The sequence below is a fragment of the Felis catus genome, chromosome B2 (genome assembly GCF_018350175.1).
Source record: "Felis catus isolate Fca126 chromosome B2, F.catus_Fca126_mat1.0, whole genome shotgun sequence".
Taxonomy (NCBI): Eukaryota; Metazoa; Chordata; class Mammalia; order Carnivora; family Felidae; genus Felis; species Felis catus.
In genome coordinates this window covers 4698204-5741998 of record NC_058372.1, presented here as the reverse complement: position 1 = coordinate 5741998, position 1043795 = coordinate 4698204, and the positions used below count along the sequence as shown (strand labels likewise).

Genomic DNA, 1043795 nt, shown 5'->3' with positions numbered 1-1043795 from the left:
TGTCAGCACAAGGAAATTTGGGGAAGCTTCCATTTTTAAAAGAGATATTAAGGAAGCACATGTTCCGTTTGTCTTTGTTACATCCTTTTGTGGCACCATTTCATTCAGTTGGATTAAAGACTGCATTCACTATTGAAGAGTCAGGACTTGAAAGTCCTGTTGGTTTTCTGCTTTCTCTTCATTACCAACATCCCTCAGACTAATCTTTGACAAGACTGGTCACTATGTTATTTCAGAAATGCAGAAAATGAGAATTCTGAATCTCCACAGCCATGCACAGTGCTTTGCACAACTAGGCAATCTATAAGAATTGGTTGAAATAAAACGAGACAGAGACAGAAACCACCCTTCAGAAATTCACTGTTCAGGTATTAGAATAAAATTGACAAGGGGCATCTGGGTGGCTCAGTCGGTTAAGCGTCTGACTTCGGCTCAGGTCATGATCTCACAGTTCATGGGTTTGAGCATCGGGCTCTGTGCTGACAGCTCGGAGCCTGGAGCCTGCTTCAGATTCTGTGTCTCCCTCTCTCTCTGCCCCTCCCCTGCTCACACTCTGTCTCTCTGTCTCACAAAAATAAATAAAATGTTAAAAAATTTTTTTAAGTTGACAGAAAGTGCCATGATGTATTTAGGATGGGGGAGTTCTAGCTCATGATGCAAGAATACCATTTATCTCCTGGCACTATGACGGCCACACTGTTGTGTCCTTTGGACTGAAAAAGGTAGATATGTTCAAACTCTGGAATTACATAAATTACAGCCCAGATAGAAAAAAAGAAAGAGAGAAGGCAACACTGGTCTATTTCACTTCAAAGCTGCACACTTTCAAAGCCACCTGACACATGTTGAATTTGTCCGTGTTATGATATGTCATTCTTTGGCCTCACAGGAAATTTGAGCCACCACATTGAGCAATCAATAAAAATCCTCTTTCTTTTCACAACGCCCAAGTAATATTTCCTAACTTTGTTTTGAGTCACTCAAAGCAAGCTTTTTACAATTCCTTTGATATGTGCTTCTTTAAAGAAACACCCTTGTGTTTCTGTTTCAAAAATCGAATGCCATTTTCAAATAGACTTCTAAAATTATGTTCTGGTGATCCTGGATTATAAGAAAAAGTATGCCGAGGTTCATGCAAGCTTCAGAAAAGATGGCATTTGGAAGATCACCAGGGTTTCATCCCAGTTAAGGTAACAGAACACTGGTTTGGGGGAACCGGGAGAGGAATGTTCAATGTGTAAATCTAATCACAGTCTCTAGTAATAACTGCAGTCTGGCTTTCCTAGACCTAGATGCTAACACGCACTGAAACTGTGGTGGACAGTGGAAAATGATACTTTAAAAAATAATAATAATAAAGACTTGACATTATCAGCTGTGTCACTGAGCTGATAATGTCGATATCTCTTCTTTGTAATTTTTTTTGAAAAAATTTTCCAGAATCTTAACAAAGCCGATAATAAATGGACGTGTACCCACCACTTAGACTTACTATGAACATTTGATTCAGACCTTCGTTTTGTGAAAGATCAAAAGTACTATGGGTAGAACTGATCTCTTCTCTGACCCCTCCCCCATCCTATACCTCTCCCTCTATCCCCAGCATCAGTCACTAGCCCATATTGGTTGAGTATACAATCCGTATTTGTATGTATTTGTAACTAATACATATTTGAAAACAATGGACAAATCATACATACAGTGTTGTTTTTCATTTACAGAAATGTTAACACATTTTATGCAACTTTCTACAATCTGCTTTTATTTTTACTCAACCTCAGGTATTCTGAAATCCATCCGTATACATTATTCATATAGTTTATTCACTTTGCTGTATTATATCCTGAATAAAGAGTTTCTTTAATCCCTTTCCCAGCTTATGAGAATTTGAGGATTTTTTTTTCCTTTTATAAATAATGCTGTCGTTTTCACAGTTATGTACCCTAGAGCTTTCTAGGACAAATATCCAGAAGCGGAGTAGTTGGGTCATGGTATCCATGCATTTTCAACTATAACAGACGTTGCCATGATGCTCTACAAAGTGTTTGTTCCATTTACACAATCACTAGCATTGTATGAGGCTTCCCACGTTTTCTCCAGCACTTGATTTTCTGTACCTTTGCAATGTTGTACTGATTGGGTTTAAAATAAAATCTCCTTTCATTTTGCTTCCATACGTTATGAATGAAGTCAACCATCGTTTCATGTTTGTTGACTTTCCATGTCCTCTTCTATGGCTACCTGTTCATATATTCCGTCCATTTTCCTATTGGGTTGCTTATCTTTCCTTTCAGATTTGTAGCACATATTTATACATTCCTGGCTTCTGATTATTCATCCGTTGTATATATTACAAATATCTACTGTTGCTCATCTTTTAACTTTGTGGCATACTTTTTGAGCATAAGTTTTTAATGTTTATAAAATGTATCAAATTTTGTCTTTAGAACTTCTCCAGCTATCTGGTTTAAAAAATTCTTTCCTACCCGCTGGTTGTAAATATATTTACTATATTTTATTCTAACATTTTTAATGTTTAGGACTTCAATGTATATTTAGGACCTTTATAAATTTTGTAAAATGTATTAATTTATATAAGTTTTAAATATGCATATTTAAAATTTTTTTTTCAACGTTTATTTATTTTTGGGACAGAGAGACACAGAGCATACAGAGCATGAATGGGGGAGGGGCAGAGAGAGAGGGAGACACAGAATCAGAAACAGGCTCCAGGCTCTGAGCCATCAGCCCAGAGCCTGACGCGGGGCTCGAACTCACGGGCCGTGAGATCGTGACCTGGCTGAAGTCGGACGCTTAACCGACTGTGCCACCCAGGCGCCCCAAATATGCATATTTTAAAAAACAGTATATACTAATGTGTTTTACATTCAAATATTAATATATTTTTCAATGTTTGGGATTTTTATGTGTGTTAAAGTATTAAATGTATAATTAGACCACAAAGTTTATAGATTTTCTTCTTTCTTTATAACTTCTTGATCGTATCTGGTTAAACAAAATTTTTCCTAGCCTGTGGTCATGATATTTTACTACATTTTATTCTAACATTTAAAAAGCTTTTTCATTTGAATATAGTTGACCCACCATGTTACATTCGTTTCAGATGTACAACATAGGAATTCAACTTCTCTGAGCTACCGTCTGTCACCACACAACGATATTCCAAATGCCACTGACTATATTCAGTCAAAAAAAGGCTGTGCCTTTTACTCCTATGACTTACTTAGTCCATAACTGGGATCCTATATCCCCCTCTCCTGTTCACCCATTTTGTCTAGCCCCCTACCCACCCCCTGGCCAGCAACTATGAGTTTGTTCTCTGTATTTATGAATTTGTTTTTGCTTTGTGTTTGTTTATTCATTTGTTTTGATTTTTAGCTTCCACATGTGAGTGAAATCATATGGTATTTGTCTTTCTCAGCCTGATTTATTTCACTTAGCATAATACCCTCTAGGTCCATCCATGATTAAAAAATTAAAAGTAGAAATACCACAGGATCCAATAATCCCACTACTGGGTATTTACCCAAAGAAAATAAAAGCACTAATTCAAAAAGATATATGCACCCTATGCTTATTGCCGCATTAATCAAACATTTTTAATGTTATTTTATTTTTCTTTTTATCACGGAGAATCAAGTAGCTCAAATCCATTTATTGAAATGACAATGGTCCCTTATAGGCTTGGGTCTATCTGAAGGCTCTTCATCTGTTCTTTTTTCTGGGAATAAAATATTAATGTAGATTCACTAACAGTCTTCTTCTACCATGATATTATGGCAGAAATATTTAACCATGCTCCTGAATGTAATAGGAATGCTTCTAAAGTTTTCCCATTAAACATGAAGCCGCTGCTTTCTGAACATCCCTTCTAATCCGAATTTGTACAAAACATTACTGTAAACATGCTGACTTGTATTACCAGCTTTAGAAAACTGCTGTGTGGCTTTTTCCTTTAACCTATAAATTGGGTGGATTAGATTAATAAATTTGGGTGGGGAGATGTTAACTAGCCTTCCATTCCTAGTAGAAATCCTATTTTACTTTTTTCTTCTTTCTTTTAAACCTCTATATTTTGTGGTTGGTATTTTATTTAGGATTTCTGCATCTATCCATAAGTCATACGGTATGATGATTTTCTTTTATACATTGTCCTTAATCAATATTGTTATAAAATTTGTAATAACCTAAAAACAATAAGCTAGATATTTCTTCACTCTTCTTCCCTTTTCCAAGACAGGAAATATCTATTTCTTTAAAAATTCACCTACAAAACTTCCTGGGCCAGAACTCTTTCATGGGGGAGATTTTTAACTGGTAAATTAGTTTTTTTGCCATGGATTATTTCATTATTCTATTTCTTCTAGGGTTTCTTTTGATATGTATTTCACTTATAAATGCCCATTTATCCAAATTTTCGATTTGTTCATATATTACATACTCATAGTACTTTCTTCTGATTTGCATATTCTCTTTTCTAGTCTCTTTTCAACCAGGAGACACAGATTCAGGCTAGGCTTTTTTTGAGGTCAGCATTTACATCCAGACAACCATTATTTCATCAAATATACATGGATTTGGAGAGGTCCAAAAAACGCAGCTAATACAACCACCTAAGCCCAGAAATCAAAATCAGAGTTAGTTTAAGTAGAGTTTAATTTTTTAATGAAAAATACTTTTCTATTATAGTTGTTGGTCTTTAGTTATATCATAATCTATATATTATCTATTTGCATAATATTTATATCAATATAAGCTTTTATAGGTAAACATATTTCAATAAAGTATTCTTATTTATAAGAAAAACAACCACTGAAAATATGTAGTATTTAATTTTCTCTCCCAATATCAACATCAGGCATGAAGAAATAACCAAAACACTACCTCTATCTGGAGGAAGTTTATGGTAATTCCAGAACACAGGGACGCAACAGCCTTTAGAACAGCAATATGTAAAACCTAAGCCTATAGTACCATGCATATAAAAGTCACCAGTAATTTGTTTTCAAATGAGAAGAAAACAAGCTACTTTTTCTACAGAATTAAACGGAGCACCTCAAATTGGAATTATTCAGCTGACTTGTTTTATAAAAACATTTCCTGAAGAGACAACTCACAGACAATGACTTCTAAAGAAATTCTGTTAGGGGTATGAGGATAGATTGCTTAGATCAAAAATATTTTTTAAAACTGCACATAATTCCCTCCTCTTAGAGACTTAAAATGCAAATAAACATAAAAATATGTTTGAGTAATTTAGCAATAAAGAAATCTGTTCAATTTCATTAACCCACTTTTTGGAGAGTATTTAATCACAGACTCTTTTCTTCCCACATGGCATCTATTTTGGGTCATGGAATATGCTTTGGAAAATACTACTGAGGTAGCATTTAATAAGAATGGAACTTAAGGGAAAATAGAAAACACACATACAAATCAATGTGATAATTTATAGACAGGTTCGTAATTCATATATAGAATATAACCAAAGTCCAAAGCACTAGCCCTTTAGACTAGCTAAGTTAACAGGACTCTCATTCAAAAAAACACAGAGTTAAAATTCTTACCCATCTGCAATTCTAAAATACTGCTTCCCCTTCTTCACAGCAAAGGAAACAATCAGCAAAACTAAAAGGCAACTGACAGAATGGGAGAAGCTATTTGCACATGACATATCAGATAAAGGGTTAGTATCCAAAATCCATAAAGAACTTATCAAACTCAACACCCAAAAAACAAATAATCCAGTGAAGAAATGGGCAAAAGACATGAATAGACACTTCTCCAAAGAAGACAACCAGATGGCCAACCGACATATGAAAAAATGCTCAACTTCACTCATCATCAGGGAAAGACAAATCAAAAACCACAATGAGATACCACCTGACACCTGCCAGAATGGCAAACATTAACAACTGAGGCAACAACAGATGTTGGCGAGGATGGGGAGAAAGACGATCTCTTTTGCCTGCTGGTGGGAATGCAAACTGGTGCAGCCGCTCTGGAAAACAAACTAAAAACTAAAAAACTAAAAATAAAAAACAAAAAACAAAAATAGAACTACCCTACAACCCAGCAGTTGCACTACTAGGCATTTATCCATGGAATACAGGTGTGCTGTTTCGAGGGGACACATGCACCCCCATGGTTATAGCAGCACTAACAACAATAGCCAAAGTATGGAAAGAGCCCACATGTCCATCAATGGATGAACAGATAAAGAAGACGTGGTATATATATACACAACAGAGTATTACTCGGCAATCAAAAAGAATGAAATCTTGCCATTTGCAACTATGTGGATGGAACTGGAGGGTATTATGCTAAGCGAAATTAGTCAGAGAAAGACAAAAATCATATGACTTCACTCATATGAGGACTTTAAGAGACACACAGATGAACATAAGGGAAGGAAAACAAAAATAATATAAAAGCAGCGAGGGGGACAAAACGTAAGAGACTCTTAAATACAGAGAACAAACAGAGTTAGTAAGTTACTGGAGAGGGTGTGGGAGGGGGGATGGGCTAAATGGGTAAGGGGCATTAAGGAATCTACTCCTGAAATCATTGTTGCACTAGATGCTAACTAATTTGGATGCAAATTAAAAAAATTAAATTAAAAAAAGAAAAGAAAAAATAATAATAAAATAAAATACTGCTTCCCAAAAACAGTGTGGCTAATGCCCTATCCATGTAAGAAAAGAATCATACAAGAATCATCTCCTTACACACACACACACACACACACACACACACACACACACACACACACAATCTGGGGTAGGGTATGAGGAGTGTACCATTACTCTTCTTCTAGAACACAAAAAGGCAAAATATTAAGCCATCCCTGACACTGGCCACATTTAGGTACCCATCAATACAACCAAATTCCTGTATTAGGTCTGTCAATGTGACTCTCCTTTTTTATTGAATTTACTTAGAGAACTAACTAAATAGACTTTTATTTATTTAAGTACTGCTGGAGATATGAGAAAAAAAGGAAAAACCACAGTCTTACCAGGATCTACAGAATGCTGACCTGTCTGAATGTCTCTTTCCTTTCTCTTGATCATCTATCTTTACACTCTGGAGGACCAAAAGTAACTGAATAAACATTATCTTGTCCTTGGCCTTCACCAAGCAAAATTGTTTGTATCAGAGACCATTTCCCTTTAGAGCCGGAGATCATTATTTTAAAGTAAATTGTCAAATGCTCCACAGTTGATCTCAGTTCAGTTCTGCCATTTGCTGCTCTATGAACCAAGTCCAGGGCATGACATTAAGCCTGTGACTACATAACATGAGAAAAATGTTTTAAGGCAGAATAAAATATCACGTACAGTTCCTGGCAGTGAATCTTAACAATTGAAACATCCTTGTCCAAGCAAACACTTCAAGACACTGTTTCAGAAATATGACAATCATGCCTACCACACATGCTGTTGTAAGAACTTAATGAAATAATGGAGAGAAAGAGCATGATGCTGTAACATGTACAGTAGATTTTCTTTAAAAAAAATTTTTTTTTCAACGTTTGTTTATTTTTGGGACAGAGAGAGACAGAGCATGAACGGGGAAGGGGCAGAGAGAGAGGGAGACACAGAATTAGAAACAGGTTCCAGGCTCTGAGCCATCAGCCCAGAGCCTGACGCGGGGCTCGAACTCACAGACCATAAGATCGTGACCTGGCTGAAGTCGGACGCTTAACCGACTGCGCCCCCCAGGCGCCCCAACAGTAGATTTTCAATAAACATTATTTGAATCAGAATTTATTGAAATGTATTATGACCCATAATGGAGGAAGGTAAAATTTAACCAAATTAAGCAGCATCCATTTCAGGAAATATGTTAGCCATGAAAGGGAGCAGAGTATGTGACCCCAAGGTATGCTTCCCTGGTATGTGGATTATTTTGAGCTGAAGGCAGTTAAGACCAAGCAGACTCAAAAAAAAAACAGCCTTTACTTCTATTTTAACTGTCTAAAATAATTTAGAAAGGGCATCTGGCTAAGAGAGCTCTTACCAGAGATAACTTTTGTCTAAGTTATCTGTATGGCAGGGCAAACCTCTAATTACCAAACAACCACTTTTCTTATCTTCCTGTGAATTGCCCCCCTCTCCTTTGAAGCCCTAGGCCCTTATCCCATTCCTTAGCTCAGGAGGGCACATAAGCCTCAACTGCCCAACTTGTCTGTGGATCTCATATCCATACATACATAATTCACTTTTTTCCTCCTGTCAATATATCTTATATCAATCTACCAGCCACAGAATTTAGAAAGGTGGAGGACAATTTTTTCCTCCCCAACAGCCATCTGGCTGTTTTCTCCTTTAACCACCAAACAGACCTTCAAAATATCTGAATGGCAGAATAAAAAAGGTAGGCCCAGCACAGTCTCCATGAAGTCTTTTGTACTGAACAGCTCTACCCAGATCTTTCTCTCACCTGATAGCACCCTGTTTCTGACACTTCAGTTGCCAATAGGCAGCTTACTTCTTCATTCTTGTCCTCTTAAAAATCTCAATATTTCTGAATCTCTGCTCAAATTACATGTCCTTATTTACTCTTCTCATTTCCCCTAGTGCCCAGAATGAATTTGGCCTCCCTGCCCTAAACCTCATCTTCCTTTGAAGACAGAGTTTCCAGTAGGCTTTTTAAACACTGAAGGGGGTAGAAGTATGTGGTGAGTGTCTTGCCCAAAGTTACATTTCTTTTTTGCAGCGAAGTTGAGATTGAGAATCAAAACCAACATAGTTTCTAATTCTGAGACAAAGCATAGTTTCCTGTCCCTGTATGAAACAATTCTGGGGCCAAACATTATTTCTAATTTCCTAAGAGTCCTAATTTCTTAAACAATTTCCTATTTCCAGTTTTCTAAACAATAAAGGGGCTCTGGCAAAAATAACAGCTATTTCATCTAGGATATACTTAGTCTGGGTGATCAGACTGTATAACTAAAATAGTTAACTTGTCAAAATTAACAGCTCACACATTAATGCTTACTTCAAGACTGTTACTTTACTGTGCCCACCATAAATGTCTAAATTCTGTCCAGTCTCAACTGGTAAAAGTACCCAGCCCAGGTCCCCAAAACCCTAATAAATATCCTTCTCCGACTTGCTCCTACTGTAATATTACTAAGACACAGTCTTACATTGTGTCCCCCTTACTACAGTAAGTCTAATAATCTTAGCATTGGTTGATCAATAGTTTTTCTGGTGGGTTTCCATAGCCGAGAAACACAAAGTGATCCCCAATTCGGTGTTTATCTTTTCTACTACCCTAAGCCATTATAATACGGTCTTTTCTATTCAAAAATAAAAGTTTCCCTTTAAAATGCAAACCTTATGTGTTGCTGTTAACATATAACCTAAGTCTACTTATATGCAATATATACTTCACTGAATGACACATGCACAGATTTTATTAATAACAGCACTAACAACAATATCTTTTATGTGTCTTCCAAGTTCTAGACACTTTATATGCATTATCTCATTTATTCCTAACATCCTGTAAGCAAGGCAAGTTATCTTCCCCATTTCACGTGATGGAGTTGAGTTTCAAAGAGGTGAAATAACTATCTTAAGCCCACACAGCTGGTAAGTACCAGAGTTTGAATTCAAATCCATGCAACCAGCTTCCAGAGCACAGGTTCTTAAATGGGCTGTACTGTTTAGAATCTTAGAATAGCTCTGATTTCAAAAACCACTCCTTTTCTACTACATAAAAATATCTTAAAGGGGTGCAAATATCAGGAAATACATAGAATTTCTGAGTAAAATTTGTTGTGTAAGGATTAGGTGGAGGCTTGCTAGTGAGGGAAAAACAAAGGCAAGAATGATTATCCTGGCCAGCTGAGCAGTAATACAAATTTGGCAAGGAGAAGGCAAAATAGCAACTTTCATACTGAAGTATTATAAATTGGTGAAGACTCTATGGCATGTGCTTTGGCAACGTCTAACAAAATTATACACATAAAATACAGCTCAAAAATACATTAAAAAGAAAACACAGGAGACTGGAGAAAGGGATCGTGAAGGACATCTTTTCACTGTATAACTTTTCCAAGTTTTGAATGTTAAACTATGTGAATGTTTCCTTATTAAAATATAAATGTAATTTAAAATCAACAAACAAACAAAAATAATGACTGTTTCAAAATACTTCTACTCTAACCAGTTCAGGTTCAAAAGAAATTGGTGGTATTATACCCACACTCCCCACCTGCTCAATCCTCTTCCCAAACCCTGACTGGTACATATTTGATGGCTAAATTTCTTATAAATATAAAAACAATATAATTTCATTAATCTTCAAATGTCTGCAAACCCCGCTGGGACTTTAATCCATATGTATGTTACACCTACACAGCCTATTCAATTTTTATTTTGGTATCAGTATTTTTTAAGAAATATTTTAATCTAGGGGAGCCTGGGTGGCCCAGTCCATTAAGTGGTGACTCTTGATTTTGGCTCAGGTCATGATCTCATGGTCATGAGATTGAGCCCCACATCAGGTTCTACACCGACAACATGAAGCCTCCTTGGGATTCTTTCTCTCCCTCTCTTTCTCTGCCTCTCCCCAAACTCACTCACTCTCTCTCTCTCAAAATAAACATTTAAAAAATAAATATTTTAATCTACTGCCTTATCAGATGCCCTCAACATCTGCAAAGAGCATGAGGTGGTGAAGGAGCCTGTTCTTTCAGTAGTTGAGCAGTCTTACTTAAGAAGTGAACTTTTGGGGCACCTGGGTGGCTCAGTCGGTTGAGCGTCCGATTTCGCTCAGGTCACGATCTCACAGTCCGTGAGTTCAAGCCCCACATCAGGCTCTGTGCTGACAGCTCAGAGCCTGGAGCCTGCTTCAGATTCTGTGTCTCCCTCTCTCTCTGGCCCTCCCCCCGTTCATGCTCTGTCTCTCTCTGTCTCAAAAATAAATAAATGTTAAAAAAAAATTTTTTTTTAAAAGAAGTGAACTTTTAATAGACGTGAAATACAAAATATTTTTTTTCTTGAAGGGAAATAATTTTCAAAGCCTGTGGAGACTCTGAATGTGTGTGTGCGAATTAACATGACTCAACTTCAGAGAAAAATGGGGCGGGATCTCCTTCAGCTCTGGACTTGGGGTATGGGAAGCAGCCACCCATGAAGCAGCTACCTATGACTACCTCTTCCTCATTGTGTGAGATGCTGTGGAAGATTTAGACAAGTGTGAGGAAACTTTAACATTTCCTCTCAGACGTGGGTATGTGCCCTCTAAATAGCTGAACCAGAGCCTAAGTTAGAAAGAGGCAGGAGAGTGCCACTGGGCAACAACTGAATGCCCACCAGCTTTGCCGTTCAGAGGCCATGGGCCCACCATGTGACACAAAAGGGGAAGTGCATGTGGGACTCTGATACTGAGGTACTTCTAATACATGGGACCCATGATTCTTTGTGAGAGAGCACATTTCATTAACTTAGAGTCTGCTGCTTTAGAAAAATAGACCATCATCAATAGCCTTATATTACTCACTTGATGGCATTATTATTATCTCCATTGTCATCATTCTTGACCATTTACTGTGTGCCTCTATTTGCCAACTACATCAGTAGGCATTTTGCGTACATTTTCTCTAACCATCACAGTGACCTGAGATGGCAAATACAATCTCTTCTTTTTAATGAGGAGAAACTGAGGCTCAGAAAGATTAAGTGACCTACCAAGATTACCTGGTAGAGCCAGATGGGAGCTCAGGTCATCCTGACTCCTTGAACTACAAGATAGCCTTTTAACTACTTAGATGGAATTATTTACAAAAAGATCAGCCAACCAAAGCAGCATCAAACATACTTGAGGTCTACAAATGGTGTCAATGGGTCATGCAATCTCTCAGCCTCTCACCATGAACATCACCCCAGATTACTCAGAGTCTCCTGGCAAAGAACAAGAGTTCTCTGCCCTATCACCCTCCCTCTCATGTCTCCAAAAATTCATCACTCTCCATTCTCAGAGTGGGATGAAGAGCTTTCTTGTAGCCAATTGGCTTTCACACACCCTCAGTTCCTCTGAAGCCCAACCTCCTTCAAAGCAGGTATGTCTCCCTAGCAGAAGCCTTCTCAAAGACCTCTATTTTAGGGAAGCAAGAAGGGCAGAAAGTCTACTACCCAGAACATTTATTTTCTCCTGATGTGGACTTTTCCTTGGCCACAAGTCCATCTCAAGTAGAACTGCTCTATATGGCATTTCAAGTTTTTATATCTTGGGTATCTGTCTCTCCTCCTTTTCACAACACACCTTCTGAACATCAGGCTTTCTCTAAGGACAATAATATGTCTCACAACTCATTAGGAATTCCTCTTTTTCACCACTATTGGCTATGATGGTTTATCAAGAACTGATAGGAAGAACATATGTGTGTTAATGAAGGAGATGGCCTCCTCCCCCCTGTTCAGCCATGAACACCAATAGGGAAGCCAGCAGAAGAACCATGGCATTGAGCAACTCAGCTCCCTCATCATCCAGAAAGACACATGGCTTGTGCTCTCTATAGCCATAAGGAAGAGTTCCTCTCTCTCTCTCTCTCTCTCTCTCTCTCTCTCTCTCTCTGTCTCTCTCTCCCTCTCTCTCTCTCTCTCTCTCTCCCACACACACACACCCCAACTCTCACCCATTCTTTAGCTTACGAGTCAAATTGTATCCTCATTTTTTAGAGGACCTTCCTCTGACTTACCTATCCCTAAGCTGGACTTTCTATCCTCTGAACAAATGACAGCATTTGTTATTGATGCTTGTTGGCACTTGACATATACAACATTATTTTCATAAAACCAATTATTAGCTCCTTAAATTACACTATAAGTCCCTTGGAAATAGCAACTAAATTTTGTCCATGACAAAATGTCCCAGAGTGTCCCATGTCCCAGAGTGATGCTTTCTTTGCCCAGAGCAGACATTCATGAAGAAAAAGTTTAAACATAAAATGATATTTTAAACTAAAATTTTTAAATGCAAGCATTACCATGAATATTGTACCCCTTCAAGGTAACATTTGAGTGTTATACACTTACTCAAAGATATTTCTATTAACTCAATACATGCATAATAACCCTCTTGTTTCATTCCCTCATATTATTTTAAATTTGTTTAAAAAATAATTGTCATAAGTTACCACGAGCCAGGAATTTTGATAGATACCAAAGACTTAATGTAGAACAAAACACCAAACAATAAGAAACCTATAAATTATATGAAGAATGAAGCCATATGTGAAGATGTACTACAAGAGACAGTGGGAAAGTTGAGTTGTGAATCACTTGCTGTAGCAGCACAAAGAAGACCCCAGACAGTCCTCACTAGAAAGTTCTAGAACAAGTAAGGCTTTTACAGAGAGAGAAGGGGACAGGCATTTCAGAAAACACAACAGCCTATCCAAAGGTACAAACATTGGTAGCAGGCAATACCTGTGGTGTACTTGAGAAAGGCAAGAGGCTGGAGCTAATCTTCATCCTTTGAGGATCGACATGATTTTGTTTTAGAACTTGTCAAAGTCCTCTCAAAGCCAAGACTGATGGACAAAATAGTCAATAAAATCTTGGTAAAACCACTGGGCCTATGGATCATGAACTTCGTCTGGGGGAGTATCTAAGATAGAATTAACAGATTTGAACAACAATACAAATTACTTCAGGGTATAAAGCTCTCTTCAGTGCATACATTTTGGTAAGTCTGTTTGAAAATTAATCTTAACTTCTTTCAATCCAAAGCTCCTATTTATTATTTAACAAAAGAATCAGTGATTTATGAAGAGTAGAAGTTAATAAAATCCTGACTTCAAATTATGTTTGACATTATTGGCCCAATTACTGTGAAGAGATAATTCTGTGTCATTGGATTAGACAATTGGAAACTATTAGAAATAAGACCACATTTTTTTCTTTTGGTCTCAAACTGTTTATTACTTGCAGCTTACAGACAAAGAAATAAAATGTTTTCAACTTTTTCTAGGATCATTTATAAGGTTTTGTCTCATGCTATATTCTTAGTGATTTTACCAGATCTTGCCATAAGAATAAGCACATTATTGTCAAAAGCTTGCCAAAAAAGCCAAATTACTCTTAGCCTTTTGGTTATCAAACAACTGAATGTTTATGGTAGAAGGTGTGGAAAATACTGGAAAGTCAAAATAAGAATGAAAATTACCCATGACCCTTACCACAGTCATTATTTTAGTAAATGTCCCTCCAGTTCATTTTTCTATTCATTTGTATTTTTTTCAAAACAATAATCATTAAACAGATGTTTTGTATCATAATCATTTTTGCTTACTCATATACTATGAATATTGACTACTAGAAATTTAGATTGTTTTTTCCAAGTCAGAAAGCCAAAGAAAAAAGTGATCAATTTGGCATAGAGTACCATTTTCTTTTTCAGTACTGAGGAATAATCAACATGGCTTCATTTAACCATGATGTCCTGCGTGGCAAACACTCGCTGTGGGGACAGCTTACTTGGCAAGATGCACCACAGACTTAAGATAACTAACTCCAAATGGATCCTTTGTTTTATTCCGTAAAAACAAACGATTTTTACTTTTAGTGGTATGCAGATTTAATTTCTTCCATACTGCCTTTCACCAGAATACCATCCAGTACAATGGTCACAAAGACCATAGCTCACGTTTGGCCTTTGTTTAGGCAAGGCCCGCTTTGTTGCTGATAGGTAATTTTCCCTGTAAATTCTGTTTTATACCACTGGAATGAAAAAAAAAATGCAAACAGATATTAAAGCATTTAATGGGAAAAAATTATTTCCATGGTATTAAGCAACATTTGAAGAATTTTCAAGAAAGAAAAAAAAATCAGGACTGAAGTCTGAAGTCACTGAACAGAAAAATGAACTAAGGCGCTGAATGAAGTGTACTAATGTCAAATCACGGCTTATGTTAGAAGATGTGGAAGACACTGGAAGGCCCAAATAAAAAGAACAGAACTCAACCATGGCTCTTGCAGCTATGATTTTGGCCACTGTCTCCCCTAGTCTGAGATGTCTGTGTTCTACCCAACTATCACACAGGGTAGAATCCATTTTCCATGACTGGTTTAGGGCAGTGATTTTCACATTGCCAATTACAACCCTTAGGTACATGGTAAAATCAATTTAGTGTATCACAACTAGTATTTTAAAACTTGAAATAGAATAAAATAGAAAATATATGAGTGAATTGCACAACATAAGAGCAAATATAATTTCTAAAACATTGAAAGCCAGTGGGTAGGTCCAGAATAGGTCTGATTTTAAATGTTCAAAAGCCCCAGCTCAGAGCACAGCTTTCCAAGTGCCATCCTATTGATGGGTTCACAATGGATTACATTTAATCAGGAGAGGCTGATTTCACCAGCTCTCAGGGTAGCCAGCCAGGGCCGAAATTTGTGGGAACCCCCAGACCAGTTCCTTGAAGGGGTGAAACATTATCTGGGGTTCTCAGAAGGCACCCTGAGTGCAAAAAGGACTGTTGATCATGTGGCAGTCCTTGTGGTCACACGCACAATAAGGGCCACCCAGAACATGCTGTTCACCCCACAAGGTCCTGGCTCTGGCCAAGATGTCCATCTGGACATCTAGTTCTGTAACCAGCTGAGATCACACTGCTGCCATTGTGAACAGGGAGCCCTGATGGAGTTCATTTTCTAGGCTCCCAAGAGTCAGAAAATGTGGCTCAAAATAAGGTAGTTGTACAATTGGGGCAGGATGTCCATGAAGGTCCAGGAAAGATCCCCAAATCTCTGCATTTATATATATTAAGCCTATCTATCCTTCTGTAATGGATATGACCTTTAGTGACATCCAAGCCAGCTGAATGTGACTGCTTTAACAATCACATGGGTCATCTGCAAATTAGGCTTGATCTATATTTTGGGAAACTTATTATAAAAATTCTATGATAAAATTCAAAACTCATTCACATTATCACAAGAAATTTCATCCTTACCTACACTAGTGAAATAGGAAGAATGTTGGGCTCTTTACATAAAATGTCAAATGTTATACATTTTTGAATGGTTGTAAAAATGGCTTTAAATTTTATATCACCTACTTGTGCAAAATAATTCTCATAAGAATGCAAAAAGAATTCTTAAGAACTCAGAGAGATCACCATTAAAGAGGTTTAATCAAAAGTTTCATTAGCCATTTCAAACTGATATGAAATGGTAATGTTCACAGATGCAAACTCCGTTCATCATTAAAATTTGTGAGCAGAAATTATTCGGAAATTTTATATAAATTCACTAACTAGCATTTTTGGTTTTGTTTTTACAACATAATAACCTATAATATAAAGGAAATGCAATGAACTTTTTAAACCCAACCTCATCAAAAATCAAATCAAAATACTTAAAATATATAAAATATCTAATGAGATATATGTGTATGTATATATATATGTGTGTGTATATATATATATGTATATATATATATATATGTATATATATATATAGTGTGTGTGTGTGTGTGTGATTTTTTTTTAAGAAAAATGATATCACCTAACAGAAGACTAACCGGACTAATTCACTGCTGCCCAGCCCTGCTGTTCTTTTTACCATGCTGAAGATCGGTGCCCTATCACTTGAACAAGACTCAGCATATCACTGATAATATATTACAGGTGCTGCACAGGGAGAGGATTAAATTGAAGGGGGCTAGTCTTTCACAAAGAATCGCAAATGAGCACTGTTGCCAGCCATCAATGCCATGGTATAAATGATTCTTGTAGCTTATTCAGAATGACCTTTTACAACAACGTTTTGGTTAATTTTACATGCCAACTTGACTGGGCTCATGGATGTCCAGAAAGCAGGTAAAACGTTATTTCTGGGTGTGTCTGTGGGTGATTCTGGAAGAGATTAACACTTGAATCCAGAAACTAGGTCCAGAAGATCACCCTCACCAATGTGGGTGAAACATCACCTCATCTGCTAATGGTCTGAACAGAATTAAAAAGATGGAAGAGGTGCCTGGGTAGCTTGGTCGGTTGTGCATCCGACTTTAGCTCATGATCTTGCAGTTTCTGAGTTCAAGCACCGCATCAGGCTCTGTGCTGACAGCTCGGAGCCTGGAGCCTGCTTCAGATTCTGTGTCTCCCTCTCTCTCTGCCCCTCCCCTGCTCATGCAAGCTCATGCATGTGCGCTCTCTCTCTCTCTCTCTCTCCTTCAAATATAAACATTTTTTTTATTTTTTTTAATAAAAAATTAAGATTAAAAAAAAGACGTTAAGAGGTCTCATTCGCTTTTCTCCACCTAAGCTGGGATGTCCGTCTTATCCTTCGGACTCAGACCAGGACCTGCACCATTGGTTCCCTCGGCTCTCAGGCCTTCGGGTATTGGCTAGAAACCTATCATGGTTTTTCTGAGCCCCCATCTTGCAGGTGGTGGACTGTGGGACTTCTCGCCTCTGTAATTCATGAGCCAATCCCTCATAATAAATATATTTCTGTATGTCTACATACGTCGTATTGGCTCTGTCTCTCTGGAGAGCCCAGCTCAAGTTCTGTAATTGATGTGGCTCACCTGGTGGACCCACTGGGGCACCAGACAAGGTAGAGTTGACTATAATCAGAGTGTCTACAATACTTGGGGACATCCTTCACTAGAGACTTCATGAATAAGATAAAAAGTGCTCATTAAGAAAAGCAGTCTTGGGGCGCCTGGGTGGCGCAGTCGGTTAAGCGTCCGACTTCAGCCAGGTCACGATCTCGCGGTCCATGAGTTCGAGCCCCGCGTCAGGCTCTGGGCTGATGGCTCAGAGCCTGGAGCCTGTTTCCGATTCTGTGTCTCCCTCTCTCTCTGCCCCTCCTCCGTTCATGCTCTGTCTCTCTCTGTCCCAAAAATAAAATAAAAAAAAAAACGTTGAAAAAAAAGAAAAGCAGTCTTTTATATTTATTTTACAATAGAAATACCTCAAGCAGGACTATAGACCACCATCTCTGAATACTCCGTATGGTTGGATTCTCTGAATATCCATAAACCACTTACTTAAAAGAACAGCCTCTGATATGATCTGCTTTCATTCCCTTTTTTGCAGGACCACCTCATCCTCTTCTGTACCCCACATCAGTCTCAAGTTACGTTTTCTTCACAAAATTTGGGACCTTGTTATTTGACAACCTGTCTGACTTGTTAATGCAATAGCTTAGAGCTCACTGTGGAAAAACAGACTGATCCCAGGCATGGGATTTTAAAATCAGGCTTTTCCATGTGTAAGGTTGAAGGCGAGTAAGAGAGAGAAGAGGGCTTCCCAGCCAGAGGCTGGAGGCCACTACAGACTCTCCCTTGACATATCAAAATGACACATTTTCCTCTACATGTAGGTATAACCCAAGGCCCTGCTAAGAATTGCTTTGTGGTCTGCCTGAGAAACAGGACTGTGTGGTCACAAGGGAGAAAGATCTACAAAGGTTATTTGAAAGGCTATGATAACATACCTTTGAAAGAGCCCATAGTATATCTCTAATAAATGGCATGGGTCCACAAAGCTACTGCAGTGCTAGGTCAGGGAGACACTGGAAATGTATGAAGAAGCCACACTGTTTGTACAGAGAAGTAGAACACTGAAGTTCCTGTTGCTAATTGAGATTTTAACTTTCGTAACACGTGACATGGGTTTCTGTTGAGACAACCTTCCTCTTCTGTACCAAGACGGCACTGATTCACGTGTACAGAAACCTATCCCTTCCCACACACACTATGCAGAGTAGACACCCGCCATTTTGCTTATGGCCCGGGAGTGGTTTCCCTCTCATTGTACACGCGTGTCCTTCGTCATCAGTCATGTTCTGTGTATTCAGACCATAAGCTCCAGGAGAAGGAGCTATTTCACCTAGTTCCCCAAGTAGCCTAACAGCTTACAGGTGCAGAATAAACAGATAAATGGGAAGATACATTTTATCCATTCTAGCACAAAGAGTGACTCCCTAACTGGCATCCAAGCTGGAAATTAATTCCTCTCCCATCCCAGGCAGAAACATGAAAACTTTAACAAACTCCTGTGAAGAAACACCAATCTGCCATAGCGTTAGTGGTGTTCCTAACTAAACCACTCATGCGTTACATTGTAGGCACCACCACAATAACCATTATTGCCATGGGTAGCAAATAATCGAAAGTGAGGAGACAAGTTCTCTTCTTTATTTCACCCTGACTGCAAACTCTGAACTCCCAATCTCCCTTTTCTCTTCCACTCACAATAGTTCTGGGTAAACAACTACACACCAGGTAAGAAAAACAGCCAGTATCATTTGCAAACTTTGGGCCTCGGTGTTTCTTAACTAAGAGACCTACGTCATTAGTTTACTGAAGACTTCCTTTTTAAAAAAAAATGTGTGTGTAATGGCTTCTATTTTTTTATTTATTCCCCCCACCCCATTAGTACCTAATAAAATATAGATGAAGAAAGGACACTCAAAATATGTCGTGGAGTCTGGGGTGCCTGGTGGCTCAGTCGGTTAAGTGTCCGACTTCAGCTCAGGTCATGATTTCACGGTTCGTGGGTTTGAGCCCCACGTCGGGCTGTGTGCTGACAGCTCAGAGCCCGGAGCCTGCTTCGGATTCTGTGTCTCCCTCTCTCTGCCCCTTCCCCACTCACACTGTCTCTCTCTCTCTCAAAAATAAACATTAAAAATTTTTAAAAAATATGGTGGAGTCATACTACACTTCTACAAAAAGTACGGGAACCAAACACCAGTTCAATCGCCAGGAAATTCGAGGAGGCTGTCCTTGCACTGTGACAAGTGGAGAGAGGCAGCCCCCATTCTCCCAGGGGGCCCACAGACTGAAGATGCTTCAAAGCAAACTCCCCAAACTCTGTCTTACAGGGTAATGCCTTTTAAAGGAGACAAAAGTCACCCCCTCCCCCTCTGCTCTTTATACCTTTTTACAGTATTTTGGAAACAGCACGGGAAGTGACTTGTAGCTGAAAAGCCATTTGCAGCATCACTGAGCCACTAATGGCAGCCCCCTCCCAGCAGGCTTATTTGTAAAAATACGACTTTCCGTTAACCTGGTGAGCTGCATGCTTCTAATAACATCCGGCAGTCCAGAGCCGATTGTGAATATACCCCAGGTTCCAAGTGGATCATGGAACTAAATCATCTCTTATTCCAGCCTGCTCATTTTGAACCGACTCATTTTACAGTGTGGTTAGCATAGCCTTTCCAGTTAAGGATGATTGCTCAAAGCACTTAGGGCAATGTTGTCTTAGCACAGCATCTAGAGTGAGGCAGTTGACACAAATTGCATCGTATGCTGCTTGAGATTTAATGTTGTTACTGCCAGGAGAATATTTTTGCAAAGGTTACTGATGTATAACAAAATAAAACATGCACCAACACCAAACCCTCAATCAGACTTCTTCTTTACTCTGAGATTCCAATTATATCACTTTTCTTAAATGGAGGCTATTAACCAAGAAGACAGTCAACAAAAATCTGTATTTCTCAATTAATATCAAAAGCCTTTGGTATAATAACCACATGACAGAAAATACTGTCCATTGTACAAATCCTTTGTTTCCAAAATAAATGCAACGGCTGCTTCTAAGATTTCACACCGTAAGTGCTACATGTTTACTTTAACCTTCTTACTCTATGCTAAACCTTGCAACATTTCATTTCTTCTCTCTGTATTCTGTATTGAAGGAAAAGAAGGATAACGTAAGAAAGTCACTAGAAATATATGGAGGATATACCAAGTACACTGTAAAATGACTCTGAGTAACAGAACATCCTTCTTTCATTTCCCGGAAGCATATTGTGCCAGAGGTCATAAACTTTAAAACTGCCCAATTAGATTTTATACCAAGCAATACAATTTAGCCTTCTGTGGATCCATGAACTCTGGCTCCCCGTGAATTAAATGGGCCCACAAATCACTACATACAAGATAACTTGCACAGCGTGTATATATGCCTATTAATTATTTCTCCAACGCTAATATAATTAAGAACTGGCCCTAATATGTTGGGTCCTTATTTTAATTGTTCTACATCCTGTAATAATTTCAAAGAAAGCTTTTTCTGTGCTTACCTGGCTTCATGATCAGAATTTTCCATTTCTCTGATTTCCATTTTAATTGGCCTGCTCTTAACAGGTCTAATTTTAGATTTAGCTATAGTTAGGTGTGGCTTTGGTCAGAGATATTTTTTCCTCTTCTATAAAGTTCTACCTATTCACTGTTCGTCTCAGTGGGTACATGGGAAGGACAGAAATAAAAACAGATACAACTAAGAATAAATAGATTGCATTTGTTCTCATAAACTATCAGCATTGGTATGTTGGTTACCCATCATCTATAGCCATTTAATCACACTGCTGGATATAACATAATAGTCTTCCAAAACTGGTAAGAGGATCAGAAAGGCAATGTCCCAAACATCTTAGGTCTTTCTTCGAGGTCTGGGGTCATCAAGATTATCATGTCTTCCATGTACCATGGCCATCCTTCAGGTGAGGGATAACCACAAAAAGAAAACTATGCCACAGGGCACTTGGGCGGCTCAGTCAGGTAAGTGACCGACTACTGACATCAGCTCACAGTTCATGAGTTCAAGCCTCACATCGGGTTCTGTACTGACAGCTCAGAGCCCGCGTGGGATTGTCTCTCTCCCTCTCTCTCTGCCCCTCCTCTGCACTCACTCCCTCTCTCTCTCTCTCTCAAAATAAATAAACATTAAAACAAATTTAAGAAAAGAAAAATATTCCACTAGAAAGGGAAATTTTCTCATCTCCAAACCATTTACTTGCTTTGAAGGAAAAAGCCTCCAAAACTTCCAGATGAGTGGGCTTAAATGGGTCAGCGGGCATGTTCTGTTGAGATATAACCTCTCCAAAGTTGGAAAACTATTCAATTTAACCTAAATCACTGAAGCCTCTAAAGTAACCTAAGCATACAAATACTCCTCTGGGAAGGTAAGTGTTTCTAATTCAAATTGCAGCCTTAAAAAGAATATAGACAAATGTAAAAGAAAAAAACCTGAAAATTGGGAAATTAATCCACAGAAATTTTTAGAAGATGATTATTTTGGTATTAAATAAATAAGGGTAATTCTGGGACCAGTCTGATACTTTCTTTAAATCTTATTTTCAAATCTTTCAAGATAACATTATGAAACATTTTTAAAAGAGCTAAAAAAAAAAAAAACCTTAGAGAGGGGTGAAATAGACAGGATTATGTATGTGTGATTATATGAAACCAGAAACTCAACATGAATATTCAAGGTGATCCTGTGAAACTTAAAGGAAAGGTATAAATACATACTACAAAGTTGGTGAACCTGAAGACATTATACCACGTGAAAGAAGTCAGCCACAAAAGACAACACTTTAGGTAACTCCATCTGTAGAAAAATCCAGAAGAGACAAAGGCATAGGGATATAAAGTGAACCAGTGTTTCAGGAGCTGGGGTGGGTGGTGGGATGGCAATGAGGAGTAACTGTGAACAGGAACAGGGCTCCTCCTCGGCGCGATGAAAACATTCTGAAATTAATGATAGTGGGGGGTGCACAACTCTGCAAATACACTAAGCCACTAAAGGCACACCTAAAATGGGCAAAGTGCACGGTACATAGAATATGTCAGTGAAGCTGTGATATAAAAAACAACACACAAAAGTCAGCATGCTAATGTCCACATAAATAAGGATAAAAATCACCTTGTATCAGGACTCTTAATAATAATGGCCAGTGAATTTTCTCCTGAAACATTCCTAGATTAGTCACACAGATCAGAATTACCAACATTCAGAATGTGTTTTGTTTTTAAGAGAGGTGAACATCTTATGCACCGTCTCAGGAAAGGCTGAGGTTTGAAGAGTAGGAACAATCACATATATCATGGGGGGCAAATTCCTTCCTATTCCACGGAAAAGGGCTACGGATCCATTGCCACAAAGGGAGAAGGGCTACTCAGCATCCATGTTGGACAGATTATCCACCTGATCCATCCATCCACTTCAATGGACCAAACCACTAGACTACTGGTCGCCTCTCTGGCTGGCTCTCTGACCTTCAATACCAATTTGTTGTAGGTCCTCAGACACTTACAGTGTACCCACGTATCCTAACAACTGTTGTGTGGACATCCCTCTGCCCATCTCACTGGTTTTATTTTTATTTTTATTTTTCTTAATTTATCGAGAGAGAGAGAGAGTGCGCATGGGAGAGGGGCAGAGGCAGGGAGAGAGTGAGAATCCCAAGCAGGCTCCACACGGCACAGAGCCCGATGTGGGACTCAAATTCACAAATTGCAAGATCACAGCCTGAGCCGAAACGAAGAGTCTGATGCTCAATGGACCAAGCCACCCAGGCACCTCTCACATGTTTATAAAAACAAAGATTTACAACTCAACACCCAACTGAAATAAAGCTCAAGAACTCTAAGTGACCAATTTTTCACTTATGGCAAAGAAGTGTCTCTAAAACTATAAAACGAAATTAAATAAAACACTCGTGAACAGAGACGGGAGTTGGTTTTACCAGCTGGCCCTCAACCCAACGTAGGCCACAAGTGACAAGAAAGAACTCACAGAAGCCAGTTTCACTCCTCCTGACAAATTCTGCAGGCATCGCCCATTTCACATATAAGCTCAGGAAGCCAGGTCACAGAGGGTCTGAGCAATGAATTTACAGTTTTATGAAACTAGAAATTAAAGCTCCTATTTCAACCTTACTTAACAAAAATGACAATTTTTAAGGCATTCAGATCATGCCTACATGTTTACCAATACTTTCATTTTGGGGGTGAATTTATATAAATCCAATAGTGGATTTAAAAATAGATGAAGAGGGGCACCTGGCTGGCTCAGTCGGTTGGGCGTCCGACTTTGGCTCAGGTCATGAGCTCACACACCGTGAGTTTGAGCCCCGCGTCTGACAGCTCGGAGCCTGGAGCCTGCTTCGGATTCTGTGTCTCCCTCTCTCTCTGCCCCTCCCCCACTCATGCTCACTCTCTCTGTCAAAAATAAATAAACATTAAAAAAATTTTTTTGAAATAGATGAAGAGGCAGATGAGATGAATAGATAGACAATAGACAGATGGATGAGAAAGAAAGAAAGAAAGAAAGAAAGAAAGAAAGAAAGAAAGAAAGAAAGAAAGAAAGAAAGAAAGAAAAAGAAAGAGAGAGAGACTTGGAAAAAAGCACATTCAGGGTGAACTGCAAGATCAGTTGAAAGTCAACCATCCAAACCCAGGGCTGCTCATGCCTCTGACTCTTGAGGAGAAGAGATATGTGTCAAAGACCATACATGTCAAATATACTAGGGCCCATCAAACCTCTCTTAGCAATCAGGGAATATTCACCGGTGACTTAGACTAAGTCACTTGTCTGGTGATCCTGGCAGCAAATGTCAGAAAATGTTGCCCTTCACTTTATCTGTCACTGACACTTAACCAGAGTGCTTTTCTTTCTTCACCAGAGAAAAGAGAAAGTCAACTTAGTGGAGGAGGTATGGCTGTCAGGGTGATGACGGGAAATGCACACACATTTTGAAAATGATGGAGTGTCCCCACTGAGTCCATACTGTTCAGAACATTTGGGACAGTTGATTATTACCCTAGCATGATTCACAGAGAGCTCACTCCTTCTGCTGGCATGGAAACAAGAGGAAAGGCTAAGACATCCCATCCAGGAGAGATATATCTGGCACTGCCCACACAGGGGCCTCGCTGATGTCTGGGAGAGCATCCCTTCATGCCCTTGGCCTGAAAGATGCAACTAGCAAGCTTTTTGTAGAGGAAAGAGAGCACGAGTTTTGACCATCATTGAGTTGGGTTAATTGTTGCAGCTGTCCCCGTGGTATGGAGTGGGGACAGAACAGAGATTCCACCCCACTCCAATGCAGTCTTTGGGAATTTTGGAAGATGGGGAAAATATGTAGAGGATGCATGATTTTCCATGGAGAAAGACAGGGTCAATGCCCACACATCCTGAATTGTATTTCCCCCAGCAAACATCAGTGTCAAATAAGTAGCAGAGAGAGCATTTGCTACTGGAGCTCAGAGAGTGCATGGCCTGGTGGGAGCAAGAGCAGGAAGTATCACGTAGTCTTGAAGGCTGTGAAAGCTTCCATTAGATAAACAAGCGTACCCCAGTCGGTAGGCACAAGCTGAGCAAAATGTGCACCTGGAAAAGAGCGAGCCGATCGGTCTGGCCCCACAAGAGAGAGAGGCTGTGTTCTCAGACTACACTTTGTCCTCTTGGCTGGAAGGAAGAGAGGCAGGCAGAGGAAAGTGAGGGAACACATAAGACACTGGTGTTCGGGATTAGCAATGGAGTGTGCTCACTCTGAGACCAGCAGTAATGGCGCCACGTCCCTGTAATGCACTCAAGCCACGAGCATCCTTTCTGTAAGAGACCCCTTCGGGTCATACGTTGCGGAAAGCCACCCCCATGACCACACACCCTGCCTGCCACGTCTCTGGGCATTCTGAAAAGGACATAAAAGACTTAGCTGAAAAAAAGCTACAATTATTCCAGACATTTTAGAACACACCTCTGCCACGTTCAGAATGTCCCATCATAGGCTTTAACGTGTGAACTCATATAGGAGAAAGTCTGGACTGAAGTCTCCTCTTAAAATGAAAGCGTACCTGTATCCAACTTTACCTCAAATTGAAACAGACTTTGGCAACTAATTGGAAGGTCTTCATCTTACCCAAGCGAAAAGTATCAGTAACTCCTTTTGGCTTTATGCTGGTTAATTTTTTATTATGAAGTGAAATTTGGAAATATGGATTTCGTTGTTGTTGTTAAGAGGCTAGGAGGAAATGTGTCGCTCAGGCAAGTTCTAGGTGCAAGTTTATTAATGATATATTTTCTTCTTTATACTTATCTGCATTCTCCAGTTTTTCTTTAAAAGGCCCATGTTATAAGGCACCTAGATGGCTCAGTCAGTTAAGTGTCCGACTTCAGCTCAGGTCATGATCTCACAGTTCCATGTGTTCGAGCCCCACGTCGGACTCTGTGCTGACAGCCCAGAGTCGGGAGCCAGCTTGAGATTCTGTGACTCCCTCTCTCTCTCTTTTTCTCTCTCTCTCTCTCTCTCTCTCTCTCTCTCTCTCTCTCTCTCTCTCCCCCTCCCCCACTCAGGCTCTGTCTCTCTCTCAAAAAACAAATAGACATAAAAAAATTTTTTTTAATAAAAGGCACGTTTTTATATTCAGAAAAAAATGTCAAAAAAAAGAAAAAGAACAATATTACCATTAATCTTTAAGTTGGCAAAGCAATGAAAATAAAACAAAGCCAAAATGCCTACATGTTACCAGCGATTGGTTTCAACAAGAAAGTGAGTGACACCTTCTTCTTTCAACTCTTCTGCATTCTTCAAATTTTCTACCAAGAGTAAGTATTTTTAATTAATAAATAATTTGAGGAACAAAGAAAAATTGGAAAGAAAATGTTGCCTTATTTAGTTTTTAATTGCCTGGAAGTTTAAATGACAGTAATTATTTAACTGGAAGAAAGCTGAGTGGCCAGGTCCCACAAAGCTCACCGGAGATCGAGATAAGGACTCACCAAGCGTGTGCAGCAGAAGGCTTCCGAAAGCCTGGTCTCCAGAATAGCGGTTCTTTTCGAAAAGAGCATCCACACCAACCTGCTAGTGTCTCTCACACTGTTGCTGTTGCATCATTTCTTCAGCTTCTAGAATACCAATGTCCTTGGGAAGGGGACTAGCAGCCAGAAGCAAATCAGACAAGTTGAAGGTGCCATGAAGGGAACGCAGACCTGGGGCGCCTGGCTGGCTCTGTCGGTCAAGTGCCCAACTCCTGACTTCGGCTCAGTCATGATCCCACGGTTCATGAGTTCAAGCCCCGCACTGGGCTCTGTACTGATGGCGCAGAGCCTGCTTGGGATTCTGTCTCCCTCTCTCTCTGCCCCTCCCCTGCTCGCTCACTCTCTTTCTCTCTCTCTCTCCCTCTCTCTTAAATAAATAAGAGAGAGAGGGAGAGAGAGAGAGAACACAGACCTGAACCCAGGCTTCAGTGTCAAGGTTTTCTCTAAGTAGCAGTGAAATCTTGCACACCATCTTTAACTTCTTTTGCAATTGATTCTCTTTTCTATAAAATGAAGGGGTGGACTTAGAACCCCTGGTGAGTCTTTCTGGATCTAAATTCTGTTAGCGTAACTTCTCAGCTTAGATGGCTGTCACCTTGAAAAACAAAGACCAGTGCTGACGGCACAGAGAGAAAGATGGGTATGTGTTCAAGGCAGACATGGAGGGAAAAGGAAAAATCCAGGAACCTGGGATATTTCTGAGGTGCCCGGTCAGCACAAGAGAACTAGCCACAACCACATGCCCCCAAAGGAGATCATCTCCACAAAGAAAAACTCTATTCACTGGACACATTTTTTTTTTCTGAGTGGGTCTTAATTGTGAGTCAAGAGCCTCAGTTTAATTTTTAATGTCAAGACACCATAATATTATATGAGGTTTTTATTTAATTATCTTCTAACATTTATTTATTTTGAGAGACAGAGAGAATGAGTGAGCATGAGCATGAGTGGGGCAAGAACAGAGAAAGAGGGAGAAAGAGAATCCCACTGCACTGACCGCAAAGAACCCAATGCAGGGCTTGAACTCACAAACTGTGAGATCATGACCTGAGCTGAAATCAAGAGTCAGACACTTAACTGACTGAGCCGCCCAGGCTCCCCTATATGAGGTGTTTTTAAGTGACTTATTTTCTGGAGGAACTGCTGACAGTGCTCACTCTATCGGGATCCCTATAAAGCAGAGGTATTAAAACTTGGGTGGCGGGGCGCCTGGGTGGCGCAGTCGGCTAAGCGTCCGACTTCAGCCAGGTCACGATCTCGCGGTCCGTGAGTTCGAGCCCCGCGTCGGGCTCTGGGCTGATGGCTCAGAGCCTGGAGCCTGTTTCCGATTCTGTGTCTCCCTCTCTCTCTGCCCCTCCCCCGTTCATGCTCTGTCTCTCTCTGTCCCAAAAATAAATAAATGTTGAAAAAAAAAAAAATTAAAAAAAAAAAAAAAAAAAAAAAAAACTTGGGTGGCCACGCTCCCAGATGCTCACACGAGTGAGCTCCCAGCTCCCTTTCAGCTGATTGACAGAAGACAGTAATGCGGGGTTCTTTCTGCTCGTGAATTCATCAGAAATGAGAGTGAGTGGAAAACACACACATACATAGTAGGCTTTTCTGTGGGCAGAAAGGAAGGGTTTATTTATTCTCCTCTGTAGGAAACAAAGAGATTTATTAACGAGGAAGGAGAAAGGCAGTACCAGTTTAAAGAGAAATGAATCAAGGACAGGAGGAAAAAAAAAAAAAACAAGTGTTTCCCTAGCAAATGACCTTATTATTTTAGAAGAAAAATATGTTCATGTTTGAATGCATTTTATGCTGCTACACAATTATCTTCCTAGAGAACCGATTCAGATCACATTAAATGCATCAGCATGGCATAAAATAAATCCTGCAGCTTTTAGTGATGGACCACTCTCTCTCTTAAATTTCTGCCCTGCCACTCACTGCATGAATGGCCACAAGTTAAGCCCAACAATGAAAGCTGAGCTTGTTCCTAAAATTTAAAAATTTGCTTTTACCAAGCCCTCCTTTTCATCATCAAGTTTCTGACCCTGATTCATCACAGCCCCACTGGCTAGACTTCTCCCCAACTAGACGAACTGAATTGTAAAAGTTGCTCAGTAGAAACTGAAAGCCTAAAATAAATGGGGATGATTCATTCTGGAGCCCTTTGCTATTTTCGGGCTTTTGGACAGAATCGCTGGCGTTCAGAAGTCATAAATGAGCCTGACTTTACACCATGATTTGTTAACTCAGAGAGGTCCACAGCCAAGTCTCAGACTGGATTCATGTGGAGGTCAACGATGCAAAGGTGATGAAGAGGGAAAAGTTTGCCACATCACTTTTAAAGTTTTATGAGTCAATCTATCATGCGTTTTTTGACATAGGTAGCCCAGCAATATTCTTAAAGGAATTCCAAAGCAGATGGCTAAGACTAACAGAATCAGTAACTCATATGGCTGGAAATCTTTAATTTTTTTAATTAAAAAAAAAAAAGCAAGCAACCATTCCTCTGGAGTACCTGACCAGTTTGACTTTAAGCTACAAAGTCACAGGCAATCTCTAAAAGGTAAACAACGACGACTGACCATTTACAGGATATACTTTGAGTAGCTTTTCTGGCAGTGTTGGTGAATTGAGAGTCTTCCGTCCGCACTGTCTTTACTGTCTTCCCCTGCCCAAGCTAAATACTTGTGAGATGGTCCAACAATGGCCAGTGTAAGGTGGTAGGCACCATCATCTGATTGACAGAAGCACCAATCCAAGAGCATGGCGTGTCAGACCATAGATGTGATTCTAAGCCCTCAGTGATTCATCAAGGTACCCCAAACCTGTAAGCTCAAACCTCAAATTTCACTCTTTAAATGCTAGACTATGCCAATGGAACAGCCATCAGAAGAGAACAGTGCTGGGAAAAAAAAATTTTAACTTTTCCTTTCTTAAGCTATCTCTGGTTTTTGGAAGTGTACCCAAAATACACTAGGAACCAAAACCTAGGTTGAACTCCTCAATGTTAATCACAGCACGTGCAGCTAACACCTACAGATTGCCTACATATGCCAGATACTCTTCCTAATGGTTTGTGTGCATTAACTCATTTAACCCAAGCCAACTACATCTGTCTTATTTCAACCAGAATCTAGTAGTAGGGCGACTGTCAAGAGAAGTAGATAAAAGGATCCCAACTCGGGGCTTTGGCCTTTAAAGGGCCTTAGACTGTTCCTCTCCCAGCCATGTCCCACCCCACATAGGCTACTGGATCCAAGAACCAAGAAAATATGCCCACCTGGAGCCCACACTCCCTGTCTAGACCACACCCTGGGTCCCAAGATTATAGACTCTGCCCAGGCAGCACGGAGCCTGCTTCCCAAAACAGAACTTCCTCTTCCCTGGGAGCTGAAAGGTGTCGAATGGATGGGTTGAAATAGATGTAAAGACATTAATTATTTAATTGATCCATTAGTACACAAATCCTAGTACATGGGTTTTCTGGAATCTCTTCTGATTATCAGAATTTATTTCTACCTCCTTGTTCTACATCTGTTTCCTGGAAAGGTGAAGGGGTTAGTTACCTGGACACAGGTAACCAGGTTAGAACCTGGACACAGGTTTGTGATGGTGGCACTTTCTTTGATGAGGGTAGAAAAAGAGTCTAAATTCTCACACACGTGGCTTCTTTCAGAAAAACATGCCTCTTCCACTAACATTTAATTCTGATTTTAAATACACACACACACACACACACACACACACACACACACACACACACCCAGCATTTTCAGTTCCCAGGTAGAATAATTAACCAAATATCCAAATACCTTTCCATTCTTTGGCCTCCTGCGACAGATGCAATATTTTATGTCTTAGTTATTTAAGCCAGGATCCTTCCTGGTTGTTTTATGACTTAGTGACGATGATTGCATCATGTGCAGAGACTATGCCAGCCCAGTGTGGCACACACTTTGCTATGACACCCTGAATATAAGAAGAATCAATGGAATGTTTGCTGGATGCAAAACCCACTCCTAGGCTGTGACTGTGAAGCAGGAAGCTTTTCCAAGAAACCATATAAAATCATTACTGGGGGCGACTGTGTCTCATACAGCCAGACTGCGTGTCTGCTTTTCAATCTGTAGACTTCAAATAGATCCAACACCTCCCTTCTTCCTCATCCGAAGAAAGCTCGGAGGCCAGCACCCACTGTTTACACTCATTACCGGGACAGGCAGCAGCAATCTAGGGGGACAAAATGCCGGAAGACTCTCATGTAACTAACTGTACTCAAATATAAAAATGGGATTTTTTTTTTCTCTTTCTGAAATCTGCTTCAAACCTTGCAGGCCACCAGCTACTTTCTATGAGCACCAGCCGAGGCCCAGATCCGAGCACAACCCCATCTCAAGTTGCTGGGTTGACCGTCCAAGCATGTTTTTGAGCTGGGCTTCTCAACAGACAATGACTGTACAGCCCAGAGGACGTTTGGCAATGTCTGGGGGCATTTTTGCTCGTCACAGCCCAGGAAAGAAGGAAAGGATGATACTGTTCTCTAGTAAAGAGTGGGCAATGTGAGCAAGAGCTGGTGACAACAATGACCCGTCCATCCCCACATGCCGATAGTCCCAACGCTGAGAATCCTGTCTTAGAGGAACAAAGATAAGACAAAAAATGCTGCTCACATTGAAATTTAAATGGTTTCCCCTCTCGGGCGTCACTACCCGCACACAGCAAGAAACACTTAGATTGTTTATGGAGTCAGGCTGGGACCACAGAAATTAAACTTGTGGGTGGTACAGAACCAAGTATAATTCTGTGTTGCTGTAGAACACCCTTCCCTATGAAGATCAAAACGCTTTTCAGAAACAGTTATTCCCCTGGGAGACAGAGCTGGGCATTAGAGGGATCCTCATTTCACAGATGAGAAAACAGGAATCTAAAACAGGTTGTCATTTGCTCAAGGTTATTCAATGAATCGGGTTTAGAGCTAGGGAAACCAGGAAAGGCCAGACATTGGAGAGAAGAATCCTGAAGGACAGAAACATGCTCTCAGCTGGATACCGTCTTAGTGACACACATCTTTTCCACATCCTGAACCCCTGATGTCAAGAAAAGCAGGGTTTTCCGTGATGGGCAGCTTGTGGTTCTCCCCAGAACCAGCAGCCCCAGAAAAGCCCCATGCCCCCTCCCTGCCAGCAAGAGCCCTCACCTGACAAACCCAATCCCCAGGGCTATTCTCCAGATGTTTATACTGTCAAATGATTTAATGGTCTGCAGAAATGAGTTGGTCTGTTCGTTAAAATAGTCATCATAATGAAAAAGACGGACGACATCTGCCCTTATCCTCTGTCAGTCTGTCACATCTATGTACCTCCTTCCTATCAATCACCATAGTATGCATTATGTAAATACCAAAGATGAAATGTCAGCCTATGTATCTAATTGTCCCTGTGTGCCATATGGGAATATGACTGGTGGACCCTGCTGTTCCCCTTTACAGCCAGCATTAATTGGCATCTCTGTTATCTAGCCATGGAGATTCTGATCGGAATGGTTTTAGGCCCCAGTAACCCTTTCAATGGGAGACATGATTCAGGCTGATTCTTACCCAAAGAAAAAAAATGCAGAGAAATCTCGGAAACCTTATCATCCTACTAATATTTGATCAAAAATGTACAGAGTCATTTGCTATATTTGTTGATAAGAGAGGAATCCAAAAAGCCTGGAGATGAACATTTCTGCATTTCCCCCCCAAAAAATGGGAGACCTGTAGAGAGAGATGAAGTATGTTCACAGATAACTGGGGAAAACAAAATGGAAGGGTCATTTTCTCCTTCCAATTCCTGGGCTACTTTGCAGAACATGCATTTGTCCATCTTCAAGGACTGGATCATGAATGTCAGTGTAAGAACGGGCTTTAGAAGTCCTAGAAATGTAGAATTCTACTGGGCATGAATCCTATGTAAGATATCTCCAACAGCAAGACTTATGTCTCTGCTTTAATACTTTCAATGAAGAGGCATTCACAGCTTTGCAGGGTTCCACTTAGATGAAAGTAATTTAAAAGCATCAAAGAAGCAAATCCTGAAATGTCCTAGTGCACTCACCATAGTGTAGATGGTATTATCAAAAATTTTGTATTCATAAACACAACCTCCCTTGCCCAACTTTCTTAAAATGAAAATGATATTGAAGCTACCTTCAAGTCCCTATAGAAGTAAGCAATCTTCCTGTCTTATTTGCAAATATACACAGTACATAAATTATTTTCATCTCAGAGGACAAGGAAATTTGACATATTCCATGTTGGGAGAAAAGATCTCCCCTACCCCCAAATATGCTGTATCCCGTCCTACCCAAAGGGGAAAAAAAAAAACTATGAATGCAATGGTAAGTGCTACGTTAATTACCAACACACAGCTCAGTCCTGAAAATTCCAAAGTTTTAGTTGATTCCATGTTCAAAATGTTCCACATAAGGTCACCAGGAAAAGCTGGCTGCATACAGTCTCGCAACTAATGAAACGAGATAAATAGCAAATGAGCCCACCAAAGGTATTTGCAATAAAGGTTTATCTTCTTACACAAGATAAACTGGAATCATTGTGTGTACAGCTGGAGGTTCTCTCCTGTTCCACTTACCCACAAGTGCAGACATGAAATCATCTCTCTGTGTTCTGTATTTACTCTAAAGATTAGTGACAAGCTACCATGCTGCCCCTAGGGTTTTCGTCCTTGTTTATCTGAAAAAGTGCAAGGAGACTGCCACCATGGCCATGGAGCCAGCCCCTGGGAGACCCGAGGGTCTGTGAAGGCTGGAGCCCAGTGGGTGAAAGGTCAAGGTCACTTCTGCTCCTCAAAGGTCCTGGCCTCAGTCAGCCTGCAGACGACTGGAGTGAAGTAGGAAATGATGTATGTGTCAACAACCCTCTTGGAAGTCACAGGAGAAGCTATCCTGAAGGTGTCAATGAGGTCGGATGATATTCCAGAATGGGAGACAAGCCAATTTGGGAGCAGACCGGATCTGGCTTCATTCGAAATTATTACCAGTTGATAACAACAGACTCCAACTAGGCACAATTTGTATTGACACATCACGGGAAGGACAACAATTCCTAGGGAAAGATGCCATGTAGAGAAATTGTCTAGCCTCCGTTCCAGAAAACCCAGCACGGCATTGTGGTGCAAGACCATCATCCTGTGCCGGACAGTTGCATCATCAGCATGGTTGTGGGCCAGCTCAAGGTCGGTGGAGACCCCATTGTGGGGTTCCACCACACGTTCCTATTAAAGAACATCAACGATGCTTGGGTTTGCAGCAATGGCATGATCAGGCTTGCCCTGCACAAACTGACCTCCTCCCCCTCCAAGCCAGGCACTCTTGCTGTCTCCTCCCCCTCCTCTTCCTGACACTATTCGCATTCTGCAGATGCTCCAAATCCCAACCCTAAATGAGCCCTGCAGTGGGAGAGGGAGCCGGGCACACTACCCAGGTGTCGTGCGGGATGTCTGCATGCCAGACCAGGTGCATCTGCCAGAGTTTGTGTTGTTCCAGTACATGCCTCGGAAAGACTTAAGTAATGCAAATTTTCTTCTTCCTTTTTTTTTTTTAATCTACTGACAAGTTGCTCTAGTAACCCAAAAAAGTGAAAGATAAAGCAGCTGCCTCATCGCCCAGATATTGATTTGTTCAGATGTTACAATGCCTCGTGATACAATAAAACCATGAAGATTTTCTTTAAAAAAACAAAAAGAGAAGAAGAAGGAAGGAAGAAAAGAAAGAAAGAAAAAGTACAAGCAATCCGTTAAGGTTAAAAAGACAACATTAAGGAATGTGGCTGTACAGTCGTACAGCCGGTGACTCTGGCCTGTGCTTAATCCAGGGCCTTGTTTAAAAGAGCTTTTCGATTTTAATTAAAATAAAATGGGCCCTGGAAGAAAACACATCTCCTCCAGCAAGGATTGTATTCAGCTTGCTGTCTGTAATTTTGCCCATCACACTGCTGGCTGTTGCTTTTTGCACAGCTCTTAAATGGTGTCTAAATTGACCAGCTCTGTTGCCAAGGAAACGGACAGGACAATGCTAATAGAAGCTACTTAGGACACACTGTGAAAAGCTTAGAAATAAAATTGTTTGACATGAAAGGCACCGTGTCAGCAGCCAGGCAACTCTGTTAAAGGCTGCACTGAGCAGAAGGTGGTGCCTTGTCTCCCCCTACTCTTTCCTCTCAAAATCTCTCCTAGAAAATGAATTCTGTCCTAGGAGCTTGGATGGCTTTTCCTATCAGAATCACTTTGTTTTCCTGGCTCAAAGTACAGAAAAATCCTCATGTTGTGGTTCTGAAGCACCCAGCACAGACTTCAATTTCTACCCATGAAAATAGGCTGCTTCCCCCCACACTTTTCTTTCCACCAACAAAGTCCTTTCCCCTCATGAATAAATTGCAAATATTCTGAATTTTCTAAGATTGTTAATTAAAACCCACTTGATTTAAGCTGCTTCTCCCATTTTGCACTCACAAACCATAAATTATGGAGGAGGTCAAAGAATGAATGGCAATTTGACATGAAGAGGTTGATTTATTGCTTCAGAAGGAGTTTTATACCAGATGTGGCAGGAGTCATAAATTAAATGCTAAATGTTATGTACTATTATGCTTTCAGGAATATAAATGTGTCTAAAATGCTATGCAGGTGGAATGATACAAATATGAATCTACTCTCCTGGCAATTTTAAAAGGCCCTTTAAAGCTGTCAAAAAGAAAGTAAGCTGAAAACAACCTAGATGAGCTCCTCAGATGCCTTTTACAGCACACCCATGCTTTATAAAAGTAACCCTTTCCTATGAAATGCGGGACATTGGCTTCTGTTGGTTTGGGTGGGGAGAAGAGAGAAAGAATTCTTTAATCTAAAAGAGAGAGAGAGAGAGAGAGAGAGCATGAGAAAGGAAAAAAAGAGATTCGGGGAGCTCTGTGCTGCTGAGGCATTAGGACATGCATCCAAATCAGCATTCCCCACTCACTCCTCTACACATGACCATAATTTAATTTATCAAACCTCATCAGAAAGCCAATCTGGATGGAACTTGCCTGACTTTACCTAGCAGCTGCAGGGGCTATAATTATTGGGCTTAAAATATAAAATATAGAATAGGACAAGATTCAGATACACGAAAGCTTGGAGCTGCAAAGCCGCAGGAGAAAACTTCACCAGGGGGCAGGAGCTGTAAAGGGAAGGACTCGGTTTTGAGGGCCAGTCCATGCTGACCAGCAGCCAGGTGCTGGAACCAAAGGTAACGGCTGACCATCAACTCACGCCTGGGATGATGGTACTTGGGACACAAATGCGGACAAGGTGGCTCATCTGATCCCTGTTCCCCTTTTCCCAGAACGCTACCCACCCCTCTCTCCTAATTCCCCACCTCTCCGAGGTGTGAACACGCACTGTCTCAATTCAGTCAAGATTTCAACCTCCAGGTTTGAAAATCAAGTCCCTGTATTGTGGATACACTGGCCCCTCGGAGCGTATCCATGTAACCGCCTCTCGGACGTGCCAGTGTTACCCGCCAGTCTCCACAGCGGACACCCTGGCTGTCATGGGAAACACGAGCCAGCTGCATTGGGCAAGAGGCACCTGTGCTAAAGAACACTCTGAAGGAAAGAAAGGGCCTTACAAGCATTTAGTGCTCTCAGGAAGGTAGCCAGATTTAGCAAATAAAAATATACGACACCTAATTAAATTAGAATTTCAGAAAAAAAAATGACTGATTTTTTTATGCAGATTCTGATTCCATAGGATAGAACCTGAGCATCTGCATTTTTACTGTTTATTTTTGAGACAGAGTGCAAGTGGGGGAGGAGCAGAGAAAGAGGGAGACAGAATCCCAAGCAGGCTCCAGGCTCCGAGCTGTCAGCACAGAGCCCGATGCAGGTATCGAACTCACGGACCATGAGATCATGACCTGAGCCGAAGTTGGACGCTTAACCAACTGAGCTACCCAGGTGCCCCAAAATAACTGATTTTTAGTATAAGTATATCCCAAGTACTGCATAGGATATACTTACACTTATACTAAAAAAAAAAAAAAGTGCCCATTGTTTACCTAATAGAAATTTAGCTGAGCGTGTTGTTATTTTATCTGGCAACTCCAGTTCTGATGCAATATCATCTGGCAACTCTAGTTCAGAGGCCATACCAATTACTTTCATCATATCAGTAATAGTTGACAACATCCAAAGTCTCCACTCCGTGGCCATGATGCGGCCATCACACTAGGGTATGTCTTGTTTTCCGAAGACACAGTACTTCTAGTAATTCCCACCACCAAATCAACAGGATCCTGACTCAGGAACAGTGTGGGGAAACTTAACCAGAAACTTAAGAAAAATGCTCCAAGAGTCCAGGAAGAAAAAGAAAAGATACTTAGACCACAAAATTCCCAGACAGCTGTGACATTCTTCTGCCCCTGAACAACACAGCAGCGAATCACCAGACATGAAGGGCATGACGTAAGTGGGGCCAGGAAACACAGAGGCAGCCCCTCTCAGCCTGTGTCCTGGTGTATTTTCCCACCATCTCAAATAGAAGTCGTTGTGATAGACCTTATTCAACTGAGACCTTTTTAGTGATCCCAAAAATAAAAGAGGAAAACAATCCTAATCCATGCATATAATGCCATTTCACCAAGACCCAATAACAACCACTTACCAAGAGAAACCTCTGGAAACTAAGGAATGCTTGCAAACAACTTCACCAAATCTCATCCTTTCAGTATCCCACTAAGAAAAAGATAAACTAGGGGAGCCTGGGTGACTCAGTCAGTTAAGCGTTCAACTTTGGCTCGGGTCTTGATCTTACAGTTCATGAGTTTGAGCCCCCCATGGGGCTCTCTGCTGTCACCACAGAGCCCGCTCCAGACCCTCTGTCCCCCTCTCTCTCTTCCCCTCCCCAGATCATGCGTGCGCTCTCTCTCTCTCTCTCTCTCTCTCTCTGTCAAAAACAAATAAACATTTAGGAAAAGAAAATAAACTTCACTCTTTTTTTTTAAAGGGTATAGCCATTCTTTTTTTCTAAAATTTTTTTAATGTTTTTATTTATTGTTTAGATAGAGAGAGAGCATGAGCAGGGGAGGGGCAGAGAGAGAGGGAGACACAGAATCTGAAGCAGGCTCCAGGCCCTGACCTGTCAGCACAGAGCCCAATGCGGGGCTCAAACTCATGAAAGGTGAGATCATGACCTGAGCCGAAATCTGATGCTTAGCCGACTGAGCCACCCAGGTGCCCCAAAATAAACTTCACTCTTAAAAGCTCTTCTCTGTTCCTCAATGTTTAACAAAGAACTTCCATATGACCTGGCAATTCTACTTTTGGGTAATGTACTCAAACGACAAAAAAAAAAAAAAAAAAAAGAAAGAAAAGAAAAGAAAAGAAAACAGGAACTCAAATATGTGTACCCTAGCATTCACTCCAGCATTAACAACATCCAAGAGGTAGAATCAAGTCAAGGCATCCATCAAGAGATGAACAAACATTGAAAACATTATGTTAACTGAAAAACAGCCAGACACAAAAGGACAAGCGTATGACACCCTTTCTAGAACAGGCAGTTCATAGAAACAGAGAAGCAGAGGTTAACAGGGGCTGGGGGAAGGACAGTATGGGAAGTTTATTGCTCAATGGGTACAGGGTGTCTCTTTGAGATGATGAAATAGTTCTGGAAATAAGTAGTGCTGATGGTTGCCAAAAAAAAGTTTTTTCTAATAAATTATTATTGCTTTTTTTTTTTAAAGTGTCTCTGCCTTTGGCTTCCTCGTCTCCTAAAACCCCTCTTCCTTTCTCTACCTCATATCACACTTAAGGGCTCTGGCCACATCTGACCATCACCACAGCAACTGTGGCCTCCTGACTATCAAAACAGAACAAGACTGAGTTTTAACTCAACTATAACAGCCACACCACAAGCCTCCTTTTCCCACAGCCAAGACCTAGCAACTGAAGTCAGAGGACATCCTTCCAGGGCTGCATGGCATCTGTTCTGTGAACTTGAGCATGTGGTCAATGTAAAGTGCCCATAAGCTGTCCCATTGGTACCTACACGTACCCTTGGCTGTGATGGCATCCCTTGCTCTCAACTGGACGTGCTAGGTTCCATTCCCCATGGTGACACATTGCAGGGGAGCGTCTGTAACTGTTCCACGTATGAAGTAGGGCACTCGGGTCTAAGTCTGCTTTTTCTTGCAGTACTTCTTAAAACAAGGATGGTGCCATTCTGTTTTCTAGAAGCACTATTTCTGCATGACTTCTGGTGTGCAAATTCACTTCCAGAGAGAATAGACTTAATTCTCTCAAATACCATTCCCAAAAGAAGCAGCACCAGATGCTACATCCTGGTCATACAGAACCTTCTTCTGTATGACCAGAGCCATTGTATAGTAATAAAATTTTAATTAAAAAAATTAATGATAAATTCATGAATATGGAGCCAATGAAAATACTGCAAGGACTTTTTCTTGTTTCTCTTTCTAGATGTGTGTGTTTCTCAAGTGTTTTCAGCTGTTGGATCAAAGGAATGTTTCTCACACTTTTCCCCATCAATCTTAACCACAAAGCTATGTTTTCTTCCCCAACAAGAACTGATAGGTAATTTCATCGAATACTTCCATACAAAACAGAGTTGGGGAGCAATATTAGTGCTTTTATTCACTATACATATTCACTCCCTTACTGTCTTACTCTTAACCATTTAAGAGTAACCAGTTAAGATGAGCTGCATACATTTATTGATTGACTCAGGGTGGACAAGTACAAAATGTAACGTGTTATCTCTCCCACGGGGCATCTGTATTTTAAATTCTCACTAAAGAATGAATGATTAGTAGGGACTTATGTAACAAGTAGTAGCACTCAATAAATAGTTCAGTTGCAATGGTGCATATATAAGACACTCCATCTTAAAGACCCAGAAGCCTAGGAGAAAAAAGTAATAGACAGTGGAGCCAATAGGCACAGCTAGCTACTGCTCAGTTCAGTTGCATCCATGACACTGCCTCTTTTTTTTTTTTAATTTTTTTTTCAACGTTTATTTATTTTTTGGGACAGAGAGAGACAGAGCATGAATGGGGAAGGGGCAGAGAGAGAGGGAGACACAGAATCAGAAACAGGCTCCAGGCTCTGAGCCATCAGCCCAGAGCCCGACGCGGGGCTCGAACTCACAGACCGCGAGATCGTGACCTGGCTGAAGTCGGACGCTTAACCGACTGCGCCACCCAGGCGCCCCGACACTGCCTCTTAATTTGAGTAAGAATGCCTAAGCCAAGCTTTCTCATTCATTCCTTGTTCCTCCATCTCTGTACCTAAGGGGCATTTTCAGATGCACAGCTGCCATCATATTTCTTCCCTCTAACCCATTTACTGACCTCTTATAGGCAACTCCTAGTGGCTGCTAACAGCATGAACCAAACACACCCATCCCCACAACTTCATAGTTTAAGTGTACGTTACGGTTGCCACCGCCATCACCTTTGCAAATCCTGATGGTTGTCAGACTGCTTAGAACTTGGGGACAAGGACCTCTTTGGATGCAAAATTATACATGCTTGAAACCGTAAGCATATGTAGACTGTGTTGTTAGAACACAGAAAACCTGTTGGGAGAATTCTGGCGGGAGATAGTGAACACACACATTTAACAGTTCTTCCTGCCAGCTCATACTAAAACAACAGTAAGGGATTAAACATAATAATGATAAGTTCAAGTACAAGTGAAGAGAAGAAAACAGAAACAAAATGTTGGACAATGTAATGTAGAAAGAGGAGGTGTAACTCCTTTATTAGATCCAAGAAAATCTAAGCTGGGCCATCTTGCGTGCTTCACAATCCTAGGGCACTAATTGCATATGGTGCCATTCACACACAGACCACTCACATGGGTGCAATGCACAGCCTTTAGAATGATATGTGAGGCTCCAAAGTTCAATCCTAAATCAGCAGTGGGAAAAGCTGAGAATTAATCTGATTTCAACACAGAATCCTAAAAGAGTAAGAATCAGTGGGACCAGGCAACTCTGGAAGCAGGGACAAAGACGGTACTAAAAATACGAGGACAGCTGAAAATCAATTTAACAATTCATCCCTTTCACTGCTAGAAAGCTGGAGGTTTATCCCAGGGGAAAGGTAGAACAGAGGGTCTGGGGGCTGCATGACACCAAACATAGCTAAGAATGGGGATATGATGCTCAGAGAGATTGTGTGAATGCGTACAGACTGAATGTTGAAATTCCCTGTCTTCTTTTCCAGCTCAGATCCCAGAATTCCGGCAGCTACTTCTGTACTCTCTAGGCAAGAAAGCAGAAGAGCATTCTCTGGGAAATCTGACCATCCCCAAAGGAAAAGTCTTAAAATAATTTAAATATACTAGCATAAGGGATTCAAAAGATTACCCAGGCAGATAACCCTACCCATACAAACATCGCTACTATCCACTTTTTGTTTCTCTGCTCTTAAATATAAGCAAGTAGTAAAAATCCCCTGATGTCTGGAAAAAAACAAAAAACAAAAAACAAAACACCTACAGGTGAAATACAGAGGCAAAATCCAGCAAATAAAAAAATCACTCTGAAGAAGACTACACCCTGGGAAGTAAACTCTAAGGCTTTGGAATGTCCTGCCTGATAAAAGTGTCTTTGTTTACCTGGAGGCCCTAGGCCACACTAGAGACTCAAAGGTGATTTATAATAGGGGCCTGGGTAGTGCGCTAGGAGCTGGACCTCCAGAGGGGCTGGAGACTCAAGTCAGCCATGTGGCAAGTTGACTTGTCTGTGTGACTGAGCTCCGAGAGAAACTCTGGACACTAAGGTCGGGTGAACTTCCTTGGTTGGCAGTACTTTCCGTGACCAATCACATGCTGTTGCCAAGAGCCAGTAACACTGTCCACAAATCTACTTGGAGAAGACAACTGGAAGTTCTGTGTTCAGAATTTTCCTGGACTCCAGCCCATGTGTTTCTGCCCTTGGCTGATTTCAATCTGTAGCCATTCACTGTACTAAACCATAACTATCAGTATAACTGCTTTCTGTGAGCTCTGCGAGTCCTCATAAAGTATCAAATCTGAAGCTGGTCGTGTGAACACCAAATTTGAAGTTGATGTCAGAAGTGAAAAACATCTTGCGTTAGTCCCTAATCTTACACAGGAAGAAGACATTCTCAAGAATCCCTGTTATTAATCCCTCAGAGAGATAAGAAGTTGACATTATGCCCATGAAAGGGGTAAAAGACTATGAAAGGAAATATTCAGAGAACACAAAATATGCTTTTCCACTGGATATTAAAAACAATAGGTGAAAAGTTAAAATTGAAGCTAATGATGTCAAAATTGAAAATCTCAGCAGAAAAGATTAAGTTGTGGAAATGTCCCAGAAAGTAAAGCAAAAACACACGGACTGAAAAAAATATGAGAGACAAAAATAAGAAAAAGATCCAACATCTAAATAAGAATACTAGAAAGAGAGACAGAGAAAAGGGTGGGAAAATAATTATCAAACTTGTAATTAAATAAAATCTCCCAGAACCGAAAGACATACATTTGGGGACTGAAAAGGTCACCTAAGTAAATAAGCAAGTCCAGGAAAAAGAAAGAAAATAGTTCCATCATTATGACATGTTGGAACATCAGAGACAAAGGAAAGATCCCACAAACTTTCAGAGAGAAACAAAGTTCGTTTTACTTAAAGGATTTAAAAAACGGCAATTTTAAAAAGCCAGTGGATCAATGCCTTTAAATCCCTGAGGCAAGAGGCTTCTGCTAGCCAATAGGCAATCTAACCATCAAACACATAATGACAGCAATTGAGTAAAACAAATTAACTATTAAAAAGTCATTGGTTCATAAGGATTTAAAAAAAGATAAAATACATTTGACAATAGAAGAGGCTTCCAAGGCACACTACCCTGAAAGTAATTAAATGGGAAAGATTATCTTATTCCTCTAGTATAAACTGTTCAGCCCTCCTAAATAAGAAAGAGTATTTCAATCAGAAGGCTTCCAAGGGTGCCTGGGTGGCTCAGTTGGGTGACCGTCCGGCTCAGGTCATGATCTCACGAACTGTGAGTTTGAGCCCTCCGTCAGGCTCTGTCCTGACGGCTCAGAGCCTGCTACAGATTCTGCGTCTCCCTCTCTCTCTGTGTCCTTCCCCCACTCTCACTCTCTCTTTCAAAAAGAAATAAACACTGAAACATTTTTTTAAAAATAAGATTTCCAGGGGCGCCTGGGTGGCGCAGTCGGTTAAGCGTCCGACTTCAGCCAGGTCACGATCTCACGGTCTTTGAGTTCGAGCCCCGCGTCAGGCTCTGGGCTGATGGCTCAGAGCCTGGAGCCTGTTTCCGATTCTGTGTCTCCCTCTCTCTCTGCCCCTCCCCCGTTCATGCTCTGTCTCTCTCAATAAACGTTGAAAAAAAAAATTTTTTTAAAAATAAGATTTCCAATAATATATGAATGGAAATGATAGAAATATCATCTTACAACTTCCATAGTAAGATTACTGATTAGATGATCATCATTAACAGATATTAAAATAACATGTGAAAAATTGGTGACCATTACAAAGATGAGATCAGGCTATCACTACTTGAACCACTGTTCTAGCTTAGGATAACTAAAAGTGAGAGGCGCTTACCACCTATGGAGCATTCTTGGGAGACAGCAGAACTAGATAGAAGCTACTCAAGGCTTTAAGCCTATCTTTGGTCCACAAGAAATATGGGAAATAGAAAAACAAGTCAGCCTACTATGAGGAGGCAATCAGCCAAATCCAGAACATGGAGCATTCTTATCACTTCAATAAGTCAAGGGCACTGGGTGGGGAAAGGGTAGGGATATTGTGGAGGAGGAGATTTGGGGCCTTAAGAGAGAAGGAGATTTGGGGGCTTAAAACTTTCAGAAACATAACAACCAAATACAATGAATAGAAATCGTTTGGATCTTGAACCAAACAAAGTATCTATAAAAGTTATTCACAGGCAAATCAGAGAAAGTTGAATACGGATTTGTTTTGGGGGTAATATAAAGGAATTATTGTGAATTTTGTTCCGTGTGATAATGGCACCGTGCTTATGTAAAAAAAAAAAAAAAAAAAAAAAAAAAACGTTCTTTGTTTTATTGTGGAGATTCATTCTGAATCAGCTAGAGGTGAAATGAGATGATGTATGAAATTTGTTCGAAAATGTTCCAGCAAAACAAACCAATAGGTAGTAGGTGGAGGGACGGGTGGAGTAAGTAGGCAAAGTGCTGATGGTTGTTGAGGCCACTAGTTTGGGGATGAGCACACGGAACTTCTCTGAACTCTGCTTTTTTATATGTTCAGAAATGTTTGTAACAAAATGTTTTCTAAAATTCTGAAAGAAAATTATTTCCAACTGAGAATTCTAACCTGGTCCACCTTGAATTAAGTGCAACCATAAAATAAAATCGTTTTCAAACATGCAAGATACCAAATAACTCATTTTTCATATAGTTTTTTTTTTGTTTTTATTTTTGCTTTTCTCAGGAGGCTACTCAGGAGGGTAGACTCCATCAAAATGAGAGAATAAATCAGTACAAGGGAGCTCCCCAATCCAGGGTATTCAATACATGAGAGAGGTAAAGGTGTAAGAGAAGTAACATAAAACAGAGAGAAAGAAACCCAGACAGGAGCCTGTGCAGCAGGCTCTAGGAGATGATTCTTCCAGAAGACAACAGAAGAATACCAGGTAAAAAGAATGGGTCTAGCACACATTTACATACTGGTGTGGGAAAATTTGGGATGAAATTGGTGCTAAATTCAAAGAAAATTGAGCAAAGGTATTTTTTTATTTTTTTTACTTATTTTTTTAATATATGAAATTTATTGTCAAATTGGTTTCCATACAACACCCAGTGCTCATCCCAAAAGATGCCCTCCTCAATATCCATCACCCACCCTCCCCACCCTCCCACCCCCCCATCAACCCTCAGTTTGTTCTCAGTTTTTAAGAACTTCTTATGCTTTGGCTCTCTCCCACTCTAACCTCTTTTTTTTTTCCTTCCCCTCCACCATGGGTTTCTGTTAAGTTTCTCAGGATCCACATAAGAGTGAAAACATATGGTATCTGTCTTTCTCTGTATGGCTTATTTCACTTAGCATAACACTCTCCAGTTCCATCCACGTTGCTACAAAGGGCCATATTTCGTTCTTTCTCATTGCCACGTAGTATACTCCATTGTGTATATAAACCACAATTTCTTTCTCCATTCATCAGTTGATGGACATTTAGGCTCTTTCCATAATTTGGCTGTTGTTGAGAGTGCTGCTATAAACATTGGGGTACAAGTGGCCCTATGCATCAGTACTCCTGTATCCCTTGGGTAAATTCCTAGCAGTGCTATTGCTGGGTCATAGGGTAGGTCTATTTTTTATATTTTAAGGAACCTCCACACTGTTTTGCAGAGCAGCTGCACCAGTTTGCATTCCCACCAACAGTGCAAGAGGTTTCCCGTTTCTCCACATCCTCTCCAGCATCTATAGTCTCCTGACTTGTTCATTTTGGCCACTCTTGACTGGCGTGAGGTGATATCTGAGTGTGGTTTTGATTTGTATTTCCCTGATGAGGAGCAACATTGAGCATCTTTTCATGTGCCTGCTGGCCATCTGGATGTCTTCTTTAGAGAAGTGTCTATTCATGTTTTCTGCCCATTTCTTCACCGGGTTATTTGTTTTTCGGGTGTGGAGTTTGGTGAGCTCTTTATAGATTTTGGATACTAGCCCTTTGTCCGATATGTCATTTGCAAATATCTTTTCCCATTCCGTTGGTTGCCTTTTAGTTTTGTTGGTTGTTTCCTTTGCTGTGCAGAAGCTTTTTATCTTCATGAGGTCCCAATAGTTCATTTGTGCTTTTAATTCCCTTGCCTTTGGGGATGTGTCAAGTAAGAAATTGCTGTGACTGAGGTCAGAGAGGTCTTTTCCTGCTTTCTCCTCTAGGGTTTTGATGGTTTCCTGTCTCACATTCAGGTCCTTTATCCAGTTTGAGTTTATTTTTGTGAATGGTGTGAGAAAGTGGTCTAGTTTCAACCTTCTGCATGTTGCTGTCCAGTTCTCCCAGCACCACTTGTTAGAGACTGTCTTTTTTCCATTGGATGTTCTTTCCTGCTTTGTCAAAGATGAGTTGGCCATACTTTTGTGGGTCTAGTTCTAGGGTTTCTATTCTATTCCATAGGTCTATGTGTCTGTTTTTGTGCCAACACCATGCTGTCTTGATGATTACAGCTTTGTAATAGAGACTAAAATCTGGGATTGTGATGCCTCCTGCTTTGGTCTTCTTCTTCAAAATTACTTTGGCTCTTCGGGGCCTTTTGTGGTTCCATATGAATTTTAGGATTGTTTGTTCTAGCTTCGAGAAGAATGCTGGTGCAGTTTTGATTGGGATTGCATTGAATGTGTAGATAGCTTTGGGTAGTATTGACATTTTGACATTCTTCCAACCCATGAGCACGGAATGTTTTTCCATTTCCTTATATCTTCTTCAATTTCCTTCATAAGCTTTCTATAGTTTTCAGCATACAGATCTTTTACATCTTTGGTTAGATTTATTCCTAGGTATTTTATGCTTCTTGGTGCAACTGTGAATGTCAGTTTCTTTATTTGTCTTTCTGTTGCTTCATTATTAGTGTATAAGAATGCAACTGATTTCTGTACATTGATTTTGTATCCTGCGACTTTGCTGAATTCATGTATCAGTTCTAGCAGACTTTTGGTGGAGTCTGTTGGGTTTTCCATGTATAATATCATGGCATCTGCAAAAAGTGAAAGCTTAACTTCATCTTTGCCAATTTTGATGCCTTTGATTTCCTTTTGTTGTCTGATTGCTGATGCTAGCACTTCCAACACTATGTTAAACAACAGCAGTGAGAGTGGACATCCCTGTCGTGTTCCTGATCTCAGGGAAAAAGCTCTCAGTGTTTCCCCACTGAGGATGATGTTAGCTGTGGGCTTTTCATAAATGGCTTCTATGATGTTTAAGTATGTTCCTTCTATCGTGACTTTCTCAAGGGTTTTTATTAAGAAAGGATGCTGAATTTTGTCAAATGCTTTTTCTGCATCAATTGACAGGATCATATGGTTCTTATCTTTTCTTTTATTAATGTGATGTATCACATTGATTGATTTGTGAATGTTGAACCAGCCCTGCATCCCAGGAATGAATCCCACTTGATCATGGTGAATAATTCTTTTTATATGCTGTTGAATTCGATTTTCTTATTGAGAATTTTTGCATCCATATTCATCAGGGATATTGGCCTGTAGTTCTCTTTTTTTACTGGGTCTCTGTCTGGTTTAGGAATCAAAGTAATGCTGGCTTCATAGAATGAGTCGGGACATTTTCCTTCCCTTTCTATTTCTTGGAATAGCTTGAGAAGGATAGGTATTATCTCTGCTTTAAATGTCTGGTAGAACTCCCCAGGGAAGCCATCTGGTCCTGGACTCTTCTTTGTTGGGAGATTTTTGATAACTGATTCAATTTCTTCTCTGATTATGGGCCTGTTCAAGCTTTCTATTTCTTACTGTTTGAATTTTGGAAGTGTGTGGGTGTTTAGGAATTTGTCCATTTCTTCCAGGTTGTCCAGTTTGTTGGCATATAATTTTTCATAGTATTCCCTGGTAATTGCTTGTATTTCTGAGGGATTGGTTGTAATAATTCCATTTTCATTCATGATTTTATCTATTTCGGTCATCTCCCTTTTCTTTTTGAGAAATCTGGCTAGAAGTTTATCAATTTTGTTTATTTTTTCAAAAAACCAACTCTTGGTTTCATTGATCTGCTCTACAGTTTTTTTAGATTCTATATTGTTTATTTCTGCTCTGATCTTTACTATTTCTCTTCTTCTGCTGGGTTTAGGGTGTCTTTGCTGTTCTGCTTCTGTTTCCTTTAGGTGTGCTGTTATATTTTGTATTTGGGATTTTTCTTGTTTCTGGAGATAGGCCTGGATTGCAATGTATTTTCCTCTCAGGACTGCCTTCACTGCATCCCAAAGCGTTTGGATTGTTGTATTTTCATTTTCGTCTGTTTCCATATATTTTTTAACTTCTTCTCTAATTGCCTGGTTGACCCATTCATTCTTTAGTAGGGTGTTCTTTAACCTCCATACTTTTGGAGGCTTTCCAGACTTTTTCCTGTGGTTGATTTCAAGCTTCACAGCATTGTGGTCTGAAAGTATGCATGGTATGATCTCAATTCTTGTATACTTATGAAGGGCTGTTTTGTGACCCAGTATGTGATCTATCTTGGAGAGTGTTCCATGTGCACTCGAGAAGAAAGTATATTCTGTTGCTTTGGGATACAGACTTCTAAATATATCTGTCAAGTCCATCTGATCCAATGTATCATTCAGGGCCCTTGTTTCTTTATTGACCATGTGTCTAGATGATCTGTCCAATGTTGTAAGTGGGGTATTAAAGTCCCCTGCAATTACCACATTCTTATCAATAAGGTTGCTTATGTTTGTGAGTAATTGTTTTATATATCTGGGGGCTCCCGTATTCGGCGCATAGACATTTATAATTGTTAGCTCTTCCTGATGGATAGACCCTGTAATTATTATATAATGCCCTTCTTCATCCCTTGTTACAGTCTTTAATTTAAAGTCTAGTTTGTCTGATATAAGTATGGCTACTCCAGCTTTCTTTGAGCAAAGGTATTTTTAAATGATAATCTAAAACCATTTAAAAAATGTCTACAGGATAACAAAAAAAAAAACCGTAGTGTGTGACATGGCCCAGCCATGAACACTTTTAATATAGTCATGATAATGTAGATACAGAATAGGGATCTTTCCAGAATTATGGTAAAACTATGTTGGGAGGAGGGAAAATAGGAAGCATGCATGTATTAGGATAGAGCTACTGGCTTATGCATAAAAGAAAACTAAATTTTCATCTTCCCAAGTGCAAAACCAACAGATAATTTTTAAAGATGAAAAATCAAGAAGTAGCAATAATACCATGTTAACTGGAGTTGCATATGTCAAAAAGTGGTTTCCTCTTTCTGTATTCAAAAAACAGAAAAGAATTGTCATATGAGGACTTTAAGAGACAAAACAGATGAACATAAGGGAAGGGACACAAAAATAACACAAAAACAGGGAGGAGGACAAAACAGAAGAGACTCATAAATATGGAGAACAAACTGAGGGTTGCTGGAGGGGTTGTGGGAGGGGGGATGGGCTAAATGGGGAAGGGGCACTAAGGAATCTACTCCTGAAATCATTGTTGCACTATATGCTAACTAATTTGGATGTAAATTTTAAACAATAAAAAAATAAAATTTTAAAATTTTAAAATTAAAAAAAAAAGTGGTTTCCTGTAAGAAGGGGGGAAGAGGGTTAGGTGACATGGTTTTTACTAAGAAGTAATGTAGAAATATTTGATCCTTAAATATATTCATGTATATAATTTTGATTTAAAAAGTTAAAACTTAAAGAACTTATTTAAAAAGAGTAATATAAACCTATCACTTAGACACATGGAGGTAAGTACTAAAATAACCAACCAAAAGACTTAAAAATGATTATCTCAGGGAAATAAGAAATATGCAAGTCCAGCTTTGATTAAAAAATAATAAAAATATGAATAAGTCCTTCTGGAGACACCTTGGTGTGAAAGTGTCAAGTAAAACCGGATCTGATCAGGAGAGAAAGGGTTTTATCTCATTTCAATGTTAAAGCACAAGCTAATTATTCCTACAACCAAAGTAATGTTTTCCCCTTCAGGGAGAGCCTTGTTATTTCAATTAGACATATATGCACTAACAGGCCCATAAATATTTCTAATTAGCTTGTTTGCTTCCATTTTATGAGACCGCTTTCAAATTAGCACCCACATGCTATAGAAATGGAAGGAGAATACACGAAGCTTGTAATTTCCCTCTCAAGGAAGGAAGAAGGACAATAGATCACATGTCCAAAAAGACTACTCATTAGACTCAAGCCATTTATAGTGCATGTTATTTGGAGAAACCTACTTGTCAGACTTGAATAAAAGGCTAAAAGTGAATCGCAGTTTCAACCAATTATTTTCAGGTCTTCAAGCAAACATGATAGAAGGGTGTAGGCAGAGCATTAGGAGAGACAGGCATGATGCTCACAGCTCTTCCTCCTCAAGCTGTGATTTCATCTGGCCTTCCCTATTGAAGAAAAACCACAGGGAGCTCTCGCAGGACCCAAAAATGGTCCCGGAAATCAAGGATTCAGAAGCACATCAGAGCCTCAAAAGGCAGATGAAGTTAGCATGAGCCACCTTAGACCACAAAGGAAATATGCTTCATGTAGAGATGCCTGTAACCTAAAAATTTCTCAGTAAGTTACTGTCATTGTCACCAACATCATTGTCACAATTTTGAAACTTGACTGAGTGGATGTGGCTTAAAAAACAGAAAAAGCAAAATGATAATAACATTTTGATCCTACAGCAGGTGAATGGGGCAAACAATCTGAGGTATGTGTCAAAGTAAAGATGAATAAAAGCTTTGATATGGCATGTGACTGTGTGAAAAATAATCCCTGCATTTCACTGAGTGGTAACTCTGTGCCAGGCACAGTCCTTGGCATTTATACACATTATCTTAAACAACTACAACAATTCTGAAGAGGTTGTATCATTTGCCTGAATGAGACTCTGCGGCTCTGAGAGAGGCAATGGTTTCTCCAAAGTCCCTTGAATGGTGTGTAGGGGTCACTGGGTTAGCCCTCTGTCTGGGTCCAAGGCTCTACTCATTTGTAATTCTGCCTCTCCTCCACTTGGATAACATATGACAAATCATGTCCCTCATGAACTTTTTCAAAAATCATTGTATGATATCCACATGGCCATTTAACATAAGGACCCGTTACTTCCAATCTTTAATTAACAAAATCTTGTGTTGGAAAAGCCAGGCAATTAGCCCAAGACCACAAAGCTAATAAAGAGCAGAGCCAGGACCTCCTCCGACTGGTGGGGTTCCTATCAGTCTTCTCAACCATCACACCATCTACAAAAGATTAGGACCAGCATCTATCCTTCTGTGGAAGTTCTAAAGTGAACCCCCTTTTAGGATTAGAATAAGGTGACCATATACAATTTATCCAAACAGGAAAACTTTTGAGGGTGAAAAGGGGTACATTAGGTATAACGCTGAGCAAAATATATACAGCAGCCTATCCCAGGCAAACTGGGAACCTGTGGTCACTCCATCTAGACAAAGGGCCCTAACCATTACTCCCATGGAATCACTCTTCCTTGACAGAGTAGGGAAAATACATCTACTTCAGTTTTATTGCTGTATTTGCCATCGGGTGGGAAGACCTGTTTTAGAGAAGCGATGCATGCCTCATGCTTTATTTGCCTTTAAGGTTTGGTGGTTCGCCATTTTCTAGAGCAGGGGTCAGCAGACACCAGCACACGAGCCACATTCTATTCATCTACCACCCGTTTTTTTATAAATAAAGTTTTGTTGGAACACAGCCATGTCCATTTGTTTATGTATGGTCTCTGGTTGCTTTTGCACGACAGCAGCAGAGTGGAGTAGCTACAAGAAGGACCATATGGCCCAAAAGCCTAAAATGTTTACTATCCGGCTCTTTTTAGAAAGTACCCCTATTTTAGAAAGTAAAATCCAAAGTCCTCAGCAAACATGTGAGGCCCTCCGTGATCTGCAGCTACTTCTGCCTCAACCTCACCTCTTCAAACGCTCTGCTTTGAACACTGTTCTTGTTCCCGGCACCTGCCAACTTGTTGAACAGCTCCTTGCACACCCTTCTCGCCGTTCTTGGAGTACCCACATTCCCACTACCCATTCTGAAGAGCACTCTTTGGGGTTGTCATGAGGATCTGATTCTTATGTGTTGCAATACAACCTTAAGTCATCCAACTTCTCCTATTTTTTCATTTTGCCATCCATTAAAAAAAAAAGTCTATTGCTGTGTTAAACAGAAAGATTGGCATGTGTTTGTAAACTGTAGAGTGCCAAACAGAGAAGGTTTTAATATTAAAAGACTTAGCTGTTCAGGATCCTCCCCCATCATTTCTTTACCCAACCCAAACCCTGGCTACCCAAATGAGAAGACAATAAATCAAGAAGCTCAAGCCAGGGGCGCCTGGGTGGCTCAGTCGGTTAAGCGTCCGACTTCGGCCCGGGTCACGATCTCGCGGTCCGTGAGTTTGAGCCCCGCGTCGGGCTCTGGGCTGATGGCTCAGAGCCTGGAGCCTGCTTCTGATTCTGTCTCCCTCTCTCTCTGCCCCTCCCCCATTCATGCTCTGTGTCTCTCTGTCTCAAAAATAAATAAACGTTAAAAAAAAAAAATTAAAAAAAAAAAAAAAAAAAAGAAGAAGCTCAAACCAGAGCCTGAATGGCTATTCGGGATTATTTCCCACACTGGTTCTGACAATCTCAAATGGAGCCCATCGTGGCTTAAAAGATGGTGCCCTGAAAACGAGAGTGACTTCCTCTACAAACCATTGTAGCATCTTTGTTCCTTACTGAACCTTAGATTTAGGATTGGTTTTTTCTTACCACCTTGTTTTATACTAATTCCAACTTTTCCTTCTATATCTGTACCACTGGATGGAATGTTAGTCATCGAGTTTATGATAGCAGGGGGAAAAAATACATGTTAAAAACACACTCCACGCACACCAAATGGATCTTTAATTTTAGGCTGCCATTCTTTTCACGGCGCTCTTCTCAAGAGTTTCCTGCCATGTGAATAATAACAGAGTGTCTGGCCCGCTTTCTCCTTACGGATGCCTGAACTGGCACAGGAAGCATTTATCAGAAGGGAAAGGTCTTCTCAAAGGGCTCACTGACTTTTTGTCACATAGGTTTTTTAGCTACAAAAACGTGCAAAGGAAATCCTATCGCACAAATGGTTATACCAAACTGGAATTGAGCATGAAACACTAATACTTAACTTTGTAGTTTTTGACACGAGACCTAACAACACAGAGAGACATATTCAAAACCAAAATCAAGTTTTTATGCCGAGTTCAACTGTCCAATTTCAAATCCAATCTTGGTCAATATGTATTTGGGGCTGGTAGGGAATCTACCTCCTTAATCTCAGAGTTATGCCGGTAAAACTTAATGCCAGAAAATCTCCCCTGCCCATCCACAGCAGGCAGGGTCACCTGCTACAGACTGGGGCTAAGAGCATGAAGAGTTCATTGTAGAAATGTTTCCATGTATGTGTGTGAGTTTCAATATGTACCACCTTCAGGGTACCATGTTCCCAAGTTCAGAATGGAACAAGATAACTAATCCAGTTCCAACAAAGCCCATGGGGTCTTCCCACAGGAGGCAAATGTGAGACTGCCCTATAGAGATACTTCCAGAGTACTTGGACTCTTACTGCAAACAATTATAAATAAAATTGCAATGGCGGAAAGACTTAACTGTAAGAAATAAAACTACACAAGCATAAGAAGAGTGACAAAGGTTTTTCTGAGTATGATACAAAACCCAGAAGCCATAAAAGAATGAATTTGATTTTATAAATATGCATATTTTTTCTTAAAACATAAACACTATAATTAAAGTCAAAAGACAAATGAAAAATTGGGTCGTGGGAACCAAAGTTTCTAAACTTCTTAAGAACGCAACACAGAGGACCTATTTCCTTAATATGTAAAGATCTCCTAAAAACTCCATAAAGAAGTACACAAAGGATGTGAACAAACATTCACGGAAAAGAAAACACAAGTGTTCTGATCATATGGAAAGATGCTAAATAGAAGTCCAAATGAAAATGATGCTATACCATTTTCTATATGTTACATGGTCAGCAATTTAAATGTTTCGTAATATTTGGTGTATTACTCAATACACCTCCCAAGAGGAATTTGACAATAGGCATCAGAAATTTGAGCACAAATGTATATTAGCTTACTTTATAATTTTATTTTATTTGCTAATATTTACTGAGTGCTTACTTCGTGTAAATTAACATATACATTATTGTTATTCTCATTTTTTAAGTGAAGGAAGTGAAATTTTTCCCTAAAATATTAACAACTGTTCGGTGCAGCTCAGGAACTTAGAAAGCACCCAGGCTTCATCACGGAAGCAGATAAAAAATACATTTCAAGAAATAGACACAGAAAGACAAACACTGCACAAACTCACTACTATGTGGAATCTAAAATAGTCAAACCCTGGGCGCCTGGGTGACTCAGTTGGTTCAGTGACCAACTTCAGCTCAGGTCATGATCTCACAGTTCGTGGGTTCGAGTCCCGAGTCGGGCTCTGTGCTGACAGCTCAGAGCCTGGAGCCTGCTTGGGATTCTGTGTCTCCCTCTCTCTGTCCCTCCCCCAACTGCACTCTGTCTTTCTCAAAAATAAATGCATTAAGAAACAAATAAATAAAATAAAATAATCAAACCCACTGAAAGACAAAGTAAAAGGGTGGGTGCCAGGGGCTCAGGGGAGGGGGAAATGGGGAGTTTTTGTTTAACTGGTGTAGGGTTTCAGTTTTGCAAGATGAAAAGAGTTCTGGAGATCTCATGTACAACAATACAGTATAATAATACTGTTTTGTATAATTAATTTTGCTAAGAGAGTAGATGTTAAGCGTTCTCACCACACACACACACACCACACAGAATAAAGGTAACTATGTGAGATGGATAGATTAATTGATTTGGGGTTTATTTCAGGATCGGTATGTGTATACCAAATCATCAAGTTTTATACCTTAAATACATACAATTTTTAATTGTCAACTATATCTCACTACAGCTAGGGGTGGGGGCAGGGGGAAAGAGGAGAAGCCTCTGCCATAGACAGAGATAGGGCTGCTAATGACAAATAGCCTAACGGAGGGAGAGCATTGATAGAAGTGAGAACCACTTACCAGTCAGATACTTTTTTGGTTCCAATTTCTTCATTAAATGTTTACATGCACTATCATGTCCTCCTCTTAAAAACTCCTATGAAGCAGGTGCTATTACCATAAATGTCTGATGAATCAGAATACAGAAGCCTAGAGAGTTAAATGGTTTCAAGCGTGCATGCTCACTAGGTGATAGAGCCAGGATTAGAATCCAGGTGAATCTGATTCCAGAGTCTGAGCACAGAACTGTTACATAGCACTGACCCTGATGGTAATAAGCACTCCAGTGTCACAGAGAATCAGCCAAGGGACATCTGTATGGCCCAGGGTTAAGCAGGAAGACAGATGTATCAGAATATATAATATACCTGCCTTCTCTGGCTTTGAAGTTGGGCCAACCAAAAATGCATTAATTGGAGTAGCCATATGAATGGCTTCTCTGGGCTCATTCCCCAAAGCAGCTGAGCTATTTGAGCGGGTCATAATTTTAGGGACTTCTTCCACCCATACCAATTTTAATCTCATGGTCACTATATGAGGTGGTATTTTCTAATTACAGATAGCAATACAGATACTCAGAGAAATAGGGTAATTCATTCAAAATTATGAAAGTCAGCCAATAATAGGGCACCTGGGTCGCTGGGTAGATTGCGCATCCAACTCTTAAATTCTTTTTAATGTTTATTTATTTTTCAGAGACAGAGAGAGACAGAGTGCAAAGTGAGAGAGGGGCAGAGACAGAGGGAGACACAGAATCCGAAGCAGGCTCCAGGTTCTGAGCTGGCAGCACAGAGCCCGATGTGGGGCTGGAACCCATGAACCATGAGATCCAAGAACTGAGCTGAAGTCAGATGCTCAACCGACTGAGTCCCCCAGGTGCCCCTAGCATCCAACTCTTGATCTCAGCTCAGGTCTTGATCTCTCAGAGTTCAAGCCCTGTGTTGGGCTCTTCATTGGGCATGAAACCAACTTTAAAAAAAATAATAAAAATAGATTTAAAAATTTTTAAAAGAAAGTCAGCCAGTAATTAAGCTCAGGTCTTTTGTAAAATAGATATATACCCTCTGGGATGTCAGCAAGGACGCACCCAGAGATATAAGACCACCTTGAGAACCCACAGCAGCCAGCACTTTGCTTTACTTAAAACATACAACATAGACCTGTCATTTCTCGCTTTAAAAGTTGTGGAGTTCTCTTTTATTTTTTCAACCCGGACATGGTTAACTGATTTATAACCAAATTAACATAAGGCCAAATTGAAACCGAAGAGATTAAATAATACGTATAAACGTCACACAATCAAATCAGGTTTTCTAATTGCCCAGTGTTATTCCGCTCAAGGCACATCCCTGTGTTACAGAGGTTTCCTATGGTTCTCGACGTGCAAAGACAGATGTGTTTGCATGCTCTCACACGCTTAATTGTCCTGCTTTCACCTTGTGTTTCATTTTCCAGCTAAGTATTTTATAAATAAATATCTCCAAGAATTAGAATCACCGAAGTTCTATAAATCTCACCAGCAAAAGGAAAGTCAGCTTGCTGGTGACTCGTTAGGATTTTCTCCTGTTTTCTTTTCTGTTTTTCTCTTTCTTTTTTTTTTATAATGTGGCTTCTGATTGTTCACAAAAGCCACAGCTCGAATCACATTTATAAAAATATCACTGAATTACACCCTCAAGGCAGGAAAATTGGTTTAGTAAGTCATGATCTCAGCCTCTTTCTTTTCAGTGCCTGTTAATTCTATAATTTCATCATATTTTTTTTTCCTTTTCTTCCCTGCATCTGGGAGAGATAAGGAAAGGAAAAAGGGGAGACAGAGAACACAAACCATGCCATGATTTTCTGAGTAAATTGAACAAAAGTAATGTCACAAAACTGGGTTATATCCCATTATCGAGACTATCCAGAGCAATAACACAGCCTATGAAGAAGCTGAAAAGCTCCTTCATAGTGGTCAAAGGGGAAAACAGGTATTGAACTTGATGGGATTTTATCTCTGAAATGGATTCACAGCTACAAGTAGCCAAAAGAGGGTCGGAACAGCCTAAGTGCCAAATCCCGCAATGCTGACAATATAAAACCGCCTTTCATTTCCTGAGTGTCATTTTCTGAGAGATCTCCCTGTCTGTCCTTCTCTCTCTTCCTCCATCACACGCACGCACACACACACACACACACACGCATACACGCTAACTCAAATGTAATGTTGACTCACCAACATCCAAAATTATTCGGATATTATTTTAGCAATGATTCCACAATATTTAGAATGACATAAAAATCCAGTAGGAATATTGTTTTTACCATTTCTTTATGAATAACTGAAAAAGAAATGTGGAAGGTAACAACACAAGCCCCACATCCTTTTCATGTCCTAGATTTCAGGACACAAAATGCCCCATCTTGAGGTAAGAAATAGGACTGAACGTAAGTGTTGGTACCGATCCTGTTCACGACTTTGTTATTATCTACCCATTAGTTACCTGTAAATTACAGTGGTTGACGAGATTTATCAGCTCTCAGGACTGATTATATTTTAGTTGGAGTCAGGGGAATGCTGCCTCACCCAAATCAATCATCTCAATAAAGTATGTTCCAAAGTATAAACACCGAAAAGCTCTTAAGCAAAAATCTCCATGCAAGACCCATGCGTCAGTCAATTCATCTTAATCTACCAAGAGTGGGAATTCTTCCTTTCTCTCTGTTTCTCTCTTTTTCCTACTTCTTCTTCTTCTTTTTTTACTTATTTGTTTTTTGAGAGAGAGAGAGAGAGAGAGACAGAGAGAGAGAGAGAATGTTCCAGTGGGGAGGAGGGGCAGAGAGGGAGAGACAGACAGACAATCTCAAGTAGGCTTCATATCCAGCACAGAGCCTGACTCAGGGCTGGATCCCACACCCCTGGGATCATGACCTGAGCCAAAATCAAGAGCCAGATGCTCAACCGACTGAGCTACCCAGGCATCCCTCTTTTTTTCAATGCGTATTTATTATTCTTTTAGTGTCTACACCATGCTGGGCATTGAGGATACGAATCTGACGAGATCAACACCAAAGAATTGCAGAACCACCCAATGAATGATTTTTGCTTATGTGAGAAAGGTCCTCTACTTAAATTTCTGGTCATTCTGGTATCATTTAAAGACAAACGATTAAACGTTATCAGCCAGCTACTGTAAACAATGACCTAATAGCTGCATGCTAGGAAAAACATGTTTACTTAGTTCTGAAAATAAACTTGATACATTTTTGGTTTTCCCATGAAAAATGGTTTGTGTTACAGATTACAAATTCACGATCCTAACAATTTATCAGCTTTATCAGCAGGTGTTTTATTTTCTTCATTCTTCTTTATACAAAGGCAACCCAGGCCATATCATTCTCTGCAAGTGAGTGACCTGGAAGCAAGGCCTTTCAAATTTCATGCCACCCGCCATTCTGGCTTCACATCTCATGACATCCTTCCCCAGGCCTCCCCCACCTTGCCACCTCACTCTAAACCATCTGTGTTAAAGTCACATAGGACTACCTGTGCAAACAGCTCAAGCACAAGTTCTGCTTCCTGTCTCTTGCCTGTTTACTTTGGGGAAAAAAATGCCAGCTTACCCTTTAAGTTTGAAGTCAAATGTCACTTCTCCATGATACATTCCCTGACACCCCTCCCCCCCATATCCTAGCAGAGTCTCTCACACAAACAGGGTGAGGTACTTGATTTCAGAGAGCATCAGCCGGCATGATCCTGAACTGTCATCCAGAGGTCTCTGCATATTTCTGAACTGCTGGGTGAGATCTGCATGTGGACTTTAAACCAGAGGGGTTTCTTTAACTGTTGTTGTATGTTTTGCTTGTATGTTTTGGTGCAGCGTGTTGTCTGAGGCTTATAAAGGAAGCAAATCTGCACTTATCCCTGAAAGGACATGATGGAGAAAGCATGGAATTAGCAAATACAACTTGGCAGTAACTTGGAGTAACTTCTTCAGTTTTATAAACAGAGCTTGAGAAAATGGTATCAGACCCTACCACAAGAGAAACTGCAGGCAACATCCAAGGCAACAATCCTGAGGGACGTAGGGGCTAAGAGTGCTGGTTCTATAAGCAAGGTAATCACAGCTACCTAAATATGAACCTTACCATACATCTTCCAAAAAAACCAAACTATACAGATAGACAAATACAAATAAATCCACACGTTTCATACTTTCAACATATATGGATTTTAAAAATCACTACAATTTTAAGTTCTCTGTATTTAGAAAAATAGATACCAATTTTCAGCAAAGCTTTCTCTAGAACTCCCACCATGGCCCATTCAAAACAGGGATGGGGGGGGGGGGTTGAGGGGAGGAGAGCAAAAGCGCAAAAGGAAAATATCCAAAAAAAGTGTGCAGGAGATGTGGGGGGGGGGAGTTCATTCAGCTGAAGTCACCCTAAGTGATAAAATACTGATAAAGAGTATGGGAATATCAAGGAAGCGATTTAAAATTGGAATCTGTGCTGAAGGAGACAGGCTTGGAAAGAAACATTCTGGAGAAAAACAGAGTAAAAGGGAAGGAAAGAGGTGCCCACTGGGGACTGGAGGAAGGAAACAATAAAGGTTACTTTACGATCCATCCAGAGGATGTTTTGAAGGGGGAAAAAAAAATGAAAGACACCCTGTTACTTTACTGCCCTTCCTGGCCGCGCCCTCAAGCCTATTAAAGACCCTGCAATCTTCTACTCTGACAGAAGGTGGCAGTCTTGGACAAGAAATCTGGGAAACCACTTTGCTCTACCAAAGCAAACCAACCTATAGATGTGAGCAGTTTCCTTCTATACAAAACTACTGTAAACAAAAACAAAAGAAAGAAAAAAAACAGAAAATGAACATTAAAACTTTCGGCTGGTAAATTTCTCCCAAATAAATAAGCTTGAATTTAAAGAAAACTAACAGAAGCAAAACTGAATCATGTATCCTCAAACACGCTATGGCACATGCGAAAAGATAAAATTCGAAGTTCGAAACTAAGAATCTACATGGAGAACAAAACAAGAAGAAATGAAATAAAAGTTGGTAGGTTTCAGAAAAGAAACAGAGGAAGATAAAGTCATAGCACAGAGTAAGCTCAATTATAGGATACTTAGGTAATTTTCAAAATAGATTTGAATGAAAATTTAATGAGCAGCATTGGAGAAAAGTAGGAAAACAACAAAAAGAATAAAAAATGTTTAAAAAAAAAAAGAAGCAAAAGGAGTCTGAGAGAAATTGGTTGAAATGGAAATTAGGCAACGAAAAGTCAACATAGGTATAAGTGGAGGCTCCAAAGAAGAAAAACAATGCAGTGAAACACAAACGATATTTTGAACTATAATTGAAGCACACGTTCCCTTTCCAAAAATACAAGAAGACCTGAATCTACATATTATAAGAGTCAACTAAGTACTTGGGAAACTGATATAGAAAGATCAATTCTAAAACTTATCCTAGTAAATATTCAAATTTAGAAATTTAAAAAAATCCTCAGGGTCTCCTCCAAAAAATAATTTACAAGGGCAAGAGAATTTGGCATCATATTTCTTCAAAATAAATATGTAAAGCAAGGCAAGAAGGAAGATGCCTTTGTAAGGAGGCCAAGAGAAGATAGTGTAAGCCAGTGGATTTTATATTCAACTGTGCTATCTTTTAAGTATCAGGACTACAGAATTAGAGTTTAAATTTGCAAGAACTCAGTGAAAGCCATATCCATGAGCCCTTCGTACAGATGAGTGTCTTCCAAGAAATAACTAAGGAAACTTAGCCCAAACCTTCACATTTCTGAAGAGTAAGAATAAGTAATATATTACATACCATACTCTGATTACATTTAAAGGAATAATCAGAGGAAAGTCCATAGCCTAAAATACTTCTACAAATAAAACAGTAGATATAAATTAATTATACTGGTAAAAGGACCATGTAGATTTCATTTCAGTTCTAATAAAGATAGGAACAAGGGTGGCAGAGTAATATAAATGACATATGTTCTGACAAAGCAGAATTTAGCAATTATCATTTTTAAAAAGTAAAACTAGAGGGAAATAGAGGAAAGTGGAAATAGGTCATTGGTCCCATCAAAAAGAAGGAGTTAATGGGTACCATTAAAAACTATCAGGCTACATATCAAAGGCTAAGCAAGAAACAGAGGATTTTTTTATTTTAAAAAGTATACATACAAAAATATGAGAAAATGAAGTTTCCTAAATTTCAAATGAAACTTTAGAAAATGAGCAAAGAAAAAAAACCATATAGAGAAAATAAAAGATAATATACATACCAAATTAGATGACATACTCAATAACATTTAATGGTCCGAACTTACCTACTAAAAAAGAATTTTCCACTTAGCTCACAACAACAACAACCACACCAAAAACACCCAAATATATGCTAATTACAAAAGCCACACCCAAAGCAAATTCAGTAAGTCTAAATGTACAGAGATGAACAAAGGTATATCAGGGACAGGGAAATAATAAGAAAGCAAAGGATGTAATACTAATATCAGATAAAGTAGAATTCCATCAAATAGCACTAACATGATCAATCACACTACTGAGTATTTACCCAAAGAATACAAAACACTAATTCAAACGGATACATGCAGCCCTATGTTTATTGCAGCATTACTTACAATAGCCAAATTATGGAAGCAGCCCGTGTCCAGCAACTGATGAATGGATAAAAAAGATGTGTGTGTGTGTGTGTGTGTACACACACACACACACACACACACACACACACACAGTGGAATATTACTCAGCCATAAAAAGGAATGAAATCTTGGGCGCCTGGGCTGCTCAGTTAGTAGCATGCAACTCTTGATTTCAGTCAGGTCATGATCTCACAATTCCTGAGTTTGAGCCCCACATCAGGCTTCGTGCTGACATTTCAGAGCCTGCTTGGGATTGTCTCTCCCTCTCTCTGGCCCTCCCCTGCTCGCTCGCTCTCTCTCTCTCTCTCTCTCTCTCTAAGTAAATAAATAAACTTAAAAGGAATGAAATCTTGCCACTTGCTACAGCATGGATGTAGCTGGAGAGTACACTGCTAAGCGAAATAAGTCAGAGAAAGACAAATACCAAGTGATTTCACTCATATGTGGAAATTAAGAAACAAAACAAATGAGCAAAGGGGGGAAAAAAGGAAAGAAACAGGCTCTTAACTCTAGAGAACAGACTGATGGTTACCAGAGGGGAGGTGGGTAGGGGGATGGATGAAATCAGGGATGGGGAGTAAAAGTACACTTGCCATGATGAGCACTGACTAATGTTGGAACTGTTGAATCACTACATTGTACTTCTGAAACTAATGTAACAGCGTATGTTAACTCTACTGGAATTAAATTTTTTAATTTAGTAAAATTAAAAGGAAAAACAATATTAACATGACCAAGAAGGTCACTTTTTAGTACTAAAAGACACAGTTCATCCTGAAGAAAAACTGTTTATGAATATTTAAAAGCAACCACTTTGGTAAAACAGAAGCTACGAGAAATGTCAGTAGACATGTGAAGAAACATATGAATAATATGAGACTGTATCACATTATTCTCAGATAAATCAAGAAAACAAAAATAAATATGGGTAGAGAAAAACTAAACATAACCAATTACATAGATCTTATGGCTATATATTGAATTTTATACTCTGACAATAGAAAATGAAACTATCTCGAAAGTATACAGGACACTCATAAAAACTGTCATATATTACATGAAAAAATATAAATATTCTGAAAAGGTTACAGTCAAACTGCAATGAAATTAATAACAAAAATTTTTAAAGCTCCATCACCTGGATTTTTTTCTATTAAATAACTTGTGGCTAAAAGAGGAAACAAAAACTAAAGTTACAGAATTTCTAAAGAATACTTTTGTAACAAATAAAGGGATGAAAACAAATGAATTAAATGCATAGCTCAAAGTGAAAAAGAACAAAGTATACCAAAACTAATGAAATTAAAGGAAATAATGAATATGAGAGGAGAAATTAAATAACAAAAGAATATCATACCAAATATGTTTTTTGTAATGTAATAAAATATACAACTATTAGCTACCTCAATCAAGAAAAACAAAAGGAAGAAAACATTAATATACAAGTTAACAAGAAATTTATTTATACAAGAAATAAATAAGCACCAAAACAGCCAACATCTTTTAGTACCATAAAGCACTAATCTGCACACTTCTATGCAAATAAATTCACAAAGCTCAATGAAGTATATTATAGGAAAATACAGTCTAATAGATTAGATCTATTAGATTAGATCTTGATAGATCTCATTAATTAATCATTTTCTCTGTTTCTACTCTGCCAACTGGGATGGTTTATTCTTAACTCCAATTCAGAGACTAAAAGCAGAGAAAATGATCAAGGAAATATCCCATAACAAAGCACCAAATATAGATTGCTTCATAGGGAACTATGTCAAACTTTCTAAGACCCAATGCTGTATTTTTTTTTCACAGAATACAAACTGAGAAGAAGCTTCTGAATTCTATTTATGAAACAGTTACAACACTGACATCTAAATAAACCTAATAAAGATGGAACAAAAGAGAAGTTATAAATATCACTTATGAACATGGGTGAAAATACAAAATGAAATATTAGCCAATCGAAACCTGTCCCACTTTTTTTCCCCAGCTTTATTGAGGTACAACTGACATACCATATTATATAGGTTTAAGATGTATGCATGTTGCTTTCATATATTATGAAATGATCACCACCAGAATATTAGCTAATACCTGCATTCACCTAGTTACTATTTCTTTCTTCTATTGAGAACAGTTAAGATTTCCTCTCATAGCAACTGTCAAGTACTTATTACAATATTATTAACTATAATCCCTATGCTGTACTTTGATCCCCAGAAATTATTCATCTTACCACTAGAAGTTTATACTGTATGACCAATATCTCTTCTTCTTTTCCTTTATCCCTCAGCCTCTGGTAACTACCATTCTAGTCACTTTCTATGAATTTGCCTTTTTACGATTCCACATATTAGTGATGTAACACAGTAACTGTCTTTCTTTGTCGGATTTATTTCACTTAGTACAATGCATTCAAGTCCCATCTATGTTCTTGCAAACAGCCCGATGAACTTCTTATGGCTAAAAAAGATTCAGTTGTGTGTGTGTGTGTGTGTGTGTGTGTGTGTGTGTGTGTGTGAGAGAGAGAGAGAGAGAGAGAGAGAGAGAGAGAGAGAGAGAGAGAGAGAGAGTGTGTTACAATTTCTCTCCCCATCCATCCGTTCATTGATGGACACTTAGATGTTCCAACATTTTGGCTATTATGAAGAATGCTGCCGTGATCATGGGAGGGCATATAGCTCTTCAAGGTCCTGTTTTCACTTCCTTTGGATATATACCCAGACGTGGGATTGCTGGATCATATGGTGTTTCTATTTTTAATTTTTTGAGGAACCTCCACTCTGTCTTCCACAGTGGCTGCATCAATTTACACTCCCACCAGTAGTGCACAAAGGCTCCCTTTTCTCCAAGTGCCAACACTTGTCATTTCATCTTTTTGAAGGTAGCCCTTCTGACAGGTGTAAGCTGATAACCCACTGTGGCTTTGATTTGTGTTTCCCAATGATTAGTGACGTGAAGCACCTTTCCATGTACCAGGTAGCCACCTGTATGTCTTCTTTAGAAAAATGTCTACTCAGTTCCTCCGCCCATTTTTCAACTGGATGGGTTTTTGGTTTTTGGTCTTTTGGGGTTTGTTTTGTTTTGTTTTTGTTTCCAATTTAGTTGTGTAAGTCCCTTGCTTATTTTGGATATTAACCACTTGCCAGATTTCCAAATATTTTCTTCCATTCCATAGGCTGCTTTTGGCTGCTTTTTCATTTTGCTGATCATTTCCCTTGCTGTGCAGAAGCTTTTTCATTTGAGGTACTCCCACTTGTTCATTTTTGCCTTTCTTGCCTTTGCCTTTGTTGTCAAATACTTATTGCCAACACCCATGTCAAGGAGCTTATCCCCTGTGTTTAATTCTAGAACTTACATGGTTGCAGGTCTTATGTTCAAGTCTTTACTCCATTTTGAGTTGATTTCTGTGTATGATATAAGGTAAAGGCCCAATTTCATTCTCTTGCATGTGGCTGTCCAGTTTTCCCAAAACCACTTATTGAAGATGCTATCCTTTCCTGATTGTATATTCTTGGCTCCTTTGTCATAACTGAATTGACCATACATGTATAGGTTTATTTCTGGGCTCCTATTCTATTCCATTAATCTGTGTCCATTTTCATGCCAATACCATACTGTTTTCATTTTTCTTTCTGCTATTTCATTGTTAGTATACAGAAATGCAACTGAATTTGTATGTTGATTTTGCATTCTGTAACTTTCCTGGATTTATTAGTTTTAACATTGCTGATGGAGTCTTTAAGGTTTCCACATATATCAGCAAATACAGACCATTTTATTTCCTTTCTGATTTGGATGGCTTTTATTTCTTTTTCTTGTCTAGTTGTCCTGGCTAGGACTTCAAGTATTATGTTGAATAAAAGTGGTAAGGGTGGGTGTCTTGTCTTGTTCCTGATACGAGAAAAAACTCTCTCATCTACTGAGTGTGATGTTAGCTCTGGTCTTCTCTTACATGCTCTTTATTATGTTGAGGTATATTCCCTCCATACTCACTCTGATAATTTTTATCATTAATAGATGTTGAATTTTTTCAAATGCTTTCCTGCATCTATTGAGATAATCAGATGAATTTACACCTTGTTTTTTTAATGTGGTATATCACATTTATTGATTTGCATATGTTAAACAATCCTTACATCCTGGAATTAATGCTAGTTCTTCATGTTGTACGATCATTTTAATGTGTTGTTGAATTCAATTTGCTAATATTTTGTTGGGCATTTTGCATTTATGTTCATCAGGGATATTAACCTATAATTTTCTTTTCCTATAGTGTCTCTGTCTGATTTTGGTATCAAGTTAATGCTGACTTCATTTAATGCATTTTGAAGGAGTCCCTCCTCTTCTATTTTTGAAATCGTTTGAGAAGAATTGGTTTTAATCTTTCTTTAAGTAATTGGTAGAATTCACCAGTGAAGGCATCTGGTCCTGGACTTCTATTATTGGGGGGTTTTTGATTACTTATTCAATCTCCTTACAAATTTTCTATTTCTTCACAATTCAGGCTTCGTATTTTCTAGGAATTTATCTATTTCTTCTAGGTTGTCCGACTTGTTGGTGTATAATTGTTCAAAGTAGTCTTTTATGATCCTTCATTCTTCTGCGATATCAATTCCAATGTCTCCTGTTTCATTTATAATTTTATTTGTCTACTATTTTTTTCTTGGTTAGTCTAGCTACAGACTTGTCTATTTTGTTTATACTTTCCAAAAACAATTTTTTTCAATGATCTATTACCTCTTTAGTCTCTATTTCACTTACTTCCACTCTGATCTTTATGTTTTTTTCCTTCTGTTAACTTTGGACTTAGTTTATTCTTATTTTCCTAGTTCCCTGAGGTATAAAGTTAGCTTGTTTATTTGAGATACTGATTTTTTTTTCTTAATGTAGGTATTTATTGCTATAAAATCTTCTCTTACAACTGCTTTTGCTATATCTCAGAATTTTTGGTATATCACATTTCTACGTTCATTTGTCTCAAAATATTTTTTCTTTCATTTTATTTCTTCTTTGACCCACTGGTTGTTCAGGAGCATGATATTTAATCACCACATATTTGGGAATCTTCCAGTTTTCTTCTCATAGGTGATTTCCAGTTTCATACCATAAGGATCAGACATGATGCTTGATGTGATTTCAATCTTCCTAAATTTACGGAGACTTGCTTTGTGGCCTAATATGTGATCTAGCCTGATTATGTTCCATGTGCACTTGAGAAAAATACGTATTTTTCTGCTATTGGGTGGAATGTTGTGTGAATGTCTGTTAAGAACATCTGGGTACTGTGTAGTTTGGGCCCAGTGCTTCCGTATTAATTTTCTGTCTATATGATCTATCATTGAAAGTGGAGTTTTAAAGTCCTCTACATCTAATGGAGCGCCTCGGTGGCTCAGTTAAGCCTCCAACTCTTGATCTCGGCTCAGGTCATGATCTCACATTTCGTGAGTTTGAGCTCCGGGTTCATGACTCCGAGCCTCGCATCCAACTCTTCACTGACAGCACAGAGCCTGCTTGGATTCTCTCTCTCGCCTCTCTCCCTGCCTCTACCCTGCTCACACTCTTTCTCAAAATAAATAACTAAACTTAAAGTAAAATTAACTCCTATTTTATTTTACTTTATTTTATTTTAACTACTACTATTATGTTGTTAATTCTCCCTTTAGGTCTGTTAATATCTGCTTTTTATATATTTATGTGCTTCTATGTTGTGTACATAAATATTTCCAAATGTTATCTTCTCTTGATAAACTGATCCCATTATCATTATATAATGCCCTTGTTTACTTTCTTTGCCATCTTTGATTAAAGTCTATTTTGTCTGATTAGTATAGCTACGACTGCTTTCTTTTACCTTCTATTTGCATAGAATATCCTTCCCTATCCCATCCCATTCAATCTGTTTCTGTAAAGCTGAAGTGAGTCTCTTGTATGCAGCATACCCTTGGGTCTGTTTTTTTTCATCCATTCAGCCATTCCATATCTTTTCATTGGAAAAGTTATTACATTTGCATTTAAAGTAATTATTTTTTTTTAATTTTTTTACTGTTTATTTTTGAGACAGAGAGACAGAGCATGAACGGGGGAGGGTCAGAGAGAGAGGGAGACACAGAATCTGAAGCAGGCTCCAGGCTCTGAGCTATCAGCACAGAGCCCGACGCGGGGCTCGAACTCATGGGCTGCGAGATGATGACCTGAGCCGAAGTCGGACACTCAACCGACTGAACCACCCAGGCGCCCCAAAGTAATTATTGATTGGTATGGACTTACTTTGCCATTTTATTATTTTCTGGCAGATATGTAATTCATTTGCTCCTTTCTTTCTCTCTTGTTCTCTTACTTTGTGATTTGATGGTTTTCTACAGTGCTATGTATAGATTTCTTTATCTTGTGTGTATCTACCATAGGTTTGTATTGTATAGTTACCATGGGTCTTACATAAAACAATTTATATTTTCAACAGTCTGTTTTAAGCTGGTAACAACTTAACTTTGAGTGTATGCAAAAGCTTTACATTGACATTACCATGCCCACATTTTATGCTTTTGATGTAATCATTTATATCTTTTTACACTGTGTCTATTAAAAATTGTCTATAGTTATTTTTATTTGTTTTACTTTATTACTATAGTTATAGTTTTTAATATTGTATAGTTATTTTTAATACTTTTGTTTTAACATTCATACTAAAGTTATAAGTGATTTACTCACCACCAGTATGACATTAGACTTTTCTGAATTTATATATCTACCTTCATTGATGATATTTACACTTTCATGTTTCCCTGTTACTAATTACATCTTTTGTTTCAATTTGAAAACATGCCCTTTAACATTTCCAGTGAGGCCAGTCTAGTGGTGATGAACTCCTTCACCTTTTACTTGTCTGGAAAACTATACTTCAATTCTGAAGAACAATTTGCCGGGTAAATTATTCCTTTGGTAGTTGTTGGTTGTTGTTTTCTTTCTCTCTTTCTTTCCTTTCTTTCTTTCTTTCTTTCTTTCTTTCCTTCCTTCCTTCCTTCCTTTTCTTTCCTTCCTTCCTTCCTTCCTTCCTTCCTTCCTTCCTTCCTTCCTTCCTTCCTTCCTTTTTCTTTGAGTACTTTGAATACATCATGTCATTCTCCTCTGGCCTGCAAAGTTTCCACTGAAAAAATCTGCTGGTAGTCTTCGGGGTGATAAATTACTATTTTCTTGCTGCTTTTAAGATTTGTCTTTAACTTTCAACAGCGTAATTAAAACATGGGATGGTGTGGGCCTCTTCGGATTGGTCTTTTTTGGAACTCGTACGCCTCCTAGATCTGGATGTCTATTTCTTTCCCCAAATTAGAAAAGTTTTCAGCCATTTGTTATTTCAAATAAATTTTTGCACCCTTTCTCTCTCTCTTCTCCTTCCCAGACCCATTTAATGTGAATATTGGTCCACTTACTGTTGTCCTTTAAGTCTTCTAAGCTAATGTCACTCTTTTTTAGTCTTTTTTCTTCTGGTTCATCTGACTGGATGAATTTCACTACCTTGTCCTTGAGTTTGCTGATATTTTCTTCCAGATGATCTATCTGCTGTGGAACCCTTCTAATGAATTTTTCAGTTCAGTTATTATATTTTTCAGCTGTGTGATTTCTATTTGGTACTTTTTTGAATTTTCTATGTCTTTGTTAAAATTCTCATTGTATTTGTGCATTGTTCTTCTGACCTTGGTGAGCACATTTATGACCATGACTTTGAATCACTTATCTCCATTTCATTTAGGTGAGTTTCTGAAGCTCTATCTTGTTCTTGTTTGGAACTTATTCCTCTGTTTCTTATTTTCCTTGCCACTCTGTGTTGGTTTCTACACATTAGATAAAACTGCCTCTCCCAGTCTTAGAGTAGTCTTGTGTAGATAAACCCCGTGAATCAGCCTGGCCTGAGCTCTTGGTTTTTTTCTTAAGCCTTTGTGATTTTTCCAATCATCCTCTTTGTTCTTGGTGCCTCCTAGGACTGGAGGGTATGCCAAGACCAGTCAGTTTCCCAAACAAGAGGATGGCAGTCACCACCTAGATGACTGGAAACCACACCCACAGACAACAGTGGAGAACAATGCAGCAGGGACCCTTCCATGGAGAAACTGAAAGGTGTCTTTGCCTGCTCCCTCTGCACTTGGGCTGGGTGAACAGCTGTGGAGTGGTCCTCCTGCACCCTTTAAGAACTGCCTCAAAAGCTGAGACGCCAGACATGTACAAGATATTGGTAACTTAAAACAGGCTAGAGAGAGTAGACGTAGGGCACATCCACTGGCTTCCCTCCCCCACGGAGGATGGAGTTAGCTCCTGGATGCATGCTAAATTTCAAGGAGACCCTCAAGCAGCAACTTTTAATGTATGCAAATAAACCCCTTTCAGGAAAGGACTAGGAGGTAGGTGTTTTTTGTCTCCTCCCACTGAGGACAACAGCCACTGTGAATCTTCTAGAGCCCATTAAGAACGGTTTCTTTGTTGGCTATAGTATTATCAGTCATGTGGACAGGAGCCCTGTTGGCTTTCACAACGAAGTGTTTTGGGGATACATTCCTCAGGTGGGAGCTTTTGGGGCACTAGATGTGGGGTCCAAACCCTTCAGTTCTCAGAGAGAAGCTGGTGCCTCAGTCTTTCCTACCCTTTTCGATGTGGGTAATTTTCTCATTCACCTAATGTTTAAGAGTTGATCTGTTAGTTTCTCTGGTGAGAGTGGCTAACATTCTGTTACAAAATGATTATGAATTATGTTTTCATTGGCTGGGAAAAACTTCATCACTCACTAGTAGTAGAGAAATCCACCTTATAAGTGAAAAACTTAAGCAGTTATGAACAGAATACTAAAACAGAATAGCATTCCCAAACTCTGGGAGAAAAGAACTGATTGATAGTATTTTAAATCAAAACACTCCGAATTTTCAGATAAATTAATCTACTTGGCCTAAATTTTACCCAGAGTCCTAATGATATAAAATCTACATAAAACAAATTCTCATAAACTCTCATAAGTTCTCAAAATTTGTTGCAAAAAAAAAAAAAAACCTGTGAGTCTTATACTCTACTTCTCCACCGACAGACTCCAGATTGTCACATTATGATTAGGTCATGTATACATGGAAATGTATACATGGAAATACATGTACACTTAAGATAGAACAGTGCAGCTTACTGAAAAGCCAACAGAAGCAAATAACATCTAACCCTAGATTTCAGAGATCATAATGATGATATCAGGTATGCATTACTTCTTTCTGAGACTTTTGGATCAAGATTCATAATAGGACAATAGACTTATACCCAGACCTACCACTCATTTGTTTCCTTTTTCTGTGACTGATTGCTATATTCTTTCCATGGGTTTTGTTTGAGGTACTAGACTATTACAAAGGCTAACCCTTCTTGTGTTTCTCTAGACAGACTTTCTTTCCATAAACTTTTAAATTCCTTTATTTGCTATTACCAGACAATGGCAATGGCTGACAAAATTTTCATCTGTTTTCATTTCCTAGATCCCACTATTAGAATGAACCTCAATACATCAATATGTCTCAATTGGACCTACGTCTCAACAATTTTCTCCTTCTATTTATTTGTCACAGAGCCTCAAAGAAACTCAGAGCCTGTCAGTGATATAAAGGAACATGGGACTAATAATATAAACTATCATCTAATTATTTCTCATAAACCTATATATACAGAAACAATTACATTAGTTGTTTAATCACACCCAGGGTGAAACCAATTAAATTTTAATAGCAATTTCTAACAACCTCTGTGTCTGCTCAACGTGCATCCTTATGATTATTCTTCTTAGAGGATCACAGGGCTTTCCCATGATAACCCACACCAATATGTGTCCTAGGCTTTAATGCGGCTCTCCAGCCTTTCCCAGTGCTCAAAATGAACTATTAAAAGTCTGATATAGTTACCACGAGGGATCCAAGACACCAAATTTCATCAGTTCTCATAAGGATTTCTACCCTCCATGAAAACATATAATCTGCAATTAATCTCCAATTTTGCTCCAAATAACAAATAAAACAGTTGAAATTTTAAAGCCAAAAAAACTCAACATAAATTTATGATCTAGGATATTCTAAAGACAATGAAATCACCTTCAACTATGTAATCATCAAGCAAAATGGGAGTTTGGAAAATAACTCATACCTAGAGAAACACGTCAGGAGAAGTGGAATAATCAGTTAATCAATTGAGCAGCCTCTTTGGTTGACCAAACGGAACTCTGCAGCTTCTTCTCACGGTCAGGTCTACACCAGCTAAAGATGTGAACATACTGTGGATTTCAAGTTTGCTTATGATGATTGGGATCACCCTCACCCTTGTGGCCTTCTTTCCTATCTTGTATCTCAGCGCTTCTATATTACAATACTGTCATTATCCTAAGCCAGCCCAAGAGTGAAATTTCTGGGTCACAGTACATGTTTATATACAACAGGTGTAATACCAAACACTCACCTAGGTGATTTTAGGTATGCATTTTCCCACCCGCAATGAGCCTTCCAGTTAGTCATGGTCTTGTTGATATTTAGAAGTGACAGTCTTTAATTTTAGCCATTCTGGTGGATACATAATGGTATAGTGCCATGATTTTAATTCACATTTTCCTGATGAAAAAAATGTTGACAACAAATGTTTGCTCACCCTTTGGGTAGCCTCTTTGCTGAAGTGTCAGTTCAGGTCTCCAAACGTTCCCCCTCCCCCCACCCTCAAGTTACCTTTTCTTATAAATTTGTAGAAGCTCTTTATGTATTCTAATATAAGCCCTTTCCACTTGTTGGTATCATAAATATCCCCTCCCAGTCCGTGACTTGCCTTTCCACTCCCTTAAGGGTATCTTTTGGTGAACAGAAGTTCTTAATTTTAATATAACTTTCTCTTTAGTGATTTTGTGTCCTATTTAAGAAATCTTTGCATATCCCGAAGTGATAAAAATAATCTCTTATTTTTTTCTAAGTACTTTCTTATTTTATATTTCACATTAAGATATGCCTTTCAAATGGTATTAAATTTTGCTGTGATATCAGTGAGGATCAAGTTCCACTTTATTCCCATGTGAATTTCAAATTGGCCCAGCACTATCCAATGCAGAGACCATCCTCTGGAATATCACTTTTATAATAAATCGAGTGTCCATTGCAAATGGGTCTCTTTCTACCAACATAAAATAATAATCACTGTAGCCTCGTAATAAGTTGTGCTGTCTGATAGAGGTGCCCTCCAAAATTGTCTGGGATATTCACAGATGGTCTTTCCATTTCCATAAATATTTTAGGACTAGCTTGTGAACTTCCACAAAGAAACACCTACTGGGGTTCAGACTGAACATATCCTCCAGCTCACTAATCTTGTCTCCTGTCACTTTCAGTCTGTTGTTATACCCATCGGATAAAGTCTCAGTTACAAATACTGCATTTTTATTTTCCAGTTCTAGGATGTTCATTTGTTGTTGTTGTTGTCTATGGGTTCCAATTCTCTGTTGAAAATCTCCATATTTTTAATCTATTTTGTCCACCTTTTTCTTCATATTCTCAAACATATTACTCAGCTATCTTAACTGTATCTGATACCTCTAATCACTTTATCACCCATGTACCATTTTTGCTATCTGTGTTTTACTTCTTGCATTTTTCCCCCTGGTGCTTCAGCATGCCTCATAAATAAGTGTGTATCACCTGCTTGACATTATGGATAAAATCCTGTGTAGGACTTGAGTTCTAGATTCCTCCAAGAAGGCTAGGTTACATTGTGTGTGTGTTTGCTGGGTTTTTGTTTATTCACTTGTTCGCTGTTGTTCTGAGTTGTTCTTGTCTCATTTTGTTTTCCAGGTAGGTAGCATACCAGCATATCCCCTGATCCTGCCAAGCCTTTGTTTTCAGCATGAGAGTGAACTATTTCAGTTTGCCTTTATTACGGGAGTGCAAAAGTCCTAAAACATACGCTGCACTTTTGGAGTGTGGCCATTACTTCCAGAGCCTCTGGAGTCCCAATATTAAGCCCAGAAGACTTACTAAGGTGTTTATCTTGGGGAACATAAACTTCATGCTCTTTCTTCCAAGTGCCTAATTATTGCTGAAATCTCTACTCAGCTATTTTGACTCCCAGCTGTTGTTTTCTGTTGTCTCTTTGAGACTCACTCTGTACAAGTGCAGTGGAGAAGCTGGGTTGACTACTTAGGGGAAGCTGTACACAGATTTTTGGGGCTCCTTATCCATAGCTCCCTTCTCACTGAGATTTTCTCTTCTCTAGCACATTGTCCAGCTGCCTTGAGGCCCTGAACCCCAACCTGTATGCCAGCCTACTAAAACTGCCACCTTCTGACTCATGTCCAAATAGAGGGTTTGTAGATGTGATAAGTTACCATCCCCCAGTTAGACTTAATGAACTGGTTGATTCACAAGCAACACTAACAACCCGTATCGTTTTCGTTCTTCCAGTCATTTTATTAACTGGAACATTGACCTAGAATCATGCAGTGCTAAAACTAGGAAAGATCACACACAGTTTTCATTCCACGACCTTCATTTCAAAATGGGAAAAATAAGCTACACCTAGAGATTAAAAAGTAGGTCAGAAATCTAATATCTTATTAAACCAATAATCTATTTCCAGGACTTTAAATGGACCCTCTTTTATTGGGTTCCATCCATCTAACCGTTTTCTTCTCTCTCCCATTCTAATGAAACTTTTTAAATTGCTCATGAATTTTTCTAGTTACCACCACAAAATGACAATGCTACATTCTCACCGTTCAATCTGGTTATTGCTGAAAGACTTATCTCTATAAGTATGACGGTTACTTCAGCAAATTTTGGTAATGTTATTCTCACTGCTCTCCTTATCCTTGAAACAACAGTAATAAAGATTTCTTCTCCAGCTGAATCCAGGAAAATGTTTGCCTCATTAGCTCAGGAAACACTATCACAAGCTAATTCATTCAGTATTACAGGCAAGAATAGGTAGCATATGGCCTCACTCTGCAAATGTGGTCCCAAGACATTTAAAAAAAAAAAAAAAAAAAAAAGGAACACATTCATCTATGTTTCTGCCACTGTGGAATTAACGTCCGACAAACAAAATCTATACACAGTAACTGTCACACAAAAGTAACTTTCATTTCTTTCTGAAATAAACAACTTAGCTCACAAATTCATTCACTTTCTCATGAAAATTTGGTTATTGTTAGAACTAGAGCCAGAGTCCTGTGGGAGAATTGATACAGAGGCAGCTAGGGCTAAGTTTCTATTCCTTCAAAGCATGCACAGACAATATATTTTTTTCTCCCTGATACCCAGAGATGTCTACCTAATAATGAAACTGTAAGCAGAAGCTACATTAAAAACTGCTACATGTAGATCAAAACTCAATTTCTTTTCCTCCTGGCCGAACAGACAGTCACTGTGTTGCAGTCACTGGAATGTGGTCAATTGCAAGCCTGGCCCATAAAGACCTCCCATCTGTGATCTCACACTCTCTCCCCATCTGTCAGCTGCAAGCAGAAAAAGGCCCTAAAAGGTGGTAAAGCCATACAATGGAAGATACGTACAGCCCAGAGTAATCTGTGGAGAAGGGTTCTCCAACCCTTGTCACTGCCAATCCACATAGGACTATGCTATTTTTTAAATATCCTATATAATAGCACAGTATAGGAATATAATGGATTTTTACTGTTCTTGTATCAAAAAAACTTGCCAAATCAATTAGTGTAAGTAATCTCACTGTAAGTGCTTAGTATTTTCTATTCATAATCATTCATAATTAATGATCATTTTGTTTCTTAATTCTAATGCTTACAACTTCAGTGTCCTTTCCTTGACGTATTAGATTAAGACATTTCCCTTTATTCATATACTGCTAAGAGATTTATTGTGAATAAGTCCTGGATTTTTGTCATATACTTTTCTGCAGCTATTTAATTGACTTCATGGGTTTCTCTTTTATTAAATGTAGTGAGTGAGACTGATTGAGTTAATAATATTAAATGAATTTCACCCTCCTGGAATAAAACGAGCTTAGCCTCCTGGATGGCTCAGTCGGTTGAGTGTCCGACTTCAGCTCAGGTCATGATCTTGGAGTTGACGAGTGCGAGCCCCGTGTCGGGCTCTGTGTGGACAGCTCAGAGCCTGCAGCCTGCTTCGGATTCTGTGTCTCCCTCTCTCTCCACCCCTCCACTGCTCATTCTCTGTCCCTCTCTGTCTCAAAATAAATAAAACATTAAAAAAAAAAAAAGCTTAGCCTAATGTATTCTCATTTTATATTTTTTATCAAATTTGGTGTTCTCTGTGTTTTTCAAGATACTTCTTCCATATTTGTCAAGATTTGCTAGTAATTTCCCTTTCTTATAATGTCCCTATAAGGTTTCAGTAGTAAATTTATGTTAGTTTTATTAAATGAGCTGAATAATGATTCTCTTTTTATTTGTCTGGAAGATTTTCTATTAGTGTTTGACTGAATTCATCTTTAAAGTCATGAGTACCTGTAATATTCCTTGTAAAAACATTTTACATTACAGACTCACTATCTTTAACAGGTAGAAGACTATTCAAATTTCGATACCTTCTTATATCAGTTTTATAAAGTTGAAATTTTCTAGGTATTTGTCCATATTATCTAAATTTTTTATATTATTGGCACAAATAATGTGTTGTTCATCACACCCTTACATTATCATATCTGCAAGATTTGTAGTAATGTCCCCTTTGTTATTTTGACTTTATGACTTCTTTCCTTTTTTGTAAACTCAGTCTCACAAGGAGTTTATCAATTTGACTAGTCCCATCAAAGAACTAGTTTTGGGCTTTGTTGATCTCTAGTGTATGTTTGTTATTTTTATTAATTTATACTGTTAAAATTTTATTTCCTTCCCTCAACTTTCATTGGGTTGATTTTTCTATATTTTCTAAGTTTGTGAAAGAGATGCTTAACTCACTAATATTAAGTCCTTTATCTTCCTTAATCCATGCATTTACACTAAATATATCTAAAACTTCTTTAATACCATCTCCCACATTTGATACATAGTTTTCTTAAATTTGAATCTGATAATACAGATAACTTACAACACTTTTGGTTCTGCTTCTATAGTCCATTGTTTCTGTTGGATTAAGTTTTCTTATCCCCTTATGTAGCTATTTATTTTTTATTGTGTGCTAGTCATTTTGATCTTAAATTTACCTGTAGAAATTATTTTGCTTTGGAAAATTAGGATTAAATAAAGTTCCTCACCCACAAAGAAGTTTTTTATTTCCTCTTAGCAGATTCCTAGGGATATTAGCAAGCTATGAAGATCTTTATCCAATTTTAGAGATTGTGGTTTTTTCTTGAACCACCTAGGTGACTCTAAACTGGGCTGCAGTATATGCAAAAGCTGTTTGAGCTCTAATTTTCTCGTAATCCTGGGGGCAGATCCATCAGGTTCCCACTCCAAACCATGGGGAGTTTACAGAGTGATCTTTGTAAGCCCTTAACTACAACTTAAGACCTCTTAGCCACATGACTATAAAAAGTGTTTCTCAGAATTCACTTGAGTTTCATTCCGTTCTGGATTAACAAATATCCCAAGACTAATAAAAGCCCCTACTGTTAGACTCACTTCTCTGAATTCGTCTTCCCTAAAATATTGCCTTAATATCTCCTTATCTCTCTTTAACCCTCCAGCTCCTTTTTAGAAGATTTTTTTCTTTTTTACATTTTACCCAGCTTTCTAATTGCTGTCAGTGGAAGAAAGAACACACTGTATACACTGCATGTTAGCTAACGTGACAATAAATCATATTAAAAAATAAATAAAAGTAAAGTTAAAATTAAGTTATTTACATATACATATATTTTAGACTCTTAAACAAGTTATATTTCTTACCCCAAATTAACAATATATTAAGTTGAATGTTATCTTCAAAATCAATATAAATAAAAGTTGGGCCCTTGGGGTATCCCATGTTCCTCAGGCTAGATCATAAAAATTGTCAAAGTAAGAAAATAACACTCAATGGTTCCACATTCTGATGTTCCATTTATCCTTTTGTTGGGAGCATTTTATATGCTTGTTGTCGTTAGAATGTAAGCTGTATTATGGAGAATTTAGGACTTTATGTATCTTATTTTGTTGGTATAATCAGAACATATGCTCTCTTATGGACAGCCAGTAAATGATCAGATTATTCCTAGAAATAGAGACAAGGATTGCTTACAGGTGGCTTTAATCTACCCTTGTAATATCTATCAACTCTCTGCTTGCCACCGTCCATCATCCTACATAAAGAAGATCTTAGGGGCACCTGGGTGGCTCCATCGGTTAAGCATCTGACTTTAGTTCAGGTCACGATCTTGTGGTCTGTGAGTTCGAGCCCCACATCAAGCTCTGTACAAACAGCTCAGGACCTGGAGCCTGCTTCGGATTCCATCTCCTTTTCCCTCTGCCCCTCCCCTACTTGCATTCTCTCACTCTCTCAAAAATAAATAAACATTAACAATTTTTAAACATCAGATCTTAGTGCAAAAGTTGTTTTTCTTGACTGCCACCTGGGTGGCTCAGTCAGTTGAGCATCCTACTTTGGCTCAGGTCATGATCTTGCAGTTCATGAGTTCAAGCCCCACATGGGGCTGTTAGCATAGAGAACACTTCAGATTCTCTGTCTCCCTCTCTCTCTGCTCTTCTCCCACTCATGCCCACTTGCACACACTCTCTCTCTCTTTCTCTCTCTCTCCCTCAAAAATAAACATTTAAAAAATTATGTTTCTTATTCAAATTGAACTTCAAAAAAAACTCCCTTGACATAAATTCAAACCATATTATTGTTCTAAACTTTTCTTTTTTTAATTTTTTAATGTTTATTTATTCTTGAGAGAGAAAGAGAGAAAGCATGAGTGGGAGAGGGGTCGGAAAGAGAGGCAGACACAGAATCCAAAGCAGGCTCCAGGTCTGAGCTGTAAGCACAGAGCCTGACTCAGGGCTCAAACTCACAAACCGTGAGATCATGACCTGAGCCAAAGTCAGACACCCAATCGACTGAGCCACCCAGGTGCCCCTGTTCTAAACTCTTCTTAAAAATTAAATTCTAGGGGCGCCTGGGTGGCTCAGTTGGTTAAGTGTCCAACTTCGGTTCAGGTCATGATCTCTCAGTCTATGAGTTCAAGCCCTGCATCAGGCTCTGTGCTGACAGCTTGGAGCCTGGAGCCTGCTTTGGATTCTGTGCCCTACCCCCCGCTCTCCTGCTCACATTCTGTCTCTCTCTCTCTTTCTCAAAGATAAATAAATATTTTTTAAAAATGAAATTCTAGACCATGATTACTATCAGTTCTATGGGGGAACACTTCTACTGTCCATATGTAGCACATTGATTCAGAGCAAATGTCCACTATCATGAAATTTATATCTGACTCAAGTAGAGCTTTTGCATGAGAAACACAAAACTTTTTCAAGTCTTCTGGAACACCTAAACCTAGTTAGGATATAACAAAGGGTATAGAATAAAAAAATTGTCTTGATAGTACTCTGACATTCTATCACCAATTCTAGTCCCTATGTCGAGATATTTTCAAATAAATTTCTTTAAACAAAAAAAGGCACCATAATGATAAACACATCAGTCACTGACAACCCTAGAGATAAAAATTTACAGACAATGCCATCTTTGTTCAACTAGATTGTGTCCTAGAAGAAATAAGGAATAAACATTTAGTAGCAATAGATGTGCTAAACATCTTACATATACTATCTCTAGCCTGGAAACAACCTTGCAAAGTAGCTATTATCATCTTCAGATAAGGAAACTGAGGTTCAAAAGTTCAAAGCATTGTCAAGGCAGGCAGAATTCAAGCCAATTCTCCAAGTCACTTCTCTAAGACCTAAAGTCTGTGACGTCAGAAGATACCACTTCCAGGATACAACTTCATGCTTCTTCTCAACTACTTTTTCATTAATTTTAAAAAATAATTATTGATAATCTACTATGATTCTGAAATATTCTGAGCATGGGGAAAGCTGAAGAAAATGAGAAAACAAGGTTCTTATGCTCATAAAGCTTACATTATGGTGCAGAAGAAAGACAATACTCAAATAAACAAATAATTATTTTGATAAAGATAGATGTTTTGGAGAAGGTGAAATGAGAAGTGAGAGCTAACTGAAATAAAGGACTTAGACAAGACCTTTCTAAAGGGGCAACTTTTAAGCCAGGTCTAAAATGATGAAATAGGATGCAAACAAAGATTTAAGGAAAAAATGTTCCCAGCAGAGAGAACAATAGGTAGGTGCAAAGGCCCTGAGGCAATGCATCCTCCACCCCAGATGCCTACTTTTTTTTCACATTTTCTCCCTCTTTTATTTCTTTTTAATTTAAATTCAAGTTAGTTAACATACGGTATAGTCTTGGCTTCCAGAGTAGAACCCAGTGATTCATCTCTTACATATAACACCCAGTATTCATCCCAGCAAGTGTCCTCCTTAATACCTATCACCTATTTAGCCCATCCCCCCACCCGCCTCCCCTCTAACAACCCTCAATTCTCTGTATTTAAGAGGCTCTTATGGTTTGCCTCCCTCTCTGTTTTTATCCTATTTTTCCTTCCCTTCCCACATGTTCATCTGCTGTGTTTCATAAATTCCACATATGAGTGAAATCATACGGTATTTGTCTTTCTCTGATTTCTTTCACTTAGCATAATACACTCTAGTTCCATCCATGTTGTTGCAAATGGCTAGATTTCATTCTTTTTCATCACCAAGTAGTATTCCATTGTGTGTGTGTATACATATATACATATATACATATATACATATACATACACACACACACACACACACACACACACACACACACACACACATCTTCTTTATCCATTCATCAGTCAATGGACATTTAGGCTTTTGCCATAATTTGGCTATTGTTTACAGCTGTTGCTATAAACACTGGGGTCCATGTGCCCCTTTGAATCAGCACTCCTGCATCCCTTGGATACACTCCTAGCAGGGCTATTGCTGAGTCATAGGGAAGATCTATTTTTAATTTTTTAAGGAACCTCCATACTCTTTTCCAGAATAACCGCACCAATTTGCATTTCCACTAACAGTGCAAAAGGTTCCCCTTTCCCTTCATCCTTGCCAACATCTGTTGTTTCCTGAGTTGTTAATTTTAGCCATTCTGACAGGTGTGAAGAAAAACCTCAGGAAAAAGTAACTAAAAAGATCTGAAAATGTTGCCCCTTTCAGAGGCCCTTATGGTTTACTAAGATACAAAGATAACATACAGGAGAAAACTCCAAAAGTGAAATCCCTACCAGGGAAGCATTTAAGAGGAAGTTAGCATCACTCTGCACCTACCAAAAAAAAAAAATAAAATGTGACATGGGTTATTGCCCACTCAGCCCTACCTGTGCCTCCTCAAGATTCTCAGTGGAAGACACACTTTGCTGCCAATTTTTCACATCTGAAACAGGAACTGAGAACTTCATAGGCACAATATCTTTTCCCAGCACAGGAAGCACCCAAGGTACCAATTTGCCACATTTCAGTGCTTTGTGAGTTGGACGTTTGGAACAGAGACTACTTTTCCCTGCAGTAACAGTATCAGTTGCAAATCAGACTCCTAAGGAAGTCTACCCCAAGTTAAAATGCTGCTGATAATCTACAAATTAGCAGTGGAAAATAGAATTATATCGCACAACTAGGGAATAAACGGGGAAAAAAATATTGAGTGAGAAGTAGTTTATCTTAAATGGCATTGCATAAAGAAAGCCAGGTTTAGGTTTAAGGATAATTAATTGTGAAGAGTCTTTCAGTCAACCTTTCCATTTCTGGCGGATGACGGAATAGGTTGCTTAGTTACATCTAATTTTGCTCCATAAACTTTGGCTTTCCTTATTCCTGGTATAGTTGCCATACTGTTTTGTTTTCTGGTTTGGTTTTTTTTTCTTTTTCTGATGCATAACTACCCATGATTAAAGATGGTTGACTCGGTACTCTTTTCAAGCTTGTGATGGTATTTAGGATTCGTGCAGGTTGCAGAGAAAGTAGGGATAAGAGGAGAGAGCAAGGTGTAAACCAGAAGCCTTCAGAGTTCAGCACAAATCAGCATTCCTGGGAGGAATTCTTGAAACTCTGATTTCTGAGACTCCAGTCAGACCTTCTGATCAGTAGGTGTGGGGTGGGGCAGAGAACTGGCATTTCTAACTACTTCCCAGGTAACACGTGTGCTACTAACCCAGGGATGACACTTTGAAAACCACCATCCAAAACACAAAAGGTTCAAGCTGGAAAGAAAACTGCAATTTGCGGTGGGCACAGCTGCTGACCCTGTGGGTTGAACCTGCTCACCATGTTTAGGGATAGATCACTGACTGGTGGCTAATTCTGTGTGTGAATGGGTTGAGAAGGACCAATATGTCAGGCAGCAGCCTTTTCCAGTGTTTTGAAATGCCTGAGAGCAGGTGAGAGAATTAATAGTTCTTCCCAAATTTTTATGATTCTCCTTCTCCCTGTATATCTTTCGGGGACTATCTGGGGTAATTTTGGCAGCTGATTTAACCCTTTCAGACCCAAAGCACACTACTTGAAGGCTGTGATTTAACAGCTTACTAGCAAACATGTATTAAGTATCTACTGCTTTCAAGACAAGGTAATAAATCAGAAATGGGGGGGAGGATTATTTCATCTAAAGGCAGAGCAGTCCTGTACACGAACAATTGAAGTCACATCCTCAGAGTGATACAGGTAAAATGCGGTGAGAGTTTAAATGTAGGAAGGATGCTTCTACCAGTGAAACAAGTCAAGCACTCGGACGTAAACCTGAGCAAGACATAAGGATACGAATTTTGGCAATTGGGAGCAAAAGAGGGACATGACGGAAGGAAAATACAAATCCAGGAAGAGAGAACAATGTGGAAAAGTGTTAGGCAGGTGAGAGTGGAACATTAGGAAAGCAACCAGGAATTCTGACGGGCTGGAGTGCAGGCCGCTGGAGGAACAGACAAGGAAGATTATCAGGAAGCCCTTAAATATCAGGAGACAAGTTTGAAAGCGACTAGCTATCAGGGGAGCTCTGAAACTTGTTAACCACAGGAGTGATCATGTGGAACTCTATTTTAGGATAACTTACTGGGCAGCAGAAGATGTGGATGTGTGAGAAATCTATTACAGTAGCTAGGACTTCCCCAGGGTGGGAAAGAGCAGTGGCAGATACCGTAGGTAGAATCATCATTACCAGCAACAGATTTGAGGTCAAGAATAAGAGAGAAAGACAGAAAGGAAGACAAAAAGGACACTGATGTTTTAAACCTCGGTAATCAGCCAGTTGGTAGCATCTCCAACAGGAACATGGAACAGTCTAAAAAATATTCTAATACTAAGAGAATTGTTGAACTGCAGGTAACATATCCTCACACCATAAGGGAGTGAGACTTGCCTTGGACTGCAACCCTGAAGTCAATGGTCATCAATTTTTACTTCAATCTGCATATGTGACTATAAATATGTAACTAAAGTAAAATGTCAAGAAGCAGTATTTAACCTTCCCAAATATAAAGCACTCTGATATTTTCTATTCTGTTCCATTTCGCTTTTTACATATACTTGTAGCCACCACCAGCTTGGTTTCCTGGCTCCCAAATGGGCTGTATCCCAGAGTCTGGAAAACACTGTCCTGAGCTGTAAGATTCAGCAATTATGTAGACAGTATAGAAAAGGAATAGCAACCATTATCAGATGTAAGGGGGAAACACATAGAAGCAATGCATTCTTACTCTCTAGAATGTTGTAGATTACTTCTCCAGAAATGAAAGACACCTATACCTATAAATATCAAACTTTATTTTTTTTAAGTTTATTTTGTTTTTTATTTTGAGAGAGAAAGTGAGAGAGAGTGGACATGGAGGGAGCAGAGAGAGGGAGAGAGAATCCCAAGCAGGCTCCACACTGCCAGCATGGAGCCCGATGCGGGCTTGAACTCATGAACCATGAGATCATGACCTGAGCTGAAACCAATAGTTAGATGCTCAACCGACTGAGCCACCCAGGCGCCCCTAAATATCAACTTAAAATAATGGACAACTCCTCCGATAAAGAGGAGAGTACACTCTGTGTCTATTTTAGCAAGATGCTCACAATGCTGGACAGAGTTTGTCAGTGCTCCTTATGAAAACTTAGAACTGTGTAGAAGGACCCATATTTATAACCTCATAAATTGAAATGAAGGAAGCTAAGCATTTACATCTCAAAAGCAACCTTTATGGAAGGATCCTTTCACTAATTTTAAACAGAAAGAATTCTAGTAACAAAATTAACCCCTTGACAGAATCACCTAAAGGGAAAGTAGGTTTAATTGTGAATACCATTGGCAATTTCCTTTCAGTCAAAGATAGAACATTTTAACAGGAAAGATGTTCCAAGGAAAGACATCTCCATTTATAAAACTGTTATTTATACCATACTTTTTTATTTTTTTTAATTTTTTTGAGAGAGTGTGTGAGCCAGGGAGGGGGGACAGAGGGAGAAAGAGACAGACAGACAGAGAGAATCTTAAGCAGGCTCCATGCTCGGCCGGGAACCCAACATGGGGCTCAATCCCACAACCCTGGGATCATGACTTGAGCCAAAATCAAGAGTCAGATGCTCAACCGACTGAGGCACCCAAGCACCCTACACCCAACTTTTTTAAAGTACGGGGACAACGTGAGACTGCTGCAGCCAGCAATGGTACAACATGCCTTGTTCCTCAACTGGGCGTGACTGGAGGGAGAAGAATTGCCCACAGACACGCTGGGGGTACAGTCTGCATGCTCACCAGCTTTTACTAGCCGTAATACATCACTTTAATGAAATAGGTTCCACATGTGCACTTACTTCCCTGAAGAAAGACTTGAGAGAAACAGACAAGTGGATTGGCTTGTCATAACCAACTCCTATACAACTTTATAAGGAGTAGAATAAAACCTGACCCCAAGTAGCCATTAGTATGCTCGGTATTGTGCTAAGTACTTTCACACATGTGATCCTCTAAGAACCCAACAAGGTACACTGCAAGAAGTGAAAATAACTCAGCAGAAGCCAAATATCTGAGAAGTGCAGAGCCGAGATGTAAAGATAAGATTCCTTGCTTTTGTAACCTCCTTCATAAGAAATATAAGGACAGTTGCACAAGAAGCAGGTCAATTGATCTCCAGTGTATCCTTTGTGGAGCTTTATTCAAAAAGGTAACTGGCTTCAGAGAGGATGTTTGAATATACAGTATACACAGCAGGACAGGCAATCAAGACCTTCAACAATAAATCTTCCCAGATGCTTGGCTGGTGAGATTGTTTTCTGCACTTCTTCCACCCCCTAATCTGTCTACCTCCCTCCACCTTTTGGTTTTCATTTCTTTCCATCAGTAGCCATGGCAACATCCAAAGATAAAACACAGGCAGGAGATTCTCACAAGCATCTGAAAACATGGCCCCTCGCCAGCATTTTTCGTCAGTATAATGCCGGCCCAACACACCGCACAAACACAGCAGCACCCTCCTCCTTTCCCTTTCATTTCCCACCCACGTAGCGGCAGCCAAGGCCATTTGTGAGGCTTATGAGCTGACTGGTGCATTTGTATTCATAAACTTGCAGATCAGTCTTTCACTGTTTCAAAAAAAAAAAAAATGTTTGAGCTGGAAACCTGTGGATTCATCTCACTATTCCCATTAACTCTTTCCTAAGAAATAGGCATTCTGTTCATTGTTTGCCTTCATCGGAGGTGAGTGTTTAAACCACAGCACTCTTTCTGGCTTCCCAAATATGCTGCACATGCAATGAAATGTTACCACAAACAGGCTCTTCCGAATTTCTCAGCTAGATTGTGACTACTGAAAGATGGGACAAAACAGGTGTGGTCCAACGTGTTTTACTTAACAAACAGCCTTGATTAGATTCACGAATACCCGGTTCACCCAGCCAGAATACCTGATTTATTATTGACTGCATGGTTATAAATCAGAGGAGATTACAAAACAACGGTTGTCTGTCTGGAACACAGTAGAACATGAAGAGTTTGCAGGAATGAATACAGTGTGGATGAGCACACTGTATGTATGCTTGAGGATATGTGTGAAACTAACAGTCTTGCTTTAGCTTTATTATATTTCTAATTGCCTAATTTGGTACTGATGATTGTTATTTAGACTTTTTTTTTAATTTATTGGCTTTCTTTCCCAAAGTACTAAAGACTGTGTAATGCACAACAACCCTTAAAAACAGTGTACTTCACGAGTGCCTGGGTGGCTCAAACAGTTGAGCATCCGACTTCAGCTCAGGTCTTGATCTCACGGTCCGTGAGTTTGAACCCGCATCGGGCTCTGTGCTGACAGCTCAGAGCCTGGAGCCTGCTTCAGATTCTGTGTCTCCCTCTCTCTCTGCCCCTCCCCCACTTGCGCTCTGTCTCTCTCTCTGCCTCTCAAAAATGAAGAGAAAACTAATCAAAAAAATTTAAAAAAAAAACAGTGTACTTCGTTAAGATGCAAAACACAGTGACCTCACAATTCCCTGACCTCCTTAATTCTAGCAGGAGCTATTTGTGAGTTCTTATTGTTTTTAATTTTTTTTAATCTTTATTTATTTTTGAGAGAGAGACAGAGGGTGAGCAGGGAAGGAGCAGAGAGAGAGGGAGACACAGAATCCGAAGCAGGCTCCAGGCTCCGTGCTATCAGCACAGAGCCCGACGTGGGGCTCAAACTCACGAACCGTGAGATCATGACCTGAGCCGAAGTCAGACACTCAACCGAGACACCCAGGCGCCCACCCAAAATTTTTTTAATGTTTGTTTATTTTTGAGAGAGAGAGAGAGAGAGAGAGAGAGAGAGAGCATGTATTTGTGAGTTCTTATTAAGTCATAGCTTTCAATGCTTTATATACCATATCTCATTCATTCTTCCTGCCATCTTACATGATACTGTTCTGGGTTTGTCTCAGCTCATCAATAGGCAATGCTCTAGTTAGACAAGCCCTGTGTTTCTGATGATAGCAAGATGCCCTTCAGCAATGACCATCAGGAAACTTTGAAAAATAAAACCTGGTGATCCCACAGCACACATAGAGCCACACAGTGAGGGCATGCATAGAGAGCGTGCACACTGGAGTTCTGCTTTTATCGGTGTCCACGATGGAGGTTCAAGGGTGGTGGGCTTACTCTTCATTGGTGTATTTAAAAGATACGAGAGGGAATTTAAAGTGAGGGAGGAGAAAAAACAAATGCCCCAAATGGTCTGTGTATCAATATCAACCAAACTTTCTCAAACAAAGGAGTGTCAGCTGGGGGACATCGCCTGGCTTTTTACTAGTTGTGTGGCCAGGCAATGTGTGTATACACAGCTGTCTTTGAAGGGGATGCCTCTTTGAAATGGATGCCTCAGCAATCAAAGCTGAAATCAGGCACTTACATTGCAAAAAAGAAAAAAAAACTGTCGGGGCTTACACTGATGGACGCATTTTTATGACAGAGGAAACAGAGGCTCAGAGAGATTAAACCACTTGTCTGAGGCCACACAGCAAAGTGGTAGCAAAGTGAGAGGGAGGCCCAGGTCTACCACTGCCCCATACTCTTTCCTCCCATCTTTCTGTCAATTACCCATAACTTCAGTCACCATCAATTGCATAGCTTTTGAAGTATTCCACCAACTGTGAGCCCTCCTTCTGGTGCCATATTTCTTATCTGCATTTCCTCCATTGAGTCCACTGGCCCCTCATCTCCTCTTTTTTCAGAGCCCATCAGCAATATCAGCACAAAATCCTTCCCAGCTCATCCACTTCAACCGTTAGCTCAGCCGCACCCTTGATTCCTACAAATCTGTTTCCAATTCTTCAACTGTACTCATCAACCCTTGAGAGGCCACCAACCAGTGATGAAGAAAGCCAAGAAAGCTTGTGGACTGTTTGCACACAAAGCAAGGCTAATGAACTCAGTTTTGTTCTCACTCTTCCTTGCTAAGCCTTTAATACATCCCAATTTGATTTACAGTCACTTTCCCCAGAATCTGTTCCAAACATTCTGTCCTCAAACTCCTGGGCAAAGCCCTTCCTAGCCTTATCTCAGCAGTAAGCTCACATTACATTTCACCCAAGTGAGGGAAGCCCATTGATGAGACACACACAGCTTTTCCCTCTTCAGCTCAATCATCTTTTCTCTTTCTTCCATCTTAGGGGGAGAAAAATACTTCATGTATCGCCTTTCAACAGATTAAAGGACACAAAAAGGCAATAATCAGTCAAAAGCCAGAATGTGAGACATTCTACAATATAAAGGGCTCAGGAGGTACCTGGGCAACTCAGTCAGTTAAGCGACTCGGTTGGTTAAGTGACTTTTGATCTCAGCTCAGGTCATGATCTCATGGTTCATGGGATCAAGCCCCACATCAGGCTCTCTGTTGACAACATGGAGCCTGCTTGGTATTCTCTGTCCCCCTCCCTCTCTGCCCCTCCCCTGCTCACATTCTGTCTCTCTCTCTCTCTCTCTCAAAATAAGTAAATAAATTAAAAAAGTAAATAAAGGGCTCAGGTTTTTCAACTAATAAAAGGCATGGGAGAAAAGGGTTATTGGGGAAGGACTATTGCAGATTGAAAGAGATTATTAAAGAAATAATAACCAAATGCAGCATATAGACCTCATGTCGATGCCGATTCAAACAACCTATATGTAAAAAGCCATCTGGAGACAACTGGGGACAATTCAATGTAGGCTGGATTTTAGATAACAGTGAGAAGTTGATATTAATTTTGGAAGTCTGATAATAGCCTTACGATTAGGAAAACTAAGGTCTTTATCAGCTTAGAGATGCATACTAAATTATTACCAGTGAAATGATAGATGGTACCTGGAATGAGTTTCAAAATACTTGGACAACGTTTTTTTAAATTCATTTATTTTGAGAGAGAGAGAGAGAGAGTGAAAGAGAGCAAGAGCGAGTGGGGTAGGGGCACAAAGAGAGAGAGAGAAAGAGAATCTCAAGCAGGCTCCTTGCTCAGCACGGAACCTGACACGGGACTCAGTCTCACGATCGTGAGATTATGACCTGAGCCAAAATCAAGAATCAGACACTTAATCAGCTGAGCCACCCAGGCGCCTCTGGCAACATTTTCTTCCCAGTGTCGGAGGATAGATGAAACAAATTTTGGAAAATACTGGTAACTATCCAAAGCTGGGTGATGGGTAATTATAGACTGTCTCTATAGATGAATTATAGATTGGGAAATTATAGATTTGTCTCTGCCCTTATGTATGTTTAAAAATATACACACTAAAATTTTTGAAAGTAACAAGGCAACTGAAAAACTTTTAAAAACTGCTATTTAAAAATTATTCTCTTTCTCTAACATGGTAAGTCTACCTCTGTTTGATCATTCCTCTCTCTGTCTTCAAACAAGCCTCTTCTGTCCTGATCTTCTCCGAACGGCACTGTTTCTGAAAGCTGTAATTATCTACCTCTCTCTCCTGAAACCCTTACATTTCAAGAAAGGAGTCCAGATCACTCTGCCTTTCCAAAATGACATTCACTCCCCTCCCCTCCCTCCCTATCTCCTGTCGCCCCTGGCAATCTGTCCTCACTGTCACTTTTCCAACTCAAGAAAATTGAGGTGCTAAGCCACTATCCAACACAGAAACAGAGGTCTGTCTCTCTCAGCCCGCTCCTTCTGCAACCACCCATCCCTTCTCGTCTAGACCATTCTAAAGACTTGGTTTACATTTATCAACTCACATAATCATCCCAACAGTCCTATGAGGGAGGTACTATTATCATCCTCATTATACAAAAGTGGGAAGTTGAGGCTGAGGTAAGTCAAATAACCTGTCCACGGTCACACAGCTAGTAACTGGTGGGGCTGCAAGCCCGGACAGCCTGACCTTTGGTCCATGACCTTAGCCACCACACAAATCGTCTCTTCCTGGAGGCTAGCACAGGGTTCTTCTGTTCACGAGCCTGTGTGCACTGTGCACAATGCCACAGGTGATAAAAACATTTGGGACCTGAAGGTTCTTCCGCAGTGTTTTGCTTGCCCAGAAGAATGACCTTTTTGCTCTGTTAACGAGACCATCTAATAATTAGCACGGTCAATAAAATCATGACACAGTTCACTTTATTTTTAATAAGGTCATCAGCAAAATGATCCAAACATGACAAGCTAGGAACAAAATAGACAAAACAGCTTGCCAACAGGCAAGTGCTTTATTCCTGACGTTTCCTGAATTCAGTATAAACAATTCCCTCTGAGATAACAGTGAGGTGAAAGTATTTTAGGTAATGATAACGTGGCCTCTACAGATACTATTTGTATAAATGTTGACATTTCAAAAAATTTTTAAAGTTTATGTATTTTTGAGAGAGACAGAGACAGAGAGAGACAGAGACAGAGAGAGAGGGAGAACAGAGGAAAGGCAGAGAGAGGGAGACTCAGAATCCGAAGCAGGCTCCAGGCTCCGAGCCGTCAGCACAGAGCCCGACGCGGGGCTCGAACTCACAAACCGCGAGATCACGACCTGAGCCAAAGATGAATACTTAACTGACTGAGCCACCATTTTATTTCAAATGGAAGTAGATGAACCATCACCTTCCCCTGATGAATCTACTTTTCTTTTATTTCCAGCAGCTCCCCACGGGAATGAAGTCTGGGTTCCTTCAGGAGGCCCCCCGCCTACGGGACCAGCCTCATCGCTACCAGGGCTTCCTGAAGTCTTCCACACACTCTGTTCGCAGTTTCTCTGTGGGCCATCCACGCAGGCTGCTTCCTCACCAGGAGCACCTTAGCCTCCCGTGCCCACCTCTGACCCCATGCTGAATCAGAACCTCCCGGGGCTCTCCCTCTTCACCAGAGCTCTTGCACATGCCCTCACATGCCCTCACTCCGTTGTGACTCTTTGTATCCACACTTGGGGGAGCTCAGCTGAGCTTAACTAGACTGTGGGAATTTTCACAGTGTCTGAGCTCTGTCAGATGTCAGAGCAGCCCACGAAAACAACAAGACAAAAATGAGGGAGTCCAGCCCTCAATCACTTACTGCAACAGAAGTCAAGAGTCTCACACCAGAGGAAACACCAACTCTTCTCATTCCATTTCACCCCAGGGGACAGAGCTACAGACAAGGGGGTCCCTCTGCTGCTTGGACTCCGAAGCGGGATGCAGGGGGCAACAAGGTGGGCTAGAAGTGAAGTAAGTCATAGTGGGGAAAAGTGTCTTCAAGTTCTTCCCCTCATTCCCTATAAGGAGAGCTCAGCAGGGGTGGGAGTCTGCAGAGGGCTCTGTCCAGGCCTCAGTGAAGGGACCAGGAAAGCAGGGATCACAGCCAGGAATGTAAACATGCGAATGATCGTGACTGCAACTCCTTTGAGACTTGAGCGCACCGGCTGGGCCCCAAACCCAGTGTGGCGGGGACAACTTCTCCCTGAGGCTGGTCATGGAAAGCCTTTGTAACTGACTTGAGTGGGGCCTGAAAAATCACACCCAAGCTTTTAGCCTGGAGCTGGACTCCTCACACATCAATCTGTCTGCCCTACTGAATTTTAACTTCTCGAAGGCATCAGCCATGACTTATCTTCCCTTCTCCATACACAGTGGGTGCTTAACCACACGTGAGAGCTTGTGGGTGGAGTGGGCATCTCCATGTGGATCCAATGAGAAAACCACTGGAATACAACATTCTTGGTCTCATTGTGTTATCTATCAAATCTTAAAAGGTACAAATTTAATAAATTTTTAACAATGTTGTTATGCCAAGATCTACCTGATTCAAATCCATCCCAAAAAATCAATTATAGCATTTTTTTGCCACCCTGAAAAAAAAAATTCTTCTCTGGTTTAAGTAGGTCCAGAAATGAACGCACAGAACTGCTACTTACCCTCGCAAGCTCATCTTGTGCTGATTCTGGTGCCTACGACAAAGGTCTCGAAAGGACATCAATCTGGTTTATATTCAGAATGTAAGGTTGACAGTGATAACTGGTTTGTTTTTTTTTTAACCTTCCCTTCATTCATCATTAATGCCAGGCATCTCAGGAATATCTGATTTTGTTTAGCAGACTTGTTTTCAGTATGATTATCCTTGATAATGCAGATTCTAAATGCTTGGAACCTGCGTGCCTTCAAGACATTCTTCCAGGCAATCTACAAGGAAAGCCATGGTTTCAACACATCTAGAGAAGAGCTGGGCTTACGCCCCAATCTACCTCCAGTATATAATCTGGACCCTGGCATATACGAAGGACCCAATTTGTCAGACTGAATTGACCTACACTTCGTCATAAATGTTTGATATTCAAATAATTGTCCGTTTACTTTGCTCTATTTGGAAGAAGAGTATCTTATTTTAGGGAGCATGATCTTGTAGAGATGGGAACATGTTCCTCTCATCCCTTCCAGGTTCTTAGGCCAATAAATTGACACAAACTGATTGACAGTAGAAAAAGCAAAATTAATTGTGTGTATTCAGGATCCCCACAAGGACATGAGACTCAAAGGCAATCTGGCAATTGAACCTTGAATGCCATCCTGGGTAAGGAGAAGGAGGCAGGGTTCTAGAGCCAAAAGGAAGGCAGGCAAGCCACAAGAAAAGCAAATGTTTGGTGAACAAATGCTTGCCACACTGTGCAGTAAGCCTTTCTGATACAAAAATTACCTCTGGTAATAGTTCTCTTCCTTGTACAGGTCCTCATCTGAATTCTTTCAGGCAGGTAAGGAGGAGTTAAAAAGCGCTTCCTGAGTCTGCTGAGCCTTGATTGCCTTCAAGCCAAAATAACCCATAAGCCAAAGTTGTATATTTTGGGGGTCATGTATTCTGCTACCCCCTAGTCTCTGAATTATGACTCCCTGACTTCTCTATTATTACTTCACATATATTATTACATTAATAGCGGCTCAGCAAACCACAGTAACATTTCAGATTTTGTCATCTCACACTATCAGTCTCACTTTTGACAAAATGGGGAGATATTAACTTTCGACCACACATATTTGCAGAACACTAAGCTTCAGTAAAGTTGAAGATAGTATCATTCGGTTTTATTAATCACCTCCAAGCTGGTGTCCCAAATATCCTAAAGAGATTGTTACCACTTCTTTTTTGCCGATTAACTTTAAATCATAGAGTTTTTTCACCCACGTCTGTTTTCTTTTTCATTTGTACATTCCATCAGGTATTAATTATCTTTTGCGGAGACCAGGAAAACAGGGTGTTTGAAAAAGGCTTGAAAAATGTGATATATGTATAAATACACGGCACAAGTAGTAAAAAGTGCCAAATCAAAGTCCTGAACCAAAGCACAAGCCTAGAAACACAATTAATGCCGAGTGAACTATGAAAAAGAGCCAATACACAGCTTTTAAACTTTAATTATTGCCTGTGTCACGCAGAAGGGGAAAAAACTGTCTTTAGCACTTTGTGTACCTGCTAAAGACTCTAAATGGAATCAGATATATAGGTATTTCTCTGGTAGTTACAGAGGTTAGTATCCAAGTACTGTGTGAAGACATTAATTAAATCCCAATTTCAATCTGTACTAAGACACTGCTCTCTTGAAGCTGTAAATAAATGAGACCTATTCCAAATAGATTCAGTGCACTGCACAGCAAGGAAAAACAGGAGTTTGGGCATGTGGACAAACGCCCTGTGAATTAGCTCTTTCAGGAAAAAGAAAAACGAAAAGGTGGAAAAACAAAAGTGAGGTCTTATCACAGTACTAATGAGTCACAGATCACAGTACTAATGGTGTTGGACCTCTCATACACGTATATACATAAATAAATATATGTATATATATATTCATTGTCATATTATTATACATAAATATATATTCATACATAAATATATATATTCATACATATATATATACATTTAAGTTTATTTATTTTAAGAGAGAAAGCATGAGCAGGGGAGAGTGAGAGAGAGAGAGAGAGAGAGAGAGAGAGAGAATCCCAAGCAGACTCCACATAGTCAGTGCATAGCCCTAGGTGGGGCTTGAACTCACAAACCATGAGATCATGGCCTGAGCCTAAGTCAGACACTTAACCTATTGAGCCACCTAGGCGCCCCTCACACATAAATACATGTTAAGCTGCTACTATCTGTGTAGCAGAGAAACATATAGTGTCCAAAGGCCTTCATAATCTGGTTGATGAAAAAACACATAAATTCAGAAAAAGGCATTGTCACAACTGTCTACCTACAAGATCAACATACAAAAATCAATCACGCTTGTATACACTTATCATGACCATGAAGAAACTGAAATTTTTAAAACACAGTATTATTTAAAAATCTCTTCGAAGGAGATTAAATACTTAGGTATAAACCTAACAAAATAAGTACAGGATCTATATGGAAAAAAATTACAAAATGTTAATGGAAGAAACCAAACAAAGCCCACATGAAGAGAAATACTGTTCATGAATTAGTAGACTCAACACAGTAATGATGTCAAGTCTCCCTAACTTGATCTATAGATATAATGTAATTTCCATCTAAATCTCACCAAGATACTTTGTAGACACAGACAAGTCTATTCGAAAATTTACACAGAAAGACCTAGAAGAGTGGAAAAAATCTTGAAAACGAATAAAGTGGGAAGAATCACTTTATATGATGTTAAGGCTTTTACTATATCACTACAGTAATCAAGAGAGCATGGTACTGACAAAGAGATAAATACATGGATCGATGGAGTAGAGAATCCAGAAACAGACCCACATCATGCTTGGCTGATTTTTGGCAAAGGTGCAAAAGCAACTCAACAGAAAAAGGATAGCCTTTTCAACAAATGGTACTGGAGTAACTGGATATCCATCAGTCAAAAATGAATCTCAACTCAAACCTCAGACTTTATGCTAATATTAACTCAAAACCATCACAGACTTAAATGTGAAACAAAAAAAATGTAAATTTTTTAGGAAAAACAGGAAAGGGGCGCCTGGGTGGCGCAGTCGGTTAAGCGTCCGACTTCAGCCAGGTCACGATCTCGTGGTCCGGGAGTTCGAGCCCCGCGTCGGGCTCTGGGCTGATGGCTCAGAGCCTGGAGCCTGTTTCCGATTCTGTGTCTCCCTCTCTCTCTGCCCCTCCCCCGCTCATGCTCTGTCTCTCTCTGTCCCAAAAATAAATAAACGTCGAAAAAAAAATTAAAAAAAAAAAAAAGGAAAAACAGGAGAAAATCCTCAGGACGGAGGGGAGGCAGAGAGAGTTCTTAGACTTGACACCACCAACAAAATTCATAAAAGAAAAAAATGAATTAACTGAACTTCATGAAAAGTTTAAATTATTTGTTTTGTGAAAGACCCTTTTAAATGGATGAAAAGATGAGCAACAACAGACAGGAAGAAAATATGTGCAAATCACATGTCTGACAAAGGACTAGTACTTAGAATATATAAAGAACTCTCAAAATTCAACAACAAAACAAACAATCCAGTTAGAAAAGGGACAAAAGATAATAAAGGAATGTCTTATTATATAGAGAATATACAGATGGCAAATTAGCACATGAAAAAATGTTCAACATCACCAGCCAATAAAGAAATGCAAATTAAGGCCACGATGGGATATCACTATAATCTACTAGCACAGCTAATGAAAAATCATGATAACACCAAATGCTGGCAAGGATACAGAGAAAATCAATCTTCTATACACTGCTGATGGGAATACAAAATTATATTTCTGTAATATTTCTGGAATACATTTGGCAATTTCTTACAACAACTAAATATGCAATTACCATATGACCTAGCAATTGAATTCTTGGGCATCTACCCCAGAGAAGTGAAAACTTATGTTTACACAAGAACACACAAACAAATGTTGACAGCAGCTTAATTTATTATATAGTCAAAGGTTGAGGCAACCCAAATATGCTTCAACTGGTGAATGATCAAACAAATCATGAAAAAAGACAAAAAGTGAGTATGTGAGGTGATGGGTGTGTGTTAATTAACTAGACAGTGGGAATTTTCACAATGTATATGTGTATTAAATCATCAAAGTGTACGCGTTAAGTATATTATAATTTTATTTGTCAATTATATCTCAATAGAGCTAAAAAGAAAACTCTGGTGTATACTTATCTTGGAATACTGCTCAGTCATAATTGGGAAAAACTATCAATATTGACAAAAACTTTCATCACATTCCAACTTCAACAGATGTAAAAGAAAATGGATTCTTCCACTAAGATATACTTTCACTGCTTTAAAGGTTTTGGATATGATGGGCTATTGCCGAGTCAACTTCCTCTTTCAACAGATAGGAAACCTGAACTTTGACAGGTAAGAAACGTACCTGAGGCCACACAGATAGACGGAGGAACAGAGAGCAGATCAGATATGGCCGACCAACTAGTTGGTAAAATGGAAGTGATTGTAACTTTGGGAGAAACCAAACGTATCTTGGAGTCCTTAATGTCCAAAGAGGGGAATTCTGAGCCACATTAGAGACAGACTTGAAATTTTGGAAAAGTTGCCACTCCCCCCAACCCCGAAAAAAAATCAGAAAGGCTATCTAAAAGCAGAGCAAGTAAAGGCCCATATTAGGGGAGAGATGATTACACAGATATATGAAGAGATACTTCTTAAAGACTACATACAACAGATAGAATGAGAAAGACTTCATCAATGTTATACACCAAATGAATGACACAATCCTATCATCCTGTAATGTGAGTAAGGTCAGAAGGACTGGACCCCAGAACCACTTGCAAAATGAAAATAAATCAGCAATAAGAATAATTAAAAATTCAAATACAAATAGCAAAATAAAGCGATTTTTTAAATTGTCCCATGAGAAAAAAGAACAAGGTTTTTATCCATTTCCAAAAGCAGCTGGTTTTATATTAATTTGACCAGAGAAACAAAATAGATGATTATTGACAAAATTGGCAGATAATAAGGTCAAAATAAAAAAAAGAGAGAGAATATCTGCACTCTTTGTTGAAGACATGCATCTTTAGTCATAAAAGCATACAGCAAACATGTTATAAGGGAACAGGGCCCAATATTCATCTATTCTTCACCCCTTCTCCCCCCTAAAAACTATTCAGGCTCACACAATATGCTAGGTGCTTTTCAAAGAGTGAAAAGTGGCATAAGCATGGCACAGAAGACAAAAATGTGACAAGGATCTAAAAGTGACAAAACCAGGTGGCACCTTCTTCCTTAAAAAGTTCACTGATTTAGTGCAGGAGACATATTAACTTCATTGTCGCCCAAACAAACGTAACATCAGATTTCCAAAGTGCTATGGAGGAGAGAAGCATGTGGTGCTCTGACTGCACGCATTGGGAAGATCTGATTGAGAGGAACAAAGGAGTGTGTGAGGAGACGGTTAGGAGAGGCTTCCTTAGACAGGGATGATTGAGCTGAGATCTAAAGTTGACAGTGAGCTACATTAGGAAAGAGCCTGCCTGGCAGGGGGAATTACCAGTGCCAGATCAAGGAAGCAAGGTGCGCGTGCTCAGGGACAAAAAGAAGACCGGTGTGGTCAGTCATGACGATGCAGGCAGGGTGCAACGTAGCTGAAGAGGTGAGCAGAGTCAGCCTGGACTGTGCTTTCCAAGCCACGGTCAAGATTTTAACTCTTATCCCAGAACAAAGGGAATTTTTTGATGGGATAGTATAATCAGATTCATACCTCAGAAGACCACCACACCTATCAGGAGGAGTCCCAGGGGCCCAATTAGGAAGCTACTGCACTGGCCGAGGTGAAAAATGATGTACTTTGAACTGGTGGGAGAGAAGTGGAGCTAATTAGAAGTGGAAAATGTGAAGAGTATTTTTAGAAAATATAATCCATTGAATTTTCTCATGGATTGGAAATGGAGTAAGATGTTCTTGACTGTTTTCTAGTGTCCCGGTTGGCTGAATTGACCAGATGGTGGTGCCCTTCACCAAGCTAAGACACAGCAAAGAAGACCACAGTTGAGTCTGGAAATCAAGAGTTCAACCCAATTTGAATTACATTTGAGACATCCAACTGAAGATGTCAAATTGGCGGCTGGATGTGTGATTCTGGCACCTAGAGGCAAGGTTTCAATCATGGAGGAGATTCTAAGAAAGCCTTTTGCTGATCCCAAGATGTTGGTCTCCTACACACAGATAGAGATTAATACAGAGACAGAGATAGAGAGACATACATAGTATATATTCAGGTGTTAAGAGAAACTGTAGATAGAATCTTGGATCTATGGTTCATAATCGTTTAGGAATCATGCATTAAAGGATTAAGTACCAAAAGAATGGAATGGCCAAAAATTTGAAGGCAGAAAGGTTGATTCCACAAAGATAAACTGGTGAGTTCAAAGATAAGCACCAAAGGACTCTGGAACAGATGAGGAACGGTACAATTTGTGGGCTCTTCAAAAAGAAAACCATAATTGCCAAGTGCCAAAACAGGTCAAAGGTTAGTCAAAGTCATTCTATCTCATTAGCCTAAAATGTTAACGTTAAATTAGCCTAAAATGTTAGCATTAAAAGTTAGCATTAAAATATGTGAGAACTAGGACCTGGATTTCAGCAAGTCACTTGACAAACACTCTCAAAATACCCTTAGGAACAACGTAAGGTGGGTAGTGATAATGTTAGAGGGACTGACAGCTGGCTCCCAAAAGCAGATTTATGGTCCATCAGGAAAAAGGTAATGGTGGTCTGCAGGGCTTTGATGATAGTCCTGTTCTTTTTCTAACATGATTACAACATTCAAATTTTAACATCTGGCTACAGAAAATGATTATTGGTAAAAGTGGCAGATAATAAGATCAAAAGAAAAAAGGATACCTCGAATCCTAATGTTTCCACACAAGTCCATATTTTCTCAACTAGTGATTTGGCACCTCTTCCCAAAGACGTTTTCATAATGTCTGAAGGTATTTTTTCGTTTTCATAACTTGGGGGAAGGGAGGGAGGAGGTGGTGCTACTAAAATCTAGTAGGTAGAGGCCAGAGATGTTGACAAATAACCTATAATACAGAGGAAAGCCCATCCATGCCTCCACCAACCAAGAAAGAATGAGACAATCCAAATGTCACTAGTGAACCGATTAGAACAAAGGGTCAAATACAGCAAAATTTAATAAAGATCTTTATAGTATTCTATATTTACTTCCTCCCAGTATCGACTGTATAAGTCACAGGCAAGGAATTAAGAGTCACTTCCTTCCACTATAGTAGAGCCTGGAAGGAGTCTTCTTATTCCAGATATTCATTTTAAGAATATAGACCCATTCCCACAGGCTGACTTATGTCTCAGTGCTTCTGTTTTTTTCTTTGTATGAAAAAGGAGGTTGAACATGGTCGTGTTTTATTATAGGCTGGAAACCGGTCCCGCCAAGAGATATCCACACCTGAATCCCTGGAGCCATGTTTGGATAAAGGGCTGTTTGCAGATGTGACTAAATTGAGGATAGTGGTGTGGAGGTCACCCCAGATTATCTGGGTAGGTCCTAAGTGCCACCACAAGGGTCTTAATAAGAAAGAAGCAGAGGGAAATGGCACCACAGAAGAGAAGGAGGCACCGTGCTCAGGGAGGGAGAGATTGGAAGGATGTTGTCACAATCCAGGAATTTGAGCAGCCACGAGAGGCCGGAAGACACGAGGAACGGATTCTCCCCTAGAGCCTCTGGAGGGAGCACACAGCCATGCCAGTGCCTTGATTTGGATCCAGGATTACTAATTCCAAACTTACTAACTCCATGCTTCTACAACCATGAGAGAATACACTGTTTGAAGTCATCGAGTTTATGGTGATTTAGGACAGCAGCCATGGGAAACTAACAGTTTGTTAGGAAGGATCTTGAGAAGAGGAACTTATCCTGCATTATCCACGTGGTCTCTAAATGCAATCGCATTCATAAGGAAGATGCAGAGGGATTCTGGAGACAGACCCACAGAGGTTAAGGCAATATAAAGACGAAGCAGAGACGCAGTCACAAGCCAAGGAATGCCAATGGCCCTGGAGGCTGAAAAAGGCCAGGAGTAGACTTCCCCCTCGAGCCTCTGGAGGAGGTGTAGCCCTGGGACTTCTGGCCTCCAGAGCTATAGGAGAATAAATTTCCAGTTGTGTTAATTAGTCACAGCAGCTACAGGAAACTAACACAATATTCTATGATTCTAAAAATAAAATGGGGAGATATGATGTAATAACAGCAAATAACTTACATAACTAAAGTAACTGAGGTCTCAGTTACATGGCTGTCGCCTTCCTTAACAAAAGACACAATATGAGGAAGCTGATGTCCCGTTTTCCCTACAGTGTTCACTCAACAGTGCTATGCCCAGTCCTCCACGGTACAACTTTAAAGACACACTGGCATAATGAAGCTTGTTTAAAGGAAAAAGACCAAGAAGAGAAATCAAGCCTATGACGAAGAGCTGAAAAAACTAAGTACTGTCAGTGAATATCCTGAAAACACTTTATAGGAACATGGTAGCTGTCCTCACACCACACAGAAGACCTTCTTGTGGGAAAGGGAAGAGGTGCTATTCTCTGGCTCTAAAGATGGGGACCTGGACCAACGGAGAGGCTGTGTGGATGCAGATTTGGGCTCCACAAATTAAAAGCCTCAAATTTTTGAGTGCTGCAGCATCGCCTGGCACCTGGGGGGTGAATGAATGGATACCTACTGGGGAATGCTATCTGGGGGATTCCTGAAGAAAGTAACAGATAAGAAGCCCAAGGATCCATTCAAATATCATTCTGTGTAATTCTACCGCCACGAGGAGAGTGGAATGAGGCAAACTCCTATCCTACAACATCGGAAGATGTATTCATTTATTGCTCAACCTCCTCTTTTCCAGACCAATAAACGTTGGCTTCTTTTATCCTTACTGATAGTTTTATTATCTAACATGGCAGCAATCTTGACCTTCTCTGAACCCTCCAAACTCCAACTCTTGACTTCCCCAGTTGTAGGGTGTAGCGCAAAACCCAGCCCTGAATCCGGGTGTGACCAACGATAAGCAGAACTAGATAACAGCAGTGTATACTGTGTCCCCGTTAAAGTGCCTACCAACCCAAACTCGCAATGGCTTTTCTTTCTTGCTTTGTTTGAACATTCTATTTATTTTTAAGATAGAGGGTGTGAGTGGGGGGCATGGGGAGGGCAGAGAGAGACGGGGACAGAGGATCTGAAGTAGGTTCCATACTAACAGCAGAGAGGCCAATGTGGCTCGAACTCACCAACCGTGAGACTGTGATCTGAGCCAAAATGGATGCTCAACTGACTAGACCGCCCAGTCCCTTCACATTTGCTTTTCTAAAATGGTGAAGCAGGGGACCTGAGTGGCTCAGTAGGTTAAGCATCCGACTTTGGCTCAGGTCATGATCTCAAGGTTCGTGGGTTCAAGCCCCACATCGGGATGTGTGCCGACAGCTCAGAGCCTGGAGCCCGCTTCAGATTCTGTGTCTCCCTCTCTCTCTGCCCCTCCCCTAATTACACTCTGTCTCTCTGTCTCTCAATAACTAAATGAACATTTTTAAAAATTTTAATAAGTAAATAAAATGGTGAACTGTTCAACCTTTGCATCTTCCCTGAGTATTTCTGAACTTCATTTCCTAAAGCTTGCTGATCCTTTCCATATGAATAAGATAACACTTGGCAGGAACTGAACTTAGTTCTATTTGTTTCTAACCTCAAATGCTAATCGTATCCTCCAGAGGGCTGGTGTCTTCAGCCAACTTACACTGTACTTTCTGTTCCCTTTCTCATGTTCTCCAACCAACTAGATAAATAAGACAGAACCCAAGGGGTAACTCTCAACCTTCCTCTTTGGCTGTACCTATTAAACAGAAAAGTAATCTGGACATCAAAGAACCAGTTATTTCAGAAACAGAAAATCAAACTACTGGTCGTCTAATATTTTAACTGCTTCTGGACCAGCAGAGTAGTTATCATCTCCTTCTAAGCTGAAAGTGCTTCATCAATGGCCATTTTGTGGGCATGACCTATCATGACCATGGCTCCAGCCTGTGATATAATTACCCAGGAGAAATCAAATCTTTGCCAGTGGTTTCCAAGTATTCCACAGAAGCCTACAATTCTAATATTGGTTCCCTTTTTTAGAAAGAAATTCTTGAGAGGTACCATTAATATGCATTATCACTTACAAGATCCCCATTGTGAAGTTGTGATCTATAATAAAAAATATGTATCTGGTCTTCATCCACATTTCTGGCACACATCTCTTAAAACTCTTAGAATTTGTAGGGGCACCCGGGTGGCTCAGTTGGTTAAGCTTCCAACTTCAGCTTAGTTCATGATCTCATGGTTCGTGAGTTCAAGCCCCACATCGGGTTCTGTGCTGACAGCTCAGAGCCTGGAGCCTGCTTCAGATTCTGTGTCTCCCTCTCTCTCTCTCTGACCCTCCCCTGCTTGCACTCTCTCTCTCAAAAATAAATAAATTTTACGCCTATTCTATATCTATATCTATATCTATACACACACACACACACACACACACACACTCTTAGACTTCACTAAGTGATGAGAGCATTAAAGGTGTCTTCTATTATGTCGATGAAGTGACACTTGGAAAGCCCTTGGGTAACCTAAGGAGAGGGGCTGGCTGGTAGCTAGGAGGGAAAACCATGTGATTAGAAGGCGAGAACTTTGAGTCTCAACTGTGCACCTCAACCTCCAAGGACGGAAGAGGAGCTGCCAGTTGAGTCACAGTCGACGATGTAATCAATTGGGGTGATATAAGGAAGCTTCCATTAAAAAGGACAGGGCTTGAAGCACTTCCAGGTTGGTGAACACATTGGTTGAGATTTGGGGACAGCTGGTACACTCTGAATGGTCACGGAAGCTCCATGCCCTTTCCCTACACCTTGCCTTATGCAGATGTTCTACCTGGCTGTTCCTGGGTCACATCCTTTTATAATAAACTAGTGATCTGACAAGTAAAGTGTTTCTCCAAGTTCTGTGATCCACTCTAACAAATTCATGGAACGCAAGGTTGCTGTAACCTCCAATCTATAAGCAGCGAGTCAAAAGCATAGGTAATAACTTGCACTTATGATAGGTGCCTGCAGTGGGGAAGGGAGTCTTGTAAGTCTGAGCCCTTACCCTGTAGGACCTGAAACCATCTCCAGGTGGGCGGTGTCAAACTTGAGTTGAATTGCAGGATACTCAGCTGGTATCAGAGAATTGCCTGGTGTGGAAGGTGAGGAGGCACAACACACTGGAACAAGGTACAGAATCAGATCCCTCAAAAACACAAAAGTGGGGACTAAAGGGCACACTACCAAAAAAATTAGATAGACAGCTACTTAGACTTACTTCCACTGAATCAAAAGACCTAAGAATTTGTACATGCAATTTTTAGTTCAGTTGTCCTGGAACAAAATTGATAACCCGTTTTAACGATATGTCAAATGTATTTCTGAAACACACAAATAGCAAAGGTTTATTTGAATCTACTGATCGTAGTATGCAAATGAATTATCAAGTCAAGATACTCAACTTAAATCTAACCTTGCACCTAAAAATTGGACATGGAATGTTCTACCCTAAGGTTATTTTCTTTTCTTTTACATAGACAGAGCAATCCACTCATCAACCAACATAAATGCACTGAAATCCCAAACGGTACATGATTGTCACTAATAAAAATGATTAGGATACATTTTACTCATTCATATAAAAATACCATGTAAATGCTGAATAATTATAAGTCATTATTTCAAATCTGATTTGAGAGGCAAAGCATCTATATTTGGCAAGATTTATCCTCTACTCTTAATTACTGAGCAAGCATGAAATTCACTATAAACAATGACTGGCATCTTATTTACAAAAGCTTTCATATTTTCATGCTATAACATTTTATGCTAATATTGACAGTTCTTATTTAGTATATCTCATGGAAGAGTCGTAAAAGTTGAGACAATGAAGGGCAAAAATATTTCCTAGGAAGTAGAAAACCAACTTGGTTTCCATCAGCAAGATAAAGAGCCTGCCTTCAAAAGCATGATCAACTGGTATATTAAAGTGAGTTCACTTAGCCAATTAGGCACAATTTGTTAGCACAGAATACATTAAACTCCAATCTCCCCAAAAGCTAAATGGCTACATCTTTCCTTCATAAAGGAACCCTATATTCCATCAAGTACTCCAGTAGTTTTCGAACTATTTTAAGGGTCCTGAGGAGTCCTGCTCTAGGTCAGAATCTTACACATGATCCTTCCGGTACAAACACAGGTTCTGCCTTGGGGGGGGGGGGGCGCTCACATTGAGAAAGCTGCTCTCCTGGGGCGCCCAGGTGGCTCAGTCAGTTGGGCGTCTGATTTTGGCTCAGGTCATGATCTCACGGTTCATGAGTCCAAGCCTCACATCGGGCTCTGTGCTGACAGCTCAGAGCCTGGAGCCTGCTTCAAATTCTGTGTCTCCCTCTCTCTCTGTCCCTACCGCACTTGCTCTCTGTCTCTCTCAAAAATAAACGTTAAAAAAAATCTAAAAAAAAAGAAAGAGAAAACTGCTCTCCTGAGATTTAGCTTGGAGCAAAGCCAGTGCACCGCAGTCTCCAGAGGGAGTGACTATCAGGGGCCCTGCTTGCCTCGCACTCCTACCCGCCAGCCATACTCATACACATTTGCATTCCCAGCCTAGGCACCTCCATTCAGAAGCCTCCTTGTGTGTGCTGGGGAAAGGGGGTGCTCTCCATTCCCCTAGACCCCCGGTCCATCAAATGGCAGGAGGCTTTAATCTGAGTCTCCCTTAGCAGTGAGACCATCCCCTGATCCCCTGTGTGCTGATCCATCTGACTCATAAACTGGGACATTGGGGAATTAACACTGTTTCTTTTTGGCCTCTTGCTTTTACTATCACAGTAAGTGAATAAAGGCTACACCACTACTTTTCACTGGACCTGTTTTCCAACTGACCACCATGACACCTGGCAGCTCTCCATCAGGCCCAAGAGTTCCAAGCCTGGAGGATGTTGTGAGAGAGAACAGAAAGGGTAGGTAACAACAATCTTCCGGGCAACCCCCTTCCCAGATCACACCTGCTGGTTTCAATGAAATGGTTCTGTGTCCAGCTGTTTTATATGGTCAGCTGAGAAAAGGATTGTTCAAGGCTCACCATCATGCCTGGCACACAGTAAGAGATCAATCGATTAGCTATGAATACTGCAAATTTGAACATCATTACACTAGTAGTTCTAGCTTCCAGATTCTGAATACTCAGGCCATTGTGGAAAGGAAAGAGCCCAGTATAACTAGGCAGATCGTCATTCATTATGATGGAGGCCTCTCCCTCAGACCAAGGAGGGCTCAGCCATCACAGTAAAGGGGATCCCACAGTAAAGGAATTTTCCACTCAGAGAGAGGGAAAAGATGGAAACATGCCTTACATGGACTCAGTGATTAAAAGACACAAGAGTTCTTGCTAACACCATGGTCGTCATCATACCCCAATGGCTACTGTTCAATAAATACCTACAATGCAAATACACACCAGAGAATTTTCATGTTCTCAAAATTAATCCTTTAACAAAACCCTGAAGTATAATCTGCATTTTATACACTAAGAAAGTAAAACTTCAAGGGACTGAATAACATTTCCAAGGCCACATGTAGAGGATGAATTCCAACTATATTCTAACCAGTTTTATTACAAACGCTGTGCACTTAGCTGCTACTTGATAATGCCCTCTTCACCAATGTTCCAACTTGCACAAAGTGAACAGTGTCTGTTCTATGACTTACCCTTGTATAGGGCACCTTAATAACAGACAAACTAATTCTTTCAAACCACCCACAAAAGAATATTTCCAGAGTCGAAGCAAACTAGCCATGATTGGCTCCGACATATGCAGCTAAACAAAGCCAACAAACAAATAAAAACAAAATCTAATGACCTAAAAAATTTTCAGTCATTGGCCCAATCCACGTGTGATGTCTTTTTAATCTTTCTACCTAACAGTCTCCTCTCCAAGAGTGAACGATGAACATGAATCCCATCAGCAAACTGCACAAACATCAGATTTGACTTTTTCCTTAACTCCCATGATCACTTTCAATTGCTCTAGCTACACTGTCTTGCTTGTCCTGTGATCAAAACCTAGGTCTTCCAGGAGCACCTGGGTGGTGCAGTCTGTTAAGTGTCCGACTCTTGATCTCAGCTGGGGTCGTGATCCCACATTCGTGAGTTCGAGCCCCACATCAGGTTCTGCACTGATGGCATGGAACCTGCTTGAGAGTCTGTCTCTCCTTCTCTCTGCCCCTCCCCCACTTGTGTGTGCATGTGCTCTCTCTCTTTCTATCTCAAAATAAATAAATAACTTTAAAAAATTAGGTCTTCTGATTGTGACGACAAAAAAGAAAGATGTTAAACTAGTGTCTGTGGGTCCTGAACACTTTATCTTAATGTTTTTATTGACCTGTGTTTTAATGAATTCACAGTTAAGATCCAAATCCCATAAAGTACTACATATGACTTCACCTGTTTGTCCCCATCACCACCCTACTACCTTGACACCCATTCCTCACTCCCAGCCTATTATAAAATGCATATATTCCAGAAGAGAATGTAAACTTGAGGCAGCATAATACTTTAAAATTAGCCCACTATCCAGCTATTTCTCTCGAGCTAATTTGCATCCGTGAACAATGAAGCCAACAACGAGTACTTCTGTGTCCTCATAAACACCTTGGCTCTCATTCATCAGTATGACTTCATTGTTACCCACTTCCCAGAAAGTAGATTTCTCCCACTTCTCCATGACTTTCAGGGTCAGTTAAAAGCTCTATCTAGCTGCTAATCCATTCAGCTGACATTCAGTGAACTGTCACCGTAAGTGGTATAAATGGCAAATTTGCTATCTCCTAGGACAGGCGTCACACAGTCTCTACACTCAACCAAAATATAGATGCTCAGTGCACGGCAGGGCACAGCTGACTCACCTGGTGATGGATGCAGGTGATTCATCGTGAAAGCCAAAGACACTACCAATGCAGACGACCCTGTCTTGCCATGTGTTTTCAACCTGCTAACTCAGTTTTAAGGTTGGTGGCTTCCTGTGTGGCTCTTGTTTCTGCCTGAAAAGAATAAAGATATCCAAGTCAATTCTAGCCAGACTGGCCTCCATCCTTCCTTATGTTACTCCACGACCATAACAGGCACTGAGTCCAAGCGGGTCCTGCCAGAACCACACACACACCTGGAGCATGGTGACACTCTGTGCTCGTCCCCACCACCTTGTTGAGATGGGATGATAAACGAAAGCACAACCATCTCTGCCCTGTGTCCCCCAGGATCGGAAGGAACACAGGTCAGTGAAGTAAGAAACGGGACTCCAGACAAGGAATATTTGTATTTTAAAGGGGGGGGTCACTAAGATGATGCTGATTGCAGCTCACAAATGTTGGTAACTCTGCAAACTGTGTCACAATTGTTATTATTACTTATGGCGCCCTTACTCTGTGCTAGGCATTACACTCAGTGTTTCATTCACATTATCTCACTTTATCTTACAACCCTCTGCTCCTACGTGTGAGGTGGTAGCACAAAACGGTAAGGAGATGGAACCTGGAGCCAAACTGCTAAGAGGCTCTGTCCCCTATTAGCTCTATCACCTCGGACCTGCTCTATGGAGAGGTTTTTGTGATTCAAGGTGTTGACCTGTAGAAAGCATTCAGCAACATGCAGACTAGCTAGGATTATTGTCACGCCATCGGTGGTTAACTGGGAGCCACAGAGTAGGGACAAGGGAAGCAGCAGGTGATACGATGGCTCCCCTGAGACTGGCCCTGAAGGAGCACTGCTAGTAGGATGGTTACCATTGAGGGGCAGCCCTCATCAGTGGTGTTAACACAGATCCTCAACCTTCATCTGCTTGTTTAGCCATCGACAGACCGGGAAAAGGCAAGAGGAGGAAATTTCTCTAATATCACTAAAACCAGACCCTTGCTTCTGGGAAAAGAATGCACCCACAGCTCCAGTCCTTACATTCAAATTCTGAGGCAGTGGCAACTGTCTCTTCAGGATGAATCTCCCTCAACAAGATAGACATAGTTCTTATTTTATCTAGGGTTCCCTAAAAGCAGAGCCTGAGACAAGGATTTGGTGAACATGATTTATTGAGGGGGTGTTCTTCAGGAAAATCCTGAAAGGGAGAGAGAGAGACAGAGAGAGAGACAGAGAGAGACAGAGAGAGAGAGAGAGAATCAGGCTAGAGAAAGGAAAATAATTGAGCAAGGATGTGGTCTCAGACAAATGGCAATCTCAAACCTGGTCCACAGAGGATTCTAGAATATAAATCATACCACAAAGTTGTCCTTGCCTTGTGGCAAGGGGTCTGGTTGTCTGTACCCTCCTATCAGTGAGCCATTGGCCCTCAGCTACTTCCAGGGTGAATAGCAGCCAAGGGAAGTTCCACAAGAGGGGCAGAGGGGCAGGTGATGAGCCTTGGGCAGCCAATCCCCAGGGCACCTGGGTGATTTGGACATGGCACCAACAACACCTACTGTAGTCCATCATGCAGTAGAACTATACAAACAAAGTAGTTGCCCCTCACACCCTTTACACAAGTAGATGACTCCATAAAGAAAGACTTTAATCCAAGAGATTAAATGGCCAATTTTCCTTCTTATATTTTAAAACAATCAAAATAAAATCTCTGAATCTCACAGATCAACCCACGTCAGGCAGACTCCCCAGGGTTCTTTGTTGTAGCGGGGATGTAATTGGCTGGGGCTGATTTCAACAAGAAGTTCCAGTTAACAGGCTTCTTGCCCACCCCCTGAATAAACCTTTTCTTCTGGCTTAGCTTTGCTGAAATGGACACGGGCAGAAGGAAATCACTTATAACACTTATTGGCAGGCTACCATATTCCCTCCCCCAGAGAAAGTCAGGGTAGGGAAGGGTGGTCCCGACTTTTCTTCTTTGTGGAAATTATAAGAGTGAGACAGTCAGTTACAGGAGTGTAATTAGTGTTATTAAATCACTGTTAGGGGATGATTATGCCTTGAATTTAGAGGTCACCTCCCCATAGGGACTTGCGAAGGAAAAATCCTCACCCTTACATTGTCTTACTCATCCTGACAGCACGTCCTGTGAGACAGGCAGACAATCTGCTGTAGTGTATGTGGTCTTCCTGGGCAAGCACACACTTTTAATTTAGCATCCTCTGCTGTTTCTCCTAGAGGACTTGTCTTCCCGCATCCCTTTCTGGGATGTATGCAGGTCTGGCTTTGTGAACGTGTGACCTACACAGTTGCACAAAGGCAAGTAAGTTGCTTCACACTTAGAAGGGCCTCGGATGCTACTCTCTTAGAACTCAACAATTTCTGAATAAGGAGACACATATTTTCATTTTACACTGGCCCTCATAAATTGTGTAACCATCCATGGGTGTATGTCTTGAGCACAAATTGGGAAGTATGTGATGGTGGGTCACAGCAAACCGACTGTAACCTCCACAGGGATTGTGTACCCCAGGGATACGGTAGTAGTCATGAATACTGCCGATCAAGAATTTTGGGTTTTGCTTCCAGACATAGGTAGGATGGACTGAAACTTTCTGTTGAAAACATGTGAGCAACAATGATGATGTCACAAAGTACCCAGGCCAGTACTCCATTTGCCACATGCCCTTTCCCCTACCTTGGTAGTTAAGATGGAGCTTCCCTGGGTGAGTCCCTGAGAGAGACAGAGCCCCCAGACAACCTGCAATAAACACGTTCCATGAGCAAGATAAACTGTGGATTGAAGCCACTGAGATTGTAGGGTTCTTTTTTCCCATGATGTAGCCTATCGTGATGGGCACAGAAGATCATGCACAGATTATTAAGGCATCCTTTGCTATACTCAGAGACTAAGCTGGGGAAAAGGAGCAAGGTGCAAGGCAACAATGTTCCTGATAATGAAGAGGAAGACTCCCACACAAAGATATGAAGGATTGGCAGAAGCCCACAGGCTATGGTTTAATTTATTTAGTCCAACTAGTCATCATGGAACCACAGAAAACACAACATTTGCAGGGTTCATTTGTAATGGTCTCAACAAGAAGTAAATTTGTATCACAGAAAAAAAAAATCTGATGTAACTTGTATGTTCTTCCATGCCTGTCATTTTGTTTCTCAAATACTCGGCAAGCGCCAATTGCTTCTTTTTGAAGGATCAGGAAAAGAAAGAAAGATAAAATGACCCTCAAAGACCCCAAAAGTTTCCTGGGGCTGACTGGCGAGGCTCAGCAAATAAAAGCATTTTAATAAAATCTTTGAGCTTTGGAGATGTACCACCTTAAAATAAAAGCCCAACCGATTTGATATTTGTCTCTGTCCTAAGCAAGGAATCAAGGTTACTGTGAATGTACAGTGGCCCCTGGAACAACTCTGTAAAGAAGGGTCTGCAAGCTGGAACAGCGGCAGCATTCTCTTATTCATGACCAAATGTTTCCAGAGTGATTAAACTAGCATTGTAAATGTATAGTCTGTATCAGCTGAGTGACAAGGATTAAGTGAGATTCAGATTAAAATGCTAAGTGAGTGAGTCCCAAGATCAAGCCAGATATATAGATAACACTAAGAAAATACATGCTGAAAAAGAAGTGTGAAAACAACCACCTAGAGAAAACCTCAGAATAACAAACTGTACTAGAGAAAGTGTCTTCAATGGCAAGTACGCCAGCGAGGGCTGAAATTACCTTTCTGAAAGTACAACTGTTTAGCAATGTTTAGAAAAAATATGCAGCCAACCAAACAACTTAATCAACATGCATGTTCACAGTGAATTTGGTTCTGAAGGGCATGTGCCACTTTGGCATGTGGATAATTTTAAGCTAAAGACAATCAATGGCCATAAAAGCCAGGAAGAGATTTTAACTTCACTCTCAACTACCTCTGAGAATTTAGATAGAGGGACTGACCCAGGAAGACAGCTGTCATCAGAGACAACCACAGAGAGTCTGGGCCAGGTGTAGTAACCTGTAGGGAGCTTGGAAAGGCCTACATGTTCAAAATACTCTCTGTGTCCTCTTCTCTCCCACTGGCGTGGCAAACATTTGTTTACCAAACATTTGCTTTTCCTATCTTCCTGTGAATTGTCTTCCTTCCTTTTGAAGCCCCACACCCGTATCCTGTTCCTTAGTTTAGGATGGCATATAAGCCAACTTGCCCTGAGTTCCACATCTTTGGGGATCCCATATGTAGGAAATTAAATTTGTTTTTCTCCTGTTGATCTGTCTTGGATGTCAGTTTAATTAACAGACCAGCCAAAAGAACTTGAAAGACTAGAGGAGCCAAAAGAACTTGAAAGAGTAGAGGAAAATTTTTTCTCCCCTACGGTTTAGAAAAAAAGGTATGATAATAAAATTCTATTTCTTTGACCCAATAAACATTGACAAATTTCAGAACAAAATATAAGTTGGAAACCAAAAATTACTATTGGAACCGGTTGATTTGCTACTATAAAGGAATAAAAATGCTTTGAGTCATGTAGAGCTTTTCTCCCAAAAAATCTACAATCAAAATCCAAAATGAAAGTAAATTTATTATTTACTATATACTACGACTATAATAGAATAAAAAATAAAACACCACGAGAAAAAAATCTGCAGCCACCGTATGAATAATGTCTTGCAATTTTTTTTGTATATAATGAATATAGAAATAAAATCACATATCCCTTTGCCTTTAATGATGTTTAAAGTGATCTGAGACACTGATGAATAAATACGGTTTTTGAACTGATACCCTCAAACCTCTCTGTCTGTGACTGTCTCATCTTCTCTAAATCAGCTCACATTCCATGGAACTTAATCCCATTGGTCTGTAGCTCTTTGCTACAACCTGCATTTCCGCCTGGGAAACTTCCCCAGGTGGCTTCACAGAAATAGTCCTCAGAGTCATCATACACTGATATGTGCTCCTGGGGGTGAGTACATACACCCTTCACTCCTGAAGCACCGAACAGGAACAATGGAATGGTGGTGGTTCTCTTTACACACTTGGTGCCAAATGAGAACACAGACGTGCCTGGGATAAAGTAAGTCGCAGCACAGTATTTAAGAACAAGGGCTCTGAGTCCATCCAACCTAAGAGAAAACTGCCTATCGCTCTAGTTTCCATATCTGTGCCATGGGAATGGCAATAACACATATCGCTTCATAAAACAAATAAGCCTTGTACAGAACTTAGGGTTTATCTCGCACATAGGAAGTCAGCAACATATGGTTGCCATTGTGATTACAGTGAATTCTCTTTCTGGGAAAAATTTAGAGACACCCCAAGGCTCTTGGCTCCTCCTACCCGCTTTAAGGAACCACAGATCTCTACTTTTGTGCTAAGGATACTGCTATAAAATAGGTGAACAGATGTAGCTGTCCCAAAATTGGACAGAAAGATAAAATATAGACTGTCGAAGAAAGGTCAGAGAGAGGCAGCTGCACAGGAAGGGTAAGTTGAAAAGAAGACTTAAGGTCCAACCCCCAATGAGGTGTTAAGTGGCCGGTGGGAGTGATCCCTGCTGTAATCCAATTAACATTTAGCACCTAATTATCACTTCTCAGTGGTGTCCAGACTAGATAATTGTGAACTGCAACCTCCCAGCTACACAGGAAATGTTTGGTGCTTAGCCACATATTCAATCATTCAACAGGGCACTGGCTATCTAGGAGCCAGAAACAAGAGATGTAAAATATTACTCTAGTTAACTAGTAAAACATCATCTCTCTTCTGGATCTAGCCTGCAGTTCAGCAGATTCTCACCAAACAAAATGTGGATGATTTAATCCAAGATTTCCTTCTAAACTGTCTTGTATACCAGCAGTCATGAACACTGAAGAAAATACAACCTGAGATTCCAAACCTAGATTTTCCTTCACATGGGGTGCAAAGCCATGCTAGTGATTCACCAACATTTTTTTCTGGGTGGGATGATAAATTCCTCACCCTCCAGTCTTCTGGGAAAAAAATTTTTTTTTCTCAGTATCTAAACGAGACACCTGCTGATGGGGACGTAATGATGACTGAAACAGCTCCTACCCGTGAGAAGCTCTAATATGGAATTCTAACATGGAAGACTAACAGAGAAGGTAAAGATTTTCAATATAAGTTTAACAACAACCAAAAAAAAAAAAAAAAAACATTGTGCAAACACATGAGGCAGAGAAATTAAATCTGCAATGCTATCTATGTCACATCTCAAAAGTAGGAGAAAGAAAAGGAAAGGCATTCTGGGCAGAAAGAAAGGAAAATAGAAGACTTTGAAAGGGCGGACCTACGCCGGCCGACTCCATCTTGTTCTGTGTCCTCCACCTTGAGTGACTATGTCCCCGACATGCCCCCTTTCCGGGAAAATTGCAGAAACCTCAGACCACGCCTCCTCCCCTTGAGTAACCTCCCACTCACCCATTCAAATTTCCCGATCAAAACATGCCCTGCGACCTGCATTAACAGGACTCCAACCCTTCCCCAGCCAATCAGCTGAGGCCACAGCCATTACCTCACCAACTGCCCCCAGACCCCAATAAAACCTTTGTGCTTTTGAAACTCACTCTCTCTCCCCAGCATCTCACCGCTGCATAGGTGCAGGTAGGGGATTGAGCTCGAGCTAGCTCAAATAAAGGCTCTTTGCTTTTGCATCGGACTCGGCTCCCTGGTGGACTTTGGGGATCACGAATTCTGGGCATAACAACTTGGCACGTGTGAGCAAACTGAGGTTTATTGTGTGTGACGTAGAGTTGGGGGTGTGACATTGGAGACATAGGCAAGAGATATTGAGGCAAACATGACATGAGGATTATGATAAAAGAAACCTAGGCGTTTGGATTTAATCCTGTAGTTAATGGGAGCCAATCGTGAGTTTTGTGTTTTTCAATTTTGTTTTTTGTTTTCAGGTCGTTGTTGTTTTTTTTTTTTTACATTTATTTATTTTTGAGAGACAGAGAGAGAGAGAGCATGAGTGGGGGAGGGACAGAGAGAAGGAGACACAGAATCAGAAGCAGGCTCCAGGCTCCGAGCTATCAGCACAGAGCCCAAAGCAGGGCTCAAAGCCACAAACTGCGAGATCATGACCTGAACCGAAGTTGGACGCTCAGCCGACTGAGCCATCCAGGCGCCCCCAGGTATGTTTTCAAGATAAGGAAGTGTACAAAGAGCTGTTCATTTAAAAACATCACAGTAGGTACAGAGAATGTAGTAGGAAGGAAGGGTACGGAGATGGTGAAGCGAAGCAGGATGTGGTTTTGACAGTCCAGGGAGGAAAGGCTGGGCATGTAGGCAGAGGAGAGGGAAGAGAAGACCATTTTAAAAGGCATTTAGGACTTGCAAACCCAAGAAACGAGTGATACTAGAGGTCTAGGATGAGGAAGGGAGTAAGTTAAGAATACATTCGCAGTGATGAGTGGGGGAAAAGCCATCCCGCGGAGCAGGGAGGGATGGAAACAGAAGCCCTCTCAAGTCTTGAGTGAATGCAAGTGAGATGAGGCTTTCCCTCATCTCCTTTATGGCGAAGATGCGTACCCTCAGGATGACAGTGTGCAAGTCATAGAGTAAAATGGAGTCTACTCATAGCATAAAATGAAGCTAAGTGGGTCACTTTGGGTCCGTAATTCACTAGCTTGGCCTCACCTGAACCACCTCAGTCAACCAGCGTCAGGCCAAAAATTTTCAAGTGACACACGTTTACAAAGTGCACATGTTTGTCAGGTAAAGCCAGGAAGCAATTGCTTCCGAGAGCCCTGCCTTAGCCTCAGTTCCCCAGAAAGCAGAGCCTGAGACAGACCCATGTATAAGAAATTTATCAAGTGGGATTCCAAGAGCAGGAAGGGAAAGCAGGGAAGAGGGCCAGTCAGCATGGAGACGTCAGCCACTGCCATGGGCAGCTGGTTGTTCAAACCTCCAAGCATTGGCCCAGGGTGCCAGAGGGCTTCCTTGCCTCTCATTCACCCGTCACCATTATCCCTTTTGATAGTCAATCATTGAGTAATTAAAGGTATGCAAAACACATTGGTAACATGCAAAGTACTGTAAAAATATCCATTGTTATGTGTACCTAGATCAACACATGTTAAAGTAGGTCTTATTCTCCAGGTTCAAGAGAGCCGGTCTAGCTGTGGGTGGCCGTCTTGTCCACCTTCCTCTCATAATTTTGCACTCTACAGGGTTGAATAGTGTCTCCCCAAAATCCATGTCCACCCAGAACCTCAGGATGCAAGCTTACTTGGAAATAGGATCTTCGCAGACACCACCGGTTGTGATGAGGTCATCCTAGGTTAAAATGGGCCCCAAACCCAATGACTGGTGCCTTCATGAGAGGGAGGAGGAGATCCAGGATACACAGGAGAACAGAAGGCAACATGAAGAGAGAGACAGAGATTGTAGTGACACATCCGAAATGCAACACACACCCAGGATTCGTTACAACCGGCAGAAGCCAGGACAGAGCCACGGGCTGGTTCCCCCCTCCCAGCCCCCAGAGACACCAACACCGCTGCTAACGTGACTTCGGATTCCAGGTCTCCTGAACTGTGAGAGCTTGTTTTAGAGCCACCCATTTTGTTATGACAGCCCTGAAACACTGACATGGTTTTCCATGACAATTCCTCGGCCAGGGTATGTGAGTACCTAGGGTCCTGTGCTGGGGCTGCCCAACCAGACCTCAGCATCCACACAACGCACTCAATCAGACCTCCATGTCCATAAAATGCATTCAACCAGCGGGTTGCCGTAAATTTTCCAAAACATTCCACCAATCTGTGACCAAACAGAGAGCACGCATCATCCAAAACACACACACAGGTTTTCACCCTGGAGAGCTGAGTTGAATATTTCTGTGATTGAATGCTACTAACCTTCAGAAAACTTGAAGAAGGACTCACAGACAGTATAACACACACACGCTCCAAAATTGTTCAATTTGTCGGTGTTTTAGAAAAAGAATGGGCATTCAACTTCACATTATAAAACTGTTTGGCTCGGGGCACCTGGGTGGCTCAGTCGGTTAAGCATCCGACTTCAGCTCAGGTCATGATCTCACACTCCATGAGTTCAAGCCCCGCGTCGGGCTCTGTGCTGACAGCTCAGAGCCTGGAGCCTGTTTCAGATTCTGTGTCTCCCTCTCTCTCTGCCGCTTCCCTGCTCATGCTCTCTCTGTGTCTCAAAAATAAATAAAAACATTAAAAAAAATTTTTAGAAAACTGTTTGGTTCATATTAGGGTCCCTGAAGAGAGAGGAGAAATAGGGGTGGTGTATGAGACAATGCAAGGAAAAAGAAAGAAAAAGAACAGCATAAACACCCTATTTTATCATTCCTAAGACAAACATTCTTTCACGGATTGTGCTCTGAAAGCAAGAGGCATCACACAATTGGGCAGGTTTTATGATCGTGGCATAGTTTTCTGGTCCAACTGGCTCTCGGTTCATATAATATACATTGCATTGTCACTGTGGGGGGAAAATGCTGATTATGAGAACTCTCAGCTCAGGGTCACTGCATACCATTCCTGTTCAATCCAGAGTAAACTCAAATAAGAATTCAACAGAACTTTTCCAGAGTTGCAGGATGAGTAGCAACATTCACAAATCTTCCACTGCTCTTCAGAGGCATTAAAAAGCCTCCCTGTAATTACCGTGGCTAACAGCAACCCAGGGCTCAGCCCTAGAAACAGAAGTCTAGCTTCCACTTCAGGGTTTACACCTGAGGCCCAACGCTTTCCTCCACTCCTGTTTCCAGTCTTCTTTCCTGGACCTCCTTCATTAAGCTTCAGGATCAATACCAAGTGAACACATAGTTTCCCATCCCACTTTCATTCTCACTTGAGATCTCTTCAGTTCCCTTTGCTATTAGAGATACCGAGAATCTCTCTGGAAAATACTCAAAAATGATTCCTTGTTTCAGACTGAAGCACTGGTAACTTGTATGAATGTGCACACAGTCAGGAAGGGACGTCTATGAACTGTGCCATTGTCAGCCATGACTCCTGTGGCTTTACTGTTTATCAAGTTGAGCCACCAGTCACTAAACACCGTGCTGATACAGTATCTATACCATGGGTACTCAGAGAAAGCGAGCATGGCTAACCTCAGGGAGCAGGGTTAGAAAATACTAAAGGATGAGCACTGGGTGGTGTATGGAAACCAATTTGACAATAAATTTCACATTAAAAAAAAAGAAAAAAGAAAATACTTAGGCAAATGAAACACAGTCCTAAAAAGGCTCCAGAAAGAAATTTTCCTTAGTTAGCAATGTGCGTTGAGAACTGACCTCTGAAATAATAAGTCCCAATCCTTCCCTTTCTCCCTCTTTCACTCTCATTCTCCCTTACACACACACACACACACACACACACACACACACACACACACACACACACACTCCTACCATTTTAGCTCTGCATTCAGGGAAGAGAAAATATTCCACTTTGTGACACCCATCACTGCTACTGCTATGTGGCTAACAAGCTAATATATGCAAAGCATTTAGAAGTATGCCAGACATATGGTGAGTACTATGTAATTATTACAGAACAATTATTGGCACCACATCCATCCATTTATATATTTCCACACACTATAACAAATTATTGAGAATCCCTTAAATGCCTAGCACTGAAGCAGGTGCTACAGAAATAAAGAGAAACTAAACTGATTGTGAAGCTGTTGGTGTGACAAAAGTACATGAAAACAGGGATGGTGTTCGTTCAAATCCTTCCGTTAATTGTATGAGTTCAGTGTTCTTACCCTCACGACACTCATGAAGAATTCGAGACTCAGAGAAGTGACTTGTGAATCCACAGCTGATAATCCAGGAAGTTAGGACTTGAGACCAGGTCAGTCCAAAGCCAAACCGGTTCTGTATCTCAGAGTGCATGATGCATGCTTGCTACAGCCACAGAAGACGCCTGGCTCAATGCTTTGGAAAAGGAAACATAAGAGCAAGATAGGACTAACTCCACCTGGGAAAACCAGTGGAAGCTTCAGAGAGCAGGTGACCCTGGAGCAGAGGGGGATTCATAAAGAAGGAAGACAGGGGCACAGAGGGCACTTCGGCTTAAGGAGCAATGCCCGCTATCGAGGTTTGGGCGATGGAGGCCAGTGACATCGACAGCTACTTAAATCCAGTACCTCCCATTTTCTTGTTTGGGACTGCTGATCTGCTCCCCTCGGGGAGTATTTATCGGGCATGTACTCTGGAACAGGCACCGTATTAGGCACCGGACTAGGCACGGTTATAGATACAAACAAGATTCCAAAACAGGCTCCAGCTCCAGGGACCTCGAGTAAGAGGCTGAGCAGGCTAGCTCCTCCTTCAGTGCTCAAATCCACGTGGGGCTCTCCTCCTGCCCCAGCCTGGAAAGCAGGTATAAAAGGTTTCTGATCAAAGCATATTTCCTGTTACCCCAAGACTCACTATCGAGGTGCCTGCGTGGCTCAGTCGGTTGAGCATCTGGCTCTTGATTTCGGTTCAGGTCATGATCCCAGGGTCGTGGGATCAAGTCCTACGCTGGGGTCTGCACTGAGCATAGAGCCTGCCTAAGATTCTCTCTCTCCCTCTGCCCCTCTCCCCACTCACACACACTCTCTCTCTAAAATAAAAAAAAAATTATTATAAAACAAAGACTTTACTATCTGGAATACCAGAATACAGGTTACAAAAAATCCTTTTTTTTTTTTTAAGTTTATTTTGAGAGAGAGAGAGCAGGGAGGGACACAGGAACAGGGAGAGAGAGAATCCCAAGCAGGCTCCGAACTGTCAGTGCAGAGCCCAATGCGGGCTCAACCTCATGAACCATGAGCAGAAATCAAGAGTCAGACGCTTAACCTACTGAGCCATCCAGGCAGCTCCAAAAATACTTTTGTTTTCAGAAGAGAGAGACATTTATCAGTGCCCTAAATAACAAATTGAAAAATAATTAGGAATCTAGTGTAATCTAGACTATGTGTACAAAATGTGATCTGAAAGTGAGTTGAGAGAGAGTACAACATTTCCACGGATAGAGCTGACGATGAGAAAAGTCTAAGCTGGAAATAGGAGGTAAGGTCACACCCACCTGCAGGGTAGCAGAGTCAGAACCTAAACACAGGTACAGACCACATGTTAATAAGCCTTTTCCTTTGAGCCTGTTAAACATGATGAAAGGCATCTCCTTGGTTCTGGGGATGGAAGGAAGGTGCCTGGGAAATCTAAGGAGTTTTTAATGAATTTGAAAAACTATTACATCTTCTATGATTCTAGGACACAACATAATTAAACCAATGGCAGCACATGCTACTTGTCCCACAGAAAGGTCCTTGGGTGAACAGGATGTGTCCCTATTCCTGCGGGTTCCACAGTGAAGGCTGATGGGCAAGCATCGAAATAAATGCCATAGTTACTACTGATGACAATAGTAATAGCTAACATTTAAGGACTGCCTTTTACACGGCTGGTACTTGATTTCCTCCAGTCCTTACACATATTCTTGCATCAGGTGTGATTAGCCCCATTTCACAGCGAAGTTGAACAAAACGCCAAGAACTGTAGAAACTTTCCCAAAATGACACCCTCCTAAAAGTCTCAGACTGCTCCAACTTAAGATAAAAGGCATTCGGGGCGCCTGGGTGGTGCAGTCGGTTAAGCGTCCGACTTCAGCCAGGTCACGATCTCGCGGTCCGTGAGTTCGAGCCCCGCGTCGGGCTCTGGGCTGATGGCTCGGAGCCTGGAGCCTGTTTCCGATTCTGTGTCTCCCTCTCTCTCTGCCCCTCCCCCGTTCATGCTCTGTCTCTCTCTGTCCCAAAAATAAATAAACGTTGAAAAAATAAAAAAAATTAAAAAAAAAAAAGGCATTGATCTCAGACCCTGTAACTGGTGGCCAGGCGACATAGCAATGTGCGGGTCCTGGGGTCTTGATTGCACCACCTGCTAACTTTGTGAGTCCTGAGCTAGTCACGAGGCACACGGCCCTTATGTGCGTCATGAAGGTGGTTCTGAAAGAATTCCGTAAGATTACACGACCTGAGCGTGCAGTACGAAGCACACAAATTCTCATTTAAAGCGAGCTGAACTGAAAAACCAAGAAAACCAAAAGTAAGATGACAAAAATCAGAATTTACCAAACTTATGTTTTCATTTGCATCCCAAAGAAAAGGATTCTTCTAGGGTATCATTCACAGAATAATATTCCTAATGCACATAAAATGTAATTTGATTTGCAAATATTAGCTTCATACAACTTCTCAGGCACGTTGATTTCATCAGACAAAGTGTACTGAAGCAAAGTCACGGAGAGACTAAATTTTCCTTGCATCTCCAGATTTTAAAAACTGCTTTTGAAACAAGTCATTAGAAACTTTATAAAATGTAATCACTCTGTTGCTTATTATTCAAATCAACGGTGACTTGCAAAGTACATAGAATGCACTCCGCGTCTATCACGTGTTGGCTTTGTTACGAAAGTGTCACCAGGCAGCTGTACTCACAAGGTTCACAAACACCACGCTCTTGATACTTCCAGACTGTCAATCATCTCAACTCCTGGAGGGATAACTGATCTACCTGCAGAGCTTTCTCTCATCTGTAAGTACAGTGGCCACAGAATGACCTGGGTTTTCCAGCTGATTTCAAATACTCTTTCTTGTCATCAGACCATGTCTTGCAACGCCAAGTTTGGAAAATTTGTTCATGGTATCTTTAATTTAGAGCCAGTTTAAAGCATGGATTTCTCTGAAAGAAGGAAGGAAAAAAGAGAGGAAGGAAGAAGGAAGGGAAAAGAAAGGGGAGGGAAGGGGGTGAGAGGGGGAGGCAAGAGGAAGAGATAGGGGAGGGGAGGGGCTACAAGAGGAGAGGAGAGGAGAGGAGAGGAGAGGAGAGGAGAGGAGAGGAGAGGAGAGGAGACCACACATGAGGCACATGGCACACTCATTTACTCAGGAGACTGATGTGGTAGCCACAAGGGAATCACCTACAAGCGGAAACTTCCAGCCTCAAAGCAGCAAAACACATGAACACATCAAGCATCAAGCACAGCAGCAAAGCTTCATCCGTTTGCAGGCCTATCTCCCCTACCACTCCCCCTCCCCATTTTTCTGCTATTCATGGCCACTTGTAGAACTAATCAACTGCTAGATGCGGTGTGAATCTGAGGTTTCTGCTCATCTCGGGAGAGCCTGCTCCTCCACCCTGACAAATTAATTACCCTTGAATACCTCGCAGCAGCCCCAGACTTTCTCAGATGAAAGAACAGCGGGTACCTGTGCTCACCGTTTCAAAATGCGAGCATAATAAACGGAGAGACGAAAGCATCAGGCTCCACCGTGGGGCCAAGGACAGAAAGCCTGCTGAGGGTTCTTTCCAACACTGTTTTCATCAGCATCACGTACCACAGAGCACAAATCCCAGCACCCGCGGGCACAATGGACTGAGTGTTGCCACGTGGGAGGAAGGAAGAGTCACGGAGGCAAAGGAGCTGAGCAATCAGGAGGCTCAGCCTGGAAAGTTCTCCAGGGGAGGAAGAGCTTTTCAAAGAGGAGGAGGAAGACCCAGGAAGCTGCTGTCACGGAGAAGCGCCCTACCTTTGCTGGGGACCCAGTAACGGGCTGCTGTACCTGCGTGGGGTCAGAGCTGGTTCCGGACGCAGCAGCCCATTCTTGGCAGGGGCTTGCTTCCAGTCACCTTGCAATTTCTCCCTAATTGTTCCACCTGGAACAGCCTGGTTTCAAATGCCTCAAGGGCATGAACCCAGATGGTTGTTTCATTTATAACTTCCTACAGGGCCCAGGAGCAAAACGGCATTTGTATAAAGCTTTAGACTTTACAAACGGTTTCTTGAGCATTGGTCTACCTGTTCTTCACCATGACCTTGAGAATTGGGGACTATTATCATCCTTATTTTACAAGGTCCGACTTTAGTATACACATGGATGTTGCTTTACCTGTGAATGGCTAGTCCATTTTGTTAAAAGGCTAGTATGTTTTTCTTAATACACTGGCTACCTACAACCTAGATATAGGAGAGAAAAGCATACACAATTCTGTGAGTGGCAAACTATATTACAAGTTAAATCCTTGCAGAATTTGGAATATAGGTTTTAGTTTAGAAAACTCTGCAAGAGGGGCGTCTGGGTGGCTCAGTCAGTTGAGCATCCAACTTCAGCTCAGGTCATGATCTTGCAGTCTGTGAGTTCAAGCCCCGTGTCATGCTCTGTGCTGACAGCTTGGAGCCTGGAGCCTGCTTCAGATTCTGTGTCTCCCTCTCTCTCTCTGCCCCTCCTGTGTGTGTGTGTGTGTGTGTGTGTCTTGCTCTCTCTCTCCAGAATAATCATTAAAAAAAAAAAAAACAGAAATCTCTGCAGAAGTATGAAAGGATGTGGCGATAAATGGGATAACATGAAATAGGCTCTTGGTCTTCCAGGAAATCCAGTTGAGAAAGTTCCAGAATGCCCTGGAAGGGAAGCTCCCTACCTTCCAGAATAAGCAGTTCTCCAATCCTTGTGGACGACAAGCACCATCTATCGCTGAAGGAACATGTCTCATCCATATACACCTACTTTGTGAATGATCAAATCACATACAAGAACGACTTCACTGACAGTAGCCTTTTTTTCATCACATGCATTGCTAAACAACAATCACGAGATGAACACCTGCTTTTGTGGGAGAGCCATCACATTGGAAAGGGGCCCTTCTGTGGTAGCTGGTCTCACTCACAGGGTCAGATCTTGAAATGGACCCTGGGTTCCTGAGTCTCATATGATCCTCAAGAAATGTGTGAGCAGAGAGGTGATGCATCAGAGGACATAACATAACATAGCTCACTAAAACTACACCTGAGTGATGTGTGACGTCCTTAGTTAACCGTCTCCTTGGATATTATCTGCGCTGTGTTCTAAGGAGACTTAACTCAGGGAAAAGGTCTCAGCTAAGAAGGAAAAGATTAAACAGAGAAGATGACTCATCACTATCACCATAATCTTTGTTGGTCCCAGCTCATCCTGTTTGGAACTCCAGAGAGCACTCCGGCAGAAATCAGAGAGCGATCCTTGTCACCCGTCACCCCCACGATCGCATACTTATGGTCATTACTTCTCCCAATTAAACCCATGCACTCAATATGACTTCCACCAAAGCCCAATGAGTTTCTTCACAGAACATTCAAACTGATTCTAGAATTCATTTGGAAGAGCTAATGGGCCAGGATGGCCAAGGTAATTTTATAAAAGAACAGAACTGGGACCAGCCCTCCCAGTGCCAAGTCAGACTAAAAATTATAATAATTACATGGCAGCAGTGTAGGAATAGATTACTTGACAACACTTAAAAACTAAAGTTAATTCATATATAGATACGAATTTAATATTTCACAAAGGTGACACTTCAAATCTATGAAGAAAGAGCAGATTGGTGAATAACTGATACTGGGAATAACAGACTTCCCTTTGAAACAAAATAAAATTTGTTCACATGAAGATTCTACATGGATTGAAGACAGAAATATAAATATATATCTATAGGGGTGCCTGGGTGGCTCAGTTGGTTAAGTGTCTGACTTCAGCGCAGGTCACGATCTCACAGTTGGTGAGTTCGAGCCCCAGGTCAGGCTCTGTACTGACAGCTCAGAGCCTGGAGCCTGCTTCAGATTCTGTGTCTCCCTGTCTCTCTGCCCCTCCCCCATTCTCTCTCTCTCTCTCTCTCTCAAAAATAGACATTAAATTTTTTTAAATACAATAAAAAATATATATCTATAAAAGTGCTGAAAGAAAATACTAAAGAATATCTCTGTGACATTGAGGGTAGCAAAAGTTCTCCCTAAACAAGATGCTAAAAAAGCAAAAATGATGAAAAGAATGACAATTTAGCTGTATCAAATCTTAACACTTCTGTTTATCAAAAGACACCATAAACAGAATCAAAACATAAGCAAAAAGGGGATAAAATATTTGCAACATAGAAAACAAAGAATTCTCTACCAATAAGAAAAAGTCACAAAAGCTAGCAGGAAAATGGGCAACTTATATTACCAGGCAATTATCAGAAAAGGAAATATAAATGGCCAATAAACACACAATAAACATACTCAGTCCCACTGGTAATTAGTGCATCAGACCCACAAATTATATACCTTTTCTTTTTTCACACACAAGATTATCCAAAATTTTTCAAGTGCTGACAAGTTTGACAAGAAACTAAGGAAGAGACTCCTCTCACCTGCTGTGGTTGACATTTAAACTGGCATAGCCACGTAGCTGATCATCGTCCAGAACTGGTTGAGGCTAAAAATATATGTACTTCACGATCGTATATATCTCATTCCAGATAGCTTCCCTAGAGAAATACTTGCAAAGTGAGCTGTAAAGGTGTTTGCTGCAACACAGCTTGTGCAAGTGAAAAAGCAGGACTAATGCAAATATCCATCAATAGGAAAATGGATTTTAATAATACGACGCACACATAATATGGTACTCTGCCATAATTAAAATTAATGAGGTTATTCAGACCTATTAACTTGGATAAATCTTGAAAACATAGCGAGCGGGGGGGGGGGGAAGCTGTAGAATAATACTGTACGTATTTTCTAGGGAGAAATATATATATGTACGTATATATATATATATATACGTACATATATATACGTACATACATATACATATACATATACATATACATATACATATACATACACATACACATACACATATACATATACATACATATACATATATATACACATATATATCCAGATAAGAGGCACCTGGGTGGCTCAGTCAGTTGAACGTCTGACTTCAGCTCAGGTCATTATCTCACAGCACGTGGGTTCAAGCCCTGCGCCGGGCTCTGTGCTGACAGCTCAGAGCCAGGAGCCTGCTTCGGATTCTGTACCTCTCTCTCTCTGCCCCTAACCCACTCGCATTCTGTCTCTGTCTCTCTCAAAAATAAATAAACATCAAAAAAAATTGTTTTTAAGTCCAGATAAAATACACATACATGCACCCACAAACTCAAGTAGCAAGAGCAGTTACCTCTCAAAAGTGGGGTAAGAGTCTTAGAATGAAATTGGGGAGGATGAAGAGCTTCAAGGGCACTTTGGCTGTCTATAATATTTCAGTATTTTTGCAGGAATAACATATTTTTATGTAATTAAAATTTAATTTAAAACTAAAACCATGACTTGATGTTTACTGAAAATGTGTGTGTCAAACACTGTGCAAAGACCTTTATGGGCATTATTTCATCTGAAAGTCAAAACAAGCCTCCACATATTATTATTTCCATTTTAGAGATGAGAAAGCTGAGTCCAAGAGATAGGAAGTCATGGGTCTGCCTGGCCTCACTATCTACAGTTTGCTGCCTTGGAGTGAGTTTGAAGGGTGCTTAGAAGTAACACGTCTCGGGACACCTGGGTGGCTCAGTCCATTAAGTGGCCAACTTTGGCTCAGGTCATGATCTCACCGGTTCGTGAGTTCAAGCCCCACATCAGGCTCTGTGCTGATATCAGGAATGAGAATTTCTGGGTCATAAAGTAGGCCAAGATTCAACTTCAACGCATTTGATCAAACTGACCCCCCAGGGTTGCTGCACCATTTACACTAGGCTAACCCTTTCACTTTCCCAAGGATGATGCTCTTGTCCGGGGACTAGAAGACTAGTCTCGACATCCCAGGTCGGTGTGCTCCCCCACGATGCTACATCCTGTCACGGAACTTCATTCCAGTACCAGACTAACGTGTCACAAACGCTGGAGTCAATGGGGCCGTGGTCACACCCATCACGGGACAGTGACAGGCCAAACAGTGCTCATCTTCCATTGAAGGGACCCTGGAGCTACTGGGAGGGGATTTTTAACTGGGTTTTCTATTCAAACAATTTTGTCCTCAGGGACTTATCATAAAGCAATGAAACAATTAAATCTCATTTGGAAAGACTAATGAATTATTTAGCATGGGCCCAGCAAAAAGAAAACACGAGTGCTGCCAGTCTCATCCGAGGTAGAGAAAGAGCGTCTAGAACACATGCTCTAAGACGGATGGAAGAGGGAGCTGGGGTGGAGAGTTGCGGCTCTCCACATAACCTCCTTCATTCCATCCCAATCCATCCTGCCCCAATTCACAAGAAAAATCTTGGCAAATTCCATTTTGGCCAACTTGTCCCTGGTCTTCGCTAGCCCAGGCAACGAGGATAATGTCCCTCAGCCGGGCATCCCTTTCTGGTCTCTACCCTTATTCTCCCACAGAAACAGGATGCGGCTAAATCTCTGAGCTTTTCAGGTATCTTCTTAAAGAGCCTACCCCCGCTGGCACTACGCGTCCCATGACCCCTGCCCAGGAGGCTGAACTGTGGAAACTGGTCTGACCTCACACAACACCAGCCCAGACGTGCCCAGATCTAAAAGCCCAGCACATGCTCCACAGATCTTAACCGAGCCTGGCAGCAGATTCTGACGTGGCCACCTGCCACTAAAACAGCTCTCCCAAAAGAAACAAACAACAGAAGAACAAAACAAAACAAAAAAAACAGCAAAACAAGAAAACAAACAACAAAACAAACAACAAAACAAAAAAACCACAAACCAAACACCAACAACAGGTTTCTGGCATCTGCTAATTTCTGTGGTGTAAAGACTCCTACTGTGGCCAATTGCAAGCTACTGAAAGACTCCAAATTCCTGAACATTTAAATTTTTTTTTAACGTTTATTTATTTTTGAGACAGAGAGAGACAGAGCATGAATGGGGGAGGGTCAGAGAGAGGGAGACACAGAATCTGAAGCAGGCTCCAGGCTCTGAGCTGTCAGCACAGAGCCCGACGCGGGGCTCGAACTCATGGATTGCGAGATCATGACCTGAGCCGAAGCCGGCCGCTTAACCGACTGAGCCACCCAGGCGCCCCTTTAAATACTTATTTTTGAGAGAGACACATATATACACGCGCACACGCACACACACACACACACACACACACACACACACACACACACACACGAAGCGCAAGCTGGGGAGGGTCAGAGAGAGGGAGACACAGAATCCAAAACAGACTCCAGGCTCTGAGCTGTCAGCATGGAGCCTGACACGGGGCTCGAACCCACAGACCGTGAGATCATGACCTGAGCCGAAGTCGGCCGCTTAACCGACTGAGCCACCCAGGCGCTCCTCCTGAACATTTAAAGATCAGCTCTTTCCAGCCAGCCCCGGCAGGCTCCAGCATACAGAGGACTCTAATGGATTCTCCAAATAGGAAAGGTAAGCCCCCAAAGGCAGACAAACAAATAAAAACGAATTCCCTATCTGTTCACTGAAGCTAGCCGCCGGCTCAAGCAACGAAAGCAGGAAGCAGAGGAGTGTGGGGAGAAGAGGCCAATGAGAAGCTCCCGAACAGTGTCCCCTAGAGACTTTTTACAGTCCAACAGGATATGTCCCCTTGATTTAGGTGGTTTGCAATGTTGTACTAGAACTTCCCTCATTAGCTCTGAAGCTTCCATTACAGCGAGGGTCCCTCTCAGTCCCGTGGGGATGGCATTCTTGGGAGCAAGCATTCCCGGACGCATCTAACATGGAATCGTGTCAGGAGAGAGAGCTGCACAGGCTGGGCACCAAGGCTGAGACAATCCCAGGAAACTGGATGATTAGGAGGAAAAGATAAGCAAAGGTGATGAAGGGAAAGAGCCCATTTCACGGCATCTCCCAGAAGTCCCCCAGCGAGACTGGGGGCATGTCACCGCTGGAGGAAAGGTTCATGTGGATTCCAGGTGACCTTCAGAAGCCAGGGTGACTCCAGGGGACATCTGAGTATTACAGACTCAAATTGCTTTCCTTCTTGTTTTGCCTTTACGTATCACGTTTCAGACACACGTGCATCTCACACACACAGGGGCAGACTTGAAGAGTCAAAGTTCCAGAGTTAGACATAAACCCAGCAGAGAATGAAATTCAGCAGCTATCGGAACAACATCAGATCTGAACCAAAGTCCCACAGGGGAGCATACATCAGGGAGAAAGAGAAGAATTTTCCAAATGGGCAAGTAAGGTTCTGTGCCCAGAAGGTTAATACAGTCGAGCTGGACACAAATTGAGTGAGCCAACGACAGAGGGCGACGCCAGCCAGCCAGTAAATGGCTCAGGAGCTAGAGGGCCAGCTCTCCCCAGGGGGCACCTCAGGAGTGGGCTGCGGTCACAAGGACAGCAGCATGCTTGCGGCCAGGCACAGGGGTCCCCTCCTTCACAGGGTGAGCAAACGCCAGGCTGTGGCCATGCCTGCTGGGAAGAGGCAGAGGTCGTGGCCTGTGGCTACAGCTGATAACCTGCTGGTGATTTTAAGGGTCTCTCAGCTCTGCTCTCGGGACACACATCAACACTGCAGGCTACCGACTTTGTTGATTAAACTACAGATGGATAAATTGTGGTTTATATACACAATGGAATACTACTTGGCAATGAGAAAGAATGAAATACGGCCTTTTGTAGCAATGTGGATGGAACTGGTGAGTGTTATGCTGAATGAAATAAGTCACACAGAAAAGACAGATACCGTATGTTTTCACTTTTATGTGGATCCTGAGAAACTTAACAGAAACCCATGGGAGAGGGGAAGGAAAAAAAAAAGTTAGAGAGGGAGGGAACCAAAGCATAAGAGACTCTTAAAAACAGAACAAACTGAGGGTTGATGGGGGTGGGAGGGAGGAGTGGGTGGGTGATGGGCATTGAGGAAGGCACCTGTTGGGATGAGCACTGGCTGTTGTACGGAAACCAATTTGACAATAAGTTTTATATTTAAAAAAAAAACTAAAGATGGATAAGTTATCATCTGTTGTCTCTTTTCCTTCCACAGGAAGCCAGTTTTCCAAGGAAGCTCCTGACGGTTGGTCAGTTTTATTCATCCCTGCACCATGAGCCTGCTGATTGAAACTGGGCGACTGACCCTCGCCTTCAGAAACCATAAAGGAAAGCACAACAAAACAAGTTTGGTGAGAGGAGGAATATTTTAATGGACAATTTGATGACCAGCAAAACAGAAGCAGGAAGCACCAGCGATCACCAGACACCCAAGGAGCCCACTCACTCTCAGCAGCTCCACTGTAGACCAGGAAATATCACCAGGGGGTTCTGGGGGGGGGGTTCTGTTCCCGACACACACAGCAAAATGAACTAGGATGCAACAGACTTAGGAGAAAACGGACTGTTCTGGAACACCGACACATTTTTCTCATAGGGAAAAATTCTGTTGGTCTCTAGCATCAAGGCGCTCAGAAAGGGAACGCGGCAATTAGCATGCCGCCTGCACGCTCAGAGAACTGCACACAGCCAGATACACCCTGGAATTCATCTTGGTGATTTTATCCAGTCTCGCTCGGCTCTGAATTACTGATTCTGAGCTCAGAAATGGCACCACGGTGGGGGGGCTGGAAGAGGTCATCTCTCAAAGCCACCACTTCCTCCCAGCCCCAGGTGCCCCTCTCCCACCAGCTCCTGTAGGGAGTCTTCCTACACCCAGCCTCACCCCTTCCCAACCTCATCCAGCTCACCCCTTCCCAACTTCTACATAGCAACCCAGACAGACTGCTAGAAAACCAGTCTGACTGTACTCACGCTCTGTTGAGAACCACACAACAGGTTCCTAGCGCTCTGACGATGCAGGACACATCATTAGTATGACTCAGAAGGCCCCACGTGCCTTGGCCTCTCCCTCCGTCCCCGGTCCCATCCCTCACCGCTGTCCTGACCACAACGCCCCCACCCCCATGCTCCAGTGACAGCACACTTCATGTCCTGGAGCAACCCCTCTCTCCCTTCTCTCTCCCATCATATCTGCCGTCCCCTCTGGCTGAAACAGTGATCCTCTTGTCCCTTTGCCTAATTCGATCTCATTCACTCATTCCAGGTTGGACGCGGTTTATTCTGGGAAGCCTGTCCTGACCCGAAGCCCTGAGTGAGGAACTCAACGGCTTTGGCCAGCACCTGCCTATCACTCACTCACTGTGACGCTCTGATTGCTTGTCTGTTGGTCACGGCTACACTGTCTGACTTCCTTCTGCAAAGCCAGGCACAGGGGTTGGGTGGTTTACAGATACCCCTGCAGCACCTGGCATAAAGCCTGCCCACAGAAGTAATACCATCGGTAGCTACTGAATAAATGAAAGGAAAGAAGTAGTACTAAGTATAACATACTTCGCATGCGTTATCCCAGGTAAATTAAAGACAGTGACTGTAACGTGTTTCCTCAGTCTCTGATTATTTCTTTTCAAATCTTTGAGCCCCTCCCAACCATCAGATTAGGGGTTTGACAGGTAGATCTTGGTTCACAACCTCAGGGATCTCCCGGGTGAAATCCGAAACTGGATCCTCAGAAAGAGGCAGCTCTCTGCAGGTTTGTGGGTGGTGATTTTAATATGCAAAGGAACCTACATAGGAGGTTCGTCACCAGACGAGTAAACCTCCCCATCAGCCCGCAAGAACCTTAGAAGTTTATACAGACACACGTATAGTCCACATGGTCCCAGCAACACCTGGCTTTCAAGGCTGTGCCCTTGAAAATGGTCACCACTGTGGGAATAGTAGGCAGAAGATACATTCAAGGGCAGGGAAGGGGCTGCAGAGCCTCCGTTTGCCTGGGGCCAGCTTTCTGGTCTACCTGTGGTCACGTCCTCTTCTTGATGACCTCCTCCAACAGGAAGCCATGAAAGCTGGGAGGTCTGCACCTTGTCCCAAGTCCTGACATAAGGTCTTGCCAAAGCCTGCACTACAGAGTCCCGGCTGAGATGCTCTCCACTATGCCAGGCACCCCCCACTACTTTCACGGGGGAAAAAAAGTCTGATTTCTAACAAAGAAAAGAGCTTCGTGGGAGGGATTCTCTGATACAACATTGAGAGAGTGAATGAAGGGATTATGCAATCTGTGACCATCTTCAGAAAAGTTTTACATTACCTGTAGTCTTCTATCTTCTTCAAATTCTTGAAAAAAAAATTCACATTGTGGATAATTTCATTTGTCCATTTCATTTTTTAAATGGGAATATAGTTAGGTCAGAGGACCAAAAAAAACAACCCTCTAAAAATAAAAAAAAAAAAGAACCAGTTTCATGGCACTCTATAGCATCAATCAAGGGGAAAGTGCAGGGAAGAGGCCAACTGAGATAGGAAAGGGAAGCTGACCGATAAGAGATCTCACTCACCTGTTTCTCTGCCTTCTTGAACTTGCTATGGCTGAAGAGCCCTTGACACAGAAAGTTGCCACCTACACCCAGGAGCTACTGAGAAGCCCTGACTAATCACCTGATTGTCAGAGAGAGAGGATGGGACAGGGAGGGGGGAGATTCAGAACCAGTCTCTCCTAAGATACTTGAGAACCGCCTCCAAGGAAACCAACAAGTTGCAAGCATTTGGAAAGCAGTTGGTGGTGTCCGCCCTTCTCATCTGCCTTCCTTACAAAACAGTCTACACGTGTTTCTTAGTAGCAAGAAATCAACCGACAAGAAATTAGGTACCCACTCTGTTCCCTGCCTTGTGTTTGGTGTAGTCCAGAATTTGAGGAACGTATGTTAGGCTGAGCCTCTGCCCTCACAGCCTTTCGAATCTCACTGGAGAGCCAACACACATGGAAAAAGGGAAAGGCACACGGGTACGGACAGAGATCTCACCACGGAAACTGACATTAAATCTCAACTTGCCAAACCACAGGGAGCTACCACTGTGGTAGCTAGAAGGACTAGAATCCCACACCCTCTAGAAGGACTAGAATCAGAAAGGCTCAAAACACCAAGTGGGATTCTCTAACGTTGCAGGTGGGGCTGCAAAATTGGTGGCAGCGCTTCAGAAAACCCGTTGGAAAGATTCCGATGGAACTAGACACACACTTGGCTCAAACGGTCCACTCTAGTACCCAAAATAAATGAAAACACATACCCACCAAAAGACTTGCATGAGAATGTTTACAGCAGCCTTACCCATACTACCCATACAACCCATACTACCCATACTACCCATACAACTGGAAACCACCCAAACATCCCTCAACAAGAGAATGGATAAGTAAATTGTGGCATCCCCCTGCAAAGAAACGCTACTACTCTGTGATTAAAAGGACCAAGATACTGATATAGGCAACAGCATCAATGATTCTCAAATCATGTTGAGTGAAAGGATCCGGACACAAATGAACGTCTATGGTGTGATTCCATTTATAAAAAATCCAAATATAAGAAAAATGAATACATTGTGATCAACCAGAAAGTTCTCCAGGGTATAAAGGGTACAGAGAATTTTCTGAGGGAGACAGAAGCTTTACATATCTTATTTTGGGTGGTAACTACATATAACTGTCATATAACTGCATATAACTGTCAAAATTCATAAAAAATCTGTAAGTTTTCTTTTACGTTAATCAGTTCTCAATTAAAAAAAAAACAGAAAAAGCCTTATTTGCCAATTTAGCAAAAGGAGTTCAACATTCCCAGATCTCAGTGGTCTATGCAAGAGGTTTGTCCTTCTGAAACCCTTCATATGCCACAGACCTCTAAGAAGAGGGACTTCTAAACGTCTCCAGGCTTTGGGGATAGATATGGTACTCAGAGAAGGCAGATATCCCATCTCACAATAAGGAAGCAAAAGCTGACAGAGGTTAAGCAACTCTCCCAAGGTCACCCAGCTGGTAAATGACAGGATCAACACTCAACATCAGACTACTTGTGTCTAAAGTTTCTGCTTTTTCCAAAGTCCCGTGGCATCATTCTGTAGGGTAGATACCTCTCAAAACTTCAGTGCCAAGACTCTGTATCTCCCATGCCAAAAGAAGAAGGGAATCTTATGACCCAAAGAGCTTGTCAGGGAGGGCAGGTTAATACCTATTAACACAAGTATGAGGCAATTTATTCAACAATTCGGAAAGGCAAACCCAGGTAATACACTTCACAAACAAATCTTAACATTCAAAACATCTAGAGACCTCCAGTAATGCAGTGAAGAAAAATACCAACAACACGTAGAAAAATAGCTGATCAGAAAGCAGCAATTTACAGAAGAAATAAAAATGCCAAAGAAGAAACCACGCTCAGTCTTGTTAACAATTAAACACAAAGTAAATAATGAAATATGAACTTTGTCCATAAATCTGTCAAATGTTTTTATAGACCGATAATAGCCTGTGTCGGCAGGAATGTGGAGAACTCCTACATACAGCGTAAGATAGTATAATTTGGTACAACCTTTTTGGAAGATAAATGACAGCATCGGACAAAATATAAAACGTAAATTCCCTCCAACTCATAATCTCACTTGCATCTGACAGAGATACAAACACAAATATGTGTACAAAGATTTTCATTAAAGCCTCATTTTCAATGGGGACAGTCAGAAGCAATACACATACCTAAGACTAGGGGACTGATTAAATACAGGATGCTAAACCATGTAACAAAATACTACGTAACTGTTAAAAAGAATAAAATGGTTTTAGAGTGGCAAAGGAAAGGCTATCCTTGGAAAGGTGTCCTTGAAACACAACTAAGTTGAAAAGGTAAACTGCATAGAATATATAGAAAATTGAAAGTTGAAAAGGTAAACTGCATAGAATATATAGAAAATGTTGCCATTTTTGCTCTAGAGCAAGGCAGGCAGGAGCCGAACTGGGTCCTGGGCACTGATTCGTCATTCAGTGCACTTTCAAGGATTAAGACTGCGTATTTGAGCCTACTAGGAACTCAAATACTATTTGGGTTTGAATTTCAGGAGCTCTAATGTATTGAATTTCAGGAGCTCCTGAAATTCAGGAGCTCTTGCCATCAGTAAGGAGAGTGGATGCTGATTCTTGGCTGGCATCATGGGAGCTGAGACAAGGTCCCATCTTGGTAACACATTAAGATATAAATGAAGCAATGGTTTCTATTGCTTTAGCACTTAGACTTTATGGACTACTTTCACTGTATATTCTCTCATTTAATACTCTCATCTCTTTCTTGAGGTTGGCATTGTCACCTTCAAACCACAAAAAGGGAGTCTTCAGATAGGGTACATGAATAACGCATGTCCTCTCCAGTCTGACCGATTCTCCCAGAGTTCCAGGCTTCTATCCACAGTGCATCACACACCAAGGAAAAAGGGGCCCAAAGATGTATTTAATGAATATGTGAGTGAGTGGGTGGGTGAGTAAGTGACAATGAGCATATTTGGTTCCATTTGTAGACAGAACCTCTTTCCACTCATCTCCACCACTGCCAGAGATAGGCAGGAAGGGGGTGACCCATACGAGACAAGAAGATCTCAAGAATACAAACCAAAACATACAGCAGCCCCATCCCCAATGTCTACAGTCATGGAACTAGAACTTTCTAGGGCAGCAGCAATGGGACCCAGTACAGACGAGCCTCTCTGAGGGCAGACTTACCGGCAGTGCAGCCCAGGAGAGTCCCTGCGAAGGGGCTGTGAGGTCCCTGGGAGGTCTACCCCTCTTACATCAAAATACGGTGGAGTGGTACAGAGACCTGACTTCAGAACTCCGCTCAGCCCCTTACTAGCTTCATGGACTGAGGCCAATCATGTAATTTGTCTAAGCTTCTGTTTCCTCATCTGTAAAGGAAGGATGCTAAGAGTCACTACCTAGCAAGAATATGAAGAATTAATGGGTTCATGTAGATAAAGTCCAGCATCTGATAACCTGGCTGACAGTCAACAGTTTGCTATTAGTTTCTAATTGTCACACAGTGGGACAAACATCAGAAGTATGACCGTGGAATGGTTGCAGAGAACACCTTCAGCAAAGGTGTGTGCATGCAAATGTGTGAGTGTGTGCACGAGGGTGTGCAAGTGTGTTTAAGGACAGTGACAAGCCTGGGTGCTGAGCACAGGCGGTTTCATGTTTTGATTAATAGGGAAGAGGCTACTTCAAGGAAGCGCTGTGAAAAGCAGGGGTTCTCAAACTGCGCTCCTGCCCTTTTGGAAAACCATGAGGACAGCACCCAGACCCAGGCCCATACCAAAGGCTGGAACCCCGCCAGGAATCTCTCCCCTGCCCAAGCAGCCCTGCCAACATCCTTCCACACACACGGGTACCATTGCGGAAGCTGTAAGAACGCATTCTAGTTGGAAGCCTGCTGCTTCAGCATTCAGGCCCCCCAAGAAGTGATGTTTTGCTATGTGATTATTGTGAGGAATGAAAGCGATACCCAGGTTTCTGTGCTTTTGTGTCCCAATCACATTTATTAATCAATAGGCTCTCTTCCAACATGTTACCAAAGTGTTATGCCTCCAAATTGGAGAGGCCTTTAGCAATTTTGCTCAGAATCTGTAACTCCTGGGGAAATGAAAAGAAATAGCTTTTCTGTTGCCATTCTCATCTCCCACCTGAGACCTTTTGCGTTTCTGTTGCTAACAGAGCAGCACCAATACCAGGAACCCAGCCACACTCCTCCTACCGGCCATGTTACCGAGACACTCTATGCAGGCTGCACCAGAGGGCAGAGTCTGGGCTGGGCCATGTTTCCCACCAAAACCATCTAACGCAAGAGCTTAAGAAACATCACTGAGGGGCGTCTGGGTGGCTCAGTCAGTTAAGCATCCAACCCTTGATTTGGGCTCAAATCATGATCTCACAGTCTGTGGGATTGAGACCCACGTCAGGCTCTATGCTGACAGTGCAGAGCCGGCTTGGGATTCTCTCTCTCCCTTTCTCTCTGCCCCTCCTTCTCTCTCTCAGAATAAATAAATAAAACATTAAAAATAAAAATAAATTTTTAAAAAAAGAAACATCACTGAGTGGCACAGGAAACAAAGAGGAAGGGAAGGCTTTTCCAGAACAATCTGGTGTCTCCACAACTCCACACAAACCCCTGCTCAAAAACTGAGCAATCCCCCGGCAAAACTGCCCATGCTGTTTCTTTCCAGAAGAGCAAAGAGGGCAGTTTTGGTATACTCCCCACCCCAGGCTTCCAAAATTCTGGTAAGCTCCCCTGGGGACAGTCTGCACTGATTGGAGGGTGCCCATCCTTTCCCAGGGATGGTCCAGCCTGGATGTGGGGTCAGGTGGCCATTTGCTTGTTTTAAGGATGCCAGAGACCCTGGGACTCAGAACACACAGCAGAAGCACAGAGAGCCAGAAGATGGGGGAGGCAGTGAGGAGGGAGGGAGGGTTGGCTATTAGGTAACAGGAACCCTGGGTGGCCCCTTCCAGTGGTCTCTAGATGAGCTGTCTGCTAACCCAGAGTCTCCCAGGAATATTCAAGAAGGGCCAACAAAGAAGCGTCTGATTAGCTCCACTAACATGTAGATCATCCTAACACAGAGTCGTTAAAAGTGAGCACAGCACAGGTCTGACCCTTGAGGCACTGGCGAGCTAATGTCAGAAGGTCACCTGTATCCCTTCTGCTCACCTGGTTCAAGCTGGGTTCCAAAGGTCACGCTGTGTGCAACATCCAGTGACAAAGAAGCTGCCAGTCTGGACTCTCAGAGCACCCGGAAAGGGGTGGGCAAGGAGCAAACAGAGGTGCTGCCCAGGGCTGGTGGCGCCTATAAAAGGAATCATCTTCAGGCCTAGATGCTCTGACATTGGAGTGGGAATGGACAGGGGGTTACTTACTACTTTGAATAGCTTTCACTCTACTTTCTGGGTAGCTCCGGAGCTGACTGCTCACCCCTCCCCCCACGTCTCCTCTGCTCCACTCAGAGGAAGAACCTAACACACTGAAAGTTAAAATCTGATCCCCTCAGTTGTCCCTTAGTTCCCTTCCAAGGGTTGGTCTGGCCACCAGCCTGAGCTTCCTTTTTGGCAGAGAACAGACTGAATGCAAAATTACTTAGCTTAAATTATGTCCAACGTTTCAAGCACACTTCCTGTTCCAGGACTGTATGATTAACATAAGTACAATAGCTTAGGAACATTAGATATTGCATAATTGCCTGCCTGGGGCTCTTACTATTGTCAAATTCTTGACTGGGCATCCCTGGAATTTAAGGCGGGCCCAACAGGGCAGGACACATCTTCCCTCCATGTGCCTTCCCTCCCTCACCCAAACCCTCTACCCTCAAAACTCCAACACTACAAAGCAGGAATTCATAGGCATGAGACGCTGAAGTCTGCTCTCCTCCCTCAGTCCTCCTCCCCATCAAGAGCAAGCCACAGGCTCTGTCCCTCTCCAGAGGAAGCAAGGCTGGTGATGAGGGGGTAGGGCATGGTCATTTTACAGGAGTCACATTATGACATCAGTCGCTTACTGGGTAACATCAAACCACACACCCTTCTCATATGTAGGGATTTCTGAGTGTAATCTGTAGTTGTAATTTTTCACAAGTAACCTATTATCTGTTTTCAATCTTGAACAAATGATTCTCCAGTGGGACGGTTGTTAAAGCAGCTAAACTAACTCCTCAGGACTGGGTAAATTAGGTTGATAGAATTTCAAAGCATTAAAATAAATAAATAAATCACAATAATCTTTCTTCTCTAACTTCCAAAATTCAGTGTCCAAGTTCTGGGCCTGTGAAAACCAGAGTACCCAAACTAGATCGCGTTATGTATCCACAGTCGTTATTTCTGACAAGCCAAGTTAACAGCACCGTTTCTAACTCGTGCAAATCAAACTGCTCTTCAAATTTGCTGCTTCCAGACAGAGGAAACAGTCCCCCAAAGTTCCATTTCTCCATTATGGGCTTGGTTGTCATATGGGCATCATAATAGTGACACATAAGTCTCCTGTACTGTTTTTATTACATCAGGTTTCAGTCGGCCTTGGGAAAAACATGACTAATGACACCCTCTCCCTCTTCAGTGTGACACAAATGAATCAGACACCACACCAGGAAGCAGTGGAAATAGAACTAGCCTATGAATCAGGAATCGTGGGTCTTAGGTAAAGTTTTCTCTCTAACTAGTGATGAAATCTTACAGATGTCTCTCTAGGCATCACTGATTACCTCCTTTTGAAAATGTGTCCCCATTAAATTTAACAGCCTTGTCTCTTGACTATTCCTCTAAAATCTAATTAAATTGCTATTTATTATGAAATAGGTTTGATATTTTCATTGTCCGAATATTTTGAAGGACCAAGTATTCTATTCAGATATTTGGACACCTGCTTAAAAAAAAAAACCAAACCATCCAGCTTATGCACAAGACTTGTCTCAACAGAAACAATCTAAAGCATTGGCATTGATTCCTCCAGAATTTAGAGAAGCTACTTAGACAAAGTCTGCCATTTTATTAGGTGGGCTTTTTTAAGGCGTGTGTGCGCAGCCAGCAAAGCTGGAGCCCTGAGAAAAAGAAGCTATAGCACACATTTAGTCATTTTAAATGATAAAACTATGTTTCATTTCTCCTGCAAGAGCTCAAAGAATTTATTCATTAGATTGTCAGGTTAATACCGTAAGACAGAACTTAGAAAAAGTCCTTAGTTACTTGTTCCCAAAGAGGTAGGGACATTATCAAGCATTTTGAGCTACACTATTAACACCGTTAAATAGTATAAATAGGATACGGTTGGTACTGACAGTCTTAAATTTACCACAAAAAAAAAGACAGAGGAGTTATCTACCTTTAACCCAAAATTTCTTCTCTGGTCCTGTTGATTTTGTGGCCATTCTCTTCAATGATCCCAGACCCTTTACTGACTAACAGATATAAGTAATTATCAACCACTCTTAGAGAATTTAACATGAAGAAAGCTACATACTAGAAGGAGGATACTTTGGAATATTTGTGAAATTAGGTAGAAGTTGGAGAAAGACTTTTTTGAGCAACGATCTTCCCTAGAGCCCTTGAAATCACAGTATTCCTACATGTCAGCCAATTTTGTGTCCTGTCACATAAAATCCCTTCCAGCAGGCAAGATGCCAAACAGCATCATTTTATGGATCACCAGCAACTTTAAGCATGAACCAGTTACTTATAAGTAAGCTCAGGCCCTGTCAGTTTTTCTTAGGGTTCAAAACTGAACACCTAAGTCTGAAATGATTTTAGAAGCTGCCTAAGGCTGTAGGAGTGAGCCTGAGAGATGTGTACCTGGCTCAGGTTATCCTTCATCATAAATCAGAAGACTGCTTGGTTAGCAAAGGTTCAGAATAAAGGGAATGAACACTTTTCTTCCACCCACGAAGCAATGCTGAGTTGCTTAGCCATGACCTACCCAGAAGGCAACTGAATGGGTTTTAGCTCTTTGAGAATCAACCTACTTACAAAGTAGGGTCCTACTTACAAAGTATCTCTAACATATCCATACCCACATGCTGCTATGCTTAGTCTATCTATCATCTACCTATTTATTAATTTCTGTCTCAAATAATAACCTCATCCTTGACATTGAAGCCAAAGTATGACGACCTCTCTGTAGTGATCACAAAGCACACCTGAAATTAATTTCCACATTTAAAACCTTGAATCCTTGTGTTCGACATGTGTGTATATCACACACACACACACACACACACACACACACACACACACACACACACTCCAGCCCGTTCTCACATCATACCAACTGGTTATAACAGTCTCCAGACGCCTGGGTGGCTCAGTCGGTTGAGTGTCCAATTCTTGAACACTTGATCTCGGCTCAGGTCATAAACTCACAGTCATGGGATAGACCCCTGTGGGCTCTGAGCTGAGACTGGAGCCTGTTTGGGATTCTCTCTCTCTCTCTCTCTCTCCCCCCACCCCACCCCTCCCCAACTCGCACACTCTCTCTCTTTCAAAAAAAAAAAAAAAGATTCTCCCTCCAAATATTAGCCATGACTCAAGATTAAGTCTTGACACATCCTGTCTCCACTTTCACGAAGAACATAAAACTTCAGAAGGCAGCTACTACCATGATCACCAAGCATTTATAGTGTACCAACATGTGCCAGGACCAAGAGTTACAAACACTTCAGAAACTTCAAATCTAATTGGAAAATGAAGTAAAATTTTATTGATTTCTAGACCTACAAGGGGGTCCACACTGGGCATTTTTCCAGTCCCATCTCTGCGTTCCCTCCCTATAGTCACAAGTTTAAAAATCTCACTTGTATTTCAAGATCCAGGTCATTGGACATACTATTTTCAAAGTCTTCTAAGATTTACCTCATTTATCCACACATCAGAAGTAATTTCTCAATTCTTTCAACTCCCACAGCAACTTATATGTTTCTCTCCTAGGATACTTGTATCATAATTATTTACGGGCATGACTTATTTCCAGGGCCAGATTAGATTAGGAAACTCTGGGGGACAGAATCTATGTATTTGTGAATCTCAATAAAACCTAGCACAAGGGGCTGGCGAGTGGAGGAAATAGGGAGATGCTGGTAAAAAGTTCAAAGCTTCCAGTGATAAGACGAATAAGTTCTGGGATCTGGTGCACAGCATGATGTTTATAGCTAATAATACTGTACTATATTGTATATGTATATTGAAAGATGCTAAGAGAATAAATGTTAAATGTTCTCACCAGAAAAAGAAATGGTAATTATGTGAAACGATAGAAGTATTAGCTAATGCTCTGGTGGTAATCATTTTGCAATATGTAAGTGTACAATTTAACACGTTGTACATCTTAAATAATGTAACACGTCAATTATATCTCAGTGAAGTTCTGGGGACGGAACACAGGAAAAAAAATTATGGAAATATATTGCTCTGAGATCTTGGGGCAGCTTTTCAGGCTCTCAATCTGTATTACCAGCGGACCCCTAAAATCAATCTCTTACAGGAAAGGATCTAATTGACTTGTTCACTAATCACTAAAGTAGCAGCTAATATATTTCCCCTTCCAAAAATAAACTTATAAAAAGAAACTATTTCAAATGCCAAATATTATCTTGTACCAATTGGTTTAGAAGATCTGCAGAAGTCTTCGTTTTACTTCTTGCTGGAGGAAAAGAATACAGAAGAACAAACAAATATCCTTACGGAGAGACAGTGCCTGTAACACGCCCCCGCCCACTACCCGTTCCATCTGAGCAAGGCTAGATGAGGCCACCCCTGCCCACCGGGCGCTCAGTCCACATGAATCTGCAAAGATTCCTGCAAAGAAGGAGGCTGGGCCTCAGAACTGGGCTAAACAGGATTTCTCAGCCAAGGCATTTCAGAAAATGTGAAACGGGATCTTGATCATTGGGAACTTGCCATCATCATTAAACAGAAAAAAAGCAGACAGACATCTGCTCTGTCCGGGAACACAGACAGCATACTAATCACAAGCTACTGCCTGGTATGGAACACTCTGGACTCAGCGTGGACAGGCTGCAGTCTTCCCAGGAGCAATGCAGGCCACCACCCCAGTCTCCTGCCGCCCCAGGCTCCGCCCCCCATCCGTGAGTGCACAAATTCTATGGAGCCTCTCCTCCATCGCTGGCCCCTCCTCCTCTTGCAAATCGGGGATTCCAGGGGCAAATCTGGGAAGGGAGACTGCATGCTGGATCTTGTGTTCCTCTTTCCCCCAGCCTGCCACAATACCCCCTGCTCTCCTTTTATCCACATCTCATCTCCAGATCCACATCATTCACTCACCCATGGGTTCATTTACCAAAACTCAGTACTTACTTTATACAAAGTGATGGACTCGGCATTGTGTAGAATTCAAAGTGAATTGTGGGTAGATCCTTCCTTGATGATGTTTACAAGCCTGGAGAGCAAATAAATAGATAAATAATGTCAATACAAGGCCAAAAAAAAAAAAAAAAACCGGTGTTACCGTAAGACAGGTAAGACGAGACGCTGTATGGGTTCAAAATAAAGAATGACTCCTAGTCAAGCATATCAAAGAAGGCTTAATTGAAAAGCTGGTGATGATGTTTGGACTTGAAGAATGCACAGCAGTTGGAGACACAGATATGGGGGAAACAGCACAAAGAAGCACCAAAGGAAATAAAGGGAAAGAAGAACGTGTGAGTTGTGTTTACAGAACACTGGATACATTCGGTGAGATGAGAAATGAACTTAGAAGGGAATCATGAAGTGTCCACAAAGACAGGGTAAGGCCTAATCATAGCATCCCTTCTGGAAAACAACTCGGGCAGCTACGACCTCTCCTGACCCCTTTTCTCTGTGACTTTCCATAATGCTTCTGCCTGCATCTCACCCTTTGTGCTCTGAACGGCAGCCGTTCCACAAATGTGTGCTGAATAATGAATTAAGACATTCCCTGGTAAATGTTTTTATGTAATACAACCCGGGGAAATGGTGCAGCATGGTTTAAGTGAAAATTTAGTTGCTTCTAAATGATCGTCTTTGTTCCCTAATGTTTGCAAGACTAATAAATAAAAGCTATGGACTTGAGAAAGGCAAGATAATTGTGATAATTCACATTTTAAGGGCGTCTGGGGATGTGTAAAGCATCTTACTTTACCTCAAGCTACTTCAGGCTGAGAAGGAACCAAAGGCAGATGTGCTAGAAGAACTTGGAAGACCTGGGTTGCCCCCGGGGCTCCTGAATAGGCATACCCACCCCTGGGTCACTTTATCAGAAATGTCCACAGAGAAGCCAGAGATAGCATCAGTTGGAAATAGGTCTGTTGAGAGGAGATAAAGGGAATGGGGAATGCTTGGGAAATTGAGAAGACTTGAGACGTCCAGCTGAAAATACTCATAAGCTCCCAACATGTTCAACTAAATCACCATCATCATCATTGCTATAATTTATACCATCAGACCTATAATTTATTGAATACTTGATATGCACCATTGTGATACATGCTTTATAATCAGAATTTCAATTAATTCTCCTAAATACCATATGAAGTAGATACTCCTATAATCATTTTAGAGCCGAGGAAAATGAGGTATACAGTGGCAAAGCCACAGGACCAGCTTAAATAGCAGGAGTTGGCAGAGCCAGGACTAAAATCCAGGTCGGTCCAATTCCGAGCCCTCTGAATGTCTAATGGATGATAGATTCCTCATGCATCGCCAAAGGGGACCTGGACACTTAGCAGAAACCAACACCATAGACAACTGGAAGCCAGTCATGCCCTTCCAAAGCCTAAGCTCTGATAGCCATGTAACTGAGAATCCCTGGGTTTTCGTACCTGTGCTGATTCTCACTCACCTTCAAGGAAGGAAAACCCAGCAGCCATGTCACAATCTAAGAATAAACAAATGTTCGCCAAATCTACTCACTGAATATGAGAAAAGCAAGCTAATAAGCAACCTGTCAAATGTCCTGAAAGATGTACTTTCTCAAGACTGGAAAGGGAGAAAGTAAGCAGTGCCTGTCGGTTTGAATAGTGTTGAAAAGTAGCGTTGAAACTTGGGGCAAGAGCTGAGAACCAGAAAAACCGAGGAAACAAGGCCATCCCTGTGGTTGCTTTGCTTCCAAGCATTTGCTCAGCATTTGCTTTGGTCTCTGCTCACCGTTTCATGAAGATGGAATTGCTTCGTAGTGATTTTCAGACACCATGTCACGTATACCCTACGTCCCCTCCAGGAGATAAATCTATAGATTCCAGTCCTATCTCCCACTTAGTCGTTGTGTGACCTGTGACAGGTAATTGTGAGTCTGTGTCATGGCGGGTGCAAGTGGCTTCTCTCTATACCTCGGCCTCCTCTTCTGAAAAATGGGAATAACAAAGAATACGCCTCCCCCGTACATAGAGTTGATGTGATGATTTAACGACTTAATACACATAATTAATATATACCTAATGTGCCTATAGCAATGCCTGCCTGGCACACAGTAAGCACTATATCCATGTAACGTGTTGTTACTGTATGTGCAGAATGGCTGCACAAGTATTAACTATTTCAGCGATCATGTTCATTAAATGCCACTTACCAGTGGTCTGCAGAGTCTCCAGAAGCAGGGGTCATTGTATTTACATGCTAACCCGCCCACACCTACACACATTTCCCGAGCTATTCACAGGTAATTTCTAGCGTGCTCTTGCTTTCCCACATCTGTGTGTGGGGTTTTCCTTGCAGAGCATCACTGAATTCACTCTCTTGACCGTTCTTCCATCTCGCCCCATGACCTTGGGGTCAGGGGACCAGGTGAGGGGCTGAATGTGCCCAGGGGTGACACTGCCAGAAGGTTCTTTCAGAGGGGCTCCTCACCTCATGTCTCACCAAGGACAAAACTCAAGAGTCCGGAGAAGCCTCTGCACACCCCCAAATGTATCCCAAATGGGGCGGCGGCGCAAGACGCACACATTCACTTTAAAAATAAGCGTGCAGTGCACCTGCTGTGGCCAGGCGCTGTGCTGGGCGGGAGAAGGCACCAGGAGGGCAGGAGGGCACAGCATGCTCCGGGTGCTGCGACGCTTCCCTAGGACGCAGCGACACGCCGCCCAGACGGCCAGCCGCCCCGCCCCCGCTCCCTCCCAGAGCGCGACCAGGCGGGGACCGGACGGCGCACGCGCCCGGCGGGGCCCCGCCCACGCGCCGCCGGAGCGCGCCCGGCGGACGCACGTGGCCCTTCCGGCGGCCGCCGCAGCTGCGCGGGCCTCGCGCGCGCGGGCCGCCCAGCTGTCAATCACCAGCGGGCTGAGCTCCGCAAGGCGGGAGCTGCGGCGGCGGCGGCGGCGGCGGCGGCGGCGGCGGCGAAGGAGGCGGCGATGATGGGACCCCAGCGAGAGATCTGCGGCTAGCTGGCTGCACTTGCTCCACGGGTCAGGGGATCGGAGGGGACAGGTAAAGCCTTGCGGACCCCAGGAGCGGTTTTCTACGCTCCATTCGCCTTTCTCCGGTTCTCCCTCTCCTCCCTTTCTCTCTCTCCTTCCTCTCTCCTCGCGCACAAATATTCATGTTCTTTCTGTGTCTGTCACACGCACCTCTTACTCATTCACGTCTATTATTTGTGGACACATCTCTATAAAAAGCATGCACGTTAAAATCCGTGCACACATACAAATTAGGGGTCGCCAACTCCATGCTTTGGTGGTTTGTGGTTTGTGTTACGTAAGAAGTGGGGAGGTATACAGGGAAAACTTTCCCGGGAGAAAAGAAAAGTTATATATTAGGTAAGAGTCAAATGTACGTATTTGGAGTTTGCAAAGCTGGTTTGATTTGTTTTCCGAGCTGAATTTAACCCTCGCTTGCCCTCCCCATTCCTTTGCCATATTCAAAGATACGTGAGTGCTTCGATATAATCTCAGGACCTACTTCTTTGTGTTAATTAGAAAGAGGAGTTGGGTGGGGGTGAGACCAAAGCTGATGACCTCAAAGAAAACAGAGCTGGAGTTAAACAGCTGGTGCCGACTTAATTACTGGCTCCTGGCTCTGTAGCAGAAATGTTTTCAGCACGTTGGAGAGATCCCTGGGCTCCAGACCAGGCCAGCCTTTAGTGAAGGGCATGTGTGGAGTCACTTCCTTCAGAGAAAAGGGGAAGGCGACAGATAAAATGAAAGGACGTTTAAATGAGAGAGACAGGCACTGATGAGAGAAAGAGAAAGAGAGAGAGAGAAGGAGGGAGGGAGGGCAGGGAGTGGGGGAGGGGGGGAGAGGACTTGTTTTCTTTTACTTATCCAGATCCAGGATTCTAATAAAATGTGCCTTTTTCTCACCAAAATCTGCTCACATACCACCTGCAAAACAAAATTTTAGAGCAAAGAAATGAGTCTTGAAGAAGGTTTGACTGTGGTTCGTATCACCTCAAACTGGGAAATACTAAACACAGTTTGTCAGGCCTCACCTAGGTTTGCTCACCTCAAGTCTTTGAGGTTCTCTTGCAAATGGATGGAGAAGTATTCTTCAGAAAGAATTTTTAATGACCTCTTGAAAAACATCACCCAGCTATTATTTTATTTCATGATTAGAGTAATGTAGGAAGCCAATAGTTCTATAGCTGGCAATGGCTTTTTAATTAAATCTTGCATGGGCACCTGCTTTTCTTAGGCAGATGGAAAGTAAAATGATCCTGATAGGAAGAAATGGATATAGGAGTAAAAATCAACCCAATGAGTAAATCATCTAAAGAACCTTAAGAAGTCTAAAATGCATGTAAACAGATCAGAAAATACAATGGCTATAAGGTTAATGTATTTTACAATATAATGGAACAGGCAACGAATCAGTTCTAGAGTACCCAGGGAGCAAACAAACTTTGTATTTAGAATTTTTAAAATACACATGAATTAGTCTAGTTGGTATTATTGAGTAGTGGAATAGAATTGTACCAAAATAAGAATAGCATGTGTATAGTGTGTTATAGTTTACAAAGCCCTTTCATTTATGTTGTCTCATCTACCCTGTAAAAGTCTCATGAGAACCCCCTGAAAAGTTATAAAATATGAATACTTTTGTGAAAACAAGTATCTCCCCACTCTTCAACAAGAAGTCCTTTATCAATATGTTTGTCAACATTAAAATGACTCTCTACAGGTCATAAGAATGGCTTATGAAATTTAGATTTTTATCTGTATCGCATTCTGCAGAGATTTTTTTCCTTAAATAGGTTTGAAGGATGTGCCGTTAAGAAAGAAAGGTCAGAGATTAACAAGGAGAAGGAGAAGAGGAAGAGGAAAACTTCAAAGGTGAGACTCAAACCTTGTCACATGTAAATTCATAAGCACCTGCTGGTTTGCATGTAGATAAGAGGTGTAAGGAGATTATAGGTTTTCTCTTCTCCATTTGGTTTTTGACGTTGTATGCCTTACTTAAAAACACATCTTGAAGAAGTAAAGTAATAAGATTATTGCATATCATTATCCCTTTTTAAAAAATTGTCGAAGTGCTACATATCCCCTGACTTAGAAGGTATTAAAAAGTTCATCATAAGGAGCCTCAATCCCTACCGGTACTGTTCCAAGACAATAAAATACCTCTGAAATGATCTGTTGGTAGAAACACATTTTCAAGTTTTAAGGTCATGCCTATGCAATTCCAGAATGCCTGATTTAAAAATGAAAAACCTGTTAGCAGGCTCTCATGCCTTCCTGCGTCCACACTGAGGCTGAGTCCTTTAAGCAAATTGGCCTTTTGGTTTGGTATTGGATCGATGATCTAAATCAGGTCTGTGCCTATACCTTGCAGCACTGGCTCTGTGGAAAAGTGGCTCTAATGGCAACTTCACTCTCATTATCTCAGAATGATTTTATGGGAGAGAAAAGCAGTATGAAAAATTGAATGATATTTCAAAGAGAATAAATAGAACAGGGCCCGTGCCTGGCCTCACCACTGACTCACACATGGAGCCATGGAAAACACTAATCTCTTTGGCGCCTCAATTTTCTGCCTCTCTTCTCTCAAGGAGACCATGAAGACAAATAATATAAAGTCTGTGGTGTTCTTGGAGTTTCATGAGGCATAAAGACTTATTTCTATTTCCATGGCTATGAACCTTTTCCAAATAAAATAAAAAGTAATTGCATTTACTTGACTGAAATTCAAATTTCCAGCAAATTGGTACTGTAATGTATTGGTAGACATAGAGATCATAATAATACAAATATGGGTTTACTTGCTGACAGAGGAATTGTTCAAGGCATTCTTAGCATTTGCACAGAGAAATCACCAATCACTGCAAATACCTGGTTTTGGTGCCCCCTTTTGTTGCATTTCTTGCTTCAGAAGCGTTTCTCCATCTAATCTAAGTGTCCACTGAGAGCAGACTGCCCCACTCATCTTATTATCCTCTCATGATCTGTCACATAATTAGTGCTGTAAAAACAATGAAGGAAGGGAGGAATGAAAAAGGAAGGACCACTCAGGCCATCATCCGCACCAACCCATGTACAGCTTTGTGCCAAGAAGTTTCAACTCAAAGTGCTTGTCAACAGGACAGGAAAAGCCCCTACCCTCATGAAGCTCACAGTCTATCAAGTACACAGTCTGTCAGACCATTAACAAATAGACCACGTAATGGAGCACCAGATAGTTACAAGCACTATGAAAAGAAAGAAATTTGGACGAGAAGATAAAGAGTAATAGAGGGCTGACACTGAATGTGCTAATTCCAGGAGGCCTCTCAGAAGAGTTGGGGTGGGGAGTGAAGGTCTGATTGTCTCTGCCTGTGGGTCTGGGGGACATGATAGGTGTGCTGTACCGCCAAGAATTGAATGCCCATTTTAATGTATAACTGCATACAGTTGAGACAGATACCACAGACAGGTTATAAAAAGAAGAAAACCAAAGGGGCACCCAAGTGGCTCAGTCAGTTTTGCTGACAGCTCAGAGCCTGGAGCCTGCTTCAGATTCTGTGTCTCCCTCTCTTTCTCTGCCCTTCCCTCACTCGCACTCTGCCTCTGTCTCTTTCAAAAATCAATAAACATTAAAAAAGAAATAAAGAATAAGGAGAAGAAGGAAGAGGAGGAGGAGGAGGAGGAGGAGGAGGAGGAGGAGGAGGAGGAGAAGAAGAAGAAGAAGAAGAAGAAGAAGAAGAAGAAGAAGAAGAAGAAGAAGAAGAAGAAGAAGAAAACAACCATGGATGGATCCTCACCTATTAACACCTAGAACGTCCTTCCTGGAGAATGAAAATAACTCCGTCTTCATAGATGACCAAACAGCCAGATGCTAAGGCTGCCTGTTCTCCATCATGATGGCCATGCTGGCATCCAGGACACAACAGGCTCCCTGGGGTGTTTATAAAAGGAATACTCACATGGACTCATTTAAGTACAACCCTGGAGAAGAGTTCCACTCACCACCCACGCCCCCATTCACGCACCTCCTGGGATGTTAAGGCTTTCTCTGAAGAAAAGAGCCCTCCAGAATCCGTCACTCAACGACAGTCACAGATACGACATTACTGTTTTTGCAGCTGCTACTCTAGCTATCCAGATTGCAAACACCAGATTTCTCATGAAAGCTTGCTCACTAAGTACATGCTGAGCCAAGCTAAAAAGCCTTTGTACATACCTTCCATTCCTTATCAGCCCAAGTTTATTACATACTAATTACCCAGCTTTTCAAGTGACTTTATGAAGTGACACCATATATCCTCTTTATGATAGTAGAGGTGTCAGTCAACCAAGTAGATTCTAAATAGCCGTAGCATTAGGAGCACCTGGGTGGCTCAGTCGGTTAAGTGTCCGACTTCAGTTCAGGTCATGATCTCATGTTCATGAGTTGGAGCCCTGTGTCAGGCTCTGAGGCTCTGTGCTGACAACTCAGAGCCTGGAGCCTGCTTCAGATTCTGTTGTCTTCCTCTCTCTCTCTGCCCCTTCCCGGCTCGTGCTCTGTTTCTGCCTCTCAAAAATGAATAAATGTTTTTTAAAATAATTTTTTTAAATTTAAATACCTATTTAAATAAATAGGTGTAACATTTTCTTTATTGGGACAAAAAGTTACTGGCTTCCTTATGAGGAATGTAAGGTTTTTGTACTAAAATCCTCACTGTAACATGATATCTTTTAAAACTCTTAAAAAAAATTTTTTTTTAATTTAAATACCTATTTAAATAAATAGGTGTAACATTTTCTTTATTGGGACAAAAAGCTACTGGCTTCCTTATGAGGAATGTAAGGTTTTTGTACTAAAATCCTCACTGTAACATGATATCTTTTAAAACTCTTGTTCTTTCTCGTGATCATTCTCCTCTAAGAATGAATCCAATAAGTTACATATTTGGAAAGATGTATGGAACCTCTAAGATCCCCAGGGACTTATGGGCACACCTCATTTCATGCGCGCTTTGCTTAAAGGTGCATCGCAGAGAATGTGTTTTTTTACAAATTGAAGGTTTGTGGTGACCCTGCAGGAAACAAGTCTATCGCCGCCATTTTCCCAACACGTTTGTTCACTCCCTGTCTCTGTGTCACATTTTTGGTGCTTCTTGTCAGATTTAATCAAACTTTTTCATTATCGCTCTATTTGTTACAGTGATCTGCCATCAGTGATCTTTGATGCTACTATTCTAACTGTTTTGGGGCGCCAGGAAGTATCCCCATATAAGGCAGCAACTTAACCAATAAATGTCCTGTGTCTTCTAACTCTTCTACTGACAGCCGTCCCTCCATCTGTCTCCCTCTTTTTGGGCCTCCCTATTCCCTGAGACACAACAATATTGAAAGTAGGCCCATCAACACCTCTGGAGAGGTCACTAGAGTTCAACTCAAAGAAAGAGTCCATTGATGTGGAAAACTTCATTGTTGTCTGATTTTAAGAAATTGCCTCAGCCATCCCCACGTTTAAGCAACCACCACCCTCATCAGTCAGCAGCCACCATCACTGAGGCTGAGACCCTCCACCAGCAAAAAGATTATGGCTCGCTGAAAGTTCAGAGGATGGTTAGCATTTTTTTAGCAATAAAGTTTTTTTTTTTTTTCACTTAAGGTATGTACATGTTTTTAGACATAATGCTATTGCACCCTTAATAGACGACGGGATCATGTAAAAATAACATTTATATGCACCGGGAGACCAAAACCTTCATTTGACTTGTTTTATACGATGTTTGCTTTCTTCTGGGCATCTGGAGCCTAACCTGTAATACCTGCGATCCACCTGTACCATTTAGGCAACATACGCAATACTGAAGTAAGCTGTTAAACAGACAAACAATACACAGCCATTTAGGCTACTTAATACCAAGTCATTGGCCTTACTAATAGCTTATATGCTCTTTTAAACTGAAGCTTCACGTGTACTATAATGGTCAAGAATTGGGGACAGTCTGACAATCCATCAGTGAGAGTATGGGAGGAGGTGGGAAAACAGTAGACCCAGGTGTTTATCCCACAAAAATAATTGACTTATTCTGTAAATGCATGACCAAAGACTCCTGGAAAAGTATCTCAAAGGAATTAGAGGTTATCTGGCTCAACCATCTCATTTTAAGGGGGATAAAACCGTAGCCCAGGGAGGTTAATGAGTTTGCCTGCCATATCATGACCAATACATTGTAGATCAAGAACAAGGATTAGAACCCATTCTGTGTCCTGTGTGGTTAGCACAGCATAGGCCATGTTCTTGTGCTCTGTATGTCTGGAGAAGTAAATAAGGCTCATTGGGATTCCTTTCCTGGAATGTATCTAACATCACTGAAAATCCATTCCGACTTAGAGTAGAGCCTTCCATCACTCAAGCCCAAAGAACATTTGTTTTATGACACTTCCTGTCTCTTTTATGATTTTACCCATATTTTGTTTAACAAAGTTGGATTACTGAGTCTTATCCTATAAAGCAGAAACATTCGACCTCGTGTATCGGAAACAGCTGTGCAGGAAGGACTACAATATGTCACAGCCCTGCTCTGCATCGAAGCTCAACTCTGAGGGAAAAAATGACTTCAGCATCGAAGGAAAATAACTCCTACTATTGCTATGAGGGATTTCTTTTTGCTCCTGTCCTATTTTTGTCCTTTTTCCATGTTAAAGTCTCTGAGGCTTTGTAGGAAACCTGAAAATACATATTTGGATGAGTTGGTCTGATGATGCAAGTACATGATTCAGTCCATACTCCAGCTTTCGGTATTGTCACATTTCGTCTCCTCCCTGACTCATGGTGCGTGACCTTTAGCAGATGACTTTCCTGTGCCTCAGTTTCTTCAATGACCAAGCAGAATTAGTAACATATGGCTCTCATCTCATCCCTTGACCGAAATTTTATTACAATGTCTTAAAAGAAAGTGCCTTTAAAATTATCCTACTTATGTATCATTAGTAATAGGCCCTTATTAATCATCTTCATTGTGTAAGCATCAAGTTAAAAGTACTGAAGAAATCATCCTAACATTTAAAATATGGAAACTAGGTTAACAAAAGAATTAGATCCATAAGGCTTTGCTGCTCTAATCAGGCAAAGTACATTCTAAAATCTTATTTTTTTATGAAATAATATCCTTCTGAAATGTTTAAAAGTTAGAAAAGAAATTTTTTAATCTCCTCCCCTGCCCTCTCTTCCTGGGTGATTTCTCCTGGCTGCCATATCTGAAACAGGGAGAAAGTCACTAAACATAGTGACCAACACTTAAAATTATGAGGTCACCATCAGTAGCATATGTCTGCATCATTTTTCTAAGATCGGGGCCATTTTCTTCATGAATTTGACTACATTTTCTAACCAGAACCTGTTTTTGGCTGACAGCACACCTTACAAGATAATCTTATGGATTCACTTTGTGGCCATGGGACAGGAAAATGCTAACTATCTCTAGCTTCAACTTTGATTTTTGCCCCATAATTCTATCCAACCAAACTAAGTGGCCACACAGGGGCACTTGCCAGACCTTTAGGTTAATTTTTTCCTTGTTGATAGATACATATCACTATGTGGTTTCTTGATAAGTAATTAGAAACATTTAATATGTCTTCTCTTAGCCTGGATTACAAGGCAGGCTCTGAGAGACCCCTTCTACATCATTCCTCACTTTGTTATTTTGAGACTACGTCCACACAGGGAAAACCATCTGGAGGATAACTGGAAAATCTAAACAAGTATTTCACATTTCCAGCTACATATTTATCTGCCTATATGGAGAGAAGGAAACCAAATATCAAACAGAGAATTACTGAGAATTCCCTCACTCACCAAAATTGCTGTCTCTCAACAATTCCTTTTTTTTTTTTCCCCATGAATTAATGACCAAATGCTTCTCTCCAAGGGTATTGATTAGGTCAAATCAGGTAGAAATTACCATCTTTTTTTAATATTTATTTTTGAGAGAGTGAAGGAGGGGCAGAGAGAGAGGCAGACAGAGAATCCAAAGCAGGCTCTGAGCTGTCCGCACAAAGCCTGACGTGGGGCTTGAACTCACAAATCGTGAGATCATGACCTAAGCCAAAGTCAGATGCGCAGCCGGCTGAGCCACACTGGAACCCCAGAAATTGTCATCTTTAAGAAGACAGAGACCCAAACAGCCCACCCAGTATGTACTTTCATTAACAATCCCCTGGCTTCTCGCATATACTAGCCACTTCATGCAACGCAGTGAAAGGCTGGGTCTACCCTGTCCATTATGCTCTATCATCCCACATGGACAGATGTATCCACAAATAACGACTTAAATATCTAGCGTTAGAGTCAGTGAGGTGTAAATTATTGGCTGAGCCATTTGTGATTAATACAGCATGAAGCGTCGCTGCTCAGCAGCTTTCAAACACAGCTTCTGTACAACCTGACCATTAGCTAAGATGTTAGAACACGATCCGTGAGATCTAAAAGCAAAACTGCAAACTGCTAAGAGTAAACTATGTATTTTCCACAAGGGAACATGGTTAAGCATCCGAGAGGACAACCCAAGACAAATTCCATCAGCAGCAAGGGAGAGTACCTGCCTAATTCTTTAACATGTGAGTGTAAAGACGACTGGATTCTAAGGGATTAAAGATTTCTTGTCAACACAGTGAAAAATCTCAGCTTCTTGCCTTCATTCGTGTGCTTCATGCTTAAGTTTCTGCATAATTTAAGCGAGCTGTGCTATTATGTCTCATTTCATTTATGGAGAACCAGTTTCTAGTCATTGAGTGTTTGGGGGTAATTTTGCATTAAGTAGAAAAGCAGAGCAGCTTTTAAGAAAAGCTCAAATAGACTTTCAAGTAGACTAACGTTACTCAGCCTGGTTCGCACCTTTAATATGCCTTTTAATCCTGAAGCCAGAGCTCATAGGGCTGACGGCCGTGGATGTTGTCATTCCAGCTGGGAAGGATGAGTTCTTGCAGCAACATCTGTGGCACCAAGCAAGCACAGGCCGCTCCTGAGGGCGGGCACCAGCGCTACGGAGTCCGGTCCTACCTGCACCAGTTTTACGAGGACTGTACCACCTCAATCTGGGAGTATGAGGATGATTTCCAGATCCAGAGATCACCTAACAGGTGGAGCTCAGTATTCTGGAAGGTAAGGAAAGAGGTTAAACATAAATAAGGTATCACTGTCATCATTGTTAACTATTTTTGCTACTGTTATTCATGTGCCGCTAAATTCATCAACCGTGAGGACCTCCATAGGCAAAACATGATACACTTCCAGCCCCCCCCCCCCACCACCGCATAGGCTTGGTAATTATCATTTAACAATTTACAGCAATTATGAAAAAGGAATCCTTGTGTGCTGTGAGAGAGTTAATGCTGAGCCATAATACAGTGGTCAGTATGCCAGCCCTGCCTCTGCCAGACCCGTGCTCATGAGGCTGTGAGCTCCAGCTTCTTTGAATGAAGGCACCCCACCAGACAGTGCATTCGGTCACTCATCGTGTCATCGGTGAGCACCTGCTCCGTGCCAAGAAGTTGCAAGGTGCTAGAGGTTAAAGGGGTGAACAGAAAGGAAAGCCCTTTGCAACCCATTGTGGGGAATGGACCATAAACAAATAAACCACATGAGAGAATGTCAGGTAGTGACAGCTGCTATGGAGAGAAATAAACTGGGACAAGAGGGCAGGGAGTGACGGAGGCCTGGAACTTAGTGTGCTGATCCTAGACAGCCCTTTGGAGGAGACGGCACTTGAGCAAATAACAGCATGGGTGCAGGGAACAGACCTATTACCTGGCTGAAGGCCCTTCTGGGCCAGGAAAATAGCAAGTCCAAAGCTCTGAAATGCGAACAGATTTGGTGTTTGAAAAGTAACAAAGAGGTGCAGTCTGGCTGGAGTGGATTGAGAGGGGGGACAAGGATCCAGAAAAATAACAGGACACAGATGATTTAGAGCCTTGTGGATGATAATGAAAACCTTGGCTTTCACCTTGAGAGATATGGGAAGCCCACCTGAGCATTTTAAGTGGAGGAGTGACATGATCTGACTGATATTTTAACAGGGTCATTGTAACTACAGTATGGAAAATAGGTTATAGGAGGACAAGGGTATATGGGACACTACGAAAGAATCCAGTCAAGAGATGATGACGGCTTGGATGGTGGTAGTAGTGATGGGGAGAAGTAGTCCGAATTAGCACAAAGTTCGAAGAGCAAGCCATCAGGACGTGCAGTGAAGTAGACGAAAGTAGAAAGAGTCAAGCATGACTCCAAAGCACGCAACCTGAGCCATTTAGAGAACGGTGTTACAATTTTCCAGGATGAGGAACACAGGGAGAGCAGTGGGGACGGTGGGAAACCAAGAGTTTGACCATGGCCATGATACATCAGAGCTTCCTGTGGGGATCACATCAGACACGTGAGTGGGGCTCTCTGGTGGCACATGAAACGCAGCTCACGGATTGGGAATCCCTGACATACAGAACTTATAAGAGGTGCCAGACTAGACAAGATGACCCAGGAAGAGAATATGGACATGGAGGAGAAGAGGGCATTGGGATGTCTGAACACTTAGAAATCAAGAAAAGGGAAAGGATTTAGGAAGTGATGCTGAGAAGACACAGCCGTAAGGGCGGGGCTTCTGGTCCCCTCCAGCTCGGGGATCCCCATCATCTTCAACTTTCTCCCAGGAGATCCCAGAGTGTTTTACCTTGATATTGTCCGACACTTGCAATGTATTGGCAATACAGTTTAATAAGAGGCAGTGTCACATACTGGTTATGAGCACAGACTCTGTCCCCAGATTACATGGGTTCAAACCTCCGCTCTTCCATTTAATTGGCTGTACCTTTGGGCAAGTTATCTGACCTTATTGGGCCCTCATGGTGATGCTACTGGGTAAAGTTGTGAGAGGTAATTAAGATAATACTTACAAAGAGCTCAGCACAATGTCTGGTATGCACTCAAGCATTCGTGTATTAGCTACTATTATCAGATGTCATATGGCACACTGGGTCCTGAAGTGGAAATAAAATTTGAAATCTAGTTAGTAAATAAAGTACTGGGTAACATAGTTGTTAATACGGATTACCCAAGACCTGCGTTAATTTAACATCTCACTACTGTCATGCAGTCTGTATTCAAATTGGTTGAGCCCGCATCCTTGCCCTGTAGAAATGTCATCTCTGATGAATCCTTACTGGCGGGGACAGATGAAATACACAGCCAAGCTTGGCACATCTTGTATTTACCCAGTTAAGTGGGTGGTTGCTTTCCTATGTGTCAAAAAAACAAATATTTGCCTGACAGATCTGTTGTGCCAAGAGCGTAAAATGCCACTGTCATACAGGATATTGAAAGTGTTCTCATGGTTCCAAAGCACTCGCGGTGTGATTGGAGAAGCTGTAAATCTGTCAGACGAGATATAGGTATGGATTTAAAATAAAGAACCTGCAGTAAGTTACCAACCCCAGAACTCGAATTTCAGGACTTTCTCCCTTCTAGTTTACACAAACAAGATTCACGAGTATTTGTCCCCCTGTTGTGCTGGACCTACTTCAGAGTCTAAAAACAGGCAAAAGTCCATGGCCTCCTGGACTTGTGCCGGATGATATTTCAGCATAATCCAAATCCTAGACCCAGATCCTAATCACAAGACACCAGACTGGGCATTCAGAAGCTTGTAGTCAACCTGAATCACCTAAGAATACATGGAATTCACGGTCTTAGAGACTCACCTCTACCAAGGGAATAAACAAACCGGTCTTCTGTTTCCTCCTGGGGAATACAAGTGAATGTATTCCAGCGGGTTTATGAAGTGCTTTGTATCGATATAGAGAAAAGCACCGATTGTGCATGTTTCCATTATGATTCTTTTTTATGGTATTTTTCTTTCATTTCAAACTGCATCTGTAGGTGGTTCAAGTTATGGGCTTCCCATTTCCCCGTTCCCAATGACGTGGGGCTAACGTCTTGTTGGTCTCCTGCCAGGGGCTAAGTCCGCGGTGCCTCAGCAGGACTCTGCCACTAAGCCAGCTCCTTAGGAGGCAGCAGCATGGAGGGGTTAATGAGCATGGAGATTGAGTCACATGGGCCCGAGTTAGAATCTTCGCCCTGTCACGTGGATCTACACAACCTGTATCTCACAATGCTATCCTCCCTCCTCCCTCCCTCCCTCCCTTCCCCTTCCTTCCTTTTCCTTCCTTCCCCTCTCTCCCTCCCTTCCTTCCTCTTCCTTCCTTCCTTCCTTTAGTTTGCTCCTTCCTTCTTTCCTTCCTTCCTTCCTTTTCCTTCTTTCCTTCCTTCCTTAGGCTGTTCCTTCCTTCCTTCTTTCCTTCCTTCCGTCCTTCCTTCTTTCCTTTTCCACGAGTATTTATATGTCCACTATGTATAAGGTTACGTGGTAGGCTCTGGGATTCATTTGTGAATAAGACCCTACTCTTCACTTGTGAGTTAGATACCGCCTTGACCTGAAGGAGTCCACAGACAAATAAGGAAGGTAGACATGTCCACAGACAGTTACGATCCAACATGATAAACATGGCCCTAAAAGCAGTCACGGTACTTACCCAGAGCACAGGGACTTGGGGGCAGGGAGGATCCGATGCAGCCTGGAGAATGGCTCCCCAGAGAGATCACCCGTACACAAGTGGGAACTGGGCATCCTGGTAGGAAGAAATCTATTCCAAAAGCTGTGTCGTGAGAGATGATGGCACGATCAGGAAACCACAGACAGCTCAGTACGCCCGGGGCAAATATTCAGAAGTTGGAGGAGAGGGGTCGAGAGGTGAACAGGGGAATGTGTAACTAGGGCCCGATCACAGACGACTTTGAAAGGCTCTGAAATCGAAATCTCTAAATAAAAAATTAAAAAATAGAAATTTCTCCAGAACCTTCCAGCTTGAGTACAGCAAGGGGGCAAGTTCATAAATCTAGGCTTTCTGGATCACCACATGGTTGCCTCAGCCACAACCAATTTATCCCAGTGCCTGCAACACCTGCCGTCTGCAAAAGCCCCTGTGACCTGGTCCCACCTACTCCCTACCACTCACTGTGCTGCCCAGAAATCCATCAGGCTGTGGTGGCACTTTTCTTTCTTACCCTTGCACTTGACCTTGACTAAGGCTGCTGCCACCTGCTTGTGCAGCCAAGCACCTCAGTAAGGCAGGTGTAAAGGAATGGGAGCTGTCCACTCACCCCTGATCATGCGTTGCTTACTTCAGGGCCATTTCCCTCCTTACCTTCTCCTCAGCCCATGTCAGAAGCCTCTCAAAGGGTGCTCCACTCAGTGTGCAGGTGCAAAATAAGACTGCCACCCCCGCAGCCTCACTGGCCGTGAGGGTGACTCTGGCCCCTCTCTTTTCTCTCAAGACCCTCCTCCCATCTGTCCCAATCACTCCGGTTTCCCCCCTGAGCTAAGTCAGAGTTGAAACTTCTGTCTTAGATTTTTTCTTCAAAGCTTTGCTAGATATTATGGAGTTGGTTTTACACTAGAAATGAGAGAAGGTCAGGGCTCCTAGGTGGCTCAGTCAGTTAAGCGTCCAACTTCAGCTCAGGTCACAATCTCATGGTTCCTGGGTTCGAGCCCCGTGTCGGGGTCTGTGCTGACAGCTCGGAGCCTGGAGCCTGCTTCGGATTCTAGGTCTCCCTCTCTCTCTGCCCCTCCCCCGATCATACTGTGTGTGTGTGTGTGTGTGTGTGTCTCAAAATAAACACTAGAAATAATTTTTTAAAAAATAAATGAGAGAAACTCAGGGAATGGGTGGATGGCAGGAGCATGGAGAGAGTGGGAAGGAAGGAACAGAGGGAAGGAGGGAGGAAGGAAGAAAGAAAAGAAAGTAAGGGGTACCATTTTGAATATTTTGGGTCTGAGGAGCCGTTGGGACATTTTTGTGTCAGTCCTCCTATTGGCTGTCAGAAATACAGGGCTAGTGCCCAGGAAGGGAATCCAGACTAGAGCTAGAGATTGGAAGGCATCAGTGTATCAGTAGGAGTTGAAACTACAGCCAGAGACTCGACCCTAGAGAGATCATCTTGAACAAGAGATGTGGGTCAAGGGGGACCCCTGGGGAATGCCAACAATTTAAAAACATCTGGCAAAACAGTTTGAGAGTGAGTCGTTAAAGATGTAGAAACAGGAGACAGTTGTGTCAGAGAAAATAGGTGAAGGTTTTAAGAAGACCCCAGTGCTTAACATCAATGACCACAGAATATTTAAATGAAGTAAGAAAAGAAAAACCGAATTGGCTTTGACAATGAGGGGACAATTAGTGACTTCGGAGAAACCAGTTTCAGTGGAGTTGTGGGACTGAGCTCGGGTTGGATGAGTTCAAGCAGTAGCTAGAGGGAGACTCAAGGATCCGGAATCGCTTTGGAAGATGGAAACAAGTGACTGTGTTCACGGGCTGGAGGGACAGAGCCTCCATAGGGTAGAAGACCACGTGGGTGGCCAGGTAAAGTGTGAGGAAGGACCTGGACCACAGCCAGGCAGGGGTTGCTGTTCTATAAAGCCCAGGGTCCCCACAAGCAGGTCAGGCCAGGACATCCCTCGGGGTTGACTTCTGTCTTGTTGTACTTCCCCTGAGCGCTACCTGGAGGCCAGCTGGCTCTTTCCACATTCAGCTCTGTCCGGCTCCTCCCCATTCCTCCTGCCCTGCTAGCTCTGGCTTCCAGTGGTCATTACCACGTCCTCTCTGCCCGAACATCTGCGCCCGCCACCCTGGCTGCCAGCCTGCTTTGAGGAGTAAACAGAGGTGTGCTCCGACCTCATTGGCTTGCACAGAGACAGTGACGGGGACGTTGGTCAGAGCTCCAGCAGGCTCTGGCTGGTGGCCTCCAGCAGCAGGATCTTTGGAATCCAGGTCCTCCTCCCTGTCCGTTCCCCCTTTCCAGCCGCAGACACTGGATTTTCACACATCCCCCCACCTCCCCACAGCCAGGAGTCCCTGTCCTTGTGGCCATCTGTGAGGTCTGTCACAGCTGAGAGAGGCCCTTCTCTCTTGGCACTGGGCTGAGCTAACCACCAGGTGCACCAGGCTGCCCCGCCAGGTCCCAGGGTCCCCTCACCCCATGGTGTTCCAGTTCTCTGCATAAAGCCAGGCCCCCAAGAACCTCTGCGCTGCATTTTTAAAACTCTATTTAATAGACCCCCCTTCCCTGTAGACCGAGGACCACCTCAACTTGGAACTGTGTCCGGGACCATTTTTCGGCTCTGTACGGCATCACTCCCCAAATCTTTCTTCCTTCCGATGCATCCCATCATCCCCTGTCACGCTGTCAGACTCTCAGTTAAGACACAGCGTTCTTCAGATCCCATGGCTGCCCCTCCAGTCCTACCATCCCTCGCTCTTCCTGCTGTGTTTTCACAATGTTGAGGGTCCTCTCTGGCCACATGTCTTGAAGATCCCCTTTAGATGTGTGTGGACGGCACCTTCCAGATCCTGGGAGTTGGCTGCTGGCCACCATCGTGCCCCCCTCCACGGAGGGCAGGCCCCTCTCTGACATTCTGACTCAACAGGGAAAAGGGAGAAGGCTCAGGGAGGCCAGCCACTTTCCAGTTCTGCAAGTGATCAGAGCTCTGCCATCTGCAAAGCGTGGCTCGCCTTGTAGCTTCTGAGTGAGCTTCCAGGACTGGATTTTAATCGATAAAGCACTGCTCAGCTGGGGAGCAGCGCTGCTCTGAGAATCAGTCACCTGGCTCTGCAGTCAGCAGCCTGGAGGTTCAAGCCAGTCAGTTAGGAATATTTATAGAGTTCAAGGCGGGAACGCGAGATGCGGTGATCAAGACAGAAATAGAAGACCTGAGCACTGACCTTAGGTGCTCTTCAGAACCCCAGAACCCAAGATGGATACATTCCTGCAGAGTCCTGAGTGTTTGAGAATTAGTGCCAGTTCTCAAGGAGGAAGGTGATTTAGTGACATATGAAGCATGTCACCATGGATATTTAAGTTAGTTTATGCATTCAGAATTTTCCAATGTGACTCATTTTTCAGGTTATAAATAATGGTTAGTCTTTGGAGGTGAATTTGCCTCCATTTTTAGAAAAATGTAGAAAGCCATCCAAAATATTATATTTTACAACCCAACTTTTCCTATAGTGCTTAAATCTTATGTAGAATAGTTTCTGGGTTTTTTCTTTTCAAAAGACATTATATTGACTCTTTTCCAGTTTCTTTACAATCATGGAAATCTGTCCCTATATGGTGACTAAAACTCTGTTGTAATTTTAAAAATAATAATAATAGCAGATAATATACAAAATAGTAACTGGTGAACTATGGTGGGGAGAATAGAAGTGGAGCAGGGGACCTAGGTTCGAGCCCAGTCACACCACCTGCTAGCTATAGGACTTTGACCTCCACTTCTTCGACCCTACAAACCCCAGGGTCTTACAGGTGAGGTGGGAAAAAAATACCTACTTTTTGTAAGATGCTGGCGATGATCAAGTGAAAAACATCAAACACTGTGCCTAGGTCTTCACAGACACCCAATAATACTAGCTAGCTCTCCAACAGATTTGTGAATATGTTTTCCTTCTATTATCCAAAGTAATAAAGAATTACTGATGTATCACCCTGAAACTTAATAAATAAGTTAAATAAATATAGTTTAAATTCAAAGCTCTAGATTAAATGGTGTTATGCATTTGGCTAGGAATAGGAGACAATGAAAATGTGTTTAAAAAATAAGTAACTATATTAGCTCTTCTGGGGTCCAAGTGCCCAGAGATTGTTGTAGCTCTGTGGCCAACATTTCACAAGAATGCATTTCCAAGTAGATACCATAATAGCTACTTACTGCTTAGCCAGGCACTGGGCTAAGTGCCTTTGAGCATGGCCTCACTTAGTCCTCGCTAGAACTCCACGAGGCAGTAGGTATGATTATCATTTATCATTTTGTAGATGGGGAGGTTAACGGTGAGAGTGTTTAAGTAAGTTTCCTCATATGACTCAAGTACCGGTTGGCGGTGCTGGAACCCAAGCCTGGATCTGTTCATTCCCAACCTCCAAGCCACCAAACAGCAAACAATACTCTCCCTCTTCAGTGTGTTCCATTCTATTCCAACCTGAGCTGACGCAGTCTCATCTTCCACCTGCTACTCCTAGAGCTTCTCAACATCTGCAAGGGGAGCCCAAATAACTACATGTGAGAGGAGAAAGGACACTGGCCTGGAGCTCACATCTGTGGCTTCTAGCCCTGACTCCGCAACTTGCTAGCTGTCATCCCTCCCTCCCTCCATCCCTCCCCCACTCCATCCATCCATCCATCCATCCCTCCATCCACTTGCTAGCAGTGACCTACCCTCCTCAAGGCTACATCTCCTGACCTGCAAACTAGCAGTCATGGTTCCTTCCCACTAACTTGGGAAATGGGTGAATAGTTATACGATCGCCAGTGACCTCCATCCAAATCACCAGGAAGATACCTATATGTTGGACGAGTTGAGTTTATCACTCATCACAGTGAGAGAGGTGATACCAGAGGGTCTCCTAGGGTATTTCAGTAAGAGGATGAGGAAGGATGTATTATAGGATGTGGGCCTTGGGTGGGCGATTTGGGGGGAGGGGGTCTACAGGAGCCAGAGTTCCCTCTGGATTGTCAGGGCTGATTCTATGGTTGGATAATAAATAATTAATAAGTATTATCTATAGGGAGGGCAGACCAGGGTGGGACTAAAGCTGTACTTGGTAATGAAGCAGCCGTCATTTATATGAATGGGGGGAAGGGAAGGCATTTGATATTTTGTGGTTTGCACAATGACCTTGTTTTTGTCTGCGCTTAGACAAAATGATGACACAGACTTGTTTTGTGTCACTTCGTCATGGGTACAGAGGGAGCCTGTCTGATGTTGATGTTCTGTGACACAAATCCTGTCAAAGGAGAGCAATGTGGCATCACTGGGAGCTCCCGGCCAGCTTCCCACGGCATCAAGGTCTAGTGGATAGAGTTAGGCTAGTTCCTGGATGTCAGGCCTGCTTTAGTCTTCTTCAAAGACCAAAGGAGAGGGGTGCCTGGGCGGCTCAGTCGGTTAAGTGCCCAACTTCGGCTCACGTCATGATCTCCTAGTTCATGGGTTCAAGCCCCCCGTCAGGCTCTGTGCTGACAGCTCAGACAGAGCCTGGAGGCTGCTTCAGATTCTGTCTCCCCCTCTCTCTGCCCCTCCCCTGCTCACATGCTGTGTGTGTGTCTCTCTCTCAAAAATAAGACCTTAAAAAGAATTTTTTTAACCCAGATATTTCAAAAACAAACAAACAAAGACCGAAGAAGACCACGTAAGCCAAAGGTGGCCTTGTCAGCTGCAAAGCATCGTACGAACAGCTCAGAGGGAAAATCAGGGCAGTGCTGCAGATTCCAGTCGGTATTAAAATCAGAAAGGTCCCTCCTCACCTTCTTTTATAACTAGGAAGTTATGTAGCCTTCTCCTAAAATTTGGGGTGAGTGGGAATGGAATATTAACTTCCCCCCAACAACGGGGCCTGCCCTGGGAGGGCTCAGGAGAGCCCAAGCACCGAGCTCACCCTGTCCTGCTTGGCTGTGTCTTTCTCCAGGTCGGACTCATCTCCGGCACGGTCTTCGTGATCCTTGGACTGACTGTCCTGGCGGCGGGCTTTCTCGTGCCCCCCAAGATCGAAGCCTTCGGCGAAGCCGATTTTGTGGTGGTCGACACCCATGCCGTCCAGTTTAACAGCGCTCTTGACGTGTGCAAGCTGGCGGGGGCCGTTCTCTTCTGCCTCGGGGGCACGTCCATGGCAGGGTGCCTGCTGATGTCGGTGTTCGCCAAGAGCTACTCCCAAGAAGAAAAGTTCCTTCAGCAGAAGTTTAAAGAGCGAATTGCAGACATCAAGGCCCACGCCCAGCCCATCACAAAAGCTCCGGGCCCGGGGGAAACCAAGATTCCGGTCACTTTGTCCAGGGTTCAAAATGTGCAGCCTGTAGCGGCAACCTGAAAGGCGTCCCACCCCGGGCTCCCCTCTCTGGTCACTCGGTGGTCACAGGGGGCGGGGGCGGGCTTTGAGATGATGGGGCTTGGGCTTCACTGGCCCCCCCGCCGGGGCTCGGCCACGGGCGGCCCGGGCGCTGAGCTCACCTGTGCTCCGTGCAGGTGGTTCAGGTGGTTCAGGTGGGGGTGAGGCGACCCGTCTGCTTGCACCAAGCTGCCGAAAGGGTGCTTCCGTGTGTCCCCCGGGCGCCCTCGGGAGCTCCCCCGGTTATCGTGACTCTGTCGTCTCCCGCGTTAGTGATTGTCACCCAAACGTTAGTCCTTTAACGACATCTTAACATGAGGTTACTGAGATCAGATGCGAACGTACTGGAGTTCTCCACAAATCTTTTGCTTGTTTGTTTTCTCCAGTTTTTTTCTTTCTTTTTTTGTCTCCGCACTCGGAAAGCTAAAATTGCCAACTTTAGAATCTTGGGGAAGAAATTAACATTAGGGGTATCTATGCAGTGTCCACGGGCCAGGGAACGAGATGCTATGACTGACTAGCTGTGTGACCTTGGGGGATTTAACCTCCCTGCCTCAGTTTCCCCATCTGTGTGACAGAGATCCCGGACTGCGGTGTCAGAGATTCCCCTTTTCCTGTGTGTCCTCGTGTCTCTCCAAGGACATGTCTGCCATGTCCCCGTGGCTCTCTCCTCAGTGGGACCGTTTCAGATCTGCACTCCCAGAAAACTCTGAGTCAGCACCTACTTACCTGTCAGTATCCAACCCCAGCAGTTTACACAGTGCTGTCGTGTTTTTATAAAGACAAAAGTAAGCCATCCTCAAGGTGAGTCGGTATTAACTTTTAAAAGGGTTTTCTCTCTCAAGTAAGATGTTTCACGCTGCGGCAAGATGCTCATCTCGTCCCTATGCACTTTCACTGGATCTGTGGATCGAAACCGGATGGAGGGACGCACGACCGCGGTATTCTCTCAGAATCTGTGCCACCTTCCAGTTCTGTCTCTCTTTTCTGTCTCCCTTCACTGGATAAATAAAATATGTGAACGAGCGGAATCTGAGGTGCACCTGTCACTCCTTCAGAGTTTCTATCCTGAGGCTGAACAAGCTCAGGTTCCCCCGGCGACATGGAAGAATAAACGAAGCGATTAGCGCTCTGGGGGCACGCTGTTCTTGTGCACAGTCCAGCAGGAAACGCAGGGCGAACCAGATCGTCAACGAGGGGCGCTGGCCAGATAGGGGAGAGATCATCCCGGTTCCTCAGGTTCTCACCTTGCTGTGAACATAGCATTTTACTTTTATTCTTTGAAGCCTTATACGAGCCCCAAGCATCTGTGCAAGGCAACATCATTTGAAGCCTCGTACCGATGATTCTTGGAGACTTGAGTTGTAAAAGCCTCTAGAAAGAAAAATCATGTCGGTGGGGCTTGGGAAGCTGTAGGTACAAGCATGATAAGAGCCATAAAACAGCAGTTCTGCCCCCCCCCCAAAGACCTAAAAGAAACCGGGATACAGAGAGCAGGAGATGAGCCCGAAAACACATGCCCCATCTTTCCTGTCCTGCCCAGGCTTTTGGGGGGCAGGTTCTTGCGAGGCCCCTCACGATGCCCTCGGGAGGGATTGCAGGTGTTCTCGGGAAACAGAAGAGTGAGCAGCACAGTTTTATCTTTGAAAAGAGCGTAGACCATGTGTACTCACGGAGAGCAGCCCGGGTACTTTTTAAAGCCAGAGTGGGCTTAGAGAGCAGAATGGTCTTAGAGCCTTAGTGTGATGCTCTTGCTGGGAGCCAGCCTCTCGTCCCCAGTATTGACATTCCCACAGCAGTGCGTAAGTGCATGGCCGTTGCTGGGGAGGGAAGGCGGGAAGGCCACGCTCACTCTGTAACCAGAGGGACCGAATGGATTCTGGCCCAGACGTGTGCAGTTGGTCCAAGCCCTAGATGATACGGGCCCGCCAGCAAATGCACAGGTGCCCCACTGATGGGCCCTGCGGCCTCGCAGGGCACCCCCCGTGTCTCTACGGTGGCTCTGTGTGGTTAGTAAGCTTACCCTCATTCTTTCGAAAATCTACCTTTCTAAACCTTCCACACATTGGACCAAATCCTGTAATTCAAAGTTACCTACAAGCTGAACCCCTCTTGCAATGGCCCATTAGTCCATTCTGGACCCCAGCCTGGTCCCAGGCCAGGACAATTGTCATTCAACTGTTTCCATCCCATCCCCTCCCACCTTGTTTTCTGAAGGGAGACACGTGCGTATGTTATTGTTCCTATCTTGTCCGTGCCATCTATGGGGTCCCTACAAGTTTTAGAGTGTATGTAGGTTAGAGACCCCCTGACACTCTATGCACACCAAGACCAGCAGAACTGATGGCAGGAGAATGTAGCCGCACCTCGGCCTGCACCGGGGCCTCCCGTGATGCAGTCACGCCCCAGAGCCCCGTACCCCAGCCACAGGGACACCCAAGTGTGCCCTTACTCACTGGGATGACCTTCCCAGCAATAACCATCTGCCCTTTCAGTGGCTATTGAACCCATCAAGGCCACAACAGGAAATAATAGCAATGACAACAGGACCTAATATGCACTGAGTTCAACTATCGTATGTAAGTAATTCATCTAATGCCCACAAAAACCCTGTGAGGTCAGAGCTAGGGTCATATGCCCGTTTTACAGGGGAGGAAGCAGGCAAAGTCCTTGCCCAAGGAGACCCAGGATTCAGATCTCAGCATCCAGCTCCAGGGTCTCATGCTCTCTGCAGCTTTTCCACTCTCCCTGCCCCCACCCCTGGTTCACACTCAATGTCTCTTCCTCAGCACAGCCAGCATTTTGTAGAAACACTTTCTATCGCACTTACCTCTCTTTATTACAGCGATTTGTTTACACACGTGTTATCTGCCATTAGAAGGTAGGCTATTAGCTGCTTGGGTACCGAGACCATATCTTAATGAGGGTGAATCCTCAGGAGTAAATATGTAAAGCTATACAGTGCTATGATATAGTCCTTTAAAACAACCGTTGCATTTTCACTTAGAGCCAGGCATTCACTGCACTTGCCTTATAGAAAACGAAGAGATGATTGATAGGGGCACTGAAGTTCCTGTACACCCATCGTGCGTGTGAGTGTGTGTGTGCACGTGCACACGTGTGTGTACAGGAGGAAATCACAGGTCTTCTGGATGGGACCAAGACTAGAGTATGGATGTGGGTGCCTCAAAACAAAGCTGTCCTCAACTTAACATTTGGGTTGGGGGAGCCCAGTCCAACGGCAAACTTGCCATTACTACATCTAAATGCACAATCTTCCAGCCGAGGAGCCCTACTCACTGACACAGAGCTGCCAGGCACACTTCCCATTCCTGGGGAGACGGATGGAGGAGTAAAATGGCCTGGTCAAGAGCACAGTCACTGTCTCCGACAGTTCGCCACAACCCGGTCCTTCATCCTTAAGTATGAAAGTATAGCCAGAATCATCAGACAGATCAGCACCTTGAAAGAGAATACACACAGAGATAAGAGTCCACGGGAAACATGAGCATTTCAGAAGTCACAGGAGAACTCTAAAAAAAATCCAGTCTTCAAGAAGAAATTGCGCCCATAAGACAAAAACAGAATACTGTAAAAAGGAACATCAAATAGTTTTCATTTTTTTTAATTTATTTTTATTTTATTTTTTATTTTATTATTTATTTTTATTTACTTGTTTTTTTAGTTATTGTTATTTTTTAATGTTTCTTTTTGACGTTTATTTATTTTTGAGACAGAGAGAGACAGAGCATGAACGGGGGAGGGGCAGAGAGAGAGGAAGACACAGAATCGGAAGCAGGCTCCAGGCTCTGAGCCATTAGCCCAGAGCCCGACGCGGGGCTCGAACTCACGGACCGTGAGATCGTGACCTGAGCTGAAGTCAGAGGCTTAACCGACTGAGCCACTCAGGCGCCCCATAATGTTTCTTTTTGAGAGACAGACAGACAGGATGTGAGTGGGGGAGGGGCATAGAGGGAGGGAGACACAGAATCCCTCTGAGCTGTCAGCACAAAGCCCGACACAGGGCTTAGGCCCACGAGCTTTGAGATCATGACCTGAGCCGAAGTCAGGTGCTCAACCGACTGAGCCACCCAGGCTCCCCCTTATGTACTTATTTTAAAATAAAGTCTTAAAATAACAATTTACTACATGAATGATTTGTCTTGTTTTGTTTTTTATATTAACTATAATTTATTGTCAAATTGGTTTCCATACGCACACAGTGCTCATCCCAACAGGTGCCCTCCTCAATGCCCATCACCCACTTTAATTTGAAAGCACTTCCCCAAAAGTAAAATCCCTCCTCATAAAAATTTACAAAGAGATAAAGAGTCAAAGACATAGTCAATCAAAGATTAAAAGGTTATGGGGGGGAAAAAGAGAAAAATATCAATAAAATAATAGAAGATTTTCTCACGGCTCCAGAACACAGAAATCTTCAGATTGGAAGTGTCTGCAGAATATTCAGCACTGTGAATGGTGAAAGAAGGGTCAGACACATTTTTGTGAAAGTTTAGGGCAAAAACGAAAAAGGGATCCAGGAAGCTTCCAAAGAGAACAGCCAGACATCTCCAAAATAATGAAAATTATACTGGGAAGAGAGTAGGGCTGTGATTTCATAGATGGTAAGGTTACTTTTAGTCTACAGATATATGCATTTACTCTTATCAAGGAGAAAAAAAATGACAAGCAATAGAAACCCCCCCAAAAATATTTAAAAACAGGGGTGCTAGCGCCAGTCAGAGTGGCTAAAATGAGACTATAGATGCTGGAGAGGATGTGGAGAAACAGGAACCCTCTTGCACTGTTGGTGGGAATGCAAACTGGTGCAGCTGCTCTGGAAAACAGTGTGGAGGCTCCTCAAAAAATTAAAAATACAACTACCCTACGACCCAGTAATAGCACTACTAGAAATTTATCCAAAGGATACAGGAGTGCTGATGCATAGGGGCACATGTACCCCAATGTTGATAGCGGTGCTATCAACAATAGCCAAATTATGCAAAGGGCCCAAATGTCCATCAACAGATGAATGGATAAAGAAGATGTGGTTTATATACATAATGGAATACTACATGCCAATGAGAAAGAATGAAATATGGCCTTTTGTAGCAACATGGATGGAACTGGAGAGTGTTATGCTAAGTGAAATAAGTCATACAGAGAAAGACAGACACCATATGTTTTCACTCTTATGTGGATCCTGAGAAATTTAACAGAAGACCATGGGGGAGGGAAGGAAAAAAAAAAGTTAGGGAGGGAGCCAAACCATAGGAGACTTTTTTTTTTTGCTTTTTTTTTCAAAATATGAAATTTATTGTCAAATTGGTTTCCATACAACACCCAGTGCTCATCCCAAAAGGTGCCCTCCTCAATACCCATCACCCACCCTCCCCTCCCTCCCACCCCCCATCAATCCTCAGTTTGTTCTCAGTTTTTAACAGTCTCTTATGCTTTGGCTCTCTCCCACTCTCTTTTTTTTTTTTCCTTCCCCTCCCCCATGGGTTTCTGTTAAGTTTCTCAGGATCCACATAAGAGTGAAAACATATGGTATCTGTCTTTCTCTGTATGGTTTATTTCACTTAGCATCACACTCTCCAGTTCCATCCATGTTGCCACAAAGGGCCATATTTCATTCTTTCTCATTGCCACGTAGTATTCCATTGTGTATATAAACCACAATTTCTTTATCCATTCATCAGTTGATGGACATTTAGGCTCTTTCCATAATTTGGCTATTGTTGAGAGTGCTGCTAGAAACATTGGGGTACAAGTGCCCCTATGCATCAGTACTCTTGTATCCCTTGGGTAAATTCCTAGCAGTGCTATTGCTGGGTCATAGGATAGGTCTATTTTTAATTTTTTGAGGAACCTCCACACTGTTTTCCAGAGTGGCTACACCAGTTTGCATTCCCACCAACAGTGCAAGAGGGTTCCCGTTTCTCCACATCCTCTCCAGCGTCTATAGTCTCCTGATTTGTTCATTTTGGCCACTCTTGACTGGCGTGAGGTGATATCTGAGTGTGGTTTTGATTTGTATTTCCCTGATGAGGAGCGACGTTGAGCATCTTTTCATGTGCCTGTTGGCCATCCGGATGTCTTCTTTAGAGAGGTGTCTATTCATGTTTTCTGCCCATTTCTTCACTGGGTTATTTGTTTTTCAGGTGTGGAGTTTGGTGAGCTCTTTATAGATTTTGGATACTAGCCCTTTGTCCGATAGGTCATTTGCAAATATCTTTTCCCATTCTGTTCATTGCCTTTTAGTTTTGTTGGTTGTTTCCTTTGCTGTGCAGAAGCTTTTTATCTTCATAAGGTCCCAGTAATTCATTTTTGCTTTTAATTCCCTTGCCTTTGGGGATGTGTCGAGTAAGAGATTGCTATGGCTGAGGTCAGAGAGGTCTTTTCCTGCTTTCTCCTCTAAGGTTTTGATGGTTTCCTGTCTCACATTCAGGTCCTTTATCCATTTTGAGTTTATTTTTGTGAATGGTGTGAGAAAGTGGTCTAGTTTCAGCCTTCTGCATGTTGCTGTCCAGTTCTCCCAGCACCATTTGTTAAAGAGACTGTCTTTTTTCCATTGGATGTTCTTTCCTGCTTTGTCAAAGATGAGTTGGCCATACATTTGTGGGTCTAGTTCTGGGATTTCTATTCTATTCCATTGGTCTATGTGTCTGTTTTTGTGCCAGTACCATGCTGTCTTGATGATTACAGCTTTGTAGTAGAGGCTAAAGTCTGGGATTGTGATGTCTCCTGCTTTGGTCTTCTTCTTCAAAATTACTTTGGCTATTCAGGGCCTTTTGTGGTTCCATATGAATTTTAGGATTGCTTGTTCTAGCTTTGAGAAGAATGCTGGTGCAATTTTGATTGGGATTGCATTGAATGTGTAGATAGCTTTGGGTAGTATTGACATTTTGACAGTATTTATTCTTCCAATCCATGAGCAGGGAATGTCTTTCCATTTCTTTATATCTTCTTCAATTTCCTTCATAAGCTTTCTATAGTTTTCAGCATACAGATCTTCTACATCTTTGGTTAGATTTATCCCTAGGTATTTTATGCTTCTTGGTGCAATTGTGAATGGGATCAGTTTATTTATTTGTCTTTCTGTTGCTTCATTATTAGTGTATAAGAATGCAACTGATTTCTGTACATTGATTTTGTATCCTGAAACTTTGCTAAATTCCATAGGAGACTCTTAAAAACTGAGAATAAACTGAGGGTTGATGGGGGATGGGAGGGAGGGGAGAGTGGGTGATGGGCATTGAGGAGGGCACCTGTTGGGATGAGCACTGGCTGTTGTATGGAAACCAATTTGACAATAAATTTCATATAAAAAAATAAAATAAAATGATTAAAAAAATAGGGGTGCTGGGCTGGCTGAGTGGGAGGAGTGAGCAATTCTTGATGTCATGGTCATGAGTTTGAGCCCCATGTTGGGCTTAGAGCTTACTTAAAAATAAATAAACAGATAAAAGTTAAAGAAAGAAAGAAAGAAAGAAAGAAAGAAAGAAAGAAAGAAAGAAAGAAAGAAAGAAAGAAAGAAAGAAAGGAACTTTGAAAATAAACTGCACAATGAAATCATGGTCCAAATATTAAGCATGATTCTGGAATCGTGAGGAAGAATCGGTAAGAGTCTAAGAGAAGGCAAACCACGTGAAATCCGACCTTCCCACTGGGCACAGTCTATTGCAGGCAGGACAGGAGCTTGACATGAACCCACGGAGACAGCACCGGACCCTGCACCCCAGGGGTTCTTGCCAGGACTAACATTTACAAAGCCAAAATAATGTGAACTGGTTACTTGTTTCCCACCTTCAGGATCAAACTATAGAGAAAAGAAACGCCTACAATAGGATTATGAAACGGACTATATGTGATGAATCTGACGATGCAGTAATAAAGGTAGAGCTGGCAAGACTGGGAAAGCAGAAGGGAAAAGATAAGGGGAGATAATGGTCGCAGTACTGACAGCATCATCTGATCTAGTGAGGAATGAAGGGTCACTGTCTGTAAAGTTCAGGGAAAGAAGAAATGGGCTATAACATCAAAATTGTAATAAAAATTTTAAAAAGAGGTATAATGGCTTAAGTTTATAACTTGCAGTGATAAAGATAGTCCAACGGAAGAACTAAAAACGAACCATCAACATTAGAAAGAGGAGAGGGAGGGGCACCTGGGTGACTCAGTCATTTAAGCCTCTGACATCGGCTCAGGTCATGATCTCACACTCCATGAGTTCGAGCCCCGCGTGGGGCTCTGTGCTGACAGCTCAGAGCCTGGAGCCTGTTTCCCATTCTGTGTCTCCCTCTCTCTCTGGCCCTCCCCAACTTGTCCTCTGTCTCTCTCTGTCTCAAAAACAAATAAACATTTAAAAAAAAAAAAGAAAGAAAGAAGAGAGGAAATCAAATGAGATCCATAGAAGGTAAATGAAACCCTCATCTTTCAATGATAGGAAATCAGTCATTATTGTGTCAGTTAATAAATCAAGAAATCATAAATGGCGATGTTATTTACCACTGTGGAAGAATCCACTAAGAAGAGCATCAAGCAGGAATTATTAAAAGAGATTTCCTCTCAGAGAGGCATGGGGAAGAGGCCAGAGGTGGAGGCAGGACTATTTTAGGCCACACAGTGAAGACCAGGACAGACAGCGTTCCTGTCCACGTGGCTTTGATAGCCTTTAAGCAAACCACTGTTGTGTTAGAGTTTACCAGAAAGGAGCATCGAGGGATCCTGTTTAAACAAAAGGATCTACCCTAGATTAAGTTCCTGGGATGGCCTCCCTGAGGAAGTCACATTTAATCTGTGCCTTAAAATACGAGAAGTTGACCAGAATGATCATGACCTAAGGAGCACTTTTGTTCTTTTTGGAGGGGGGGGGGGGGGGGCGGGGTTGTGGAGGAGCGGACTTGGGAAGAGAGAAAGAGAACTTTTAAGGCGAGGCAACAGCACACACTATCAGAGCTGAGTGCGGCAGGAGGGGAGACCCATATCAGGTGTGCTCCAGCTCGAGCAGCCCGTGAGCTGGGGGACAGCACCTGGGACAACAAGGCCACCAGGCGGAGTGACTCCAAAGTGACCAGTGCCCTCTAGAGATGTGCAACAGGCCAGACTGGAGGATGAGGCTGAGTACCAAAGGTTTTCCGCAGAAGGCCAGGAAGGGGCCAGAGGAGAAAGGGCAGGTGACAACAGGAGAGCTCAGGGCAGCCACCCGGCGGCCGAGCAGAGGGCGTAGATCAGAGGTGAACACGCGGCCGAGGGCGGCGCACGCTCTGCACCCCGACTCTCCAGGTCCCCGTCTCCGGAGCATCGCCACCCTCGGTCTGGTCCAGGGGAGTCGCTCCCTCGTCCGACTTCTTGTGCCTTCTGAGAAACAGAAAGCGTCAGCAAGAAATGAGGGGCTTGCTACTCCCGAATCTTGCCCTCACCAATTTACTAACCCCTCTGACGGGAAGAAGAAAGACTAATGTAATTGCTGTTTTGCTAGAGCGTCTGGTCAAGAGCACTGCGTGGCCAGGTGGAACCCAGAAACGGAACGATGCCGAGGAGGTAATCAAGCTAGCTGCCTCTGACCGAGCACTTTCTCTGCTGCCCGCGACGTGGTAAGCGCTGTTACACATTTTTGCTTTTAATTAATCCTTGAAGGAATTCTAAGGGTGACTACTTTTATTTCTTCTGTTTTACAGATGAGGAAGTCTAGGCTCAGAGAGAGGAAGGAATTCTCCCAAAAGCATGAAGCCAGAAAGTGATCAAACTAGCATTTACACCCAGGTAGCCTGCCCCAAAGACTGCCCTCCCGGGGAATAGATTCTTCCGGAAAGGATGAGAAAATAGCTTCATCTCATCTCTCTTCAAAATGTCCCAGATTAAACATGTCCTTTACCACAGAGCTTTGTGCTTCTATGGACCATAAAAATATGGGCAGGACGGGTGCTTGGGTGACTCAGTCAGTTAAGCATCTGACTCTTGTTTTCAGCTCAGGTCAAGATCTCATGGTTCATGAGTTCAAGTCCTACCTGCTTAGATTCTCTCTCCCTCTCTCTCTCCGCACCCCGCACTTGTTCTCCCTCTTTATCTCTCTCTCAAAATAAATAAACTTAAAAACATGTGGGCAGGAACTATTATGTACATGTTACCACTACATGGGAATTCAGCCTAAACCAGTACAAGCGATAAAGGCAGGACCCCCTCAGAACTCGAGTGCTGAGTTTACAGAAGATCTGTCCCCACTGCTATTTTTGTGTTTTCCCAGAGATCTTATAAAAGGCAGATCTGCTAACCCGTGGGTGCCTTGAAGGTCAGTACCGTGTCTGACTCCTGTTTCTCCCCAACACCTAACATAGTTTCCAGTTCACAGTAAAAGCTTAGGAAATGTTTGCTCAATCAAGGTATTTTGGTTCAAACACCTGCAATAATTGTTCTTACCAACCCAATCTCCCTGTGACCTCTACCAATCCATATGCTATTGGTAAGAATCACATGCCTTGCATGTTTTGACCTATCCTAAAATGCATTTGCTGGAATTACTGGCAGGTAGAAGTGGCTCAAAACCCATGGGGGTGGGGGAGGGGGGTTGCACATTTTTAACTATACGAACACAACCCAATCCCTGATTGAGCAAGGTATTGACCTCGTGGTCAAGCACACAGACTCTGGAGTCACAACCCATGCGTTCAAATCTTGGCTGTATCACTTTGTAGACTGCAGGACCTTGGCCAAGTCATTACAATTCTCTGTGTCTCAGTTTCCTTATCTATCAAGAATTATAACAGCGTGTACCTACTAGGGTTGCTCTTGAGGATTAAACACATTAATGCATCTAAAGCACTTGAAGCAATGACTTCCACAGAGCCAGCTCTCAATATAAATGCTAATGTCATCGGCTGGGATGTGGCTTGTTTACAACGCACCCGGTGACATCTCCAGTGGTCGGCACCAGACCCCCATGCACCTGTGCACACTTTTGCCTTCACCCCCACAACCACCCCTACTGTCGGGTCTGAAGTGATTTGAAACCCACCAGACAGGGCACTGACCTTTCCAACATCAAGTTTAATGAAGGCTGGTGAGTAGCTAAAGTGTAATGCTTCATGCCTTTCCGTGTAGTTCGGTAAGAAAGATTTACTAACTCATTAAAATGTCTTGTTAGTTATTTTCAGCTGCTCAGAATGACTGCCACTTCCAGCCAGCTACTTATCCCAGAAAACACCAAGAACAGAACCCAACTTTATTGACTTCCTAGATGGGCATCGTGTTGCTCCAACATTAGGATAAAAAGCTTAAACAAGTGTGGTGGTTGATTAAAACTCACCTGCCTCTGGTAACATGCAAAAGGCTGTGGACGTGTCATGAGGCCACATAAGGAGACCCTGCTTCTCCTCCCCATAGAGGGGAGCTGGCCGAGTGGACGGGGCAAGCTACCTCCAAGGAGCTGGGTCTCTCGATGCGCTGACCTTGCCTCCTGCAGACCGACTGCCTGAGCCCACTAACCCTACGCTAACCTACTCCGCTCTCCATTTGGCCCATCAGGCTGTTTTCACTCCTGAAACATAACCTTTCTGCTTCCCCACCTGCCTCCCCCCATCTTTTCAATCGACTTACAAATGTATCGTCTCCTTTTCGGAAGCTGTTTTGAAGAGCAGAAATTCTCCTCAGTATCCGGTTCCCCAAATTTTCTTCTCACCCCCATTCTGCAAAATGTGCTAACCTCTAGCATGCAAGAATAAGTCCACGTTTGCATTTTTGTCCTATATGTACATTCTCTCTATTCTTTCTAGTTTTTTTTTTTCTCTCATTGGATTAAAAGCACTAGGACATAGTCGCTTAATGATGTGAGCTGGGAAGGGGCGAATCCAGACTCTTCGATTGATTAGCTGTGTGACTTTGAGTAAATTATTGACTTTGTGTCTCAGCGCTTCATCAATATAATGGAGTAACACTGCGTTCCTCACATGCCTGTTTTAAGGACATTTTTTAAAAGCCAACTAAGGTTTCTAGAAGAATGTCTATCGATAATTAAGTATCAAATTAATACTGTCACTTTGTTCATATGGTTCTTCATTATTTTTGTTGTTACAAGGTGCTAATGGGCAGAAGCCCAATCACCTATAGTGCCAAGCAGGGATCAATATTTAATACATTTCTTTTGATAATGGGCTATTGATGAGAATAACAATGAGAGGGGAATAAGGTCTAGGTTTTTAATAAATTAAAATAGGCAAGAGTGATTTCCCTAGCAACCAGATTTCTGAATGCATTTCCACCCTCATGTCAGGCTTCCCATTTATTATGACAATTTCCTGCTTTCAAACATTGAACACTAAACAGGAAATTAGTTCAAGGATGATGGGCTCCACCAGAGAGGAAAGCAATATCCGCATCAAGAAACAAGAGACTCTTCCCAGGAAATTCCCTTCAGAAAACGGAGACGATGAACACAGACGTTGAAAAAAATCTGAGCGGACTTAAGAAGTTCACTCCGAGAAATGAAAGGCAAGTTGTACTTCTCATCTGGATAGCCCAAACCATCATCACAATTTTGTTTTGTTTTCTAACTGGAGACTGCCTTCCAGAAATGCATAGAAGGACCAGACATCGCACTGGGAAAACGGGTGGCTCTCCGGTGACTCCTTCATTGTCCCGGGGTCATGTACATGAACAGGAGCGCAGACGGTGGGATGCAGTCTGGAGGCACAGTGCTGTACGTGCAGGGAGCTCCATCAACATTTCATAAATGATGAAGATGATAATTTTTACATTTTTTAATGTTTATTTTTGACAGAGAGAGTGTGTGAGCACAAGCAGGAGAGGGGCAGAGAGAGAGAGGGAGACACAGAATTCGAAGCAGTTTCCAGGCTCTGAGCTGTCAGCACAGAGCCTGACACGGGCTCAAACTCACAAACCGTGAGATCATGACCTAAGCCGAAGTCAGATGCTTAACTGACTGAGCCACCCAGGCGCCCCTATCCATTTCTGTGGGGGAAAAAAATGTCACTAGAGTTTTGATAGGGATTGCACTGAATCTGTAGATTACTGTGGGTAGGATGGACATTTAAACAATATTAATTCATTCCGTCTATGAACACTGGACAGCTTTCACTTATTTGTGTCTTCTTTGATTTCTTTCTTACGCTTTTATAGTCTTATAATTTTCATTGTATGGATCTGTCAGCACAGAGCCTGACGCAGGGCTCAAACACACGAACCACGAGATCATGACCTGAGCTGAAGTCAGACACTTAACCAACCGAGTCACCCAAGGCACCCCTAGGATATTCAATATATAAGGTTAACTGCAAATAGTGACAATTTTACTTCTTTCTCTCTGATACGGATGCCTCTTTTTTTTTCTTTTCTTGTTTAATTAGTCTGGCTAGAACTTCCAGTACTTGGTTGAAAAGTAGTGGCAAATAAACCCCCTTCTCTCATCGCTGATCTTAGAGGAAAAACTTCCAGCTTTTCACCATTATGATGTTAGCTTTGGGCTTGTCATACATGCCTGTTACTATGTTGAGGTGCTTAACTTGAAGTTTTTATCATGAAAGGATGTTGAATTTTGTCAAACGCTTTTTATGTATCTTTTGACATTGATCATGTGCTTCTTATCCTTCCTTCTGTTAATGTGGTGTGTCATGTTTATTGATTTGCAGATATTGGACTATCCTTGTATCACAAAGGTGAGCCCTACTTGATCATGGTGTATGATCCTGTTAATATGTTGTTGAATTCAGTTTGCCAATATTTTGTTGAGGATTTTTGCATATATGTTCACCAGAAATTATTGGCCTATAATTTTCTTTTCTTGTACTATTCTTTTTTTGCTTTTGTGTGAGGGTAATGCTAACCTCATAAAATGAGTTTGGGAGTGCTTCCTTTTATTTTTTGGAGGAGTTTGAGAAGGATTAACATTAATTATTTAAATATTTGGTAGAATCCACCACTGAAGCCATCTGGTTCTGAGCTTTTCTTTGCTTGGAGAGCTTTGATTACTGTTGTAACCTCCTTACTCGTTACTGATCTATTCAACTTTTCTGTTTCTCCATGATTCAGTCTCGATAGATAATATGTGTCTAGGATTATATCTATTTCTTCTAGGTAACCCCATTTGTTGACGCATAATTGTTCAGAGTAGTCTATTATGATCCTTTGCACTTCTGTGATACCATTTGTAATGTCTCCACTTTCACCACCTTATTTGAGTTTTTTTTTCTTGCTTAGTCTAGCAAGGTTTGCCAATTTTGTTTATATTCTCAAAAACCAGTTTTTAGTTTCACTGATCTTCCTATTGTCTTTCTAGTGTATTTCATTTATCTCTATGCTAATCTTTATTATTTCCTTCCTTCTCACTAACTTTTGGGTTATGTTGTTCTTTTTTCTAGTTCCTTGACGTGTAAGCTAGGTTGTTTGAGATCTTTCTTTTCTCTTAATGTAGGCAATTATTACTGTAAAATCCCCCCCCCCCAGAACTGCTTCTGCTAAATTTCATAGTTTTAGAAAGCTGTATTTCCCTTTTGTTTGTCTCAAGGTAATTTTTTTAAGTCGGCTCCATGCCCAATATAGGGCTTGAACTCATGACCCTGAGATCAAGAGTCGTATGCTCCACCAACTGGGCCAGCCAAGTGCCCCTTGTGATACTTTTCGATTTCCTTTTTATTATTTGACCCATTGGTTGTTTATCAGTGTGCTGAATTTCCACGTGCATTTTTATTTTCCAACTTTCCTCCTGTCATTAATTTCTAGTTTTTCATACCATTGTTGTTGGAAAAGATTCTTGATAGGAGTTCAATCTTCTTAAATTTGTTAAGACTTGTTTTGGGGTCTGGGGTACTGGGTGGCTCAGTCAGTTGAGCATCTTACTCTTGATTTTGGCTCAGGTCTTGATCCCACAATTGTGGGGAAAGAGCCCTGCATCGGGCTCTACGCTGAGCATGGAGCCTGCTTACGATTCTCTTTCTCCCTCTGCCCCTTTTCCTCACTTGTGCTCGCTTTTTCTTTCTTTCTCTCTTTCTTTCTTTCTTTCTTTCTTTCTTTCTTTCTTTCTTTCTTTCTTTCTTTCTTTCTTTCTTTCTTTCTTTCTTTCTTTCTTTCTTTCTTTCTTTCTTTCTTTCTTTCTTTCTTTCTTTCTTCTTTCTTTCTCTTTCTCTCTCTCCCTAAAATAAAAAATTTAAAAAAGACTTTTTGTGGCCCAACATATGATCTGAGAAAGTTCCATGCACACTTGAGAAGAATGTGATTTCTGCTACTGCTGAATGGAATGTTCTGTGTATCTGTTAGCTCCATTTGGTCTGAAGTAGGGTTCAAGTCCGCTGTTTTCTTGTTGATTTTTTGGCTGGATGATCTGTCCATTGTTGAAAGTGTGGTATTACAATCCCTTACTGTTGTTTTATTGCTGTATATTTCTCCCTTCAGTCTGTTAATATTTGCTTTGTATATTCATATGCTATGTTGGGTACATGGATCTTAACAACTGCTATAACCATAGTCATTAATCTTAGAAAACAAAATGAAAAAAAAAACCCAGTAGGTTAGATGCTGCTAAAGAAAGATTTGGGGAACTGAACAACTATCTGAACTAATTACTTATAAACCAGCATAAAGATATAAATGAGTAAAAAATAAATAAAGATCATGACTTGGAAAATTAATTAAATGCCAATACATATTTTTTCATTTTTTAATGTTTATTTTTGAGAGAGAGAGAGACAGAGTGCCAGGAGGGGACAGGCAGAGAGAGAGGGAGACACAGAATCTAAAGTGGGTTCCAGGCTCTGAGCTGTCAGCACAGAGCCTGATGATGCAGGTCTCGAACCCACCAACTGCAAGATCATGACCTGAGCTGAAGTCGAACACTCAAACAACTGAGCCACCCAGACACCCCAAATACCAACACATATTTAAAGGAAGTTACAGGACAGAAAAAATAGAATGGGATTAGATATTACTTGAAATAGTAAACCTGAGAATTTTCTAGAAATTCTTTGAGAATTTTCCAGAATTAGAAAAGAGAAAAAGTAAATATGAAACAGAGATCTCATTTTGATACATCTTTTTCATATTTCCTTTTTATGTAAACAATTTTTATTTACATAAAAATACATGTAAATTAAGTAAACTCCCTTTTTGAAACACCAAGATTCATAGACTGAATTTTTAAAATCCAGTTATATGCCATTTACAAGACATAGTTTTATAATGGCACAAACAGGTTGAAAATAAAAAGAATGATATATGAAATGGCCAATCAAATACTAACCAAAAAGAGCTGTGACAGTGGTATGGAGAGCCAAAGATAACACAGGCTTTTAGTAAGACCATGAATGTATACTCTTGTCCGCCCATAGAATGCAAACTGCTTCTGGTTCTCCTTTTTATCCAGCACTGAAAAGAACACATATGCCTGTTCAATAGACCTGCATGTCAGGTACCCGGGGCTGCGGTAATCTTTTCTAATAAAGATAACAGCATTTGACACAAGCTTTTGTAATGGGGGCTATTACTCTGTTAAATGGTGGTACTATACTATTGTTACCATTTGCAGTAGCCAAGCTAGTAAATTAGAAGGGGGACACGATGGGGACTCCCACCCTTACATCCTTTATAATTTTACGAATAACGCTAACGTCTGCCGTTCCCTCAGTATGTGATATCTATTTTCTTGGCCTGGAGGGAAAGTTTCAGGGGCTTGCACTTGGCCTTTCCTACTATAATGGCTCCTATTCTACAGTTCGTAAGTATCAACGTGAGGGCTAAGAATGGTCATTCTAATTATTTATTTGGGACTGAGGATATGACACTGGGTGGGTCTGTGTACCTCCCTGGACCCACTGTGATATGGACCTTGGCCAGGACTCCATGTACTATCTCACTCCCATATGTCTCTACAGTAATAGAGGAGCCATGATATCACTTCAGGTCCCCAATAATCAGTGTCAACTTGGAACCTGTATCCAACAGTGCTCAAAAAACTGGCATATCCCTTTCCTCAGTGTATGGTTATCCAAGTAAATGGCTATAGTTCCTTTTGGGAAAGAATGTGTGGAAATTACTCAAATGCCCATGTCATGTTGTTTCAGGGCCCTTCTTCATGGGCACTTGGCTTCTGTAGTTAATTGGTTTGGGGACTAAAAAAATAGCTCAGGCTGAAAACCAGGGAAAGGATTGTGACCTCTTATTGGGGCAACTGAGTTCAACCTTCTGCTCAATCACTCTTTACTCCATTTGGTAACATATTAAGCAACACCCTTGCAGCTGCCTATGTATCTTGCCTTTAGGAGCACCATATCCTATTGGCCATCCTTACAGATCCTATAAGGCAGGGCCCTGTGGCTGCCAATCCAATACTGGTGTCCATAATAGTAACTACTCCAACTCTGCTTTGGTCAAATGCTATTCTGGGATCCCATCATCTTTACTGTTGCTACAAAGTCCAGTTCTACAAGAGCGTCTCCTACCATCCATTCCAGCCTACAAAATATAGCTACTGCTGAGCTTCTAAAACATTCTGGCACTCACCAGCACATTCATCGCCTTAATAATGGTGTGTCTTCCAAGCTCTCCTAACACTTTCCTGTCTCATGTGGGAGACTTATTCTAGCATGCTCACCTCAAGGTATTTTTTGATCTCTTCCTCCATAGTCGGCCATGACTATCTGACACCTATACTTCATATCACTGGAACCAGTGCTTTTTCCAGTCTCCCAGGAGCCATCCCACTAGCACATTGGAACTGGGCCCTAGGGCCCTTGCTGAGGAATTCAACCTTGTGTCACCAGAGCACGCCTCCACATTGGCAAGCTCTCCCTCGAGCTGTATATTCTTCCTAACCTGATCCAACACCCTTAGGCTCCACTGTGGCCATGCCAACCTGATTCTTGCAGGGTGGGAATCACAATCTAGTAATTAAGTGATTTGCCCTCAATTGAGACCTCTGCATAGTATTCAAGCAAAAGTGGGGGAGGGGGCTCTAATTCCCAATGAGAGGGAGTGAGTGATTTCTTCAGATCCAGATGGTTCAGGAGAAACTAGAGCAGGTTCAAAGTTCTCAACCAGACGGTCCCACACCAGGTCTTGGGGTCCCAGTCCCTCACCCATTTAAGGATCTGGCATTGCCATAAGGGACTTGCCTAGGCTGAGAATTCAGCCTTCTTTGGGTTCTTCCTCCCTTAATTTATCCTAGGTTTGGTCTTCAGCTCTATCTCCTTTGAACAGAGGAGAAAAGAATTCTTTGACTGCCAGTGAGGCCCTCAGAATTTCACACTCTACTTTAAATTGATGATTAATAGACCTGAACCCGTCATTTTCTTTCTTGTGTGTTTAAAGAGCACTTAGCAAGTGCAACCTAATTCCCACAGTCCTCCTTAGCATAACCACTTCCTTCACGTACCTCTCAAATCTCAGTGGCATGGCACCACTGAGGGCACCCCGTCCACCTGTGTGCGGTCCGAGTTTACCAAGGATGATGCAGTACAACAGAGGCTATCAAAGCTCCACCTACATCCAGTGATGGGATGCCCATTGCTGTCTGGCTAATGACTTCTCTACCTCTAAAATTCCACCCGAAAAATCTATTTCCAACGCCCATGCTCTTCTGGTACCCTTGTCTTAGGTTGTATCCTATAGAGGCAGAACCTGAGATGAGGATTGGTGGAGGGAGGGAGGGAGGGGAATAAGATTGAGAGAAATAGGAGAGGGCAGATGGGGAAAATAAAGAATGTAGCCCAGCTTCCAAGCAGCCTGATCCCACAGGGAGGTCTGTAGCACACAGCACACCATCAAGCTGGTGTCATCTTGAGACAAGGGGGCTGACATTATTTGCTCCCAGTCACTGGCTGCCGTCGCTGTGAGAATGGAACCCCCCCAGGCAAGGCAGCTTCCATCCGACTTCTTGAGAGAAAGTCAACACTCATGGCATATTAGTGGATGGGTGCACTGGCCAGGTAAAATGGGATCTGGGTGGGCACGAACAGCATCCCCTGCCCACACCCAATGACCCGTGAGTCAGTGAAGAAATAGAGAAACTTACAAATACTATTCAGAGACAAATGACAATGAAAAATAACCTATATTGGAACTTGCAGCTATAGCTAATATGACACAGATTGGTAAATGGATAGCCTCAGAAGTAGGCTAGAAATGAATTAAAACCAAAATGTAATTAGCAAGTAGTTACATAAAACACACAGAAAACAGAGGGAAGGAAATATTAGTGATAAGAATAATAGAGAAAGAGTAGAGAGGGCCAGAATATTGGGTATTTTTTAAAAATATGAAGGGGCGCCTGGGTGGCTCAGTCAGTTAAGTGGCCAACTTCAGCTCAGGTCATGATCTCACGGGTTGAGAGTTCAAGTGCCAAGTCGGGCTCTGTGCTGACGGCTCAAGAGCTGGAGCCTGCTTCTGATTCTGTGTGTCTCTCTCTCTCTGCCTCTTCCCTGCTTGCACAATGTCTCTCTCCCTCTCAAAAGAATTATAATAATAATAATAATAATAATAATAATAATAATAAAGCATTAAAAATTTAAAAAACAAAAAATATTAATAAAAGCACATATCTGGCAATACTGAACAAGAAAGAGAAAAGTAAATATAAACATGACTAGAAATGAAAAAAAGAACAGACAACATGACTACATGCATTTAGTCAAGAGTTTTTAAATGTCTGGGGCGGCTGGGTGGCTCAGTCGGTTAAGCGACCTACTCTTGATTTTGGCTCAGGTCATGATCTCGCAGTTGGGAGATGAAGTCCTGCATTGGGCTCTGACAATGCCAGCACGGAGCCAGCTTGGGATTCTCTCTCTCCCTCTCTGTCTGCCCCTTCCCTACTCTAAATAAATAAATAAATAAATAAATAAATAAATAAATAAAATGTTTTAAAAGAATACTATAAGTAGCTTTGGCAAACTTGAGAACACAAAGGAACAACTTTCTAGATAACTATAAATTGCTAATTTGATTAAATAAACAGAAAATCTATTACACATGTAACCATTAAAGAAATTAATTTTTTTTAACTACTTCAAACATATACACACACAATACCGGGCCAAGGCAGTTTTATAAGCAATCAAGCCCTTAAGAAAGAGATGATGCATATCTGCAAACTTTCTGGTGAACAGAAAAGGAGGGAAACCTTTCCTTATTTTATGAAAGAAGTATAACCTTGAGAGGAAAACCAGAAAGAGATCATATGAGACTCGATCAAAATAGGTCAATTCCACTTACAAACATAAATATAAAAATCCTAGCAAATCAAGTCCAGCAACATATAAAAATGCAGGTACATATTACTGGTTACTGTTTGTCATAAGCATGCAGTAATAGTTTAACATCAGGAAAAAAAAATAATGTAATTGACAACATAAAAAAACTAAAGGGAAAAAAATAATGAAAATCTTATTAGATGGAGAATTTTATAAAACTCATTCAGAGCTTGCAAATAAAGCTGCCTCTTAGAAAGTACAAGTGAAAGGGAAATGTAACTTGACAAAAGGTATATACCAAAAATACAAACAAACATTACATTTAATATTAAATACTAGAAGCATTCCCTGAATATCCCTGAATATATATTCCCTGAATATGCAAAAATATCTGCTATTGCCCCTTCCATTCAAGATGTGCTGGAGGTTCTAGCTAGTTCATTAAGGATTAGAAACAAACAAACAAATATTTCTAAGGATTGGAACAGAAAAAAACAAGTGTTACTTTTGCACACAGCATGATAGCCTTCATAAAAAATCCTACAGAGAGGTACCTGGGTGGCTCAGTTGGTAAGCATCTGACTCTTGATTTCCTCTCAGGTCGAGATCTCAAGGTTCAGGGAGTTCGAGCCCCACATTGGGCTCTGTGCTGACAGTGCAAAGCCTGCTTGAGATTCTCAGTCTCCCTCTTTCCCTGCCCCTCCCTGCTCACCCCCCTCTCAAAAATAAATAAATACACTTAAAAAAATCCTACAGAGGGGCGCCTGGGTGGCGCAGTCGGTTAAGCATCCGACTTCAGCCAGGTCACGATCTCGCAGTCCGTGAGTTCGAGCCCCGCGTCAGGCTCTGGGCTGATGGCTCAGAGCCTGGAGCCTGTTTCCGATTCTGTGTCTCCCTCTCTCTCTGCCCCTCTCCCGTTCATGCTCTGTCTCTCTCTGTCCCAAAAATAAATAAAAACGTTGAAAAAAAATAAAATAAAAAATCCTACAGAGAGGAGCCTGGGTGGCTGACTTGGTTGAGCACCTGACTCTTGATTTCAGCTCAGGTCATGATCCCAGGGTCATGGGATTGAGCCCCATGTGGGGCTCCATGCTGAGCATGGAGTCTGCTTGAGATTCTCTGCCCCTCCTCTGCTCATGCTCCCTCTCCCTCTCTAAAAATAATCCTGCAGAAACTTATAATCCTACAGAAACTTTTAATGAGGGAGTTCGGCAAAGTGCTAAATACGAAAGCAATTTACAGAAATCAATGACATCTTCAATATAGTGAATAAATCATCGGAAAACATAATTTTAAAAAACTATTCTATTCACAATAGCCATAGGATGACAAGATATCTGGGATTAAATATATTAAAAGATAGTCAAGACTTTCACAATAAAAATTATGCAAATTTTTGGAAAGACTTTTTTTTAAGTCTTTCTTAAGACTTTTCTTAAGACTTTTAAGTCTGGATACATGTAAGTTTCAAATTTATAGAGAGGATATCTCAATATTATAAAGACCTGTGCAGCTTTAATCAAAATCTTTTCACAGATCCTGACAAGTTTAGCCTATAAATATGTATGCAACAGTAAAGAGCCAAGATGGTTTTGAATGGAGTAGGGCATTCATACAACCAAATATCCCTTCTTATTATAAAGCTATAGTAATTTAAAAGTGAAACTTCAGCATAAGGAGCCCTATAAAACAGAATGGAGGCGGAACATGAGGACAATCTATGGACAAACTCTCTTCTTTAGGCCGTTGGTCATGAACAGACTTCCTTCACCTATGAATACAAGAACTTAATATACTACCACAAGGAGAGCCGGGTACCTCCAAGGCTTAGGCCGTTCCTGTCCCAAGAGATCATATCTACAGGTTTTAGGAAAGGAAAGGAATCAAGCATGGACTATAACATGCCTTTCTACGCAGCACATTGTCATGACTATCTCTGCATGCTTGTTCTAATTTTTTTTTTTAGAGAGGAACCCTGTCTTCCGATACCTTAGATAAGACAGGTTTTCCATTGTATCTCACTATTGTCAACCATCCTGGATATAAAAGAAAATAATAGTCACCACATGAATGGAGAAGCAGTGTCCAGATTCTAGCTGAGGAGCTGGACCCTGGGCAAATCTCCTTGGGTCCACTTTTCCACGGAGGCAGTCTCTAATCCTCTTCTAAAGAAGGGGGCTCATTAGCAGGAGACTAGAAAACAAATGTGGATAATGTAGGGTACAAAATTAATGTTATCTTGAGTATAAAATAAAAAGAATTTGTTGGAAAAAAAGACAGTTCTAAACTAGTATCTTCTATATATTCACCGGTTTTAAAAAAAAATTCCTATTACATAATTCAGGACCCAGGAAGAAGGGATTTGTACGCGTCACTCAGCTGCTATAATAAGACACCTCAGACTGGGTGGCTTAAATAGCAGGTATTTATTTTCTCACCGTTCTGGAGGGAGAAGTCCATGATCAAGGTGCTGGTGGGTTTGGTTTCTGGAGAGACCACACCTTCTCTTTCTGGCTTGTAGATGACTGCCTTCTCGTGTGCCCTCACATGGCTTTTCCTCTGTGTATGCATGCAGGGAGGGGAAACTCACATGTCTCTTCCTCTTCTTGTACGGTCACCAGTCCTATAGCATTAGGCCCCACCCTTATGACCTCCCCTCCAAGAAGACCCTATCTCCAAATACAGTCACATTGGGGGTTGGAGATTTCAACATACAAATTTGGGGGCGACATAATTCAGTCTGTTAATAGGATTCTCCCCGATCTTGAGCCAAGAATTTTCCTAAAACGCACGGGAACTTGATATACTTCCTGCTACAAATCGACAGGGTAAACGACAGCTTGTTCAATAAATGGTGCTAATGGGGACTGTAAAGTAGAGCATAGGGAATATAGTCAATATTATTGTAATAATTTCGTATGACAACAGAGGCAACCACTCTTATTGTGCTGGGCATTTTGTAATGTATACAAATATCAAATCACTATGCCATACACTAGAAACTGAGATAATACTATATGTTAAGTATACTTTAATTTAAAAACAAAAAACAATTAAAAAAAACAACTGTTGTTTACCTGGTGATATTGGCTTTGTGATTAAAAGCATCCATTGAGCTGCAATGCAGATTAGCAGACTTCTAGCCCCTCATCATATACAGGCTGACCTTGACCTGTTCCAGTGACCCCTGGTCCCCACCCACACTAGTCTTTCCATACACTGAAGATTTGATTTTCGTGATAAAAATGTTTTTAATAAAAATATAAATAAGAATAAAAGTATCTTTTCCAAAGCAAAATAATAATAATAAATTGTGCTAAGACAATCATCTGTATGAAAAAATAAAATTAAATTCCTAACTCCAAAGCACACAAAATACATTCCTTGTAGATAAAGTCCTAAAAGCAAAAAGCAAAACTTAAAAACCATTATTAGAGAATATAACTGACATCAGGGTTCAGATTTCTTTTTTTTTTATTTTTTTTTTCTCGTTTTTATTTATTTTTGGGACAGAGAAAGACAGAGCATGAACGGGGGAGGGGCAGAGAGAGAGGGAGACACAGAATCAGAAACAGGCTCCAGGCTCTGAGCCATCAGCCCAGAGCCCGACGCGGGGCTCGAACTCACGGACCGCGAGATCGTGACCTGGCTGAAGCCGGACGCTTAACCGACTGCGCCACCCAGGCACCCACAGATTTCTTAAATAAAGCACAAAAAAAAACAAACAATTAAATAAAAAGATTAATATATTTGACTAATATTAAAAACTTCTCTGGCTGATATCATTTTTAGAAAACCAAAAGAGACAAACCATAAGCTGACAGGTGTGTGTGTGTGTGTGTGTGTGTGTATGTGTGTGTGTGTGTATGTATGTATGTATATATACATATACATATACTATACACACACACACATATATACATATGTATGCTGCCATATATATATGGCATACAAACCACCTAAGGTATAAATAATATATAAAATGCCCTTCAAAATAATAACAAAAAGTCCAACACCTAGTAGAAAAAATGAGAGTCAGTGAAGAAGAACCCTCATAGCCAATAAACAAGGTCAAGAAAATGCCTATTAATACACAGTGAACTAACATTTCCAGGCATCAGATAAACAAGCAAACAAAGGAAAAAGGAACTGACTGATACGACAGAGTGACAAAGTAGCAATAATTTACGATGATCCCAGGTTTCTAGTCAGGTGGTGACTGACAGCATTTTCCAAGATGGGAAATACAGGAATATATGGATTCCATACACTCCTCATGATAAGCACTGGGTAATGTTTGGAGGTGTTGAATCACTATATTGTGCACCTGAAACTAATATAACACTGAATGTTAACTATATTGGAATTAAAATTAAAAACTTAATAAAAAAATAGATTAGTTCTGCTCCTCTGACCTGCTGGCCACTCACAAAAGCAATAAAAACTACAATAAAAAATAAATATTTTTTCAATAAAATGAAACATTTGGGTTTGAGGCAACTACAGGGTATCCAATTGAGTGCTGTATGCCCAGGTCTACAGCTCCCCTACAGAAGGTACCTGGCCTGGGGACACAGATTCAGGAGTCAAAGTACATAGGTAGCTATTAAAATCATGACTGTGTGTAAGATTGCTCAGGGCAACACCAAGCATTCAAAGATAAGAAACACCCACAGCTAATATTGTCCTCAACGGGGAGAAACTGAGAGCCTTTCCCCTACAGTTAGGAAAAGACTGGGATGTCTACTCTCACCATGACTATTTAACATAGTACTGGAAGTCCTAGCCTCAGCAATATTTCTCAGACAACAAAGAAAAATAAGAGGCATACAAATCAGCAAAGAAGTCAAACTTTCACTATTTGAAGACAACACGATACTCTATGTAGAAAACTTGAAAGACTGCACCAAAAAAATTGCTAGAACTAGTATATGAATTCAGCGAAACCTTCGGATATAAAATCAATGTGCAGAAAACTGTTGCATTTCTATACACCAATAATGAAGCAGCAGAAAAAGAAATCAAGCAATCAATCCCATTTACAACTGCACCAAAAACAGTAAGATTCCTAGGAATAAACCTAACTAAAGAGGTAAAAGATCTGTACTGTGAAAACTATAGAAGGGCTTAATGAAAGATACTAGACGGGACACAAAGTAACAGAAAACATTCCACTACCCAAAACAATCTATACATTTAATACAATCCCTATCCAAATACCACCAGCATTCTTCACAGAGCTAGATCAAACAATCCTAAAATTTGTATGGAACCACAGAAGACCCCGAATAGCCAAAGCAATCCGGAAAAAGAAAAATAAAACTGGAGGCATCAAGATTCTGGATTTCAAGCTATAATACAAGGTTGTAGTCATCAAGACAGTATGATACTGGCACAAAAACTGACACATAGATCAATGGAACAAATTAGAAAACCCAGAAATGGACCCACAACTATATGGTCAACTGATCTTCCACAAAGCAGGACAGAACATCCAATGGAAAAAAGACAGTCTCTTTAGCAAATGGTGCTGAGAGAACTGGACAGCAACATGCAGAAGAATGAAACTAGACCACTCTCTTACACCATTCACAAAAATAAACTCAAAATGAATGAAAGAACTAAACGTGAGACAGGAAATTGTAAAAATCCTAGAGGAGAACACAGCCACCTCTTTGACCTTGGCCAGAGCAACTTCTTACTAGACAAGTGCCAAAGGCGAGGTAAAAGAAAGCAAACATGAACTATTGGGACTTCATCAAGACAAAAAGCTTTTGCACAATGAAGGAAACAATCAACAAAACTAAAAGGCAGCCTAAGGAATGGGAGAAGATACTTGCAAATGACCTACCTGATCAAGGGTCAGTATCTAAAATCTATAAAGAGCTTATCAAACTCAACACGCAAAAAAAAAAAAACCCACTTAAGAAATAGGCAGAAGACGTGAAAAGACTCTATTCCAAAGAAGACATCCATATGGTTACCAGACACGTGAAAAGATCCTCAATATCACTCATCGGTATGGAAATACAAATCAAAACCATAATGAGATACCACTTCACAACTGTCAGAATGGGTAAAATTAACAACACAAGAAATAACACGTGTTGGCGAGGATGTGGAGAAAGGAGAGCCCTCTTGCGCTGCTGGTGGGAATGCAAACTGGTGCTGCCACTCTGGAGAACAGCATGGGGGATCCTCAAAACACTAAAAATAGAACTACCCTACATCCAGCATTTGCACTCTTAGGTATTCACCCAAAGGATACAAAGATACAGATTCAAAAGGGTGCATTCATTCTGATGTTTACAGCAGCATTATCAACAATAGTCAAACTATGGAGAGAGCCCAAATGCCCAGTGACTGTTGAATGAATAAAGAAGATGTGTACGCACACACACACAATGGAGTATCAGCCATCAAAAAATTGAAATCTTGCCATTTGCAACAACACGAATGGAGCTAGAATATATTAATTATACTAAGCAAAATAAGTCAATCAGAGAATGACAAATATACTATGATTTCACTACTATGTGATGTTTGAGACAAAACAGATGAACATATGGAAAGGGGGAGGCCGTGGGGGAGAGAAGAAAGGGAAACAAACCAGAAGAGACTCTTAACTATAGAGAACAAACTGAGAGTTGCTGGTGGGAGGTGGGTGGGGGATGGGCTAGATGGGATATGGGTACTAAGAAGGGCACTTGTGATGAGCACTGGGTGTTGTGTAAGTGATGAACCACCGAATTCTACTTCTGAAACTAGTATTGCACTGTATGTTAATTAACTAAAATATAAATACAAATTTTAAAAATACAAAAGAGAAAAAAATAAAGGAAGAAAAGCCAATAAATTAGAAGCCAGAGTCAGGGAAAACAGCAATAATCCTCATGCTTCTCTGTATCCACAAAGAATAATAAATACAGTGAAACCAAGAGGTGTTGCCTCATTGAGTTTTGAACTTAATGTGTGTTTTCTTTTTGCATTTTAAGATCATTTTTGTGATGATTAAACCAATAATAAATGGAAAGAGAAGTGCAGGACATCCCTGTGTCATTTGTCTCTTGAATGGGAGACTGAGTTTATGAGGGCATTTGAGAAGCCTGTACAATCACTGAATAGATTAAGGTCCCATTAGCAGGAGGAAAAAACACTTGGAAACCTGCAGAAAGGCTGTATGTTTATTTTCATAAATAAGAATCTCGTAACCACAGCACACTCATCATTTCACAGTGCCTTATAGAAATCAGAGTCCTTGTTGGGCGTGGGAGGTTTCCAAAGAGATTTAACTCTGGCAATCTAGATGCCTTCTTTGTTGGTGAGGTTTGCTTTTTCACTCGTGTGGAGTAACAAATATACGTGGGCCAACTGCACCAGAAGCATTAATGCATTCTCCTCCGTTGTGGGGCCCCGATCCACATCACGTGTTTGTTATCACACACCAAGAAGGCAAAATGCTTGGGCTTAACTGCCTTTGTTTCTCAAACACGAAGGGGAAAACACAAAACGACTTTAATTCATTAGAATGAAGGAAGGCAGTGACTCACCCACAAACTGAAGCAGAATTTTAGCTGATCACTCTGTAAAATTTTTAAGTTTAAAAAGAAATTGTAAGTTTATTCCCATAGTTATATCTACACAAAATATGTGTAATTTGTGCAACTTGTTCCGTTTTTAAAGATATCTTTATTTTATCGTAACAAAAACTCTAGACCTGTGTTTCCCTAAGACTATCTTATAAAAGAAAAAATAATGATTTTTTTAATATACCTGAAAACTATCAACTAAACATGTACATGAAGATGTAAAGAAATTTTTTTTACATAATGAAGCTTAATATCCATGCTAAACAGAAACAGAAGTATCATTTGGTGTGTTGAATTTCCACACAGTTTAAAAAAAATTTCTACTGCCATTTGTGGAAAATGTCATGCAGAGAATTGATACATGCAATATTAGCAACACGACATCATACACAAACAACAAACTGCCCAGACACATGTGGGTTATATGAAACACAGATATATTTACTCAAAAGATACAGTAAACTTTTTTTTAATCTCAGAGTGAGCACTGATATAGAAGTAAAAAAACAAAAAAAAGAATGCTCATAACTTGATCAAAGTACAAATAATTTTCCTTACAAAGAGAAGTTCTAAACATAAATCTACATAAAAATAATAAGCTCAACTTAACCTTTACTTACAACATCAGTAATCACCCATGATCGCTGTACATAGTAAAGATTTAAGGCACAAAAAAAGCAGCAAAGCAAAATCCAGGCTAAGTTTTTCTCTAAATGTCTTCTGAAATTGACTACGGTCACTCCCTCTTCCCACTTGCCATGACAAAGCCAGTGAGTGGCCATACATCACTCAATTAAGCTGTGCTCTGAGCTGATAGAACTACATAGAATTCATTTGATCCCATTTACAGATTGAAGCTATGTCTGCTGTTGGCTTAAGTCAATGGAGCTCCATTACTTACCTCCTGATTTTAGAAATGCTTTATGGTTATCCAGACATTTTTAAATTCTTTCCTAATTCCCATTTTACAGGATGTTCTGCCTCTTCAGAAACAGTGTTTCCTGGGGTGCCTGGCTGGCTCAGTCAGTTAAGCGTCCGACTTCGGCTCAGGTCATGATCTCACAGTTCATGAGTTCGAGCCCCGCGTTGAACTCTGTGCTGACAGCACAGAGCCTGAAGCCTGCTTCAGATTCTGGGTCTTCTCTCTCTCTCTGCCCCTCTCACGGTTGCACTCTGTCTCTCAAAAACTGAATGAGCGTTAAAAAAAAATTTTTTTAAATCGTATTTCCTTCTTCATCAACATGTGGGGGCACACTTTCATTCTCTACCCAAGTCACTTAGACTTCTTGGTAGGAAATACACAAATTTTATGTGGGAAGAACAAAAATCACCTATTTCCAGTCCAGGGTAATTTCTGAAAAGCAAGAATCTTAAGAGTATTTACAAAACTGGTATTTAATAACAAAGAACTTATATGCTCATCACTTTAGAAAAAACAGACTAACCTTAAAAAGAAAAAAAAGAAAGAAAGAATAAAAGAAAGTGGTGCCATTCCAGGACATTATAGTCACCTAAAGAGGCTACAAAGCTCGAGCACTGAACTAGAACATTATAGATAGAGTGGTGAAGTACTAAGTCAGTCTTCTATTCAGTGGACCTGGCTACTTGGTACCAAAAACAGTCCTCTATGCATTCATGTAAATCATACACACACATTCACAAACAGGGACAACTATTTGACAGAGCCTCTGTTAGTATGAAAGATTCTGCACCTAGAGCATATGGTACTTAAGGCTGGTAACAAAGAACTAAGGAACTGTACTCTCTAGTTACTTCAGGAAAACAAGATTATCTATCATCTATCTATCTATCTACCTACCTACCTACCCACGATCCACCCATCCATCCATCTATCTACATATCATCTATCTATCCAGACAGCCATCCAGCTATCACCTATCAATGTATTGTCTATCTATACATCTATCCATCCATCCATCCAGCTATCATCTATGTAGTATCTATCTATCTATCTATCTATCTATCTATCTATCTATCTATCCATCCATCATCTATCACCTATCTTTCTAGGTATTTATCTATCTATATATCATCCACCTGCAATCACCTCTCCCTAGAATAAATTTTTCATTAAAATTCTGGTAGCTTTCTTAGTTTGAAGAATTTAATTCTCTTAAAGCCTTTAGGAAACAAGTTTTAAAGCACCATGATATATATCATTTCTTAGCATTTCCTCTCCACGTGTTTTTAGACATTGCTTCTCTCAGAAGAGCCTTATTCTATTAATAATGCTGTGCCTGAGGAGTCCTTTTCAAGATTTTAAAGTGTGTGAGTGCATCTGTATAAGTATTTGATATGTATATGTGAATATCTATATATATATTCTATTTCTGTTCAGATTGGCAACAGTTCAGATGTGATGCTTTCTCTTTAGCAACTCAATCTTCCTTTAAAAATGTTTCTTTTGATACTTACTGAGCAAAAATAAAAGTACAGAGCTAATTCCTTAGGAGAGTCAGTTAATAACATAAAAAAGCCTTCCCGATGTTCTGTGGCAATTCTGAATACACAGATGTTTCCTAGGAGAATGAACTTCTTCCTTTGTGTATAAGACAGGTCACATAATGAAATGTTTGAGGATGTTGGTGTATGAGTTACAAGTTGGTGTGTGAGCTACAAGCTGAAATTACATGAACAATTTCGCATTAGTACGGCTTCACAATCGTAAACCCACAGAGATATCTGATGGACTCCGAGCCAGATATACGTAGGATGGTCCTGTCTTTACAGACCGCTGTAGGAACCAAAGGTCTCAGAATAAAACAGGAGGCATGAGAGTATCATGCTCTTCCTGTGAGTCTGACATTTGACTATTCCCCCAGAACACATATGGGCAAAAAATGTCTTAGTAAGTGAAAAGTTACTCTATGGCTATGGAGAAAAATAGTGAGTAAAAGGTTACCGTATGGCCATAGTATCATGTTTTATAACTAGTGATCGATGCTCAGTAGCTATTTAACAGATACTACCGCCAGATGAAATCTCCTTAGCATGAAAATGATGTTAGCTAAAATCTGTATTTGCTCTGCGGAACTCTAATGTTCCACTTCAACTGAGAAACAAGTTGTTTATAGATGTCTTAAAACCCAATTAAGTTTGAGAAAAGAGTCCCATACAACTGAAATTATGGAGTCTGTACACACAGCCTCACAAAGAACTGACAGCACAAAGCGTTCCATTGGTAATCACATCAAAGCTCTTGTGAGTATTTCACAGCATCCTCTAGTTCGGAAACAATACCTGACGCCTAACCGAAGCGTCTTCTGCTCACTCACATAAATGGTCCCCAAATCTGTCAGTGAGTCCAGCTTATTAACTTGTGATGACACAGAGGCCACCATTCCCATGGAGAAAATGTCCACGTGTGGGAGGTGAATCAGCTTTTGTCACTTGTGTTGACATCATCTCCAAAATGATGTCCACATTTTCCATTCTCTGTGAATGGTGTCTTCCCTGATCTGACGATGCTATTTCATTCATGGTTTTTTTTAGTAATATATGTTTGCAAAGTATCTTAAAGTGATTAGTTGTGGTTCCTCCCCTCAAGTTAAGTCACAATTACATCTTGTCACCAGGTGGTAACATATGCCCATCCAAGACAAGAATTCTAACCCGACTGTTCAACGTTTTTGCTGCCATTATTATGGCCTATCATCTTCTTCAAGTGTTTGTATACTTTATTCTTCATGTAAGACAACATTGTGTTTCATTGAGATACCTCTTAAAAACTTCCTGAATTCTGTACATTGATTTTATATCCTGCAACTTGGCTGAATTCATGTATCATTTCTAGCAGACTTTTGGTGGAGTCTATCGGATTTTCCATGTATAATATCCTGTCATCTGCAAAAAGCGAAAGCTTAACTTCATCTTTGCCAATTTTGATGCCTTTGATTTCCTTTTGTTGTCTGATTGCTGATGCTAGAACTTCCAGCACTATGTTAAACAACAGCGGTGAGAGTGGACATCCCTGTCGTGTTCCTGATCTCAGGGAAAAAGCTCTCACTTTTTCCCCATTGAGGATGATGTTAGCTGTGGGCTTTTCATAAATGGCTTTTATGATGTTTAAGTGTGTTCCTTCTATCCCGACTTTCTCGAGGGTTTTTATTAAGAAAGGTTGCTGAATTTTGTCAAATGCTTTTTCTGCATCGATTGACAGGATCATATAGATGCTGGAGAGGATGTGGAGAAACGGGAACCCTCTTGCACTGTTGGTGGGAATGCAAACTGGTGCAGCCACTCTGGAAAACAGTGTGGAGGTTCCTCAGAAAATTAAAAATAGACCTACCCTATGACCCAGCAATAGCACTGCTAGGAATTTACCCAAGGGATACAGGAGTACTGATGCATAGGGGCACTTGTACCCCAATGTTTCTAGCAGCACTCTCAACAATAGCCAAATTATGGAAAGAGCCTAAATGTCCATCAACTGATGAATGGAGAAAGAAATTGTGGTTTATATACACAATGGAGTACTACGTGGCAATGAGAAAGAATGAAATATGGCCCTTTGTAGCAACGTGGATGGAACTGGAGAGAGTGATGCTAAGTGAAATAAGCCATACAGAGAAAGACAGATATCATAGCCTTTCACTCTTATGTGGATCCTGAGAAACTTAACAGGAACCCATGGGGGAGGGGAAGGAAAAAAAAAAAGAGGTTAGAGTGGGAGAGAGCCAAAGCATAAGAGACTCTTAAAAACTGAGAACAAACTGAGGGTTGACGGGGGGTGGGAGGGAGGGGAGGGTGGGTGATGGGTATTGAGGAGGGCATCTTTTGGGATGAGCACTGAGTGTTGTATGGAAACCAATTTGACAATAAATTTCCTATATTGAAAAAAAAAACTTCCTGAAAACCTAAGCTTTATAGTATAATGAAGAAAAGAACATGAGAAAGGAAAAAAAGATATTTCTATTAAAGAAGGAAAAGAGAAACAGAAAGAAAAGTGAAAGAATCACCTTGATAACCAGTTATAATTTCTTGTATTCAATACCTGACTTCTATAAACTATTTAAAATCATTAACCCCAGGCCCAGGAGTAGCATGGGAATTTAACATTAAAAAACAGGCTAGTCTATTTCCCTAACAATGCAAGACTGTTGCTTGTAGTATATCACGCTTTGTATCATCCCACTTGAAAAAAAATAAGCCTACTAGTAAAAAGTGCAATCTACATTTTATACCAGAAATACAGAACCCCCATTTACAATTCATCTTCTCAGATTAATATGCCCTTATATCACTCTCTCTTTCCAATACTGTTACATTACAGTCTCTGCTTATGCTTCCTACTTGTAGAAAATATTAAAATAGCTTCTAGGAAAAATACATTCATTTTCTGTAGTATTCTGAAGTGCTTGATACAACTACTTTTATTCTAAATGATTGGTTAGGAAATCTGGAGAGGAAGAAAATCTTTTAAACCTAAGATTAATAATGAATCCTATGAAAGCACTAGAAGTTTACATTTCAAATATATAACATCTACATAACTAATGAAAATAGTCTTTCACGTGAGCAAAATATATTATTTTTATATTTAAGGAAGATCTGTGATCTCCTAAAAATTAAGAAAACTAATACAATTGTCTTTCTCCCCATATACACCCAGCAAGGTCATTGCAAGTTGATTTAATTAGTCCACAAAATTCTAATAAGGAACTGGTTTCATGATGACAATTTAAACATTTTTCAACAATTTCTATCACATGTCTTCTAATTATATAGGGAGGAAGCTGCTTGAAAGTCTAAATATAACTGGCCATTAAAATAGACACTTGCTAATACCCCTTGGGGCAAAAATATGACAAAGCTAATCCTAATAGAAATAATTAAAAATAGAAATCCTAATCCAAAAAGCAAGTCAGATCAAGCAGTGACAAACTCCCCATATAGCCTCCTCCTTTTTTCCTGTTATGCTTTCTTGGGCGTTTTTTGTTTGGCTTTGTGGGGTTTTTTTGTTTGTTTGTTTTTTGGCTTTTTTTTTGTTGTTGTTAAAAAAACTATTTGGAGAGAATTCAATCTTTAGCCAATACTGAGTCTTCTAACATAATCAGAATTTTTAAACCATCCAACCAAGCTTGGTGACATAACTGGGTTATAGCCTTTTTAATTCATGTGAGATGGGATCAGGGACAAGGAGGAAGAAGGAAGGAATGTCAACAAGTCACTGAAACATTTCGATCTACTGCCTAAAACTACACTAAAATTGGTGGTTATTAAAGAGTTTATTGCTTTAAAAAAATAGTACAGGTTTTCCTATTATCATTTCTTTAAAATTCTATGCCTTCCTAGATAAGTGCTTTAGAATAAGCTCCCATCTAATAACCTCACTTCTAAATTTATGGAAAAGTATACAAGAAGTGTGGTCCTACTCTTTTTCATTGCTTACAAAGACAAGTGGCCAATTGTCATCCAGTGCAAATGCCCCTCTATCCCTCTTAATTTTTCTAAATGACTTTTAAAAACACATCCCATGAAAAGAAGCCACTGTCCTTTAGTAGCTACTCAAAATCATCTAATCTTTCCATTAAGCCTCTAATCTTAAAATTCAGTAGGTAGCAGTCAACCATGTTGTCACATTATGTTCCGCAATAACTATATACTTATCATTCAAGTATCAGAACCCTTCATTTTTTCTGATAATGCACTCTCTTTTTAGAAATGATCTATGCTACGACGGCATAGTCCTTGTTTTGTTCATTGTTCTCATTTTCTTGTGGACTGGTGATTTTTACTTCTGGTCTTGGTGGTCTTTGAGGGTCTAAGTCAGCCTGGAAGAAAAGAGATCAAAACAAAGATATTTATCAGCTCTTTAGTTACAAACGTCATAAAGTTCACAAGGAAAAAGAAAATTACTCAGGGGGCGCCTGGGTGGCTCAGTCGGTTGAGCATCCGACTTCAGCTCAGGTCATGGTCTTGCAGTTTGTGAGTTTGAGCCCCGCATTGGGCTCTGTGCTAACAAACAGCTCAGAACCTGGAGCCTGCTTCAGATTCTGTAACTCTCTCTCTCTCTCCCCCCAACCTTGCTCATGCTCTGCCTCTCTCTGTCTCTCAAAAATAAATAAATGTTAAAAAAAATTTTTTAAAAAGAAAAAAATTACTCAGTATTTCATGCAATCATATAAACATTCAACAAAAAATAGTCCTCAGGTTCCTTTTGTTTTTCAGTTGGTCAGTACCCAGTGGACACATCCCTCTCAATACCTTACTTGCACAAAAGCCCTTCCCGATGTGCTTTAAAAGCACAGACTCATTTCTTGTGCTGCAGGCTTTATTTTTCTCAATTTTTTTTCTTGATTTCACTTTAAGTTCTTTTCAACAGCATGTTTATACTCTTCATTTTAACATTTTCGGAGAAAAGGGGAGGAGTCCAATTGCAATACTGCCCTTGTGGCACATTAACCCAGCCCCACCCCAGATGCTCTTCTGTTAGTTTCCTACTAGAGCTCACAAATTCCTCGTGAATATGGTACCACGTAAGACAAGAGCAGGAGAGGAAACCAAGTACAGGGTCGGTGTGTCTCCAACAGCAATGGCATCTGTGCCACTGGGACTTCTTTTATGGTATTAACAATACTGCCTCGTGTACAGTCTTTCTCCCACTAGACTGAAATCCGAGCGGATGAGATTAGAGTCCGTTGGTTTTCCAGCTCTGCTCTATGGACTCCTGGAGGCTCGACAGCCCCCACAGGGGCCACCAGTATGGGAGAGTAGGAAGAGCTCCAGGCCCCTTCCCCTACAGCCATGATACATGCTCTAAAAAAGAAAAAAAAAATTGCCGAGACCGTCTCTTATCTCACGTTACTATGTCATGAAGTGTCTCAAGTAGCACTCTGAATATAATACAAGCTCAATAAAAACGTCAGCTGGAGGGTGCCTGGGTGGCTCAGTCGGCTAAGCATCCAACTCTTGGTTTCAGCTCAGGTCATGGCCTCATGGTTCGTGGGTTCCAGCCCCACATGGGGCTCAGTGCTGGCAGCGTGTAGCCTGCTTGGGATTCTCTCTCTCTCTGTCTCTCTCTCTCTCTCTCTCTCTCTCTCTCTCTCTCTTCCCCCCCCGCCCCTCCCCCACTTGCGCTGTCTCTGTCTCTCTCAAAATAAATAAATAAACTTAAATAAATAAAAACATGTCAGCTGATTGTTGTGTATTTGACATGTGCTTCGCGATGTCTTCCTACAATCACAACACACAGTGCACCTAAGAACCCTTAGGTGGAACGAAATGTTACACAACAAACTGAATCTTTAGTCATCGCAGAAGTAAAGAATCCTTTTGAAAAAGTTAACTTTTAATATGTAATTTATAATTCATATACACCTTGTTATGCATATATTCGATATGCTTAAAACGTACCTGAACTAGCACTTTGGGGAGAAGGAAACAACACGTAACTGCCATTATAAGAGAGATGAGTCAAAAAGGATTAAATCTCTTTGTGGGGAATTGCTTTGCTTTGGCATTTGCATAGTTCTTAAAATCTCTAACTCATCACATATCAGGTACTTGTTCATTTGCAATTCCACAAATTTAGATTCACTGTCAATACATACCAGAACACCTGTACTTCAAATTATGGAAACTTGATCTTGACTGAGGCCCAGTTCTTATAAAAGGCCTATTTTTTTTAATGTTTACTTACTTATTTTGAGAGAGAGAGAGACAGAGACAGAGACAGAGACAGAGACAGAGGAGGGGCAGAGAGAGAGGGAGAGAGAGAATCCCAAGCAGGCTCCACACCGTCAGCATGGAGCCCAATGTGAGACTCAAACTCACAAACTGTGAGATCATGACCTGAGCTGAAATCCAAGAGTCAGGCATTTAGCCAACTGAGCCACCCAGGTGCCCTAAAAGGCCTATTTTTAAAAGTTAAATTTATAGAATGGAAGCACAGGTAATCCATTCATTTCTTTTTTTTTTAAATTTTTTTAAATGTTTATTTTTGAGATAGAGACAGTGTGAGTGGGGGAGGGACAGAGAGAGAGGGAGACACAGGATCCGAAGCAGGCTCCAGGCTCTGAGCCATCAGCACAGAGCCCGATGTAGGGCTCGAACCCACAAACCGTGAGATCATGACCTGAGCCAAAGTCGGACACTTAACTGACTGAGCCACCCAGGTGCCCCTATCCACTCATTTCTGTCAAATCTATGTAGGTTATAACATTGAATGGAAAGCTAGAGCCCTGGAAAAGTGCAGAGTTGGATCTTACTATCTAGGTCTCACACACGATTTACACTTTGATTTCACGCTACGAACTTTCAGCAAAGGCAACTACAACGAAGAGCTTCACGAAGCCTACTATTATAGCTGCCGTATAAACGAGGACACTGTTCTTTCTCTACATTATCATGCTTTCCATAGGATGCCCTCAGATAAACCATCCTGCTCCCCCTGGAGAACGCGTGCACGCGCATGTGTGTGTGTTCGTTCCTTGGGAAGTTCATTTCATTTCCTTACTGAGGGAAAGGAAATCATGTAATTGAATTCTTTGAATGTCAGCTACAAACAACTACAGGACACAAATTTTAGCTAAATTTTAGTAACTCTGTAGAACTGCGGATGGGGGGGTTTCTTCCTGACAACCACTGGGATTCTCTCATCTTGAGGAAAGATGAAACGGGGGACACACTGAATGTTTTCATTTAGATTAAGTTGACAATGTTTTTTGTAGACGCCAGACAACAGATTCCAGTTAACTCTGTCCTGGTTACTGAAACCTGACCTGCATTTTACCATGACTAAATTCTATCCCCCCCCAAGTGAAATAAAACAGATGAGTGAAAATACTAAATCATCAGGAAAAGCCCACTCATCATATGGGGCATCAGGAATAAAGAGAGGGGGTTATAGCTGGAGGGAGGCGGGCCCTGATAAGAAGGACAGACAGGAAGGAAGGGCACAAGAAGGTAGTGAGCCTGCTGTGGGGTTCATCCTTCCTCTTATATGAGGACATTGAACTTTAGCCTGTTTATTAGACTCTAATTTAATCATCCATCCTCTGGTAGAATGCCAGCACTTGAGACTATCCTCCTGCAGGGGCAGTGGGGTGAACACAGGCTGGGAAAGAAGGCCTTACCACATGTTTCCTTACCCTCTCTGTATAATAAATAGAACTATATATTATTAAGTGCCTGGTGCATGGAACACTTAATTCAATTAATCCGTTTAATGTGGAGTAAACAAGCTAAACTTTAACATCCCTGGAGAGCAAAGACGTCACCCATGACAGAGGTGATGTTCTTTCTTTCATGCCTAGGTTTTATAACTTTGATGTTCATTTCTGCCCTGTACCTTCCCCAGTCTTAACTTGTTTGCATTTGTTTATATGTGTTATATACATTCTCAGGAGCCTCTGCAAACTTTGGAGAATGAGATAACGGATGGGTGGATGGCTGGATGAGTGGATGAGTGACTGGATGGGTGGGTGGCTGGGTAGATGAGTGGCTGGCTGGGTGGATGGGTGGGTGGTTGGGTGGATGGGTGGGTGGTTGGATGGATAGGTGCGTGAGTGGATGGATGGATGGATGGATGGATGGATGGATGGATGGATGGATGGACAGGGGGATGGGTAGATGGATGGACAGATGGATGGATGGATGGCTGACTGGGTGGATGGATGAATGGGTTTGTGGATGGATGGATGGATGGATGGATGGATGGATGGATGGATGGATAGATGGATGGACGGACGGATGGCTGACTGGGTGGGTGGATGGATGGATGGATGGATGGATGGATGGATGGGTGGATGACAGAAGAGATGCACGGATTCTCTGGGGATGATTCATCTGGTGGATGACATATTTGTTAACTGACTGAAATAATACAGTCAAGTAAATGGTATTGGGTCATTCCCTGCTCAACAATAAGTGTTTCGATGCAAGTCTCAAGTGCTTGAATAATTCCCTAAGTGCGTGAGCAGGTGTACCAAACACACATTCACGCGTGAACACAAGTGAGCAAAAGCAATAGAAATACCTCATCCTGTCCACTGCCAGCTCCTTCAGACTTTACTTCTTCGTCCACTGTGTCCTGAAGCTCCGTGTTAACCTGATCCAGCTCCTCGCCATTTTCTTCATCGGTGCCTCCATTATTGCGAGTGGGACCCGCCTGCCCCTCGCCGGGATCGGGGACCTCCTCGACTTCCTCGGGGGCGTCTGCAGCCTCCCCACCTCCTCCCTCTTCAACTTGGCCATTCACTCCCGAAAAATCTTCTTTCTGCTCTGCTTCCTTGTTGGCTTTCTCTCCATCTTCTTCCTCACCTACTATTTCTGCTGGCCTCTGGTGGATCAGAACGAGTGACAGGTAAGAGAAGTGTGACAGAGATTTTCCGCTGCACATTATAATGCCGTAGTAATTATTCTGCTACCGTCAAGTGAAACATCCTTTACTTAACACACAGTGTGCTAACCCTTACTGAGTACCTACTGAATGTGACCCTTCCCAAGGACTTCCTCACTTACTCCTCATAACAATTATTATTCCCTTTTTACAGGTGAGGAAATGAAGGTATAAAGAGACCAAATGTGTAGCCCAAGATCCCGCTGTGTATCAGTGGTAGAGCCCGAACTGGAATGAAGCATGTAACTCCAGAACCAGTGCTCTGAAGGCCCGTGGCAGAGAGGAAGCCAGACTGCAGGGCCCTTGGCCGATATCTAGCAGAGCGTCTGGTCCAGAGTCTTTGTGGAGAAATCATCCTCCTCATGGCTACTGCCAGGTGTGTAGTTACATCTCCAAAGGCTAAAAGAGAGCAATGGTGGTGGCACCAGAACGGGAGCCCAGGCTTTCTAACACCAGCTGTGGACCACTTTCCGCACAACGCCTGGGCGCTGACGGCCTATCTCTAAATACAAAAACAGTCACACAGATCCAAGGTCAGAATGTATGTCCTTTCTATAAAAATCGTAAGTGCTCAAGAATGTATAAGCTCAAATGAAGCATTTTACTGTTATTTGGGTACATGTAAATCTGCTTCAAAAGACAGCAGGGGGCCAACGACCAGAGCTAAGACTCTGGAGAAAGACCCAGGTTCAAGCCCTGGCCAGGCACTTACCGTTACCTAACTTCTGTGAGCGCCAGAACCCCCACTGGTAAAATGCGAGTGTAATAAAACCTCCACGGGGAGTCAATGAGAGAAGTTACATGCAGTGCCTACCACATCCACCGCATCACATGCCAAGGAAACATTAGAGTCGCTTTGTTTGCATGATGCGTTCTGTCCTGGAACACTCCTATTTCTTCACTGTCTCCAATAAAATAAGCTTGTTGTTCGGTTTTGTTTTTAAGTATAGACAGGATTTGTTCCAAGTTAGGACCCTAGACCTGTCTCTTTCTGGCTGATACCGGACAGGTCGTGTAGTCCTTCAACAGCTATAATAATATGCAGGTTTGAGGGGCACCTGGGTGGTTCTGTCAGTTAAGCTCAGGTCATGATTTAGGCTCAGGTCGTGACCTCATGGTTCGTGAGATCAAGCCCTGCATTGGGCTCTGTGCTGACAGTGCAGAACCTGCTTGAGGATTCTCCCTGTCCCTCTCTCTCTCTCTCTCTCTCTCTCTGCCCCTCCCTGCCTCTCAAAATAAATAAATAAATAAATAAATAAATAAATAAATAAATAAATAAATAAATAAACTTTTAAAAAAATAAAATGAGGGTTTGAGTTGCTATCAACCCTGATTCTCTCCCCCCACCTTCCAGCTCTGGAAAACCATTCTCAAACCGCCCAAATGCTCGTTACAAGGTCTCGACGGTCTTCTTGCACAAGTTAACGTAACGCTCTCCATTTCTAAAGTAAAGAAGAGATACAGAACAGAGTGGGCTGAAAGTTCAGGGCAAAACTCCACACGCTGTTTTCAAGAGGAAAGAGTTGGAACTGTGAAGTCATAACAACCTGGTCAATCGAGTCTCCGAAAGATGCACTTCAAAAAAAATGAAGGAAAAAAATTAGTTGTTCTTAAGATATCCCCATAACCATGGTGTTCGTCATCACGCAGCTTAAATTACAGTACAGTGAGGCTGTGCCTCTCCTATTTCCATGCAGATGCTTAAAGTCAAACAGCGTGCGGCCCCACGATCCTTGAGCTGCTGTCTGGGGTGAGGCTCTCGGGAAGGCCAAGAGCTGGACAGAAAGGGAACAAAACATGGTGAATCTGCCAGTGGTGCTAAGAGGCACGACAGACACTTATGAAATGGAGACTAAAGGAAGGATGGTGAGAAAAATCTCCCATCTCTGCACAGGAACACACACAGCAAAGCCCCGGGCAAGCGATGAGCAGAGGGAGGGTCCGGTCAACGAGAGGGTGGGCTCTGTCAACACGAAAGCAGAAGAAGAGGAATGTCCCGGGCCAAAGGTGGCACGTCCGCGTCCCTGAAGAGCAAGGGCTTCATGGTGGCCTCCTCAGCAGGACACCAGGATGGAGAGGGGACTCTGGGCTAAAAGAACCAGAACAAGGGGCCAATTCAGAGAAGCACTGTGGGTGGCTTCCCCCTCATTCCCCCTCACACATCACAAGAGACCAAGAAAAGGCCAAGGGGTCTGGAGCACAGAGAGCAAGCTCCCTTCTTAGTGACTCTGAAGGACACGAGTGGTACACACCGTGCGACCCTACGAGACATCTGGAGGAGGGCTCTGTCACCATGACGCGCGTGAGAGGACCCGGAGCGCCCCCCTGGGCTGAGCAGTGCTCTAGACTCTGGGCATTCAGAGACAAATACGACAGACAAATACTCTGCAATCAAGGAGCTCAGAGCAGTGTGGGAACAGGTGGCATTAGCGCGTCAGGACAGGGACCTTTCACGCTAGGTGTGGCGGCCTCTGGTCGCTGTGACTGAAATCCCACGTGAACGCCGTTCACAGATGCGGTTCGTACATGGAGCACTGTCTCCCGTGAGTGCCAAAGGTCACGCTCTGGGCTTATCTGTTCATCCTTCCATGAAATCCTCGTAACAGCCCTGCGGGATCCACTGCTTATTCCCCGTTACACGCGGAAGGAGAACTAGGAACCACTCAACGCCTTTCGCATCTGCATCGCACAGGCGGGAGACAGGCAGGGCCAGGACTTGAACCCAAGGCAATAGCCTGCCCCAGAGTCCCGGTTTTCTTCCTTAGAGAAATAACTCGATAATCCGTTGTCTCACCTGGTCACTAAGGCAAGCACTCTCAAGTGCACTTTCAACGACCAGAGGGCAGGACGCTACAAGGCAAAACTGCTTTTAGTGTCTAAGTAATTACTGACCTGAAAGCACAAACATTTCTGGATTTCTGTTAAAGACTTTTGCTGTGATCTAGGGAGGGAACATGATAAAGACTTTTAGGCAGAGTCCTCAAAGCCATTACATAAACAAGAAGCCACAAACACAACCCGCATAGGCTGCCGGCAGAAACAGACTGCTTTTTCAATTATTTCTGAGAATTGGGTAATTGCATTTCACCCTCCTAGAAACTGTCAGTGTACCTGAACGTGCCCAATTCAGAGCAATGGTTTTGGTTTTAAAGGGAAGTGATACCGATTTTTTTTAATAAAAAAATATTTAATAATAGTAACAAAACAAAACTCAAAATTTACTGTGATCGTGTAGGAATCCGGACCTGTCCCTGGTCTCTGTGGGAATATATTCCAAGAGCTTGATAAAGTCTGTTGAGGTGACTGACTTCTGTGTAAATGGGAAAAGTCTGTTTTCCTCTCCTGAAATTGGGATTTATAACCTAAATGTTGCAAAACGAGTGGGAGTTGGCTTTCAGTTTTTAGTTCTGTGTTTCTCATCTTATCCTTTTTCTTCACTCCCAACTCCCAAACGCATTCACACTTTTCCTTCCCTTTGATACAAGCGGACGGGACAGACTCCCACCTCTCTACAAAGGAGGAGATGCCCAGCCCTGAACTGAGGCCCTGGTCTCCCCTCCCCACCATCAGCATCACCACTCACTCACACTAGTACGCTTCCGTCCCGTTATTTCTATTAGACTTCCCCAACATGGCTGTTTTACAGTCATCGCATGAAGCCGCAACCGGTTAGCTCAACCTTTCGAAATGCAAAAGATTAAGGCGCAATACCATACCAATTTGATCAATTTAAATAAGACAGCAGCATGAGTTAAAAGGTTTATAATCCTTTAAATATCCTGAGTGTAGAACACAATTTATTATTACTACAACACTACAATTCAGCACCCCCCCCCAAAAAAATCCGCCGTGACAGATCTGTAATGAATAAATGAAAAGCAGTGTGCTTTTTGGTGTAATCTCCTTTGAAGCAGGCATTAAATTATTAAAGATGTTTCCAGTGCACACATCAATCAAATCATCCCCAGAAGGAACACTGGGTTTCACACCCATACACACACACACACACACACACACACACACACACACAGACGCGTGCGCACACATAAAATCTATACCATGGTGAGGGCCTGCAGAGAAACAAAAGAACACCCCTTCCACAAGAGGGAGGGGGTTCGCAGTGAGAGCGGTCCTTCCAGGACAGGACAGCCAGGAAGAGAAAAGCAAGGTCAGCAAGATGCACCTTTCCTCCATCCTTTCGCTCCTCCTGCACAGAGACACTCTCTGGGACGACTCTGGTTCCCCACACACAACCCTGACCCGGCGTGCGGCCCTAGCCGTGGGCGCCCACAAAGGAGAGCTGACTCAGCAGAATGCGGTTCTTAGGAGGCCTTGGGATGTCATCTCACAGCTAGGGCGGCACTCCCCTGGGGGGCAGGCTGCTCTATGCACAGCCAGACACAGAAAGTCACATTGTAGGGCTTCATTTCCACAAAACGCTCAGGCCTGACTACAAAGACAGGAAGTGGATTCGTGCTTGCCCGGCTTGGGAAGAAGAGAAAATGGGGAGAGTGTTTAGCAGGCATGAGGTTCCCTTTTGGGGGGATAGGAGACGTCCTGGAACTAGACAGAGGGGACTGTGGCACAACTGCGAGTGTTCTGAAGGCCAAAGAGCTGTGTATCTAAGAACAGTTAACGCTGGGCACCTGGGCGGCTCAGTTGGTTAAGCGTCCGACTCGATTTCAGCTCAGGTCATGATTTCACCATTCATGAATTCGAGCCCTGAGTCAGGCTCTGCGCTGACAATATGGAGCCTGCTTGAGATTCTCCCTCTCTCTCTGCCCCTCCTGCCCCTCCTCTCAAAATAAACAAACTTAAAAAAACAATGGTTAATGGTTAATTTTATGTTATGAGAAACTTGCTTCACTTTTTAAGGAAACTATATGCCCCAACTCCTGACCACCAGGTAGAGCTATGTGGCCACCTCTGTGTGTCTGCTAAGATGTCCCCAGAATGTGCCACCTAAGGGACCAACCTCTGCTTTACTCTGTAACTGCACTCTGGGCAGACACCTCCCTGTCTCAGGTATAAAAATCTTCCCTTCACAGAACATTCGGGGATGCCTGGTAGGTCCTCATTGGCGGCGTTAAATGAATAACAAAGCTGAATGAAGAAACTAACAAACACATCTGAGACCAGCAGCTTACTTAGAATTAAAATATAGAAAGTACTAGAAAAATATCCCTACTCCCCCGACACCCAACAAAAAAAAGTCTTTGGAACTATTTAATTTCTTCAAACTCCCCAAGTTGCTCTCAGCCTCTGCCCACTTGGCTGGACCTGCCTGACTGTGGGCTACGCGGCCCCTGTCACGGCTAGCCAGACACCGGCATGAGGTCACTGAGCATGGCCGCCAGGTGTGTGGAGACCCTGTGCCACCCCCACCTCAAAGAGCCGGACAAAGACCCTGATAACGTCAACAACTCAGATACAGAGAGGTAGACACAGCAGCCAAAGCGAGGGGCTGGGGAGTGTGGGGAGGACGGAGCAGCGATCCCAAAGGAAGAAGTAAGACAAAGAAATAGCAATTCAACTTGAGAGACGGGGAGGAAGGAGGAAGGGAAACAGGAAGGGGAAAGGTCCTTTTCCCCCAGGTCCAATCCCAGGGTCCCTCCTGCAGAGAAGGAAGCGGAACTCCTGTGCGTGACCCCTCACCACTCCACCGGGCAGGAGCCAGTGCTCAGGTGATCCCCAGAGACCGTGTCCATGCCTGAGAAAGATCACAGGGGGTTCCTGCATGAGGTCTACGACTGCTGATGTTTTCTGCAATGCTGGCATCGCCCGGCAACGTGAAATACACACTGTGAGGGGTGAGGCAGCTGTGACTGCTGCTTCAGGCCAGCAAATTCACCTCACCTCGCCTGAGCCCCCTCTGGAATCCGAGGACGATCGCAGCGACCTCACAGGGCTGTGGTAAGGAGGAAACAGGATCATGCACGTAAAAGACCATTGCAAACTTAACAAGCTATCTGTATGTTTATTACTGTTATCCCTCCACTTTTCTGGCCATTGAATGCAGGGAGTTGGAAGGTTGTCCGATGAAACAGTAAAGTACAGGGTCTGCAACTAACAGAAGTGAGTTCGGGTGGGCCCCTGAGGACCGTCTCCCTTCTAAACCTCTGGGGAAGGAAAACAAACAAAACATCAGATCGAGACACTAAGCGACGGTCTTGCCCTTCTCGGTTAGTGCAGTTAAAAGGCAGGCTGATGTGTGCACGTCTGGTCCAGTGAGACTGTCTGGTGTCATTTCCACAAAAAAAGTGATCCCTGCTCTTAGTTACGGCTGGTTACTCTTTGCTTCAGAGTCCCCTGCCTGCCTTTCTCGCAACTAGTTTGCCACCCAGTAGCTCTGTTTCTCAACTGCCGGCCACTCTCTAAAGTCACGCAGACGTGCCCAGCAAGAGGTACCAAGACCCAAAGCTGACCTGCATGAATTAGTATGTACACGCGGGTCGCGTACTTCGCTGTGGGGTGGAGGGCAGGCCGGCAGGAGCCAGTTATGGGGACAAAAATGACAGACAGGCAGGCGGTAGCATCTCAGGCTTCCCAGAGCACTTTCACAAATAGGTTCTCACTGCACCTCCCAAGCAGCAGGCAGGCAGGGTGGGAAACTGAGCCTGAGAAAAAGTCAAGCATCTTGCCAAGGGTTACATGACCAGTGGGTGGTACCTTTCATTTGCACTGAAAAAAAAACAAAAAATGGACAAAGATTCCAGTTGAGGGACATGGCTCCCAGTAGTTTATAAACTGGTCACCGTGGTAACCAGGCACCTGCTCAGTCCCACCCTTACAGTGTGACAAACAAACTGAAAGACAGAGGGACTGGCTGGCTGAGTGGGTTCCAGGTCTCTCCTCAGCTCCAGGCATCTATCTTACAGACACAAGACTTCAAAAGCTGTGTTCCCTGAATATTATCCCTTTGATCTATTAGGCAGCATCAGGCCAGAGACAAACCCCATTGTCCCACTGTTTTGAGCTGAACTGTATCACCTCAAAATTGACATGTGATGGGGCGCCTGGGTGGCTCAGTTAAGCGTCTGACTCTTGATTTGGGCTCAGGTCATGATCTCATGGTTCCTGAGTTCGAGCCCCACATTGGGCTCTGTGCTGATGGCATGGAGCCTGCTTGGGATTCTCTCTCTCTCTCTCTCTCTCTCTCTCTCTCTCTCAGCCCCTCTCCCACTTGTGCTCACTCTCTAAATAAATAAATAAACTTTAAAAAAATTTTACATGTTAAGGTCCTAACCCCCATTACCTTAGAATGTGACTATTTGGAGATGGGGCTTTGAAAGAAGTAATTAAGATAAAATGAAGCCCATAGGGTGGGTTGTAATCCAACATGACTGACATCCTTATAAGATATTGGGACACTTATATTAGATCTAAGTGTCCAACTTCAGCTCAGGTCATGATCTCACAGTTCATGAGGTTCGAGCCCCGTGTCGGGCTCTGTGCTGACAGCTCAGAGCCTGGAGTCTGCTTCAGATTCTGTGTCTCCCCCACTCTCTGCCCCTCCCCTGCTCACCCTCGCTCTCTCTCAAAAATAAACATTGAAAAAAAAGAAGAGATTAGGACACAGACATGCACAGAGTCAAGACTACGTGAAGACACGGGGAGGAGACGTCCATCTACAAGCTAGATAAACTGTACAAAACACGGCGTTGCAAAGGCGATACATGAGGAAGATACTTTTACCTAAAGAGAGAGAGCTCAGAAAATACCAACCTGCCGACACATTGATGGCAGACTTCTAGCCTCCAGAACCATCCACTGTTGAAGCCACCCAGTCAGTGGTACTTTGTTATGGCAGCTGAGACCACTACACTCAGCAAGTACCTCCTGACCTCCCTGCCGCTCCCTCCCCAGCCCCACGTACATCCACGTTCAGATTCATACTCTTCCTTCATTCTCCCTCTCCCTTCCCCTGTTTCCTTAAAAAGCCCATTAGCACACCTTCCCATTAGACCCGCCTTCTCTCCAAGCCTTCCTGGCTCCCTCAGGCAGCCAGCACACCCTACCTGTGCCCTCATGGGGCTGGGACGGGTCAAATGCATCAGTACACTCTGCCATGGTATGTGTGAGACGTGTGAAATGAAAACAGTGGACAGGAGCTGCTATCAAGCGGATGCCTCTGACAATATTTGGAACGAGTATGGAATAATGGGGAAATATCCGCTGTGGCTCTACAGACGCCGTCTGGAAGTTTCTAGAAGCAAGAGCTCTTTCTTATTCATCTTTGTGTCCATCACCACATTTGCCATGGTATTATATGTCCACTGTCTTGACCTAAACACAAATGTGCCTCCCACAGGTAAAAGCCGGCACAGTATGTCCCTTTGGGAAGGCAGAGATGATGGTAACACGGCTCACATTTACTGAGCCTTGTCTAGATACCTGGTCACAATATAGTCACAAATGCACCACTTCAGAAAGGCACTCTAATTGTAAATACTACCTTGAAATAATGCCCCTTTAAAGGAAAATAGTATTTTTATTGTAAAAAATACCAGTGTAAAAAATACCCATTTTATTGAAAGTTGGGAGAATATCTGGGGCGCCTGGGTGGCTCAGCCAGTTGAGCATCTGACTTCGCCTCAGGTCATGATCTCACAGTTTGCGGGTTCAAGCCCCACATCGGGCTCTGTGCTGACAGCTCAGAGCCTGGAGCCTGCTTCCGATTCTGTCTTCCTCTCTCTCTGCTCCTCTCCCGCTCACACTCTGCGTCTCTCTCAAAAATAAATAAACGTTAAAAAACCTTTTTAGAAATTAAAAAAGAGAAAGTTGGGAGAATACAGGATTGACTGTTGACAGAATGATGGTTAGCCATAAAGACAATTCTACAAGGTTTATTCTAATTACATCACCCTGCCATCCTTTATGAGAGTCACGTTATAAAAAGGAAACACAGCACTACAAAGGCAATAAATCAGAAAGCTACTATTACCTATGCTTAAAGTCTTCTCCCTTAAAATTTACCTCAAATTTTACACAACTTGTGACTAAAGTTTCAAGAGAGCCCGTTTTCTGGTAGCAATGGTTTCTCCAGAGTTCATTTATCCTAAAATCTCAGGACTAGCTCATGCCTGCGAGTAGCTGCAGAATCCTTTATCCTGTATAAAGTACAGTTCCTATGTTTCAGCAGAGTCACGAAAGGATTATCCCCTCTCCGTGATACTCACTAAACCGATGTACATGATGGTTCAGGGATCACAGAAGTCATCCAAATGACTCCAGCCCCTCAGCCTCTCTGACATCAAGAACATCCTCAGCGCAGCTAGAATAATAGACATATTGACATATATGCACAATTACACACAATAGGTACCCTCGCACACAGAAATTTTTATAAAAAAGCCGAGATCTCTTACCTTTCAAAAAGCACATTATTTACCGTAAGCAACGGCTCTTAACATTTATTAGAAAAGTCCCACTAGAAAAGTCCTGTGTTTCTCCTTAATAGGACACCAGTGTTGGTACTCCTAGTGCCTTTTGCCTGCACTTGCTCATCTGCACATCTCACTATTCATTTCGTAACGGACATTCTGAGATAATGGTTGATTTGTGTGGCAAGTCAGGAAAGGTCTGTAGTTACGACGGCCATCTGCGTCCTGGCGGGGACGGCTCAGGGGAAACCACAAGTATTCAGGCTTTCTAGAGAATATGCATGCAGTTTACTAAGGTTAACTCAGGATTCCTGAGTGGTAAGAGGAATGAAGATGAAATATGGAAATCATATGGAAATAAGTCACAAAATATCGAAAGCATCAATTACTTGGATGGCGTTCGCACAGACAGACCAGGCAGCTCAAATGATTTGCACTTTAAAACTCACATCACATCTCTGAGAGTCACGGCATCACTAAAAATGATGTGGGGAAGGCATCTAAACAGAGACCTATAGCGAATGTCCCGTCCACTTTAGAAGTAAATGCTGGGGCGCCTGGGTGGCTTAGTCAATTAAGCGTCAGACTTTGGCTCCGGTCATGATCTCATGGTTTGTGAGTTCGAGCCCCTCGCAGGCACTCACTCTGTGCTGGCAGCCTGGGATTCTCTCTCTCTCTCTCTGCCCCTCCTCCACTTTCTCTCTGTCTCTCAAAAAAAATAAACTTAAAAAGAAAAGAAGTAAATTTGATTCTTATATTTACATTGGAATCCCTGAGGAACGTGTGTTAATGTTTAAGACCTCGCTGTCTGAGACAACAGAGCAAGTTAGAACTTTCTAGTCCAGGTATCCTACCTAACCACCATGCATGTCTTTCATTCCCCCTCCCGGAAACACACTCCACCAGGAACCGGGGATCAGAACCAAAAAGAAACAAAAATGACCACCTTAGATATGTCCGCTTCTCAGGTAACACCTGCTACGTTTGCACGTTGGGAAAGAGAGAGGGTTAGTTTCCGGCTCCCGCGTGGACAGATGTTTCTGCAGATTTCACCCACAGAATTCGGACACTGGTGTTAAAAATACAAAAGTCACCTCACTTGCTTTTATTTCCACTGCCATGGAAACTAAAAGTCATCTCCTACCCAAGTTGAATGATGTGTTTTGAAATAATCAGTTTCAATTTTTCATGACAGCAAAGAACAGCTTCCTGTTTTCAGTTTTCACAGAGGGAAAAGGCAAAAAACAAAACAAAAAAACGTTTAGACATCGTTTAAAGTACCATGACCTACAGAAAGGATGCTCATGTTCACAGATGTGACCCCCGTGAGGATATGGCAAAGAGAAGCTCTGGCCAGCCACCAGCTGAGAGCTGGCTCACCCAGCCCCACGATGCTCCCCATGTTTCCACAACACCCATTTGGGAAGGTATAACAAACACACGGAAAACATGTATGGAGGGACACCTGGGTGGCTCCAGTAGGTTAAGCATCAGACTTCGGCTCAGGCCATGATCTCACAGTTCATGAGTTCGAGCCTCATTTCAGACTCTGTGTTGACAGCTCAGAGCCTGGAGCCTGCTTCAGATTCTGTGTCTCCCTCTCTCTCTGCCCCACCTCCTCCTCCTTCTCTCTCTCTCAAAAATAAACATATTTTAAAAAAAGAAAACATCTAGATAGCATGAGAATATTCTAGCCATCATTAGAAAGAAGAAATCCCCATTAAGTTCTCTCCCTTTAGAAGTAAATGTTGATTTTTCTCTTACATCAGAAATCCCTGAAGGCTGTATTTTAATGTTTTATACCATTTCCATCAAGTAAACACAAATCCATAGACAGGATGTCACAAAAACCCTCGTTGGTGATGCACAGGGAAATTAAGAAGCCAGATCATCCCCCTCTAAACTCCTGCAGCTGTGTGCCAGGCTGGTGGCAACATGGAGCAGGACTCGCGGGGAGGACAGGACTCAAAAACGAAGCATGTGGAAATACTGCTGCCTTTCCCTTCAGTGAAGGCAGTGACAGCTGAGGAGCGCTCCACGCAGATGGAACATGTTGCTGTGTGGGATAATCAGAAGTCCGTAATTTCCCCCAATGCCCTTCTGCTAGGTATTCTGAGAAAGAGACAGAGAGACAGAGATCCAGGCTGGAAGCCAGGAGCCTGGGCGCCTGTGTGGACATCAATAGGCTATGCCTTTGTGGGAAAATGGGGCTCGTGTCATTGATGGCAAAACACTTTGCACGAGCTTCTTTCCTGGTTTTCAACATTTTATAATTCTGATTTTAACAAATACATTCCATTGAAGTAGATCTATGGGTCTGGTCAGAAAAAGCAGCCTCCTTCACATGAGTAAGTCACACAGGCAAGCTCTCCACCTAGCTCGCGGTCGCAGGAGAAGCTACAAGTGGCGGCTGACCCCCCACAGGTGGCAGGTTGGGTAAGTGGGGAGACCACACGAGGGCTCAGAGAACAGAACGATGTCAGTGGGCATCGTGGGACTTCAGACCTCCTGTTTCTAGTTACAGCCTCTAGACTACAGTTTGGTTTTTTTTTTAATGGCATTATTTAAAGTTTACTTATTTTGGGGCGCCTGGGTGGTGCAGTCGGTTAAGCGTCCGACTTCAGCCAGGTCACAATCTCGCGGTCCGTGAGTTCGAGCCCCGCGTCAGGCTCTGGGCTGATGGCTCGGAGCCTGGAGCCTGTTTCGGATTCTGTGTCTCCCTCTCTCTCTGCCCCTCCCCCGCTCACGCTTTGTCTCACTCTGTTTCTCAAAAATAAATAAATGTGGGGCGCCTGGGTGGCGCAGTCGGTTAAGTGTCCGACTTCAGCCAGGTCATGATCTCGCGGTCCGTGAGTTCGAGCCCCGCGTCGGGCTCTGGGCTGATGGCTCGGAGCCTGGAGCCTGTTTCTGATTCTGTGTCTCCCTCTCTCTCTGCCCCTCCCCCGTTCATGCTGTCTCTCTCTGTCCCAAAAATAAATAAAAAACGTTGAAAAAAAAATTAAAAAAAAAATAAAGTTTACTTATTTATTCTGAGAGAGGAAGAACAAGCAGGGGTGGGGCAGAGAGATGGAGAGACAGGATCCCAAGCAGGCTTGACACCACCTATGTGGGGCTCGAACTCACAAACCATGAGATCATGACCTGAGCCAAGATCAAGAGTAGGAAGCTTAACGGACTGCGCCGCCTAGGCGCCCCTTAAATGGCATTCGTTCTGAACGTGTAGATCAATGATCACCAGGACAAATGCCCCCAGGGGCTGGGTGAATGACACAGGTGTGCTGCCACCTGGTGGACAGAAGAGTGTCGCGGCTCTGAAGGAGGTGCTGTAAGCCCTGTGCCAGCCAAAGAGGATTCTCTCCCAGGGGATGTGGTCACAGGCCGCCGGTTTCTCATCTAGGGTAGATTCTGTAAAGATGGTTTATTTTCCCCGTGATGAATTAGTGTGGAGGCGATTTCTGGTTAAACACAGCAAACTGAACAAATGTCGGGTTGTTGTTTTTTTTCTCAGCTCCCTTCTAATGCCACTCTAAACTGCCAGTAAAGGCAATTAAAAAAAAAGGAGGGGGGATGAATGTGTAAGGGCACAGAAGCCTGAAAAGAAATCACAGCCACAAAACTTGGGAAACAGTAAAGCCAAAGGATGTGGGGCCAGTAACAGCAGAACTGAGGCAGCTAAAATGTGCTCTTGCGGGAGGGAAAGCCAAGAAACAAACCTGTGCAGGCCGGAAGACCTACAGAAAGCCGAGAGACTGGAGGCACCATCAATCTCTGGAAGAAGGGAAGTGGCTAAAAATAGGGGGGGTTGGTTTAGGGTCTTTAGGAGAAGCAGACAGAGTCCCAAGATCCCCTCCCCGCCCGTGAGAACTGCAGGAGGCTTCCTCTCTAAAGATACTGAACTACAGGGGAGCTGGACCTGAGCCGAGCTGAGAACAAGGGCAGCAAGGGCACAGTCACGGAACCAAGAGGAATAAATCTCTTGGGTTCATGGCAAGGTCCCTGAGCCCCCTTCCCACAGTCAGATCCCCAAATGTGCACCGCCAGGCTTACACCGCCAGGGCAACAGATTGAAAGATTCCATTCAAAGAAAATAGACTGGCCCAAAAGAAGAACACAGATACTGAAAAATGGAAGTCTGCCAATGAAATGGCAAAAACCAATCACCCTACAGTGAAATGCCCCCAACTTGAGGAGCTACGTCTGTGCACGGTTTCCTCAATGCTTCACTCTAAAATCTAATAGGATACACACCTTAAACTCATACAATGGTAGATGTCAGATATATTTCAAATTTTTAAAAAATTTTTTAATGTTTATTTATTTTTGAGAGAGCAAGTGAGCAGGGGACGGGCAGACAAAGGAGGGTGGGGACAGAGATTCCCAAGCAGGCTCTACACTGACAGCACAGAGCCCAATGTGGGGCTCAAACTTCAATTTGTGAGATCATGACCTGAGCCAAAGTCGGACACTTAACCAACTGAGCCCCCAGGCACCTCTATATTTCAATTAAAAAAAGAATCTAACCAGAGAGCCAAGGAAAGCCCCTAACAATGAGACAGAGATAAAAACATAGAAAGAAAGAAAGAAACCCAGAAGAAACAGAGATATTACAGGAAAATAAAGTTTAAAATAATAGATGAATCCTTGGAGATATAAAGGAAGATACCATATCCATAAAACAAGATGCTACAAAAATGTACATTCAGAGAAAATGAAAGAGCTCTTAGAAATTAAAATATGATAACAAAAAAATCAACAGATGGAAGATAAACGCTGAGGCTTTTTGATTTTAAAAGAAGTTGAGAAAACAGAAGAAAAAATTTATAGAGATGGAACAAAGGAGAGGTAAGTGGAGAGTCAGTCTAAGAAGGCCGATATCCAAATATGTGCAGGGGCGCCTGGGTGACTCAGTCAGCTAAGCATCCAATTCTTGATTTCGGCTCAGGTCATGATCTTGAGGTTCATGAGTTCAAGCCCCACATCGGGCTCTGTGCTGACAGAACAGAGCCTGCTTAGGATTCTCTCTCTCTCCCTCTTGCTCTGCCCCTCTTCACTCACACTTACTTTCTCTCTCTCTCTCTCAAAAATAAGTAAACATTAAAAAAAAAAAAATTCCAATTACTTGCAGTTCCAGAAAGAGAGAAGAGGGGAGAAGGAAATCGTCAAAGAGATAGTTCAATAATTTTTTTCCAGACTGAAAAATAAGCATCTCTAAAATTTAAAAGTCCACTGGGTACCCAATCCAATAAGCAAAGGAGCTTCACCAAGGCACATAACTGGAAATTTCCAGAACACCAGGAACAAAAGAGCCTAAAATCTTCCAGAGAGGGGAAAAGGATTATTTACAAAAGTTCAGGAAACAGAATGGCATGAAACTTCCCAACCGGCATTGTGGATGGACAACTAAGCAGTGGTCTAAAAATTCTGAGAGAAATCATTATGTAACCTATAGTTTTATACCTAGCCATACAGTCAAGTTTGAGTAGAAGAAAAGGCACATTCAGACATGCGAAGTCTCAAAAACAATGTTCTTCCCACACAGCTGTTCCCAGGAGGCTACTAGGAGTGAGTTCCATAAAAAATGAAGGTGTGTCCAAGAAAGAGGAAGATGTGGAGGCCAAGGAATAGGAGATCTATCCCCTGGAGAAGTGAAAGAAATTCCCAAAACAATAGTGAGATAACTTGAAAAAGCAGAGCCAGAGGTTACCTACCCAGCTTGAGGCAGATGATGAAGGGTCTGAGAAAAAAATGAAGTTGAAATTTCATCATCATTGCACATGCTTTGAGTACACCAAGAGGAAATCAACCCCTGGCAGTTTAGAGATCACTTGGTAATAGCTACACAGAAAACTATACAACTGGGAAAAAAAAAAAAAAAAAGGTAACTGAAGTGGGAAAGAGGAAAAGAGGGTCGCACAAGAAAGGAAACGGAACCAGAATCCATTCTGTGGCTCAAATAATATAGCAAAGATAATGTACAGATTAAATACTGACTCAGCCAAAAATCATCATGAAATTAACGTGCAGAGAGAAAAGAGGGTCACGTGTGTGTGTGTCTGTACGCCTGTGGCCTTATTGTGGGGTGGGGGATAAGACTAAGACTTCCACGGTCATTAGGGATAAAGTTAATCATACCTAAATTTGAAAAGAACAATCACAAAACTTACTTGATACCAAATTTGAGATAGCACCTAGTAAAAGGATCTCCATTATTTTATGTGCCCTTAAAATTAACAAAAAAAAAAAAAGCCAATTAAACTATGACATACAATCGCCTATAAGACCCAAAGGCCCAAAGATTTCAGAGACATTACCATGGAAGGGAAGGAAGGATGTATGGTTTAGAAATACAGGGGCGCTTGGGTGGCTCAGTCGGTTAAGCAGCCAACTTCAGCTCAGGTCATGATCTCACGGTCCGTGAGTTCAAGCCCCGCGTCGGGCTCTGTGCTGACAGCTCAGAGCCTGGAGCCCGTTTCAGATTCTGTGTCTCCCTCTCTCTCTGACCCTCCCCTGCTCATGCTCTGTCTCTCTCTGTCTCAAAAATAAATAAACGTTAAAAAAAAAAAAAGAAATACAGCAGTGTGTTTGACACCAAAGAGTTCTGAACAAAGTGTTGTGTTCAAACGGGTTACCTGCGTGGAGCAGGAATCCAGCTGGGGAGGGGTGAGGCACGTGGTTGCTACTTCTGTTATAATCTTTGTTAAACTTCAAAAAAATATTATATGTGTAACTTTACTGTTAAGGGTTTAATAAGTTTTAAATAAATAAAGACTGTGTATCACAACCTCCAATTAAAAAAAAAAACGAGAAACGGTTTCACTGCTCTAGTGAAAGAGGTTCAATGATGTTTAATGAAACTACTCAGCATAAAAACATGTTGTAATTCTCATTATTTTACTATTCAACATCAACTGCAAATGGGTGAGGAAAGCTACAAAAGAATCCAAAACCACTCCAAAGCTGCTATCCCTATCTTCTGCCCTCTTCTCTCAAATGGAACAAAATGTAAAATATAACTGCTCGTTGCCTATTTTATACGTATTTATTTGCTTGTGTTCCTGAGACGGTGGGTTCTCCCATCCGGCCTTTACTTACCAGAGGCAGTGGACTTCAGTATAAAGGAGCAGGCTCATTCCTCGCCTCTTTAGCTTGGAAAAGCATCAATTTACAAAGGACACATGAGTCATCGGTGCCAGCGTGTTAACACAGGTATTGGTTAGTCAGGCACTTGCTCTACTGCTTAGGAAAAAAGACTGATTTGGAGTGTGCATACAAAAAAAAATAATAATAATAAATTTTTAAAAGAAAACTTTATTCCTGTTAGACCTAAACTCTGTCCTGAGAAACGATATTTATTCTGGCCTCCCCATTTTTTTTAATGTGCCATTCTTCAGTTTTCCATGGGTTTGGAAGTAGCACTAGATGCAGGATTGTTAACCTGTCTCTAAAAAATGACAAGAGCCTGGACATGGGAACAGAATTCAGTCATGCTTTTAGATGGAATTAGTCCGCAGTTACACACACACACACTTAAGCACACAAACACCATGCACCGTCCAGCAGAGGCTATCAAGGACGACAGGAGGTCTGAAATTTTAAAAGCTTACCCATTAGCCTGTCGTTGGTTTCACAGACGTGGCAGAAGACAGAAGACTTCTGGGTCAGGGACAACGAACTTTATTGCTCACAACAGCAGAGGATCCCCGTTTGCACCCACTCCCCAAGGCCTCACCCCCACAGGGCAATGGGAAGGGGGGCTGGTGATACACATAGCGGCTCACCTTCCAGGGAAAGAACTCCCAGCTTAGGGAACCCAAATCTTTTTCTGAATACTTTCATCGTGCTCAAATATACATCCCATAAAATTTACTGTTTTAGCTAGTTTTGAACGTCCAGTTCAATGGCACCGTGTCTTTTATGATAGATAGCAAACCTGCCTGCCCTTTGCACCACAGGAAGACATAACTTTTACTATACCGGACAATAAACAAACCAGGCCTTTGCCCCAAGGCAGGCGTTCTCCATCTCACTACTATTAACATTCTGGACTGAACAGGTTTTTGTTGTGAGGGCTGCATTGCAAGATAATTCAGCAGCCGCCCTGGCCACTTCCCAGCAGATGCCAGTAGTCCCTCAGCTGTCACAATCAAATGTCCCCAGAAACTGCCAAACAGCCCTTAGAGGCAAGACTGCCTCCAACTGAGAATGACTGTTCCAGAGGAAGTCACTAGGTCTTTCAAGGTTGTTCAAACACCCCTGAAAAGATAGTCCAGAACAAAGGCACTCTGTGCCTCTGCTCGTAATGTAGGCCCAAACACAGGAGACCCATGGAGAATTGGCTTCCAGCAGAGGCCTCAATATTTACTTCTAGAACTTGATCTACTTTTCAGGCACAGACAAATTACTTGGCCGATTACGGATGATAATTATACACCCCCCCCCACACACACACACACGTGCACACATGCACACCTTTGTTCATGGCCCTCTGACTAAAGCTTTAATAGGAACCACTTAGATGATAGGAAATCAGTCCAAAGAAGTTAATAGCTATGGCCCAAAAGAGAGTGTATGTTAGTGTCACTCACAGCTGAACCAAGTAGTATATACAATGACTACATTTCCTTTCTTACGAAGGAATTTTTTCTTTCTTTAAGCCAATAATTGACTTTTTTTTTTTTTTTTGCATTTAATACTCTTCCCCCAGATTACTCAGATGCTTTGAAATTGGACAGACCTGTATTCAACTATCAACTCCCGGGGCACCTGGGTGGCTCAGTCGGTTCAGCGTCCGACTTCAGCTCAGGTCATGATCTCGCAGTTCGTGGGTTTGAGCCCCGCATCGGGCTCTGTGCTGACAGTTGGGAGCCTGGAGCCCGCTTCGGATTCTGTGTCTCCCTCTCTCTCTGCCCCTCCCCTGCTCGCGCTCTGTCTCTCTATCTCTCAAAAATAAGTAAACATTAACAAGTTGTGTTTTTTTTTTTTCAAATACCAACTCCTCTGCATAGCGGTACAACCCTAGACAAGCAATCCCATCTACATGAGCTCATTTTCTTTCTACATATAAAGTAGGTGGGATGAGACCGATGTTTCAGGGTTGTCATCACAGTTGTATGAATGCAAAAGCACCTAGTACAGTGCCTGGCACACCACAAGGGTGCATCCTCAGAGTTGTTCTTACTGTAACGGTCTCCACACCCTCGTTTGGCCCTTCACAGTATTTATAACACAGCCGCTTAGGATATGGAGCAAGAGGTCTCCGGGCCGTGGAGAGAATGACTCTATGACCCGACCCCGTAAGTATCTCTCGCCAACCACGTGTGCTAGCTAAGTCCAGCTCTATTATTAACAAGGTCAAAGAAGAAAGTAAGCCTGACCTTCTGTTACCCGGTTTTTATTTCCTTCAAACCGACATCAGTGTGTGGACGGTGCCCAGCTTTTACCAACCTGTTTACTCAGTCTCTCTGCACACTTCTATTTCAATAGGCTAGCCCTCTCCAGTCGAATGAGAAATCAAGCTCTGTGGACACTAATCCAAGGCCGTTCAGGTAGTTTCAGAGACCAGCTCCCTCTGTTGGCTCCTTGCGATACCAAACTTACAAAGAAAGAAATACCAGGGCGCCTGGGTGGCTCAGTGGGCTACCTGTCAGCCTCCTCATTTCGGCTCAGGTCATGATCTCATGATTCGTGAGTCTGAGATCCACGTCAGGCTCTGTGCTAACAGAGCTGTGCTGTTAGCACAGAGCCTGCTTGGGATTCTCTGTCTCCCTCTCTCTCTGCCCCTCCCCTGTTGGCGCTCACTCGCTCTCGCTCTCTCTCTCTCTCTCATAAATAAATAAATAAATAAACATGAATTTTTTTTCTCTCTCTCTCATAAATAAATAAACATTAAAATTTTTTTTAAATAAAGAAATACCTATCACAGATTTTGAAACTTGTTAAGTGATTAACAAAGAGATTTCTCTTCTGGTAATAATGGTATGATTTGGTTTGATTTTTGACATTTTGGCTTTGGAATAGAAATGAGTCTGGTTTGGGGCAGCTGTTAGGTGCTGTATACACATGATGATTACTCTTCCTTGTCTTAAAATGTAACATTTAATTATAGCTTCACAGAAGACTTCAAATTCCATTTCCCTCAGGGGAAAAAAATACCTTTAACTGGAGTTTACGAAAAATTATTAGTTGTAGCTAATCCTGGCTAATAAATTGGATTTTTGAAATCTGTGTGATTTTTAACACATTAGGCTTTTCATCAGGAAGGCGATGCTTACAGAAAATGCCTGCAGAATAATCAAGTAGCAATCTCACTGCCACACTGCTAGGACAAATACAATTGAGAAGATCATCTATGGAACTTGCTGGATTGTGAAATTTGCTTTCTGAAAAGGAAATATCACATAATAGTCCAAGGACAAGTGGCAAATCCTAGTGACTTCTCGTTCCCTTTAGCCAGGGGTATGATTTCCCCGTCCCCAACCTAAATTCCAATCCTCCATTTAGAAATGCAAGAAATCTGCTTGAATTGTATTAAAAAGCCTACCTGACTTATTTCTTGTATCATTTAGTGAACACTAACACTCCCTCATCCCTTCCACAAGCACATGTACACACACCCACAGAGACTCTCTCTTTCTCTCTCTCTCTCCCTCTCCCCTCCCCCCTACAAATACAGTGTTCCATTGGCTTAAAAGGAAAATCAACAGAAGACACAGCAAATACTTGAGTTGCATCTGTATAGGCAATTCTTCTATGAAAACCAAAATCCAACCACAGCAATTTCAAAGACCCTACAGGAGAGACTATCACAGCATTCAAAACAAACAGAAAGAAAGAAAGAAAGAAAGAAAGAAAGAAAGAAAGAAAGAAAGAAAGAAAGAAAGAAAAGAGAAAAGAAAAGAAAAGAAAAGAAGGAAGGAAGGAAGGAAGGAAGGAAGGAAGGAAGGAAGGAAGGAAGGAAGGAAGAAAGATAGGCAAACTCCTTTTCTAAATGGAGGAATTTTTTTCTAGATAAAAACCCCAAGTCAGTATTTTTTTTTTCTGTATCAAACTTTCTCCCTCTTTGCATCCCCTGGCTTACCCCCAATGCACCTTATTCTTCAATGTTATTTATTAAAGTTACATCTTTTTCCAGAATTACCAAAACAACAAAAAATAAAAAAAGACAGTCCAAATGGCTGTTCTCTTTGTAGGAGTACCAGACCTGAAGGTGTATTGTGTTGTCTTGTGTTTAACGTTGTTTGGCCACCTGACTACCTGAGAGGGTTTAACCAGCACCTGTGTGGGAACAGCCTGAGGCCGGTAACGCGGGACTGGAAAGAAAGAAGTGGCGATTGGTTTAGGCGCATTTTTAAAGACATGGAAAAAAACAAAGAGGTTAGAGAAGGAGACAGCCAAAGCATAAGAGACTCTTAAAAACTGAGAACCAACTGAGGGTTGATGGGGGGTGGGAGGGAGGGGAGGGTGGGTGATGGGTATTGAGGAGGGCACCTTTTGGGATGAGCACTGGGTGTTGTATGGAAGCCAATTTGACAATAAATTTCATATTAAAAAAAAAAGACATGGAGACTACCTGATCAACTGGGATCTCGACTTGAGTATCTTCATCTTCTTGGACTTCTGCTGCCCCCTGTGTCTCAGACCTCTCTGCTCCAGCTTTGAAGACGCCTTCATCTATTATTGGAGACAAATGCACAGTGAAAATCAAAATCCAATTGTGACATCGTGTGGCTGAATGCTGAAATTACAATCAAATACCTAACGAAGATCATGTTTTCTAATAGGTATTTTGGCTCCCTTTGTACCCTCCCCCCCAATTCTTCTGCATTTTCACACTGGGAAGAGGGACAGTGGCCAAGATGAGGTGGACCCAGCAGGGCAGAGCTGCGTCCCAGACCCCTCTCTCACCCTCTGGCTGCTGACTTAGTAACACAACCCTGCAGATGTATTTACACAGAGAGGACCTCACACCTATTATCTGCTCGCCACTCCTATCCAGGAAGCAGTGACGATGCTTGGTGCCTGAAAACACTAGTTTTAGAAGCTCTCCTTTCCGAAGAGAAATCACAGAGCTGACTCCGGGTCTCACACAAATCAATTTTTTATTTTGCAGATTTCCGCAGGATTTTCACAACCTAGGTCTTAAAATCCTTACGTGTAAAATGGAACCTAAATCTCTAAGACTTTAGGTTAAGCTCCCGTGACCTGTTTTCCCCACTGAAAGCAGCGATACCTGCTTTCCGTATCTGAAGTCGTTTTCCTGTTTCCCCTCAGTCTTGTCTCCTCCGGGCCCCATCATCAAAGAATCCCAGAACCGTCTGTCATTCTCTCTGCGTGCCCCCCAAGTAGGTTTAAGGCTTCGGTCCTTCTCACAGAGGTTTCCTCTGGCCATTTTTTAAGGATCTCCAGGAATGGAGAACTCACCTCCTTCTCTGCTAATCTATTATAGGACTAGATTACCCCCTGCACTGTACCAAGTACGGTTTCACCTTTTGTCTTGAAACCCCCTCTATTTCCCCAATAGAAGCTTGCTTCCCAGAGCACAGTGACCGGACACGTGTCACATGAAAACACTCCATAGTGTTCAAGTTATAAAGTCACTCTTGATTAAACGTGAAACAGATTCTTACATTCGTGGAGGCTCAGTGATGTAAAAGGCACCGTGCCAGTCGATGTGGCCACCTAAGGTATAAATGAGGTGTAGACCGTCCTCTCAACTTGCCTGCAGACCAATGCATGTCTGCAGACATGCACACACGCCCCCAGTAGGGCTCCCTGACAAAGCGCTGTAAGAGGGGGTGTATCCAAGGGCTGCGGGCACTTAGCCCTTCTGGTTTCTCCTAGAGAAACCATTTTCCTTTTTAATTACTTTTTTTTGTACCTTGACTAGATATTGGCTGCTCTACTCTCCTTTTTAAAAAGGAGACAGCTGCCCTCAAAGCTGATTATATGCCTAAGATTAATTCGCATGGATTAACTCATTTTGAGGATTATCTACAGCAATCATTCAGTCCCAGGCTGGTCCTTCCTATCACTCAACAAAGTCTTTCCACCCACTGACCCCTTCTTCCATCAGCTCTTGTATGCTTACGCCATCCAGAGTAATTTTTCATTCATGGGTTTTCTCACTTAAATCACCTATAGGTACACGAACATTAAAAATATACACGTATATAGGAATCCTTACAAAACCATTACCAATGATGATGTCAGCATTGTCATTACCACTAGTACTAATCCTCCCCCAAAGACATGTACCATACGGCATATCTAAGGATTATGTCCTGACTCTGTCCTGTCTTGCAACCGAGAACACGGATCCACAATGAAATCTCAGCCAAAATCCCAGCCACATCAGAAGAAAGAATATAGAAAGTGAAACAGAGAATGCGAGGACATCCTCACAGATGTAGGAATAAATGCATAGAGTTCTGGTCGTGCACTGAACAAAGCCATCCTTCACCTAACAAAAGTACAGGGAAAGCCACCGCAAGGGGCTAGGAAAATAACTTACAATTATTCTGTCATAAAGGAGGAAAAGTGGAAAGGAGTAGTCCAGTCCACAAAAGTGGAGGCAACAGAGACTGGGTAAGCTATTGGTCTCTCAAGGACTCGGAACTTGAACCTTGGAACTCAACGCAACAATGGTGGAAACAATTTCCAACAATGGTGGAAACAACAGAAATAAATACTGTCTTATTCACATGTGGAGTTCGTAACCTCGTGGATGTTCACAGGCAGATTTCGAAACACAGGCTGCACAATTTATCAAATGTTATCTCCAGTATGGTTTTAAAAGGAAAACCAGGCATGTGTGACATTCATTGCTACCTTCTGGATTACTTTAGAAGACAACAATCACACTCAGCCCCGAAATATCCCTGGAGTCAAACCTGCGAAGAAGGACGCTACACTATGGCGATGACCTAAGTACCTGACTTTTTGGGTGACATTTTAGCATTCATGTGTTGCACTTGCTTTCAAAGACACTCCCAAGAGCAACCTACAGATACAAACGGAATATATTCTTAAATACTCACATTCAACGAAATGCTTAACTGTATCCAACCAGAACTACAAATGACTTACCGATGTGTTTCAGAATAAACATTTCACCGGAAAAGAAGAATGAAATCAATGGTAACAAATAAAATAAAATTGAAAGGGCGCTGGAATGGAAAATGGCAGCCACAGGGTAGAAAAGGCAAAGAGACAAATCAAGAAAACTCAGTGTCTTGTGTGGCGACACAGAGAGCAGAAAGAGAAAAGTGTGCGTCTGTGGCGTGGGCGGAGGGCCTTGCTCATCAGCGAACTGATGTCTGTCTCCTGCAGCAGAGCAAGAAGGGAAGGTCAGAAGGAAGTCACAGGAACAGTGGCAACAAAAGGAAAAAAAAGGAACAACAGCTAGAAAATTACTCTGTGATAGGAGACAGCCTACTAGGATTTCAACGTTTACTATACATGTTATATACAATTAAAAATAGAGAAACAGGAATTTCTAGAGAAAAAACATTTTCACACAGCATGCGCTGATTATAAACTGTTTATATAATATGTATGCATTTTTGAAAACGTGGAAAATGAAGAAAATAAACATCCTTCTAACCTCATGATGCAGAGACAATCACCTCTAATAATTTGACAACAGATTTTCCCTCCCTTTCTCTCTCCCTCCTTCTCCTTACGCACACACACACACACACACACACACACAGATGCACGTGCGCACACACTCATTCATGAAAGTGGAATCTTACTGTACATATAATTTTCTAAGGCTGTTTTTTTACTTTAAAATCACATCCTGAGCATTTCCCGTATCACTAAATGTTATCTGAACACAGGTTGCTGCACACGGTATACCACACTGCAATTAAGGGACAATACTGAACGATGAAAAATTGTTTTTAAACGAACAGGGTGCATTTCATTCATCTGATCGATGGGTAAATATGTATCAAGGTCCAACACACAAAAGTCACCCTGGGACACCTGAAAGGGTTGCTCTTTACAGGCTTAGCATCTTGTGGAAAGGTCATAGAGTCATGGGCTATTTATCTTTCCACGTACATGCCTTGTAGCTCCTTTCCTGCCTTATGGGTCCTTGTTTGCCAGGAATAAGCACAGTGCCCTGCCCACTAAGTCCTCGGGAAATGCTTATTGAAATTTAAGTCAAAAGACAAGTTCCTGGTTTGATCTCTCTCTCCCATGTTGAGTCCCCTCTAGCTCTACGCCCCTTTAACCCTGTCCCCTGCACCGTGGCCAAGTATTGAATTTTCTCTTCCAAAATGTCCCCTGAGCATGTGGACATCCTGGTTTTGATACAATTTTGACTTATGTGATTAACTCATACAAATCCCCAGTCTCTCCACTGAATGTCTCATTTTAGAGGCAACCTCCCCAATCCGGTCTTCTCCATCCTGTATCTATCACCTGAGTGCTTTCAATACTCAGGTGATGAACCGTTCCACACCCAGGCCTCAATACTCTGGCTTCTCAACTCCACTGAGATCTCCAACTCCGCCTTACCACACGTCCTCTTCATCCCGTGCAGGGACTGCCATCACAGCCCGCCCGCAGAGCCCACGGTGTTAGCTCACATCTCACGCCTGTGCCCTCAACATCCAGGTGATGCCTTTCAGCCTTGTCCCTGTGCGGCTGCCTGTTGGGAGTCTAGGAGTCTGGCGCTCTCTCTGTCTCCATTTCTCCATTTCGCTCTCCGGGTTTCAGCAGCACTGCTGGCTGCTGCTTCTCAGTCTCCTTGGCCAACTCAGCCTTCTCTGTCCACCCTCTAAGTGGTGGACCACTATTCTCTACTCACACACTCTCCTTAGACAAGCTCACCAAGATCATGGTTTGAACACCAGCCATAGGCCAATGATTCTCTGATCTGTACCAGCCTCTTCAGAGATCCCCAAACTTGTATCTCCAATCTCCTAACTTGACATCTCACCTTTGATATCAAATGGGCATCTTAACATCATCAAAAGAGAACTCTGTTCCTCTGCCGGCCAACTGCCCATCAACCCTATTCCCCACTCCGGGAAATGTCAGTACCACTCAATCCCCAAATCTTGAAATTATCCTGACTTCCTTCTTGCTCTCATTCCGTGTATCCATTCCATTGTTGTCTTGTCAATTCAATTTCCTTTTAAATATATCCCAAATCTGTGAATATTATCCCTATTTCCATTATCAACTTGGACTAATCATCATCATCTGCAGGATGGGCAACTGCAAAGCTTACACATCAACATCTCTCTTCTTCAACTCTTGCTATCCTGTAATTCATCCCCCACAAAGTAGCCCAGTGCACTCAACAGATGATACAAAGTATTTAGAACCTCTCTCACATTGTTCCATCATGCATAGAACCCAAGGTCTTTACCATGGCTCACAAGGGTGTGATCTGGTACTTACCTCTTTCTTGGCACACGCTTCCTACCACATTCCCTTTGCCCGTTAAACTCCAGCTACATTCATTCTGCTTCTCCAGCAGAAAGTTCATTCCCACCTTTGTACTTCTTATGCCTTCTCCCTGAAATATTCTTTCCCCTTTTTTCACAACACTGGCTGCTCCTCATTGCCCAGATCTCAGGAAACTCTCCTCCTTCCTGTTCCAGTAGCCACCCAGTCATTCATATTGTTGGTTTTTTTTTTAATTGTTTAATGTTTATTTATTACTGAGAAACAGACACAGAGAATGAGCAGGGGAGGGGCCGAGAGATGGAGAGACACAGAATCGGAAGCAGGCTCCAGGCTCTGAGCCGTTAGCACAGAGCCCGACGCGGGGCTCGAACTCACAAACTGTGAGATCATGACCTGAGCCGAAGTCGGACGTTTAACCGACTGAGCCACCCAGGCGCCCTAATATTGTTGTATTTTAATTCTCTGACTAGCACCTACTTCTAGCTGACATTTTCTCAGGTTTATTTTCCTGTTTTAGTGTTTGCCAGTCTCCACCAAACCATAAGCTCCAAGAGAGCGGGTACCATGCCCACGTCATCGTTTAATGCTGTATCCCCCGCGTGTAACAGAGTTCTGCACACAGTCGTTCAAAAGGGATTTGTTGAGAGAATGAAGATACTTGCTGCACTGAAATAAAATGTAAGGAGCATCCACTCATTCACTATTTTTAAAGACTTTGTTTTTAAGTAATCTCTACCCCCAGTGTGGGGTTCAAACTCACCACCCCAAGATCAAGACTTGCATGCTCCACCAACTGAGCTAGCCAAGCACCCCAGGAGCATGCCATTTAGAAGCCAGGAGCCAGTGGATTAATTCTTCATGCCCTTACATGGTTTATGCCCCCATTTGGCCAACAGGTGGCAGTACAGCATCTGGATGAGGAGGGGGATAATGAAGGTTGAAGAGCAAGAAGGCTGGAGTGTGGCCAACACAGGGATCAACTATGTATGCTATTGTGGTGGGCAAAGTAACAGCCCCGCAAAGATACCCATGTCCTAATCCCCTGTTACTGTCATTGTGCTACATTGCACGGCAGAGGTGAATTAAGGCTCAAGATAGAATTACTGTTGCTAATCAGCTGGCCGCGAGATGGGGAGACTGTCCCGTATTATTCTCGTGGACCCAGTGTAATCACAAAGGTCCTCATAAATGAGAGAGAGGGGCAAGAGGATGGGGGCCATGGTGACAGCGTGTGAGAAAGGCTCGCCAGGTCATGGCTGGCTTTGAAGATGGAGGGGGACATAAACCAGGGAACTGTAGACCTTTGAAAACTGAAAAAGGCAAGGGTACAAATTTTCCCCCTTAGAGACTCCAGAAGGAACAAAGCCCTGCCAGGGCTCTGATTATAGGCCAATGAGGACCATTTTGGAAATCTGACCTCCGGGACTGTAATATCAAGAATCTGTTGTCGTAAAGTGCCCAGTTTGTGGTGAGTTGTTACAGCACCAATAGGAAACTAACACACCATGTGTCTAAAAGTCATGGTCTAGGGGCGCCTGGATGGCTCAGTCAGTTAAGCACCCCACTTCAGCTCAGGTCATGATCTCTCAGTTCGTGAGTTCAAACCCCACACTGGGCTCACTGCTGTCAGCACAGCCGCTTCAGAGCCTCTGATCCCATCTCTCTCTCTCTCTCTCTCTCTCTCTCTCTCTCTCTCTCTCTCTCTCTTCCCCTCCCCTGCTCATGCTCTTTCTCTCTCAAAAATAAAATAAAAAAACATTAAAAATACAAATAAGTAAATAAATAAATAAAAGTCATGGTCTAGAGAGAATATCAGGGCAGTAGCCATGGCAAATCCCCTTTCCGACTCCTGCAGGCACCTGCTGGATGGGGTGTTCAGAAAAGCCCCTGCAAACCCACTGCTTTTTGTTCTCCTGCTATCACCTCTCTTTCTCACTCCTCTACAAGGTGCAAAAACCAGCACCACCCCCCAGACACCCACCCATCTGCCAGAAGAAAAGGGATTCAATTTTTTTAATGTCTTCCCCTACCCGAAAACATCTGTAATAAAAGCCATTCGCTAACAAACTAAAGAGCAGGGATAAATTTGATACACAATACTGCTCCCATTCAATTACTACATTAAGGATCAAATCCAACGCTCGGATGCACACACACCCACATTCAGCTCTAATCTCTCCTGTTTGAATCGCAAAGAGACATTTTTAGTGTATATTACACCGTAAAGCAACAGCAAAGACGCTGGTAAAAAATAAAAACGCTCCTCAATTATTTTTCACTTGTCCCTTATGAATTTTATTGCCTAAAGAATGAAACGGCACCACTGTGGAGTTCATAATAAATAGGAATCCGTTTCCCTGCAGAAAGGGAAAATAGACACTCATGTTTGTTTAGTTTCCACAACTAGAACAAGAGAAATGAAGAGGTTTCCCAGTTTCAGGGTGTCGATATTTCAGTTGAGTAATGTCACAATACTCTAACGTTCTTGAGTAAGAGAAGTTACCAAGTGATGAATGACACACGCAAGTAACTGATGAGAATTACTGTTTAAGCCCAACCGTCTTGTTTAAGGCGTACCTCCTCACCAGAATTACTAAAAATTATTTTTATTTTTTTTCAACATTTATTTATTTTTGGGACAGAGAGAGACAGAGCATGAACGGGGGAGGGGCAGAGAGAGAGGGAGACATAGAATCGGAAACAGGCTCCAGGCTCTGAGCCATCAGCCCAGAGCCCAACGCAGGGCTTGAACTCACGGACCGCGAGATAGTGACCTGGCTGAAGTCGGATGCTTAACCGACTGCGCCACCCAGGCGCCCCACTAAAAATTATTTTTAAATAGCATGATAAGCCATATTTTGATGTGCTCTGTGTTTGAAATCAATGGAAACTTATCGGGGCAAAGAAGAAAAATAATGGAGTGATGCCTGGTTCTGAGTACTTTATGGAAATATTAGATATCTACTAAGTGGAAGTTCTACATGTAAGCAAGAAAAGTTTAATGTGACTATAAACATTTTACTATGATTTACTACTGAGACTGCCTCATACAGAAATGCTCAATTAGAAACAAGACATTGATTTTAAAATGTAGCTCATTAAACCCAGTAGAGAAAAAAAATGTGGGAAACAAGGAGTCTGTAACTTTCAGTGTGTAAGACAATACTCTAAGAAGAAAAAAATATCTAGGCTTACTTACAAGAAAAATCATGCACTCTTTCTATGTTATCACATCAGTTACCAGAGGCAGAATTAAGATCAAAATTGGCAAGGAGACACAGAAGTTATCTTCATTAGCTAACGTTAATGGGATCCCCATGCACACGTGAAATGTATTGAATTTCTAACACGTAACTCTTCGTGGAGATAGATTTTTGTCATCATATCTTACTGAAATTTAAAGAAAGTGCTTCCGGAAAGCTGGCCCAGTGTGAAGCAGTCTCCCTACATTCAGGAAGCAGCGAGGCAGAGACGAAGAATGGGCCCACGTGCAACGGCGTGTCCTCGTGAGAGGACGTTGGCCAACCCGCCCCTGACCCTCGGTGGGACGTAGCCCATGTCCTCCCGCCACTTCCCCAGATTAAAGCATATCATCATCGGGAAGAATCAGGTCAAACAGCAGCTAATGTTCTGAGCACGCCTGAGATGGTACCGCCACGTAACCCAAATGTTTTTTAATCGCTGACCTTCTCCCTATGTTTCATCATGTCCCACAAACTCACTTGGAAACTCTTTACGGAAACCAGAATATCACAAGATTTCATCTTCTTTGGCAATTCAGAATAGTACGTGACAATGACCGTATCCATACACTTATGGAAGCTGAGTTTTCTCAATCGTGGTGAAATATTTGACTTCTTTCCATTCCCTGACTTCCTCTCCAGGGTATTAACTATCATCTGCTCTGTAATTGATGTTTAAATCTGTTTGCATCTATTAAGCAATTGTAACTCTTTGCATAGAGTTGATCTTAACCACCATGGTTATTTTACCTTGGCTTTAAATGGGTGCAACACAGGGGCGCCTGGGTGGCGCAGTCGGTTAAGCGTCCGACTTCAGCCAGGTCACGATCTCGCGGTCCGGGAGTTCGAGCCCCGTGTCAGGCTCTGGGCTGATGGCTCAGAGCCTGGAGCCTGTTTCCGATTCTGTGTCTCCCTCTCTCTCTGCCCCTCCCCCGTTCATGCTCTGTCTCTCTCTGTCCCAAAAAAATAAATAAATAAACGTTGAAAAAAAAAATTTAAATGGGTGCAACACAATTTTCCAAGTGTAAGCACAACTTAAAAGTAGGATTATTATCATTGACCGCCCCAGATCACAGACAATTTTGTTCTTATCCCTACATTTCTGCATTCATCTTTTTTAGATACATATGTTTCAGGTTTTTATCAAAATTAGTAATATTCAGGGGCACCTGGGTGGCTCAGTCCGTTAGGTGTCTGACTTCGGCTCAGGTAATGATCTCGCAGTTTATGAGTTTCAGCCCCGTGTCGGGCTCTGTGCTGACAGCTGGGAGCCTGGAGCCTACTTTGGATTCTGTGTCTCCCCCTCTCTCTGCCCCTCCCCTGCTCATGCTCCGTCTCTCTCTGTCTCTCAATAATAAATGTTAAAATTTTTTTAAATAAAAATAAAAAAATTAATATTCAGAGTTACAAAGAATGAAGCATGCACTTACAATATATAGAATTCATGACTTTTTAAATAAGTGGTTTATTTATTTAATTTTTTTTTATCTTGGAGAGACAGCATGCAGGAGCAGGGAAGGGACAGAAGGAGAGGGAGAGACTGAGAGAGTACTCTCTCAAAAATAAACATTAAAAGAAATGTTTTTAAACAAAAAATAAATTAAAAAAGAAAAAAACTTTGTCTCATAGAACAGACTCTGAACTTGATCTTAAAGATGATGAAGACTCTCTGGGGGACTGGGGGCGGGGCGCTGTCCTGAAAGAGGGCTGCCTCGATGGACGGGGTTGGGGAACCCTGGGCAGGGCGTGTGTGGAGGGAGGAGATAGGGAAGGTACCACTCAAGGTGCTCTCGCAGGTCACTGCCGAGCGGGAAGCATCAGGTCAGAGTGAGCAGACCGGCTGAGATGCAGGAAGGAAAGGCTGGAATGTGGGTCAGATGGAAGCTACCCCAGGCTGGTAGCCTGCAGAGTTCCCACAATGGGATGGGAGCTAGGGCAGGGAATGACGGGTCCCCAGGTCCAGAGCACAGAACCCGCAGCACCTGCTGTGGTGGCAGGAAAGGCACTGCTCTGGGGACTGTGGTCTGCACAGTCCTGTAGGTCCTGCGTGAAGGCAGCACCAGAGGGATGGGCAGAGTGAACACAAGGGAAGCAAGGCTGTCCTGGCAGGGCTCCATGACTGCCTGGAGGGAAAGGGATGAGGTGAAAGAGCCACAGGGGACTCAGGTTTACAGCCTGGATGCATAAGCGATTAGTAGCGCTATTTACCACGGTGAGGGCCAGAGGACAAGGGGGACGGTGGTGGGTGGTGAGAAGGGAGGCGAGGAGTTCTGAACTGGATGTACTGGCTGGAGTCTCCTGCTAAGCATCTCCACAGACACATCAAGGTAAGTGGCTGGAAATACAAACGTGTTAACTAGGATAAAGCTCTAGAAGGAGGATATTGATCTGGGAATGGTCAGAATGCAGTTGGTAAATAAAGTCATGGGTCTAGGGGCACCGGGTGGCTCAGTCGGTTGAGCGTCCGACTTCAGCTCAGGTCATGATCTCACGGCTCGGGAGTTCAAGCCCCGCATCGGGCTCTGTGCCGACAGCTCAGAGCCTGGAGCCTGCTTCGGATTCTGTGTCCCTCTCCCGCTCTGCCCCTCCCCTGTTCATGTTCTGTCTGTCTCTCCCTCTCAAGAATAAATAAACATTAAAAAAAATTAAAATGTAAAGTCATGGGTCTGGACAACAACCTGCAATGAGAAGAGAAGATGATTGGGGGCTCAAGTTCAAGGAGACAGCATTTAAAGGATGGGAAGAGGAGGAATGTGCAAAGACTGACAACAAATAAGGACAGGGATGAGAGAGAGAGAGAGACAGAGAGAGAGACAGAGAGAGAGAGAGAGAGAGAAAGAAAGGAAGGAAGAAGGAAGGAAGAGGAAAGAAAGAAAGAGGAAAGAAAGAAGAAAGGAAGGAAGGAAGATGGAAGGAAGAAAGAAGAAAAGAAAAAAAAAAGAAAAGAAAAGAAAGAAAGAAAGAAAGAAAGAAAGAAAGAAAGAAAGAAAGAAAGAAAGAAAGAATAAGGGAAAGAAGGAAAGAAAGAAAGAAAGAGGAAAGAAAGAAGAAAGGAAGGAAGGAAGATGGAAGGAAGAAAGAGGAAAGAAAGAAAAGAGAAAGAAAGAAAAGAAAAGAAAAAAGAAAAGAAAAGAAAAGAAAAGAAGGAAAGAAAGAAAGAAAGAAAGAAAGAAAGAAAGAAAGAAAGAAAGAAAGAAAGAAAGAAAGAAAGAAAGAAAGAAAGGAGCAAGCTGTCCAGGAAGCCCTGGGAAAATGAAAGCAACAACAAAGGAGCGATGGGTAAAGTGTCCTCCAACGTTGGCATGCCAGTGATCGGTCAACGAGGTGAGAGGAACTTCAGTAGAGCATGAAGACCAGCTTACACTGGGGTGTGGTTTGAAAAAACGGTGAAGAAGTGAAGACAGGAGTGTGGACCACTCTTCCCAGATGATTCCCTGTGGTCCTATAGACCAGATCCTGGTCCTATAGGACCAGATAGAGAGGTCCTATAAAACCGAACTCAGAGGCCACGGAGGTAGCAAGGGCTGAACGGAGGTCAAATCTCATCTTTTCTGACTCTCGCCTTCCAATGAATTTGTCACAGATGTCAGCACCATAAAGCTGTTGCTAAGCCTATGTCCCCCATGCATGAGCACATCCAATGAAATCCAAGCATTCTTGCAGAAACTCAAACAGTTCATCCATTCATGCCCAAGTTAAACCAAAGCGGACCACCTTCTTCTCGATGACATAAATGTAACTAGAAACTGTATGTCATGAAAATACCAATCATTCTTGCTATGCAGACATTTACTGGAGTTCACACCTTAGCTAAAACGCCTGAATGAATTACAACATGGTAATCTGTCTGCAGGGAGTTGGGGTGAGGAGGCGGCAGGACCAGACGTACAGAAGGTTGCGCGCAGAACCCATCCCAGGAAACAAGGCACCTGCAACTTGCGTGCCTAATTAGCATGGTCATTAACAATCACCTCAGACAAAGAAATAAAAGACTCCTTAGCTTCAGAAAACTACTAAGAATTCATGCAAGGAATCCCCAAAACCCAAGACCGGAGAGAAACGCGGATTTGAAATTTTCTTTTTTTTTTTTAATTTTTTTAACGTTTATTTATTTTTGAGATAGAGAGAGACAGAGCATGAGCGGGGGAGGGGCACAGAGAGAGGGAGACACAGAATCCGAAGCAGGCTCCAGGCTCTGAGCTGTCAGCCCAGAGCCCGACGCAAGGCTCGAACTCACGGAATGCGAGATCGTGACCTGAGCTGAAGTCGGACACTGAACCGACTGAGCCACCTAGGCGCCCCAGGATTTGAAATTTTCAAACTCTATCTGCAGTCAACGAAACTTGAGACGCAAGACCGAAAAACGTTTCTAAATATTTGTTTCCAAATTACAAACACGGTATAGACTTAAGGGATTGAATACCCGGCCCAAACATGAAACTGGACTGTGCATTTTAAAAAGTTGGTTACTAATCCCAATTATTACTAAATTACTCCTTTGAGAATCTAAGACTCCAACATGTGCTTTCATCTACCAGCAACAATATGCTTTAAAATACTACGCTCGACAATGCCAATACCACTGTAATTGTATGAAGCAAGTTATCACCACTTTCCAAAGTCATCTAATCCTGAGACGGGCACTGGAGATTCTGTGAGCTGTGGTCCTCACTCAGGGTAAGGAGATACACAGCGCAATGTGCAAATAAGCCCAAATCAGTCATTCTGAATAAAGGGATCAGATAATTTGTCATCTAATCTACTTGGCACAGGTAGTATGCCTGAACTGTTCACTAAATCTGAGGGCATTTTCAATTTAACCGTTCCAACATTTTACAGACAGCATGCTTCCATTTGCCTTAGACAACTGAAGTGAGATCTCTTAAACACTTAGCATTTCAGGTGTTTTATATCCGCTCCACAGGAATTCCTGGAGAGGATGATAAATTTTGATCAGAATTGATGCCCTGCTAAAGATGTAACTTAGCTTTGACTGATGGCTACCCTTCCACCTTAACATGCAGTGGTAAGTTACAATATATTCAATTCAGCTTATCTTTATGAGTAAACTCTATAATTCAAGGAGCTGCCATCAATAAATAGTAGACAAAAACAAATTTTTGTGTGAGATGTCTTTCTCTGCAGTATCTATCACGTTCCAAATTTTATTTAAAATAGTCTGAGATAAATGCACTTATGGGAGTCTACTGAATTCTATCGTAAGATGACTATATAACCACAAATATGCCCACATATCAGCAAGTGATATAGACATTCAGATATAAAGTGACTATATATTCACTTAGTACAAAATTTGAGAGGACCACGGAAACATAAAATGTCACACCATCAATGGGAAAAGTGATCTTGAGAGCTTCAATTAATGATGGGAAATATACAGATTAGGTACAAAATAGTACTATTTCTTACAAAACGACCACAAAAGAAAACAGATCAAAACAAATCAGTCTGCATTTTTCTCACTTAGACTTAATGCTGTTCCAACAACAGATATTGAATGAGCATCTGCCAGATTCTATAATCTTTCATTTGGTATTGAGACTTAGAGACTTAGTGTGCATTCTAATAAAAATCTATGGGGCACCTGGGTGGCTCAGTCGGTTAAGCATCCGACTTTGACTTGGGTCATGATCTCATAGCTCACGAGTTAGAGCCTGTGACGGGCTCTGTGCTGACAGCTCAGAGCCTGGAGCCTGCTTCGGATTCTGTGTCTCCCTCTCTCTGTCTCTCCCCCACTTACTCTCTCTCTCTCTCTCTCTCTCAAAAAAAATAAACATTGAAAAACATTTTTTAATATATTGATGCTGTACTTTTGCAAAAATAGAAAACACTCACCTCTAGCATTTTTATCTGTGACTGAAGTTCATCAGCTAACAGTTTCATTCCGAATGGAATAATTCTGGATCCTTGGGCTTGCAGAATGGTATCTTTTTGTAAATGTTTATTTATTTTTGAGAGAGATAGAGAGAGACAGAGCGTAAGTGGAGAAGGGGCAGAGAGAGAGGATGACACAGAATCTGAAGCAGGCTCCAGGCTCTGAGCTGCCAGCACAGAGCCCGATGCGGGGCTTGAACTCACAAACCACAAGATCATGACCTGGGCGGAAGTCAGATGGCTCAACCGATGAGCCACCCAGGTGCCCCCAGAATGGTATCTTTCAAATATCCTTGCTTCTTTCTTAATTGATAATTGAGAAATACCAATAATCTACTTGTTTTAATCTTGGGGAGGGGGAAAACAGAAATAAAGTAATCTTTCATTGGATTTTCATTAACCTGTAATTTTTATGTATTCTCATTGCATTAAGTCGGTACGAACTAACTTTTGGTTGGTTATTAAGATGTTTTGCATACTTGGAATCAAGATAGAACAAAAATACTGGTAAGCCTAAGAAAATGTCTATTTTGGAATAGGGTAGAAACGCTTATTATCTAGCCAAGAAACATTTTTTTCTTCAGCCTTTACCTACAGCAAGATGCAAATTAGTAACAGTAGTGACAATATTAATAATGATGATCATTAGCTCATAGGTCTTGGATGCTTACTTTGTGACAGGCATTGTTCTGAGCACATTACCCGTGAAACTCATTCAATGCCCAAAACAACCTTAGGAATGACTGCTAACGCTACCCGCATTTTACAGGCAGAAAGCAAAGGTGTTCTGAAGTTCACAGACAGCAAGTGGTGGAAACAAGGCTCAGATACAGCGACTGGAGCGAGATGCATTCACCCCGTGGTTAACGGCAGGCTTCAGGTTTTCTGATGTGCCCGTCATGACCCGTCCGTGGGCTGCAACATGAGTTTGCTGGGTTGCAGCTAGAGTCTTTCAAGTAAAACAGAAGAAAACAGGAACTAGATTGTGCCTCCAGGCTGGGCTTCACGAGCGCACAGGGGCCCCGGAGGAAGAACATTCCACCTGGCTTCAGTGACGGCCCCTGGAGGCCACACTTTCCGTTGAAACCAGACCTTGCTTCCCGGGAAGAAAGAGTCTGGCGGCACTCCGAGACATAAGCAAGACCAGGGCGCATCCTGGCGTGCTCCCCCTTGTGGGACCTCCCTGTAGAAGCCACGCGTCTCTGCTGAAATGAGGAGGTGGCAGGGAATGGAAGGTGACCCTGGGTTACTTTCTCGTCCGGCCTTCCTTCCTCCCCGGCACACCGAAGGCAGGGCATACTGGTGCGACGTGTGCATATGAGAAGTGCAGTGAGCAGCCAAGTGCGTCCTAACACGGTATTTCCACCCGCCTGAGAAGAGCAAAATGCACGTGCAGGGACGAGCCCCGAAACACAAGTTGCGTGACTGTGACGACACATGTGAGCTCCGTGCTCTTCCATTTTGCACATAAACGGCACTGCGCGATGTAAACACAAATGGGGGCGTTCACCTTAGTTAAAATTTTTGCTCCTTCTCCATGTAGGATGACAATGACAGCAAATGAAAGACGCCATTGGGGCGCCTGGGTGGCGCAGTCGGTTAAGCGTCCGACTTCAGCCAGGTCAAGATCTCGCGGTCCGTGAGTTCGAGCCCTGCGTCCGGCTCTGGGCTGATGGCTCGGAGCCTGGAGCCTGTTTCCGATTCTGTGTCTCCCTCTCTCTCTGCCCCTCCCCCGTTCATGCTCTGTCTCTCTCTGTCCCAAAAATAAATAAACGTTGAAAAAAAAAATTTTTTTTTAAATGAAAGACGCCATCGAGAAGGAGACCGACCACGGGAGCGAGGGAAAAGTATGTTTAAGGATCTTCCACGGCACTTTTGTCCTGCTCTTTGGACAAAAGGCGCTGCACTCTCGTCGTGCACTGGACCCTCACACTTAGGCAGCGCCGTGCAGGACGCAGAGGAACGGTAACGGCTATTTCACACAACTTTTGTTTCACGAGACAAATACGTATAAGCGTATGCGCGTGTACTAGATCACGACGTACGGTGTTTTTCATACTGTGGGTCACGGAAAACTTAGGAAGCCCTTCACTACACTGGAGAAAATCAAAGGCATAAAAACTCTCTCTCCTTGCCACCCTGAAAGACAATCCACTGAAACAGGGCAACATGGTTTCTCGAATTCCTGCTCCCCACTATGTTCTATACGCCTCTGCCCAACTTCTAGAGGCCACCACGACTTGACCCAGGTTGGACTTTCCAACATGGCCCACAGCTCTGCCACCAGGTTCTTCACCCCAGCCACCCCCAGAAGAGCCTTCGTGGCTCTGGGCTCCCCATCCTTTCTGCCCCTGTCCCCACCTGAAGCACCCCATCCCCTCTTCACCTCTGCACCTCTGTTCACATCACCCCTGCACAGCCACACTGCCTGCCCACCCTTCCCTTCAAGACGGAAGTCAACGGCCACCTCCCCAGAAGTCTTCCCCCTCTCTGAACGTTTCACACTTTCACTCCCTATCCTAACAGTACCACGCGAGAGGCAATTACTGTCACCCAGAGGAGAGGGTTTCAAACTCACTTCACGCCTCCCATACTCACAACACAAGGTTGGGCTGCACACAGAGCTCAATATGGAGCCAGGACTAGGGCAAGGGACCTGGCTGTTCTGAACGCCTAACATATACGCGGAGCACATTCCTCACAACCACCCTGTGAAGTAAGCACTTTTATGCTACTTTATGGGTAAGGAACCTGAGGTTTAAATAATAACTTGCCCAAGGCTGCTCAGAGCCAGGCCCAAGGCCCAAGTGTCACCCATCATGGTGCCTTGTAAATGACACCCACCTTGGGAAGAAGCATCGCCACCATGAAGGTCATCAACTGCAAATCACACCCACTGGACCAACCCGGAACAAATGTTTTAGGAGTCACAGTGGAGAGTCAAGAATGGAAATAGAGATAGAGGCCTGGCGGGGGGGGGGGCGGGGGGGGAGGTGGAGGGGCCTGAGGGGGGAAGGGGAGTGCTCCTGAGACCATTCTGGGAAAACAAATGAGAGGAAGAATACTCTTTGGAGAATAAATCAGACCTGGAGGAAGGTGTCAGCCATTAACCCTTACAGGAACAAAAGGGAACTGAGGGGTGTCGATTTAAAAGTGTCGGCAATTCAGGCATAGAACGCAAAGCATGAGTTTGAGTCTGATGTGTGGCCCTGCAGGCAGTTTGGAGAAAGAAAGAAGTTTCATCTGCTTTCACCTTCATGGACAGAAAGCTGAAGACTCTCTCTGTGAGCTTTTCTTGTAAACATCTTAATCTGAGGCGCCTAGGTGGCTCAGTCGCTTAAGTCTGACTCTTGATTTCGCCTCAGGTCCCGATCTCACGGTTCATGCGTTCAAGCCCCGCATCGGGCTCTGTGCTGACAGCTCAAAGCCTCCTTGGGATTCTGTATCTCCCTCTCTCTCTCTGCCCCTCTTCTGCTCACGCTCTCTCTCTCTCTCTCTCAAAACTTAAAAAAAAATTTTTTTTAACCTATTATTGAATCTTCCAGCCATCTTTCAGGATAATTCTTCTTCCATGTGGAGTAAAACTATGTATTTTCCTGACTTAACTGTTGGAACCCTTCCATCAAAGTCCTAATTTGCCAGAATAACCACAGATTTAATACCTGATGGTACCAGAAATCTGGTGCTGATAAAAACACTCACCTGGGGTAGGACCATTACAGGCACGGATACCCATATGAGAACATTTGTAACAATTTCATTCTTAGCTCCAAAGTGAAAAGCAGGAGATTTAATTTCAGAGTCAAGAAATTGTGAAAAACCATCTGTTTTCCTTAGATGTTCCTATGATGATATATATATTCTTTTTCACTGGAAGGAGAGTTAAAAATAAGGAGAGCGTAACAAGTTTGAGCTATAGCTATAGCAGTGTGTAACTAGCCCATCGAGCAACAGAATAACGCAAGACTACGACATGAAAACAATCAAAATACTAAACACCTGTTTCAACAGCGAAGTCACAAAGGTGCATCATCATCAAAGCTATTTTTATTTCCAATCATGTTTGCTTATTGGAATATATGTTCCTTTGTGGGGGAGGGGGGACAGGAAGCTGACATTTTATGGAAAAAAAAGGTAATGATGAAAGTGTGTATTTTCCCAGGAGTACTCCTATGTATGCATATCAAAAAAAAAAAAATCAACAGATTTCTTTTCGAAAAGTCAGTGGCCAAATGAATTTAGCACACATTGATGATTCCCACAGCTGGGTTTAAATGGAATCTGGCAAACCTCTATTAGAGAACATTGGAAAAAAGCTTTTAAATAAAGAGGGAGCTCATAATATTGAAACTGTGTCTAGTTGGATTGACTTCATTCTGAATGCTTTTCAAAAAAAGGTTCAACAGTCCAACTTTACGTTTAAATGTATTACACGTTGTTCTTACAGACAATGTAAGAGGCACGTTTTAAAGCCAGAAGATGAGGGCGCCTGTGTGACCCAGTTGGTTGAGCATCCGACTCTCGATTTCGGCTCAGGTCACGATCTCACAGTTCATGGGATCGAGCCCCACATTGGGCTCTCTGCTGACAGTGGAGCCTGCTTGGGATTCTCGCTCCCTCTCCCTCTCTGCCCCTCTCCCCTGTTCACTCTCTCTCTCTGGCTCTCTCTCTCTCTCAAAATAAATAAACAAATTTCAAAGCCAGAAGAGGGAACCACACGCCAAGGAAGCAGAGGCAGACCAGCCATCGTGTGCACACGTGGGTGGGGCTGACTCGACACCTGCACAGCTCGCCCTCTCTTTCCCAACTTACTTACTTTACAACATTCACGCAGGTTGCAACAATTTTACCTTAACTTCGGAAAGGTCACTGAATCGTCGGAGATGGAACACACTGGCTAATTAATTGAGGAAATAAATGCATAAAGAAAGAAATTCTTGCACTGAATAAATCATCTACGTAAACCTGTTGCACATCAGATGAACTTCCCTGAATTTATCAAGTTGCAAAAGGAAGCTATAAATTGTACTGCATAAGGGATCACGCCAACCAGGTTTTGTTTTGTTTTGTTTTGTTTTGTTTTCTTAAATGAGTATTTATTTATTTTGAGAGAGAGAGAGAGAGAGAGAGAGAGGCAAAGACATGCATGAGCAGGGGAGGTGTGGAGAGGGAGAGGGAGAGAGAGAATCCCAGGCAGGTTCCACACTATCAGCACAGAGCCCAATGTGGGACTTGATCCCATGAACCCAAGATCACGAACTGAGCCAAAATCAAGAGTTGGAAGCCTAACCAACTGAACCACCCAGGCTCCCCCAACCAGGCTTTTTCATAAATCATGCTGTGCCTGAGGATGTGCGGCTATCATTGCCCACCATACACGCTTAGGTAACCATCACCCCGGCACTCACAAAAGGAAAGCAAAAGTGACAGAGAGGAAACGGTTCAACTACTACTCATTTGAGGGAGTTTAAGAGTGAAAGCTGTTCTTAAGCTTCACTGTACCGAGCTTTCCCGCTGGTGGGAAATAAAAGTGAGACGTGGCTCTGTCTGATGGGCCAAGTGATCCTGACCTCACCCCTTACCTTCCTCTTAACACAGAGGATGGAGACAGTCTGGATCATCTGTAGATGCCCACACAGCATGCGGGTTCCCACCGGCCCTCTCAGCAAAGAGGAGGAGAGAGACTGTGGCAAGGTCTCTCCCTGAAGGGCAGAGGGCAGCAACGGGATGGGCATCGCCAGAGTCCCCTGGGAATGGCTCTGCAGTTCATGAGCCCTTCCGAGGGGGCATCCGTTCACTCACTTGTCCACTGTCTGAGCACCAACTCTGCACCCACCACTGTGGCTGTCCTTCGGGCGCCGAGGAAGCAGGGAAGAAGACAGCCCTCGCCCCAGCACATGCAAAGCACACGCCAGGTGCCCTGGGGATCTGATGGACATCCACGTGGGGGACAGTGGTGTGCCAGAGGACAGAGTCATCGAAACTCAAGGAGAGGCGCACGCAAGGTACAGAGCCCACCGGGTCAGCTTCCTTTGAGGAGCTGTGACAAATGCCTGCGGGCGACGTGCCAGAAATGTCGAGACAGAAGTCGTGCAGGGTCGGCTGCAGCCCGCGGGGGAAGAGGTTTTGTGAGCCAGGGAGAGGCGCTCCGTCCTGTCAAGGGGGGCCCCTGGCAGGGTTTTAAGCAGACGAGGAGGCTGCCAGGGTCTGAGTTTTAGAAAGAGCACTCTGGAAGCAGCTGGGATGTGAGCTGTGCTGGGGGACAGCCGGGGGCAGGAGAGTCCGGGGGCGGATCAGTGTGTCCGCCTGGGAGGTCAGCTGAGGAACCTAGAGACTCTACAAGCAAAGGGGAGGCGGACTAAGTGCGAGCAAGCCCACGGAGAAGGCAGGAGGACACAGAGGCGAAGGAGGAGAGTCAAAGAGGCTGTCAAAGTTGGAGAGAATTTTTTTAAGAGCTTTCAGAGGAGTTAAATGACACTGCACCATGCCTGATATGTACCGCGCACTCTGCATAAATTAGCTCAGCTAATACGGGGCTGTGATAATAATGATACCACTGTCATCTCGCTTTATACTGGAGGCAATCGGCACAGAGGTCATTTGAGTAACCTGTCCGAGATCCCACAAGTGTTCAGTGACGCAGGAGGCAAAGACACCACGTGGGGTGGCCCCAGACTGGACCTTCCGGAGGCCACGGCCAGGCTTTGCCACCGTGTGTTCACCGAAAGTCGAAGAAGGAAGAAAGCTTCTGTTATGACGAAGCATGATTTGTAGGTGAGCCGTCGGGGGCGTCGGGGGTCACGTATTCTTTTACGGACGCCAGTGACACCTGACTGTTTACTAACATGACCTCCGTTCTCTTTAGCTGAGGCACTGGGCGGGTGGGTGTGTAAGCACGTGCACACGTGTGTACCCACACGTGCAGTGGGTGCTGATGCTTGAAAATGAGGAGACAGATGCAGCCAGAAGGTGAAGATCTCGTGAGCCCCCCTCTGGGGACTACTGTCTTAAGGAGGGCAGGGAGCCACTCACGACGACCGGACTCTCCATGCTTCCCGCAAGACTTCCCTCGGTCTGGCTTTGGCTGTTCCTCTTCTGTGACCCCACAGCACCCCGGACCTGCCTCTGTCACAAGGAGCCCTGACCACCCAGACCGTGCAGACTAACTGGCTCACCGGACTGTGGATATCTTCAGGGACGGGACCACATCCTGTGGTCTTTGTATCCTTAGCATCTAACGGAGCCATGAGATAGACTGAGAAAAAAGTAAACGTGTGTCTAAGTATTTCCGGCAGATATGTGTTTTAGAAATATTCTTCTTGGAGCCATGTACTAGGGCACGGAGACCGCTGGGGACAAAGACCTTTCTTCTACGTCATAAATGCCTTTTTCTGCCCTCAGGTTTCCTCCTCCAATTTGAGGGTCCCTACCACACCCAAATGTTTATAAGTGTCCGCTGCGTCTATGCCCCAACAGAAACTTGTAAGTGCATCACTGCTGGGGGACTCTGGGTGCTTTCAAAAAATTTTTAAATTGAGGGACACCTGGGCGGTTCAGTCGGTTAAACATCTGACTCTTGGTTTCGGCTCAGGTCGTGATCTCACAGCTCGTGAGTTCCAGCCCCACATCACGCTGACAATGTGGAGCCTGCCTGGGATTCTTTCCCTCTCTCTCTGCCCGTCCCCTGCTTGCACATGCTCTCTCTCTCTCTCAAAATAAATAAATAAACTTAAAAAAATTAAATGGAACTAAATGTTTGCACCATTTCAATTAGATGTACAAAGATAATCAGGCTGTCAGTAAGAAATTCTCCATTATCTGCTGTGCGCTGAACAGCTTGTTACACGTGATGTGTCTAGAACAGGCGAAGAAACACAAATAAATGAACAAGTTTGTCCCTGATGTGGAAGAGTACACAGCTTAAGTGCATAAATATGCACGCAAACAGATGAGTGTGCGTGTATACATCGATGCATGCATACACACGTGGGGGTGCAGACTCGTGCACCTGACGATGGACAGAAGTTCACAAAGGAGCGCTACAAACTGAGCGGTAAACTGACTGCAGAGTCCATCAACCATGCTGAATGTACCAACTGGTTCCCCTTCACATGTCAGCAACACCAGCCTGTCAGATTTTAACTCTTCATTTAAATGGTAGGTAACCTCTAACGTTGGCCAGCCCCTTATTTATTTATATCGTATACAAAAGAGAGCCTCAGACAGGGGGTCCCATGCATCCGATCACACACACACACACACACACACACACACACACACACACACACACACATATACGGATATGCATGTTCTGAGACAACAGCTCTTTGGGAAGTCTGAAACTCCCTGTTCTTTTTTAATTTGACTACTTAATTCAATGTGAATAAATATCCCCCACCCCCAATCCTGGCAATTCATTTCCCACTTGGAAATCATGTGCTCCCATTAGCCCCAAAACAGTAAAGCAGCCCATCACACCAAGTCACGATGCAGCACGACTCTACCCACTAGCACGCATCGGTGAAACATTTGCCCCTGATATTCAAACCACATGCCTGCCTCCTGCTGGTCCCTTCTCTCTTGCTTACGGTTTTCACCACAGAGTAGCCAACAAGCATTTATTCTTTGTCACATTTGTTCCCCATTGTATAAGGATTTCTAAAAGTTTAACACACAATGTTCGCCCAGCTGTGGAGCTGTATTCTAACTGGAAGTGAACACCCGCTGACTGACAAACTTTTATTGATCCCCTCCCCCAGCCCGCCGCGACACAGGCAGGTACTGGACTAGCATTCAGGACACAAAGGCGAACGAAAGACACGGACCTGGCCTCAAACAGATCATATTCATGATAAACATTTTTAATTTTAAGAGTTTATTTATTTTTGAGAGAGAGAGAGAGAGACTGAGTGCTAGCAGGGGAGGGGCAGAGAGAGAGGCAGACACAGAATCCGAAGCAGGTTCCAGGCTCCAAGCTGTCAGCACAGAGCCCGACGCGGGGCTCGAACCCATGAACTGTGAGATCATGACCTGAGCTGAAGTCAGACACTTAACCGAATGAGCCACCCAGGTGCCCCACAATAAAAAACATTTTATATAATACATACCATATGAGGGTGTATGCAAAGAGTTAATGGTACCCTTAAAACTTGGGGTGACTATTTCTGACCGAGGGTCTAATGCCGCTTTCACAGAAAAACGGCAATCTTAGCTAGCTCCGGCAAGGCATTTGCAAGCCCAGTGGGGGGACCATCCCCTGCACAAGCAAGCGTGGACCCTGAAAGTCCAGGGCAGACCCCACAAGACTCACAAACTATGCAAGAGACACGGGCCCGGCTCTGGGAAGCAAGACGCCACTGGTTCCCAGGACACAGTCATGATCCTATCTGTGTTTCAGACGCCAACTCGTGGCTCTCAAGAATAAAGGGGAAGAAGACTGGGGGCTGAGAACATATGAGGCAGGGCTGCTCACGGGTCAAGAGAATATGACCCAGGGTGATGGCAGGATGGAGGAGATTCCAGGATATGTGTTGGAAATGGACCAGACGGTGCCCTGCGGGATGTAGCAAGAAGAAAGCCAGCCGAAGGGCGAGGCTGGGGTTTCTCACTTAAGCCACCTCCGTGGACACGTAAGAAAGATGTAGCTGGAAGGGGAGCCACAAGGAATCGGTTGATTCAGAAGATTCTAAGTCCGAAAATCCTGTGGCAACGGTGAAGGGATACAGCAGGTAGCTGGGATGCAGGACTGGAGGGCCAGGAAGAAACGGAGGCTCGAGATGCAGACTCTGGCCTCACCGAGGGACACCACACTACACGGCGGACAGAGAGGCGGACTGAGCTTTCTTCTCAGACTGAGAAGAAACACGAAGGTAGAGGGGAAGACAGCAGGCAGGAGCGTCACGAGATCCAAGGGAAGATGGCAGGGTGCCCAGGAAACATCAGCGTAATGAAGTGTATGGACTTCATTAGCTGATAAATAACACAGATTCCTTTTTGAAAGCAAACCCCCACATGAGATGCCCGTTTGTGAGTCAGCAAGTAAATGCGAAAGGTTCAGGTCCGTGAGGGTGAGGGTCACAAGGTCTTCCAGACATGGCTGTCCCCCCCCTTGGACTTTCAGAGCATGCAACTACAAAGAAGAGAAAGAACACTGGGACATTCCAGGCAGGAATTTAAAGCAAGAACAGGGGCACCTGGGAGGCTCAGTCGGTTAAGCATCCGACTCTTAGCTTGGGCTCCGGTCACGATCTCAAGGTTTATGAGATCGAGCCCCATGTAGGACTCCATGCTGACAGCTGGCACGGAGCCTGCTTGGGATTCTCTCTCTCCCTCTCTCTCAAAATAAACAAACAAACATTTAAAAAAAAAAAAAGGCAAGAACAGAGCATTGGAGGAGCAGGTATCATCAAGGGACCTAAGGAAAGGGACTGATCCCCTTGGATTCCCATTGAGGGGTGTTGTAAGATAAAGCTGGACTCATTGAAAGGCTATTGATGAGCTCGGACAATCCAGCAGAGATGTGGGGACCCTCCCACGGGTCCCACGGGTCCCATCTGCCAGGAGTTCCCCACTCTGTACAAAACCTGACCATGACATCCCCAAATTCTTTTACTTATTTATTTTTTAGTTGTATAAATTTATTTATTTTCAGAGAGACAGAGAGGGAGCAGAGAAGGGGCAGAGACAGAGGGAGAGAGAGAGACAATCTCAAGCTGGCTCTGTACCGTCAGGGCTGAGACCGACGTGGGGCTCCAACTCACGAATCTGTGAGATCACGACCTGAGCCAAAGTCAAGACTCGGGCGCTTAACGGACTGAGCCACCCAGGCGCCCCTGCCCCCAATTCTTCCCGGCAACTCTCTCGGTACCAGCCTCCTGCCCTCACAACAGGCCGGACAGGAAGGCAGAACGACAGAAGTGGCCTGCTGCTTTTCTATCAGCAGAGGCTGCAAACGCCCCCGCCTGTCCACTCTCCGGCTGCCCTTGCCTGCCCAATGCGCACCGTGGCCCAATGCGCTTGATCTGGTAAGCCAAAGGGGGCATGTCAAAGGTGCCGGGTGGCTTACCCCTCAGAAATTCTCATTAACCTGACTATCAGGGTGGGAAGGAAGAGCTAAGAGACCGGGACTTGCTCACTGCTTAAAAATTGTTCAAAGGTGGTGATTCTGACACCTGCTGATTCCATCTCAAAAGAGCCTTTCAAGGCAGGGGGAAAAAAAAAAAAAAACAAACGAACACTGCTCACTTTTTCTCCCATCCTCTTCGTTCTCTTCTGTGATTTGTGCAAAAACACACGCCTGTCTCAGTTCACAGGTGGGATCCTGGTCGGCTTCTTTCTTAATTTCCATTAAACACACATAGCAGCAGATTATATGGGAATCATCAGCATCTCAAGTAACTGAACTCAGTGAACAGAAAGGGGTGTAAATAATTAGGTGACAATTCAATTCTGGCTTCTATTCGGAATCTGGGAACCTCTTCCTACTGCAGACAGGATCAAAAGGTTACAGTAAATGTGAAGACATGTCTGCACCCAGCTTGGAGATATTTACACATTGGCTTTTCAAATGAAGGCACTTTTTGTAGCATTAATTGGAGATTTTAAGCAGCAGGTGGTGAGATTTCATTTTATTTTGTGAGGAAAAGTCTAAGCGTTGTCAAATGGCCTGGGTAGAAGTGAATTATTTTGAGTTTTTTCTCAAACTCTCAGAAATGAAGCTTTTACTGCCTGCCGTGTAATGGCCTTCTTTTGCCGTGTAAATGTGGGATCAATCTAGTTTTAAACAGAAAGATTTTTCTAATGGGTTTTTGGTATTTTTCAAGCTGTGATACAGCTGATAGGAGTTCTTATAAAATGCGAATTACAGGAAATTCATATTTATAAGCTTCTGCGAGTAATTTTAGAGCGCTGACTTTTAAACATCTGCTAATGAAGAATTCCAAGAGCAGCCGTGCGCACGCACTTTCAGCACTTCGCGCGGACGCCCCTTCGCCTGGCCCGGGCCCTGTTGGGGTGCGGGGGGTGGGGGTCACCGCCTGGGGTCTCCCCAGGGAGGGTCTCACTTTGTGAGCTTCTGGTCGCTGTCCCTAAGCGAGGGTATGACTCACAAGGCACACGGCAGCAGTGGAGGAGAGAGGCGCCTGGATCCCAATCCCTGGGCGAGGTCCACGGTGGCCACGGCCAGGCATGGAAGCCACCGACTCCTCAAGTGCTCTGCGCTTCTGCGTTTGGCTTTTAATTTCCCCTGGAAATCACATCGCGAAGTGGACACGTGGTGGAAACACGGAGGCGTGTTTTCACCCCCTCTCTCCCTGTACCGGTTTCCCATCGTGGCTGTGACAAATTACCGCAAACTTGGTGGCTTAAAACTACACACATTTACTGTCTCGCGGTTCGGGAGGTCAGAGTCTGAAATGCGTCTCCCTGAGCTAAAACCCAGGTGTCAGTAGCACTGCCTTCCTTCCTGGATGTTCTGGGGAAGAATCAGTCTTCTTGCTGTTTCCAGCTGGTAGAGGCCACCTGTGGTCTGGGGCACAGGGCCCCCTTCCATCCTCCTGGGGTTTCTTAGCATGTCAACTCTCCCGCCTCCTCTCCCATTTGAAGGACCCCTAGGACTACTGGAGCCACCAGCATAATCCAGGGCCATCTCCCTGTTCTAAGGTCAGCTGATCAGCAACCTTAATGCACCCCTGCCCTATAACATAACACAGTCACAGATCCTAGGCATGAGGACGTGGCTCCTTGGGGGCTATTATTTTGCCTACGCATTCCCATTAAATCTTTCGAGAAAAGGTTTTCACAGTAAATCGGCTAGTCAAATAGAGAAGCTGGTTTCCTCACAACACTGGCATTCTAATATGACTTTTTTTTAATGTTTATTTATTTTTGAGAGAGAGAGAGAAAGGGACAGAGAGTGAGCAGGGGAGGGACAGAGAGAGGGGGACAGAGGATCAGAAGTGGGCTCTGTGCTGAGAGCAGAGAGCCCGACGTGGGGCTCAAACTCACAAACCTTAAGATCATGACCTGAGCTGAAGCCAGACGCTCAACCGGCTGAGCCACCCAGGCGCCCCTACGATTTTTTTTTAAATCTCAAACACTTATGACCATGTAGTCAAACAACCAGTAAACGAAGATGAATTGTAAATATCTTCCAGTTACGTTATTTTATACGTGTGTCTTTAGGACCACACAACCAGAGAGAAGAACCCCCACATCCACGCTTACAGCCACTAATTTCAGGACTGCAGGAGAAGTCGGGGGTGCTAAGCCCACACCCCGCTGCCAGCCAGCTCCCAGTGACACCGTCTTCCCCTCTGACAGGCCCGTGGTCTGGCCACTGGCCTCCCTCTCCCCCTCCTCTCTGGACCAGAACACGATTACCACTTCGGTCCTAACCACTAAGTCCTGAAAGCAAACAGCCCTAGTGAGATTTTTTTAAATCTCACTTGAGAAATAATTTTTTAATGTTTATTTATTTTTGAGAGAGAGACAGAGAGAGAGAGAGAGAACACGTGCCAGCAGGGGAGGAGCAGAGAGAGAGACAGACACAGAATCCAAAGCAGACTCCGGGCTCTGAGCCGTCAGCACAGAGCTTGACTCGGGGCTCGAACCCATGAACTATGAGATCGTGACCTGAGCCAAAGTTGGACGCTTAAGTGACCGAACCACCCAGGCGCCCCAAGAAATAATTTTTCAACCTTTCATGAATTAAACAATTTTTACTGGGCACCTGCTGTGTGTCAGGTGTGGTTCTAAGCACGAGGAATGCAGGCAGACATGAACAAAAGCAGAAATCTTTGCCCTCATGGGGCTTGGGTGGAGGAGGGATGATGGAGAGAGAGAGAGACAAAAACACATCAAACAAGACTATGATGTCATCTAAATGCCATGAAGTATCTGCCAGAGGGTGCAATTTAAAGAGACTACCAGGGAGGGCCTCGCTGAAAAAAATAACACCTAATGAAGACGTGAAAAGCACAAGGAATGGCTATCTGAGGGGAGAAAGTTCCAGGCAGAGGGAATGGCTGGTGCAAAGGTCCTGAGGAGGGAGCAAACAAAGAAAAAGTTACCAAGTATGAGGGGGGTATAGACTTTTCACTACAAAGCTACCCCTAACATTCAATGATTTGCAAAAAGACTGGATCCTGTCTTTAAAAAATTCTCTACAACCATCTCCATTTTTTTAGACTAGACTATGCCTAATCTATTCTTCTTATCACCAAATATTCTGCACAGGCCATGCTCCATTCAATAACAGTAGGGGCCAGGACTGGGGACCCAAGAGAAATGGGAAGAAGTCACTGCTGAGGGTCAAAAGTGACCTGGAAGAGAGAGCGTTCAGGAGACACGTTTCACTGGATCCATGACGTGCCCTCCATTCAGAGAATTCCAGGTGCACAAGAGGGAACATGGAGAGCACGCACCCTCAGGACACAGCTCTCCGTCCCCCCCCCCCCCATGCTCCCTCCACAGCATCTCTGGTCCCTGACCTGCCTGATTCCTGCATCTGTTTCCTGCTGTGCCATCGCAAGAGCTCTCACTCCCTAAGAGCAAGGATCTTGCCTGACTTGCTCGCCCCATATCACCCAAGAGGATGGCCCAGCCTTCGGTACCATCATACGTGGGGTGTCTCTGGTGAGACACAGGTGGGGATCTGGCTGCAGAAGCAGGCCCCTGAGGAAAGAGAAGGTACCAGGCCAGAAGCCGATTTTTTCTCTACAAAAACACTGCAATTTCTCCATGCAAGAAGTTTATTGCTAAAAGAACATGCAGCTGGGGCACCTGGGCGGCTCAGTCAGTTAAGCGTCTGACTTCAGCTCAGGTCACGATCTCGCAGTCCGTGGGTTCTAGCCCCACATCGGGCTCTGTGCTGACAGCTCAGAGCCTGGAGCCTGCTTTGGGTTCTGTGTCTCCCTCTGTCTCTGCCCCTCCCCTGCTCATGTTCCGTGTCTGTTTGTCTGTCTCTCTCTCTCTCTCAAAAAATGAATATAACATTGAAAAATGTTTAAAGGAACATGCACCTGAGTCCTGATACACTTCTTTCCACCCAGCTTGGACCTGGATCTTGTTGGGGCAAGCGTCTGCCACCGAATTCCTACCTTTGTCACTACCTGGGGACACCTTCATCTGATAGAGTGCTGTTCTCCTCACTCGAATGAAAAGCAGTGGAGAGGGGGAGAGGGGGAGGGAAGTTATGGCAGGAGGCATTATAAAGAACCAGAAGTGTAATTATTTATGCGAGGAAAAGGTTGCTCTCAGGATGCTGTGCAGAGACACGATGTGGTGAAGCTATTCCCATCACATTAATAATAATAATAAAAAAGGCCTTCACCTCCCATGACAAGAAGCTGCAAATCTAAATAATTTTATCTTCTCCTCTGAATATTTCCCAGGATACAACAGTAGCTCTCAGGCAGAGAGAAATTATTCACTGAGAACATTAAAATACTCCCTTTCAAAAACGACTCTGAGATAATATTTGTTATGTGACTTTGGTAATTACATATATGCATACATAAAATTATATTACAATATATATAATTATACACACACACATAAATTTCTTTTACTTAAATGCTCAATTTTGTTGATGGAATGGTTTAAACTTTATACGGCAATTTCGTCTGCTGTAACATACATGGAAAGATCTATGTCTGTGTCACAAATTACTGATGTCTGAAACATCAGTAATACCCATGTTCTCAAGCAGCGCGTTTAAAAACGTATTCCTATAAAATGCCATAAAAGCAAAGCACCGCATCTCAATTAACCAGGCTCGGAAATATTTTAACTATTCTCCCATAGCATAATATGAACTCGTTAAGTTTTCAAACACCTGAGCCGTGAAAGTTTATAACTCCCCTATAAGCGGGTTATTTCCTCATTTAAGCATCTCGGAACTCTGTTTCCCACCGCAAGTTCGCCAAGGCAACTCAGTCGGCACGCCCAGGCACTAAACAAACTCACAAATACTAAAGCGCGAGCCAGAAGGCCATCAAAATTAATTAGATCATTATATTTTAGAGCCTCAAAGGACTGTGGAAAGCAAATGGTTCGACCCTTTCATTTTCCAATTGAGAACAGAATGGTTGAGTAAGTTGCCCAAGGCGGGAGTAGACCCACTTCTCTCGCTCCCGAAGGCAACGCTCTTTAGTTTACAGTCCGCGCTATCCGGTCGGTCGGGAGGCAAACGATTATTGGCGGGGGTGAGGGGCGGTGTTGAAGATGGACGGTCAATTGGTGACACGGCTTTAGCGACCACAGAATTGCCTCTAGAGCTAAACAGACCACCGTCCAGAGACTCGGTGCTCGATAAATAGTTCCTAAAGGTAAATGAATGGACGGAGGTCTTGAAAAAACCATATTTGCTTCAAATTACACTTCCTGCTGGCCATGGGAAAACCTAGCGAAGTTTCTTTTCCGTGTCTGCCTAGGAGCAGCGTGGGGAATCGTGTTCCCAGCCTGAAGCACAGAAGACAGGATAAAACCTATCCTGGGCAGCACGCCATGCTCTTCCTGTGTGGAATTCTTTTTCCTCCCCAACCCCCTCCCCCAGGTCTAATTTGTTTTCAGGGGACACCAAATCAGTAGGCAAGGCGTCCCATCTGATTGTAGCAGCTATCTGACTTCGTCGGAAAGTTCTGATAAGAGTCTGCCACTATTCCAAACGTGACGTCGTTTTTAAATTTAGCTGTACTGTGATGCTCATCTCTAGACTAACGCCACCAGCCTCACAATTAGCTCAACATACAATCAAGGGAGGTTCTGTCTCCTGGACCGCTGCCTGAGTCCCTTCGTAGCTAATTTATCCCTTTTACCTGGAGTCTCTGCCCATCGATTATGTGGTGTGGTTGTCTGTTTGCTTTTTGTTTGCCTCAATCACTGCTATAAAAATGCCAGACACTTCTCATCTGGGCTAGTCTATCCTTGACCACTTGCTGAATTTACCGCTACCTTTTTCATATTTATACCTCCTTCTCTCAACGCGATTATAAAGTGCTCAGTGTCAGGGGGCACATCTTACAGGGAGTATCGCAGGGAGCAGTCAATAAATCCGTGCTATTTTACCTCAAGGTTCGATTGTTTGAAGCTACTGGAAAGAAAAAGCCATGAGAAAAGAGCTCTCAACTCAGGCAGTTTAATGAGAAGTACACTCCTTCCAGAATTGTTTCTGTGCATCTAAGAAAAGACGCAGTAAAGGAAAAAAGTCCAAAACAAGTTCACTTAGCATGTCAGTAATGAGAACATTTTTCTTCCTTTCTTCTTTCTATCCCTCCTTCCTTCCTTTTTTCTTTCTTCCTTCCTTCTCTCCCTCCTCCTTCTTTCTTTCTCTTTCCTTTCTCTCTCTCCCTCCCTCCATTTTCTTCCTTCCTTTCTTTCTTCCTTCCATCCCTCCTTCCATTCTTTTCTTCCTTCCTTTCTTCCTTCCATCCCTCCTTCCTTCCTTTTTTCTTTCTTCCTTTCTTCCCTCCCTTTTTTCTTTCTTTCTTTTTCTTCCTTTCTTCCCTCCCTCCTTTTTTTTCTTTCTTTTTCTTTCTTTCTCTCCCTCCCTCCTTCCATTCTTTTCTTCTTTCATTTTCTTTCTTCCTTCCTTCCCTCCTTCCTTTTTTCTTTCTTTCTTCCTTTCCTTCCTTTTTTTTCTTTCCCTTTCTTTTTTTTAACCAGGTTGCTAGTTTGACAGATGAAAAAAATATCAAACATAGAGTGTCTGCATTTCAACATACTAATTAATGGATTCACTAGCCCACAGAGCTTTGTGTATACGATGGGAAGATGTGGGGTGGAGAATAAGATGATTATATGGGTTTAAGTAGGTTCATTCATCCATCACTTTACTCAACAAATATTTACTGAGTATCCATGAAAGACCAGATGAAACGCAAATAATACCAAAATGAGTGAGCCATGGAGCCTGATTTGCCAAACTCATTATCCGGTGAAGGACAGCCATAAAATATGGATAGAGTTCTATACAAAGGTACCCAGGTGAAGACTAATAAACCAGACTTGGAAGGGATCAGGTGGCTCCTGTAGTCACAGAAGAAGGCTTGGGAAGCATCTCTGAATGTTAAAACAAGTAAGCTTTGACAAAAAGTAGTTTGGTCGGCAACAGGAGTGGGGAGGATCTCATACGAAGAACAAACAACCAAGAGAGCGTGTGGGGCATAGAGTGAATTACAAGATGCTATGAAAGCATCAAGCCCAGTCTGGGGAGTGTTGAAGGAGATGATGCAGAAGATTCGGACCAAGAATTCGAGTGCTGTGTTGAAGGCCCAGGGCTCTGTCACGCAGGGAACAAGGGAGCCCCTGGAGGGTCTTCGGTATGGGAACCACGTATAGCCAAGTCGTGTTTCAGAGTGGTGACACTGGAATGGAGTGCAGAAATCGGTGGGGAAAGAAGGCCCAGAAGGAAAGATACCTGTTAGGAGGTCACTACTGCCTGCGGAGAGCAGAGCAGAACCTGAACAAGCATTGTGGGGGAGAGAAGGAAATCGGGGTGCCTGCCCAACACTGAGTAAGTAAAATCAGCACAACATGGCGAACAACTTGGGAAAGCGTGCTGACGAGGGGAAGGAAGAAGTCAAAGCTGTGCTAAGATGTCAGGCACAGGTCCAGATGGATGATGACACTGATCCAGATGGAAGTTCTGGGGTGGAAGATGGTTGGCTTGGTTTCAAGAATGTCTTTGAAACACCCCCCCCCCCCGAAAATGCTCACCAGTGTCCGGGTATCAGTTTGGAGAAGAGCAGATACTCTCACTGACCCCCTGTTTGTTTCAGCAAACTTCCCCAAATAATTGGATACCATATGGACAGCCCAGTGTAAAATGTCCAGATCAAGGGATGATGGAAAAGATAATAAATAAATAAATAAATAAATAACAAATTCAAGACCCAAAACGGTCCTGGCAGGCTAAAACACAGATCGACAAAATTAAATCTGATAGGAAAACATAAGGAGTCCTGCCTTAAGGGATCAGGTGATGTGACCTGACAGATATTCGTGTTAAGACAAATGGAAGTTTTAGCAGCACTTAAACATCACATAACCTATACTGAGTCTCAAAACTTCTGCTCCGTAAAAATAGGCAATACATTTTCTAACAATACGTTTTTCAGATGCAGATGGACCACCAACACGTTTCAGTGGCCACCACAGTATCTGAGGAGGGGAAAACATGGGCAAGCATCCAGAAAATTCCCTTCCACCAGAAAAGATCCCCTTTATTTATTATACAAACTGGACTTTGCATATCGTTTCCTTTACTGAAAGTGTTCCACTTCCAAGGCCAGATTAATAAACCCGGGGTCCAATCATCTCACAATAAATTCTGCACCAAGTCAAACCACACCCTGGATGCCTGTGCTTGCTTCCAGGCAGATCGGATTAAGGTGGCCCGCTGGCACACCCAAAAGTTTATAGGTAGAAGGCTACCAGGGTGGAGAGAGGAGGGTTCAGAAATCCTCCTCTCTACAGAATGGCTGAAAGAACCAAGGATGTGTTCGCTGGAGAAAGACTGAGATGAACGGCAGCATCTACCTCCAAATATCGAAAGGGTTGTCAAGTAGAAGAAGCCTTCTGATGGGTCCGCCAGGAGCAAAGGGCACAGATTATAAGGAAGTGGACGATGGGTCAGCACAGGAAGGGACTGGTCACATTCAGAATAACAGAAAGGGCTGCCCTGTGAGGACTTGAGCTCCCTGACGGTGTGCGGGCAACTCTGTGTGCCAAAGTTTATCAGCTTTTTAACAGCTTCGTTTTGCAATTCTAAAATAAAAGACGTGTGTAATCCAACTATATTCTGTGCCTCAACTCTGCTAGGCTGCTATACCCCCACCCCAAGTTTATTCCTGTAGCGAGTTACCAGGCATTCATGTCTGAACATGAATATTTTCAAACGTGAATAAGCATGGTCCCAGTCCTCGAGGGGTACACAGCCCAGTGGAGAAGGCAGGTTGGTGAACATATCATCGCAGCATGTATGAGAAGTACGAGTGAGGAAAGGACAATGCTACAGCACCAACCTGGAAGAGGGAACATGAATGGCGCTCTCTTCAGATCAGAAAAGAATAGTCAGGATATTATCCTTCCCCTGCTGAACCACAATACCCACGATGGAAACACATTTCTCTTGGGCGCCAATACCCTACTTTTTAAAAGAATTATTTTTAATGTTTATTTTTTTATATTTGAGAGAGAGAGACAGAGGCAGACAGAGTGTGAACAGGGGAGGGTCAGGGAGAGAGGGAGACACAGAATCCGAAGGAGGCTCCAGGCTCTGAGCTGTCAGCACAGAGCCCGACGCGGGGCACTGAACTCATGAGAGTGAGATCATGACCTGAGCTGAAGCTGGACGGAGCCACCCAGGCGCCCCAACCAATACGTTACTTTTGACCAGACACAGACCTCCTAGATTAAGGTCTCTTCTCCTCTTACTTTCTAATCCTGATCCCCTATATGCCAAAGTCACTTTGAACAAAAATACATGTACAATGGCATGATTCTATAAAATTAAAACTTAGAAAAAGATGTCACCAATCCAAGCTGGTGTGCGATATACAAACGACAGAAACAAAAGAGACTGAGATTACGTATTTCCATTTGTTCAACTAAGGTCACTGCTGGGCACTAACACCGTAAGAGGCAATGGGAGAGTGCTGGGGACAGAACAGAGCTCCCAGGTGTGCCCGCCAGCCAAGCATGGGCACATACAACACAAGTGCACGCAGACTTGGGTGCACATGTAAGGTAGTTAGAACACACACACACACACACACACACACACACACACACACACACACAAATCACGGGTAGCATTACATGCAAGTTAAAAAGTCAAAATACTTTGAAACAAATGACCAGTGGCAGTGACTGGTTGGAAAATCCCAAACAACTACTGTGGCTCTCAACCATAATGGTAAGCCCCAGCTGAAAATCAGCCCTGAGATCGTCAAATGACTTCTTTTAATTCACCCTAAAAATTAATTATCATCCTTGAATCCTCAGTGGCTTTAAGGGGATACATCAGGAAATAGGGAGAGGTTAGAGGGAGTAATTGAACATTGAATTTATGCCAGTTTTTCTGATTACGGGCATCATGCAATTTATCTCCCGCTAATTGAACTATAAAGTTTTTTCCATGGGGGTTTGGAGCTACATTTGAAATGGGTGGACTTTTACGAAATTATTTGGTCAACAAGGTAAGAACAGGCCCATTCAGCCACATGGCTTGCCTCGATCCTTCCACGAGCTAACATTTACATAGCAGGCCTCCGTAGTGGAAAATCACTCATGTTATTCTTTTGATTACCATTTTGGAATAAATGACTTTACTAGTCAATTTCAAAATCAAAGTAATCCGGGGAGGCTAATCAGCACACTACCATTGCACACGGCCTGGATTGATAGCGTGTGGTTAACAGCATCATGCTGGGGCCAGAAACAAGAGATAGCCCACACACAGAAGGACCAGATAAAGCAGGGAAAACAAAGAATCGATTCCTGGTGCAGCTGAGAGTTTAAAATATTCATCAAGCTTCCACTGCCCAAAAGCAGCAGGGGCAACTTCATTTCAATTAAGAGAACGGGAAGGAAATTGAATATTATAACAAGATAATGGGCTCCTACATGCACACAACTATTTGTGTGAAGTCAGAATGTCTGTTCACAAAGCGCCTGATGTTGCTGTCAAGAGAGACCAGTAACAGTGGAAGTCATTTGTAGATGCCTCCTCGGGTGAAATCATTTTTCGCTGGTTGTGGGATTCAAGGACTTGTCAATCCCTGTAACAGAGTGCAGGCTGAAGTTTTACCATCGGATTATGAGACCTGTGACCCTCAGCCAGCTGGCAGAGTTTAATGACCCATTACAGCCACGCACAGGGCACAGTCAACCCAAGTAAGCATTTAAAGAAGAAAAAATCAGGGCACCTGGGTGGCTCAGTTGGTTAAGCGTCTGACTCTTGCTTTTGGCTCGGGTCATGATCTCACAGTTGGTGAGACTGAGCCCCAACGTCGGGCCCTGCACTGACAGTGTGGAGCCTGCTTGGGATTCTCTCTCTCCCCTCTCTCTCTGCCCCTTCCCTGCACACACTCACTCTCTCTCTCTCTCTCTCTCTCTCAAAATAAATAAACATTTTAAAAATCTGATAACAATAAAGAAAAATGGCTCTTGTTCTTTACCTGGTAGTTTTCTTACAGTCCCTTCCAAACTATGACCAAGCAGAATAGAAAGAACCATGAACCCCAAACCTTCACAATGATAGCACTTTTCTACATGCGGTGCCCTGGAGGACAGGACATTCTACATAAACAAAATCTCACGTCTTCACACCCTAAAACCTGACTGTGCCTTCAGATCAGCTCTCGTTTATAGGTCACGATAAAAGGAACAATCAACACCTTTCCTCATACTTATATGGGAAGACTTCAAGGAGGAAGTGAAAATTTAAAGAGTTGGGAGAAAAAAATAGGCAGTGAACCATATTTTTAAAATGCATGTATTTCCTGGGATTTTAAAATAATTTCTCAAATATTCCCTAACTGCAAAAACTCTGGAGCAAACAAACCAACAAACAAAGAACTGTTCTTCTACACTCATGAAAAGTTCACTAGGGAGAATATTTAAATATCTGCTGGCAGTGTTTTTAAAGCCCTACAAAGGACTCAGACAGTAATCTCAACAAGAACGTATTTAAACAGGCCACCCTCCCCAAGGTGTACAAGCCTGTGACTGCTTACTTTACATCTTCTGGATTTTCCTATCTTACTCCTAAAGGACAGTAGGATATAGGAGTAGACTTCATATTTCAGTAGCTGTACAAATGGAGAAGACAATTTTCTCAAAAAGAAATGACCCAAATGGCAAATTCCTAGTTTGTTTTTATTTCTTGGCACCTGTATCATCTGCAAAATGAAATCTGGACCCTGTAGCCAGGTCCCCCAGGGCTGTCTGTGCTTGGGCTCCATTCCAGCTGTGGCTCATTCCACCCTCTGCCAGCCAGGCATCGGACTGGCCAACCTCCGGCCCCCCATGTTCGCCCACGCCTCAGAGCCTGGGCGCGACAGCTTTCCTCTGTCTGCCTGGAGAAGGATTACGTCGACCCCTGCTCCAGAGTCTTCCCTGACCGCTCCCCGTCACAGCTCACTCCCAGGAAGAGTGGAGTCTGTGTGACAGCACTAACCATAGCACAGAAGCCACGTCTGATTCCTCACCAGAGACTCTGAGCTCCCTGAAGACCAACACTGCACTATGTCTACCCAGATGGAGCCTGACAGAGGCAGGTGGTTGATAAATGTGGAAAGACGGATGGATGGATGGATGGAAGGAAGGAAGGAAGGAAGGAAGGAAGGAAGGAAGGAAGGAAGGAGAAAGAAAGAAAGAAAGAAAGAAAGAAAGAAAGAAAGAAAGAAAGAAAGAAAGAAAGAAAGGAAGGAAGAAAGACAAGGAGGGAGAAAGAGTGAGGGAAGGAGGGAAGAAATGAGGAAGGAAGGAAGGAAAAGGAAGGAGGAAAGGAAGGAAGGAGAAGGAAAGAAAGAAAGAAAGAAAGAAAGAAAGAAAGAAAGAAAGAAAGAAAGAAAGAAAGAGACAAGGAGGGAGAGTGAGGGAAGGAGGGAAGAAATGAGGAAAGAAGGAAGGAAGGAAGGAAGGAAGGAAGGAAGGAAGGAGAAAGAAAGAAAGAAAGAAAGAAAGAAAGAAAGAAAGAAAGAAAGAAAGAGAAAGAAAGACAAGGAGGGAGAAAGAGTGAGGGAAGGAGGGAAGAAATGAGGAAGGAAGGAAGGAAGGAAGGAAGGAAGGAAGGAAGGAAGGAAGGAAAAGGAAGGAGGGAAGGAAGGAAGGAAGGAAGGAAAAGGAAGGAGAAAGAAAGAAAGAAAGAAAGAAAGAAAGAAAGAAAGAAAGGGAGAGAGTGAGGGAAGGAAGGAAGAAATGAGGAAGGAAGGAAGAAAAAGGAAGGAGGGAAGGAGGGAAGGAGGGAAGGTGGGAAGGAAGGAAATTTTCCACGGAGAAGGCACTGGACACTCCCAGTGAACACAGCCTGGAAGCCTCTTCTCCGAGGTATCTCCTCTGTCCAAACACATAGCAAAGACAGAAAACAGAAGAGAAAAATGAAACCGACACAGCCAGATTCAGAAACAAGATAACCCTCTCAGGAATCAAAAACAGATCGGAGAAAGAGAGTGCTGAGCAGGGCTGAAACCACGGCCCACGAGTTCCTCCTCTGGAAAAAGGGGGTCTTGGGGGAGCTCCACCCGCCAGGGAGCCGCGTCCTCCCCTACACGCGACAGGGGCCAGAGCCAGGCCGCACACGTACACAGCACCAGAGTCACACGGACTGCGTGTGATCCAGGCCCTTCCACCAGCAAGTGCGTGGTTCAGGGCAACTCACTGAACCCACCTCCGCCTCAGCCTCCCCATTCGTCAGAGGAGGCCGGGAAGAGTCCCACCTCAAGGGGGCGTGGGGCCTCTCCAAGTGTGGGCTACCCCATTATTATAATTACTATTTTTTTTATTATTATTATCACTGTCGTTGTGAAGAGAATGACAACACCTCTCTTGCCTGTGGCTGCCGGGGCTAGTTTGGAAGGAAGGCCCAGGCCGGGCCTGTGGCTCCCGTGACTGGATCCCATGACTGGCTCGGCAAGCCGCGGGGACCCTGACTTCTGGAGCGAGTCTGGCTCCGGCCTTCAGGACCAGTTAAGCAGACAGCAGCACTTAAATGCCACAGGGAGGGGAGCAGAGAGTTGAGTGGGCAGTGAAGAGATGTCAGGAGAGAGACAGACCAGCAAGAGACTAAAGACAGAACTCAGTATGTCCTCCCCACCTGCTTCCTTACTTAATGCTTACCTTCCGGGTACAGTGCCTGTTTTTCAGAATTCGCCCAAGTGGTCGTTAATAAGGCTCGCGGTGAGGCCTCCTGTTAAAGAGAACTCACCTCTACGTATATGGTAGCATCCGACGGATGTCTGAGCAGACACCAAAGCTTCCGCTTTAGAAGCAAACGGCTGCCATAAACAGAACATTTTCAACCCAGAGAGTAAAGCCCAGAAGACTCCAGAAGGAACAGATCACATTACTGCTAACAATTAAAGTCTCCTTCTTTCCCTAAAGCCACTGAAGGAAAATTCAGAAATGGGGACCCCCTGCACCTGCTTCTAACAGTCCCGATGGAAGAGGTGCAGAATGGTTTGGAATCAAGAAGCCTCATCAAGAGACTTTCCTTAAAAAAGAAAGAAGCACGTGAGATTGGTTTGAAAACAAAGCAGAGTTGGTGGGAAAAGGAGCGAACTTATCCACCGTGAAGTCACGAGATGAGTAGAAATCACCCTGACCTTTCGCCACAGGGCTGCCTCTGACGCCTTAGATTCTCCTTCGCTTGATCTGGTGGAATGAAGGTCGCTGTGTTCAGCGACTACAGATGGTGTATCTGGAGGGCGAGGGCAGGGTGGCCCCAAGCAAGAGCAGGAAGCTGGTCTCCCTCCCCTGCCTTCCAGCCTCCCTCTCTGTGCCCTCACCCACTTCTCTCTACTCTGTACCCCGAAGACCGACGCTCCTCTCGCTCCTGGCAAACCCCCTCAGGGTGCCCCCGGCTCCACCTTGCTTGGCGGTGCTCCGTGTCCCCAAGTCCGCAAACCCTGACAAAGCCCCTCAGTGCAAATACATGTAGCTGGGACTTAAAGTGACGTGATGCCTGGGGAGGGTCGCAAGGTCTCTCCTGCTTCGAACACACAAAACTGCAGATCATACGTGACTCAGAAGTTTCAGCCATACCTGAGCTCCACGAGAGGGCAGTCCCCAGGTTGTGTAAGTAAAGAAGGCCGAGTCTGTGCTTCAAGGGGGGACGGACGGAGATGTAGGCTCTAGTGGCCTGGAGCCAGGATTTTAACGCCCACAAGGTAGAGGGTTGGAATCGAGTCTGCGACACAAAATGGGGACCGTTCCAGAGATTCCCAGTTCCTGAGAAGTGGGATTTAAACTGTGCAATGGGGGGGGACTGGGTGGCTCAGTCAGTTAAGCATCTGACTCTTGATTTCAGCTCAGGTCATGATCTCATGGTTTGTGGGATCAAGCCCCACGTCTGTCTCTGTGCTGACATCGTGGAGCCACCTTGGGATTCTCTCTCTCTCTCTCTCTCTCTCCCTCTCTCCCTCTCTCCCTCCCTCCCCCACTCACTCTCTCTCTCAGAATAAACTTTAAACAAACAAACAAACTGTGCACTAGACCAGAAAGCAGCGAGGAATCCAGGCACCCCCTTGGGGTCCCTGGATGAATTCAAGCTCCCACCATGTATTACGCAGAAATCTAAAAGGTTTACATTTATACTCTTCAAGTAGTGAAGAAATCTCCAGCCAGGAAATGGACCATGAAACTGGTCCAAAACCAGGACAATTTCCACGGCCTCTGCGAAAGGAAACACACAACCCAACACACTCTGAAGGGCAGCTTCTTCCTCAACCCCAGGCACATGGGGGCTGCCTTTAGCAGAACAACCTTCCCATTGAAGATCAACTCAGCACGAAAATTTACCAGCCAAGTGTAGAAAGTAACTGCCATGAGGGAAGGGCAGCACCCACAACAAACAGGACTGGAACTCCCAAGGGCAGGAGAGACTAGGACAACTTTAAAACAGTGTTTAGAAATGCCATCAATGCACAATCTTTCGCCCTCCCCACAATACTCGACTGAATATCCTGGAACATGCATCTTTGGGCACATGTGGTCATTTATGTGCAGAAGCAGTTTGCAGAAGTTAGAATGGCTACAGGCCAAATGGTATATCCTTTCTAATAATGACTTTTTTTTTAAAGCACCTTCAAATGATTAGAGAAATACGAGCGAATGGAAACCATGCTGAAAGAAAAGTATGTGCAAAACCTGGCTGATCTGGAGAAGGATCAAACAGAACTTCCAGAAATGAAAAACAATGTCACTCAAATTATAACTCAATGGACACATTAAATACCAAATACACTAAGGAGATTTTCTCAGCTGAAGAGAGCATCAGTGATCTGGAAGATGGATCTCAAGAAATCACCAGGGGGCGCCTGGGTGACTCAGTTAAGGGTCCCACTTGGTTTCTGCTCAGGTCACGATCTCAGGGCTCCTGAGTCTGAGCCCCATGTTGGAATCTGTGTTGACAGAGTAGAGCCTGCTTGGGATTCTCTGCTCTCCCTCACTTTCTGCCCCTCCCCCATGCTCTCTCTCTCTCAAAATAAATAAATAAACTTGGGGCGCCTGGGTGGCGCAGTCGGTTAAGCGTCCGACTTCAGCCAGGTCAAGATCTCGCGGTCCGTGAGTTCGAGCCCCGCGTCAGGCTCTGGGCTGATGGCTCAGAGCCTGCAGCCTGTTTCCGATTCTGTGTCTCCCTCTCTCTCTGCCCCTCCCCCGTTCATGCTCTGTCTATCTCTGTCCCAAAAATAAATAAACATTGAAAAAAAAATTTTTTAAATAAATAAATAAACTTAAAAATTTTTTAAAGAAATCACCAGAATACAATACAGACAAAAGAGTGAAAATCATGAAAGATCAAATTCCACCAAGAAAGCAAGTTGAATATTTTCCCATTAGATAGTTACGTCATGAAAGGATATGCTTATTCCCAAGGACTATTTACACATATATATGTATATATACATATGTGTGTGTAAGTGTGTGTATGTATATCTATATATACACACACAGATACAAATACACGCATATATATACACACATGTATATATATACACACATATATACACGCACATATGTATGTGTATATATAGATAAACATACACACACACGCACACACACACGCACATATACACGCACATATGTATGTATATATATATAGATAAACATACACACGTACATATACACACACATATGTAAAAAGGGGCACCTGGGTGGTTCGGTCTGTTGCACGTCCGACTCTTGATTTCCACTCAGGTCACGATCTCATGGCTCAAGGGATCAAGCCCCAAATTGGGCTCTGCACTGACAACATGGAACCTGCTTAGTATTCTCTCTCTCTGTCTCTCTCTCTCTCTCTCTCTCTCTCCCCCCCCCTCTACCCCACCTTCCCCACTTGCACATGCTCTTTCTCTCTCGAATATAAAAAACTTAAAGAAAGAATACAAAAATGTATTATTCCAAATGACTAGATGTTTCGTGGTGAAAATTTAGAGAAATTTAGAGAAATGCCCTAACCCATTTAGTTGCATGCCATCTTACAGGTATTCACTTACTGAACCAGACTGTAAACTATGTCTTAGTGATGACAAGCCTTAACTTGGTAAACGGGAGAGAGTCGGTTTTGTGTTTTTATCTATTTTTGTGTTTTTATCTATTTAACTCTCTTTTTTTCTTCTTCCTGAATCCATACATGTGCTTCCCCTGCTTTGCTTCACAGTGCAAATGTGGTGAAGGGAAGGGGAACATTCTGTGAAAACGGGTCCCACTTCCTCACTGGTTTTCCTTCTAAAATCGGAAGTGTGTCCCCAGAGGAAAAGGTGACCTCAAAAGAGATGAAAAGGCCTTGGAAAACAACTGGTCTTAGTGTATGCAAAGGGAGTCAACTACTGTTAGGTTTTGAAGAATCCCAAGAAAACCACACACAAAAAATCATCTCCCAGCCAGCGCTTGCTGTCTGGGATTCTACAAAAATTTACCCTGCCAAGTGCCCATACGCTGGGAAGGGCCAAACATTAAGGCACCACTATTTGTAACTTGGTGCAAAGGAGCTCACCTTCATCTTCACAACACGTCATTTACTGGGGAGGAAGGAACAGAGACGGACAAGGGGCTCTCGTCACCCAAAGATGAGCTCCAAAAATGGGGTGTGCTCAGGGGAACAGATGCTGGAAACGGGAAGGAGAGTGCTCTAAACTTGGCAAATTAAACCACTCGGTCCCTCAGACACATGCTGGACTGTCTTTAATTCAAGCAAGGACTGGCTGCGTGTGTCAAAGCAATGGGTTCTGGAACCAGAGTGATCTGTCCTGAACCTCAGCTGTGCCCCTTAACGGCTCCGAAATCTTAAGTAGGTTCTCGAACTTCTCTCCAGCTCAGTTTCTGCATCGGCAGGTTGGGAATAAAATGCCTTCAGTTGTGGTGGGCATTAAATGAAAACCTGTTGTGAAAGCCAAAAAACGCGGCCACCCTCAGCAATGCCAGACACGACCCGGTTCAGTCCTAGGGAGCCGCGCCGTGGATTCCAGCCCCAACCGTTTCACCCACCAAATCTAGGACTTCAGACACAAAATGCGTGGTCTGAATGCCTCTGAGACTGATTTCTCATCCGTAACCCTGAGAGAGTGGCTGCCTCACGGCGCTGTTGTGAAAATTAAATTATACAACACGTATAAAGAACTGAGTATAGTGTGTGGCACATGGGGAGCCCTTAACCCACGGGAGGCACTCTTGTTTTGAGGCACAATTTGCTAACACCAGTTTCACTGGCAGGAAAGGCGTGATTAAGCAAGGGTCGCTGTGTGACCTGTAGAGTATTAAGACACTAAGAGGTAAATTTTGCTTTGCCGTTCTCATGTTTCATCAAGGGCAGGAACACCCCTGTCTACTTCGTGCCCCATCCTCCACACGTCGATGACGCACCCATCTAGAAAGATACGTTGCTGACCCACTTCACAGAGAAGACACAACAAATAAAAACGACCGTGAACATTTTCAAGATATGAGCTTCTGCAGAAATGTTAAATTGGGACAGGAGCTCACCGGGGAGTGACTAGGAAGATGTTGAAAATACAAAGCGTCTGCCTTCACATTAGGCCAATTAACCTAAAGCCCTTATGTCTTTAAAACTGCCAGCTGCCAATTACCAACGTGCTACCTGCCTAGTGATCAGCATCGGTTCTTTTTGGCACTAAATCATTTTAGGTATTTGCTCTTAGGAGTGAAACAGAAAGGGGTCAAATGCAGAGACCATCATCTCAAAGGTCCCTTCGACTTTGATTTCTGTTGTTCTTCTTCATTCTATTAAAACTCGAGCCTACAATGAGCCATTCATTCTGAAGTGACTCACGGAAGAATACTTGGGTGACCCCGAGACAAAGGAATTAGCAGAGTGAACCGCTCTGCTCTACGGATTCTACTTAAAGGAAGTTAATGTGAGCTGATCACTGTCAGTGCCTCCATAATTAAAAATACACTACAATCGCAGCTCCATGGAGACGTCTGACTTGCTAAAGCCTATTTACCCAGTATAAATTGCTAAAATTCTACTTAAGGGGTCTGAGAGTTTGAGTTTTGTGTGGGAAGGCATCCTTTTTCTTATTCAACTGAGAAATTTAATACACGTTCTCTTCTAACATTTTCTTTTTTTCTTCTTCTTTTTTTAAATGTGTATATACTTTTGAGAGAGAGAAAGAGAGCTGTAGCAGGGGAGGGGCCAGGAGGGGGGTGGTTGGACAGAGGATCTGAAGTAGGCTCCGTCTGCACAGACAGCAGGGAGCCAGGTGCAGGGCTCCAACTCAGGAACCGAAAGATCACGGCCTGAGCTGAAGTTGAACGCTTAACCGACTGAGGCACCCAGACGCCCCTCTTCTCACATTATCAGATAGTAAAGCCCAACTTTGCTCACAGCTATGCTGCTGACACAAACGGTAACATAGCCTTTCCTGAAGAGACAATTTCCACGTTTCACCATAAGGTGTGGACGTGTTGGTCACAAAACGCCTGTATTTTAGGTTTCTGCCACCATATCCTTAGTGTGTATTTTATCCAAATTTAAATAAACCCAACCAAAAGGCTGTAAATAAAAAATGCAAATGTTAAAGGATGCAGAGAGAAGACAGACTTCACTGCAATTTACGAACTCTTTTGAAAACTGCAATCATCAGGATTATCATGCCCCTGGATTCAGTGTTTCAGAATAAACAACCCCCATGGACTTGATGAGTGAGTGATTCTAGCCCCTCCCCAACCCCATTTCCCTTTATTTATTTACACATTTAGGTTGCAATGTCCTCTGAATTGCAAATTTGAGAACTAAAGGTCTTCTTTTCTACTTCCTAACAGAATTACTGATTACAGTCTAACAGGGTGAAATATGTTATGTAGAGGAAAAATAACTTTTGGCCCACCTTCTGAGGTTTTAGCGATGAAGGCGTGTGAATTAAACTGACAAAAAGGTCAACAGGAGAAAAAGTTTATCCCACATGCACGAAGGGGGTTTCACAAAAAGGTAAAAACGCGAAAAAAGTGGTAAGGCCTGGGGGCTTTTAACCGTTTTAACAAAGATGGAGAATTTGTGGAGAGGGAGGCAGGCCTAGGAAAAGCAGGGAGAGTAAACCGTGGGCAGGTGAATATATGGGAGAAACAGAAGATAAGGGTTATTTGCGCGAGATTCCTTTATGCAGTCTCAGGTCATGTTCAAGGTCTCCAATGATTAAGGGCTGTCCTCTCACTGGTATGGGGCAGACACACTTCTACAAATGGAAATGTACACTCTGATTTTAGGCAGAAAGGCAAAGGGCAGTGAGTTCCTCTGGCACCTGCTGCTTCTCAGTTGCCTTCAGCTCTACGAGTGGCAGGTCTGGGGGTGGGATAATCTGATCGTCTCCACGCACTTTGAGAATGGCCGCGTGTAGCGATGAGCGAAGACAACACGGGCTTGCGTTCACCCCTGCTGATGGCGGTGGTCTATGCTCAGAGCACAGTGCAATTTGAGAGGTCAAGTCCTTTGTGATTTGTAGGCTTTTACCCCTGTTCCTGGGAGTTGCCACCCACCCATCCCCCCCCACCCCTGTCTCCCTGACCTTGTCTGATAGTCTCTCCCCTGAGGCAGTGAGAGGTGAGGGGTGAGCGCTGGAAAAGACTCACTGGCAAGAAGAACCACCAGGCAGGCGGAATTCATTAAGTCACAGGTGAGTGCAGACAGGTGACCAAAAAAAGCAGAGAGGCCAAAATCAGATCATCAAGTCTAGGTTATGGGGCCAAAGGAGAGAACAGGGCCCAGGGTAAGCCAAGGGCGGCCTGCACCACCGGCCCTTGACTGTTGTCAAGTAATCATAACTGCCTAAGGGGCAGCACCAGGGTGGCCCCACTGTGCTTACAAGGACCAAAGGGACCCCCCAGAGGGTCACGATTTTACAAATATCATACACTTCCTCCTTGGGGCAATAAAAAACCATGTTCTGAACATGCAGATATTCCGTGCATTCCATTTCTGAAAGCATATGGAGCCTTCCGGTGCTGTAAAGCAAAAGCTCTCAGCGGCACAATCCGCAAACTCACAATTTGCATACACTAAACATGTAAAATATGTGAACAACTCCTAAAAAGAGACTACATTAGAAGAACGGAAATACTAAAACGTATTCTGCCAAGTGTCATTTCCCAACTTAAATTCCGATCCTTACACCCCTCCTATTAATTTGGTACTAAAAAAAAAAAAAAAAAAAAAAGAAAAGAAAGAAGAAAAAAACAACCCAAAATATAAATCAAACCCCTAAAGCACTAATACATCAGGCACCAAAATTACATGGCATGATGATGCATAATTATGGCACTTTCAAACAGCATTTGAGAGCATGTCACAAGCAATGAAAAATGTAATTTATTTCTGCTGACAGATATTAATTGCTCTGTGTTAGAAAATTTTTGAACCATTACTGATAAGCAAAAACGGTAACCTAAATGCCTGAAAAACAACTGCAAGGAAAGAAGTATAGTTCTAATCATAAAACCTCCCATAGCAGAAGGAAAGGCAATTTCTCAAAGAGGACAACCATTATTAAAATTTGTAAATTGTTGCCGTGATACATAGGAAGATGCTCAAATGTGAAGTCGCCTCCAGCAGGCCTAAAGTGTTATTAATCTCTGATAGCACTGCCTAATTGGAATTTAGGATTTTGCCTCGTGTCCTTAGCAAGCTGTCTTTATTACGGCAAAACTGGAACCTTCAGGACGGGAGGATGCACACGGAATATATTATTCCTTTAAAAACAGAACCCCAAATGGTCACAGATGAAACTCACTTGTGGCTCAGGAGGGCTGGGCTCTTCCCTGATTACTATTATTTATTACTATCACCTTTTCCCCCTGGTACTTATTGCCTCTACTGCTGCTACCTGGTTGCAGCCTGTGCCTTCAGAGGCTGGGGGATCTGGATGGCAGCGTTGGGTTACGTTGGCCTCCACAGCCCTTGTGACTAAACACAAGTCGTTGCAGATCTTGTGAGGCTCTGCTCTCTTCACGAGAAGTCTAAGTGAGCTCCTTCCACCCACCATCCTCTCCAGCTCCCAATGCCCATGTCGACACCTGCGTTCAACACTCTCGGGGCCCTTAGCTAATCCTCCCCTCACCACACTGCTTCCCACTCCTTGGTCTCCCACACCATTCTGATACCTTGTGTCTGGATTCTGGTCAATAGCACCTCCGGTCTCTTAAAAACCTATGCTGGATTTCTTGAATTATCATCGAGTCCACCTTATCCCTCGCCCTAAGACTCCTTAGTAATCTGCTATTATCTTGCTATGCACATTACCATCTCAAATCAAACGATTTTTGCACGGTCTCTCTAAACTCCTTCCAATTCCATTCTGTCACAACCACCAGATCATTCTCCCTAAAAACACTACTTTCCCACATCAGACCACCGTACACATATCATCTCCAACATCATCCCTCTGTACCTGCGGGATAATGTCTAAATGCATCAGCGTGACATTTAAGGCCCTTTGGGATCTGACCTCAACCCACCTTTCTGGACCAGGTAACTGTAATGTTGCTAACTGATACTGTCCCCTCTGACTAGTGTGACCTGTGAAATACAAACGCAGGGTAGTGAGGTCTTCCTGCCTCTGGATTTTCACTCAAACTCCCTGTGGTTCACATCGCTGTCTTCTCATTTTTTCATTTCAGAACAAATTCTGGGTTCTCTAGAAAGCCATTCCAGGCCATCATGACTGCCTCCTTCCTACTCCGCTCACATAATTTTTATTAGATGCATTCTTGTATTTGTTGTATGTGGGGGTCCTGATTCCAGTCAGATCACAAGCTCCTGAGGGCACAGACTATGTCAAATATTTCTGGAATCCCATAACCTGTGCTCCACGAATGCCTGCTGACAGCTGTCTGTTCAGCATCTTTAACACATAGAATCTAAAGGAAGGGGAGTGTCATGCCAGCCTACGGAACAAAGCCACGGAACCAAAGGGATGAGGGGCAGTAACAGAAAGAATCTTAAACAGAAGACAGGTCAGAGCCAAAAGAAACCATGTGAAAAAACATGTACGGATTCAAATACAGATAGGCCAGAAGAGGAAGCCAAAGACAGGGAAGAGATTCAATGAGCTAGAAAGGAAAGAGCAGATGGTAAAGGGAGGAAGGGTCTGGAGCCACGCCAAAGTGCAAAATTAGGAAACCTGAGCTAACTAACACACACAGGGCACGCGGCAAGCAGCAGTGATGGTGCGCAAGCATTTTCAAGTACCTCTGGAACTGGTAACAAAGTTGACCCTGTGCAGAGCCACAAAGTGGGCCTCACCAATTTAAAGAGGTGGATTTACTTAAGTATGTTCTTTTACCACAGTAGAATTAAGCTCAAAATCAAAACGGGACAACTGGCATAATCCAAAAATGTGGTATTAAAATTAAGTCATACCAAGGTAAACAACCCTGTATCAAAGACAAAACAGCAGTGGAAATTTTAAAACAATTTGCACAATTGTTTTATGTGCAAAATATTGTCATATTTAATGAAAATATGACAAACCAGGTGTGTTGTATGCAGCTAAGGCTGTGCCTGGAGGGAAATTTATAGGATTGTGTGCATATATTAGACTGAAAACCCTATGTTCTAAATATCCATCTCAAGAAGTTAGAAAAAGAATGATAAGTTACATGCAAAGAAAGCTCAAGAAGGGAAATACAGATGAGGACAGAAATTAAATAAAAAATAAAACATAATACAGAAATATCAACAAAGTCAAAATTAGTTATTTTTTTGAAAGGCCAACAAAATTGATGGGACAAAAAAAACCCACAAAAAAAACTAATGGACAATTAGCAAAACTGATAATGGAAAAAGAAAAGAAGTAAAATTATCAATATGGGGAAATGAAAAACAGTACATTAGTACAGACCCTATAGACTTTTTGAAAGAAGATACAAGATGGCACCTGGGTGGCTTGTTAGGTTAAGTATCTGACTCATGGTTTCCGCTCAGGTCATCATCTCACAGTTCATGAGTCTAAGCCCTGTGCACACTGCTGGTATGGAGTCTGCTTCAGATTCTCTCTCTTTCTCTCTACCCCTCCCCTGTGTTCTCTCTCTCACTCTCACACACACACACACAAAATAAATAAAAATGTTTTAAAAATTAAAAAAAAATAAAAGAAGATATAAGGAGTAACTTTGCACTAATAAATTTTAAAATTTAAGTGAAGTAAACTTTTATTTTACTTTTTTATTTTAGAGAGAGAGAAAGAGAGACAGAGTACAAATGGGGGAAAGGGGCAGAGAGAGAGAGAGAATCTCAAGCAGGCTTCATGCATGGAGCCTGACACAAGGCTCAATCCCATGATCCTGGGATTATGACTCGAGCTGAAATCAAGAGTCAGATGTTCAACTGACTGAGCCACCCAGGCAGCCCTGGAGTGACCTTTTAAAACACAACTTACCAAATCTGACACTGAAAAAGATAAAGAACATAAATATCCCTAAAGCTATGAAAGAAATCAAACCTGCAATTTAAAACCTTCACATAAAGAAATCTCTGGGTCTAAGTGACTGCAGCACTGAGATATCAGAAGGATAAAACATCACTGGCTAATTTGCACTGATTCCAGAAAGTCCAAGTAAGTTTGATAGCTAAAAATCAATGTAGTTTACTACATCATAAAGAACAAAGGGGAAGAATCATAAAAATCATTTCAACAGAAGCAGAAAAGTCATTTGATATTTAAAACCCATTACAATTAAAAAAAATCTTAGCAAACAAAAAAGGAAACTTCCCCTAATAAATAGAACCTTCTAAATCTGATAAAATACATAAAAACTTAGAACAAACTATTCTTAACAGTGAAATAACTGAAAACTTTCCCCCTGGAGTCGCAGATGAGATCAAGATGTCTGCCCTCACTAATTCTATTCAATTTTCTACTGGAAGTACAAAAAAGTAAGGAAAAGGCTGTGAGAGTGAAAATAAGTAAAACAGTCATTACTTGAAGTGAAATGATACCATATTTAGAAAATCCAAAAGAAATCACAGGAACTATTACAAGTAATAACTGAATTTAGTAATGCCATTGGAAATAATGTCAAATATACAAAATCAAGTGTAGTTCTAATATATCAACAACCAATAATTAGAAAATTAAAATTTAAAACAATATAATTTATATCACCTAAAACTATTAAGTACCTGTGAATAAATCTAATAAAAGAGATGCAATACAGAACATACATAAAACATAACTGAAAAAAATAAGAAAGAGTTAAACAAATGGAGAGATATAACCATGCTTATATACTATTAGATTCAATATTTTATTTTTTTTTAATGTTTATTCATTTATTTTGAAAGAGAAAGCACGAGCAGGGGAGGGGCAGAGAGAGAGAGAGAGAGAGAGAATCTCAAGAAGGCTTCATGCTCAGCACAGAGCCCAACACGGGGCTCAATCTCCCAACCATGAGATCGTGACCTGAGCTGAAATCCAGAGTTGGTCACATAACCATGTGAGCCACCCAGGTGCCCCAGCAACTCGTCTATAGATTCAATTTAATTCCAATCAAAATTCCAGCAGGAGTTTTTGTGTAAATTGGGATGTTGATTCTAAACTGTCTATAAAATGAGGGGTCTAGAATAAAGACAGTCTCAAAGAAGAACAACATAAGCTGAAAGAAGGATTCATACTACCTGATATGAAGATTTACAATAAAGCGAAAAGAGTCAAGACAGTGGCACAAAGATAGACAATAAATAGGTCAAAGGAACAGAATAGAAAACACAGAAACAGATTCGTACATAGATAAACATATAACTTAAGGCAAAGGGAAAGGATACAGAATTTTCAAGAAACTGTACAGCATCAACTAGATTATCCACATGGAGGAAAACTAACTTTGCCTCCTACATCACAACATACACAAAAATCAATGCCAGACAGAATGTAGCTTTAACGTTAGAAGGTTAACAATTGAGCTTGCAAAAGAAAACATAGAGGTCCTCGGGATATGCAAAGATTTTTTTTTAACAAGACACTAACACTAAAGAAAAGAAATGAATGGATTAGACTTTTTCAAAATTATAGACTTCTGTTCTATAAGAGAAATCATTGAATCCACCCAATGGCAGAAGGTATTTTTGATACCCATATTCAACAAATGAGTCAAATATAAATAACTCTTGCACATCAATATGAATAAAGGCAGACAATGCAACAGAAAAATGGACATAAGAGTTGAAGGGAAACTTTACTAAAAAACATATCAAAATGGCCAAAAGATGTACGAAAAGGCAGTCAACTTCATTAGTCATCAGGAAAATGCAAGCTAAAATTGCAATGAAATACCACTACTCATCTACTGGAATGGCTACAATTTTTTTTTTTAACTGACAATCATGCAAGTTAGGAAGGCTGTGTAGCAAGCAGAATTCTCACACACCATTAGCGTGGACATGAACTGGTTACAACCACTTTGGCATGCTATTTGGCAATAGCTACTGAAAATGACATCTACACCTCATGTGACCCAGCAATTCAATGGAAGTACTTACATAAGTGCACCAACAGATAAATAGAAAAATATTTATAGGAGCACTGCTCTCTAAGGCCCCAAACCGGGAAGACACAAAAAGCTATCAACCACGGAACCCGTAAACAGTGCCACGTAACACCACGGAATATCACACTGCAACGAGGGCAACAAAATGAATGAATCTGACAAATGTACCTTTGAATGAAAGCCATGCATAAATGGTTACAATACAGTATATAATTCCATTTTGAAAAGTTCAAGAACAAGAAAAACTCATCTATGATGAGAGAATTCAAGATAATGGTCTTCTTCAAGGAGTGATCCTTGGCAGGATAGAGGGGGTGGGGTTTCCACGTTGCTAGTCATGGTAAAATGGGAAGTGTTTGGTCTTTGTCACCGGTTCCTGACACAGAGCTCCTGATATCCTTGTAACTGATGAGAGTGATGAGAGTTAAGAGGGGTGTGTTTTGTTCTAATGAGGTGACTCTTGACAGACACCTAGACTTCAGGAGGGAGGCAGGTCAACAGAAAGACCAAGCCTTGATTAAAAGTTTGGAACTTTCAATTGAAGGATTAATGGATAAAGATGACGTGGAATGAATACACACACACACACACACACACACACACACACACACACAATGGAATATTACTCGGCAATCAAAAAACTGAAATCTTGCCATTTCCAACAACGTGGATGGAACTAGAGTGTATTATGCTAAGTGAAATAAGTCAGTAAGACAAATATATGATTTCACTCATGTGCCGAATTTAAGAGACAAAACAGGGGCGCCTGGGGGGCGCAGTCGGTTAAGCGTCCGACTTCAGCCAGGTCACGATCTCGCGGTCCGGGAGTTCGAGCCCCACATCGGGCTCTGGGCTGATGATGGCTCAGAGCCTGGACCCTGTTTCCGATTCTGTGTCTCCCTCTCTCTCTGCCCCTCCCCCGTTCATGCTCTGTCTCTCTCTGTCCCAAAAATAAATAAACGTTGAAAAAAAAAATATTAAAAAAAAAAAAGAACGTTAGTTCTTAAAAAAAAAGAGAGAGACAAAACAGATGAACATAAGGGAAGGGAAGGGAAAATAAGATACAAACAGAGAGGGAGACAAACCATAAGAGACAAATACAAAGAACAAACTGAGGGTTTCTTGTGGGGTGTTCAGTGTGGGGATGGGCTAGATGGGTGATGGGCATTAAGGAGGACACTTGTTGGGATGAGCACTAGGTGTTGTATGTAAGTGATGAATCACTAAATTCTATTCCTGAAATCATTATTACACTATATGCTAATTGGCTTTAAATTTAAAAATGCATAAATACATAAATAACTAGTATCTTTAGGAAAAAAAGGAAGTAGCTTTCTGAGCTAGAGAGAAGAACATGAGGAAAGACACAGAGAAGTGGAAATACAGAGTCACGCAGGGGCCATTTGTAGTTAGGCTGGAATGGGACATAGTCACAAAATCACCTTCTCTGAGGAAGCTCTACTGGGGAAAGGCTTACCTCACCATGAGGGCCAGCTCAGAGGCCCTCAGGTGAGCTGGGTGATAGACCCTCCACCAACACTCCCAAGAGGCCATGTACTCCTAAAAACGGGCAGGGTCTAGACCTGGGTTTGATTTCTAATTCTGCCACTTAACACCTGTGTGCCCTTAGGTATTCAGTTAGCTGTCTCGGGCTCAGGATCCAAGTGTAAATAGTACCTTTCCCGTGTACCCCCACAGGACTGGCATGGACATGAGGAAAAACAGCGGACACAGAATAGCACTGGCAAATGCTTTCCGGTAGTCAGCTATCTCGTCATGTACGTGAATCACCCCCAGGAAATGCTATTAACATCTCATTGCCACGACACAGCAGATCCCTGAGGCCAGGGACCACGTCTTCTTCAGGAATGGGAACATAGGACATGATTCTTTCTTTAAAGGTACTTGATGGATGAATAAAGCTCAGAGTCCTCCAACTAGGTAATAAAATTAATCTCCTAACTACACTGAAGAAAAAAAAAGGTGTGGAACTCTCAGGGGCACCTGGGTGGCTCAGTCAGTTAAGCGTCCAACTCTTGATTTCAGCTCAGGTCATAATCACCTCACGGTCCGTGAGATCAAGCCCCACATCGGGCTCTGTGCTGACTGCGCGGAGCCTGCTTGGGATTCTCTGGATCCTCTGTCTCCCTCTCTGTGCCCCTCTCCCCCCCACTCACTCTCTCAAAAATAAATAAATGTTAAAAGAAAGTTTAAAAAAATGTTTGTAACTTTCAGCCCTATCTCCCAACCTCCAAGGAAGGGAGGTGGGCTGGGAACTGAATTACTCATCAGTGACCAGTGGTTTAATCGATCATGCCTACATCGTGAAACCTCCACAAACATCCCTAAGTGACAATACTGTCACAGCACTGTGTGGTGACAGACAGTAGCTCCAGCTGCAGTGAACACAGCACAATGTGCAGAGAAGTTGAATCGCTATGTTTCACGCCTGAAACTAATGCAATATTGTGTATCCACTCTACTTAAAAAAAAAAAAAAAAGTTTTATGGCAGGAATGCAAACTGGTGCAGCCGCTCCGGAAAGCAGTGTGGAGGTTCCTCAAAAATTTAAAAGTAGAACTACCCTACGACCTAGCAATCACATTACTAGGTATTTATCCAAAGGATACAGGAGTGCTGACTCATAGGGCCACATGCACCCCAACAGCAACACTACCGACAAGAGCCAAAGTATGGAAAGTGCCCCAACGTCCGTCAACTGATGAATGGATAAAGAAGATGTGGTTTATATACACAATAGAATACTACTCGGCAATGAGAAAGAATGAAATCCTGCCATTTGCAACAACGTGGATGGAACTCGAGGGTATTATGCTGAGTGAAATAAGTCAGTCAGAGAAAGATATCATATGATTTCACTCATGTGGAATTTGAGAAACTAAACAGAAGACCATGGGGGAAGGGACGGAAAACTAAGATACAAACAGAGAGGGGGGCAAACCGTAAGAGGCTCTTGAATACACAGAACAAACAGGGTTGATGGGGTGGGGGGGCGGAAATGGGTGATGGGCACTAAGGAGGGCACTTGTTGGGACCAGAACTGGGTGTTGTATGTAAGCAATGAATCCCAGAAATCTACTCCTGAAGCCAAGACTACAGTGTATGTCAGCTAACTTGACAATGAATTTTTTAAAAAAATGTTTTAAACCCTAAATGACAGGGTTTGGAGAGCTTCTAGGTTGGTAAATACAACAAAATGCTGGCAAAGTGTCACACAAAGAGGGGCAAGCTCTATGCGCTTCCCCTAAGGATCTCTTCCAGATGCTGTTCTAGAGTTGTACCCTTTATAACAAACCTGCATTGGTAAGTAAAGTACTTTTCCTTTTTTTTGAAGCTTATTTATTTTGAGAGAGAGAGAGAGAGTGCACGCACACGCACACACACACACACACGTGTGAGCGTGGAGGGTGACGGGGGGCAGAGAGAGAGGGAGAGAGAGAATCCCAAGCAGGCTTCTTACTGTCAGCACAGAGCATGGGCTTGATCTCATGAACTATAAAATCATGACCTGAGCCGCCGAAGTCAAGAGTCGGGTGCTTAACCACTAAATCGACCGAGGCACCCAGGCACCCCAGTAAAGTACTTTTCTGAGGTCTGTGAGTTGTTCTAGCAAGATAACAAATGGGAGTGAGGCGGGTTTCAAAATCCCTGACTTTGTACCACGTGGGACAGGAGTGAGAGTACCCTGGGGTTGGATGTTTGCAGCTGGCATCTGAAATGAGGGCTGTCTGGTGGGGCGGAACCCAGCACTGATTCTGGAAGGCAGTGCCACAACAGGACCAACTGTCGGACACCCGGCGGGAAAGCTACACCCGGCGGAAAAGCCACCGGGCACCAGGTGTCGAGAAGAAAAGACAACCTCATGCTGGCAACGTTCTATTTCCCGAGCCAGATGCTGGCTACCCAGGTCTGCTCAACTTGTCCAGGTTCACCAAGATGTGTACTTATGATCTGAGCACTCTTCTGTATGTGCACGTGAATACAAAGTTTATGTTTAAAAGGCATGTCTGGGGGCGCCTGGGTGGCGCAGTCGGTTAAGCGTCCGACTTCAGCCAGGTCACGATCTCGCGGTCCGTGAGTTCGAGCCCCGCGTCGGGCTCTGGGCTGATGGCTCGGAGCCTGGAGCCTGTTTCCGATTCTGTGTCTCCCTCTCTCTCTGCCCCTCCCCCTTTCATGCTCTGTCTCTCTCTGTCCCAAAAATAAAAAATAAACGTTGAAAAAAAAAATTAAAAAAAAAAATAAAAGGGGCGCCTGGGTGGCTCAGTCGGTTGTGTCCGACTTCAGCTCAGGTCATGATCTCGTGGTTCAAATGTTCGAGCCCTGCATCGGGCTCTGTGCTGACAGCTCAGAGCCTGGAGCCTGCTTCAGATGATGTGTCTTCCTCTCTCTGCCCCTCCTCTGCTCGTGCTCAGTCTCTCTCTCAAAAATAAATAAAATATTTTTTAAAATTTAAGGAAAAACATGCCCACGTTGTATGTGTGGGTCTGTCGGGTCCTTTGCCCTTAGGGTAGGTAGTTGGATGCTCACTTAAAGAGAAGAATCTCCAGGAGTGCCTAGGTGGCTCAGTCAGTTCGGCGTCCCATTTTGGCTCAGGTCATGATCTCGCAATCCGTGGGTTCAAGCCGCACATCGGGCTCGGTGCTGACAGCCCAGAGCCTGGAGCCTGCTTTGGATTCTGTGTCTCCCTCTCTCTGCTCTCCCCCACTCGTACTCTGTCTCTCTCTCTCAAAATTAAATAAATATTTTTAAAAATTTTAGATAAGGATCTCCAAAAATTAGGATATTTCTGCTGGTTAAAGTCTAAGAGAATGGAGCCCAAGAGAAAAATAAATAGAGCAGAGGGAGTGGCCCAAGCCTGTGTGTGGACAGGAGAGGGGTTCATCAAGAGACTGAGCGTACAGCCTTTGTACAATTTTGTTGGGGGCTAGGGGGCACCATTTAAAGTTATGCTCCATCACTTAATGCAGGAAATTAGAAATGTAAATAATCTTTAGTCCAAAGTGGCTTTTAAATCCTCTAATAATGGAAAATCCGATAGCCTGTAGACAGCATTACACAAAGAATAATTTCACATTATAAATTGAAGAAAATTCATCAACTCTGGTTTTAACAGCCTCTTTTTTTTGTTTTTGTTTTTTTTTAGTGGCATCTTCTTGGGGCTGTTCTCTTAACAGCACAGGGCACCAATTCAGGGGCCATTCAACCCTGAAAAATGTGATTTTTTTTTAAATTATAGCAAGATAAATTTTTCAGTTTTCCCCACACACAGCCATATATTGTACCTGAGCACTAATATTGATTTCTGAAGTCAAGTAAGCAGTCTTGTCTCCAACGTATTACTTCACCTTGAATTTGAATAACACGCCTCCACTTCCAGGGCTATAGATGCGTTTTGCTTCACCAGGGCGGCAGGCTCAGACCCTGCTTACCGCCACGCCACTGTGAAACATTTGATTAGCAATCTGATTTCATCAAGCTAAGAAATATCATCAATAACTGCAATGCCCAAGTTCAAATAAAAGCCCAGAAAAAAAAAAAAAATCACACAACGTTCAGAAAATTCAGGCATTCTCTCATCTAGCTTCACAGAGAACTAACTCCGTGTGAGAAACCAGACCGCACCATGAGCTCACAAAGATGAGTAAGGCGATGGTAAGGAGGGCCCTGGCTGTCAAACCATTCACAGGCCAGCAGAGAAGAAGGCCAGGAGGACAGAAGGTTCTGCTATGATGTGACAATGGCATGGCAGGCAGATTTTACAGAAGAGAAGATTCCACAGGGAGTCCCTGGGAGAACACAGATGATGGGAAACTGGAAGGACATTCTAGGCACATACAAAGGGACTTGGAAAAGGCTCATACAATCAAACTCTAAAAAATTCTCTATGGGCAGTGGAAGAGGAGATTGGAAGAGAGGCTGTGAAGGCCATAAACTTCCAAAGGAATCTCGTCAGAAGAGTTTCTGTGTCTCAAGGGCACCCATCTGGCAGAACTGTGAAGGGCCGTCGAGGAGGGAGCTCAGGAGACCATCTAGAAGGCTGCCGTAGTCTGCGTGGAAAATAAGGGGCTGGAATGGAATGGGGAGGAAGGCTTGGTTCCAGAGATTATGAGAAGGCAGAATCAATGTCAGTTGGTCCTGACTGGATAGAGAGGGTGAGGAACATGGAAAAATCTAGGTGGACTCTAAAGTCAACAGGATTAAAATGATGGGAGGGGTAATAACAGGAAGGGCATTAGAAAGGAATGGGCAGCACAGGAGGCAGACTAACGCCATCTTGGACAAATCACCATGGTGACCATGAAGCCTTCCTGGGACATGTCTCTCTGGGACCTGAAGTCTTCTTGAGCACAGCCCCCACCCCCAGCCCCCAACACATACATTCTTTCTGTCTAACCACACCCTCAAGTACAATTGGGGCACAACGCCCTCCATCTGCACTGGATGGAGACAGGACCACTGTGAGTCTCCAACATCTCCTCTAGGCAGTCCTCCTGTGTGCTCCCAGCCTCCAAGGCTATAAAAGCAGGTCTCACAGGAGGTGGGGTCACCCAAGATACGCTTCTGTCCCTAAGTCCCTTTAATAAGCCATTTCTCCTCAAACTGGATTTGTCAGCCTTTTCCTTTGGTCTTCAGACTCCTTGGGCTTTGGGGGGCTATTTTGTGTAGACCTCCCTTCCACAGAACAGGCGGGGACCACTCCTGCCCTGAATTATCACTGCAAACTGACAGACTGTAACTGCTCCCTTGGACCCCCACCCACACACATGGATTACCCCAGGGTTCTGGCTTGAGGATACCCTGACACAGAGAATGCAGGGAAAACTAAGCAACTAAACAAGTAAAGGCAATTCAGGGTTTGGATAACATTTTGTTTAACACGTGTGGCGGGGGGGGCGGTGCAGAGGGAGAGGGGTGCTGTGGGGAAATCAAGGGTACAAATTTCAAGTTCAGGGGCACCTGGGCGGCTCAGTCAGTTAAGCATCCGACTCTTGATCTTGGCTCAGGTGACGATCTCAAGATTTGTGAGTTCGAGCCTCGTGTCGGGCCTGTGCTGACAGCAGGGAGCCTGCTTGGGATTCTCTCTCTCCTCTCTCTGCCCCTCCTGCTCGTTCACCCTCTCTCTCACTCTCTCATTCTCTTTCTCAAAATAAATAAATAAATAAATAAATAAATAAATAAATAAATAAACAAACAAACAAACTTAAAAAAAAAAAAAAGAAATTTGAAGTCAAGTTGGCCCTTGCAGAACACAGGTTCAAACTGCATCGGGACCACTTATACGCAGACTTTTGTTTTTGATAAACACTGTACAGTACTGTATAAATATTTTCTCTTCCTTATGATTTTAATAACGTTTTCCTTTCTCAGGCTTACTTTATTGTAGGAATACAGTATATAATGAGTATACAAAATATGTGTTGATTGACTCTTCATGTTATTGGTAAGGCTTCCAATCAACAGTAGGCTACTGGTGAAGGTTTTAGGGAGTCCAAAGTTCTCGGATTTTCAACTACAGCCCCAGACCCTGCACTGTTCAAGGGTCTACTGCAGACGGAAATATGGGCCTTGACGTAAGAAAAGTGGTTGAGCCTGCAAACAATTTCCTATGTCATGTCCGTAAGGTTGCCGTGGACCATGTGTGAAGGGCCTTTTAGTGAGAGATTCATGATAGTGAAAAATTAAAGCCTCCTAGTCACTTTTAAGGGAAAGTCACAATTTTTTCATTGTTTGAGCTGGGGTGGGGAGGTTGGTGCGGGAAGCAATGGCCTTTAGCATAAACAATAATGTTCACTGTCACTATTATGATGTTTCAGAAAAGTACACAGGAACTTCTGAGCTGGTCTGAGAAAGGATATAAAAATAACATTGTAAGATTAAACCATCAAGGAAGGAAAAGCCTCCCGCCACCAATCAAACAACATGACAGCAATTCTCCACCATCCAATAAACCAATTCCTGAACAATTCCTCCTCTTCCTTGTTCATATTAAGTTAAGTTACTATTCTAATTTGGAAGATTAATTAACATTTAGCTACTCTGGTTTTAAAATGCACTAGAGATTTAATTTTTTTTCTTTAACGTTTATTTATTTTTGAGACAGAGAGAGACAGAGCATGAACAGGGGAGGGTCAGAGAGAGGGAGGAACAGAATCTGAAACAGGCTCCAGGCTCTGAGTGGTGAGCACAGAGCCCATCGCGGGGCTCGAACTCACGGACCGCGAGATCATGACCTGAGCCGAAGTCGGCCGCTTAACCGACTGAGCCACCCAGGCACCCCAAAATGCACTAGAGATTTAAAGGCCAAACTCAGTCCTGACTTTTTTTTTGCCCCCCTCAAATTCTCTGTCCAGAACTTCTTCTCTCAAATAAATATCAACTCCCAACTTCAGTGACTAGATTCAGCCCCCCTCCCCAGTTCTCGAAGCCTTTGACATGGACTCTGTCCCGCCACATCTTACTGTGACCTAGACATGCTTCTGAGTCTCCAACCCTGTTTTATTTTAAAGATGTTATTTTTAAGTAATCTCTACACCTAACGCGGACCTTGAGCTCACCACCCTGAGGTCAAGAGTCACTTGTTCCGCTGACTGAGCTGGACAGGCGCCTCCTCTCCAACCCTATGTTAACCTTCCTGAAAAGAAAATCATGGGGGCACCTGGGTGGTGCAGTAGGTTAAGCGTCCGACTTCAGCCAGGTCACGATCTCGCATTCCATGAGTTCGAGCCCCGCATCAGGCTCTGGGCTGATGGCTCACAGCCTGGAGCTTGTTTCCGATTCTGTGTCTCCCTCTCTCTCTGCCCCTCCCCCGTTCATGCTCTGTCTCTCTCTGTCCCAAAAATAAATAAATGTTGAAAAAAAAATTAAAAAAAAAAAGAAAAGAAAATCATGTTTTCCCCCATGATTACGCCTCTCCTCCAGGACACCACTCACCAACGCTGATTGTACAACAGAACAGGGAAAGATTAACTCCAGAAGCTTACTGGAGTGAAGGAGAATGAATGTTGAATGTCATTTTTAGTTTTGTTTTTAATTTTATTGGAAAGAATGATGTTGTCTGCCCAGCTGACCCTTTTCCTCTCTCCCCCCCGCTACTCCTCTCTGACACTACTGACCTTCATCACGCTTCAAACACGCCAGCTCTGGGCATCAGCCTGGAGCGGCGACTGGGTCTCGGAAGGCAGACTTCCCAGGGCAGTGTGAGTGAACTAGGGGTGTCCCTGGCTCCCCGGCTCCAGGCTCCCAGATTCCAAGTACCCAAGCCCCTCACTTCTGACTCGGAGACCAGGCCAAATGAAGTCACGTCTCCTTACACAGACGTCGACGCTTTAGGCACTTGCTACTTTAGGCAAGTGCTTCCTCCCTCATTTTCGTGAATGCTCCATCATCATTAAAAAACGCGAAATAACCATAATCATGCTTCTAAATGATAACCTTGGGGTGGTCCTGGGAATAAAGTCCAAGGAGAGTTTGACTGTCCTCCAAACTAAATCTCTAAAAGTCAAACCAAAAAACCTGCCTCACTAATGAAAAACTGCCTTATACCCACCTAGCGACCAAAGAAAATTTATTCCTCTGTGCCTTCTGTCTGAGACTTGCTGAGAAAATAAAAATCCCTAAAGGGTGAACCTGTCCCTCTAAAGGTTACCAAGTGCTGGACAAGTGAGATCTCTGGAACTCGGTTTTAGGTAGCAAAACTTACCAAACTGAAAGTGAGATAAATCCCCAGCATACTAGGTCAGAAAGCATCTGAAAAAAATCTGAAGACCGCCTATCAGCAATGGTGCCCGTCGGTTCCTTTGTTTCTGTCCCACATGGTCACACTTCTTGTCTCCCAGAGCAGTGATAGCCCACAGCACTCACTCCAAAATTAGAGGGAATTACTGAGAACCTTGGTACCAGTGAGGGGTAAATGGTGGTTTTCTTCTTGTCTCCTTTTGCTCCTAATACATTCTTGGGCTAGTCCGACATGGGAACTTTGAGCTGGATCTTTCTGGTAGTTTTACAGTCAGAGAGGAGTGGTCATTCATATTCAGATGACAGCATTTTCACCTCTTACGGAAAACAATTTCAGGATTCTCGACTCCCATCTCCTTCATATCCCTCATTAAGTACAGTTTGAATCAATTCTCTTGCTACTGTTTTTTGGTGTTCATTTTTTGGTGTTCAATTACTGTGCATAATGACTCCGTCTCTGTTTTCGATCTGAGATGGCAGTGCTTTTTCTCTTGTACCGGTGCTGTGCAAACAGGTTAAGGACACTGCACCGGGAACCTTGTAGGGAAGACACCGCACTGCTCTGCATCGGGCTTTGCGCCTTCTGCTTGGTCTTAGCTTCACGTAAAATCTACACAGAAATCTCTCCAACACACTTAGGCTCTAGACAACCACAAAGTCTGAAGAAGGCCGTTGCAATCACGGGAACACCTCTAGACTGGAGGGCACAGGACCTTGGCTCACATGCTGTGACACCTTGGAACTAAATGTCATTTATTAAACGCCTTCTGGCTGGCTGCAGACTGTGAGATACTGAATCTCTCCATACTTAATCTGCAGGTCTGTTGAATGGAAATGAGGATTTCCGTCTGCAAACACCACCCACCCCTCAGTGTTCGCTCCGTAAGACGAGCAAGCTAATTAGCGGTGCAAGTGCCATACAGGTGTCTGTTCCTTCCTACTTCTTCCCACCCTCTTTCTGAACTTGCCAAGGTCTCCCCGTCTCCTCTAGGTCCTTGGGGTCCCCCCTGAGAGGGACCTCTGCACGCAGAGCCTTTCCATTTCCCGCTGAACCATGCACACCTCCACCGGCTGCCAAACGGGTCCCTTTAATCTCAGCTCCTCGTGAGCGAATTCCCCAAAAGTTAATGACACAGCCATCTACCCAGGCCAGTATGCTCCGTGCCCCCTTGGGTCCCACTTAGACTCTCACCCCCTCCCACGCGACCTCAGGTCACATTCATTCTGTCTCCTATATATTTCTCAAGACTGTCTCCTCTGTCCACCATCAGAGACCGTCAAGTGTGACATTTTCCTGCTCCCAGTCCACGGCAGGCCTTCTAGAAGATTCCCATACCTCCAGGAAATCCTCCTCTTGCCCTGCTTTCATCCTCTTGGCCCAACCCGGGAGTCTGCTGCACTTAGGTGAGAAGTTCCCATATACTTCCAGGCCTTTCTACCTCAAGTTTCTGACTTTGCCTGAGCCCTTTCTCTGGCCACAGAAGCTCATTCAGCCTGAGTGTGGACAGGTCAGAGCACCAGGAGTCAGTCTTCCAAGGACCACCATCAACCAATGAAGGACAGGAATTAGCAGACAGACATCTCAGCGTCCTTACCCCTGCACCGACAATTCTGAGATGTGTCTCATACACTCTCTGTGGCAGGACTGAGCCCTAATTGCCCACAAAGGCCCCTATTTAAGAGTGACACCCCCCCCCCTTATAAACTCTCCTCTCTTCCATAAGACCTGCCCATGCTTTCTGTGAAAACCTCCCAAATGACCTACTTGCAGTCAAGTCCATTTCTTAGGTCCTCACCTAGCAAGCAAAGTTTTGGGGAAATCCAGATAAACAGGAATGAGAATGGCATCAGATTTCCTAACAGTCACAGTGGAAGTAAAACGGCAGTGTAGAAATACATTCAGAACTCTGAGTGAAAAGGATCTCCAACCGAGAATTCTACATCCGTCCAAATGAAAAATTAAATGTGAGAGTATAATGAAGACTTTCTCAGACACGCTGAATGTAAAACTGTCATATAGTAAGAAATATACTTTGGGGTGGAGGCGTCTGGGTGGCTCAGTCGGCTGAGCATCCGGCTTCTGATTTCCACTGAGGTTATGATCCCAGGGATTGAGCCCCAAATCAGGCTCCACCCTGAGCACAGAGCTTGCTTGGGATATTCTCTCTCTCTTCCTCCTCCTCCTCCTCCTCCTCCTCCTCTTCCTCCTCCTCCTCTCCCCTCCCGCCCCCTTCCCCACTCATGTACGTGTGTATGCGTGTGTGCACTCTCTCTCAAATAAAATAAATGTCTAAAAAAATACACTTTGGCCTTGTCCGTGGTTCCTGGAACAGAGCTCCTAAAATGCTTGTTAATTTCCTAAGTGATAAAGAGGAATGTGACCACCTTTTAATATTTGGTCTTTTGTCCTCAAATAGCTCCTGTTCCTAAAACAGCTCCAGAGCAAAAGTGACCAACTGTCTTGCTATTCATAACAAGCCCTTCCAACCACATCTGACTTTAAGCTACTCAGGTGACTTTCAGAAAGCTCTTGCGGGCGGGGCCCCTTGCTGGGGAACCAACCGCGTGATTACAGGGCTGCGAACTTTCTGTCCCATCCCCTACTCCCACACCTCCAGGGAGGGCAGATGGGCTGGAGGTTGAGGTCATCGCTAATGGCGATGGCTGACGCAATCATGCCTGCATAATAAAACCTCTATTTAAAAGAACCCCACACAAAGGGGTTTGGAGAGCTCCCAAATGGTGAACCACAGAGGTACCAGAAGGGCACAGAAACCCCACACGCCCTCCCTCACACCTTGCCCTGTGTGCTGTTTCTGAGTCGTACCCTTTACAATAAACCAGTGAGCTGGTAGGTAAACCATTTTCCTGAGTTCGGCGGGCTTCCCTAGCAAACCGTCAAACCCACAGAAGGGTCACGGGAACCTCCAGTCTACAGCCAGACTTGAGTCGGGCATGGGATGTCCCTTCTTTGACCCTGGAGCCACCATCCTGGTCAGTGAGGGTGTGGCACCCTCTCCACCACGGCCACGAAATCACATTAAATTCCGCCGTAATCAGTAAGGGAAGCGAACATGGTGAGGCAGGGTGTGAAACAGCAGCGGCCTGGCCCCTGCTCCCAACTCCTCCATCTGTCTGAACACGAGCGCTTTTGAAAGCATGCTGTCGATTTTATTTTCCCATCGCTAGTAAACATCACGGGCCCTATGTGCACACACGCCATTGTGAACTCACACTCGATGGGACAGCAGACGATAGCGCTGAGGAGCTCAGGATCCAGGGTTTCCTGCCGTGACAGGAGGTCACGCAGGCCCCCAGACGGCATCCTACAACAGACCCAGCAGCGGGTCCGAGCCTCCACCGTGGGCTGCTTGTGTGGTCGCCTGCAAACTTCTTAACCCTTCGGCGTTTTGGCTCCTTTATCAGTACAATGGGGATGACGGTAATAATAACAACGGCACTTGTGTCACGGGGCCGATGGTAAGATTAAGGAGACTGCAAACCTGAAGCGCTCAGTCCCATCCCTGGCGCAGAGTAAACACTCAGAAAACCTGAGCCGCCTACGTTAGCTCCAGCTCCCATCAGAACCACACCAAGAGAAGGTGTCTCATTGACTCCTCCTCAGAAATCCTCCTCTGCCCTGCAACGGGTGACAACACTGCCTGTCCGAGCACCCCCGTGCTCCCCATGCTGTGCCCTGGAGAGCAATCCTCCCACCAGATCTGTGTGCTCCCCTACGGCTCTTCCAAAGTCGGAAGAAGGGCTCTGTGGAATCCTGTAGCCAAGATGACGGCTCAAGTCTGTATAATCCAACGTCTCCCGAATCGATATTTGGGCTTGGAACTCCTACTACAAGAAGCGTCGGTTAGGAGCCCAGTTCATGGGCTCCTGAACTGTTCCATGGAACCCACTTTAGGAAGTGACAGTAACTTCCCTGGGTAAGAGCCCCTACCTTAAAGTCACCCAGAAGCTCCAGGCGATGAGAGGAGTCATGAAGCGGTGGGCTGCATCACCAAGGCTACAGGAGCTGTCCTCGACGATCTGGGTGGAGGACGCCTGCTTCTCACCGCGGCACAGGCACCCTCCATAAAATGCCTGCCCCTTTAGGACGGTACCCTTACCATTAAGCACAATAAAGCCTGGGATAAAGCCAGCTGCAATCAGGGCAAAGGTGACAGACGTGTGCTTTTAACTTGGGCGGGGGGTACCAAGTTTTGCTTTGCTCCCCACGGAAAGTGGCTTTCGGTACAGCATTTTTTAAAAGGAAGGATGGGGCACCTGGGTAGCTCAGTCGATTAAGCGTCCAACTCTTGATTTCAGGTCGGGTCATGATCTCCCCGTTTGTGAGTCTGAGCCCCACAATGGGCTCCGTGCTGACAGTGCAGAGCCTGCTTGGGATTCTCTTTCTCCCTCGGCCTCTCCCCTGCCCACTCACTCTTTCTCAAAATAAATAAATAAACTTAAAAAAGATAAAGTTTTTTAAAGGAGGACACCTTGCCCAATTTCATAGAAACAATTTGGTATCACCATCCAGTTATATAAAATAAGACTAAATGAGGGGCGACCGGGTGGCTCAGTCGGTTGAGCGCCCAACTTCAGCTCAGGTCATGATCTCGCAGTTTGTTGGTTTGAGCCCCACGTCAGGCTCTGTGCTGACAGCTCAGAGCCTGGAGCCTGCTTCAGATTCTGTGTCTCCCTCCCCCTTTGCCCTCCCCCACTCACACTCTCTCAAAAATAAACATTAAAAAATTTTTTTTAAAAAAAGACTAAATGGATAGCTTTAAACCTACAGAGCTCAAAAGTACTTTGTAGGTATTTGCTGTTTATCCTTGTCCCCATGGTGATGGCACGCTACGTGGTGATTTGCAACACAGGCTATGTCTTATTTCAAAAACCAGGAGGATAACTGAAAGCATAAAAATAGAGTTCATATATAAAACAGGCCACATTGTACAAAGGAGTCCCAGTGTATTATGGGAGTGGAGAAAGGTCCCTCCCCCATCTTGTGGTACCAAGTAGTATTCAGCCACTGTTCCAGTCACCGTACTAAACGCATTTATGCAAAAACGCTATCTTCTACGTGGACAAGATGGATACAGAGGCTTAATACCAAGACGGAAAAGCGCATCAATGCATAGGACATAAACATATTCTGGCATTTACTAGTGGTAAGTGGAGCTTGGTCACTGAAAGGGGGAAGGGAATTGCTTCTACTCTGTCGAGAGCAATTTCCTGGTACAGGTATAATTATGGCTCCTGGAAGAAAATGTGCTAGTGCTGAGCAGTTAGCACAGAGGACAGGGAAGGGAGGGGGCCTGCTGACTGGAAAATGTGTGGTACACAGTAAGCACTCAGTGTTTACTCAAGAAAGGAACTGCGTATTCTTGGAAAGGGGGCGGGGCTCCTCAGGCAGGGTGTTCACGAAACCCGGTGAAGGAAACTCACATGCTAAGAAGGGCATGGGTTGCAAGAGTTTAAGTCCCAGAAACCAACTAAATATTTAAATAATAACAACAACAATAATAATAATATTTGGTCATCTGATACATAAACTAGAGGTCAGCTTCAAAGGGTTCCCAAACCCTGAAGAAGTAGGTCTGAACGCGGTGGGGAAAACCCACCATCACACCATGTTGCTAAAAATCTCGTTAATAATAACTCGCTCCTCCCACCCACAAAACAACAAGGGCTCTAATCAGTCACTCCCATTTACAAAGGGGATGTGAAATACTGAGGAATGGAAGTGAAGAAAGGTGGGAATCCCTCACATTCTCTCAGGTAAGCTTCAAGGTCAACTGCCATCCATGCACACTCTCACCACCAAATGGAAGGGAGACCAGTCAGAGCCCCTCCGCACTGAAGCCCCCTCACTCTTCCCCCTAGACTCACGGGGCGTCATGGTCCCACACATAACCCCACAGGTACGCCCGCCTTTCAGCCAGCAGTGGGTCAGCGTGGCAATTTCCAGAAATCTCTGGGCATTGGTAAGACTCTTTGACTCTGGGCAAATGGGCTTCTCCTCTTCTTCTCCCATTTGTAAAACTAGGGACATGCCATTGATTTAATTTTGAGGATTTGTAGATGAAGCTTATAAAATACCAGGTTAAAATCTACTACTGAGATTTTCAGAAGCGTGGGTGTCAGAACTGGGCCATTAATCAGGGTTTGGAACATGTAGGCTTTGATTGCAATAGTTACCACAGATGTAGGCATAATGGACACACACACACACACACACACAAACACACACACACACACACACAACTAACGCTAAGTGTTGCTCTGGGTGCTTGTCTGTGCCTCACAGGAGACTGGAGGCTGAGGAGTTGCTGATGCCCTTGAGGACCAGGCCCTTCCTGGTCTTGCCTCATTACACACTAGCAGAAGATATGGGGAGCTGGGAAGAGCAGTGGCTGTTTCTTCTCCCCCCCGCCTTCCCCGTCACCCCCAGCGATCAGCACAGACATTCCTGACAGGAGGCCTGCCCCCAGCCAAGCCCCAGGCTGGGCCCTACCACAGACTTGTGATGAAACGCCCAGAAGGGGTAACCCAGTTTTAGCTTCTTCTGGAAAAGCAGGAGTCTCTTGTGAGCCAGAAGTTCACCATTGGTGCAGACCCACGTCTTCTCTAGAGTATGCTACAGAAACGTTCACAGCTAACTCTGGAGGCAGCAGAATCAAGGAAATACTGTGAATCTGTAGGGGCCTCTGATGGGCCAAGAAGGAATGAGCCCTGCTTACAATAAAAGGCGGCATCTACGAGAAGGGAGGTTGGTGAGCCAAAGCCTGAAGCTAGGGGGAAAAGTAAAGACGGGGCAATCCCAACATCCTCCTCTTCAAAGAGGATCAGATAATAAAAGCACCTAATCCCAGGCCTCAGTGTCCGCCCCCAAACTTTGCATTCTTCCTCAGACCCACACCCAGTTAGCTGGATCCCTGCCCTCACCCTCTTTGGTGGACGCCAGAAATTTGACTGAGGGCAGTTCTCCATGCTTCAGCAGCAGGGTAACATGGGTCCCTGGCATTCTGAAACGGATCTCCCAGCTCGCCTTCCCACTAGACACGTTAGTGCACACGGCAGGGAACCTGCACACACACAGGAGTCTGGAGCGAGAAATAAAGTGCATTACGGGTTACGCACAACTTTGTGGAGTAAAATCTTCCAAAGGTTTGGAAAACATCTATGTAACTCAAGAGCTTACAGACTCTTCCTCGTGAAAACAAAAAAGTAACTTCACACCCCATGCCTGGGCTACAAAAAAAAGAAAACAGTCCCCAAAAGAGGTTTCCTGCAGAGGCCTCAACCCTCCATGAGCTGTGAAAGAATGCTTCTCTCAGAGGGATTCTCCTTCCAGTGTATAAGGTGTGTAAGAGAGCAGGAAATTAAGGGGCGCCTGGGTGACTCAGTCGGTTGAACGTCTGACTTTGGCTCAGGTCATGATCTTGTGGTTTGTGAGTTCAAACCCCACGTTGGGCTCTGTGCTGACAGCTCAGAGCCTGGAACCTGCTTTGGATTCTGTGTCTCCCCCTCTCTCTCTGCCTCTCCCTTGCTCACACTCTCTCTCTCTCTCTCTCTCAAAAATAAACATTAAAAAGAAAGAAAGCAGGATATGAAAAGATTCTTTTTTAAAATGATTCTCCTCTCCAAGACAAAACATCTTACTGGTATTCAGCCAGCCTCGAATTTTCCAATCTCTCAGTACTGAGGTGAACAGCAAAATGTACATTCCCAAACTAGTTTATTAGAATCTGGGGCCCAAAACAAGACTTCCAAGAAATTACCAAAATCCTCTCTGTGCTAGAATTCCATCGGACAACAGGCCATCCCAACGAGGGTCACTGAGATGTGGAGAAGGCTTGCTTACACATTTTTATCACAGGAGTACTGGATGTAGTAAACTTTGACCCGGATCCCACAGTCCACACTGTCCGCGAGGTAAGTCACGGTCGGCGAGGGAATGAAAAGCCTGCGTTTCCCTGTCACAAGGGGAGTGGACAGAGCCAGACACCAAGCAATCCTGAATCTTAGCACAGCTTCTTAAACGTGACCGGCGCCCTGTTTCGCGAACTCACCCTGGCGCCTTCTCACGTGCGTTCTTCAAATACATGATCCCCCACAGACGGTGAGGCTTGGGGGGGGGGGCGCATTCAGAAATGTGCTTCCTGTCCCATCTCCAAAGCCCCCTGTGACGGGGAGCCACCACGCAAGTGCCAGAGCTGGTTCATCAGCTGGACCAAAGCTCAAGTTCCCATGCCCCGGGATCAGACCGTGAGGACGACGGACCGACCGCACGAATGCTGCGTGCTCCGGTCAACACAGCAAGCCGTGTGCAGGTTGTAGCTGTTAGAAAACTCAGGAGTGTGACCGCTCAAGGGCAGTCAGCCAGCAAGGTTGTGACATTCACACATCTCCTGGCCCCGCACCTGCTCCCTATCATGCATCAGGAGTCCACACGGCAAGTTCCTTAGGAATGATCACCGAACGATGCTGGGAATAAGCCAGGAGCTGCATCAAGGAAGATACGAGAGAGAGAGAGAGAGAGAGAGCACGCAAACAGAATCAAACATCCTTTGAAGGAAACAAGAAGTCTGGCTTTTGCTTACATTTTAAAACTCTGCTTTAAAAAAAGTGTTTATGATTGTCAATACCACATAAGCCACAGCAACACAGACCAGGCTATTTTCTCTGCAGCCTGTCTGAGATTTCTAAGGAGCCCTAAATTCACTATACTTCCTGTTCCAGTGGTTCTAAAGACGGTAATTTTTCTCACGCAGAAAATATTTAAAATATCAATGAATATCATCAATCCCAAAATACTATTTCAAAACAATCATCATTACTACTTTGCTCATGGTGGAAAGCGTAGCTAGTTAACAGCCTCTAAAACGCATCTCAAGGCACTGCAAACCAAGTGGAAAGTGTAAGGAAATCACGCCGGCCAGTTAAGCTCGTATTTAAATGCGGCACTAAAAATGCATTTCACACCCAACTTCATCAATCACCAACCAATCTTAGTTTGCATCTTGGCTACCAAAAGAAAATGGGATTTGTTTCCCTGAAGAAATATGTCACAGCTCTGCTTGAATTATTAAGCTTTACTATTACGGAAAGAAACAGAGTCAGAAAGAAAAAAAGAGAGAGAGAGAGAGAGGGAGAAAGAAAAGCAAAAGCAAAAGACCTAAAATTAGAGGCAGATTGCCATCTACAGACAGACATTAGCACTGCTCATTCATACAGCGTCAGAAACCCGAGTATCAGCAAATACCAACAGTAAAAGACAACACGTATGACTACAGTCTTAATCACAATGAAAATCAAGACAGCCTACCAAGCCTCTTTTTTGAAAGTAACATGAGAATAGAATATAGGCGACCATCACTGGATCAAAATTTTGCACAATTTAACATATGATAGGAGAGGAACTAGACATTGATCCTTGCTCTAAAACGTTAACACTTTAAAAGAAAACTGAGTCAATTACTTAATTCCAAATTTAAAATACTGCTAAGTAGGGGGAAAAAATGTTTCATCTCTAACATCAAACTCTCGCTTGCGTGTTTTACTCGGTATTTATATATACTACAGAAGGATCACCACAGTAAGTGTAGTTAACATCTGTCACCATACCCAGTTACAAAAAAAAAAAACACTTTTTCTTGTAATGAGGACTTTTCATATCTACTCTCTCAGCAACTTTCAAATATGCAACATGGCATTAAATTCTTGCATTTTGCACTCATCTTGACTCACCACATACCTTCCCGTACATTTTGCTTACCGTGCCTCTTGCTTTTACTTTTCTAAAGAGTAAGAGCCCCCTTGGGATAGGACTATCCAAAGGCTTGGTTCTAACTACTAGGATAAATGACATTAAAGCAAAAAGCCATTGCAATAAAAAATGAATATGAAAGTTGACTTAAGGAATCAAAAAAGAGAGATTGACTACTATAACCTGGAAAATTCTGATAGCCAAAGACATCTGGAGGGAGATCTGATAGGGGGAAATGGCTCAACTTTCAAAAGCATGGACTTGACGCTAATATCCTTATGCTTGTCAAGGGATGATTTAATCTAGTGAACTGCACAAAATCTTTTTTTTTTTTCATTTTCCCTGGAAAAAATTGTTTTGGGAAGCCAGGATTCATTTTCCAGGTTACATGTTCTTTCTATCAAGATGAAAAGACACAAAATGCTTCATCTCAATTCTTATATACGCTTATATGTACTGAAGAAACGTAAACGGATCACGTGAGTTTCTTACTGGGAAAAAAATCCACTCCTCAAAACCGTCACTTGACAGACACTAGCCGTCGTTCCATGAACAGTGAGATCCGGCGGTTAGAAACCTATGGCCCACACGTTGTAACATGTCCCTGGAACACACACACTTACCATGGGCAATTATCTAACACAACAGCCAGGCTCTCCAAACACGGGAGAAGAACAACCATGGGTTTCTACCTTCTCTTGGCGCTTTAAAAAGAAACAACGCGCTTCAACGTTCAACGAGTTATTTTCATCCCCACGGCGATACGGCTGTTGCTGGAAACCGCAAATTTCTACAAAAGCAAAAATCCTGATCATCTAACTTTTTAATAAAGGTCACTTTCCAGTGAAAGAGGGAACTGTTGACACAGACTTGTGATTCCAGGTCTCCCCACAGAAGAGAAACAAAGTAAAAGTTCCCTTTCTTCTTAGAAACAACTACTAAATTGAAAGACTTTAAATGGATATACATCGGGTGGCTCAGTTGATTAAGCGTCTGACTTCAGCTCAGGTCACGATCTCGCAGTTTGTGGGTTTGAGTTCCGCGTCAGGCTCTGCGCTCACAGCTCAGAGCCTGGAGCCTGCTTGGGATTCCGTGTCTCTCTCTCTCTCTCTCTCTCTCTCTCTCTCTCTCTCTCTCTCTCTCTCTGCCCCTCCCCTACTCGTGCTCTGTCTCTGGGTCTCAAAAATAAATAAACATTAAAAATATTTAAAATAACATAAAAACAGACGTATGTTAGAGGGAAGAACTGGGATTTTTCACAGGCTAAGAAGAGCCTCTGAGAAAATAAGCAAGTAACATTTTCCAAAAGCCTTTAGTAAAAAATATCTGTGAAAGTTTAAAAGAGGTCCTACTTCATCATGGGTTTCAAAGTATTACAGAGACTGATCTATGTTGGGATGTCCAACGTTCATTCCCCAATATTTACTGTCTCCTATCAGATCTGTGCCTGGTGTTAGGAATAAAAACAAGACAACTGGTAGGAAGACACAGCACAGGGGGCTTCACCATCTAGTGTAATGACTGACATGAAGCCTCTTATTTTTAATGCTCGTGAACATGGAATGCCACGTTCTTGTAGGCTAGCTTTCTTTGTTTGGTGCCTGCCATCAAGCACACATTCACTAAACATTTGTTGACTACGTTTTACCTTGGCCTCCCCTGTTTCATAGCCACCAAAAGGGATTATATAAACTTAAAACAAAAGCAAACTTGAAAGCAAGATCCTTTTTTTTCTTTTTTTTTTTTTTAAGTAAGCATCACACCCAGTGTGAAGCCCAATGTGGGACTTGAACTCACGACCCTGAGATCAAGACCTGAGCTGAGATCAAGAGGTCGATGCTTGGGGCACCTGGGTAGTTCATTCAGCTGGGTGTCTGACTTTGGCTTAGGTTGTGATCACACGGTGTGAGTTCAAACCCGGCATCGGGCTCCTCGCTGACAGCGCGCAGCCTGCTTGGGATTCTCTCTCTCTCCCGCACTCTCTGCCCCTCCCCCCCCCTCAGAATAAATAAACTTAAAAAAAAAAAAAAAAAAACAGAGTCAGATGCTTCACTAAGTCACCCAGGTGCCCCTAACACAAAACCTTATCATGAACCCACATTTTGTAGATAGCTGATGGGGCCCCCAAAAGTTAAGTGACTTGGCCGAGGTCCATAGCAGAACTGTAACCAGAATCTAGGACTCCCCGTCCCCAGCTGGTCTTCTGTCACCGAAACCTTAAAGAGGTCAAGCCCCCTCCATTGTCTCCTCTGTCACTGGCTCACTCAGGCAACCCGTTTCTTTAGTCTCACACAGCTTCCCGACAACTCTTCCACCACGGGGACCACATCGTGTGGACCCCTACAAGTTCCCGTGTCCCCTCAGCTGTGGGGCCCACGTTAGCCGGAATTCTAATGTGACTCTGCGCGTCGACCTCAAAATAAGCTGAAGCTCCCAGGTGGAAGACAGAGCGCTGGCCAGGAACTTGAAACCACGGCCCATCCCTCGTCTTCCTGGGTGCCCAGCCCGGCCCCTTGCGGGCATGTGAGTGGATCCCGGGGTGAGTGGGGAGCAGTGGCCCGGCCAGCCCTCCACGCCCGCAGGCTCACCCCGCTGACACTGTGCATGGGATGAGGCCAAAAAGAGCCCACCTTCCCAAAACCACCGTGAAAGTTCACAATCTGCACAAATTTCGTACCGATGAAAATTTTTTTAGAATTATTTTTTAGAATTTTTTTTAGAATTATTTTATTTTAGAATTATTTATTTTTTTAGAATTTACTTTAGCATTATTTCTGTATCTGCTAATGCAAGATACAGAACCAGTTTGGGTACATACTGTCTACTGGCAAAGTTTTGTAGTATCCTCTTGGGTATCAGTAAAATTAGTAAAACATCTTTTCGGAGAAAGGAAGCTGTGACTGACAGTGACTCATGATCGATGTGGACGAGGGTTGTAGACACACGAGAGAGAGACCAATGTCAACAGTAGTTGGTCAAAACGTCAATCAAGCCCTTTCAACAGAAGAAAAGGATGACAAAATTTACCTTTTTCTTTAAGACCACCACAAGAAATATTTTATCTCAGAACCCGTGTCCTTGTACACGACCTCTAACTATAAACTGAAACTTAGCAGGAAAAACAGAAGAATCTTGTACACAAAGATTCTTCCTTGGAAAACTCTCCCACGTGATGGTCAGGAGTATCTTCTGCGGGTCCAGAGAAACAGATCTATTTAAGAATCAAAATCGTATCATAGCCTTGAGAGGATAAACAATAAAAACAATGTAATAGCAGGAAGGACAAACTTACCGCTGTCTGGAACTATCTGTGGTGAATTCTTTAACTTTACATTTTGTTTCCCTTTTTTGGGTTTTTCCAAATTCACTTCTTCTTTTTTCCCTTTCCTCTTCGGGGGCTGAGGGGATGTGTTGTCGCTGGATCCAACTGTTGACTTGGACTGACGATCATTTCCCTAAGTGGCAAAAGATTGGAGATCCTTACCATTGGCTAACCAAATCCCAAAGCAACTCCTAGTCCATACGAGTCATGAACCAGCAGTAAACGGGGCAGGGGCGGGAGACGAATGGATTCTGCTGAGTCCCCGCTCTCCGTCTTAATATCCACGTTAACTTCTCCAAATGCCACAGGAAGGGTCTAACAGAGGCAGGAGAACAAAAATAATAGCTAAAAAGTGTTGAATACTTAACATGTACCAGACATTCCAGAAAATTATTTCAATCCTCACAACCCTGGGAGACAGGCGCTGTGACGCCCCGTTGCAAAGAGGAAGCAATGAGGTCATGGAGCCAGCAAGCTGCTGCCTTAACCATCCTCTCCCTCCTGTGACTTCTGGAAAAAGCAGCAGCTATCTGTTGGCTGAGGAATCGCGACAGCCTTCAGTTTGATTCACCGGTCTAGAGACACCTCCTCAACCAACGGTCACCGTGAATGTGCAGGTGTCATCATCCAAGGACACACACACTATGCTTGTAAAAATCCTCAAATCCGTACTCATCCGACAGCGACTGCCACACTCCCTGGAAATCACAAATCCAGAGTGACACAGACACAGCGGCTTAAGACCACACCCGGGCAAAGGCAGCCACCAACTGTCACACATTCGGCGGAGCCTCTGGAGGTGAAGACTCTGCATCTGCAAAGCAGGCTCCTTATCACGAAGGTGAGGTTGAGTTTCGAGGGCTCCCATCACTGGCCTGAGAACAGCTCCTGGGGCGGGGGCGGGGGGGCAGGGGCACATAACCCACCACAGGGGTGGCTACCACACACACCCACCGAACAGCTGTGTTCGTACTCCGTCACTGCTTGCCCATGCCTATGGCAAGAAACTCCCTCCTACCAAGAGCACCTTGGTCCCTTCCGTGCTCAGGTGCTAAGCCCACCTGCATGCAGAAAGCCTGAGGCTGCAGGTGGTAGAAAGAACGAAAGTTCCAGAGACCGAAGCACCTGGCTCAGAGCCACTGCTCTGCCACTAACCACCGAGGGGACCCTGGGCTAACTAACTCCTGGCTTCTTTGATCCTGGTTCCTCAGCAGTTGCATGGGGCCAACGTACCTGCCTTCAGGTCCTTCACGAGAAGGAAATGGTAACACTTATAAAATAACTAGTACAGCGCCTGTCAGGCAGTATTTACTCAGTGAGCATCAGAGTGCTTCTTCCAAGAGCAGAGTTAGTCTCTTTTTCTTAAAAATCGTATTGAACTCACACCATATTGGGTGAAATCTTTATGCAACATCTGTACCATGCTAGGATCTGAAAATAAATGTAGTAATATTAAATAAACAAATCTGCCTTGAAACCTATTATAACTGTTCATTTTAAACATTTATATATTCAGCCATCCAGAAGCATTTAAATGGTTTTAGCCATCACCCAATTATGGGTAGAAATATTCACAGCCTTACAAATGAAGTTATTTATGCTACTTTGTCGTAGCCTACAAGAAAATGAATTATGCATAGATTTATTAACAGTATGAAAACTTGTCCAAATCTATAACACTCCTTTGCATAATTTAATTTCCTATTCCAGCTGCAATTTAAACATACGTTTCCATTTAATTATTGCATTAACAGCAACCAGAGTTGTTGGTTTTTTTCTTTCCTTTTCTCCAATGATTCTTTCCCACAAGGCCATAGGCTGCCTGGCAGAGAGACAGACAGGTAACATGATTATAGTAGAGGTTCCAAAACCATCAGCCAGGCCTCATATCCCCACCTATTTTCAATTGAGTCCATCCATCCGAGATTTTAAAACTTTAAAAGCCTTGGATGAGTGAAGTAACCCTTCTAGCAAGCCTACTGGAATGTTCAGAGATGCTGTTGAACTTCCGAGGATTAAAACGAAGCTGAATGTAGAAGAACCTCTCTGAATCTTGGCAGGATGGCCTTTTACAGCTGTCTGGGAGAAGTCATTTTCACAAGGGGGAAATAGAAGCCCCATCCTGCAGTGCCTGAGATTCACACGATTTTAAAAACCAGCTCTCTTGTAAACTATACAGGAAGTTCTGATATACTACATTACTGATAAGGACACTCAAAAGGGCGATTTGGGAGCATCAAGAAAGGCTGGTGACTTCCAATAACATAAGGCACAGCTTTGGAAACCGACATCCACGTATCCAATTATGGAAGCACCAACTTGCATTCTCAGGGATCTTCCTTTCTTTTCTGAGACTTCCACGCGTGACTAATAACATAGATACATAAATAGAGAGTTGTGGCTATTTGGGGGGGGGGGCATAGGTAAGAGGGGAGTTTTGCTATCTTGTACAGAAAAAGCAGTATTGTTGAGTACTTTCTTACATTCTAAGTACCCACTTGACACAAATATGGTATCACTGTCACCATGTCATAGATAAAGGGGATTATCTCTCTCACGCTTACCCAGGTCTGGTTTTTCTACACGAAGCTGCCTGATGCCAAGGCACTACAAATATTTATAATATGGCATGATTCCCTGAAAAGACCACCTGCAAGTGACAAACTGGGTCAACATGCCTGAGAATAAGGAGTCAACAAGCAGCCTGATTTTACAGCGTGTCCTATGCAAACACTGGACCCCGTGCGGTATCTCGACCACTGCCCTGCCTCTTGCCCCACACACATCAGTGTATCTGACAGGAAAAGCAATCTGCTGGCTCAAATAAACAAAAGAACTGAAAAGAACCCTTCCATCTCCCCTCACTCTACTGAAACTGGGATTTTTTTAAAATAGTTCCCTCGGCGCTTTCCAATAAGGGCCACTCAACTCATGACCACAGGAAACGCATTCCCAGTCCCCATGAACAGGTGCCAAAGGAACAGAGGCCATAAAACACCAAGTTTCGCGAGGGATCTGCCTCACGCGACAGCCTCTGCCATGCGTGTCTTTCAGAGACGCACCCCAAAGGGAGACTTCTAAGCAGGAAAGTAGACCCAGAATCAGGCTGGCATTTCTCTCACTTGTGAATCCGGTGATGGTAAGTGTGCAAAAAAAAAAAAAAAAAAAAAAAAAAAAAAAGCCCTTTTATCCATCCTGGACTCAGTTTCCCAAAAGGCAAAATAGAGCTTTGGAAACATCTGGACCTTATCTTGCTTCACGATGACTTTGGGATACACAGATAATCGTATTGGTTTTTTTTTTTTACCAGAACTTTACCAATTATAATATTGAAATCTGTAAACTACTCATCACAAGATGTAATAGCCACATGGTAATAACAAACAAGAACAACTTTTAGCCTCTGGTTTTAGTTTTCAAATCTCTGAGTTCGCACATCTGCCACTAGGGGGCACCCTGACACTACGCGGGGCTTCCCGGCTGCTACACCACAGCCTCCCCTATGATGGGGTGTGTTTCCACTGTGAACAGAATTTAACATCATCCACGCATATCTTCCTTCTGTTTTCAAGGCTAGAACTGCACGCTAAAATTACTCTCCATTTGCTCGCGTCTGCGATTCTCCCAGCACTAGGCATTTGTGTAAGGAATGGCTTTCTGGTCTCGTCCTGCTCTGCACGGGGCATTCCTTAGGGGCTCTGGAAGGGCCTGCATGAGCCCAGAAGCCCGCACTCCCTACCACAGGGTGGATGCGGCTGCACTAGGCACTTACACACCAGCAGGGGCCCCCTGTGCAGACTCTGGTAGCTTTCCAGCCCGCTTTTAATTTTTTTTTTACTAAACTCTATCAGGCCACCTCCCGCACTCCCCTTCCTCATGCAGTAGAGCAATTCCTAGAAAGCCTGGTGAGAAATGAATTCATAAAAACCCAGTTCTGCATCCCCTTTGATCCGTATCACGAATTTGAGGGTGCTTTTCCCGCTGACTCGGCAGTGATTCCCAAAGCCCTGAGCTGGGTCTCCCCTAGCCGCTTCTCTCCCACCCCCACTCAGTGCCAAGCAGCTAATGATCTTAAAAACATGTACATTCTCCAGGGACCCAATTAATTAAAGGAAAGGAGTAAATGAATCCTTCTGTTAAAAACTAAGTTTGTGACTTTGGAATTACTGACCAAAGACGGTCTCTCCATGCAGCTCCCTGCCCGTCATTCACACACCTAGACAGGTTCAGTAAGCACCTGGTACGTGCCAGGCACGTTATGACTCTGCTCAAATACAACCCCCTAAAGGAGGGCTGTCCTGACCACCCAGATGCTGCAACATCCTCTCACTTGCTCTTCCCATTCCTTGATGTATCTTTCCTCAAGCTTATCCCTTATCCTCAAGCTTAATACCAAATGCATTGTCTGTTTCTCTTTTTCCACCTCTAGAATGTAAGTTCCACACACTTCGTGTTTTCTCTAGAATCTCTCCCTCCCTCTCCGCACAAGCACTAATACAATACCCAGGACATAACATGCACTCAAGAGATGCCAACAGCTACAATATACTCAAGGAAGAATGGTCACAGACATCCATGTCACCTGCAGCCACCTGACCAGGTCACCTGCATCACATGCCTGGGTCCAGCCACCCACCGCCTCTGTTCTTCCCCAACCCACTTCTCTGCAGACACCACACGCAGAGTGATTTCTCAAATAAGTAAGTCCAACATGGGGCATGTGGGTGGCTCAGTCCGTTAAGCATCTGACTCTTGATCTCGGCTCAGGTCACGATCTCACGGTTCGTGAGATCAAGTCCCACTTCGAGCTCTGTACTGACAGGATTTACATGATACACAAAAATGGGGTGAAGGGGAGGGGAGATACCTAAACAGTATCAGTACCCAGCATTAGCTTATTTCACAAAATATCAACAGAAAAACTTTGCGTAGTTAAATCAGGGGAAAATGTTCAGACAGGGGGACATGTCAAATCCATTCTGATCACTGCCGGTCAGGCAATTCAATCGAAAGAGCAGAAAGAGAAGCCTCAGCCAGAAAAAGCCACCCCAGCAGCACTCCAGCTGGGATGAGACTCATCACTGTGAGGAGGTACCACAGGCTAAGAAGTTAGGACTAAATGCTGGTCACAGTTCTCCCAGGAGAGCAGTTTAATGGACATCTGCTGAATTAACAATAATTACTGTTAACAATAATAAACAATAATTATTTGTTAAATAACAAGCAAGTGGATGACTGATGGATAGGGAAATATTTAGAGTGCTTCTCAATCTTTTAAAGAAATACAACAGGATTGTCTTCTTTTTTTTTTAAACAAAGACTTCCTCTTTAATCTTTGCCAGAGACAGAAAACCAGACTGAGAAAGACCATTAATGTGACATAATACAGCATTTCTTCTACTTCTTGGGTTTTTTTTAATTTTTATTTTTTTATTGTTTATTTATTTTTGAAAGAGAGAGACAGAGCATGAGCAGGGGAGGGGCAGAGAGAGAGGGAGACACAGAATCCGAAGCGGGCTCCAGGCTCTGAGCTGTCAGCACAGAGCCCAATGGGCTCAAACCCACAAACCGTGAGATCATGACCTGAGCCAAAGTCAGAGGCATAACCAACTAAGCCACCTAGGCACCCCTTTTTAGGTTTTTTTTTTAAACTTCTTTTGAGAGAGAGTGAGAGAGAGCAAGCAAGCACGCGCAAGTGTGGGAGGGGCAGAGAGAGAGGGAGAGAGAGAATCCCAAGCAGGCTCCTGCTGTCAGAGCAGAGCCCAATGTGGGACTCAAACTCATGAGCCAAAGATCGCAACCTGAGCCAAAGTCAGACGCCTCACGGACTGAGCCACCCAGGCACCCCGCATTTCTTCTACTTTTATGTATCACTTCCCAGATTTCAACTGCAACATAAGTTATATCAGGCCTGTACACAAGGAAAAAGATTGCCTACTTTGAAACCTGTATTTTAAAAATGTTGGTTCAAGGGGCACCTGGGAGGCTCAGTCGGTTAAGTGGCCGAATCTGGATTTCAGTTCAGGTCACGATCTCGTAGTTGGTGGATTCGAGCCCCTGGAGCCTGTTTGAGATTCATTCTCTCTCTCTCTCTCTCTCTCTCTCTCTCTCTCTCTCTCTCTCTCTGCCCCTCCCCCACTCCCGTTCTCTCTCAAAAATAAATAAATAAACAAACGAACAATAAACAAATAAACAAACGAACTTAAAACAAAAATTAAAATGCTGGTTCACTTTGAAGAGCTTAGCTGTAACACTAATGTTTTAGCATTGTTTCACATAAGTGCTCACATGCCACAAGGCAGGTAAAGTTTTATTTCTTCAAATTTAATTGAAACCCAGAGAACAGTCTCTCTGTATCACATAGAAATATAGAACATTAATGAGTAAAGCATCTGATACTTACACTCCCTTTAGACTTTCTGGATCCTACGATAGGAGGTAGTGAAGAAGACTTCTGACTGCAGAAACAAATTGCAATTTAGAAATCTGAACGTTATTTACAAATAACACGTAATGCCAGATAATTGTCATTCCAACTTGTCGTCCTGACCTGCAAGTCAACTGTTGACGGACATCGGTGTCTCACAAAAAGCACCACATACTTTTTCCCAATTTCACAAAGACCACCATAAAGTTTCCAAATTGCCCTCCAAAAGATTTTTAAACTATTTTAATCAATGCTCCCTTATACTTTTAGTACCACCTTAAAGTGTTTCATGGCATTTTTATTCAAATCCCCCAATTTTCTATATGCATTTCAAAAAGTCATTTCCTAAGCTGAGTAATTTTGCCAGATTGAGTCAAAAACAGTAAATTTCCATTCTTTTCATAATGTCTGCAGGGTCGACCGCAGAAGCTCAGACACGGCAAAACACTGGTGTTTGCTTCCATTCAGGGAGCTAAACTAGTCATTCTCTACAAAAAAATAAAAGTTCTCCTTGGCTATAAGAATGCGGTTTCAGAGATGTCTGTGTTGTTAGGAAGCGTCTTGGAACCCAGTGAACCTCTGAAAACAAGACCACACGTCCATAAAGGTCTTACTCGTTCGGTTGAGTGAGGCCACCTGTGAGCTACAGCTCTCTCACTGCCCTCAAGTACACGCTGAGGCTCATGGCAGGCGAACCCAGTGTTGCTGGGTTTGAGTTCGTAGATGGGTAAGGACAGCCATCGATCAGTGTGCTGGTAAAGAATTCTAAAGTGCTGGAAAACCACGTGCTCTTGCACACCCCAAACACCGCCCCCCTGAAGTTCCATTTCATCCCTTACTTATTTAGAAACCCTTGGCCAGTCTCTCCTGATAGCTTGATAAAGCTTGTGCTCTGTCTGCACGAGTGTCTGTCACACACCCTAGCAGAGGACAACCACAAAGAGTCCGTTTCTGATAGCGAAGTGGCCATAGAACCACTGGAAAAAGCAGCACCACGGGCAAACCAAGGGGCGCCTGCATCCACCAGGGCTCTGAACCGATGCCTTTGCCAGCCATCAACTCACCTGGAGTGAGGCACCCTTCACAGACACAGGACATCTCATAGAGGCAACAGAGTATTGCATGCAATTAAAAGGGTAATCTTTACGGGTGCCTGTGTGGCTTAGTTGGTTGAGCAGACATCCGACCCTTGATTTTGGCTCAGGTCATGATCCCAGGGTCGTGGGATCAAGCCCCACGTGGGGCTCCACACTGAGCTTCGAGCCTACTTGGGATTCTCTCACTCTCGCAAGCTCTCGCTTGCTCTAAAATTAAATTTAAAAAAAATTTTTAAGTATATTTACAAGTTTGCATGTCATAATTATACTCTGTATCACTGCTTTATTTACTTATGCAAGTGGAATTATATCGCTTTTATCTCTTCCTGTTATTGAAAAGCCTGAGGCACCTGGGTGGCTCAGTCAGTTAAGCATCCGACTTCAGTCCGTGCTGACATCTCAGAGCCTGGAGCCTGCTTTGGATTCTGTGTCTCCCTCTGTTTCTGCCCCTACCCTCATGCTCTTTCTCTCTCTCAAAAATGAATAAACTTAAAAAAAATTAAAAGGAGTATAAAATATTGTTTTTAAACTTAAATGTTTTAAACTTTTAGATGCTTGTATATCCACCAACTAAAAAATTATCTTGTGCAGCTAAACAGTGGAGACATTATTAAATGTCTAATAATGTATGCTACAAAGAAGTCCATTGCCGTGTCTCCTTCACAAAAATAAGCCTTTATATTTACTATGACTTCATAAGTGAATGGTTAAAAAATACTATATTGTCTTTCATAGATTCCCCAAAATTGTATTTTTGTGCAAAAAAAAATAAATCTCCAATCTCGGCAAAAACAATAGCTAGATATATAGATATATAGATATAGATATAGATCTTCCCCATGCTCTCCATTCTAACTGATAATCAGTAAGATTATATAAAATAGACCAGTGGTGAGCATTAGACTCGTTATTTCAAGTGGTAACTAAAGTAGGAGACACGAATGAGGGGGAACACTCACCCATAAGACCTTCTCATTGTTGACTTGTCAAACAGTAATTCACTGTAAGGCAGTTTCTTGAACCGATCCCTGCCGACCGCCACGTAAAACTGCCCATTCTCCAACTCGGCCCCGCTCGCAACCAGTTTTCCTTCTAACGTGTAGAGTCTGCCAAAAATATGAATGCCAACAATTCAGCTCTTAACAAGCATGAGAGAGCTACTTAACATTACAAAGTTCAGTAAAAATCCTCTGCTCTTATGCTGGCTCATTTGTTACTAATTCTAATTATTGAATTACAAGTACCTCAAAGTCATTGGCTTCGATTAAATGCCAGCGTGATAATCCACACAGGACATCGTCCCAAGAAACCTTAACCATCCAACAGGGGGATCCCATCTTGCTGCCATAGTAAGGTTTGGGACGGAGAGCACGAACTTGTACAGGACACGGGGCTTTAAATGGAGCTCCACTCCCGCTGAAGATCGATTCTTCTATTTCTATTTTGCGAGCACTTTTAAAATTTATTTTCTTGGGGCGCCTGGGTGGCTCAGTCGGTTAAGCGGCCGACTTCGGCTCAGGTCATGATCTCGAGGTCCGTGGGTTCAAGCCCCGCATCGGGCTCTGTGCTGACAGCTCAGAGCCTAGAGCCTGGAGCCTGTTTGGGATTCTGTGTCTCCCTCTCTCTGACCCTCCCCCATTCATGCTCTCTCTCTGTCTCAAAAATAAATAAACGTTAAAAAATTTTTTAAATTTATTTTCTTAATTTATTTGTCAGGTTGACAAACTTATTGCATTCTGTGCAAGAGCCCTCAGCCAAAATCGTACATCCAAACACACAAATGGGGTCAGACAACAAGAGGCAAAGGAGCCCATTACCAGGATTAATGGTGCAGAACCACATAGCATTCCTGCCTCTTTCTTTTTGGGTTGTTGTTTGTTTGTTTTTTTTTTTTTTTTTTGGCCTCCCCTCATCTTCCCAGAATCAAGGGATTTCACAAGGACTTCCCTTTACTGTAAAACCACTGCTGCAAACTACAAGGAATATGTTACTTATTAAAAGAACAGTGATAACTCTGCTAGACGATTTAAACGTGTCCACACAATCTTTTTTTCTCCCCCTGAAGAACAAGAAAAAGCAGACTATTAGAAAACAACACCAGAGAAGTAATGCCTATTCTTGAAGGTTATAAACAGAGGAGTTAGTGACTGGAAGGATTTCAAGATAATCACTAAAGAAAATGCTCAGACTTCTTATATTACCTAATAAAGGTTACTGACATTTGCAAAGAAAAAAAAAAGAAAAGGCAATGATCTGTCTGCTTCTTTACTGATTCTGTAAATGGCCATATCAAAAGGAGCCAGCAAGTACAAAGAAAACAGCCACAGAACCCCCAAAATGTGTACGGACGGATTGCGTAGAAAGATGCTCCTTCTATCCCTACGAGTCTAAATACCAACACTTAACCCAGATTTTCTGGTTTTCCTGCCGTTCAACCCAGACCAGGATGTCTGAGCAGTGATGCTACTGGCCTGTTGGACCCGACAATTCTTTGTTGGGGGTGAGGGGAGCCTGCCTGTGAACTGTAGGATGTTAACAGCACCCGCCTCCATCCACTAGATGGAATGGTAGCTGCCCTGTCCCCAGGTGTGACGAACAAAAGGACTCTGGACACTGCCAAATGGCCCCTGGAGGCCCAATCGCCCCTGGCTGACAACCACTGGCCTGGACCCAGACCTTCATCTTCCTCCACAACAGGAAGATCTGAGTCAGTAGTTCACTTTTATGGCTTGAAATTAAAAGGCGGCTTCACTCTGGATCTGGAAGTAGCCAAGATTTGACTGATTTCTTCTGCAGGTAGTTACAGGTGCTGAGTAAATTCTAACCCAGGTTTTAGCCTTCTTTTACAGGACTTTCGTTAACCTGCTTCTTCCCTTTGTTACAAAAGGCAAGACACATACACAGGGAGTTGAACCAATTTTAATGGGACGCTTCTGATATATACATATACTGAAGCACAGGGAGGGTCCAACCAGGAGACTTTTTAATGTTCTGTGAAAGGAAAATGGGCATGTCCCCAGTGACCAGCAACCAAACCTCACTCCTATCTGGCATCGCACTGAGAATTAAATTTCTCCAAGTATTCAAGTATGGGGCGGGGGGGGGGGCATATATTTTCATTTCTGCATTTATACTCGCATATATTTGATTTGTGTATACCAGTACACGTATGAACAGGTGTATCTGGGCATACAATTGTGTGTATAGATCTTTGCATGCTTTATATTATTTATTGAGTGGGTTTACATTTATGTATATGTCAAAAAATACAACTGTATATCTAACAAATATATAAATATAAATATAAGTGTGTATATATATATATATATATATATATACACACATACACACACACACAAAACTATTGGGGTCTGCCTTCACTCCTGACACCAAAATAAAATCCAGAAGGATCAAAGTTTTAGGTGAAATTTAAAAGTACAAGATGAAAACACTACAGGATATTTTTATAATCTTGGAATGGGAAAAACCTAAACTAGTCATAAAACTTAATGATCGTAAGATTGAAAATTTGCACCAAAATTCAACTTAACTATATATCCCCCCCCAAAAAAATAACAAAAAACACAAGGAATATCAAAGACATAAACTGGAAATATATTTAAAACTCATATGAGAGGGGCATCTGGATGGCTCAGTCAGTTAAGCCTCTGACTTCAGCTCGGGTCATGATCTCAGGGTTCATGAGTTCGAGCCCCACATCAGGCTCTGTGCTGACAGCTCAGAGCCTGGGGCCAGCTTCGGATCCTGTGTCTCCCTCTCTCTCTGCCCCTCCCCCACTCATGCTCGGTCTCTGTCTCTCTCAAAAATGGATAAACACGGGGCACCTGGGTGGCGCAGTCGGTTAAGCGTCCGACTTCAGCCAGGTCACGGTCTCGCGGTCTGAGTTCGAGCCCCGCGTCGGGCTCTGGGCTGATGGCTCAGAGCCTGGAGCCTGTTTCCGATTCTGTGTCTCCCTCTCTCTCTGCCCTTCCCCCGTTCATGCTCTGTCTCTCTCTGTCCCAAAAATAAATAAACGTTGAAAAAAAAAATTTAAAAATGAATAAACATTTAAAAAAATTTTAAAAACTCATTATGAGAAAGAGCCAATCTCCCTACTACATAAAGAGTGTCTCTAAATCAATAAGATAAAAATGCAAACGTAATACAGACAGTTCATATATAATGGAAGATAAATTTGTGGCATTTATTTAGAGAATAACTTAGAAGTTAAGCGCACAGGCTCTGGAGCCAGACTGCCTACTCAGGAGGCCTGAATCCCAGCTCCGCTAACCACTACCTGCCTAATCTTGGAGAAGTAACTTCCGCCCCCCACGCCCACCCCCCATCTCGTGTTTCATGTTTACTAAAAACGAATAATAACCCTACTTACCTCACAGGGTTGCTGACTTAATTAAGTTTAAAACGTAGAACACCTGGGAGAATACCTTGCATGCAAGAAAGGAGCAGCAGATGCTGTTTCGGTTGTTACTGTTGTGTATTAAATAAATAAAAAGCAAGAAACGACGAAATACTGTGTTTTCCCAACGTGAACGAAAAGACAAAATGTTTGATACTTTTACAGTATGGATGAGAGGAGGAGAACCAGGCCGTTTCATGTACTTTCAGTGAAAGTTCAAATCAGCACAGACTCTCTGGAAGACAGCTGTCAGTATCTAGCAAAATTTTATTTCATTTTTAATGTTTATTTTTGAGAGAGAGAGAGAGAGAGAGAGACAGAGCATGAGCAGGGGAGGAGCAGAGATAGAGACAGACAGACAGACAGAATCTGAAGCAGGCTCCACGCTCCGAGCTATCAGCACAGAGCCCGATGCGGAGCTCGAAATTGCGAAACATGAGATCATGACCTGAGCCAAAGTCAGACTCTTAACCGACTGAGCCACCCAGGCACCCCTCTAGCCAAATTTTAAATGCATCACAACTAGAAAGCAATTCGACATCTATACTTCAGTCTCCTGATAAACTCTGCTTACATACAAAGACATGTACATGTACTAGCATAGGATAGGAAATAACCTAAATTTCCATCAAGAGGAGACTCTTAAAACAGATTAGGGCACACACTTAAAATGGAATATTTTGTACTCATTAAAAATTGTAAGATAGAGAGCTATTCCTGCTCCAAGATTTGCTGTTATAGGAAAAACATCAAGGTATGTTTATATACTTACTCATACGTGTGTGCGATGTGTGTGTATGTGTGTGTGTGTGTGTGTGTGTGCGCACGCGCCCATCTGTGTTTTTAAGAAATAAAAGATGTACGTGTTTCCGAATGCACAAAATATTTCTGGAATAATGCAGAGAAGTATTAGAGAGGGGGGTGGAGAGCCAAGGTGAGACAAAACACTTTTAGGTCTTTTGTCCTGTTTGAATTTTTTTCTTACCACATCTAAAGTATTACTTTCAACTGCATCTAAATACGTGCATGCGTATTTATATTATTTATATATACCTGATTATATTTAAAATCCCAATGGCTGTGAAATTATGCATATTAACAGGTGAATATGCATATATTAATCTGTATACAAATTTAACTGAAAGAATATGCAATATTCTGATAACTTATTTTATCAGATAGGTCTATAAAAAGATATGCAGACATACGGATATGAAAACAGGCACAGGAAGTTGAAAGTAAAAGTATGTTAGCAGAGTATGTTAGAGAGACTGAGAGAAAGACAGGATCTGAGAATAACAGAAAAATCTGGACTGGATTTCAAACATTGTGTGTCACATGGTACATAGATTCTTAATATGTTCTGTCTTTGCACATATTATTTGTAACTCTCCCACCAAAAAGAAACCAAATAAGTCAGCCTTCATCAAGGGATAATTTCCTATACTTCACAATTTAAAAGCCACGATTTGAATCTTCACTTAAATTTCATGGGGCACCTGGGTGACTTAGTTGGCTAAGCGTCCAACTTCGGCTCGGGACGTGATCTCACGGTTCGTGAATTCGAGCCCCGCATCAGGCTCTGTGCTGACAGCTGGGGGTCTGGAGCCTGCTTAGGATTCTGTGTGTGCATGTGTGTGTGTGTCTCTCTCTCTGCCCCTCCCACACTCATGCTCTGTCTCTCTCTCTCCCTCTCTCAAAAATAAATAAAACATTAAAAATTTTTTTTTGAATTTCATAACTTGAGGAAATGCTCTTGCTTTCTGAAGTTTAAGTGACCCCACTTAATTACCTCTCTAACCTACCTCCTTCTGCCTTAACCCATTCAAACCTGCTTGTCTCTGTCTTTTTATGCTAGGCAAATAGGTTTGAGCATCAAGGAATCAAAAATATCTCCTGGAAAAAAAGACAGCTAATTAGAGCCAAGAAGCTAGCTCATTCAATAAAAACTCCTTCTCAACCAAAAGAAAGTGGACATTTACCTATTGGCTCTAAACTAAAAGAACAAAAACAGTTAATACTTGAGGATGCACTACTATGTACCAAGGACTATCTTAATCTCTTTATGTGGGTTAGCTCACTTCTAACAGGAGTCTATAAGGTAAGTACTACTACTTATGTTACAGATAGGGAAACAGAGGCAGATAAATGGAGCCTCACCGGAGAGCTGAAATTCACAATCTGGGGACCAGTGACTCCGGAGCCTGCTGGGGTCACCCTGAACAGTTGTGAAACCCGTCAGATTGCCCTGATGTACCTGTGGACAGCCCCGCTCCTCAGAGTTATTTTGTCCGTGACCATTTGTAGGACATGATCCCACTGACTCAAGGTTTTTCTAGGGATGAGGAGGCGAGAAGCCGGACTTATGAGGTCTCCATTGGCAATCAAGCTGGGGGAAAAAAAAAGAGAGAGAGAGAAAAAAAAATGAATGAGCCACACCATCGGAAACGGTCATACTTTTAACACCACGGAACAAATTCCAAACCACAAGGAAAGCAACCAAGCCGCCAACCTCAATAGGAAAGGGCTCCAACTTACAAGATAGTGCAGGGCTCCTGCAGCGGTTTTCTGAAGCGAGCCGACACGTTGAGTCTCCTGTGCATCACCGGTTTCACCTTTAGAAACAAACACATGTAAATCACTGAGCTTCAGTTTTCTTTCTTTCTTTTTTTATTTTTTCCTAGGAATTAAAACTACAGGCATCCAAGGAATGGGCTTGTTAAAGATCTTGTTGTTGTTGTTTTTCCCCCCACTTACATAGAGCCCAGAGGGTATTATTACCTGCCCTGCAATATTACCTGCCCTTAACAAAGCTCTCAAGAAAAATTTCCCTTAAGCTCTGGCACACTGCCTCACAATTGGGCTTACTGTGAGAATTTTAAGGCAACATTTTATATGTTTTTATTTATTTTTTTAAAGACACATTCTAGAAGTGACTGGCCAAGTAAGTTTGTTTAGTTTATTTATTTATTTTGGGGGAAGGGGGAAAGAGAGAGAGAGAGAGAGAGAGACAGAGAGAGAGAGAGAGAGAGAGAGAGAATCCCAAGCATACTCTGCACCATTAGCACAGAGCCCAACATGGGGCTCGAACTCAGAACTGTGAGATCACAACCTGAGCCAAAGTCAAGAGTCAGATGCTTTAACTGACTGAGCCACCCAGGGGCCTCATACATTCCTTTCCATAAAACAGAAACAAAGTAATTCTCCAGTCACAGCATACTTCTCTCCCGTGCTGAATCTGGGGCCCCCCCGGGCATGTGACACCATCACATTCTCCCCAAGGACTCCACTGCTCCCCTCTCCAACAGCCCACTTTCCTGGGTCTTTGCTTCCAGGCTCATGGCTGCTGCTGGTGAGAAGCAGGAGCCCCATCCCCACACCCCACCCCTGCCCCAGGACACCTGCTCCCAGTAGCCCTCTCCTCCCCGTCAACCACTTGTGTTTTTTCCAGCAATGAGCTGTCCAAATCCCTCCCTCTCACTCTGAACTCTAAACTTCCATTCCAGACACACTTAGCAGATCATTTTCTTCCAAACTTAAGGAAATTGGGGCCAACAGACATGAAGCCCTTGGAGCTGCCTTTGCTCCACAACTCACCTCATCCACGTCTTCTCCCACTTTTCTCCTTTCCTGCCTGTCTCATGAGGACCCTTTATAGAGCTAACCCTGACCTTGATTTTGTCCCCAGCTGCCTCTGCTCCATCCATTAGTCATCTGCTTGACTTAAAGCTGCCGCCACATCCTGGTTCCCTATTGCCCCTCCCAGCAGTTTTCCCATTGCACTTACCATCGTCTGACGTGGGACACATTTTATTAAAGTAAAACCTTGGTTTGTGAGCATAATTCGTTCTGGAAACATGCTTGTAATCCAAAGCATTTGTACATCAAACTGAATTTCAAGAACCATTGGCTCAGTTGTGATCATGTGACATTCAGCGTCCTGAATGACTCCTATTGCGAGACACAGCTCGTTTATCAGAAAGGTTTGCTCGTCTTGCGGAACACTGGCAGAACAAGTTACTCGCAATCCAAGTTTTACTGTATTTGATTTTCAACTACTTGCCCCCTATTGTGTCCCTTTTGGGTTACTCTCAATATTACCTAGTAATAGACTGAGCACGTACTTCATACTTTTTTTTTTCCCCAAATGTCTTGCCTCTTAACCTTGATAAAGACCTTCGTTATTGGACTCTTGAAGGTGAAGGTGAATATGTTATGTAAACAAATAACTTCAAAACTCTCGTCAAACTGACTAAAATACGCTATTTTTATTTAGAGCATGCATATCTATAATATATACAGAAATTCATAAACACATGATTTAAAAATAATTATATAGTTCTGAGTATATAAGTTCTAACTAGAATTAAATCAAACCACTGTTCTGAATAATAGTTGTTCTCCTCATTCTGCATGGCCAATTTTTCCCCAAATGTTCATCAGTAAGTAGCCAGTTGAACTGAAGATTAATCTTAAAGAGATATGTGAGTCATTATAATTAAATTAACTAGGCTGTTTTCAGATATACTAAGAATCTCAAAATATAATCCAAGTAACATATGTCAACTGAAAAAAAAAAAAGAAAAAAGACCATCGTATAAAGCAATTCAAACTTTTTGGAAAAAGTACGATTTTTAATTTACAATGCATTTTCAAATAATACCTTCAATCACACACACAAAAATAAGTCAAATCAACTGCACACAAGGGAAGCTTTTCCAGAACCCTTAACAGGAATGAAATATTGGTCGCTTGGTGCTAACCTACAGAATTATGGCTTTAGATAATGGAAAACATAATAATAAGTTAGAATATGTTTTTAAATTCGTAAATTTTCTTATTATCCCATGCAATTTCCCTTGCCCTTCAGACAGTATTTGAAATATGATTATAATGTTAAGCATCAACACACCTAGTTATGGAGGGATGGATATACCCCAGGATGGAATGTGAGGTACTCGCAACCCAGACCCTTGGGTGCCAGGGACAGCTTTCATTAGTGACTGACCACTGGCTACAACGTTAGTTGTCAAATCCACGACTATGGAATCAAGTCAAGTGAAAAGGTATCAATTCAAAACTCAAAACTGTTATAATCTGTTATAAAAATAAACTCAAGGAAAATGAGTTTTCCTTTTGGACCCACATGCTTACAGCGGACCTCTTGCCTGGATTCTTCACTGAGTTCAGCACTGTCTTGGAAAAACCAGTGTATTTGGATATTGACAAGTAGAGTCTGACCGGAGAGAAGAGTCATTCCCTCAGTGGAAGTTAGATAGGTAAACAGGTGGGTAGGTATTAACTGAATAAATATTTGGCTAACATTTTTCTCGGAACTAGTTCTAAAGAGAAAGATGGCAAAAGGGGCATTAGACATGTCCGCTCTGTTAGAATGAGGTGAGCCAGGACTCTAGTCTTCAGACAGAAATCACAGGTGCTTTCCAAAAGATCCCTGTGTCTCTCATTTCTTTTATCGTAATGTTTTTATTTATTTTTGAGAGAGAGCATGAGTGAGGGAGGGAGGAGCAGAGCGAGGGGGGCAGAGGATCTGAGGACGGCTCAATACGGACAGCAGCGAGCCCGATATGGGGCTCAAACTCACGAACCGTGAGACTATGACCTGAGCTGATATCAGACACTCAACCAACTGAACCACTCAGGTGCCCGTCTCTCATTTCTTATTTAGATTGTGTTTATGTCACAGATGGCCATATCAAACAATTTTTAATGCCCACAATGCTTATGTGAACCTGGTAAGTCTATTTGTGATTTAACTCAAGTTCACAAATTCCACATCACACTTAGTAGGACAATAATCACAGCTGGGTCACATTCAAGTTAAAACCTACATGACTCAAAAAGTATGAATCTGTTATAAAAATAAACTCAATGAAAATGAAATTGTTGCTTTGAAAATATATATTTGAAACAACAACACCAAAGTCTGCAAACGGAGTAACTGAGTAAAGATCTACAATTCTGAAACTCCAGCACTGACTGCCAAAACTTTTGACGTGAACCAATTCAAAGCCTCACGCCTCATTTTCTTAATCTGCAAAAATAGTGATAATCCTGCTAAACTAGCCCAAAGGGATGCTGCATGAACTAATTAGCTAAGTGGCAATACCACTCCCTCGGGCTGTTAGGCTGAATGCTTCAGAGAATCCACCTGCCTCAAATCTCAGCACGGATACATCACCCTCTTGAAACCTCTTGAAATCTAGCCCGAGAAAATCAAAGTCAGTCTCAGGACCTAAGGAAATGCTGTTAAATAGATGCCATCCCAAAAATCTAGCGACCACTGACCCCTCGTGAACACCCGTTATAAAAATTTTTAAGTCAGTATTAAATAACTTTTAAGAACACATACCAGGTTTTTATGACTATCCGTAAGATAAACTTAGGCATTTGGGTGGGGGGGGAATGTAATGAAGCTATTTATTTGAAAAAAATATAGGCCAACCCACACAAAGAGATCTCAACTCTATATTTTCCTTATTGTTTGGATTGAAGAAAAAGTAGGTTCTCCAAATGGGAATCTTTGAGGAAACTTTGTTAACTTCTTTGCAGAGACGGCACACAGCATCAAAGAGGAGAACAAAGTCCTTTACAAAAATATTTAATCAATTTTCACCAATTTTTTTACAAGTTTTTATTTATTTCTTTTGAGAGAAAGAGAAAACAAGTGGAGGGTGGGGCAGAGAGAGGAGGGGAACAGAGGATCCACAGTGGTCTCTGTGCTGACAATGCAGAGCCTGACGCGGGGCTCAAACCCACAAACTGCGAGATCATAACCTGAGCTGCAGTCAGACTCTCAACTGACTGAGCCACCCAGGCGCCCCTAATTTTCACCATTTTTTGATAAATGAGAAGAAAAGGGCCAAACATTTATAAAAGACCAGAGTTTCAACCAGAGTTGAAAATGACTCGCCTAGGAGTCAATATAGCAGACATGTCCAAACTAGGCTAATTAGGGATTGTCCTAAAGAAGTTTTTCAGGGGCGCTTGGGGGGCTTAGTCAGTTAAGCATCTGACTTTAGCTTAGGTCATGATCTCACCATTTTTGAGTTCAAGCCCTGCATTGGGCTCTGTGCTGACAGCTCAGAGCCTGGAGCCTGCTTTGGGTTCTGTGTCTCCCTCTCTCTCTGCCCCTCCCCCGATCACACTGTCTTTCTTTCTCTCTGAAAAATAAACATTAAAAAAAAGAAGTGTTTTTTAAAATAATTATCCTTTTTTTTCAATATTACTATTTTTTAAGTAATAATATTGAAGAAAGACTGGCCAAGATGCCTGATGGATGCTGACAGTATGATGTGATGGTTTCTATGATAATAAATAACTGGAAAATGCCTCTGTCAGAGGGGATTTCATGCTGGGAATCTCTCCTAAGCTTCATGGAATGAAGCCATTTCTCATGGAGATACTCCAGACACATGGACTAAAAGAGAAATGGGACAAGAAAAGGCGCAGAACAAGATGTGAGGACAATAACCAAACTTTCCCAAAGAATAGTTGACTCACCCTCTCCTTGGATTTCTACCAATGGTCTTACACTGCATCTCAGTTGTGAGTTTTGCCACATTCTAACATACGGATTAACACAGACCTTCTGAGACACAAAAATTGCACCCTTTTCCTATCACTATGTGTCCCTTTTTCATATCTGAGGAAATAAATTCTAATAATTGGGACATATTTTGATAAAGAAAATGCATCTTCCATTATCAAGATTGTGTTTCTGGGGTGCCTGGGTGGCTCAGTCAGTTAAGGATCCGACTTCGGCTCAGGTCATGATCTCACGGTTCGTGGGTTCGAGCCCCGCGTTGGGCTCTGTGCTGACAGCTCAGAGCCTGGAGCCTGCTTCGGGTTCTGTGTCTCCTTCTCTCTCTGCCCCTCCCCCACTCGCACTCTGTCTTCCTCAGTCTCAAAAATAAATAAACATTAAAAAAAGAAAATTAAAAAAAAAAAAAGATTGTGTTTCTATTAAAGGTCGTCTCCCTCCCAGGGATAGTTCTGCTTCTGGTAAGAAGGTAGAAGGTTGCAGGGAACTATTGTTCCCAGCATGACAACAAACACTGAAAGATACGCTAAATATCATGATTTTTATATGTAAAAATCCCATGTCATTATGTACATGCGTAACATGTACATGTATGTATACACCCTCATAAACACATAGTGACTTTTTTTAAAGTTTTATTTATTTATTTTGAGAGAGTGTGTGAGTGGGGGAAGAACAGAGAGGGAGAGAGAGAATCCTAAGCAGGCTCTGCTCTAAAATAGCACAGAGCCTGATGCGGGGCTCAAACCCTCAAACTGCAAGATCATGACCTGAGCAGAAATCATGAGTCGGATGCTTAACAAACTAAGCCACTCAGGCTTAGTGAAATTTTTAAGTGTGGTTAGTCTTGGAGGGTGCGCTGGAGTAGGGGAGGTAATAAGGGTACTTTCCTTTTATACTTCAATTCTTTCTATATAATTTCTTTTACCTTTTGACCCCTTCACCCATTTCTCCTACCCACCCTCTCACCTCTGACAATCACCCATCTGTACTCTATCTATGAGCTTGTTTTATGGGGGTTTTTTTAACTGCACACAGAAGAGAGATCATATTGTATGTGTCTTTCTCTGATTTTTTTTCACTTAGCATAATGCCCCTGAGGCCCATCCATGTTGTCAAATGGCAAGAATTCATTCTTTTTTTGTGGCCAAATAATATTCCCTTATATTTATAATTATATATACAAATATATATCTCACAATTTTTATCCACTCACACACTGATAGACACTTAGGCTGTTTTAATATCTTGGCTTTTGTAAGCAATGCTGCAATGAACATGGGGATACATATATCTTTTCATTAATGTTTTTATTTTCTTCAGAAAATACCCCTAAGTAGAATTTTTGGATCCTATGATGCTGAAGGAACCTCCATACTGTTTTCCACAGTGACCGCACCAATTTACATTCCCACCAACAGTGCACAAGGGTTCCTACTTCTCCGCATCTGCACCAACACTGTTATTTCTTGTCTTCTTGATAATGGCCTAATACGTGTGAACTGGTATCTCCTTGTGATTTTGATTTGCATATCCCTGATGATTAATGATGTTGAGTATCTTTTTATGTACCTATTGGCTATCTGTAGGTCTTCCTTGGAAAAACGTCTACTCAGATCTTCTGCCCATTTTTTAATGGGATTGCTTGGGGTTTTTTTGCCACTGAGTTGTATGAGTTCTTAATATATCTTGGAGATGAGCCTCCTGGCAGATGTAGGATTTGCAAATATTTTCTACCATTCAGTAGGCTGTTTTTGCTTTCTTTCATTGTCAGATTCAAATTATCATAGCCAAGGGGCACCTGGGTGGCTCAGTAGGTTAAGCGTATTACTTTGGCTCAGGTCATGATCTCACGGTTTGTGAGTTTGAGCCCCGCGTCGGGCTCTGTGCTCACAGCTCTGAGCCTGCAGCCTGCTTTGGATTCTGTGTCTCCTGCTCTCTCTGCCCCTCCCCCACTTGTACTCTGTCTCTCTCTGTCTCTCAAAAATAAATAAATGTAAAAACAAAAATTTTTTTTTAAATTATCATAGCCAAGACTCAGGTCAAGGAGCTTAACTGCCTATGTTTTCTACTAGGAGTTTGATGCTTTTAGGTCTTAAACATTCAAGTCCTTAATCCATTTTGAGTTAACTTTTGAAAATAGTGAGAGATAGCGGTCAAGTTTCATTCTTTTGCATATGCCTGTCTAGTTTTCCCAACACTGTTTATTGAACAGACTTTCTCTGCTGTATATGTTTCCCTCCTTTGTCATAAATTGACCATATGTGCATGGGTTAATTTCAGGGCTCTCTGTTCTGTTCTATTGATATCTATATGTCTGCTTTTATGCCAATACCATACTGTTTTAATTACTATAGCCTTGTAAAATAGTTTGATATTGGGGAGTATGATGCCTCCAGCTGTGTTCTTCTTTCTCAAGACCGCTTTGGCTGCTTGGGGATTTCTGTGGTTCCATACACATTTTAAGATGATTTTTTTTCTATTTCTTTAAAAAAAATGTTACTGGAATGTGCAATAGGGATTGCACTGAATCAGTAGATTGCTCTGGGTAGTAAGGACATTTTAATAATATTTATTTTTCCAATCCAGGAGCATGTTATACCTTTCCACTCATTTGTGTCTTCTTCAATTTCTTTCATTAATGTCTTATAGATTTCAGTATATCAGTCTTTCACCTCCTTGGTTCAATTTATTCCTAGGTATTTTACTCTTTCTGAGGCAATTGTAAACAGAATTGCTTTCTTTTTCTTTCTCACGGTTTGTTATTAGTGTGTAGAAACACAACCGATTTTTGTGTTTTAATTATGTGTCCTCTAACTTTACTGAATTCATTTACTAGTTCTAACGGGTATTTTGGTGAAATATTTAGGGTTTTCAATATATAATATCATGACATCTGCAAGCAGTGACAGTTCCACTTCTTCACTTCCAATTTTGATGCCTTTTTTTTTTCTTGCCTAACTGTTCTGGCTAGGACTTCCAATATGATATTAAATAAAAATAATGAAAGCAGGCATCCTTGTCTTGTTCCTAGCCTTAAAGGAGGCTTTCACTTTTTCACTGTTAGCTGTGGGTTTGTCAGACACGGCCTTTTTTATGTTCCCCCTATTCTCACTTTGTTGAGAGTGTTTCATCATAAATGAATGTTGAATTTTGCCAAATGCTTTTCCTGCATCTATTGAGATGACCATATGATTTTTGTCCTTCATTTGATTTCATTTATCCACATTTTGCTAATGTGGTAGTGTATCACCCTGATTTGAGGATGTTGAACCATCCTTTCATCCCCAGAATAAATCTCACTTGATCATGGTATGCCATCCTTTAAATGTCAACTTTGGTTTGTCAGTATTTTGTTGAGGATTTTTGCTATGTTCATCAAGAACACAGGTCTGTAATTTTCTTTTCTTGTGGCATTCCTTGTCTGGTGTTCGTATCAGGGTAATGCTGGCCTTATAAAATGAGTTTGGAAGCTTTCCCTCCCCTTCTACTTTTTGAAAGACTTTGAGAAGGATTCATATTAATTCTTCTTTGAATGTTTAGTAAAATTCACTAGTGAAGTCATCTGGCCCTGGACTTTTTTTTTTTTTTTTGGTAGGTTTTTGATTACTGATCCGCCTATTCAGATTTTGAATTTCATCATGATTCAGTCTTAGTAGGTTGTATGTTTCCTGGGATTTATCCATTTCTTCAAGGTTGTCCAGTTTGGAGCATACAATTTTTCATAGTAGTCTCTTATGATCCTTTATATTTCTGTAGTATCAGTTGTGACATCTCCTCTTTCGTTTCTGATTTGAGTCTTCTCTTTTTTCTTGGTGAGTCTAACTAAAGGGTTGTCAATTTTATCTTTTGAAAGAACCAGTCCTTAGTTCCACTGATCTTTATTGTCTTTTTAATCTCCATTTCATTTATTTGTCTTCTAATCTTTGTTATCTCCTTCCTTCTTCAAATTTGGGACTTTGTTTGTTCTTCTCTTCCTAGTTCCTGGATGAATAATGTTAGGTTGTTTATTTCAGACTTTACTTGCTTCTTGAGGAAGGCATTTATCTCTACAAACTTCCCTCTTGGAACTGCTTTTGCCACCCCCTATAAACTCTGGTGTGTTGTATTTTCATTTTTGTTTGTCTCAGGTATTTTTCATTTCCCTTTTGGTCTCTTCTTTGGTTCACTGGTGGTTCAGTAGCATGTTGTTTAATCTCCACATATTTGTGAGTTTTACACTTTTCTTCATGTAATTAATTTCTAGTTTTATACCAGTGTGGTCAAAAAGGATGCTTGACATGATTCCAGGCCTCTTAAATTTATTGAGACTTTTGTAGCCTAACAAAGGATTATGATCTATCCTGGAAAATATTCAACTCTTTATCAGGTAAATTACTTATCTCTATTTCATTAAGGTTTTTTCTCATTTGGAATGGATTCCTCTTTTTTTTGCTGTGTTGGTTTTCATACAGTATGTGAAACAACCAAGTCTCCCAGTCTTGAGGAAGTGGCTTTGTGTAGCAAGTGATCCTGGTTCAACCCTGCCCTAGCCCTCTGTCATCTCCCACACCTTTGAGCTTGCCCATGCAGCCTATTAGATATTTAATGGCTCCCAGTAGCTGAAGTGCCAAGACTTGTCAGTGTCCCTAAGGGGAGATTCTCAGCACCTAGACTCAGGCTATTGGGAAGCCAGATCCTCAGGCAGCAGCTTTTAAAAGTATGTAAATATATACAGTCCTACATATGCCCTTGGGGACCACAAGCATAAGCCCCACTGGCCTGGAGATCTGGCAGGGTCCCAAGGGCATCAGTCACAAAAATTAGGGCTCTAGACATAAAAACAAGGGTACCAGCTGTGAGTAAAGTTCCCATCTAGGAGACACTGGTGCTCTGGAGCATGGCAGAGAGAGAATGTGAAGACAGCACCCACCTCCCACAGTCTCTGGAGAAGACTGGAGTTAGCCCCTCGTATAATGGCAGCCTGCTTCTCAGGCTGCCATCATGATTAGCTAACAGACTCCTTCACAGAAAGACAGAGCTCCTGGGTCTGTTGCCTTTTGCTTGGTCCTAGGGGTGTGGTAGCTCACAAAAGAACTCTTTCTCCATTGGTTACAGTCTTGTGGGAACCACAAGCATAAGCCCCACTGGCTGCCAGAGCCAGGCAATGCGGCAATGTTCCCTGGCAGTAACTGCAAGAATGGAGGTGTGAAATGGGGATACAGAAGTTCGTTTCTGGATGACACCAACTATTACAATCCCAAAGCCAGGTGGTCAAGAGGTGTCCCTTACTTGGGAGCCCCAAAGACTGAGGGACCAAACTCATACAAAAGCCTCCTTCCAGGAGATACTGGTTCTCTAGAGCCCAGTAAGGACAGAGTGCAAAGGTGGCACCTGCCAGTGTCCATCCCTGGATAGTGTTCCAGCAGGCTCCTTGGATGTCAGCATTAAATTAGACATCTGCCTCTCAAGCTGACACTTCAGTAGAAGGAAGTGAGCCTCCTTCACTTTGAGTGTGAGCACAATCTGCTGCTTCTGAGCTTGACCTCGGAGTAGGTGAGTCCAACCACGCAAGGCTTTTAAGAGATGTCCTCCAGATCACTGCTATCTTGTGGGTCTTAGGACGCAGGCCCCATTGGTCTTTAAAGTTAGCTATTTTGGGGGTCTATCTCTCAGGAACAGGCTCTAAATGCTGAGGCGCCCAGTGTGGTGTTTGAACCATTCACTCGTCAGGAAGGAATTTCAGGTTTTGAGTTTTCTCCCACCTGTGGGTTTGCCTTGGCCAAGGGTGGGGTTTAAACGTGGGGAGTTTATGTCCCAGGCTCTCCTTCCTGCTTTGATGCACCCTGTTTCTTGTTTATCTTTTGTGTAGTTGCCACTCAGCCAGCCTTTAGAGTTTTTTAAAAAGTTTGTTCCACATGTAGCTGTAGACTCAGGGTGTCCACAGGAAGAGGTGAGTTCAGGATCTTTCTCTGTCGCCATCTTAAACTGGAACCCATCATCTTTTTTTTAATGCATCAAAGACCTTAGGATGCAAAGAAATCTAAATGAACTGAATTCCAGAGAGGGATGAGCCCTTTCTACATGAGAAGAAATCTATAGCTGCTTTCATCCCCCGGGGCACAGCAGGCAGAAAAAAAGCCTTCCAGAGACAACCAGTCCATGGGCTGACGTGACAGAGAAGACCGAGACGTAGGGCACACATCCTCATCATCCACTAAATTCTTCCCCACGAGACCTTTAAGTGCACAGAAGTGTAACAAAAGCTAAGAGCAGGGTAAAAGAGCAGAGGAAGCAATCCCATGGCGTGGAAGGCTAGAGGTGGGGCTGGAGAACAGACAGAAGACTCCAGTGATGTCCAGGTCTGGGCAGTTTTCAACCTGCTGTTTTTGCACTGGGTCCTGGGGCGAGCAAGTCTGTGCACAAGCCCTTTGAGAGCCAAGTTTCCTACAGCCGTTTGGGTCTGTTGGACATAAGCCCTGTTCGTTTTCAAAGCCAGACATCTGGAAGGCTCGTCTCTCCAGAGCATGGTTCCAAGGATTGGGGGGTCCCACACCCCTTGCTCCTCAGGGATGTGGTTCCATTTTTGCAAGACCCTTCCATCTTGTAGCAAGCTGTTCTGGGAGTGGGGTTTTTGGCAAGACTGTGCCTCTGCCCCTCCTAGACATCTTGACATGGCCTTTTTATCTTTTGTCGTCAAGGAGACATTCAGCTAGTTTCAGGTCTCTTTCAGAGAGAATTGTTCTATAGATAGCTGTACACTTGGAGTGTCTGTGGGAGGTGGTGAATTCAGGGTCTTCCTAGGCCGCCATCTTGAACCTCCTCCAGATTCTTCAGTCAACACAAAATTACATGATATACATAATGCCCATCTGCTCTATTCATTCTCGTAACAGATTTAAAGGGTTTTTTTTTAAACAAATACAGATTTTAACCTTGGATATTTCTTACAAAACATATCCTTTATGATATCTGACATACTAAAATGTCTTTTTTCTCGTACTGAGCTCTCCAGGACTTAAGAAAATTAAGTTCCAAAAATACCGTTAATCTGGGATAGCATAGCTCCTAGGTATTTGGGGTATGTGATCCTCTATGAGAGTGAAGAAAAATAAACATGGAATGTGTAGCTCAAAAATCTGTCATAATTCAGCAATATGTCAATACGTTGTCCAACTCCATCATTCTGTGATCATGCTAATGATCATGTGATTCATGTTTCCTATGCTAAAGAATACTTCTGTCCACACCTAAATGTTGGTTCTTTCCCCAGAGTTACATCCATGCACTCTACACTCTTATGTACATACTGTAAATACATATTACATACCTAACATTTATTTCTTTTGGGGAGAGAGCAAGCTCAAATGGAGGAAGGACAGAGAGGGAGAGAGAGAATCCCAAGCAGGCTCCATGCCATCAGCGCAGAGCCCAATACAGGGCTCGAACCCATGAGCCGTGAGATCGTGACCTTAGCCGAAACCAAGAGTTGCACACCCAACTGACTGAGCCACCCAGGTGCCCCCCTGTACTCTTTTCTTTGTAACTCAAACACTCTCCCTAGTCAAACTTATCCAACTCAATGTTATTTATTAACATCATTTTGTTGATAACGATCAAATATCTATCTTTAGTCCAGATCTTTCTCCTGACACCAAGCCATTTTTTTTTAGCACATGCCATGCCCAGAACTGTATCAGACACTTTCCATATGTTACCTTAACTTTTTACATCATTTTCATATGATAGTTATTTTTGAGTAAGTTTACAATTGTAAAACACACCAGAATTTATAAAATGCTTTCATTTACAGTGACATTTGTTCCTCAAAATCACATTATAGGGTTAGTATTACTCCAATTGTATAAATGGGAAAACACGGACCTCTCTATCTGTCAAGGTCACACAGTAAGCAAAGAAGTGGACCCATGAATCTGTGTCTTCTGTTTCCCAGTCCACACAGGATCCATTCCTACTGCTAATGGTGCCCAAGACAGAAGTGGGCCACCAATAGTAGACACATATTCACACTTATTTAAATAAGATCTTTCTTGAATTATCTATAACTGAATATATATAAATATTTATATATAGGCAAGCCCAGAATGCCCTTATTCAGTGGTCTCCATATTCTCTCAAGACCACTCAACTTTCTCTCCCTTTGCCTACTACCTATCAAATACTCTTTACGTGATTATATCAGTACAATTTATAGAACCCCAATAGAATGAACATTGAAATCTTTTACCCCCCAAACTTCTAGAAATTCCATAAAGGCATGGTGGCAAAATCAGCCCAACCACTGAGATATTTTCGGGAGAAAATATTCATTGCTATATAATAATGAAAAATTCCAACTACTCTAACCTCACTGAGAACCTAGTTATAGAAGATGTCTCTAATTATAATGAACAAGCTGGTTAGAACATTCCCAGAAGGGTCCAATTAGTTTCCATGAGCTGATGAAACCACTCATCTCTACCTGGATCCTCTACAGGTCACCATGTTGTTGTAACCAGTCCAGGGGCGGACTCCCAGAGGAAGGAGTTGGATTCATCTGTCAGGTGTGAATTAGTATCTCTTATGCAGAGGGTTATTTTTCTGCCAGTAAAGGATACCTTGGCACCGGTTTGCAGATTTATCTTTTTAACTACTCTCTAAATGAATGCCTCCCTTCTTTGAAACAGGAAAGCCACCCAAAACAAAGTCACAAATAAATGACATGGCCATTCAAAACCATAGTAGCAAGGCAAAGGATTTCCTTCTAGCTTAAAAGTAACCTGAAAGTGACATGTCATTATAAATTTGTCCAAACCCACAAAAAGTACAGCAGAGTGAACCCTAATATAAATATGGACTCTGGGTGATTATGACGTCTCAATGTACCACTTGAACAGATTGATGTTGATAATGGGGAAGGCTATACATGTGTGGGGGCAGGGAACACATGGGAAATCTCTGTACCTTCCCCTCAATTTTGCTGTGAAAATGAAAATACTCTAAAAACTAACATCTAGGGGCACTGGGTGGCTCAGTCAGTTGAGCATCTGACTCAAGTTTGGCTCAGGTCATGATCCCAGGGTTGTGGGATCAAGCCCCATGTCGGGTTCTGCACTGAATGTGGAGCCTGCTTAAGAGTCTCTCTCTCTCTTGCTCTCACTCTCTCTCCCTGCCCTCCTCCCCAGCTCACACCCTCTTTCTCTCCAAAAAGTAAATAAAAAATAAAAATAAATAAAAAATAAAAAGTATCTAATAAAAATAACTTTAAAAAATAAAGTGTCCAGGTTGTTAAATCTTCTTGCATTTAAAAAGCAGAATGCCATCAATTTTTGTCAAATTTTGAACAGTCAAATCAATTTCCCAGCATACTACAAATCTTTAAACTACTGCCATTCTGGTTTAAAGTTTCTCTTTATTGCATTTTGTGGAATATTTTTTAGATCATCCTAAACATTCTGAATATGTAATATCAAACCTCACATTTATTACCTTTATTCTAAAAATATTACCCACAATGGGCACTTTACCTTATAGGAAAACTGAATGTGCCTTGAGTCATTTTTAAGGCATTTATAAGTAGGTCTGCATGAGTTTCCCTAATGCTGTGCAGAAGAGGATAAGATCACCCCCATCAAGTTAAAAAATAACCAATTAACCCAAGAGAACTCAGGAGGAATCACAGGAAATACCACCAACCAAGCATTGCCAACTTATTTTTTTCATTGTTTGCCTTTTCTTTTGTATTCCTTCTTAACTCATTCCACCACACTTACTATTTTACCACAGTCATTTTTGTTTGTTTTGTTTTCCCAACTGGGATTTCAGTTCCCAAACCAATCCAGGCAATGGAATGTAAAATTTCCACTAGGAATGCAGGGCAGGGGGAAGTGTGTCCAGAGCAATGTGAGATGAAAGTTAGCAATGCTGAGTATGCAGCGCGGTCCCTGTGGGCGGGCAGAGTGCAGCTTCCACCTGCATTTAAATAGGTCACCGAGTCCCCAAGACTCCCACTCAAGAATGTGCCAAAGGTCCATGATGTACGGTCGGTCATTCATCAGCACTAAGGAAGCTATTAACCCACCAGCAGACGGCCAGGGGAGGGCCGCAGCACTGACTGTGCTCCCTGCTGGGGATGCAGTACCGAGGAGGGCAGACAGGGGCCACCATTCTCACCGAGCAGCCTGCAGGGTGGGGTGCGGTGGGGCAGTGAACAGGGCGGCACCACGTCACTGAGGAGCACGGAGCTGGGCGTCGGCTTCAAGCCCTTAGCGGCCCAACTCCTGCCTGAGTCACTGAGGCAGGTCACCTCACCAACCTGGGTAGCCGCGTCCACCCGGCCGTAGGAGGAGGGGACCCCATCCTAGGCCTCTCTCGGTTCCCTTCAAATTCTCACATTATCCAAAAATATTCAAGTATTATTAAAATGCAACCTATCTTGAACTAAAAGTAAAGCTTTTAAACTTAAGCTATTACAAATATCATTTGCTAACCCTACGTGTCAAAGAATTGCCAAGGCAATGGAGATCTCCATGGTTTGGATTAAAACGTCATTATGTACACCAAGTGGGACCCATTACAGGTATCCTCTCGTAACTGTTAGAAAAATTAATATAAAATTGACCCAGGTGGGTTTTTGATAAAATGTTCCATCAACTTCAGCTTCAACTGCGGACATGATGGCGTGTCTGCAGCCGTGCACCTCACAAAACAGGTATGACGGTAATTAAATCTGAATTCTCAAGAATCAGTGACGGACCGGTGGTCGTGAAGACCACAACCACTCCCTGAGCTGGTCATGACACTTTATATTGCTCACAGAAAGACCGACGACGCCGCTGACTCTCACTGTTCAGAAAATATCCATCTTGTTTTACTCTCAACAAAGAGGGTTCACGCATTCAGTGACTTCTATCTACTGTGCACCAGGCATTGGGGTAAGTGTCGAGTATTCGCCGGTAAATAACTCCAGATCCCCGCCCTCGTGAAGCCCACAGTATAGTGCAGGGGTAACAAACAAAAAGTAAAAAAATAAAATAAAACAAACACAAATTATGGAAAGTGCTCTGAAGAAAATGAAGTAGTCGCGAGATACGACAGGTGGGAGGCAGGAGTGTGGTAGGTAAGAGGGGAAAAGAGCAGCCGCAGGCACAATGCCGGGTCTCCTGAGCCAAGGAAAGGAGGCGAGATGTTAGCCTAAGTGCAGTGAGTCTCGACCACAGATTTCTACAAGGGTGGCTCTGGCTGCCACGTGGAGAGTAAGTGGAGAAACCAAAACAGGAAGCAAGGAGACCTTACTTACTTACGTCCACGTAAGGGACGGTGGTGGCTTCTCCGAGGGGATGACTATGGGGAAAGAAAAAAGGAGGTAGAGCCAAGACACATTGGAGGTAGAAATTAGAAGTTCCCGGAAGAAGCATGTGGAGAGTGAGGGAAAGAGGGCTTGAGCGGTTGGACATACAGTGGTGCTGCATCTGAGGCAGACAAGAAAGATTTGCCTCGGCTGGAGAATCAAGAGTTTCGTTTGGGACGTTACGCCGGAGATGTCCGTGAGACCTCCAAGTAGACCTCCGTGTCACCACGTAGGCGAGCTGCAGCTCATGGAAGAAGCCACAAGAGATGCAAACTGGGGGCGATCAGCACGTGCATGGCATCTAAAGCCATGAGGCTGAGTGCACTCACCAGGGGAGGGCACGGAAAGCAAAGACAGGGGCTCAGGACCCAGGCTGGGGACTGGATGACGGAGGAGAAAAAATTCCACAGGAGACGGGAGAAAAGTGGACAGACAGGGAACAGGTAAACCTAGAGAGTGCCATGTTCCGGAAGCTGAGAGAGAGGACCAGGTGTGCAGAGACGGATGAAGAGGGGGACAGGAAAAAATGCTCACTGAATTGGCCAACACAGATACCACTGGAGAGCTTGACGAGAGCATCCGGAGAGGAAAGCAAGACACGGGCTTCTACTGAAGAGTTCAGGGCTTGCAAAGGGGGTAAAGAAGCGGAGAGGGCTCTTGCTGCTTGGTATTATCAGCGTCGGTAGGAAACACGGCAAGTTTAGGACACGTTCCTTACTATTCATACCAGTATCTATATCTGCTAAAGCCGGGACATGTAGAAGGCATTTAGAACAGGGAAGAAAGAATCTCCAGCTTCCCTGGAAACACAGAAGCAGCTCAACTCAAGAAGCCGACCAAGGGAGACTTTGGGGATCACACAATTGTGAGCCTCACATATGTGTGGTCATAAAATAGGCAGATGCTAAGCCCGACCTCAAGAAGACACACGGGACCTTGTTGGCCAGAAGAGGCACAGAGGAGGTCACCTGGGCAACAGAGAGGGAAGAATGAGTCCCAGAAAAGCAAACCATCACATCTGCACCAGGCTCATCTGATAAAACTGGTTAAAACTGGAGAATTCGTGCTAAATTACTATCCTACTTTTCTCTTTCCAAAGGGATTTCTTGAAGCATTTCAACAGACCGGAGAAACACATGCCAAAATACTGCCAAATTCAGAGTGCTTTAAGAAAATCGAAACTCCTGCATGTACCTGAGATGAATTAAATACCATTCTCTCAATGCGAGGAACTGTATGGAAAAACTATGTTACTGATAACATTAAATTAATAGAATAGTTCTTCAAAACTCTGTGGAATTTCATATCCGGAGGTCTAATATGGGCTGTGTGTGCCCTTTGGCACTGAATTTCTCACATTTATCCTGAGAGAATAATTCAGAAGTAGGAAAAAACTATATAACTTAAAGATGTTAAGTAGAATATTACAGAGCAAATAGAAATTATCCAAAAATAACTGTAATGGATTGCATCAATAAAAGTATATATTAACTATCAAAAACGATGACAAACACCATGTAAATGTGAAAAATATAAGAGAAACAATATAAGTAAAATACAGTGAATAACATAAGGTATGCATAAAATGTATGTAAGATACGTATAAAATTTGTGTAAGATGTATTCTGTGATTACAATGCTATGCATAAGTAGATAAAAGACAGACGTATGTATGGAGAAAAAGTGGAAGAGAATTTACAAAAATGAAATCCAACTGTTTCAGTGACAGTCCCAGGGAAAATACAGTTTTCACTAAATTGTTTTTTACTTATTCTAAACTAGTATTTTGATCATTTTTAAGCTGCGATTTTAAAAATTAATTTTAGCAAGGTGGTACCTGTGCATGAATAAACAAACAAAGTCCAAAAACAAACCAAAGTGAGCATACTGGCGGTTTAGTATATGGTAAAATTGGGATCTCAAATCACGGGGGCAGAGACAGATTTTCAATAAATGATACTGAGAACTGGGTAACCCTGCTGTCTTGGGAGAAAGATAAAATTACATCTACACCGCGCACCGTAGACAGGACATCACCTTAGTCAAGTGCTCAAAACAAGTATCGCTAACGAGAAGGCGTATAACCATCATGTACTCTAAATGTACAAAACAAGAGGGCTAGTTGTCCCATGAAAATAAAAGCTTTCCTCCCCACCTCTTCTCAGAGGATTTACTTTAGAAAACCTGCACTTGCAAGTACTTTCTCCTGTCTTTGAAACGTACGCGAAACGTTTCTAAAGATTAGGTACCCTTTAGTCCACTTCATGTCCCAAGTCCTTCTCAGGTACCAAGAATGTCAACATCAAGCCACACAGCACCACTATTTCCCGGTTTCAGGTAGGTGGACAGGAGCCTAAATTCTCTGGGCACTTTGCTCCAAGTTGCAAAACTACCTCCTATTATAAAGATAGCTTGGTTTTCTTCTGAGTAAAGCCAACGAGCTCACACAGATTGGTCACCCCAATTACCAGGTGAATTTAGGATGAACCATGTGTGACAAATTGTGCTCTCAAGTCCTCTGCTTAAAGACCAGTTATTTTTGATCTTCAAAATGTGTGTGAGGGCCTGCATCTGCCTGGGTATATGAAAGAGTCAGATTTCCTTCTGTCTTTGCAATCTCTGGCCCGTGATACACATCGTATCCTGGTTTAATGCATATTCAATAATATTAGTGCTTTCTTTCTCTACTACCTTTGTGGAGAGGATTTCTGGATTAAAAAGAGATTTGGGATTTTTTTGTGGGTTTTTTTTAATATTTATTTATTTTTGAGAGAGAGAGAGAGAGCAGGGGTGGGGCAGAGAGAGAGGGAGACAGAGAATCTCAAGCAGGCTCCGCACTGTCAGTGCTGAGCCAGACGCAGGGCTTGAACCCACGAACCATGAGATCATGACCCGAGCTGAAATCAAGAGCTGGGTGCTCAACCGACTGAGTCACCCAGGTGATGGGTGCCCCAGAAATGTTTGCTTTTAAATATATTTCTCCAGCAGTACCCACTGATACGCACTGAGCGGGCACAACCTCAACTCAATCACAAGAAAACATCAGGCAAACCCAGACGGAAGGACATTCTACAAGATAACTGACCTTCAAAGTGTTCAAGGTCATGAAAAATGGAGGAACAGTACCAGGTTAGTAGAAAGTAAAGAGACATAATAACAACTAAATGCAGTGGGGGCTCCTGGATTGGATCTTGGACCAGAAAAAAAAAAAGACATCAGCGTCAAAACTAACAAAATTTACATAAAATCTGTAAAAGAGGAGACTGTATCCATTTTAAATTCCTGCTGTCAATAACTATACTATGGTCGTGTAAGGTGTTAACAAAGGAAGCCAGATGCAGTAAAGCATATAAAAGATTCTCTGTATTATTTGGCAACTTTTGTCTAAAACAACTTCAAAATAGAAAGCTAAACAAATGTAGTGTTTAATACTCCTTATCATAACTAAAAATCTAACATATAGTAGGCCTCCCCCACCCTGTCTGCACCTCCCCTGCCCGGTCCTCCCCCAATCATCGGCCACAACTCTGCATTTAAAATGTAACAGAAAGTAAAAATAAATACCTTTTGAGAAAACCAACAATAGCCTCCATTTGTACTCAGACTAAGTTTAAGCATCTGTCATGTGATTACATTTGGTTTTCGGCCTAGTTTCAGAGAAAGCTGACCCTCTTATCACTTTGTTAAGCCAAGAGACAAGTGAAAAGAAGAAAAAAAAAATAGCCAAGCTATATCTGACATGAAATTACTTATTTCTGGCACTCCTAAATCAGGGAAGAAAGTACAGGTACTCCCCCAAAGATCAGTCAGGTCATGGGTTTGGTCACCAATATGCAAAGCAGCTTACAAACAATGGTTTGTCTGAACCAGTGAACCTAGCTTAATTGGAAATATATTTGCATTCCCTTAGGGTAGAGCTAGGTCAAAAGAACCTCACTGTTGTATCAAAACTGCACCACCCAGGAGGTCAAAGCACATGATGTCCATGAAGGTACAGTGAGGATTTTTTTCTTAATTAAAAGCATTTAAAAAATCTCAAGAAGTCACAGTTCAAAATGATCACTGGCCCAGTGATGCCCCCTTTTATGTAATTAGCCCACTGTGAGCTTACCTCCTGCCCACCTGAATGAGATACCTTCACCTAAGAACAGAAGATTAATGACAGGGCAACTCTTTTAAGGAAAACGCAGGAAGAAATAAACTCTGTATTTGGCCCATTAAAGACCTAAGATTTGTTAAAAAAAAAAAAAGTTGATGATACTTTGTTACTTTGTGTCTCACTCATGAATCATCGTCACTTGCCACTTTTTCATATTTCTGTCCCTTCTCCATCTGGATTGCCTGGGTGAAGGTGGCTCATTGAAGAGCCTGGGCACTTTGGCATCTAAAATATGTTTGACGGAATCAAAGAAGACAACAGACAGAAGAGTTTCACAGCAAATACAACTGAGGGAGGCCAAGTTCTTCTCACTCCCAGTCTGCCGCCGATCCCAGGGAAAGCCTAGGAACCAGGGGGTCCCTGGAGTGAACCTCACCTCGTGGGATAATCCCAAACCAGCATCTCCAGAGCTGCCTGGTCCACACCCAACACCCCACCAAACACCACTTCCTCCCAAACCGCCCCCTTTTCTTTCCAGATAACAGCTCTCGCAGGCCACCATCTTTGATTACTGCAGGAACAGCTTTTGCATCACTGCAAACAGGCGGCTCAGGAGGTCCTCCCGGGGACAGGAAAAGCAGTGTGGCATGTAGGGTCCTCTGCTTCTATTGCACCCTCTGGAGAAACTCTGGAAGTCTTGATGCCTTAACCAACTAGCCATCTTGGAAGGGTAATTAACTTGGACCTTCCCACCCACCTGCGAAGACAGGGGGACATTGTGCCCTCCACGCTGAGAGCTAATTAACTGTCCCTCACATGTCACACCAGAGGCCATTTCTGCAAGGCTGTTGTACAAAGAGCAAATTAAAGATTTCAGTTACATCAGCACCGCGTCCTTGTCCGGGAGTTTTCAACAAATGTGTTCCACAAAATCGTCTACAATCCCAAGCAGGTGGTATGTATTTTTATTAGTTTTATTAGTTTTAAATAACTTTATTATTTTTTATAAATAATTTTTTTTATAAATTATAAATTATAAATTTTTATAAATTAAGTTTTATTAATTTTATTAGTTTTATTAGTTTATTAGTTTTATTAGTTTTAAAAATAAATTAGTGGGGGCGCCTGGGTGGCTCAGTCAGTTGAGTGTCCAACTGATTTCTGCTCAGATCGTGATCCTAGGGTCATGGGATCAACCTCCGCACTGAGCTCTGTGCTGAGTGTGGAGCCTGCTTGAGATCCTCTCTCTTTCTCTCTAAAAAATTAATTAAAAATAAAAATAAATTGGGGCGCCTGGGTGGCGCAGTCGGTTAAGCGGCCGACTTCAGCCAGGTCACGATCTCGCGGTCCATGAGTTCGAGCCCCGCGTCGGGCTCTGGGCTGATGGCTCAGAGCCTGGAGCCTGTTTCCGATTCTGTGTCTCCCTCTCTCTCTGTCCCTCCCCTGTTCATGCTGTGTCTCTCTCTGTCCCAAAAATAAATAAACGTTGAAAAAAAAATTTTTTTTTAAAAAATAAATAAAAATAAATTAGTGGAGAACATTTTTCTGTCTCTCTCCTCTGTCATCACTTTCTCAGACCACAATAGGGTATATTCCTTAGCATAATAGCAAGGTTTTCAAAAAACAAATGCATACCTTTAAGGGTCAGATGAGTCCCATTTATTTCACCATGTCTCTGATTTTTAAATAAAAGTGAGAGGACCAAAAGCTGTTTTCAGTCACACAACCTCACCATTCTTATTACCACATATTTCCTGCCATTATTTCTGGCCTCCTTCTCCCACTCCCATTGTTGAATCCCAGACCAGAAACCAGTATAATTTTTCTGTAATGCCATCCTATGTGGGAACCTCATATGAGAGTTAAAATTATTGATCAGGTTTCACAGGAAATTCCAAATAAAGGAAGGAAGGGAGGGAGGGAGGGAAGAAGGAAGGAAGGGAAGAAAGGAAGCAAGGAAGAAGGAAGAAAAAGGAAGGAAGGATGAAGGTAGGGAGGAAGAAAGGGAGGAAAGAAGGGGAAAGGAAGGAAAGGAGGAGGAAGGGAGGGGAAAGGAAGGAGGAAGAAAGGGAGGAAGGAAAAAAAGAAAAGAAAATTTCTGCTCTGACCAAATGAATTGAAGAAGCATATGTACCTATACATAATTTGCAATTTTGTTAGTAAGCACACCTACACAAAATCTCCAATTCTCTCTATTGATGGAAAAAAGAAGGGACACAGATAATCAAAACACTGGCTAATCCAAGAGTCATTTAAAATTAAAACTCATTAAAATCAGCATTTACGATGTATTTACTATCTCCCTTTTCAGCTCAAGCTAATGTTTAAACAAGTCTTCCTTTTTAGAACATATCAACCACCAAAAGAAAATCCCCTCAAATGCTTCCATGATAGTAGAAAATCAGTCCAAATTTTAAAGGGTACTATGAACGATCCATAAAAAAAAAAAAATTGCACAAAGATTATTAAGAGTTGGTGGATGTGGGCTGCCAGGGTGGCTCAGCCGGTGAAGCATCTGACTCTTGGTTTTGGCTTGGGTCATGATCTTGTGGTGGTGGGATCAAGCCCTGCATCAGGCTCTGCCCTCACAGCACAGAGACTGCTTGGGATTCTCTCCACCCACCCCCACTCTGCCTCTCCCCTGCTCATGCTGTCTCTCAAAATAGATAAACCTAAAAAAATTTTTTTTCAAGAAAACATAGAAAAGAAGCCATAGTTTATCTAGCATGTGATAAGCAAAACAATACCCACTAGTGGCCATAATCAAAAAAACTAAGAATGAAAAACAAAAACAAACCACAAGAAGGTATGAAGAGCTCCCACTTCCAGCCTCATTTAACCCGCAGCATCCTGCACTGTGGTTATAATGTTTGTTGACTGCTGTCTCCCCAGACCTCACGCCGTGAGCCCAGGGATGCTCTATCACACCCGGTGCATCCAGTGCCTGGTGCCCTGCCAGCCACAGCAGCAAACACCTGCGGAGCCGTCCACACAGCCGTCCACGGGCCACAAACAAGCCAGCCAGGCCTCCTGGACTAGCAGAGCTCACAAGTAACCGAGCACGATGTGTAGCCCAGGTTAGGAAAGGTAAGGTTTATACCGCATCACTAATTCACAGTTGAGGAAACCGAGGACACGAGGCAACCCAGGCCAGGACCTTGGACTACTAATCCTGAGATCCTTTGACGTGACACAAGCATTTTGTTTTCGTTTCTACTGACGCTGTCTTTATTGACCCACTAACTCGAGACCAGTCCATGGTAACATCTTCAGAGTCTTCAGCGTGTAATGGGTCTGAATCTCACATATATGTAATTAGCTTCCACCGCCGCAATCCACTTGTAATCCATCTTCTAATGTTATAAACTTGTAATAAAGAAATGGGGTGTTTCTAGTAAACAAAATGAATATTCTTTAAATACGGAATTTTTGAAAGCCTAGTCTCTATGCTAACGGGTCTTTCCCCTTGAATTTATTAGTCTCGCTTAATATGTATCTAGCTCGATTTACACTTTATTTTTTTATATTTATTTATTTTTGAGAGAGATGGAGACAACAAACATAAGAGGGGGAGGGCTAGAGGGAGAGGGGAACAGAGGATCTGAAGTGGGCTCCATGCTGACAGCAGAGAGCCAGATGTGGGGCTTGAACTCATGAACCTTGAGATCATGACCCGAGCTGAAGTTTAGATGCTTAACCAACTAAGCCACCCAGGTGCCCCTCGATTTACACGTTAATGACCACCATCGGTTGCTCTCCAACAGATGGCTAAAATGCCACGCACAAGAAAATGAGATCTAGATGAATGTTCTTCCCTTTCAAGGAAGATGATGTAGACTACTTTTCTGATCAAAGGATAAATTCCCTGACGATGAACAAAAATGGTGTGCGTGTGTCAAAAGATGTCTAGTACACGGGATTTGTTCAAGAACCACAGAGGAATACTTTCTCTGTATATACAGAAGCTCTCCTGCTCGGGTCACAGGGTAATTCTAAATCCCCTGCCTATTGGCACGGAGTTGTCGGCAACTGAGGATTTTAAAGTGGATTCCCCTGTGTAGATTTACCTTTGCAGTTAGCTGATCTCCAGGTAAGGGAGGGCTTAGATTCCTGTAAAGCACACCATAAGGGATACAAAACTGGCTGTGCTCTGGACATGCAAATAAATATGCAATGCTTGCAAATTCGACGAACTGAGGCCACAACTTCTATCTGAACATCTCTGGGCACAGGGGGAGTTTACAGAGTCTGAACGTCCCAGGAATCGTGAATCACTGCTCTGAGGACAGGTTATAGCCAGGGGTCATTTCTATCAAGGGAATAGAATACCCTTGATCTAGAATACCCTAGAATACCCCAAAGGTCTGTTGAACAAACAAGTGACCGTGGCAGCCATGATTCTGCGTCCTTGCTCCTGGATTCTTATCTCATCCTCAGTATGTCTACTGAACTACTACTAATTTTTTAAGACCAAGCCCCTGTCCAAAGTGTCCTCTCTCTGATCCCCTTGCTATACAATCTTAATCACATTCCCCTCGGAACACTCATCAACTTTGGCTTACCTGTGATGCACTTACCACAGGTAGGACTGTCACTTGTACGCATGTCTATTATTCTTGCTTAAAAAAGGATAATCCCTGGACAATAGGGACCACATATTTTTCATTTTTCACCCAGTTCAGCAGCTAGCACATGGCAGATGTCCACTTAATGTTTCTTAATAACTGAGCGCCAAGACAGATAAAACTTTTGTCCAGTTTCCAATGAGGAAACTACTTTAGAGCCTACAATTGGGATTAAAACCCAGGCCTGTCTGGTTCCAAAATTCACGTTCTTTCCTCCATGCCATCTCTCCAGGATAAACAATGCTAACCTGAGACATTCACATAAAAACACACGGCCTTGGCGCCTGGGTGGCTCAGTCGGTTAGGCGTCTGACTTCGGCTCAGGTCATGATCTCGCGGTTCGTGAGTTCGAGCCCCGCGTCAGGCTCTGTGCTAACGGCTCAGAGCCTGGAGCCTGTTTCAGATTCTGTGTCTCCCTCTCTCTCTCTGACCCTGCCCCGTTCATGCTCTGTCTCTCTCTGTCTCAAAAATAAATAAATGTTAAAAAAAAATTTTTAAAAAAACAAAAAAAAAAAACAAAAAAACACACGGCCATTCCCTTACTGATGGAAGCATACAAATTAAGGCCTGGAGACATAATTCAGGGTAGATATGCTTTGTTACCCAGAACGTACGTAGATGGGGAGTAAGCCGGGAGACGTGCAAAATTAAAAAATGACGTAACTGAAGGAGAAAGCTTGTTCTCCTTTTCTCCTTTGAGAAAGCTCGAAGAATCCTTATTCCCTTCACCCAAAGATAGATTTCTTGGAAAGTCTTTACCAACTTTATTCTCCTGAGCATAAAGCATCATATTAAGAAAAAATCAGTGAAACCTTTTATCAACTTAGGTTTGTGGAAACACTCGTTGGACACAATGACCACTGCATTTCTGCTTCCCTTCCACTCCTCATCTTTGCCCTGCAATCACAAAACGAAAAAGGTGGCGACTTGGAACCACGGAGATGCTGGATGGAGGAGGCAGCTCAGGCAGCACTCTGCAGCAGCCGCCTAACTCCCAAACAGAACGCGAGATGAAGGAGGGAGTCCTTCCAGCGGCCCCCAGGTTGGAAGCAATCTATTCCCATGCTTGACCTAGGTTTTTACCAGCGGTCCAGCTCAGTTGGCGCTTTAATTACATTCAGGACAAATAATGCAAGGCACCAAAGCCACGACACAAAATCAGCCCCAGGTGAAATACTGAATCTTCCCCACACTAATCTGTTGTCCACCAGCGTCTGTATTCATAACGCCAAATTGAAGACGTGAATGAATAAAATGGAGAGGGGTTCCTTGTACTCAAATTTCCACGCTGTGTTCCTTTCCATTTAATTGTAGTGCTCACCTAATCTGAAATACCGAAGGGGGGGAAAAAAGCTCATTTATTAAAGAAAGCAAAGTCTCACCCGCTTCTCCTGGATATGGAGAAAAAACAGCTGCATTAACCTTCCAATGAAAAAGGACACTTCAACCAGTCTCAGTCCCTGATCAAGTCTTCAGCAAACATATTACCAGGGACAGTGGAATTCATTATTTTTTTTAAAAGAAGTTCCACTACACATGCTTCAGAATTACTGTACCCCAATTAGCAAGAATCATAAGCTAGAAGCCGGTTTTGTTTGCGAGGACAGGGGAGTCAATTCCTGGCTGATCCCTCCCGGTATTGCTTTCAGCACTCAGAATAGCTGTGTTTGGCTGGCTTGTTGTTGCAATTAGGTTTCCAGGTTACCGACAACCAAACAACCCTGGGCTGAATATAACTTCTGGACGTGCTTTTTAAGACTCCAAAACCTGCCATATGCATCAACAGATAACTATTGCCTTTAATCAGGATGGACGACTGAGCATATATAAATTGGTAATATTTTAAATCCAACACTTTTTATTGGATATCATGACAATTTTCTGAACATGGGTGCAGATTTAGGGACATACAGAGGACCGTCGGGTCAGCATGGGATTATCAAGGGTTACCTAATCGCCATTCACTCATTCATTCATTCAAGTGATTTCATTCATTCATTTTGGCCAATTGTAATTTGTTTTTATGTTACCTAAAATTTTTACTCATGGTGTTTCACTTCTTTTTCTATTCTAATCATTAACTCATGTCAACTTCAAAGACCACTTGCTGGAATGACATGGAGTACTTTTGGCCAAAATTAACATGTAAATAAAACTGTTATTAAGAAATAAAACTTGGGGCGCCTGGGTGGCGCAGTCGGTTAAGCGTCCGACTTCAGCCAGGTCACGATCTTGCGGTCTGTGAGTTCGAGCCCCGCGTCGGGCTCTGGGCTGATGGCTCAGAGCCTGGAGCCTGTTTCCGATTCTGTGTCTCCCTCTCTCTCTGCCCTTCCCCCATTCATGCTCTGTCTCTCTCTGTCCCAAAAATAAATAAACGTTGAAAAAAAAAATTAAAAAAAAAAAAAAAAGAAATAAAACTCAGCTGGGGGGGAGGGGAGTCAACAATGCTTGTACTTGGCCAAAAGAATTGCATTTAATCAAGACATCATGGCATATAGATATTTTTAACTTTAAAAACAAGGCACAGGACACACTGCAAAGAGATGAAGTGAGAAGGTGCCTTAAGTTTTTGTGTTTTTTTAAATCATGTTTAATAAGCACAGTAAAGGTTAGAAGAGAAACATGCAAACAGCTTAAAGATCAATGAATAAAGTAAGGGAGAAAATGAAGAAAAGTTGGAAGAGATTAAGATAAATTTGGATGGAGATATCCAAAATGCTGAATACATATGAACAAAGGAGAGAAAAAAAATACTTGGAAAAAAAGTAAATGTGGTCTGATAAAAAATTAATTAAGCAAAAAAATTATTAAATAATTATGTTTAGAATTATTCTTTCTCTTTTTTTAATGTTTATTTATTTATCTGACATAGAGAACATACAGGAGAGGGGCAGAGAAAGAGGGAGGGAGGGGGAGGGAGGGAGGGAGGGAGGGAGGGGGGGAGAGAGAGAGAGAGAGAGAGAGAGAGAGAGAGAGAGAGAGAGAGAGAATCCCAAGCAGGCTCCACACCATCAGCACAGAGACCGACGCAGGGTTCAAACCCATGAACCTTGAGATCGTGACCTGAGCCGCAATCAAGAGTCGTACACTTAACCGACTGAGCCATCCAGGCACCCCAACATTTCTCTATTTCTTAGATGTAAATACATCTATTTGGACAGGATAAAAATATTTAGATATATTGAGAATTATCTAAATGCTTTCAAATATTTTTGCCATAATCACATGAAGTCCCTCTTTTGGATGAATGTTCAAATTTAGCAGATTAAATTGTACATGTTAATAATATGTTTCTACTCAGTTGTAGTGACAAATTGTATTTCGGGAGATCAAATTAAATGGTTCCTTCATGTTCTCTGCCCTGTACTGGCAATACTCTACAGGAAAAAGTTCCCAGGACAGTGTGGCGCTTCTTTGGGAACCAGAAAACCAACAATGAGAACGTGTTTATGGAATGGAATAAACCATACATATAGTATAACTAGTTCTGGAAGCAATTAAGTGAAAAAATCAATTCTTCAGTATGCTAAAAGAGAGAGAGAGAGAGAGAGAGGAGAGCCTGTGGGCTAATTCACAAAGTTATCACCAAATCTATTGACCCCTGAAGGTAGGCCATTAATCATACCTAAATGTTGTAAGCAAAAGAAATTTTCAGTGTGGCAGACTATCTTTTCCAAAAATGGCCACAAAAATTTATCTGGCCCACTTCTTTTGCTAGAATCTTGCCACTCTCCACCAAGAGATAAAGTCTATTTCCCCTCCCGGAAATCCCAGACAGGGCCTTGGACCAACTGGAAGATAAGAATGTAATGGAAGTGACTCTGAGTCTTTCTCCCGCTCTCCCTGTCCCCTCCTCCTCCACCTCTTCCTTTTCTTCTCTCTCCCTTTCTCTCTTTCTCTCCTTCTCCTCCCCATCTGTCTCTCTTCCTCTCCCTCTTTCCCTCTCTCCCCCCTTCTCTGTCATCTCTCCCTGTCCCCTCCTCCTCCACCTGTTCCTTCTCTTCTCTCTCCCTCTCCTCCCCATCTCTCTCTCCCCCTCCCTTTCCCTCTCTCTCCTTCTCTGTCCTTTCTCTCTCTGTCCCTTCCTCCTCCACCTCTTCTTCTCTCTCCCTCTCTCCCTTTCTCTCTTCTCTCCCTCTTTCCCTCTCTCCCCCTTCTCTCTCTGTCCTCTCTCTGTCCTCCTCTCCCTCATCTTCTTGTTCATCTTCATCATCACCTTCTTCTTCCTGTTCACTGTGGCCATCGCCTCCTCCTCTTCCTTCATCATCTTCGTCTTCCTCCTCTTCATCATCTTTATCGCTTTCTTCTCCATCATCTTCATCGTCATCATCACCTTCTCCTTCCTCTTCTCCTCCTTCTTTTTCTTCTGTCTCCCCACCTCACTGCCTCCCTCCCGCTCTCTCCACACTTGCCCCTGGAACCCCACCACCATACCGTGAAGATGCTCTGTCTTGCCCACACGGAGAGACCGCACGAGACCGGGCAGGTGAGGGGGGAATGAACGCCCAGCAGATGACCAACAGCAGCCGCCACTCATGTGCCTGAACAAGCCTTCAAAGGACTCCAGGGTGCAAGGGTCCAGTCTTCAGCCTGGACTCAGCCAGTCTTCAGCCTCTCGGACATCGTGAGGCCAAGAAAAGTATCTCTGCAGTGCCCTCCCTCCCTGAGTTCCCAACACACAGGACCCATAAGCAAACTACATCATTGTTTTCCATGACTAAGTTTTGACGTTGAAGAACAATTCCAAGATTCAGTCGCACAAAGAAGTTAACCGTGTGTTATTTTATGTGCTGATGTATTTCCTTTTTCACCTACCACTTGTCAAGCCCTTACTCTGTGGTCACCACCGTCAGAAGGAGCGAGAAATAGCACGCTGCACGCATACAGGGTTTGTAGTTGACAGAGCGTTCGCGTTTACGTTGTCCCCTTCTGGCCACAGCCTGTAGACACAGCCAATGTGATTTCTTATTCCGCTTACCAGCTACTCAACTCACAGGGCCTTTACTGACCTTCTTAGGAGAAGGTACGATAATTTCCACGTTGCAGATGAAGAATGTGAGGCCCACAGAGATCAAGTGCGTTACACTTTGAGACCTTGGGCAAGGCAAATGCAATTTGTGTCCCGCACGTGATGCCCTCCCTACTCCCTTCCTCGGATCCTGAAGGTCACTCTGTCTGCCTGGTTACCTGGCAGCTGTCACTCAAAACATCTGGTCAGAAACGGCTAAAGAAACCAAATGGCCCTCTGACAGTAAACGTGATGACAATTAAAAATTCACGCATGGTTCTTGGTTCAATGTCTCCTCCTCTACCTCTTCACACCCTGTAGTAAATTTCCATGTGAAAGTCTCTTAGACTTCCTGTGGGAGCTGTTAGTACACATGCCAAAGCCACTTCGAGGGCTGTATTGGAAACATTCAGCATAAATATCCTGTCCTATAGGGAATATTAGCAAAGGTCAAAAAAAAAAGAAAAAGTCAATTGAGAATATACCTAAAATAATTCTAGGTTTTGTGACTAATGGTAACTGGTTAAGGAATATTAAAGATAAAGGGGTGCCTGGGTGGCTTTATTTCGGCTCAGGTCACGATCTCACGGTCTGTGAGTTTGAGCCCCGCGTCGGGCTCTGTGCTGACAGCTCAGAGCCTGAAGCCTGCTTCGGATTCTGTGTCTCCCTCTCTCTCTGCCCCTCCCCTGCCCATGCTCTGTCTCTCTCCCTCTGCCCCTCCTCCCCTCCCAAAATAAATAAACATTTTTTTGAAAAAAGGATATTAAGGATATTAAAAGGAAATTGTGCCCCTCTTCTGGATTCACTTCCAAACTTGAGGCTTCTTTGTGTGTCTTCTCTTTCCTATCATCGGTAAATCAAAGTATAAAAAATAAATAAGGCCCTTCACCCTCTCGATGCCCCTTCAAAACCAACAGGGGGCACAGTTCGTGCCCCGTCACCGTGAGCTCTGCAGGCCCAGGTCTTGGTCACCAGTGTCTTCCTCTGCAAAATGGAAATACTGACAACCCTACTGCATAAGGATTAAATTCTCTCTCTCTCTCTCTCTCTCTCTCTCTCCACTCCCTCCCCCCCCCCCCCCCCCCCCCCCCCCCCCCCCCCCCGCTCCCTGCCCAGTGTGGGTCTCTGGTTTTATTAAACTTCCAACACTTGGGTTGGCTTGATATCCAAACAGTTAAGACTTCAAATACTTCTGACAGTCACGGTTATCAAACAACAAACAAAGCGTTCTCCCTGTCGCCACAAAGGGGACTCTATCGGCCCAGTGATGATAGAACCATCTATCCCGCTGCCGGGGCCAGAAATCCCACAGCCACCCCACTGATCTCCCCTCGTTATTCCCACACCCAACCAGCCACTAGGCCCTGCCTCTCAAGTCTGGTCCCTCCACCATCCCCTCAGCCTCGCGCCCCGTGAGCCCCACGTTCCTCCCCACTAAGTGGTCTCTGGGCTCCAGCCTTGCTGTGACAGTGAAAGTCACCATGCCAGCTCCCTGCTGAACCCTTTCTGGAACTTCCAACGGTTTTAGGAGAAAGTCAAAACTCCTTCAAAAAAACCTTTTCTTGGGGTGCCTGGATGGCTCAGTCGGTTAAGCATCTGACTTGGGCTCAGGTCATGATCTCACTGTCAGAGTCTGGAGCCTGCTTCAGATTCTGTGTCTCCCTCTCTCTCTCTCTCTCTGCTCCTCCCCCACTCATGTTCTATCTCTCTTTCTCTCCCTCTCGAAAGTAAACATTAAAAAAAATTTTTTTTAAATAAAATAAATACTGGGGAGCCTGGGTGGCTCAGTCGGTTGAGCTTCCGACTTCGGCTCAGGTCATGACCTCACAGTCTGTGAGTTCAAGCCCCACATCGAGCTCTGTGCTGACAGCTCAGAGCCTGGAGCCTGCTTCGGAGTCTCTGTGTGTCTCTCTCTCTGACCCTCCCCCATCCATCCTCTGTCTCTGTCTCAAAAATAAAACATTAAAAAAAAATTTTTAAATAAAATAAATAAATAAATAAATTTCTTAAAAATTTTTTTAACATTTATTTATTTTTGAGACAGAGAGAGAACATAAGCAGGGGAGGGGCAGGGAGAGAGAGAGAGAGAGAGAGCCAGAATCCCAAGCAGGCTCTGTGCTACAAACCCACGAACCATGAGATCATGACCTGAGCCAAAATCAAGAGTCAGTTGCTTCAGCAACTGAACCACCCAGGCGCCCCACCTTTAAAATCCCTTTATGGCTGGGTCCTCTGGTCTGTCACACATCTCCACCCGGGCACCTTCCCATTCTTCAGCCAAACACAGTTTGTGTGAGTTTGTGAACAATGCCCTATGTTGTCTCATCTGCAGATGCTCACCCACGCTGTTGCGTGTGCAGGGACCTCTTCCTCCCCTGCTGGCCTGCCTGACACCCCCTCATCCCTTTGGGGCTCAACTTACACGCCATTTCTTCCAGGAGGCTTTCCAGGATTGCCCCGGCTCTGGGAGCTGCCCCTCCAGGCCCCCGTACCACCTGTGCCACAGGCTTCGTTATACGGCTTGTCTGCCTCCACTAAACAGTGAACTTCATGAAGGCCGTGCCCTTGCCTGGCTTCCTTGCTGCTGTAAATCCAATTAGCATGATGCCTGGTGCTCAAAACTTTTTTTTTATGAAAAAAAATTGTGGTATTAATTTTTTACTACCAAAAAGAGCCATAAACTTGTGATTCGTGTCATTCCCTTAAGCTCCAAACCCTCCTACATGAAAGATGGCCTAAAATAATGGCTCAGACACAGAGCACTTCATCTCCAGACTGCCCTACCCCAAGCTATCTGCTTTAATTCTGCAGAACGGCTTTGGTGGAGCGCACAAAGACCGCCATTAGCATTCCTAATTCCACCTGTATACTCAGAGTCGTCTCACGGTGTCTGGGACACACAAGTGAAACCGACACTGCCACAGGTTAAAATGCACACATCGAGCCCAAACGGTCTTTCTATGAATGAATGCATTTATGAGAAGCACTGGGCATGTGCTGTTGATACCAAATTTGACGCCCACGATTCCACTACCTTTGTACCAGAAGGCAGAGCAAAGAGAATTCCCAGAGGGGGAACCACAATCTGAACATGGTTATATGGAAACGAGTGAATTAGAGAAGTGGGGAGGGAAGGAGAGTTTAGAAATAAATTACAGGGTCACCTGGGTGGCTCAATGGTTGAGCATCCGACTCTTGTTTTGGCTCAGGTCATGCTCCCAGGCTTGTGGGATCGAGCCCCGCATCAGACTCTGTGCCGAGCGTGGAGCCTGCCTGGGATTCTCTCTCTCTCCCCCCCCTCTGCCCCTCCTCTGTCTCAAAATAAGTAAACAAGCTTTAATTTAAAAAAAGAAAGAAAACAAACTACAGTCATGAGTAAAAATGCTGAAAGTTTCCAGTGACAAATGACATCGCCTTCTCTTCACTATATACATAACTATGTACACCCATTTACATAGACCAATAGGTGAGAAGAGCCAGAGTTAATCAATACTATTGATAAAATAATTGACACAGGAATAGCACAAGGGAACAGCAACCTGACCAGGAGAAGCACCAGCCAGCAGAAAGGTAATTTAATTCAATTTCCACATACTCTTTGAGTAAATTAAGTATCAGCCAATTGAGCATTCATGAGAAACACGATATCCAGCTCCAAAAGCCATACTAAAGGAATCCCTCTTCGGGAGGCAGGTGCTGAGCCTAGCCAGCTCAGTCAGAGGAGTATGAGGACTCTTGATCTCGGGGGTTGTGAGTTCCAGCCCCATGTCCAGTGTAGGGATTACTTGAAAATAAATTTTTTTAAAAAAGAATCTCTTTTTATAGTAATACGTACATACATACATATATACATATGCATACATATACATACATATATATACACATATACATACATATACATACATATATATACATGTATATGTATATATATACATATACATATACATATATATACATATATATCTATATATATACATATATATATATATATATAGAAACAGTAATACAGATAATAAACATATAATTTTAAATTGATATTTACAATCACTCTTTTAATCCAGTTTTTAAAAGCAGCTGTGGGAGAGCCCATACTAGCTAATGCAAAACTTGTAGCACTGGAAATTGAGTTATCTGTTTCTAGAAAAACAGGTTGTGAATATGGAGTTTTTACCAATTAACATACACTCTACAAAGTACAAGTTGGGTGATTATCAGGTGACTTGTTTCACAGAAATTTCTAAAAGTCAGCAGCAGAGTTACATTAGGACGCATAATTGGAGGGGCCCCCCGGGGTGGCCCAGTCGGTTCAGCATCCGATTTCAGCTCAGGTCATGATCTCACACTTTGTGGGTTCAGGCCCCACGTCGGGCTCTGTGCTGACAGCTAGGAGCCTGGAGCCTGCTTCCGATTCTGTGTCTCCCTCGCTCTCTGCCCCTTCCCTGCTCATGCTCGGTCTCTCTCTTCTCTCAAAAATAAATAAATGTTAAAAAATAAATCTGAAAAAGATGGCCATGGAAGTCCATAAATCTCTGAAACTCAATAATACTTACTGCTACAAGGTGAGAAAAAAAATACAAAGCGGCATAGACTGCCATAAGAAATTTCCTGGACAGAATGCTCTGGGTTAAACATTAGACACTGCAAATATACCAAGTAATTTAGTTTTCACTCTCCCACCATCCCTTACCACTGAGAGCTTTGCCCCCAGCTAGCAGGTGGGCTGAAATAAACCTTGTTCCAACAAACCAAACATCCAAACTATGTAATCATGGGATGACATCTGAGCTTGATGTGGCTGGCTGCTTATAAAGGAGTCTTTCACAATGATAAACGGGAATTTTCATTGTTGACTAAGCCAGACACTTGCATACTTCCTGCTGAAATCAACCAAATGCAAATAAACAGCCCTATCTTTAACAAAAAAAAAAAACAAAACAAAACACTTCTATCCACTCATTGTGAAGTACACTGAAATCTGTTCCTTTGTATAAAAGGATAAGACTAGCATATTAGCCTGTTACCTACCTACTAGACAGAGACCTTAAAAGTTGTTTTTTCAGTACCGCGATACAGGTAAGCCACGTTACATGTAGGTTCTCACCCGCGTCTTAACCAGCACTGCACTCGAGAAGGCAGGGTGATGCTTCAGGTTCAGTCTGGGGCCAGGGACTTAGCAGAACCAAAAGACCCATGGGTCCAAGCACAAACCCCTAGCTTCACTAGCATGGCATTCTTCCCATTCTATTCCACCAGCAAAAGTCCAAGGATTTATTGCTACTCTACACAACTCTGGATCTTTGAAACAAAGTTTTTACAAGTAGCGCATATAAAAGTAAAATGGGAACAGTAAACACAGAAAATTTGTTCTAAATTAAAGCGAAATAAAATTTTAAATTAGACCTACACCGATGAAGCTTCAATATCATAACCAAAAATCAATGTTATGATCACAGATGATGTTACATGCCTGTTTCTTAGTACCGATTACTCTGGATTTCACTTCTATTATTCTTCTAACGTATCACCCTCTTGGCTTTTCTTTTAGGGACTTAAATAGTGTGTGGGAAAAATCTGAAACATCGATCTGTATAGTGAGTGGAAAAAATCTGAAACATCGATCTGGATGGTTGCTGCATTGGTCGAGGATGTTAGGCTACCTTCAGTTCTAAATACAAAAGCCACACTCCAAATCAGGAATATTCTCCAAAACCTTTACTTTCACGATGTTGCTTCAAATTTTGTTGCTTTTTTCAAAAATTCTGACTGGAAGTGCCAGTGCCATCACAGCACTGCATGCTTATTTACAACGAAGAACTCCCTGAAATGAGAGATCCTGGCACACGGCACCAGCATAGGTCGCTGCCAGTCACTCGCGCAGCTCTCTCCCACATACTGCCTGCTCCGTGGAGGGGGTGTGACAGCCCAAGCACCTGGTCTTCCCAGGCTTCCCAGGAAGCCTCCCACGAAGCCCTGGATTCAAGGGCATTTTGAAACTCAAGTCAACCTCAATCCAGCTCCGCCATCTTGGTTATGCAACTGAAATATGCAAGTGGGAAGAACTGGGTTCATAATTAGAAATGGACAGAAAGGAGACAGGACTTTCAATAAGTGGTTAGTAGTCTTCACCAATGTTGTGGTTTGTTGGGTTTTTTTTTAAGTTTTCTTGCAATCAATCTGACCCAAACTCTTCAACCCTCACGTTATAATTTTGGCTCTCCCTTTTTGGTAACCAGCTGTGATGGAGAAGAGCTAGTCACCATATTCTTTGTAGGTACCGAAGCCAATTATTGACTAGGTCTGAGTAAATCATTTTATCCCCTCGGAGTAACAACCTCTGGTATTGTTTCAATTTTTTTATTCTTTCTGGTGTAGCTTAGCTCTTCAGACACTTTCTAGAGTCTTCCTACAACATTACCTTGTTGTACTTTATGATTGGCACCTGGCAAACGTCTTTTTATGTCCATATGGCTGGAGTCTAGCCCACTGCCTGGCTCTTGACAAATAGTCTTGAGAGAATGTGAAATCGCACATGAGCAGTAATCAATAAATGGCTGGGCATGATTCATTTGTCTACCTTGGCTATCTTTGGCTATTTATTTGGTCATCATTTCCCTATGATTCCTGCCTTATGGAAATCATCATGCTTTCATCCTGAATAGTCCCTTTGACCTTTCCAGACAACTCCAAAAGCTCCTCTTGGTAAGTGTACAACTGAAAGCTTGGCACGCTTCGACAGAACTTGAAAATCTCATCCTGTGTGTGTCTGAGTCCCATGCGGTGTCAAGAACAAGAAGTTTTTCTCTGTTCAATAGGTTTTGCTGTTTAGTGGGGACTTACATGAAATGTCTTACTGAGAATAGTTTGATACCTCATCCAAATGGTATTTTTAAACATACACACTTGGTTAGGAATTTATTTTATGAGATACTTTTTCTGTTTTCCTCTCAAAAGGTTGATAATTATTTTGTAAATGTTCATTATATTCTTGTGCTTGCTTACAATAGCTTATTACTAGAAATTTTAAAATGATACATGTTCTAATTCACATGTCTTATGCTTTCACATTCAATTTCCTAAAATCATGTCTAAATGCCAGCTGAAGAAGGGGTGCCTGGGTAGTCAGTTAAGCGTCGACTCTTAGTTTCAGCTCAGGTCATGATCTCAGGGTTCATGGGATGGAGCCCCACGCCGGGCTCTGTGCTGACAGTGAGGAGCCTGCTTGGGGTTCTCTCTCCCCCTCTCTCTGCCCCTCCCCCAACTGCATGAGCATTCTCTCTCTCTTTCTCTCTCTCCCCCTCTCAAAATAAATACATAAACTTAAAAAAAATTAAGTACCACATAGACAGAATACAAAATACTTGGAATAAATGTCATGATTCATGCTAATAGACCAACTAACCAACTAATAGACCAACCTTTCAGCTTTTGATCAGAGCTGATTAGGGTTATTAACAGACAGTTTTCATTAGACCAATATTTTCCAGATTGACATAAACACATGTCTCTCTTGTTCAAACACACACAGCTCAATACTGAGAAAAAGGTAACACAAGAAAGTGTGAAAGAAAAATGAAATATAGCCAGTTGTGCTTTAATAGAAAACTGTGTCTTCATAGAGCCTTGGCAAGGTCAGAGTCACCATGACCATGATGGGAACTAGCTATCCTTGGAAAAAAATGCCTCTTACTTAGCAGTTGCCTCAGAGAAGTGGGGGAAGGGGGGAAATAAAAGACCGGGGAGGGGCTTCAATTACTGTGGAAAGAACTCACTGAAGTGGGCTTTATCTTCTTTGATTCCTCATTAAATCAGCAAACCTGTCTACCATAATCTGGAAATCTTTCCCTAAGTTAAAGAAATATTTAGGACTTTAACTATTTAGTCATTCCCCCTTTGAACCCAGAATTCCCAGGCTAACGATTAGTGAGTTAAACCACAGAGCCCCATGCCTTCCCCACAGTATGGTTAATAATTACACCCAATTTAATGTCTAGAATCCCATTTCCAACCAAGAGCCTTTAAGTAGCAAATTTCATAGTATGTTTCATTAGAGAGTATGCATTAATGATTAAGCTGAGATATGAAGTTTTAAAGGTTATATTCAAAACCTTAAAGACGTGCACCAGAGTAGCTGACCTGAAGGGCAGACAACCCCCATTATCACAAACTTGTCAGAGGAGCTAAAGCTTTGATGTTCCAGAAAACTCTCTCCCTACTTCTCCTCCTCTCCAAGGTGCTCCTGCAAGGGTTCCTCCCCACTAGGAAGACACAAGGTTTACTCAAATTCTGCATAATTGAACAGTCTAAAGATGAGGGACACATACTCAGGAGGATTCAACCTGACGGCTTATCCAACAAGGAGGCTCCCATCTCTCTGGAAAGGCATTCACTGGGATCTTCTCTCAGATTTGAATCTCCAGATTTCTTTTTAAGGCTCCACCTCTCAGAACTACAGACGGCACACTCATTCCTGGATAGATCATATAGAATGAGGCGAGCGTGACCTCTGCCTGTCACTGCACATGTCCTGGCACCTCCACTAGCAGATGAGAAAGAACAGATAAAAGAAGAAGAAAACCAAACCGATCCTTGATTTTTTTTTAAATATAAATGTGAGGAAGGGGGTAAAAATGATCTTTTCTGAGGACTCTGAGAACACACATGAACAGTATTCAAGAAAATAAAATAAAACTCCAAGTTCTTCTGTATTAGGCATCGATAGAAACTTTCACTGGGGGTTGAGAAGAGCCCACAGAGGGAGACTCCCACAGAGGAAGCCAACAAGGAAGGTCAAAGACCAGAGCCTGAACTGGAACATGAGACCAAGGTACCTTTAAGAATGAGGAAGTTTGGGGATGCCTGGGTGGTTCAGTCGGTTACCCCTGGGTGGTTCAGTTCGGCTCAAGTCATGATCTCACGGTTCGGGGGTTCGAGCCCTGTGTCTGGCTCTGTGCTGACCGCTCAGAGCCTGGAGCCTGCTTCCTTCGGATTCTGTGTCTCCCTCTCTCTCTGCCCCTCCCCCACTCATCTCTTTCTCTGTCTCTCAAAAATAAATTTAAAAACATTCAAAAAGTTAAAAAAAAAAAAAAGGACAAGGAAGTCTGATATTCAGTGCAAAAACTGTTTAGCCCACCAAACAAGGGACCCCCCCGCCCCCCCACCAACCAGGGAAATGTACAAGTTCTTCAACAAAGATCACTGTCTACGGAGTTAAAGTCAACCACAGCAAGCAAGAGAAGCTAAAGAGCGTCCAGTCCATGAGGACAGGGGCCCTGCGGCTTGGCTGGTGGGTCAGCAGCACACCGCCTGGCACACAGCGGGCACACAATCAATCCTGGCTACTTGAATAACGTTCATTTACTACGGCTCCAAATTACACTCCAGAGAAAATTAATGTGTCTTAGGACACAAACAAAGGTTTACCTGCAACTAACTTTATCCCTGAAACAAAATCGCAATAGATGGTCGCTGGTAAGACCTTTTAGCCATTAGCAACATCCCACTCACGTGCGAAGTGAGGCACGCAGGAGGCACGCAGGAGGCACGAGACGCCTCCCTTAACTGTTGATAAGGAGTATGCGGACTGTAGGGAATTACAACCATTACCGGCGCATTTCTGCCGGGTTCGGCGCAGAACCCGCAGACCTCCCGGAGACTCACAACCGAACGCGCAGCTCTGACACACACACACAGCCGAGCCTAAGCAGCTAGAACAGGAACCCACCTGCGGTCCCACAAAACCGCATTCATTGACTTGGTGCAGCAAGGGGCGGCCCTTGGAGAAAGCGCAGGGAGGCTGAGAGTCCGAGGAGGTGTCTCAGGGAAGCAGATTCAGTTCTGGATGGATCGCGGTCTGGAGGTGAGATGAGGAGAAGCGGAGAATAACGCGGGGGTGGTGATGAGGGGAAGGCGGTTCAGCGACTCGAGATCCCCAGGAAAATACGGGCACCGCAAAGCAGGTCTGGAAGGTCGGCGGTAAAAGGGCGGGAATCACTGAAAGAGGGGTCCTTTTGGCATCTTACGGCTGCCGCACAGCACAACTGTGGGAGAAGCCACATCGTGCGCTCACTTTGTGGCCGGCTTGCCGTGGGTCCGCTCTCTTCTATCCCCGGTTGACTTCCACTCTTTCAGTGGGAGACACGCTGTGCCTCTTACACGGACGGGAGCATTAAATAATCTCCCTTAATCAAGTTGTAGGAAGAGACGTTCTCAAAACCTTAAGAGAAGCAGGTGGAAAAGAAACGACCCTGACCCATAACCCTAAACCTAGCACCTGCAACTCGACAGTCCTCCCAGCAAACCTCTAGCCCAGCACCCGGGCCCTGGGTAACAATGGTGGGTTTGCTCCCCAGTCCTCTCCCCTGGACCCCAAATCCCCCAAAAGAAAGAGCAGGGAAGTCTTCACTTCTGCCTGGACACCCCCCCCAACCGGCCCCCAGCATAGCACCTGTGTTCTGTAGCCATTTGTCTGCTAGTCCCCTCCTATATAACGTACACCAAGGCCTCCCACACAGTAACACAGCGTGACATTAAGAATGTCACAATCTAAAGGATGCCACTACATGGGTGAAATACAGCACAGGACGACTGGAACGATCTACAACACTATGTCAAAGAAGGAAGCTTCCACTGGAAGGGCTCATGAATGGCTTTGTCACAACAGGATGGAGTCAAAAGCACTTAAACAGCTCAACACACGACACGAACAGGACTGAATCCCTAACAAATGAAATCGCTTATCAGGCGGTACTAGAGATGTTTGTATATCCGTCTTTTCGGTAAGACTGTTGTTCCTCAGGGTGAGGGGTTACGCAGGTCTTCTTGAGTTTTGCACCCCACCCCACCCCCCAGCGCTCTGCCCACCATGCTGCTCGGTATCGGCATCCAGTCCCGTGAAAGCAAAGCAGTTATTGGAAAAGTAAGAAAAAGCTCATTTGGGTAAAGCAAAAAGGCAAGAGCACAGTGCAGGCTGGTAAGGAAGAGACAAAAGGTGTCCCGGATGCAGACCAGAGGCTTCTAGCACTGGAGGACAGAGGACTCCTCTGCTTAGGTGACAGAGGAAAGAGAGACACTGGTGAGTTGACTTGGAACGTGGACACATCACAAGAGATCTGTACCTGGGCTGAGAGGAGGGGAGAAGGAAGCAAGGAGAAGATGGGGAATGTAAATAAGAGATACGCTACCAAGGTCCTCAGTGGCTGAGGACTGGGGGCAAGAGTACAAGCAGAGTCCAGGAGCTTTCGTTACCCAGGTATTAGTAAAAACAAGACCTGCATGTAGGGAGGCATTAGAAGTCTGTTCTGAGCCCACAGTGCTATCTCACCTTGGAGCAGGTGCAAACCACCACACAGCCACCCTGTCATTTTCTAATTCCTACCTCCTTTTTCTTCCCCTTTCTTCCTGTTTCACCCCCACTTCCTCCTGCTGCCCTAAGTGTTGGCTGAATAAGACCATGGACTTCTTCGGGGTTAGCAGAAGAGGTCCATTAGAGGTCTGCCTCTCTCCGCCCCAGTGATATGGCCACCAAGAACAGGCCTGGCTGTCCTGTCAGTGTCTCTTCAAAGATGAGCCTCGTGGAACAGAAAAGCAATGACAGAAACCACAAAAGGACTTCCAATGTCAAGATGACCTGTACCTTCTTGTTACCGTGACCTGCGGTCAGCAAGTGGATACCATGGTGTCTGAATTCTGAACTATCTAAAGAGCACCCAGGTCATATCATGGACGTGGGTGAGGACGCTCTGGGAGAAGGGAAGGAGTGCCACTAACTCCCAGCGCCTGCTGCCTGGGCTTCCTGCCATGTGTGCAAATGGAACCACGGTGGCTAGGACACAGTGCTACACATCCAACTGAACTACAAGGGTCTTCCTAGAGTACCACGTACCGGGAATTCCTAGAACCAATATGTTTTAAGCAATTGTGATAACTGAATCATGTGCATTAGTGTCATGGCCTTTATTACGTACCCAACCCAGACAACTCTAACAGTATGACATGACCTCAGACTTGAGGGAAATGCCCCCAATTCCGATAAGCAATTTGACTCACCCTTCATACTGGGACATCTTTGAATGAGCATTGAAACGTCTCCCCTTTGAAACTGTTCGCTACCCTCCGGTACTAGGTATTCATATTCTGGACCGACTTCAAGGATTCTGTGAACCCCTCCCTGTGGTTGGGAATAAGACAGGCTATCTTCCTCCAAAGAACAGGGGTCACCAATAGACTTTAACATAGTGTGCAAGCTTTTCTCCAAAGACACGAATGTTGAATGGAATCACCCCCTTAGAGCAAGAAAACAGCATCTACAATTTTTGTGAAAGGCCAGTGTCTATTGATAGTCTGTTGTCAAATTCTGAACATAGATCATCCTCTAACTTTCCCACTTGTTGAATTCTAAAAGTTTGACTGTATATTGGCTATGGAAAAGAGAGAGGTACTTCCCCACAGTAGGAACTACACACGTGATAGGCTCTCAGAACAACTCACAAGAGCTTGCGTGTTACCTCAAAACAACAGTAAGAACACTGTAGAACCAACTGTTGAAGCGATACCTTTACAGGAAAGTACATTCACGGTTCCCTTTGGTGGGGGGGGGCCAGGAACAGAAAACTCTCCCTTTCTGGCAATGAAAGTAGGGACTCCCCTTGCTCAAAGCAGGTGTTGAGGGTGGTCATGGTGTGGACTTTGGGAAGGAAGGTCTCTGTGTTGAAGATGAGGCTGGGAATGCATAGTACAGTGGATGAAGACATACTCATCCAGACCAGGAAGGTGGGCGGGGGAGGACAGAAGTGGGGCAGAGGGCCCAGGGAAACAAGTGGAAGGGAGGACTTGGGTAGTCCACGAGCACAGACACGCTGTTTCTCGCCACCTCTCCCAACTCCTCTGCAAACCCAAATTTCTGCTCCTTCTTCCTCTTTATCCCCTCTGGAAGTCTTTGTGGGTTATTAGCACAGCAGGGTCCATGCAGCAAGAAGAAAGAAGCGGAGGGAGTCACCAGTTAGAAACAGAATGAAAGAGGGGCGCCTGGGTGGCGCAGTCGGTTAAGCATCCGACTTCAGCCAGGTCACGATCTTACGGTCCGTGAGTTCGAGCCCCGCGTCAGGCTCTGGGCTGATGGCTCTGTTTCCGATTCTGTGTCTCCCTCTCTCTCTGCCCCTCCCCCGTTCATGCTCTGTCTCTCTCTGTCCCAAAAATAAATAAACGTTGAAAAAAAAAAAAGAAACAGAATGAAAGAGATACAGTCTCCTGGCTGAAGGGAAGGGGTGAGTTTCTCACAGGGAAGATGTGCATTGCTAGATCAGTCTGGTCTGTGTGGCTGGGGCACAGACCTTGCTAAAGAGAAAAGAGCAGCCACTGCTCCAAAGTGCAAGAACAATTAGAAGTTAAGTTAATGAGAATCCTGGTGAATGCTTCCCTTATTAAGGACAATCGTTTTTTAAAAAGCATATTAGAAAGATTCATTGCACACCTGTTGCACTTTGCCAGGCACAACGTCTTCATCGGAGACCCAGAATCCAGAGCAAATAGATGCTCGTTTTTAAAGAATTCACACATCTCACATTCTAGCCCAGAAATTCAGCCTTGGTCACCAATTTCAAGCAAGGCAGCCTACTTTGAACGGTCGTGAATCCTTCAAACAAAATTACACCCAGAACCAATTCACTAATGCACTTTGTATTTGCTACAGATACTAAACTCTAGTGGTCATTCATTAGCTAGAACATAAGCAAAATCTGAAAAATTTACACCTTTGTCTATAACCAATTAGAACGTCATCCAAATTCTAAGACCCAGAAATATGGCACCTGTTATTAACTTGAACCTTCAAAATGTGATTTAGGTTACCTCTGTGTTAACAACTTCCATAGGTCTTTTCTTGGTTTCTCCTATGTCCAAGTAACTGGGGGAGAAAAAGAAAAACAATAAGGGTTTCTTTTATTGCTTTTGAGTCAGTTATATAATTTTCTTACTAAAAATTATTAAAAAGCAAAGCAAGCCATAGGAAATACTTACGCCTAAAGCAAAAAATCAGTGGCTACTAATTAAAAGCAATTGTGGTGGTAGAAACTGCTTTCAGTATCAACAACCAGAGCGGATATATGTCCTCTGGTCTCAACTTCAATGAAACTGAAGGCTTGGAAATACATACTTCTTAGGGGGGACATTTTCCCCCAACAATATTTGGCCCCTGACTATATATGTGGTGTTTCTAATTCTTATGTCAATTTTGACATAAAGAGTGGTTTGCCTGTGATGGTGCTTAATGGTTCCATTAAACACAGCCTTTAGGTCAAGACAAAGAAAGTACTGCTATAGCACGGCATTAGACCATCTGTGAAAGGCTGGGGAATCTTCTTCCCTTTGAAAGCACCTTCATGATACAGAAATGCTCAGCCATGTGGGATGGTTTAGGCATTGGTTCGGCTAAAATGCACATCGCTGGACTAGTTAACCTCTGGAGACCCCTATTACTCCATTGCTACTTGCTATAGATATTAACTAGTGATCATTCTACACACTGTATACTTGGTCAAGCCCTAAGTCCACCACTGTGATCTGGTCCCTACTGTGATTCATACAGAGCAGGTGCTAAATAAATGTTTCAGTATAAAAAAGTATAAATCTAGCATTTAATTTATAACCATAAATACAAAGACAGATACCTCAATTACTGTAATCGCTGAGTTGCAAAAAAAAGTTTATATTAGGATTAATTACAGCTATGTTTTATTATTTTGCTTCCATTTTGGGATAGGATGCTTCAGTTAATCGATACCACTGGAAATTACATTTTTCTTACATGAATAATGTTTACATAGGACAGTGCAGAACTCCCTTTGCTTAGCAATAAAATGGCTCTTTTGCAAATTGGCAGGGAGGGACTGCTTTCTGACATAACAGCAAAACATGTTAACTATCATGTGAAGAAAAGCGATCCTGGATCCACAAGATTAATGAAGCAGAGTCAACTTCCAAAAACGCATAGGAAAACTTTGGGGAAAATAACTACCTTTACAATCCTGTGCTATACAATAAAAGTTTAATAACTACCTCGAGTTTAATTATGGTTTCAACAATATTAGGAAAAATCTGAGTAAAAGAAATTCAAGAAGGAAGATGATCATTTTCATTTGAGTACTATTTTTCCACCAATGCTAAATTCTCCAACATCATTTAGGGTCTAAATGACACAAATCACCCTCAATATCTTCTGGCCTGTCTTTTGTTCTGCCAGTTGCCTCAACCGTTAGGTAAACTTACAACTGCTAAGCTTCAAATATATTCATTACTTAAATCTTCTTGGCTTCTAATCATGATAACCATAGATACTACTCCTTTAACTGAAATAAATCCACTATTCATCCGTCAGCATGGAAAACAAGCAACGGAAACTGTCATGACAAACTCAGTTTTTTTGTATGTCAACTAAAAGCAAAAACAACCATGCAGGTCTCTTACCTATACATAATGACTCTGAAGCGACCTTTCTATTTGGTTTGGAACTGGACCTCTTTTTAATCTTTTGAGTGGGCAGGGCCAAGTAAACCAAAAAAACAGGGAGTTACAAAAGTGAGTCTGCAACTTTGAGCTGTTAATAGATTCTGAAATATACTTCCATTCCCATGACATTGCTTTTTACAGGAATTATTTAATAAAAGAAAAATCAACAAAGTACGTGATGGAAGGAACTGGACGTACAGATGGTTTGCATTTTCTACGACATTTTGGTGTTCACAAAGCACATTGACGTCCGCACCATTCGCTTTTCTAACAACCCTGGGAGGTAGGAACGGTTTACGCTCCTCGTCCGCATCAGGAAGAGGCACCAGCTGAGTCCTGTGGCTCAAGCATACACAGCTAATGATCAGCTCAGTCTCAGGTCTGATTTTGAGACTCAAGATCTAAGTGTCTTGCACATCGTTTCACTTAGTTCTTTTCTATGAAGTTAGACAAAGGGTGCTAAAGGAGTTAAGGAGCTTTCCAAGAAGGGAAAACGAAATCCAAATGTATCCCTCACCTCGCATAAAAAGAATGTCCAGCAGAAGAAAAGGCAGAACACTCAGAACTCAGTTTAAGCAAATTTAGGAAAAGAAAAATGGTATTTGACGACACTAGTGATATTTGGGGAAATATTTCTATACAGTTAAAACCAGAATTCACAAGCACACGCTTCATGCTGAAGACAGTTTTTGCTATCCTGAGGCCCAAGCTCAATTTCAATTAAAATATATTAAAAGCTATGAAATGTAAAGTTTCCACACAATCCAGGAATCCCACTCCTAGGTATATAAACAAGAAAAGTGGAAACTTGCACATGATTGTTTCTGGCAGCATCATTTCCTAATAGCCCAAATATCTATCACCTGATTAATGGAGAAACAAAATGTGGCACAGCCATACCATGGAATATTCTTCAACAATAAAAAGAATGAAGTTGTGATACACACTACAATATGCCTGAGTCTGGGAAACATCCAGGCCAAGTGAAAGAAGCCAGCAACACAAAGGGCCACATATTGTGTGATTCCATTGATATGAAATATCCAGAACAGACAAATCCATAGAGGGCAGAGCATAGATAAGCAGATGCCAGACGGATGGGGTTTTGGGCTGATGGTGGGGGTGGGGGGGTCGGAACTGACGGCCAAGAAAGAATTCCTGAAGATGTATTTGGTGCAAAAAGGTGATTTTATTAAAGCACAGGGACAGGACCCATGGGCAGGAAGGGCTGCACTGGGGTTGTGACGGGTAACCGATTATTATATGCCCTCAGGTTGGGAGGGGGTTAGGGATAGAGTAAGTCTCTAAGATATTTTGGACGCAAGGTTTCCAGAACTTTGAGGGTCTAGCAGTTGTTAGGAAAATGCCATTTACTACTGTTTAGTAAAACCTCAAGTCATGAGGCCCTTCAGATGTATATGAGGGGCCATAAGCTTGAAGTATGATTGTCAGCATATATTTTATGGCAGAGTTGAGATAAAGGACGTTTCCAAAGGAATTTTTATATGTTAAAGTAGACTTACAGGATCCTGGGGGGTTGGGGGGGGGGGGTGGTCAGGATACTGTTAAGCCAAGATTCCCTTTTGCCCCCAGCAAAGTGTCATCATCCAGGCAGCTGAGCTCCTAGAAGGAGGTTACTCTGTTAGTTTCAAGGACTTGTCAATGGGCTGTAGGCAGTAAGGGAATTTAATTTCTCATTTGCCTTAGTTTCCTCCACCACCAAGGCAAACACTTAAACCCCTTTCCTTTGTTCTTGAGTAGCCAGGAGTGTCTGAGGAATATCACACATATTCCACCTGGGGGTGGGGGAGGAAGGGGCAGGACTGTTAGTCTGTACTTTGCCCTCAGCTTGCCCGAAGTTCCCTCATCAAGAGGATGGGGAGAAAGGGAAATTGGGATGGGGTTTCATTTTGGACTGATGGAAATGTTTTAATATTAGCCTGTAGTGATACTGCAAAACTCCATGAACCTAACAGAAACGATTAAAATAGGTGAACTTTATGCTCTGTGAAATACATTTCAATTAACACAGTAAAAACAAAACAAAACAAAAAACTATGCACTATTAAAAATCTACCTGCCCTGCAATACCCACCCCCACCAGGAATAATCTCCCTCAACTGTGAACTTCCACAGGACTTTATTTTTTTTCTAAGCGCAGTTACTCCTGTGTGCATGTAGTCTCTCTCCTGTTAGATCGTAAACTCTTAAAGGCAAGCAGTCACATCTTGCTTATCATCGTTCTCTTCACAGACCTAAGCAGTTTGCTCACTCACTGAACACCTACTATGAGCGACCTCTCTGCCAGGACCTGGGAATAAGCACCAACATTGACCCCAGTGCTTGAAGGTTTTAGCCCTCAAGTACCTAGAGACAGACCTGTAGACAAACACAGCAAGCCAATAAGCTTTTCCAAACATAAGGCTAATAGCATAAACGTGCAGGCTGTGCGGGCTGGAGAGGGTCACAACCGTGGGGGCGTGGTCAGCTCTACTCGGAATGCAAGTCTGGAAGAATTTAAACAGTAGGGGGGTGAAATGCAGAAAACAATTTTCTCCTCTGGTGACACAATATCCAATACTTCTAAATAATCTTTAGAAATCTTTAAACTCAAAAGGGCAGGTTCCAAGAAAAAGGAAAAAAGAGGAAAGGATAAACAGAACGGAAAGTGCTAAATTACCAGTCTGGTCACTGAATACTTTTCTAAGATTCCTGTTCCTTCTGCTGCCCAAGTGAAATTCCTTCTCCAGTCACACTTTCAACCCCCCACCCCACCTGCAGCAGGGGCTCCGCGCAGTCACAGCCCCTGGACACTCCGAGGGTGGGCGAGGCGGGGCTCACTGCTTCCCCCAAGCCAACCCCACACTTTCATGCAACCTACAGTGGTGGGCGGCCGTGGGGACAGACAGACTCACTTGAGTTTCTTGAAGGCTTCCTGGCCTCCGGCCACGTAGTTGCCCCCGCTCTGGATTTGGTCTAGCTTCCGGATGCGGTGCCCGGTGCGCGGGGTGTAGATGTTCCTGACGGCTCCAAAGGGCGCCTGAACGCCGCCCGTCACCTCCTTCAGAAAGACGTCGAAGCTAGACACCTTCTTCTCATGGATGACGACGCGGCGGCCGGCGAAGAAGGGGTCCCCGTTGCGGTACACCAGCACGCTCTTCACGACCGGCTGGGACAGGTGGCTGGACCTGGCGCCGGTGCCGCTCATCTTCCCCGCGGGACGCCGCCCGGCTGGCTCCTCGGGGGAGGCGCCTCTGCTGCCCGGCGGCCTCACAGCACGCACCCCGTGGGGGTCGCTTCCTGAAACCTACGCGAAACAGACAAGCCCGCGGTTAAAAAAAAAAAAAAAGGGAGCAGCTGCAGGGCGCCTGGCGTGCACCCAGCCGAGACCCTGCGGGCTGCGGACTCGCGGGCCACGTCCAAGTATTTCACCAAAGTCTGGACAGCCAATCAGCGCTCGCCGTGCACGCACCACACCTGCTTCGCAGGCCACCGGCCGAGCCCAGGTGCAGCCGCCGCCGGACAGGAGAGCGCGAGGGGCTTTACGCAGGCAAGCGGAGGGGGCGCCGGACGGAGAGGTGGGCACGCGCGCTCACACGCACACACGGATTAGAAAGATGCCCAAGCTCCATTTCTAATATCATATTCGTGTTACTCTCTCCAAAAGGCTTTTCTCGCCTTGCTTCCTCACTTCTGCCTCCTGCTTGCTCCCCCAAATGAAAGCAATTAAGTTCTGCCTGGAATTGCCCAGATTCTTATTTGCTGAAAAGTAATAGCCTAACGTGCACTGAGAGAGAGAGAGAGAGAGAGAGAGAGAGAGAGAGAGAGAGAGAGAGAGAGAGAGAGAGACTTGAGGGCTATGGGGGGAGGCTCGAGCTTCCGGGACCCCTAGCCCCTTCCCCCGACCCTCCGCGCCGCCGCCGGCCAAGGTCCCGTGGGCACCGTTTGAACACTGCGGGCAGCGGCGCGCAACCGAGTCCCAGGACGGGAGGCGGCGGTGGGTGGGGTGGGGCCGCCCGCCGCTGGGGTACCTGGCGACACTGGAGGGCCGGCTGGGGGAGGAGCGGCTCGAGCGGGCCCGGCGGGGGCGCAGCGCGGCGGCTCCGCCAGCACAGCGCTCAACTCCGCGGTGGCGCGGCACTCCCGCTGTTCCTCCGCTGCCGTTGTCTCTGCGGGCCTCCCTCGCCCCGGGGGGGATGGACTTGTTACTTCTCGCCGTTTCCATAGCAACTGCAGCCACGCGCGGCGCCGAGTCCGCGAACGAGTCCATGCGCGCGCCCGAGCCCCTTGGGCTTTGCCCGCAGACTCCGGGGAGAGAGTGGAGAAGTGAGGGTTGGGGGCGGGGGTGGAGGGAAAGTCTGGGTTATCTGGCGGTCATTCTCCGAATGGACGCCTACTGTGTGCCAGGCGCTATGCTGGAAGCTGGCGATACGGCGGTAAAGAGGACAACCTGAGATGTTTTGCGCGCCTACCACCGCCTAACTTTAGAAGGCTAAATGGCTAAACAGCTGTGTGTGCCCCAGACCCCACATCCTTGCATCAGTGCCTGGGTGCGACAGGGGAGGGGAGCTTTAAGAATTCTAGAAAAGAGGTGTTGTCCAGTGCACTCTGGGACATATGTCTTGTGGGACCAAGAAAATTCTCTTTAAAAAGTTGAACTCTTTCAGCTCATTCCTGCCAGGATTCCCTTTATTTCTCCTAAGACCTTGCTGCTACCTGTCATGTGCAAATTTCATCACCCGCTATTCCTCTTGCATCAAATACGAGTAAAAGTAATACTGATAATAACTACCATTAATTGAATGTTTTTGCATGTAGCAGGCATTGTGTTAGGGACTTTAAGTAAACTGCCTGATGTTCACAATAGCCTTCAGAGGTAAGTATTATTCTTTGCTCAGATGAGGAAACGGAGAGGTAGAGATACCAAAGAAGCTTACCTCAGGTCACACACAAAAATTCAAACCTGGTTCTCTGGGATTCCAGAACTACTTTGACCACCGTGTCATAGTAATCTAAAAAGTGAACGTGTAAAACATTGCAGTCTGGGGAGCAGAAACATTTTTATTAAAGTTTCCTAATACATTAATTCCTTGGAAGTGAACAGGTTGTTTTCTAATTTTTTTTTATTTTATTTTTAGGAAGAAAGAGAGTGTGAGCAGGGGAGAGGCAGAGGGTGAGAGAGAGAATCCCAAACAGGCTCCGTGCTCAGCGAGGAGCTTGTTGGGGGACTGGATCCCATGACCCTGGGATCATGACCTGAGCCAAAATCAAGAATCAGAGGTTCAACCAACTGAGCCACCCAGGCGCCCTGGAACTTAACAGTTTTCAAAAGAAGACCAAAGACAAGGGAATAATGCAGAGGAAAAAAAGAGAAAGGAATTCTGTGAACCAGTTATAAACAATGTACAGGTTGCAGGAATAAGCAGGGAAAATATCTGTGCAAATATGCTACCAAGTGAGAAGACAGAATACCTGTTTTGAGGGATGGAAGGCAGTAAACCGAGCAACCCTTGGACCACTTAGTATCTAATTACTGGCTATTGGGGAGGGGAAGGCCTTGATTCATAGCTTTTGCCAATTTTTGTGGTTAAAATCCTGCAAGTGTGGCTGGTTTCCAGCTACCAATTTGTGGTCACTGAAGGCAAGAGATGCACGGTTGCATGCCATTATTTGGTATTTCCACCATATCATTACAGTAGACATGGAACTTCATAGATAATAGTAAAATCTAGGTGGTGATGAATTTTGAGCATCTATTACCTTTGTTTTTAATATAACTTATTTAACTGTACATTTCTACAATTTAATTTTTTTAGTGGCTATGTTTGAGATTTTTGAAAATTTAACAACTGCCTCTCACAAGGCAGCTCTCAGCAGCCATGTTCCTGAACATCTACCCTATGCTAGCAAAAGGCAGTCTAGACTCAACACGTTGACATGATCGCATGTTTTCACCAACACCACCTCTTTTCCTATATTCTCTGTCTCCATAAATGGACCCTCATCTACCCATCTGAACATGCACATTTCTCTTCCTCACAGAACACATTTAACTGCAGAGACACAACGACATAGCCACCTATTCAGTCTCTCTGCTCCTTCTGTTTGTTGAATTCTTTTGGGAGCTGTCCTCTCTTATGCAGAAACCCAAAACTGAGCCAAGGGAGGATTTCAGAAGCCACAAAGGTTACAGAAACCCTGATCACGAAGGGCTGAGGTGGAATGAGGAGCCACTTCAGGTGGATGCTGGGGAATGTTCGAGCGGTCACGCACAGGAGAGTTTTGTTTCTATGCTTCTTCCTAAGTGTGAGAAAGATGTCGGGAGTGAGAGATGGCAAGAGATTCTCAAAGCAGTTTTACTGTGCATCAAAAATATTGCCATAAAGGTATTTGGCGTTTCTTCAAGAGCCTGAATAAATTTCTGAAATGCTTCTGATTCTGTCTTACCGTGGAAATAATAATTATTTCAAGGTAGGGGCGCCTGGTTGGCTCAGTTGGTTGAGTGTCTGATTCTTGATTTTGGCTCAGGTCATAATCCCACAGTCATGGGATTGAGCCCCAGGTCCAGTTCCTCACTGACTGTGGAACCTGCTTGGCATTCTCTCTCTCTCCCTATCTCTCTCCCTCTGTTTCTCTCTCTGTCCCTCCTCCACTCATGTGCACACAGATAGGTGCACATGCTCTCTCTCACTCTAAAATAAAAATTTAAGGGGGAGCCTGGGTCGCTCAGTAAACTTAGCGTCCGACTTTGTCTGAGGTCATGATCTCATGGTTCGTGGGTTCAAGCCCCACATCGGGCTCTGTGCTGACAGCTCAGAGCCTGGAGCCTGCCTCAGATTCTGTGTCTCCCTCTCTCTCTGCCCTTCCCCCATTCACACTCTGTGTGTGTGTCTCTCTCTCTCTCAAAAATAAACATTAAAAAATTTTTAAATAAAATTTAAAAAATAATAAATTATTATTTCAATGTAATACTGTGCTGAAACCAGACCACACTGCACCCCGAGTTTTATAAGGGTTCTTCAGGGGTACCTGGGTGTCTCAGTCGGTTAAGTGTCCAACTTCAGCTCAGGTTATGATCTCAAGGTCTGTGAGTTCAAGCCCCACGTCGGAATCTATGCTGACAGCTCAGGGCCTGGAGCCTGCTTCAGAATCTGTGTCTCCCTCTCTCTCTGCCCCTCCCCCGCGCTCGCTCGCTCGCTCTCACTCTCTCTCTCTCTCTCAAAAATAAACATTTTTTAAAAATTATATAATGTTTCTTTAGTCACCAAGTTCTATCCATTCTCCCTCTCAAATATTTCTTGATGAGTAAATCCATTCGTACATCTCCAAATCCATTTCCACTTTCTGAATTCAGGGCACCATCATCACCTAAAATGTCACCTTGTCTCCACCTGTGTTTCCCTACTATCCATTCTCCACAGAAGAGCCTGGAAGACTGTTGGAAAACACACATCTAATCATGTCACTTTGCAGCTGAAAACTTATTGGATGTCCCCCGTTTTTTGTACAATAATATCCAACATCATCAACAGTGATCACAACAGCCTGGCTTTGCTGGCTTATAATGCTTGAATCCCATTCTCTTCTCGCTGGATTCTCCCTGCAGCTTCCCAAAGTCAAGACTTATCCTTCCACGTCCTTGAATATTCCTTTGCACATACTTTACAGCTCATTATCCCCCACTGCCTTTTTGGCTCCTTGCAACCAAGTCCCAATTAAATGTTATTTCCCCAGGAAAGATTTACTACCTCAGTTCCCAGATCAGAATAGCTCTGCACATATTTTATATTTTCCTCCACAGTTCTTACTGATTGTAATGATAAACCTTTGTATAATTACATGTTTAATTTTTGTCTTTGTATAATTAGATGTTTAGTCTTTCTATAATTATATGTGTAGACATATAAATACCCTGAAGGAAAAGACTTGTGTCCATTTTATCCATCCATATATCCCCAGTGCCTAGCACAGAGGCTGATATATATGTAATATATATATTATAGTAAGTACTAAATAATTTTCAGTTTATAAATTAAGCTGGGGCACCATTTTTTAAGCGTCTGACTCGCGTTGAATGCCTGAGTTAAATGCCACTTCCGGATCCGGGCAGGAGGTCCGGCCCCTCAGAGCCACCAGGCAAGAGCATCGGGTGTCAATTGGGTGGACCCACCCGGAACCCCCGCGTGGAGTCGCAGGAAGAGGCGGGGCCAGCCAGGAAACTTACAAGGGGGCACAGGCTTCGCGCCTCCCGGAGCTCTGCCGGGGCTCCCTGGCCCTTGCTCTTCTTGAGCTCCCGGACCTAGCACAGTAGATGACGTAGCTGCTGCCGAGGCCCAGGGGGACCAGTGGATGCCCTTCCAGTCCCCGGCAGGCTCTGAGGTTACCCCGTTCACCACCGGGGTTTGTACTCGGCTCTGATGGTTTCCTGTGCAGGAACTGTGTTTTCCGTCGAGACGTGGCTGGCTGACTCCATCTTCCACCTTAACACCCTAGGTGTGCTGGTGCTGTAACCCTCCAGTCCGAGAAGGACCCCGCAGAGCAACCCTCTGCACTCTCTGCCGGATTTGCAGGCCGCGTTTGACCCCAAGATGCCCACCTTCCAGCTTTTCTCTGTCCCGGCCAACATTCCCTTCACGTCTAGCTCCCGCTGACCTCCCACCGTGTTTCCCCTCAAAGTCTCTCTTCTGCTGCTTAAGCCCCGACCGAGCCGTAGTTCCAGAAATGGAGTGGATGAGCCAAGTCCTGCTGACGGTGACATAGTTAACTCTAGGGACTTGATGGAAATCACCATCTTCGGACAGCCCCCGTGTACAGAATCGGGTGAAGAGCATGTTCCTGAGCCTGGCAAACTGCCCGACGTGAGGGTCTCTGAAAACCTGCAGGTGGATGGAGCCACCCACGAACCACCATACCTGCCTCTCTTCCAGCCTTTATTACCTTAGCAAAAGTGTTCTGCATGCATGCAGTGTGCTGGGCATCCCTTAGTGAGAGGAATCTAAATAGGACCTTGGGAAAGTAAACAGATCTGACACATTCAGGCCCGTCACTGCCCACGCAGCCTCAGCGCGGCGTCACCGCTATGTCCAGGTCTCAGCTTCAGAGTCTCCACCTGAGAAGTGAGGCTGCGAGCACCTCCCCTCCTCCACCACGCCCCTCACTCAATGAGGAGTAGTTTGGAACAGTGAGCATTTTTCCTTATCCATCTGAGAAGATGAAACAACTTGAGGAGTGCTTGAAAGCTGATGTATCAGGTCCCTGGATTCCTAAACATCTTTTTGCATAAGTATTTTCAAGAGCATTGTAAGAAAGTCCTGCTTCTGCTGCTCAAGTTCAAGAGAAGCAAGTATGTATTACTCTCTGCATTCTTTTCTTTCTTTTTGTCCTGTGTCTTGAGGGGTAGTGCCTTGATTATTATGATGTAAAAGTAAGTTTGTGGTGCCTGGATGGCTCAGTCAGTTGGGCATCCAGCTTTGGCTCAGGTGATGATCTTGAGGTTCGTGAGTTCAAGCACCACCTTGGCTCTGTACTAACAACACAGAGTCTGGAGCCTGCTTGGGATTCTTTGTCTCCCTCTCGCTCTGCCCCTCCCCCACTCATACTCTGTCTCTCCTCTCTCTCAGAAATAAACACTTAAAAAATTTTAAGTGACTTGGTAGTGCCATTCTAGTACAGAACTGAATTTCCTCTTTGTCCAATGGTAAAAAGACCTTTGCTCACTTAAAATTAAATATAGGAAGGAAGGAAGGAAGGGAGGAAGGGAGGGAGGGAGGGAGGAAGGACACAGCCAGATGGGGAGGAATGCACCTGCACAGGATGCCAGACTCTTACCCACCACTGAGTTTTGACAGTCTGTCAAGGCAATAGAGATATTTATGACATGTGGAACATATTCTGCTAGTTTTCCTTTGAAGAACATCCTCACCGTTACAACTGGTGTTCTCATCTCAATCTCAGAACGAACACCTTCAGCTTCTTGAGACTGTTTCTTGGACATGCATTTGAATAACGGTGGCTGCTTCTGATAAGCCCTGCATTCCTCTTGTCCCATTAACTCAGCTGATGTCTGGGCGCCTAGGTGGCGCAGTCGGTTAAGCGTCCGACTTCAGCCACGTCACGATCTCGCGGTCCGTGAGTTCGAGCCCCGCGTCGGGCTCTGGGCTGATGGCTCGGAGCCTGGAGCCTGTTTCCGATTCTGTGTCTCCCTCTCTCTCTGCCCCTCCCCCGTTCATGCTCTGTCTCTCTCTGTCCCAAAAATAAATAAACGTTGAAAAAAAAAAAATTAACTCAGCTGATGTCAGTAATGACCAAACTCTTCTTCATGTCTGTGTACTGAGTTGCCTACCCCAGGTGGCTGTATCTAAAGTACCCAAAAGTGTAAGAAGGACTGTCCTTATCTCCTATTCACAGCCAAATCATGTAGATTCTACTTAACATGCCCTAAGCCTTCCCCTTCTCATTTTACCCCCTCCCCCTACCGAGGTTTAGAGCTTAGTAAGAATGCTTACTCTATACATCACTATGTACTTAAGGAGTTATGAGTAATAAAAAGTAATCATTTCCTACTTTAGTTGATTTGGTGCCATTTAGAGTATAAGATGAGTAATCACAATCTCCTGAAACAATAAACTTGAACCTTCATTTTTTATGTAGCTTCCTGTCATAATGCAAACCCCAAAGAAACCTATAGCAATTTGTCTTTAAATTCTACATAAACCAGGGGCACCTGGGTGGCTCAGTAGGTTAAGCATCCAACTTCAGCTCAGGTCATGATCTCATGGCTGGTGGGTTCGAGCCTCGCATCAGGCTCTGTGCTGACAGCTCAGAGCCTGGAGTCTGCTTCGGATTCTGTATCTCCCTCTGCCCCTTCCCCACTCACACTCTGTCTCTCTGTCTCTTAAAAAATAAATAAACATAAAAAAATTAATTCTATATAAACCAAATGTCACATTTTTCTAAGTTACTATTTTCTTCTTCTGAAAAACATACAATTTCATGGCAAGAGATTTAATATCAGTGAAAAGCTTCAGTTCATTAGGGTATGATCTGCAAGCCCCACGGTAAAATGGCAAGTTTAGAGGCAGTGAGAAGTTGAGAGAATTCACACAGAGGGTTTCTATTTTCTCTGAACTGCAGAAGGAAATGTTATCTTGCCGGAATCTTCTGGCACTTAGCATCATGGTAAAGGCAGGTATTTAATAAATATCTGTTACGTGAATTAATCTAAGAGTTAAGGGTGATGCAGACATAAGAAAGAACCAAGGTATCTTGAGGAGAGCTGAACAGCTACTATGATAAACCCAATGTTGTGTTAGGTGCTACTGTGAAATGTATTTGTTCATAGATGATTTCTGCCTTTATGGATCCCTTAAAAAGGATATTTATAGAATCCCATTTCCAACATGAGCTAAATATCCTGAATCAATCTCCTTGTAAAACAATTACAAAATGCTGGATTTAAAAATATTTAAGGCTTTCGAAATGCATTGCCAATTTAGCAAGAATGAAAATCATTCAGAAAAGCCAAAAGCTGAGTGAAAACAGAAAGCTGGGGAGGTAATCAAGCACTGAAATCAGCTTCAACCCTAAGAACACCTGCCCATGCCCTGGTGACCTGAGACTCATGTTCTTTTTCTATTTTTTAAAATTTATTTATTTTGAGAGAAAGGGGAGGAGGGGGCAGAGAGAAAGGGAGAGAAAATTCTAAGCAGGCTCCACACCAGTGCAGAGCCTGACTCGGGACTTGAACCCCGAGATCATGACCTGAGCCGAAATCAAGAGTCAGACCCCTAACTGACTGAGCCATCCAGGTGTCCCAGTCAAAGGCCAAATTGAGACTATTTGCCATGTCTGATCAAAGTTCCAGAAGGAGACATAGATACAATGGAACAGAGGCATTATTTGAAATGTTTTCCAGAATGGCTAAAAGATATAAATCCTCATATTCAGGAAGTCAAATGAATCCCAGGTAGGATAAATTCAAAGAATCACCATCTAGGTAAATTGAAGTGATTCTGCCATAGAAAATATACAAAATATGATCCTAAAAGCGGTTTGTGGAAAAATACAAATTACCACAAATGAAACACATTAATGGCTGACTTCTCAAAAGCAACAATAGAAATAAGAAGACGGTGAACTAAGATCTTCAATGTGTTGAGGAAATAATTCTAAATATGAGATTTCTACCCCAGCAAAATTATCTTTCTCAAGAATGAGTGCAAATTAAGAGCATTTTCCACCAGTAGGAATTCTCTGAAGAAAATTTCAAAGAACTTAACTCAAGCATAGAAGAAATGATCTTAAATAAAAGTCCAAAAGGCAAGTAGGACTGATGAACAAAGACAAAGACATCATTAACTATGTGGTCAACATTTTTAACAATTACGTAACACAGTAAGAACAATGTCTGATGTATGGTGTTTATGACACAATTTGAACTAACATACTGGAAAATAATTGCATATAAATGGAGAGGGGAGTGGCGGCGAAAGTTTAAGTATTATAAGAACTTTCACACCCACGAGGATGGTTGTGAGAATTTAAAGCACATAAAAATGAGTGTTGGGGGGCGCCTGGGTGGCTCAGTCGGTTAAGCATCCGACTTCGGCTCAGGTCGTGATCTCGCGGTCCGTGGGTTCGAGCCCCGCGTCGGGCTCTGTGCTGACCGCTCAGAGCCTGGAGCCTGTTTCAGATTCTGTGTCTCCCTCTTTCTGACCCTCCCCTGTTCATGCTCTCTCTCTCTCTGTCTCAAAAATAAATAAATGTTAAAAAAAATTTTTTTAAAGAAAATGAGTGTTAATGAGTATGTGGAGGAATTAGAACACTCATACATTTCTGGGGGGAATGTAAAATGGTGTAGCCTCTTTGGAAAAGAGTCTGGCAGTTATTCAAAAGTTAGACATAGTGTACCATATGACCCAGCAATTTCATTTCTAGGCATATACCCAAGAGAATTGAAAACATATGTTGGCACAAAAATGTGTATACAAATGTTCACAGAAACAGCGTTTATAACAGCCCCAAAGTGAAAACAACACCATCAGCTGACGAGTGGGGATACAACATTTGGATTTACATGGGAATTGGAAGCTGACAAGTGAGATGCTAATCTTCACACTGTCCCAAGCCCCGTGTTCCAGCCTTTGTTATTGGGACCAAATTTACTTCCCTTCCTACCTTTACTCCACGGTGTGTGTTTTTCTCTGGTGATGCCTCAGTTTCTCATAAGAACACATTCCTAGCAGGTCCACCTGACAGTCTAGCAGACGTGTTCAGATGCATGTGAATCCCTGTAGTGGACATAGCTGAGACCTGAGCTAGGACGCCTTCCTTCCACCCCCACTTCTCTCCTTCCCTCCCTTCCCTTCTCTCTCCTCCTCCCCCTTTCTGTGTCTCTCCTTTTGCACACACACACACATATAACATTCATTTGCTCAACTATTTGGCAAGCACTGTTCTAAGCACTTGGAGCAGTGACAAAATAGACAATGTGTCACCCTTCTGGACATTTTAGAGAATGGCATGGCGAGTGCTATGAACAGGAAAAGGGTTGTGACAGACAGTGACTATGGGATACTTTATGTGGATTAAGGAAGGCCTTCCTTTCTTTCTTTTTATTTAAATTCCAGTTAGTTAACATGTAGTGTAATATTAGTTTCATGTGTACAGTTGGATTTTTTTGGATTCCATACATCATCTGGTGCTCACTCCTTAGTCCCCATCTACTTGTGTTTTTTGTTTTGTTTTGGTTTTTGTTTTTTTAGAGAGTGTGAGCAGGGAAGGGGGGCAGAGGGACAGAGAGAGAGAATCTTAAGCAGGCTCTACTCAGTGCAGAGTCTGAATGGGGCTCGATCCCACAATCCTGGGATCACGACCTGAGCCAAAATCAAGATCTGGATGCTCAACTGACTGAGCCACCATTTTTAACTTTTTGAGGGATTTCCATACTGCTTTCCAGAGTGGCTATACCAGTTCCTAAAGAATGTGTAAAACTCAACACCCCTCCAAAAAACCAAATAATCCAGTTAAAAAATGGATAGAAGACATTCATAGGGGTTTTTTTAAAGAAGACATCCAGATGGCTAACAGATACATGAAAAGATGCTCACCATCACTCATCATCAGGGAAGTACAAACCAAAACTACAATGAGATACCACCTCACACCTGTCACAATGGCTAAACTTAAGAACACAGGAAATAGCAGTGGTTGGCAAAGACGTGGAGAAAGGGGAACCCCTTAAAACTGGTGATGGGAACGCAAACTCGTGCAGCCACTGAAGATCTTTTTTTTTTTAAGTTTATTTATTTATTTTGAGAGAGAGTGTGCATGTGAGTGGGGAAGGGGCAGAGAGAGAGAGAGAATCCCAAGCAGCCTCCGCATGGTCAGTGTAGAGCCTGACTTGGGGCTCAAACTCACGAACCATGAGATCATGACCTGAGCAGAAATCAAGAGCCAGACACTTGACTGACTGAGCCGCCCAGGTGCCCCTAAGGAAGGTCTTTCTGATGAGGTGAACATTCAGCTCGGCTAAATGACAAGAGATACTCAGCTGTGCAAAAACCTGGCATGTAAGCATTCCATACAAAGAAAACAGCAGTGTATATGTTGTATCTTATATATTATATGCCATAATCTGAGAGCTTCCCTCACCCCTAAAGATGGAAGAAGTGGGATTTTACACAGAACCCACCCCTGGTTGGCTTGTTCCACTCACCCAGGTAGGATGCTGGAATCCACCTTGAGTGGCACCCCAAATGGGAGACCCCGACTCACAGGGCCCTCAGCTGTGGGGACCCTCCACCAGATCCCTCTTGGGGCACAACCATATTTCCAACCTACTGCACGCTCTCATGGGGCCTCTGGGCATATGGTTTTCAGGGTTTCTAACCTCATTCCACAGGGAGGGGAACTTCAGGGAAATCCCAGCCTAGGTGCAGAATCACAGCAAGGAAAAGCCAGCGGGAAGCCCTCCTCCCTTGCTTTTAGGGAATTCTGGACTCTGCGTATCTAAGCTCTGGAAGACGAAGAGTGGAAATTTCTCCAATCCCTGGAGGACTTCTGATAGAGCAGGAGCATAAAAGCCGGATTCCCCAAGAGGAGTAAGGGACTCAGGGCTCTTGTGCCCCTACGAGGGTCAGAGGAGACAGTGGTCAGCACCGGCTGGGCCTCCTCTCAGGCAGCCTCACTGATCGTTCCTGGCTTTCAGGGCCCTCCCTGACGGGACTTAGCCATCTCTGCAGTGATGTCTTTTGAGTGAGTATGGGAGAGAGGACTATTTGCCTTCTGGATTCTTCCTGGGCTCATTCCTCCAGATTGTCTTTGCTCATTTTCTTTTCCTCATGATGATTCCTTCCATTTCCTCTCCCATCTCTTCAGGGTATCATATCCAATCAGTTCTTCAAGACCCATCTCAAAACTCACCTCAGCTGGGCGGCCCTCCCTGAGTGCTGTTACTTCATTAATGTCTTGGCTGAATGCCAACAAACACCTAGACTCTTTTTCATACCCTCTTGTTATTTCCCCTCTCTTCCTCACTTCCTCCCTCCCCACTTTCTTCTTTTCCTTCCTTCCTTCTTAATAATAAACTTACTCATCTCAACCCTTTTTGAAAAAAGTTATTACTAAATTTGGAATGTGTAATGATAATATTTCAAACATATGTGAGGGTTATAAAACATTAACAATAGGGGCACTTGGGTGGCTCAGTCAGTTGAGTGTCAGACTCTTGATCTCGGCTCAGGTCATGATCTGAGGGTTCATGGGATCAAGCCCCAAGTCCGGCTCTGTGCTAACAGCATGGAGCCTGCTTGGGATTCTCTCTCTCTCTCTCTCTCTCTCTCTCTCTCTCTCTCTCTCTCTCTTCCTCTCTCTGCCCCTCCCCCACTTGTTTTCTCTTTCTCTCTCCCAAAATAAATAAGCTTAAAGAACATTACCAACAATACAAAGATATGTATGCCCCCCACCACACACCAGCTCAAGAACAAAATATTACCAGGGGTGCCTGGTGGCTCAGTAGTTTTAATGCCCCACTCTTGATCTTGGCTCAGGTCATGATCTCATGGTTCGTGAGTTCTAGCCCCGCATTGGGCCCTGTGCTTACAGCAGGGAGCCTGCCTGGGATTTTCTCTTCCCTCTCTCTGCCCCTCCCCCACTCGTGCACACACATGCACTGCTCACGCTCACTTGCTCTCTCTCTAAATAAACTTTTTTAACAATGTTTAAAAAGAACAAAATATTACCATTTCCCATGATATCTCAGTGCTCTCCTGCCCACCCTACCCCAATGGGTAACTGTGGGGAAATAAGTTCAAGAATTCCTTATACTTACATAAATGGGTTAAAAAAAGCTTAGGGTGGAAAGCTGCCACCACAGGGCGAAAGTGCCCAAGGTTAGTTAGTGAGATATTATAATGGGATCACGAGTAACTTGTTATATCACCTGCAGGCAACGACTTGCCATCTGGTGCCAATATGCTTTAATCACAAGCTCCACTTGTCCCCCAGACCCTTTGTTTCTTGCACACACAAGTTAATGATTACCATCTGATTGTTTTCTTCACATTCATCACGTGTGTAAGATCTTAAGAACTCAATAAATAGAGACAAAAAGCCTGTTTGGGGGCTCTTGCCTCCTCCCAGACATTAGCCTCTCTCATTTTCAATTCTGTGTCCGTGCTCTCTTGCTGGACAAGAGAGAACTCCAGACTCATAATCTGTGACAGGTAACCACTATCCCGAACGTTGTGTCTATCATTCTCCCTTACTTTTCTTTGTAGTTTCACCACTTTCTATCTCTAACCAGTGAATTATTTAGTTCTGCATGCTTTTGAATTTTACACCAGTAGAATTTTACTATAGGTACTTGTTTTGTGCATTATTTTTTGGACTCTGCATTTTGTTTGTGAACGTCCTTCCATGTTGGTGCATGCTGCTGAGTTCATTTTCACTGCTGTATGGTGTCCTTGGGATGACTGCATCATTATTTGTTTATCCATTCTGTTGTTCTTCCACATTAGGATTGTCTGTATTCTTAATTATGAGCTATACCTCTATAAGCATTCTTGTAGATGTCTCCTGATGCATCTCCTGTGTGGGAGTTTCTCCAAGATATGTACAAAGTATTAGAAATGCCAGTTCTAAGAGTACACACATATCCAACTTTATAGAAATGCCAAATGACTTCCAGAGTGGTTGTCCTAGTTTACAGTCTCACCAGTGGTGGATGAGAGCTCCTGGGGCTCCACATCCTTCATGACCTCAGTCTGTCATCTCTTAATTTTTGCCGATGTGGGGGCAAAATCTTGGAGGGTTTAGTTAGAATTTCTTTGATTTCTATGAAGCTAAATATTCTTTCAGATGTATTTATCGGTCACTTAAGTTTCCTCTTTTGTTAGGAGCCTGTTCAAACCTTTTGCCCATTTTAAAAATGGAGCTGTGAGGTATTTTTTTCTCCTTACCTTTCTGGATATTGAGTAGCTCTTCAGATATTCTCAATATATGCAGTCCTGTATTGGTTATATATTTTACCAATATCACCTCCTTGTTTGTGGAGCTTTTGTTTTCTATTTATGGCTTTCTTGGAACTGAAGTTCTTAATTTTAATTAAATTAGATGTGTAAATATTTTCCTTTGAGCTTTGTGCTTTCTGTGTATTATTTAAGCAATTCTTTCTATCTTGGGATCAGGATGATATTCTCTTACATTACCTTCTAAAAGCTTTACAGTTTTGCGTATGGCATTTAGGGTTAATTCACCATGAATTGATTTTTGTGTGTTGTGAGAGAGGGATCAAATTTCATTTTGTTCGCATGGACAAAAAGTTGTTGCCATAATTTATTATATAGTGTCCAATATAATATGCTGCTACCTCTATAATATGTTGCTACCTCTATCATATGCCAACTGTCCAAATATAATGTGGATCTGTGTCTGCTTTCTCCTCTGTTCCATTGGTCCAATTAGCTAGGCTTGCAGTAAAACTATGCCATCTTAAGTATTACGGCTTATAGGAAGTCCTGATATTTTCGTGAGACATGTCCTAACACATTTTTCTTTTTTTTTTTTTAAGGATATTTTTGGTATTTTACTCCCCCATAACAAAAAGAGATAGGTTAAATAAATTAAATTGGAAATGAAAAAGGAGAGGATAATTGAAGTTGCTCCAGATATTGAAAAGAAAATCAGAGCATGTATATACAACATTATACCAATACATTTGAAAACTAATACAATAAAAAATTCTGCAGGGGCGTCTGGGTGGCTCAGTCGGTTGGGCATCTGATTCTTTATTTCAGCTCAGGTCAAGATCCCAGGGTAATGGGATTGAGCCCCTTGTCGGACTCCAGGCTGAACATGGAGCTGCTTGAGATTCTCTCTCTCCCTCTCCATCTGCCCCTCCACACTCTCTTGCACGCACTCGCTTTCTCTCTAAAAAAAAAAAAAAACTAAAATAAAAAATAAGGGGCACATGGGTGGCTTAGTTGGTTAAGCATCCAACTCTTGATTTTGGCTCAGGTCATGATATCCCAGTTCGTGGGATCAAGCCCCTCATTGGGCTCTGCGCTGACAGTGCAGAGCCTGGTTGGGATTGTCTCTCACTCCCTCTCTCTCTGCCCCTTCCTACTCGTGCACTCTCTCTGTCTCTCTCAAAATAAATATAAGTAAATGATAAGATAAGATAAAATTTCTCCAAATGTATAACTCAGTCTGACTCAGCAACTGATTTTTTTAGAGAATTTTTTCTAGTTATTGCTGACAATGTATATAAATGCAATAGATCTTTTTATAGTGTCCAGAAACCGAAGCTGTCCTGGATTTTGCCAGATAACATTTAGATTGGAATTTTTACATTAATGTAATTTGCTTTTTGTTGTTGTCCTTGGCCTATATATATTTTGATATGTAAAGGTCATGCCACCTTCTGAAAGATTTGGTATTAGATCAAAATTATAGCTCTTTAAATACTTGGTAAAACTCACCAGTGAAATTGCCAGTGAACTCATTTGGGTCCTGTTAGTTGTTTTTGTTTTAATCAGACTTGGGAAGTTATGTATTTTAGTACTATGTCCATTTCACTCTTCTTCAAGTTCACTGGCATAAAGCCATCCATTGCATCCTCTCATCTGCTAAAGGTCTGCAGGGTCCGTGGCAGGTCCCATCTTGTCCATTTCCACCATTGTTCCTTTTGGCTGCATTCTTTTACTCTTCGTTAATTTCACCAGGGTTTTGTCAATTTTATTAGTCTTTTCAAAAAAAACCAACTTTTGGCTTTATTGATCATCTCCATGGTATGCTTTATTACTTTATCACTTATTTCCGGTTCTTTGAAAAACATCCCCTTTCCTGTTATTTCCTTGAGTTTACTTTGCTTTCCACCCCCCCCCAACTGCCTAAGATAAAAGTTTATTATTTATTATTTGTTAGCTTTTCCATATCCATTATCAGAAGTTGGCCGGAAAACCCAAAATAAATATTTCACTACAAATTCTTTAAAGCATTGAGTACAAACAGTCCTTTTATGCCATGTGTAAAATCAAATGTGGAGACAAGGGGAAAAAGAGAGGCATTCTGGTGCAGGAAGCAGTGTCACCTTGGCAGTGTCTCCCTGGACCCTGAGGACTCTAACATGGCATCCGTGGCGGTGGCACCTGGCCAAACGCCATGTCACTGCAGGGGCAATGGTGCACAGGTTCTGGCGCCCGCCTCCTCAAGCAGCGGATGCCTCAGGAAACAGCACCAGAAGGAGCGAGAGCAGAAAATGAGGGACATTCAGGAACCATGCTGATGAAAGGGCTCATTCCCTGGGAACTCCTAGAAGTAACTAGAGGGAACCTTCGGGACGAGGGAAGGTTATGGGATGCACAGGTACTTTTCATAGGAAGCAAGAGCCTGAAAAGATGTGCCTTATTAATTTTGACCAACTTTACCCCCTGGCCCGATATGGTCTGGGAAAATCTAGGGTTTTGAGCCATGAGAGCAAGGGAGCAGGGTATATGCAAAAAAATGGATAGAATCTAGTAATGTTGAAAAAGACAAGTTAGTAACTATTTTAAATATCAGTGTGGGGTTTTTCCATTTTATTTTTAATTTTTTTTAATTTACATCCAAATTTGTTAGCGTATAGTGCAACAATGATTTCGGGAGTAGATTCCTTAATGCCCCTTACGCATTTAGCCCATCCCCCCTCCCACAACCCCTCAGGTAACCCTCAGTTTGTTCTCCATATTTATGAGTCTCTTCTGTTTTGTCTCCCCTGTTTTTATATTATTTTTGTTTCCCTTCCCTTATGTTCATCTGTTTTGTCTCTTAAAGTCCTCATATGAGTGAAGTCATATGATACTTGTCTTTCTCTGACTAATTTCACTTAGCGTAATACCCTCCAGTTCCATCCACATAGTTGCAAATGTCAAGATTTCATTCTTTTTGATTGCTGAGTAATACTCCATTGTTTATATCTATACCACATCTTCTTTATCCATTCATCCATCAATGGACATTTAGGCTCTTTCCATACTTTGGCTATTATTGATAGTGCTGCTATAAATGTGGGGTGCATGTGTCCCTTCGAAACAGCACACCTGTATCCCTTGAATAAATGCCTAGTAGTGCAATTGCTGGGTCGTAGGGTAGTTCTGTTTTTAGTTTTTTGTCGAACCTCCATACTGTTTTCCAGAGTGGCTGCACCAGTTTGCATTCCCAATTATCAGTGTGGTTTTAAGATAAGAAAACAACTCTGCATTAGAGTTTCGTCCAAAGATGCTGAGATTTACATTACTGTTTCTTCACAAACAGGCCATTCCACAGACCCCGCTCTAAAGGGGTAGAGTTAATGAGATTCTTTAACCAGTAAAGCCACTTGTAAACTACAGAAATTCTCAGAGGGATTCATCAGTGCCCCATGCCTTCTGGAGGCATTTAACTAGCCACCTGGAGAATTTCCATCTCTAGACAATTATTTCACAATAAGGAAGAAAAAAAATTGCCTGAGGTTTTCAACTACAGTTAAATTCATTGGAGTCAACATGTCAGACAGTCGGTGTAGCTGCCCCGGGTCTGTTAGGCACAAAACTTTGCTCTTGAGGGATTGCTCATTTCCCACACTGGATAGCATATAGATGGGATCAAAAATTGTATATTCCAGATGACAGAGAATCTGACCTCCAAAATCAGCTCACTCAATAGTTATTAGTAATGATAGAATTTTATTACAAGAAAGAGATGAAGAAAATTGCTGAGATATTTATATTTTATTTTTTATTTTTTATTTTTTAATGTTTATTTTTGAGAGAGAGAGAGAGAGCACGTGACAGAGCATGAGCAGGGGAGGAAGAGAGAGAGGGGGACACAGAATCCGAAGCAGGCTCCAGGCTCTGAGCTGCCAGCACAGAGCCCAACTCAGGGCTTGAACTCACAAACCGTGAGATCACGACCTAAGCTGAAGTCAGAGGCTTAACCCACTGAGCCACCCAGGCACCCCAGATATTTTATATTTTATAATGCACACACACTGCGATGCATTCATCAAATGACTTAGGTCAGGTTACTTCGTAAGTATAAGGTATACTTTAGAGTCCCTGTGTGCAGTCGAGTTCAAGCTGCCCTTGGTGAGATATTGCCTGAAATCACACCCTCACCTGGCTTCCTAATTACCAATCACCCTGAAAGCATTTCCGTACTAAGTCACTGTACACAAACCTATGACCTTACCCATTCTGAGTCTCTAACTTCCAGTCCTGGATCTTAACTGCCTACTGCATGCATGCATGCATTCATTCATTAGCAAATACTCAGAATCTACTCTGGACAAAGCGCTATTTCTCATTTACACAGTGTGGCTGATACTGGGCCCTTCCTCCCCCATCTGCACCTTCTGTTTCTCTCTCCTATACGTCACAATAGTCAACTATGTAGCCTGGAATGAAGGGAGGAAGGGAAAAAGAGAGAAAGAAAAAGAAGGGAAGAATGGTTTGCTTCCAGCTGGATTCAAGCAGATCCTGGCGTCATGAGGGTGCACGCACCCTTCAGCACCCCCAATCCTCTCCCCGGTGGTGAAGCTCCCCAGTCAGGACCAGGGATGGTCAATTTCCCTTCAGTCACCAGATGGTTTCTTTTTTCAATGTTTACTTATTTTTGAGAGAGGGAGAGAGGATCCTAAGAGGGCTCTGTGTGGACAGCAGAAAGACCAGAGAGACCCATGCAGGGCTGGAACGCATGAACCCGGAGTTCATGACCTGAGCCAAAGTCGAAAGCTTAACCCACTAAGCCACTCAGGCACCCCTGCCAGGTAGTTTCTAATCCAGCTTTGGAGACAGGGACCATGGGAACGAACCCCAAGTGAAAAACATCACGCACCCGGGGCGTTGCCTGTTGGCTGTTATTAAACCACCTCTCGTACAAGGGCCTCTGGGTGGCTGAACTTCAGTTCAGGTCATGATCTCACAGTCCACAAGTTCAAGCCCCATGTAGGGCTCTGTGCTAACAGCTCAGAGCCTGGGGCCTGCTTCGGATTCTGTGTCTCCCTCTCTGTCTCTGCCCCTCCCCCACTCATGCTCTGTCTTCCTCTCAGAAATAAATAAACATAAAAAAATATTTTTTAACCACTTCTGCTACAGAGCACAATCAGGATGCAGCCAGGATGAGCCCCATGTAGGAGCTGGACATAAACCAGAGGACCTCAGCTCCAAAACTCACCAATGGGCTGCCTGAGTTGCCACTAATATCTACCGATCAGGACGAGGCCCTTCCAAGCAATCAAGATGAGGCATTTTTCTTTCCCTTTCTCTCCTTAGCATACTGGGCCCAGGGGGAACCTGGGTTTTGTCTGTTTAAGCAGGGTCCCCCCTCTGTTCCAGGAGACTACATTAAGTATCCTCTGTCAGTGCTGTGTCTCTTTTCGGCTCCAGCCGTAGCCTCCGTAAAGCCTTCTTGTGCCTTTGTTTTTGGGGGTCTCATCTCATCGCTGTCATTGTAGGGCCAAAAACGCAATTCCGGTAATGTTTTTGAAGGATTTCCCTGGTGTACCATCTCAGAAACTAGGAGACGCCCAGCATTTAATAACTGCCGTATGTCCCACAAGTACTGTGTGAGATACTTCATCTCAAAAACCAGCGGTCACGGGACTAGAGAGTGCCTGAATTCTGGCTCTCCACAGTGAGCGTGGCACTTACCCTCTCTATGCCCACAGTCTTCTCATCTGTAAAATAGAAGCAAGGATATTACCTATTCCATAGGTTATAGCCAGGATGACACAAGACACTCCATGTAGAACATTTAGTACAGCTAATTATGAATGCTACGCTTCTTGGGTTTTGAAAAAAACCTTCATATTCTAAACCACCCTTTTCGTGTATGATCACAAGTACAATAAATTACAGGATCGTAATGTTGAGAGGTTAACACGTTTAGCCTATAATATAGATAAAAGACTATATATCTATCTTTTTAAAAACAGCATAACCTCAGAGTGAAGTGTAAAGCTGCCAAGAAGGAGCTAGTCCTGTTTGAGGAGCATGTATGTGTCTGTGGGGTCAGCCGGCCAGGCTGCAGGGTCACCCGCAGACTGGGTGGCTTAACAGAAATGTATCATGTCTGAGTTCTGGAGGCTAGAAGTCCTAGATCAAGGTGTCAGCGGGGTGGTTTCTTCTGAAACCTCTCTTGTGGCTTGTAGATGGCTGTTTTCTCTCTCTGTCTTCACTTCGTCTTCCTTCTGTGCAGACCTGTGTCCTAATCTCCTCTTTGGGTAAGGACACCAATCTTTGAATTAGGACCCACACTAAGAACCACACTTTGACTACCTCGTTAAAGACCTAGCATCAAGTGCAGTCACGTTCTGGGACAATAGGGCCTTGGGACTTCAATACATGAATTTTGAGGGGTACACAATGCAGCTCATAATTCATTATTTGTAATGAATTATTTGCCGATTCTAACCAATCACCACCCCCTTTATTTTACACGCTTTTGTCCTAAAGAGCATCTAGCCCTTACACCGATTTGCTTCCTTTCTGGGAAAGTGGATAGGCCTGCAGGTCTGAAGTTGAGTTTAAAACTAGTGGCAAATGAAAAACACAAATCACCGAATGTTTCAAAAAGCCTTTAAATGATAGAATTGCATGAGGTACCAGAGAAGGATGTGGCAGGAGTCAGGACTACAGCGATCTTCAGCTGATTCCCTCTGGTTTGTTTCTGTGTTATCTGTTGGCATGATGGTTCACAGCCCTCTCTGGAGCTCTCTGGATGGGATCTGAAACCAGCTGTAGGGGGGAAGGCAAGGAGACATGGAAGAAAGAGGCAGGCCATTTCAGTTTGGTAGGTGGCAGTTGTGATAAACAAAGGGAGCTTTCATGTCAGGTTTGTCTCGTCGGGAGCAAGATGAATGGATCCCTGCATCCGCCTGCCATATCTTAAAAGTTCATAAAGAGGCCCCAAAAGGGTTCAGCCATGTATACCGTGCAGGTGTTCTCAACACCACATCACCATCTCAAGGCTGTGTCCTTAGCGCAGCCTCTGGGGGCGGGAAAAGCAGGAGGACCCCACATCCCCAGGACGGGGGAGGGGGAGAGGAACCTCTAATACCCGAGTCCAGCTCGCAGGTCAATCGTGTCTTTTCAATGACCTTCTCCAACGTGGCAATATACATCATATGTATCATTGATTTCCTTTATTCTCATACCGTCTAGTTTCTGGAAACAAGGATGAATCACTACATTATCTTACAGAATACCAGAACCCCTGGGAGAATGGATCAGTTATGACACGGAAGGTGTAGAACAAAGAGCCTGGCTTTTTATTTATTTTTTTCAGTTTATTTATTTTGAGAGAGACAGAGAAAGCGAGCAGGGGAGGGACAGAGAGAGAGGGAAAGAAAGAATCCCAAGCGGGCTCCACACTGTCAGCACAGAGCCCAAATGTGGGGCTGGAACTCCTGGAACCGTGAGATCATGACCTGAGCCGAAACCAAGAGTCAGATGCTTAACCAACTGAGCCACCCAAGTGCCTCAAGAGCTTGGCTTGCTTTATTTATTTATTTATTTATTTATTTATTTATTTATTTATTTTTGAGAGCTTGGCTTTTTAAATGATTTCTGCTTTGTGGCAAGAAGCTGCTAGGCGGATTTCACTTGCCTGCGGCACGTCTGGAAGGAGATGTAATATTGGAAATTTTCTCTGAGTAATTTCACCTATGGCACAATTTGCTCTGTCACCCGAGGAGTTTGTTGTAATACTCTGGTTCTTGGAACAGAAAAGCTATTTAAACAAAGCAGTTTCTCCTCCGTGGTGATTTAACGATCTAGCAATGAGGAGGGGAAAAAAAAAACTTTCACAAAACTAGGCAACCTAAGCTCAAAATTCTTTCTGCATTTCAGGCAAGTATACATCCCCTTCACTTACAATTAAATCCCTTGGGTCACTCTCAACAGAAGCAAGACTTTGATTCCAAGTTAATAAAATTGTTACTCATTGTCTTCAGCTGGGGTCTGTGAACTGGCAAAAAAAAACCCTTAGGAATGGTTTGACTCTGTCTCTGGGCTCTAAATTATTTATGTGCATAATCATTAAGTAAGTGGTGTAAATATCTTATTTACATAAGGCAGAAGTGGTGTTTACAGATACAAAACCAAAGCTTAATTAGCAGTCAGTGTCTCCCCCCCACCAAGAATTCAAGGTGCTGGGGGAGGGGCTTACTGCTGCCTCTCCAAGTTATCATCAGGTTTCCTTAATGTGGAAATTAGAAGGATGCATATCTGAGGTTGCTGATTTCTTTGGTGGTGGTGGTGAACTGTGAGTTTCCTTTCACGATTCAGAGCTGGAGCAAAGCAGTGAAACTACATTTTAAGGCCTGTTCTCCAATATCCCAGGGACTTCTTTCATATTTTTCCACAACGGACAGACTTTTTCCACTGACCTTAATTCTATAGAACCTCAGAACAAAAGTTTCTTTTTTCTTTCTTTCTTCCTTTCCTTCCTTCTTTCTTTCTTTCTTCCTAACATTCTTTCACAAAGTTAAAAATCACTACCCTTTAGGGGCTCCTGGGTGGCTCAGTCGGTTAAGCGTCCGACTTCGGCTCAGGCCGTGATCTCAGGATTCGTGACTTCGAGCCCCACATCGGGCTGTGTGCTGATAGCTCCGAGCCTGGAGCCTCCTTCAGGCTCTGTGTCCCTCTCTCCCTCTCTGCCCCTCCCCTGCTCACGCTCTGTCTCTCTCACAAAAAAAAAAAACTTTAAGGGGCGCCTGGGTGGCGCAGTCGGTTGAGCGTCCGACTTCAGCCAGGTCACGATCTCGCGGTCCGTGAGTTCGAGCCCCGCGTCGGGCTCTGGGCTGATGGCTCAGAGCCTGGAGCCTGTTTCCGATTCTGTGTCTCCCTCTCTCTCTGCCCCTCCCCCCCCCCCCCCCCCCCCCGTTCATGCTCTGTCTCTCTCTGTCCCAAAAATAAAATAAAAGTTGAAAAAAAAAATTAAAAAAAAAAAAAAAACTTTAAAAAGTAAAGTGTTTAGGGGCACCTGGGTGGCTCAGTCGGTTGAGCATCCGACTTTGGCTCAGGTCATGATCTCACGGTCTGTGGGTTCAAGCCCTGTGTCAGGCTGTGCGCTGACAGTTCAGAGCCTGGAGCCTGCTTGGGATTCTGTGTCTCCCTCTCTCTCTGCCCTCCCCCGCTCATGCTCTGTCTCTCTGTCAAAAATAAATAAACATTAAAAAAATTTTTAATAAAAATAAAAAAAAATCACTACCCTTTAACACCACCAGCAAGATGACTTAGATGACTATGTCTCTGGCTCTATCATCATTAAAAGGCTACTTCTGGCAAAATCTTAGATGCCCAGTTTGGACTATCAATTGTTTAGTAAGCACTTTGGAAGGGTTTCCTTAGTTCACTGACAATTAGTGAGATAAAATAGTACTACCACTTAGTACCTGGGAGGGTTTTGTTTTGTTTTAAGGCATAATGTCTTAAGCCCTGGTGGACTGTAATAAACAGAAGACTTTGATGAAAGAGAACTACCCCCTGCTGTGAACAGCCAGGAGCAAAGTTAACCATTACAAAATACCAATTTTGCAAGAAATTATGTCACTGATGCAGAAGTTACTGGTTAACTGCAGTCCAGTCTCTGAATTAATGGAAAGAGCTGCCTTAGTGAACTATAATGTTCTGATGTCATTTAAAGTTGGGAAGTTCCAATTTAGAAAATTGGTATCGGTCAACAAGACATGACTAGCATGGCAAGTAGTATGATGGAAGCCAGATACCCTGGTACTTTCTCCTCACATATATTGATTTCTAACTTAATTATAAACTAACTCCAGAAGTTTCAGTGATTGTGCAATATAACATTTTTCAGCCCATCAGATTTATGACCTGTTTGATCATTTCCCAGTGACATTTTCAGATAGTGCAGAAAAACCATAAGGGGTGTAGATTTGAAAAGAACTTCTTAAAACATCTACGTGAACAAATGAGAAGGCTGTAGGTCCATTGAAGTTCACATGCAGTAAAACCTTACCTATTTAAAACCCAGCACACCCTGAACTCTGCCTGATTTTTCCCATGATTAACTCAGTTTTCATCTGAAAGAGACAAATGAAAAAAAAATTAGTATCACGAATTGACTCGAGGCAGAAGGAGGAAGAGAGGAAAGAAAAAACAAATCACCACATTACATTTATTGCAAGATGCATACCTTTCTTCATCGTCTCTGAAGTCAGGATGTGCCTTACAGTCAAGGTAGTCTTATACCTGTCCTTGACCAGGTAGTGGTGTGTTGTGTGAGCAAGAAGGAATCAGGCCAAACGGTTCACGTTGCCACCACCCAAGCTGAGAGATGTGCATGGTTAATCCTTCATATATGAAGCCTAGTTGACTTTTTTATTCTTTTAATATTTATTTATTTTTGAGAGAGACAAAGCACAAGCAGAGGAGGGGCAGAGAAAGGGAGACACAGAATCCGAAGCAGGCTCCAGGCTCCAAGCTGTCAGCACAGAGCCTGACACGGGGCTCAAACCCACGAACCTCAAGATCATGACCTGAGCCTAAGTCAGACACCTAACCACTGAGCCACCCAGGCACTCCAATCATGGTATAATCTTTAAAAAATTCATTTAAGGGGCGAGCCTGGAGCCTGCTTCAGATTCTGTGTCTCCCTTTCTCTCTGCCCCTCCCCGGTTTGTGCTCTCTCCCTCTCTTTCCTTCCCTCTCTTTCTTCTCTCTCTTTCCCTCTCAAAAATAAATAATAAACATTTTTAAAAATTAAGATTAAACTATGATTTAACATTGGAACAACAAGTCTTAGGAGTGTCTTAACGAATATTTTGCTTACATTTTCCCATTTATGTACAAGACTGTTATACAATAGAAACCCATGTCTAAATAAAATCTGAAAAAGAGCTTTCAGTAAGTAAAACCTTAAAAAAAAAATCTATGAGAAAGTATTGTGTCCTCGTTTATTTGAAATTATCTTCCTCGTTTGTTGGAAATTATTTTCCTTCTTAGGGTTCTGTCAAACACTGGGGCGTCTTGTCATCACAGGTGTCTTAACTGGAAGAAGGAATGTCATCCCGTGGGGTCAGTCCTCACAAATCTCTCTGACAGCCTTGCCCCAAGACCTCATCCTACCTGACAAGCCCCCGCCCCTCCTGCAGCCACCACTTCTCCACCCCCCAAATCAGAGAGCCCCCGAGAGCGCGGGAAGCAAAGCCGGCAGCCGCTTTCTCGGGATCCTGCCATCATCGGCCAACCATGATTGTGAGATGTTACGGCAATCAGAAAAGTCGGTTTACCTGGTATAAAACCCACTGCCAGCGCATCACTCAGTAAGCAATTGCATTTAGCGTCACGACCCAGGTCACCAAAGCTTCACTGACTGTCTCAGAAAAGAAGAACACGGTCAGACACATTCCCAGTAAGAAGGGTTGAAACAAAAAGCGTCATCTAGCTAACTACCCATAACTGAATCTGAGCCTCATTCCCTGCACCCCCTCCTCAGCTTAAATGATGCCGTCCTGTATCGTAATTTGGATCACAGGAGACATTTTCTTAGGCATTTAGGACTATATTAAAAATGTATGGTTGCATCTCTATTGGTTTCAAAATGTCACTTCTATGTCTGGTAAACTGCAGAAGGGGTGGCCCCAGACATTTCCAACATTCCCGGAAGAGTGAAATTCCATTCTTTCCAGATTATCCTAGATGGTTCAGACCTTAACATGGGCTTCCCGTTGTGCTGGGAGAGGAAAGAGGAGACAGTGATCTATCCTATGACAAGCTGGGTGTTTAGAAGACAGGAATGGTAAGATTTAATAAAACTTAATACATTTTTGAAAAATGTATACATTTTACATACATTCATGTAAATTTAACAAATAGAACACACGTCACACAGGGTTTTGCTCTACTGAATTCTCTCTCTCCCAATCTGAACTACTTTAAAGTAAATTTTCATCAGATTCACCGTATCGTGTTCTTGGCTGTCCTCCACAGCCAGTTCAAGCGTAGGGTAGTATGAAGGGCATGGACGTGTATTTTTTTAAAGCCTAGAAGTGTAAAACTTATTAGGCCTACCATCTTCACAAGCGAAAACTTAAAACTTTTGACAGATGCTATATCTTTATAAAAAGGAAAAAACTAACAATGAAACACACACACACACACTGCCTCAGATTCGACACCTCCTCATCGTACCTGCAGATGTCATATAGAGGTGGATACTACACCCATTAGCAGGGGTCTGCACATATGTGCTCTCCTCAAAGTACAAGAGGTTAGTTCGAACACCTTCAGTCTGAGAAATTCTTTAAAACGGTTGCGTGGGACAGCAATCTGTTGTGTAAATTCTGTCTTGCCCTACTGCTTTCCAAAATTACAACTGCGAAATAAATGCAGTGACAGGTGGGCACAAGCTTAGATCATAAGAACGGAGAGGTGTTTGGATTCCCGACGTGGATGGTGGTGATGGTTACATTTAGGTGCCGACTTGACGGGCACACAGAGTGCCCAGGTTGAACGGTAATTCTGGGTGTCTGTGAGGGTGTCGGCAGATGAAATTAGCACTTGAAGCAACAGACTCCGTAAATTGTTGTTGCCGGTGTGGTGGGCGTCATTGAATGGGTGGTGGGCTTGACTAGAAAAACCAAAGCAAACCAGCAGAGGAATTCACCACTTACTTCTCTTCGGCCTCCCTGCTTGACCTGGGATGTCTGCTCTCATCTTCCGCTCCCAGACTGGCCCTTCCACCATTGGGTCCCCTGGCCTCGGGCCTCAGACTCAGGCTGAATCACACCACAGGCTTTCCTGGGTCCGCGGTTTGCAGACAGCAGATTGGCAGACGTTGGAACTTCTCAGACCTTATCAAGTGGGCCAGTTCTTCCTGACAAATCTCCTTTCCTCCTGTTGGTTCAGCTCCTCTGGGAAATCCTGACTAATACGCTAACTGTGCCTCTGATTCCTAGGTTAGGAATTCCCTGTATCACTTAACTCTGAAAGCATGTATTAAAATAGTCAATAAATGAACAAGCAAGCACAGGAATAGTGCTCCCTCCTGTGGCCAAAGTTCTGAAAACTTTCAAATGTGGGAAAGCTATCTCCTGGAACCCCCAAGTGGATCACAGACCCAGACCCCAGAGATCCCAGTTTGCCACTGCAGGTCCTGGGTATAGACAGGATCATGATTTTATTTTTTTAATTTTTAAAACACGTTGGTAATGTTTATTTATTTTTGAGAGACACAGACACAGAGCACGAGCGGGAGAGGAGCAGAGAGAGGGGGAGACACAGAATCCCAAGCAGGCTCCAGGCTCTGAGCTGTCAGCACAGAGCCGACACTGGGCAAACCGTGAGATGAGATCATGTCCTGAGCCAAAGTCAGACACCCAACCAACTGAGCCACCTAGGCGTCCCAACAGGATCATGATTTTAAAAGCTGGACTCGTGGTTTGTGGTAATGGATGCAAATAAATCAGGACACATGTTTAAGTCATAAAGAATAAAATTTAATTCAGTGCTACAGTCCGGTAACGTTAGATTTGCACTTTTGAATGTCTACTATGTGTGAAGAAAATGTCTGTCAACATTTAAAGAGGTCTAACTTGCAAAAGGAGAAACGGTGTTGGGGTTGGTGGATTCTTCTAATTCTTATAAAATACAGTGGTTCCCAGTCAGAAGTGATTTTGCTGCCCAGGAAAAAGTGACCACACCTGGAGACATCTTTGGCTTCACATCTCAGGGCCCGTGTGCTGCTAGGACCTAGTGGGTCAGGGCTGCTGCTAAATGTCCTACAATGCCCAGGACAGCGCTCCCCACCAATAATGAATCACCCGATCCAAAATGTCCGTAGAGCTGAGGTTGAAAAACCTTGATACAAGAATGCTCTGTAATCCTTTCCATTCCTATGCAATATATAAACCTTCAGCTTGTACGCAGTACTTATTCAGTGCAAAACCAAGTACGTTTTGCTAAATTTCCAGCAATAAAGCCAGTAACTCAGAAAGGAAGATTCTTATGAATCCTGAATCACGTCTGACTACATTCTTTTGGATTATGTATTTTTTCTTGTAACATGATATGCTAACAATTTTCAGCCATTGTTTTTCAAAATAGAAAATGTATTTGGGTGTTTTGGTTGATACCCTCCGTGAGATATAAATTTAGATATTCTTGTCCCTCAGAGAAATACTAGAAAGGTGAAATTGTTTAAATTAACTCTACATGGGGCTGAAATGTTTTCATTAGAAAAACATGCCTGCTAGCAACAGGTGCATCGAGAGCAGGAGAAAGGAGAGAGAAAGATCGACTTTAACATAGTCACCCCTCTGGCAACCATGGAAAAGCATGTCTTTTAGGACCAGGATCCCCAGCCTGGGATGCCCAAATCCTGAGGCTCTGTGACAATAAGGAGAGTCTGAAAGCTACTTTCAACGTTTTAGAAATGACTTAATAATAATTGACCATTTATCTACTCGAAAACATATTAGACTCACTAAAAAGCAAAACAACACGTGCAGACACTTACTGCATACAAGTTTATTTCATCTGATGTAATATTGTAGGATTTGCCAATCTCTCTGGGAGGGAGGGAAGTAACACAAAGCATCCTTTGTGATTAAACAAGAAGTTGGAGACTACTGCCTTGAGGAAACCTGGCAGTTAGATGAGGCTGTCTGGGAAACTAAAGCAGTAACACAATGTTGCACGGACCTTGTCCTCCGGTTTACTGCTTGTGGTGCTTAGTGCATGCTTGGTATATAACAGAAAACGCAATACGTAGTCGGGGTTGAGGCAGAACTTTCAAAAGAGTGAACTCCACTTCAGAATGATGGCAGTGGCAGTAAGAAAGCCCCAGGGAAAACAGTGGAGGGACAGTGAGCCAGACTTCCAAAGCCATCAGGGAGAGCCTTCCTCCCCCCCCCCCCCCCCCCGAGGATCTACATTCATTTTTACTAAGGAGAAGCCTGGGTTGTTTTCTTAGGGAACTTAACGAAGACCCAAACTATGGTAACTTCTAGTCCCCTTTACCTTCACTACCTTCCCTACCTCCCCACTGTAGTCAAATACAGCAAGCTCTCAGAGTGACTCCACTATTTTATTGGGGGCTCCTACCACTTGGGCTCGTCCATGCTGGACCACAGGGCCCATCCCCGTAATCTCTTGGGGACCTCCTGCTCCAGGTTCTGGTATTGGTTGGTGTCCCCTGGAGAATGTGATCTGGACCCTTCCTCCTTTCACATCCTCCCCGGGCAACCTCCTACATGCCCACAGCTTCGCTTATTTCTACATGCCCAAGCCCCACATTTCTCCGTCTAGCCCACCGCTTTATCCCCTACTCCAGACCAACGTTATCTAGATATGTGCTCGGCAATCTCCGACTCAACAGGTCCAAATAGAATTCCCACTCTTTCCGCTGAACTCTCCCTCCTCCGGGTTTCCCGTACTCAGTACATAGCACTATCCACCACCATCTTGCTTCCCTCAGAATCATGGGTTCATCATTACTTTCTGCTATTGAATGAATGGTGTCCCCAAATGCATAGCTTAAAGCCCTAACCCCCAGGACTTCAGAACATAACATGTTTGGAGAGAGGGCCTTTAAAGAGGTAATAAAAATGAGATTATTAGGGTGGGCCCTGATCCCATCGAACAGGTGTCCTTACAAGGAGAGGAGATTAGGACACACAGAAACACCAGGGATGTATATGTGCAGAAAAAGGCACAGGGAAGGGCACCATCTACAAGCCAAGCAGAGAACCTACCAACACCTTGATCCTGGGTTTCTAGGGTCCAGAACCGTGAGAAAGAAATGTCTGTTGTTTAAGTCTCCAGTCTGTGGAATTTTGTTACGGCAGCCCCAGCAGGCTGATATGCCTTCTCCCTCTTACCAATCACCTGGTCCTACCCGCTCTACTTCTATATATCTCTCCAGTCTTTTCTCTCCATGACCGTTCTCCCTTCCCTCACCCAGCGCCCCCTCAAGTCTTGTCTGGATGCCTACAGAAGCCTCCCAGTGGTCTTCCGGCTCCTCCTCTTCCCCTGCCCCATACAGTCTCGTCTCCAAAGACGTCTCCAGGGTGGTCATCTAAGAATGAAAATGGAATCCTTCCCCCTAGCTTAAAGCCCTTTGATACTTTCCCTATTTCTCACAGAATGAAATCCAAACTCCTTAACGTGTATAAAGCCCAGGACAATCTAGTTCCCACCTGCCCCTCTGGCCTCACCTAGACCCACTCGAGGGCCTCATCCACCACGCGTCGTCAGACACCTCTGGCAATTCTTCCAATGACCAAAAAAACCCCACTTGTTTTCCCACGCATTTTTCCCCTTTTTGGAAATGTTTTTTCAGTCCCTCCTTGTTGCTAATGCTTATGCATCCCAGTCTCAACCAAACTGTCATTTCCTGAGAAAGGGTTTCCCTGCCCTCGCATGTTGGTTCACCGCATCCAAGTGCCCTGAGACCCTGCACTGGTCACTGATAGTGACCTTCTTCTCACAAGGGAAATTAAACAGTTGTCTGCATCATCATGTTTCTCAGGTGAGCTCCCCAAGACTAAAATCAATCTCTTTATTTTGTATTCCCTGGACCAAGTACAGTGCCTGGACCATATTTGTTGTGAAGGGATAAGATTAACCAGAACATACATCTGAGGCTCCGAAGGAATGTACTTCTTACTAAAGGCCCACAATTCTTTGGCAGGAGGCTTTGATTTGAATCCTGAAGCCAAATATTAAAGAGCCACAAAAGGTCGAACTTAACAGTAAATTAAGCTGAAGGGAAACATAAAACTATAATGTCTTGTTTGCTTTTGCTCTGTAGCGTGTATTTCCCCTCAGTAAAATTATTTTGTACTGGAAATGACTGGAGGAGCTTGGCTGGAATAAGAGGTTTGAGGACACCAGTAAAGACTTAAAGGAGGTATTACGGGGAGAGAAGGGGGGCAGGCACTGAGAGAGGGCAGTGAAATAATCATCGGGTGGTAGTGAGGGCACAGCTGGGGCCCCGAATTTTATGGGCCCCCATCAGCTAGGATTTAAGCTACAGGAAAGCAGGGTATGCATTTTCTGGGGCTGCCGTAACGAAGTACCAGAAAACGGGCGGCTTAAAACAACAGAACATTATTCTTTCACGGTTCTGGGGGCTAGAAGACCAAACTCATGGCATCAGCAAGACCTCGCTCCCGCTGAAGGCTCTAGGGGAGAATCCAGCCATGCTTCTTTTGGTTTCTGGTGGCTTCTGGTGCTCCTTGGCTTACAGCTGAATCACTCCAATCTCTGCTCCCACCTTTACATGGTGGTCTGCTAGGTCTGAGTGGTCAAGCCTCCCTCTCCTTTCTCTGATAAAGACTACTAGTCACTGAATTGAGGGCACACCATAAATCCGCGATGATCTCAACTTGAGATGCTTAACTAGTTGAACCTGCAAAGACTCCTACTTCCAAATAGGGTCACATTCTGAGGTTCCGAGCGAACATAAATCTGGGGGGGGGGGGCAGCATTCTACTCACTACAGACAGGTACTTTGTTTCCTTCACGCATTTACCCCAGAACCTAAAATAATACTTGGCACATTGTCATGCTCAGCAAGTACTTGTGAAATGAATAACTTCATTAACGAATAAAAGAAGTGCAAAGGATCGAGGGTGCGGAGGAATACAGGTGTTTCCACTGAAGTGCCAAGATAGGGTACCAGCACCAAGGTCAGTTACCAACTTCTGAAGGGAATTTATAGAGAAGCCACTACACAGGTGGACCTCTCACCCAGGTGGAAGATGTCAAAGGATCAGAAGACTGAAGACTGAGGCCAGACATGGTGTGGAAGATTTAGAAACACTTCCAGAGAAAGGGGTAAGGAGAGTGCTTGCCACTCACTTCAAGTCTATTGAGGGGGACGTCTTAAGATCACTCTGAGAGCTTGAAGATGTCACAGGCTTGTACCTAAGCAAAGGATAGCAGCTCTATGCCGGGGAAGTAATTGTGCTCCCCTCTAATGGTGCATGAATCCTGGGGTGAACACGTGACAATGGGAAATCAGTCTGAGTTGCTTTTTAAAGGATCCTGCCCAAAAGAGCAGCAGGTCGGGAAAAGAGGAGCCTGGTCATTTGAGGCAAGAAGAGGCAGAATTTGTAAGCGATCAGGAGGGTCGCTGTCCTCATCAAAGGACTGGCAACCAGATGGGCCTGGAGGGAAGAGGGGAAGGTCTTCCAGAGAACCCGTGGACATGCCCTCAATGGGGTCAGCTTCAATATCTGCCCTGCCTATAGAGAGCACGATGCTGCCTTTCAGTCAAAGACTCGTTCATTCTAACTTGGCTTCACTGCCCCAGCAGAGTCAGAAATGGCAGCCATGGAGTAAGAAAAGGAGTGGGAAGGGGTTGGGGGGAGCTGTCCAAAATCTCTATCCACACCAAAAATTCTTGTTTGCCTCCAGGCCCAACAAGGAGAGAGGTACCAAGTCCTTTCTTTGAATGAAGATTGCAGCTGTGATTAGTATAAGGGGTCTGATACTGCAAATTACTGAATTGAAATTGGTATATGGAGTGGACGTTTTCAATTACTGAATTGATAACAGAGTGAACATAGGGCCGAGGGACCAGAAGAGTCATGGGACCTACCCAAGTTTTCAAGAGGCTGGAGAAGGACTAGCCCCACTCAGCAGGATTGGAGGGACAAAAATAAAGTAGTTCCTAGGATTACACCCCTGAATGCTACATGTTCCAAGTACTAAGTCATAGAGGTTTCAGATGATCAGTTACATAATCCAGGCTAGGTAGAGAAGGGAGAACAGCCAGCAAGGGTCTGATGGGAAAATACAATTGTGGGTATAAAGCCTCCAGAAGGCTAGTGTCAGAGAGTGTGTTACTGGTATGGCTTTCCTGACATGAAACATTTCTAGGTAAGAATACAATCCAGGGGTGGGGATGAGGTAACCGACATGCTTTGGAGCTCAAGAGGTGAGAAAAGAGATTAAAGAAACTTAAGGCAGGGTGCTTGGGTGGCTCAGTCAGTCAAGCGTCCAACTGAATTTCGGCTCAGGTCATGATCTCACGGTTCTCAAGTTTGAGCCCTGTGCTGACAGCGTGGAGCTTGCTTGGGCTTGTCTCTCTCTCCCTCTCCCTCTCTCTACCCCTCCCCTGCTTGCTCTCTCTCTCTCAAAGTAAATGAACTTAAAAAAAAAAACTTAAGGCTAAATTGTTTTTTAGGTGCAGAAGTCTTCTGGGATCTTGTCACGGCTTGGGCTGAATAGGAAGATGACTATTCAGACCCCAATCCCTACCCCTACAGAAACTGCTCCTGTCAAGATCACCAGGAAACTCCAGTGTCACTTCCAACATAAGCAATTCCCATTTCTCATCTTACCTGTCAGTAGCATCTGACGTAATTGAGCACTTCCTCTTTCTTGAAACACTTTCTTCACTTTGCTTCAAGGATTCCACCCTCTGATTTTACTCCTCCTTCCTGGCCACCCCTTCTCATATTCTTCTGCTGGATCCACCTCTTTTTTCGACGATTAAATGCTGGAGGATCTAGGGCTCAATCATAGAAACTTTTCTCTTTGCTGTCTCGCTTCCTAAGAGATCATACCCAGTCTCATGGCTTTAAATACCTCGACACAGCTCCCAATGTATATGTTAGCACCAACATCTCCCCCAAACTCCAGACTGCTTACTTGATATCAATGCTTAGATATTTGATTTAGCATGTCCAGAATCAAACACAATGCCATAACCTGGTCTCCAACTTTCTCCGCTCTCAAATTCCCTCTCACTAGATGCCATCATGATTGCCCAGTTGTTTAGGAAAAAAAAAAAAAAAAAAAAAAAAAAAAAAAAAAAAGTAGTCAACTTCTATGCCTCTTTGCTTACATCCCATCTGCAAACCTTCTCAACTAGGTCTTCAATATATAGGACCAAGCTCGCCCTGTCTCCCCATCTCCATCTTGGCATAAACCATCATTGCCATCTCTCTGCCTCCACACTTGACTCTCTGTAATCTCTTCCCCACACAGAATCATCCATTTAAACATACCTCAGATCTTTACCTCGCTGCTCACTGAAGTCCCCCTATGGCGCCTACCCTTCTCAGGTTAAATTCCAAACCCTTGACATGAATTGCAAGGTGATGTGTCTGGCCATTTCCCAGAGCTTTTCTAAGGCTCTGCAAGGCCATCTTAAACACAGCTGTCTCATTGAGCTGGGGGGGTCAAGTTTTTTTAAAAGAATTATCACATATTGTCTCAAAGAAAGGTCTCTGAAGGCGTGTTTTAGGAAGAACTGTTTCATCACTGAAGCACTTAGTAAAGTGAAAAATCTGTGAGGTACGTTCTTTCCAGATTTTAAGGCTTGATGTTATCCTTTGCTCTCAGTGCTGAAGTCAAACACCCCCTCTTCTGTGAAGTCTTCTGTCTGCTGGCTTCCTGATTCAGCTTCATTCCCAATACCCTACAGAAAAAACAAAAAGTTCTCCATTGTTCTGTGTTTATACACAGTGATTGGGAATCTGTGAAGCTCGTGTCTGTCTTGTGTTACTACTCTGGAAGGCACAAGTCTACTAACTCACGCTTTAAAAATATGCACATAGGGGCGCCTGGGTGGCGAAGTCGGTTAAGCGTCCGACTTCAGCCAGGTCCCGATCTCGCGGTCTGTGAGTTCGAGCCCCGCATCCGGCTCTGGGCTGATGGCTCAGAGCCTGGGGCCTGTTTCCGATTCTGTGTCTCCCTCTCTCTCTGCCCCTCGCCCGTTCATGCTCTGTCTCTCTCTGTCCCAAAAATAAATAAACGTTGAAAAAGAATGCATATATATATATACTGGGTGCCAGGGTGACTCAGTTCATTGAGCTTCTGATTCTTGCTACCGGCTCAGGTCCTGATCCCTCAGTGATGAGTTCAAGCCACTAGTGGGGCTCCTGGCTGGGCATGGGGCCTGCTTGGAATTCTCTCTCTCTCTCTCTCTCTCTCTCTCTCTCTCTCTTTCTCTCTGCTCCTCCCCTGCTTGTACACATGCATGCTCCCTCAAAATAAACATTAGAAAAAGTAAAAATATACACATATACTGTATTTAATCACTTCTAAACCCCACTTTTTAAATAAAGACTGAAATTGGGAGGCGCCTGGGTGGCTCAGCTGGTTAAGCCTTGGACTTGATTTCAGCTCAGGTCATGATCTCATCGTTCATGGAATGGAGCCATGTGGGGCTCTCTGCACTGACAGTGTGGAGCCTACTTGGGATTCATTCATATTCTCTCTCTCTCTCTCTCTCTCTCTCTCTCTCTCTCTCTCTCTCCCTCTGACCCTCTCCCACTGGCTAGCCTGTGCATGTGCACAGGCTCTCTCTCTCAAAATGAATAATAATAAAAAAAAAAGACTGAAATTGGGATGAGTCTTAAAATGATAGAAAGCATAATTTCTCAGCACTTTTTCTTTCTTGCTGGTACATAAAATAATGCTACTTTGGAATTGATACTATCTTACAGTTGATTACATACTGAGTGTAAATCTTGGGAGTTTATGTGCTTCCATCTTCACCAGCAGAAGTTTAGTCCATCATTCCATATGACAGTTGTTTCTGCTACAATACATTTAAATATAAATTGAGTTAGGAACGGGGTAGAAGTTCCTCACTTCCAAACTGCGTATCTGATCCTCAGTACGAAGACGCTCCAGAAACGGCAAAGCATTATGGTCCTGTATTTCTTCACATCCAACCATCACCAATCACTAGCAATGACCCACCCTTTACGCTCCAGCCTGACCTCTGCAAGGTCGCAGGGGTTAAGCGCCGGCTCCGCAGCTGGGGTGGCGCAGGTAAGCGCGCCCCGCCCACCTACCCCCACCCACCCCGACTTGCCTCGTACGGGACGCGAACTCTGATTGGCCAAGGGACTCAAGGAGCTTGCCCAAAGTCACCTTCCGAGCATGCGCGGGAGAGGAGGTGCAGGCGCGGCGCCACCCGCGCATGCGCCGTACGCAGCCGTCGCTCTTTAAAGCGCCCGCGCGGGGCCGCGTCTTGCCGGCCGACCCGCCACCGTCCGGCATGAGGGGTTGGGGTGTTGCTGTCACCTCCTGCTCGCTCAAGCACCATGGAACGCCTGCGGAGCCTGAGCCGGCTCCTGCCCCGGCGCACGCTGTGCGCTCTGGCCCAGGGCCTGACGCCTGGGGCGCGCCCAATTGCCGCCTGCGGCCGCGCGGCCCACATCCTCGGGCGGAGCCGGGCCGCGCCGCTGTGCGGGCCCCGCCGGCCCCCAGTGGCAGGTACGGCCCTCTCCGCGGCCCTGGACGCCGATCTTGCGTCGACCTCAGGGCCCTGACCCGACCGTCCGACCCTGCGCAGGCCTCAGCCCCGAGTCCGCCCTTGGGGCTCCCGCCCGGAAGGTCCGCCCAGCGCCGAGGTCCCCACGCCCCTCGCTGCAGCCCTCCCTCTGCAGTGCTCCAGGGGGAAGAATGTTCTTAACGAGGATTTCTCCCTAATTCCTTATATGGTAGCTCTGAAGCCGAGATTGGGTTCGTCCGCCTGAAATAATTGTCTGTTACTGTCTCTTCCCAGTCTTCTTTCCTTTCCTGATGGACACTGGTAACCCTTTTCCCATTGCTCAAGTGAGGAATGGGGACGCACCTATAAATAAGGCTGAAAACTTGGGAGACTTCGTAGTAAGAGTTGCTCCCGAGGAAGCTCTGACTTAGTTTTCCAGGGCAGTGTGACAGCCACAGGGGTCCGAGCAGTGGCGAGGAGGAGGAATCGAAGCTGTTAATGTTTTCACCATGTGATACAGCATAATGATCCCATTTCCCCAAGTGTGAGAATGTGGGTGAGAATACTCAGAAACGAGCGACGTTACAATGTATGGCTCCTCAAAAGTATTGCGCTGCCCTCTAGTTTTCTCAGTTTTATTCTCAAAAGCTTTCTGAAGTACAACTCGTCATCACCACGTCCTTCCCCACGCTCAACAGGGAGTCTGTATTTTCCCTCCTTTAATAATGCTCGAGATCCCAATTTCAGCCCATCTGATGTTTTAGGACAAACGTTGAGATTCCCAATTCCCAATTTGGAAACACTTTATCTAACTTGCGGTTGATTAGCAAATGCTGATTTATTATCGCTCTTTTACTTTTATTCACCTGACTCTTATAATTTGTATTTTGTAAAGGGGAAACAAGCCCCAGATGCTAACAATTACAGGAGTCACTAAGTGTATGTAATGGGAAAGAATAAGATCGGAAAGGAGACTGTGTCTCCACATTTTGTGGAGTCCGTGTGATTACTTTGGAAGCGTAAAATAATTGGTAATTTTTTTTACACCTTCTTCCCATTCCTTTTTAGTATTTTGAATACAGCATCCTTTGTGTCATTAAATCGACATGGTTATTCTTCAGAACTCACTGCAACTCAGTCTAATTACATGTTTTAAATAGATTTATTTTCGAATAAGGATTTGTTTTCATTCCAATTCATTGGGTTATCTTATGAGTATGGGACCTGCATTCCAGTTCAATGGGTTATCACATAAGTACTGTGTAAAGTATATGTGTGGAAAAGTTAATACATGGAAGTAAAATCTATAGGTTTCATGACTTAGAGATCCAATAATCCTGATCCTAGAATGCTGAAACGGGTTTTACTTGCAATCTGTTATCTAAAATATGTCTACCAATATAATTTTCATGAGAAGCCTTTTTAATTCTGCAAAAAAAGATGGACATTTTCTTTTAATCTCAGAACAGTGTTATACGTTTGTGCTTTCAACTCTGAGATAGAAGTAATCATTAGAAAAAAGGTGGTTGGAATCCGTAAATTATTCTAGTACCTCACCTAAGCCATTACTTTTAAAAATCATTTGCTGCCAGATCTAATATAATCACCTACAAGTGTTAAAAGGGACATTCCTCTGGGAATTCCTCATTCCTCTAGGAAAAATGTTTCCAAAAAATTGTCTGAAGACTTTCGCATACTATAAGAGCTCTGTATCTTAGCCATATGTTGAAACCTGTTGTATGACCACAGAGAATTCCCTGATTTATTCTTCAGGTGAAATGCACCGGCTTAGAACTTCTGATGTCTCTCAAGCCACTTTAGCCAGCGTAGCCCCGGTCTTTACTGTGGTGAGTATGGACGTTTGATAACTTACAGAAAGTACTTCCCGTACTTATTAAGTTAACTGGGGTGGACTGGTCAGCCAAGATAATACTTATTTTTTGTTTCATAGTGAATTATTATACTTGTAAGTCATGTCGTCTTTGTGTTTTGTTTGGTGACCTGAGTGCCAGCTAGATTTGCTTAAGAGCAGCCTTGAAACTTCGGTGTTGAATGTGGAGGTCTTCTTTTGATACTAGAACTGGTCGTTCAAATCACAGCTCCACACTGCCTCCTCAGATTTCCTCAAGATTTCCCTGTGAATATGTTTAGAAGTCCTTGAAGGCTGTTAGCCATACAGGGGCTTGAACCCGTGCTATGCAATATAATATATGCAGAAGCATGTTGAAGCAAAAAAGGGTAGTGTTTAAGAGTGCATGCTTTTTAAAAAAAAATTTTTTTTAACGTTTATTTATTTTTGAGACAGAGACAGAGCATGAATGGGGGAGGGTCAGAGAGAGAGGGAGACACAGAATCTGAAACAGGCTCCAGGCTCTGAGCTGTCAGCACAGAGCCCAACGTGGGGTTCTGACTCACGGACCGTGAGATCATGACCCGAGCGAGCTGAAGCCGGACGTTTAACCGACTGAGCCACCCAGGCTCCCTAAGAGTATATGCTTTAAAGGTTCATGATCTCTGCGATGATCTGAAATGATTCAGGGGGGAAGATGAGTAAAATAATAAGAATAATGTGTATCACAGACATGTATCTAAGAAAGAGAAATAGGCCATTGGGGCAGAATCGTAGCAAAAGAGGACTCTAGGTGAAAGTTGCACAGGGTTTGGTTGTAAGATATTGCAGCTTTTTTTTGTAGGGCTTTAACTTTTTCAAAACAACAGTTGAATTTAAAAAAAATAATGTGCCTGTTCTGAACGAGCATTCCTAAATTCAGAACTCAGCTCTACCTCTGTTAACTGGGCAGACTTGGACAAGGTGTGATAACATTTTTGTGCCTTAGTTTTCTCATTGGTATACACTGGGGGTAATAGTACCTAGTGAAGTTCAAATTAACTCTCAACTGTGTGTGAAACCCTTAAGATTCAGGAATAAGACAAAGATGTCCACTCTTACCATTACTGTTTAATACAGCACCGGAAGTCCTAGCCTCAGTAATCAGACAACAAAAAGAAATAAAAGGCATCCAAATCAGCAAGGAAGAAGTCAAGCTTTCACTATTTGCAGACAACATGGTACTCTAGGTGGGAAACCTGAAAGACTCCACCAAAAAATTGCTAGAACTAATTAACACATAAATTTACTAAGTCACAGGATATAAAATCAAGGTGCAGAAGTCTGTTGCATCTCTATACACCAATAAGGAAGAGGCATAAAACCGTTAAAATAGTGCCTCACATGGTAAGCGCTTGATATATATTAGCCATTATCATTATTATTCAGGCTTATGAACATAAGAACTTTTCTTTATAAACTGTACGAAGCAGGGGTGCCTGGGTGGCTCAGTCAGTTAAGTGTCCGACTTCAGCTCAGGTCATGATCTCATGGTCTGTGAGTTTGAGCCCCATGTTGGGCTCCGTGCTGACAGCTCAGAGCCTGGAGCTGGCTTCAGATTCTGTGTCTCCCTTCCTCTCTGCCCCTCCCCCCATTCACAATCTCTCTCTCTCTCTCTCTCTCTCTCTCTCTCTCTCTCTCAAGAATAAACATTAAAAAAATTTTTTAAGAATAAATTCAGAAATTAAATATTGAAAGAAGGTTCTTTGCAGGTGAAATTGTGTACCAAAAACACTTAAGAAAATCAGTTGATACTATTTGAAAGGAGAGCTCACTAATCAGCTCATTTTCTAGGTGATGTTACTTTATAAGATAAACATTTTTTTTTCAACGTTTATTTATTTTTGGGACATAGAGAGACAGAGCATGAACGGGGAAGGGGCAGAGAGAGAGGGAGACAGAGAATCGGAAACAGGCTCCAGGCTCCGAGCCATCAGCCCAGAGCCTGACGCAGGGCTCGAACTCACGGACCGCGAGATCGTGACCTGGCTGAAGTCGGATGCTTAACCGACTGCGCCACCCAGGCGCCCCAAGATAAACATTTTTTAAAATCATAGTTTGTATGATCTTTATCAAAACATTAAAGAAAAAATGGTGAATATTGACCTGCAAAAATATTCACATATCGTTAAGTTGGAAAAGGAGGCGCGACTGCAAAGAAGTGTGTGTAACACGAATGTATTGAAGAGGAAAAAGGCTGGGAGAACGTTTAGTAAAATATTGGCATGGCTTTCTCTAAAATTTGTCATTTGGGGTGATTAGTTTTATTTTGCTTTATTTTCAAACTTGCTTCAGCTGGCATGTGTATTTGTGAAATTAGGGAAACCTAGTCTGTATTACACAAAATAGTTCCTTTTGATGTAAATTTGCCCTTTGATGGCTTATGGTACTCATATTTATGTTGATCTTACCTTGCTCATGAGAAACCAGCTAAAATATATACTGTGGGATGTTGTTCTTTTGCTGTTAACACAGCATGCATACGTTTCCATGGTAATAACCCAGCATTTGTTGCTTCAACTATATCTTAGGGTCTTTCTGGAAATGCATATTTAACAGTAATTAGTGCAGCCTAGTACATAGTGATTCATTAAATGTTATTTGACACATTCAAACTTGACAAGTATTCAGTACTTGTGGACAAGTATTGTAGAAAAATGTTCCCTCTGCTTTCTGGGAAATAGGTAGATTTTCTGCATTGTGTCCTCTCTTCAAACTATCAGAAGAGGCCTTTTCAGTAAATCGTTATTGATTCCCCTACACTCATCAGAGAGACTGGATAGCCTCCAGTAGATCCTTAGATTCACAAGATGAGCCACAGTTGGTCTCAGTCTACTCAGAAGGACAAAGGATAGGAAACACAGAAGGGCAGCGTCAGATGTATCCTCTTCAAAAGAAGCCCTTGCAGCCATCCAGCAGCTTCTCTGGACCCATGTGACAGCTCAGGTACAAGGAGTTGATGTTTTTAAAGGTGGGTATGAGTTACACCTTGGCTCAGAATCCCCACACCTTGTAGTGCCGGTGTCTCCTATAACCAGCTCCAGGGCCCATCCAGGGCTTCCGCGAGGAACGCGGCCTGTTACAAGAGCAGCCATGCTCCAAGAAAAGCAGAGCCATGGCTTCCCACGAGGTTTCTAGTTTGTCCACAGTCTTCCTGGTCCTGTGCCGTCTACCAGGTATCAGGCATTTTTACCAGAAGCAATGTTGCCTATGACACATGGATACTCCTTTATCAGATTTCCAGTGGAACCAAGACAGAAAGTTAATCCAAGGTCACATTTATCCTAGCAAATGAAAGAGATTCTTTTAAACCTTAACTCATAACCGAATTTAACCTAAAGAAGCTGTTATGGTTTATCTGTGCATTTTTTTTTTGTATTTGGGAGATAAAATACTATATGGTATAATACTATAAATAGTCTACTCGTTTGGGAGAAAATAATATTTTGTTTTCATTATCTTCAGACAAAATTTGACAAAGAGGGAAACGTTACTTCTTTTGGTGAGTATGTTTAATTTTCTTGTAAATTACTTTTCTTTTTTAATCAGTGAGTGAATGAATCTGATGGAAATTAAAAAATTGTAGTGTTTTGAGTAGGATTTCCTTTGCATATGTGGGTATATTGAAAGAGATCTGTCTTCAGCATTTGTCCATCTGTCCTAATTGGAACTGGCAGTACCTGGACAATTCTCTCAGAACTGGTTTTTGGTTTTTTGTCAGGAGCCACTTCCTCTCTAACCAGATGTTAAAGGGATATTTTGAGAGCAGAGGCTGGTATACAGCTGGAGTGCATTTAATTTCTCTTTAGTCTCCCTTTCACTGCCCTAGTCCACATACACATTTTCTGTTCCACATGTAAGACAGACTTACAGAATACTATTGACATTGCAGTGGCAATGGGTGACAGAAGACAGGAAGGACAGGGCACTAGACAGACTCTGCTGCTGATGGACAGTTACTTTTTAAAATGAAACTAAGCATCGCTTTACTGTCTGACCTCAGATGCAGGCCACAGATCTCTCATGTGCTTCCAACCCCATGATCCTGTCCCTGCCATTGCTGAGATCCTGGTGGGATATTTTGGGTGTGTTTTGCTCATTATGTCCTTCAAATGACTGTTGTACTTTGAGCTCTGTCACAGGTGTGATTTGACACTACAAGTACAGATGCTACTGTAACCATATCGTTTCTTGAGTTTCTTCATCCATCATGCTTTCTCTTAGGTAGTAAGTTTAGTTTTCAGGTAGGAGAATCTAGTGAAGAACTGACTTTATTTTCTCATTTTCTGTTAGTCCAAGAACCAAGAAAGTTGAATTATCTCTTCACAGATTTAAAATACTTGAAGATAGAAAACAGGAAATGTAGTTCTTTACAATATGTATTAAAAAAACAAAAAACAAAAAAAGATGGTCCGTCTCTAGAGCTTGAAATCGATACCATGAGTCCTAATCATGTATGGCTGTGGTTATTTTGGTCCCTGGGGGCTTCTATGTACAAAGACATTTTATGAAGTATGGATAAGACCAAAAAAGAATTATTAGAGTTTGACCAAGTTTACTTGAATTTGTTTTGAGGCTAAAATGGCCACTAAAAAGACTAATTTTGGCTTGTTTCTGGTAGTAGAAAGTGATCTTGGTGGTGGGCGGGGTGCTCTGATACAAAACTAAACTCCTCACTTTATTGGTTTGGCCCACTCTTTTTGTTAAAAATCTTTCTTTTATAGAAAAGAAGAAAACTGACTTATATCAAGAATTAGGTCTTCAAGCCAGAGATTTGAGGTTTCAGCATGTGATGAGCATCACAACAAGAAACAATAGAATTATCATGAGAATGGAGGTAAAGGGTTTTTATGTCATCTTCCTTTCCTGCTTCCTAGCTGTCTAGATCAGTATCTAGGTGAAAAGTACCTTTGTACTGACAATGGATGTGTGAGACCTAGGGTACTTGATAACATAACGTGTCATTATGAGCGTAACTCTTCCGTGGGTTCTGTACATATGTTCAGCAGGCATGACTCTTGCTCTGTTTTGTGTTGGAAGAGTTCTGACTGCAGTCTCTATTCTCGCTGTTGGAATTTGGTTTCTAGTTTCTGAAATGGTAGGAGAAAGAATCTTGATTATAATAGACATTTTCAGTTGTATACAGTTATGTGTCATCATAGCATAACTTTAGCCACCAAGAACATATATTCTGGGTTTTCAAATAGCCCAGGAATATCCCTTAAAATTTATAATCTTAACTTATATTTTTATTTCAACAGAAAGCTTTCTAAAACAAAGTCTTCTCCCGTCTACTCAGGGTACACTAAATACAATGTAATTTTCCTTAGTGATTCAGAATAAATTTGAACCTATGTAATTTGGATGGGCTAATGTCTAGAGTTCAGAAATAGATGAGACATGGTTCTCAATGGTATTGGCCCTCCAGTAGACATGAGACATGCTTTCTTTAAAAAGTCTTTGATGGCAGATTTCTGTCGTTTTAACTAGAATTTTTTAAAAAACTAATAATGGAAGCAGTCTTCAGAAAATATTCTTCACTTTTGTTATTGATAGCTAGAACCCTTTAAAAAAGTATCTTTGTCCACCAAAAAACTACAAGAACTGATACGTGAATTCAGTAAATCACAGGATACAAGATCAACAGACAGAAATCCATTGCATTTCTGTACACTAATAACGAAGTAGTAGAGAAATTAAACAGTCCCATTTACAATTGTATCAGAAATAGTAATAACAATAATACCAAAAATAATAAAATACCTAGAAATAAAACATTGATAAAAGAAAGTCAAGATGACATGAAAAAATGGAAAGATATTCCATGCTCATGGATTGGGAGAACAAATAGTTAAAATGTCCAGACTTCCAGAAGCAATCTGCAGATTTATGCAATCCCTGTGAAAATACCAGCAACATTTTTATTGATTTTTTTAAAAATTTTTACTTTAATCACCAGTGCTCATCATGACAAGTGCAGTCCTTAATCCCCATGACCTGTTGTCCCCATCCCTCCACCCACCTACCCCTCTGGTGACCATCAGTTTGTTGTCTGTAGTTAAGGAATCTTAGTTTCTTGGTTTGTCTCTTTTTTTTCCCCCTTTGCTCCTTTTTTTTGTCTTTCTTAAATTACATATATGAGTGAAATTACAGGGTATTTGTCTTTCTCTGACTTACTTCACTTAGCATTATGCTCTTCAGCTCCATCCATATCTTTGCAGATGGCAGGATTTCATTATTTTTTATGGCTGAATAATATATGTATATATCTCATCTCTTTATCCACTCATCAATCAGATATTTGGGCTGCTTCCATATCTTGACTATTGTAAATAATCTGCTATAAACATAGCAGCACATGTATCTCTTCAAATCAGTATTTTTGTATTCTTTGGGTAAACACCTAGTAGTGCAATTACTGGATCATAGGGTAGTTCTATTTTTACCTTTTTGAGGGACCTCTGCACTGTTTGCCACGTGGCTGCACCAGTTTGCATTTCCACCAACAGTGCATGAGGTTCCTTTTTCTCCACAATCTCCTCCAGCATCTCTTGTTTTTTGTGTTGTTGATTTTAGCCATTCTGACAGGTGTGAGGTGGTATCTCCTTGTAGTTTTGATTTGTGTTTCCCTAATAATAAGTGATAATGAGCATCTTTTCATGTGCCTGTTAGCCATCTTCTTTGGAGAAGATGTATGTCTTCTTTGGAGAAACGTCTGCCCATGTCTTTTGCCCATTTTTATTTGAACTATTTGTCTTGGGTATTGAGTTTTATTGGTTCTTTTAGACACTAACCCTTTATTGGATATGTCATTTGCAAATATCTTCTTTCATTCCATAGGTTGCCTTTTGGTTTTGTTCATTGTTTCCTCTGTTTCCTCTGCAGGAGCTTTTTATGTTGATGTAGTCCCATTAGTTTATTTTTGTTTTTGTTTCCTTACCTCAAGAGACATGTCTAGAAAAATGTTTCTATAGCCAATGGCAAAAAAGATACTTACTGCCTGTGTTCTCTTCTAGGGGTTTTGTGGTTTCAGGTCTCATGTTTAGGTCTTTAATCCATTTTGAATTTGTTTTTGTGTGTGGTGTAAGAAAGTGGTCCAGTTTCATTCTTTTGCATGTTGCTGTCTAGTTTTCCCAGCACCATTTGTTGAAGAGACTGTCTTTCCCATTGGATATTCTTTCCTGCTTTGTCAAACATTAATTAACTATATAACTGTGTGTTTATTTCTGGGCTTTCTATTCTGTTCCATTGGTCTGTGTGTCTGTTTTTGTGCCAGTACCCTACTGTTTTGACTATTGGCAGCTTTGAAATACAACTTGAAATCCAGAATTGTGATGCTCCCGCTTTGCTTTGCTTTTTCAAGATTTCTTTGGCTCTTTCAGGGTCTTTTGTGGTTCTGTACAAATTTTAGGACTGTTTGTTCTAGCTCTGTGAAAAATGCTGTTGGTATTTTGATAGGGATTGCATTAAATGTACAGATTGTTTTGTGTAGTATAGACAGTTTAACAGTATTCTTCCAGTCTATGAGCATGGAATGTCTTTCCATTTCTTTGTGTTGTCTTGAATTTCTTCTTTCATCAGTGTTTTATAGTTTCCAGTACAGGTCTTTCACCTCTTTGGTTACATTTATTCCAAGGTATCTTTTTTTTTTTTTAATTTTTTAATACTTATTTTGAGAGAGAGAGCGAGAGAGCAGGGGAGAGGGCAGAGAGAAAGGGGAGACATAGAATCCAAAGCAGGCTCTAGGCTCTGAGCTGTCAGCATAGAGCCCAGTGTGGGGCTCAAACTCATAAGATCATGACCTGAGCTGAAGTTGGACGCTCAACTTACTGAGCCACCTAGGTGCCCCAGTATTTATCATTTTTCATGCAATTGTAAATGGGATTTTTTTTCCTAATTTCTGTCTCTGCTGCTTCATCATCAGTGTATAGAAATGGAACAGATTTCTTTACATTGATTTGTACCCTGCGACTTTACTGAATTCGTGTATCAGCTCTAGCAGTTTTGTGGTGGAGTCCTCAGGGTTTTCTATATGTAGTATCACATCATCTGCAAATAGTGGAAGTTTTACTTATTCCTTGCCAAATTGGATAATTTATTTCTTTTTGTTGTCTGATTGCTGTGGCTAGGACTTCCAGTACTATGTTGAATAAAAGTGGTGAGCAAGCACATTCTTGTTCCTGGTCTTAGTGGAAAAGCTCTCAGTTTTTCACCATTGAGGATGATGTTTGCTGTGAGTTTTTCATATATGGCCTTTCTTATGTTGAGGTATGTTCCCTCTAAACCTACTTTGTGGAGGATTTTTATCATGGATGTTGTACTTTGTCAAATGCTTTCTCTGCATCTGTTGAAATGATCGTATGGTTTTTATTCTTTCTCTTGTGGATGTGATGTATCATGTTGATTGATTTGCAAATATTGAATCACCCTTGCATCCCAGGAATAATTTCTACTTGATCATAGTAAATGATTGTTTTGATTTATTGTTGAATTTGGTTTGCTAGTATTTTGTTGAGGATTTTTGCATCTGTGTTCACAGAGATATTGGCTTATAGTTCTCTCTGGTCTAATCTTTATTTCCTTTTTCCTGCTGGCTTTAGGCTTTGTTAGTCTTTATCTAGCTTCTTCAGGTGTAAGGTTAGGTTGTTTATTTGAGATTGTTCTTCTTCAGGCAGGCCTGTATTGCTGTATATTTCCCTCTTAGGACCATTTTTGCTGCATCCGAAAGATTTTGGACCATTGTGTATTCATTTTCACTTGTTTCCATGCACTTTGTTTCCAGCTTTCTTCTTTTGTTTCCTGTTTGACCATTCATTGTTTAGTAGCATATTATTTAACCTCCATGTATTTGTGTTCTTTCCAGGTTTGTTCTTATGGTTGATTTCTAGTTTCATAGTGTTATGATCAGAAAAGATGCATGGTATGAATTTGATCTTTTTCAATTTGTTGAGGCTTGTTTTTTTTGCCTAATATGTGATCTATTCTGGAGAATGTTCCATGTGCACTTGGAAAGAATGTGTATTGTGCTGTTTTAGGATGGAATGTTCTGAATATATCTGTTAAATCCATGCGGTCCAGTGTGTTATTCAAAGCCATGGTTTCCAGGTGCTGGGTGGCTCAGTCATTAAGCATCTGACTTTGGCTCAGGTTGTGATCTCATGGTTTGTGAATTTGAGTCCCACATCAGGTAATCTCGAGCCCTGTCTCTCTCTCTCTCTCTCTCTCTCTCTCTCTCTCTCTCTCTCTCTTCCTTCTCTCTCTCTCTCTCTTCCTTCTCTCTCTCTCTGCCCGTTTTGGGATTCTCTCTCTCCGCCTCTCTCTCTTTTTCTCAAAAAAAAAAAAAAAAAAAAAAAGAAAAGCCATTGTTTCCTTGTTGATTTTTTTTTTTAAATATACGAAATTTATTGTCAAATTAGCTTCCATACAACACCCAGTGCTCATCCCAAAAGATTCCCTCTTCAATGCCCATCACCTAACTTGTTGATTTTCTGATTGGATGATCTGTCCATTGATATAAGTAAGGTGTTAAAGTCCCCTATTGTTATTGAATTATTCTCACTTAGTTCCTTTATGTTTAACTATTTGATCTATTTGGTTGCTTCCATGTTGGGTGCGTTAATATTTACAATTGTTACATCTTCTTGTTGGATTGTCCCTTTTATAATTATATAGTGTCCCTCTTCGTCTCTTATTACAGTCTTCGGTTTTTGTTTTTGTTTTTGTTTTTGAAAACTTTAAGTTTGTTTATTTTTGAGAGATAGAGACAGAGTGTGAGCAGGGGAGGGGCAGAGAGAGAAGGAGATACAGAACTCAAAGCAGGCTCCAGGCTATAAGCTGTCAGCACAGAGCCTGATGCAGGGCTCAAACTCATGAACCATGAGATTATGACCTGAGCTAAAGTCGGGCATTCAACAGAGTGAGCCACCCAGGTGCCCCAATTACATTCTTAAAATCTATTTTATGTGATTTAAATATTGCTATCCCAGCTTTCTTTTCACTTCCATGTGCATGACAAATATTTCCACCCCCTCACTTTTGATCTGCATGTGTTTTTAGGTCTAAAATGCATCTCTTATGGACAGCATATAGATTGGTCTTTTTTTTTTTTAATCCATTTTGTTACTCTGTGTCTTTTGATTGGAGTGTGTAGTTCATTTACATTCAAAATAATGTATTTATGCCATTTATGTGATTTGTGGTTGTTTCTGAAGATTTTCTCTGATCCTTTCTTTCTTTCATGGTTTGCTGGGTTTCTTTCGTGATATACTTGGAGTCTTTTCTCTGTATTTTTTTTCATATCACTGGTTTTGATTTCTGGTTATCATTAGGTTTATATACAACGTCTTTTGCAGTCTATATTAAGTTGATGGTCATTTAAGTTTGGACCCATTCTTTACTTCTCCCCTCCCGCCCCCACATTTTAGGTATACATGTCATATTTTACGTCCTTTTATTTTGTGAGTTCCTTGACTGATTTTTTTTTCCCAGAAGTGTTCATTTTTACTGATTTTGTGTTTCTTACCTTCATACTGTCATTTTTGGTCTTTTCTTTGCAGTCAAGGATTCCCCTTCAGCATTTCTAGCAGGATTGGATTAGTGGCCATGAGTTCCTTTAGTTTTTGTTTGCCTGGGTAACTCTTTATCTCTACTTCAATTCTGAATGACAGCCTTGCTGAATAGAGTATTCTCTTTTTTAATTTTTAAAAAATATTTATTTGTTTTTGAGAGACAGAGTACAAGCGGGGGAAGGGAAGAGAGAGAGGGAGACACAGAATCTGAAGCAGGCTACAGGCTCTGAGAGTTAGCACAGAACCTAATGTAGAGCTCGAACTCACGAACTGTGAGATCATGACCTGAGCCAAAGTCAGACGCTCAACCAACTAAACCACCCAGGAGCCCCTGGATAGAGTATTCTTTCTTGGCAGCAGGTTTCTCCCATTTTGTACTTTGAATGTATCATGCCATCTCTCTGTCTTGGAAAATTTCTGCTGAAAAAAATCTGTCGCTAGGCTTATGGAGTTTCCTTTGTATGTAACTGTCTTCTATTGTCTTGCTGCTTTTAATCTTATTTCTTTATCACTGTATTTTGCCATTTTAATTACAATAGGTCTTCGTGTGGATATGCTTATATTGATTTTGTTGGGAGTTCTCTGTGCCTCTTGAATCTGGATATCTGTTTCCTTCCCCACATTAGGGAAGTTTTCAGCTATTTTTCTTCAGATAAATTCTCTACCTCCTTTTGTCTCTCTTCTTTTGGGACTCCCGTAATACGAATGTTACTACATTTGATGGAGTCACTGAGTTCCCTAAGGCTGTTCTCCTGTTGCGTAATTCTTTTTTCTCCCTTTTGTATAGCTTGGTTACATTATTCTGTCTTCTAGGTCATTAATTCATTCCTCTGCTTCTTCAGCCTGCTGTTTATTCCATCAAGCGAAGTGTTTCTCATTTCATGTATTGAGCCCTTTATCTCTTTATGTTTCCTCATCTCTTTGTCAAGGGTCTCACTGATGTTGTCCACTCTTAAGTCCATTGAGTATCCCTATGATCATTGTTTTAAATTCTCCATCAGGTTTGTTACCTATATCTGTTTTATTTAGATCTCTGGCTATGGCCTTGTCCTGTTCTTTTATTTGGGGCAAATTCCCTGTCTTCTCATTCTGTATGAGTATCTCTACCTGTTTCTGTGTGTAGGAAAGTCAGCTACATCTCCTGTCCTTGAAGGGAATGTTCTTACGAAGAAGAGGTCCTGTGTAGTGTCTGCAGTGTAGTTTCCCTTGTTCCCCAGGGCCTGGTACTTCTGGTACTATCTCCAATCCATGCTCAACACCAAAAATACCAAATAATCCAATTAAAAAATGAGCAGAGACATGAACAGACATTTTTCCAATGAAGACATACAGATGGCCAACAGACACATGAAAAGGTGTTGAACATCACTCATCAGGGAAATACAAATCAAAACCACAGTGAGATATTATCTCACAGCTATCTGAATGGCTAGAATCAAAAATGCAAGAAACAGCAGGTGTTGGTGAGAATGTGGAGAGAAAGGAACCTCGTGCACTATTGGTGGCAATGCAAACTGGTACAGCCATTGTGGAAAACGGTATGGAGATCCCTGAAACAGTTAAAAATAGAACTACCCTATGATTCAGCAATCACACCACTGGGTATTAACCCAAAGAAAACGAAAACACTAACTTGAAAAGATATATGCACCCCTGTGTTTATAGCAGCATTATTTACAATAACCAAATTATGGAAGCAACCCAGGTGTTCATCAGTAGATGAATGGATAAAGGAAGTGAGGTATACACACACACAATGGAATATTAGCCATAAGAAAGTATTAAATCTTGCTATTTGTGACAACATGGATGGAGCTAGAGAATGTAATGGTAAGTGAAAAAAGTCAGAAAGACAGGTGCCATATGTATTCACTCATGTGGAATTTAAGAAACAAAAATGAACAAAGTAGAAAAGACACAAACCAAAAAACCAGACTCTTAGCTACAGAGAACACACTGGTGGTCACCAGTGTGGAGAGGGTGGGGGGATGGGTGAAAGAGGTGAAGGGCATTAAGAGTACACTTACAATGATGAACACTGAGTAACATATACAATTGCTGAGTCACTATATTGTACACCTGGAACTAACATAACACTGTGTTAAGTATACTGGAATTAAAATAACTCTTTCCCCTGATAATTTTTAAAAAATTATCTCTTTGAAGAAGTGTGTGACAAAGCAAATTTAGCAGAATGCTAATTATACAGTCTAAATGATATGTATGTAGGTGTTCACTGTGATTTTTCAACTTTTCTGTATAAAAAATTTCATAATAAAACATTAGGAAAAAAATGTGAAAAATCTCTTAATTTTTATGTCACTAATACAGTGGCCACAGGCTACCTGTCCATATGACTCTTCTCACTAAAAGGATGCCAGTCTTGAGAATAAATTTCTAATTTCATAGTGTTCTAAATTAGATCATTAAGATTATGTTTTATCTTTATATTTTCAAATAGCTTAATATGTTTTGGTAACATTTTAAAAAGGCAACTTTCCCATTTCAGCCAAACTAATCATGATTAAGTCATTTCTGAAAGTCCACCAAAACGTGACTTTTAAGAAAACCTTTTCTTTGTTCCCTGTTATCTCATGATGACCTGTAAGTCTTCATATGTAGTTTGATTCCAGTTCTGTTGAGGGTTAGAGGTATCAAGACTTACATATATTTTAGCCTTCCTTTCTTTAAAAAGTATATCTTAGGGTTTTTAAAAAAACCTAATTAACAATGATTTGGTTTAGGCTTAATCCAAGTTTAAAAAAGTATTAAACCCTACTTCATGGCTGTTACTCTCCTCCTGCAGCTCTATAACTTGCATATATGCACGTGTATGTGTTTGTGTATACATATATGTGATTTCTTTTTTTTACAGTATTTGAAAGCTGTGATAACTCCAGAGTGTCTTCTGATACTAGATTATCGTAATTTAAATTTAGAGCAATGGCTATTCCGGGAACTCCCCTCACAGTTGGCTGGAGAAGGACAACTTGTCACATACCCTTTACCTTTTGAGTTCAGGGCTATAGAAGCACTCCTACAATATTGGGTAAGCCTATATTTTTATTTAGCTTCTTGAATTTGTTCTTGTTTATTAAAAAAATTTTTAACATTTATTTATTTTTGAGAGACAGAGACAGGACAAGTGGGGGGAGGGCCAGAAGGAGAGGGAGACACAGAATCCAAAACGGGCTCCAGGCTCTGAGCTGTCAGCACAGAGCCCGATATGGGGATTGAACCCACAAACTGTGAGATCATGACCTGAGCTGGAGTTGGATGCTTAACCGACTGAGTGTCCCTGTTCTTTGTCTCGTTTAAGACAAAGTTGGTATTGTTGCGATGGCACTTTCCCTAACCACACCCTGTCTCCAAACGAAAACATCTCTAAGGGTCCTGTATAGAGAAAGAAGTTAATTCTTTTTTTTTATTATTTTTTTATTTTTTCAATATATGAAATTTACTGTCAAATTGGTTTCCATACAACACCCAGTGCTCATCCCAAAAGGTGCCCTCCTCAATACCCATCACCCACCCTCCCCTCCCTCCCACCCCCATCAACCCTCAGTTTGTTCTCAGTTTTTAACAGTCTCTTATGCTTTGGCTCTCTCCCACTCTAACCTCTTTTTTTTTTTTTTCCTTCCCCTCCCCCATGAGTTTCTGTTAAGTTTCTCAGGATCCACATAAGAGTGAAACCATACGGTATCTGTCTTTCTCTGTATGGCTTATTTCACTTAGCATCACACTCTCCAGTTCCATCCACGTTGCTACAAAAGGCCATATTTCATTCTTTCTCATTGCCACGTAGTATTCCATTGTGTATATAAACCACAACTGAAAGAAGTTAATTCTTAAGCTATATGACCCAATCAAATAGATCTAAGGTCCCTAGGTATAGTTTACAAAGTTTCTTTAAGAGTCCTATTAGGACATTCCCTTAAGCACATTTTAAGTTGGCTGTCCTTTGTGCAGTGTTGATAACTGTATTCGGGGGTGATAATTCAAAATATTTAACATCCTAAGTATCATACAAGAGAACATATCAAAAAAGTTTTAAATATATTCCATTTTATTCTGTAACTAAATTATATATTGTAAAACTGCATATACATGATAAATGTTCTAGCTCAGATCACTCATCAGATCATTCTAATACGTTCCACATCACTCTGTTTGTACAATGCTTTGTTTGAGACAGCTAGTGATGCCACTGTTTGAGACGTAGTTTGACCTAGGAGCCACGTGTAATTCTTCTAATGACTCCCCCATTATGTTGATAGTCACTGAGTGTTTGGAGACCCTGTCAGGCCCTGAACAAGGATGGTCACTGGCCTCCTGGCCCCCACAGATTGTTCATTATCTGTCCTTCTCGTTAGGTTAGTGTCCGGAGCTAGCTGCATGCAACAGTTTTAGGAGCATGCTAACCAGAGTGAGGGAAGGAAGCAGGGAAAGAGCACGCACAGTGGGTGAGGACCAGGTGAACCTGCGTCCCTTCTCTCTCGTCTGCCCTGCTGTACTGAGGGAGCCGGAAATGGCTGCATCCCCCACTCAACCCGGGCTAATGAAGCAGGAGCTCAAGCTAGTATGAGCCCATGCAACGGTGACTAGTTGGAGCGGGGGACGGAGAGAAGAGAAGGTGCAGCCAGGGGTCAGTGACAGGTTACGTAGGCTGAGGAAGCTCTCGGTTCTCATGCTGAGACCAACAGTAAATGCTGGGATTTATGTCATTAACTAGTTTTACTAATTACTGCTTAATTCTGTTACACTCTGTACCAACTGTTATATCCATATTTAACCACTGGAATAGCTCTGTCCGTGCTTTCTTGCTGAATGTCTGCCATGCTTCTATATACCTGAATAATAGACTTTGACTTGACACTGATTTGTTTTTTTAAAGTCCCAAGTTACGTTTTGATTTTCAGAAGAGTTTGTTATATAGGAATTTTGAACTGCATTCTGTTGACTGAGAACATGGGTTATCAACTGTAGAGTTTGTGTTGTAGCCGTGGAACGACAGGTTTACTTTTAGTCCGTCAGTCTTGTGTTCCTTTCATAATGAGTGTTTATGCGGGAAGACTGTATGAGAGCTGATTCCCTGTTGACCAAGTGCAAGTTGGGTGACAACATCACGTGTGCTTATCTCATAACCTGGTAGATGTAGTTCTTGAATTGTCCAGAGTCAGCATTCCAGCAGTGACGTGTTCCCAGCCATTACAGATTTTTGTGTTTAATCAGAAGATAGATCACTGACCCTGAGTATTCTAAAAAGATTGTTTTAATTCTTATGAAAGGTCATGTTGTTATCTAGATCAGCACTCTTCAGGGGAAACTTAGTGTTTTGCAACCACTGATCCTTGAGACATTGGAAGCTTTAGTGGATCCCAAACATTCCTCTGTAGACAGAAGCAAACTGCACATCTTGCTACAAAATGGCAAAAGGTAAATACAGGTGATTTACCTATTTGGGAGATAGACACAACAGTGAAATGCATTGTATAAATTCAGATACAAAATTAATATGTTTCTTACCTGTTTTAAAAATACCAACTAGTCTTGGTAATGGTAACGACTTACTCTCCATGTCTTCAAAATAGGAAAGTAGCCTACGTGGGAAGTTGAGCTAAAAAGGGCACACGGGCTAATGTTTATTGAAAAGCTGTTTTGCATGAAATGCTGCATTAGGGTCTTGAATGTACTTTTGGTTTGGGAATTGATTCTTAATGTGCATGGTAAATATCAAAATTTTTTTACAAGTCAGTGTTTACCATCAATGTATAAGTGATCAATTTGATAAGATACTTTAAAAAGGCACTTTTCTTGTAGTGAAATGTGTAAGTTTATGTTATTGATCATTTCTATACAACTACTCTTCTAGTCTGTCAGAGTTAGAAACCGATATCAAAATTTTCAAAGAGTCCATTTTGGAGATCTTGGATGAAGAAGAGAGGCTGGAGGAGCTCTGTCTAACAAAGTGGAGTGACCCACAAGTCTTGTGAGTATGTAGTCGTGCTTTGCTACTTATTTTGGTAGGATCTGTCACCTGTCTTCCTCAGGGTGGTTTTTCATAGAGAACGTAACGTTTTCTGAAAAGCAGAAAATAGAGGCACCTTTTATCCCCGGTTGTTTCACTATTTCCCCATATGTATTGCATCTTATTCAGTGTAACAAGGATATATTGAGTGCACACTGTGCTGGTCTACGATGAGTATAAACACACCATTACCTGTATCTTCAAGGGACTGGCCACCAAAGTGGCCCACACATCTACCCAGACAACTTAGGGAGCACAGTGGAAGAGGGAAATATTCACGTGGGGATGGGGAGACGGCGGCGAAGGAAGGGAAGACATGGACATATGTTCTGTATCTTTTGTCTAGTGTAAAAACGCTTATCTTATAAATCTTTTATCTCTTACAAAATTAGAAATCATTTACTCTCCTTATGCCCACTCAAGTTAAATGTTTACTTTTTAAGTACTCAATATTTTTTTGTTCTTTGTAGATGAGTTTTAGAAATTAATGGAGACATCTTTGTCACGTCCATAGTTTCCACAGTCTGTACAGATTTTTTAAAGCATTTTGAGACATTAGTTACCTATATTTTAAAAAGGAAAAATTAAGATTAAAAGGGCTATTATAGCAGAGAGATATAATAACTTGAACACACTTTTATTTGCTTTTTATTAGGCCAGTCTGTGTCTAATATACTTTGTAAGTGTCTTTCACAGAGCACTTCACTCCTACTTACTCCCTATGGTAGGGTGGTAGGGAGTATAAGTAAAGGCTCACAAAATAACTATTGACATCATTCAAGAACACTTTTCTTCCTATATGAAAATAACATTATGTATCTATCTTGGAAAGGAAATGCTATGTTCATTTTTAGTTTTACCTGATTTGCACTAATTTGCACTCCTTCACCAGCATTTACACATCTGGATTTTCCTATAGGTGGTAGTGCATATTTGCATGAGAATCCTGTGAATTGGGGCCCTGGAATACAGTGAACCCGGCTATCCTGCATTGGGGATAGGGCCTGTGCGCCACCCCCCCCCCCCGCCCCACTTAGTCTAATAGTGCTTGGGGTCGCCTGACAAAGCCACTCACAGACTGACCTCCATCACAATAATAGAAAAGACAAAGGCCAGTTTTGTCATCAGTAGCTGAATATTGTATACAGAATCAGGAAGTTTTTGGTATGAATGTATGATGCATGTATTGGGGGTATGTTAATTATGTTAACGCTTTTAATTGAAGTGAAAAGAGCAGTGCAGGAATCGACCATGCAGAAGAGATGGAATTGCTGTTGGAAAACTACTACCGATTAGCTGAGGATCTTTCCAATGCAGCTCGGGAACTCAGGGCACTGATTGATGATTCACAGAGTATCATATTCATCAATCTGGACAGGTAAGAAAGCATTCTATAAATCAGTCAGTAAATATTTTAAAGTAATTCTAAAGTGATAAAGCTTTTAAGGCCCTGTCATTTTGGGAGGAGTTACATCATCATCTATAAATGCCGCATGGGAGTATGTCCTCTTTTTAAGGTGTAGATTTAATCTGTGTGGCCTCCAATAGATTATTTCATGAATTTGCTGTATGGCTAGCGGGCCCTTCTCATCCAAGTACGTGTTCTCCTCTCCAGCCACCGTAATGTGATGATGAGGCTGAACCTGCAGTTGACCATGGGAACCTTCTCTCTTTCACTCTTTGGACTAATGGGAGTTGCTTTTGGAATGAATCTAGAATCTTCTCTTGAAGAGGTGAGACTGCATTTCAATGAGCTAGGGATTATTTTTTATGTTTTGAAGATCGTTTTTTAAAATGGATTTTAAGGGGTGCCCAGGGGGTTGGTTCGAGTCCCACGTTGGATGTAGAGATTGCTTGAAAATAAAATCTTAAAAAAATACAGTGGATTTTAAGAAGAGTCTTAAAATGTATGCAGCCCTAGTGAATTAAAATGTGTAGTCTAATTCATTCAAAATTCAGGCAGTGTTTTTAGCCCCTGTTACAACGTAAATATAACTGTAGCCTAGGTTACCTCAGGTTTCTTGAAACCTGGAACCACACATGGGAAAGGTTTGACAAAACAATGTCACACCGTGCACGGTGCTCTTGCAGGATCCCACTGTGGGGCTCTGGTATGCAGGAGCACAGTGAGATGGTGCTCCCGGAGGATCTTGCCGTAGGTGCGGGTAGTGCGGGATCGCACCGTGAGGAGACCGTGGTGCAGGTCACATGATGCGATGGTGAGCCCGCAGGGTCTTACCGTGTCGTTCCGGTAATGCCGGATCACACCGTGAGGCAGTGCTTGTGCGGCGTGGCACCATGAGGCGACGGTAATGCAGGATCCCCCTGTGCGGTGTGTGCAGGATTGATTGTGAGGTGGTGCTCCTGCAGGGTCCTGCCATGAGGTGGCGGTAATTCAGAATCACAGAGAGGCCATGCTAATGAAGGACTTTTTTCCTAATTCTTACGTGCCAGGCATTGGTAGCTTGCTTATTTCAGTCAAGTCACAGCTCTGAAGATGGAAGTGTTACCCTACTTTACACATGAGAAAACTGAGGTCCAGGAAATTGAGGTAATTTGCTCAAGGGCTCAGTGCTATAAAGTAACAGTTGGGATTTGAGCCCGAGACTTGTACTTTGCACTTGGCTGCACTTTCACATTAACGCAACACTAAACTGCCAGAGTTCTTCATATCATCGTAGCCTTGTATTTTCAGAAAATACCTTGCTGTAAGATTTCCAGAAAATAATCTGAATACGCACTCAGCACTCTTTTTGGCTCCGTGTCCTACGTAATCTGTAAGGTCGTTCTCTGTCTCTTTCCTTGTCATCCTTGTCCAACCGGTGTCCTGTCTCATCAGGACACTTCCACTTCTAAAAAGTGGCCTGTAAAAGAAGCACATCTGGTGGTCACTCTTCTATGAAACTGTCCAGTGGTTTTTGATTGCCCTTAAAGATCCAGGCTCCTTGGGCTGCAGGACTCTTCCTGGTGTGTGTGCCCTCGTCTGCACGTTGAGCCAACCACTCGGCCCCACTGTCCATGCTGCATTGATCTTTCTGTACAGGCTCACTTCCTCCCACACACGTTCCCTCAGTTCCCACCTCCTCTGCCTGATTGGCTCCTACTTCCTCTCAGGTCTCAGCTTACTCGTCACTTCCAAGGACAATCATCAGCGAGGCACAGTGTTCGTCATTTTAGTTCTCCTTGTACTGAGATGTAAAGAAAAATAAATGCAGTCCATTCATTCGTTCATCCTCTAAACACAGTTTTGGTGCCTGTTACATACTAAGCACTGCTTTCAGCCTTGGGGAAACAGCAGGGAGTCCCTGCCCATGTGGGGGTCACGTGACAGTAGGAGAGAGCATAGAAATAGACATGTAGCATGTTAGGTGAGAAGTGCCATGAAAGAAAAGCCCGGCACAAGGATGATGCTCACAGGAAGTGAGATGAGGAGATGGGCTGGTCAGGGAAGGTCCTTCCGAGGAGCTGACCGTACAGAGTGGGACGGTCTATGGGAAGGTACGCGAGGCACAGGGGGCCGCACACATACTGACTGTAGCAGGGATGGGGTGCACTTCTTTAAGGAGGAGAAGGCCGGAAGGGGCAAGAGAAGGCGAGTCAGGAGGAGAGAGGTAGGGAAGGAGGTCACAGAGTAGACAGGTGGGAGATCGTGATGATTTTGTAGAGCCGGATAGGGTTTGGATTTATTTTAGGTGTGCTGGGCATCTGTTCTGAGGCCAGGAGTTTTAGAATTCTTCTCTGATAGCTCCCGGCCCATGCGGTCCCCTCTGGTAGCTCTTGGCCAGTGTGGTCCTCAGTGTGGAGCCGCCCCGTTGTGATGAGAGGTGAGTGGTTTGGGGGGATTGGTTCCCACACAACAAGATTCGGATCAGTATCTCACCCGTTACAAATTCCGTCTCTGGGGATCCTGAAGGATAGGAAAAACTTCTTGTTTTTTTCTTTTTAAGATAATTTTAGAATCTTCCAAGAATAGTCCCAGAATTCCCATAGAGCCTTCATGCAGTGTCTTCAAACACCAACGTTACATCACATTCACTCTGTCATTGTATCTGTTTGTGCAGCCTTTTTTCCTGAACCACTGGAGAGTAAGCAACACATGTGATGCCCCTTCACCTGTAAATATTTCACTATATACCTTTCAGTATATACTTCCTAGAAACATGGGCATTCTCATCTATAACCACAATGCAGATGTCAAAATCAGGAAACTGACATCGAAACAGTGCTGTTTTACAGTCTGCGGACCCTATTTGGATTTAGGCTTTTGTCTCGGTGCTGCTCTTTGTCTCTTAGAAGACCTTGGATCACATAGTTACCCTGTCTCCTGAGACTCTTAATGGAGCCAGCTTTCTGATCTTTGTCTTTCATGGCCATGACACTCACTAAGAAAGAGATTCGTTATTTGACCCTTGATAGCCTTTCTTTGTCCTGAGGTTCTGGTTATGCATTGTCAGTATGTTCTTACATTGAGTCCCATCAGGAAGCACATGATGTCTGTTTGTCCCGTTATTGGGACCATCGGTTAGGGAGGTGTCTGCCAACTTTCTCTCCCGTGAAGTGACTCTGTCTGTGAAGTGAAATGTCTCGGAGAGAGATACTTTGAGACTGTGTAAAAATCCTGTCATTCTTCAAATTTTCACCCTCTGGTTTTTGCATCTGTCACTTGACCAAAAACTAATTCATGCCTGAATCAAATATTACTGTGATGGTTACCAAATGGAGATTTTTTTTTCTTTTTAAGTTTTCATTTTAATTCCAGTTAGTTAACATCCAGTGTAATATTAGTTTCAAGTGTACAATATAGTGATTCAGTACTTCCACACATCACCAGGTGCTCATCACATGTGCACTCCTTAATCTCCACCATCTATTCTCCATCCTCCCCCCACCTCCCTTCTGGGGACCATCATGTGGTTCTCTACAAGAGTGTGTTTCTTACTTTATCTCTTTTTCCCCCCTTTGCTTGTTTCTTAAACTCCACATATGAGTGAAATCATATGATATTTGTCTTTCTCTTTTTTTTTTTTTTTAACATTTGTTTGTTTAGAGAGAAAGTGCAAGCAGGGGAGGGGCAGAGAGAGAGAGAGAGGGAAACAGAATCCCAAGGAGACTCCACACTGTCAGCACAGAGCCCGATGCAGGGCTTGATCTCACCAACCGTGAGATCATGAGCTGAACCAATATCAAGAGTCGGTAGCTTAACCAACTGAGCCACCCAGGTGCCTCATGACTGACTATGTGTGTGTCTGTGTCTGTGTGTGTGTGTGTGTGTGTGTGTGTAAAACACATCTTTTGTATCCACTCATTTATTGATGGACACTGAGGGTTCTTCCATTGTTTGTTGTAAATAATGCTGCCAGAAACATAGGGGTGCGTGTATCCCTTTGAATTAGTGTGTTTGTATTCTTTGGGTAAATACCCAGTAGTGTGATTGCTGAATCATAAGGTAGTTGTCTGTTTTTAACTTTTTGAGGAACCTCCACACTGTTCTCCACAGTGGCTGCACCACTTTGCATCCCTACCAACAGTGCATGAGGTTCATGTTTCTCCACATCCTTTCTAGCATCTGTTGTTTCTTGCTGTTGGCTTTAGCCATTCTGACCTGTGTGAGGTGATACCTCATTGTAGTTTTGGTTTGCATTTCCCTGATAATAGGTGATGATGAGTATCTTTTCATGTTGTCTCTTCTGTTGGCTATCTGTATGTCTTCTTGGGAGAAATGTTTGTTCATGTCTTCTCATTTCTTAATTGGATTATTTGTTTTTTGGGTGTTAAGTTAGATCAGTTCTTCATATATTTTGGATAGTAGCCCTTTATCCGATACGTCATTTGCAAATATCTTCTCCCGTTCCATAGGCTGCCTTTTAGTTTTGTTGATTGTTTCCTCTGCTGTGCAGATTTTTCTGTTGATGTAGTCCTGATTGTTTATTTTTGCTTTTGTTTCCATCGCCTCAGGAAACCTATCTTGAAAGAACTTGCTGTGGCCAAAGAAGTTACTGTCTGTGTTCTCTTGTAGGATTTTTATAGTTTCACGTTTCACATTTAGGTCTTGAATCCATTTTGACCTTATTTCTGTGTATAGTGTAAGAAAGTGGTCCAGTTTCATCCTTTTATTTGTCCAGTTGAGCCAGCACCATTTGTTGAAGAAACCATCTTTTTCCATAGGAGGCATATTCTTGCCTCTTTTGTCAAAGATTAATTGACCATATATTTGTGGGTTTATTTCTGGGCTTTCTGTTCTGTTCCATTGGTCTGTGTGTCTGTTTTTGTGCCAGTATCATACTGTTTTGATTATTACTTGGAAGTCCAGAATTGTGATGCCTCCACCTCTGCTTTTCTTTTTCAAGATTGCTTTGGCTATTTGCGGTCTTTTGTGGTTCCATACAAATTTTAGGATTGTTTGTTCTACCTCTGTGAAAAATGTAGTCAGTATTTTGATAGGGACTACATTAAATGTGTAGATTGCTTTGAGTAGTATAGACAGTTTAACAGTATTTATTCTTCCAGTCCATGAGCATGGAATGTCTTTCCATTTCTTTGTGTCGTCTTGAATTTCTTCTTTCATCAGTGTTTTATAGGTTTCAGAGTACAGATCTTTCACCTCTTTGGTTAGGTTTATTCTAGGTATCTTATTTTTTTTTTATGCAATTGTAAATGGGCCCTTTTCGTAATTTTTCTCTGCTGCTTCATCATCAGTGTAGAGAAATGCAACAGATTTCTGTACATTGATTTTGTACCTGCAACTTCACTGAATTCATGTATCAGCTCTAGCAGGTTTTTGGTGGAGTCCTTCAGGTTTTCTACATATAGTGTCATATCATCTGCAGGTAGTGAAAGTTTTATTTCTTTGTTACCAGTTTGGATGCCTTTATTTCTTTTTGTTGTCTGATTGCTGAGCCAAGGACTTCCAGTACTATGTTGAATAAAAGTGATGGGAGTGGACATCCTTGTCTTGTTCCTGATCTTAGGGGAAAAGCTCTTAGTTTCTCACCATTGAGGATGGTGTTAGCTATTGGGTTTTCCGGTATACAGACTATTTTGTTGAGGTACGTGCCCTCTAAACTTACTTTGTGGAGGGTTTTATCATGAATGGCTGTTGTACTTTGTCAAATGCTTTTGCTGCATCTGTTGAGATGATCAGTACGGTTTTTATCCTTTCTCTTGTGGATGTGATGTATCATGTTGATTGATTTGCGAATATTGAGCCACCCTTGCATCACAGGAATAAGTCCTACTTGCTGGTAATAGGTCTTCAAATTTCCTATTTCTTCCTGATTCAGTTTTGGGAGGTTATATGTTTCTAGGAATTTATCCATTTCTTTAGGTTGTCCAATTTGTTGGCATATAATTTTTCATAATACTGTTTTACAATCCTTTGTATTTCTGTGACACCACTTATTTCCCATTTCGTTTCCGATTTTTTTTTAATTTTTATCTTTTAATATTTATTTTTTGAGAAAGAGAGCACAAGCAGGGAAGGGACAGAGAGAGAGGGAGACACAGAATCTGATGCAGGTTCCAGGCTCCGAGCTGTCAGTGCAGAGCCTGACATGGGGCCTGAACTCCCAAACTGAGATCACAACATGAGCCAAAGTCAGACACAACCCACTGAGCCATCCAGGCGCCCTCATTTCTGATTTGAGTCCTCTCTCTTTTCTTTTTCGAAGAGTCTGGCTAAAGGTTTATCAATTCTGTTGATCTTTTCAAACAACCAGCTCCTGGTTTCATTGATCTGTTGGGTTTTTTTTAGTTTCTATTTCATTTCTGCTCTTTTCTTTCCTTCTACTAGCTTTGGGTTTTGTTTTTTCTAGTTCCTTTAGATGTAAGGTTAAGTTGTTTGAGATTTTTCTTCTTGAAGTAGGCCTGTATTGCTATAAACTTCCCTCTTGGCACCACTTTTGTTGTATCTTGAAGATTTTGGACCATTGGTTTTTCATTTTCATTTGTGTCTCTGTAGCTTTTTTTTTTTAATTTCCTCTTTGATTTCCTGGTTGATTTATTCATTGTTTAGTATCATGGTATTTAACTTCCATGTGTTTTTGGTCTTTCCAGATTGTTTTCTTATGGTTGATTTCTAGTTCCATAGCATCGTGGTCAGAAAAGATATGTGTTATGACTTCAGTCTTTTTGACTTTTTTTGAGACTTGTTTTGTGGCCTGATATGTGGTCTGTTCTGCAGAATGTTCCATGTGAACCGGAGAAGAATGTGTATTCTGCTGTTTTAGGATGGAATGTTCTGAACATATCTGTTAAATCCATTTAGTCCGATGTGTCACCATTTCCCTAGTGATACTCTGTTTGGATGATCTGTTCATTGATGTAAGTGGGGTGTTAAAAGTCCCCTACTATTATTATTGTATTGATTACTTCCTTTATGTTTGTTATTAACTGTTTAACGTATTTGGGTGCTTTCATGTTGGGTACATTAATGTTTACAATTCTTATATCTTGTTGGATTGTTTGCTTTATGATTATTGTAGCATCCTTCTTTGTCTCTTGTTGCAGTATTTGTTTTAAAACTATTTTTTCCATCTAAGCATTGCTACCCCAGCTTTCTTTTCACATTCATGTGCATGATAAACGTTTCTCCATCCCTTCACCTTCAGTCTGTTAGTGTCTTTAAGTCTGAAACGAGTGTCTTATAAGCAGTATATAGATGGGTCTTGTTTTTTTATCCATTCTGTCACCCTATGTCTTTTGGAGCATTTAGTCCATTTACATTCAAAGTAATTATTGATAGATATGTACCTTTTGCCATTTTGTTACTTGTTTTATGGTTGCTTTTGTAGTTCTTCTGTGTTCCTTTGTTCCCTTGCTCTCTTCTCTCACGATTAGTTGGCTTTCTATAGTGATATACTTGGATTCCTTTCTCTTTATTTTTTGCATATCTATTACTGGCTTTTGATTTGTGGTTACCATTAGGTTTGTAAATAACATCTTCTGCATATAGCGGCCTGTGTTAAGCTGGTGTTCACTTTAGTTTGAACCATCCTTTACTCCTCTCCCACATTTTAGGTATATGATGTCATACTTTACATCCTTCTATTTTGTGAGTCCCTTGATTGATTTTTTACAGATATACTTATTTCTACTGCTTTTGTGTTTCCTACTTTTCATACTCTCACAGTCTTTCCCAAGAGTCCCCTTTAACATTTATAAGGCTGGGTTAGTGGTGATAAATTCCTTATACTTGTTTGTCTGAGAAACTCTTTATCTCTCCTGTTCTGAATGATAGCCTTGCTGGATAGAGTAATTTTGGCTGCAGATTGTTTTCCTTTCATCACTTTGAATATATCCTGCCACTCCCTTCTTCCCTGTAGTTTCTGCTGAAAAATTAGCGGATAGCCTTATGGGGTTTCCTTTGTATTTGATGTTCTTCTTTTCTCTTGCTGCTTTTAATATCCTCTCTTTATCACCACTTTTTGCCATTTTAATTACCATATGTCTTGGTGTGGACCTGCTGGGTTGATTTTGTTGGACTGTCTCTGTGACTCCTGGATCTGGATTTGTTTCCTTTCCCAGATTCTTGACGTTTTCAGCAGTTATTTCTTCACATAAATTTGCTCTCCCTTTTCTCTTTTCCTTCTGGGATCCTTGCATTGCGAATGTTATTACACTTGATGTGTCACTGGGTTCCCTAAGTCTATTCTCGTTTATAATTTGTTTGTCTCTCACCTGCTAATAAGCTCGATTACTTTCCATTACTCTGCCCTCAATGGATATGTTCTTCTGCTTCCTCCATTTATTCTATCTAGTGTATTTTTAATTTCATTTATTGTGTTCTTCATCTCTGATTGGTTCTTTTTTATGTCCTTGTCAAGGGTCTTACTAATGTCCTCCACTCTTAAGTCCAGTAACTATATGATCATTGCCCTATATTTTCTATCAGGCATGTTGCTTATCTCCATTTCGCGTAGGTCTCTTGCTGTGATTTTGTCCTGTTCTTTTATTTGGGACGTATCCTTCTGCCTCATTTTGTCTCCCTGTCTGTTTCTATGTATTAGGAAAGTCAGCTATGTCTCCTGCTTTTGAAGGCAGTGGCCTTGTGAAGAACAGGTCCTGTGTGCCTGCAGGACACCGTCCCCCGTTCACCAAAACCTGGCGTTTCAGAGGTGTCTCCTGTGTGTTTGGAGTGCACCTGACTGTTGTGTCTGGGCCACGTTTACCTTCAGTCCCGCTGTCTGCAGTGGCTCTTTGCCTACTCTGGGCGATGTTTGGTCTCTGTGGTGTCAGTGGGCCAGTCTGGTGCCACCTTGGGCTTGAGTTGAGTCACACCAGGCATTTGTCAGAGATGCAGTAGCACCGAACTGCAGGCTGCTTTCCAGCATTGTCCCCTGAGAAGCTTTCATTGGCGGACAGGGCCTACAGTCAGATCAGCTTTCTGGCCCCAGCCCACTGCTGGGGCCACATTCTGACCTTCCCCTGTCCCCGGGCAGGAGGTACTCTGGAGCGGTGCTGGCCCCCATTGGGGCTGCTTGCACACAGCCAGGCTTGGGGGTGCTGCTTCTGATGGGCCCCTGCCCTGGAGTGTGTGGATGCACAAAGTGCCCAGGGTGTAGGAGTGTCCGTGTTCTCAAGGTTTGTTGGGTCTCCTGGGGGAGGAGACCACAGCGCTGGCACTGAGGCAGGCCTGGCTGTGGGTGTGGAGGGAAATGGCACCTGCCAGGTCCTTTGTTTTGCGTGTCCCGGAGGGACAGACACCTTTGGGAGACTCCTCCAGGACACGCTCTCACACTGCTGCTTCTATGCTGTATCTCCCCTGGGCTGTTTCTCGTGTTGGCTCTTTAAAGGCAGGGACTCAGTTTCCTCTTGACTTCTCGGCTCTCCCAAAGTTGAGCCTGCTGATTGATTGATTGATTGATTTTAGTTATATATTTTTTAAGTTTATTTACTTATTTTGAGAGACAGTGAGAACAAATGGGGGAGGGGCAGAGAGAGAGAGAGAGAGAGAGAGAGAGAGAGAGAGAGAGAGAATCCCAAGCAGGCTCCACACTGTCAGCACAGAGCCTGACACAGGGCTCGACCCCACGAACTGTGAGATCGTGTCCTGAGTCAAAATTGAGACATGCTCAGCCGAGCCACCCAGGCGCCCAAGTCTGCTGATTTTTTTAAATTCCAGGTTTTAAGTTTTTCTGATAATAAGAATTCACAAAATTTAGCCTCTCTGGTTTACAAAGCCAGTGTTATGTGGATTTGTCTTCCCGTGCAGGCCCCCCTGTGTGACGGTCTGTTTCTCTCCCCTCTTCTGTGCCAGCAGGTTCCTCCCTCTGTGCACAGCCCCACTTTCATTTAGCTCCCCACTAGCTCCCCACCCTGTCTCCATACTCCCTACCCTCTTTGGATGTAGCTTCTTCTCTACATTTATTTGCGGAGTCGGTTCTGCCGATCTTCAGGTCGTTTTCTGGGTTAATAACACTAATGTGAGTCTGGTTGTGTCTAGTTGTGTCCTGGGACGAGGTGAGCTTAGGGTCCTCCTACTGCACCATCTTCCAAATGCAGTTTCTCTGTATTTTAGTAGCACGTGCAATTTCAAGCTTGGTTGGAACTTGGCTTACCTCTCGAGTGTATCACATTTTGGCATTCCCAGATGTTTGATTCATACGCGGATTACTGAATCAGTCTGCAGCAAAGATAGTAGTGATCCGTGTACACTAAGTCTCATTTAAACATAACTTTTACTTGGGACACCTGGGTGGCTCAGTGAGTTAACTGTCCAACTTCAGCTCAGGTCATGATCTTTCAGTTCATGAGTTCAAGCCCCGCATCGGGCCCTGTGCTGTGACAGCTCAGAACCTGGAGCCTATTTAGGCTTCTGTGTCTCCCTCTCTCTCTGTCCCTCCCCTGCTTGCACTGTGTCTCTCTCTCTCTCTCACACAAGTAAATAAACATTAAAAAAAAAATTTAAACATAACTTTTACTTAATAAACTAGGGCCTTTTTTTTTTTTTTTTTTTGGATGACTAGAAAACGTGTGAACGTTAACAAAACTTAACTCATTTAGCATTTGTCTCCCTGATAGCTTATGTCTAACTCTGAGTTCATGTTCCATCCAGGGAGGTGGGTTTCTCCTTCATGCATGGTATGAATTTCTAACAGTGGTAGTTTATCATTTGTGTAACGGAATTACCTGGGGGACAGGTGAGCTCTCAATCACTGGAGCTAACGAGGCTGTGGTTGATCACCAACTGACAGAGCTATAGATGGAATCCCTTCCCTGTGGGATAGTAAACATCAAGTCTGGTTCTGTACATGGATGCATTACACTGCAAAAATACAACGATTCTGAAAATCACAGGGGAAATACTTATTGTATAAGTCGGAGCTTCCCAAACTTCCTTGGTCCATGATGCTTAGTGTCTTTCCATAGTATCACTAGACCAAATGTTTTTTTATTATGTTGTAGTTTTTGAGATGTTACCTAACAATTTTTATATGAAGTAGTTAAGTCAAACAACTTACTAGTGGTTCTCAGAGTACATTGCAGATGTCACTGTGTTCCTCTTAAAAACTTAAAATATTCTGGGGGTGTTGTGACGCTCAGGACACCACAGCTCACAGTTTGGGAACTGTAGCCATACGCAAAAAATGTGTGTATACTCTCTGTGTGTAACTGATCAGGTTTGTATGTATGTAAACAAAGACTGGAAGAAAACAAAGTACAAGTTATGTTTGGCTTATAGATGATTAAAATAATTTTTTTTACGTTTATTTTTGAGAGACAGAATCAGAGCACAAATGGGGGAAAGACAGAGAGAGAGGGAGACACAGAATCTGAAGCAGGCTCCCGGCTCTGAGCTGTCAGCACAGAGCCTGACATGGGGCTGGAACTCCCAAACCGTGAGACCTGAGCCAAAGTCAGAAGCTTAACCAACTGAGCCATCCAGGCGCCCCAATTTTAAAATATTTAAGCCCTTTTATTTTTTTTTTTTAATGTTTATTTATTTTTGAGACAGAGAGAGACAGAGCATGAATGGGGGAGGGTCAGAGAGAGGGAGTCACAGAATCTGAAACAGGCTCCAGGCTCTGAGCTGTCAGCACAGAGCCCGATGCGGGGCTTGAACTCACGGACCGCGAGATCGTGACCTGAGCCGAAGTCGGCCGCTCAACTGACTGAGCCACCCAGGTGCCCCTATTTAAGCCCTTTTAAATCATGTTTTCCTTCTAATTTATTTCTGATTCTTGGGTCTCTGGGTGCAGTCAAGGCTTGTTCTTAGGTCCTTCCTACAGGAAGGAGCTGGACAGACAAGAGGCTTCTTTTAAGCTCTGGGGCAAGAGTAGTGTGGGAAATTCTGCTAAGGAACCCAGCCTTTTGTGATTAAAATTAACTGTGTTCTCTTTTAGGACCATAGGGTGTTTTGGCTGATTACAGGAATTATGTTTATGGGAAGTGGCCTCATCTGGAGGCGTCTGCTGTCATTCCTCGGACGACAGCTCGAAGCTCCTTTGCCTCCTGTGGTATGTGGTGTGGAGAGTCTGGCTCGCAGCAGTACAGCACAGGGGTCACATCTGGGCTCCCGAGACACACAGCCTGGGCTTACGTGGTCACAGGCTCTGCAACCCTGAACACATCACTTAATTTCTCTAAGCCTCCCTCACTTTCCCCATCTGCCAGTTAAAGTGCTAGTGGGAGAGTTAAATAATACATGTAAAGTACTTGTTAGCACAGTGCCTGGCACAGTAAACAAGTTAGAAATACTTCTGTGTGCAGCACTGTGACGAGCATTATGTATTTAGATAGATGTTAGCAATTCTGCCGCAGGCTTTGTCATAACCCCAACTGAAATGTAGAAAATGTAGTGTTCTCATCAAGATAAAAGTTTACCCTTTCTCTTCCCCTTCTACTCCTTGTTCACACCAGGAGTAAACACGTAAGATACTGATACAAGTCTTACGGTCCTTCCCTCGTGTGGTAGGTAGTTCTCATTTTACTAGGGGCTTTTCTTTTCAGACAGACACCAACTAAAATGATTAATTTCCCTTCTTTATTTAGATGGCCTCTTTACCCAAAAAAACCCTTCAGGCAGACAGAAGCATGGAAATGAAACACAGCTTCCGGCCAGATGGACCCGGATCAAGCAGGAGTGTCCTGACAACCCGGTAGAGACTGGACTATTTTTTTATAGTAGTCACGAGAAACTTCTGATACCTTTATTTTCTTTTATAGAATCAGAGACTTGAAAAAAATCACTGATACTTAAATTATAATGTCTGATAAAAATATTAGGGCACTCACAGTACTAGAACTTAATTGCAAAGTACTTGCTTTGTAAAAGGCCAAAATTCTATCTTCCACAAACTGAAAAAGCTGTTTTTAGAGACGTGATGTGAGACATGGAGAGACTGATATATATATATCAAAAAAAGTACAGCCTCACGCCAAGCAAAGCCTGAAAACTTGATGAACCCGTGTGATGAGACCAGGTAGCGGCTCTTAGGAAGTTCCCAAGAACAAGATTCCCTGTGCTGAGTCTCAGGTGACTGGAAAGGTAGGAAAATCTATATTAACCTCAAAACACACTTGGAAAGTTTGTGCTTTAAATCAGTCTTTTCTTGAATTTGCCTCCTTTTTATATAAGGCAAATAAAAATGAAACGATTGAACATCAGCTTACATGGATTCCATTTAATCAAGATTTCACCTTCTTGAACGCTGGAACAATTTTTCTTTGCTTGGCTATAACAAAGCCTTTAGAAATAGTGTCAAAAGAAACTGTTTCCCTTCTTTTACTTGGTCGTCCCCAGACTTTAGACAGAGGGGTCACCTCGACCACCCCCGAAAAAAAGTGTACATAGCCACAGATGGGCTTCCTAAAACCAAAAGGTGGATAAACTTCAGAATTTTGTCTACAGTCAGGTTGGGATTCAAAACTGTGGCTATTTGTCTCAAAATTGCTATCCTACTTACCATCTTAACTATCATTTTTATATTTTCTGGAGGTTAGTTATGCAGAACATTATAGCTTTCCTTCCCTTCAAAAGTGACATGGAAGATTCCAGAGAGTCCAGAGAAGCTCTTGTACTCCAAAGAACAAATATGCCAGTGATGTTGGGGTCACCTGATACTACAATAGGATGTCATATGGGGAAGTTTAGGAGTCCATTTACCAAGTGGTTTGGTGATAGCTCCTGGAACAGCATTTTTATTCCTAATTTGAAAGAAAACGGATGAAGTTGTCAATTTTCCCCACTCCCAGGTGTGGTTACAGGAGGCCTTCAAAGGTGGAAGGTAGAATGGCAGGTGCTGTGGCCTGAGCTCAGGGCAGAGTGGCCCCCAAGTACACTCTGTGGTGTGGGTGTTGGGACATGGATAGACGTGGCTCTCTAGTGTCCTAAATCTGTGTGGTGGTTTTCAAGACAAAGTCTCTCTGATAATCCTTAGATTTCACAGGACACTCTTTGGCCCACCTCAGCGCACCTGCTGCTGGTCTTGTGCTATCACTGTAAAGTAGGTTATAAACATTAACTGTGACAGGGGAAGAATTGAAAGCCCAGAGGGCTTTGATTTGACTGAGATCAGACACCATTGAATTTTGGCCTTTTTCCTCTTGGTGTGACTTAGTTTGCAGACTTGGGTAAAATAATTTTTTTGATGAGTCCCATCTCGTCAATAAAAGGGAAATGGCAATTACCTCCTTAGTCTGCAGAGAAGTCACTGATGGTTTATCAGGTTCTCTAAGGTGCTCACATCAAGGAGGGTTTCAAAAATGTCAGCTAGCTCTGCTTAGCGGACAATAAGTAATAAGATGGCCTACACTGAAAATTACAAAGTTCAGTGGTTTTAAATTTTGAAACAGACTGAGCACATAAACTTCTGTAAATAAACGATAATACCAAATACTTGGTTATGTAAGCGAGCAGTCTTATCGCCTGTTTAACAAGTTCAAGGAACAATATTCTTCAGACTGTCCATTTTTGGAAGGCAGAAAATAGCATCCTAAAATGACATCTGAACACTCGCTTTATTCTTGATAAACCGATTGTGATGAATAACCACTAAATAAAAAGATAGTGGGGAGTCATTCTAAAAGTTGTACACAGCTTTATTTTTTGGAATTGCAATGTTAAACACACTTTAAGTGGTACCTGTGGAGGTGGGCTAACGGATGGTGCCTGGACCGGGGCATTCAGAGATCTGAGTTTGTTCCAAGACCCACTTCAGATCTTTCTAGATCTGCAGTACAAAGGCATAAAACCATTCTGATCTCGAAGCAGGTTGTTACATATACATAGAAAAACAGACCGCAAGTATGTACATGTGTTTTGATATCTTGAAATAAAGGTAACTGAGTTAAATTATTAAGTTCAGATTTGTGTTAATGAGAGCTTAAAAGCCTACAAGATGTTTCCATTTCTGTTATGCATTTCAGAATCCATGCTGAGAACTACAGTTAGTGGAGTGAAAACGTAACCACATAATGCATTGGACTCTGTGCCAGGTTGACCTCCGACAGTAGGAATACAAATTAGCACTTCTGAATATGGCTAAATGTCCTATATAAAATCCTACACGAAAACTTGCCTCCAACCTTATACATTTTAACCTTCTCTGCCTGGTGCTTGCTATCTGGTATGTTTAAGCATTAAGAAGAATGTAAGTCGTTAATGATCGTGTTTCAACACAGGCCCTATCAGTGAAGCGTGGACGTCTTCCGCGGTGCTGGCAGCGTAAAGGAACCCACGCTTGTAAGGAAAGGTCCAGTACTAGACAGGCATCCGTTCTGCACTCAGACTTCTCAACTTGTATTACAGTCAACTAATTTCTGGGCCCTAAAGATGAATTTCCCTTAAACTAAAAAGAATAATTCACATAAGAACTAGCAATAATTGTTACCCAAATGAAACCAAATGGTATTTGTGCTTTTTGCTGTTCCCTAGGGAACCATGCAGATGGCCTGCCTCTCTTTAGGAAAGGGGACAGTCACAGGACTCCTCCAGAGGTGACTTTGTGTCCTGTTTCCCTGTATGTACTCACCTGTGCTCACAATTAACTCTAGTAGCTTTCCCTAGATTTCTAATTCAACTTTTACTCTTCTGCTGGACTCCTTCCTTGGACCAGTCTCTACTCTGCCTCTAGAGAAGCTGGGTTCTTGTCATTACTTCTCCCTGCACTTTTAGTACCTTTCACTAGTGTGCTTCCCTGTTACAGGATCAGTAGTAATGGTTTCTCACATTTTTAGTGAAGCTAAAACCCTGGGGTAGATCCCTTTCCCTTAACTATGCCATACTGCAGGACTGGCGGATGAAATCTGCTAAAACCAGCCCAGGAACAAGAGAGACCAAGGCCTGCTTCTCTGCCTGGTCCCTTGCAGTGGCCGCTGGCTCAGGCCAGATCTCTTCTCTCTACATAGTTTGTACCAACTCAGTGCGACAGCAGCTCCTCTTGGGAGGTCCTAGAACAAGTGGAAAGTCACTAGACGCCACAGTTAGGACAGCCGCTTCTACAAAAGCATTTGAGGGCACTAAAAGGTAAGGAGGTTTTAGTCTTGTATTTATCCTTCACTATACAAAACACTGAAAATGAAATAATCCTCCCAAGAAGGGACCAAATCAGGTACAGCAGGTGCCTTTGCAGTTGTGAGGTTATCCTTCACCCCCTTACTTTTCACTATACTAGTTCTCTAATTTGTTTTCCTATATACTACACTATTTCACTTTGATTGGAATGGGTCACCGTTTTTAAAAGGAAATTTTTAGGAGAAATTGTGATAGAGAACCACAGAGAGAGAGGTCTTTCCAGGCATCAGAAAGACGTAGCTAGTCCTGTGCAGAGGAGAGACATTGTACAAAGGTTTGAGCACAGGCAGTAAGTCAGGAATAAGTTTAAATGCAAGGGAAGCAAGGACTGAAACTCTGGAAGAGGAGGGGACCTGGCTCACCAGAGCCCCTGTCACCGTCTACTGCATCGTCATCCCAGACGGAGACATCTCTATTCCCAGGAGCCCTGCCCCCAGCAGGAACGCTCCCCCTGGAGATGACTGGGCACAAGAGACGGACGCAGAGGAGGACAGCCTTTAGTCTAGGCCAAGGCTGTAGACGTGAAGTGCCCCAGAGAGTCGGGCTCCCAAAGAGCTCCTTCCAGCAGCAACGACAACTTGGTTCTGCAGAGGACACAAAACATTTTGATGATTCATAATGCCTTTAGTTTCTGCCATAATCCAGGCATCACGTTATGCTCTGGTGATGTTGTTTAAATCCCGCAAAAAAAAACCAATAGGATGCAGCCATTGAAAAGACCCCAACAGCTCCATGTGTATTGGTCTGAGAAGAGCCATCAGATGCTATAGAGCACACAGAGGTGACGAGGCCGGGCAGGTAGAGCGCATGCACGCGTACGTTTACGTGTTTGTCCCGGAATCTGGACGAAACCGTGCCAGCATATTAACAGTGGTTATCTGCCATGGTGGGGTTTGCAAACTCTCTGAAAGGGCCAAGATGATGATTACTTCAGGCTGTGGGGGACCTCGGTCTCTGGGACAGCCAATCGCCCACCATTGCATTACAGTAGCTGCCACAGAGACACGGGAGCAGGAATGTGTTCTGATAAAACTAGGGACGCTTCATACAAGTCTCAGGTGTCACCCAGCCACTTAAACTGTAATAATCATTTTTAGCTCATGGCCTGTACAAAAACTAGTCCCACAGGCTGTAATTTGCCAGCCCAGCCCTGAGGGTTGAATGGGAAAGTGATGAGATGGTGTATGGATGTTACTTCCTTTTTTGTGTTCCTCTTTTTCAAATACAATCTTTTAGATGAAAGACCACCCCCCCCCCCCCAGCCTTTGGACGTTTATATCCTAAGGACAGTCTTCATACCCACCTTGTTTTTCGACCTCACGGTAATCACGGAGCTCCCATATCTTGAACTTGCCTGTAAAGCAGTGTCTGTTAATGGTCTTTTGAAAACATACTGTAATATCTTATCAGTTTAAAATAAGGGAAAGGGTGCACTTCTGTGGTTTCTCTTTCTTCATTCCTTCAGGAGGTACTTACTTCAGGAGAAATCAGTACATACTGAGCCTGAAAGGAAGGGGAGAGAAGGGAGACTTGTGTTACTGTCAATGCAGGTTTTAACCACTCATCCTGAAGCCCCACACTCACATCTACATTCTGGAGAAGTCCTCAACTCGTGCATGCCCTTTGACACCAGAAATTCCACTCACAGGAGTGTAGCTCAAGAAGACAGATGGACAGAAATGTTCATATATGGATACTTATATCCTTATTTATAACCGTGAAATGAAATGGACTGAGGGACTAATAGTCCCTCAGATAACGTCTACATAAACTATGGTGTGTCCACAGATAAAACAGGCAGCCAGGAAGTCCACTGTATGAGAATAGAAGGCATGGAGAAATGTTAACTACGTTGGCAGGGAAGACCAGACCAAGTTACAAAATTGTGTACAAGATGATCACGGCTGTTAATAAGCCCTATCCACACACTGGAATGGTGAAGAGTGTCCTAAAGAATCAGCTCCTGGTGCAGGGCCCTGGCCTGCCCTCTCCTAGCACCGTGACCTGGTGCGCCTTCCTCACGGACATTCAATGTCTTCATCTGGCACAGTACCCACACAGTAGCTCAGAGGTGGCTTGAAGAAGTAGCAGTGAGGGAGACAGATCTATCAAGTGTTAACGCAGCGCCAAGTACAGAGTAAGTGCACAATAAATGGGAACCATTAAGCCGACAGAAAAGCATACCAGAAGGATACACCTCAGAAGGTTAACAGAAGGCATCGTCTCTGCAGAGTGCAAATCTAGGTAGAGGATTCGTACCACTTGTATTTTCTAAAATTTTTACAATGAACTGTACTTTTGCAATTAAATAAGGTTGTTTAAATTTAAAAATGGTGTTTTAGGCCCAGGCAACTTAAAAAAAAAAACCCACCTGAGAAAAGGGATGAACAGGAAGCAGTGAACAGGAAACAAAAGGGGGGGCGTTTTGATGGAATCCCAGGGGGCTGCCGTGGACCCTAACCAAGCAAGGCTCGACCGGAACGAGCAGGACACTACGTCCAACTGGACTTGAGCTACAGTGCAAGCAGATGTGGAAGAATGCAGGGCTGCTCGGGCCTATGCCACACAGGCAAGTGATTGTGCCCTGGCCGCCAGACAGCTCAGAAACCGTCAGAGTTGCACAGTGGACACGATGTCACAAGGCATCCGCAGGTAGCCGCCTTTCCCAGCGTAGCCTAGGATTCCACACGGGCCCACGTTACCTTTTCCTCAGGACACGGAGCTGCCCAGGATTTGCATCTGCCCGTCATGTCACCAAAGGTGGTCTGTTTGCCATTGTAGACGTACACCCGGCCATCTTCCCCTCCCAGCAGCCCGGACGTGATGTCTGTTATCCGCAGTGGGGCTGCCACGAGGATTTCATCTGCAGACGACAGAAATCAGAACTGGGTCCTAACCCAACCTCCCGCAAGTCCCATGAGCGCATCCCCTAAATCGTCTACCCGGTTTCATCCCAGCACAGTCAAGGCTCTGGTCCCCAGTCCATCATTCCTGGACAACAACTGACGTGCATGGCTCTCATGTTACCACCTTCAAGAAGTAGAACTTTCTCTTGGCTCTGGTCTTACCAAGCTCTAAAATCTACCTAAAGGCCTTGGGTCACTGAGCTGTCGATGCTAAGGGCAGAGCCTAGATGACCCAGTTCGGGGGCCGGTCTGATGACTGGGGAGCCAGTTCTTGGCCAGAGGCCCTGTTCCTCTCCTACCTAAGCCGTCGCCATCCAGGTCACTCAAGTGCAGAATGCCACCAAATCGGGAGAAGCGGCGGTCTCCGCTGAAGGTGCCGAGCAGAGGCGGCTGCGTGTCCAGCGTCAGTTCATACATCCGACCGGTTCCACCCTGGTGCAAGGTCATGGTCAGGAACGCCATCTTAGACTTCTCATCTGAAACAAACCAGGGCATGGTGTCTGCTGCCATCACAGGAATGAAGAGAAAACGTAAAGCACTGAATGGAGTCCTATTCTCGCTTCAGTCTTCTGTACCTTGAGTGACACAACTGCTCAGAATCCCACGGGACTGGGGCGGGGGGCAGGTTAGCGCTGACCAACAGTGGCCATGAGGAGACCAAACACTGGGTGGGCTCAGTGACGTCCCATCAGACAGGTCTGGCCCCTGCAATACATTCTCCATACAACTATCTTTTTTTACATCACAAACTTCCTGTGAGATACACAGTCTAAATTCTTCACGAGGCCTTCCGTGGGCTCAGGAGGCCTTAGAGAATTGGCTACTTACAGCTCTAGTGTTTGGGGGCCACGTCCCCCTTCTCACCCACACGTCACCCATCACAGATTTAAACCACAGCCCCTTCTATTTCTTAAGTCTGGGCCTCTGAACATGATGTGCTGTCTGCCTGGAACCGGCCTCCTTCCCCCACACCCCTCTGCCGGCCGACTCCTGCGCTTCTGGAACGCGGCCCTGCTCTCGCCTCTGCTGCAAAGCCTTCCCTTCCCTCCCGTGTGCGGCCACAACACGCTGTGCCCGCTGCTTCCCGTGCCCCTCGCAGGGGAGCCTCGCTTCTGTTCACCGGGCCTCTCCTGCACCTGGCTGTCAGTTCCATAAGCAATGGGACCGTGACTTAGTCCCACAATGTGCTTAGAAACACGTTGCTTGGTTCAGTGCACGTATGGGATGGATGGTTTTTAAATGGGTGAATATTGAACGGTTTTTAAACAAAGCTAGAATTTCGCCTATATAGATCATCTGGAACACAACCTTCATTTCAGAAATAAGTACCTTCTCAAAAACAACAATGGCATCTGTCGGTTGGGGTTACTGGTCCTGGGAGGCTGACGATGACCCAGGCAACGCGTCCATGAACAGGTACAATCTTGTGTCAGTGTCTTAGTATTGTGTGTAGAACTGACTACAGTAAAACCTTGGATTGTAAGTAACTTGTTCTGCGAGTGTTCTGAAAGACTAGCAACCATTGCTAATAAGCTTTAACCTGATCAATGAGCGATGTCTTACAATGAGTCATATATGACCCTGAATGTCACATGACCACAGCTGAGCCACTGGTTCTTGAAATTCGCTTTGATGTACAAGTGCTTTGGATTACAAGTGTGTTTCCGGAATAAATTATGCTTGCAAACCAAGGTTGTACTGTATTTTCTTGGACAGCCTTCCCTCATGCCCTGTTCATAGCCAGCTGTCAACTAGAACCAACTGAAAGCTCAAAGCAGAGCCAAGAATGGCGGTGGGAATAACAGCGAGGACAAAAAGGAAACAGCCAGCACTTTGAAAGGTTCAGCAATCTGGGCTCTTGAACATGAAAGTACAACCTGACCCAGAACAAATATTCCCAAGAGGACAGTGTTTCCATAAACTACAACCGCTAAAATTCAGGGCAAAAGCCCAAAGTATGAAGAAACGTCAAAACGAGAGGACATTCTTATGCCCTTCTGCTTCCTGAAGGGACTCGAGCTCCCTGGGGTCACAGAACACAGTAATGCTGGGAGCTCTGGCCACAGGGAGGAGGATGAAGTGCCTGCCTGCAGGGGCGGGGGACAAATGTGGCTTCTCCCTCTGGCTCTGCCTGCCTGCAGGGTGGGCATATCATGCTGGTTTTGCTGCCCGCGGGAGGCACACAGACCACAGCCAGGTCTCCTTCTAGCTGCACTCCTGAGTCCACACCTCTGCCGCTCGTACTGCAGGCCAGATGTGATGGCCTGCAGACCCAAACTCTCTCTCGGAGAAGTCACCCCATGGTCACTTTGTGGGCCAAGATCAGAAAAGCCAGAACGTGGCTGCCCATCCAGACCACATTCTCCAACCCAGTTTTTAGAAGACACATATTTTGATAGGAATGATTCATGAGTCCACTTCTCAAATGGCTCCAAGTGCAGAAGGTTGGGGGAGGGGAAGCAGTGATTAGCACTTCCAAAACTCTTACTTTTTATCCTAGTCACAATTTCAGCACAGTGTTGCTTTCAATTCTCAGAATTTGAAAAGGACTCAAAAATCAGCAAGCCATGAAGACATGGGAGAACCTTAATGCAGAATATGCATAATGCATAAAGAAGCCAGTCCGAAAAGGTTGCGTACTAGGATCCCGACTGTATGCCATTGTAGAGAAGGCAAAGCCATGGAGAGGTAGAAAGATCACTGGTTCGCCAGGAGGGAAGATGGATGAAGAGGTGAGCACAGAGGATTCCTAGGGCAGTGAAACTATAATGGATACAGGTCCTACGTTTGTCCAAACCCCTGGAATATTCAGCACAAAAAGTGAATTTTAATATAAACCATAACCTGGGTTCTAATGGTGGGTCCATGTAGGTCCATCAGGTATAACAGATGCACAGTCTGGTGCAGAAGACACCAGGGCCCACAGTTCATGTGGGGGGGGGGGCAGGAGGGGGTTACGGGAAATCTCTGTACTTTCCACTCAATTTTGTTGTAAACCTAAAACTGCTCTAAAAAAGTCTATAAAGGATTCAGATACTTTAAATTTTTGGCCATTCCAAATACCTCATTTCTGATAGATGGTAACTAGAACTTCCAAGGGTCATGTCATATGTGTATGTTATATACACCTGAAACATATTTTTCAATAAAATAAATTTTAAAATACTTCATCTTCAGGTTGATGCAAATTAAACAGTGGCTTACAATACACATTTTAAGCAAGAGGGAAAAAAACAAACCCAAGGTTATGTTTCAGTATTTCTGCATCTGTTATTTGAATAACAAAAGTAATCCAGCAGACCTTGGGTTTTTTAAAAGAGATAGATCAGGGTTGGGGGTGAAAGTTTTTTTAAACACACAAGTGTTTTGGTCACTTCTCAAGACTAAGTTCACTTACTGTGACAGCAGAACACACAGCTGTTGTAACACACGGGTGTGTCCCTGCAGCTGGACCCCTGCACGAGCCACAGGAATGGGGACACCGCTTTGCGATGTGGCTCAACACTTGCGACTCAAACTGTGAATCATGTTACTTCCCGTGGCTGACTTTCCGGACTACCGTGAAATAGTCAAAACTAGAAGTGTCAGACTTGGGAATGCCAGGATTTTTTACATATCATTCATTACAAAAGGTGTGGAAAACACCCCCAAAAAAGTATAGTGAAGTTGTACAATGCATCGGTTTCTTTCTGGAGACTGACACCCATAGACGTGTTAAACAAAATGGAGATTGTTATGGATTATAAAATTTTATACCCACTTAAGCCATTTCTAATTTTTTGCTATTATAATTAACACTGTGAGAAAGATCTTTCCCTGCAGCTCTGAAATAACTTTGAGAGCAGATTCTTAGAGACTATCCATACAGCATCCAAGGGAATGAGTATCTTTAAGGCTTTTGCCATTTAACCAAACCTTTCTAGAAGGGCTGTATCAGTTCACATCTCAGCAGCACTGTGTGAGTGCCCACCTCCTCTCAACCCCTTTCAATACTGAAAACGCTTCATAGGTCATCAACACCCTAAAGTCCCCGCTGAATATTTAAGCCGTTTGTTGTGGCCACGTTCTGAACCAAAGATTCTGCTGAGCCAGAGACAGAGCCCAGGGTGAAGGGGACAGGCCTGACAGGGTCAAGCTCCAGACCACCAGCATCTGGTGAGTACATCCAGTTGTTCCAAGTTAGGTGACCCTGTACCACAGATTCCCATCTACACCAGAGCACTCCCGTGAGCCCCCGGGAGATGCAGATATGCTGACCCTTGGAAGGGAACACAGTGACGCTGTCTGCCGTCCACATGAACTACCTGTTGGAGGCAGTTCATGGTTTTCACACTAGTTCCCTACGATCCTTTGAGTGACATCATATCTTTGCCAACTGGGATTTTAGGGGTTATAATAAAGTGCAGGTACCACGAGAAAATCCGTGTGGATTAAAAATGAGGGTGGTCATGTCTAATCTGATTCCAGGTTTGAGAAGCTGTACAGCAACCAAAAGGAGCCAAGTTCTTAGGACGTAAATACAGCATGTGCCACACAGGCAACCACACGGGGCCCCAGGCTTGGCTTGATGCTTTCCAGTCACCCGCCTAAAATTCTGAATAATTTGTAACAAAGGCCTCCACATTTTCATCCGTACCAGGACTCACAAATAATGTGGGTGAAATACAGGCAAAATATAAGTAAAAAATAGGTAAATCTGGGGTGCCTGGACAGCTCAGTCAGTTAAGCAACCAACTCTTGATTTCAGGTCAGGTCATGATCTCACAGCTCATGGGTTCGAGCTCCGCGTCGGGCTCTGTGTTGACCGTGCAGAGGCTGCTTGGGATGCTCTCTCTCTGTCTCTGTCTCTCTCTCTCTCTCTCTCTCTGCCCCCTCCCCGGCTCACATGTGCTTTCTCGCAAAATAAATAATAAAACCATTAAAAAATAGGAAAATCTGAACAAGATTCAACTGGTGGATTACATCGTGTCGATAACCTGGTTGTGACACTGTTGTGGTTTACAAGTATTATCTTGGCAAAAACTGGATAAAATGTCACGTGGATCTCCCCATGTTATTTCTTACAACTGCATGTGAATGTATAATGGTCTCAAAAAAGGTTAAACTGTATATAATACACATGTAATAAGATATATAAATTAGCCTTTTTATAATTTATACAGTATTTTGTAATAGGAAATTACTAAGACCGTAGGAACGTTAAAACAAAGTTTGGAAAGCTCTAATCACAGCATTCCAGTAGAAAGAGACGTGAGGCAAATAAAATCACTAATGCGTGTTGCAGGAGTTTGGAAATCACTACCTTGACTGTGTAAAAAGGGGTGGGGAGTGGGGAACAACTTTTCCAAAGCTAAGTCAGCAAGTTCCTGGTGTGACAATGCTGCGTCCTGAATCATGCAATGAAAGAGCTCACCATTCTTTTGCCCAATCCGCTCTGCTTATTATATCGTAAGAAACAAAAATCTTCCCGAAAAATAATTTGACAGTATGCAGTTAAGAGCCTTACTATTAGACCCTCGAGTCCAGAAACTCCACCTCCAGGAACCGATTTTAAAACTATTCAGAAAGGCAAGGTTTTCTGTACATGGATGTTCAATGAGATCCTGTTCACAACAGTGAAAAATTGGAAACATCCTAAATTTCCAGAATAGGGATGATGTTAGTAAATGTTGGCATGTGCACGTGGAAAAAAAAATGTGATAGGTATCAAAAACCACATTTAAGGGGCGCCTGGGTGGCGCAGTCGGTTAAGCGTCCGACTTCAGCCAGGTCACAATCTCGCAGTCCGTGAGTTCGAGCCCCGCGTCAGGCTCTGGGCTGTTGGCTCAGAGCCTGGAGCCTGTTTCCGATTCTGTGTCTCCCTCTCTCTCTGCCCCTCCCCCGTTCATGCTCTGTCTCTCTCTGTCCCAAAAATAAATAAACGTTGAAAAAAAAAATTTAAAAAAACCACATTTAAGAAGAATCTTAGTAACATGAGAACACGCACAAGATATAGAATAAGAAATCAGGTGCTAAAATGCGTATATATTATACACACAACACATAGTATGAGCTTAAATTGTTAAGTATCTGGATAAGGGTGATTTCTATATACATCTTTGTATTTTCACAAATTTCTACAATAAACGTGATTCGCTTTGACAATCTTGAAGTAAATACGTTTTTGTCGGCTTTTTAAAACTCTTCCCCCATAAAGTAAATAAAATAATGGTTTATAAACAAATGTCCTCAGAGCAGACCTAGTCCTGGTGAATGGATTTACAGAATCTTCTGAACTCCCCTCTCATCCAAGCACAGTGGGACAGGAGCTTTAAAAACACACTAGCTCACTTTCATGGGGGATTTTCAACAAATCTTTGAGAGGGACGTTATAATTTGTATTTTGCAAACGATGATGCTAACATTCAGGAAGGTTAAGTAACTTCCCCCGGGCTTGTGCAGCTTGTGATTAATGAGAAAAGGAAATCCTCAAAATCAGGTCTGTCTGGCTCCAGATTTCACAACTCTCCCCCAGTAGGGCACAGTCAAGGAGCCACGTGAGAAACAAGCAGCCAGGTTTCCTGGCAAACGACCTACCGTGCGTCGGGGCTCCAACCAGCAGCACCTGTTTCCGGGTCCCATTCACCATCACGTGACCACTTGACAAGGAAGTACCCAGCTTCCCCATTGCCTGTGAAATGCCAGGAGTCAGTATGGTACAACTCAGAGAACCCTCCGTGGCGCCCCCTGTCCTGGGGAGGGAGCAGCGGCCATACCTTGTCTCCAGAAATGGTGAACCAGCTTCGGCAATTTGGCGGGAAATAGCCATACACCCGTCCGAGGCTCTGTTTCTCATCCTGAGTGCGGTACAAACGGCCCAGACTGGAATGAAGCAGGCGGGGGTCAGCTGCTGGGGCCCGGGATTGAGAACGGACCGGGTGTTCAGGTCCAGGACCGAGCAAAGAGAAGCCCCCTCTTCCCCACCCCGCCCCCCCTCCCCGGGATCCTTGGCGTGGGAGCAGGGGTGGCTTCCAGAGCGAATCCCAGTATTAAGACTTTCCAGGTCCGGGGCTCACCACTCGGCCTCCCAGCTGACAGCAGGTATAGGGAGGCCTACGGTCACGGCTGAACGGTGCTCCCCCAAAATTCGCGTGTTGGAGTCCTAACCCCAGCACCTCAGATTATGTATATTTGGAGATAGGGTCTTTAAGGCGGTAGTTATGTTACAATGAGGTCATGAGGGTGGGGCCCTAATGCAATCTGACTGGTGTCCTTGTAAGAACAGAAAGACCAGGGAGGCGCACGGAAAAGAGGCCGTATGAGGATGGAGAGGCGGCCCTCTGCAAGCCAAGGAGAGCCCTCAACCCTGCCAATACCTTGACCTTGGGTTTCCGGTCTCCGGAACGGTGAGAAAATGACTTTCTGTGCCTTGCGCTACCCAGCCTGGGGCACGCTGTCACGGCAGCGCCTCTCTACCTCGTTCTTAAACTTCTAAGGAGGAGGATTTGCAACCTCGCCCCAGAGCCTTCTTCGCTCTTCCTCGCAGGGTAAGGCCTCGGCCCCTGTGTCTGAGCCCCACCCTTCCACGGGCTCCCACGGCGGCCCCGGGTGCCCACCGGTCCCCGGCCCCACCCTGGGCGCTTGCCTGTTGCTGTTCTTCCAGGTCGGGCTCCCGACCAACAGCAACGTCCTGTTGTCCACGCTGAGCCCGTGCAGGGAGTAGCCTAGCCAGGAGAAGTCCTCCTCGCCCCTCGCCATCCAGTCGGCCGCCTCCACGTCCAGCTTTTCTACGCGAGACCACCAGCGCCGTTTACCCCACACGGGAGGGGGGGCGCCGAGTTTTTGCCGGAGCTCTCAGATACCCCCCAAGCTGTTCGCAGGGCCCCCACCGTCAGAAATGGATCCCCCGCTTCACACGAGAAGGAAATCTCCAGAGCTCACTTCTGTGGCGCACAGGATGCAATACGGACGGGGTGGGGGGGTGGGGGGGGCGGGGCGGGCATCCCTGGGATGCCTTCGGGCTTCCCACGCTTCCACAGAGACTCTGCCAACAACCCACCGGCCCCCTTGGATCTGGACCTAGAAGCTGGATCCCTTTCTGTACATCCTGTGACTCTATCCACAGCACCTGCGGGAACACCCACCAGACTAAACGCTGGTAGATTTCAGCGAAATGATCACGGAGTGAGGAAGAAAGGACACGAGGCCACGTGCACCAGCACAGACTAGAGCCGGGAGGCCTCCGCCCCCACCCCCCCACCCCCCCAACAGGCGTTACCTTTGCCGCTCCCGTTGGGGCCGGAATGAAATGCAGCTACCATGCCCTTCTGTTTCCCTCCACCCGGTGCAAAGGGGGAGCCCATCACCAGATCGGGCGCGCCGTCGCCATTCACATCCGCGGCCAAGAGCGTCCAGCCCAGGTTACAGTAGGTGTCCTGTAGGGGAGACCAGGAAACTGCGTGACTCCCAGAGGCCGACGGCGGGATGCGGCGAGGTCCGGTTCGCCGCCCTCGGCCAAGGCGCAGACATACCTGGCAGGTGATGGTGACGTTGGGGCGAGAAGACATCCCTCTTCGTGTGGGGCCGAAGTAGACGTACACGGCACCCTAGGCAAGGCAAGGCAAGGCACGGGGCGGTCAGGAGGCTTGGGTGGTGGTGAGCCCAGAGCCCCAAAGAGCAGGAGACGCAGGAACGGTGGTAACATAAGCCACACGAGTCCCTACTGTCAGGAGCTCAGTGACGGAGGGAAACCCAGCCCACGCATCTGCTGCTGGGCTGAGACGGTTTTGAGGTCACCTCCATCAGACTGGTAGAGCCCCCAACGCGGACACAGTCACTGTCACTCATCTGTGCGTGCCACCCACACCTGTCCGTGCGTTCGCAGGACCACTCGCCCGCCTCCCCCGTTCCAGGCCAGCTCGGTTCCCGGCTCCTCCGTGGGGCCTCCCCTGACCCAGCCCATCAGTCCTCTGGACACGACTCGCGTGTGCCTCGAGACGCACACGCCGTGCCATCACTCTGTGACGCAGACCATTTCCTGTCCTCTCACTTGCCAGTCTCCATCCTCGTTCGTTCTAGAAGCATTTATGTGCCACTTTGGGCCAAGCACAGGAGGAACCATGATAAATAACAACACTCTGTCCTCCCGAAAAGCTAGCAAGCGGGCAATGACAACACCACGGCATGAGGGGCAGAGGGTGCTGTGTGAGGCCGGGAAGTGTCACCCACACTGGGGTTTGGGGGACAGTTCCGGCACGGGTCTCATGTGGCCTCTAAAGGAAAAGGGGGAAAAAGGACTTTCCAGCAGGGAGGGAGCTGCCAAGCTGGGTGCTCGTGTGCAGGGGCCTGTGGGCCCAGGAGTAGAGGGGGGAGGCAGAGGGTGAGCTCGCGGCAGGTGGTGGGGTGGGGGGGGGGGGGTTGGTGATGAAGGGCCTTTGACCTTTGTGCTCACACATGGCACAGAAGCTGGGCCTGCCGTGCACGGGGCACATGCAGACAAGAGCCCACATTCCAGGACCGGATCTGGGCAAGGAACAGGGACGGGGTGGGGTCTGTGCATGAGCGGGAAGATCCAGGGAGGTCACCACTCTGCTGGGATGACGGGGCCTCCGGATCGGCTGGAATCTCCGTCCCCCTCCAGCATCCAGCATCTGAGGGGGTCGGGGGAGTAATTTCTGGTGGAATTGAAGCCACGCTAAGGCCAGCAAGGCAGGGACTAGGTGGCACCTGGTAACCTGTGGTCACGTCAAGGACCCCAACTGGGGTACCTGAGATCATCTCCCCGCACACACTGCGGCCGACACACTTGGCTGTCCGCTTCCTGCAGAGGCTCTGTCCAGCCGGGCCTCCCGCCCTGGCCTCCCCCCTGCCCCCCCCCCGCCCCCAGCATCAGCCTTACTTTGTAGGTGAGCTGCTCGGAGCCCACGGATGGGGCTCCCACGGCCAGGTCAGGCACGCCGTCCTGGTTAAAGTCCAACACGGCCAAGGCCGAGCCAAACCGACCTGAGGGCTGAAGAGACACAAGTGACTCCCCCAGGCCGAGCCACAACCTTCAGAAGCACACAGGACTCCCCCGGGAATACAGAGACCCAGACCCCTGCCCTGGAGCCCCAGGGCCCAGGAAGGAAGCAGCAACCTGTGACGCTCCTGAGACGCCCAGACTCCCCGCTGGGCGGCTCTGCCCTAAGGACATTTTTGGCAAGCCTGTCTTGCTTTAAGGGAGGGGGATGCCAGGAAGAAGAGGGTCCGTCCTCACAAGTTGCAGAGTTAGAAACCGGTCTAATGTACATTCTGCCCCACGTTCAGGGCCACACTCCCCCTGGGAAGCATCCAAAATGATCATCGCACCCACCAGCAACAACAGCTAACGTCTGATGAGCACTCAGGATGTTCTAGAGCCACGCGATGGCCAGAGCAGGGGCCACGAGCTAAACGTGGCTCTTACAGTTAAAGTAATTCGCACCAAGCACATTAAAAATTCAGCTCCCCAGAGGCACCAGCTGCCTGGCAAGTTCTCAAGAGCCGATGCACTTAGTGGCCCTCCGATTGGACGGCATAGCTACAGGATGTCGCTACAGAAAGTTCTGGACAACACTGCCGAGGACCCCGTTCTAAGCACCTTACACGGACTAGGGCAGGTGCGTTTATTATCCCCCCGCTCGCGGTTTACAGGTAGAAAACCCAGCCCGTTCAGGGACAGTTTTCTTCCAAGGTGGATTTCCTAGACCTTTCATCCCCCATCCTCTGGAACCAGCCTCAACCCAAATGCAACTCCCTTCGTCCTCCCGTTCTTACACAACTTCTAGAACAATGACCAGTCTTGCACAAGTGAGTGGTTTGCCACATACACACGGCCCAGAGTCCGCGTCAATTATGTACTGGCTCATGGCGCTACACCCACGTGCATGGTGCCTCTGAAGACTGCCCCTTCCTGCGAGGCGGGAACTCGACAGACTAGAAAGGAATGTTCCAGGGCACAAAGCACGTGGGCCACGAGCAAGGGGCCACGACAGATGCATTTCACCCTACAGACAAGGACACAGAAAGGCTCGGTGCAGACTCGGGCTGGACCGAAGGAGTCCCCTCCCTAGTCCCCGCCTTCCTCTGGCCATCTTCCTTCTCCTCGCAGGTCACTGGGAGACGAGAACACAGAGCTGCCCCCTCCACGTCCCAAGTGCGTGACACTTGATCGTCCCCGGGCGACAGCCGCCGCTCTCGCTCCCCGTCTGCAGGAGCCCAAAGGTTTAGACCCTACCCAAAAGGCTGACACGAGAGTGGCTTTGTGAAGAAGTCAGGAGCAAACAGCAACGGGCAGACTGATTTCGGAACTTTCTCGTGTGGTGTCAGAAGGTTCCAAAAAATGCTGTCCCTCCGGGACTGTGTAACCTCGCACACCGGCCAGCCGACTTCGGACAAACGCTCACATACAGGGCCCCTTCCGTCAGGTCAGGTCCTAAACCCCGTGCTTTTCATTTGTGGACATGGGTCCAGGAACGTCGTCATCTTGTTTGGTCTCCGCAGCATTAACTCGACAGCAGGGGGTTTTGCCGTTTACCCGGGACAGGAACCAGCTTCTGATCCAAGTCCGGGGCTCCCTCCTCCGGTGCTTGGTATTCGGAGCACGCAGTTCTGCCCCAGCTCCCACACTCGTCTGTGCCAAGGAGCGTGGCTGCAGACAGCTCTTGTGAGAATGAATGCCGGTCAGGTCCCGGGGGAACCTTCCAGGCTCCTGGTGCTCCCAAGAGGGGTCAATGCAGACTCCGTGCCGGACATCCATATAGTCCGTGTGGGATTTTTCTGCTGATGAACCACTTAAAACCAAGGAATGAGGGGCACCTGGGTGGCTCAGTCCATTGAGCATCCGACTTCAGCTCAGGTCTTGATCTCACGTCTCATGGGTTCGAGCCCCGTGTCGGGCTCTGTGCTGACAGCTCGGAGCCTGGAACCCGCTTCGGATTCTGTGTCTCCCCCTCTCTCTGCCCCTCCCCTGCTTGCATTCTCTCTCCATCTCTCAAAAATAAACATTAAAAAAAACAAGGAATGAAATCCAAACAAAGTCTGGAGTTTAGGGAACAGTCATGCACCAGGGGCTGGTTCACATAAGACGTTAATTTAGGAGAAAGTGGGTACAGAACTCTGTACTGTCCCTACAGCTCGTCTGTGAATCTGAAATTCTAACAAAATAAAAATTTGTGTATAAAAAGGGGGAGGTTTACAAAAAGTGGGGATGTAATATCGAGAACTCACGTCCTGACTGGCTACTCAGAGCCCTTCTAAATAGGTGTGTTTTCAGAAGGTATTCGACTAAACACATCCAGTTGATGATAGAATGACATCAATGAAGTGGACGGGCTTTGAAAAACGGAAAAGCGTGGAGCGCCTGGGCGGCTCAGTCCATTGAGCATCCGACTTCAGCTCAGGTCGTGATCTCACGTCTCACGGGTTCGAGCCCCACGTCGGGCTCTGTGCTGACAGCTCGGAACCTGGAGCCTGCTTCAGATTCTGCGTCCCCCTCTCTCTCTGCCCCTCCTCCATTAGCACTCTGTCCCTCTCTCTGCCTCTTCCCTGCTCACGTGCTGTCTGTCGCTCTCAAAACTAAAAACAAGCATTTAAAATAAGCATCTGCCACCGGCTGTGTATTGCTATCGTCATTCTTGTGACTGGCTGTTCACTCTGGAGACTCAGCTGAGAAAGACAGGCAGTGGCTTATGGACACCAAAAGGAAAAACGGGAGATGGGCGCCTCACCTCGAAGCCCTCCAGGATCACGTGGGCCTCCTTGTCAAGATCCAGGTCGATGGGGGGCAGGCCCAGGTCGTTGCCGTAGAGGAGGTACACGCGGCCGACCTGGACGTGGCCGGGGCGGCTGTATCCCGGCGCGCCCACCACCAGGTCGCCGTGCCCGTCCTGGTTGAGGTCAGCTGAGGTCATTGCCCTGCGGGGAAGAAGAGAGGACCCCCCCGCAGAATCTGCTGAGAACTATGGGTAAGACGGTCTCCTGTGTCCTTCCTCCCTAGAACTTCCTCTTGTTGACTTCTTCACCCTGCCTGACTGCGGAGAGCATTCATGTCTGAGTTTACGTTGTGATTCGGTCTTGCTCTCCAAGAAACACAACAACGACGACGACACTGAGGCCACCAAAACCTCTGGGCATTTCTGGGCCCTATGACCCGAGCAGGTGAAAAGCGTCTTCACAGAGCCTCAGGTCCTCTATGCAAAACCCAGAATAGCTGTGCACGGTCCTGAGCTCGCCTGGCAAGAGAGGACAACTGCACCCAGCCAGTGGCACAGGCTCTGACAGGTCAGGTAACAAACAGACACGAACTGAGTCTGGGACAAATGTGTTAAGTATACATGCTATCTCTACCTTAGCTGCACGGGGTGCCGTGTGCTGTGAAAAATACTAACTGTTCAATATAGTTAGTAGATCTTGCTTGCTTTCTTTTTTTAAGTTTATTCATTTATTTTTGAAAGAGAGCGAGATAGCACAAGCAAGGGGAGGGGCAGAGAGAGAGAGAGAGAGAGAGAGAAAACACGGCATGAACCCGTGAGATCATGACCTGAGCCGAAATCAAGAGCCGGACACTTAGGCGACGGAGCCCCCCCAGGCGCCCTAGTGGGTGATTCTAAATGAGAATCTATGACGGAGCAGGTACAGAAGTAGACAAACCCAAAGGTTCAAAGGTCTTTGCTGGGGCAGCTAGAAAGACCAGAGATCATCTGTTTATTCTCGTTCTTATGGCCACAAAAGGAATAAAAGGCAGAACAGAGGGAGACAAGTGGTTTCCAAGGGGCTGACAGGCACCAGGGAGACACTGCTGTTCCCTGCGCTCTGAGGCTGGGTGCAGGGGAGAGACCTCTGTCTTCACTGCTGCTCCCCCACCCCCACACCCCCCTGTCCTCACACCCCCCCCCCATGTGACGGCAAGCCTAGCAGGAGGCCTCCTTTGGCTCCTTTGGGAAGGCGGCCACGAGGAGCCATTATGCACGACTGAACGGCCAGTAAAAACAACATTCACCCCCCATTCCTGTGCTGGGGCTGCACGCGTTAGTGGCCCAAAAAAGAAGAGATGTCCGTAAATGTTTCCAAGGGAAACAATGTCATATGGATTTAAGGATCATGGCTTAAAAAAGAAGTGTCCCCAGACCTCCAGAAAACAATCACTTCTATATACTGGGGCTCGGTTTCGGTTGATTATTAAAATCAGAGGCATCCCCAACACTGTATTTATAATTACCGTGGTTTACTAGGCTTTTGTCATATGAAGTTAGGATATTCCGATCACTGGATTAGCCATCTGTTCATATGCTTCTAATGTCATTAGAGTCCCAAACATCTGTGACATTAGGTCTTCAAGAACATTGAAGCTTTGCAAATATTCTGTAATACTTTATTGTTGTAATTATTCAGTCAGGTGAAAGCTCCTTGTATTTAAACACATTTTCACCAATTTTAAGGAGATCATGGTTATTGGGTTTTGAAAATTTTTTTAATGTATATTATTTTGAGAGAGAGTCCGAGCAGGGGAGGGGCAGAGAGAGAGAAAGAGAGAGAGAGAGAGAGAGAGAGACAGACAGATCCAAAGCAGGCTCCAGGGTCCAGGCTGTCAACATAGAGCCTGATGTGGGGCTTGAACCCACAAACCGTGAGATCATGACCTGAGCCAAAGTCAGACGCTTAGCTGACTGAGCCACCCAGGTGCCCCAAGTGGTTATTATAAAGATGAAATTAAATTAATATTTTTGTTGATGGTGACCGGAACGGAATATGAGGTGCTAACAGGTGCCATCCGAAATCTGTTCAATGACTGAAAGTCATGCTGATGTTAGCATTCAGGAATAGGAGAAACTTCTACCTACCAACCGAGTCTTGCATAGGGAGAAGACAGGAAGTAAGAAGCCAAGGGGCTGGAGACATGCTTCAGCGACTGCTGAGAGCCGCCCGTGAACATTGTCCGTATGTTCCTCTCCAGAGCCTGGTACGCAAAAGTAAGGGAATCCTGGAAAACAAAATTAGTACAGGCAGGTAAAGACACATGGCATCATCAGCAAAACTATTATTTCTTGTCAAAAGTATTAGATTGTCTAAGGGAAGCCAGTTTTGACAAGTGCTAAATAAATAAATAAATAAATAAATAAATAAATAAATAAAGCGCTGATTCCAATCAATAGCTAAGACCACTTGGGATGGGCAGTCAGGGCAGGCCAATCACTATCCCAGTATGTGGGGGGAAGGGGGGGGAGCAGTTACAGCCCCAGGTCTCACGCCAGCAGGTAAGGAAGTTTGCTGGGGCTTAGCCTGAACCAAAGTCAGGATGGTCTGTGCTCTGTGTTAACCTGAAGAACAGGACGAAAGAAAGCTAATGGATTAAAATAGCTTAAAAGTTCATTCAATATGGAACTGATTGTGTATCTGTGTGTCTATGCATGTGCAGGGGCATGTCTACGTGTGTGTCTATGGGTGTGTGTGTGCAGATCTCTGTGTATGCATGCGTCGTGTGTGTGCATTTCTGTGTCCGTGTGTGCGTGTCTGTGCATATTTTCACCCCCAAGAACTGGACCACCACCGAGATGCCCCAAACACCCTCCAAACCACAGCAGGTAGAGGCGTGTCAGGCCGGAGCTCAGCTGCAAAGCACTGGAGCGGGGACCGGGCCGTCCACGTGGGATGCTCAGCTGTTCGTAACTTGCTCGCGCACCCAAGCGGCCCTGAATAATCCGGCCACGTACCAGATCCGTCCAAGCCCAGGGGATACAACTCTAAATCCACCTGAGGGCGTCACGAGGCCAGACCAGAATTCCGAGGCCTGCCCCGGGCGGAGGCATCGGCCAGAGCAGGGGGACAGCCCCTCGCAGCTCGGGCTCCAGGGAAGAGCCCGCTGAGGGCCCTGCAGGAAAGGCCCATGCCTCCTGGTTTTCCCATCCAGTCCCCCTGGCGGGCTGCACACAGACGCCCAGCCTAATGCCCAGCTCTGCCTCGCTCGTTCAGCCAGGAAGCATTTAATCAGCACCTGCTGTGTGCCAGGCACCACGACAGGCCTCAGGAACAGAAAGTGTTTCTCTTACAGGACTTCCCTTTTTATGAAGGGGATCCAAATAACTAGGACAAGAGGATAAGTGCGTGACAGAGGATCCCGGGTCAGGACTGGCTGTGTAATTTGTGGAGCCCAGTGCAAAATGGAAGCACAGAGCCCCTAGTTCAACAGTGAGTAGGAATTTTAAGGCAGCAACAGCAGAGCGCTAACCCAGGTAAGGGGCCCTTCTCGGGGCGACTGCAGCCCGTCCCCCGTGTCGGCACTGCTTGCACCCCCACAGAACAGACCCGCCCAGGCCCTTGCCCAACTCCCAGAGGCGCCGTTTAGACGATGTCGCGTGAACCCTTCTCTAGGCGTTAAGAGCTCTTTCATAGTCCAGTGCCTTCCCAAACCTCTCCGAGTACCTTGTATCCCTTGTCTTGTTTTCCAGGCCAAAAAGTCTACTCGTATTTCCAAATATCCCCCAAACTTTCCCAACCCACAGAGATACATGCTCACTGATGAAATATAACCTCCTGTTCAAGGCCTAAGTCAAAGAGGGAAGTTTTGTCTCACAGGCAGAGTATTGCCCACCCACGTGTTATTTGTTGCATACTACGTACATATGATTATCTGTGTACTTATCACCCCAATTAGACACCTTTTCTCAAGGTCAGTCTATTTCCCTTTCATCTTACACACCCAGTTGAGTGTCTAACACTTAACGTTTTTTTTTATTATTAATTTTTGAGGGATAGAGACAGAGCATCAGCAGAGGAAGGTGAGAGAAAGAGAGAGAGAGAGAGAGAGAGAGAGAGAGAGAGAAAGAGAGAGAAAGAAAGAGAGAGAGAGAGAGAGAGAGAAAGAGAGAGAGAGAGAGAAAGAGAGAGAGAGAGAAAGAGAGAGAGAGAGAGAGAAAGAGAGAGAGAGAAAGAGAGAGAGAGAAAGAGAGAGAGACAGACAGACAGACATAGAATCTGAAGCAGGCTCCAGGCTCTGAGCTGTCAACACAGAGCCCCACGTGGGGCTCCAACCCACGAACTGTGAGATCGTGACCAGAGCCGAAGTTGGACGCTTAACTGACTGAGCCACCCAGACGCCCCAAACTGTCTGACACTCAAAAGACGATCGCATGGATGGATTTCATATGCAGCATCCGCCAGGGCCACCTCAGGCTCCGCGGGACTTGCCAAAGGCCACAAAGGTCCAGACTCACATCTCAGGACGTCTCTGGAGAAAACCAGATTTGGAGGCCAAGGGTATTTGCTGGCCTGGAGGCGCACAGGGCGCTCAGTGAACAAGTAAACAGCCGGTACGTCTGCAGGTCAAGATCGCAGTGGGCAGCTCACACCCTCCCCCCCCCCATAGCAACAGAAAACTCTTACCGAGGTCCAGGAATCCACGCGGAAGAACACTCCTCTTTCAGTATAGTTTATATTTTTTCCAGTCTCTTTAGTGAGGGACGCAGTCAAATTCCTATGGAAATCACTTTTCTGTACTTTGGAGCTGCTGGAAGGGAGAACCACAAAATGGGACAGACTGAGGAAACAACAGGCCCCCGAACGATGGACGTGAAGTCAGGTCCATCTTGGGTGAAAGACCATGAAATCCTATTATCTGGAAGGTGAAAGAGAAAAACCTTCCCAGGACATTCCACAGAATTTTACTGAACACATTTCCAAGGTTTAAGAGCCGGTGATTCTAGAAAACTACTTCCTGGAGCCTCAAACTCTTCTGGTATAAAAGGTGTAAACTTCTTCCAGATTACTAAAAATAACAACAACAACAACAAGACGGGATTTCAGCATTTCATGCAAATGGTCAAGAGACAGTCGGTAGGTGGGGCGCCTGGGCGGCTCAGGTGAGCGTCCGACTTCAGCTCAGGTCATGATTTGGTGGGTTCGCGAGTCGGAGCTTCGGATTCTGCGTCTCCCTCGCTCTCTCTGCCCCTCCCCCGCTCATACCCCGTCTCTCAAAAATAAACATTAAAAAAAGACTACTCAAAAAAAAAGAAATGGTAGGTGCTTGGGACGCCGGTATCCAGGCACACGGATTTATCTTCAAAGACACACTGGAATGAACCGTGCAATAAAAGTATGTTTTCAAAGTCATATATTTTAAGAGGCAGAAAAGCAGACGCCCAGAGGAGCGGGACAGAGCAGCCGGGAAACGGGAGTGAACGCAGGGGCCCATGGACAACACCAGCCGGTGTAGGGACTCTGACACCCTAGACATTACAAGCTCGAGCCAGAGGCATTCAATTCAGTTACATTAAAAAAAAACCAAAGGCTTACCTCATTTAAATAAATTAAACCATGAGGGCTTAACTCTCCTGTTCTGCGGCTCTACACTCTCTCTCTCTCTCTCTCACTGCAGCGGCGTCCGAGTATCTACCCCTCGCTCACCCTGAAATATCCACGGAAACACCACTTCGTCGCCGAGGGTTCTCCTGTGACGGGGTCAGGGCACTCCATGGTACGTCCCTCCTGACACTTGAGACTATCTGCGAGTTTTGTTCAGCGCCCATCTCCCTGCCGGACACATACCCTGGGGCGCAGGAAGCGTCTCTGTCCCGCTCACGATGAGGCCTCAAAGCCTAAACCAGCCCCCGGAGCCAGCGAGGAGGAAACACCCTCTCGTTACTGACGTGCAGAATACGAACACGCTTAGTAAGCGCACGTGGTCGGGACGGGGCCCCACAGGGACTCAGAATACAAGTCGGGCCCTCTGGCCCCCCTCCTCAGGAACCACCTGACCATCTTCTGCTCACCCGGTCTCCTCGAGGACTACCCAGATTTCACCCTGAGCAAGTAAAGTTGATGAGTACTAACAGCGATAGTAGTAACACCATGAACTACCATTTTTACTCCTTAGCGAGCGACTCGCTGATATGCTAATTGCTTTACATCCATGCTGGCACGAAATCCAGGCCACGATTCCGGGAATATGGACATGTGTTTTTTTCTATCTTGCCAGGAGGAGGAAGTTGCACCTCAAAAAAAATTAAGCAACTCGCTTGAAAAATCACACGGCTGTGAGTGGCGGACCCACGCACCTACCTGTCTACAGATCCCGTCTTCGTGTCTACCGAGCACCCCTCGGTGTGTTCCTTGATCGGTTTGGATGTTGTTTCTCTACGAACAGGTTTGGAATCCACTTACCCCTGGGCGCTGGTTTGTTGGCCGCCGCAGGCAATGAACAGAGGGTTCTCGGGCAGACTGCAGTCCCTGGGGACACAGATGAATCAGGCATTTTTCTACTACCTTCCGTCCGGGCATGAATTTTACCGAGAATCGGTGGTGCACTTGAAGCCGCGTCCAGAAGCCTTAGTCTAGAGGCGTTCGTGACGGAGCCAGACGGCACTGCTGAAGGACCGGGGGCCTCCGTGCTGAGGGTGTATGAGCCGACTGCAGGCAGCCCCACACCCTGGTCACCCCAGACCCCTCCCCGCGAGGAGGAGGAGAGGGACACAGGACCTAAAGCAGGCTCCAAGCTGTCGGCACAAAGCCCAGTGTGGGGCTCTGAACCCGCCCCCCTCCCTCCTGTGCACCTGCTCTGGTCACCCCAGACTCACGCCGCCCTCCTCCCTCCCAGTGAGCCTGTTCCACTGCCCCACGCTACCATGAACCCTCTGGGAGTTGGAGACAAAAAGAAACGGATTCCCAACGGCACCCCTCTCCGCCCGATTATGCCCGCATATGCTCCAATAGGTCTTAATTTCTTCATCTCATTCCTTTAAAAACAAAGATTTGTAAACTGACACAGCCACTAAGAGAACATAGGAGATAAACTTTCCCTCTCCCTCTGGAAGGAAGCACTAAGCAAGGGAGTATTACAAGAGTCTGTTCTAGGGGCACCTGGGTGGCTCAGTCGGTTGAGCATCTGACATCAGCTCAGGTCATGATCTCACAGTGCATGAGTTCAAGCCCCGTGTCAGGCTCTGTGCTGACAGCTCAGAGCCTGGAGCTGCTTTGGATTCTGGGTCTGCCTCTCTCCCTGTTCCTTCCCCAATCATGCTCTGTCTCTCTTTCTCCGTCTCTCTCAAAAATAAATAAACATTAAAAAAAAATCATCTCTCTCAGGGCCAGCGTTCAGCTTCGGAAAAGGTTTTTCCTCAAATGCTCTGTTCTCCACCAGGATCGGGATGGCAGCCTTACAGCAAGAACGCTACAGTTACAAATCCTTTTTGAATTATGCAGAGCTCCGGCCGCAAACACAACTACCATTCTTCCGCTGTTTCTTCCAGAAGCCACACTAGGAGTTTCAAGCGACAAATCTGCTTTGGAAGATAACTATCAGGACGCTGAGAAATCCTCATAATAGGACAGTGGACACACAGTTTCTCCCGCTCCTGAATTTGCCTCCTTTTTCTTTGGAGCCTTTCTCCATATTTCCACCAAGTTCCACAAACTCTGATGAATCTTTCTTTGTGTGTGAAGAGACAATCAATTCAAGGAATTTTCCGCCTTGATAAAGCAGAACGGAGATCAAGAGACAAATCTGTTCCTTCTCAACTAGTTCTCCTAATTAAAGAGTAAGGTTTAGGGGCACCTGGGTGGCTCAGTCGGTTAAGCGTACAACTTTGGCTCAGGTCATGATCTCACGGTTCATGGGTTCGAGCCCCACATCAGGCTCTGTGCTGACAGCTCAGAGCCTGGAGCCTGCTTCGGATTCTGTGTCTCCCTCTCTCTCTGCCCCTCTCCCACTTGTACTCTGTCTCTCTGTCTCTCTCAAAAATAAATAAACGTTTAAAAAAATTTTAAAGAGTAAGGTCTGGCTGTCCATAACTATTTGGACAACCTACCCAAAACAAACGCCAAAACTATTCTCCACTTGAGGATCATTACACACGGATTTTATAAAGCAAATAAATGTTGGAGCACCTGGATGACTCAGTCGGAAGAGCATGAGACTCTTGATCTCGGGGTTGTGAGTTCGAGCCCCATGTTGAGTATAGAGATTATTTAAAAATAAAATCTTTAGGGGCGCCTGGGTGGCCCACTCAGTTAAGCATCCAACTTTGACTCAGGTCATGATCGCACGATTCATGGGTTCAAGCCCCACATTGGGCTTTGTGTTGACAGCTTGGAGCCTGCTTTAGATCCTCTGTCCCTCTCTCTCTGCCCCTCCTCTGCTTACACGCTCTCAAAAATAAAACTGAGCCTGGGTGGCTCAGTCGGTTAAGCATCCAACTCATGATTTCAGCTCAGGTCATGATCTCACAGTCCGTGAGTTCGAGCCCCACTTCAGGCTCTGTGTTCACAGCTCAGAGCCTAGAGCCTGCTTCAGATTCTGTGTCTCCCTTTCTCTCTTCCCCTCCTTCCCCCCAAAAATAAACATTAAAAAAATGTTTTAAGCATCTGAATCATAGGGGTCCCAAAAGATGAAGAGAGAGAAAAAGGGGTAGAAGATTTATATGAGCAAATCATAGCAGAAAAGGTTCCTAACCTGGGGAAAGACACAGACATCAAAATCCAGGAAGCACAGAGAACTCCCATTAGATTGAACAAAAACGAAGTATCAACAAAGCGTATCATAGTCAAATGCACAAAATACTCAGGCAAGGAGAGAATCATGAAAGGAGCAAGGGGAAAAAAAGTCCTTAACCTACAAAAGAAGACAGATCAGGTTTGCAGCAGACTTATCCACAGAAACTTGGCAGGCCAGAAAGGAGTGGCAGGATATATTCAATGTGCTGAATCAAAAAAACATGCAGCCAAGAATTCTTTATCCAGCAAGGCTGTCATTCAAAATAGAAGGAGAGATTAAAAGTTTCTCAGACAAACAAAAATTAAAGGAGTTAGTGACCACTAAACCAGCCCTGCAAGAAATTTTAAAGGGGGACTCTCTGAGGGGAGAAAGGTTGAAACAAAACTAAAAGGACCGAAAGCAACAAAGACTAGAAAGGAACAGAGAATGCCACCAGAAACTCCAACTCTACAGTCAACACAATGGCCATAAATTCATATCTTTCAGTACTCACTCTAAATGTCAATGGACTAAACGCTCCAATCAAAAGAGAGAGGGTATCAGAACGGATAAGAAAACAAGATCCATCTATATGCTGTTTACAAGAGACCCACTTTAGACCTAAAGACGTGTTCAGATTGAAAGTAAGGGGATGGAGAACAATCTATCATGCTAATGGTCAACAAAAGAAAGCCAGAGTAGCCATACTTACTTATATCAGACAATCTAGACTTTAAAATAAAGACTGTATCAAGAGATGCAGAAGGGCATTATATCATAATTAAGGGGTCCATCCACCAAGATCTAACGATTGTAAATATATATGCCCCCAAAAATGAAACCACTCAACTATATAAATCAATTAATTACAAACATAAAGAAATTCATTGATAATAATACCCTAATAGTAGGGGACTTCAGTACCCCACTGACAACAATGGACAGATCATCTAAGCAGAAAATCAACAAGGAAACAATGGCTTTGAATGACACACTGGATCAGATGGACTTAACAGATATATTCAGAACATTTCATCCTAAAGCAGTGGCATACACATTCTTCTCCAGTGCACATGGAACATTCTCCAGAACAGATCACATACTGGGACACAAATCAGCCCACAACAAGTACAAAAAGATCGAGACCATACCGTGCATATTTTCAGACCACAACACTATGAAACTTGAAATCACCCACAAGAAAAAAAATTGGAAAGACAACAAATATTTGGAGACTAAAGAACATCCTACTAAAGAATGAATGGGCTAACCAAGAAGTTAAAGAGGAAATTAAAAAGTACATAGAAGCCAATGAAAATGATAGCACCACAACCCAAAACCGCTGGGATGCAGCAAAGGAGGTCAAAGAGGAAAGTATATAGCAATCCAGGCCTTCCTAAAGAAGGAAGAAAGGTCACAGATATATAACCTAACCTTACACCTTAAAAAGCTGGAAAAAGAAGAGCAAATAAAACCCAAACCAGAAGAATACAGGAAATAATAAAGATTAGAGCAGGAATCAATGCTATCAAAACCAAAAATAACAGAATATATCAATGAAACGAGGAGCCGGTTCTTTGAAAAAATTAACAAAATTGATAAACCCCTAGCCAGTTTGGTCACAAAGAAAAAGGAAAGGACCCAAGTAAATAAAATCAAGAATGAAATAGGAGAGATCACAACCAACACAGCAGAAATATGAACAACAAGGGGCACCTGGGTGGCTCAGTCAGTTAAGCGTCCGACTTGGGCTCAGGTCATGATCTCACAATTCACAAGTTCAAGCCCCACATCAGGCTCTGTGCTGACAGCTCAGAGCCTGGAGCCTGCTTTGGATTCTGTGTCTCCCCCTCTCTGCCCCTTCCCTGCTCATGCTCTGTCTCTGTCTCTCAATAATAAATAAACGTTAAAAAAAATAAGAAATACAAACTATAGTAAGAATATTACGAGCAATTATATGCCAATATAGTTGGCAATCTGGAAGAAATGGACAAATTCCTAGAAACATATACACCACCAAAACTGAAACAAGAAATAGAAAATTTGAACAGACCCATAACCAGTAAAGAAATTGGTTAGTAATCAAAAATCTCCCAAATAACAAGAGTCCAGGGCCGGATGGCTTTCCAGGGGAATTCTACCAAACATTTAAAGAAGAGTTAACATCTATTCTCTTGAAGCTGTTCCAAAAAACAGAAATGGAAGGAAACCTTCCAAACTCTATGAAGCCAGCATTATCTTGATTCCAAAACCAAAGACCCCACTGAAAAGGAGAACTATAGACCAATTTCCCTGATAAACATGGACGCAAAAATCCTCAATAAGATACTAGCCAACCAGATCCAACAACACATTAGAAGACTTGTTCACTATGACCAAATGGGATTTATACCTGGGATGCAGGGCTGGTACAACATCTGCAAAACAATCAATGTGATACATCACCTCAATAAAAGAAAGGACAAGAACCACATGATCCTCTCAATAGATGCAGAGAAAGCATTTGACAAAATACAGAATCCTTTCTTGGAAAAAACCCTCAAGAAAGTAGGGATAGAAGGATCACCTCAAGACCATAAACGCCATATATGAAACACCCAATGCTAACATCATCCTCAATGGGGAAAAACTGAGAGCTTTCTCCCTAAGGTCAGGAACAAGACAGGGATGTCCACTCTCACCACTGTTATTCAACATAGTATTGTCAGTCTTAGCTTCAGCAAACAGACAACACAAAAACATCAAAGGCATCCAAATCAGCCAGGAGGAGGTCAAACTTTCACTCTTTGCAGATGACATGACACTCTGTATGGAAAACCCAAAAGATTCCACCAAAAACCTGCTAGAACTGATCCATGAATTCAGCAAAGTTGAAGGATATAAAATCAATGCACAGAAATCAGTTGCATTCCTATACACCAATAATGAAGCAACAGAAAGAGGAATCAAGGCATTGATCCCATTTACAATAGCACCAAAAACCACAATAAAATACCTAGGAATAAATCTAACCAAACAGGTGAAAAATCTGTACACTGAAAACTATAGAAAGCTTATGAAAGAAATTGAAGAAGACACAAAAAAATGGAAAAAGATTCCATGCTCCTGGATAGGAAGAACAAATATTGTTAAAATGTCAATACTACCCAAAGCAATCTACATATTCAATGCAATGCCTATCAAAGTAACACCATCATTCTTCACAGAGCTAGAACAAACAATCCTAAAATTTGTATGAAACCACAAAAGACCCCAAATAGCCAAAGACCCCAAAAAGCAAAGCTGGAGGCATCACAATCCCAGACTTCAAGCTGTATTACAAAGCTGTAATCATCAAGACAGTATGGTACTGGCACAAAAACAGACACTCAGATCAATGGAACAGAATAGAGAACCCAGAAATGGACCCACAAACTTATGGCCAACTAATCTTTGACAAAGCAGAACAGAATATCCAATGGAATAAAGACAGTCTCTTCACCAAGTAGTGCTGGGAAAACTGGACAGCGGCATGCAGAAGAATGAACCACTTTCTTACACCAGACACAAAAATAAACTCAAAATGGATGAAAGACCTAAACGTAAGACAGGAAGCCATCAAACTCCTCGAGAAGAAAGCAGACAAAAACCTCTTTGACTTTGGCCGCAGCAACTTCTTACTCAACATGTCTCCAAAGGCAAGGGAAACAAAAGCAAAAATGAACTACTGGGACCTCATCAAAATAAAAAGCTTCTGCACAGCAAAGGAAACAATCAGCAAAACTAAAAGGCAACTGATGGAATGGGAGAAGAGATCTGCAAATGAAATATCAGTTAAAAGGGTTAGTATACAAAATCTATAAGGAACTTATCAAACTCAACACCCAAAAATCAAATAATCCAGTGAAGAAATGGGCAAAAGACATGAATAGACACTTCTCCAAAGACGACATCCAGATGGCCGACACATGAAAACATGCTCAACATCACTCATCATCAGGGAAAGACAACTCAAAACCACAAAGAGATACCACCTCACACCGGTCAGAATGGCCAACATTAACAACTCAGGCAACAACAGATGTTGGCAAGGATGTGGACAAAGAGGATCTCTTTTGCATTGTTGGTAGGAATGCAAACTGGTGCAACCACTCTGGAAAACAGAATGAAAGTTCCTCAAAAAATTAAAAACAGAACTACCCTATGACCCAACAATTGCACTACTAGGTATTTATCCAAGGGATGGATACAGGTAAGCTGTTTCGAGGGGCACATGCACCCCAATGTTTAGAGTAGCACTACTGACAATAGCCAAAGTATGGAAAGAGTCCAAATGTCCATTGACAGATGAATGGATAAAGAAGATGTGGTATATTGGGGTGTCTGGGTGGCTCAGTTAAGTGTCTGACTCCAGCTCAGGTCATGATCTTGTAGTTCGTGAGTTCAAGCCCCACATCAGGCTCTGTGCTGACAGCTCAGAGCCTGGAGCCTGCTTCGGATTCTGTGTCTCCCGCTCTCTGCCCCTCCCCTGCTCACTCTGACTCCTTCTCAAAAATAAACAAACATTTAAAAAAAATTTAAAAGAAGATGTGGTATATATATATACAATGAAGTATTACTTGCAATCAAAAAGAATGGAATCTTGCCATTTGCAACTATGTGGATGGAACTGGAGGGTATTATGTTAAGCGAAATTAGAGAAAGACAAATATCATATGACTTCACTCATATGTGGAATTTAAGATAGAAAACAGATGAACATAAGGGAAGGGAAGCAAAAATAACATAAAAACAATGAGGGGGGACAAAACATAAGACGCTCTTAAATGCAGAGAACAAACTGAGGATTGCTGGAAGGATGATGAGTCGGGTGGGGGGAGGGCTTAACGGGGAAGGGGCATCAAGGAGGACACTTGTTGGGAGGAGCCCTGGGGGTTATATGGGGATTCCCATATAACTGGATTCCGTTCCTGAAGTTATTATTGCACTAGATGCTAACTAACTTGGATGTAAATTTAAAAATTAATTTAAAATTGTTTTTTTAAATTAAAAAGAGAGAAAATCTTTAAAACAAATAAACGCAGGTCATTCACACTCACATGACCAACATAAACTGAACTTCCTTCCAATGGTGGTCCTAACACTAGGAGCCAACATTTATGAAGTGCTTCCTACACACTGAACCATTTACACGAGCGCCCTCAGGTGGACCTCCCAACAGCCCCGTGATCAAAGATAGAATTATTTCTGCCCCCATTTCACAGATAAAAAAACAAAGCTCAGGGAGGTTTAGTTACTTGCTTGGGATAACCCAGCAGTGAGTGGCAGGTCTGGAAAATTCCAAAGCCCATCCTCTACCATCATGTGCACCCAAAACCCATGGCCACAGAAGGAGAGCCTGGAGATTTCACCGGAGGCTTATTTCACTATTAAAAATAGTATTTATATTGGATTGTTTATCTCACTGTTCCCCAGCTACTTAAAACAGGTTTAATATTTACAGTCTAATGTCAAATTTATCACGCAATTCTGTTCCAAATCACAATATATAATTATGGTTAACATTCTCTGAATACTAAAAGTGTTTTTATTTTTTTCATGTTTATTTATTTTTGAGAGAGAGAGAGACAGACAGACAGACAGACAGACAGACAGACAGAATGTGAGCAGGGGAGGGACAGGGAGAGAGGGAGACACAGAGTCCCAAGCAGGCTCCAGGCTCTGGGCTGTCAGCACGGAGCCTGACGTGGGCCTTGAACCCACTAATGGTGAGATCATGACCTGAGCTGAAGTCGGACGCCTGACCAACTGAGCCAGCCCCGAATACTAGCAAATGTCTTTAAGGCCAAGAGAATAGCATCCAGCATATAATATCCCAGAGCTACACACATTTGGGCCTCTCCGATTTATAACCCCAGTCCTATACGCCTTACCTGGAGCAGCCGCCATCTGGTACAGATCCGGCCCTAAAACCCTCTTCCCCACTGCCCTTGTCTGCATGGGGTGCTGCCTCCGCTGCTCCCTCTCCAGACCACCCCTCACCCCACTTAGCTGCGCAGTGCACGGGGGCTGCATACTCAGTGGGGTGGTTGCGAGCCAGATCCGAGAGGAGCCTTGGCTCCCTCATCCAGCAGGGAGGCTCTGTGAGCCCGAAGGTCTACTGCGGCTGGAAGTGGGCTGGTCTACCCTGGTCGGAGGCCCCGGTTAACACTCATCCTGGACATGCAGGGCGGGAGCTGGCGCTCCAGACGCTGTTCCACACGGGCTGAATGTCAGACTCCAACCGAAGGCTGTGATTTACAAATGCATCCACTCCTCGTTTCACTTCGGAGGAGGGAGTTTGGTGCAGCGGCCTCTGAAACCCTTTAACCCTAAGATGGCGGCAGGCGGAGAGGAGGCTCACTGGGCCCTGGCTGCCGGAGCCTGCGCACAGCTCGGGTCCTCCCTGAAGAGGGGACGCGGCACAGGGGTGGACAGGGGGCCCTCCCACTGACCACAGTTCTGCAGGATCCACCTCTCCGTCCCCAAAACCGGAGACAGCAGCACATGTAACCACATGGGAGCGCGTCTGAGCTTTGAGGTGAGGGAGGGAGTTCCTTGTTCTCCCTCCTCGGTTACGAGAGAGGCCAGCACTTCATGAGAGCTTTGCATTTGATCAGTGGAAAACCTGAGCACGATAGTTGGGGGGGGGGGGGGGACAGGGCAGGAGGGCCGAGTACAAGTAGAGCCGGATCTCACCTGGTCCCGTTCTCTAACATGAAGCTCGTCAGACGGAAGATGTTCGTGGACCAATACGCCATGTCATCCAGTCCCCCCAGGAAATATTCTTGGAATTGTTCCACCAAAAACGGGGATCTTCTGGAATAAGTGGGATAAAGCTACAGTAGAGAAAAAGAAAAGTTACCAATAAGTGCTTTTCCTGGTGTCTTCGTAATCCTTTAAATTGAGACTGTGAAGAATGAAGCCTTTACCTTGGAAACGGCTAGCATCTCACCATACCTGCAACATGAACAACAATTTTGCCTGTGAGTGTGGTTTGTACAGAGAAGCGAAGCAGATAATGAAGGAAAAAACTCCATTAACATGTAGCTACTACCATGCAACTGCCTTTGAATGAGCAAAATCCCGTAAATCCAAAACCCAACTCAGGAAACTAAAACGTCAGAAAGCGCTCTAAGGAAGTCACACTGAGATCAGTTGTAAGCTCTCCTCTGGGCGACACCTACATTTCCAAGAACTGAAGGTAGGTACAGTCAACGATTGCACTTTTGGTGATGACTTCTCAGCCATAGAGCTTCTTGTAAATTCCCAGCAGATCTTGGACGGGCACATACCTGAGAAAGGCGTTAGAATAAAATAAGATTCTGAAATTAAAGATAAATGGCCAGCAAGAGCAGCTACTGTTCACTCCATGATTACTTTGGGCCAGGAATTATGCAAAGGGCTTTCCATGAGCTATTTATCTCATCCTACCTACAAGCCCCGGTGCTTGGAATTACTACATTCCTGCTCGACATCAGAGGAAGCTAAAGCACAGAAAAGTGAACTGATTTCCCCAAAGATGCACAGCAAACAACTGTACCTTAACCCAATATTTATGGAGGTACATTGGAAGACAGGAACTCTAACGTGTCAAAAGAATTAGTCTTGTGAATTCAGTTCAAGGAGCAATATATTTTTATTCTTTTGAGCACTGAATTGCTATTGAAAGTTCTTAGTTTTAAAACACCAAAATTGGGGGCGCCTGGGTGGCTCAGTTGGTGAAGCGTCCAACTTCGGCTCAGGTCATGAGCTCATGGTTTGTGAGTTCGAGCCCCTCATCAGGCTCTGCACTCACAGTTCAGAGCCTGAAGCCTGCTTTGGGTTCTGTGTCTCCCTCTCTCTCTGCCCCTCCCCCATTCATTCTCTCTCCCTCTCTCTCTTTCTCCTTCTCTCTCTCAAAAATACATAAACATTACAAAATATTTTCTTAAAAACACCGAAATGGCTCCTCACCCCAACATCCTGGTTTAGACCACACAGAAGTAAGAAGTGAGACAGTAAAAAGAATTCTAAGTCAGGTTTTGATTCACAATATTCCTTATTTCAGTCAAAAGAGCAGCATACATTAGATTAATGCTGAATCATCTTCCGTTTTTATTTCTGAAACCTTAGAATACACCAGACAGAAATCACAACCAAATAAAACCTGATTTTAGTATATTTATGAGAAAGACTCTACGGAGAGATCCATTTTTTTTTTTTTTTTAATAAGAGCACCAGAGTGGTCCTCCCAATAAAAATAGCTCCGGGCTGGACAAAATAACAAAAATATTTTTTTTAGATGAATCACGAAGCTAGCAAGAAAGTGAAAATTTTCCAAAGGCCCAAAATAAATTGAAACTGGAAACTTGAAGAGGTAAGCAAGTGGGGAAGCCAGGCTCTACCCCGAGCTCTTGGCGATTTTGAAGGGCTGCAGAAGGTATGGGCTAAAGCACAGAAACCAGCCAAAGCTGGTTTCCACGTCGGAGGAGACTCTGAACTAATGGCTATGCCTCTGCACGAGTATTAGCTAGAAACCAACCTAACCTGTCAAGGTCAGCCAAGAAACTGACAATGGATAAAGGGGAAAAGATATAGATGTCCCCCTAACATTGGTAACTACCACCAGTCCCACAAATGGTCTGTCCTGCATTCGTGCTATCTCTGTAGTCAGAAAAACTTCAAGGGCTGAATGTAACTCCGTATGGTCCTAGGTTAACAGTGTCTCCTGGGAGCCTGCAGAAGTTGACAAACCCTGCCTGGAGACATGCCACTCGAAGTCCAGCCGTGAGGAATTCAAGCACCATGGGACATAACCAAGAGAGCCGGCGTAACGACAGTGATAGTTGCTAAAGGAGACTGGAAGGCAATAAGCATTCATTGGCGATGAAGAGGGTCACCACGTCATGAGGAAAAGGTTCAACTCACTGGAAAGATGAATGTACCTGACAACATATCTTCAAAACATCTATATAGCAAACTGACAGAGCTTCAAGAAAATGGAAAACAATCCACCATCACCAGGGGAAATTTTTTTAACAAATTTCTCTCTCAGTAATTATTAGATCGATCTAATGTAAAATAAAAAGGCTAATTTATCATTTTAACAGTAAATTTAATAAGCTTAAGCTAATAAGCATATGTACATTAGACCAAAAGTTGGAGAACAATCTTTTCAAGCGCATATGGACTATTTACGAGTGTTGATCATACGTTAGGTCTCAAATCAAGACTCAACAGGAGACTCCTGGCAAAGACGGCAGAGTGGGAGGACCCTAAATGGATCTTGTCCCATGGGTACAACTAGACAACACTCACATCAGTGCAGACAACCCCAAAAATGACCCAAAGACTGGCAGAAGAGCCTCCACAACTAAATGTAGAGAAGAGGCCACATTAAAGAGGGTAGAAAGGGTAGAGACATGGTGTGGGCTAAACCCCACAGGTCTGGCTACCAGAGGGAGGGAGCCATGGTTTCAGAGAGGGGCAAGAAGCAGATTATCACACTGGGGAGCCTACTTGGTTCCTTGAAAATGGACGAACCTCTTGCCAGAGTCATCAGAGAGAGAGAGAGAGAGAGAGAGAGAGAGAGAGAGAGGGAGAGAGAGAGAGAGGGAGGTCGTAAATAAACAACCCCCCCAAAAGAGGAAAAGTAACAACTGACACCACAGAAACACAAAGAATTGTAAGAGAATATTAAGAAAAATTCTATGATGACAAATTGGACAATCTAGAAGAAATGGATAAATTCCTAGGAACATATAACCTACCAAAACTGAATCAGGAAGAAGTAGAAAATTTCAACAGACCAATTATCGTTAATGAAATTCAATCAGTAATCAAAAAACCCCCAATAAACAAAAGTCCAGAGCCAGATGGCTTCACAGGCAAATTATACCAAACATACAAAGAAGAGTTAATACCTGTTCTTCTCAAACTATTACAAAAGATAGAAGACGAAAGAAAACTCCCAAATGCATTTTATGAGGCCAGCATTACTTTGATACCCAAACCAGATAAAGACACCACTAAAAACCAGAGGTACAGGCCAGTATCTGATGGACACAGATGCAAAAACCCTCAACAAAATACTAGCAAACCAAATCCAACAATACATTAAAAAAAAACAAAACAAAACAAACATTAACCATGATCAAGTAAGATTTATTCCTGGGTTCAAAGAGTGGTTCCGTATTCACAAAATCAATGCGACATAGCATATCAATAAAAGAAAGAATAAAAGCCTTATGATCATTTCAGTAGGTGCAGAAAAAGCATTTGACAAAGTACAACATCCATTCATGACCAAAACCCTCCACAAGATAGGTTTAAAGGGAATATATCTCAACATAAGAAAAGCCATATATGAAAAACCCACAGTGAACATCATCATCAGTGGTGAGAAACTCAGAGTCTTTCCTCTAAGATCAGGAACAAGATGCCGATGTCCGCTCTCACCACCGTTATTTAACATAGTATTGGAAGTTCTAGCCACAGCAATTGGACAACATAAATAAAAGGCATCCAAATTGGTAAGGAAAAAGTAAAACTATCACTATTTGCAGATGCCAGGATACTATCTATAGAAAACCCTACAGACACCACCAAAAAAATACTAGAGATGATAAATGAATTCAGTAGCATCACAGGATACAAAAGTCAATGTACAAAATTCTGTTGTATTTCTATATACTAATAACGAAGTAGCAGAAAGAGAAACTAAGGAAACAATCCCATTGACAATTGCACCAAAACCAATAAAATCTCTAGGAACAGAAGAGGTGAAAGACCTATACTCTGAAAACTATAAAATACTGATGAAAGAAATTGATGACGACACACCAAAAAATGGAAAGACATTCCATGTTCATGGATTGGAAAAACAAATATTGTTAAAATGTCAATACTACCCAAAGCAATCTACTATTCAATGCAATCCCTAACAAAATACCAAGAGCATTTTTCACAGAGCTAGAACAGTCCTAAAATTTGTACAGAACCACAGAAGACCCCGAGTAGCCAAAGCAATCTTCAAAAAGAAAAGCAAAGCTGGAGGCATCACAATTCCAGACTTCAAGTTATATTTCAAAGCTTCATTAATCAAAATAGTGGGATACTGGCACAAAAATAGACATAAATCAATGGAACAGAATAGAAAACCCAGAAGTGAACCCACAACTATATGATCAATTAATCTTTGACAAAGCAGGAGAGAATATCCAATGGGAAAAAGACAGTCTCTTCAACAAATGGTGCTGGGAGAACTGGACAGCAACATGCAGAAGAATGAAACTCGGCCACTTTTTTACACCATACACAAAAATAAACTCAAAATGGATTAAAGGCCTAAATGTGAGATCTGAAACCATAAAAACCCTAGAAGGGATCACAGGCAGTAATTTCTTTGACATCAGCCATAGCAACATTTTTCTGATATGTTTCCTGAGGCAAGGGACATAAAAGCAAAAATAAACTATTGGGACTTCATAAAATAAAAAGCTTCTGCACAGCAAAGGAAACAATCAGCAAAGCTAAAAACATCCTACCGAATGAGAGAAGATATTTTCAAATGACATACCTGATAAAGGGTTAATATCCAAAATATATAAAGAACTGATATAAGTCAACACCAAAAGAACAACTAAACCAATTTAAAAATGGGCAGAGAACATGGACATTTCTCCAGAGAAAACATCCAGAGGGCCAACAGACACATGGAAAGATGCCCTCAACATCACTCATCATCAGGGAAATATAAATCAAAACTATAATGAGATACCACCTCACACCTGTCAGAATGGCTAAAATCAACAACACAAGAGACAACAGGTGTTGGCGAGGATGTGGAGGAAAAGGAACCTCGTACGCTGTGGGTGGACGTGCAAACTGGTATGGCCACTGTGGAAAACAGTGTGGAGGTTCCTCAAAAAGTTAAAAGTAGAACTTCCCTACAATTCAGCAATTGCACCACAGGGTGTTTACCCACAGGATACAAAAATACTAATTCAAAGGGATACGTGCACCCCAATGTTTTCAGCAGTATTATCTACAAGAGCCGAATTAAGGAAGCAGCACAGATGCCCATCAACTGACGAACAGATAAAGAAGGTGTGGTCTATATATACATGATGGAATATTAATTGGCCATAAAAAAGAATGGTATCTTGTCATTTGCAACAACATGGAGTAAACTAGAGAGTATAATGCTAGGTGAAATAAGTCAGAGAAAGACAAATACCATGTGATCCCATTCAGATGTGGAGTTTAGGAAAGAAAACAAATGAACAAAGGAAAAAAAGAGAGAGACAAAAGAAGAAACTGACCCTTAAGTATAGAGAAGAAACTGATGATTACCAGAAGGGAGATGGGTGGGGGGAGGAGTGCAACAGATAAAGGGGATTAAGAGTACATTTGTCGTGGTGAGCACCAAGTCATGGACAGATTTGCTGAATCACTATATTGTAAACTAATATAACACTAGGTTAACGATACTGGCATTAAATTTAAAAACTTAAAAAGACTCTACAAATTTTATAAGAACCTGAAGGAAATAAATATATCAGTAAAAAGGAAAGAGAAAGGGAACATGTAACAGAGAGGATCAATAAAGCCAAAAGTTCATTCTTTAAAAATAATAAACCTGAAAAATATTATTTGAGATTCATTGGAGAAGATGTAAGAAAAAACAGGATAAAGAACATTTATGGATGACAAGGGAACACAAGTACAAATAAAGAAAAAACTAAATTATGAACAACCTGATGCTACGGTGTTTAAACAGAGGGAATGGAAAAGCCCTAGAAAAATAAAACTCCTTAAGAAGAAGTTAAAAAACTCTATAGCCCTATAACCATTACAGAAGTTTTTAAGAAGTCTCTACAAAGAACACCTGACCTAGAGGGCTTTACAAAGTCTACTAAACATTCAGGAAAACGAAGTTTGGATCTTACACAGACTTCCAGAGAACAGAAAAGGAAGGAATACTCTCCACCAGATGTCATGAAGCCAGCCCAACCTTGATACCAAAACCAAACAAGGACAGAAGAAAGGAAAATCACAGTACAAGCTCACCCATATACAAAAACGCAAAAGCCCAGGCAGCAACAGATGTAACAAATATTAAACAGAAAAGAAGCTATGCCAAAGTTGGTTTGTCCCAGGAATTAAACTTGATTAAATATTGGCAAATGTAAGATTAATAGAATCACTGTATTAACAGATTAAGGAAGAGAGAACTATTTCAACAGATGCAGAGTTCAATCCATAAGAAGTTAATTCATAACAAAAACTACTAGCAAACTGAAATAGAAGGGGATTACCTTGAGTTGATAAAGGATAGTCACAAAAACCCACAGCAAATATTATACGTGATGAATTTTGAAAGCATTTTCTTCAAGATCACAAACAAGGTAAGCATGTTCAGTATCACCATTTTTAATGTTTATTTATTTTTGAGAAAGAGAGAAACAGCATGAGCAGGGGAGGGTTAGAGAGAGAGGAAGACACAGAATCCGAAGCAGACTCCAGGCTCTGAGCTGTCAGCACGGAGCCTGACGCGGGGCTTGAACCCACGAACGGTGAGATCATGACCTGAGCTGAAGTCAGATGCCTAACCAACTGAGCCACCCAGGTGCCCCACAGTATCACCACTTCTACGGAACTGAAAACATTAGCCAGTGTGATGCACCAGAAAAAGGAAATTTCTAGAGGAAATAAGAAAAGCAAAATGGTGACAAGCTGTAGATGAGGCATTGTGAGTCTACCGTAAATTTGAAAGCATCTCCAGACACATTTAAATTAGTTACTGGATACAAAAGTCAAAATTAGAAAGTCACTTGCATTTCTACACAGCAACAATCAATTAGAAAATAAAACTGGTACCAAAAGTTACCACTTATGGTAGCAAATGAAAAGTCTCTGCAACCAAATCAAATAAAATATGTAAGACCTTGATGACAAAACTTGTGAAACTTTAAAGTCATTAAAGAAGAGTTAAATAAAATATATAACAGATTTATGGATAAGAAGACTCAATATTGCAAAGTTGTAAATTCTCTTCCGATGGAGCTCTAGATTCAATAAAATTCTAATAAAAATTCCAACAAGATTTTTCTTAGAACAGGGCAACTTGCTCCTATCACTTGATTTGAAAGAGCCAAGGCAAAAGAATATGCAAGGTATGTCTGAAGAAAAGGGACAGGCTGAGAGACCAGCCCTACCACATGTCAAGATGTGTTATAAAGTCACTGTAATTTTTCAAAATCAGTATTGCTCACGGACAATTAGACCAATAGAACAAAACAGAAAGCCCAGAAATGGACCCAAATACATCTGGAATTTAATTTATGTCAGAGAGGGCATCACAGACCAGTGAGGAAAGGGGAGGCTATGGATAAGTGCCCGGATCTGGAGACGATCAGTTCTGTCTCCAGAAAGAAAGAAAATCAGATTTTATCTCAGAATATACAAAAAATTAACTCCAGGTAGACGAAAGACAAAGCTTAAAAAATAAAACTATAGGGGCGCCTGGGTGGCGCAGTCGGTTAAGCCTCCGACTTCAGCCAGGTCACGATCTCGCGGTCCGTGAGTTCGAGCCCCGCGTCGGGCTCTGGGCTGATGGCTCAGAGCCTGGAGCCTGTTTCCGATTCTGTGTCTCCCTCTCTCTCTGCCCCTCCCCCGTTCATGCTCTGTCTCTCTCTGTCCCAAAAATAAAAATAAAAAACGTTGAATTTAAAAAAAATAAATAAATAAAACTATAAAAGCTCTTGAAGGCTAAGTAGGAGAATAATCTCACGCCCTCAACTAGGGAAGGATTTCTTAAATAAGACATCATAAGTACAAATTACAAAGGAAAAGACCGATACGTTCAATTGCTATAGGTTAAAATTAAGTTCTGTTTATTGAAACACATAAGTAAAAAGACATGCCGCACACTGTAAAAAGATATTTGTAACAAATAATGATAAACAGACCAAACATTAGGAGCCCTAATATGCAAAGAACACTCAGAAACAAGCAAAAAGGATAAGCAAACCAACAGAAAAATAGGCTAAACACCAAATCAGATTTTCACTTACTATCAAACACGAACAATCAAATATGAAAGAACGTTCAACCTCATTATTAGTCATCTGGGAAATGCAAATTAAAACTTTAATGAGGTACCATTACACACCAAACAGGTTATTTTTGAGTTGGACAGTACCCAGCATTGGAGAAAATGTAAACGTCAAAAGAAAAAAATACATATAACTACCATATAAAACTGCGGAGAGCAGAAATTGGGAAGAGCTTTCTGAAAGTCTGGGCTTGCTTAGGGGAGTTAAACATGCACATGCCCTACGACCCACCAATTCCATGTCTGGTGGTGATTATGAGAGAGGTTCCTCTCTGGTGTATGTACAGAAACGTTCACGGCAACGCTATGTGTGAAGCAAAAACACTCCATATGGCTTACGTATCCATCCACGTGAGAACAGAGTAATTCACCTTCTCTGCCCACGAAATGGATACCACGTAGTGGTGAAAAATGAACGAACTACCGCCAAACACATCCATGTGACTGTATCTCAGAAACAGAAACGTAAACAAAATTTGAGGAATATGTGCTATACGATTCTATTTATCTAAAGTTTAAAACCGTGTACTACTGGGGCGCCTGGGTGGCTCAGTCGGTTAAGCGTCCGACTTCGGCTCAGGTCATGATCTCTCAGCTTGTGGGTTGGAGTTCCGCGTCGGGCTCTGTGCTGACAGCTCGGAGCCCGGATCCTGCTTCGGATTCTGTGTCTCCCTCTCTCTGCCTCTTCCCCATTCATGCTCTGTCTCTGTCTCTCAAATATAAATAAACATTTTTTTTAAAAACTTAAAAAATGTACTATTTTGTATATGGACACATCCCTGTGTTTTAGACTATAGAGAAAAGCAACAAAATGATTAACAGGAAACCCACAGTGGTGGTTACCCCAGTGGGAGAGAAGGTGAGGAGGGAGGGCAAGGAACTTGTAAGATTCCAGTAAGGCTCCATTTCTTAAGCTGAGTGGTAGCTGCACAGGTGTACATCATCTTATTATTTTTTTTTTTATAAATATGCATGTTTAGGGGCACCCGGGGTGGCTCAGTAGGCTGAGCATCCGACTTCAGCTCAGGTCATGATCTCACGGTTCGTGAGTTCGAGCCCTATATCAGGCTCTGTGCTGACAGCTCAGAGCCTGAAGTCTGCTTCGGATTCTGTGTCTCCCTCTCTCTGCCCCTTCCCTGCTCATGCTCTGTCTCACTCTGTCTCTCAATAATAAATAAATGTTAAAAATTTTTAAAAATATACATTTTTACATGGTATAATTCACAAGTTTAAAGAATCTACTCAGACCGTTCTAATCTGGATTTCACCTTTTAGAATTTACAAATACAGACGCCTTCTAGTTACATTGTAGGTTATATTTTCTAGAGGGATAAGACGGGTCAATGCCATTTAGAGAACACATATGTGAGTGTACTTGCTCTTACCAGTGCCGTGCGAGGTAATTAAAATTAAACTCAAACTGGCTCAACACATCTCCTCCTAGGGTACGAGAAAAATATGTACATTTGGTCAGTCAGAGACAATACGGAGCATGCTTCCTTGACACAAATTTGGATAATCCAGGTTATTTATCACATCGTCACACGTTTCTGTTTGTTGTTTCAGATATAGGCATATCTTTAAGAAAAAGGTGATCTTTTATATCTTAGGCAGTGAAACATATGAATTAAGAAAAAATACCCGTATTAAGAGTTTCTCACTTGAAGGAAAGACAAGCCATGAAAGTTCTTTAAAAACCCCATTCACCATCTACTTTGGATATTGGGAGGTAATTTACTATGGGAAAAAATGGAAGATGCCACTTTAAAGCTGAAGTATTAGGTGATATTAGGTAAGGAGTTTCAACCTGATATAAAGTAAAGCTTTTCTAAATTATGACACAAGTCAATGATGAAATGTGATTTTTTTAAATAAAAAAATACACATACACAACGTTTCGGAAATATATTTCTATGTTAAAGTATACCCATACTATGAATTATTAAGATAGCTAGTTAGTATATGTACTGGTAAGATGGGATAAAAAATACATATTTTACTTTAAATATTTGGGTTTTTTTTTTAGTATAAGTTGAATTTTACACACACACACACACACACACACACACACACACACACACAAGAATGAGAAAGAGAAAATGCACCAAGCCTACATGAACTATGCACGTCTTTGCCCAAGGACGCTCCCAAAAGCATTACTTACTATCTAGACACCTGCCTGTTTATCAGACATTTCACAAAGTGACTTAATACCTATTTCATAGAGTATGAAAACTACATTTTTACTCAAGGGAACCACATAGCCAGTTCTAATTCATTACGAAATGGTCTCAGTTAAGGAGAAAGAAGCAAGTTACTAAAATAGGGGAAAAAATACAGAGTTAAGATAGTGACTCCATAGCAAGTGAGATATAACCACTGCAAAAGAAAACTTGGCAAGTGTAAATAGTACCGAAGTCACCAGCCGAATGCGCCTCCGAATAAGAGCCATGAAAATCAACCTGAAAAAGAAAGAGAAACACCCGATGTGTGTGTATGTATACATCACAAACTGTAGCCCAAACCCCTACCCCACAGCCAAACCAGTAGTGGGAAGGTGAATGTCTGTCTAACCGAATGAAATGCTAAGGGTACATATGGATGGGACTCAATTTTCAAAGCAATGTTTCATTTTATTATTTTATTTTACATTAATAAAATCTATTATATTAAAATACTTATTTTATTTGTTCAAAACTACACTGGCCGCTGAGTTGTATACCTGTTGTCTGGTAGTAAATAAAGCTATTGCAAATGTTTGCGCCTCAGAGGATATATACACAGTCTTGACTGAGTCCAAACATAAGCTTCTCACAGAATGGTACTAATGTCAACTGGTGACCAGAAGGGACTTCCAGAAATAAGTCACCAGGTAAGATCGTCATTTTCAGTTTGGGGAATGACGTTTTCATACAGAACATTCAAAAAGATGGGCAAAATGGATGAAGGGGGGAAAGGAGGTACAGGCTTCCAGTTAAACGGATTAATCACGGAAATAAAAGGTACAGCATTGGGACACAGTGATGGTAGTATAGTGGTGTTGTGTGGTGACAGATGGCAGTGACACTTGTGAGCTCGGCATAATGAACTGAGACGTCCAATTGCTATGTTGTACACCTGAAATTAATGTAACAGCCTATCAAGAAAATTTAATAAAAGAAAAAACATGCGGAACCATTACTTTCAAATAGAACTAAGTGGCAGGTCTTCACATCCTTATTAATACACAACATGAATAAAGCATGAAATTTCCCCAATATTGTTTGTGACTAAACAGAACATCCCATTTATCGCCGTTTTCAGTGCACATTAGTGAAAGGCTAATGCCTGTGTGATGAATGTATAGGCAGCAGGAAGATTAAGAGGCATAAATAGTAATGGATGGAAATCTAACAAATCCTGCTTTGGGCAAGAAATCTTGCTTCCAAACAATAGCCAAATTATGGAAAGAGCCCAAATGTTCCTCAACTGATGAACGGATAAAGAAGATGTGGTTTATATACACAATGGAATACTACTCAGCCAAGAGGAAGAATGAAATCCTGCCATTTGCAACAACGTGGATGGAACTGGAGGGCATTAGGCTAAGTGAAAGGAGTCAGAGAAAGACAGGTATCACATGATTTCACTCATGTGGAATTTGAGAAACTTAACAGATGATCACAGGGGAATGGAAGGAAAAATGAGATAAAAACAGAGGGAGGCAAACCATAAGAGACTCTTAAATACAGAGAACAAACTGAGGGTTGATGGGGGTGGGGTGCAGGGGAGAGGGGAAAATGGGTGATGGGTATTGAGGAGGGCACTTGTTGGGATGAGCACTGGGTGTCGTATGTAAGAGATGAACCACTGGGTTTTACTCCTGAAGCCAAGACTACACTGTATGTTAACCTGCTTGAGAATAAATAATAAATAATAAATTATTCTTAAAATAAATAACATGACCTCTGAATAACCTCAAGTTTTCCTCTCCTCTAAAAGGGTGAGTTTTTAATCCTGGGTGGGAAACACTCCCATAGCATCATTAACCCAAAGACAGGTACTCACAGCTGCCATTGTCCTGAGGAACCCTTGCTGGATCCCCAAGCTGTGCCAGCTGACATCGGCCACCATGTGAGAGGTGATTCCCAACAAGAATGCCACCAATTTCTCTGTGTCCTGCCAAGAAGCGAATTAGAGTCCTAGGTGCTTGGGTTGGTCTATAAAAATCCTATTAACAGTTTTAATAAGTATGATTTCCATTACTGAGACTTAAACACTAAAATTAGAGGCAGGTACATTGTAGTTTCCAGTTACAAAAACCACAAAGGACTCTTCAAAATATTTTACGGATTTCAGATTAATTACCCTTGGAGCAAAACAGTGAAGTGACATACCCCAAACATTTTTAAGTGGTTTATTCAGATATTAACTAGCCACATGCTATGTTTGGCATTGAAGGTATGCAGGGGTGGGGGTGGGAGGCAGCCCTCCCAGAGCCTGGCGTGGGGACGGGGGACAAACGGAGTAGATGCAGACATAAGCAAGGGACTCGGCGGGTCTAGAACAGAATTTCTTCTTGGCTTTAGGGCTGTTCCTACCTTCTCCCAAGGAAGAGGATAGTTCTCTCGGATGTAATGAACGCTCGCATTCAGAAATGGGGTCCAGTGAGTGCTCTCAGACACATCATGGAATTGCCCTGATGAAACAAAGGTGTCAGGAGTCTTTCTTTAAAAGCTGGAGATTCCCAATCAAATCTGCCGCCACTGCTGCCCGCTACGACCCTCCTCCTCCTCCCCTCCGAGTCTCTTAGTTTCTTCTGTTGATGTGCAGGGGAAGCCTCTAGAACAGAAGAGCCAGCACAAAGAGAGAGAGAAAGGAGCCTGAACTGGCTCACAGCATCTTGAAATCACCTGGGCTGCCATGGAAGCTGGAAGGGTTTCCAATTCTGTGCTCTAAAGGGAAGGAGAGGAGGGGGTGCCTGGGTGGCTCAGTTGGTTAAGCATCCTACTCTTGATTTCAGCTCGGGTCATGATTGCTCGGTTTGTGAGATCGAGCCCCACATCAGGCTCTGCACTGACAGGATGGAGCCCGCTTGGGATTCTCTCTCCCTGTCTCTCTGCCCCTGCCTCAAAACAAAATAATTTAAAAAAATAATAAAGGGAAGGAGAGAAGGGGTGTGTGGTGTGAGGGGAGGTGCAGTGGGGGGGGGGCGTAGAGGTGTGTGGGGGGGTGTATATGTGCATGTGTGCAATCTCCATCCATCACAGTCCACCCCACCAGCACAAAAGACAACAGTAGATATACTCCAAAGGCTTTCAAGCATTTTAATTTACAACAATTGTTTTATAATGGCACCGGCCCCAAGCATCAGCTGAGTGTCTTAATTCCCTTTATTTCCACAGCGGGGATAAGACAGACGGGACCAAACATCTACTCGAAAACTCCCAAAGCCACACATTCTTCCTGGGGTGTCCAATGTCACGAGGGGCAACTGAAACCAAAACTCCGAGTTTAGGTCCCTCAGTTCAAGTATTTTCACTGTCGCTAAAGTAAAAACAGCCTAACCAGTTTTCGATCATTGGTTTTTGTAAATGATTTTCAGAGACATTGCAACTAAGAAATTTGATTTGTGCTAATGGTTTTCCTAGAGATAAAACTTATAATTCCTATTTTACAGAACTCAGTACAAACCCAAAATTAAGTATAGAGGTAACTGTTTTGACAAACCTCCCCTTAACCAAATTGTCTTTTGTTCCCCTCTGGAATCTGACCAGAAGCAAAAGGAAGCCCACCCAGGGCCTGGGGGTGGGGGTGGCAGCCAGCAGGTACCTGTCCCCACAGCCAAGCTGTGTTACAGGAGTCGGCAGGGTTCCTTCCATTCCTCGCTAAGATGGTCCTCATTGTTGTAGTTACAGGATTTGTTCAGTACTAGGTAAAGTGATGCAACGGAAGTGTAAAAACAAAGCTGTTTCTTTGGCAGCTGAGCATGAGAACATTTGCTTTCGAAAGAGGCCATAAAAGTGAACCCCTAAACACGAAAGAGACAGGTGCTGTGGAAGTAGGTATGTGTGAGACCAAGGGGAAATCTGGAAAATTTCATAAAAGTCTAAGAGGAGTCTGCATCGAATTCCTCATAATTGGCACGTATTTTATAATTTTTTTATTTTTTTATTTTTTGAGAGAGACACAGAGCGCAAGCAGGGGAAGGGCAGAGAGAGAGGGAGACACAGAATCCGAAGCGGGCTCCAGGCTCTGAGCTGTCAGGGCAGAGCCCGACTCGGGGCTCGAACCCATGAACCATGAGATCATGACCTGAGCTGAAGTCATGCTTAACTGACCCAGGCACCCATATTTTATAATTCTAAGCGACCTCACTGATGAATTGGTCTGTGCTGTTTGGGGGAGGGCATCTACCACTGTGGGAAAAATGGAAAATTCAGGAGAGTGGGGACCCCTTTTATACTCTTCTCAAAGCCTGCAGTACTGTGTGTTTAATTGGTCTCTTAAAATGGCACGTAGTTAAGCAAGTTTTCTCAAGTTTAATTGACAAAAAACAAAAATCCTTTTACTTCTTTTTTATGGAAGAGATCAAGGAACTGTTAAATTATCGAGACATTATAGCTCCCTGAACACAGTGTTGGGAAGGGCTAAAGAGGAAATAGGTTTTTTAAAAAAAGCTGTAACAAGCAGGCAAAACAATAGCAAGATTAAGAAAGGATAGTTAACAGACTAAGAAGGAAACAGAAGAAAAAAAAAGAAAAACCCAACCTTCCAAACGTGAGAAATACAAAAGCTTAGTTATCTGGGGTCATGACTCCAGGTGTGGCACTAAACATTCCACTGACCCTACAAGCGTCACTGTATTCAACCAAACATTGGGATAATGGCTATGACTGCAAGATTCCAAAAATGGTTTACGTGATGACCAGTGTACTGGATGTCTTCCATTTGTCCCTCGGATCCACGGTCACCCTTCTCTGCCCCACCCTGTGCCCCTAGGACCTGTTCAATTGGTCTCATTGCCCTCTGGCTTTGCTTGGGTTGGGTTTGGCCAATGGGGAGTGTGGAGAGGAGATCAAAGAGAAGGGAGAGAGAGGGAGATGGGGGTATTCATTTTCCCAGCTCCCCTGCTGTGGGGTCACAGGGACTGGCTGTGTCCACAGCTGAAAGTCTGGCCCCAGCAAGTGGTCCCCCATGCAGCAGCCTGTCCATTAACTGCCCCCTCCCTGCACTATCCTTCCCAGTTCTTTTATATTGTGCCCCTGTCTTTGTAAATGGTCACCTTATAAAACACCCCAAATCACTCCACTGGGGAGCACCTTCCATGCCTGCTGGGGACTCCGACTGACACACCCATAAGCCCAATTTGCTGATAACACCACCTCAGGTCTGCAGAACACTTGACAAAATAATATGCATTAACACCAACAAAAATCCAGTAAAGAGGCAAGAAGGCATTTTTACTACGTTACAGGTGCAGAAACAGACTCAACGCGGCCAAGAGTTTTTGAAAGTCACATGCTAACAGAACAAGAACCCAGACCCTTCAATCTCTTTCAAAATGTTTTCTCTTCCGCCACAAAGCAGTAAAGTAAGGGCGCACAGGATCGTGAAAATTCTCAGAATTTCCGTGCTCGAGTAGGTAGGGTTTGATTACGTGGAAAATGCAGCTAACGCGAACCAAGTCATTGACCAACAATAGTGGAAAATATAATGTGCTGTGTGTTTTAAATCCTAGCCATTCCTACTGCTCAAGTGAAGGCGACATCGTGTGGTCTGTAACACTCCACCTTACCTCTTTCGCAGATGCTGGGGTAAAACGCATCAGGAAACACGGCTCCCGCCTGATACGCGTCCTGGTGTTCAAGCAACAGCTGGGGAGCAGGAAAACGGAGAGATGAGGGGCAAGAGGCAGCAGCCTGGGACAGGCCCCCCAACAACAGGAGGATGGAGGGCAGGCATACATGATAATAAAAACTCACGCGTAATCCAAGACAACGCCCTACAATGGAGAACCTTGGGTTCTGTCCTAGCAAACACAGGCGGATCAAGAAGTAGCAAAAATCACTTATTTGCTCCGTTCACCCAACAGAGCGGGATTTCCCCAAGGCTAGTTCGCCAACTGCTTTGTAGAACGATTTTCAATGATCCGGTGAAAAATCAGTGAAAGAGAGGCATACAGACATACATACGTGTACATAAAATACGCACAGACACACAATATACGCACATATACATTTACACAGTTGACCCTTGAACACAGACTCGGACTGTGCAGATCCACTTATATGCAGATTCTTCTCACTAAATGTAGTAGAGTACTCTAAGTGTATTTTCTTTAACGTATTTTCTCATTGATGGTCTCTTTACCTTGCTTTATTAGAATACGGTATATAATACATATACAAAATAAGTGTTAATTGACTCATCAGTAAGGCTTCTGATCAACAGTAGGCTATTAGTAGTTAAGTTTTTGGGGCGTCAAAGTTATATTTGGATATTCAACTGCCTGGGGGATTGCCCCCACCCTGCCCCCGCAGCCCCTGTGTTGTTCAAGGGTCGACTACGTACACACAAGTTTATAGCTGCTACCTGTGCTTTAGAGTAAGGTTAGGTCTTTTGCGCTTGGGGAGGGAGGGGTCTTCCTTGGGTGACTGGCTCACTCCATTCCATTCTGACCCCCTTCAGGGGGCCCCAGATGTCTCTAGAGGCTAGAAAGCAAAGACCACATTTCCCAGACTCCATGGTGGAACCCCCTCTCCCCCCCCCCCCCCCCCGCTTCTTCAGCTAGCAGGAAAGTGCCTGGTTTTGCAGCAGAGGTCGGAGGGGCCCAGGTGTTCACAGGTTGAGTACAGAGCACCTATTTTGCTAGTAATGAACATGGCTGAGGTGACAAGGTCCTGGAGCCAACAGTCCAGAAGGCGGCTTCTTACTCTCCAGACTGTGTAGGAGGCAGTTGGATCTGGATGTAGCAACTGGGGCCGTGGCTGTTTGACTAGGCACAGGTGACCCTGGCAGACCAGTTCCGGGTGTCGTTCTGGGAGCTCTTCCTGGATGCTCAGCCCAGAACCTGCTCTTCGAGCGCTCACACGTCGTCAGCACCGAGTTCCCCAATCCTGGGCATTGAGCCCCTCTCAGCAGAAGCTAGCCAGAGGGGCTTCTGTGATCTGCAGATGAACTCTGATGGCCAAAATGGGCAAAGTAAAAGCTTGGCAACCTAAACTTCTTAATTTCTCCGTAAGAACTCACTAATCCCCATCACCACCACGATGTTTGGCTCAGAGATGCACGTTTGATGAAAGCTAGCTCAGTTAGAGCCCTCGCCGAGACTCCTCATCTCGAGCCAAGGGGAGGACACCCTCTTCCCTTTGGGGATTTTCAGCTTGAAGGCTGAGTTCTGGATGGCCTGTGTCCCCCACGGGGAGAGAGACCGCCACTTGACCTGTGGGTGGAGCTCTGCTCCAGGGCTGTAAGTTACGTGGGCCCCTAAAGTCTCCTTGTTCTCTAAAGGTAGCTCGGGTTGGACTTTTGTCACTGCAAAATAATAGTTACCTTTATTGAATATTTACCTTGTCAGCCACTGTCCTAGTTAGTTCACATGATAAAGACTCTAGGTGAGGGAGAGCCTGTTACTTAACATTAAAACAGAATTCTGAAGTAAGTCTCGAAAAGTAAATGTGTCAGCAAAATAGGACACTGCCGGCGGGGTGGGGGGAAATGTGGGGAAGGATGCGTCCTTCAGACGTAAAAATGTATTTTTAAGCTACAGAAATAAAAGTAGTAGGATCCTGGCGTCGAAAGAGATCAGAGAGAGTCAAGAAACAGACTCAAGCATACAAAACATACAGTGAAGAGGAAAGGGGGGGCGTAACCAACAAATGGTGTCGTCGCAACCCTGTGGCATGAGGGTTCCAGCGTGGCATAACAAGAGACAAATACGAGGTGACTTAAAGAGTTGAAGGCAAAACAAGAAGCCACAAAATTAGGACCAAACTTAAGGAAATAATCGCGCAACCTCAGAGCGGGAATGATTTTTCTAAGCAAAGCATACAGGCAAAATCCATAAAAGAACAGAACGGTGCACTTAAGTACCCCAACATGTAAGCATTTTGCATGGTAAAAAGCACCAGAAGCAAATTTAAGAGAAAAATAACCACAAGAATCATTTGATACATGACGGGGGCTCATATATTTAATAAGTCATTTTTCCACATCAAGATAAATATCCTAATTGAAAAACAAGATATAAATGATTCACATAAGTACTAGAAATAGTCGGTAAGCACTTGAAAGTATATTTAACCTCATTCTTAATTCACTAAAATGCCAATTAAATCTCTAACAAAATACCATTTTTCACCTACCAAATTAGCAAAAATGAAAAAAAAAAAAAAAAAAAAAAACCAGGCTCCAAAAGTGAATGTTTCCAAACCTGAAGATACCTATCAAGAAATTTCAATGAAATACATGAGCAATTAAGGATATTAATCCTTCCTATAGGTCTTTCCTGTTTAGTTTTGTCTCGTTTCTGGGCCAAACAGACTCCACTAGCAGTGCCAGGGCTGAAGGGGTTTGCCAAACATGGTTAGGAAACTGGCCACAAACAAGGGGACTGAGCACGTAAGAACACGTATCAAGAATGACAAAGGCCAGGCTTCTCACTGTTGGAGAAAGGAGTCACAGATACAGACATAAGAAGGCTAGAACGAATCTGGTGATGATGGATCATAACTGGAGATATTTTGGGGTGAACGCATGGTTTTAAATAAGTAGGCAGATAAATAGACACCAAAGCCAACTAGAGGCAGAATCTGGGACAATGGAAGCCTCAACATAAACAATAGTAATGTAATACAAACCATTAAAAAGAAATCCATGAATGTATACGGATATAAGTAAATATATGAATGCAGAAGAAGGAAAGGCTCTACTTTACAGTAGAATGTCGATAAACGTAGAAAGAATAATGGAATCAGATAAACAATTTGGCCATCAGCATAATAATTATTTCAGGCAAGAATTATCAATGGATGCTAAAACCGATGGGAAAAACAGGGTATTTACATTACCTTAATATCTCTCCCCATAAAATATTTACTTGCTAGTTAAAAAATAGAAAATACTGGGGAGCCTGGATGGCTCAGTCGGTTGAGCATCCAATTGTTGATGTTGGCTCAGGTCATGATCTCATGGTTCATGGGATTGAGCCCCACATCAGGCTCTGCACTGACGGCGTGGAATCTGCCTGGGATATTCTCATTCTTTCTCTCTCTCTGCCACATCCTCTCCTCCCCTCTCAAAATGAATAAACCTTTTGAAAAAGTAGAAAATACTTATTAAGTTTCCATTGTGAAAATGGAAAGACCCCATCTTACCAAAAAATTAACATCACTAAGACTTTTGCTTCCGGGAAGATCGAAGAGATGCACTTTTCTTATTCCCTCTTGCTAAACATAACTAAGAACCCGGGATGTTGTGCGCAAAGTGAGACTTAGAAGCCTCTGGAAGGTGGAGGGAAGTATGCAGATGGCTGGGGAAACTCAGGACCTGAAGACGACACCGTGGAGAGTTCTCTTGATTTTCTTTTGGCCTCTTATGTCCCCAACTGGATACCAGAAAAACTAGAAACTCCTATGAGCATAGACTAAACACACAAACGAAAGCCACAGCAAAAGCCTGTTGTAACCATGCGACCAGGAAAGAGGCAGACTGGCAAGACAGAAAACTTTTAGACAACAGCCTCTCTACTGCAGCCAAACAACACAGAAAAGACTGTGGCCCCACCTTTACCAGGACTTTCATCTGTGCGGTCCTGTCTCCCACCCCTACCCCTCAGGGTGAGTGGAAACCATGGGGAGATCCTAGACATACAATCCCAACTGGCAGTGACATGGCACCTCACCCCATCCCCACTGGGTGGGACCAGAAAAGGCCCAGGGGAGAGCAGGACGTTCACCACCAAATGACACACACCCAGCATCTGTAGAGGCCACAGTGAGGAGCAGTATTAGGTACTTCTACCCCTCCCAGCCAGGGAGGCATCAGTGGAGACCCCAGGGGGGACCTTGACCTCTACCCCCAGTTGGCAGTTAGGAGAGTTAGGAGGTGGGTATCCGCCCACTGCAGACCCCTCCCAAAGCGGTGCTGGAAGAAGTCAGCTAAAATAGAAGGTTTCAGGGGGGCTGGAACCTGGGGGGTCAGCCGGTTAAGCATCTGACTTGGGCTCAGGTCATGATCTCATGATTTATGAGGTCAAGCCACACATTGGGCTCTGTGCTGACAGCTCAGAGCCTGGAGCCTGGAGCCTGTTTCAGATTGTGTGTCTCCCTCTCTCTCTCTCTCTCTCTCTGCCCCCACCCCGCACTCGTGCTCTCTCTCTCAAAATAAATAGACATTTAAAGAAAAATTTTAAAAATAGGTTTCAAGTAAGATCCAGTCTCATAACCTGATACCCAAATGTCCAGGTTTCAATCAAAGATCACTCATCAAACCAGGAACCAAGAATCTCAAAAGGCATGAGAAGAGACAACCAACACTGAGATGGCAGAAATGTTATAATTATCTGACAAATATTTTAAAGCAGCCATCATAAAACTACTTCAATCACAAACACATTTGAAACAATCCCCCCCACCCCAACCACCACCAAAGCAGTCTCAGGAGAGAAATATATGAAGAACAGCCAAATGGAAATCCTAGAAACGAAAAATACAATAGCTGAAATAATAGTTAATATCACCAGAAACCGTACACTTGACATTGTGAGCCTTCTTTTTTCTAGTTAATTTATTTTTTTAAGTTTATTTTTATTTATTTTTTTGGAGAGATTGAGCATGCATGAGCAGTGGTGCGGGGGCAGAAAGAGAGAGGGAGACAGAATCCTAAGCAGGCTCCATGCTGTCAGCGCAGAGAGTGATACAGGGCTCAAACTCACAAACTGTGAAATCATGACCTGAGTGGAAGTTAAGAGTTCTATGCTTAACTAACTGGGCGCCTAGGTGCCCCGACATCGTGAGCCTTCTGATACAATCCAATGAGAATACAGCATCACCTCCACGTTCTATGATATTTCTGTCAAAAAGAACCTGCAATGGGTCTATCATGGAGAACCATCAGACAAAACCAAATTAAGTTGCATTCTAAAGAGTTATTGGACTTTGCCCTTTCCAGAATATCAAGGTCATTAAAGACAAGGTGGGCCTGCGGAACTGTTGTAGGTCACATGGTGCTGGATTGGTTCTGGAACCACAACGATTATTGAGACACAACTGGTGAGATTTGAATGAAACCTGAGGATTGGGTCAAAGTGTTGTTCAGTGTTGATTTCCTGACTGTGATTATTATGCTGTGGTTACATAGGAGCGTCCTTGTTTTCAGGAAATACACAATGATGTGTTAAAGGATAATGGGTATCCCATCAACAACTTACTCTCCAATGGTTCAGGGGGGAAGAAATCAATATGTATAAATAATGTGGAATCGCATGAAATCTCTGGACATGAAAGATTCCGTTTTCCTGTCCAATGAATGAACTCTTGAACTGGGCCAGAAGCAGCAACTATTTGACAAGCAGTTGCTCATAAAATTTCAACAGGACAGCAAAGTTAATTAATACATAGGAGGACAGTTTTAATTGATAACACCAATAATCAAGAAGATAGTCATCAGAAATTGTTCAACTGGTCAGCACCAAATTAGCAGGGTTTTTCCTTCTCTCCTTTATCTAAATCATGGAATCACCCCTTCCTTTTTTCCTCATAAACACTCCTTGGTTTCCCTGAATGAGCAGCACACTTTTCTGGTTATTCTAGAATCTGTACTCTCCCAATTGCAATTCTGAGACTCAAATAAAGACCTTTGTCCCTTTTCAGTTCCACCTCCTTTCCTTGGTTGACAACACAAAGGATAAAAAGGGAAATATGGTAAGTTGTCAACAATTAGGGAAACTGGGTAAAGGGCATAAATGAATTGCCTGATTTTCCAGCTTTTCTATTGGTCTTTACTTCCAAATGAAAAGTTAAAATATAGAACTGGTTGATTGAATTATGGTGCATTATGGATAACAGAAAAATATGTATTTGTTCTCAGTGATTCTGAAGTTCTCTACTGACATGGAAAGATATCACCAATATATTAAATGAAAAATAACAAGGTGCAGTGTGCAGAGCGTAATTTGGTGGGGTGAGGGTTGTACTAATAAATGAAGAGATGACACCTAGAATGATATAAAGCCAAGTGTTAATGCAGGTAGTCTCAAAATTTTTCTCTATGGTGAGCATCTATCAGTTCTCTAATTGGAAAAGAAAAAACCTCTTCTATGGGCAGGTAGAAGGAAGAAGGGCAGAAAGGACAGCAACCAAGCAAATAACTACCGTTGCTATGATTTCATGGTTAAAACACCACATTCTGTATTCTTATAGAACATAAATACATATAATAAGTCCAACCATAACAGTGTGAAATTAGAAATTATAAGAAAAACTAGGGGGGAAAAAAACACATGGAGACCCAACAACATGCTAGTGAACAACCAATGGGTCAATGACGAAATCAAAGAAGAAATTAAAAAATACATATGAAAACATACATAATGGAAACAATGACTGAAAATCTTTGTGGAGAGCCCCTAGCGTGCTCAATCAGTGGAGAGTGCCACTCTTGATCTCAGGGTCAATGAGTTCAAGCCCCACATTGGGTATGGAGCCTACTTGAAATCTGGGGCGCCTGGGTAGCTCAGTCGGTTGAGTGTCCGACTTCGGCTCAGGTCATGATCTCGCACTCTGTAAGTTCCAGCCCCGCATCAGGCTTTGCAGACAGCTCGGAGCCTGGAGCCTGCTTCCGATTCTGTGTCTCCCTCTCTCTCTGCCCCTCCCCTGCTCATGCTCGGTCTCTCTCACTCCCAAAAATGAATAAATATTAAAAAAAATTGTTAAAAAGGAAAAAATCTTTGAGGTGCAAAGTTTATAGCAGTTCTAAGTGGGAAGTTTATAGCAGTATAGGCCTACTATAGGAAACAAGAAAAATCTCAAATGAAGCATCAAACCATACCCCTAAACGAACTAGAAAAAGGACAGATAGAGACTAAAGTTAGTAGAAGGAGATAGTAAAGATTAGAACCAAAATAACTGAAAAAATAAATAAATCAATGAAACCAAGAGCTAGTTCTTAGAAAAGATAAAACAGAATTAATAAACTTTTAACCAGACTCATCAACAAAGACAAGTACTCAATGAGTAAAATAAGAAATGAAGGAGAAATAGCCAACACCATAGAAATACAAAGAATTATAAAATACTATGAAAATTATATAACAAATTGGAGAAACTAGAATAGAAAAATTCATAGAAACATAGTCTTCCGAAATTGAATCAAGAAATAGAAATTTTGAACAGACCAATTATTAGTAACAAAATTGAATCTGTAATCAAAAAACTCCCAAACAAAATGCCAGGACTGGATGGCTTCACAAGTGAACTCTACCAAACATTTAAAGAAGAGTTAATACCTATTCTTCTCAAACTATTCCAAAAAGTAGAAGAGGAAGGTAAATCTCTAAATTCATTCTATGAGGCCAACTTTACCCTGATACCAAAAGCAAAGACACTACTAAGAGAACTACAGGCCAGCATCTCTGATGAACCCAGAGACAAAAGTCCTCAACCCATATTAAGAAACCAAATTCAATAATATGCTAAAAGGATCATTCCATGATCAAATGGGATTTATTCCTAGGATTCAAAAGTGGTTCAATATTCTCAAAACCAATGTAATAGGTCACATTAACCAGAAGGATTGAAACCATATGAACATCTCAAGAGATCCAGAAAAAGCATTTGACAAAATACAACATTTGTTTATGATAAAAACTCTCAGCACAGTGGGCGTAGAGGGAACCTACCTCAACATAATAAAGACCTTGTACAACAAACCCATAGCCAACATCATACTCAGGAACAAGACGAGGATGTCCTCTCTTACCACATTTATTCACCATAGTACTGAAAGTTCTAGATGCAGCTATGAGACAAGAAATAAAAGCATCCAAACTGGTAAGAAAGAAGTAAAACTGTCACCATTTGCAGATGATAGGATATTGTATATAGAAAACCCTGAGGACTACAAAAAAAAAAAAACTATTAGAGTAAAGGAATTCAGTAATGTTATAGGATACAAAATTAATATGCAGAAATCCGTAGCATTTCTACATGTGAATCATGAAGTAGCAAAAAGAAAAACTGAGAAAAGAATCTAATTTATGACTGCACCACAAGGAACAAAATATCTAGGAATAAACTTAACCAAGGAAGTGAAAGGCCTATACTCTGAAAACTATAAGACATTGATGAAAGAGATTAAATAGGACAGAAATGGAAAGATATTCCGTGCTCATGGATTGGAAGGATTAATAATGTTAAAATGTCCATATTACCCAAAGCAATCTTCAGATTTAATGCAATCACTATCAAAATACCTATGGCATTTTTCACAGAACTAAAGCAAACAATCCTAAAATTTGTGTGAAACCGCAAAAGGCCTCAAACAGCCAACGCAATCTTGAGGAAGGAGAACAAAGCTGGAGGAATCTTGGAGTGTATCCAGATTTCAAGCTACACTACAAAGCAGTAGTAATCAGCACAGAATGGTACTTGCACATAAACAGACACATAGGTCAACGGATCAGAACAGAGAGCTCAGAAACAAACCCACACATATACGGTCCATTTCTCTATGACAAAAGAGTCTCTTCAACAAATGGTACTGGAAAAACTGGACAGCTATGTGCCAAAGAATGAAACCGGGCCACTTTCTTACACCATACACAAAAATAAACTCCGAAAAGATTAAAGACCTAAATAGGAGAGCTGAAACCATAAAAATCCTAGAAGAAAACATAGGTAGTAATCTCTTGGGCATTGGCCTTAGCAACATATTCATGGATAATTCTCCTTGGGCAAAGGAAGCAGAAGCAAACAAACCATTAAAACTACGCCAAAACAAAAAAAGATTTTGCTCGCGTGTGCACACACACACACACAAAGACAAGAAACACACAAAAGAACTCAATAAAACAACAAAGTAACTTACTGAATGGAAGAAGATATTTTCAAATGATGCATCCCATAAAAGGTTAATACCTAAACAACATAAAGAACTTACACAACTCAACACCAAAACAAAACAAAACACCAAACAATCCCATTAAAAAATAGGCAGAGGACTTGAAAAGACATTTTTCAAAAGAAGACCTACAGATAACCAATACACAGATGAAAAAATGTTCAACGTTACTAATCACAGGGAAATGCAAATCAAAGCCACAATGAGATATCACCTCACACCTGTCAGAACAGCTAGAGTCAAAAAGGGAAGAAAACAGCAAGTGTTGGCGAGGATGTGGAGAAGAAGGAACCCTTGGGCACTGTTGGTGGGAATGTACATTGGTGCGGCCACTGTGGAGAACAGTATGGGGTTTCCTCAAAAAATTAAAAATAGTATTACTATATGACCCAGTAATTCTGCTACTGGGTATTTACCCCCCCCCCAAATGAAAACAGGGATTCAAAACGATGTATGCAACCCTATGTTTACTGCAGCATTATTTACAAGAGCCAAACTATAAAAGCAACCCAAGTGTCTATAGATATGTGAATGGATAAAGGAGAGGTGATTACACACACACACACACACACACACACACACACACACACACACACACACACGAATATTACTCAGACAAAAAGAAAGAATAAAATCTTGAAATTTGTGATAACGTGGGTAGACTCCACGGTATTGTGCTAAATGAAATAAGTCAGAGAAAGACAAATAGCACGATTCCACTTAGATGGAAATGTAAGAAACACACGAACAGACTCTTAAATACAAAGAAACTGGTGGCTGCCAGGGAGAAGGTCATGGACGGGAGGGGATCAGCAAAATAGGTGAAGGCGATTAAGAGGTACAAACTTCCAGTTATAAGACAAGGAAATGAAAAGTACAGCACAGGAGATACAGTCAACAATATTGTAGTGATGCATGGGCACGGGTGGTGACCACACTTAGCGCGGTGAGCACTGAGTAAGGTATAGAATTGTCGAATCGCGATGCTGTACATATGTAATGTAGCATTATAGATCAGCCACATTTTAGTAATAAGAAAACAATGGGAAAAAAGTATCAGGGCAATAATGACGCCCAATGTGAGGTCGGTTTGCTGTTTTTACAGTTCTTATAAATTAATGAACTGATTTTCTCCACTTGATGCATTATTCTTTTTGTGTAAGTCAAATCTTTAAAGAGAAAATATATTAACAAAAGATAACACCAGAACCAACAAAACTCCACAGAGCCTGCCCCTAGATCTCCAGACTGTGGGGGACAGTCTAGGCACACAGCTGGCATCCTTCAGGCCACTTCCTTCTGAATCATTTCACCAAACTGTACCATTGAGTCCAGAAGTTACCGAAGAGCAGGTTTGAATAGGGAGAAAATGATACTACAGCAATTCCCACATACAGAGAGATATAAAATAGATCAAGAAAAGGGATTGGATAGTATCAGAAAAGGTGAAGTAATCCTGATCTTCATAAATTGAAAGCTGAAGGGTAAGCACTCAGGGCACTTAGTCATTTCTGATGACGACATCACTCTTTGCGTCAGGGCGGATGCGGAGGGGAAGGATCGGTGTCTAGTTCACGTTTCAAATAAAGTTAGTGACGCAAGCACGAATATTTCTACTAGAAAAATCGCTCTGTACACACTCAGGATTGATCGTTCGCATGATCAATTAGGCAATCTTCCTCCTCCCCCTCTTGCCTGGCTGCTTTCCACCAGGGTCAATGAGGACAACCAACTGCTGTTGAAGTGTCAAGAAAGTCGAAACTTACATCTAAACGAGGCATGAAGATATGATAGATTTCAGTTATGTTACCATCCTGCTTTCCCTACTGAATTATCGGGACTTACTGGCAATAATTGGATCCAATCCTGACATCAGGAGCAAATGTTAACCACTCTTATCAAATGGAAGTACTTAATCCTCTGTCAGAGCACACGGTTTAGCTATAGAACTAGCAATAGTGTACAGGGTCAAAACGGGTGCAGTCGATTTGAGGACAGGTCCAGAGAAGCCACCAGATGGTCCTACGAAGAATACAGTAGGAGGAGACGTCAGAAGAGCCTCTCAACATGGACTTCTGAAGAAATCCTTCCTGCTCCTCGTATGGATGCAATTTTCATACAACACACAGTCAGGAGGTGAGAAATAATTTATCTCAGGTGTGGCTTCTCTTTGTAAAAACAGTAAGACGCACCATTCTTAGACAATTCTTTCTCGGTTTCTCATATTATGATTTGTCATTAATGTTTTTTGGCACCGATGGAAGAAAGTTAATGAGCGAGAGAAAAAGTAAACGTTATACCTCTTTGTAGTTAATTCTCCCATCTTGAAGGTGGAGAAACTCCAGAGCTCTGTGTCCTGAAATATTAAATCAATTAAATTCAACTGTAACTGAAAACAGAACTTACTCGAGATATTTTAAAAGGAAGATGTAATTTTGCCATTGTAACTGTCAAGGAAGTGGGAAATGGAAATGAAGTGTGTACGCACTAGTAATTTTCATCAGGCATGAGATTCTTATGATGTTTATTTTGTTAAACTACAGATCAAATCCGCACGGGGATTTGAACTTTCTACTTAGGTAGCACTATAGACCTGGCGAGGCTAGCTAGCAGTTCCCTCCTAAGTAAATTTAAGTAAATAATACCCACCTTACGGGTTTGTTGAGAGAGTCACACAAAATAAATGCTGTGTGATGAGCACAATGGCTGATACACACTAGGAGCTCAGTAAACAGAAGGTGTCATCACTGTATTTTGCCTCAACAACCCACTGAGATAAATAAGCCTAAACAGGAAATATGATACATGGCCAAAAGCATGGAATGAATCAATGACTCTCAATTTTTTTTTTCCATCAATTAGATGGACCAAAAAAAAAAATCATCTCGGGTCACCTGCTCCACCCACATGCCCATACACCCACACCCTGAATCTTCTTAGAATCTAGAAGATGAACATGCCTTGCGAAGTCACTTCCAAGGGTGATACCTTATTTTTTATTGTGCATCACATCCAGTTTTATAATCCATACAAAAACACAGCCACTACTAGAAGCATTAATACTATACGATACAAGCTCACAGTCCACACAAACGACCTGTGTAGAAGATTCCAGTGATTTACAAATCCAAACCACTGAATGAGGCCAAATCTAATTAACTCGCCTGAATGTCAACCTTCCACACAGGCTTTATAGAAGAAGTGCAAATAGGAACCAAGACATTTATAAAACCCTCTAATTAGTAAATGTTGGAGTTTTGTCTTTTACATAAAAATCTTCAAAATCTGGGGCACCTGTGTGGCTCAGTCTGTTGAGCGTCCAACTTCGGCTCAGGTCATGATCTCATGGTTCGTGGGTTTGTGGTTTGTGCTGACAGCTCAGAGCCTGGAGCCTGCTTTGGATTCTGTGTCTCCCTCTCTTTGTCCCTCCTCTGCTTGCTCTCTCTCTCTCTCAAAAATAAACATTAAATTTTTTTTTTAATCCTCAAAATCTGTACAGGTTAGGAGTGGTCTTCAATTATGCTCAAAGCTTTGTATTAATATACTACATTTAATATATATTTAGTATATATTAATCTATTAGGATCTTTGTCACAGCCTAAAAAATAGCAAGCAATTATCTGATTTTTTTTTTAATTTTATATTTCATCTGTGTTTAAATTCTAAGGATCGGGGCGCCTGGGTGGCGCAGTCGGTTAAGCGTCCGACTTCAGCCAGGTCACGATCTCACGGTCTGTGAGTTCGAGCCCCGCGTCAGGCTCTGGGCTGATGGCTCAGAGCCTGGAGCCTGCTTCCGATTCTGTGTCTCTCTCTCTCTCTGCCCCTCCCCCGTTCATGCTCTGTCTCTCTCTGTCCCAAAAATAAATAAACGTTGAAAAAAAAAATTAAAAAAAAAATAAATTCTAAGGATTGAATACTTCAGTATTTCTACTTATACTTGTCCTCTTTCAGCCCACTTATAGTTTTAGCCAATTTCAGTTTCACAGACCTTACACTTGGAAAATACTTTTCAAATTCATTGGCAAGTTTGGCTTCTTTATCCTACAGGAGAGGAACAGAGAGGAAATGAACTCCTCTTGTGGCACGTACTTAGTTTACAGAGCTGGTATTAGAACCTCGGTCTAATTCTCTTTTCTGTTGTTTCCTGACTCTCGCTAGCAATAAATGTTTTTGGAAAGAATGCTGGACTGGCTGTCAGCACAGCCAGTCCTAGGCCAGCCCACTAACGAGCTAGCTGGGAGATTCTTCTACATCCATGTCCTTGTACGTGAACCGCAGGGACTGGTCTCAGTGACCTCTAGCGCCCTTCCAGACAGTAAAATTCTGTGAGCATAGGTTCTTGGGCGCTAGAACTCAATACCTAGGTCTATCCTGCACTGATAAGTTTTCACACTTTATTTGTAATGTTGTTCTGCTTTGTACCTTCTGGAAGTGGCCTAACTAGAAAATATTATTGTTTTTATCTAAAAGTAAACCCAGACATCAGGTATTACCTGAAATTAATCCGAAAATTGTTACAGAATATAATCCCATCTGCTTAGATTATAAAATGGCTGACTTTTTCCAGGAGTTAAAAAGTAGTACAAATGCCCTTCGTACGAGAACTGAATGTACTGTGCACCAATATCCGATACTCTGCCTGTAGCCGGTCCTTCCCAGCTGCTGTCCTCATCCTGGGCACCTCTAATGCCAGTGGCCACGTTCCCTCGCGTCCTTCCCCTCCCTGCAGCCAAACCCTTGACTCGGGGGATACACTCTTGGGGCCACAAGTGGCCTTTCCACACACTTGGAAATACAAAACAACAAAAATATCTTCCTCTCTCTTACAGAATTCCACGCATCTTTCTCCTCTCTGCATTCGATCAGATGTTCTGCTTCTGGGCAGCCCCCAGCTCATCCAGCTTGTCTGCCCACCCGGAGCAACAGCCAGGGACCGTATCATCAAAGATGCATCGTTGCCAGGCTTCCTGCCCACCCCTGACTCGGATCACGGCCCGCCACTCTCCACCCCCTGGCTGCTGGCTGCAGCCGGGGGAACTTGTTATCAATACACAGGACCGACCGTACATCTCTTCCTCAACGCCTTTAGACGGATTTAGAGTCCTAATAGCACAGCAAGGTGCTGGCACTTACCTATCTCTATGTGCGTGGAGATGCCACATGGTGAACCTCTCGGACACAGGGAGCCCAGTGCGATCAGCAGCCCGGGCCAGAACCTGCACGCAGACATGCCCTCGTTCCTCACCACTCCGGTGACACGACGTGTCTGAAATCCAGGCCCAGGCTCCCTGCTTTCCCTCTAAGCGGGTCACCGACACGGGAAGCCCAGCGTCGTTTCAAAATAATAACACTGCCCAGCAAACTGTTTAACTACTGTTTAACTTCACCAGAACAGCAAACAAACTCCACCTAGGAGGGGGAAAAAAAAAAAAAAAAAAGCCATCAACCCAAATCTGAATGTCCTGAGGTTGAAGCATTGCCACTTTCTGACCCAGGGGGCCTCCGGATTTCTTTTTAACACGAAATTTGTATGGTGACACTAGCAAAGTTTTTCTCCAAATATTCTTTGCTTTCTTAAAGAGAGAGAGAGAGAGAGAGAGAGAGAGAGAGAGAGAGACTGACTCACCTGTCTATGTTGACAGTCAACATCCCCTCACAAGGGCTGATCTCTCGGGCATCGTTTCCACACACGTATCAGGTGCCCCGCGTCCTTGGCCTCCCAAGCCACAAGTGCTGGGAGAGCTTTTATGACAATCAGCTGGCACCAGCTTCTCTTTCAGTATTTGGCAACAGATACCAACACCCGCGAGGGGATTACACAAGGGCAGCCACTCCTGGTCTCTCCACTTCTGGTTGCTCTTACGGGGCTTATCTCGAGCCTGTGGCACGGTCAGATTCCTGCACCCCAAGAAAAGATATCGATTCCACTGGGGGCGGGAGACGTGGGACCGATTTAAGACTGGGAAACAAGAATTCAGAAAATGCTAGGCTCAGAATCCACCTGTCGCGAAGGATCTAATCTACAGCACTTAATCCATGGGAAAAATTACGTGACGCTCTCAAAGCTCAAATTGTGCATAAGATACGGGAAAAGCCAGGAAGGAGATCCTAAAAGGGTGGGCAGAAACCACACTCACGCTCAGGCGAGCAAATAGAAGAGAAGACAGAATGTGGGATGATCTGAGATCCTTAGAGGCCTGCCAAGTTTCCCCTGTAACCTTAGCTCAGCCGCCGGCAAGCCCCAGAGAAAGGAAGCCCACAGCTGTGGGCTCAGCCATGAGGGCACTGGGCTGGGCTGCTTCTCACTGCTTTTCGGCCAGAGACCTTTAATTGACATGGTTTGTCTGGTTAACAGGGTGCTTTACAAACCTAGGTCTAGGCTCCTCCTTACTCCAAGTGGGGGAGTGGATGGGCAAAGGGGAGAAGTAGAAGGTGGAGGTGCCCAGGACAAGGGCACGTGACAAAGAAAGTTCCTGGGTACTGATGGTCTTGCCCTCGCGGGCCCTGGTGAGCGATCACACCCATCCAGGCTCTGGGGGACATCCTAGGCAGCCCAGGAGCAAGACAGGAACCAGGGGGGAATGTGCTCCCACTCTGAACGGGGGATTGCACAGGGCACTAGACAGAGAAGGGGAGGCCAACAGCATGAATTTCCTCGGCCTGAGGCCTTTATGGGCCCCTTCCTTCATAAGGATAGAAAAATTAGATTTTACACTGGCATTGGCCTAAGTATTAATACTTATTATTAATAGTTAGCTATTAATGGTTAATATTAATCATATTAAAGTTCACTTTTTTCCTGATTTTTATAAGAAATAACAGTTTTGTGTGCCCCCAAAAGTATCATGGGCTCTAGGCAGTGTGCCTTTTGGAGAAGTGAGTGGACACTGTTGAAAATGGAACCTTACAAAGATAAGCCGACAGAGGCGCATGGGTGGCTCAGTTGGTTAAGTGTCCGACTTCGGCTCAGGTCATGATCTTGCAGTTGGTGAGTTTGGGCCCTACATTGGGCTCTGTGCTGACAGCTTGGAGCCTGGAGCCTGCTTCAGATTCTGTGTCTCCCTCTCTCTGCTCCTCCCCTGCTCACGCTGTGTCTCTCAAAAATAAATGTTAAAAAAATTTTTCTTAAAGATAAGAAGACAAACCGCAAGAGACTCTGTAAGAGAACTGAGGGTGCTGGGTGGGTGGGATGGGCTAAATGGGTGATGGGCATTAAGCAGGGCACTTTTTGGGATGAGCACTGGGTGTCATATGTAAGAGATGAAACACTGGATTCTACTCCTGAAGCTAAGACTATACTGTATGTTAACTTGAGTTTAAATTAAAAGAATTTTTTTAAAAGATAACCAGACTGACTTGGGGTGGAGAGAGGCAGTCATGGTTGCCCTAACAAAACGCGTTGCCCCAAACCCAAGACAGCAAGCTGTCAGTAGGGCTCCCTCTGCAGGCGGCAGGTGGAAATACACCACGTCCCCAGTCCCCCATGACACCCACCGGCCAGCACGCCCTTCCAGGGCCCCTCTCTCCCGTTCCTTCAGAATGCAGAAGGAAATAGCGAACCCACACACACAAAAGATTAAACTCCGCCGTTCCCACTTCTGCTAGATGTGACGGACTCAAGACTGAGTGACGCCGACTCAGGAAAAACCGAAGTCAAAATCTAAATGCCTGGGCATTTTGCAAATAAGAACCCAACGTCCTAGAGAAAGGTGAAGGGCCCACAGGCTCCGGCGAGGCCACCAAGAGACTCCACTCGGTAGGTGGGGAGAAGCAGAGAGATGCCAAGACTAGGGGTCCTACATCAATGCATAGAATGGGGCTTCCCTTGAACCCACAAATTCCGAAGATAGCCCTATTTCTATTTGCATCCTCATGAATGCGGAGGCTCCCTTGCTGCTTCTGGAGTTGTATGCTCTTGTCTACTTGTGACTCTACCTCGGTTGATTCGATTCTGACAAATGGTCCCACTGACGAGTCGGGGCGGCCTAACTTTAATCGTAGCAGTGTCTTGTCCAAGGGCAGTTAGCAGGACTTTGAACGTTGTGCCCGATTTATTGCAGTAACTCTCCTAAGCAATTATGTTATCTCAGAACGAAAGAACTTTCTACCAAAAAAACAAAACCAAAAAAACCTGAGGTTAAGTAATTTGTCTAAGGTCATACTGCCTGTGGACAACAGACTCGGCTTGGGGCCAAGACGGTCTTCAGAGGCACGGCTACAGATCACGGCGCGGGGTGGGGGGGGGGGGCGGTGACCCCAATTAATGGAGAGAATATGTAAACACACACCCAGAAAAACGTCCAGGCACAACACGGAGCCACACTCGCCCCGCACACAGGGACCTCGGCCCAGAGCCCGAGCGGGCTGGGCTGAGGCGACGAAGAGCCGAGATCGCGCCCTCAGCGGTTGGGGCAGCACCGCCGGCGCATCCACGGACTCGTACAAATTCCGGTGGCGGGGGAGGCATGTTGGGGGGGGGGGGCTCGCGGAAGAAGGAGCAGGTGCCCTGCAGTAGTTGGGGGGGCTAAGGAATAATTACAGAAGAGCACTCGGGGCGGGTAAGGTGCGGCCGGCAGGTGCGTACCCCGGGGAGGCCTCCCAGGTCCGGCGGGGCGCGGGGCCGCTCTTCGCGGAGGACCCGGTGCAGCGCCGAGGGCGCAGGAGAGGGCGCTGCTCCGCGTCCCCGCGTCCCCGCGTCCCCGCGTCCCGGGCGCGTCCCCGCCGCCGCCGCCGCCTCGCTCCTCCCGCCGCCCCGACCCTTGCACTGGGGCGCGCGCTCGCTTGCCTGCTTCCTGCCGCCGCCTCCGGGGCCATGGCGACCTGCCTGCGGCTGCGGAGCTGCCGGGCCCCGCGCCTCCCGCCCGCGCTCGCGGGCCGCGGCCTGCGCCCCGGCTGCCCCGCGCAGCCCCGCCGCTCTGCCGGGGGCCCGGCCGGCCTGTCCGCGGCGCTGCTGCGCTCCGAGAGCTTCGTGGGCGGCCGCTGGCTCCCGGCCGCCGCCGCCTTCCCCGTGCACGACCCGGCCAGCGGCGCCCAGCTGGGCTTGGTGGCCGACTGCGGGGTGCCCGAGACCCGCGCCGCGGTGCGCGCCGCCTACGAGGCTTTCTGCAGCTGGAGGGGCGTCTCGGCCAAGGTGAGCGCGCTCGGGGGCCCGGGCTTGCCCCATAGGGAAACCGGCCGCGTCGCTCCCCCCTCCCCGATGCGCCGGGCACGAAGTCGTAGAAAGGAGAGCAGAGGCGAGCCACGGGGAAGTTTGGAGCGTCAGCGTGGTCCCGACCGCGGTGCGGGGGGCTGGGGCCACGCGCCGCCCTCCAGCCTCTGGAAACGTCCTGCCTGGCAGATAGAAGCCGGAGGAGTAACATGAAATGAGCAGCGAGCCGAGGGTGGGGTGAGCAGGCCGAGGGGCCTGACCGTGGGCGGGGGGCCGGGAGGTGAGCTCAGGTGGCTCAGCCTGGGTCGTCGGGCGTGGTGCAGGAGGACCGTGCTCCAGGTTTCGGCCTGCGTGGAAGGGCGCTGCGCTAGCGGGCATCTCCTGGGCCTGCAGGTGGTCGTCTTCACACGACCTTCCCTCTCTACCTGTCCGTGTCCTTACCTTCTTCCTGTAAAGACGCTAGTCGTGTTGGGTGAAGACCCACCTGTATGACCTCGTTGAACCTTGGTAACCTCTTTCAAGACCCTGTTCTGAGATACCGGGGGCACAGCAGGGGGAGACACAATTCAGCCTGAGCATCAGGGTAGCTTCCCAGAGGACACGAGCTGCAATGATAAAGGCAGGGGAAGGGAATTCAGCTGGACCAAGATTCCCGAGTCAGGAGCGTGCCTGACCCATTTGTAGAGCAGCAAGGGGGTGGGGAGGCTCTGCAGGCGGGAGAGACAGGGGATGGCCTGCTGGATCCAGAGGGGAGCGTGGACTAGGTTTTACCTTGAGGGAGGTGGGGCACCGTCCCAGGGTTCGCACTCAGGTGATCGCATTTGGAAAGGGTACTGTAGGCACAGCACGAGAGGGAGGGGCGGTGGAGGCCCCTTAGGGGGCTGGTGGCAGTGACTGAGGCTTGAAGCAGGGCGGTCCTCGGAAGGGTCTGTTGTGACCGTGCAGGTAACTGGAGTCCCTGGCGGTGACAGGGTGTGAGAGAAAGAGGGGTCAGCCGGGACCCCAGGGTCTCTGGCCAGAATAGCGGGGCAGGAAGGAGTGACCACCAGCCGAGACGGGGAAGGGGGTGGGCAGGAGCTGGCGGTGTTGCAGGCGTCCGCAGCTCTTCTGCCCCCGTCTCTGCTCCGGTGGTCGTTTGAGCCCAGGGCTGGTGCCGGGACCGCTCACTGACACAGTCCCCGGGCGTTCACATCACCCACCTGACATCAGTGCCCTTGAACGTGAACGCGTGGCATCAGCTTGTCCTCCAGGAGCTCGGGCCTTCTCTCCTTCCTTCTTGGAAGGATCTCGGAGCGTTTTCCTGAGGAAGTAAGGGGCTCCGCCTTGCCTAGGAAGACAGGCCCACCTCTGCAGCTATGAGACGTGGGCTCCGATACGGCTTGTGTGGACACCGTGACCCTCCTCCCTTCTTGTCCCCAGGCCTGTGCCGTCCACCCCCGCCCTCAGCCGCTTTCTGCCCGCTTCCCTAGGCCTTCACATCCCGCCCGCCCACCCACCCGTGGCGGAGGTCGCGTTCACCTGTTGATTCTGCCGTTGGGCCCATCCCAGCGAGCTCACAGCCTCCCTATTCTCCCTTCTCTCAATAGCACAGGTCTTGCATTTCCTGTTGACATTTTTTTTTTGCCTCACAGCGTTCTTTTCACGTGTTTTAGGACCTCCCGTTTCCCACCTTGGGACCTCCTGGAGGAGCTCGGGGGAGAAGGGAGCTGGGTACTTACAGGCGCCTCGTAAGCCGGCGCGTTGGTTTCCTGGGGCCGCTGTAACGAATTACCACAAACTTCGTGACTTCGCACAACACAAATGCCCTTACGCTTCTGGAAGTCAGAAGCGCAAAATGTGTGGACAGGGCTGTGTTCCTTCTGGAAGCTCTAGGGGTTTCCTCACCTTTCCCGGCTTCTTGAGGCAGCCCCACACTCCAGCCTCTTTTTCTGCTACTACTTGGCCTTTGACCTTCCTGCCTCTCTCTTATAGCGACCTTGTGATTACATTGGGCCCACCTGGGAAATGCAGGCTACCCTCCTCACCTCGAGGTCCTTAACGTAATCGCACCTGCAAAATCTCTTTTGCCACGTAAGGTAACAGGTTGACAGGCTGCAGTGATTAGGGTGAGGCCGTCTCTGAGGGCCCTTACGGTGCCTGCCACATCTGAGTACTGTTCTTGGTGCTTAACAGGTGCTTCCTTTAGTCCTTTTGATGGCTCTATGAGGTAGATACTCAATCCTTGTTTTGGATGAGGAACCTGGCTGCGAGAGGCTCAGAGTTCACCATCCACCACTCACCCCTGCTCAGGTGGGGGTTCTGGGACTTGAGTCCCACGTGACTCCGTGCACCGTGAGCCTCCCTGCTGGAACCCTGCATGCTCACACAACTCCTCACAAAGGCCGTGGAAGTTTCTGGGAGCTGCCCCACAAGCCTGATGGTTCAAACAACAGAAACAGATTGGCTCAGTTCTGCGGGCTAGAAATCCAAAGTCAAGGCTGCTTCCTTCTTTTTTTTTTTTTTTTTTAACTTTTTAATGTTTGTTTATTTTGAGAGACAGAGTGAGAGTGAGGGAGGGACAGAGGGAGAGGAAGACCGAGAATCCCAAGCAGGCTCCAGGCTCTGAGCTGTCAGCACAGAACCCGGCACGGGGCTCGAACTCACGAACCATGAAATCATGACCTGAGCTTAAGTTGGATGCTTAACTGACTGAGTCACCCAGGCGCCCCTGCAACATGTCTGTTTTGGGCGGACCCCATTAGCCCGTAACCCAGGCTGCGCATACTGAGGATGGTTCGTCGCCTCCCCTGGCCCCCGGGGTTCGGCCTGGACATTGTGTTTTCTGCCACCAGCAGAATCCACTTTGTATTCCTGCAGTTCTTACGCCGTTTCCCGTTCTCCTCTCGTTCTCTCTCAGGCAGAGCATGTGCTTTACATCGAGCAGACCGTGTACTCAGATGTTTGATTGCTTTCTCCGAGCTAGGCCCCCTAGAACACAGTCTTTCCTCTCTCACCCAGAGGAAGTGCTGGCCTGTAGTCACCAGATTCCTACCTGGCAGAGCACAGGGCCAGCAGGAAACTGTACCTGTGTGCGGTGAAATTGTTCATATTTGCACTGTTCCACAGAAGCTGCTTTTCTCTTTCACGATTTATGACTCCGCATACGCCTCTACGTGCAACTTGAAATGGAATCTCATTACTTATCAAAGAGGGGCCTGCACACCTGAGACTAACATAACGTTATATGTGGATTATGCCTCCAAAAAGAAAGGTCAAGTTGTGTCTCCCCGAGAGTGAGGGGACACGGAAGGTTATTTTGTATGACTGTTGCTTTTATTTCCTCGGCCAGGAGAGGAGTTCATTACTTCGGAAATGGTACGACTTAATGATGCAAAACAAGGATGACCTTGCCAAGATCATTACAGCTGAAAGTGTAAGTTCAAGCTCCTAACTTGTTACCCTAAGAAAATGCCCTGGAATTCTCAGGCAAAAGCTTGGGAAAGCCTCTAACTTCAGGGCTGTTCTGCAGCTAAAGAAAATGGGAATTCTTCACCTAATGGTCAAATACCAACTAATCCTTTTTTTAAATGTTTATTTATTAAAAAAATCTTTTTTGATGTTTATTTATTTTTGAGATGGCGGGGGGTGAGGGGGGCTGTGGTGGAGGTGGGGAGTACAGACAGAGAGGGAGACACAGAATCCGAAGCAGGCTCCAGGCTCTGAGCTGTCAGCACAGAGCCCGATGTGGGGCTCGAACCCATGAGCCGTGAGATCATGAGCCAAAGTCAGATGCCTAACCAGCCACCCAGGCACCCCCACAGATACCAACTAATTCTTGTGCCCGGCACCAACTGTTGCTAATGAAGCCAGGCCCTCATCGTTGCTAGAACCATTTGTATGTTGCACGCTTGAGTAACACAGAGAAACATGGATGGAGCTAGGGAGTATTACACTAAGTGAGATAAATCAGTCCAAGAACGACTGGTACATTTTATGATTTCCTTCTATGTGGAATTTAAGAAACTGAACAAAGGAAAAGTAAAATGGACAAAAAGAGGTTCTTAAATACAGAGGACAAACTGTACTGAAGGTGGGAGGAGAGGTTATAGTGATAACCATAACACGTGAGAAATAGATTTTGAGTGAAACTATGTGAATAATGCTTTTTCACCGTTCCCAGTTGTTTCCATGTGATTGGTACGGTTGTTTTTTTTTTTCATGTTGTTTTTGTACGTTGAAAACGAGCCTGTAGCTTCTGGTAGCTGTAACAGTCATGTGACACCAGGGTCCCACCCTCGAGAAGATGTTAGGAGGAGAACAAAGGAGGAGACGCACTTGCCCGCATCTTGGATGCGAACAGGATTGTGGCTTGGGTGGGGCTCGTTGCTTTCTGTCACCGTTTGTAACTCTGCTTTCCAAGACTTCTGCTGGGGTCACCGAATTTCTCAACAACCACGTGGGTTTTGTGAGGGGCAGGAGACTCGTCTGCCGTGCATGCGGCCTGGAAGAATTTCCAGGCGCGGAGTCAGGCTTTTGTGGTTAGAAGGCAGTGAATGTGTCCTTTTCTTTTTTTAATTTTTTTTAAGTCTGTTTACTTACTTCGAAAGAGAGAGCACAAGTAGGGGAGGGGCAGAGAGGAGAGACCGAATACAAGCAGTCTCCGTGCTGTCAACACAGCACAAAGCCCAATGCGGGGCTTGAACCCGCGATCCCCTGAGATCATGACCTGAGCTGAGATCGGGAGTTGGACGTTTAACGGACCTTGCCACCCAGGCGCCTCTGAATGTGTCCTTTTCCGATCCGGTCCAGGGGAAGCCGCTGAAGGAGGCGCAGGGGGAAGTTGCCTATTCCGCCCTTTTCCTAGAGTGGTTTTCAGAGGAGGCCCGCCGCGTCTACGGAGATGTCATCTACACCCCCGCCAAGGAGAAGCGGGCGCTGGTCCTGAAGCAGCCCCTCGGGGTGGCCGCGGTCATCACGCCGGTAGGTGGACCGACGGGATGGGCAGGGGCCTGGGGTAGGAGACGCAGCGAGGGACAGCTCGCTCTTCCTCGGGGAGACGTGTGCTCCTGCCGGGGGCTGTCACCTGCCCTTGCTCCCTGATTCCCGGTGTGGGGTGGCGGCTGGGGAGGCCTGTTTCTAATGCCTGCAGAGGTGGGGGGACCCACGGCAGGACCCAATGGCTTTTCTGACATGGCTTAAAGGCTGTTTCATGGCAGCGGCTCTAGCACATCTGCAAAGGTCTTTTTTCCTAGAGGCAGGATGTGACACATTGAACGTGCTGTGGTTTGGGGACATTTTTATGCTGAGTTTATGGTTATCATCAACAGCCAAGTGTTTGCGTGCAGTGGGCCGGGTTCTGGAGGTGAAAAGGCTAAGAGATACAACATTGTGTCTGCCTGCACAGAGCCACAATACGCTGGTAGGGCACCCAGCCCTGTCTGGGCCACCAGAGGGCCTGCTGCCTGCCAGGCCTCTTGTGTCAGTTCACCTACAGTGCCCGCTGGTCCCGAGACCGCTTTCTTCCCTGGCTCAGCAGAGTCACAGGCTGACACCCCCCCTTACTGCCTAGACTGACTCCGTGTGACCCGGAACTAGACGTTCACAAGCTGTGTGACCTTGGGCAAGTTACTTAACTGCTCTGTCTCAATTTTGCCCAACGGATGTCCTCATTGTCCTCCAGGATAATAATACTGACCTCAGTGGGTGTTGATGAGGATTTAATTATAATTTAAAAGTGCTTAGAAGAGTGCCTGGCACAGAATCGGCACTATGCAAGTATTCGTCAAAATAAAATAGGGAGAGGTCTACAAATATAGATCTATAAATAGAAGGAAGTAATAAATCACCTGCCATTTGGAAAATTACCTTTGCTAATGTTTTCTCCTAGAGGGTCAGGCAAGTACAGCTTTCAGGCCTAACCCAGCCCTGCTGCCTGTGTTTGTGAATAAAGTTTTATTGGGACACAGCCACACCCATCCCTGCACGTACTGTCTGTGGCTGCCTTCACATTAGAACCACGGAGTACTTGGGGCGCCTGGGTGGCTCAGTCGGTTAAGCGTCCGACTTCAGCTCAGGTCACGATCTCGCGGTCCGTGGGTTCGAGCCTCACGTCGGGCTCTGGGCTGATGGCTCAGAGCCTGGAGCCTGCTTCCGATTCTGTGTCTCCCTCTCTCTCTGCCCCTCCCCCATTCATGCTGTCTCTCTCTGTCTCAAAAATAAATAAAAAAACGTTAAAAAAAAGGTTAAAAAAAAAAAAAAAAGAACCACGGAGTACTTGAGACAGAAACTGTACATCCCCCAGAGCCTAAATTTTTACGATCTGGGCCTTTACAGAAAAAGTTTGCCAACTCCTGGTGTGGATACTCTTGTACTGTTTTAAATTCTGAAAATGTTCCCTGTGTTGGCGAGCCTTTGTCCCGAGTCGCCCGGGAGGACGGGTGTCAGGTGTTCTGAGAGCTCACCTGTGCAGGAGGAGCGGGAGCACTGCTTTGGGAGTCCGTGTGTGCAATGGCATCTGTTGACTGACTTCCCGACCTGCCTGCCTTTGAACGACCGGGCGGTCCAGCGTCTCTCATCTCCTCTCTGCTCTTCTCACCCCAGTGGAATTTCCCCAGCGCCATGATCACCAGGAAGGTGGGGGCCGCCCTGGCCGCCGGCTGCACCGTGGTGGTGAAACCCGCCGAGCACACGCCCTTCTCCGCCCTGGCCCTGGCCGAGGTGAGCCTGTCCCCCGAGGTCGTACGGAGCTGACCAAGCCCAAGCAGCAGATTGAAAACCTGCCCCTTTAGCTGCATCTCATGCTGGATGGTGCTGGGTTTTAACTGACTAGCAGTTATTTTAAGTCTGACGTTTGAGAAAAAGCAACGATGGGGGACTTTCTGAACACCTGTGAACATCTGTACACATGTTTTAGGCTGCCCTAAAGATGCTCTCTGTCCGGGGCGCCTGGGTGGCTCAGTTGGTTAAGCATCCAACTCTTGGTTTTGGCTCAGGTCATGACCTTATGGTTCGTGGGTTTGAGCTCCGCATCGGGCTCCAGGCTGACAGTGCAGAGCCTGCTTGGGATTCTCTTTCTCTCTCTTTCTCTCTCTCTCTCTCTCCCTCTCCCTCTCCCTCTCTCTCCCTCTCCGCTCCCCCCACCCGTTCCTCCCCGACTTGTTCTCTCTCTCTCTCACTCAAAATAAATAAATAATTTTTTTTTTTAAAAAGGTGGGGGCACTTGGGTGGCTCAGTCGGTTAAGCATCTGACTCTTGATTCTGGCTCGTGTCACAATCTGGAGGTTCAGGCTCTGTGCTGGCAGGGCAGAGCCTGCTTGGGATTCTCTCCCTTTCCCTCCCCCTCTCCTTCTCCCCCTCTGCCCCTCTCCCCCTCTCCCCCTCTGTCTCTGCTCCTCCTCCACTTGTGCTGTCTCTCAAAATAAATAAATAAACTTTAAAAAGGTGTGGGGCTCCTGGGTGGCTCAGTTGGTTAAGCATCCAACTGCTGATTTGGGCTCAGGTCATGATCTCTCTGTTAGCGAGTTTGGGCCCCACATCAGGCTGTGCCCTGGCAGCTTGGAGCCTGCTTGGGATTCTGCCTCCTGTCTCCCTCTTTCTCAAAAATAAACAGACGTTAAAGAAAAGAATAAAAAATGGTATCTGTCCATCACTTGTATTAAGTCAGCAGGCATACGACTAAAATGTGGGCATTTCTCACATCCAAGGAACCTCTTATTACCTCTCCCTTCTCCAGTTCAATCAGCATCCCATCAGATCTCACCATTCTTCTGTTTAAAACCCTCCAGTGTCTTCTCCTGTCACTTGGAGTGAAGCACGACTTCTGCAGTGGCCTCCGAGGCCCTATAAGATGCCAGCCCCTAGCCCTAGTCCCCTTCCCCTCCCAGACCTTACCTGTCACTCTGGAGCCCCGTCCCCCTCTGCTCTAGCTACTGTGGCCCCTGCTGTGCCTGAGGCCACGCCACCCAGCTCACCCCGACTCAGCTCTCTCTCTGCACCTGCTTTTCCTCCTTCCAGCAGGTTCTTCCCCAGGCACGCCCAGGACTTGCTTCTTGCGATGTTACTCAAATGCCACCTTCTCAGGGAGGCTCCGCTGGCCACCCTGTTGGAGAATCACAGCGTTGCGCTCCTGATCCCCTTCTCTGCTTTATTCTTGTTCCCTGAGACGCCGTCCTCCTGCCACAGCCGGCATTTCACTCACCCCGGAACGGAAGTGAAGATGTAGAGGTGGGCACCTGCCAGAGCCTGGGACGGTGCCTGGATCCAGGAGGCACCGGGGACGTGCTTGTGGGAGGCAGGGCTCCCGTGCAGGGAGAGCCACTCGTGAGCATGACTGTCAGGATGTGGCCTCGTCACCCCCATCCCTCCTGGGCCGGGACCACCTCCCCCGGGGTCCCTGTGCTGCGGTCTCTTGCCCTGCGGTCAGAGGGAGGAGCTTCCCAAAGGCAGTGGCTGTTACCACATTACTGCGTTTGCCATTCGAGGCCCCTGGGACCCGCTGTGGCTCCAGACCCAGTGGCCAGAAGCTCCTATTCTTTAAGGGCGTCCCCCGCCAAGGGCACCTTATCTCAGAGACCAACAGGAAACATTAACTGAACGGGAGGCTTTTTTTCTAGATGAGCTGTTATAGTTTTCCTTGAAATAATCCTTAAATCTGTACGATGTGTGAACGTGAACCTTCTCATTAGGTTCCTCGGGCAAAGGTATAGGTAATGGCATGGTTCCTACAAATTATGGTGTTCGGGGCCGGTTCCTACAGCCAGTAGATCCGTCCTGCTTACGAAACTTATTCAGAAACACACATCTGTGTCGATTGGAAAGGCTCAGGACCACGTTTCTAAAAACCTCTATAAACTTCGTCCAGACACCTCGTCGGACTTGGATTGGGTCTCCTGGTGTCCTGTTAGGATGCACAGTCGTCTCTGGTCTTGTGAGGTTGGCGGCGGGCGGGGGGTGGGGTGCTGGTCAGTGCCGCCCGGTGTGTTAACTGGTTACGAGTTACAGAAATGGTGATCTTTGAATTCTTTCATTTGTTCTTTTTTTTTTTTTTAAGTAATCACACCCATCATGGGGCTCAAACTCACAACCTGGAGATCAAGAGTCACACACCCCCTGGACTGAGCCAGCTGGGTGCCCCTGAATTTTTCCATTTCATTTATTCACTAGAGCATTTCTGTAACGCATCCTCTCGTTATCTCCTGCTTGGTCACCCAGCGGTAAATTCACGTAGAAAAAGACCGCATACATGCCTGATTTCCTTCTTTCTGTTTACCAGTGTCTCAAATTAATAACCTATTCATTCCTACCATCTGCCGAAGTCACCAAGTCATCTTTTTTTAAGTATCGTGGATTTTAACGTATTTGATGAGTTTCGATCCCTTGCAAGTATTGTCCTTAATGAAGCTCAGGTTGTCACATTTTTGGTCGATGGCGGCCTCCTGGAGTCGGCTCCTGGGCGTTTGCACTGAACTCTTGTCGTCTCTGAGAGCTTCCTTCCTGGGCGGTTTTCAGAGTTTGTCCTTCACCCGTGGTCGGTTTACTTCTCCAGAAACTCCTGTCATCCACGTGGTCAGTCTCTTTTGTCACTCTCTTGTAACTTTTTTCATCGTCTCCGTAAACTTTTTTTTTTTTTTTAAGTTTACTCATTTATTTTGAGAGAGAGAGAGAGCACAAGTAGGGGAGGGCAGAGAGGGAGAGAGAGACATCGTTTCCCTAATCTTTAAGAATGTCTTCTTCTTGGGGCACCTGGGTGGTTCAGTTGGTTAAGCACTCGGCTTCAGCTCAGGTCAGAATCTCACGGTTCATGGGTTCAAGCCCCATGTCGGGCTCTGTGCTGACAGTTCAGAGCCTGGAGCCTGCTTTGGATTCTGTCTCTCCCCCTCTCTCTGCCCTTCTCCTCATTCTCTCTCTCTCTCTCTCCCTCTCTTGCAAAAATAAACACTAAAAGAAATTTTTTTTTTAAAGAATATCTTCTTCACCTTCTGTTTTCCATAAAGGGATTATCCATTAGGTTGTCCTTGAGTTCCTTCTGGTTTGCTTTTCATTTCTGAAATTAGTTTTTCCTTGTACGTCTAATTCTTTCCTGCGTTCCCTTACCTCATTTACAAAATTTCTCTAATTTTAATTTATGTTGCTGTTTGGTATCTTGTTACAATTAAAAAACTTTTTATTTCATAGTAAATTACAGGGTTTTTTTAATTTTTTTCCAACGTTTATTGATTTTTGAGAGACAGACAGTATGATCAGGGGAGGGGCAGAGAGAGAGGGAGACACAGAATCCCAAGCAGGCTCCAGACTCTGAGCTGTCAGCACACAGCCAGATGTGGCGCTCGAACCCACGAACCAGGAGATCATGACCTGAGCCGAAGTCAGACACTTCACCGACTGAGCCACCCAGGTGCACCAATAGCAAATCACAGTTTTAATCTGCTTGTGGGCACGTCTTTCTGGAATGCTCTTGTCAAAAAGGATGCTTTCTGTGCCTCATGTTTTTTTGTTTTTGTTTTTTTTTTCCTTTTAATAGCGTTGTATGGGATTTGGATATTTTGGTGAGCATTCACTCTATTTTTATATGAAGTTAGTTTTCCTAAACTTTTATTCTTTTTTTAAAGTTTATTTATTGGGGGGGGGGGGTGGGAGGGGCAGAGAGAGAGAGAGAGAGAGAGAGAGGGAAAGAGAGGATCCCAAGCTGACTCTGCACTATCAGCACAGAGCCCAACTCGGGGCTTGAACCCACGGACCCTGAGATCATGACCTGAGCCGAAGTTGGACACTTAACCAACTGAGCCTCCCAGGCGCCCCTGGTTTTCCTAAACTTTTAAAAGGAGGCCTGACTCTCTAACTCCATAGGGCACCTTTTGTTTTCTCTCGGAGGTTCCCTGGCTGCACTCCTTCCCGCTGTAAACTGGGCGTTCTCCCCCTTATCACACGCTCCGGGGGCCGTGCCCAGCACCCCCCCCCCCCGGGGCCCTTTGGTCTTCCCCCGCGCCCCTCTGTCCTCCCCCCCCCCCCCCCCGCCGTCCTCTGTGCGGAGTCTGTGGCCGGCACCTGCTGCTGCGCTGGGCAGTCACAGCGGCTGCTCTGGGGGCGCCTGCCCTGCGTTCCGCGAGCACCTGGGGGCCGCTTGGGCTCCTCCGTGGCCCGCCCGTCGCACGGCCTCCGTCCGCACCCACCGGTCGGGCCGGAGCAAGCCGCCAGGCTGTCGGTTCTCCCACAAGGCTGCGGGGCGGGTGCCCGGTGCTCGCGCAGCGAGGCGGGGGGGGGGGGAGGGGGGGCGCGGTTGTCCCGACTGCAGTCTTCGCGGCGGACGGCCGGGCAGTCGGACGTCGGACGGGTGAGCGCAGCGGCGCGGGAAACACGCCGACCGTCCTGCGCACGCCGCTGCCCATCTCGTCCCCGATACTTCGGTTTGGCCGTGTCGTTGCCCACGCTGGGTTTACGAGGGGACTCAGAGAGGGCGCAACACTCTGCTGTTCCCACCGTCTTCCCAGAATCCCCAGTCAGGTTCCTGCGGTGTTGACTGTTCAGGAGGTTCGGACGTGACGGTGATTCCTGCAACGGCTGACCCAAGGAGGGTCAGCGTGGAAGGAGCGCGGGGTCCGGGCCCGGGCGCTGGCGGGTCGGCGTGCTGGCTCCCTTCGGCCCTGGTGTGCGGCCCGGGCGTCGCCTCCCTGTCCTCGCCGCTGCCCCGCGAGGTCACCTGTGGGCGGCTCTGCCCCCTGCGCGCCTTCTACAGGTGAACCCCAAGCTTCTTGAACTCTCCTCCCATTTTTCAGGGAAGAAATCCAAGGGGCTTTTTTCGTTTTTGTTTTTTTTATTTTTGAAAACAGAAAGTGGCATGAAAAGTCATGCCGTAAAAGAGCTCAGTGTGTGACGACACATTCAATACCACCTTGGCATGAATAAGGATCTCATTTCAGGTCCAAATATATTCTTATTCTGTCCCCAAGGTCAATTTAGTATTTCCCCCAGTACGTTCTGGATCTAAACAGCTGTTTCTCTCTTCCCGGTTCCGGTTTGATCACGTGCTGCCCCCCGCCTGCCGTTTCTGTAGCTCGCGGACCAGGCTGCAATTCCTCCCGGCGTGTACAACGTCATTCCCTGCTCCAGAGCGAAGGCCAAGGAAGTAGGAGAAGCACTTTGTACTGACCCTCTGGTGTCCAAAATCTCCTTTACTGGCTCAACAGCTACCGGAAAGGTACGTGACTTAAGTGTCAGAGAAAACAGATGTCGTTCTCATATTTTCCTTGGAGACTGTGAAAATAGTTCATCGTTATCAATCTCTTAAGGAACATTCTCAGCAGAGTGTTGAAAGGTTTGTTGCATAAAGTAATGTCTGATCACCCTCTGGAGACATTTTGGATAGTGTCCCTTACTGTGAACCTGACCCAGGCTTCTGACCATACCGAGGGGTCGGCACAGCTGGAGCTCTCAGGATTTGTTGCCCGGGAAGTGGCTGAAATCTATCCGTTGTGTTTCCTCAGTTGTGAGATGCGCATTTCTTTCATGATCTGGAATAAAGTTTCCAGAAACATACAACTGATGGTGGAATGGAGGTCTTGGAATTGAACAAAAATTGTAGGTAGTAGAAAGGTCCTTACAGAAATAGAAAGGCCTTTTTGTTCGTTTCCTTAAAAAGCTTTACAGTTGTGCGTCGCTCTACAAATTTATACTGAGAGAATAATTGCAGTGTTATTCTTAACAGCAAGGAATTAGGAAGCTAAATTTCCAACAGATGGGGGCTAAATAGATTTATGAAACAGCCATGTGATGGAATAAAGGAATGTTCTAGGGGTGCCTGGTTGGCTTAGTTGAGCGTCTGACTTCAGGTCAGATCATGATCTCAGTTTGTGAGTTTGAGCCTCACATCGGGCTCGCTGCGGTCAGCCCAGAGCCTGCTTCAGATCCTCTGTCCCCCTCTCTCTCTCTCTGCCCCTCCCCTGCTTGCGCTCTCCCAAAAATAAATATTAAAAAAAAAGAATGTTCTAGAAACATGTACTAACATAAGAGAATCTTCATGTTATAGTGTTACACTAAAGGAATATGGTATAAAGTGCTACGAAAGTGTTAAGATGTTCCAGATATGTGGTTAATTGGGAAGATAAAGGTTACAAAACTATAAATCTACCATTGTTTTCTTTAAAAAAAAAGAGTAAGTACATATATATGAATTTGTGTGTGGGACCATATTCTGAATCAGTATACCTCAAAATTTTATCAGTGCTAAGCTATGGGCTATGGGATTCTGGGAGACTTTATTATCTTCCCTCTATTATGATTAAGCCAATTGTCCCGTAATTTTTTTTTAATTTTTTTAATTTCTTTTAACATTTATTTATTTTTGAGAGAGAGCGAGAGACAGAGTGTGAGTGGGGGAGGGGCAGAGAGAGGGAGACACAGAATCTGAAACAGGCTCCAGGCTCTGAGCTGTCAGCACAGAGCCCGATGCGGGGCTCAAACTCATGAGCAGTGAGATCATGACCTGACCCGAGGTGGGACACTTAACCTACTGAGCCACCCAGGTGCCCCACCACATAATTTTTTAATAGGTAATACACTTAGATGGTTCAAGAAGCCAGACGATGTAAACACGCTCACATTCAGAAGGCTCTCTCCTGCTCCTGACTCCCTCCCTTCTATAAGTAAATACTCTGTTTCTTGATACCTTCCTACTGTTTATCAAATAGAGATATGTGTTCTGTCTTATTTTTGAGAGAGAGAAAGAATGTGTGAGCACCAGCGGGAGAAGGGCAGAGAGAGAGAGAGGGAGAGAATCCCAAGAGAGAGAGAATCCCAATCAGGTTCTGCGCTGTCAGTGCAGAGCCTGATGCAGGGCTTGATCCCATGAACTGCAAGACCTGTGCCGAAACCAAGAGTCAGACACTCAACCGATTGAGCTGCCCAGGTGCCCCTAGAAATAGACGTTCTCATTTCCTCCTTTTCTTATACAGACCGTCATCCCACGTACACTACCGTGCGCCTGGCTTTTCCATTGCTGGGGAGTTGTGGGAAACAGAGGCTTACCGGTGCGGGTGGCTGGGTAGCTGCTCCTGCCTGGTGCTCACGGAGTCTGTGCTCTGTTGCAGATACTGCTGCACCACGCAGCTGGCTCTGTGAAGAGGGTCTCCATGGAGCTGGGCGGCCACGCCCCGTTCATCGTCTTCGACAGTGCCAACGTGGACCAGGCTGTCGCGGGAGCCATGGCATCCAAATTTAGGAACTCTGGACAGGTGAGTCCTGCGGCGATTTTCAGGGTGTGTGTGTGTGTGTGTGTGTGTGTGTGTGTGTGTGCGTTTCACAAAGATCTTACCACCTGACTCACCTCCTGGAAGGAAACTTGTAGGTTCCTTCCGTAATTCTTTGTTTACTCTTTGAGCACGTATTTCTTAAGGCCCTCTTTTTGCCAGTGACTGTTCTGGGCTCAGAGGGTCCAAATGGAAATAAGGTGTAACGAGGAATTTCATGAACAAATTTTTTTTTTTTTTAATCAAACTGTTCTCTTCCTACTCGTCAGTTATTCCCTCACCTTAGTTATTATCTTCAGTTTTCCCTCACCGGGCTTTTCTCTGCTGCACAGGTAAAGTCATCTCCTCAGACACAAAACAGCCTGAACAGCTGGGGTCTGAGGCCCACAGTCTTAAGGAAAAGAAAGTAGGAAAATGTTGAGATGGTTCTGGAAAAACTCAAAACCCTGCTGCCTGGGTCTCACTGTCCCTGAGGTGGAGGCGGCCTGACAGGCACACGGTACAGGTGCCCAGGGGGTGTCCAGGTTGCCATCGGAGTGGCGGCCCGAGTTCACACCTCCAAGGAAATCTCGGAATAACACATCTGGTGTGGACCTTCAAAGTGACCTGATACAAACCCTGCATTTTATAGATGAGGCAACGAAACTCTGGAGAGACTGTTTGACTTGAAGTCCTACGTCCCTGGGTCGTAGTGCCAGCCAGTACTGCTAAGGAGCTGGGACTGTGGACCAAGAGGCCTGTCTCCTGGTTTCTCTCCAGGCTGTTGCCAGAAACCTGGCTTCTTACAAAATACCCTTAAGCACTTTGTCTCAGAGTACCATCAATAAGTGGTTTTATTTTTTATTTTTTTTTAAGTTTATTTATTTATTTTGCAAGAGCTCATGTGAGTAGGGGAGGGGCAGAGAGAAAGAGGGAGAATCCCAAGCAGGCTTCATGTTGGCAGCATGGAGCCCGACTTGGGGCTCGATACCATGATCCATGAGATCATGACCTGAGCTGAAATCAAGAGTTAGACGCTCAATGGACCGAGCCACCCAGGTGCCCCGATAAGTGGTTTTAAATGCATTCCAGAGACAGAATAAAAACTCCCTGAAAGGTTATATTGTGGGGGAAAAAAGGTGAAATCTTGTATAATACTCTGTATCAAATAGTTTTCATCCTTGTGTTGACCTTTGGTAATTAATTTTTCCCCTTTCATATAACCTTAAATAGCTTGGTTGTTTCCGAAATACCTGTGTTTTCTTTTAGAAACATAAAATGCCAGTATGTGTAACCTTCAGAGTTATAAAGCTACAACTTTGAGGTATGTTGATTTAAGCCAGTAAAAATGCATAGGATGCAAAATTATCTATCTATATATAAGTAGTTTCTACTAGAAAAATACATGATTAAGAAAACATACAGGAAGAAATTCTATCAGTGATAACTGCAATTCCTATAATGTGGTTGTATTTTATAATTTTAAAATATTAGGTCTAATTAGGAAAAAATAAGCAAAGGTCTTTTCAATAATTTAGGTTGACATGGAAGTATGGCCATTTTCAAAATGTCAAATTCAGCCAAACCCTTAAATAGTTTAATAAGCTAGTAGATAGAAGTCAGTCTTTGACTGCCTTCCTTCCTGCTCCTGCTCTGTCACTGCAGCATCACTGTCTCTCATGGAGTTACTGTTTTTTTATGCTCCTTTTTTCTTCCTGTTTGTTTCATAATGGCTTACTTAACCCTTTGGAAAAAACTTGAGTCAGGTGGCTTTCTCTTTTTTGTCCAGATGTTTATACTTGCTTACTTGTTTAACCTCGAGGTGAGGCAGCTATAGACGAGGTTGGAGAAGAATGAGCACTTTGTGCATTCGTCTTCAGGGCCCCAACCACATGGGGAGGAATATGGCAGGTTGGACACAGGACAAAAGCCACTTGGGGAAGTGTTTTCACATTGAGTATCTGATAGCAACAGTGACACATTTATTGGTTGGGTCAGTAGCTTCTGACAAATGGTCTTGTGAATTTGGTTTGGGTTTTTTTTCTGTCCAGACTTGCGTTTGCTCAAACCGTTTCTTGGTGCAAAGGGGTATCCACGATTCCTTTGTGAAGAAATTTGCCGAGGCAATTAAAACGAACCTGCGTGTGGGTAATGGATTTGAGGAGAGAACTACTCAAGGCCCATTAATTGATGAAAAGGCGGTAGAAAAGGTAAGTTCATTTGCTTTTCTGTTAAATTTCATGGTTTCAGTGTCAAGAGCTTTAACTAGCAAAAAACACTTTAGTAAGATGCCCAGCAAGGCTGTTTTGGAAACAATGGAGAAATCAGAAATAAGTGAATTTCTGCCCATTTGCATGAATTAAATAAATGATATCATCTGGCTTATAAGCTTTTCTGGCTCTGTCATTACACTGAGCACTCGTGAGATGTCACTTTATTTTTAATGTTTATTTTTGAGAAAGAGAGAGAGAGAGAACACATGCACGCACATGTTGGGGAGAGGCAGAGAGAGAGGGAGACACAGAATCCGAAGCAGGCTCCAGGATCCAAGTTGTCAGCACAGAGCCCAACACGGGGCTCAGACTCGAACCATGAGATCTGATGGCGGACGCTTAACCGACTGAGCCACCCAGGCGCCCCGAGCTCTGTTACTTTAGATCTCCTACTGCCCTCCCTAAATTTTCTCTGATAGTGGTGATCATTCTATCTCTGGCTGCCTCAGGAATTAGGATCTTGAAAGACAAAGTTCTTTAAATTTTTGAACAGCTAAAAGGAAAGGAAGACTGGTTTTATTTTTGAAATCATGGGTGTTTCAGCTGAAATGCTGGCTTCCATTGACAACAAAATGCCCTTCAGAAGAATCCTTGGCAAAAGCATCTGGTAGGGAGATGCAGAGGAACAGAAGCCACACCCAGTATTTACAAATGCCAGGAGAGAGAGACTGCTTTTAGGAAGGATCTGTTTGTTCAAAGAAAGTCACGGTCTAGATAGATCACTAGCTGGGCAAGAGTTCTGCCCTTGGTGTTTTAAAACATAATCTCCTGTTTTAAAACATAATCCTTTCAAATAAAGAAGATGTACTACGTATATACAATGGCACATTACTCAGCCATAAAAAAAAAAAAAAAGAATGAAATCTTGCCATTTGCAACAAACAACATGGATGGATCTAGAGGGTATAACATGAAGTGAAGTAAGTCAGTCGGGAAAGACAAATACCATAAGATGTCAACCATATGTGGAATTTAAGAAAAAAAAAAAAAAAGAAATGACTCAAGAAAAATCAGACTTTTAACCACAGAGAACACACTGGTGGTCACCAGAGGGGGAAAGAGGTGGGTGAAATAGGTGATGGGGATTTAGGAGTACACCGATCATGATGAACACTGGGTGATGTCTGGAACCGTTGAATCACTGTATTATATACCAGAAACTACTAGAACGTGGTATGTTAATGACCCTGGAATTAAATAAATAAGGGGGGAAAGCCTTATCCTTTTTAGAGTTACTTACAAGGAACTTTCTTGTGATACGAACATCCAGTATGCTCTTTAGATAAGTCTCTATTAATAGAAAGGATTTTAATGGAATAATTTAAGTTGGACAGAAAATGGAGGCTGGAGATTGATGTGCAGGGAAGAAAGGAGGTGGCCCAAAGACCCACGTCTGTTGCCTCACCCAGCGGGAGCCAAAGGAAGCACTGAGGTTTGACAGAGCTCTGATAACTGTCTAGTGATTGCCTTGGCATTGCCCTAGTAGAGAACATGCGTTAAAGTGTATGTTGGTACCACCTGCATTTTTGATGTGACTTTGGACCCTGTGCCTTGATTGCCAGTGGAGGCAATTTGGGTCTGAACTAGCTGTGGCTCGAGGGACAGAGTGCTGGTTCTTAACCCGCCCTGTGCCTTTCACACCTGCAGATGCCAGAGTCCTTCCCGAGGAGACGGGGTGTGAGTAGGGCCTCAGCACTGAGAGTTTTTCAAGTGCCCCCACTGTTTTTAATTTGCCAGCCTGGGAGACCACTGTCCTAGAGATTTTGGTGTTCCTGCCAAAGTGAAGGTGCAACCATTGGCCTCTAGAGGGCGCTGTGTCCCAGGACTTCGAACAAGGAAGGTGAAGGATGTTTTTCAGAGTTTAGTAGAAAACCTCTCGTCTGCAAAAATCCATTGTGCCTGCTTTAGTATACCCACAGTCACAGGGTAAATTTGGGTGGGGGGGACACTGCACATGACATCTAACATGACCAGAAAAGGGCAGACCATATTCTCTCTGGGGGCAAAGAGGTGGCCCTTGTTAAATATAATTAGTTTTCGAGCTATAAATCGTGGAAGGTAAGCCATGACGGCTAATGGGGTTTGTTGCAGACAGTGGACTCTGAGAGCATGGTAGGGGGCGAGGGATTAAAAAGGGCGGTTCTGGAGGGTGGAGTGTGCCCCAGCCAGTATTTACCTTTCCTGAAATCCCGTGGCATATTCTGCCAAGAATAAGAGTCCTCCCCTGGGAGGTCTCCGGGGACCAAAGGTTGTGGAGAACTTCTGGAAGGAGGAATGGATGGTGCTAATACAAAAGTCAAAGCAGACAAAGCATTCCCAGGGGAAGCCTGTAGGGGAAGTGGGTGCCATTTTTTAGGATGGAACTTTCTAGAAGTGGGTAGGGTAGGAATGGGAGCAGGGGAAACATGGCGCCAACTAATTACATTTTGTACAGTTTTCTGGGCCGTCCCTACACCATTGCACCTCGCAGCCACCACCAGGAGAGTGTAGGCATTTGCTCTGGGCAGGAGGTGAGCTACGGCTCCAACCTCAGTTGGCGTGCCTTTGCCCTCTGGGGACAGGGGTGTCCCTAACGTGAAGCCTGCCAAGTCAAAATAAACCTGAGCTTGCCGTTGTCCCCTTGTTCAGGGGAGAGACCGGAAATTGTAAAGGCCACCCACGTCACCCAGCCAGTCCTTCACGAGGAAGGTGAACAGCCAGGGTTTGGAGCAAACCCTCAGCAATGAGAGGAACACCTGACCCTCAAGGAAGCAGATAAGTCTGGGAACAGAAAGGAATTTTCTGAGGATCTCATAGCGTCATCCGTGTGCTTCTGAGAAGATAGCGCATCTACAAAACAAAAGCAGGTCCTGTGAAAATTGAGGCAGTGAGAACAAGAGAGTTTTCAGAAATTAAACACATGATGGTCAAATTTTTTTAAAACATCGGTAGATGAAGATGGAAGGCAGAACCAAGGAGAATTTAAAGCAAAAGATAAAGAGATGAGGGGCACCTGGCTGGTTCAGTCTGTACAGCATGTGACTTGATTTTGGGGTCATGAGTTTGAGCCCCATGTTGGGTGTAGAGATTACTTGATAAATACAAGTTGTTTTTTTTTTTAAAGACAAATGAAAAATATGACAAATTTGAAAAGAAATCAGAATTAATCTGAGGTGAGAGGCATATCCATTTTAGCTACAGGAACTCTAGAACAGACATGGAAGAAGTAGCATTATCAAAAAAATGAGAAATGAAAACTCAGAGCCAGGGGAAAATGATTCTTCGGATGGAAAGACTTTACCAACTGCCAAGTGGAAGGAAAGCAGAAAGCCCAGACCCATTCTGCTAGAACAGTGGAGTGTCAGGAACATAGAAGATCCTAAAAGCTTCCAGAGATGGGGGAAAGCTACCTGCCAAGGAGCGAGAACTATTTTTGAAGCGCTTTTCAACAACACTAGAAATAGAGACGTGTACTTAGTGTTCTGAAGGAAAATTGGATGACAATTCCACCACCAACCAACACAAGGTAAAAACATCAGACATGGCAGGCAGCTCTTCCTGCCCATGGGTCCTGTCCCCATGCTTTCAAAAACTACCTTTTTTGCACCCCCCCAAAAAAAACGAAACAAAAACAAAACCATGAGACACGCAGTGTCAGGAAACTCAGGAAGCACACCATTTTCAGTGCACCTTTTTCAAAATGACCACTTGAGAAGAATATATTAGAACAAAGTGAAAGTGAAGAGGACAGTATGGCACCCAAGAACCTGGAGCCAACTCAAGAGTGTGAGAACAGAGGCGCCTGGGGGGCTCAGTCAGTTAAGCATCCGCGTCTTGGTTTTGGCTCAGGTATAACCTCACGAGCCTTACGTTGGGCTCTGTGCTGACAGTGCAGACCCTGCTTAGGAGCCAGTCACTCTCTCTCACTCTCTCTCTCTACCATCCCTCGCTCTCCTTCTCTCAAAAGAAATAAAGTTAAAAAACAAAAACAAAAAAGAGTGCAAAGAACAAATGTCAGGGCAACTTCAGGGTGCCGGGCCCAGAAGGACATCAGGTCATATCAGACCCTTCAACAAATGGTAGAATGGAACAGCGGAAAAACAAAGAGCAGGGGAAGGCGGCATTGCACCTGCCACATGCCCTCCTCCTGCCTCTGCGTCTCCACGTATTTGGTTCTTTCTACCTAGAAGGCATGAGGGCACCTCGTTCTCAACCTATTTTTTTAAGAAAAAAAATGAAGAAAAGCAGTTTTCTGCAGATTTAACATTCTAAGAGATTGTATCCTCTCCAGCATATCTTCAAGCCCGCTGTCCCGGGCTCCTCCTCTTCTCCTCACGCAGGTAGAGAAACACGTGAATGACGCAGTGTCCAAAGGCGCCACTGTTGTGACAGGCGGGAAGCGACACCAACTTGGAAAAAACTTCTTTGAGCCCACACTGCTCAGCAACGTCACCAGGGACATGCTCTGCTCTCACGAAGAGACGTTTGGGCCTCTGGCACCAGTTATCAAGTAAGACCACCCAGCGGGTGGATTGGGGAAGGAGGACACCAAGAAAGGAACGCGGTTCGAGTGCCGTTTCAAGGCCCTGGGGCTGGGACGGGGGGCTGCAGAGGCAGGGCTGTGTAGTGTCAGCAGAAGAACTCCCATTCATGGTTCTAAAATAATTTGTTTTTATCATTGCCTATGCAGAGCACAGAATTCAGCAGCTTCTTTACTTTGCCTCCTGACTTTTGTGTTTTCTGCTGAAATCATTTTTCTTCTCCTCGGAGCACATCCTCAAAGAGCTCTTTCGAGGGAGTTAGGGAAATGCACTTGCTGCGCTCTTAGGTGATGTTTTGTCTCACGTTCAAAAGTCAGTAATAACCTGGATAAGCTTCTAGGTTCAACGCTGTATCATTTCTCTGTCTCCTTATTTCTGGAGTCGTTACTGAGAAAGTTGGTGTCTGGTTCTTGTTTCTTTGAAAAGGATCTAGTTTTTCTTTTTTGGAGACTATGAAGATTTCTCATGGTCTCTGACGTTAAGTTCTACCGGTGAGGCACGTCGTGAGCGTCTTCACGCTGCGGTCCTAATGTCTTCCTTGAATATCTAAGGTGTGTGTCTGGTCCCGGGAAATCGCTGGTCACTGTTTCTCCAGCAGGTTTTTCTCTCCCCTCCATTCGTTCCGTAACGGCCTCTAGGAGGTCTGTGATAGAGACACGTCCGCGTCACCCCGCTCCCCTTCGCTCTGTTCATCGTACCTCCTCATCCGTTCCCGACACCTTCGGGGACATCCCCTCCCTGCCACCTGCCCGCTGAGCCATCCATTCCTGAGATACATACACTGTGCCACCCAGCCCACCCACCGTGTTCCTTCAGTTACTGTCATCCACGCTATCTCCACTTCTTTGTTCTTCCCCATAATGGAGTCTCCCCACTTCCTCATTCTCCCTTGTTTTGCTGTGGATGCTTATCCGTTTCCTACATCTTTTTCTGTCCCACTGTTGCTGCCCCCTGGCTTGTAGATCATTCTGTTATCCTTCTCCGTCTCCTCCAGAGAGATGGCTGGCTCCTGCTGCCAGCAGATCTCTGAATTTAAGAACTGGGGTGCTCAGACCCCTTTGCCCCGGAAGAATGCTTCTCAAATCTTGTTCTGGAAAGAAAGGGATAAAGCTGGAAGGGGCCACAAGGGGCTTTGGTTTCTCTGCTGTTCATCTCAGGGAGGAGTGCACGCACACAGAGCCCTGGCGCCCCCCCCCCTCCCCCGGGCTTCCTGGGGACAGCTTGCTTCTAAAGTGGTTGCCGATTGTTACAAAGTCTCGGTAGGCAGCAAGAGCAGTGATCCTTTTTGAAGGCATTTGGTTTGACGTTCCGAGTCGCCGCTGTTCCCTGTGGCCAGCCTGCTTGCCTCTCATTCTCGCCAGAGAGGAACCGTGTGTGTTGAGCAGCGGGGCTCTTTGCTCCTGTGCTCGGCCCTGGGGTCTCTGCAGATCTCTCGACTTACCCCGTGCCATTATTCGGGAAACAAATCAGGAGACCAGAGAGCCGGTTTTCTTTGCCCTCTCCCCTACGGATTTTGCTGACAACCCCTTTAACTCTGGCAGGTTCGACACAGAGGAGGAGGCTGTGGCGATCGCTAATGCAGCTGACGTCGGGCTGGCAGGTAGGCGCTCCTGGCTCCGTGGGAATCAGAACCACTCCTGGAACCGATGCTGGCGTTTGCCTTTTAAACATCCCCTGGGTTTTGAGTCAGAAATGCCATTGTAGCGTGTGTTCTGCTGCTTTTTGGGGCACGAGCGGGTCTGTGCAAGGTCACGGCCTCCTGTCTGGTCCTTCCCACATTTGGGAGCTCCTGGTGAGAGCTGGGGGGCAGCTTGTGGGTGGAGAAGCGCACACCCCAAAATTCCCACGTTCTCGGAGGCTTGATGCCTGGAAGGTCACGTCTTTTTCTTCCACTCCGCCTGACTCCTGGCGGCCTGAGCTAGACCGAGGGGAGCCGCAGGGACCCTGGAAGTAGCAATGACCGTGCGTGCAGACGGAGCCTGAGTGGCCACCGTCCTTTTAGTTCGGAGATGGTCAGGGTGGCCACGGGACGTATCCCACTGCCAGACACCAGCGTATGCACATAAATGCACTGGCAAATCTGCATTTAGCATCCGCATTGAGGCGAGCGCGCTGAGGAAGATACAAAGACACAGATACACGGTTGCTCGGTAGCAGCTTCCCCTCCGGGGGTGAGCGAAGTACGCGGAACCGGAGGAAGGCCACGCACACTGGGGAGGCCCTTCCCCCAGCTGTCTGTGCAGACCTGTCACGAGGCTGCAGTAGGACGTGTGCCCGAGTGCCTCGGTGACACTGCGCCCGGCGCGCCTCTCGTCCCTTCTTCCCAACAGGATGCGGGGAGAGGAGGCTGCAGCCTGCACTAGGCCATCCGTGTTAGGCAGAGATGGGAGGAGAGAGATTCTGGGCCCCGGGGGCCACGGGGGTTCAGTTCGGAAAGGGTGGTGGTGATGGGCGTGATGAAAGGAAACGCTGAAAAGGACTAGACAGAGGTCGCCTGTGGCATCCTCTGCTTTAGACGCGATGTCTGTAACGACTGTATAAGCCGCGTGTGCCCTTTCTTCCCCTGACAGGTTATTTTTACTCTCAAGACCCAGCCCAGATCTGGAGAGTGGCGGAGCGGCTGGAAGTGGGCATGGTGGGCGTGAACGAGGGACTGATCTCCTCTGTGGAGTGTCCTTTCGGCGGGGTGAAGCAGTCTGGCCTCGGGAGAGAGGGGTCCAAGTACGGCATCGACGAGTACCTAGAGCTCAAATACGTGTGCTTCGGGGGCTTGTAGGACTCGTCAGTGCTTTAAAAAATAAAGAAAGGAAGCTGACGTGCACATACGGGGACATGCCATCCATTATTCTAGGTGAACTTCTAGGTTAGTGGAATTAGGGATTTTTCAAACTCCTCCAATACTCATGATCTTAAGCACAGGTGAGCCCCACCCCTCCCCTTACCTAACGAGGGACCAGCAGATGCCACACGTCTGGGACGCAGACTCCCCAAGAACCAGCAGTGCGTGTACAGAGCGAAGCCCTGGGACTCCACCAAGAGCTGGGTGTCCCGTCCCAGAGGCTCATCACTGCCTGGGCCGTGACCCCGCCATCTCCCCTGTGGCTCTGAGCTCACACCAGAGAGGGCTGCCCAGAGGACCCCTGAGCATGAGGACAGGCCGGGCAGAGGTGGGCCCACCGTCCCTGTCAATCTCCTGGCTCAGCTCTACACACCCGTGCCGTGTATTCCTAAATGTTGCCACAGAGACTGAATTGATCATTTTTAAGACTTCGAAGTAGCACAGAATCTCCTGTGTTTCTGTGAGGAAAGAAAGAACACGCCTCTCTTTTTCTGGACCTTTTTTCTTAAGCTTATTTTTCAGTAATCTCTACACCCAGCATGGGGCTCAAACTCACGACCCCAAGATCAAGAGTCACGTGCTCCACTGACTGAGCCGGCCAGGCGCCCCGGGACCGTTTCAGTTAAAGCTTCATCATCCTAAATTTACTACTTAAAGATCATGCTCTCATCTCCATCCTGCTTTCCATTCCATTTTGTCTCCTTGAGGAAGTCAGCCTAGGCAGAAAGCAGAGAGCAGCAGAGGCAGCTGGGAGAAGGGAAGGCACAAAGGCGTGGCCCGGCAGCCCTTGGGGGGTGGGGGGGAGCTTAGTTCCCGTAGATGCGCCATTCGGCAGTCCGTCCCTCATGCAGAGGAGAGATGGTGTATGTGGCTTGCTTAGTTCAATGGGAGATTGCGAGGCCAACAGAAACCGAAATGTTTGCAAAAAAAGAAAGAAAGAAATTCGGTGCCAGTAAAGGGGCCATTATTCTTAGTAGCGGCAGAACCCCTCCCTGCCCCCCAATCCAGCTGTGGCTTTGCAAGGTGAGGAAGGCTGGGGCCCGCCTGCACTCCTACCCAAGACTGAGCAGCTGTCGCCCGCAGCCTGCCCTTCCCGTCCTCACCCCAAGAGCAAGCAGCCTCCCCACAGTGATCCCGAGAGGAAAATGAATTTCCATAATTGCCAGTCCGCCTAATGGAAGAGGTGTGAGGCCTTGAAATTCAGGCACGTCTTCTCCAGTAAGTTTTTACAGCTCATCATTTGTAACAAAAATGATGCTGTGTCTCCTTTCACTTGGAAAGAGGAGCTCTGATTAAGAAAATTCTAGGTCTTTCTGGACATGTCTCCCATGCATATGGATACACTGAGGAAAAGGAATAAAGGCTGTTCCTGGCTGTACAGGCAGAGAGGAAGCTCTTTACCTTCCTACTCTCTATGTGCAAAATCCACTGACGCTCTGTGGGTATTCTGGGTAGTGGAAGGAAAAAGTAGTTCCTACCCCTCCCCCCATTTCCACCCTGTGACTTAGCATTTGTCCCTCCGCCACGGGGGAGCCTTGGGTAAGTCACTAGCGGTCCAGAATGCCCATGGGGACGGAGGAACTTAGAGCCGGTGCTGGAGCTCCCTTGACTTAGCCTGCCTCACTCCAGCCACATCCCGATACCCACAGGAGGAAGGACCAGAAATCTGCCTCCTGGTGACATGCCTCCCCCAGGCCCTGTCAAGAGTCACATACACAGCATATTGACAGCTTATTTCTACCTTTTGTTTTTATAATTTGGGGCTTGTTTTATCTAACATTCTAATTAGGATTTGGGCGTGTCCATCTGTTTTCTGTTAATAAAATTCCTGTAATGTTATTTGTTAGAAGTCAGGAACACGGATGCTTGGAGGTGTTGAGAGAATACGCTCAAAGTTACATGCGTCACTTTGCAAAACCAGTGGATCCCTTGGCTGGGTGGCAGATCGGAGTTTTCTTGTATATTTGGCTCACCAGGTACATAAATTCAGGTTCAGAGACTCATTGCGATATCTTTGATTAATTTTGTAATTAAAATAATTTGGGAAAGAAATAGGTTGCTGTTTAGTAAAACTGTTCTGGGTTGTGGGAAGAAAGAAAAGTGTCTTTCAGGGTTTGTTTTTCAATAACATGAGCATGTGTGGCCAGGAGTTGGCCAACTACAGCTCACAAGCCAAATGTGGCCTGCCACCTGTTTCTGTACAACCCGGAGCTGAGGATGGTGTTTGTATTTCCAAGTGACTGGGGCGGGGGGGGGGGGGGGGGGATCAAAAGGATAGTATTTCACGACACAAAATCATGTGGAGATTCAGATTTTGGATTCCATCCATAAAACTCTATTGAAACACAGCCACGCCCATTCATTTCACATTGGGTCCATGGCCACTTTGTGAGCAGAGCTGAATACTGGCGCCACAGCCAGTGTGGCCTGCAAAGCCTACGTCATTTACTCCGACTCTTTACAGAACACGTTGGCCGTCCCCTCGTCTAGAGATCCTGAGCCTGAGGGAGATACTGATCTTCCTGCGTTTACCAGGCATTCTCTTATTTTATTGAACACGTGTGTAAGAAGCACTTTTCTGGGCATCGCTCCAACGAGTTCTCACCAAGAATTTGCCGGCAATTATCGCGTGACTCAGGTGAAATTATCCAGATAACACAAGTCTGGTGGCCTAGAGAAAAGTCCTCAGTTTCCTTTCCCCAGCTAGGCAAGGATTCTCATTGCAACGGCCTATCTTCATCTGTTGTATTTACCCCTTTGAGTGGCTTTCAAACACGATTTTAGGCCACGTGTTGTGTCTTTTTTTCCCTTATTCTCATGGAAAGACTCCGTGAAAAGAGATCAGAAGCACAATGCAAAGAAATCTATTTTATTGGTAACTTACTAACTTTCGATTGTGGCATGTGACTGCCTTCTCAGAAGGCTGGAGCCCGGGATTTTAATTATTCATGTGCAGCTATGTGAGACAGCATTTTACTTGAATAATAGTTATGTGGTGATTTGTGTGTGTGTGTGCCATATGTGTGTATGTTTAATTAATAAATGTTGCATTAACAGAATTTCCTGTTTCTGCGTTAGGGTCTCTGGTGGTGGTGTTTTTTTTTTCTTCCTTGCTGGTTCGTTTTCAGTTTACATTGGATATTATTAGACCAGTTCAGATATGTATGAAGACGCTTAGCAGACTACACCATCCCAAGCCTGCTGCTTTGGCATAAAGATTATTGTGAGCTGAAGATGCCCTGGAGAAGCAGATGCCGGAAAAGCTCTCTGCCTTCCCCCTATTTTCTTAAAAGCCGGACCTAAGTTTTCAAAGGTGCCCCATCCTCTAGGAAGGACTGAGGTTGGTCTCTGGAGACGACTCAAGACCCGGTCAGCCTGGAGAGGGCACCAAAGGAATCTATATAACAGATTTTCCCAACTGGCCTTTATCTCCCAACTGGCCTTGAAAGCCTACGACTGCTTCCCTCTGTCCTGCCAATTCTCTGCACACTGATCGTTCTTTGTTGAAGGTGCTCTGTAAGCCAAAGGGTTGAGCCGCCTCTCTGTTCCTCATTCTCCCCCGTGTCTCCCGTGCTTGCATGAGGCATGCCTGTTCATCAACTTCTGTGTGCTTCTCCCTTGTTCCTGTAGATTTGAGGGCAGGGGGCTCAGCCAAGAACACAGAAAGGTAGAGGGAAAGTTATTTTTCCCCTCCTGCATGGGTAAATAGAGCTCCCTCCCTGGAGACCTGTGGTCTGTGAATACCTGGGGCCAGGAGCCTGCAGGTGACATTTTGTATCCCGGCCTCTGTCCTGTGATCTGAGCTCATTAGATATTTGCCAAACTGAACGGAAAACATACCTGGTTTGTAAGTGTGGCCACGTAACAGCATATTCTCCAGCTTTCCACATTTGCCAGCCTCACTCTTCTGCTCTTCCTGTTAATCCATTATGTACTTTTTCCCAGGTTTGGGTTTTTCCGATACTGAAAGGTATGGGGAAGAAATTCCCTGAAACTCTGCTCTTCAGATATAATCACTGTTAATTATTTTAACAATGTATATTTTCACCCACTATTCGTTTATATTTTAAGAAATTTCATGTGACCTTGCCGAATGTGACCTTGAACAAAGGTAGATTTTTCATTAGAAGAAAGAGCAGTGCCACTGGATACCTCTCTTTGTCATTCCATTGATCTCATGCATTTCTTTTCACCTGATTTGATTTTTTTTTTTAATTTTTTTTTCAACGTTTATTTATTTTTTGGGGACAGAGAGAGACAGAGCATGAACGGGGGAGGGGCAGAGAGAGAGGGAGACACAGAATCGGAAACAGGCTCCGAGCCATCAGCCCAGAGCCCAACGCGGGGCTCGAACTCACGGACCGCGAGATCGTGACCTGGCTGAAGTCGGACGCTTAACCGACTGTGCCACCCAGGCGCCCCATGATTTGATTTTTTTAATGCTTATTTATTTTTGAGAGAGAGACAGAGCATGAACAGGGGAGGAACAGAGAGAGAGGGAGACACAGGACCCAAAGCAGGCTCCAGGCTCTGAGCTGTCAGCGCAGAACCCGACGCGGGGCTTGATCTCACAGACCATGAGATCATGACCTGAGCCGAAGTCGGATGCTTCACCAACTGAGCCACCCAGGCGCCCCATCACCTTCTTTGATTTTTAAAAAAAATGAACACGGGGCAGGGCGCCTGGGTGGCTCAGTCAGTTAAGCGTTGGACTCCTGATTTTGGCTCAGGTCATAATCTGACAGTTTGTGGGTTAGGGCCCCACACTGGGCTCTGTGCTGACAGCACGGAGCCTGCTGGGGATTCTCTCTCTCTTTGCCCTCCTCTGCTCTCTCTCAAAATAAGTAAATAAACTTAAAAAAAATGAGCATATTGTAGTATTGTATTTAACTCATTAATGAGGAACCTGGTAAGGGTATTATAACCAGTGAAAAGGAGAAGCCAAAAGCTCCCCAAACTTGTATGGATGCACAACACTGAAATGGACGAGAAAGTGGAAACACACTGTGCAGGAGGGAAATCAGTCAAATTCTAGGACAGACAGAATTTGCATTTGGCATCTTTCTTCTCTACAATGTTAAAGTCAGAAAATGCCTCCAGGGCAATGAGTGTGAGAACCAGATAACCCAGGAAATAACCCTTCGCTGTGTATAGACAATGCATAGTTTTCCACTGAAGCTGTTCTTCATTTTGATTTTTAAAATTACTTCATTACCAGCAGAAAACTCTCCACTTACCTCTTAATTTGTGGGGTTTTTACGTGCTCGGCCTAGGCCAGTACTTAGAAGCGTTATTTTCCATCTTCCTACCTTTTCTTCCATTCTCTCAGTAAATGTTCACCTGCTACAGCTTTGTTTCTAATTTAGCCTGCAACAAATTAAACAGCAAATTAGTGTGGTCTTCATTTATGAGGTCTGGGAAACTCTCTGGAAAAACAGCAGGTCCTACTTATTCTGAGAGCATGGAAAAGCTAACCAACATATTCTATTTGCACGTGCTATTTATAAATGAATGGAAATGAGTTTGGAAATTAGCAGTCTGCAAGTTTATCTATTTTTATCAGCTAACGAGAATGGTATCGCCACAGGTTAGGCCACAGACAGTCCTCTGTCCCAGTGTCCGAGGACACGGATGTTTTTGCAGGTACTTGGTCAGATTAGGGAAGACTGAGCTTTCTCTCTGTTGTGCTAAGGACTCAGGCCTTCAACTCTGGGCTCATCACCTTCAGGACAGAGGTGATAATACTAAGTAGGCTTCAAATACAGGAAATTTGTCCATTTACTAAACTCGTATCAAAAAGGGAGACTCTCTGTTTAGCTGGAGACAAGCTGGCTTTGCATTTTTGTTTAACCTGTTCCTGACATTAACGGAAAAGCTTTTAGCATTTCCCTGTTAATCATGAATGTGTTTCCTCTCAACATCTTTCCACCCTTTATTCTGAAATAATTACAAATTCACAAGAGGCTGCAAAAAGAACAGATTCCTCTGTAACTTGCACCCATTTTCCCCCAGAGGCTACTGCTTACAGAACCAATAGCAGGAAACTGACATTAATTAGTATCATACTAGGGGCGCCTGGGTGGCGCAGTCGGTTAAGCGTCCGACTTCAGCCAGGTCACGATCTCGCGGTCCGTGAGTTCGAGCCCCACGTCGGGCTCTGGGCTGATGGCTCAGAGCCTGGAGCCTGTTTCCGATTCTGTGTCTCCCTCTCTCTCTGCCCCTCCCCCGTTCATGCTCTGTCTCTCTCTGTCCCAAAAATAAAAAAAAAAAAAATTAGTATCATACTATTAAGTCAGTCCTTCTGCCAGTCTGCCCAGTTTTCATGTATGTTTAGATGTGTGTGATCCAACTTAAGCACATCAGCAGGTAGGTTTGTGCAGTCACTGCCACAATCAAGATACAGAGCTGTCTCACCCCCACCAAGGAAATCCCTCCTCCTATCTCTTTATACTTAGCTGGCTTTGAAAGTACAGTCACTTGGCCAGGTTTCTTGTTAAATTTTCATTCAAGTGTAACGTGCATGCAAAGAAAAGCGTATGTAAGTGAACTCGCTGAATCTTCACAAACTGGGGACACCTTGTGACTGGGCACCAGAGAAAGAAATGGAGCACTGCCAGGCCCTGCCTGCGACCCTTTGGAATGACCAGTTTTTCAGGGAAGTCTCTGGACTACAGCTCTCTCTCTAGATGCCAGGAAACGTTTCACTTTCCCCCAAGATCAAAAGGAAAACACTTCTGCTTTGGGGAAGCTTTAAATTAAGAGTTTATGCTAAGTTTCAGGTGAGCTCAGACTTAGAGGTTTTTTATTTTGTTTTGAATGTATTTGCAATAGTGGAAAGTCATCACTGTTGAGATCATAAAGATTTGACGCAAAGGGCAGTTTGGGTCTCTCAGTGAATGAATACAGAGCTCTGGCAGGACCGAGGGTGACCTTGGAGCCCTGAACCTAGTTTAGGTAACCACAGTAGTCCCATCCCCATTACAGGGCTCTTTACTTCAGCAAGTATTTTCCTGGTCCAAGTTGCTAATGGATTCATTTGAATGGCTTGGAAAGGAGAAACGTGATGGATAAAAAGCTCCAAAAGTGGATGTATATTATACGATCCCATTTATATGAAACTCTCGGATATTCCAGCTAATCTGTAGTGACAGTGGATCGGCTTGCCTGGGGAGGGAGAGGTTACCAAGAGTCAGAGAAAATTTCATCTCAACCGTGGTGACGTTTTCCCGGTTGTACACACACCAACACTTACCAAGTTGTACTACGTGTTTGCAGTTATTATGAGTCCGCTATACCTCACGTACCATTTAAGTCAACGAAGCTTTGATGCCGAGACTTTTACCCCAACCCAATGGCTGGCTCGCTCATCAACAGCCCATGTAACAGGCAGGCACGGCTGTGAGGCTTTAGGGAACCGACAGGTGACACGCCACCGTTCCAGAGTTCACAGCTGGGAACGCGACCACGCGGGAGGTACACAGTCGGGGTACACAGAAAACACGCGGGTTCCGCGGTGGGGAGAAACCCGGTTGGGGGCTAAGGCTTCGGTCCGCACACCTTCGCCAGCCGCAGGCCTCCTCCGGCAGGGGGCGCTCGGCCGTTAACGTCGGGGCAGAGGTGGGGGCCTCGCGCAGGACCAGCGGGTCCCCTGCGGGACGGGCCCTCCAGCGCCCCGAGAACCGGCTGGGAGCTCTATGCAGGCTCACGAAGGACCAGGCCCCTCCACCCCACCCGCAGGGTGCCCCGGGGGAACTCACAGCGGGGGCGGGGGCAGAGCTGAGCTTGCGCAGTTCCTCCCGCGGGGGGGGGGGGGGGGGGGTCTGCGGCTGCGCGCATTGTTCCGCGAAGGGCCTGGAAGTGGGTGTGTGAAGTTGGGGCGGGCTCCGGAGACCGCTCTCCACCTTCTTCAGTCACAGACACCACTGGCCCCTTAATGCGGAGCTCACGTCCTCCTCCACGGACTGGAAGCCAGGGGCGAGGGTCTCGCTGGCCGGCTTCTCCATCGCAGCTGCCGGGGAGCGTTCCCTCCACTGGGGACGCGCAGCGCTCCCGCGCCCCGAACGCCGCCCTGCCGGGCCTCCGATGCACCTGCCATCAGGGTTCCCCGTGGTGGAAGGGAGGCAGAGGTGGTCAGGCACAGACCAGGGGCGGTGGAAGCAACTTTGAAGTCCAGAGCCTTGGCGCAGGTGTGACCGACCCAAGGCGAGAGACGAACGAAGGAGGCTTCTGTCTTGTGTCCTCACCACCCGAAGGAATTCCTTTGCATCCCAGGAACAGATGGTCCGAAAAGGCCACGGAAAAGTTGCCCTCCTAACAGTTGAGGGTGGGAGGTCTTTGGGTAGTGAGGGAGGTGGGAGGAAAGATGGGCTTTACAGCTTAAAATTTTCGCATTCAGTTCCCGGATCTACCACTTTCAGGCTGTGGTCCTTCCAAGGTGGACTGTCAGTCAGGACCGGTTGGGAGTACACAACATATGCATTATGCACACAAAGGTTTTAGCAAATGTGCGCTTCCTTTTTCACCCCTGCTTCATTCCCCGCTGCCAGAAATTTCTGGTCGTGCACAAAATTATGCAACTCTGTTCACGAGGTTATGGCACACATTAACGAAGATAAAGATCGGTGTAAAAAACATCACAGCTTCCTTCCGACATCACAGGGTGTGGCTAGTAACACAGAAAGTGGAAGCATAAGGCAAAGAAATTATTTTTTCAAATAAAATTATAGTCTTAAACTTTTTAGTTGTGCCGTTCCCCATAAAATACAGTAATTAAAAACAAGATGATCTCATGAGGATGACTATTACCAGAGAAAACAAAAGCATCTTGAAAGCTTAAATTTGTTTCAAAGACCCATGGGGTCTTTTCTCACTTGTTGCCACCCTGATGGTTTAAACCTGGTGGTTTAATCGTAGTTTTACAGAAACTTGTACATCAGGATATTATTTAGGTACGTGCATTCACACCCAAGGCCATGACATTGGTGCTCTGTGCTGTGATGGATCTCACCTCTCTTCTAATCTTCCCAAAGAATGCCAAGGGCACCAGCCTCAAGACTATGGATGGAGAACAAGCACGAGCCAACCAGCTTCTCAGGCTACGGTTCACTCTAGTTCACCGCCCTGGGGTGCTCTGCAGTTGGGGATGGCTTGAGGGTTTTTTTTCCCATATATTTTAAAAGATTTATTTGGTAGAAAAAGTAAACCACTTTTTCTAAATATACTTTGTAGACATAAACACATTTTTTAAACGTATGAAACGAATGTCTATATCAATCTGTTATTATGGAAAGTATCTGTAGGGGCCAATTATCATAGCCATACCGTCCTAATTAAGACTGTATTTCAGAGTTTGGGAATATATACAAAGTTGCTGAGTCATTATCACTATCTATGGCTCTCCAAATGCATGGCCTATGTACACACTCAACAAATGTTCCATGAGTTAATCAACACTTTTATCATGTTTAATGGAAACTGGGGCTAAGAGAGGCTTCAGTGTTGTTTGTTTTTCTAAGAGAAAGAAAAGGCCAGGAATTTTAACATGCTACCTTCAACTTTCAACCTACTGGTCATTTCTCCCCACTCCCCTTTCTATCTCCTCTGGACCTCATAATATGATTCTTACTTAGCTCACAGATTTCTAGGACCTGCTGTCCACAGAGAACACAGAAAGATGGCTACATAGAAGACAACCCACATCTCAGAGGAACCACTTTAATATAGACAGCCATCTGACTGTATGGGTCCTACCAGAGAAAGCATGTTCCGAACGTCGTCCTGAAAGGCCATCGCAGCTCCTAAGAGAAATCAGCCCTCTTTAATCCGTGTTTAACTTTACCTAAGGGTCTGCAGATAGAAACAGGTGTTAATCTTTAACATGGGTAATATAAATATTGTGCCAGCTACAAAACACAAACTCTTTTCAGTATATACCTAGTATCTTACCCAACCTTTATCCCTATTAACAAGCATCTTTGTTAAAAGAGCAATGTTTCTGTTTTGTTTCGTGTCTCAAACACCCCAAGAAAACCAATCTTTTAAATTTAGGGGCACACATCCAGCCCAGTGTGAAAGGACACTGATGCACAATTGTAACAAGAGTTAGTTCTGTGTTTGAACTCCCACTGACTGGTCCTGGATTACAGGGTTCCTGTGCGGGGCCTTCAGGTTTACAACCTCTCCGTCATCTGTCCTCGGAGCCATAGCTGAAGGAAGCCCGTTTCTGACGGAACCATTCACAGAGCCTTTTGGATCCCCTCTCTCCATCCGTTCTCAGCTGAAGATTGTGTCCCGATCACTGTCAAACTCAGACTCGGACACCATCAGGCTGGAGTTGTGCTCCGTGCTTCGGTGTCTGATACCTGGGGAGCAGCAGACAGACGCATCTTGGAGGAAATGGCCTTTCCACTCTCAGCTGTCATCCCGGCTGTAGGTCCCACATGCCCAGCTGTGCTCTCTGCACCTTCAGAGCGTCACTCACAACACAGCACGGGTTGGGGTTCCTAGTGAGCATCGACGTGGGCTGTGTCACACCTGAGCTTGAGCCCAAGCTGTGACACTTACCAGCTGCGTGATGCTGGACAAGATGCCTAACCTCTCTGGGCTTTCAGTCTCCTTCTCCATTAAAAACTGGGAGACCACAAAGCATCTACTCCACGGGTTTTTTTTTTTTTAATGTTTATTTACTTTTGAGACAGAGAGAGACAGAGCGTGAGCGGGGGGGGGGGGGGGGGGCAGAGAGAGAGGGAGACACATAATCTGAAACAGGATCCAGGCTCTGGGCTGGCAGCACAGAACCCGACGTGGGGCTCGAACTCACAAACTGCGAGATCATGACCTGAGCCGAAGTCAGATGCTCAACCGACTGAGCCACCCAGGCACCCCTGCTCCACGGGTTTATGGTGAGGATTAATGAAACAGTGCATGTGAAGTTGCTGCCCAGTATTTAGTATTTGGTAAGCACTCAATGAAAACTCATGATTTTACTCTTTGGTTCAATCGAATATTTTTGGTAGAATATGTGACTGCTGGGGTCAAAATAAGAAACAGAACTGCTATAAGATCTGATCCCTGCTCTCAGGGAGTTTACAGTGTCTAGATAAGGGTTTAAGACAAAGACTCATGAGAAGATGGTTCAAAACAGGTAAGGAAGTTTTAAAAATAAATCTTACACGCAGCAGTAAGAGGTAAGCATGCACTGGTGTTGCTTCGGTGATATTTCAGAGGATGCAATGAGGGGAGTAGGGGCTTTGGACAGGAGGACAAGGGAGGCATGGGGTGTGCAGACAGGCCCCAGAAATACTGGGAGAAGCAGACGGCCTGGCCCAACCCACCATGGGCACTTGCCAGCTCTGTTACTCGGGCAGGTGGCTAAATTTTTCTGTGTCTCAGTTTCGTCTTCTGTGAAATGGGGATAATCATAGTACATCCACCACAGAGCTATTGTGATATTAAATGGGTGGAATTAAATGGGTGATGTGCCTGAACAGGGTGCAGTACAGAAGAAATTCATGATTACCGGTTAGTGCTCTTAGTCCAGAGGGGAGGCTAGAAGGGCCTGCAGGGTGGTAATGACGCTGTGGGCGGAGGGACGAGAGACTAGGCAAGAGGGTGGGTGGCACGGGAACAAGGCACTCCTGACCAAGCACCAGCAACTGGGGCTCAGAGCCTGGTAATAACAAGTATGGGGGTTCTCTGAATAGAAATGGGGATGTCAGAAGGACAGGTGCACGTCAGAAGCAGGGTGGATGAGATAATCCAAGTGGAAAGCACTCTGTGCTCTTAGGTACAAATCTGCCTTCTAATAAATGACGTGATGTAAATGGTAAGCACACACACGTACGGCGTGTGCGATCGTCTACACTGCCCGTGAAGCCTGCCCCGCCGAAGTCGCTAACCACAATCTGTAGGCCGTCAGTCTTTCGGGGGCATCGTCCGTGCTTCGGTAGGTCTTGTTCCGACACGGTCACCCTCTCTGGGCTGTCAGCGCCTATAAAGATGGGCACTGGGCTTTGTTCCCCCACCTGCTGGGCCGCAGGGTAAGCACTCAAAACTCATCATGGGCGTTTTGCACCTCGCGACTTTGAAAGTGATTATGTCCCTCTGTAGGAACGTAGTTATGACAAAATCCGTGTTAAGCAGCCTCGGGGGGCCAGAGAAGGGTTACTGAGTCTCTAGGAGTTAATGCAGGGGAATCAGAAAGCTAACTGGGGTGAGGCAGTTCTAAGCACAGGGGTCTGTTCACTTTGTGAAGAAAGTCCACTTTCTGGGAGAGCTTCGTGTTCGTCCGTATCTGGCTAACCGCTAACAGAAATGCCTGACGCTGAAGCCCACGTGTTATTCTGCTGCGTTTCTCAGGGAGCAGACGGGCAGGCACAGCGTGTGGGAGACGAGTTGGCGGGCAACGGCGTCCCATGCCCCACGCCCCAGCACGAGGAGGAAAAACCTGTCGGGACATGTGTTTGAGGAGCAGTCTCTGCCTGCAGTCCCCGGGCGGGAGCCCAGCTGGTACCAGGCACTTCACGTCCCTCACGGGTTAAGGCCTCAGAGCGCTTCACCACACTTTCGTGCAACTCAGAACACAGTACGCCTCCCGGTCACAGACCCTCGGGATTGGTGTGGGCGAAGCCCAGACTCAGCCTTCCTTCCCAAGTAGAGTGCCGGCCCCAGCCTGCTGCTCCCCCCTTCCCCAAGGTAACTCTCAGGCAAACGTCTGGATCCGATGATTTCACAGTAAGCCTCCTGGAGCCCGCCTTACCGTATTTGGGCCTCAGCTCCGTTCTGTCCTGGTCATCCATGTTATCCAGGATGGCATACCTGGTGTTCTTCCTTATTTCGGTCCTCTCTCGTCTGCGAGGAAGAGGGAAAAGCTCAGGTCAGATTCTCAGGGAACTGGGAACCAGGAACTCAAACACGTGGAGGAATGAAGAGTCCACACTTGTACGAATGACGTGCACACATGGCCAGGTCTGGGTTCAGCGGACTCCAGTGCGCCGCGCATCTTGGGGAAACGTAGGAGCAGGACAGCCACCAGCACCCACATGACTGCAGGCTCCCGGCTGAGCCTCGGGCCAGGCCCCTGGTAGGAATCCTCAGCACCTGTGTGTTTGCACAACAAGCTCTTCTTTGTAATTCTTCACTCAGAAAAACCTGGAGGGGCGTCTGGGTGGCTCAGTCAATTAAGCGTCCGACTCTTGATCCGGGTTCAGGTCATGATCTCAAGGGATTCCTGAGTTCAAGCCTCCAAGATTAGGCTGACAGTTCGGAGCCTACTTAAGACTCTCCCTTTCCCCCTCTCTCTGCCCTCCCTACTCTCTCTCAGAATAAATAAACTCAAGAAAGAAAGGAAGGAAGGAAGGAAGGAAGGAAGGAAGGAAGGAAGGAAGGAAGGAAGGAAGGAAGGAAGGAAGGAAGGAAGGAAGGAAGGAAGGGAGGGAGGAAAGAAGAAAGAAAGAAAGAAAGAAAGAAAGAAAGAAAGAAAGAAAGAAAGAAAGAAAGAAAGAAAGAAAGAAAGAAAGAAAGAAAGAAAGAAAGAAAGAAAGAAAGAAAGAGGAAAGAAAGGAAAGAAGGAAGAAAGGAAGGAAGAAAGAAGGAAAGAAAGAAAAAGAGAGAAAGAAAGCAAAAGAAAGAAAGAAAGAAAGAAAAGAAAGAAAGAAAGAAAGAAAGAAGAAAGAAAGAAAGAAAGAAAGAAAGAAAGAAAGAAAAAGAAAAGCCTAGGTGCACATGTTTTCCCCTGAACCTATACTAGCCTGGAATGTCCAAAATGTAGAACGAAAAGGCAACATAAACTAGCAACCAGAAAACAAAACGAAAAGCAAACAAACAAAAAAACCAGAAATATAACAGATCCCCCAAAACTAATTAGCAATAACCCGGTTTCTCATTTTTTCACAAGGCATGAAAACCACTGGGTGTGCGTCATCCTAAGCTGCAGGGGTTCTTTGAAAGTACGCTTCAAAGCCATGGGAAGGTGTGCTGAGAACAGTTTCATGGCACTGAGTCAGCTTTCTGATTGGTTGGTGACCAAGACCTTGGGCCTCTAATCCTTGATTTAGTGCTTGCTAGCTGGGCAACTCTGAGATAATTTTTTGATTGCGTCCTGACTCCATGTTCCCACCTGTAAAATGGGAGTAAAAATAGTCCCTTTTTATACGGTTGGTGGGAGGATTGGGAAATGTATGTAAAGCACTCAGAGCCACTCATCACAATGGCAGATACTTAATAAATGGTCACAGTCGACCACTTTATCATGACCGTATCTGCTTGATATGTCACAAAACTGCAGAATTTGTATTTTTTAAAACTTTCAGAGAAGTTTTACTATGGGATTGAGGCCTCTGAATACCTGTACCCACCCCACCCCCTTCACCAGCCTCACCTTTGGGAAAGTAATCACAAATAAAACCAAGATAATGGAAGTGGTTTCAAAAAGTAACTATTATTTATGATACACGTTTTTTTTAATCATATCTCCCTTGGAGAGCATTTAGTGTTTTGTATAGGAAGTTGGGTCATCCCACACTGTCTTCTAAGGACTTGATTAATCACTGTCTCTACAGATCCCCTCACACAGGGCTGGGCACAGAGTTCTGGAAGATTCAGTCAATGAGGCTGCTCACCGCCTTCTCAGTGGTCAGCTCCATGGAAAAAGAAAGAAAAACCTGAAGTAAAGCTTCTCTTGAGTGATCACATCGCCTTGATGAAAGTTTGGCATTCATTAAATAGAACTCAGATAGATTCTACTGTTGCTTCACACAAAAGAATCAAAATCTAAATTTGCTTGAGTGTTCTAGAACTCCCAACTCTCCTGAGGGCTGGCTGATCAGTCAGGCTGCTCTGGGAGTGTTAGAATGCACACAGTGTGAGATGACACCAAGCAACATGAGATTGGATACAGAATTGCTGAACCTTCTAGGAAATGAGAAGCTGCCTCGGCCATTATTCCATTTATCTGGGCACATACGCCTTGTGCGGGGCAGCGCCTCATAAAGGATTTTTTCTAACTAGTCTCCACACCCAGTGTGGGGCTTGAACTCACGACCCTGAGCTCAAGAGTTGCACATTCCACCAACTGAGCCAGTCAGCCACTCCTATAAAGGACTTTTAAAGTCTAGTTTGTCCCCTAAAAAATGCGGCTATCGTATGGTTCAGCAGCTTAACAAAGCCCAGCAAAAGCGACTCCAGCTATCAAGTCCCGTTTGATGAGGTGTCTTGATTTCAGGGAAATACACAGACAAGCAGCCCAGGTACCTCTTGCAGCAGAAGATACAAAGCCAGGACAAGCCCCCTGTTAGTGTCAGAAGGGTGAGAACCACGGAGGTTATGGAGACTATACTCCACTCTGAAAAACAAGAAACCCAGAGTGGACGTGGTTACGTACGACTCTCAGAACAATGTTCTCTCAGTGATTCACAAAGAATGTTTCTGAGTTCTTACAGGCACAGGCCATCTGTGGCCTGTGATCACGCCTCATGGAGCCAGTGGCAGAGCATGAGCAAGGTCAAATACAAATCAAAAATAACATGAAAGCACCCTACTTTTGTCCAATCGCTTCGGGGACCTCATGGAGCATATTTCATGCTGACTTAAGGTCAGAATTATCTGAAAAAACAAATGAATTAAGAAGTAATTGCCGGAAGCCAAGCTATCCAACCAGCCTGATGGCAGGGCCCGGCCAGTGGACGGATAAGTAAAGCTTCTCGTGCTCCCGCTTTTATGTAATTTGACCTTAGCATTGGTCAGGGCAGCCCCCCTACCAATGAAAGTACCTGGGGAATTGTCAGTTGGGGAATTGCCCACACCAGGCCCCCCGGGAAAAGAACCACTGGGAAAAGAAATTGTCCGCGGGGAAATTGTGCGGCCCCACATCCAGCCCTTGTCACCCCCTATAAAGACTCCTCTACCTAAAGGAAGGATGGGCCCATATATTTCCCAGCCAAGGAGGGGACAAATGGGTTCGAAATCCCCACTCCGGCAACAAAGGAACATATCTATGGATACAAGTTACTCCAACCACTAGGCCCGCTTGGCCCCCAGGAGGCGTTCCAGATGATAACTGGACCTGGTGGGTTAAGGTACAGAATGGTTCATTAGTTCCTAGGCATACATTGTCCCTCATGAGCACATGAGGCGTGGGTTCCCAGGGCCCTCTTGGCTCCCTCCCGGCACCCCAGACCAAAGCGAATACCTTTGTTCCTTGTAGTGCAAATGGTTCAAAGGAACAATTAAGAAGTCCTATCCCTGTAAACGTTCCACTTGCAGTGTTGAGAGATAGATGACCTTTCATGAAAATAGCAAAGCAAATGCTTTATAGACAAATGTAGATACATAATGAAAATAATATGAAGAAATTAATCAATAAGCAAAAGGGCACAAGGGAACGTTACAAGAAAATACAGATATTGTTCCTTAATGGGTGATTACACAAAGGAATGTTTTTAGAATTAGGTAATGCCGAGAAACATAGATGACGCAGCTACAAGGAAATTGCTAACAAACATAATGCCATGTTTGCCACAATAAAGCGGCCAGTCTAACCCACTGCTGTTGTCTGTGTCCATTTGTTATTTTCTGTGACGCCGTTCATCCTTCGGGAACCCCTGGACCTGCTGGCAAGTAATGCCGCATGGGGCGTCTGGGTGGCTCAGTCGGTTAAGCGTCCGACTTCAGCCCAGGTCATGATCTCATGGTTCGTGAGTTCAAGCCCTGCATCAGGCTCTGTGCTGACAGCTCAGAGCCTGGAGCCTGCTCAGATTCTGTGTCTCCCTCTCTGCCCCTCTCCTGCTCGTGTTCTGTCTCTCTCTCCCTCTCAAAAATAAACATTAAAAAATTTAAAAAAAAAAATAGTGCCACAGACACCTAGGTACGGCGTGTCAAAATAGTCATGCCATAGGCACAAGAAACACAACCCTCCCCCCAAAGTAGGTCTGACTTGGTTTTCATAAAGCAAATAACATATCTGTGGGGCTGCCTATGACACGCAGACACTTTTCAGAAAGCCAGGCAGCAACTCAGAAACTACCTGATCTCTATTCCTTCCACATCCTTGCAAATGCCAGTGTAAAAAGCTCGGCCGTGGCAATTCAGGAGCAGAGAAACCAAGGGGCCAAAGACACAGGCTTAATTCCATTAAGTGTTATACCTGCTCCTTGGAATAATGATCCAAGGGCTGACTATTTTCAAATTTTTCTGCCAAATATGTCCATCTGGATCTCCAAGGCAATGGAACTACCCTGAGAAATCGACTGCCATTGACATAGTTTCCTCCCCAGAGGAGACCTGAGGGCACCAGGCTGGCCAGCTAAGAAGGTGGCTCCAATTTTGGGTGCCTGCCCAGCCAGACATCCAGGAAGAGAAGGCCAGATTCTGTCCTTCGGAGATACTTCACCAGAACGCCAGCGGAGCCCAAGCCACGGCGGGTGTGACCTGAAAATGGCCTGTGTGGCCCAAAGCAAGTGTCTCAGCCGAGCTGGGGTCGTTTGCGAAATCAGCTCTGCCAAAGTGACTTTCCCCACCGGAAGTCTTCCGGAAACGCCTAAGCACACCTGCTGTGGTGGGAGGTGGGGAGGATCTTAACTCACTACTCCTCGGCTTCAGGTGAGAAAAGGGTGAATTCTACAGCCGCAAAGCGGGGCACACATTTCTGGTATTCCCGAACGGCGCGACCCGGTGCCCCTCACCTGCAGCTGCACCCACAGAACTCACCACAGTTGCTCTCCCTGTCCCGGAGGTAACATTCCATCAGGTTCTCCATCCACAGCGGAGAGCACACACAGAGCTTTGTGACGGGGTCGCAGTGGCCGTGGCTAGAGCACTCCAGAAGGCAGTCTGCAAAGACGGGTTGGTGGCTGAGGCTACTAGGGTGGGCAGGGGGTCCTGGCTCCCGCCTCCTGTGGACTTTCACTAGCACAGGCCCTGCAGGGACGCATCTTGCTGACTTGAGAGCCTCTTACGGTACCGTGGGGGTGCCAGGGAGTCTCTCCCATCAGGAAGCAAACGCAAGGAAAGAAAAAACCAATCCGTACCAGGAAACAAAAGCCTTAAAAATGTAGCAGGGACGTAGTACCCTCTGGCCTAAGCAAGATAAATTCTAAGAATCCATCCAGTGAAGACAACTGAAATGTGCACAACAACTTACCTGTGATTACAGCATTATTTAAAGTCAACCTTAAAGTCCATGAGCACAGGACGGGTTGACCACACCCAGGATCAAGGACCACGCAGCCATAAATATCCTACTGAGGGAGAATCATAAAAAAATCTGAGAAAATGGTCATTGTAGGGTTTGAGGTTTAAAAGCAGATTAGAAATATCTATCCAATTATCCTCATTGTGTCACAGGTTTCTGGAGATGGAAGAACTGGACGGAAATGCATCAGAATATTAACAAAAGTTAAGTTTGCAGAGAGGGGATTCTAGGCTCTAGAATCTAGATAGTTTTAATTTTTTTGTGTGTGCGCCTTTCTGGATATTCTAAATTTCCTACAACAGATAGATATTCCTTTCGCAGTTAGAAAAAAGGGATTAAAAAAAATTAAGTTAGTGCATGTCAGCACTGAGGATGTCAGCCACACACAGACATGTCTCTGAGACAAGCTAAGTGTTACGACACGATGTCATTATGTCCCTTGTAATGCTCACAGTCCTCGGCACCTGCTAGAGGACAGGTCACGTCCCACATCGTGAGGGAGTCATGTTCCTCCTAAGGTAACAGAGAACGTGAGCAGAGAGCACGTTTGCACCCACACCCGTGATTCAGGCTGGTGCTGGGACGGGGCAGAAGCCAGGGACTGTGACAAGGAGGTACAATGGAAGGCACGTAGCGTGTGCCCCCACTTCCAGGGGCGTATGGGACACCATCGTCACCCCACCCCGATGTCCAAGGTAAAAAACCATGTGAACGCAGCTTTTCCGGCCCATAATGCTTCTCTGTCCTTAAAACTGTTCTGACGGCTTAAGTACGACATTTCTGACAAAGACCATTGTCTAGAGTATAGTTTTAACGACTGACCCGTGAGCTCTTGCTCCTCAGAGACAGAGAGCAGTTGGCAGATGTGCTGGAGGAAACGCCCTGGAGAGATACGTGCAAAACAAGTCTCTGGACGCCCACGAGCAAATGCTCGCATGCCACACCGCTTTCGGTGCCAGCAAAACTTAGCCACGCCTGGCCAGTGTCATTCTTTTAGAATACTCCCCAGAGGAGTCATCCTGTAGGGATATTCTTGGAGGAATTAGGTTTAATATTTAATTTCTAATTAGGAAGATAAGTTTTGGACTTTGTTCCCACACAGCCCAAAGAGACTATGGGACCTCACCGCTGTCCTGTCACGCCAGAAACAGATCTTGCTTCTCCTCCAAGAAATCTGTTGCTTTAACCTCAACGGGCAGTTGTTCATGTTTCTGGGAGATTCTCGCTGCATTTATCTGACCGCATGTCTCGCCCAGCACCGCACAGTTCTGAACGGACAAGTATTTGCATCACGGGGACTCTGGAAAATGCACCTGCTGTGTCAACCCTCAAGACTGTGAAAAGCAAGAAATCCTCCTTCTCCTCGGGGAGCTGTCTATGCAGACCCCGCACCACGTCGGCAGCTTCGAGAACCACGGACGGCGGCCCGGTCCGTACAGAAAACACAGTCGCGGTGCTGCCGAGGAGACAAGGAGAGAGGACAGCCACGCGGTCAGGCAGTGACCGACGGGACACGTCCACGCCGGCCATGTGACCTGTGAGAAGGGGCACTGTCACGGCTGCGTCGTCTGGCAGGGGCGTGGGGGCGCGTCTTGTGGGCCGAGGAATTGACCTGTTTGCATTTACAAATGAAGGCTCTTCAATGGCAGAGCCACGGGGTCACCTGATGACAGACCTTTACATAAGGAATGTGACAGGCATATGGGTGCAAACAGACTCACCCATGCACAGGGTGACATTGTTATCTTTTCACGGAGGTAGAATTTACTTACCGTGAAAGTCACCTTCTAACGTGTATCACTCGTGGCTTCTGGTCTATCCCCTGCCACCATCTGACTCCAGAACACTGTTGTCACCTCGAGAGGCTGCGCCCATTAAGAAGCCACTGTTGGGGCGCCTGGGTGGCTCCGTCGGTTGAGCTTTGGACTTCAGCTCAGGTCATGATCTCACACTCCGTGAGTTCGAGCCCTGCATCGGGCTCTGTGCTGACAGCTGGGAGCCTGGACCCTGCTTCAGATTCTGTGTCTCCCTCCCTCTCTGCCCTACCCCTGCTTGGGCTCGGTCTCTTTCTCTCTTTCAAAAATAAACATTAAAAAAAAAATCTAAGAAGTCATTCTTCATTCCCTCCTCTCTCCAGCCCCTGACAACCACTAATCTACCTTCTGTCTCTCTGGATTTGACTATTCATTCGCTATGAATGAAATACACGCGAGGCATTTTGTGTCTGGCCTCTTCCACTTTGCAGGATGTGTTCACTGTTTACCCAGGTTGTAGCATCGATCGGCACTTCTTTCCTACTGCCGAATGATAGTCTACCGTATGGACAAACCTCATTTAATTCACGCATCCATCAACTGCTGACGTTCAGGTTGCATCCACTCTGGCTGTATGAATAATGCCACCGTCCGTGCTCACGTGCAAGTTTCTGCCTGGACATACGTTTACCTCATCTCTTGGGCACACAGGAGCGGAATTGCCAGGTCATATGGTAACTGCATCCAGCATTTTGAGGTACCGCTACACTGTCTTCCACGGTGGCTGCACCGTTTTCTATTCCCATCAGCAATGCGGAGGGTTCCGCTCTTTCCACGTAATCACCAACGCTTCGTTATGGTCGGTCTTTTGGATTACGGCCATCCTGGTGGGTGTGAAGTGATGTCTCAAAGGGGTGTTGATTCACATTTCCCGACAAGTTCATGATGTTGAGCATCTTTTCACGTGCTTATCAGCCATTTGTATGTCTTCTTTGGAGAAATTTCTCTTCAAATCTGTATTAGTTTTCAAGGTTGCTGTAAAAAGTACCACAAACTGGGTGACTTATAACAACAGAAATCTATTTTCTTGCAGTTCTGGAGGCCAGAAGCTCAAAATCAAGGTGTAGTCAGGGCCATCCTCTCTCTGAAGGTTCCAGGGGAGAGTATGTTCCAGGCCTTTCTCTCACTCCCAGTGCCGCTGGCAGCCAGCTTTCCGTGCTCATAGATGCATCAATCCAATCTCCGCCTCTGTTATCACACGCTGACCTTCCCTTGTGTCTGTCTCTGTCTCTCTTCTTATAAGGACTCAGTCACACTGGATTAAGGGCACCCTACAGCAATATGACATCTCAAGTAATCCCATCTGCCACAACCCTATTTCCAAATACGGTCACACTCACAGGTCCCTAGAGGATAGGACATAAATGTGTCTTTTGAGGGGACCCAAAATCAACCTACAAGTTTTTATCATGAAAGGCTGTTGGATTTCGTCAACTGCTTTTTCTGTGCCTACTAAGATGATCATATGGTTTTTGTCCTTTATTAATACGGTTTATTACATTTGTTGATTGACCCACCCTGCATGCCTGGGATAAATCCTGCTTGGCCATGGTGTCTACTTCTTTTAATATATTGCTGGATGTAGTTTCAAAGCACTTTGTAGAGGATTTCTGCTTCTATATTCATAAGGGACAATGATCTGTAGTTTTCTTGTAGTATCTTCATCTGGTTTTGATATCAGAGTAAACACTGGTCTGATAGAATGAGTTGGAAAGTGTTCTCTCCTCTTCTACTTTCTGGAAGAGTTCGTGGACTGGTTTGTAGAATTCACCAGGGAAGCCATCACTCTGGGCTTTATAGGAAGTTATTGATTACTGATTTACTCTCTTCACTTGCTATAGGTCTATTAAAAATTCTAATTTCTTCTTGAGTCCTTCGTTATAGTCGTGTCTTTCTAGGATTTTGTCCATTTCATCCAGGTTAACTAATCTGTTGACACACAACTGTTCATGGTATCATCTTTTTTATTTCTACGTGATTGTAGGAATATCACCTTTTATTCCTGATTTTAGTAGTCTGAGTCTTCTTTTTTCTTAACCAATCTAGCTAAAGGTTTATCCATTTTGTTGATCTTTCAGAGAAATAGTGTTTGGTTTTGTTGATTTCCAGATGTGTTTGGTTCAGTGGTTGATAGTTTGTAAGTAAGGGAAATCTGTGATCTGTTTTGAAAGAATTCTATAATAAAAGTAAAGTTTTTTTTTTTTAACTTGGTATTTTTCTAAGTAAACTTTAGTTATCTGGAAAACAAACCCAGAGTGACTGACAATAACTGGCAAATAGATTTACTGTGAATGGTAGGTTTTCATTCCCATATTCTCTCTCCTCCTTCCCTATTCTATTATTCATAGATTGGATGAAAGTTCAAAAATAAAAGCTCAATTAAATACATAAATCTTATAGGAGACAAAGGACCAAAGTTTAGCCTCCCGGGCTCCCAGAAGACAGAAAAGGTAATCGGTGGTCCTCTCGCACTGAGAGAAGCCTCAGTCCTGTGACTATGGGGCAGGACTGAAGTCTGGCCATGAGACATCCTCTGTGAGAGCCCCAGGCCATTTGCATGCCCTCTGAAGATAGCAGAGCTAACAACCAGTCCCTGCTGGTGTTTGCTACCTCCTTCATTCAGAATGTTCTTGGTCAACAAACATTCACTGAGACTTGTAGGAAGGACCCGCAGTGATGTCGTCCTCACTGCTGCCCTTGGAGGAAAAGAGCATATGAACGTGGTACAAGCGCGTGCAAACAACTGAGAAGCAGCAAAGGAAATGAACGGCACGACGCCGGGCTGGTGTGCGGCTCGCACCTGAGACCCGAGTGGGCCTGGATCTTCTGGACCTGAATGTCCGCCGTCAGCTGCCTCACGAGCATGTCCTTCTGCTGCCCCGTCAGCTGCCCCATGCACACCTGCAGGACCAGCCTCACCAGGCCACTCTTCCTGGGGTCTGGGAAAGACAGCACACAGGGTCTCCGCCGGGAAGACGATCGAGGGAGCAAGGGCTGTACGAGAGCTTGAAGAGCTTAAAAGGATCCCTGGTGATTTCCTCACTTGCGTTTCAGGACCCAGACATATCTTTGCAAACAGGGCAGGGGTTGCTGTCTGAGAGCACATCTTCCTTGTTGACAGTTTTCTTCCAGGAAGACAATCAGAGTACCTACACAGCCTCTGGGGCTAATAACACCGCACGCCCTGCCCCAGGCCTGGATGGGGAACACTGCCCAGGGCACGAGGCAGGTCGGGCCTCGCGTCCCCTCACCGGGGCTGCCTCCCTCCACGCTTCCCAGCACCGAGGCCCTGTGTCCGGCAGGAAAACAAAAGTGAAGTGAGATTTGCTGCCACATCCAAGCCCCTTCTGTGTCTGGAGGCTGAGACCATTTGGATCAATGAAGTGCAGAGACAGCCACCAGGTGGCTCTGGCCGGGAGCTGAGGCCGCAGGGGCGTCCCGCCCTGGCTACCCGACAGGGGACCGCCCAGCTCAGTTAACCCAGGGGCAGAAGCCCGTGAGCACACCCGGCCGCACTTCCCCGGTGGCAGTGTCCGTGTCCGCGGTCCCCTGGCTGTCAGCCACTTGCAAGTGGAATGTGTAGACGCCCTCCACCAGATTGGTGAGCCGCACGGCTGCGGTGCGGTCAGAGGCACCAATGACATCCTGCAAAATCACACGCTTCGTGAGCCGATGGTCAGTTCCCAATGACCGGTCTTCTGTCGGTCCCAGGAGGGATCACCCACGACCGCAAGATCATGCCCTGAGCTGATACATCAAGTCAGACGCTCAACCGACTGAGCCACCCAGGTGCCCAGGCATGTGCATGATGTGAAGGAGCAGGCTAGAGGGAAGAGGGGTGATGGGATAGCTGCAGATGGGGGTGGTCCTGCACTCTCCCGCAGAAAAGAAGGGGGACACGGAGCGCTCGCTCGGTGCTTCCTGAGCTGCGCTTAACCAACTGCTGTCCAGTCACTACTAAATCATTAATTTTGTGCAACAGAGGGAAACCTGTTGAAATCAGGGGGAAGCACCCTGAGGAGTTTTCTGGGCCTTCTCTCCAAAGAGAGTTCTACAAGCATCTCCTCTTGGGCCTCCCCCCAGGATATCACATTCCCCTTCTCAAATGACCCAAGAGCCGGAGTAGATCATTTCTGCTCTGGAGGCTCGAGGCTCCAAAGAGCCAGAGAAGAATGCCAGCCCCCCCTGCTCTGCACTGGCTCACAGAAGAGGGCGGTAACCAAAGGCGACGAGAGCCGTTACAGGCAGAAGATCCACCGTCTGGCTGACGAGTGTCGGGTCCAGAGGGACTCGTTCAGTTCCCCCCTTGCGACCACTTGTTTGGTGCACCTCCAAGAGCAAACCTGTGTCTCTCAAGTCCCAACAATGGCAGGAATGAAGATGTGCCTACATTTATACCCTAAGAGGTGGAGGAATCTGACAGGGAGAAACGTCGGCAAGGAGCTGAAAACTTGGGTCTGGTTTGGTTAAGGACGAGTTCGCTGACCTTGGCCAAGTCCTCTGCCATCTGTGTGAAACGGGGACAGCGCCCTTTGACCTGCTGACCTATCCAGCGGGAAGTGAGGAAAAGGGAAGAATTCACTTGGACCCAAATAAGAACAGCGGGGACGCTGAGGAGTAGAATGACTGCCACGGGAGGACTCGGCTTCGAAGCGCCCCCAGGCGATGATGCCCCTCCCCGTCCAAAGTCTGCAGTCTGCTCAGGGAAAACTCAGAAAGGACAGCTTTCGTTTGAATCTGAAAGCAGCCCGCTGCCTCCAGCACCCAGAGGAGACCTAGAAACATGAACAGCTTAGTGGGGAACACAAGAAAGGAGACGAGGTCATAACAGAAACGCCGCTGCAGACTGAAGTGTGTTGCCTCCAAATGCCGGTGCTGAAGCCCGAGCCCCCCAGTGTGACTGACCGTATTTGAAACGGGGCCCGCGAGGACATGGTTAAGGTTAAACGAGCTCCTGAGGGTGGGGCCCTGATTCCACGGCGTTAAGGTCCTTACAAGAAGAGACACCACGGCAGAGCCCTCTCTCCCTCTCTGCCACGTGGGGACACGGGGAAAAGGCGGTCACCTGTGAGCCAAATGGAGAGCTCTCCCCACGTACCGAATCGCTCAGCACCTTAACCTTGGACTTGATGGGCTCCAGAACCGGGAGAAATGTCTGTCTCGTGTGGAAGCCACTTAATTCACCCATTCGTGGTATTTCCTTACAGCAGCCCAAGCGGACTAAATGCACGAAATGACACGTGGGCCTGGGACAACCCGCTGAGCGCTCACCCCGGCTGGGCTCTGGCCGTCCCGGATCCACAGGTGGGACACAATCCCTTGAACCGTCCAAAGTAATGCGGTTATTGGGAAGCACAAGCGCATGCCGGCCACCAGCCTGGGCTCTGGGAGGGCTATTATTTTCTAAGTCAAATACAACAAAAATGAAAGCAAAGAGATCGATTTAAAACACTGGTGGTAGAAACATGCCATAAAATACACAACTGTTCCACCTCACAGCTGTGTAGATTTAAAATATCCAGGAGGCATTATTTTTCTACCCATTAGATAATAGACATTTTATTTTATTTTTTACATTTATTTACTTTTGAGAGAGACAGAGAGTGAGCAGGGGAGGGGCAGAGAGAGAGGGAGACACAGAATCCAAAGCAGGCTCTGGGCTCCACATGCTGTGAGCACAGAACCTGATGCAGTGCTCGAACTCACGGACCATGAGATCATGACCTGAGCCGAAGTCAGACACTTAACTGAGCCACCTAGGCGCCCCAGGATAACAGACTTTCTTAGAGCTCTGTTTATGCTCGGTTAGTTGTAATTTGGCAGCCTCTATAATGGGAATGTTTCTAATACTGTTATGGTTCTTTTCTTTTTAAAAAAGAGAAATAATGACTTTAGTTATCAGGGTCCAAAAAATGAAAATATGAATTAAGTGAAATTAAAAATTAAATTAAAAATTAAAATGAATTTTAATTTAAAATATATTCTGAATCATTATGCACTGGTCCACACTATGTGGCCATAGAAACATCTACTCCTACTACTGCCAAATCTTGCTTAAATAAGTTAAAACTCGAGTCAAAAACTATTAGGTCTTGGGGCGCCTGGGTGGCTCCATCAGTTGAGCGTCCGACTTCAGCTCAGGTCATGATCTCACGGTTCATGAGTTCGAGCCCCGCATCGGGCTCTGTGCTGACATCTCAGAGCCTGGTGCCTGCTTCCAATTCTGTGTCTGTCCCTCTCCCCCTCATGCTCTGTCTCTCTCTCTCAAAAATAAATAAACGTAAAAAAAAAATAAACGTTAAAAAAAAAAAAAAACAACTGGGTCTTCACTCCTCCGACTGGGTGTTAGATGTACATGAACAACGTAAGAGCCATTTGTGGTATTATCGCCTCAGGAGAGAGGGGCCAGGGAGAGTTGGCAGTCTGGGGTGCGGGAGGGAGAACATATGACTCAGCCCCGCTTTGGGGGGTGAGGCTGCCATGGGGGAGATCCTGCTTGCTCAGGTGGGGCTCTGGGGCCCTACCGGCCCCTGGCAAACACCCCTCAGAACAAGTCCAGTTACGGACATGGTATGAGAATAGCCAGATGTTGATCCAAGGGAGTAATGAGCATCCCGTCAATCCGCCGCCGTTTTCCCCCTAAGACCCCAGAGGTCAGAGCAGAGGTGATGGTACCACTGTCAGCATTTCCACACTGTTCACCACGCTGCCTTTTGGGGAAAACCCGTGCTGGCGAGAACCTGTGTGCAGGAGGCTGAATTCCACTGTGGACAGAAGGGGAGGCTGGAAACCCCAGAAACAGACCGGCAGCCGACAGAGTAAGCCCGAAAACCCTTCTGTGAAGAACGATGACTAGACCCTCTCTGGCTTCAAGACTGGACCTTAAGGCAGCCTCTTCCTTCCATGCTTCTGTCCCCGCGATCCTGATCTCCACTCAGGGGCACCTCTCTGGACACTCAGTCGCCGCAGACCCGCTGCGGCTCTCCCAGGACTGGTGCCCCCACCCGTCCGTGTGCTGAAGTCACGGTTCCTCCATCACCTAGACACCCTCTTTTTTCCCTCTGGAACCGTCAAGGCATCAAGTCCTGAGAATTCGGGCTCTAAGAGGTCTTGCCATTCTATTGTTTTTTCTCTGCTCTCCCTGATTTTGGCCCCATCAGACTGGGGTTACCTTTTGGAAAAAGCCAACTCTCTCAGGTAAAACGACATGACACTAGGGTTTGCTTTAAAAACTCCAACTAAATATATGCACAATGGAATACTACTCAGCGATCAAAAATGAAACCCTGCCATTTGCAACAACAAGTTCCATCCAGGAACTACAGGGTATTATGTTACATGAAATAAGTCAGCCAGAGAAAGGTAAATATCACAGGGTTTCACTCATATGTGGAATCTAAGAAACACAACAGTTGAACATAGGGGAAGGGAAGGAAAAATAAAATAAAAACAGAAAGAGGGGCAAACCGTAAGAGACTCTTAACTACGGAGAACAAACTGGGGGTTGCTGGAGGGCTGGGGGGTGTTGAGGGGATGGGTTAAATGGCTGATGGGCATTAAGGAGGGCACTTCCTAGGATGAGCACTGGGTGTCATTGTAAAGATGAATCACTGGGTTCTACTCCTGAAACCAAGACTACACTGTATGTTAACTAACTTGAATTCAAATAAAAAAATAAAATACTGCAACCAAAGTAAAAGAAAGTATGAACTGATAGATGACATAAGATGAGCAAACTGATGATGGCTGTTGAAGCTGGGTGATGGGACATAATCATCCACTGAGGCTATTTTCTCTACTTACTTATATGGTTGAAAATGTCCACAATAAAACATTTGAAAAAATCCAAATCTACATCACTTTGCTGATAAAACTGCTTCAGCATCTTCCCCGCCAGCAGCAGATACGTCCCAGCTTCCTCAGGACGTGTGACGCACACCAACCTTCTTAGGTTGAGGCAGATGCTCAGCCACTCCCCAGGGCACCCAGGCCTGGCTGGTCTACAGTCCTGGACGTTTCCTACGCACCATGCTCTTTTACATCTCTGTACTTCCACACAGCATAATTGTCTGTCCTATCATCCATCCATCCATCCATCCATCCATCCATCCATCCATCCATCTATCCATTCATCAATCCATTGATACATTCATCCATCCATCTATCCACTCATCCATCTATCCATCCATTCATCCATCCATGTATCCACTCATGCATCCAACCATCCATCCATCCATCCATCCACCCACCCATTTATCAATCCATTAATACATACACTGATCCATCTATCTACTCATCCATGCATCCATCCATTCATCCATCCATCTATCCACCCATTCGTCCATCCATTCATCCATCCATCTATCCATTTATCAATCCATTGATACATTCATCCATCCATCTATCCACTCATCCATCCATCCATCCATCTATCCACTCATCCAACCATCCATCCATTCGTCCATCCATCTATCCACTCATCCATCCATCCAACCATCCATCCATCCATCCATCCATTCGTCCATCCATCTATCCACTCATCCATACATCCAACCATCCATCCATCCATCCATTCGTCCATCCATTCGTCCATCCATTCGTCCATCCATTCACCCATCCACTCATCCATCCAACCATCCATCCATCCATCCATCCATCCATCCATCCATCCATCCATCCACCTATCCTTCCATTCGTCCGTCCATCCATCCATCCATCCATCCCAGTACCCAGCACTTGCAATTTTCCCTGAGCCACAGAGGACACAGAAGTGTCTCAACAAAGGTCCTCGAGCAGCTCACAGCCACAGGACAGGACAGGACAAACAGACGAGTCCCTGAAGCAGAACAGCACAGGACTGGACCACAGATCTAGAAACCACATGGAATGTGAAAGCACCTCTGCTGGTAGGTTCCCGGGCAGAGAGAGAAAGCAGAATGCTGCCACGTGGACACGGTCGTTCACCACCAGTAGTGACAGGAGACTGGCCCCTGGAGAAGAGACACTCAACAAACAAAAGGAGACTCTGTTTCTCTGCAGAGGGAGACGAGGAAACAGCTAACATGGATGGACGGAAGAAGAATGAGCTCAGTATCCACTGGGAGCAAAGAAGCACCACCATTTCCAAATAATCACGGCCTGGTTAGGGTCTCGTGAGACTGAAAAGCAGCAACGGTCCCCCTGCCCTACCGCTGAGCTGGGACTCACCCTTCCTCACAGCCACAGTGAGTATGCTGGCGCTGCTCAGCCCCCGCCGGCCTGTCACCATCAGGCGGAAGTGGTGCATGCTCACCGGAAGCCCGCTCACGGTGGCGACAGCCTTGTCACTATTCCCCATCTCCACCGCCGCTTGGCCTCTGTAAAGCAGGGGCGGGAACAACAAAGGCAGAGGTATTCTGACTGCGGCAGGAGGGGCATCTGTGTCCTAACACAAGTCCCCCTTTACAGCCAAAACATATGCCGTCTACGGAAGTCTACAGTAACTTTTTATCCACCTAAATTCTCTAGTTCAGCATATGGGTCATGAGGCAATGCCTATTTTAGACTAAGCCTGGGATTCCTTTGGGAATAGTTATTATTTACTTCTTAAGAGCAGATTCAGGATCCCAGGAGTTTGAGCATGCAAACCACAAAGACTGTCACATGACACAGGATCCCCTTAAGCTCTTTATCTCTTTGGTCTACAGATGGTTTAAACGAGTGTAGACGGGGGGCCTCGTGAGGGCCTCACACAGGTCCTCCCCACAACTCTCCCGTCCTGAAGCTCACCCACGGCAAGATGGCCCTTCCGCCTGGCATGGCTCCACTTCCCCCCCAAAGCCAACCAGCATCTATCGTGTCCGTCCACGCTATTGTGTCTACTCTTCAGCAGCCGTGCTCGGACACTTCCAGAAAGGGGCTGAAATCCCAAGTCCCCGGCACGCTCAAGCTGACTGTTTAATGTGGAGACAGGACGATGCTGGCCCAGGGCCAGGGTGTGAACCCCGCCTGCAGCTCAGTGACAGAGGGACTACCTGACGGGCTCCCGGTGGTAAAGGGCGATGCCCTGGTCGTCTCTGCTCCTGCTGCCGTCCAGAGTGGTGCTCCCCACCGGGAAGACCAGCTCCTTGTCTGGGCCGGCCACGGCCACTGGGGGCCTGTTGATTTCTAGAATTAGAGAAATGCTATGAAAAACGGTGATCTCTTTGCATTAATCTGCAGTCCCATGATTTTTTTAATGTTTATTTATCTTGAGAGAGGGAAAGAGAGAGTGTGCGTGCATGAGTGGGTGAGGGGCAGAGAGAGAGGGAGTCCCAAGCAGGCTCCACGCTCAGCACAGAGCCTTACGGCAGGGTTCGATCTCACCAGGAGACCATGACCTGAGCCGAAATCGAGTCGGACACGTAACTGACTGAGCCACCCAGGCACCCCTGATTTCTTGATTTACTCATGTCTGGATCAGAGAGTGTCCTAAGGGAACCCTGGGGGGGACCACTGCAGGCCTGTGGCTGAGCCAGCACTACACCGTTCTGAGGGGGAGACCAGGGGTCCAGACAGCAGGTTTGGTTCTTTAAAAGACCTCAACAGTCATGGAGACAAGAGAGAAGGAAAAAGGACGAGGATGGGAAGCTGGAGGGAAGAAGGACTGGGGACAGAGTGGGGGAGGCAGGCAGGAAGGAACTGGACGGAAGTTAGTTGACAGCTATGTGAACACGCCTGCTTTGTCAGGCAGGACTGACCCCCGCCCCTTTGTCTTTGTAGCCCCGGGCCTATCACAGTGCCGGCTAAGCGATAAATGCTCAAAACATTTTGGTTACACGTTGAACAAAAGGAAAAGACATAAGGGGCACCTGGCTGGCTCAGTCTGTACAGCACACAACTCTTGAGCTCAGGATTATAAGTTCAAGCCCCACAATGGATGTAGAGATTACTTAAAAACAAAATCTTAAAAAAAAAAAAAAAAGATTAAAAAAAATAAAAGGTATAAAGTACCACTGATACTGATATTGAAATAAATAGATTTTCTCTAAAAAAAAAAAAAAAAGTCAAGTAGTCAAAAACTTTAGTAGCAGTTACCCAATGTCTGGACCATGTCCCACCCTCACTGTCCTACTCAGTAAAGTTCAGTGGTCCAGGGGCCTCTCTTGCCCTTAGGATAAGACACGTACATGAACATCCATTTGCAAAGCCCTTGACGGTGGGCCCCCGCCTCCCCCCTCCAGATCACCCGCAGGCATCCTAACCCCTGCCCCTCACACGCCCACATCCTCACTGCTTTCTCTTGTTCCGCTACATTCTTCTTAATTCTTTGGATACCAGACTCTCTTTCATCCCATGGACTTTCTCCATACTGTTTCCTCTGCCTAAAAAACTCTTCCTCTTGCCCTTCTCTCCCCAAATTCACCTAGCCAGATACAACCCAGAGCTCACGTAAGACTCTGCAGATGCCTCGAGCCCAGATAGGTGTGTCCTTTCCCTGGGCTCCAGAAGCACCGTGTCCATCAGCTAGAAATGCACTGATCATGAGGTTTTCACCCATGAGCCGCGGGAGGACAGAGCCCAAATCTATCTTGTTTAATGCCACATCCCCAGCATCTAACCCATAGCACCTACTACGTATTAACTGAAAAAATAAAATTAAATAAAATAAAAAATAATAAAATAAAATAAAACAATAAAATGCATTGTCTACAAATTGAGTATATTTTCAGTTGCCAGGACACTGGACGGTTTACAGGGACCAGCAGCATCTTCTAGAAAAGTTCGAAAGCCAAGACCATTGGCAAGCGAAAACCCAACTACCCTTAGGTTATTTAAATGTGTAGGAAGGCAGAGTCCTGGATTTCCGTGAGACCATTACAGGATTGTGAGGTGACCTGGGGTCAATTCTCCAACATCTGGATACAAGCCATGTGAGTATCAGGCCACACATCACAATCAGCCTCTGCAGCAGAGTAGAACATGTGTGGGCGTGTCCACCTGGCAGGTGGAGCCCTCGAATGGCCCTGAGGATGTCCATCTGGTCCTCCACACCATGGTGAAGACGCACATTCAACACAAGATTCAGAACCACAATGGAAAACTGGCTTTATAGTAAGATTTAGCTCTTCCAGCCCCTACTTCTTCACAGTTAAAAGATTTAGAGAATTTGCCACCAAATTTGGCTTGTCTGAAGCAAGAGGCCCAGGTGTCATTTCTGCCTTAATCTCTGGGGCCAAATCCCTTTCCCATCCCACCTACCAGGCTGGACAGTCACAGCGACCACAGCAGTGGACTGTTGTCTTGAAGAATCTCTCACCATCAGCTGGAGCGTATAGTTTCCTTCCTGCATTTCAGACAAATGAAGGTATGGTGTCTCGATGCCCTGATACCAAAGAGACAAGAAAAAAGGAAAGAAAAATAGTAATTTTAAGAAGTAGTATGACATAATGAAAAATGAGTAATGTTGTTAAATATGGAGATCCTGCTTGAAAAAGAAATGTGTGCGTCCCAAGAAAATGCAATGTAAAGTTCACTGTGTATCCTCATGTGCTTCTTGAAGAAGTATAAATTAATATAGCCTTTTTGGAAGCCAATCTGGCAACATCCGTTTGCATGGCAAACGAGCACGCTCTTTAACCAGCAATCCCACTTCTCTCTGCCTCCACCAGAGAGAGCCCACGTGCACAAGGAGGCTCACACCGGACCCTGAGGAAGCATGGGCTCTGATAACAAAAACTGGAAACACTCTCAACGTTCATCAGTGGGGAGTGGCCAGACCCGCCATGATACATGATACAATGCTCGTTTAAAAGAGATTAATTTAGGGGCACCTGGGTGGCCCAGCTGGTAAGCGTTCGACTTCAGCTCAGGGCATGATCTCACGGTTCGTGGGTTCGAGCCCCATGTTGGGTTCTGTGCTGACAGCCCAGAGCCTGGAGCCTACTTTGGATTCTGTGTCTTCCTCTCTCTCTGCCCCTCCCCCACTCACGCTCTGTCTATCTCTCTCTCTCTCTCTCTCAAAAATGAACAAACATTTAGGTAGACTTATAATGAAATGGAAAGATGTCAAAGACATACATCATCAAGCAAAGAGAGAAAGTTGTGGAACAAGGCATAGTGTACCAGATACTGTTACGTGTCCATATACATACACATGCAAGGATTCTGGAAGGACACACATTAAACTGACCAAAGTAATTTATCTCCAATAAGGGGACTGGGGCGGGATACGGGTTGTATTTGCACTTTATCAGAAGTTCACTTTTTTTAACCATAAGAAGCAATTCATGTATTACTCTTATAACTAAAAATAATTTTTTAAAATTCTAAAACAAAACTTTTCGATATTTTTTTTCCATTGAGTATATCATAGCTACACTTGTCTCCAAGTTAATAACCTTTCATTTTGTTGCTGTTTTGTTGTTGTTGGTAACATTTCCAATTATTGCTTAGGTCTGAAGTTCATGGCAACAAAGAAAGGATTTTTAATCTTAAATCCTCTTATACTTCACTTACTTTTATAGATCCCGAGATTGACTAAAGATAAATATATCTGCATGTATTTGTTAAAGGTTTTAATGGAAAATTGAAAAAAAGATGATAGAAAAACAACTGTGTTGGCACAAGGGGAACTTGTGAAATTTGAAATATATACTTTTAAGAACTTAAAAAAAACACTGAGGTTTTTTTCCAGTTTTTGTTATCGGCTTTTCTTTTTTAATGTTTATTTTTGAGAGAGAGTGAATAGGGAGGAGGGGCAGAGAGACAGGGAGACACAATGCGAGTTGTCAGCACAGAGCCCGACATGGGGCTCAAACCCACGAACCGCGAGATCATGACCTGAGCTGAAGTCAAACACTTCACCAACTGAGCCACCCAGGTGCCCCTAACTTATCTCTTTTAAACTAGCATTGTATAATGTATCATGGTGGGTCTGGCCACTCCCCACTGATGAACACGGAGACTGTTTCCAGTTTTTGTTACAGCTTTTCCCTACTTTTAAAAAAAAATTTTTTTTTAATGTTTATTTTTGAAAGAGAGAGACAGTGTGAGGAGGGGGAGGGGCAGAGAGAGAGGGAGACACAGAATACGAAGTAGGCTCCAGGCTCTGAGCTGTCAGCATAGAGCCCAATGTGGGGCTCGAACCCACAAACTGCGAGATCATGACCTGAGCCGAAGTCAGAAGCTTAACCGACTGAGCCACCCAGGCTCCCCTCCCTACTTTTGACTAAATAAAGTGAAGCATTTTTCTCTGAAAAGCTTTACAAAAGTGTAATTTCCTAGTCCTCACTTCAAAATTACTACAGTTACATGAAGGCTTATGTACCCAGCACAGGGAATGTTGTGGCAGACGGGAACTGGGCAGACCGACACGTGTCACCTGGCGCCCACAGAGCCACCCCATCGGAGTGCTCCGTGGGCTTCCCCATCCGGAGCAAAGCTGCGGCAGGCTGCCTTGCATGACGTTTCCACGAATGTAAGAGTCTGGTTTACAGTCGTCTTTGTGATTTTCCAGTTAATAAAAAGTTCACCTCTTTTAACATCTTAATCTGTCAACCACTGGACAATAACCTTGTTACTGCAGATAAGGAAAAAAATCCTGATAATAAAGTTTATATTGGATTATTTCTAAAGTTTCTCCCAATACTAAAATAAAATAGTATTTCCGTAGCAAATGCTGGGTCAGACTTTCTCCAAACTAGCCTCAAGATCAAGCTGCCAACATGGGACCCACTTAGTTGCTATTCCGTGCTTATAGAGAATGCATGGGGGGAAAGGACGTAAATTTTGAAGATTTGTGAATTCCGGGGCTCTTCCAATAGTTGTAATCTATCAGATAATCTTGTAAAACATATTTTCTAGATATAACTGCCCCCCACACACATAGCAATACTTTAGGTAGGTAGGTAGGTAAATGTGTGAAGAGATAAACAGATGGACAGATGTACCGATGGATGGATGGATGTACCGATGGATGGATGGATGGATGGATGGATGGATGGATGGATGGATGAGCAGGCAGATGGATAGCTGCATGGGTGGGTGGATGGGTAGACTGATGGACGGATGGGTACACGGTTGGGAGGGCAGGTAGGTGGACGGATAGACAAGTTAAAGTCTGAAGGCAGGCTAGAGAACTTGCCTGCATGGCCACCTCTTTGCTCTCACTCCCAGGACCCAGGGACCACTCATAGAGGACAATATGATGATCATCACTGTTCCAATTTCCATTCAAACAGATGGCGTTTTGGGGCAAAGTTATGGTCTGATTTGGTCCTGCGTTGGCAATCGGCGGATGGTCCACAGCACTGCTGACCATGAGGACTGCAGTTGTGGAGTCAGTGGCTCCATCCGAGTCTGTAACAGTCAATCTACAAAAAGAAGAGGAGGCCATCATGCTGCAGGAAGATGCCAAGTCTGAGAGCAAATGGCCAATTTAGTCGGCTTATGGCACCCTTCTCAGAACAACTCAGAACGGGTATAAACAGGAATTTGAGGATAAAGCTGAGAAAAGAACAGAGACTTGAGGATTTCTTTTTCTTTGTTGCTGTCCATTCACTTTATTTTTAGCTAGTAATCTAGTCACATGATGGAGTTTTATCTTATATGGGTTTTGAGATGCTAGATGAAGAAATCTTCCTCAGCCAACACAGGAGCCTCTCTCTCATACCTGAGACTAAGAATGTGTCGGGTTTAGGTCCCACCTTCAGGTCTGGCCGTGTACAGACAGCAGATCACTCATCGATTTTCATCTACGAAGCTTTTGAATTTTTTTCTTCTTTTATAGAGGACTTAATATAATTATGTTTTCAGGACACTCCTTTCAGGCAATTTAAGGATCAAGCACTTTTAAGTAAAAATGGATGCTAGACCTCCACAAGCCAACAACAGAGAGAAGTGTACTGACCCTCATGCGGTAAACTCACTCCTGATGTGGTAATGGATTGGGAAATACGGTTACTTCATCCTTTCGGGGTAAAGATGTCAGTTCTGAACAGCAATGAGTGCGATTTAGGTGTTCATAGGAATCTGACCCTGAAGCCACGGGAAGAACACAAGCCTTGCTTGTAGTAAGGGTGTGTGCGGGGTCCATGTGTACAGGGCTGTGTATTCTGCGCACCCTTTCTCACTATCCCGCAGACTCCATACAACCAAGAGCTGGATGCCGGTTCTGGCTCTGACAGTCAATCGAGTATCCTGAAGTCCTCCCTCCTCAGCCAGGCTGTCAGGACGTGTGCTGGGCCCCTAAGGGAATTTCACCCTAGTAACATGGGGACAGCAGCACCAACCTGCCTCAAGCAGACGATGAATTTAGTAAGTATCAAATCATCCTCAACACCCATGAAATCGATCTGAGGACTGACGGAACAGACCACACAACTAGAGGGAGAGAAGAGGCCACATCGTGGAAGGCAAAAGGTGCGGAGACATGATTTGGGAGAGAAACAATCATGGGTGCTGCGGAGGGGAAGAAGCCCTGATCATGGAGAGGGACAGAGAGAGAGAGAGAGAGAGAGAGAGAGAGAGAGAGCGCGCGCGTGGCACACAGGGGATCACACAAGAAAAGCACTCCCCCAAAACCACTGACTGGGAAAATGAGAGGGGCTGATTGCTGGGAGTCTGTACAAGCAGCAGAGCTCAAAGACTGAAGTTTTAGTAGAAGTCCGGGTCGTGGCTGGTGTGGAGCCCAGGGGGCACAGCGGCGCTTCTGTGGGGGACTGGAGGCCCGGGAGCAGACAGTGCAGTCTGAGGGTCGTGCTGGGAGAGACAGGTCCCCTTCTTGGAGCGCATTTGGGAGAGGCAGCAAGGCCTCTCTGGGGCCAAAGAGCCCTTGGGCTCCACTGGCCGCCCGGTTCATTAGCACAGGTGCAGAGACACCTGCTGAGGGCAGCTAACCTGGAGGCCAGCTTCTTCCCGAGCTTTACCCTAAACTCTAAGTGCCTGTGCGTTTATGTGACTGACCTTCTGGGACAAACCAGCACCAGCCCCAGAGCAGACGCCCTCACCCAGAGGGTCAGCGTGGGTCCCTAAAATTCTGGAACTCAGCTGGTGCACTTGAGATAAAACACACGCCTGCTGGGCAGGCAAGGGGCCCAGACACGGACAGGGTGAAGGCAAGGATCTGAGGGATGCCTGGGACACATGAAGGGAGATTGTTCACTCTTCTGTGGAGGCTTCCTGGACAGTGGCAGGTGCAAACTCCCATCTCTAGCGACAAGGGAGAGGGCAGGTGCCCTTTTTCTCCTGCACCCACCAGCACTGGCAGACCAGGGAGCAGCAGAGCGCCCACAGTGCAGGCGTGAGCCACTTACACCAAGCCCTGCCCCGCTGCACTCTGCAGCTGCTTCTGACCTAGGGCTATGGGCCCCTCCCCCAGAAGACCAGCACAAACACCCCCACCTGCACGCACCGAGTCTACTGACCACAGAGCGCTGCAAAGATTCAGCTCTAGTGGAAATTGGGTCTAGCTTCTTTAAGTAAGCAGACCAAAGTACACATACTTAAAACTCACCACACTCTGGCCAAGGGCAAAACATTGCCCATGGCAGGCAAAGAGAAACTCTGCAGAGGACTGACCTGAGGGAAGGAGCAGCCAAAACACAACAGCAGAGTGCACACAGCATACACCAGAGACAACTCCTGAAGCACCAAGCTCTGGACAGTATATGACCTCTTCTTATAGCCATTACTCTCAAGAGGAGGAAACATAACAGGCTTTCCTAACACACAGAAGACAGAGACTTAGACAAAGTGCCAAGATGGAGGAATTCATCCTAAAAGAAAGAACAAGAAAAGGTCACCGCCAGGGACCTAATTGAAACATATATAAGTAATATGCCTGATTCAGAATTTAAAACAATAATCGTAAGGATACTAGCTGGGCTTGAGACAAGCAAAGAAAACACCAGGGAGCCCCTTACTACAGATAAAAGATGTAAAAACTAGTCAGACTGAAATAAAAAATGCAGTAACTGAGATGCAAAACCAACTGGATGCAATGACCACAAAGAGGGCAGAATCAGAGGAACAAATAAGTGATACAGAAGATAAAATTATGGAAAATAATGAAGCTGAAAAGAGAAAGAAAAATCTTAAATCATGAAAGTAGACTTACAGAACTCAGTGACTCCATAATAATAACATTCATTATCATAGGATTCCCAGAAGAAGAGAGGGTAAAAGATGCAGAAGGTTTATTTGAGCAAATAAGGGCTGAAAACTTCCTAATCTGGGGGAGGAAACAGATATCCAAATCCAGGAGGCACAGAGGACTCCCATCAAAATCAACAAAAGCAGGCCAACACTTGCAAAACACAGAGATAAGAAAAGAATCCTAAAAGCAGCAAGGGAAAAGAAATTCCTAATCTACAAGGGAAGAAAAATGCAGTTAGCAGCAGATCTCTCCAAAGAAACTTGGCAGGCAGAAGGGAGTGGCATGATATATCCAAAGTGCTAAAGGGGAAAAGTATGTAGCCAAGAACGCTCTATCCACCAAGGCTGCCATTCAGAATAGAAGAGATAGAGTTTCCTGGACAAACAAAAACTAAAGGAGTTCATGACCACTAACCCAGTCCTGATGAAATATAATTGAGGACTCTCTGAGCAGGAAAGAAAAACCAAAAATAACAGAGAAAATCCTCGGAAATGACTTTACAGGCAATATGCTAGCACTAAATTCGTATCTGTCAATAATCACTCTGAATGTAAATGGACAATATGCTCCAATCAAAAGACATAGGGTATCAGAATGTATAAAAAACAAGATTCATCTGTATGATGCCAACAAGAGACTCATTTTAGACCTAAAGTCACCTACAGATTGAAAGTGTGGGATGGAGAAACATTTATGCTAATGGATGTCAAAAGAAAGCCAGAGTAGTTGTGCTTATATCAGACAAACTGTATTTTAAATCAAAGGCTGTAACAAGAGAGGAGAAGGGCACTATATCATAATAAAAGGGTTTGTCCAACAAGATCTTACAATTGTAAATATTTATGTGTCCAATGTGAAGGCCCCATATATATAAATCAATTAATAACAAACATAAAGAAGCTCATTGTTAATACTACAGTAATAGTAGGAGACTTTAATACCTAACTTACAACAATGGACAGATCATCTAAGCAAAAAAACAACAAGGAAACAATGACTTTCAATGACACATTGGACCAGATGGACTTAATAGGTATATTCAGAACATTTCATCCTAAAGCAGCAGAACACACATTCTTTCCAAATGTACCTGGCACATTCTACAGAATAGATCACATACTGGGTCACAAATCAGCCCTCAACAAATAAAACAAGATGGAGAACATACCATGCATATTTTCCAACTACAACACTATGAAACATGAAGTCAAACACAAGAAAAAATTTGGAAAGACAACAAATACATGGAGGTTAAAGAACATCCTACTTAAGAATGAATGGGTTAATGAGGAAATTAAAAAATAAAAAAAATACATGGAAGTGGGGGAGGGACCAAGATGGCAGAACACCATGGAAGTTTTTTTTTCATCTCTCATCCCTGCAATACAGCCAGATCAACACTAAACCATCCTGCACACCTAGAATACTGATTTGAGGTATAACACAACACTCTGCACAACCTGAACCAGCAGGTACATGGCACGGAGAGGTGACTGGGGGAGAAAGCCACAGAGGGCAGGGATCTGTTTTTGCTTGCAGAGAGAGGACAGAGCCAGGGGCAGAGTACAGAAAGCATCCCTCACGCCTGAAAGCAGCTCGAGAGATAAGAAGAGTATGCAAGGGACTGAACAAAAGAGGGAGGTACCGCCTGCCAACATGACAGCTTGATCATGGACAGTGTAAAAGCAGGGTGTGGACAGAACCCAGGGACAAAGGAGGGGTGCGCAATTGCTGATCGGTGAGAGCACAGAGTTCTGATGCTAGAGACTGGGTAGCTGGGTGACACCATTTTCACCCTTCCTGCACATGTGCATACACACCTACAGGTGCCACAACAATCCACCCCAGTAAGCTAGGCAGTACCATCTAGTGAGAAACGGAGCCGTAACACTAAGCCCTGCCCAACTGGGACAACCTTGCTCTTCAGGAACACCACAAGTCTCTCTGCCTGCTTAGTTTACGGACTAGAAAGTGCTTCCTACTTCCACTTTTAGGGGAAACCGATGTAATTTCAATCATACCTCAGTCTGTTTACTGGTCCATCTATTCAATTTTTTTTCCTTTTTTTCTTATAATTGGATACAGAAACAGAAAAAATTTATTTTTATTTTCCATTTCTATTAAAAATATTTTTCTTTAGTTTTTTTACTGTATTTTTTTACTGTTTTATAAGTTTTTCAAATTCTATTTTTTACTTCCATCATTTCATTTTGTTCTCATTGTATTTTTTTCAAAGTTTCAAACATTTTCCTTTTTTTTTCTTATCTTTCCCTTTTTACTCTAATCTATCAAGCTCCTTTCAACAATCACACCAGAACACACCTAGCATCCTTTATTCTTTTTGTGTTTTTAATTTTTTAATTTTAACTTTTTTTACCTTATTAATTCCTTTTCTTCCTTCAAAATGATGAAATGAAGGAATTCACCCCAAAAGAAAGAACAGGAAGAAATGACAGCCAAGGACTTAACACAGATACAAGCAAGATGTCTGAACCAAAATTTAGAATCATGATATTAAGAATACTAGCTGGGGTTGAAAACAGTTTAGAATCCCTTTCTATGGAGGTAAAAGCTAGTCAGGATGAAATAAAAAATGTTATAACTGAGCTGCAATCTTGAACAGATGCCACAGCAGCAAGGATGGATGACTCAGAGCAGAGAATCAGCAATATAGATGACAAACTTAGGGAAAACAATGAAGTAGAAAAAACAAGGGAGGGGCGCCTGGGTGGCACAGTCAGTTAAGCATCCGACTTCAGCCAGGTCACGATCTCGCGGTCCGTGAGTTCGAGCCCCGCGTCAGGCTCTGGGTTGATGGCTTGGAGCCTGGAGCCTGTTTCTGATTCTGTGTCTCCCTCTCTCTCTGTCCCTCCCCCGTTCATGCTCTCTCTCTGTCCCAAAAATAAATTAAAAAAAAAAAGAAAAAGAAAAAACAAGGGAGACTAAGGCAAAAGAGCACGATTTAAGAAAGAGAGAAATTAGTGACTCATTAAAAAGCAACAGCATCAGAATCAGAGGCGACCCCGAAGATGAAGAGAGAGAAGAAATGGTAGATAGGTTATGTGAGCAAATCACAGCAGAAAACTTTCCTAACCTGGGGAAAGACCCAGACATCAAAATCCAGGAAGCACAGAGGACTCCCATTAGATTCAACAAAAACCAACCATCAACAGGGCATATCATAGTCAAATTCACAAAATCCTCAAGCAAGGAAAGAATCATGAAAGTAACAAGGGAAAAAATTCCTTACCCTACAAGGGAAAACAGATCAGGTTTGCAACAGACCTATCCACAGAAACTTGGTAAGCCAGAAAGGAGTGGCAGGATATATTCAATGTGCTGAATTGGAAAAATATGCAGCCAAGAATTCTTTATCCAGCAAGGCTGTCATTCAAAATAGAAGGAGAGATAAAAAGTTTCACAGACAAACAAAAATTAAAGGAGTTCTTGATCACTAAACCAGCCCTGCAAGAAATTTTAAGGGGGACTCTCTGAGAGGAGAAAAGATGGGGGGGGGAGGAGAAAAAAAGGACCAAAAGCAACAAAGGCTAGAAAGGAACAGAGAATGCCACCAGAAACTCCAACTCTATAGGCAAAACAATGGCAATAAATTCATATCTTTCAGTACTCACTCTAAACGTCAAAGGACTAAATGTCCCAATCAAAATACATAGGGTAACAGAATGGATAAGAAAACAAGATCCATCTATATGCTGTTTACAAGAGACCCACGTTAGACCTAAATACACCTTCAGATTGAAAGAAAGGGGATGGAAAACCATCTATCATGCTAACAGTCACTAAAAGAAAGCTGGAGTAGCCATACTTGATATCAGACAATCTAGACTTTAAAATAAAGAGATGAAGAAGGGCATTATATCATAATTAAGGGGTCTATCCACCAAGAAGATCTAACAATTGTAAACATTTATGCTCCAAATGTGAGAGCATCCAAATGTATAAATCAATTAATCACAAACATAAAGAAACTCATTGATAATACCATAATAGTAGGGGACTTCAACACCCCAGTAACAGCAATGGACAGATCATCTAAACACAAAATCAACAAGGAAACATTGGCTCTGAATGACACACTGGACCAGATGAACTTAACAGATATATTCAGAACATTTCATTTTAAAGTGGGGGGAATAAGCTTAGGAATTCCCTGAGCCTGCACTGATGTGTTAACAAGGCATAAAGAATTACAAAGCCATAGCATGCTCACATCCAAGCTTGCATAAACAAGATTAGGCCCAGAGGATAGAGCGGAGGGGGGGCAAAGGCCCCCAGAATAGGGTAGGGGGGGCCAAAGCCCCAAGGATGGGGGGGCAAGGCCCCCAGAATAGAGAGGGGGGAAAACACACCCATATAAATGTATATGAATTGTAAATTTATATGTTTATTTGTAAATAACTTTATAAATGCTTATAAATGTATAAGCAAGATTAGGTAGTCAGGGCGAAAGCACCCCCTAATTTAGTGCTATAGCAGAAAGCTGCTTTCATAGGAAGGAAGGACCAAATCAGGTAAATAGGGCTATAAACCACTGCAGGTGAAGCTGCCCAGATGGGAGCTGATTAGTAAAAGAAAAGGTGCCTTGTTAACCCTGAGGTTACTTGCTCTGTCTCATCCCCTAAGCTAGCTAAGACAAACAGACATGGCACCTCCTGTCTGTCATTAACAACCATCTGCCCATCTGCCCAGCACCAGGATTTTTTTTTATATTGACCCAAACCCCAAACACTGTATATCCTCAAAACCCCTTTTCCCTCATACCGTTGAGTTAATGTTCAAAGATTCATTGTCTGTTTGTGCAGGCCCATCACGTTTGTAATCATTCTGATCTTAATAAATATGGAGCAAGGACCCTTATTCAGGGCTCTTGTCTTTTCCCGGACATTAGCCATCTCTCGGTTTCAGTCTCGCATCCACTCTCTTCCTGGACAAGAAAGAATGTTAGACTAAGAGTCTATGACACTAAAGCAGCAGAATACACATTCTTCTCCAGTGTACATGGGATGTTCTCCAGAATAGATCACATACTAGGACACAAATCAGCGCTCAACAAGTACAAAAAGATCCAGATCATACCGTGCATATTTTCAGACCACAGTGCTGTGCAACTCGAAATCAAAAACAAGAAAAAAATGTAGAAAGATAACAAATACTTGGAGACTAAAGAACATCCTACTAAGGAATGAATGGACTGACCAAAAAGTTAGAGAGGAAATTAAAAAGTACATAGAAGCCAATGAAAATGGTAACACCACAGCCCAAAACCTCTGGGACACAGCAAAGGCTGTCATAAGAGGAAAGTATATAGCAATCCAGGCCTTCCTAAAGAAGGAAGAAAGGTCACAGATACACAACCTAACCTTACACCTTAAAGAGCTGGAAAAAGAAGAGCAAATAAAACCCCAAAACAGCAGAAGACAGGAAATAATAAAGATTAGAGCAGAAATCATTGCTATTGAAAGCAATAAAACAGTGGAACAGATCAATGAAACCAGAAGCTAGTTCTTTGAAAAAACTCACAAAACCGATAAACTCCTAGCCGGTTTGATCAAGAAGAAAACGGAAAGGACTCAAATAAATAAAATCAAGAATGAAAGAGGACAGATCACAACAAACACAGCAGAAATACAAATAATAGTAAGAGAATATTATCAGCACTTATATGTCCCAAAAATGGGCAATCTGGAAGAAATGGACAAATTCCTAGAAATATATATACCAAAACTGAAACAGGAAGAAATAGAAAATTTGAACAGACCCATTACAAGTAAAGAAATCGAATTAGTAATAAAAAATCTCCCAAATACCAAGAGTCCAGGGCTGGATGGCTTTCCAGGGGAATTCTACCAAACATTTAAAGAAGAGTTAACACCTATTCTCTTGAAGCTGTTCCAAAAAATAGAAATGGAAGGAAAACTTCCAAACTCATTCTATGAAGCCAGCATTACCTTGATTCCAAAACCAGACAAGAGACCACACTAAAAAGGAGAACTATAGACCAATTTCCCTGATGAATGTGAATGCAAAAATCCTCAACAAGATATTAGTCAACAGGATCCAAGAATACATTAAAAAAATTATTCACCATGACCAAGTGGGATTTATACCTGGGATACAGGGCTGGTTCAATATCCACAAAACAATCAATGTGATACATCACCTCAATAAAAGAAAGGACAAGAACCACATGATTCTCTCAACAGATGCAGAGAAAGCATTTGACAAAATACAGCATCCTTTCTTCAAAAAAACCCTCAAGAAAGTAGGGAAAGAAGGATCACCTCAAGACCGTAAATGCCATATATGAAAGACCCAACGCTAACATCATCCTCAATGGGGAAAAACTGAGAGCTTTCTCCCTAAGGTCAGGAACAAGACAGGGATGTCCACTCTCACCACTGTTATTCAACATAGTATTGTCAGTCTTAGCTTCAGCAAACAGACCACACAAAGACATCAAAGGCATCCAAATAGGCCAGGAGGAGGCCAAACTTTCACTCTTTGCAGCTGACATGACACTCTGTATGGAAAACCCAAGATTCCACCAAAAACTTGCTAGAACTGATCCATGAATGCAGCAAAGTTGAAGGATATAAAAATCAATGCACAGAAATTGGTTGCATTCCTATACACCAATAATGAAGCAACAGAAAGAGAAATCAAGGAATCGATCCCATTTACAACTGCACCAAAAATCATAATAAAATACCTAGGAATAAATCTAACCAAACAGGTGAAAAATCTGTACACTGAAAACTATAGAAGCTTATGAAAGAAACTGAAGAAGACACCAAAAAATGGAAAAAGATTTCATGCTCCTGGATAGGAAGAACAAATATTGTTAAAATGTCAATACTACCCAAAGCAATCTACATATTCAATGCAATCCCTATCAAAATAACACCAGCATTCTATACAGAGCTAGAGCAAGCAATCCTAAAATTCATATGGAACCACAAAAGGCCCTGAATAGCCAAAGTAATTTTGAAGAAGAAAACCACAGCTGGAGGCATCACAATCCCAGACTTCAGGCTGTATTACAAAGCTGTAATCATCAAGACAGTATGGTACTGGCACAAAAACAGACACTGAGATCAATGGAACAGAACAGAGAACCCAGAAATGGACCCACAGACATATGGCCAACCAATCTTTGACAAAGCAGGAAAGAATATCCAATGGAATAAAGACAGTCTCTTCAGCAAGTGGTGCTTGGAAAACTGGACAGCGACATGCAGAAGAATGAACCTGGACCACTTTCTTACACCAGACACAAAAATAAACTCAAAATGGATGAAAGACCTAAACGTAAGACAGGAAGCCATCAAAATACTAGAGGAGAAAGCAGGCAAAAACCTCTCCGACTTCGGCCGCAGCAATTTCTTACTCAACACGTCTCTGGGAAACAAAAGCAAAAATGAACTATCGGGACCTCATCAAAATAAAAACTTTCTGCACAGTGAAGGAAACAATCAGCAAAACTAAAAGGCAACTGACGGAATGGGAGAAGATATTTGCATATGACATATCTGGTAAAGGGTTAGTATCAAAATTTATAAAGAACTTATCAACTCAACACCCCAAAAATAAATAATCCAGTTAAGGAATGGGCAGAAGATGTGAAAAGACATTCGTTAAAGACATACAGATGGCCAACAGACACATGAAAAGATGTTCAACATCATTCATCATCAGGGAAATGCAAATCAAAAGTACAATGAGTTATCACCTAACACCCATAAGAATGGCTAAGATTAACAACACAAGAAACCACACATGTTGGTGAGGATGTGGACAAAGGGGAACCCTCTCATACTGTTCGTGGGAATGCAAACTGGTGCAGCCACCATGGAAAACAGCATGTAGTTTCCTCAAAGAGTAAAACATAGAACTACCCTATGACCCAGCAATTGCGCTACTAGGCATTTACTCAAGGATACAAAAATACAGATTCAACTGAACTCTAATATTTGTAGCAGCATTATCAACAACAGCAAACTATGGAGAGAGCCCAAATGTCCACCAACTGATGAATGAAGAAAAGGTGGTATATATACACAATGGAATACTACTCAACCATGAAAAAGAATGAAATCTCGCCATTTCCAACGTGGATGGAACTACAGCGTTTTATGCTAAGCCATTTAAGTCAGTCAGAGAAAAACAAGTATCATGTGTTTCATTCATGTGTGAAATTTAAGAAACAAAACAGATGAAGATAAGGGAAGGAAGAGGAAAAAAGAAAGGGAAACAAGCCATAAGAGACTCTTAACGATACAGAACAAACTAAGGGTTGATGGAGGGGGAGGAGGGAATGGGCTAGGTGGGGGATGGGTATTAAAAAGGACACTTGTGGGGAGCCTGGGTGGCTCAGTCGGTTAAGCGTCCGACTTCAGCTCAGGTCACGATCTCACGGTCTGTGAGTTTGAGCCCCGCGTCGGGCTCTGGGCTGATGGCTCAGAGCCTGGAGCCTGCTTCCGATTCTGTGTCTCCCTCTCTCTCTGCCCCTCCCCCATTCATGCTCTGTCTCTCTCTATCTCAAAAATAAAATAAACGTTAAAAAAAAAAGAGTGTGTTTCTTGATAAAAAAAAAAAGGACACTTGTGATAAGCACTGCGTGTTGTATGTAAGTGTTGAATCACTGAATTCTACTCCTGAAACCAATATTGTGCTCTATGTTAACTAAGTACAATTTAAATAAAAACTTGGAAAAAAAAGAATCAAAAGTACCTCGTAAAGTGACATTTCACTATACATAAATTTTATCCCAACAAATAAGTGCTAGAGAAAGGCTTTTAATAATAATTTTCCTGAAGTTCCCACAAGGTTTTATATGATGAAGCTCTCCCACAAGTCTACCTTAGTAAAACCCTCAGATAAAAGGAAGCAATGATTTGGCAACATATGACAAAGTCCTTAAAAACATACAGGACTCTGACTGGAGATTTTACTTGTACTCCTAAATTTAACTATAAGGATGTTAGCCCAAACACTGAATAATGGGGCCCAATTTTTTTTTCTTTCCTTTTTTTTCTTCTCTTTATTTTTTGTTTATTTATTTATTTTTTCAATATATGAAATTTATTGTCAAATTGGTTTCCATACAACACCCAGTGCTCATCCCAAAAGGTAATGGGGCCCAATTGATAAAATACCATGTATCAGCACAGCACCAAACATGATGTTACAGAATATTTACTGACGTGGATAATCATGATACATGGAATCCAAATGCAGACCCACACACGTGTGAGAAATTGAGAGTTGTGACCTGCAGACTGGGAAAAGATATGCCCGACCAGCCAATAAACGGTACTGGGACAACTGGCTGATTATCCATATGGGGAAAATTAGACTGGCTCTCACAACAGTATAAAAACTTAGATGTGAAAGATAAAACTTTTAAATTTTCATTAAATCTAGGGGCGGCTGGGTGGCTCAGTCAGTTAAGCACCCGACTTCAGCTCAGGTCATGATCTCACATTTTGTGAGTTTGAGCCTGCATAGGGCTCTGTACTGACGGCTCGGAGTCTGGAGCCTGCTTCGGATTCTGTGTCTCCCTCTCTCTGCCCCTTCCCTGCTCATGTTCTGTCTTTCTCTCTCAAAAATGAATAAACATTAAAAAAAAAAAAAATTAAACAAGTCCAGAAAATCCTGGAAGATTTGCTCCATGTGCATGTAATCCACACATCAAAAAAAAAAAAAAAAAAAAAATCTAGAAGATAGCTTCTAAACATCCTATACATTTTGATCTAATAAGAAAAAAAATGTTTTAAGTTCATGTAGGTATAGAAAAAAGACCATAAACATAAATGCCATACAGTTAAGGGTGTTTATTTCCAGACAGACTTATGAGGGATATTTTTTTCTTTCTAATTACAGATACATGATGAGTTTTTTTGTTTTTTTTTTCAATGTTTATTTATTTTGGGGACAGAGAGAGACAGAGCATGGACGGGGGAGGGGCAGAGAGAGAGGGAGACACAGAATCGGAAGCAGGCTCCAGGCTCTGAGCCATCAGCCCAGAGCCTGACGCGGGGCTCGAACTCCCAGACCGTGAGATCGTGACCTGGCTGAAGTCGGACGCTTAACCGACTGCACCACCCAGGCGCCCCCATGATGAGTTTTTAAAAACTTTTATGGCAAATGTGCATTATTCTCTTTTAAAGGTTTTTTTTTTTCTTAAGTTTATTTGAGAGAGGGAGAGAGAGCGGGGCAGGGACAGGGGGAGGGAGGGGGGAGGGAGAGAGAGGGAGAGAGAGGGGGAGAGAGAGAGAGAGAGAGAGAGAGAGAGAATGAAGCCCAAGCAGGCTCCACACTGTCAGTACAGAGCCCAATGCGGGGCTTGAACCCACAAACCATGAGTTCGTGACCTGAGCCGAAGTCGGATGCTCAGCCAACTGAGACACCCAGGCGCCCCTGCTTTATTCTTACCATAAGAAGAAAAGTATATTATTATTAACTCCCCAATTATTACTTGTCTCTTGAAACCCTGTATCTCTTCTGGATCCAGCTGTGACTGCCTTGCCAAGGGGGTAAACTAAAAATAAACACACAGACCCCACCCCAGAGACATGCCGTTGGCAAACAGGCACAGGAAAAGAGGCCCCACCTCACGTCATCGGGGCAAATGCAAATTAAAACAACAATGAGAGAGCACCACACACCTGTTTGAATGGCCAAAGTCGAAACTCTGATGGCACCCAGTGCTGGTGAGGGTGTAGAAAAGCTCTCCTTCACTGCAGGTGGGAAAGCCAAAGCTCCAGCCACTTTGCAAGACGGCTTGCTGGTTTCTTTCAAAACCTGAACATATTCTTACCGTATGATCCAGCACTCACACTCCTTGGGATTTGCCCAAAGGAGCTGAAGGCTTAAGTCCACACGAAAATCTGTACGTGGATATTTACGGCAGCTTTATTTGCATTGGGTCAATGGAGAAATAAACTGTGGTCCATCCAGACAATGGAATATGACTCAGTGCTAAAAAGAAATGAGCTATCAAGCCATGAAAGGGCAAAGAAGAGCCATAAATGCACTTTACGAAGTAAAAGAAGCCAATCTGAGAAGGCTACTTACTGCACAATTCTGAGTATATGACATTCTGGAAGAGACAAAACTATGAAGACAGTAAAAAGATCAGTGTTCACCAGAGAGGGGGCAGGGGAGACAGATGAATTAGTGGAGCACAGAGGGTTTTTGGGGAGAGAACACGATAGATACCTGCGCGATATCGATGTATGAGATTATGATAGCCATCTGCCATTACACATTTGTCCAAACCCATAGAATGTGCAACAGCAAGAAGGAACCCTAAGGCTGTAGGCTTGAACTATAGGCTTCAACTGATTAGGATGCATTAGTGTTGACTCATCCTGGGTAAAATACATACAATGCTTGCGAATGATGTTCATGATGGGGGCAGCTATGCATAGGTCAGGGCAGAAGGCATGTGGGAAATCTCTGCATCTTCCTGTCAATTTTACTGTAAAACCTAAAACTGCTCTAAAAAAAAAATAAAGTTAAAAAAAAAAAAAAGCCATACATGAGCATTGGATGCCCCATGTGGCTGCTCACCCAGCCTTCACAGAGCCTACAGATTCCTCGAGATCCACTCTTAATAATAAAATAAGCTTGCAGAACTAGCTAAGTCTGTCTTTCTGTCTGTCTTTCTTTGTCTCTCTCTCTTTTAGTATGGTGAAGAATATATAAAACAAAAAGTACCATTTTAACTATTTTTAACTATGTAATTCAGTGGTATTAAGTACATTTACACTATTGTGTAATCCCTATGGCCATCCATTTCCAGAACTTTGTCATCATCCCAAACTGAAACTCTGTATCCATTAAGCACTAACTCCACATTTCCCCTCTCCCATCCCCCCCGCCCAAGGCGACCACTATTCTGCTTTCTATCTCTATGAATTCGTCTACTCTACCTCATGTAAGTGGGATCGTCTGTCCCTTGTGAATGGCTTCATTCACTTCACCTAATGTCTTTGAGGTTCATCCATGTTATAGTATATGTCAGAATTTCGTTTTCTGAGGCTGAATAATATTCCATTATATGCGTGTACCACATTTTGCTGACCCCTTCATCTGTGGATGGACATTTTGGCTGTCCCACCTTTTGGCTATTATGAGGAATGCAGCTATGAACATTGGTGCATGTTACAGACGGAATATTTGTGTCTCCCCCCCCAAATTCGTATGATGAAACCTAATCCCTGATGTGATTGGTACTTCGAAGTGGGGCCTTCAAGAGGTGATTAGATCATTACGGCAGAGAATGGGATCGGTGCCCTTGTAAAAGAGACCTCAGAGAGCTCCCTTACCCCTTTCTCAATCCTTCTGCCATGTGAGGACACAGCGAGAAAGTGGCTGTCTATGAACGAGGAAACGGACCCTCACCAGACACCCAAGCTGCCGGCACCCTAACCTTGGACTGCCTAGCCTCCAGAACTATGAGGAACAAATTTCTGTCATTTATAAGCCACCCAGACTCTAGTACTTTTGCTGTAATCGTCCAAACAGACTCAGACGGTATGCAAGCACGAATCCTGCTGTCGATTCTTCTGGGTACACATACCTACAAGTGAGACTGCAGATACGGCCATTCTAGGTTTACTCTTTTGGGGAACTGCCAAACTGTCTTCCAAGCAGCTGCATAACTTCACGTTCCTACCAGCAATGCACAAGGGCTCCCATTTCGTCATAGCCTCACCAACACGTGCTGTTTTCCAGTTTTTAAATGATAGCTATACTAATGCAGTAGAGTGCTTCTTAAACTGATATTACACATAAACCAGAACAGGAGTTTTCACAACATACATACAATTTAAAATGCTCCAGAGATGAATCAGTCAGATGCTTGGGAGCTTCTTAACCTAGTCAGACTCTGGCGCGACTGGGTGGCTCAGTCGGTTGGGCATCTGATTTCAGCTCAGGTCATGATCTCGCAGTCCATGAGTTCAAGCCCCAGGTCAAGCTCTGTGCTGACAGCTCAGAGCCTGGAGCCTGCTTCAGATTCTGTATCTCCCTCTCTCTGCCCCTCCACCACTAACACTCTGTCTCTGTCTCTCTCAAAAGTAAATAAACATTAAAAAAATATATTTTTTAAAACATCCTAGTCAGACTTCAGAAGATTTATAAATATATGGATGCACTGATAGACCCATGGATGGATTTCACAGAAGTACGAATATATGCTCTTTCTTTGAAATCACTGGATTCTTAAAGTGGTATATGAGATCTTAAAAATGTAGTAAACCAAAATGTTTATGCTACAGGCAAATAGTGGAGGAAAATTATAGTTTTAAAAGCTTTATAGACATTCAAGGAAGCTCTAATATGAATGATCCAAGATTCTGGTCTAAGAATTTATAAGAAGAGCAAAGTAAACCAAAGTAAACAGAAGTAAAGAAATAGTAGAGATAAGAGCAGAAATCAACAAATTAAAAAACAGACAAAATAAGCAAAGCTCTAGTTATGTTAATAATTAGTTTGAAAATATAAACAAAATTAACAAAAACCTTAATCACACTGATCAAGAAGAAAAGAGAACACAAATCACCAATGGTGGAAATGAAGATGGGGTTATCACCACAGACCCTACAGACATGAAAGGATAATATGAAAATACTTATGAAATCCTTTGAACCAACAAATCTGACAATTCAGATGAACAGGCAGAATTCTTGAAAAATGCAACTTACCACAAACCACAAGAAAAAAAACAAAAACAGAAAACCTAAACAGCCTTACAACTATTTTAAAAACTGCATTTGTTACCCAAAACTTTTCCAAAAAGAAGGGCATCTGGGTAGCTCTGTCCATTAAGCATCTGACTCTTGGTTTTGGCTCAGGTCACGATCTCTCAGTCCATGAGATTGAGCCCCGCGTGGAGCTCTGTGCTGACAACACAGAGCCTACTTGGGATTCTCTCTCCCCCTCTCTCTCTGCCGCTATCCTGCTCACACTCTCTCACTCTCAAAAAATAAATAAATAAACATGTAAAAAAATAATAAATAGCATCCATTTAAAACAAAACCAGAAAAACTTTCCCAAAAAGAAAATTCCAGGCCCAGCTGATTTTACCAGTGAATTCTATAAAATATTCAAGAAGAAATACCACCAGCTGTTCACAAATGTTTCAGAAAGAGAAGAAGCCAGCTTGTTTTAATAGGCAAGTGTGATCCTCAGACCCTAAGTTGAGAAAGACATTGCAAGAAGAGAAAGGCATAGACCAATACCTTTCATGAAGACAAAAAACCCTTAGCAAAATAGTAGTAAGTTTAATCTAAGGCTAAACGAAAAGGATATAATGACCATACAGCATTTAACCCATGAACACAAGGTTGATTTAACATTCAAAAATATCACACAATACATAAAAATAACTCAAAATAGATCCTAGATCTGAATATAAAACCTAGAACTACAAAAGTTCTAGGAAAAAACCATAGGAAATCTTTGCAGTCTTGGGATAGGCAATGGTTACTTAAAACAGAACACAAAAAGCATGAAAAAAAAGAAAAAAAAATTGATGAATCACACCTGATAGAAATTCAAAACTTTTCCTCTTTGAAAGATTAATAAAAAGTCACATACTGGCAGAAAATATCCACAACACATATATAAAATAATAAACTTGTTTCAGGGCACCTGGGTGGCTCAGTCAGTTAAGCAACCAACTCTTGATTTCGGCTCAGCTCATGATCTCATGGTTCATGGGATTGAGCCCTGCATCAGGCTCTGCGCTGACAGTGCAAAGCCTGCTTGGGATTCTCTGTCTCCGCCCCTCCTCTGTTCATTCACTCTCTCAAACTAAATAAACATAATAAAATAAAATAAAATAAAACAAAACAAAATAATGAACGTACTACTTCAGAATATATAGACTCTTACAACTAAATAGGAACAAAATTACAATTTCATTTATTTATTATTTATTTATTTATTTATTTATTTATTTATGAGAGAGCACGTGTGCATGAGTGTGAACAGAGGAGGGGGCAGAGGGAGACTCTCAAGCAGGCTCTACACTAAGCGCAGAGCCCCATGCGGGGCTTGATCCCATGACCCTGGGATCATGACCTGAGCCAAAATCAAGAGTTGGACCCTCAACCAACTGAGCCACTCACATACCCCAATACAATTTTCTTTTTTTTTTTTTTCGAACGTTTTTTTATTTATTTTTGGGACAGAGAGAGACAGAGCATGAACGGGGGAGGGGCAGAGAGAGAGGGAGACACAGAATCGGAAACAGGCTCCAGGCTCTGAGCCATCAGCCCAGAGCCCGACGTGGGGCTCGAACTCACGGACCGCGAGATTGTGACCTGGCTGAAGTCGGACGCTTAACCGACTGCACCACCCAGGCGCCCCAGCCAATACAATTTTCAAAATAAGAAAAGGAGGGGCACCTGACCGGCTCAGTCAATAGAGCATTGAAACTCTTGGTCTTGGGGTCATGAGTTTAGGTCCCACATTGGGGTTAGTTTACTTAAAAAAAATAAAAGGGTATTTAAAAAATAAAATAGGAAAAGGATACTTCCCAAAAGAAGTTATATGAATGGGGGCGCCTCGGTTGAGCATCCGACTTTGGCTCAAGTCATGATCTCATGGTTCGTGAGCTCAAGCCCTGCGTCAGGCTCTGTGCTGACAGCTCAGAACCTGGAGGCTGCTTCAGTTTCTGTCTCCTCTCTCTGCCCCTCCCCTGCTCACACTCTGTCTCACTCTCTCTCTCAAAAACAAATAAATGTAATAAAAAAAAAACCTTAAAAAGTTATATGAATGGTCAATAAGCACCTGAAAATATGCTTAATATCATTAGCCATCAGGAAAATGCAAATTAAAACCATAATGAGACACTACCACCCATCAAATTAGATGAAATTAAAAAGTACTGGTGAGGATGTGGAGACTGGAACTCTCATACACGGAAGGTGGGATTGTAAAATACTACACCCACCTCAGGAAAGAATTTGGCCATTTCTTAAAATATTAAACTTAAACTCACCACAGAACCTGACCTTTCCACTCTTGGATAACTTACCCCCCCGAAATAAAAATATCTGTCCACACAAAGACTTATAACAAATATTAATGGCAGCTTTATTTGTAATAGCTCAAAGCTATTACAGGTAATAGCTATTACAGCTATTTATTTGTAACAAATAAATAGCTTTATTTGTAATAGCTCAAAGCTATTACAGGTAATTTACAGCTGTAAACAGCCTGGGGTGCCTGGGTGGCATAGTCAGTTAAGCATCTAACTTGGGCTCAGGTCATGATTTCACAATTCATGTGTTCAAGCCTCACGTCAGGCTCTGTGCTGACAGCTTGGAGCCTGAAGACTGCTTTGGATTCTGTGTCTCCGTGTGTGTGTGTGTGTGTGTGTGTGTGTGTGCGCGCGCGTGTGTGTGTCTCTCTCTGTGTGCCCCTCCCCAGCTCACGCTTGGTCTCTCCCTCTCCTTCAAAAATAAACATAAAAAAAATTTTTTTAATGTTTTTAAGGCTGTAAACAGTACAGATGTTCATACTATCCATACTAGATGGAAGGATAAATACATTGTGGTACATCCATACGTTGGAATAGTAATCAGGAATAAAAAGGAACAAATCACAGGGGCGCCTGGGTGGCTCAGTTGGTTAAGTGTCTGACTCTTGATTTCGACTCAGGTCATGATCTCACAGTTTGTGACTTCAAGCCCCACTTTGGGCTCTGTGCTTACGGCACCGGAGCCTGCTTTCCCTCTCTCTGCCCCTCCCCTGCACATGCGTGCACGCTCTCTCTCAAAATAAGTACACTTAAAAAAATAAAAATTGAGTTATGAAAAGAAACAGAGAAAACAGATAAATCATACGCTGCCTCACTTTGACTCTGAAGACACAAACTTTCTCTTACAGAACTCGACACAGCAAAAAGATGTGAGGGGCGCCTGGATGGCTCAGTAGGTTAAGCATCCGACTTCAGCTCAGGTCATGATCTCGTGGTTCATGGGTTCAAGTCCCGCGTCGGGCTCTGTGCTGACAACTCAGAGCCTGGAGCCTGCTTCGGATTCTGGGTCTCCCTCTCTCTCTCTGCCCCTCCCCCACTCACACTCTATCTCCCTCCCAAAAATAAATGAACATTACAAAAAATTTTTTTTAAATATGCCAGCAACATACCATTCCTGACAACCAAAACCAAACGTCTCCAACAAGCCAGCACTTATCATACACATCCATCAGTGAGGACTTCAGTCTCAAGTCGCTGCCACCCAAAACCCCCAAGGAAACCAAATCCACCCCGCCTCCCGACTGAAATGAGAAGCAGCACAGTATGTTTTATAGGCATCGATCCAAGGAACTAGTCAACACATAAGTACGAGGAAGCACAGTAAAGGTGGGGGAACCACTTGCCTGAAAGTATAGTTTCTGGGAACAAGGTTAGACAGACGGGGGACTTGGCGGGGGTCTCCTCTCGGAAGGGGCCGTTAATTCCTTCCCAGCGATAACTCACTATTCTCATGTCGTCTGGACTTTCTAGAGAGATTTAAAAGTAAGTGAAACCTAGAATGAAATGCAAGAACCGTACAGTTTTGTAATTTACAGTCCTCATGCTTCAATTTGTTTTTGTATGAAATCGCGTAATTACACAGATACCAATGGCCGTGTATTATGTGCTACCAGGGGGATTTCTTCTTCTCCCTGGACTATCATCACTGTTGTTCTCCCGAATTTCCACCAGATTTGAGAGGGCTGTTTGCGCTCGGTTGTGAATCTTAAAAAAACACACTGACAGGTGCTTTGCTTTTTAAAACAACAACAACAACAACAACAAAAAACAGGAGTCAAACAGATGAAGCACACTGAAATGCTTTTTCCCTAGAACATGATACCCTTCTGATGATCTGACAGAGGTATCTGAACTGACAGATTCATAAAGAACTAAGAGACACTTATACGTATTTTATGCGACACCTTTTACAACCCTGATCATTGAGGTGTAAATCCAAAGAAAGGTAGTACCTTATAAGAAGACTGCCCATTTCTGCTTCGAAAGAGAACAAAACGGGCCACACAGAATCACAGACATTTAGACCCGGAAGGGAGTCAGCTGCATTTAATTCAGTTAAAGAAAGAACTAGTTGGTGCGACACACGAATAATCCCAAACAGTTTCCTGTACCTGAGTCGTCCTGAATTAGAGAAATCAAAATGCAGTACATGTCCTCATGTAAATAGTTTCATCTGAAATATGCTTTTTTTTTCAGGTTGTGAAGAGGGAAATGTGGATAGTGATATCTGAATAGACACAAATGATCACATCAGTGGGAATTCTGTATATTTGCAAAATGGAACTGCATTAGCGGCTGACAAGTACTCTCCTTCCAACAACCAAGGATCTATTCTTTACAGGATCTGGTATTAGCTTTGTGATTAACTGCACACATATGCAAATACCGGTCACACTGAGACTGATCATACTTTGTCATACACTGTCCTATATCTCGATCTATCTATACGAACGTACTGTCAAACGTAGGGGATGTTTTCCATCCACTGTCATTTGCACGAATGTCTGTAGTCACACAGGGGCCCCTTCCACGTGTAAGAGAAGGAACGAACTCTGACTGAATTAACACAACACAACCCACCCTGGACGAAGGCAACCCCTCTTGTGTGCATTAAAGTGATTTTCCTGTTGTTCATCTCATTCGCTACGTCAAAAGGAGATGTGCTAACAATGGCTTTAATTCCAAATCCAATGGCTGGGCCCCGAAGAAGTTTCCACAGACAAGTGAGACACACATGAGACAAAGGCCGTGACGAGGCACCTGAAGGGCTGGGAGCTACATGCCCCGTGAGGAAGACGCTCACGTATCCACACTGGTGTGCGAGGTCTCCCGGCCTCCACAAGGAGCACTGATAAACCTCGTGGCCCACGGGGCGGAGAGACCCTGACTTGTCCCAGATACCCATGGCTGCCGTCGATGAATGCTGACGTCAAAGGCAGGGTGAGCACTTGCATCTGGGGAGAAATCACTGCCGTGGGGGGCAGGTTGACTCTTCTGGCTGTATGACAGAGAAAGGGACACTGGCTGAGCCTGCTATGTGTGTGTATATCATAACCCCAGTATAGCATCTGCTTTTTAAAAGTTGGTTATAGGGGCACCAGGGTGGCTCCGTCGGTTAAGCGTCCGACTTCAGCTCAGGTCATGATCTCAGGGTTCGTGAGTTCGAGCCCCGTGTCGGGCTGTGTGCTGACAGCTCGGAGCCTGGAGCCTGCTTCCGATTCTGTGTCTCCCTCTCTCTCTCTCTCTCTCTCTGCTCCTCCCCCACTCACACTCTGTCTCTCTCTCAAAAGTCAATAAACATTAAAAAAAAATGTTTTTTTTTAAAAAGTTGGTTATAAAATGTCCTGTCAAGAAGGTGTCTATCCCACAGGCCTCAGCTGTGGAGAGTACTTCCTCAAGTTTTGCAACCTTCCGGTCAATTTAGGAGCTTGTTTGCAGGTTTACATTTTTGCAGGCTGAGTCCCGGCTCAGGGGACATGGTGAGAACCAGGTAATAATAACCTGGGTAATAACAACCCCGGGCTTTATCGCGGAACGTGGACAGTAGGTGCCGAAAGGGAGCAACGGAGTACGGTTCCAGCTCCTCCGACAGAGGGGAGTTTTGAGCCCCTGGGGGAATGGCTGGGAGGCGGAGCGGGCACACAGGTGGCCCACCCGGACGAGGGTACACCTGTCTCTAATTCCCACAGATGCACTGACCCGGGGGCTGGTGGCAGCCCGAAAGCCCACTGCGTGCCTCCCCTGGCCCCTCGGGGGCTTAGCCGACCCTATCTGAAAAAGCCTTCCGCGGCAGGTAAGGCGGAGTCACAAGGAAGGGGGTGGAGGGGTGACAGGAGCAAATGCCGGACAGAGAAACCTAAGGGCGGCTTTAAATAGCAGAGTTGAGCAAGTACTGAGAAACACAGAATGGAGAAAGGAAACCAAAAAACACACCACATCGTTGTCGCTTATTTTCTCTATAGTAGAGCCAAATGTAAAAAATAAAAAATCCATTACCGTTTTATTCGGGCACCAAAAACAGAGATACACCTGTACGACACGAGGCCATTCTCCTACAGGGGCCTACCTGGCTGAACAGTGACACTGACGTATCCTTCTCCAAAGGCATTTTCACTGGAAACTGCTACTTTGAACGCGTCAAGTCCTGCTGACAACTGCAACAGAAATAAAAGCTACACAGGTAAACGCTCAAAAGACATAATGGGACCGTTGCCTCAGAAGTCCTAAGATACTGGAGTGCATGGGTGGCTCAGTCGGTTAAACGTCCGGCTCTTGACTTCGGCCCAAGTCATGATCTCATGGTTCGTGAGTTCAAGTCCCACGGTGGGCCCCGTGCTGACAGCTCAGAGCCTGCATGAGATTCTCTCTCCTTCTCTCTCTGCCCCTCCCCCGACTCATGTCTTCTCTCTCTCTCCGTCAAAATAAATATACTTAAAAAAAAAAAAATCCTAAACTATCGGAAAAGCCATTCCTCCTGAAGTGAGCACAGCACAGGGGCTCAGGACACAGCCTCATCGGAGCCCTGCAGACATGGCCACAGGTGTGAAGCCTGTGCCCCGTCACACTGAAGAGGCCATCTGCCCCCCAGAAAGGCCTGCAGCTGAGCTACAGGTGTTCCCGGGCTGTAAGTGAGGGGCGTAAGTGAGGGGGGCTGGCCGAGGGGGGCAGTTCTTAAACTCGTGTGCAAGGGAATCACGCCTTTTTACTCGCTCTGGGGAGTCGGCCATCAGCAGCCTGGGGGCCACGCTCGGAGGAACCATGCCCAGTGACTCGAGGCCGACGTGAGCTTGCACAGCACCCACGGCCATGGGGTCTCGCGAACAAGGACGAGATAATCACAGGTGGGAAACCAGATCCTCTAGCAGCTGAGGCAGTTCATTCATCCTTCCGGGCCAGGAAGGGGGCGCGTTTCCTCTCGTGAGGTGCTGACATCTTGGAGCAGTACGTGATGGCCAAAGCATCCGTGTGTGGGAATCAAACCTCTGGCAGTTCTAGAAACGTGGCTGCTCGCGGAGCAGAGATGACCAGAATGCCTCTACCTCTACCGAGAGAGGGAGACTTAGAACACAGGCTTTTTAACCTCAACAGAGATTCTGACATTTCACCATCTGCCCATCTACATGGTTGTGACTTGACTCATTTGTATCCTCCTTCTGATCTCAATCGTAAAACAGACTTCAGGGGTCAGCAGCTCAAGTGTGAACTGAATTCTGTGGCGTGCTGTCATATCCGGCCAGTCTCCAGTTACTTATTTGAGAGAGACTAAGCATTTGCATGTGTCTTTCGTTTATTTCATCTCGGAGTCTACCGGGTGGCTTAGCAAGCTCCATTCATAGCTGTACGTGGTCTCTGAGAGCAAAAAAGGAATACGAGTGAGTAGTCATAAATTCTGAAAAGTTACTATATACAATCTGGGCAGAGGAAAGGAGAGGACGGCCCTAATTCCAGCAGAAGAGATGCCGGACATATCCTGAAACCAGCTTTCAACTAAGAAATAGCAAGTTTCTCTATCTTTCTAATGGAAAATTTCTGTTTTAGTAGGGAAACACACAGCTTACAGAAAATTCATGAAATGTGGAAAGTAGAAAAAAAGAAAAAGGAAAAAAAAATCTCCCTGATCTCATAGTTAGCATTTGATGACTTTCCTTTCCTTTCAGGGTGACTATAGATACATAGAAAGATAGCTAGATACATAGGTAGGTAGGTAGGTAGGTAGATAGATAGATAGATAGATAGATTTCAACACAGTATATAACCCACTGTACTTTTTCTCCTTTTAATAAAAGGCAAGGAGATTTCCATTTGTTTCATCCGTCACGGGGGTTTACTGAAGGACGTAGAAACAGATTAAACTCTTCTGTATAAAGATGAAGTTGTCTCCCACAGTGAGATGCTAGTTCAAGTACAAAGTATCTCAGTAACAGGATTAAAGGAAATGCCAAATATTATCATCTCTGTTTAAATTTTGACCCATATGTGACGGGGGCAGGGGACAGATGAAGGGACTAACCTGAATGAGAACATCCAACACCCTACGAACGAATATACCTTAAGAAAGAATGCCTTTGACAGGTCAGAGGGATGGCTCCCATGTTTGCTGAATAGTAGGGCATAGGACAAGCAGAAGAAAGGGCATTTTGAGAAACATTTTTGGAAGAGGTGGTGTGAGGCATCCTGAGTACCTCAGAGCCCCATTGCCCACACCGCAGTAGCTGAAAACAGCTTCGTGCCCCCTCCTGCCCCCTCTCCGCAGGGGGTTACCACAGGTCGGACTCTGGGATGTGGAAACCTCTCCTGCTCGAACACGTCTCTTGCTTTGCCTCTTCAGTAATGCATGGCTTTCTGTCTGGACCAATTAAGGGGCGTGTCCTATATGAGTTTCCCATACTCTTTCTCCATTTGAAACTACTTCAGTATGGTGTTTTTTATTTTTTAACATTTATTCATTTTTGAGAGAGAAAGAGAGAGAGAGAGAGAGAGAGAGAGAGAGAGAGAGACAGAGCATAAGCGGCAGGGGGGCAGAGAGAGTGGCAGACGCAGAATCAGAAGCAGGCTCTAGGCTCTGAGCTGTCAGCACAGGGCCCAACGCGGGGACTGAACTCATGGACCACAAGATCATGAACCGAGCTGAAGTCAGACGCTTGACCGACTGAGCTACCCAGGCGCCCCTAAACTACTTCAGTTAAGATTCAATGCTTATGACCACCAAAGCCTCGCCATGACTCCCAAACCTTCAGTCGTGACCTCACACAGTGTTGTGAAAATGAATCCCTGCTGTAAAGTACCTGTAAAGACCAGTTAAGAGCAACCCAGCTAAGGGGCCCCTGGGGTCACACAGGAAAGTCAAACTCTCACCTGCGGGAGGCGCCGGCACAACAAAAGCCTTCAGTTCAACTTCATTTTCTGGTAAAGTTATTAGATTATCTCCAGTGGACACCAGTTGTTTCACTAAAAGTTGGTTAGAAATAGTACATTCCTTTATATATGATAGTGATGTTATATTGCTTCCCTGCAACAGATTATTTCTTAGTAGCCACAAGATAAAATAACATATATTTTTCTAGTAGTTCCTCCTGTGATTTATTGAAGACACTTTTTTCCTCTGGCTAGGAACTGAGCCATGACTCGCATTCTGTTGCAGAACAGACTTCGTAAATTTTAAGCCATCTATGTGAGTTGACAAGGTGAAGAAAATAATGATTTGGATTGGGTGAGCACGGCATTGGATAACAAGGTTGTACAGAACAGGTCGGGTACTGTGGGTGGAATCTATTTTCCTTCCTACCATCAAGCTCCTCTTACCTCCCTGGTGTGTGCTGTTTTTATTAAAAAATGGAGTGTAATCATGAGTGTTTCTGTATCATTAGTCACACACTGCTCAGTTCTTCTTTTTTTTTTTAATTTTTTTTTAATGTTTATTTATCATTGAGAGACAGAGAGAGACAGAGCATGAGCAGGGGAGGAGCAGAGAGAGGAGGAGACACAGAATCCGAAGCAGGCTCCGGGCTCCGAGCCATCAGCACAGAGCCCGACGCGGGGCTCGAACTCACAAACCACGAGATCATGACCTGAGCCGAAGTCAGACGCTCAACTGACTGAGCCACCCAGGCGCCCCCTGCTCAGTTCCTCTGATAGCAGCCTCATGAATTGTCGCTAATGGCCTTGCTCTTGGAACCTTTCTAAGAGTAAACCCGGTCAACCTCCATATGAAAGAGCTATTTTAACTCAGGCAGCAGGAACATTCACTCTCATCAAAAGCGCTTATCCACTAGATGAGCACTCAGAACACTGTTCATTTACCGTCTCCATAACCAACAGAACACTGATGTATTCAATTGGTGAGACGCCACTGGGTGTTAGTCTCACTTGTAAAATACAACCGAGAGATGTCAGGATGTCACAGGGAGAAAAGCGAAGATTTTTTTTTTTTTAAAGCTGAGTGCTCTTTAGAGATCTTAGGTAAGTGGAGGCGTTGGATGGGTGGCTCACTAAATCTGCTCCTCTTCTGTCTGTCAGTACCCAGTCCTTCCAGTACCTTCCTACACCAGCTGCAGGCACCTCCCGAGCTTCTCTGCGGATCTCCTCTTACCCATCATTTCTACTGATTCTTTGCCCTGAAAGTCAAGCAACTGTGGACCCAGAAGGGACACTGGTCTAAACCTATCATGTTAAAGACGCAGGAACTGCGCCCTAGAAAGGCAAAGTAATTACACTGCTCAAGGTTGTACGAATAATTAGTAAAAATAGAGCCACCAAAACTTAATTATTTTAAATGTATTTATTTCAACAAACACACAAAGCAGATCACACTGTACCAAGCACGGTCCCAAGGGCTTTAAAATGATCAATTCGTCTAACCTTCCAGCAGTTCCATGCAATAGTGCTATTGGAACCCACAGATCCGGGGCGCCTGGGTGGCTCAGTCAGTTAAGCACTCGACTTCAGCTCAGGTCACGATCTCACATTTCGTGAGTTTGAGCCTGTGCAGGGCTCTGTGCTGATAGCTCAGAGCCTGAAGCCTGCTTCAGATTCTGTGTCTCCCTCTCTCTCTGCCCCTCCCCTGCTTGTGCTCTGTCTCTCTCTCTCTCTCTCAAAAATAAATAAACATGAAAAAGAAAGAAAGAAAGAAAAAAGAACCCACGGATCCTAATTCCCAGCTGGTGTCCTTTCCAATATACCACACAGCTTCTCTTCTGCCATTACCTTTCTGTCTACTGACGCCGAGGATCAAAGTAAGTGACCAGGCAGAGAGGGTCACCCCAGGGTACAGTGCCCACTGAATGGCCTAGGAAACAAGGTCTCTAACACCTTCCTTATTAGGGAATCTCATGGGAGCTTTTCAGCACTCGCCCTGATCCCTGCGGCCTCTGGCTCTTTCATGACCTCTTCCTACTTAGAAGTCTCTCTTTCCTTCCTGCTGTCCATGCCCTTCTCTTGACGTCCTGCTTCTCTGTAGGCTCCTTCTGTTCTTCCAACTCCTAAAGAAGGGAGGTCTCCAAAGTTCCTCGCAGGCCTCTCCCTAGCTCACCCACCAGCCGCCCTGGAAGGTCAGATCTGGGCCCTAAGCCTGCAGTAGTCACCTCTATGCCAATGGCTGCTGGTGCTTCGTCTTCAGCTGCCCATCGGTCTCAGGGTCCTGCTTCTTCCGTCCTGCCGGTCAACCACTCTTCAAATCCCACTGACTCCAGCTGATAGCGCTCGAATCTGGTTTCTTCTCTTCAGCCCTGCAATCACTCCCTCCGGTCCTCAGGGATCTTCTTGCCTCCAGTCAACTACTTTCTTGAAACAAACCCGATCATTTCATTTTCCTGCCTAAAGTCATTCAGAGATTCTCTCTACTTACCCAATGAAGCATCAATTCCTCAGCACAGATTACAGATCTTTCAAAATCTTGCCCTGCTCACCACTGTAGACTCACGCCTTGGTTCCCTCTCATTCACGTAAATCAGTTCCCGCCAGAACGGTCTCCTTACAGCTCTCCCAAAGTGTCGCCTGAGCCCCCCTGAACCTCTGCTCTCTTCCACAGGCAACGAATGAGGTGATGGGCAGGAAATGCTAAGCATGGTTCCCGGCGCTCGGTTAAGTGCTCACTGAACAGTCATCGCTATTATTACACATGTCGCCACCTTGACCCGAACAACGCAGCGACCCCATTTTAGCCGGCTGGCTGTACCCTGGCGCTACCGCCTCTGGAGAGGCTTCCCGGCCCTTCTGAGAGGGCAGGCCGGGTGCCTCCCCTGCTCCCTCAGCTGCCTGTCACAGCACTTACCAGGTGATAGGAAAACTGTCCACCTCCCTGTCTGTCAGTCTCACTTCCTGCACTGTAGATCACAGAGGCAAAAGACAGCGTGTGTTCGTCTTTTCACGCCTGGTGTGTAAGCACCGTTTCTAGGACACACTCAACGATGCGCCTGGGGGGAACGAGTAAACTTGAAAGCTGCCACAACACTCCTACAGCACGTTTTTGTACTTTTCTTCCGGCTGTACTAGGAGCAGTGCTGTTACCTGTCCTGGGAGCAGCGGTGGGAGACACAGGTGGCTCAGATGGGGTGGACGCCGGGGACGACGCTAGTGGGAAGGCAAGGGCTGCTATGCTCCGCGCTCCATGGGGGGCCAGAACCGGCCTCTTCTCTGTGGAGGCTGGGCTCAACTCCGGTCTGGCTGGAGGAGGATCACGGGAAGGCATTAGAACCTAGGAGATCAATTACAAAGACAAATTGTTATGAAAGAAAAAACAAAAATGGCTGCCCTCGTCAAGCAATACAACGTCACTGACCTTTCTCACAAATTGGATTCAGTGGCATTGGAAAAACCATGTCTGATATCACACAACAGTAGAATTCTACACCATCGCTTTCAAATATGCTCTGATATCTATTAAAAATGAAAGAAAAAAGAAAACTGTGGGTTGGACAATTATTGTAAGTGAACATGCACACCCAAAATCACTCAAGATGAAAAGAGAAAAAACAACAAAAAAACCCTCCACAGCCCCCGAACTATTCAACAAGGCAGTAACTGAAGACAATCAGAACATTCAAAGACCAGGCTTCTAGAGTAAATGATCTCTAGTCATACCATCTATGTGCATAAACTGTAACTTAAAGTTACAGTTAAAGTTAGCCAACCTAAAGTTTTTAAATTAAACATTATGTGCCAGAGGGGAAAGTCTCGTAAAATGATATCAAAATTACCTTCTGAGCTTAAATTGCCAGTGACTATAGGGTCCAGGTAAGTAAAAGTCAGGCTAAGAACACAGGAGACCCAAGGGGGTAGGTGCAGGGAGAAATCCACAGAAAGAAAAGCTGTAAGACCAATATAAACCAGGGAGGGGGCCTCAGGTATTTACTGAAATCACAAACTGGTGTCTATTCTGCAGTTGAGGAAAGTAAGGACAGAGACATTTTGTGACCGGGCACCAGATAACTGACTTCACTGCTGATAGTAACTAACTACTAGATACTTTAGTTCATACAGTTCAGATATTACGAGGCAACTGGTAAACCCCTTCAACAACAAATTTCAGGAACCAAGGCTGAAAGAAGATGAAGCGTAAAATTTTAAATATATTGATCAGACCAAGACAAAATCAACTGACCAACATTTAAAAACTAGGTAGTGGGTTACAGGGAAGGAAAAAGTTCTCCCTCCTACTCTCCAACCTTTCTGCCTGATATCTCCACTCCCCGTAACAAAAAGGCTGATTAACGGAGGAAAAACAAATTGAAGTCTGTGTGCCAGACGTACGCCCAAGTGCCCAAGAAAGAAAGGAGGTGCAAAGAAGGGAACAAAACAGGAGGTTTAATACATTTTAGGCAAAGAAACAATAGATTTGTGAACTGAAAGGACAAAGGGATTTGAACTTGGGGTAGTTAATGGTGAAGAAGTATTAACAAGGTATGTTTGTACAGGCTTCTCCACGGTCTTCTCTCTCTAAATCCCCGTCTTTGGGGCTAAGGGTGCCCTCTCCCCTCCTGGCACAGGGAGGCTACCTTGCCCATGGCAGACTTCCGGCCTGCTTTCAGGGGACCACAGTGGGGGCGGTGTTCTTCTTGCACGGCACTTTCCCAGGTACCATCAATTCAAAATAATCAATATGCCAAAGTGCCATGTTGCATACTTTAAATCCCTACAGGGTCTAATTTTGAGATGCTCAGCTTGAGGTTTCAGGCATTGAGGTGTGGAAGGGAGTGCTGATATAGGAGGCTGGTCCTCACATCTGTGCTGACAGTAGTACGAAGTTCAGAATCCCTGCGACCAGAGCGCCAGCACACGGCAGTGGGGCCTCCTACAAAGTCACTACCAAGTTGAAATAAAGAATGGAGTCTACAGACAGTGGTCGGAAACATTAAGGCACCTGTCAAAGGCTTCCCAGTAACCAGGGGCTGGCTGAGGGGGATTACAACTCCTCTCCTCCTCCTGTCTACACAATCAGCTTTCCCACCATGCTGCCTCTCTGGGCTGTTAGAGCAAGCCTGTTTTTTGCTTTCACTCCCTAGCTCCCTCTCCATGACCTTCAGAGAACTCCTGGCTAAGTTATTGGTACTCAGGTTCTCTCTGACACAGCCCACCCAAAGAAAATGGATCCTCCAGGGAAACAATGGACACCCCCACGCCCCCATTACAGCCTAGCCTGGACAACAGGATCCTTGAATGGCTCTTGTTTCTTTTTTTCTACCCTTAACTACTTTGAAACAACTTCTTTTAGGTGCATCTGTCTGGTCTTGCCCACTTGAAAACAAAACTGCAGAAAATGCCATTTATCCTCTACGAATTTAATCTTGACTTGTTTTGAATTTCTTGAATTTGTCCTATTCGGTAGCACTACTTGGTGAATAATGCTTCTATATACATTTGTGCACAAGTCTTTGCATGTACAAGTGTTTTGCTTCTCTAGGATAATTACTTAGCAGTTCAAAGGGGGTTTGGGTCCTAAGGTTTGAAAGGCTCTGTTTATCTTTCTGAGGAACTGCTGGACTGTTTTAGAGTGCCTGTGCCATTTTATGTTCCTACCAGCAATGCCTGAGGGTTCTCATCTCTGTGTCCTTACTGACACTTGTTCCCTTTTTGTCTTATTCTAGCCACACTGGGTAAGTGGTATCCCAGTGTGGCTTTCATTTGCATTTCCCTAAAGATCAATGGTCCTAAATTATTTAAACGAGGAGACCTTTTGACCGAAGACAGAGATGTTGGAGGTGGGGGGCCAGTTATGACAGGTTACCTTGAAAAACACCTAAAACAAAGGTAAGGTTGTTACACAGATTTCAGTCCCCTCCTTCTCCAAGGGTAAGAGTTTCTACTGACTTGGAATCATTCTCTTCCAGGTTCAGAGGAAGAGACACTTAACAAATGGAGATTTCCCTTATAAATGTAAATTTCCCTTACAAAAGGGACTACACATAAATTCTACTGTTTTTAAGAGCTTCTCTCCTTAGTGCTTTCTCTCAAAAATAATCAGTTCAAATAATCCTTATACCAAAGAGACATATTTGGGGTCACATATTCTGATACCCTTCAATCTATTTTGAGTTCATTTATGTAGCTTAAGGTAGGGGTCTAAATTTCGTTTTCATATGGGAGTATCCTGTTGTCCCAGTACCATTTGTTGACAAGACTATTCTTTTCCCCATGGAAAAAGAATTCCTTTCTTGGCGCCTGTATTAAATACAATTGTACTATTTATAATACGTTTTTGGTGAGGGAAGAAATCTTTGGTTTTGTCATTAATTCCAAACTTTGTACTTCGGCAGAATAAAATTATTTATGTCTTATGCTGCAGAAATAATGTTTATCAACGCTAATTCAAGGATTATCTATGACTCAGTTCAGTTCAAAAACACATAATGTGACAGTAGGGCAAAATCTGTATTTCAGTGGAAAATAAAACACTGTCTAAAGGATCTCTTGGTTATCTAATTCTAGTCTTTCTTGTATTTCAGCTATTGGACAACTCTATCAGTTGGAGGTGACTTATAACAATGCAAAAATAACTTATTTATAGACAGATGTTCCCCTATAGGAACCAGTCTGGCCTCCAGTTGCACATTTATTTCAATGTTCTTCACCTATGTTCTTCAGATTCTCTTGTAAAACAATACAACATTGATTAATGACTAGGATAAAAGCTAATGCATGTTCATTTTATATCTGTATAATTCATGACTGTACCTTTCTTTCATAACTATCTTTTAACATAACCAACTTCAAAGAACTAATGAGCCACGTTTAATACACACTTCCATCCATAGAAGCTATAAAATCAAAGACTTAGCAACATAAAAGAAAGTAAACTGTGTTAATATTTAGTGATAGAAGAACATGGTTAATCTTTGGTAATTTCAGATTATTTTTCAATTGGAAGCTTTTAACATTTTAAGACAATTACAAGGTTAGAAAAATCTAGAAACTTTGAAAAGTAATAGCAGGCAATGCAGTCACTTGCAGTAAGCCCCACATCAGCAAAACAAGACTTGATACCTAACCTACCTGCAGTTACAACCCTCCCAGGAATGTAGTCTTAACCCATCGGTCTGGAATGTTCTGGTCAACACCAATAGGTAAGCTGCCTGTCCACCACTGGTAAGTTACCTTAGCGTGTAACGACCCATTCTTTTCCCCCTTCTGCCTCCAAAAGCCTCTTCCTTCTTGTACAGCTCCTCAGAGCTCCTTTCTATTGCCGGATAGGGTGCTGCCCGATTCATGAATCGTTCGATAAGGTCAGTTAGATCTCAGAAACTTCCTCAGTTGAATTGTCGTAATTTAGCAGATTTGGCCCAGGAACGGAGGGCTCTGAACTGCACTTCTGAAGGCGTTCAGGGACGACGAGAAACACAGGCGTGGCACCCGTGAGCCCCTTTCTGAGTTGTCTCTCTTGCCTTTCCCAAGGGCCCTGCATAAGTTCCTCCCGGTTCTGGGCTCTGCCCTCCTTGCCCTGAGCTCCCGATCTCACTTGCTTTCCAAAGTTCCCCGTTTGTCTGAAATCACTCGCTCCACATGGGGGAACTGCCAGCAGTGTGGACACAATCCCCCAGGTGACTGGAAACCCCGGTCCTCGGCTCTGTCCCCACAGTCCACGTCGGGCACTGCCGCTGGCAGCTGGAGCCCCCGTTTGTTGGGGTCCTGTTGAGTCAACCCCTTCCCCGGCCCAGACTCCACGCTGGGAAACGTTGGAGGCGCGCACAGGACTTCTCTCGGCCAGGACACGCTAACAGCACTCGGTGACTGCACGTTATTCGGGCGCACAGGCTTGCTTGTCGTGTCAGATGAAGGCTGGCGCAAAGACCAGGGCTCTCTGCATTCTGAAGAGTTAGGCACGTGACCTCTGGCGCACCTGCTTATTTTGCGTCTAAAGGATGGCAGTCCCGGGAGCTGAAGCCATCTCTACAAACGGCAACATCTCACTAAAACCACCTAGAATCGCAGTGGCTGTTACGAGGAACGTTCCAGTTAGAGAAGATCACTTAAGAAGTGCACCTGGCAGCAAGGATTCCCAAATGAAGCAAACAGGCTGGGATACGTATTTTAATCGGCAGGCAGAAGCCTCCACAAAGGTTCAAAGTTCCCAAATAGCTTCATTCAAAGATTCACTGTGAAAGCTTATTACAAAATTAAGTAAGTAATTTTTACTGCTTCCCTCTACCCTCCTTTAAATCCTCTTTCTAGTAGTCTTATATCTGCATTGCCTTTACAGGATTGTAAACAAAAGTCAGCCAAGTTAATGACCTTACAGACACCTTGATTGGCCAAACTGCCAAAGGTGAATACAAAAATTAGGGACATAAAAGGTACCTACAACAAAGACTGTAAGACTGATGGATGTGACCGCCCACAGCTCCCCTCCACCCTCCTTGGTCCGATACCCATTCCGGGGACCCTCTGTCCGGACTGCCTTTCCACTTGAAGAGACAGTCAACTTTCAAACTAACACCACCAATGTCACAGCATCCTCTCCCGGTATCTTCCTCTCCTAGTTCAAAGGCTGATCTAGACATCATAGTTAAAGAATTTCCTAAATCCAAGGAAGATCCTCAAAAGTTTTTAATACACAGATAACCTCTTGAGATTAATGGATTAATAAAAAGGCAGAAAACAGGATAGGAGGCCACCATTCATGATCATAGCTGAGGACTCGGAAAAGACTTAGAACCAAGCCTGTAAATGGTCGGCCAACTTGATGGCCTTACAGACACCCCCATATTTACCTCCCAAGGAAGGCCTCTGCTCGGGTCCTTCCCAGTGTTGACAAGACTATGAAGGATTTTCGGGTGAACTGCTATGAGTCCCTTAAAACAGCCAAAGGGAAACTAAAATTAAAATTAATTTTTAAAAAACCTTGCCAAATTTTGTTAAATCCCCCAGCTACACTCTCCACTTTAAACTCCACTCAGGACCTACAGGTGGGATCCTAGAAAAACAAGGACCCGGCTAACGGTAAGATTTGTACCACAGTCAGCTCCCCCAGATCTCTGCCTGTGGTGCCCCAGAGAAAAATCAAAATAAACTATCTTTTGCACTGTCTCTGGGAATGCCTCTTCAGTCCAAGGGGTCATCCAATACTCCCAGAAATATTTGTTTGTCCTGACCAAAAACTTCCTGGAGGAACTAACATTCCTTCCCTGTCCCTCTGAGAATCAAAAGTTCTATAAACTTCAGTGAGGGAATTATAGAAAAACAAAAAGGGTAATGAAAAATCAAATATTGGTAGAAAAAGTTTTAGCTGTCTGAGCAGATAAACTTAACTTATTCCAACGGATTTTTCATTGGCCTAAATTTTAAATAGCCTTTCCCCTTTCTGATCTTTTACAGTAAATGAGTTTACATTATGATATGTCTCAGGACTATTTTTAATTTACTTATTTACTTATTTACATACTTACTGATTTATTTATAGGCTCCCTACCCAGTGTGGGGCTTGAACTCACTACCCTGAGATCAGGAGTCATCTGCTCTATTGACTGAGCCAGTAGGTGCCCCATCATGGCTAAAGTTTTAAAACAAACATATGAAGTCTCTGTTTGCATCTGTCTCAGTGTTCATGTAGTGTCATAGATGTGTGTTATTTTCTACCTCTGGATGGCAATATCAAAATTTATTTGTAATAGAGTTCTATTTAATTGGCTTAAACATATAAACATTTATATAAACTAAATTCTCAAAATGTAATAGAAAATAACCCAAATGCTTTTCAGGTTCATGTGATCTAAGTATTATATGATATAAAAGCTAGTTTACGTTTGCCGGTTGATTGAAAATAGGCATGTCTCCAGAGTTAACAGCATTGTAATTCCTTCTGGGTTTAGTAATCAGCTAAGTCTGTGATGTCTTTGTTACAAACTCTGTCACCTAGAAAAATAAGCCAGGATGATGACCGAAGTTGTCTAACATCTAATGAAGTGTTTGTAGTTAATCTAAACATAGTTGTTAACAATAAGTAAATTAAATGGATGTAAGTAAGATAAAAAGGTTTTAGGTACATTTCTGAAACAGTGTCTCCAAATTTTTTTGTAACCTACAACCTTAAAGTTTCACTAAGTTAAATTTGACTATACAGATCATTTCCTAATAAGATAAAAACACTGAAACATTAATTATTACATACAGGTTTATGCACTTTTTCTTCCTTTCGTGGAGGATTAAAGCTATTTTAGTCTAGTACTAAACACGTTTTATCCCACACTGAGAAATGTTCCGTGAAAAACCACGTTTCTACAAATTATAAAGCAAAGATGCTAATGTAAAAGATAGTTCATTATTGCATATTTCTTAATTTTCATGAAAAATTAAAAGAGGTTAAGGGTTAAAAATCTAATATATGTGATTAAAACTACCGGAAATAATAGGGAAAGGAGTTTTAGGTGTGATCAGGACTAAGATTGGAATGAATTTAATTAATGAGTTTTACTTTCATAACTAAAATTAGTACAAAACTAGAATTCGGTTTTCTCTTTGTTAAAAGGACCAAGTTTTCATGGACAACTGGCCTGCTCTTGTTAAGAGATTATGGAAGGTTTTTCTTTACCTTTTTCAGTCATCTGCCCAGAAGAAAGAAAGATTTTGTGTCTTGTCAAAGCAATTTCCTGTGGTTCATGATCAGGTCTTTTGTTACCTAAGAAAGCTATATCTTCTCTATTAAAAGAGCTAAATTTAGGGGCTCCTGGGTGGGTCAGTCCGTTAAGCGCCAACTTCGGCTCAGGTCGTATCTCACAATTCCGTGGGTCCGAGCCCTGCATCGGGCTCTGTGCTGACAGCTCAGAGCCTGGAGCCTGAAGCCTGCTTTGGATTCTGTGTCTCCCGCTGTCTCTGCCCCTCCCCCGCTCACACTCTGGGTGTGTCTCTTTCAAAAACAAATAAACCTTAAAATAATTTTTTTTAAAGGCTAAGGTTTTTTTTAAGTTTCTATATTTGCCTATGAAACCTTTAGTTGTTACTATGGTAATTGGATAACTAAGTATTACTTCATTTAGTATTTGACTAAGTGTTCTAAAACCTTTTGATATTTTTTGACAACCTTCCAAAAATCAAATTCTAAATGAAGTCCTTTTGACCTCAAATTAACATTGGGATTTTTCCAGAGCATCCTTGGAAAAATCACACCAAAAAAGTATTCTCCCTCCTTATACAAGAGAGCTGTTAAACTAATTAGGCTTATTTGATATCTTAAATTACAAGTAGTGTCAAATAGTAAGTAATACTAAGCTTTCTTTATTATAGTTATACAAGTGTTCTGGAAATTTTATGAAACCCCAAAGTCTGATACATCTTTTTTTGGTTTTGTTGTTTTAGAGAAAGAGAGAGTGAGCAGAGTACAGGGGCAGAGGGAGAGAAAGAGAGAGAATCCTAAGCAGGCTCCACGCTCAGTGCAGAGTCCAACTCGGGGCTCGATCCCACAACCCTGGGATCCAGAATCAGACGCTCATCCAACTGAGCCACCCAGGTACCCCCAGTCTGATGTACCTTCGTATAATGTTATCAGTCATAAATTAGCTATTATCTTAAAATGTATGTCACAGAAGAAAACAAATTTCCTTGTCAATTCCATTATAAGGAACTCAATTAGATCTCTTAACAATTACTTTTTAAAAAGGCTTTTCTAAGTTATTTATGACAACTATCGTTCTGACACTTTTGTTTTTCTAGTTAGACAATGATTTTATTGCTCGAGTACAAAGACAGATTTATACAACCAGGGCAGAGGCTGAGGCTAACTGGTATTTCTAACTAGGGGAGAGGACTCTTTTGGTCTTATAATACTGAAGCAACAAGTGACTACGGCTCTCGATCAGAATCGGTCGTAACTTAGCATCCTTATCCTTTCTCTTCCTCTCAAGATGCTTTCAAACAGCAACAGCTTTCTTAATCAAATGGTGGAGATCCTCAAGAAGATCAGGAGCAAGTCCTTTAAGAATTCTCAAGATTTTATTGTCACAGAACGTACTCGAGTCTCTCTGGGTCACACCTACTTGTGAGGGAGTCAGGCCCTACTTGCCCACTTTGTGGAGCTGCTCCTTCATGGACTCAGATGTCAACTTCAACCAGGCAGGGGCGCTGCAGTGGTAAGGCAGTAGGGACTGGGACACGCCCTTCCCAGGAGTGAGGACGCGACCCATGATGGTGGCGGTCAGGCAGCGAAAAAGTGATCTTTTGCAAAGGTGTTCCTGCCAAAGTATTTCATCTTGAAGCAGAGTCAAGGAAAGGACTTTGGACGAGCAGAGGTTTCCAACAACCAAAGTTAAAACACTGGAAAGCAGGACTGGTAAGAATTTCCAGAACTGATGGAAAAACCGGATTCAAGCAGAACAAGAACTAATTACATGGAACCGAATGAGCTGAGGAGGATGATTATGATTTTTAGGACTTCTTGTTTGAAACAACGCTGTCTTTCCAGAATCAAAGAAACCTGTTCTCTGAAGCTACCTACGTGTCTCTTCACCTATAGAATGTATATGGTTTTGTGACTGGTACGTTCCATTTGACTGATGACAGACCCCACTGAAAGAGTCACCTTTTTAAGCCAAGTGGCTTGCCCAGTGATCTTATGTGAGTTTCAGCACAGACCCCTCCTTGTTCAGCTAAAAGATAATCCAGGCCTCTCCTATTATCACGCATTAACTTTGGCCACAAAGTCTAGCCGTTTTTGCCAGGCAGGCCTTGTTTCCAGCAGCAGGCTCTGGAGCGTGTTCAAGCGATGTTCTGGGTCACAGCCCCATCTGCACTTTTTCCGGCCAAGGAAACAGTGATCTACCAACAGAAGCTAATTCTGAACTCTGAATGCCTCCCGGTCAGCCTTTTTATGTCGATGATATAAACTCAGGGACGTCGAGCCATGAGGTGTCTCAGTCTGTTTGTGAACAGTCAGGGGCAACGGGAGATATCCTAAGGGGTGTTGTTTGCCAACCACCCAAGCATTCATGGGCCTAAGGAGAGTGAAAACCACTCCAGACAAAGACAAACTGTGAGGGCACAGACCATTCCTGCTGAGGCGGTTCTGTGAACAGACTCATTCACCGGGATTGCTACATTTCCCTGTTCAAGCCAGCGGTCAGCCTGGGTTTCAGTGCCTTCAGCCCGAAAGGAAACGTTCTAACGGTGAGGTTACCCCCGTTAGCAGTGGCCGGGGACACACACATGAGGGTGTTATTTTCTGGACCAGGGTCAGAGTACAGGACAGAAAGACAGGAAGAGAGGGTTTCGTTTTAAAGTATGAAATATCGGTCTGGCCTCTTGGGAGGAAGCAGTCTACCTCGCGTCCACTGCTTCTCTTCCTCGTCAAGTCGGTTCAGAGGCTTCAGAGTCTGTACAGAACCAGATGTCAGGCGCGGCCTTCTTCAGCTGTGACACACGTATCCAAAGTGCAAGTCCCTGAACTTCAGTGAGGACGACCTGGTACAGGACCTTTACAGGAGATTCAAGGGTGGTCTTTGTTCTCAGCGGCCCCTAATCAAGGTGGGAGAAAACTGGAAATGGCAGTTTGGTGAGTCCTAGCCAGATATTTGAGGAAACTAGAAGAATTCAGGATCAAATCGGATTTACAGGTACATAACAAAACCTCAGAGACAATTAACAGGACTACAGTCTAATGTCTACACAAGTGCAAACATAATTTTTCTCTCTACAATCACCCCCATTTCTTTATCAAAGATAATAGAAAAACTAATTTGTTTGCATTAAACATGACCTAATTATCTACCTAAGTGCAGCAAGAGCAGTGATTGGACATAAAAGTTCTTTTAAAAATTGTTTTGTTGAGGGGCTCCTACGTGGCTCAGTCGGTTAAGCGTCCGACTTCAGCTAAAGTTATGATGTCACGGTTCGTGAGTTCAAGCCCCGCATCGGGCTCTGTGCTGACAGCTCGGAGCCTGGAGCCTGCTTCGGATTCTGTGCCTCCCTCTCTCTGTGCCCCTCCCCTATTCACACTGTGTGTGTGTGTGTGTGTGTGTGTGTGTGTGTGTGTGTGCGCGCGCACGCACGTCTCAAAAATAAACGTTAAAAAAATTTTTTTTTTTAAGTTTTGTTTTGTTGATACCTTTGAAACAAGGTGCCAGATGGATGTTCTTTTCACCAAGGGGCTTTACTGGATCCATAAAGTCAATTCTAGTTCTCTAAACCTATCTCGTCCTGAGTCTGCGCACATCTCTTTCAAATATGATCATGCAGTCAAAGCCTTGGGAACATAACCAGTGTTGTCAACTGTGTCCTGTTACAAGGAGAACAGACCTTATGCAAATTTTGTCCTTTTAACAGAGAGAAAACCAAATTCTAAGTTTGCACCTAGTTTTGATATTAAAATTTATTTAACTTGTTTAAACGTATTCCAATCTTAACCAGCCAGCCCTGTTCATGCATAAAATCCCTCTCAGAAATTCCTTTCCTACAAACCTTCGACAACTTTTTTCTCAACAAAAATGCATCTCCATTTCTCATACTGTCTTTTACTGAAAAGATACATCCTACTTTCTTTTCACACAGAGATGTTTCCTTTGTTATTTCTAGTAGGTTTAAAAATATAGTAGCATGTTTAACCATAAGTACCCTAGTTTTTAGTAAAAATAAAGAACTAAACAATTATGAACTATTATGTTAACATTCTGTGGCTTAGCAAAATTTTTTAAATACTTTTTATTATTTCTAGAAATACATGCTTTCTCGTAGTAAAGTTTTCAGTGTGACAAAGGACGTTTACTAAGGGACCCATTTATCCTCCGCTCTTTTGCAGAAGGAAGCCTGGGTTTAGTAAATAGTGTGTTAGTATTTTATCTTATTTGGAAATGATCTGGATAATTAATGACTACCCATTACGTAATTTAACATAGCAAAACTTTAAAGTTTCAAGTTACCAAAAAGATCTGGAGAAACTTTCTAAAAATTTCACCTGCACACTTTTGTATCCTATTTACATCTATTTGCTTGTTCTTAATTATGTTTAGACCACCAGCAGAAACTTCATGAGACATTAGACAAAGTCAGACATCATCCCAAGCTATGTGTCTCTTTTCCTTTTTTGAGAGAGAAAGGAAGCGTGCAAGTGGCAGAGAGGGGCAGAGGGAGGTGGGGGGAGGGAGAGACAGGGAGAGGGAGGGAGAGAGAAGGAGAGAGGGAGAGACAGAAGGAGAGAGGGAGAAAGAGAAAGAGGTGGAGAGAGAGGGGGAGAGAGAGAAAAAGAGGGAGAGAGAGAAAAAGAGGGAGAGAGAAAAAAAGGGAGAGAGAAAAAGAGGGAGAGAGAGAAAAAGAGGGACAGAGAGAGAGGGAGGGAGGGGGAGAAGGAGAGAGAGAGAGAGGGAGGGAGAGAGAATCTTAAGCAGGCTCCATGCTCAGCACAGAGCTTGATGAGGGGTTTGATCTCACAACCCTGAGATCATGAGTAGAGCTGAAATCAAGAGTTAGATGCTTAACCAACTGAGCCACCCAGGTGCCCTCCCCAACTATGTTTCTTGATGACAAATTCTATAAGCAATAACAAGGACTTATTTGATAATAAAACCAGGTAGAGTAAAAGTTGCATGTATTGTATTCAATGCTGTTGGTAACTCCAAAGACATGACCATTTTAATTAAACGAACAAACTTAAAATGGCTTTAATACTGAATATTAAATTTATATGAACACTTACTTGTTTAAGCCAATTAAGTAGAGTTCTTTTACAAATTAGTTTTGGCAACAGCATCGGGAGATAGAAAAATCCCACACATCTGTAACATATATGTATGGATACGTATAAACGTACAGATAGGGGCATCTGGGTGGCTCAGCAGGTGGAGCGTCCAGCTCTTGATTTTGGCTCAGGTCATGATCTAACGGTTTGTGGGACTGGGCCCCTCATCGGCCTCTGTGATGAGCCTGCTTGGGATTTTCTCTCTCTCTCTCTCTCTCTCTCTCTCTCTCTCTCTCTCTCTCTCTCTGCCCCTCTGCTTGCACATGCACTCGCGCACTCTCTCTCTCAAAATAAATATACATTTAAAAAACACAAAAAGCAACAAACAACAAAACCATACAGGCAGACATAAACAAAGACTTTATAGCTTCATTTTGAATTTACTTCCATGAATGAGGTACAACAATACAAAACTTACCAGTTATGAAAGTACAGTTAGAATAAATTACGGTTACCCTGCTCTAATGGTTAAACCTTTTTCGACTAATATTTGTGGAGAAGACACTTAAGATTTGTATTTTTCTTTGACAAGTAACCTATGGAAGCCATGGAGAAGTCTTTTTTTTTAAAGTCTCTCCCTCCCCTCTTTTGCTTCCTTCAGGTAAAAATTACCTCTCTGAAGTTTGATTTCATGATCCCAGGGTCGTGGGATCAAGCCCTGAGCCGGGCTCCACACTGACACGGAGCCTGCTTGATATTCTCTGTCTCTCTCTCTGTCTGCCCCTCCCCTGCTCGCACAAACACACTCTCTCTCTCTCTTTCTAAAATAAAATTTAAAAGAGAGAGAGAGATGATCAAGAGTTCACCTTTATATCTCACAGGCACAGGGAAAGAATCTAAGTTCCTCCAAGAGGAACGTGGGTTCCTAAGGACAATACTTACAAGCCTTTTGAGATAAATACGGGAGGATTTGGGATTGGTAAAAAGGACAGGTTGCCTATGAATTGTGTCTGGGCTGTGTGTCTGGGTTTGCAAAGATCTGTGAGATCAGGCGAATGGTTAGCTCTTCCTCAAAGACTTGGGTCTCCTCGCAGCCTAAATGAAAGCCATTGCAGCTTGAACCACCCATCCAACCACGTTATCCTTAGTTTGCTTTTTGTATCAGGGAGATTTCCAACAGGGAATCAAAATTCTATGTTCTAGATTTTTTTTTTAATTTTTTTTTCTTAACATTTATTTTTGAAAGACAGAGAGAGACAGAGAGAGACAGAGTGCGAGCATGGGCAGGGGAGAGAGAGAGAGAGGGAGACACAGAATCCAAAGCAGGCTCTAGGCTCTGAGCTGAAAGCACAGAGCCTGGGATGTGGGGCTTGAACTCATGAACCATGAGATCATGACCTGAGCCAAAGTTGGAAGCTTAATCGACTGAGCCACCCAGGTGTCCCTATGTTCTAGATTTAAGAGTTGTCTGCCTTTGGAATGTTTCTAGTCAATTTTCCACAAAGGCTTCAGAATGTTTTCTTTCCCTTTGTCTACATTTAGCTTAAGGAAAAGACCTAAAAAAAATATCTATCAGGCTCTGAATATCAGTTTCCAATCTGGCCCCCCCAAAATTTTTTTAATGCTTATTTATTTTGAGACAGCAAGAGAGAGCTCCTGCTCTCAAACAGGTGGGGAAGGGGCACAGAGAGAGGGAGACAGAGAGTATCCAGCGCAGGCTGCAAGCTCAGCATGGAGCCCAACAAAGGGCTTGATCCTAGGACCTCGAGATCATGACCTGAGCTGAAATTAAGAGTTGGATACTTAACCAACTGAGCCACCCAGATGCCCCTCCAATCTGGCCAACTTTCTAATCACAGAGTCATTAAATCCTTTCAAATATCTTGTCAGGTTTCAGACAGGACAAACGGTAAATATTTCTGGCAATACTAAACAACCCCACGGGCCTCAGAGGGTGTAAAAAAAAAATATTATCTTCAAAAACTCTAGAGTCACTCCCAAAGATCAATGCCCAATGGCCTGGATTTAGAAAGAAAGGGACACTGTGAAGTTTATTCTCTTTCTCCACCAGGCACTACACTCAGAGATCCAGGAGAGCTGACTCTGGGAAGGATCGTCACCCTTAGCTGGTTTGTCCAGTTTTCCGGGGTCCCATCTGTAGATGTGGTACTTAGCACAATTTGGCAAGATTTGTCACTAATTTTTAATTTCCCTTGGTCATTTAAGGGAATAAGGTAGCACTTTACCAGAATGTAAGAGTTTTGTCAACTCTGGGAGGGTGTCCCCTATGGGGCCCTCCTTTAACAGGTGATATCAAGGTGTCTGTAAGGTCATTAACTTGGCTGACTTTTGTTTACAATCCTGTAAAGGCAATGCAGACATAAGACTACTAGAAAGAGGATTTAAAGGAGGGTAGAGGGAAGCAGTAAAAATTACTTACTTAATTTTGTAATAAGCTTTCACAGTGAATCTTTGAATGAAGCTATTTGGGAACTTCGAACCTTTGTGGAGGCTTCTGCCTGCCGATTAAAAAACGTATCCCAGCCTGTTTGCTTCATTTGGGAATCCTTGCTGCCAGGTGCACTTCTTAAGTGATCTTCTCTAACTGGAACGTTCCTCGTAACAGCCACTGCGATTCTAGGTGGTTTTAGTGAGATGTTGCCGTTTGTAGAGATGGCTTCAGCTCCCGGGACTGCCATCCTTTAGACGCAAAATAAGCAGGTGCGCCAGAGGTCACGTGCCTAACTCCTCAGAATGCAGAGAGCCCTGGTCTTTGCGCCAGCCTTCATCTGACACGACAAGCAAGCCTGTGCGCCCGAATAACGTGCAGTCACCGAGTGCTGTTAGCGTGTCCTGGCCGAGAGAAGTCCTGTGCGCGCCTCCAACGTTTCCCAGCGTGGAGTCTGGGCCGGGGAAGGGGTTGACTCAGCAGGACCCCAACAAACGGGGGCTCCAGCTGCCGGCGGCAGTGCCCGACGTGGACTGTGGGGACAGAGCCGAGGACCGGGGTTTCCAGTCACCTGGGGGATTGTGTCCACACTGCTGGCAGTTCCCCCATGTGGAGCGAGTGATTTCAGACAAACGGGGAACTTGGGAAAGCAAGTGAGATCGGGAGCTCAGGGCAAGGAGGGCAGAGCCCAGAACCGGGAGGAACTTATGCAGGGCCCTTGGGAAAGGCAAGAAAGACAACTCAGAAAGGGGCTCACGGGTGCCACGCCTGTGTTTCTCGTCGTCCCTGAACGCCTTCAGAAGTGCAGTTCAGAGCCCTCCGTTCCTGGGCCAAATCTGCTAAATTACGACAATTCAACTGAGGAAGTTTCTGAGATCTAACTGACCTTATTGAACGATTCATGAATCGGGCAGCACCCTATCCGGCAATAGAAAGGAGCTCCAAAGGGCTACAGAAAGAAAAAGGTTTTAAATGCAGGACAAAGAAATTATAAAGAACAAAAACAGGACTATTTCAGGCAAGATGGCCTCCCTTTGGGGAACAAAAGGGTCTCAATGGATGACCTCACTGGTGCAGACGGGGGAATTCCAGAATGACCTCTTAAGATCAGTCCTGGGGAAGGGTGAACTGCAACTGGGTTAGATACTAGGTCCCAGTTTGGCAAAGTGGGCCTAGCCCAGGTGACTCCATCTGTGGTAACCACGGGCTGCGCATGTGGGCCGGCTCCAGGGACGTCTGCTAAATCATCGTTCCCCTTAGACACTGGCAGAGGCACCCAGAGGGAGAAGCACTAAAGTCATCATTAGGTGGCTGACTGGTGAAGGCAGAAACACCATCTATTCTTACAGGTGTCTGGTCCTGACAGGACAGCAGAGGAAGGGGATGTTTTGTTAACCGGGAAGGCGCTGGGAGCCACCTCCCTTGCTGCTGCTGGAGGCGGGTGTCCTTAGGAGGCACCTTTTTGTCTTTTCTTTTTTTTTCTATTTTTTGAGAGAGAGAGAGACAGCGTGTGACTGGGGGCGGGGAACAAACAGTGAATCAGAAGCAGGCTCCAGGCTGCCAGCAAAGAGTGAGATCACAAACGGTGAGATCATGACCTGAGTCCAAGTCGGATGCTTAATCCACTGAGCCACCCAGGCGCCCCAGGAGGCACCTACTTGTGACGGTACAGCCTGTAGTGGCGCCTGGCGACCTCAGCACCCCGTCCCTCAACGACACCCCCCCCCCCCCCCCCCGCAAGCACCCCCGCCCACCTGGTCTCCAGAGCTCTTGCTGGGTGGTTCCTGAATGGGAGAAGTCTCCTTTCCCAACTCCTCTCCTGCAGGTGGAGTCCTCACGAAGGCGGGAAACAGCCTGCTCCGGGAAGAGTGTCTGGGGGCCGGGGTCCCTGTGGGCTCCCTCGGCGGTGGGCCCCCAGCCGAGGAGGAGTCGAGGCCCGCCTGGGCGCCCCCCCCCCCCCCCCCCGCCCCGGGCTCCTGCCTCCTGGGGGACACGAAGGGGGTCAGGCCCGGGCTCCCCGTAGTCATCGTGTCCCGCTCTCTGCCCAGGAAGGGGGGTCCTTTCCTAGATCTTCGGGGGGGGGGGGTCCCTCCCCCCTGAGTCCCGACGCCGCGTCCCCGGTCAGCAGCGTCTCCCCGCCGTGCAGCCGCCACCCGGGCCTCCGGACAAAGGTGAGTGGGGACCCGACGGGGCCCGCCCTGCGGGGCTCACAGCTCTCAGAGCGAGGGTGGGCAGCTCACCAGGTAGCAGCGGCACCTCCCCCCCCCCCCCCCACCAGGCCAGGTCACAGGCGGCCCGGCGACAGCAAGCGCCCGTGTGGTCCCCCGCAGGATTCTAGTAGTTTCCACGTCGGGTGAAGGACAGCGTTGGCGTGCTTCCTCCCGTCAGCACACTGGCCGCGGGCCCCACCTGCAAACAGAGGTCTCCAGTGAGGAATATGGCGGCAGCCAGCATCCCCTACAGAAAGCACCCCCTTCAGCCGACAGCCCAGCCGCGCCCCGCCGGCCGCCCCGCCCCGGATTCTCCCCCCTGGCCCACCGTACCTTCCAGGCCCTCCTCGTGTCATTTCACTACGTGAAATTACTAAGCATTCTTTCCCAGCTGTGTATGGCTTTTACACTATTTGTGGCGCCGTGCTCCTCACCCAAAATTCAGGTATTAAAGGTTTACCTAAGGAACAGCACCATATTCCTGTTGTTAAATTGATTTTTTTAGTCTCACAGGTGATTCTGATGATAGATCACTTGCCAGGGAAGTCTCAAAGGAGAGAAAAACCTGTCCTCAGTCTAGGTCTGTAACAACTAGCTCTTTTTTTTTTTTTTTAATTTATTTAAAGTTTATTTTATTTATTTTTGAGAAAGAGAGAGAGAGGGAGGGAGAGCATGCACACGTGAGAGAAGCAGGGGAGGGGCAGAAAGAGGCAGCCAGAATCCCAAGCAGGCTCCATGCAGTCAGCACACAGCCTGATGCGGGGCTTGGACTCATAGACCGTGAGATCATGACCTGAGCCGAAATCAAGAGTCGGACCCTCAATGGACTGATCCACCCAGCTGTCCCTAAACTGATTTTATTTTTTGTCTCACGGGTGATTCTGATGATTGATCAATTGACAGGGAAATCTCAAAGGAGAGAAAAACTTGTCCTCAATACATTGGGTATGTAACAACGAGGTTCAATCAGACTCTAAATAATGAGCTACAAATGCTTTCAGTCGGCAAAGACGACCGGTATCAGGGCCGTGCCACCCCCCCGTGTGGCCTGCAGACACGGTCGTGCAGGGCCACAAGTGTGGTGACCCGTCCACGACAAAATGACAGAAACTGAGACTTTCAGAACCTTCGGCAGCAGTTTGTCATTCCCTGAAATCCAAGGGCAAAGTCACTTTTTTATTCTTTTTATGTATTGATAGAGATCTCTTTCCTAGTGAGGGCTCTGTCGGGAAACTGTTACTTTCCTCATGGTGATAGTACTTCTAACTGGAGGTAAGAGAAATGGTTAAATACAGTTTAAGAGTCATCTCTACTTTTACCTGTACACACATCATCAAGTTTTTGACAATCGTTCGGGGCGCCTAGGGCGGCTCTGTTGGTTACATGTCTGACTTCGGCTCAGGTCCTGACTTGGCGGTTGGTGGGTTTGAGCCCCGTGTCGGGCTCTATGCTGACAGCTCAGCCTGGAGCCTGCTTCAGATTCTGTGTCTCCCTCTCTCTCTGCTCCTCCCCTGCTCATGCTCTCTCTCTCAAGATAAACATTAAAAAATGAATGAATGAATCATTCAATGCCGGGGCACCTGGGTGGCTTAGTCGGTTAGGCACCCAACTCTTGATTTCAGCTCAGGTCATGATCTCACAGTTGTGAGATGGGAGTCTCACGTTGGGCTCTGTGCAGAGCATGGAGCCTGCCTGGGATGCTCTCTCTTTCTCTCTCTCTCTCTCTCTCTCTCTCTCTCTCTGCCCCTTTCCTCTGCACTCGCATGCATGCACTCTCTCTAAGTAAATAAACATTAAAAAAATTGTTCAGTGACTCTAGAGGAAAGTCTAATTGGTCCAATTTAATAGGAATTAGGTATAATAGATATGCATCTTTCCCCATGAGTAAGCTAGCAACAAACTAATTCAACTGAAATGACATTTTCTCCAATGTAAATCTACTTTTTAAAAATTACCTTAATAGTTTTAGCCTTTTATTTTCTAAAAAAAAGCTTCACCTCAGATATAGAGAGGGAAAAAACCTCCAGTTGAACATAAAACAAAAACTAGCATCTCTAATTAAAATCAAGAGATGATGAAGGGTGTAGAACAGACAGATAATCTTGGACTCCCACATCTACTCTGAAAAATATTGCCTTTATTTGTAAAGATACCACTATGTCCCTGAATGGCCTTTAAATGAAGACCCAGTCTAGAAATTTCTTTCAGACACATATGGTAGGATAGACTTTATTTCCCTTGAAAAACTGTTAGGTCATCTTTTGAACAGAGTGATCCCTAGAAGCTGCCATGTTTCCTTTCTGGCGTGGGCCACCAGGTAGCTCAAATGCCAACTTGTAAAACTGTGTCAAGGAAACCACTGTACAGAAAGAAGGCTGTAATCCTGGAGCAAGTGGCTGAGAAGAACTTTCCAAGGCAGAAGCCTTGACAAAGCTTAAAGCAGTTTTCAATCAGGTACAGACTTCGATACACTCCTCGGGTAGATCACCTGTTTGCTCTGCAAAAACCACCTGAATGGTCTGTATAGACAGACATACCTTCTGCAGAGATCTTAATGCTAAATAAAGAAGTTTGAAAAGGTTTCCAGCAACTAACCATTCTTCCGTGAGGCCAAGTTGCCATAATTACTTCAGACTCTAGAAGACCCACTCAACACAGCTCGCGAAGAGACCAGAGAACACTCTCCCATGTTCCTATGTTCTCCACAGTCCCAGCCCGATCTGTGACGGAAGTAGGAACCCCATGATAGTTGACAAATCAATGAAATCATCATCAGCATTTTGTCAAAGGTACAGAGGATAGAGAGGGAAGACAGGCAAACTGCAAATAACATCATGGGGGCTCAGGAACGCAGGAATTTTAAATTCATGGAAGAATCACAAGAAAAAGACAAAGAGGAACGCAAAAGTGGGGATTTGTGAGAAAAAAAAAAAGAGTGCCTAAACATTAGTAATCTATGAGGAATGACAGGGCTCTTCCAGTGGTAGCACTTCCTGCAGTAGCCCCTATATACTCTACGACAGTGCTCGTAATAAGTCAGCTGCTTCATGGGGCGCCTCGGTGGCTCCGTCTGGTAAGCGTCCAACTTCAGCTCAGATCATGATCTCACGGCTCGTGAGTTTGAGCCTCATGTCAAGCTCTGTGCTGACAGTGCAGAGCCTGCTTGGGATTCTCTCTCTCTCTCTCTCTCTCTCTCTCTCTCTCTCTGTCCCTCTCCTGCTTGTGCTCTTTCTCTCTCAAAATAAATAAACTTTTAAATAAATAAGCAAGCAAGCAAGCTGCTTCAAACCCTTGAGCCACACCCTCTAGGCATTCTAGTTCAATAGGTCTGGATGCAGATAAAACATTTTATTTATTTTTTTTATTTAAGTTTATTTATCTTGAGAGTGCATGCAAGAGGGGGAAGGAAAGAGATAGAGAGGGAGAGAGAGCATCCCAAGCAGGCCCTGCCCTGTCAGCACAGAGCCCACGGGGCTCAATCCCACAAACCATGAGATCATGACCTGAGCCGAAATCAATGATTCAGCCGAAATCATTAACCAACTGAGCCTAACAGGTGCCCCAAAGCTGTATTTTAACAAGGGTCACTCTACCTACCTGGCTTCCTACCTGCGACGGTCACCAGAAACAGCAACGGAGACAGCACACTCGTGGGGGGTGTCATTCCGTCCCACACAGTGGATGGACGCAGGCTTCCGGGCACATCCTGAGAGGCCTCTGGTGCAGGCTCCCTTTGATGTTTCCTAGGAACCAGATTCGGCCTCAGGAACCTCAAAGGAAAATCAGAAAGCAGACAAGAAGGAAGAAAAAGAATAGGCAGATGAGGAAACATACAAAATTACTTCTATCGTTTATTCATGACAGTGGGAAGCCTGCCCTGTTAACACCATAGGGCCCTATCTCAGGCAAACGATCCACCCCAATTCTGTTCAAACAGCAAGAACGGTTCCTAAGAAGAGGCAGAGGGTTTCATGCTCTGATAGGGGCCAACGGCAGGCAGCCCCCAAATGGGCCACTGTGCCATGAACATTATTTTGAGTTAAAAGCAATCCAAACCCAGCAGATCCCGGAAAAGCTCTTTATCTCCCCTCAACTGCCTGCTTGTACCAGGACGAGAGCTATTAACAAAGATTCCTCTTTGCCTAAGAAACTTCTCTATGTAACAGGGCACCTGTGTTTTCCAAACACCTTCCTTCACCCTCCTGCTAATGGTCTTGCTCCCCGTGGTATCCTCAGACCCCCACCCTCCTCCCCTCAGCTCATATAAGCTGAATATTATTGCCTGACTGTCTTTGGAATTTCCACTTCTGTGTGGATTCCCCACATGTACATACACTATTCAGTTTGACTTCTTCCTGTTACTCTGTCTCATGTCAATTTGATTCTTGGTCTAGCTAGAAGGACCTTAAAGGACAGAGGATTCTTCCTCCACAACACTTTCTCCCCTTACAAGCCCAAACCTATGAAATAATATGAAATCATACTACTATATTTCATCAGTTCTAACAGGTAAGCATTTCCATACGTGTACCATCCCTGAAATCAAGATGTCTTAAGATAGCCAAGCACTGGACAGGAGACAGATGCCACTGCTTGTGTGTGTGTGTTGATAATGCAGAACTGGTCTCAAAGGCTTGGAAGAAAGATAATATGAAGCATTCTTTTAAGAAATATTGCATCCCTGGGGTGCCTGGGTGGCTCAGTCGGCTAAGCGTCCAACTTCGGCTCAAGTCATGATCTTGAGGTCCGGGAGTTCAAGCCCCCATCAGGCTCTGTGCTGACAGCTCAGAGCCTGAAGCCTGCTTCGGATTCTGTGTCTCACTCTCTCTCTGTCCCTCTCCCACTCGCACTCTGTCTCTCTCTCTCCAAAATAAATAAACATTAAAAAAATTAAAAACAAAAAAAGAAATATTGCATCCCCAAATGCTCATGATGGTACACAGGCAATACTGTATGGGGGAAATTTGGCACTAACTAGCTTGACAAGTGATACCGCAGAAGTGGGTCAAGATGGTGAGGAAAGTTAAGAATGCCTTAATTTCTACTCGCTTACAGTTCCTTTTTATAAATGCGCAAGAATGATTTATGATACAAAACAATCTGCCTAAATAAATCTATTTCAATGTGCAGAAATTTTCTAAATGATAAGAAACTGCTGTGCTGTGTGTAACAGACAGGAGCTTCTTCTTCCTTAGTGTTATTTTAAAAAATGATGCATCTTATAATCGCTGCTGTCTTAGAGTCAACGAACATTGAAACTTTATCTTTGTCTGGCACTTTCTTCAGTGTGATCTTCATAACAACCCAGGCAATATTATTATCTCTGCTTTAAAAATGATGAAATTGAAGCTCAGGAAAGTTCACTGACTTGCCCAAGACTGAAAAACCAGTTCTAGTGTTACCGGTTATCACTAACTCAGGAAACGAATGGGTGAGCCCTGGTGTGATGCGTCAGCCAACTGTTCCCCCACCGGGAATCCCGAGGGGGCTGGACAAATGGAAAGCACCACTGCAGAACAAAGTCAGATAAACTCGTTGTAAGAGGAGCCAATAACCCAAGAGAGGAGGGTCTGGAAAAGAGAAAGGGAGAGATTTACTTTGGGGGAGGTGGCAGGCTCAAGCCTTAACAACTGACCTCTCTGCTGGCAAGATGGACACCAGGAGTTTTATAGGGAGAGGTTCAGGGGGACACGCAAGAGAGCAGGCAGAGAACACGTGATCATGGCTGGGAGTCAGTAGATACTCAGCACACGACCATGGGCAGGGAAGGGGACCTGTGGGGTATGGTCTTCTAGGCATCCTCCCACCACTACCAGGGCTTTTCTGGCCTGGCAGGTGGAACGTTCTGGTCATTGCAAAACATCATCAATGCCTCAGAAATAAGAATGGGTTTCAGGCAGAGCACAAGTTAAGGGGTCTTGTCTATTCCTGGTTTTAACTGTTGGGGTCTATGGTTGAACAAGAGGACTAGCTGACTAGGAGGTCTAGACTCCCAAGTATTTGTTATTTCAAGTACATAACAAATCCCCTGCGGGTAAGCACACATGGATAAGGGCTTCCTAATGAGCATGTCAGAACCCTGCTGTGGGTTGCAAGTTGCTATGTTCCTGTGAACTACATTGGACTTCCAGTCTACACCACCCTTTCCCCACCCACACCTTCCGTTCCTCACTATTCACAAATACACTCAGCCTTTTGTGAGAACACAAGACTCTTCGTCTTCCCTCCTCCCACCACCTTTTCTAGAAGCAACCCAGTACCTTTAGAAATTCATGAGCGTAGGAGGAGGGATAACAAAGAATGGGTCACACCTGGACACTGGCCTCTGCAGCCAGTCATTCAACGATGTGGTAACCTAAGGAAGGTGAGAGATACGAATGACGAAACTACAACAATTTCAAAATAAACTTGATGTCCTTTATTCAAGGGAAAACAATCCATGGACTGGGGGCCATTTAGTGCCTCACAGGCCCTGGAGCACTCTTCCCGAGGGATTTGGGGCAAGAGCAAGTTTAACAGAGAATGAAGGGGGGCTTTCGGGAAGATGGTGGCATAGGAGGACGCTGGGCTCAGCGCATCCTGCTGATCACTTAGATTCCACCCACACCTGCCTAAATAACCCAGAAAACCGCCAGAAGACCAGCAGAACGGAGTCTCCGGAGCCAAGCACAGACAACAGGCCCACGGAAGAGGGTAGGAAGGGCGGCGAGGCGGTGCGCGCTCCACGGACTGGCGGGAGGGAGCCGAGGAGGAGGGGTGGCCCGCCAGACAAGCAGAGCCCCCGAGTCTGGCTGGCAAAAGCGGAGGGGCCGGACGGAGTGTGTTCCGACAACCAGCGGGACTTGACATCTGGAAGGTTATAAGCTAACAGCTCTGCTCGGAGAACGGGAGAGCTGGAGGACAACGGGAGGGAGAGTTGTTGAGCCCTGGACGACAGAGCTCAGCTTGGCGGGGAACAAAGGCGCTCGCCAGCGCCATCTCCCTCGCCCATCCCCCAGCCAAAATCCCGAAGGGAACCGGTTCCTGCCAGGGAACTGGCTTGCATGATGCAAACAACGAACGCTGTGCTTCTGCGGATCCATCCCTCCAGCGGCGGGTCTGACTCCCTCCCGAAGCTGACTCCCTCCCGAAGCAGATCACCGAAGGAGAAGCGAGCTGAACCTGCCCCTCCCACCCCTGTGCACCTTGCCTATCCACCCCAGCTAATACGCCAGATCCCCAGCACCACAAGGCTGGCAGTGCAAGGTATTCAAGACAGCACAGGGGAAGTGCCCCTCAGTTGGGCACCACTCCAGGGACTATCCAAAATGACGAAACAGAAGAATTCCCCTCAAAAGAATCTCCAGGAAATAACGACAGCTAACGAACTGATCAAAAAGGATTTAAACAATATAACAGAAAGTCCATTTAGAATAATAGTCATAAAATTAATCACTGGGCTTGAAAACAGTATAGAGGACAGCAGAGAATCTATTGCTACAGAGACCAAGGGACTAAGGGACAGTCAGGAGGAGCTTAAAAAAATGCTATAACTGAGCTGCAAAATAAAATGGAAACGACCACGGCTCGGATTGAAGAGGCAGAGGAGAGAATAGGTGAACTAGAAGATAAAATTCTGGAAAAAGAGGAAGCTGAGAAAGAGATAAAAAAATCCAGGAGTATGAGGGGAAAATTAGAGAACTAAGTGATGCACTAAAGACAAATAATCTACGCATAATTGGTATCCCAGAGGAGGAAGAGAGAGGGAAAGGTGCTGAAGGTGTACTTGAAGAAATAATAGCTGAGAACTTCCCTGAGCTGGGGAAGGAAAAAGGCATTGAAATCCAAGAGGCACAGAGAACTCCCTTCAGACGTAACTTGAATCGATCTTCTGCACGACATATCACAGTGAAACCGGCAAAATACAAGGATAAAGAGAAAATTCTGAAAGCAGCTAGGGATAAACGTGCTCTAACATATAAAGGGAGACCGATAAGACTCGTGACCCATCTCTCTACTGAAACTTGGCAGGCCAGAAAGGAATGGCAGGAGATCTTCCACGTGATGAACAGAAAAAATATGCAGCCGAGAATCCTTTATCCAGCAAGTCTGTCATTTAGAATAGAAGGAGAGATAAAGGTCTTCCCAAACAAACAGGAAGGAACCACCAAGAGGTGAAGGAATTCGTCACCACTAAACCAGCCCTACAAGAGATCCTAAGGGGGATCCTGTGAGACAAAGTACCAGAGACATAGCTACAAGCATGAAACCTACAGACATCACAATGACTCTAAACCCATATCTTTCTATAATAACACTGAACATAAATGGACTAAATGCTCCAACCAAAAGACACAGGGTATCAGAATGGATAAAAAAACAAGACCTATCTATTTGCTGTCTACAAGAGACTCATTTTAGACCTGAGGACACCTTCAGATTGAGAGTGAGGGGATGGAGAACTATTTATCATGCCACTGGAAGTCAAAAGAAAGCTGGAGTAGCCATACTTATATCAGACAAACTAGACTTTAAAGGCTGTAACAAGAGATGAAGAAGGGCATTATATAATAATTACAGGGTCTATCCATCAGGAAGAGCTAACAATTATAAATGTCTATGTGCCGAATATGGGAGCCCCCAAATATATAAAACAATTACTCACAAACATAAGCAACCTTATTGATAAGAATGTGGTAATTGCAGGGGACTTTAACACTCCACTTACAGAAATGGATAGATCATCTAGACACATGGTCAATAAAGAAACAAGGGACCTGAATGATACATTGGATCAGATGGACTTGACAGATATATTTAGAACTCTCCATCCCAAAGCAACAGAATATACTTTCTTCTCGAGTGCACATGGAACATTCTCCAAGATAGATCACATACTGGGTCACAAAACAGCCCTTCATAAGTATACAAGAATTGAGATCATACCATGCATACTTTCAGACCACAATGCTGTGAAGCTTGAAATCAACCACAGGAAAAAGTCTGGAAAACCTCCAAGAGCATGAAGGTTAAAGAACACCCTACTAAAGAATGAGTGGGTCAACCAGGCAATTAGAGAAGAAATTAAAAAATATATGGAAACAAACTAGAATGAAAATACAACAATCCAAACGCTTTGCGATGCAGCGAAGGCAGTCCTGAAAGGAAAATACATTGCAATCCAGGCCTACCTCCAGAAACAAGAAAAATCCCAAATACAAGATCTAACAGCACACCTAAAGGAAATAGAAGCAGAACAGCAAAGACAGCCTAAACCCAGCAGAAAAAGAGAAATAATAAAGATCAGAGCAGAAATAAACAATATAGAATCTAAAAAAAACTGTAGAGCAGATCAACAAAACCAAGAGTTGGTTTTTTGAAAAAATAAACACAATTGATAAACCTCTAGCCAGGCTTCTCAAAAAGAAAAGGGAGATGACCCAAATAGATAAAATCATGGATGAAAATGGAATTATTACAGCCAATCCCTCAGAAATACAAGCAATTACCAGGGAATACTATGAAAAATTATATGCCAACAAACTGGACAACCTGGAAGAAATGGACAAATTCCTGAACACCCACACACTTCCAAAACTCAATCAGGAGGAAATAGAAAGCTTGAACAGACCCATAACCAGCAAAGAAATTGAATCGGTTATCAAAAATCTCCCAGCAAATAGGAGTCCAGGACCAGATGGCTTCCCAGGGGAGTTCTACCAGATGTTTAAAGCAGACATAATACCCATCCTTCTCAAGCTATTCCAAAAAATAGAAAGGGAAGGAAAACTTCCAGACTCATTCTATGAAGGCAGTATTACTTTGATTCCTAAACCAGACAGAGACCCAGTAAAAAAAGAGAACTACAGGCCAATATCCCTGATGAGTATGGATGCAAAAATTCTCAATAAGATACTAGCAAATCGAATTCAACAGCATATAAAAGGAATTATACACCATGATCGAGTGGGATTCATTCCTGGGATGCAGGGCTGGTTCAGCATTCGCAAATCAATCAATGTGATACATCACATTAATAAAAGAAAAGATGATAACCATATGATCCTGTCAATCAATGCAGAAAAGGCATCTGACAAAATTCAGCAACATTTCTTAATAAAAACCCTTGAAAAAGTCGGGATAGAAGGAACATACTTAAACATCATAAAAGCCATTTATGAAAAGCCCACAGCTAACATCATCCTCAATGGGGAAAAACTGAGAGCTTTTTCCCTGAGATCAGGAACACGACAGGGATGTCCACTCTCACCGCTGTTATTTAACATAGTGTTGGAAGTGCTAGCATCAGCAATCAGACAACAAAAGGAAATCAAAGGCATCAAAATTGGCAAATAGGAAGTTAAGCTTTCACTTTTTGCAGATGACATGATATTATACATGGAAAACCCGACAGACTCCACCAAAAGTCTGCTAGAACTGATACATGAATTCAGCAAAGCTGCAGGATACAAAATCAATGTACAGAAATCAATTGCATTCTTATACACTAATAATGAAGCAACAGAAAGACAAATAAAGAAACTGACATTCACAGTTGCACCAAGAAGCATAAAATACCTAGGAATAAATCTAACCAAAGATGTAAAAGATCTGTATGCTGAAAACTATAGAAAGCTTATGAAGGAAATTGAAGAAGATATAAAGAAATGGAAAAACATTCCGTGCTCATGGATTGGAAGAATATTGTCAAAACGTCAATACTACCCAAAGCTATCTACACATTCAATGCAATCCCAATCAAAATTGCACCAGCATTCTTTTCGAAGCTAGAACAAGCAATCCTAAAATTCATATGGAACCAAAAAAGGCCCTGAATAGCCAAAGTAATTTTGAAGAAGAAGACAAAGCAGGAGGCATCACAATCCCAGACTTTAGCCTCTACATGCAGCATGCAGAAGGTTGAAACTAGACCACTTTCTCACACCATTCACAAAAATAAACTCAAAATGGATAAAGGACCTGAATGTGAGACAGGAAACCATCAAAACCCTAGAGGAGAAAGCAGGAAAAGACCTCTCTGACCTCAGTCGTAGCAATTTCTTACTTGACACATCCCCAAAGGCAAGGGAATTAAAAGCAAAAATGAACTACTGAGACCTTATAAAGATAAAAAGCTTCTGCACAGCAAAGGAAACAACCAACAAAACTAAAAGGCAACCAACGGAATGGGAAAAGATATTCGCAAATGACATATCGGACAAAGGGCTAGTATCCAAAATCTATAAAGAGCTCACCAAACTCCACACCCGAAAAACAAATAACCCAGTGAAGAAATGGGCAGAAAATATAAATAGACACTTCTCTAAAGAAGACATCCGGATGGCCAACAGGCACATGAAAAGATGCTCAACGTCGCTCCTTATCAGGGAAATACAAATCAAAACCACACTCAGATATCACCTCACGCCAGTCAGAGTGGCCAAAATGAACAAATCAGGAGACTATAGACGCTGGAGAGGATGTGGAGAAACGGGAACCCTCTTGCACTGTTGGTGGGAATGCAAATTGGTGCAGCCACTTTGGAAAACAGTGTGGAGGTTCCTCAGAACATTAAAAATAGACCTACCCTATGACCCAGCAATAGCACTGCTAGGAATTTACCCAAGGGATACAGGAGTACTGATGCATAGGGGCACTTGTACCCCAATGTTTATAGCTGCACTCTCAACAACAGCCAATTATGGACAGAGCCTAAATGTCCATCAACTGATGAGTGGATAAAGAAATTGTGGTTTATATACACAATGGAGAACTACGTGGCAATGAGAAAGAATGAAATATGGCCCTTTGTAGCAACATGGATGGAACTGGAGAGTGTGATGCTAAGTGAAATAAGCCATACAGAGAAAGACAGATACCATATGTTTTCACTCTTATGTGGATCCTGAGAAACTTAACAGAAACCCATGGGGGAGGGAAAGGGAAAAAAAAAAAAAAAAAGAGGTTAGAGTGGGAGAGAACCAAAGCATAAGAGACTCTTAAAAACTGAGAACTGAGCGCGTCAGGCTCCGGGCTGATGGTTCGGAGCCTGGAGCCTGTTTCCGATTCTGTGTCTCCCTCTCTCTCTGCCCCTCCCCCGTTCATGCTCTGTCTCTCTCTGTCCCAAAAATAAATAAAAAACGTTGAAAAAAAATTAAAAAAAAAAAAACCTGAGAACTGAGGGTTGATGGGGGGTGAGAGGGAGGGGAGGGTGGGTGATGGGTATTGAGGAGGGCACCTTTTGGGATGAGCACTGGGTGTTGTATGGAAACCAATTTGACAATAAATTTCATATATTGAAAAAAAAAGAGAATTAAGGGGAGCAGAACCTGTCACCCCAAAGCATGCCACTTTGGCATGAGGATTATTTTGAGCTAAAGGTGATCAATACCTAGCAGATTCACGAAAAGCTCTTTGCTTCCTCCTCAGCCGCCTATATTTACTTTGGAAAAGGAGCCTCTATGAGGAAGAGAGCTATTACCAGAGATAGCTTTTTACCTAAGAAACGTATCTGTATGAGAGGGCAACCTTTGTTTTCCAGATAGCCCCTTCTCCTTTCCTGTAAATGGCCTTTCTCCCCCATTGTGTCCCTAAACCCCTACCCCTTTCCTTACCTCAGGATGTTATATAAGTTTTAACTACCTGGCTTGCTTTTGGAGTCTCATATTTTTATGGGGCTCCCACACATATGAAATAAGGTTTTCTCCTATTGATCTGCCTTATATCAATTTGATTATTAGACCATCCAAAGAAACTAGAAGGGTAGAAAGAAACTTTTTTCACCCCTACAGGCATTAGAATGGGCAACAAGAGAAGAGGGCATGATTGGCTAAGAGAGGGGAAGACTCCTCCTAAGGCTAGCAGGAACTATTTTCTAGCATAAGGTAAGCTTGCTAAAGCTGTTTGAAGATTGCGATTGGTTTATTAGGTGTTCTTGAACAGATATTTCCCTAAGTGCAGGGTGACTTAGGTTTAGATTTGTGATGGGCTGGGCCACTGAGGCAGCCTCCATTTTGTGGGTCCTCATAAACAAATGAACTTTATCAGAGGCAACTGGAAAGAACAAGCAGCCTATAAACAATATTGAACACAGCATTCTGTGGAAGGGGAGTTTTGGAACTACCAGACCTTGCTTTTGAGTTTTCGTCAGGAAACAAATCACAAGGAGGCCTCCTGTTCAACTTCACTGACAGCTGTCCTTGACGACTTGGAACAAGGCTGCTGCCCACCCTACAACCATCACGGGCCAGTCGTGGGGGGTGGTGGTGGAAGGGGGCCTCAAAGGGCCTAGTGTTATTGAGCTGTTGTGGACTAAGAGACTGGAAAGGAGTGAAGGTGACCTAAGGTAAAGTCAGGAGGTGGCTATAACACTTCTGGATGTCACAATAACAGAGGTCATCAGAACACTAACTTCCCTAAGACAAAGTGAAGAATGTCAACATTTAGGGGCACCTGGGTGGCTCAGTCGGTTCAGCGTCTGACTTTGGCTCAGGTCATGATCCCATGGTACGTGGGTTTGAGCCCCACGTCGGGCTCTGTGCTGACAGCTCGGAGCCTGGAGCCTGCTTCGGATTCTGTGTCTCCTCCTCTCTCTGCCCCTCCCCCATTCACGCTCTGTCTCTCTCTGCCTCAAAAATAAAACATTAGGGACAAAAAAATAAAAAGAATGTCAACATTTAGTTAAGAGTCCCATAAGCTTCTTGCCTAAGACCCCAGAAGAACACCTGGTACTACAAACAATTTGCCATCTCGCCACTTGAGAGGCAAGTGGACAGAAGGGTAGACTGGCCATCTTCCATCTGCAGGAACTGACCACTCTCTACTCAAAAGGCAAGAGAACAGCTGCGTCTCCGGTGACAGCATTCAGTCAGCTGCCCAAGATGCTGCCCCAGAACAGCAATGCTGCTGGCGGCCAGGGACAGTTGGTCAAGAATCCCATGGATAAAGACCAGTCCCCTACCATAACGCTGGGTACCTCTGGCCAAATTAAGAAAAGGCACCTATCTGGGCAGACACCACTCCAAAGGCACACAGCTTGGCAAATAGACCGTGTACCAAAGTTCCAACCCCTTGGCGCTGCGACAGCTACCCTTGTCCACCGTGCTTCCACAACAATACTGTGGCTGGACGGCAATTCATTGTCATTTTCTCCGTGCAAACTTACAGTGCTCAGCAACAAGAGTGTTTCCTATTCTTTTTTTTTTTCAACGTTTATTTATTTTTGGGACAGAGAGAGACAGAGCATGAACGGGGGAGGAGCAGAGAGAGAGGGAGACACAGAATCGGAAACAGGCTCCAGGCTCTGAGCCATCAGCCCAGAGCCCGACGCGGGGCTCGAACTCACGGACCGCGAGATCGTGACCTGGCTGAAGTCGGACGCTTAACCGACTGCGCCACCCAGGCGCCCCGAGTGTTTCCTATTCTTAAGATCATAGTTAAGATTCTCTCTCTTTTAAGTTTATTCATTTATTTGGAGAGACGGTGTGTGTGCACAAGCAGCGAAGGGGCAGAGAGACGGGGAGAGAGAGACTCCCAAGCAGGTTCCACGCTGTCAGTGTGGGGTCTGATGCGGGGCTGCAACTCAGGAACCGAGAGATCATGACCTGAGCCGACATCACGAGTCGGACACCTAAGTGACTGAAACCCCCAGGTGCCTCTTAAGGTTCTCTTTATTCAGTACATTTATATGAGCAAACAACGGATCTCCTCTTCTTCAACATTAACAGGCATGTGGATCAGATGTGATCAAAAGTCGTTTGGGCTCTAACAGTTTGTAAGTTTTGCTTTTTTAAATACATAAGTAGTACTTTGTGGGTTAATTCACGTTTTGACACATTTTTCTATTTGATGCCCGTAACAACTCTCTCTGAAATAGTTCCTCTTATTCCTATTTTAATGAAAGGAAACCAAGTTTCAGAGTCAGATCTCAAGCTCTCTCTGTAGCAGCCCCAATGCACCCCTACGGCTCTATGAAGTAAGCACATTCCAGTCCGGGCTCCTTAACAAGACCTTCCCCAGTCAGTCTCTGAACGCTCAGTTCCTGGCTGGAGCCAGGCCCTCTCCTGCTGTTTGCCTTATGCCCACCCTCTCGTTGTTTTAGGTCTTCACGGAAGGGGAAGAAAACGATTAAGAATTCACATACATGGGGCGCCTGGGTGGCACAGTCGGTTAAGCGTCCGACTTCAGCCAGGTCACAATCTCGCAGTCCGTGAGTTCGAGCCCCGCGTCAGGCTCTGGGCTGATGGCTCGGAGCCTGGAGCCTGTTTCCGATTCTGTGTCTCCCTCTCTCTCTGCCTCTCCCCCGTTCATGCTCTGTCTCTCTCTGTCCCAAAAATAAATAAACGTTGAAAAAAAAAAATTTAAAGAATTCACATACAAAGCCTGTCTACCTTCCAAAAACTTTTTCCATTAAAGGTGGAGTTGCTTTTGAATGATAAAATAGGACTTTGAAAGTAAGGCTTCACAAGTTCAAACTTCTCTTAAAAATAATATTTCATGATTTTTTCCTCTTCCTTGCCTACTGTATTTTCTCTCTTTTTTCTAAATGGAACACATCTTACCTTTGCATTAATAAGATACAATTATAATCTTCATTTTTAAAGAAGACTTCGGTATCTTGACAAGGTCATTCTAACACAGAAGCTTTTTTAAAAATTACAAATAGGTGTATAGAATGGATATCTCTTGCTTTTTTTTTTTTTTAAGATTTTATTTCTAAGTAATCTCTACACCCAATGTGGGGCCTGAACTCACAGCCCTGAGATCAAGAGTCCCATGCTCTACTGACTGAACCAGCCAGGTGCCTCTAGAATGGATATTTCTGACACCGACACTGCTGACTTGATCTTGTTCTTAAACCTCATTCCTTCTCTGAGTATCTTATTGTCCGTGACCGCTAGACCATCCTGGAAGCCTCACCCCACCTGCAATCTTTCTCTTTGGATAGTTCAGAGATGGAATAAGTAAGGCTCAGGGACAAGATAGGAGAATGGATGAGATGCAGGAGTGGGGTGAGCCCAGAGCTGGGCCAAGTACAAAAATGTATCCAATAAGCACCAATGGAGCACTTCTTGTGCCAGGATCTGGACAAGGAAGGGATGATGAGGGCCAAGGGTGCAGAAAGAGAGGCTCAAGATAAGGTGAAGGTGACTATGGTCAAGACGGCTCATGTGTACGCAGTGAAAATGATTCCCTTATTCCTTAGTAATGAGACTCAGGTTGTTATTTGGAGCACCAGGGTACCCAGCTAGAAGACTCCATTTGCAAACCACCCCCCCCCCCGCCCCCACCAACCTGTAGCTTAATGAGGTCATGTGATTCAGTTCTTCTGGATCAGGTATAAAGTCCCATTGGATAGGACTTCCGGGAAAGCTCTTTTTTGCCTTCCTCCTCTTTCCCTCTTCCTGCTGCCTAGAAAGAGCACGAGGGTTGGCGCCCCAGCAGCCATCTGTAGCTATGAAGAAGCTTTGAGAATGCAAACCAGCGCTAACAAGCATAGACACGGAGCACGGGGGGGCCGCCCTGGGCTGCCAACCTTTTGAGTTTTTCTGAGGAGGAAATAAAACTTTTATCTCATTTAAGCCGCTGCCTCCTATCTTGAACTTTCCATCATAAGGAGCCAGATGTCCTTTCAGTTGATAAGTGACATCAGTCACTTTTGTTTTTCAGCTTATAAGCTATAAAATGCTTAGGTTCAGATAAGCTCACAGCAGAGACATAGTGAGTCACACAGTAGAATTTCAAATGACAAAAATAATGCAGTTTGGGGGCACCTGGGTGACTCAGTTGGTTGGGCATCCGACTCTTGATTTCAGCTCAGGTCACGATTTCACGGTTCATGAGATCGAGCCCCGAGTCCAGCTCTAAGCTAACAGTACGGAGCGTGCTTGGGATTCTCTGTCTTCCTCTCTCTCTGCCCCTCCCCCACTCTCTCTCAAAATAAATAAACAAACTTAAAAATAATAATAATGCAATTTAGCAGTAAGTTTGAGGTCCTTAGGTCAAGAGAAAACAATCCACGGATTGGAGGAATACAGTGCGTCACAAGCAATGGAGCAGTCTTCCTGAGAGACTTTGAGCGAGAGTGAGTTTTATTGAGCATCGGAAGCAGCAATGTGTAAAAGGGCACGAGGGGGTGGGAGGTTAGCTGGGAGGCTGGGCATCTCCTTCTAAGGCTAGCAGGTCTTGTTTTCTAGGGTAAGGTAAGTTAGCCAAGGCTGAGTTGGAGGATTGTGATTTGTGTGAGAACTCCTGGACAGATGTTTCCTGTAATTTACAATTAGATTTGTGATGTGGGCTGGTCCAGGGGCAGCCTCCATTTCCTGGGTCCCAGTATATGAGTTACCTTTATCAGGAGATTTCAAAGGCTATATAAGACCAAAACTTTATGATAACTTAGTAATTGTTTTAAGTGGCTGATATGCCCATCAATTCTGAAACCATTTACATGCCGGCTAGCATATGCTTTCTTATGGGGGCAATGAACTTTTTCAGGTATATGCATATTTTCCCTCTAACTAAATGAATAAACTTGAGGAAAGAGATCAATCTTAAAACATAAGTTGATGTATTTTGACTTCTAGCCTACAAATTTCTCACCTACTAACATTAATGATTTAAGGTTTTAAAAAAGTTAAAGTTTATTGTAAGCATCCACTTTATTTTAATTTTTTTTAATTTTTAATGTTTATTTATTTTTTGAGAGAGACAGAGACAGAGCAGGAGCAGGGGAGGGGCACAGAGAGGGGGAGACAGAATCCAAAACAGGCTCCAGGCTCTGAGCTGTCAGCACAGAGCCTGATGCAGGGTTCAAACTCACAAACCGTGAGATCATGACCGGAGCAGAAGTCGGACGCCCAACCGACTGAGCCACCCAGGAGCCCCGTAAGCATCCATTTTAAATAAAGACATGGTATTTTAGTTAAAAACATTAAAGTGACATTAAATAGGATTAAACAGGATTGCTGGTATGCATGACAAATAACTTTGCAATCCCTCACGGTGAACAAAGAAGATACCTGTCTATTGTTAAACCTCAAGGAGCAAACGATTAATTTTAAAAACTAAACATAAGATTAAGTTGTGTCTACTTTTTCTTAGAATTTTTACCATTCACAATAATCAGAAGAAATAATGGGAGAATATGGCAACAAGAAAAGAACGTAAATGACATACCATAAAATAGCAACAACAGCAAACAAAAATAATAAAAAACAGAAGACGTAGGAATGAATTCACTACGATATTTGCCCTTTTTAAAACTTAATTTAAAATGGGAAGTTGTGGGGAACACAAGAAATAAATGGAGAAAAACATGAATGAATGTCCATTCATGAGTGAACATGAATGGATAGATAGGCTTAACATCAGAAATAGGTCACTTTTTCCTAAATTAATCTATTCATTTCTATCTTCCCAATAAAAATGATGCTGGCAGAAATTTCAATCGAGGGAATAGGAAACTAAACAAAACGGATTATAAAATTCACGTGGACAAATAACAAGAAGGGGAGGCCAGAATTTTTTGGAAAGAGAACTCTGATCTCAGAAGCTAAGCAGCGTCAGGCCTTCTATGGCCATAAACCCTGACCATGCCCAATCTCATCTGAAAGAGAAGAGAATTAAGGGGAAATTAGTCCTACCAGACAGTGAAACATATTGTGAAGTGACAGTCATTAAAAGAGAATGGTATAGGTGCAAAGAGAAATTAATTATTAAATAAATGATACTGGAAAAATGGGTAGCCATTTGGAGGGGGAAAAAAAAGTTGTACCCCTACCTCATACCTTACACTACTATAGGTTCCTAATGTAAAAAACAAAACTGGGGTGTCTGGGTGGCTCAGACAGTTAAGCATATGACTTTTGATTTCAGCTCAGGTCATGATCTCATGGTTGGTTAGTTCAAGCCCCTGTGTTCTGTGCTGCTGGTGCAGAGCCTACTTGAGATTCTCTCTCTCTCCCTCTCTTTCTGCCCCCCCCAAACACACACACGCATGCTCTCTCAAAATAAAGAAACTTAAAAAAAAAAACAAAACCAAAATCATAAAAGCACTATAACAAACCATGGGATTGATTTTTGACAAAGGTACCAGGACAGTCCACTGTGGAAAGAACAGTCTTTCCAACAGTGGTACCACAATGACCAGGTATCAACATGCAAAAGAATGAAATTGGACTTCTACCTCACACCATATACAAAAATTAAAATGGATCAAAAACTGAAATCTCAGAGCTAAAATTATAAACCCACTAGATGGAAACACAGGGGTAAATCTTTGTGACCTTGGGTTAAACAAAGGTTTCTTACTACGACAGCAAAATAAAAACAACAAAAGAAAAAAATAGATAAAATGGACATCATAATTTAAAATCTGGGATCGAAAAGACACTAACAAAAAAGTGAAAAGACAACCCATGTTATGGAATGAAATTTTTGTAAATCACATATTATCTTATTATTAGATATCTATATCTAGAATACATAAAGAACTGTTACAGCTCAACAGTAAAAAGACAAATAATTTTTCAAATAGGCAAGGGTCTGAACAGACAGTTGTCCAAAGAAAATATACAAGCGGCCAATAAGCACATGAAACATGCTTAGCATCTTTAGCTACCAGGGAAATGCAAATCCAAAGGACAAGAAGATACTACTTCACACCCACTAGCACAGCTAATATCCAAAAGGCAAACAATGAAAAATGTTGCTGAGGATATGGAGAGAGTGAAACCTACATACACTGCTGGTAGAAATGTAAACTGATGCAGCCACTCTAGAAAATAGTTGGTCAGTTCCTCAAATAGTTAAACATACTTACCATATAAGCCAGCATTTCTACTCCTATGTATATATCCAAGAGAAATGAAAACCTATGTCCACTTAAAAATCTGTACATGCATATCCACAGAAGCATTATTCACAATAGTCAAAAAGTAGAAACAACCCAAATGTCCACCAATTGAAAAATGGATAACATAATGTGACATAGCAGTTAGTGGAATATTATTCATCAATAAAAAGAAATGAAGTACTGACCCATACTATAAGGTAGATGAATCTTGATAACATTATGCTAAAAAATGAAAATATTATGCTACATGAAAGAGCCAATCAGAAATGACCACAAATGATGCAGTTCCATTTATATGGAACACAGACAGAAAGCAAATCACCGGTGGCTTAGACTGGGGAAGAGTGGAATAAAATGGTGAGTGAATTTGGATGTGCACAGGATTTCCTCTGAGGTAATGAAGAAGTTCTAAAATAGACTATGCTGTGGGGCGCCTGGGTGGCTCAGTCAGTTGAGCGTCCAACTTCAGCTCAGGTCATGATCTCACAGTTCGTGGGTTCGAGCCCTGCGTCGGGCTCTGTGCTGACAGCTGGGAGCCTGGAGCCTGCTTTGGATTCTGTGTCTCCCTCTCTCTCTGCCCCTCCCCACTCGTGCTCTGTCTCTGTCTCTGTCTCTCAAAACTAAATAAATGTTAAAAATAAATTTAAATAAATAAATTAGACTATGCTGAAGGTTGCACACCTGTGTGACTACACAGTCACTGAATTGTACAGTCTAAATTGGCGAATTGTATGCTTATATGAACTGTATCCCAATAAAGCTGTTTATTTTTGAGAGAGAGAGAGCCCAAATGGGGGAGGGCCTTTGAGAGAAGGGAACAGAGGATCTGAAGCAGGCTCTGTGCTGACAGCAGAGAGCCCGACACAGAGCTTGAACTCACAAATGAACCGTGAGATCATGACCTGACCAGAAGTCGAATGCCGAACCGACTGAGCCACCCAGGTGCCCCAAATCTGTTTTGTTTTGTTTTTTTTAAAGAAAAGAAACAGGGGTGCCTGGGTGGCTCAGTCGGTTCAGCGTCTGACTTCAGCTCAGGTCATGATCTCGCAGTTCGTGGGTTTGAGCCCTGCGTTGGGCTCTGTGCTGACAGCTCAGAGCCTGGAACCTGCTTCGGATTCTGTGTCTCCCTCTCTCTCTGCCCCTCGCCCGCTCACACTCTGTCTCTCTCTCTCAAAAATAAACAAACATAAAAAAAATTTTGAAAGAAAAGAAACTATGGGAGGATATAATCTCTGAGTGAGGAAGACCTAGGCATATGAATTCAGAACTCACAACAGAAAAAAAAATAGGAACTGTATTCATTAATAAAAGATACAGATAAATAAAAATTTTCATAGAAGCATCACCATAAAGTCAAAGTGTCAACAACAAAGTGGAAAAAATAGTTGCAACTCTCATCACAAAGAAATAATTTCCCTAATAAACAAGAATGCCTTCAAATCAATAGCCATCCAATAGAAAAAGTCGATCAATAGACAGAACACGGAAAATATAAATGCATTTTAAAGACCCCGAAAGATGCTCAAAGTCAGTAATAAAAAGGGGAACACAAATTAAAACTAACATAGCATGTTTTCACCTACGAGATGGTCATATACGGAAAAAACGTCCTACTCTCCTGTGTTGAGAATATGGCTACGTGGGCATTCTCAGTCCTTCTAATGTCATGAGTCTAAGTTGGTACAGTCTCTGTGGAGGGCAGGGGGCACTATACACTTCCAGTGACCCCACTGCAGGGAATTTACTTGGCAGACATGCCTGGGCACTTACGAAATCATGAGCACACTAGGTTGCTCCTGGGCACAATACTGGTTATCAGCAAACTTCTGTGAGCAGGGAACTGGTTCAATAAATTCCAATCTTGCCCTACTTGAAATACCCCACATTTGTGAAGAAGAAAGAGAAAGCTCGTAGCACGCTGCTATATAGCAAGACCTATTGTTAAGTGAAGAAAGAAAACGCAAAAGAGGGATTTTGGTATTTACTATTTGTTCAAAAATGGAATAGGGTGGGGAGGAATATAAATATGAACTTGCTTGAGAATGAATTACCTCTGGAAGAATATACAATAAGTCATGAATATTTTTTATGACTAGGGAGAGGGCAGGAACAGAGATCTTTTTTTTTTTTAAGCAAATAGCCTTTTGTACCTAGTGAGTCATGTGAACGTCTTCAATATTTTATAAATAAATAAATTTAATGTGATGCTCGGTCACTGGAGGCTGAGATCCACTCAGCACCAAGAGCCTCAGTAAATCACAACAGCGATAGACATTCAGGAAATGCATGTAACACAGAGGGACAGGGATGAACAAGGCAGCCAGACTTAGCAAAGACGCAAACAACATTCCCGATTAAATGTGAATTTCAGACAAATCACTATTTTTTTTACTGTACGATATTTGGCACATATTCACACTGTACTTTATCAGGCAACCCTAACTAGGAGGAAATGAACGCCCAGGCTGCCCTGGGAAGCTAATTAGCAACACAACTAGTGTATGTCTCTCCCCAGAAGGAGGTCTACACACACCAACGCTAGAGAAAAGGGGTGGACATTTATTCCTCAGTCATGGAAGTGACAGCCTGACCTAGTCATTATGCTGAATCCCTACCGATGTGTGAAATCACTTCGTTTATGAAGAAAGGACACGAGGAGTTACCGTCATTCTTCATCATTCAAGTGAATGAAAGAACCAAAGGGAGGGAAAGACTTAGGAAACAAGTCCGTGAGAAAAGGGAACGTTTTCGTATTTTAATTTTCAACTCAATCCCAATTTCGAAGAGATACAATGACCACGGTTCTCAAAGGCAGCTGACAGCTCTCATCTCAGCTGGAGCTGCAGGTCTGAACAAAGTCAAATCCTGTGTGTGACAGCCAGAACCCAACATGTCTGATGGCTATTTCTTGAGTGTGTTGGGTTTCGGTTAAGGTTTGCCCAGAGATACCCTGTGAAGAACAGGAAGTATCTCCTGTTCATATAGTTCTCCTTCCTCTTCCCTGCCGTGGAGTCCACTTTCGATCCTGGGAAATGTCACCGCATTAGCCGTCACCAAAGAACTCGGGTCAAGTAAGAGCAGCCCCACTGGCCCAGCAGCAGGACCCCCAGGACTGGGATGGATCATGTACATGTCACACAGGTTGGCTCAGGTGACAAGTCATCCCTGGACAGGACAGCAAATTCTCCTTGGCCTCCTCCTCCCTGTCCTCTTTCTGACATCCACCAAGCTCCCCACGCTGCCTCCCCTACCCTGCCGATTATCTGCCTCAAAAGCCTGTTGTAAGATGCGTTCCTCAGCTTCCCAAACACAGCCTCCAAGCTGAAGTCATTGGGAGATGTCCCAGAACTACATTATCACAAGTATAACACTGTATGAAAAATTCAGTTAACACTGTAGAAAGTACCATTTATTTCATAATGTTCCCAACATTGTACCTGCATTATTTTTAGTTCTCTGACCCCCCGTTACATTATCATCTCCATTTCACAGATGATGAAACTGAGGCTCAGAAATATTAAGATGTCAGCAAAACTAAAAGGCCACCAACAGAATGGGAGAAGAGATTTGCAAACGACATATCAGATAAAGGGTTAGTATCCAAAATCTATAAAGAACTTATCAAACTCAACACCCAAAAAACAAATAATCCAGTGAAGAAATGGGCAAAAGACATGAATAGACACTTCTCCAAAGAAGACATCCAGATGGCCGACACATGAAAAAATGCTCAACATCACCCATCATCAGGGAAATACAAATAAAAACCACAATGAGATACGACCTTTCACCTGTCAGAATGACTAACATTAACAACTCAGGCAACAACAGATGTTGGCGAGGATGCAGAGAGAGAGGATCTCTTTTGAATTGTTGGTGAGAATGCAAGCTGGTGCAGCCACTCTGGAAAATAGTATAGAGGTTCCTCAAAAAACTAAAAATAGAACTACCCTACGACCCAGCAATTGCACTATTAGATATGTATCCAAGGGACACAGGAATGCTGTTTTGAAGGCGCACATGCACCCCAATGTTTATAGAAGCACTATCCACAATAGCCAAAGTATGGAAAGAGCACAAATGTCCATCGATGAATGAATGGATAAAGAAGATGTGGCATGCATATATATATATATATATATATATATATATATATATATATATATATAATGGAGTATTACTTGGCAATCAAAAAGAATGAAATCTTGCCATTTGCAACTACATGGATGGAAGTGGAGGGTATGATGCTAAGCGAAATTAGTCAGAGAAAGACAAATATCATAGGACTTCACTCATATGAGGACTTTAAGACAGAGAACAGATGAACACAGGGAAGGGAAGCAAATATAATATAAAAACACGGAGGGGGAAAAAACATGAGAGATTCTTAAATATGGAGAACAGAGGGTTACTGGAGGGGTTGTGGGAAAAGGAAATGGGCGGGAAGGGAAATGGGCGGGAAGGGAAATGGGCTAACTGGGTAAGGGGCATTAAGGAATCTACTCCTGAAATCATTGTTGCACTATATGATAACTTGGATACAGATTAAAAAAATAAAATTAAAATTAAATTTTTAATTAACAAAAAAGAAATATTAAGATGTCCAAGAATTAGAACCCAATGCAAGTGTGTCTGATACCAGAGAATATGTTCCTTCCACTACTGTGTGATGCTTTATGTTTCTCTCTGAACCTAAAAAAAACGTTATTGAGATTTCCCATAATTTATGAAAGCAATAAATGTTTATAATAGAAAATCTAAGGAACTAGGTATAGCAGAATGAATGAGCTCTCTCCCCATCACTTGCTCTCTGCCAAGTGACCTCACGATGCCATCATCACTTGGCATCCCAAAGCCCAGTTCCCATGCATCACATTGTAAATGACAAGGGCAGGGACTTGGGATTGGTTGTGGTGCTAACCCCCTGGAAACTAGAAGAGAGGTTAGTACATGGGAGGAGCTCAGATTTATTGAAAGAATGGATGCATGAATCAACAAATGGTAAATCTCTCCTTGAGTAAGAGTTAACTGCGATACATAACTTTAAAATTCAAATTATTATAGATTTTTAACATTAACTTAACTATTTCACATTACACATCTTTTTAATTTTGGTTTTTATTGGCATACATGCAAAATGATACATGTACATTGCAGCACTATTAATAGTAACAAAAGGTTGGAAACACCCCAAATGCCAATGTCAACTGACAGAAGACAATAATTTAACATATTATGATTTATCCAGGTAATGGAATTACTATGCAGCTTTAAAATAGAATTTTACATACACACTTATATGCAATATATATATATGCTACATGGATACATACATGTATATACGCTATATATGCATATATAACATATTATATAGAACATATGCATAGACACGTGCATATATGCATATATGTATACATTGTATAATACACATATACTAGATGCAAATATACATAAAATCTATATATACAGGGATGCGTATACACACACACTAACCTATATGTTATACACACACTGGTATTATTGAAAGATCTTTAGATATGAAATGAAAAAAGCAAGCAAAGTCAGTGTGTATCACACGGCACCTTTGTGAAGAAGACAGGACTCCTACTAGCTTCTACTGGCAAAAAGAAATCACGGACACATACGAGGGGCACCTGGGTGGCGCAGTCGGTTAAGCGTCCGACTTCAACCAGGTCACGATCTCGCGGTCCGTGAGTTCGAGCCCCGCGTCAGGCTCTGGGCTGATGGCTCAGAGCCTGGAGCCTGTTTCCGATTCTGTGTCTCCCTCTCTCTCTGCCCCTCCCCCGTTCATGCTCTGTCTCTCTCTGTCCGAAAAATAAATAAACGTTGAAAAAAAAAAAAAAAGAAACAAAAGAAATCATGGACACATACGAAATAAAGAGAAGTGGCATCTGTGAAGGACGGGAAAAGGAAACGGAGCAGGGAGGAGACGGAGCATGCTTCTACACAGAGTATGCTCACATACACTTTTAATCTAGATCATAGGGTGTTACCTCTTACTGCTTTTTCAGTTAGTCAGTTTTCGAGGCAACGGCCCTACAAAGCAGCCCCCTCCCCATCCCCAAGGCTGGAGGTGCAACCGGCCATTTTGAACACGGCGGCGTTTCTTCCTGGTATTTGCCTTCACCCTTTAAATCTCAGTTTTTATCATTATTTCTTGAGTTTTCCATTTCAAATGATCTTTTTCATCTTTATACTGGTGCACATGCACTTTTATATTCAGTGTAGCAGAGACGGAGTCCTTCTTCACACAAGAAAGAATATGATAAAAAATACACGTTTCTCCTATAAATCTCATGAACAACTAAGCACAGCAGTGCTTTCTAGGAGGACCAGAAGTCCAAGAAAAGCACGGTCAACGTGAAGAGTTTCCAGACTCCTCCACAGATGACGTTATTTGCTGTATGTTAACGACCCTGTGTCTCATATTGTATTATATGCTTTTGAAAAACTGTACAGATACAAGGCTTTACAAAATTTGGCATGAAAATTGAGGACTTTTTTTTTTAATGTTTATTTATTTTTGAGAGAGAGAGAGAGAGCAGGGGAGGGGCAGAGAGAGAGAGAGGGAGACACAGAATCCAAAGCAGGCTCCAGGCTCCGAGCTGTCAGCACAGAGCCCGACGCGGGGCTCGAACCCATGAGCTGTGAGATCGTGACCTGAGCTGAAGTCAGATGCTTAACGGATTGAGCCACCCAGGCACCCCAAGGATATTTTTTAAATCGTATCAATTAATATAAGAGATCAACATGATCTTCTCAAGGTATTCTTAAAAATTCATTATATTCAAACACCACAAAAGCTCAATTTATCTTGATGCTTTTAAGATGGATACTGTATAATTTCTTACTGCAGTGGATTTTAAAAAAAATTTTTTAATGTTCATTTCCGAGAGAGACAGAGAGAGCGCGTACACAAGTCAGGGAGCGGCAGAGAGAAAGACGGAGACTGAGGATGAGAAGTGGGTTCTGCATTGACAGCAGTGAGCCCAATGCGGGGCTTGAACTCACAACCTATGAGATCATGACCTCAACCGAAGTCAACGCTTAACTGGCTGAGCCATCCAGGCGCTCCCGTTTAGTTTCCTATATACCTGTCCCTTATCCTTTCCCAAACATGATGACAAAGCTGCAAAATGTTCTGTAGTCAGTGAGACTCATCATTCATATTATGAAGAAATAAAATGCCAAACTAAAAACGAACTTAAATCACAGGGGATTAGATGAAGGGGTGGTCAAGCAAAGATATTTAAACAGATGAATAAAAAACCCAGTTTTCTGGGAATGCAAGCTGGTGCAGCCACTCTGGAAAACAGTCTGGAGGTTCCTCAAAAAACTAAAAACAGAACTACCCTACGACCCAGCAATTGCACTACTAGGCATTTATTCAAGGGATACAGGTGTGCTGTTTGGAAGGGACACATGCACCCCCATGGTTATAGTAGCACTAGCAACAATAGCCAAAGTATGGAAAGAGCCCAAATGTCCATCGATGGATGAATGGATAAAGAAGATGTGGTGTATATATACAATGGAGTATTACTCGACAATCAAAAAGAATGAAATCTTGCCATTTGCAGCTACGTGGATGGAACTGGAGGGTATTATGCTAAGAGAAATTAGTCAGAGAAAGACAAATATCATATGACTTCACTCATATGAGGACTTTTAGAGACAAAACAGATGAACACAAGGGAAGGGAAACAAAAATAATATAAAAACAGGGAGGGGAACAAAATAGAAGAGATTCATAAATATGGAGAACAAACAGGGTTATTGGAGGGGTTGTGGGAGGGGGGATGGGCTAAATGGGTAAGAGGCATTAAGGAATCTACTCCTGAAATCATTGTTTCACTAAATGCTAACTAATTTGGATGTAAATTTTAAAAAATTTAAAAAATTAAAAAAAGTTTCCTATCATTTTATCTAAAAAATTGATATTTGAATAGCATAAAGTAGGAGAGATATAATCTCATAACAAAGAACAATCTTTCAAAGTGAATAAATTTAGTGTTGTTAGTAGTTAAAACTACATTATTAATAATAAATTGAAATCCCAAATGTCCCATATTAAGGTATGATTATTATTATAATATTCATGTATTACCATGTAGTCAATGACACAATATTACATGAAAGATGCAGACTGTGAACAGAAAATATATGTATGGAAAAAGTCTGGATCTCTGTGCCTAGCCAAATGGCAGCACAGTAAACTATTGAGGTTGCTGGGGAAAATATAATACAATATGACACATTTTTATTTATTTTTAAGTTTATTGATCTAATTTGAGAGAACAAGACTGAGCAGGGGAGGGGCGGAGAGAGAATCCCAAGCAGACTCCACACGTCCATGGGGCTGGATCTCACGCACTGTGAGATCATGACCTGAGCTGAGATCAAGAGCTGGACGCTTAACCAACTGACCCACCCAGGCCCAACACCCTTTTGAATACATAACTGCACTCACAGAGAATGAGCCCTAAACCAAACAGGCAGCTGCAAAGCAGAGTGGGAAGCCAATGCTTTTGCAGCAGCTGTCAGAGATATCGCAGATTTCTAGAACCCAGCAGGAGACCTGAGTTTAATAATGCAAAGAAGGCACAGGTCAGAGCTGTGGGCCCATTCAAGTCTGGGGGTTGGAAACAAAGTGCCTCATGGAACCAGGAACCTTTGAGAGAGATCTCTGACATTGGTGGTGGGGGGGGGGGGGGGTTGGAGAGGTGAGTGAGAAAGAAAAAAAAAAAAATCTGGCCAAGGGGCTCTGTGAAGAAAAAAATTCTCCCCCAAGAATTAGCAAATGCAGGTTTGGGCTCAACTTTTCATTGCCAAGTCGGGTCCCTGAAGGGGAGAAATTAACTTAAAGTGGTCCTGGCTTGGTGCTGACCATGGGTACTGGCAGAGGCAATTATAAATCTTTTCTGGAAGAGCTCTCCTTAACTCCCAGAGAGAACCCACACAAACCTGAACTTAGAAGTCAAGTTCATCACAAAACACACAGGCACCCTCAAGACAGGCAACAGAAAAGACCAGAGAATTAGGTTCCTAAGATTTTCAGATAACGGAATTCTGGGATACAAAAAATGTAAAATAAGATGTTTAAAATGTTTAAGGAGGGGCGCCTGGGGGGCTCAGTCGGTTGAGTGTCCGACTTCGGCTCAGGTCATGACCTCACAGTTTGTGAGTTTGAGCCCCACGTAGGGCTCTGGGCTGACAACTCAGAGCCTGGAGCCCGCTTCGGATTCTGTGCCTCCCTCTCTCTCTGCCTCTCCCCTGTTCATGCTGTGTCTCTGTCTCTCTCTCTCAAGAATAAATACATATTTTAAAAAATTGAAAAAATAAAATATAAAATAAAATAAAATAAAATAAATAAAATGTTTAAGGAAACTAAATCAATAATAAGGTATAAGGTTTGTACAACAACAAGAAGCCCCGGACAAATTTGAAAAATAGCGAAGCACAAATTCTAAAAATAAGAAAACATCGCTTTTGCTATCAACAATTCGACAGATGGGGTGGGGGGGGGGATGCCTGGCTGGCTCTGTTGGTAAAGCAGCAGGTGACTCTTGGTCTTGGGGTCATAAGTTCCAGCCCCACACTGGAGGTAGAGTTTACAAAAAAAATCAATGGACGGGTTAACTCGAAGATTAGACATTGCTGAAGAATCACGGAACTTAGAAGGTCAGGCTCCAGCAAAGACTTCAAGAGAATGAATCTTGAGCGGCATCTGAAAGAAGAGGAAATGAATGCGAACACTTTGAGGAGGGAATGCCCCTGCATTCCAGCGACGCAAGGAGGCCAGCCTGGAGGGAGGGGAAGAGCAGGAACGAGAGGTTAGGGAGGCAGGGGAGGCCACACTGTGGTTTGTAGATCAACGTAAGGGGTCCCTGGCTTTTCCTCTGAGCCGGCAAGTGCTGCAGGATGGGCTCCCGCAGCTGCCATGTCGAAGAGTGTGACAGGGTCGAGCGCATAAGCAGAGGGACAAGGTGAGAGGGCCTGCGGTGATCCAGGTGGATGGGGTCTTGAGGCAAGGTGGTGGCAGTGCAGGTCCTGAGGACTCAGGGCCCACAGCATTAGCTACTGGATAGGGGGGAGGGTAGGAGGTGGAGGCCAGAGGCCACGATGACCGAGCAACTGGGAGAATGACGTTGCCATGACCCCAAATAATGCAAGACATCTGAACTGCGACCAGTTCTGAAATACAAAGCTGAGATAAGCTATGAAAGACACGCTTGGCATTGAAACTTGGCTGTCCTGTGGCTGCTGCATCATATCTGAGCTAACATTTTTGATCAAGGGAGTAAGTATGACTTTTAAAAATGATATTGCAAAACCCTGAGGAGGAATACGCTAGAAACACTGCCTTGTATTGGTTGCATGTGTGTCCCTGAGCTCCAGCATAATGCCTGGATGGAGGTTGAATGGGCGGAATAAATAATTCTTTAAACATCGTAACAAAAACGTACACTAAAAAGATTATAATCGAATCACAGTGACGCACGACCATTTTTTCTTTCAGGTTCTCCTTCAATGTGTTCAATGTGTATACACCTACTTTAGCAGAGTGAAATTAATCTTAACATAGTTCTTATTTTCACTTAACGTTCGATCTCCGCGTAATTATTCTCGTTATTTTGCAATATTCCATCAGGCGATTTATTATAACTTACTTCACCATTTCCTTATTGCTAAACAATTAAGACTGTTTCTGATTTTTGACTTCTATCAATAAGGCCGGAGTGAGACGCTTCTGCAGGCTCGGTTGCAGTGTTTCCGTCTGAGGGAAAAGAAAACTGCCCAAAGGGGTCAAATGCATTTCTGGGCAGCATTTTCCTACAGGCGGTACCCACAGGCCGGCCCTTCTGTGGTTTACGGACTAACAAAATGGAGTCGGCAAACTCCTGCTCTCTGACCCAGTGAGCTCAAGCCAAGTCCCAGCAGTTTCTGTTTCGCCTGAGGCTGCCAGGGGCGGTGGCTTCTTTGTTTCGGTCCTCTCCCTTACTCTCCAGTCAGTCACGGTGACAAAACCCGTCTCTGCCGAGGCGGCCTGCCTTCAACCCCAGGGAGGACTGCAGTTCCAGGGGTGTGCCTTGAGCCACCCGGATTCAAGGAACACGGTGATTTCCTGCTCACGCTGGGGGATGACTGGATGAAACAGATAAATGAACAATTCAAGGACATATAGAAACATTCAGTGACAGGGGATAAGCTGGGAGGAAGAAAAGGTAACATTTATTTATGCATATCTAAGGTATATTTACTTACGTACCTACTGGCCAAATGCTAGAGTAAATATTTTCCCATCTTTTCTAAACTGCTGCAAAATTAAGACACTGCCTCACAGCCTCTACACTGCAAATAACCTCTGTTTTCTCCTCCTGGAGACACTCTTTCTACATTAAGAAGAAAAATTCCATCAGGTAAAGCCTTGAGTATGTATCATGGGGCTTTAAATCATCTCCCTAATTATGGGAATAGCTTAGTTCTCAATTGACTCAGCATTCTATTTCTCTCTGAATTCAATTTTTTCCTAACGGGGTCACCACTGCTACCTAAGTGCTTTGTCCTGTGCTGTAACGATTAAATTAGCACCTTTAGAACACCCGGCAAGGGCAGGCCGGTGACTGTACAGGGAAGCCTCATCAGTGCTAGGTGACAGCCAGGTCCAGCGGCTCAGTGCTTGGCGTGTCGATGAAAGCGAATCTGCGTCATGCCAAATTCTGAACACAGCTGGTGATGACTGTTGTCCGAGGGCAAGCTGCCCCAAAATGTGCCACTTATTTTTTTATTTTTGAATTTTTAAAAAAATTCTATTCTGTTCTGTTCTGCTCTATTCTATTCTAGAGATTGAGAGAGAGGGCACGAGCAGGGGCAAGGGGCAGAGCGAAAGAGAGAATCTCAAGCAGGCTCCACACTGGAGATCATGACCTGAACCGGTACCAAGAGTCAGACGTTCAGCTGACTGAGCCACCCAGGTGACCTGGCCATTTATTTTCAGTGTAAGTTACTCAAGAGACAGCCTACACAACCAAGACCCTCAGACCTTTCTCCATCCACCCGAAAGCAGGAAATAAATGTCCCACGTGAAAGGTCCTCTCTCTGGACCAGGAGGTAGAGAGACAGCCTTATCACCAGAGACGGGGAATTTAGAACCCAGAAGCCTGTATAAACACTCCTTGTTACTTTCTACTCATTTATTACCCCAGCCCAAATTCTGTTTAGGATTCCTTATAATCAAAGCTCCCAGAGTTCAATTTTCTTTGTCCCATCAATTTCTCAAAGATTTATTGTCTCGTTGTCTAAAAAGCATAAAACCTGTCTACTTTGGTCATTTCTTTAGGGCTCAATTTCATTATTGGGCCTCCATGTACACGTATAATAAAACTTGGATTTTTTTCACCTGTTAATCTGACTCTTGTCAGTTTAATTCTTAGTCCAGCTGGAAGACCTTGAAGGGTAGAGAATTTTTTCCTTCCCTTCGTTACCGAACTTCTGAATCTGGCAAACCATTCATCAATTCTGAGATTGCCCAATCTTTAAATTCTACTTGTCAGCACGCCTATGATCAGTTAGACAAAAAGTTTTCCTTTAGAACTTAACTTTCTGGGGGAGACTGGCTAGCTCAGTTGGTGGAGGATGAGACGGATCTCAAGGCTGTAAGTTTGAGCCCCATGTTGGGTGTAGAGATTACTTTTTTTTTAATGTTTATTTTTGAGAGAGAGTGAGAGAGAGAGAGAGAGAGAGAGAGAGAGAGAGAGGGAAGGAGGGGCAGAGAGAGAGAGGGGGACAAAGAATCTCTGCACCGACAGCAGAGAGCCTGATGTGGGGCTCGAACTCATGAACCCTGAGATCATGACCTGAGCCAAAGTCTGACGCTTAGCCGACTGAGGCAACCAGGCACTCTGGGTGTAGAGATTACTTAAAAAATAAAATACTAAAAAGAAAAAAAGAATTTAACTTTCTGGCATTAAGTAAATAATAGTTCACTTATTTCCCTATGGAAAAGGGAAGAAAGTAGAATATTGTCAGCTATTAATCTATCCTGCTAACAACAAGGAAATAAATGGTTTGTAAAATTTATCATCACCATCATCAATATAATAGCCACTTATAATAGTCCTTTTATTCACAGGGCAATTGTATGTATTTCATATTATCTGAGCTTCTCAATAATAATCCAAGGGGCAAGACAGAGACGTATCCCCAACAAGTGCACAGAATATTCTGGCTGAAGTTCTGTGGCTCACCAGTCAGAGGTTAGTTTCCAGTTTCTCCAAAACAAGCCTCCACGTTTCAATGGGTAGGGAATATTGCCCTGATCTTTCTCAATTCCAGCACTCTCTTGACAAAGCAGGTGGTGACCTGTTCGGGACCCACACCCCTCCACCATTGACCTGCCCAAGCCCGGAGAGAGGTGTCAAGAAAAAACAGCTCAGAGAGCACCTTCAGGAGAAGCCAGCCACTGCTCCTGCATCTACAAGGGGCTCTCAGGCACACAGATCCTCACCAGCAAACAAAGGAGACAGTGGGAAATCCAGACAATACATTCAACTAGGGGCCAAGCCAAGAATTTTAAAACTTAGCAGTTTTTCAGTACTGTATTCTGTGCTCTCACTTTCTCCACTGGAAGCTGATAAAGTAAAATAAGTTAGAGAAAACCTGTGCCAATAAACACAGAGGATTACCCAGGAATTTACTGCCAACAGACAGAATGCTTCATAATTACGGTATAAAATGACTCCCTATTAGGAGATCAAGAAGAATTAAGGGAAACACAATACTGCGTTGGTTTTTAAACACAGGGAGAGCATCAGTGTGGAATGGGGAGTAGCAGATTCTGTGGGGCTCCGAAGGGCAGATCAGGGAAGAAGTGGAAGAAAATACAGGCAGAGAAAAAGGGACAAACCCCTCCTTTACCAGCTTTCTAGGAATCAGACTGGTGAAACAGTGGAACAGGAGCACAAGAGTTTTCCTCGTCATTAAATCCACCACACCAAGAAGAGAGACACGGACATTAGGGTTAGTACAGCCAGGCTGGAGAAGATTAGCAAACTTCCTAGAAGCAGCAGCATCTCTGAACATGGCAGACAGATACACAGACTGAAAGGCACGAAGGAGAGAGGTCCTGTCCCCAGGGGTCGCCAGAAGCATTACAAAGATGTGACAGAGAATAAATCTCTTTTTTAAGAGTTTATGTATTTAGTTTGAAAGAGGGAGAGAGAGAGAGAGCATGCACATGAGCAGGAGAGGGGCAGAGAGAGAGGGAGAGAGAGAGAATCTCAAGCAGGCTCTGCGTTGTCAGCACAGAGCCTGACGCAGGGCTGGATCTCACCAACAGTGAGATCATGACCTGAGCTGAAATCAAGAGTCAGATGCTTAAGTGACTGAGCCACCCAGGTGCCCCCCTCAATATCTTTTTAAACATAATTATGAAGACTGTACAGAGAGAGATGATGGAAGAAATAAGTAAATGGTGGGTGAACTGTGGTTTAACCTGGAAGGGTAACACGTCAAAGATGACAACATGTTATGTTCACAAAGAAATGGAGTATGAATTAAAACTCAGCAGAATGCTTTAAAGTACTTAATAAGATTCATTTGTACTAAATAAACAAGCAAAAATATATAAGGATGTTTGGGAAATGAAAAAACAAAGGTAGATTCTCATACTCATTATAAAAAAACATCTAAAATATAAAAATTAAAATGACTTTTTCTTATGGCTTACTCAATAACAAAGCAGGAGTAAAAAAACAAATGGGATGGGAATTACGACTTAATACATGCTACCATGACGACTGTATGTTACTAGGCAGGAGGAAGATTTACCTGAATGTTCCAAAGAACAACAAATTAATTAATATGAATAGTTAAAAAAAAAAAAAAAGGAAAGAAAACAATTTGGTTTCCATGTTTATTTATGACAGACAGAGAGAGAGACAGAGACAGAGTGTGAGCGGGGGAAGGGCAGAGAGAAAGGGAGACACAGAATCTGAAGCAGGCTTCAGGCTCCGAGCTGTCAGCACAGAGCCCGATACGGGGCTCGAACCCACAAATGATGAGATTGTGACCTGAGCTGGAGTTGGACGCTTAACTGACCGAGCCACCCAGGCACCTCACCACGGTCTCTGGTAAAAGACAAGCATCCTCCTCTCCAGGACGTACCAGAAGTTCTGAGCAGGTAAAATGAACCTATTCCTACACTCACTAAAACAAAACTGCACAACACCAAAGACAAACAGTAAATCTTACAAAGAACCAGCAATAAGAGACAGAGTATTTCCCCAGGAACAAGAATTAGAAAGGCGGCGTGTTCCATGGGCAACACCATAGATGCTGGAAGATAAGACAGTCAAAGTACTGAGGACAAAAACTGCTAGCCTAGAACTCAGAACTCACCCAACCAGCATTCAAGAGTAACATTCAAGAGTGTCGCTTCCCCAGCACATAGGATACCAAGAAGAGTAGCCTGGCCCATGTGCACAAGGATGATATGCAAATTCACGAAGTATCCCATGTTTTTTGTACTATATTGCACGTTATCGCTTTGAAAAAATGTTAATGACCTCAAATAAAAATTGCAAAACAGACTAACAATGAAACAAAGATTTTTTAGCTAAACACGGAGTATACCACCCATATATCCCCACTAACACAGGTAGGAAAGGGATACTGAACAGAGGGGATGGAAAAAGAATCGGTATGCGAGAAACTGACTAACATGAGTCATAAAAAAAATATCCCAACAAAAATGTTCAATGATAATAAAGTGGGAGATGAGGGAGGGGGAAACAGAAATTTTAAATGTATTAAGGTCTTACAATTCTTTTGAAGAAGAATGGAAATATTTATTAACTTGAGATTTTTTTAAAAGCAAACATGCATGTTAAAAATAAAACGAGGTGCCTGGGTGGTTCAGTCGGTTGGGCATCCGACTTCGGCTCAGGTCATGATTTCACAGTTCATGGGTTCGAACCCCATGTTGGGCTCTGTGCTGACAGCTCGGAGCCTGGAGCCTGCTTCCGATTCTGTGTCTCCCTTTCTCTTTGTCCCTCCCCCGCTCACACTCTGTCTCTCTCTCTCTCTCTGTCTCAAAAATAAACATTAAAAAAAATTGTTTTTAAATAAAATAAAACTGGTCCCAAGGCACCTGGGAGACTCAGTAGGTTAAGTGTCTGACTTCAGCTCAGGTCATGATCTCATGGTTCATGAGTTCAAGCCCCGCATTGGGCTCTCTTCTGTCAGCACGGAGCCTGCTTCCAATCCTCTGCCCCCTTCTCTCTCTCTGCTCCTCCCCTGCTCGAGTTCTCTCTGCACTCTCTCTCTAAAAAAATGAACAATAAAGAAAATTAAAAAAAAATACAACTAGTCCCTGCTCTATAAAAACCCATACCATATGGGAACAGGATGAGGGACACATTGGAAGCACACCCACAGAGCTTGATGCCAGGGGCCGAGGGCAGTAGGAAAGCCTTCAGAAGTGTCACACTTAAGCTCCATCCTGAGATGACCCGCTGCGCGCTGAAGGAAGGAAAGCATTCCAGGACGTGGGGATGGCCCGCACATCGAAGCAGGAAACCTCGCAGGAGCTGGTGTGACCGGCCTGGGTCCGTGTGTCTGGAATGTCGAATGCGTACGGGAAATGAGACGGGAGGGTGAAAACACAGACCAAGAAGACCCAGGGAAGGACCACAGGCTACACAGAGGTCCGTACTTGGTTGGGCAGGCAGTGGAGACACACTAATCTTCTCTTTATTGTGGTGAAATACGTATCACAGAACATTTTCCACCTTAACCGTTTTGGAATATACGGTTTGACGGCATTAAATACGCTCACACTGTTGAGCACCCATCATCACTGCCTTCAGAAGTTTTCCTTCACTCCAAACTGAAACCCTGTACCCACAAACGACGTCTCCCCTCCCCCCCAGTTCTGGGAGTCACTGTTCCACTGTCTCCATGAATTTGACTATTCCAGACATTTCAGGCAAACGGATCCACAAAGTTTGTCCTTTTGCCTCGGGCTCATTTCGCTCAGCATCACGTCCTCAAGACTCATCCATGTCGCAGCATGAGGCAGATTCTCCCTCTTGCGGGAGGCTGAGCAGTATTCTACAGTGTGTGTCTCCTACATTTTGTGCATCCATTCATCCACCGATGGACTTGACACTTCCAAGCGGGGGAGCGACGTGCCCTAAGGTAACCCAGGAAGGAGACTGAAGGACTCTCTCATGAACCAGAAGAGGAACTGGTTTCAAGAAAGTGAGAGTGGTCACCCGAGCGGGAGAAGGCTAGTAAAACAAGGTCAGCAAAAGTCTCTCCAGATTTGGGGACAGTAGGTCCAACACCGCAGGGGCCAGAAAAGCCCAAGCCCGTGGAGTCAGCAGAGACTCCTAAACACGCACGCGCACGGGGAGAAGTCCTTCGCTTCAACAAAACGTGAAGCGTGTGGCACCTAGAATTTGGATGATTCGTAGCTTTTTAAAGTGTATTTATTTGAGAGAGACAGTGCAAGTGGGGGAGGGGAGAGAGACAAAGAGGGAGGGAGGGAGGGAAGGAATCCCAAGCGGCTCTGCACTGCCAGCACTCAGCCCGAAGCCCTGAGGTCATGTGACCCGAGCCGACCCAAGAACCTAGAGTCCCCCGCTTAACCGACTGGGCCACCCAGGCGCCCCATGAGGTTTTGCTGAATTAACCAAATATTTGGACTTCCTGATAAGTACAAATATACGGAGAGAGATGGTAAAGATAATGGTTCTTTTAAAGGTAAGACACCTTCAGAGGTTATTTTGAAGAAATCTGGAAGGCAGGCAACTGTGTTGTATTGACCAGAGGGCAGTGCAGCCAGACGTCCCGTACTTCATTGTAAAGACAAAAGCAAAAAAAAACAAAAAAAAAAACAAAAAAAAAAAAAACGTAAGCTACTCTGACAGTCACAACCCCAGAACAATAGGATCAACATCCCAGAAAGCAGCAATCCTTACTTCCTCATCACATGAAAAAACACATTGCGAAATGGAATACCTAAAACGTGTGGGTGGCAACACTGAAGTTAATGTCCCCCCCCATACTCATCATTCTGGTGCTTTCAATTATGGCATGGAATGACCCCACCTTCAAAAATTCACTTGGAGGTCTGAGTTATCCCCTTACTCTAGCAACACTGCTTAAATTAAACAGACGTGTATTAGAATCCCTTGACTTTTTGGAACTTTGGGAAAAGAATGGGCAGCAGGCTGGACGTACGAAAACTCTCCAACAGGTAACATAATTCTACCAACGTCATTTGAAAGGGAACAGAGCTAAACCCCCAGCACTTTCTTTATCTACCCGCGTATTATTCAAGAAGCTTTACTCTGAAACTCAAACACCTGTGGTCAAAAGACTGAAAAACGATGCAAAAATAGATGTTATTTTGGCCCAACCCTTTTTACCACTTAACTAGACATACAAATAAGATAATTTGTCACTATTGAATTCACATGAATAGTGTCTAAAACTAAAGATTAAAAAACAAAAAATGGAACAAGAACCTACTAATTACTCCAGGGCCGCGGAAGCAAAACTTCGTCCTTGCATCGTTCAACATAATGACCTGGAACAACACGCCTTTAAGACTGTGTTATCTGATGAGGGCTTGTAAGACAGGCTGACAGGCGGCAAACACCGCCCCCAACCCAGTGGGACAGGTGTGACATTCCTCGGGCTCCCCTGGCTGCCCAAGAACAAAGGAAAGGGGAGAAACAAATGGTAACTGACAGAGATCACAGTGCTGCAGGACCCGGTCTCCATCTAGTTACAAATATCTCCGTAAATCACAAGTAAGAGGCACTCTTATCAACAGCCTAATCTCCAGAAATCTATCGACTCCTTTTCCTGGAGCCCCAACATCACCCCTCCGTGGCGAAGTAAGAAACAAAGGCAGAAGGAAATGGCAGATGGAACTAAATTTCCCTATAACCTGCAGCCCATTGGCAACTACTTGAGGCTGGCAGAGTAAAATGCTTCTCCAGGACTCCCCACGGTCTTAATGCTAATGCTTTGCTAGAGGGAAAAACCACCTTAGCTTGACAATAGCTAGGCCTCCACTATCCCGGGAGTCTTCTTTACCATATGAAAACCTCACTGGAAACTTCCCCCGGACTTTACCTCCCCAAGCCCCATAGTATATAACCAGTCTCTCCTCGTGGTCCCAGGGCCACCCTTCCTGCCCACGATCCTGTCCCCATGCTTCAATAAAATCACCTTTTTGCACCAAAGATGCCTTCGAGAATTCTTTCTTGGTCGTCGGATCCAGACCCCGCGAACCCTACTGCCCCCCCTCCAAAAAAACCCTCATCAATATTTATTATCGCTGTTTTGTTGTTATAATGATGCTGCAAATAAAAATTATGAATTTTATGATGGTTTGACATTATACATCACAACAAGCTTCTGTCACATCAAAATAATTCTGTGTTTGGGGCGGCTGGGTGGCGCAGTCGGTTAAGCGTCCGACTTCAGCCAGGTCCGGGAGTTCGAGCCCCGCATCAGGCTCTGGGCTGATGGCTCGGAGCCTGGAGCCTGTTTCCGACTCTGTGTCTCCCTCTCTCTGCCCCTTCCCCGTTCATGCTCTGTCTCTCTCTGTCCCAAAAATAAATAAAAAACGTTGAAAAAAAAAATAATTCTGTGTTTAGTGCCAAGTTGTTTTTCCTAAGATTTTATTTTTAAGTAATCTCTACACCCAACGTGGGGCTCGAACTCAAAACCCCTAGATCCAGAGTCGCATGCTTCACCGACTGAGCCAGCCAGGCACCCCCGTGCCAAGTTATTTTGAACACCTAGAAAATATTTCCTGAAAGGAAAACTTCTTTTAACAGTACTAATAAGTTTTATTGAAGGGTTACTGCATGCCAGGCAGTGACCAAAGTACTCTTACATGTATTACTTTATTTAATTCTTATAGGAATTCCACCAAAGAGGTCCTATTATTACCCCTATTCTACAGATAAAAACCTGAGGGTTAGGGGGGTTAGGGAATTTGCCAAATGTGACACAGCCACTAAGTGGCAGAGCCATGACCAAAATCAGGCCACCTGACCTGGCAATCACATCAAATGCCCCCAGAAAGAGTGAGGCCTACTTCTACAGATTTATTTACAGAGAATGCTTCTTCTCTGCTCGACTAGAAAAAAATTGAGAAAATTTAACAGCAAATCCATTCTTTCACATTAATAAGTTACTGAAGCTCCCTTTGACTATTTGTTTTAATATTTATTTTGGGGGAGAGTGCAAGCGGGAGCGGAGCAGACAGAGGGGGACCGAGGACCGGAATCAGGCTGACAGGCAAAGCAGGGAGCCCCACGTGGGGCTGGAACTCGCCAACTGTAGATCATGACCTGAGCCAGCAGTGGAGCCTCAACCAACTGAGCCACCCAGGTGCCCCTTGACTATTTTTAATAAGATTTTGGCTGAATTATTTTTTATTTCTGAATGAAAATTAAGTCCCTGCACTGGCACTGTATACGGCAAGGTGTGATGAGACTACTGTGGTGCTAAAAAGTCTTGATACACACTCACCCTTCTCTTTCGAATTACAGAGGAATTCGGCTTTCTCCATGATTCAGTCGGTGGCTGAATCGCTATTTCCAGCATTCCTCGTTTAGGTGAAAAGTGACGTAAAATAGTAAATACAAAATAAAATACTATATTCGCCGTAATGTCAGTAGTGTCCATGGCCGTGGCCTTCTTATAATAAACATTTTGAGTGTTCGGACAGTGAGCATGCATTTCAGGAATAAAGCAATAAATACGAACGTTCACTTCAAAAATTCTTGTTTTCTTGAGAGAGGGCGTTGTCTACAATTTGGGCTTCTTTATTACCAAAAACATCATCTAACTTCTCTACTTAAGCACTGCTTACAACACTAACATTTAACCCACAAACAAAAATGATTAAACACACTAGCAATAAAAATGGACATGAGTATGCATATAATATTCTTTTCTCTCTCCATAAAAGTAAGAGAATGATCGAAAGAATGGTGACTCTCCTAAGGCTTATGCTCTTGATGAATAATAATATCTTGATTCCGTGGAGCGAGTTCAACGGGAAGGAGAGAAAAGCCATTCGGGGGTTTTCAGCCTCAGATTACGGTAAGGTCCAGAGACAAAATGAATTAAGCAAATGACAGCAAACCTCTCATAAATATCACCGAACGGAGTTTAAAGGACACGACTCTACAGGGCGAAGAGATGCAACTGGCGAGGTTGGGAGGCGAGGTCAACGTCCCCGACCCCGCCCTGCCCAGAAACACCCCTGCCGCGCAGCAATCGGGTAACGCCTCTCCCCGAGGTCCGGGAGAGCCCGAAGGCACTCACCTCCCCAACTCGGGGCGCCCGCTCCCCCCCCCACCCCGCCTCCTCGCCGCCCCCCCTCCCGTCCCTCGGTCCGCGCGCGGTCCGGCACCGCGCAGGCGGTGCGACGGGCTAGCGGGGAGGTGACCCTGCCGTCCCACCTGCTCCCCGCCGTCAAGTGCCGGCCTCGCCCACTCACTCACACGTGGTGCCCGCCCCCCGACGGCAGCCCCGCTCCCGCCTGCTCTCCCCGGGACAGAGCGCCCGAGGAGCGACCCCGGTCAGGACCCGGGACAGGTGAGGCGGCCGCGACGCGCTTACCTCCAGCCGCGCACGCGAGCCCGGCCGCCGCTCCGGCGCCCCGCCCCACGCAGCCGGGTCCGCGGGGTGGGCAGCAGCGGTCCCACGGGGACGCCCGCCCCGGGACCCCCGCCCGACGCCCGCAGCAGCTTCCGCAGCAGCAGCCGGGGCAGCGCGCGCCCGGGATTCCGCGCCTTTCCGCCGCGCCGTTACCACGGCGACACGCGCGCGCGCACGCGCCCCTAGGGAGGGGCGGGCCGCGGACCCTGCGCAGCTGGCGGCGCCCGGCTCACCTTCCAAACGGTGGGTTCCCGGGTGGCCCACTCCCAGCAGAAGGCTTTCGGGGTCGAGGGCGACCCGTGTGCCCACCTACTTTCGTTCGCCAACCTTCTCTCTCGCCATGGCCCTCAACGGTGTAGGGAGGAGCCCCCCCCCCCCCCACCTTCCAAATGCGGGGACCAGGCAGGTTCGAGGCATCCGTGAGCGCACTACCTGGGTTAAAGACCCTTTGCGAATGTGTCCCCCGAAGGAAGTCACCCCACATGCACGGGACTCACTCCTCCAGCGGAAGTTTCTTTGGGCCCAAGACGGCCTCAGCACCTGCTACTTTCTGAGGTTTGCCCAGTCTGGGAGGGGCCCCATCACCTCCAAGCTTTCGAAGTGAATGGGGTGCCATTCACCTCAGTATTTACACTCCATTTCGTCTAGGGATGGTGATGATCTGAACCACAGAAAACTCACGAGGAAGACTCTTGAATTTATTCTGTTTTCTTACAAGATGCCCACGCATCTAGGTACGGTAACATAGAGCAGAAAAGGAAGCCAGGGCCTTCTGTGAGCATCCCTTGCACATTCCCAGGACTATGAAACACAGCGCGGTACCCAGGAAAGAGTCACCCAGACCCGACGAGCAAGCCCCTACGAGGCTTCTCACTGGCTATGGACAGGCCTTGTAGGAGTTGTATAATCCTGCCAAACCTCAGTTTCTTCATGTACAAGGTGGAGATAATAGCACTCTTAAAGGATGACTGTGGGGATTAAATAAGATAATAAACACTGAAAGAAAAACCCATCCGGGACTGAAAGAGTATGTGGGGAAATAGTTTCCACTTACATAAATGGGTCAGGAAAATGCTTAGGGCCGAAAACTGCCACCACTGGGCGTTTTTGCCTGAGGTGAGCTAGTGAGATATTGTAATGGGATCACCAGTAACTTGTTAGATCACCTGCAGGAAGTTACTTTCCATCTGGTGCCAAGGTACCTTGATCACAAACTCCACCTGCCCCCCCAAACCCTTTGCTTCTTACACACACAAGTTAACGATTATTGTCTGATTGTTTTCTCCACATTCACATGTGTTCACTTGTTTTCTTCACATTCATCACGTGGGTAATATCTTGTGAGCTCAATAAATACAGATGAAACCCCTGTTTGGGGCTCTTGTCTCCTCCCGAACATTAGCCTCTCTTGTATTCAATTCTGCATCCACTCTCTTGCTGGACAAGAGAGAACTTGACTCATAGTCTGTGACAAGAATGGAAATCAGGTTGGACCACAGAGAAAAAAAGTGACCTTGCCATTGATGAGGCTGGGAAGACACAGATAAAGCCAGAAGCAAAGTTCACAGGAAATAATGTTTCTCCCAAAGTCATGCAATTGGGATGACTTCCCAGATGTCCAGAAGAACCTGAGGAAACTCACCTCCTAGGGGCACCCATGGGGCTCAGTCTGTTAAGCTTCCCACTCTTGACTTCCGCTCAGGTCAGGATCTCAGTTAATTCCAGCCCCACATCCAGCTCTGTGCTGGCCGACAGCCTGAGCCTGCTTGGGATTCTCTTTCTCCCTCTCTCTGCCCCTCTCCCACTCACTCATGGTCTCTCTTTCCCTCAAAATAAAACAACTTAAAAAAAACAAAAACAAAAAAAACCCCCCCCCTCCCAAGCTCAGGCCATAAAACAACGTAACAATCCCCTTTGTGAACAACTATTACTTTCTCACCACAGAGGCCCCCTTTGCTATTCCCACTCCTAACTGGTGGGGCCCAATTGCTAAACTCTCCTCTACTCATGATAGAATCCAATCTTGAGTCAGCCCCTTTCTTCTCCTAGTCTACCTCTGAAACCGTAAGGTACAGGAACCAATCTCCGAATCCAAGACCTCCCCAGAATCCTTCAGCGGGAACCTAAACCTCACAAAAGGCATTGCCCTTTGTCCTCTCACTTGGCCTTCCACAATACCCTCAGAGTGCCCTCTCACTGCACCAACAAATCCAATTTAGACCACAGGCTTGTTCCCAGAGATCTTTAATATACATGGGCTTAGCCCAGAATGTTAGAGTTTAATCTTCTAACCCAAGTGCCATTACAATGAATGCCTATTTTGATATATATATATATTCATCCACACACGTTATATATATATATATATTAATTATTATTTATATATAATATATATTAATATATATTATATATATTAATATATATTATATATATTAATTATATTATTATATATTTATATTATAATATATATAATGAATTTAGTATCTATTTTGGCACTGCATGAAAAAGTCTGCCTCCCTAGGACATTAATGTTAGGCCACTGTCTCTCACTTCTCTTCGGGATTTAATGGGCATTTATTGAGCTCCTGCATGTATACATGCCAGAGACTACAAGAACTATTAAGGGTAAAATTAGGTATCCTTAGTATAGCTTTTCTGGCTTCATTTGCTCTTGTTACATGCTGTTGGCTGAGACATTTGTCTTAGCACAAACTGTACAGGAAAGGCAGAATTATCCTGTTTTGAAGGTGGGAGAAACTGAGGTCTAGCAAGCTTCAAGTACATTCCACATCAGTGGCAAAGATGGTATTTAGCCTACTGAAATAAATACAAGATTCTGAGTTGGAATTTCCCCGAAGGAAAGTAAGGTACTCAGATATTCCATGCTGGGAAATTTGAAATCCAAAGTAAAAAAAAAAAAAAAAAAAAATCCAAGATATTGCAGATTAGTAGTTCCTTTTTCTTTTTCTTAAAATTTTTTAACGTTTTATTTATTTTTGAGAGAGACAGTGACAGAGTGTGAGCCGCGGAGGGGCAGAGAGAGAGAGGGAGTCACAGAATCTGAAGCAGGCTCCAGGCTCCAAGCTGTCAGCACAGAGCCTGGTGCGGGGCTTGAACTCATGAACCGTGAGATCATGACCTAAGCTGAAGTCGGATGCTTAATCAATGGAGCCACCCAGGTGCTCCATCTTTTCCTTTTTTTTCTTAATGAGCAGGCCATTCTTGGCAATTTTATTTACTTTTATAGTTTTATTTTTTTAATTTACACCCAAGTTAGTTAGCATACAGTGCAATAATGATTTCAGTAAATTAGTAGGGTCTTAATTCTTGGGAAAGCTGACTAAAATTGGTCTAATTGTTCCTATTCCCATCACATAAAACTTAGATTCTGTCACTATGAACAGCAAATGGGAAGGTATTTCACTTGAATGCTCAGTCATGTAAAGGGATTGGAGTTCCTTTCAAGGTTTTCAAACAATCTGATAACTCTTTATTTATTTTGAGAGAGAGAGGGTGTGTAGGTGATGGGCAGAGAGAGAAAGAATCCCAAGCAGGCTCTGCACTGTCATCACAGAACCCGACGTGGGGCTCGATTTCACAAACCATGAGATCATGACCTGAGCCGAAATCAAGAGTAGGATGCTTAACTGACTGAGCCACCTAGGAACCCCAGTGAATAAGCATTTTATGCCCCAAACATCCTTTTCCTATAAAAATGAACTACTGCCTCCATAATGTATGCTACAATATTAGCATTTTCATTCTAAATGACTAAATAACATATAAAACTCCTTTCCATCGTCACTACAAAGAGAGTATCATGCATAAATTCAGTTTGTCTTTTATCAGGTGGTTTGGTTGTTAATTTTGATACCCCTGCTGAAAATGAGGCTCTGTGACTTCTCATTCTAATCATTCCCACTGGCTTTCCTTTTTTTATACTGAGGACATCAACGTGTGCTTGGTAGTTCTTGGTGGGAGAAGCTTCATAGAGGCTGTTTTCTTTCTCAGAGAGGTGAGTAGCAGCAGTCAGAAACAGGAAGAGTCAAAAATAGGAAGCAGGTAAAAACTTCAATCCCATCGTGGACACAAAAGCATACTAAAACTATAAACAAGTATAATTCTTTATTTAAAGTACACTTCTCTTAAAAGTGTTTTTTAAAGCACAGTTAAAAGTGCTCCTTATCCCTCTCCTATAAAATAATTCAATTTTATAAGTAAAACTAAAAACCGATTTCTCTTTACACATTCATTTTTCTCTTAGAAAAGATATCCGATGCAGCTATAAAACTGACTTTAATTATTATCAGGTCTAACTTTGCCTCTGTTGGCAACACAAATGGCGACGTTGACAAACATGAATTTTAAAAAGTTGAGAAATGTCAAGTCCTAAGGTTTCACTTAGAGCTTAGCAAATATGTACTGTTAGCTGACGAAAACAAAGTCTATGGTGGGATACCTATCATCTACTTAAACGTACATAATCATGGCTTTTTCATTTACAATTACCTGAATTTCTAAAACATAATGAAAAGATCTAACCCCCCAAACTCAATAACCTCTTATTTTTATTTTTAAAGATTTACTTAAAATATAAACTCTCTGGTGCCTGATCTTAAAAATCAACAAATTACAAAGGCTAGCCCAGATAGAGACGTGGCCCTGCTTGAGAACCAGCCGGTAACTCTGAGTACTATGAAAAGCTCCAACGGTCCTGGTGGCCTTTTAAGAAGAAGTCTCATATTCTGAACACCAGGTAAGCTTTAATGTAAATAAACATCGATATTTACTTCTGAAATATGAGGACACAGTCCACAAAATAAAATCACAGTAGTGTTTTCTTCTGTTACAGTGATCTAGTACATTAATTCCTCCCTATTAAGCCTACCTTTCCAGACAGATAAAATTACATTTGGAAAAACCCAGAATGAAATTACTCATAAGATGCAAAACTCTTATTTGAAAGGCATTTCACAATATCACATCTAAGTTGCACAGAAGACCCCAGTGATCACTAGGAAATCTACCACAATCCAGTTTTTCCAACCCAAGGAGGTCCAAACTTTGGGGAACAATATGACCACTTTCTGCTGCTGTTCTGAAAAATATTCGATCAAAACGAAGCTTGCAAGTTGCAGATATTCCAAGATTAGAGTTCATCTGTGTGTCCCACGTATACTGGCAATGCTTAGGTTTGCCCAAAAACTCCCAGACATCCAAAATGTTGCCGGGTAAACCACCACATTTGGTAACCTGAAAAGAAAAAGACAATTCTTTAAGATTCAGTCCTCCTCCTAAATTAAAAAGGTTTTTTTCTATGTCTAAGACCAACATTTCAAATCAGAATGTCATAAATTAATGCAATGCAAGACTAGATATAAATATTTTCTAAAAAATATTTTGCTGTACAGTAATAAGTAGGTAATATAAAAATAATCAAGATAGCCTGAGAGATCTGAAATTTGCCCCTTCTCTTCTGTCATAGACTCCTAACTTCGGATATCAGACCAAACTTAGAAGGTTGCAAGCCCATAGCCTCGGTTATTGCTATTTATTTTTTTAAAAATGAACACAAGTAAAAGGTAGGCAAAACTGTTACTCTAGTGTATAAATTTAGATATATCCCATTTATATGATCCAATAACGTGAGCTGCCTTCACAGTGTCATTTGAAATTTACTATCAATTCTTCCTTCTATTCACACTCCAGGATTTAAAGATTTTGCATTGTGGTAAATAAAATAACAGGCATACTTCCTCTTACTGCACTCCACAGATACTATTTTACAAACAGCAGGTGTGTGTGGCCACTTCGCAGGCAGCGAGTCTATCAGCGCCATTTTCCCAACAGCATTTGCTTACAGTGCGTCTCCGTGTCAGGTTTGGTGATCTTTACATTTCAAACTTTGTTATTATACATCGGCTACAGTGATGTGTGATCGGGATCTTTGCTGTTACCGTTAATTGTTTGGGGATGCCATGAACCATGCCCATTGAAGACGGTGAACTCAGGGCACCTGGGTGGCTCAGTCGGTTAAGCATCCGACTTCAGCTCAGGTCATGATCTCGCGGTCTGTGAGTTCGAGCCCCGCATCGGGCTCTGTGCTGACAGCTCAGAGCTTGGAGCCTGTTTCAGATTCTGTCTCCCTCTCTCTCTGACCCTCCCCCGTTCATGCTCTGTCTCTCCCTGTCTCAAAAATAAATAAACATTAAAAAAAAAATTTTTTTTAAAGAAGACGGTGAACTTAGTATTTGTTGTGTGTGTTCTCCCTGCTCCACATAACCTCTTCTCTCCCCTCAGGTCTCCCTTTCCCCTGAGACACAATACTGAAATGAGGCTGTTTGATCAACCTACAATGGTCGCTAAGTGTCCAAGTGAAAAGAAGAGTCATTTGTCTCTCACTGTAAATCAGAAGCTAGAAATGATTAAGCTCAGTGAGGAAGGCATATGTAAGGCTGAGACAGACCAAATACTAGGCCGCTTAGCCAAATTGTGAATACAAGGGAAAAGTGCTTGGAAGAAGTTAAAAGCCCTACTCCAGATAACACAGGAATAACAAGTAAAACAGCCTTATTGCTGACGTGGAGAAAGCTTGAGTGGTCTGGATAGATCAGTCACAATATTCCCTTAAGGCAAAGCCTCATCCAGAGCAAGGCCCTGACTCTCAATTCCATGAAGGCCGAGTGAGGTAAGGAAGCTACAAAAGTTTAAAGCTAGCAGAGGTTGGCTCGTAAAGGTTAAGGAAAGACACGGTATCCATAAAAGTGCCAGGGGAGGCAGCAAGTGCCGAGGCAGAAGCCGCAGCGAGTTCTCCAGAAGATCCAGCTAGGAGAATTAATGAAGGTGGCTACGATAAACAACAGATCTTCAACATAGACAAAACAGCCTTCTACTGGAAGATGCCATCTAAGACTTCTACAGCTAGAGAGAAGTCAGGGCCTGGCTTCAGAGCTTCAAAGGACAGGCTGACTTTCTTGTTGGGGGCCAATGCAGCGGCTGACTTGAAGGTGAAGTCAATGCTTATTTATCATTCCAAAAATCCTAGGGCCCTTAAGAATTATGCCGAATCTGTATGAAATTGTTGAGACACTATAATGTACACCTGACACTATATAACACTGTATGTTAACTATACTGGAATTAAAAACTTAATAAAAAAAGGATGAGGCTAAATCTACTCTTCCTGTGTCCTACAAATGGAACAAAGCCTGGATGACAGCACATCTGTTTACAACATGGTTTACTCATTGCTGAAACCTACTGCTCAGGAAAAAAATCCTTTCAAAATGTTACTGCTTATTGACAATGCATCTGGTCACCCAAGAGCTGGTGGAGATTGACAGGAAGATAAATGTTTTCACGCCTGCTGACACAACATCCATTCTGCAACCCCACAGGTTAAGGAGTCATTTCCACTTTTGTCTTATTATTTAAGAAGTACGTTTCATAAGACTATAGCAGCCATATACAGTGATTCCTCTGATGATCTGGGCAAAATCAATTGAAAACTTTCTGGAAGATTTTCCTATGATTCACGGGAAAAAGTCAAAATGTCAACATGAACAGGAAGGACTTTGGAACAGTTGATTCCAACCCTCATGGGTGACTCGGAGTTGAGGTTTTCAAGACTTCTGTGGAGAAATTAAGGCAGATGTGGTGGAAACAGCAGAACTAGAGTTAGAGTGGAGCCTGAATAAGGGATGGTATTGCTGCAGTCTCAGGACCAAACTTTAACGGATGAGGAGGTGCTTCTTACGGAGGAGCAAAGTGGTTTCTTGAGATGGAATCTACTCGCGGTGAAAACTGTTGAGATGACAACCAAGTACTCAGGATATTATGTAAATTTAGTTGATAAAGCAGTGGCTGGCTTTAAGAGGAATGACTCCAATTTTGAAAGGTCTACTGTGGGTAAAATGCTATCAAAAGGCACAGCAATGGTACAGAGAAATTGTGAAAGGAAGAGCCCATCAAGGCAGCAAACTTCATTGTCTTATTTGAAGAAATAGCTACAGCCATCCCAACCTTAAGCAACCACCACCCTGATCAGCCAGCAGCCACAGACATCAGAGCAAGACCCTCCACCAGCACAAAGATTATGACTGGTTGAAAATTCAGGTGATGGTTAGCATCTTTTACCAATAAAATAATTTTAATTAAGGTATGTACATTGCTTTTGAATGTACATACCTTTTTAACAAGTACATTTCTTTTTAATAAATAGACTACAGCAGTATAAACATAATTCTTGTACACACAGTGGGAAACTAAAATTCATTTGACTTGCTTTGTTACGATATCCAGCTTAATGTGGGGGTCTGGATTTGAACCTGCACCTCCGAGGTAGGCCTGCATATGTGCAATTTCCCATTTTAATGTGTACAGTTCCATGGCACTAAGTACATCGCCATAATTGCAACCATCACCACCATCCAGCTCCAGAACCTTTTCATTTTCCCAAACTGAAACTCCATACCCATTAAATCCTAACTACCCATTCCATCCTCCCCCAGTCCCTGGCAACCACCATCCTACTTTCTGTATGAATTTGACTACTTTAGGAAATTCATAGGAGAAAACATAAAATGTGTCCTCTTTGTAACTGGCTTACTTCACCTAGCATAACGTCCAGGACTCATCCATCCCACAGCATGTGTGTCTCCTTCCCTTTTACGGCTTAACGATGTTCTGCTGTAGGCACATACATTCTGTTTACCCACTCATCTGTCAATGGTCACTTAGGTGCTAGCTACAGTGAATGATGCTGCAATGGGGTGCCTGGGTGGCTCAGCTGGTTAGACAGCTGACGTGATTTCAGCTCACGTCATGATCTCACGCTTCGTGAGTTCCAGCCCCATGTCAGGCACTGCGCTGACAGCACGGAGCCTGCTTGGGATTTTCTCTCTCCCTCTCTCTGCCCCTTCCCAGCTCGTGCTTGCTCTCTCAAAATAAATAAACTTAAAAAAAAAAGTAATGCTACTATCAACACAGGTGTACAAATACCCCTTCGAGACCCTGCTTTTACTTGTTTGGGTATATACCCAGAAATGGGATTGTTGGACCACATGAAAAGGGTTTTAATTTTTGGAGGAATTAACACACCACTTTCCATGGCAGCTCTACCATTTTATCCCCATCGCAAGGGTTCCAATCCAAACCCTCGCCAATATGTTATTCTCTGGTTTTCTGATAATACTCAGATCAGCAGACGTCAAGTAATACCTCGTGATGGCTTTGATTCACATTTCTCCAATGATCAGTGACGCTGAGCATCTTCTCTTGTGCTCACTGGCCATTTGTAGGTTTTCTTTGAAAAAATGTCTATTTAGGTCTTTTGCTCATTTTTAAACCAGGTTGTTTCTTTATTGCAGAAATTCTTTATATAATATCAATATTAATTATGTTGATATTACTCACTTGCCGGACACATGATTTGCAAAACATTTTTCCCATTCCATGGGCTGCCTTTTCAATCTGTGTGTCCTTTGATGCAGAAAAGTTTTTAATTTTGATGGCCATCTTTTTTTTGTTGTCTATGCTTTTGGTGTCACATCCAAGAGGTCGTTGCCAAATCCAGTATCACAAGGCTTTTCCCCTTTGTTTTCTTCTAAAGGTTTTTATAGTTTTAGCTCTTGTAGGTCACTGATCCATTTTGAACACACTTTGTATAGGGTATAAAGTAAGGATCCAAGTGTTTTTTTTGCATGTGGATTTCCAGTTTTCCCAACACTTGTTGAAAAGCAGGATTTTTCTTTTAACCCGATCAACCAGGTATCACACAACAGCTACCGTGAAGTCACTGATTTGCAATAGTCCAAAAGACCATCTGATTTTCTTTAATAATCTGTGTACAAGGACACAAAATCACAAAGAGAAGCAGAGCACCACCTTCTTTATTTAGGGTGTTGGCCTCACTTTGGAAGTAAGTTCTGACATGGTTTCATTGCTCGTTTCACTTCCTCCACTCCTGGAGCGTTCAGCAGTGAAATGAACACTTCTAACCTGATGTGCATTCAGCCAGAGTTGGGGGAAAAGGCAAGGCCGGCTTACCATTTAATATGATCTAAGTCTACAGAGGCCCTGAAAAATCCCAATGTGTCTCAACTGAACTAAAGGAAAGGACAGCGTTGCAGACCTAGGCACGGTTGCACCAGGAAAAGGGAGTAAAAAAAAAAAAAAAAGTTGAAAAAAGAAAACCGGAAGAGAAGTAGGGACAACTGTGATGGTCAAATCTTTCTGTTCTTCTCATCTTGCAGCTAGAGACACAGCAGATAAACTGGATCTTTTCTAAACTTTGATTTATTATTTTCTCTATACCCCTCTTTTTAATCAACATGTATTGCTTTGTGTTGTCTGTTTCAAGTGCAGTATTTGTGTTTTTCCCAATAATCTAAGGGCTCCTCCTGCTTCTGCAACGCTAGGCTCACAGCACAGGCTAAGTGAATATTTACTGAATTGCATCTACAAGACCGCTTACACATTTTAACAGCTTTGGTCAGAAGAAACCCAAATTAGTCTCCACAGCAGTAGCGCCCAGAAGCACGTAACATACTTTGTCACTCACTTCGTGATCCCTTAAATTTGTATCTCCTGCAAATATAACTGTAGCTGACGCTGGAACTTCTTGCATTTTCTTTAAAACCATTTTTAACTGATTCATTCGTTCCTTAGCATGCCCTCTGGTGCTCTCCAAGTGAGAAGTCATAAGGCAAAGTTCGTTTCCTGACACACTTGCCTGCAACAGGATAAATATAGTTGTTAAAATTACTCACCAACCACTAATGCAGAAATTTGATAACAGAATCAGCCAAGTACTCGGCTCATTAGTATGTATTTGCTAAAGCAAAACTATATAATCAGCACTGTGCTCATCTTTCTAGGTCAAGGTATAAAGTGCTAATCCTGCTCCCGAAGAAGACTACTTAGCAAACAGCCACTAGTACTTCCAGGCCTACCTCAAATGTCACCTCCCCTGTAACTCCTTCCTCAGGATCCCCAGACAGTGGCTCCCTCCTCTATACTCCTATAGCATACTCGAAAGACTGTTTTTAAAGTTCCCTAGGCTGAATTACAGCACAGTGATTTCTCTCCTACAAAGTCATGAGTCATCTGAGAGCAAAGATGGTTTTTATTTTCTGCTATTATCAACAGCCTGGCACATAGGCACTCGAAAAAGATCAGTTAAATGAATGAATGAAAATCATTTACTACTTAGATACCGACAATGCAGGATCTGTCATTATTCAAACTAAGTGCCCGCAGAATCAAGTCCAAATTCTTTCATATTGGGTATTCGTGACCTTCTGTAATCTGGATCCAACCTACTTTACCCATCTCTTGTCACACGACACCTTTTCATGCCGTCTACACCCAACTGAATACAAGGCTCATCTTCGCTCCTGTATGTTCTTTCTCACATAGACCTATGTACGCACACACATCCTGCAATGTGCAATTTGCAAAAGTTTGCTCACGGTGGTTCTGCCACCTGGACTGTTCTTAACGCCTACCTCTGACATATTTTTCAGGGCCCAATTCAAATACAACTTCCTTCATGAAACTTTCACTGAACAACCTAGCTGATCTCATCACACACACACACAAATTTTGTCACTATATATGGGGACAGCTGTTAGCTGGATTTACTGTGGTGATCATTTTACAACATATACAAATATCGAATCGTTATGTCGTACACCTGGAAGTGTATACTGCTGCGTCAATTATATCTCAATGAAAAAACAAAAAACGATCTAGCTTAAGGTTATCTCTAAACTCCCATGGTCAGCATTATATTTCCTCCAGTGGCATTTATGCTTTTCCTTTATTTTAGTTACTATACAACACAATCTCTCTCTTGCTAATCTATAAATGCTACAAGAGCAAGATCTTTGGATTCATTCTTGTAAGGCTTACAGAGTACGGTACACTATCATGTAGAATGCATTTAGGAAAAAAAAAGAACCACTTTAGGAAGCAAATGTGGAATGTTAGTAAATTCTTTTTTCTAAATATTTATACTATGTTTATTCCATTTTTCTTTCTTTTTTTTTTTTTTTTAACATAGGCTCCCCGCCTAACACGGGGCTCGAACTTATAACCCCAAGATCAAGAGTTGCGTGCTCTACCTGGCTCTACCCAGACAAGCAGCCCTAAATTCTTAAATATTCTTTGGAAAACATCCAATGGATCAGGGTTTTATATTCACAAATTTGTATTTGTAATTTATGTAAAAACTTAGTTTACAGTGTTCTTTAAGACTATTTAAAAGAATTTAGAAAAGAAAATTTTCTATAAAGGCAGATTATTTTTTTTAAAAAAAGATACCACAGTGGAACTGTAAGAAACCACTCATTAAAAAAAAAAAAGTCAATTTTTAAAAATTACTTACATACACACACAAAAGGTTTCTCATCATTTTTGTATTTGGAAAAGGGATAATCTCTTGGCTTTTAAATTTCACTCTCGATTTCTTCAACATTATAGCTGTGAAATATCCTTCTTCATGACCTTCAAATGTTTGTGGAAAAGAATTTAGGCTGAGAAGTCAAGAATATCCCAAGTTTATCCCAAGTTTTCCTGCTGAAGATTTTATAACAAGTAAGTACAGATATTTCAATGGGTATGAATCTTCAAAGTAAACTATTATTTCAACACAGCTGAAGATGGCCAATCGAGTCCCTATGTTTACCTGCCCCTTCCCAAAATGTAGCTTGATGTATGGAAGAAATATAAAAATAAAAATGAATTCACATAAGTGCCCAAAATAGTCAACGATGCTGGGGGCACGTGGGTGGCTCAGTTGATTAAGCCTCCGACTTCAGCTCAGGTCATGATCTTGTGGTTCATGAGTTCAAGCCCCGCGTTGGGCTCTGTGCTGACAGCTCAGACCCCGGAGCCTGCTTCGGATTCTGGGTCTCCCTCTCTCTCGGCCCCTCCCCTCCTTGCATGAGTGCTCTCTCTCTCTCTCTCTCTCTCTCAAAATTAAATAAACATTAGAAAGAAATTTTAAAAATAGTTAATGATGCCAATATCAAATAAAAAATTGAGCAATTTCTGAAAAAGTAGATGAAACTTACACTGAGGCAAACTGACATGCATTTACTTCTTACTCTGGAAGCACCAGAAAAATGATAAATGAGTAAGAAATTTAGAAAGGTATAAAGTTGTGAGAAGAGAAGTGAAGTAGAGGGGCAGTGAATAAAAGCTTCCAACTGTTTTTCAGAAAACAAAGTAGCTGAAAAAGCGAGAAGTGGTTTATCTAAACAGAGAAAAACCAGGAAAAGTGGAAAGGGAGAGAAGGGAGGAAGAAAAGGAGGGAGAAGGTCAACAACAGCCACATGGACTAGAAACCTGGCAAGCAAGGGGGCAAGCTGGTAGGGGAAAGGGAGGGGGAGGGGGAGGGGGAAGAGAAAAAGGGACAGAGAAGGAGGAAGGGAAGAGGAAGAGGAAAAGAATTTACCAGAACTGAATGTCACAATCCTCCAGTTTGGAAGTTCCTACTACGTGTTCAGCACAATAAATCAAAAACAGACTAATAAACGAGGAAGAAAACCAAGAAGGAGGAAAGCATGGGATTCAGAAAACAAGAAATCCAAAACAGAAGAAAGTCAAAAAGAATCCCGAAGAGAATGCAGGAAAGTTGTCCCACGAAGACAGAGAGAAAGACAAACACAGAGACTGAGAGAGAACCCTCTGCTTAGCAATTGTGAATTTAGTAATAAATCAAAATTACAATTACATACTATGTAAAAACGAAAGTCAAAGAAAACACAAGATTTAGCCAAATATCATGGAATGTAGCCGGTCTGGCATATTAAATGTACTCATTAAGAACAAAATAGATGGAAAATCAAAAAACTATTCAGGGCAAAAAAGCTAGGAAAAAACCCAAAATCAATTAAAAGGAATAGAGTTTTTGAAAAAGCAATTATCACACTTCAATTTAATAAATTTATTTTACCAAAAAACTACTCAAGGTCTCAAATTTTTGCAATTTATATTTTCCTGAAAAACCATCCATTTCAACCACCACTTTTCACATATATTAAGATGTATAACATATCCTCCTACAGTTTTCCCAGTACCCTGCATCTGGCTTACTTTTCTCAAACTTACTTTTGCTTTTTCCTGTGTGTGCTCCTATGGGCTAACTTTTGATTTACCTCTTTCACTGACTGTTTTCCAGAGACAAAGACAGTAAGACGAAAAGTGTTACCTGTAATCATCTCATAACTACTTGCTCTCTTCTTTAGGTAGCTACAATACGGGGGGATGACTTCCTGGAGAAATATCACATCCGGGCTATACCTAATTCAAAACAGCAATTTATGATAAATACCAGGTAAACTATTTCATGTGCTGCCGCTTAGATTAGCAAAATATCCTGCCCCCTAGGAGATCTAATATTCAATCTTTACACTGACCTTTGAGAACTATAAAATCAGAAAGATCTGTGCCATTTAACAAACACTGTAAACATCAAATTAAAAAAAAACATACATAACACTTTAAATTGAAAAGAAGTGGAATCACAGATAATAGAAATCAGTGTACTGAGAGCCTAATAATGGCCCATGAGATGCTTTAAAAGTTATTAATCCTCACCAGTTATTATCCACGATGAAGGAAACTGAACTGCAGAGAAGTTCAGCAGCTCACAAGTGATTATGTAAGGTCACAGAGCCAGTGTGTAGCAGATACAGTTCACCTTGGTGATTTTATTTTCACAGCAATAATTACATACAGGTTTAGAAAGGAAAACAGTACTAGAAGGCTGCTAACAAAAATCAGCATTCCCTCCCCTGCCCACCCACACCGAGAGGCAATCACATCTCTTTCACACGTGTCTTCGGAGAGTTGGGTTTTGAACTCAGATCTGATGCCAACGCCCACAACCTTGACCTTTACCCTTTTTGTAGACGATAAAACACATGATCATGCTACCATTAAATCTAAGTAATAATACTTACAAAGTTAAATAGGAACACACTCCTCGAGCCCTCTCTTGCAGATTGTTTAGATCTAATCCATCAACATTCCAGGTAATGAAAGAGAACGTGCTGCCATCCTCTTGCTGAATACCTTCAGATGTGCTGGTTTTAGAACTAATGGAATCTGTTGTTTCTTCATTTGTTAGATCAACACTGGCAAGATCACAATGAAACACAACTTTGCAAATCATCTATATAAACTGATTAATTTGAAATTATTTTCTAACTATTTGTAGCCCTCATTTTACAGGTAAATAAATTTTAAGAGCCCTAAAAGTATCTGCCTATATAAGAGAAGAAGCCATACAATTGCGGAAAAAAGATTCTTATTGTTATCTAAATATTGTTCACTTACATAATTATAGCCAACTCAATATCCCTCAATGTCACCAAAATGACTTAAAAAAATTTTTTTTTAATGTTTATTTATTTTTGAGAGAGCAAGAGACAGAGCGTGAGCAGGGGAGGGGCAAAGACAGAGGGAGACCCACAATCCAAAACAGGCTCCAGGTTCTGAGCTGTCAGCACAGAGCCCGATGCGGGGCTCTAACTCATGGATGGCGAGATCATAACCTGAGCTGAAGTCAGATGCTTAACTGACTGAGCCAGTCAGGCACTCCTAAAATGATTTTTTAAACTATGACCTGAAGTCAGACTGAGCAATATAAGATTTCCAAATGTGGGTTTATTTTACATCGTAAATGACACAGAGGAAACCTATGAAGTAAGATCTCTTTGTGAATAACAGCTGCAAATGTGTTGTTACCCCCTCATTGAAAGGGGAGGTCCAACAGCTCTCTCCCTGAATCTTTGCCTTAGTGATTTGCTTGACCAACAGAATAGGGTGGAAAGGATGTCCTGGGACTTCAGAGCCTTGGTCATAAGAAACTTTGCAGCTTTCACTCGAGCCTTTTAGAACGCTCTCTCGCGAGATACCACATGAGAAGTCTGAGACTACATGCTGGAGAGGCCAAACATATAACCTCCAGTCCGCAGTCCTGAGAAACCATTTCACACCACCTCCACCAAGGCCCAGATATTTGAGTGGAGGCACAAACCATTATTGAAAGTTGATTGCTAAGCAGTTACATGCCACACATAAATTTCAGAAACAGGCTTTCATATTTATAACTTCAATAAATTTAATGCCAATATTTTAACTTTTTAATTAAAACTTTTTAGTGAGATATAACTGACATATAACATGATGTTAATTGTTGCACAACATAATGATTCAGTATTTGTAACCACTGTAAAGTAACCACAATAAATCAAGTTAACATTACTTTAACATATTTTTAAATAATTTCAGACTTTCAGTAAAACATTAGAAAGGGTAAAAAGAATTCTTTTCACCATTCACCCACACAAACGTTACCATTCACTTAACATTTACTTGCTTTGCTTTTTATTGTGAAATATTTGCATAAATACTTTTGTATGTATTTCCCAGAAACAAGGACGGGCTTACATATATACCCATGCATTACTAAACGTCAGAAAATTATCATTGATAACGACGTTATTATAGAATTTTAAGACCTATTCAAATTTCGCCAATTGTGCTACCAAAATCCCAATTTATAATTCTGAGAGGGACTCCAAATGCCCTTCCGTTCCACCATTACTCAGCTGGATTTCACATTTTTGAGGGACTATTTTAGGGAATCCACTTCCTCTGTTATGCTTTCAATATTTTATTTTATTTTTTAATGTTTATTTTATTTATTTATTTTTAATATTTATTTTTGAGAGAGAGAGAAAGTGAACATGCAGGGGAGGGGCAGAGAGAGAATTCCAAGTAGAGCCCGATGTGGAGCTCGATCCCACTGGCCTCGAAATCATGACCTGAGCTGAGATTAGAGTCTGACACTTAACCAACTCAGCCACCCAGGAGCCCCTAAGATTTTATTTTTAAGTAATCTCTACACCCAACATGGGTGATTGAACTTACAACCGCAAGATCAAGAATTGTGTGCTCTAGGGGTGCCGGGGTGGCAGAGTTAAGTGTCGAACTCTTGATTTTGACTCAGGTCATGAGCTCATGGTTTGTGAGTTCAAGCCCCACATGCGGCTCTGTGCTGACCACAGGGATCCTGCTAGGGGTTCTCTCTCTCCCTTTCTCTGCCACCCCCTCTCTCTCTCCCAGCATGGGGCTTGAACTCACCACCCTGAGATCAAGTGCCTCTGTTCCAATTTCTTTATTGGTTACAGTTTAGATTCTAAATGGCATAAATTAACTCAGGCTGGTTTGAGCAAACTAGAGGAATTTAGAAGGAAACAGAAACATGCCACAGAGCCAGGTTCTGGAATGCAGCTGTCTCTAAGGAAGTTCAACCAAGGCTTTCTCTCCATCTGACTCAACTTCCCTCAGCCTCATTCTGCCTCTTGCAAACCAGCCTTCTCCTCTTTCCCGCACAAGTTCGAAGTTAGCACGTTATGGTTCCAGCTCCACAGGAAGATTTAGACTGAACTCTCTTTATCCTAATCTTGAAATCCCAGGAGAGAAGATCTGGCTGGCCAGCTTGGGCTAGGTGAATACTATAACACGGGAGGCACAGCTCTGTCACTGTGGATGGGTGGACAATTCCCCCAGTAAGAAGCTAGGCAGATAGAGGAGCCTAATGAAATTATCACATCTGGAAACTGGTGCAGCCGAAATGATTATCGGGAGAAATGTGTCTTCACTATGAAGTTAACTCTACCAGCTGCTCACATACCGGGGAGAACTTTATACATGTTTATGGAGAGCTTATTACATGCCAAATATTGTATTAGACTTGGGAGATTAACAACGTATAAAACAGATAAGGGCTTCACCAAATGGGTAGCCTAGTGGGAGATATAAAATATTAAGTAGCAATTAGAATGTGAACTTAGTTACTATGACCGGGATCCTGCAGGATGCTGTAAGATTACCTAAGAGGAAAAGTTTCTTGGAAGTAAGACGGGCCTTACGGTAAATACTACTTAGCAAGAAAAGTGTCCAAGAAAAGGTTCAGGACAGAGGTCATAAATGTCTTTACAAAGGTTGAAAACAGAAAACGGCCCACTGGAGAAAACGAAAGTCTGATATGCCTGTTAAGTTTTTGTGGGGTCAGAAAGAGAGGGTGAGAGGAGACAAAACTGGAAGGATAGGCAGCGGTCAACCTGGAGGGATGCGTAAGGCATCCGGACGTGAAGGGCAGCAGGGCTGGAATTGGGGAGGCAAGCAGTGGAATTACAAGGCGGGTGTGCATTAAAAAAAAACAACTACGTAGATAAACCGCACCGGAAGCCAGGAGACTTCCAAGTTACCGTTCTTCAACAGAGGATTTTGCCTCATTCATTTATTTCGAACCTCTCACACAGTTCCTAGATCTCGAGTCAAGAAGGAAGCTTCGAAGTTTTCCTTCCCGGACTACATTACGTCGGGGTGGCGCGTTCGCTCCGCGGCGGGGGCGCCATCTGCACCCCAACCACCTGCATGAGCCCCTCCGAGAGACCAGCCAGCCCCGCGCACACTCACCAGGACCCGGGCGCCGCCGGGGCGCATCTCCGCCCGCAGGCAGCTGCTCGAGCTCCCCCGGAGCGCCCGCCCACCGCCTCGGAGGGACCCGCCCGGCGCTCACTTACCAGGACCCGGGCCCTGCCGGGGTCTCAGGGCGGCTTTCCAAGGCGCTGTTCTCCACTGGCGGCTCGAAGTACGAGTTCAGCGCTCTCTGAAAAACAGACACAGCGGTGGGACCTGGGCGCTTCCCGGGCCGAGATATAGAGAGGGGAGAGAGGAGCGAAGCCTACTTCCATCTCCCAGTCGTTCTCGGCCAGGTAGCACTGAGCCACGGCGGAATCGCACGTCGCGACCGAGGCAAACTCCACACAGAGAAGCCGCCGCTTCTTCGCCTCGGGCTCGCCCTCTTCCCGGTCCGCCTCCAGCGTGACTTCCGAGCCGCTCGGCCCCTCCATCCGTTCGTCGCGGGCCGACGCCCGGCACTGCGCAGGCGCCTGCCCCAGCGCACTCGCGTCACCCGCCCGGCGGGAAACGCGCTCCGCCCTCCGAGGGCGATGGGCGTGGCCACGCGGGGGGAGGGCGGGCGGTGGCAGGGGCGGGAGCGGATATAACAGCGCTTGCGCGCGCGGTCACAAGCGGGGTCGGAACCTCAGAGCGCGAGTCCCTGACGCCTTGGCAGCCGGAGCCCGCGACGCCGGACCCGGAGCGCACAGTGGGCGGGGAAGACGGAGATTTCTTCGCCCTGCTCGCCCTTGGTGTTTTGCGAACACATCGGGGCTCCCGGCTCTTGCAAGGTTCATTCTTGTGCGGTGCCCAGAAGCAGGAACGGTCCACGATGAACCGCTTGACACAGCACCTGCTGGAGCTGTTGAAGACGATGGGCAGTGGTCGCGGTTTTGATAGAGTTTTGGAAAAGGTATTGGAGTCAAAGCCTTGGCTTCTAACGGAAGTACGATGCTTGGGGCGGGTTGCGCTGAAAATTAGTAGCTCTCGCTAGATTCTGTTGGACGCCCCGGTAAATTCAGCAATGATGATTACTACTGTTATGGAGAGCCATTATGTGCTAGGTCAAGTGCATAGTTTATTTCATCTAAATGTACATAAATACAGGTCTTCATTGATTTCCGATTGGGCTACGTCCAGATAAACCCATTGTAAATTGAAAATATGGCACGTCTAAAGTGCATTCAGTATACCTAGCCTACATGGCTTACTTAGCCTAGCCTATTTTAAATTTGCTCAGATCACTTCTTAGCCTGCAGTTGGGCAAAACCGTCTAACACACAGCCTGTTTTGTGAGAAGTGTTGAATATCTTATGTAGTTTATTGAGCGCTGTACTGAAAGTGAAAAACGGAATGGTTGTATAGGTATAGAGTAATTTTAAGTATAGTTGCTTACCGTCCTGATGGAGGGCCTGACTGGGAGCTTCCTGCCACTGCCTAGCGTCAGGAGAGCATGGTCCTGCATGCATGTAGCTAGCCTGGGAAAAGATCGAAACTCGAAATTCGAAGTCGTCTCTATTGAGTGTGTATCGCTTTCACGCCATCGTAAAATTGAAAAATCCTAAGTCAAACCATCGTAAGTCGGGGACTGTTTGAATGATTATCACTTGTTCTGGAGACACAGTTGCTCGGTTTCAGAGCTAGAAAGGACTTTAAAGTTCAACCCTTGAACAAACAAATGCCTGTAGTGCTCTGGGGGGGAAAGTAATCTATATTTACCATGCACTTGCAGCCTAGAGCGTTTGATAGTAAAAACTTGCAGTCAGGGAGGAAGGACAAGTTCTGGTGGAGTGGCCCTACAGAGTTAGGCAGGCTAGCCCCTGTCCCCTTTGCCACATGAACAGACTAGCCCAGATTCCTAGTTCTCGCGGTGTAGAAATCCTGTTCCATAGGAGTCATTTATAAATAAGCATGAATAACAGAAGCCCTTGGTTATGTCAGATTTGCAAGACATTTAACAACCTAAGAACTTTTAGGTTTTTTTCTGAATATTTTAAAGCATGCATGCCTGTTTTCCTTCTGATTAGGAAAGAGTTTGGGGACATTTGGAAATAGGTCACTTAAAAGTGGAGTTTAAACACAGACCAACTGCATTCATTGGAAGAATGTGGTGCATTAGACCAAGGTCTTCCTCCTGGAAACAACACCTGGGCTGTATGTTCAACATGTAAATAACTTTCCCTAATTATCTGTAAGGGCTTTTGTGAAAAACATAGGAAATAATACTTAGGCAAATGTATTTAATGTTTTCAAATAGCAAACACGATAAAATAACAAACACAATACACGACTTTATAATTAACCCTTTGAGAGATCTCTTATGCAAAGAAAGAAGTATTGGACTCGGGGGGAAGTTTGAATTCCTTAAAAATTCTGGAGCCATTTTCATTGTTAACCTTTTGGATGTGTGTCCTCTCATGATAATCTTGTCATGGGTTGGATTTGCCTTTGAGTGTCTGATTAAAATTCTCTTAAACTTCGTGTGTGCCTGCCTGAGTCGGCACTGGTGGTAACTTGCCTTCCAAGAAGATATGCCTGTTCAACCAGATGTATAGAGTTTCTCAGATGTTGCAGTTTAAAGTTGGGTAGTGATACCAATTATTCTAGACCCAGCACTATCCAACAGAGATACAGTGCAAGATACAAGTGCAAGCCACATGCATAATTTTATATGTATAAAATTATAAAACAAAAAGAAATAAGTAACATTAATTTTAGTAATATATTTTAAGCAACTCATTATATCCAAGATAGTGTTTTAGTATGTTATCAATACAAAAGAGTATTATTTTGGGGGGACTTTATCTTTGAAGTCCAGTGTGAATTTTATACTCAGAGCACATCTCAATTCATACTGACGATGTCTCAAGTGCTCAATATGGAGTTGTGGATAGTGACTGTCATACTAACTGCACAGGTCAATACCATTGTAGGTGCTCTGTATTAAGTTGATCTAAAATAGGATTTGTGGTTGTTTGTTTTGTGTGGGCAGAGTTGCTAGGGCTAAAATATATATTTATGCAGGGGGCGCCTGGGTGGCTCAGTAGGTTAAGCGTCAGACTTCTCACGGTTTGTGAGTTGGAGCCCCGTGTTGGGCTCTGTGCTGACAGCTCAGAGCCTGGAGCCTGCTTCGGGTTCTGGGTCTCCCTCTCTCTCTGCCCTTCCCCTGCTCATGCTCCGTCTCTCTCCCCTCTCTCTCTCTCTCTCTCTCTCTCTCAAATAATTAACATTAAAAAAAAAACAAAAAACCCCGTCCAAATGTCAATAGTGCTGATGTCAAAAAACCTTTTTAATCACTCACTTTGTGCTGGGTTAAAACTAGATAAATTGCTACTCTCTCGTTCCAAGTTTGCACTGAACTTTGAACCGGTTGTTCAGATCAGACTTCCACATGTCTTGGTATGAGACAGAATGTGGTCTGTCTCTAAGTCTCTACTAACAATTATTTATATTCTCTTTGTTAAAATAACCAGTGTGTTTTCTGTTGCGTCCCTGGACCTTGGCTGACAAAAGTATTTTATGTCAAATAGTTGTCCCTTTGGTTAAATATGACACCAGAGATTTTTCAAGGCAAGGATGCTCATTCTTAAGCATTTAATGCAAACGCCTTGTTAAAACTAAATTGGAGTAAGGATGCATATGATCTTTCAGACACACCTGTGTGCTTCACTGCTTTTGCAAAGATGAAGAGGGATGATGTTTCTTAATATTAACAAGCGTGAGAAGCGGTGGTGCAGCATCAGTGCTCTCCGTCTGCCCCTTGCCCCGTTCCCACAGTGGCCCCACAGGTGTTCCATAGGAATCATTTATAAATAAGCATGAAAAACAGAAGCCCTGGGTTCTACCAGATTAGCTAACTACCCCAAAAAAGAGAAACACCTCATCCAAAGAGAGTTGCGTTTTTTTTTTCTTGATTATATGGTAAGAAAATTCTGTCCTAACCTTTGATTCTTTTAATGATTTTTTTAAAAGCCAATGAATTAAATAGAAGAACACTTGAAAATTTGGCTGATAATATGCCAAGGGGAGTTTTGGTTTTTGGACAGATATTGTACCCCAGCATATAGAATCTGCTTAAAGGATGGTGACTTTCTGTTCTTCCCAAAATGACCTATTGAAGAAAGCACCTTCCTATCAGTCCTGGTACAGATGTCAACCTCGTGCACGAGATCTTACATTGGAGCTTCTTTATTTTAGCCTGTTCTAAAAACAAAACCACCTCTGGTTTATTGATGTTTATAGATACCCACAAAACCTATCTTTTGTAAAATACTGATAGAGAAGAACCAACACTGAAAGTCCTGCTCTTGGTATAAGATCACTTTAAAATCAGTCGACAAACCGAGTACTGTGAGATGATGAAGAAATACTAACCACAGTTCCTTGCCTTCTAGGAGTTTATCATCCAGGAGAGGAGAAAAGTGGGATCTAGGGAAGTACCAGTCCCATCAAGTGTTCCCTGAGAAAAAAGAGTTCCATGAATAAAAAAGTTCAGGAAACATTGATGGTGGATCCCCCCACTTTTTTCAATGTATTTATTTTAATGTTTATTTTTGACAAGAGAGAACAAGCAGGGGAGGGGCAGAGAGTGAGGAGGACCAAGGATCTCAAGTGGGCTCTATGCTTGACAGGGATGAGCCTGGTGGGGGCTTGAACTCACCAACCATGAGATCATGACCCCAGCTGAAGTCGATGCTCAACCAACTGAGCCACCCAGGTGCCCCATATCCTCCCCTTTTAAAAAAAAAAATTGCAGCAAAATATACATGACGTAAAATTTGTCATCTTAGCCACTTTAAAGTGTACAATTCAGTATTAATTGCATTCACATTGTTGTGCAACCATTAACCATCATCGACCTAAATGTCTAACCATAGGGGAACTGGTGAAAGAAATCCCTTATAGCTCTATGTAAAGAAGGCACATTTTAAAAAATGACTTCTTATCATAGGAGCATGTCATTAAATGATGCGTATGACTTTATGAAATTAGAAATTGTTATATTTATTTACAATAATAGCATTTACTATGTGTCTGGCACTGTGCATTTCGCGAATTTAAACTCTTTATGGCAAGAGATACAATAAATGTCGAAATCCAGGGCACCTGAGTGGCTAGCTCAGGTGGTTAAGCATCTGACTCTTGATCTCGGTGTCATGGGTTCAAACCTGGTGTTGGGTTCCTGGCTGGGTGTAGAACCTCCTTTTAAAAAAAAAGAGCATTAAGGAATCTACTCCTGAAGTCATTGTTGCACTATATGGTAACTCACTTGGATGTAAATTAAAAAAAAGAATAAATAAATAAGTCAAAATACAACTATCTGGAAAAGAATTAAGAAAAGTAGTCAGCCAGTAAGCATGAAGGATTGTTCAGCAGCACCCATAACCTGGCTAATGGCAAACTTAAACCATGAGACACTGTGTTATTTTGCCCATCATATTGTAAAAAGAGCAATTACGAGGAATAATATGCATTCCTGAGGATGAATTCGGGAATGAGGCACTCTTACTCAGTGGTTTTGAAAAGTGATCTGGCAGATTGGTTAAAAATTTACATAACCTTTTTACCCAGCTACCTAATTCTGGTAATCTATCTTCCGCAAATAAAAGCATCTTTGTAATGGTAAAAAATATTCAAAGAACATATATCAAGCAATACTTTAATAAATCTAATATAGTCAAATACTAGGGAATCCCACAAAGCAATTAAAGAAGATTTCTGTGATAGGAGCTACAAGCATGACTATTCTACCAGGAAGAGAAAAATGAAAGTTGCAAAGCAATGCGTATCATGTGATCCCGCCTTTGTAATTTTATACAAAGAAAGGAAAACCTTCTATGTGCATATATGTTTGAACAAGTCTAGAGAATGATATTGCATGATAACATGGCACTGAAGGGGTGGGAGGTAGGAAAATGCATCTCTACACTGCTTATTCATATGAAATGATCGTTGCAGTTAAAAATCTAATAAAGAGGAGGAACGTGGCAATTTAGATGGCTCAGAGATAGAATTTAAGGAGTCAAGATACAATTAGTGAAATCATGGGCTCAAGTCAAGAGTTACTGATACCATAGGGAAAAGGGATTTGGCATCAGTTCAGAGCAACTCTACATATTTTGTGAAATTAAGAACTGTAGCAGGGGTGGGTGAATGGAGGACCAATTCAAGGGAAATGATTATACATGTCTGTGCGTGGAAGACAGTCAAGGTTTAGTGGCTCCACATACACCTGGAAATGAGATGCTGCTGAAATGTTCTACCACTTGTCCAAGTAGTCCTTTTATTCAAGTCCTCCAGTTCCTGAAGACCTCAGAAAGGTATCTGAGAGCTTTGATAAAAACTAAATGTATGCATTTTTGAAATGCAGCACAGAACACTTAAAAAAAAAAAGGTAGCCTAATTTTTATTCAACCACCCTGAGAATTGCAGGAATTTCTGGAATACAGAATACAGAGGGAACAGAGATGACTTAAACTTCTTTATTGCTGTTTGATTTGTGGTGTTGTCCTAGGACAAGTCCACTGTTGGCTGGGCCTGGCTCACCATATTTCCATTCCTGCAGGGCTTCCTACCTGTCCTCAGGTACTAGATTCTAAAGTAGATCACCTGCAAAAATTCTACACAAGTCTGTGTTTTTCCCCTTGAGAGGAGATCTGAAGACATGTATAGACCCTGCCCCAGTCCTCAGTGTGTTGGGGTCCTTCTCTATTAGCCCCTCTTTTCCAGATTCAAGGCAGCAGAGAACCTGTATATGAGAGAAATCTTACCAATGTGATTAATATACCATAGAGGCTTCACAGAATCCACCTTTATAGGTATTCTAGAAGGATTCAATAAAGCCTGCCATTTACCAGCCATTGAGAAACAATAGTGATGGTTTATGTTTCTTCACAAGCATGTCTGTCACCACTGTCACCACTCCAATGAACAAGAGTAGAATGTCACTTCATCTGGTCAACTCTTATGGGAATATTTTGTTAAATTCCTCTTAGCTCTTCCCTTGGGCTTTGTTTGCCTCCCATGGCACTCACTTGCTAACTTTTGTATTTTTGGCCGTCTCTTACATCCTCTACTAGTTATCTCTCCAAGGACTAGGACAGCATCTTATTTTTGGATCCTCTGCCCTTGAGCCAGTCGGCCCCCCATTTCTACTCTTCAGAGTCTTTTTCAAGTGGCAACCACCTCTGTTCTTGAAAAGCTTTCCTTGGCATCCCCAACTGTCTTTGTCCGACCCTGCTGAATACCTTGGCTAACTGTTATTATCAGACTTACTGTATATTAGTGAAAATACCTATTTTTCTGTCTTCCCTCCCCACGTCAAGAGCACTCTTTGGGAGCAAACCCCTAGTAGATGCTTAATGAGCATTTGTCAGTGCCTAGTGGAAGGTGACCGCCTGGCACACGGAAGATATTCCCGATAGTCTGTTCAGTCGGTTGCTGTGCCAGTAAATGTTGGGCATACTGTTACAGAATGCTCCTGTAGTTGGCCTTCAGATTCTAATGTATTCACTCACTCAACAAACACTTGCATGCCTACTACGTGCCAGGCACCATTCAAGTCACCAGGAATATAGAGGTGAAGAAAACTGACAAAAATATCCTCCCACGTATGGAACATACATTTTAGTGTGGTCAATTCAACACTAAACAGAATAAGTCAGTCAAATATATAGTATGTTAGATGGTGGTAAGTACTATAAAAAAAATATAAAGCAGGGACCAATGATAAAGAGTATTGGGACAGGAAAGCTTATTTTTTCCCTACAACGTGTATTCCTGTGGGGTTCTGTTATGGAGAGTTCAGTTTTAACTCATGTCATCTGGGAAGATGTCGCCGAAATAGCGGCACTTTAGTAAAGACCTGAGCAGGTTATGGACACTCAAAGGGGAAGAGTGTTCCCGGCAGAAAGGCAAACGTAAAAGCTCAGAGACTTAAAACACTGTGTTTGCAGTATTTCGGGAGGAATCCCAAGCGGACAAGGTGGAGAGGAGATATCGGATGGCTTAGTAGGTGGCTGTCACCTTGAAGGGCTTGAACGAAAGAGGGACAGAATTTTGAAAAGAGCGTTCTTGTTGGTAGTGAGAGAGCAGACATAAGGCAGGCAAGGGCAGAGGCAGGAAGGTGAGCCTGGGGACAGCTGTAAGAACTGGGCAGAGGTGGTGGCTTGGACCAGAGCAGAGGGTGAGGAGTGGTGAATTCTGGCCCCTCTGAAGGTCGAGCAGACAGGACTTGTGGGCTCAAGTCAAGAGTTACTGATACGGTAGGGGAAAAGGATTTGGCATCAATGGGTAGTCTGGATTTTGCTGATGGATAGAGGAGAGAGAGAGAGAGGAGGGAGGACTCTGGGGCTGGGGGCAGCTCCACACAGTAGGCTGTTTGCCCTGCAAAGACTTTATCCAGCTGAGATTGCCCGTGGCCGGGGGCTGGTACTTCTACAGATACGTACACAGGATCTGCTCAGGAAGGAGCCCAACTGCAGGATATAAGACACAGGATCTCATGGGATCATATTCACCTTCAGAAAGGCACCTGGTTATTCAGTTTGTTCAAGCCCCTTAAGTGAAGCACAGTTTAAGTCCTAACTGCAAGAAGAAAAGCAAGCAGGCCGGAGTCCTCTTTAGTAATATAACAGGTATTTTGAGTACTCTGAGCCTGATTGGTTTACCTACAAATTTTATTTCATCCTCCTGGCAATGCTGTGACTGTCATCCCCGTTTTATACATGAGAAGGTCGAAGCTTACCTTTTCTAAGCCCTTACGGCTAGTAATTGGGATCTTAACCCACGTATCTGCCCCAAAGCCCATGCCATTAACTCTATTTTAGTGCCTAACTTTAGAGAACCTGTCCTCTAACCTTCTGAGGGAAACTGAAAGCCAGTGTGGCGTTTGGTGGTCTCATGAGGCCGGATGATAAGATGACCCTAAGACTCGGGTGGGCGGTGCAGAGTAAGAGCCAGCAAAGGGACTGTGGCACTCCACAGAGGAGGAGGAGGAAACCCAGGAGAAGGTGGACGTGGGAGTTCAGGAAAGGCCAGGAAAAGGTTTGGATGTTTCGACATGCCGAGTGGTCAGGTAAACAAAGGCCTGAAAAATATCCACTGAATTTAGTCATGAGGTCATTCAGTGAATGAGTTTAGTAATTGGAAAATTCTAAGTTCCAATCGGGCGATTTTAAGAAAAATCCATGTGAAACTATACAAACCAACTTGGGGTTTCACAGTTGTGTTCGGGTCCCAACTTTACCAAGGATGAGAACTGAAATGTCTTGATCCCCCATGATACGCCGGGCCGTGTTCCAATTGCTTAATTTGAATGTTACCCTGCTCTTGACCACAGTTAAGGATCTTGTCTCAGCCTGGCTCCAGAGCTGATGCTCTTGCCTATTGATCTAAAGCCACCCGTGCGATTAAACCGCTAAGACACACATTATAAAACCCAAGTGCTGGGCGGCTACAGCACATGGTTGAGCCACAGTACTTCTGTAGCACATGCCCTCTTAGGGGCCCTTTCCGGAACTGGCCTGTTTGCCGCTGTGCCTCCCGCCTTCTTGCTCTTCCCTCCTTTCCTGCTTTTATGAAGGTACATTTATACGTTGTCCTCAGACACTTCCTTCTGGTATCTGCACTGCGTCACATACGAAATCAGCAATGTCTGTCATCAGGACAACTTGCTTGAAAACAACCTCTTTCACAAATACATAAACTTCTCATTCACTGACCTCCTCGGTTCTCGGTGCTTTTGTGTGTTAAGCGCAGTCTTTCGTATTCAGCGTCCTTCCGTGGCTGACTCGCGTGGTTACATACACAGATTTTCTCAGGCCACGTGCCACGCTCCTTTAGGCCCGTGGCAGACACCCTCCCTGAGCCAGAGAACACACACGTCTTCATTCATTAGCAGAGGCAGGGTGGTGAGCGGCACAGCGATCACCAGCGGTCACAGTGATGACTGTGGACCAGGACCAGGACCAGGACCAGGATGACCGGAAACGTCAAGGCCTAAGGAGAACTCTGGGGTCCGCACGGAGCTTCCTGTTGGGGGCCATCTCCTTCGTGCTGATTATCAGGCATTCCTTCTCACTGTCTTTCCTGGAAAGGTAAGGGAGGAACGGGGAGACGGTTATCGGCGATGGAATCGGAGCCTGGGTGTGCGGGGTGAGGAAGGAGGGTGCCGTGGCGGCAGGAGCCATGGGAACTCGTGTGAACACGTGAGGAACCGAGGAGAGGCAGTCCGCTGCAGGCCGTGCAGAAAAGGGACAGGTGATCGTATGTGTGCACACATACGTAATTTTTCCTATACACCGAGGAGCCCACGTGTTGGACTGGGCTGAGCCATAAAGGTTCTTGCCATCGTACCGCGGTGGCCCAGAGAATGGAATGTGGGTGCTTCTCAGCATTGTTGGTTTCAGCCCCGCTGCATCGTAACAGGCGTGGCAGCTATCCTTCCGCGTGACACCCGACGCATCAGGACCCGGTTGCCCGCAGCAGTCCAGGTGAGCCGTGAAGGGAGGTGATTCTGCAGAGGAGTTAAACCTGAGATGTGAGAGGCCGATGAAAACAACAGGACCCACTTCAGAGATCTGGGTGCGGGTGGAAACAATGCGTGCAGCGTCGCGGAGTGTGGTCTTGAACCCAAAGTTAGCCGTAGTTAATAACCAAACAAACAAGCATGTCCCCTATAACCCGTATCTTGACTGAGACCAAGATCATTCATGCTCTCTTTTTTTAACAGGATTCTCCTCATACCCCCCTTCCTCATCAGAGAGAGGTTAGCTCTCCGTGGGCCTCTTCCCCAACAAGACTATTGATTAGCTTTGGGGGCTGGCTCCGACATCGGTGCCTTTGTTAGCTTCTAGTGGCTTAATTCCTTTATTTTACCCAGGGAGACGACAGAGGGCGACACATAAAAGCATTTCTTTTGCAGGATCAGGCTGACGGGAACAAAATTCTCTCCACTCCAATGTGTATTTTAAACTACTTGTGTGTACCACTGTGTCCTTTGGCCTTTCAAGTTGGGGGAAAGAAAAACAGTCAAAAACTGTATTCTGCAGTAGAAAGTCAAGCTGACATTTGCATGGCCTCCTGTCCCCCCCACCGAAGTCAAATAATCTCTAACTGATTTCTACTCAACACGCGAGGCCTTCACATGGCACCCAACTGCCTTCAGTTCTCTTCCCTGAACTGTCTGGCTTGTTCTCCATCTTCACTTGGCTCACTCCTCCCTGTCCCTCAGGAGGCCTTTCCTAATGTCTGTTCTCTAAAAACATACTCCATTAAAGTTAGATGCCCTTCAAGCAACCTGTACTCTCTTCTCCAGGAACCCTCCCACTGCAGTGGTCTGCGTACGGGTCTCTTCCTTTAGGTTGCGAACCCCTTACGAGGAGGGATTTGATTTCATTTGTCTTTACGTTGTCAGTGCTTAACATACTCGTGTAAATGCCCGAATGAGGGCAGTTTACACGTTGGTCCTGTTCCATGTGTAGTTTACGAGGACATCTTGTGGCTACATCATTTATCGTGTGGATAGACTTGATCCTGTCTAACATTATTTGCCATTGACTTACCTGTTATGCAAAACATGACATGATACTGTTTAGGATGGTTTATATTGTGTGGCTGTGTTTGTTTTACCTCAGGGCCTAGTTCTCCAGGGGAAAAACAACAGCAAAATCACTAAAGTTGTGGTTTGTGAAACTCCAAAGCGTCTTCCTGGTGGGAGCTGTTAAAGGCCACTGCAAATCCAGAGACATTATAGTGTCTAGGGAGACTTGAAGATAGACAGACCTAGATCTAAATTTCAGGTCTGTCCCATCACGGGTGACCCCAACAACAAACCACCATGAACTTCAGTTACCTGCTTAAAGGAGCAGTGGAAACTACCCCTTCCTTATTACATAGTATTTAAGTGTTTGCCACAGAGCCTAGCATAGGAAAATGCTCAGTTAAGATAGCGGTTATCTAGAACCTAATCATTTAATGCTCAAGACACCCCACACCCCCAAATACAACAGATACACCAAATACTCATCTGTATTCTGCCTGAACACCTCTAGCAACAGCAAAAATGACCATTGCTAAATGTAGCACATCCCATTCACAGCTCAGTTCCAATTTCTCAATCTTACGCTATGACGTTTTTCCTAGTAAATTAAGTAGGATATAAAAAACATATTTCTATTATTTTTCCAAAAGCCTTTTTTTTTTAATTTTTTGAGAGCGTGCACGTGAGTGGGGGGGGGGGGCAGTGGGCAGAGAGTGGGCAGTGGGCAGAGTGGGAGGGGAGGGCAGGGGACAGAGGATCCAAAGCAGGCTCTGTGCTGACAGTAGAGAGCCCCATATGGGGCTTAACTCACAAACCATGAGATCATGACCTGGGCTGAAGCCAGATGCTCAACCAACTGAGCCACCCCAGGGTCCCCAAAACTTTCCTTTTTAAAGATTTTGATATAAAAATTGTAATTTATTATTTCCCTTTTTATCTTTTATGTACTTATTTTTCTTTATAATACCATAAATGGGGCAGGATCTTAAAAGCAGTTTAACTTCTGGATTCTGTGAAACTTTGTATATTAAAATGGGTTTATGGTATAAGTTTGTGAATTCTAGACACTCACTGAATTACTGAATTTCTTCCAGTCTATTCAAATTATTTTAAACTATTCATTACAAAGTCATTATAAAAATTACTCTCTGCAAAAACTAGGGAACGTCCAAATGAAACCTATCATGGGTTAACAGATCACAGGGACCAGCTAGCTTTCTTGGTCTAAAATTCTATGGAGACATTGAGATGTCAGGTTGTAATACATAAGGCTGGAAAGCTTAGAATATTTGATTTCTGCAGTGAAGATTAACAAAAACTACTGTCTTTTCCTTAAATATTCCTTTTTCTTTAAAAATAATTTATATATGAGGGGCACCTGGGTGGCTCAGTCGGTTAAGCGTCTCTGATTTCAGCTCAGGTCATCTTATGTTTTGTGGATTCGAGCCCCACGTCGGGCTTTGTGCTGACAGCTCAGAGCCTGGAGCCTGCTTCAGGTTCTGTCTGTGTCTCCCTCTCTTTCTCTGCCTCTCCCCTGCTCATGCTCTGCCTCTCTCTCTCTCTCTCTCTCAAAAATAAGCAAACGTTAAAAAAGATTAAGACAATTTATATTTGGGGTAATTTCTATCAGAGAGAGATTGGCAACTTATTTGAATTTCTGCCCGTTTTGGGGTGACTTAGTTTAAGATTTTAAGTAATCTCTACACCCAGTGTGGGGCTCAAACTTACAACCCCGAGATCAAGAGTCGCACGCTCCACCAACTGAGCCAGTCACAAGGCCCTGGGGTGACTCAGTTTAATTGGACGATAATTCTTGATGGGCTGTTTGGGCTTTCCTAATACCAAAGCATGTTCAAACTTCTTTTTTTCTTTTACACTTAGATGACTCTGGTCTCTGCTACCCCTGGGAAACTGATTTGTGAAATGAGAGTAGAAGACGACCATACCAATAAGTACGGCACTCTGCATGGTGGCATGATAGCCACCTTAGTGGATAACGTATCAACATTGGCTCTGATATCCACAGAAAGGGGAGCACCAGGAGTCAGTGTCGATATGAACATAACGTATGTATCCAAACTGTACTACAAATACCTTTTTATAATGTGAAAACTCATTTCAAACAATGAGACTACGTACAATTGTAACATGAATAAAACTAGAGGTGCCCCGAGCTGATCATGCTTAAGGGCAAGTATAGATGTGCCCAGAATATCCCAGAGCCTTAGAATCTAGAATTGGAGCAACTGATTTCCAAATGCAGTATGTATGTATCCGGAGGAAAGGGGTAATGACCTAAACATTCAAAGAAGCAAACATTTGGCTTCTGTTATGTATACTGGTTGGGAAAAAAACTCCCGGCTTGTAACCATTGCACAAAGTCCTGAAAAGTGCCACCTGTACAAAGGTCTTAGGAGGGTTGTATTGAGTGCATATAGAGAAAAGCCTGAATAAAAGTCAGAGTTGGATAAACCTTCATAAAGTATCCATCGCCATTGCCTTGTAACAGAGTGAACACAAAATGGCCAGTTTTGCAATCCTGTATCTCTCCCTGCAGCTGCCACCAGGCTCCATGGGTATAAACTGTGTGGTCAGGAAGCAGCACCCCAGATGTCAGGCTGTCACTCACTCTGGTGAAAATGCCTGCAGGGGTCAGATGTTTCCAAATGTAAAAGATCTAGTTCCAGTTTTAACCAGTACTGGTGCCAGTCCGGTCACTAGAATGCAGGGCATGGGGGTTTTGTTTCAGTATGACTGCTTTTTCCACCTACACAACGGAAGAATGATTTTTACTGGGGGCACCCGAAAGCCAATGTTATGCAACATGAGGGCAGTGGAAGTAACGTTATCAGATTTGTAGACAATCTAAATCTTTTAATAGGCTCACTTCAGAAAATTCAGCCCGCGTCTACTGTGGAAATAAATGGAGGGTGCCATTCACAGGTCACAGGACAAGGGCAAACGGTTTTGAAATTAAGATCCAAGGAAAGAACAGTTTCCGTTCATTGTACTGCCGAGCAGGCTGGGCGGTCCTTACCTTACTCCGTGAGTGGGGGTGGGACCCGCTGATGATTCTACTTGGCCTTGGGTGCCTCTGCCCAGAGCACGGATGCCCCAACCTGGCACCTCGGGATCTTGTGAGATCCTACTGCTGCTATCGTCAGCCTAAAGATTCTTTAGTAAGTCAGACAGCTTCCATCAAGAACTGCCGGAGCTTCAAAAACTGACCCACCTGAGCAGAAAGAGTCTCAAAGGTTTACTGTCGATATTTCATAAAGAAACAACAACTTATGAATATATACGGCTCATCACCAGCATTCTAAGGAGCTCGCATTAATTAATTCCTTATAGTTCTCACCTTAGATCGTTTCAAGTGCCGTAAAGTGCAGAATTTACTCAAGTGCAGTTGAGTGAATTCTAAATATTGATAGAAGATAGAGTAGGCCCCTCTTACCCATGGGGATATGTTCCAAGACCCCCAGTGGGTGCCTGAATCCACAGGTGGTACCGAACCCTATACATACATACGTGTGATAAAATTTACTTATAAACTACACACAGTAAGATTAACAAGGATAACGATAATATACAACAAGTGTGATATATTATGTGAACGTGGTCTCTCAAACTACCTTCTTGTACTGTACTCACCATTCTAGTGAGGATGGGAGAGGATGAGACACCCAGAGCAGCAGACGCAGTGAGGGAAAGACGTAGGCAGGGACGCAGCATTAGGCCACTGTTGACCTTCTGACAGATCAGGAGGATCATCTAATGCTTTATGGACCACAGGTCACCCAAGCTATGGAAAGTCAAACTGCAGGTAAGGGGGAACCTACTGTGTAGACAGACACCAGGAACACTTCACCCAGGATGTTCCCAAATAAAGATGAAAGAGGAAACTTGAAGAAGGGGGGGGAGGGGGCTTCTCATATTTATGGGAAAAGAAACTCGTGGGGATATGAAATGGGGAAGATGAACTTGGTCAAGACCAGCCATTCAAATCTGATAGGACAGAAAGCTTACGGATACCATTCTTAAACTCTTGTAGAAAGAAAATAAGCAACATCTAAGGGACGCACACAACTTCCCGTTTTAAAAAATGTTAAGGTGCGCCTGAGTGGCTCAGTTGGTTGAGCATCCAGCTTCAGCTCAGGTCACGATCTCAGTCTGTGAGTTCTGCTGTCAGAGCAGAGCCCACCTCGGATCCTCTGCGCCCCTCTCTGCCCCTCCCCTGCTCATGTGCCTGCGTTTGCTCTTTCAAAAATAAATACAGAATTTTTTATTAAAAGACAAATTTTTTTTAACATTTATTTTTGAGACAGAGCATGAACAGGGGAGGGTCAGAGAAAGAGGGAGACACAGAATCTGAAACAGGCTCCAGGCTCAGCTGTCAGCACAGAGCCCGACGCGGGGCTCGAACCCACGGACCGCAAGATCATGACCTGAGCCGAAGTCAGATGCATAACCCACTGAGCCACCCAGGTGCCCCAATAAATACAGAATTTTAATAAAAAATTATTTGCTGTTAACTATATTTGTTTCCCTTCAAGGTACATGGCACCGGCTAAAATAGGAGAAGATATAGTGATAACAGCCCATATTCTGAAGGAAGGAAAAACACTTGCATTTACCTCCGTGGATGTGACGAAGAAGGCCACGGGAAAATTAATAGCACAAGGCAGACACACAAAACACCTGGGAAACCAGAACACCACCGCCTAAAGAAATCCAACAGCGAACACCAAGTGTAAATTTGACTTGAACAGATGTAACTTTCAAAATAAATTAACACAACCAGAAGTAGTGAAGAAATCTTTTCTTTGGAGAAAATGACAGTGAGTGAGATGCTTTTCATCTTAAACCTCTTCAGTCTGTAATCTATGTATGATAATTGGGTGAAAACATTCTTAGCTGAAAGGGTCTCTGAAAACTTAGGTAAAGCAAAGAAGCTAGCAAGGACATTTTGAAATGAGATTACTTTTTTTTTTTTAATGTTTATTCATTTTTGAGAGGCAGAGACAGAGCATGAGTGGGGGAGGGGCAGAGAGAGAGGGAGACACAGAATCCAAAGCAGGCTCCAGGCTCTGAGCTGTCAGCACAAAGCCTGGCACGGGGCTTGAACTCAGACTGCGAGATCGTGACCTATGCTGAAGTCGGACACTCAACTGACTGAGCCACCCACGCATCCCGAAATGAGATTACTTTTAAACTAAAGTCCAATACTAAGCTATTTTAAGCACTTAGGGAAATATAAATGCTTAATCTGTGAATTTATGTCCTTCTCAGCTCTTAAAATAACTGCTACATTTTTTTAAAACCCAATTTCAAGATTTTGGAACTTCAAAATTAATGAAACATAGCTCATATTGGAAAATAAAATAGATTGAGCCGTATAGCCTAAAATAGTCCTCAATGAAGTCTGAGGCAAAGCACATTAGTGACATAGGAAATAGTCCGATGGATGTGCTGTTTTTTCTCTGATGGAGAATTTATTGAGGTGCCTGGGTGACTCAGTCGAGCGTCCAACTCTTGATTTCGGCTCAGGTCAGGATCTTGTGGTTCATGAGTTTGAGCCCTGCTTTGGGCTTCAAGCTGATGGTGCAGAGCCTGCTTGGGATTCTCTGCCCCTGTCTCCCCCCACGCCCCCCCTCTACCCTTCCCCCGACTCTCTCAAAATAAACTTAAAAAAAAAAGGAAAAGAATTTATCATAGGACTGGCATATTTTGTACTAAGGGCGGGGAGAAAAACATACTATTACCCCTTTTCTAGTACCTAGAATAAAACCATGCAGATCACAAAACGGGATCAGAAAGATTAAATCACAAATCACTTAGTCCATTTCTCAAGTTCTGTTGAACGTGGCATTCTTAGTATTTCATTTTTGCATTATGGGGTCTTCTGAACATTTCATTAACTAAACACCAAAAAGAAAGGAAGCAACTTTAAATAATTTGGAAACACTATCAGCAGTTAAAGGCTGAGTATTCTTTGCTTGTTTAGGAATACGTGCTTGATCTGTGCTCAACAGAGCAGACTTCCCCGGAGCAGTAAGCACACAGGGCACCCAGTTCTCGATTTCCGAGATTTCCCTCTAAAAGGAACCTGGGCTCCTTGGAGAAAATAGTGGATTCCGGGGCTACGGGGCTGAGATAGGGAAATTGACATGAACATTTCTTGTGCTTGAAAGCAAGCAAGTGTTCAAGTTCAAATAGTAAGAGGCATGCAAACTATGCAGTTTTGGGAAAGAGGAATTGAATCCACACCATGTAGGTAGATAATCCATGGCAGAGCTGGGAGGGCTCTTCCTTACAATAAAATGCTGATATACGTGGAGGGAGGAGTAAATAATGGAAAATTACCAATTTGTAGCTATCCTAGTGAAAGACTGGTTACAGCAAAAATCAGAACTCCTCAGTAGAGCACCTGATGGAAAGCAGGGTACTTCCACGTTGCTCTCCAGATTGCTTCTTGGTTTCAAGGGGGGAAAACAGTAACTTTACAATGCAGAAACAGGCCTTGATCAAAATTAACATTAACAAAGAGCAACTTGACAGTGCACTTCTGGATTGGGTGCTGGCCAGAATAATCCCAAATTTAACTGTGGAAAAAGAAACAGCATTCAAATGCAAAATGAGGAACACCTTATATTTTTTTAAAAAATTAGCCTACTCTTCAAAAATGTCAAGGTTATTAAACAAAGGCTAATGACCTGTTCCAGATTAGAGACTAGAGATGTGACAGCTACATTTAACGGTTTAAAAAAGACATGAGGATATTAGGACAATTAAAACTGGAATATGGACAGGTGAAGGTGTATCAACACTGCATTTCCTGGATTTGGTTACTTCCCTGTGGTTATACAAGAATATCCCTGTACTTGGGACCTAGGCTGAAGCACTAGAAGGAATAAAGATATACCCATGACATATGTACCAAATGCTCAGATCGTTCAGAAAAGACATATATATATATATATATATGTGTGTGTCTTAGCCACACATATATATAATATATATATATGTGGCTAAGACACGGGTAAAGGTTATACAGGAGTTTTGTGTATTACACCTTTTCTAAATTGACTCTAAAATAAAATTAAAAACTGACTTACTGAATACATCCAGTATAATTCAACATAGTACAACAATGAAGAGTTTGGATCCTACAGAGACAGCTGGCCTGGTTTTAAATCTTCCCTGCTCCGCACGTGAGCTTGGGCAAGTTACTGAACCTCTGCAGCTCTTTCCACTCAGGCTTGTGAGACCAGAGCTTCAAACAGGACCTGGCCATGATAAACATTCAAAGCCATGATTTCAAGTAGATTCTAAATTTTCAATTGATGAGAAAACGTGGAAGCATTTTGAAATTAGTACTTCCTGGGGCGCCTGGCTGGGTCAGTTGGTGGAGCATGCGACTCGTGATCCCAGGTATGTTGAGTCCAAGCCCCCGGTCGGTGTGAAGCCTACTTTAAAAAATATTTTTTTCCATGAAGCAAGGAACAAGGCCAACCTGATACCTGTTAAAGCTTACAAAATGTCTTTGATTCCTATTCTTGAAACTGCAAACGCAAATGGTTTTTGTCCTGAGTTTACTGTGTGCTATGGACTGTAACATAACCCCCAAGGTCATCAGTAACACCACCCAGCGACTTGGAAAAAAAAGTTACCACTTCAGTTTTGTGTATTCACCTGAATAGTCAGGGAACTTTCACCTATTTTATTTAGGTCTTCATTTTTTTCAAATTCCAACCAGAAGCTAAATACATTTGGAAACCAGTAAGCACTAAGTTTTACTCCAAAGGAGTAGGATCATTCAGATTTACTCCATAAAAGTATGCAACCCTTAAGCAAAGCTTTTCTTCATTAAAAAGAAAAAACAAAAAACTATACAGTAGTCTTTCCTTATGTTCATTGCACAAAATGAGTTCTGCTTTTAGAGCTTTGACACTCAGTGTTTTGTTTTGTTTTTTTTTAACAATTTAAGATGCCAACTTTAGTAACTTTTTTCTATTCCAAGAAACCCTCCTAAAGTTTTCTTTTAGGATGGTGTAGAAACCAGTATTTCTGCACAATTCACTGCATTTTCTTTGTAATAAAAACCTCTTCTCTTTAAAACCAAAAAACAAAAAACAAAAAAGGAAAGTCCTCTCCCTATCATGATTTCTGCAGCTATGCATGGATTTCTCAGTTTTACAGCTGCGTTAGCTACTTCAGACTCCAGATCTGCTTTAATGTGTAGAACTGTATCCACATTCAGCAGAATACTCTTTTATAACAACAACTTGGGGAAAGAGATCTGGAAATAAAATACATACATTTATTTATGAGTACCAGGAAACAAACATGGCCCAGTAAAACATGAGGCAAGAATGCCTACAATGAGATGCTTTTTTTTTTCTTAAAAGATTTCTTCCCCGTGGTTGTATTTTTTTTTTTTTAAACAACCACTTGTGGTCATTAGAATGAATCTGACATGGCTCTGGAACGACGGTGATTACGGCAAAGCTATTCCGTTTGTTTCAATGTTATGTATACCTTTTACATTCCCTTCTCACCCTCTAAATACTGATGACAGATGTCAGAGAGGCAAAAACCAGCATAAATGGAAAGACCATCAAAAAAGAGTATCACCTTGTGCTTTCAGATACATTTAAGCATTTCAGTGTACAACTGTCCTTTCACTTCACATTTTTAGCAGAATGCTGATGCAGTGCAGCAAATATGCAAAGCATCTTCTTTCACACAGTCCGTGCAGAAGACACCTAATTTTTTTTAAGTTCTGAGACACAAATAATTAAAAAAAAAAAAAAAATCCAGGATGAACACGTTTCAAAATGCATAGTGTTCTGTGCATGAGTCCATTTTCTTTAAACTCTGAAAGAATAAAGTGTAAGAAAACAAGGAAACAAAATGCTGCTGCGCTCCCTGATCCTTCCCGCTCTGCTGGTCAGGCCCCTACTCCGGCATGTAAGGACGGAGGTGGTCCTCTATGGTGCCAACCGCCCAGTGCGTAAGCTGTTCCTGCGGCAGGTAGAGGCAGATGCTGCATAACTTGAAGATTGTAGCTTTGTTTTTCGGAGTCTGCAAGGGGAATCATTTTAATCTTAATAAAGAAGACCTTTACATAACCCATCAAGTGTCACATGAAGTCAATCTCCCATAATTCTATCAAGCACTTACACACAGCAATAAAGCACACAGATCAAGGGAACAGATTACAGTCTGTACCCACAGGGACCACAGTCTAGTTAGGAAGACACAACCTTGCCATATAAAATACAGAAAGAATAAGCATGATTATAAACTAAACAAACATTTAGAGAGTTTATTCAAACAAAAAACTGAAGTCAGAAAAGTCAACTTGGACAACTTGCTAAAGGAAAATAAGGTTAAAGGCCATAGAGACACATCTTAACAGAAGTTTGAAGTCATGTCTGTATATACAAGGACAACAAAAGTGTCACAGAAGTGAGGGCAAAGATATGAAATAGAAAAAAGAAAGACTGAAGCATAACCGGGGGTAAAGGACTGGAAGAAAGCAAAAGTATTACCAGAAAAATAAAACTGTAAGTATTATTTTTAAAAAGTAGTTACTTGGGGACACCTGGGTGGTCAGTCAGTTTAGTGTCCAACTCTCGAGTTCAGTTCAGGTCATGACCTCTCCGGTTTGTGAGTTCAAAACCTGCATCGGGCTCTGTGCTGACCATGCAGATCCTGCTTGGGATCCTCTCCGCCCCCCCCCCCCCCCCAACATCTCTGACCCTCCCCAGCTCTCTCTCTCTCAAAAAACAAAACATTAAAAAAAAAAAAAGTCACCATTTAACATCTAGCTTATGGCAAGTGTGTTAGGTGCTTTCACAGATCACCACTGCCAGTAAACGGAAGACGGAATCTAAAACCCTTGAACCGCCCGCCTTCAAAGTTCTTTTCACTTCAGCACCTTTAAAAAAAGCAGTCTCTACATATAAATAAACCACATAATGCACATATATTTTTTTACTTTAAAGAAATTTCTTAAGGTTATTTGAGAGAGAGAGAGCATGAGTTAGGAGGGGCAGAGAGAGAGAGGGAGAGAGAGAGAATCCCAAGCAGGCTTCACACTGCCAGCACAGTGCCCGACGTGGGGATCGAACTCAGGAAACCACAAGATCATGACCTGAGCCAAAACCAACAGACACTTAACCAACTGAGCCACCCAGGTGCTATTTTTTCACTTTAAATGCTACAACAACCTTATGAATATCGTTTATTCAATTTAACAAAAAAACACACTCACAGAAGTTACCTGTCCAAAATTTCATAGACAGTCAGTGGCTGCATGTGGATGAGAACCCAGACTCCAGGCACGTGCCTCTCTACCACATTCCCCTCCAAAATTATCATTTGGTCTAGCTCTTTCCATACATCTTGCATTATGAAGGACATACGATCTCTGCTAGACGACTGTGATCAAGTTCTTTCGTTTCCTGATTTCCTCGCCTCTAAAATGGGAGTAAGAAGACCTACGCCTCCCAGGACTGTGGGGAGGATGACGTGAGCTCATGCCCGTACGGCTCCTTGAGGCCAGTAAGTAACGCACCCTGCGTTGGCCACCCTGTTGGGTCCCTCGATCCTCTTGACAGGGCAGGTATGGCAACACATCTCCGGGTCAGGAAGACCAGTAATGACCGGAGTGAAAGATGCACCTAAGAGCGCTGGAGACCAGACGCATCTACAGTCAGGGTTGACACCAGCTGTCGCACTGCCCACAATTAAGGTTCCTAGGACTTGGGACTTTCAATGCAAAAATCAGGGCATTCCAGACAGACAGACTGCTGGTCACCCTACCTACAACATGAACTTAGCTGACAAGCTTACAACTTTCTTTTCATTAAAAGGATTCAAGCTATTTGCTTCATAAAGCATAAACATCTGACTTTGATATAAAACAGAAGACGATTTCCTACTTATTTAGCAATGTTACTCCTTCAAGCCACTAGCCATTTCTATATAGTATTATTGATCTGTACATTTGCGTGATAATCGGGGTGTCGGGGTGGCTCAGTCAGTTGAGTGACTGACTTTTGATTTCGGCTCAGGCCATGATCCCAGGGTTGTGACACTGAGCCCTGCGTAGGGTTCTGAGCTGAGTGTGAAACCTGCTTAAGATTCTCTCTCTCTCCCTCTGGCCCTCTCCCCAGCTTACACTCTCTCAATCTCTATTGTGGATTCCATAATAGAAGTCAACAGCCTGCTATCCAGTATTATCTAAGTAAGTTACTCAAATGAAAGTACACTACAAGTAATTAAAAAGGAAAACTAAGGCAACTTCAAAATATCCACCATAGGAGAGCTAAGGTAAAGATGAAACAGAAAAGAAAACCCCCAAAACCCACCCACGTTGTATGTTTTTTATTAGTTTTATGAAATGCCTCCACTGAAATTAACTTTCTTCCCATAGTTCTTACTTGTACCTATAATACCATATGTGTTTTAAAATGTTCTTACAAGATACAAAGTCAACATATAATCTTCCTAAGGAGTCTTCAGTTCCTTGAAGGTAGCAGTATGATTCACCTTCATGTTTTTACTGTCATACTCTCTAGTAAAAATAAACAATGTTCTACAATGCATAACTAGTATCATAAATACTCTTCTAAATCACCTGCCCGGTGAGGCCTTCTCTGGTGACACCATTTAAGAATTCTGACCCAATGGCTTACGTACCCCGCACCATCTTCTCTTAGCACTCATCACGTGAGTTGCATACTGTACTTCTCTGCTGCTGGGCCTCCCCTACCATGCAGTGGGAGTCCCTGATGACAGAATTTCTGTCTAATGGGTTCACTGTTGCACAGCACCTGGCACATAGTAGGCATTCATTTGTTGAATGAATGGTAATTAAAGCGATGCTATTTTTAAAGGTTAATAACAAAACATGTTATAAATTCTAAGTGATGATACTCAGGTTTAGGTTGATGAGATAAACAACGTTCTACAGAATAAAAAAGAATCTGGAATACCTGCATCACTTAAATTGAAAGTGCTTATTTAAAACACATTTGGATCTTTTAAATACAGATGTATTTTATCCCTTCAGATTTTTAAAAAAATAATCTTTTTAATTAAGTTTATTTATTTTTGAGACAGAGCGTGAGCAGGGGAAAGGCAGAGAGAGAGGGAGACACAGAATCCCAAGCAGGCTCCATGCTCAGAGCTGTCAGTACAGAGCCCGATGTGGGGCTCCAACTCGCAAACTCTGAGATCATGACCTGAGCCGAAGTCGGACGTTTAACCGACTGAGCCACCAAGAAGCCTCCAGATTTTTATTTATAAGATCTAAGGCTACAGTGTCTCAAAACATAATCTGTGTTACTAACCACCTGAAGATTTTGTTCAAAACATAGATTCTGATTGAGTAGGATTGGGGTAGGGCCTGAGAGTCCACATATTTAAGAATCTGCTATGATCTGTTGACCGTACTTTATTTAGAAAAGCTCTACCGCAGGGTTTCTTAAAACACTGTTTTGGGGTGCCCGGGTGGCTCAGTCGGTTGAGCTTCCGACTTCAGCTCAGGTCATGGTCTCGCAGTTTGTGAGTTCAAGCCCTGCATTGGGCTCTGTGCTAACAAAACAGCTCAGACCCTGGAGCTTGCTTCGGACTCTGTCTCTCTCTCTCTCTGTCTCCCCCTCCCCCACTCATGCTCTGTCTCTATCCCTCGAAAATAAATAAATGTTAAAATTTAAAAACAAACAAAAAAACCACTCTGTTTTAAGTTCACTGGAGTTTACTAGAATCATGACTTTTAAAAGCTCTCAGGCAGTTCTAATATGCAGCAAAGTTTGGGAACCACTATTCTAGGGTGAGGCCCAGGGTATCTTTTGATTTTTAAGTAACTTCAAAAATAATGCAGTTTTTAAGTGGCAAAACAGAATTAATTAACGCATATGGAAAAATAATTTGCTGGGTGCCTGGGTGGCTCAGTTGGATCTCCCCGTTTGTGAGTTCGAGCCCCACATCAGGCTCTCTGCTATCAGTGCAGAGACTTCTTTGGATCCTCTGTCCCCCTCTCCTTCTGTCCCTACCCCGCTTGCACTCATTCTCAAAAATAAACATTTTTAAAAAATCTTTTGCTAACAAGTTTTTTTTTTTTTTTTTTTTTTTTAGTTTATTTTGAGAGAGAGAGCATGATTGGGGAAAGGGCAGAGAGAGAGGGAGACAGAGAATCCCAAGCAGGCTCCACATGGCTCAAACTCACAAAACTGTGAGATCATGACCTGAGCCAAAACCAAGAGTTGGACACTTAACCAAATGAGCCACCCAGGCACCCCTAACGAATAAGCTTTTTAAATGAGGAGTTAAGTGGAAGGAAGGCAGACAGGCAGGGAAAAAAAATTAAAATTAAAAAATGCTTACCTGCAAGTGCTGTCTGTCAATGAAGAGAAACACTGACTGGTTAGGATTGTTGACAACAATTCCAGTCTTGTCCTTGCGGCTCAGTACATGCAGAAACTGTTTTTCATAGTCACCGTGATGAAACTCAAATTTGGCCTAATTAAGAAACACATTTACATCTAAGTACAAAGACGTTACCCTACTTGAAACATCTACCGCATCCACAGGCATCGAGTTGTGCCATCGAATGCGGTAGCCAACTGTGCCTACTTAAGTTTAACATATTAAATGCATTTTAAAATTCAGTCCTTCGCTAACACTAGCTACATCTCAAATATTCAATAATCACATGTGGCCAGTGGCCACCATTCTGAACAGTCTGTTGAGATACATAGCATTGCCTTTATCACAGAAAGTTCTAGTGAACAGCACTCCATTACAGAATTCGACCTTCAAGAAAAACACTGCATCAGGGTGACTAGATCCTCATTCTCAATGATTTTAGGCCAAATTCTATAAAACTAGATTTTCAAACCTACATGGCTCAAGACTTCCAACATATTTGGTGTCCCCCAATGTAATGCTTAAATAAGCCGAATGACACCTCCCTCCTTTTTATTATAAAGAACACACTACAGACAGCTTTTATGAAGCGATGTATTCCAATCTCAGCAGTACATGTCACTATTTACGTGACCTTGTACATATCCCCTAACTTTTCTAAACTTCAGTTTCATCTCAGGTTCTAACCCATCAGGACAGTTAAGGGGATTAAATGATACATAAAGTCCACACCTGAAAGGTATCCAGTCCTAACATAGATGGACTTGAGGATGTTATGAACCCCTCAAAATTTTAAAGATGTTTTCATGTGGGGTTTTTTCAGATTAAAAAAAACTTTAAGTTAGGAAGAAGTATTCTCAAATCAGAACATCCTTTTACTCTTTTAACATGAGGAAAATCAACTCCATCCTCCCACAAAACGTCCGTGGAGACACTAAGTGCTGGGTGAAACAACCAGGCTAATGGAGAATTCAAAAAGCAGAGAAACCTTAAAGATCTCTTTATTTATATAATGTTCAATTATTTTAAGAAAGACTGTTAGTCCATTTGACTCAACTTTTATCTTATGTCAAGACAGCAAGAAACACTGACAAGGAAAAACCAGTTCCTGCGATCTAGAATTTGACTGCCTAGCTTCTCTTATAAGCCATAACATAAAATGCTATGCTACCCCCACACTGTTGCATGGAAAAAGGATATTCGACTGTATCTCTGCACAAATTCAAATATTTATGAATATGAAAATAAGGCTACTAAGGTTCTGACACGGCTCAAAAGGATATGCACATGCAAATATAAAACCTAACTTGCTTCAAATCTTTCCTAGAATAAGCTGAGGTTATCTGTAAAACTCTAAACTGAGTTCCTATCTTCAGAGTGCTACGTGAAGAAGGGAGAAATAATTAACACAGCGGGCGCTGTAGGCAGTATTAGCAAATGATTGTGGATTGGGCCTTGAAAGAGGACAGTAATTTTCCCTGGGAAAGCGCTAAGAAAAGGTAATTTGGAAAATGCCATTCCAGGAAACAGGGCCAACATTAAGCACAAATGTGTCAAAATTAAAATACTATTCAAGCAAGTGGGGCACCCGGCTGGCTCAGTCAGTTGCGCATCCAACTTGGGCTCAGGTCATGATCTCACGGTTCGTGACTTTGAGCTCCGCATCGGGCTCTGTGCTGACAGCTCAGAGCCTGGAGGCTGCTTCGGATTCTGTGTCTCCCTCTTTCTTTCTGCCCTCCCTGCTTGCACTCTGCCTCTCTCTCTCAAAAATAAACAATTATTAAAAAACTTAAAAAAAAAACAAAAAACTGTTCAAGTAAGAAAGCTTCAAGTATTCCAGTATGGCAAATACCAGGGAGAGACTAGAAGAGGCCAGTAGAACATCACACTGAAAAGAGATTTCAGTAAGACTGAAAAGGGCTTCTATGTTTCTGTGGCATTTCAATTCTATCCTATTGAATACATAAAGATCTGGGAAGGAAGGAATAGTCCCCACCAAAAAGAAAACCCTAATAAGCAGCAGGAAAGCAATGCCGAGAAGTAACAAAATATTTGAACAGTGTGAAGAACTAACGCAGCAAGAGCATTTAGGGATAAAGAGGAAAGAAGAGAGATTTTAACGTGTACCTCCTAGTACTTTGAATATAGTAGGAACTTGTTATTGAAAAACAACCTTTACTCTGGTTCCTACTAAATCTCATTACTATTCAAACTTTAAAGTGCTTCAAGGGGCGCCTGGGTGGCTCAGTCAGTTGGGTGTCTAACTTCGGCTCAGGTCAGGTCATGATCTCGCAGTCCATGAGTTTGAGCCCTGCATCTGGCTCTGCTGACAGCTCGGAGCCTGGAGCCTGCTTCATAATCTGTAACTCCCTCGCTCTCTGCCCCTCCCCCACTGACGCCTGGTCTCTCTCAAAAAAAAAAAAAAAAAAAAAAAATGTTAAAAAAAAAAGTTAAAAGTGCTTCAAGAGTCAAAGAATCAAAAAAAAAAAACAAAAGAAAGTTTTCAAATTGAAGTTTACCTTTCCTTCTTTCATTTACCTCAAGAACGAAATTTTTTATATTTATGACCTCTCATTCAGGATACTAATTATTTTAAATTACAAGGGAAGTAAGTTCATCTTTACACTATTAACTTGTTTCCTGAAGCTGAACTCTAAACTTACCTCTGTCCTATATAGTGCTTATACTCAGTCCACCTCTACCCTATATAGTGCTTACACTCAGTCCATAATATTAGGTTTTTATAATACAGGGCACTTCCCACAGTACAGAGTAGCAAATTCTGAGCATAAGCTTTACAGGAATTACGCCTTGACTGCCACTTAACTGCATGACCTTGGGCTGTTTAGCTAATCTGCAACTGCCTCAGCGTCTTCCTTGGCAAAAGGAGGCTCCTGTCTGCATCATTATTGTAAGGATGAAGATTAAATGTATATATTCAGGAGACAGCCTAGCACAACTCTCAAACACCATTATTTGAAAAAGTAGTGCTTGACTTGAGACAAGACTATTTTAACACAACTATCCCAAATAAGGTCTCAGAGGGAAAGAGAAGAGAATTGGAAATTTTTTTTTAAAAATTTTTTTTTCAACGTTTATTTATTTTTGGGACAGAGAGAGACAGAGCATGAACGGGGGAGGGGCAGAGAGAGAGGGAGACACAGAATCGGAAACAGGCTCCAGGCTCTGAGCCATCAGCCCAGAGCCCGACGCGGGGCTCGAACTCACGGACCGCGAGATCGTGACCTGGCTGAAGTCGGACGCTTAACCGACTGCGCCACCCCGGCGCCCCGAGAATTGGAAATTTTTAAAAATACAGGGAGAAGTGAACCAGTTTCCCAGAGAAAAATTCTGAATGAAAAAAAAAAATCCTTCCAGTGCTTCTGGACAGCAGTTACAGCTGATGCGTAAGACATGCTCTGATAACTACAAACACGCCCCATCATTCCTGGTCTTCCTGCTTGCCACATTAAACTTCTATTCTCCAGCACATTCACGTGAGTTATATCATCCATTAAAGGAAAACATGAATACGCAATACTTTTACCCACATTTAGGGCTATATGTTAACTTTAGAACTTATTTCTGTCAAATGAACCTTAGAAAAAGAACGATAATTTGAGCTGTTGTGCAAAACATTACCATGGATGGGGACAGGGGGAGTATACCAATTTGTTCATACACAAAAGCACCATAAAGATACTTCATAGTAATGGATAAATGCAAAATTTTTTCAATCATAATTTTTGCTATTTTTATTATAGATATAAGTATGATTGATGTATTTATGACATTTACATATATGTAGAATAAAACTTGGCCATACCTGACCTAGAAGTAACCATGTTGGTATTTCAGGGGAGATTACTTTACTTTCTCCTATGCATATAAAGCTACCATACATAAAATTAGGATCACTGCCTCAAGGGCAAATGCTCTTCAACACTAGAAACTAGTACATCAAATGACAAGTCAAAAGTTGGCAGGGATGTCCGGGAAGATTACTTCACCACCACTACCAGATTTACTCCTCTCTTGTATAGTTTTATACACAAATCTACTTTTAGAAAAGGATTTCTTATATCAGACTCCTTTGAGAACCAGATGGTTAGGTATACTATTTTGGGAGTACAATTTCAGAGGAGAGATCACCTGAGTTCATTCATGGGCCCCTCTGTAAATCTATCCTCAAAGATTTTCTCTAGCCGTTATTTCAAAGACACACTGGAGTAGTTAGGACCACCTCTCATTCTCAAGAGATTCTGCCACCCAAATGCTTTCTCCTCTTGCATCACAATATCCAAACAGACGAGAGCAACTCATGAGTTAAAACGGATTAGAACGCATATTCTCAAAAAATTTAAGTTAGGCCCTATTTACTCACTTAAGTGCACACCACACTTAGAATAAAATACCTGAACAGGCCTAAAAGGCTCATCAGATTCCTTCCACCTAGAAAACAGGAGACAGACAATTTTTTCAATATCATTCCGAGGCCAAAGAATGAAATCCATCTCCTGAGTACAGCCAATTACATCCTATAAAATGACCAAAAAAAAAAAAAAAATTACTTTCAAAGAAACAAAGTTATAACAAGCAATGAATGTCACCAATTACAGGTTTGATTACAGAAACATTTCACAAGTACAGAAGGTGCGTGAAGCATCATTTTATGTATTAAGAGGTAAGAGGAATAGAACAGTACCCAATCTGACTAGCCCATGGCCTACTTCTAATCTTTATCTTGTAGAGTCCACATACTCAGTCCAATGTTGCTCATATCAAGACCTAGATTAATCAGCACATGGTGAAAACTCCAACTCAGGCTGATTTTTCTGGTTAAGTCCCAATATTTTTTATTTCCATTCTTCAAAAGCAGAACCTAGTTAATATATAAGCAAAGCTGTCTTGGTATTTTTATTATATACTTACACAAAACTATTTTCTCCATTCTTGTTCCTTATTATCATAGTCCAGCGTATTAACTTTCAAAGGCCAGTAAACCTTTCAGACCAGTACATGGTTCTTTCTAACCTTCCCCCACGCCACTAATTGTGGGGATCTCCTGTTCAAATATGTTCATACTAACTTCCAAAGAGTTGCAGAAATTTAGAAGATTGACAGCAGTAATTCCTTCTACTTTAACTTATAAGGAGCACGTCAGTTCTCTCCCCAAAAAAGAAAATCCAATGAACAGTAACATAAAACATTATTCACGGCAATAATACACACCGCTATCAGCATAACACCACATGCAAAAAGTCATCCATGTTTTATTTGAAGTCAACTTCATTCTTAGGGGGAAAAAAATGTAAGTTTAACTTGTAAAAACTTACCAAATCAGGACTGACAAACAGAACTTACCCTTCTCATAGACTGGTATCGAGGAGCATGGAGCTGTACCACATCCTTCTGTAAAAGCTCTATGGAACTTTCCAAGGAATAGCTAGAATCTCGCACACCTTTCAGGATATTTTCTTCGTAATTATTTGTCATAACTGGTATAACCTCAGACACTTCAAAAAGTGCTGATTTTTTCTTCTAAAAGGAAAAAACAAAGTGTATTAACCCATCAATAGTAGCACATTGTCTTTTAACACCCAGTTCATATTACAATGTCATGTATCCTTATTCTAGTATTAACTGAAGTGATTTTTTATAATGAAATGCCAGATTTTCAAATAGGTGGATCCTTCTGTTCTTCCTCCAACCCCCATCACTCCCGTTACCCCTACCACACACAAACAGGCTATAATAAGAATGTTTTACTGCACTCTTACAGTATCCAGAACAGGTAACTTATTTTAAACAGTAATATTTCTTAAACATGGTGAGAGATAAACACTAGACACACCTAATGCTAAAAAAAAAAAAAAAAGTGATTTACTCTTGATGTACTTTCATTTAACTGATTCTACAGTTAAATTAAAATCTCAACAGTTTAAAAACAAAGCTGTACAAACTACCGTTTTTTAACTCCTTAAAAGAGTCAAGTATCATTACCACTTTTACGTATTACATCAAAGTGTCAATATACGAAACAAGAAAAAAAATTAAAAGACGACCAAACTGAGTTTCAAATTTACTTGTAACCAAGCACTCATCAATTTAGGTTATAAAATTCATGAACTACTCAGGACAATTGCCTGGGCACTGTCCATTCAGAGTAAAAACGGGTTTTCACGGTGTTAAAGAACTAGATGGTACAACTCAGGGCATCTTCTATATTAAAAGAACTAACCTCACCAAGTATGTCTTGGATTTAGTTCTACTGAACTTATAATACCTTCAATTAAAATCTGATCTTCTCAATTCTGCAGTCAACACATCAACAAAAAGACAAAATGGAAAAGTCAATCCCTGGTACTACCCAATCTTGGGATAATCACTTCAAAACCACCACTCTGAAATCACTTTGCAATGCTATATACTCCAGCAGCCAAAAGCATCCTTAAATACAGGCATACCTTGGAGATATCGTGGGTTCAGTTCCTGACCACAGCCATAAAGCTAATACCACAATAAAGCATGTCAATTTTTTGGTTTCCCAGGGCGTATAAAAATTATGTTTACACTACACTGTAGTCTATTAAGTGTGCAAGAAGCATTGTCTTAAAAAAAATAATGTACATACCTCAATTGAAAAATATTGCTAAAAAATGTTAACGATCCTCTGAGCTTTCAGCAAGTAGTAATAACTGATTGTAGATCACCATAACAAATACATTGATTAAAAGAAAGCCTAAAATATTTCTAGAATTACCCAAATGTGACGCAGAGGCATGAAGTGCACAGATGCTGTTGGAAAATGGCGCTGACAGACTTACTCAATCCAGGGTTGCCGCAAACCATCAATTTATAAAAACCAAAATACCCACGAAGCACAGTAAAGTGAAGAGCAATAAAACCACGGTATGCCTGTACAAATACTCTTCAAGAGTTAAGAGTGGGGTAGATGTCCAGGAAACTTCCAAATATTAAATAGATGCCACACTAAGAATCTATTTCTGGTCTGAAATTAGCTCACAACTTCGGTGCAACAATTAAAGCAGTAGTTCCTTATACTCATAACCTAATCTCATGTCAAACAGATCATTGAAGAAACTGGCCATTTTAAGTTGCAAAAAAATAAATACTGCTTTTATAATGTTCTCTTTGACTACTCACAACTCAGTTGTTTGCTATTTAACCGTGTAGTTAATTCTGATTCCGTTCACCACCCCCCCCCGAAATTTCAATGTCTTTAGGTCCTTTTGAATTTTAATAAATTGCACTTCTAAACACAAATTAACCATTAACAGTATTTAGTTGTTCCTAAAAATTAAAGTATATTGTAATCCATTAAATGTACCAAGAGAAAAGGTATCCTTAGCAAGAAGTTGAACAGACTAGTTTCAGCATGTAAACATCTTGATTCTAATTTACCACTTTCAAACGTCCTGCTTTATAGACAATCCTTCAATTAATAATGTTCTCCATGTAACTCTACATAAATGTAATTTATTGTAAAACAGAAATGTGAGTTTTACAACGTTGCTCCCCCCAGGTTAACTAAAAATAGACCCTACTAAGCTTTAGAGTTATTTCCAAACCAACAAGTCCTCCAGCCTTCCACGGGGAGTTACCCGGCACGGCACCAGCTCGCGCAGAGAATTCCCCATAAGGGTCGAAGTGAAAGCACATACGTAGACTTCTGTCAACCACTCTTTAACCTAACACGCAGGTATTTAAGGGTAACAACTTAATATACACTTACAAAAATCACTTGTGCTAATTCACATTAAGAATTTTAAATTACCTTCTCCTTGAATACAAAGGCAATATACATCTTGAAGTCAAACTGGTCAGCTAGAGATTCTTTTTTCTTTCTAAGCTGAGCACGTAGTCTGTTCAGAGCTTGTTTCTTCCGGGAGTTTGGGTCCCCCATTTTGAAATACAGGTGGTACTAAAGCCTTTGGAAATTGTCACTAAACTATGGGCACTTTTTCTTAAGACTCAAGTACAACAGAAACAAGTCATTTTTTTTTCCTGCTAATATGATTGAATAGCTAAAATCACGACTGTAACCCAAAAACTGCACCTTCTGGCAATATTAGCAGACTGTCATATTACAGGGTCAAGAAACAAAAGCTGCTGTCCAGTCATGTTTGGACAATAACGTTTGGGGTTATGGGGAAAGAGGAAGGGGAGGAAGGAAAGACAGAGAGGAGAAAATACTTGGAACTAACTTTTTGGAAAACGCATTTGGCTTAAATGCCAAAATAAAGGCTTTGGGGGGAAATGAAAAGCCTATTATCAGGATTTAGGTGTGCAATAAAACACAGCTGACACCAGTCCAATCCTTCAAATCCATCCGGATTTTTCCCCCTCTTTAGAGAAGGGATTATGATAAGGAACGGTGGGGGGGGGGGAGTGTAATGATCCCTGCTTTCCAAATACCAAAACAAAAAAATTATAAAGGGGGGGGGAAAGAAAAACCCAACCCCCCCCAACACCAAAACAGGGTAGGTGAAGGAAACCGAAATATCCAATTGGGTTTTACCCAGCCAGATCCATGGCTGCAGTACCTAATCAATTCTTAAGTTATTCCAGATTTCACTATTGCTATGTATTGCCAGTGCTTGTTATTGATTACACTTGGTGGTGAGCAAAGAGAAAAGTGCAAAATCGGTAGAGAAGGAAGGGGAGAGGTACAGGGTTTCCCTGCAATCAACTACAGTGTATACCGGGGGCGGACAGGTGTTGCCCAAAGGAGCCATGAGAAGAAACAGCGGAGTCATTACCAACTTCCCCTTCACCCACATTTTCACCCTCAGGCGACTGCTAATGCTGCTGCCATGGAAAATCATGATGGCAGAGAGAAAGGGGGTATATAACACGATAGAACAGTTATTCCGGCTCTGTGGCTGGACCTGATTAATGCCCGGGATCCCAACACCCCCAGCCCTGCAATGAGTCCTACATTCCCCAAGGGAGCCTTCCCTAGGAATCTGGCCCCGTTCAAGATCGTGGGGAGTGCGACTTATCTTCTTGCGAGCATTGCTGAGGCAAAGGCGGTGGGCTCTTCTCCCAGACAGATCCCAGGCAGCGCCCAGGGACCACCTGCCTTCCACCCCCCAGGTCCCACCCCCACCCTTTGCCTTCAGCGGCAGCGACTCACTCGCACCACGGGAGACACAGGATCACTCGGGTTTTCACTCATTTCATCGTGGAAACAATTCCCGCCCGGGTAGAGGAGGCGGGAGAGGGAAAATGGGATGATCAGTGGGAAAAAAAGAAAATAGTTGTGTTAATATGAATTACTTTTTAAAGTACGCCCAGCCCACCCCCCCCCGGAAAAAAAAAAAAAAAAGGCCCTGAAGTTCCCGGATTCCGGATTAAGCTCGCTCGCTCTCTCTCACGTTGAACAGACCATGTTTCCCGAGTTTGGCTAGTTTAGGGTGGGGTCATTAGTTGGTTTCCCGAGGGGGCAGAGGGGTGGAACCGAGGCAGCTGGGACGGGGGCGGGTGACGGGGAAATGCCCTCCCTGTCCCCGCGCAGACCGGGACTCACTGACCGACGCTCGGGCGGGGTTCGGGCCCTCTAGCCGCAGCCTGCGGGCGGAGCGGTGGCGGCGGCAGAAGAGGAGGCGGCGGCGGGGGCGCTGCTCGCAGCACGGGCAGGAGCCATGTCAAGAGAAAACCACCAGCCAACTGAGCCCCTCCATCCCCGCTGCAGTGCGCACTGTGACCGGGCCGCCCGCGCTGCTGCCGCCGCTCAGCCCCCACCTGGGACCCATAGTCTGGCTCGGCGCCCCGGGCGGCGGCGGACGGAAGGACGCGGAGGCGGCGGCGGCGAGAGAGAGAAAGAGGGAGAAAGAGAGAGAGGAGAGAGAGAGAGACCGAGAGAAAGGAGGAGAAGTAACGAGGAGAAAGAGGGGGTGGGATTGGTACTGGCGGCGGAGGGGGAGGGGAGGAAGGGGAGGGGAGCCCTGCGCTACGGGGTCTGTCAGCGAAGCAAACCCCCCAAAATAAAGTTATTTCAGTTCAAGCATCTGCTCTCGAGTCTTTCTTCCCCCACGGTCGGGTTCCGGCTCTCAGGAAGGAAGGTCGAGGAGACCCGGAGGGGGCAAAGCCGAAGCGGAGGGTGAGAGTCCGCGGTGGCACAGCCTCGTTTCCCCCCCAACCGCAGGCTGCGGAAACGGCGGCGGCCTCGGGCGCCTCCCGGGTCCGGGGCAGAATCGCGTTTGAGGAGGGGAGCGAGAACAAACAACTTAAAATGGCAGCGACGGCCGCTGCGTCACACGCCCCTCGCCGGCACCGCCCAGAACTCTCTGCGGCTGCGCACCGCGCGGGCCGCCACCATCTGCACAGAGCGAGGGGGGGAGGGAAGGCTGGAGGCGGAGAGTGTCCCGTGGTTATCAAGCAGAGAGGAAAGAAGAGCAGCAGGAGAGAGTATGAAGAAGCTTTCCAAAGGATGAGTCTTTGAAATTAAACTTCTTAGTTGACATTCCCGCCTCCAAGGAGAGTTTGAGAATAGAGACTCCCCTCCCGAGCAGCATGGAGTTTCCATGGGGCGTGGCAAGTTGCAACCCATACTCCCGCCGCCCCCTCCGTCTGGCTGTCCCAGCTCCTGAGTTGGCTCCTCGCCCCACCCGCTCACGATCGTCATAAAGCCACGCCCTTCCCTCGCCCGCACAAAGCACCCGGATGGAGTCCCTCTTCCGGGGTCTCGGTCGGCCCCCGCGATAGGTCTGGCGGCGAGTCTGAGCTGAGCCAGCGGGCTGAGAGTTGGCGGAGGCGGGGGCGGAATGAGGGAGGGAAAGGGAAGTGTGATGGGAGGTCGGGGACGATCCCCGTTTCACCTCACTGTGCTTCACTTCTAACTACAGGGTCTGCGCGCAGGGTCTTGCAGCGAGAAGCTGACAACTCCTTTCCAGCGCCTGGAATGTCAGCCGCGCGCTGCGGAGAGTGTCTTCCACGGGTCCCACGTGGCTCCCTCCCCACCTCGCCACGTGCGCGGGCAGGGAGGGCGGTCCTCAGGCTCTGAGGAAGGTCACCGTTGGACGCCTTTGGAACGTGGCTGCTGTGACTTGGGAGAACGACAGTTGCACCTGCGGATCGTCCCCCGTTTCAGAATACAGTTTCTACTGGGATCCCCAGGACCTGAGAGACCTAGTGCCCTATGTAGTTCTCGGTCTTAGGAAAATAGGAAGAGGGTACTGTGGGACGTTTGCCGGTGAATCAAGGGCGTTGAGGCCCATTTTTCAGAGCTCTGATGTGCTGATAACGCAGTTCTAAGTCGGTAATCAGCAAAAGTCAATGCTCGACAGAAGTAAAGCTACACTCCTTTATGAACTCTACTCAGTATGATGAAATTTAGAAGTCCCTCGGATTACTGCCCTTCACTTGGGAAAATCAAAATAGAGTACCTGCAATACCCTTTTTTTTCACCCATGGCCCAAAAGAATTATTTGTGAGCTACCATTCCATATAAATTCTTGCCCAGAACTGAAAGATGAAATTCCTGCTACTGCTTCCCTGATTGATTTTCACAATCACATACTGATAATTGTAAATCATCACTATTGAAGATTTAGGGTAGTTTATGACATTTAGTTACCAAAAAAAGATATTAAAAAAATTAACACTGGTTCATGTCTTTTTTTTCCCTACGAAGAACATTTTTTGTTAAAGCAGATTCTAAGTTAAGCTTTTTAAAATAATTTTTTTTTAGTTTATTTATTTTGAGAGACAGAGCGAGCAGAGGCAGAATCCCAAGCAGGCTCCATGCTGTCAATGTGGAGCCCAACTGGCCGCTCAAACTCACAAACTGGGAGATCAGGACCTGAGTTGAAATCGAGAGTCAGAGGCTTAACCAACTGAGCCACGCAGCTGCCCCAGCAGATTATAAATCCTTATCAGTACAAATACATACAGCTCACATTTGATTGTAAAGCCAACATTCAAAAGTAAAAATGAGATGGGATCTCATGTTGTTACCAAAGGTCAAGTGGCTGCAACTGACAACAGGATGCTCTGCTCTCCTCAAGTGAGCGGACAGACTCCCACACAGCTAATAAAACCAGATTCTCCACCCCCACAAATCTAAGAGACAAAACAAAACCCACCAAGACCCGCGTGACAAACCAACACGGTAACCTGTGCTCCCATGGATGGATATGATGATGTCACTGTCACCCTAGTGTTCAAACATAGAGGATTGACATAAAGAAACTGCAGCAGTCCATCAGGGCCAATACATATTCTCTACAAAGTGTATTTAGATTGATTCCATTAAAATAATGACATTAGGGGCACCTGGGTGGCTCAGTCAGTGGAGCGTCTGACATGGGCTCAGGTGATTATCTCCCGGTTTGTGGGTTCAAGCCCCGTGTCGGGCTCCCCACTAACAGTACGGAGCCTGCTTGGAATTCTCTCTCTGCCCCTCCCCTGCCCACTTTCTCTTTCTCTCTTTCTCAAAAATAAATAAACTTTGTAAAAATAATAAAAAACAAAACAAAATAACGACATTAGAATTTCACCCCAGGTTGAAACCCAGGACAACACTGCTCTTTCTTTTCTTTACAACCAGCACCTAGTGACTGTATTTGTCACTCGCATGTGCTGCTGCAATGTGCTACTTACCACGAATGATCCCAAATAAGCCAGAGATCTCATCTGCGACTCCCAACCTTCCCTCTCCCCACTTTGACAGGCATCACTGATAAATCAATCAGATGTACAGCTTCTTACAGGTAACCCTTTTACCTTTGGCAAGATCACTTACATTCATACAACTTTTTAATATTGACAACTATTTAAAATATGTAAATGCATGAAAATAAGGATTTTGGCTTTTTTGACACAGATTTATGTTTATTCTTACTCAAAGTGGAAGCTCAACTTTACACCTACAATATACCTAAAGATACACCTAAAATCTGCTGGACAACTGCTGATGTGACCTCCTGGGAATCCTGGCAGCATAGCCCGCCTATCTCTTGTCCCCAGCCCAAGCACAGGCCACCACGTTCTTGGGCTCTACGACAGGCCAGCACTGAGGGGCGGCAGGCAAATGGCATGAAAAACAAAGGGAGATGGTTTTGCTTCCCCTACTGTTTTATACTCCAGTAAATGTGCTTTGAATACAGACTCCTGTCCGTATACTTCTGCCTCTCTGCTGTCCGAGATCTGTGAGGGACTGCAGGAGTAGGAGGTGGACAGAGGGCAACATTTCCTTGACTTCTTTAGCCTAACTGCAAGACAACTTTTCTCTAGAAATGTTCCTGCCCCTTTCTTTTCAAAAGCACCTTTCATAGAACCCTGTGCCTGGACAAGCTCCTTGGGACCCTTGGGATTAGTGGAAAGTAAACTGACAGGGAAGGCAAAGTTCCCTTTGCTCCTTTGACCTCTGCCCCTGCCCTTGTCTAGGTACACACAACATACATAAGCCATACAGACTGCTTAAAGTTCAATTTCAAACATCTTCTGTACGTCACTGGAGGAAGGGTTGGTGGGTGAGGGGTTAGTACGCTGCCCAGACTTGCTTCCTAATGCAGCCCACCGGGTTTCGGAAGGATACACTGGACAGGTGCCTGCAGGAACCTCCGTGTGCTCATCTCCTGAGGCCAACCCACCACTGTCTACACCGCTGAAAGCTACAGAACCGTTGGGGTGCTGAGCAGGAGGCTTAATGAAAGACTGGCAGTCTTGTAGGAAAGTAGGCTTGTCCCCTACTAAGGGAATGTCTGGGGCTTGACCGGGCTGGGAGGCTGATGGGGGTGGGCAGCCTGAGGGTGGCCCACAGTGTCATACACATTGGCTGCCATCGGGAGGGAGTGATGCCCATCACAGACACATGAGGTGCCAGATAGGGCATCCCATTGGCCACAGGATAGGACTGGGCAGGGACAAAGGCTGGCTGCAGGGGTGGGACCAGACCACTGGCACAGGCTGGGAGGTGAGGAATGAGTTCCCTTGGAAAGGCGGTGCTGGCTGGGTGATGGCAGTGGGTGCGGGAGGCTGGAGAACTGACCGCGGAAGGGCAGCTGAGCCCGGACACTCTTGAACCCCTCTTCTAACCAGCAGTCCGCCGCAGGGGGAGTGTGTCTGTGAGCAGCCTGGACGAGACCTGGAGAGGCAGCACCTGAAGACTGACCGCCTCCGGCCCCGAGTGCGTGGCTGCAATTCCCCCGTGAACAGCATCAGGGCCCAGGGCTCCAGGGCTGGCTTCATTGCTGTGGCCACGAGGGCGGTGCGGGCTGGCTGAGCCGCAAGCCCACGGGAGGCCGAGTCAGGGCCACTCACTTGAAAGGCAGGAGATGGTGATGCTACCGCTGTCACCGGCGTGGTCACTGGGGCAGATGAGAAGGGACCCTCGCAGGGCATGCTCCACGAGCACAGGGAGCTGATGCTGTCTGCTTCCCACCACTCCGGCCCTTTCTGGACACCTTGGGTCTGTTTCATGATTGCTCTCATTCTGCGTGCTCGGTGGCTGTTGTGACACGGAATGACCCTTCTGTTGTACAAGTGGTCCGACTAGCATCAAAAGTAGCAGTCACCCCACATTCCTTCTCCAGCTTCTGCTTCCTCTCCTTCATGCTCAATCTTGCATCCATGACCTTGACAGCCACGGAGCAATGACAGATCAGCGCCAAGCAGTGCCATCACGACATATGTCAGAGAAGCCTCTATCAAGTTCCTACCTGGGACACAGGAAGTAACTTTTTCTATTGTCTGGTCAACTATGAGGTCCTTAGTATTTTCTTTTCTTTTTTTTTAATTTTTAAAGTGTATTTATTTTGAGAGAGACAGAGACAGTGTGTGGGGGGGGGCGAGAGAGAGAGAGAGAGAGAGAGAGAGAATCTCAAGCAGACTCTGCAGTGTCAGCACAGAGCCTGATGCGGGGCTCGATCTCACAAACCATGAGATCATGACTGGAGTCGAAATCAAGAGTGGATCGCTTAACCGACTGAGCCACCCAGGCACCCCTTAGTATTTTCATCCACAACTGGTGGTCCACCTGCTGAAACCCACAGGACCGCCTTCCAAAGAAGCCTCTGAAGAACTTCCTTTCAGCTTTCAATCTTTTAACAGCATCTTCCAGCTGTGCCTTCCTCTGGTCTCCTTAAGTTCTATATGGCCAAGGTACTCAACCGGGAAGCTGCATTTTCCAGTACAAACCCCTTCTTCATCCGCCTGCCCCTGATGTGGACGACTGGCTTGTGGATCACAAACATCTTTCTTTCCCCTAAAACTTTGCTGTAGACTGTTTTAATTTTGACAACCCACTCTAGTCTTGGCTGTGTCCTTTACAAACTGTGTGACTTTGAACGAGTTTTGTAACTTCCCCAGGCCTCAGTTTCCTCATCTGTCTTCCAGAGGCGTCTGAAGATGGCTGGTACGCCAATACTCCAATCGAGGGACGAGAAGGAAGATCTTGGGTCTCAACAGCAGCTGTGCTGGACGTCCGCCCTGGAAGAAGCTGCGGAAGCCCCAAATCTGCCGCTGCCCCCAACCAAGTCCAGTGTCACTGCCTCTTCCTTGGCCACCGGTAGCCACCAAGTGCCACCACCTCCCCCATGACAACAGGCCCCTGTCTTCTTGATCTGCCCCTGATTTGTACCCTTGATCACTTCCATAGATGAATTTTTTAAATAACAGCTACAAGTATGATTGACGTAGCATAAATTCACCTATTTAGAGTGTGCAATTCGATGGTTTTTAGTATTTTCACAGAGTTGTCTAATCACAATTTTAGGACGTTTTCGTCACCCAAATAAGAAACCCTGTGCCCATTAGCAGGTACTCCCCCTTATCATCTTCCTCAGTCTCAGGCAACCACTAATCTATCTTCTGTCTCTCCAGAGTTGCCTTCTCTTATGGTTCATATCAATGGAATCACACAATATGTGTCCTTTTGTGACTGGCTTCTAAGTGTAATGGTTCATTCATGTTCTGTTGTATTATATCTCCGTACTTAGTTCCTTTTTAGTGCTGAATAATAGTTCACTGCGTATTTCATATTTTTTATTGATGTAAAATTGGTATACGGCATTATGTAAGGTTCAGGTGTACAACATTATAACTCGATATTTGTATACACTACAAAGAGTCTAGTTACTGCCCTTCACCATACAGCTGAGCTCTTTACCCATTTCGTCCAACCCCCAACCCCTTTCCCTTCTGGCAACCACCACTCCATTCTCTATATCTGTGAATTTGTTTTCGTTTTGTTGGTTCGTTCGTTTGGTTTTTTAGATTCCACCTATAAGTGAAACCACACAGAATTTGTCCTCTTCCATCTGACTTACTTCACTTACCATAATACCCTCAAGGTCCATTCATGTCGTTGCCAATGGCTAGATTTCATCCTTTCTTATGGCTGAGTAATATTCCATCGTATGTATCTCCACATCTTCTGCATCCACTCGTCTACGGACGGACACTTGGGCTACTTCCATATCTTGGCTCCTGTAAACAATGCTGCGGTGAACAGAGGAGTACAGAGATCTTTTCAAATTAGTGTTTCATATTCTTCAGATAAATCATCTTTTGTTTATCCACTCACCAGTTGATGGATATTTAAGGTTTTTTCCTGCTCTTTGGCTATGAATACTACTGCTATGAATATGAATATTTTGGCTATGAATAATATTGCTATGAGCACTTGTATACAAGCTTTTGTGCAGACATGTGTTTCCAATTCTCTTTGGTGAGAAATGAATTCACCTGGCAGTGACATTACTGGGGGGCAGATGTTAACTCTATCTTTAACCATCTGAGAAACTGCCAGACTATTTTCCGAAGTGATGGCACCGCTTGACATTCCCACCAGCAGTGTCTGGGGACTCCTTCTCCACATCCTTGTTGTTATCTCTCTGATCATAGTTACCCTGGTGCATGTGAAGGGGTATTTCACGAGGGTTTTGATTTACCATTCCCTGATGATTAAGGGTGCTAAGCGTCCTTTCATGTGCTTTTGGTCATCTTTCTATTTTCTTTGTTGAAATTTCTACTCAGAGATTTTGCCCATTTTTTAGTTGGGTTGCATTTTTATTACTGAGGTGCATTAGATACATGATTTGCAAGCATTTTCTCCCATCCTGTGAGCTGTCTTTTCTTTCTTGGTGCTGTTCCTTGAAACACAAACGTTTTAAAGTTCGATGCAGTTCACTTTATGTATTTTTTCTTTTGTTGTTGCTTGTGCTTTTGGTATCTTATCTAAGAAGCCACTGAAAAGTTTTTACGCTTACCCCAATCATCAATCCTGAAAAACTAGGATGGAGGAGATGTCAAGGTAAAAAGTGCGGTTTTCCATTTCAGCTACTATGCCATACAACTGGAGATTCTTGGTCACGGCTGAACAAATCCTATGACCCTGTGTGCAGGGGGTCCATGTCTGGTCTCGGTGAGATGAGCCAAGAAATATCAGCAGTGTGCTCTGGGGGAAGAAAACACTTCTAGCTCAATCTCCTCTGCAATTCGGAAGGGCTGTAAAATGGGAAGGATAATCAAAGGAAAGAAATCTTTAAAATGCGATGACCATAATGTTCTGATGAAATTCAGATAAAAGTCAGATAGGACTCAGTTAAAATTTAGCTTTAACTATGGGAAAACCACTCAATCACGTTAGAATTGGCTTCTTTGAGTTAGGCTGCTTCAAACAATGGGATTTGTGGAATGATGATGGTGGGCACCTTGATTAAAAATATCTGCTTCAGTGGGGCGCCTGGGTGGCTCAATGGGTTGAGGGTCCGACTCTTGGCCTCAGTTCAGGTCGTGATCTCAGCAGGGTCGTGAGATAGAGCCCTGCGCTGGTCTCTGCACTAAGCCTGAGATTCTCTCTCTCTCCTCTGCCCCTCTCTCCTGCTCATTCTCTAAAAATAAATTTAAGAAGAAATTTTTTAATCTGCCTAATTTCCCCTTGGAGGGTTTAAATTGCATTAGAGGGTTAAATTTACATTAGATACATTGTATAACATTTTCTTAGTTGAAAAGCAGGTGCCATCCCAGTTTACATTTTTAATAAAATGACACTTTTTGAAGATTCTGTGCCAGCCTCCTCCCCGAAGAAACAGAATCCAGGGGGCTCCAAGGCTAACCTCCTCCAAGCCAACTCCTGCACGTTCAGTCCAAGTTAGGAAATGATTACTCAAGAGAATGCTTACATTGCCTAAATATATGACAACAAGAAAGCCAATAAAGTATTTAACAATTGTTTACTATTCTAAAAAGAACCAAAGAATGTCCCTTTAAGATATACATTGTCTACACACACATTCTTTTCTCTTAGAAAAATCTGGTTTTCTCAACAGCTCTCCTCATATTTATGGTCAGCAAGCATGCTAGATTTTTCAGGAATTGTCAAATATTTTATTCCTTCATAGTGCTATTTAGTTTATCAGATATGGTCTTGACTGTTGGTCATATTTATTATATAAAAATTAATCAGCACAATAAACATCTACACAGGACAAGTTTATGCTTAGACAATCCAGGCCTGGAGAATTAGCTCTATAGTTTGATCGTATAGGCAACAGCACCGGGAACCTGGTCTCCTAAATTCAACCATACAGGCTTATCATTTAAGGTATGTATGATAACATGGGATTTAATAATAAAATCTCACAGTCCAACAGGGATTATTCAAGGCACATACAGCCCTTCCGTCCACAATAGAGTCATACGGTCACTAAACAAACGTGATATAATTTTTTTTTTAACTTTTTAATTTATTTTTGCGACACAGAGAGAGACAGAGCATGAATGGGGTAAGAGCAGAGAGAGGGAGACACAGAATCTGAAGAAGCTCCAGGCTCTGACCTGTCAGCACAGAGCCTGACGTGGGGCTTGAACCCACAAACTGTGAGGTCATGACCTGAGCCGAAGTCAGATGCTTAACCGACTGAGCCACCCAGGCGCCCCTAAACAAACATGATGTAAAAAGGAGAAAGAAACTATGTTTTGAGGTCTTCGCTGGGGTAGCAGTAAGTTGATGAATTTCTCCTCTAGTCCTGGCCTGATTTCATGGGGGCCCAAGCTGTGGAAGCCAGTACTCATTTGCTGACTGATAGTGGACTATTTATTTCCTGAAGGCCCAAGGGAAGCCATAGGCTTAGAAAATGAGATTTGGCCAGATAACCTGCATTGTCCCCAAGTTTGGAACATGGTTAAGAATCCAAGGAATATGCATGTGAATACTAACATGGCTCCATGGATTTTCTTCATTTTTTAGCCTTTTTTCATGCCCCACTCTCTTTCTTTCTAACTTTCCTTTTTTATTTTCTATTTCTCAGGCTTTATGCCTACCAGTACTATCCAAAAATCGTTTGTTTATATTTTTGGGTTAATTTATTTGTTTATATTTTGGGTTAAATACATACAAACTGCTATGCAAACTAATCTGCTGATACCATTTGAGAAGGAATTTTTTACCCATTTTCTTTGCCTGTTGGTCTCAATATGCAAAAGAAAAAGCGAATGCCATCAGGAACACTTTTATTCAGTTTTCCTTGAAGCCTGCTTCCTATGGACTTTTGCCTCTTGACTATTCCTTAATTTCATTTCAAAGGTCTTTCTTGATTCCATATGTCACTCTTACAATTCCAAATGTTATTCCTAACTGTTCCATTGAATGTATATATAAAGGTTATAGTAGTTAATTGGAAAAACCTGGCTTCTGACACTTTTGCATCATCACTTAGAAATAAAATAATCAAGTACTATGAGGAGTTTGCTCCATTCATTCTACCCTAATCCTGCATACAAAGAACTTAGGGTAAACATGAGCAGTTACCCTATCAAGAAATACTGAAATATTAGGAGTTTCTTTTCCTTCCTTCTCAGAACACATTTCACCTCTACTCCACAAAGATTCAGTGTTAAACAGGAAATGGGAGAGATCTATACATGTATAATAATTTCTTCCACAGGTAAGATAACCTTATCTATATTCACACAAGTATACTAGAGTTATGGAAGTCCACAAATTCTTTGTCCAGTAATAAAATAGTAACATAATGTGCATGTGTCTGTAAAATCCCACAAGCAAATACATAGATGTGTAAGTGTACAGAGTACGAGGATATTTTTTCATTTGAATATTGCATTAATTATCTACTTCTGAATAGCAAATTACTCCCAAATTTATTGTTAAAACAACAAATGTGGGGCGACTGGTGACTCAGTCAGTTAAGCATCAGACTCTTGATCTCGGCTCAGGTCACGATCTCATGGTTCCAGTTGGAGCCCCACATTGGGCTCTGAGCTGACAGCGTGGAGCCTGCTTGGGACTCAATCTCTCTCTCTCTCTCTCTCTCTCTCTCTCTCTCTCTCTTTCTCTCTGCCCCTCCCTCTCTCTCTCAAAATAAATAAACATTTAAAAAACTAAAATAAAAAAACAAATGTTTATTATCTTATAATTTCTTCTAAGTCAGGTCTCCAGGAGTAGCTTACCTGGGTGATTTGGGCTCAGAGCACTCATGTAGTCAACACCTTGGCTGAGGCTGCAATCATCTGAGGGCTTGACCCACATAACTGTTGTCAGGAGGCCTCGTTTTCTCACCATGTGGCTTCTCCCTAAGGCTTCAAGTGCCCTTGGAACATGGTAGTGGCTTCTCCCAGAGTGAGTGGTCTCAGAGAGAGGCAGATGGGAGTCACACGATCTTTAATGACCCAAACGTGGAAGTCACGCTCCATTACTTCCACATTGGTTACACAAGTCAGCCCTGCTCAGTGTGGGAAGGAAGTGCACAGAGATGTGAATAGCCTTGTGTTCAGGGTTGGGGATCACCGCTGCCATCTTGGAAGCTAGCTAGCTAGCTACTATATCTTTTGTGTTGTGTACAAAACAGGAAGTAGCCATAAAAGGACACTTATCAAAGACTTTCAGTTCTATCATAGTTAGGATAGCCTAGGTCAGAGGTCAACAAGCTTTTTCTTGAAGAGTGATAGTAAATATTTTCAGCTGGCAGGCCACATGGTCTCTGCTGTAATTAGTCAATTCAGTTGTAGCATGAACGTAGACACAGACAACACAGAAACAAATGTCTTCCCTATGTTCCAGTAAAATTATATCAAAACAGGCAACTGGCCCACAGGTGGTGGTTTGATGAGCCTGAACAGCAATCATTTATACTCAGTGGCTTAAACAACAAAGGTCTGTCTCTCACTCACACTCTTCCATCACAGATCTGCACACAGACTGTTCACTACGTACTTTCTGGAATTCAGAATTACGGAGTATCACATGCTTCCATGATCACTCAGGCAGAAATCAGGAATATGGCAAATCCCTCACTGGCTTTTAAAGTTTCCACCTGAAAGTGACACCACATTCACTCTCATTTCTTTGGCCAAAGCCAGTCACATGGCTACCCCTAACTTCACTGGATCAAGGCAGGACAAAACTACCATGTGCCCAGAAGGGTAGGGAAGCAGATATACTTAGTGAACAGTGGTAATTACTACCAGAAGCACATTATTTCTTATTATTTGTTCTTTTTCTACCACTAGACAACTTTCCTTTTTAATTGAAGATGACATTGTTAGCAGTGTTACAGAAATTTAAATTTATAAATAATCTATTTTAATTTATTTTTAACTTGTTTATTATTTTTATTTTAGACAGAGAGAGCAAGCAGGGGAAAGAGGCAAAAGGAGGAGGGGGGAGAGAGAGAGAGAGAGCGAGAATCCCAAACAGCCTTCACGCTCAGCATGGAGCCCAATGAAGGGTTTGATCCCACAAGGCTGGGACCATGACCTGAGCTAAAATCAAGTCAGATGCTTAGCCCACTAAGCCACCCAGGTGCCCTAAAGTCTATTTTTAAATCACCTTTTGCTATTTTGCTTTTCCCAAACCCCTCTGACCTCAATTGCTTCAATTTTGGTGGATCTGTCTATTGCCATGGCTTTGAGCAGACATTTATGCTATGTAACTTAATATAGTTATATATTAACTTAGTGCAGAAAAATCAGCATTTCTTTTGCCTGAAACAGAACATCCCCAATTCAGCTTTCAATTAAAAGACTCATGTCTTACTGTTTCTAGAAGAAAGAAATATAAGCTATTATCTATCTTCTTTCTTGCAAATAGTAGGGAAGCTGATCAATTACAAATACTTATTGAATACCTATTAAAATGCATACTGTGCTGCGTGTTTTGAAGGACAGAGAAAACTAAATGCTTGTCCCGAAGACTTTTTAATAGTTACCAACATAATAATAAACATTTGAAATGAGAGTGACCAATACTACACTGTGTAATTAAGAGCTGAATTGTGAACAAGAGGCATTGAGTTGAGTAACAGTAAGATAAAAGGAAGGCCAATCAAAGGTACTTTAAATAGATGGGATTCATGGAGGAAGGACGTTCAAATTAGCTTCAGGAGCTGGGAAGAATTTCACTAGGTTAAGGTGGGAGAAAAGAGGGATAAGAAGAAGAAAGTTTCTGGAAAAAGGAACACAATAACTGAGGGCATGAAAGTGGATGCTAGTCTGGCATAGCCATGAGAAAGTAAAGATATGGACCCAAATCCAATGAAAGATGCCATTCAGAAAGAGCAGCAGGGGCACCTGGGTGGCTCAGTCGGTTAAGCGTCTGACTTCGGCTCAGGTCATGATCTTGCAGTTTGTGAGTTCAAGCCCCGCCTCAGGCTCTGTGCCTGGAGCCTGCTTCAGATTCTGTGTCTGCCCTTCCCCTGCTCATGTTCTGTCTCTCTCTGTCTCTCAATAATAAATAAACATTAAAAAAATAATTAAAAAAAAGAAAGAGCAGGAAATAAATAATTTGAAAGATAGAATGAAGCTTTAGTTTTATTTTTTTTTTTAATTTTTTTAATGTTTATTTATTTTAAGGAAAGAGAGACAGAGCGTGAACAGGGGAGGGGCAGAGAGAGAGGGAGACACAGAATCCAACAGGCCCCAGGTTCCAAGCTGTCAGCGCAGATCCCAACATGGGGCTCAAACTCAGAAACCATGAGATCATGACCTGAGTTGTAGTCAGTCGCTTAACTGACTGAGCCACCTAGGCGCCCCGAAGCTTTAGTTTTAAATGGCAGCCTGAGCACATCCATTTGTCTCCCCTCCCTTACAACACACAATTAAAAATAACTACATATATATATATATATATATATATATATATATATATTTTTTTTTTTTTTTTTTTTTTTTTTTAATGAAGAAATCCAGGGGCACCTGGGTGGCTCAGTTGGTTAAGGTTATGGCCCTTGGTTTCAGCTCAGGCCATTATTTCAGGGTTCATGAGACAGAGCCCACATCAGGCTCTACACTGACAGTGCAGAGCCTGCTTGGGATTCTCTCTCTCTCTCTGCCCCTCCCTCCTTGCCTCTTTCTCTCTCTCTCTCTCTCTCAAAATAAGTAAATAAACTTTAAAAAACATAAATAAATAGATAGATAAATTTCTCATCTCGTGAGAAATGAGAAAAGGACAATCAGCAGACAATAGCTTTTATACAATACTGATGAACCAATACTAGGGGGGTGAGTGGTAGCGGCCCAGCAAAGCCCTCCTCTCTCTGGCTCTCCATTTTTTCATTGTAACAGGAAGTCTTCCTGTGTAGCAAGCTCTGCTCATGAACACAGAACTTCCTGTCAGCCTCTTCTGGTTTCTGAGTAATTAGCTAGCAGGAAAACCACCCCATATGCAATAGTAGAGGAAACACATCTAGAAAAAAATCAGCTTATTTTGTTTTTTTTAAAACTATAAAAAGCATCCCCCACATCACTGGGCACAGGAGGGAAATCAGCTACATAAGAAAGAAAGAAAAAAAACCCAGAAGAAGCAAAAATAAATCTGACCTCACAAGAACCAATTTAAGTAACAGAAAAATAAATTTTCAAGCCTCTAATTAATATTTTTGGAGATATTCTAGATATAATAAATACCTAAAGTAAAAACAAGATGTTATAAAGAAGGAACAGTTAGAGAACAAGAAAAAGTACTTGGAAATTAAAAATATGCTTGCCACACTTTAATTGTTTCTAGAAAGGTAGAAATATAACATGAGAAAAATGAGAAAGACAAAAAATAAAGAGAAAATATAAAAGACCTGGAGGTCTAATCCAGGTCCACAATACAACCAAAATATGTTCTAGAAAGAGAGCCCAGAGAAAATGCAAGGGTAGAAGTTATGATAGAAATCACTGAAGAAAATCTACCAAAGCTAAGATCGCTATGAATCTTCAGATCGAAAGAAGATACTGAGAGGTTGGCAGGATAATATTAGATGTACTAAGGAAAAAAGAAGATCCAAAAAGCACTTAGAGAGGGAAGAAATCAGTCACCTTCAAGGGAATAAAAATCAGACTTGCAGCAGGCAATCTGCAATTATTAGATATCAGAAAACATTAGAATTTTTGTTAATGTCTTAAAACAACTGGATATCCATAGGGGGAAAAAGAAGAATCCTGATCCCTACCTCAAACCATACACATAAACCGAGATGAATTCTTGACTAAACATAATAACTAAAACAAAAAGATGGAAGAGGGGTGCCTGGGTGGCTCAGTTGGTTGAGCGTTTGACTTTGGCTCAGGTCATGATCTCATGGTTCATGAGTTTGAGCCCCGCATCAGGCTCTGATCTGACAGCTCAGAGCCTGGAGCCTGCTTTGGATTCTGTGTCTCCCCCTCTCTCTGTCTCTCCCCTGCGCATACCCTCTCTGTCTTTCAAAAATAAATAAAAAACATTTAAAAAAATATGGAAGAAAACACAGAAGAATATCTTCATGACTTGGGGTAGGAAGGACGCTGAAAGCAAAAAACATAAAAGGAAGAAATGATAAATTTATCAAGTTTTAAATAGTTCTGTTTCTTATAAATACATTTATAAGACAATGTATTGTTTGGAAAAAATACTTCTTAAAAAACATACTCGAGAAAGCTCAAAATCCAGAATATATAAAGAACCCTGCCAACAACAAAAAAAGAGCTGTACAGTTCAAAAAAGATAATCTGATGCAGCTCTCTCTCGAGCTCGGCTGGTCTCCTATTTTGAGTGCACTTTTTGCTTTAATGAACTTTCCCACTTGTGTTTAAAAAAAAGATAATTCATGTTTTTAAATGACTGAAAGATTTAATCAAATACTACCTAAAGGAAAATACACAAATTGCACATGAAAAACTGCTCAAAATCATTAGAAATTAGGAATTAAAAACTAAAATCAAAATGAAATACTACTATATGACCAATATGACTGAAATTGGGAAGACTGACAACAAATGTTGGCAAGGGCTGTGGAGCAACCAGAACTCTCATGCTTTATTGGAAGGCTGTAAAATAAGATGATCATTCCGGCAGAAGATCTGGCAAGGTCCTCAAAAAATGAAACCTACAGCTACTCTATGACTTCACATCTCCACTCCTAGCACTCTGTCCAAGAAAAATGGAAACTGTGCCTACAAAAAGATGTGTGCAGGGGCGTCTGGGTGGCTCAGTCGGTTGAGTATCTGACTCTTGGTTTCAGGTCAGGTCAAGATCCCAGGGTCACAGGACTGAGCCCTGCGGTGGGCTCTGTGCCAAGCATGGAGCCTGCTTGAGATTCTCTCTCTTCCTCTGCCCCTCTCTCCTCCACTTGCACGTGCTCTCTCTCTCTCTCTCTAAAACAAAAAACCAAAACAAACAAAACAAAACACAAAAGATGTGTGCAAGAATGTGTGTAGCAGCTGTATTCACAATAGCTGAAAACTAGAAACAGTCCCCATGTATTTATCAGTAGAAAAATGGATAAATAAATGGTGGTATAGCTATACAATGAAAGGGATGCAGACAACAACATGGGTAAGTGTAAAAACATTATGCTGAGTGAAAGAATCCTTACACAAAAGTGCGACTGCTGTATGCGTCCATCTACAGGAAGTCCTAAACAGGCATAATGAATTCACGATGAGAAAAACAAAATTCAGAACAGCGGTTACCTCTGCAAGGGGGCAGGTGCAGGGATTTCCTGGGAAGGGACATGAGGGAAGACGCAATGTTCTATATCTTGATATGGGTTTGGGTTTCAGTGTCAAAACTCACTGAATGGTACACTTCAAATTTCTGCATTTTGTTGTATAAAAATTTTGGCTCAAATGAAAAAAAATTGTAAACAAATATCAAACCGAATTGAGTATCGGTAATGATCTGCACGCTGAAGTGTCTGAGAGTAAAGGGCAGCGATGCCTGTGACTTACTTTGAAATGCCTAGAAAATAAGATGGATGGATAGATGAGCAGAGGGATGGATACGTGGAAAGGTATTTAATAAAGGAAATATAATGTTGATTGTAGAATCTAAGTGACAGATCTATGGGCGTTCAGTATAAAACTCTTCCAATTTTTCTGTACTTTCAATTTCTTTTCATAATGTTGGGATAAAAGAAAATAATGAGATATTACTGTCAATATTTTGGAAGAAAATTATAAACCTAGAATTTTATGTACAGCTGTCAATCAAGCTATTGATAAAGCTATTTTCAGTTTTGCAAGGGATAATGTGATTTTTTGCCTATTTAGAATCTCTTAGGACACCATCCCTTCCTCATCCCTGGGGTAGGGTCATCCGACCTCCCAACATTCAGGGCGGGCATGTGACTCAAATTTGGCCAAATAAGCGTACTTCATGCCCTGGGCCACAGTGATTGTTCAGAGATGAGCCAAGCAAAGTCCTTCAGAGGTATTTTACTGGAACCATCAGTAAAGTAGTTTTCATTTTTGCTAGGATCACAATCTGTGAAGAAGACTTGAGCCTGGAGAGATGTTGGAAACTACTTTGTCAGCACATGAGGTAAGCTTGCAGGAGAATGAAGCTGACACAGAAGGAAACAAAGGCAGAGCACGGAGAGAAAGAAACAAGGCAGTGATGACAATGTTTGAGTTCCTGGATTCATTTTGGACCATAACTTCCTCTCACCATAGATTGTGGTGGAGAAAATATATATATATATATATATATATATTTTTTTTTTTTTTTTTTTTTTTTTTTTTTTTTTTTTTTGGTAGGCTCCATGCCCAGCATGGAGCCCAACATGGAGCTTGAACTCATGACCCCTGAGATCAAGATCTGACCTGAGATCAAGAGTCCAACATTTAACTGACTGAGTCACCAGGTGCCCCACAGTAGAGAAAATATTAATAATATAGTGAGAAAATCATGTTTTCCCCTTGTAGTGTATTGAATAGTAGCCCCCTAAAATTCATGCCCACATGGAATCTCAAAATGTAACATTATTTGGGCATGGGGTCTTTGCAGACATAATTAGTGAAGGTTCTGGAGATGAAAGCAGCCTGCATTTAGCGGGGCCCTTATAGGAAGAGGAGAGGACACACACAGAGTCACAGGGAAGGAGAGAGAGGCAGCGGTTGGAGTATTGAGGCTGCAAGGCAAGAAATGCCAGGATTACTGGAGCCACCAGAAGCTAGAAAGAAGGAAGGCTCTTCCCTAGGGCCCAGAGAGAGCATGATCCGGCCGACGTGGACTTCCAGCCTCCAGCAGCCCTAGGAAACTAACATACTTCTCAATAAGGAAAAAATAAACTACAAACTCTAAGAGCAAAATGTCCAAATGTGAAGGAAACTAAAATGTGGCAAGATTTTTGAGCAACAGGTAGAATGAAAGAAAAGAGGATGTATTTGTACAGATGTTCAGAGCATATTATTTTGAACAGTCCAGGGATGGTTAACAGTGGATGTTACAGGCAAAATTTCCTCTGGCACAATATTTACATAGTCATAATAACGTAAGCCCTGTGTATTGACATCACACTTTTAGAATAAACCTATACGCATATAGCTCTTGGATACTGTCATGCACAGATTATAAATGCAATCACCCTTAACAATGTGAGATTAAAGGTTAACTTTTTTTTTTTTTTCCAACGTTTATTTATTTTTGGGACAGAGAGAGACAGAGCATGAATGGGCGAGGGGCAGAGAGAGAGGGAGACACAGAATCGGAAACAGGCTCCAGGCTCTGAGCCATCAGCCCAGAGCCTGACGCGGGGCTCAAACTCACGGACCGCGAGATCGTGACCTGGCTGAAGTCGGACGCTTAACCGACTGCGCCACCCAGGCGCCCCAACAATGTGAGATTAAAGATCTACCTGACAGAAGCCGTTAGTAGAGCGTGCGACTCTTGATCTCGGGGTTGTGAGTTCGAGCCCCACAATGGGTTTAGAGTTTACATAAAAAATAACAATAAAAGTAATAATAGAATTATCCTCAATAAAAAAATTCTTAAAAAAGAAGTTGAAAAGTGAAAAGAGAGGGAGAAATGGAAGAGCAAGGGCACTAGTAACCTCATTTTACTTTGTGAGGAATTAAGAAATACTCTCAAATGTTGATGGCAAGAAAAAAGTTCAGGACCAAAAATAATTTATAACTATCAAAAATTGGGCAGTGGGATGAGGCAAGGTGGTATGGGGTAGTGCCTCTGAGCCTAATTCTTATCCTTCATAAACAGTAGAATGTCTAGGGGCGCCTGGGCAGTTCAGTCAGTTGAGCATCTGACTTTGGCTCAGGTCATGATCTCACAGTTGATGGGTTCGAGCCCCGCATCAGGCTCTGTGCTGACAGCTCGGAGCCCGGAGCCTGCTTTGGATTGTGTGTCTCCTCTCTCTACCCCTCCTCCACTCACACTCTGTTTTTCTCAAAAATTAATAAAAACGTAGAAAACATTGTTTAAAAAAGATAGAATGTCTAAACTGGTAGATACAATTCAATATTGCACAATATTATTATTGCATAATATTAAATAATATTGTATAATATTATTATTTAGGATTATGGAATACCAGCATGGCAAGAAAAAAGAGATATGGTGGAAAGTAATTTTCTCAAGCATATTCTAGATCAAAGAAACTACATGAAGCCTACATCTGGGCATTGGGCCTGTGTTTAGGGCTGAGGGCTTTTTTTTTTTTTTTTTAATATTATCATTTCTATTTTTTTATGTACGATTGGCTTTGGTAAAAATGCCAACAGATGAGGTGGATCAGATTATAGAGGGCCTTATAAAGATGAGGCAGGAAAATGTTTTACTAGATTAAGGCCTGACAACGGCACTTGGGAATGGTGGTAAAGAGATCGATTTAGTATTTAATAGGAAAAGTCCAGAAGACTAAATGTCTGGGTAGAAGATAGAAGTCAGTCAAGAAGACAGTAAAGTTTTTGGCCTGGGTGACAGTAATGGATTGAATTACCCTCCTCCCCATTTTTATGTGAAAGCCCTAACTCCAGTACTTCAGAAGGTGTCTGCGTTTGGAGAGAAGGCCCTCAGAGGCACAACTGAGGTTAAATGAGGTCATTGGAGTGGGCTCTAATCCAGTATGACTGGTGTCCCTCTAAGAGGAGAGAGAGGACATCAGGGATGCATGTGGACAGAAAAGGCCATGTGAGGGAGGACACAGCAAGAAGGTGGCCATCTGCAAGCCAACTGGAGGCCTCAGGAGAAACCAGACCTGCCAGCACCTTAATCTTGGACTTCTAGTTTCTTCCAGAACTGTAAGAAAGTAAATTTCTGTTGTTTAAGACACCTTAAATGTCGTCTCTGTGGGTTCTTTTTTTTTTTTTTTTTTTTTTTATTGTTGCTGTTGTTGTGGTGGTTATGACAGTCCTATTAATGAGGTTTAGGGGTGATGGTGGGGTTCATGGGGTTCAGAGCTGATGGCCAAGAAAGAATTGTTGAAGACGTCTTTGGTACAAAAAGGTGATTTTATTGAAGCATGGGGACAGGACCCATGGGCAGGAAGAGCTACACTGTAAGTGTGGGGGTGACCAGTTTATGGAATTGGAAGAGACAAAGTCAAGAAAGAGTTTCCAAAGACACGCTGACATTCTAAAGACTTACTGGAGGCCCAGCTATGGTCAAGCTAAGGTTGTTTTTTCCTCTAGCAAAGCATTAACATAAGACAGTAGGGAATTCAGGCTGTTGATGGGATCACCTTTTTCTAGTAAACTGGTGGAGACACTTATCAGTTAACCGTTTGTTTTTTTGTGCTTTCCTGTTTTCGGGTAGCTGGGAGTGTCCAAGGAGTAACATACATGTCCCACCTTGGTGGGGGGGGGGGGGGGGAGGTGCCGTGAGCCTGCACTTTGCCCTCAGCTAGCCCCACGCTCCTTCATCTCTATCAAACTAACACAGGGACAAAATGACCATGCCATGACCAAAGGCAGGGCAATGGGGAGGAGGAGCCAGTTTGGGAAAGGAGATAGGTCCAACTTACAGTAGCAGTGAAATACCAAGAGTAGATGAACAGTGAACACTGAGGGGCTAACGTGTAAGTGAGAAAGCAGCACAGGCCTTTCTGGCACCGACGGAATAGCTGTAGGAAAGATGCTGCGTGTTAGAGTGAAAGAGGAAAGACCGACTAGAGTGCCGAGGGTTGAAAAAGGGAGTACCCAGTAAAGGGGTGGCAAGAGGGATAGAAGTAATAAGAGAGGAGGAATTGCTAGCAAACAGAACGAAAGCCAAGGAAGAGAGAGAGCATTTGAGGTAGGAGAAATCATTTGTGTGTGTATGTGTGCGTGTATGTGTGTGTGTGTTTAATGTACCAGAGAGGTCAAGAGATTGAGAAACCAGAAAAGAATAATGGATTTAGCTAAAAAGAGGTCATTGTTGATCTTATAAGAGAACAGCGTCAGTGTAGCTGTGGGGAAGGAAACCGACTGCCAAATATGCAGCAGGAGAGACTATGGACAGAGGGAGGCTCAGGAGATGCGGGAAGAAACAGCACTGTGGGGGGTGGGTATGTGGGGTGACTACCCAGAGCCCCGCTGCAGTAAACAGGGAAGAAAGTGGTGAGGTGGCTCCCAGAAAAGCTGGGAGCACGAAGAATGAATCTGTTTTAGAAAGGAGGGACAGAGAGCCAGTGGGGAAGAGGCCCTGGAGATCTTTGGAACTAGGAGTTAAGACAGTCGTAGAAGCTTGAGCCTGGTTAGGAAGTCAATGAATGCGAGGGAAAGGGAGGGAGGAGGGGCCTCGGGGAAGGGAAGAAAGTCTACTGGAGAGATTGTGGGTTTAATAGAAGTCACTAAAAAATCAGCAAGAGGTGGGGCGCCTGGGTGGCTCAGCCAGTTAAGCGTCCGACTTCGGCTCAGGTATGATCTCAGGGTTCGTGGGTTCAAGCCCCGCATCGGGCTCTGTGCTGACAGTGCGGAGCCTGGGGCCCTGTTCGGATTCTGTGTCTCCCTCTCTCTCTGCCCTTCCCCCACTGGCGCTCTGTCTCAAAAATAAATAAATAAATATTAAAAAAAAAAAAAGCAATCATTGAGAGATACCAAGCGGGAGGAACACTCAATGTGTTCCTATAGGAGCTTAAAGCATTCATACAAGCAAGGAATTAAGGGCTGTCTAGAGCAGTTTACACCCTTAATGTGACCTCAAGAAGCTCCTCCCTGAATCACCTTCTGTTATTGCACGGCTATTTCCAGTGTTCCGGGATTCCATCCCACAAGCCCAAGGCCATTTATATATACTCCAGGGCCAGGAAGATTCTCTGCTGGGAAGATTTTTTAGTACAAAATCAACTATTCTCTGCTCCAAGTGAAATACCTAAGCGGTCTACGAAGACAACTGGCCAAAAGCTTCTAAGGAATGTTTTGCTAAGCAAGATGAACTGAGACCTCTTTCCATGCTAGGCCTGAAGAAATGAACGATGGAGGTAAAGATAGGAGTCATTCTGCAACTGTGGTGGTTGGCGTTCATTCAACAGCTCAATAGTGTCCTCAGTTCACAGGCTCCCTCCTTCTGCTGGGACACTCCTTATTCTTGTTGACTCAGGAACTCAAACTGGCTCCTGTGGTTCCCAACCTCTCAGGTGCATTCAAAGGCAGAAGAGAGGGTAAAAGCCTTTGTCTTCCTGGGGCTACTCTTAACAGGGGAAAAGATTTATTTTCCAGTAGCCCTACAGATGTCCCCTCAAATCTCATTGGCCATGCAAATGGATCATATGCCTGGCTACTCTTAGGTGTCAGGGAGGCTGACAGGAGGCCTGACCAATAGTGAGTCATGCCAAGGGGCTGGGTATATCCCCCAAACAACAGCAAGGGGAGAGCTGTAGGGTAGGCAACAGTGCCTGTCACAGCGAATCCAACCCACATATGTAAACATTTGGTCTTAAATATGCATCACATTGTGTATAATGTTTTCTGGGTTTTTGTTTTGTTTTTCTAACATTTTAAATCTTTCACTACATGGACTATTTTCTTGTATGGATGTGACTATAGTGTCTCTGGGTGTTTTTCCTAATAAGTTATAAGAAAATATCTATTTGTATTTTAACTTTATAAATATAAGTTTCTATATTACACTTAATCCTGTTTCTTTAGGTAAGACTGACTGCTTACTCTGAGTACTTGTGAAACTAGTATATTCACACTTCCTCCCTCTTTCTGCTCTTTTTAGTATTTATTTTTATATCTTAAAATATACTTCTTCTATACTTGATTTATTGGTTGTGGTTTTTTTGAACTTTTTTTAAATGTTTATTTATCTGTGAAAGAGACAGAGTGTGAGTGGGGGAGGAGCAGAGAGAGAGGAAGACACAGAATCCAAAGCAGGCTCCAGGCTCTGAGCTGTCAGCACAGAGCCTGACGTGGGATTCAAATTCATGAACCATGAGATCATGACCTGAGCTGAAGTCTGACGTTTAACTAACTGAGCGACCCAAGTGCCTCTATCAGTTGTGGTTTCTTTTTTATTAACAACAACAACAAAAAAATTATTTTTAGAGAGCAAGAGTGAGCAGGGTAGAAAGAGACAGAGAGACAGAGAGACAGACAGAGAGACAGAGGGGGCTGGTGGGAGAATCTCAAGCAGGTGCCATGTTCAGCACAGAGCCCGACATGGGGCTCGATCCCACAACCCCGGGATCATGACCTCAGCTGATGTCGAGTTGGACACTCAGACAACCGAGCCACCCAGGTGCCTGGATTTACCAGTTTTAAGGGATCTATTTTTATCACTGACTATTAAGAATGACTGAATGAGCACAACTTAAATGACTTCCCTCTTTCTGTCACTTTTCTTCTCCCAGCTGTTGTTCACTATGGACTTTGTCCAAATGGGAATTGAGATATAGGTAGGCACTTGAGACTTCCAGTGATGTACAAGGGAGATTTTCTTGCTGGGGAGATTGGTAAGAAGATGGCTTTTCACTGTGATATGGAACTAGATATAGGGCCCAGTCACGAAGGAGGGACCAGCTTCCGGGCCAAGGTTATCCTGCTGAGATATACAAGTAATAATGGCATCTTGTAATCAAGATGTGTGTAGAACTAGACATTAAGAAAAGTCTAGTAGCAGAGTCATTAGCTTTTCTTCAGCAACCTTCAGAGGTGTTAATCTGTGAGAATGTGCAGTTCCCCTCAGGTCTGCATTTTTACTTAAAACAAAAATTTTTTTAACATTTATTTATTTTTTAGAGACAGAGACAAAGCACAAGTGGAGGAGGGGCAGAGAGAGAGGGAGACAGAATCTGAAGCAGGCTCCAGACTCTGGGCTGTCAGCACAGAGCCTGACGCAGGGCTCTAACTCATGAAGCGTGAGATCGTGACCTGAGCAGAAGTCGGATGCTTAACTGACTGAGCCACCCAGGCGCCTCAGGTCTGTGTTTTTAAACTTGGACTTTCTTCCGGACGGCGCTGGTAGTTTTGGACCTAAGGCTATCCAACCGAGAGAGCAGTGTTAAAAGGGGGCAATCCCCTTCGCCCCAAGATGAGATCTTGGGTTGGGTATCACCTTGTTTTTCATGCAGCCCCTGCTGCAAACTTTGACCTTCTAGATTCTGCCTAGACCACTCGTACCTCAAGTCTCCCGTTCCTCAGCTGACTTCTTAAGATGCGACCTCCTTTTGTTAGATCACCAGGACCTGCCTGGCCTCTTCAGCCGTAGATTAGCTCCTCTGGTACTCGACATCTTGCCTTCCTGAGTGTCAGTGTCTGCCAGATCTCTCCTGGTTAGCTACGCTTTTAGTCCTTTCCTCGCGACACCAGCCCTGCCCAGGGCTGCTTAAATCCCACAGCGGCACTTGGTTGGAAAGCCAAGAAACGAGAACACTGTTCTGAAAACAAACAGGGAGTGTGTGTATGGGGGAAGTTGTCTACCACAGATCGACAAACTTTTTCTCGAAAGGCTCAGATAGTAAACATGTTTAGACTTTGCAAGCCAGACAGTCTCTGTCACAACTACTCAGCTCTGCCTTTGTAGGAGCAAAGCGGCCACAATTTTATGGTGTATTCCAGTAAGACTTTAATTACAGATGCTGAAGTTTGAATTTCACTTCATGTGCCACAAAAGATTCTCCTTTTGGTATTTTTTACTTCAATTATTTAAAAATGTAAAAACCGGGGCGCGTGGGTGGCGCAGTTGGTTAAGCGTCCAACTCTTGATTTCGGCTCAGGTCACGATCTCACGGTCCGTGAGCTGGAGCCCTGCGTTGGGCTCTGCGCCGATAGCTATGAGCCTGCTTGGTATTCTCTCTCTCTCCTCACTCTGCTCCTCCTATGCTCTCTCTCAAAATAAATAAATAAACTTAAAAAAAAATTGTAAAAACCATTCTTAATTCATGGGCTATTAAAAAAACAAAAAAGACAACAGGCCAAATGTGGCCCATGAACTATTGTTTGCACTTGTCTGGTCTATAAGACTGAATGTCAAACACTGAGGTGGGACCGACGAGAAGCCTAACGGACACAGGGTCTTTCTTTCTGTTTATTTAATGAGAAGGCATGGGATATCCTTAATGAAGTCTGCACAATTATTTATTGAAAGAACGCTATACCTCAGTGGGATCTTACCATTGCTGTAACTTCAGGAATATACAAATGCCAGAAAACGGAGAAAGAAGGAACACATAGACATCTGATCCCCACAGTTCTTTGTTTTTCTTTCCAAATGAACCAGAAATGCAGGAGAAACTGGCAGATAACAGCTTTCTTTTGTTCAAATGGCCTCATCTAATTTATCTTAGCCTCAAGAAAGAGTATTTCTAGGTGTCCTAAGTACCCAACACATTAAAGAACTGTTCTTAGTCTGATTGTGCTTTATTGATTGTTAATTTAGAATTGATAACCTGAGCTGAATATTTTCACATGGAACTTTCTTGAAAAATGTCACATTTTTAATTTACAAGATTTATTCATGTGTAATTTTCATGATTATAGTCGTCATTAGGGTAATACTGAGCAGATCGTTATCCATACATCCATTGCTATACTCAACATCGCATGTTAGGCTTTGTTTTTTCTTCATAAACTTATTTTAGAATACTTTTATATTTACAAAATGTAACAAAGATAATACAGAGAGTTCCCACATAATTGTCATCCAGGTTCCCCAACGTTAACATCGCACATTACTGTAGTATGGCTGCCAAACTAAGGAACCGACGTTGGTACGATACATTAGCTAAACTCTAGGCTTTTTTCAGACTGAGCCCGTGCTAGACTTTTGATAATGAAATCAGAGTAAATTATTACAACTCCGCTACCATTTTATAATAAGAGATTAATAATTAGTCTTTCGTTAAAATAAAAGTATGTTATGGGGCGCCTGGGTGGCGCAGTCGGTTAAGCGTCCGACTTCAGCCAGGTCACGATCTCGCGATCCGTGAGTTCGAGCCCCGCGTCAGGCTCTGGGCTGATGGCTCGGCGCCTGGAGCCTGTTTCCGATTCTGTGTCTCCCTCTCTCTCTGCCCCTCCCCCGTTCATGCTCTGTCTCTCTCTGTCCCAAAAAATAAATAAAAAACGTTGAAAAAAAAATTAAAAAAAATAAATAAAAAATAAAAGTATGTTATATAATCACAGGATATATATCTTTTTAACTATTCTTTCCTCTTAATCATTTTAATTCATAAGAAGCCCCGTCAATACTATTTTCTTATTAAAGAGTTCCACATGGGATCCTTTAGCTAGATATTTGACACTGTTCAATATGTAACATGGAATAGAAAATAAAAAGGGCAACCGTTTTGTTTTAAAAAGCCAACCAAGACCAAAACCAATCTGTGACTTCTATTAACATCAGCTGTTTTACTTCTATTAAATCAGTAGCCGCCACAGGGCAACCATATTTGGGAAATAACAAAATTAAAAAGGAAACCATCTTGCTTTAAGCTAGTTCCTTTTCTTTAAACTTATCTTTTCCAATAATAAACACATACTGCTTATTAAGGATCCTCTTATATGCTAGTTAATTTTCTGCACTGTGTTGATTTAAGCAATAAAAAAGCCCCACCACGCACTCAAGGACTCAGGGAGCTTCCTTCCCGGTTCCTTATCCGACCGGTCTGCACCAGATACTGCTCTTTTTCTCTCCCAGTCTCAAGGTCCACTTCACCTCAGCTCCGGCTTCCTTCTCAGCAAAACTGAGACTGTACCTCAACAGCAAGGAACTTCTGAAGGCAACACTCACCTCTCATTCAAGTAATACAGGCAGTTAGAGTTAGTTGAACAAACTTTTCCCTTTGCCCTTTCGACACTAAAAGGGTTAGATGCAGTCTTTTCGAGGCTCTGTGAAGCCTTGAGACCAGAAATCAATGTGTACTGTGTGTATTTAACCTGTTAATGGGGTGTGTAATCGTCAACTTTTAAATTATCTGTGGGGATGGGGGAGGGGGGGATAGTGACATCCCACAATTTTATAACTGAGAAAGATGACATATTTTTTAAATGTTTATTTATTTTTGAGAGATAAGAGCGCAAGCAGGGGAGGGGCAGAGAGAGGGGAACACAGGATCCGAACCTGGCTCAGCGCTGTCAGCGCAAAGCCCAATGAGGGGCTTGAACTCGCTATCTGAGCCAAAGCCGGATGGTCAGCCGACTGAGCCACCCAGGCGCCCCAGAAAGACGATATTTAGTCTGCGTTAATCTCCACCAAATCTGTCCCCTGCATGCCTTCCTGGGAATAGCTTCAGGGTATAGTTTACAGTAAACATGCAAAGGCCAGAAGATCTGCAACTGGGAAGATCAAAAGGAAGGAGCAGGAAGTAGTTCAGGAAGCAGACATCCTCACGGGCTCTCCTACACCAAGCAATTTCTCTCCATCTTCTGATGACTGACAGGCCTTTCACGAGGGACACAACGCTCTAGTTCTTAATTCAAGATAAAGGACGGAGCTGGAGCTGTTTTAGAACAACCACATTCAAGGGCCAAGCAGAAAGGGGAGCTGTTGGGGGATTCTGAGCAGGGACACTGAAAAACTCAGGAGGAGGAGGGAGCAACAGAAGGAGCAAAAGGGTCATGAATACTTTCAAGTTGTTGAATCTAGATAGTGGGCACACAGACTTTCATAGTATTGTTCTGTTGATCTGCACAGATGTATGAAATTTTTCAAAATAAAAAGGATGTGAGAAATCTGCATGTATGTTTGAAGTTTTTCTTTTAAAAATATTGGGGGTGGGGCGCCTGGGTGGCTCAGTGGATTAAGCTTCCGACTTCGGCTCAGGTCATGATCTTGCGGTTTGTGAGTTCGAGCCCCACGTCGGGCTCTGTGCTGACAACTTGGAGCCTGGATCCTGCTTCGGATTCTGTGTCTCCCTCTCTCTCTCTGCCCCTCCCCTGCTTGTGCTCTGTCTCTGAAAAATGAATAAATGTAAAAAAAAAAAATATATCGGGGGATATCCAAATATGATGTGAACATAAAATCACAATGGAAAAGTTATGGTTAAGAGCACCTGCCTGGCTCAGTGAGTGTGCGACTCTTGATCTTGGGGTTGTGAGTTCAAGCCCTACATTGGGTGCAGAGCCTACCTAAATAAATAAATGAAATTGAAAAGTTATGCTTAAATGTTCGTTGTCATACCTAAGGGAATGTAGATCATAGAGAGGTACGGCCCAACTGAAACTGTTCCACTTGAATTTTTTCCCCCCAGTTACTTTGGTGCTTATTTAAGCCAAGAGAAAAAGGTCATACTGTTTTCATGCAACATATACTTGGTTCTTTAAATAACAACCATGACAAATAGTAGAAGGAATTAGAGAATGCTGCACTTGTAATCCATTCAAAACACCAACATTTGGGTTGTACGTAATTAAAGAATATGTAAGATGCTTTTTGAATACCGTAGCAGCCGGTATGTAGAGACAGGCCTTCAGCGGACGCAGGAATGCAGATTAGGAAAGACAAAAAAATCACGCAGGAACTTGTCAATGTTATACACTTCTATACGGTACTTTGACTTAAATCCAAGACTCTCCCCTATTTGTGGTGAGCAACTGCATGTAACATTAAATGCCGTTTCCCTCTGGATTTTACCGGGGAAGAGCCCAATTTTGTTTTTTTAGCCTTGCGAATCATTTACCGAAAAGAAGGCAGCCTTGCCACGTTTACACGTATGCTATCAATGTCAGTATGTCTTGGGATTGCAGGAAGATTCACGTTCTTTACAGCTGATACAGCACAGGTTGGAGCTCCAGCGATGCTCGCTTCGTCAGGGTTGTCTTCGGGTGTTTTTGTGCATCAACGAAGGGAACAATCTCATTCATGTTGGTCTCCAATACCGTTCGCCGCATCCCTGTTTCTGCAAGCATACCATCGACCTTGTCTACAGGGAGGATGAAATCCGGTTCAGACACTTTCAAAAATACTTGTCTAATGTCTCCAAGAATACCAAATTACATTTCAAATGCCAACTTCACTCTCCGAAGAATCCACATGGAAGACAAAACAGAAGGCTGTGTGTCACGTCCATACGTCAGTTTGTTAGAGCCTCTAAGTAATGATCCTCCTTCTAGGAAACTGCAAACGTTTTCATCTTCCTTGCGTGGCAACCGGAAAATCTCCGATGGTTTGCTGTTGTGGGTCTTCACGGCAGGGCAGGCAGAGCGTGCACAGCCACTGCTTCCTGTGCTTGAGGACGAGGAGCGCCTGCTCGTGGCTGGGCTGGGCACGAGTGACCTGGCGGGTGCTGGGGGCCAGGCTGGGGCAGGCGAGAGGGCCTTGCCGGTGCATCTTGCTAGTCACCCTCTCCCTACTTCTATTTTTTAGTTGTCTTTTTGTTCGTTGTTGCCATTGTTTTTTTTTTTTTATCTTGAACTTTTCAAGTAAACACAACAGTGGAGGTAATGAACGGGCATAGAAAAGAATATGTGTGTGGTGAAATACCACCTACTCATCATCCACTTTCAACAATTACCAACATCTCCCAGGCTTGTTCCATGTATTCCCCTCACTCTGTTTTTTCTTCTTCTGAAGTATTTCATTTTATTTTATGTTTATTTTTTATTTTTGAGAGAGAGAGCCCGCACGCACACACAAGTGGGGTAAGGGCAGACAGAGAAGGAGACAGAGGATCCGAAGCGGGCTCTGTGCTGATAGGAGAGAACATTCTTCCGAACATTTTAAAGTAAATCTAGAGAGACATTTTTGTAATGTGCCAACAGTCATCATCACACCTAACAAAATTTATGGTGGTTCCTTAATAGCCTGTATTTTGGAGTATGAAGTTTCCAATAATTCTTAATATAATTTTGGTTGAATTTTCTTATTTTATTTATTTTTGAGGGAAAATGCACATGCTCGTGGGGGAGGGGCAGTGAGAGAGAGAGTCCCAAGCAGGCTTATGTGGGGCTTGATCCCATAAACCGTGAGATCATGACCTGAGCCAAAATTAAGAGTTGGATGCTTGGGGCGCCTGGGTGGCTCAGTCAGTTAAGCTTCTGACTTTGGCTCAGGTCATGATCTCACAGCTCATGGGCTAGAGCCCCATGTCGGGCTCTGTGCTGACAGCTCAGAGCCTGGAGCCTGCTTTGGATTCTGTCTCCCTCTCTCTCTGCCACTCTACTGCTTGCTCACTCTCTCTCTCTAAAATATAAACAAACGTTAAAAAAAAAATTTTTTTTAACGTTTAATTTTTGAGACAGAGAGAGACAGAGCATGAACGGGGGAGGGTCAGAGAGAGAGGGAGACACAGAATCTGAAACAGGCTCCAGGCTCTGAGCCGTCAGCACAGAGCCTGACGTGGGGCTCAAACTCACGGACCACGAGATCATGACCTAAGCCGAAGTTGGACGCTTAACCGACTGAGCCACTCAGGCGCCCCAACATTAAAAAAAATTTTATTAAAAAAAAAAAAAAGAGTTGGATGCTTCACCGACTGAGCCATCCAGGTGCCCCTAAATTTTTTTTTTTAATTTTTTAACATTTATTCATTTTTGAGAGTGAGAGAGACAGAGCATGAGCAAGGGAGGGGCAGAGAGAGAGGGAGACACAGAATTGGAAACAGGCTCCAGGCTCTGAGCTGTCTGCACAGAGCCGGACGCGGGGCTTGAACTCCTGGAGTGTGAGATCACGACCTGAGCTGAAGTCGGACGCTCAATCGACTGAGCCACCTAGGCGCCCCTCCCCTAAATTATTTTCTACTCTTAATTGGCCTTGTAAAGATTGAACTAATACTGAAGAAATAAATATCTACATTTGCTATGGACTGAATGTTTGCATCGCGCCCCCCCCCCCATTCATATGTTGACACATACTCCCAAAGTGATGTTATGTGGAGGTGAGACCTTTGGGAGGTGACTAGGTTATGAGGTAGAGCCCTTATGAATGGCATTAGCACCCTTATAACAAAAAGGACCCCAGACAGCCTGGCTGGCTCAGCTGGTAGAGCATGTGACTCTCAGGGTCATGAGTTGGAGCCCTGCATTGGGCGTAGAACTTACTTTTGAAAAATATATATGTACTTTTTTTGGTAAAGTTTATTTAAGTAATCTCTACACCCAACATGGGACCTGAACTCATGACCCTGAGATCAAGAGTCACATGATCTTCTGACTGAGCCAACCAGGCACCCCAGCTTATTGAAAAACAAAACAAAACAAAACAAAAAACCACAGGTGGTTCAGTCCATTAAGCATCAGACTCTTGATCTCAGCTCAGGTCATCTTGAGGTTTGTGAGTTCAAGCCCCACACTGGGCTCTGTGTGCTGACAGTGTGGAGCCTGCTTGGGATTCTCTCTCCCTTCTCTCTCTCTCTGTCTCTCTCTCTCTCTCTCTACCTCTATCCCACTCGTGCTGTCAAAATAAGTGAATAAACTTGAAAAAAAAAAAAAACCCACAAAGGGCCCCAGAGAGCTCCCTTGCCCCTTCCAATCATGAGAGGACGCGCATGAATTAAGAAGCAGATTCTCACCAGAGGCTGACTCTGCCTGCCCCTCGATCTTGGGCTTCCCACACAGCAGGTCTCTGAGAAATCCATTTCTACTCTTTATAAGCTGCCCACTCTATTTTGCTACAGCAGTCTGAAGTATAGTAAGACAACACTTATGCAAAGGCCTTTAAGAAATTGAAATTCAGGGGTGCCCGGCTGGCTCGGTTGGTGGAGCGTGTGACTCCTGATCTCAGGTCCTGAGTTCAAGCCCCACGTTGGGTGTAGACATTACTTAAAAAAATAAAATCTTAAAAAGAAAAGAAAAGAAAAGAAAAGAAAAGAAAAGAAAAGAAAAGAAAAGAAAAGAAAAGAAAAGAAAAGAAAAGAAAGAAGGGCACTTGCGTGGCTCCGTCAGTTAAGCATCCGACTTCGGCTCAGGTCATGATCTCAGGGTTCATGAGTTCAAGCCCTGTGTCGGGCTCTGTGCTGACAGCTCAGAGCCTGGAGCCTGCTTCGGATTCTGTGTCTCCCTCTCTCTCTCTCTGCCCCTCCCCTGCTCATGCTCTGTCTCTGTCTCTCAAAAATGAACAAATGTTAAAAAAATTTTTAAAAAAAGAAAGAAATTGAAGTTCAACAGTAAACAATGTCTGTAATAAAAGATAAATGACAGCACTGGTGCTCAGAAAAAATAAACAAGTTAAGGGACAATTTTAGGGAAAATCCCAAAAAATATTTGACACGAGAGTATTGCCAAAACAAGTACTGTCAAACAAGTATTCTCCTAGCTTATCGGAGGGCATGTAAATTGGTTGGTGTGCCAGCCAGATGGCATGCTAACAGGGTTTACTGAAGGAAGTCTGATAAGAGGATTATTTATAGACGTGCCCAGGGCTGAGGAGGCCTACAAGGGTTGGTGAAGCGCTCAGGGACAAGCCGCCACAGGAAGTGGCAACCACCAGGCACAGCCAGCAGGGGGAGGGGGCTCTCACTGAACCGTGGAGGGAGTGGATACGGAGGAGGGTGGAGCCACCCAAGTGGCTTCTGGAAAAGGGGTGTAGCCACAGCCACCCAGAGGCCCGGGGCTCCTACCTCCCACCCCGTCTTGCTGCCTGTATTTCTCACAGGGAAGCTGACTGGCAGTTGGTGGGTAGAGATGTGATCTGATACGGTTTTACAGAGGTCAGCCCCCAAGGGCACAAGGGTGCAGGAAGGTAGCGTTTGGTCACCTAGAGGGGCAAACATGACTACCCGATGCGGAGACAAGTTAACACTGGCTACCCGCTTTAGATGTACACCTTAGGATCTCGCAATCTGACCCCTAAGTATTCACCCTACAGAAAAACTCAAATGTAAATAAAGTTGGAAAATAAAAAATAGGAGTATTTTGTATTTGTTGAGAGCTTACTTGTTAGGTATGAGGGACCAAGCAAGGCATTTTACATTTAATCCTCACAAGAACCCCTCTGAGTTCTGCACGATTAGTACTGACATTTTACACTTAAGGAAATTAAAGTGGAGTAATGCTAAGCCGGGACCACAGAGTTAGCAAGTGACAATACTGGGACCCAAACGCAGTCACTCTGACTCCAGTGTTGGAGTTCTAAGGAAATCCATGGCAGCATCGTCCGTAAAAACAAAAGACCGAATACAACCTAAATGACAAGGCAAATACATTATGGTACGTCTACACAATGAAATACTACACAGCTTAAAAAAGAATGGAGTAGGGCGTCTGGGTGGCTCAGTGGGGTAAGTGTCCGACTTCAGCTCAGGTCATGATCTTATGGTTTGTGAGTTCAAGCCCCCACATCGGGCTCTGCACTGACAGTGCAGAGCCTGCTTGGGATTCTCTAATTGCCTCTCTCTCTCTGTCCCTCCCCCAAAGCAGTCAAAAATAAATAAATATTTTTAAAAAATGTGTTTCTTTACTAAAAAAAATTTTTTTAAATGTTTTTATTATTTATTTTTGAGACAGAGAGAGACAGAGCATGAGCAGGGAAGAGGCAGAGTGAGAGGGAGACACAGACTCTGAAGCAGGCTCCAGGCTCTGAGCTGTCAGCACAGAGCCTGACGCCGGGCTTGAACTCACGGACTGTGAGATCATGACCTGACCTGAAGTTGCACGCTTAACCAACTGAGCCACCCAGGTGCCCCAAAGAATGTGTTTCTTTAAAAAAAAAAAAAAGAAAAGAAGAAGAATGGAGTAGATCTACATGTGCTTATATGGAAAGATCTCCAAGATACACAGTCTGTGACGGGAAAAAACCAAAGTACAGAACATTGTGCCCATTTGTACAGAAAGATGAAAGGTCCTGTTTTAATATTTTAATACATGTATACTTTTCAATAAACATATGTGATAAAAAGTCATACATATACATATGCCAACATACACAAAATGCCCAGAACTGAACAGGAACAGGTAACATTTATAGAGCACTGATCTAAATGTTTTATAAGTACGATCTCTGAATGTTCAAAAGAACTCTATTAAGTGAGTAGTACTAACACTCTCATTTTTTAATACAATTCTTTTTTAAGATCTTATTTTTAAGTAATCTTTGGATCCAATGTGGGACTTGAAATCACAACCCTGAGCTCAAGAGTTGTGTGCACCACTGACTCAGCCAGCCAAGCGCCCCAACAAAAGTCCTTTTTTTTTTTAACTTATTGAGAGAGAGCATGTGAGCATGGGGGGGGTGGCGGTGCAGAGGGAGAGAGAGGGAGAGAATCCCAAGCAGGCTCCATGCTCAGTACCGAACCCGACGGGGGGGCTTGATCTTGTGACCTGGGATCACGACCTAAGCCAAAATCAAGTCTGATGCTTAACCAACTAAGCCACCCAGGCGCCCCCAAAAATCTTGGGTTTTTTTTGTTTTTGTTTTTTTAAAGCTAAAAATTCTCTTCACGTGTATTCTAGTTAAAAATGTCAACCTGCCGGTTTGGAATTGAGCTTCCAGCCTACGTAGACATGAACCTGTAGCGAAGGCACTATGTCTCCCTTCTAGTTTTCGGATGATCTTTAAACCTGGTAAGTACACCTTCTGTGCCAACATGTAGGTTACTGACAAAGCTCCTCAACGGGGCAACGACGGACAGACCCTATGAGACACCCCCTGGACAAGCGGACTCTGACACATTAATTCATCTGCACAGCATGTACGGTTTAGGCTGCGGATTCACCTGTCACCATTTCTTCCTCTTGTCCCCAAGGACAACACGCTAGGTCTTGTTCATCATCTTGCTGGAATTACTGCTTTTATTCCATTGATTTACTATTATAACTGTACTCCCATCCCCACCCCCTTTTGTTAAGAGAGTCTGGATTGAAAGGACTGGTTTATTTAAAAAAAAAATTTTTTTAACATTTATTTATTTTTGAGACAGAGGGAGACACAGCATGAACGGGGGAGGGCCAGAGAGGGAAACACCGAATCCGAAGCAGGCTCCAGGCTCCGAGCTGTCAGCACAGAGCCCGACGCGGGACTCGAACTCACGGACCACAAGATCACGACCTGAGCCGAAGTTGGACACTTAACTGACTGAGCCACCCAGGCGCCCCTGAAAGGACTTGTTTAGACAACACGTGTGGGCTTCTATTGCTATCTCATTCTTACACTCGACTCTCTAGTGCTGTTTGCTCACAATTTTACCAACAATTTAAATTTCAAATTTACTAGTCCCGATTTTGAGGATTAAACTTTCTTTTTATTTTTTTCCCCCCAAAATTTGATTTTTTTTTTCTTTGCCCAGTTGTTTGGTTTCTCCTGTGTCCTATGATTACTCAAAGACTAATTACAAAGACTCAGAGCACATGTGCAATTTCCTACATTATCCTATTTTGTACAGTTCTAGACACTTGGATTCATTTTAAACACCTGCATTATTACCTGACTCTCTTAGACACTCTTCTTCCCTTTGTTAAAACTTCTCGGATGACCATAACCATCGCTTTACGAAGGAGGTGAAGAAAAATAATCGGCTGTTTTCCTTGCTTTTTGGGATCTCTTGGCATTTATGCCATCAAATTCCATCAAAGCAGCGGAGAATACTGCTCTCCTGTTTCTTTTTAAATCCAAATATACTTTTAAAAGCCCCTTTCCTCTCATCGGTGAGGGGCGCCGGGGGAGCTGGAGAAAGTCTGCCTTTAGTCCCCTCCATCCAGTTGCCTTCTTAGAAGAACATCTGGGACAGGGACTGGGGTGTCTGCTTGTGGGAGAGGTCACCACAGGGCACCCTGCTACTTCTCCTGGCTTATCTGCCGCCCTCTAGGCAGGCCAGACATTTGCTGTTTTTCTCTTCTCCATTCACACTTTAAACCCTCAGGCATTCTCAGTTCCTGCTTGGCAGAAAGATCTGGGTGCTGGGCCTCAGTTGTGTCCTGCAGCCCAGTGCACCAGAGAGCCACAAAGGCGGCTACAGGAACCCACCGCAAAACGAAGGGGAACCTGCTAGCGCGTCCCATACACTGTATTTGACATCTCCCTTTGAGAACCTTAACGGAAGCAGGGCGGGTTACACAGGGAAGGTTCAACAGTCCTGCGTCCTCCGGCAAGAACTGTCTCATGAGTGTGCATCTACCTGAATGGTTTGCTCAGAGCAGCCCTGAGCTTGGTTTTTATCCTGCTCTTAGCATCTTGAAATTTTTAGCAACTTCTGTCGTTATTGTTGTTGTTTTTAGCACCGAGACTCTCACATTTCATCCTGCACTGGAGCCCCCAAGTTACGCAGCCAGTGCTGACCCAGCCCTGATAGTTGAGTGCACCCAATCCCAGGGCCTCTTCTCACCAAGCCTTCGACTTCTAAGGGGGAGGATGTAACTCTGCTTGTTCTAGGTTTCCGAACACCATGTGTCAGTTTTGGCTGATACTGCGTTCGTTCCAAGGGAGGTACTCCCCCTTTTATCTTTTGTATATACCTTTTAAAGTCCTGAGCTCCTGAGAATGTCCCTTTCCCTTTCCCACTATCACAGATATGGACAGTTTTGTCTGGAGCTGGGTTTTCCCGTTTTCTTACACACTTTGGAGACTCACATCCAAAATAAACATAGCTGGGGATAGACAGTGCTTCTTTTCATTGAAGTCCTTTTTCGGTCCATTTCCCACAAATCTATTTCATATCTACCCCATAAATCCCCCACACGGAAAAAAGTTGCATTAGCAAACCTGTAACTCGGGGCAGACCCTGTCACTTCCCCTACTTCTGCTTTCCGCTGAGGGCAGTGGCCGCCCATCAGTCGTACCCTAGCTCTCTCACCACAACACTCTTCTCTTTTCACTCCAGTAGGAACAAAGTGACTCTTACATGCACCCAGTTCCAAATTATTTATCAAGTCTTTTGCAAGAAAGTCTCCTTTCTTGGGATGGTAGAGTCACTTCGCTCTATCTCTGATAGACTGGCTCCCTGTGATTTCTCTTCAGTTTAAGAATGGGTCAACTATCTAGAGTAAAGTCAGCAAAACATGGTCTTCAGGCCAAATCCGGCCCATGGCCAGTTTTTCTCCTGCTTGAGAACTGAGAATGGTTTGTATTGTTTGTTTGTTTGTTTATTTATTTATTTTTTAATGTTTTTATTTTTGAGACCATGTGAGAGACAGAGTGCAAACAGCGGAGGGGCAGACAGAGGGAGAAACAAGAGTCTGAAGCGGGTTCCAGGCTCTGAGCTGTCAGCCCAGAGCCTGACGTGGGGCTTGAACTCACAAACCGTGAGATCATGACCTGAGCCGAAGTTGGATGCTTAACCAGCTGAGCCACTCAGGCGCCCCATGGTTTGCATTGTTTTAAGAGGGGGGTAAAAACAGTATGCAGTAAAGAAAGACTAAAATACTTATTACCTGGCCCCTTCCAGAAGAAAGTTTCCCAGCCCTGGATATAGACAACAGTTAACAATCTGCCTTCCTGCCCCCACTGAAGTCAACAGAAGTTACTCTAAGCTTTGGCCAAAGTGGTCTCCAGCCACCAGTGGGTCCTGAGTCCTCGGTTTCCTTTCTGTTCTTTCTGCACAGCAGCTGTTTCTTCTGTTTCTACTGAGCCTAAGAGCATTCCACCGGGCGATTAGATCTTGGCCCACAGGCCCTTCTGAGGAGAGTAATCCCCAATAGAAGCTTTCTATGTAAAACATTTGGGGTTTGTGCTATCTGCCAGACACCAACCCTGCTACCTGGGGAATGGCTGCAAGGCGGCCAGGGCAGGGGAGAGCCTCCCCTCAAAGAGGAGGGTACGGTGGCTCTCTTCCCAATGGGGATGCCTGTTCTGGGGAAGACAGGCAGACCCACCCATCAGGCACTGTCTTCCAGTGCCTGCAAATGCTTGGGTGTGCTCAGAAGAACCTCAAAAACTCAGGTTGTTGGGGACGCCTGGCTGTTTCAGTCAGCGGGACATGTGACTCTTGATCTCAGGGTTGTGAGTTCGAGCCCCACGTTGGCCGGTAGAGAGAACTTAAAATAAAAACTCACGTTCTCCATTCAGTTCTCAGAGGCCTGTTGCCTATTAATGCATTACTTGCCTCCTTTTTTGTACCAGAGTGACTGGTCAGCCGCAGGGGGGGCTCCTACACCATTCCCGGGCCCCGCACCTCCCTGCAATGTAATTCCATGTGTGTCTTTCTTGCAACGTACGGGAGCCTTAATAAATGCACCGCCCACCACAGCTGCGGCCCTGCCTCGGTTTGCCTATCTCTAAGGGGGTCTTGCCCCTACCACCCCTGCCTCAGCAGCAAACCTGCCTTTGCTCAGCTTCATTTTGGCCTTTCCTTCTGCCACCGGGAAGCACATCTTTGCGGCTGACCTAGGGGGACGCGGTGGGGCAGTCAACCCAGGCACAGGCACCAGGGCTGTGTGCGTAGTGATTTAAAAACAAACTGTGTAGGCGCACCTGGGTGGATCAGTCGGGTGAGCATCTGACTCTAGATTTCAACTCAGGTCGTGATCGCAGGGTGGTGACATTGAGCCCTTTGTCCGGCTCTGTGCTGGGTGTGGAAACTACTCGGGATGCTTTCTCTCTCTCTCTCACCCCTCTTCCCTGCTCTCTCTCTAAAATAAAAAACAGTAATAACAAACAAAAAATAAATGAAAACAAACTGCATTGCTGGTCTTCTAACCATCACCATGGGCTGAAAATTCCAAACAATGTCAGATAAAATACTCCTTCCTGAAAACAATCTTTTGCTGGCCAGTTCTAAACAACTTAGCAGTTATCGTTGGGCTCTCTTAACATACGTGTAAACTTGAAATGCGCACTTTGCATTGTTCCTTTAATAAACATTGTGCTCTACATGCAGGTGGTTCAGAGACCTCCCAGGTGTAGGGCTGGCGTCCAGCAAACACAGCCTCAGCCACGCACAGTGGCTTGGAGAGTACAGATCCCATGGAATCACTGTAGTTCATTTTGGATACGATTCCTGTCTCCAGTTCCTGGGGGTACTATATCTTTGCTTTTTTTTTTTTCCAACGTTTATTTATTTTTGGGACAGAGAGAGACAGAGCATGAACGGGGGAGGGGCAGAGAGAGAGGGAGACACAGAATCGGAAACAGGCCCCAGGCTCTGAGCCATCAGCCCAGAGCCTGACGCGGGGCTCGAACTCACGGACCACGAGATCGTGACCTGGCTGAAGTCGGACGCTTAACCGACTGCGCCACCCAGGCGCCCCTATCTTTGCTTTTAAACACTAGATTGAGGGCTGCCTGCGTGGCTTAGTTGTTGGTTGAACATCCGACTTCAGCTCAGGTCACGATCTCCCGCTTCTTGAGTTACAGCCCCGCATTCGGCTCTGTGCTGACAACTCAGAGCCTGGAGCCTGCTTCAGATCCTGTGTGTGTGTGTGTCTCTCTCTGCCCCTCCCCTCCTCGTTCTCTCTCTCTCTCTCTCAAAATAAACAAACATTAAAACTAGATTGAAAAAAAAATGACAGCACAGTGATTATAGATGGAGAAATAGAACTCGAGTCACTTCCATTCTGTCATTATATTTTGTGACCCACCCCTCATCCCCGGAATGTTTATGTGTTTAAAGTTCAAAACTGTCAAACACAGCAAATGGAGAAGTAGGATATGTTTGTGTGGTAAGGACAAATTCTAGTTCATACTTGAAACATTTTACTGAATTTGAGTAAAATCTTTAAAAGTTGACATTTCCTTTTTTTTAATTGTTTAAAAATGGAGAGTGACTCAAGATTATATCCAATCAGTGGTACGATTTAGCAATTTTCCCTAAATTGTATCTTACACCTAATACTAAAGTATTAATGCAGTTTGCCCCCTTTTTGTGCACTTTAATTTTTTTTTAATCAGAAAAAGTTTTTTTTTTTTTACTCACATATGTCTAAATTTCAAAACAAAAAATTTTCACTCTCTGCATTTACTTTGTGGTCATTTTACTATTTGTTTCATTTCATGATTCCTGAAAATAATGTTTGCCAAAAATAATACACTCTAAACGACCTGGTACATCCAGACAATGGAATATTATTCAGGACTGAGAAGAGTCATAAAGAGACATGCAGTGAACCTTAAAAGCATGTTAGTGAAAGAAGCCAGTCTGAAAAGGTTACATACTGTTTGTTTGTTTATTTATTTATTTTTAATGTTTATTTATTTTTGAGACAGAGCATGAATGGGGGAGGGTCAGAGAGAGAGGGAGACACAGAATCCAAAGCAGGCTCCAGGCTCTGAGCTGTCAGCACAGAGCCCGACGCAGGGCTCACAGACTGTGAGATCATGACCTGAGCTGAAGTCGGATGCTTAACCGACGGAGCCACCCAGGCGCCCCGGTTACATACTGTTTAAATCCAACTATACGTCATGGCAAAACTGGAAAAGGGAAAACTGTGGAGACAGGGGTTGCTGGGGCACCTCAGTCAGTTAAGCATCAACTCTTGATTTCGGCTCAGGTCATGATCTCACGGTTCGTGAGATTGAGCCCCGAGTCAGGCTCTGTGCTGACAGTGCGGAGCCTGCTTGGGATTCTCTCTCCCTCACTCTGCCCCTCCCCCAATCATGCGTTTGCTCTCTCTCTCTCAAAATAAATAAAGTAAAAAAAAAAAAAAAGGATCAGTGGTTGCCAGGGTCTGGGGAAAGGGCGGGATGAGCAGGTACAGCACAGAGGTTTTCAGGGCAGTGAGAATATGCTGTATCACATGATGTAGACACGTCAGGACACATTTGTGCAAACACGTTGGTGCAAACCTGTAACCAGGAGTAAACTGTAAGGTAAACAAACTTTGGACTTTGGATGATAAAGATGTGTCAAAGTATACTCAGGAATGGTAACAAATGCACCACTCTTTGTGCTGCTAACTCAAAATTCCTCCAAAAAAGGTCTTTTAGAAATCCCCTCTGGGTGTTTAATGAGCTCAGAACACCCCTGGGCACCCCTCCTCCAGATCACTGCGTTAGTCCCCAGGCTCTCCAGCCCTCCCAGCAGCCACACTGGCTTCGAAGGCTGTTTTTCCTGAGCCCCCTCCTGGCTCCTTCTAGCAGCATCTGAATGTGCTCAAGCACTTTCTCACCTTGTCTTCCATCCCCTGCCAGATCCCTTTAGTTTCCTGTACTTGCTGGTCTGACGGGTTCATTTGCTAGACTCTATCTTCAACCCACAGTGGTGTAACCACTGCACCCATCTGGTCACAGAACCTTCTCTTACCCAGTCTAAAAGCAACTTATCAATTAATGCTCACTTTTGAGTATTTATTATTTAAAAAAATTTTGTTTGAATTATTTTTGAGAGACAGACAGAGCATGAGTGGGGGAGGGGCAGACAGAGGGAGACAGAGAATCTGAAGCAGACTCCAGGCCCTGAGCTGTCAGCACAGAGCCCGACGTGGGGCTCGAACGCATGAACCGTGAGATCATGACCTGAGCCGAAGTTGGACACTTATCCGACTGAGCCACCAGGCGTCCCTCTTATTATTTTTTAAATATTTTATTTCATTTATTTTTTTTAAGTAGTATCTATACCCAAAGTGGGCCTCGAACCCACAACCCTGAGATCAAGAGTTGCACACTCCAGAGACTGAGCCAGCCAGGTGCCCTAGCTGTTTCGTTTTTTTTTTTTTTAATTTTTTTTAACGTTTATTTATTTTTGGGACAGAGAGAGACACAGCATGAACGGGGGAGGGGCAGAGAGACAGGGGAGACACAGAATCAGAAGCAGGCTCCAGGCTCTGAGCCATCAGCCCAGAGCCCGACGCGGGGCTCGAACTCACGGACTGCGAGATCGTGACCTGAGCCGAAGTCGGATGCTCAACCGACTGAGCCAGCCAGGTGCCCCAGCTATTTCTTAAATCACTTGACTTTTGACAATTAATCAATGCTTAGCTCTTAAATGCTCGCCTCCAAGATGCCACGCTCGCCTGGTCCCTTCTGCCGCTTGGGCTGCTGCTTCCCAGCCTTCCTTGCTAGCTCTCTTTTCTCTGCCTGTCTCTTTCCTATCAGAGGTCCTCAGCCTTAGATCCTGAGCCCTCTTATCTCCAGCTCCACAGTGTCCCCGAGTGATCTCACTCACCGTCAGAGTGAGGACACCTAGATCAAAGAAGTGGAGAAGTCTAAGGTCACACTGTGTGACAGCATTTAGAGTGAGGGTGGTGTTTAATCTAAGTCGACTATGAGCTAGACACTGTGTTGGGGATACAGGTGAGAATAAGACGCTATTTCTCCCCCTCCAACTTTTGAACCTACATAGTCCTTCCCTTCTCCCTGCCCTGCCTGTCTAGCTTCAACTCATCTTTAGGTCTTAGTTTAAAATGCCACTTCACCTGGGACGTCTTCCCTGACTACTCTTTTTTTTTTTTATTATATATTTTTTTACATTTGTTTATTTTTGAGACAGAGAGAGACAGAGCATGAACGGGGGGAGGGGCAGAGAGAGAGGGAGACACAGAATCGGAAGCAGGCTCCAGGCTCTGAGCCATCAGCCCAGAGCCCGACGCGGGGCTCGAACTCATGGACCGCGAGATCGTGACCTGAGCTGAAGTCGGACGCTCAACCGACTGAGCCACCCAGGCGCCCCATTCCCTGACTACTCTTAAGACTGGCTGGGCTCGTGCTGTCCTGTGTGCCTCACACACCCTCCACCTACTCCTAACGATTACTTGTCTATTCTTCGTCACTGGTGCCTCCCTTTCTTTCGGTTGTAAGATCTTTCCTCTGCTTGAGCTGCGAAGAGCAGAACCAGGAGCCTGCCAACTCTCCCATCTTGCCAGGGAAATAGACACTAAGCTCATCGAGAGCAGCGGGGCTGTGCCTGCATGCACCGTCACATCCACAACACCCAGTGCAATGCCTGGTGGATGGTAATTGCCCAGAAACTGTTTGCTCTTCGAAGAATGAATGGAAAAATGAATGAATGAACCACTTGACTTTATGCTAATCGTTGGAACAGAACTTTGAGAAATGTCCTATTTCTTGGGCAGAGGAAAGATGATAGAGTAGGAGGGCTATTCTGGAGGTCCCTACCAATCCAGTGATTCTGAATTTGGAAATAGGATCTATTTTTCTTTGTCACTAAAATTCTGAAGAACACTACTTCGCAGAGATATTACTGAAAGTACAGTTTGCTCAAAAGGTGAGAAAACCAATACAGTATACAGCTTGTCAGATGCAGGAGTCTTTCAAATTCAAGTTCTGCTTTTAGTTAGAATAGTATTGCCACCTAGTGGATAATAAAACATTCTTCCTGGAACTGTATGCCATGAATACTTGGTAAATTATTGTGAATAACGTTATTAACATTCTGAAACTGAATCTAAACAGGCTATTTCAGGAAGAATTCTGTTGGCCTGGTATTTATTGTAACCTAGGGGATTTGACTGACTGCTTATCATGAAGTTAATGGAAATTTCTAATAAGGAAAGGTTTTCAAGATTTCTTTGAAGCTTTTTGTCCTTAAAATACCTTCCACTAAGAGTGTACAAGATACTCTGTTCAAAATGTATTTGACTTAGTTCTTTTCTCTGTGTGGTTACATTACCAACTTAATACACAGGATTGCTTTAGGGTTTGCTTTTGTTCATGTATTTTCATTTAATTTCTTCCAACGTTATTATAAAATTTTCAAACAGTTAAGGCTGAAAAAGTTTTACAGTGAACATCTATACACCCACTACCTGGATTCTACCATTAGCCTTTTACTATATTTGCTTTACCACATCCATCTAAATATCCCCATATCCATGCATGTATTTTGTTTTTGAAGCATTTCAGAATAAACTCTAAATACTTCAAAATCTGTATCATTAATACAGTTTTTCTTTACTGCATTTGTGAAACATTCACATAGTTCAAAAGTAAAAAAGTATTCACTCAAAAGCCTCACTCCTATCCCATTCCCCACTCCCATGAAGTAACCATTTTCCATTTTCAGTACTTTCTGTTTCAGCCTGAAAATATAGGTACAGACATAGATTCTCGTTGCTTTCTTCACTAAAGGCAGAATGCTATATATATACTCTCTCATTCTACTCTTTGAATTTAATGATATATCCTGGGAATTCTCTATTTCAAATCTTCTTTTTTTTTAAGTTTTTAAATTTGTTTTGAGAGAGAGAGAGAGCGAGAACACAAGCAGGGGAGGGCAGTGAGAGGGACGGGAGAGACAAGAATCCCTAGTAGGCTCTACGCTGTCAGCACAGAGCCTGATGTGGGGCTTGAACTCATTAACCGTGACATCATGACCTGAGCCGAAACCAAGAGTCGGATGCTTAACTGACTGAGCCATCCAGGCACCCAGGCACCCTGGAATTCTCCATTTCAGAGATCTCCCTAATTCTTTCTGGGCTTCATAGTACTACACTGTATATAGATAAACTATAATTTATTCTACCCACCTCCTATGGATATGCAATTTAGCTTGTTTCTGACACCTTGGCATTATAAATAATGATGTAGCAAAAAAGGGCTAAACACAAGCTATTTTAAATTTACAGTGGCATACCTTCAGAGTAAATCCCCAGAAGTAGAATTACTAGGTCCAAAGTCAGCATGCACATAGACACTGTAGAAATGCACCGGCACGTAGAGCCAACTTCTACGGGGTTTTGACCTTCTGCACTCGCATTAGCCATGTATGAGAGAGCTTGTTTCTTCCAGCCTCACCTAGAATGTTCTATTAGTATTGTGTCGTCACGCTCGTAATAGCTTAAGATCAAACACATTCATCGTCTCATAGTTTCTGTGTGTCAGCAGTCTGCGAGCTGGGCCCTGTGCCCAGGGTCTGTTTACAAGGCTGTAAATGAAGTGATGGTCAGGCTGTGCTCTCATCTGGAGGCTCCACTGGGGAAGACTCTTACTATGAGCCCATTCAGGTTGTTGGCAGAATTCACTTCTCTGGGGCTGTAAAACTCATGGTGGCTCACTTCTTCAAGGCCAGGAGGAGAAGGTCTCTGCCGTCAGGAAGGTCTAAGTCCTCTGTTGAAGGGCACCCTACTGGTAAGTCAGGGCCACCAGGATAATATCCCTTTTGATTAATTTAAAACCAACTCACTGGGACCTTAATTACATTCATAAAATCCAACTGCCTTTTTTTCATTTACTATAACTTATTCCAGGGAATAACTCCAGAGATCAGATATTAGTAGGGGGAGTGTTTTAGAATTCTGCTTACCAGAAGAAGTACACTTGTCAAGCTTTTGGATATTTGCTAATCTGCAAGGTGAGAATAGTTTCTCAGTGCTCTAATTTGCCTATCTCTGATTATAAGTGAAGTTGAGTGTTGTTTCATACATATAAGAACCATCTGTATATCTTCTTCCTTGAACTCTCTGCTCCTGTCTTTTGCCCATTTTCCCATTGAGTTGGTGGCTTTTTCCCCTTCAATGTTTTTACAGCTCTTTATAAAATAGGGAAATGAGGCCTTTATCTGTGAAATACATTGCATACATTTTCTCTTAGCTTGTCATTTGTCCTCTGTCTCTGCTTATGGAAATCATCTGATTTTTAAGATGTTGACAATAAATTCAGTTTTTTAAGACAATGTGTAGACCACTACTATGTAGGCTAAACAAAGCATACCTAAAGGCCCCCACACAGCCCACAGGCCACCATCCATATCATCCTCTGTCTTTTGATTCTGCACCAAGAGTGGACCTAGGCAGCTAACTATATAGAAGCATATATATTATACTTATAATTTTTAACATCACTGGAGTAATAAATTGTGGACCTCCACTGGTAATATATTTCACTAGCTCACATCTCTTAGCTGTGCTTACACTTTTACTACATAGAATGGTTTGTCAAAAAATGGTGTAAAAGTTCGTGGTTGCCAAGGTTTTTATGGCCAAATATTTTCCAGTATCTCCACCTCCTCACTCCTCATTTAATCACTTTTAAGTTACTATTTTAAAAAAATTTATTATTTAAAGTTTCAAACACATATAAAAACAGAGGGGACTAGGGCTCCTAGGCGGTTCAGTCAGTTAAGCATCCGACTTCAGCTCAGGTCATGATCTTGCAGCTCATGAGTTCAAGCTCCACATTGGGCTCTGTGCTAACAAGCTCAGAGCCTGAAGCCTGCTTCGGATTCTGTGTCTCCCTCTCTCTGCCTCTTCCCCACTCGCACTGTCTCTGTCTCTCACAATATGAATAAATTAAAAAAATATATAAAAAACAGAGGTGACAGAAGAATAAATTCTCATGTATTCATATATGCTAATCTTGGCAGTTACCAGCACAAGGCCAATATTGTTTTATTTATACCAATGGCTCTCAACTATGGGTGATTTTCCCCAGAGGGATATTTGTCAATGTCTGCATTTTTTTTGTAAGATTTTTTAAGTAATCTCTGCACCCATTGTGGGGCTTGAACTCACAACCGCAAGACTAAGAGTCACATGCTCCACCCACTGAGCCGGCGAGGTGCCCCTCAATGTCTGCCCTTTTGTTCCTCACAACTGAGGAGAGCTCCTGGCGGCTAGAGGGTAGAGACCAGAGATGCTACACAGGACAGCCCCCACGACAAAGAGTTATCTGGCCCCAAATGTCAGTAGCATCCATGTGAAGAAAGCCTGATTTAAGGGGCACCTGGGTTGCTCAGCAGGTTAAGCGTGTGACTTCGGCTCAGCTCATGGTCTTGCAGTTCTTGCATTAGAGCCCCGCATGGGGCTCTGTGCTGACAGCTCAGAGCCTGGAGCCTGCTTCGGATTCTCTGTCTCCCTTGCTCCACCCTTCCCCTGCTCGTGCTCTGTCTCTCTCTCTCAGAAATAAATGTAAAAAAAAAAAAAAAAAAAGCCTGATTTATATCTTTACCTCTCCTTCCTACATTGATTATGTCAAAGCAAATATCAGACATACCATTAATCTATAAATACCATTTACAAATAAAAACCATTATGATAAAAACCACAATACTATTATACCTAATATCTTAACATTAGGTATATCTTATATATATTAAGGCACACCTTAATATCTTAACATTGTAAAATATATAGTGTTCAGATTTCTTAGTTCTTAAAAACTTTTTTTTTTTTTTAATTTTTTTTTTTTTAACGTTTTTATTTATTTTTGGGACAGAGAGAGACAGAGCATGAACGGGGGAGGGGCAGAGAGAGAGGGAGACACAGAATCGGAAACAGGCTCCAGGCTCCGAGCCATCAGCCCAGAGCCTGACGCGGGGCTCGAACTCACGGAGCGCGAGATCGTGACCTGGCTGAAGTCGGACGCTTAACCGACTGCGCCACCCAGGCGCCCCCTTAAAAACTTTTTTTAAGTTTATTTATTTATATGAGGGAGAGAGAGTGAGCACACACACACACAAGCTGGGGAGGAACAGACAGAAGGAGAGACAGAATCCCAAACAGGCTCCGCATCATCAGTGCAGGGCTAGAACTCATAAACTGTGAGACCATGACCTGAGCTGAGATCAGGAGTTGGACACTTAACCGACAGCCCCCCAGGAGCCCCAGGATAAGGACCTCTGACTTCCTGGCAGCCTCTGAGCAATTTGGACCTGGTCTCTTGGGTATGAAATACTGTAATAAACTCCACTCTAGGGACACTGGAAGCACAATCTGATTTAAAACAAGTTATTCGGGGGCACCTGGGTAGCTCAGTTGGTTGAGCATCCGGCTTCAGCTCAGGTCATGATCTCGAAGTTCTTGAGTTTGAGCCCCACATCGGGCTGAAGTGAAGACACAACGTTTCATAAAATATTTTATAGACACAAATATTAAGATAGGATTAAAATTATATGCCTTTAAAAATAACATAAGAAAATAAAATAAAATAAAATAAAATAAAATAAAATAAAATAAAATAAAATAAAATAAAATAGCTTTAAGGATGCCTTTCATTCACTTCAAGAGCTCTGATGCTATCTTTGTTGACTTTTCTCAGGCTCTGGGCCACCTGAGGTTTTCCTTAGCTAAGCTCTGTTTCCTCTGGTTTGTCACTTGCTGTAGCACAGACATAGGGTGGCTAACAAGGGGCTCTAACCTTCTAGGAAGGAGGGGGTTCTATCTGTAATCTCAGCACCCCGGCGGTCTCTCCTGGGGTCCTGCCTGTATTACCTTAGTTTTTTTTTTCTAGCTTTATTGCAATATAATTTACATTCAGAATTCACCTATTTTAAGTGTACACTTTATGAGTTTTGGTTAATTATATACAGTCTTGTAACCACCACCACAGTCAAGAACATTTTCTTGACCCTTGAAAAGCCTCCTTGGCCTCAACTACTCTTTAGAGCTTGTGTTTTCCAATACTCTGGAATCACTCAATACTCTGTCTCATTTTCTGTGCTGGTCACCTAGTCTCATTTTCCTGAGAAGCATCTCTGTTTTCATCCTACTTCGCAGACAAGAAGTAACGGACAGGCTTAGTGCTCAGTGACTAAAGAACATTTCCCTGGCTCAATCAGAAGGTCCATTCTAAGCTCTTTTGTGGCCATTTCACCTCCAACCTTTAAGCGTGGTGATCTTTAGTGATCTTGTTATATTTGTGAATACCGGAAGGAGCCCTCACAGGGACACAGAGACAGTCACTGAAGCTGCATCACATGAACAGCAGGATCCTGGAGAGACAGTCTCCCCCAGGGACATCCCCCTTTTTCCTAAGCTAACCACTTTTATGAGATACATAACCTGAGATATTCTGCTAAACTGAAACTTATAATAAGAGATATAATTTCTCCCAAGAGGTGGATTAGAATTGTTCTCTTACTGGCTGCTGGAAACCTATTCCCAAGAGCTACTGAGACCGGAAAATGTAACATGGTTAATTGACCAAGCTTCCTCCTGGACTTCCTCCATGGAAGCCATGTACGCAGAAGGCCTCCTTCCCTTTCCTGAACCCAAGTCTGACCACTTTCCTTTCAGCTAATCTTTTTTATTTTTTAATTAATTAATTAATTAATTAATTAATTAATTAATTTTTAGAGAGAGGAGAGAGCACATGTGTGCAGCTGGGGAGAGCACACGCATGTAGCTGAGAGAGAGTGGGAGAAAGAGAACCCAGGATCCACGCCCAGCACAGAGCCAACGCGGGGGGTGATCCCACAATCCTGGGATCATGACCTGAGCAGAATCAGAAGTCAGACACTCAACCAACTGAGCCACTCAGGCACCCCCCTTTCAGCTAGTCTTAAACTTTTCCTCTATCTCAAGATTTTCATTGTTTTTTTTAATATATGCTAATATTTTCATTCATCTTTCATGATCCTCCCGCTGTTTCCTAATGTCCACGGATACAATCCTGTATCTCCTGTATTATTTCTACATTTACCAAAAATTTTCTAACGAATTTGTTACTGGAACACATGTTGTGTGTTCATAAACATATTACCATAGAGGACAGAACCTCCTGAGATTGGTGATGTATAATATCAAAATCTTAAATTCTGGGCTTCATATATCAGAAATCACTCAAAAATTATTCTTTTTGGGGCCCCTGACTGGCTCAGTTGGAAGGGCATGGGACTTGTGATCTCAGGATCATGAGTTTGAGCTCCACATTGGGTACAGAGATCGTTAAAAAATAAACTTAAAAATGTATTATTTTCATTAGGAACAAGATGAACAGATTTTCTTTTTTTTTTTTTTTTTAAGATGAACAGATTTCCAAAGAAAACGTTTTTTCCTGGGAATGCAAGCTTGTGCAGCCACTCTGGAAAGCAGCATGGAGGTTCCTCAAAAAACTAAAAACAGAACTACTCTACAACCCAGCAATTGCACTACTGGGCATTTATTCAAGGGATACAGGTGTGCTGTTTGGAAGGGACACATGCACCCCCATGTTTATAGCAGCACTAGCAACAATAGCCAAAGTATGGAAAGAGCCCAAATGTCCATCGATGGATGAATGGATAAAGATGTGGTATATATACCACATGTATGTATGTATATATACAACGGAGTCTTACTCGGCAATCAAAAAGAATGAAATCTTGCCATTTGCAACTAGGTGGATGGAACTGGAGGGTACTATGCTAAGTGAAATTAGAGAAAGACAAAAAACCATATGACTTCACTCATATGAGGACTTTAAGAAACAAAACAGATGAACATAAGGGAAGGGAAACAAAAATAATATAAACACTGGGAGGGGGACAAAACAGAAGAGACTCATAAATATGGAGAATAAACTGAGGGTTACTGGAGGGGTTGTGGGAGGGGGCATGGGCTAAATGGGTCAGGGGCACTAAGGAATCTACTCCTGAAATCATTGTTGCACTATAAACTAACGAATTTGGATGTAAATTAAAAAAAAAATTAAAAATAAAATAAGTTAAAAAAGAAAAAAAGAAAGTAGGAAAAAAAAAGGTTTTTCTCCTTGAGTGCCCTTTTAAACTTTTTTTTTTTTTTTTTTAAAGTAATTCTATTCCCAACATGGGGCTCAAACTCAGGATCCTGAGATCAAGAGTCACACGGGGGCCCTTTTAAAATGCAGGAACTGCCTAGCTCTGCTCTTAATAGAAAAAAGTTGAAATGAAATGACCATAAGAAGGAAAGGTCACACAAATGGCAGGATGGCTTAGGTACCTGTCTGATCAGCCCAGGAGTGTATGCCGGCTGCTCCCACTCTGAGGTGAGGTGCAAGCGGCTGAGGAGGGCAGAACGGGAAAGCTGAAAAGCTTTCAGCAATGGTTTGAATTGTGTCCCCTTCCTTCCTCCCCAAATCCACAGGCTGAAGTCCTAACTCCCTGTACCTCACAATGTGACCTTATTTGAAGACAGGGTCTTTACAGAGGTAATCAAGTTAAAATGAGAGGGTGGGGGCACCTGGGTGGCTCAGTGGGTTGGGTGTCCAACTTCGGCTCAGGTCATGATCTCGTGGTCTGTGGGTTCAAGACGCACGTCAGGCTCTGTGCTGACAGCTCGGAGCCTGGAGCCTGCTTTGGATTCTGTGTCTCCCTCTCTCTCTGCCCCTCCCCTGCTCACACTCTGTCTGTCTGTCTCTCTCAAATAAATAAACATTAAAAAAAAATTGTAAACATTTCTTTAAAATACAAATACACTGGGGCGCCTGACTGGCTCAGTAGGAACAGATTCAACCCTTGATCTCAGGGTCTGTGTTTGAGCCTCGCACTGGGTGCAGCGATTACTGAAATAAAATGAACTTTATAAAATACACTTTGAGAAAAATAAATAAAAAATTAAAAATAAATACAATACAAATACAATGAAAACAAAAAATTACATATAATGGCTTAACTACAAGGTTTAAGGATTGTATTCACTATGTGTTTTATTTTTCATTTACTTGGTACCTTCTAACCGCCTGTTTACTGCCTTTTACCTTAAAGCTGATGTATCATTAACATTAGTATATGTCTCATATCATCGATTATTAAAATGTTACCTTAAAAATAAAAACCCCAGGGCGCATGGCTGGCTCAGCTGGTAGAACGTGCTACTCTTGATCTCAAGGTCAGGAATTCAAGCCCCACACTGGGCGTAGAGCCTATTTAGAAAAATAAAAAATAATAAAACCCCTAATTCTGATACATTGTTTGAATCTGGACTTTTTTCCTGCTTTGTTTTTCACCTTTGTGCATGTCTCAGGTAACCTAAAATGTAAATTCAACTACTATTTGAATATGATTCAGCGCTTTTTGAAGAGAATGCAATGAATTGCTATTTGTTACCCCAGGGCAGTTTTCAGAAAAATAAAAATTATCATATAGTAGGCAATGTCTGAACTCTGGCTAAAAACCTTGGGTGCCCGGGTGGCTTAGTCCGTAAAGCATGTGACTCTTGGTTTCCGCTAGAGTTGTGATCTCACTTGTCGTGAGTTCCAGCCCGGCATCAGGCTCTGCGGGCTCTACAGGTTCTGGGCTGGCAGCACGGAGCCTGCTTGGGATGCTGTCTCTCCTCTCTCTCTCTGCCCCTCCACCACTTGTGCTATCTCTGTCCCTCTCAAAATAAAAGTAAACTTTAAAAAAAAAATAACTTGGGAATTTAGCTTAGCCTTAATAAATGATAAATTGTAAAAAGGTACATGCCATCTCAGTTGGTCCTCTTGATTTTCATTAGCATTTTAATCTGTCATTATTCCACGTTAAATGACTTGGTTTTGTTTTTCTATTACAGTACATTACTGTGTTTCTTTCTTTCTTCTCTTTTCACAATCTGATTATAAATGTTCTTGGGCAAGATACAAACAAACAGCTCTATAATGCACAGCAATGGAGTTTGTGCTTAGCTAGAAGTGGCTAAAAGAAAGATCACAGAAAAATATCTATGATTTTGTTTAAAGTTGTATAATGTAACACTGCAATAAACTGATGGATTTTACAGGATCCATTATTACTGCATAAAATTAATCCTATCAATACCCAAGGTTTCCTTACTGCAGATAAAACTACAGTATATTTGGATGCCTATAGAAAAATTCTGATTAAACTGCAACCACTTGTAACTTTTTTCCAGATCTCTACAAATGCGTTTTCTCTGAGTGCGTCCTCAGAAACAGTATGAAAGCAGACATTTTGTAGACATTCTCAGTAGCTTAGTGGCTGGAGGATCTTCTGTCTCTGGAGAGAGGAGTATTTTCAGAACCTCTCTTTCTACATGTGGACTTTCAGTCAGAAGGTCTGAAGTCTCAGTCTGTCACTGCCTACAGGTCTGAGAGGTTGGCATGTAACTTAGCCTCTCCGTCTTGTGAAGAAGGGAGTGGAAAGCATCTATGTGACAGGGCTACTAAGAGGATTCAGGGGGAATGGCATATGTTATTTTAGAGCGGCCGCATCTCACTGAAATATAACATGAGCTACATCCGTAATTACATTGTTTTCAGGTAGCCATATTCTAATAAGTGAAAAAGAGGGGTGCCAGGAGGCTCAGTCGATTCAGTGTCCGACTTCGGCTCAGGTCATGATCTCACGGTTCATGAGTTCGAGCCCCACACTGGGCTCTCTGCTGTCAGCGCAGAGCCCGCTCTGGATCCTCTGCTCCCACCTCACCCCCACCCCTCCTCTGCATATGGGCATGCTCTTTTTTTTCTCTTTCTCTCTCAATAAGAAACATTTTTTAAAATTTAAAAAGTAAAAAAGAAACCAGTGAAATGAATTTTAACAATATATACATTTAACTTCATATGTCCAAAGTATCATTTCCACAGGTAATCAATACAAAAAAATATGGAAATGGCTTACATTCTTTAGTACTAAATCTTTGGCATCCAGCATATATTTTACATTATAACATTTCGATGAAGACTAGATAAATTTCAAGTGTATGACTAGTGGCCACCCAATTGGATAGCACAGGTACAGATGTGAGTTAGTCACATAAACTAGTTTTCACTTAGCAGGCAAAGCAGAAAGGATCTAATCTAAGCTGGTAAAATGGTTGCTTCAGATTCTGGGAACTTCACGATTTTTTCCTAAAATAGGCATCATCTCCTTTGGTATGTTGAATTAAAAAAAAGCAATACTGAACGTATACAGTAAAAGTCTCCCTACACCATTTCAAAACTAAACAATACTATTAGCAACTACAGATTACATTTGGGGAAGTGAGCTTCATGATACTATTGGAAAATCACCAATTCTCTTACTGCTCCCTAGGTTTTTAACTTTGGTGACCTCTAGATTCTGCCTCTCTGGTTTGCTTACCATTTTCATGTGGAAGAGATTTCCAGCTTTTTAAGTCTGTTAAGGAACAGCACGAACTTTGCTTTACACCCTACGTAATACAGGCCACCTGAACATTACTTTTTATATACTTTTGAAAATATACTTACCCATTTTGGGTCTTTCCAGTGATCCCTTTTCATCACGTGGCTGAGTCAAGAAACTGGTAGCCAGAACTACTATTTTGACTGGCTGGTGTTTCAGTCAAATGATGCCATGCTGGGTCGCCTGGGTGGCTCAGTCGGTTGAGCATCTATCTGCCTCTTGATTTCAGCTCAGGTCATAGTTTCATGGTTTGTGGGTTCGAGTCCTGCATCAGGCTCTGGAAGCCTGGTTGGGATTCTCTTTCTCTCTACATAAATAAACAAAAAAATGACACCATGCTTGTACTTGGTACTGGTCATCAGAATTCTCACTTTGGAAACCCAGTCTGTTTTCCAATCAATGGACCGTTTCCTTTATGAATTTAGCCTTATTTCTAACCAACAAAGCCAGGACCACATGACTGCTTTGTACCTTGCGAGCTCGGTCAAAAAGACATTGGTGAGATAGGCAGGGGGGCACGTGGGCACGCAGGTGAGAAAGCGCTTCCCGAAGGCGGCGCTGTGCGTGGCTGGTGATATTCCCTGAGAATGCTAATCCCCTGGAAAATTAAATGGGAAAACAGACTCGTAGTACCGTAGACGTAAACAAAAGACAGAACTTGGCGAACCCAAATGTGTCCACAAGCAGGCTGAGAGTTTTGCAGAGTAATGAGAAAACAAAGCTAGAGGTGTTGCTAAGGTGTCCCTGCCCCTTAAAACTGCAGTGACGTGTTCCCCCGCCTGGACCGATCCCGGGAGGGTGAGGAGCTGCAGGTCCGCGGCCCCCACCGCACCACAACACGGGAGCCCTCCACACCATTAGGAGTGCAGGAACCAGGGCTGTGCCGACAGGTGAGTCGTGCACTACCTATAGGAGAGCTTGTTCTCCCGGTGTTTTCCGTCTACCGGGGAGAGCTTCTTCCTCCCGCGCACAGGGCACAAAGAAGACAGCATTCCACGCCCAAGGGCCTTCCGAGCGGAGGTCGGAAGGTAGCGACCTCGCGGGAGCAAAGACCTCCGAGCGTCCCCACCCCAATCCGCGCTACTCCTACCGCGCAGGCGCGGGAAGGGGTGGGGCCGCCCGGGCGGAGGCGGGAGGCGATTCGCTGGATTCGTCTCGCGTCAACGGGTCACGTGACCATCGCGCCAGCCCAGCGGAGTTCGCAAGCTTTGCCGGGGGCGGGCGCCAGCCACTCCAGCGGTTGGGAGCTCTGTGCGAGGTGTTCCTGCCACGGCCTCCCGCGTCCGCCACGGGGATTGGGCGCTCCCATCCGGTAAGTGTGAGGGAAGTGGGTACGCGGGGGCCGCTCCCCGACGGCTGCCGGGCGGCGGCTGGGGGTCAGGGTGGCTGCGACCGGGGCGTTGCGGGGGCCTTGGCGGGGGAGGCAGGGCCGGCGGGCGAGGGGCTGCCCCATTGGCTGGGTCGGTTTTGGCGCGCTCCGCGGTCCGCGCTCCCTATTGGTTGGCGGGCGCGTCCCGGACGCGTGCGCCGCGGCGGGAGCTCCGGGTCAGGCCGCCGAGTTGCGGGTTCCCGGCTTCCAGTAGGGCTCCTGGTTGCGGCGCCGTTGGGCAGCCGGTGCCGTGAGAGATCCGACTTGCGCGTGCCCGGCTGTCGGGCCAGGCGGAACCCCCACCCTCTGCGGCTTCCTGGCCGGGATCCGAGGGGTCCGCAGCCTGGGCTCCCGGGGGGAGGTCTCTGGACCCTGCGATCCCGGTTTGGTAACCCTGGTATCGGGTCGGTCGGCGTTTCCCACGCCAGAGAGGTAAGGGTGCAGGGTGCTGACTACAGTTTGATAAACACGCGAAAGATTGCACTTGGTCAGTGACCCTCACCTGTTTTAACCCTACTGTTACTGAAGCACATTTTACATCGCAGTTTAGGAGCCAAACAAGGACATTAGACGTTTCACGAGGCAGTACTTAGGACCTTACACGCTGTGCACTCTGATATCTTCTCGTCTCTTCTGTCCTGTTCTAAACAATGTTCATGACCTAGTGAATGATTCAGGGATCCCAGGCTGCGACCCGCACTTTGAAAATAAACATTGCTCAGGGTAGTGGGTCCCCGCCCGCATTGACTCAACCTGAAATAGGATAGAAAATAGCATCATACAGTTGGGGACTGTGTGTGCTGGGGCACAGGTGGTGTGTCATAGTCAAAGTTTGAAAGCCACTGCACTGAGTAAAGGCATACACCACAGAAGTCAGGGAGATCTATTTGGCTGGTATAGACATGTATCGGGGAGATTTGGCAGGTATAGACCTATCCAGGACCTTCGAAGGTTGGATTTGGAGTGAGTTCTGGCCCTGTGGTCTGGTTAACCACATTGCGTAATCCCTTTATCTTCTCCGTCTTTCTTCCCTCAATGTCTCACTCCGTTCACGGTGGTGGTTAAACATTCCCTACAGATGTAATTATATAATCTCATTTGATTGGATATTAAATCACTACTAACTGCTGGTTACCAGAGCCAATTTTATTACAGCTTAAAGCTGCCTTTGAAACAGCAAAGTTAGAATGCTATTCTTTTTTTTTTTTTTTTTTTTTTAAGTTTCTTTTGAGAGAGACCCGAGACAGAGCGAGTTAGGGGAGGGGGAGAGAGAGAATCCCAAACAGGCTCTGCGGTGGCAGCACAAAACCGTAAGATCCTGACCTGAGCCAAAACCAAGAGTTGGTTGCTTAACCCACTGAGCCATCCGGGGGCCCCTAGAATGCTCTTCTTAAGGATGGACCTGAGCATACCCAAGTACCTGGTGACCGTATTTGCTTCTCTTGGTGACCATTTCTCAGATCTTATCTGTATTTAATCCAGGACAGAATAGTGTTTTGTAAAACTGTTTAGAATGCATAATTTTCCTTTTGTAACAAGATGTTTCCAACCAGAATTATTTGTGTGTATAATACAGATACTAAGAGTCACTAACTTTAGATACTTTTGTCATCGATAGGGCTGAGTTTGGGTACCGTGAGATGAGATAGTTCCACCATACAGTGGTAGGATTTCTATGGTAGTTAAGTATTTTCAACAACAAAAATCTGCACTCCACCTTCAGGTGCAAACCATTTTCTGCTTATGAATTACTAATCTTTTTTGCTTCACCAGGTGTATCATGAATCCCAATATGAAGCAGAAACATGAAGAAATCAAAGAGAACATAAAGGTATGTGATAGGATCACTTTTGTTTTAGAAAGCATGTGGTTAGAAGTAGTTTGACATAAGTTTAAAAAAATTTTTTTAAGTTTCTTTATCTTGAGAGAGACCGAGAGCACCAGCAGGGGAGGGGCAGAGACAGAGAGAGAGAGAGAATCCCAAGCACAGTCAGTGCAGAGCCTGACATGTGACTCGGACTCAAAAACCATGAGATCATGACCGAACCGAAATCAAAAGTTGGGGACGCTTAACAGGCACCACCCAGGCACTCCTAGTTTGACATAATTTAACAAAATTTAACCTGGCTCAAATTTCTATAAACTTTGAAGTATCGAACTTTTAGCCAGAGGGCAGGTAACAACAGAGAACCTTGAAAAAATTAATTATGGTGGAAAGTAAGTTTTATGATCCATGAATGTGCTATGTTTTTTCTATTTATTGAGGTTATCTTTAAATTTCAATACTGTTTTGTAATTTTCAGAGTATTGAGTTTTATGCTCCTTTTGTTTAATTTTTTGCCTAAGTATTTTATTAATGGTATTGTAGATAGAATTGTTTCTTGCATTAAATTTTCTGTGTGCTCATTGCTAGCGTATAGAAAACAGGTGATTTTTATATTTTGAATTTGATGTGTCCTGCAGCCTGGCTGAAATTGTTTATTAGATTTAATAGTTTTTTAGTAGTTTCTTTAGGATTTTCTGTAAGATTGTGTTGCTTTCTTTCCACTCCTATGTTTTCTGAAATGATTTTTAGTAAAATCCTTTGTATCTTTGGAATTCGTGTCTTTGAGCAGAGACACATCTTGCATTATATCGTACGTGTTTTCAGAGTACATTATACTCCTTACCACCTAACCTGCTTGTTTTGCTACACTTTTTGAATCCCCATATAATAGTGTCACTGGAAATCTTACCCCAAATATTTATTCTTATAATAATAAGAACAGAGTTTAATTTTGAATTTGTAATTTTGACTGACTTTGCTTTTAAGGTTCTAAATGAATTTACAACTTCACTAGGTTCTGCTGCACAACTTAGCTGCTGAGGGTTCCTGAGAATGAGACATCTTCGGGAAATCTATCAGTTTGCAGATTCAAATTAAATAGAGTAAATAAAAGCTTTTCATAAGGGATAGCAGATGCTTGCTAATAGGTGGTTGACCTTGCCTTAGTGTCCTTACGTTATTTTTCTTGATACCGTGCGTTGATAATTTGTATAAAAATTTTTAAATACTCAGAGTCAATAGTATAATACTCTCAATTAACAGTTACCGGATATTGCCAGTCTTGTTTCATCTACATCCTCATTCACTCCTTGAGTCACCTAATTATTGTGAGGCAAATCCCAGATTTCAGCAGATCCTTCTATTTAAAGAGGAATCTAATGTTTACTAGCTAGAGTAAAACTATCTCGGATATAAAAGGATTAGAGTTCTGGTTGGTTCTGATTCAGCCTCCAAAACTGTGACCTTGGGTGAATTTATTTATTTATTTACTTTTTTAATGTTTATTTTTGAGACAATGCGAGAGACAGAGTGCAAGCGGCGGAGGGGCAGACAGAGGGAGACGCAATCTGAAACGGGCTCCAGGCTCTGAGCTGTCAGCACAGAGCTCGACTTGGGGCTCGAACTCATGAACCATGAGATCATGACCCGAGCGGAAGTCGTTTGCTTAACCGACTGAGCCACTCAGGCACCCCTTGGGTAAATTATTTAGCATTGCAGCCTCTGTTTACATCTACGTAAAACAAGAAAATTGGACTAAAACTAGATCTGTAAGGGGCGCCAGGGTGGCTCAGTGGTTGAGCATCCGACTTCGGCTTAGGTCATGACCTCATGGTTCATGGGTTTGAGCCCCACGTCTGGCTCTGTGCTGAAAGCTCAGAGCCTGGAGCCTGCTTCGGATTCTGTGTCTCCCTCTCTCTCTGTCCCTCCTCTGCTCAAGCTCTGTCCCTGTCTCTTAAAAAAAATTAAAACGTTAAAAAATTTTTTTTAAATAAAAATAGATCTGTAAGAGTGAATTATGGTTGCTCGTGGATTTCTTACCAATTGTATGCAAAATTCCCTGTGAGTAGTGCTTTTGTGTGTGTGTGTGTGTGTGTGTGTGTGTGTGTGTGTGTTTTCTTTTTGAGGGAGAGAGAGAGAAGGGTTCAGAGTCTTAAATTGTTTTATAAAAACATTATGGCCCATTAATGTATACGAACATTTTGGCTCTAAAGAATCTGTTATTCCAGTGTATAATCTGTATAAAGAAAATGACAATAGCAATATTACATCTTTGGGGCTGGATGCTTAAAGCTTACATGTATAAAAGTTAATCTTGAAAACTCATTTTTTTTCTGACAGTGATTTATCTGGCTTCTTTGGCCATTATAAGTAGCAAGCATTTACACCTCCCATTCTTAAGGATCCCAAGTTAGGTTTTCTATTTGTCTGGGGGCTGGTGACTAATCTATAAAATGACATCTGCAATGTTGGTGTAATATTTGTTCTCAGAGTGGTTGGCATTTGTTCTTCGGTTAAACAGTGAGATAATGATCAGCGGTAGAAAGTTTACCGTGGGAAAGGCGAGCTCTTGCCATGTGAACTGCAGTATGGAATCGGTAACTTTCTCACGCTGCTTTGGTGTCATGTTCTTGCAGCCCTTGTTCGAGTGTGCACCTTTGTTTGCTAACCCATGGTGGCAGTATAACTAATGATTTTTGCAAAAACAGGGCTTTCAGGTCAGGAAATCTATGGGAATCTATTTCCATGTTTTAAGGAAGGGTATATTTTTTTCAAAACTGGAGCATGGGCGTTTTACAGTACCCTGGCGCCTCCAGCACTGCCATTTTGGCCGTCTCCGGATGAACAGGCTTGAAGCAAAACTGCTTCTGCAGTCAGGTCCTCTTACGGGTGTATTTGGTTTTGTGTAAAGTACGTTCTTGAAAATTATATTCCTGGGGTGCGTGGGTGGCTCAGTCGGTTGAGCCTCTGACTTTGGCTCAGGTCGTGATCTCATGGTGCGGGAGTTTCAGTTTCAGCCCGCTCCCCATCCTGTGTCGCCCTCTCTCTCTGCCCCTCCCCCCCTTTCAAAAAAATGAACATTTAAAAAAAAATTAAATTCCTTTGGTAAATACTTACAAGCGTGTTAGGAAATGTTCGCTATTTAACGGAAGTCTGAGATGAATCCTTTTGTTTAGGGAAAGAAGTATTTTGCGGTGTAAATAATTAATCTTTTTCCTCAATTTCCCTCTTCTGTGGGTTTCTACCATAAATGCTAAGACGTCTGTGTGGCAGATCTTTTTAAGAGGGAATACAAGTACTCCTGTTGTACTGGAATTCATCACATATGGTTTGAAGTATTAGAGCTTAGAAATTTTGTTATATTTTTGTTCTAACTAGATGTGATTAGTTGACAAAATGACTGTAATAACAGCATATATTGAAATGGAAGGAGGAATGCTACTCGTGTAGCAAACTCCTCATGTAGCAAACTCGTGTTTGGGTAATATGAGCCATTCTTAGGATTTTTTCAAACTTCATTATAATTTTAGGGAGATAACACGTTTGCTAGTTGAATAAACCAATGTGTTGCTCATATGCAACATTATAAAATTATATAGAAGAACAGGGGTGCCTGGGTGACTCAGTCGGTTAAGCGTCTGACTTCACTTCAGCTCAGGTCATCATCTCACTGTTGGTGAGCTCGAGCCCCGTGTCGGGCTCTGTACTGACAGCTCAGAGCCTGGAGCCTGCTTTGGGTTCTGTGTCTCTGCCCCTCCCCCTGCTCACACTCTGTCTTTCTCTCAAAAATAAATAAGCATTAGAAAGAAAAAACAATAAAATTATACAGCAGAACAAATACTAGTGTTCTTAGTGTTTCTTTTTTCCTAAATCATAGCAGGAATAAAAGAGCAACAACCCATATAGCAACTCAGTAACCAGATAATAAATTATGTTGACTTCTAGAATAGTCCTGTCCCAAGAAGGACTCTGAAGATGATTCAGCCTTCTGCAGCTGGAGCTCTCGTTGGGAGAGAAAATGAGGTATGTGTTACTGGGCTGGAATGGGGTTCTGATGAGCCTGCCTTTACAGAGATGTCTAAATCATTGAAACCAGAGTAACAATTGCATGTTTCTCACAGCAGTGGTTTGTGTAGTGATGGTTGAGTTTAGGAAGTTCAGAATTGGTATGAATAATTAGTAGGACTGGGATGGTGTAGTAAGTTCTGAGTAGCCAACAGGAGTAATGTTTGATGTTTGGGGAATAAAATGTTAGATTTTATCTATCAGGATAGAATCACTGATGAGGGCTTCTAGACTTTTGCAAGGTTGAGGATAACCTTTCTGTGGCACTCCGTTATTTAAACAATAAACATGATTTCAGCTAAGCCTTAGACCCAAGCCTAATCTAGTTGTTGCAAATAAGGTTTCTAAAATAACTATACATTTTCGTAGAGTTTTAAAATGTGTGATTTTCTAAAAGATCCAAAGATATAAAAAAGACAGACGAGCACTCTATTTTTACTACATACTGACAAAACTGCCCAACTTTCATTCATTAAATCAAAATAAATGAGATTGATGTATGTATTTTCATTATAGTTGGTTAAAGACTTGTCCAAAAGGAAACATTGGAACGACCAGTTAACATCTAAGAATTCCAGCGCTGGAGTTGTCATTGTCCCAGAACATAGTGAAAATAAAGATTTTAGTGGAGTTACTCAGGAAGCATTTGATCTTATGATTGCAGGTATGAAAATATGTATAACTTTTATCTTAAATTTCTTAATAAAGGTAAATATTTGTTGTACAGTTGTGAATTCTGCACACAACCTCTTAACCTGGAGACACAATTAGATATTTTACTCAAGTGTTTTGGTAATTTAAAATTTCTTATGGTTGTAAATACACATACACTGTAAGTTTGGGCCGGCCTTACTGTTTGGTAAGATCCAGATGGGGATGGTAGTGATTGATTAAGGGTTATAAAACTTGGAAATCGTCTTTTCAGAAGAAAAGGGTGTAGAGAATGGATTTGAAGAAAGGGATTTGAGCATGTCAGAAAATGAGGGGAGCCAGCAGAAACACGGCGAAGAGAGGGAGCCGGTTGGATCTACTCATTGTTGAATGGCAGTGGAGATCAAATGGAACCGAGCGATGCTTTATAAATCTTGTGGAAGGATTTGTTTAGTAGAAAAAAGTAGTGTTTTTTTATAGCAGCATGTAACCTTGTCTTCAAGGTCTATATGTAAAACATTCATTTATTTTAGAAAACCCATCCTCTCAATATTGGAAAGAAGTGGCAGAGAAACGGAGGAAGGCTCTCTATGAAGCACTTAAGGAAAATGAGAAAGTATGTACCAAATAGAATTTGTGGCAGTTTTTAACATTCCAGGAGGATTTTCCTTCTATTGCTTCACGTTTGGTTAGAGCGATATAAATTAGCTTTGATGTTGGCCTAAGAAAGGTTTAATTAGAAAGGATTTACGCGTCAGAATTGTGATACAAAAGCAGCTTCCTGTACCGAGAGCTGAAGGCGGTGGTGGTGTTAGCAGCCTTCATGCTGCGTGTGTCTATCGGATATAAACTTGGAGGCGTGTGGTCTGGGTTTGTAGCATGGCAGGTGTATGGAATACTGAACTCTACTTATATCGTATAGCTTCATAAAGAGATTGAAGAGAAGGACAATGAAATTGCCCGCCTGAAAAAGGAAAATAAAGAATTGGCAGAAGTAGCAGAACACGTACAGTATATGGCAGAGGTAATAGAGGTAGGTATTTCAATGTTCTCCTGATGCAGAATCATCTGTTACAGTGGGACGCAGTAGTGTAATCAGTCAGGGTTTGGGCTCTGGAACCCGATTTCCTGGATGTGAGTCTTAGCTCCCTGCCTCGCACAATAAAGTTTGTTAAATCAGGTAAGTTATTTATCTTGTCAGGCCTTCATTTTCCTCATTTGTAAAATGGGACAATAGTGGGTGCTATATGCTTGGTATGAACATAATGAGTTAACAATGATGAAAGTTCAGAGAAGTCCTTGCCCGTAATAAGAGCCCAGTGATTGCAGATAATTCTCATGAAGCAACAGAACAGCTATTTTCTTGTAGAAATATAAAGAGATTTATTTACATGTGAAAAATTTATGGAAAATTTTTCTATTTTACAGTTCAAAGTTTTAAACTGGTTTTAATTTAACTTTAATGCCAGTGTGACATTACAGTCATATATAAAACTGTTAATTGGTGCACTAAATGAGTTTGGTGGTCGTATCTGACCTTTCAGTTTGGAAGAAACTAATGTGTTTATAAGAATTAGCCTGCGGGGCACCTGGCTGGCTGTCGGTAGAGCATACATGACTCTTGATCTTGGGGTCATGAGTTCAAGGCCTACATTGGGTGTAGAGGTTACTTTAAAAAAAAAAAAAGACAAGTTGATAATTGTTATTTTGCCGTCTTGAGCTAAAAAAAGGTCTTGGGGAGTCTGGGTGGCTCAGTCGGTTAAGCATTCGACTTTGGCTCAGGTCACGATCTCACGGCTTGTGGGCTGACGCCCCGCATCAGGTTCTGTGCTGACAGCTCAGAGCCGGGAGCCTGCTTCTGATTCTGTGTCTTCCTCTCTCTGCCCCTCCCCTGCTCATGCTCGCTCGTGCTCCCTTGCTTGCTCTAGCTCTCGCTTGCTCTCTCTCTCTCTCTCTCAAAAATAAACATTAAAAAAAAAATAGGTCTCAAACTTGTGTTTGCAAAAAATCATCTTGCTGGTAGGAAGACAGTTTTTGAAATAAAAGCTTTTCTTGTACCGAATTGCTTACATTTTAAAGCCATGACAGAATTAATGTTTTGAGTTTTCATTTGGAAGTACTGAAATAGCTCACTCTTTTTTTGTAATAGCCTTTCTTAACTGCCATTGGTTCACAGCAGACTGGAAATTTAAAAACCTGGTCCTTCACCAGAAGTAGCTTGAGAAGTGATTGGAGTTACACTGTGAAAGCATGCCAGTGCTTTAAAAAAAAAAAAAAAATGGGCCAATTCGGGGCACCTGGGGTGGCTCAGTCAAACATCTGACTTGATTTTGGCTCGGGTCATGATCTTCTGGTTTGTGAATTTGAACCCCTTGTTGGGCTCTGTGCTGACAGTGTGGAGCCTGCTTGGGATTCTCTCTCCCTGTCTCTCTGCCTCTACTTGCTCGCTCACTCACTCTCTCTCTCTCTCTCAAAAAAAATAAACTTGAAAAAAAATGAGCAAATGTTAAGTGCTGCAACTTTACTGAAATATGGTTTAGCATAGTAGAGGTTTTGATATAACATTTGATTGTAGGTGACTTTAATGGCGAAGCATCATGAAAAGGACCTCATTAGAACATTGAGGGTAAATTATATCAGCATACTGCTAGTGGACTTGACTTGGGCTTTTAAGTATTTACAATAAATTGTTCGTTTATCCTTTTAAAAGAGACTGCATGATGGACCTCTGGATAACTTCGAATCACCAAATAGTCAGGAATTTGATTCTGAAGAGGAAACTGGTGAGGACTCTGAAGTGGAAGATTCAGAAATCGGTACATGTGCTGAAGAAGTTGTATCTTCCTCTACAGATGCAAAACCACATGTGTGAAATTCTCTAATATTTGACTCTCGAGAAATATACTGCCAAAGTTTGCCTCCACTATAGTTCTTTGTAGCAGAACCGACAAATGTATAATGCAAAGTTGGAATCAAAGTTCCTTGTTTGAATCCTGGGACCCTGTTGTATTAAAATACAAATACTATGTATTTTTAATCTACGATGTTTTATGTAAATAGCATTTTCTCAGATGTCAGACACCACTTGTGTATATGATAAATAAACTTCAGTCTCATGTTGAGTGTCGTGTGTACCTTGGAAGAATGAAGTATAAGCCGTCTGTGTAGAAAATGTGTCCATTTCTGTGGTTTTTATGTTTTCTGTTCCTCTGCTATCTTGGAGGAAACAAGGAGAAAATGAATTTGTCCCTCTTAATACTGAGATAGTTGAGGTTTTTACTCCCAAATTTGGTTGTACCTCAAACTCATTGTAGGGACTATTGGTTTCCAGATATTCTTACTGGGTACTTTAGATCATTGAGTAGGAGACTTCAGCATCAAAAGCTCCCCACATAGAGAAGATCAGCCAGGTAAAGGCTCAACTGCCTGGTATAATCAGACTCTTCTCAGAAGCTTAAAATGGTGATGATCGTGACCATCTTTCGGGGGTTGGAAGGCAGGTGAAATTGCACTTAAGAGATGCAGGGGGACAAAAGGTAAAAGTTCTGAAACTTTCTCTTCACACATTTCACGTATGGGATAGTATGGAGTATATATTGAGGAATAAGAGAGTAAGAGATTAAGTTAGAAATTCCCCATAGGTGTTTTGAATGAAGAAAAGGACAAAGGAAATTGTTTATAAAGTATATAGCACTGGGATAGAATGTGTTCTGTGAGAAGCCTACACATACCTTCGTGTAGACTGGCAATAAAGAGCACGGTCAAGCCTTAAAGGACTATTTGCGGCAAGTTATTTATCCATATAAAACTTGAATTTCTTTTTTTTTATTTTTAATGTTTATTTTTGAGAGAGAAACAGCATGAGCAGGCAAGGGGCAGAGAGAGAGGGAGACACAGAATCTGAAGCAGGTTCCAGGCTCTGAGCCGTCCGCACAGGGCCTGATGCGGGGCTCCATCTCACAAACTGACATCAACACCTGAGCCAAAGTTGGATGCTCGACTGACAGCCACCCAGGCTCACCTAATGTTCTTATCTCTTATGTTGAGATGAAGTCTGCCTCCGTGTTATTTGAGGATTAAAACCTTTACTACAGTGTCTGAACTAAATGCTTTAAGAATGGAAGTGATTATTGGGGCTCCTGGGTGGCTCAGTTGGTTCAGCATCCGACTTTGGCTCAGGTTATGATCTCCCGGTTTGTGAGTTTGAGCCCCGCATCTGGCTCTGTGCTGTCAACTCAGAGCCTGGAGCCTGCTTCAGATTCTATGCCTCCCTCTCTCTCTCTGCCCTTTCCCTGTTTGCACCCTATTTTTGAGAGCGATAAACTTAAAAAAAAAAAAAAAGTGATTATTAATCTACAGCAACACTGTCCAGGAAACTTTCTGAGATGTTAGAAATATCTTTGCTGTCCAGTGTGATGACCAGTTAGCCATATGTGGCTGTTGAGGACTTGAGATGGGGCTAGTGGGAGTGAGGAACTGCATTTGTTTTTAAATGGCTGCATGAGGCCGATGGCTACTGTGTTAGTGCAGCTCTGTTTTAGGGATGGGCCACTAGCCCAAAGATGGAATTAAAGGCTAGAGGGGTGCTTGGGTGGTTCACTCAGTTAAGCATCCGACTCTTGATTTTCAGCGCAGGTCATGATCTCAGTTTGTGGGTTTGAGCCCCACGTAGGGCTTCACGCTGACAGTGTGGAGCCTGCTTGGGATTCTCCTCTCTCTGCCCCTCCCCAACTCATGCAATCATGCTTTGTCTCAAAACAAAAAGTCACAGTAGGCATAAACAACATGGACAGATCTCCATGACGTCGAGTGAAAGAAACAAGGTAAGAGTACCTGCTGTATGCTTCCATTTAAATACAACCAGAATCTTGATAGAAAGCAAATCAGTTGCCTAAGGACCTTGAGGTGGTTTTGAGGATGGATTTCAAGAGGAAACTTGGGGTGATAGATTTTTAAGCCTAGCAGTTGGGAACTAGTTGACAGAATTTGGGAGAATTACCTTTAGATGATGAGTCTGATTTTCCTTTTCTTTTTTTCTTAATGTTTATTTTTGAGAGCGAGAGTGTGAGTGGGGGAGGGACAGAGAGAGAGAGGGAGACACAGGATCTGAAGCAGACTCCAGGCTGTCAGCACAGCGCGGGGCTTGAACTCACAAACTGTGAGATCATGATCTGAGCCGAAGTTGGACACTTAACTGAGCCACCCAGGCGCCCCAGGTCTGATTTTCAATTAGGTATCTAAAGTCAGAACTCTAAAGTGAAATGCCTTGAAGATAGAGTCAGAGGTCCATCACATCTGGCAAGTTAGAGTAACTTCTTTGACATTGGCTTAAAAAAATTCAGGAGAGCTTCTGTAAGGATATCAATAGGTTAAGAATCTGTTGGAAAACCGTTAACGTGGGAAGCCTGGATTAGACTGAACTAATTTGTCAATATATTCTATACAGTTAGTATTACATACGAAAACTAACCAGGATGGCCCATAAAGGGTTGGAGGGGGAATACAGATGGAAAAATCCTAAATAAAATGGTAAAGCTAATCCAGTTGTATCCTGGAAGATAAAACATGATGACCAACTTGGGGTTTATCCCAGGAATGCAAGACTGTTCTAGTTTTAGTGCACGCTTGAAATTCTGAACATTGAAGGGGGGGGGAAAAGCCCATAATCCTAATAAATAACAGCATGGATACGATTAAGCTTGGGAAAGAAGAAGTTGCAACTTGATAAAACTATCTTCCTATGCCTAGCATCGCATGGTGAATGGTTAAAGGCAAAGCTTTAGAAACTTATAAGGTCATGAACTAGAGAAGAATGGACCACAGTTATTACAAATTCTTTTCGCGGTCTCAGTCTGGTGCAATCAAACCAAATAAAGCTAATTATGGGAAGGAAAAAGAACTCATTTACATAAGAAAATCCCAAGAGCAACCAGAAACAAATGAAGTGGCCAGATTTTAAAATATCCCTACATTAATTGCTTTTCTATACACTGGTACAAGTTTAAAAACTGGGTATGGTCGCGGGGGTGGCGTGGTGAGAAGGTCTGTGAAGAAAGTGAAATGTTACTAAGATGTATGTAGAAAAACTATTCTAAAAAAGTTCTTCAACGTGTCTCTTCTTGCCTTTCTTGGAGTTCTTTGTAAAACAGAGAAACTAATCCTGTCTGCCATGAACAAAAATGGGATTCATCAGAAGACTACAATGGAAAAAAAAAAATGGTGAAAAAAAAATTTATTAAAAAGGGGCGCCTGGGTGGCGCAGTCGGTTAAGCGTCTGACTTCAGCCAGGTCACGATCTCGCAGTCCATGAGTTCAAGCCCCGCGTCAGGCTCTGGGCTGATGGCTTGGAGCCTGGAGCCTGTTTCCAATTCTGTGTCTCCCTCTCTGTCTGCCCCTCCCCTGTTCATGCTCTGTCTCTGTCCCCCCCAAAAAAAAAAAAAAAAAGTTGAAAAAAAAATTTATTAGAAGACTACAATGGTCCTGAGGAAGCAGAAGTCAGAGCGGCACTGGGGACCCTGCAGCAGGTGCTAATCGACGTTGTCTTAGTGCTGTTTGATTTTCTCCCCTTTCCTGAGATGGCAAGATTGGCATAGCCCGGCTTATGTCACTGCTCCTCGGAAGGGCAAGATGGCTGGGTTGGCAGTCTCTTAAGACTACACCGTGGACAAGATATCCCCTCAAAAGAAATTGAAATGTCATCAGAAGAAAAATTGATTCTAACGAGCCAGAGCACCACACATGTCACTACGCAGCCTTAGGGCCCTTGAGACTTTTAGAAAAACCACCTGTGCCCACCCTGCCTCTTCCAAGATACCTCAGTCGAATTTTAGGTTTTAGCTAATGAGGTCATTATCTTTCGCCCCAGAAAGATAGGACCTGGTGTGTCTGAGCCCCTGGGGCCTCTGGGCAGGATAACTGAGGTGTGTGCTGTGTATTTACTAGAGCAGTCCCTCAGTAGGATTACAAGTTCCCTTGTATAGGCTTTCTTCTATAGGCTTTCTCCCCCACCCTGTTCTTAGTTCCTTAGGTCAATCTTGCAAATACGGTCCCTGCATTCAAATTCTTTTTTTTTTTTTTTCCAACGTTTATTTATTTTTGGGACAGAGAGAGACAGAGCATGAACGGGGGAGGGGCAGAGAGAGAGGGAGACACAGAATCGGAACCAGGCTCCAGGCTCTGAGCCATCAGCCCAGAGCCTGACGCAGGGCTCGAACTCACGGACCGCGAGATCGTGACCTGGCTGAAGTCGGACGCTTAACCGACTGCGCCACCCAGGCGCCCCCCTGCATTCAAATTCTTAACTGGAGTTCTCTTCTAGGAGAACTCAAATGTTGGGGAGAGATGCAGTTGTAAGGAGCAACCAAGGAAAGTAAAGTAACTGAGTGTTAACACTTTGGTAAACCAGTTTTAAATTCCAAGCTTAGCATCCGAATGTCTCAAGGCCCACTTCAGCCTTTTATTTTACCACCTTCAACTTCCACGTGTGCTAGAGTCCAAAGAGGAATCTGACTACAACAGAGCTAGGCTGCCTCTTAAGCTACATTTCCATAGATAAAATGTTAACCAGAAGTTCTCTAAGCATTGTCAGAAGAGGGGCCTTAGCAGTTTCCGGTTAAGCATGTGAGTCAAACCCAGCCATTTAGCTACTCTGTCTCCCTAGACCCCGTTAAAAATGACAGTAATCTATAAAAGACATAATCTCACACTGATGAGTCAGTTAATAGCCAGAGAGGATGAAGGAAAAGTGACAAAACAGGGCACAGAAGGAAACTGAAACAAAAATATGAGTATTGCTAAGCAATCCCATTTCTAGAAATCTATTCCACAGATATGTTCCCACACGTGTGAAATGATCTATATTTAAGATCACTTAATGATCTATTTATTCTATTTGTTCTATCTTATCTATTTAATAGATCTACTGAATGATCTATTCTTTAAGGTATAGAACCTGGACCAAGATAAAGTATTGGTAGATACAACACCATCTTTCACAGAACTAGAACTAATAATCCTAAAATTTGTGTGGAAGCGCAAAAGACCACGTATCGCCAAAACTATCTTGAGGAAGAAGAACAAAACTGGAGGTATCACCATCCCAGATTACAAGATACACAGCAAAGGTGTAGTAATCAAGACAGTATGCTACGGGCACAAAGATGGACATGTAGGCGAGTCGAACAGGACAGAGAGCTCAGAAATAAACCCACGCTTTTATGGTCAATTTATGATGAAGCAAGAACATACAAGGGGAAAATACCATCTCTTCTATAAATGGTGCTGGGAAAAGTGGACAGCGGCATGGAAAAGAATGAAACGGGACCACTTTCTTCCACCATACACAAAAAATAAACTCAAAATGGATTATAGACTTAAATGTGAGACCTGAAGCCATAAAACTTGTCAAAGAAATTGCTGGCTATGTGTTCTTCTCCATCAGCCATAAAAACACTTTTCTAGATAGGTCTCCTGAGGTAAAGGAAACAAAAACAAAATTACTCTGTTGGGACTAAACCAAACTAAAAAGCTTCTGCACCGTGAGGGAAACCAGCAAAACAAAAAGGCAACCTACTGAATGGGAGAAGATGTTTGCAAACGACATATCCAATAAAGGGTTAATATTTAAAATCTATAAAGAACTTCTATAACTCAACACACACACACATAATCCAACTAAAAAATGGGCAGGGGACCTGAATAGACATTTATCCAAAGAAGACCTACAAATGAAAAGATGCTCAACATCACTCGTCACCAGAGAAATGCAAATTAAAACCACAATGAGACATCACTTTACACTTGTCAGAATGACTTAAATAAAAAAAAACACAAGAAATAACAAGTGTTGGCAAGGATGTGGAGGAAAAGGAACCTTTGTGCACTGTCGGTAGAAATGTAAATTGGTACAGATACCATGGGAAACCAGTATGGAGGCTCCTCAAAAAGTTAAAAATTGAAATTAACCATATGATGCAGTAATTCCATGGCTAGATAATTACCCAAAGGAAATGAAAACACTAATTTGAAAAGATAAATACACCCTCTCTTTATTGCAGCATTATTTACAATAGCCAAGAAACGGAAGCAGCCCAAGTGTCCATAGATAGATGAATGGATAAAGAAAGTGTGGGATAGATGTATATAGATTATAGATATACAGAATAGATGAGTGGATAAAGACATGAGATATAGATGATATAGGTATATAGACAATGGAATATTACTCAGCCATAAAAAAGCAGGAACTCTTGACATGGGCAACAAATAGCACGGATGGACTTAGAGGGTATTACGCTAAGTGAAATAAGTCAGAGAAGGACCAATACCAGATGATTTCACTCATGTGGAATTCAAGAAACAAAAAGAGACAAACTCAAAACAGACTCTTAAATACAGAGACAAACTGGTGGTTGCCAGAGGAAAGATGGCGTGTGGGGGGTGATAAGTGAAATAGATAAAGGGGATTAAGAGTATACTTATCATGGGACACCGGGGTGGCTCAGTTGGTTAAGTGTCCAACTCCTGATTTCAGCTCAGGTCATGATCTCATGGTTAGTGATTTGAGCCCTGCATCAGGCTCTGTGCTGACAGTGTGGAGCCTGCTTGGGATTCTTTCTTTCCCTCTCTCTCTGCCCCTCCCCCACTCACGCTCATTCACACTCTGTCTCAAAATAAACAACAAAAAAAGACACTTGTCGCGATGAGCACTGAGTAATGTATAGAATTGTTGAATCATTACATTGTACACCTGAAGTTAATATAGTATTATATGTTAATTATACTTCAATTTTTAAAAAGGTGAATACCAGAAAAAAATTGCTGCAAATAAAATGCTACTATATGTTAAAACAAGACTAAGAAAAGGGATATATGTACATTTCCTCGTATACAGATAGAATACCTCTGGAAAGTATTCTTTCCAGCAGGGAACGTGCTACTTTTCTAAATCTGGTGTTTTCGGGGCGCCCGCGTGGCTCAGTCAGTTAAACGTCCAACTTCAGCTCAGGGCCTGATTTTGTAGTTTGTGAATTTGAGCCCCACGTTGGTCTCTGTGCTGATAGCTCAGAGCCTGGAGCCTGCTTCAGATTCTGTGTCTCCCTCTCTCTCTGCCCCTCCCCTGCTTGTACTCGGTCTCTCAAAAAATGAATAAACATCAAAAAGAAAATCTAGGGTCGCCTGGGTGGCGCAGTCGGTTAAGCGTCCGACTTCAGCCAGGTCACGATCTCGCGGTCCGTGAGTTCGAGCCCCGCGTCAGGCTCTGGGCTGATGGCTTGGAGTCTGGAGCCTGTTTCCGATTCTGTGTCTCCCTCTCTCTGCCCCTCCCCCGTTCATGCTCTGTCTCTCTCTGTCCCCAAAATAAATAAATGTTGAAAAAAAGATTTTAAAAATAAAAATAAAAAAAAAAAAAAAGAAAATCTAAATCTGAGGTTTTCTTCCAGGAGTGGGAAACTCCAGTCCTGTAACACTCCTGGTTTCAGCAGAGGTGAGTGACCTCACTGACTGTAGGCTTTGGGAAAAACAGAGCCTGGCTCTTCTCTTCTGAGGAGTGAGGACTTTGACATCCTCTGCTGCTCCTCCAGGGTCAGAGGCTGGCTGAAGTCAGATGATCCCTCCAGAAAAATAAACGTATCGTCGGAAATGGCAGATCTCCAAAAACTAACCTCCTCTTCATTCTTTCTGAGGAAACTAGTGGAAAACCCACTCCAAATTCAGATGTGGGAGTGAACCAGAAAAAGGAAAGCAAAAGTATGTGGGATCCCCCAACATGGGAGGGATAGAGGGGATCCCTGGTGGGGAAGGGAAATCCTAAAATCTTTGCTAGCCAGGTGGGAGGCCCAAATGGGAACAATAGCACGGTGGCATCCAGGATGGGGGGTGGGGGTCTGTCTTCAAGAGGAAGCAATTACTCAGCGTGTAAGTATTGGGTGGCTGAACAGTTATGGAGAATGGAAATCCATGAATGAAACTAAGCAACACAACAAAGGAACCAGACTCCAGGGAAAACAGAGTTGTAGGAGGAAGGAAATGATACTACACATACTACTTAGCCATGAAAAACGCTGAAGTACTCCTCTTGTTTTAATGGATAACTGTGGCACAATTATATTGAGAGACGAAGGGGAAACCCCAGCAAGGAACAGGGTTAGAACCTTAAGACCTTGTCAGTCATAGTAAGAAGTAAAAAGAAAATTACCTAAAATTGGGGGGAAAAAGACTTAGAAATATATGTGAACTACTTATTTTTTAACGTTTATTTATTTTTGAGACAGAGAGAGACAGAGCATGAACAGGGGAGGGTCAGAGAGAGAGGGAGACACAGAATCTGAAACCGGCTCCAGGCTCCCGGCTGTCAGCACAGAGCCTGATGCGGGGCTTGAACCCATGGACCGCGAGATCGTGACCTGGGCCAAAGTTGGACGCTCAACCGACTGAGCCACCCAGGTGCCCATATGTGAACTATTTAGAACTAGGATAGTCATAATAATAAAACAATAATAATAATAAAAACCAGAAGAAACAGCCAAAAAGCCTCAAATGGTCGTCTCTGGGAGTGCAAATCAGGAAGGGGTTAAGGGAATGCTATTTCTCAGTCTGAGTCATTGTATTATTTGACTTAAAATTTTTTTTTAAATGTTTATATTTGAGAGAGAGCGCGCAAGCTGAGGAGGGGCAGAGAGAGAGGGAGACACAGAATCCTAAGCAAACTCCAGGCTCTTAGCTGTCAGCACAGAGCCGGATGCAGGGCTCGAACTCATGAACCGTGAGATCATGACCTGAGCCAAAGTCAGGCACTCAACTGAGTGAGCCACCCAGGCACCCTGCATTATTTGATTTTTTAAATTATGTTTGTGTATTACTTGGATATTACTATTAAAATTTAATTTAAAGAGCATTAACAGGGGCACCTGGGTGGCTCAGTCAGTTAAGCGTCTGACTTCAGCTCAGGTCACGATCTCACAGTTTGGGAGTTTGAGCCCCATGCTGTCAGCACAGAGCCCACTTCGGATCCTCTGTCTCCCTTTTTGCCCCTTCCCTGCTGGTTCTCTTCCTCGCTCTCTCTCTTAAAATAAACTTCAAAAAAATAATAAAATAAAATAAAAAGCATTAACAAAAAGTAATTTCTGACCATGACCCAGTCTCTAAATGGGACTTCCAATTTTCAACCCTTAATCTACCGCCATAAAGGGGATTCTGGTTTGAGAAAGTCTGCATTCACAAAATTCACAGAGGATGAGAATACACAGTTGCTCAGCAGAACACAGCGTTCTCTGGCTTAACCCGAGAACACTTGTGCCAAGATCCCTATGAATCCGCGTGATGTGATCAGCCCTCCTATAAGAAATACAAGCAGGGATCACAGAACTGCATTACCATTTTACCGCCACATTGAAGCACAGCTCAGTCAAAGCCAGTTTGTGAAAAAGGTGAAAAATTCAACAGCCACTGGCTGCAACTTACGGCAACGGTCAGTGTGCCTTTAGGCACTTGCGATAAAGACTACTTTTTGCACTTAAAGCTTTTAATGAGACTGCGTAGCACAGAAGTCAGGTGCAGGCTTTCTGCTACTTATTCTCTAACCGATAATACAGGGATGGTGCACATCGTTGTAGGAAAACCCAAAAGCCTACCTTCCGGCTGCCTCTAGACGTCTGAACACGCGGCACCCCGTCTCCATCCAGAGTTCTACCAGTGGAGTTGAGTTGAGGTTTTATTGAGTGTTAATTGCCCCGAACTTTCAGCTGGCCTCACGCGCGAAGGGATCGTGCTTTGGTGGCCAGAAAACCCTCTCAGATAAAGTCGTGGCAGCTGGATGATGAGAAGATCAGCACTGAGATAGGGCTAAAAGGGCACAGGTGGGGTAGTGTCCATTACAAGAGGTGGCTGTGAGCGAGGTTAGGGTCTGGCATTTCTAGGTGCCTTGGCTTAATGTCATCTGATGACCCCCCCCCCCTCCAAACACACCATTGCTCCTAACAGTTGTATAGGTAATGCATCGTTCACTGAATCCCCGTTTTATGAACCTACATTTTATGAGGTCATTTTATTTTTATTTTATTTAATTTTTTTAAGTTTATTTATTTTGAGAGAGACAGAGATAGCACAAGTGGGGGAGGGACAGAGAGACAGGGAGAGAGAGAGAATCCCAAGCAGGGTCCGTGCTGTCAGCTTAGAGCTCGATGTGCGGCTCAAACTCATGAAATGTGAGATGGTGACCTGAGCTGAAACCAAGAGTCGGACACTCAACTGACTGAGCCACCCAGGTGTCCCTTTATGAGGTCATTTTAAACAGCGGTGCTTTTCATACGTTTGATTATTTCGGTCACCGTGATGGTCGAGAGAGAATTTTTCAACTGCCTAAAAGAAAACACTTTAGAGTACTATCTCGACTTGTTATTGTTTATTTCAGTTTTCCGGGTTAATGCAACGGTAGCTGCCCTTGGACAAATTAATTCCTGTGGAAACCGATGAGGAAATATAGCACCTCTGCAAAATTCTCAGGCCACCCAGACCAATTCTCAGCCGCCAGTATTTGCAAATGATATTTCAGACTACCTAAGTCTCTAAGCTCCTTTACGCAGGACACATTATTGCAGGTCATGACAGAGAGAACGTAGCAAGCCCAAAATTTAACAAGGAGGTGTTTGTTGATTTCAGTTTTGATGACAGAATCGACTCTGTACTCAACAATCCTCACGAGGATAGGGATAAACTTGAAATTCTTGGCTTTCCTCTGGCTGGTAGGATTTAAGTAACACCAGCAGGCTATACTCTGGAGCAGCAGAATCTTTACTTTCGGCGCCAGCTGGTGATTTTGTAACAAACTGGCCACTTCTTTTATGTGCTCAGTGGCGTATTTCCCAGCGGTGGGTCCTCCTGGAAAATAAGTATTTGCATTTCAGAAGTATTTGGTGTATCTAGGAGCTGGTGACATTTGAGTGCTGATGTGTCCATATTCCTTTTGCTGTATACTGACACTTCGGATGCTCTGAATTTTCCTTTTCCTTCCCCCCCACCCCCTCCTGGTGTGCTGCTGTGAACAGGAAAAAGTATGTTGATAAGCACAAAACACGAAAGGGACTGGAAGTTCCCCGCCTGTCAAAGTCTCCTCCCTGGCTCTTTTATTCAAGCACCTACTTGAGTAGGTGTCAGGAGTCCGTACTTCAAGATGAACAGAGCAAACAAACGGAAAACCAAAACACTGCCCTGCAAAGCCAGGGTGTAACTCGTAAGAGAGGTTTTTCAAGAGCCCTCCCTTGCTGTCCTGTTCTCTCTGATGTCTCATTTCTCAGCCCGACTCTTGCAGATCTGGAACCAACGTGACCTTATAAGATTGCTCTTGCTTGGGAACCCAACCTGGTTCCCAGACTGACCCCACCTGAACCCAGTCTCTACTTTCCTCGTATACTGGAACCCCAGATTGCCCGAGTTCAAATCTCAAACCCTAAGAAGGTACTGGCCAAGAAAACACTGGACGAAGACTACTCAGGTGGTGAGGAGTAGCTGGCATACTTGGCCAGATTCTAGCCACTGGGGTTTTGACCTGGCTTGGATTTCTCTTAGCGGCACTCCCACAGTCCCGTGGACCCAAGGATGTTCTAGCCAATGTTAAAGCTTTAGCTGAAGCCTGGGCATAGGCTCTTTCCCTGCCTTCTACAAGTATAACTAAGACTGAGGTTACATACCATCAAGTTAAAGAATTCTGACTCTTTTATAACCAGCCAGCTCTTCCCCCAAATGGTGAACAGAGCTCTACAGGGAACTTTCTCAAGTGAAGTGGTGGGTGCCATTTATCCTTCCTTCACATGGGAATCCTCCAGCTTCTTTCTAGCTCCGTGCCACTGGTTCTCACCCATCCTGGCACCTCGGACCCCTTGGTTCTTGAAAACGGTAAATGTTTTCTCTCACGGACGCCATTCTTTGAAAAATTTAGTCTATCAAATTACATCTAGGCAACCCATTAAAAAAGAGATCAGTCATCTATGATACTTATAGCTACCAGAGCTTCTAATCAAGAGACGTGTTGTTGAAGATTATGTATAAAATTTCACTGCATATCCCGAAATTTATTGGAACAAAAAAAGTGGAGGGAGTTTAAACCTGATAATCATTAGAGTGGTGTGTGTTTGAGCAGTTTACCATGTAATTTTCTGGCCAAATATACATTCACGGTTGCTTTTCACTGATGCCCCAAGTGCCTTCCTGATAGGTGTTTTAACAGCCTTATTAGGCTTTTAATGATTTTTCTAAGGTAGTTTCTGTGTAATGCATTTTTGCAAGATAAAAAATAGGGGCGCCTGGGTGGCTCAGTCGGTTAAGTGTCCGACTTCGGCTCAGGTCGTGATCTCACAGTTTGTGGGTTCGAGCCCTATGTCAGCTCTGTGCTGACAGCTCAGAGCCTGGAGCCTGCTTCAGATTCTGTGTCTCCGCCCCCCCCCCCACCCCCCAACCTCTCTCCTGCTTTCTCTCTCTAATACAAATAAACATTAATAAAATAAAAATAAAATATCAACTGGTATTATTCTGTGTTGGAATCATATCACTAAGTTGGAATTATATCAAGTCGGTTTAGATATTTTATTTTTTAAATAATAATGAGAACTTTGGTAGGCAATTTCAGTACAGTTGTTTTTAATAAAAGTGGGAAAGTTCTTACTGAGTAATTTATTTGATGGACATTCTTTTTTAAATTAAAATTAAAATTAATTACTTTTTAAATTTACATCTAAGTTAGCATATAGTGCAATAATGATTTCAGGAGTAGAATCTAGTGGATGGACACATTATTTTAAAACATGAGATCCTTGAGGAGAAAATGATTAGTAAGTATCTTTGGTGGTACAAAGACAAAAAACTAAAAATTTAGGCAAAGGGAATGTTATTGGAATTTTAAGATCAGAGCTATGAAAATCCCTAACTTACAGCATTATAACAAGCAGAAGATTTTGAAAGACCTACATTAGCACAGCTGGTTAAATCAGTACCAGCATGGGGCTCCTGGGTGGCTCAGTGCCTCAGGTCATGATCTCGTGACTCGTGAGTTCCAGCCCCTTGTGCTGACGGCTCAGAGCCTGGAGCCTGCTTCAGATTCTGTGTCTCCCTCTCTCTCTGCCCCTCCCCTGCTCACGCTCTGTCTCTCAGAAATGAATAAACACTAAAAATAAATAAAATAAATAAAAAATAAGTCCGTACCTGTGAAGGCCAACAGTCCGATTCTATATGCAGCCTGAGCCCTCTTCTCAATGGCTAGAGATTGATTCTTCAATACACGACCAAGCACCACGAATTTTTCTTTGTGAAAAATACTCTCAACCGAAGGGATGTCTTCTTCCTTCTTCTTAACGAAAAGGCGCCTAACAGTGACATTCCAGAACTTCTGGAGGCGCTGATACAGCCCCACAAAATACTGGTAGATCTGAGTTGAAAATTGCACATAATAAGTATGTGCCTTAGACATCGTATGAAAAAGGCCAGTGGTGCTTCAGTTATCCTTGTGTTGTGGCAGCTGAAGTCAACAGTCTAGAACTCTGGAATGCATCTCTTAGCGACACTGGAGAATGGAATACACAAATCAGGGGCAAGCAATGGAGGCCTAAATTCTTCAGGCCGCCATCGAAGGCCTTCTACAATTTCAGTCAAATCAAGTTCACTTACACGCCTCTGGTGCACGGAATCTCAGCGTTGACCACACTGGCTTCTCCTCACATACGCCAGGAGTGTTCCTACCCTTGTCCCTTTGCTTGCACAGGATCTACGGGAACTTGCCTGTTCTACTTGGCTTATTCCAACACATCCTGAATTTCCTTTCATAGCATTGTGGCTATTCTGCTTATTTGTCACGGAATCAGAGTTTTCCTCCACATCATGGATTTCCTATGTTGGTCCTATTTTGCTGAGAAAATAGAAGCAGTCAGTGGAAGGCATGGTTGCCTTCATTGCGTCCACCTATCTCCATCCATGCAGATATACTCCAACTGTCCTGTTGTTATGGACCCTTCTCCATTCCTGGCAGTACATTTCGTGACTTGTCCCACTCAAGGAGATTGCCCTACAGTTCTTCTCTTGCCTTAACTAAGTTTTCCATGTTGACTGGATCCTTTTCACATCAACAAGCAGGCTGTACTTGTTCTCATTAAAAAAATAAAACACTCTCTTGACCTCATAGAACCCCTCCACCAAGTTATGGCTCTGTTCCTGTTTATACAAAAACTTTTCTTTTTTAAATGTTTATTTTTGAGAGAGAGACAGAGCGTGACCAGGGGAGGGACAGAGAGAGAGGGAGACACAGAATCTGAAGCAGGCTCCAGGCTCTGAGCCATCAGCACAGAGCCCGACACAGGGCTCGAACCCATGAACTGTGAGATCATGACCTGAGCTGAAGTCAGATGCTCAACCGACTGACCACCCAGGCGCCAAAAACTTTTCAAAGAGTTGCCATTCTTAGTGTTTCAAATATTCTACTATTGTCTCTTGGATGACTCCAAAGATGGATTTCAAACCCATGAATCTTCAGGCTCACTGATGACCTTCATTCTGCTGAGTCCAATTCTCAGTCCTCAGCATTGGATACTCCTTTTTCCTTGAAACACTCAATTCACCTAGGGAATAGCTTCTAAGATGTCACACTTGATTTTTCTCTTGCTTGCCACCCTCCATTTTCCTTTGCTGGTTCCTCTTCTATGACCTCCAAATATTGGGGTGTTCCAAGACTGTTCCGTCACACACAAATATATTTTAATATTTTATTTTAAAAATTTTTATTTATTTATTTTGAGAGAGAGAGAGAGAGAAAGAGAGAGAGAATGGATAGGGTAGGGGCAGTGAGAGAGGGAGAGTGAATTCCAAGCAGGCTCCATGCTGTCAGCTCAGAGCCCGAGGTGGGGTTCAAACTCATGAACATTAGATCATGACCTAAGCCGAGATCGAGAGATACTCAACTGACTGAGTCACCCAGGCGTCTCATATTTAACATTTTATTTTTTGAGTAATCTCTACAACCAACATGGGGCTTGAACTCACAGCCCTGAGATTAAGAGTCACATGCTCCCACCAACTGAGGCAGCCAGGCGCCCCCCTCCCCAGTTTTGTATTCTTAACTAGATTTCTCACCTGGACTCCAAACACATTCAGTCACCAACTTGACAGCCATCCATTTGGATGTCTATGTGGCTTCTCAAATATAACATGTCCAAATCAGAATTCGTGCATTTCCTCTCTAAGCCAGCTGCTGCTCAGGTTCTCTGTCTCGGAAGAGGGCACCCCGATCCTTCCAGCAGTTCAGGTTGAAATTTTTGGATTTATCCTTGGCTTTAATTGGTCTCGCATCTCATTTCCAACTTATCGACAATGCTCTACTGTCAACGTAGAAATTTGGACCGCGGGTCCCTCTCCATTCCTACAGTACATTTCATGACTTGTCCCACTCAAGGAGACTGCCCTACAGTTCTTTTCTTGCTTTCTACAAAGTGTACCTGCCTGTACTCTTCAAATATATCAAGATACGGAAGCTCAAGGAAAGGGGGAGTGGCTACTGTTGTGAGAAGAGCCTTAAAGAGACATGACAACTAAACATGTAATCCATGGTTGGAACCCTGTATCCATATGCGTGTGCATGCGTGTATGTGAGCACCTGTGCATGTGGGTATGCGAGCACGTGCATATGCATGTGAAGGCTATAAAGGATTATTAGTGGGACAACTGGGAATCATGGACATGTGTTGGCCAGCACGACAGCCACATGTAGCTTTGGAGCACGTGAATGTGACTAATCTGAATTGAGCTGTGCTGTAAGTATAAACTACATACTAGATTTCGAAGACTTAGTATGAGAAAAAAAAAAGAATGAAGGTGCCTGGGTGGCTCAGTTAAGTGTCCAACTCTTGATTTTGGCTCAGGTCATGATGTCATAGGGGAAGGGGCAGAGAGAAGGGGAGAGAGAGAGAGAGAGAGAGAGAATCTCAAGCAGACTGCATCATCGGTGTGGAGCCCAGTGCAGGGGCTCAAACTCACCAACCGTGAGATCCTGACCTGAGCCGAAATCAAGAGTTGGTTGCTTAACCGACAGAGTCACCTAGACGCCCCCCAAAATGTATTCTTTAACTTCCCCTATTTTTTTTACTTTTTAAAATCTATTAGAAAAAAAATTAAAAATAAACTGTGCCTGCTAGTAAAATCTAAAACCCCAAGCATGGCTCCTCTTCAAGGCCATTGTACTTATTGTTACCTCTTCTTCCCGGAGATATTCACGTGGGTCACCCCTCAGTTCCTCAGGTCGCTGCTCAAATGTAATTTTCTATTAGGCCTTCCTCGAACACCCTCTTCAAACTTGTGACCTTTGTCATGTCACTTCTCCCTTCCCCAACCTTGCACAATTATGATCGCCTTCCCTGTCTTGTCTTTCCCTCACCAGAATATGAGCCCTGTGAGGGCAGAGATTTTTTTTTTTTTTTTTTTTCTCTTCACTGCTGTATCTGCAGTGTCAAGAACAGTCCCCAGGGGGCGCCTGGGTGGCTCAGTCGGTTAAATGGCTGACTTCGGCTCAGGTCATGGTCTCACCATTCATGGGTTTGAGCCCCGCATTGGGCTCTGTGCTGACAGCTCAGAGCCTGGACCCTGATTCAAATTCTGTGTCTCCCTCTCTCTCTACCCCTCCCCGACTCGTGCTCTCTCTCTCTCTCTCTTGCTCAAAAATAAATAAACACTAAAACAATTAAAAAAAAAAAAAAAAGAACAGTCCCCAGTATATACCTTATTCATAGTAAGTATCCAAATAAACAAACAAAACTTGTTGAATAAATGAGAAGTTAGAGATCAGGTTTGTAGCAAACAATTTGTTTCTCACACAAATCATACTTAGAATTTCTCAAAATCAAGAGAATATTAATAAGAGATATTATCTCCAGGAAAATTTCAGGGATAAAAATATTTCTCTTTCTATTTGACTAATTTGCTTTTCGAATACAGTAAGAAGTGCTGGTGTTTTCTGCCGGGTTGGGGTTTACAGTTTTCCTTTACCATCTTGTAAAGTTAAGGAAGACAATTCAGTTAAACAGTACAGCAATAAACCTTCCTTGTAGGAGAAACTTTTTCCTGCTGACTCAGTTAAAGGAATCACTGGTATTTAATAGCGTCAGTGGGTGAATACTCTCCCAGCTGAATGCTGGGGGCTCCTCTGTGATGACACGGGTGGGGTGTGGGCTGGGAACACACAAATGAAGGCTCTTAGCATCCTCAAGGGGCTCGTGGTCTCTGCTCACGGATACCACAATTCTGAAACACAGCTCTTTTCCTCCAATTAGCTTTACAACAAATTGAGAGGTAAACATTATTATCTTCATTTACAAGTGAAGGAATTTCAAGATGAGAAATTCAAGTTGCGAAATGAGGCACCCTGTGCTGTAGAAACGCCGGCTTAAGAAGGGCATGTGAAAAACAGAGCAGACTCTGTGCATAAGAGTAACAATTCAAAAATAATTTTTATTTTAACTTACATGATTGAAAGAGTGATGGACACAAATGCCACGAGACTAAAGGCACCCCCTCTGAGTGAAAATAAAATGCAGAAATGAATACAAAAGTACGTAATTAATTACTCATGCAATGTTCAAAAAATTAGAAAACGAAAACAAAACTAACAAAAAACTCTGTAACATTTGTGATTTGACTTTCTACAAAAAGAATCAACCATCTAACAGAGACCATAGGCTACAGACTATACATGCTAACCTACAGACTGTACAATGTACCTTTAAAACGAAGGATATATGCATATATATAATATTTATAAATATACAAATATATATACACATTATAACTTCACAGTTGAAAGAACTATTCGCCAGGAAGTCTGGCAAACAATTCTTACTTTAAAATGGATTAAGAGTTGTTCTTAAAGGTCTTGCTAAAATGTAAATATTTAAAACGACACCTAAGTATTTGATACGAACACATCCAGAATACAGTTGATATTCCACGGTTGAAATCACACTCACACATTTTATTTTGATATCTTGGCATATCCCACCGTGTATACTCTTAAGAGGAAGGAAAGTTAGTTAGTACGAGCTATCTAGTGGTCTTGTACTTTATTTAGTGGAATTGCTCCCCTGATACAGACACAGTGAGGGGAGCTGTTGTTTTAACTATTTGGCCAAGAGATCCCACCCAGTGACGAGTGATTTCTCTGGGGGCAGTAACTGTCCCTCGTGCCTTGTCCCTCGGGACATTCTTCCTCCTAATCTCCTGGTAATTCCTGTAGAAGCAAGGACCACTTGTGAATCTCCTTCTGCTCCCGCCCCATTAAGATTCCTCCAAGTGCCCAGTTCTACGACCCCAAAGAGCATCACAGCTTTCTGATTCCATGAGTTTTTGTTTTGATTTGTCTTAGCAGCAAAATACCTCTGTTGTAAAAGTATCATAAAAAAAAATGGCTCGTGTTCAAAAAAGCTTCAACTTCGAATGTCTTTTTTTTAAAGAGTACAGGTATCATCTTAGACATCAACCTGTCCTTTATCCATCATGGAAACATGCTTTGGGAATGGTCAGGATGGAGAAAAGAAAAAGTAATGGAGGCTTGGAAAAAAAATGAAGTTAAAAAAAAAATTAAACTCTTACAATGTGTCATTTTACCGAGTTCCGCGGGCAAACTGTTATTCGAAGAAATTCTTTTTTGTGCTTTGCATTTAAGGTAAAATTAGGTAGCTGGTGGGGCCCCTCAACCCTCAGGACACGACGGGGAGACACCGCGAGGCGTGTGATAGTCATCAAAGTATCATGTGACGATTTTAGGCTTAGAGAAGAACTTCCAAAAAAGTACAAAGATGGCTGTTTTAAAATTCCATACATACGAGATAAGATGGACGCTTCTACCAAGTATTGTCAGACGCAACCGACGCCGTCATCTACGGAGTCATATTGGCCCGATTCTATCGGCCAAAGGAAAAGCAGATAGGTACTATGACGCTCGACTTTGACTTCTATCTATGACGTGTTAAGTTTCCAGACAACCTCAGCAGAACTCTTCAAGGTTTAAACACGCCCGCTAAATCCCAGCACCATCTTGATGAACAGGGCCATTTATTAAGGTGGCTGCTGGGCAGAGCTCATTAAAAGGCCGTGGCAACTTCAGCCCCATGGCGCCCTCCGGCGTTAACACGGTCTCGAGGAAACTTGTCCAGCTGTTCGTACGCCAGCCGCCCATCTTCTCCTGCGCGCAGAACATCAAAAATAAACACCAGTTTAACCTTCTTATTCATCACTCAGGGTAACGAATTGAAACCAGTTGTTTGGGAATGGATTGCTATATCTGCTAATGTTAACTTTAGTAAGGAAAGTCATCTTCTGTAATTCTTAATTATGTTGTTTCCTAGGTAATGTTTAGAAGAGCCAAGAACTTTTTTTTTTATACTCAAAAAAAAAAAAAATTCCAGGGGCGCCTGGGTGGCTCAGTGGGTCAGGCGTCCCACTTCGGCTCAGGTCATGTTCGTGGGTTCGAGCCCCGCGTCGGGCTCTGTGCTGACAGCTCGGAGCCTGGAGCCTGCTTCGGATTCTGTGTCTCCCTCTCTCTGCCCCTTCCCCGCTCGTGCTCTGTCTCTCTCAAAAATAAATAAAGATTAAAGAAAAGAATTCCAGTGTAGTGAACATACAGTGTTATATGTTTCGGTTTCTGGTGTACAATACAATGATCCAACAATTCTATACATTACCCAGTGCTCATCAATATGTGTGCTCTTAATCTCCCTCACCTATTTCACCCATCCCCCATCCACCTCCCCTCTGGTAACCATCAGTGTGTTCTCTGTAGTTAAGAGTTGGCTTTTTGGTTTGTCTCTTTTTTCCTTTGTAGACCAACCAAGTACTTTTGAGTTAATGCCAGAGACTAAAATAATGTCAGGGTGTGGAACAGTTGAACTCCTAGGGGCATTTAATGGCAACAATTTCACACATAGATTTCTTCCTGAGAAACCATATGGATTATAAGTGTGTTAGAGATTTCAGAGTGGCTGGTCCTTGACTTCAAGGCATTGAACTTTGATATAGCTTTTACTTTTTTACATTATATATTGACATATCTAAAGGGTCTTTTATCAAAGTCAAATTTAGCTACACTTTAGCTAAAAAACTTTAGCTAAAAAAAATTACCCTTGGCCTTGGACACATGTGGTGATGCCATCTACCAGCTAGTAACTAGGTCACGTCTGCCAGTAGAACCATCTCGAACAGCCAACAGGTATTTGCAAGTTATCTGAACATTCCATTCTATTTTTTTGCTATTTAAAACAATGATTAGGAAACGGGGAAAACAATCACAGAGAAGTAGTGATAAGAAGCAGGTTTTCACGTATTTAATACAAGAGAGACAAAGCTGGGAATAATGAGTTGTGCTCAATCAGAAGTTCATTAAGAGGGACACCTGGGTGGCTCAGTCAGTTAAGCTTCCCACTTGGGCTCAGGTCATGATCTCACAGTTCATGGGTTCGAGCCCCGTGTCGGGCTCTGTGCTGACAGCTCAGAGCCTGGAGCCTGCTTTAGATTCTGTGTCTCCCTCTCTCTGCCCCTCCCCAGCTCACATTCTGTCTCTCTCTCAAAAATAATAAACATTAAAAATAAAAAAGAAGCTCATTAACAAAAAAAGTAAAAAAAGATTCATGAAACGCTAGAAATACATTGATGTCAGTGAGTTTTTGAAAAGCAGTGTAATGGTGGATTTTATAATATATCGTAGTCTCTGGAAACAGAAGCTTCTCAATCAACTAAGTTTGTCTTTTAGAGGGGTATATTTAAATTTTTCGGTAATACATCACATACCAAAGGAGGGAGTCACCTGCACTTATAAGAACTTAGCGAACTCCTCTAGACAAAGGCCACCAAATTTTAGAGATTTCTGTAGATTGTTTTGTCATGCCTTGTTGACTTTTCTGAGGCAAATGCTATTTTTTCCCCTAATTCAGTAATTTTTGCTTTTTTATTGCTTTGGAGTGGAATCCTTTTTTGAGACAAAATATTTGCACAAAACCCTGACATATAAAACATTAAACACAGCACCTTTCCAGGTGATGACAGCGGGGCGGGGTGGGGGGGGGGTTTAGAGAGAGACAGAGTTGGGCACATTCATACCATGGCACACAGCCTGAATGGCTTGGGTAACTAACGCTATTTAGAACCCAGTGAATACCCGGCCTGTTCCTAGCGTGTGCATGGCTATATCCCAATTTAGAGGTGTGCAGTCCTTCCCCAGAGTCCCGCAGAGTGTAGGTGGGTCAGGATTCCATCGCGGTGCCCTACCGGGTCTGGGTGTCCATAAGTGAGTTATGCCTCAATGGGCCCTTCTGCAAAATGGGACTAACTGCCCTTTTCCCTCGTGGAGTCCTTCGGAAGATTAAATGCGCTAACTCATGCAGGCGCCTCAAAACAGTGCCCGGCACAGAGCAAATCCTCTACGGGTGTAACCCCGCATCACTGCAGAGACACAACCAGAGCTGGGATGCCGGGCCTCTTACTCTAACGTTGTTTTCCGTGGGCGTTGATCTGCGTTGGCCCCTCCTCTGGTCTGTCAACAGCCCTGGGAAGCAGGCAGGTGTTGGAGGAGAAAGGGCCTGAGCTTTGGCACATGGGGCAGTGTGCTTTCAACCGGTCTGAGGCCCAGCCGGACGAGTAGGTGGCCACAGCTACGCAGACGGCAGTGGGGCAGCGGCCTCAGGTGGCGATTTACATGTGAACGGTAACGACTCAAAATTAAATACAGTTAACCTTCAGTTCCTCACTTACAGAAGCCACTAATTCCACAGCAGCCGTCTAGGACAAAGAGACCGGCCCCCAAATCACAGGGGGACCTACCAGACACAATTACCAACTCGGTCATCTGGGTGAGTTAAAAACACACCAGTGTTTGTGTATTAAGGTCAAAGGAGATTCATAACATGGGGTTCAAGCATCGGTTACATCTTAGAATCACCTGGGGGGCTTTGAACCGTCCCAGCACCCAGGCACACCCCAGCCCACTGAAATCAGAACCTTCGGGAGTAGAACCCCGGGCATGAGTGGATTTGAGAGCCTCCTTAGTGATTCCAATGTGCAACTAGTGTTGGGAACATGAGCTGGTGGTGTGAGGGGGGCATGGGGACTGGGGGGAGCCCCGCAGGTGAAGCAGGTGTGACCATCGCTCCTGGAGATGCTGTTTGTGCCGCTGAAGTGACTCCTGGGGCACATCTGGCGGGGACAGGCTTCTCTGGGTCACACTGGATAAGGAAGCGTCGCTGAGCTGTGCAAACACTTGGCTTGCCTCAGTGTTAGCCCAGAACACGATGGGATAAAAGAGGCTCAAACTAATAATACCCTGGGCATGTGTTTAGGGAATTAAAGTTGTATGCCTAAAGCAGCCGTAAGGAATCACTGTTTTTTTAATTTTTTTTTTATGTTTTTAATTTTATTTTTGAGAGAGAGAAAAGGGGAGGGGAGGGGCAGAGACAGAGAGGGAGACACAGAATCCGAAGCAGGCTCCAGGCTCTGAGCTGTCAGCACTGAGCCTGATGTGGGGCTCAAACCCACGAACCGCGAGATCATGACCTGAGCCAAAGTCGGATGCTCAGCCAGCTGAGGCGCCCTCAGCACCCAGGGGCCCCTTACCCAAATTTGTTTTAAAATTTTGTTAACGTTTATTACTGAGAGACAGAGAGAGACAGAGCATGAGCAGGGGAGGGCAGAGAGAGGAGGAGACACAGAATCCGAAGCAGGCTCCAGGCTCTGAGCTGTCAGCACAGAGCCCCACGTGGGGCTCGAACTCAAGAACCTGAGATCATGACCTGAGCTGAAGTGGGATGCTTAACTGACTGAGCCACCCAGGTGACTCAAGGAATAACTGTTTTATCCTTTAAACAAACATGTGCTGGCTTGGATTTCTGTGGATCAAATGATGTATTCATTAGCAGAAGGAAGTGTCATTAAACCAGTAACTGTAAGAAAGAACACCTACAACAACGAATGTGATTTGCACGGTGATTATAAATGCCACGAGCTTCTGCCTTACATTATTAAGCGACTATAGCCAAACCAAGGTGGCCTCTTTCCAACTAGTATTATTAGCCGGATTATATTTGAGGACTTTTAGAAGCATAGTTTTTGCACATTAAGAGCGGTGGCAGTAGTAAAATACCAACTGTCTCTATCTTTTATGCAGGTCAGAACAGCCTCTCTCTGCCCCCTGCACTCCCCCGAAAGAACAAAGGCGTGAAACCTGGTAGGCAGGTGCCTTTACAAGGTGAAGTGGGGAGGGGGGTTTATCTGGCTATTCCAGTATTCAAGAACCACACTTCTTTTCTCCGGTGTCAGGACTCAGCTGGGCACAGGTCAGCGGGGCAACCAGAGGCTAACCTGCGCGGCAGGGTGAGGAGGGGACTAGTGTGCCCGCGGTGCCTGCTGCCTCAGCCAACCGCGGCCCCCGGAGTCCCAGCCCAAGCTCGCCAGCCCCCCTGGATCCCTGACTACTGCCTCTGCTTTAGGTTCGAGTCTACGTCCTGGCCTCCAAACAGCGCAGGCTGATCGGCCTGGCGGGGCTCCCGAGAGCAGCCCTCGCCCAGCTCCAGGCGGTGAGAACCGGGCCTTGGAGGGAGATGGGAAGCCACCAGTTCCTCATAGTGTGTGTGTGTGTAACGTGCCCTGTGCGAGTGTGCGATGTACCTTGTGTGAGTGTGACCTCCCCTGTGTAAGCGTGAGTGATGTATGCCATGCGAGCACGCGTATGACGTCCCCTGTGTGAGTGTGATGTCCCATGTGTGTGACGTCCCATGCGTGAGCATGCACATGGGGGAAGGTGCTCCCGCGGCGCCCACGAACCCACGAACCGTCTGGGCCCAGCTCCCTTGGAGAGCACCAGAAGGAAACAACCGTGTAAGCGAAACTCACCGAGAGACAAGAGGGTCTCCGAGGCCACGTTTCTGATTTCCTCGGTGTCGCACTGACACAAAGTCACCAGCATCTTAATGCTTTCGGTGGCCTGCGAGGAGAGAGCCGTTAGTGCTGTGACACCCACCGCGGGGCCACAGGGGCGGTACTGTCTTGCCCAGGGTTCCCCGGGCCCGCTGAGCGTCCGGCTCCTGAGGGGCTCTTTTAAAGGAACACATTCTGCGCCCGTCCCTCCAAGATGCACGGGATTCGTCTCCCGGGATGGCGCCTGGGCCGCGCACCTGCAGGAGCTCCAACAACGCGCGTTTGGAAGGAGAGTGGCCAGCCTGTCCTTCCAGAACAGGATCCCCTTCTCCGAGCTCTTTCCCACGCGCCTCACTGGTTCCAACCCAGTGCTCAGCTAAGGACTCTGTGTTTGGCTTGTGTGCCCAACGGGAGGACAGCCAGAGCAGGTGGTCGGAAGCCTCGTGTCTGTCCATCCCACACGTATCAGCGCCCGAGGGACCGGGCAGCCGGCCAGGCAGCGAGCGGGCTCGGTCCTGACCCCCCAGGGTTTCCGGTCCAGCAGAAAGACAGACGGTGGGACAATGACAGGCGGGGACACGGTGCTCGGGCAGAACAGAGCTGGGAAACGTCATCTGGTCTGACCTGGAGAGTCTTCACAGAGGAAGCGGTGTCTTAGGGCAATTAACCACATTCGGGCAAGTGGTAGGTGTGTGTGTGTGTGTGTGTGTGTGTGTGTGTGCGTGCACGTGTGCATGTGTTGGGCAGTGTGGGGCAGGAAATACATTCCAGGCGAGGGGAGCACCTCCTACCAGGACCCCAATCAAGGAGGGGCCTTACCAGCCACATTAAGTGCTTTGAACTTCATCCTTAGCATCGTGGAGAGCCACATAAGAGCTTTGGAAGCGGGATTTGTGGGGTGTTTTGTTTTGCTTTTATTTATTGATTTTGAGAGAGCTAGAGAGCGAGCAGGGGAGGGGCAGAGAGAGAGGGAGAGAGCGAGAATCCCAAGCGGGCTCCGCGCCGTCAGCGCGGAGCCCCATGCGGGGCTTGAACTCACGAACCGTGAGATCACCACAGGAGCTGAGATCACGAGTCTCACCCTTGACCCACGGAGCTACCCGGGGCCCGGGACTCGTGCTCTAGTGAGAGCAGCCTCACCGCAGCAGAAAGCGCGCACGGAAGGCGTGGACTCCGCGGGGGCAGAGGCCGGCGGGAAGGCGGCTCCAATGGGGGTGGGCAGAGCGGGCTGCCGGGCGGTGGGGTCCGCGGGGCGGGGCCGTCGGGGGTGAGGATGAGGTGGGGGGGGGGCACGGACGAGCTGCACCCCCCACTGAGGTGGGCGAGCTGGGTGCCGGCCGGAGGTGACTTCCCAGCAGGGACGCCCCGCAGCCAGCGGGACACGTGCCAGCGAGGGAGGACCCGGCCTGGAAACCGGGGCGGGGGGCGTCATTGGCCTGGGGAAGATGACAGACACCCCCGGGAGAGGACGCGTGCAGGCAGAGGAGGGCCTAGCACCGCGTTTCCACGGACACCACCGCGTGGGGCACGCCTGCGGCCAGACCCAAATGCTTCCGCTGAGGTTCTGACGAGCTGAGGGACCGGATTGCGAGATGGCGATTCTCCTTGTGGAAGGAAGCCAGGCGCAGAGAGCCCTGGTGCCGGTGACAGAGGTGTCAATGGCAGTGAGCCGCACGGGCAGACCACAGGCTCTTAGCCCAGAGAAACAGATGAGGGGCCCGAACTTCGAGGGCCTCTTGGTTTGAGGATCTCGATCTCTCATTTGGGTCCAGTTTGGTAACAGAAAAATGTGGCTCTCTGCTTGCTAGCATTAACTAAGTACTACTAATAATAGTAACAATAAAAATAAAATAATGATAATGATGATGATGATGATGATGATGATGATGTTTTCCCTGACAGGTTAGCTAGAGTTGATTGGTTTGGGTGGATGAAACCCCCGTGTCTACACTGTTTTTCACACCATGCTGCCCAGAGCCCCTTTCAGGAGCTGGGAGGCTGGGGATGGTTTAAAAAGAGGTGTTTTGTCCAGCACCAAGGATCGTATTTTCTGGAAGAAAAGAGAACAGTGGAGGCATCGGGGTTCTCAGACTTGAGATCTGCTAGAGTTAAAACTGTTGCTTTTACTGTCACGTTCACACTGTGCAAATCCACAGACGCGGACACAGTTCACTGTACCCTGGTGACTTTGTTTCCATTAGCTCCGTGTCACAGCCATCGTCTCTGAGATGTCACGGGCACCAGGAGGCCACTCAAATAAACAGCAGTCACTGTGGGCTCTCTTGGCCACACAAGGAATTTTTCAGTGACAAGGAAGGCTATATTTCCCAGAGCTGTTTTTCTGCACAGGTCATGAGATCTTCTTTTGAGAGTATTAACCCCTCTCTTCATGCCCATCCGGCTACAGGTCCCGCCCCTTGTCCCATGCGGCCATCCAAGATTTTAGCAAGTTTGAAGGTGTGACTTTATCTTTTTCTCAAAAGTGACTGGTCTTATTTTTGATGATTTAAGGTAGGTTGAACATTAAATCTTTCCTACTGAAAGGCAAACTTTCTTTCCTTTCTTTCTTTCTTCCTCTCTTCCCCTTTCCTTCTCTTTCCTCTTTCTTTCTTTCTTTCTTTCTTTCTTTCTTTCTTTCTTTCTTTCTTTCTTTCTTTCTTTCTTTCTTTCCTTCCTTCCTCTTTCTTTCTTTCTTTCTTTCTTTCTTTCTTTTCTTTCTTTCTTTCTTTCTTTCTTTCTTTCTTTCTTTCTTTCTTTCTTTCTCCTTTCCTTCCTCCCTTCCTCCCTTCCTCCCTTCTAATTTCCTTAAGTAATCTCTATGGTCAACCTGGGGCTCAAACTCACGACTCCAAGTTGCACACCCTGCTGACTGAGCCAGCTGGGCACCCTGAAAGGCAAAGTCTCTAATGTTGGGAATTCTCAGCCTTTGTTTCATTTACATTTTAGCCCTGTCACTGCTCAGTGACATGTCCCCCTGACACACTTAAGATGGGTGAGCTGCTGGGGTGCCTGGGTGGCTCAGTCAGTTGGATGTCCAACTTCAGCTTGGGTTGTGGTCTTGGGGTTTGTGGGTTCGAGACCCCCATTGGGCTCTCCACTCTTAACGAGGAGCCTGCTTCAGATCCTCTGTGTCTCTCTCTGCCCCTCCCCCATTTGCTCTCTGTCTCTCAAAAATGAATAAACATTAAAAAATTAAAAAAAAAGGAAGGGTGAGCTGTTTGTTAAAGCAGATCATGGGGAAGCATCTGGGAATTTATCGGCACATTGAATTTCAGTATTTCCTTACAAATTTTATTTGTCCCTGTTCTTTCTTGTACACAAGAAAAACTGGCGAAATCATCCTATCAACTCTTTTTTGGGGATAAGCTATCCATTTCTGGGCTGCGGGCTGCTGAAACACATAATTATTTCATTTGGAAAATTATCAACTCTAACGAAACAAAGTCACATTTAGCTACTATTTAAAGAAAAGACCCCAGAGCGCTTGGGTGGCTCAATCGATTAAGCATCTGACCTTGGCTCAGGTCATGATCTCGTGGTTGGTTCAGTTCGTAGGTTCGAGCCCCGCATCAGGCTCTGTGGTGACAGCTCAGAGCCTGGAGCCTGCTTCGGATTCTGTCTCTCCCTCTCTCTCCCTCTCTCTCTCTGCCCCTCCCCCACTTACTGTTTCTTTCTCAGAAATAAAGAAACATTAAAGTTTTAGGGGCGCCTGGGTGGCTCAGTTGGTTAAGCGTCCGACTTTGGCTCAGGTCACGATCTCGCGGTCCATGAGTTCGAGCCCCGCGTCGGGCTCTGTGCTGACCGCTCAGAGCCTGGAGCCTGTTTCGGATTCTGTGTCTCCCTCTCTCTGACCCTCCCCCGTTCATGCTCTGTCTCTCTCTGTCTCAAAAATAAATAAACGTTAAAAAATATATAAAAATAAAATAAAATAAAATAAAGTTTTAAGAAAAGACCCCCAAATGAATACACAGTTCCCACCATGAAAGAGGTAAGACAGGTGCCCCCAAGTAGGGGAAGAAAGCTGTTGGGTGCACTTGGCCTAGACTTGCTCACAGCTGAACTGCCGGGGCCTCGGAGACTGGATCTTACCTGCAAGCTTTTCAGGGCCAGGCAGGCTGCCTTCTGGAGCTGGGGGTTTGCCTTTGTCAGTGCCTCACAGTAATACAGCAAGGCCTGGAAGAGAGGGAGGGACCCCGTGAGGACATTTTGATGTGTTTGCAGTTTTAGAGGCATCACTTTTACTCCCGGACTTAAACTATAGATAAAACGAGACATTTCATATGACCTTCAGAGCAAAAAAAAAAAAAAAAAATCCATAACAATTCATGTTTACTAAAAGAACTGTCTCTGAATTCAACCCATTACTCTATCAGGTCACAGACTCTGTGGACTATGAAGCTGGAAGGTCCAAAGTTACGTTTCCAGCATTCAAGAGCCCCTGAGGTCTAGCGCAAGTGCTAAGATTGCAGAAGGGTCTGTAGGGAAGGAATGTGTCTCCACAGAAGCTGCGAGACGCTAAGTGAATCGCGTGGAAGAAAGCCACCTTCCAAAGTGCCAGGACACGGTGCACGAAAATGATACTCGACCTGGACCGGGAAGGACGGGTTAGATTTCAGCCAAAATTAAGAGTTGGACGCTTAACAGACTGAGCCACCCAGGCGCTGCCCCCCCGCCCAATTATCTTTTAAGCTGGTTTAAGACCCAGGCCCTGCGTCACCAACCACTATGTGACCGGCTCTCTACTGTCTTTCTGATTTCCTGTGACTTACGTTGACCTAATTATCATTACGTATGTACACATATGTACGCCTGTATTTATATCTATTTCTACTCTCTCAACTTGCTCACGCGTGCTTCTGGCATTTTACTTAACTTCCTGTGCCTTAGTCTGTCAATCTGCAAAGTGAGTAGAATCAAAAGCCACTCACAGGCCTTTCTGATTCTTCCACATGGCGACACACGTCAAGGACTGAAATCCGGTCTTAGCACGAAGTAAGGCCTCGATAAACAGAGCTGTAGCGTTACTGTTATTCTCATATACATCTGCGTATTCATGTATTTGTTTGTAGGAGATACAACAGTGACTCCATGTCTGTTGAAGCTCCCTAAAAGATGAAGATCTTGGATTTTTTGGTTTTTAATCTTATTTGATTCCTTACAGCACCTAGAATGATACCCTGCGCTTAGTGAGCACCCATCAACTCTGGTGCCACCATCATGCCTGGATGAAAGAGCTTGAAAGTGTAACCAAACACCTGCTGATGTGTTTGCTCATGGGATGGCACCTAGCACTGTGGTGGTCCCTCCCACTTGTGATGAGACACAGCCTAGTTTCTCAGTGCTGGACAACAGCCCCACCCTTAAATTTTTTTTAACGTTTATTTATTTTTGAGACAGAGAGAGACAGAGCATGAACAGGGGAGGGTCAGAGAGAGAGGGAGACACAGAATCTGAAGCAGGCTCCAGGCTCTGAGCCGTCAGCACAGAGCCCGACGCGGGGCTTGAACTCACGGATCGTGAGATCACGACCTGAGCCGAAGTCAGACGCTCAACCGACTGAGCCACCCAGGCGCCCCAAGAACAGCCCCACCCTTAAAAAAATATGGAGATACAATTCACATACCATAATATTCACCCTTGAAAGTGTATGGCCCAGTGGTTTTTCATACACTCACAAACCATCACTACTACCTAATTCCAGATCATTTTCTTTTTCCTTTTTTTTTTTTTTAGTAATAAAGTTTATTTTTAGTTGGTACTAAGAGAAAGGGACCAGATCATTTCCATGACTCTAAAAAGAAATCCTGTACCCTTGGGCAGTCATTCCCCTGGTCTCCTCCCTCTAGTTCCTGGCAACCACTGATCCCTCTCTCTCTCTCTGCATTTCCCTAGTCTGGACATTTTGCGGGAACGGAATCACATAACATGTGGCCTTTTACGTCTTGCACTTTCACTAGCCAGATGTGTTCAAGGTTCCTCCAGCACGAGTCAGAATTCCTTGTGTGTTGCATCATATTCCTCTGTAGGGACAGATCACATTTTGCGCACTCGTCAGCCGATAGACATTTGGACTGTTTCCACTTTTTGGCTGTTGTGAGTAATAATCATATTAAATGTCCCATTTCACTTAGGCTTTTGCATAGTTATCATCAATTGGTTTTTGACCTCCAGGGCCAGCCCTTGTGAAAATTGTAAAGTGGATGAACTTTAGCACATGATGCTTCTCCATTTTCCCCGTCCATTTCCCTCCTGTACCCCTCCTAAGAGCTTCCAAGCTTTAACCACCTAACCAAAGTTTAACCCGTTGTGCAAAGCATACATTCCAAGGCTTAACTGGCCAAAAACAACTTAAATGGTTCTTCCTCTCCGGCATGTTTGCATGACACTGACTCAAGAGGGATGAAATGCTGCATATGGGCCCGGTCAGTCCACCGCTGGTAATGGGATCTTTGTTTTGTTTTGTTTTAAAATTTTTTTTCAATGTTTATTCATTTTTGAGAGAGTGAGAGAGAGAGAGAGAGAGAGAGAGAGAGCACAAGCCACGAGCAGAGGAAGGGCAGAGAGGGAGACACAGAATCCGAAGCAGGCTCCAGGCTCTGAGCTGTCAGCACACAGCCTGACGTGGGGCTTGAACCCACAAACCGTGAGATCATGACCTGAGCGCAAGCCAAGAGTCGAACGCTTAACCGGCTGAGCCACCCAGGTGCCCCAGGAACAGGATCTGTAGATGGGACTTCTGGACCACACTGTCCCTGTGAGCATGAAGCCCGTAACTCTGCTGGCTTGAGTGGGAACTGGGCGCTGTTCCCCGGCCTGAGAAAGCATCTGGCATTTCTCTGTGCCTTGCAGAGATATACCATCTCACAGGACACGTAAGCAGCATCTTGCTCACTTGGGTTTGAGCAGTGGCCCAAGAAGAGGTGGCTGCTGTGACATTTGGATCGATAAGAGTTATTTTTTTTAATGTTTATTCTTGAGAGAGAGAGAGAGAGAGAGAGAGAGAGAGAGAGAGAGAGACAGAGCACAAGCAGGGGAGGGGCAGAGAGAAAGGGAGACACAGAATCCAAAGCAGGCTCGAGGCTCTGAGCTGTCAGCGCAGAGCCCAACGTGGGGCTCAAACCCACAAACCATGAGATCGTGACCGGAACTGAAGTCGGACGTTTAACCGACTGAGCCACCCAGGTGCCCCACAATTGGTAGGAGTTCTAAGAAGCCAAGAGAAGGTGTGCTGTTAAGCAAGAAGTCCCTGACACTGAACAGGACAGCGAGCATCTCCTCTGGCAAGTCCCAGATGATTGGAGAAACAACATCCTAACACAACGGTACAACTGGAAAGAATGGACATCTTCTACTTGTTTGGGGTGGGGGAGCAGAAGTGAACCAACCTACAACTTTTAGTTTCAGTAGCTACGGGTTTTCAAAGGTTCAAGATTTATAGAAACACCAGCTCTCACCTAGGTATTTTTATATTTGCTTTAGCCCTTCACATGTGAGTACAGAATTAATGTGCCAACGTTTGCTATTTCATACAAGAAAAAATGGAAAGAACTCAAGGTTTGGGCACGGTGGGTCCAACATTTCTAGGTGGTACCTAAGTTTCTAGCTTCTTAACTAGTGTGTCGTCTAAGCCATCTGCAAGGGGACACTCTTTCGTGGAAAACGAATCCAAGGGCATGACAATGAGAGCTGAACTGGAATAAAGAGAGAGCATGTGACCAGTGGCATGTGCCCTAAAAGTAGAAGGTGCACACAGAAGAGCCAAAGAAGGGCTGTGTTGTAACTGCTGTGGTTGCTACTGTTTTCTGTGTTGTTTTAAAATTTTTGACGTTTATCTATTTATTATAAAACTGAGAGAGCGAGTGGGGGAGAGGCAGAGAGAGGAGGAGAGAATCCCACACAGGGTCCACGCCGTTAGCACAGAGTCTGATGGGGGGGCTCCATCCTATGGACCGTGAGATCATGACCTGAGCCGAAATCAAGAGTTGGATGCCCAACCGACTGAGACGCCCAGGTGCCCCAGGCTGCCTTTATCTAAGGAGACGCTAGACCATGGGTCCTTGTCATGACCAAAGGGCACTTGTCATGACCAAAGGGCACCATGATCCCACGCACAGAAGACTGTGTCTGTATAGGCTGCTACCAGCAGCGGTCACACGCCTTTAATTTTCCTCCTCTCTTCAGTAGAGTGAGGATGATTGGCCCATAGAACAGCCTGTTGAGCAAATCCCAGTAAAAGACTGGAGCTTTGTAGGAAAGAAGAACATGAAGTCCCTGCTCTTGGGCCCAGATGACCTTAGAATGGAAGGTCTTGTGGAGACACAAACATCCCACCATTCCCCAGCTTAGCTGACACCTCAGAGAAGTTAAGTTCTTCTCAGCTGTCAACATTTGACCTTTCCCAGGACAAGAAGGGGCCAACTTTGATTTTACTGAGCTGATCTGAGGGTGGGCATGAGCTGATTTTTAGAACAACTGTTCAGATTATAAAGGGGACCGAGCTGCTGTCTGTACGGGGCCCCCGTGTGCTTGAATTGCCAATGCCTGTTACACCCGGCTGGTACTGAATTAAAGCCACGGAGGGGTCAACCTCCTCTCCTCTGGCAAAAAGGAGTGATGGCTTTCGAAATTAAAAATATTCTTGTTCTTTGACTCAATGGTTTGATGACCGATGCCAAGTCACAAACGGTGTGTGCCTGTATGCTCATCATGATATTTTTCAGAGTTGGGATCTCCACAAAGGCCCATCAGTATGGAACAAGAAAATAAATTATAGAGTATCCATACCCTGAGATGCACATTAACCCCTCAAATAGAATGAAGTAGATCAACATGTTCTAACAAGGAAAATAACCATGATCTATTACATTTAAAAACTCAGTTATGCAACAGAACAGTGTGATCTCATTTAAGAAAAAAAAATAATTATAGGGGCGCCTGGGTGGCTCAGTCGGTTAAGCGTCCCACTTCGGCTGAGGTCATGATTTTGCACTCCGTGAGTTCGAGCCCCGTGTTGGGCTCTGTGCTGACAGCTCGGAGCCTGGAGCCTGCTTCGGATTCTGTGTCTCCCTCTCTCTCTGCCCCTCCCCTGCTCACACTCTGTCTCTCTCTCAAAAATAAATAAATATTAACAAAAAAGAAAAAAATAATTATAGACGTTAGCATATGCATAGAAGAACATTAGAAGGAATGTACACCAAATCCCTAACAGTTTTCTCTGGGGGCTGGACTTATGGGCACTAAAATATTTACAGTATATTTTGTAGTTTAAATTGTGTTACAGGGTATGTATTATTAATAGGCAAAAGAAAATTATTTTTTTTATAAGAAACATTTGGCAAAATATTAATAGTAAATGATAGAAAATTAAAGAAGCTTCTGGCTTGATGTCCGTGGTTTGGGGCTTTACCTTTTCCCTGAAGTGCTCGTTTCTGGAGGCTGCGGTCAAGTACAGCATCACAGCCTCACGGGCTTCCTGGTCATCGCCAGTCAGCAGCACAGCCAGAGTCCCGAGTACTTCCTGCTGGGCTGAGAGGCTGCCGGGTGCAAGGTCACTCATGGCCTGGAGCAGTTTCTCATCTCTCAGCGACTGCAGGGTCTGAATCAAGGAAACTAGCGAGTGAAAAGAAAGCAGAGTTCACTTTCTGATCGTAAGGTAACACACTCACTAAAAATATACGACTCAAGTATACATGTAATAACAGACCCAAGTACGCAAAGTCAGCATACGACGAAGGTGATGTTTTCAGTTAGTGAGAAAAGGGCATGATTCTAGTAACTCTATTATGGTAAATGGCAAACCTTAATAGGGAGTAGCGAAGGCAGATCTCCATCTTGTACGGCCGCTAAAATAACTTCTAGATGAATTAAATAGTCAAATGTAAAAATATACAGCGAAGGAACTACAAGTAAACTGTAGTTTACTACAAGTAAAATCTTCCCGATGAGAGCCAACTCTGTTGCCGATCTTTTAGCCATACCCGTCTGGCAATCCCCTGGCCCCGAGTGACCCCAGCTTGATGTTCTCTCTGTCTGCACTCGGGCACCTGGGCCCGGATGGAGAAATCCAGCTGGTTGGCTGGAATATGGAGATGATATGATAAAAAATAAAATTCTGAGTCCCATTGGGACAAACTGACGATGTTCCATGACCAAGGACTATATTCTGATCCCTCATAAAGTACCCGGTGCAGGCATCTATTAGTCACTGAAACATTAGGATAAGAGTGTATCTGGTCAGTACAGATGGGAAATGATAACCTAAAATTCACGATCCATCAGTAGACAGCATCCACTATTCAATGGACACGTTAGTGAATTTTTGAGATTTTTTTTTTGGCTTTAATTTCCTATTTCTGCTGCTGGGGATGTTGTGGTCATTTCACTGCTTTTTAAATAAATGCCACAGCATAAGGTCTTGAGACAGTATTATGTATAAAAATGGAACAAACAAATCATGGAAAACAACCTAACTGTTCAACAATAATCAACTATATTCGCATGCACCCAAATGCAGGGATACTACAAAACTAAAAAAACTTTCAAAGAATAACATGGGATATAATATCAAACAAAAGCTAGGACCGAATGCTTTATAATAGGTCATCACAGCTTTGAAATGTCAAATCCATGTATATCCAACCAAAAATACATTAAATTTTAAAAGTAAGATAGTAGGTGATTTGAATATTTTTAGGTGTACTTTTTTGTTTTCTAGTCTTTTTTTTTAATGAGGGCCTTTTTCTTATTTAAAGGAAGAAGAAGAAGAAAAAAGACATGTACAGGGTTCGGGTTTCTCCACAGTCCTCCTCCACTCCTACTAGTAAGTAGGTACGCCTTCCCCGGGACCGTTGGCGGGGGGCTCAGGGATGTCAGCTGCTACTGATGTCATTTGAACAGTAGAGAAATCTACTCAGAAAACTGCTTTAGAGACAGTGACAAACTTAGAGAAGATAGGAAGACTGTCCTCAAGTGAGATCCTGTGGTCTCCCGCCTCGGTTCTCCTTCTAGAACTCTGGACCAGCATTTACTCATCATGAGGGCTACACAGACTCTCCTGTGTTCGGGCTGGCTTAGGCACCGGGTTGGGGGGAGAAAGTGCGTCTTCTCACTGGGATGTGAGCTCTGTGACGGACCTGTCAGTGCAGGGTTTAGCGCTCTGGAGGGAAGGGCTAAGTCTGGTGCTGAGCCAACCCGTCTACCCCTAAAGAACACACTGCAATCCCACCCCCTTTCACCGGCAGCGGTGAAGTCTGGGTGGATTTACAGAGCACAGACTGGGGAGCCAGAACCCAGCCCCTCGCTGCCTGGCTCCGCCCCCAAAGAGGTTTCCTCTCATTGCAGCTGCTTATTTTATTTTTAGCATGTGACACCACGCGAGAAGCAAGGCAATCATGAACTTCAGGCCACCCTGCGGTGCTGGTGCCCGTTCTGCAACCTCCCCGGAGACACAGCCCGAGACGTGGTTTTCCATCTCCTTTCCTGACCAACATGTCGCCCCATCTGCCTTCTCGTGAATCCCATTGTGGACTGTTATGAAAGTGCCTCCAAAAAGGGCAACGTAACACAGTACTGCCTGTAGGCTCGATCCCACAAACGGCAAATACATTCGTGAAGAAATTACATCATTAAGTCAGCTTCTGGTCAATGTCGTATCCTTGCTGCGTGATCAGGATGCTCTCGGTACACCCCTGGTTCATTGCCAAGAGGCTCACTACTGTTAGGGGTCCAGAAGTCGTTGAAAAGGCTGATCTCATCCCAGCTGTTGACTTGGGGGAAGAAATGGTTACCAGCCCTAAAAACTATGACTGAAAAGACCAGAGCTCACTCCAAATGGAGCCACCACACGGTGCAACGAAAGAACACGTCCCACCTTGCTTGGCCAGCTGGTTCAAGTAGCTCTCTAGGTCGCTCACACCGTGGCTGGTGAAGTAACCGTAATACTGGAAAACGGTGATGACTTCCGAAGAGAGGCTGGAGGGGAGCAGAGGCTCAGCCTGGTCCAGGATTTGGGACACCAGGGTTCGAAACACTGTTTGGAAGGAGAAACACAAAGAGGCTTTGAACCGCCACGAGCACTCATTCATTCCACCTGTCTGTCTTTGTACCGTGGGGTACGGCAGAGCACAGTACGTGAGACGAGCTAGTCCTCAGTGAATAGCTGGATGATTACTGGACGTACGTATACATACCTGTGTAACTGCGTTGGGTCCAGAACAGAACACTGCTGGCACCCCACCTGGTTGACTCATGCCCCCATCTCAGTGCCCCCCTCAGATCCCCCCCACCCCCACCACAGGTAACTGATAATCTGACTTCTATCACCAGGACTCAGCTTTACCTGTTGTTGAACATCATATAAATGGGATTATACAGTATATACTGTTTGTATCTGGTTCCTTTTACTCAATAAAATATTTGTGGGATTCACCTACATTGTTGCTTACAGTTTATTCTTCTTAAAAATTGCTGTGTAATAGCCTATTGTATGACTGATGCTATAAATACACAATATATACATATATACAATATTATATACATACACATTATACACACACACGTACACAACACATTTATTTTCTTGTTGGTGGGCATTTGAGTTGTTTCTGATTTTCAGTTCTTGTGAAGAAAGCGCTATGAACCTTTTTTGAGAGTCTAAGCATCTATCTCCCTTGACATATTTAGGAGCGGAATGGCTGGATCATAGGGTAGGTATATTTAGCTTTAGTAGAAATTGCCAAACTGTTTCCCACGTGGTTCCACCATGGGACACGCTCCTGTGGGTAACATTTTAATGAAAAACATATACCGCCACCTAAACAGCAACACGGACGCACAGTGCTTTTAAAAGTCACCGCTGAGACTCTGAGTTGGAACACGCTCGGGCTCTTTCTTTTCTTAGAGTAGATGATGGACAGACGACGTCTTCTCCGGAGAGTCAGCCTTTTCTCCAGGACTAGCTGCTGGGGAAGTGGTGAGGGGCAGCCCGCCAGTGCTCGCTCTCAAAGCAAACGGCGGACCCCTTCCTCCCCGCCCCTGCCCTGTACCTGGGTCTGCGAGTCCTGGATATTCTCTGTTGACGGTTCTGGCAAAGCTGGCTTCCAGCTGCTTCATCACTCTGTCAGCCGAGCTGTGGTAGACGCCCACCGGGCTGCAGCACCTCGTCCAGAATGACAGCAAAGACAGCTTTTTGCGAAATTCTGGGATGGCTGGAAAAGACGAGCAACCCCCACCCCCAACACACAGTTAGAACGAAGCAGATGAAGAGAATGCGCCTGTGTGGGGGTGGGGCAGGCATCACTGGGCCCCCCCCCCTTTTAAAGACGGTGGTTTTTAAAAGTTTTTTTAAATTTTTTTTTTTCTTTTTTTTTTTTATTTGAGAGAAAGAGAGAGAGAGCGGCGGACAGGCAGAGAGAGAGGTGGGGACAGAGGATCCAAAGCAGGCTGTGTGTTGACAACAGAGAGCCTGATGCGGGGCTCGAACCCATGAACTGTGAGATCATAACCTGAGCCGAAGTCAGATGCTTAACCATCTGAGCCACACAGGCGCCCCAAGACTATGGTTTTTACATAAAAAAATATTTACTGATTTTGAGAGACAGTGGGGGGGGGAGGGGCAGAGAGAGAGAGGATCCCAAGCAGGCTCTGCACTGTCAGCACAGAGCCTGACATGGGGCTCAATCCCATGAACTGTGAGATCAAGAGTTGGATGCTTAACGGACTGAGCCACCCAGGCGCCTCTAAATTTTTTTTTAAGTAGGTTCCACACCCAACGTGGGGCTTGAACTCATGACCCGGAGAACCACAGTCTCCTTGTTCCACCGAACGAGCCAGCCAGGCATCCCCTAAAGACTGTGGTTTAAAATTATTTTTTTAATGTTTATTTATTTTTGAGAAAGAGAGAGAGACAGAGCATGAGTGGGGGAGGGCCAGAGAGAGAGAGAGGGAGACACAGAATCCGAAGCAGGCTCCAGGCTCCGAGCTGTCAGCCCGGAGCCCAACGCGGGGCTCGAACCCACGAACTGTGAGATCGTGACTTGAGCTGAAGTCGGCTGCTCGAGCAACTGCGCCACCCAGGCGCCCCTAAAGACTGTTTTTTAACTGGAACTACGAGATTCCTCTGTAGTTGGCAGATTTTCTAAAGGGCAAGGAACTTACGACCGGGAGCTCATCTAGCCCTGGCGGCAAAGAAAACACAGCAAAGGCAAAGCTGTTTGCTTTCGGTGAGAGAAAACCCAGCAGCCCTCCTCTCGGAAGGTGCTCTCACCATCTCCCCCGCCCCCCGCCGTAACTTTCCTGCAAACCCGGCTACAGGGTCAGAGAATCACCCCTCAGGAGATGTTTCTGAAGGGGCCGTAACACATCAGGAGGTGGGCTGGGGGAGTGTGACACCCGCCTGGGGGGGGCCTCTCTGGCTGAAATGGCGAAGAGCACCGTGTAGGCAGCACACGGTCAGTGACCGTGAGGTCGTGACCTCATGCGGTTGGGACCATGAGGAGGTGCCTGGGAGCCGGGAGGACGCGAGTCACTGGCGTCCTCGGCTTCCTGTCCCCTTTTACGCCTCTCAGACACCTGCCGAGGTCACTGGCTCCCAGGAGGACTGGATGCGGGAGGCAGAGATCTAAAACGGGAACCCACAGGGAGGTCTCTTCTAGGCTGGATCTGAGCGACCCAGAGAAGAGTCTGGCTCCCCACTACCTCCACGGGATGTGTGCTGTGAACAAAGACGAAAACTCCTGTCTTTACAAAGAGCTCCGTGGCCAGACCACGCGAGTTCAAAGGCAGCTTCCCCACGTCAAGTTCTCCACCTAACCCTCTTGGAACCGGGGACTTTCCTGAGAGCCCGCCAGCGTATTTCTACCTCTTCCAAGGCCAGCTGGGGAGTGTCCTGCCTTTGCCAGTCAGCTGCTGTGGGAGCTGTGTCTTCACCAGCCACACGGCACAAGCACAGTCCCGGTCGCCGGTCCCCCCAGTGGAACCGCGCTGGCAGAAAAAGTCCGTGAGACCGCCTGCGAGGCGCACGCTGGTTCTGCTTAGACACGGGTGTCTGACTTCCGGAGGTGGGGGGCTGGCCCCATGGACAAAACCGTGTTCTGCTGGTGTGGCTCCGAAGGCTGAGGCGCAGTGTCAGCGAGATGGCACCAGTCCACGCTGCTGGGCACTGGCCACTGGCCGTTCCTCCGCTGTCATGCCTTCCTGCCGGCCCCACGGAGCAAGGGAGAGGCTGGGGGGGTGGCACACACGTGCTTACCTTCAATGACAGAACTGATGTTCCCTATGTTCTCATCGCTGACGGCTGACAGTTTCTCCATCACCTGGACTTGCCGAGAAAGCTTCTCCAAGAGGTTGCTCGCCACAAATGGGGTTTTGCTTGAGAAAACAATTTGCTGATAAAACAAAGAAGCCGCCGTGTCAATCACGCCCGCTGTTGTCAGCGGAGGTTTCCCGACCCAACCCCGTCCTTCCTCCCACGGCCGTCACGCTAAATACGCCTGCACCGTGTTCTGTTCCGGCGGGAGAACGTTCCTCGTTCTGTGCCAGTTACAACACCCGACGAAATCACACGTGTTTTTGTTGCCTCTCAACTTTTTCCGTGCCTGTATGGATTCTGGGATTTTTTCACTAATAGAGCCACAAGGTTATTATCAAGTTGAGGCTCTGTAAATCCTCTTTGCAACTTCGAAGGCATATTCAGGCTGCCTATCTGTGTGCTCACACAGATTAAAAAAAGATTGCTTTCCTAAGTAGTCATTTTTCCCAGCACGGATTTCTTTCCTTGTTTCAAGCTGGAAATGAAGAATGTGTGGTATAATAATCATGATTATAATCAAGGCTTTCTCATTCTAATTAACGAGTGCTGATTATGTACCAGGCACTGGTCTGAGCCCGTGTATTAGCTCATGTCATTGCTCACCACCACCCTAGGAGGTGGGTACTGTTGATGTTCCATTTTACTGCTGGGGAAACTGAGGCACAGAGAGGTCCAGTAGCATGCCCAAGGCCACATGAATAGTAACTGATTTCATTTGAGTGCAGGTCACAAGAGTAAAGGGCATGAGAGAGGACAGAAGTCACTTGTTGCCTGAAGGTTCTAGACCTTTCTGTGTGCCTCAGAGACCTGTCCAGTCACCTGGTGGGTATGGATACAGGGAGCTGACCTGTACTGCCATCCTCCCCTGTCTAAACCATGTAGATTCTATGCACATATGATTTCCAATCTCCGAGCCTAGTGTAGCAATTATGTGCTGATGCCTTTCACACATGTAGATACAGCAGAAGTGAACTGACTTCAGGCATAACATATGGTCCACATGGAATGCCTGTTTTTTTCTCTTTGCAATTACATTCCGAATGAAGATATAAACTCACCGATTCGGCAATGGGTGTGAGTTAGAAATTACGTTTCTAATCCTTAATCCTTCACATCTCTGTACGTGTGCCTCTTCTGTTTTTTTGATGCTGATTTTCCCCACAGTGGGGCTGACTTGTTATGACCACGGTCTGGTCTGAGTATCGGGAAGAACACTGCACTGAATATTTTTAAAATTTTTTTTAGTTTATTTATTTTTTGAGAGACAGTGCACAGGGGAGGGGGAGAGAGAGAGAGAGAGAGAGAGAGAGAGAGAGAGAGAGGGGGAGAGAGAGAATCCCAAACAGGATCCATGCACTGTCAGCACAGAGCCTGATGTAGGGCTCAAACTCACGAACTGCATTGCACTGAATATTGCTTGTCAATTAGTCTTTGAGAGAAAACATTCATTCCTTCATGGAGGAGAATTCTCTTATGTCTCACAAGATAATAACTTTACCTCTACAGTGCCAACAGGTAGTGTGCTCAGCACAGAATCAGGCAAGAGTTGTGAAAACCATCTTATTCAAGTGGTTGGATAGAGAATAGTTACAAGCAAACAACAACCCTTTCCCATTTTGGTCAGGAAAAAACCACTGTGCCTTCTGCCAGATTGGTTGTCAGTAAATGGCTGGCAAATTCAACAGTCAACAGAAGAGATCAACTGGGATGTTGGCCAACCTAGCGGTAAGAGTCGTAGTTGCCAACCAGTTTCCCACAGTGTCTGAGGTGACTCTGGGGTTGTTCATTCATGGAGGAAAAGTATATTCTCCATCTCATCACAAGTGCATTATGGAAAAAGCACACTAACCCACTTCTGGCCTCTCTGGGACCCCCCTCCTCCTTACCCTGCCTCTTGTCTGCCACTTGGTCCTATGCTCTTAGGAGCATGATTGATTGATTGATTGACTGACTGATTATTTATTTATTTATTTATTTAAGTTTTGCACCCTTCCTGTCTGGCCAATCCCCCTGAAGACCATTACCCATTTGCTTTCACATTCTCATCCTGTTCCCCACACATGCAAACAGGCTGGAGAAGACAAGCAACCAGGCGAGGAGTAAGTATTTAAGGAGATGCTTGGGGCAGGAGGTGGGGAGCACTTTGTTCAAGGGAGCTAACGCACTTCCTGCAACCAAAGAATTTCAAAATATCCGCTTCACTGTTGCAAAATCTTAACAGGTAAGTAGCCTGAAGTGAGAAGAAAAACAAGTCCCACGGCGTCCCAGAACGAGCGCCTACCTGGCAACGATAATGGCCTCTGGAACTATTCTTTCTCGCTGCCAATACGTACTTATTCAAGATCTGGGAAACCGTGCTTATATCCTGCACCCTTTCGCCTTTAGCTGTCCAGGTGGAGTGACAATATTCACACTACCGTGTGCCCTGTAACACTGGCTTTCGAAATCCACCCGTTTGTAGATGGCACAATGCAATTTTTTTTTCCCTTAGTCACGTTACTCTCTTCTCTTTTGGCAAATGATTTGAAATCAAGAGCTAACCTATTGCATGTTCGAGTGCGGAGAGCTAGGTTTCAAGGTAGAAAACCCAGGGTTCAGGGAGGATGGCCGGGGCCATCAGAACTTTCGAGTCGGCCCAAAGCGAAGCAGGCTTGTTCTCACATTCCTGAATGTTCATTTCTCTGGCAAAACTGAAAAAAGGCAGCACACATTCTTGGTGCATAAAGCGCCTGGCGTCTAAAACAGACACAGTCGCCGAGCCCACCTGAACGAGTTGGGTGCAATACTGAAGGTGCCTGACGATGGTGATGTCCAGGCTCTCATTTCCTGTGGTCAGGGGGAGGGGGCTTCCGGCCACACTGGTCCCGACTCCTGTGTCTTCTGTCAGCGCCTCGCTCAGGTGCCCCCTGGCCTCTGGGTGTACCGACCTGTAAGGGCTGAAGCAGGAAGGTGAGCGCAACGTTAGCGGTTTCTTTCAGCGGGGAAACCCCAGGTCAACCCTACGAAGCTCCCAGAAGGCCCCAAGTAGCACCTATCGCAAAGAGGCTGTCTCTAGCCTACCTTGGAAAACCGAGATACCTTTCAAAAGCTACTTCTTGATTCAGCCCAGTCACCAATGTGCCATATTAAAAGATCACACAAACAAACTGCTTCCAGAATTTGCTTCTCAAGCACAGTGGATCAGTGTTTAAAAAATTTTAATGTGTATTTATTTTTGAGAGAGAGAGAGCGAGAATGAGAGCGAGAGAGAGCACAAGTGGGGAAGGGCCAGAGAGAGAGGGAGACACAGAATCCGAAGCAGGCTCCGGGCTCCGAGCTGTCAGCACAGAGCCTGACGTGGGTCTTGAACCCATGAACTGTGAGATCATGACCCGTGCTGAAGTCGGACGCTTAACAGACTGAGCCACCCAGCTGCCCCAGCAGTGAACCATTTGTAAAGCAGGCTCACCAAGGAATCTGCTCTCATGGTGCACCTGTTACACTTTCTTGCTCTGGGGATGGGGCGCTTTGCCAAATATCCTGGGATTAAATTGTCCTCTATAGTTGTGGTTTCCCAAGAGCAATTCCATTAAGAAATAATGTCAAGGTTTTTGTTTTTTTTTTTTTTTGGCCTCAGATCAATTGCTACTAGAAGAGAAGGAAAAAGGAAAACTGCCAACAGGAGGCATGATGTTCTACCCCAGACAAAGGCTAAAAGGCATTTATTTGACTCTTCCAAGGCAGAGCTTGGTTCTGCCTCTCACACCTCGTTTACTCCCCGCTGGTGAACTGTCTAAACCTGGGATCGTGATGGGCACTTACGTTTACAAATAAATATGTTGCCTCTATGATCCAATTTTGTTCTTAAAATTAATCTGTGTGGGAAAGAGGGAAGAGCTGTCTCATTTCACACTGGGAGGACTGACGGGCAGAGGGGTTCCCCGTGGGGTCCTGTTCACACGGCTAGACAGAGACAGGGCAGCTGCTGGCTTCCGGGCTCCTGGCCTCCAGCCTCCATGATTTAAAGAGATCGTGAACCTGAGCTAAGAGGCACTGGACGCTTTACTCCACTGCACACCTGCCTCCAGGGGAAAGCACTGTGCCTGCATCCTGGCCATCAACACATATTTAATACTCACACATGGGGGTGCCTGGGGGGCTCAGTTGGTTAAGCGTCCGACTCTTGGTTTTGGCTCAGGTCATGATCTCAATTTTGTGAGTTCAAGCCCCGCATGGGGCTCTGTGCTGGCAACACGGAACCTGCTTGGGATTCTCTCTCTCTCTCTCTCTCTCTCTCTCTCTCTCTGCCCTTCCCCAACTTGTGCTATCTCTGTCTCTCTCAAAATAAATAAACTCAAAAAAATAACATAAAAAAAACACAATTTTCACAATTTTCCCTAATATCACTGAGGACATATACTAAAGTTGATCGATTCAGTCAATTTAATATCAATGTTCTATAAAACGTACAAAATCTACAAGGTTTTTGTTGTTAAAATGCTTCTGAGAGCCAGAAGAACGAAGCTCAGACTGATGTCTGACTCTGACATATTATGTAATGAGGAGACAGATTTTTGGTTTTGCAGCATTTCACAAATTCGATCAAGTTGGAGAAATCTCAGCATAGAATGCAGGGGCATCGCTTAAACATTGCATTCGTTTAGTAACTTTTGTTTGCCGTGTCCTCAGTTTGCTCAAAGCATAAATTCTAGTTCTCACTTTTTCTCTTCCTGGTTTTGGAAGAAGAAAGCCTCCAGGAACAAGAAAACCCCAAAACACTGACATAACAACACCCACAGAGAGGTTCGTGACGGCGTAACTTGAAAACCTGTTTACATAACACGGCAAAAGTAAAGAAGGTGGAAATCTGCCCTTTCCTTTGGGAAAGTGTGTGAGTGTGTGTGTGTAGTGAAGGTGAGCAAATTCCACTGTGCTTGGTTTGCTTCGTTCAAGTTACAAAACGGACCCCAGACGCTAGTGCCAAAGACAAGGTGTGGCCGCACACGGAAGGCTGATGGAGAAGGTGACAGCAATCCCCCTTCCCCTTCCCTTCCCTCCCCAGAGAAGGCCTCATTCTCCACCTGCTGGGCTGTAGAAGCCGAAGAGATCGTTACCAGTTGTTGGTCATCCCTGTTACATTCTGAGGCAACTACGTGCCCTGGACTTAAACCTGACATTGACGCGTGCACGGATGAGGTTAACGGACAGCAACTTTGCCAAAGGGAGCAAGAGATACAGGGGTGGAAAATGCAGAGCCCAACAAAATGAAGAGATAAGAAATAAGACACGCGAAGAGAGGAGAACCAGGTGCAGGTGGATCATCCAGTAAGAGGTCTCCAGACACACAGCACGCTTCGTGAATTTGGAATTCATTGCACCGGGGGCAAGTTGTCGACCCCCGGAGCCTCCAAGATATCGGTGTGCACAAAACACATGCCCATACAAAAGTCTCCCCTTTATTTACAGCGAAGAAAGGTGATTCATTTTCCCTCCGACAACACAAGAGAGGTGAACAACATTTAAAAATGGCCCTTGCCAATAAGAGGGAATTGAAAGCCAGCTGGCCATTCGTGTAGGGAGTTTTCTCTTCCTGGACATGTGCACGGGTCCCGTCTGAGAGTAACAAAGAACCACTGTTCAGAAGAGAGGTAAGCGGACGCTGACTTCACACTTACCTATTTTTCTCCGTCTCAGTGTCTGAAAATACCGAGTCCGTGCCTCCTCCAACAGTACAAACCTCATCACCGTCCTCCTCCTCGTCAAAATCAGAGGTGTTCAGGAAATCAAAGCTTTCTAAAGCACTTTCGACTGTAAGACTTAAACTGGAAGACCGGCTGCGGTTTCCGGCTGGCTTACACTGCAAAGGCAGAAGGCATCGGGGAGAAGGTCAACATATCCAGAAGCAGAAACAGAACAGGCAGCACTCGATCTGAGATGCGACACTTTCTTTTTTTCCAAGCTTTTATTTTTTGTTGTTGTTGGCATTTAAAAAAAAATGCATTTAAAATCTTCGCATTAAAAAAAAAAAAAACTACAACGATGGATTAAATGACACAGGATCTGGGATTTGTTCCAAAATGATCTGGAGGGAAATAAGTGGGGAGGAGAACAGACGGAACAAGACTGGCCGTGAGCTGACATCGTGGAAGCCGGGGGATGGGCGCACTGGGAGCCGTTACAGGATTCTCTCTACTGCTGCTTGAAAGTTTTTTAAAACATTTTTTATTTAAAAATTTTTTTTAATGTCTTTATTTATTTTTGAGACAGAGAGAGACAGAGCATGAGCAGGGAAGGGGCAGAGAGAGAGGGAGACCCAGAATCTGAAGCAGGCTCCAGGCTCTGAGCTGTCAGCACAGAGCCCGACACGGGGCTCGAACTCACGGACTGCGAGATCATGACCTGAGCTGAAGTCGGACGCTCAACCGACTGAGCCACCCAGGCGCCCCTACGTCTGCTTGAAAGTTTAAAATAAAAAGTTGAGAAAACGTTACAGCCCAGAAAGCCTTGGGAAACGGAGCTGCCGTACCCCCTGCCTAGAGCTCAACTCCAAGGAAAATACAACCAGCAGACAAATCTAGAGAGTCACGGAGTCCGTGCCAAATAGTAACCAATCTGTAACGTGTGCAGTGTCCCGAGACAGGAGCTGACTGCCCAAGGAACCTGTTCTAAAGGATTAAAAAAAAAAAAAAAAAAACAACCAACCCCAGGAAGAGAAAACTACTCAAACTCAGACTTAACTCCTACTCCCTGGGCAAGTGTATTGATTTTACATTCATGGCATATCATTTTCTTTGAGCGCTGAGGAGAAAAGGAAGGGTACAGGCCCAGCAAGAAGGGTCCCTGCTTCCTCTCCGGAACAAATCCCGTCACTTCCGTGACTGGGCCCTGGGATACTGTGGGCAAACCCATCCTAGGGCCTGGGGAATTCTGTATTGCTAGACACAGACAGAAGCAAGACAAACAGCGTAACGCCAGTTGCTACGGGCACAGAGATGGAAAGAAGTCCTTCCAAATATTCAAGAGGACGGACGTTGGGGCGGACTGAACGGGACAAGTCTTGTGAGTCAGAAGAACTACATGTCCACCCTCTCAGGCTCTCCTCGCTGACTTCGCAACACAAGGCAGGCAGCGCCTCGCGGAGAGCTGTCTCTGATACTCAAGATGGCACAAAAGCACGGGGGGAACCGTCTTTCGGTCTTTTAAATCAGAGTTGTTTCCTTCACCCTCAGTGATCTCCGTCCCAGGGGCAGCATCATTTAGTTTCTGATCCTCAAGAGGCTTTAGCATCCTAGGAATGTGAAGGGGGGGAGAAAAGAGAAAGCTTTGTCCAGCTGATGCTTTAATTCTGGCTGGATCTAAAGCCATTTGCCCCAGCCCTCAACTCGAATGCTGTTTTCAGTCTCAGACAGATAGAAGGAGCCGGTCCAGACTCAACCCACCTCTAGGGTCTTCGTTCTTAAGTAGCTATCTGCTGAACTTGACCTGGCACGGTATGGATGCGTTTACATATCGATCATAATGAAGGGAGGGACAGTAAAGGATTTTAGAGGCAGGACCGTTCTGGAACAACAGCAGATTGAAATAACACTCTGGAAAGAAATCTGTGACCCCCAGGTTTTTATAAGACTAACAGATGGGGTGCTTAGTGTTTCCTGGTGGGCCCAGATACTTCTCAGCAATCCAGATGTCTGGAAATGGGAACTGGTATCTCCACTTGCTTTCTCGAAGGCATCTGCGAGAGGTGGGGTCAGTTGTCTTTAAACTGAACACCTTTCGCCCACGAAGCAAAGCTGGTCACCTATGCGGCTGAGAGCTTGTTGGGGGGTTAGAAGATGTTTTCACTGGAGTACTAGGGCAAGCAGCATGAACACACGGGTCCTGAACGGGCACTTTTATGTTTTACAGAAGGCAGATTCGGAGCGTCCTCTCAGAGGCTATACCAACAACTGAATTAGTCCGTCATGGGCACTAGAGGATCTGTGGAGTTGGGACTGAAGTCTCATCTGCCCTGGGGACAAATCCCCCTCCAAGCTAGGGGAGCATGACTGAGAAGGCTAAGAGAGTCAGAGAAGCCTTGGAAATGTGTGGAAATGTATTTCCCACGGGCCACTGAGAAGACCACGTCTGACAAACAGTCATGCCAAGGGACACAACAGCCTTCTGTGGGTGGAATCTCGGCTCGCCACCGGCACCTTATTTTCATGCCTATTTTATAGCACAGGTCACCAAAGAACTGCTGTTTCCTGGAAAAGGACCGATTTCTTTCCTGTGTGGCAACCTTAGAGTAGCAAAGGACACAGAAGTGGCGTGGGATTCGGGACAAAATCAGGTCCTGTCTTCTTGTGCCGTGTTTTCAAAAGTTTAATCTGTATGCCCGGTAGAAACATACATTCCGGGGTAGCAACAATGATCCCCTTGTTAGGAACCCCCGCCTGTGCGGAGATCATCCCTCTTGCTCTCTGCTCCCACCACGTCCACACTGAGCTGTCTGATCAGGAACAGGGTTGAGAAGGACATCTCTGGTGGACTTGGGGGTCCCTGGCTTCTAGAACACAGCAGATGACGATCGGTGCTGGATCTATCTCAGATTCCGACTCACTGGTTGGGACAAGTCTGGAGAAGGGACTCTTTGGAGGCAGTGCCCGGGGCTGGCGGGGAGGCCTGTGGTGGGGGGAGAGGTGCGGAGGGGAGAGACCCATGGCTCCACCCATGCCTAAGTCTTGATCAGTCAGGAAGGGATCCTATCCAGTAGCATCTCAGTGACATTATGATCATCAAAATGCCTCCGTTTCACATCACATCACATCACATCACATCACATCACATCACATCACATGGGTTTACAGTGACTAACTCTGGGACCGAAGGGGCTCAGCCACTCCTCAGAGCTGTTTAATTTAACTCCTGATCGTCTTAGGTACGTCGATCTGTTGTGAGGAAAAACGAAACTTAACACGTGCTACCGGGGTGGAAAAGTCAGCGCCAAAGGATGGTTATCTATCGGTCAGGGAAAGATAGATACGCAACTTTGCACAGAAGCTGGCCTCAGACGCCTCTCTCCAAACCTAGTCTGGTTTCCCTGAAACGGTACTTACTTTTAGAATATCATCCAAATGCTTGACTTCTTGGTTCAGATCCTGAAACTCCTTATACTGCTCCTTGTGGGGCTCCAGCGCAAGGAAAAGCCCGCTGAAGGCGTCCTCCAAGCTTCCGTCCAGGAAGGATCGACAGCCTTCGGATTCTCCGCTGACCGAGCCCTCGGAGAGCAGCCTGTCCGCGGCCGCGGGCGCCTCGGCCGAGGTCAGCCTCTTCACCAGCTGCTTCGTGAGGTTTCCTTCAAAAGTGTCCAGTTCGACCGGCTTGAGCTCGGACGCCTCGTCGGACTCCCGCAGGAGCGCCTCGGCCACCTCCTTCTCTAGGAACAGGCGCTCCGGCCCGGCACCTGCCGCCGCTCGGCGCTCCGGGGGGCTCCTGGGCCCGGCTGGGGGCTCCTCCGGGGGCGGCTTGGCCTCCCGGCCCTCTCGCGAGGAGTTTCTGGAAGATGCCGAGCCGGAGTCTTCCGTGTCCTCGTTGTGGGAGGACGGGCTGCTGGGGCTCAGCTCTGCGGGGGTGATGGTGATTTCGGGGTTTGCCGCACCTGCGCTGGAGAGAGAGCCCGCTGGGTCTGGGGTGAGGGCGCAGTCCTCGTTGGGCAGGTCACCGAAGCTGAGAGACAGTGGCGTTTTCTCCTCAGCGGCCTTGCCATTTTCAAAGACGTCATCGGGTAGATTAGACTGTGGATAAAAGGCGTCTCGTTATTATTTTAAAAATTTTTAATGTTTATTTATTTTTGAGAGAAAGAGTCAGGGAGTGAGCAGGGGAGGGGCAGAGAGAGAGGGAGACAGAATCCGAAGCAGGCTCCAGGCTCTGAGCTGTCGGCACAGAGCCCGACGCGGGGCTCGAACTCGTGAACTGTGTGTGAGATCATGACCTGAGCCGAAGTCAGACGCTGAACTGACTGAGCCACCCGGGAGCCCTGACACCATTATTGTTAAATACAAATTATATGCTTGGTGTGGTTTGTGTGCAGACAAGATACGAGATCATTAAAATAAACAACCGACACTTTCATGATATTAATGTTTCATTTGTTGATTGTGTGTATGTGTGTGTGTGTGTGTGTGGCTGTGCGTGTGTGTGGTTATGTGTGTGGTTGTGCGTGTGTGTGTGGTTGTGTGTATGGTAGTATGTGTGTATGTTTGTGGTTTGTGTTGTGTGTGGTTATGTGTGGTTGTATGTGTATGTGTGTGTGTGTGGCAGTGTGTGAATGTGTGTGTGGTTGTGTGTATGTGTGTGGTTGTATATGTGTGGTTGTGTATTTGTGTGTGGTTGTATGTGTGTGTGTGGTTTGTGTGTGCGGCTGTGTGTGTGTGGCTGTGTATTTGTATGTGGCTGTATGTGTGTGGCTGTATGTGTGTGTGGTTGTGTGTGTGGTGGTATGTGTGTGGTTGTGTGTGTGTGGTTGTGTGGTTTGTGTGTGTGTGGTTGTGTATTTGTATGTGGCTGTACGTGTGTGGTTGTATGTGTGTGTGGTTGTGTGTGTGATTTGCATGTGGTGTGTGTGTGTGTGGTTGTGTGTGTGTGGTTGTGTATGTGTGGTTGTGTGCGTGGTTGTGTGTACGTGTGACTTGTGTGTGGTTGTATGTGTGTGGTTGTGTGTGTGATTGTGTGTGTGTGGGTGTGAGTGTGGTTGTGCGTGTGTGTGTGGTAGTATGTGTGTATGTTTGCGGTTTGTGTTGTGTGTGGTTATGTGTGGTTGTATGTGTATGTGTGTGTGTGTGGCAGTGTGTGAATGTGTGTGTGGTTGTGTGTATGTGTGTGGTTGTATATGTGTGGTTGTGTATTTGTGTGTGGTTGTATGTGTGTGTGGTTTGTGTGTGCGGCTGTGTGTGTGTGGTTGTGTATTTGTATGTGGCTGTATGTGTGTGGTTGTATGTGTATGTGGTTGTGTGTGTGGTGGTATGTGTGTGGTTGTAGTGTGTGTGGTTGTGTGTATGTGTGGTTGTGTATGTTTGGTTGTATGTGCGTGTGGGTGGTTGTGTGTATGTGTGACTTGTGTGTGGTTGTATGTGTGTGTGGTTGTGTGTGTGGTTGTGCGTGTGTGTGTGGTTGTGTGTGTGGTTGTGCGTGTGTGTGTGGTTGTGTGTGTGGTAGTATGTGTGTATGTTTGTGGTTTGTGTGTGTGGTTATGTGTGGTTGTATGTGTATGTGTGTGTGGTTGTGTGTATGTGTGTGGTTGTGTGTGTGATTGTATATGTGTGGTTGTGTGTGTGTGGTTGTTGTGTATTTGTGTGTGGTTGTATGTGTGTGTGGTTGTGTGTGTGTGTGGTTGTGTGTGTGTGGTTGTATGTGCGTGTGCATGGTTGTGTGTGTGACTTGTGTGTGGTTGTATGTGTGTGTGGTTGTGTGTATGTGTGATTTGCGTGTGGTTGTGTGTGTGTGTGTGGTTGTGCATGTGTGGTTGTATGTGTGTGTGTGTGGTTGTATGTATGTGTGACTTGTGTGTGGCTGTATGTGTGTGTGTGTGTGGTTGTGTGTGACTTGTGTGTGGTTGTATGTGTGTGGTTGTGTGTGTGGCTGTGTGTGGTTGTATGTGTGTGTAGGTGTGTGATTTGCGCGTGGTTGTGTGTGTGTGTGTGGTTGTGTGTGTGTGGTTGTGCATGTGTGGTTGTATGTGTGTGTGCGTGGTTGTGTGTATGTGTGACTTGTGTGTGGTTGTATGTGTGTGTGTTTGTGTATGTGTGGTTGTGTGTGTGTGGTTGTGTGTGTGTGTGTGTGTGGTTGTGTTGTGTGGCAAGAGAAAACAAAGCTCTTAGAAAGGACTTCCGGTGTTGAATCTAGGTGAAAGTTCATTAGACTATTCTTGGGTTTAACATTTTCAAAAGAAAAGGGTGGGGGAGGGGAGGCAAGTGAGCCTGTTTCCTAAAACGCAGGATCTCACAATATTTGGCAGCTGTACTTATGAATAATGCTACCATTTTGGGGGGGGAGGCATTTATCTTAAAAGACTTTACAACATTCATGCTATTTCACTCAAAAGACGGGATGCCTTGTTCTGCTTCAATTCTCATAGATTATTTTAAAAGAATCTCTACCCACAAATCCAAGCCCTTGAAAATGTTCTATTAATTTGGTAACCGTGCCACAAATAACTGAGGCCAGAAATACACTGGCATAGCTTCTGTAAAAACGGGAGACTAATAAACTTGAACATCTCCCGCGATTGCACAGCCAGAGCTGTGTCTAGAAACAGCGAGTCCTCTTGTCGAGCCCCCCCGGGCTGGGTCAAGTACACTCTGTGATCCATGAAGCAGAGCTCAGAAGGGGGAGAGGTTCCAAATATCCAGGTAACCAAGATAATTACTTTATGCGGGCATTAAAATGATTTCTAAGTCAGTTTTCCCTACGTTGCGGTCCGTGCAGGGTCTCGGTACCAAATGCTGCTCCGTGGAAAAGTTTTCTGGGTATTTGAGACCAGCTCTTTCAAAATGGATAATTTCTCCTGGGTTCTGGATTTGATATTCTAGGTAAATGGTAAGTACCACGCTCATGCCTAATTACATATAAAGCAAGGAATTACCATCATAGTTCTGGGAAGCAAAACGTTCCAGCCAGTGAAATGGGTGCGGACGGAAAGGGAGCCCCTGTGCTCCCCAGCCGTGTCTCTGGTCCCCTCGCTGCTGGGCTGGGGCCGCCAGATCCCAGCACGTGCAGTCAGTTCAACCCAAACTTTCTATTCTCATCTGGTTAACCACAGGGTGAGCTGTGTCACTGGGGCACTCCAGGAACTTCTGCAACTCAGTTTTGCCTCTAAAGAACGTTTTCTTCCGTGAATGGTCCCCGAGCGTGCTGCTCAGGGTCCTGGGGGTGCAGGGGCGGGAGTGGGCGGAGTTCTGGGAACCCCCCCCAGGAGCCGTGAAGCAGCAGGTGGGCGTTGTGGGCTCTGGGGCTTGTCTCCTTCGGTGTCCTCTGCCCTCTGTCTGCCCCCCTGCACCTTACCCCTCTGGGAGAGACAAAGGGGGAGCTTCTGGTAGGATTGGAAAAGGGCTACCCCCTGGACTTTCTCCGAGGGGATCCCTCAGGCATCTCACAGAACCCCGGGGCCCTGGCCGCACTGGGGGACGAGGGAGGCACTGGCTGAGGCAGGGGGTCCTCAAGTCCTCACCAGCCGTTTCTCTCGGGCCTCATGTTCCCAAACCCAACGCGCACCTACACGAGCGGCCGAGGTTGAGTTAGACGAAGCCGAGGTGCTCTGCTCAAGGGGACTCCCGGTGTGCCAAGGGGAGCCTATAAACGGGCACACGACAGTACGAGCGCGTGTGCGATAACTGAGGCGTGACACAACAAGGCAGGACCCCTGCACGGGGATGGCTGCCGCCTGGGGAACAGGAGGTCCCAGAGCTCAGCCCTGCAGGATGGGGAGGCGGAGGCGAGGAGGAGGGAGTGCGTTCGAGAAGGAACGTTGTGTGCACAAAGATGGCAGCTCACGGAGGGTGTGGTGGGGTTGGAGAACGGTGGGGAGGTCAAGGGGCTCAGGCAGAGGACGAAGACTGGTCAATGGCAGGCGTGGAAAGCCGGGCCGAGGAAGAGCCGCTCGGAGGCGTCTGCCTTTATCGAAAAGGCTACAAGAAGCCATCAAACTCTTGTTTAAATTACGCTATTAAGATCTCTACCAACTCCCTCCACAACTTAAAGCAGGCGAACATGGATATACACGTGATATCCGTGGTTACGTATACAATTGTATCTGCTATATCGTTTTTGGGTCCATGTGTTCAGGCACATTTTCCTCACACGATCTTTCCGTTTTCCTCGGAAACTCCACTACTTTAGTCTGGTCCTTGTCACCTGGGATTTGTAATTCAACGAATTAGATGCAATTATTATGATCATTAACCAGAAAACTTTTTAGCCCTTTCCTTTCTGGACATTCAAAGATGACTCCCCCCCACCCAAAGATGACTTCTATATGTTCGTAAAGAACAGAATATTCCACGTACACACGTACGTGTGTGTGTACGTGTGCCCTCTCTTGTGACCTAACGTCACAAGACGCTCTCTTGTGACCTAACGTCATACAATGTAGGTCACCTGTTGCATTCCTGGCTACAAATGAAAGAGTGTCTTTTGCTAAGGCAGCAAAAATTAACAAACACTACGATAAACTAAGGCTAAGAACCTCTTTAAATAAAAAAGGCTCTCGTAAAATTGGTATGCATCCTTTTGACCTCCTCGAATGCCCTTTTTTGAGGTTACTCAAATGCTAAGTGCATCTGAATGCCAAAAGGCCTAAAGACTGTTACCGGTGATAAACTAGTTGGATTCGGGAAGGAACATCTTTGACCGCAAGTGTAATTGTATTTTTAAAAGATGAAGATCTTGTTACCATGGATATCTTTGCCCCAGCGGAGAAAAACCACAGCACAAAAGCAGGGCTCGCCCAAGACAGGGACAACCACCTGGCGGACAGAGGCGCATGCGTGACCCAATTTCCCGCCCCAGGGACAGGACGGCTGTAACCGTCGCCCCGTGAGCACGACAGAGAAGCGGGAAAAACGGACAGACCACAGCACACGTGCCACCAGCCCCCACGGCAAGCACTTCCCAGCGGGCAGGCCACCCGCACTCACATAAAACTCTAGCCCGGCCTTGGGTCTCAGCCGGAGGGAGGGCAGGTCACTGAGGGAGCGGCTGCAGTGCAGCTTGGCCAAGAAAGTGTCCTGCAAGGCACTCAAGACAGACAGCTGCCGCGGCTTGTCTGCCGGAGGGCGCAGCCACCGCTTGGGAAGTCAAAGCAAGACGCGCAGTTAGCGGAAAGCATTGGTTACCGTGTCTCGTTAGCTTTCGAGCCCGCGTTTCTGATTAGAACTAGGAGGCCGCTGTGGACCCCCTCACTCTAAAAGGCTGAGCTCAGAGAGTCTTCAGAAAAGTCTGCGTGCTATCAGTGCGATCAGTAAAGGGGGGTGAGGGGAGAGGAAAGACGGCAGGGGGCGGTCTACCACCGCCCTGTGCAGATGGCCAAGGGCATCTTGGAGCATTATCAGGAGTTACCGAGAACCCCTAATGCCGTGTCACGCGTTTCAAATACTGGGTGCAAGCCCCACCTCGGGTTCAACGCGCCTCCTCCCCAGATCACCGTGAACTTACGAAAAAGGAGTGGTCCTTCAGGGTGGGCGTCTCCGGGGTCCCCTGGCTGTACATGGACATTCTCCTTTGCAGGGCTGCGGCCTTGCTCCCGGCGCCCGAGGACGGGGCCATGTCCTCCACGTCAAAGGGGCTGCAACACAACAGGTCCCCGTGAACGCACGTTTGTTAGGTCGCCTCTAACCCCTGGACCGCAGGCCGAGAAGACACCTCATTATACTAAAGTAAACTCAAAAAAGTGGGAACTGGGCTGGCCGGGCGGGCGATAAACCAAGATAAAACAAAGTGGAGCAGAAGACTGAGTCCAGACCCCTCCAGGGGCCAAGGTTATCATCGTGGCATCAAGTGCAATTCACCTATACACCCAGCCATTAGATAAATCTGTTTCTTGGTTAGTGTTAGACATGGAAACATATTAATGCTTGTCCAGTACAAGATGTCAGTCTGTAAAGATTCTTTGAGCTTTATGTTGGCAATACAGGAGAGTAACGTGATTGTTCTAAAGACAATGAACGTAGACTCCTGTTCGTTTCTGGCAACACAGAGCCTGTTGCGTGCGGGACAGTCTGTCCACCGTCACCCTGTTTATCATCACGCCATCTGGTTCGTCCAGCGAGACAAACGATCTTGCCTTTGCCACACCGATGACTACAGCTGACGTGGAGGGAGGCTGGGCGAAAGGTGCCCACAGGGGTTCATGGACAAGACAACGGGGTCCTTGTTGCTTCCATACCTCACCCTCTATGTCGGAAAGAGGACCCTGAACATCGGTGCCCCGCACGTCACGCGTGCATGGAAATATACCAAGGACACAGTGTCAAACGTCGTGGGCAACCAGTGTTTGATGGCTTACGACCTTTCTCATGACTTCAGAAAACCACCTTTAAGTTCACTGCTCTGACGAAAGGTATCTCTTCCTCTCTGGCAATTTTCTATTTCAGTAGAGTGTGAAAGATACCGAGAAGTTTCCCAGAGCAGCATAGGGCACACGAGATAAAGAGGGACAGGCAATGAAGACATTATAGAGAGAATCGGGATTTTTTTCCAAGGGTGAAATATCTCCTTTGGACAGTTATTTTTCTTCCAAATTAGCTTAAGAGCTGTATTTGTTTTTTTTTTCTAATTTTTTAATGTTTACTTATTTTTGAGAGACAGAGAGAGGCAGAGCACGAGTGGGAGAGGGGCAGAGAGAGAGAGAGGGAGACACAGAATCCCAAAGCAGGCTCCAGGCTCCGAGCTGTCAGTACAGAGCCCGACGCGGGGCTCGAACGCATGAACCGCGAAATCATGACCTGAGCCACCCAGGCACCCCAGAGCTATGTTTCTTTATATACATTGAAAGGTTGAGAAGGAGGGAAGGCAGCAGAATAAACAATTTTCAGGCAGGAAGTAGGAGAGGGGCAGACTGGTAAGACAGAGGCTTCTCCAGCTTATGGAGCTGACAATGTGCAAACGTCACCTGCTGAGCCGGCCGAGCAGAGCCTCAGGCCCGCGAGGTTCTGACACAGGTCTCAGTGGGACCCAAGAGTCTCCTTCTGTGACAAGCCCCCCCGGGGATGCCGATGGTCCCCGTGCCACCCTCTGAACAGCACTGGTCTGCAGCACGTATTTGTAACGTGGCAAAACTGAAAAGGGCCACTTACTACCAGGTGATCTCCAGGCTCAGTTTGATGGTGCCAAGGTCATTGATGTCAACCGCCACCACCTGAGGTCGGGCGGCAAACAGCTCTTTGGTCTCACAGGTCACACTGCCGACCAGGAGGTGAGTCGCGAGCCCTTTGAGTTCCGTGACCTGGTGAGAGAGGGACAGGGATGGCCTTACGTTGGGGGGGGGGGGAGGGGGGTGCTGGAGAAAGACCAGGGACGCTTTCCCCTGTTCTGCTTGGCCCGCTCTGGGCGAGAGCCGTGGTCTTCACGGCGGACTCGGGGCGCAGAGGGGAGTCTGCAAGGTGGAGGGGCCGCGGGCGGAAGTCACGAACAAAGGTCCCCACCGACGGGGTCACCCATCCGTGCACCAGGATATGACAATGACGATACTGAACCTTGATGGAAATGAACCCGACGATCAGGGGCAGGAACACGACCTCCTCTCCGTCCCAGCTCTGCTTGCCGTTGGCTTCTATTCTGCCTTTCAGTTTCCACCTCTGTCGGCCGTACTTCATGAAAATCTGGGGAGAAGACACCAAACCTCGGGTTCCAGGGGCCTCGCCCGACTTGCCACCCACACTTCGAGATACACGGCATGGGAATAAATCAGCTGCTGCTCCCCCCTCTTCCGTCCTCCTCGCCCACCCCCTTCTTGTGGGTCTTTCCAATTCCCTGGGGTCTGGGCGGAGGGGCAGATGGTGAGTGGGGAAGAGGCTTTTAAGAGGGAGCAAGGTCTGCTCTGCCAGGCAGAGGGGGTGGGGGCCCTCTTTGTAAAAGGTCAACCCGTGTCTCCTTGTTACCACGGTCACGGTGACCAGATCCTTCTCCTGGGAGAATACAATGCTTCAGTACATTAGCCGTTGGACCCCCCAGCTCCGTGAGCGGGAGGAGAAACCATCAGCTAAAATCTACTCAGCAGCCAGAAGCACAAAAAAAACCCCTCCTCCTCCTCCTGGATGAAGGAGGCAGAACTGGACAAAGATTTTGAAATCCGACAGACCCCAGGGAGAGGGTCTCCACTCTCTTTGCTCAGACAGCTCTACCGTTTAGGGGAAGATACCCTTCCCCCACACCCGCCCCAAGGATGATCATAGAGGGTTTTGGAGAAGACAGTTAGATGATTCAATTAGGGAAGTTCTCTTTTAAAGAGGGGAAAAGAGAAAAGCCTTTTTTACTTTCTGGAGTGTATCTTTATAAAGAAAGGTCTAGATACTAGTGTTCTTTAGTCCGTGATATTTACGAGCACTCATGATCCCGGACTGGCTCTTGCATCAGGAGGAAAGGCTGCTTTTAAGTACAACATTGGGACTGGGGAAAATACGAATACGGACCGTGTGGCAAATGCCAATGTTAAGTTAGCTGCGTTGAGAGTTGCACGATCCTGATAGGAAAGCATGTTCTTCCATTTTGGGGAAAATAATTATGGGGCAAAAGGTCACTATGCCTGTGCTTTGGTCTAAAATGGTTCAGCAATGGGGCGCCTGGGTGGCGCAGTCGGTTAAGCGTCCGACTTCAGCCAGGTCACGATCTCGCGGTCCGTGAGTTCGAGCCCCGCGTCGGGCTCTGGGCTGATGGCTCGGAGCCTGGAGCCTGCTTCCGATTCTGTGTCTCCTTCTCTCTCTGCCCCTCCCCCATTCATGCTCTGTCTCTCTCTGTCTCAAAAATAAATGTTAAAAAAAAAAATTAAAAAAAAATAAATAAAATGGTTCAGCAAAATAACGATCATAGTAGTAATAATAAGGCAAATGTGACATTATGTTAAAAATTGGTGTCTGCAAAAATAGATCTACCCTATGACCCAGCAATAGCACTGCTAGGAATTTACCCAAGGGATACAGGAGTGCTGATGCATAGGGGCACTTGTACCCCAATGTTTACAGCAGCACTCTCAACAATAGCCAAATTATGGAAAAAGCCTAAATGTCCATCAACTGAAGAATGGATAAAGAAGTTGTGGTTTATATACACAATACAATACTACTTGGCAATGAGAAAGAATGAAATACGGCCTTTTGTAGCAACGTGGATGGAACTGGAGAGTGATATGCTAAGTGAAACAAGTCATACAGAGAAAGACAGATACCATATGGTTTCACTCTTATGTGGATCCTGAGAAACTTAACGGAAACCCATGGGGGAAGGGAAGGGAAAAAAAAAGTTAGAGAGGGAGGGAGCCAAACCATAAGAGACTCTTAAAAACTGAGAACAAACTGAGGGTTGATGGGGGTGGGAGGGAGGGGAGGGTGGGTGAGGGGTATGGAGGAGGGCACCTGTTGGGATGAGCACTGGGTGTCGTATGGAAACCAATTTGACAATAAATTTCATATTAAAAAAAATTGGTGTCTGGATGAAGAGTATGTGGGGGTCTTCACCTCCAAACGTTCTCACTGGGGCTTCATTTTTCCCCCAAATAAACAAATGTAAAAGGAAAAAAAAAGGGCAATGTAAGAAACCAAATAATGGCAGCTGACTCCTGTCCCTCAAATCCCCAATTCCAGCAGGCAGATGGACACGATACTTACTTCATACTGATCTCCAGGACAGAGGCGAGCAAAACCAGCCAGACCTGTAAGCATGCAACAGAGACATGAGGTGCGGCATAGATGCCCCTTCACAAACCCACACTGGAACGTTAATAAACCAGAAGTGTCAGACCTTTGTGAAAGCTCATGGAATAGTTTTGAGGGACCACCCGAGGGGATGAGGGGACAGCTGAGAATCCCATCTATCACCGCCGCAGAGAACATTCCTGGCCGGGTTAACCAAAGATGGTGGTTTCTGGGGCAAAGAAGGCTGCTCGACAGGGACTAGAACCCTATGAACCTTTGGCCAGTTAGAAGTCCACCCAGCTTCCAGGACCGGAGAATTAGGGCCAGAAAGATACATTCATTTATTTACCCAAAATATTCCCATGAAAATAAACTGCTGTCTTGTTTTTCCTTCTGTCCCAAAGATTGGTGATTTCTGATAAGTGCCTCTCACTTGGGTGAAGATTCCATGGGCTGAGTCTGTCCCCCTTGCCTCTCCCCAGTTCACTCATTCCTGTGTTTTCCTATTCCTATCTACCCAGCATAATGATAATAGATAATTACGATAAGGACAACTAGACGGCATAATGCACCATCTAGTGTGTTATGAAATCACTTAAAACGGATTATCATCTATACAAAGGCAGTAATTAAGAAAACAAAAACAACCAACCAGATGACAACAACCCACACTCCCCATGTGGAGAGGGGGCTTCCCTTCGATCATGCCATCAGCACGTCCTCCCCCGGCTGGATCTGCTCAACCTGGGATCCAGCCCCATCTCTGATGTAGCAGCAAGAACAAATCATGTCAGGCCACTGTCGTGGGACATCTCAGGGACCCTGAATTTAATCAGTCTCTTTCTTTCTGTAGATATTCATTGAGACTCCGTGTGGGGGGATCTGTGCATTGGGGTAATGATCTGGAAATTAAGAGAGAGGTCACCGATACCCAGAAAATAGAATAAAATGTGATTAAAGTCCACAGGAATGAAACAGACAAGGACCCGAGGCAGTAAGAGGGGTTAAAGCAGAAGGTGACTTCTGTTTTATTTACCAGGGAGCCTACTCTAGGTATCAATTCCAATTTCATCACCTCTAAAAGGGCGGGGAGGTCACAATCTCCACCTCAGAGAGCTATTTATAAAGACAATCGATGGCCTCTGGTCCATAGTACGTGCCTAATGCATAGTAATGATTATATATTCAGGAATGGGGTCATACCATTCATTCATTCATTCATTCATTCACTTATTTATAGTTTATTTATTTATTTTGAGAGAGAGAGAGAGAGAGCATGAGTGCACAAGCAGGGGAGGGGCAGGCAGAGAGGAGAGACAGAATCCCAAGTAGGCTTTGTGCCATCAGTGCAGAGCCTGATGTGGGGCTTGAACTCCTACAAATTGTGAGATCATGACCTGAGCCAAAACCAGGAGTTGGAAGGTCACCCGACTGAGCCACCTGGGTGCCCCAGGTCATACTATCTATTGAGCATGTGCCATACATGGTTCATTTAAAAGATGTATCTATATGAAAAGGTAGCAAATCGATGCACATCAGACAGGGGGACAGCAATGGAGAGATAGTAAAAGGAGATGTTTTTCTATATTTTGAATTTTTGTAAGAATGTGTTACTTAGGTGTAATTCAACAAGAAACTCTATCTCATTTAATGCAGGCTAGTTTCTTGGGGGAAGGTAGTATTAGAACAACAGAATTTCACCACAGGCAAATGAGGGCATGGGTAAGCGGGCACTTCTGGGCAAAGGGAGTGGCCTGTATTCACGCATCAACATTTCCGGAACGCCTACTGCGTGTCAAGCACAAATATAGTCATGGGGAGGGAGAGACGCACATCACACGTGCACAATAAATGTAGGGACTAAACTCATCAATAGAGGCTTATCAGTAATCCTGGCTCTGCTTCCATGCCAACCACAAAGCAAAGTCTCTTACCCTAATAGGGACCCGAAGACACAGTTTTAATGAAGGAATGAAACAAATTTAATAAGAATGGGCAATTTTATTTTCTCATTTTCTAATGAAAAGCACCAATATAATTTTATGAAAAAAACCCTCCAGTTCAGAATTCACTACAAATGCTTACACACAATGGAATACTACAGAGCCATAAAAAAAGGATGAGATCTTGCCATTTGTGACAACACGGATGGACCTGGAGGGCATGAGGCTAAGTGAAATCAGTCAGGCTGAGGAAGACAAATACCATATGATTCCATTTATATGTGGAATCTAAAAACAAAACCAACAAAACATACGAGAAGCAGAAGCAGACCCATAACTACAGAGAACAAACTGATGGGTTCCAGAGGGGAGGCAGGTGGGGGGATGGGCCAAGTGGGTGAAGGGGAGAGTGCGAGGTACAGGCTCCCAGTTATGGAATAAGTCATGGGGATATAAAGCACAGCGTAGGGAATATAGTCAATGGTATTGTAACAGTGTTGTATAGGGAAGAACGGTACCTACAGTCACGGTGGACACAGCAGAACATATAAACCTGTGGAATCACTACGTTGTGCACCTGAAACTAATATAATATTGAGGGTCAACTATACTTCAATTAAAAAAAATTCAGTACAGGGGCGCCTGGGTGGCTCAGTCGGTTAAGCCTCGACTTCGGCTCAGGTCACGATCTCACGGTCTGTGAGTTCGAGCCCCGCGTCGGGCTCTGGGCTGACAGCTCGGAGCCTGGAGCCTGCTTCGGATTCTGTGTCTCCCTCTCTCTGCCCCTCCCCTGTTCATGCTCTGTCTCTCTGTGTCTCAAAAATAAATAAACGTTAAAAAAATAAATAAATAAAATAAAATTCAGTACAAATGTTTAGCTATCTTTAACAAGCTATTATTAATTATTATGTATGAATTATATTACGGTAATTAATATAAATATTAAAAATAATGGTCTCTGGTAAGGTGGGATGAAGAGGAAAATTAAGCGTTTGGCATTCAATAGTGATTTTTATTGGATTTTTTTTCAAATATCATGTGTTTATAAGAAAAAAGACATAAAAAAGATCACGTATGTTGGTTGGCGGGCAGCATCTATGCGGGGAACAGGCTGTTTGGATATTCATGACAATTTTTACAAAGTTTAGCACTGGATAGAGCGATGACATTATGACTTAAAAATTTTGGGTATATTTGCCAATGTTAAAAAAAAATTAGAAGGTACCATTTAAAAAATTTAAAACTGATTCGAGAACAATCCTGCTCTTTTTGTAGAGGCAGCCGGAGAGGAGATCATTTTGAACGGCTGGTATGAGAACGACCCTGGGACTCTCAGCTGCCTTTGCACACAGGGCGCCCATACGGCCAATGGACCCCTTGGTGGCCCAGTCTCCTCCAGCTGCTGTTTACGACCTTTGAGTTCCTAATTGTTTTTATGCGAGGGTATGTATGGTTTTACCCGTGTAAATTTGACCGCGATGGTATCACCACACAGTGGATCTTGCCTTCTTTGAATAGCCCCGTTAAGCTGTGAGACTGGAATGAATGACCGCCTCTCCCCGGTCCAAGAGGCACGGCCACAGTTAAGAGGATAGGGAAGGTGCATTTAGGCTTAAAAAAGGCACCCGCTGTTACCACTGTCTGTCAGTAGATGGCAGCAACTCACCACCTCCTTCTGCCTCCTTCCCCACCGAGCCAGGCCACTTAGGACTTTGCCAATAACTAGAACATAACAAGCCACTTTAAAAGATTTACTGAAATAAGAGCAGAATTTAAAAAGTCAATTTTCCCTAGTCATTTTCTGCAGGATTAGTCTTTTTTTTTTTAATACTTTGGGGAAAAAAGCACAATTGACTGGTTTTTACAAATCAGAATAGGGCAGATGTGCTGATTCTAAGAAAATCCAAAGTGCCCTTGAAAACCTGTGCAAATTAGTGCAGGTTTCATCCGCTGCAGGCTTACCTGTGCAAATACAACAGAAGCCTGGTTAAAAAACAAAAAACCCAAAACTGACAAGGTATGTAAAGGGAAAAATCCTTTGAAGGTTTTTTTCCCCCCTTTCAAAATTACCGGGAATTTCATATCTGAGGAACTTATCTAGTGGGAGAAAAGTACTTGGTAGGGATGTTTTTGCGCTTATGAGCCCATGTTATTAAAGCAAAATTTCTTAAAATCGCTTGTAGTGCTATCACACTGAGACCCTGATCACAACCATAATGTAGCCAATTGGCAACAGGCAGGCAAAAAACAGGTCCCGCCCTCTGCTCCTGTAAGCCAATCACCGTACTGGCTGCAGAATTAAAACCAACAGCAGGCCAATTGTAGTTACAGCCTGAGGTCTCTGAGGCCCGGCTGGAGCCTTGCTGGGATTTTCACAGTTGGGGAAATCTTTATGCTTTCTCAGTGGTTTTGTGATTACCGTTGCACAGTCTAGAAAGCTTTCATTTCGGCCCCTCTAAGGACCACTGGGGGCTAGCATCCAGGGATGGGTGGGGGTAGGGGACTTTTATTTCTATGGCTACCTTTGGCTGTTTTACTGTAAAACCTACTACTGATTGAACGGTCTTCTGCACCCCATTTGGAAGGCCCAGACACTAGACTAGGCAGCCGCTCACCTTTCCTTCCTTTGCTCAGAGACTTATCTGCCAGAACAATGCTCCCCACGTTTTCTAGTTCTATGATGATCTTCCGCTCCAGAGATAAAAAAGATCACACATGTTGACCGCATATACACAGGGAAAGGGGTGGCCGGGTATTCATGACACTGTGAACAAAGTTTAGCACCTGGTGGAGTAGTTACGAAGCTAGGGAAGTCACACTTTCTACTCCAAGGCAAAGAGCCAAGCAGCTGGCCAGCCAGGAGCTCTGCTACAGCCCTTCCTGATTTATTGACCAGGTATAAATAATGCAGATTTAGTAGCTCACAGGGAGTTCTCCCCTCTGCTGAGGCCTGACCCGCCCTGCAAGCTAGACGGGCAGGTGTAGGCGTGGGGACACACACCACCTGGAGGGTCACTGGAACAATCGCCGCGGGAGCTACTGTTCCCCAAGAGCCCACGTCTTTTCGTCACCGTCCTGGTTAACAAGACGCTCCCTCTTTAACCTGACATTCAAGGTGCTTTAAGATCCAGTGCCAACGCACGTCCGTAACTCTTCTTCCGGGAAGCGGCTCAGCCCTGCCAGCCCGCCTGCCATTTTCCACATGCTTTTCCCTCTTTGGTGAACGCCATTGCCTTGCTGTTCATGTGCCCAGAGCAGTCCCTCTCATTCGTGTTCAGAGGTGACACTGGGGAGCCTTCCTCCTTCTTCCCTGCTTCCGTCCCCCAAGACAGGTGAGTGGCACCCTTCTCCCCCCGCCCCCCCAGGCTTCTGAGATAATCCAGCCTCCCCACTGGTCCAGCAGGTGATTCGTTCCACTGAATGAGAACACGCTGGCTCATACTTCCACCTTCTCCAGTGGATGGGTGGAACTCAGACCTGGGGCCACGCATCGGGAGGCAGTGTAGGGTGTGGCCAAGAGCAGGGACTCCCTAAGTGTTTGATCAGTTGTTTTTATCATCAATCCAGCCACACCCCCACTGCCCCCCCCCCCACACCCAAAATGGTTGTTTTCTTCACGTTGGGTGGGGCAAAAAGGGAAGTGTGGAAGGGTGTGGCAGGAGGAAGTCGGGTTACCAGGTCTGAAAATATTATGAAATATCCTCAGTTTATGTCAATATGTTTGTTGGGGTAGTCATGTTTTACCAGAAGGAATAACAGATAAGAAAGTAGCTGAGGGTAAAGACATAAGACTTCTCGGCAGTGTGAGGACGCTTCCCTTTATCAAAAGAAAGGAAGATTTCCGTGCCGGTGTCACCCTTGAAAGGCTTCCTGGTTGTAGTTTCTGAGTCAGATTAGGGAAGTGAAAGGCCATGCTCTGAGCCACAGTTTATAGCGTCTGCTTTGCTCTCTTAAACTTCAGTCCTCCTCATATGGGACAGAGCGTGGGACTGGGAGAGGCCTGGAATTCAGTGTCAAGTTTGACTCCAACTTAGTGAGTACTAGGACAAGTCACTGAACGCCCACTTCCTGCCAATAAAATGGGGGGAGTTATCACCTCACCAATGATGGGTGCCCTGGAGAGCCGTGAGCACCAGAAATAGGGGAAATCTGGGACCCCCAGTAGGAACAGCGGGAAGATGTGCTGCCCGAGTTTCTCTCAGCGAGAGACAGACTAGTCTGCACGGATGGTGACCGAGCGTCGGGGGAAAGGAGAGGGAAGTGCTTGCTGCTAAACACTGATTCAGGGCAACTGTCTTCCAGAATCAGGCTGCTGCTGAAACCATCCTGAGAGTCTTAAAAGATCTTGCCAACTCCCCCCTCCCCCACCCCCGACTTGCTGGGTCTGGGGCAGGGCCTGAGCGGTTTTGGAACCTCTGACTCTCGTGAGGACCCAACATGAAGACAAGAAACGGAAAACTGAAAGGGCACGGATGCCCCACCTCGGTGGTACCGCCGGTGTTGAGATTTAACACCGAATCACAAACCAGTTCACTCTCAGGCCTGCCCAAGAGAAGAATGCAGCCATTGCAGACACTGAAGGTCAAGGTCACTGTTACTCCAGCAATAAACATGCAGAGTGGCTCTCGTGCTGTCACGGAGGGCCTGGTGTTGGACACAAACAGTGCCCCGCAGACTTAAATGACGGATTCCAAAACGAAAGTCTCCTGTTGAACACTTGAAAAAGTACCCCTTCTCTACTCCCTTAACTGCAAAAAGTAGGCAAGAGGGTGATTAAGTTCCCATTAGCAACAAGCCGGGGATCAGGCTGCCGACGAAACCCGAGGACCGGAACCGCCTGCGCCCAGCCCTCGCCGCTGCGGTCAAGGGGCGCAAACTCAAAACTCAACGGATTTGCCATTGCTGATCTGACAGCCCTGCCCGCGAGGCCCGGCAGATGCTCCGTCTGCTACAGCGAGCACGCCTTGTTTGTTCTGAAGATGCCGCGCTACAAATAGAACCCCATGATGCTTCTAGGTTGGAACTTGCCAGAGCAAACACCACAGACACACTGGGAAAAAGAGGAAAACGCAGAGACCTCTGTGGGTTTAACACTGGAGATGAATAAAAGGAAGTAACTGGTGGGTAGTTTACGGAAAACATGAGTGCAAAGGAGTAACTGAAGTGACACCACAGAGAAGCCAGAAGACAAATCTAGGTGTGGGATACTCTATACAACGGTTTCTATGCCAAGTCGACGGTAGGAAGAAAATGGGAAGGGTCTGTGTTAGGTGACAGCAAGCCTAAGAGAGACACCGAATGGCCACTTATGATGCCTGGACCTCATGTGGATCCCGATGTCAACATACCAACCATACAAAGCATTTTTGAGACAACTGGGAAACTTGGATCAGGGAACAGATTGATAACAAAGGCATGTTCGTTTCATTAGACATGATAATACTGGGCATTGTGGTTGTGGGAGAAGATGTCCCTCTTCTTTTTAAAAATTTTTTTTTACATTATTATTTATATTTGAGAGACAGAGAGAGACAGAGCATGAGTGGGGGAGGAGCAGAGAGAGAGGAAGACACAGAATCTGAAACAGGCTCCAGGCTCTGAGCTGTCAGCACAGAGCCCAACATGGGGCTCGAACTCACGGACCATGAGATCATGACTTGAGCTCAAGTCGGACACTTAACCGACTGAGCCACCAAGGCACCCCAAGATGTCCCTATTCTTTAAGGGATGCATATTGAAATATATACAGGCAGACTCATATCTGGGCTATACATCTTCAAAGGAAAAAACCAAATGAAGCAAATGTGGCAAAATCTTGCTAATTATTAAATCTAGGTGATATGGGGCTCGCTGTAAATTCTCTTCACTTCTGTGTATGTCTGAGATTCTGCCGTAATAAAGATTCAAGGATACAGGCAGGTCTCAGGACCAGGAGAAATGTCCTCTAAGGCAGAAGTCCCTCTTCTGGGGAGGGGTAAAGGTGGCGGCACAGTGCCTTTGCAAGAAAATAAAAATAGTGTGAGCTCTGTCTGTGGAGATGGCTCCTGACTCTCTGTGGGGGCAAAATACCTTTCATCTTTTTTTTGTAGTTTATTTATTTATTTTGAGAGAGAGAGAGAGAGAGAGAGAGAGAGAGAGAGAGAGACAGACAGAGCATGACCAGGGGAGGGGCAGAGAGAGAGGGAGACGCAGAATCCCAAGCAATCTCTGCTATCAGCACTGAGCCTGACACGGGACTCGAACCCATGAACCGTGAGATCATGACCTGAGTTGAGATCAAGAGTCAGACGCGTAACTGCCTGAGCCCCCCAGGCGCCCCGAGTACCTTTCATCTTGATGGAGAACTCCCCCAGCAGATTCTCCAGCTCTGCTTCAATGGCACACATGTTCTGTGGAGAGCACAAAAGAGTGGCATCAGACCTAGGCTTCTCTCCCACAACAGCTCAAGGCGCACGACGTTCTCTCGGCTGCAAACAAGTAACTAGTGCTTGAATTCCAGGAGACTCCTGGAGTCTCCAGCACTGCCGGAGAAGCCTTCTTAACAAAATGGTGCACGGGAAATTCAGAGCCTAGAACAAGTTCAATTATTTCCATGCGCGACAACGAGGACTGGGATGCTAGATAAGCGGGAAAGCAGTCTTCTCCTAAATGGAGAAGATCAAGGCTGTTACGTTGCTGACTCCGGGACCTACTGCAACAGAAGCCTTGCTGTGTTGCCTTCAGATGGTGCATCAGTTATGTCATCAAATTATGCCATGGACAGACGAATCCAGAACATGACATGCTGGAAGAACTGGCCCGGATTCTATGTAAGGTCAATGTTGGGGGGCGGGGCGGGGGGAAGAAGTTCTAGACAAAAGAGGCTAAAGAGACATAACAACCAGATGCGACCTGTTGACTTTCATTGCATCCTGATTTGAAGGACAATAAACTGAGACAGAAAAGACATTACTGGACCAAATAGGGGACGTCTGGAAATGCACAGGCTCTTTGATAACTCCGTTGAGTGGATTAATTTTCTTACTTGTGACAATGCTGTGTGTTTGTGCAAGGGATACACAGATTACACGGGTTGCCATTATGGGATCGGCGCTGAAATACTTACTGTAGAGTGTCATAATGTCTACTACTGACTGTCAAATATCTCAACAAGAAAAAAAAAAAAAGAAGAAAAAGAAAAAATTGGGCCTATGTGAGAGAAGGAAAGCAAATGGGGCAAACTGTTACCAACTGGTCAACCTCCGTAAAGGTAGATGGTGTTTATTACGCTAGTCTTGACTGTTCTGTCGATTGGAAATTTTTCTTAATAAAAACGGGGGGGGGGGGGCGGCAAAAATAGCACTGTGCTCTACGAGTGACGCGGGGCTCCTGAGGTGCCCGGAAGTGATTCCTGGGTGTGACGAGAGTCCTCTGCTGACTCTGGAGTTGAGGGGACACTGAAGGCAGAAGAAGGGACACTATCTCAGCGTGTGGTTAGACTCGTCATTGCCCCCACCCTGCCTCCTCAGTATCTGATGACCCAAACAGAGCCACTGGAGATCAGCAAAGGAAAAGCACCCTGGCGGGGGGGGGGGGGGCTCTCCCCACGGGGCCCCTCTGCAGGTCGACCAGCTTAAGCTCCGGAGACCACCTCGGCTGCAGGAAGCATCGGTGCCCATGTCCGCCCCCTCCCTCAGGCGGGGGCACCTGCAGGCTTCCCCCTCAGCAGTCAGCCTCCACGATGGGAGTGAGGGTGGGGTGGGGTGGGGCCAGCCCAGGGTGCTGACAGGGATGGCTCCCTTTACGTTTTGTTTGCTGAGAACTTCAGGACTGATCTGTAAGGCTACTGCCTCTCCTACTTGTTCCTTTGTTCTGCCCCAAAAGATCACTCTTCTGAACTGGTGCCTGAAGGGGACGCAAAGAGAATGGCATTGTCTTTCCCCTTGTAAGCTCTTAGTGCCTGAAACAGCTTCGCAAACCTGGGGGAAACTTCCCGACGTCTGAGCTCTGTGCTGCTCGAAAGCTTTGAAAGCAAACCCTCGGTATTATAAACCTCTTTTCTTAGAGCATCGTGTGTTTCTGTGAAAGAACACGTTACACTCTCCAAAAAGGCCAGTGATGTTATCCTGCAAGCCAGGATTGGCACCAGTGTCTTCAAAAAAACCTTGGGGCCAGCTAGTTTAGCGGCTGAGGACCTCTGTGGACAGGATTTGCTTCCATCTCGCCCGTGCAGCGACTGATGAACATGGCTGCACCTGCGGAAGCATCCAGAGCCTTCTTGCCCTAAACATTCTTTGCTATCAAATCCTGGCTTTGCAGTTCTGGGAAGACACAAACCCACCCGATGTCAAGTGAGGTAGGGCCCTGCAGAAATCCGACACTTTCTTCTCTGAGGCAGAAGTCCCTCTTGCTGAAATTGTAATCTACATCTTTGAATTTGCGAGCAGACTGTGATGCCATGTTTTGGCACTTGACCAGGGGCAGGTGTTTCCAAAACGGCTAGCAAATGTTCCAGGACAGGAAGCTCCTGCCGGTCCGTTATCTGCTCGTGGACTCTGAACGACCTCTATAACCGCTCTTTTGATTTCATGAATATGGAGAAAGGTGGTCTCATGAACCAGGGCTGGGCTACTTCTAAGCCAGAGATCCTCAACCCCTGGGTTCACCAACTTGGGCGAGGAAAAGAAACCCTCTGCTGTTTCCCAACCTCTAATTGAAACTTATCGTGTTGAAGCGTCACAAATGTAGAAAGGAAGCCCCAGCAGTATGACCAGTACCTGTGACTCTGACATGGACAGGAATCACAGGCATGTTCCTGGTCACATCATTTGTCCTAGGTACCTTGAAAAATCATTTATACTTTTTGCTGCTTTAAAATCTTATAACTTCCAACAAGTAGAGGCACTGCTAGATCTTATAACTTAACGTTGATGTGCTAATAAAGCGGCAGAACTAAAGCATAGCATGATAACCAAAATATTTTGCTTTTTAAGGTATTTTGACAACTGGACGGCTAATATTGAAATATCTGTTTCAGGATAATTGGTTTCTTTTGAATTCCTGGATTCTTTGTATTTTATTTCATGCATTTAAAAAGCGTTGTTCTGAAAGGGGAACATAGGTAAAGAAGCCCATTTCAGACCACGGAAAGGGACTAACGGTTCCGACCAGAGGCGCAGCTTGAATGACCATACAAAGTGACCCATGAGGTCCCTCCCGCCGCAAGGGCCGTGACAGACGCTCCGCTCTGGGAACTGTCCAGCAGACCCTCATGGGGCTGATGACTTCATTCATGGAATTCGATCGGTGAGCAGACTCACGGGCTAGTGAGACAAGCTGCTTTAATAATTCAGCTTTCATCAAAGACACTTGGTATCAGGTGACCCCAGGAGGACTGAAGCTCTCCCTGTGTCATATGTTTGAGCCTCAGAGACAGAAGCCAGGAGAGCACACTTCTGCTCAGGGTTCTTTATCTTGCCTCCTTTAAGATAGAAGGGAACTTCCTTACAAGAAAATAATCCTGGGCAGGAGGCTTAGCGATACCCGACATCCAGGGAAGCCATCTTTCCCCCCGGGTCTGTTCGACTTCCAGGAATAAAGCCAGATTCGACCACACACTAGAAAATTTGGAAGCGCACTTAAATGTCAAAAACCAGGGCATCGCGGCTGACTCGCGCATTCACTGAAATTTCCGACAAGCGTTTGCAGCCTACGTGTGCAGAGTACAAGGCAGCACGAGCACACAAGAGCGAATGGCTTCGTAGAATCTACAGTCTTAGGGTTTTACAAGCTTGCGAGCGAGCATGTTCCAAGGCACTAGGCAACGGGTGTCTGACAGGCGATGTTCGGGGACTGAGAAAAGCCAATAAAGGCTGCGGGGTCTAACGAAGACTCTGAACCAAAATACAACCGACCAAACTACCCAGCAGTCGTCTTAAATAATCCCACGGACAGCCTCAAACCAACAGGAGAGAGGCCAACAGTAAAACATCTCCCTGAAGACTAGCATGGGGCCGGAGACCGCCGCTCCCCTTGCTGCTGGCGGTGACCAGCGATTCCGACAATCCCGGGGTGGGGGGCCTGGGGGGCACTTAAGCTGCTGAGCAGACCTGCGCGTACCTCCGTGTACTCCCTGTAGCTGCGACTGATCTCGGACAGACTCTCCCGGGCAGCTCTGCTGGCCGGGGAGGCTGCGAAGGCTTGCTTCATTTTGCTGGCGCCGTCTTGGAGGCGTCTTTGGATACAGTAAGCTTCGTAGAGTTCGTCCACCTGTCAGAATCACAAGAGGGCACACAAGGGATGTCAACATTTCATCTCACTTGGAAGAAGTTACATAGGCCATGGCTACGTGCCTAAGGTATTTACGTTTCCGACCTCTACAAGGGGACTCTTGGCAGAAGCGTCATCCTTTCAGACAGAGACCAATCGCTTTTGTTTTAGCCACTGGGATCCATTTTCCATTTTGAAGCAGATTTTAATCTGAGCTGTCTTTTCAAGTGGCACAAAATGGAAATGAGCTGAACACCGGTGGCTGCGTGAGATGCCTCCTGGATAACGAAGGCAGGAGTCTTCTTCATAAGCGAAAACACGCTGGAAGTGTTGATACGAGGCTATTACCACTCTATTTTAAGAGGACTGTCACAAGGTGATATCCACACGTGTAAATTTATCAATTAAAAAAAAAAAGAAATTGAGGGGCGCCTGGGTGGCTCAGTCGCTTAAGCGTCCGACTTCGGCTCAGGTCACGATCTCGCGGTCCGTGGGTTCGAGCCCCGCGTCGGGCTCTGTGCTGACAGCTCGGAACCTGGAGCCTGCTTCCGATTCTGCGTCTCCCTCTCTCTCTGCCCCTCCCCCACTCATGCTCTATCTCTCTCTGTCTCTCAAAAATAAATGAACGTTAAAAAAAAATTTAAAAAACTGAGCCGAGATTTTACAAAAATCATTTTCAATAAAGAGCCTCACAATAGACGTGAGCATTTTCCTCCTACACCTCTACACCTATGCCTCTAGATGATAATAAACCTTCTGCAAATGACTATCAACCATACTCGTTCTATAAGCCTGATAATCACTTAATGCCTCTAAGGCAGTGATGTTCAATCAACCCAAGGCTGTTTTGACACCCAGGGGACTTTTGGCAAAAGCTGGGGCCGTTTTGTTCCCCGTGGCACAGGGAGAGGTGCTACTGCTATCTGGTAGGTATAGAGGCCACGGATACTCAGCATCCTGAGCAGGAGAGGGCAGCCCCCACAGCACAGGCCATCTCCAAATATCAACTGTGCCTACACCGAGAGAACCTCGTTATTCCCGGTCACGTGTAGGTGCACAGGCTTGGACCGTCCTCCATTATCCACACGCTACCCCGTTAACTACAGCAGCTTGCAGGCAGATTAAAAGGACACTAGCACCAGGCGTGAGCAGAAGCAAAGGAAATCCATGAGACCAGGAAGCCTGCCTCGGGCTACTTGTTTTCCTTTCTGTACGCACTTCACTGCCTCAAAAAGCTACAGAGCCAGAAGACGGTCGAGGTAAATGTCATGGGTTTTGGAGCTGAAGATTCCTCTTTGGTTCTGAAGGCGAGTTTTGGGGCGCTCGCTAAAAAGCATCAGTAGGACCCGTCGGTGGCGTGGTTTTCCCCAGTTGCGGTCTCTACATTAGACGTCATCACACTCAGCTTAGAAGATGAACATTAAGAGATTGCAAATTATTCTCTGGTTACAGGATTCTCTGTCGCTCTTCAACAGTTCACTGTGCTCTGCTGAGAGCAATTGCCAGACTCCGGGAAGCAGGCCCCATCTTTGGGGCCGATGGATTCGGGCCTGATTAAGGGGGAGACCCAAGACTCAGGGGTGGTGATGTGCCGATAAAATCGTTGGGCTGGTGACCGGCACAGAAGGTGGTTCCCATACTTAAAAGTTAAACTCAGCCTTACTTGGTGAGCTCATTACCATGCTGATGGCCAGGCCCCACTCTGAGATGCTGATTCAGGAGGTCAGGGCTGGGCTGGGCATCTGAAGTTTTAAATAAATGCTGCAGATCGTTCTGACGCGGGAGGTCCCCACGAAACTCTTAGAAGCGCAAGAGCTGATACCTCTTCCAGCGCAGGTCAGGCGGTTGTACCCAGGTAATCCCCTGGAAGCCTGTGCCTTCAACCTTTCCCCCCTGTGGCCGGGTTTGCCAAAAACTCGGAGTCTGTAATCCTGTCTACAAGGAAGCTGCTGGCGGGGTGCTGGTTTAGCCCTGATGATGCAGTCTACTACTTTGCATTTAAAGATGTTAATTCTTCGATTTCATTTCAATATCAAGCTATCCTAGCCAAATGGAGTTCACCTTTAGGATAAAGGGTTACCAAGTACTCACCTGAGCGGAAACGGGCCCGTCTGTAGGCAAGCATCTGTCTCGACTCTAAGTCAGCAGTGGCTCTCATCAAATAAACGGACTGACTCACTCGGTTGACTATAATTTGTGAGGCATGCTGTATATAGGTGTTGCAAACAGACGGCTACCAACCTTTAACAGCCGCCGGGATTGTTGTGTTTAACAACGATGGATACAAGATGGATAAATTCACTCCTACCTAATGCAGGGTTGTGCCTTCTTGCTGGGTTTCAATCTGCCAACACTTGCCAGCCACACGGCTGGATGTCATCTGATGGATGTCATTGTTTTATTTATTAACAGAAATTGGAGCGGTTTCAGATTTGCGGAGGGAAAAGGGATTTGTCAGAGTGGGAACACACAAAGGCAGTTATAGATACACGTGCTCATGTGCGCATAAATCATCACAGAATTTTAAAATGAAGGAACTCTTAGGGTCATTTAGACCGAACACGTGCACCTCCCAGCCCCATTTCACAGAGTCGAACACTCAGGTCCACGTAGGTGATAGAGGCCAGAGAGCACACGCCTGGAATCCAGGGCTTCTGACTCCTAGCACAGAGATCGGCTGAAGCGTCCAGTTTCCGTACTTGGAAGAGAGACTGCCGCACGGGGATGCAGACAGGAATAGCCACTGGTGTGATTTAGCGGCTCCCAAAGGGAAATATTTCCAGGCTGTCCCGGTAACTCTCTTAAGTGTTCAGAACAAGGGGTGACAAAGTCCCACCCCACACAAGGCTGGCTGGACCATTAGTGAACTATCTGTAGGGTTCAGGACTGGGTGTCAGGGAGCCTGGCAAAATGGCCCCCATCTATGTGGGCAATGAAGATGAAGAGGTCATTCGAGGAAGGGCAGAAGGAACTGGGCGCTCGACAGGGTTAGAGAGGTACATGGCAGCGTCCGTAAGTACTTATATGGCCTTCACGAAGAAGTTTCCGGGGTACCGAGTTGTAAGTGTGCCCAGAGGTCAAGTTACGCAAGCGTGAAGTTTCTCCTAGGTCCGTTTGGTTCAGTCTTTACCAAGATTACGTGGAGACTAAAAGCCCAGCAGGAGGCACTGTGGGTGCCTCACGGGAAGCGCTTAATGTCTGTTGAACTGAGAAGGGTCGGTACTATACCGGACTGTCAGGCTCCTAAGTCTTGTTTGTCTCCATTTTTACCGCCTGTTGGAAGACTTAACTGCTAGGAGTCAATTAGGTAAGAAATTGTCCACGGACTAGATGCCACGCTTAGGCCCAAGGCGTAGTGATTAGTGACTGAGAACGGAAACACAGAAGCAAGACCACAGGAACTTCCATTACCTTACTGATGTGAAACTCCAGGCGTCTCATGTATCTTTCGATCGTTTTAATTTGCTGGAAATAAAAGAAGAAGTTTGAAAGAAAATGCAGCCATTTACAGTTTAACCCATCTAGACTGGCAGGAATATCTTCTCCCGCTTTCCTACTCAGAAGTACCAGAAAATGCGAACCATCCCCCCTTTCTTCCAATTGTGGCTATTTCAGAGACTCTCTATGAACGATTTGGGAAGTATTTTCTGAAACATGGAATAAATATTCCGACAGATGAACTCGAGCTGGTTATTGGAATCGTTGTGTGGAACATCGAGGGAAGCCAATCAAAGGGAACTCACTGGGTCTCTGGCAGGACGGTATCATGTTGGGCTAGACCTCAATCCCTCCAATCTATCACCTCTAAGATGAACTCACCCCCCTGCCTTTTAGTGTCTCTGAAACGGGGGTGCATTTTACAATCCCTACTGCCGGGGCACACTCACAGATAATCACAGTGGTTCTATGTGTCATCCCTTCGTTTGAGTTATAAATACTGTTATTACACGCATTCAATTTAATTACCCTTTAAAATGTCTTCAAAAAAACCATCATACCATGATTCAGCATTAAAACTTTCTCTGCATCTACAGAAAGGCATGGGAAGGGGACAGCAGCATATTGAAAGAAACAAACACAAAATCTACAACGAAAAGAAAGCTCGAAGGGCTTTGTCCTGAGGCATACAATACAAATTTTAAGTGAAAAGAAAAAAAATGGTGCCAGGATTTAACTGGAATCACTTTTTTCCCTCTTAGGCGCATATAAAATACCAGTGTATTTTCCAATCAAGGACGTCTTTGGCTTGATGAAACAGTATAGTCCATATTTGGAAGGGGCACAGGTAAGGTGCTTAAATACCTGGGAAGTCCTGAAACTCATCAGCACACCGAGAACCCTCCAACCAGGTGGCACTTTTATGGAAGTGACCTTAAAGACGGCATCGGAGCGACATGATGGTAGCTCCCCCTCATTAGAGAAAAGCATGACTTTTCCTAGGCTTAGAAAACTCCTCAGTTTTCTGAGGTCTTGTTATGCCTAAGAGGACATCATGACCTCTATTCCAGCAACTCTCGGCACAGAATGATAACTTACCTTGTCTAGGTCATACAGGACACCCTAAAATAAAAAAAAAAAGGAGCGTTGGTATTAAAACTTATTCTCCTCAAAATTGTTACTGATATGAACAGAGGGCTTTAGTCTGCATTTCTGCATTACCAGTGAAATGATGATCAAACCCGCCAAGTTCTACCGGGTTATTTCAAATAGTGGTAAGAGTACTTTTAAGAGCCAATATTTATTTATACTCCGTGTCTCCAGAATTCCACCCCAATCTCTCTACATGCTGGGAGCTTTAAGGGTTTCACTTGCTTTTAGCTCTCCTCTCTTACATATTGAGGAACACATAAATTCATGTTAACTTTTAATTTTTTTAATGTTTATTTTTTTGATAGAGACAGAGCATGAGAAGGGGAGGGGCAGAGAGAGCAAGAGAGAGCGAGAGAGAGTGAGAGAGAGGGAGACACAGAATTTGAAACAGGCTCCAGGCTCTGAGCTGTCAGCACAGAGCCCGATCAGGGCTCAAACCCATGAACGGTGAGACCATGACCTGAGCCGAAGTCGGATGCTTAACCGACTGAGCCACCGAACTGCCCCCATGTTAACTTTTAAATAAAGAAGGGGTGCCTGGGTGGCTCAGTCGGTTGGGCGTCCGACTTCAGCTCAGGTCATGATCTCGCGGTCCGTGAGTTCGAGCCCCGCGTCGGGCTCTGGCCTGATGGCTCAGAGCCTGGAGTCTGCTTCTGATTCTGTGTCTCCCTCTCTCTCTGTCCCTCCCCCGTTCATGCTCTGTCTCTCTCTGTCTCAAAAATAAATAAAAAACGTTAAAAATAAAAAAAAATAAAAAAAAATAAAAAATAAAAAAAAATAAAAAAAATTAAAAAAATTAAAAAAATAAATAAAGAAAGAAAAAAGTTAACATAAAATGCGGCAGTGATATATGTGTTAAAAGAATACTTGCCTTCCTGTTTAAACAGATAAAACTGGTGTTTAAGAAGTGTTCTGGAGGGCGGTGATATGCTTTTCACAAAACGTTTTTTTAAGCAAGTTCATTTCCTGTGTGCTCATAATATCACAGCATAATCAGTACACCATTCCCACAGCCCCTTCGGGAGGGGTTTTATGGGACACTAGGTCCTGGCAGAAGCCCCTCCATCCATTCACCATTGTTCTCCAAGGAGACACATTTGTTGCCATTGGGGATGGCCAAGGGCATAGAAGCCCATTCCATGAGGAGCCACTCCCCACAGAGATGGGGCAGTTCATACTCTAACATCACCAGGGTATAAAATCCTTAGCTTCGACAAAGCTTTTAACCTCTAAGCCTTCAAAAAAGGACACCACTACACTTTTTCGCAAATCTCCTAAAACAGAAGAAGAGAGCGGCTGTTAACGCACAGCTGGACCCTCTAGTGTACGGAGACTTTTCCTGGGCTTTCCGAAGCCTCGAAACATTCTGGTGTAAGATCATTTAGAACGGAACTAAATCGTTTTTTAAAGTTTATTTCATTTATTTTGAGAGAGAGACACAGAAAGAGACAGTGCAAGCAGGGGAGGGGCAGAGAGAGAGGGAGAGAGAGAGAATCCCAAGCAGGCTCCGCACTGTCAGAGTGGAGCCTGATGCGGGGCTCGAACTCACGAACCCAAGATCGTGACCTGAGCCAAAACCAAAAGTCAGATCTTAACCCACTGAGCCACCCAGGTGCCCCTGAACAAAATCATTTAAAATAGTGTATACAGGGGTGCCTGGGTGGCTCAGTCGGTTAAAGCATCCAACTTTGGCTCAGGTCATGATCTCACGGTTTGTGAGTTTGAGGCCCGCTTCGGGCCGTGTGCTGACAGCTCGGAGCCTGGAGCCCGCTTCGGATTCTGTGTCTCCCTCTCTCTCTGACCCTCCCCTGCTCATGCTCTGTCTCTTTCTTTCTCTCTCAAAAATAAATAAACATTAAAAATAAAATAGTGTATAGATTAGAGGCCCCTCTGCAAGCAGACAAGTCTTTACAGATTCATTGGACTAGAGGACATCTACAAACATCTTGAGCAGGAGGACGTGTAACTAAAGTGGATCGGGGCCCCTCCAGCTTCTCATAACAGGCACCGCTGGAGCCTCCTTCCTTTCCCTCGTTGACGTCACTGAACTGTACTATTTTCTTAGTGGTTCTGGGTTCCAAACTCTGCACTAACAATATGCTAGGACAACCCCAATTTTGGATTTCCTTAGATTACTGGGAGGAGGGGCAGGGGGGTTGTGGCTGTTGTTTAGTATCTTTTCTCTTTTTTAAAATATCTTTTAAATGTTTATTTATTTTGGAGAGAGAGTTTGAGCAGGCGAGGGGCAGAGAGAGAGGAAGACCGAATCCCAAGCAGGTGCTGAGCTGTTAGCACAGAGTCCCCCGTGGGGCTCGAACTCACGAACAGTGAGATCATGACCTGAGCTGAAGTCGGATGCTTAACCGGCTGAGCCACCCACGTGCCCCAGTATTTTTTCTTGATTATAAAGTCTACCTGCATAAACATGTTTGGAAAATACTGAAAAGTATCAAGAATAAAGCATTAAGAAGAAATATAACCTCCTTCACAAACATGCATCAGGAAGCGGATAGTAAGAACTTTGCCCCTTGGATCTGATTTTCTGTTTTTTAAAGATATTTCTATTTTTATTTTTTATAATGTTTCATTTATATATTTTGAGGGAGAGAAAGAACAAGAGAGGGGCAGAGAAGGAGGGAGACAGAGGAATTCCAAGCAGGCTCTGCACTGTCAGCACAGAGCTCAATGTGGGGCTCAAACCCACAAACTGAGATCGTGATCTGAGCCGAGACCAAGAGTCGGACACTCAAGCAACGGAGCCACCCAGGCGCCCCACGACCTGCTTTTCTTAAAGGTTCTTCCTTGTCCTCGTACCCTTCTCCATCTCCCCATTTCCATCCAGGACAAAAAGAAAAGGACACTTAGCCATAAAAAGGAATATTGTGTGAACATCCTACTGCTTGAACGACACCTACCAGGCGAGAGTTCCTTCTCATATCTTTTAACTGAGCTGTCAACTTGTCCAACTCCGTCTGGTGAACCTCCAGATACTCGCTGCAAAAAACAACAGGAAACACCACTGTGAACTCTGTGCCTGGCAAGTGACATCTGGTGCCGGTGCTGACCCTGTCCTCCTGAAGGGGATTAAGAATCTGGTTCCTGCTCTGCAGAGGGCAAAGTTGGTGGGAGAGAGGCTGTGTGTTTCCCAATCTCTCAACTTTTGGAAAGCTCCAGCAGTTGCTTCTGGTACTCTCCAGATGGTTAAAGAGGAGAACCCTGTGAGGCTGAAAGTCCAAAAAGAAAAACCAACGGGGAGAGAAGGGGCAAAACACCTATGGAGTCTGTCCTGGGTCCAGGTTCCCAGAATTCTATCTAGTTAAATACAACACTGACTCTATAGGGCACCCTGCACTCTAGGGAAATTTTATTCTGGGAAAATAATAATAATAATAATAATAATAATATATATATATATATATATATATATATATAATATATACAACACAATATGACGTAATACAACAACTTGGGAAGGTTTCAGAACTCTTCCTCAGCAATCACTAAAATGGAGAAGTCTGTCCACCATTGTTTAATTAAGTGAACTCCAATTCGAGGCTGAGTTAAACCCATCACTAGTTCAGATCTCCTTCAATGTCATGGATATGATGTGGAAACCCAACATATTTCACATGTTTGGGACTCATTTAAGGCTTCCTTGGTTGCGGTGTAAGAATGAAATATCACTACAGAAATAGACATTTTAAAATGATCTCCTAAGACTTTGCTGTGTGCCCCCACCTCCCCACCTCCCCTGGGGCCTTTAGAAAGGAGAAACGTTCTAGGGTATTGTTGGTTCAATGTTCTTACTCAAGTCCATTTTTCAAGGCTCTGACGACCTCTTCTACCCTCTTAGGCTGAGGCTCTTTGGGAGGGTTATTGTTTTTGTGTCCTAAATTGTGCATTTTCTTCAGTTTGGCCTGAGGCTTCTTGAGAGCGGAGGGATTTTCGATAAAGGAGTTACATCTACGCAGAGAAAAAAGAAATTGTGAGTCTCGGTGTCCAAAAGGACTTGAGCAAAGACATGCCTTTTTCATCATCTTGTGTTTGTATTAGTGTCTTTCGGGGAAGGTATCAGTCCCTTATATATGCACAACCTGAGCCATCCTGTGTTTAGTTTATCAGCAGATGTACTATCAGATTTATTGCCCTGAACTGGACAGGTTACCTGGCTAGCCCGTCAGGTACCATGCTCTGCATGGAAACATGCCACACCACTGACACCTTATGGAAAGCCAAGGACAAACACTTCCGAGGAAGTGAGGAAGCAGAAGGATATAATCCAACGGAAAAACACGTGCGCTACGTAACCTTGGGCACGAGCGTCTACTAAATTCGTCTAGGATGTGAATGAACAGTTTTGGTTTTTAAATGTTTGTTGAGAGAGAGAGAGAGAGTAAATGTGCAAGGGAGACAGAGAATCCCAAGCAGGTTCCATGCTGTCAGTGCAGAGCCCAAATCGAGGCTCGATCCCATGAACCATGAGATCATGACCTGAGCCAAGATCAAGAGTCGGATGCTCAACAGCCTGAGCCCCCCGGGTGCCCCTGAACAGTTTTTAGATAAAGGTAAAAGCACGACATGTGGCTAACTCCAGACAGCAGTAAAGAAAAGCCCAGGGGCACGTGGGTGGCTCAGTCAGTTGGGCATCTGACTTCGGCTCAGGTCATGATCTCACAGTTTGTGGGTTTGAGCCCTGCAGCGGGCTCTGTGCTGACAGCTCCGAGCCTGGAGCCTGCTTCAGATTCTGTGTCTCCCTCTCTCTCTCTCTGTCCTTTCCCGGCTTGCACTCTGTCTCTCTCTCTCTTTCTCTCTCAAAAATAAATAAACATTAAAAAAATTAAAAAAAAAAAGAAAAGTCCATGTAGCTGGGCCAATAGCTTGTTTTCAGCTTGATTTTGATGGAGCAAATGATCTTTAGGTAGAACATAAAACTTAGCGTCACATTAGTGGCAGGGAGTGCGGTGGGAAGGTGGACACCCGATAGCTTAGACTCAAACTACTGATCCGATTAGGAGACCAAGAGGCCAGAACCTCACTGACCCCACCGTCAACGGGAAAGCCGTGACCTCCGAGTGTGGCAGGTGCCTGCCCTGTGCCCCTCCCAGGTTACTTGTCCTTTTCCTCTGCTGCAACCGTGCGCACCAAAGGGGATGTGACAGGTCAGAGCACAAGGGCCCGAGAGCCTGTAAGACCTCTGCTGTGTCAGAAAAACCGACGACAGACCTACTCCATGTTACCTATTTCGTTACCCGTGTGTTCCCCCAAGTCCTGGCGTAGATGAAGGGAGATTCCAGAGAAAGCGGAAGACTGACTTCCCGAGCCCGTATCCGAATGACATCTGCTTCCCAGAGCTGATGTGCAGATGCTGTCTTTACCGGCTGCGTAACTTTATACCCAACGCAGTCTCCCAAATCTGGATGCCGTGGGGAATGTGCTGCGTGGGGCGTGGGGTGGGAGGGTGGGGAAAGCTATGCACAGATACCGCTGGCTTGTCCAAGATCCTCAGACATCTGCTTTGCAGCAGGAATTTGAAATGACAGAAAAGAAAACCACGGTCCTTAATTTTTGGTGCATTACGTCTGTTTCATGAAAGAGATTCAAAGAGCACGTGTGTGTGTGTTTTGACAAGGCTGCGTGCTCACAGAGCCTCTCCAGGGCACGAGCTCACGCCCTTCTCCCGCCGCGTCCCGGAAGAGACCCGCACACGACTTGCCTGGATCGCCTCTCCTGAAGGCCGCTGAACCCCGCAAAGGACTGGCTTCGGATGATCCCATTGGGTCCCCCAGGTGAGAAGGACTGGGACCCTACCAACATGATTTCTGGGAGTCTGGCTGGTAGTCCTGTAAGACAGTGGGAAGATTATGGCAAATTACAGGCAGGTCCAGGCAGAAAAGACACTAAGCTTGTCAACAATGACAAAGGTGAGGTGAGGTGAGTCATGAGACCATTAGATGTTTGTAAGTCTTGTTTCCTAGGGTTCGTTCCTTTCCAGCCAAAGGATTCAGCTCGCGGGTGAAGAAGAAAAAGATACCCACCTACTGAGACAGAAATAAATGAAAGTTGCACACAATTATCAGTCATTTTAGGTTTCTTTTCTGGGATTTTTTTTTTTTTTTTTAGACAGGCTCAGATACACGAAAACTTCGGAACGTTTACCTCCATTCAACAGCAGAAACACACAAACAGGCCAAGTCAACGTTTCGGCCAGGCCCCGCAATCCCATTCAAAACACAAGTCAGGTCTCAGGGTAGGATTCTACATTTAGAAGTCAGATGGCTGAAAACACGAGGTTTCTTTAGAGATGAATTTACTTAAGCTTGTTCTCCTTTCTACCCTTAAGTATATTTTGAAAGATACGATCTCGCCACTGTTGCGGCCTTGCGAAACAAGACGGGTAAAGAGAGCATTCACAAAAGTGGGGATAATGTAGGTTATTAAATGAGAACGCAGGAGGAGCGGGAGGAAAGGGAGGGGGAAATACAGCAGAAAGCACGCCCCCTATTTCAGTCTCTTGCTCGGCTTTTGTCGAGACTCACCACGCCAATGACTAAGAGGCATTGTCAAAACACAACTCTGGCGGACACAAGCCCGAGGTTAGTTCCCCCAAAGGACTGGCCTGAGCTGTTAGGTAATTCTACCCGCCTAGGTCAGGCAGAGTGGAAGCAGATACCATTGTCTTAGCAGGGAACCTCACTCCGGAGAGGAACAGGCTCCAGGAGGACGGGGAGGCAGCCTCTGGGAGGACTGAGGGCTTCCAGAGTGAACAGACACCGGCCTGGCCTGTTTGAACAGCACCAGCAACTGTCCTTTAAAGACCCAGCAAGGAAGAAAAGCTAAAAGGCACAGCAGCGGAACTTTCCAGATGGGATGGAAGAGTCACTTGGCCAGGGTGTACTCGGACTGGCCCCTCCCCCGTGCCTTGGCTGGTTTCTAAATCCCCTCATTCGGTCCCTACCCCCTCCCTCCCTCTCTAGAAGAAAGCAGCTCTGGGGTGTACAGGGATTGTTGCAGAGCCTGGGTGTTGACTCACCCGGCAACAGGCCTGGCAACAGGCACCAGGCTTGCTGGATGGGACCACAGCCCCACCAGTTCCATGCCGGCTATGGGGGGGGGGGGGGGGGTAGGGGTGGGGGTGGGAGGTTAAGTTTTGCTGGCGTTCTTTAGCATTTTAAAAGTGACGATGGAGGGGTGACTGGGTGGCATAGTTGCTTGAGCATCCGACTTCGGCTCAGGTCATGATCTCACGGTTCATGGGTTCGAGCCCCGCGTCGGGCTCGGTGCCGGCAGCTCGGAGCCTGGAGCCCGCTTCGGACTCTGTGTCGCCCTCTCTCTCTGCCCCTCCCCTTCCGATGCTCTCTCTTTCTCTCTCTCTCAAAAATAAACATTAAAAAAATAAAAGAAGTGATGATGCGTGTGTGTGCGCGTGTGTGTGCAGTGAAGGTAATACCTCATGCACCGATGGCAGGGAGAAATGCAAGACTCAACGAGGTCCTTCTAGGGGCTCTCTGCTGCTTACTAAGGGGTCGTCCGCGTCTCAGGCTCATACGGCACGCCTGTGTCATCTTTGTGTCGACATCAAACCTGTCCTGAGTATCAAGAAGACACTATCGTCGCGGTGCCTGGGTGGCTCGGTCGGTTAAGTGTCCGACTCCGGCTCAGGTCCGGATATCAAGGTTCGCGAGATGGAACCCCGGTCAGTCTCACTGCTGTCGGTGCAGAGCCTGCTTCGGGGGCTCTGCCCCCCTCTCTCCACCCCTCCCCTGCTCGCTCTCTCAAAAAATAAATGAATACTTAAAAAAAAAGGAAGAAGACACTTTAGTTTGCGTTATTTCTGTGCTCGACAGTTTTATAATCACCTTAAGGTCTAATTTGGGGAATTTTATTAGTACTGTATCTCACTTTATAAATTATTGCTCAGTAGATCTGTTGTTGCAATTACAGGATTCTTCGATCACGGGGAAAGAATTAAAGCATTTGAAATATTTTAATGGCATGATCATTTTTTTAAGCCACAAAGATTTGTTTTCTCTTATCCATTCGATCGGTAGTTTCCACTAGGGGCATCTGGATCCTGTGGCCAGGCGTTCAATTTAATTAATGCGGAAGGCCACGTGGGTACTGGGGTTTTGCAAAGGTCCTCAACTGATTCTTAGCTCAGCAAAGACAAGAAAAAAAAATGATGCCAAGTTGGTTGAAATTTTAAAACTTCAGTTAGAATAATCTTCTCAACTCCAACTTTTAATGTATACCGTTCGGTCTTAAATAGGCTTCTCTTTGCAAAGTTTAAATGTCTGGTTAAATGAATTAGACCGGATTCTACCATGGACCGGATGGTAGAATAATTCACCTTTTCCCTCCGTTCAGCGACAGATAAGGGTCTTGAGAATAAGACACACGCCTGTCCAGGATTCTAGGACTGTAAAGTGCTTTGGGATGGGTAAAACCCTCGGAAGCTACATGTTGAATGGACGATCAGTAGGAACGTGCTTGCTGGTCTGAGGAATGATCGTTATCAGGCAAGAATTTGGCCGAGAGCTGATTTAGGCCGAGATCTCTATCCTGCGGGTCAGCTGTCCCGAAGGCTGACAAGCCGCCCAAGGGGAGTCGTAGAGCACAAGTGCACAGCCCCCCACACAAAGTCTGGCTGTTGGAGAAAGGGGTAGGTTGGGACCGGGGAGACAGAGGAGGAGGAGGCATTCGGGCCACGTGACCACCCCGTCCCGCAACTCAGAAGGAGGCAAGTTCTTTGCCACCAGCCTTCCGGCCGCCTCAGCTTCTCCGCACTGGCACATTTACCCGAAAGGCTCTGTTGCCTCTTTTTTGATGACCCCACTCCCGCCTTTGTGCTCTCAAAGTCTGCAGGCTTCTCCCTGGCTCCCTGAGAAGTCCCACAGATGCAGTCTTCCCAGCTTCCAGCAAAACCACCCCCCAAACTGCACCGGTCCCTTTCAGGGCTCTAAGGACTTAAAACCAGTCATCCCCACCCGAGTCATTTACATTTTCCTTTTACATGCTCCTTTGGCCTGAACGCTTGAACTTAAAAAAAAGAAAAAAAAGGCCACAGTAGAACTGGAGTATCGATGCTGGGATGCTGGTAGGGGTAGGGGGTTAAAGGTGGGTTTATCCTCCAAAGTTTGGAGGACAATTTGGAAGATCTGTTTAAAAAGTAAAACATTTGGGGCGCCTGGGTGGCTCAGTCAGTTGAGCCTCTGGCTCTCGATTTCGGGTCGGTCATGGTCTCAGGGTCGTGGGATCGAGCCCCACATTGGGCTCCGTGCTGAGCACGAATCCTGCTTAAGATTCTCTCCCACCCTCTGCCCCCCCCTCTGCTCACCCTCACATGTGTGCACTCTCTCTCTCCCTCAAATAAATAAATACATAAATAAAATAAAAGGTTAAACATTGGTATCCTTTAACATGTCCTATCTACTCTTCAGTCTGTCCTGTAGAGAAAGACTCAAGTTCACAAAGGGGCATTTACAGGGATGTTGATGACAGGCAGTGGAACAGGGGAAAAACGGAAACAAATGCCAGTTTTTACAGCAACAGTCGATAATACATCACGGCAAAACCCTGGGATAGAATACTACGTGGCAGTTAGAAACAATAGGCCCGGGGGGGCATCTGGGTGGCTCGGTCGGTTGAGCATCTGACCTCAGCTCAGGTCATGATCTCACGGTTCATGGGTTTGAGCCCCACGTCTGGTTCTCTGCTGTCAGCTCGGAGCCTGCTTCACATCCTCTGTCTGCCCCTCCCCTGCTCGTGCTCTGTCTCTCTCTCTCTCTCTCCCTCAAAAACAAATACACATTTAAAAAAAGGACAAAAAAGGAACATATATGATACGTGCTGGGCAACATATATACTTATACTGTTGTGTAGAAGTCTTGCAAAGGAGAAATCTGACTTCTAAGAAGTGATGTGTCAGGTTTCACAAATTCTCGTGACACCAGAACAGTTCAGATTCCCCCGGTGACATCCTTACGAGTCCTGAGCCTTGTGCCAACGTCTTTATTTCACCTGCGAAACTTGTGTGCGGTGGGGGGGGGGGTACTCAGCACGTGGGGCACCCGGCACGTGAGGCCAACACTCTTCAGATACCGTGTCTAGTAAGCAAGAAACTCCTCGGAAAACAACCAACTCTTCTTTGGGTGCTGCTACTTAAAACTGCTGGGGCTCCGAAAAACGTTTGGACTCGTCGCCCAGTCTTCTGAAAGATGCCAACACCAGAGTTCCTCTGTACCTGACCAATCCCAGGCCAGTTTCCATCCTGAGGCAAACGGTCAAGTGCGGGTCTGGTCCTCGCTCTGCTTCGTCCCAGGACGCCCGGCTGCTGTTCCAGGCAGCTGTCCCTGCCCTGCCATCCCTCACTCCACGGGAAGCATGGGATGCCTCTGGAAAGGATCCCAAGCACCTTGCCTCGAGCAGGCCCTGCCGTTCTGAGCTGAGCCTCTTGGAAAAGCAGCCAGAAAGCCACGGCTGCCTGTCTCCTCGACTCTTTGAAAAATGCAGCTTCCTTCTCTGCGGCACCGTGACAGGATCCGGCCAAACACGGACCAGGGGCTTTTGCAGTTAAAGCGGGTATCGGATTTTACACGTCATAACGCGGGGATACAGGTACACTGGGCCTCGGTGGGCGCTGTGAGCCACCGCCCCCGGTGGAAACTCCTGGGCTGGGTTTAGATTAGAAGGCAGCTGATCAAATCGGCAGGCAGGTCTTGGAGAAGAGCACAGAGCCTGGAGGTGGCAGGGTCTGGGGTGGGGGCGGAGGCAGATAAAAAGAAACCAGGGGATGAAGAGGTCCCCCCCTCACGCCGCCGGGTCTCCTGCCCTGTTTCGACCACAATATGAGTGTAATTCAGAGGGGGAAATAGCCGGCTAGCTGCAGAACGAAGCGATAAGCTGACTCTTAAGAATACATGAATGAGTGACATAAAAATCAACCCCGGACAGTTGCTTGCGGGGTGGGCAATACGAGCTTTTATCACACAGCAGGCCCGCGCGCAGCAGGGTCTACACTGCGGCGTGTGGTAGCTGCACCAGAAGTGGTAAAAGGGGAAGAAAAACTTCGGAAAAGTTCGGTCCTGGCGATGGGTCTGTCTCCCATTGTATCTTTATTACCCTGTATTCTGGCTTATACTTTCTGGTGACTTTGACGAGCCCGAGCTGCAAGCCTCTCCTCCCAAATCTGAACCGTTCCTCTAGGGGACCCGTGAGGTCGAGTGCGCGAAGGTAAGGATCCGGAGAGCCCAGCTGCAGGCTGACCCCCTTGCAACACCTGCCCGGCCAGAGTCTCCACACCGACCGGGTCAGGGAGGGGGGCCCGAGGCATGGAGCAACCTGTAAAGTAACCGGACAAACTGTCCGGTCAGCTAGAAGGAATGTGAATCAGATTGTTAGAGCTAAATCTACCGAGATTCGTTCAAGGAAATGGGAATTATTGGGGTGCCCGGGGGGTTCAGTGGGTTGAGCTTCTGACTCTCCACTTCAGCTTGGGTCATGATCTCATGGTTTGTGAGTTCGAGCCCCGCTGACAGTGCGGAGCCTGCTTGGGATTCTCTCTCTCTTCTCTCTGCCCCCTCCGCCCCCCCCCACCAAGACATAAACTTAAGAAAAAACACAATGATTCTGAACATAATGCATGCTAAATTTTGCAACCTGCTTATTTTTATCAGGTTCTTTTTATAGGGCTCTGCCGAAAGGGTTATAAATCAGCTTTCTTCATAAACTATCTTCAAAAAGGGTACTTAAGGGGCATCTGGGTGGCTCAGACAGTTAAGCGTCTGACTTCGGCTCAGTCATGATCTTGTGGTTCGTGAGTTCAAGCCCCACGTCGGGCTCTGTGCTGACAGCTCAGAGCCTGGACCCTGCTCTGGATTCTGTGTCTCCCTCTCTCTTTGCCCTTCCCCTGCTCACACTTTGTCTCTCTCTGTCTCAAAAATAAATAAACATTAAAAAAATAAGTAACAATAAAAAGGGTACTTAAGTCTGCCCCGTATTCCATATGTTCCTTTGGATAATCAGTGGAAATAGAACCAGTCTGTGTGATATATGCTTTTTATTTCTGATTTTAAGATGCGGCCAAAGGCAAAGCGAACCCCTCTGATGGTGACCCCAGGGTTCTCTTGGGGAAATGGGGGACTAATTAGCATTAGTCCACGCTTGGCTTGTAGGACCCAAACATCCTGAAATTAAAACATGACAAAATGGCTGGACATCATCGCCCTAACCCTTGAAGAGAAAGCTAGTTTTTTTTTTTTTTAATGTGTATTTATTCTTGAGAGGCAGAGAGCACACAAGTGTGCAAGGGGCAGAGAGAGAGAGAGAGAGAGAGAGAGAGAGAGGATCCAAAGTGAGCTCTGTGCTGACAGCAGGGAGCCTGATGTGGGGGCTCGAACTCAACTATGCGATCGTGACCTGAACCGAAGTGGGACACTTAAACCAACCGACTGAGCCACCCAGGCGCCCCTGAAGAGAAGGGTTTTTACGGCGTTTTCCTCTTTTTATGTAACCAAATCTAATTAAGAACACATACAGGTAAATCCGGAAGACTCCCACTGCTGATAGAAAATGTAAGACATCTGTGATTTCTGAGTGACCATGGTAAGGATATTTCGGCTCTCACCGAAGCATTTCTCACGAGGGGAGAGTGTCTACTTAAAAGCCAACTGTGGCCACAGTTTCAAAGCTACGTCCTCTCCGGAAGTTAGGCGAGACCAATCCTCTGGGACAGGATGATGACCATAGCAGGTCTGGAGGCAGGTTGCTGGGTGATGTGCCGGCAAAAGTAGCAAATGCTAGAATCAATTCAAGTGTTTGCCTGGTGTCAGGACGGCAGCAGCCACAGGGGCAGGGGAGACCTCTGGGGGGCCTTGGGAGCACGCCAACACTGTGCTGTGGTCATGGTCGGACAACCGCACACATCTCCTAAGGCCCACGCCGTACACTCGGGTGAGCAGATGCTACGGTATGTGAGTTCTACGTCAATAAAGCTCGTAAAAAAATCACCGTCAAGTTTTAGAAAAAGTCCCCACTCCTTCTGCAAGAGGAAGTGCCAGGGAATCAGGACTTGAAAGGGAAAAACGGAATCGACGAACAACCGGCTGAGAGTTGACGATTTTGTGATCCGATCCCGAGGCCATGTAAGATGCCGCACACAGCTCCCCCACCCCTGCACTTTCTGAGTCACTTCTGCAAGGCTGACTGGTGTTCCTTTCCTCTGCTTCTTAACATTGCCATCCTGTTTATGCTCCCCCCACCATCTTGGTCAAGAGCAGAAGTATAATTCAGTTGTCTGAAAGAGGCATGTGGGCCAGATGTAAATAGCCTGCTATGCTAAATGATGATTTAAGATGAATCCTAAAAATAGGCGTCTGCTTATTATATGGTTGCAAGGTGCCTATTACAGAAGTTGACTAATCTTTAAAAAAAAAGTAGATATATTTAAGTCATTGGCTATTTTTTTTATGCAGTGCTTTAAAATAAATCAAGTCAATGCTAATATTTACTTCTTAGTTGTCAACATTAACCGAATAATAAATGCACGCATGACACACGACACTAAGACAAGTGACCCGGATGGATTAAAAACAATCTAGCGAACAACGCGCCATAGACTCACTCGTCAGCAAGAGATGGCAGAACCAACATGGCGTCTTGGGCAAGTGCTGAACCTGCTGGGTCTCCATTCTGGTGTCTGTGGAACGAGACTGGTATTTCCTTCCCATAGTAACAATTGAGCATTATAAGGTTCAACTGAGATCAATTCATCATTCGATCTTACCATTACAAGGCTACTTGGACATTTTTTTTCTAAGTTCTACTTTTTTAAGTTTTTATTTAAGTAATCTCTACACCCAACAGGGCTCAAAACTCATGACCCCAAGATCAAGAGTCACATGCTCTTCCAACAGCCAGCCAGGTGCCCCTTCTGGGAGATCTTCTAACCTGACTTCTCATCATCCCTGCAGATGGCAGGACATCAGCCTAAAAACATACATAAGATAAAGGAGGGCTTTCTACAAGACCAGTGCGCTAACCCCTGAGGTATGGGGTCTTGGTAGCAGAGTGCTTTCTAAAAGGTGAAACGCTACAGAAACACAGAGATTGTGATAATAAAGACTTAGGTTCAATTAACTTGGGAGAAAAAGAAAGAAATTCATCTTCAGAATCGCTGTGAACCAATATTGATGGTTTTCTTTCCATGGTTCCTAAGACTCCATCCATCGGCACATAATTAAGTATATGTGATACGCTCAACACTGGCAGGATTCTGCATGTGGTCCAAGATCCAAAGAGAACCGGACCAGGTCTCTGATTTAAACAGCTTCAGTAATTTAATTGGAGAAGAGAATATGACTGTACATAAGCAGATGGGAGACAATCTGTGATGTAAGAAACACCAAGGGCAGCACCTGCTTCTCAGGGCTCCGGAAAAGTGCCGAGCAGAGATGCCAGGGGTCTGGGCTCGGTTTGCGTGGTTCAGCTTACAGCCATTTGAACCGCTGCAAGTTACTTCTCTGAATCCCAGTCTCCTCATTTATATAAAGGATAAACACTTGGAGGATCTTTGTGAGGGGCAAATGAGAGAGCATATATAATGCCTGGGATGTAGCAGGTGCTAAACAAGACGAGCTTTTGATAATAATGTCAAACATAGAGCATCATGGGTGGGAACTCACGGATGCAGGAACCCACTTGTATTATAACTGTTCTCCTAAATATCTCGTCTCTTCAACCAAGCTACAAACTTCTCCCAATAGAGAAGATCAACGAGACAGGGGCCACCAGGAAGTTTCATAAAGAAGATAAAACCGGCCACTTCGAGAATGGGAGTGAGCCAGATAGGCAAAAGTGAGCAAAGCTGGAAAAATCACATTTTTCTGAAGATAGCAAGTTTTAGATCATTAAAAGCCACACTACTTTAAATACTGATAAGGACTAAACACATGAGTGCTTTCGAAGCCTAGTTCAAAAGTCAACTAAAAAAACACACACATGTGATTCTGAAATAATTTAAAGCTGGGGCGCCTGGTGGCTCAGTCGGCTAAGCGTCCGACTTCGGCTCAGGTCACGATCTCACAGTTTGTGAGTTTGAGCCCCGCATTGGGCTCTGTGCTGACAGCTCAGAGCCTGGAGCCTGCTTCAAATTCTATGTCTCCCTCTCTCTGCTCCTCCCCTGCTCACACTCGGTCTCTCTCTCCTTCAAAAATAAATAAAAACATTTAAAAAAAATTTAAAAAATGAAATAATTTAAAGCTTACAGAAGAGTTGTAAGAAAAGTACAGAAAGCTCTCCTATATCCTTTACCCAGATTCACTATTTAAAAAAAATTTTGATAATGTTTTTTATTTATTTTTGAGACAGAGAGAGACAGAGCATGAGCAGGGGAGGGGCAGAGAGAGAGGGAGACACAGAATCCGAAGCAGCCTCCAGGCTCTGAACTGTCAGCACAGAGCCTGACGTGGGGCTTGAACCCACAAACTGTGAGATCACGACCTGAGCTGAAGTCGGATGCTTAACCAACTGAGCCACCCAGGCGCCCCCAGATTCACTATTTTTTGACGTCTGCCACGTTTTATGTCCTCCTCCCCCCATACACACACACACACACACACACACACACATTATTTCCTAAATCATTTTGGGGAAATTTGCATATACATATTTATGCATATATTTGCTCCACCCCATTGAGCAATCGGCCAGTATGATGCAAATTTACTTTGAAATAGGTCAATGTGTATTTCCTGAGAACACAGACATTCACTGACAGAACAACAGTGTAGTGATCAATATCAGGAAATTAAACATGTACACAATACTATTATCTAATGTGCAGATCTCATTCAAATTCCACCAACTGTCCCCATAATGTACTGCCTAGCACCCCTACCCTCATGCCAGGAGCCGGTCCAGGACCATGCCCTGTCTCTCTTCTCATGTGTCTTTAGCCTCCTTTAATCTGGGAGGGTTCCTTGCTTGACCTTTGTCTTTCATGACATTGGCATTTTCAGAGAGTACAGACCAGCTGTGTCCCAGAATGTTCCTTCGTTTGGGTTTGTCCGACATTTTCTCATAATTAGGTTCAGGCTCTGCATTTCGGGCAATGACATCACATAAGTGGTACTGTTGTCCTTCCTAAGGCATTGCATCAGACGGCACAAGGACTCTCTTGGTCCCATTACTGGTGATGTTAACATTGATCACTCGGTTGAGGTGTTGTTGGGCAGTTTCTCCCCTGGAAAGTTACTATTTTTGCCTTTGTAATTGATAAGTGGTTGGTAAGGAGGTACTTGGAGGCTATGCCAATATCTTGTTACTCTGACCCAGGAGTTTTAGCATCCATTGATGGCTCTTGCCCAAATCAATTATTACTATGATGGTGGCAAAATGGTCCTCTTTGAACTTAATAACTTTTTTTTTCTACTGTAAGAAAGGGCTTTCCTTAATCTTTTTATTTGTTTGTTTGCTTATTCCATGATTGTCAGGATAGTCAGGAGGGACTCATGGATTCTTATTTAAGGGATTTAATCCATTAATTCCTTAAAATTTTTTTTAATGTTTATTTTTGAGAGAGAGAGAGAGAGAGAGAGAGAGAGAGAGCGAGCCAGTATCAGTGGGGGAGGGGCAGGGAGAGAGGGAGACACAGAATCCAAAGCAGGCTCCAGGCTCTGAGCTGTCAGCACAGAGCCCGACGCGGGGCTCGAACTCAAGAACCGCGAGATCAGGACCTGAGCTGAAGTCGGCCGCTTAACCAGCTGAGCCCCCCCGGGCGCCCACATTGAACCCATTCCTTTCATTGACACCAAAGCCAACTGTCCTTCACAGCATTTTCTGAGCAGTTCACCGAGAGGCTCTTCCCTCTGCACCAAAACTCTGCATCACTGGCGGGAACTCACAGACTCGACCCAACTTGTATGATGACTATTTTCTCAAACATCTCATCTCTTCAGCCGAGCTACACACTTCCGAGGGGAGGCTCCGTCTATCTGCACGAGCTTTGTTGACTCTTGGCACAGGGTAGGCGAGAAAAGCAGAGCCCTGGTGCCAGGCTGATCCAGGTTTCACCCAAGTCCACCGGTCCTCTCTACGCTCTAATTTTTCTCAATACAATGAAGACAGTAATAGCTAAGTCACTTAGGCTGTTGCAGGGAGGAAGTGAGATAATGTATGTAAAAGGCTGCTGTGGACTGATGGTCTACCTGTCAACCAGAGCCTGTGCTTTGAAGATGCCTCTGACTTTTACCAATCAAGTGGAATGTATTATTTATAAAGCCATACGCGTTTTACAAGGGAAGAGACATATAGGAATGAAGTAATTTGACACGACTGCTTCCTTCTTTTTCTCTCTTTTATCACCCCTCAAAGCAATCACAGCAGAGCATGGGAAAGCTATTTTGAGGGTCTGGCTGACTCATCTGAAGAGTCGAGAAAAAATGTTAATCGCATGTCTATTCACCGGGACAGCCAGTTGCAGTAGCTCTCAGGTGACTGACACCGGTTCCGCCTGAGGAAAACAAAAACTCTGTTTCTTCCTCTATTCTGGCAGATTAAATAAAATGCAGGGGGTGGCAGCTGGCCTTATGATAATTGGAGGAGAAATGACTCAGGACGTAAGACTAGCTTAAATCTCAAGAGGGGTTGGGTGGATTTTAACTAATGTTCTCATAATTCATCGTAAAATGTGAAGTCTAGAATAGTCCCAGACCTTCCTTTGGTGCACACGACACGGCAGAACAGGACCAACGGTGTCCTGATTGGAAGGAAGGAGCATTTTGTATTTCAGTGAAGGTTGAAGCTATTAGCAATCACAGTACAGTTATACATATATTTAAAACCCATGCACATCCAAAGGGAACAATCTCTTGGGAAAGCTGTCCCCAGAGACAGCTTGGCTGATCCTGCTGAGAGAAACATACACCCACCGCAAACCCTCACTTTCTGATCGCCAGATTCAAAAACAACGCTCGCACATAGAAGAAAACGGTCCCGTGCCTAGCAGCACAATCACCTCCTCCGGGCTTTCTCCCATGTGGCCTGTGTATCCCAAGAGCTTGGCAACTCATTTCCAGCTAATGGTGAGTGTTGTTTTTTTTACTTCGAAAACGCATCAAAGTGATACTGACATCTTCTGATGCTATTTGACTCTCCTAAAATTACCATTTTTGTAAGCTCATATTTTTTATTGGTTCACTAGAACCGAGCTACATCTTTGGAAATCCTAAACAGAGAAAACAACAACGACATTAAGTTCTAGGAGAGGGTCCCAGTAGTGTGCTGGGAAGCATAGTTTTGCACAATGTGCTTGTTCTCTTGCCCAGCGCGTGTGGAGAACACTGGTCTTTACGAACGAGCATGAGACGCAGAAGAAGGAATAGTGCCTTATAATCAAGCTACGTGATACGTTTCATCCCAGAAAAAGGATAAATTATCTTTTTTTCTTTTTGAGCAATCTCGACACCCAACGTGGGGCTCGAGCTTACAACCCTGAGTTCAAGAGTCGCACGCTCCACCAACTGAGCCAGCCAGGGGCCCCGAAGGGCCGCATTACCTTAAAGCTTTTCAGAGACATAATCAAACTAATAAGACATGTTTCATCTGGTCAAGTCATCTTTTTTTTTTTTTTTTTTTTTTTTGGCCATCCACACAAGTAAACTGAATTGACTGACGGTTAAGTGACGGCAAATACAGCTAAAAGCACGGACTCCATTATGGTCATATCACATGATCACGGCCTTCATCCGAGCCAGGAGGTTACAGCGAAGCCCTCGCAATGCTAAGGGAACACAATGGACTTAAAGCTAAGGCAGTTCTTTCAAACTCAGTCACATTCGTCATTTTATTCCTGTTGTTATGACAACACTTTTAAAAGCAGCACTTCAAATGCTTCGCATTCAGGCATCTCATTATAGACGTGAAAAACACCTGAGGGTACGCAGCGCTGCTCCTGGGGGCTTTAAGAGGCATGAAGAGATGCGGTTAGAACACCTGGACTCATTCTCAGCGTTGGCCCCCAGGGTCCCTAACTTGGCTTTTTTCTACCATAACAAGTAATGCGGGCTCATCCAGAGACGGGAAGCATAAAGAATTTATGTGGGCAGATACGCATTATTATTTACAGTCTCTGTTCGTCGTTTGAGCCACAAACAAGACATTCTTTCGCGACCTTGCACATTTCAGGCTCTTGGCGTCACGCAGCTGTTCCAAGTCTAAATGATGATGAGTTCTGATCAACCTACAGTTGCTTGCTGTTAGCTCTTGGAGCGGTTCGTTTATGCAACTGTAAGTTTCCAGAAGGACTTCTCATAGCATGAATTTGCTATGAAAATTAACAATTGATCAAGGGACACTGGTATTGGAGTGAACCTGTTACACGCATCAGTGACCTGCTGGGTTCACACTACAGTCTGGGGAAAGCGTAGACGCGTTTGTTAGACTTCGTAATTTTTTTTTTTTTTTAAGCAGCCTACAAATAGAAAAATGTTTCGGCTAAGGAAATGAGCTAGCTGGATACTGACATTTTCCAGTCATTATGTGATAATAGGGAGAAACTGATCTGTCATGTTGAATTCTCCCTGCCCTGACGTACAGTTCTCTGATCATTTCACCTTGGTCTCCCTGAATCAGTGGTGTTTTTCATGAAGGCACGTGAATTATTACTAAGCAAAGTACAGAGGAAGTAAACGACACCAATGGATTCGTTTTGGAAGAACTCAGTGTCAAAAAGTTACTCTGGGATTCTAGCAGAAAAAGGCTGGAATGAACGAGCTATCTTCTGCCAGCAGCTTCCAAGTCGAGGGGCTTTTCAGAGGCCCGGACACATGTTCTCTGCATGGTAATTTTGGCAAATTAAACAGCTATAATAAGGATAGTCGTTTCATTACTGGTCCTCACTGCTGCATACCAAGAAGGTGGCCATGTGGATAACATCTGCTGAGTTATTTTTGGTTGCCAAAAAAAAAAAAAATAATTTGTAATCAGAATGCAAAGCAGTTAGGTATAGCTAGATTATCAACCAAGCAGAAGAATTACGTTCCTTTTTATGATACACCAAGAGTGGTCTATACTTTCTTACTATCCCTTGCTTTGTCCAAAGGATCCGAAGCTGTAAAAACGGCAATAAAGCAAAAAGCCCATCTAATCCTTAGCTTAAAGTACAATTTCGTGCAAAGAAAGAACAAATGTTTATGGCTTCTTTCTCCCAAGGAACGACCCACACCGAAGAACTGGATCTTTCAACACATGGCAAGCTTCTAACACCAAGGACAAGAGAATACGTGAAGGCTTATTTGTACACGTGTGAAGTGCCATATTACTTGGATTCTGAGCCCAAAAGGCACCACCAGGATGCTTCCCCTCCCAGGTAGCCCACATAACGCGTGCAACCACACTGGGCTCTCTTAGTAAGGTAACTTCCACTCTTGGCTGTCAATGATCCCTTTTGCCCATTCGTTGTCCTGAGCCAGTTTACCTAGAGGGGGTCAGATCCATTTTTTTTAAGTTTATTTATTAATTTTGAGAGAGAGAGAGAGAGTGTGTGCAAGTAGGGGAGGGGCAGAGAGAAAGAGAGAGATAATCCCAAGCAGGCTCCACACTGTTAGCACAGAGCCCGACACGGGGCTTGATCTCATGAACCACGAGATCACGACCTGAGCCAAAATCAAGAATCAGACGCCTGACCGACTGAGCCACCCAGGTGCCCCCAGATCCACTTTTACAGCGGGAAAAGGAGGGGTTGGAAGACTTTTCCCAACATCACCCGTCTCCCCTAATGCATCTCTCCACCGTCTCACTCTCACCAGCCTAAAACCCTGTTCTCTGCTAGACCTTCCCTATGATGGCTCACACATTTCCCTCCATTCTCTGGGTCACACCAGAACTGCGTGAAGAACTACTTTTATTTTTCTGGACTCAGGTCTCACTCTGCAATGCTTGGCCTTCCTTTGGCCCTTTAAAATTTTTTCTATGGTTCACTGGTGAGAAAGTGGTTGTCATTTCATTTTCTTGGGTCCTTACCCACTGTCTCCCTCCGCCCCACCCGTCAGCTTGGGCCAGGTTATAAACAGAGTGAGAGCTGATGATTCTTCGGACAGACTGGGAGAAATTAAACAGGGAACAGATTTCCCTGGGACCACTTCACAGGACCTCAGACTCCTTACCAATCAAATCATTTCTTCAAGGGAAAAAAGAGAGGGGAAAGGACAGCAAGAGACTCAAGAGACATACCAACCAGATGCAATATGTGGATCCTATTTTGACCATGATGACGAACCAATTGGGAAAAGGTCATTTTTGAGACACTCGGCACATTTTAATAGGAAGTAGATGTTAATAAGAAATATTGCTAATTATTTTGGTGTGAAATGGAATTAGGATTATGTGAGGAAATGTCCATACTTTTGAGATGTACACCAAAGGGTGGAGGAGTGAAATGACCTCAGGTCTAGATTTGCTTTAAAATGCTTCAACCACAATAACAAAAGGGAGAGAGGAAGTAGGTGTGGAAAATTCCTTTTTTTAATTTAATTTTATTTTAGAGAGGCAGAAAGAGAGATCGCGCACGAGCAGAGGAGAGGGACAGAGGGAGAGAGAGAGAATCTTAGGCAGGCTCCACACTGAGCCATGGGGCTGGATCCCACGGGGCTGGACCTTGGGATTACGACCTGAGCTGAAATCAAGAATGGGACGCTCAGCAGACTGAGCCACCCAGGTGCCCCAGTAGCAGATGTGGAAAATTCTTAATAATTGTTGCAACTGGTGATGGGTATTCAGGAATTTGTTATACCATTTGCTCTATTAAGTCTATTTATTGAATATTTTAATAATTTATTGGGTGTCTACCAGCCCGGTGCTGAAAAAAATGAGCCAATCCCAAGTAGCATGTGGGTATCAGGGCTCTGATCTCGCATAAAGCAGGCAAAGATGACTTCAGAGACAGTGATTCTTAACCTTTGCCCCCTTCCTGGAGCACTCTAGGACACAGTGCGTGAAAGAATGATGAGTGCAAGGTGGCTGCAACGCGGGATAACCCCTGTGTTCTTCAGATCCGGGTGCAGATCAAGGTGAGGTCATTGAGAAGGGAGATGTGTCTGTTTTCTCTAGAAAGGAAAGGAGATTTTGTTTGGCCTGTTAATTTCATGGGTCTACTGTATTCTACTTCAAAGCAAACAAGAAGTCTATAATTTGACCACAGTGAAGGTGAAATCAACTGGCTTCAGGTTCCAAATCCACCTGATTTTCCACTCCACTCAGGCCAACCTCTGGGCAGACACGAGAACTCCAAACTGGGACCATGTCTCTCAGGCAAGGAACAGGCTCGCAGAAAGGGGAGTTGTGGGGTCAGGGAGCCTCAGATTTTGCCTCTGTCCTCTGGCTCGTGGGGAGAAGCTTGTGGGAGCACTCCCCTTAGAGCAGGAGCTTGTGGGGCTTTTCCCTTAGAGCAGGCGGCAGAACGGGCAGAAACGAATGCGTGCTTCAAGCAAACCGGAGCATGGGACTGGGTCAGAAGAGCCAGGCCAAAACAAAAACATGAAATAATCTCCGTGCAGGGAAGGCAGGCCTTCAAGCCAATCGACAGGGAGTTTCTCCAGCATGTGGAGCCTCTTTCCAAAGAACTTAGTGGCAGGTGCTAAACTGAGAAGACTTTAGAAAAAGTGACCCTTTGGAAATAAAAACAGAACGGTCCCTCTTCTGGTGGCTCCGCAGCTGTGTGTGTCTCTCGTATCGCCAAAGGGCCTCGGAGAGGAGATGGACGATTACATTTTATGTTTGCAGATTCCTCTTTTCCAAACGCTCTGACACCTCCTCCGTATCCTGATAGCGACCCTATCAGGCATGACAGTTATCACGATCCCAGTCGTCCAGGTAAGGAAACCAACCTGTACGCAACCGTTCCATTCTGGAATTAGAATCCGACTTTCTCCCTCCCAGATGTGTCTTGTGTCTACCCATCTCCATTTTCCTTCAGCGGAGAAGGCAGAATTCCTCCCCTAGTTTTCTTTGGCTGTTTCTCTTTTTTTAAATGTTTATTTATTTTGAGGGAGAGGGAGAGAGAGAACAAGTGTGCTTGTGCAGGGGAGGGGCAGAAAGAGAGCGAGAGAGAATATATCAAGCAGGATCCACACTGTCAACACAGAGCCTGATGCAGGGCTCGATCCCACAAACCGCGAGATTAGGACCCGAGCCGAAATCAAGAGTCAGATGCTTAATCAACTGAGCCACCCAGGCGCCCTCTTTGCGTGTTTCTTAATGTGACTTTCCATCGCCCTGGAGCGGAGGGTCATCAGTGTTCAGAAGGCCCCACAGTCCTAATCAAGTACTCAGACGGCTCAGGAAGAATGGCTAATACTTGTCTATGACCCCCTTGCCTTGTATTTTCTTATTCTGTAGCCAACCATTCCTCCCATGAGGTGCTCATTATGGGTTAACAACACAGTACAATGATACTGACAGCATGTTAGACTCAACAAAAATAAACGAGCAATCTTTGCTACTCAAGGGAGATGCCCTCCCTGGATCTTATACTCTTGTGGTTAAGTCCAGGAAATCACGACCACCCTTAGGAACTCAGTCATTGTGTTTATTTGAAAACATCTGCTACGCTGAAATAAATATTTAACCTCCCTCCCAGCTCCTGTAACTTCCTATCAACATAACTATCAATAACCTCTAGAAAAAGCCTAATATACTGTAACATCTAATCTAGAAGTTCCCAAACTTGGCTGCAATTAGAGTCACCTGGAGAACTTTTATTTTCTTCTTCTTCTTATTTTTTTTTTTTACCTGGAGAGCTTTTTAAAATTTTGTTTTTCAACGTTTATTTATTTTGGGGACAGAGAGAGACAGAGCATGAACGGGGGAGGGGCAGAGAGAGAGGGAGACACAGAATGGGAAACAGGCTCCAGGCTCCGAGCCATCAGCCCAGAGCCTGACGCGGGGCTCGAACTCACGGACCGCGAGATCGTGACCTGGCTGAAGTCGGACGCTTAACCGACTGCGCCACCCAGGCGCCCCTGGAGAGCTTTTTAAAACTGTCATTCTCTCCAGAGATTTCGATTTAGTTTATCTGGGGTGGGGCCTGGGGATAGTTATCTTAAAAAAAAAATCTTCCCAGGGTTTAAATTTTCTCTGCACACGGTATGCAGCAATCACTGATCACATCTCTTTTCCATTCTTTTTTTAAAAAGATTTTTTTAATGTTTATTTTATTTTTGAGAGGGGGGGGGAGAGGGGGGGAGGGAGGGAGGGAGAGAGAGAGAGAGAGATGGCATGAGCCGGAGAGGGGCAAAGAGAGAGGGAGACACAGAATCTGAAGCAGGCTCCAGGCTCCGAGCTATCAGCACAGAGCCCGACGCGGGGCTCGAACTCACGAACTATGAGATTGTGACCTGAGCTGAAGTCAGATGCTTAACCGACTGAGCCACCCAGGCATCCCTTTCCATTCTTTTAATATCCAAAAAAGTAAGTCATGCATGGGTCTCCAGTCATCTAATTCCAATTCTACTACACAAAATATTTGAAAAAGGCACTGTAAGTCTTCACTGGAAAAACAGCACAATTGTATCTTTATTTAATGGCAAAAAAAAAAAAAAAAAAAAAAAGAAAAAGAAAAAAGAGAAAGAAAGGGAGAATGGTTCTGGGAATCGTAGGACTTAGAAAAACTTTGCCATTGTCGTGAAGACTTAAAAGTAAAGCCTTCTGGGGCGCCTGGGTGGCGCAGTCGGTTAAGCGTCCGACTTCAGCCAGGTCACGATCTCGCGGTCGGTGAGTTCGAGCCCCGCGTCAGGCTCTGGGCTGATGGCTCGGAGCCTGGAGCCTGTTTCTGATTCTGTGTCTCCCTCTCTCTCTGCCCCTCCCCCGTTCATGCTCTGTCTCTCTCTGTCCCAAAAATAAATAAACGTTGAAAAAAAAAAAAAAAGTAAAGCCTTCTACCTCTGGGCTGTTGGGACTAAAGAACTCAGCTGGCCTGGGTTTGTGAGCAGCAGACCGCTTTGTGAGTGCAGCTTTGACACGTTGCTTGACCTCAGTGACCTCATCTGTAGAAAGGGCATGAAGAAAGGACAGAGCTCATAGGTTGCTGTGAATATTAAAGAGGTTAATGAATGTCAAATGCTTAGAACAGTGAATAAGCATTTGCTATTTTTATCGTTACAGTGATGAGAATGTATTATCAAGTCATTTTTAGTTTAATAAGGTCTAGGTTGAGACTCCCTTGTGCACCTCCCAGAGGAGAAGAGCTTCTCAGGAGTTGATTTCGTGAGTTTCATAATTTACCTAGGCACTCGTTTGTATGTCCTGTGCATTCTCTAGTCTCTTGAAAGTTGAATTAGTAAACTGAGCTAGTGAGAGACTACGGAATATATGCAGAGGGGGACAAAAAATTGATTTTCTTATTTAAAACATGTAGTTGGTGAGGGTGGGGGGTGATGAGCGCCTGGCTGGCTCAGTTGACAAAGCATGGGACTCCTGATCTCGGGGTTGTAAGTTCGCACCCTACGTTGGGGAGGGAGACTACTTAAAAATAAAATCTTTTAAAAAATACATTTGGTATTAAATATGGTGCAGGACCCTTGGATATTTTACCCCTGAGCAGGCAGTTTTAAAAGTTAAATTTCCGTGGTATGATTTGCTGGCGTTTTAGTCAATACCATCCAGACAATCAGCCACTCTGAACATTTTCTTTTTTGAAGGATGTCATCCACACTGTATGTTTCTCAAACCTCTTCGCAGACTTTGGAATCGAAAGTACAGAGAACACTGAGTGTGGGTGTTGAGTACAATTGGAGGGGATGAGCACAATTCAGAATGTGAACTAAGTGACGTCTTTCAAAAATGACACAAATTCACATACGAATGCATTTTGATCCCATGGAGGGATAGAATTTTTCTGTGCACCAAAAACACATCATTCGGCAGGATGGTTCTATTGTTTTTGTTAGCAATGCGGGCGTTCCAGCCCACGAGCAGACGCCCTCCAACTGTTCAGCCTGGGGTATTTGGGGTGAAGAGGAGAGAGGACAACAGTGTGGTCAGGTGGCTAGACCCAGCCAGTCACCACATCCCAGCCCGCTGCCACTGTCCAGAGCTGGATTCCGGATTACGCTGTGTGCCATAATTAATATTCGCAGCAAGAGAGCGCGGTATTAAATTTACAGTCATGTTTCCGTCAGTACTTCTGGAGTCAAGGAAAACAGTTGACACGAGAGCATTTGTCCCAGCAAAGCAGCAGACACGTAAATGCTGTGGTTGCAAGTATTCTGCGTTTCCAGAGAGTGGACTCAAGCAATTTCATGCCATCGAAGTTCGAGCTTGACAGAGGGTCTCAAGTCTTACAGGGTCTTAGGGAAGGCCATAGCCATTGTCTTTGTGAGGGGTAGAGAGAGGCGGCAAGTGAGAACAAGGAAGTGGCAGGATCCAGAAGCTTGAACACACGCGGGCACACAAAGACACATCAAGTTGTGTGGTATGTGGTTCCAGAACCAGGCTATCATCACACAACTGGTGTGCATCTCCTCCTTGGGACAATGACCTCTGTTTGGTTTCCTCCTCTGTAAAATGGGGACCATTACACCTGTCCCTTAAAGCCCTTGTGAGGATTAAGGGACGTCAGACCTGTAAAGCAAAATGCCAGGCACGATGTGTGTACTCTGGTGAAACTGACGGCCATCACGATCATCGCCATCATTGTCATCCTCATCAAAGTCAAGAATAAAGACACCAGCTGCCTTACCTAAACAATGACAGTTTTATGTTCTCATGCTCCGATTTATTTTGAGAATCAGGCTGGTCTTGCTAGAGCCCCAAATCTCAAGTGGGAAATTCTGACACAGTAACAAGATTATTATGGACTTGCGGCTCGGTTGTCTGAGCCGGGCTCCCCCGTGAGGGGTGCAGGGCCAAGCGGTGAGTCGTGCTCAACTGCCCCTGAAGACAAGATCTGATTAGGGCACGTAACTTTGCCCTAGAAAAGCAGGGTCACTGTTTTCCAAACAATACCAACTGAAGGCCAAGTATACATGTTCTTTTTCTCTTCACGAAGCGTCCTTAGGTTGCTCCTTGGCATCTTTAGTGGAACACAGTGGAGGAATGAGAAAACAGTAGAGAAAACACACGAGGTGTCGCCTTTTGAATTTCACCGCAAGGCGTTGGTTCGTTGGTTTACCTAGCTCAGTTTAACCTCCTCTACCTACATCGGTTCCCACAAGGGAATCCGCCCTCTGGGGAACCACTGTGTTTTGTATGTCCGTTGTTCTGATAGCAGTAACTTCAGTGATCATCTACCGCGGACCGCCTTTTGCCTGGCGTCAAGGAATTCGGAGCAAAGCCTGCGGCTCAGTTGGACGTGAACATGCACTTACAATACTGACGTTTGGCTCCTCCTTTTGGTACTTCTTCAGTTTTTAAACTGCACGTTATTGTAGCCTGTCTCAAATTTTTGCAAAAGTCATAGAGTATAATTTTTCAAGCAGACGTTTATCAAGTCCTGTTCTTCTCTGAACGATTCTATACGAGTTTAAGCCGTCTATTGCTCGACAAAAGTCATGAGGATATTTCCATCCATGTCTACTCAATGCCTCACAATTTGTCCAGATGCTTTGTTTTAGTTTTTGGAAGCCACTGGATCCCAGGGGTTCAGAGGCAGTGTGGAAGCTAGTGATCCTGGCTATAAATCCCCCATCAATGCTGACAAAGGAAATCATCATCATTCCCCCTGAATTATTCCCATAAAAGAAATTATACTCAGGGCCCGTCAAGATAACTTCCGTTGCACTGATTTGAAAAATGGGTGCTTCTGGAAAAGATGAACTGGGAGTTAAGTCAGTAAATTAAAGCTATTGTTCTGGGAATCATTCAAATCCAGGCAGTCCAAATCTGAGGACTCTATTTGGGATGCAAATCGAAGGGAAAAAAAAAATATCCCCCGTTTAACAAAGCAACGCAAGTTGGCATATCACACACTGTGGTTACTGCTTTAAATCTTTTCTCCTAGAGAGAGAGAGAGAGAGAGAGAGAGAGAGAGAGAGAGAGAGGCAAATCGTGCAAGGATTAAGCAGACCTGACACGATTCATTTTTCTTCGACTGCAGGTAATTACCCCATGTAATTCTCGTCCGCATAAATTAAAACTGCATGAATTAACAATAATGCTGTCTTCCTCCATTCAGTAACTAAGACAAAAGTGATCGGGGACGCTTTTCCCGTGGGTATGGATTAGACAATAGTCTTTATGAAAGGGGACGAATGATTCCTTTTCTCTCTGCTTTTTCTCTCTCCCTCCCCCTCGGAGCGGTTCAGATCTCTGAGGCATCGCGAGGGTCAGCCGGTCGCGCCCTGAGAAAGGAGGCTCGTCGCTGACAACGGTGTAATCTACCAAGATGTACTGATCACTCAGAATGGTGTCTGTTTCGTTTCTCCAGCAGAGCATCTATGCAGACGCACCGCTTACCTCGCTGGAACTGTGAACGCCACGGCTGCCTAATGTGAAACAGCTTCTCGGCGATTGCAGCCGAATGGCGAGGAGTCTCATTAGTGCCTGGATGTCCGCTGAGAACCTTGGCCTGCAAACCGCCTGGACAGACTCTGAGTTACTGAGTTGCTGCTCTAAGCGATCGGGTAACCGGAGTGCAGTTCAGCCGGCTTCCCGAGGGTGCTGCTAACCGGCGGTTAATTTCTGTGGGAACCCTGAACTTGGGGGTCTTTGTGTATTTACATCCACAGCCACAGCCCAGACTCGGAAGCCAGACGGCCCAGGTTGAAAACAGTGCTCTGCTCATACTAGTCTTGCTGGGCCTTATTTCTCTCATCTATACACCGGAGATGATAAGGGGAATGACCTCAGTTTATTATGAGGACTCAGGGAATTAATCCATGTGCCGGGCACACTGAAAATGCTACTAGGTGGTAGCTATTCTTATTAAGATGACTCTTATATAAAATGTTTTTCTTTAGATTGTTTCACAACCTAAGGGGGGCTTTCTGTCAACACGCAGTATCACATACATGTACACGCATCTGTAAGTCAAGATTTGCATTTATTTAAAAAAATCGTGGGGCACCTGAACGGCTCAGTTGGTTGAGCGGCCAACTTCAGCTTAGGTCATGATCTCACGGTTCTCATTTTGAGCCCCGCGTCGGGCTCTCTGCTGTCTTCTGATCCTCTGTCCTCCTCTCTCTCTGCCTCTCCCCTGCTTGTGTGCTCTCTCTCTCTCTCTCTCTCTCTCAAAAATAACAAACATTAAAAAAAAAATTGCCATGACTTCAGACACTCCTGTGCCCAGGAAGGCCTGGCCTCTGTACCACATTCAGGATCACGTGATTTACCTACAGGGAGATGATGGAGGGAAGGTCCTTTTTGTCACGTGTAGAATCTATGTGCACAAGGTCTACCTGGGTCTATTCCGCCCCTCCCCCCCCTTGGATTGTAAAGGATGAAACTAGTTCCTTAAGTGAAAAACTACACATTTTCAGTACCTCTAGGTCGATAACCATATATTCGCACATATGGAAGCATCTTGAGTTGATGCAGACCCTTCGTCTCTTGCTTTGGCTATTTTCTTCCATCAGGGGAAAGAGCCATTTTGCAGTGATCAGAGCCAAAAAAAAAAAAAAAATTGCATCTGGAAAATATCTTATTGTGAAGAAACACACACTGAGGATCTTTTGAAAAAAGAAAACAAACAAAATAACAAACCCTTGAAAAAGAAACAGCACATGTCATTTCTATCCTATTTTAGGCCAAAGACCATTATGACAAAATTCAAAGGTCAAACTTTTTCCGAAATGTCATGGGAGCCTCAAACGAGAGCAGTTCCTGACCTCTCTGATGTCATTACAGGGGGCAGGTTTCCACTTGCAAAATAAAGTATCAAACTGAGAGCACCGGCCAGGTCACGAGAGACAATAATCAGACTTCGGGCTCCCAGTGAATTTGGTTTCAAATAGGCCACCTTTCGGTGACTGAAGGCGGCGGGCAGGCAGAACAACTCACCTCTCCCTCTCTCCAGCTTAGCACCGATTTTGCTACAGAGGCTAGTTGAGCGGACATCCTGGGGCGGAGAGACCCCCATGAGGGCGTGGGAACACTCAGTGCCGACCCAGCCCCTTCTGCACACGCACACTGTCATCTTGGACAAGCTGTTTCATCCTGAAGTTTTGTGTCCCAGTGTGGGGGGCCAGGAGCATTACTGGGAGTCCCGCTACATCACAGGGGGCTGGGGTTTAAGCGGGACACGATGATGAACGCTGCTGAAAATTGCAAACATCCACAGAACGTATGACGGTACCACTCAGATGAACGTATTACCATATTCTAGCATCAAGGGGGTCTTGAACTTGGACTTCAGGAACGGTAAACTTTAGGTATCAGGGAAGGAGGCATGTGCAGAAAAGAAGTGGTAGGAAGCAAGAAAAAGAGAAAAAGAGAAGGCAGCCTGTGGGGAGCAGGGCCTCCAGCGTGGCGGACCATACCTTGGGGACCAGGTCCCCGGGGCCCGCCGGCTACTGTTCCAGGTCTTGTCCACCTCCTCAGAGGTCGTTCCCCAATTTGAGGACGCTCCCCCCAGCACCTCTGCTGGCCACATCGAGGCAGCTCTGCTTTAAAAAGAACTTATTTGGGGGCGCCTAGGTGGCTCAGTCGACTGAGCGTCTGACTTCGGCTCAGGTCATGATCTCATGGTTCGTGGGTTCGAGCCCTGCGTCGGGCTCTGTGCTGACAGCTCGGAACCTGGGACCTGCTTCGGATTCTGTGCCTTCCTCTCTCCCTGCCCCTCCCCCACTCGCGCTCTGTCTCCCTCTGTCTCAAACATAAACAAACATCAGAAAAAAATTTTAAAAAGAACTTATTTGGATTCTTGCTCATTTACCTGCTGGCTTCGGCAGTTTGAAAACCCTCAGGGCTACCGGTCCCGTGCAAACAAACCAAAACGTTTGGCTAAAATGTGTATACATTTTAAGAATGAGTTTCTTAGGCTGACCTCCTACAGGAGAAGGCGGCTTTAGATTTAGATATGCTTCTACCGACAACTCTCGTGTTATCTCCTCCGACTGAAGAAATGTGACAGGAATAACACGAGACGGTTTTCATTTTCTGCATCTGACTGTTTGGACCAACGTAGGAAGGGCGTGTTGGGTGGAGATACTGTTGAAGACCCTTTGGAACGTATAATGTGCCCTACAGACTGACCGTATACAGTTAAGAGTTAAGCTACAGAACATCGATATTTACCCCTAACACTGAGACACTTACGCACAATCTCTCCCTAATGCCACCCTGCCAACGATACATGACAAATCAGAGAGTAACTTCTAGTATGGCAAACGGGCAACTATTCTGGTGCCTTTTCCTCCCCTCCCCCTCATGCTTTAATGGCTTAATAACATTTGTCAAGCTTCCTAAAAATCTCAGGCATCCACTTCTGTTCTGCCTCATGCCACAGTCCCTCAGAGCAGGACGGTAAGGAGGGCTGTGCCCCCCCCCCCCCGGGCTCCCCGTGACTTCCCACAGCAGCTGCACTGAATATACATGACTGGCACTCGACATCACTCCAGCCTTTGAGTCAGATGCCTCCCGACTCAAGCTGGGAAGCACAAAGGAGCATTTCCCAGAACCCCCTGCAACTCGGATCCCACAGGTGATGCCAGGGGGCTTCCCCCGGGTGCACTTGTACGAGATTTGGAGGCAGTAGTGATGGGGACGCTGCAGGTATGTTTCCTGTGGCTGATGTAACAAATCAGTACACATTTAGTGGCTTAAGACGACACACATTTATTCTTTTATAGTTTCAGAGGTCAGAAGTCTGACATGGGTCCTGCTGGCTAAGATCAAGGTTTCAGCACACGGTGTGCCCTTCGGGAGGCACCAGGGGATTGTCCATTTCCTTGCGTCTTCTGGCTTCTAGAGACCACCTACACTCCTTCTCCGTGGCCCCCGGCTTCATCTCTCTTATCGCCATGTTGAATCTCATCGCCATGTTGAATCTCTCTCATCCTCCATAGTCATGTGACCACAGCTCCTCTTTTAGGGACCCATGTAACGGGACTGGGCCCACCTGGAGAATCCAGGGTAATCTCAAGGTGCTGGACTCAATTACAGCTGCAAAGTGCCTTTTGCCACGTGAAGCAACACATTCACAGGTTCTGGGGAGCAGGATGTGGATATCTTCGGGGCGGGGAGCTTATTTTGCCGACTGTGCTGTACTTCTTCTCCTCTATGGTAACTACTGGTGACCACCCTCCTGGACCGTCTGGCTTTGCCGTGCTGCCTTCCCAACTGGCTGTTTTCCGGACCATGGCTGTGGCAGCCTCATTCGGGAGCTGGTGGCTTCTCAAGTGGGCGGGCAGCTTCTTGATGATGGATCAGGCAGGGGCTCCATTAGTGACCCAGCATTACCAGGTGGCTTGGTGTGTGACCCAGCAGCTCTGTAAGCCATGTTATTTTATATCCTTTCTGCCGAGTGGATCCTGTTGTCTGCAACTGAACCCAGACGCGTGGTCTCAGTGCTAGAACCTTGTGTGTGTCGCCCTCTCTCTTTTCTGAGCTCTTCTGAGGATGAAGCATCACCAAGACAACACGAAATCGGCTTAGCACTTGGGAAGGTAGGAATCATCCCGAAGTGGCTTCAAATGCTACCAGTAACCTTCTAAACAAAAGGTAAGGCATTGCTGCTCAAGGGTTAGCAGCTGACAGTTGGCCTGGAGCCTTCGTGTACAGGAGTTCACCTTGAACCTCCGCATACAGCAGGGCACCTACTGTGTGTCACGTTAATCAGAAGGTAACCGGCGCAGTTAAGGCCAAGGCCACGTCACTCCAGGCCTTCGTATGTAGCAAAAAGTGGGGAACTCACAAGCTCCACTGGGAATAACCTCTTAGGAGTTGCACTAGCTCCACGAAACTGTCGCTTTGAATTTATCCCTCCAGTTCGGAGAAGGGGAAAAGCATGTGCCCCTGGTGTTCGTCTGTGCTGTTGTTGTGTTTATAAGGTGCCCTCCCCACCCCGCAGCAGGCTCCTGCCCTTGCCTCCCTTCCGAAACTCTCCTAGAGGACAAGGACAGAAGGAAAGAAGCTCGAGGAGAATGGGGTCATTGTTCCTTCAGTTCCTTCCTGGACAATTTGCTTGAGAAGGAAGAGATCACCTCCAGGCTAGAGGTGAAGGCCAATGGCATTCAATTCAAAAGAGAAACGGCAGAAAGGAGAAGGAGTGACACCACACTGGCTTTCTGCGCGCAGGCTGCTTTTTGGAATGCTCAGCGCCGGCTTTGTTTCAGCATTTCTTGGCCTTATTAATAGCCCTGTTTCATAATTATTCCCATCTGACCTTCTCTGCCAGGCATGCCTCCGCACCGTCCCGGGCTTTCTTACTACCTTCAGTGTGGATCTTCAATCTGGGTCACGGGCAGTTGGTTAGTATTTGATGCCTGCCATTTGCTCCCCACGCATGCAAAGCCCCGAGGGCACAGGAACAAGGGAAACAGAGCCTCTGGGTCCTCAGGGAGCTCACAGTCTTTCCTCTTCCATCCCATTTGTCTGTATGCCTACACCAGGCTCGGGAACGAAATCTCCACCCGCTGCTCCCATCACAGCCTTCTCCTCCTCCCCTGACCTCATAGCCCTTATTTCTAGGATGACCGTGTAACTTATTGTCCAAACTGGAACACTTCAGAGCGAAAGAGGGTGCTATTAATAATTATGCTGCTGCGTCACAAGATGCGGACGGGGCAAACCAAGACGTGTGGACGGCACACTGCTCAACACGACTGGGTTCTTCCTACTTCTCTTCCAGACTGTGCACCCCCTGGAACCCACCTACAATCAATATCTTACACTTTTGTACTGAATGCAAACTCTAGCTTCGGCCAGCGCCCAGAACAGTTGCTCAGTAAACAGGTGCTTAAATCGAAAAAAATTTAGCACTCCCCTACATTACGACGTAACACTGCGGACTTGGACTTCAGATCCACTCAGGAAATGAACATGACTGTTAATCACTCTATTATATTTTAGAATGCTGAACAGTGTGAAAAATATTCCTTTGTCTAAGACTCCCCCCTCCTTGCTCTAGCAGAGAGCGTGTTTTGATCTCGCGGAACACAACACAGACACGTTGCCCCTCATCTGCTTTCACTGTTAAAAAAAAAGCTAATTTCCTTTTTGATTAGTGTAACGAACATGTGAAAATATTCAGTGTCACATAAACAATGCACAATAAAATAAATTGCCGTGGCTTCTTTTCCTGATGGTGCCCAGCGTTTCCAATGAGGGAGGGCAACCCAGCGTCGGGCCATGCGTCAAATGATCTTTTCTAGAGAGCCTGCGAAACTCTGAGGAAAACATCTACGATTTTTAGGGAACATTTCCAACGGAAGTGATGAGTGTACTGTGACCAAAGAAAACAGCAACAACAACAACTCCTGGCCATTCACGCCATTAACCCAGAGAGGAACCTGGTGGCCTCGGAGAGGAGATCCAGAGAGGGAAGCGGGCGTGCGGGTGTTTCCATATGAATTCACCGAAGATAAACGTGTCGAGCGATTCCGCTTAGTGGGAACTCGAAGGCTTCCGTGTGCACCGTGGTGAGGTTTTCATTTTCAGGGGGAGCAAGCTGTCTCAAGAAACGATAAGGATATGATTTCACAAGTGGGGAGAAATGAAAAGCCGGAGGCGGGTTCCCTCCAGGGGACAGGGAAAGGCACACCATCGTTTTCCTTTCTGAACAGATCTTTCCGATAATCACACTGTGGGGTGTTTACGTGACAACGGCTTTATGACACCATTCTGCACCCAGATTTGCCTTTGGGGAGCCAATTATGTGTGGCTGCTCTCTCCGCACCTCCTCTCCCCGCCCCCACCCCCGATTCCCTCGTTTCATTGTCTGTTTTCAGCTGGTATTCTTTTCTGGTTGAATGGCCACAAACACAAGCTGTCCATCTCCTCCAGCTCCTGGAGTTCGGCTTGGCAGATGAAAATAACCTTGGTAAAGAAGCTGTTCAGAAGCACGAGGCCCTGCACAGGCCACCAGTGCAGAGGAAGCTCAAATGGAAAGTCAAATCTGTTGCCCCAAGGAGCACCCATCGTGTTAAATCACACGGACTTTCACTTCTACACCGCTTCCTCCCAAGAAAAGAAACTGGTTTTAGACTTCTTACTTCTTTCCAGAATGAAAACAAAACAGCTTTTTTATTCCCCCCGCCCCCCCTCCAACCCGCCGAATGCAGTGAACAGTAAAAGACAACACTGGTTTGCAAACCCTTCGGCCCAAGGGACCATTGTTTGCTTCCTGCAACCACTTACTATAAATCGTGCGGGCTGTTCCGCTCACTGTGCAGAACTGCCTTTGTCTGTGTTCTAGTCTCTTGACACTGAGGGATGAGCCAATAATCCGTGAATTAAACCAAAATATAACAGACAGGTGACTTGGGTGCATTTGGAAGTCGGCGAGTGGTTGGTATCACAGCTGGGCAGGGGTTTTGCCATAGTAGGGATGTTTCCACTTAGTGACCTCAGATTCAGGGCAAGACACCGGCAGTCACGGGCGGGACCCCAAGCCAACGGACTTCAATGCTAAAGAGTGGGATTTTTATGTGAGTTTAGTTACCCCCATGTATACATATAAATAAATAGCTCCCTCCAGGCCCCCTTGGCTTCTCTAGGTCACTTGTGAAAGGGGATAGGTCCCTTTTCTGCTGGAAATAATTTTACTTCGCAGTCCACAAAAGGGAGGAGAGCCATTTCTGGAATCTGTGTCTGGGTACTCAGAGTGCCATGCGAGTCCTCAGTGCATGCTTTCGGTTTTTCCCTGCCCGAGCTTAGTATTTCTTTATATTTATCCTAACGGTAAAATATTCAGAGCAAAATGTCACGTTGGAGCGTCAGAGACAGAAGCAACACTGATTGGGGGTCTTTTTGGAAAAGCCACATACACAGCTTGTGTTTACTAAACACATTGTCCAACGTTCAGGTTTTCAGATGTTCGGACAGACACGTGTTTTACCTTCTGGGGGAAGAGCCCTAGCTTGGCAGGATCTGAAGAGAAGGGCAGGCCAGGCACCGGAGGCTTGACCCTGAGGGCTGGGCTGGGAGGTAGTGGTGAAGAGGGGGGAGGCCCTTTTCCCTAGCTGCTGTTACCCTGGCTGGACCCACCCCTGCAATTTGCTCCCACAGAAGGGGAATGGTTACTGGCTGCTTCCTAAGTAACCACTGGAGAATAGCCTGGCCATGCTGGTTCTTAGAGTTCACAGTGACGCCACCTGCTTGTGACAGCCGCTAAAACAGATAGATGGAAACAATGGGGGAAGCCGGTGGTTGGTAGCCGGGAGCTCCAGAGTCTGGTCCAACAAGACTAGAGGAGCAAGAGGAAGCAGGCAGATACGCCAATACTGGGGTGGGGGTGGAAAGGAGAGGAGGAACATTCTCAGAGCCAGAGAAACCTGACAGAAAACAAAAAGGAAGAAATGACCGTGTGTCAATCAGGTAACACAGGGGCAAAGGCTGGCAGAAGAAGCCCCGCCCCAGCCCCCCAGAGAGGGCCAAGTGCAGTGTCTTTGGGAATGGGGGCAAGGGTCAGTCGCAGTCCTAGAACTTCAACCAAGGACACGGATCTGAGCATGTAAGAGGTGGCGGCAGGGCATGTAAGAGGTGGGCATGTAAGAGGTGGCAGGAAAGGCAGCCCGATGTGATTTCTCACACTGTCCTGACGGTCCCCTGCCCCCAATCAAAAGCTTCGACGTTTCCGCTCGGTCACTCGAGCAACACGTGGGTATCTCTGGGACAAGAACCTTCGAGGCCGCCAATGCCTTCTCTGAGTCCCTCCCCCAGCCTCCCTCGCCCGGCTCTCTGGGTTTTCCACCTGCTCTCCGCCCCCCAGGGAGCTGCCCCTTCGCACTGGGGACTCTCATCGGGCGCTTCTAGCCCCGTAACATCTGGGTGGCTTCCGCCTGCGCAATTTCAGGCAGCGCCCGCTCCCTTACACGTGAGCTCTTCTCTCTCTGCTCCCTACCCCCCTGGGGAGGGGACAGGAGGCTACAGTGTCGCCGGTGACAGAGTTGCACTTGCTCTTCTCCTGACCCCTCCCAGGCCACGGGAACTTGCAGGGCGCTCCCGGTCCTCAGGTGCATCGCCCTTCCCCCCCATCTTTGCAGACACAGGTCGGCCGCCGCGCTCGCCTCTTCTCCCGTTTGTCACCTCGCCCACCCGCGCCCTCCCCACCCGGGCAAGGGGATTTCAGACACGCGGGGAGGAGGCTGGGTCACAGCCGGGCTCAACCCCGGCAGCCTCGGGACAAGTTCAGACGCTGGACACGGAGATCCCAGCCCCGAGCGGGACTCAGAGCGCCGGAAGTCGCTGGGTGACAGCGGGCCGCGGGACCCGCCCGAGGGCGTCCGCGCCCGCACCCCCGGGAGCCTCTCCCCCGCCCCCCGCTCGTCCGGCCGTGCGCCCCCCCCCCCACCCCGTTCCAGGAACGCCCCGGGCCCCGGGGCACTGCCGCGGGCTCCTCACCGTCCCCGCGGCCAGTCCTCCGCTCCCCCCGGGCGCCCCTCGGCTCCGCCTGCAGGGGTGCGTGTGCCCCTGTTCGCTCGGCAACTTCGCGCCCCTCCCCTGCGGGCAGCCGACGCGCGGACCCTCCCGGGCGCACGGACCTCAGCCGGGCTGCAGGCAGACCCAGAGGCCGGAAAGAACCCGCGAGAGGTGCACATACCTAAAGACGGAGGCTCCTTGTCATGACCGGGGGACCCGGGGCTCTCGGGCGTGTGTAAGAGCCTCCGGCCAACGCGACGCCCCGAGCCGCGCTCGCCCCGCGGGGGTGCGGGGACAAAGGGCCGCGGGGAGCAGCGGGGACCCTGCGCGCAGACCCCAGCCGCCCTCCCGCGTCCGCTCCCGGCAGCTGCGGCGAGGGGTGCGCGACGCTGGCGGAGCCGAGCGCGCGGGCGGAGGGGAGGGGGGGGCGGGGAGCCGGCGCAGGGGAGGCGCGGCCGCGGGCCCGGCGGCGTCGGCGGAGCGGGGAGGGGGCCGGGGGAGACAGCTGCTCGACAGTCGCTCGGGCCGGCTCCGCCAGGCTGCGCTTTGCTACCCGCCTGCAGCCGATGGATGGCGGGCGCGCGGGGGAGCCAGCCGGCTGCAGAGTGCACGGGGGCGAGAGGGCAGGGGAGGCCGAGGCGAGCGAAGACCCCTCCAGCTCACCTTTGGGGATTTGGGAGAGAGGCTGTGCCTGGAAAACGCGCGGGGGGGGGGGGGGGGCGGCAGCGGCGGTGTGTGTGTGTGTGCGCGCGTGTGTGTGCGCGCGCGTGTGTGGTGGGGGGTGGGGGTGGGGTGAAGTTGGTTGCTCAAGGTAAGAGTTGTGTTGGAAAGCCCCCCAGGGGAGGTCGGCCTTGGGTGGGCACTGCCCTAGGCTTGTTTGGGTAGACAGATCCTGTAATGGTGGGGAGAAACGGTTTTTATTTTGTTTTGCTGGATTTGACCTTTGGGAAACACACTCCCATTTTGGAGTGGGAACTCTAGGAGACTGGGAGTCTCTAAGACCCCAGAGATGAGGTCTCTGCCACCTGCTTAAACAGGGAACGTCTGCTGTGTTTCAGTTTCCTCATCCGTAAAGCCACCACCGTCCTGTACAAACTGTGGCTTTAGATTACGCGAAATAGAACAGCACCGCCAGCCCCAGCTTGGGATTCGGTAACTTTGTGAGGGAGCTAGTGAGAACGGATGAGCTTTGTGGCGCCTGGGTGGCTCAGTTGGTTAAGCTTCCCACTTCGGCTCAGGTCATGATCTCTGGGTCTGTGAGTTGGAGCCCCGCCTGGGGCTCTGGGCTGACCGCTCAGAGCCTGGAGCCTGCTTCGGATTCTGTGTCTCTCTCTCTCCCCCTGCATGTTCTTGCTCAGTCTGTCTCTCAAAAACAAATAAACATTAAAAAATTAAAAAAAAAAAAAAAGGAATCCATGAGCTTAGACAATGAGCAAAAGGGAACATTCCAGAAGACGGTGTCAACACCAGAACACCTATATCCAGTTGTGGTAAGGAGACTGCATATTCCCAGGCCCGGAATAGGAACAGCCAAAAACACAGCCTGATCAGCTAATCACAACCCACCGAAGGATACGATAGAAGCAGAGGGTGCTGGATGCCTAGAAAGGCCACCAAGGGCAAGCACTGGTCGCCGTGTCTCTGCTTTAGACTGGGAAGGGCAGCGAGTGCCTTGACGTCTGAGCCTTTGGTTTTTCAAGACACCACCTCTCTTCGCCCTTCTTTTGACTTAACAAAACAGCTTCTGACAGCACTCCCTCCGTCTTCCCACGCGGGCGCTCCTTCAGAGGAGAAAACGTGTGCACCACATGACAGGAACGTTCCAGTCTGCGTGGCCAGCTAGTCTTTGTATGTTTTCAATAGTGGTATTCTTTTCTTTTTAAATTTTTTATTAAACATCTTTTAAAAAAGTGTTTATTTAATTTTGAGACAATGCGAGAGACAGAGCGCGAGCAGGGGAGGGGCAGACAGCGGGAGACACGGAATCTGAAGCAGGCTCCCGTCAGCACAGAGCCCGATGCAGGGCTCGAACTCACGAACCGTGAGATCATGACCTGAGCCGAAGTCAGACACTCAACTGACTGAGCCACTCAGGCGCCCCCCGCCCTTTTTTTTTAAGTTTATTTATTTATCTTCAGAGAAAGAGAGCCAGGGCGGGGCACAGAGAGAAGGAGAGAGAATCCCAAGGAGGTTGTATGCTGTCAGCACGGAGCCCGACACAGGGCTTGAACTCACAAACCGTTAGATCGCGACCTGAGCTGAAACCCAAAATCGGATACTTATCTGGCTGAGCCCCCCGGGCGCCCCTCGATATTGGTATTCTGGTCAATAGGAAAGTCCCTCGTGAAGTTGGTTGACTTGAGCCAGTCCTTGCTATGCCGAACACTCCAGTTCATTGACGGGCTTCTTCTATCCTTGGCTTCGGAATGGGTACTTCACAGTATCATTTATTCCTGACTATAATTCTGCAGTAGGCATTATTACTCTCACTTCATGGATGGGAAAACCAAGATTCAAGAGCGTTAATGTGACTTGTCCAAGGTGGTGTTTTTTTTTTTTTTTTTAATTTTTTTTTTTCAACATTTATTTTTGGGACAGAGAGAGAGCATGAACGGGGGAGGGGCAGAGAGAGAGGGAGACACAGAATCGGAAACAGGCTCCAGGCTCTGAGCCATCAGCCCAGAGCCTGACGCGGGACTCGAACTCACGGACCGCGAGATCGTGACCTGGCTGAAGTCGGACGCTTAACCGACTGCGCCACCCAGGCGCCCCCAAGGTGGTGTTTTAAACAGCGATGTTTGTGACAATTTGTTATACGGCAGCAGATGACCAACACAGAAAGAGCAGTCTATTAAAATATGAATATGTTGTGGTCACTCTCCTGCTTAAAACCCTGTATTCCCCATTTTGTAGGGTAAATCTCAACTGCATACAAATGCTCCCAAGTCCTTGCAGCCTGGGGTCCCCCCCCCTTACTAAGCTCCAGCCACAAGGGCTTTCTTTCAGTTCAGTAAACAAGCCCGAGCCACTGCTCAGAGAGGTCTTCCTTGCCCGCCCACGTCTCTAAGTATATCCTTCCCTCCACTTATTCTTTTTCAAAATCCTCTTTTTTTTAGCACTAATTATAAATTGTAATGGTCTGATTTGCCTTTTTGCTTGTTTCTTGTCTCTCTTTCCCCGGCCCGTGAGATCATATGGACGGAGAGCATTTCTGTCTTAGGTGCCGTATCCCCAGCACAGGGCAAGAGCTCGGTACCTTCCTCCCATTCTGAAGCCCTCCTTCTTCTTGGTGGGTCCTTCTATTTCCCTTGTGAACCCCGCCCTCCCCGGCAGCCTCTATCCATCTTTGTAATCTTTGCCCCTGTCCCCATATGGGAAACTCATCAAGATCCAGTTTAAACAGTCCAGTCTGTTTCTGCTTTTCCCGGGTCCCTTGTCCCCCTTTCCTGCTGTCCTCACCACAGAACTGTCACAACATCTTAGATCTTAGCATCCCTGGACATGCAGTGCCCCTTGTACCTTGGGTTGTAGCTATTTGCGTAGAGTCTGATGCTTCCAGACATTTCTGCATTTACCTCACTCTGGACAAGAACACCTGGAGAGGAGCACAGAGGTGCAGTAGGAATTTGGGGAGAAAGGGGTAAAGAGCTATTGCACGTTAGCCTCGGTGCCGATAGGGCTATGCGGTGGGGGGCGAATATCCACCCTTGGGGATGGTAGACTTCTCATCTCCCTCCCCCCCCCCCCATACTCGTCCGCTCCTGCTGCCGTCACAAAATCCCACGGACCAGGGGGCTTAAAGGACAGACATTTATTTCCCCACAGCGCTGGGGCCTGGAAGTCCAAGATCAAGGTTCTGGCTGATGTGGTTTCTGGGGAGGACTCCCTTCCCCGCTTGCCCAAAGCCATCTTCTCCCTCCGTCCGCACACCGTCTCTCCTCAGTGCGTGTGCAGAGACAACAGTGAGCTGTCTGGTGTCTCCCGCACGAGGACGCTCGTCCCTGTGCATCGGGCTCCACCCTCACGACCTTATTTCCCTCCAACTACTTCCTTACTCCAAATACAGCCAGACTGGGAGCGAGGGCTTCAACATGGGACTCTGGGGGAACACAAATGTCCAGTCCACGACACCCCCTTCCCAACTCCCTGCCTTCCTGATGAGGCACGGGGCGGTTGTAGACGTCATACAAATTTTATGGGGGTGGGGGGCAGTGGGCAGAGGATGAAAAGAAGGATTGGCATTGTCTCACTTGAGCCGACAACAATCCCTTTTTCTATTACTGTCCCCATTTGAACGATAAGAACGCTGATGCTCCGACAGGTTGAGAAAGTAACATGGTGGCGGTCACAAAGGTGGGGGTGCTACTCACAGTCAGAGGTGATACACATTTGGCGCTATGTGTGCTCTAGGACATTCTACTCCCCACCCCGGTTTCCCCCTTTGGGCTTGGGTATGTTGCTGGGCCTTGGGTGTGCGGGTGGGGGCAGGGCTGGGCACATTCAGAGCTAGAGGCCAGGGGACTGGGAGAGGCACGGAGGGACTGGACAGCACAGGTCTACACAAGCAGGACACAATCCTTAGTGGAGTGTCTAGTGCGAATCTCAGAGCCCAAGGGCACATAACCAGATCGAGTCCGCACCAGGACCAAGGTCTCCCGGTGCGTAGTCCGGCCACCTTCACACTCCCTCTCCAATCACTGCCCCTGCTGCGGTCACTCCCTCTCCAATCACTGCCCCTGCTGTGGTCACTCCAGGGTTCATTCCTGGGTGGTTATTTCCCCTGTCTTCCCACTCTGTTAGAACACCACCTCCTTCTTCCTGGGATCCCTATGATAGCCTAACCAGGATGCTTCTATCTCAAGACGTCACTGATGCAAGCATTCGGAGACTCCTTGGTTGAGCCCTTGTAAGTTCGTCCAGGGACACAGAGACTCCCAGAGCTGGTCCGGCACTGGGGATGGGGATATTAGAGGAAACTCTGCTAGTTGTGGGACTTTACATCACTCTTTCCTGCCAGTGGAGAGACACGGTTCTCCTAGGGGAGAAAGAGTTTGACACAGACACCCCCCTCCCCTCCACTGATGTCAGTCCTAACTGAAAACACCCCAAGGTACCAGAGAGAGCTGTTGTTTCAACTAAGGGCAGGAGACACGGAGGGGGACACGAAGGTAACCCATCTCGTGGAGCGGGGCATGAGGACACTGTAAATAACTGGGGTGGGTGTTATGAGAGAGGAAGGAGTACGGATGCTATGGGAACAGCGATTATTTCTGGTTCCATAAAACAGGGCGTTTGAACTTCAGCAGTACTGACAGGGGTCTCTTTCAATCACTGAATTTTATCCCTCTTTTCCCTCATGGGCATTGGTTCAAGCCAGGCTTGGGTTGGGGAATGGCATTGGCCCAGCCAGCCTGGGGGTTCTTTCTGCCATCAGTCCATCCTCGTAAACGCACAGTTCCTTAGGGAAAGCAGAGGAGCATCTAAAAGGCAACCAACTTATTTTCCGGACTTAACGATTCAGATATTTCATACAGAACTCGGAGCACGCCCGGAGACCCGCTGGGGCCACGAAGCGACGCTGATGGAAGGTGCCAGAGATTCCGTGACATCTAGTGACCCCTCTCCATTTACACTCCTGTATATTCCTTCTGCCCATGATGCTAGTGCATTCTGGCTTCTCCTCTTGGTCCAGGGGGTAGCCAGATACACGTGAGATCTAAACTCTCTTCATAACTGTGGTGCTTAGTATCCATGTGGACAGCAGATCTAACATCCTGATTTTGGAATTCCTTCTCTACTCTTCTGACCTTCCTCCATAGGCATCCGACCACCCAAGTGCATGGCCAGATCACGGCTTGGAAGGCTGCCAGCCCTCAGATTCTTGAACCCCTTCCTTATACTGTAACTCTCTTACCCCCTGCCTTGCTCACATCTGCTGAATTCTTCATTTGCTGCTCTGATCAATCTTTCTGTATTCCTTTTTGTTTTTCATTTGCTAACTTAGGAAGCGCATGAGAAGCACTGTGGGGAGGAGTTTAAGGTGTAGATTTTCGAGTTACCCCCTCTCCCGTTCCAATTTAGTCATTAAAAAAATTCTTTTTCACGTTTATTTATTTTTGAGAGACTGAGAGAAAGAGCAGGCGCGGGGGAGGGGCAGAGAGAGAGAGAGAGAGAGAGAGAGAGACAGAGACAGAATTTGAAGCAGGCTCTAAGCTCTGTGGGGCTCAAACTCATGAGCCGTGAGATCATGCATGACCTGAGCCAAAGTCAGATATTTAACCGACCGAACCACCCAGGAGCCCCTCCAATTTAGTCATTTTAACAGGCGCACAGACAACTCTGGTGCCGTTGTCTCAGAAGGCACTGTTCTGGATAAGACCCAAGCAGGTGCCCGGTGCACTTGGCACTATAGTGTGGTTCTAGAAGCTTCTTCAATACACCCCACCACCCTTAGGGCACTGCTGGCCCTGAGTTTGGCTCTTCCAGCTATGCTCTGTGTCCAAGGAACAGCCCTGTAGAGAGTCTCGGACTTGGTGACGCTTAGGTTCTATTTTGGTTCTGCCAATAGAAAGCTCAGGGCAGATCTTGACCTTTGAAATCTCAGTGTCTTCACCTGTCGAATGAAGGGTTTGCCAAGTGTCCTTTCGGCTCTGACATTTGACATTTTCTGCTGCCACAGTTTTTGCTCGAATTTCCCACTGCCTGGAAATTCTCTGCTGAGAATCACCCATCGCTTTTTCTCTGACCTTTGATGTTTGTCTCCAGAAATCCTGCCTCCCCTATGAAGCTCCGTTCACACACCGCCTCCTTCATGGAGCCTTCCCTGGCCCGCCATGCTGTCCCTGCATTCTCCTGGAAGTACGGTGGCCCGTGAGCACAGACCCAGTCACATAATTTCTTTCCGTTACAGATCTTTGGTCCACTTCTCCTCATTAGTGCCTATGTCCCTTGATGTCGGGAACCGTGATGCTTTCAGTCGTGGAAGCTTTGTATTAGCGGGTGTAGAGGACAGTCAGTAAACACCGACCGCGGAATGACAGCATAGCATGGGCCCTGCTGGCTTTCGTCACCGTTTCCCCCGGAAAAGAGCATCATATGCCCGCATTGATTGATGCCAGAACTATACCTACAGAAGCACGCTTCAGCTCGACAGATGACAGCCGGGTCCTGCTGACTGCTTTCTGAACTGCGGAGAGCAAGACCCCATTTTCCTTTGCCCGTGTCTGGTACTGATGATAAGGTTCTCAAGGGAGCAGACGTCTCAGGCTGCGGTTTCCTCACCATTGTCACACGTATCTGCTTGCACAATGGGAAACGTGTTTGGCCAACGTCCTTAGCGTTTGAGTGCGTCCCAGGAATGAATGTCTCAGGGGTGCTGAAATCAGGCCTATGCACTTGGGCATCTGATCGCGACCCTCCACCCACCTCCACCCCTGCCTCTAGCTTCCACACCAGGTGACCTGGAAGGCCATGTGGGTAGGAGGTAGTGAGCAGAATGTTTCCCGGCAAGAAACAAAATGTGCCCTAAATGTAGCCAACAATCCCCTTCTATCCAGAAATTTGAGATTAGATGCTCAGACATTATGTTACAGCGGGATGTAATTCTCTGCTGTAATATCATTTGGATTAAAAAATTTTTAAAAATATTTATTTCATTTTTGAGAGGGACACAGAGACAGAGCATGAGTGGGGGAGGGGTGGAGAGAGAGACAGAGAACTGAAGCAGGCTCCAGGCTGTCAGCACACAGCAGGATGTGGGGCTCGAACCCATGAACATGAGATCATGAACGGAGCCAAAGTCAGACGCTTAATTGACTGAGCCACCCAGACGCCCCCGGTATAATACCATTTGGACCAGCAGTTACCAATTTTTTGGTCTCAGGACCTATTACACAATAACATAATCTAGACTAGTCATTTTATACTTTACATAATATGTATGTATATGTGAGCTATATACATATATGTATATGTATGTACACACACACACACACACACGTGTGTGTGTGTGTGTGTGTGCACATAACATAATCTAGGCCAAATCCCTTTACGTTTAACAAAATTATTGAGAGTGGTGCCTGGCTGGCTCAGTAGGTAAAGCATCTGACTCTTGATCTCTCAGGGACATGAGTTCAAGCCCCACGTTGGGTGTGGAGCCTACTTAAAAAAAAAAATTACGGAGGACCTTAGGGAGCTTATGAAAGAGTGTTGGGAAACATTAGGGGTCCTCAGACCGCATATTGAGAAGCTCTGATCTACCCTGACCAACATTTCGGCAGAATGTTAACTTTGCAAATTCCTAGAGCCACAAATACTTTAACACCGAAGGTAAACAGTATACATTTAATTCACTAAATGTTATTGCACAAAGATGTTAAAGTATAAAATAATTTTAAAATGGCTGCAGAAGTGGTTGGAAACCATCAGTACATATGTGTAGACATAATGCTAGGCATTTGATATGGGAGCTTTCTTGAGGGTTCTAAATGGACTCACTTTATAGTAAATCTGCCCCCTTTTCCTCATTAGCAGGGGAGCCATAAAAGAAGAGGTTTGTCCTTAAGGTTCTCCAAGGCGATTTATTTATTTACCTATTGTAAATAGGTAAATACCTATCCCAAGCAGGCTCTGCATTGACAGAGACGGGGCTGGAACCCACCAACCATGAGATGATGACCTAAGCCCAAAACAGGAGTCAGCCGCTCAACCAACTGACCCACCCAGGCACCCCTCAAATTCTTCCTTCTGCAGCTCACTCGTTTAGTTGTTTTCATGTCCCTTTCCATTTTAGGCCAGAGCCACTGTTGCACAAGACCCCGTTCAATCCCTTTCCTTCTGACCGCCCCAGTTATGCAAAACACCTTCCCAGACGTCAGTCCCTCCCTGATTCGAAGAGCGAGACTGTTAACGTCAGGAGGGGACTTCAGGAGGCAGCACAGGCCGGGAAGCCACGTTATCGAACGCTCTGTAAAGCCTCACCATCATCACGGACATTACTTGGGAGTCCAGTTCAGTCTGAACCAGGTCCCTGTGAGCTGAAGCGAGCGGTCACCACTCCTGGAGCGCTGGTAGAGCGAGCTGCAGCGTGTGGGACAGCGGGGGACGCAGGAGAAAACCCCGAGGACCAGGCAGGTGCTCTAGACCCCGCTCGTGGGCTCCCAGCTGCCGGGCGGGAAGGCCTGTGTTCCTTCCTCCAGTCCTGGAAACCATTCGCCACCCTTGCTAGCTTCCGGGTCCACGCCTCTGTCCTTCCTACGTCACCGTTTCACAGCCTACGCCCCCCACCCCAACGCACATTTTACCCAAAATCAGGATCGTCCCCCACCCCCCACCCGGTTTCATCTTGCAGAGGTGAGAGTGGAAATCCGACTCCCCAGGCACAGCTGGCTCAACCCACAGAACCTTCTTTGGCAGCAGGAACCCGGCCTGGCCCCGTGTCCCCGCTTCCCTTCTTTGCTCACACTCAATCCACGGCTCCAGCGGCTGTGGATGGGGGCTGTGACGCCAGGACAGAGCGTTGTCCCCCTCTATAATTAGCCAGGCAGCAAGGCTGCTGCAATGTCCCTCCGTTGACAGTGCTCTTGAACCGAATAAATTATTCACGCCACCAAAGTGTAATTGGCTGCCACGTTCAAAATAGGTCATTCACACTCAGGCTTCTGGAGGCGAAGATTTCGCGGCGATGGCAGCAAATCCGAGCGCTTAGGTTTAAGCAAATCTCCAGAGAAAGTGGCTTCTCCAAGCAACCACCCCCCCTTACATATCTTTCATCGAATCCTGGTGACGTTCATTAGTGGCAGCGCGAAGAGGCTGAAACAGCTATCTGCAGGCAGGCTGGGGTGCCCGGGGTGCGGGGTGGGGGTGGAAGGCTTTGTTCAGCCTCTTCCTGCGCTGACGCCTTCTCCGTGAGCCTCAAGGGGCTCCTTGGGGAAAAGCAATGTGAACACGTGCTCGTGTTTGTTCTTTGCGCCCAAGACGGTGGCCAAGTCAGAAGGAGGACGTAACCGCTGGGCACCAGCAGGTTTTAGAAGCGTGAATGTACGTGCACAGGCCTGTCTGAGGAGTGCCTCTCAGCCCCGGGTGAGAATTCAAGGTCAACAGCTGTGGCTGCGTGCCCCTGCGTTTCAGGTCCGAATTCACAGACATTTGGGCCTCTTCGCTGCTCAGAATACACTTGCCCTCTTGTTGGCATAGATGTGTCATTCTGCTCAAGTGCCTGCTGGCGTCCAAATATTTGACCGGCTATTTGAGTGTTTGGAGAGTTGCTCATGTGTTGATGCGTTCCTTTAATGGTTTTTGAGGATACCACAGATTATCTTACAGGAGCAAGAACATTTCCCCCCAGGATTAGAACAAAGAGAAGCGGTTGAACATGTAGCTTGGGGGATTTGACTTCAAATGAAAGCGATTGCGCTGCTTGCTGGCTCTTGACTGAGAAATGGATGTGTCACTGAGAAAAGCTGATAAATCTCCTTGGGGAAGGGAAAGAAGAGAGGAGTTTAGCAGTGGGATTGACCCCTCGTCCGCCTTCCGTTAGGAAGATAGACTGGAAATCTCTTCAGGTCTCCTCCGGCAGAGATTCTACGCATGCGTAGCCTCGGAGCGAGACGGAGAGAAATGCAAGCGTTTCACTTGGTAAGCGTAGCACCCAATGTCAGGGGCCACGTTTGGACGCGCCTCCACGACTGTCAGCTTCGCAAGGGCATCAAGCTCTCGCCTTCAAATACGCACCTGCAGGAAGTCTGCCCTGATCACCCAGCCCTTCCCCTCTGATCTGCCTTTTAATCTCCCTTTCGTGTTTGTAAACACCTCGTATTGCGTTCTTGCACTCCTGGTTTTATGGAACAGCCTGTATAGGATCCTCTTAACCTAGAGCTGTGTCTGTGAGTAACTTTCAGTTATGCAGATGCCGCTCTATTGTCAACGGTGCCACAGATGTTTCCTGAGTGCCCACTATCCTGGGGCCTTGGAGTGGGACTTCGTCAAGTCAGCCACTATCTATATACCATGAACGTCACTGTCCCGAACTGGGCTCCCGATCCCCGGCCATGGCCTGCTCTTCCGCACCTCCAAGCCCCCTCCTCCGGCAGCCTTCCTCCTCTGAGTCAAGAGCCCCGTGATCCTTCCAGATGCTTGGGCCAAAGCCTTGGAGTTATCCTCGGCAACTCCCCCCCGCCCCTCACCTCCAGAATTAGTGTCAGGCCTGGGAAGGGCCCCGTCAGCTCTCTTCTGGAATATCTCAAGTCTCCCAAGTGGCTTCCCTGCCTTTGCCCTCCAAGCCCCCACCTTTATTTTCAAGACAACAGTCAGAATGATCCTTTTGAAACGCAAATCAGATTATGGCACTTTGCTCAACACCCTCTAAAGCCTTCCATCCCCACAGAGCGAAACCTCAGACCCTTGCAAGGGCCTGGAGGACTTGACAAGGGCTGGAACCCCCCCCCCCCCCCCCCCCCACCGGCCACCCCTGGATCTCATCTTCCGCTGCTCTCTGCTCCTGCACGCTGTGCTGCAGCCATGCCGCCCCCGGCTCCTCCTAGAACACTCTGCCCCAGAAGTGCGGGACAGACCTACAGTTCATCAAGCCTCTGGGTCTTTGTCAGCAAAGGCCTCCCTGACCACCATGTTCTATCCTTCTCAGCCGGCACTCAATTTTTCTTCATAACGCTTCTCTCCTCTGACACATCCCATCTTTACTTGCTTGTCTAGCGTCTGGCCGCCTTTCACTACAATACAACTTCATGAGGGCTGGGCTTTGTTGTATTTCACTGCTGGCCCGGGAGCCGACGCGAACTGAACCTAGCGCATGGGAGACATTCAATACGTTTTCTCTAAACGGCCAAAAAAGTAAATCTTACACGCCTCCATAGTTCATAACCTCCTAAGGGGGGCTGCCTCTTCTGACGATTGCGACTCCTCTCAAGAGCTTCCTCAGGAAGTGCTCATCTCAAAATATATTTTCGCAGAGATTCTAAAAACTGATTCCCAACCAGGCAGAAATTGGTGGAAAGAATTCCCATACCTGACTCTTACACATTTGTTTCGAAGAACACAGTCTTTCTAGGATTGCATCAGGTACGCCCGGCCGTGGCCAGAATCCGCTCCCCGGAACCACTTCTGTCTCTCATCGCACTTCCGTCCCTACGTTAAATTTATGCGATTCAAGAAAAGGCAACTGTTCTGCAGACTTTCAGGAACCACCTGGTACTTCGCTGTCTTGTTTGTTCGTTTTAGTGTAGCTATTCCTAACTCTTTTTTCAAACAACGTGGAGATATAGACATGTGGTAAAGTACACAGAAGACTAACCATCTTAATAATGAAGGGTACAGCTCAGTAATATGGAATACGTTCGCGCTTTCTGCCACCCTTCTCCAGAGCTCTCTTCATCCCGCAAAACTGAAACTCTACCCTTAAACAACCCCCGATCCCCCCTCCCCTGCCCTTGGCTACCACCCTTGCATTTTCTGTTTCCAGAAATTTGACTATTTTAGATCATATAAGTGGACTCATACAGTGTTTGGTGGGGTGTTATTTTATTTTTGCAACTGGCTTCTTTCACCTAGCTAATGACCTCAGGGTCATCTATGTTACAGCCTATTTCGGAGTCTCCTCCTTTTTTATGACTGAATAATATTCCAGTGCATATAGACCACATTTTGTTTGCCCATTCAGCCGTCAATGGACATTTGGGTGGCTTGCACCTTTTGACTATCGTGAATAATGCTGCTATGAACTTGAGTGTGCAAATATCTCTTCAAGACCCTGCTTTCAACTCTTTTGGAGGTGTACCCAGAAGTGGAATTTCTGGATCATCTGATAATTGTCATTTTTTGAGGAGCCGCCATACTGTGTTCCATAGCGGCTGCACCATTTTACATTCTCACCAACAGCGGCCAATGGCTCCTTGACTGCTTTTAACAAGATATTTTCCCTTCCAGCAAGTTAGAACTACTCAACGCTGCCCAGTAGAGCTAAATATTCCTGCTGCTTCTCATGCTTAGCAACCAGGAGCCGAGTGGTCCCACTAAATGTGCATAAGTGTGTGGGGTGGTGCTTTTCCCTCACTCCTTCATGCCCGTTTTGAAAAGACTTCCTCGTCCTCCAATTAACATGCAGCCTAAGTGGACACACACTGGTCTGCATTACAGACAAAAGGCCGTGGACAAGAGCCAGCGCTGTTTTGGGATGATCAAAACTCTGCTAATCCCGTGTAATCTTCTCATGCCAAGGTAATGTATTTCCACTCGTGATTTCTTCGAGTGATTCCGCCCATGATGAACTGGGAGACTTGGGGTGATGTGGGGGGAAGAGCTGAGAATAGGACTGGAGTCATGATCACACAACAGTCGTTCCTTACCAGGAGTTCCCAAGGGTTCCAGACCTTGGACACATGTGAACCCAAAGAGTCAAATGGGGAGAAAAGTCCCTTGAAGTGATGCAGAGGTATATAGGTGGAAAGGACCCAGGGCGCCTGGGTGGCTCAGTCCGTTAAGCGTCTGACTTTTGGTCAGGTCACGATCTCACGGTTGGTGAGTTTGAGCCCCGTGTCGGGCTCCGTGCTGACGGCTCGGAGCCCAGAGCCTGATTCAGATTTTGTGTCTCCCTCTCTCTGCCCCTCCCCCACTCGCACTCTGTCCCTCTCTCCAAAGTAAATAAACATTAAAAAAAATAAGTGGAAAGGGCCCTGGACACCCGCTGTGTGCTACTTTCTTTCACCTCATTCAACAATGGGCTGGGAGAACATGTCCCTAGTCCCACTGTGTCTCCTGCTTGAGTGGTATTGCCTTCTCTGGCCTCCCCAACCAGGGCACCCTGTCTGTGACTTTGCCTTGGACCACAGATTTTTTCATCATCCTTCCAGTTGGTGTTACAGAGCAGTGTCATATGCTGACATATATTCTCTTAAGAAGAATATTTAAAACAATAAAAGGGGAATAGAGCTCCTCTTAAATGGGGGTTTAAAAATGCTAAGACCTTCCCAGCACATGGGAAAAGGGGGAGAGCTGGTGGGAGACACAGTTAAGAAATCAATAACCTCAAGAGGCAACGTGATTTGGAATTTTGGTAACATTGGCTTTTTCTATGAAGAGCCATACAGCAAATATTTTAGGCTTTGTGAGTCAAGAAGTAAAAACAAGGAAATTATGTAGATACCTCCACATAATGAGAGAAAACAAAATTATCACATATTTTTATCGACAAAATTTAAAATGTAATAATTGAGTACTTTTTTTTTTGTTTCGCCATACTGGTCTGCTTAGGAGAAGAATGGAATTCTTCTTCTTTGGGATAACATTTCACCTAATTGGAGTTCAGTGTTTAGTGTTCCCCATCATCAACTCAATTGCAAATGTTCTTCTGTAAAAACCATTCTTTTCTTGGAGGCTGTGCGCAGAAACAGGCAGCAGGCTGGGAGTGGCCTGCAGGCTGTAGTTTGGTTGACTTGACTTCTGAGTAGGTCAAGATGGGGTGGAGGGCCACTGACTCAGCGTTGCCTAGTAGGTTGTAAAGGCGTAAGCACCTGTCTTTCTGAAGTATCATGAGTGTTAGGAAGATGCATGGGGCTTTGTCCTCTCCTCTTCGCTGTAGCCTGTGTTGTAAATAACAGAATGTGTTGCTTTTCTCATGCAGATGACGATGCTCTTGACCCACCATCATCTGTCTCTCCAGGAGTGGGGAGGATTTGAGTTGACCCATCACTAGTCTACCCTGCCACAGCGGGTACAGCTTCTGCCCTCAAGGATCAGTTATGTGCACTGGTCATAACTTTCAGCGAGTGGTGCTCAATCAATATTTGTTGATGAGTTCACAGCAGGTTGATCGTATTAATTGTTCTCTAACCCATGTAGAATGATTATTGAGCAACCGAGCTAACGTTTGTTCTCCTGTGCATGTGTGTGCACATTCACATATTTATAAAAAAAATATACACAAAGAGATCACCACAGTTTCTTCCAGGAGGTTTTATCATTTTAAATATTTTAGGGGCGCCTAGGTGGCTCAGTCAGTTAAATGTCTGACGCTTGGTTTCAGCTCGGGTCACGATCTCTTAGTTTTGTAGTTTTGAGCCCCACATCGGGCTCTGTGCTAACAGCATGGAGCCTGCTTAGGATTCTCTCTCTCTGTCCCTCCCCTTCTTGGGTGTATACACACACACATACACACACACACACTCTCTCTCTCTCTCAAAAAAAAAAAAAAAAAAGAAAGAAACTATTTTAAAAAGCAATGGAAATAAGAACCAAACAAAACGCCACTAGAAGGGATGTTGTAGAAGCTTCATTTAATTGCTATCCTGAAATATTGTAACATGTATGTAATTCAAATTCCAATGGATGTTATCCTTAAATTAGAAATGTTTTAACAAATAAAGAGAGCCTAGCCTTTCTAAGATTACTGAGATGGGGGAGACAGTGTGCTATGTTTACTGCAAGTAAATATTTATCCGGGAAATAGAGACTGTATATTATTATAAATACTGGTAGAGACATGATTTCTGATGTCCAGAATTCCTGGCCAAGGCAAGGGGACTCTCTCCACAAGAAAACTGCCGTAGCGTATATTACTCTTTAATACTTCAAGAATTTTCAGAGGGGGACCAGACTGGCTAACAATAAACAAAATGGGTAGGAAGTCACATACTTATTCTGTGCCAAATGATGGGGTTATTCTGAGTTCTGCCTTGGTTACACGGTGGAGATCAGAAAGCAGCCAGGGTTGTTAATTCATGAGCCAGACGCACCTTTGTATTCCCAGGAAAGCATTTGAAATGTACTGTCTAAATAACTCTGCTCTCATCAGCTTGTGTCTTTGTTGATCACAGGCAGTAGGAGAAGGGAATTGCATAGACCTGGGAGGCTGGGGCCTCAGTTCGATAATAACTGACATTTATATAGTAAGCCCTTAATGGTTTCCATTACCTCATACATTATCTCCTGTAACTTCACAGCAATTTTCCCTGGAGGTGACCATTACCATCATCATCATCATCACCAAGACCACCACCGTGGCTGCCACGGTCATCACCACCACCATCATCATCACCATCATCATCACCATCATGATGACCATCATCATCATCATGACCGTCACCATGACCACCATGACATCACTATCACCATCACCATCATCACCCCAACATCATCCTTATCACCATTATTATCATCATCCCCATGTGGAAGAAGGTAAGTGAAGCTTCCGAACGGATAGGTAACTTTCCTAAAGTCAAACTACTAGTAAATTGAAATAGATCTCTTGAGTCCAAAAATTTTGCTCTTTCTACTATGTTACCTGCCCTCAGTTTTGAAGTCTGAATAGTAACAACCAAAGATTTAAAAATAATGGTGGCTTCAAATTCTAAGCAAAGTACTTAATATAGCAATATGGCCAGAAAAGGGGTTTGGCCCTCTGCTAGAAGCCGTTTGCAGGGCGAGCATACAGTTTTACACACGGAGTTTTAGATCCTTCAAAATAGCCATGTTTTCTGAAAAAGATTTTTCATTGTGCTTTTTATTAAGACTTAGAATTTGAACTTAAGTGTCAGTTTTTAGGGATACCAATGGAGATTAAAAGGGAGCTGAACATGTCCCACTCCAAAGACATCCCTGGTACCCCTCACTCTATCCACCAGAAGCTGAAGGAGAAAGGTGTGTTTTTCCTAATATTTCAGTCATATAATTTATCTGAAAGTGGTTAAAAGTGCCTTCCACAAATCACGTCTGCATGTTTGATTCTCGGACACACTTTTCTCCAAATACCATCTATCAGTTCACTGTGCTGTTACAGATAGGAAGAAAAATCCCACCACGGAAAATATTTTCGTATTTTCTCTTTCTCAGAGTTTCCTGAATGCCAATTTATAGAGAAAAAAACTAAATTCAACTGCTCAGCCAGCTGACTCAAACGGTGATCTAAAAGTCAAGTTTCTTTCTTCCTGTTTCTTAGCTCATTACATCTTAATACTGAATGGATGGTTTAGAATGAAGTCAAGAGGGAGAAGGGCCCGGCTGGTTTTTCCCTGTTGCTGTTTGAGTTGTAAAGTATACATATTTAAACTTTTTTTTTTTCTATGTTTTTATTTATTTTTGGGACAGAGAGAGACAGAGCATGAACGGGGGAGGGGCAGAGAGAGAGGGAGACACAGAATCGTAAACAGGCTCTAGGCTCTGAGCCATCAGCCCAGAGCCCGACGCGGGGCTCGAACTCACGGACCGCGAGATCGTGACCTGAGTGAAGTCGGACGCTTAACCGACTGCACCACCCAGGCGCCCCTAAACTTTTAACCCCAATGATACAAAGACTAAGAAGGAAAACACTGCAATGAGAAGATGGCACCATAATCTCATCACTTTCGAGAAGACGGGCTCTTGTTCGTTCTTCTATTTAGAAATGTTCATTTCCTAGGGTTACAACTCCTAATACAGCAGAAGATAAAACACCCTCAAGATGTCTTCTATGTCTGCTAGGTTATCTATTACTGAAAATCTTTACAAAGTTGACAGGGTTCTTTTTTTTTTTCCCCTTCCCTCAATTGGGAAAACAGGCATCTCGTGCCTCCGAAAGTTTACATTTTTCTCACTTTGATATTTCAAGGCCCGCGATTCTTACTTTGAATCCATCACTGACCTTTAAGTGTCTTCTGCCTGAAGCGTTTGCTCAGCGAGGTAAAGCATGAAAAAGTGTAAGATGTAGAAAGTCCACGTGTGAGAGATACTGATAGAAGTTATTAATTTGCCCTCCATAGTAAAACTGGCCTTTATTCCCGCCCTTTGCTGTCCCGGCATGGGTCAAAATCTTTCTCTTAAAAATATCTAAACTTGATCAAGTAGATTGTTCTTTTTCCTGGAAGGGAAGTTCTAGACGCTTGATGAGATATGCTCTGTCTACACAGCACAAAGGGGTTTTTTCAGCTTAAATAACCTGGTGTATCTGCCAACAAGGATCGAACACTTCAGATTCTCATCAGATGCCTCCTTCCCTCCAGGTTGGACACATGCTGTCGAATCATCACCCTCACACTCAGCCAGGTACACCCACGTTTCAGCCTCCCCAGAAGCCAGCCCCCAGTCCAGCCTGGAACGTACTGAATAGGTCAACATCCCACCGGCACCTGCGCGTTTGGTTTCATTTTCTTTTCTCCATTTTCCTTGCTTGCTGAGACCGGTCACTATTTTTTTCCCCCCTTCCTCTCTAACTCTTCTCTGTCCTGGTAGCTGAGATAGTCATTGCAATTTGACTCAGCCAATACCTCTTCCTTCTGTAAAACCTCTTCTGAAATCCACTGAATCATAAACGTCTTTGTTCAACATCACAGCTGCCTGGCAAACAATCAATAGGCAAAATGTAGCCGTCCAAAAATAAATGAGAAGTTGAATGAGCGGACACTCGCTGAGCACAATAAAACACGTGAGGAATAGTCAACTGGAGAAACCACATCTCTAGTGAACATGTTGACTTGAGTAAGTCAAGTGACTTCTATCAAGGAGGGAGGGCAATACTACCAATTTATTTCACTGTTTTGGCCATAATAACTACACATTTCTTTGCTTCAAAGCATTTTTTTTTTTTTGGGTACACAGACAACGGGTATGCTCATAACGTTTCGCTCTCATGTCCTATAAAAGATATACGTGAGCATATCTTATACCATTCCTAAAAAGACTTGGCTGGCTGCCTCATAAAGATATTAGATAAGCATTTAAAATGCTTTATTTGTGCCATTGGGCCCCTTTGGCTTTGGCCTGATCTAAATAGGTCACTCTGAGGTCACTCGAGACCATAAATCAAGGGTGGGGGGGGGGTGGACATGTGGTTAAAACAGCCTGCATAGCTTTCATGCGAGGTGCTATTTTCGTTTGTCCCTGAAATGACACCATCCATTTGGCACCAAAGAAAGCTTCCTAGACATCTATGGGAAGGGAATGTTTTGCAATAATCCAAGACATAGGTCACAGAGGCATGAGTTACCACGGGGAGGTCTGTGTCGGCTCCGGAGCCGGTGGTGACAACGTAGGAAAAACGACTTCCCAAGCGAAGCATTTATCCAGGACCGTGAGGAGGGGGACCTGACCCAAGCCGACTTGGCAAATCACGACAGCCAAGAGTGACCGGCTGTTTTCGACTCTGGAAACTAGGGCAACCTCTTCCTGGCCGCTTTCTAATCCCACATGAGAACCCCAGGTACGGACTCTCGGAGGAAGGTCCAACATAGCGGATTAGCGATTATATTTATACAACGTAAAAGGTGGCATAACCAGACAAAAAGCTCCGCCTCCTCCCGGCCGAGACGCCTATCTCTACGTTCTATCTTTATGTTCGTATTTTTATGTTCCATCTCCTAAGACTTTTTCCACAGAGGGCATGACTTCACCAGACTGAACTTTTAGGGTTTATTGCTTTTGTACGTATTGGGAATTGAATCCCTTCTTCCTTTCTTCTTTCTCTTAATCTTAGAAAGGGCACATGTGATTCAGTAATCAACATCCAAATATGCCAGATTAGAATAGGCTGCGTTAGGGGCGCCTGGGTGGCGCAGTCGGTTAAGCGTCCGACTTCAGCCAGGTCACGATCTCGCGGTCCGTGAGTTCGAGCCCCGCGTCGGGCTCTGGGCTGATGGCTCGGAGCCTGTTTCCGATTCTGTGTCTCCCTCTCTCTCTGCCCCTCCCCCGTTTATGCTCTGTCTCTCTCTGTCCCCAAAATAAATAAACGTTGAAAAAAAATTTTTTTTTAAAAAGAATAGGCTGCGTTATTGTCGACCTATTAAAAAGTATCTACCTTGGCCTCGTAAGCAGTAAAGACAGAGAGTCAGCATCCGCTCTGCTTACCGTTCCTGTTTTCTTTTTCTTCGATAAATCTTTTGCAGTTTTCTTGCTCTCTCTAAAGCTGCAATGCCTCTTGAAAGGGAAAATGTGCTAATTGACTTGGCTTGGGGAAATGAGAGAGGTTTGGTTCAAAGTGAGTGGTATTGCTTCTTAAGTATCTGCTGGTCTGCTTAAGAGCAACAGACAGCTAGGGGCGCCTGGGTGACTCAGTCAGTCGAGTGACTGACTTTGGCTCAGGTCGTGATCTCCGGGTTCATGAGTTCGAGCCCTGCATCGGGCTCTGTGCTGACCACGCACAGCCTGCTTCGGATCCTCTGTCCTCCTCTCTCTCTGCCCCTCCCTGCCCCTCCCCTGCTCATGCTCTCTAGAAGAAATTTTAAAAAAACGAGTGCTCTCTCTTCTGTCAGCTCATCTGCATTGGGAGGGGTCCCCTCCTTTGGGAAGGTTGAGAGCTTTCTTAGACACAGTGATCCAGGATGGGAAATTTTCTCATGCTATGCTGCCTCGTTCCAGCTCCGAAGAACATTTGAAGGTCTGGCAAAAGCTTTGCCGTTCCCTGCGGTCTTTCTAGAAGCAAGATCTTATGAGGCATGTGAGTGTCCTGGGAAAAAGGAGCCTGAGAAATATTTTGCACGCGTAACTGAGACCCTGTGGTGTGGTATTATTCTAACCATTGCACTTGACGGCAGATTATTGAGCAGGGCTGAAAACAGGGCAGTGGCTTGTGGTTCTGAGGAAAACGGCAGCTACAGCTTTAACTTGGGCCAAGGAATAATTTCGGCTGCTGAACCAGCCACTGACCAGCACCTGGGGAACTGTTTCCTCCCACACGCGAATTCCGTTCTGTTCCTGAAAGCTGGCCAAGGGCCTCCATTGTGCACGAGGCTTTTTTCTTTTTTCTGTTATTACTATTATCACCACCATAATTGCTAGAGTTACCATGACTATTATTATCCGTCCAGCTAGGTTCTACTAACATCCACCAGCCTAATTGTCGAGAAGGCACAGTGACAAAACAGATGAAGCCCTTTAATTTGATAAGTTTGAAATAATGACGGGAAAAGAACATCTGATTCCACTGACTGATTTTTCAATACCTTGGTAATCAAATCAATCATTTCCCCCCAAGAAAGAACAAAGTCTACCTGGTAGTAACCATTTTCTAAAAGGCAGGATGGTGTTGGGGTTATTCGGAAAGCCAACCTGAGGCATTGTGTGTGTGTGTGTGTGTGTGTGTGTGTGACAGAGAGAGAGAGAGAGAGAGAGAGAGAGACAGACAGAGACAGAGAGAGGAGTAAATATAGAAATATTGGGGTTTCTGGAGGGTAGGTAGATGACTGCTTCTCTCTCTCGCTAACCATTTGCAACTCTCCCCTAGAACAGAACAGAATTATACACCAATGCTTCTCACTTCTGTGAACCTTAACATCTTCTTTAACCACAGAAAACAATAGCTGAAGCAAACAGGATTTCAGAAAGGCAGTTAAAGAAATATTGTGAGCATGACTCATTTTTTTTTTTTTTTTTTTGCCCAGGTCCATAAATCTAAATGGATTTATATATACTTTTAAGCAAGTGGACCTAAATTCTAAATTTGTGTCCCTTTAGGGGGAAAGGGTTCTTTAAACATGTGTCCATTGCAAGGAAATATGGTTGCCTTAGTAACGAGCTCCTGGGCATTTTCCTTCCGTTATGTTAGAGAAAACTCGTTGTACCGAAAGCTTTCTGCTTTCGTAGGCAGGCTAAATGAGCCAAAAGCTTGGGTGAAACAGAGCAGACATGAATTCTTCTAGGTAGATGTATGCCGCTGTGCAGAGAAGATGCAGCGATAGAATGCTGGAATTTTTAAAACCGAAATCTTACAGGATGTGTCATCGGCCCTCTTGTTTTAGATGAAAGGTAAGACTCAAAGAGACGAAATCATGTCCAGGACCCCACACGCCTGTGACGGCAGGGGCAGAGCTCCAGGCGAGCTCCTAGCAACCTGCCTGATGTGTTTTCACCATATCATAAGCTCTGAAAAGTTGCTTATAGGCTGAAGTTCTTTTTTTAAATTTAAATCCAAGTTAGTTAACACGTAGTGTAATACTGATTTCAGGAGGAGAATTTAGTGAGCCATCACTTCCATACAGCACCCAGTGCTCATCCCAACAAGTGCCCTACTCAATGCCCGTCACCCTTCTAGCCCATCCCCCCACCTCCCACCAGAAACCCTCAGTTTGTTCTGTGTATGTAAGAATCTCTTATGGTTTGTCTCCCTGTTTTTATCTTACTTTTCCTTCCCTTTCCCTATGTTCATCCGTTTTGTTTCTTAAATTTTACATGTGAGTGAAATCATATATTTGTCTTTCTCTGACATATTTTGCTTAGCGTAATACATTCTACTTCCACCCACATTATTGCAAATGGCAGGATTTCGTCCTTTTTGATGGCCAAGTAGTATTCCACTATAGATGGGTACCACATCTTCTTTATCCATCCATCAGTTGATGGACATCTGGGCTCTCTCCCTACTTTGTATAAACTGAGTTCTATAAATAAGTCCTAGGCTGACCCAACATGTACAAAAACTGTTCTACATCACCTTGTAGCCTCTTTATAAACCCATTTTTGTGACTACATAGTAGGAACGAGTATTTACTGAGTACTTACTATGTTGTGGGCGCTATTCCAAGCACTTCCCTGTAACTGGCTGTGAGGTTTGTACTCCACTAAAAAATTTTTTTATGTTTATTTTTTGAGAGAGAGAGACAGAGACAGACAGACAGAGTATGAGCGGGGGAGAGGCAGAGAGAGAGGGAAACACAGAATTCGAAGCAGGCTCCAGGCTCCGAGCTGTCAGCACAGAGCCTGACGTAGAGCTCAAACCCACGAACCGTTGAGATCATGACCTGAGCTGAAGTCGGACGCTTAACTGACTGAGCCACCCAGGTGCCCCTGTATTCCATTTTATCAGTGAGTAAACTGAGGCACAGAGCGATGAAGTAACCTGCTCAAAGTCACAGAGTGATTCAAGTGGCAGAAGCCAGGCGGTTTAACTAAACAGCTGTGCCCCCTGTTGACTGTCACTCCCAACAGAACTTGCTTAAATGAGTCACCCGCCAGACAAACGCTCGCATAAACTGGCCAACATGAGCCATAGCTTGGAGTACTGAATAAAAATAACACCAGACGTTGGAGTTAGAAGCATTCTTTCTCTCATCTTTGGAGATGAAGTTAGGTGAGAAATTGAGCCCAGAAAGTATAAAGCATATCACGGGTGAAGTGCAATGCAAATATTATGAACCTATTTTGAAGATGGTCTACAACCCAGTAGCTAGTACTGTGCCATTTTACCACTGAGGAAACTGAGGTTCGGCGTAGCAAGTTAAAGGACTTGCGTAAACCACAAAAGTAGTTCATGGCAAATGAGAATTTGAATCTGAATCCTGTCTGACTCCCAACCTGACTCTTCACCATGCTTGTCGAGGCTGAAGTACTCACCTTAATAACCCTGCATATTCATGGGAGGGCTCCTACAGGTCACCAAGCCCTGCTGTACTGACATCTCAGCCCTCCCTGGGGGTTGGTGTGGGGGGGTACACATAAACTGTAGTGCAGCGCATTGGACTATAGATGGCGCTCATTAGCACCACAGTTACCCGCAAAAGCCTCCCTCTCCGGGAAGGAAATGTGGCCTGGGCGTTTTGGGGGCTGGGTGAAAAATGACCAGATTGTCCAGTCTAGGTTTATTTTCCTAGTTGTGAGCCTTTTTATAAGTCCTGATGGGAGTAAATATCTGAGGCCAAAGTTCAAGTGGCTCTAAATAGCTGTCATCAAAGTAAAGCAACGGACTGAGTTTGGCAAGCACCAACGAAGCTTGAGCTGGTATTCTTAAACCCGATTTCAGTTATGATGCAATTCCCATCAGGATTTTAAATATTTCTGAGGCCAGAGAAAAATAACAGAAAGATACACTGAAACACTCAGAGTGTCCCCGAGTCCACATTACCATTTATTTCGACTATTTCAAATTCTAGAAAAGCTCTCACCTGTGGCCCATATCATTGGTAGCATTTGAACAAGACACCTGTAGGTCACTAGATTAACTAATGAAAATCACAACCCTTACAGCCAAACCCCCACCCCACAGGTCTGCTCGTGGAAGAGCCATGAAGTAGGAGGGGAGACCCATAGGGTACCAGTGGGTATTAGAAGCTAGCATCCCAGCCTGGAAGAAGAGGAAGAGGACATCGACACCTGGGGTGCCAAATGTGTCTGAGGAAGAGAAAATGATCCAAGGGGAAAGGGAGAAGGGGGAGAGGCAGCGAGTGCAGATCAAAGCAATATGGTACCATGGACAACCATCCCTGGTCCACTTGTCCAGCTGCTACCTTAGCAGCTCTGCTGGGTGCAAAGCACCATGACAGCTGTCCCTTAAGGTGTTAGCACAGAAGAGGGACAAGAGACATAATCTAGTACTACCTTCTTCCCTAAACTAAACCTTTATTGAGTCATGACTTCCAAAAACAAGACATTTGGAGGAACCATTCAACTCCCTCATCTCCTGCTTTGCCTGGTATTCATTGGTGCCCAGATGATATCCACAACCACCAGGATGCTTTCAAAGTACCCAAGCTGGGCAAAAGTTCCAAAGCGAAGCAAAGTAGACCGGAATGGTTCCTGCCAGAAAGACGTTTACCTTCACCAAAAATGTCATCCTCTTCCTCGCCTGGGAGCTCCTCGGGGTCCAGAAACTGCATCGTGGAGAGGGCGGCAGTCAGCGGGTGACGGCAGGTGTGCAGCCAGGACTGTTCGCACCACCACAGTGCGCAGGGGCAATTTCCTCTCTGAGGGTTGCAGAAGCCCTCAGGGAAGGCAGCTTCCGCGTCTGCCCTCCGAAAGCAGCTTCATTCATATGAATAGGCTCCCTGAGCCTTTCCAAGCCTGCATGCCACGTGGGGTAATTCTCACCCCCCCCCCCCCCAGAAGAAAGAACTTCTTTTGGAAGGGGGCTGCAGATCCGGTTGGGTCTGAACACAGATAGAACTTAAAGGCTGAGTGCAATGGATTCCTCCAGAGCGACAACTTTCATATTTTCTTAAGGAGGAAGGTGAGCTTTCAACTTTCTTACTTATGAATTTGAACACAATGGGTCGTGTTGAAAGAGACGGGGTTCACGTTTCTCATATCTTGGTTTTGCTTCAGTGACAATTTATCTGAAAGCAAAAGCCGCTGCGCTGCACCAAAGAGGCACCTGCAGGGACGCAGCCTCGGTTTCACTCCGAAGAAGTTGCCTTTTTCCTTTTTGCAAACCTCTTGCCTTTGGGGCTGAGAAACTCTGTAATGTTTCAGCCAAGCTCAGCACACATCTGGGCTCTTAGCGGCTCAATTCAATCTATGGTCAAGCAACAGAGAACTAGTTTGGGTCGAATGACTTCCATTTCACCCTATTTACCCAGCCTGGGTCTTCAGACTTTATCGCTAAAGAAGAAAAAAGAAAATGTGACTCAAAAGGGCAGCTCCTCCCAGAGGCAGGAGTAACCAGTGTGCTTTCACAAGAGTGTGGGGGCGGGGGCTGGCATCGCCATATGGAACCCCCCAAAGTGTGCTACGTTCTCCATGGCTGTTCAAACACCAACCCGAGTGATGCTGCGATTTCATGGGGGGGGGGGTTCCCAGAGCTCTCCACCGTGTTGCAAGACCTCACAGATGGTCAGAAGCCCAGAAAATGCAAACAGAGATAATGGTGAGGAGTTGGTAGCCCCCAGTGTTTGCTTCCTGCAACTTTATTTCCCGAGTAGGGTTTTAAAACAAATCAATAAATAGATACAATTTTAAAGTTTATTTATTTTGAGAGAGAGGCAGAGAGCGCGAGTGGGGGAGGGGCAGAGAGCGAGGGAGGGAGAGGATCCCAAGCAGGCCCAGCACTGTCAGCGCACAGCCCAACCCGGGGCTCGATCCCATGAACCGTGAGATCGTGACCTGAGCCGAAACCAAGAGTCAGTCGCTCAACTGACCGAGCCACCCAGGCGCCCCAAGAATATATTTTTGATAGACTTTATTTTTTTAGAGCAGCTTTAGTTTCACAGCAAAATCGAGAGGCAGTAACGGTTTTCCCATATGCACCCTGCCCCCCCACCTCCACGCCCTCCCCCACTGCCACCCCCCACCGTCACCCCCAGCATCCACCGTCAGAGAGGCACATTTGTTACGACTGGTGCATCTACACAGACACGTCATGATCACTCAGAGTTCGGAGTTTACCTTCGGGTTCCCTCTTGGTGTTGTACACTCTGTGGATTTTGACAAATGTTTAACGACATGTGTCCACCATTATAGTATCATCCAAAGTAGTTTCGCTGCCCCCCAAATCCTCTGTGCTCTGCCTGTTCAGGCATCCCTCCCACCTACCTCCTGGCAACCACTAATCTTAAAATACTGTCTCCCAAGCTCTGCCTTTTCCAGAATGTCATGTAGTTGGACTTACACAGAACAGAGACTTTTCAGACTGGTGTCTTTCGCTTAGTGATATGCATTTAAATTTCTTCTATGACTTTTCATGGCTTGGTAGGTCATTTCTTTTTTTTAATTTTATTTTTTATTTTTAAAAATTTACATCCAAATTAGTTAGCATCTAGTGCAACAATGATTTCAGGAGTAGATTCCTTAATGGTCCATTACCCATTTAGCCCATCCCCCCTCCCACAACCCCTCCAGCAACCCTCAGTTTGTTCTCCATATTTATGAGTCTCGTCTGTTTTGTCCCCCTCCCTGTTTTTATATTATTTTTGCTTCCCTTCCCTTGTGTTCATCTGTTTTGTCTCTTAAAGTCCTCATATGAGTGAAGTCCTATGACTTTTGTCTTTCTTTGCCTAGTTTCACTTAGCATAATACCCTCCAGTTCCATCCACGTAGTTGCAAACGGCAAGATTTCATTCTTTTTGATTGCCGAGTAATACTCCATTGTGTGTATATATATATATATATATATACATATATATATATATCACATCTTCTTTATCCATTCATCCATCGATGGACATTTGGGCTCTTTCCATACTTTGGCTATTGTTGCTAGTGCTGCTATAAACATGGGGGTGCATGTGTCCCTTCCAAACAGCACACCTGTGTCCCATGGATAAATGCCTAGCAGTGCAATTGCTGGGTCATAGGGTAGTTCTATTTTTAGTTTTTTGAGGAACCTCCAGACTGTTTTCCAGAGCAGCTGCACCAGTTTGCATTCCCACCAACAATGCAAAAGAGATCCTCTTTCTCTGCATCCTCAACAACATCTGTTGTTGCCTGAGTTGTTAACGTTAGCCATTCTGAGAGGTGCGAGGTGGTCTCTTATGGTGGTTTTGATTTGTATTTCCCTGATGATGAGTGACGTTGAGCATTTTTTCATGTGTCGGTTGGCCATCTGGATGTCTTCCTTTTCTTTTTTTTTTTTTCTTTTTTTTTTTATTTAAAAAAAAATTTTTTTTAACCTTTATTTATTTTTGGGACAGAGAGAGACAGAGCATGAACGGGGGAGGGGCAGAGAGAGGGGGAGACACAGAATCGGAAACAGGCTCCAGGCTCCGAGCCATCAGCCCAGAGCCCGACGCGGGGCTCGAACTCACGGACCGCGAGATCGTGACCTGGCTGAAGTCGGACGCTTAACCGACTGCGCCACCCAGGCGCCCCTGGATGTCTTCCTAATAGGTCATTTCTTTTTAACACCGAGTAATATTCCACGGTCTGTACGTACCACAGTTTCTCCACCCATTCACCCACTGAAGGACACTTCTGTTGCTTCCGGTTTTGGCAATTACAAATAAAACTGCTATGAACACCCCCGTGCAGGCATTTGCCTGGACACAAGTTTTCAACTCCACTGAGTAAAGACCCAGAAACGCAGTTGCTGGGCTGGGGGGTAAGAATATGTTAAGTTTTGCAGGGAGCCTCCAGACTGTCTTCCCAAGGGGCTCTGCCATTTTATCCTCCCACCAGCGATAAAGGAATGTCCTGTGGTTTCACATCCTCATCAGCATTTGGTATTGACAGTGGCCTAGGTTTTGCCATGCTAGTAGATGCGTGCTGGTTTTTTGCTGAGTTACTGAGTGCTTTTGAAGAGACTGCTGGCACCCGCTAAGAACCTGTCTCCTCCTCTATTCACTGCCCCTTTGAAAGGACACCGGCTTCTCCCAGCAGAGAGCGTGTGAATTGGGGCTGGAAGAGTCCAGCCACGAGGAAGTGTAACCAAACTCAAGGGCTTTGCCAATTGGGGTGCATTAAATCGAACACAACCCGAGGAAACGTTGAAAGCAAAGAACTTTCTATTCCTTGTTACAAGTGAGGAGAGAGAGGGGTAGCTCTCAAAACCCTGACTCCCCCTGGGGTGAGTGGGGGGACGCTTCCTCAGTGGGGGCTGGGGCGGGAGCCGGCACGTGTGTTAAGGAACTTAGGCATATTCGATTACCTAGGTGCTAGGGCTCAGTTGTACAAGCCTAACGTGTCAACATGCTGGTGCACACTTGGCATGCTGAAAAAGTGGCAGAAAACCCCGCCCACAGAAGGAGATCTTCACGTTACAATGAGCTAAAGGTAAGTTCAGGACAACGCAGCGGGGCTTGGGCACAAGTCCTCAGCTCCAAAGGCGCTCACACTGGCTCACATGAGGGACTATCAGGTGTCTCACTGGAGGGAAATGCAGGTTCGGCCAAACACAGCGCATTCCTCCCCAGCTTTTGTCCCTGCCCCCTCCCTCCCTCCGCTGGTGGCTTCCAGCTCCCCATCCGAGTACCTCTGCATTGCATCCCAGCTCACGGAGGGTCAGTGAGGAAGGGCTACTGACGCCCCTGCGGCCGTCTGGTTGCTGAGGGGTTCCCAGAGAGAGCACACAGCTCGGGGGCTGCTGGAACCTTCCATCGCCCTCAACCAGGGCTGGGGCCGTCCCGAGGGGGAGGTTCTGGAACTATGTGAATGTTTGGGGGTGCACAATGACTGCGGGTCTTACTGGTATTTAGTGCCTTGGTACTCTTCCTGCAACGTGTGGGACGGTGGCTCCAGAGGAGGAACTTCTAGCCCCAGTGCCAAGAGTGCCCCTTCCCCACATGAGAGACACGGAGGGGAGGGGCACCTTGTGGGGGGGGGGGGGCTCAGTCAATCCTCTGCCTGCCTTCCGCCCAGGTCATGATCTCATGGTTTGTAGGTTCAAGCCCCAGGTCAGGCTCTGTGCTGACAGCTCAGAGCCTGGAGCCTGCTTCGGATTCTGTGTCTCCCTCCCTCTCTCTCTGACCCTCCCCGGCTCATGCTCCGTCTCTCAAAAATAAACATACATTAAAAAAATAAAAAAAAAAATAAAAAAAAGAAAGAAATCCCCAAGGGCAGACAGCCGGAGCTGATGCCTTCTCTGTCTCTCCTTCATTTCCCTCCTTTCTGGTCCTTCTGCCATCATCCCCCACCCAGATTCCCACTCAAATGACTTTTCTGGTCAAGGGTGGTGCTGAATTAACCTAAATTAAATTAATAAAAAACGGACCTGAATTGTAAGATGCTGCAGCCACTATGGGACACAGTATGGAGATTCTTCAAACAATTAAAGACGGAACTACCATATGACCCATCAATCCCAATTCTGGGCATATGCCCAGAAGAATCGAAAACAGGATCTTGAACGGATCCTTGCTCTGCCATGTTGGCCACAGCATTATTCACGATAGTCAAGATGTGGAAGCGAGCGAAACGCTCACTGACAGACGAATGAATAGAGGAAGTGACATATGTATATATATTCATATATATGTATCACATATCTTCGTGTATCTCACATATATGAATATTACTCAGCCTAACAAAAGAAAGAAGTCCTGTCACATGCGACCACATTGTATGAACCTCGAGGACATGATGCTACGTGAAAAAAGCCAGTCACAAAAAGACAGATACTGCGTGATTCCCCAAGTAGTCAAATTCATAGAAATGGAAAGAAGGGTGGTTGCCAAGGCCCGGGGCAGGAGGAAACGGGAGGTTTGATGGGTATAGAGTTCAGTCCCGCAAAATGGAGAAGTTCCAGATCTGCTGCACAACAACGCGTTTACAGTCAACGGTGCTGTAACACACACTTACGGCTTATTAGGAGGGTGAATTTAGGGTACTTGTTTTTTTCCCACACACGGGCAAAATGGGCCCAATTGCAGGAGATCTGGGTTCGGACTAGCTGGGAGGAAGGGCGGGTTATCAGTTTTGAACGTTACTACATTTCTTACCCATCGTCTCCATGCCCTTTACCCTTCACAGCCCTGTGAGGGGGATGCCGTTAGTTCATTGTACAGATGAAGCCGTGGGACTCTGAGAGCTTAAGTAACTTTCTGAAGAGCACGTAGTGGGTGAGGGGCAGATGTGACCAGCTCCAGAGCTCACTCTGTTACCTCTGGTCTAAACAGCTTTGAGGATGATCTGGGTCACCACAGCCTCCCATTAGCGCTTGGGGTTACCACACTAGGGACCCCCAGTCATTCCACATCAGCATGATCTCTCTAGGCCTATTTGCTCATGTATAAATGGGGAAAATAACATCTTCTGGTGATGGGCTTAATTGTGTCCCCCGGACCCTCTGGAAATTCATATGTTGAAGCCCTAACCCCAGGACCTCAGAATGTGACCTTGTTTGGAACTAGGGTCATTGCAGATGTAATTGGTTAAGGGGAGGTCATACTTCAATAGGGTGGGGCCTTAATTCCAATATGAATCGTCCTTATAAAAAAGGGGGATTTGCACAGAAACAGGCACACAGAGAGGACACCACGTGAAGACGAAGGCAGGGATTTAAAAGCCAAGGAATACCAAAGATGGCCAGCAAACCACCAGAAGCTATGGAAGAGCATGGGACAGATTCCCCTCGCCCCCCTCAGAAGGAACCGGCCCTGTGGACACCTTGACCTTAGCCTTCTAGCCTCTAGAACCATGAGACAACAAATTCTGGTTATTTAAGGGACCCAGTTTGGGGTCCTTTGTAATGGCAGCCTTAACAACCTAATACACTTCCTCATTTGGCTTGTTCTGAGGATTAAATAGGATAATTCATGTAAAGGAGCTGACACAGTATGTGGCCCACCATTCACACCCAATCATAATTATCCAGCTTAGATCTCTCACGGGGCAGCTTGGAGCCATTTCTTTGGCCGAAGCCTCAGTGGGGGTAGAGAATGAATGGTCACCGTGCTCGGTATGAAATCTCAACAGCCCTTGGTAAGTTCCCCTCAGTTTTGTCTTCTCCAATTTAGATACTCTAAAAACAGCTACTAGTCTCAAAGAACAAACCACAGATGCCACCAAGAACACCTTGAAACCAAAGAATATAGAAAACATGGTCCTTGCTCTTAGAGAGATAATGCACACACGTGTGATGTATTAGCTCAGCTGGAAAACTAATGAACTGCAGGGGCAAACATCAATACGGATACATTTCAAAAACACAATGTTGACGGGAAAACCCCATAAGAACATAAATAGTGTGATTCTATTTACGTAAATGCCAAAAAATGGGCAAAAGGAAAAACCACGTAACAGCTAACACTGCTCTGGTGCCAGCCACAGTTCTAAGTCCATTGATTCACTGAATTCTCGCACCAACTCTGTGAAATTGGTATTATCTTCATTTTACCGTAAGGCCCCAGAAGTAAAGCAACCCACCCAAGGTCATGCATCCTGTGGTGGAGCTGAGTTCTAACCCAAGCCCTCGTCTCACCCTCACTCGCCATGTAACATAGTCTCTCATCTGTGTAAAACATAAGGGACGGCTGAGCCACCCACAGCTCCCAATGGTAGACGCTCCAGACCTTCCCTTATGTGGCTCCCCTCCTCCTGTTGGCCCTCCCAACTTGGGACACATCCATTCACCTTTCAGAGCTTGATCTAAGGGCTACCACCTCCATGAAGCCTTCCCTGATATCTCCAGGTGGAAATGCTTGTCTTGATCCCTTGGTCCACCCATTTATTTATGCGCCTGTGTCACCCCTGCCCTTCCCTCCTCAAGACAAAGCCTATGTCTTCGTAAACTTTGTATCTCCAGTCTCCTAGGGTATTACCAGGAAGAAAGTCATTGATCGATAAGCATTTTTAAAATGAGTAATAATGATGAAGTGAAAGGCAGAAAGCTCTAATGTGAACTGAATACGAGGGCAAAAATTCTTACTTGGGAAGTCACCCTAGAATCTACAGGGGGAAAAAAAAACCCTTTCCCCTATCTTTTAGGTCTTTAACTGGGACCTGTGAATTTAAACTGACAAAAGACAGATTAGCAGGAGAAAGAGCGTACAAATTTTATTAACATTTCTATGTGCACAGGGGCTTCGTGGAAAAGAAGTGAAAATCCCAGAGAAGTGGTAACACTTGGTCTATATATCATTTTAACAAGGAGCAGTAAGTTGTGGGTCAGTGACGAGACAAAGGAAAAAGGGAAGGTGTGGTCTCCTAGGGGTGGTAGGTTGGGGGAGGGCGACCAGGAAATGTGTGATCGATCGATAAGGGTTGTTTAATAACATTTGTCATGCACACTCTTCATTGTCTCCAGCGATAAAAGTGGTCTTCAGTGATGAAGAGTCCTTCTCTCTCTTATGGAAGAGACCAGACCTTTGCAAAGAGGGATGTGTGCCCTGTATTTAGGCAGGAAGGGAGAGGGCAGAGAGTTCTCCTGTGTCTGCTGTTTCTCAACTGCCATCAGCTAAAAATAATCCTAATGCCAACGTGGCATATTTTTGGGTGGCCTATTCTGAGCCTCTTCAAATCCGTACTAGAATAGAAAGACTAAGGCTAGAGAATCTCAGTGCTCACAGCTAGGCAGTCAGGGAGGGAGAGTTTACAGGGTGTAGGTTGCAGGGAGTGGTTTGACTAGATAGTAAGAGGTGAGTCTGGAACAATAACCAAAGGACCTTGCTTTCAGTGTCAGAGGCAAACAGCTCTGATCAATGCATTTGGGGTAGAGAACAAAAGTAAGCATGAGCCGGTACGAAGCAACTATTTCGTGCAAAGACTGTTTGTGACAATCTGGGTTATGTGTAACAATGGAACCTCGTCAAGGTCAAAAGTGCAGGAACTTGGCAAAGCTTTTTTTTTTTTTTTTTACGACTCTAAACAGTTGGTGCCCCCTTTGTGCTATATGGGGTGTTCGAAGTTCAAAGACATGCAAGTCCTTGTCCTTGCTTTGAGGAACTTTACTCACCTGTGGTCATCCATCCATCCTTCCCTTCATGGAGTCATTCATCCACCCATCCATTTGAAACATAGTCACGAATGCCTACTCTCTGTCTGGCATGGTGGGAAACATTTAAGTAAATGTATAAGTGACTGTGCATGTGTTATGCTGAACATGTGGAAACCAACACAATACAGTAAAACCTTGGATTGCGAGTAACTTATTCTACGAGTGTTCCACAAGATGAGCAAACATTTCTGATAAATTTTTAACTTGATAAACGAGCAATGTCTTGCAATACGAGTTGTACATAATGCAAGGCATCATATGATCACAACTGACCCAATGGTTCTTGAAATTTGCTTGGATATACAAGTGCTTTAGATCACAAGTGTGTTTCTGGAACGAATTACACTTGCAAACCAAGGTTGTACTGTATTATTATTTTGCGGCATGAGAATTTGGTTTATATAATGATCAGCTGTTTACTTATTAAACAATTTTTTTAATGTTTATTTGAGACAGAGAGAGAGCACATGTGCATGCACATGAGCAGGGGAGGAAGAGGGGAAGAGGGAGAGAGGGAGAGAGGGAGAGAGAGAGAAATTCCAAGCAAGCTCCAGGCTCTGAACCGTCAGCATAGAGCTTGATGATGGGGCTCAAATTCACAAACCGCGAGATCATGACCTGAGCTGAAGTCGGACACTTAACCAACTGAGCCACCCAGGCGCCTCTATTTATTAATTTTAAACATTTTTTCAGGGCTTGCTCTTGTGAAAAAGACACTTGCACCTGTGAAGAAGCGCTTTAAGGCAGAAGCCATACTGGTGGGAAAACGTCACCATCCAACGTGAGCTTTCCTTCCAATAGAGAATGAGTATCACCGTCTTTTCTCTGTACCTACTTCTGGAGAGTTTCCCAGTCTCTCTAGAACATGTTTTTGATGTTCAGATACAAAAACTGCAGAGCAGGGAAAAGAATCTGAAATAATTAGGGGTAAAATGTTCTCCTTTCAGAAACAGAAAGGAGAACAAAGTAGGAGAGAGGAATTGAAACTGTGGAAGGGCTGGAATCAAGAAAGAAAAAGGTGAAGAAAACCACAGAGCCATAAATCATCTTATCTTTGGGTACCCCTGCCCGTAAAAATGCACATGAAATGTGTCTAACCGCACAGGGCCATGACCAAGGAGCTGAGACTAAAGGAACACAGTTTCTAACGATACTCATGTTTTCACGTTGCCAAGAGGAGGTGCCCACCTCATGGGATGACAGTCCAGACGCTCTGGAGCCTTCCGGCACGCACTCCCCGGTTTTGGGTGTATCTCTCGGCCAAGGGAGCACACTCGGGGTCACTTGCGGGGGGTGCTGGGGAAGCCTCCAGAACAGGCTGACCAAAGCCCTGGATGGTCCTCTTTCGTAGGACTGAAGACAGTGAGGATAACTGCCCGGTGAAGGCATCTGCTCACTCCGCTCTGGAAGGAGGGAGGAGAGCCCAGCAAAAGCACTCTCTGTGGCCAGACTCACACAGACTACGGCTCGTGCGCGTATAGCCTTGGGCTTTGGGTATGATTCCCGGGAGTGGTTAGTCTGCGGCTAGTGACTTTTAAAAATGGCATGAAGGGCACTGGGTCTGGGATCTGACGGAACTGAGTTTCAATCCTGGCTTGGCTACTACCACCAGCCCTCTGACTGAAGTTATTGAATCCGACTCTGTGAAATGGAACAGTAATCTGGAGCTCAGCCCTCTCTCCTCAAGCTGCCCCCAGTGAAAACACAATCTTCATCAATACTTTGTGCTAACTATACAAACACGACTGTAAGACTCGCTCCCTGGCCTGTACCCTCTGGCTCAGCCAGAATATAATCCCGAGGGCTCTCCAGCATAGAGAACTTTTGACTCCACTAGATAATAACATTTACCTCCCAGGGTTGTGGTGACACGAATTGAGATGGGAATCCCTCTCTGGGGCTCTGCCACCCACTTTAGAAGAGCAACCAGAGATCACTGTGCAGTGTGCCCCCCTCCCCCTTTCTAACCTCAGGACCACTTTCTTGGTATGGGAGCCGTGGAAAGCTGCACAAGTGGCCAGGAAAAGAAACTCTGAGAGGGCGGAGAGAACCAGTCCTTTGCGTCTGTGGGAAATTTAGGGGGGCTATTTTTTTTCAACTTTTTTTTTTAAATTTATTTTTGGGACAGAGAGAGACAGAGCATGAACGGGGGAGGGGCAGAGAGAGAGGGAGACACAGAATCGGAAACAGGCTCCAGGCTCCGAGCCATCAGCCCAGAGCCCGACGCGGGGCTCGAACTCACCGACCGCGAGATCGTGACCTGGCTGAAGTCGGACGCTTAACCGACTGCGCCACCCAGGCGCCCGTAGGGGGGCTTTTAAGGGAGGTTGTAATACTCCCTCCCAGACTGTGACTCCAGACCCAGAAGGGCATTTCTGTCCACAGAAGGGAGGCCAGATGAGGAAGCGTGACTTTCCGAACTTTGAAAGCAAGGTACACCTCTCACCATCCTAAATGTTATGACGAGAGGTTGCCCTGTGGTGCATAAATCACCGGGTGCCAACTCCAGGGAGAATATGAAATATTGTTGTTGAAAACATGAGTGACACTAAATGATGGGTACTCAGTCCTTCGGCAGGTCACAGTTTTTCCAGCTATTTCCAGAAAATTGAAAGAGGATCTCGTTGAGTTGTTACGGGTAGATTAATAAGCACGACTTTTGATGGTAAGTCGCTATGAGATTTTTGGCACATGATTAAGAAAGGTCTGAGAGAAAAATGTGGTGGGGTAAGGACCTTCAGAATTCAAAAAAAACCCTCTCTTCACTGAAAGCAAAAAGGAACACCAGAAAAATTGCTGACTGTCAGCTATTTCGGGACTCTGGAACATTTATTCAAGAAAAACAATGAAATTTTCATAAGAACAATGAGTTTTGTGGCATTTTAACGTGTGCTATTCCCACCTCGTCCCCAGCTCTGTGGTAGTCTTGAAAACCAAGAGTCTGCAATCACAGTGAAAACAGACTGGCAGTCATTGGAGTGGTTGGAGAATGGGGCTGGAGTTTCTTCAAGGCCCCAAACCCAGAAATGTCATGATTTGACCCGTCTTGACCCCATCGACAAAGCTGTCTTTATTTAACCTGACTCAGAGTTGCCCAGTGTGCACACCTTTCCACTAGCTAGACCTGCTTGTTGAAAACAATCAGAGGCCACTGCTAAGCAACGAAGCTGCCCGATGTGGTGGTAAGAAGAGCAGGGGGTAATCGGTAAACCAAAATCTTAAATAGGAGAAGCTGGTGGGCACCTGGGTGGCTCAGTCGGAAAAGCGTCTGACTCTTGATCTCAGCTCAGGTCATGATCTCACAGTTCGTGAGATGGAGCCCCACATCGGGCTCTGTGCTGACAGCATGGAGCCTGCTTGGGATTCTCTCTCATCCTCTCTCTCTGCCCCTCCTTTGCTCATGGTCTCTCTCTCTCAAAATAAATAAATAAACTTAAAAAAAAAAAAAAGGGAAAAGCCAGGGGAAAAATGGTCTTAGGGGGCTTTGGAAAGTTCTGACATATTTCTGAGAAGCTAGAAGGCCAAACATGTTTATGGCTGTGTGCATGCCCCGGGCTGTGCACATGCTTACAGAAGACGCCTGGTTGGGCTATGAATTCTCACCACTGCCTAATCTTGAGGCTCTGTGGAAGCAGGAAGTAAAGGATAAGGCAGGGTTGTAAAGTACCTAGCTAAATGTGGAAGGTATGTCCCGGCTTATACATGGAGCCCCTTGGCAAAAACTAAGACTTAGTTCCAAGCATTTAAGATATCTCTGTCCAACATCAGCTGACCACTGTGCGACTAAGCAGAGATCTCAGTGGCTGCACGTGACAGAGATTGTAGGCTTTACAGAGCAAGTCCAGAAGAATCACTAAACAGCAACAACAAAAGCCCTAGGGAGGTGGGAGAATCTGATTTCCACACTTCCCACATGTATTATTTCAACTGTCCAGTTTTCAGCAAACCGTTTTGAGATGTGTGAAGAAGAAATTATGGCCCACACACAGAAAACAAGATAAAACACAACCAGTCAATAAAAACTGCCCCTGAAGAAGCCTAGATGTTGGTCTTACTGGGACAAAGACTTTATCCCATCTATTTATCTATTTAGAATAGATAAATTCGTTATCTATTTAGAATATGTTCAAAGAATGAAAGGAAACTAAACGTAAGAACAATGTCTCAACAATGTAGAACATCAACAAGAAGGTAAAAACTACCAGAAGAAATCAAAAATACTAACTTGAAAAGATATATAAACCCCCACGTTCATTGTAGCATTATTCACAATAGCCGAGATATGGAAACAAAGTGTTCATCAGTGGATTAATAAAGACATTGTAGGAAATCTTTGTGTCTGTCTGTATACCTATCTACCTACCTACCTATCATGTAATATTAGTCATGAAAAAGAATGAAATACTGCCATTTGTGACAACACAGATGGACCTTGAGGGCATCATGCTAAGTGAAATAAGTCAGACTGAGAAAGATGAAAATCACATGATCTCTCTTATATGTGGAATCTAAACAAACAAACAAACAAACAAACAAAGATCATAGATACAGAGAACATACTGGTTACCAGAGTGGAGGGTGAGGGCTATTCGAAATGGGCTTAAGGGGCACCTGGGTGGCTCAGTCGGTTAAGCATCTGATTTCAACTAAGGTCTTGATCTCAAGTTCGTGGGCTTGAGCCCCGCATGGGGCTCTCTGCTATCAATAGCCCGCTTTGGATCTTCTGTCCCCCCCTCTCTCTGCCCCTTCCCTGCTCACATGCACACACACACTCTCTCTCTGTAAAATAAACACTTAAAAAAAATAAATGGGTTTAAAAAGAAAGTCAGAAATTACAAAATAAAGAACCAAATAGAAATCCTGGAGATGAAATGTATAGTGTAACTGAAATGAAAAATTCACTGGAGATGCTCAACATCAGATTTGACCAGGTAGAAAAAATAATCGGCAAACTTGAAGGAGATCAACAGAATGACAGAAAGGAAAAAAAGCGTAAGGAAAAATGATCAGAGCCTGATAGAACTTGGGATACTACCGAGCATACCAATGTATATGTAACAGGGCCCTCCGAAGAAGAGAGAAAAAGAAGCAGAAAGAATATTTGAAAAAGTACTGGCCAAAAAGTTCCCAGATGTGATGCGAAGCATTAATCTATACCTTGAAAAAACTCCGCAAGCTCCACATACATAAGGTCAAAGATATCACACTTAAACACATCATCAAACTGTCAAAAGCCAGAATCAAGGGACAGTCTGAAAGCAGAAAGACATGACTCACCACATACAAGGGAGCCTCTATAAGGCCAACAGGTGAGTTTCTCATTAGAAACCACAGAGGGCAGAAAACAGATAAAATATTTAAAGTTCTGAAACAACAACAAAATATCAACCAAGCATTCTATATCTGGTAAAACTATCCTTCAAGGATGAAGGAGAAATGGATATGTTTCCAGATATACAAAAGCTAAGGAATTTCACTTATACAAGAAATATAGTATATACCTGCCTCATAAGACCTGCTAAAGGGAATCTTTCAGGTTGAAATGAATGGACATGAGGCAGTCACTTGAAGCGTCACCATCAAGAATGTATGTATGTGTGTATATATACATGTATACGTGTATATATACACACATATATACATATATATACACACATATATACATATATATACACACACACATATATGTGTGTGTGTATATGTGTATGTGTATACACACACACACACATATATATATATATTGTTATGATCAATTGGTACTAATGAATGCAATAATTCTATCCAGACAAAAATTTTAACGCTGAAAACCACTTAGTCACAGGAAAATGATACATACATATGCATATTTTCTTCTAAAGAGAATTGCGATAGAATGACAGAACAAGACTTCCGAGTATAAAAATACATTACAAGAAAGGCAATTGTCCCACACTTGGGCTGAAGTAAAACCTTGTGGTGTGGTGGGATCAGCATCACCTTCTGGGATGCGTCTAGCATTTCTAATAAAATACGCCATCAATTTTCTGATAGATTTTAAAGAAATAAGGGTCCATCTGAAATACTGATTGATTCTATTTGTCTAACTTACAGTCTTAGAGTGAACCTAATGACCTTACACTAGAAATTGTTAAAAAGCAGAGTCTAATATATTAATGACCAGCTGAATATCTTTTGTTTCTTCTTTTAAATGTCTTAATAGTTACAGAATAGTTATGGTAGCTCTCTCAGGAATGTTTCTCTTGTGACAAGTATCAAATGAAACTTTGACAATGTATCTGAAAAGTTGCCTTCACGATTAGGATAAAATTCTCTTAAGGTGGAGGAATGGAATAAAAATACAAATCCAGGAGGAAAAAGGAAAAATGTAAAACATTTCCAAACCTCAAAGAATATGATATCATTTACTTTTTTTATGTGGATGATGGAGATATACATATTTGTATTATATATTACACTCTTTGTAACTTGTAAAACTTATGATAATAATTTCAGATAAGCAAGGGTACATAATTTTCCAAAATTTATGTTGGTTTTCAAAACCCTAGACAGTTAAAGACCACTGGTACAGACTCCACATTAAATGGTGCAGGACCTCAGCAAGCCCTGTAGGCCAGGCATCAGGATCAGTGACCCTGGAAAAGCATATGGCGGCCGGAGGCCCATGGTGGCTGGGCATTACAGAGGGAAGGCCTGGTAGATCCGTCCCTTTCCATGGACTAACTCTGGGTTGTGATCCCCTTTACCTCCTGACCTGTTTCTTCTTAGCCTCAAAATGTCTTCTTTGTAGAGACAGCAACAGAAACAAGGGTCTGAAATTGGGATTTGTTATGTTCTGATTTTGACCAAATGTTTTTGAAAACTCTTCCCACCGTGGCTTCTCTTTAATATATACATCTCAGTGACTTCTGATTTCAGAGAGGACAGAAAAATAATTTGGGTAAAGAGATCTTTCAATGACTACATTCCAGAAAAAAAAAAAAAAAGAGGAAGGACGGAAGGAAAAAAAGAAGGAGGACATGTTACCAATCCATCTATCACAGCCACTAACTCAGGTAACAAGCAGGTGAGCCTTGGTGCCCTGCCCTGGCCAACAGCTCCCTCCCCGGGAATCCGCACGAGTCCTGGACCAGTCAAAAGAACAGCTCCTGGCTGGGTTTGCTAACACTGTTGCAGAACAAACTCAGATAAACTTGTTGGCAAGAGAAGCCAATCATTCAAGAGATGAGGACCATGAAAGGAGAATGGGAGAGATTTCAGGTGGCAGCAGCCAAGGGAGATGACAGGCTCAAGCCTTCATAACCAACCTCTCTGCTTGCAAGATGGACACCTAGAGTTTTATAGGGCGAGGTTGTGTGCGTATGTGTGTGGGGCCGGGGGTACGTGCCCGAGAGCAGGCACAGAGCACGGAGTCATGGGTGGGGGTCCGTATGTGTTCAGCGTACGATCATGGGCAGGGAAGGGGACACGTGGGGTGTGGTCTTCTAGGCATTCTGTTGCTATCAGGGCTTTTCTGGTCTGGCCCGGACGGTTGTCCTGGTCATTGCGAAATATCTTCAGCAATGCCTCGAGAAGGTGTGATAAGAAATAAACACGATGGGTTTTCGTTAGAGTATGAGTTAAGAGTCTTGTCTCTGGTTTTAACTGGCGGGGTCTATAGTTGAGCACAAGGGCTCGTTAAGAGAAGGAGACAAGAAAAGAAAGCATGGGGGGTGGGCAGAATATTTCTTTTTTGGAAGGAAAATACATCCAAATTGCATCTGGGTTTTTGAGGTGGGGAGGGTTGCTGTTTGTTTTATTTTTGTTTTAAAGTTCCATGGGAGAATACATGTAGAGATATTCTTGGATTTGAAATTTCAGCCTTCGCGGGGCACCTGGACGGCTGAGTCAGTTAAGCATCCGAACTTCTGCTCAGGTCACGATCTCACGGTTCATGAGTTCGAACCCCACGTCCGGCTTTGTGCTGACAGCTCGGAGCCCGGAGCCTGCTTCGGATTCTGTGTCTCCTTCTCTCTCTGCCCCTCCCCCACTCACACTCTGTCTCTGTCTCTCTCTCTCTCAAAAATAAATAAACATTAAAAAACACTTAAATGCAACGCCCGCGGGTGCATGTAGCCTGGAGGAGGGCTCAGCCTCCTCCTCTCTCAGGCAATTGTGCCTGGGAGCTTGTAGTTATTAGTCAGTTTGCAACTTCCCAAAACAATTTCCGCCCTCAGGTGTGAGCTCAGGTTGCCCGCGGAGAAGCTTTGTTATCACCCCTGGGTCTTGACCTGCAGGCCGGGGTTCCCCTTCCCTGTCATGCTCCGTCTGGTCCCTGTCATCTGATTTCTGTCAGCTGAGAGTGTGAAAAAACAATCTACGGTTTGTTTCACCTCCACACCCGTGTCAGGCCATCCTACAAACACCCTCCTCAAAGCAAGACCTTTCTTTCCCTTTCCTAGAACTCTATCTGCTGTGAGAGCAGGCTGCTCAGTTCCACCCATCCTCTCAGAGACCGCAAACGGAGCTGAACCAGAGAACTGAGACTTATAAACAAGGGTGTAGGCCGGAGAGTGTGGTGGGGTCAGGGGAGGAGGGAAACAAGCCAGAAAAACAAAGCCCTGCAGCTTGAGGTGGAGGTGAGCAGGAAGCAGCCAGGCCTCCAAAAGAATACGTGTCAAAAAACAAAACTCAGGGGCGCCTAGGGCGGCTCAGTTGGTTAAAGCCTCCGACTTCGGCTCAGGTCATGATCTCGTGGCTCATGGGTTCGAGCCTCACCTCGGGCTCTGTGCTGACAGCTGGGAGCCAGGGGCCTGCTTCGGATTCTGTGTCTCCTCTCCCTCCCCCTCCCCTGCTCGCACTCTGTGTCTGTCTCTCAAAACCAAACAAACATTAAAAAAATAAAAAAAAACCACACAACAAAACTCAAACCTCACGTAACCGTCATGAGGTTGAAGGCTTTACAAGTTGTTTCTGCTGATTTTGGAGGCTTGTTCTCTTAGCTAGAGGCACCCGAGTGTTGTAAACCCGAATCCTTACAAGTGCAGTGTTAAGGTGTAGGGGGCAAGGGAGGCGCAAGCCTGTTTCTCTGCCTTGAAGGGTCTCGGTGCTTCTGAGGACACCGCGAGGGTCACGTCTTGTGGGATGGGTGGCTCAGGCCAGCTGTCTGGGGGGCTCTCATCTCTGCCAGTGAATAAACAAGCCAATGTGGAGAACACGGGCCAGGGGTAAATGAAGGCACAAGGTAGGTGCAACCTAAAAGGTCAACTTCCTGTCTTCTCCTATCATGGAAACCTGAGGTGGGGACGGGGCGGGGGTTTTGCTAACCACCCTGAGGGGAAAGAGAGGCCCCCAGACACCAGACGCTGGGTAGCAAGAATTCAGGGGGTAGGATTTTTGCCTCTTCCCTCAGGGAAAGCCCTGGGGTACCCCGGCCCACCCCGCAGAAGGGGTAGCTGTGGAGAGGTGTTGGAATGACCGGTGAATTATTTTCTTGCAAAATTTCATGAAGAGTTGTATTAGCAAAGTACACAAAAGGGGAGGCGGCAAATGCAGTGTGTGGATCAGATGGAGGGAGGCGGGAGGGGCAGGGGCGGGTAGGCTCTGTCCTCACTCCTTAGCCTAAGTGTGGCTTCATGTAAAACCCACTCAGTCAGCTGCCGGCCACACCCGGTGGTTTGGCTGTTATTTGTAGAAGAGGAGAAATGTCCCCGGTGCTGGTGGGGAACGGGGTGCCGGGCAGAGCACCAGGCACGCCTGGGACAGCACTTCTCTCACTGGATACTTCCTGAACAAAAAGCTTTTGCAAACGTAGTAACTATTATGATTCTAGATATTACCCGATCATAATAATTCTGTACCAGTTCCTGTCTCACCCAGATAACTCCGAGAGGGGAGGGGGTTGGCGATACATGTCTGAAAAGCAAGATTCTTTCTCTTCTCTTCTCCCTCCCCCCCTCCTCAGCCCCAGGAAAATCGGGGCCCTGTGTTAGCCATTGCTCACGTCTAGGATCTCCTGGTTTACTTTACGGTGATAACGTTCAGCCCAGCAAGGGCACATTTCTCCTAAGAAATTTGAGAATGGATGTCACCTGGCCTCCTGAGTTCCTTCCTCACTTTCTTGATTAGGGAGGAAGAGGGGGTGGGACATTTGTGATGTGGCTGAGTGGCTGCAGCAAGCCGAACGCTCCCCAAGAGCAGGCCAGTCCAGCTTGCCAGGCAAGTGCTCCTACGGACCACCGCAGGGCTCCGTATAAATGAAAAGAAAATGTATTCGTGTAAAAACAAAAACAAAACGCCACGGTGCAGATATCCAATGGGCACAGGGGACAGGGCTGGGCCAGGAGGGTTCGCAGCGCTGGGCCTGATTTCTCGGGTCTCTCATTCTCTGTGAGCTCGGCAGTCGCCCAGAACACGGTCCAGCCATACGACTCGGAGCCATAGGATCTAGAACGCGTTTTCTCGGTCTTGGGTCAGCCGGTCCTACTCCACACGGAGCTCCCAGAAGGCAAAGGTCAAGTACCATCTTCTCATATATGTTTCAGGCCTGATGGGAACGAACGCTCCAGAGACATTTTCTAAATGAATGAGTGACTGAGCCCCGGCCGTGACCTCTCGTCTGTTCAGGGAGTGGAGGCCGTAGGAGATTCCTATCAGCACAGAAATGGGGGAGTGGAACCCGGGAGAGCTGGGCGGTCGCCAGGTCCTGGGGTGGTAGGAGGTTGGGAACACCCACCCCTTTGCTCCACTGTGACCTTTATCCCAGCTCTGGTTCCTTGCGGGGGGGGGGGGGGGGGAGGAACCGTTATCACACAGGACCTCAGAGTGCTTTTCAGGTCTGGAAGGACTTGTGTTGTCTTCCAAGTAGGTGACCCCAGGCCCTGGAGCAAGAGGGACAAATAGATGTTTTCTCACATAAAGCAATCAGCTAATTCGTGGGTTTCACAGTTGAATAGGTGTCTCTAGCGTCATGTTATCTGAAGACTACTGGAGGGCTTCTGATTTATTGACATAGTAAGGCTTCCTTCAAAGGATCCCCTTGAAAGCTGTTTAGTGAGGGATTCCAAAGCGAGGTGTTTATAACAATAATAAATGTTTCTCCACCACTTTGTCCCAGGTTTGTCTGCTCCTAGTTCTTTTTCCTGATTTCTCTCCTTTTCTAAATTTATTTTTATTATTTGTTAATTTTATTTATTTATTTTTGAGATGGGGGCGGGGAAAGAGAATCCCAAGCAGGCTCCGTGCTGTCAGCACAGAGCCCGATGCAGGGCTCAAACTCAAGAATGGTGAGATCATGACCTGAGCCAAAATCAAGAGTCGGAGGCTTATCCAACTGAGCCACCCAGGTACCCCTTGCCTCCATTTTTTAATGCACTAAAAGAAAGCTATATAAGAGACCCTTAAGACAGACATTTAAATCCAGTACAAGGGAAATTTCACAGTAGGGGATATTATGAAGATTGGGTGAGAAAAAGTTCAGACCTTGCTTCTTGGATGATTTTCACTGAGCCCTAGTCCACAGAACCCAGGCAGCTTTAGTAGTAATTTTTAGTTCCCCTTTCTTTATGCTTACTGGGATAAGATGGTATCTGGGAACGGAACTTGTGGTAAAGAAAACCTTGCTACAGAAGGACCCCACCCTTGCTTACCTTCCTCTGGAGCCAGTGCAGTATGTAGTGAATGGTAACTGGGGGGCTTCCTGTATTCTGCAGTGGGCATTGCTACACCACTGTCTCCAGTGGAATGAACCAGAATACAAAATGTATGCCTCTTTTGAAATGTGATGAAGCAATACACAATTCAGAAACAGGGTGACCACATTTTCTGTACTATGTTGCACTCTTTTGCACAATGTGTAAGAACACAACGTGAGAAACCTACGAAAGAAGGAAATAGAACAAGTGAGGTTGTTGGCTGGGTAGGTTCTGTAAGGTAAAGGCAGAATACTAAACACTCCACCTAGCCAACATCCTCTTGGCTATTATTCCTGTTTCCAAACCTCTACCACTCTCCCCTCCTCCATTATTTCCCATCATCCGTCCATCCATCCATCCATCCATCCATCCTTCCATCCATCCATCCTTCCATCCATTTGCCATTTATTGGGCACCCTGTCATTCTAGCTGCTGAGAATATAGATATCAGTGCCAAGCCAGTAAAGGTTAAACCACCAGTGTTTGCTGACTTTCATAGTGCAAATACCCGTACCCCGGCTGATCAAGCCACCAGCATCATGTCGTTGAACACAAAGTGGGGAAGAGATTATCAGAAGCACTCAATTATATGGTGTTTCCAACATACAGCTAAAATGGATGCCAAGAACCTCAAGTACACAGATAATGGTTAAATTGGTCATTAGGAAGTGATGAGTTTTGAGTAGTATTAAGTTTGCTGTCAATATAATTTATTTAATTATACATTTATGTAATTTAACTTCAAATAATGGCTGTCTTAACAGTCAGCTCACGACCTTTATGAAAATTTAACAGTTGGCTCTTATGAGCAGAAATGACTTGGCTCTAGCATACCACTGGACAGAGAGAAATAACGTATGGTATCTGCTTTATGAAAATGTTTTATCTAGAAAGTGAGAACATATACGTATGAAAGTGAGTAGTAGTCCTTCAGTTGGGGAAAATGCTGGGCATAGAATTAGTGGGGACGTACCGTGAAATCCCCTGAAATAAAACCACCTTTAGGAGGGGGTAGTTACTTGGACTCTATGCCAGCACCAAAGAACACAGAGCAAAGTTGGTTTGAGCACAGCAGGTGGCTCTTTCCAGGTCAATAATAGTTTCTCTCTCAGTCAGCGTCCTTAGACTCAAACATCCTGGGACACTGTCATCTTTGGCAGGGTGTTGACTGCCGAAGGGAAAACTGCAACTTAGGAGCTTAACCCTGGATACCCCAGCAGGGCAGGGGAGGGCTGGGGGGGAACAGGGACCCCTCAGTGCACAGAATCACACCTGTGGAACTGTGCATGTCTGGGCTTCAACATTGACCTCTCGTGGCAACGAGATGAACGGCATACATTGGATTAATGACATTTTCCAAGTTCCACGATTCCTGGAATCAATAGCAAAACGTATGCCCTTTGGCATGAGAAAACCCCTGAGATATTTAGATAGTTTGGTGGCTGGCAAGAATTTAAGGAAGGTCCTCCGACTGTGGCATATGCGGACTTGAGCAAATAGCAAAAATAAAAGAATTAAGAGTTATGGCCATTTGTATTCTGATTTGCAGAGGAGGTCATAGGGGATACAATCTGCCATGTACATGTGTGTGTGCTTAGAGAAAAAGATGTTAGCCAAAATCTTAACAAGTGTTTATTGCCAGATGGTAATGTGTTTGCTTTTTTGCTTTTGTTTTTGGTGCCGACACCTGAGATCTGAGCTAGACAATAAATGTGGGAGGAGGATTAACTTTTATAGATTTGCTTGCATGGTTTAATAATTTCATCTATTTTTTGTCAAAAAATTAACTAATAAATCATATCTGCCAATTGTAAAAAAAAAAAGCAAGTAAGTTTAAAGAAGGAAACAGAAAAATCCAACTGTAATTCCAACAGCGAGAAATGCCTACTGTTAATATTTTGGTGTTTAACCTCTAGACCTTCTGCTACGCGTGATGTATTTCCTTTGCACCTTCTCATCAGCCTTGGGTTAATCTGCCTCCTGACCTATGCTTCTGAGCATGGGGTGGGGGCAGAAGGCTCATAGCTCATAATGTTAAATTAGGTTTTTCAACAAAGTAGCCCCTCAGGCAGGCTCAGGCATTTGTTTTTAACCTTTCTCAGCCACTTTTCATTCCCTAAAACTATTTCACTAACTTAAACCATCCTCTCTGCTGCTTACCTCCCACTTCAGAGAAAATACAGACCATCATATATGATTTTTTACTTCTGTAGGGGCCAAAGGCAGGCTAACCCAAGATGGGCCACTTTGACATGAACATCATTTTGAGTTAAAAGTAATCCAAACCCAGAAGATTCAGGAAAAACTCTTTATCTCCCCTCAACTGCCTGCTTGTACCAGGACAAGAGCTATTAACAAAGACTCCTCTTTGCCTAAGAAACTTCTCTACATAACAGGGCACCTGTGTTTTCCAAAAACTTCCCTTCACCTTCCTCCTAATGGTCTTTCTCCCCTTGGTATCCTCAGACCCCTACCCCTCTCTTCAGTTCATCTAAGCCTCATATTGCCTGACTGCCTTTGGAATTTCATTGTCTGTGTGGATTTCCCACATGTACATACACTATTGAATTTGACTTCTTCCTATTAATCTGTCTCATGTCAATTTGATTCTACTCCAGCTAGAGGGACCCCACAGGGCAGAGGAAATTCATCCTCCCCAACACTTCCTTCCCTTCTACCTCTAAATCTGTACCTAACTTTTCTTCCCTCTGTTTTAAATGAAAATCTACCTTTTACCCTGACCAAGTGAATGCTGTTTCTTAAAAAAAAAAAAAGAAAAAGAAAAAAAGAGGAAATCACAGGTTTTTTTTTTCTGTCTTCACAGGTAATCACATCCATATTGAAAAATTCAGAAATATAAGATAGCACATGAGGGAGAAAATAAAAGTCACATGTAATTGAAACAAAAAAGACACTCGGTGCTACCATTATAAATTCCTGGTTTTTTTCCATGCATGATTGTATGTATCTGTACATTAAGTATTCTTTACACAAAGAAATTATTCTGTATATGCTATTTCATGAGTCTCCTTTTCCTCTGATAATAGATCATGAATATTTTTTGCGTGACGGTAAATATTCTTCTACAACAAGACTTTAAAATAATTTTTGAAAGTTAAAAATCTGGGGCACCTGGGTAGCTCAGTCGGTTAAGCATCTGACTTTGGCTCAGGTCATGATCTCGTAGTTTGTGAGTTCAAGCCCCATGTCAGGCTCTGTGCTGACGGCTAGGATCCTGGAGCCTACACTGGATTCTGGGTCTCCCTCTCTCTCTGTTCCTCCTTGGCTTGTGTTCTGTATCTCTCTCTCTCTCAAAAATAAATAGAGATTAAAAAAAAATCACTTCTGTGGGTTTCTTATTTTAAAAGCAGTGTACAATAATTAGAAGATTTGTACAATAATTTGTACAATAATTAGACGATTTAATTAAAAGGAAGAAAAACCTAGATATCTGTAATCCCATCTCTGAGATATGACCAGCTAACAAATTTTATTAAAATTTTTTTTTTGGGGCGCCTGGGTGGCGCAGTCGGTTAAGCGTCCGACTTCAGCCAGGTCACGATCTCCCGGTCCGTGAGTTCGAGCCCCGTGTCGGGCTCTGGGCTGATGGCTCAGAGCCTGGAGCCTGTTTCCGATTCTGTGTCTCCCTCTCTCTCTGCCCCTCCCCCGTTCATGCTCTGTCTCTCTCTGTCCCAAAAATAAATAATAAAAAAAAAACATTGAAAAAAAAATTAAAAAAAAATAAAAAAAAATAAAAAAAAATAAAAAAAATTTTTTTTTAATTTTTTACATTTTTACATTTATTTATTTTTAATAGAGAGAGACAGAGCACAAATGGGGGAGGGGCAGAGAGAGAAGGAGACAGAATCAGAAGCAGGCTCCAGGCTCCGAGCTGTCAGCACAGAGCCCAACGCGGGGCTCAAACTCACAAACCGTGAGATCATGACCTGAGCTGAAGTTGGATACTTAACCGACTGAGCCACCCAGGCGCCCCACATAACTTTACTTAAATCTATCTTATAAAAATGGGTTCATAACCAGCTGACATAATTTTATATAAAAACTGCCTTATAAAAATAGGGTCACCCAGATATCATTCTATGTCATTTTTGATATACAAATATTACCTCATTTAATCCTCATAACACCTTATGTGGTTGCTATTACGAAGATAACCTCCATTTTCCAGATGAGGAGACTGAGGCCCAGAGAAGCTAAGAAACGTGCCCAAAGTTGCATAACAGTGAACAGCACAACTGGGATATGGACGAAGGCAGTCTGCCTCCAGAGGTTGGTTGCTAACACCTATAGAGCTCTCAACTTATAGAGAACATCTTTCCATGTTGATAAATACCACTGTCTGTGGCATGCTTATAATGATCTACCACACCTCAAATATTGGGGGTTGCTTTCTTGTGGTTCTTTTAAGATTTTCTTTTCCAGTTAATAGTTGCATATGGAATTATTTTTGTGCTGTGAATGGATTCTCACTTCAGCTTTTTCCTTATGGTTAACCAATAATCCAAGTTTTACTTATTGAATTACCTATCCTTTCTTCACTAATTTAAAAGGGTGCCTTTGTTTTTGCTTCTCTCTTTTCTTGCCTTCTTTGGAAACCAGCTTCATTTATTATCCACTATCTCCCCTGGATCTTGAAAATATGAGCTAGCTCTGAGCTAATTATACATTTTCTGGGTTAATTGATGTACTTGTTCACTTAGGAAATTTATAGGGGTTGCAACAGTGCATAAAATTTTAAAAACTCTCTCCTGGGGCTTACAGCGTGTAGCTAGATATGACACTTTTACAAAACGCTTGAATGTCACACTTATAATGTGCTGGGCACTGTTTTTAGTGACTTACAAATATCATCTCATTTAATCCTTGTAGCAAGTCTTTCAGGTAGGTACTATTTTTATCTCCATGTTTCATGTGAGAAAATGAAGCATAGAGACATTAAGTAACTTGCCCAAAGTCTCTTAGTGGATAAATGGGGAGCTGGGGAAAACTAGTAGGCAATTCCCATTTAATGCAATAGATGTTGTATATCGTGGGGGAACTACAGGGTTCTTGATGGGGCCATGAGGCTCAGGAAAGACTTTTGCCAGGAGTGGCGTCCAAATGATTCCTGAAGAATGAGAAGGAGTAGGCTGGTGAAGGGAATTGGGGGTAAGAATATTTAAGCTGCAGAGGGCAGTGGTACAAAGTCCTAGAAAAGAGAGAAAGAATGTTATTTCCTAGGAGCTGAAAGAAAGGGAGAAGTGTCACTGGGAAGGAGGGTGGGGTAGGGTGGCTGGGAGGTGAGAAGTCCTAGACCTGGAAGGGTTGGTAGGAGCCCATTGTCTTGTGAGTCTCTTGAAGGAATTTTGACTGTAGTTTAAATGTTGGAGGAGACTCTGAAGGGATTTAAACAGGAGAGAGATTACTCTGTCTGCCACGTGGGAGATGGGTATCAAGGGGACAAGGGTGTGGGTGGGGCAAAGTGTTGGAGGGGCCGTTCCAACAATCTGGGTGAGAAATGATGTTGTCTTCAGAGCAGTAGCAAGGGGATGGTGAGAAACAAGTGGCCTCAGGTGCTCCCTTGAAGGAATTGGTTGGATGGGTCAAAAGGAGGGGAGTCAGTGATTATAACCTGGCTCTTGCCTCAACCAGTATGTCTCCCTGTTACCAACTATGGCTGCGATGAAAATCAGGGTAATAAATAGTCTAGACTTAATATGCAGAGAAGAAAATATAACTTGCCTATGGTCTAATCATTACATTCCCATGACGTCCCCCTTTAGCACTCAACAAACCCTCACTGAAGGAGGGCTGCAAAGTTTGTAAATATGGCGGGTGTTAAGAGTATCATTTCTGGTGGTAGGATAAGGCATGATTAAATAAAATTTTTTTTGAAGCTTTACTGAGGTATATTTCCTATACCATAATATTCACCCACTTGAAGTGTTTAGTTCAGTGGTTATTAGTATATTCAGCATTGTACAGTCATTACCACAATCTAATTTTAGAACATATTCAATACCTCTGAAAGAAACTCTGTACCCATTAGTAGTCACTCCCTATTCCAGGTTCCCATCCTCACCTCAGCCCAGGCAGTCATTCATCTGCTTTCTGTCTCTCGGACTTGCCTATTCTGGACATATGACATAAAGGACAGTATAATATACAGTCTTTTGTGGTTTGTTTTTCCCTTAGCATAACGTTTTCAAGGTCCACCCTTGTTAAAGCTTGCAACAGAACTTCATTCCTTTCAATGGGTGAATAACATTCCATTGTATGGATACACCACATTTTGTTTATATATTCATCAGTTAATGATCATTTGGGTTGCTTCCGCTCTTTGGCTATTAAGCATATGCGTCCATGAACAGTCCTGTACAAACTTTTACACGGGCATGTGTTTTCCAAAGCCACCACACCATTTTACCTTCCCATCAGTGATGTGTGAGGGTTTTAATGTTTCCACATTCTCTTTAACACTTGTTACTGTCTGTCTGTTTTACTTTAGCCATCCTAGTGGGTGTGATGTGGTATCTTCGGGTAGTCTTGGTTTGCATTTCTCTAAGCACTAATGATGTTGAACAATTTTTCATGTGTCTTCTGGCCATTTGTAGATCTTCTGTGGGTAAATGTCTCTGCAAATCCTTTGCTCATTTTTTAATTGGGTTATTTATCTTTGTAAGGGTTCTTTATATATTGTGGATACAAGCCCCTTGACTATATTGATTTGCAAATATTTTCTCCCCTCCCATGGGCTGTGCTTTCTTAATGATGTCCTATGATACACAATATTTAAAATTGATAAAATTCAATTTGTTTGCCTGTTATTTTTTTTGTTACTTATGCTTTATAAGAAACCATTGCCTAACCTAAAGTTAGGATTTGCTCCTCTGTTTTCTGCTAGAAATTTTATAGTTTCAGGTCTTACATTTAGGCTATAATCCATTTTGAGTTAATTTTTGCATATGGTGTAAAGAAGGGTTTCAGATTCATTCTTTTGATATGGAAAACCAGTTGCCCCAGAACCATCTGCTGGAAAATTTCCCCACTGAATTGTCGTAGCATGCATAAGTTAAAATCTGCTCCTTATACCTTCCTTTTCCCCAAAATTACCCTTCCCCCAAAAAAGAAAACTAAGAAAGAAACAAAGGAAGAAAAAAGAAGAAAACTAAATCCATGATCTCTTTCTTTCTTTTTTTTAATGGAAGGTGCGGTAAGTTTTGCTCGAGTTGAATTTAGCTGGGGATCTTTTCTGACACCAGATTACACCGTCCCTTTTTCTTTGGCTCATTGTTGGAACAGCCAGTCTCCTCTCGAGTCCCACTGATCTAGAGTTTGTGACAGCACAACTCTCTGGTGAATTTTAGCTGTATAAGTAAAGTGAAAGGCCCATAAAAATAGTTAACAATTTTCCCAAGCACTCAGATATGTGGGAGAAGTTACTCTTCCCCTGAGGCAGGAAACAAATGTAGTTTAGTTGCATGAGTTATTTGGTTATAATGCCCAATTAATTTTTTTTTTTAATTTTAAGTAATCTCTATGCCCAAGGTGGGGCTTGAACTCATGACCTCGAGATCAAGAGTCACATGCTGTACTGACTGAGCCAGGCAGGCACCCCTATAATGCCAGTTTTAAAAATGTTTTCAAGGCTTATGAAGAAACACGTGATGTTTGGTATTGTACATCTGCCAAATGAGACTTTAAAAATATTTAAATCATGGGGTGCTGGGATGGCTCAGTCGGTTACGCTTCCGACTTCGGCTCAGGTCACGATCTTGCGGTCTGTTGAGTTCGAGCCCCATGTCGGGCTCTGTGCTGACAGCTCGGAGCCTGAAGCCTGCTTCAGATCCTGTGTCTCTATCTCTCTCTGCCCCTCCCCTGCTCATATTCTGTCTCTTTCTCCAAAAATAATCATAAAAAAAAACAAACTTAAATCCTTCTGATAACATTGTGGTATGGTCAAATGCCTGAGTCTTTTTTTTTTTTTTTTTTTTTTAAGTAGGCTCCACACCCAGCACAGAGCCCAACACAGGGTTTGAACTCACAACCTGATATGAAGACCTGAGCTGAGATCAAGAGTCAGACGCTGAACCAACTGGGCCACCCAGGAGTCCCAACCTCCTAAGTCTAAGAGAGGCATGATGATACAAAACATACTGTTAACATTTCCACCCAGTAACATCCTTTGGAAAATAACCGAAGGAAATATTCTAAGAGAAGGAAAAACTACAAAGATGTATTACTTATCACAGGCAAAGGTGGACAACTATTTCAATGCCCGAAAAGCTAGAGGATGGATAAGCAAACTATGTTCTACGGGAAGAAGCTAAAGAGCTCAAAGAACTGTGGTTGTTAAGGGTGGGGTGCTAACACGTGTTGAAGTGAGCAAAACAGAATTTGCATATATACCTTGACCGAAAAGGGCCTAAGGGTGGATGGGTGCTGACAAAGTTCAAAATTAATTCAGCACAATATCGACACCCGTTAGATTTATTTCCACAGCACGCACGAAGGTCTGCCTAAATGGAAAATGGAAGCTGAAACCAACTTTTCTGAGAGCCAACTCACACACCTCTTTCTGCCACGTATCTTTTTCTTAATGATTTTCCTAATTCATTGAATTCTTCTTTTTAATATCTAGGGGGGAGGGAAGCATAAGCACTTGGAAAGGAGAAATTCAGGATTTCTCAGAAATTAGCTCTTGAAATGATTATTCCCGTGGAGGGGAACTGATGTCTTAACGAAGCATTTTTCTCTGAGGCTTGGTGAGACACACTGAGAATGCATCTGCCCATAATGTGGGTTGAGGAAGAGCGAACTTTCGGTCTTGGGCATTGGGTGGGGTACTCATTTCCTGGGGCTGCCGTGAACAGAGGACCACAACTGGTGGCTTTAAACAACAGAATCTTATTTTCTCATGGTGTTTAGGGGTTGGAAGTTTAAAACTGAGGGGTTAGCAGTGTTGCTTCCCGCCGAGGACTCTGAGGGAGAATCTGTTCCTTGTCACTTGCTCGCTTCTGGTGACTGCTGTCATCTTTGGTGTGCCTCGTCCTGTAGACACATCACTCTGGTCTCTGCCTGTCTGTGTCCTCTTACGAGGATGCCAGCCATATTGCATGATACGCCCACCCTACTCTTTTATGGCCTCATTTTAAATTTGCTAGTCATATTTATGATAACCTTATTTCCAAATACGGTCACAATCTGAGGTACTTTGTGTTAGGACTTCAACATATCTTTTTGTTTTTTAATGTTTATTTATTTTGAGAGAGAGCGTGTACATGCACACGTGCATGAGTGGGGCAGGGCACAGAGAGGAGAGAAAGAATCCCAAGCAGGCTCTGTGCTGTCAGCACAGGGCCTGACGTGGGGCTTGATCTCGCGAATTGTGAGATCATGGCCCGAGCTGAAATCAAGAGTCAGATGCTTAACCGACAGAGCCACCCAGGTGCCCCTCGACATATCTTTTTAAGGGGACAAAATTCAACCCATCACAGGTGGCCCTGGGTTAACTGAATAAATGTACTGTTCTGATTAATTCCAGAGCAAAACCTAGGCTTCCCATGACAGGTCCTAGGAGGATCCACTCGGGAACAGTGGTTGGTAAATGGAGACAATGGTCTCACGATAGTGGGATACATTGCTCTCACAGACTGTTGACCTTTCTCCCTGAGAGGGAGGCCTCACTCCTGGTCGACCATGAATGTAATGGCCAAACCCAACCGATGAAGACAGAGGCTGTCGTGTGGGGGAATCTCTTGATTGTACGTTTCCACCCGTTAGAGAAATTCTCCCGTCCTCATCACTCTCTCCCTCGGCCTCCTCAGTGGATGAAGAGTGACTCGACGGATGGGTGTACCAGAAAGGTGGCTCTGAGCATGCTCCAACCAGCCCCTCCCTCTCTCTGGAGCCAGCTGCCTGCACGGTCTGTGTTCTTTCACACGCTAAGTTGAGCTAAGTGTGCCACGGGGAGGTCAGCGGTTGCCCCCGTGCTGCTTTTGACTGGGTGGGTGAGTCTGCCTACTTCTGAAGGGTCAAGATTAGCCTATCACTTGACTAACAGATGCAAGACCCATATCCACCCTGGCCTGTACCTATATTGGAAACGTGTCTGCGTTTTCTGTCATATAGGTGATATTTTGGTTGTCTTCAGCCCAGCCCTGAGTCTAAGTCACAATTGGTTCCAAGTTCGGGAGGTGGGGGGGAAGAGATGCCCATCTAGGTTTCTTTGAGTTTCCAGTTGTTTCCAGATGCCCACCCCCCCCCCCCCCCGCACTGTAAGAAACAGGTGTGGAACAAGGGTAGATATGGCAGGTGCGTGAAACGCACTCATCACCTCTTCCTCTGCACAGTCGTGAGCGAGGGCAGGGTGTGCTAAAGCCCGCAAACGGGGCAGCGGCGAGAATAAGGGGACACTCTGTCCATTTCTAGCTGCTTTTGTGCCCGTTTATCAATCAACGCGCATTTAAGGGGCTTCTGCTCTGGGCGAGGCGCCATCCCAGTCCCCGCCAGGGACACAAAGAACCGTAAGGCCAACAGGGCCCATCCTCGGCGGATTTACAGTCTTGCTGGAGAAACAGGCGCATTGAGAAAGACAAGTGACAATACAAGACAGGATGTGGTCAGTGCCAGTGAGTTTTATGGGCAATTAAAGTGCCATAAAAATTCAGAAGAGGAAAAGAACATTTTGGGACACTTTGAACTGATAAGAAACCGGGGGGGGGCGGTACTTGTTGGAGAGGAGAATTTTCCAGGCCAGGGGTACAGTGTGTGAAAAGGGCCCGGATTTAGAATGGTTATGATATTTTAGTGAACAGTCTGAGCAACATTTGAGTCCCTGTTGTGTGAAGAGCCAGGGACGTGGTGGACAGGCTCAGACGCCAGCCACGCAGACTGGACTTCCAGCTCAGACTCTCGTGATTGGTGTGCTCTGGGGCCAGTCACTTAACCTCTGCCTGCCTCAGTTTCCCTATCTGTGTGAGGGGTGTTGCCATAGACACTGAGGATACAGTGGTAGGGAAAGTCCAGTTTATAGCATGCTCACTGTAGGGCATAGGCTGTGTTCTAAGCCCTCTTTAAAACATTTTTTTAAATATTTATTTTTGAGAGAGATGGAGTGCGAGTGGGGGAGGGGCAGAGAGAATGGGAGACACAGAATCCGAAGCAGGCTCCAGGCTCTGAGCTGTCAGCACAGAGCCCGAGGCGGGGCTCGAACTCATGTCTCTGAAGTCATATGCTTAACCAACTGAGCCACCCAGGCACCCCTGTATATTTTTTTAAAACTTTTCAATCTTAACTATTTTGAGAAAGAGAGAGAGAGAGAGAGAATGTGAGCAGGGTAGCGACAGAGAGAGAGAATCCCAAGCAGGCTCCATGCTGTCAGCACGGAGCCTGACATGGGGCTCGAGCCCACGAAACGTGAGATCATGACCTGAGCTGAAGTTGAAGTCAGACGTGCTTAACTGCTTAACCGACTGAGCTACTCAGGTATCCCTAAGCCCTTAAAAAAAAAATTTTTTTTTAAATATTTACTTATTTTTGAGAGACAGCGTGCGAGCGGGGGAGGGGCAGAGAGAGAGGGAGACACAGAATCCAAAGCAGGATCCAGGCTCTGAGCTGTCGGCACAGAGCCCGACGTGGGGCTCGAACTCATGAACCACGAGTCCGTGACCTGAGCCGAAGTTGGACGCTCAACCCACTGAGCCACCCAGGTGCCCCACCCTAAGCCCTTTTTTAAATATGAATTCATTTAATCCACGGAGTAACCCCGTGGGGCAGGTACTTTTCTTGCAAAGTGTGTTCCAGAGAGGCTAAGCACCTTGGACTACAGGTCTCAGCAAGAAGCAGAGGCAGGATGTGCACTCTGGTGGGTCTGGCACCAGAAGCCGTGCTTTGGACCTCTGTGCGAACTTGCCTTTGAAAGGGAAGGTTTGGTGCAGGGGGTGGGGGGGGGTGGGGGAGACACGTGCTGGGTAGCTCTGGTGATGCCCTTCTGCGCTACAGCGAGGAAAATAAGAACACCTCGCAACTGGAATTCTCTTCGTTTACTACTCTGTTGCTTGAACAAGCTGTTTGGGTTTAAAATTATAGCTTCCATGTGGCCATTGAAAGCCTTGCAGGAGAGATAAATTAAAAAAAAAAAAAAGAACCGATTTTTTTTCCTTATGACATAAATTGTGGGTAGAGGAGGAGGAGACAGCTTAGAGGTTGGGGGGGGGGGACGCGTCTCATCAGAAGGGGATGATAAGCCTGGATCGAGGGCAGAACTGACAGACGATCCTAACGGACGAACGCTCGGCTCAGTAACAACGTTGAACACGCTAGTCTAGCCCAGGATTAACACCAGCGCCGTGGTTCTTAAAGGAGTCGACAATCACTAACTAATTAATCCATCCCCCTGGGAGGTACACTTATTGTTACAGGGAGGCAGCTGATTTCAAAGCTTCGTGCCCTCCTGTTCACGGTCCAGCTTTGTATTTGTTTTCCAGAGGACTATGTGTTGCCTGGAGAGCTGGGAGAAAAGAAACCTCATGCTTGTTTTCTGCAGTTGGTGTTGAGCCTGCAGCTGCTTATTCTTTAAGAAAAAGGACACCTTAACTGGTTGGGATGAGCACTGGGTGTGGCACGTAAGCGACGGATCACGGGAATCTACCCCCCAAAACCAAGAGCACCCTGTGCACTGTATGTTAGCCGATTTGACAAGAAATTAAATTAAAAAAAAAAAAAGGAAAACAAAAGAAAAAGGGCACTTTATAGCTACAACAGGAGATCGCGGATTGGCTTATGGAAAAAGGTGATCGAAATCTGGCCACGTTAGCTCTCTGAAAAGCTCTCAATGTAAAGAATGATGTAGATGTGCCCATCTTCAAGAGAGAGATTAGAAAGTCACGAGCTGTATCCGCTTGAGGATTCAAGTGCGATTCAGTGATCTGGAAATGCAAGAAGGACTCAAAATATTTTCGTTCTGATTGAGACCAGGTGGGAGAGCATTTGAGCTCTAAATCCCGCTGGGGCAGGACCGTCTAATCCTCTTTTGTTTGGTTGGTATGGAGACTTCAGCAGAGACGGCTCAGGGTCCTTCACCTCACTGTCCAAACCTACCACACGGTCAATAATTAGCACATGTGCTACGCTCAGCAACGTGAGGAAAAGACATTGCTCATTCTTTTCATAAAAATTTCAGTATCGTCTCAGATCTCAAGAATCCCAAGAACAAATGTAAAACAAGACAGGATACTAGGTAGCCATTTGTGAGACGCAGCAATGTGTACGTGCTCATGTGTGAGGCATTTTGCTGGGAAGACAAAGGATAAAATGGCTCTGATGGAATTTGCATCGGAAGGAAAAGAAGCCAGCTGCGGGAGAGTTTTGTACAGCACGGTCCCATTTTCTGTTTTCAAAAAGGTGTATGTGTGTGTGTTTGTGAATGCACGGGGATGTCTCTGTGTACTCAACTTCCTTGGGATTCATTTACCTTCTTGGGTAAAATACCCATCTGTTGCGGAAAATTCTCACACCTTATGTTTTCTTCTCAATTTTTATTTGGAAATGATTATAGATTCCCAGGGAGTTGCAGAAAACAGTACAGAGAGGTCCTATGTACCCTTCTCTCAATTTCCCCCAATGCTTACACTTCGCGTTGACAATAGCACAGTAGCCCCGTCAGGAAATCGACATTGGTGCACTACGTGTATAATTCTACATTGTTTCATCGGATGTGTAGATTCCTGTCCCGACCACTACACTCAAACCACAACATTGTTGCATCCCCACAAAGGTGTCTTTGCCTCTTTATAGCCACACAGACCTCCCTCACCTGCCTGTCGCTATTCCTAATCCCCGGCAGCCACTAATGTGGCATAAAATGTTTTACAACAGTTGAGAATGTTATCTCAATAGACCCACAGTATGCGTCCTTTTGTGATTGTTTTTTTCCACTGAACACGTTGCCTTGAGATCCGTCAAGTCCTATATACATCAATACTTCCTTCGTTAAAAAAATTTTTTTTTTACATTTATTTATTTTTGAGAGAGCGAGACAGAGCATGAGCGGGGGAGGGGAAGAGAGAGGAGACACAGAATCTGAAGCAGGCTCCAGGCTCTGAGCAAGTGTTCAGCAGAGCCCGATGTGGGGCTCGAACCCATGAACTGTGAGATCATGACCTGAGCCAAAGTCACTTAACTGACTGAGCCACCCAAGGAGCCCCAATATTTCCTTCATTTTTATTGCCAACTAGTAGTCCACGGTTGGATGAGCCATGGTTTAACCATTCACTTAGGAGAGACATCAGTAGGTTGTTTCTAGTTCTTGGCTACTACAAATACAGCTGTTATGAATATTTGTCTCCAGGTTTTGTTTGGATGTAAGTTTTAATTTCCACGGAGTAAATGCTGAGGAGTGGGTCTTATGGCAAGTATGTGTTTAAGGAAATGTCAAAATAATTTCCAGAGTGGCTGTACAATTTTATATTGCCACTGGCAATATATGAAATATCCAGTTTCTCTGTATCTTCACCAACATTTGCCATCGTCAGCTTTTATTTTAGCTGTTCTAATACATGTATAGTGACAATTTATCTTAGTCTTGTGTTCTTCCTAAGGACAAGTGATGTTGAACAACTTTTTATGTGTCTGTTTGCCAAATGTAACTTTTCTTTGGTGACGTTTCTGTTCAAATGTTTGCTAATTTTTAATGTTTTTATTTTATTATTTTTAAGGGTTGAGAGTTTTTGCCCGATTGTTCTCTTGCTTGAGCTACTGGCTTTTCTTGGGATTTTATTTCTGGAGCTTCCTTGAGGCTCTGGAAAAAGGTGGGTTCCCTTCAGAACATTGTTTCTGCCAGGTGCCTAGAGCCACGATCAGCTTGGACTCTTCTAAATGAAATTCTTGGCTTGAGGTATTTCAGTACCTCCAGGTGCTATGAATTTTTCCTGCCAACCCTTAGTACGACCAGCTTCTGGTTCTAAATTCTCATTTCTTTCTTTCCTCCCATAGGTTCCAAGGTTTGACATGATTCCTGGTCTTCCCAGAAGGGGTGGGTGTGGGTGTGGCGATAGGGTGAGGGAGCTGGTTTTTTTCCAATTCACTTTTATACTGAGAGTGAATCCTTTGGGATACCAGCTTTGTAGGGGGTGGAGTTGGGTGTGTGTGTGTGTATGTGTGTGTGCGTGGGGGCGGGGTGGGGAGATCGGTTAAATCTTGGGAAGGTCCTGGGTTTTGTCTGCTGTGTGAATATATTTTTACCTTAGATGCTTTTTTCAATCATGAGATTATGGAAAATGAGATTTAACTTTCCTTTTATGTGTCAATTTTTTTAATTAATTAAAAAAATAGGGGCACCTGGGTGGCTCAGTCAGTTAAGCATCTGACTCCAGATTTTGGCTCGGGTCATGATCTCATGGGTTTGTGAGATCGAGCTTTGCATCGGGTTCTGAGCTGCTTGGGATTCTCTCTCTCCCTCTGTTTCTGCCCCTCCCCCACTCATGGGTCCTCTCTCAAAATAAGTAAATAAACTTAAATTCTTTAAAACCAATAAAAAATATTAAAATGAAACAAAAGGTGAAAATGAACAAAACAAACCTAATTTTTTTTTGAAAGGTGGTAACATTAATGAGAGAACGATAGTTACTTATCCAACTAGGTATATTTAAGTTTACTACTCAGGAAACAGCTATCAGTAGGACAGTGCTAAACAGTTCTAGGGAATAAGAAATCTTCTTTTGGTAAATGTTTCTATTAAAGAGCCCGGAAAGCCCGAAGCCCTTGTGTAGAGGAAGGGGAAGAGAGGGCGGTCTTACAGAGGAGGGAGGGCAGCTGCCACACCGGTGAGCTTCCTATCGAGGGAAAGTGTGTATTAGTTTCCTGAGGCTGCTGTAACAAATTGTCACAAATTTAGTAGCTGAAAACAACACCAATGTATAAGCTTACAGTTCCAGAGGTCAGAAGTCTGCACTGGATCTCACCAGGCTCAGAGCGAGCTGTCAGCAGGGCCACATCCCTTGGGAGGGCTCTAGGGGACAATCAGTTCTCTTGCCTCCTCCAGCTTCTAGAGGCCACCTATGTCCCTTGGCTTACGGGCTTCTTCTGTCCTCCGAGCCAGCAGTGTGTCTAATAGGATATTCCAGGATAATCTCCCCATCTCAGGGTCAGCTGATTGACATCCTTAATTCTATCTGCAATTTTAATCCCCCTTACCATACAACGAAACACATTCACAGGTTTGGTGGGTTAGGACATGACCATCTTTGGGGGCCGCGATTCTGCCTAACATAGCGGGAGGAGCTTTTCGGTCACTTGGTCCAATTAAGATGGTGGGCGCTGGGGTGCCTGGGTGGCGCAGTCGGTTAAGCGTCCGACTTCAGCCAGGTCACGATCTCGCGGTCCGTGAGTTCGAGCCCCGCGTCGGGCTCTGGGCTGATGGCTCAGAGCCTGGAGCCTGTTTCCGACTCTGTGTCTCCCTCTCTCTCTGCCCCTCGCCCGTCCATGCTTTGTCTCTCTCTGTCCCAAAAAAAAAAAAAAAAAAAAAAAGATGGTGGGCGCTTCTACAAATCACCTGCAGATCCATGCTTTTTAAAAAAGAAAGCAAAACACGCAAAAACGAATTTGCAGCTCGTGACTTTTTACAAGGCAAATGCTACTGTAACTTTCTAGAAGGGAAACTTTGACAGCTCCCTGCAGAAGCACCTCCACGTGCCCTGTCCCCGTCCCAATCGGATCTTTCAAAAATTACGTATCACGTGGTAGACACAACTCTGCATAAATTAATCTTCCTGCGTCTCAGAAGGGCTTCAAACCCTAGAATCTGTAGGGTCTCTGATTATGACAATGGAACGAACAGGGTCCCTCGAACTGTGTGCAAAATGAACTGGCAGGAAACAGTTTGCCTCCCGTAGAGAAACAGTGGGATTCAGTGGAAAGCATCCAAGGGGTTGTGCGATCTTACTCTTTCCTCCTTTGGCTCTGGTCCAGTTTCTTCTCTTTAGCTACAGAGAAGCAGCGGAAGCTATGAAACCATGCTTTCCACCTGAGGCTTTCTTTGACTTTAAATGTGATGTCAAGATCTCAACCTGGGGCCCCGGGGGCATCAGTCAGCCCATAAAATCATTTGGACGGACTGCCACGAAGCTCTCTGCAGGCTCTGAGCTAATGCATCCTGTGAAGCTCTTTATATAACAATAACAATACTAATAACGATATAATTAAAGTATACATGTAGTTGACCGATTCTTTCTGAGAATAAAATATTCAGCGGGGCAATTTCTTGGGGGCAACAAGAGTATTTTTCATATCTGAACTGCTGAAGTAAGTGAGCACTGGGGAAATCACAAACCAGATTTGCATGGAGTTTGACTGCGACAGACACATCATCCTTATTAATATGGTATTAAGTTTACAAAATTACCTAATCCTAGCCCCAAATGCTTTAACACTGTGTTTTTGATCCCTGGATCAGACAGCTGGGATGCCACGTGTTGGGGCCCTGCCGAGTTGGGAAATTATACAGTCGATGATTATGAAATTGGTCTCGATTGATTTAATCACTGTAATCATTGGCATTGTGAGATATGCAACCGGGAAGTTTTCATTCCAACAATTACACACGATGAAGTCACGTTATGTGGGAAGCTCATCCCTGTGTTTATTTCTGTCTAAATGGGAAGAAGGACGAAGAGAGATCCAGGCATGATCCAGGGTACAGCCGTGGCGGGTGAACCCACATTGTGCAGCCAGGGAAAGACGGGGTCGAGTAATGAGCTTAATGCAGTCACTGCACTGTACCTGGTTTCCCCCGGACTTGGCCATGGAAGAGAAGTTGTATCTAATTAAATATATACTATGTCATTATCCCGCAAGAGGATTAAACAGGCAGGCGATAGGCACACGATAGGAACTCCATAGATATTAGTTTCCCCGTGACATCATCAAGGGGACACAGAGAGGTGTGCAATGGTGGGATGCTCCTCCGTTCTAGCCACCCCTTACTCTAAACCCCTCAACTCTCCCTCCCGGAGCTGGACTGGAGGGGAGCAGGAACGCCTTCCTCCCTCCTGGGTCTAGAGACTGATTCAAGTTGCTGGCCAGACAAAGGAGTGTCTCCCCATTGGGAAGCTGTGCTTAATTAGGGGAGCTAGTGGGTCTTTGGGGGAGGCTTTGACGGGAGCCTGTAGAGCCTACACCAGGCTCATCATCATGGAGTCTCAGAGCTCTGGCTCGGGAAGGAGGAGGCTGCAGGGACACCGGCTCCTCTTCACAGACTTCGGGATGGTGAAGTGGAAGGAAGGAGGCAGCGTGGGGGAGTGTGGAGGTAGCAAACAAGAAGCGAGAAGGATGCGGGGGGAGAAGGTGGGGTGAGCTAGCGTCCAAGCGCAGAACAGAGGACAAAGACCCACTGTCCGCGGCCTCCACGCACAGAACCTGGTAGAAGGAAGGACGACTTTGGAGACCATCGGCTCCAGCCTCGTCATTCTGCTGACGAGGAACCGGGACCTGGGGAGGGTGACCGGGATCCCTCGGCTGGGGACAGGGCAGGGGGTCCCCCGGTCCCACGGTCGCTGGCTTCCCGCGGCGTCCCGTGCGCCCACCTCTCACAAGTCCGTTCACAATGTACAACTGGGCCCACTGCTAACTGCCATAAAGCTTCCGTTAGGGCCTAAGTGACTGGGTGAATATAAAGAAAATAGTAGCTGTTTTCCTGTGAGATAATGCACGACTTAGTTTAATCCTCTGGACAGGTAGCCCCGTGTGGTAGGTATTTTCACGGTTTTCTTTTTATGAGTGAGGAGGCTGCGGCTTCAGAGAAGTTGTGGGATTTAGGGATTAAGTGGGTGGGAGGAGAGCCCAGGTCCCTAGACCCTAGACCCTGGGCCGCTCATCTAAGGTGCAAGACTTCAATCCGGCCGTGTGCGGTGAGCTTCTGCACGTCGCACCATGATCCCTCGGCATCGAAGGCAGGCTTCAAGTGCCTCGCGTGTATCTGACAAGGATTTTGAGGCCCCTTCCGCCTGGCGGGGCATCTCTGGGGCATTTTTAGCATCTGCTCCTGATGGTGGGGGTCTCTGAGGAGGGCAAGCACCATCCACACCCAGCCCAGCCAGAGGTCCCGTGGACTGGAAGCTCAGTCTGGAACAAAGCCCTGTGCTTTCTGCTGTGCCGAGAGCGGTTCTCAGCTGGGGCAAACAGCAGGGGCACTTGGCAATGTCCGGAGACGCTCTCCGTGGTCCAGAGGAGTGACATCCCAGTGTCCTGAGACTGGAAGAGAGGCTGGTGAGACACTGCGGGTGCCTATTTAAGGAACAGAGGGGCAGGGAGGTGATTCTGAAGGCAGCAAGTACTGTACTGTATTAATGGAGTTTATGGCGTTGCTGTGGAGTGGCTAGGAGCTTGTCCTTTGGGGTCAGATGGCCCGGGTTCGAGTCCTGGCATTGCTGTCAACTAACTGTGATCTTGGGCACATTGCTGAGCTTCTCAAAGCCTCGGTTTCCCCATCTGAAAATGGGGGCGATAACAGCATTCACCTCATTGTGCTAGTGTGACCACCCTAGATGGGCTATCCTTGCAAAGTGCCGGAACGGTGCCTGGAGCACGGTCAGGGCCAGCTCTGGCAGGGCTGGTGCTATCGGTTTGGCAGTTGTCGAACAAAATATGAAAGTGGGCTGTTAAAGGGATGACCCGTAGAGACTTAGAGGAGGAAACGAAGACCATTAGTGAGGGGGGCACTCGCCACATTTGAAAACAGGTTCAGCACAGACTCCTTCCATGTGGAGGGGACACTGGCCATCGCCATGACATGGGCTCACACAGAGGCCAGGCTGACATCACAGGTTTATTTGCCAGGGAGATCGGGGGGACAGGTGGCATCTGGGTCATTGACACGCACTTTCGGGATCTCCCCGTGGACAAGATGGAGACACCCGTGCCGACACAGGGATGACTGAGCTGCTGTGACCACCTGAATGCCTACCTGGCAGGAAGTGGCAGGTGGCTGTGGCTCTCTTCTATCACTGGCCCTTTCAAAATTTGTAACCCCTAGTTCAGAATGCATATTCTGCAAATTTATTGTTGGGAGCATTATTTTGCTCCCTATGCATTGTGAAGAGAGAGCCCAGCGTACAAAAGCGGAAACCAGTGCTGCCCTGACTGAAGGCTCGGGGGACGCCGGAGAGGGTACCCTTCATGTCCCGAAGCAGCTACGGAAGCTTGCGTACCCTGAGCTAGAGTGGAATCACAGAGTCCACTCTTGCCAGATTTGCTGATCAGAAGGCAGGAAGGCAGCAGCCCCGCTGGCCCGGGGCACTGGGCTCCAAAGCCATGGGGAGCAATATGGTGGACTTCCTGAGAACTTGGCCTTTGAAGTCAGCAAACATGGGTGTGACTCAGAGAAAGTTAATTAACTGTGCCATCTCAGTCCTTCCATTCCTTTAAAATTTTTTTAATGTTTATTTATTTATTGAGAGAGAGACAGAGGATGAGCAGGGGAGGAACAGAGAGAGAGAGGGAGGCGCAGAATCCGAAGCAGGCTCCAGGCTCTGAGCTGTCAGCACAGAGCCCGACACGGGGCTCGAACCCACAAATGGGGAGATCATGACCTGAACCGAAGTTGGGCGCTTAACCGACTGAGCCACCCAGGCGCCCCCTCAGTCCTTCCATTCTAAAATGAGGATGGTAACGGTACCTACCTCACGGAGTGTTTGTAAGATTCAAAATGAAATAATAATGAACGTAGAGCTTTTGACATATTCTTCTTCTTATTCTTATTATTATTATCATCATTAATTATCTTTGATGGAACCCAATTCAGCAAGATGGCATGTATCAGGGTAAAGATAAAAATTCTATATTTGAATCCTACCAAGACATGCAGAAATGCAGAGATGGGGTTCATTAGCAGTTCAGGTATGAAAGAAAAAGTAGGCATTTTAGTTGACGAGGAAACTCCGAGTGACAGGCAACCCACAGGATAGTCAGCAACAATAGCCAAAGGGCACAAATGCAATCACAAACTGCATAGTTTAGAAAATGTCCATCGGACTTGCTCCTGGCCAGCCTGGGAGTTGTGCTGGGTCAGGGAAATAAGAGAGTCGGACCGTTCACAGAAGGTTGGTGAAGCCCCCATTCAGGATCCACAATTCTTGAGGGACAGTTGGATAAATCATGATGTTTACCTCAAAGAAGAGAAATCTCAAAGACATAGGATAGAGGATTTCACAAACGTGGGTGGGCCTCCGGGATTTTGTAATAACTCAGGGGGTGGAACTGGGATGTGGAAGCTTCAATGAAGTAGATTTAAGCTCAGGCTAACAAAGAACGCTCCAAGAACAAAGTTCTTTGTCCAGCAGTACAATGAACTGCCTCAGGAAGTAATAAATTCCCTGTCATTGGATGTGGGCATAGGAAGAACTCATGGGTACTTAGGCTGGGTGAGTTTTAAATGCCCCTTCAACCTTGAAAACTATGTTTTCCTAATTAAGTTATGAAATGCTGAGTAACGACTTTATTTTGTGGGTGGAGACAGGGATAAAATCTCTTTATAGAAAACATATGTTGATGTGAATCCTGGGCCAGTACCCAAGCTGGATGCAGGCTTGTTCATCTGCTGGGGGACACAGGCACATTTCAGCTCTTTGACTGTCTGAAGGCACAAATTTGTGAATAAGTAATGGAAGGAGAGGAAGGAAGATAAGAAGGGAGGGAGGAAAGAAGGAGGAGAGAAGGAGGCATCTGTCAAAATACAGTCATTTGATCTGAGTAGACATTTCCTCAAATAAGATATTTAAATAGCCAATTAGCACATGAAAGGATGCTCAACATCATCATCCATCCGGGAAATGGAAATGAAAACTACAATGAGATACCACTCCATACCCACCAGGATGGCCACATCACACACACAGAAAATGACAAGTGTCGGGCAGGATGTGAAGAAATTGGAACCCGCATCCGCTGCTGGTGGGAATGTAAAATGCTGCACGAGCTTTGCAAAAAACAGCTTGGCACCCCTCGAAAGTTCCCATCTGATCCACCAGTTCGATTCCTAGGTACATACTCAAGATAAATAAAAACACAAGCGAGCACAGGGTGATGTACAGAAGTGTTAAATTACTATATTGTATACCTGAAACTAATATAATACGGTACGTTAACTATCTGGAACTGAAATAAAACTTGAAAAATAAGGCAGGGCACATACTAAAGCCTTCACAACAGTATGCGAAGTGAAGGAAGCCAGGCACAAGAGACTACATATTACAGGATTCTATCGATATGAAATGTTCAGACATAATCCAATCTATAGAGACATTAAGTAGAAAAAGGGTTGCCAGGGGCTGGAGAGAAGGGTAAAATACATAGTGACTGTTAACGGGTATGAGGTGTTTTTGGGGAATGATGAAAATAGTCCAACCTTGATTGTGCTAAAATGGTCGTACGACTCTGAATATACTAAAAGCCACAAATTGTATCCTTTAATTTTTTTTATGTTTATTTGTTTTGAGAGAGACAGAGATAGTGTGAGTGGGGGAGGGGCAGAGAGAGAGGGAGGGAGAGAATCCCAAGCAGGCTCCGTGTTGTCAGCACAGAGCCCAGTGTGGGGCTTGAACCCACGAAACCATGAGATCCGAATTGTATACTTTAAATTGAGGAATTATGTGGTGTATGAATTATAGCTCAATAAAGCTGTTGTATATATCCCCCCCCAATATATGTACACACACACACATACACACACACACTCCCTTGAAAATTCTACCAAAATATTAACTTCTGACTGTGAGGGGGAGAATACACCAGCCCAAAAGATGCTCATTTGGCGTGTTGATTATTTTAAGTTCAAGTTGCTTCAGAAGTAGCTGGCACAGGAAGGACACTCTGACCCTCTTCGTCCCTCTGAGAGCAGGAAATAAATGTCCCATGTGAAAGGCACCCTCCCTGGACCAGGAGGTAGAGAGACAGTCTTGTCACCAGACATGGGGAATTCGGGGCCAAAAAGGCTGTATAAACAAATCTTGTTGCTTACTAACTTACTACCCCGCACTCAAACTTCTGTATCTGGTCAGTTCTTTACAAATTTATCGTCCCTTTGTTTAAGAGGCATAAAAGCTTCCCGCTTTGGTCACTTCGTAGAGTCTCCTATTTCTATCAGCTCCTGTACACAGGTATGAGATTAAGTTTGTTTTTCTCTCGCGAACCTATCTTATTCAATTTAATGATTAGGCCAAGGAACCTGAAAGAGAAGAAAAAGTCCTCCCCTACACCCGTAATAGTCCAACTAAACATAAAGAATTTAGAAATATTTATGGCATGTGTCAAAGAGAATGGGAAACAACCTTTAACAAAGAACTCTTTCGCGTAAAATGAATAAATATAAATTAAAAAGAAAAAGATGACTAGAACAGTTAAAAAATGGGCTAAAAACACAGGGTGCAAAAGAAGTGTAGGTGAAGAATAAACTGAGAAATGCATCAAACTCATCAACAACTAAAGACACCAGTGGAAGGGTGGTTGGTCCAGACTTTTTGGAGGGAGAATTGATAATACGTTAAAAGATTGAATGTCTAACAATAAGGAAATGGTTACAGATGTTATGACATATCCATACTTTAAAATACTGTGCAACCATTTAAATTGTGTTTTTGAAGAAGACTAAATTATATAGAAAATGCTTATAATATAAAGAAAGAAGAAAAAAACCCACTGCATATATAGTATGAAACAAATTTTCTGGTTAATAACCCATACATATGGGAAAAAATACACCAAAGCCTGATAGGATTACCAATGGTTTCTATTTTTTGATTGAAACTACTCTGAACATTCTAAAAGGTCTACAGTCTACAATGAACATGGATTCCACTTTTTTTTTATATTTCTTTTTAATCATAGTAAAGATAAATGTTAATTTAAACAAAGACATTTAGAACATGAAGCAAACCACTAATCCTTTTTAAGAGCAAGGTCTATCTAGAATGTTAGAGGAAATTGAGACCAAATATTTATGCCTCCCCCCAAAAGCATAGTATTTTCATATTTAAAAAATGTTTATTTTTGAGAGACAGAGAGAGTGCATGTGCGTCGTGCGTGAGTGGGGGAGGGGCAGAGAGAGAGGGAGGCAGAGGGAGTGAAGCGGGCTCCAGGCTCTGAGCTGTCAGCACAGTGCCTGATGTGGGGTTCGAACTCATGAACCGCAAGATCATAACCTGAGCTGAAGTTGGATGCTCCATCGACTGAGCCACCCAGGCGCCCCAGTAGTTTCACATTTTATTGTTCAAACATAAGAAAACTCAGGGTGAATCATATTAACAAATATCTTCTCGTTTTGACAAAAAACTTCATGATGGGAGGTAATAGTGAGGTCTAGCCTCTGGCACGTCAGCAGTGGGAGGGTAGCTATTGTTCCTGCTGAAAAGCTGACCTGATTTTTTGGTGGATTCTAGAAACATCTAGAAAGCCTAATTAATCAGTGTGTAAATGTTTTGAGACCGAAGTCTCAAAAAACATTAGAATGGTTTCTTCAACTGCATACAAAGCTTTCCTGCTCACCCCAATTTATAATCTAAAGCTGTTTAATCAACAGTGGGTTTTGGGTAACCAGCCTAAGGGTCAAAACTCGGCAGACAAGTGGGTAGGCTAAGGGTGATCAGGGCTGCCTGCTTATTCTGGAATGAACCTGGGAAGGAAAATCAGGGCTCAGCTTGGCAAGCTTGGGAACTGGAGCTTCTCTGCAACTCCAAGAGTGAGGATCTGATATCTCAGGATAAGTAAGAAAACGCTTTTAAGGGGGAAAAAAAGTGTTCAAAACAACTGTATTGCCCAAATATGACTCTAGTGTGAATGAGTCTTTCCCCTTCTATACAGCTCCATTTTCCAGGCCAGTATACTGCAGTTTCAAAACTATTTTGTTAAATTAAAAGCTGCCACCTGGCTGGTTTTGGGCACATCCCGTAACTTCTCTGAGCCCAATTTTCTTCATTTTCAAAAGGAGGTAATTTCAAATTTTAAACTTACACGATTCACTGAAACCACCACTTTTATTCATACACACACATGCACATACATCATAAGAATATATAAATATGCAACATTTTAAATGACTGGTTTGGAAACATAGTCTTATTTATACCAGAGATCTCTGAAGATAGAAGCCAATTGATATATGAAAAACCCACAGCTAACATCAGCCTCAACGAGGAAAAGCTCAGAGCTCTCCCTCTAAGGTCAGGAACAAGACAAGGATGTCCACTCTCACAACTTTTATTCAACATAGTACTGGAAGTCCCGGCCACAGCAATCAGAGAAGAAAAAGAAGTTAGGAGGCATCCGTATTGGTAAAGAGAAGTAAGCTGTCACTGTTTGTAGACAACGGGATACTATACATAGAAAATCCTAGAAAATCCACCAAAAAACCTACTAGAAGTAATAAATAAATTCAGTAAAGTGACACAATACAAAATTAATAATACCCGGAGATAAGTAGCATTTTTATACGCAAATAATGAAGTAGCAGAAAGAGAAATTTTTAAAAGAACACCATTTGGGGCGCCTGGGTGGCTCAGTCGGTTGAGCAGCCAACTTCGGCTCAGGTCGTGATCTCACGGTCCATGGGTTCGAGCCCTGTGTCAGGCTCTGTGCTGACAGCTCAGAGCCTGGAGCCTGTTTCAGATTCTGTGTCCCCCTCTCTCTGACCCTCCCCCGTTCATGCTCTGTCTCTCTCTGTCTCAAAAATAAATAAACGTTAAAAAAAATTAAAAAAAAAAAAGAACACCATTTACGATTACACCAAAAAGAGTCCTAGGAATAAACTTAACCAAAGACGTGAAAGACTCTGAAAGACTCTGAAAACTAGAAAACACTGATGGAAGAAATTGAAGATGACACAAATGGAAAGGTATTTCATGTTCATGGGATGGAAAAAAAAGTTTTGTTGAAATGTCCTTATTACCCAACGCCATCTACAGACTCAATGCAATGCCTATTAAAACACCAACAACACTTTTCAGAAAACTAGCATAATACTAAAATTGGGGGGCGCCTGGGTGGCTCCGTCGGTTGAGCAGCCGACTTCGGCTCAGGTCACGATCTCGCGGTCCGTGAGTTCGAGCCCCGCATCGGGCTCTGTGCTGACAGCTCAGAGCCTGGAGCCTGTTTCGGATTCTGTGTCTCCCTCTCTCTGACCCTCCCCCATTCACGCTCTGTCTCTCTCTGTCTCAAAAATAAATAAACGTTAAAAAAAAATTTAAAAATAATAAAAAAAAAAAGAACTAAATGTGAGACCTGAAACCATAAGAATCCTAGAAGAGGGCACTGGCAGTAATTTCTCTGATACCAGCCATAGCAACATTTTTAAAGACATGTCTCCTAAGGTAAGGGAATCAAAGGCAAAAATAAATTATCGGGGCTACACCAACATAAGAAGCTTTTGTATGGCAAAGGACACCATCAACAAAACAAAAAGACAACCTGTCGAATGGAGAAGATATTTGCAAATGATATATCCAAAAGGGAGTTAATATCCAAAATGTATAAAGAACTTACACAATTCCACATCAAAAAAATAATCCAGTGAAGAAATGGGCAGAAGTCATAAATAGACACTTTTCCAAAGAAGACATCCAGATGGCTAACAGACACATGAAAAGATGCTCCCCATCACTCATCATCAGGGAAATACAAATCAAAACCACAATGAGATATCACCTTACACTTGTCAGAATGGCTAAAATCAAAATGATAAGACATCATAAGTGTTGGTGAGGATGTGGACAGAAAGGGACCTGTGTTGGGTGTCTGGGTGACTCAGTTGGTTAAGCAGCTGACTCTTGGTTTCAGCTCAGGTCATGATTTCATGGTTCGGGAGATCAAAGCCTGCGTGGGCTCAGCGCGGAGTACAGAGACTGCTTGGAATTTCTCTCTCTCCCTCTCTCTCGGCCCCTCCCTGGTTCTCTCCCTCAAAAGAAATAAACTTTAATGTTTATTTTTTTTTTCTTCAACGTTTTTATTTATTTTTGGGACAGAGAGAGACAGAGCATGAACGGGGGAGGGGCAGAGAGAGAGGGAGACACAGAATCGGAAACAGGCTCCAGGCTCTGAGCCATCAGCCCAGAGCCCGACGCGGGGCTCGAACTCACCGACCGCGAGATCGTGACCTGGCTGAAGTCGGACGCTTAACCGACTGCGCCACCCAGGCGCCCCAAAAGAAATAAACTTTAAACAAAAAAAGGAACTCTTGCGCACTGTTGGTAGGAATATAAATTGGTGCAACCACTGTTGAAAACGCTATGAAGTTTCCTCAAAAAATTAAACATAGAAATGCCCTATGATCCAATAATTCCACTATTGGGTAAAATTTACGCAAAGAAAATGAATATAATAATTCAAAAAGATATATGCATTCCTATGTTTATTGCAGCATTATTTACAATAGCCAAGATATCAAAGCAACCTATGTATCCATCAAGAGATAAATGGATAAGGAAAATATCACACACACACGCACACACACACACACACACACACACGAGTATTACACAGCCATAAAAATGGATGAGACTGTGCCATATGAGACAATATCGATGGACCCAGCAGGTATTATGCTAAGTGAAATAAGTCAGTCTGAGAAAGAGAAATACCATATAATTCCACTTATAAATGGAATCTAAAAAAAATATCAACAAACAAAGCAGAATCAGAACTATAAATACAGAGAACAGATGGTTGCCAGAGAGGAGGGAAGGGAGGGATGGACAAATTGGGAGAAGGGGAGCGGGAGACACAGGTGTCCAGTAATGGAATGGGTAAGTCGCGGGAATAAAAAGCAGAGCATGACAGTGAGGTGACAGGGTAGTAGCCGCAAGTGCGGTGAACACGGCATAATGGATAAACTTGTCAAACCCCTGAGTTGTACACCTAAAACCAATGTGACATTGTGTGTCAACTATACTCATAGAAAAAGCCAATTGGTTCAACCAAAATGCCCCGAAAAAATCCTCCTTCCCTCCTCAGCCTCTGGTGTCATCTCATACCGGAAAGCAGGGTCTGAAATCCCACGTTCAGAGATTTTTTTTTTATTCAGGAGTAAGTTTGATCCATGTTTTGTCACTAATGCTGTGCGGTGAATGATGGCTGGAGGCATGTACTCTATGGTCAGAGAGTCTGGGCTCGAATCCTAAATTCCACGGAGCTCCAGGAGTTGGGCCGGCTAGGTAATCACTCTGTCCCTCAGTGTTGTCACTCACAAACAGGGCAAACATCGGTACCTTCCTCATAGGGTTGTGGCAAGAGAGAATTAAATAAGGTGACGCGTCCCATTTCCAAGAAATGTTCAACACTATTTCTTTTGGTGGGAGAATTTCACAGCAATGGGGCAGACGAGAAAAGGCCCCAGGATGGACGTTGACAGAATGTAGCTGACACAAGCCTCACCTTCTAGATGCACCCTATTGAGATTCACACATTTTTGGATAAAGCAGGAAGACGGTTTCCTCTACTTTGCGAACGAATTCTTCCCATCCCCAATTCCCTTCTATAATTGACCTCTCAACACTTTCTGTTGCTCTTTATGGAACAATTAGAAACAATGGGCTTGGTTTTCCTCTTTCAGAGGGGTGTATCTCAATTATGGTCACAGAGAACCCCACTCTGCCCATTCCCCCTGGGTCTATATCTGGGTGACCCCCAAACCATGGGCGGAACCTTCAATGACGGGCGAGTTATTTGCAAAGCTGTAGATTTTATTTACTTATTTACTTTGCTGGTTTCTTAGCCCTAACATGACATTCTTCTCCCTGTTTTTAAAAGTCCTCGTCAGGCTCTGGGCTGATGGCTCAGAGCCTGGAGCCTGCTTCCGATTCTGTGTCTCCCTCTCTCTCTGCCCCTCCCCCGTTCATGCTCTGTCTCTGTCTGTCTCAAAAATAAATAAACATTAAAAAAAATTTAAAATAAAAAAATAAAAGTCCTACGGTAAATCTCCTGTCCCTGGGAGGACCATACGCCGTCTAAGTCACACTACCTTGCGCATACCCAGGTAGAAATGTGTTTTCTCTCTGGGCACAGGGAGCTTCCCATTTGAAAAAGATCCTGATGAGATTAATGTGAGTGGGATCTTACTCTTCTTTCCATAACCCACTATCTGGTGTTTAAAAAAACAACAACAACGACATTTGTAGGTCGATGCAAACCCTCTAGTTCCGCTTTTCTGGGGAAGGGAAAGGCCAGTTCTCAAGACTTCCTCTGCATCGTATTGGGACCAGAGGCAAAGGGATGACCCATCTGTCCTCCATATGACTAGTTTTGATTTGGAAAGTTACAAGCCTGGGCTGAGTACTGAACGCAAGTTGGTAGTGTATCGTGGTGATTAAAAGCACGGGTTTTAAAACCGGCAGATCTGGGTTCAAACTTCTGCTCAGCCACTCACAAGTGTCTTGGCCACACTCCATTCGCAAGGTGGGAACAGAATTATGTCCCTCGTAGAAATTAGATGAGGTTAGATGTCTGGCACATGGTAAGAACCGCATAAGTGGCAGTCAATTTTATGACGGCTGCTGGTTGGCCAGTGACGTTTCCGACCACCAAATCCTGGAGGGAGCAGTTTAGGTGGGCAAGAGAGAGCCTGTGAGCAGCCATGTCCCCAGGTAGAGCCTTCCTGCCAGGATGCATCAGGGAGGTCCATCCCAGACAGGCTCCGTGGCCTTGAATGTTTAATGCAGTCCGAATCTCTCGCTTTTCTGCAGTCTCAGCCTTGTTAATCCTGGAGCTGCTGAGAAGCTGCTGGGATCTCGACAGACACCAGGAACTACTTTGAATTACTCTCTCGGCAGCTTGGCCCAGATTCAGAAATTCACGAAGCAAGGAGAGCATTTCCTCGTTTATCTACTGGGACCATTTGAGTTGAGGCTCTTATAGCGGGGATGTGCGTGCCCGAGGCGGCCGGACATCCGCACGCCTTTTACGTGCCACCGACAGCGAGCAAAATCAGGATGCCTGGTCGTCGTAAATGTGACCCAACAACGTAACATTTTACAAAGATGTGCGTTTTTACCCAAATGGATTTTGAAAAATAGAGTCGTGTACTTTTCCCCCCTGTGAGGACAACGGCTACGCCGTGGGTTTCCTTCCTTTCTTGTTAGGGTCACAGGAGCAACAATGGCTTGAGAGTTAGGAGGCAGTTGTCCCCTCACGCCCGGAAGGTGAAGGGCGAGTGGAGAGAGACGGGGGCACGTAGCTCTCCAAGTGGACAGGAGCACCTGTCGATTCACAGGAGCGAGTGGGATACGGGCAGGAGTGCCGTGGAGTCAAGGAGGGAGGCGCTGAGCCTCGCTGTAGCCCTTCAGCCAGCCTCTCTGCCCTCCCCCCCTCTACCCTGCTGAGGCTGGGCTCTAGGGGGAGAAGGCACCTCAGTCTGGATCCGGAGAAGCAGAGTGAAGCTGGACGGGGCCCGCAGAGAGGGAAGCATCCTTTCTCTGGTCCCTGAATGAGCACATTCATTCATTGTCCCAGGCTTCTATCTCGAATTCCTCTGCTTTGCTTCTCTGTGGGATAACTTTCTGCACCTCTGCGTGAGATACAAAAACAGGGGTGGGTCTCAGATACTTGAAATTCTTTTCTGTTCGCCACTGCTTTTGCTCTCCTCCGTTTGAACAAAAGGGTGTAGAGTTTGGATGAAAACCAACAGGGTCATAAAGACTTTTATCTTTGGATAAGACTGTCAATGGCTGCTTTCTGCATCCTGTGAGACCAGGGTTGCCTCACGAGTAAGTGGAAAGCACTTATCAACCCCAACAAATATTTCCCCGGGTTCCCCTTCCCCGTGGAGCCGCACCGGGCTCTACGGTGAAAACAGCATAAATTCTTGCTTGCCCTGCAACTTTTTCCTCCGCCAAAGCAGAAGGAATTGTGGATTTCGGAAGGAAGGGGATGAGATTCAAAGACGGAGGACGAAACATGATGGAAGGAAGGGCTTTCTCTCTCTCTCTCTCTCTCTCTCTCTCCCTCTAGGGAACACGTCCTGACACTCTGCCAGCAACCGGGCCCTCCCTCGCTTCCTGTGGCTGCAGCCGTGGCACATGAATCTGTGCTGAGTAGGCCCGCGTCCTCCTGGCCAGCCCCCAGTGCTCGCTGCGTCTCGTGTCACCTGCAGCCCGGATGTCTGGCCTAAGGGGATGATGCCGGAGTACCTCGCGCAGCCATATTGCCTGGAGTCTCAGCCCTGCTTCCGCCGCTTGCTAACTGTGTGACCTTGGGCAAGTCACTTAACCTCTCTGTGCCACAGCTTTGCCATCTGTAAAACACAGGTTCCAGCAGCACCGCCTCCCGGGGTTGTGGAGAGGATCCAGTGAGGGAATACTTGTGAAATGCTCAGAAGGCCTTCTAGCACTTGCTAAGTGTTCCATGAATGCTAATTATTATTCTCTAAGCCCAAAGTAGCACAGAGGAGACAGGGCTTACTCTGGCCCTTGGCATTACCGAAACTGACTTTGCTCTAGACATGGCCCCTGAGGCTGGGCCTCCACTATTTTTTTTTTTCAACGTTTTTTATTTATTTTTGGGACAGAGAGAGACAGAGCATGAACAGGGGAGGGGCAGAGAGAGAGGGAGACACAGAATCGGAAACAGGCTCCAGGCTCTGAGCCATCAGCCCAGAGCCCGACGCGGGGCTCGAACCCATGGACCGCGAGATCGTGACCTGGCTGAAGTCGGACGCTTAACCGACTGCGCCACCCAGGCGCCCCTCCACTATTTTTTTTTAACAAAATATTTATTTTTGGGAGAGAGGGAGAGCACAAGTGGGGGAGGAGCAGGAAGAGAGAGCCACAGAATCCAAAGCAGGCTTCAGGGTCCGAGCTGTCAGCACAGAGCCTAACACGGGGCTCGAACTCACGAACCGTGAGATCGTGACCTGAGCTGAAGTCGGACGCTCAACCAACTGAGCCACCCAGGCATCCCTCCACACTATTTGACTTCTGAGGAAGGAACTGATTAAAAAAACCCAGTCCAGAGTGTTTGCCTCAGTCTCAACCTCTCAAAGGTTAATAATGTCTTAGCAAAATCTTTGACTTTTTCAAAAGATTTCTCTCTTCCTTTCTTTTAGGAACAAAAGGAAAACATATCTGTTAAAAAAAAATCCATATAATTCTAAAGTATAGGAAACAAAAACCAAAAGCCTTTCTCCACAAAACCCGTTTTCCAAAGACGGTTAGTAATTATCGGCTTTGGACCGAAATAAATAAATAAAGTGAAATGAAATGAAATAAAATGGGTAATAACGATTGGTCCCAGTCCAAGATCCAGATTCTTTTAGTTTCGCTGTCTCTTCATGCAGAATGAATTATTCAGGAGTTCTGTGACGAACAGTGCCCATTCGAACCATACTAATTCAGTGAAGTTTTCTGTTTTAGTTCGAAGTGACTCAGTTTACCTTGTTCCTCTTGCCCTGGTAAGATTCATTCTCAACTAGTGCTGTGCTTTGCTAACCCCCCTTTCCTAGGCCAGGTGGGATTATCACTTCTTCAGGCACTAAATATTTATTTCTAGACTCAAAAAAGTCTCTTAGTATCTAAATGTTTTTAGACATTAAAGGAGGACACTTGATCTCAGTGACTTGCTCACTGTGTCATTTCCTGGGAAGCACATAAAATACTTGGCTGGTGTTCCTGTGTTTTCTCTGCATATAAAATGGGTGTAATGTATTAGTTGGTCAGATGGTCATGATAAGGGCTTACGTGTGAAATACGTCCATTTGAAAGTAGTTACTGCATTGCTGAAAATTGTTCAATTGCACTTCATCAAAATGAAAAACTTCTCTTTTTAATTTTTTAACGTTTCTTCATTTTTGAGAGACAGAGGACGGAGCGTGAGCGGGGGAGGGGCAGAGAGAGAGGGAGACACAGCATCCCAAGCAGGCTCCGGGCTCCGAGCTGTCGGCACAGAGCCGGACGCGGGGCTCGAACTCACGAACCCTGAGATCATGACCTGAACTGAGAACCGACTGAGCTACCCGGGTGCCCCTAAAACTTGTGTTTTTTGAGAGACCCTGTTAAGAGAAGGAAAAGACGTGCTACAGATTAAGAGAGAGAGTGGTAAAAAGGAACAGACTGTGGGTCCTTACCTAAAACAACATGGATTCATCTCGAAATAATTATGCTGAGTGACGGAAGCCACATCGAAACACGGTATGTTTTATCGCGTTTATGCGGAACTCTAGAGAACACAAATAATCGATAGCCGTAGAAAACAGATCAATGATCCCTGGGGGAGGGGGTCAAAGAGAGGCAGGAGGAATGCATTACAAGGGGCACATGGAAAGTGTTGAGGAGGAAGGAAATGTTCATTCTCTCGATCACAGTAATGTTTGCATGGGCGCGTGTGTATGTCAAACTTGTCAAATTGTACATCTCGAATATGCACGGCTTATTGTACATCAGTTAGTCGATTAGACTTCAGTAAAGTGGTTTGAAAGGATGATGTGGTTCTGGAAATACAGCTTCACAGTTCCACCATACTGTTCCTTCTTGGGATCTGGTGACCTCGTGAAATTTCTCCCTAATTTTTCCGCTTGGAGGCCAGATTGTCAGGAATGCTAAAATACGCATATAAGCTTTGGAAGCCGGCTGACTTGGGTTCTCATTACAGCAAAGACAGCTAGCTGTTCCCTAACACCCATTCCCCCCCTTATTCCTTAATGTTAGAATCCCTGAGTCTTAGCTGAGCACATGGCTGTCTGGAACAGATATATTTTTCTGACCCTTTTTGCAGGCAGGTGTGGCCATGATTAAGTTCTAGCCAATGGAATACAAGCGGAAACATTATGTGTGACTTTGGAGAAGTGTCTTTAAAGGGTGGGACACACACTTCTCTGGCCTTCCCCCTTTCTGCTGGCTGGAATGAGGATGTGAAGGCTGGAGTGTGAGTGGCCCTCACGGACCCTGAGGAAAAAACCACATGGGAACAAAAATGGGTGACCACATGGACAGAGTCCCACATCTTGACACCTTGGAGCACCACAGCAGCCCTGCATTATTTATTTCTGGCCTATTAATACAGGAAAGAGAAAAAAGAAATCCACTTGTACACATTTTCTTTAAGTCTCCCTGTTTTCTAACGTGTACAGCTGGGCCTAATCCTACATATTGGACAAATTACTTACAATTTTCTTTTTCTTTTTTTTTCTCTTTTTAAAAAAATTTTTTTAACATTTATTTATTTTTGAGACAGAGAGAGACAGAGCATGAACGGGGGAGGTCAGAGAGAGGGAGACACAGAATCTGAAACAGGCTCCAGGCTCTGAGGTGTCAGCACAGAGCCCGACGCAGGGCTTGAACTCACGGACCGCGAGATCATGACCTGAGCCGAAGTCGGCCGCTTAACCGACTGAGCCACCCAGATGCCCCATAATTTTCTAACGTATAAAACTTGAATGCTTTTATAATAGTCTCTGTCTTTAAGAGTTATTATGAGAGAGAGAATAGGTTTAAAGCACTCGGCCTTTCGCGAACGCTCAATCAAATACAAGCTTCAGTTACTGTTATTACTTACACGAACTCACCCATGATTTAGGAAATGAAATCCGCCCTAAGGTCTTAGCTCAGACACTGATTGGCAGTAACAGGTGTCTGGGCATCCCCTGGGTCCTGGGCACCCAGTGGGAGTCGCACTGGTAGTGTGCACACACATCCCACGGCAGCTGTGGACGCTGGCACTGGGGACCGGGGGTGGGGACCCCCGCAGCCGCTCTGCCAGCCAATCCCATCAACTCAATGAGCACAACTCCAAGTGCAGTGAATGTGGTCAGCGTGCTCTCCTCCCCCCCCCCCCCCCGAAAACGCTCCCTGTGCACAGCACACGGGATGACACCCATCCTCTCTGCTGTGAACAATTCCATGCTGGGAGGGACCTTCACTTTTCCCAGTTGAAAGTGGCACATTGACTGAAATCCACAAGGAAACTGCACTCTGGGGACCGTTATCATTCCCTCTGTATCTTCTGCAGCGACCTCCATCCTGGGGATGCGCCCGTCTTTGTTTCAGTGAACTTGGCTGTGCTGGTTTAAGAGGAAAGAAGGCAAACTTTGCTGGGAGCAAAGGGGTCAGTCACTGCTTGCAATTCAAAAGCTTCCTCTCTCCCAACATTGCCAGCAAATGACCAACAGAGCAGTTGGAGGTAACCTGGGTCGTGAAAGGCAAGAGGTAGAGCCAAGTGATGGAAAAACAACAACAACGACAACAGACGAACCAAGAAAACCAACAACAAAAACCCACTAAAATGAAAGAGAAGGCTGTAAGTGAGCAGAATCACTTGACAATAACAAGTTGCTGACTGGCCCCGAATCTCTCAGCAGGAGCACATTGTCCCAGGAAATCCAACCAGACTGGATGGTAAGCCTGAGAATGTAGGCAGTCACTCAGGACAGCCAAGCCGGTCCTTGTACCTCCTGCCACTTCTTCATCGCATGAGGTGACCAGATGACTCTGTATCCCTTCCACCCCCACCTCTGCCGCGCACACTTCCCATTCCAGATGAGTTAGGAATAAGAAGTAAGGAATTCTGGGACCAGCGGCTGGTCGGCGTGGATCCTGTACCCGAATGTTTATAGCAGCGCCGTCTACAGTAGTCAAAGTACAGCGAGAGCCCAAATGTCCATCGAGCGACGAATGGATAAAGAAGATGTGGTTTGTATATACAATGGACTATTACTTAGTGGTCAAAAAGAATGAAATCGTGCCATTTGCAACAATGTGCTTTGAACTAGAATTTACGCTAAGAGAAATGAGTCAGTCAGAGAAAGACAAATATCATATGATTTCACTCCTATGTGGAATTTAAGAAACAAAACAGATGCACATAGGGAAAAGGAAGGAAAAATCAGATAAAAACAGAGAGGGAGGCAAACCGTAAGAGACTCTTAAATGCAGAGAACTGAGGGTTGCTGGAGGGGACGTGGGTGGGGGGATGGGTTTAATGGGTGGTGGGCACTAAGGCGGGCGCTCTTTGGAAGGAGCGCTGTGTGTTCTACGAAAGTGATGAATCACTAGGTTCTACTCCTGAAACCATTAGTACGCTATATGTTAATTAACTTGGATTTAAATCAAATTTCAAAAAAAGTTGTGATCTAAAAAAAAACAAAAAAACCCCCACACAAATCCTATAAGCATCCATAGGTCCTGGATAAAGCGATGTCTGGGCTGACGCAGAGGGTAACTGCAGATAACTGTCTACAAACTAGTCTTGCTCATAGTGGGAAGTCACCCTGGGAAACTTCTATTGTATTTTGCATCGTTTGCAACGGTAGTTCACGGAACCACTGACAGAGCCCACACTCGGGGGCTGCAGAGAGGCTGGAATAATGTACTAAAAACAGGACAACATACATCAGCCACAGATTATGAAGTCCTGCATTCAAGTCCCAGATATCAAGCGTGGACAGAGGCTGGAAAAAGTCTTAATAGTTCGACGTGATAAAGATGATGGGAAACCCAGTCCAAACAAACCCTCTTCTACAGGACTCTCTTTCAGGAGGTTCACCCGGTGCGTTGCATGATGTTAATTCATGTTTTGCAAGGACTTATTACATACTGGGCATCGTGGTGAGATCTTCTGTATATTTGCTCTTTAGCCCTCCTGACGACCCTGTGTAGCCAGTGCTGTTTTATTGTCCCAGTCTGCGGATGGAGACACTGATGCACAGAGTCGTTAAGTAACCTGCCCAAAGTCGCACAGCTGTTAGAACTGTGACCTGAGCCGGTGCCCATGTTCTTCGTCACTACATCGTAGCGCCTCTTGGTGGACTCATCAGTGAAGAAACGGGTTGAACTCTCAATTAGAATCTCACACACCTGCTTGAGCACCGAACGCTTTTTTTTAAGGCACCCCGATTATGTCTGGTAGACCAGTGTTTCGTGACACAACCATTTGGGAAATCGTGCTAAGGTCAGTTGACCAGTGAAGGCCAACAATACGTTACAGCTGCCAGAAAAGTGAAATAACGCCGTGTGGCAATAGAAGTATTCTGCTGGCGAGATGCGGCTGTCCTACTGTGTGCTCTGTGCTTGTCTGACCTCATCTGGACCACTCTGCTTAGCGCTGGGCATCGCATTTTATCATCAACCCAAGATGGCTGAGAGTCTGAACAGCACTGTCCTATGAGGACCAGCGGATACTGCTAGGCGTGTGCGGTCTGGAGGGGAGGAGGGACGATTAATTTCTTTAGCTGTGCGAAGACTTCTTTGAGTTCGTTCACAGCACGGAAGCAGGATCAGCAGACAAAAGCCACAAAGAACCAACTTTCCACTCAGAATACAGGAGAATTTTCTAGACTAGGACGAGCATTAAGTGTTGAATAACTGACTCCCCGGGATGGCTGAGCAGGAGGCAGGCTACGTGCTGCTGGTGCTCCTCACCAGCTACGGGACTCACCTGCCAGCTGGCCTCAGCGTCCTCAGCGGGCCAACAGACGCGTGACGCGGAGTGCGTGGCATCCTGTCAGCTGAGGCCAGGGTAGAAAGAGGTTTAATGGCAAAGCGACTAACGGGTGGTGTTGTGTGGGAGATCACCTCGGCACAGAGGAGAGTTCCCGGGATAGACAGGACAAATGATCCCACGGGTCACGGAGCAGAGAGGCTCACAGGCCAAGTTTAGAAGCGCAAATCACATATCGGATTGAATCATGTAGGGAGCACGACGAGACGCACGGGGAACAAGATGGAGTGCATTGAAATGCTTATGGAGGGTCACAGGCACAGTCTAGTTACGGTCTCAGGGTGTGCAATGTTCACGACGTAAGGACTGGCACCAAACCGACTTTGTCCCCAGGCGCAGATCCCCTGGTCACCGGGGGTAGGCACAGCACGGCCCTTCCAGGGAGAATCAGAAGGCCACTGGACGTTTGTCACTGGCCTCCCTATTCACAGTACCTGACCCATACCGATCATGTTGAGTAATAAATATAATACAATAACCAGGCCTAAACTGTCTTGTCATCAACAGATGGCTCCTGTCTTCCTCCTCACGCTCGTCTAAAGCCCCTTGCTACAAACCACAGCTCTGAAGTTGAATGTTTTTGAAGAACCATCAAAGACTCAATAACAGATGGTACCTAACGCCCGTCAGGTTCTACCCGAGGGCTGGGTCGGGATTTTCAGGACTCTTACCGTCCAGAGGCAGGCCCCATGGAGCAGAGCTTAACCCGAGACCAACAAAACAAGAACGAATTAGCTGGGACTGAAAGAACAGATTTGATCGTGGATCATGTTGCCTTGTGAATTGCCTCTTAATCTCACTTCATCTCTCTGTTGAACACTGAACACACTTTCAATCGGTATCTTGTTTCAAATTTCCCCTCAGATTTCAAAAACTTATTCTACAAAAACTCTTCTGGTACATTTTCCAAAAAACCTCAAAGAACAGTGATTTTGCAGAAAAGATGTCGTCTATTGATTAGTCATACTAGTCAGAATCACATGTAAATACTCTGCAGGGGCGCCTGGGTAGCTCCATCGGTTGAGCACCCAACTTCGGCTCAGGTCGTGATCTCGCATGGTCTGTGAGTTCGAGCGGCAGGTTGGGCTCTGTGCTGACAGCTCAGAGCCTGGAGCCTGCTTCGGATTCTGTGTCTCCCTCTCTCTCTGCCCCTCCCCTGCTTGAACTCTCACTCTCTCTCTCTCAAAAATAAACATTAACAAAGTTAAAAATAAAGAAATACTCTGCAATTGTATTTACTAAGTTTCTTTTTGTTGTGATGCAGCTATTTGCATAGGGTTCATTACTCAGTATCTCTTATTGTACCGGTGTAAATAAAACAGGCCAAGTACAACATCAGAAATAAAGTGTTCAGTCCCGCAGTCCTAGTTTTTGGGACATTTTCTCACAGTGAGAGGGCTGGCTTATGTAAAAGTAAATGATGCATATGGTTATATTGTGACATGTTTCTAGACTATGTTTCAGTGCACTCAAAAGATAAAAGTCTTAGCTCCTGGACCTGTCAGAAGACAAGAGCTAATCAGCTGCAGTAGATAGATATTGCAAAAACATCACGAACAGCGCTTCTGATGAGGATGCACAAAAGAGAAGTCAAGACCAAAATAGAAGCGTGGACGTTGCAAAGACAGTAGAGCAGGTGGCAAAGCGATGCGACCTGGATGCCTGGCGCTTCGGGTGGCCTCATGGTCTAGGGAAGCCGACACAAGTCACAGCCCTGGCTGGGGCTTCGGAAAAGACTGGGCTGAGCGGGCTCATGTTCACACGGGTGCGTTGTTTGCTGCTTGCATATTGTTTACTATGATAATGATGGTTTATAGTTTTACCTTCTCTGTCTGGCATGTTAGAGGGAGAGAACGGAGTGTTCTGGGGGTGACGGGTAGTGCGTAATTGTTGCATTGTTGAGAACGTTGTCATTCTGGAGAAAGAAAACACCATATGGGACGGATGAAACTCATAACACGTGCTAAGTAAACCTAAGCAGTCGGGAAGCAGAGCACGTGTGTGTTACACGTAGACAGAAAAGAATGAACACGCCACCCTAGTGTTCATGAAATACTATACGCGAGACATTATGAAATGCTAACTGTACAAGAGAACCCAAGTACTCAGGGTATACAAAATATGCAGGAACCCTCCGTGTCCAGAAGGCCTGATTTGGCCAACCCCTCATAGGTTGGTATCTATCACCCCTCGTGGCCTGTCACATTCTCTCTCCAAGAAATAGAAATAAAGTCCATGGTTGTTCAACAGGCTGATGGGCTAATCAACGAGCTACAGCTGTGGCCGGGCATACTTGTCCTTATGCCTCTATCTGTCGGAAAAGTACGTATCATCACATCTGGGAAACTTCTGCCTGTGGACCGCCCTGTGCAAAGCTCAGTTGCTGTTGTGACCAATCAGAGCATCAGTGGTGAAGGCTAATGTGGCAGAAACAGAGAGAAAGACAGGACAGGGGAGTTTTAAACTTTAGGATTCAAGTGCTATGGTTCTTTTACCCCATCCGCACCTTGTTTCGTGTTACCTTATGAGATCACCTCCCACTTGCTTCTTGCATTTTATTTTATTTTATTTTATTTTATTTTATTTTATTTTATTTTATTTTATTTTATTTTATCTTATTTAAGAGAGAGAACACACAAGCAGGAGACAGGCGTAAAGGGGGGGGAGAGAGAGAGAGAGAGAGAGAGAGGGAGGGAGGGAGGGAGGGAGAGAATCTTAAGCAGGCTCCATGCTAAGTGTGGAACCTGACGTGGGGCTTGATCCCACAACACTGGGACCATGACCTGAGCCAAAATCAAGAGTCAGATGCTCAACTGACCGATCCACCCAGGCGCCCCATGCTCTGTATTTTAAATTGACTTGATAGCCTATGTGATGTAAGCATTTAAATTTAATCTGTGAGCCTTTGTATTGTGTGACCTCTGGGACGGTTGCCTGGTCGTGCACTAGGAGGTATATACTGCACCAAGGTGATTTCCTACCAGATAGATGAGATCCAGGATTCTGGGAACCTTGGCCAGCTAACTGTTATGATCAAGTCCCCTGTTACGCTCCCAAGGGAAATCTATATACATGTTTAAGGGCCATCCACGGAATCCCGCCTGTGAATTTGGGCCCATGAAATTCACCATGAGGCCTTACTATGGGCTCCCAGTGTGCTGGGCCATTTGGAGCCACGAGAGGTCCTTCTGCTCAGGCTGGGTGTCCATCCAAACTGACTAAGTGTCCTCCTTATCCCCCAGGCCCATAACCAAACTTCAGCTCAAAGGGTCAAGGAAAAAAACAATAGCGTCCTGGAGACGGCAGGTCAAAGGGTAGGAGCGTAATCTGCTCGCTCCAAGCTGCCCCAGGGAAGCCGTGACCCTCTTCCTGTGCCTGATTTCTGGGATAAGAGAGGATTCCATAGACAGAGTTCACCATATGGGCTGAGTCCTTTTTGTATCTACCATAACTATTCGAAAGTTCAAGGCCGTGGGGGGCAAGACTGGGAGCCTAGCACTCCACCTGGTGGTCAGAGTGGTGTACTAACGCCACAGAAGGTTTTTGCAAAGAATCTGTGATAATTTTTTTGTTTTCTCAAGGACTCTGCGAGCGGTCACGAGATCGGATGCTCTACAAGGGGACGCTCCTTTGGAGGCCGGAAGGCCCTGGGTGACTTTTAAAGTCCATTCGAAATATTAGGTCTTAAGAAGCTTTCATACTTTGTCTTGTCACACAAAAGACAGGTTACAGGTTGTTCTCACTTTGCACGGTTCTGATTCACAGTGACTTCGGTTTTCATGATCTAGTTAAGAAACACCAGTCCCTCAACTACCCGGTTGCTGGGGTATGTTAACTGTAAGTGATCGTGTTAAGTACAAACAAACTTCATTTCTAGCTCCACCCACAAATCACTTACGAAAATGACCCATGTGCATTTAGGATCAGTGACCAGTGATGTCAGACCACCGGAGCACAGACAGCAAAGCGTGTGGCTTTGTGGCCTTCTTTATCTCCTGGTGACAAACCACGTGACGTTTTACAAAAATGGGCCAAAGAGAGAACTGGTCCGCAAAGATGAAAATGCAGCGAAGAAACAGAAAGCCGTTAGAGGGAATGTGGCATCCAGCTGAGCGCAGGGTGAGTTACAGGAGTCCTAACTGCCCCTGGGGGTGACGGTCTAACTAAGGGAGCCGTAGCCAGAGGAACTACACGAAGGCAGACTCACTGACCTGTCAAAACTTCCCGTTACAAAACCTCTCGGATACGTTTCACGATGCGGAAGGCACAAAGGATAAAATTTTGGAAGCTGACCCACCCTTAGAAAGGATCATGACACTTCGCCAGGTCGTAGAAAAGAGGGGGGCGCCTGGGTGGCTCAGTCGATTAAGCGGCCGACTTCGGCTCAGGACACGATCTCACGGTTCGTGGGTTCAAGCCCCGCGTTGGGCTCAGCTTCGGATTCTGTGTCTCCTTCTCTCTCTCTGCCCCTCCCCCGCTTGCGCTCAGTCTCTCTCTCTCTCAAAAATCAACATTAAAAAAGTTAAAAAGAAAAGATGCTTACCGCACGTGGTCAATTATGAGGGTCGGCACAGTTTAAACTACTTCTGAGAAGTTTTTACAGAGAAATCACTTTCCTCCTCGACGTTTTGGATGTTTAAACTCCAGTGTACTGAATAAACATTAGGGTTACATTTCCCGCCACTTCCTTGTATATTTATAACTGGCGCTAGAAGAGTTTTTCATGTTTTGATAAACATTTTTAAAGTTTATGGAACAATCATCGTTTTCCTATTGATCATGACGACCACGTTGCACGGTTTCCGCTCGCTGGGTCGTTTCCAGGGTCCTGGACAACCATGCAAAGTGTGCCTTGTCTGCAATCTTTAAAGCAGGATTGCAAACTCAAATACCCACCTTCAGGAGCCGGGAAAGGAAGGTAAAGGAGAGAAGCAGGAAGATAGAAGGCGATGTATGGCAATGAACTCCTTGGCTTTCGTGGATAAAGGTGGAAACCGTGCCCTTTCTGGAAAGGAAGCTTTATCCTGGCTAACGAGGCCAGCCTCTACCCCACCCTGCAGAGGCCGCCGGGAGAAATGCCGGCCAAGGTGGACAGATCTTCTAATTCCTCGGGAGATGCCTGAGATCTGGATTTATGCACGCAACGTCACAGTTTCAGAAGAAGGACAGTTTGGACGGGGGAGAAGTCAGATGATTAAGAAGCAATAATGCCCCTGCTCACTTCCTCACACAGTAAACCTGAGCTTCCCACCGTTGCGTCCCTGGAAGACAGGGGGCTGTTTGAACGCACACAGGTTGGGCAGGGCGCCCAAAATGGGGGAGGCAATGAAGCACAGCAGCGTTGTTATCACAGTAGCGAGAAGGCAGGACTCTCAAAGATAGAAGTAGGGAAGTTTAAAGGATAGAAGTAGGGAAGTTTTGCTGGGTGGGAATTGAAGACACAGAGTATACCCGGCTGTTGCTGGGGTGATGGGAGGGCTGCAGGCACCAGGGCCCTGCAGGTGCCCACAGACTTGGCAAACTGCTACTCAAACTGGTTAATGGGACTAGAAGTTGTCAGATTGATTTTTATAACAATTCTTAGATACTGGAGGGAGATGAACCACCTGGAATTTCTATTTAGACAAGTAACAGCAACTTTAGCTTGTACAGATGAGGACGACGCATTGGAAGAAATCCTAGCAGCCACTTAGTCAGTACCTCAACCAAAGCAAGAATTTCCCTTGCAAAACTCCTGGCCTGAGACCAGCCAGCTCCTGCCCACACCACCTTCAGGGACTTGCTTCATCTTTAGTAAATCCGACTGGCGTCCTCTCTTACACGCTTCTGACATGCAGGAACAAGACAGATGCTCAGCCAAGGGCATGACCGCCATCGTGCTCAACGAGAAGAGAAAGTGTGCGAATATGGAGGCTTTGACGTTAATGTGGCACAGTAGCAAAAAGGGGACCTGGAGGGCAGATGTGATCAGACCATATCACTGTTTTCAGTTTGAAGAGAATAAACCAGCTGGTGAGGAATCCTTCACGAGTTTTGAGAGCTAAACCCAGTTTATGGTGAAGGTGGCCACGAACCAAGAAAGCCACGGTTCCTTTGGAGTAATTTTCTTTGTGTCTTTGATGCCAAAAGACATTGCTTCCTTTAGAAATTACGTGAACAGTATTATGGAACGTTTAGGAAAAACACGCGTAATCCTATACACGAATATACTTTTCCTTTTGCATCTTTCTTTTTGGCCAACCCTTGCTTGAATGCACACATAGTTTCACACAGTTGTCATCAAAGGGTTCACATCATTTGATTTTGAGGACGACTGTCACTTTCCCCCTAAATGCCCATTTCCCCCTTCTTTCTTGTTAACAGAACTCTTATCTTGCCTCCTGTGTGGCAGTGTGCTCAGTCCCAGATGGTGGTAAACCAGTTGTGGCCATCCTGTTCTCCATTTTCCCCTACAGCATCACAGACGGGGTGATCTGTGAGCCAGTTTTGGCCAAAAAGACATAAGGAATGCCTGCTACGGGGTGCTTCTGGGAACATTCTCATTTTCCTCATTAAAGGGAATTCTCTTATCCCTCCTTCCTGTATTGATCATAGACATGATGGCTGGAACTTTGGCAGCCATCTTATCACTAAGAGGAAAGCTCTGGAGACTCACAGAGATGTTGGCCTTGAACCAACGGTAAAACTGGATTTCTTGATTTCTAAGAAAAGTGAATGCTATTTGAGCCATTTTGTTAAGCTCATCTGTTACTTGCAGCTGAATATAATCCTCATTGATCAAAGCATTCTGTGTATACTTAATTTCTTAACTATTCTCTGTCACAGGTCACCATGTTCAGTTTAGTTGATGTGTCGTAATTTAAGCTATTTTATTACTGAGGATTTAGGTTGTTTTTAGTCATTTGATATCATAGCTAATGCTTCAACAAGCACCTTTTGTGCATTTAGCCTTGATTTTTTTTTTATCAGTACTGTGTTAACGGCTGTGAATATCTTGATGGCTCTTAAATTGTTTTGCAAAACTGCTTTTCTGAAGGATTATATAAATGTACCGTGCCTCCAACAGTATATGAATACATTCATTTCACCATAATTTCGTCAGCAGTGAGGACTACCATTATTCTTTGGCCTGCTTTGTACGGATAAGATGCTACTCCAAGCTTGCTTTAGTTAATGTCTCAGTTTTAACAGGAAGAGATTAGTGATTTGTGTGGAAGGCCTGGGAACTAGGCCAAGGCTGTCTGTGCATATGCAGGGTGTTTGCTCCCCTCTGTACATCACCTTCTGTTTATTCGGAGGGTCTGTGCTGGAGAGCGGGACCCCAGGCTTGGTGGGCCCCTGGACTCTGCTGTGGGTCTGCCCCGTAAAGGGGATGCTGTGAGTCCACAGAGACCTTCCCTGATGTTGACTGTGGCTGCGGAGGAGACCGGAGGCCCCAGGAACAGTCTGCTGAAGAGGGAATGAATTCTCTGAGTGGGTCCCTGAGGAAAGAGGAGAACGGTCCCCCCGAGAGCCCATCTGGAGTGACGGCGTTGGGGTGGGCGGGGAGTAGGCAGGTGGCCATGGGGGGCGGGGCTTGACCCAGCCTGGCCCGGTCCAGGAAACCACCAGTCCCGAAGGGCCAATTTGGCCCTTTGCCAAGCTCATCATCCGCTAGACTCTGTACTAAGCAAGCCTGGGGCCGAGAGTCTGGGAGCTACGATATTGCAAAACCCAGGGACTCTGGCCACACGTAGCACAACACCCAAGGCTCCCCTGCTCAGTCCGCTCGTGGACTGTGTGACGAGGTCGTGCGTGATCACGGTGAGCTAACCTCACCTCACATCTTGGCCTAAAAACCATCACTGCCTCCCTCTTGCCTGTACAGCCCAAACCCCAGAGTGCAAGGCCTTTTGTGAACTGGCCGCGCTGACTCCCCAGCTCTGGGCTACTCTCCTCTCTTCGCCACCAATGTATCTGCTTCCTTTAATACCAGATGGCCCAACCGTGCCCATATGCCTGACATTTCCAAACAGCACCGTTCACTTTCCACACCCAGCTCAGAAGTTGCCTTCTCTGGGAACCCTTGCCCCAACTCCCCCAGGACCCCCCCCCCCCCCCGGGAGAGCAAACCACTTCTTTCCTTGTGATACTTCCCCGGTGCGACCCTGACACTGCCTGTCCTTCGGCTCCAGCCCTATCGTCTTGTACACTGGGGATGTCTGCATGCACTGGGTGGTCCCTGCAAGGCAGAGCCCTCACACTTCTTCAACTTTCTGTTCTTAGCCCATCGCATAATACACAACTCACACATACCACCCAATGAATGCTTGCTACGTGAGGGATATCTCACGGGCCTAACTCGTCTCTGGATGGAAGGCTTTCTTCAGCTGCAACCATATACATGGTCAAGAGGCTTCCCATTCCCGTACTGTCAATTGCTGGGTCCCCAGCAAGGTGGGATGCCAGTAGTTCTCGACCCTGGCTACACCCGGATTGACTTTCGGAGCTTATCGACATCACTCATCATCAGGGAAATGCAAGTCAAAACCAGGAAATGCAAGTCAAAACCATGATGAGATAGCACCTCACACCTGCCAGAGAGGCTAAAATTAACAACTCAGGAAACAACAGATGTTGGCGAGGATGTGGAGAAAGGGGAACTCTTTTGCACTGCTGGTGGGAACGCAAACTGGTGCAGCCACTCTGGGAAACAGTGCGGGGGTTCCTCGAAAAATTAAAAATAGAACCACCCTATGACCCAGCAATTGCACTACTAGGGATTTATCCAAAGGATACAGGTGTGCTGTTTTGAAGGGGCACATGTACCCCAATATTTATAGCAGCACTATTGACAATAGCTAAAGTACGGAAAGAGCCTAAATGTCCACCAACTGATGAATGGATAAAGAAAATGTGGTTTATATACACAATGGAACACTACTCAGTAATGAAAAAGAATGAAATCTTGTCATTTGCAACAACGTGGATAGAACTGGAGGGTATTATGCTAAGCAAAATAAGTCAGCCAGAGAAAGATAAATATCATATGACTTCATGCATACATGGAATTTAAAATACAAAACATGATCGTAGGGGAAGGGAAGGAAAAATAAGATAAAAATAGAGATGGAGACAGACCATAAGAGACTCTTAAATACAGAGAACAAACTGAGGGTTGCTGGAGGGGGACGGGCGGGGGGGATGGGCTAGATGGGTGATGGGCATTAAGGAGGACACTTGCTGGGATGAACACTGGGTTCTCCTCCTGAAGCCAGACTACACTGTATGCTAACTACTTGAATTTTAAAATGACAACAACAAAAAACCATGAACCAACAACTCTCGGAGCTTATAAAACTCCCACCAAGCACACCAGCACACAGAGCAGGTAAATCAGAACCTCTACTGGTGGGACACAGGCTTGTGTGATTTCAAGACTCCCCAGGTGATTCTACTGTCCAGCTTTGAGCTGAGAACGACTCCTTTACACCATTTGAGACGTTAACTTAAAAAAGCTTTTCCAGCGTGCTGTGTGGCCAGCATTTGGAGGCAGGGTGGGGTGTGGCGGGAGGTGGTGCCTGCTTCCCGGGGAGGGGAGCCCCAGAATTTCTCTATCAGACATCGCACTTGCCCGAAGAGACTGCTGTCGTCACAATTGTGAGGTCTAAGAGGGTGTCTAAATTGTGTAGATCAAGGTTTCACAACCGTGGCGTTTTGGGTTAGGCAATTCTTCGTGGGGGGCCCTGCAGGATATTTAGAAGCATCTCCGCCCTGTACCCTCTAGATGTCAACACCCCATCACCACCATTTATAACAACCAAAAGCTATTTCCAGAGGGAATCCGAAGGCCCCTGGGAGTAAAATCAGCCCCTGGTGAGAAACGCTGATTTTGATTTAGGTGCTGCCTTTGGCTAAGACACGTAGGGGATCCGTGTGCACAATAAAGCTTGAGAAGTAGCACCAGTCTCGAGTAGTGGTTCTCAAAGTGAGTCCCCGGGTCCCCAGCAGCATCATGTCACTTGGGAGCTTGATGGAAATCTCTATTCTGGGGACCCGTCCCAGACCTACTGCATCCCAAACTCAGTTTTAGGTCCTCCGGGTGATTTTCACGGACATTCGGTTTTCAGGGCTCCCAACACGTCTGGAGAGGAAAGAAAGAGTGGATCCTTTGGCGAAATTCTTAGGAGAGCGGAAGTATTTCGGGTGAAGGAGGTGGCAGGAGACCAAGATTTCCAGGTAGAAAGTAGCCTTAATTTCTCTCCCTTAATTTTCTGTTATAACTTCCTCTGTTGCTTTAATTATTTTTTTTAACGTTTATTTATTACCGAGAGACAGAGCACGAGCAGGGGAGGGGCAGAGAGAGGGGGAGACACAGAATCCAAAGCAGGCTCCAGGCTCCGAGCTGTCAGCACAGAGCCCGACGCGGGGCTCGAACTCACAAGCTGTGAGATCATGACCTGAGCCAAAGTCGGACGCTTAACCGACCGAGCCACCCAGGCGCCCCTCTTTGCTCTCTTATATTTTGGATAGAAAACTATTTTCTCTGCAATTTATATCCTGTAGTATGTTCCCCAACTTGCTCCAGTAATTCTCTGGGAATCTCAACAAAACACGCGCTCGCGTACACAAACACAGGAGTGTGTTTTTGAAAAGTTGTGCACAAGCGCGTGTTCACTGTTGGACATACGTACCAGTCAACACATATTTACAAATGTGTTTCTCATTTGCATGGTTTTTGTGAATCAAGTTGACGTGTTTGTATCAGCCCAGATGTTTTTACGGCAGATGGAACATCCAAGATCTATCCTGCAGCTGGAGCGAGATTTTCTACGCCAAAAAATCGAATCCTTTCACTCCCTTAAAGCCTTTCGTTGTTTTCCCACGGCCCCAAGGACAACGTCCAACGTCCTTAGCATTTTTCAGAATACGTTGTGCTACCTGACTCCTACTTCTCTTTCTGGGTTCATCTATAGATTAAATCATGGGCAAAAAAAAAACAAAAAAGAAAAAATAAAACAACCCCCCCCCCCCCCCCCCCGGCCAATGAACAAGATAGAAACGGGCTGTCCGTGGCTATTTTATTTTACGGCCCGGTGTTATTATGTGATGAGAGCCCTCATCAGCCCAGGTTGGGCCCTGCCCCGCGGTGTTATGGGCGTTGACGGCTGTGCAGCCAGACGGGGCAGGGAAGGACTTGATAGCTACTCCTGTGTTTTGACTGTAAAAGGCTGTAGTCCCTTCGTCCACTCGGTTGGACTTGGGAGGACACTTCTGGGGAAAGGTACACACGGGTGACATGTTTCCTTTTGCCTCGGGCTCCAGTGCAGCCGTGCGTGGTTGTGGTTGTGGTTGTGACTTGGGGTGTCCCACTCTCCTGTTCCGTCCCAGAGATCCAGAGGGGGCCGAGCAGGGGAGCTGGGGGACAGCGACGCGGGTGATGGGGATGGAGATTTGGCCAGCTCCAGGGGTGCCTCCCCCCGCCCCGCCCCCCCTCGGCTCTGGCCATCCTTGGCCACGTGTGCGTCCCTGTCCTTGTGGTCTGGCTCCACTCCAGGCCTTGCACCGCCGGCTTCTGCTGCCGAGACGTCCTTGGCGCAGTCCTTCAGCCCGGCCAACTTCCGCTTCCACTTCACTCTCGATCAGCCGTCGCTTCCTCCAGAAACCCTTTCCTGGCCCCCAAGGCTCCAGGACGCGGTCAGCTGTCCCTCCTGTTTGCGCAGCCCGCGTGTGACTCACTCCCAGCTCCTCGGAGGGATGTGCCCACTCGCCTCTCTTCCCCCCCTCCTGGACTGCCCCTTGGATGCTCGTGGAGCCCCCCCTCACCCCGAGCCGAGCCCGGCACCTGGCACCGAGTCAGTGCTCGGTTAGCCCTTTACTAAATGGATAAATGAGCAAAGGAATACCTGGCTCGAATAGGAGGGGCTTGTAAGCTACGATGAACACCACACTTCTTCCCTGAAATTAAATGACAGCCGTGCCGGCCTGCACTGTGTGTGATTTAAGTGCCCCCAACGTCTGTCTCTCCATGAGGTCTTTTCTCATCCACTCTGGGAGGTCGTCTGAGTCCCCCCGGGGGAGAGTGCCTGGCAGGGCATTACCAGGGAACTGCGTGCCTGTGCTCAAATCCCCTGCTGACTTTGTTTCCCCCTCCTGCACGGCGGCCCTCCCACACCAGCGGCCAAGCCCTCGAACACCCTCACGGAAGTGCTTTCTTCAGACACAGACCCGTAAGTTAAAGACACAAAGAGCACACTTTCTAGATCTCCATCAGGCACGACTCGCCATTTCTGGGGGGGGAGAACCAATAGGATATGTTGGGGGAAGGGGCTGCCGACCTCAGTTTTTTGAAATTGTTTTGGTGTTTATTTGTGTTTGAGAGACAAAGAGAGATCGGGGGAGGGGCAGAGAGAGAGGGAGACACAGAATCCGAAGCAGGCTCCAGGCTCTGAGCTGTCAGCACAGAGCCCCATGCGGGGCTCGAACTCACGCACCATGAGATCACGACCCGAGTCAGATGCTCAACCTACTGAGCCACCCAGGCGTCCCACGTCTTGAATAGTTGTAATAACGTTGGCAGGTACTGGTCCGTTAAAGCGCTCTCGGTATAAGATGGGCTTGCAGTCACCTGTATCTCCTCATCCGTTCAGGGAGCTCTCAGAGAACGGAAGCTTTTTGATTTCCTGCCCTTCTCCGTAGGAAACACAACCCATATTTCATGCATTCCCCTTACAAGTACCGGAAGAAACTGCCGAAGCAACAGCACCCTTTAAAGAGAATCAAATCTTTTAGACGGATGGCAGTTTACTCCTTTCTGGATCACATTCAGTTTTTGGCACACAACCCCTTGGCCAGAGTGACACCTGACTGTGCCCAGCACAAGAGCAATCGGGTACAGCTCGTGTGGAAGTGACGGCGGTCGCGGGAACCACACCCGGCTGCCTGAGGCAGGCGATGTCACGGAGAGAAATGACTGAGCATCGTCAAAGCCGAGAAGGAGTAATCCCGAATTAGCTAATTCATTAATCCCATTCACCCTGAAATCAGATATGTGGCTTATCGCCCTGTCAGCCAGACCACCTTTGGCTCAAAAAAATTCAATTACAACAGTGGCTTAACGTCCGACTTCAGCTCAGGTCATGATCTCACGGTTTTTGAGTTCGAGCCCCGCGTCGGGCTCTGTGCTGACAGCTCAGAGCCTGGAACCTGCTTCGGATTCTGTGTCCCCCCCTCTCTGCCCCTCCCCTGCTTGTACTCTGTCTGTCTCTCAAAAATAAACATTAAAAAATTTTTTAAAGAAAAAAAAGTGGCTTAAGAATTTTTCCCAGAACATGTATTTGTAAAATACAATACCTATCATCCAGCGACTGAAGGAAATCCAGGGAATGTATTTTGATTTCAGACTTTAAGAGTATCTTTGGGTAAGAGGGGTTTCAAGGTTTAATTTTTTTATGTTTATTTATTTTTGATAGAGATAGCACAAGTGGGGGATGGACAGAGAGAGAAGGAGACACAGAATCCAAAGCAGGCTCCAGGCTCTGAGCTGTCAGCACAGAGCCCGACGTGGGGCTCGAACCCACAAACTGTGAGATCATGACCTGAAGTCGGTCGCTTAACCGACTGAGCCACCCAGGTGCCCCTCAAGGTTTGTTTTTATTTAACTCTTCCTCCACGTTGGTTGACAAAACTCTCTGTCTCAGGATCAACACACCCCAGTTACTCTCATCGCCTTTAAACGTAATGTTACTGGTGATTCTGAGTCTGACTTTTTTACACCTGCAGCCGCAAGCGGTCTTTCTCCAGCCGCAGGTGTTTCCAACAGGTAAGCGTGAAGTGCAGGTGCTTATGTGCTCAAATAAGAAGTGAATCCAAGTTCAGAATTCACTTCTGAGTTCACATGCTACAAATAATCTGATCGATCTGACCTCAGTGCAGTTGCGTGTTCTTTCGTCTGTGAGGAGAGGGAACAAAGAGACACAGCTGTAGTTGTATTTTCTAAGTCCCAGGCACAAAATAGCGCCCTTCTCGGGACCGGGAGCAGCACCCACTGAAAAGGAGTAGCTGCGGAGCAGCACGTTAACAGAAGCCGGAGCAGTGATGGGTTTGCTGTCTCAGCTGCACAGTTTCTGAATATCACAAAAGAGCAACCAACGTGTCAGATAAAGCCACAGTGATATCCAGTCCCAAAAGAAAGAAAGGAAAGCTGGAAATTAAAAAGGAAGCTCTGGCAGGGTCTGGTCGTTGAACAAGGGAGCCGAAAAAGCATCCACTAGCTGGTGAGCACAGGCAGGGTGTAGACAAAGCCGAGCGACCAAGCACCAGCCAATCGGAGGCGAGCACAGCGTCCTTCTATTTCATCGTATCTGCCTGCACCCCCAGCCAGCGTGTCCCCTGCTGTTCTGTCCGGGCTGGAGGGGACAGCAGCAGATCTTCTGTGGCCGACCACGCACGCTGGGCTTGTCTCCACCCACCCTCCTCCAGGTTTTCTCCCGCCAAGAAGGAAGATGAGTGACGGCAGACGGTGCTGGTTTGACAGTGGTCCCATCAGGATGAGGGAAAGTGCCTGGTCCCTGAGCAGCAGGATGACCACAGATCCCATTATGCAGGGGCCCCCGAGGGCCTATTACCCACCCTGGGGCGAGTGGAGGCAGAAAACCGAGGGATGCTGTTTTAGACTTTGCATGGGTTGTTTTTGGAGAGAAGCCATGCCAATTTTGTGTTTGGCTGGCACCTGGTGTGTGTGTGTGTGTGTGTGTGTGTGTGTGTGTGTGTGTGTGTTAATCTTCTACCTTCAAAGGGAGACAAAAACTTTTCCAGTTTTTTTCCGTATGTGCTTTAGAATTCTCACATTTTAATTTCCCCCTTCGGGTTGGCATAACTGCCATTCAAATCTCCAAAAATTAGCTCATTCCCCCAAATATATTCAAACAGCCTACATGCATGTGTGTGCACACACACACACACACAAACACACCTGTATCACCCACTCCATTAAACCCAACATCACGGTATTCCTTCGTGTACTCTTACGCCTGTAAGCCATTGCCGATAGCTTTGCACCAAGAGAATTCCTCTGTTTACTTCCCCATTTGGTGGAGCCAACAGGAACCAGAACATCCACACCTGTAGGGGCTCTGTCACACTGTCTGGTCACCAGAGGTTGATAAAAGCCCTGGATTCTCATCTATGAAGGCGAAAGCTGTCTGGGTCACCCCTAGACTCGGGCCAGGTTGTCCTGCCGTCACACCAGATGTCGCTCAAGGCATTCCTGTACCAGATTACACGGCAACTTACTAGACAAAGCCCCCCTTCCCCTTTATCTTTGTGTCACAGGCCACCCACTTGCACAGGTCTCCAAAGAATTTATACAACGTTATTTTGTGCTCTTTTTCCTATGCGTTCATTCGCAAAATATCCCCCAAATGACTAGGGCTTCTGATTTGTCACTTAAAACAAGCACAAGAAATCTAGATGTCTCTTAGTCAATGAAAAAAGTATTCTTAACCATGAACAGAGAATCAGAAAACATAGCCTCTCATAAGAGGGATTTGAAAAATAAAACCTCTGGAGCACATGGGTGGCTCAGTCAGTTAAGCGTCTGACTTCAGCTCAGGTCACGATCCCACATTCCGTGAGTTCGAGCCCCACGTCAGGCTCTGTGCTGACAGCTCAGAGCCTGGAGCCTGTTTCAGATTCTGTGTCTCCCTCCTTCTCTCTCTGACCCTCCCCTGTTCATGCTCTGTCTCTGTCTCAAAAATAAACGTTAAAAAAAATTAAAAAAAAAAATAAAATCTCTATGGACATGTTTTTTTCACCAAATGAAAAATATGCCATTACTGAGCATGTCACCTGCTTCTCCTCTTCAGTGTGATCTTTCCTTTATGGTTCATGAACTCTGCGAACCCAGCCCCTAGAGAGTGTAGGTCTCCTATCATGGTGACTCACTAACTTGGCGCTAAAAATCTGTGTCTCCCTAAATTCATATGCTGAAATCCTAACCCTCCTCCCCCACAAAGTGATGGTATTTATTTGGAGGTGGGCCTTTGGGAGGTGCTTGGGAGATTAGTGGCTTTGCAAAAAAGACCTCAAGGGGGGGACCCCCCATCCATTTTTCCACGCGAAGACACAGCAAGAAGATAGCACCTATAAGCGAGGAAGTGGGTCTTCAGCAGACAACGGCGCCTTGATCGTGAACTTCTCAGAACTGTCAGAAAGGAACGTCTGTTGTTTATAAACCACCCAGTCTGTGGTATTTTGAGAGAGCAATGTGAACAGACTAAGATACTTGTTGCTCATTAAAACAGTTTTCAGTTGATAAAAGCAATAGAACGTTTAGAAAATGAACAAAATGAAACTCTGCAATTCCACGCCCAACACAAAACTGCTGTAAGTTTTATATGCTGCCTTCTGGATTTTAAATTTTTGAATCTTTACTTGAGGGTATTTATATTAAACGAGAATGAGAGCTAATTATGGAAAAACGAGAATATCACAGAAAATCATAAAAGGGACAAGTGGAGTACGAGTAATCTCTAATCTCTGTAACCAGAGATAAACACAGTTAACATACATAAATCCTGTTTTTATTTATTCTTTCATATACCAATATATACTTTTTTGAGGGAGAGAGAAGAGAGAGCACGTGTGCGAATGAGGGGAGGGGGAGGGGGAGAGGGAGAGGGAGAGAGGGAGAATCCCAAGCAGACTCCATGCCCAGCGTGGAGCCTGATACAAGGCTCGATTCCAAGACACTGGGATCATGACCTGAGCTGAAATCAAGAGTTGGATGCTCAACTGACTGAGCCACCCAGGTGCCCCTATCAATATATACGTTTTAAAAAATGTTTTTATTTATTTTTGAGAGAGAGAGAGAGGGAGAAAGAGAGAGAGACCAGTGGAGGGGCAGAGAGAGAGGAAGAATCAGAAGCAGGCTCCAGGCTCTGAGCCATCAGTACAGAGCCCGATGCAGGGCTCGAACTCATGAGCCACAAGATTGTGATCTGAGCTGAAGCTGGATGCTCAACTGACTGAGCCACCCAGGCACCCCTTCCAATATATACTTTTTAAAAAATGTTTTTATTTATTTTTTTGAGAGAGACAGAGAGAGAGAGACACCAGTGGAGGGGCAGAGAGTGAGGAAGAATCAGAAGCAGGCTCCAGGCTCTGAGCCATCAGTACAGAGCCCGATGCAGGGCTCGAACTCATGAACCGCAAGATCATGACCTGAGCTGAAGCTGGACGCTCAACTGACTGAGCCACCCAGGCACCCCTTCCAATATATACTTTTAAATGGATTATTTCCTGATGCTCTTATGTCTGTTCTCCCTTCATTCGTTCATTCAATAAACATTTACTGAGCACCTGCCAGCACTTCACTGGGGTTAAAACAATGTGCAGGGGTGCAATAACCCCTCATGGTTCTCATGATGCTTGTGGCCCAAGGGAGAAGGTGGATCTTCAACAAATAATTACTAATTTTTCTCTGAGGAACAAATTGTATTTGTCTGTTGGCCTTAACATTTCGTCTCCCTTTCAAACCTCTCCCACTGTCTCGCCCCCACACATTCTAATTTCTGTCTACTTCTTGTTCATTTAATCCCCGGCATCACGAATCCAGTGACAGATGCCCTGGGACTCTGTGTTCCCGCTTGCACATCTCACCCCATGGTTTCCAAGGGCAGGTGAGTCACTGAGCTGGGAGGTAGCTCTGTAGAGGACAGACTGTACCCTGAGTGGCCTTGCAACAGTTTCTGATGACACCTAGGAGAGCTTCGAGATTTCTGAGAAGCACAGTAACAAGAAGGGAGGCTTTGGAGCAGGAAGTCAGATGGAGTGACTGCATCCAACACAGCCATCTGAGAGCTGGGCTGAGAAACAGGAAGCAGCTCCTCGTTTTGGGCGCTACACAGCGTTTTGCTTTGGGGAAAACAAACAAATTTTTCCCAGGCTGAGAGCCTGGAGGGTCTGGAACTCAGATTCTGGGAGGACCGCTGCCCTGAGTCCAGCGGCCCTGGAACAGAAACTGCGTGGCTCTCCATGACAGCCCCCTTGTCATCCAGAAGCTGGGTAGAGTTCTTCAGAGCCAAAGGCCTGGGGCCATCATCTGCTTCCTTCCACCCAAGTGTCGACTCTGTGTTCACGGAGACGTGAACCTTTTTGGAAAAAAATATCTTCCTAACGCTGCTGAGGAAAGTGGCCAGTATCTTAAAGTTTCCTTTTTTTGTTTTTTAGTTTTTTTAAGTTTATTTTACTTATTTTTGAGAAAGAGAGAAAGAGAGAACGGGCACAGGAGGGGCAGAGAGAGGGGGAGAGTGAGAATCCCACACAGGCTCCACACCGTCAGCACGGAGCCCGACGCGGGACTCGATCTCACAAACTACGAGATCGTGACCTGAGCCAAAATGAAGAGGCAGTCACCACCCAGGGCATCCCTTAAAAGGTTCAGTAGAGAAGAGGCTATTAACTGCAAAGCACCGTGAACAGAGGATGCCCCATGCGGATGGAAACCTGGCCCTCAGGGTCTACCCGAGTCACAATCTGCACCCCAGAGGACCTCGCGTATTTCTTGACACCTGTCTTCCCCACCGGTGGCACCACTGAGCCCAGAGGACCGGCCGATTTGTTTTTGCGAGCTCCGTGCTGACACAGCGCCTGGTGCATCGTGGGTACTCGATACCACAACAAATCCTGATGTGACAGACTGGGCAGAGGACACACCGACAAATGCCAGCACGGGGCGAGTGGGTCCCCGCGGACACATAAGAAACAAGATAATGGTCCAATAAAATTGCACTGTGTCTCCAAAGCAATTATCTGTATACGCGTTATTTCCTTCTCTTTTTGCTTCCCCAAACACCCTCCGCTTTGTTACCTTATTTCTCTTCCCCACACACTTGTATCCTCCGCAAAGGTACATCTAGGCCCAAGCTCTTCTCCAGGGCTCCAGATCCCTTCCTCCCGCTGCCTTGGAGACCTTTCCACACGGTTGGGTCTTTGGGAGGGGCCTCAGATACCACATGGCAGCATGGGGGCTCATTACGTCACTGCCTGTCCCCACCCCCAATCTGCCCGCCACCTCTGTTTCCTGTCGCCCTTGGTGCCGTCGCTTCAGGCAGCCGAAGCTGGAAACGTTGGAAACAGCTCCTTAGGGACGTCAAACTGGACTGTTCCCGCCTCGTTTTCTGTCGAGCTGCCGGGACAAGTGTGACAGGCTGAATAACGGGCCCCTCCCGACCAACCGCGGCCGTGTCCTAATCCCCAGAATCTATGGAGATGCTGACTCACACGGAGAAAAGGCCTCTGTAGGTGTGACCGAGGATTCTGGGACGGGAGACCACTCTGGATTCTCCTGGTGGGCCCAACGCCGTCCCAGGGGCCTTTGTCAGAGACGTCAATCGGGGAAGGACGAGCGAGGGCAGAAGCAGAGTTTGGACTGATGAAGCCATGAACCCAGGAGGCTCTTCAAGCTGGAGAAGACAGGGACGCAGGCTCCCTACCTACCCCCTCCCCTCCGCCCCCAGAAGGATGTAGCCTTTGATTTTGGCCCCGTGAGATCCACTTCGGACTTCCGACCTCCAGTGGTGCAAGATAATACAGTTATGTCATTCTGAGCCTCTGAGTTTGTGGTGATCCGTTACGAGGGCCAGAGGAGACGAGCACGGAGATGTCCAATATCAAGGCGAGTGGGAGACAGGCTGCCACAGAAAGTGGCCTCTGATGTTGGTTTCAAGGACCCAGATGATGGGAATGGGTCCAGGAGCAGAGGGGTTGGGCGAGGAGACCTGCAAGGTGGTGGCTCCGGGGGAGCCGGTGGCGTTTGTGGGTCTCCTCTCCCACAAGCCTGGCGGAGAGGCTTCAAGAGCACGGCTGGGGAGGGTGGCAACGTGCTTCCTGCTGTGGGGACACGTGGGCCACTAGTGCTTGGCCTGGCCCTGCAGAGGCTGAGGCTGGCTGAAGACCGAGTCCCACCCCACTGGGAAAGGGAGAGGCCCCCGGGGTCCCGAAATCCAGGGACGAGAGAAGACTCGAGAAGGGATCTGGAGGCCAAGGCATCAGGGGTCCCCTCGGATCCAAGTGGGTCCCTCAGGACAGGGGGGAGGGTGGGGGTCCTGTGTCCCTCGGGTCACCTGGAGGGCCCGGCGGAGTGGAAACGTGGCCGGGGACCGGCAGTGGAGCTGGGGGGAGGCGGGGTGGGGGGAGGGAGCGGCAGGTGCCGCGAGGGAGGCGGGGACCCGCCTGCCGCCGCCCCTTCTCCTCCGCGGTTCTAGTCCAGGGGCCTGAACCCTGGAATCGCTGCATGGGGCCGATGTCGTGACTGAAAGCAGCCAGATGCCAAGTCTGAGGGTGACCAGGAAAGCCTTGCAGAGGCCGCCGCTCTTCCCCAGAAACAAAGGGCGCCTCCCGGCGGCAGCGGTGTGGAGGGGGCCCTGGGGGGGACACCAAGGCTACATTGTGCCCCCGGCGCCACCGCCTGCGGGGTAGCCGGGCTGCCTGCCGCCCCCGCGGAGGCCCCTCCGCACTCCTAGCCCAGGTCCCACCTCTGCCGCGCCTGTGCCCCCTGGGTCTCCCTGCCTCCGTCTCCCCAGGCCACCCACACGCCCAGCCGCTCCTGCAACAGCCCCACCCCCAGACACCCGGGACCTCCCTGCCCGCCAGCAGGACAGCATGTGTCCTGCCGCTTTGTGTGTCTTTCAGGGCCTCCTCGACCTCCCTCACCCCGTGTGCCCTGGCCCCACCACTGGGACTGCTTCCGCTATCAGAGCCCCAGGACCTTTGCGCATACTCTTCCGGAGTCACCCTCTCCCCTGCCCCCTCACACTTCCTTCTTTGTGGAAGTCCTACGTCATCCTCTGTAGTGGCACGTCACTCCTCACCAAGCCATGGCCACTGCTCCGGGGCAGAACCCAGCCTCCCTCCCTTCCTCCTGAGGATGCACCTGCACTTTTTTCACGTCCAGCAAAGGGTGCTGTGTTCCAAGTGGGATACCGGGGTCGGTGAGACGTGGCCTTGTCCCCAGGACCTTCGGGACACCGGGTGTACGGAGAGCTGACAAGTGAGAGGCATCAGCACCGTGGCAGTGACAGGAGTGCGGGTCAAGCCCAGTGTGACTCAGGCTGCAGTTACAACACACGGTTAGGGGATGCGGAGGACACACATCCCTCACTATGTAGTGAGCCGCTGGTCCAGGACCCCGCCAGGGCCAGGATAAGGTTCTCCTCCCCGGGCTCCTCCGGGAGACCCGTCCACACAGTAGACCCCCCACGAGGGGCTGTTTACACCTTTCACAACTCCACTTTTAAGTTGTGCGGTGACTTCGAGGCGTCAGAGCTCATCTGATGCTCTCCTCCACCACCGTGGCTCTCAAGTTCAGGTCCTTTCCAAAAATGCTGTTTCCCAGGTCCCAGCCCCAGGCACACGGCTGCAATCACTCAGGCGTCTGCATGTAAGAAACCCAGCCTTTCGGTGCATGGCCCCACGGCCAGGATGGAGGGGCGCCGCTCTTGGCCGTGGGGCAGTTGTGACCTCCGCGTGATGTGGACAACGTGGTTCAATAACGCGCTAGAGCTCGTGTGGCTCCTGGAGGGTGGATCAGGACGGCTCTGGCCCACGCTTCCTGCCGCCTCACCTCCGGGAAGGCAGTGGATGGGGCTCTGATGAGTGTCCGGGGTCCTGCCGGGGCGCCCTGCCCTTCCTTGGAAAGCCCCCGCGGAGCTGGCCGCCAGGAGAAGGCTCGCCATTCACCGCAGGAAGCGTGGCTTCCTGGGGCCAGTGTCGAAAACAAGACCAGACCCGCTTCCGCGAGACGGGTCAGACACAATGCAGCGTGCTCTCCCGCCGGCCTCTTTGCCTGAGAGCTTTGACTGTGATTCATGGTTTCTCTGAATTCACTTGCCTTCTCCCAGTGACTCAGTCCTTGATCCTCCAGCCTGAGGTGCTCATCTGGTTGGTTAAACAGAAGGAATCTCTTGGGAGTCATCTGAAGACTCTGAAGGCCAGATTGTCCCAGGAACATTCACTTCTGCCAGATTCCAAGGCCCACGAAATAGTTCCCCAATTTTAACTTTGATTGAAATTTGTTCAAAACTATGAAATTAAAGGGAGAGTAAGAAACCATAAACGTAGTTACCATCTAGACAGCTTCTAGGTTATGAATAGCTTGAATTCCAAAGTTTGTAAATCAGTTGTTCAGAACGCATGATAGAGTTGCCCAAAGAAACCGTGTTTTAAATGGTGGTGAAGTTCTCAATCTCCCCCATAAAGTTTGTCTAACTTAGGAGAGAACAAGGAATATTGAAAGAGTAGCGAGAATCCAGAAATTCTCCATGATTGTTTTGTGGGAGAAAAGCAGAAAAAAGAGGGGCGCCTGGGTGGGTCAGTCGGTTGAGCGTCTGACTTCGGCTCAGGTCACGATCTCACAGCTCGTGAGTTCGAGCGCCAGGTCGGGCTCTGTCCTGACGGCTCGGACCCTGGAGCCTGCTTTGGATTCTGTCTCTCTCTCTCTCTCTCTCTCTCTCTCTCTCTCTCTGCCCCTCCCCTGCTCATGTTCTCTCTCTCTCAAAAAAATAAATAAATAATAAATTTTAATGAATTAAAAAGAAAATGCCCTCTGCCACTCTCCCCTACTCATGTGCTCTTTCTAAAATAAAATTTTAGGGGTGACCAGACGGCTCAGTTGGTTAAGCGTCAGACTTCAACTCAGGTCACGATCTCGCAGTTCATGGGTTCGAGCTCCGCATTGGGCTCTGGGCTGAGAGCTCAGAGCCTGGATCCTGCTTCAGATTCTGTGTCTCCCCCTCTCTCTGTCCCTAACCCACTCACATTCTGTCTCTGTCTCTCTCAAAAATAAGCAAACATTAAAAAAAAATTTTTTTTAAAGAAAAAAAAAAAGAAACGCAGAATAAAGGAAGAACTATCATTCCTAAGGAGCCCTCTCAATTGTCTCCAAGCTATTGACAAGCTAAGGGAGCATGGCCTTTGGCCATCCGAAGTTGGATGGAAATGCCAGTGGAAATGTGGCCACACAATTTTTTGTGTTACAAATTGAGTGTAGACACATACCTGTATGTATGTATACATACAATCCTCCCACATATACACACATGTACACATGTATACACACATGTACATGTTTACACACACACCGATTTAGGGGTCAAAGGATCTCTTGGAGAGGAGCAGTTTCCATTTCCCAGGATTCAGTCTTTGAGTCTCTGGGTGAGACACTGGGGATGAGACAAGGATGGCCCAGACTCCACACATTGATGCCGCCATTACTTTGGATCTTTTATCTGAGCCCTTGAATGTATGTATTACATACCCACAGAGCCACAGTTTAATCTGCTCCTCCGCAAGATAAATGTTTATCAAAGAACTCTGTGTTACACTATGATGCATGAGGTAAGCTGCACAGTCTTATTCTGTATCGCACGGAGAATCCAAGCAAAGCTTTCTTCCCTAGGATAGGATCTGCATGTTTTGTGTTCCTTCATAAAGCTCACGCTGGAGCACAAGTCACATGAAACAAGTTCTTAACTATGAGAACCAGACTGCATGTCTCTGCCTCACACCATATACACAAATCAACTCAACATGGACCATTGACCTAAATGTTAAAACGAAAAGTATAAAACTCCTAGAAGAAAACGTGGGAGTAATTCTTTGTGATCTGGGATAGTGGTCAGGTACTGGTTTCTTAGATAAGACGCTGAAGTCACAAAATGACAAGAGAAAAAGTAGATAAATCGAGCTTCATCAGAGTGAAAACCTTTTGGGCTTCAAAGGACGTTGTTAAGAAAAGGACATGACCCTACAAAACGAGAACGGATATTTGCAAATCGTATGTTTGACACAGGATTTGTGTCCAGAATATAAAGAGATCTCTTACAACTTACAATAACAAGATACGTAACCCGATTTTTAAAAATGGGGTATAAGTTTGAATAGACGTTTCTCCAAAGAAGGTATCCAGATGGCTAACACAGACATGAAAAGATACTCAGAGTCATTTGCTGTCAGGGAAATGCAAATCAAAACCACAAGGGGATACTAGTGTGCACCCACTCCGATGGCTAAGCTGAAAGGGACAGACAATGAGGAGTGGAGGTGAGGATGTGAAGTTGGAACCCTCCTACGTTGCTGGTGGGGATGTAAACTGGTGCAGCCACTGGGGAAAATGATTTCGCAGTTCCTCAAAAAGTCAAATACAGAATTACCAGATGATCCAGTAATTCTTCTCCGAGGTATATACCCAAAATAAATGAAAACAGATGCCCACATAAGTACTTGAACATGAATGTTCATCAGAAGGATGCTCCATAATAGTCAAAATACAGAAACAACTCCGATGTCCACAAACTAAAAAATGGGTAAACATAATGTAATATATCCATACCGTGGACCATTACTTGGCCATAAAAAGGAGGTAATGATACTTGCTACATGAATGAACCTTGAAAACATTATGCTAAGTGAAAGAAGTCAGACATCGAAGGTTGTACATTATGTGACTCCACTGATACGAACTGCTCGGAATATGCACATCCATAGAGATACAAAGCAGAGTAGTGGTTGCCCAGAGCTCGGGAAGGAAGAGGCAGAAATGGGGGGTGTTTGCTGATGGGGAAAGGGGCTTCTTCTGGGGGTGATGCAAATATTCTGCACATGCACTTTCTGAACATGCTAAAAATTATGGAATTGTCTGCTTTAAAAGGGCAAATGTGATGGGATGTGAATTATGCCTCACGTGACTTAAAAGAAAAAAACAACCAGAACTCACAAGATCCCTGCTTCCACGGAGGGGGAGACCCCGGAGCACCACTTACTCTGTTGTCAGCAGAGGGTGAGCTGATTAAGTACCACCCCACTACAATCACTAGAGACCCTCCCTTCCCGGCCCCCTCCCTGGTTTGTTTCAGAGGTAAGCGTCTGCTGATCGCGATCTGGCAGCGTGAGGAGTTCGTGAGAACACACAAGAATAGCATCCCACCTACTGAATATCTGTCATCTCTGTTCAGATGGCTTTTCCCTCTCTCTCCCTTTAAAAAATCATTAAATGCATACGGATCCCCAACAGAAAGCTCTAGCCTTTGATTTGGTCTTTGATGTGGATCTTCTGGGTCATCTTCTCTGATAGCTCAGTGAGTTTTTCCTGGAACACTGATACTTCAATGGTGGTCCGGAGAAGGTGGGTGGTCCCTGACTAGCCAGCAAATCAACTCACTTGGTGGCAAGGCAGGGCGGGGAGGGGAACAGGATCCAGTGGGTGGGGGCAGGGGAGCCCTCCTTACACCCAGCAGCCACAGCAGCACCAGGGGGACTGTGACCTGGGATAACAGAAGCTGGAAATCTGGATGTTTTAAATGTAAAGTCTTCATTTTTTAACGAAAATTTTAAATGTTTGCTTATTTTTGAGAGAGACAGACAGACAGCGTGGCACACACAAGTTGAGGAGGGGCAGAGAGAGAGAGAGAGAGAGAGAGAGAGAGAGAGAGAGAGAAACATTGAATCTGAAGCCGGCTCCAGGCTCTGAGCTGTCAGCACGAGCCAGGTGCAGGGCTCGAACTCACAGACCATGAGATCACCTCAGCCAAAGTTGGACGCTTAACCGACTGAGCCACCCAGGCTGGGCTTCTTAAGTGTAAGGTCTTCCTTTTTAAAATGCCTTTTTTAAACAGAGCATTTGTGGGCTGAGTTCCCACCAGAGGCCACAAATGTGTGCCCTAGGTTCCAGGCCCTGCACTGGCTCGTTTGTACAATGGACATCAAGATGTGAAGTCAGAAAGGGTGCGTTGAAACGGCCTGGGAGTTCTTGTGGTTTGACCGCCTACCCCATGTTACGATCCCTCCTACACCAGATGGCCACCCTGCATTTAAGTAAGTTGATAATTCAAGCCAGAAAACATGCAGATTTTTTTTGTTAGCTTCTTAATAAAAAAACAAAACTGGGGGGGGGGCATGGGTTAGGTGGGAAGACGGAGCTACAGCTGCCTCGAGGGGGGCAGGACTAACATAGGGGGCGGGAAGGGGCTTCAATGTTGACTTTGTTTGGATGCTTCTCTCTCATGACCAGCCCTAGCATTTTCTTCTAGACTCTAATTCGTTAAAGCGTATCCGCATGTTTGGGGCTTCGTTTTCCCAGAATTCCCAGAGGGAAACAGGATTTTCGACCTGGAGTGGCCCTCCGAACTACTGGGGTCTGACTCCCTCATTTTACACCTAACAGAACTGGGATCCTGAGGCTTGAACTGTTTGCTCGAAGACTGTCAGACATCGGCGACCAACTCTGACTGCACGTTTAGCCTACAACTTGTAACTCATAACCAGGATCCAGACGTAAGGGTGGCGCGTTGAAATTTCCTGTAGCCTTTGGTAAGGGACTCAAGAGCACTCGTGTTCTTGTTTTTATTTTTTTACATGTTTATTATTTTTGAGAGAGAGCGAGAGTGAGTGAAAGCGAGACAGAGAGCAGAGCACAAGCCAGGGAGGGGCAGAGAGAGAGGGACAGAGGCTCTCTATCCTGATGGCTGATGGCCCAATGCAGGGCTTGAACTCACAAACCATGAATGAGATCATGACCTGAGCCGAAGTCGGACGTTTAACCGACCGAGCCACCCAGGCATCCCTATGTCTTTAGAGATAAAAAGATTTACCAAAAAAACCCAAAAAAAAATCAACAACAACAAAAAAATCCATACACAAAAACCTCCAACAAACGAAAACCCCCACCCCCTGCTATTTGGTTCACTTTCCGAGATACCTTAATGGAATCGTGCGATAACTCACAATGTTATCTATACGTAGAGCCCACTAGAGATTACTCAGGATTCTGAAGACAGGGTTGGCACAAACCACAGCGATCCCCACGACTCATTTTACCCGTTCCCCGTCTTCCCGATAAAACCCTCTCGCGAGCTGCCGCTACGTTTTGAATTCACTTGTGTTTGGCTGCCTTTATTTGCCGTCTCCATGAGACTTGGCAGACAGCGGGAAGGCCGAGGAGGAGAAAGGAAGGACTCCAAGAGCCCCCGAACTTAGTCAATGCATCCCTAGATAATTGAAAACTGTGTCATTTGGCACAGAACTCTCGGAGTTGAATTCTTTTGGTCACTAGGCGTGAGGAGAAACGGGGCCCAGCAAGTGGGTGGAGAAGGGCCTGCGTGACCATGCCCTTGGCTTGCACTGTGGGCCCCCCCCTCCCCCTTGGTACGGCACCTACATACGGATTTGACAAGCCAAACTAGGAATAAAAACACAGGCGGCAACAATGACCCCTTATTAAATGCAGAGATAGTTATGAGTCCCTTAAAAGTCAACAGAAGCCTCCGTTCCGGTAATCATCGAGATTCCCTTTTCCTGCATTTGTGCTCGGCCCTTCTCTTTAATTATACAGAGTGGCCCCCCAGCAGGCTCTCGCAGTGACGGGCAGGGACACCATTACTTCAGCGGGGGATCGGCGCTTTTGAGATACATCGTGCGCGCGCCTTGGCCAAGTGCGAAATTTCGGCCTGCGTCTGCGCTAAATGCGGTCAGGAACCTTCTAAGCCTTTTGTGCGAGTCCAGGAGGGAAAACGGTCTGGCAGATTCTGACAAGCATCTCTTCAAGAGCACATTTGTACGGGGTGAAAAAGCCCAGGCCGGCTGCTGCTGGGTCGTCATGGCAACAGACATACACATCATTGACGCGTCAGCTTCTGCAGTGAGCACAAAGTAACGAAACCTGCCCCACCCGAGGGCACGTGGAATGAGGGGATGCGTCCTCCGTGCAGCCTGATCACGTGGTGTTTTCCGTCCTTCCAAGGGGCTCGGGCGGGCACGCGGCCCTCTTTGTGGCCTGGATGTGACCCGGGGGAACATTCGCAGATCTCACCCCCGCTCTGTGTAGACTTCAGGACGTCAGTCACGTTTACCAAACCCTCCTTTCCTTTTCGAAGCCTGGTTACTAATTGATGGCAAACAGTATGATAGTAACTGGGGAGGAGAAGGAAGGGCCCCCTTCGCTTAGTCCTCCCGGAAAGAAATTTCCCTAGCTTTCCATGGAGGTTGTGTGGGGCGCTCTTATGTACTGAGGCAGGGGGTGGCCTTTCACAGGCCTGCGGAAAGAGAGGTGAATCGTGGCTTGAGAGCCTTCTCTTGGAAACGGAGTTCTAAAAATAATAAATAGCTATTCACTCAATACTTCCCGAGGCGAGGGCTTCAACGATGCACTGGAGCTGTAGGAATTAAGCCCAGAGGGATGGAAAATTTAGACCGAGGGGAAGCTGGATCCCTGAAGGTAAACTTCAGTGATTTCAAGTGGAGAACAAGGATGAAATGTACCCCCCCCCCCATTCGTCTCGAAGGAAACCCACAGGAGCTCTATTCATGAGAAGTAAAATTAGCTTTATGTTCAATTTGCATGACATTTATGGCAGTAAGCATTCCACAGCATGACTTAATTGTGGCTGAGACACCTAACAGGAAAGGAGAAGAAAAGGAAAAGAGGGGGTTTGATCCGTTGAAGGACAAATAGTCACGAATCCAGGAACATTTAACGACCCGGTGACGGAGTGTACCTCACAAACCACAACCCACGGCTCACCAAAGTTCCAGGCCTGACGGTGATGAAGTTTCCTCAACTGTTTCATTACTCCTTTCCTTCCTGTAATTATGAACATTCATCAAATAAGCGCTGACTTTAAAATGTCAAACTGTCTCCTTTTAGTTTTGCTTTTTTTACCTTGGAACTTAGAAAAAAAATTTTTTACCGATTCCGATTTTTATTCTGGGTCGTCTTTAAAAAACAATCCCCGGAAAAAAAAACAAAACCTAGGGTAAGGATCCCTTCCCTGTACGGAGGGGATTATAATCCCTGCTAGGTATTGCGCTTAGACACGGTCGATCAACAGGCTAGAGGCTAAAGAAGCTTAAAGAAATTAGCTTTTTCCCCCCAGAGGTTTCACACTGGTGTCCAGTCAGGTGGCAAACATTTTGGGGAGGGAGGAGGGATGGAGGGGCTGACACAGTGTTAAAAGAAATGACATAAATGCCTATTAGGCTTGGGGCACCCGGGTGGCTCAGTCGGTTAAGTGTCCAGTTTCGGCTCAGGTCGCGATCTCGTTGTTCGTGAGTTTGAGCCCCGCGTGGGGCTCCTCGGTGCTGACAGATCGGAGCCTGGAGCCCGCTTCGGATTCTGTGTCTCCCTCTCTCCCTGCCTTCCTCTGCTCATGTTCTGTCTGTCTCTCTCTTAAAAATACATAACAGACATTCAAAAGAATTTTTTTAAGTGCCTCTTAGGCTTTTGTTCTGCAGTTTGCTACAGCGCCCCCTCCCCCCCCCCCCCCCCCCCCCCGCAATTCTCCAATGCCTCCCCGCCCAGACTGCCCATTCACTTAAGCTGCCTGCTCGAAGGCCTGGGGTTCCCGGTCTTGCACACATTTGCTCCTGCTTTTCTGTTTCTCTTCTTTTTGGTAGGCGTTCAGACGAAGAAGTCTCTTCTTCTACACATTTCTGCTTAAAACCCATAAATAATTAGGGTTGTCAGGAGTGGGGTGCACAGACCCCTATAAGTAATTGCATAATGTCACCCAGAGAAGCCATGGGGATGGATAGAAGTCTTCGGTGACTGTATCAGTTTCCTGTGGCTGCTGTAACAAATTACCACAAATTTAGTGGCTTAAACAAGAACACGTTTGTTGTGAAGGTCAGACATCCTCAAATCAAGGAGTCAGCAGGGCCACCTTCCTTCCGGAAGCTCCAAAGGGAGCTCTTTTCCCCTGACTTTTTAGTTTCGAGAGGCCACTTGCATTCCTGGGCTTGTGGCCCCATCCTCCGTCTTCAAAGCCAGCCAAGCAGCATCTTGAACTTTTCTCTTTGATTATCCAGACTCCCTTTTATAAGGACCCTTGCGATTACACTGGGCACAAGCAGATAATCCAGAATAGTTTGCCTATTTTTTTTTTCTAAGTAGGCTCCACGCCCAACATAGGGCCTGAATCCAGGACCCCAACCAAGATCAAGAGTCGCATGCACACCCCACGGGTTGAGCCAGCCAGGGGCCCTAATTTCCGTACGTTGAGATTAGTTGATAAGCGTCATTAATTCCCTCTGTGGCCTTAATTCCCCTTTACCATGGAACCTAACTTACAGTTCCAGGGACCAGAGCAGACCTCTTCGGGGGGCATTCTTCTGACTGCGGCCATGAGAAGCATGTAATAAGTGAACACCCAAGAAAATGACTGGTTTTCCTGGACTAGGTGAGAAAGCTACCCTATAATTCTGGTTTAACATAGGGGCGCCTGGGTAGCTTGGTGGGTTAAGCATCTGACTCTGGATTTTGGCTCAGGTCACCATCTCCCGGTTTGTTAGTTGGAGCCCCATGTTGGGCTTTGTGCTGAGTGTGGAGCCTGCCTGGGATTCTCTTCCTCTCTCTGTCCCTCCCCTGCTCACTCGCTCTCTAAAAAAAAAAAAAAAAAAATCCTAAAAAAACAGTTGTATTCCATCTACTGATATTCTAAAATTGTTTATAGAATTAAAGAGCCTTTAACAAAATGCTACCATGATGGAGACACAACTGGTTTTGAACATTTTTTTTTGAACATTTTTTTGAACATTTTTGAACATTTTAAAAGAAAGGGGATGATGCAGTGAGTTAAAAGAGTGTTGCCAGAAAAACTAAAGAGTAGAAAGAAACTAAAACTTCAAAAATCGAGGTACACCTCTCATCCCCAATCCGCACGCACACACATTTAATTCTTGGGACTCCACAACCCTGAACTGTTTGTGTAGAACCTAGAACCACTCCATCCCTCATTCCCAATTCTCCTGGTTAAGCACCATTTCTTGTGGCCATCCACACAAAACATGCGTGCTACTCTATTTGGGTGGGCCAAACCCATTTAATCTCTGATTCGGGCTAGACCGGGCAGAGGGGTGGCAGAGCTTTCCACACAGAAAGTGGGGATGGGAGACCGAGAAGAAAAGGAAGATGAATGTATGTCATTCAGGGACTTTTAAGTGGTTGCAAGGAACTTATGTCAAAGTAGCCACAAAAGTGTTCAAGGAAGGGCAAATGAATGTGAAACCATGTTTATTCTTAGAAACCCAAGCTTTATCTGAAATCTTGGATTTACGGGGAGGGATGGACAGGAGAGCATATCTGTTTATTCCCTGATCCCTTTCTCTCCCCCTAATTTCTGAATGTGGGGTGTAGAGGCCCCATTACTGGAGGATGTTTCTTAAATGGTTAATTTTGCCCTACTGGCCACTTCCTTTCCCCTTTTGTCACTTCAGAATACATGCCACCTCTCTCCCCCCCTCCTTTTTTCTCTGAAAAAATGAAATGAATATATAAAGACTTATTGGTGCTGAAAAAAAAATCAACGCGCAGACAGAAGAATGTGGTGATGTTTACTGTCTGCTTTTCCTCTGCAGACTATTGTATAGAGGACATCCGTAATTGATTTGTCCTGAGGCTCTATTATATGGAGAAATGGAAAAAATGTCTCATCTTGGCAAGAAAGATAGTCATGGCAGGAGGAACTCAGATTTACAACACGTAGAGTCGGGGAGGCTCTCATACCTTTCCTGATTCTGCGGTCTTTCTGCGTACGCATGCTGAGCTACCGTGAACCAAATGTTGCCAACCATAGGTTACACAGAGGAATAAAATCATATTTGTCTCCAAGAAGCTCACCATGTGGAAGAAAGAAACATAATTTCATTATTGTATAGTATGAAGCAATGTTTTCAGATGTATATAGATCCTGGGGAAATCCCAAAGGTGAGAAAAGGATTACATGTTCTTAAGAAAAAAGTTTGGCTGGACAGTCCTCAGAAACAGTTGTGTTTAGTGACAAGGGCCCGTGACTGGATTTAGGTTTGTCAATAAATGTTAAAGTTTGATCATTGTACAAAATTACTCAGTTGGGAGCTATGGTTTTATAGAAAAGATACATGAGTGAATAATGTGTTATATCCTTATTTCTTTCTGTTGAAGTCAGAAGAGATGTTTGATGTTGGGTTCAGAAAAAAACCCAAAAACTAGAAAGTGGCGCCACCTGGTGGTTACTACCCAAAATGCTTGAATTGACCTTTTGCAATTTCAAATACAGTGAGTGATGTCATCTTGACTAACTCAGAAGTCTTCTTATTAATGCTTTATATAAAATTTGCAAACTGATATATATTCTCAGAAAATCAGAAACATAGGGAAAAACATTTAAAATTCTGGCCAAAGAAAACCCAGTAATACCCAGAATAATCTACCACCAAAAAAGAGAGTTTGTATAGGATATTCATTGTATGATATTGGCTTTCCATGATGTAACAAATAAGACTTTCTTACTCTGTTATTTCTTCATTTTTTAAAAGCACAGATTCATCCACACAGAACTTTTCAACATCAGTTGATCACACTGCTCTCCCCCAGTATTTCCGTCGACAAATACTATTTATTTGTTGAAAATTTATCCTATAGAACTTTCCACATTCTGATTTGGGCTGATTACTTCTTCAGGTGGTTAACTTGTTTTTCTGTTTCTTATATTTCCTATAAACTAATAGGAAGATCTAGATTAGATAAAATCTTGATTAGATTCCAGTTCAATGTTTTCAGTAGGACTGCTCACAAGTGATGCTGTCTGCTTCCTCTCTGTCAAATCCTGAGGTACACATGTCACTTGTACCATTCGTAGTGATGTTAAGACTGATGGATGAGCTCACGTGATGTCATTTGGATCCCTCCATTATAAAGGTCCACAACAATTTCTCATTGAGAGTTTGGACATCTATTAATGATCATTGTCTCTACCCATGATTTCATGAGGACTACAGAATGATGATCTCATCAGCTTCTTCACAGCAAAGGAAACAATCAGCAAAACTAAAAGGCAATCGACGGAATGGGAGAAGATACTTGCAAACAACGTATCAGATAAAGGGTTAGTATCTAAAATCTATAAAGAACTTATCAAACTCAACAACAAATAATCCAGTGAAGAAATGGGCAAAAGACATGAATAGACAATTGTCCAAAGAAGACATCCAGATGGCCAACTGACACATGAAAAAATGCTCCACATCACTCATCATGAGGGAAATACAAATCAAAACCACAATGAGATACCACCTGACACCTGTCAGAATGACTAACATTAACAACTCGGGCAACAACGGATATTGGCGAGGATGCGGAGAGGGAGGATCTCTTTTGCATTGTTGGTGGGAATGCAAACTGGTGCAGCCACTCTGGAAAGCAGTATGGAGGTTCCTCAAAAAACTAAAAATAGAACTACCCTATGACCCAGCAATTGCACTACTAGGTATTTATGCAAGGGATACAGGTATGCTGTTTCGAAGGGGCACATGCACCCCAATGTTTATGGCAGCACTATCAATAGCCAAAGTATGGAAAGAGCCCAAATGTCCATTGATGGCTGAATGGATAAAGAAGATGTGGTATATATATAAACAATGGAGTATTACTCGGCAATCAAAAAGAATGAAATCTTGCCATTTGCAACTATGTGGATGGAACTGAAGAGTATTATGCTAAGCGAAATTAGTCAGAGAAAGACAAACCTATGACTTCACTCATATGAGGTCTTTAAGACACAGACCAGATGAACATAAGGGAAGGGAAGCAAAAATAACATAAAAACAGGGAGGGGGACAAAACATGAGAGACTCTTAAATATGGAGAACAGAGGGTTACTGGAGGGAGTGGGGGGGGTGGTGGGCTAAACGGGTAAGGGGCATTAAGGAATCTACTCCTGAAATCATCGTTGCACTATATGCTAACTCATGTGGATGTAAATTTAAAAAATTTAAAAAAAGAATGATGATTTTATCAATTTTTCTTTTCCCTTCACATTTATAGCTACGATTCCCGCATCATCTTTTTAGTTAGTCTGAAATACAGTTTGTGCAAGGAAGAAAGGACAGATGTGTGATTTATTTCTTTAAAGTATATTTTGAGGATCATAAGGTGACAATGATATTTTCTGTGTTTCATTGTGAATTCAGACTGTTATATACTTGATGTATTTCAACCACGAGTGGGCATTTTTCTTTTGGTGCTCAAATTATCCCACCTTTGACCACTGCGTAGATTTCTAACACAAATACTCTAACGGGGGTACAGTTGTCGAGAAAACAGGCAAACTCTTACACTGTTCGTGTAAATTTACTACTTTCAAGGAGGGCAATTTAACAACATGCACCAGGAGGCTCAAAAATGTTTATACCCTTGTATCACGCTTAAATAAATCTTTTCTATGAAAATAATCAGAGATGTGGACAAAAATTATACAAAGGTATTAATTCTAGTGAACGATTAGAAAGAGATGTCAATAGGCTTTGTTACATTTGTGTGATGAAATACTACAGATACCATATTAAAAATCCAATTTTTGAAAAATTTTTACTATCGGGGTACATTTTTTATGATATAATAATAACTGAAAGACTACCAAAATCTTATACTTAATATGATCCCAGTTGTTATATATAAATATGCATATAAACTAAAGACTAGGAAGACATACTTCAAAATGTTAACAATAGTTGTACCTAGATGATGGTATAATAGAATATTTTTATGTATCCTTTGTACTTCATTTTATAAGTTACCTCCAATGATATGTATCACATTAGATCTTATTAAAAAGCAGCTTGTGGGGCGCCTGGGTGGCGCAGTCGGTTAAGCGTCCGACTTCAGCCAGGTCACGATCTCGCGGTCCGTGAGTTTGAGCCCCGCGTCAGGCTCTGGGCTGATGGCTCAGAGCCTGGAGCCTGTTTCTGATTCTGTGTCTCCCTCTCTCTCTGCCCCTCCCCCGTTCATGCTCTGTCTCTCTCTGTCCCAAAAATAAATAAAAACATTGAAAAAAAAATTAAAAAAAAAAAAGCAGCTCGTATTGAAATTTGTTGAGTCAAATGGATTTGTCATGCTCTGAATGATAAACCAACGTAAATGTCTCCTTTTGTACTAGTGGAAATTGTGCAAGAAGGAAAACTTTTTTTTCCCCTTAACCAAAAGATGGTTGTTAAGGAATGAATGAATGGTTAAAGAATGGTTGGTTAAAGAAGAAAACAGAACTGAGCTGTAGTTTACACGAAACACAGGACAGGCGTGGTGAGGTCTGTTATATTTTCCCTCCTAGGATCTGCTCATTGTGATTAATTACACTTCTCTGAGAGTCAATTACCCTGTGCTCTCCAATGAGTCAATCTGGTATTTCAGCTTGATTCTTACTGTGAATGAGGAGCACCAATGCAGATTAACATAGATGTGTCTGCCGTTTGTAATGGATTCCACAGGCCATCTCCTCCCACCAATTTCTTTTTTGATAGTGACAATTTCTGATTTTTGACATCCTAATGTCTAGTTGTCACTTTCAAAAGTCTGACAATCTCTGGTCCAAACCACTTATTAAGTCCTTAATTTCTGCTTTCCCTTCTTATTACCAGTGTAATAAGTATTCAACGTAAAAAAAAAATAGATAACCCTGATGAGCTGAAAGAATATACAATTCACAAATAATTCTGTCAAAACACTTCGAATATGTTGGCATAAATTCGACTTCCTGGATCTATATGACTTAGCTTATAAGCTCTTTGGGGAAAAAATCCCTATCTAGTTTATGGTCTCCTTTGCACATAGGACACACACTTCCTGGGTATTTACTGATGCTGGAAGTGAGCTCAGGTAGAGGAAGAAGAGAGCGAAAAGGGAAGCCCTTCTGGACAGGGCAACAACAGGGAAAAGGCACAGAGGGAGGAGTGAGCTCTGAGTGTTTGAGGCAGGGGGAGACCAGTCCTGCCTGGTAAGAGGAATCATGTGGGGGCAATTACGGGAGGAAAGTGGTAGCAAATGTGGGAAGACTATGGCTGAGGATTTTGTTTGTAATGCGAGTTGGTAAGGGACCATATTGAAATCTATTCTATGAAAGTCCTTAATTCCTTAATTCCTTGAATCAAACAATTGGTTTATAATGAAGGTTTGTGGCAAGGGGACCTGTGTAGAAATGGACCCATAATTTGATGAAATTAGATACATTTCTCTTGGGGGGGGGTATAATTTACACAGGGTACAATTACCCCCTTACAGCGTACTGTTCTATGAGTTCTGACAAATGCAGACAATAGTGTGACCCCCATGACAATCAAGATATAGAAGACTTCCATCAAAAAAAAGATCCCCTCAGACCTCTTGGTAGTCAACCTCTCTATCCAACCCTTGGTGGACACTGATTTGTCTTCTATCCTTACAGTTTTGTCTTTCCCAGAACTCCATGTAAATTGAATCACACAGTACGTAGCCCTTTGAGGCTGGCTTCTTTCACTTAGAATAATGCATCTGAGCATAATCCAAATGCACGTATCCATTCCATTCTTTTTCATTGCCATATATATGCCATGGTTTGTTTAACCATCTACAAACCATAGATATACCATGGTGTGTTCAGTCACCTAAAACTGAAAGGCAATACGTTTCTTTTTAATATAACACATATAACTAATATTATACCTTCAACCTGCCAAAATGAGATTTCTAAGTTTCAGAGATTTATTTACTAATTGTCAAAAACCGTTGGGGACAGGAAAAAGAGAAAATCCAAGTACAGCATACATTAATTTTAAAAATATGGATGTTACTATCCAGCAGATTCACTTTTCAGAGCAGTTGGAGAAAGAGAATGGCTGAAGGTCTCCAGGCCTGTGTCCTGGAGTAGCCTCACTGACGCCTGAGCAGAGAGGGAGGAGGGCCCTTGCCCGTACCCCCCAGAGCATTCTCTAGAGCCACCTCCCCTGCGGGAGGACCCCACAGAGTTAAAAGGGCATTGGGATGAGCAACAGCTGATGTGTCTAGATCTTGCCAACGTCTCGTCTTCAGTTCTTCTCGATGCTCATTGTAATCCATGGATATCCTTCCTACCACAGTATCCTCTGATGGCACAGAAAGTGGTGTTCTATGTTTCTAGCTACTTATTTGAAAAATGAAGTTGCTGTTATTTCTGCCTCACAACATTCTTGGAGGCCAGGTTGGTGACTCTGGGTTAAAGCTCCCAGTTAGGTGAGTAGTTAGGCATGATAAAATGGGAAAGACAGAGAAGACGGGGAGGAGGGTGGGTGTAGGGAGGACAGAGGTGATGAGTAGAGATGTCTGCCTATTCATCTAACTCTAAGGGGAAGCCCTCTCTGACTCATGCCCATTCCCACCTCCAGGTCCCGGTGTTCACGTGGCTGGTGGGAGCTCAACTAATCCGATTTAAGGTATAGGCAGAGATGGAAAAAGCTAATTTAAAAGCTTCTACTTATTACTCTAGGGTCCTTCTAGACAAAGAAATTCAAGTAAGTGCCGGGTATTTTTTTGAATTTTCTGCTACTTGGAAATAATACCTTGGATTTATACAGAGAGTATCTACTGAACAACAGTGCTCTGGGAGGCCAGAGCTGGGGAAACGCTGGGAATCATGACAATGAGACCTGTTAAGGGTTAGCAATGTAAGAGGAGCATGGCATTTAAAAACGACAGGAACAGACTTCTGAGGAAGATGGTTCATCTTGTCCCATGGGTACAACTGGAGGATCCCCACATTAGTGTAAACAATTGAGAAGCAACCCAAAGACTGGCAGAACAGACCCTCGACAGCTAAATGTAGAGAAGAGACCACACTGAAGAGGGCAGGGAGGGTGGAGATTGGTTGAGAGCTAAACGTGCTGTCCACGAGAGGGAGGGATGCTGTGACCATCGAGAGGGGAGAGAAACAGACCCTCACACCAGGCACGCCAGGCACAGGGAACCTGCACAGGGAAGATGAGTCCCCATAACTTTTGGCTGTGAAAGACAGAGAGGCCAAACTTGGGGTGTTCTTACCATCAGTAGGGCTTAACACCTGGAACTTCAAAAATCAGCAAGCTGGGCTCTGGGAGAGGCAGGCGCGCAAAAGGAAACTGAGTCCCTGCCATTAAAGGGACAGCATGACAAACAAACCACTGAGATACAGCATAGAGGCAGCGATTTGAAAAATGCTTGGGTTATTTGGGAGGGAGATTTATTTACTAATCTCAGAATATGTGCTAAAGGGGCAGGGATCTTTTTTTTTAATTAAAAATTTTTTATTGTTTATTTATTATTGAGAGAGAGAGAGAGAGAGAGAGAGGGAGAGAGCATGAGTGGGGGAGAGGCAGAGAGAGAGGGAGACACAGAATCCAAAGCAGGCTCCAGGCTCTGAGCTGTCAGCACAGAGTCTGATGCACGACTCGAACCCACAAACTGCGAGATCATGACCTGACCGATGTCGGGCACCAAACTGACTGAACCACCCAGACACCCCTAAAGGACATGGATCTTTGGGAGACCTCTCCAAGAACAAAAAAGACAGTGGGTACCATTTTTTTCCCCTGCTCCCTGAGAAACAAGGGCCCCTTAGGGAACCAGCACAGCCGAAACATTCTCTGTCTGGCTTTCCAGTAGCATGCCCTTCCTTGCTTCTGTGAATCCACCCACCGCAGCCTCTAAAGTGGTTCCAGGTCCCTTCACAGAGCAGACACGCAAAACTTTGCTAGAACCATGTCCCCTCCCCCACTTCTCCTGAAGACCTTCCCTCTCTAATATGTCCTTGGCTGGAGCCCATCCAAAGCAATACCACAAGCCTGTAGTGTGCAAGCATCCCCAGTAGGGGGCCAGCACCACTCCAACGTGACTCTAGCCCCACGAAGAGGGGAAGATAAGCACGGACGTCAGTTTGACTGTGGTCCCAGTAGGGGGCTGAGGTAGACATCTGTTCTGCCTGCTGACCCTGCCCACCCGGGAAAGATTCTCGGGGGAGAACAAAGGGAAAGCAGACTGCAGTTCAGTGTCACTACATCTCTGCCAACTGTCTGCTCTGATTTAGCTCAAGGCCAAGGCAGCCTCAGACCCACCTGCTAATAACACAGGGACCAAACCTTGTTCACAGAAGGCAGAGAGAGCTATCGCAGACAACTGGACTGAGGGAAAATGTGGCTCAGTCACAACAGTTGGGTGCACACAACACACACACAGGAGACACCGCTGAAGCTCCAGGTTCTGGAGAACAGGGGATGGTGTACCACAGGCGCACAGGACCTATTCTTCACAAGGCCACTGCCTTCAAGAGCAGGAGACATAGCTGACTTTCCTAACACATAGGAACAGACACAGAGAGCTAGTCACAATGAGGAGACAGAGGAATATGTTCCACATGAAAGAACAGGGCGAAATCACAGCAAGCGGGCTAAACAAAGTGGAGAAATATGCCCAATAGAGAATGGAAAGCAGCGGTCATAAAAATACTCAACGTACTTGAGAAAAGAGGGGAGGGCCTCAGTGAGACCATCAATAAAGAGATAGAAAACATGAAAAAGAACCAATCAGGGATAAGAAACTCAATAACTGAAGACAAAAATACACTAATCTGGGGGAAGGAAACAGAAACCCAGATCGAGGAGTCACAGGGAGCCCCAAACAAAATCAGCCCAAGGAGGGCCACATCAAGACACATAGAAACTAAGATGGCAAAAAGTAGTGACAAAGAGAGAATCTAAAAAGCAGCAAGAGAAAAGGAAACCATTACCTACAAGGAAAAGCCCACAAAGCCATCTGCTGATTTATCTGCATCCAAGAAAACTCTACCCAGCAAGGTTATCATTCAGGATAGGAGAGAGAAAGAGTTTCTCAGATGAGCAGAAGTTAAAGGAATTCATCGCCACTAAGGCAGCCTTATAAGAAATGTTAAAGGGGACTCTTTGAGTGGAAAGGAAAGGCCATAAATGGGAGTAAAAACAGCAGGAAACACAAAGGCAGTAAAATTAAGTATGTCTTTAAAAATCATTCAAATAATACATAACATAAAAGGATGTAAATTATGACACCATATCCCTAAAACGTGGGGGAGAGGAGTAAAGAATGGGTTCAAACTTGAGCAACCATCAACTTAATGCAGACTGATAGATGCGTCAGATGTTAAATACAAACCTAATGGTAACCAAAAATTAAAAGCCAGTAACAGATATGCAAAAACTAAAGACAAAAGGGAATCCAGGTACATCACTAAAGAAACCCATCACCCATGAGAGAAGCAAGAAACACGGAACTAAAAAAACAACCCCAAAACAAGTAACAAAATGGTAATAAGTATATACCTATCAATAATTACTTTGAAAATGGACTGAACACTCCAATCAAAGATATAGGGTGATTTAATGGATAAAAAAAAAAGCACAAGACCCATATATATGCTGCCTACAAGAAACTTATTTCAGACCTAAAGACACTTGCAGATATGAAAGCAAAGGGATGGAAAAGATTTCATCATGCAGTCGGAAGTGAAAAGAAAGCTGGGTAGGAATACTTAGATGGGACAAAATGGGCTTTAAAACGATGACCGTAACAAGAAACCAAGAAGGGCACTATATATTAACAAAGGGGACAATCCATCAAGAAGAAATAACGATTGTAAATATTAATGCCCCCCACGCGAAAGCCCCAAATACATAAAGCAACTAATAACAAACATAAAGGAAGTAATTGATACTGATACAATAACAGTAGGAGACTGTAACACTTATGTCAATGTAACTTCTCTGACATCGAATGTAGCGACATTTTGCTAGATATGTGTCCTGAGACCAGAGAAGACAAAAGTGTCAAAATAAAAAAGCTTAAACAACAACAACGAAGACAACCCATTGAGTGAGAGAAGATATTTGCAAGGGACATATCTGATAAAAGGTTAGTACCCAAAATATAAAAAGAACTTATACAACTCGACACCAGAAAAGCAAATAATCCAGTTAAAAAGTGGGCAGAAGGCATGAACAAACATTCTCCAAAGAAGACACAGAGATGGCCAACAGACACATGGAAAGATGCTCAACATCGCTCATCATCAGGGAAATGCAAATCAAAACCACAATGAGATACCACCTCACACCTGTCACAAGCGCTAAAATAAAAAAAAAACAAAACACAAGAAAGAGCAAGTGTTGGTGAGGATGTGGAGAAAAAGGAGCCCTCACGCACTGTTGGTGGGAATGCAAACTAGTGCAGTCACTGTGGTAAACAGTATGGAGGTTCCACCAAAAGTAAAAATAGAGTTACCGTATGATCCAGTAATGGCGCCACTCAGTATTTACCCAAAGAATAGGAAAACAATAGCTCAAAAGGATATGTGTGCCCCTATGTTTCTTGCAGCATTATTTATAATAGCCAAATTAGGGAAGCAGCCCAAGTGTCCATCAATAGATGGATGGATCAAGAAGTGATATATACAAGAGATATTAGCCATAAAGCAAAGAATGAAATCTTGTCATTTGCAACAACATGGAGTAAACTAGAGAGTATAATGCTAAGTGAAATAAGTCAGAGAAAGACAAATACCATGTGATCCCATTCGTATGTGGAGTTTAGGAAAGAAAACAAATGAACAAAGGAAAAAAAAAGAGAGAGAGACAAACCAAAAAAAAAAAAACCAGGCTCTTAACTATAGAGAGCACACTGATGGCTACCAGAAGGGAGGTGGGTGGGGGATGGGGGAAGTAGGTGATGGGGATTAAGTACACTGATCATGATGAGCACCGAACAATGTATGGACTTGTCGAATCACTATATTGCACACCGGAAACTAATATAGCACTGTATGTTCACTATACTGGATTTACAATTTTTTTAAATGACAGGAACAGGTGAGGAAGTTCCTTCTGTCCCTCCACCCCTCCCCCAACCCCCAGCAATGGTTGTGCCTTAAAACAAAGGAAACGTAAACAGTTTTTGTTTTAATTTAAACTGAATTTCTGAGGATAGCACTTTAAAAAAAAAACTCTTTTGAGAATATAATTGATCGAAATAAAAATGAGATGCTGGAATGGAGAAGACCATACAAATTAACTAAAGATAATGTGCTCAAGGCTTTAAAAAAAAACCTATTTCCTGTGATGTGATGAATATGAATGTTCCAACGTGGCTTTGGAAACACTGTGGACTTTGGGGAGCAATCATTCTCCTCACTGAGTCCCTCTAGGGAGTTACTGTTCAGGGAGAGTCGGAAGCTGACTGTTCCTAGAGGGGAAGACTCTGGAAACTAATATAATACAAGGGCTTGAGTGGAAGAAAGGAATGTGTCGTAAGCTTCTTTACGACCCTAAGGGATGTTTTGTTTATGCTTTATTTAACCTTTGGTACCTCAAAGCAAATTGTAAGTACATTCGTGAACAAAAGAAAACTGAAAAAAAAAAAATTGTGCGAGATTAAAAGCTCCAGAGATTGTTGGATTTTGAATCACAGATGAGTCATTTTTGAAAGCATGGTGTTCAGAAAGATAGTTTTATACATGAATGCTATTTACAGGTAAAACGGAAGGCAAAAAGGCTCTAGATGCTACCCAGGAGGGTGTGGGATTAATCAGGGCTTTCGTGTGCAGAAGAGGGAAATTGCCTCCATTTGTCGTGTTGGCTGATAGTGTGGGTTTTATTAGGTGTTTATATTAGTGTGCATTTTGCCACACGCATAAAGGAGAGCCGAGTTTTATTACGTGAGGCCTCGCGAATTCAGATTTATGTGCAACATTACGTAGGCTGAAGAGCATCTTTGTCTAACAGAGGAAACATGAGAGACCGAAGGGCAGAAGGAACAGGTCAGTCTCCTAAAAAAACTTTGGGAGGTCAGCACGTAAACAGTGGGGACACGAACCGTCATAAGTCCTTGTTCTTCCTCAAAAGTAAAGAGCCTGAGAATTTCTACAAGTCAGTCCTCGTTAGCCTGTTTTGAGTTACCGTCTGTTTTCTTTCTGTTTTCTGTACATTTTTAAAAGTGAACAAAAAACGGGGCGCCTGGGTGGCTCTGTCGGTGGAGGGTCCGACTCCGGCTCAGGTCATGACCTCTCGGTTGGTGAGTTCGAGCCCCACGTCGGGCTCTGTGCTGACACCTCGGAGCCTGGAGCCTGTTTCAGATTCTGTGTCTCCCTCTCTCTCTCTCTGCCCTCCCCCACTCACTATCAAAAAAAATGTGTCTATCAAAAAAATGAATAAACGTTCAAAAAATTTTAAAAAGGGGGACAAAATGAATGTATACTGGCAAAAGAAACCGGCGGTATGGCTTTAGAACATGAATTCCCCTGCGATGTCTTTGAACCGGTGACCTTCGCGGTAGAGCGGAGGTCACAGTGGTCTTCAATGCAAGACGATGACAATTTTAAAGAGAGCAAATGGGGGGACATCGGGAGGTATATTAAACAAGAGGAAGCCCTTTAAGAGCTTCTTGATAAGTTATATGTATTTTTATAATACACTGTGTTTACCATAAAGAACAAAACTGTAAAGGTACGCCCTAATGCGGGTTGTATGGTTGTGTAAGCTGACGAAACATTTTCACACGCACCGTCGTCCTGAGCGCTCGGGACCCCAGCGAGGGGGGGATGCCGCCCGCCCGCTTGGCAGGTGAGACCCCAGACGCTGAAGCGCACAGTGTCACGGGGGGGTGGGGGTGGGGTGGGGGCTGGCTGCCGCCGGGGATGGGGAGGAGCTCCTCGGGGAAGCCTGACCGCCTCCCCAAGGTCAGAAGGGAAAGTGTGGGGGGCGACCTTGATGGGAGGGGTGGGTTACGGGTGCTGACGCTGCACGAGCCCTGCTGGGCACAGAACCGGAGGTGTGCGCGGCCCGGGGAGGGGGTCAGCGGTTTGGGGACGGCCTCTTACACACGGTGACCCACGAGCGGCTGGAGTTGGGAGGCCCCGGTGGGTCTGGAGGGAGGCATCCTCTGGCGAGCCCCAGGGGAGTCTGCGACTCTGTGCTGGGCAGGAAAGGGGCCCCCGGAGTGGGCCACTGCATCCTGAGGCCATGGGAGTTGCCCTCACCCGCCCTATTCCTCCCTTCAGCTCAGCCTCTGCACAGATGTGGGGAAACACAGTGTCCGAAGCCACCAGCGGGATGGGAACCGACTGAACAAGCAGGGAGAGGCGACTTTCAGGGGTCAACGGATAGCCAAGCAGGACTGGCACCCTGGAGGAGGCAGCCCTGGTCGCGGAGGGTGAACGGAGCCGGCCTGACTTCTCCCAGTTCTGGAGGGGACGCCGGGGTGCCGGGTGGTCCGGTTGCGGTCTCAGTGGTCCCCACCACCCTTGTCTGGCATAGAAAAGAAAGGGGGACTCAGGGAAGACGTTCCATCACGATTCGAACATTCTGTTAGTGCTTTCCTTGTATCTCTCAGATTCCCGAGCCTTTGACACAGCTCTGGAGACGCGGTTCGCAGGGGAAACCGCACGTCCCTTCCTCTGCGGTCAGACAGTGGGGTTCCGGAGTCGGCCTCTGGGGGACACCCGCAGCTGCGTGCACTTCATCTGGGCCCAGACCTTGAGACGTGGGGAGACACGGTAAGGCGAATTTCCGGAACAGGCAGAAACGGGGCCGGACTGAGCGGTCAGTGAAAGAGTGACCCACGCAGCAGCTGGCCTGGTGCCTGGCGCAGGTCCCTTCCGGAGGAGGGAGCGGTGTCCCCTCGTGTTCCCTTCTCTCCGAGCCTTCGTGCCCACGCGAGCGAAAGGGCGTAAAACAGATCTTTCTAGCTGACAGGGCAGCTGGGAGTCCGCAGCGGGAGGATGCAGGGGGAAGCGCCCGGACCCACAGAAGTGTGAGATTTGAGTCATTGCCACGAGGTTGACACACTGGGACCCGTCCCCTGGGCCACGCCAGCGTCAGGAGGCTGCGGACAGCAGTGGGTTTGGTCTGGGGTGGGAGGAGGCCAGGCGAGGCGCTGAGAGCTGGGCTGTGTCCCAGGCCGAGGGGGCAAACGCCGGAGGCACTGGGGTGACCCGAGGCGCAGGGCGCTGGAAGGGAGCACTGATCAAAGCGGTGGCCAAGAGCCCCAGGGCGGGAAAGGATGGCTGAACACCGACAGGCGACGTGCTCCGAGCGGCTTCTCGCAGATGACCCGAGGGGAGACCTGGAAACGAGTCCCGCGGCCGTGGTGGGGACGTCGCGGGCCCCCACATCACAGACGACACGGAAATGCCGCTGAAGGCGAAGAGAATCTGTAGCCTCACCCGAAGACTGGGTTTCTCATCTTACAAAACCAAGCAGCTTTGTTTGAACTGTGAGGTTAAACTCAACTTTGATCCAATGTGACTTAACTTCTATTTAGAAGGAAATCGAGTCGTTGTCCTTTGGGGGAATTAGAACTATGTCTGGGCTAGGCTTTTAAAAGCTGAATTAGGGGCGCCTGGGTGGCTCAGTCCGTAAAGCGTCCAACTACAGCTCAGGTCATGATCTTACGGTTCATGGGTTTGAGCCCCGCATCGGGCTCTGTGCTGACAGCTCGGAGCCTGGAGCCTGCTTCCGATTCCGTGTCTCCCTCTCTCTCTGCCCCTCCCGTGCTCGTGCTCGTGCTCACGCTCCGTCTCTCTCTCTCAAAAATAAACAAACATTAAAAAAAAAAAAATAAAAGTTGGATGAAAAGCTGAAAGCTAACCTACATGATTTCCTTGAGAACTCAAGACATTCCTTCACTCTTTTCCTTCTGGGCGCAGGATTTATTTGCTCTTGATGCAAAACACAACATTTTAACTCAAATTAGGGAGAAAAAATGGAGAGGGGTAACAGGGCAGCCAGAAAGCTCCTGGACCCCAGTAGGACTCCTGGGGTCCCTGTAATTGTCTCTTACTCTCTGGGGCCAGGACAGCCCCAGAGCAGAGCCCCAGAGCAGAGCCCCGGCCTCTGCTCTCCTATGTCGGTCTGATTCTGGGTCTCACCCTGGGCAAAACCATATACAGCTTCTACAACCACGTACAGTGTCATAGAGAAAAGAGTGTAGTGTTGACAACTTGTGTGACACATTCTGAACTGTAATCATTTCCCACTGATTGAATACAGTACCCGAGAAGGTCCCACTGATGTTCCCAGAGTGTAGACGAGGCGTCGTGGGACTCCAGAGGGGTTCATTGTCCCTGTTTGCTTAGAGCTTCCCCTGAGAGGGGAACAGGTATATGAAGACCATTGAGATCTTGGGTGTTGTCCACACTGATGTCTACCCATGCAGACCATGTAGCCCTTGGGGACTGTCTACCTATGTGTTTTAAAGTTTATTTATTCATTCTTAGAGAGAGAGTGTATGTGTGTGCAGGGAGGGGCAGAGAGAGAGAGGAGGGAGAGAGAATCCCAAGAAGGCTCCATGCCGTGCTGTTAGCACAAAGCCGGATGCCAGGCTCACACCCGTGAACCACGAGATCATGACCTGAGCTGAAATCAAGAGTCAGACACTTAACCGACGGAGCCACCCAGGCACCCGTGCCCATGCTTTTTGCCTAGAGACCTTGTCACCTGCAAATGATCCTACCCTATACAAATACGCCCAATAATGGGATACTACTCTGTAATGAAGGACAAACATTCACGCAACAACACGGGGGAACCTCAAACCTGTTAAGCTAAGTGAAAGAAGCCAGACTCAAAAGACTACAGACTGGAGGAGTCCATTTATAAACTATTCTGGAAAAGGCAAAACCATAAGGCAGGAAGCAGATCGCCGGCTGACAAGGTCTAGGGAGGGGCTTGACAACAAAGGAGCGGGAGGGAAGGTTGGGGGGGTGGAACGTCTAGAGCTTGCTTGTCGAGGTGGCTGTACAGCCCCAGATGTTGTCAACACTGATGGGACCATATACCAAGAAGTAAAAGTACGCTCTATAAAAAGACACTCTGCAAATTATACCTCAACGGATTTGACCAAAAAGAAATGTTTTTAAAGAACCATTGACCAAGAATGGGTGACACAGATGTTGAAGTGAAGAGCCAGTCATGAAAAAAGTAAGATGTATTGATGGATTTATAGGGGAATGGATGGACGGCTAGATAGAAGATAAAGCGAGTCCAGCGAAGCTCAGTGGCAGAATCCAGGGGGTAGTTGTGTAGATGCTCCCACTACAATTCTTTCAACTTTTCTGTATGTGAAAATTGTTGCCAATGAAACCTTGGCACACATTTAAAGAACACATCTAACACATTTCCTTCATGATTGGTACCATTTAGAGGGGTGCTTGCAAGCCCACAAAATCCCTTCCATGCCACGGCCTCTGATGGGCTCAAAAGAGCATATTTTCTGATCCTTTGAAGCCATGCTGATAGAAGTAAAGCTTCCCCTTGTCCAGAGGGGGAGTCTCTCGAGGTTCTTTGCAGGCTCCTTTACATGTGTTTACTTGTTTTGCTTTCACACAACGTTAGCAAGTGAATCCTCTAGGCTTTGTGTCACTTGCTCGGAAATTGAAGGATTGGATTAATTTGACTCCATGGATAACAAGTCCTCGGGGAAAGAAACTTTGGGCGGCAGAAATTCAGAGTCAGCAAATATCCCAGACCCTGTTTTTTTCTGGATCTTGCCCGGCTGTGCAGGGCATGGGCTCCAGCCCTAGATGCCTCTCTCCATTTTGTGATGGGGACAAGTGTCAAACCACCCACTCACAAGCACGAGAACACCTCTGGTGCCTTGGAAACCGGGCACCACGGGAGCAGCCCGCAAGGGGACAGGGAATGGTCTTGTTTCCCAGTCGGCATTCATTTTGGCGGGGGGGTTGCAAAGATTCACTCTTCCGGGAGCATGTGGGGACTAGTTCCACCCTACATTACCATGTGGGGACAGTGGGGGCAGTGTGGCAAAGCTACAGAGTCCCAGACTCCAGGCGAGGTGAATAGTTAAGTGCACGCTCCAGTCCACATCCAATACAATCTCTTTTTACAATTATGGTCTTTGTGTGTGTGCGCGTGTGTATTTGAGTGAATCAGATGAGATATACTCAAACTGCCCGAACCCTGCAAACCTTCGTGTGCATTTATTTGGCCGTATGAAACCCGTCTAAAGAAATTCAAGGCTGCTGATGGACACAGAAAGGTATTCAAGTTAGGTGGCTACACGAGACGAGCAAGTTGCAGAACAGATCCGAGAAAACAATATGTTTAGTATGTTTTAGTCCAAGAAATGAGAATACTGTGTATGCTGTATGGTCATATATGGTCATATGCTGTATGGCCATGGGCTGGGGGCGGGTTCTAGATGACTTCCCCCCTCTCCCTTATGTGTTTGTATATTGCTTGATTCTTGCACCACAGAGACGTGATGGTTTTGTATCAGCTCAAAACGGAATGAAGATGTTTGTTTTCTAGCGTTACTGCCCAAGCTCGTGGTCTTCACAGCCTCGACAACTGGCGTGTGTACATGTGCACACACGCACACACACACATTCATATGGACTTAGACAATTTCCGATCTTGCTGTTTCGGAGGAAAACCCGACACGCACAAAGTGGGTGATGTTTGGCTCACATATTTCAAGATGGTCTTCGTCTCCTGGAACCCTCCTCCCCCTGCCCCCACCCCCAACTTAATACACTAGCTTCACGTTACCCAGAAAATGTGCTCTTTTGCTAATTTTCTGCTTTTAAGCAGAGACCAAGTTGTTATTCTAGTGAGTAAATTTTGGGCTATTTTTATCTGTCTACAAACAACCAATCTGAGAATAAAAGGCTTTGGGATCTGTCACCAAGCCCTGAGTTCTCTAATCCCTCTGCAGTTTTCTGCCTTTCTTTCTTTCTTTCTTTCTTTCTTTCTTTCTTTCTTTCTTTCTTTCAAATTTGTGTTCATTGTAGTAGTGTTTCTTCTTCCTCTCCTTCCCTTTTCCCTCCACACCCTCTCTTTTGTCCGCCCTTGGCTGGACACAGCTAAAATATCTGTCCAGATCGATGTACATACAAAGAGAGCACTTTTTCAACCAACAGAACCCCCTTGAATTATTCAAAGTATCTCCCTTTCTCGGGTTTCGCGTCCTTTTTTTCCTTGACAGTAGGAGCTGGAATGGGGCATTTGGCAATGGCACTCCCAGACTCAGTCATTAAGGCAGAAGAAGGGTGAGCCTTCTAGAGAAGCAATTAGTCTTCTGGACCATGAGAAAATAGGTAACGCCACGTTTGAAGGTGTATAAAGGACTCTTACATCAGTGGGAATGCGAGGGTCCCTAAACAAGACACAGCTGAATCCTCTGGAACTGGCAGGACTGTGGGGTAAACAAGATGTGGGACTGGGGGAGACTCAGGCCTGGCGGGGGGAGCGGGGTGGGGGGCAGCCTGCCTGTTGTCTGAGCTGAGGCTGTTAATGGACAATTTTAGCAGGTGGATAACATGGAGCCTAGAAGAATGTGTAACTTAGGGATTGTAGGGAATGTTCTAAAAGGCATCTTGCCCCCTCATTTACCGGCTCCCAAATCTTTAAGCTTACGGCTTTACAGCAAACAGACACCACCACAGGGATTCTCGTGTGGGGAGATGGACCAGAGAGGCCCGGCCCGCAGCGGAAGCAATGCCGGAGGGAACAGACACTCAGGGCGATTCCGATGGCATCAGGGCAGCAGCCTGGCGGGTACGAGGCAGCAACGTGGCTTCTGCTCCTCTGGGATGTTCGAGTGTCTGCGCGCTGAGAAGCCAGCTCGAGGCATCCCCAGGCCAGACTCCCAGGGGAGGGGCGCAGGGAAACGTGAGAGTGTCCAGGCCCGGCCCGGCCAGCAAGCAGGGAGCCAGTGCCGAAAGCCGATAGTAAGCGGGCCTGCTCTGTAAGCCGACGCTGGCTCTCGGGCAGGCAGGAGCCATCTGCGCAGTGGTGGCCCCGTGGGGACAGAGGCCGCCGGGAAAGGCGCCCCGCGCACCTTCCGTAGGCCTCTCTGGCTCCCCGGGACCTGCCCGGAGCCTCGGCCCTCGGCCTGAGCTCCATTGGAGCCACCTGTTATTTGGAAGAGACTCCGAGAGCTTTCTAGGGACCAGAGGGCTCCCCAAAGCCACGCGGGGTGAGGAGGAACCGCAAGGTGTTCTTACCTCCTTGTGCGGAACTGCACGTCCAGGACAGCCACGGACGGGAGAGCCCTCCTTCGAAATCTCGCCCGCGCTCCCAGACACGGTCCAGAAGTCCCCCCGCTGCCCGCAGGCCCCCAGCCGCCCCGTCACAAAGAAGAATGCCACCCACTGAGCCGGAACGGGCAGAGGAGCAGACCTGACAGCCGAGTCACGTTACCCCTGGGAAGGAAGTCACCAGTGGTATCTCTGAGCAGCATCCCTAATCTCAACCGTGTATCAGCTTTGTCACTGCTGTCTTCCCAGGGACCCAGGGAGCTGTCACTGGGGTCCGCGAGGGTGCCATTCTGCGGCCTTGTCCATCAAAGTTCCACCGGACGGAGAGGCAAAACCTCTGGAGGACACAAGACATCCTCGGGCTGTGTCATCTGGATGTTTTTACTGGTACGGAGAACGGCCTGGGGATCCACCGCTGGGGAAAACGCCGGGTTTTCCAGAAGAAAGGAGTCGTCGCACCCCCAGAGGCCAGAGTGGTTTTCCTGGGCGCGGCTGGACCCTCCCGCCTGCGGTGCTGCCCAGGGCTGGACGTGCGGGCAGGTGACGTCAAGGCTCAGGAAGAAGGGCCACCTTCCCCAATGCGGCATTTACCCCCCAACCGCCCAAAAGCGCTGGTGGCCCCGCTGCACTGTCCCCCACGTCACTGTCACCACTTGTGTCCTCTCAGATGCCAGCAGCCACCACGGCCATGTACCAGGCACGGTGCAAGGAGGGGACACAAGTCATGTCTTTTAACCTCCCCAGTAGCACCGTGAGGCTGGTGTCATCGTAACAGCCACGTTATGGTCAAGGAGGTGGGCACCAGGGAGGTACAGGGACCTCCCACAGGCCAGTAGCTAAGAAGTCTCCCTGCTGTCAGAGCGTTACCCTTGCCAGGGGTCCCGTCCCTCAGTGTCCCCTAACTGTGGCAGAGTAAAGGAAAGGCAGGCTCACGGCCAGCCCAGACGCTGCTGTCCTCGTTCAGAAAGTCCAGGCGTCCATCGAGCTATTGGTCACACCCCTCTTTACCTGGGGTTCTCAGGTAGGCAGCCTGGCAGGGTTTCTGGGGCGTCAGAAGAGCCCCTCTTCAGCCTGCCCACCATTGTGGATTTGGGCCTTTCTCTGGTGGCCCCTCGTAAAATGCAAATATCCCAGGGGCACCTGGGCGACTCAGTCGGGTGGGTTTCTGACTTTGGCTCAGGTCACGATCCCACGGTTCGTGGGTTCGAGCCCGGAGTCAGGCTCTGTGCTGACAGCTCGGAGCCCGGAGTCTGCTTCAGGTTCTGTGTCTCCCTCTCTCTCTGCCCCTCCCCAGCTCGTGCTCTGTCTCAAAAATGAATAAACATTAAAAAAAATTTTTTTAGGGGCGTCTGGGTGGCTCAGTCGGTTGAGCGTCCGACTTCGGCTCAGGTCACGATCTCACGGTTTGTGGGTTCAAGCCCTGCGTTGGGCTCTGTGCTGACAGCTCGGAGCCCGGAGTCTGCTTCGGGTTCTGTGTCTCCCTCTCTCTCTCTCTGCTCCTCCCCTGCTCACACTCGGTCTCTCTCTCAAAAATAAAATAAAGATTAAAAAAAAACTCTAAAAAATTTTTTAATGCAAATATCTCTACGAAGGGCAACATGTTGTAACTCTCATACCTTGGTTCCGTTACGTGGCATGCCACCCTACTACAGACCGTAAACATCTCATTACAGACACCGGGAGTGAAAAGCAACAGCCAGGGGTAGTAAGGGAAGGTGGCCTTCGAGAGTCATTGCTTTAATAAGAATACAATTTTGCTTGAACTCAAGCCTTTACTGAGTATTCTAGGTGCCGGGCATTTTGCGGAGTTATAGGCCTGTCCTAATGTCTGCAATTTACTTTAAAATACTTTGGCAGGAAGTAGATACAGCGAATATGGCAACATGGTAACGATTGTTAAGTTTAGGTGATGGGTGTATGGGATTCGTTATATTATTTTCTCTACTTCTCTGTATAGTTGAAAATTTTCATAAGAAGAAAGCTTAAGGAAAAACAAAGCTTTCCAGTAGCTCAGAATCCATGTTCTACCGCAAGGATGACATGTGGTAAGCATAATTCTAAGATGGCCCCTGACTCCTGACCCTGGTACACATGCTCTGTGTGAGTCCCTGGTCTCCAGTGTGGGAAACACCTGGAATATGATGACATTTTACTTCCAAGATTAGGTTATATGGGCAAAGAAGGATTTTACAGATGTAATTAAGATCCCTGATCCCTGATTTTGAACTAATCAAAAGGAGATTGTCCTGGGTGGGCCTGGCCTAATCAGGAGAACTCTTTGCAGGAGAGATTACAAGCAGTACCAGATACTCTCTAGTTGACCTTAAGAAAACAGAACTTCCATGGTGGAGAGAGGGCCCTGTGGGTAGCCTTTTCTTGCTGAGGGCCTCAGTCCTACCACAAGGAACTAAATTCTGCCAACAACCGTTGAGTTTGGAAGGAGACTCTGAGCCTCAGAGGGTTCAGCAGTTATGGCTGACACACCGACCACAGCATTGGCTGACCCTGAGCAGACCCAGCTGATTCATGCCTAGTCTCCCGACCGATGGAAACCGTGAGGTAATAAATGTGTATTGTTTGAAGACAATAAGCTTGTGGTGACTAGCTACAAAGCAGCAGAATACAAATACAGCTTTTTGCTGTTGAGGAAGATCTAATTAATGAGAAATAGTACTGGGTTGGAAAGGATTCCAAGACTGGGCCTGGCTTCCCTGGGTGAGGAGAATGGTGGTCGATTAGCAATGCCTGCATGGGCACGGGGGTGCAGAGTTGATTAGCAATGCCTGCATGGGCACAGAGGTGCAGAGTTGATTACCAATGCCTGCATGGGCACAGGGGTGCAGAGTTGATTAGCAACGCCTGCATGGGCACAGGGGGTGCAGAGTTGATTACCAATGCCTGCATGGGCACAGGGGTGCAGAGTTGATTACCAATGCCTGCATGGGCACGGGGGTGCAGAGTTGATTAGCAACGTCTGTATGGGCACAGGGGGTGCAGAGTTGATTAGCAACGCCTGCATGGGCACGGGGGTGCAGAGTTGATTACGAATGCCTGCATGGGCACAGGGGTGCAGAGTTGATTAGCAACGCCTGCATGGGCACAGGGGGTGCAGAGTTGATTAGCAATGCCTGCATGGGCACAGAAGTGCACAGTGGTGGCATGTGTATCTCCTATTGCCATTCAAGGTCCCTTTGTGAATTTTGGGGAAAAGGTTATTAACTTATTTTTTCTCAGTAACAGAATCACCCCGAGGGTTACTCTTGGGTCTCTGAGTCAGAGGGGATGCTGACCTGTGAGAAAAGCCTCAGAGAAAGGGGACAGAAAAAGTTATCAAAGAGAGTTTAGCAACTGCAAAACAAGGTCTAGGGCCAGCCTTGTAGGCTGGTGTTTGCAGTGAGAAACTTCTCCATTGTTCTCGCTTCAGCGTCCTCACTCTTTTCCCCTTTCCACGGCCTCTACTCCTCAGCCTTCAAACACGCACAGGTGTCCCATGAGTTGGCAAAGTCAACCCCAGGCAAAGTCACTTGATCCGCTGCTGACTCTGACTCACACTGACTCTAACACGGCGGGCCTCTTGACCACTCTGGAGGAATGTCAGAAACCCACCCCCCACCTTCCTCAGTCGCTTATGCCAAAGAGGTCAGGACCGGCCTGCTTAATGTCAAACCTGGATTAAGCATTTGTTAACACCTCATTGTTTCGTATTACAACCATGCAGAAACCTTCTCCCAAAGTCCAGGTGTTAGTCCCATAATTTAAGTACCATCGCTGTCACGAAACCGGTCCTTCTCCCAAGTTCTTGCCTGTGGAGGGAAGGCTGCCCCACCCCCACCCCATCGCTATGCAACAACACAGATCATACTCGACCCTTTCTCAGCGACACGCCCCACACCGGAGGTCTTGTCCGAAATCGGCGGGACCACAGCTCTTCTCCCCACGGACACGGAACGAAGGCTCGCAAAAGCCAGAGTCCGAACGTGAGAGGTTCAGGTGAAAGAAACATAAGAAAATTGCTAACGGCTGTTCCATTATATTAAAGATTCTGCTGCGTGCAGTTTCTTGCACGTGGGGTGCTATTTGAAACCCAAGCAGCCCAGCTGGGCCCCCCACGCTAACACATCGTCACCGTTTGCCATTTATCCTCCCAAACCCCTCATTCCTCTTAATTCAACCGTCTTCACCGGGGGCTTCTAACACGTAAGAAAGTCTCGCCAACATCTAACGAGGCTGAAACAGCACCGTGTGATGGGCCTTTAGCGAGAGCAACCACCCAGCCCTTAAACCGGGGCCCGGGGGTCCACAGTGGTCACACTGTGTGTCACGGCCTACTGTCCGCTGGTGAGTATTTAAAGAGTTAACTGCTCGTGTTTAGACTTGAGGGCTTGGACTGAGAAACTAGCATGTTTTTGTTTTCTGGAAAAGTCAGGAAACCTGGCCACGTGGGCCTCCGTTCCTCATGAAAACAACGTGACGACAATATGGTGCCCTCTTATGGGGGGCACACGTGTTCCCCGTTTACCACAGTCTCTACCGCTCCCTGTTGCCTCTGCAGGCCGAGGCCGGAAGTCACTGACGCTCGTCATCATGGCTTTACTGTTGTTTTTCCCATGACAAAGACGAGCGCTGTGAAAACAGCCCTTGACCCGCTCACGTACCTCGGCAGCCCGGCCCCTCGATTTGAACTTGCTGACACGTGGGGTTAAATGACCCTCCCCGGCAATAGACCCACACCAGTATGGCACTTATTGGGCGGTGATGGTCCCGGCATATGTTAGGAACACTCTTTCTTTCTCAGACTATTTCAACACTGAACTCTCCCTTTTGGTTAGCGTTTCTGTCAACTCAAGGGGAACCTCATGAGAGTCTGATAATTTAGGAAACACACGACTGGTCCTTTAACGGAAACGTGACTCACCCGAGTCTCACCCGCTCTAGCTACCTGCCCGTTTGATCGGACATCTGGCGCCTGGCCCCCCTGTAGTCAACGAAAGTTCCAATTCACACACCCCCTTGACTGGTGTCGATACTCATTTGTAGTTTCTATCTAGATGCAGAAATAAAGAGAGAGGCCCTCTCTCACCTGCTACTTGAAACAAGGCATATTTTGTTACCTCTAATTAGGAGGCAGCTACAGGAAGGAAGGGGGAAGGAGGGGAGGAGGAGGACTAAGGTCTTGGCGAGAGGGTGCCCTGGACGAGGAGGGGGCAGGGAGGGGTGCGGAGGGGAGGCCAGCACGGAGGAGGGGCGCAGGCCACACCCTTGGGACACTCACGGTTGAGCTGCCTTCTCCGGATCCTGTCCCTCCATGGCCTGCTTCTGACCCAGTGTAATCGTGAAGGTAGCACCATGGTCCCGGCCTGAGCCTTCTACAGCCTTCTCATGGCAGGGAGCAAAAGGGCGCCGGGGGATACGGAAGCCAAGTCCACTTGTATCAAAGGAAAAAAAAAGCACCCCAAACACAAACCGTCTTCTCTTTTTTGTATCTGAGGCTTCCGTTGACTTCTTTATCTTCTAACTTGCTTTTTCCTTTCCTTCCCTTCGCTCCCCGCTGGCCCGAAGGCGGCTGCCGGGCCGCGGGGCCGAGCCTCTCCCGGCCTCCTGTGCCATGTTTTATGCATGAAGATGATGGGGCGGTAATTTATTCTAGAGGAGCTCCTGTGTCCGCCCCGCGTCACAGCAGCCGGGCGCTGGCTGGGGGAGGGCAGGTGGCGGGTCGGCGGGAAGGACGGGCTCCCGCTCTGCAGGCAGGATTGCGGAGCTGGGGGGGGCCGGGGTCCTCACACCTTGGGGCACTTGATTTATTAACTGTTGGGTCTCTGGCACCAGACACAGGGCGGTGAACAGCACATGTTGGTGAATGGATGCACGGTCCCGTGATAACCGACGTGAGGACTTCTTTGTGCCCCCAGGAGCCCTTTGCTCCAGTTAAGCGGCTGGCTCCCTGCCTGCTCGAACCTTCCCGCCCGTGTCTCTCCCTGTACTCCCCCCACCCCCCGCCTCCCTCCCACTGGAAATCTTGTTTTCCGGTGAAGCATTCCTGAACCCACATTGACGGGGCCGGCCCCCGTGCACCTGTGCCCCTCACGGTCCTCTGGCCCGTGGCCAGACGGCCCTCGTCCGTTAGAGCTCTTCTCTGTTCGCTGGTTTGTTTTAACGCGCGTGTCCCAAAGGGAGGCAGCTTCTCGGTAGCAGGAAGTATAGTCCTTTCCCCGAGCTGCCGCGTGCCGCGGTGCGCGTGGGAAACTGGTGGCATGAAGGAGTGGCCGGGACAGTCGGCCTCCCCGATCTCCGTGGCCCCTCCTCAGACCACCCTGAATGAAGACACAGTGTAAGTAAATACACCGTGTGGGTGATAAAAACGCAGCCTCACGCGGGGCCCGCAGGTGCGGCCCCTCCAAGCAGATGGCTTTCTGGAACCGCCCTCACGCAGACGTGGCAGAGCCTCGCCCGGGAGGGAAGCTCTCCCTGATTGCCCTTCCGGACGCCCCGTCACATTGCCGCACACAGCCTACCGTCAGTGGTCAAGGCCTTAGGAACAGCCTTGCCGTGAGGCCGGGATCGGGAAAAGTGACACTCAGGTGCCCGGACTGAGCCCAAGAGAATCCACCAGCTGGCTGAAGGCAGGGTCCCTGGCATCTCTTCGGTGTCTCTCGCGGGGCCACAAGCGGGGGGGACGGGTGACTGCGGAGAGATCGGAGTCGGGAGGGCTGGAGCGGCCCCCAGCCAGAGCTGTGGCGTGGGCACGGCTTCCTCCCAGAAAGGAAATGACCCACAGACCTCCCCAGGGTTGTAGAGACGCAGTGAGATAAAGTAACTCTAGGGGTCCAGCACATTGGACCGCTCCCCGGGAGCTCAGTGGCTCTGGGCCCGGCGGGGCATAGAGTACCTTCCGAAACGTCTGGGTGCAAACTTTGGTAGCCCGCTGGCTAGCTTCGTGCCTTGAACATCACTGTGCCTCAGTTTCTTCATCTGTAAAGTGGGGAGAAGAATGACAGCCGCTGCCTTCGGGTTATGCTGACGTCATGAGTCGATACACGCAAAGGACTTAGATTGTGCTCAGCATAAAAGCATTGCTCCTGGTTGTCAGCGGCTACTGTTAATTAGCCATGTGATTTCACAAAAGGGGGCAAATTCCCTGGGCCTTTGTTTCCTTAGCTGCAAAATGGGGTATGGGGTGGGGGGGGGGTGGGAGCTGGGGTATATTATGTCAAGAATCTGGAGTATTAGTTTCCTATTGCTGCTTTAACTTATCACCACAAATTTAAAAGGACACCAATATCTTACAGTTGGGGAGGTCCAAGTCTGGAATGGGTCTCACCAGGCAGATCGCGGGGCTGGGTTCCTCCTGGAGGCCCTAGGGGGACGATCTGTTCCTTGATTCCAGGGGCCTCTGGGGGCGGCTGGTTGTCCTCGAATCTACATCCAGGGGTCTCGGTGAGCCTGGGGGACCACCACCCCAGGGCCCTTTACACCAAACATAGTGACTTGGTTAACGAGGGTCGGGGTGGCTTGGCTGGTCTACACAATCACCCCTGGGCCCTGGTGGGTCTGTATCTTGAGCTTCGTTTTCCAAAGCAGGGTGGAGGATGCCGAACAAGATTTGCACAAAAATCTATGTAAGGCAGCCACTGAGAAGGTTTTATTGGCTGTTGCAAGGGGACACAATCCCCTAGAATGACGAATGCAGGATGAGAAAACCAGGAAGCCTAGGAACGGTCGTTCTCACAGTCTTGTCTGCCCTTGACCTCCACGATCATTCGCTGCAACGCGTCTCTGCTCTTCCTGCCACTAGCGGTAAATCAGATCAGGTGGCCGCCAACCAGGCAAATGAGAGAGGAGAGGAAGCTCCAGAGAGGATGCTCCCTTCCGCCATCTTGGTTCACCGTTGGCTCTTCAAAGTCTGTGCCCGCAATGAACTTGAACCTACAGTATGTGATACAAAATGAAGCACTTTTTTTTTCTTTTTCTTTTTCTTTTTTTTTTTTTGGCAGTCGGTATCAGATCTTCTTTCCTCCTCCTGAGGCCACACATTTCCTCAGGCCTGTGCTGCCTGAGTCACTGCTTTTCTGATGCACATAATTTACAACAGCAGATGAGGGAGAACAGCGGGCCAGGGGGGCGGAAAGTACAGTTAGGTCTAAAATGAGAGGCAGTTGAAAAGTTTGCATTTCCTCTTCTCTTGTGCATTGAAATACAAATCATACCAGTTGATTCCTGATAATCACGGAGAGACTGGTGGGGGGGGGGGGGGGCGGAGCCAGAAGCAGAGGACTTTCCATCATTCTTGCCAGTTCTTTCCGGTCACGTTGGCCGTGCTGTGGGCCCACGGCTCATACCGAATGGTTCCCCTTTCTGACTCCTCAAGCTTCCCCTTTTCTTTCACTGAGCACACACTTGTAAACGGCGGGAATAAGTGTCTGTGGAGAGTGTCACCCTCCCAGGGGACATTCTCCTTTGCGCTACGGGTCGAATCTCAATTTCTGACTCTCCTCTAGGCTCGTGCTGCTATTAAACTTTCATCAGTTGCAGGATTTCATGGCCAAACAGATTCTGCCCAGGAGCAATGTGTTTAAAAGAACATGAAAAAAAAAAAAAAGGGCATAATTATGAGATCCTTTCTTCATTCTCCCTTCAACTCATTTTCAATAGGTGGAGACGAGATGCTAGGTTCAGGAGAAAGCCCACCAGCGGGTTTATTTCTGCTTTAAAACAGTCCTGGGGAGAAACAGACTTTCAAGGCCTCAGTGGAGAATGGAAACCACTGAGCTAAGGCACATAGCGCTACTTTTAAAGCCAACCGCTAAGGAAAACTTGGTATTATTTTTAAATAAAAGCTTATGAAACACCAGGAGGAAAGAACAGCACAGCACGGTATTTATTTCTCTCCTGCCACAAACACACATTAAAAAGGACATAGGGCTCAGCTTATTCCCTGGAACCGGGAAGGGAGCGGGAGCCAGGTCCTGGCTGTGGCTTTCTGGCTGGCTATCAACCCACATTGATGGAGTGCTTACCAAGAAATAGGCTTTGTGTTGCATGCTTTGAGTAGATATATGCTTTTGTTTAATCTCCCCCATGTTCTTATTAATAAGTAGCTATAGTAATCTCAATTTTTTAATTTTTATTTATTTTTGAGAGATAGGGAGACAGAGCGTGAGTGGGGGAGGGGCAGAGAGAGTGAGGGAGACACGGAATCCGAAGCAGGCTCCAGGCTCTGAGCTGTCAGCACAGAGCCCGATGAGGGGCTCGAACCCATGAACCGCGAGATCGTGACCTCAGCCGAAGTTGGCCGCTCGACCGGTCGAGCCACCCAGGCGCCCCACTTCTCTTCTGTTCACCCCAAAGTAAAAATGAAGAATCAAAACCTCCCAGAACTTCGGAGCTGCAGAGAACTCGGGGATCACTGCCCGACCCCTTCACATCACGGGAGGGGAAGCCGAGACTTAGACAGAAATGTCTCCTCAGTGGCCCCAAACCAGTTAGTTCCTGAGGCAATCTTAATACCCCATCGTTCTTTCCACGTTCACAAGCCGTCACAAGCCTGACTTCTCGCGTATGAAATGCATGCATTGTCGGCAGTGTTTTGGACATCATGTTTTATGTGTGAGCAAACAGCATCGCAAGAACTGCATTTTAAAATGGTGCTGTGATGGGGCGCCTGGGTGGCTCAGTCGGTGAAGGGTGGGACTTCAGCTCAGGCCATGATCTCACAGCTCGTGGGTCCGAGCCCCCCGTCGGGCTCTGTGCTGACACCTCGGAGCCTGGAGCCTGCTTCGGATTCTGCGTCTCCCTCTCTCTCTGCCCCTCCCTTGCTCATGCTCTCTCTCTCTCTCTCTCTCTCTCTCTCTCTCTCTCTCAAAAATAAAATAAAAACATAAAAAAAATTTTTTTTAATGGTGCTATGAAACCAGAGCTTCCCAAAGGTTTCACGCGTGTGGTTCCCAGAGGGATACTCATCTGACTGGGGGCACGTATATTTTTACACATTTTTAGGACGGAAAGGGAAGAGAGTGGAGGGAGATAAGGAACACAGTGAGGGATGGTCTCTCCTCGATGTGTCCGCCGAGGGTCCTGGACCCACAAGAATCTGGGCGCCTGCTTGAGGGCGGTTGTCCAAGCAGCCCGGAGGTGTTGACTTCACTAGGTTAACCCGATTCAGATTTTTTAGATGTTGTCGGCACTGGCCATATAAAGATGAACAATACGTGGGTTTGCCCCGGAGAACCTAAAGTCCCGTGGGGAATGAGGACCGATTCACAAATAACTCCATTACCGGATCCGACGCGGTGGGTGTTGGAGCTAGGCCCCGTGGAGCCATTTGGGAGCCCGGATGATAAAGAAATGATTCCAACAGGAGGAAGGCACGCTGGGCAGGTCTGGGGAGGCGGCGGCATCCGAGCTATGCCCTGAAACACTGGGGGATGTCAAGGCGGGGAGAGGAATGAGAAAAAAAGGCCTCGCAGGCCCAAGACTCATGTGCACAAAGGCTGGCGGAGGGGGAGTGGGGGGAGTGGGGGGTAAACGCCAGGCAGCCCAGGAAGGAGGGGAGGTCCGGGGCAGGGAGAGCAGCCTGATGGGGTGGCCGGAGGCCCCACGGGGGGCGGGGGGAGGACAGACCCTCCTAGTCCAGAAGGAAGGGGACTTGTTATTCATCCAGGGCCTCCCTCATCATGGGGTGTCTCGCCTTGTCCTCAGGAGTCCGTGGGTCTCACGCCTCCTCTCTTCACCACGCTACCTGGACAAAGAAGAATCAGGGATGCCCATGGATGCCGCGGGGTGTGGCCCTGCAGGGACGCCAAATAAGGTGGTCTCGAGAGCCCAGAAGCTGCCCCTTGGCGTCTCAGAGAGGGTGGGCAAGGGCCTTCGTGGAGTCATCTTGTCCCAAGCTGTGGGGTTGAGGTCCAGAGGCTGAGAAGGCACCCAGGGAAGACCGTCTCTGGGAACCGTGTCATACCAAGCAAAACCTCAACAGAAAACTAGAAATCAGAAAGGAAAGCCGTTAACGTACAAGGCGGAAGAAACACTTGCTGAAACACTTTGGGTTACCTGGCCGACATATTTAAAAGTGAAACAAACGTTGAAGATCTAAAAAGATGTAAGCATTCACGGAGGGCTCGGTCCGTGCCAGACGTCGCGCCAAATGATTTGGGGCATTATCTCCTACAACCCTGGAGAGCCTGATTATAACCAGAAATTCGCTGGGTGAGAGTGAAGTCTACACCGAAGGGGTTAGTTGGTTGATGGCAAAGGTTAGCGTCATCGAGTCGGGGTAACCAGTTCATCCTGGGTTGTCGGAGGCTCCGCCGGTTTCAGCACCGCAAACCTCACGTCCGCGGAACCCCCGGTCCTGGGTGAACTGGGATGGCTGACTGAGCAGAGTCTCTCTCTCCTCTTTTTAGGGTTTGTGCGTGGAGAGGACTGGACAGCTGGGCCCCCTCTCCCCGGGACGACGTTGGATGAACACTGCCAAACTCCAATTTCTGTATCTTACTGTTCTAGCTCCTCACCCTGTGCCTTCTTCCTACATCTGCTGCCATAGGTTCATCTTGAGATGGCGAAGCAGAACTACGATCGTTCCCTCTTCCGGGTGCCTTCCCGCGCCACGGTGGCGGGCAGGTGCCAGCGTGGGGCACACTCACCTGCCTCTAGAGCTCCTCCGGTGACTTACATCCATCAGGCAGGTGCGCCGATGTGAGTCTCGAAGGAGCGAATGGGCAAAAGCAGTTGTTGGCCTTGTGTCAGGAGAACGGACTGTCTGGCAAGCGAGTTGACCCAGAAGCTTCCCGATCATGGCAGAGGCATGGTGCTTCCGGGGCCTTAGGCGGCCTGTTCTTTTAAGTTCAGACAGTGTACCCTGAGTCCTCGCGATATTATGAGCGGTCGGTAACCACTCCTAAAGCTCCTTTTGCATAAATTAGCCAGAGGGTTCTGTAGTTTGCAACCCAAATACCACAGACAGAGATGGTAATTTGGATGCCATTACCAACCGCTTCACAGCGGCCTCCTGGAGTCGCTGTATTGGAAGGAATTCTGAGGCCTCGTCCAGGCTCAGTGAGAACACCCGCTCTGCTGGACGGAGGCCACCGTTATGGCCCCGGAGAGAGAAGAATTACAGTTGTGCCAGACTTTCGCCATCTGTGGTTAAGGCGATTGACAGAAACCTGTCTTTCTTCTTTGGCTTTACAAACATACCGTCATGGGTAAGGTGTCTTCTGCTAAGGTGTTGACGTTGTAAGTTTAACTCTGGAAATCCGAAATTTTAGACATATTTCTTTACACTTAGTTTTCAGAAGTATAAGCTACGTTTGTCTCTGACGTCGAGGGTTGAATGATTGTTGCTGGAAGTTCTTGAAGAATGCGAATGTTCTCTTGAAAATGTCTTGCTCCGCCAAGATAAAGGAGATTCAGAATGTTTACGTTCTAGTATACATTTTCACTATATATGCCTGTCTATATTATATTAGGTACGTATTACCTTTAAGGGGTAGGATAATCAATGTGGCTAGAAAGAAGGAATTAAGATCTTGCTCGAGTTTAAATAGGTATGTATTCTATTTCTTGCAACTTCCCTTTACTATTCATAGTTTAAAATAAAATTTTGTTGAATCCTCCATAAAGGCTGTAATGTGTGCTGGTGATAGGAAATTACATTTGTCGCATTGGCTGTAGAACATGACTATTATAGGAGACAGAATCTTCTTAAACCATAAACGAAGTTAGCAGCCTTACGCTATTTTCTCTTCCACTATGAATATCTCTCAGGTTCTCTTGTTGGACAGACAGGGCATCCGCTGGCCCCTCTTACAGGTGGAGAAAGAAAATAAAGCCACTCTGCCTGAATCCACAACACAAAGCATGATTTCTTTGACAATTCCTAGAGTTTGGGGTTCCTCATTGTCTCTCCCTTGTCCCGTGTCTACCTGAAAGGGCTCATCCCCTGGGGGGTTTTCTCTCCGAGGGGGACTTTTACTTTCCAACTCAGAGGTGACAAAGTTAAGGCTGTAGTGGCCATCCAGCCACTACCGTCTCACCGCCCAGGCACGGCCTGTTCTGACACCTGTCGACGCAAGTTGAACAGACCTTTTTTTTTTTTTTTTTTAATTTTAAAGAGAAAGGAAAAGAGTTTTTTCTTTGACCCCAAGTTAAGACAACTTCCCGGGATACACAGTCTTTACAAAAAAAGAGACTGTTGTAGGGAAGGAACTTTCGGTGCCGGGTTATATATGTTTGTTTGTTTTACATAAAGAGTTACAAATCATCATGACGAAAGACATTCCAGAAAGTTACAGACTTTATCTTAGTGTTTTTAGTGTGTGCAAAGCTGTAGGGCTCTAATCTTATGGGAACCAGGGAGGTTTGTTTTCTTATCTTTATGTTTGGAATGCTCCGTTTTGGTTATTTGTTTTTTTTTTAACGAAGCAGATGTACAAGTGTGCTCCGGGCAGAAATAGAGCCCCGGCTTTGAGGTCTTGCCGAGTCATTCTGACCTTGATAAATGTCAAAGTATAGCTTCCCTGGGAGCCCAGGAGCAGGACCCACCAACATGAAAAGTCGAAAATTTCCTTTATCGCACCCAAGAGTCCAACCTGGGTGAGACGCCTGTGCACAGCCGATCTGAGGCATGAGGCCAGGAAAGGGAACTTTTGGAGTTGGAAAGAGCTGGAAACAAACTTTGGTTCCTCTCTCCTTTCATCAAGAGCAGGTGTCCTTCCAAGAGTCTCCTTGTTGCAAACATAGCAATTCACTGTAAACACAACCCAAGTGTGGTTCTGTTAAAGCAAGGGGAAGGTATTTATTATAAGATGCTAGGACAGGGGTGTCTAGGTAGCTCAGTGGGTTAAGTGCCTGACTCGTGATTTTGGCTCAGGTCATGATCTCACTGTTTGAGGTCGAGCCCCACACCAGGCTCTGCACTGACAGCATGGGATTCTTGGGATCTTCCCTCTTACTCTCTCTTGGGCTCTCCCCTGCTCATGTGTGTGTTCTCTCTCTCTCAAAATAGATAAACTTAAAAAAAAAAAAAGATGATAGGACAAACGTTTCAGGCAGGTGTGTGAGGGAGAGGACCACCACCGAGAACCCAGATGGCCGTGAATCAGACTCTGCCTGGCCTTGACTTACCACAAAGTCTAATCCGGGCTTCTGAGTGCTGGAGTGCCCTCCTGGCTGTGTGGGCAGCCCATGGCTCTGGAGAACTGAATCCCGAAGACTGAATCCTGACTGCACCCCTGGAAGCTGCCTGACCCTGGCTAAGCCACTTGAGACATGAGCGCCCTCGACCTTGGATGGGAACAGCTTTCGCGCCTACTCCTCCGGGTTGCGGTGAGGACCGGATGAGCTCATCCTTGTGAAAACAGTACCTGGTGCGCAGCCAGCACTTAATATTTATTAGCTATTAATCTGACCAGACGCTTTTCTTTCTCCCCGTGGACCGGTTTCCTCTGCTTCACTGGGCCTGCGTCCAAGCTCGGCCGCCCCATGATGGCGACCCCACTGGTAGGTCCGCACCACCCCAATCCAGGCCAACAGCCGGACTGACTGTGATTCCCTCAAGTCTCCAAACCGCAATCTCAGCAGAAAGCAGAAAGAAGCTTCTCGATGGGCTGCGGTCAGGGAGGCAAATGAACTCAGCGGTGGAAGGTTGAATTGTGTGCACGCGGGAGTCAGGGTGGAAACGGTGGCGGCAGAAAGAAGGGGCGTCTTTATGGCTGGTTAATCTTCCCCAAAGGGGTGAGCCCAGCAGCCCTGCATTTTGTGGTCTTTTGTGATAAGCCTTCCATGAGCAGTCTTGGGCCCATCCCAGATACAGCGTGTCCTTTAACCACATCTGTGCGTGGGTTTCCCTCCTTTCCCTGCTTTGTGCTTTGGCTCACAATTGCCCTTGATCTACAGTCATTCTGCTCACAAGTGCGGAAGGCCTGGGAGTTTCCCGGCAGAGCCATCCACAACCAGAGACTCCGACTGCTGGTAAGAGAGTCTGAAAGCCCAGCATCCTTGCCCTGGTTGGGGACACAGGTCCCCTGGGTGGCTCAGTCTGTGAAGCGCTGGACTTTGGGTCAGGTTCTGATCTCACGGTTTGTGAGTTCGAGCCCCGCGTTGGGCTCTGTGCTGACAGCTCAGAGCCTGGAGCCTGCTTCGGATTCTGTGTCTCCCTCTCTCTCTGCCCCTCCCCTGCTCATGCTCTGTCTCTGTCTCTCTCTCAAAAAGAAACATTAAAAATTTTTTAAAAATAATAATAAAAAAAAAGGAAGACAATCCCACGGATCCAAAAACGAGCCTGAACTCAGTCGTGAGCCATTAATGAACGTAACTGCTGTCCATGTGCAGAAGATTCTTTCAGTCCTCTGGGATTGGATTCTGTTTCTCATCCTTGTAATTCTTCCCTGGGTCCCACCCACTGAGAGGGAGCCCCATCTCTCTGCCTTCAGAAAGTGCTCTTCTTTCAAAGAAAACAAGGACAGCCACTCGTATTAAAAAAAAAAAAAAAAAGGAAAGAAAAGAGAAGGTTGGTCTGGTATGTGACCTGATCGTGTCTGTTGCCCCCCACCCAACCCACCCCCCCCCCCAAGCTGGAAGAGCAGTTTTAACTTTCAGAAAAACAGGCTCTTGCTGCCAAGTGCGGCTGCCTGTCCGAAGCGGGGACCGGGAGATGGTGGTTCTAGACAGGCTGACACCCCAGCTGACGCTCACGTGGGAGCACTCCCCGTCCCTACTGTGCAGGCTGCTGCCGCTGGTTTTAAGGGCGGGCCATCCGTGTGGCCTTCCACGAGAAACGTGCTCGCAGGGAGGGGTCCCGCCTCAACAGCCAAGGGGCTGTGTTGGGGCGACAGGTCAGTCCTTGGAGCCGGGCTGGCCTCAGCGCCAGGCAGGCACGACCGTCACGGGCGGGGTGGGCTCTGAGCCAGTCTCTCGTGCCCAGACCCACGTCCGAGTGCTCCATCCATTTTTGGGGCTGAAGACATGTCTATCGTTAAAAATGCAAGCCTTTCAAGAGAGAGGACACATTTCCCTGCTATATTAACCAGGACTCTCTGGGTTGCAACAAGAACTTAATTCAAAAATAGCGTGCACATTGGGGTGCCCCAGGGGGCTCAGTCGGTTGGGTGTTTGACTCTGGCTCAGGTCATGATCTCACAGTTTGTGAGTTTGAGCTCCGTGTCAGGCTCTGTGTTGGCAGCTCGGAGCCTGGATCCTGCTTCAAGTTCTGTGTCTCTCTCTCTCTCTCTCTCTGCCCCTCCTCCATTCCCATTCTGTCTGTCTTTCAAAACAAACATTAAAGTTTTTTTTTTAAATAGCATGCGCATAAGAGAGAATTTATCTGGCTCAGGAATTAGGTTTGAAGGGGTTCAAACACAGCTAGATCAGGTGCCCAAACAATGTCATCATAAATCTATCTTCTTACCTCTGCCAGCTTTGGTTTTTGTCTGTGCTTGCTTTGTCTTTTAGGTGGCAAAGACAGCCTCCAGTAACCCCCTAGGTGCTAGTAACCCTAAAGGAGGGAGTGCCCCTCCCCCATCAGCCCGGCAAAAATCTCAGGACTGCTTCTCATTGGCTCAAGTGGAGTCATGTGGTCTCCGTGAACCAATCGCCGTGGCTCTGACCTCAGTCGCGTACCAATCGCTGGAGTTGAGGGCTCAGCCCCACCCAAAGTGGGGTTCAGCAAAGAAAACGGAAGTGCTGTTACCAAGAGCAGAGAAAATGGGTCATGGGAAGATAAAGCTAAAACCTTTTTGCCGCACTTCTGCTCGATTTTCATACCTCCACCGTAATGACAGGCAGCGAGCAGGTCCCTGAAACATGAGGCACAGCAGAAATAGAAAGACAAGTCCGGAGCAAGGGTCACCGTGCTGGGAAACCAGGCTGGGGCGGGGGACCCTGCATGAGGGCTCCCTGAGGCGCTAGGGGGCAACCCAGATTCTCTGAGACTCTAGTGGTCTCTTCTTAGAAGCTGAGCAAACGTCAAGGCCCTGTGAAGAGCGGCAGTTGGATTCCAGAGAGCTTGATGGGTGTGGGGCAGGCGGCCGGTACCGCAGCTCACAAGTCATACCCACGGGCGTCCCTCGCCTTGTAAGCTCAGCCTTCAGCCTTGTTTACCAGGAATGAAATACTCTGTCGGGATGTTCTGCCTCCTAATCCCAGGATCCTTCATCATGCTTCGTGTGGTATGTTGGTGCCTGGCAGGGACACCTGTGATAAAACCAAGGACTCCTGTCTGATGAGCGGGACTACCCCGTCATCTCTTTTTCACCACTGCGACCGCCAGGCGGCTAGGGTCTCCTGAGCCCCACGTGGTAACAACCTCGCCAGAGGGTCTCCTGTCTCCTCTGCAGATGAGGAAGGGCTTGGAGGAAGGGGAAGTGATTTGCCAGCCAGTGAGTGGTGGACCCAGGAGAGAGACCCCCAGAGCCGAAGTCCTTAAACCCCAGGCCGCCACCAAGAATCCGAAGCCGGAAGTACTGGGGAAGCAGGGAGGGGTGAAGTCTAAATGCAATCGGCGATTTGGGGTAGGGAAGACGCCCAGGCGTGCAAGTCGTGGCTGCTGACGGTCTGTGCGCAGGGGCAAGGAGCCAAAAGATTATGAGAACACGCTGCCTCTTTGCTGAAGATGGCGCCACTCCGGGGAGGGCGACCACATAACCGATCATCTCAACCAACACCGTTTGAGAATGACAGGGCACTGTGAATAATTACCCACGAAGGGGCACCCGGGGGGCTCGGTCGGTTCGCGGTTAGCGTCTGACTGGGGCTCAGGTCATGGCCTCGCCCGTTCCTGCGTTCGAGCCCCGCATCAGGCTCTTTGCCGCTAGCTCGGAGCCCGGAGCCTGCTTTGGATTCTGTGCCTCCCTCTCTGCTCCCCAACTGCTCACACTCTGTCTCTCTCGAAAATAAACACAGCATTGCAGGGTGGCCGGCGAGGGAGGCGTCAACCGGCCTTAATCTTTGCAGCCCTGGGCTCTAACCAATCGAGTTCATCTCCAGACACGGTGGAGATGAGGGACAGAAGACGCAGTGTAAATGATTAATTATTGAATCGAGCCAACGACAACAAGCACCAACAGGCACAGCGGCGGGCAAGGTGGTTAGAGGGTTCCCCTTTGAGCTTTGGGTTTGGATCTTGCTCTGTGAACTCGGGCAAGTTCCTTCAAGGCTCAGATTCCTGATCTGTAAAATGGGACCAGAGCACAGAATGCCCGAGCATTTACTTTGTCTTAGGCACTGGGCTAAGCCCTTTATGTGGATTACTTAATTCTGGCATCTCAACCTCACGGGCAGGCATTATTATTATGTCCGTCTTGCAGACCGGGGGCACTGAGGCCCATGAGGCTACGTAACTTGCTCCAGCTTGTGCAATTAATAGATACTTGTCATATGGGGGTTGGTTTGGGTGATTAAATAAGACAACACATTAAAAACTTAGCATATTGACGGAGAGCCGACAGAAGCCCTGGATAAACCGTTCGTCCTGAATGATGATAATTCGGCATTCAATGTATTGTTATCTTACATTTGGAATTTGGAAGGCACTAATACGGATCGTATTTCTCCCTCACCATATGGCAGGACGATCCTCTGAATAAAAACCTTTAATACTCCTTGATGCCCTAAGAGGACGGCATTGTTGACATGACCCGTCTCTGAGAACCCCAAGAATCTGAAACATCCACACGGTTCTTGCTGCAGCTGGGAAAAGGAAATGTCTACAAGCATCCGTAGACACAGTTATCAAAAAGAGAGAGAGAGAGAGAGAGAGAGAGTTATCAAGAAGAAGAAGAAGAAGAAGAAGAAGAAGAAGAAGAAGAAGAAAGGAAGGAAGGAAGGAAGGAAGGAAGGAAGGAAGGAAGGAAGGAAGGAAGGAAGGAAGGAAGGAAGGAAACCAAAAGGTATCCTCTGTGGGGAGAAGGCAGATGTGGACAGAGAGAGGAGTTGCCCAATCATGCATCCCAGTTCCTCCCAGAAGGAGGCTCGCGTGCTGGGAACACATTCCCAGGCATCACTCCAGTCCCACGCAGCTGCTCACCTGCCTCCAGAAAAGCCTTTAGCATCGCGAAGGACAAGTTTATGGGGGTACAGGCTCACTCTACACGCCTGCCATCAAACCTCGCAAAGGTCCTGAGGCCCCATTAGGCCATTTGAACCACCTCCCTCGACCCCCGAGGGCTGCTGAGGTGGAAGGTTCAGGAGAAGCGCTCAGCTACGGACAGAGTCCACAGGCGTCCGGTCCGTGGACCAGTGAAGCAGCACCCGAGGGGTGAGGGCTCTTCATAGGCAGGAAGAGGCAAGTTCGAGCTTCTCGATCCAAACAGATGGTGTGACCTTGGGCAAGTTAGTTAACTGGCTTTGGGGGCCTTGGCTTCCTCGTTGGCAAAACAGGGATAACGAAACCTGCCTTGTATCCTTTAGGAAGCGATGTAGGTTGTGTGCCTAACAGAGCGCCTGACACTTGGTAGAGTCGCATGCTGACTGTTGTTACTGATAAGCATGAATTGAAATGTCACCGTATGAGGCCGTGTGGCCGTAGAAATATAGAGTCTCCAACCTGGCAGAGCTCGCAGACAGAGAAGACCAGACTAAGTGCCGTAACATGACTGGCTCTCCGGCAGGTGCTCTGTTGCGCGGGGAAGATGGGGGAGGAGTCAGAGGCGAGGCGAGAGACAGGTGCAGGCCGGAGGCGCCCAGCGGGTCAGCGTGAGGATGGTTGGGGTCTGGACAGATGCAGAGAAAGAAAAAGCGGAAGCTAGAAGGGGCCTGGAGGGAGGCGTGCGGAGCAAATAGGGGGAAAGGGACGCAGAGCAGTCTGGAAGGAAACCAGGAAAAGCCAGCTGCTGCTCCCACACCCGACCTGCCCCGCGCTGGGATCCAGAGGCCCCCTCTCAAGGGTGAGACAGATGCCCCCGACGGAGCCCTTTCTTCCGCCACCACCCAAGGATTCACAACCCACAAGCCTCTAAAAACCAGCGTGGGAGTCGAGAACGGCCGACTCCACGCTCTGGAACAAGGGCTGGACACAGGTTTCTCGCAGTGACTTTGAGCATGACCTACGACAAATTGCAAATGGTGCTGGGAATTTCGGATGCACTCATTGTTTCCAATCTACACTGATGAAAAGCCTTGGGCTGAGTGTGGTGATGAGAACGAACCCTGCTGATGTGGGTTTCTGCCGCTCTCCAGCTCTCCAGTGTCCAGTGTCCACCGTGACTCCACCGGGGGCTCAGTCTGGATAAACGCTACAACTACCTAATGACTCCTCAGAGAAAATTCTTCCTTGTGGTATAGCCCTGTGAGTTCAGAGTGCTCTGCAATTACATGCCCAAGGAGTTCTTGCTGTCTTTAATGAGCTTTGCAAACTGTCAGCCTAGGATGAAGTTTGATCCCTGGAAGGATTTCTTCCTTTACTTGTCCAATTTTGTTTTGTTTTCTTATATATATTTTGTTTTGTTTATATATGTATATATATATTTGTAATTTATTGTTATGTATATAGTTATACGTCATTGATTGTTATATATATTGTTATATATATGATAGACATATCATATAGATATATAATTTATTGCCACATTGGCTAACATACAGTGTCTAAAGTGTGCCCTTGGTTCTGGGGGTAGATTCCTGCGGTTCATCGCTTCCATACAACAGCCAGTGCTCATCCCAGCAGGTGCCCTCCTCGATGCCCATCACCCACTTTCCCCTCCCTCCCACCCCCCCTTCACCCCTCAGTCTGTTCTCTGTATTTAAGAGTCTCTTGTGGTTTGCCTCCCTCCCTCTCTGTTTGTAACTATTTTTCCCCTCCCCCTCCCCCATGGGCTTCTGTCGAGTTTCTCAAGATCCACATACGAGCGAGAACATACGGTATCGGTCTTTCTCTGACTTATTTCACTCAGCTTAATACCCTCCTGTTCCGCCCACGTTGCTGCGAACGGCAGGGTTTCATTCCTTCTCATTGCCGAGCAGTATTCCGTTTACTCGTCCAGTTTTGGAGCACTGCTCTTTCTCCTTAATCATCCAGTCGTTCTTTTCTGCCCCGGGTCACGATGGGAGAAGAGAATGAATTTTAGTATTCCGTTCTCCCGATGGGAAGAGGAAATTCCAAATGGTTCTCTTTTAGGCCAGGAACACGGGGCCATTTTCCTTGGGCGATGTCACCAAAGAATAGCCTATCTGGCTTCCTCCACACTTGGTAAAAAGAGTACAGGGACGACCCGATACCAGTAATCATGATTATCAGGCCTGTGCCATTTTCAGGATCCACTCCAAGTTCCCCAGAGCCGCACTGGACAGCGGGTGCGGTCGGGGCCGCTGAGACTCACTGTCAGAAACGGTCTGGTTGTTCCAGATATCTAGTTGAACTGCGTGCTTAATAATGTCTGTCTACCCAGAGGGCACTAGAATGTTCCCGGCCTGTCGAGGCCCCTGATATTTCCATTTTTTTCCAGAGAACTATTGGCCTGAGGCCCCCGGAAACATTGCTTCATTGCCCGGCCTTGTAAGAATTTGCCTGACCTATTTCGTGGAGGCAAATTAACCCTAGTCTCACGGTGGCTTCATGCAAAAGGGAGAAATGAAAGTTTTTACCGCTGCGACTGGGGTCCCATTTGCGTGAGTCGATTACAGCCACTGAAATGACCAGTCCTATAAATGCTCTTTTAAATTTTTTTTTTTTTCAACGTTTATTTATTTTTGGGACAGAGAGAGACAGAGCATGAACGGGGGAGGGGCAGAGAGAGAGGGAGACACAGAATCAGAAACAGGCTCCAGGCTCCGAGCCATCAGCCCAGAGCCCGACGCGGGGCTCGAACTCACGGACCGCGAGATTGTGACCTGGCTGAAGTCGGACGCTTAACCGACTGCGCCACCCAGGCGCCCCTATAAATGCTCTTTTAATGGAGACAAAGTCTTCGTGGGTCCAGATTGGGTCAATCTGGGCCTCAAAAAAGGACAAACCCCCTTCTTTAGTTCTGTAGCTGGATTCTTGGGCGGGGCCCCTGTTCTGTGAGCATCAGACTGCTAGTAACACATGGGTGTTCACACCCGAACCACGCCTTCGGTTGTGTGATGTCTGTGGTTACACCGAGCGGCACAGCCCTCCCATCGTGGTTTGTCACGGAAACCGGAGAAAAAAGGCTCCCACCTTCCCTCCTCCCATAGACTGAGGCTGGGGAGGAACCGAAGAATCTAATGCCTACGAGATGACATTTCCGAGTTAAGGGAGCCTAGTTTCTGTGTTCCTGAAGGGAGTGCTCGCCGAGAGGGAAACGCCTCAGACGTGAAGACAGTTCTTACTCTGGGTCGGCTCAAAGACGCACGCTGCAAAAGGAAGGGTGGGATGGGGGTGCCCGGTGATGATGTCAAAGACAAGAGGTGACGTTGTTCTGAACAGTAAGAGAACTTTGAACCCCACCGTTTGGCAAGCGAGGAAAACCTCCCTTCCTTCTTAAAATCTGAGATGGTTTTCTCGGAAAGTAAAGATTTGTTTACTGATTCAGCTGTTACGGTACGTTTCCCTGGAGGACGATTTGTCTCCAGCAGAACCACCCTAAGAGTGCCCACGCCTGCCCGGGCACTGGGAGGCCTTGAAGCCAAAGCCCACAGGACCCCTCCCCCCCCACCCCCCACCAGGGTCGGCCAGGGGTCTGTAGGTCTTGGTGCAGTGAAGCCTGGGGCTGATAGCCTGAGACCCCTGAGGAATTACTGGAGTAAATATTCCAGGCTGAAGGGAATGTACTGCCTGGGAGCAGGCATGGTCCTGGGCTCAGTCTCTATGGGTAGAAAGGGGTCCCCTAAAGGGAGGGTGAGCTAGGGATGAGGGTTTAAAATTTTTCTTTTTCTCCCACATATACATATGTATGTATATGTATATATGTGTGTATATATATATGTGTGTGTGTGTCTCTGTGTATATATATATATATATATTTTATATATATATGTATTTATATTATATGTACATATGCATATAATATATATACATTTTAATATATATTAATTTTATTTATATATTTATTATTTAATATTATATATTATATATTATATTAATATATTAATTATATTTATATATTTATTATTTAATATTATATATTATATTAATATATATGAATATATATTAGGTTTTCTTCTTGATTTGAAAGCAAGGAAGACCGAATAGGAATTGTGTGCACTTCACAAGTCTCCTTGCAAAGGATTTAATATTTTAGGTGTTTTTCCTCCCAAACAGGGAAAAGTCATGTCTGGCCCAGAACTTGAAGTTCTAGCCTCCTGCCCGGTAGTCTCCTAAATTCCCCCAGCGCTGGGAGGGGGGAAGCGTGCCAGACCTGCAGCGCGAGGCGCTGGGAGAAGGGGGGGTCTCAGGCCTGGGAGGGGAAGCCCGGCCCGGCCTCGGCGAGGGACCACTGAGGATCCAAATGAGACCCCTCTGTTCCTGGAGACGCCACAGGAGGCGGACTCCCGAAGGCGTGAGAGCGGCTGCTCGGGGTCCTCGGAGGTCCCCGCCCACACGAGGTGGCCGAGGGGGAGGGGTGGGAGAAACACGAGGCGGGCTGGGATGTGGTCCTCTTCCGCCACCTACCGACGGCATCGCTCCCTGCGGCTTCCGGACGCCCTTAGTCCGCCTGTTCCCCGGACCGGGGCAGGATGGGCACCGACTCAGAAAAACGAAAACTATTCAAGGCACGTTTTCTGCATCCAAATCAAAATAGATTTGCTGAGTCCGCAGGGGAAAAGACGTGTCCTGGCAATCTAGGTCACCTATTTTACTGGGTGAATTAGCTTTGATTTCCAGCTGCTGAAATAATGTATAATCATAACGGGAGGCAGAATTCAGTCTTCTTTCTTCGGTTAGGTTAATGTTTTGGAATACATAAAAGTATTGCATGTTTTTAAGATTTGTGTCGTTGCCGGTTTTTAGAAAATATGATTACCCTGAAGGTATTGAAGGAGTTTGCAGAAGAGAAATAATAGAGGACTACGGTTTGCAAGCAAGGAGTGCAAAGTGTCTGCAGAGGCAACAACACTACGCAGCTCCGTGGGGTGTGCACGCGCAAGCCGAGCGTGGGAGACTGTCCACCCGTCACACTTGTACTTTCACTGGAACCTGGAGAACATGCTACCCAAAGCGCAACTGTTCATCCGCTTCCTTTCAGCGATCCAACTTCGAGAGTTCTGTCCCAAGAATTCAAAACCGTGAGAAAAGTTGTGCGGACGACAGTCTCCCGAAGGCCAGTCACTGTTCCGCAGTAGAAGAATAGAGGTCAAGTCATGGTCCATTCAGAATATGGAATATTACGGAGGCACGGGGATTATTTTGACAGGTGGCAGTATGTGAAACCCACACCCACGAAGATATGGCCTAGGAGATAGACACAGGAAGATTGCAGAAAACCGGTAAAGAAAGCTGAGTTCGAGGGCAGTTGACTCTAACGAGGCTGTTACGTGACGCATGCTCACATTTCTGTTTTCCTAATTACGTAACCGATACAGGGAAGCTTTCGGGTCTTAACATATTTAAGTTATACGGAAGCGTGTTCAGTAGCAGGTGGAGGACGCCACCATGTGGCTGCTCCTGGCTTGTCTGCTCCCCATGAATCAGACGGTGTCAGCTCTCTGTATCTTCTTCCTCAGAGGCACGCGCATTATATGTGGCATTATTTTAACATAAAAGTGATAATACTGTATTTCTTGAAACTCGGTTCTTTTAACAATATGTACTCTAGGTCTTTCTGGATCAATAAATATAAATCTATCTCATTGTGGGTTTTTTTTTTAATGCCTATTTATTTTTGAGAGCGAGAGAGCAAGCAGGGGCGGGGCAGAGAGAGAGAGAGGGGACAGAAGGTCAGAAGTGGGCCCTGTGCTGACAGTAGAAGAGCCGGATGTGGGGCTCAGACTCAAACCATGAGATCATGATCTGAGCTGAAGTGGGCCACGCAACCGACTGAGCCACCCAGGTGCCCTTTTCAGTTTCAGTTTTAAAAAATGCTTATCTGGGGCACCTGGGTGGCTCAGTCGGTTAAGCGTCCAACTCTTCGTTTGGGATCAGGCCATGACCTCACAGTTGCTGAGTTCGAGCCCCGCATCGCACTCTGTACCGAAGGTTCAGAGCCTGCTTTAGATTACGGCTCTCTCTTCTCTCTCTGCCCCTCCCCTGCTCGTGGTCCCTCTGTCTCAAAAATAAATAAACTTAAAAAAAAATTTTTTTTAAATGTTCATATTTGCCAAAGGAATTACAGGAGAAAAACTATTTGGATATAGATTCTGACATACTTGTTTAAAGAAAATAGTTTTGTTTCTTTGAAATCATTTTATTTGTTTATCTCATTTTTAACTGCTATTTAATGTGATCTACTCTAATACACTTCACTATTTCACAATTGATCCTTGTTTCTTTTCATTTTTGATTTTTTAAAAACGTTTTTATTTAGTTTTGAGACAGAGAGACAGAGCATGAGTAGGGGAGGTAGAGAGAGAGGGAGACACAGAATCCGAAGCAGGCTCCAGGCTCTGAGCTGTCAGCACACAGCCCGACGCGGGGCTCGAACTCACAGACTGTGAGATTGTGACCTGAGCTGAAGTCCAATGCCCAACTGCTCAGGCACCCCAGTTTCTTCTAATTTTTAAAATGATAATAATTCTGCAGATGACCCCTTGTATATTTATCTTGGAACACCCTGTTAATGAATTTAAGCTTCTTTTCATTTTTTTATTGGCCATCTGTATTTCCTTACAGAATTTCCTATTCATATGTTGCGCCAAAATTTGTTTCATTGCTGACATCTTTATTGTTGATTTGTTAGGGCTTTTTATGAATACAGGGATGTGTTAGATTACATTTATTGCTTTATTTGTTGAGGCTTTTTATGACTATTTTAGATAGAGATTTGTTGGGGCTTTTTATGAATACAGGGGGATGTTTTAGATTAGATTTACTGAGATTTCACTGGATTTAGAGACTGGTACAACATAGAATATTTCTGTCTAGGACGTATTTTCCTATTTATTCTAGTCTTCTTATATATTCTTTGGCAAAATGTTATCGTTTTATTTAAATCTTGCGCACTTCTTGTTATAATTTATATTACAAAAGGGAAGACATTTTTTTTTTTTTTTAAATTTTTTTTTTTTAACGTTTATTTATTTCTGGGACAGAGAGAGACAGAGCATGAACGGGGGAGGGGCAGAGAGAGAGGGAGACACAGAATCTGAAACAGGCTCCAGGCTCCGAGCCATCAGCCCAGAGCCTGACGCGGGGCTCGAACTAACGGACCGCGAGATCGTGACCTGGCTGAAGTCGGACGCTTAACCGACTGCGCCACCCAGGCGCCCCAAGGGAAGACATTTTCAATGGCTATTTACATAAGTAAAATAATTTTAATGGAAATAATGACTAGCTCCAGTTGAAATCACAGTGTTTTTTTTTTAAAGCCGTAATGATCTGTCAGGTAATAACTCCAAGAAGTATAATGATGAGCCTACTCATTTGCTTGTATACAAGGAAAATCAATAGATTGATTTCATTTCCTCTAACAGACAAAAAACATGATTTAGATACCAAAAAAATAAAACATCGCAGAGAGAGATAAAACCATAGTTGGGGAATACTAAGTCTTGCCTTCCTTTTTGGGTCAGCTACTTATGCCGTGGCAGTACGCAAAAGGCTTGGGGTATCCTGCCTTGGGCAGTTGGCTCACCAAAGAAAATAACTTCAGTTACTTAATGGTCCTCAAAACTCCTTGAGCATTTGAACTGCGAAGTCTTTCCATCGGGACATCTCAGCGTCACCCCGTCCCTTTCCTTCTACGCCTGCCCCTCCATTAGGCCCGGCCTCACCGCACCATTTCCCTGCTTCGAATCTCTCTAATCCCCACCAGATGTGACTAAAGTGGCTAATGATAAACTGTCCAGTACAACGTTTTTTCAAAAACAAGCTAGAGCATGAGAAACCGACTTAAAGTTCTGAAAAGAAGATGTGCGGGAATGTCCTGTTGATAACGTGGATGAAAGAGAGCAGTAAGAGAGGATTCACCCCGCCTGCTTTCAAATGAAAACAATGGGACCAGCGAGACACTGGTGCAGAACGAGATTAAGTCGATCGACGGAACAGGATGAGTGGCCCTTTCTCAACGCGTCCTTGGCGAGTCTACTAGGCCGGTGGACGCTGGGATGCGCCGTGGGTCTGTCAGTGAGCTGCCTGCATGGAAAAGTTTTCCCACATTTCCATTTCTACTTGAACACTCAACGTAGAGCAGTACGTTAGAAGTTATTTCTTAATTTCCAAACACATGGTGACTTCATAATTACCTTGCTGATTTTTATCTCAGTCGTGCTGTCGAATGAGAACACACCACACGATTTAAATCTTTGAAATCTTCAGAGCTTTGCCTTACAGCTTAGGGTATCATCATTTTGTGTAAAAGACCTGTGTCTTCTTGAAAAGAATGGGTATTGTGCAGGTGTTGGGGGCACGTTTCTCTAGATGTCAACGAGGACTTTGTATTTAATTGTATTGTTCAAATCGTCTGTGTATTCACTGAGTTTGTGTGTGTGTGCCTGGTCGGTTCATCATTTACTGGAGGCATTTTCAGATACCTGACTATGATTTGACTTTGTTTCTTCATTTAGTTATGTCATTCTTTGCTTTATACATTTTGAGGCTATGCCATGATATACATACAAATTTAGATTTTTATGTATTCCTGGTTAACTAAAACTTCTATCCTTGTGGAGACTTCTGGGGAAGATGGCGGAGGAGGAGGATCCTACGCTCACTTCGGTTCACAGGTACGACTAGATAACACCCACATCAGTGCAAATGACCCAGAAAATGGCCTGAATCCTGGCAGAACGGAGTCTCCATGGGTAAATGTACAGAAGAAGAGGCCACATCGAAAAGGGTAGGAAGGGTGGAGACTGGATCAGGAGTCAAACTGAGCCCTGGGTCTGGTCATCTGATCCTGGGAGGGGACGCTGCAGGTGCAGAGGGAGAGGAGAGAGGAGCAGATCCCACACCAGGCACCCAAAACACAAGGACCTGCATTAGGAAGACAAATCCCCATAATGTTTGGGTTTGAAGACCAGAAGGCCTAACTCTGTGGGTTCTTACAATCAGCGGGGCTTAACACCTGGAACTTTAAAAATCAGTGGGCTCGGCTCCAGGTAAGCCACAGGAGGATGGGAAACTGAGTCCCTGCCCATAAAGAAACAGCGCAAAAAACAGCCCCGCTAAGATGCAGCACAGAAGCAGCAGTTTGAAAAGTGCCTGGGGTGTATGGGAGGGGATTCGTTCACTAATCTCAGAGTGGGTGCTGGAAGGGCAGGGGTTGTCGGGAGACTTCTCCAAGAGCAAAAGAGCTGGCAGGTGCGGTTTCCCTCCCCTGACCCCCGGCCAAGATACACAGACACCTGCGAGAACCAAGGAAGTGGGAACGGTCTCCACCCAGCTTGCAAACAGTGTGCCCTCCCCACCCCTGCTCAAATCCCACTCATCTCGGTCTCGGCAGGAGTTTTCTGGTTAGTTGCAAATCCCCTCCCACGGCAGACTGGCACTGGCCTTGATGGCAGTGCGTCCCTGGCCCCCAGTTATCCTGTGGCCCCACCCTCAGGAGAAGTCCATCCAAAGCAGAGCCACAACCCGGCAGTGTGCGGGCACCCCTGATAGGGCCCAGTATCACACCAAACTGACCCCAGCCCCAAGGCGGGGGGAAGATAACCACCTACAGCAGCCCCACTGTGGCTGACATCTGGTCTAACTGCAGGCCCCACCCACCAATCAAAGGTCCTCAGGGGACAACACAGAGGAAATCCCCCCAACATTTTCTTCTACTGCATCTCTGACAAATGCCTGATCTGACTCAATTCAAGCCCAAATCGGCCCCAGACTGGCCCGCTAATGACACAGGGATCAAACACTGCCCACAATCAGGCAGAGGGAGACATTACAGCCAACTGGACTAAACGCAAACACAGCCCGGCCACAACAGCAGGGCACGTGCAACACACAGGAGACATTGCTGAAGCGCCAGGTTCTGGAGAACGGGGGACATTACACGGCGGGCGCACAGGACCTGCTATTTACAAGGCCATGGCCTTCAGGAGCAGGAGACGTAGCTTACTTTCCTAACACATAGGAACAGACACAGACAGGGAGACAAAATGAGGAGACAAAGGAATATGTCCCACATCTCAGTAAGAGAGCTAAATGAAATGGAGGTAAGTAACATGCCTGACAGAGAATTTTAAGTAACGGTCATAAAGACACTCACTGGACTCGAGAAAGAGTGGAGAGACTCAGCGAGACTTTCAAGAAAGACACAGAACACATGAAAAAGAACCAATCAGGGATGGAGAACTCCATGATTAAAATAAAAATACACCAGAGAGAATAAACAGTAGAGTGGGGGGGGGGGGGCAGAAGAATGGGCCAGTGAACTGGAGGGCAGAGTAACTGAAAGCAATCAAGCTGAACAGGAGAGAGAGAAAAATCATGAAAAAATGAAAATAGATTAAGGGAATGCAACACCATCAGCAAGGAGAAGGACAGTCACATTATAGCGATCTTGGAAGCAGAAGAGGAAAAAAAAGGGCTGGGGGAAGATGTATTCGAAGAAATAATAGCTGAAAACCTTCCAAATCTGGGGAGGGAAACAGAAATCCAGATCCAGGAGGCACAGAGAGCCCCTAACAAAACCAACCCTAGGAGGTCCACACCAAGTCACAGTAATTAAAATGACAAAAAGTAGTGATAAAGAAACATTTTAAAAAGCAGCAAGAGAAAAGAAATCAAATACATACAAAGGAAACCCCATAAAGCTATCAGCTGATATTTCAGCAGAAATTTCGCAGGCCAGAAGTTAATAGAATGATATATTCAAAATACTAAAAGGAAAGAAAAAATCTGTAGCCAAGAATTCTCTATCCAGCAAGGCTATTATTGAGAATACAAGGAGACAAAGAGTTTCTCAGAAAAACAAGTTACAGGAAGTCGTCACCACTAAGCCAGCCTTACAAGAAATGTTAAAAGGGACTCTTTGAATGGAAAGAAAAGACCATAAGTGGGAGTAAGAAAAGTAGGAAGCACAAAAGCAATAAAAATAAGTATATCTATAAAAATTAGTCAAGGAGTTCACAAAATAAAAGGATGTAAAGTATGACACTATATAGCCAAAACGTGGAGGGGAGAGGAGTAAAAATTTAGTGCTTTAGAACGGGTAAAACCTTGAGCAACCATCGACTTAATACAGACTGCTATACGCAGAAGATGTTATATATAAACTTAATGGTAATAAAAAACCAAAATTCGGTAACAGATATACAAAAAAATAAAGAGAAAAGGGAATCCAAGTATAATCACTAAAGAAAGCTAGCATCCAAGAGAAGAAAGCAAGAGAAGAAAGGGACGGAGAAGAACTATAAGATTAACCATAATATAAGTAACAAAATGGCAATTAAGCACATACCTATCAATAATTACTTGGAATGTAAATGGACTAAATGATCCAATCAAAAGACATAAGATGACAGAATGGATAAAAAAAAAAAAATCAAGATCCACCTTTATGCTGCCTACAAGAGACTCATTCAGAACTAAAAATACCTGCAGATTGAAAGTCAGGGGATGGAGAAACATTTACCAACCTAACAGATGTCAAAAGAAAGCCAGAGTAGCAACATTTGTATCAGACGAAGTAGACTTTAAAGCAATGACTATAACAAAGAGACAAAGACAGACACTTCATGATTACAAAGGGAACAATCCAATAAGAAGATATAACAATGGTAAATATTAATTCACCCAACATGGGAGCACCCAAATACATAAAGCAACTAGTAACAAACATAAAGGAAGTAATCCATAGGAATAAAATAATAGTAGGGGGCTTTAACACCCCATTTACATTAATGGACAGATCATCCAAACAAAAAATCAACAAGGAAAGCAGTGGCTTTGAATGATACACTGGACCAGATGGATCTAACAGATATGTTCAAAGTATTCCATCCTAAAACAGAATATTCTTTTTCAGTGCACATGGAACATTCTCCAGAATAGATCACATATTAGGCCACAAAACAAGTCTCAACACACTCAAAAAGTTGAAGTAATACCATGTATCTTTTCCAACTATGAAACTAGAAGTCAACCACAACAAAAAATCTGGAAGGAACACAAATACATGGAGGTTAAGTAACATGCTACTACACAAGAAATGGGTCAGTTAAGAAATCAAAGAGGAGGGGCAGCTGGGTGGGTCAGTTGTTTAAATGTCCAACTCTTGACTTTGGTTCAGGTCATGATCTCACAGTTCGTGAGATGGAGCCCTGCATTGGCTGCACAGAGCCTGCTTGGGATTCTCTCTCTCTCTCTGTGCCCCCCCTCCCTTCTTTCTCCCTCCCTTTCCTCTCAAAATAAATAAACATTTTTTAAAAATTTTAAGGAAATCAAACAGGAAACAAAAAATATATGGAGACAAATGAAAATGAAAACACAATGGTCCCAAATCTTTGGGATGCAGCAAAAGCCGTTTTAAGAGGGAAGTTAATAGAAATACAGGCCTACCTCAAGAAGAAAAATCTCAATTAAACAACCTAACCTTACACCTAAAGGAGCTAGAAAAGAACAAACAAAACCCAAAACCAGTAGAAAGAAGGAAATAATAAAGATTAGAGCAGAAATAAGCAAAACAGAAACTAAAAAAAAAAAAAAAAAAAAACAATAGATCAGATCAATAAGACCAGGAGCTGGTTCTTTGAAAAGATCAACAAAATTGATAAACCCTTAGCCAGACTCATCAAAATAACAGAGAGGAATCAAATAAAATCAGAAATGAAACAGAAGAAACCAGCACTACAGGGGAAAAAAAGGATTGTAAAAGAATATTATGAAAACTTATATGCCAACAAACTGGACCACCTAGAAGAAATGAATAAAATTCCTGGAACCTATAACCACCCAAAAACCTCCAGAAAGAGAGAGGAAATTTGAACAGGTCGATTACCAGCAAAGAAATTGAGTCAGTAATCAAAAAGCTGCCAATAAACAAAAGTCCAGGACCAGACGGCTTCACAGGTGAATTTCACCAAGCATTTATAGAAGAGTTAACACCTACTCTTCTGAAACTATTCCAAAAAATAGAAGAGGAAGGAAAGCTTTCAAATTCATTCTATGAGGCCAGCACCCAACAATACATTTAAAAAATCATGTACCACAATGAAGTGGAATTTATTTCTGGGATGCAAGAGTGGTTCAACATTCACAAATCAATGCATGACATTGATAAAAGCCATATGAAAATTTCAGATGATGCAGAAAAAGCACTTGACAAAGTACAACATCCATTCGTGATGAAAACCCTCAACAAATTAGGTTTAGAGGAACGTACATCAACATAATAAAGGCCATATGTAAAAAACCCGCAGACAACATCATACTCAATGGTGAAAAACTGAGAACTTTTCCCCTAAAATCAGGCATAAGATGAGGATGTCCACTCTCCCCACTTTTATTCAACATAGTATTGGAAATTCTAGCCACAGCAACCAGACAAGGGAAAGGCATAAAATGTATCCAAACTGGTGAGGAAGAAATAAAACTTTCACTATTTGTAGATGACATGATACTATATATAGAAAACCCCCAAGACTCCACCAGGAAGCTACTAGAAGTGATAAATAAATTCAGTAAGGTTGCAGGATAAAAGACAGAAATCCATTGCATTTCTACATACTAATAACAAAGTAGCAGAAAGAGGAATTAAGAAAACAGTCCCATTTACGATTGCACCAAAAATAATAAAATATCTAGGATTCAACTTAACCAAGGAGGTGAAAGCTACAAACCATTGATGAAAGAAATTGAAGACAACATAAACAGAAAGATATTCCACGCTCATGGACTGGAAAAACAAATATTGTTAAAATGTCTATACCACCCAAAGCAGCCTACAGATTTAATGCAATCCTTATCAAAATACCAACAGCATTTTTCATAGAACTAGAACAATCTAAACTTTGTATAGAATCACAAAAGACGCCAAATAGCCAAAGCAATCTTGTAAAGAAAAACAAAGTGAGGAGTGTCACAATCCCAGATTTCAAGATACAGGACAAAGCTATAGTAATCAAAACAGCATGGTACTGACACAAAAACAGACACACAGATCAGTGAAACAAGACAGAGAGCCCAAAATAAACCCATCATTATATGGCCCATTAATCTTTGACAAAGGAGGCAAGAATATACAATGGAAAAAAGACAGTCTCTTCAACAAATGGTGTTGGGAAAACTGGTCAGCTACATGCAAAACAATGCAATTGGACCACTTTCTTAAACCATACACAAAAATAAACTCAAAATGGATTAAAGACCTAAATGTGAGACCTGAAACCATAAAAATCCCAGGAGAGAGCACAGGCAGTAATTTCGTTGACATCAGCTATAGCAACTTTTTCATAGATATGACTCCTGAGTCAAGGGGGTGGGGAATCAAAAATAAACTATTGGGACTTCATCAAAATAAAAATCTTCTGCACAGCAAAGGAAACAATCAACAAAATTAAAAAACAGCCTCCTGAATGGGAGAAGATATTTTTAAATGACATAGCTGATTAAGGGTTAGTATCCAAAACATATAGAGAATCTACACAACTCAACAGACACACAAAAAACCCAAACAATCCAATTAAAAAATGGGCAGAAGACGTCCAGATGGGCAACAGACACATGAAAAGATGCACAACATCACTCATCATCAGGGAAATGCAAATCAAAACCACAGTGAGATATCACCTCCCACCTGTCACAATGGCTCAAATCAAAAACACAAGAAACAAGTGTTGGTGAGGATGTAGAACCAAAGGAAACCTCATGTTCTGTTGGTGGGAATGCAAACTGTGCAGCCACTGTGGACAACAATATGGAAGTTCCTCAAGAAATTAAAAATAGAATTACCCTATGATCCAGTAATCCCACTACTGGGTATTTACTCAAAGAATATAAAAACACTAATCTGCAAAGATATATGCACCCCTATGTTTATAGCAGCATTATCTACAATAACCAAAGTATGGAGCCAGCCTAAGTGTCCACTGACTAATGAATGGATACACACACACACACACACACACACACACACACACACACACACACACAATATTATTCAGCTATAAAAAAAGGATGAAACCTTGCCTTTTGCACCAACATGGATGGATCTAGAGAGTATAATGCTAAGTGAAATAAGTCAGCCAGAACAAGATAAATATATGATTTCACTCATATGTGGAATATAAGAAACAAAACAAACAAACAAAGAAAACAGGAGACAAATCAACAAACAGGATCTTACCTACAGCAAACAAACAGATGGTTCCCAGAGGGGTGGGGGAGCAGGGGATGGGTGAAGTAGGCGATGGGGATTAAGAATATACTTCTTGTGATGAGCACCGAGTGATATATGGAATTATCGAATGACTATATTGTACACCTTAAACCAATATAACACTGTATTTAAATATACTGGAATTAAAAAAAAAACCTTTTTATCATTACGGAGTGTTCCACTTTATCTGACATTAAGACAGCTGTACCATCTTTTATTAGTGTTTTTATAGTATATATTCCCCCATTTTTTTTCTTTCATGCTTTCAGTATGCTTATCTTTTAAAAATGTGTCTCATAAGCAGCCAAAGAGGTTTTTTTTTTTTTTAACTGAAGAATAGCGGACACAAAATATTAGTCTCAGGTGTACAACTTAAGTGATTTGACAGATTTACACATTATGCTATGTTCACCCCAAGTATAGCTACCATCTGTCACCATACAATGCTGTTACAATACCACTGACTATATTCCCTATGCTATACCTTTCATCCCTGGGATTAGTCATTCTATAACTGAAAGCTTGTAATTCTCACCCCCCCTTCATCCATTTGGCCCATCTCCCACCCCAAAAAGCATCTTTTGAAATCCAGTCTGTTCCTGTCTCTTTTAATGAGAGCATTTAGTCCATTTATATTTAATGCAAATATTGATATACTCTCCCATCTGGGTGTTTGCTTTCTATTCATCCTATCTGTTCTATTATTTTCTCTTTTGTTGGCTTCTTTCGCAGGTTAATATTTTTAAATCATTTCATCTCCCCTGTGTTACTTTTGTGGTTACACCTTCTTTTACTATTCCTTCACTGGCTACCCTGGCGATTACAATACAAATTTTTATCAAGTGTGTGTTTTAATTATCAACTTATTGCCTCTCAGCTCCAAATCTCCTCTTCGTTGCCTGCAGTGCGAGAATAAATATTTCCCCCTGGCTACCTAGTTCAGAGTTAAGCTTTGTTTGAGGAGGGCACTGGAGGGGGGCACTAATGAAGGCAGTGGTTTCCGTGCTGGCTCTTACATCTCAGTTGCTCTACTGTGGAGCTCCCCAAGTGTGAGATGAATAGCAGCATGGCAGCTTCCTGGACACTCTCTACCGTGGCTTTATGGTAGGTCTGTGCAGTCTGCAAGCCACCTCCCCATGAACAGCTTTCCCGGCACCCCTTGAGTGTGAGTGATTTTCAAGGCATTCGGGTTTTTGGCTTTTGGAATTGGCAGATGCCTATCCATGGCAGGAGGAAAATCAGCCCCCGATGCCAAGATTATTTCCATGAGTTTCCTCTGTCTCCGGATTTTGATAGCAGTGCAGGTGGTAGGAAGTGGATAGGCTCCGGGTATATTTTGAAGGCGGAGGTAACAGGATTTGCTGCTGCAGTGGATGTCAGAGCAAGGCACAAAGGATGATTTCACAGTTTTTGGTTTGAGTCATGGAAATAAGATACGAGAGAGGGAAAGAGGGCAGGTGATGTGGGGTAGAGAACAAGAAAGAAGA

At 44.6% G+C, this 1043795-nt stretch overlaps 12 protein-coding genes, 11 long non-coding RNA genes and 4 pseudogenes across 45 annotated transcripts; 11 read left to right on the top strand and 16 right to left on the bottom strand.

Annotated features, from left to right (window-relative positions):
- Window positions 1-33579: 33579 nt before the first annotated feature.
- Window positions 33580-33999, top strand: LOC101089264 (annotated as a pseudogene).
- A 55647-nt stretch (window positions 34000-89646) lies between these two features.
- LOC111560407 lies at window positions 89647-147991 on the bottom strand. Its single transcript, XR_006597500.1, has 10 exons — window positions 147349-147991; window positions 143028-146570; window positions 140520-140601; window positions 135379-135514; window positions 133398-133579; window positions 106016-106150; window positions 102177-102291; window positions 91755-91858; window positions 90979-91243; window positions 89647-90281 (listed from the first exon to the last, which is right to left on the bottom strand). It is a non-coding gene; the product is annotated as an uncharacterized LOC111560407 (long non-coding RNA).
- On the top strand, window positions 143466-163531 carry NRSN1 (neurensin 1). 2 transcript variants are annotated; one of them, XM_019830152.3, is made up of 4 exons: window positions 143466-143603; window positions 145366-145444; window positions 152444-152684; window positions 162084-163531. In XM_019830152.3, the coding sequence occupies exons 3-4, from the start codon at window positions 152472-152474 to the stop codon at window positions 162480-162482; spliced, it is 612 nt and encodes a 203-aa protein (XP_019685711.1). In that variant the 5' UTR covers window positions 143466-143603; window positions 145366-145444; window positions 152444-152471; the 3' UTR covers window positions 162483-163531. The 2 variants fall into 2 exon arrangements, with proteins under 2 accessions (XP_019685711.1, XP_003985793.1); XM_003985744.5 differs by having other exon boundaries at window positions 143472-143603; window positions 152487-152684.
- Window positions 163532-195459: 31928 nt separating this feature from the next.
- Window positions 195460-361388, bottom strand: DCDC2 (doublecortin domain containing 2). 4 transcript variants are annotated; one of them, XM_045057058.1, is made up of 13 exons: window positions 361252-361388; window positions 360136-360527; window positions 355565-355619; window positions 311636-311712; window positions 311355-311486; window positions 305640-305786; window positions 303560-303614; window positions 297127-297289; window positions 248696-248832; window positions 247833-247923; window positions 222596-222696; window positions 201281-201583; window positions 195460-197075 (listed from the first exon to the last, which is right to left on the bottom strand). In XM_045057058.1, exons 2-13 carry the CDS (start codon window positions 360426-360428, stop codon window positions 196971-196973), a joined length of 1659 nt encoding a protein of 552 aa, XP_044912993.1. In that variant the 5' UTR covers window positions 360429-360527; window positions 361252-361388; the 3' UTR covers window positions 195460-196970. The 4 variants fall into 4 exon arrangements, with proteins under 4 accessions (XP_044912993.1, XP_044912994.1, XP_023109388.2 ...); XM_045057059.1 differs by lacking the exon at window positions 361252-361388 and adding an exon at window positions 360698-361175; XM_023253620.2 differs by lacking the exons at window positions 247833-247923; window positions 248696-248832.
- Window positions 361389-378648: 17260 nt separating this feature from the next.
- On the bottom strand, window positions 378649-396503 carry LOC105260543. Of its 3 annotated transcripts, XR_002742157.2 has the most exons (6): window positions 396180-396503; window positions 394056-395137; window positions 385995-386077; window positions 384722-384785; window positions 381343-381474; window positions 378656-380414 (listed from the first exon to the last, which is right to left on the bottom strand). It is a non-coding gene; the product is annotated as an uncharacterized LOC105260543 (long non-coding RNA). The 3 variants fall into 3 exon arrangements; XR_006597494.1 differs by lacking the exons at window positions 394056-395137; window positions 396180-396503 and adding an exon at window positions 386896-389607 and having other exon boundaries at window positions 378649-380414; XR_006597493.1 differs by lacking the exons at window positions 394056-395137; window positions 396180-396503 and having other exon boundaries at window positions 378649-380414; window positions 385995-389607.
- Window positions 396504-396651: 148 nt separating this feature from the next.
- Window positions 396652-439010, top strand: MRS2 (magnesium transporter MRS2). 3 transcript variants are annotated; one of them, XM_023253618.2, is made up of 12 exons: window positions 396654-396945; window positions 398717-398790; window positions 402297-402333; window positions 403556-403668; window positions 412275-412448; window positions 414705-414835; window positions 415272-415388; window positions 416653-416805; window positions 417043-417160; window positions 428768-428881; window positions 429417-429523; window positions 431793-439010. In XM_023253618.2, exons 1-12 carry the CDS (start codon window positions 396774-396776, stop codon window positions 431815-431817), a joined length of 1335 nt encoding a protein of 444 aa, XP_023109386.1. In that variant the 5' UTR covers window positions 396654-396773; the 3' UTR covers window positions 431818-439010. The 3 variants fall into 3 exon arrangements, 2 of the variants coding, with proteins under 2 accessions (XP_044912990.1, XP_023109386.1); XR_006597492.1 differs by having other exon boundaries at window positions 396656-396945; window positions 429417-429912; XM_045057055.1 differs by lacking the exons at window positions 428768-428881; window positions 429417-429523; window positions 431793-439010 and adding an exon at window positions 417882-420402 and having other exon boundaries at window positions 396652-396945.
- GPLD1 (glycosylphosphatidylinositol specific phospholipase D1) lies at window positions 431448-500117 on the bottom strand. The gene is given in 29 exon segments (XM_019830144.3): window positions 431448-433523; window positions 434243-434293; window positions 434416-434442; window positions 435642-435802; window positions 436145-436321; window positions 442422-442515; window positions 442601-442706; window positions 443470-443611; window positions 444103-444259; window positions 444356-444430; window positions 445723-445833; window positions 448571-448757; window positions 450683-450822; window positions 453222-453342; window positions 454998-455063; window positions 464023-464162; window positions 464256-464283; window positions 464511-464618; window positions 473809-473863; window positions 474837-474885; window positions 476471-476581; window positions 477004-477101; window positions 480201-480279; window positions 491824-491879; window positions 494657-494932; window positions 495150-495421; window positions 499156-499276; window positions 499443-499629; window positions 499871-500117. Coding segments are annotated over 25 exon segments (2523 nt in total). The 5' UTR covers window positions 494754-494932; window positions 495150-495421; window positions 499156-499276; window positions 499443-499629; window positions 499871-500117; the 3' UTR covers window positions 431448-433436.
- ALDH5A1 (aldehyde dehydrogenase 5 family member A1) lies at window positions 498291-525560 on the top strand. 2 transcript variants are annotated; one of them, XM_003985776.6, is made up of 10 exons: window positions 498293-498653; window positions 502000-502083; window positions 503460-503630; window positions 505251-505367; window positions 510700-510843; window positions 512732-512875; window positions 514921-515079; window positions 519462-519631; window positions 521204-521262; window positions 522233-525560. In XM_003985776.6, the coding sequence occupies exons 1-10, from the start codon at window positions 498336-498338 to the stop codon at window positions 522436-522438; spliced, it is 1572 nt and encodes a 523-aa protein (XP_003985825.4). In that variant the 5' UTR covers window positions 498293-498335; the 3' UTR covers window positions 522439-525560. The 2 variants fall into 2 exon arrangements, with proteins under 2 accessions (XP_023109387.2, XP_003985825.4); XM_023253619.2 differs by lacking the exon at window positions 505251-505367 and having other exon boundaries at window positions 498291-498653.
- On the bottom strand, window positions 525355-586839 carry KIAA0319 (KIAA0319 ortholog). Its single transcript, XM_045057056.1, is given in 25 exon segments — window positions 525355-526125; window positions 526342-526464; window positions 527739-527868; window positions 530259-531166; window positions 532252-532347; window positions 532678-532716; window positions 532719-532862; window positions 535259-535350; window positions 537751-537841; window positions 540205-540327; window positions 542002-542144; window positions 545303-545441; window positions 546009-546147; window positions 547774-547819; window positions 547821-547905; window positions 551710-551858; window positions 552516-552648; window positions 554722-554845; window positions 557606-557834; window positions 579456-579693; window positions 580762-580849; window positions 581402-582044; window positions 583551-583643; window positions 586465-586606; window positions 586701-586839. Coding segments are annotated over 17 exon segments (2097 nt in total). The 5' UTR covers window positions 581504-582044; window positions 583551-583643; window positions 586465-586606; window positions 586701-586839; the 3' UTR covers window positions 525355-526125; window positions 526342-526464; window positions 527739-527868; window positions 530259-531166; window positions 532252-532347; window positions 532678-532684.
- Window positions 586840-586969: 130 nt separating this feature from the next.
- Window positions 586970-603623, bottom strand: LOC111560406. Of its 3 annotated transcripts, XR_006597497.1 has the most exons (5): window positions 603487-603623; window positions 601724-602681; window positions 597718-597888; window positions 596935-597148; window positions 586970-587069 (listed from the first exon to the last, which is right to left on the bottom strand). It is a non-coding gene; the product is annotated as an uncharacterized LOC111560406 (long non-coding RNA). The 3 variants fall into 3 exon arrangements; XR_006597495.1 differs by lacking the exon at window positions 603487-603623 and having other exon boundaries at window positions 601724-603447; XR_006597496.1 differs by lacking the exons at window positions 597718-597888; window positions 603487-603623 and having other exon boundaries at window positions 601724-603447.
- On the bottom strand, window positions 594499-596924 carry LOC123385276 (annotated as a pseudogene).
- Window positions 603617-604420, top strand: LOC123385278. Its single transcript, XR_006597499.1, has 2 exons — window positions 603617-603903; window positions 604063-604420. It is a non-coding gene; the product is annotated as an uncharacterized LOC123385278 (long non-coding RNA).
- LOC123385277 lies at window positions 603902-646759 on the bottom strand. Its single transcript, XR_006597498.1, has 4 exons — window positions 645452-646759; window positions 607540-607712; window positions 604276-604402; window positions 603902-604141 (listed from the first exon to the last, which is right to left on the bottom strand). It is a non-coding gene; the product is annotated as an uncharacterized LOC123385277 (long non-coding RNA).
- A 2837-nt stretch (window positions 646760-649596) lies between these two features.
- On the bottom strand, window positions 649597-664470 carry TDP2 (tyrosyl-DNA phosphodiesterase 2). Its single transcript, XM_011282089.4, has 7 exons — window positions 664261-664470; window positions 664096-664181; window positions 660460-660633; window positions 659706-659797; window positions 657879-657997; window positions 656052-656222; window positions 649597-650743 (listed from the first exon to the last, which is right to left on the bottom strand). Exons 1-7 carry the CDS (start codon window positions 664423-664425, stop codon window positions 650462-650464), a joined length of 1089 nt encoding a protein of 362 aa, XP_011280391.1. The 5' UTR covers window positions 664426-664470; the 3' UTR covers window positions 649597-650461.
- Window positions 664471-664534: 64 nt separating this feature from the next.
- Window positions 664535-680318, top strand: ACOT13 (acyl-CoA thioesterase 13). The gene is made up of 3 exons (XM_006931407.5): window positions 664535-664886; window positions 677397-677581; window positions 680069-680318. The coding sequence occupies exons 1-3, from the start codon at window positions 664806-664808 to the stop codon at window positions 680238-680240; spliced, it is 438 nt and encodes a 145-aa protein (XP_006931469.1). The 5' UTR covers window positions 664535-664805; the 3' UTR covers window positions 680241-680318.
- LOC123385274 lies at window positions 668953-673820 on the bottom strand. The gene is made up of 2 exons (XR_006597490.1): window positions 673696-673820; window positions 668953-669175 (listed from the first exon to the last, which is right to left on the bottom strand). It is a non-coding gene; the product is annotated as an uncharacterized LOC123385274 (long non-coding RNA).
- On the top strand, window positions 673937-675423 carry LOC123385275. Its single transcript, XR_006597491.1, has 2 exons — window positions 673937-674070; window positions 674383-675423. It is a non-coding gene; the product is annotated as an uncharacterized LOC123385275 (long non-coding RNA).
- A 2875-nt stretch (window positions 680319-683193) lies between the features above and the next one.
- On the bottom strand, window positions 683194-699215 carry CB2H6orf62 (chromosome B2 C6orf62 homolog). 2 transcript variants are annotated; one of them, XM_006931406.5, is made up of 5 exons: window positions 698116-699215; window positions 694320-694496; window positions 693371-693493; window positions 688914-689048; window positions 683194-684599 (listed from the first exon to the last, which is right to left on the bottom strand). In XM_006931406.5, exons 1-5 carry the CDS (start codon window positions 698155-698157, stop codon window positions 684474-684476), a joined length of 603 nt encoding a protein of 200 aa, XP_006931468.1. In that variant the 5' UTR covers window positions 698158-699215; the 3' UTR covers window positions 683194-684473. The 2 variants fall into 2 exon arrangements, with proteins under 2 accessions (XP_006931468.1, XP_003985791.1); XM_003985742.5 differs by lacking the exon at window positions 698116-699215 and adding an exon at window positions 696754-698094.
- A 73-nt stretch (window positions 699216-699288) lies between these two features.
- Window positions 699289-700587, top strand: LOC109499519. Its single transcript, XR_002156816.3, has 2 exons — window positions 699289-699686; window positions 699827-700587. It is a non-coding gene; the product is annotated as an uncharacterized LOC109499519 (long non-coding RNA).
- A 1205-nt stretch (window positions 700588-701792) lies between these two features.
- Window positions 701793-703814, bottom strand: LOC101087229 (annotated as a pseudogene).
- Window positions 703815-704953: 1139 nt separating this feature from the next.
- On the bottom strand, window positions 704954-753231 carry LOC109491386. 4 transcript variants are annotated; one of them, XR_006597487.1, is made up of 4 exons: window positions 753041-753230; window positions 752200-752441; window positions 706193-706430; window positions 704954-705422 (listed from the first exon to the last, which is right to left on the bottom strand). It is a non-coding gene; the product is annotated as an uncharacterized LOC109491386 (long non-coding RNA). The 4 variants fall into 4 exon arrangements; XR_006597489.1 differs by having other exon boundaries at window positions 704954-706380; window positions 753041-753231; XR_002156812.2 differs by having other exon boundaries at window positions 704954-706430; window positions 753041-753229.
- On the bottom strand, window positions 726459-728507 carry LOC109499518 (annotated as a pseudogene).
- Window positions 753232-753317: 86 nt separating the features above from the next.
- GMNN (geminin DNA replication inhibitor) lies at window positions 753318-763166 on the top strand. Of its 2 annotated transcripts, none has more exons than XM_006931404.4 (7): window positions 753318-753446; window positions 755277-755334; window positions 759274-759351; window positions 759910-760057; window positions 760578-760660; window positions 760967-761077; window positions 762755-763166. In XM_006931404.4, exons 2-7 carry the CDS (start codon window positions 755284-755286, stop codon window positions 762914-762916), a joined length of 633 nt encoding a protein of 210 aa, XP_006931466.1. In that variant the 5' UTR covers window positions 753318-753446; window positions 755277-755283; the 3' UTR covers window positions 762917-763166. The 2 variants fall into 2 exon arrangements, with proteins under 2 accessions (XP_006931466.1, XP_003985790.1); XM_003985741.6 differs by lacking the exon at window positions 753318-753446 and adding an exon at window positions 753712-753935.
- A 10262-nt stretch (window positions 763167-773428) lies between these two features.
- Window positions 773429-777247, bottom strand: ARMH2 (armadillo like helical domain containing 2). Its single transcript, XM_006931403.4, has 2 exons — window positions 776236-777247; window positions 773429-773919 (listed from the first exon to the last, which is right to left on the bottom strand). Exons 1-2 carry the CDS (start codon window positions 776498-776500, stop codon window positions 773492-773494), a joined length of 693 nt encoding a protein of 230 aa, XP_006931465.2. The 5' UTR covers window positions 776501-777247; the 3' UTR covers window positions 773429-773491.
- A 3252-nt stretch (window positions 777248-780499) lies between these two features.
- RIPOR2 (RHO family interacting cell polarization regulator 2) lies at window positions 780500-1013456 on the bottom strand. Of its 7 annotated transcripts, none has more exons than XM_023253612.2 (23): window positions 1013217-1013453; window positions 844126-844252; window positions 842220-842375; window positions 841328-841406; window positions 838359-838382; window positions 837234-837287; window positions 833673-833822; window positions 829900-829963; window positions 821605-821648; window positions 819478-819603; window positions 819079-819227; window positions 817439-817568; window positions 816922-817071; window positions 811348-812025; window positions 807928-808109; window positions 805038-805209; window positions 802214-802349; window positions 800010-800171; window positions 798836-798994; window positions 796373-796575; window positions 791056-791139; window positions 786943-787033; window positions 780500-782248 (listed from the first exon to the last, which is right to left on the bottom strand). In XM_023253612.2, the coding sequence occupies exons 1-23, from the start codon at window positions 1013290-1013292 to the stop codon at window positions 782148-782150; spliced, it is 3297 nt and encodes a 1098-aa protein (XP_023109380.1). In that variant the 5' UTR covers window positions 1013293-1013453; the 3' UTR covers window positions 780500-782147. The 7 variants fall into 7 exon arrangements, with proteins under 7 accessions (XP_023109380.1, XP_044912986.1, XP_023109376.1 ...); XM_045057050.1 differs by lacking the exons at window positions 780500-782248; window positions 1013217-1013453 and adding exons at window positions 783800-784736; window positions 900421-900654; XM_045057052.1 differs by lacking the exons at window positions 780500-782248; window positions 1013217-1013453 and adding exons at window positions 783800-784736; window positions 876100-876315.
- On the top strand, window positions 892053-894353 carry LOC123385273. Its single transcript, XR_006597486.1, has 2 exons — window positions 892053-892103; window positions 893903-894353. It is a non-coding gene; the product is annotated as an uncharacterized LOC123385273 (long non-coding RNA).
- A 16696-nt stretch (window positions 1013457-1030152) lies between the features above and the next one.
- LOC123385272 lies at window positions 1030153-1032685 on the top strand. Its single transcript, XR_006597483.1, has 2 exons — window positions 1030153-1030436; window positions 1031847-1032685. It is a non-coding gene; the product is annotated as an uncharacterized LOC123385272 (long non-coding RNA).
- Window positions 1032686-1043795: the final 11110 nt, after the last annotated feature.

Bases quoted from the DNA above. Each gene is read 5' to 3' on its own strand.
- RIPOR2 (XM_045057050.1), bottom strand. From the start codon at position 900,481: ATGCAGTTTCTGGACCCCGAGGAGCTCCCAGGCGAGGAAGAGGATGAC. The intron at 791,140-796,372 runs GTAAAGCCCCAA...CCTCTCTTCCAG, and splicing joins ACGAGCACTTCAGGGAAAAG to GCCTTGCTGTATTACTGTGA. The intron at 787,034-791,055 runs GTAAGATCCAGT...CTCTCCTCGCAG, and splicing joins TGGCCCTGAAAAGCTTGCAG to GCCACCGAAAGCATTAAGAT.
- MRS2 (XM_023253618.2), top strand. From the start codon at position 396,774: ATGGAACGCCTGCGGAGCCTGAGCCGGCTCCTGCCCCGGCGCACGCTG. The intron at 416,806-417,042 runs GTAAGAAAGCAT...TCTCCTCTCCAG, and splicing joins ATATTCATCAATCTGGACAG to CCACCGTAATGTGATGATGA. The intron at 428,882-429,416 runs GTATGTGGTGTG...TTCTTTATTTAG, and splicing joins AAGCTCCTTTGCCTCCTGTG to ATGGCCTCTTTACCCAAAAA.
- ARMH2 (XM_006931403.4), bottom strand. From the start codon at position 776,500: ATGTCTAAGGCACATACTTATTATGTGCAATTTTCAACTCAGATCTAC. The intron at 773,920-776,235 runs GTACGGACTTAT...CTTATTTTCCAG, and splicing joins CGGACTGTTGGCCTTCACAG to GAGGACCCACCGCTGGGAAA.
- DCDC2 (XM_045057058.1), bottom strand. From the start codon at position 360,428: ATGAGCGGCACCGGCGCCAGGTCCAGCCACCTGTCCCAGCCGGTCGTG. The intron at 305,787-311,354 runs GTACATCAGGGC...TATTTTTGGCAG, and splicing joins AGGAGCGGGGCTGTCCACAG to ACTCTACACGTTAGAAGGAA. The intron at 247,924-248,695 runs GTGAGTCATACC...ATGGAAATTAAG, and splicing joins CCACTGCTGCCGTGTGCCTT to AAAGAAGCCGACCAGGATCC.
- ALDH5A1 (XM_003985776.6), top strand. From the start codon at position 498,336: ATGGCGACCTGCCTGCGGCTGCGGAGCTGCCGGGCCCCGCGCCTCCCG. The intron at 510,844-512,731 runs GTACGTGACTTA...GCTCTGTTGCAG, and splicing joins GCTCAACAGCTACCGGAAAG to ATACTGCTGCACCACGCAGC. The intron at 519,632-521,203 runs GTAAGACCACCC...TAACTCTGGCAG, and splicing joins CCTCTGGCACCAGTTATCAA to GTTCGACACAGAGGAGGAGG.
- NRSN1 (XM_019830152.3), top strand. From the start codon at position 152,472: ATGTTGTCATTCCAGCTGGGAAGGATGAGTTCTTGCAGCAACATCTGT. The intron at 152,685-162,083 runs GTAAGGAAAGAG...GTCTTTCTCCAG, and splicing joins GGAGCTCAGTATTCTGGAAG to GTCGGACTCATCTCCGGCAC.
- CB2H6orf62 (XM_003985742.5), bottom strand. From the start codon at position 696,882: ATGGGGGACCCAAACTCCCGGAAGAAACAAGCTCTGAACAGACTACGT. The intron at 689,049-693,370 runs GTATTTTATTCT...TTTCTTAATTAG, and splicing joins AGCCTTTTAGGCCTGTTCAG to GCCAAATTTGAGTTTCATCA. The intron at 684,600-688,913 runs GTAAGCATTTTT...TTCCCCTTGCAG, and splicing joins TTGACAGACAGCACTTGCAG to ACTCCGAAAAACAAAGCTAC.
- TDP2 (XM_011282089.4), bottom strand. From the start codon at position 664,425: ATGGAGGGGCCGAGCGGCTCGGAAGTCACGCTGGAGGCGGACCGGGAA. The intron at 659,798-660,459 runs GTAAGTATTATT...GTTTTGAATTAG, and splicing joins GTGTGTTCCTATTTAACTTT to GTATAGCCCGGATGTGATAT. The intron at 657,998-659,705 runs GTAACACTTTTC...AAACATTTGAAG, and splicing joins TAGTTATGAGATGATTACAG to GTCATGAAGAAGGATATTTC.
- GMNN (XM_006931404.4), top strand. From the start codon at position 755,284: ATGAATCCCAATATGAAGCAGAAACATGAAGAAATCAAAGAGAACATA. The intron at 755,335-759,273 runs GTATGTGATAGG...GTTGACTTCTAG, and splicing joins AAATCAAAGAGAACATAAAG to AATAGTCCTGTCCCAAGAAG. The intron at 761,078-762,754 runs GTAGGTATTTCA...TCCTTTTAAAAG, and splicing joins ATATGGCAGAGGTAATAGAG to AGACTGCATGATGGACCTCT.
- ACOT13 (XM_006931407.5), top strand. From the start codon at position 664,806: ATGAACCGCTTGACACAGCACCTGCTGGAGCTGTTGAAGACGATGGGC. The intron at 664,887-677,396 runs GTATTGGAGTCA...TTTTACACTTAG, and splicing joins TTGATAGAGTTTTGGAAAAG to ATGACTCTGGTCTCTGCTAC. The intron at 677,582-680,068 runs GTATGTATCCAA...TTTCCCTTCAAG, and splicing joins AGTGTCGATATGAACATAAC to GTACATGGCACCGGCTAAAA.